The sequence below is a fragment of the Ischnura elegans genome, chromosome 11 (genome assembly GCF_921293095.1).
Source record: "Ischnura elegans chromosome 11, ioIscEleg1.1, whole genome shotgun sequence".
Taxonomy (NCBI): Eukaryota; Metazoa; Arthropoda; class Insecta; order Odonata; family Coenagrionidae; genus Ischnura; species Ischnura elegans.
Genome location: NC_060256.1, coordinates 44469111 through 45622543, shown reverse-complemented (window position 1 = coordinate 45622543; position 1153433 = coordinate 44469111). Strand labels below are relative to the sequence as shown.

At 38.3% G+C, this 1153433-nt stretch overlaps 11 protein-coding genes, 2 long non-coding RNA genes and 6 other non-coding genes across 26 annotated transcripts in view; 7 read left to right on the top strand and 12 right to left on the bottom strand.

Moving 5' to 3' along the window:
- LOC124168167 overlaps window positions 1-7298 on the bottom strand; it is a 17932-nt gene extending 10634 nt beyond the window's left edge. Inside the window, exons 1-2 of the mRNA XM_046546290.1 lie at window positions 7213-7298; window positions 1469-1625 (exon numbers count right to left, since the gene is read on the bottom strand). Coding sequence (XP_046402246.1) covers window positions 1469-1625 — 157 coding nt within the window. The 5' untranslated portion in view covers window positions 7213-7298. The remainder of the gene's footprint in view (window positions 1-1468; window positions 1626-7212) is intronic.
- Window positions 7299-164384: 157086 nt separating this feature from the next.
- On the bottom strand, window positions 164385-187746 carry LOC124167867 (U2 small nuclear ribonucleoprotein auxiliary factor 35 kDa subunit-related protein 1). The gene is made up of 9 exons (XM_046545920.1): window positions 187562-187746; window positions 187393-187484; window positions 187018-187223; window positions 184255-184350; window positions 183118-183156; window positions 179869-179981; window positions 177639-177782; window positions 172625-172851; window positions 164385-165425 (listed from the first exon to the last, which is right to left on the bottom strand). The coding sequence occupies exons 1-9, from the start codon at window positions 187645-187647 to the stop codon at window positions 164659-164661; spliced, it is 1770 nt and encodes a 589-aa protein (XP_046401876.1). The 5' UTR covers window positions 187648-187746; the 3' UTR covers window positions 164385-164658.
- Window positions 187747-187800: 54 nt separating this feature from the next.
- On the top strand, window positions 187801-214537 carry LOC124167869 (transmembrane protein 164). Of its 3 annotated transcripts, none has more exons than XM_046545923.1 (6): window positions 187801-188031; window positions 188503-189131; window positions 192472-192588; window positions 210519-210597; window positions 212937-213037; window positions 213121-214537. In XM_046545923.1, exons 2-6 carry the CDS (start codon window positions 188619-188621, stop codon window positions 213589-213591), a joined length of 1281 nt encoding a protein of 426 aa, XP_046401879.1. In that variant the 5' UTR covers window positions 187801-188031; window positions 188503-188618; the 3' UTR covers window positions 213592-214537. The 3 variants fall into 3 exon arrangements, with proteins under 3 accessions (XP_046401879.1, XP_046401880.1, XP_046401881.1); XM_046545924.1 differs by lacking the exon at window positions 187801-188031 and adding an exon at window positions 188072-188306; XM_046545925.1 differs by lacking the exon at window positions 187801-188031 and adding an exon at window positions 188072-188331.
- On the bottom strand, window positions 214533-216894 carry LOC124167870 (F-box/SPRY domain-containing protein 1). Its single transcript, XM_046545926.1, has 3 exons — window positions 216270-216894; window positions 216063-216153; window positions 214533-215987 (listed from the first exon to the last, which is right to left on the bottom strand). Exons 1-3 carry the CDS (start codon window positions 216849-216851, stop codon window positions 215893-215895), a joined length of 768 nt encoding a protein of 255 aa, XP_046401882.1. The 5' UTR covers window positions 216852-216894; the 3' UTR covers window positions 214533-215892.
- A 100-nt stretch (window positions 216895-216994) lies between these two features.
- Window positions 216995-251839, top strand: LOC124167868 (transcription factor Dp-1). Of its 2 annotated transcripts, none has more exons than XM_046545922.1 (11): window positions 216995-217399; window positions 218172-218275; window positions 222697-222748; window positions 222891-223027; window positions 224562-224953; window positions 229887-230049; window positions 232760-232969; window positions 238704-238858; window positions 243413-243495; window positions 244029-244112; window positions 249550-251839. In XM_046545922.1, the coding sequence occupies exons 1-11, from the start codon at window positions 217351-217353 to the stop codon at window positions 249876-249878; spliced, it is 1758 nt and encodes a 585-aa protein (XP_046401878.1). In that variant the 5' UTR covers window positions 216995-217350; the 3' UTR covers window positions 249879-251839. The 2 variants fall into 2 exon arrangements, with proteins under 2 accessions (XP_046401878.1, XP_046401877.1); XM_046545921.1 differs by having other exon boundaries at window positions 222891-223033.
- A 2942-nt stretch (window positions 251840-254781) lies between these two features.
- LOC124168115 (COP9 signalosome complex subunit 9) lies at window positions 254782-255339 on the bottom strand. Its single transcript, XM_046546233.1, has 3 exons — window positions 255265-255339; window positions 255120-255192; window positions 254782-255008 (listed from the first exon to the last, which is right to left on the bottom strand). The coding sequence occupies exons 1-3, from the start codon at window positions 255331-255333 to the stop codon at window positions 254971-254973; spliced, it is 180 nt and encodes a 59-aa protein (XP_046402189.1). The 5' UTR covers window positions 255334-255339; the 3' UTR covers window positions 254782-254970.
- An 81-nt stretch (window positions 255340-255420) lies between these two features.
- Window positions 255421-271381, top strand: LOC124168114 (cyclin-dependent kinase 20-like). 4 transcript variants are annotated; one of them, XM_046546230.1, is made up of 7 exons: window positions 255421-255687; window positions 255856-256165; window positions 256445-256690; window positions 264475-264663; window positions 266684-266941; window positions 269672-269899; window positions 270054-271381. In XM_046546230.1, exons 3-7 carry the CDS (start codon window positions 256505-256507, stop codon window positions 270216-270218), a joined length of 1026 nt encoding a protein of 341 aa, XP_046402186.1. In that variant the 5' UTR covers window positions 255421-255687; window positions 255856-256165; window positions 256445-256504; the 3' UTR covers window positions 270219-271381. The 4 variants fall into 4 exon arrangements, with proteins under 4 accessions (XP_046402186.1, XP_046402187.1, XP_046402188.1 ...); XM_046546231.1 differs by having other exon boundaries at window positions 255421-255702; XM_046546232.1 differs by having other exon boundaries at window positions 255421-256165; window positions 270054-270218; window positions 270682-271381.
- On the bottom strand, window positions 257696-257768 carry Trnas-aga. Its single transcript has one exon. It is a non-coding gene; the product is annotated as a tRNA-Ser (tRNA).
- A 67976-nt stretch (window positions 271382-339357) lies between the features above and the next one.
- Window positions 339358-891121, top strand: LOC124167628 (facilitated trehalose transporter Tret1-2 homolog). The gene is made up of 8 exons (XM_046545607.1): window positions 339358-340261; window positions 566105-566185; window positions 866351-866515; window positions 869917-870130; window positions 880368-880711; window positions 884334-884531; window positions 888060-888616; window positions 890482-891121. Exons 1-8 carry the CDS (start codon window positions 340211-340213, stop codon window positions 891119-891121), a joined length of 2250 nt encoding a protein of 749 aa, XP_046401563.1. The 5' UTR covers window positions 339358-340210.
- Window positions 369470-369542, top strand: Trnar-ccu. Its single transcript has one exon. It is a non-coding gene; the product is annotated as a tRNA-Arg (tRNA).
- Window positions 386277-386349, bottom strand: Trnaa-agc. Its single transcript has one exon. It is a non-coding gene; the product is annotated as a tRNA-Ala (tRNA).
- On the bottom strand, window positions 390867-390939 carry Trnar-ccu. Its single transcript has one exon. It is a non-coding gene; the product is annotated as a tRNA-Arg (tRNA).
- On the bottom strand, window positions 459215-459287 carry Trnar-ccu. The gene has a single exon. It is a non-coding gene; the product is annotated as a tRNA-Arg (tRNA).
- Window positions 891122-907559: 16438 nt separating the features above from the next.
- Window positions 907560-910786, top strand: LOC124167966. The gene is made up of 3 exons (XR_006866803.1): window positions 907560-907764; window positions 908871-909046; window positions 910383-910786. It is a non-coding gene; the product is annotated as an uncharacterized LOC124167966 (long non-coding RNA).
- A 7126-nt stretch (window positions 910787-917912) lies between these two features.
- On the bottom strand, window positions 917913-927315 carry LOC124168042 (sodium/potassium-transporting ATPase subunit beta-2-like). Of its 2 annotated transcripts, none has more exons than XM_046546141.1 (7): window positions 927262-927315; window positions 927087-927214; window positions 926776-926892; window positions 923759-923940; window positions 922663-922773; window positions 922034-922202; window positions 917913-918239 (listed from the first exon to the last, which is right to left on the bottom strand). In XM_046546141.1, exons 2-7 carry the CDS (start codon window positions 927178-927180, stop codon window positions 918136-918138), a joined length of 777 nt encoding a protein of 258 aa, XP_046402097.1. In that variant the 5' UTR covers window positions 927181-927214; window positions 927262-927315; the 3' UTR covers window positions 917913-918135. The 2 variants fall into 2 exon arrangements, with proteins under 2 accessions (XP_046402097.1, XP_046402098.1); XM_046546142.1 differs by having other exon boundaries at window positions 927087-927211; window positions 927262-927307.
- A 1226-nt stretch (window positions 927316-928541) lies between these two features.
- LOC124168045 lies at window positions 928542-932355 on the bottom strand. The gene is made up of 3 exons (XR_006866822.1): window positions 932283-932355; window positions 932048-932118; window positions 928542-928827 (listed from the first exon to the last, which is right to left on the bottom strand). It is a non-coding gene; the product is annotated as an uncharacterized LOC124168045 (long non-coding RNA).
- A 4953-nt stretch (window positions 932356-937308) lies between these two features.
- Window positions 937309-951998, bottom strand: LOC124168043 (sodium/potassium-transporting ATPase subunit beta-2-like). Its single transcript, XM_046546143.1, has 6 exons — window positions 951771-951998; window positions 946245-946361; window positions 944386-944567; window positions 943945-944055; window positions 940157-940325; window positions 937309-938517 (listed from the first exon to the last, which is right to left on the bottom strand). The coding sequence occupies exons 1-6, from the start codon at window positions 951850-951852 to the stop codon at window positions 938414-938416; spliced, it is 765 nt and encodes a 254-aa protein (XP_046402099.1). The 5' UTR covers window positions 951853-951998; the 3' UTR covers window positions 937309-938413.
- A 9435-nt stretch (window positions 951999-961433) lies between these two features.
- LOC124168044 (sodium/potassium-transporting ATPase subunit beta-2-like) lies at window positions 961434-1152892 on the bottom strand. The gene is made up of 9 exons (XM_046546144.1): window positions 1152798-1152892; window positions 1141657-1141837; window positions 974762-974902; window positions 971326-971445; window positions 970556-970737; window positions 970106-970216; window positions 968467-968475; window positions 964770-964938; window positions 961434-963928 (listed from the first exon to the last, which is right to left on the bottom strand). Exons 2-9 carry the CDS (start codon window positions 1141805-1141807, stop codon window positions 963825-963827), a joined length of 987 nt encoding a protein of 328 aa, XP_046402100.1. The 5' UTR covers window positions 1141808-1141837; window positions 1152798-1152892; the 3' UTR covers window positions 961434-963824.
- Window positions 1086322-1086393, top strand: Trnac-gca. The gene has a single exon. It is a non-coding gene; the product is annotated as a tRNA-Cys (tRNA).
- Window positions 1152893-1153433: the final 541 nt, after the last annotated feature.

The window sequence follows — 1153433 nt, the reverse complement described above, 5'->3', positions numbered from 1 at the left end:
TTCTTTCTTCGCATATTTTTTTCTCAAACTCTCTCCCCCTATTTTTCTTTTTTTCTCTCTTCCCAGAGTTCCGCCGCGAAGTCAAAAATTTAGACATCACAAGAGAGGAGAATCTTCCTTTTCTTCGGAGCGAGTCGAATAAAGAGAACCTGTTCTTTTTTTGCATCCTCACGCATCGGTAGACTAACAGAAATCGTCTGGCTTAAAGTTTACTCAGAGGAAAACTGCAGCAGGTAGATGAAAATTCACTTGCTACGTAAATGACAAAAGGTAAATGAAGGTAGGTTCGCGGCTGCTAGAACACCCATAACAAATCCTTGCGGCATAATATATCTGTAAAAACTTTTTCCCTCATTGGTTAAAAATTAAAATTAGGGAACGAAGAATGTGGACGATTCCATCACTTTATTTTTAACTTAATATTTTTTCAGCTTACTGAAATAAATAATAGTAATTTTACAAGATTATAAAATTTATTACGACCTAAGTTTAAATATTACTGTATCATCTTCAAGGTGTAGTAACACTGAAACCGGCTTCAAAAAATCTAATTAGAGGATTAAGGTATTGCAAACTTTGACAACATATTTATGAAGAATTGCGAGTAAAAAGGGGCGCGGATTTTTTTCAAGAGCCTCACGTGCTCGGAATGGTAGGATGTAGCCATATGGCTACGGTGGGTCAACCAGACGTTATAAAAGTGTCCGTCGATGTAATCGTAAGCTTGAAGAGTTTGTTTTGAAATTTCTTCTCCTTTAATTTCAAAGAAGCCCTTAAAATGTTGAGGGTACGATCACTTTTACGTCCAGATTTAACTTAACTATCGGTTGTAAAACTGAATTTTGAGACGCTCACCGTCGACGCCCAGTTAAACAAGACGTTATAAAACCGGCCCTTAGTCTCAGTCAATCGGTAAAGTTAAGCTTGAAGAGTTTGTTTTGAAATTTCTCCAGCTTTCCTTTCGAAAAAACCTTCTTAAGGTGTGATACACTGAATTGCTGAGGCCTTAACCTAGTACAATTGCATTTTAAGTTACGGAAAATAATAAACTTTGCTTTCTACAGCTCAACCTGCTATCATCGAATAGTTTTGGTACACTGTATCATTTTTTATTAACTGCACTAGTAAAATTGTTATTTTTCCTAACTTATTTTTAAGATGAAGTGGGTATAAATGCTTTAACGTCCAGATTGTATCATTTTTAGTAAGTAGACTTGTAAGCTTGTTATATTTCCTAACTTATTTTTAAGATGAAGTGGGTACAAACGCTTTGGCGTCCAAATTTAACTTAACTATCGAATATAAAACTGAATTTTGGGACGCTTACCACTGACGCCTAGTTTTACCTGATGTTACAAAACTGGCCCTTGGGGTCCGTCAGTCGATGAAGTTAAGCTTGAAGAGCCCGTTTTGAAATTTCTCCTCCTTTCATTTCGAAGAACCTCCTTAAGATGTAGTGGGTACTTACTCTGTGAGCACTTGGTCGGAACGGGTAAGGATAAGAATCGTCCGGGCTTTGCTGGTGCGCCGGGCCGTTTTCCAGACGCGGCTCCGTTGCTAACGTCCCCTGACGTGATTGTCACAGATATGGCGAGGGCCACCGCCACAACCCACCAAGAAGCCATCTGAAAGAGAGGGAAAATAAAAATACCATGACACTAGAGACACATTAATTATAGTTCCTCGGCCGAGAGAAACGCCAAGGAATTTGAAGCTCAGCTGTAAACACGTTAGTCGTCTTTGAACGGTGAAGCTACCGGCGCGGTTAGATACGCGGACACAACCAGTTGTGGGCAGTTCTTAAAAGAACATAAAATGTTGACTCTTTCTTTGCATTGACAATATGTATGCCAGAGAATATGTAAAGGGGGAAAGTGATACCTTAGTGGCAGGGACGCAGCTAAGAATTAAGGCTAGGGGGGGTTTTTAGGCGCAACTAATACTAAGGTGTGTGGGGGTATTGCATATCCGCCAGGGTAAGCGGGATTTGTGAGGGCCCTCCTCCAGAAAATTTTTAGTTTAATGGTTCAAATGGCAAGTTTTACGGCTTTCTGGGGGATATTTGATTAACTAACTCTAATCTATAAGTAATCGTAATACAATTAAGTAAAATGTTTTAAACTTAAATATTTCTCTGAGCTCCGGGGAGGGGGGTTTATCCCCCAAAACCCCCACTCCCGCTGCGCTACCGCTTAGTGGAGCGCTGTGTTCAAGTCCTGGGTTCGAGCCCTCGAACATCCCCAAACAAAATCCTAAAATGGCAAGGTTACGCAGATAAAGGACCTGCCCCCCCCCTTCGATCCTGAACGTGTGATATGCACACGACTGGGGCTTAGTTCTGAGCTTATTATACGAGTAATACAGTCTCGGTCGACACCTCGATATCTGCTTCAAATGCTACATCAATTTGGTCATAAGTGGACCGAAGTCATTTTAAGGAGGTTAAATCTCTTCACACCTTCGTACATTTGTGTTAAATGTATCGAAGTCTGAATAAATGAGCAGTAAAAATCCATATCTAAATTATTTAGCCCCAGTGGCTCCGTAGGCTATTTTCTGATCTTGCACGGAATCTATTCCACTCGCCTTCACGAATAGATCTAAATTATAATCTTGAAAACCGAAGCACATATCATTGAAAAGGTGTACTAAGTACGGCTTTCGAAAGTTTAGATATATAGCCCATCAAGCTACCCCACAGCCATGTCAACCCAGGTTTTCCGGGCGAATGGACTGCTAGCGCTTGACGGCCTGCATGAAAACTAATCGGATAGTAAGGGGACATGCGTGAAGCCGCTGACGCCGAGGGCTTGTTCGGGGTGAGCTCTACCCTCACCTATCCAAACCAACCTTCATGCTGAATCACTGATTACGATGAATATGATCACTGATATGTGATAGTAGCGTAGTGGCCTGGTTAATAGAGGGCTTGGCCATTGATCTAAGGATCTCAGATTCGAATCCCGCGTGACGATACTAAATCGTAAAACCGAGTTGGATATGAGAAAGCATCTGGTCCACCACCTAAAATCTGTGACTTTAACACGCCCTTTGCTATTTCCACGGTGAACTCTACCTCACATATCCAAGCCAACGTTCAGGTTCAATCAGTGAGGGAATATATGTACAAGAGCAGCACTTGACCTTGATTGATTCTGACTGCAAGTGAGTATTGACCACATCAGTGGAAATAAGAAGTTCAAAGTCGTGCCTCATACTCTTTCCTATAAGCTGATGGACCCCCTCATCCCTACATATAGAGCTATGAAGGATATTAGTTTAACCTCTTGCCGACTAATATTAAGGCGTCCTCAGCCTCACTGAGCTCAGAGCTAAATAAAAAAATATTTAACCAAAAAATATTTGCGTTTGGTGAACGAATATCTAGCCGCCTAGTGTAGGAATTGTATGTTTATGACTTTCCCTATGCATATTAAATAATCCAAGGCCAATTCTTTATCATGATTAGCGATATTTTTTGAAATTTCATTTCGCAAACACATCAGCTTCATGCTCATACATTATATGTATTAATATATTTTTCCTAGAACGTCTTCAAGTTTGTTCACTCAAATTCACGCCTGTGTTTGCGGGCGTTGGTAAATCAAGCAAATCGAACATTAGATTTCAATTCTGATAACCAGAAGTAACCGACCAAGCACCATCTTCAATCATATTTTCGCAATTGAAAGACATTGTCCTCATTTTGCAACGTTTGCCACGAAGTAAGTGAAACCATTTAATAATGAAAGAATCTAAGGTTGATGGTAAAGACTAAACTCAGGTTAAGGTAATGGGAAGTATAAATCTTGAGTGAACAGAAAGAAAAAAGCATAATTTAACAAGTACTTATTTATTTTCATCTCTACATCGTGAGATATTGGAATACACTGCCTAAATTGTTTTACTTTAAAAAAAAACTTAAACAAACGCATCTCAAGAACCTCGTTTGAATAGTGACGTTTTTGCCTAGTAACTCTAACGTTCTAATGACGAAAAGCATACAATTTTATGGCCCAAGGCTGGATACAAACATTAGAAAAATCTGTTTCGATTATAGAAAACATCCGAGCCTCGGGAACTGAAATAGAAATCTAGCAATGTCTTCACTCAATATTTATGATGAAGTTAAGCTTCGAATTCATTACATGCTTGTCAGATAATTGGTAAGTAACTATGAATTCAAATAGATATGTCAGAAAAAAACGACTCAACTGATCCTGATGCATAATCATTACGACCGCAGTAGAAAAAAACAGATTTAAAACGAAAAATACTCTGGATACACTCTGATACCGTTCGAAAAAAACCACAAGTAAATGTGACTATCTGGATAACCGTAAATCGTACATTGGGTATTCATAAATTACCTACGTAAAACATAGATAGCATTTATACTGGCGATTTTCCAGGAATAGCAAATAAAATATACGTCACCATTTACAAAAAAGTGCAAAAAAATATAATAAGTACTCACCAAATGTGCCGAATCACTCATAATAAGGAATGAGTAATAAGGAACATCTTATGGCAAAAGAGTCAAAATTCGGACATGACAAAAACACAATCAGCAACATTGAAAATGAGATTGGACACAAAATAAAAACAAAATTAACACACAGACATTGGATAAAAATCGATTTCTTATAGGTCATTCACATATTAAAGTTCAATTTGTTCAATGAATTCACTGAAATTCAATCCCGCGAAAACAGACGGAATTACCTCAAAAACGGATTTAAAAGAGGAACCGATTTGATTTTTTAGAAAGAAAAAAAATCCCTGCGCCCACAATGTGATACTCTAGGAGGAAGCGTCTCCATTATTTTTTCGTAGTCACGACTCTCATAAATCTGAGCTCCTCGAAAAGAGATGACGGCGAACTCCGCCGTAATACCGTGCGAACCAGTTACGAAAGTAAAAGCGCTTTTTTTTTTAAGGAAACGGGCCGACCTTGTGTTTTCCGACGGTTTTCAGCTTCCAAAAATTTCCCTCGTCAGGGAAAATGTTTTCTTAATTTACGAAAAATCGCATATTTCCAATTACAAAAAAAATGTTATCCATAAATCAAATGGGAGATGTACAGTAAAAATTTTTCGCACAGCATGGAAGCAGAGTATGGTGCGAGGGAAAAAAGCGAAAATCTCACAAGTGTGCCAAAAATTCCGCCCACGGGAAATGCGAGTTCTTATCTCATTTTCCTCATTATAATTATGCCTACCATTCAAAGCGCCATTCATGCATTATTCTACCTCTCTTTTCCCAAGGGAAAAATTCTACCATTCATTCACAAAGCAAGTTACGGTGTTGTGCAAAATCTAAGCCCAAATGCAATGCTCTAACACAGCTTACCGCGAAATAACGCGAAAAACTCTTTTATATTCAAGCCAGTCGCAGAATCGGCAGGGTAATAAAAATTCTCTGGATTATAAAAAAGCACAACACATAAGGTCAAGCTCAAACTCTCTCTCACATGTCACGGAGGCATGGGACATTATTGATTTTAGCGATTTTCTCTCAACATTGATCAGTATATAATCATTAACATTACGTCAACCAACCGATTTCTTCTTCACCCAAATTTACAACTATTACTACACTGGCATATATTCAATTCAATTAAAAATTAGTACCTAATTGCGGACAAACACAGCCTAAGCCATCAAGAAAGTTTAACTAATCTTACTTATGAATTCATTAACAAACGATTAAAATTGTTTCAAGCCTAACTTTAAAGAGTTTTATTTTACCACTTGGTAGAAAAACCTGTGAAAATATTATTTCTGACTTTAGAAAGTATTTTCCTACGATTTTCATAATAAAAATGTAAAATGATGCTTGAAATAATATGGGAATTGATTTTGATAAACTGAAAGAAGACAATCCTTGTGACAACAAAATTTAGGCATCTTCGATGAAAACATGCAAAAATTTAATATTTCATTCCGAATAGCCGATAGTTAAAATTTGACTCAAAAGACGCGTCAAATTAGCAGGATAGAAAAAAATCCTGGGGACAACTACAGCTGGTCATTCTTGGAGATTACGTAAATATCTTCGATGAGAAGATTTTTCAAGGCAATACGCAAATTCGTTTGGTCGTCAGTCAAAGCTTGAATAAAAAGTCTTGTTTAACCGAAATTAGAGGAAGGAAAAAAATCCAACGAACAAAAAATTCTTTTCATTCTAGAGAATAAATCATTAGCCGAAAAAATGTCCAGTACCGCCTGGTAACAACCTTTCCAATTAACATCACAACAAGAGGCTGGCGAAGAGTCTGATCTGGAGTGTAGCGCTTTACTGTGCGGAAAAATTGACACTTACGAAGGAGGGCGAGAGGAGACTGGAGGCGTTCGAGATGTGGGTGACGAGAAGAACGGAGAGGGTGAAGTGGATGGAGAGGAATAGGATCGATGAAGTGTTAGACATGGTTGTTGGGGAGAGGCAGCATCTAGATGATACGGAGGAGACAGGTATGGATGGAGCGAGTGCTGAGCTGCGAGTGGATGTTTGAAACGGTATTAGAGGGTAGAATGTTGGGTTAACGAGGGAGAGGGAGGAAGAGAATAGCATTCTTTTTGATAGAATGATCCTTATTATGAATTGAATAGGTAATTTTAGGAAGGAATTGGAGACTGCTAGAATACTTCTAAAACTCAATGAAAACCTACCGTAATCAGTAGAATACTTTAATAATAATCAAATCGATCTGAAAAGTCAAAGTAAATCGACAATATAAGAATTAATATGATTTTACCTCCGCAAGGTGATTGTTCAGAAAAAATGTACTCATTTTCTCCATATTTTCACAAAAATGTCAATTAGACGTAAAAAAAATATTGATTTTGGTTTGCTCATTTCTTTTTCAAGTCGTCTATCTATAACACCATTACCAGGATGTTGGGTCAGAAGCCTAATAGCAGTAGCTTATCGATCTACCCACTGGGTCACCATTCTTTTCCGAGATAAAAAAATTACCACATTAGTATCTTACACATACTCCATGCAAACCTACCTTAATCGGCAGAAAACTTTAAAGATAATAAAGAGCGCCCTATCACGACTGCAAACGACACGAAACAACTTTTCAGCAGCTGCAGATACATTCACTCGGACGGGAAACGAACACGGTACCTCGGAGCGGACGGACGCGGACACTGCGATCGCCGACGAGGGTGAAGAGACGCAACAGCTGAGAGAACCAGTACGTACCTCTTTATCGTCGGAACACTTTTCCTTTCAGCGACGGACTAAACACGAAGACTGGGCGCCTTGAGCGCTGCACACCTTTATATAGAGTCTCACGAAGCGTTCTTCGTTCCTCTAAACCCCCCCCCCTCTAGGACCACCGGCGCCCTCCCCACCACGGTACGACCTTTCTCCCCATTCTTTATAAGCCCATGCGATGAGCTCCGAGCGTCTTCACGGAGGTTACAGGACGGTGTGGGAGAGGCGGACGAGGTAATGGTGGGGGGATTTTCAGGAAGGCGAAGGTTGAAGGAGGTGGGGAAGACGATTGGGGGGAATACACGAAAAAGGTGGAAGTGGGCGCAAAAGACACGGAGGATCTCTCGGTAGGAATCAATTCATGAAGGGGGGCAAGATGGGAAGGTCTTTATCCGGAAGATGGGAAGGTTAATCAAATGGAATGGGAAGCAGGGGGATTAGGGGGAAGAGTCCTTCCGATTTGGCGTTTTGGTTTGCTTCAAGAGGACGTATCACCCGAATATTAGCTGCTGTATTTTTTCCTCTTTAATAACATAATGAAAAGTCAAAGTTTGTAATTCCACGTATATATGCGTCAATTATTAAGCTTTACTATTCATAATTATCATTTTTCATAATTTACTTCCTTGGTCACGTAGTGAAAAGTAAAACTTTGTAACTCTGCGTAAATTAATTTATAAATTTACATAAAGAAATAATTTATAAATTACTTATTTTTAAATTACATGAAACCTACGTAGATTTATTAAATTAAATATAAATAAATACTTCAAGATGTTCCTCCATGAGGTAATTAACACAAATATAACCCAGGGTGAGTACAAAAGGTGTAGAGCACAATTAAAGACACAAAAGCCTCTACTAAATTTAAACACGACTAAATTTTCGGTGGCCTTTCTAGGAGTTAAGAATAAGAGTCATTGTTCTCTATACTGTGTGCCCAACCTCGATTGTATTTTTGTTATTTATAAATAATAATATATAATATCATTATATTTATGAATATAAATTATATTTGTAAATATAATTATAAATTATTTGTTGGTATCGGTGGCGGCGGGGTAACGTTCTCACCTGCCAAATAAGAGGTCGCGGGTTCGAGTCCCACCTGGGTAGGGTTCCCCGGTCCAGGGCATGGTAGTTTGTGTACGTTTACTTGTTACATTTGTTGAACACCCCGGTGTAAAATGGCCAATAAGAGCTGTATCCGGTGGTTTGAGAATTAAATAAATACATATTAAAATATTTATAAATAACTCATATATATTTATAAATGTATTATTTAAAAATTTATATGGAATTAAAAAATATTACTTTTGATCATAAATTTAAGCAGATATACAAGGTTTTACTTTTCATTATGTTAAGTCAAAGTTCCATGAAGTCACGCTCGAGACAGCGAATTTTTTGATAAAGTTTTATTCATAACTTGGATTTTCATCCAGAAATATTGGGAGTGAAATGAGTAGGCTTTAATTAGCATTTAATTGTACCTCAAGTATAAGAAAGTAAATCCTCTGAAATAGCTTTGTTTTATCCTTTATACATGTACTAGAATAAAGAGGATATTTATGTGGAATGAAAGGGAGTAGGGCTTATGTTAGTGTGATTTGAAGAGGGAAGTGCTTGACGGAAGGGTAGGTTCCCAGAATGCCTCCTAAGTACTCCTCGGAAACCTACCTTAATCGGTAGAATACTACAATAGCAATTAGGATATTATAACCAGAAAATGATTTCTTTTTAGTAAAATAAAAAAAAATTATATTGATATCGATAATAGTAACTTCGTATTGCGTTTTTCATAAAGTGTTGCAACATTCTGAAATTTACGATGATACTTTTCGCTGGTAATACCGAATGTCGGAGCCATCTTGAAATTCTCATATGAGAAAAGATCTCTTGGACTGGGAATATAACCAAGTACATTTGCCTTTACGGGTCACTGCACAGACCAATACCCAATCAAGGTTCATTAATTCCAATGGCATGGGAATTAAAGAACTTGGATAGCGCTGTGGTCTGCCCAGTGACCTGGAAAGCCAAAGGTCCGTGGTTTGATTTCCTGTGTAGGGAAATTTGTTCTTATAGAAATATATGCCAATTACTCCGCCGTTCACGTGGCAGGCTTGAAATGAACTATAATCTTGAAATTCTCAGAGTATAAAGGGCAGACTTTAAGCAACATTTTACCCAGAAATATTTAGGAATAAGAAATCAGGAATTTAGAAATAAGCACATTGGAGAAAGTATCAAAGTAAAATTTTCAGATTTAAGATACAGGAAAATATTAAGTATAGTCTATTTTAAGTACCCTAAAAATTTCATCATGATAAAAAACTTTAAATCGAGCAATATGTCACCAGTCAAAGAAAGACCTGCAAGCAAAAGGGATGCTTCCTCTAAAGGCTTCTGGCGTCTTAAAATATCGCTTGTCAAGGAGGTAGGTATGAGAAGCGAAGCACTAGTCACTTTTGATGAAAATTTCAAAATATACACACAAAATTGGATTTAGGGCTGCATTTCCTGGATATCGTGATTGTAAATCTGTATTTTCCTGTCGGTTTCATTGGAACACTTGCGTAACCACGCGAAATATTTTGATTAATGTTAAAATACATATACGTCTACATCTACATCAACATGCTACCCTGATACCCACCTAGTGAGATTCTTGGCCGGGGTTGAACCGTCACCAACATTTACCAAAAAGTTAAAATTTACTTCCACTAAAATGCACTACGCGTCGTGTACGCTACATATGACACAGATTTACTACATCCTACTTATGAAGGCAATGTGCCTAGGAAGCTAGAATGTGAAAAACACGCTGTTAGAAATACAGGAAATACTAAATAAATTCAGAAACATACATTAAGGAATACGAAAGTTAGTTCACTACACAAATAACAAACTAACCTATTTCAGAGTCCTGACACTGCCGTTTTAGTCTCTTATTGACTAAAAAACGAAATTCTATGTTATATATTTGTTCTACTTTGAGTAAAAAATATTAAAGTAATATCTGGTCCGACATATAGGTCTTTTTGACGCAAGTTACTGGGAAGGAATATTTCATGAATAGGAAGGGGACAAGAGGTACGATTCATAAGATTAGGATGCGGAGATGGTCCATCGAATGGAAAAGAAATGCATTTTTACGTTCAAAATTTTGGTGAACATAAGGTTCTCAGGCGAAGGCTAAAATTATCACGAGTACCAGTCAACAAGTCGTCCATCAATGTTGTCGTCCAGCCATTGATGAAATTTTCTCACTACTTTCATCAAATCAAGGAAATAAAACTCCAGAAGCATCACTTGATTTTTACTTGATATTGATTAGAAATTAGGTCCGTAATTTTCTTTAATATACATGGAATGAGTATTGGTAAAACAGAGCGTGGTATTAATTTCAATTATAGAGTGACTTCAATGCCCGCAAAAGGGAGACTTCAATGATGGTTTAAAACAGCTTCTCGGTTAAAAACAGGATTAAATCTCTAAAAAATAGATGTGTTGCTATCTTCGAATATGCTAACAGTAGATGCGTAGCTATAGCAAAATAGAAGTTCCTATAACAGAAATTTTCATGAAGATTCATGATGAGTTTCCCTCGACCGCTAGTGTCACAAGCCTCATGAGTCGCGCTAAGCTTTCGCAATCGCGAACAAGTAACCTAAAACCGTTCCAAAAATGGGATCCTCAGATAAGAATACTAAGTCTGAGGTAGGTAGTTCGGGTTGAAATCGGGACCAACTGCCTCAATGGTGTTATGGCAAAATATTGCTCCCAATATCGCACCCGGTTCATGAGGAGTACGGCCAAATCCTTGACATCACACACGGTTCCAAAATATTACAAGTTAAGGTATGTTATAATTCATTATATAATATTTGTAGGTTTGGGATCTATATCATAATTTTTGAAAAAATATTCCGCACTAAGGAAACGCGACGCTTATGATCAAGAAAGGCTTAAATAATATTTTCGGCGTCATTACAATTTTTAAATCAGTGCAAATTATGATTGCTCATTATGGCTCACAAACAAATATTAAAAATTATGTTCTTCTAACCCAAAAACCTTACTTTTAGCAATACAGCTGTGTATCGTGGAGACAAAAAGGGATGACTTCTGGTAACAGCTGCGCAGTGGCAATAACAGACCAAGGCCTTTCAGTGGAAATCGGATATCTCATAGAATGAAGAATTACATTAGTATCAGGGATAATGTTTTCACAAATGTTAAAAAAATAACAGTGGAGTTTTCAAGATAAAATAAAAATGTATACTATATAAGGGATCCCATCTGATGGTTCAGAAGTAATCCAGCTATCCTGCGACTATTTACAATACGATTACCAAACCGCATACATCTTTCTCATAATGTGATGACAAATGATATAAATAGATTGTCTCATTAATCTTCATTTGCGAGCCACGTAAATGACAGGCATCTGGTTTAATATTAGACGAAACAAAGATAATTTGCATTCCTGCAACAGTTCACTCAAAGACGACTGTTTTATCGAATCTTGATTTTTTTGACAACAATTATTAGTTATTTGCTGTCACTCGATAAATATAAGTGCTTCAGATAATTAGTAGAGACTTACAAAAGAACGTCTGTACTATTCGTAACCGACAGCGATCTAATTACGAGGTCATATTGAAGAAACACTTGATATGAAAATTGCATGCTTCCATGAGTCGATATGTACTTATTTCAAGTATTTTTCAAAGGGTTTTCCAAAAGTCATCAGTAACCATGGCCTTAATTCGATCACCTCTCCCGAGAAAGAAATAAACGCTTTTCTTATGGGACTATTGATAATCATACAGCATCCGGGCCAAATTTTATATTACATAACCAGCGGTCGATGCAAATGGGGAAATAACTGATCGATTAGTCATCAGGAGGATAAATTGCTTCATATGACCGACTTACACCGATGATAAATGAGTATTGCAAAATTATAAACTTAACTTGATTGCAGTTTAAATAGCGGTAATGGAGAAGGCCTTCGAAAATGTGTCGATCTTGAGATTTTCCGGGACTAATCCAATAACATTAAGCCTGAATCACACGATCATTTTTTCCATCCCTTCCGAGGGACAGCTCCAGATATCCCTCTTATATGGTGGAAAAAAATGACCGTTTCAAGCGATCATTTTCCGCCATGGCTCGAGAGATGGGATTTCCATCCCTTTTTCCATCACTCGGCTCGTTCATTTTTCCATCGCTGAAACCATAGCTTGCAGAGCCATTCGGTCAACCAGAACGCACGCTCGCTAACAGCGATTATAACGCAACGCTTTTAATTGAATGACAGTTGAAAACACAGAAAGTGATGGAATAAGCAAATAAGCGCTATAATAGCGAACCAGTGTTAAAATAACGTTCCCTTAACAATACATTTTCAGTTTAATCAAAAGTTATTATCCATTTTTTAATCAAATTTATTAGGGATGGTCGGATCGAATCCCTCGGATCCAAATATCCGCGGATATTGTCCTTCATCGGATACATCGGATCCAAAGTCGCGGAAGACATCGGATCTAGATCCGATATTTTAAATAATAGCTTCAGTGAATGAATAAGGGTGGAAAGACTTCCGATTCTATCTTCGAATGCGCCGTCGCATGCAATTTTTGTCCTACTCATGAACCGTTTTGTTTGAAAGCTCTTGCAGAGGTTACGTAGGAGAATTGCAGCCGTGGAAAATAAAAATAGCAAAATACGACAAGCACATAGTGTGACTCTTCCCAAGAGATTGAACAATCATCGGGGGAATCTCAGCGTCAGGAATTCGAAAATGCATTTGGATTCGAAAATATCCGATCCGAAAGATCCAGCTCCGAAAATCAAGGATCCGGTCCGAAAAAAATCCTGAATCCGTCCATCCCTAAAATTTATGAAATTACCAAAATAATTAGTTTCTTTAGTTTCTTTCATTGTATTCGGTGGAATCTCCCGGCAGACATTACACAATTTTCAAAACGTCGACGCCATGATTCCACGGCCGCGGCGAAGGCTTCTCTAGAAGTCTGTGTAGACCACTGGAAAATACCATATATAGTTTTGGTTTTTTGTCACTTGATTTTCTCCCTTCAATAAACTGTCGCATGCATGGACGCACTTTCGACCCATCCACAACTCCATCACCACATGTCTCCATCAACTGTAGATGAATTTAAAATAGTGTCACACCATGAAAATTCATAATAAAAAAGATTGCACGCTGTTCGTGTAAGGAAAACGTCGTGATTTCAAGTAACTAAAACAGTTCTCATTATAGGCAATGCCGAAAGAGTTCTATCTCTGCTACAGTTTAGCCATCTCTCTCACGTATTGACAAAGAGTGCGCGCTCATCATTTTAAAACAATACACAAGTTTCTATTTGTTTCCAGCCTGGAGGCCTTAGAACTTGAATGGACCTCGTGATACGAAATATCGGTGAGAATAAACGCGTGATTAGGAAAATGATGGGTCGAGCGATCATTTCTTTGGTCCCTGAAAAGCTATCGACGGAGCAAACTCTCAGAGGGAGAGAAAAAAAATGACCGTGTGATTCAGACTATAGTCTTAAAAATGGGCACATATGCCAAAGCATCAATGTATGTAAACAGAAAAACGACAATATCTCGTGTGAAGTTTCCGTTGCCACCCGACGAATTTTGGGACAACCGCCTGTCCTTCCGCATGCAAGCGAGTTGATAGCAATCTTAATGATTCTCGCAGACAAAAGGCGCGTTTTTTTTCATTTGAGGCGAGGTTACTGCCAATAACTTTCCCCATTGGAAATGCCCCAAATGCACCAGAGAAAGAAGTCTAAGACACGAAGTGGAGATTCGAAGAAGCCACCTTTTTCTCCTTAGGCTACTGGCTCCAGATCCACATATTATAACGATAGCAACACGTTAAAGTAATACGAAAGGTAAGCAGTTTATAAAAATTTTAATAAAAGACCACAGTCTGAATTATACAATACGTTAAGCAATCGCAAAAAATCAGAAGTGTCTTATAAAGGTAATTCCACCTTAATTTAATAAACAATGGTTCCTTTAGGGTCTCAGATATTGATCAACATGTCTGTACGGTATTACACTGAGAACACCGAACGGAATTCCCCAATAACTTTTGCGGAAATGTTTTGTGAAACTCATGCACACACTAATATTTTTTTTGGCAAAAAAAGATCTTGAGTCATTATTCTTTACAGCTATTACTTTTTGAATAGTACAATAGACTTATCTATACAATAAAATCAAAAGGGGTGCATTGTCGGGATAATTTCTTGGCGAATCAAATATTGGCTTGGAAGTAATCGGCGAATTACTTTATTTAGTTAAAAGGAATAACATTTTGCTTTAAGCCATAATCTCATGTTCGCACAAAGCCCAGAAAAATTACCAGCCAATGGAAAAATTCGAACCTTGTTGACGATCGACTTTACTTAAATAATTATGAGGACTCAATAAGGGCGTCTGTTAACACACAATAGCTAAAAATGGCATTTTTGGCTCAAGATAAATTTGAGTAGCCCAATTTGAAAACCCTATTTTTTTTTAAATAAAACAGAAGTTTCGTATATCGAGAGAAATGAAATCTATCATAACTCCTCTAAAACCAATTTCTCGATTGAAGTTTGACTTGCGCAGTTATTGAAAGATTACGCTGTGAATCACCCTGGTCAATTATTATAGAGCAAGTTATGCCAAGCTAAGAAGTTGTGAACGGGGCTCTATACACAAGATGAAAACAACCAATAATAGAATCCGTTATTTCAGGAACCCCATAACCACCATTTTTTTTAGATTTAGATTTTTTAATACATTATGAATGTAAAATTTTAAACATTTCGTTTGGTATAGAAATAACTCAAATACGACGATTCTAATTTTTATTATAGTCTAAAGGATTTTTAAGAGCATAAAATTATTCGTTAAGAGTAGAAGCCTCTAAATTACAGATTTAGTAAAATTCTTATTGTTTACCCTAAAATTTAAAAATTCATGGTTATGGTGTTTCTGTAATAAACCATTCAATTCTCCCCGCTTTATCTTCAAGAAATTGTACAAAAGGATTCGATAATATATCAAAACAAATATAGTGTCACTTTTACAATGATAACCAAAGTCAATGAAGTCATGCCTCAGACAAACGGAGTTCGCAACTCTACTCATTGTAAGCTTTGATGTTCCGAGCCGATAGAATTCGCTTCTTCCGTTCAACACGGCGACAATGGTAAGCACGGCCGATGAGTACAATAGCCCAGGGAAGGATGCGACTGGCACACATTCGCAATGACGAGGGCACTGTAAACCGTGCTGGCCCCGCTTCAAAGCCCGCTTTCCCGATGGGGCACAAGACGTATGGACTAAATTGCCACCGCCGCAGAGGTACGAGGCAAAATGCTCGCGACAACGCACAATGCAACAGATTGAGAAATAATTAAAAATATACCTAAACCAGGCCTCATGTCCCTAATATTGTCTGCCATTTATTGTATTTAGATAGATTCGGAATGTGGTTTTTTCCACGATCAATGAGAGACTATAGCGGTAGCGTTAGAACTTATAAATAGGTTCGTTGACTTGTAACTTAGCCTACTAACTTATGTCTCCCTTATCACATACTGTGAATTTTCCAAGAATTTCTAACAACATGTTTTGTGTGTTCTAGCATTATTGGCAGATTACCTTCATAATTATTTGGCAAGTTTTGCCTTTGCACGTATTTTTTCTTAGTACGCGTAATATTTTTATGGCCATGTGGTGTGCATGTGAGAAATCTCTTGCATTCTGGTGATTGATCACCCCCTGCCGAACACCCTAGAGGTGGCTCGGAGGGTATTATGTAGATGTAGATGTATTTACTGCCATAATATCGTCTGCCAGTGTCTTTTTAATCCATTTAAATATTTATTTTAATTATATTAAATCATTATGGCTATAATATAACAGTGTAATATACATAAATGATTTTTATAGACACAAGGGAATGAGCAAAAAATAAGCAGTTATTTCATTGTAATTGATGAGTTTCACCCAATTCACTCACGACTTTTTTTTTTGACACAAATCGGTTTATATAAAATTTATAAATACGATTTACAGTTCCAGTAGGTTGTGGCCGAACATCTAGCGAGCAATTGCAAAAGTTACTATATTTCATATATTTAGAAAACAGGTCAATTACTTTATAAAATGTAAATTATTTTTTATCTTACATAAAAGTGGATGGGCACAAACTGGAGATAGTGGATCAATTGGGCTATATAGGCAACACATGACAGAAAAATGGGAACAGCAGCAATGCTTACAAGAATATAATTTTGTAAGCAAAGGAGGCGTTCATGAATAGGAGATGATAAGAAGATTGTAATGAAAGAGCGATAGGAAAAGACTAGTGAAGTGTCTTCTCTGGAGTGTAGAGCTTTGCAGTGCGGAAACTTGGACACTGAGTAAAGAAGACGAGAAAAGACTGGAGGTCTTCGTTGATGGAGAGGAGGAGGGAAGACGGAGTAATAGAAATAAAGGGCGAGGATAGTAAACTTCTAGTGAGATACGGAGGAGACAGAGGGTTTGGTCAAGGAAAGAGACCGTATCAAGTTCAGACCAATTTTCTTCGCAGAGTATAGTGTCACAATATTGAAATCTACCATGAATATGGCTTCAACTCAAACCTATAAGACCATCTTCTAGCATTATATATTCTATGATCCCAACATCACCCTGTTTCATGAGTAGCTAAGTTAATCTGTTGATGTCACACGGCCTGTTTACTCCTTCTGGTAGCGTATGCATCAAGACGTCTATAAATCACGGAAGGTACTGATGAAGGAGGTAAGGGGGATGTTGGAAAGTCACGAATGATCACGTAACGGTAGAAAATTGACAAGTGGTCTTATTGTGAATCTTGTGTCCTCTTTCAATCCATATTAAAGTCATACCACTTTTATTCATTACTCCAGTATCAAATCTTAGTTATCACTGATAAAATTTTGTTCAGTATCAAATTTCACCTTCGATTTTACTAAATCAAAAGTCCGCATTCCTAAAACTTTTCTCGAAAAAAATCGTGAAATCACTGTATTTTGTGCAAGTATGAAATGTGTAATGATAGCATCAGCGAAGATCACCTAACTCCAAATCCATAAGTAGCCAAAATGCCGAAATTTTGTGGATGCTCCTTCCGCAAAAAAAGATTTTTTGCTTGGTTGATAGTCTCATGGCCTATGCGAGTTTAAAGCTGGTAGTATTTCTAAAATTATCTGTTAAAACCTTGGCTAAAATTTAATTTAATGCAAATTTGATGCATAATGATGACTAAGATATTTTAATTTGATTCAAAGACCACCTTACAGATGCCTATGCATAAAATAAAATGCTAGTCACATTTACCACAAAAATAAACTTACTCTATCAAGTTTTTTTTAAAGAGACTGCTATTACTTTTAATTCAACCCCGAATTATAATAAATTAAACTTTTTTTCCACGGCACTACTTGAATCATAAACGGTTCGGTCAAAGCATTCATAGCAAGTCAATAGGATAATGCGGCTCGGACAAAGCCTACATATGTTAACACATGCCTAAAAAAACTAAGTGAGCCATGTAAGTAAGGCCAAAGGCTAACTTGACGAGCTTTTAATTCACTTTAAATTTCACCCATCAGTGCCAAACTTATCATCAATATTATCACAGGTACTAGCGTGAAACAAAATAATGAAATTTTTGAAAATCCTAGCCGGAGGAAAAAGTTGGAGCACCGTGGAGTTGATGTCAAGGATAATCCCAAGGTCACGGTAAGAGCGCCGACTGGCCAATACGCTTGAAAACTTAATGTTGCGAGTAAATTAAAATAAAATAATATATTTTATCGTTTCATGCATTTATATATTCCAAAAAAAGCTCACGACTTTGGTACAAGGACTACTGCCACGGATATTAATATTAAAGCAGGAAAATCTTTATTAATATTTCCATAGCCATTTCCATAGTCTTCGCTGATCAATAATTATGTCTTAATTCAATTTCGCCATCGAGGGATGAAATGCTTTTTTGTCCACACAAATAAAAAAAGTATTCAGCTACGAAAATTAGCTCAAAAAATTTGTGAAAGCTTACATCGTACAATTTATAAATGATATAATTTACTATTATTGAATAATACTAAATTCTATTCTTTATAATTTGAAATATTTTAGAATTGTTCTATCACATTTATTACCAAAATGTAAGAGCTATTTTGCAGGTAAAGCTACTTTTCGTTGGTCTTCGTGACAAATAAAGTGTTATGTTAAGCCTGAATCACACGATCGTTTTTTTCGTAATTTCCGAGTGATCACTCCAGCGATCACTCGAGTGATCACTCGCAAATGATCATCGCCGGCAATTGTTTTCCGCGGTCAATCCAATGATGAGGATTCCCATCACTTTTTTCATCAATTGTCTGGTCGCTTTTTCCGTCGCTGAAACCGTCACTGAAACCCCATATCAGTCAATGAGAACGCGTGTCCGTAGGGAGCGATTGCAGCGCAACGTTTGACAATCGTGGGAACGACATGCTGAATTTTTTTCGTGCTGAGGGTCCTATGACAACGAGCTGTGTAATGCGAAAAACGACGGCGGGAGGGACCGTGTGATTGAGAAAAATGATCACTCGAGCTATCATTTTTCCGGTCGCGAAAAGCGATCGCTCGAGTGATCACTTTTCGCGACGAAAAAAAATGATCAATTGATTCAGGCTTTAAATAAAACATTTTTGGGCTACGTCGTCGCGTTAATTTTTGGATGGCCCACAACGTTTCCGATCTAAAAGTTTTTTTATATAACATGACGAGTACCAGCGAAAGTTTTAACGAAGAAATAAATTGTTACTCACGTTTACCACAAAAGCGAGCATTTACGATGTATTAAATTTTCCATAGTGAGTACGCAACAGCCCGGTATATTCAATGTGACAATTGCAATCGCATAAACGAGTAGCAGGGATGTGTACGAGGAATTATTTAGTTCCAAGGATAAGATGATAGCAGTGGGAGAAGGAAAATTTTACGGCAGACAATTTAAAGTTATGTGTAAACAAATGATAGAGGTAAGAAACCCATCATTTACAAAATGAAGATCGAAGAGAGAGCTTGGCAGGGAAACTAACAATTTGAATGTCAACCGTCAATCAATTTGTAAGACTTTGGATATCTTATTTGCACGCCTAAAGCGTGAGTTGTTTTCATATAAGGAGAGAAATTATCACTCCTCCATTGAATACATCCGCCGAGCGAGCGTGTTGAGTGATATGCTTTTCGCTCGTAACTAAAAATCGTGTTAATATCTTCAAATGGACAAACAAAAGTTCTTTCTCGAGGCTGGCCATAAGGCAAGCTATGCCTAAAATACATGTGAATTAATGGGTAGTTGCCTTTAAGTTTCACTTAAATCACAGTGTGCTCCTAATTTTTCGAAAAAATATTATTTGTTTGAAATTATTGTCGTATCGTAATGATTTGTCACCTTAGTATCGGCGGTCGACAAAATGTGCATTTAAACGATTTTAATTTTTCCTGGTGAATAGTACTGATGAATTCATCTTGGGTTCTCATACAGGTTAATTCTGTCGTATGAGCCGACGTTTCGAAAGACGACTTGTATCCCATCTTCAAGGCCGTGTTACTAATGCAAAGTCCAATTTCATACTCAATTTTAAGAGTGAAAAGTGTCAAATTGAAAGCTCAATTTTAAGCGTGAAATTAATTTTCTTATTTTACATTTTAATTAAAGACTAATTGAGTACTAGTTCTGTTAAATCATATTACGACCATTTTTTGTATTGCATATGATTTGAAATAGTTTCTGTTATATCACAGAGTTATCTTTCACTTTTGTTGACAGTATTGTTATATTGATTTGTCTCGATGCTATCGGCGGTCCCCACAGGATACATTTTTTTGAATTAAAACTCTTTTTTATTTAATTTTTAGGCATGTAACGATTCTGAAATAGTAAAAAGTGGTGCACAGTTATTTTCTCAAGCTTTGCAAGGTGATAGACGTTCACGAAAATAATCAAATTAATAAATCATTATTAAAACACGAAGCGAGCCATCTTTTCCTCTTCTCTTTCACTGTTTTTCGATAATTTTTATTTCAATGCACTTTTCAATTAGCTTTCATGCTACTATATAAAAGACTTTTACACAAATGCCATGCGATTTCTTATTGCTTTTATAAATACAGGAAGATAAAATTCCCACCGACGAAATAAATGTTTTTTTCTTCTCTTATCATTTGATAACATGGACTAGCCTACTATTAAACATATCACTTTTATTAATATTGAAATAAGGGATGCGATTATTTTCAAGAAAGATAAGCTGTTATTGGAGGTGTTTCTTACTTTACTTACTCGGAAAATCAGATATTATCAAACATTTTCACGAATTATAACTGATCCACATACATTTTCAAACAAATTTTAGTATAATTATTTCGCATAGTCAAATGCAGTGAAACTTGCCCAAACGGCTATCTCTGTTCACCGGCAACCGTCTATCTCTGTTCATCTTTATGGGCAGCTACTTTGTCTTCGCAACGAAAGTGGCCGCTCAAGATATGTTTCGCAGTTCAGTAGGGCTGGGCTGAAAAAATATAATTTTGACTCGGCGCGCAAGAAGGAAGAATGCATCCAGACACGACAATTAGCTGAAAAGCTATTATCACATCACTTAACAAAAATCATAGATAATAGTTTAAACGTAATTCACTATTTCAAGGAGATATTCCCTATCTCTAAGAGGTTCCTCTGCGCCCGAAAATTAGCGCAACTTATACCGGCCGACATTAGGGCACACATGACCTCAGCTGTCGGAAGCTGCCCCTAATTACCATCACTTCCCTCCTTCATGCCATCTGAAGTAGTCACGCTAGCCAAACATCCTCCCAATTCTATCACGGCCTTCAACATCCATTTCCCCCCAATTATATCCTCCATCCGCCTATTTCCAGGCCTCACAATTTTCTTCAAATATTTCCTTTCCTCTTTCACTTTTATTCGATGATTTTTTCATTTCACTGCACTTTTCAATAAGCTTCCATGCTCAAATATGAAAGACTTTTACCCAAATGCCAAAGTATTTCTTATTGATTTTATGAAACACATGAAGATATAATTCGTAAACACGACTTTCAGACGGAAATTTTTATTACGTTGCATTTTTCAATTAGCTTCAACGCCCAACCTTTAAAGAATTTGGCGCGACCGGAGTTTAAGCCCCTTGTCGCATTGGCGGCGGTTTCTGGAACTATTTATTGCGAAAAAACATTATCGAAACCATTGATAAAACGATTTCCCGTTCCTTTTAGTGCAACCCGTCCTACCCAACCCGCCCGGGCGATCTTACGTGGATAAATATTTTATATTAAATATATATATTATTATATTCCAACACACTCCTTTTTCCAACACACTCCTTCCCCACTCAATCTCTCCTTGACTGATGAAGCGGCTACAACCGCGAAAGTCTTTCAGTTTTATTTTTCGTGTGAGTGTTTTCTTCCTTTTTTTTCGTGTCTATGTTTAGTGACTGTGTTTTTGAACATTCATATTATTATATTTATATATTTTATTTTTCCTAAATAGTTCTAGAAACCGCCGCCAATGCGACAAGGGGCTTAAACTCCGGTTCACCCAAGAATTTCACTCAAATGCTATCCTTTTCCTTATTGATTTTGTAAAACACATGAAGATGAAATTCATACAGGCGACTTTCAGACGGAAATTTTTATTTTGCTGAATTTGTTAATAAGCTTCCACGCCCACGTAAGAACGACTTTTGATAAATGCTATGAGATCTCTTATTGATTTAATGAAACAAATGAAGATAAAATTAAGAATACAGACGACTTTCAGGCAGAAGTTTTTATCTATGCGCTTTTAAATAAGCTTCCATTCTTAAATATCCAAGACTCACCCAAGTGTCATCAAATTTGTAATTGGTTTTATAAAACGCATGAAGATAAAATTCTTTCAGCTAGAGGTTAGAAAACCATCATTTACACAGTGAAGATCGAAGAGAGAGCTTCGCAAGGAAACTGATAATTTAAATGTCAACCGTCACTCAATTTGAATGACTTAATTTATATTACTTGAGTTGTTTGGAAGCCAAGGGGTACAAGTGATTTCTTTTTTCTATACAATGCTAGGTAGAGAAATTAGGTATACAAAACAAACGAGATGAATTAGATATTTGATATAGTGACTTTGGTTTTCCACTCGTTGTCAGCACAAAACTGAGACTCACTCGTATCCCTTGGCAACCAATTTTGTGTATTTCCTCTAACAATTAACCTTACCTAACCCTTTTTCGAAAGAAAATCATTTGTACCCCTTGGCTTCTCACGTCCTCATTTCTAATTCAGGCAATTCAGTTTGTGGAAAACGTGGATAATACTTTACTTGATACAAACACCGCTTAAAAGTATGCGTAACTGAAAATAAATCTTAAATATAGGAAAAATATGCGGCGGAATGATTCTTTAATAGTACAAGTTATAAAATTTAGATATAGCTCATTGAAATCACATTTCTGCTTTCCAATTTCCTAACTTATACACTATTTAGGATGACATCTAAATACTCCAACGAGCACGACGTAAATGTCTGGAGGAAATCACTACAGTAATAAAATCGAGATTGAAAACTACCTTGATACGATAAATTAAAAATGCAGCGGAAGCACCTGACGTCATCAACTAACCACGGAAGGGTGAAGGTCATCGATTTTTCGGCGCTAAAAGCACGAGAAGTAGGCGACGGATCTGAAACCGGAAAAATAAGTGCCACTTAATTATTCACCAACTCCTTGTTCAGTCCATCACAACAGAATATTGTACACAATTCATTAGTCCATAGGGGTCAGTAGATCTTGGACCTACTATCCTCTTTCTTCGAATTTGAATCTTTGAAAATCTGGATTTGAGCTAGTTTAACTGAATTTCTTGCACATGAGCGTAAATCAGCTCTAGCTTTCTAATCTAAATTAGAGGTCCAATGAGCTCAAATCCACTTCACTGACTGCATCAGTTTTCCTAAATTGAAAAAGTCAGCCGTTAACGGCGCCTAGCTATTTGATATTTATCGTTTTCTCGAACCATAGCCTAAGTTGGTAACGGGGAACCATTTCAGTGAGGCGTAAATTCCTAAACAGTAAATTTATAAGTTTACCACTTCTCGCTCCGAGAAGATACACCTCATAGCTGCATAGATAAGTGGTTGTGCCGGTTTCTATACGATACGATACCGTTCGCAGGTCCATGGAATCATTTCTGAATACCATTTCATTCATCACAGATTGATCCTAAGTGTTTGTCTATTCTGGAAGATCTTCATTCTAATTTTTACTGGCCAGGCTGCGAGGTCGGAAAGAAATAGCACAGTGACCGTGGCATCCGGATTGGTCCCGTCACAGAGGAAAAACGTTGTCATAGCAGAACAATAAACAATCATAGCTATAGTCCTGTTTTCCCAGAGTTCTAGTGCCCTCATTCGTAGACGTTCCAGACTTCTCCTGCGGATTAATTATTCTAGGAATCTAACTAGACGGCTTAAATACTTGTAAAGGACTGTGTGCATGATGAAAGAAGAAACTTTATACTTTCTAAAGAAACTTAAGTTGCAACTGTGACAACATTTCATCACATTCATCTACATTTACATACTATCCCGCAAGCTGCCTAAAAGGCATGAGGCAGGGGGTGTTAGTACAACAACCGTCTACATACAAAAAGGAATTCCTCCAACAAAATTGCTTCTAGCATTTATTAAAATCCTTCATAGTTCAGGGGATAAAAGAATTCGCACATCTATCCGTTCGGAAAAATATCTATCTTAATTCATCGCTTTTGTCGGACCTGGAAATATAATGTGCTCTAAGGTGATGTTCTCCGTGTTGCTTTTAAAGATATATATTCTCAATTGGTCAATTGATATATGCCTAGCGCGCAGCCTACGAGTTTCTAACGGCTCCCAGCCTAATTCGTTTAACATCTGGGTAGAATTGTATATTACGGCATTATGGCATATGCGCAGTGCACATTGTGCACTGCTCTAGTGCAAGGTGGGGATGTAAATGGGAGGAAGTTGGATAATAGGAAGATTTCCGTTAAATCTGGGACCACGTTTCTTAAGAATTGATTATAATGAGTGTGAGTGGGAGTAAAGGAATTGCTACTGGGGAGGTTATGGGGTTAACTAAGAGGTAAGGGAGTGATAACTACAGCGTACACATAATACACAAGCCTTAACGCTGATTCATTGAAATAATTAACAGCATTTTAAATTATACGAAAAATTAGCGTCAAGGCTTTGTGGAGTTTACATAGAAGATTATCTATAGCTCGTAGAGGCAGTTGGTAACACTGCCATAAGTAGAAATTAGAAACTGAATAGAAGTGTTTCGACATTTTTTCTAGGGTTTCAGAAGGCTTTACAGGAGGTCGATACAATGAATTTTTGTCGTATCTCGTCTCGTTAACCCCAAAAATTTGTACGAATCAGTGATCAGAAGTGGGTTTTAAAGTATAGTGATAAAAAACTTTAGGTAGTTACAGTGTCTAATTCCTAACACCTACATTTATTTCCAATTAACAGGCCTTTACCGAGTTTTTCATCGAAAGAATGTTAAATTAAAGGCATATACTGGAGGTTGGATGTCGCACAGTTATTCAAAAGGGATTAAATATTTCACAAATGAACCGTAACTTCCAAACATTAAAATATTCCCTTTTATTACACTTTATATTATACAGTGACCAATCATTTGATTAAAATCGAAATTCTTGGAAACATTTACCGACTGAAAACATGTTTACGCTTGGTGACGGAATAATCGTATAATGCAAGATTCGCAAAAAGGTAAATAAATTTTGAAAACCAAGGTAACCAATTAAATTTTCACTCTCCTTACACGATAAGATCATGGAAATGATTTGAAAAAAATAAATGCCCACATCTCACGAGACCGTGTCAACAACGCACGTAAGATATCATCCTTCGAAAGATTGAACGCGCGTGAATTCACTAAAATGAAAAGCATTTCACGCCAAGAGACGAAACACGTTTATGAATAATGAGTTTGAGCGCAAATATATCCCCATCGTCCTTGGCATCCGATTAAGTAGCGTGACGGCCTCCTTGACTTCCAATGAGGTCAATGGTTCGGACTTGACTCCGTACAAAGATTGGCCCTAAAGAGCAATTTTTTAAACTCAAAATCCTTACGCATCATATCATTTATTCTCCGTGAAAATCCGAATAAAGTGGGAAAATGTGTTGCCTTGATGATTTCCAGCACGTAGATTGCATCACTGAATTGCCGAGTATACGAAGGTGCATGGAGCCTCATAAATTATTTTGAAGCGAAAACACGTAAACTATGTGACTAACCTCCTTTTTAAACAGCATAATTATATTGAAGTTTTATTTGTAAAATTTCAGAATCAAACAAATACAAGGTTAGGTAAACAAAAAGGGCTCATTAAGAAACCACTAACGAAAAGTGTTAAGGTCAAATTATCAAGTTTATGATTGAGCTCCTCAGTTTAATGGCATAAAAATCTTCAAAACTATGATATTATATTCACCTACCATGAGATTTAAATACGAAATGAAAATTTAAAATAGGCAAAAATGAAAATATCATAGTTCCATTCAAATTCGCTAAACTTTTAGGTGAGTTTGTGAAATGATTGAATGTATAACTGATAGCTTCAGGCTTGACTTTGTGAAACCTCTCCATATTGGAAATAAATGAGTAAAACCCTGTCAGGTTCACTATTATATTAATATGGTCACGACCCGGGTTTCGTCGCATGAAGATGTAACTACGTACGATGGAAAGTAGGATATTGGAAATTTCCTACGGTGATTGAATATAATTGACGAATTTTTGGAGATCTATCTGTGAGGATCGAATAAACTAATACACTCACACTGGTGGGCTGTTCCTGGGATAAGCTCACGGCTATATAGAACAAACAGTAGCAAAGCTTGAAAATCCATATTTATATGATTTTCTTTACTCCCACCCAAAACTCATATGCATTCAAGAAATTATTAAAATTATCCTAAAAATCTTCTGCTTTCCCGACAAGTAATGATTCACAATAGCTAGGTTTCATGTCTTCCTCACTGTTTGGCAAGGAAGTTTCCAGAAGATTGTATTCCAATATGTAACTGAAGGTTCTGCTATTAACTCCATGGCGAACAGTAGTTGCTCAAGCGTATCCTAGAAAGTACTATAATTATTCTAAATATCTTTCAACTTTCTCTACAAGTAATGATCCACAATAGCAACGGTTTTCGACTTCCTCAACAGTTGCTTCGGAAGTTCCCAGGTGATTGCATTGCATTGTGAAACTGAGGTTATGTTATTAAATCCAGTGATAACTGTAGGCTTACATTCATTAACTCAAGCTATATGGATTTTTTTGCCAGGAGGAATTTTATGAACAAGTGAGTACAGTTTAAGGGCTAATTTAAAAAAAGTCTTCATGTTCGCGTTCCAACACGAGAAATTTTTATTTGTGTTACACTTGATTTTTGAAGGGCAACTAGAGAAGATCCGTAAAGCATTTACACTGAAGACAACGGTGACAATACTTTGAACGCCAGCTTTTTTGTTTTTTTCCCATGTCTTTAGATGAGTACTTGAATGAGGCAAACTGCAGCTTATAAGGTACTAGCAGGGACCCGGTGTTTCTAGGGAAGGATAGTACCTAGAGAAGTGGTAAACTTGGAACTTGGAATAGGGTAGTTTCCTTCATCAAAGAAAACGAAAGGCAATTGATTGCGATTCGTAACCCACCATTACTGAATTCATAATATACAAGTTATTTGGTTTTATAAATACCGGTTTAGACGATTGGCAATGGTCAATTTTATCCTCATTTGAAAAAGGCCAGATTGGCGCCCATGCGATTCCACTCCACGTGACGTCACAGGGACCTAGTTTCTACACGAGAGGATAGGAGATTTATATCATCTGAGATTACCAATGCATGCATGAGTCACAGAGCTCAGGGAAACATCTCTTAATAAACACTTATTAAAATTACCTAAGGTCGGAAAGTTTCCTTCGTTTGATAAGGTAGTAATAATCCATAGTTAAGCCAAGCGCTACCAGCTAGCTTGGTACTCTGCTACCTGCTAACAGCCTGCGTCGTATCAGCGCTCAAGCCTCGCCTCAAGGTCACTTCACAGGGCGGCAGCGGGAACCAGAATACGTCACACGGACTTTTCCCATCATTCCTAATTAGCCGTCTTGTTTTCGCGCGCTTGAAATTTTTCACTTTTCGTTTAGTCGGGAAAAAAAATAAATCGTCATTTAAAAATCAAAAAGCGTGAAATACGTACTCAAGGAGTAATAATCTTTCGATTTAGGCAATAAAAAAATAATAGGAAACCACCCTATTCATGGTCACATGTTTTAGGCTTCGGAACAAAGCAGGTGTGATGATGGTATTCATCATAATGGATCAATCGATTTCCATATACCGGGCGCGGATCAGCTTATACCCCGCTCCACAACATTGGTAGTTATGTGAATCCGTCCGGGCGTAGACCAGAAACATCATGTGAACGCATATTCCAGCAAAATTATTTGTACCGAGACAATAAATAGTTAACTGTAGAATCCTTGGAGTCATGTTTTCCCTTAGAATGTTTCAAAAGGTGTGCCTAGGATGTCCAACCACAGAAGTTGTACGTCGTGACGTAACAAACGGTACCTTGTTGCTATGCAAAGGATTTCGTTTATTTATTTATTTCAAATGCCCACATACAGCAATTATTGCCAATTTACAGTGGCGCAATAACAAGATAATAAATAATATATAACAAGAAACAAATTTCATATGATGTTACGGGAGTCACATCAACCTAAAATATGCCGAGAATCAAGTACATAAAATATAACGAGAATCAAACCTCGAAATAGGGTGGTTTCCTATTATTTTTTTATTGCCTAAATCGAAAGATTATTACTCCTGGAGTACGTATTTCACGCTTTTAGATTTTTAAATGACGATATCTATTTTTCGCGATTAAATGAAAAGTGAAAAATTTCAAGCGCGCGAAAACGCGACGGCTAAGTATGAATGATGGGAAAACCATGTGTGACGTCGTTCTGGTTCCCGCTGTCGCCAAGTGAGGTGACCTTGGGGCAAGGCTTTGAGCGCTGATACGACGGAGGATGCTAGCAGGTAGCAGAGTACCCTGCTAGCTGGTATCGCTTGGCTTAAATAAGGATTATTAATACCTTATCAAACGAGGAAAACTTTCCGACCATAGGCAGTTTTAATAGGTGATTATTAAGACATGCTTCCCTGAACTCTGTGCCTCATGTATGCATTGGTAACCTCAGTCGATGTATAACTCCTATCCTCTCGTGTAGAAACTAGGTCCCTGTGACGTCACGTGGAGTGGAATCGCATGGGCGCCAATCTGGCCTTTTTCAAATGATGATAAAATTTGACCCTTGCCATTCGTCTAAACCGGTATTTCAAAAACCAAATAATTTGTGTATTATGAATACACTAATGGTGGGTAACGAATCGCAATCAATGCATTTCGTTTTCTTTGATGAAGGAAACTACCCTATTAAAGAACACAAGTATATAAAGCTAAAGAATTATCAAAATAATCATTCATTTCTGGCTAGGACGGCAATACAGTTCACATTGCTGCCAGATTTTTATATCAAGTGGACTGTTCATATTCCGGGGTTACTTTTATAATTAGGTTCTAAGAGACCCTAATTGGTGACCCCGACGTGATATGAACTCGCAACCTTCCGAGAACCCTTACCTCGATTTTTCTGACATTTCTCTCATGAACATGCAGGAATACCGTCAGAGAACCTTTAATATCTTGGTTACTTAGCGTGTTGCAAAAGGAATTCCTCCCTTTCTATTAGCTGCGAGAGGATATCCCACAGCAGGGTGCAAAATTGAGACGTTCAAGTACATATGGGATGAGCCGACGCTGCAAATGTGAAGGATAGGTATGTGGAATGCTTTAATAGTTGCTTTGATGAAAAAATCAATGCATGTCGTCTAAGGCGTGAATCGAATGCACCAATGAATACTCCAGATATTATCCTGACCCCTCCCGACTTAACTCCCATTACGATGACATCAACAACAATTTGTGATCGTGATTTATACGTAGTAATGTCATTAAGTCAGCCGGAAATTCCACACCTCTCAAGGATACCGTCCCCTCGAGAACCCCGTGAGCTCCAGAAAATGTGCACACATGATCTACGCCTTCACACTACACTAGCAGGCGAGCCGGCGTTACTTAGAAGGATAGCTCCCGTATAAGTGGGAAACTAGGAACTCGGATTTCATGATCATGTAAGATTTTAAAGTTTCATCCAAGGGGATTGCATAGAGGAGGCCAGTGGAGTAGGCAGGAATTTCGTTCGGGGGTTTTCCCCGTTCGTTCCCCCGTTTCGTTCAAAACCAGGGGGAAAAATTTTTGAAAAACAGGGTACCAAGTAATGGGTTTTAACTAATTTTAAATACAGTGGAACTTGGTTATAACGGCATCGGCTGTAACGTCAACTCGGGTTTAACGTCACATTTTATACAGACCAGCCAAAATTGAAGATTTTATGTTGTACGAAAACCCGTTTATATCGTCAGCAAATATTGCGACCCTCGGGTATAGCGTCATAAAATTTTGCGATTTTTAGGTTGAAAAATTGGTAGTGTGATTATATTATGTCCTAAAGTTCATAGAAACCATGTGTAGAAACATGAAATACAAAAACAGGTCACAAGCTGGACGCTGAGCTGGTGACGGGATGCAACTCTTTTGTTTAATTGGTGTCTGGATATACTACAATGTACGAGTAGATTTCAATAAATAGTGTTGTATATAGAAGAACATTTGCGTTTTAACTTTGTCCTTTCACTCAGATTAAAGGCTGCTTTTTTTTACAACGTCACTCGGATATAACGTTAAAAATCTTCTGGTCCCTTTGATTACGTTATAACCAAGTTCCACTGTATTTTCATAATCGGAAAAACTTCATTTATTAAAGAAATATTCAATAAAATCATGATTTTTCAATATGTTTTATTTTTTTGAAGGGTAATAATTGTGTTTATTTATTTCGGGGGAGGTCCGGACCCCCTAGACCCCCCCTGGCTACGCCACTGGAGGAGGCCCAATTCCAACCAATAGATGGCTGATTTCCGCGTCGCGGTGATGTGTGCTATGCGATCCACTTTTATCCAATATTTTTCAGTATAATGTTTGTCATTGCGAGGAATGACATTGAAAAGTTATGAATCTGATAGATCTCATCATAGTTTGTATAAATTTCGGTTAATACCCCTAATTATACCTTATTTCCCCGAGAAAGTCGGATAAATTTGCCCGTCAGCGACACGAGTAGCGGCTTCTGTAAACCCATTTAAATGCGCAGTGGGTGACGACACTTTTAGAGGATGACTTGAGGATCCTCTTTTCTAAAATTCGTGGTTTCCTCTTTGAACGTGTCTAGAGGACCAATATACCTAACCGACAGGATGACCAACTGCAGAAGTTGTATGACGTGATGTAAAACACGGTAATGATATAACGACGCAAAATACGGGTCGGACACAGCCAGAAGTAGCACTAAGGGCTTTGCGAGCATGAGATGCACCTGCGTACTAACTTTGGTCGCAATCCGCGTAGTCGTATTGAAACGCATAGCGGACAGACATCCTCTTTAATATATGATATATAGAGAGATTGCAAGTCAACGCAAGAGGATGCGGAAACATGGATGGCAAGGCAGGGATGCTAAGCACAGAAGGGAAACGAAAATTTTTCGTTTCGACCCGAATGGAAACGAAAATACGAGGCCTAGGTTTACTGTCGTTCCCACACGAAAATTTCTGATTGACGATTTTGGTTACTGGTGTCTGAAGCTTCAACCGAGATATCAACCCAGAACTCTACAATTAGGAGACAAGCGTTCTACCCACTAAGTTGCGACGCCCCCAAATTCGACACTAGATTATACGCGATTGCGTCTTCTGCCATTTACTGCAAAATGTTACAGGAGATACCTCGACCTGACTTTTCTTTGGAATATTTTCTTTCCCTTATGCCAATTATACAGGGTGTCCCATTTATCTTGACCACCCGAAATAACTTTTTGTCCTGATGTAAATTCAAAAATGTGTCAAGCAAATGTCCATTTGCCGTCAGGGGGACATTAATTAGCATGATTATGCCTTCCTTGTAGCTTTGTTATTTACAAAGATATGAATAGCGGTATGTATTTTTAAAATGGCACCCTATATTATTTATTCGACAATTCATTACCTCTACTAAAGACTCATTCAAAAATGTAGCACAGTGGACCATTAACATAAACACAGTGTTATGAAAAATGACTGACTCTCTAGCGCTTAGTGCAGTTACGCGGGTATTGGAACTACTCCACTCGCCGACGTTGACAGTGAACAAATTAAAGCATCGTAAAATGCACACCAGTTATTCAGAAAAATATAGGGTGCCATTTAAAAAAGACATACCGCTGCTCATATTTTTGTAAATAATAAAGCTACAAGGAAGGCAGTCATGCTGATTAATGTCCCCGTGACGGCTAATGAACATTTGCTTGACACATTTTTGAATTTGCATCTGGACAAAAAGTTATTTCGGGTGGTCAAGATAAATGGGACACCCTGTATTTTCAGATCAAGCTGTAATCAGAATTTTGAACCTATTGTATTCGTGCACAGTGGCGCAGCGAGGGGGGGGAGGCTTGGGGGATATAACCCCACCTGGCAGAGCTCAGATAAATTTTTAAGTTTAATCCATTTCACTTAATTGGATTAATATTACTTATAGAATATTAATGAAATATCCCTCAAATGGCCGTAAAAGTCACCATTTTGAACCATTTATCTAAAAACTTTTCTATGGGAGGGCCCCCGCACCTCCCGCTTACCCTGGCGGGTATTCCACACCCTCAGGCACCTCAGTGTTTTGCGCCGGAAACCTTGCTGGTTGCCTTAATTCCTAGCTGCGCCCCTGCTCGTGCATACTAAGCAAACAAATGCCCTTTACGGGTTTAAAAGTAACATATTCTTAAATGACTTGGCAGAGAGGGTTCATAATATGTCTGAGATTTTCCTTTAAGGCTGGAGTTATGGGGAAAAGTGGTGAATACGAAAATAATTTGAAACTATTCAATATTCATACTCCTCCTGTGAGAGGGAAACAAATAGAAATAACATAACATTCTTGCACTCATTTCTAAATAATCACATCAAATGTTCTTATCTACTATCTTTAATTAATATAAGGGTTCCATCATTTCAATCCAGATCACACAACCTTTTTCATATCCCACGCGTAGGAACGAATTACATACAACATATACCAATTTTTAGAATAATGATGAATTTCAACAGACTTAGTGAATCAACAGATATTTTTCATTTATCACCAAATGATAGAGGAATTAAGGAGTGGAATGACCTACCTGAAGTGATTTTTAAGATCTTCCCTTCAAATGCCAAAATTTTTAGGAAGAAGTGTGAAGCACTTACCTACTGATTTAGTACATAATGGTTCAAAAAGAGAGTTTGAAGTTGGGCCAATGCTTATTTTTCAGTTGTATTATATTAGAATTAATGTATTTAAGGGATTGTTTTAAATTGTTTTATTGGGATAATGTTAAATTCTTAGTTGTAAGAGATTAGAATTAGGGTGTTATTTTTATCATGGATATATATTCTGGTTCTGTTTCTCTGTATTATGTGCTTCCTGATTTTATGTTACCACCCGACATTATGGTCGACTTGTAACAATTTATGTAATAATAATAATAATAATAAAAAAATGCCTTTAAAAAATTTGTAAATCAAACCATCTAATTTTTATATTTTTTCTTATGTAACTCTGTCTAATGCAATGATTTGCTGAAGGATATAAGTCCGTATAGTAAACATTGTTAATATTATTTGGTTATATAGGAGAAAAATGAAATGACACAACAGCTCTCACTTGTATTAAATAATTCTAGAATTTTTCTCGATTACATATTACCTCTCCCATAGTTAACTGTATGAGACAGACAAATAAACGCAGTGCAGCACCAAAATTGTATTCCTGAGCACATATTACGGATACCATCTACAGCGAGAAAAATGACGGGTGCTTGAACGCATGTATTTCTCCCCGCGTAGCGACGAATTCTAAAATAGACGTTGTGGCTTGGGGTGAAATAATTTGACGGAAAATCTTATGCAAGGGAGATCAAGCACCGATAAAAAAGTTCACCTTGACCGGGAATCAAAGCTGAGACCTTTCGCTGAGCGATTGCTCGCAGCGGGAGGCGTGCGATCTTTCATATCTTCTCATGGGACGGAGGAATCCATCGTTAAACTCTCGGGGAGTTTGTTTCCATCGCGCTAAAAATGACAGTTTATTAAAACTTCCATGAGAACGGGCCTTTTAGTTCGAGAAAATTAAGGAGGCTTTCAGCACGATCGAGGAGGAAAATTTTTCGGGAAGGAACTGCAGTGAAACTTGTCCAAAACGAACGCCTCATAACCAACCACATTTCCCGTTACCACATCAATGTTTAAACGGCTATTTCGTAACTGACATCTCGTAGACTTAAAACGCTCTCGAAAACGCGTTCAGAGGATGGAAAACATTCAGAAATTTGAAAGTTTAAGCTACTGTTGCCCACGTAGTAGTTTGATTATTAATAGTTATCATACCTTCCATGAGTTGATTTCATCACTTCCGGTTACGGAACATCTCATAACAAGGAGGTTGGAGTATCTGGAGGCGCTGTTTCCGAGTTTTTAACGTGGTACAAGTTCCGCCATTTTGGTTTGACAATAGGGTGGTTTCATATTATTTTTTTATTGCCTAAATCGAAAGATTATTACTCCTGGAGTACGTATTTCACGCTCTTAGATTTTCGAATGACGATATCTATTTTTCGCGATTAAATGAAAAGTGAAAAATTTCAAGCGCGCGAAAACGCGACGGCTAGGTAGGAATGCCGGGAAAACTCCGTTTGACGTTTTTCTGGTTCCAGCCGTCGGCGCGTGAGGTGACCTTGGGGCGAGGCTTGAGCGCTGATACGACGCAGGCTGCTAGCAGGTAGCTGATAACACTGCTAGCAGGTAGCGCTTGGCTTAAATAAGGATTATTATTCCTCTATCAAACGAAGGAAACTTTCCGAACTTCGGTGACTTTAATGAATGATTATTAAGGGATGTTTCCCTGAGCTCTGTGATTCATGCATGCATTGGTAATCTCAGACGATGTAGAACTCCTATCCTCTCGTGCAGAAACTAGGTCCCTGTGACGTCACGTGGAGTGGAATCGCATGGGCGCCAATCTGGCCTTTTTCAAATGAGGATAAAATTGACCATTGCTATTCGTTTAAACTGGGATTTCCAAAACCAAATAATTTGTATATTATGAATACACTAGTGGTGGGTAACGAATAGCAATCAATGCATTTCGTTTTCTTTGATGAAGGAAACTACCCTATTATCGGACTCAAGTTTCCTACTGCTATTTTGAGGTGGCTAAGTTTTGGTCTGAAAATGCACTACAATTAGTGAAAAATGCTTCCATAGTAACTAGTATTTCGCAGGTGATTGTCATCGGAGTATTCCCATCATTCGAAATACTTCTAATAATGTAATAACTCTGTGTCCTGTTAGCCATTTTACTAGTGCGGATATATTTGAAAATATATACTTTTGTACTGTAATTGTTAGATTTCCAAAGGCTATAATAAAGTAAATGTACCAGTAAGAGTGCAGAGAAATGACTATTTTACCCTCGTAAAATTTTATTTCCCGCTAAGCTGGTTTTAGAACGTAACCGTGGTGATTGATAACAATTTTTCCCTGGGAAAAGATGCTTGAGACATAACTCCGCGAAGTCTACCCATGAAGTAAGAAAAAAGGGTTTACAGTGTGCGTTCCATAGTATATTTTAATGAATTAACGAGTAATGACCAAAAATTTCACCAAATAGTAAGCATTGACCCTTATGGGATTGTCATTGTTTTGGTCAAAGTGGGCGTGGCTAATTCTACACAAGCACCCCCATTTCTGTCACACATCGCTCCACACTCGGGACCAGTGTGGCCCCCTTCAGTGTATTCCAACCTCCTAGCTTTATACCAAGTGTTGGGTTTACAAAATAGTCAATTATGAATTGTCTGGTTATCAATTGCCGTAGTTACGAGATGTTATAGTTACGAACTCTCCGATGTCGGTTGCGAGATGCCGGTTACTAGATGTCGGTCACGAGATGTCGGTTATGATATGTCGGTTACGAAACAGCCGTTTACGTATTGACGTGGAACCCTTTTCCCTAAATCCGGACTAAACCACAGGGTGTACATGTTGTAATTTGTAAAGGTTTCCTTTATTTGTTCGAATGGATTGATTCCGAATTGTTAAAAGTGATGTATGTTGTTTTCTCACGGGTCAGTGGCTCACGAAAATGGATGAAATATTATTTACCTTATAAGTAACGCTCAATCCACCTCTTAACAGCGGTCACCTCTGTCAACGGCCAGTAACCATATATTTTTTTGGCTGATGGCCAAACATTAAGCAAGCAGCCCACTTACTTAAAAAAAAACTTGGAATATCGATGCACTGAATGATTTTGGCATTTACTTTGTAGAATTTGATTTTAAGTACACAAAATATAAAAACTTGCTTCCTACAAATTACCTTTAATTGTTGGCTAGTCTCCAAGGTATAGTGTATTGAAATCAATCGATAATTAAAGTAGCATAGATCAGTCTCGAGGATTATACACTGTAAAAATCCGTTCGGTGACAGGATTAACGGTAGGAGAAAGTAGAGTCTATATCTAAATAATGTCGCTTTTCCGGAAAACGAAGTACTGAAGGTTGAGGAAAAAGACTTTCCATAAATTTTGTTTCAGTCTAGCCTAAATAATAGGGTAGTTTCCTTTATCAAAGAAAACGAAAGGCATTTATTGCGATTCGTTACCCACCATTAGTGTATTCAAAATATACAAATTATTCGGTTTTAGAAATACCGGTTTAGACGAATGGCAATGGTCAATTTTATCCTCATTTGAAAAAGGCCAGATTGGAGCCCATGCGATGCTACTCCACGTGACGTCACAGGGACCTAGTTTCTATACGAGTAGATAGGAGTTTTACATCGTCTGAGATTACCAATGCATGCATGAGGCACAGAGCTCAGGGAAACGTCCCTTAATAATCACCCATTAAAATTACCTAAGTTCGGAAAGTTTTCTTCGTTTGGTAAGGTATTAATAATCCTAATTTAAGCCAAGCGCTACCGGCTATAAGGGTACTCTGCTACCTGCGTCGTATCAGCGCTCAAAGCCTCGCCTCAAGGTCACCTCACTTGCGGCAGTGGGGACCAGAACGACGTCACGCGGAGTTTTCCCGTCATTCATACTTAGCTGTCGCGTTTTCGCGCGCTTGAAAATTTTCACTTTTCATTAAATCGCGAAAAATAGATATCGTCGTTTAAGAATCTAAAAGCGTGAAATATGTGCTCCAGGAGTAATAATCTTTCGATTTAGGCAATAAAAAAATAATAGGAAACCACCCTATTGGCTTAGAACAAAAAAATTGTATTTGTTTCTTAAAAATAACTATGGTAAATGGGTGACCATTGATATCTCAAGCGAAGAGTGGAGAACGCCACTCTTCATTCGACTGTGAAATCTAGATACACGTACGTAATTGTGGGTCAACTTTTACACAAAAACAACCCACGAAAGGCATTAGGATTTTGGAGTTGGGTTTAGAAACTAATCCATATAGAGACAATAAAGATCAGTTGAAGTCAAATTTAGGTATTTCAATGAAACACGAGTTAGAAAAGTTTTCATCATGTCAAAAAATCCACAAATTGATTCGGTACGCACAAATTACAACACCTAAGGGTCATTTTGTAAGTTGAAAACGGAAGAAAAAATTTGGAAATGAATGACAAGAAATTCTTTAAAAGATCGAAATCATAACAAAACTGTCGATACGTTGGTACGGTTGGTACCATCTAAGATCTGTAGGCATCCCCAGATACGACCTCATCCATCGACGCAGGTTGAGTAAAGATAGAAAAAAATCATTCAAAAATATATTAAAATAACGGGAGAATGATCGACGCAAAGATAAGAGACTACAATTAGAGGATTGAAATGTTTCAATTTTACGACTGAAATTTTCGAAAAATAATTTCCTGAGAGAGAGAGAGAAAATGGGACAGGAGCCAAATCTATCCTCCTTTGCGTCACGACCAAAGTTACGCTGAGATCACGAGTGATCATCAAACGGCCAAACTCTTGAGTTACATAACAGTTGCATCCCATCGGAATAAATTTCAAGACGCGGAAGATAAGACGATCTGTGCGGTATATTTCACTAAGGAATATTTCTATCCTCCAAAGCAAAAATATTACGCAAGTCAAAGTCATTTATGCCACTGAAACACAATAATCTCGCTGCTATATCCGATTTTCATCTAGTTAACAAATTGAATTTAATTTTTTCCGATGCTTCCCGAGCGAACTTTGATCCTTAAAGAAGTTAAATACTTTGAAGATACATATACTACCGCATATGAAAAGTACATGGCATTATAATATTTTTATTAATAATAAGGAAGTATTTCACAGAGATATTCTTGAGATGTGAAGGGATATTTTCCACGCCGAAACTGGAAAAATACCTATTAATCGGAACGTTTAGTAAATATATTAATTGGTAGGCAATCCCATCATAAACTGCAAATCAGTTAACAAGCTATTATGAGATCAGATGAAGAGATAAAAAAAATCAGACATTTGCAATTTTAGGCAATTGTGCCCTAATTAATTAACTAAAATTCCATGTGGAAATTTTTTTAATTTTCTCAATAGACGGCATTAGTTCTAATTTTTTAGTCAGAAATTTCTTCTACAGCTCTGGTTTACTCGAATGCATGATTCACCAATAGTAAGTAGAAAATTATAATAAAATTTAATCGATTAAAATACGCTTTTTCCACAAAAGTATACAATGCACTAAAAGGTAAAATATGAACTTTTCTTATTCGGAGAATAAAGCATGGGTGTTTATTTGCTTTAGGAAATATCGTGTTTTTTAATATTATTTTATTTCTATTTCAATTTAAAACGATGGAGAATGGGCATAGGCAGCCAATAAGTAGTGAAAAATAAATGCATAAAATTATGGGCTATCTGATGCGTCGAAAGAATATTTTACTATTAAAATGACCTAATGACAGATAGAGAAAGCTGAAATTCAATATTTTTACGGAATAAAAGTTTTTTATTCTGCAGGAAAAAGCGTTTTTGGATCCCAAAATAGTCGTTACCCTTGATCTCACGGTCTGACACGCTGGCAGGTTCTCAGGTCGTGAGCCGAAGCGTGTAATATCTTGAGGGAACTTAAACAACCGAAGATCCTTGATCCTCTTTCGTTATAGCAGGTCATTATATTCACTCTTGCCGAGAGAATATAAAACGCTCACCCCCAATAGTTGTTCGAGATGTGCTCATGAAAGGGAGAATTCTCGACAACCTATACTTTGATTGATCCCACCGCATCGATGGAACATAACCTGAACACGGCGACGAATCAGTGCATTTATAGAAAGTCTGTCGTGAGAGGATGAAAGAAGGCGACCAAAGGCCATTTTTGGAATTTGATGTCTCGAAAAAAAAAGTTGCAAACGACCTTACCGTATTTCAAGGATTCTTACGCTTGCAGCGGTCGTAATTGATAGGTTAAAGCCAGCTGACACTTCGCCAAATGATCTTCAATAAAATCGCACCCGCTAGCCCGCTTTCCATTTCTATGGGGATAAGTACATTTTCTCTAGCCAAATAAAGTCATTTTCACAAGGTTAAAAAATGCCTGGTTCATCAATGACGCAGATAATGTTTTCTCTTGATTAAGGCCCTCTAACTATTAGTTTAAAGGTATACACGGAACAAGTTAGAATTGTATAATTATTTTTTTATTTCCTGCCATAAATTTTACGTTATTTCATATGCTAAAAAAATTATTTAATTTAGATAGTACACAGAGTTGTTTTGGAATGAATGACTTCAATTAAGGGTCGACCTTGTAAAGCACTAAGTGAACTAACACAACTTAATATGCACAGTTACATATGATCCCTACAGATTACGTTGTAGTTGAGAGAAATTCAGCGAAGGAGGACTAAAAACAACCATTATCCAACTAATTACGAGAAAAACTGTTGTTTTTCGAATATTGAGCCCTCGGTGCGTATGTTTTCTAAAAAAATTGTCCAATTACAAGGGCTCCAAAATCATCTATCCACCCTGACAAACAGACTTATAATTTTTTTATTGATTGAAAAACGTACTTCTTATCTCTTTTGCCATAGCTGACAGCATGTAATTTCAAGAGCAGCTTGACAATGTATTTAACGGCAAAAATATAATGCTTGATTATGGGGCTGGATAAAAGATGGGACTTTCTAGTTTGAAGACGAGTTATTATTATTAACAATAATAATGTTATTATTATCATTATTAATATTAGGTATGAGCACAAGTTAGTGGGCATACACTGGCAGATGAAATCAATAGGAGTCATATGACTGCGATCCTGGGCGTCATCCGCAGGGGAATATTATTGTGAATGAGGCCTCCTCTTTCCTGAGCATTAAAACCCGATTATGCAGACAGAGCAAGCAGACGCTAGAACTATCTTTACTTCGTCTATCCTTACATGCAACCCTTACAAAACTATATTCTTATTTCTCTTGTCCTTGACAAAATACCTAATAGGGTAGTTTCCTTCATAAAAGAAAACGAAAGGCATTGATTGCGATTCGTTACCCAACATTAGTGTATTCATAATATACAAATTACTTGGTTTTAGAATTCCCAGTTCAGAGGAATGGCAATGGTCAATTTTAACTGCATTTGAAAAAGGCCAGATTGGCGCCCATGCGATGCCACTCCACGTGACGTCACAGGGACCTATTTTCTATACGAGTAGATAAGAGTTATACATCGTCTGAGATTACCAATGCATGCATGAGGCACAGACTTCAACGAAACATCTCTTAAAAATCATCTATTAAAACTGCCTATGGTCAGAAAGTTTCCTTCATTTGATAAGGTATTAATAATCCTTTTTAATCGCGAAAAATAGATATATTCATTTAAAAATCTAAAAGCGTGAAATCCGCACTCCAGGAGTAATAATCTTTCTATTTAGGAAATGAAAAAATAATAGGAAACTACCCTATTCACACAATAATTTCAATTAGTTGTAACAGCGCCTTTTTATCGGATATATTCTTATGTTTTACTTCTTTTGCTCGCAATGTTGTGATCGATTATTATTTTATAATTAAATATTTATAACACGATTTATTGTCCTTAACACTTACACACTGGTATAGAGATATAGTTTTAAAAATACACCCGAGGAATGTTGACCTTAAGAGTGCAGCTAGGGTTGGAAAAATCGATTTCGATTAAAATAGAAAATCGAGTTTTGTGATCAAAGATCAAGGAAATCAGCCGTGATCTTCAAGTTTCGATTCAAATTAGATTTCTCCAATTTGATCTTGACCATACCGTTTGATGCCAGCAGCGTCACTCCCGGCCTATGATAACGTCATCCGTCCCATGTGAAAGAATTTAATTAAAAAGTAAAATTGGAAAGCCATCCCTAGATCATCAATATATTAGTTAACATTATATAAAAAACTAAACTTTATAAAATAAAACCTAATCAGTTGATCTTTCTTTAAAATTTAAAAGGTACCGATTAGTTCAAAGCAGTGATCCCAAAACTTTTAATGTGTGTGCATTTTTAAATTTTCACTACGAATATTCCAAGCATATATCCTGAGTAGATTTTTTAATACTACAGAAATGTCATTTTTAGTGTTTTTTTGAATAAATAATAAACATGTTTTTATGTTCAAACTAAATAAGAACGACAGAATTTTTCGATAAATCGATCTTTTGATTCAAATTCGATTTTTGTTGAAAAGTCGAGCTTTTCATTTCGATTAAAAATCGAATTCGATCGAAATTTTTCCATAACTAAATGCGGCAGGCTTCTGTTGTCGAATATGCATCGTGGGAATTGAAGGCCTCCTCCACCCTAAAGAGGAGTAAAAGGTTGAGGCAATACCGGACCTCAAATCACTCGGTCTCCTACTACCCATGAAAAAAACCTCTTCTCTAATAAACATCTTGCCCTGAATGCGGGCATTTGTTACACTATTAGCCCATTTAGTACGCAAATAGCACCCCTTCGTCACTAATTCACCCTGACCAACAATCCCTGGTATGATTACAGCGTAAGTACGGCGTCAGATGAGATCACCTGGGAACTAATAACCATGATCACGAACATCGTGGGTCAGGGGTGCGTGTTTCGAACGCGGCCTTCCTTTCATGATCGCTTCATTTTCTTCAAAGCAAACCCATTGGCGCGTTTCGGCCGAGCACCACGCTTCTCTTGGCCCATTTCTCGCGCTCGTGAGCAGGCAGTGGACCACTTCGCGAGAGATTCTTCTCTCCATTGAGCCATACGCCACCCACACCTTGGCTGCCTACAAGATCTTATGCCCGACTAATACAATCATTTTTTCCACATCTTTCGATGGACAGTTATATTTTATTTATTAATTACTCATAAAGTGGCCATATGTCCCGGTTTGGTCAAGACAGTCCCGGCTTAGACCGTGTTTGATGGCGTCCCGTCGGTACCAAAAATTCTCTTCAATGTCCAGCAGTTTGGTGCAAAAACTATGGGACTTATGTTTTTATAATAACAGTATATGACAGAGAGCGTAATACAATACCGCAATAAGAGTTTAGAATTAAAGGCATCTTAATAACTATAACGTGCAATGTTACAATAGCAGCATTATCGAAGTACACACCGGATGATTTAAGGTAAACACACGTACCACGTTTAGAGATACATTAATATTAACAAATTTTTATTTAATTAAATGTAATTTTATAAAAAAATCAATGCTTAAAAATAATAAGAATATAAATAATTTTAGTTTTGATTTTACAAACTCATTTCATTTGAGTAAGATTATATGTTTTCGGGCTTTGCTGGCAACCCTTTCCATCCCTCCACCCCCACCGGTACTAATTGTAAGTTGTCCTCGTCTAAGCCAAAACATCTATGGCCACCCTACTTATTTACCATACCACTCAAGAGTGGAAACATTCGAAATGTAGTGCTACCGAAGAATGATGAAGATAAAAAGGATCGACCGTGAGAGTAACGAGGAGGAATTTAGAAGAGTGGGAGAAAAGAGAAGCCTTCCAAAAACCTTAAGCAGAAGACGGGACAACTTACTTGGCCACATTTTGAGGCATGATGGCCTGATGTAGGAAATCGTTGAAGGGCAAGAGTAAGGGAAGAAGGGCAAGGGACGGCCCTAATTGAGTTACATAGGACAGGTTATAAAGGATGTAAAAGAAAAGAAATACGTCTCTATGAAAAGGCTAGCGGATAGGAGAGAAGAATGGTCAAACCTTCATCAGGAATATTGACTAATGATGATGACTACTGAAAACCACTATATTGACTTTTTACATCAGGGTTTTTCAACAAGTTAACAATTAAACGCACAAAAGCATCCATGCCCTGGATAGGGCAACCTATCCAGGTGGGACTCGAACCAGCCACCTCTTCTTTGGCCGGCAGGGACTTTACCCCGCCGCCACCAAGGCCGCCAATTCCAGCAATAATGGTAGAAAAAATGACCGTTTCTCGCGATCATAGAACGCGTGCAAAGAAGAGCTGCCAGGTATGTGAAAGGTCGTTACGACAGTCTTGTTAGTGTAACTGACCTCTTAGATAAACTCGGATGGGAATCTCTGTCGGACCGTAGATTGAAAAATAGACTAAACCTTTTAGATAAATTCAAGAGCAGTGTCTTTTCTGACGAAGTTTACCATATCTTTCGGACGCCAACATACTACGGAAGATCAGATCATATAAATAAATAAAGAGAGATAGATTGTAAAACAGTAAGATTCCGAATGTCATTTTTTCCACGATCAATAAGAGATTATAACGGCAGCAATAGAACTCGTAAATAGATTGCATGACTTGTAGTGTAGCCTACTAACCTATGTAAAAATTAATGCATGTTTCTTAATTCAATTATTATTTCTAACAGCATATACTAGTATAGTTTGTTAGTATACGGGACGTTTTTTGGACGGTGTGGTGTGCATGTGGGAGTCCAAATGCATGCTGCATGCTGGTGATTGATCACCCCCTGCCAAACACCCTAGAGGTGGCTCGTAGGGTATTATGTAGATGTAGATCATTTTTGCTATGGTTCCGGGGATGGAAATCCCATCCCTATTTCCATAACTCGGCGCGTCCCTTTTCCCGAAATCATCGCTGAAACCATACTTCAGCCAATCAGAACGCACGTCCACTGAAAACGATTGAAACACCACGCTTGGCCTTAAATTGAATAACAGTAGTAAATGGGGAAAAATACGGAATAAACTATGGAAAAAGGGGAGGGGGGAATGAACGTGTGATTCAGAAAATAAAGGGTCGAGCATTCACTCTTTTGATCCCTGAAAACCAATCATTGGAGCGATCATTCTAAGGGATGGAAAAATAATAATGAGATTCAGGCTTAAGTAATAAACTGAAAAATTGCAAACTTTAGTCAAATTATTTGCATGTCTAGATAAATAAACGAAGTAAAATAAACGATGTCGCTAACTATATTTACATATTAATCGAATCCTACTGGGTTCAAAGTTCAACTTCGCCAATAGATCGAATTACGATCGATCGCCTCCGTGATCGATTCGTACCCTTTTCGCCATGCTTCACAGTCGCTGTCCACACGTACGAGTCTTGCCAAATATATGTAAAATGCTACTTGCTGGACAGGAACTCATGTATTTGCGCTATTTTAGGTGTTCACACTGTGCGATTTTGATGAGGAATGTGTGTACGCATCTACTCGCGCGGGAAAATGTATTGAAATTTATATTCTTGAACACATTAACTTATTAAAGAAGCATTACAATAACTCTGATTTAGCTGCAGATGCTAGTCTTTTCCTTTTTTAGGTTCCCTCTGTTTGTTTACTCTCGTAGTAACGTACATAACTACAAAATCGGCGTCGCAGCGCCATCTCTTGGTCAAACTATAAACTTGGGAATTCAACTTGATTTTAACATTATAACTTCAACATAATGGAATCGTGGAAACACGCCTTTAAAGAGCGAAGTGGCAGCTTACACGAAGCTTTTAAGGGACGGACTGGGACATCCTTAATCTTTCCTTCCCTCAATGAGTGATTCTCCCTACACGAGTTAATAGATCAGAGCTCCCATGACGTCATGGACTCATGAAAATAGAGCACCAAGTCCTGCGTTTTTCTTCGTTTTTATGTTGTTTTGTCGTCTTGTCCGCTTCAAATCTTGAAACTAAATTGTAACCCACTTTCCGATTAGTCAAATCTATAGTCTATCAAGTAGAAATTCTCAGGATAACTCAGATCCAGATAACAATGCAATTTTCTAACATTTTTTATTATGATTGGAAATGTATCTTACTTTTTATTTAGGATTTAAAATTAAATATGGAGATTAGTTCTACGAATTTAAGTATACCGGGACTAGCCACGGTGATAACTTTTACGGGAGTCACCCGCAATGCACAATTGTGCGAAAAATCCACAGAGAAAAAATCATTCGCCTTGACCGGGATTCGAACCCGGATCCCTCGATTTCCGGCCGAGTGCTTTAGCCAGTTAAGCTACCGAGGCGTCATACTCCCCTGTGGAAATTTGTGGACTATACCGGACAAGGTGGTATGGACTGCTGAATCTGGAATATTTTTCGCACAATTGTGCATTGCGGGTGACTCCCGTAAAAGTTATCACCGTGGCTAGTCCCGGTATACTTAAATTCGTCAAAGAGAGAACACCTATATGTGTTCAAAGTTCGGACTTTACTCTCCGGCTGTGGCGCCGTGCGCACGATTTGGACTGCTCGTCGCATAATATGCTCAGCAGTCCATACCACCTTGTCCGGTATAGTCCACAAATTTCCACAGGGGAGAATGACGCCTCGGTAGCTTAACTGGCTAAAGCACTCGGCCGGAAATCGAGGGATCCGGGTTCGAATCCCGGTCAAGGCGAATGATTTTTTCTCTGTGGATTTTTCGCACAAGATTAGTTCTAAACATGACCACCAAAATCGGATGGCGGCGCTGTGATCATTAGAAGGAAGGAGAATGAAAGAAAATCATATCAACAAATGTTTTTACACTTAAGTTTATTGAAAAATTGTCGCGAGAAAATCGTTTATAAATAAAAAAATCACTTTTATATTTTACCACCATTTAAAATATCCGCAGCGCGTGTTTTTTTATAAAAATAATTTTATGTTGCAATATTATTTCGATTTTAACCCAGGGTGAGCTGGGATCCTTCCAGCAACAATATCCAAAGACTACTCTGCTTCTCCCGACCAACTCCTTGCCTCACCTTCGCCTCCATTTAAACCAAACCGGCAAAGACCGGATACATCCGTGCACCCGCCGCGGCGGTCGGGTCTTTATAGTGTTCAGCGGTGGTCATTTCTTCGAAATTGTAGGTAATCAGAGAGCGGCGTGGTAGTCCAATGCGTTGAATTTTCCCACCTCTAATTGGAGGGCATAAGCTCAGATCCGGGTGAAGCCCCTTCGGTAACGCCTGCTAGGAAGACTCGGGCAGTGATTCAGCACTTGTGGGATTTCAGAACTGGCATTCATGGCAGCGAAGTTACCTTGGACACGCTTTATTCTCGATTTTTAGCTTGATTTGAAATTAACTCACTTAATGATTGAAACCGACAGATAGTTGGGGTAGGTGAGGGTAGAGCTCACCACGAACTAAATCATAGGCGAGTGTAGTTAAGATGGTAAGAGGGCCTGGGCCCAGGCTTTACCCTGAAAAGCTAACACTATCCTATTTACAATACCTTTACATCATTGGAAAATGATTTTCTGAGCAAGGGAGACCAAGTGCTATAAAATCACGCATCATTTTGAAACAATTTATCGCTCTATATCAAAGTTTCTAAGTTAATTGCACAGGCGTAAATGATTTGAAAAAAAGATTTTCGGTCATAGTTTACAATACATCTTCCATGTCCTTTCACTCTGTATTCAAACTTCTACCAGTGTGGCTAACATAACTAAACGCACAGTCCTCACACACTAATTTATACACTCTACTTTTAACCACACGAACTTATTTGACCTTAGAATTAAACGAAATCTTTTTTAAGATTTTATTTAATCCTAAGGACAATTAATCCACTCATAATCGTCAGGGTAACATGGTATTAAATGAGTTTGTTTACTTTTAAATTAGAGAATGTAATTAAGAAGATATGCCTTTTCATTCATCGTGCTTTCGCCTTGCAGAGAAGAAATTACAGCAATGGAATTTATGTGTTCAAATCGCTAATTATTTAATTCCATTCAATAAACTATATTATTTATTAGGTGATATATTATAAAGCCTGGCAGAATTAGGACTTTCCTTATTCCTGATTATAAGATGCTGAAAAAGTTCACGGCGCTCGATTACAGCTCTCCGGCTCCCCTCTAAATGTATTGAACATTGATACGAAGGTAGACACTTCCTCCAGAAAAAAACATTGAATCAAACTCAGCCTCAATAAGTGCTAGTGGATTTAAAAAAATACGAATGTGATATAAAATTAAACATCACCGTCAAAAATGACTTTGAAGTAATGCATTCATGATTTTCCCTGGAGCGTAGCTCAAAAGTATCTTTATACCTTGAGAGACGAAGAAATGTATCGATTGATTACTGCCTTTTCTTTTCTAAAATTACAAAGCAAGGGGGTCGTTCTCTAAGAACTGAAATCAAAGTGTGTTAAAATAATTCGGTAGATGAGAGGGAAAAATGAGTTCCGATGAAAAACATATTCAGAAGTCAACCGCTATTTCATAACTTTGTTACTCAGTAAATGTTGGAATACAAAAACAAACTTTTATAAAATACGTTTTTCTCGCAATAATTTTTCAATGCACTCGGATGTTAACAAATTTGTTGGTATGAATTCCTTTCGCTCTCCTTCCTTTTCATGATCGCAGTCTTCGGATTTTGGTGGAAATTTCTTGAACTTATCTCCGTATTGAATTTTAAAGTATGAATTAAGAGCAGGATACATTTCCAAGCATAACAAATGTGTTAGAAAAGTGCATTGTCATCTAGTTTTCAGCAATCTTGAAAATGTCAGCTTGATAGGTAATCGGAAAGTGGGTTAAAATATGAAATGTAGGATTTGACTCTGACGAGACGAAAAACAAGGAAGATTTTTTATAGAAAGTTTGTAAAAAGTGCAAGACTTGCCGTTACTTTTCATCAGTCCATAAAGTCATCAGAGCTTTGGTTCATTAACTTCTATAGGCAAAACCGCTCATTGAGGGAAGAAAAGAGTCGAAACAGCCACAAATCACGGAACACTCCCTCACAGAAAGGAGGAGTAGCTGAAAAGCTGTGACCGGCCCTCGGGAACGCTTGGCGTCATCAAGCCATCTGCGATAGAGCCTTCGAATTTTTTGTCGCGAATACCTCGAGTAGTAGACAACGGATTTAAAAAAATGCTGCGCTCCGGGAGTGCCGACAGAAGTGAAAAGTTGAAATAAATTGAGCATGTTTGAATGTATGGAACAATTTCTAATGAAGTGTTTTATTAAATAAGCTACTCAAATTGAACGTATTAAACGAACGAATTAAAAGAAATTGAGTTATATTGTGCTAACCTTCACTATTCTTGTATCGAGCACACTCTCCTGCACGAGTATGGGCTGGTGACGGTGATGCGAGTCTAATGGTTTGTACCTCTCCACAAGTACTGTGTATATAGCGAGTATACTGTGTATATGTAGAATATACACAATTATTCATATATGTAGTAGCGGTAACGGTGACGTTGATGCGAGTCTAATGGTTTGTATCCCTCCACATGTACTGTGTATATAGCGAGTATACTGTGTATATACAGAATATAAACAATTATACATATATGTAGTAGTGGTGACGGTGACGCGAGTCCATTGTCTTTTGCCCATCTACAAAAGTGCTCAACGCGACATAAGAAGTTTTCACTTCAAAAACGGACAAAATAAGTGTCTCGCTATTTTTCAAACTCTATCCCGGCCGACAATATAAAAATTTGAAAATGCGACTAAAAGCTTGCGAAAATTGATCAAATTAAAAAAATAAATTGTACACATTCATTGTACTGTTGAAGTTATTTCGGGTTTCCCACCGGATAAGGTTCTCCATCTCTGGGAGGAGTAGCTGAAAAGCTGTGAGCGGCCCTCGGGAACGCTTGGCGTCATCAAGCCATCTGCGATAGATCCTTCGAATTTTTGCCGCGAATACCTCGAGTAGTAGACAACGGATTTAAAAAAATGCTGCACTCCGGGAGTGCCGCATTGCCCTGCCGCATTACAGTCAAGCCCTGATGACGATGGACGACACGACCATCGAAACGTCGGCAGAGATGGAGAACCTTATCCGGTGGGAAACCCGAAATAACTTGAACAACATCATACGCCGGGAAAACCTGAAAAACTAATTATTTATGTAGCATTAATTTTACTCTAAGCGTGTAGATTTTTCCCAAGGATGAAGATATTTTCGGGTCTTTTATCCATGGAATAATTGTGGGTTTGAATATAATAAAATTGTAAGGGATAAATTGCCATTAAAATAATTGCCTTTCTTCATTCATTGTACTATTTTTTTCAATTCCTTCAGGAAGTTTTTAGAACCATTCGAATGCAGTCCCTCTCGTAATTTCGCACGCCGATGCACCACCCACAGATCTTGACATTTGCTCGTAATCCAGAGTGAAAGGTGCAGGGCGCCGACAGCAACAGAATCATCGACACCTGCAGAGCAGAATATCCCGGCCCGCCCTCACACTTCCGCAAGACGCGCTCGATGTGGCCCACACCTTGAAGTTTGCCCACGTCGGAAACGATGACAGCACCTCTCACCTTGCCTGAATCATCCCATAGTTGACCTTGTGCGAACCTGACAATGCTACCAAGTGCAGGGTATCGAGGACCAACTCTATCATGCATCGTATCATGCAAGGTATATCATCACGTTATTCATAAACTGAATTTTATATTGGAAGATGTGCGCGAATACTTTCGTCGTACATGACGAAATTTATTTAGATACTCTGTTAATCCTTTTTAACCCAGAGCTGCTTAAGGGAGAAATCAAATTTCAAGATTTTTCATTCTGAAAAGATGAAAATTTTGCACTCAATCATAATTATCGAGGCAGATCAATATTTCGTCATTAAAATTTCCACCATAAAATAAGACGTAGTTTAGATAATTCCTAAATAGAGCTAAAAATTTATACGTTTTCGATGTTGCTTTGAAGTAACATTGGGTTATAATGGGTTAAGTTCATAGAAAATTTATTTCATTCTTTTTAGTCCGTGAGAAAAACGCTTTTATCAAAATTCATTTTTATGTTGTAATATTTTTTCAATTTCAGCCTACTATATATCGGGATCATTTCCGCAACAATTCCCAGAGAATACTATGCTTCTGCAGGCCAACTGTTTGATTGCTTGAACCTTCTCTCTCCATTAAAACCAAACCGGATTAATCATACCATACATGCACTGTGAGTAAAAAAAGTTTCCCAAAAATGGGCTCCAATTCCCCTCTTCGACGAAATTAGGCATTCTCAAATGCTGTACGCTATTCTAAGACCTCACACATAAACCAGGGTAACATCATAACAAATAAATTTGTTTATTTTTAAAATAGAGAGTAAAATTACGAGGGATACATGCTTTAACGTTGCAGAAAAGAAATTTTAGCAATTGAAATTCAGAGTTAAAATCGATTATTCTCCAATAATAGAAGAAAATGTACCCTGAGGTAATACTAGAAGACAGGAATTGTTACGTCGTCGACGATTTTTTTGTGCAATGCAAACTTTGAAAAGTCCATACAAATTTTACTTTCTCAATCATGATTAAAGATTGATTAGTACCACGTTGGGCCAGGTCATCTTAGAAAATTAGGAACAAAAAAGAAAGCGAGTGCTTACTTCTTTTTAAGAAGTTTAACACGAAAACTGTAATCTAAAATACTTGTTGCTTTAATACCAACAAGTTGATTTTCATTCTTTCCAAAACATTGCAATGAAATTTCACCTATGAAAGCTGAAATAAAACCCATAAAATATTCATTAAAAATTATTTCATTCGTAACATGTCGCTTGAAGTGCATAAACACCATACTTTAAGGCACCTAATTCTTAGAAATAACTCTCTAAAACATTTCGGTCGATATATGTTTTCTTGCGAAACTTTTATCGATGATTATCAAACTATCCTCATATGGTGGTCGAATTCGACGCCATTAATAAATATCAATCATTCAAGGAGCTTGATTACATGAAGTAATGACATACGATGTCCGTAATTTATGCAGCCAAAATCATATACGCCGAAAGGTTGGAGCCTTAAGAAAGGTCGGTCCTCATAGCATCTGTTTCTCAAAGAGCAAATGGGCAGCAAAAAAAGATTTATTTCCCCATAGGGTCGGCATTTCAAGAGAAGTCACGTAAAAAATAGCGCCGGGACAGGCAGCGGAAAATCATTTCAATCCTTCATCACAGTCATCGTCATTGCTTGCATGGAATTTTGGGTAACATACAAGAAAGTAGAAAGAGAATGCGATTTTAGGACCACATGAGGGTACAGGAAAAGGGTGAGATGTGAATAAGAGAGAATTTTTAGGCTTTGACCTTTAATCTGGTGGCCTGTCATAGCCTGTTTAAATCCTCGAAGTGGATAAAAATAATCATGAAAAGTTGCATTATTAAAAATATCGGCATATCTTTGCTCTCAATTATTACAAGGGTATAAATTTACTCACAAATATTATAATGTTCAACACAAAAATAAGGATCTCACCCTTTTAAACGGAAGTTTTTTATATACTCCGACATATCATCATATAAAACCAAGGTCTAGCAAAAAAAGAATTGGCATTATAAGAAGGTACACTACAAGCTATCATTTCCTATGTTCGTTTCAAAACCATTTTTACAGACTACTGTTGGATTATATCTACCGCAAAATAGCTAAACTAAAACGAAAACCTTCAAACGAAAGCCTTTGATATAACACACTTTCACATAACTTTACATCAAACCAAGGTCTAGCAATTAAAAAAATTACATAAAAAGATAGGTACCTATAAGCCATCATTTTCCATGTGCGTTACAGAACCATTTTTACCGACTGATGGATAATCTCAATTTCAAATTAACTAAACTACAATGTGTGTACTTCTTTTCTAAAAAATGTATTTGTAAGTTAGTGTAACAGTATTTTCGAAGGCCCACCGCAGTATTGTTCAAACAACTTTCTGAAGGAGGAAATGATTTCTCACACGGACAGCATTGGATCTAGGATGAGAACATTTCGCAAGGGGAAGAAATCAGTTGGGCAACCATGAGCCAAATTCATATTGAAAGCGATGGGAATAGCAAAAGCCTCATCGGAAAAGTATCTAGCGTAGATATTGGTCCACTGAAAAGATTTTAGGTAATAAACAGAGGACGGTTCCCAAGATGTTTTGAAACAAAGAACGGACTTCTAGTTTCAACATGGATTGAAGATTACAACACTGAAGATAATTTGTAGAGAAAATAAACCCCAACGATCGAAGTAAATGAGTGAGAAATTAACAAAGCTACATGCGAATCGCCTTTTTGGTTGCAGATAATTTGCAAATGTCAATAAAAATTTTTAAAAGGTATTTACAATGGTCAGCATGACTAGTTTCAGCACTGCTTCGACTCTTAGAACACTGAACTACAGACAACACACATTGACTAAATATTCACAATCTAAGAGTTAAATCCTAAAAAATATATTTGCAAACAAAAGGCATTTAAGACGTATATAAAAGTCGGGAAACTAAATATATTTTCGCATTTTTTCCTGTTATTATTAAGTCGGTGTAGTGGTTTAAATTTTGCGTAATCGGTCGCCTAGTCAGTTTCAGGCAGTTTTTCGCAAATATCTTTCATATTTCATCATGGGCATATACTCTCCCGTACATATTTATATTTATCACAAACCTTTGCTTCTTATTTGTGCCGTCTCAACTACTTGTTCTTACAAGCAGCTTCGCTAGCCCGAAAAAAAACGTATTTCTCCATGAGAGCCCATGTTAAATTATCCTAATTTTACCGTCAAATATCTCAAAAACGACACATGGGAATCCTTTCTTGCTTGAATCATTGAACGTGCGCCATTCAAAGCATATGTGACCAAAGTTTCGTCAAATTCTTGCACCTCCAACATCACTCTAACTACCTTAAATAGCATGTATTTTTTTTACGAAGGGGCAAACGTGAACAATTGGTTGCTATACCACGAACTCCTACGTAACGCTGAGAGAAGCTATATCTTTCCTTCATTCCCCTCACCACTCTTGCAGTATCCCGGATACCCTTGAGGCGTTGTTACCCCTCCTACCTTACTGCCTCCCATCTTTCTTCTCACGTCCCTTCATATCTACAATTTCTGACACCTTCAGCCTCCTTTCAATGCCTGCCCTCCGGAACGTATCTTCCAATAGACTCAATACAACATTTATGCTCCTTGCTATCGGGCATAAAATCTGTTGTACACCAATATGGGGTGCATAGGCGGATTTGAAGGGGACACGTGCCCCCCCCCCTTCGGTGCTTAAATGATAGACAAGATTTTAATTACAATCCGGTTGTCATTACTGTCGTTTTGTTTTGTGTTACAGCGTATGGAGATGAAGAATATTTTTCGTATAGTAATAATTGTTGTATGTTGTTCTTAATACTAATTATGAGAGAACAATTTTCCTTTCAGACTATTCCCCTCCAGAAAATATCCTGGATCCGCCTTTGATGGTGTATTGTATACCTACATAGGTATTTTATTCACGTGTGTGCGTTGTAAAGCAAGCTTTGATGAAAGTTACCATAAATGAATGAAACATTTTTCAATAATTGTTTAGGATAAATGTAATATACAGGCAAAAATATTGAAATATAATTATAAGAATAATATATACAATTGTTTACTACTTGCTCAACCTAAGTTACAATGTTTGCTTTTTTCATTCCATAAATTATAATGTATTGTCTAAACAAGCCTTTACACTCCATTTTCCGATGTCGTTACATTTCCTGATTTCTGCCAATAGCTTACAAATTATTTAACTTTCAGTATTGAACAAACACAATAAAATGCTGACTTGATGAAATGTGTCTATGCTATTCCAATGCGTGCGAATTGACAGCAAAACATCAATAAAGGAAACCAGCATATCTTCCAAGCATCCACCGAATCAAATGTCTGCCTAGTTGCCTGCCTATATCTCAAATATGAATATAATGCATCTGAAATTGAGAAAATGGACAGCTAAAATTAAAAAAGTAAACCCTATAATTCTCAAAAGGATAGCTTACATTTTGAACAAGCAAATGATACACAAACATATCGAACTTCCCACTTTATTTTATTTCATAACTCAAATACACGTTTTTCGATTGGCTTCCAATCATTATGAGGTACTGATGATGATTTAAAGCCAATCGAAACACGAGTAGAGTTGTGAAATAAAATAAAAATTGTGTTTTCCTTAATATGCTGTTCCACGATATCTCTTCGGAAGAAATTAACTTTATTTTTAAGCAAGTATTAAGTCACAAAAATGCCATTCGATCGGTGTTCAGCGCCTTCTGTACTGACAATTTGACGGACCTCTCCCTCTACCCATACTAAATATTACCTACCTTAGTACTGGTGTTAAAAAATTCCAAGTGTATGTTTTCTTCTAGTTGACTAGTCCATTAATCAGCCTTTAAAATACTAGACAGTGACCCTAAAAGGTGACATTAAAATGCAGCGAGGACCTTCGCCTTTCCCAAAGAGCATTCAAAGCCTCACCATGCACCGAGGGGTGCTATTAAAAACGTGTTTAAATCGCTTTCACTCCTCCTTTCGTTTAATAACTTCGTAAACCTTGCTATCGCAAGATCACGCGAGGAAACAATTTCCCATAATGACATAACGCGAAGGGGTAGTTTCCTCTTCCTAAGCACCATCTCAACCGCCTCGGGATATTTGTCGAATCAAAATGGATATTTAATCGTCCTAGGAAGGTTTTGTGGGCCGGCGATCTTTGGCTGGATGTATTTACATTTTTTTTTCAACTTTCCGAGACGCGTAAAAAGAGGAACACGGACTGACAGCAGCATTTTCCCTTTCAGAACGACTCAGAAAGGAATTGGGACGACCTTGAAAATAATAATAAAGATGAAAGAAGCCCTGAATGAAAACAAATTTGATGCGCCAAGAAGGGCATTTTGATTTTCAATTGTTTCGCTTCCGTCTCGGTTTCCATCGGTCCGTGGAGCCAGGTTACGTAATTTGAGCGCGGAGGCGTGCTGTGAATGATATACAAGGAGTTTTGCTCTCAAGGGAGCATCTTTCCACCTTTAGGAATACAAGACCCATTAGCGTGCGAGACCTTCGCGGTGATGGAACGGATTCGTTTCTTTTTTCTTCGAAAAAAAATATTACATAAAAGAATGAAAACTGGCTTTGGGGGACGACGCCTCACGTCATCCAGGGCACGTCTTCTCAGTAAGACATACACGGACGACTTTCTGGAACGCTCACGAAGAACAGCGCACCTATTCGAAACTATAATTTAACGCAGGTCGACTCTCCCGACAAGGAGTGACAGAGTCAAATGCCTCCTTGAGGCGAGACTCATCCCACCCCATTTTATTCCGTGACATTGAATCTCGCGGGAAAGCGCCGATGAGTGGAGAGTCAGTAGTAGGGGAGAGGAGGTTCGTCAGAACATATGGGCAGTGGCGCAGCGGGTTTGGGGGATAAACCCCCCCCCCCCCACCCAGAGCTCAGAGAATTTTTAAAGTTTAAACCATTTTACTTAATTGGACTAATATTAGTTATAGAATAATGTAAGGATTGTAAAAATATCCCTCAGAAGGCCGTAAAACTTACCATTTTGAACCATTTATCTTCAATTTTTCTGGGGCAGGGCCCTCGCACCTCCCGCTTCCCCTAGTGGGTATTCCATACCCCTAACTCCCCAGTATTAGTTGTGCCTAAAACCCCCCCTAGCCTCAATTCCTAGCTGCGCCCCTGCATGTGGGTGGCTTGTGGCGGCAGAAAGTGAGTCTTTGGCTGAAAGAAAATCATCGTTTTGAGGGAGAAATGGAAAGATGCGATGGAACCATGAATATTACATTAGAGCAGGGGTCTCCAAAATACGGCGCGCGGGCCGGATCCGGCCCTCGGAGGGCTTTCATCCGGCCCGCGCACTCGTTTCAAGTAGCGCGCTATTCTCGCTCGTTTAACTCTGTGAGACGCCGCTAGGAGCATTGCAGCGCTGTACTGCACGTCAACGTCGCCTTCAACTGTTCGTAAATAAGAAATATGCCACCGGATACTTCAGTAGACGTTGGTATCGAATACTTCAGTCATCGGCAAATTTGCTATCCGGCCCGCGGGGCGATTTGGAACTTGGAATGTGGTCCTCATGGCCTAGCAAATTGGAGACCCCTGCATTAGAGCATTCTCAAGTCCGCCGATAGAATTGTTGTCACATCACGCGTATTAAAGTAGGATTTCAAATATCGCCACTCGCGGCGCTACTAGTCATCAATATCCACTTTTTACGATGAAATGCACTGCAGTAATACGTAAACGAGCCAATAAATCATATAAATTACACATTTAACGCATATCGGACGATTTTTAACCAAAAAGACTACCTCCAGCACCGTTAATGACGAAACTGAACGAGATACCGCTACCTAGTGGCGCCGCCGAATAAAATGCGCGCGAAACGTCAGCAGATATAACGCTTGACCGCCAAGTTCTTGGACCTCCTTTAATGGAGTCCCCGTGGATGGAATAATGAAAACTTCTGAATTAGGAGTGGAGCATCAAACATTTTCGGGAGAAACATCTCATAAAACGGGTATAGAGAATAACGGATTCAATAATACTAATAGTTTATAGTGAATATGAGCAGCTTTCAAGATAAATGGAAAGTGTTTACTCGTAAAAAGGTGTTTTTAGACAATTTTTATGCTTATAGATGATAGACAAATTTTTTCGTATTTCATGGATGCAACTAATTTCGGGGTAATTTCATGAATTTATATGGAAACAATCAATGATGTTAAACGAAAATCCGAAAAATATTCGAGTAAATGATTGCCTTTTCTCCAACATACCTGAGCTTTAGGCAGGGATGGTGATTGATTAGATATATACCATATCCCAAAGTACACTAACTAATCCAAAATAACATTCAATTCAGTCTGTATAAAATACTGCGGACCACGATAACTTTCGAAATCCTCGGAAAGATGAACGCGTTTGACAATGGCCATGATCGTTATTTCTCGACGACGTAGTGGAGTGTGAGATAGACTTAATGGTAGAAAGAGAGACAATAAGGATATAATTACTTCTAAGGTAGACGAGAGTTAAGAAAATGCACGTTAAGAAGAGAGTAACTATGAAGTCCGAGTAGTGTTGAGTTTTTCTTCTCATAAATAAACTAAGTGAATTAGGGAATTTAGTGGGTTAGCGACCGCCAAAAACTAGTAAAATGTTGACCATAGACGCGTGTAAAATCCAATGCAATAGTTATGAAGCTAAAAACGACGAAATGAAGTAAGACGATATTTCGATGTATTGATTGAGTAGCAGAGAAATTTAGTTTGCAATTAATAAACTAGAGTACGATGTGGAGTACGTAAACATATCTTGTTACAATAAAATAATTATAACGAAATTTAAAGAGCACCCTAAGCTAATTAATAGTTGTTAAATAGCACAATAGTATTTTCACATTTCACACGCAAAAAATCCGTCTTTATTCCACCTGTGGATATATTTTTTCCCATTTTTGCAAGTGTGTGATTATTCTTTTTCACGCCAAATTAGTCAAAACCGGAGGAATCGGTTAAAAATGCATATTCATTTATATCCTCCGGCTATGTGGCCTTCTCACGTTTCTATCACCTTTCGCCTCATTCTCACGCATTCAATTTGTCTCATGACAGGTTAAATTATCCTCAGTTCGGATTTTGGTGAATGGAAAATGAATAAATCGGGTTAAATTACTTTAAAGTTCAATGATAAATACTCTCACGAGCAAAGAACACGCTTTAATGAAAAATCGCGCTTTGTCAAAGCGGGCATAATCTTTAGCAAAATGCTGATTTGTGGATGAAAAACTTTGCTGCTTCTACAATTTGGAACTTTATTTTCCTGGCTAGTTTCGATAAACTGTATCATATTCATAGGACTAGCCATTGCTATTCCTAGCTAGTGGCTAGTCCTATGAATATGATACAGTGTATCGAAACTATTCAGGAAAATAAAGTTCCAAATTGTAGAAACAGCAAAGTTTTTCATCCACAAATCAGTAAGATGGATTTCTACAACGTGAAGGCCTCTACTATTCAGTGCTTTAGCAAAATGTACTCTATGGCGCACATTACCAATCGCCAATTCATGGCGAGGTATTATTCTTCAAAGAGGATTCCTTTACATATATTCATTTTTCTTTCGTTATTCGAGAGAAAATTTTTCTCATCAATGTGACATAAATTCATCGATTCATACGCACCTTTATAATGTAAATAGCAGATAAATTTAGTTAGTTTTTATAGAAACCATAACTTAAGTGCTGTCGGGCATTTTATGAGGAAAACATCAATTCTCAAATTGTTAAACATCTTACATGGTAACTTTTTCCATAAGTCGGGATTATACTATGCTTGTACAAGTTGACGAGCACTATCTTTAAATGCCAACTCGAAGTAAGTCTTGGAATAGGCAGATAAATGGCTGCCTCGGATAGGATACAAGAACTTCGATAATAAATTCTCTCACAAAGCATTGTTTTGCTTAAGCGTCATCGATGTTGACACGATGGTAATAGGAAACGTGTGCAGAGGAATATACGCTGGCAAATACTGTTAGCGTACAACACAATAACTATTCATGGCTCGTGTTTATAGTTTCAACGATATTCTACAGCCAAGGAAGAACTCTGACATTCGGCATATCGCTTCTTTAATGGAAAACAACAATGCAATATAATGAACACGCACATTATTACAATAATTTATGCATCATGATGCCGGCTACAGCCCAAACAAACCGGTCGAAAGGTCATAAATAACAGTAAAAATAAATACACTAAGTATCTTTTCAGTGAAAAGTTGAAACTTATAGGGAAAGTCTTCATAAGCAATGCGTCTTTAGGAAAGATAATATTTTACGAAGCCAATAAAATTAAAAGAAGTTCTCGGTTACGTCATCAACATATATTTTCCATCCGTTCAAAACATGAGCAGTAAAATGATATGGGAATTACAACCGGTTCGTTCTTCGAGGTCATAAAATTTCAGAGGAAATAATAGACATATTTCGGATTGGCGTGGTAGTGACGGTATGAAGTTGCCACTCAGTGGACCAGGGTTCAAATCCCGGCGAAGGAGGTTACTAGTTATGAATGAGCAGAAAATTTCCACAGTTTAAAAATGAGAAGTCTTGAAATTTAATTTCTCCCAGAAGCATCTCTGGATAAGAAAGGGTTAAGTATAGCATTCCGCTGTCACTCTATGAGGTATAATTAGAGGAATATATATTTAAATATTTATGAAAATGACATAAACGTCTTTGGTAAGTTCAACCACATTAATTATATATATGTATTCACACATTAACTTTCTGATTGTATCAATTTGATTTTTGATAGGTTATAGTAGAGCTCACCACAGACTAAGTCTTTGACGTTCCAATATAACATATTGAAGGTAGTACGATCTGATCCTTTCCCTGTACCACCTCGCTTTTTAAGGAATATTCTTTTCCCTCAAATTACTGTTCGAAGGCTTCACTTTGGGTATGAACCCACGATCCTACAATCAGCAGCCAAACACTCTACCCTCTGCAGTGAAGTTTTCTCGGGTTTCGCACCGGGTCAGGTCCTCCATTTTTATTTCCAACGTTTCGACGGAAAACTCGCCCATCGTCATCAGGGATTCAGGAATCCAATCATTGCACCACTGCAATTGTTCGCCGGGAAAAAAACCAAAAACTCTGCACTCTGGGCTACCACGCTGCCTAAGTTAATTTTTCATTAATTTACAGGCTATTTCCTTGTATGCATCTATATACTATAAAACCCACTTCCGATCACTGACTAACTGACTGATTCATACAAATTTTTGAGGTTAAAGAGACGAGATAGGGCAAAAAGTAATTGAATATACCCACCCTAAAATCGTCAAGAAAACCCTACGAAAAATTATCGAAATACTAAAATTTCTATTTTCTATCTATTACAGTGTTACCAATTGCCTCTATGCATCTAATTTTTGGGGATTCATCGGGGTCAAAAAATCGATCTTATAAAAAATGTCATTTTTCGAATCAAGACGACGTGATACGTCGAGAAACAAAATTTTAGACCGATCGGAGCACTTTTAATGTTGGCTAGATCGTGAAATTTCACTGTTTCGTGAAGTATTATCTCAATAGGAGCAAACAAAACAATTTTAAGGACTGGCAGAGTGACCGGAAAAGGCCGCAGGCCACATTACGATATTAAATTCACGCGGAATAATCATTTAACACTAGGAATACCGAACTTGACACCCCCCCTAGAACTACCGAATGGAGTCATTTTGACTCCTACCTTATTATTGTTTATTTTTGCTGTTTATGTCTGTTTTTATTGATAGATTGCATTAGTTTATCATTTTTGTTAATAATTGCAATATTTCAGACGTCGTTTTAACAAAAAAATATATTTTTTTTAAATGCGAAATTTGACAGTGTTGCTTTGAAATTCTTTTTTCTTACATGTTATGTTGTTTTAATAGAATTATAATGGAGGAATTGGATAAAACAGCAAACGTAGACTTTTCAACACATTTTATGATATTGAATGATCAAAAATATTACTTAGGCTACATGGAAGTTCGGAAGACAATTAAATAAAGCAAAAAAATTGCTGTTAATACGCCACGCATTTGTCTAAGGTGCTTTAGAGTTCAAGCATTGTCGTTCATTTTCATTGCCCACACAAAGACTTTTGGCAGGTCTTGCAATTCCCAACTGATAGATTATTTTTGCACTTTGGTTTTGCCTGGAAATATTTTTTTCGCAGAAACCCGTCAGAAGAATCTGCGGCATTGGACACGCAACGATTTTATCTACATCTAACATGAGGATCAGCCAACTCTGTAACGAGCTTTTTCTAAAACGTCTTGCGCGAAATGTTTTAGGTAGTCTCAGTGTATACTATCCATGAACACCTGCTAAGTTGGGAGTATTTTCCAACGAGTAGATAGGCTATCACTGAGCAGACGTTCTTGTGGTATATTTGTGATTTCATCTCTTTTGGTTCTTCTATTCTCTTTTATTTACCTTTCCCATAATGCTAGTACCCTGGATTTTTTTGCTGTTCAGCGAGTTTGACTGAGGTAAAGTAATTATATACAGTAACATTTCGCCTATTTTTCAGAAATGGTTGCATTGGTTTCAGTACTGCTAAACGGCAATCTGCATGAAGTGAATTACCTTTTCCAACATAAGGGAAGGCATTTGCAAGATATTTGCTCTCCTTGTCAACAGGTAGCCAATATTCATGGCCGTATTTGTCCGGATTAGAAGGAATGTACAGAGTGAAATATACCTAATTACACTGGGAAAAAGTCGTTCATCAACTCTAATGTACGGACCAGGTTTGTAACAAGCAATGTAATTCTCTATGAATCTATCGTACACTATTGAAAAGAGGGCAAACTTGACAGTTTTGAGCCGCTGGAATCAATTAGATTTCTTATCAACTCTTAGACATTGCAAAATGTTAACAAACCTAGTCGTTCGTTGTAGAAAATGGTATTCCCCAGTCGTTTGACCAAATACTCTCAATAGAGTAATCATTTGTACCTGGTATTCCTCGGGCATAAAATATGGCTATAAATGCAACTAGCTCCACATCGGAAAGTGTAAAATCTTCGTAATTTTGCCTGCGTGGTTCCACAATTGTACATCGCTTTATGTGAGTCAGTATAAACGAATCAATAAATAATCGTATATAATACCTTTTTTTGTAACTACCTATGAAAAGGAAAGTAAATGTGAATTACTGCTTATATTTCGCACGCGTTTTGTCTGAATCTTCAGACTCACTAGAAACGTTTTGAGGAATAAAATCCTCGACTTCGTCACAGCCGAAATGACCTTTTGTTTCGCGTTCCGATTCACCTTCCGGTATAGAATGCAACATAGATAGGACTTCTTCACGCTTTCGCCTACTTCTTCTAGCCATATTCCCAGTCAGGAAGAATGAAATCCTTGCTTCATAGGAGTTTTGCAGTCCACTCGAGAGTTCACTGGATTGACTAATGCAAAGGACAGCGCACGGTTTTCCTGTGCGGCACCCGGCAGCCAGCGCTGTCAGAGCCGAACGTGCTAGAACAGTAACTTTATTTCATTCTACTGATTTATTTTCCTGGTTCATCAGTATATCAATTTTTCTGGGGAATCGGTATATCAGAGGTACTGTTTCATATTTGAAAATCAACTTCCACGCAGTCAAGGCTGAAATAAAAGTGCTGCAGCGCAATGCACAGTATTAGCGGGCGGCGGCAAAGGTGGGCTGCGAGAAGGAAGGGGTAACGGAGGAGGGACAGATACAACGGATTCTTAACACATGGATTTAAAAATGCTATGAATTGCATATTCACCACTTTATCGCAAGGTAAAAGATTATCAGGACATTCACATAGTTTGTAGATCCAAACACAGACCCGTAAAATAAGAAATGCTTTCAAAGTCTCGCAAATATGAGCCAAAAGGAAAATAATTGTATATTTAAGCCTTTGATTGATTTATATTAATTATAATTGACATAAGAAGAGATAAAAACTTGTATAAATATTACTATTTGGTGAAAAGACAAGCAAAATACATTAGGGAGTCAAAATGACTCCCTTTGGTAGTTAAAGGTAAATTTTGAAAAACGTGCACTATTTTATTTTCTAGAATTATTTTAATCGCACAGCCTTATTTTGTGTCGAAAATGAATAAAATTCACGGAATTTCAGGCCGGAATTCGGAAAATTTTAGACAGGGCAGAGAAATAAAAATGGCGAGGAGTCTCCATCTCCAAAAATCTCATCCAAAAATGACTCCATCGGTAGTTCTAGTGTTAATCCAACAGAAAGCGAAAGAGAATGATAAATTTGTAGTTATATGGTAACTTCTCCCTTTGAGCTCACTTATATTCACGCACAAGCAAAATATTTGCGATGAGTAACTGCAGAGGGAGTAAGCTAAACTAAACTGTCTTGAGAAGAGGAATTGGCGCCACAAACTTCGTCCTAAAACTTTTGTAAGTGAACTAATCTGTGAACTGTAAGTGAACTAAAAAGTGAAAGTGAAAAAAAGGTACTTTTAAAAACAGCTGGAAAACTGGCTGGCGGTGGAGCCAGCCCAAATCAGTCACGGCACTTGAACGCTGTTAGTACGGTCATATTGATTTTCATGCGTCAATAACATTGATCACATCGTCTGGCTTTGAGCAGAGAGACGGAAGGGAGAGACCACGAGTGTTTGGCGTTGCTGACGCATATTTGTCATCGCGGAAATCTTCACGGGAAAACCAAAATAAGTCTAATGAACCTCACATTAGCGCATTAAACCTCTCCTGCTTCCTCAAGCATTCTCGCAAAACAGTGTGTGCCCAACCACAAGCGCCAATGTTTACCACTCTTTTCGGAAAGTCTTAGCCGAGAGCGAAAATAATGTGCTAGGTCTCACGGGAATGTGCGAAGGTCTTCATAGACACGAATTAAATAATCACATGGGACATACGCGACTTCATGTCTTTCAGTTCAGAGACAGGCATCGCGTCAACCAGTGGTGCAGCAAGGGGAAATTTTGGGGGATAAACCCCCATCCCCCGGAGTTCGGAAATTTTTTTAAATAAAAATATTTTAATGTGACAAACTATTCACACAGCGATAAAACTCAACGTTTTGAACCATTTATCTAAAAAAAATTCTGGGGGAGGGCCCCCGCACCTACCGCATACCTTGGCGGGTACTTAATACCCCCCAATATTACAGTCCAGCCGCCGAGAGTTGCCCGATGACAGGAAGAAGGGTCTAGGTCGGAGTAGAGCGCAAGTTGTAAGTAGTGAGTAAGTTGCACAAAAAAGATAAAACATCATTTCTCTTCCTCTCTTTCTTGTGTGATCACATACCGTACGCAATAAGTTACGCGTAGCATTATCAAAGTTAACTAGAAATTCACAAAATGTCCACATATTTATAACCTTGAGTACGATATTCCACAAGGTTAGCCCGCACACATTAGACGATAACTTGTAAATTTCTTTATAAAGAATTAAAAAGTTAATGCAATTGAATTATTATGTATACTAGATGATTAGTTCATTTCAAAAACTTTTTAATTACTTGGTCTATTCCTATTTGGTATTTATTCTGTGTAGCTACCTTCACAAACCTTCACTAGAAGACGGAACAGCCTTATAGACCATATCTTAAGACATGATGGCCTGGTGAAGACAATCGTCGAGGGATAAGTAGATGGCAAGAATGGAAAAGGAAGACGTCGAGCAAAATATATGGAACAGTGGAAGAAGGGTGTGAAAGAGAAGAAATACGTAGGTGTGAAAAGATAGTTGACAGGAGAATTGAGTGGAGAGCTGCGTCTAAAAAATTTAGGAGTTTTAACCAATGATAATGATGATATTGGTGGTTCCAACGGAATGAACCAAGTTTACTGCATTGCCTGTCCCTTAGGGTGTTGCTTATTTTTTATTTTTTCTCGGATTTTTGATTTCTACCTCTTAAAATATGCTATGGGGTGCAGAATGGATATCCTAAAAATTTCAGCTCAATTGTTTAACATTTAGAGGTCGCTCAAAGAGCATAAATGCAATAACATTAAATCTCCCCGATTTTTTGAAGTAACATCATTTTCAGGGGTAACGCACGATTTTGCAGATCTTTAGGACCAAAATTCGCTCCATTTTAACGTCCGCTCAACAGTTTTCCAGGAATACAATACTTTTCCGCGAGCTACAGCAGCGCGTCACACCCCTGAAGGCGAGCTGGTCGCTCGCGGGCCGGATTCACAGTCAGCGACCGTCATTGCCTTACGCCCCTCGCGCCTTTGCAGGCGAAAGTCGGAGTCGAATACTATGTTGGCCTTTTCCATACCGAGTGTTTGCTGTAGTTTATCCTTTAAAATAACTCCATCACTGTTCTTCGAACCTAATTAATGATAAAAAAAGCAATTTTCATGTAAAGAATCCAAAAAAATATGATAGACTGAGAACCTAAGATATGGAAGTAGTTAGTTAACACTATATACGCTTGTCGAATCAATTGAAAATGCTTTATTATGTTCGCTAATCTCCACTATTCAACGCAGTCATGAACAATCTCAGCAGTGGCCCGGCCACTGGCAGTTCCGGTGAGTTATGGAATCTTTAATGTTGTTTTTATTTCATCAATCGGCCATGAGATTTATAGAACCATTTAACGACGTAATATGCAAAATAATATCTACTTACTTGATTCAACGAATTAGCAAATATTTCCTTTAGTAGACAGTAACCCCTGTTACCACAACATAGTAGCAACAAGAACCGTTGCCGCTCCTCTCGCGCTAATGCCCAAGTCATCAAAGATCAGTGCAATTTGGGGTGTAATTAGGATTTTCCTACCCATCTATCTTCTCTTCTATCTACTCGTCATATCTTCTCTTCCTCTCCAATCGACGTGCTGACTTCTCTGACTCCTCACTCTATAAGGATCTCATTATTTAGCAAGCAAAAGGCGCGTTATAGCTGTCCCGGTAAACCAAGTCCACCCCAATCAGCCAGTTTACAATGCATTTCATATAATGTGCATTTGTCTATGATGTGGGAGATTAGTTTTTTGGTGCTAGCAGAAACTTGAAAGTAATAATTGTGAGGAAGTTTTTCAGAAAAAAAAATATTTTGAAAACTCTCTAAGTGCTAACTTAGTATCTTTTGAAGCAGGTATCCTGCTCGCCTCAGTATTTTCAAGAGCACTTTATCCACATCATTTTGAATTACTCCCAGAGCATTTATCGCGGCAATATCAAACAACCGATCCAATTTTTCATTCAATTCCATGCCATTCTTTAGCTGTTGCATAGGTCGCCGTCAAAAATAAATCTTGAATTATTACAGCTCACTGCACAGTGTCTCCATTTTCTATATTCCACGTATTTCTTGAATAATTTGAATTCTCGACATAATGGTGCGTAATACGCACCCGTTGCGCCTTCCCAAGCGAGAGTCGGTGGAAGAAGGGAGGAGTTACCTGTATTGTTTTACATTGTCATATATTCATGAGACTTTCGTTGAGATTAAGCAGAATAGATGGAACCATGGACAATGATGTTTAGAGACAACTATGTGTATGTTTTCTTACCCGAGTTTGCGTGTTTCACACCCCCTTTATCCTCATCGCAGTTGGATTTTGAATGGCGTGGAGTAAATTTTCGGAGTCGAGACGCTATTGATAAAAACAATGTCGTTTATCGCGCGCAAGTCTATTGAAGTATTCCTAATCGGCGTCCCAGCAGCTATAGCCGCTTGTTTCGCGAAAAATAAGCTGCCTTTGAATCGTGAAGTGCTGCAGGTGTTCTATCACCATCACTTAACCCTGAAACAGGGAGTGTGTGCAAATACGAGACTAACGATGAGGTTCGTGGTTCCATTCCGGACCATTATGTCGAGAATTCAAATTATTCAAGAAATACGTGGAATATAGAAAATGGAGACACTGTGCAGTGAGCTGTAATAATTCAAGATTTATTTTTGACGGCGACCTATGCAACAGCTAAAGAATGGCATGGAATTGAATGAAAAATTGGATCGGTTGTTTGATATTGCCGCGATAAATGCTCTGGGAGTAATTCAAAATGATGTGGATAAAGTGCTCTTGAAAATACTGAGGCGAGCAGGATACCTGCTTCAAAAGATACTAAGTTAGCACTTAGAGAGTTTTCAAAATATTTTTTTTTCTGAAAAACTTCCTCACAATTATTACTTTCAAGTTTCTGCTAGCACCAAAAAACTAATCTCCCACATCATAGACAAATGCACATTATATGAAATGCATTGTAAACTGGCTGATTGGGGTGGACTTGGTTTACCGGGACAGCTATAACGCGCCTTTTGCTTGCTAAATAATGAGATCCTTATAGAGTGAGGAGTCAGAGAAGTCAGCACGTCGATTGGAGAGGAAGAGAAGATATGACGAGTAGATAGAAGAGAAGATAGATGGGTAGGAAAATCCTAATTACACCCCAAATTGCACTGATCTTTGATGACTTGGGCATTAGCGCGAGAGGAGCGGCAACGGTTCTTGTTGCTACTATGTTGTGGTAACAGGGGTTACTGTCTACTAAAGGAAATATTTGCTAATTCGTTGAATCAAGTAAGTAGATATTATTTTGCATATTACGTCGTTAAATGGTTCTATAAATCTCATGGCCGATTGATGAAATAAAAACAACATTAAAGATTCCATAACTCACCGGAACTGCCAGTGGCCGGGCCACTGCTGAGATTGTTCATGACTGCGTTGAATAGTGGAGATTAGCGAACATAATAAAGCATTTTCAATTGATTCGACAAGCGTATATAGTGTTAACTAACTACTTCCATATCTTAGGTTCTCAGTCTATCATATTTTTTTGGATTCTTTACATGAAAATTGCTTTTTTTATCATTAATTAGGTTCGAAGAACAGTGATGGAGTTATTTTAAAGGATAAACTACAGCAAACACTCGGTATGGAAAAGGCCAACATAGTATTCGACTCCGACTTTCGCCTGCAAAGGCGCGAGGGGCGTAAGGCAATGACGGTCGCTGACTGTGAATCCGGCCTGCGAGCGACCAGCTCGCCGTCAGGGGTGTGACGCGCTGCTATAGCTCGCGGAAAAGTATTGTATTCCTGGAAAACTGTTGAGTGGACGTTAAAATGGAGCGAATTTTGGCCCTAAAGGGCTGCAAAATCGTGCGTTACTCCTGAAAATGATGTTTTTTAAAAAAATCGGGGAAATTTAATGTTATTGCATTTATGCTCTTTGAGCGACCTCTAAATGTTAAACAATTGAGCTGAAATTTTTAGGATATCCATTCTGCACCCCATACCATATTTTAAGAGGTAGAAATCAAAAATCCGAGAAAAAATAAAAAATAAGCAACACCCTACTGTCCCTGGACTTGCATAATTACATGTTTTTCAGGGAAATTTAACAAAATTCCAGGTTAATCTTACGTGGTTACCGCGATAGGTAAGCATTTTGAAACACCCAAAGTTACTTCAATACTTTTATATGGTGTTATATTGACGGATTATTTTTCATTCCTAATTTAAAGACTTACACTTAATAATAAAAATATTACTCTTGATTTATGAATGTCTCACTTATCACCTCAAGATATTTGCCATAATTTAAATAGTTATGTAGATAAATTTTTGTATTCATAAAGTGCTATTTGAAATGTAATCAATTCATCGTTAAGCAAATATGTGCATAAACTTGTCTTTAATAAATTACGATTAACAAATTTTAGGCCAGAGAATAGGTGTTGAATTGGAAAATTTTTATGTGAAATGAATTGCACAAAGAATCATATTTTAATACGGAAAATACTTGCAAATATTGTCTTTATTCAATCTGTAAAAACAGAAAAAAACTTTGCTCATCTTTTACAATTTTTTTGTGTGTAAGAGGTATTTGAATTTATTTGTTGATATATCGTACCTTTGTTCACGAAAATGTTTATAATTATCTGTTAGTAACATCCAGTTGTTAAGTAGTCGTTTATTATGAGGCTACCGTTTTTTCCGCCGAGGCTGCCGTTCCCTGACACTGTAAATTTTCCGAAGAAAATCATGTCTCCGTGCTTAATGAAATCCACGTGAATATTAAGGTTTTGAATTACAACAAAAATATTTTCCCCATTGAAAGATAAACTAAAAAGCAGAAAATTCACCTCTTCGCCGTATTTTCAAGGTGCCTCCACTCAAAGTAAAGCATGTCCTCACTTGTCCGACTCTGGAGGTCTCTGCCGTCTTCATCAAAAATTAGGAGAAGTGCCCTCGAAGCTTGGATCCTTCGAAAAATTCGGAATAAAAAAAAACATGCAAAGTGAGTCAGCCTTCGCAGGGATGCTAAACAGCCTTGAGCCGGGTACGGAGATATCACGCTATATCCCTCCTTCATAGCCAACCTTCCCCCGTACAAATCTTTCCCGAGTTCGCCTCAATCAGCTGTTAAATTTGCACCAAGTCGATGAATCGTTTCCAAAAGCCTAACGAGGCATCGCTAGTTTGAGGGAGCGGTTTTACCCTCTCGGAAAAACAAGGAGAACATAAGAACTGCTAACTATTATGACGGATTCTGTTTTTCGCCCACCCCATACAAAGAACCCCTCATAATTTTAGATCTACATATTCAGGGTATCCATCCAATCAATACAGAAAAATTCATGCTTAATTCCAGGTTCTACAGGGAAATTTTAAGAAATTCCAGGCTGATCTTACGTGATTAATGCGATATATAAGAATTTCAAAGCACCCAAAATTACTTCAATACTTTAAAATAATATTATTTTAAAGTATTGAAGAAATTACACTGAAAAATAATATTATTATTTTCATGCATAATTTAACGTTCCTAATTTAAAGACTTACACTCAGAAATAGAAACTTTGCTCGTAATTTATGAATAAGATAAACTTCCTCAAACCTTCGTCATAATGGTGAACATGCACAATTTTTTAAAAGTACTAGAATAAAAAGGTACATACCTCAAATATAATCGCCGAAATTTTCGCGGATTTACAATGTTTTTTAGCTGAGTTATGAGTCTTTGAAAATTAATCTTCATCGGCTGCTTGAAAACACGACGTCATCGGGGCGTGACGTCACGGCACGGTATCCACTGATGACAGAATGAGGAAGTGGATAGAACATCGATCTATGCAGGTGCTCAAACGAAAATTTGGCAAAAATAATTGCTGTTTCAACGTCAAATAGCAGATTGTTGCCAAGGCGCTATTAAAACAAATGAAGGGGATTGTTTGGTGAGATTTGGAAGCAATCACTATTTTTCAGAAAATCAGCCGCCATATGGAAGTCGACCAAAAGTAAACTGCCGTATTGTGCTTTCTTACATCCCTCTTTAGTCAATTTGTCCTTCGAGGAACTTCTACAAAGCTCGTTGATGATTTTTACTTCGATATCTTGCAATCAAGACTCTGCCCTTCAATTAATGAATTTCCCTCTATTAGCAAATTGAATGGTGTACCGTGCGATGACGTCAGAAGGCGTTTCAGGTCACGTGACTTCAAGCGATATTCGAGCACTTTTAATAAGCATTTGATGACGTTTGTGAAGGGCTATGAGAGCTTTGACTTACATATTTGGACTCGTGAGAAAACTGTCTATTCAATGAGATTTGCTAGCATGATGAATAAATTTCATGCATGTTCCCCATTTAAAGATAGTGGCTTAACTAAGAATATGCTTGATGATGGGGTCTGGGGGCGACCCCACCCTCCTCCAGGCAACGAAAAACTTTTTGAAGACTAACATGCCTGGAAATACATTTTAAATTATTTTGGCACATAAAAGTTGTTTCACTCGTAATTCTGCGGGATATAATCACAGCAGGGAAACAATTATCTGAGGATTTGGGGGGTATCTATCCCACCATCCCCAGGGAAATGGTGCTATAGTTATGTCACTGTATAAATAGCTATATAGATAAGTATACGTTTCCATAACGTGCAATTTGAAACGTAATTTAAGTACATTGTGTTGCACAAGTGTAAAAAAATTGACTTTAATTAATTATGACAAACTCATGTTAGACCAGATAATAAGTGTTGAACTGCCAAAATTTTACGTGAAATGAATTTGAATTAATTGATTTCGAAATCTCGGTTAGGAGCAAAAATTCATAAATAACACAGGCCAACAAAAAATATTGTTTGAAAACTATTTTTATTTTAATAGCCGATCTTTATAGATTTTGATGTGCCAAATCCAAACCTGGCCTTAGTTTTTTTGTATTACCCACAGTTTCCAAGCAATATATATTTAATATTTAGTCTAATACCCCTATACGGTATACAGGGAAATCAATGAAACACTGTGTTACATCATAAAATTGTTTGTATTTACTGTTCACTACATCATGATGAAATTGTTTGTATTTACTACAGCGTGATAATACAGGGTTCACTTGTCAACTGGAATTGGTCTATATTTTCTTTCCCTTTTTTTCCTTGAAGCTGTGTACCTTGTGTAGCTTTTTCTGCGATGAATCGCTTGCTGACCTTCTCGGTGAAGTACCAACAGTAATCCCCATTATCTTCGTTCATTAGACCTACTTTTTCAATTTTATTATAGCTATAAAAAAGCTGTTAAATTCTAAAAATATTGCTTGATTTCATAAATTTAACTGTAAATGTGAATAAATGGTGGGTGATACAAATTTAAAACCATTATATTTGGATTCAGCAACTTAAAAAACATAAGAATAAGGTATTTTCAGTAAATTTTTTTTTTCATTGTTGGCCTATGTAATTCTTGCATAATTCCAGGGACTAAAAACTCACGCATAATTCCCGATTCTTCCGGTATTCCTGTATATCCCTATATTCCGGTATATCCATTTCGATATACCAAAATCGATCATACATTCACACTTTAACTCGTGCGTGTTTGTTTATGTACCATATAAACAGACCTGCAAGGCTTTTTTTTAGACTGATACGAAGACGAAGTGTAATGCATGCTGCATGTTGATCTATACTCACCCCCTGCCTAACACCTTTGAGGTGGCTCGTAGGGTATTGAGTTGATTTATACAATACCTTGGAAATGAGTGCGAAAAATCAGCAAATAAAAAAGTAAACAAGGAGATGAGCTACATATGCTATCAAGGTCATTTTTCATCGCTAATGTCATTTTATCGCAGTCCAATTTATTTCAAAATATGGAACATGCATGACGAATTTTTTCACCTTCCTCGTTTAGATGACGTCACTCCCTGCACATATACGTTTTCAAGTCCATGACCTGATATATGGCTCAAAAAACTGTTCTTCGAGGAAAAATATTACTTGACGCAATTTAACCCGAGGATGGTAACCGTGAAAAATCTCAGCGAATGGGAATTAAATTCGCAATTATCACATTTTTCATTTTATTTTAAATGATAGACGTTTTAATTCGAGAAGAAATTAATAAAATATTTAAAAAGTACTGCTAAGAGTAATAAAACCATCAAAAAATTTTCATTATGGGTATTTAACCTAAACATGGGGTGACCTGTGAAATCAAAAACTTGTAAATTTCACGCAGTCATTTGGAAAACGTTTATCGTTGAAAAATATCTGATTATGCTTTCTCTCTGAGACAGTAACTTATTAAGCACGAAGTTGTCTCCTGTGCTGCGATATAGACTAAAGAACGAACCACTCATCCGGAAAAACAAAATATAAAATTCCACATGAATGACGAAGTGTATCGATGATTTCATTTTCAACATAGTCCGGCAGTGCATCTTAATAACTTGTATATTCCTTAATCAATGTTACTGAATTTTCCTAGTATTTCTAACAGCATGTTTTGCATAACATAGCTTCATAGGCAGATTGCCTTCATAAGTAGGATAAAGTACCTTCTGTGTAATATGTACCATACATGACGCGTAGTGCATGTTAGTGTGAGTAAATTTTAATCCTCTGGTGCATGTTGGTGATAGTTCACCCCCTGCCAAACACCTATGCAGGTGGCTTGCAGGATAATAAGTAGATTTAGAACTTATGCTTTCTCGTTGTGCAGCATACCTTCGTCAGAGTAGAAGGAGGTTATCGAGAGGAAAAAGGCTTCGATATATTTACGCGAGAGAATATTCTGTAGTTGTATTTGACTGAAATTCATTTTTTTCGCTGAGAATTTCCGTAAGAATAAAACACGATCTTGGGAAACTTTGTGGTATTCCATCACAAACTTTATTAGGTGGGGAAACTTTTACCAAACCACATAAATAAAAAAAACTAGACCACCTGATTATTACGCTAAAACGTTGAAACCTGGGTCGTGTTCTAGTTTTTATTTATGTGCTTCAGTAAAAGTTTGCTCAACTAATAAAGTTTGAGAATTCACGTATTTCTCTTTCAAACAAACTACAAAATATTCCCTTAATAACTAGTGATGATAATGATAAATATAATTTGATGAATAGTACTCGACTCTGGAATGAAAATGGCATTCTAATATTAAACTCATTCACCAGTATTATCTTTTGTATATCTTCTGTTTGCATATGTTTTGTATATCATCTGTACCCAGATGCATGCAAGATCAGTCACCTGACGATGTTACCAAGTTACGAAACCCGGGTCGTGCCGGGTCGTCATAATTAAATAACAGTGAACCTTACAAAGTTTTTATTTCTTTATTTCCAATATAGAGAGGTTTCACAACGTAAAGCCTGAAGTTATTAGTTATACCAATTATTTCTGTCGCAATTTCACAATTAAACTGTTTTGACAGATTTGACTTTTATGGCTATTTAGATTCCCAAATACTCGTAAGGTACCCTTCCTACGCTCAAGCGAACGCTAGACGACATTTCGCCAACTCACTTGAGCCATCCTAGGTCAATCGATTCGCTATGCTGGTTCGTCTTCTCTGCGGCCCCGCATCTATTAGAGCCTAGAATGGAGAGGAGGCCTAGCCACATGACAAGACTGTTTTCTTCTCGAACGTGCGAGAAACCTTGAAAGGGAAAGTGACGCAACAGAAACGGTGAAATTATATCGTGACTACCGGCAAACTGCCGCACCTCTCCACGCCGAGACCCGTAAGCATAACAAATGGGAGGCTCCTCGCCGTTTTATATGCCTGCCTGCCGAGGATTAGCTGCCTCGAATTACGCCGCTAGGTGAAAAATAATGGCTCGCGATGAAGTAGCTCGTGCTCCCAAGATTTACGACGGTGAAAACCGTGGATTTTCGTGCAAGACGTTCGACTGAATAGGATATTTCACATCATAACTGCAAAATCCGGTATCCGTTGTCCTGCGTAAGCATATTTAGTAGATTTATTTAAATAAATAAAAGATCGTGGCACTTTTCCACAAGAATTTTATTGCGTGCAACGCGTTTCGTCTCTGGTGCAAGGTACCAGATGATGGCTCAGTGAGCCGAAACGCGCTGTACGCATTAAAATTCTTGTGGAAAAGTGCTACCATATTATATTTATTTAAATATGTCTAACTTGCACCAATTGAAGCCTGAATCTGTTGAACATATTTAGTAGAAACGAATAAAACACTGATTGAAAGAAGAACATTTAATTATAAAAATAACCAGGAATCAACTAAGGAATGGAATTGGTGTTCTAATTTCAAACTCACTCGTAAGTTACTAATCATAGTATCATCATATTGCCAGAATGTCTCTTTTACATTTGAAGATATTTTAAAACTCCATTTTGCTAACACTTTCGGGCATCCATCCGCGAGGTCTAGGGCAAGGTACTTCTGACCTGAAGACACCAGCAGGATGGCCAGGGGAACTGCTCTCACCTTTAGACAAGACAACGCGGAGGAATGACTGAAATCCTCAACAATGTGGATAAACGCCGTTGAAACCTTAGATACAATCTTCTGAAACTTTGTTAGTATGGCGTACATCGAATATGTTATGTTTAAACACGTTATGCTTTCTTAAGTACTATGGCTAATGAAATTATTTTTGCTTCAGCTCGCTGAATATTGCACACATTGGGTATTAAAAAAGCATTAAATACTATCCGGCAAAGCGATATAATTAGGTAGACCGGTTGGCAGGTTAAAATTCATCTGCGAAGGGATTCTCTGTTTGCTTTTTTCTCTAATGAAAAATACTGTCGTCAGTAAACTGCTCGTATTTTTTAAATTAAAATATAAAAAAATTGTGGAACGATTGTAGTATTTTGTACTCATTTAATTTGACTGAAATTCATGTCTTTAGCTGAAAATTCTCGTATCTCCACTTTTTTGCATCGCGAAGGGCGACGCTTCAGGTCAAGCGAAAAATATGATAATGAAATAAAATTTAGTTGCACTTTTCCAAAATTATGTAATAAATAAGAAGCTTTTCGGTATGTGGTCTTGCATCATGGCTCTTTGAGCCGAAACGCGTCAAACGCTTTAAAACTTATGGCAAATTGCAACTACCATTGATTTCAATAAGTCGAACTTCCACTATAAAACGCCTGAATCGGTGGAAAAATATGATAAATTATCGAAACAGAGTTTTAGGAAGTAGAATATACTCCATGCTTTCCAGGTGTTCAAGGAAATGGTGGTCGACAGTTCATAAGAAGAGGGATTCAAAAAAAGGTATACCCCTAGGCAGATAATTATGCACCGAAGGTTATCTCTTAAGGATTCATGGAAGAGACGAAGGCCAAGGATTCATTACGAGATGCTGGTTGCGAAATCAAGCAGCTGCGAATGAATGATTACATTGGCAAAAAGCCTGAGGAGCACTAATTAAATTGCATAAATGAGTGGCCTACCGATCTATGGAGCCTTTTGGGTCATAACGAGTTATTACCAAACACTACGCCATTTCCGATAGCAAATTAAGTGAGTTTCGCACCGTTAGTTGATGGTAAATTACTCGCCGGCTTCTTTGTTTCCCAAATCACTAAAATATCGTGCAACAAATGGGAAATTTTTGCAATTCAACCAGCAAAAAATTATAAGAACAATGAGATCGATCAGTTTGCTTCATGCAATTGACGTAAGTGGCTGATACTTTTTGGAACTACATTTCACATAATTATTAAATATTCAACCGATTAAGGCATGCGGTATTCAAGCAGTCTCCCCTCCCTTCATGGACCCCTATTTTCAATGCCCAATACGGCCAGTCCCTTTCATTCCGTCTAAAAATCCTATCCTACCTCTTCCTCGTTTACCCAATATTCTTCCCTCTACCATTGTTTTCAACATCCCCTCCCCATCCCCTCCCACCCGCTCCATCCATACCTTCTGTCTCCTCCCAATATCATCTAGGAGCTACCTCTCCTCACCCACCGTTTCTAGCACTTCGTCGTTCCACCTCCTCTCCGTCCACTTTCCTTGATTTATGCTTCTCCATATTCACATCTCGAAAGCCTCCAGTCTTCTCTCGTCCCACTTCCTAAGATTCCATGTTTCCGCACCGTAAAGCGCTACATTGTGACTCTTCTATAACCTGTTTTTCAAATTCTCATTCCTCTCATACGCTCCTTCCTGTTCATTAACACCTCCTTTGTTACAGCAATTCTCTTCATGATTTCCTGAGAGCTGTGTCCATTTTCCTCCACACATGGGGATAATGGAAATCTTTGAATTCCCCAGTGGTTAAAATGGTCTACATTCGTGACTAGTTTCGCAACATTGTAGCATATTCCAGTGGATTTAATAACTTTTGACTAACTTCTCCAGCATGTATATAATGCATCGCCTTATGCGTTTCCGTCCGTCCCAGCTTGAGCTCCTACAATAATTTTTAAATTTACCACTTAAATATTCTATGATGTGGTGAAAATAGTCGTGAATAGATGCAATTGATAACCACAGTGGAACACATGGTGTTTAATCGTTACCCTATAAGTTTGCTACACTCACTCAGTGCTTGGATAGGTGAACGTACAGCTCACCCCATACTAAGCCACAGGTGTGCGAAATTCACATATTTAGGGTGGGGGCCAGAAAAATTTTCCGGTTGAAAGCAAAATTGATAAGAGAAATGGGAATAACTATTGGAAATATGAAAGTTTAAAGAGAACGCTTTGTAAAATTGTGCCAGGATAAAAACAAGAGGAGCATTTATCAACCAAAGATATCCCATAATCACGCAAAAGTAATCAAACATCAAAGAAATTTAACTTGGGCCAATAATAATGTAAATATTTGCTTATTTCAAGTACAGAATGCGTCTTCTAATACACTTCTCATCACCTGGAGCAATGGTAATAATTTTAATAACCGTGATCTTATGTATGGTTAATGATTACTATATTTAATGGATAGCCACAGATATTGAATTATTTGTCTACTTCGCAGTTTGACAGAGGCCCAGATTAATTATCTGATAGGTCTAAAATAATTTATACTGATGAATAAAGTAAAATAAGAATGCATACTACTAGATCGTTATGTATTTTATGAGCTATCAATTGAAAGTTATTTAGGCCTTTATTGTGACAAGTAAAAATCCTTATGCAATCCTCCTAGATCCGTACTTCGTCTTAAGATTAACGGTAAATGTTCTTGGATTTCATACCCCATAATCACGCAGAAGTAATCAAACATCAAAGAAATTTCAATTGGGCCATTTATAATGTTAATATTTGCTTATTTCAAATACAGAATGCTACTTCTTATACACTTCTCATTAACTTGGAGCAATCGCAGTAACTTTAATAACCGTGATATTAAGTATGGTTAATGATTACTATATTTAATGGATAGCCACAGATATTGAATTATTTGTCTACTTCGCAGGTTGACAGAGGCCCAGGTTAATTATCAAAAAGGTCTAAAATAATTTATACTGATGAATAAAGTAAAATAAGAATGTCTACTACTAGATCGTTGTTTATTTTATGAGCGATCAATTGAAAGTGATTTAGGCCTTTATTATGACAAGTAAAAATCCTCATGCAATCCTTCTAGATCCGTACTTCGTCTTAAAGGTTCATGGATTTCATCTTGAGATCAAAAGGGCATCGAACGATAAGTAACTCATGAAAGAAGTTGGGTCAGATATATTTTTTCCTCGGAAGCTCGATTCAACCACCAATCATCAGACCACAAGCATGACTTTAAACAGCAATGGATAAAAACCATAAAAGCTTAGGAGAAAATAGGCTCTAGGTGGTGTGATGCGAGTTGGTAAGCTGGTGGTTAGTTCGCTCTCAGATTAAGTAATACACCTTTGTTCCGCACGACTTGTCCCTCAAGAGCGGGAGAAAGAGAATGGAAAGTACCTAATGGTATGTAGATCAGAAAAGAAGAGAGTCAGTTAGAAGCTAAATGGCTTTTTTTCTAATTGCATTAATTGGATAGCGGTTCAACGGTCTCTATGACGTGCAGAATGCTAATTAGGTACACCAGTAAGGTTATTTGCACCATAGGAAAGTAAAGAAGGAAGAGTGGAGTCAAATCCAACGTCGGATTAGCCTGCTCTCAACGAACGGTGCCAAGGAACCACAAGGAAACGTCCCATTAATTAAGCCAAATTTAAATATTTTCAAACGATCGCTTATATAAATACATAGAAAATGAAAATTTGTAAACATTTTTCAAATTTAGCAAAGTCATGGACACTGGGTAATAAAAATGTTGCTAGATGCTTTTGATGTCATAAATTTTTGTTTTTTTTTTCTCTTTTAAAAATACTCGTTATCTTTTAGTTATACACATATCAGTGACGCTTCAAGTGTAAATGGTATTTATTTTTTATTGTCACTCTTTTTTTGAAACTTTAACTTCCAACTATCACTTATGTAAGAAAAAATAGCGATGAATATACAATTATGAAGGTTGCTTCAGCACAGGTTCTCCTTTAAGGCAAACCACCAGTACTTATTCTCCTATTGTAACAAATCTTGTATTTTGTATGGTTTTGTTGCGAAGCGTTATGGAAAGCAAAACAAATGACAGCTTGCTTTACCATTATTGCTTACAGTCATTTACTTTACAGCTTCACGTCCCAACCGACGGACGTAGTATTGTACTTGAAGCGGGGAAGTATTGTACTTGAAACTTTGAAACTCAAGCGGGCAGTCTCTGAAAAATTTTTCTTTGAACCCGGGCCGGGCCCTTCGGGATGGGGAGCCAACTCTAGCCGCCACAAACAATCCGAACCCCGGGTAGTTCTAATCAGTACAAAACCTCAGATACGTAGGGAAAATATCGGCATATACATACTTACTTTTTACTTTCTATTTTCGGTGATCGAGTCTTAGCAAAGGTATGGCCAATCCACGGCAGTTTTCAATATGTTTGAATAGCACTGGACAACGACTTATGGTGGCTATCCGCTCCGAGTGGCGACCAACATTGGAATATATAGCATTTGAATATAATTTGTACCATCGGTTATGGTCGTACTATAACGAAAGCTCCAATAAAGTAGTTGTTTTATAACCGGAGGCTTGCGGAGTCAAATGAGTGCCGAGCGCGAGGAGTAAGATGTAATAGAATTGCGATTAAGGATAAAGAAAAAAATCGATTGATCTCTCTTCTGCCAAAAATGATCCGACATTTTGACCTTCTAAAATATCATTCTCCTAATGCCACCTAAACAAGGTCTTGGTAGTATGTCCTATAACATTAGCAATCGCGAACACCAGCATTGAGTAGTTAAATCACCATAATAACAGTTTTTTTCTTTATTTGCCCGGTAGTATTTTATTAGCCATTAGTATTTATAGTATTTAGCTAAGTTATTAGTGTGTCAACAAAATACTATTGAAATAAATTAGTTTTTTTATACTTCTACAACATATATTCGCTGAATAATTCACAATAGCCATTTCATTTTCGTTTCTTAAGGCCTGGTTACACTCTAAATTAACACGTACAAGTTATTGTACGTTGGCGTAAATGATTTTGGTTATCCGGAATGGAACATGTACGAATGCATGAAACAAATTAAAACAAGTTCTATATTTCTCAGCATGCGTTCGCACAAGTTGGGTGGTTACACGATGCATTTTGGCGTTCATCCTCGCGTTCGTAGATTTAACCCTTAACCGGTGAGGTGCGGTCTGAGAGACCACCGCGTATATAAAATTATGAACATTTAAAAAATGCTATTTCAAAATATCTATAATCCTCGTGAGTGTCATAATTTTGTATAATAAGGACATAGCACTCTTAAAATTCAACATTCTTATTATTTATTTCTGAAAATGGGGAACATGCACAACAAAGTACTGGAATAAGAAGGCCTCTACCTCAAATGTACTCGTCGAAAATTTCGCGTATGAATAATGCTTTTTAGCTGAGTTATGAGTCTTTAAAAATTGATCTTCATCGGCTGATTGAAAACACGACGACATCGGAGCGTGATGTCACGGAACGGCATCCACTGATGACAGACTGAGGAAGTGGATAGAAAATCGATCTACGAGGGCTTAAATGCAAATCTGGCGATAATAATCGCAATTTTTACTTTAAATATCTTGCATTCAAGCCTCTAACACTCTACTCTCTCAGCGAAGTGAATGGTGTTCCGTGCGATGACGTCAGAAGGCGTTTCAGGTCACGTGACTTCAAGCGATATTCGAGCATTTTTAGCATTTATTGACGTTTGTGGAGTACCAGGAGAGTTTTGGCTTATATATTTGGACTCGTGAGAAAATTTTCTATTCAATGAGACTAACTAGGATGATGAACAAATTCCATGCATGTTCCCCATTTGCAACTGAGTTTTAGTAGCGGTCTTTCAGACCTCACGTCACTAAATTGGAAAAACCAATAAACGTCATGCTGGTGGAAATAATTCAAAAAGTTGATAAAAACAATTCCTAGTGGTTTTTCAAGAATAATAATAATAATTAATAAATGGTAAGGAAGCATTTTTAGCTGCATAACGTGGATAATTAAGAACTTAATTTAAAAAAGTACGATAATAATAACAAATCAAGTGTTTTTATACCAGTTTTTTGATCCTGTTTCAAGTAACAATTTTTACTAAAAAGTTGGTTCGTATTGGAAATGCATAATATTAAATATAAGTTTTATAATGGTTGAGAAGTCAAAGAAACATTAAACTAAGCATTACAAATGACTTTACAACGTTTTATGAATTATTGTTTTATTGCGGTCTCCCAGACCGCACGTCACTGGTAGTGTAACAAGAATTGCACGTCATTGGTTAAGAGTTAAACATTAACCCGTACGTGTTAATGATTCGTGTAACCAGGTCTTTAGATAAACTTGGTGAGGGGGCTCTCAGGGTATCACGTAGACGTAAAAAATAAAATTACAGCTCTTTTCAGCTAGTTGGTTTATAAATAAAGCTATGAATTCACACTCACTGTCTCAGTGAGTCGCGCGTTCATGGCTGGAAAAAAGAGAGAAAGGAATCTGAGAATCTTTCTCGGAGATGCAGAGCACGTTGCTGTGAGGCAATCATCTTCCAGCGTGGTTACGGTGGATCGTGCATTCCGCGTTTGCTGTCAAAATGAATGGGTTTGAATCACGCTCGAAAATAACTGCTAATGAAAACCGTATTTACCGAAAAAAACACTGTCTGTCATTCCATTACAGGGAGATCTTCACTCATAACGGGCTGAGATGAGTTCTGTGCTTAAGTGTACCTATCTTACGATAGACGCTATCGAAAAACACTAGGAGAAAGCCTATGGTTACATGCTTCGATTTCTGGGACTATCTTCTCACAATCATACGTCATCCAAAACAGCAATTTTTAAGCATAAAAACACGCATACAAATATACCCAATCAATTGCATCAATATGTTTCTGCTTGATATAATTTTTCACAACCTTTTCAGCCATAACAGGAAATTTTTGAATCATATGGTTTATATTTAAAAAAGCATATTCGTCAATAGGCGATTCAAAACTAATAATTCTTCACACAGCTGATGTAATAAAAGGTTAAAAATCATAATAATGATACAGATAATGTGATAAATACAATCCTAATATTTTTAATTTGACACTTTTTCCAGCGATTGAAGCATCATTTTCACGTAAATTTTGTGTTTTGACATGCCTACCACTGCGGTTCTTAATTAATTCAATGTCTGATCTATTTATCTTAAATAAAAAGGTATACGTACCAAACATCGCAGATAATGATTGAAAATGTTGTGCAATATAACATTAAACCGAAAAATAGTTACGTAATTACTTGGGTACTTTTGCATACTTTCGTCAAGCTATGCTTACAAAACTGACACTTAATAATGAAGCTGATGGAAAATTTTTTGGAACATACAATATTTGTGTATATGTCATTGTGAATCATTTTTTAGCTTTAATATAATAACATTTTTCATGTGCTTAATATTGCATTAAGGCCTTGTATAAAAATGAGAAATTCCTACGCTCTTTCCAAAGAATATAGCATTGAAAACTTAGCCAATGAAAGGCAAAGAGATTCAATAAGGAGAACATACTTTGAAATTTTCATAAAAACTACATAGCATTGAATGAATTATTCGCTATGGATTTTATCTGCAACGGCCTTTAGCCATAATTTACAGCGAATCATTCATCTGGAACCAACCGTCTTAAAGAACCTTACCACGCTACCTTTTGACACGAGATAACGGTAATATCAACCATTGCTTTCCTGACTTCGAAAGTGTTGTTATACTAAAACCACGTTTAAAGCATATTTATTTGTTTTTCATTATTTCTGACGATTATTTTGTCTAAAGTAACTAATTTTTTAAGTGCTTACAAACATAATAAAGATGAAAAGAGTAATTTTGCTAAGCACTTAATATGTAACTGCCAGAGAAGCGACTTTAAAATGAATATTTTAAATTTTTGCAATGACCGCCGAGAACTGGATTCTAGGGAACAGTTAGAAATTTTAAAAATTATTGAAAATCAAGATAGTACCCTTATAAATGAATACCTCTACCCATCCTTTTCACCTATTCTGGCGTCTGTTTTAAAATTCATCAAGTAACTAGGTAACAACAAGATTAACAACAAGATAAACAAATTATAATTAGCGCCTGATGATGATGATTACTCATTGAAACCCGGGTCGCGCTCTTATAAAATAAGTGGTATAAGTAACTGTCTATATCCAGGAAAAAAGGAACTAATTTTTTCACTAAAAAATTTCCGTGACAATTCTTTCAATTTGAATTTTTAAAAACAATTTGTATTACGAGAAGTGATATCAATAAGGTTGCAACAAAGTAAGTCACTGCAGTACATATATGGGTCAGTTGCAATAGACTCAAAAATAAAGTATGACACTTCCATATCTCACAGTATTTGGCTTAAGAGATAAATACTTTAATTCAGTCAAAATATACATTCTAAGACGATAAACACACTTGAAACGGTTAAAAAATAATACAAAATGGTAATTTTAATTTCCAAAAGAGTGAGGGAAATTATGCATGTTAATAAGATTGATTCTCTTTGATTAATATTGAACTGATATTGTCTAATCCGGATTAGCTGAATGAGACGATATAAGAGATATGATTAATAGCTTAACAAACCATTTGCTAGCGGAAGCTGATGAAACTAAAGTAAACAGAGTAAACTCACTAAATTGAGATTCCTTTGATATAAATTTTAGGTAAAAGTACTTCTATGGAGAACTTAGAAGTTAAATCGTTTTTTTCCATCCTGAACATTAAACGAAGAGAAGAGTGTTTCACAACAGATAATCAATGCAAGAGAATCAATAGTATACATATTTTAGGTACTATCAATGAAAATTTTCGCTTCGAAATCATTCAGTTCGCCTATAAACTTATAAAAAGCCCGGCTGCAATTCAACGTGGCCATAGCAGTTGATTGGTAAAAACGACATAACGCCGCTAACGTAATATCAGGCCGTGAAATCTCTTTGACGTGACCTTTCACCCTCTTCTCCATTCTCCCACCAGTCAGCGCTTTGATACTTGGGTGCCAAGTGCAGAATTTATCTTTCAGCAGAAGACTGCGCCTGCCTCTGGAGTGGCCTGCACCTTTGACCATAACTCATAGCAAAAGTGTGAATGAGAAGTGCAATTCACTCAGCATTGTGGGAAGCAACTCCATAGGAAGATAAGGCTTTGATTCTCACGCTGAAACGCTGAAATGGCTCCTTGAATAAAAGGGTTCAGTAAAATCTCTAATTCTAATCATTGATTGAACCTTACCTCTAATATATTAATTATACTCTGGATTTTTAGGACATTAAATAATCAAGGTTGGAAGAAAATGTGCTATTATAATTTTCTGAATCAATTATTATCAAAATGGGTGAGATTGTGCAATCGTGTTGTCGATACTCTCTCAAATCTCTCTTTTAAATAAGCTAAAAGGTTAATTATTTCACACAATTATATAAGCACATTTTCTTCCAGCCTTTATAAACTTTGAGCTTCATTAACGAGAGCTTTGGGTGAGTATCAACAATATCATAGCGCAATATTCCCCCATTTTGAAATTAAATGTTTCAACCAATCATAACCGCACATTTTGGTCTAACCTCAATTATGTAATGTCCTTAAAATTCAGAGTATTAAATTAATCTGAAAGCTAGGGTACCCAATAAAACCCGTTTTGATTGTAATTGCAAAGTGCATCCAACAAAATGTTTGGGTTGCCGTTTGTGTTGCGTTTGCACTTACAATGAGTAAGTGAGTTGATTTTATGATTCTATTTTGGCACTTTAAATTATTTTTTTTAGAGGACATATGTCCAAGAGCAATAAATACCTCTCTAAATCACAATATTTTTGCCTAATAGGGTGGTTTCCTATTATTTTTTTATTGCTTTAATCTAAAGATTATTACTCCTGGAGTACGTATTTCACGCTTTTAGATTTTTAAATGACAACATCTATTTTTCGCGATTAAATGAAAAGTGAAAATTTTCAAGCGCGCGAAAACGCGACGCTTAAGTATGAATGCCGGGAAATATCTCCGTACGTCGTATTTCTGGTTCCCCCTCCCGCCCGGTGAGGTGACCTTGAGGCGAGGCTTAGCGCTGATACGTCGCAGGATGCTAGCGGATAGCTGAGTACCTTGCTGGATGGTAGCGCTTGGCTTAAAAAAGGTTTATTAATACCTTATCAAACGAAGAAAACTTTCCGAACTTAGCCAGTTTTAATAGGTGATTATTAAGACATGTTTCCCTGAGCTCTGTGCCTCATGCATGCATTGGTAACCTCAGACGATGTATAACTCCTATCCTCTCGTGTAGAAACTAGGTCCCTGTGACGTCATGCGGAGTGGAATCGCATGGGCGCCAATCTGGCCTTTTTCAAACGAGGATAAAATTTGACCCTTGCCATTCGTCTAAGCCGGTATTTCAAAAACCAAATAATTAGTGTATTATGAATACACTAATGGTGGGTAACGAATCGCAATCAATGCCTTTCGTTTTCTTTGATGAAGGAAACTACCCTATTGCTAAAAGCTAAGGTTTTATTAGAAAAAAATAACTTGATCTAACTCAAACTCGACCGCTGTGCGTCTAGGGAAAACAAATACGTTGGAAGACTAATATTTCCGGGCTTATATAGCGATATTGATACATTTTCGGAGAGTTAGGTATTTCGAAATATCTTTAGAATATGCGAGTAGAAAGCGAATTACTCTAACGAACTATAAGGCGCTTGCTCAAGCGAAAAATCACTTTCCGGAGCCGCAAACTTAAAGAGTACTATCCCAATCACATCCAATTATCCAACTCGAAGCTGTAGGTCTCCATGGAGTCGGCTCCAACATCGTCGGCAAAATTATAAAAATTAAAGAAAGAGAAAAGAATCGAAAATTAAAGTTGGAAACGAGATAGTTTTACTGCGTTTACTGATTTTACAATACATTAGATGCAAGTTAACCATGATTACGCACAAGAATTTACGTCAAAGAATATCTTCATAGCACACAGCAGAAATTTGAAGGTTTTATAATTTATTAAATGATAATTGTGACATGAATATCTCTGGCAAAAAACTCTAAAGGACATATATTTTTATGATGTCGCCACACCTTCAATTTACATTTCAATTACTTGAAGAAAACACTTAAGGGTAGTTGTCATTAACTTCTTCTATTTCTACCTCTGGGACTACCTACTTCAACTCGAAAATTAGGAAACGAAATTCCTACTCAAGAACACTTCCCTCCGAGTATGTAGCAGACCTACACCACACCCCCAGGGTAATGACGGATGTTGGGAAAATCTTCGATTTCATCGCGGCAGATATTTGCAATTATTTTAAATATTACTACAGAGCACAACTACACCACCAACAATTATTTCTTCGTCTTTATGGATGCGGGAGAAATAATATTAAGGTTTTTCTTCTATAAAACGATATTTTAATCTATGAAGCATTGCAGAACACGAGACGGTGGGATGATTGAAACAGAATCGGGTACGTATTTCAAGATATACCTATAAGTCACATAGAGGTATTATCCAACTGTAAATTTAAAATGGATATAGAAAGCTCTCACGATGTCTTCACGCATAAATGCTTCCGGAAATACAGGCGCAGAATGACAATGAATAAGCTATGACTTGAAAATGGATTTAGAAAGCTAAGCTGTTACTATTTTCATCTTCTGGGAATGACTTTTATCTAAAATATTACCATTGGATGGCACTAAATAAACCTATCACACGTCTATGCGCATATCAGCTATTTGAGAGAGTAGTCATGATACATAGGAATGAAGAGGCACCATTTTTCCCCAAAAAAATTTAATTCGACCCAGGTTTCAATTATTCTACATCATAGTTAGGTTTAAAGGGCCTGGGAACTTCGGCGATAATGAAATGAAAGTGAAATTCGGGTGAAATATAAAGTAATTTTTGAGGAAATAGCACATCAATAATCCAGTATCATAAGTTTCACTCCATCTCGCTTAAATTCTCAGATTCATTTATAACCAAATGTCTATGACACCTTAACCAATAAAAATTTTCATTGCTAGTTTTGCTATTACGATGCAAATTTTCCTAAATTTCGCAAATTTATAGACCGAAACTCGGTTAGGACTGGACAAAAGTCATTGAGGCTGCCTTTGTGATAGTAGGAGAGAAAGATATGGATCATAGAGGTATAATATTTTCGGAAAGCAAGACACATATCCCGATGCAATCGGCTTACTCTCATTTTAAACATGAACACATCTTGTCATGCGAACGGCTTTGTACTATCAAAATGTAACTCGCTGGGCTGTATAATTTTCCTGGACATTGATGTCAGTAAGCTTCAATTAAAAATAAGTCAAAATTAATGGCAATCAATATGTAATTACCTACCACCGCTACAGAGAAACTAGTCTGTGCTACCACAGATATAAAATACACAAATAAATGATATATTGTCAAAGCTTCAAAACGCGCATGCATTTCAATCGAAACATAAATGAAATTTCAGTAGTTAGCCAAAAATAGCGCCAAATAATATAAGAACGAAGAATATCACACAGCATAGGAATTAGAACAGTAAAATTCCGGCCTGTAAACATAAATTTGACCGGTAGGTGGAAAAATGAAACGGCAGATGAATCGTGGTAAGGCATGATCGATGAATCACATTTTTATTATGATTATTAATAAAGTTCAAGGTTGGTTGACAAGGCACATTCTGGCCGTTCTGTTTCTTTTCACTTTTGACTATCTTTCTCAATTTACAATTTGGCCTTCTTCATTCAGTAATGCAGAATATCATTATGTTGAAATCACACTTCTAAGAAATAGTGCTTAAAAACGTGGAAGCATCAGTTTTCTAAAATAAAGGTTTTCCCCATGTTTAGAGTAATTTCGAGGCAAATATTGAGACATTTTATAATTGACCAGCATCAGAAATATCACGAAACAGCTATTTATAACGTGGCAATAAGGAAATGAATTTTCAACCCTTTGTTCCTACAAGATCACCAATGCCATTCAGTATGAGACGATGTTACGTATTTCACTTACAGAGGCACTATGCTAAATGACCGTAACTGTGGAATTACGATTGTACCTTTTCCACCATTCCTAACTTCATTGTTTCGCCATAAATAATAACAGTTTCGAATTGGGAGTGATCTTAATTTCACCTTTATGACCACCGCTGTCTACAACACCGATGACTTTGGCTTTCGGTTCACGCTACAGATTCCAAACCATTAAATTAGATATGATAGGTGTATGATAGGCGGTGAACCAATTATTTTTCTCAATCAAATACACTCATCAAATTCGCAGTTTCGTCTGAAGAAAGTTTAACGCACATAATCATAACAAAGCAAATAAAGGAATAAGCAATTGACAATTAACCCTTTTTTTACAACTTCCTCAAACCGTCTTAGGAAAAATATATGCAGAGCTCGCTTAGCAATGACGACACGGCTATCAAAAAGAGAAAACCAGCACACTAAAAAGTAGAGTGATTGTTAATACCACTATAAATGGCACGAAAAACTCAGAATTCTTCATAGATGTTGTCATAACCAAAACATCATAATCAAAGAGTTTAAGCCATGTTCCGACTCAATTTAAGGGTGGAACACAAGACATGGAACTAAAATAAAAACCATTAATTTTTCAGGCAAATAATTATAAAAAGTAATAAGTTTCTGTCATAAAATTATTACGGAGGCTTCCGCGGTGAGTTGATTGGTGATGGTTTTCCGGGTTTACACCGCGTTGATTCATGTTTTGCGGACGACAGTTTCGGGCGCGTTCCAGCTCCCGTCTTCGGGTCCCGAAAACGGGTGGTGGAACGCGCCCGAAACTGTCGTCCGCAAAACATGAATCAACGCGGTGTAAACCCGGAAAACCATCACCAGTTTCTGTCATAATTTCCTTAAAATTTTGGTTTCATAAATCTTTTCTGAACAAAAAAGTGACAACTTGAACGCAGCTATGTTTTGCCCCCCTCCCCTTATTTTTGATTCTGGGTACGCCCATGTGCAGCACTGATTTCGCAGCGAGTTTTTACACGCAATTCCTCCTCTCAAGTGCAGCCTATTGCGAAGTGAAAACTCTCGCCTTCACTGGACCGCGAAGAGTGGCTAATGAATGAATCCAGAATTCCCTCGAAAGATATCGAGTCAATCTTTTACCCCCTGAGGTCAGAGAAGACGGCGAATGAATTCGTAGCGGATGAGTTGCCAATGGCACGCTAGAATGCACAAACACGCTTGTCAACGAGCCACACGAAGTACAGCTTGGAAGGATTGTAGCGGGCGCTAACGACCTTCATACCTTATCCCACGCAGTGAGACCGCTTTCCAGCCGTTTCGCTTGGAAAGTCTCATTTAAATCTGTGCACTATAGGGTGCCAAGTGCATCTTCGAGTGCATACAAAAGAAGAGTTCAAATGTTGCTCTTATCATTTCTCATTGAGGCCGTTTCACACGGGGCACGTAATTGCACAATTTGACGTGAGTACGAAGGCGCAGTCAAAATTGCGTTGTGTAAAACGGTGAATCTCTAGAACGCATGCGAGAATGCGTGGACGTGAGATTGAAAAATAGCCTCTGTCCTAATTTCGTTCGTGCAGTTGCACGCCATAATGAGAAATCAATGCAGTTACAAGCTGCTCAATTACGCCCGGTGTAAAACGGACTTAATCGAGGTTCCACAGTGACTTAGCGATACGAAACAAATATTATACTCAGATTTTCATTTTGTTTAGTAAATAAATTCTTTCACGCTACATCCTTTCCGGGCACTTAACAAGGGGGAGATGAGGGGTTTCAGGCCCCCCCGAAAGTTTTTCTCCAATTCCGACTGCCCGCGATACTTACATCCGTTCAGGAGACCACTAGCCCAGAGGCACCGATCCTCAAGGCCAAGAACTTTGCAGCCTTGATTTACCTACAATGCGCTAGGATACATACCAGTTGAATTGAAGTCTTGAATTTGTAAAGACATATTAAAGGACTATTCTCAGAATTTCCCGTAAGAGGATGCATTAAGAATCTCTATAATTCGAATTAGAGTGTATTTATTACTCAAACATTGAGCAAAGATGTTTTCCAAGTCGGATTATATTAGAAAATGCCACCAGAGCACCGAAGTTATTTTTTTCACAAAAATTAGACAGATATTTTTATCATATGCCAGTGGAGACCAAGACATTATAAAAACGGCATTTCAGTGATAACAAACGATGGCTCTGACTTTCAGGATTGTATAAACGAAATTTATAGCTTACTTAACCAAATACATCGGTTTACTATGCAAATCATTTGACAGAGAATTGCTGTAAAATAACCCACATTCCATCCATGCCCTCCACGAAGAAAATTTATGGTCTGACCCTTTCCCTTGGACTACAAATTTGTCGCGGTGGAAGGCTTACCCGTTCCAGTGACTCCTGCAGTTTTCTAGTCGGTTATTTTCAACGACTCCCGGTAGGGCCATCTTTCGATCATATAATAATAATAAACCATAATGTACAGAAAGCACACTCCACCAAAATTAATAAATATGCAGAACTTGCAGCAGAGATCAAAGCCTTGTGGAAGATGCAGTGAGTAGATATATGCCCAATAGTGATAGCAACAACAGGAATCACACCGCGCGAAGTTTTACACCAGCTAAAGAAGCTAAACTTGGAGAAAACTCTACCAAAAATACAAAAATCAGTCATTCTGGACACCTGTCATATTGTCCAACGGTTCCTTTCAATAAAATAACAACTGAACTTATAACAAAATATAGTTGAACTTGACCTGGTCCGTTCACTGTGAACAAACCTTGCAAGATAGCAAGAAGGAGGAAAAATAATAATAATCATAAGATTTTTTCAATATAAAATTCACAATGAAACGTACTTGACGTAAACGTAATTGCCGTACCTAATTCGCATTACATCACGACAGCCTACACCAACATGATGGAAAAGTATGATAAACTTAAAGATGAAATTAAGAGATTATGGAAATCAGATAAAGTACACATAATACCAATAATTATCTCTGCCACAGGAGTAGTGCCTCATTCAATCCATCAAGGTCTTAAAACTATTGGACAGCCGAAACACGTGTTCATTACAATACAAAAAGCAGCAATTTAAAATAGATGTCGGATTGTCAGAAAAATTTTCAACACAGAGTAAAAGGACGAGAGTACTTGGTGATACCCGTACCTCGCCTAAAACCAGCAACTCTGATGTGAAGAAAATAAATAAATAAATAATAATAATATGATTTACTGTTTTTGGACATTGTCCATTAACCTATATCGTCCTTGCGGTCCCTAAAGGGACCACCTAATGCTTTCGTTAATGGCCTTGCAGTCCCTTTAGGGACCACTGATTGTGAGACACATTGTTTACAATCGGCTTATAATGAGTTTTGTCGCTCAAGAGTTAACTGGAGAGCTGCTCATATATAAAACATAGGCCATTTAAATGCCCAGCCATGCAGTGATACATCTGGGATTTATAGCCGTCCTTTAAAGGTTAAGAACATATTACGGTTATAGTACACAAAAGGGGTCATAATATACAAATTACAAAATTTGTAATTAGAAACTATAGTCATAGGCGGATACATAACAGTTAAAAATAACATAAAAATATCAAAAGTATAAAAGGTAGTTATACACTTTCTAGTTTGTATAAATAGAAAAAAATCTCTGCTTGAAAGCAGACAAAGAGGCAGAATCTTTCACATCCTATGGAAAACTGTTGCACAATCGTGATCCGACAATAGAGAAAGATTTTTCATGTTGGTAGTTCTGTGTTGGGGGTGATAAGAAAATCAGGAGCCATTCTAGTCAACATTTTGGATTGTAAATTTCTGACGGAAAAAAAAAGCTTCAGGTAGCTTAGCGAACTTTTGTATTATCTGAAGGATAAATTACGGATATTGCTCCTAAAATGTCGTCGGAGCACAGACATCACAACTTGGAAACAAGATATTTATTAATCACAAATATCACAGCAATCGACCATATAAAAAGGTCAGAGGATCCACTGCCTCTGAAATTAGCATTCCAAAAGTTAACCAAGTAAACCCTAAAATATGAGGGAATAAACTGGTGATGGAGAAATGATTTTTTCTGACAGCGAGTACACCTACATAGAAAATAATAACGTAAGTCTACACCAACAAGGTTCGGCTGGACGTGCACATGATAATAGTGTAATCAGCTGCGTGCATTAATGTAAATACATGAATAAAATAATTTTATAATTTTTTCATACTCGTATCACTCAAGCTGTATGACTTAATACCACATAAATACCACTAAGCAGGCATAATTTACCACTGAGTCTATGATTTTAACTATTGTTCTTCCCGATACAGTTAGATTTCCAGGTCTTTGATAGAGCGGGGGCTGAGATTTAGAATTGCAGCTGGATTCAGTAATCGCAAACGACTAGAGCAGCTATAATGATCCAGGTGATTATGACGAGAACCACCCAACTCCCTGTTATTTCCCACAGGCGTTGAAATAGCATTTTAACGAACCATACCCGCTCTGATGTCTGAACTACATGAAGCAACAGCATCCGCCGCCCTCGGCGCTTTTTATTTCGCCTTTAAAATATCTCAGGCTCCCTTTCCCATGATCATTCTCAAACACACAGAACGGTAAAATAAAAAAAGCCATTTCCATCGCCAAATTACCAAACAGTAGGGCAGGAGTGGCCAGCGAGTTTCCCATATCCACGAAACGAAGACTTCGCCGCATATACTATTTCACTGCTTCGGTAATTTTTCATATTTTTCGTTCGGATAATCCCGCTACGGATTACGAAAAAACCTTCTTAAGGGGGCTCACCACGTGTGAAATTTGTGATCCGACTTGACTTTGGGGGCAACATCCATAATGAATCGATCAGATTTTACAATAAGTAGACTGCAGTCGCCAGTGAAAGAAAAAAGTATCATCAGCATGACAAATTATAAATAAAATCGTATTATACGACATATCTATTCATTCACTATATACGCCTAAATGATTGAAGAAATACCATGCCCAGAGAAATTGAAAACAACTGACTGAGAAGCTGCGTTGGTCACAGGAACGACCAGGCCTTTCCACTGCGGCAAAATTGTAGTCAGAGGGAAAGATTCAGGCTAGAAATTCGCTTCGTGTACGGCTTGCGGGTTGTCTCTCCGGCAATTTGCTGTCAAATGATATGCACGGTAAATCATATATATCATTAGAGAAGCTATGTATTTCGTTTATACAAAACTGAAAGTTAAAATCTTCGTTTGCTATCACCGAAATGTTATCACTGAGTTTCCCATATCCACAAAACGAGGACCTCTCCTCACAAAATTCACCGCTTCGGAAATTTTTTACAAATTTTCCGTTCGGATATTCCGCTATGGAATACGAAAAAAACTCCTTAAGAAGGCTCACTGCCTATTCGTTACGCCTCGGTTTCGCTACTTCGGCAAAAATTGACTCATTAAACCATGAATTATTCATCATTTCGTATCCCAACCTATATCATCATGGCGCACATAAATTCTTCAGTATCTTCTGAGATGAAGATAAATTTGCGCAGTCACTACGATATAAGGTTGATTTAAGCGTTGACATTGGGCTGGCCGAACTATCTCGAAAAAATAAAAAGATGGTAATTTCAAAGTGGCTCCCCAACGTAGGTTTCACCAGCTTAACAACCAATGTTTAAAAACTTGATAAATATATAAAATCATCTTGTCTACGCACATTAGACATCGGACGCATTATTGAATACAACCAAGGCACTGCAAGTAATGATAAAAAATCACGATGGAATGAATTTTCTTCCTCATATTCTTTAGAGTGGATGATGGCAATTTTTAAAACTCAAAGTCATTGAGTTTTGAAAAGTGCCATTCACTGAATCAACTCAAACTGAGTTTCAACAAATACTTGGATTAAATTAAGTATTTCCATTAAATATTCAGAGAAATCTACTAAAAAAAGAAGTATGGTACATATTTCAGCTCATCCATACTCCGCACATTTTACCTGACCCAGTAGATAAGAACGTCCGTTTTCCGCAGTGCCTAAAGCTGCCATGACCGCGACTGACCGTATTCCGCACATTACCGCTAACCAAACTTTCTTGAGTTTGAGTGTCCAAACTTCGCATATTGTTGGTTTGCCAATGGCAAAAGGTAGTGTCTCGGATCTTAAATAGGCATTTGGTTATTGTACCCATACGCAGAAAACATCTTGGTTTGTTGGGAAAAAAGTTGAAGCTATTCGATAAGCTGTATATAATAGACATAGCTGACCAAATCAAAATTGAATTTCACTCTAAAGTTGAAGTGAAATTTTTATCAGTAGAATAGCAGTACTATAAAATCACAACTTCGCACTATGTCGTACACGTATCATACATTGCAAATATCAGGAATATGCATCACACAGTCCCCACACTCGGTCGGAACATTACTGATCATTTGCGGAATACAGACGTATGGATTGGTGGAATTTATCTTGACCCTTAATACGGTCATAAAATGTATGGAATAATAAAAATGCGACCTCATTATCCCACCCAAATAAACAGCGACCATTATCCGCCCATGATTTCCACAATAGGGTAGTTTCCTTCGTCAAAGAAAACGAAAGGCATTGATTGGATTCGTTACCCACCATTAGCGTATTTATAATATACAAATTATTTGGTTTTAGATATCCCAGTTTAGACGAATGGCAATGGGTCAATTTTAACCTCATTTGAAAAAGGCCAGATTGGCGCCCATGCGATTCCACTCCTCGTGACGTCACAGGGACCTAGTTTCTATACGAGTAGATAGGAGTTTACATCGTCTGAGATTACCATTGCATGCATGAGGCACAGAGCTCAGGGACACATGTCTTAATAATCACCTATTAAAACTGCCTATGGTCGGAAAGTTTCCTTCGTTTGATAAGGTATCAATAATCCTTATTTAAGCCAAGTGCTACCAGCTAGCAGGGTACTCTGCTACCTGCTAGCATCCTGCGTCGTATCAGCGCTCAAAGCCTTGCCCCAAGGTCACCTCACTTGGCGACAGCGGGAACCAGAACGACGTCACACATGATTTTCCCATCATTCATACTTAGCCGTCGCGTTTTCGCGCGCTTGAAAATTTTCACTTTTCATTTAATCGCGAAAAAAAATTTATCGTCATTTAAAAATCAAAAAGCGTGAAATACGTACTCAAGGAGTAATAATCTTTCGATTTAAGCAATAAAAAATAATAGGAAACAACCCTATTGTGGTTCGGTTGTAAGATGGTCGTGAAGGAAACAGTTTCGGCCTCACTCTAGGATGGGATATAGTCACTCTATTGTTCAGAGAGTCAAGTGATTCTTTCGTGTGATTGGATCCTCTCGGTCGCTGTGGAAACTCCTTATGTAAGCGGATATGCGGTGCGGGGGAGGGCGGTAAGGGATTACCAAGGCTCGGGTGACTAACTGGATGCGGTCCGCAGAGAGAGAGAGAGAGATGAGGACGAATGATGAGTCTTCCTTAGGATGATGGAGGAGAGTGGATGAGCGAGCGGGGCTCTCGTCTCCTTCCCTTTATGGAGGGGGCAATGCGAGAAGAGGTTTTGCGAGTGACCCAGATCTGGACGAAAAAAGTGCCCGGGAGGTAATAACACATGAACCCAAGGTGACGCGGCGTGGGTGTTTGCAGCCCTCCATCTCCACCACCTTCCTTCAAAACCCCATCCCCACTTTCCCTCTCGATACGACTCGAGGTTGCTGTGATTCAAAAGAGGCCACATGAAACGGGGATGCTTCCAGTGGTTTCCTCTCTTTGGATCCTCTCCCGTACGAAATGATTATTTGTTCCGGGGACTTTACGTGGAGTACAGGTATTTTTTTCGCGTACAATAAGAGACCACAGTACCTGCGATAGTTAAGCTCTTGGGTAGCTTGACTCAGACTAGGCTAAATATAATCTGAAAGTACGGTTAGTAACTTACTATATTAGTATGTGCTAGTTATCTACTCAACATACTACCCCGCAAGCCGCCTAAAATATGTGCAGCAGAGGGTGATAGGACACCAGACTTTTAGACATAAAAAGGAAATGCGAAATTACAATTAGCATTCATTAAAGTCCTTTATTGTTCGGGGGAAAAACGAATTCTCATATATATCAGTTCGGTAAAATATCTGTCTTCATTTATCGCTTCTGGAAATATGGTGGGGCTCTATGAGGATGTTCTCCGTGTCGCTCTTTAAGATATCTATTCTCTAATGTTCAAGCAGTCCAAGCCTAGCGCGATAGACCCAATTATCCGCATACATTCCTTGACATGTTAAAGCTTATACATCAATCACTTAAAGCCTGAAAGCCACCTAAAAAGGCGTCTGGCAGGGGGTGTCAGGACCCCAGCCGTTTGCATATTAAACGGAAAAGTTCAAACAAAATTACGATTAGCATTTAATAAAGTAATTTATGGTTCAAGGGAAAAACGAATTCTCACATCTACTCGTTCGGTATAATATCTCTCTCAATTTATCGCTTCTGGAAATGCAGCGGGGCTCTAAATATGTTCTACGTGTCGATATTTAAGATACCCATTCTCTATTGTTCAAGAAATCTAAGCCCACCGCGAGTGACCCAGTTATCTGCATTAATTCCTTGGCATGTTATAGCTTATGCAGCAATCACTTACGACGCTAAATTTTCGTTTTCAATACTAACTAGGTAGTTTTATTTCCATGGTAGCATGTTTTTGTTCTTCGCACTCCCCTGGTTTCTGGTCTGACCGCGAATTGTTGTCCTGTGTTCGGCAATTGAATGCGTTTTCGATTAAGGCTAGAATGAGTGCTGCATGCCTGGTGTGCCACACAACCTGGCGGTGGATTGCTTCAAATTTATTTTTCAAAATAATTTGGTCGTATCTTCGGATGGTCGTAAGATTGAGCACCGGTAATTGGAAACGTTTTTGGAAACAAGGTCAAAAAAATATTTGAAACATTAAAACTCCATGTTTAAAGTTTTGCTGAAACATTTATTAAGTACTGCGCGTAAAACGTATTGCGCTAAAACAAACGGTCGTTATCTTCCTCATTTAGTGACGCTACTAACCACTGCCGGAACTCACTGCTAACTAGTGAAAGTTTACATTAGATTTGTGGATAAATTATGAATTTAATGCCTTGAGAAGTAAACATAAAGTTTTTCAACCCTCATTAGTCATTCGTTAAGGAAGACCCTGCCAGCTAAATTAAGACAGACGGGTAAAAATGGGCACGACGAAACATTAAAAAAAATATAACCCATGCTAGTGAGGCCAGTGAACTCAGAGTTTATTCCTTAAACATCAATTCGAAAACCTGAAATGGATTTTATCATTTAAAATATGAAACAAAAGTTAAGGACTTCAATATATGCTTGATGGGACTCAATAGTTGAAAATCTCAGGCGCGCACTTTCTTAGTTTATTTTGATTTTATTCGATTTTTTTAAAATCAGCTGTTTTCCTATTTAGTCTGTCTCTGGGGTAGTACGTTGGTGTAAATTGAGCACGATGTAATAAGCATTTGAGACATGAGCTAGATTGCCCTTAGGCATAATCATTTGAAGCATTAAAAGACGTCACGAGGATAGATGATATTTTCGGAAGCAGCCGGAATTCAATTCTAAAAGTTGAATAATTAACTAAGTAGACCCAATTGTAATGAATTTTCAAGAAAATATCAATGTTGATTAATGTATCGGAGAGTATGTGTCTTAGAATTTTTTTGAAATCGTTTCGGTATATTATTATACCTCATCAGGTTTTTTCATTGAATATGATTTGTTCATAAAGATTTTAAGAAAAAAAATAATTTGTACAAAAAAATTATATGCATAGCAAAAAAGCCCTGATGAAGGCATATAATATACCTAAGCGTTGGCAAAAATTTGCATTTGATTCTTAAAGACTTACACTATAGGTAAGCTACTAATCAACGTTAAAAAATGAGGTCAAGAAAAATACATAAACTGAAAATATCAATACCAATTCTATTTAGCAATTTGATTTAAAGATGAAAATATTTTTCTTGCGAAACCCACAGACATCGACTACACTCTTGAGTGGAATAAATTGGTTTCTCCCCTTGGACGTTCGCGTGAGATGCACGGACACCATCACAAATAGCGCCAATTATCGATTGGACATGAAAAACACCGGCCGCAGAATTCGCTGACGACTCTGAAGGCCGTCCTTCGGTACGGAGGTTAAGTGCATTTCATTTCTCACGCCAAACAGCGCACCTGCTCACTGGTATGGTATTTGGAGGCGGCGACCGTCAATTTTTTTAGGTTAGGATTTTAGTTTTACTTCGTTTTTTTGCACCATGAAGGAAGGATAGGAAGGGTTGGAGAGAACCCGGCGTCGGTATTAGCGAGATACAAACGACAAGCGACAGTGTACCAAAACTACGAGAATTCTTTAGCTTCATAGGTAGATTGCCTTCATACGTAGGATATAGATTAATCCCATAGATTCATTTTTAAGTAAATAAAAGTGCGCATTAAAAAATGTTGTGGAAAAATGCTACGATCTTTTATTTACTTAAATATGTCTAACTTCCACCAATCTGTTGAGCCCATAGATTATGTGACATGTAGCTTGCATGTTGCATAGTGCATTCTCTTGAATGTAAATTTAATCCCCATGGATACTGTATAAATCTACATAATCTAGCTGGCTACTTTACACTTTGAGGGTAAAAATATCGCAATCCTTTCGTTGGCAAGTGAGCCGGCTCTAATGTATGCCAAATTTATCGTAATAATCAGTAATTGGAATATTTGATATATTAAGATTCAGAGAACCAAAGATATTCAGAGGATCTGTTAATCTATATTAACATAATACCCCGCAAGCCGCCTAAAAGGCGTATGGCAGGGGGTGTTAAGACACCAGCCGTTCACACATAAAAAAGAAGTGCTCTAAGGAAATTACGACTAGCATTAATTAAAGTCCTTTATGGTTCGGGGAAAAAAGAATTCCCATATTAATCGTTCGGAAAAACATGTCTCTTAATTTATCGCTTACGTCGGAACTGGAAATATAGTGGGGCTCTAATATTATGTTTTCCGTGTCGCTCTTTAAGATATCGTGTCGCGCATGGTGGTACGAAATACCTCTGTAGGTGGCTTGCACATGTAGATGTCGATATCCTCGACGGCTAGGGCGTATCCAGCAAGCCCTTCAACCTTCCACGGTAATTTTATACGCTATATGTGCAATGATGATGACAACGCTGATGAATTCATTCCCTTATCATCGAAAACTGTGGCTCAAATATCCTGCGAGTGCAGAATGATCAGGTGATTCAAGCCTTATGGACGCTAAGATATGGTGCCGAAGGAGGAAGTTCACATTTTATCTTAGGCATGCCCTCTTTTTGAGTTATTCGAGCTCCTCCTAAAGTTATGCAAATGCTCATTAGTGATTCCACGGTTTTGGTGGAGATGCAAGGGGCCGGACTATGAGAAGAGGTTAGAATCCGAAACTCGCTAGGAATGTTGCGCTCGTATCGGTTGGGAAACGCCACAGATGGCGCCGGGTTAGCGTTTAGAAAAAAAATGGACGCACAATCAAGAGGATTGTGGGAGAAGAGAATGTGGTCAGATGATGTGCTCTCGATGGAAGCGCTCGTGATGAAGAAATTGGCTATGGGAAGGGTTGCCTCGCCATTTATATGTACACACGACTCTCGGTTTGAGAACAAGATATAAAAAAAAACAGATGACGGACGAGGGCAGGAACCACTTAATGACTCACATGCAGCTGCAATCGAATACAAAGAAAAAAAAGGCATAAAAGAAGATATCGGGACTCTTGTAACTGCGCTGGGATGAAGAAAAGTTATTCATAAGCCTTTAAAAGTATAAAAGAGTGTCAAGAACCTAAAAGTCCTCCAACTTTGAGACTTCCGGTTTGGGTTGAAACAATAACAATTATTATAAAAATTATTTATATTTTTAAAGCCAAAAATAGTGTAATTAATGATAAGACTTATAAAATTAAAAACAAAAATTTAATATTATATAATTAATCAAAATTTACTGGTAACCATGAATTACATTAGCTAACTTACATCAATAAGCACTACAAAAAGGTATGCCAACATTCTAGAGTCATCTTTTTTGTTAATTTACAACTGAATGTTCCTTTATTAGTGTATTATAATAAAAAACATTGTTGTAACAATTTACCATGTTTATGTATGAAATTGTACACTAATTTTCATTTCAAGTATTGAAGATGGTTAAACGAAATTAAAAGATGGTTGAAAGAAGATGGATTAACCGAAATAAGGGCAAAACTTCCATTTCAATTGGAAGACCTACACTCCAAGATTCAAATGTAATTTCACTAGAGAGGGAGAAGACGATAGAACGTAGTTGGCCACATTATGAGGAGGCAGGATGGCCTGATGAAAATAATCGTACAAGGACAGGTGAACGGGAAGAATGGCAAGGAACGGCCCTGAATGAGTTACATAGGACAGGTTGAAAAGGATGTAAAAGAGGAGAAATACCTCAGTATGATACGGCCGGCGGATAGGAGAACGAAATGGGAAACTGTAACAAACTAATCTTAGGATAGTCGTTAATGATAATGATAATTAATTACTATACTGCAAGTAAATTTTTGTTTTCCTTTCTCATGACCTCAATTTTTATTCTCTCATTGCAAAAAAGATATGTCAAAATTCTTGTCTCTTCTTTTTAATCATTGTACAGTTGAATTCTTTTCTTGATTTATTTTATTATGGCAAAAACCTTTTATTATATAACCTTTCATGCCTTCATGTAACAAATTAATGTGAACATATTCATGTATGGCTCTTAAGAAGGTATAAAAATATATCGAAACGTTGAACAAATTGTTTACATTTAATTCTTGAAAACCGAGACTCGAAGAAGCTAATTAACGTTTACTTCAAGTGCTGTACGTTTGGTATCAGGGCCCAGGAATTTCGTCAACATATTTTTCCAAATGATAAATTGGGCACTCGATATGAGCAACGATATCCGATCCGGCTGCCTCAAGTTCCCTTCCCAGCTAAACTCGTCCAGTGAGATGTGGACATTAAGAAACTGTTCCTTTTTTCTCTCCTCGGATCTCACGGTTAATGAAATAAGCTTGTTTCGGGAATGGCTAAGTTATCTCTTCATCCAGGATCTCAACACAGCTCGCTTCGGCGGGAAGAGGTAGGTAGGGTGGGGCTCAGTGAGCTGACATTTCGCCTCCAAATGCGTTTTCTTGCTGTTGCGTGAGAGACGAAGTGTAACTTTAACGAACCGGCCAACGTGCCGGAGCAAAACGGTCATTAAAAGGTTGCGAGCACGTTGTTTCTGCTCTGAACCGAAATATACACCACCTCCTCGTTCCCTCGCGGCATTTCGCGATCCACTTTCAGGTGGTTAGTGCTAGAAATGAAATGTGTGTCATTTTCACGAACATTTCAAAATGTGCTCTTCAAATTATGCGTCATAGACTGATGGCCAGAGAAATAAGCTCCCTGGCTCCCTTCATTCTCACGAAAATGATACCTTTATTATTTACGAAAAAGTTATTATATAGGGTGGAAAAAATTGTGCAAAAATTTAATTGTGGATAGCTGATACCAGTAGGAACCAAATTTACCCATGATGTTTAGATCGACAACGCATCATTACTAAACTACAAAAACTTTGAGCCAAGCGCTCCGATTGGCCACGGATTTGACCAGTTGCCGGATGCTGTGGACAACTCATGATTTGGAATGCTTTGCCTGCCGGAGATCGTGATGCAGTCAATGCGGTGAACCGACCCGAATAATACCGTGAATTCATTCATCTTGAGTTCCTCCTCTGTGCCAAGCTTCCATTGTTGTAGCTAACCACCTCGGTATTTCAAATATCTACGATTAATCGGAGTCCATTGTAAAAATAAGCAAACATTCTATTTATGGATTACATAAAATTTACGAAACATATCTCGAGCACAATCAGCACAAGCTTCAGATCTCTTCCATCACTGCACATTACGCTATTCAGCGTTTTCATGTGCATTCTGTAAAAGGTTTGCGTTGCCAAAGCTTAGTAACTAAGGACTTACGGCCCCATTTTTATGATAAAAATGCTTAAACTTACTTCCCTCACCACCTCCTTAAGTATTGCAGATCCCTCCGGAAACACCCTGTATAATCTTACGATAGCTGAATATCGAGCGATAAGAGAAACAGAGTACTTTGATAGTTATGTGTCGTAAACATGGAGGTATCACTGCACTCAAAATTGAATGCTGGTTGCTCTGCAGCGTTCACTGGACCAATTGAAGCCAGGCTAAGGCTCTTCCAAGCCCAACAAACATACCTGACTCCCATTAATTATAAATAGAAAAGATAATTGAAATTCGATTGAAAGAATAGTGCATTTTGAGGTGGAAAATGTCCTTCTGTACCCGGTAATTTATCTTATCAACCTCATCCGAATCATATTAATTGAGAAAAAATTTCAAAGTAGAGTAATTTTGCATTCACTGAAATGAATCGCAATTTTAGAACCTTTTCAAGATGACTTTACAATCCAATCTAATTTCTTAGCTTAACCTGGGGAGGAGGATCTACATTCCATCGCCTATAGTTCAGTGGGATGTATGTAAATGAATGTAGCTTTTGATGGTAAAATATCGATCAATATTGATGTTACATTAAACGCCATTCAGTCTTTGGTTCCATCTAGGTAAGATCAGGTGATCGTGATGATATAAAATGAGGCAAACTAGACGAAACATCACATATTAACTCCCGATTACAAAGATTCGTTGTTGTTGTTTTCTCTGAAGTGTTCTTCGAGAATACCGATACGATCTGCGGGCCCAGTAATTAATTGATTTCAGCTTAACCCGCTTAGTTGGGTGAACTACGGAGATGCAAGCTCATTCAAAGGTTACACTTGAAAAAACTTCTAGAAAAAATTCTTCGTGAGCTGCGAGTATACGTCTCGATTGCTTCCCATTAGTGAAAATTGAACTGAGCAGTAGATACATTGGAAGAGATCCCGAGAAAGTCGTCCGAGCGCAGAAAAATACTAAAGGCCCGTGAAAATGGTTTAGAAGTTTTTGAAAATTTCACACAAAGTTCTTTTTATATTTATATCATTTAGGAAGCGTGGATGCCCACTGGGCAGAGCACTTGCCAGCTGACCATAGGGTTCCGGCTTAAAAATCCTTGGTGAGGCCATCGGATACTCCCAAAGAAAATCCTCGGATTGTGAAGCGGCCCAGAGAAAGGAACTGGCCGTTCTACCCTGAGCGTGTGATATTCTCATGCCTGTAGCTTAGTTTGGGGTGAGCTCGACCCTCCCTCATCCAAACGAACCTTTGGGATAAAAAAATGTGAATACATTACATTAGCATTGCTTTTTATAAAAGTAAATATCAGCAAACTCTTTGTGATACAGATTTGCTCTAGGAGTTCTAAACTGATTTTGGATCGACTTCACTTGAGTATTCAGCCGAATAGAACAGTTTAAAGGCCGTTTTACACGGTACATGGAATTGCGCATTCTGACGTACGGGCGAAGGCGCAATCAAAATTGCGTCGTGTAAAGCGGTGAATTGCTAGAACACATGCGAGAATGCGAGACGGCAAAATAGCCCCTGTTCTAATTTCGTTCATGCATTCGCGCAATTCCACGCCATTTTAGAAATTAATGCAGTTCTAACCTGAGCAATTCCGTGCCCCGTGTAAAACGGCCTTAGCAACAGGAGCTTTTTCGTATAGGGCCAAACGAGGCAAAGGTATTTTTTGTAAACTGTAGATCAGATGCGACAGAGAAACATACATTTCTAATTTAATATAAGCAAAAAATGACTCCTTTCGAAGGAATAGGTTACGGCCTTAAGATCTGCCTGCATGGTACATTAGCACGGACGAGTTAAATTATAAATGCTTGAACGGGATAAGGGACGCATAAATACACAGTGTAACCACCCAAATTGTACAAACTCATGAACAGAATTTTTTTTCTAATTCGGCTCATACATTCGTAAATGTTTCGTTCCATCAAAATTCTTTATGCATTCAAATATGAACTCGTACGGGTTAATTTATCGTGTAGTTAGGCCTTTAGAGCCACACTAAATTTCCAGGTCCGAAAGAATTGATATAATAAGAGATAATTTCCCGAAGGGATAGTGGGTAATTACTATTACATAAGGAGCATCCATTCTAGTATTCTGGGAGATCCCAGATCTTATTATCAGCTGATTCGGTATGGACAAGTTTAAATTTGGGAGTCCGACATTATCGATGAAAATGAAAGATGATTTCCTGACTGACAGCTTGGGCAACATTAAAATACATATCGAGTGTCCATTCCACTATTCTGGTAGATTTCCGATATTATTTTCAGCGGATTCGGCACCGCTCTGCGGACTAGTGTACGTTGCCGGCAGTGCACACCTCCGGTCCAAACCTCAGCGCGTATCGGAGTGAAATTTCGATTTCATCCCGGAATCAGCTTCCGCAAAAATTATGTACACCTACCTCGCAAGCCGCCTCAATACTCGTGAGGCGGGTGGTGTAAGGCTTGTATCAGGATAGCTTTTTAATTCAATTTAATTCAGGGAATGTATGAGAGAAAGTATTAATTACACCTCACTGATTGTCTCTATCAAATGAAAATTATTTTCTCTCTTTTTGAAGTCGAGAAACTTTACCCAGATGCGACGCAAATTCAATTGATGGTGACAATGAAAGTAAAACAGGGCCAACTTATCTCGACGGAAACCCTCGTTTGCACGTTGGAGTTGACTGCTGTAGTAGTCCACCATTACGCCATAAATCTACATACTACTCCGCAAGTAGCCTCAATCGGCATGTGGCGGGTGTTGCTAGGAAACCAGCCATTTACACATAAATAGTAAAAGCTTTAACGAAATTACGCCCATCATTTATTAAACTCCTTCATTTGTCGAGGGAAAAACAAATTTCCATACCTATTCGTTCGGAGAAATACCTCTCTTAATTTATCGTTTCTCACGGACCTGGAAACATAGTAAGGTTCCAATAAGATGTTCTCCACATCGCCCTTAAGAATATCTATTCCTAATTGCTCAAGCAATCTATGCCCATAAGCGCACAGCGCCTATCTAAGCGCACAGCCTATGAGGCTCTAACGGCTCCCAGCCTAATTCGTTAAACATCAGTGCAACGCTTTTTTTTTTGCACGCCTGTAGTTTTTGACGAATCGCGCAGCCCTCCTTTGCATTTTTATTAAGTTCACGGATTAAGTCTTCCTGCACCGGATCCCATGCTCCCTGAATATTCAACGTGTGGCCGCACGGTTGTGTAATACCACCTCTCTTTTACCTTCTCACCCGAAAATCTTTCCACAGAACGCTAGACGAATCCTAAGTAATTAAGGGCCTGCCATAAATATTTCTTATGAGTGATCACCATTATAGGATCGAAGTTATCGTAACTCCCCGATACATTATTTCATCTGTCGCAATTACTTTAATACCATCCACAGCATACACATGGGGATGGCTGGATGACCTTCCCGTGTGTCCAGCCAGTCAAAGTGAAAAAAAAATTTATGCAAAATCCTACAAAATACATACTTTGTATGTAAACTTTAAATTATTTCAATTCAATTCAAGAAGCTGCGTCGACCTCCTAAATAGATGTTGACGTCATCTGGAATTACATTCTTCCTTTTTTTCAATCTTACTTGAGTCTAAAGTACTAGAAATTTCGATTATGTTGTCTTGTCTGACATTCCGCGTTTGGATGCGGGAGTAAAAATTCTACTAAGCTACTGCACTTAAAATTTTGACAAAAAAATTTTAGGCCAAAAAATTGGCGTTGAAGTGGCACAATTTTATGCGAAATAAATTTTAAATACAAGATTTTGAAATTCCAGATTGGAGCGGCAATTAATGCATGATTCCAGGGACAAAAAATTCACGCACAATTCCAGATTTTCCCGGCGGCTGGACAGCCTGTCTCCACAAGAAATGTACCTCCCTGTACTTTACAGACACGTTCCCTGTTATTCAGAGTCCCCGAATGAAAGGCTGGGTACTATGACGAATACACCCACTGGTTTCCAGAAAGTCGCCTGTTTATCTATAATCGATTGCTCAAGCAACCTAAACGCGCAGACTCCGAGTCTCTAGCGGCTTCCACCCAAATTCGTTTAACATCTGTGTAATGCCTCCTGTACGCCCGTAGCAGTTTTTTTTAACGAATCGCGCAGCTTGCCGTCGTTATCCTTCGAAACGTCGCGACAATGACGCCGGTACCTGAACTCTTGACCCGGATGAAAAACACGCGAGAGGTTCACTCATAAAAAAACCGCCACCTCTTCCTGGCATCGTCTCCTGCCTCGAGAGAAAATCCAGGCAGGAGGGACGATTAGGTCCGTTCGAATGTCACTATCGAGGACGGGCGATGCCCTTGAATCTCTTTCCCGAATATCTCACGTCCGCGTGGCGGAACATTTAAGCCGCGCGGCGCCTCGTCGGCCAAGCCAACACTTTCTCGAACCTCTCTCCCCCTCGACTTCTCTTCGTGTTGGCGACCAGAAACGAATTCCACCACTCAGATAAACCGTCGAACTAAAACGTATGAGGCGAAGTACTTTTAATTCTTTGAAGCCCAAGTCCGAGTATGCCTTGGGATGCATACCGTAGAGAGTTGATTATCCGAAACAATGGTGCAGAGGGGCAGGGGCGCAGCTAGGAATTAAGGCGAGGGGGGGTTTTAAGGTAACTAATACTTACGGGTGTGGGGGTATTGCATACCCACCAGGGTAAGCAGGAGTTGCGGGGGCCTTCCTCCAGAAAAAATAAAGAATTATGCTTCAAAATGGCGAGTTTTACGGCTTTCTAAGGGATATTTGATACATCCTAGCACTATTCTATATGTAATACTGATCCAAGTAAGTAAAATGGATTAAACTTAAAAAAATTTCTGAGCTCTGGGGGGGGGGTTTATCCCCCCCTCGCAGCGCCACTGTAGAGGGGAGCTCGCATAATCGAAAATCACTGGAAACAACGTATACTGTCCGTAAAAAAAGCAAGATACCCGAGTTTGAGGAGTTCTGGCGTCTAAACGAAGTAATCAATTTCAATGCAACAAAAAGCATACGAAATAGAATTTATTTCTACGTTATATCATATACTTTTAAAAATCTTCGGCTCAATCGTATTCCCTGTACTTAATTTTTTCTCAAAAAAGGACCCGTTTTTTTGCGCGTAAAATCAAGTTGCCCAACTTTGAGCGCTTGGCATTCCCGTAGTTTTCGTTCCTGCAACTTGAAATTTTGATTTAAAGAAGCCAATCTATTATTAGCAGTTTGCGAAAACAAATTGCTTATACCACTAAAATTAACGGAATTGTTATTAACAACGCAAACCTCTGCTAAACCTCCGTTCTTCGTTGAGGTTAGGGGAATATGGTGGGACACAAGAAAAACACGTTTATGGTCTAGAAACACACAAAAACTTTTAATAACATACGAAAGTGAAAATTTTATGTGTAGGTAACACATAAATTAGGGATTGCACAGACAGTAGATACAGTTTTGGGCTAGTGACTTAGGTTTCGTTCGGGTTCCGGTTAACCGTCGCTATACTGTACTTTCGGATGACCGACTTTCGGATAATCGACGCTCTACTGATTTTCTGCTCTGGCTGGCCTATTTTCATGAACTGACGTATTTTCAAGAGCTTTATGTTGAGGGGAGTGGAGGGTAGCAATCTTGCCGGGGCATTGGGGCTATAGAACACCTTCCAGTGATATGGGAAGTCCCCATGGCCCTTTCCTGCTAAATTTGTTAAAATTAGCCTCTGAAAACAGCATTTTAAGTTCTATTAAAGGCTAAAATGTTTTGGCACTTCTACAAGTTTCGTACTTTTTTCGGAAAAATTACCACTTAACTTCGGGGGGTCAGGCGGTGGTCCCCAAAAAGTCGTCCATGCGTATTTGATTCTGGGGAAAAGTATTTCGTACATTTTTCTCGCACCCGAACTATTTAACTTCTTTCTTTAGTTATCTAGTCCACTTTTACGGAAGGCGCTATCATTTAGCGACTCCTTAATGCACTTTTTCCGAATAGGAAATGATTTCATAAAAAACAGCATAAGTCTTGGGTGTTTCGCAACCCGCACATGAAAATACCACGAGCTTCAAAGTGTTAAAAAAGCAAACCGGGAAAATATGAAAGGTTATCTTTTGTTAGGAGCGTGTGTTTGTCAAAATGGGTAGTTGATTAGTTAAGAAGCACAGTAGGGTAGTAGAGGAGTAGATATTAAGAGTTCAGTGGCTAGTATGCTGGGACTAGCCACGGTGATAACTTTGCGGAGTCACCCGCAGTGCACAAATGTGCGAAATTCCACGAAGGAAAAATGATTCACCTCGACCTGGAGTCGAACCCAAATCTCTCGATTTTCGGCCGAGTGATTTAGCCAGTTAAACTACCGGACATCGAGAGATCCGGATTCGCACACCGGTCAAGGTGAATGATTTTTCCTCTGTGCAATTTTGTACATCAGTGGGTTGAGCGCTTTCATATCGAAGGATCCATGCTTCAAATTTCGGGTGCGTTTTAGCGCGTAAATATGGGACTTGTAGGACATTGGTACATCTTGTTAAGTAATTGTGTGTATCAGAGCGTGTTAAGCGTAGTTTAAAAAAAATAGAGGAGTTGTCTAGAGGAAATATAACAGGAAACACTCTTTTCATGGGAATTAAATACAATGAAGGTATGTACAAACTTTCCGAACACTACCACATTAACTAAAGCAACACATAAAGTTTTCACACTCTTCATCGCAAATCTCCACTAACAACGCCTGACACTTAAATAAAAAGATCTAAGCGGAATTAGTTTTTCAAACGCGAAAAAAAGAGAAATCGTGCCTGTGCTAAGATAGCTACGGAAATACGAGTAGTGAAAAACAAAGATAAATTGTCTATAGTAAATAAAACAGAAAACATTAATTTTATTGGAATAAAATACAATGGAGGTACAAACGTTCCGATCAGTATCGCATTACCTAAGCGGCATACTCCTCATCACAAATCTCCACTAACAAAGCCCGACACACGAAACATTGGAATTCTTGTACACATTCATTCTCCTTCTCATTCTCTGCTTTGTTGTCGGATGTGTTAAACGATTTTCGGATATGAATTATCCTCGGTAGTAAGCGTTCGTGCCGAGAGCATAATTTCTCTCGGACAGATGACGTTCATAGCACGAAAAGCCTACGCACGAAAGGAATCCCACACGGCACAACATGTCCTAGCCGACCGGGAGAGTGATGACCGTATACATCGCTGTCGTCGATTGAAAACATCGATTCGTCAACCATACGGAAGCGATTAAGTCAAGCGCGCAAGCCCCTTTGTGATTCCTATGTCTTCCAAGCAGCGGTAAGCTCACATTCGGTGGAGTATTTGCGGATGGCAGCGACATATTTCAAGCGTGATTCGACGCAAAATAACATGTCACGCCGAGCATAATGAGGTGCCCGCAAAGAGTTAGCACAGAACTTCTTCCTCCGAATCGATGGTATTTTCTTCGAAGTCTTATTGATGTTTCCCCATTTAGACAACCATCATTTGTTCAAAAAAAAAAGAGACGAGGAATATGCCTGACCTTGAAATACTGTCCATTTGGGGTGGTGAGGTGAAAGGCAACATCCGGTTTCTGCTTTAGACGCAGAGGGCATCTGAGAATCGCATGCGTTACCAAGTGAACGTTTCCACCCGCATAAACGCTGCTTGGCATATAATTTCGTGTCACTGCTAATTTACACAGGGTGTTTCTCGCAACCCGCAAATGAAAATACCACAGGCTTCAAAGTGTTAAAAAAAGCAAACCGGGAAAATATGAAAGGTTGTTTTGTTGTTTTGCTTGGAGCGAGTGTTAGTTAAAATGGGTAGTTGATTAGTTAAGAAGCACAGTACGGTAGTAGAGGAGGTGGAAAGGGAGACGATTTTAAAAATTTTTGTTCACAAACACGGGGTCGCAACTCCTTAGTTTCTGAGATATGGCAACGCTAACATTTTTTATGCACTCTGCAGTTACCATGAAAACAGTTTCTCCTTGTTATCCAGCCTTTTCGACATTTGATTCAATAGTTTAGATTTTAAGGACATTGAATAATTAAGGTTTGACGAAAATGTTCTGTTATAATTGTATGAGACAATGAATCTAAAAATGGGTGAGATTTCGCAATCGCATTGTTGATAATAGCTAAAAAAAACAGTCGTCAATTAAGTTCAGAGATTAATTGTGATTAGTAGTCAGTGACGGTTAGAGTAGCGACCTATATCTTGTCTGCAAATTCCTTCGTTTTATTTAGTACTATCTGTCCCTGTAGGTACCTATCCAAGTAATTTTCTTGATTGTCCAAACGATTTCATCCACCGGTACTTTTTCAGGAGCAGTGGTAAATGAGCTCCATTTCTTTGCGGTATTATTTAGACAAAAATTCGGTGGGCTGAATACATATTAAGGGGTATTTTTTCCTTAATTAGCACCTGGTACTATCAATAGAAGCACATATTGGGATGTTTTCTTGAGCATATAGAAGGATGAATTATTCTTCTATGTGCTAAATGGGTGCTAATCTGTGTACTTTAAAATAAATATAATGGCTAAATGAGCTCAAATTATGCGTCATATATTTGTCTGTTCATATAAAAATATTGGTCGCTAATTTACATAAAATTTTAATCTTTTTAGCGCTGTATAAAAACGTATATCGACGGACTCGGACACATACATACAAAATACAAAAGTTTTTAGCGTATAAATAAGAAGAAACTATCCGAGACCGATGGGGATACCGAATGAGGGGCGGATGCAGCAAAAAATGGGGGGGGATCATGACCTGGGCCCGGGGAGGATGTAATTCCCCCCCTAGAGAGATGGTCATTTTTACAATAGAGAGTGCTTCGCTCAACGATAATTACAACTCAAACTTCTCTCCCGTTTGGGGCTTGTAGCCATATACTTACTCATAATCTCCCTTTAATTTTTTAAAACGATACAAAAACTATAATCTTCTTCTTCCTTCCAAGATTAGGCTACTAAGCCTGTTCCGGCTTCACATTACCATCTTTTTCTTGGTCTTCCGACACTTCTCTTGCCAAATGGTTGATTTTCCATTGCTTTTTTTTGGTATTCTTTCATTTGGCATTCGAAGTATATGTTCTTTCCAGTTGTGTTCGTATTCTTGTAATTTATCAGTAACTGCCTGGACACCCATTTCGTCTCTTATTTGACTATTTCTTTTTTATCCAATCTTGTGCACCCTTTCACTGATGTTAAAAATTTCATTTCCGACGATCTGTCTATCTGCCTAAATTCATTCTCTTTTGGTACCCAAGATTCTGACCCGTAGATTAGGAACAGTAGGGACAGCCATCACTTAATAAATTTTATTTGTGCTTTTTTCTCGTTTCATTTTTCATAGTTCTTCTAATTGTGCCACATATCCCCTGGAAAGCATTAACTTTATTTTTAATATATATTTGTCCTCGTCATATTTTATATCGCATCCTAAGTATTGGAAATGCACACTTGCTCCAAGACTTGATCCTCAATAACAATATTTGTTCGTGTCGGGTTGCTTCCTAAAAATGCCTTGGTCTTTATTTTGGCTTACGAAATTCTCAGGTTGTATAGTTTACTCAACTTTTGCAGTCACCAAAAACTATACAACAAAAACTAAACAGACAATAACTTTAATACGAACAAAAATTTACATTTGGAATACGCTGCCAGTGTTTGGGACCCTCATGAAAAAGGCTTAATAACAGAGTTACAACGCGTGCAAAGAAGAGCTGCCAGGTATGTGAAAGGTCGTTACGATAGTCTTGTTAGTGTAACTGACCTCTTAGATAAACTCGGATGGGAATCTCTGTCGGACCGTAGATTGAAAAATAGACTAAACCTTTTAGATAAATTCAAGAGCAGTGTCTTTTCTAACGAAGTTAACCATATCTTACGGACGCCAACATACTACGGAAGATCAGATCATATAAATAAAATAAGAGAGATAGATTGTAGAACAGACAGATTCTGAATGTCATTTTTTCCACGATCAATAAGAGATTATAACGGCAGCAATAGAACGCGTAAATAGATTGCATGACTTGTAGTGTAGCCTACTAACCTATGTAAAACTTAATGCATGTTTCTTAATTCAATTATTATTTCTAACAGCATATAGTAGTATAGTTTGTTATTATACGGGACGTTTTTTGGACGATGTAGTGTGCATGTGGGAGTCCAAATGCATGCTGCATGCTGGTGATTGATCACCCCCTGCCAAACACCCTAGAGGTGGCTCGCAGGGTATTATGTAGATGTAGATGTAGATGAACAATTAAATATTTTTGATAAAATTTGGGGGTGGGGAGTCATGACCCTTGTTCCCCCCCGAAATTCACCCAAGCAGTGACCGAATATTAAACCGATTTTGCAGATGAACTGAAAACTGAAAATAATCATGCAAAATTTCAACTTATGCGCTGAAATAAAACCTAAGAGATTTCAGCCATCTTTTTACGACTTCAAGCCACTGTGCGGCCCGCCAAAAAATCTCCCATAAGCAGTTAATTACGCGGTAGCCGGATTGACGGGAGAATTCCTGACCCCGACCGTAATTCATTCGTTCTCGGGGTGACCTCTAAAAAAAAAATAAAATAGGGATAATTTTAATCAGAAGAAGAAGATTCATCCGTGTTGATGGAGGGCGACCTTGGCTTGGAACTGCTCGCACTCGGGGTCAAAAAGAGACCCATAGAGAGGCCTAAGGGCTTTAAATTAAAGAAAACAAAACGTTTACGACTTCGCATTACCGAAGGAAGCCGATGTAAAGCGGCCTCGCTTTCGTGTACGAGTTTCGTGAAGAGGACGGGAGACCCCCGCGGACCTTGCCAAAAACGGTATGCACGATCAAATCGAGAGGTGAGAGAAAATTATAGGAATTTGCGCTAGCATTGAGTATAAACATACGAATAGACCAAATGGATTACCCATCAACTCACTCAACCCAATGGTTGTTTGGGATAAGTGGGGGTAGAGCTCATCTCAGACTAAACCAAAGGCGATCGAATTTTCAGGGAATGGTAGCCAGCTACTTTTGGCACTCCACGCGATTAGGATCCCGCACCCTTCGGGCAATAGCCAAGGACATCCTTTCCTTATTTAATTTCATCTACACCTACATACTACTCCACAGGCGGTCTGAAAAGGACGGGGTGTTAGGACACCATTCGGTTTAAATATAACAAATTTAGGTTCGATTAAGGAGAAATTGATACCCTCGTTTTGAATTACCATAAAAATCCAAAGCAATGCATGAAACAAGAAACTTTGTACGCAGTCGTGCGTAAGGGTGCAAGGCCATATACCCCAAGGATGAAATTCGCCATGAAAAAAACATTTGGCTTATTCGGGATTCGAACATTCACTGTAACTACGTTTGAACTTTATGTATAATCAATAATGTGATTGATTTAATACTTATGTTTGATTTGATGTGTATGCTTAATGAATACAGATGGAATGCTGCCAAAGAAATGTTGCGAGGAGAGAGGGTATTGTTGAGCGGGAAACCATTAAAAAATATTTTGAAGGAGGGAAACGAGACAAAATTGTAATTTGAAAAGAATAAAGAGGTCTTTGGAAGAAAAAATGTCTAATATTACACCAAATGGAGCATGTAATATGCTACGTCCTTGTCGTTGTTGAAAAACTAGGCCAAAAATATGAAACTGCAGATAACGATAATGATGGCGTAACTTCTTTCGGGGAATAGGAGCAGCGATTCATTTTAATTGAAATGAAGGACCGAATTCAAAAAGAGGCTTACAGACACACACAGCATATCAATCAATCAATTTCGCCTACATATCTGAACGCCTGCACGTCGGCGCGCGCCATTGTACGCGCGAATTTGTGCCGGCCCACACTGCGTCACAGTGGTGATTTCAACGACCGCATCCCTTCAGTAGGACCGATGACGCAGACGGAAAGTAAGAGTCGTCCGTTTCGTAACAGAACTCTCCACCTTTGACGACGTGATACCACGCTCGCGATTGTGTGCTGTTACTTCGCTGCAGCTAGGTTTTCCCGGCGTTCGCCGCTTGAAGGGGAGGATTGCAGTGACCTAGCTAGCGACTCGGTCGAAGAGAGCATCCCTAAGCACTCACGTCAACGGTTGAGCTTAAGAATATTTAACGAGCTCTGAAAACAGCTACGGGCTGATTCATCACAAGTTTCAAAATGAGTATTTACTGATAAATAGACAAACTCGGAGACTGCGTGCTAGACTTAGATTGGTTGAGCAATTAAGAACAGATATCATTTAGAGCGACAATGATAACATCATCTCAGAACTGCACCACACATGGTGTTTCAGGAGGAATCTACAATACTTCAGGATGTGGTAGGGAAGACAATTTTAAGCTTTCTTTATCCTGTAAACATGGGGTCCCTAGTCCTTCGTTGCTATTCCTACGCAAACATTCTATTGAATGCACATTGCAGTTACCATGAAAACATTTTTCTTGGAAATACAGCCTTTTCTACATTTTATAAAATACTTTGGATTTTTAAGGAAATTAATTAATTAAGGTTGCCCAAATATGTGCAATTATAATTTTCTGAAATGCTCGATCTTAAATTGCGTAATTAAACGAGAGCTTTGATCGAGTATCATCAATACGATTGCGTAATCTCGCCCCTTTTTAATATTGTTCCTCACGATTATAATCGCATAAGTTCCACAGATTCAGGCGATATATGGTGGAAGTTCGACATATTTAAATAAAAGATGGCATAAAATATAATCGCACTTTTTAGTCCAAAATAATAATTTAATATCCTTAAAAATGTAGAGAATTAATTATAATTTCGAAAAGGCTCGAGACCCAAGAAAAACCGGTTTCTTGGTAACGGCAGAGTGTAATAAAAAAATGTTTGCATTGCCATAGCTCAGTAACTGAGGAGTTGCGACCAGATGTTTTAAGGACAAAAAATGATTCAAAATGTCTCCTTTACCAACGCTTGAAGTATTACAGATCAGGGGCGCAGCTAGGAATCAAGGCTAGGGGGGGTTTTAGGCGCAATACACTGGATGTCTGAGGGTATGGAATACCCACCAGGGTAAGCGGGAGGTGCGTGCTCCCCCCCCCCTAAAAAATGTTCATATAAATGTTAAAAACGGTGAGTTTTGCGGCCTTCTGAGGGATATTTTATTAATGTTTACACTATTTTATTAGTAATATTAATCCAATTACGTGAAATGGATTCAACTTAAAAATTTATCGGAGCTCTTGGGGGGGGGGGGGGGGGGTTTATCCCCCAAAACCCCCCTCGCTGCGCCACCGTTACAGATTCCTCCTGAAACACCATGTTCCGAAGGCTGGTATGGACAGGTGAGAATAGAGCTCACCCCAAGCGTAGCCACATATGTGCGGACACCACACATGCAGGGTGGGGGGCCAAGTTCCTTTCCCCGCACTTCGAGGATTTACTTCGGGGGTATCTGAAGACTCCACCCAGGATATGAACCCGTGATCTTTCGGTTATAAGCCAAACGAAAAAATGTCCAACAGAAATGGCAGAAGAAGAGTAGATGAATCTAACGGCACCTACTGAGAAATCAATAAATAATCCAGCTTCCGTGGACGTAGTAATTTCTTCGATTCAATTAACGAACCCTAAAAAAGTATTTTGACGATATCTGCTGAGAAAATCCTTCAAAGACTTCTAATCTTCAGGCGATACTTCCAAACGGGAAATATATTTCGTTTCCATGAAGATAGAATCCAAGTTCTTCAGAATATCCAACAATTACGTAACGGAAACTAATGGATATTTAAAATGATAATAAGCTTATTTCTTTCCAGATTTTAGGGACATTAATGACATGGCCATGAAAAGACAAGTTTAAGATATGTCCCAGTTTTCTCCTCCAATCATCATACATTTTCACTGCGACCCGAAGAAAGAAACTGCAGCGTTTCCCAACCTTCTCATCATCCACGACCAGCCAACGTGCGAGAGAACCTGACAGAACAATCTTCCGATCAATTCCACGAGAACCCTCTTTTTTACTTTCAAAGCGATAGTTCTATTGATCATAAGATTTAATGGTCTTGAAGTTATATTTTATCCCCTAAAGGTATGTGGGTCCTATGGACACATTCATTTCTTCACATCAACCAATGCACCTAATAAAAGAAGCTTTTTACACCGTCAGTTGAGAAGATTACTCAATAGCCAATCTTAAAACGGTACTTTCACGAAGGAAGTGAACTCGTTTCGATGAAGATAGGATCAAAGTTATCTCGAATATCCAAAATAAGCAATCGTTCAGCTCACCGAAAACTCAACTTCCACTGGGGTATTCTTAAAGCTAATTTTTTCTTCCTCGAGATACAGGAAAGTTCATCATTTTGGAATGCCCATTGCATATGCCATTTCTATGTAAAAACTTACATGCTTGAGTAACACCGAAAGTAGATAATTCACGAACATCCTTAATCCACGCTGCTATTATAATATGGCCGTAATGAAACTAACGGGGTCTAAATAAATTATTAAAACTACGGGAGATAATAATGAGAATCTCGGAACTAATAATTCTTTCCGTTAGCAGCTCCAATCCAGCTTCTTTCTAGCAAAGAATGCTGAGTCATCAGAATAATGCAGTTCGTTAAGAAGGTGGATAAGTGACTACTAGATGTTTTCCCATCAGAGACGACATCCACAGAGGTGAAAAAGTTAAATTAGAAAACACAAAATGTCGATAATTTAACGATTATATTTTTAGGTTAACACTTTTTTCCAGCTGTTTTTAGCAGACCACATCGCCATCTTCATTTGAATAACTTGATAAATACTAAAATTACAGCATTAACCTGCTAATAACTTAATACGAGGCCCAGTAATGCGCTCAAGTTATATTTTTAGCATGCTTCACAAGTTATAACGATCGTTATACCATTTTTTATCAATACGACATCTCACTTTCCTGAGTCTCACCTCAATAGTTATGCTCGTAGGCGTACTACGTATGGATTGCCGCGAAAATTATTTCAAGGAGCTATACGAAACTAAGTACATTATTTCTTTAGCCCTTGTAGTTAACTTTTAATCCATAAGAGGTATAACTCAACCAGAATATGTAGTTTCCAATGGATCAGCTGTTTCATTGATATGCTGGCAATTGAAGGGCAAATTTATAATCCCCACGCCTTCTTCCTACTCATTTAATTTGCGACGCTCATCATTGGATATTATTGCTCGATTAATCAATTTATTTTCACCTTGACCGAAAGAATTCGTTTCAGACTGATGTTCAAGGGCTGGGAATGTTGAAACAGCGAAGGACGTAGGAATAACCTCCCGGCAGAGCACATTATATTGGAATCACGATATTATAAAATAAAATAAAATAAACGAATTGGTTTTTCGTAAAATGATGCTTGAAATTTCAGGAAATATAGACAAATGTTAATGTCAAATCAAACAAAAAAATACGCACCGTGGTGATCATCAGGTTTAAAATAAGAACATAAAAAGATATATATAGCTTAAAATTATACAATTTAATATACTTGAAATTAATTAAAAACTAACATTTTAGGTCGTACACATCCTCTTCGCAGAGCTTAAGCGGACTTCTTAATCGGAAGCTTCCCTTAAGCGGATCTCACCCGGTAAAAACGTTTGACAAAAAATTATTGCATAAACTGATTTAATATCCGTGGTTATATGCTGGAATAGAAATAAATTTTTATGAAAAATTCCAAAAACATTTTTGAATAAAATTATCCGAGCAAATATTTTAGATGCGGAGCTAAATGTTTTTATGCAAAGAATTAATAACAGAGATAAGATAAAATGAAGTAATGATTTTACCATTCATCAAGATACTAACCTAATTGTTTTTCATATATGTAGGTCTCATCGTGAAAATTTCCGCACATACAGATTTGCAAAACCCAGAGTAGGTAAGTGTGACATCAGCGTTAAAATTTAATTGATTAATTTCGAAGATTTATAAAAGGTGGATCAAAGTTCTGTTTATTTGCATCGGCGTGCGTTGAAGGAATGTTATTCACTCGCATATTTTCTTGCTTTCCTCAATGTATAACTTTGTATAAAACTATTTTACCGCGAATCCAACGACACTTTTTTTTAACCCTTTCTTACCCAACGTTGCTTCTAAGCAACATCGAATTGGAAGGTCCCTCGTAAAAAATGGGTGCTTTTTTTATAGATATACTGAACACAAATATGAACCGAGAGAAATTTCTTGCTGTAAAATCGAATTTTCAAATATGTAGATCTCCAATGAAAATCAAGATTGCGGTGAAAATGTGTAAATTTTAAACTTCAAATCTTAAAATTTGATTTTCTTCAGAAGCAACACTGGATTAGGAAGGGTTTAACGAAAATAGCATGTCAACGAGTGATGAAATTAGGGAAATAACGGTAAATTCGCATCTTCAACGTTTTCCTGGATATGCTGGTACGCTGAACTGTATAGTTCCATTGAATTCACACGTCGCTTCACCGAGTTGAGTCACATTAGCCAACGTTCGCAGGTTTTAGAGAATGGGTCAAGGGCAGAGGGAGGAAGTTAGTCCGACGCGTCTAAATGAACCGGCTTTTTCACAGTCGCTTTAGATCTAACTTGTACTCCCACAACTGTTTAATACATTGCTCCCACTTCTAACATTCAGGAATGATAGAATTTGCTCCACCAACCGAATCCACCGCAGCTTTCTTTTCTTGGGGCCAAAAAATTACCATATTTTGCCAAAATCAAAGATACTAAAAGCATATATACCTTCCTAAAGCATGTGAAACTCTGGCTGCAACAAAAATATTAAAGAGGATATCTCATAGAAGTACTTTAAAACCATATTAATTTTTTAATTTTTGTTAATTTGATTTCATTTACATTGATTTTTCTTCCGTGTATCTTTATTGCATATTACTTATGTATCAAAAGTTCATCTGGAAAATATTTTTTGCGAGCAACCATATGCATGGTATTACAATTGTATTTCTGAAGGTGCGATTCCTCCAACAGGCAAAGCTTCTGGAGTCACCTAAAGATCCAAAATTGATTATGTATCTCTGATATTTAAATGTCTAAATTTCTTAAGTAGCAATAAATATATTATTACTTTATATTTGGGTTAAATAAATAAATAACTAGACTAATAAACATTCCAAAGAGTTCTTTCTCACTCTTTGAGAATGGTGGGTCATCCCACCGAAACGTCTGAAAAACATTTTGTCAGGGAATTGGTATCATATCGGCTGGATTATTCGTTATGAACCTTGGGGTGACCTTAGTATTTGGATAGAAAATAAACTCCTCTAGTCCATTCGCGACGGCTATCTTACATCTTTTCTTTGACCTCCCATCCCTCCTCACAAGACCGGGCCATCGCGAATATATGAACCTCTAATAAACCTCGTCAACGTTGACGTCCAATAAATCAGCATATTTAACTTGAAAAGAATGAAATACAAAGCAGAAGAAATACAATAGGATGGAAAGGTAGAATCACGTCAGATATAATTAGTGGAATAGATGAAGGGTAAAAATTGTTCCTTCAAGAGAAACGTCACCTGAATACCGGGATGTAAAGTTGGGGTAGAGAATTCACTCGACGCATACTCTTCAGACCTAAAAGTACATTGTCCGCAGAAAACTTGCGTTTGCTTCAGTTTCATACAGAAATAGAACTCAAAAATATTAATCCGCTTAAAAAATTGTTAAATCTTACAGAATGTGTTGGATACGATTCAAGCGGCGCTCAGCACTTGAAGACACAATTAGATTAGGAAATGAGAAAAACCCAAAGTGTACGTATCTTATAGAATACACTGGGACTTAAAAACTAAATTGCAGACGTGTTTCAGGAATGCAAAATTAAAATCAGTAAGAAGAAAACCACGATAATTTTATGTGGGATAAAGAATGAAAAGAGAAAGCAAGCAACACAAAATTAATCACTTACAAAGGGATTATCATTGTCTGGGATGGAATAAGAACAGCAGAAATCAAACTCTGTACAGCAAAAGCTACGATATGCTTCGTGATAAAAAGGAAGCCACTCGGCTCCAAATGGATGAGTCTGGAGACATGGAAAAAGTCCGAGAAAACATTCGTGTTTAAGTTAATTTAATTTTTTTAAATTGTTTAATTCCACCACTTTATCTTAAAGGTATGACGAGTTTCGACGCAGCGGTATCATCATCGGATACCGCATGTTCATATCATGGTATCTGATGATGACGCTGCTGTGTCATAACCAGGGATGGCAATAAAAATTAAACGAAAGTCTAAACCAGTAAATTTTCAATAGTTTCGTTCTCAGGAGCGAAATGTAAAAACGAAACGAAATGGAACCCGGGGAGATTCTCTCAGGGTCGAAACGAAATCGGAGTCAAAACTACTTCGGGTCGAAACTTAACTAAAACTCTGGGACGAGACGTAGACAATGTTTCGTGCCGGAGGGACCAAGTGCTTCACCTTTGAACAGTTTAGTTTCGACCCACACACCGAGTAAGAAGTATGATTGAATGAAGTAGAGGTTCGGCCAACCGCCATTAGATGCATGGGGCACTCATACTTTTACCACTAACAGGAGAACGATGAACGCAAACTGGCCATTCGATTTTTAAGCTCGATTTTTTAACCTCTCTACATGCATGTCAAACGTAATTGGTGGAAATTATTCCCTCTTATCCCCCTCCACTCAACGTCTGGGATCGAAACTTAACTATGAGTAGCGGAGTTTCGTTTAATTTAGTTTCGTTCCCGGGAGTAAAGTTTCGTCCCGGGTCGAAACTGAACTCCTTGGTGATTTTAATTTCGTGCGGGTACGAAACTAAACCTAAGCCTCGTATTTTCGTTTTCTTCCGGGTCGAAACGAAGCATTTTCGTTTCGTTTCACTTGCCATCCCTGCTCGTAACTAGTCGTACCTTAAAATAATTGGTGAAATACAAGAAAGTTTTTTCATATCATCAACGTCAAAATGAACTTACACAAAGTTGAGCAGGAGACGATAGAAATATTCGTGTATTCAGTGGCAATCTACAGATACATGGACCATTAGAAAAGCAGATCAGAAAAGAATAGATCCCTTCTAGACATAGGGTAGGCAGCAGGTGTATATGCTCAAATGAGCAGATGCGGTGAGAAAAAAAAGTTTAACGAAGAATGGGAAAAAAGGGAAATGCAGCTCCATAACCCAGAGAGGGACCCGGTGGAGAGACCATGTCATTAGACACAGCAATTACGAGAGTAATATAACGGTGAGAAATATTGAAGGAAAATTCCTCAGAGGAAGGTCAAGATATAAGTACCTTGGGCAGATAAAGAGGGACACAAGGAAAAAGAATATAAGGGAACTGAAGGAACTAAATACAGTTTTGGAGGGCTGCAGGATAACAATCTTAGGTATGGAGGGTACTCGTGGATCTCTCAATAAACCTCGTCAACGTTGACTTTTGATAAATCAGCATAATTAATTTAAAAAAGAAATAATAATAAGAGAGAATTAACCATTAACTAGTGAGTGACGTGCATTTTTTGCTACACAATCGATGACGTGCGGTCTAGGGGACTGGAAAAAAATCAAATATTCATAAAATCTTGACACGTCATTTTTATTGATTGATTTAATGTTTCTTTTTCGGCTTAGCTATTCTCAACCTTATATTTCATTCTATGCATTACCAATACCAACCAATTTTTCGGTAAAAATAATCATAGGATACAGGATCAAAAAACTGATGTCAAAAACACTTGAGTTATTATTATCGTTTTTAAGTATCAATGTTATAGCTTTTAAGTAAACATAAATGCAAGGGAAGAATCACGTAAGAAGTAATCAGTGGATTAGATGAAGCGACAAGGCTGTTCTATCAAGAGAAACGTCACCTTAATACTGAGATGTAAAGTTTGGGTAGAGAATTCACTGCACTTTTCACTCTGTGCGAGGAAAATTCACTAAACGATACATATCTGGAATGTTTTTCTGAAACTTGAATGACGTATGGGGCAGAAAGGAAAGGATTAGAAGCTGGTGAATACTTTTGGAACGGCAGGATGTAGGAGGAGGATTAAGCAACGTAATCGAATGATGAACGAAGATTAACTGTTTACAACAGGTTAACACCGAATTCCAGGGAAAAAAACAAGAAAAGGAAATATGACGTCACTGACTCATTATTCGACTCGGATTTTGTTTTCGAAAGGGCAGAGAAGAATTAACATAATCTCTTAATAAAATTTATGACACTTACGTCCTCATTTTAAAACACAAGACGACATTCCAGGAAATTTTCAGGAAAATGACTGGACCTTTTCATTTTTCTCACTTCATCAGAATCTGCATTTAAAATTGTAAAACTCTTAGATTGCGCCATAGAATAAAGCAAAGGACGTGAAGATAATCGTTACATCATCCTAAGTTATACAGATGAAGGGGACGGGTTAAAATAATGGCAATCATAATTTTTGACCATAATGGATTGGAAAAAAATACAGGAGCCATATCAGTTTAGCAAGGATTGAATTTATTTGGTGATTTAACGTTTGAATATACAAACTTAATACTAATGTGTTGAAATCAGTTGTTAAATAATATTAAAGATTTATGGATTCGAACAAACTTTAAAATGTGAATAACTTAAAACACTAGAAATGATGTTGGTACTCTTTTAACCCTAAGCCTTCCATTCATTCAAGAGTAGGAAACAAAGAAACGCTAAATTATTTGTTCACGTAACTTTTTTATTCCCAGAAACTATATGCTTAAGAAAACTGTTGTAATATTCGTGCAACATCAATCATATTTACGTGAGAAACTGATATTTTTGAAAGGATAATTTCACGGAGGGCGTCACCAAAATTCTCAGAATTTTTTACCAACGCAATATACTAAGGTAAATGTACAGTAATCGGAATTGGAAATGTAAGGTTTAAAAATTTTATCTCGCTTATAGTAAAAATTTCACTTAAAATTTCCGATTTACATGAGGACAAAATTATTTAATAATATTCTCCTGAATGTCGGAAAAAAATGTGAACAGTAGGCGTGCAAGGAACTCGTGCACCTTTGATATTTCGCGTAACTTACACTGCCAGCCCGGTCGATCGAAAATGAAAGTAGACAAATTATTAGAAAATGGAATAAGACAAATGGTTTCATTTCCTTGGATAAAATTTTGTGAATGAGTACACATCATATTTACACGAGTTACTGATATATTTGAAAGTAACGTTACGTGGAGGGTGGAAGCAAAAAAATCTCAGAATTTTCTATGCAAAATAGCATGGTAAAATTTATTGATCTGAAATTTTCTGAAAAATTCCATGAAAATGACTCTAACTTTTCATTTTTCTCACTCCATCCGAACCGGCATTTAAAATTGGCAAACGATTAGATTGCGCCATGGAATAAAGTAAAGGACGAGAAGGTAATCATTCTATCATCCTCAACTCTTCTGGCTCTTTTATTTGCGGGCGGATATGCGATGGACGCATGCGTGTTTCTACGATCGCGTCCTTGAGTAGAGTTGAAAAATGAAACAAGATTTCCACGAGGCAAAAGATGATGTCGCGAAGGAATTTGATGAAACAAATGAGACTGGAGACGCGCTCAACCACAGACGGATGTGATCAAACAAGAGGGAAAGAACTCCGGGGAGATGGGATGGAAGAGGTAGACCTTGGCTTCGCCGTCGGTTTGAGGAAAAGAGGGGGCGAGGGAGTGAGACAGCCAACGCGTGCCATACCGGCATCAAAGGCAAACAGGTTTTGCGTGTCCGGGAAACCGATTCTGAAGAAGAGATTACGACTCCACGCGACCAAGAAGCGGTCAACACAATAGGGTGGTTTCCTAAGTTAATTTTGATATGTTCCGTAGCCATATTAAAGGTAAACGAAGGGCAGCAGATGTGGATTTTTTGAAGCCTCTAAGGGCTTTTCTGTAACTTTCCGCCCTTGCGGGCTTTTAGTTACCGGTGCTGGATATGTGCACTATTCCAGTGCTAGCATTACTGCTTAGGACGGTGCTCAGCCAATCCTGTTGATGATATTGGTCTTTTGTAATTGTCCCACCATTGCGGGGTATCTGTGGCTAAATCGGCTATATGCCGTTGTTTGCTCTTCTCGACGCTGCTGTAGAAATTCCTAGCTGCTGTTTGTAGTCGTTCCTTCAGCGATGGCTCTCCTGTTAGTTCTTGAAGGACTTCGTTTCCGGCCCATTTCGGCGTTCTTGTGATCATCCTCTGAATTTTCCGCAGACGAAGTTGCAGTTGTCTGAGCGGGCCATTGAAGCTAACTCCCGACCATATAGGTGATGCGTACAGGAGCCTGGGAATGATGATCTGTTTGTATAACCGGAGACGGTCGTGGACTGTTATGTCCGTTGATTTCAGTAATGGAGAAAGCCTGCTGACATCGGCTGTTGCTGGTAAACGAAGGGAATGTGCATTTCAAGCACCGTATTGATGGCTAACACGTATCTCAAACCCGGCCGGTTTGAGACAGGTATCTTAAGCAAAGTGTAGTAACGTTAAAAAAATAAAATACAATCAAAAAACAACTCTTTGTTTGCAAATAAATGCTTCTTTTTCAGTATTATGAACTTTTGGTTTTTAATTTCAGTGTACAAGTACAATAAATCAATCATTTTTTTGGGTCTCGTGAAAACTTGCTATTTTTGAGATACGTGTTGTTAGAACTTAGTCATCGATATGCAGATGTGGTATTTTTTTTCGTTCCACTTCCATTAGTTTTTCGCTAAAGGATAACATATTTTATCAAACTAAACAACATGGTCAATAAAAATTCAATAAACCCTCTTTACAAAACAGGTATAACATTTGAATTTTATTGAGGAATAATTTAAATATCAATTTCTTATCCTAAAACACTCAGGACAAATATGATAAAAGACGAAATCGAGAATTTTCCTCCTTTTATTTTTTACTGTTAAAGATTTTCATCGCCTCAATGCAAAAATACCTTTACTACGCGCCCTCAAATTAAAGCAAATAAATCGTACTCGCAATAGCTTCAGTTAATACTACGATAATCCAAGTATGTTCTCAGAAGCAATAGGATGGTTTCATATTACTTTTTTATTGCCTGAATCGAAATATTATTACTCCTGGAGTACGTATTTCACGCTTTTATATTTTTAAATGACGATATGTATTTTTCGCGATTAAATGAAAAGTGAAAATTTTCAAGCGCGCGAAAACGCGACGGCTACGTATGAATGCTGGGAAAAGCCCGTGTGACGTCATTCTGGTTCCGGCTGCCGCCGTGAGGGTCCACCTTGTTGCGAGGCTTTGAGCATCGCTACGATGCAGGCTGCGGTGGCAGAGTACTCTGCTCGCAGGTAGCGCTTGGCTTAAATAAGGATTGTTAATACCCTATCAAACGAAGGAAACTTTCCGACCTTAGGCAATTTTAATAAGTGATTATTAAGAGATGTTTCCCTGAGATCTGTGCCTCATGCACGCATTGGTAATCTCAGACTATGTAAAACTCCGATCTACTCGTATAGAAACTAGGTCCCTGTGACGTCAAGTGGAGTGGCATCGAATGGGCGCCAATCTGGCCTTTTTCAAATGAGGTTAAAATTGACCATTAACATTCGCCTAAACTGGGATTTCTAATACCAAATAATTTGTATATAATGAATACACTAATGGTGGGTAACTAATCGCAATCAATGCCTTTCATTTTCTTTGATGAAGTAAACTACCCTATTGCCTTCTAGCACCTGCGTACGTATGGACAAGATATTAACTTTGGCAAACTACATCAAGACTTCGATCAACAAGGCGAAAGGAGACCGCAATTGCCTTCTTCCACAAATCAAATATTCTTCGCTGCTTACATTGAAACCCAAGTTATTACTCTTTACCAACACCACGAACATAACAAAACAGGATCCTCAAGTCATCCTCTAAATGTGTTATCAGCCACCGCGCATTTTAATGGGTTTACAAAAGTCGCCAATTTTAGGGGGCACGCCGTACCAACCTGTACGGGCCCAACTATAGCACTGATAATTAGGAGTATTAGTCAAAATTTATATTCATGATGATGTGATCTATCAAATTCATTACTTTTCAATGCCAGTCCTCGTAATGACAAACATTACACAGCAAAATATTGGAAAAAAAGTGGATCTCATTGCACTCAACTCCGTGCCACGGACATTTCTTCATTTCACTCATTTAGTCTTCCCTCACTTGGATTATTGCACAGCCTTATTCACTAACCAAGATGACGCAAACAATAATAAACTCCAATTGGCCATGAATTCAGCTGTAAGGTTTATTTACGATTTAAAAAAATGGGACCATATCAGTAACTATTACAATCACCTCAACTGGCTTAAGTATAAAGAGCGTCGCACCCTTCACATAATAACTCTCGCCTTTAGTATCTTAACGACCGGTTACCCGCCATACTTGTATGAGAAATTCATTAGAAAATCTGAGGTTCATGATATACCTACCCGAAATCATAACACTGACCTCCATATTCCAAAACATCACACGCCTCATATGAACAAATCATTCATAGTAACCGCCTCACAAATATGGAACTCTCTCCCAGCCCAAATAAGAAGCAGTACAAATATCAATAGGTTCAAACACAGCACATATGGGTTTCTGAAGAATGCCTCCTTATCCCCAAGTTAAATTTCTTTTGTTTATATTTACTTTCTTATGTTCATATTTCTTGTTTATATTCACTTTCTTATGTTCATATTTCTTGTTTATATTCACTTTCTTATGCTCATATTTCTTGTTTATATTCACTTTCTTATGTTCATATTTCTTGTTTATATTCACTTTCTTATGTTCATATCTCTTGTTCATATTTCTTTTGTTTGTCACCTTAAATTTTGTAATTAGTGTGTTATATCGAAGTGCGATTATTTATTATTTTTTTTTGTCGAAAATATTGTATTGTTTCTTTCATGTACTAGGCGATATGCACTGTTCACATTTGACTGTATATGTATATATATTTATTTACTTTTCTTTTATTTATCTATCTCAATGTGAAATGTAGAAAGATGTACTTATATTTTCTCATGGGCCCCAGTGCCTACGAAAATAAACGATATTATTATTATTATTATTATTTTTGAAAATCTAGTAAAATGCGACCGAAGTGGCAACAGATATCAGCTATGGGATGGAATTGGGCCCCCTCTATACGGTCCCCTGGACCAGCACAATCAAACCAATTCTTCCCTATGCCTCTCCGCTATGGCTCCATGCTGCAGCGAAATTCACGAATTTTCGATAAACATTGGGTTTAAAAGCGATCCTAATTTTATAAAATTCATGTGAGGTGATCGTATAAATTTATGTGAAAAAATTTCCACTTCTAAAGCACTTCTGTTCGGTGGAAGGAGGAGTAATTAAAAAATCCCAATAAGAAAGGCTCTCGAAAGACCACTGTAGGTCATCACCTTCGGCAGCTAATTTTCTTTCCCTCTCTCCCACTCTTAATCTCATCTCCCGGCAAGGAAGGCCCTCACAGTGCGAGTCGTGGCGGTCATCAGTAGATCCACACACGCGAAGCCCTAAAACAAACTAACACACTTGCTGGAGACGGTCACGAAAGGGACACATGACGTGTCCACGCTCACATAAAGAACACGAACACATTATCGCCCGGGCGGAGAAGAAATAAATGGAAACTCCTTTAAACGTCTGAGAAGACCCAAGGATGAAGAGGGAAGCCATAGATTCGCAAACATGATCCACGTCGGGCCGTAAGCCTCCAGCTACTGAATATGCAAACCAAGGAGACAAAATAGAGGATGACGCAACTCGTACCGTAGAAGCTTGATTTTTATGTAACTACTTCGGGAGAAGTTTAATAGGTTTTCAAAATTATCCGCAGGGCGGCGGTTAGTCTTGAAATTTTAGATGTGTATTAATCCTTAGAGTTCTGGGAAGCGTTATCGCGCTACTTCTATCTCTCGCGAGAAGTGCTAGGAGCGCGATAGCGATCCTCCAGCAATGTCACTCTTAGATGCTGATAGTTCCTGCGTTTATGGATTTCCACCAAGTTACACCCGCTACTATTAATTACATTCAATAGTCAATATTCATTTTCTTTTAACATTAATTATTTTCTTTGAATTATAAAAATTAACTCATATTACCAAAAATACGTCAAATAATATATTAAAAATGTGAAACCACACATAATAAAGATTTCCATAAGTTTTTGAAGATATACCTATAGTTGTTTATGAGTCCTAGCTTTTATCCTAACTTACCGCAAAATCAGCAAAAATTTGCCTCGGCACTTTTAGCATGTTACCTAGAAAATCGGTTAGCACTCAAGAGTAAGTATTTTTGTTTTCAAATTATAGGATAACAAATAGATAACAGCATAAATGTATTCTATCTTCAAATAGTACTCTTTGTTACGATTCAACGTCCACGCATGCATATAAACAGAATACTTGGGATTAAGAGGGCAGTCACGAATGAAACCTTTCGTCTTTCAGTGCACAATAGTAAGGCTGGCTCCTATACCATTTGGGCGTAAAAATATCGCATTCCTTTCATTGGCAAGTGTACCTGCTCTAATGTATGCCAATTTACCGTAATAATCAGTAATTAGAATATTTGATACTAAGAGTGAGATAATCAAAGATATTCAGAGGATCTGTTCATCTGCATCTAAATCTACACACGACCCCGCAAACCACCTAAAAGGCGTGTGGCAGGGGGTATTGGGACACCAGACGTTTACAAATAAAAAGGAAATACGAAATTACGATAAACATTCATTAAAGTCCTTTATTGTTCGGGGGAAAAACGAATTCCCGTATCTATCAGTTCGGCAAAATATCTGTCTTCATTTATCGCTTCTGGAAATATGGTGGGGGTCTAAGATGATGTTCTCCGTGCCGCTCTTTAAGATATCTATTATCTATTGTTCAAGCAATCAAAGCCTAGCGCGATAGACCAATTAACCGCATGCATTCCTTGACATGTTAAAACTTATACATCAATCACTTAAAGCCTAAAAGCCGCCTAAAAAGGCGTCTGGCAGGGGGTGTTAGGACCCCAGCCGTTTACACATTAAAAGGAAAAGTTCAAACAAAATTACGACTAGCATTTATAAAAGTCCTTTATGGTTCGTGGGAAAATATCAATTCCCACATCTACCGTTCGGCATAATATCTCTCTTAATTTATCACTTCTGGAAATGTAGCGGGGTTCTAATATTATGTCCTCCGTGTCGCTCTTTAAGATATCTATTCTCTATTGTTCAAGAAATCTAAGCCCAGCGCGAGTGACCCAGTTATCTGAAGCATTCCTTGGCACGTTATAACTTATGCAGCAATCACTTACTACGCTGTAAATATAGCGGGGCTCTATGATGATGTTCTCTCTCTCATCTATTCTCAATTGTTCAAGCAATCTAAGCCTAGCACGAAGCCTCCGAGTCTCCCGGTGGCTCCCAGCCTAATTCAAAAAGCCAGTTGCCCCCCGCCAACGCCGAAAAGCAGAGGTTTTAACGATAATATCCAGGAAGCCCTCTCGGGTGATCTAGAGCTACAAAGAAGATATAACATCATCACTAAGCTACTCGTACGATATACCAATAAGGCACCGTGTGGCAGTGCTCACTCATAAGCCAGTAGTTAGCTCTCATCAAGACTTCACCATTCACTCCGTACAATATATCACAGGCCAAGGGACGATAGTGAAAGCGAAACATACGGACATCCTGTCGAGGAGTTTGCCGCTTCTTCCTCGGATCATCCGTACAACGTACATTATACCTGTACTCGTATATAAGAACGTCCGCACAATGACCAAACCTTCCTTGACCGCGACTTTCCGCATTCCGTACATTACTATTAACCCAACTTTCCTGACCGTGAGCGCATAAAGTTGATATGTCAACGGCAAAATATCGTCTTTTTAATCTTCAGTACGTGTATAGTTATGGTACCCATCGGTGGTAAATATCTTCATTTGTCGTGAACAAAGTTGAAGCTGTTTGAGGCATATAGTAGACATAAATGAACAAACAAAAAACCAAAATTAAATTTCAATTTCAAGTTTCAGTGGTTTTTTAATCAGTTACAGGGGCGCAGCTTGGAATTAAGGCTGGTGGGTTTAGGTGTAACTAATACCGGTGTGTGTGGGGGTATGGAATACCCACCAAGATAAGCGGTAGGTGTGAGATTAATAAATTGCGGAATTTTAAGATAAATGGTTCAAAATGGTGAGCTTTACGGCTTTCTGTGGGATCTTTTATTAATCCTTACACTATTATATTAGTAATATCAATACAATTAAGTAAAATGGGTTAAACTTAAAATTTCTCTGAGCTCTTGGGGGGGGTATCCCTCAAACCCCCCTCGCTACGACACTGAACAGTTATACTATAAAATCAAAACTTAGCTATGTGTCGTACACCTAGCATACAATGCAATAATGTCGCATGACCATTTTTGACGGTCATAAAATGTGCGGAATACGGATGCGACCTTATTTTTCCCTCACCTTACAACAAAAGGGATGGGATCTTTTTTTGTGGCGATATTGTTGGAGAACGAGCTTGACTTCTGTCCACTGAGGGACGTTAAGTTTCCTTCGCGCCCTTGAAATCTTACAGGTGACCCAGTGATGGCTGCGGTGGGCTGCTTAAAAAAACTCGTTTTCCCAAAACTGGCAAGCGGATCATCCGAGAACGTGAAAAATTCACAAATACCAGGGTTGAGACTTCAGAATGGGTCATCACTTCCAAAAAGATGACAGCCAGCGGAGGGTCATCCGACAATTTAAAGACTATACTCAATAGGTAGGGATATGTTCTTCATCCATATAAACCTTTGAGCTCGTATGGCACGACCAATCGTGGGACTTAAGCTGTTTTAAAGACTTAACCGCAAGCTAGACATATAATACATTGCCATCACCTCATCTCCGCAAAGCTAACCTACCTAAAGGCCTGTTTACACGGTACATTAACACGTACGAGTTAATCTACGTTTGCGTGAATGATTTTTGTGAACCGGAACGGAACATGTACGAATGCATGAACCAAATTAGAACAGGTTCTATTTCCTCAGCATGCATTCGCACAAGTTGGGCGGTTACCCGGTGCATTTTGGCGTTCATTCTCGCGTTCATACATTTAGACATTAACCCGTACGTGTTGATGTACCGTGTAAACAGGCCTTAAGAATGCGTTTTTGGAAAGTAATACTATAGATATGGACCGCGAAATTCGATAAAATTTAGCAGGAACTATTACTTTCCAATCTTATAATGGGCCAGAAGGCCGAAAAAGCACCCCTATTCATTTTGAAAAGTAAAGACCAATCTTGCACGGCAATATCCAAATATATTTAGAGTAATATAACTCAGCTCCTTCGCTGGGAGCTTAGTATTGGACTTTATCCATTAGTATATATGGACATAATATTGGTACTGGTAAAAAATGCATGCCAGATGTGTCCATGTCCGTGTAAATAAATACATGATAAATAAATGTAAGGAAAATATAATGGTAAAACATACTAGGAAAATCCTAGTGTTTTCCATTTATGTGAAATACATTAACACAACGACATATTTCAAGCTCAAATAATGGGTAATATATGGCCATATATTTCCTGTGTACTGAGCTTCATTGTGGGTAGTCTCATTCAATTCAGGACAAGGGAAAAAATTAATGTATTGAAATAAAAGCCCGTCTCGAAGGTAGCCAATTCACTTCACCCGAAATGGGTCCCTGTGCGGCTCGTTTACCTTTCACATTAGGAGGGCGGATGCCGGCTTAGACAAACCGCGGATGTGGTCATCGATGGGCCATTGTGGCCGGGGGCGGGCGGCATCGCTTCGGCTCCCTTGCGAAATGGACCAAATGGGTTTAATGCGCCTCGCCAAGGTCGAGACCACGAATACTACAATAGAGAATTCTCCAGCCTGCAACTAGGTAAGCTTTCGCCCACTGCGAATTTAAATGAGCTCACAACAGTCGCCGCTTGCAACGCTGACGGCAGGGCGATACGAATTTCATGGGGGGAAGCTATAATAGGGTGGTTTCCTATTATTTTTTTATTTCCTAAATCGAAAGATTATTACTCCTGGAGCACGTATTTCACGCATTTAGATTTTTAAATGACGATATCTATTTTTAGCGATTAAATGAAAAGTGAAAATATTCATGCGCCCGAAAACGCGACGGCTAAGTATGAATGCCGGGAAATCTCCGTGTGACGTGTTTCTGGTTCCCGCTGCCGCAAGTGAGATGACCTTGGGGCGAGGCTTTGAGCGCTGATACGACGCAGGATGCTAGCAGGTAGCTGAGTGCCCTGCTAGCTGGTAGCGCTTGGCTTAAATAAGGATTATTAATACCTTATCAAACGAAGAAAACTTTCCGACCTTAGCCAGTTTTAATAAGTGATTATTAAGACATGTTTCCCTGAGCTCTGTGCCTCATGCATGCATTGGTAATCTCAGACGATGTAAAACTCCTAGATATTCGTATAGCATCTAGGTCCCTGTGACGCCACGTGGAGTGGCGCCAATCTGGCTTTTTTCAAATGAGGATAAAAATTGACCATTGCCATTCGTCTAAGCCGGTATTTCTAAAGCCAAATAATTTAATAATATTATGAATACACTAATGGTGGATAACGAATCGCAATCAATGCCTTTCGTTTTCTTTGATGAAGGAAACTAGCCTATTAGTAACAAATCACTAGCATTAAACTTAGGCTATCGCCTTGAAATTTTCCAAATATATATCGGAGACCGTTGTCAATATTTACCTGCACCTCATGAGAAAAAAATCGACTCATTTTTTTCTATATAAAATTTTTATGTTTGATATACCGTCGCGAAAAAGGTGAAGATTGTAAGCATTGAAAATGTAGTGCCAAGAAAGAATGATGAGGATCAAATGGATCGATCAAGTAAGTAATGAGGCAGTCTTAAGGAGAGTAGGAGAGAAAGAAGCCTCATGAAAAACTTGAAAAGAAGACGAAACAACCATTTAGGCCATATCTTGAGACATGATGGCCTGGTGAAGACAATCGTCGAGGGAAAAGATGATGATGGCAATAACGGAAAAATAATCCGAATTTCAGCGGGAAAAAGCTATAAATATGGACGTCACTCGTAATTTATATAAGTGATGATATGATCTATCGAAGAAGAAGACCGAGGATCGACCGAGTTAATAATGCGGATGTCCTAAGAAGAGTAGGTAACTAGAGAAGAGAAGCCTCAAGGAAAACCTTGATAAAAAGACGGAACAACCTTATAGGCCATATCTTGAGACACGGTGGCCTGATGAAGAAAATCGTCGAGGGATACGAATATGGCAATAACGGGAAAGGAAGATATCGAACAAAATATATGGAACAAGTAAAGGAGGATGTGAAAGAGAAGAAATTAGTAGGCGTGAAAAGATAAGCTAATAGGAGAATTGAGTGAAGAGCTTCGTCAAACCAAACTAAAGATAATTGACTAGTGATTATTATTGGATACTTTTCAAAATTGTTCCTCGTGAGTGCAAGTACCCACTTTATTGCGAATTTTGAAATTAAATGTTTTAACATTAAAACTTTAAACGCTAAGATTTTAACATTTAAGACTTTAAACGTTTAAATTCTGCACCTGTTATTGCGCTTCGGGCATTCTTGAAAAGCTACTAAAATGCGCCAACATGAATGAATATTCTAAGGCAGCGGTTCCCAACCGGTGGTACGCGTACCCCTTGGTAGCAGGGTAGCCAGGAATTTCGTTTGGGGGGTCTAAAACCAGGGGGGGAAATTTTTGAAAAACAGGGTACTAAGTAATGCATGTTAAACTAATTTTAACACTTTCCATAATCGAAAAAACTTCATTTGTTAAAGAAATATTTTGGAAATTCATGATTTTTAAATATTTCTTTTTCTTTTATGAAGGAAAGTAATTGTTTTTATATTTCGGGGGTGGGGGGGGGGGGGGAGTTCTGGCTACGCCACTGCCCCTTGGGAGTACGCGACGAACCAGGTATGAGGGTATGCCAAAAATAATCGGTAATGGCGAACACCAGGAACTATGTATATCTTAACCAGGAAATATGTATATGCTATACGGGGTATTTAAAACAAAGTTTCTATTCATAAAAATTATTTATAACTTAAAAAGTCACCCACCCGTAGTGAAATTATGCAATACATGTACACGTAGCATTTTTTAAGGGTACAATATTAGTTACAAAAGAGGGGTACAATAGAGGGGTAAGGAAGGAATAAAAGGTTGGGAGCCGCAGTTCTAAGGAACCTCCACTATGAAATCCCCTTGGTCGAGACTGAAGCCATGGAACGATGGAAGAACGATGGGCCGCTTCTCTACCTCCAGTCCTCGGGCATGGTCGCCCCATGACACTGTACGTCGGCGACCACGCCGATGTAAGTTCAAATTGAGGAAGCACGAGGAGAAGTCAATAATTGATTCGCAAACAAGAGGAAGCATCACTCACGCCCAACCGGTGTTTTCTGGAGACTTATTACTCTTGTAACACTTGCGTTATAATCTTGAAATTTTCAGGGGATATAAAGAAGACCCTGGGCGTGATTCTGTTTATTATCAGCTGTCGCTAACTGAAGCAAGCTAAAAAATTAGCGACTCTAGCTACTATTGTAGCATTTACTTCTTAAGATTGGCGACTGTTAGCTCTAGTTAGCCCTAAAAGAGGCCCAGGTCAACGTTTTCCTGAACTTTCAATTTAAAAATTCACCACGGTATTTTCATTGATGAAATTTTTTCATGATTTGGATATTAGCAAATATTGACTAATATACAATTATACATATCCGACAAGTTTCAAGATAATTACTTCAATTTAAAATGAGAGATTTGTTTAAAAAAGCGATAGGTTTATAGGGTGTGATTCATCCTTTAAAGTAATGATAACCCAGGTGTATCAGGTGTAGTAGCGTAGAATTATCTTAAGTATCACAGCGAAATCTGCTAAAACGACCACTATGTTCAGCGGCCGGCGGTAATTGTTTTCGACCAACGGACAGTCCCTTGACCTGAATGCCATGAAATTCTTTCTGATACCGCTTGGGAATTGATATCTTTTAATGTAGAAACTATAATGTTATAACGAGCATTTAAAGACATCGATTATACAAAACCTTACGCGATCTGCAACCATGATGGCTTCATTCATAACCCTGATATTGACAATTATAGATTAAATTGGAAAAGCATAAGCATTTTAAGAATGTCTAATTATAAGTAATCTATTCGATAAATTATTCCATTCCTCGTTATTATACTTAAGTTTGGGTTTTAACATACGCCTCTGATTTAGGTAACACGCAGCCTCTTAGATCACTTTTGCAGTACATTTTTACTCTGAGGTCGGAACGGATAGCTTCGAGACGTAGCATCGAAAGTTGAAATACGTCATGACAACTTACTTACGTAATGAGGTACATATCTATTTTTAAGAGCAAAAGTATCGACTATATTGCTTCACATCGACTGCAAGAATAATTTGCGGTGATGATGCTCGACCTATATGAAATAAAATGTATGCTATTTTTATGAGTATTCTCCACGATTATTTGGACAGAGAATCAAACATTTTTAATAGCAAAAATATGTGGGGTCTTAGTAACCACAGAGTAAATATATATGAGAGCGCCCACGATGGTTGCGCCTTAAATAAAAGCCGAGGCCAACAATGAAACCTTGATTTTCATGTGTATGAGAAAGAAAAATAAATGAGAAATGAAAACGGGAAATGAAATCAAGCTAGCAAAAAAATAAAATTAAATGGATTTCGATTGCTATTCATTCAACATTACTTGAAAACAAACTTTATCAAATAACTTATATTCTTCCTTTACTGAAATTAATAATTTCAATGGGGATAATATTTCCAAACGTAATAACAACGTAAAAAGAAACGCCCTCGTCAAAATCAGCCAATGAGGCCCCTCACGTGATTTCAGATTCTGCCGTTTCAATCTCGGTGCCATGTGCATAAGCCTACGAACGCTCTTGTATATATTTTCTCTGAGTTCATAGGTAAGCGATCTCCATGAAGCCTTTAAATGGCATTGAAACAATGACGAGTTGAAATCTTTGAAATCATCAAGACGGTAAGGTAAGGTTGATAGATATTAGTCCTAACGCGATCATGGGCAGGGAAAAAGCAGATTTCTTTGGACAATATCCCCTCGCCAACGGGTCAGGGCGAACGAACTTAGCGGAAAAACAATAAATGGCCTTCCAGACATCGGTTTCGGGAAAGGCACGCCGGGTTGTGGTAGGGAACAGCAGGCCATTGTGCGCAGGAAGTCGCGTGCTACTAAGACCGATAAACATCTCGAAAAATAAAGCCACGGTGGTGAAATATCATTTGTCTCCCCCTTTTCCGTGTGAATACGATCCTGTTTGTATGCAGGTGCGTAAGTCGTTTGAGTGGATTGGACGGAAAGTAAAAACCTACTACGCCACGTAACTCCTTGCAACAATAGAAGTTTCAGAGGACGGAATGATTAATCATTTGCTGTCTAATGCTTGCGCTGTTGAAACGCCTAGCGTACTCGGTTAATCTCACGGATATCGTTTCTCTTTTGTTTAAGACGGTGGGTTAATCTTGGAATTCGCCGTTAGTTTACGCCTCTGCGGCCGCATGTATCGTCGAATACAACGGTGAAGAGGTGGTCCTATTATCACGTGTGCAGTCTTTTGGATTCCCTGTTTATTTTTGACGGTATTTTTCAATTCTTAGTATATACATTTGCAAATTTTCACAATTATGGTTTTCATTTCAGCGCACTTAGTTGTTTTAAAATAGATTTGTAACCCTTTGGTCAAAATCTGTTGTTAAAACTGAACCAGGATGTGAGTAAACTTTTTCGGGGAGGATATCGTAGCACAGCAGAATCACAGTATGGTGAAAAGATACACAAATATATGGTACTGTACCAACCTATCGTACAATACCAACAGGACCAAATCTTATATATATTTTTTATGAACCACTCTATGCCAAAAATGTGTTTTTTCTATGTGAACAGTTAAGTGCAACTTGTGAAACTCCTATCATTCATATAAACAATTTAAGTGATCCAGGGTAAATAAAGGCCAAATTCTGCAGTCAAATTAAAATTTTTACCCATAAATTTATCTAGGTCACCACTGAGAATGAATTTAATGTACATTCGCGAAGGTTCATTAGCAAACAGTGATAAATGCGCTGCAAGAAAGCAGAAAATCCTAAACGAATGACCATATTCCACGAACTTACAGCGGACAGGTGCGATGTAATAAAATATTAACATAAGTGAAAAATATCCTGCGATTACCGTCTAACTCTGTGAGAACATATTGCTGGAGGAAAAAGTAAATATATTGCAGAGCGAAGGGATTTAGGATGACATTCTTTCCTCGCACTTTCAGAGATAGACTTTTCGAAGAATTCACTAGTCATGAAATTATTCGTAGCATTCCCAACGACTGACTGTATGCTTTCCTTTATTTTCTTATTTATTCTTCCTGCAATCCCACTGCTTTTGTCCAACATATTAATTTTTTTTCATTCTAACCTTGCATGAATAAACTTCTTTTAATTAGAAACCGTTATGAAATTTATGCATTCTACGCAAATATATTAGCGTGGAGTGCCTTAGTGTATTTATAGTCTTGCATTGCATGGAGCGACGTGTGCTTGGTGAGAGTTCACAGCACCTGGACAAATACGCACCTGGACAACACCCCTTTCTATTCTATTCTTTGGTTTATGGTAACCTTATATTGAACATATTGCATACCTATTGCAAGAATCATGATGTTGATTAGCCACCCTCTGCCAAACACCCAAGAGGTGGCTCGCAAGGTATAATGTAGAGGTAAACATCTCGATATAACGCCCATTTTGGATTTAAGAATATTCAACACCCAAAAAACCCTCGGGGAACGCCAAAGTGAGTCTATTAAACGGAAAACTTCGTTCGATAGCAAGAATTCATGGGAGAATGTGCTGAAAAATAAACATTACGTTATCCAGAAGGCCAAGAAAGTGTAAACAAAAGATTTCGGGAATCTCTAAAGAGGTTGTGACCCCGCAAACACTATTCGGTTACTCAGCCAGCGTCGCAGACGGAAAATTCCCTTGGAAATCAGTGTCAATGACAAACCTACTGCCCAGCGAAAGAAAAAAAGCCAAAAATATGATCACGTCATTGCGTAACGCTTTTGGTTCAAAGAGATTACCACCGAAATGAAAGCATCAAGAACAAGCTCAAAGGGATGGATATATAATTTTACGATCTTTCCTTCCATAACCTTCCTCTACCTCTTTCTCTCGGATTATTTTGCAAGCGGGTTAAAACGGGGTAATTGCCCTCGCTCGTGATTTCACTCACGGCGCTTGAAATATACACACCACGGAGGGGGTAGAGACTCGATGTGCAACAGTCGGGGCCGCATTCGACTAAACAAACAGAACGCCGATCCCATTTAACGCGGCAACACGCGGCTCGTTCTGAATTATAGATTCGCGATCCGCCGAGCCAACAATAGACGATCGTTATTATTACTTCCACGCTGCCAACGGCTCACGACGCGTCAGATGATTCTTTCGGTGCCTTTTTCGGTTCGAATTCGTACGGATAAGACAAGAACGAAGAGGGAAGATTCACGCAACATCCTCGTGAATTGAAGCGAGGGTGAAAATACATCGAATTTCGAGAATCCAGATCAGTGAGACGCCAGCTATAGGCCGTAATCGGAATTATATCTCCGAGGCTACCAAACAATTACCTTAGGAAACCACGTTGAGAAATCATTGGCATTATTGGGTATTTTCTGATTTCATTTGTTATTTTGTTGGCATTAAGCTATCATAACGTCGATAGTAATACATTTTATGCATTCTTATTTATTTAGAATGCCTTTTAAATGCCATTCATAGGACCAATTCATCATTTACTGTGACGAAGGTTTATATGTTTAAGGCGTTTAAGGTAACCGGCGTATTACATTTTTTTGGTACCCTGCTAAGATTAGTGATTTTTATCGGAGTCACGCATTTATATTCAATTGGAACCCTGTGAGTAATCGCCGTGAGCTTGTAGCGGATAACAGTTTATTACTTCCTGCAGGGGCGCAGCTAAGAATTAATGCTAGGAGGGGTTTTAGGCGCAACTAATACTTAGGGGTGTGGGGGTATTGCATACCCGCCAGGGTAAGTGGTAGTTGCGGGGGGCCCCCCACCGGGAAATTTTAAGATTAATGGTTCAAAATGACTAGCGTTACCGCTATATGAGAGATATTTGATTAATCCTAGCACTATTCTATAAGTAATACTAATAAATCGAGTAAAACGGATTAAATTTAAAACATTTTCTGAGCTCGGGGGGAAGTGGGGGTTTATACCCCAAAACCTCCCCTCGCTGCGCCGCTAACTTCCTGAATATTTATTCCTATTTGTAGTTGCCCCTAGGTATCGAAATACCTCCTCGATATTTTCTACATTATTTTTCGCAGTGATTTGACGATGCCTCATATTACACCAATGTTGTCATCACAAAATTATCCTCGATCCGTCAGCCATATTTGCAAATTACGTCACCGCCTCCATCGGAGAACTGAGGCTCGAATAACAATTTATGGTGCCTTTTTCGGTTCGAATTCGCAGGGATAAGACAGTCCGAAGAGGGAAGATTCACGCAACGTCCTCGCCAGCTGGAGAGAGGGTGAAAATACATAGGTTATAACAATTTGGGACTCCGACCGTTCTCTCTGTCCTCAACCCACACAGCTTGGAGGTTTCTTGGGACACCGTTAAAAAACAGACTCCATAATCTGTGCGTCGGGATCGTGGGAGTGATCGTTATCTCGAGGAACGTTGCCTACATTTTCCGGGGAAATTTCCTGGCGCGAGGAGCTCGGTAGTAGCTCCACCTAGAGTTGAGTCTCTTTCGTTTGGGTTTTGTGCCACGCTTTCCGGACGCACCAAAACGGAACTGCTATCCAACGAAGGCGAACCAACCAAAAATTTCCAATAATTTGGTCAGACATAAAGGGTAACAGCTTTTTTAGTCTAAATCCCTAAGAATTGGGAAGTAAAACTAAAAGTAGTGTTGTTCGTACGCAGGTTTCCGCGGTGATTACTTGAGTTCAGCATTCTTTCGGGCTGCATCCGCGTCCGTTGTCGAAGAACCACAACAGTTTCGCCAGCTCTCCTGCCAGCGTCCTCAGGTGAAGGATGAAGTGAAGCTTTTAGTCCTCTCTTATATAGGCAATTTTTTTTGGCGCCAATTCGGTGGATTTCTTTCGACCAATCCGAGGACGTTCCCTGATTGGTCGAAAGAAATCCACCGAATTGGCGCCAAAAAAAATTGCCTATATAAGAGAGGACTAAAAGCTTCACTTCATCCTTCACCTGAGGACGCTGGCAGGAGAGCTGGCGAAACTGTTGTGGTTCTTCGACAACGGACGCGGATGCAGCCCGAAAGAATGCTGAACTAAAAGTAGTGTTATTATAACAACTTTTAGTTACTTAAAATTAGTAGCAGTAGCATTCGAATAGAAGCACCCAGTCAGACAGCCAATCACAGTGCAGCTCCCATCCAGCCTACAGTATATAAGCGAGGCAGCAACCAACAGCCGACACCTTCGACCTGAAGACGCTGGCAGGATAGCCAGCGAAACTGTTGTCAACCAACAATCTGACGCGGAAGAAAACCCTGGAGAAATGCAGAGATCAAACCATCGCCGCGGAAACCTACGCTCTAACATTCGAATACTAATTATCAATTACTTACTATTATTATAATAATTACTGTTATTATATAATAGTTACTGAAGGAAATAAAAATAATAGTTCCAAATTTTAATAGCCGGTTTAAAAGAGCATTTTATATATCAAAGGTTAAAACAAATTATTGTTCCAATACGCCAATACGAAGGAATTGTGTACTATATAACAAACATTTCAACGATCTAGACTTGTAACCAAATAAATACTGCTTTGTTAAAGATGTTAAGAATATGTTTCGCGACTGTGATAGTATTTAGTTAATATTTTTCAGCATTTGTTATCATGATTGTTACTATTTTGTGGCTGTGACCAATTTATTTTCATTTTTTTTTGGTAGTTCTATTATTGTATTGTTCGCCCTATAATTATGTATACGTTGGGCGAACATTGAACATAATAAATAAATAATAGTCACTGACTAATAGTTTAATTTGCATGGTAGCATGTTCGTGTCATCAGAACTCTTCTAGTTTCTGGTTTCGTGTCCTGTGTGCTTGGCCTATGTTTGGTAAGAGAGTGGGTTTCTGATTAAGGCTATGATGAATGCTGCATGCCTGTTGTGGAATCACCCCATGCCACACACCCTAGTGGTGGCTTGCACGGTACCTCAAAGATGTACATGTGAAAAAAATCTCAACGTAATTATATTTTATCGAGGGAAAAAATTAGTGACATTATTAAGAGCAATATATCGTGAACGGCACGATATTGTAGCTTACTAACTTATGTATACTTTAATGCATGTTTCTGATTTTTATTATTAATTTTAACAGCATGCTCTGTGTGTTCTAGCTCTTTTGGCAGAAAACATTAATGATTAGATGGCAACTTTTTCCTTTGAATGAATGCGGTAATATAATTTTTTAGTATGCGTAACCTTTTTTGTACTATTTGGTGTGCATGTGGGAATCCTATGGCATGCTTGTGATTGATCACCCCCTGCCTAACACCCAAGAGGTGGCTCGCAGGGTATTATGTACATGCAGGTGAAAAATCACATTTACTTCTATGGGAAAAAATCCCCGGAAGCGGAAATAGAACCACGGACCTATTGCCCATCTTGGCAGTAGTGGAGACATCTGCGACAGATTTTAGTGTAGTACTGTACCTAGGCCTAACAATAAACACTTCATCTTAATTGATTAAGATGACCAGAGAAAGGTACTTCTTTTTACGTAATCATAATGCAACTCAAAAAATACCTGAGTGACTAGTATAAAAAAATTCATGCCCCACTCAATGCATTTCTATCTTGCGATACTTCAGCAAAATACCTATTTTACCCGCAATATTACATTGAATACTATGTGCAAACCATGTTATTTGAATTTCTATTAAAACAATATGAAACAGGATCCAAGATCACAAAATTATTCCTATTTCAATCAATAAATTGCACAATACATAAACGCAAAATATCGGTTTGAATTTTGAAACTCCACCAGAAATCTCTCTTAATGCTGGGCATCATAAATACCTGCTTGAGTGATACATTATACATCGGCATATAGTATTTTAATGGAAATTACATAGCTTGCGATGTTTTTGAACAAGCTGCCAAAGAGAATTATTCACATTTTCATTCACAAAGGACAATTTCTTGCTCCGAGAAGAGCTACATGCCGTTCTGATGATACAGAACTTCAATTAACGTATATTGAGCCACCTAGCAGACTAAAATTGGCCATAATAGATACAAAATAGCCAGGCATGAGGAGAGGTCGATCGTTGAAACACGATCACGGCTCGCGATCATGGAATTTCGACACCAACAAAAATGACAGCGCTATCATAGCTGCCCTATCTTTGAATCATTCGAATGTTCAATTCAAGTCTCACTAAAAATGACCCACACTCGTGCAAAAATTCATAATCACCTAGCCCACAAATTAAAAGAGGTTGCTATAATTACTACGTTGTAGAGACTAGTCAAGGCTTTGCTACTTGAACAGGCATTTAATAGTACAGCAGAATACTTTGAATACAGTAGGAACAAATTTCTCATTCACTTAAAAAATTTATATAACATGATAATTATTATTTCGTAATATGTAATTTTTGTTATTTTTGTGTTTTTAATATGTATTTTATTAATATATAACAATGTCTTCAAGACCTCTACGAAATAAAGAATATTACTTATTAATATCTCGCACAATAGTTTGAACCGTAGGAAGCTAGAATGTCTACACCTATAGATGTTCATTATTCTCAGCATGTGCTTTAAGATGGGGTTGAAAGTACGCTGAAGAATTCCAGACATAAAATATTAATAATAATAACGATGATAATAACAACAAATTCGCCTTTATTAAACAACCGAATTTAAGACTGATATCCTGTTTCACGATTTAGATGATGGCCACACACATATATCGAAGCCTTGGATGGGGTGGGAAAACCCACCCTGTCGGGATTCAAACCCACGACCACTAGGCTGGCATACGAGGACTTTACCACGGCCGCCACCGAGGTCGGGAAAATACTCTTCGATTAAAAATGCCACGACGGGGACCCGGTCTCTCTCCGCTCATATTCTCAGCAGCATACGTTGCCCACCAGGGCACCGCAATTCTTTCTAAAAAAAGTGCGTCGACCGGGAATCGAACCCGGATCAACTGTTTGGCAGAAAACTACGCTGACCAAACTGTTCAGGGCAACGTAACACTTCATGAACCGACAAACCTATTTACAGTGAAAACGCAAGTTATTTATACCTACCCTAACTCCAAGAGATGACCATGTTTTGGTAACGGAACGCTCACCGTATCATGGGATAAACACCAAATACATTAATTGTTTGAGGCGTAACTTGGTGAAAGCGATTCATAATTAAATTAAGAAAAAGGAACTTTGTACTTTCACATTAATATTTATTCACGACCATGGTTTCAACGTTAGACGTCATCACCAAATACATTTAAAATAAATTGAATTTTTACAATAAATTTCTTTCTAGCTTCGTCTATTATTGGTAATTTGGCTTAATAGGTGTCCAAACACTTTCACCTCTCCAAGCTATTGTTTTCCTAGCTTATGTTTTTCCTAGTCCACTCTCTTTTGCTGCATGATAATATTATTTTTGTTGATTTTCAGCTGATACCTGCCCACTGTCCTTTCCATCTTTGTAGAAGTCTTCTTCAAATAATTTTCTGTCTAAGCTATGACTACTATGTCGTCAGGAAGTCGCAGCACACTAATTCTTTCTCCGTGGGTTGTGATCTCCATGATATGACAAATGGCTGAGGGTTATATTTGAAATTCAAAAGATAAATTGAGTTAAAATAAGATTATAGAGTTTGAGCAAGAATTTATGCAAAGACACACCAGAAAAGTAAAATTCTCACTGTTTACAAATAATAAAATTGGTGACGACATTTTTCGCAACGGTAGGAATATGCAAATTAAGTGCGATGTGCTGAGAAAGAGTTACGTGTCTACGAGACATTCCCATCAAAGCCATCATTAATGAGAGACCTAATTATACGTTCTCGACAGAGTCGCATGTTTTAGAAGAAAATATCTTGGAAATCTTTTGAAAGTAAATATATCTTAGCCAGCTGGGAACAGCGTAACCAACTTCACTTCTGTGGAAAGGAATATTTTGGGAAAAATTACCAAGACCTTTAGTAAAACCGTAAATATGTGGCCCAAAAATACCGTAACTATGTGAGAAACATTTGATACTATGAACGAGGGGTAGGATTGTGATACATTCTCGCTGTAGTCGTTACAGGAATGTTGGGTTCCAGCACTAAAATATACGTACCCAGAATTCCGATAGAATTGGTGAGTAGAATAAATCGGTCAGTGTTTTTATAAACACTTGAGTTATGAAGTAATTGGGGAATAATAAATTGCAATTACACAGTAACATAACAAGTATATATGCCTGCTTAATATTAAAATAAGTTGGCAGTGGGGCAAAGTCTTTGCCTGCCACACAAGAGGTCGTGGGTTCGAGTCCCACCTGTGTAGGTTGCCCCTATCCAGGGCGTGGATGTTTAATTGTTAAGTTAAAAACCCCGATGTACAAGGTCCATGGCGCTGTCTTCGGTCGTACAGCAATTTACAAAAATGTACCATAAAGACGGACGGAGGGGGGCTTCAGAAGCTTCAGCTCCCCCGAAAATTTTTTCCATTGGGATGAATACGGGCGATAGATTTGCTGAGGAGATGCCTATCCTAGGGGAATCTATCCTTTAACACTTCGTGTTTCGGTATAGTTACGTTTCTTAACTTCTGCCAATAACGAAAGAAGAACTTCCAGCATTACACAAAAAAATACACAGCTGATCAATTGAAATGCACGGTTTTCCGATGCGTACCAAGATGACCAAGGTTTACTGTCCAATTTATAGGATGGAGTGTTGCACTTAAATTTTTTTAAAGTGAAAACTTCTTTAGCGGCGTTAAGCACTTTTGCGGGATGGGGAAAAAGCATAGAATTCGCGTGAGCGTCACCGACCCGACACCGCGATTGCTACAGCGAGATATACATATGTATAGTGTGTATAGTGTATACAATGGTATAGGTTGCGTCACCGCTATACTTTTACATACTGAATACTGGCATCTGTCTACTTCTAGTTCTATACTGTACATATGTACTTTTTCTATACAGTGCGTGTTATTTTGTATACTGTCAATAGAGATTAATATACACACTTTGTTAATATATTGTTAATATATAGTCTGTTAAAGTCTTTTTGTTTTAAAAATATTAAAATTGAAAATAAAAATCTATAGTGTATATTGTATAAGTTCATTAAATATAAAGAGCTCGTGCATGAACGTGCAGAAGAGTGTACACGCTATAAAAATACAGGTCAGTACAATTTAAGGCAGTTTCTTTTATGTGCATAGTGAACAATTATAGGTTTAAATCATATAAAATAAAAGAAATAAAAGCATATTATATTTTATTAAAAAATAAAATTAACAAATTTGATATACAAGCAAATGCTTAAAACGATCTACTATTTATGCCCTGATGGAAATTTCAAGATGATAGCTTATTTTTCGAGCGAGCAATCCGCTACAGAACAGAAAGTATGCGTCCTTAAATATTAACACCATAATAAACGAATTTAGAAGAGGGTGATTTCCGATTAGTTTTTTATTGTCTAAATCGAAAGATTATTACTCTTGGAGTACGTACTTCACGCTTTTAGATTTTTGAACGAAAATATATATTTTTCGCGATTAAATGAAAAGTGAAAAATTTCAAGCGCGCGAAAACGCGGCGGGTAAGTATGAATGCTGGGAAAAGCCCATGTGACGTCATTCTGGTTCCGGCTGCCGCCGTGTGAGGCCACCTTGGTGCGAGGCTTTAGCATCGCTACGATGCAGGCTGCTAGTAAGTGGCAGAGTACCCTGGTAGCAGGTAGCGCTTGGCTTAAATAAGGATTATTAATACCTTATCAAACGAGGAAAATTTCTGACCTTAGGCAGTTTTAATAGGTGATTATTAAGACATGTTTCCCTGAGCTCTGTGACTCATTCATGCATTGGTAATCTCAGACGATGTAAAACTCCTATCTAATCTTATAGAAAATAGGTCCCTGTGACGTCACGTGGAGTGGAATCGCATGGACGCCAATAGGGGGGTTACCACGTAAACGCCGAATTCGAACTTTCGACTTCGACTTCGGCAAGCAGAGCCGAAGTTACGTCACACTCGAAGCGGTTCCCGATTGTTGCGACCACGTAAGCATTTCATTCCGAGCTTCGGCACGACCTTCGAATCGAACTTCGGCATGCGAATACGAAGGGGTTTGAGGCTTCGAATTCTCAGTGCCGAATTCGAATTCTCGGTTGAAGGTTTGGAGAGCTTTCGTATATCATAATTTTTGTGTCCTCTGAGGTTAACCACGCTGCTTATATGATGTTACTATTTAATTTAATCAATTTTAAACATGGCACAGTAACAACATCCGTTCACAGGCTTCGAATTGTAGATTTTTGAATCAATTCCCGGTTGTGGGTTTTGGCCAAGATGATGACTTCGTGCATCGTATTATGTTGATTACAATTACTTTGAGGTATGAGTAACAAATTGAATACATCTAATATCCTGAAGCTTCCTTTGAAGTCATGAAATAGTCATGTTTTCATATTAAAATGCCCATGTTATGTCATCGTTCGAATTTACTTCATGCAACTAATTCATTCGCGTTGTTTGGGCCGACATCTTCACGATTAATTAAATTTGTAGTTTTTAAGCTGCATCGGTAAGTAATCATCGTCATTGCTAACATTTCCACGATTTATCTCAAAAAACGTCCAATATGGACAATCAACGCACGTTGATGAAGTTAGGTTGGAAATTTAATGTCACGAAAACATGATGGCACCAAACATTTTCGACGACTTCGTTAATTTATTTCCTAAATATTGCAATTTTGGCTGTGGCAGAAGTGATGATTCGCGAACTTTCATATTTGAGGCTAATATAACATAATAAGAGCTACAATTAGAGTGGTGAAAAGGATTTGTGGACATTGCCATTTTGAATAATTATGACATTTTAATCTCCATGTTAGTTTTTTGAATATAAAAATCTTACCTTTGATTGATCTGTGATGCATTACGAAACTCTGAACTAAAGCTATGGATGAGATATGGGGACTCAACTTTTTGAGAAGAAGGCAAAGGCAGAGATAGAGAGATCAAAATATTGCATACAATCGCGCTAGGTTGCGTGGAATCAGTGATTCCTCAGACCCTTTTGCCGTGGACGAGCTCGTCTTCAAGGGGCTCTACCGCCTAGCAAATGATATGGTTCGTGGACTTGTGGCAGAGGTGAAATCACACATGACAGAAGCAGGGAGGAGCACGGCCATACTCATTGAGTCAAAGTAAGTTAAAAGAAATTAAGGCTAAGAAAATGATCTCTGTATGTGACTTATACGCTACTGAATTAATCCAATCACTTACGTAGGTCCTCTATGTACTTCACTTAAATGGCCAGGGGAGCAACTAAAAAAGCACCGGCACCGATAGTAATCCGGACTCTGCCAAAGCAGCGTGTCCAGTTCCATTGAGGAATTAACAGCTGCTCTCAACTCAAACGAAATCCTTGCTAAATAGATCCACTTACCATTGAGGAGAGAGGAAATGAGCAGGATCATTCGCCAGCATTGAGACATTATATTTTTAATTCTCGATTTATTTATCATTAACATTACAGAGTTATTAATTCATATAACAATTTAATAAATTAAAATATGATTTACTTTATAAAAAACAATTTGGTTTACATGAAATACTATCATTTAAAAAAATATCAAAGTTAATGACTTCTCAGGTATTCCATGAATCTATAAAAGAGAGAAATGGAGAATTAATAATAACATACGCTTTCTTTTCACCCAGGAATTACATTGCTACACAAATACCTGGCACAATAGGCTATGTTGATGGAACTTATGTAGTCATTAAAGCACCAAGAGAGCAGGAAAACTTATTTTTAAATAGAAAATCATATCACCCCATCAATGTTATGATATTTAATGGAAATCTATTGACATGGTATTTTTCAAATAAATCCAATTCAAAAAAGAGTTCTCCATTAGGACTGAGTTATTTCTAAGAACGACTAATGAAATTTTTATCAATTGTCTCTATATAATTTTTGTCTGTTCTTAGAATGTGAAATTTGTAAATTTGCCTTTTTACCGAATTAATTCACTGTTATGTCAATGTAGGCATTAGCCAGTGGAAAATTTTAGCATGAAATAATAAAGCATTTTTTTAACTTGGAGACATCTCTAATCTCTCAAAATATTGAGAGATGCATGGATACCTTTGCCTTTCTTCAATTGAACTTACTCATTTGCAACAGCCTGGAAGCTCTCCACCATTTGGGCCATAACAGATCTTCTCACCTCAGCCGCCTTGACCATGCGTTCATCCAGCGATGTGGAGTTATCGTCTGAAGTAAATTTATTCACGATGCATTAGACTTCTCGAAAAATTGAAATTAATATATGTTTATGAACCAAATATTTATATAGAAAATTACAGCTCAAATATAAATACTATGGCATAGTAACACTGCAATGCGAAACAGAAAATTTATCGGCTATCCATACCTTAGAAGGAAAATAATGGAAAATCGCAATAATGCAAAAAGGGCCTCTGTCCTTATAAAAATAACTTCGTGATTGCTTTCTATCTTAAGGTGAGATTTTCTCTAAGATTTTCAATGGAATGAACTGGCTGCAGCTAATTAACTACATACTTGCTCACTAAATCATGAGTATCAATATGTTTATTATGACAGTGGAAATTAGACATGAATGGTCTTAATTGAATCTTCGTTACAAATAATTTTTAGTATTACTTTCATTCCTTTTAAAGATAAAAGTGTTTAACAACCATAAGCATATTGCTATTTGGGAAAAAGTTCCTAAGGATGTCATTCATATTAAAGTTATTTTAGTGCCGACTGGATTGGAGACAAATGTAACCCAAATACTCTCTGGAGATATACTTTTTAACAAACTAAATGAAAAGAGTGAAGACTAGAATATTATTGTGATTAAAAACATCAATATTTGAATATCCCTTACTTTATGCATATCGTATGTATTGAGCCAGCTACTTTCAGTCACTATGTTTCCAGATGTCACTTAATTTCTAACAGTAATTGACATGCAGAAAATTTAGCAAGAAAACTCACCACTTTTTTCTCTCTTCCTTTTTCCCCCTTCCCTGAGAGCCTTTATCAGCTGGTTTGGCAGTGGAACTGGGGGGCGGGTCATGTGAAGTAGAGGGGACAGGAGATGAGGCATGAGGAGGCAGCTCCTTGAGGACCACATAATTGGTTGCGAGCAAATGCAGGGTGCTCCTCCATAAATTGCAGCATTATGGCTCGCTGCTCTAGAGAGACCCTGAAATTGACTCCTTTGCCAGCATCATGTTCTGAAATTGAAAATTGAATACTCTGCAAAGATGAATTGTGAATAATCAATCACAACAAAACAATTATCTCCTTCAATTATAATAATTCACATTCATTTAACTAGCCAAAACAATTTGTAAACAAAATATAATCCATAAAGGTATCGTTTAGCAATATCATAATGGATTAGACGACATATGGATGCTGAGGGAAAAAATATTATCTTAAATATGTATTTGTTAGATAAAACTGTTTCTAAAAAGCATATTAAGGTTTCAATTTTTCCTTTTGAGTATGAGCACGCCTTCCATTCATGTAACAAACAACAGCATGTAATCTTTGCTGGTAGAGAAACATAAGCATTGAGTAGAAAACATAATAAAGCAATAGAAATAACACGATTACATACTGCAAAAACATCTTACCTCTCAGGCATACAAATATAACTTCCATTATTGTAAAAATAAATGACATTTGTTAACGCGGAACATCTGCATGTACTGACAGTAGCTTTATGATCTAATTAAAATACAGCATACTTTATAAACTAAGTAGAAAGGCATTCAATTAATATATATTAATAAACTTCTTGATATTCCACGATGAGGTATTTACCCCAAATATAACCCAGGTTGGGTAACACAGTAAAAAAGAGCCTCACAGGAATCATGCCATCTAATCATGGAATGGCATCAATGACACTAACACTCAAACTAAAGATGTACATAATTCATCTTTCAGGAGGATTGCAACCATTTATGTTACTGTCTATGCTTTTACTACAGAATTAGAGGCATTTTTTTAAACAACCATTTCAATTCAATGCAAGTATTATTACAGCCAAAGTAACTATCGTCCATTAAATATTACTTTTCTGGTAAATACCTTCCTCATGGTATCAAGTACGCCTTTCGTATGCACAAAAACATAATGCAAATTCATTTACAGCTTATTATATTTCCTCACATTCCCATCATATAAATAAATATTCCCACCACCGTATACACAACAAATAAACAAATTACCTCTCCGGGATAAGACTTCCATTTCGTTGGTAAAGGAAGACATGCAGTGATTGCGAAACATACCATCTCAGCAATATAGAGCACTTAAATCATAAAATGCGCCAAATGATTATGTCATACCTTTAGGTTTATACCACTTGCCTTCTCGGTTATCCCGTCAGTATTCAGGGTATGCTCACAGTTGTTACAGAAATTGAAAAATGATCAAGTATGTGTTACCTCAAAAGAAGTAGCTTAACAAACATCGTCGTTCACCTTTATGATGTTGTCCTTCCATGGCTCCAGTCTTCTTCACTTTCTAAATTCAAAATCTAAAATAAAATACCAGTATTAGTATAATTTGTGCAGAGAGAATTGCAACCAAAACTGGTGAATAGATGAAGCCGCAACGGTGTCTGATGAATGAATGAATATTAAAGAATCAATGCTATGGTCAGGTGATATATTAGGCTAATGAGTTATTTCTTGATACCTTAATTTAATTGTCGCTTGATTTCACATTGATTAAATTCAGGAGTCCCAACAGTGGATGAACGAACGAATTAGGCGGCATGTAACGTTTGCTTTGTTGAAATACGCATCACGTATTATGGGATAAATACTTTGTTTGACATTTTAAAAGGTTGTTTATCTATTGTTGGGACGAAAATAAAAGCCTCAGAATGTTGAAACAGCTGCTGTTTGGCATTCCGACATCGTTGGCCTCGATTTCGTTGACTTGTTTATTCATTATCAATCATCAGCATTTCATTATTTACCGTAATCGACGTAAATAAGTTTATACGATAAAAACAACTTCTTAGTCCTTAAATGTAATGAAGGATATTTAAAGTACGAGCAACTATCCGAGTTACTTACCTCAAATGGAACTACTTACCTCTTATTCTGTGTATTTGTGAAGCAGACACACCCAATGCGGCGCACGTTCTTCATTGGCTGCAAATGATAACGTCATTGTTTCATCCGTCAGTTATTGCGTCTCTTCGAAAAGCTTTTCGAATTCGAAGCCGGCGAGTCGAAGGTCGTTACGTGGTCGCGCCGAAGCACCTTCGGCTTCGTCTTCGGCAAGCCTTCGGAAGCGGACCCGAAGTCGAACTCCGTGCCGAAGGCGAATCCGAAGACGGTCTCGAATTTACATGGTAACCCCCCAGGCCTTTTTCAAATGATAATAAAATTGACCCTTGCCATTCGTCTAAACCGGTATTTCTAAAACCAAATAATTTGTACATTATGAATACACTAATGGTGGGTAACGAATCGCAATCAATGCCTTTCGTTTTATTTGGTGAAGGAAACTACCCTATTCTCATCACGACAAAACATTTGATCACATGAACGAGAGGTAGGAATGTGATACATTATCACGGTAGACATTACAGGTACAGTTTCAGAACTGGAGTTAATACCGAAATGCTTGGTGAGTTGAATAAGTCGGCGGGGAATAATATAGAAATACGGGGCTCGCACATAGAAAGTTGAGGTACATATTTACACACTCACAAGATAAAACAAGCAGAGGATAATAAGTCGCCGCGCCGGGAAAATCGCATTGGTCCAAGGCCAAGGGTGAAAATCTTTTCTTCATGAGGCAGTGAGGAAACTCGACGCAATGCGGTTCCAAGGTCCGAAAGGAATCATCGCACTCCATGGTTCCCGCTGTAAACAGACCGAGATGAGGATCTACGTGACGACACTGCGTGTCATGAAACGCTAGTACACCACGAAAAAATGCTACCATAGCCGCAATAGATATACACAATGATGTGATGGAACGAAGTAAAAGTAATCGTTATAATGCCGACGATTACATATTTGATAATAACTTTTACTTGTAATCGATACATTCTTGAAACACACAACAAACAAACAGAAAAAAAACTTAAAGTATATAGGTTATTTATACGTTTATCAGTTATGTATAGGTTAGTCGGTTATTCATAGATTAATAGGTTATTTATCAACATTATTACAGCTTGCTTCAAAGGTGAATAAGTATTTCTACAATAGCTGAACAGTAAAATTAAAATAATGACAGCACTACAACAAATAGCAAGCAAGGAAATGCTCCACCATGATTAACTAAGATTCGTAGTTAAGTTAAAACTATGTAAGGGTTATAAAACCAGGAGGGTCGACTTATCCCCGTCATTTATAACAAACTGACCGTATAAGACTGGTAGTAAGGGTTACCAAACAATTTTTTTATTGCAGCAGTTCAATAGAAATAGGGTAGTTTCCTTCATTCCTTCATCAAAGAAAACGAAAGGCATTGATTGCGATTCGTTACCCACCATTAGTGTATTCATAATAGACAAATTATTTGGTTATATAAATCCCAGTTTAGACGAATGGCAATGATCAATTTTAACTGCATTTGAAAAAGGCCAGATTGGCGCCCATGCGATGCCACTCTACTCGACGTCACAGGGACCTAGTTTCTATACGAGAAGATAGGAGTTTACATCGTCTGAGATTACCAATGCATGCATGAGGCACAGACAGGCAGAGGCTCAGGGAAACATATCTTAGTAGTCACCTATTCTAATTGCCTCAAGTCGGAAAGTTTCTTTCGTTTGATAGGGTATTAATAATCCTTATTTAAGCCAAGCGCTACCTGCTAGCAGCCTGCATCGCAGCGGCGCACACATCCTTGCCCTAAGGTCACCTCACAATGCTGTAGCGGGAACCAGACTGACGTCACACGGGCTTTTCCCAGCATTCATACTTAGCCGTCGCGTTTTCGCGCGGTTGAAAATTTTCGCTTTTCATTTAATCGCGAAAAATAGATTTCGTCATTTAAAAATCTGAAAGTGTGAAATGCGTACTCCAGGAGTAATAACCTTTCAATTTAGGCAATAAAAAATAATAGGAAACCACCCTATTGCCCATGCGGTTCATGCCTATCAGTTATTCCGGGACGGCAGACACAAATGTTGTGTCCGCTATACCCGGAAAAGCTTTTCAATATTCGGTAAAGAAAGCGAGGGTGCTGATTAGGTTTAGATATCAAAATTGCGTGCCAATCCTTACTCACCTATCAGGCGCTTCCACACTCATTTCTAATTATTCTATTTATGATAGAAATGAGTGCAATGCGAAAGTGTGATGAATGATGATTTATGATAAATGAGCTTGATATTATGACGCTTTATACTACTCCGAGTGATAAAAAGCTCATTTTTTACTTCTTAATTCAAAACTAACATTAAAATCGGGAAGCAGAAACTGATAGAGGAGGATGAATTCGGTTACTTGGGAAGCAAGATAACTAGTGACGGGAGAAGCAAGAAAGAAATTATCAGCAGAATAGCCTAGGCGAAGAGAGCATTCCATCAAAAGAAAAACCTGCTTACAGCGGGAAACTTAAAGATGGAAGTAAAGAAATAATTGATAAGAACCTACATTTTTAGGATGCTCCTATACGGAAGTGAGGCATGGACATTGGACAATGACCGCAGCGGAGAAAGCAAGGATAGAGGCCTTCGAAATGTGGTGCTACAGAAGAATGGTGAAGATCAAATGGATCGACCGAGTAAGTAACGAGGAAGTCTTAAGAAGAGTAAGAGAGAAGAGAAGCCTCATGAAAACCTTAACAAGAAGACCTTATAGGCCACATATTGAGACATGATGGCCTGATGAAGACAATCGTCGAGGGACAAGTAGATGGCAAGAACAGAAAAGGAAGACCTCAAAATGAAATACATGGAGAAGGTAAAGAAGGCTGTGGAAGAGAAGATATACGTAGGGGTGACAAGATTAGCTGATAGGAGAACTGAGTTTCCACCAAACTTCGTCAAACCAATCCTAGGATTGTTGACCAGTGATGATTATGAGTACATTTTATGCTGTTTTAGGAAAAAGCGCATTTTATTAATCTCTTATATTTTATTTTTGCGTAAAAAAAGGTTGCTCAACTTTGAGCGCTGGGTATTCCCGTAGTTTTCTTCTCCATTATTTGGAATATTGAGATATAATCCAAAAGCCTGTATCATACAAGGATTTTTTTCGTCCCTCAGAATGATAGCTCAAGCGATAGGTTTTCAGGAACCAAAAGAGTGATCGCTCGCCATCATTTTCTAAATCTCACGGTCACTCCCACCGTCCCTTTTTCCATCGCTTATTCCGTCATTTTCCGTACTTACAATTAAAAGTCGAGCATGAGGTTAAAATTGCTGATAGCGGACGAGCGTGCTGATTGGCTGAAGGACTGTGCCAGTGTTGGAAATAGGGACTGGCTGAATGATGAAAAAAGGGATAGGATTTTCCATTTCAGAACCTTCGCGGAAAATGATAGCGCAAAACGGTCCTTTTTTCCGTCATCGTTAGAGCGATCGCTGGAGCTGTTTCTCGAAAGAGATGGAAAAAATGATGGTGTGATTCAGGCTTTACATTTTGCAGAAAACAAATTTTTCACGCCACTTACAAAAATTAAAGAAAATGTTGTAAACAACGAAAACCTCTCGAAACTTCTCAATAACAGCCAGTCATTCCTAACATGCAGATAAGAGCGCATCTTCGCTTCCTCACGAGTGCCAATGCTGACGGGTTGACACCGACGGAGGAAGAGGAGAAAGTTTTTTTTAATTCCGCTGATTACCGTTTGTTTCGCCAAGCGTGGCGGGACAGCGGTGGGAGATCTTTCTAATTCCTTCTCCTGAAGACGGAAAATCCGAAGGCCACCGAAAGCGAGGGAAACGGCTGAGTGAGTAAATCCTTCGCACGCATCCGGTCTGACTCTCCGCGCCGCCCGGAATAGTATGTGGCACCGTTTGAATCGCGTACACCGTGGTTGTAAATGACTCGTCGCGTCGTGCTGAAATCTCAGTCGCAGCGTCGCAAGCCCATTCTTTTCACCAAGGTAATACTCAAATTTTAATATTACCATTCTTTTCGTGCCACGCATACTGCCGTACCGCGAGGGGTTACGAAACTGTATTCTTAAATGCGAAAGTTCTCCGACTACATCTACGAGGTACCGTAACACGTCTGACACTTAATTTCACGCGTCATTGTAGCACCTAAATGTGTCATTAAAACGTTATACACAAGACTAATATTGTAAATTAGCCTTAGTAGCAAGTCAGCGCCCGCAGGGACGGTGGAGATGCGAGCGCTTGTGGGTACATCTGCAAGGAGTTAGCGTGCAAGCCACCACCAGGGTATGTGGCACGGTGTGATTTCACACCAGGCAAGCGGTACTCATCCTAGCCTTCATCGGACACGCGCTCGCTTGCTGAACAAAGGCCAAACTTACAGGACGACACACGGTCAGACCAGAAACTAGGAGAGTGCTAATGACACGAACATGCCACCATGCAAATAAAACTATTAGTCAGTTACTATTATAATAATAATAGTAACTAATTAATGGTTAGTATACGAATGCTACTAATTTTAAGAAACCAATAGTTATAATAATACTACTATTAGTTTTACTTGCCCACACTTAGGGATTTCGACCAAGGTTAACGATCTTCCTTTATGTCTGACCGGATTCCTGGAAATGTTCGGCTGGTTCGCCTATGTTGGCCTCAGTCTGAGGCTTTCTTTTATTAGATATGATGATTTTTCTGGAATTCTCCCGAATTTTTTTAAATTTCAAGTTTAGATAGATATATTTGTGCTGTAAACATTCCATTAATTTTACAGTATTGTGAAAAACTGCTTCCTTTGAAATAATTGTCTTTGAAAAATATTACTTCTAGTTTTCTTTACTATCAGCAGTATAATGCACCGATTGATGTAAAAAACTGTTTTAGAAAAAAGATGTGAGGTTTTCCCGGGGTATGATGTTGTTAAAGTTTATTCGGGATTGCCACCGGATAAGGTTCTCCATCTCTGCCGACGTTTCGATGGTCGAGTCGTCCATCGTCATCAGGGCTTGATGCCTGATGACGATGGACGACTCGGCCATCGAAACGTCGGCAGAGATGGGGAACCTTATCCGGTGGCAATCCCGAATAAATTTTAACAACTGTTTTAGAGTTTCCTTCGCAATTCACTTTTTTCGGTCAATTTTAGCATTACACCTATCTCAGCGTCATAAACTAACCGCAGTTTGATATACTAATCGCAGTAAAAAAAACTAATCTATACAAAAGAAAATGGGCTGTACGTCAATCACTGCAGTGAGTACCGATCTATTTTTTTATATTTGCTAAAACATGATTCCTCATTGTAACTTTTATTGCAGTTTTAAAATATCCTGTTTCTGTAGGGGCATCTCTTTGAAAATAGTGAGGATAAAATGCGATGGTTTGCGTTTCGTCAGGCCCGGAAGTAAAGGGGGTGAGGGGCAAAGGCATGGCCTCCTTTAATACTTATTAACGGTGGCCATGACAAAGGGGAATAATTCAGGGGGCGGAAAAATTTGAAAACTCAAAAAAAAATTATATAATTTTTCAAAATTAACACATCACATCCAATATTGCTTGATTTTATAGCACATTCTATCAAATTTATTACACTGACACGGTGTACCGCATTATTTTCTTCATTACAAGAAACGATACAAGAATAGGGTGGTTCCCTATTAATTTTTTACTGCCAAAATCGAAAGATTATTACTCCTGGTGTACGCATTTTACGCTTTTATATTTTTAAATGACGATATCTATTTTTCGCGATTAAATGAAAAGTGAAAATTTAAAGCGCGCAAAAACGCGACGGCTAAGTAGGAATGATGGGAAAAAGTCCGTGTGACGGATTTCTGGTTCCCGCTTCCGCCCTGTGAGATGACCTTGAGGCGAGGCTTGAGCGCTGATACGACGCAGGCTTTAGCAGGTAGCGCTTGGCTTAAATATGGATTATTACTACCTTGTCAAGCGAAGGAAACTTTCCGACCTAAGGCAATGTTAATAAGTGATTATTAAGAGATGTTTCCCTGAGCTCTGTGACTCATGCATGCATTGGTAATCTCAGACAATGTAAAGCTCCTATCCTCTCGTGTAGAAACTAGGTCCCTCTGACGTCACGCGGAGTGGAATCGCATGGGCGCCAATCTGGCCTTTTTCAAATGCAGTTAAAATTGATCATTGCCATTCGTCTAAACTGGGATTTCTAAAACCAAATAATTTGTATATTATGAATACACTAATGATGGGTAACGAATCGCAATCAATGCCTTTCGTTTTCTTTGATGAAGGAAACTACCCTATTAACGTAACTCATGGGACTGGAATATGTGTTTTACTATCATGCCTACTACTGTTATGAATTAGTTGCCAGAGCGCTCGGCAGCGGGGTTGGGGTAGCGAAAACCATGTATTGTAGTATTTTTATATAATTATTATTAACAAGTGATTTTATGAATAAAACTTCTTAATAGCATACTAATGTATGCGTAATTTTAACCAAAAAAACTTACGGTGGTATCATATTTTAGTGGTGGGCAGAGGGGAGTCAGGGGAGGGAAGTCAAACTGATCTTTACCTCCCGGACAAAACTCCTGATTCCGGTACCTAAAATTTTAGAAATAAAGGGGGATGATAATTACGTGAGATGATTTTTGGACCCCCCGTCTCCGTAAGTGAGATATCGTGAGATTTGGGTGGACAGTGGACACCCTCCCTCTCGTGAGGTTGTTCGAAATAAATATTTTCAGCGTAAATACGTTGATCTATGCTTCATTGCGTTGGGGTTATATAAAAACAAGTTTAGTTATTTTTATTTAATACGGGATCGGGTTGGTGAGGTGGCTAGTGTGTTGGCTTCCCACCCCGTGGGCCCAGGTTCAAATCCCGGCAGCGGCAGAGAATATGCAGAGACTGCCCCATCCCTGCTTGAATGTTGTGTGGAGGACATTTCAAGCGCAACACTCCGTCCGTCGGATGGGACGTTAAGCCGTGGTCCCCTTGGGACCTTTCGATAAGAGCAGGCTAATGCCTACGCCGGGTTTCTCTCCACCCGTCCTTCCATACCCTTCCCCACGGCGTAAATGATCTCAGCTGTCGGTCGCCTCCTCCAAATACCATACCATACTTTTATTTAATATTAGTCAAGACCAGTGTTTAAGATTACTAGGATCGCAATTTTACGCTGTTTCTGGCGGAAAAAATATTATGTGATACTTTTTCTCCTTCTCCCTCACGTGAGATTAGGTAAAAATCGGTTTGAAACCCCCTCCCCCCTAAAAGCCTCACGTAATTGATGGACGCCCCCTAACAGTGGCGTAGCGAGAGGGGGGAGGGTCCGGAGGGTCTTGACCCCCCCCCGGAAATATATAAACACCTGTTTATACGTATTATATCGTACGATCACTTTGATTCATAAAAGAATTTTGAAAGAAATATTGAAAAATCATGAATTTACACGATATTTCTTTGAAAAAAGTTTTTCGATTATGAAAAGTATTAAAATTAGTTTGAAACCCTCTACTTAGTACCCTGCATTTCAAAAATGTTTCCCCTCTGGTTTTGGACACCCATCCCCGAACAAAATTCCGGGCTGCGCCAATGCCCCCCAAATATATTCACAATTGCAAGTACAGTAGATTCCGTTTAATGGGTCCACCGGTTTTTTGGGGCAGCCGCTTAATTGGGGCAGATCTTGAAGAACAGAACCCAATAGAGGAATATTCCAGAGTATTCTCCGCTTAATTGGGACAGCATACCGCTTTATTGGGCCATGAGTCGGCGACATAGACTCTACACTCGCGACGAAATTAAATTTTTTTGTTTTCATGATAATATTTTTAAATTATTTTCCTCCTTTGATTTACTCTTATTTTCACTAATTTTCCTATTCTTGCCCTATTTTGAAAGCTCTTCTTGTTATATTATCCGCAAGAGGATAGGACTTTTCTTTAATAGAACTTAGTAATAGACATTCATTCAGCGTCGCCCGAGGCTGTGAAAAATATTTTTAACTAAATTGTTATAATTCTTAAAAATGATAATTAATTAACTAAACTCGCTGATTTATTAATCAAATTAATAGTTTAATAAACTGTTGTTGCATTATAAACATTCTTTAGTCTTCTTTCTATCATTTCAACGTTTGTTTATGCCCATATACAGGATAGATCGCCTTATTGGGGCAACCGCTTAATTGGGGCAAAGTGCACAAGTCCCGATATGTCCCAATTAACCGGAATCTACTGTATTACCGAATATGTCTGAATATAGTCCCCCATTTTTTCCAAAAATGCCAGTGGTAAAAGTAAAGGGGGGGACTATATTCAAACGCATTTTTTTTTTACTTTTCCCGAAACTGAAGCCTCAAAATTAGGATGGGGGCTATATTCAGAGGGGGACTATATTCGGAGAAATACGGTAAGTTATCTGGGCGGAAATTCGTGCCATATTTAATCGCTTCAATCCGCGTTATCGCCCGCGTTCATTCCTCACAAGAGCGGAATCGCGAGATTAAATCCTCCTTCCTCCTCCTCGTCACCGAGACTGAAAAAATGATCGGAATGCTAAGCGGAGGAGTACCATCCCAAGGTGATGCTGGAACCCGACTCGTATGAAAGGATGATGTATAAAGGTAGGTGAGGCAATTATGATGTCACAAGGATGCATCATCGCCTCCGGGAAGCGCTCAAGAGGATCGGCGCCGGCAGGAAAAGAAGATGCAATGACCTTGAGAATATATTTAGGCCACGGCCAACATGCACAAAAAAGGACGAAAAAAACAAATCCAGACTGCCTTGGGTGACAGAACAAGTCCACTGATCTCATAAGCGCACGGCACAGCGATGTCTAGCAAAATAAGATGTTCGGGAAGGGCAAAAAATGTGATTCGACCTGGAAGCCATTGCACAAGTTATCCACCAAAGCTGAATAGGCTGGTTTCCTATTATTTTTTATTGCCTAAATCGAAAGATTATTACTCCTGGAGTACGCATTTCACGCTTTTAGATTTTTAAATGACGATATCTATTTTTCGCGATTAAATGAAGTGCAAATTTTCAAGCGCGCGAAAACGCGACGGCTAAGTATGAATGCTGGGCAAAGGCCGTGTGACGTCATTCTGGTTCCCGCTGTCGCCGTATGACGTGACCTTGGGGCGAGGATGTGTGCGCCACTGCGATTCAGATTGCTAGCAGGTAGCAGAGTACCCTGCTAGCAGGTAGTGCTTGGCTTAAATAAGGATTATTAATGCCTTATCAAACGAAGGAAACTTTCCGACCTTAGCCAGTTTTAATAGGTGATTATTAAGAGATGTTTCCCTGAGCTCTGTGCCTCATGCATGCATTGGTAATCTCAGACGATGTAAAATTCATATCTACTCGTATAGAAACTAGGTCCCTGTGACGTCACGTGGAGTTGCATCGCATGGGCTCCAATCTGGCCTTTTTCAAATGCGGTTAAAATTGACCATTGCCATTCGTCTAAACTGGGATTTCTAAAACCAAATAATTTGTATATTATGAATACACTAATGGTGGGTAACGAATCGCAATCAATGTCTTTCGTTTTCTTTGATGAAGGAAACTACCCTATTTCCTTCCTCCCCTATAATTCAGTTTCGAACGAATAACGAAGTTCCTTATAAATTTTTAATGAGTCACCATTTCACCTCCACGGTGACTCGAACCAAAGGATGGTCAGGATATCTGTGGGTAGAGCCAAGGCCATCTTTTAAGGCCGTGATAGAGTTCACCCCAGACTTAGCCGCAGGCAGTGGGGGATGGAGGTTTGGACCAAGGAGGGTGGGACAAGGATAACAAAACTGGGGGTCTGGGGAATTCCTCCCGGCCGAAGGGGGATTCATGAATTTAGATAATTTGGGATTTTCAAGGCTCAACAACAGCTGTTTAAAGCTAAATATTTGGCAGAATAAGACACAAATATACCCTAAGTTTAAAACTAGCTGGTAATTCCATTCGCAATAGTAGGTAAATTTACTGGAAAATATAACAAAATATTTATGTGCAAAATGGGAACCTACAAAAATTTTGCTTTTATCTAGTGTATGTTTCGACCCAATAGGGGTTAGGGGGGCATAGATCCCTATGCCCCCACCTAAGGGCCCCCGCTCACTGGAAACTTTTACGAAGCAACTATTTAGCTGCTTTGAGGAAGTTCCAATGAAACACACGGCATTAACTCTGGCCTGGCGCACGGCCGAATTTTTAGTTGCCGCTACTAAATAATTTCGTCCAGACCTATTCCAAGGGTTGAGTGAACTGTTGCTGACAGGAATAGACCACGTGGGTTTTTGCGACTAAATAGTTGCTTTGTAAAGTTTCCAGTGCACGGGGGCCCTATGGGGTAATGTGCGGAATACGGACAGTTGCGGTCAAAGCACATTTGGGCACTGAGCGGAAAACGGACGTTCTTATCTACCGAGGCAGGTAAAACGTGCGGAGTAAGGATGAGCTGCCCGATGTTATTCCCTGTTATTAAAACTGGTATGATCAGCAACCCTAAGATCTAATCACGCCTATCCACTGAAAATATACAACAATTCTGAGTCTTCAAACACAGAAATTTCCAACACGTTTCCTAGCTCTCCAAATTTTCTGAGCTACTACAAACCCTATTTACAGGATAATGGTTTCAATTGCTCTGTTCAATTGAAACCCTGACCTTGTCCACAGTAATTAGTTGATATTTTGATGAAATGTATGGCATTTAATGTCGTGGCAAGAGGGGGACTCCCCCACAGCTCTCTCAAAGTGGGGGGAAATTGCCTCCTTTGGACAGACTTATTGTTAGTAGCAGACTTTTGGTAATTTTCAACCAAACAATGATGATAATAAAAATAATTACATAATTATTTTTATTATCATCATAATAAGTAATAGAAATGCATATTCCATTTACTTCACCTTTGTATAAATATTCTAAAACTCACTATTGATTTCACTGGTGCAGTGCCCACATTAAGAGGAAAATAGCTGACCAAATTCAGTTACCAACAATAATTGCTGTTTAAACCAAGGAATTAAGCAGGGGGTTTCAACCAGCAAATTTAAGATCATATATGAGTTGCAAAGGGAAGTGTAGAGGCCCCATTGGTAGAATAACGAGTTACTGATTGAAGGGTACTGGGATCAAATTCTCAATGTACCCTTGGCACACTCCACTAAAATCTTCAAATTACAAGGTGGGCCACCAAAAGAAATTGTCCCCCTACTCTGATTATGTGAATATCACATGCTTGGGACAGGGATGCAGACTTACAAAAAATATTAGGGGGCCCCAAACCTGGGATCTTGCCCCGCGAAATTTTATAAGTAGTGAGTTTTAAGTTTTTTATGCAATTTAGAAGAGTCATACGATCAACATTAGAACCCAGATAACTCGAATCTCGATATCTGGACACTCCCGAGAAAATTGACAAGCCTGACACATTTTTTCCTCACACCCATAACGAATTTTTGAGGGGCCTCGGGCCCCCTCAGGCCCCATGGAGTCGGCACCACTGGCTTGGGACTAATTCTGAGATGAGCTTGGGGTGGGGTGGATGCTGAATCCTACATTGCTCTCCTTCTCTGCTCACAACCTACTTTCCTGGTGCTCATTTGCTACAAAACATATTGAAGGACCTGTACCCCATCCTTTCCAAACACAAGTCCACCTCTCAGATTTTCCCTTCCACTCCTCGGATAACATTTAAGAGACCACCGAATTAAAACACCATATTTAAAGCCACCCGCCCTCTCCAAAAGTCGCAGTCAGTCACTATCTCCACACCCTCACCTTGCAATCGTCCCAGGTGTAAAACCTGCAAGATATTCTCTCCACCCCCTGCCTCTTTTCTCCCCAAGCTTAAATGCCTACCGATTTTCCCCTCCACTACTTGTACTTCCACCAACATCATTTACCTTCTTCATTGTAATTTCTGCCCTGCTTTCTATATTGGCCAATGCACTACCCCTCTCAATCTCAGAATTAACAATCATCGCACCTCTTGTTGTCCATCGTCCCCCCACTCCTCTCTACCAGTTCCTAGACATTGTCTTTCACATGAATCCATTTTCAATCAATGCTACAAAGTATCCATTATTGCCTCCCTCCCTCCCACCGACTCCGCCCTCAAACCTCCACACCCTCAAATTGGCTTGCATTTGGCACTTTCAAGCCAATAGCTTTCCGGGTCTGAACGTCGCATCCTAACTTCTATTCCTAACTCCCCCTCCCCATACACCTCTCCCCTTACCCCTCTTTTCCCTTTTCCAACCCTCTCCTTTCCTCACCATTCATACTTCAGCTGAGGAAGAAGCCAGAAGTGCTTCGATAGCTTCGAGTTTATTTATCCAATGTGAGTGTTTCTTTTTTGTGTCTCTGTGTTTATCGATATTGACTTGAACTATATATATATATATACTTATGGTAAACGCATCTCCTAATGTCTTTTGTACTTTTATATTGCATCTTATTTTGTATGCAAATCTTGACGTAGCCATGCATTGTATTTTGCCAACCGTGATAAATAAATATTATTATTATTATTACTATTGGGAGGTTTCTCCATTGGCTAATGTAACCATGAGTGCCGTCTGACCACTTCCACACTCTCCAAATCTCAAAATGGAAACTAAAATTAGCATTCAAAATAGGGCCCTAAAAACACCTAGTCATCTCTAATATGAAGTGAAAGGCTAAAAACACACCCTACAGAGACTGGAATTCACGAAAAGAAGAAAACTCAGAGGTGCACTCGGACTAGGACAGAATGAATGAAATTGCCTACATGCATATGAAAGAAAGAAGCTCCAGGAAGAAAGTGTGAAGCATTTGCACAAAAAATTTTTCAGAAAAAAAAACCACAAGGCCATCTGCAAGGGCAACATAATAACCTGAGAAATGCATCAAAATCCCCAAGCAGCCATGAGTATGACCAAGATCTGCTGTCTGCCAAGAGGAGAATACAGAGAGCAAGGCAGCATTGATATTTGAGTAGCAAGGGATAAAAGAAAGATGAAAGGAGGCTGAATAACTAAAATTTCAGCAGCAGGGAATACCAAGCTGACACAGGTGTGCCCGAAACATCACAACACTCTCGTACAATACCTTTTCTCTCTCACAGCAAGGCAACGGATTACAAATTCCATAGACAAACATTCATACTGAGCAAGGCTCAAAAAAAGATTCCTCAAATCTTTGCTAAGCACTGTAAAGAATAAAACAGCCAACAGAAATAAACACCTTTCTCATTTTAGATCTTTTTGTAGGCATTGAATTTTCCATTCACTAGAATAAAGTCATTTTTTATATAAAGTATGCAAAAGTTGCAGATGGCGGACATTAACATGCCCTATAATGTCGAAGCAGCTCATCATGTAACCAATACATACATACTGATGTGGAATATTTTGAAAGAATATTTATTAATTCCTTAAGTGATGGGTTGATTGAAAAAATAACATATCCAACAATATGCTTTACGTACATATGCATCAATGGATACAGTAAATTTCATCTGAATATACAGATACACAAGACAAAAAATATTCAACTAATACTTCTCTCATCTACCTTCAGCAGAAATTCAATTAGACTGAGATCATGAGCAATCAGGAAAATGAGAATTTGCAGACAAACTGAAACTTGGGTCATCTCTCCCAACAGTTCTTCAAGCACAATCATTCTGAATCATCAGTGTTATTACTGACAGGAACTTGGATGCAGTCATTTGAACTTTTACCTTCAACACCAGAACCACCACTTCCATTTTCACAACCACGGTCAACAATCACACACTCCTTGTTCATGGCACAAGATGTCTCACGAGTTTGTCTATCATGATGAGACCTTCTGCTTTCTACACTGCTGTCCCTAGGTCTTTTTCTCCTCGTGTGGTGCCTCTCACTACCCCTGCCATGCCTTTCCCTTGAGCTGGAATGGTTTGATTCTTCCCTTTCCCTGCTGCCGCTCCTTCGACTAGACCCACGATGGACATCATCAACCCTTTCCTGTCCTCGGTGAGACCCATTGTTATCCCTCCTCTCCCGACTGCGCCTACGAGTTTTCTCCTTATTGCGACTATTTCTGTACATGGAGTCAGGACTAGCAGCAACAGTACCCCTCTCAGATTCATCATTTTCCTCCTCATCCCTCCCACTCTCCCGAGGGTACGCCACCCTTTCGGGTGACTCCGACCAACGCCACTCCCTCTTTGAACTTTCCCTCCTCCGGCGACTCCTCCTACTGCTTTCCTCTGCCCCTCGACGGGAAGAACCCCTTTCGCTGAAGTCCCTCTCCTCCTTGTCCCTCTCCCTGCGACCCTTGCGCTTTTGCGTCAGCCTCTCCCGCTCCCGGTCAGGGTTGAAAAATTCACCCCCAGGGTTGTGGAAGACGTGCAAGAAATTGCACGCCTTCCCTTTCGGGCACCTCCCTCTGTGAAACAGGCCTGAAGCAAAAGACATTCATGGCTCACTAACAGTCAAAGTTCAACACTAAATAGTGGCAAAATGAGAATTCATCTGATTAAGGACTTATCAAATAACTCCGTCATGAAGCAAGAATGTGCTGCAGCAGAATGTGAAGGCATTGTTACAGGCCTTTCTGGGACTCTCAAAACATAATATTTGAGCAGCACTGACATAAAATATATTCCACTTACCAATGCAACATTTGTTCAGCAAACGCATCATAAAAGGACAAGGCTAAAATATGGAATAAAGGTGTTATAACTTAGTTCACAACTTTACTAGGGATACCATGGGCATGAGCAAAAACTAGCCAGTCTGAAATTGACTTTATCACAGTTTACATACTTTGAAGTCAATCACTGTAGATAAAAATTTTGTCAATGTTATCAGCAGCAGAAGGAGGAATCACAAAATCACCAACATGGAATGTCTAGAACTCAATTATATACCTAGTTCACTGCTGAGCTTTAGGCACATGTATATCACCTTCAATGCTCATTGAATTAGCATTCACGGCTGAAAAATGGGTCACGAAATTCACAATTCATCAGTACATAAGAGTTGGCTTTTTTCTAGAACGTATTAGACCACTTCATAAAAGTAAATTACAAATAAATAGACTTTATCATAAAACTCTTGGTAGAGCGATAAGCACAATATGAACTGGAGATCAATGCATAGTAATTACTGAGTTACAGGTGACAGGTTCTTACTACTAACATAGCAATTTCTGCAGTTAATACTAGAAAATACAGTTAGTTCTACCGCAAAAAATGACAAATTAAATTGCGAACTACCATATATGATACGAAATAGCATTGAGTTAAAATTTATCAAATTTCAACTTACAGTTGAGCACCCTGAATATTGCACCATTGTGACTTGAGTGATGACAGAGTTGGGGTTTTGCCAAAGGGGGTAGTTGTGGAAGTAACCAGTATGATTAGGGGGTCTGTGATGTTTTTTACGAGGGAATTCTCTAAGTTACAACAAAATGAGATGAAATTTAAGTAAAATACGTTTAATTTACAAATAAATTATTATTAATACAAAGTAATTGTTTCTTAATTTACAAACAGTCTTACTCAACCATAAGGTAGTAATGCAAAATGGCCAAGTGAAAAGAATGCACATAAAATGTTAATATGAATATTTTGCAGAATATCTAACATTAAATTTTTTAGTCAAAAAATAAAGTAAATATGTAATGCATTTTTAATGCATTTTAAAATTCCCTTGTGATCCATATACCCTGTGTTTAATATAGTTCAATGAGCTGTCTGCTATCTAGGTCACCTCCGACACTTCTCACCACACCTTGGGTGCTTCCATCCCTTCAAATATCCATAGATACATCGGGTGCAAATGACGGGGAAGAGTCTCGCTGATAGAAAAAGGGTTTCTTCTCAGGAGCCATGATAAAGCCAACAGAATCCCTATTTCTACAGCTCCACCTTCTACTGCCCATCTCCACAATGTGATACCCGTGTCTCGGCAGTAATGTACTGACATAATATGCTCTTCCTTGCTGCATCTTAAATTATTTCGTAAAGACCTTTGTTGTACTGAATTTTCTCACAATCCTACTATCATTTCTACAAAAAGTAATAATGAGATCATATTAAAAAAGTATTCCATTACTCATGTCAGTCTACTCTGCGGTGAGCCAAACCTGCGGGCCCTGCAGCAGGGCCAAACCCTGCTTTGGCAAGGCAAGTCATTTCTAGATTGCATCATAAGTGCATTTAACAGTATCTCATTTGGCAATTAATAGCTTTAGGAGAAAGTGTTTGTCCTGTTGTAGAAATGGAGTATTTTTTATAAGCATGGGAAACAGTTTCAGCAGGTGAAAACGAATGCAATTATTCAGTATAATTTACATTTCCTTAGGAGCATGCCTTGGAAATACTGCCATATTATGAGTGTTCCCAAATACTGGGTGCTCAACTGTACATATGTTAGTTAACTACAAGAACTACCAACTATGTTGTTAAGGGATTGCCTTCCGACAAATAGGAAAGAAGAAAAATTCATAAGAAAATAGGCATCTAACTTCAAGTCCTAAATTAAATTCTACTCTTTCACGGTAAAACAAGTGTAATCTTGAGTTTTAACTTGAAATAATTTGGGGAAGAATTACTCGGAAGAATAACATGCTCTCTGAATAAAATACTTGTTCAAATTTAGGGATATAAATGACGCCACTTGCAAGGGGAGACCACGAAACTTGCTCCGCCTTTTTCAATGCCGTATTTTTTATGGCCTTCGGAATGGTGAACACATCCCTGAACTAGTAGTGGTTCCTTTGAATGGGCCTTAGTTTGGCTGCAATTAATTATTTTCATGCGGTACTTTTCACAAGCTGCGTATAGTTCAATGATATCGCTCCCCTCAGCAGATGGGCCAGGTGGGCTAGTGGTAGCGTTTAAGGCTACCACCCAGGGGACCAGGGTTCGGGGCTCCGTGATGGCTGTATATTTTGTTGTCTTCATTGTGATCATACGGCGTCAACTTTTTCATTAATTTTAATTGCGACAAGCATAGACATGAGACTATTTTTTTATCATCATAATGGCGTTTTGGTATTTAAGCAGTGTCATTTCCAACACGGAGAAGTGAAGGCTCCACTTTCTAGTCTTCTAAAAACATACCGAAAGATTAACGGGGGGCTAAAACAGTGGCTTTTTTTTTTCGAAGAAATGACATTTGTTGGTGGTCCTCTTGTTAATATATTGGAAGGGCTAAGGAACATTTTGGGAAGCGGCGAGCACAAGACACATTTTAACCCTCTAGCGGGCACGACTGTTATTTCTACACAACCGGGCGAATGGCGTACTTTGCCCATGTTATGTGTATACTGTAGAACCTCGGTTATACGACCCTCAGTTATACGATGACCTCACTTATACGCCGATTTTTTTTGGTCCGGTGAATAACCCCATATGAACCCATGTATTTCCAACCTCAGTTATGAAACTCTTCACCTATACGACGACCTCGGTTATGAAACGTATTTTTCCAGTCCAATGTGATAAAATACCTCACTTATACGACTTGTCGGAGAACTGATCTACGAGAAAATTGCGGTAGGTGCGCCGATTTTAGTCACAGGAGCGGGGGTAGTATGCGCTCATTACATAGATATGTCAATGAAGAATAATAAGTTTTAATTATGAGCGATGCTGTTTATTAGATATTAATTTTAACTGCAGTAGATGATCGTTAATCCGGAATATCTATCTCTAACGGAAGATTGTGTAGAATTTTCCAAGGTTATGCTTCCAGTCGACCAGCGAAATAACACCTAAATGAGCCGTTAAAAATACTCGCGTATCAAAATTTTGGCTTCCAAGGTCATCCAAAAAAGATTATCGAATTTACAGTATGGACGTAAGCCGTTGGTGATTCAACACGATGGCGAAAACAGCATGCGTGGACTCATTCCGCGGGCTAATCCCTCATCCGCGGGACGAATTGAGCCGGAGGAAAGTTGCTTACGCGGCGCGCAGATCAAAACTGACCCAACTTGTATCTGCGGGTTTAAATGAAATATAGTTTGACCTTGACTGCCTGGTGGCAAGCGTTTATTTTGTAACTGAACGAGAGTTAGTACGAAAGCCCTCGGAGAATAACTCGCGTCGTCAGTAGTAACGTAATCATTAAAGTCAAATTAAAAACGCGAGAGATAAGGCAGTTCCTTTCGACTCAGGAATGACTTATAAGAATTATATCGAAGTACAAAAACAGTCTGGTGTTGTTTTCAGATATGGGGAAGCAAAATATTACGTGAAGATGAGTCACACAGCTTGTGAGTCGAAGTTCCCGGCGCTGAATTCACGGAAGAATGCCGGCAGAGAAGCTATACCCGGTAGATTCAATCTATTATTACTAAAATGTCATGGGAAAATTCTTTTTTAGTGCGTAAACATTATTGAGAGGGGAGATTTTTCCGGGCTCTTAATCTATTTTTGTCCATTCATCACTGACAGCAGTTGCGCGATTATTTCAAATGCTCACTTAAAAGTTTTCTAAGCACCGGAAAAGTGAACTTAGTCACGGAATATCCGGGGTACCAGTGGCGTAACTAGGAATATGCTTTGGGGGTGACGGTAGTACCTGGGGGGCGGCTTCTCCGGCCACCCCTCGGAGGCAATGGGGATTCCCGTAAAATTTAAAAAAATGGCATGCCTGTAAATATGTTCTACATCATTTTGGCACATAAAATAACTTTAAGTAGATGCAGTTGTTGTTTATCAAAGCTAGACTTTGTTTAAATTTTTTTTAAATTTCTCTGAGGCTTTGGAGTGGGATCCATCCCCTCATCCCCCAACCATAATTACGCCACTGCCAAGTGCTCCATATTATCTATGGCATGGTATTTAGAGGGAGAAAACTGACAGCTGGGGTCATTTGCGCCATGAGGTAAGAGAGGGAGTATAGAAACCCTGTGTTGGAATTAGCCAGGTTGTAACAATAGGCTTAACCAGGGCTTAATGTCCCATCTGCTGGACAGTGTGTTGCACTGGAAGTTCCGTCCACACTACTGTCAAGCAGGGATAGAGCCATCTCTGAAAACTTTCTGCCTCTGCCATTAACCCGGGTCCATAGGGTGTGAAGCCTTCGTGATGCATTAGTGAAATTTTGCTCCCTATACCATTTTTCCGAACTGACGGCGGCTGGGTGGAAAATAGAAACTAGCCAATGAGAAGCGCTGCCCCTTCCACCCCTCCATCCCCTTCCCTTTTCCCCTCCACTCCCCTCCATCCGGCCGACCGGCGTTGCCATCCTTGGGAATAACGGTACTTTTGGGGGCGGCAGAACGAGTGCTGTGCGATCTCCAAAGATTCGGCTTGGCAACACTGCTAGCTGGAGAGCGATGTGCACTGCTCGGAGTTCGGAGAGAGACTGCGGGCTCTTCCACACTTTCTCCTGTCGCTCTTCTGTGATTGGCTAGAAGAGTGGGTGGGTTTCGAGCACGCTTAAGGTCAGCCGCCGTCAGTTCAGAAAAATGGTATAATTACAGGGTTAATTTGGATGACTTTCCTCAGGTATTTCATTTCTTCAATCTCCAATCTGGGGTTTGCCTATAGGTGGTAAAATGAATTTCCTGAAAACCGCTTTTTATGAGTCAACTTTTTTAAAAAATTGGCTTCTCTGTGAACATTTAGTGTCATCATTCCGAAATCTCTCCAGTGTGATAGCCTTGCAGCTTAGTACCAGACATGCTAGTTGTTCAACCGTCGGTAAAGTTGTTCAGGAATGTAAAATTATATTTCTCTTAAAGTAACACATCATCTCGGGTGTTACTTTTGAGAAAATAAGATCATTAGGCTTCAATTTCATGCCTCCAAATGAGTAATTGCATCCTGGAGACAAACCAGCCCCTATAGGAAAGGATTTCATGCTAAATACCAAAAAACCTCACATATGAAACTTCCTCACTTATGAGACTTTTTTTGGTTTTCCGCTGAAAGTTTCATAAGTGAGGTTCTACTGTATATGATAACACTCGATTTTTGTTTAAATTAATCTTTATTTGTAGAAATGAGTAAAATCTTGTACATTTATCGGTGATACAGATATAAAGGTACACAGGTGGTACACCGCCGGTCGCGCGGCATAATTTATATGCCACGTGTGACGGGTTCCTCTTGCTGATCTAAAAAAATTAGCTACAATACCTCGAACTTTGAAAACTCGCAGTATAGAGAAAGTACATTGTAGGAATACACGAGACCATTATAGCCCAGAATGTACGTACGATGTTGAAATCCTTGGTTTTCGAATATTGACGTATTTTATATGCCAACACGCCCGGTCCAGGGTCATCAACTTTTATTTCATCTTATATATTAATGGAAATTATATTTCTGAATGGTTTTTTTAGCATATATGTACTGTGTAAGTAAACTCCCTTCAGAGTAAAGTGAATTACAAGAGTTCGAGAAATATGGCATTTTATAATCGTTTTGTGTTCTTATTAATTATGTCTGTATGCATGTTGTTGATCGCCGCGAGCCTTTACTGGCATGTGGTCTCGTAAGAGTGGTCTTCATTTTTAATGTGGAAGTTGATCAGTATCATCATCATCATCAGTGATTATTGTCCTTAGACAGGTTTCCACTGGACTTCTCTCCATCTTTCTCTATCCTGAGCATCCTCCTTTAGGTCTTTGTATTTTCTTCCTCTTCTTATATCATCCAACATTCCCATCCTCCTTCTTCCTCTTCCTCTCTTTCCTTCTATCTTCCCTTCTATTATTCTCCGTTCCAAACAATTCCGTCTTAATATATGCCCTAACCAACTTGCCTTCCTCTTATGAATCATATGTATTAATTTTCTTTCCTCGCCTATTCTTCTTAGAACTTCCTCATTCTTCACTCTGTCAGTCCACTTCACTTTCAACATTCGTCTCCATACCCACATTTCAAAACTTTCTAAATATCTCTCCTCCTTCTTTTTAACAGTCCATGATTCACATCCGTACAACACTACACTCCACACAAAACATTTCATAAACCTCTTCCTCATCTCTATTGGAATTCTTTTTGCTGTTAACAATGCTTTTACCTTTCCATACGCTCCTTTACCTATTGATATCCTTCTTCTTATTTCCTCAGTACAACTTCCATTCCATCTTATAAATTGATCAGTATAAGCAATGAAAAAATTAACATTTTGGCGCACACCAAACCTTGCTAGTGTAGTCGTCGTATCTCCGTGTTTGAAATGACACTGCTTAAATACCAAAACGCCATTATGATGATAAAAAAATAGTCTCATGTCTATGCTTGTCGCAATTAAAATTAATGAAAAAGTTGACGCCGTATGATCACAATGAAGACAACAAAATATACAGCCATCACGGAGCCCCGAACCCTGGTCCCCTGGGTGGTAGCCTTAAACGCTACCACTAGCCCACCTGGCCCATCTGCTGGAGGTCTTGGAACTATTCGCAGCTTGTAAAAAGTACCGCATGAAAATTAATTAATTACAGCAAAATTAAGGCCCATTCAACGGAACCACTACTAGTTCACGGATGTGTTCACCATTCCGAAGGCCATAAAAAATACGGCATTGAAAAAGGCGGAGCAAGTTTCGTGGTCTCCCCTTGTTAGTATAATCCACAATGAAAGTGTTAATGACAGTGTTGCACTAATAAGAGTAGAAAACTTACCACAGATAGCAGCCTTCCATGATGGAATACTGGTAAACTGGGCTGACAGTTGCTTTCCTCCGTACCATCTCCCATTTAAGGATGTCACAGCCTTGGCAGCTTCGGCCTCCTTTTCATATTCCACATACACATTGCCTCGGAGATGTGGTTCTGAATTTCTACAGATGACAACAGCCACAAGCCGACCATATCGGAATAACTCGGGCACAACGTCATTATAGAATTCTCTATATTAAGGTGATAAAAAATGCATAATGAAAACTAGCCTTGAAATATTTACAGATTATTTAAAAAAATCACCATTATTATTACGATATTTAAAGAAAAACCATTGTTCTTAAAGGAAAGAGAATGTTTAGACAGGATATGCTCCATAAGCAACACAGTAATAATATAAGAGACAATATCACAAAGGAAAATTATTTTTAAACCTGATACTTCTTGAGAATTCTATTTTTATGATGAAGGAAACAAAATGATTCAGGATATTAGCAATTTATAGAAAATTAAATTGATGAATAGAGAATTATTTGCTAATTGAACTCCAAATATCATCAAAGTTAAAGCTCTAAGCAAAATAAAATAAAAGACAAACGAGCTAAAAACATACATTGCCATCATAGAAAATTCCAGCACATGATTAAAAATAGAGTAAGCCATTGAGGCAAAGATGCCTGAATCTATATGGAATAAGTTACAAAGAAAATTAAACTATGATGCAGATGTAATATCTGATAGAATAAAATAAGTATAACACTCCATGTTCATCACTCATAGACTAACAGGCATTACACAAAGCACAACACTGGCTTAAGCAATCTTCATAGACAATCTCAACATGATATACTGTTGCTCATAAAAAGTAGTTAAGGTAAATTTATATAATAGTATACACATCAGCAAAAGATAAGAGTTCACTCTTCTTATAAATACAAATTTCACTGTTCTGTTTTTTGAATGACAGCAATACTAGTTGAACAATGACCATTTCTCATATTAACTTCCTCACAATAATTTAATTCTGGAATCAAAACACAGAAGGAACCACAAAGGCTCCACAGCACTAACAGGACCTGGACCTACACTAAACTACTTAAGATCTTTAATTATCATAGCCATTTCAAAAAGGCTCATGGAGATGAGACCAATGGCCTAATTCCTGGCTAAGGAAATTTTTTCCTCTAGGTAATATTTTCAAGTTTCATGTAACAAGTTCAAAATTCTCCACAATGATGATGATGGCTAGCAATTGCTATTTTCGAGGGGAGGGGCAGGGTATGTAGAGAATAGAGCTGTTTTCATGACATAAATGTTCTTACGTTACACAAATGCAATAAAAAAGTCTCACTCAAGCGTTCAAGAATAATTTATGAAAGTATAAATTTTGTTTTTAAACAACATTAATCAATTGAAATCAATAATGTGATCTCCATTGATGGATTTATAGCCGATTGATCCCTTACTTGAAATGAAAAGCTATTTTGATTTTATCCAAAATATATTGAAAATTAAAATTAATTTTAAAAAATAGAATCACAAGGCATTTTGTCAGTATTACTGCACCTAGACCTTACCGTTAAACACTCATCAGTAAAACTGCCTTAGTTTTCCAGTAAGAGCATTTTTCTAATTCCCAACAACTTACATTTCGATGGCACAAGTCATGCATCTTAACAGTGCAGTTAAGGCTTGTTCTGGGAGATAAGTCAATGTTTTATCATTAAATAAAAGGTAAAAAATTAACATTATACAGACAAAGATAATAATATAAGCAGTTATGTATTCTTTTGATAAAGGATACACTGAAAGGAATAGTATTTTTTAAAGTTGGTTTCCAGTAACACATTTAGTGATGTGGTGTGGTATCAAAATACCAATAAGTAAAGAACCAACAACCTGGAAATAAAATGCTAATGATAATTACTCCAAGCACAGGGGATATACCAATTATTTCAAATGATTTCTTAGCAGCTCCTTTTCTCCATAAATGAACTGGTTCACTGCACCATCCCTACACTAAGGAAGAAACTTATGGCCAGGAAAAGGGTGAGGTGAAGTCCAAATGAATGAAGTTTCAAATGAATTGACATGTGTGAATTCTATAATTCTAATCAGCCCCACAGGGGCTCACATAATTAAGAACATTTTTTGAATGCCAAGGAAGGAGAAAATTAAATTCAAAATGCTGTTGATATAACTATGGTAATTTGTAACTTTTGGTGGAAGATTTCATTCATGCACTTGGCTTATGCACACAAGGAAATACAGAACCTTCACATGCACTCGGCCTTTGCATTGTGGAAGCCATAGAACCCTTACAAAAAAATTAGACCAGTGAAACCCATTAATAACAGGTCAAATTCCTTCAGTCACAGGCAAGAATTGGCCAGCAACAGAGATTTTGCTAACCCAGGATTTGTTAAGGGAAGAATAAACTCTTACGAGGAGAAATACCCTATTCCACTTTTATTGGTTACCTTACAATCACCACTAACTTCAAACTCCTACCAACCATCCCCACTGTAAAATCCAACTACATACTTTGAAATGGACAATAAACTAGTGTAATGATTCATCAACGTGTCCACAAAAGTTATGTTATGTGTAACATTTAAGCACCACAGTTGCAACAGAAAAAGACTCAGGATTGGGTTCAGATAAGGGGTTGTATACAGTCATAACTTTGTCACATTTTACTGTTGAACCTAATGACACTCCATGATTTTAGCATGAAATTCATAAGCACAAACACTTTTCCACGAAAAAAATTATCTTTTAGACACCCTTTCAATTCTTTTACGACCAAATATTCCCTCTTAATCAAAGCAGTTGTTTTTTAATAGAATTTGATTGTATCATTAAGCCTTTTCACCAATTGTTTTTCTTTAAAGATGAGTTTTTTGGGCCTACTTTCAGTTGATCCGAAATTCCATTTTTCTGACCTAAAGTGATGGACAACTTGCATAGTCCTGCCCTTAAGTTGATGCTCCATCAGTAAATATTAAATATCCAAATAAATCTGGCAAGACTTGGCAGAACTAAAAATATGCTGAACTTTATTTCAATAAAATCTAGTAAAAGCAAAAGGAGAATGAAAAAAACTGCACCAGAAGCCATCCAGAAGTAAAAATTGAATCTGAGGAGTCTCTGAAGAAAAAAATATGTTTACAACAGTTATGTCTACAAGTATTTGTACAACTCCACAATTTCTTATCGTTTCTCATTGGCCACAATTTGAAAATACATGAAGTCAATTTTCTCCAATACCTAATAAAAAGAATTAGCATATACATATTGGTCTAGGAAGAGAGTGGTTAATTTTTGCATCAATATGAATTTTCTCACTTGGTACTATATGTGAATTTTATAATTGTCGTCGCAGAAATTATCAGTAGTATGAGTTTAACTTTCAAAAAATAATAAATAAATAGGTAAATAACATTTGCCTTGACCGGGATTGGAACCCGGATCCCTCGATTTCTGTGCTCAATATTTTTCCAGTCAAGGCGAATGATTTTTCCTCTGTGGATTTTTCACACAATTTGTGCAGTGCATAAAAGTCACTGTGGCTAGTCCCGGTATACTAAAATATGTAAGGCTACAGCGAACACCTCTTCGTGTTCAAAGTTCGGGCTTTGCTCTCCGGCTGTGGCACCGTGCGCACGACTTGGACTGCTAGTCGCATAATATGCTCAGCAGTCCCTACCACCTTGTCCGGTATAGTCCACAAATTTCCACAGGGGAGAATGATGCCTCGGTAGCTTAACTGGCTAAAGCACTCGGCCGGAAATCGAGGGATCCGGGTTTGAATCCCGGTCAACGTGAATGATTTTTCCTCTGTGGATTTTTCGCACAATTTGTGCATTGCGGGTGAGAAGCCAACGCTCTAACCACTGAGCAACCACACTACCCCACTACATTCATTAACCCCTTGCAGTGAAATGGCGAGTCAAGCTCATCATTAACTTCTGACGCCATATCGTGCAATGGCGAGTGTAGCTTGCCATCAGATTTTCATAACTTAAGCATATTTAGGTGAACAATAAAAATATGTTGAAAGTTTACCAATGATAAAGAATTCATAACATACATGAAGAACTCATATTTCATGAAATATGATGTGTTGGAAGTAATAAAATGATCTTATATGAGTAGTGATAGCATTGCTCTCGATGTATTTAACTATGTAAGTATCAGGAGATGGAACGTGACTGCTCGTCTAGCTTCCCCCTTCTCCCTCCTCCTCATCTCACCACCCACGCGCTGCTGCGTTGGCGGTTTGCTCCTCGTCTAATCACCCTTCCTGTCACGCACCCCACTCCACCTCGCCCGAGAACGTGAGAGCCATGCAACGGTTGCAGAAGCAGCGGCCTCCTGGGCGACGGGGTGGGGGAAGAGAGATAGCACGCGGGCAGGCGTGCATTGAGAACGGCGTCGGAGTTGCGTTGACGAAGAGTTCGAGTGTAGATGTTTCGTGAATAAAGCTCTGAATTGAAAGTGATCGATGGACTTCTCTTTTACCACCTCCTAACCCTCCAACGGTACCACGAGAACCCTACAACTAGATATTTTACAATATGAAATAATCACTTTTTATTTCACTGTTCTATGTTTCTATGTTGATTACAAACTAAAAAATATCACTTCATTACCTATCATTCCATCTAAAAGGTACCACAGAAAAAATAAACAGAGGATAGGAGCACGATATTCAGAAAATAAATGGAAGTGGTAGGGACTTGACATGTAGCATCAAAAATTGTTTACTTCACTTTTGGGCTCAGCCACACACAATATTTAAAGTGTGAATACGAGACATTAATATTCCCTACGATGCCACCATAAAACCACCTGATGTCATGCAACACTGAATCAGTTAAATAATTACACCATCAAACATAATGCCAGCAACTTTGCAAAAAAAATCTTGAGCACAATTAAAAATCTGACCATGAAATATTTGATATCGCTAAATCAAGGCCTTTCAAGCCAAAAGTTATAAATAAAATCTTACCTAAAGTGCTGATACGTTTCCGAATCCTCATACTCCAGAAGTAAATCTGTATCATACTCATCGAGCATTGACTGATCCATGCCGAAATGTGAATAAAAATTTGGCACCATCACTATTTTACTGAGAGCAGGTCTTGGGTGATTCCTTAAAGAAATGATATAATAATTCACATGAGTCCACCATAATTGATTGATGTCGACGGCTTTCGGGAGCAGCTGCATACTGCGCTTTATCATGTGAGTTTTTGCACCCATTGCAGGTCACATCATCAGGAGATGAATGATGAAGAAAATTTCCTGATGATGTGACCTGCAATAGCCACGAAAGCTCCCATGACAAAGCGCAACACGCAGCTGCTTCCGAGAGCCGTCGACATCAATGAATCTCGCTGCGAAAGCCTACGTTCCAAGCTATCCACCATAATTTGCCCCTATTAAATATTGAGGTTTTTACAGATGATAAAAACAGCGATTTACTACAGTTAAATTTAAGTCTGAAATAAAATTACAACACACTTACATATGAAATGAATTTAAAAGTTATACGTAGTGTCATATACAGGGTAGGGCAGCAAAACTTCATTTTTTTTAAAACTTAATAAAACGTATTGTATGAATCAGAAAATTTTTATTTGGTTCTTAAAATGTAGGTGCACACCTAAAGTTTTGTTTTAAATAATCTTGAAGATCAAATCATGTAGACAACGTCCTCCATTCTCGATACATTGAGTATACTGATTTCTGGTGTTTGTAATGACCTTTTCAAGCATAGCAGGCATTATGTTGGCAATTTCTTCCTGGATGTTGTTGTTCTTGTAGGGTCCTTGGACAGCTCACATAAACACGTGATTTCAGAAAACCCCATAGAAAAAAATCACAAGGGGACAAATCGGAAGATCAGGCTGGCTACTGAAAATCGCCCCTGATTGAGATAAGGTGTTCTGGGAAGTGTTCCCTCAAAACAGCCATCGATGCTCTTGCAGTGTGCGCTGTTGCACTGCCTTGTTGGAACCAAATTTTCCCCAAGTCCAACCCATTAAGCTGTGGGGAAAAGAATTCCTGTAACATTCCTGCTGGGTTGTGATCACAGAACATCCGCTCGAAAAGTAGGCCTCAAGGGAAAACACACGCTCCTCAAACGCATGATGGCGACTGAACTGTGCCTCGATAAAACTTTATAGCGCTGCCTGTCGAACAAGACCACAAGCGCTCTGCTATGACACCAACCGACCGAATGCTACGCATTACAAAAAAGGAAGTTATGCTGCCCCACCCTGTACTTTAATATGTCACAGAAAATTCATGTGATTCATAAGCTTTGGACCCAGGAAGGCCAGTAACTATGTATATTGTAGTGTCTAAATGGTTGGCACTACCAGCAAGTCACAAGTGTCTGAGTCATAAAGTACCATTCAAGGGTTAGAGCAGTGATCAAGCAAGGTCAGGAATAGGGTAGTTTCCTTCATCAAAGAAAACGAAAGGCATTGATTGCGATTCCTTACCCACCATTAGTGTATTCATTATATACAAATTATTTGGTTTTAGAAATCCCAGTTTAGACGAATGGCAATGGTCAATTTTATCCTCATTTGAAAAAGGCCAGATTGGCACCCATGTGATGCCACTCCACTTGACGTCACATGGACCTAGTTTCTATACGAGTAGATCGGAATTTTACATAGTCTGAGATTACCAATGCGTGCATGAGGCACAGATCTCAGGGAAACATGTCTTAATAATCACTTCGTAAAACTGGCTAAGGTCGGAAAGTTTTCTTCGTTTGATAAGGTATTGATAATCCTTATTTAAGCTGAGCGCTACCAGCTGGCATGGTACTCTACTACCTGCTAGCATCCTGCGTCGTATCAGCGCTCAGAGCCTCGCCCCAAGGTCACCTCACTTGCGGCAGCAGGAACCAGAACGACATCACACAGAGTTTTCCTGGCATTCATTCTTACCCGTCGTGTTGTTGAAAATTTTCACTTTTCATTTCATTGCAAAAAATAGATATCCTCATTTAAAAATCTAAAAGTGTGAAAAATACGTACTCCAGGAGTAATAATCTTTTGATTTAGGCAATAAAAAAATAATAGGAAACCAACTTATTCATTCAGAAAACTCAATGACTCTCAACCCTAGTAATGGAAAGCTGAAATTCTTCAAAGGAAAATAGTCCAACAAGGAGATATAATGAAGTCCTAATAAAAAATAAAATATTCCACCAAGTTTACCTTGAGCACCTGTCTCCGAAACGGCAAGCTCCAGTTTTGATGAAAAAAGGGCACAATGGCTTATTTGGATTTGTCTCATTAACATCATTGGCAAAAGAGGGACGTTCACCACCCTGAAAAGATAAAATAAAATACCATTTAACCCTTAGAATGTCACTCAGACTCACCCGTTTCCAGCTGAAAATTGCTTGACTAATTTACTCAGAGATGCAAACATTATGAAAAATATTTATAAATTCATTATTTTTAATTTTAAAATTACAAGTAAATGATGAATAAGGAAGAATTTTATTCATTACACCCATAGACGTCATGGCAAAATTAGCAGTGCCGGAACGCACTTTTCCTTAACTTTTTTTAGGCGTAAAATGTTACTGTGTTTATTTATTACTGGTTATTATTTACATTTTATTATAATTTTTTTTTCGTTTTGGTTACAAATACATATCATAGAAATTTTAAGGTAGCAAAATTGATAAGTGTTATTTAACTATTATGCCTTTATCAACCAGTGACAGAACGGCATTCTGGCACCATGACACCACTGATTTTACCTAATCATTTCTTTCAATGAAACTACTTCTTTGAATGAATTGTGATTGCAATGAAAGGACCCCATTTTGTCCACAAACATGAATTTTAGGAACAGTTGAGAGCATGTACCCACTTAGCAACAAAACAATTCCTAGCCTTACAGTGTCATCTCTATCAATTAATTTTTCTGATTACCTATATTGAATCCATATTCGATCATTTGTGTGAGAGCTAAGAATGTGATTTGAAGATTAAAAAAACAGCAAAATGCCCTAAACAAACTGCTCCCTGCATCTAGCAAAATGGGCGGACAGTTGCAGATACAAAACTATTTTTGCAATTGTTCACACAACCTTCTTCAGTCACAATGAGAGAAAGTCCTGATTTTTCTGAATTCCATTCCTAATATTGGAAATTAATAGCATAATAGGAAAAATTACATTTATCTTACAATGCCTCCTCATCGTTGTCAATTTCATAAGAAAAATTTAGAATGTTACCCTCACATACAGTCAATGCAAGAGAATTGTCAATAGAGCATAAATATCTTTATAAAATAAGGAGGAAAGAACTACAAAAATTTACCCTTATAGTGCCAATCCATCTGTCCGGGGGGTGTGTGCAAAGAGTGCCAAGGGCCGATCTATCAGCTGGGTTTTTTTCTACCATCATGCCTTTTATTTTTGTTTCTTTTTTATTTATTTTCATCTCCCCGAAAACACTCATTTAAGGCCTTTTACATAGGGGGAAAATAACATATAAAACGACTATCACACACAACCATTCCCTAGGAAGGGTAACTTACCCAGGCGGAACTAGAACCCGCGACCTTCGGTTTGGCAGGCGAGGCATTAATCCCGCCACCACCGAGGCCGGCGATTCATTGTGTTTCATTTAGCTCTGGTAACTATTTTTAGAATCTGATATACTTTAACATACCCAGAAGTTTTGGGAGGAAATTTTAAAATAAAATAGTTTCTGAAAATGCATATTACTCTTTATGTAAATTTTTAAGCACAAATCTACAAAGTAGCCAAAAAAAGCCCAGGCATTCTTCAGCAAAACGGAAAAATAGGCTGGCACTAAAAGGGTTAAGCTAAAATTAGAACAACATTGGGTAACAACTGGCCTAGCTACTGTACTTTTAGTTCATCCACTTTTCCGAATCACTAACCACAATAAATTGAGAAATTCCTCCTAGTCACCAAGTTATCTGTTTCCTTTTCCTCAATGGGTATAAACTCTTATCAATTCTAGCTCTGATAAAATCCTTCCGGTGGAAATTCACTTCAAATCATTGACCTCAGAAACCTAAAGTAAGTACCCTGATAGTGTTATAACCATTATTTTAAAAGCTATGCAGTAAAACCATCGCTAAAAAAATTAATGTAGTAAGGGCCACTGGCCATTAAATCTTAAAATTTATAATTCAAGTTTTCACGGATATTTCAAGGTGGCCATCAGAGCATTGGTATGTAAGTAGACTCCATACTCTCAGCATGAATGTAACATTAGATAATTTACCAGCTGATAATTGAAGGTGCTGTCACCCACCATAAATTTAAATGGGCAGACAATAGTGTGATCCAAATTTCAATGGAAAATATTCTGTAATTAGGGCTGCCAAAAGAAATTTATAAATTATGTGGATGATATAATCGATCAAATTTCAAACTTTACAATACTATTCCTTGAAAGTGCAATTTCCCTTCTGTGAAAATTGCAAATGTATGACTCATTCTGCTCATCAAATGTTACTGAATACTGATTAAAAAGAGAGCAAAGTGGCTGCATTAGTCAAGTATCCACGGGATATACTGTGACTCTTACATGTAGACCCTTTGTCGCCAAGCTTTTTATTCAACAGCCAAAAAAAATTAATGCTGTAATTGAGTTCCAAATTCAGATGCACTTGACTACTCACTAGTCCCAAGTCCACAATCAGTCACCGATCACAAATACACTAGGTAGTAATAATAATAATTTTTATTGTTCCTTGAGATCACATGTTCCGGTGACATTGGAAGTCGTCAAAATAAAGTAAATAATTAAAGTAATAGTTACAAATAAATGAAGTGATATAACATTTACAATTTTTACAGATAAAAGAAAAAAAGTTAAAATTTTAGTGGTTGATGGGCAAAGATTACTCCGAGCCCAACATAAAATCCTTCAGGCTATAATAGTTATTTTCTATTAAATATTTCTTCAAAGCATTCTTGAATGGTGTAGGTGGAAGATATTTAATATCATACGGTAGCCTGTTGTATATTTTTGATTGCTTGGGAGTTGCTTGGGAGTCTGCCTACGTATACTTTCACTTTCAGCAAGTGTTTTATAATTAATCAGGCGTTTTCACAAATTATTTCCATTCTGATTACCTATTACTGCTTCAGTTCCAATTCTATGCTGCACACAACTATGAATGCAAGGGAACTGAGAACCAAAGACCTGCATTAACTCTGGTAAGATTTGTCGCGATGAAAGGAGTTTAATCTCTCACAGCTAAAATATTTACGATGCAATAAATTCAACCACTTTTTCATCCAATAAGCGTAGCAGAAGACATTGAGGTGAACGCAAACACCATACCAAAATTTTCTTTGCAAATTGGACATACTTAGGCATGGCACTGCCAAATCCATTCACTAAAAATTCACTCATATCTGCAAACATTTAAAATGCATGCATACCTTAGCTAAAGGTAAAGCTTACCTTTTCAACGAAGTCAACAATTTGCTTCATCAGCTCCTCCTGCAAAAATTGAAAAATCACCAGATGAGTTTATTTTAGTTGAAAGGAAAAGTATCAATGCACTCAATCCCATATAATATTCTTTCAATGATGTCTGTTGGCCAAAGTTTAAAATTATGGGGCTTTTATGAACCAATTAATTTATATGGGCAACTTCTCTTTTGGCAAAAAAAATTTTCCCCTGACAATTTTCTGATGGAGCACAATCTTAAGGCCGTTTTACACGGTACACGGAATTGCGCAGGTTGGAGCTGCATTAATTTCTAAAATGGCGTGGAATTGCGCGAATGCATGAACGAAAATAGAAGGGGCTATTTTGCCGTCTCGCATCCACGCATTCTCACATGTGTTCTAGCAATTCACCGCTTTACACGACGCAATTTTGATTGCGCCTTCACACGTACGTCAGACTGCGCAATTCCATGTACCGTGTAAAACGGCCTTTAATGCCAGTGACTCCTTCAGATTCAAGCTTATACGTTTAATAGATGACAATAACAGCAAGTGGATGCCCACAGGTAAAGTTGTCAGAAAAATGCTGAAAGTCCACTTCAGACACAAAATCCTATCACCCCAACTTGATCAAGTCTCTCTACAGTACTTGTAAAAAGTACTCTTATTAAAAAAAGAAATATTTTTTAACAAATTTAAAGAATGTAATGGAATGTTTAATTTAAGAAATAAAAATAGTAAGTGACTTTCTAACCACCAGAGAAAATTTAGCTTGCTAAAGGAGAAATACTAAAATTGCCATGTCTTCATCCATTATTAACAGAAATTTAGATATACTATATGTTTAGATAAGTTTTCAACAAGTAAATTAGCACATCTCTGCTTATGAGAGTAGGAAAACAATTATTTTAAGGGGATAAAAATTTCTGCCATAAAACCAGACCTTAGGTTCTAATGTCTTAAGTTCTTAAATTGGAGGAAATGACACCCTCGAAATTTATACATAAAGCTAAAGGGAATATGTACTTACATTTTAATTATTAGTAGGCAGTTGAATTCTTTGAACCATCACAATATGAAAGATATGTACACTCTATTGAATACAAAAAATACTATGAAAGTAGAAAATAGCACACAATTTATTACCTGTTTTCGCAGCTTTTCTTCCTGCTCTTTCTTTTTCTCCAATTCTATTAACTCTTGCTTTTTCTGCTCTTCCTCCCACTCTTTGCGTATACGCATCTACATGAGAGAAAATTTGAGTGAAACAACAAATTTATTTGTTACATAGAAGGCTAATTTTATTAATAAAGCACGGAGACATACATCCACATCTTGAACATGCATGCATGAGCAGCACCGGATCTAGGCTAGGGACTAGGGGGGGATTGGTAGGAAGCCTAGAGGGTGATGTTCCAGCAGTAGTGGAGGTCTGAACAAAATCACCATTATACAGTGGAACCTCGTTAAAACGAGTACAAGCTATTGAGAGACCCCCGCCATTACGAGAGATAGCCGATGCACCGTCAATGGACCATATAATAAGCATGTAAGAAAATTCGTTTTTACGAGGCCCTTTTGGTGTTGGCACTTGCCATAGCGAGAGATCGCTGGAAAACCTTCACCAAGAGTCCCTTATCTCTGTTTTATTCAGTGCGGCGCTTATAAATTGTTTGAATAGTTAGTTGTTGTTTGAGTAAGGAAATTTAGTGATGCAAAAAAAAAAAATCGCCTTTCGTCTGGATTTATGCTTACGTTTATCGGATAGAAATTTATCTGTTGTTGCACCACTCCTGTTCCTGTATAACTGTTCACAATAGGTATATTGGCTATTATTTGCTCCACCTCCGGTAAATCGACAATTCGCTATAGCGAGTGATTATTGGAGCACCGTGGGGTCTCGTTTTATCGAGGTTGCACTGTATGTAGCTAATGAAAATTGGATACCCAAGGGGAGGGAGGGCTATAGCCTCCCCAAGCCCCTCTCTAGATCCCCCACTGTACATGTGAATATGTTCAAGATGAGGGTGTGAGGAAAATGTGAAATAAACAGAGACCGAAAATAATGAGGGAGTGTTAGACCGTGGCTTAGAAAGGATGAAGGGGACAGCATAGAGGAGGCCCAATTCCATCCCACAGAAGGTTGATTTCTGTAACCACTTCGGTCGCATTTTAATCGACTATCAAAAATGTCCACCATGGAAAGCAGGAACACGGAGTGAATGCAGCTAGCACGCCCTCACTTCCGTTTTACGATGGGGATTCTAATGGGAATAATAAGCCCGGAATATCCTAGCATTCAAATGCAGTAATTCCGGTGATTTTGTGTCAGATTCATTTTTTTATAAAGAATGCGAATAATATTAAGTGAGAGTGAAAATCATGCACGGATAATCATGTATACGAATTTCCGTTAACACGTTGCGTACCGGGGTATTCAAAGTCCTAGGAACGCCAATTCTGGGTGGAGGTGTTGAGATTGGAAATATGCCTTTGGTTTAAACATGGTTAAAACGCTAATGTTTAGAATATAACTTTACCCAATCAAACGTTATGATGCATCAATTCATTATGAATAACGAACAACTGAAAACGTACTAATGAATACGCATTGTACCCTTTAAAATTGTTTAGCACCTAAATAAAGAGAATCTTCGTCATCCATCCGGAAATCCGTTCGGGAAAAAAATGACGAGAATTCTCGCCATCCGTACGCAACGTGTTAATACCCCTAATTATATGTTATTTTCCCGTGAAATTCGGAACAATTTGTCCGTCAACAACGTGAGTGGTAACTTCTGTAAACCCATTTAAATGCCCGGTGGGCAAGAACACATTATGATGCTGACTGGAGGATCCTCTATTTTAATATTCACGCCCAGGATTAGGAAATGGGGGGGTTTACTGGACACTCCAAGGCCCTTCTGGGGTGTATGGAAAACACCCAAGGAGAAATGGGGGTCCACCCCTGGAAAATTTTAGGAATTTTGATGTTGAAAATGTGATTTTTGGAACTCAAAAACAGTAATTTTGTACGAGTATTTATAAGAAGTTATTTATTAAGATCATATTACTCGTTTTTTGGTACTAACTCTTCTAAATGCTCAAGGGGGGATGTAATCCGTTAAAACCTTCCTTCCCCCCCATGGCTACACCACAGGTGTTAGATATGGTGGGCAAAGGGAGGAAGCAAATATATAAGGAGACAGAGGGTTTCCAGCAAGTTCTGGTTGAGGCAGGGGAGGGAGTTCTTAAAAGAGGGTAAAATACCAGGGAAAAGTTTGGTACTCAGGGTAAGAGGAGAAATAGAACAGGAAGATAAAAGGGATTAGACCTTACAGTGATTGTAAAATTGGTTGAGGACAAGCGGGGTGATTAGCAAAATATACTTTTATCTACATATTCTACTTTTATATACATGCAAATATACTTTATCTGTAAAATACTTTAAATAAATGAATATCTAAGGCATCTGATGAATAGATATGTATATGAGTGCTTATATGAATACCCAGCTACGACTGAATGAGTACCCAAGCGAACAAAAACCTTCTGATTCTCAATTCAATGTTTTACACTTAATTGTACTCATAAAACTACTGATTTATTCATCAGCGACCCATATACTCATTCAGGTATTCAAATATTTGAATGAAAATGTTTTACGTACTTGCAACACATGATCAACAAAGAAAGCCCTGTGCTATGAATGTGAGCAATTACGCATAGGAAGTTATGACTTTTTCGTTGTGAAAGGCAAGAAAAGAAGCAGAGATAAGTAAAGATATTAATGAAGAGACGATTCAACTAAGATTGAACAGCAGACCGCTGATCATAATTAAGAATGGGATGAAGTGGTTCACCAACTGGCCGCTTAAGACCACATATTTAAAAAGAAACAGTACTTGCCTCCGTTTCCTCCCTTTCTTTCCTAGCCTTCTCTGCTCTGTCTTGGCGAATTTGCCACAGTTGCTGGGCTTTCACTTCGGCTAGCAACCACTCTCTGTTTCTTTCTTCGCTCAATCGCGCTTCCTCTTCTTCACGAAACTGTTCCAATGCTTCCTGATCACGCACCCATGCCTGATATGTAGGTGACGACTCTTGCTTTCTTCGGGCTAATACAGAAAGCGACCATTATCAATCAGTCAATCGCCTAATTGGAATTATGACATTTTCATGGTCATAGGACACATATCACAACATAACTGAGAATTTCACAAAACGACAATAATAAAAATCACCTCAATACATCACTAGCTTGACATAAGAGAGAAAATAAGTTACCTGCTTCAAGAACGGCATCCCTCTCCTGAGCTCGCAGACGCCGCAAACGTTTCCTTCGCATTTTCTTAGCAACGTTACGCCACACTTTGTGCCTAAAACAAAACCTCACTCGTTAACAACTTCAAGTTTCCATGCTGAAATAAAAAGTAGTCAGGTTGGAAATACGAACCTTCCCATGATTTGCAACTGGGAACCGAGGATGAAGTCATAATTCAAAAGATATGGATATATGATGAGCACGTAACTTATCACCATCCCCCAAGTTTCATTTTCGCAGTTCCTCACCCCACCTCTCCTTCCCTAGCACCTACCGCAAACAGTCGAACGAATAAAAATATGACTGCGATTGACCGCATTTTCTTGTTTAGAATTGTCTGCTTGACCAAAATATTAAATGCTATAAATAAGCCCCTGGATCGATCCTAGAGGATCAAGAACTCTATGCTGATGACACTAATGACTTCTAGTATTTTTATCAAGCCTTAATAAAGTCATTAGCTCGCTAGTAACTAATTTCGGCCGTGGTAGCTTGGCGAAAATTTTGCGAAAGTCGTAAGAGGGCAGCAATGGCATTAATCGGCTTAATGCGGTAATGCGGTGCAGGAATTTGCGGCATCGGTGTGTCATATCACGAGACGGGTAAATACTTCGTTTTTTGTTATACTTGTGTCGATGAGTGTTCTTGAAATAGAACTGAACCGTTTTTGTTATCCTTTTCTCCCCATAAACACGGTCAAAGCATTTGACTGAAGACGCATGGTTGAATCGCTGTATTTGAGTGCGGGACTAAAGTACAAAAGGCTAATTTTTTATCTGTATTGTGACGGAAGATGGTTTTTATCTTCCTCATGCACTTTTTTTGCATGGATATTGTCTTCTCCCTTCTGTATTTCCGAAGTTTCATTCATGAAAAGGTCACTCGTTGAGTCCTCTTGTTTGGTATATCCCACATTGGAGAATAAATTAGATCTCTTGTTTTGATTTCAATTCTATTGTAGTGTAATCAATTCATGTTTTTAGCGATTTGACTGTTGTTATTTATAGCTGCTAATATTATTTCGTTAAGAGCTTTAAAATACCGTGCTAATTAAGGTATTTATTTGATTACAGGAATGGGAAACTTGCAGAAGAGTATAAGCTAGCAAAAACCAATATTACGGGTGTAAATTTTGAAGCTGTTTTAAATGAGAAAATCTCTTAAAGTCGTGAGATAATATTTTTTTGAGATGTTTGATTGGGCTGTGGCTGGTGTTAACGTTTCCATACCCAGTGAGGGTGGTCCAGAATGTGCCGCATTTATGCCCATGCATATCCGGATTTTTGAAAGTGTTATTGCTCTTGGAATAGCCATACAAGTTCTAATTACCGCTCGTTATAATCCATCTTTTAAAAATATTCCTCGCTTTCCTAGATGCACTGTAGAAACGTTAGGAAAACATAAACCCATTTGCCATCAATCTGTCGAGTCAATCGAGGTAGAAAGTGAGCCTGGTGCTCACAAATTTGTTGATAATGAGTCCCAAAAGAGAGCAGCTGATCCGAGAAAAGAAAATGAAGCCGTCTATGCTGTTAGGGGCAGAAAATTTAGTCTTATTACAGAAAGTTTAAGTGATCGAAATAGAAAAAATTGGCTGTTAGTACTTCTATGCCTTGTTTGGGGTGCGGAGATTGGATTCAAATTTGCTTCTCGGACTGTGATATTTCTTCTCAACCCATGTCATGTAGTAACTGCTGTGCAGGTAAGTGTTCACTTCACTCTATTCTGTGAACATTTTTGGTTTGTTGAATTGGTTTCATTTTCATCTATTAACCCATGGCATTAGCAACACATACATAAAGTTATATATCTCACAATCAGTCTGGCCTGGAGGATGTCATATGTGCCAGTTTAGCTTAATTTGATACAGCATCAAGGAAATATATAATGCAATCAGGGATATGAATTAGTAATACCTACATATTCAATCTGCCATACCTCCAGTTTTTTCAGATATGGGCAGATCCTTCCATGCGTGCCTTGGAGATGGCACTTCAAGTGCAACAATCTGTCTTTTAGAGGGGATGTTAAGGTATGGTCCCAATGGAGTCTTTCATTCAAAGGAGACTTATGCATACACCTGTCAGGGGTGCAGCTAGAAATTAAGGCTGGGGGGAGGGGGGGTTTAGGCACAGCTAATACTGCGGTGTCTGGGGGTTTGGAATACTGGCTAGGGTAAGCGGGAGGTGCGGGGCAGTGGCGCCGACTCCATGGGGCCTGAGGGGGCCCGAGCCCCCTCAAAGATTCGTTTGGGGAGGCGGAGCCCCCTCAATAATTCAAGAAAATAATTAAGTTATATTATGCCTTGTGAAATCACAAAAATATATTGGTGATTTTTATTTCCCATGCTTGATGATAGTTACCTTTTAAAATACATTCAACAATGAGTGTTGAAATAAATAATTATAAGGTTAAGCAGGTTAACTGAATAAAGTGTTGTGAATCATGGTAGTGTTTCGGTGCTGCGACACACTTTGGATTTAACCTCTTCCTGGGGCAAGACCTCCGATATGGGCCCCCCCAATATTTTTTATAGGTCGGCGCCCCTGGTACGGGGGCACTCCTTTAGAAAATTTCCAAGATAAATGGTTCAAAATGCTGAGTTTTACGGCTTTCGGAGGGATATTTAATTAATATTTACACTATTCTGTAAGTAATATTAATCCAATAAAGTGAAATGGATTTAACTTTTAAAAATTTCTGAGCTCGGGGGGGGGGGGGGGGGAAGAGGGGGTTTGTCCCCCAAAACCCCCTCTCACGGTGCCACTGCACCTTAGGCAACTATTTTTAGGGGTCACGGCTAAAACGTCTGGGCTAAAATGGGTTGCGGAAAGAAAAAGTTTGGGAACCGCTGGACCAAGCCATCAGTTGCCTTCTCCAAATACGTTCTTACCACACATAGGAATGCATGTCATCATTGAGTGTGCCCTGAGCACGGGTAACATACTATTAAAAAACAATACTATTCTCACCATCTTTTTCCTCAGGCAATCATGCCACAATGCAGACTACAAACTGTAAAGGCCATTTTACATGGGGCACGTACTTGCACTATCTGACGCATGTACGGAGCGGCAGTCAAAATTGCATTGTGTGAAGCGTTGAATTGATAGAACACATTCGAGGATGCGTGGACATGAGATGGCAAAGAAGCCCCTGTTCTAATTTTGTTCATGCATTGGCGCATTTCCTCATCATTGTAGAAATCAATGCAGTTCTAACCTGCGCAATTCCGTGCCCTTAGTAAAATGGCTGTAAGAATATTGTCAGTTAAAGTTTGCTCCCTTTGGGCATGGATTCTACCAAAAAGGGCTCTGCGTTGCGGACAACCAAAATTTTTGCTTGGCCACTGGCTTTAAGTTGGCTGCTACGAATAGACATCTCAATATTCCATCTTTAAGGGGTCCCATCTTGCTTATATTTTGATCTGATATGAATATTGCTCCTGAAGTGCAGGTTAAACCCCTGCATGAGTGGGTTTATCTCCACTCAGGATCAGGTGCACAGAGGAGGGGATGGGGCCTTTTGATGACTACCCCTGATATGTCTGCCGAGGAGGCCACTAGCCCAAAGGCATCGATTCTTTGACATTCCATATTTTGTTAGTTACATTTCATAATATCACCGATAACCAATAATTAATGTAACTTTTAGCATTATGCAAAATATGTATTGCTGATTTAATGAAATACAGTTTTCCTATACATAGGAATAGGGTAGTTTCCTTCATAAAAGAAAATGAAAGGCATTGATTGCGATTCGTTACCTACAATTTGTGTATTCATATTATAAAAATTATTTGGTTTTAGAAATCCTAGTCTAGACTAATGTTAATGGTCAGTTTTAACCTCATTTGAAAAAGGCCAGATTGGCGCCCATTCGATATCACTCCACATGACGTCCCAGGGGCCTAGATACTATACGAGTAGATAGGAGTTTTACATCGTCTGACATTACCAATGCATGCATGTGGCACAGATCTTAGGGAAACATTCTTAATAATCACTTATTAAAATTGCCTATGGTCGGAAAGTTTCCTTTGTTTTAATAGGGCATTAATAATCCTTATTAAAGCCAAGTGCTACCTTCCTGCAGCCTGCATCGTAGCGGCGCTCATATAACTCATATCCTCGCACCAAGGTGGCCTCACACAGTGGCAGCCGGAACCAGAATGACGTCACATGGACTTTTCTCAGCATTTATACTTAGCCGTCGCGGTTTCTCGGGCTTGAAATTTTTCACTTTTCAATAAATTGCGAAAAATAGATATCGTCACTTGAAAATCTAAAAGCATGAAATATGTAATTCAGGAGTAATAATTGATGTAGGCAATAAAAAAGATATGGGAAACCACCCTATTGGCAAAAAATATCAGTATTGGCAACCCTTTTATCAACCCTGCTCCCCCTAATTAAATTTGTGGCTACTTGCCTTCTCAGAACATGGGTGGATATTAAGTTCTTCTGGTCTGGTCACAGGAAAACCTTAACACTGACCATGTCTTCTAATTTTAAGATACTAGGGACAGCAATGATCTGCAGAATCATTTGATAAGCAAGAAAACTTATGACATCTGTGCTTCCTATGTTTGAATAGTCTGTGATGTGCACCAATATGCATTTTGGGTCTCCTTTTTTGGCATTCTCTCCAAATTACCAGCCTTTGTATTCCACTGTATGTTTATTTTCCTTTGATTAGAGTCCCTAATTCAACTAATCATTCTGTCTATGTGGTTCACTGGACTGCATATTTGTTGAAGGATCCTTCCTCCCTTAATTTGCAATGCTGTGATTTTTGGACCAGTCTCCATGTATTCCATAGCTCATGAATTTAATTTTCAATACAAATTATATGTAAAAATATCCCATCCCATCCTCCTTGTCCTGAGCAGAGATCTATTGTAAAATTTTTCTTGGAAGTAAACTAGAAATTTTTGTTGTGAGTCTCTTTTTATCAGCGGCATTGTCATTTATGTAATTATTTATCCCTCGCCACCTGTATGTAAGTAACATGAAAACTTATGCTTATGTTTTCTTTTCTAGATATATCTTCTGGCTGCTGAACCTAGTTTAAAAGTTACAGTCATGTTCAGATTCCATTTATATTTCCTCAATGGAGCTATATTGGCTTTTCTTTTTCCAAATACTGAGTCAAGAATTGTAAGTACTTAATTCATATAGTAGTTATAAAAGTTTTAATTAAAGTTCAAAAGAACATATCAGTTCTTTATAAAATGTTATTTATTTTTAGCCAAATCACCTTGAAGATTTATTATCAAATCTAATTCAGCTGCTTGTACACCAACCCTTACAGTTTTTTAAACTCCTCTTCTTTTATCGCTGAAATGTGAAAAAATATTGCTATGGAAGAGGCTTTGCTATTTAGTTATGTCTGCATTTGCAATATTTTATTTTGAAAAACTTATATTTATTGGACATCTTATTGTGTAAGGGTACTAATTAAATATACTTATGTTCACTCTAACATGTACTTTGTGTAAGATGTGCGGAATTTATATTTGTACACATTCATACCCATTCGGTATGATAATTCCATGCAAATCATCAAGTAGATATGTATTTCTTTCTTACATTTTAAATGGAACAATTTGAAATTAATGTTGCATTCACAAATGAAATCATTCCTAAGCATTTGCTTTGTAACTACATATTTGAAGCAAATATCAGGTGAGTTGATGAAGAAATGAGAGATTTTATGGAATTGCTGCGGATACTGTGCTTAATGTATTCCCTGTTCTGTGTTCACAATAAATATGAATGATGTGGTTGCTGTAGATCCATGGCTACTGGTCGGTTATTAGGTACACTTGCGTAAGAAAGAGGATGGGGAGTTATTTAGATTAGGGGTCATTCCATGTCAGTTCATCCAGGCATGACACCTACCGACTCGGATTTTGATGAAACTTGGCAATTTTCATCCTTCCATGTAGGAATGAAACAGTGTAAAATATTTCTTGGCTATCTCTAATAGTTTTTTTTTCACAACCATTTGAAGTTTGGGTGAAACCAGTTTTTCAATGAATGCGGTCTCCAGAGGCACTTGTACCTCCAGAGGGAAATAATTTGTCTCAGCCATAGTTTCCATCCGATTCTCATGAAATTTTGCAGGTTTACTATAGAAGTCATGAGGATTCCAAAAACTAATTGAAAAATATCCTAAGGGATACTGGAAATTCTCTAAACTCATGTGTTTCATAAGATTTTAGAAAATTTTGCGCCAAAAACATGGTTCTATAAAACATCAAATTTTGACCTGAGGCAATATCTTTTATCATTCAGTGTATCCAGTAATACTGGGTGTGAAGCAGGAATGTAATAGTGATCATGTACTAAGTGTGTTTGTTAAAGGAAATAGTGTTTGAATCATTGCCTTAATATTTATAGAATATATTATTTAGTATCTACAATTACAGCATACTCACTATTTTCTGGGCTAATGATGGGGAGAGACGACAAATAATCGGAAAACAGGGATAACACAAACTTTCACTTAAATTACATGTAATGTTCATTATTTACGTTAAACAAACAATATATTATTATTTATGCAGTTATTCTGTTATTTTAGAGTGCTGCCCGAACTCAGTGAGAGCTTTCTTTGCCAGACCGTGATCTTTTTAGCGGAGATTTTACTTGCATTATTACGATTCCATGTAAGAACTGATTTCGAAAACCACGCATCCGTGGCTGTGTGATCATGGATACAGAAAAGTGGTTTGCATGAATGCTTCAAAACCACCTCGCGACGTCGGAAACAACACTTTCAGGCACCACGCCTCGTAGTTGCATCTCGCACAAGTTGCCCGGTTTGCAACTGCTGCGGGTCGTGTATCGGTGATCATGGAGCGGGATCGCGCACTGCGAGGCTTGGAAAGCAGGAACACGGAGTGAATGCAGCTAGCACGCGATCACTTCCGTTTTACGATGGGGATTCTAATGGAAATAATAAGCCATGTGTATCCTAGCATTCAAATTCAGTAATTCTGGTGATTTTGTGTCAGATTAATTTTTTTATTAAGATTGTGAAAAATATTAAGCGAGAGTGAAAATCATGCACAGATAATGTGCAACACGGATATACGACAGTCAGATAATCGGGAGTCTGCTGTAATATGAAAAATATTAATGACAAGCAAAACATTTTGAATTACAGTAGATTCCGGTTAATTGGGACATACTGGGACTTGCACACTTTGCCCCAATTAGGCGAACAATCCTGTGTATGGGCATTAAAAACGTTGAAATGATGTAAAGAAGTCTTAAGAATGTTTATAGTTCAACATAAGTTTATTAAACTATTAATTTGATTAATAAATCAGCGAGTTTAGTTAATTTATTATCATTTTTAAGAATTATAGCAATGTAGTTTAAAATATTTTTCACAGCCTCGGGCGAAGTCGAATGAATGTCTTTTACTAAGTCCGATTAAAGAAAAGTCCTATCCTCTTGCGGATAGTGTAACAACAAGAGCTAACAAAATAGTACAAGAATAAGAGCATTTGTGAAAAGTAAGAGTAAATCAAAGGAGGACAATATAAAAAAATAGTACTCTGAAAACAAAAAACTTTAATTTCGTCGCGAGTATAGAGTCTATGTCGCCGACTCATGGCCCAATAAAGCGGCATGCTGTCCCAATTAAGCGGAGAATACTCTGGGATATTCCTCTATTGGGTTCTGTTCTTCAAGATCTGGCCCAATTAAGCACCTGCCCCAAGTAACCGGTGGACCCATTAAACAGAATCTACTGTATTAAAGTAATTAATCCGGTGATTTGCCAGCTCCTTTATTGAATGCCTTTGTTTAGGCTTATTTACTAGAAAGAAGAATTTTTTATTATGTATTCCATTTTAAGTATTCATTATTTAATTTTGATCATTTTTTAAATATTTTCTCTATTAAACTGGATTTTTTCAAGTCATATTAGTTATTGTTTTCAGAAAATGAAGACTCTTTCAAATCTTGAGGACATACAGAAGTGTAGATTGAGAAAATCATGTCCAGGCAACATGCTGCCTAAGATTGGTCCCTACTAATTATTTCTGTATATTTGAAAATATGTCATCAAAAATATTATTCGCTGGTATTTACTAGTACAGTGCTTAGAGCTCTGCCTCTATTTAAAAAAAAGATTTTCTACTCATAGTGGCACATATTCAGTGAATAAAATTTTATTGACTTTGACTCCGACGGAAAGATGTTTATTGTTCTCATGAAATCCATTACTAACAACAAATGCTACAATGTTTGTCACGTCCTGCATTACTTTAATTATTATTATTAACTAATTTGTTTGAATCGAAAGTGCTTTTCTTTTATTTACTCAATTGATGCATTTGCCTGTGATGTTTGAACGCTAATGCCTGTGATTGGAACTAAAAAGCAGATATGTATCTCTTTTGCCACTACGGAAATAGCAGTTTTCATTTTATTTCTTGCTTGGTAGAGCATCTGTGTTTTAACCAATGCTAATGAAGTTTTTATCTCCTTGTTATCCTCATCTTTGAGTTAGATATGTATTGCTTTAAATATTTTAATTTAGAACAATAGTATTAGAAGTGATTGCCAATGTTAAAATTCATCTGGACATTAATTCTGAATATGATTAGCAGTCACTTAATCAAATAACCAGATAAATTAGTGATTCTGCCTACGATTATTGCATTATCTTCTTATGGCTAGCCATTTTTAGATGTAGCTGACCAATCCTGATGATGAAAGAGTGGGAAATACTCTTATCTATGAATTTAGATACAGATCACTTATATTGCTGGCTGTTTAGGTTAGTTAGTCATTTCAGCCTGTGTAAGAAAAATTGTGTCGTTATTCCTTCGTTAATGCTGTACATGTGCATAGAATTTGATTTTTTCTAATATGCGGTAAATTTATCCTTTTTGGTGCATTGCATATTACCTTCTGTAATGAATACAACTTCCACCTTATGCCTCTAAATATGTATAGCCATTCTGGAAATTGAAGGAATCTATCTTGCAGGTCCCTTACAGATTCCAGCTGCATAATATGCTCCTTTCCTAGTTTAAATGTTTGATTTATGAGGCAAAAAGTAGGGAAAAATAGTTATTGTAAAACTACCGATTCCTAGTGTGGGATGAATCTATATACCTAGTTAACCATAGAATTCACAATGTGGGAAATCATGTAGAATGGATTTTTTTGAAGCTAATCTGTTCATTGGTGCTTTGATATGTATTCTTCTTTAATTTTGCCTATGCAATGAATACTTAATATCCAATTGAGTGTGCCATCAACCTTAGGACACAAATTGCAATGCATATATTAAGTGCACCCATCATTTATCTTTGTAGTTATTATAATCTTATTTAAGTATGGTAAAAAGGTATATGTTACATTTTCATAGTCAACTGTTTAAACTCTCATTTTGTTTTCTGACAATTTATATCATTTGGTGGTAAATGTAAGAATGATATTTGAATAAGTGACATTGCTGAACTTATGGTGTGGTTTTTCAGGGCGAAGGATTGTGTGGCCCTGAATCTAGTGTTTTAATTTTATGTTATTGATGTTGAATTTGGTGGCATTCCATACAGCCCTCAGCTGTAGCAGCATTAAACATGCAAATACATATTATACATGAATAGCCATGAAAAAAAATTCCCCTGGGCTAGGAATTGAACCATTGGACCTTTGGCTTTCTAGGCCTCTGCACAGACTATTGCAATATCCGGGTTCTTTGTTTCCATGGAAATAATACTGAGGCTCACGGTACTAAATATTAAGCCCTAATTTCATTTCGTTTGACAAGATGTAGATAGTAATTGTTGAATTAAAACAGTTATCTCAGTAAAGCAATGTAGTCACTCAGCTAATTATAGGAGTAAAAGTCTAAAATTTGATTGAAATCCTCTCATTATGTTATTGAAAATTTTAAAAATTAGAGCTAATAGAAAACTTAGTACCCTCATCTCAATTTTAATGGCTTCTATTCTTGCTAATGCATAACTTAGTAATAAGTCAGGTTATTCTTGATTTCTGACGTGTTGATGCCCAAGTTGGGCATAGAAGCAAATGCATTTTGGACAACCTGACTGGTCAAACATCTGAGAGAATTTTCTGCTTGCAATTGGCTATTTAAATATTGGATATTATTTTGTTATCCACTCCTTTCCAGTATGTGTGTAGTAGTTGCTCATTTTATTCTTGTATATGTGGCTTAATAGTATTTGGCTGATGATTTAATGGTCTTAATTTCCTGATTCATGTCTCTACATTCTATATTTATTACATGGCTGTATTTTTGTTATCTTGATGACACTTTTCCGAAGTACATTTGTACATTGTGTTAGCCAATTTTGTTGCTAAAATTTCACTAATTTTTTTATTTCTTTCATGGTTACTTAAAACAATCTGTATTTCATTTTGCTTTACATAATGGTGTAGTGCTTTTGGTGTATCAGAGAATCAGAAAAGTTTTTTTTTTGCTTCAGGTGCTTTTTGTGATGTCATTGTGTGCGTAATATATTAATTTATCAATTTAATTTGACACTTTAAGTAAGGATGAGTATGTGTATAGTAACGTGCCTTATAAATTAGTTCAAAATCACATGTTGTCAAAATTTCTTTGAAGGAAGGTGGCTTGAACATGTCACTTATGCTGAAAATGTTCTTCCTGCTTCATATATTTTTAACAATTAAAGAGAGTTAGAGACTCAGTGAGGCCTGGGCATTTATTTGAAGCAAAGATTTGATAAATATGAGCATGTGGGTACTATATTGAATTACTAGGGAAAGCTACGCTTATATTTTGGCATTTTTTTTCAAAAAGAGGAGCTGGTTACTACAGTATCTCATTGCTATGATGGATGCATTAGTTATTTTAGTTATTTAGCAAATGAAACAAAGTAAAATAAAATAAATAAACAAGAGGACTTTTTGTTTCTGTTGAGAATTTTACTTGTCAAAAATTTTGATGTCCTTCAACTACTTTTTCCTGGCTGAAGTCATGGAACTGCTATCCAATCTCTAATGGGTTATTACCTTCCCCTCTGTCTAACACATGGGCCTAGTTTTGGGTTAGCATTAGTATGATGTCTTCTCATGATTTTAACTGGTTAAAAGTAACAAATAGAAACTTTAAATGCTGGAAAATCCGGAATGAGATCATCACTAATATTTGCCGGGAAAAAACTGTGTTGTCAAATGGGTCTGTAAATGTAAGTTGGTGAAGTAATGACATATTAAGAGTATAATTGAATTCCACTAATATTTTCATGCGTAAAAATGCTTGTTTTTATTTGAGTGCATAAGTTCTTTTGTTGGGCACTAGGTTGGTGCTTATATAGTCATGTTTATGTAGATTCGTAAATGCTAATGTTGAGCACTAGGTTGATGCTTATATGGCCTTGCTTGTTAGTGACAGCACTGTGGATTTAATAATGCAGAATAGTGGAAATTGGGTAGATTTTGGTGCCTGAGTGAAATTTTGATCAATAAATACCTTTGTAAATATGTAATATAGTAATGTACTTCCTTGGTCATCTTGCTAATTTTACTTATGCATTTTTTAGGCAATAATAATAATATAATATAATTTTATTTTTATTTATTTATGTATATTTTATTAATAAGCCTTGTTGTACATTAATGTATTTAATTAAAATGTTGATAAGGTGTTGCAATTTTGCTGAGTTTTAATTTGTATTAAAGGATGTAAGGCAAAGACCTGTATCCAGTTCTGAAATATGGATTGCCCTCGTGAGGGTGTTTGTGAACCTGATTACAGAGAGGTGATCTTGCATGCAAAGCATACACTTTTTGTGATACTATCTGGGTATCAAATATTTGTAGATCATAGAATTTATAAGCATTAATAATGTAAGGTTCAAAAGCCAGCAGAACAGTCAAGCTACTATTTGCAGAAAAAAGTAATAGAATGGTGAATCAACCCTGTATCATGGGCAAAACAGATCCAAGATGGTTTTTAAGTGAGATATCACCAGTAAACGACGTGATTGGTTTAGATAACCCTTATTTAATGAAAACCATTTACTGTTGATGCCAGTTTGGTCGTTAGCAATTCGTACACAATAACTCAGCAGTATGGATGGAAAATAATCTCATGGCGGATGTATTTCAGGCAGGGGTTCATTTTGAAAGAGGTACACTTGAGACAGTGTTAGCAACCAGCAACCAGTTAGTCTTAGCTGTAAACAACACTATATGTATTCAATAACTTATAACACCCACACTTGCCCCACAGGGGGGCACTTTGAATTCATTGACCTATCTGGTATCTGGGTGCCATGTAATTATTTGTCTGCAAACTTCATTTTTTCATGGCATTTGTAATCATAATTTAGTGGTGAAACGTTATCATTAAATCATGTATTATTTGTGGCTATAATGGGAGTCAAATTTTTAAAAGGATTAATGTCAATAAAATACCTATTCTTGTGTAGAAGTGTGATTATCATATCCACAGTCAATATAGTAAAACCTCTGAGTAGATAGTTCGATGGGTCCGGGAAAATGGTGACTTTATTGTGAGGTGAGTTGATATATGAAGGCACTTAGCAGGTTGCTCTGTCACGTACTGATTGGAAGAGTTCACATAAATATAGACGTGCGTCACAAATATAGCAGTTGCCGTAGACTCCTGTAGGAGCATTTATTTGGCAAGGCTAGATATTCTGACCAATGTAACAAATAAAGTATGTATGTCCATAAACCTTTAAAGTCTATGGCATGACTGGCTCACTCACTGATAGATACAATTTCTCGGTGACTTCCAGATTAGCTTGAGAGCTGATATTTTGCCCAGAGGTGGAGACCAAAAATGAGTTTGAGGAAATTCTGAAATCTTCGACTTTCCTCACCCTTTCCCCAGAAAAAATTCAAAACTGCAAAAAAGCAAAAAAATCAAAAGTCCAGGTTTTCTGTGCATGCCTCCAGTCATTGGCCTCCAATACCCAGTGTACTCAGGGAATCTAAACTTTCGATTATTACCTATATAGGGGTAAGATTGGTGCTTAGTTTTATGAGCTTATTATTTCTGTTTACCCCTGAGATTTGGAGGAAAAAGTATTTGAGCCTGGAATTTGACTGGGCATCCAAATATCGTAAATGTTTATGCAACCTGAGTTACCAATAGTATGGTAAAAATTTTCTTGTTACTCCCATTTCTACAGCAGATTAGGCATTTTGCTTAAGTACTACCAAGTTGATGTGCTTTGTGGGAAAGCATCAAAGATCCTGATATTCCCACTCCCCTCAGAAATACTCAAAATGCATTCATCCCAATTTATCTTATAACCGGTTGACTGTCTCTTTCATAGAAAGGAAGCAATAGGGCACTGGTCTTCTCTTTGCGTTAGCATCCTTTAGACGGAAGAATTTCTTTTCTTGCCATGCTGGAATCATCTAATTATGTACCCTCAATCCCTAAATTATCAAATTTAGTGTAATTAAGAGGTATCAAATACCTGATGACTCATTAGTACCCCTTGAGAGGTTAAATATCTATGAAAAGTTGATAGTAGTTATTTAGGAGGTATTAAATGCTATTCTAGCATTCTTGCTTTTGATAAGCTGTGGAGATTGTGGCCAAGCCCAGTCAGCTGTGCCCTAGAAGGCAGTAGGTCACAGTTGAGGGAATTTCATTGGGTAATGTGAACTTCGGAAGTAGAATTGCATTTTAACACAAGGTAAAAATAGTTTCTATGGGAAAAATTTTGCTATAGAGAGGTTTTTTTCCTAACTGGATCCCAGGTGTAGACTTCATTATTGGGAGATTTCTTAATTTTGTATAGAGGTTCATTACCTGAGGTTTGCCTATTCATTATGTTGGGAAGGGCTTGGGACCTGGGCGATGACTTTGTTATCAGATTTTCATTACATTTGGCTACGTAAGGATGCCTTGTACAGAGGCTTTACTGTATGTATTCACTTTGCATTAATGACCTCATTTCATCTTAATTATTTTAATTTGCTGCTTAATTTTTTATCATCATCATTGGTCAACAATCCTAAGATTGGTTTGGCAAAACTCTCCACTCAATTCTCCTATCAGCTAATTTTTTCACACTTACGCATGTCTTCTCTTTAACATCCTTCTTTGCCTCTTCCTTCAATTTTTTTTTGAGGTATTCCTTTTCTATTCTTGCCAACTACTTGCACCTCAACGGTTATCTTCGTCAGACCATCATGTCTCAAGTTATAGCCTGCAAGGTTGTTCCATCTTCTTTTCAAGGTTTTCAGGAGGCTCCTTTCCTCTCGTGCTCTTCTTAGGACTTCCTCATTACTTACTTGCTCGATCTATTTGATCTTCATCATTCTTTTGTAGCACCACATTCCGAAGACCCTCAATTTCTCCTTTGCTGTTATTGATCATGCCTCACTTCTGTAGAGAAGTATAATACAAGTGTAGCATACAATTTTTTAAAATCCAATGTGGATGTACTATAAAAATAGTCTTGTTTTATTTTGATTTTTGTGGGAGCAATTTTTCTTCCCTAACTTTTTCCTCATTGAACATTTGGAAGGGCACAGAATGTAATCACAGTATAATTTAATTATTAATTTTATTCCTTAATTTATACCAAGAACTATATGAATAAGCCCTTAATTAATCATTAATTTAGGTTGTTGTCAGGGTATCCTCATGCCATGAGATTGTGCTTAAACAAGATACAAGCATATTATTTGATAAATTTACCTCCCCCTATCTTACTTGTTAGCTTTATAGTTTCTTATGCCCCCCCCTCCCCAATCCCCCCCTAGTAGTTTATTTTTTGAGGTGGTTTGAAAGTAGTCAAATGATGTAGTAGAAATCAATGGAAAAAATTCACCATGAATGTATATACATACTTTAACCCTTTGACCATGCTACAATGGGCGTGCACATGTGACTATATTAAAATTACTTTTAATTTGCGTTGGTTTAGAATGTAGCACTACTACATTCATTAGAACTAAAATAAATTAGTAAAACTCTGGTTCACTGAATTAAAGGGGGAAAATGTCAGTTGACTCATGTTTCTATATACATTTTTAATCTTACTGAAATTTGATTATCACTGAAACAGTATTTGCTACTAGTGACTATGAGTACCTATCGGGTATTTTTCCATGCTGACTGTTATAAATCTCTGTGGTAAGTGTGAGGGAGAAACTATATGTTCATCTCTCCTGGTAAAGAGACAGTTGGCTCACTAATAAGTCATTTTGCAGCTATCTACATAGGTTGATTTTGAGGTATTTTGTGACCATTTTCAATTTTAAGGTATAATACTTGCTATCATCCATATCTGGTTAAGAACACTTGTACCATTGCAAAGCACATGGTAAGCTAGCACAGAATTTATCTCCTGTTTACAGCTTTTCAGTTTTCTAAGTGCTTTCATGTCAACATTATCTATCCTAGGTATATTTTTTCACGTTGAAAAGTATAATTCAATCATTCCACATTTGTTTTTTTTTATTCAAAAGTGTTAGACTCTTCAGGCCATTTACAAGAATATGTACAATCTCATAACTTGGTCTTAAATTGCTGAAACTAACTTCTTTTAAAGTAATACAGACTAATGTCTTAGTATTTTTTATCATACTAAAATTCCATGGAGTAAATTTTTCTTACGATTGATTTCACAATCTTTTGTCCCCTACTCTGCCTGCCTATGCACTAGTATGACTCATCCAATTTGCAGACTTCCACCTCTCCTAATTCACTGTTGTGTAAAATTTCATCTTAAAATTTTTTTCTGTGACAAACTCACAGCACAATGGCTACCTCCCGCGGCAGCATGTCAGAAAATTGTTAAAAATTATTTCAGATGCACTCTATTAGCACAGCATATTGAAGTTATTGTCAAACCATGCTGAAAACAGCCTACATAACTGCACTGTATTCCCATACGTAATTGCTGATGTGTAGTTGTTGTGATGTCAGAATGGGAATATGGTATGATGAAATGTAAAAAACATTTTATTTGCATGTATAATTTTTTCTTGTATGACCTAGGTGCCATGTCAAAATCTAGGTGATACAGCAATAAATTTATAAAGGATTGGAAAGTTTTTAATGCTTTATTATGTTAAGTCGATTTCATGAAATCTGCCTGAGGCAACAGGAATATGGTAGATTGGTTAGTAACTATATATTGGTACTCGGGTGTATTCCAAAACAGCCAATGAAAAAATTATGCGAATGCCAATAATGTTGGAATTTTGCATTTCTTTGTTCCCTATTAATTTTTGCTTTCCAAATGTTTTGCTTCTTCTGAGGCCCTTAATTAGGATCTTATAATAATGAAATTGCTTAAGAAAAGGGCAAGGAACCCTAATGTTTTTGCTCTCTTTATATTTGCTGTCTCCTTCTGTCGTGCTTGGAGATGTTGCTGTGGCTCAATGCCCACTCCTGTATTTTCATGCACATGTCTCCCTATAGTTTCTGAATGTTATGTGGCAAGTCTAGAAAGAGTGGTGGTACATCAGAAATTGATGGGGTATCCTTGAAATGAAGAAATTTAAGATCCCAATTCTGATCTGTCATTTCTTACTGACGGTAAGATGTACATTCCCTTTTGATAAAGAATATTTTGGTTTGCTGACTACGTATCGATGGCTAAGTTCTAACAACACGTATTTCAAAAATAGAAAGTTTCCAGGCAATCAATTTTTTCTAATCGTATGCTAAAATTAAAGACCAATAATAATATAATAATAACATGTTTTATTTGCCCAAAAGACCAAGGTACATTTGTCAAGGTGTAAGGCACGTCCATCAAAAACATAAGTTACTTCACAAAGCATAAAATCAGTGTACATATATATCACATATAATAATCACTCATAACAAAGAAGGAAAAAAAAGCTGACCTAGTGAATCATAAGCTCATAAAAACCAAAAAGTTCAAAAAAGACCAAAAGTTCATAAAACGGAAAAGAAAAAGAAGCACACATTTGCGAAAGAGAGTTGTTTTTTTGCTTGAATTTTATTTTTTAATGTTACTACACTATGTTTAAGATACTTGTGTCAGCTGTCAGTCTAGACTGGCCAAATTTTGAGATACATGTTGTTAGAACTTAGCCATCGATATGCAGGATTAAAATTACCAAACATGTTTTGGTAAATTATTAGGTTTACTTCATCTGTAGTAAGGTAGGGTGTGAAAATAAAACCTACCAGCTAGTATGCATTGCTCGATTACCTTCGTTTTGCTACAGAAGCAGTGGGTGGCTATCAGCACTTTCTGGTGTATATATTAGCTGAAGGCCAGTGATAGTTGATTTTTGCATCTTATATTTTTTTTAAAGACTTTATGTGTGTGGCATGGATTTCATTATGTTTTCTCTATTTTTCTTGTCGTATTATTTTTTTCATGCTATTTGGATCTGCTGATGTCCTTAAAAATGGATTTTCCAGGAAAATATCCAGAGAAAATCATGGGGAATTTAGTGTTAATGAGACCAAGGAAACCATGTGCAGCTATGATAGGTAAATTCTTGGCAACTCAGATTGTTCAGCAGTGATAAAGATGGTGTCACTACTGCATGGAAAATGTGAAATATGTGTCAAACTGCTTCATTAAGGAATAAAGCTTCGCCAACTCTATATTCTGCTGGCAAACAATATTCATGTCATAATTGTCTTATACGTTTATTAATCCAGTGTAAGTGGATTCCCTTCTTTTAAAAGCTTTAGTACATATAAAGGAGTTCCTATGGAGGTTAGGCTTGCATCTAATGCACTTAATAATCATGGTTTGAATTTAATCTGTGTGTGTATATTTTACTTGTGGTATTTTTATGGGCTCGGTTTAAACTGTCTTTCACCATTGCAGTTTGGTCTCAAATTCTTAACTGAAAATATTTTGCCATGATGCAGTTAATTTTTGGGGATAAGGGAGTTATTTCATTTGTGGTTGTCTAAAAAGTTTGTGAAAGCCCTTTAATTGAATGCTCTTCTGTTTTGTTAATTGATATATATTTAGAATAATTTTGCATGTGGACTATCCAACATTTCTGTGTTGCATGCCTTTCGTAGATAATGCTCAATGGTTAACTCACTGCTAGAAAGTTTAAGTATTGCTTGTGTACTCACGTATGTATAATGGAGTGCTAACATTTGGATGTATGTAATAATTTTGTCAAGTATACTCTAATGCTTTTTAAGTGCATATTTTTTATGTGGAAGTTTCTGCTTCATTAACTTCTTGTGTTTTCCATTTTTAACAGTCATGGTTTATTGGATTGTCTACATGTTTTGCCTTGTTTGATTTTAATTATATTTTTATTTCACCGAAATTTGTGGATGTGTATTAGTGTTCATTGTTTTTCTTTTTGGAAACTGTAATGCACGGCAAAAGTTGCCTTCCCATGTTGATATTACAGGTGTTCATCACAGTTGTCCCTTCAGTTCGAATAAGCCCTACCATCCTACATTTAGAGCAGAAGGTATTTTTGCCACTCGAAATGCAAGATGCTGGGGTTGTTCATTGGGCTGCGGGAGTTCGTAATTCTAGCTACTAGCCTGTGCAGTAGAGAAGCAAAAAATATTTTTCTTGTCTAGCCTGGCCGAGTGTCTCACTGGGATTGAACCGTCGTAATCTGGGCAGACCCTTCCATCTTTCTTACCAAGAGATGCACCTACATTTGGGCACTTTTCATGGGGCATTTTTATTGCGAAAGCACTGTGTGGAGCGAGATGAATAAAATATGAATGGGCTTCATGATAGGAAATCCCAGTTGACACCCCCTGCCATGAGGACTGGAATGGGAGAGTTAAGCCCCTTAGCGATCCTTTCATTGAGGGAAAGCAGTGGCGCCGACTCTATGGGACCTGAGGGGGCCCGAGCCCCCTCAAAGATTCGTTTGGGGGGCGGAGCCCCCTCAATAATTCAAGAAAATAATTAAGTTATATTATGCTTTGTGAAATCACACAAATATATTGGTAATTTTTATTTCCCATGTTTGAGGATAGTTACCTTTTAAAATAAATTCAACAATGTGTGTTGAAACGAATAATTATAAGGTTAAGCAACTGAATCAAGTAGTGTGAATCATGGTAGTGTTTCGGTGCTGCGACACACTTTGAATTTAACCTCTTCCCGGGGCAAGACCTCCGATATGGGCCCCCCAATATTTTTTATAAGTCAGCGCCCCTGAGGGAAAGTGTCCTAGTGCAAGATATCTGGGTAGCAATAAAACTTTTTGGTTAACTTCTGCAAGTAGACAAGCAGTGGTCAATGGTTTAAAAATGTATTTTGGCGCAGTCAGCGTGCAAAATGTGCAAAAATGTTCCTGCAATCTAGGGGTTAAATTGAAATGTTAGGATGGGGTGAGATGTCCTTGAACAGTGGGAAATAAAAAAGGAGGAAGAAATGATAACAGGGTCCATACCAATATTCCATTTTTGATTTCCGTGATTTCCAGGTCTATTTTTAAATTGTTTTACATTAGAGGAAAATCACTCACAAATTAGAAATTTGTTGAAAAATGCAGTGGAGGTACACTGTGAAATAAAATTTATTTATTCCAGAAGTGTAGTATATTGCTGACATAATTTAAAAATGAGTCATTAAAATGAATTCAGGATTGAGATGGTAGAATAAGATATATATATATATCCATGATAAATAAAAAGCACCAATAGTAATTTCCAATTTCTACACATCACTCTACTCCAACCATGGTTTCGACACTAAAGAATGACCTAAAAGTGTCGAAACCATGGTCGGTAGTGAAGTTGTGTATTTAAGTGTGGAAAATACTGTTGGTGTTTTATATTTTATCTTGATTTTATATTTTTATTTTTCATCATCAACACAAAATATAAAATCAAAGCAATCTGTTCCTAAAAATCTGACATTAAAAGTTACCCAAATCATCAATAAAACAAACATACCTTTGACTTCCACTATCCCAATAATCTGGTCATCATTTGTGCTTATTTCCATAGCCTTCTCAATTGATAACCTTGTCCTCTTGGCCTTCAGGTCAGGCAAAGTTTTCTCCAATTCAACTTCTCTCTTTATTTAAAAAAAAAAATACCCACCTACGCACGAATACCCACCTTATGTCTCAATCATTGTGATGACTAGTGCATATAACCACTATTTCCACTTTTATGCTGTGTATCTGAAGTTTTTCCTTAACAATCGAATTTCCCTGACTTCCATTCCTGATATTTATTTCTCAGAGCTGTATGAGCCCTGGTTAAGAATAATACATGATATTAACTTTTGAACCAATTCCCTGATACTGCCCATTTTTCCCTAAATTAGTAGCTACTTCTTCCCCCTTTTCTCTTCCCTTCATTTGTTCATTAGTACTTGTGTATGTGTATAGCTCTCACCAAAGATTGTGTTGCTGCACAGTGGGCAAACCAGGGGCTTGGGATACGGAACTTGTTAATGGGAGAGGAAGGTTGTTTTGTATGGAGCATTAATGGTAAATTGCTACCAATACTCCTGCTACGTGTAAGACGTGATTCACCACCACCTGCCTTATAGCTCGGCAACAGCACATGGCCTGAAATTCTTCCCTATTTTTAATGGTTTAACTTAACTTTTTTGCTTAAGTAGTTTCGTTCTCCTGCCATCCCCTCTCTCTCTACCTCGCTTTCTTCCCCTCTGTCCAGTCCCTCCACTCCCTCCACCACTACCCACTCTCCATCTCGAGTAGAACCGTGCCAGGTTCTTTTGCAAGAGATACACCTTTATCACCTGGAACCAAAACCAGAATTATGATGACGTATGAGTGCATTGATGCTAGTTCTCCGGGAAATTATTAAAGTTGACAATTACAATCCACTTCTTAACATTACAGTGGAACCTCAGTTGAATAAACTTCAGGTGTTTGACGAAAGTGGGTTTGCCTGGTCAGCATACATTTGTTTGTATAAGAGGTCACTCTCAATTGTACAGCCCTCAGTTGTACAACACCGAAAGCCTAACCTCCCTAAACTATTCACTCGAAATTCAATCTTAGTTGTACGACGCTTCTAATCTGCAGACAGAAACGCCATGTGTCCCATGGACTTGGCCTATGATGACTTATCTCATGTCTTGTTTGAACCCAGCAGTCCTCAATTGAGGATTATTTAAAGTACCATAGCTGCACACTTATGTTTTAATTAAATCCTATTATTTTATTTACTTATGTTTCATATTTATAGAATTTGGTCCTGATAAATTTATTTGACCAAAAAGTGCAATTTAAGGTTAGCATATTGTCTTCATTAATGCCAGAGAAACACAACCCTTGCTTATTCGATTAAATTTGAGTTTTTAAGCAAAAAATTGTGCCATTATTTTTCAAGAGGATCAAATAGATAGTGTCGTAGAATGAAGTAGACTTTTCTTCAATTTTTTTTTTGTAATTTCGCTTAAAAGACCAGAATCTTGAAACGTAATGCATAATACTGTTTGCCAATCAAGTTTATCTTGAAACTATAGGTGGATAGGCTTCCTAAAGTAAGACTTGGACGACATTTTTTCATTGGCTCTGGTACATCACTGAGGTTCCACTGTATTTTGTTTCATTCCAGATGTGATTTTTTTTCAATAGATGTATTTATTCTATTTGAGTTTACATATCAGTTACAACATTTCACCTTAAGAATCGCTGCATAAAGCTATTTATGTTCTTATCGATGATTAATGTGGATGTGAGTTGCAAATTGAGGTTGTCATCCCAATATGTATTTGTCATCAGTAGTGTCTTTTTGATACAAATGAGGCTACTAAGATTTTTAAAAATTTTTTAGTTATAGAGAATACTATATAAAGTTTGTGCCTAAGAAATGATCAGAAAATAATTAGTGGTATTATGCCAATAGAGTATAAGTTAGACTCATAAATTTTGATGAGATCGTGTGTGTGAGGAAAATATGATGATGTATATGGAGGTATGCCTTTATGATATGCATGTGGCATATGTGAGTGATATATGTGTATATTTGAAGAAAAATCGTGTGATAAAAAAGTAATATCATTTTTACAACCTTGAATTGTGGCTATAAGTGATGATCATGAAACCTCCTTGGTGTGAAGTCATTGCTTATCCACATATTGTTCGCTCTGTGTATTAGGTGCCTTCTCATTGTGACAAGTTTATAACAATGAAAGGCTTGGCAATGTATTGAAGTCAAAATGTATTAGGAATAAAATACTGTTTTCGCAATCTTCTCATGTGAAATAAGGCCTGGTTACACGATACATCAACACGCACGGGTTACTGTCTAAATGTGCGAGAAAGAACTTCAAAATGCACTGTATAACCGCTCAACTTGTGCGAATGCATGCACAGAAAATAGAACCTGTTCTAATTTGGTTAATGCATTTGCACATGTTCCGTTCTGGTCCACCAAAATCATACACGCAAACATACATTAACTTGTTTGTGTATATGTACCGTGTAACCAGGCCTATAGTAGCTATTCATTTGGAATTATCTTTTAAAAGTGACCCTGAAAGATAATAATACAGGAATTTTATAACTTCACCTGACAGTTTGGTGGCCTGTGGCCAGAAATCTTCAGAAGTGGCTGCCTCGATAAAAATTTTATTAAGTCTAACCATTAAACCTTTTTGAGAAAGGAGTGGGTCATTGGCATTTCTTTTTCAATAATGTAACTCCTCAGTTCAACCTCATGGTAGCCTCAATTTCTATTTACTATGTATTTTATAATGAATTTATCCACTTTTTTGCTGAAATGATTTACAATATTCAGCCCTTTATCAATTAAATTTTCTCATAATTCAGTGGAATTGAAGGTAAAGATGTGCTAGAGAATATTTCAGGTTCTCTTCATGTGGAGTGGATGTTAATTGATTGTGTTGTAATCAGCCAATGAAATGGAAATTACAGAATTTCTAATTAATTACAGATTAATGGAGTGCTGTATTAGAAAGTTATTATCTATATATTAACATATATTATGCTCTATTAGGTGTTTTAGTGAGTGTTAATCTCAGTGGGAGATTAGAATACAATTTTAATGACTGAGGATATGTACATGCTTTCAAAGATCCATGAGTAGTTGAAGATCTTTAACTCATAAGTATAATATTCATGTTAACTTGTTTTTTCAGTTACCATGTGAATCATCTTTATACTGGATTCAACACACAATGATGTTGGTAGTTCCAATATATCTTCTTTGTCTCAAAGGCAAGTCCTATTTGTTATTTGTTGATGATGTATATTTGTAACATTGACTTCTTTTCGAGTATGACTTGAATGCTGGGTGAACAGACATTTAATTTTTTTCAGAATATTTTTGCGATTACTCCTTATCATGGACAATTTGTTTAAATTAGCCTCTGAAAACAATATTTAAGTATCTAAGTAGTAGTTTTATCTAAGATTAAAATTTATTTGAACTTTTAATGTATTTTTATCTTTGAACTTGAATGTGCTGGTTTTGTACTTGTTTTTGGACAGATTACCATCCTGTTAAGGCTCCCCCTAGCATCCGCAAAACTCGGCCCATGTCTGGTGGTAGTAGTTGCTATTTTCAGGTTTCGATAGAATAGGGTGGTTTCCTATTATTTTTTTATTGCCTAAATCGAAAGATATTACTCCTGGAGTATGCATTTCACGCTTATAGATTTTAAAGTGACGATATCTATTTTTTGCGATTAAATGAAAAGTGAAAATTTTCAAGTGCGCAAAAAACACGACGGCTAAATTTGAATGCTGGGAAAAGCCTGTGTGATGTAGGTCTGGTTCCCGCTGCCGCATTGTGAGGTGACCTTGGAGCCAAGATGTGTGCGCTGCTGCGATGCAGGCTGCCAGAGTACCCTGCTAGCAGGTAGCGCTTGGCTTAAATAAGGATGATTATTACCTTATCAAACGAAGGAAACTTTCCGACCTTAGACAGTTAATAATGGTGATATTTAATAGGTGATTATTAAGATATTTTTCCCTGAAGCCTGTGCCTCATGCATGCATTGGTAATCTCAGACGATGTAAAACTCCTATCTACTCGTATAGAAACTAGGTCCCTGTGACGTCACGTGGAGTGGAATCGCATGGGCACCAACCTGGCCTTTTTCAAATGAGGATAAAATTGACCATTGCCATTCGTCTAAACTGGGATTAATAAACCAAATAATTTGCATATTGTGAATACACTAATGGTGGGTAACGAAACGCAATCAATGCCTTTCGTTTTCTTTGATGAAGGATACTACCCTATTTTGAATCTGAAACCCTCATCTCTCTCCATGACTTATAATAGCTATGTGAAAGTCAGAATGCCCCAGGGCTAGTTGTCTCCTAAGAAATTTTATGCTAGGTAGTTGCTTCTAGGGAAACAATTTTGGGATTTCAGCCACCCTCCATCTGGTGGGTATGTGCTATGTCTAGGAGGGAATTCAACTGTAATATACAAACAGCCAGTAGCATAAATATGGGGTGATCCCCTACAAAGCTTCAGGGAAATACAAAAAAAATTGAAACTATTGTCTTATGTTTTCACTGTTGTGATGATTTCCCACGTAATTAGGAGTGAAACTCAAAATGAAGTAAAATGTATTTCCACACAACCATACCCTGGGTAGGGGCAACCTCCCCAGATGGGACTCGACCCTGGGACCCTCGGTTTGGCTGGCGAGGATTTAACCCCGCCGCCACTGAGGCCAGCGATTCATCGTTTACACATCATTATCAAGTGCTGTCTGTGAAGATGATGTGTAAATGCTGAAACTGGTTGAGCAAATAAATTGGAGTGGAAAATTACTAAGGCTGTTTGTATCTTATTACTGTGAATTTCCACAAAGTGAACTCAATGACAATCAATCTGAGAATCCGATAGACTAGCCTTTCCCAAGCCTAAATTTGGAAGCCTCGTAAAAATTACCAGAGAGCACGGTAGGTAGATTTGTTGGGTCACTGATTAAAGGACATCCTTGATCCAAATTGGGATGCAAAGTCTTCAGCTATTCAAAACCATCCTTGCAGCCAAATGTGGTCAGGGGATAGGATTAGGTAAATGTTATTTTGTGTGGCTTACATTAGTCGGCGATGAGCTTGCCCTTGTCTATTAGAATCATTTATGGAGATTAAAATTAATGTTTTTTTCATATATACGGCAATATGTTCTCAAGAGTCAAAATTTCAGCATCAATTCAGGAAATAGCTTTTCAAAAATGTATTTAAAAAGAACCGAAAGTTTAAAAAAAAACAGTGAAAATGGAAGTTACCATGAGAGCAGAAGGGTTAAATTGTTAGCACCTGTTATTAAATTGACAAGGAATCAGAATATGTCCAACTCCTGCATAAAGCTTTCAGTAAAAAATAAAAGTGGATAATAGTGTTTATTTTGTAGCTCTTATTGTTGACGATTGTCCTACATTATGGAATGTTCTGCCTTCATGTGCCAATAATTATGGGCACTCTGCTCACAAATAATAAAATCTTTAACTTGTTGCCGGTTGATAACCTTGAATTTCTAACTTTCCACCAGTTGAAGGTTTTAATATTTTTTTTATAAACCTTTCTTATAGGTGTGTACAACGTGGAACCCATGCGTGATATTAGTTGGGGCGTGGTAGGCTTCTCCATGAATATGGTGTACCACTTTGCTGTCTTACAACCTATAGCCATGGTAAGATAATAAGCTTGTTTTTTTGTTCACTTCCTGACTAGAATTGCATATTATGAATAAAAAATATTCAATTCATTTTTCAGATTTCCGAGGTGAACCTAAATCAGCTACTATGCCCGGCTCAACAGGATCCATTTAGAGGGAATTATTATCGAACGGCAGCTTTGATACACCAATCAATTTTATGCATTATTGTAGCCAAACTTTGCTGTATTTGTGCATCATTCCTAACTTCATCTGCTGTCTATACTGAAAATCCTGAGCAGCTGCCACAGAAGGAAACTGCTATTTTTAGCTGTGATAAAAACCCATCCCCTACTGCAGAAAAGGCTACATCAAATTCGAGTCAGGTTTTCGAATGCGAATCATGTCTTGAGAAGAATGTTGTGGGAAATACTAGTCAGGGATTGGGTAATGTGCAAAATAAATTCTCTTCTGAAAGAAATGAGGATATACTCTCACAAGGAGATGGTATTATTCCTTCCAAAGAAAAAAATGATTCAAGTTCTCAGTTGAGGCTGAGAAATTTATCAAATGAAGGCATCAGGTCGTAATGGTTATCTATGTATGGAATTAGTGGTTTTTCCATCATTTGTACACATGCAGATTGATTTTTACACTCATATAATGTATGAAATTCAAGCTTGTCCAAAGTATGGCATGAATTTTGACAGCTGCTATCTTTCCGTAGCCTATGAGATAAACTTCATGATACTATTGTTTGGCAAGTATGCCAAAAGTCAAGGATTGCTAGTGATTGATGAAATTTTATTAGACTTAGTCCCTAAGTGGTGCACTCTAAATCATGACATTTAATGTCTTAGGATTCCAAATATATATTGATCTTGAGCTCTGATCTCACCCTAAAAGTATGAGCCGAAGTAGATGTCTGCAAGACAAATATTGTTGATAATTCCTTTAAGGGAAGAGTAAATATACCAAATATATATAATGAAGTTGTATAGTTCCTGTTTTGCTAGCCATGTCATTTTCAGACTGCAAATGAATTTATTTGGTTCTGTATATATATATTGATATTTTTAATGAAATGTAAATAATGATAACCTTGATTGAAATTGACAGGTAAATATATTTTTTTTAGTAGCTGTTGCATTTGGGGTAGCATTGAATCTCTCCCTTTTGGTATTTTAATGTTCTAAAAGATACTTAATTCCACTGAGCTGATAAATTGAAACTTGATGACAATATACCTTCATTCAAGTGCTCTGCCCATTGTTGAATAGTCTACATTATGAACCTCTACAGTGATCCCCAATTGTCTTTCGAGGAATTGGGCATGAGATTTCTGTGTCTTATGGAGGGGCAATTAGCAAGAGCTAAGTTATCATGACAAGTCATGTTTACATGTTTTGGCAGTTTTTTGTTACTTAATTTTCATTGATTTAAGAAGTAATGAAGGTGGATTATACCCTGGCAGTCATTATTTTGTATTATACACTTGTACTTAAAACAGACCAAAATAAAACTGTTCAAATTCCACTGGAATGCTTAATTTAATACTGTATAGTGGTAGTAAAACAATTATTCAAGTGGTAATTGCATAAATAAGCACTTGCCACAATATTTGGATTTCAAGTAAGATAGAGTACATTCTCAGAAGAAAAAGTTACTACACAATTTGTGAAATTATAAGCAGAATAAAACTGGAAATTTAAATCTAAGTAGTAACCAGAGAAAAATTAGTAGGTACAACATTCTTTTAACTTATGCAAATAATAGCTGGCAATTATCATTAAAACTAAGCAGCAGGTGCAACCCAGTTTCACAAGAGAAATTGGTAGGCATGAATGAGAAACTTAACATAGTACCATACTGTTCCCTTTCCTGTCAGCATAATTTTGATTGTAAATAGTGATTTATTGTTACTAGATTAGACACTCAGTGAACTTATTTACATATAAAGATGTATACATATTCATACACTTTTCAAAACGCACCATAAATTATTTCACAATTACTTGCCTGAGTATTCACAAATCTAAAACGATTATCATCCAATCAAGTTTTTCATAATAATAAAAATACATTGCCTATTTATCTTTATTCAAATGAATAAATGCAAATGATGGAGTACTTTAAACGGTTGTTGAAAGTAAACCCTTGTATCGGTATAATCCCACTTCTTTGCTAAGGCAACACTGTCACTACGATGACTTCTTTAAAAAGTTCCAAAATTTTTAAAATACAAAATCACACACTGCGACACTTTCAGACGCACACGTTGTATTCAAGATACTCATATAGCACAGATCTACAATAAATAAATAAATAAAACTGTACAAAACAACGGGTTACTTTTGAAAACAGAAACATTTGGATTGATAAAACAAGGATTATGTACATAACAATAAAATAAAAGAGGGGAATAAAATAACGAATAGGAGATACCTCAATTATACAACAACCAGCATGTTAATGCCACTTCATGTCATTCATGGGCAACAATGGAAGGCAACAGCGTGATGTGCACTCCTCGGTGGAGAAGAGGAAAACATGCTGACAGCTTGGTAGAATCCCCAATATGTTCACAGGTCTGTAGTGAAATCACTATTTTTGCAGTCCTCCCCTTTACCGAGGGATTAACAACATGAATTCGATCCACAATTCGATTCCACTCCACCAGGATCCAACAATGTTTACCATTTCCTGACTGACACCCTCCATCGCGAATTAAAATTGCCATTAATTCAGAAAGACTGGTAGAACGGTTCCTGGAAGACGAGGATCTCTCTATGTGCTTCGTGAGTTCACATAGAGTAGCCCTCTTTGGAGATTAGGATGGAATGTCTGATACTAATACAGCATCAACATCCACTTCTCACAAAACACTTTGACTAGCCATCCAAAGGTGGTCCTAAATACACCATGGAAACCTCTGTGTTGCCATACACAGCTGATACCGACGGATAAAGTCTCTTGTCAGGCAACCCTGAAAAAATAGAAGTAGAAAATTTAGATTCGAAATGTGGATGGTAAAAGCTTTTTGAAGTTATGTCCAACTCACCTCTAAACGCAACACCAAGAAACTCGTAATTCTTTTCAAAGGATAATGTGTTGTCGTCACAGTCCAAAATTACCCTTATTCTTTCTCCAACCTAAAATCACACAATTAAAACATGGTACATACTTTTTCAAGGAAGACTAAAGAGCTCGACGGTAAAGTAATGGTTAGGGATCTAATTATAGAGTATTCTACTAGAAATCTACTAACCTGATACTTGGGGGCATTATTTAAAAGAGGGTAATTCCCCTGTGAACCACCATTATGAAGAAGGCGATTATCAACAAGGTTCCAGCCCCAACTTTGGTCGTCAGAGCCTAATAATGCAAAATATCCATGGCAATGAAGAGGCGCTTCTTTTGTTGCAATACCAATAACAGCAACAGTCCCCAGTGGTCCTTCCCATATAACTTCCCAGGCGTGCCTTCCATGCCTAAAACCTAACTTCCCCCTCGCTGCGTCAGTGCTTTGGGCTACTGGATTCCTATGAAGCGTAAATCCATTTGGTTTAATATAAACATTTCTAGAACAGTCATTAGGATTCCATGCGTGGTAAAAAGCCCGAAGTTTGGCTTTGTAGGTAGGTACTGAGGAGAGCAGGTCTGATTTCAAGGCTTCTTCTGCTAACTTCCGGACACAATGTAACCTCCACACATCGTTGTTTTCATCATTTAAATACCTATACCATTTTTTACACACAAGAGAACAGTTTCTGAGATCGTGAAGGTCCAAGTAAGAAAATATAACTTCTAACACATTGTCGGGCACAGTTGCTGCTATTTCTTCAACCATTTTGCCGGTCACTATTGCACAAAGGAACAAACTACGGAATGGTCTTTGGAGACAGCATGTGATTGGTGAATGATGAGGTAGACTTCCGGTCCATTTATTTAGTTCCTTTAGTTGAAAACCGGTGTTGGCCACGTGATATTGCTTGACCAATCAGCTGTTTAGCTTTGTGCCCGCCGCCAAGCTCATCTCTGGAGGAGGTGCTAGAAATCGTGGATTTTTGATAAACGATTTACTTTTATCAGCTTAGTTTTTCAGTTTGCTTGGTGTTTCAAAGTGAAGATTAATGATTCCACTATGTAGGTGGAATGTGAAAAGACATCACTGGGTCTGCCATAAGTTCTTATTGGTGTAAGAAATGTTGGGATTTCGTCGTCGCCATTTTGATCTTAACGGGGAGGTCTGCCTCGTACGGTGTTTGTAGGGATTATTGCAGACGCTGAAATAGAGACGATAGTCAAGGGACCATAGTTACAGGAAATTTTCATAAAACACGAAGAAAATGGCTCAGCAAGGAAACACTTTGAATTTTTTGATTCATGACGCGAACGGTAAGAAAAATCATGTATGAAAGTACTCTTTACCTGCATGCCATTCACCTTAAGGGATATCAATTCTGTCCTCAAAATTAATGATGAGCGTTCTGTATTTGTTCGAAAAACGTACTGTTGTCTCAACTCCTGATATGATAAGAGTAGCTCTCTCGGTTTCGTGCATTTTAGCTATGTTTTGTCTCGATATAAGAGTTGTTTATGGAGTAATGTCATTGCATACCTTGGAATTAATTTCAATGTGTTAGCAAAAGCTTGACGGTAATTTATCATTCGATTATTTGAGCAAAGGTTGGTGACGTGTATCTGAAAATCGTTTGAGTCGACGCATGTTTACACGATCTCAAGTAATAATACGGGATCATTTGAATTGGTTTGCTCATTGTGATGGAGCCTTGTGTAAACTTTGTCAATGTTGGTTATGATTCAATAATCTATCGATGCTTACAGATTATGTATTAGATTTGTTTCTCGGATTGAATTGGTTTGTTTTTCTTCTAAATCTAGTGTGTGCTATATTTGGATGATTATTTTTGTCCCATGTTTGTCGATATGATTATCTATTATCTCGTTTGCTGTGTATTTTTAATCGGAGTGAAATTACCGTGCTGCACCATGCTGTAGAGTTCATATATAATGGGCTTTTAGAACTTAAATGTAGTGGAATCCGAATAGTTAACGTCTCGACCTTTCAAGTTATTTTTTGTTCATTTTATTGTGTATGTTTCTCATTGGTCGTTTTGTGAATTCATTGTGTTCTTTTATACTTCAGGTCAGCCTCAAGTTATAAAAGTGGTTCAGGCGACCACTAGTAAGCCCCTCACAATATCCAACCCAAAAGTTTTCTTCAAAACCCCTGGCCAGGATGTTGGACCGGTAATGTATTATTTTATTGTGTCTCTTCTCTTTGTGCTGGGTGTGTCTAGATGTCTAATTTGAGGAAGCAATCCGTTCATATTTACAATAACGCAAGTGTTTATGGGTATCACGTTGGTAGAGGACAAGGTTGTGAGATTGATAGCTAGGCGAAAAGCAAGTAATAACGACGGTTTTCTGGGCACTTAACTGTGATATTTTTAATTGAGTGTACATTTTGGTGGAAAGTGTTGTAATTGAGCATTAAGTGTTGGAGTTGAGCTAAATACAGAATATTTATTTTCAAGTAGATTTGGGTCACATGAATATTGAAAATTGCGTTCGCATAGCAGCGCATCAAGGCGTAGAGTATGTTCTCTTGTAGCGAAATTATTATTAAATTATTTAGAATCATGAAGAATGCCCTATTTTGGCAACATTGCTTCTAGAAGACGTGTTTTTTTGTGTCAAGACAAGTACCAGTCACGTACGCTCGTTTTGTAACCGAAATCTCACTTCATTTGTTTTCTATATCGGGTTTCGAATGAATGGGTGAAGTTTATGTTCGCGCGTTGTAGACCCCCTTAGCTAATGCAACGTGGAATTACAGTGAAAACCTAATTTTTAGCCATTTCTGTGGTGAAATGCGTTTTGTAGCAGATGGTCGTACTCAATCTATGGCATGGTGGCGGAAGCGCTTCACCTTGGAGGGAGGGGTTTCGTGATCGAATTCAGTGGGATGAGGTACCAGGTGGTCTTCAGATGAAAGGGACGGCGTACGTTTTTCAGTTCATAGTTCGCGTTCGTCTTCCTCGCCTCTCTGCCCGCATTGGCGCATGCTACTAATGCTGCGGCGGCAATTTTGAGTATCGATTCGAAGATAGAGTTAAATGTCAATTGCGACTCAAGTTTTTCACGTTCGAGTACCCAAATAGTCGCTATTGGTCATTTTAAACCTGTTCAAGAAGCTGTTAGTACTCAATTTTTTTAAGTCGATTTGGAATTATTGGGAAACACCTCGTCAGTTGCCGGTGGAATCATCCATCAACTTAAAATTTAAAAAACTTAATAAAAAACGAATGAAAAGTTTACGTTATTATAATCGTGTGTGTTAGTGATTAATATGCCGATGATCAAAATTATAAAAGTCTTAAGTAATAAATAGGTCATATCATGACAGTTCGTCGAGGCATGACATTCACAGACTGAGAATTTTACTAAACTTAGGATTTGTCATCCTTTTATGTAGTTAAATAACATAAAATTTTTAATTGCTATCTCACCAGTCAAATTTGTTGTCAAGGTGAGACTGCGGTTTTTCAATGACAAACTGGAGAAACAAATGCCTATGGTGACATTTGTACATCCAGAGGAAAATATATTTTGTAATTTTTGTCCCTCCAGAGAAAAATATATATTATAATTTTTCTTTTAAATGACATTAAAGTCTGCTGGTTTTTTGTGGAAACCATCCAGATGTAAAATCATTTGAAAAATGTCCTCGGAGATATTGAAAATTTTTAAATCCTCTTATCTCGAAATATGCATTTAAATTTTTACTGAAAACGTGTTATTAACTTCAAATGTTGACCGAAGGCAATATTTTACTCAAGCAATTTTTTCTATTTTTAGTATTACCCACCATCTCTTTAAATAAAAATCAATGGCATATTTAGGGGGAGCACAGCAGTCATTACTCTCCCCCTGAATTTTATCAAAAATTATAAATTTTTATTTGTTTATTAGTTTTTGTATCCTTGTAAATGGAGTGCTTATGCAAATGCATGGCTACAATCCCCAAATGTCAGATAAGTTAATTCAGAAGAGTTAATGAAATATTAATAATTTATAATTGTTTTTAAGCTTCAAGTCAGGTATTTATTTCTTCCCCATTGTTTACCTTCATAAATGTCTAAATTTCATCTGTTTTTAAGAATGAAAATGAAATTTTATGCTCCAAGATGTGTAAGAATGGCTAATTTTAAAAAATTACACAGGAGAATGACCTCTCTGTGGGGTGGGGGTTATTTCATTCTCCCAAGACCCAGGTCATGACCTACGGCCCTGCCCCAAATTTGGTGCTGAATCAGCCCCTGAATAAAATTCATGGCTTTTTTCCCTATTTACTAGGTGTACTTAAATAATCTGCTTTGCACCAAATGCGATATGTTTGTAACACTTGTTTTTTTTCCTACAAATATTCATGGCATGAATCACTTAATTAGTAGAAGAATTTTTTCATGTGTAGTTCATGCTGTGCTCCTAAGGAGAGTATTTTCGGTGTAACTGATGGCTGGATGGAATACTTCTATATGAAATGAAATTTTATCGATAAATACCATATTAATATCAGATACAAGGAGGGGCATAAAGATGAACTGAATAAACAAAGTAAATTTTCTTCACTGTTTTAAAAATCAAAGGGTTAGGTTAATACTTTATCTTTCAATTGGGGTGAAAGTAAAAAAAAACTATGTATTTGGTTCAAAATAAACTCTTTAAGTGTATACATATATAATTAATATTATTTAAATATGTAAGTATAGCTGCATGACGATGGAGGTTGGGATGATTCGAAATAATTCAACCGCCATCATACTATTAAAATGACTGCTTTCTATTTTATAATTAAATATTAGTTCTCAATGTCTTTTTCCCAGGCAGATTTATATGCATAATTAAAAATCATGAACTTATAGGTGAAAAATAATGGTTTGCATGTTTACCAGTGCAATTTAGCTTCATTTATTAGCAACAATATTTCAGCAATTGCATAGAATTGAAAAGCAATTTTACACAATTTAACTAAAAAAATAAATTGCATAAAAAGGTGTGAAATTTGCAATGAAATATCACCCAGAATTAATGCATAATTTGCATATGAATGGAATATAGAACTTCATTTGGTGGAAGAGCAGAATTTTTTTTTTCAAGGATGTTTGTATGTAATCTGATGAATCTCAACGTTTTGAAACCACAGTTAAGGAAACACCTTAAAAGTTCATCTAACATTGAAATTGAATGAGTTTTGCCCAATCTCAAATTAGTACTGCTAGTGAGTAAAGTATTCTATATCTCCAGCCCTTGTAATCTTTCCATTTCGCCTATTAGTTGTTTCTCAGTAATGTAATTACCCTTTCACAAAATTATTCCACATATTACTCAGGACAAAAGTTTACCTCCTTTTAGATATTGAAGTGGCTATCTTGTTTTTGAGAATTTAATTAGGCAAAGCGTGCCTGAAGCCTCTGCACAAGTTCATGTCATGGCGTCAACCTTGGTTCAACCATCAACCTCTTCTGCTCTTATATGATCCAATATTGGTGATTGAATCTCATATAGCGGAGAAATCATTGTTTAACATGAATGTTTACAGGTGTGCATTCACTGATTTATGCGAAGTGGCAACTAAAAGAGTTAATGGATCCTTTTCGTTTCAAATTTTTGTTTTGGAGGCATTTTTCAAATCACTCATATCCTGGTAAGCAGCAAGCAAGACCAAATTTGGTGAGAAAGATAGGCCCCATAGAGCTTTGGCAACCACTTCTTGTGCCATTGACACTACTAAGGATCCATGGTAATAAGTTCAATGAAAACATAGTCAATGTATAATCCAATTGTTGACGTTAATGTGGTTTATCCCTACCAGTGTTGATCAGCCTTAATCCTTTTTGCTATTGAATCATTATACGCCTCTCTTTTGTTATGTATCCATTATGTCTTTATAATGTAATATTTTGACTTTATTATGATACGCCATTTTATCATTTACATTTTGGGAGGGCATCTCAGTTTTTTTTTTACTTCAAAATTATTTAGGATTGAAATAACCGGTGGGATAGGATGGTGAATACACGGTGACTTTTTAGGATATGGGTTAAGATTCATGGAGTAGGTGATACATATTTGCATTAACCTTAAGCCACATTGTTGGCTAAAAATATTGCTAAACAATCAATAAGAATTTTTTCTGCACCATAATGTGATCAAAGTGCTCATAAATTTTGGTTTTCAAGTTCTTCCAGGCCTTCAGTCTTGGTTGAAATTTTTCCATTCGCAATATTGTAGATGCTTATCGGATGATATTTCTTCTGTAAAATAGTGAATGTGGAGACGTGTGCATCAGTAATGGACTGAGTTCAAGGTGTCGCCTAAAATATTAAAGGCTGTGCCTGAAATATTATGGAGATAGGAAAAAACTTTGTGCTCTTCCCTTGCATTGACGAAGAGATGATGCTTATTAAGTTATGTAGGAATATGATGCAGGGGGACAAAATAATATTTTTATGGTTAAATTGACATAGCGTGTCTCCAGAATCAAGGCTTTGATTATTATACTTCATTTGATAAACAAATTACTTGTAATGAAAAACAACTTTTGAGGTCATTTATGCACACAATGAAATAATTGGTTATGCTTACTCATGTCTTATTTTTTTCAGACTACGGTGCTTCGCACTCTTGGATTACAAGGCGCAAAAACTGCTGGAGGAAGTGAGTGAACATTTTGCTCTGTTAAAATTTGAAATTTTCAGTTGCTCTTATTTCTGGTGTGTTTGCAATGACTCTAGTTAACTTATTGATTGGAAAGTTTTTTATTTTGTTTTGATTTAATCTCTAAAAATATTATTTTCAGGACCAGCACAGGTGGTTACAATTCCGATCCAGACAACGGCTAGTCCCATGAAAGGATCACCCCTGAAGGCATTGGGCACCGAAAGGCATCATGCCACAATTCTTCCACAGACCCTTCAGTTTACTACTGCACCGATGGTGAAGGTTTTAACCCTTTTCTATGCTCCTTTCATTTAGTTTATGCCAATATATCATTTAGAGTCAAGTCTCCGTTGTCTGTGCTAATAAATATTAGGTGATGTCTAAATAATAAAAAAAAATTAATTATCGAGTTTATAATGAATAAGGCTGGTCTATGGTCATTTTCAATGTGATGTGGCAAATATTTAAAAGGTATCATGCCACAATTCTTCCATAGACCCTTCAGTTTACTACCAAACCGATGGTGAAGGTTTTAACCCCTTTTCTATGCTCCTTTCATTTAGTTTATGCCAATATATCATTTAGAGTCAACTCTCCGTTGTCTGTGCTAATGAATATTAGGTGATGTCTAAATAATAAAAAAAAAATTAATTATCGAGTTTATAATGAATAAGGCTGGGCTATGGTCATTTTCAGTGTGATGTGGCAAATATTCAGGCTGTATACATTCACAAATATATTAGATGTATTTTGTTGTTGTACATCCAACTATTTTAGATTTTCATAATTGTTTTCTTCAGAATTCCCTTCAAAACTTCATGTTAATGTAGAAAAAAAAAGAGCCCTGATAATCTGTGAAATAGGTAATTGGTAACTGCATTATTGAGAGTTGACTTTATGTTTACCAACAACTTAGGTATTCCGGGAGGTGTTACTCTGAGGTTAGTACCTGATCAGGAGTAATTATAATTTTTGCTGGTATTTCTCCTAATTGAGTTGTCTATATTCCAGCTTTGACTAGTTTTTTTTTATATCTCTGTGTTCTTTTGCTTTATATATCTCATGTACTGTATGTTCCTTGCTACTATGTTGATATTAGTGGATAACGTGTGCTATATTCCCTGATGTCTTTGCCAGTGTGATGATGTTTATATGTGAGGAACTTCATTGTGTCTGAACTAACACAACGTGATGAAAACTGGGTCAAGTCACATTAACATAACCTCTTTAGACAATGTAACAAGTGCAATTAATTGGACACATTAATTTTTTTGCTATTCTGTCATACTTAAATCTCAGCATTAGTGCCAGTGATATCTTTTCTTTTAAATTTTCTCATTAGCAATATTAATGAGAAATATAATTTTTTTAACGTCTTGAATATGTGTTCAGCTCAAGACATACCAACTGATGTGGTCACCTGCTTCATTTACTTCCTTGATTGTCATTCATTCCTAGTATTTTCATGGGTCATCTTGATCATGTTCTTTAAGAGGATTTCTCCTCAGACCAGCCTTATTAAATAACTTCAGGACGAACAAGTTTTTGGAATATATTGATGTTCACCATCAAAATGAGTTAATACTTTAAAGAATTGTGTCGAGTTTATAAAGAATCAATCAATTGGTACTAAAATACTTCCCATCTTCCCTTTACTTCATCTTCTAAAAGTTATCCCAACGTTGAGTTGTGCAAAAATATTTCCAGTGTAAATGCATCAAAATCGGTAAGAGATAGGGGCCTGATTTTTGTCTACATGCATTCAAGATGTTGGCAAGTGGAAGATATACTCAACTATTTACTTCTACAGTCGTTGCAGGTCCTGGGATCTCCACAAAGAATAAACACTGCCACATCTACATCAGGCACACCCCCATCATTGCATACAGCAACTGCAGTGGTTGTCAGTGGTTTAGGGCCTGGAGCTACAGCGACACGGCAACAGGTCAGCTTAGGTACAACTGTTGTGTCAGCACCCGCTCAGCCCACAGTCGTCCAGACGCAACCAGTTGTGACCGTCTCCCAGACTCAGCAACAAACTCAACAACAACAACAGCAGCAGCAACAACAGCAACAATTGCAACAACAGCAGGCTCTTCAGCAACAGCAAGCTGCTATGCCAAAGAATTACATTTCTCCCATTTTGGACCATAGTGGGAGTAGAAAGAGGCAAGAAACAGAACAGGACTTTGCAGTTGAATAGTGAGTCCATGTTCAGCCTTTTTTTTTTAGTCTTTCTGGAGTCATTGTTGAAATTGGTAAAGAGAGTAAGATATCTGGAATAGAGGCATCCCCCAAGTTATGTAAGAGATGCATTCCAGCAGACTGCGTAAGTTGAAATTTACGTAAGTTGAAAATTCTACGTTAGTGCTTCAGAGATTTCGATCAGTGCAGTGAATTCTCGGTGGAGAAATGCACGGTAAATTCTCGGTTAAGTTTCATTCAATTCACTGCGATATTCATGAACTCTTCTGCATATTCTTATGTTATTAGATGTAGAATCAATAAACATTGATATAGTCTGAGAGTTGCATTTGGAGCATTGCCAATCAAATTGCGTGATATTATTCCCCAAATTGACCGATCGCGTGGATTCAGGAAAGTACGGTATTTCAATGCTACATTACTAAACTTAATCCTTTAATTGATTCGTTATGTTATTCTGCGATCTAAGGACCCATAGAATTGATTGTCTACTTACCTTTAATCATTATATATTCTGCCTTTTATATATCACGTTGATTGATGAATCTGGAGGTTTCACTGTGACAGTGAATACACGTAGGAGAGGTGTTGAGGATTACGAGCAAATTACACACAAAATATAGCAGTAAATCACTATATTCTTAGATACATTCACACGCACATACACTCAATCTTTCACGCACGCAGACATATTTTCATTCTCTCATATCTCAATAAAATGACGTGAAAATATCATCATTTGAATATTTATTGTTGCTGTTAACATCAAAGAGTATTTCCAATGCACGAATCTAATTGAAAGTGAGCTTTTAATCAGCCAACTCAGTCATTAATGTGCAACAAAGTTAGTGGGGAAAAGCTTTCAATAATGCAGTACAGTCGGATCCGGATTTAACGTCTTCGCATTTAACTTTTTTCCGCATTTAGCGTTTATTTTTTGGGGTCCCGATTCATTCCCTCTTAGGACAATGTAAAAATTATCCGTTTTTAATGTTTCCACATTTTGCATTTTTTCACATTTATGGTCATAAAAATTTTCCTTTTTTGGATGACCTCAAAATCCAAAATAAGCACACAGGAGGCTTTTAAAACCTCATAAATCCCTTGTTTTGCTGAGGCAACAGAAAATGTTAAGTTGGCAAAATTCCAGAAAACCTCCCTTTTACTTGATATTCGGTAGTTTAAAATTCGGGATTAGTTATCTTCTGCTGTACCATTATTCACTTATCTTTATTGATGCAATACCTTTTCTTATTATATTAGAAATGCTATAGTCACCTACATGACACTATTACAGAAAAAATTTTAAAATTTCATCTAGACCACAGAAATATGCATAAAAATGGAATCACTGATGTCCATAATAATATTCCGTGTGGGAATGCTTTTAAGTTGTTGTATATTATAATTGTCTTAAAATATTTCATTAAAACAATTGTCCTCCTCTCATCACTTATTTTTACTACTCATTTCTTTTTAGCTGATACGTGAAAAGAATGATAAAACTGGGTCACTTTATTTTGTTTATCACGTAAAAAATTCAATAACTATTCGATATTTTTTCTGCCATTGGGTATGCGAGCGAATATCTACTCCTTCGCGCTCGCATTCGAAAATTAACATAATCATTTGAAGTACGGTAATCACTTACCTAAGTATGGATTTACGTAAGTTGGGACATGGGAAACGCGGGGAATGCCTGTATGTATATCTTTGATTTTTAAAATATTTCACAATCATTTTATTTTTTGGAGATATCACTGCTTCATGTAATATGCTTAATTTTGCGAATTGTTTCCTACAGTGAAACCTCGATATAATGACACCCCACGGTGCACTAATAAACACTCGCTATAGCGAATTGTCGCTTTACCGGAGGTGGAGCAAATAATAGCCAATATACCTGTTGCGAACAGATATATAGGAACAGGAGTGGTGCGGCGACAGATAAACATCTATCCGATAAACGTAAGCATAAATCCAGACGAAAGGCGATGTTTTTTTGCATCACTAAATTTCCTTACTCAAATAATGACTAACTATTCAAACAATTTATAAGCGCCACACTGAATAAAAATATTGCAAAGCATTGTTTCGTCATCATTATATTTATCAAACGACAGTTTACCACATAAATTTGATACTGAGCACTCCATTAACTTCATTTCTAACAGATCGCTAGCAATTACAGAGGTTAAGGAGTCTTCATGAAAGTCTTCCGGCGGTGAAACCCTGCTATGGCAAGAGCCAACACCGAAAGGGTCTCGTAAAAACGAATTTTTTAACATGCTTATTATAGGGTCAATTGACGGTGCATCGGCTATCTCTCGTAATAGCGGGGGTGTCGCTATAGCATGTACTCGCTTTAACGAGGTTCCACTGTATTTCATTTTTAGTTCATTGATTATATTGTATAATCTCAGCTCTAAAACCTATGAATGGGCTAATGATATAACCAAATCAGAAATCAGAGTAGGGTAATGTCTCCTTAAAGTCAATCTCTTATGAAATATGAAGCATACCCTCATACAGCAGACTCCTGATTATCCAGCTGTACTTTATCCGGGTTGTGGATTATCCGTGCATGATTTTCACTCTCACTCAATTTTTTTCGCAATCTTTATTTTAAAAAATAAAATCTGACGCAAAATCATTGGGATTGCTGCATTAATGCTAGGATATACCAGGCTTATTATATCCGTCAAAATCCCATTCGTAAAATGGAAGAGATTGCGCGCTAGCTGCATTTACGGGAGTACCATGTTACTGTTTTCTAAGCTTTGCAGTGCGCGACCACGCTCTGTGATCACGAAAGCACGTCACGCAGCAGCTACAACCCTGGCAACTTGAGCGAGACGCGACTACGTGGCGTGGTGCCTGACAGTGTAGTTTCCGACATTTATCAGCGGTTTTGGAGCATTAGTGCAAACCTTTTTTCTGTATCCGTGATCACACAGCCACGGATGTGTGGTTTTCTAAACCAGGCCTTACATTGAGCATTAATAATATGAGTACAACCATGTTATCGCCGCTAAAAAGATCGCTAACTGGCGAAGACAGCTCTCATTGAGTCCTGGAAGCACTCTAAATTAACAGAATAACTGCATAAATAATAATATATTGTTTGTTTTGCGTAAGTTATGAACATTGCAAGACATTTAAGTGAAAGTTTGGGTTATCCGTGTTTTCCGATTACAGTGGAACTTGTTTAGTACGTTTTTTAAGGGACCGCAAAAAATGAACGTACTAACCAGGAAAACATGCTAACGAGGAAAATAAATAATGGCAGTCGGGGTAATTGCAATCTGTGGAAAAGTCGTCATAATTACTACTACTAACGGTAGTTCTCGTAGGATCGCCTTCCTGAACTCTTTTCACCTTTAAAATCAAGAAAATGAGCGATACATTGAAAACCTACCATGTGAATAAAAATCACAATGTTTCATTGATTTCCCGAAGACAATTACATGAAAACGGCGTCTATCTCCCGTGATTTATCCTAAATGTATTTATAGAAAGAGGACAAGTAAAGCTAAATCATTTCTTTTTTGTCACAGCATACTCGGAGAATATAACAACAACCCTGAGTATGTCAACGGGTTGTTTTTAAACGTCATAAAAATTGGACAAAATTATATTAACCTTAAATTACGGCAACAGCCGTACACATTCGCTTCTGGAATAAATCCATATGGATTGTTATATCGATGGATATCTCGAATAATAACACGCAAGATTATTAGATTACGACGTAATTACAAGAAGATTTTATATTATACTGTTGAAATTTACTTTAAAAATTTGTTTAATGTCGTCTGCTTTCGTGCCGAGATCAAGTATTTTTAAGCTAAGCTTCGCGTGGAGATCCAGAGCATCCTCTGCTCCCGCAGCAGTAGTCAAATACGCACGTACTCTGTAGCATTGACGTCGTGCAGTACTGCTTTAGATAAAGTGGGAATTGGATAAGACTCATTTCTTCATCATGATACCTCGTGCAATAGCAACAATTGCCCACTCGTGAAATTTGTGCGTAGTGGGCACTCCAGAGGCAACAGAAGGTGAGGAGCTCGGGGTGGGGAAAATTGGGGCTTCTCATTGGCTGCAGTTTTGCATAGTCAGACATTCCTGATAAATGGCCATATTTCATCACGTCATAAGAATTGAGAAATGCATTTGAATAAATCACGGTCGAAGAAAGATATGTGGAATGAATGCAAGAATGTTAATGGCTAATAATAATAAATTAAATCATGAATTCGGAGCATTACGACCTTAAAGAAGATACTGGAGAACGACTTGCGGGTTGCGTCACGGCTAGCAATTGAGCGTACTAACCAGGAAAGAGCAATTTTTTCAAACGTACTAACCAAATACTTTTGCATGTATTTTGTTCCGATGGTAGCGGGACCGAGAGAAATCGTTGTAATAAGGAGGAAAACGTACTAAGGAGGAACGTACTAACCAAGTTCCACTGTATTTGTGCCGTTTCTCCCCATCAATAGCCCGGATAATCGGGAGAGTACTGTACTTGAATGTGTGATCTTTTCTTTGACTGGTGAAACCATATCTTATGCTTTGATTTCAATGCACAGCCTCATGTGGCAGATTAATTTGTGGCTGCATTCACTCAAGAATTCATGGCTGCTGCTTTTTTCAGTCATACATTAGGTTTTATTAACTTTTTGGAAAAGGGAGTCCCTGCCAGCAACTATGAAGTTGTTCACTTTCAAATTTGTGCCAAAATTTGGACAGAGTGAGACTTTTATTCCATGAGGCTGATTAATTTTTCATTGTTGCTCTGAACAATAATTGTAATTGATTGTTACAACCAAGAATGTGGTTGGTGTTGATTTATGTTATTGTTGTGTGATACTATTGTTTATTAGACTTAATGAATTAAGTGTTGTTTGGTTTTCCTAATGAATTGCAGCAAAAGGCGTAAAACAGAAAAGGTGGGGAAAGGATTGAGACATTTTTCGATGAAAGTTTGTGAAAAAGTTCGTCGAAAAGGAACGACCTCATATAATGAGGTAGCAGATGAGCTTGTGGCTGAATTTACAAATCCAGTGTCCATGTCTGCTGCAACGGATCAGGTTTGTATACTTCTTCAAATTTAGTCATTTTTTTCTCTCCTTAAATTTCTGTATATTTTATTGATGCCTGTTTCTGTGCAGAGTATGGTTTAATTCAAATGTATAACTTATGAAATTGTTCTGGGCAATTGTTGAGACAATGCTAGTTGTATGAGTTAATTCCTAATGTATGCTCGTTGAGTCTCCCTTTTGATCCACATAACCAATATTTCTGCCAAATACTTAAAAATGAGGGAAAATGCAGTGGTAGAATTAGCTTCTTCTGCTACCTTTCAGGCTTACCTAATTTCAGCTCTAAAATAGTTTTGACAACTGGTAGGGATGTGTGAGTTGCATTTTTTGATCTCAAGTCAAGTATCAAGTAAAGTTGTAACTACCATTGACAATTGAGTCGTATGAGCTTTCATAATATCTAGATGGGGTAATATGATTATGCATAATAATAATAATAATAATAATTTATTAATTTGCCAGACGACAAGTATTGTACATACATTGTATATGGCACGTCATGTATACAAAATCAAGTTATTTACAAAATGGCAGTTTAAATACAAAGGCAGTTACAAAGATAAATATTCATCAACTGAGTAGAAACAATTGGATAATAAAAAGTTTTTGAACCAACATATACTCATTTTTCCAATCCCCTGATGTATTTTCTATGATGAATACTTGGCCTAATGGAAAAGGGAAAAGATGATGAGGAATGTTTATGGTAATTGTTTCAGAATTTGGAAGTGAATGGACATTTATGAGTCTTGAACACTTTCAATCAGACAATTGAAATAAATAAATCTTTATTAATTTTTTTATATTTTTAAAAATTTTATTATTAGTTTAATTATGTATCTTAACTTTTAGGAAGAGCCCATAGTAAAGGCAGTTGCCCAATTATAATAAAGATGCATGGTGTAAGATTCAATACTTTCAACAGCCCACAGCACTTTTGTACTTCCCTAATTAGCTTCTTTTTTAAGCAGTTATTCTGCAATAATTCAGCTTGTGTTTGCTCTGTAAATGATGGTGCTAACTTGTTTTAGAATGAGTAAAGAGTGAATTGAATACATTGATCTCATAATACTATTGTTTTACTTAGCTGTGGCGTAACTATGGGGGGGGGGGGGGGGGAGTGAGGGGATAGATCCCCCCCAAAGCATTTGAGAAATAAAAAAGTTATTTAAAAATATTGCCTTGTTTTGAAATATAATAACTGCATCTGATTAAATTTAAATTTTTAGTGCCGGAGCGATGTAAAATGTATATGCAGGCATGTCATTTTTCAAAATTTTCCTGCCCCAGGCCATCTCATCCCCCCCAAAAGCACATTCCTAGTTACTCCACCGATACTTCCTACTATTTAGTATTGAGCTGAATTAATGTATTCAATTAAAAATTGGGCCAGCAGCACATGCTCATATTTGAAAATACTAATATAATGGTAATAATAATGTGGGCTACAATGTTGCAAATTCAGTGCATTTGTGATAATTGTTGTCAAATGTGTTCAATAATGGAGCTGGTGAGGAGGCAGAGCTTAGACAAGGAGGGAGGGTGCCTTTCGGGCTAGTTCTGATGCTCTCGGTGTGCTTCACTGATAGGGAGGAAGTGAGAGATTGAGCGAACTTAATGCTGCCAAATGTAGATACTGCTTTTACTTGTTTTGGGAAACAAATTGGTCACCAGTAGTTCAGGCCCGACTCCGAGGAAATGTACAAGGTTACTCATTTAGAGAGGATTATCCGGAATGGTTTCTAACGGCTTTTTTATGTTCACCATCTTGCTCTTAAAGGCCTGTTTACATGATACATGAACCCGTATGAGATAATGTCTGTTTGCGTGAATGATTTTTTTGGAATGTTTGAATGGATGAACCAAATTAAAACAGGTTCTATTTTCTTTTCATGCATTCACAGAAGTTGGGTGGTTACACTTTGCATTTTCATGTTCATTCACACGCTCATATATTTAGACATCAACTCGTATGGGTTAATGAACCATGGAAACAGGCCTTAACACTAGCTACAGAGCCATGCTACTCTTCCGATTCTATACATAATTTTATTGTATTTTCTCTGCATTTGAGTATATGAAATAAGTGAAGGTATAATAGTAGGATATAGGAAAGTATGAGCAATGTAGTAGTCTTTCGGTTTACTCAGAATTGTCTGTAACATTGGAAGAGGGTCAGCCCCTAATGCAGATGAAATCATATTTGCTGCTCACATTGGCAGTTATAGTATGTACTTAACTGCTACTTATAAAGACAGCTGCAGCTCCTAGGCTAAGGTAATTCAATGATCTATCGACTTAAAAAATGATCCTTACATGAGTTAGATGGTAGTGCTTCTTGTTGGAAGATTCTAAACCTACTGCCCTCGGCAGCTCTGTAGCTGAAACGTCTCTACTCATTGTTTGTTTTAATACTTGAAGTATGTCATAGTGCCAATCACTTATTGAATTTTTGAGTACTTGCATATCCCCAACTGGTTTTGTCTGGATTGTATATGTGAAATCTTGTTATTGTTGTAGGTGCTGGAATGATTGTGATCATTTTAAGAGAAAAAAATTCTTGTTACTTATAATTCCTTGGTCCCCTGGACAATCGATAATTTCTAATATTTCTTAGCATCACAAAAATTATTTTGGAATTATATATTGCTAATTCTGCTTATTTATTCATCCAAGTGTTTTGGTTTTTATTTTACAGTACGACCAAAAAAATATTCGGCGGAGAGTATATGATGCTCTGAATGTGTTGATGGCAATGAGTATCATTTCTAAGGAGAAAAAGGAAATTCGCTGGTTAGGTCTTCCCACAAATTCCCTTCAAGAGTGCCGTGCCCTTGAAATTGATAGGAAGAGGAGGTTAGACAGAATTCGCCAGAAAACTCGCCATTTACACGATCTTATTATACAGGTATGTTTTGGTTTGTCTCTCTAATTGTAACTGATATTTATTTAGTATTTGCAGAAGTAGTGATTCATAAGAATTTCCTTGTAAGTGGATACATAAATTTGGGTTTCTGTAAACTTCAGTGATTTATGATAAGTTTTTGGATTTCATTTAAGTGGTAATCAACTCATAAATGTGTAAAAATAATTATTCATTATTTGTTTACTGCACAGTAGTTTTCATTTCATGGAACTCATCATCCTGTGATCCATGTCCAATACATTAGCCAAAAAATCTCCTAAAGACAATTTAAAAATCTCCATTTCCTTCAGGTACTGAAACCTAAGATCAAAACCGAAGGAGTGAGCTTCTTTCAGAGGATGCTCATCTAAGAAAGTGGAATGGCTCTCTTTATGGTTAAGCTTCACCTTTTCCATTCGAGTGATGAAATTCTCACCTGATTACTCAATGTTACGACTTACTCTTCATTTTCACGTACTTCTCTAAGGGAGGGGATAGAATTTTTGTTAGTCTTTCTGGAATGTATTCTCTTCATTGTTAAAAGCGTGAATATTATAAAGCATGACTATTTGTCTTGAAGATTATAGTTTCAGCCTGATTAAATTAGAGTAAGCATCCATTGAATAGATTGAATAACCCTAAGATATTGAATCTGGTTTCAACTGTACATATCTGCATTCTTATCACTCTGCTATTTGTGAAACTACTTAGTGGTTCAATATGATAGTTTGTAAATTTAGAAACAATTACTTTCGCATAAATTAATTTAAAATTAAACCTTTCATTTGAATTTCATCTCATTTTGCTATAACTCATGAGTTGCTATGCAAGAGGTAGGGTTACTTTTTGGCTAAAAGTTGTGTTATTCTTTGTAAAAGTGGTGTTATTTTACTACGAAATCTGTGTTATTTGAACTACAAAATAATGGATGTTAATTCAGTTCCATCCTTGAAGTGGGCACATCTACTAGCTCTGAATTTTGCATGCCATTGATTTGGGTAAATTTAAGGAAAGTCTGCCTTATGTCCGGGTTGCACAAATGTCTTTTACTTCTTCATTGTCAGAAAAATGACATCAATTCATGAGCCAAGCGTTGATGTACAGCTGGCTAATTGAAGTCAAGTACCCAGCTAATTACCATCAACTTAACCAAATGCCAAGTATATGGTGCAGGGTTCCCACTCAACCGTGAATAAGCCGTGAATTTGGTCTACAGTGAAAAAACCTGGAAATAGACGTCAAATTTGTCGCAAAACCTTAAAAACCCCTCAAACTTGATTGTAGATCTACGATTGATGGGTAATAAGAAAAATCTATGTGTCGATCATATTCAAGGTCAGTCACTCGCAGACACTGTTCACGCATTTATCTGCACAGGTATATTCGAAGCGCAAATGTTGGTCCGTGTGCCATGACGACACACAGACCTTAAGGCTGTGATTGGAAGACCGTTAGCCAAAGTGATCATTAACCTTGGTGAGAAATCAGACACCTCTTCACTTCACTGTCACCCTCCATTTTCCCACTCACAACCTTTAGCTGGTCCTAAATTTTGCGAACGATAGGCGAAGTCATAAGAGCACTTTCATTGCTGCGTTTTCATTCCCGGGGTTTATCGCGTTTGCTACATTTTTAGTTGTGTGCGGCCAATGATTGTTATGTGATCAATATTTCTTCCTAAAATGGCTTATCAACAGAAAAAACTGAATTTTATAATTTAGTTAGAATGGGAACCCTGTGGTGTTATGTGATCGACAAATGAAAGTTCGCGAAATAGTTGAGGTCACAGATATATTACATAGCATTGTCCCTTTAATTTTGCACGATATATTGGGTGTGATAAAATCTTGGCAAGGTGGGGATAGTGATGGAAAAGTGCCGGACAAAATCAAATTTTTCATCTATCAACTTTTAACTGGAATGAAAAGCTCAAATTTAAAAAAAAATCAAAATTTGAACTAAAAGATAAGTTTTGAAAATATAGATGGTACTTCATAAAAAAAATTTTACGAAAACATGTTTATTACTAATTTGAGAATAACCTAATTTACTTATTTAAGTTGAAGAAAATTTTTACTTAGCGAGTACTAGCCTGAATTAATGTTCAGGCGGTCCTCGACTTTCGTACAATTCGCACTTTCGTACGTTCAAAATTGACACCTTTTACTCGACTTTCGTACGCTAAATTCGGACTTTCGGACGCTGGTCTGTAATTTTTTTTAAATTCCCGCTATGTTTATTGCGCATCCCAACATTCAATTGTTTCAAATTGCAGTATCGGCAGTATATGCGAACAATATGAACGTATATAATGAAGGGAATTGTTGGTAATTGACTCTGATCTAGGTGATTTATTTGGGAGAGAGACTGCCTGCTATAGGCTCCTTTATCAAGAGAAGAGGAAAGCCTTCATTGAAGATATTTTTTAAAAGAAGTTGACTAGACATCATCGAATAGCTTTCAATAAAACTATTAAGACCTTCTTTCTAATTGTGTTTTTTCGTTTGAGTGCTGTTTAATTCATGTAAACCTTCAGCAACGATATTGCACGACATATCACCCGAATTCCGTTTGTCTTTTGTCTTTTTTGAATAACATGCGGAATATACGCGATCACGAATGTCACCTGCCAAACATCGAATTTTGGTGTAAAAATTAAAAGGTATCCAGAGTGCGGGTTCAACGAATACATTTTTTTATGCTACTTGATATGTCCTTTTATTTATAGTGGACGTAATAAGTGGAATGTCAACTTAAACGCCAAGAGGAAGTTTCACTCGATAGCCAACGGAGTTCTTGTTTTTTAAACTTATATTTGCATTTTCTGCGTATTTTCGAAATAAATTATATGATTTGAGAAGTTTTATTAATATATTATTAAAATTAAGTCAATTGAAATGAATTCCGTGAAAAAAAAGGTTTTAGTACGTAAATTCCGCTCTTTTGGAACGTAACCCCTAATTAGTATGGAAGTCAATGGTTCGACTTTCGTACAATTCGACTTTCTTACAAGTTTTCGGGAACGCATTGTGTACGAAAGTCGGGGACCGCCTGTAAGTAAATACTTAAAAATTCGCGCACATCAAAATCGGAATGAAAAGCTTAAATTTTAAACAAAAATCAAAATACAGTAGAATTTGTTTAGTATGTTTCTTAAGGAACCACAAAAAATGAACGCACTAACCAGGAAAACCTATCAATGAGGAAAGTAAATAATAGCAGTTGGGGTAATTGCAATCTGTGGAAAAGTTGTCATAATTACAATTACTATCGTTAGCTCTGGTAGGATTGCCTCCCTGAACTCTTCTCATATTTAAAATCAAGAAAATTAGCACTAAATTGAAAAATTATACCATGTGAATAAATTTCACAATGCTTGATAGATTTACCGAAGACAATTACATGAAAACGGCATCGATCTCCCATGATTTATCCATTAATATATTTATAGAAAGAGGAAAAGTGAAGCTAAGTCATTTCTTCTTTCTCACTGCATACTCGAAGAATATAACGACAACCCTGAGTATGTCAATTGGTTGTTTTTAAACATCGTAAAAATTGGGCAAAATTTCATTGACCTTAAATTACGGCAACAGCGGTACACTTTCGCTTCTGGAATGAAACTAAATCGATTGTAATATCGATCAATATATCGATTAATAACACACAAGATTATTAGATTACAGCATCATTACAAGAAGATTTTTATATTATACAGTTGAAATTTACTTTAAAAATGTTTAAATGTTGTCTGCTTTCTATTTCTCGTGCCATTTACGCATAGCTTCGCGTGGAGATCCAGAGCATCATCTGTTCCCGCAACAGTAGTCAAGTAATGACGCACTCTATAGCCTCAACCTCTTTAGATAAAGTGGGAATTGGATAAGACTCATTTCCTTCCTCAGAATCATTTTCATCACTTCCATCTTTGTTTTCTTTCAACTCCTGTTCGTGAATTTCATTGATTGACATGGTTTGGCAAACAGTGAGATCATCATCAAACTCGCAATACTCGTTGAAATTCACCTCTCCAGCAATCTGATGCCAGTCTTCTAGGAGAAAAAGAGTAATTTCTGCTTTTTCTATTGCGTGATCCGCTATTTCAGTTAACTGACCTTGCTTTGATAACTCGTACGCAATAGAGACAACTGCCCACTCGGGAAATTAGTGCAGTGTGTGGTACTCTAAAGGCAACAAAAGGTGAGGAGCTGGGGATGGAGAAAATTGGGGCTTCTCATTGGCTGCAGTTTTGCATAGTCAGACATTCCCGAAAAATGGCCGCATTTTATTATTCATCGTGTCTAAAGAATTGAGAATGCAATTGGAAAAATCACGGTTGTAGAAAGAGAGATGTGGAATCAATGTAAGAATGTTAATGGCTGATAAAAATAAATTAAATCATGAATTCGGAGGTTTACAACCCTAAGAAGATATTGGAGAACAAATTGCCGGTTGCATCACGGCAAGCAATTGAGCGCGCTAACCAGTAAATCGCAGCTTTTTCAAACGTACTAACCAAATACTTTTACCTGTAATTTGTTCAGATGGTACCGGGACTGAGAGAATTTGCTGTACTAAGGAGGAATGTACTAACCAAGTTCCACTGTATTATCAAAAGATCGATTATTTAAAATAAATCAACGATTCTTTGAGAAAGCTTGCGCCAAAAAAATGTTTATTACTCATTTAACAAAGACTAAAAATACAATTTGTGTATGTCACTATTAAGGTCTGGAAATGCATAATTTGTTGAAATCATGGTCGGTTTTGAGTTATGAATTAAAGAGTTGGATTTTACAATTTGTGTTTTTACCATGGACATATCGAACTTCCACATAGTCAAGCCTGAAACAATTTTGTATGTTCATTATTCATTCAAAAACCACAAAATACTTATTTGAGTATTAGAGAAAAATTAAATGGGAATACATGTCTGAATTATTATTAGTAAAAACTAAATAATTCAAACATAAAAGTCGATTGTAAATTGAAATGAAAAGCTTGAATTTTTTTACAAAAATCAAAATTTTAATTCAGCCATTCAATTTAACCATAAGGTCAATAATTCGTAAAAAATGATATTTTAAAATAATAAGTTGTTCCAGAAACATTTCAATGTTCATCCAAAATTACTTAAAATACACATTTGATTTGTTGTAAAAAAATAATCAGAATGCATAGCTAAATTATTGTTAGTAAAAATTTACAAAATGGACACCAATTAAAATCAACTGTTTATCAAAATGAAAAGCCAATATTTTTAGCAATAGATTATAATTGAAACAGAGCTTAAACAAATGACACTATAAAAATGGACAATATTTGCTCATTTCAACAGGTAGATTGATACTAGAAATTTTTTGTACACTCCGGGATAAGTTATTAATGTGTATTTGTTTTATGAAATTTTGAGAAGTGATACGCTACAGCAATTTTTTTCATAAAATGCTTAAAATTTTTATATAGGATGAAATCTTACATGTGTATGAACTGAAAATGACTGATTTTTTGTTAGAAAAAAATAATGATTTTTATCAAACCTTTATTCAATTGACGAATTTTGGTGATTGCTTTATGAATGTACGAAGCAGTTCTATTTGTTGCAAACCTTTGTCTAAACTTCAGGAAGTTAATTATTTGTACTGTGGAAAAATAATGTAAGATTTCTGCCTTGTTATTAACTATTGTTTTGTGTCCCATTTGGTAGAAATTTAATTTTTTATTATCTTTACTTCAGCAAATAGCATTTAAAAACTTGGTGGAAAGGAACCGGGAGGCGGAGAGGCTCCAAGGTGGAAATCCACCCCCTCCAAATTCTGCTATTCAGCTTCCCTTCATTATTGTCAGCACAAGCAAAAATACTGTGATTGACTGCAGTATATCAAATGACAAGTGAGTACACGGTTTTTATCTTTATAAGAAATCTTTTTCGTGTCATTTGATTGCCTTTCCCTTCCTCGAGGCCTGAGGCTTGAACTCTGTGATATAGTATGAATGCAGGAGACTGTCTAAGTTCATGGGACAAGCTAGTATCAATGACCTTTGAATGTTTCTTTTCAGAAACATCAGAAAAAAATAACATTGCATTTTTTATGAATTAGTCATAAAATACTTTGCAGTTTTACACAATTTTATTGTTAGAATGCTATTGATTGAATTATAATTATTACTTTAAATTAGTTTAAGGCTCATTGAAATGATTGTTGATCAGATAAAGTGAAAAGATATGCAGTGAAATGCATTTCGATGTATATTGAGAAAGTCACACACTGCATCATTCTTAGCCTAAATTTTCATTATGGGCAAATTTTATTCGGAAGTATATATGCTCCATTGCACAGAAGTAGTAATGCCCTTCTCTGGTAGAGAATTAGTCCGCACTTTGGCGAAGATTTTAAGTGCACTCCAGCTGGAGAAGAAGCCAGGACACTGAATACTGCCTAATGACTAATCTTTTGGCAGTTGTTCCGATTGAAGATATGGCTAGCACCAAACAGTTTCACGAGATCATTAATGAGTTCATTTAATCTCCACAGATGATGAACTTCTGATCAGATAAACATGCCTAGTATACTTTAATATCAATTTCAGGCGGCATATAATTTATCAAAGAAATGAAGTAGGTAGGCAAAAAATAGCGTACTATGTTTAATAATGCCTCCTCTTTGCATTATGGAACTTAATTGTACATTTACACAGGGTGTTTCAGGAGGAATCTACAATAATTCAGGAGGTAGTAGAGAAGACAATTTTATGATTTTTTTCCTAAAACATGGGAGAAAAATGCTTAACATTTTCTTTCCGTAGCACACAACTCCTTAATTACTGAGCTAAGGCAACACAAACATTTTTTTTATGTACTTTGCAGTTACCATGAAAACTGTTTTTCTTTGGCATACAGTCTTTTCGACATTTTATTTTATACTTTGGATTTTTAAGGACATTAAATAATTAAGGTTGGACGAACATGTGCCATTGTAATTGTCTGCTAGGAAAAATCTTAGAGCTTAATAAAACAAGAACTTTGAGTGAGTATTAACTATAAAATTGTGCAATCTCACCCATTTTGAGATTGATTAAAAGATTACAATGAAATTTGCAGTTACGTAAATTTAGAAATTGATTAATATGGTTGCATATGAGCTTGCATGAAGGTCCTAAACAAATATTATGCCATCATTGTGGGTGGAAAAATTATTTGTCATTGGATGCGATTATTTGAGAAATGGCTTACAAATTCCCACCTCTTTAATCAGAATAACTTTAATTGGAACATGTTGTTTGTGCTATTGCTTATTTATTTTATTTTTAAAGTATTGAGTATTAAATTCCTCCTGGACCATTCCCCAAAACTCATACCAAATTTTTGTTTCTTGAAAATTAGGTCTTCCACTGTAATTTCTGATACAAATATGAATATCTAGTTACTTACTTTACTTATTGAGATTTTGAAGCTGCCTGCCTTGATGTCTGTTGTATATTTTGAGTAACCCTTTGCTGTTTTCTCTACTTATATCATTTTATTGAAAGAATCTTGTAGGAAAGCAATAAATGTGAATTTGTCTCTACAGGAATACTAACTCAGTGAAAAGTAACCACTTCTGTTTTATTGTTGTCTTCTTAGTTGTAATTTAAGAACTTAATGCCACTAAAATATAAATTGAAGTACATGAATAGGAAGTATACTTTGGTCAAAGTATTAAAAATGAGAAAGAGTCTTATTGTAGTTGTTTTTCTTTTTTGAATCAGAAACCATTTGTTTGGCACTCTCAAAGTTGTGAACTGAATTTGCTGCCGTTGTCAGGCATTAAGCCAGATCAATATGTACTTTCTTTTGTCAACTCATGTTTTGGATGACGTTATCACCTGTCTTTTCTGCCATCAAGAGCTTAAAGATAGATATGTGAGGAGACATAATGTTGAGAAATACTGGGATCATGGGAATAACTGTTAATTTTGGTAAGTAAATGCATTTGTGCAGTGAGAGGTCTTTCATAGTCGGCCTCATGAATCATTTACTTCACTCAAGTAGCCACTGCCTCATGATTTTCATCAATTATGATTACTTTTGTAATGATATTTCCTTTGTCATCATTCTTAAATTTTATTTCATCTCATTTAAATTAGTTGATATCTTTTACCTTCGGTTAGAAATTCTCCGTCTCTACAATCCGGCCGCTGAAAGTTGTCCAATGACAGGTGTAAGGGTCTATTTCAGGGCAGGGGGCGAGGTAGCCAGGTCAGAAAGGGAAACGCCCATGTCACTTGTAAACAAAATGCTTCCGTGAAGAAAGGAGCCAGAAGTGATGCTGAGCATGAAGTGCTAGTGGAATAATCCCTTATTTTGTTGATTCGAAGAAAGGGCTTGTTTTGGTGGTCCATGCTAATTTCAGTGCTTCATATACATCTAACATGTTTTATGACTAGGCGAGGGTGTGAGGTGCATTTGGGGGGCAGTGATTGACTGCAAACCGTGCTGGCGTTCTCTGCCCTTACTTTTGTGCTGTCATTGGTTAGCTCTCGCCGGCCTGACTGTAATAAGGGAGAACTTGCAGATTCATTAAAAAAAGGGTAAAAACTTTAGGGATAGGTAGCTCTTTGTTCCCGAGATAAAAATTCTCAATGTTGTCGAAATTGCAACGGCATGAAAAATGGCCTTTCAAAGGGGGCGTGGTCAATTTGGTTGGGTCTGAAGTCACAATTGCCATTCCTAGGGCTCGGAGGCAGTTGTGCAGCAGCGGCTGCCATTCCGGCTGCCCCCCCAGGGACTCAGGGTAGCATTATTGGGGAGCTGGAGGCTGCCAAGCTAGGGGAGAAGTATTCCAATGATTTTAATGTGCATTGTTTTGAATTCGTAAAAGTTGGCATACCATCGCAATTTATTGGGATTCATAATTGTTATGTAACAAATTTGTTTAGGTTTATGGTTAAGGTCTCATGCAGTTACGAATTCAATTAAGGAAATCTCATTGATCAAATAATATCGCTACTTCTTTAGTATTTATTAATTTATCAGGTATCTAAATTTTTTGTGTGATTCTTTTCTATTGCCACAGTTAATAATGATTAAGCTGCTTGGCTGAGTTACTAATATTATTAGATCACCCTATTTTTCATATCCTTAAATGTGTTAACTCAGTGATATTGATTCTAATCTCATACATTATATACAGGAAGTCCTCACGTAACGATGACCCACTTAATGACCACTCAATGTTACTACGACTTCATTTATCAAGTACAGTTTTGTACTGCTGGACATACTTAAGTAATGACTTAAAAAGAAAATGCATATCAAATTACTGCAGTACACTGTAATATGAATAGTAAGGTGCACACAAACACTATTGATAAATAAATAAATAAATATTTTATTGGTCCCGTTGATATGTAGTGACATATATAGGCCCCGTCAATAAAGTGACAGTACATATATAAAGAAATTTAAACAAAATACAGCAATATTACATGTCTTTATACAAGTATTCTTTTACATTGTAAAAACAATTGTCAAGTAAATATTCTTTTAATTTATGTTTAAAACATTCTAGTCTTTGCACATTTTTTATTCCATCTGGTAAATTGTTAAACAATTTGCATCCCATATATGCAGGCCCTTTGCTGAACAGAGAAAGGTTGTGAGTACTAGTTATATAATTAGATTTTTTTCTCGTATCATGATTATGAACATTTTCATTTGTCTTCAAGTTAAATTTACCTCCAAAATTTTTTACCAATAATATTGACTCATACATGTAAATACAAGCCAGAGGCATAATCTTCAGTTTTTTAAATAGGTCTCTACAACTGTCTCTTCGTCTTGCATTACATATAATTCGTATGGCCCACAATTCGTATGATAAGTACAAGAAAGTTAAAAAACCATGTACAAAGAAGGTTGCCATCCATTAATGCCTATCCTAAGTCTAGGGTCCTGATTAACGACGAAATTGCATAATGGCAGGCTTTCTTGTCTCTAACTCAGTTATTAAGTAGGGACTTGGTGTAATAAATGTGTTGCCTTTAGGACTGTGAATTTTTTGTGCTGATAATATTATGTAGATTCAAAAACTTTCTGCCCTAAGGCATTTTGGTAACTAACTGAATTTTATGACAATTTTTAAGATACAGAGGTAATTTTAAACAAAATTGTAAAAGCTGTTTTCAATGTTAAGATAAGCACCTTCCCAATCCTGTCATGCATGTTTCCAGTTATGTGAATGAAAGATGAAAAGCCCTAAATGAAAATAGCTTCGTCAAATCTACCTCAAGAAATCTTCATTACCATGATCGAGTAATCATTGGAAATTTTTATTTATAAAATGTACAGGTTTTTCATTGATGAAAAGATCAAGGTGGTATGAATTCCAGGTCTTGGGGGTTACTAATAATTTTTTAAATACACTTGCTTTTTGTGGTAATTTGATTTGTTTTTTACCTCAACAGACGGGAATACCTGTTCAATTTTGATGACAAATTTGAAATCCATGATGACATAGAAGTCTTAAAACGAATGGGAATGGATTTAGGTGAGTGTCATTTTCTTATCACTATTTTTATAACTGTGTTTCATTCCTATCCACTGTCTGATACAAAATTATTTTATGGCTGATGGTCTTGTTATTTATTGATGAATTTATTCTGGTTAAAATTCTTCCCCAGTTCATTAAATTAATGAATTTTTCTTGGGATTTCAACTAGCTGCTGAGCTTCATTTTCATATTGTGTTGAGGGTGATTCAGAAGCATAAGCACTCATATTTTATGAATGATTAATTTCTGAAACATAAATGGAAATTAAGCTTTCGACTTGTGCAATGCATAACAAAAAATAATTGCTTTAAGTGTACTCCCATAAAAAATTAACCATGAGTCTGTGTATTTAAAATAATATCCAACTCTACTCTGGGCACAACGCTGCTTTCCATCGGTCCTCTTATGAGAACCATTGCATCAATGTGCCAATTCCCTTATTGTGATTTGTTTTTTACCATGACTCTTGCACCTTCCTCAAAATCTGCTTCATCCCCACTTATTTTAACTGCATATTTATTTCATTTCAGGTCTTGAGAAAGGGAACTGCTCAGAAAGTAACCTGCAAAAAGCCAAGAGTATGATTCCAAAATCCTTGGAAGCTTATGTTACCCGTGAGTTTAGACTTTTTTCTCCTAGAAGTATATTATGGGCGACGGAAATAATTAATTATCATATTTTAATGGAATTTATTAATTTATCCCTGCAGTTTTTGCTCAGATAATATTTCAGACCATAGTGCTCTCCCAAATTAGGTATACACCCATGTCTCGTATAGCGCAATTTCGATTAGGGCAATTTCGATATAGCGCAAATTCGTTCCTCGGGAAAACATTGCAACGCAGTGTAGCCTAATCAAATATCTTAAACGCTCTCGTGATGAAACGTGAACTTGCGCTAAGTACACACGAAATTTCTATCATTTTACGCATATTAATATTATTGCTTGCCTCAAATCTTCTTTTTTGTTTATGTATTAATCGAAATCCATTGCTGTGCAATGGCCAAAAGTATTACTCGTCATTGGGTCCAGATAGCCGGCCTACCGAAGTAATTTATCTCGTCTCCTTAACAGAATGACTAATTTAGATCATTAATTAAGCGTGGGGCTAGTGGAAATGAGTTTTTTTTAAGCAATACTGGTTGAGACGTAATTTTTGCCGTCATAGGTTATCGGGCGATTGACTTCCAGGTAGAGGGGCTACGCTAAAGCCTTCAAGGTCATCGGTATTCACGGGGGAGAAATGGAGCGGTGGCCGAGTGGCGCATGAATAGCGTCAACATATAAGAGGGTCCACTATAGAGTCTCAAACACAATAGCTTCGTTCCCTCCCCGCAGTTGTAGGCCCTCTGCGTCTCAAGAATACAGTTCAGCAGTAGAAGGTGATTTCGATAGAGCCGTGCAGAGTAAGGACCAAGAGAAAATGGCAAAAAATAGGAATGCGGGTAGAAAAATCAAGAATTTATCAAGAAAAACCATAAACCTAGAAGAGAAATTGAAAGAGGTCACTTTCTTTGAAAATGGAGAACGTCAAAACGGTATTGCGCGGAAGTTTAAACGCACGATGCCTTATTCTGAATAAAGACGAAGTTAAAACATCAGTGACCTCAGCCGCACCAACTTCAACCAAGCGGTCTACACATACGGAAAGTTCATAGTGAATCAGTACAAAAAGACGAAAGCGGTAATCGCTCCGAGACATTTAGTGAAAGCTCCGGTTGGTTCCAGAATTTAAACGGCAAGCAGGTATTTTCAGTGCGGCGATATCAGGTGAATCTGCAAGTGTTGATAGCGCAGCCACCACAACATTTTCTGATGAACTCCAAGCTGTGATTGAAAGTGGTTCCTTTCCCCCTCAACTAGTTTTTAGTGTTGACGAGACGATATTCTTTTGGAAAAGAATGCATTCTCGTTCATAAATTTTCAGGGAAAGAAAACCTGGGTCAGGTTTCAAGGCATTTAAAGACTGTTTCACGTAGCTGCTAATGACTCGGAGGACTTCAAATTAAAATGATTTATCAATTATAAACTCCGCTAACTATGAAGTGGCCTTCAAAGTAGCATTTCCCTCTCATTTCGATGAGCGACAAAAGGGCCTGGGTGACACAATAGTTGTTTTTAGACTGGTTTGAAAAATCGACAACTGCCGGCAATGCATTACGAACCCCTGAGATAGCAGATGTTAGCCCACCCGCACGACAGGAGGGAATTTCAAAAGCACGTAAGAATTTTTTTTTAACGTGAATAAAAGTCTTCAAATGCGTGCATACTATCTTTAAAGATATTTTAAACTATAAACATTTATATAAATAATGTTCTCTAAGGCTATTTATGGGAATATATATGTTTTAGAGGAAATTCTATACCCATGATCTATGCTACCAGGAACGCATCCCTATCTTCCCAATGTTAAAACGCTCTCGTATAACGCAAATTCGTATAGCGCAAAGACCCCAAGGAATGCATCCCTTGCGCTATACGAGACATGGGTGTACTGCATTAATACCATGATCATGAAAATGTTAATATTTATATTTTAAATATCCGTATGTTTTCTTTTTAAATCCAACCTGAAGGAATTTTACATTTGAAGCCTAATTCTTCATCTTAACTTGGATGCATTATGTTTTATCTAGTGTGTTTGAATTCTAGCACTGAAAATTGAACATGCATAAGGTACTTGCCGAATGAAAGAGAAATGTTTCTTGTTAACTACTGCTCAGATGTTGCAATCTCATTTTTTCTTCCTGGAGAACTGTACCCTTTCCTTGCTGATCATAACCTTTATTCTCTTATATATTGTGGTATTTTGTGGAACTGTGTAACAGGTAACATGATGGCAGGAAAATGTTTGTATGGTCCACAGATTTTTATTTGCAGACAGTTGTTTCAAAGAACGATGTCATTTTCAAGGCTCAGGTTGTCATACAAGAGTCTTGGAAATGACATAATTTCCTTAACCTGGGTGGATTATACTGATGAAAAGAGGAAGTTTGAAAATTTTTTCATAATGTGTGATATCAATTAAATTTATTAAATTGTTGTAATTGGTTAGTTTCAAATAGTTATTCAATAATTTAAAATATAACTTATAAATGTTCAATGTGGCCATTGTTGGTTGGACTGCAAACATTGACACTGGCTAAACTCATCTCACGCATGCAAAAGCGTACCTGCTGCTATTTTGTGTACAGCAGCAGTGATCTGGTTCCGCAGATTGTTCAGAGTAGTTGGTAGAGGCGGGACATTAAAGGTGTCCTTCAAATAATCCCTTAAGGAATAGTTGCAGAGTGAGAAATCAGGAGATCTTGGTGTCCAGAAGTGGAGAGGGGACTCACTTTTTCTAATTATTAAAAGCTAAGTAATTGTAAAAAATAGTTGAATTTATTTAATTAAATTGATATAAAAAAGAACAAAAAAATCTTTCAAACTTCCTCTTATTACAGTAAAACCTCTTTACATCGTAATGGAGGGGACCAAAATTGGGGCAATTTGATGTATGGAGGTTCACTATTGAGAGGTTTTAGTGATAGGCACCATTTTATTAATAAACCATAATATTAATGTATTTAAACATACATGCATGCATTATTGAACATATATTTACAATTTAATGCTTACACAAAGGTAAAAATAACTTGTTCAAGAGGACTTTTTAGGAAAGAAATTAGTTATTGGGTTTGCTTAAACTTTTTTCAAACTCTTTCAAAATAATGTTTTCAATTGTATTGAATACAATCATATTATGATTGCATTCCTCCATGCTTAATAAAAACCATTCAATTACGTTCAATGAATCCTCAACCTCTTTTTTGGTGGGAACTGTAACTGATTCCTCATTATCAACATCTTCCTCTAAATCCATTTCTTCCGATACCTTGCAATAAATGTACATCTCCTTCACCACTATCTTCCAACTCATGTGGGGAGCAAATGAATAAATCATTATCAACATTTACAAAGTCTTCAAATGTTGAATTTGTGTCAACTATTTTGTTGATTTTATCCTACTCTGTAGGTTCATTCTCAAATATCTCACTTTCCTCCTGTTTGCTACAACCCGTGATTCCAGCCTTGATGAAGCATTTCTCAAAAATTGAGGATACTAATTCCTTCCACGAAAGGCGCAGCCTGTTCATGGTCTGATGGATGTTCCATGAGCACTTTTAATGTCATTTTAACTATCCACTCTCCATAAAAAAAATAAATCACTAGCTGTTTTCGATAATACCTTTTGGCCAAATAAATAATTTCCTGGTCTAAGGGTTGTAATTTACTAGTATTGTTTGGAGGGAAGTACACAAGTTTTATATTTCTTAACATAATTCCTTCATCCTCTTATTTCACTGCCCGAGTTTTTTTTATTTGTGCAGCCTAGATATACAGTTTCTTTTGTTTTTCCTCGGTTGTTTAAGATAGATCAGGTCAGTCAGGGTGAATGTTGGTATTCCAAAGGTCGCTGCTACATCTTTCTTCTGCCTGCCCTCGTCGATGGCTTGGAAAATTGCTCGGAAATGTGGTAATGTCAAGCAGCCACATTGTTTTATTTGTCGAATCCATCATCAGCTTATAATTAATTAAGTAATTTTCATATGTTTTCATATTTAATGGCAAATAATTGAAAATACTCGTTATAATATATTTTAAAAATTGATTTATCATTCTTATAACATTTGTCTTGTTAAAGATTATAAAAAAATAAACACGTGACTAATGCAAAAAATAAACAAGAAATTGTGCGTAATTTTGAAAATTTCGTCGAATTCCCTTTCTCTAAAAATGCAATGCTCATAGAGTTCCGAAGAAAAACTCTGTCGAGGGCACAAAGAAACGCTAGGTCTGCGAAACAACGTGATTTCCTAGTGAGAATACTTCAGAATGCGACGGTAAAAAATTTCATTGCTCTACCATGTATGAGCTAATTCGCTGTCTCCTTCACCTAACATTGTTGCACATGGAGTGATGTTCGTTCAGTATTGCTAGAAATTGACATCCCGGACTTCCGATGGAAGAGTCAAATTTTGCGGCATAAATACGCACACAAGATATATGACTGTCGCTAAGCGCAATAAATTGTAAACTACGATCGTTCACGATAGCATCGAAAAAATTACCAATGCGGTAGTAAGGAAGTGCTACACAGGGAAATATGGGAATATAATAATTGCAAAACTGTATTTGATTTATTTCGAGTCGCAGTAAATTCATGAAATATTTTCGTTTTAGAAACAGAAGTAGCAATGCGGTTGAGTAATTCTATCTCCATGAATGGGAGTGAAGTTAGTGGAAATATTTCCGCCGGCAAGGGATTATAGGCTGCGCTGGTCGCCTCTTTTATTAACTGAACATAGTATGTAAGCACTTACAGGAAAATAAAGGCATAAATAACAGAAAGCAAGTGGTATCGCGCAATTTTTACCATGGTTCGAGAGAAAACGATGCGTTCTGTCTTCATCTACTGTCACTTAAAATGATTAGGATAGTTGGTTGCCTTTTCATTATTTACTGTTAGGTATGCCCTCATATGTAACAAAATGGCCCTAACTAATGGTTAACATGAAAATTGCAGTATAGTAAAGGTGTATAAGAAAAGAATAAGCGTGAAACATTTATCGCTGAAAATGTCATTCCATGTTCGTTATCGCGGCTGCATTAATGGTCTCTAGTTGTCTCGGTATGATTTGCGGAGGTAGTTAGGCCGTCTCAGGGGTGTCTCGCTGCTATGATATTTAAAGAGGTTTTACGACATAAAGAGGTTCACCATAGAGAGGTTTGCCTATTAATTTACATGTAAATCTGACGGGACCAGAGGGTTGGTACGAAGTATGGAGGTTTACGATGTAAAGAGGTTCGCTACATCGAGATTTTACTGTATTTGTTTGAAGCTTTTTAATTATGGATTTGGACTTGAATAAGTACAAACTAAGTTTTGAAAATGGGTCCATCATTATTTAGAACAACTCTGTATTTTCTGTGAAGAGTGGCACTGTCCTTAAGTTTGATACACATTATTTCAGTTTTTTTATAAATTGATTTAAACTTCTTTTTAGAACTTGGCACTGGAAAGGAAGATCCATTGATTGCCGGAGGATCAAACAATACCAACAATGGCCAGTCTTCCAACTCGGAAGACGACTTGGAAGTACAAAAGGCAGTTGAGATCAACGATGGAGTTATCACTGTTGACATGGAGGTGGTGAATAACCAAGGGATACTGTCGAGGAATTCAGCATCTCTTCTGGAGGATCCAAATTCCCCCTCCTTGCCTGAATATTTCTCGGAGGAAGAGGAGGGAGGTGAGGAGGAGGAAGAAGAAGAGGAGGAAGAGGAAGAAGAAGGTGATGAGTCCGAGGTGTGCAGTGACGTGGAAGTTAATTGAACTCGCTCTTTTTTACCTCTTTTTTGCACTTTTGGTACAACCTGCCTACGCGTGCAGATTTAGCCATCCACACAATAAATTGCCATTGGGGTGGTGAAAGCACTCGATATCATCTGTTTGCTAAGTAACTCCACACGATGACCCATTTATTTTGTCTGGATTGGAACATTTATTTCCCTCGAGGCATAATTAAGTGTAAGCGAAAAGTCATCCTCTTCTCATGTACCTTGTATTGAATCATGTTGTTGAGTGTCTTTACTTTTGGTCTTAAGTGTATGAAGTAATTTTTTTCCATGCTCATCTGTAGAGTTGGCCATTTGCGTGATGTTAGACGGAAGTGAGGATTCTTGATCAAGTTTCCCCAACGAGTAAATGGTGAAGAGAGTTACTTGACTGGATATTTATGAAAGTTGCCATTTGATTTCCTTTCGTGGGAGCTTCTCGCGTTTCAGTGATGAATCTGAAACTGTGAGTGAGTGAAGAAGGTGAGTTATCTCATTTGTGTAAGGATAAGATCAAAGGTTGATTACAATATTTTCCCATTATCATCCCAAGTATTTTTAAGATAGGGTAATGCTTTTACTGATGTTGAATTTGTGCGCAGTGGCTGTTAATGAGTGTATTGGTTTTTCTTGTGTTTAAATCCACCAAATGAGTAACATTCGTGTATATAAATTTAATTTCACAAAAATTAATTTGTAAGTGTTATGCCTGTTGGCTCGTTGAATTTTTGGATTTCTGTTTTCTTCCTGAATACTGTTGTGTTGCTATTTCAGCATGTTTTTGTTGGGTATCAATACTTAACTGAAGGAAAGTTCAGATCTTGGTATTAAATGGTATGTAGGAGGGATATGTTGCAAAAAATCATAGTGTGTTCCATGAGTGTTGGAATGATAAGTTGAAGGGTGCTCAGGTATATGTATCATTGATTGGAAAAACTTGTTCAACAGTGAGAAATCCTATTCATTAGGATACGACTGTGTATATAACGGACTGTGAAGACAACTGATATTCTGTTTCTTAACGCTTTGAATTAGTAGGTGATTATCAGTTCAACAAAAGTTGTGAAGCTCTGTATAGAGCTTCAGACCAAAGTAATGTACAAAGAAGATATAGAAAAGGCTTGTGTCACCTTTTCAATGCTTCTCATTTGCAAGTTGTAGTGAACTCATTTTTAATGTTGAGTGACAATTTCATACTGCAACCAAACTGTTCATTCACACGCTGGAAGACTTAATACTTTCTTATTTTCTGAACTGTCATAAATGTGCATCAACAACATGTGAAATTTCTTATTCACAACCATTAAGCGCACGAAGAATATGGCTGCAGTTATGTAGTTGAAAGTATAGGAGAAAAAAATTTCTGCCAAGGATGATTTTTTCTCATACATCCATGGCAGTATTTTTTTGCAACTCAGGATGTCTCCCTTTATTATGGAAGTAAAAAAATAACATTTTAATTGTATTAAGTTGTACAAATTCATGAATATGCCATGTAAATTTTGTGGTCTTTGATTTTTTTCACTGTGGTGAGCTTGCTAATAACAGTAAATCACTGTGATATTTCATGACATCCTTTGGGCCATCTCTCCATCCGTAGATGTAGCAAGTCTTGTTGGTAAGTTTGAAAATAGGTTTTTTGTGATGTCGTCAGACTTGTTATTTTGGTCTCTGTAACCTGCATTTGAATTATTTACAAGAACCCTCCTTCCCCGTCCACTGTCATTCCTGAAAATATACCAGGAATAAATTGCAAATCAAATGATTTCAGAGAATTATTCTAAAGAGCTTGTACTTCCTACCTGACACTTTTTACTACGGGGAAGGGTGATTGTGGGGCTGTAGATAAAACACAAATTTGATCTTAGGAAGTTTTCATCGCTACAAATCCCAAGGGACCATGCATTATACATGATCATGCTGTAGTTTTTTATTGCATTAAATATTATATGGCCTTAATTTATGTAGATTGTTCATTTTTGTCATTGCATCAATCCCTACTGATTGAATTATAATGATAGTATCCACTTTTCATATTTAGAAATGAGGGTCAGCAGTCCTTTTATTGAAAATGAAACTGATGTCTTTATTGATAATTAAAAGTAAGCTGTTAATGCATAATTTGCAACTATCTACCAGCTTGTTACTTGAAGAAATAGAGTTTGCCACTATACCAAGTATTGGGAAGTGAAAAGTGTATAAATTTTAAAATAATTACTTGATAGTATGAAATATCATTGACATGTAATCTTTTTTATTTCCTATTGCATATGTGAATGGTATTTTGGAAAGTTGAATAGTGGACCTGGTAATTAATGAAGAAAGTTTTTTTTAGTTTTTGCCTTACCGTAGGAGGCCTTTCTTAGTTCAAATGATTTTTTAAGGATAAATATGGCAAAATTGGGGAGGTAAAACTTGAGTTGCTGAAGGAGACTTGGTGAACGTGATTAAGGGAAGTATTTGATTATTGGAAAATGGAAACTTGAGAAAGTACTTATATAATCCTGTAGTGAAGGAGGAATAGGGTAGTTTCCTTCATCAAAGAAAATGAAATACATAGATTGTGATTCTTTACCCGCCATTAGTCTATTCATAATATACAACTTCTTTGGTTTTAGAAATCCCAGTTTTGGTGAATGTTAATGGTCAATTTTAACATCATTTGAAAAAGGCCAGATAGATGGCCACGAGATGCCAATCCACGTGACGTCACAAGGACCTAGATGCTATAAAGAGTAGTCAGGAGTTTTACACCGTCTGAGATTACCAATGCACATATGTGGCACTGAGCTCGGGGAAACATCTCTTAGTAATCACTTATCAAAGTTGCCTATGGTTGGAAAGTTTCCTTTGTTTGATAAGGTATTAAAAATATTTATTTAAGCCAAGCATTACCTGCAGACAGGTACATACTTTGCTACCTGCTAGCAGCCTGCATTGTAGCAGTGCCAATAGCCTCGTACCTAGGTGGCCTCACACAGCGGTAGCCGGAACCAGAATGATGTCAAAAGGGCTTTTCCTAGCATTCATACTTCGCCGTCGCATTTTCGGGTGCTTGAAAATTTTCACTTTTCATTTAATTGTGAAAAATAGATACCTTCATTTAAAAATCTAAGAGCATGAAATACGTGCTCCTTGAGTAATAACTTTCCTTTAAGGCATTAAAAAAAATGGAAAACCACCCTATTCTCAAGTGTTTGCGAGGCAACATTGTAAGAGAAGATTAAAATTTTGAAATAGCAATTAATTAATTAAATAAAAGAGGCAAATTAGCCTCTTTTAGGTTAAATCGATGTAGTTATAGATATTTTTAAAGAACTCAAATGAAGTAACTGAGTGCAAATGATCATAGAATTCAATTTCTATACTCCTTATTTTAGGTAATTGGTTGTCAGTATTGCGAAGTAGGGCTACAGTCAGGCTTGAAAAGTTATGGTAATATACCCTGATCAGTAAAATCTGGTGAATTTGAATGAGCGTCTGAAATTAAAAAATATCAGCAGCCACTTTACCTTTAATACTAAATTATTGCAATGGACATAATGCTTGCTATCAAGTGGAAGATTACTCATGATTTCCACTTGATCAGGTCCTCCATCATGGCTGATGTTTCAATTTACTAGGTAATTTGGGAAATAATTATTCATGTTCAAAACTTACCTGAATCATCTGATTTGCCATGACTGTTCATAAATTCCTTGTCTTGCCAATTTAATAATGAACTAAAATTTCTCACTTTTCCTTTAAGGCACATAGACTTGAATCTACTCTTTGGGATTATGGGAGGGTCTATTATGGAGCCTCAACGAATTCTCAGGAAAAAAATAAATGCTAAAAAGGATTGTTTCAAATACCTCTATAACTATCCAATTTTTTTTTTTCAAGTTAACATGCTTCATTGACGAACTACATTGGATGGTAAAAAGTAGGTCAATCTCCTTTAGGATGCACACTATATTGGGTATTTTATAGAATGAAGTTTTAGGGTTATTACATTGAGTACTAATAAAATAAGTTAATCAGTTCTGTAAACCATGTGGAGATTTTGAAATAAGAGCATAAACTGTACGGATGTAAATGTGGTAGTAAATCGATAAGCCCCTTTAGAAAAGCTTGTATTTGAAGCCAAGTGATAATGTTTAATTTCCAATAATACCATGGCAGAGTGTTTCTAATATAATAGGGGTTAATCCATGTAGGGAATGGGGAGGACTACTCTCTGATATTCAAAGGAAAAATATCCTCCATTTGGTTTAGGTATATTCAGATCTTTCCAGCTAGCTTAAATTTCCTTCGTTACGCCATTACTTGCCATGGCATGGGTCTTCTAATATAATGGTGATTAATCCATTTAAGGAACTGGGAATACTAATCTCCGATATTCAGAGGCAAAATAATCATCCTTCACTTGGTGTTAGTCTATTCAGATCTTTCTATATAGCTCTCTTAATCTGCTCACCTTCAGAAATTTCCACTTTTGAGTTCTTTGACTTATCTTATTGTGTCAAACAGCAAGATTTTTAAGTATCGTAGTACGAACTCTTCTCTCTGTTCGTACATTAGGTTATAATTCAGCTTTGACATTATACGGCAATCCTTTGAAAATACAGTGTTTCAGCTCAAGTTTTGGTGAGCGAATGAACAACACCATGAATGCTTATGATCAATCAGAGCAATTAAATTTTACTGATAAGAACGTGCTCCTATGCGCATAAAAAGTAGAGATATCCTGGGATATCAATAGTGGTAGTCGCGTTTAGGGGGTAATATCTTGATCTAACTGCATTGTAGAATGAAGACCTACTTTAGAAAGACTTCTGGTTAAAACTTAACTATTCCTCAGCTTCATTTGTCACTCGACAAAAACTTCGGTACATGATACATTAAGTTGAAAATTCAAGTTTTCTTTTTTATCTGGTGCACAAGCTTAATGCGAATTTTATTGATCTCAATTGCACTCACATCACAGAAATGGTAAATACATCCTTTGAAATTGAACTGTCTGTATAACAAATTAAATATATAGAATCACATTTTCGAAAAAACAATTACTACTTATTTGAGCAATCTTCTGGTATTCTTCAGGTACCTTACGATAAATCATCGTCGTCATAAAGGTCGTCAAAATCTGAAAATGTAAACGCACGCATTTACTTATAGGAACATGTTATTTTAAAATAGTCACTCCATTTAAAAATAAAAATGGAATTTCAGCGGTGACTAATATAAACTCCAATACCATTAAAGAAATCGGCATGGACAGCTTTCTCGTTGGCAGCTAGATCCATAAGCAGTCCACTGGACCCACCAGCCTGTTAATAAACACGACATAAATAAGGGCTAAATTTCAGTTGATTTTCGATCATTGACCTTATGAAACTTACCTCTTCAAGGTCCATGTACGGACCAGCGCCTTCAGGAAACATTTCATCTGCCACAACGGTAGGCTTCATCGCGGAAAATATCTATTTGCTGTTATGGTTCTTAGTACTTCACTAAAAACTGACTAGATCCACGACGTCTACTCCAAATAAAAACAGGAACACCAAGTTCTCTTTGCACCAATACTTCAAAAAATAGGCAGAAAATCGAAACAATCTTCAGTTTTCGCGAAAAAAAGCCAGGAAAATTGACAATGAAGTCCTTGACAAGAGATCAAAACGGAACCGAAAACACCAGATTGCAATTCGTTGTTCTTTTTTTGTAAATGTATTGTGGCGTTGCATAACTGTAAGCGCGTTGGTGTGCTAGGAAGTTTGAATTTGACGATCAGTGTCCATTGACAATTTTAGCTTAAAAACTTTGTGGTATACCTTAAATTGGTATATTTTATTAGCTTTATTTGAAATTCTGTATTTTAATTTGTTAAACTTATTATTTTTCGTCATGAAGGAAGTATTTCCACTGGTAGTTGCCCAGCAGAACTTGCCGAAGTTAATCGAACTATATTGATTTTCGTCACTTTTTGCTTTCAGTGCCTCCATTTGGTATAAAGAAAAGATCTTTTAATCCGTGTAATCAGCATAACTTAGATATCCCCACTTTTACGTATATATATATTTATAATTACCGTAAAACTTGAAGCAGGCCAAAATTATATTAAAAGAATGGAAGATATTCATTAAAGGATTAAGTAATTTGACATTCGTCCATCGATGTATACCATTCGTATATCATGATTCCACTCATCGGTGTAATCGTGCTTGCTCAGTGGTGACGATTACATGTCAGTGAATGATGTTCGGAAACGATCAATCAAAGAGGAATTCCTTAAGTAACCTTAAGGTATCTACAGTAAAAGTTATACTTCCTCATTTGTGAAAAATGTACCTCCACATTTTATCTAACACTATGGTACAGTGTAATATATTTACCAGAGATTTATTTAAAGTTGATTTTAGCCTAGTAGTTGACTATTTACGTGATTTAACCGAAAAAGCAATGATACCAAAGCTTATTTTCATTGCCATGCAAAAATACTCACAAGGATAATACCAATAATACTACACAAGGATTCTCACTATTTTGTTTTAAAAGCTAATGCCATGCCTAATCACATTTCAGATTAAGGTTGAAATGTAAGCCACAGTTACCACGTCAGCTATATGCTTCTCATCTATTGTCATGGACCAATATTCCATTCTGGGACGTATTGGCGAGGGAGCGCATGGTCTTGTAATGAGAGCTGTCCATATTCCCACCAATAAACAGGTTGCTCTAAAGAAGCTATTAATTAAAAAACTTGAAGATGGAATCCCAGTCACCATTATTCGAGAAGTGAAAACTCTACAACATGTCAATTGCAAATATGTGAGTATAAAATTTGATACCATTTACCTCTCCATTATGAATTTGAACATGGAGTTTTTAGGAAGCCAATTTATTTTTAGTCTGATAAAAAATGTATTGCCGAATTCATAATCCTCTTTATGTAGAGGAGGATGATCTCACATGTAAAATTTTTTGCAGGGAATGCTACGCTCTGCGATAAGTACTACTCAAATTTGTCTCACATTTGGGACTTGCAGCCATTCATTTTCATATACTCTCCCTGTAATCCTTCACAAGGATACAAATACACAGAGTATTAAACTAATAAAAATTTGATAAAATTTGGGGAGGGGTCGTGACCCGTGTGATCCCCCCTGAATCCACTTAGGGTAGGGTAAACCTTACCATGCTAAGGTACTGTATTTGACGGCATATATAATGCACTTTTTTCCTAAATTTGGTCACAAAAAATTTACCTGTGTCTTATTCATGAAGGACACAGGTTAACTTTCAATACTGAATGCTATTTTTAGCCTGGATAAAGGTCTAGACACACATAAATTTTTCTACATCTGCCATACTTATTTTATCAGGTTTAACTAAATTTTTGCCAACAAAAATATCGCTCAAAAGAGAGAATTGGAATGGTTTCCTTCCGACACTGCACCGTTCCTGTCAAAAAGGAAACTAAACTAGTAGCGCGAAAGATCGACAGAGTAAAAATCATCCACCTTGACCGGGATTCGAACCCGGATCCCCCGATTTCCGGTCGAGTGCTTTAGCCAGTTAAGCTACTGAGGCATCATTCTTCCCTGTGGATATATTTGGACACTACTGGACAAGGTGTTGCTGGACTGCTGAGCATATTATGCCACAACCAGTCCAATCGTGCGCACAGCCGGAGAGCAGGCCCAGACATAGAACACATAGAGGTGTTCGCTCTTGATTAGTTTAAAGTATACTGGGACTAGCCACGGTGATAACTTATACAGGAGTCACCTGCAATGCACAATCGTGCGAAAGAGCCACAGAGAGAAAATCATCTGCCTTGACCGGGATTCGAACCCGGATCCTCTGATTTCTGGTCGAGTGCTTTAGCCAGTTAAGCTACCAAGGCATCATTCTTCCCTGTGGATATATTTGGACACTACCGGACAAGGTGTTGCTGGACTGCAGAGCATATGATGCCACAAGCAGTCCAATTGTGCGCACAGCGCCACAGCCGGAGAGCAGGCCCGGACATAGAACACATAGAGGTGTTCGCTCTTGATTAGTTTGAAGTGTACTGGTACTAGCCACGGTGATAACTTATACAGGAGTTACCAGCAATGCACAATCATGCAAAAGTCACTCCCGTATAAGTTATTGCAGGTGACTCCTGTTGGAGAAAGAGGAAGGGTAGGGCTATCATCTGTGGTGAGTGGGAATTACCTCCACAAATGTTAGACGAAGGGCATAACTACAATCCAAAAAGTGTCAAGGGAGGGTAGTGCTACCTGCCGTGGAAGGTATGAATTATCACAATGGACTATAGAGGAAGACCTACCATATGGCTACCATAACTCCGGGGACTGTAGGAAAAGAAAATGCGCTACCGTCCGTGGAATGTCAAGGAAGGGTAATGCAACCTTCAAGGAAGGTTAATAGTTTCTCTTGGATGGAGGTTTGTGGGAAAAAGTTCACTTTCTGCACTTGTTTCTTGCGAGGTGGTGAAAGGGTACAAGGAGGTAGGCATGTATTCTCTTCCTCTACAACACTATCACATGCATAAAAAATGTCACCAATTGCCTGAGATTAAAATGAAAAAGTAACACTGTAGTAATAATAATAGGTATTCTTTATTCTGTAGAGGTTGTTTAGGCATTTGAATGTGTCAATACAAAAAAATTCATATTACAAAAAGTATGTATGCATTACCACAGATTAAGTATATATATAGTAAGAGTAAGTAAATATATACTTACTGATATTGGTATTGCTAAAAAATACATATTGAATTTTTTTAAAAATGAGTGAGAACCAGTTCCCAGTGAATTTTCAAGTACATATTTTGCTGTACTATAAAATGCCTGTTCAATTAAGAAAGCATTGATTAGTCTAGTAAACTTTCTAACCATCAGTGGCGTAACTATGAGGGGAATGAGGGAATAGATCCCCCCCAAAGCCTCAGAATATTTATAGTATACAGACTAATGTTTTCCGTGCTGTGATTATTTACCGCAGAATTGGTGAATCGCAAATTTCAAGTGCCTAAATGATGTAAAATGTATTTACTGGCTTGTCCGTTTTCAAAAATTTTCCTGTTGGCTGGAAGGGTTGGTGGTATGGTCACCCCCCAGACTCCTCCATCCCCCCCCAAATCATATTTTTAGCAATGCCAATGCTAATCATAGTAACCTCTTTTAATTTCTGGGGCTAGTGATCATAAATTTTGGCATGAGAAAAGTATGGGCCATTTTTAGTGAGACTTGAATTGAACATTTTTAGGTGGACATTATCGTTTTCATGTGTTGCATGTGAGTGGAGGGAACTATTCAATGGGAATAGGTACATCAGGATTTTCTTTCACAAAGGATAGGTTGTGGTGGAGAAAGTCCTCCCTTCCCACACAGCACATCGTTGCCAGAGGACGTCCGCTGCGCGTCCGTCGCGTCCTCTCAGTGTCCGCGGATTTTCAGGACAGCCAGAGGACATCCGCCGGCTGTCCTGGCCATCCGTCCGCACACTGTCCTATCTCGGATGTCCAGCGGACGTCCAGCTAGTGTCCCATTACGCAGGGTTTGGGAGTTTTGGTTTCCTCTTAAAATACTCACCTCCTCAAGGAGGAACTCCGAGAGAAAGTCTCGTGATCCTCCTCCTAGTAGGGAGTATAGGAGAAGGGAGAAAGAAAAAAAACTCTCTCTCGTTTCTGAAGCCAGAATACTTCCTCCCGATCGAGGAAGAGGAAATTTTTCGTGGAGGAAGAGATATTTTGAGGATTATTTTAGGTAACCAAATGTAATCCTCTTGTTGGAGTGTGGACTCGGAGGAAATTATAAACTATTTAACGAAAAAAAAATTGACATTTTTACCGCTTCTATAGTTTAAGAACAACAAATGTACGCTATTTTTAAGTTTTATATTGTTTATAACAATTAATTAAGTTTAAACAAAGTTAGCAACAATTTAAGTAACATTTACGAGCGTTAAAAATTTCTACATGCCTCACGGGTTAAACAACAACAATTGAACGAACAATTGAACTCTCTACATTATTTATAACAATTTTTAAAGTTTAAATAAATTTAGCAACAATTTTAGAAACTTTCAAAAAATTAAAAATTTCCGCATGTTGTACGGTTGAGAAGCGTTGGATGAACAATAAACCCGTACTTTTCATGATTATAAAAATTACTTAAATTTCAACAAATTTAGCAACTTTTACAAAAATTAACAACAGGAATAATGGAATTTATCGATTTTTACTGAAATTTTATATTATGTACCAATGTCCTGCGGACGTCGCGTAGCCGTCTCGGGGACATTCCATTCCTACAGGTTAAATGAACTCTTTCAACTTATTGATTAATTAATATTTACTCTCTAGGGATTAAAAAATCTCAGAGGCGATTGATTGGAAAGTATTTTAATGAAACATAACGCTTTAAATTCATTTTAATTTTTAATGGTAAGAATTCTCCTAAAATTATCACGGCATCGATGGCCTCATTCCCAGATTAGAAATTGTAATTGTCCAATTTAAGGATAGGCAAGTAGAAGAAGTAGTAGAAGATAGAAGGTAAGTACTGCCGTACCTTTACTTTATATCGAAATTCTAGTTTTTTTGGTGGCGAACGAATTTTGAATCTACCGCTACCATGGTTCTCCACATTCCTCCGTTCCTCCTTTCCAACAGAGGAACTGGAACGGAACACCGGAGACAGCATGGTGGTTTGGCGGTTACAAAGATGCTGCTGCAAGTAAGTTTGATGTGACTTCTAAATAATTTTTTCTTGGCGTTCACTGGCGGCAGTATAGTGTTTCCGCATGCTCCTTATATTTCTTATAACTCAGCCTGTAACATCTCGAGGAAAAATATGGCTCTGCTTGGAACAACATTACCGTCTTGGTAAAACCGTTACTTGGCAACTAAAGGTAGCGTCTTTTTCCGTTGTTCATGGTGAAATTTTCGCTTTTGTTCCTTGTTTACATGATATAATTTAAAGTGGAAGTTCTTGTACTATAGTCTCTGTACGCGAGAACGTATAGGAAATAATGTAAGTGCTAGCGCATAAAATAGAACCTGTTATTTTGATAGCGTAGGCTACGGCTGAATTTGTTGGAAGTCCCAACGGTCCGTTTGGTTCCGTTCCTAAATCAAATCAAGTAGGGTTCTTGGCAATAAATATAACTAGGAATTGTACTTACGTGTAACCGGGGGATTTTGCAACACGCATGTATGATTAATAGGTTTCACGTAAATTATTAATTCTTTGAAATCGGACTACACCGTGTGATTTCTTTCGATATGTATAGTTACGCACGCATCGAAAAAGAACAATAATGTTATGATAGGATAACCACCAATGTTTAGCCTTTTTACAAAAAGTTTTTATACTCTTTATATGTTTGATGGAACTAGGTTAATAATTAAAAACTTTAGGTCCTAAATAAATAAATGATCTATTATGTCAGTAAAGATAAGGCTTAGGGATTGAAAAATTACAATGCCGACGTAACTTTTATAGCGTTTATTATATTTTTTCTGCCAAACTTTGCTAACCTAATAAAATATAAACTAATTTAACTACAAACTAAGTAACTGTGCTATTAGTCATCCATGCATTTAATTTAGTGGAAACTATAGGACGACTGTAAGAAATTCGGGATGAATCTAAACAAGGTCTAATTGTAAGTGATATATTGTGTAAACAAACCTTAAGGCTATATTTTATGGTTCATTTATTTGCTCAAACTGCTGCATGAAATCTTATACCCAGAAAATAGAACTTGTGCATCTTTTCGTACAGCCATCGGTACACATTTTGGTGTAGAGTATCGTGAAGCTGATATATTTACCTGGAGGCATTTACTGACTATAGCTTTCATGTAGTGGAGTTGAATAAAAATAGTTCATCTGTATTTTTATTTATTTCCTATCTCTATTTATAAGTTTGTATGTCTCTCTTCTTATAATTGTCTGTATACTTATTTGTCTTCATTCTTTACAGATGTTGCATTTAACCAGGACGATACAGCCACCAATTCTAGTGTGGAAGTTACAGTGAAGAGTTGGCTGGAACATGCTTAAGCGAGGCATGTGAGAGAGGTGTAAGTATTCGTTTGATTATTATATAGGTTTGAGCAAGGAGGAATAATTTTGGTCTGGATACTTTTTTGGCAAGTTGCTCCTGTAAAGGGAGCTCATATAAAGTAAATTTAAATAATTATTAAACATCTTGTAATACAAGGTTCACCCTTCCATGCTAAAGGTAGAGAAAATAGTATTGTTATGTATTATTTTCAGATGCAGATTCCACTACCAAGTAATTCAAACATTTGAAAACAATTTTTGTTCTGCATATGGGAGGTATAATTACCAAAAACGTGGTTGAAAAGGATCTCATGCTCTATAAAAGTTCGATGTATAGCACCTGTAGAACTTAAGAATGGGATAACTTATTCAACAGGGATAGTAGTTGCACAGTACTACAGAAGCTACTATTTTCTAGTAGCTCTAGCTAACTAAGATGTTTTGAAGTAGGTGTTTTTGTAGGAGCTATAGAAATTTCAGTAGCTCACAGCAGGCCTTAGCTGCTATTCCCCTGTTATGTCTCTGTCGAAATGTGAATATTGCCAGTGAGCTAGGTTGTCACTTTTGCCTTGATACCAGACTACATTAGAAGATCTATTTTAATTATTAAGATTGGAAGAATTCGGAGATCTAAATCATGGAATGGCCTTAACTACAGCAAGTTTTTGCTAGTTTTTCAAAGTTTCTATTTTTTTAAGTTGCATCTCAGCCAATGCAGCTAAGTGGTTTGTGTGCCAAATCAGTGTGGCTGTTTTCACACTAATCCCAAGAGATCTAGTTCACTTAAACTTCCTCCTTTAAATTTTCTAGTTTCCTTTACTCCTATATCATATTCAGCTCTTCTGCATTAGTCTTCCTTAGCTCCAGCTTATGTAACACTTTTCTTCACCTCCACAATTCACTCTAGTGTAGTCATAATCTTCAAGGGGAGACCAATTGTTCAGAAATATTATCCTCCATTTGAATGCTTTTTCCAATATCTTTTTCGAGACCTCTACTAAGCTGTCTGGCAAGGATGGATCAAAGAATTTTTTTCTAGATGGTGCACCAGGGTCTAACAGGCAACAGTCTTCTCATATTTGGGATTAAAATCTAGTTCAACAATTGTTCTATGAAAAATGTTCTTAATCATAATATATACATTACTAACACATTAATAATTTTACTCAAAATCTTTTCTTATTTAAGAACAAGAAAAAGTCAAAGAAAAGTTTGTAAAATGTATTCAGCCTGTAATGGACAGGTTTCCTAATTTTGAAACCTTAAGAATGTTAAACATGTGACTAATAAGACTAGCGTCCTGTCTTATGTAATCTGCTTGTTACGTACAAGATACAATTTCTTGCTACAATGAAATGTTTATATACTTCATTATTACAGGAGCAGTGCAGGAGAGCAAGACAGCCCCTGAAAAGGATGTGGAGGTTGCCATCCAAAGCTGGCTAAGGCACGCCAAGGAGAGGTTACAGGGGAAGAAGAAAGTTTAAATCGTATGTAGTTTCTGGCATTGTACTGTTTTAAGAAGCCAAATAAATATTGTGCATGAAATTGATGCCTTATTTATTTAAATTCTTGTCTGGACCTATTATTTATTAGTATCGAACAAAATGCAATCCTAACCTAAACGTGTCCTGAAGGTGTCCAGAGCGGACAATTTCAGGTCGTCCATAGGCCACCTTTTTTACTGACATGCGGACTTGCAGCGGACATCATTTTGTATGAATTCGGCTGTCCGTAGGATGTCCATAGGCCACTTGGCGGACAATCACCGGATGTCCGAAAGGTGTCCGTGTGCTGTGTGGGTTGCTTCTGCCCATAGGCAAAAAATGCTTGAGGTTATTGGGTGAGGGCTGAGGACCAGGGAAGAATCAAGTCACCTATAATAAGAGCTCCAAACTATTGAGAGCGACCAGATTTTATAACGTGAATAGTCTTCATTTCAATATCAGAACTGAATTCTGAGTGGTACATACTCAAGGATGAGTTGGAGCAGTCACTTTCGCTTGACTTAGGACCATATTCTAAGACATTTCTAGAGGAATGGCTCTACCGTAATGATGCGTTTGTAGGGAGTACTCAATGTCTATGTGTTTTATAAATGTACATCTTTGGTTGTCAGGTCAATGCTCCCTTCAAGCAAACCGATTCTCTCCCTGCTATTTTGAGTATGGCCCAGAGCACTTTACGAAATTGTAGGGATGATTCCAAGGCATAATATGGCAGAATACATTGATCACCTCTGGATTTTGGCATGTTTTTTCAGACAAATCAATATATAATCAAAATATTATTGCAATTATACTTTTTTAAACTGGTGATTTTCATTTATAATATATGCTTGTTAAAAAGAAATGTATGAAAAGTACCACAAAATTGGTGAGGAAATATATATAGGACATATGTTGTCTTTCTCCTGTTACTCACTTGCCTTTCATTTCTATGAAGGACTTTGTTCTTGGAAAACCTGGCATATCTTTATTTTGTACTGCAGTTTGTGTCCCTAGTTAAAATAAGTTTCTCATAATTACAGGTAGTTCAGCTGTTGGATGTGTTTCCTCAAGGCTTGGGTATTGTTCTGGTGTTTGAGTTTATGCCAGCTGACCTTTGGGATATGCTTCAAGATCCCAATGAACCTTTGTCGGATTCCCAGATCAAAGCTTATATGCAAATGCTACTTAAAGGAGTGAGTTACCTTCACAAAAGTGGTATTATGCACCGGGTAAGCAAGTTTCTTTTTTTTTTAAATCTTTCATTCTGATTGCTGTCCAATATGAAAGTAAGAGGAGTTAATGATGTTAAGTGGTGTGAGATGAATAGCACATGATGAATAATGGCTTTTACTTTGGATGCCAAAAATGTTTTTTAAATTTTTTTCTTTATTATGTATATTTCCCTTCCACCTACTGCATTCATACATCGAATTGCAATTTGCAAATTTGGCCATGTTGTCGTGGAATATTTTGTAAAATATGGTCGGCATATTGTTTGTTCTTGGGCTTGAATAGTGCAAAGTTATAAAGTGCCCATTTAATCTTCTAGTGCATATAACACTCTAAAAACATGTATTTTCTTCCCCTATTCACATCTCTTTCGCTGTGAATCTTGACATTTTCATTGTGGAAGACATGTCATGGCTTCACAATGCTAAAAGGAAGACATCAAGTTTTGATCCACACTTCATTCAATGGTTATTATTATTATTGTTAATCATCATTATTAGGTTGCGTCTATGCATTGTTATTAAATTGCGGATCTATACCAGATGAGCAGTTTTCTTTTAAAATCATGATGGTGAAGTTCATCAAAGTAAGGCCTTAATTGATATTTATATGGTATTGCTTTTTAAAATATGTGTGTACTCTCATAGCTGGTAGGTGATTTACTAAGATGTCCTAATGCAATGAAATGTTACATCATTTGCATCCTGAAAGAAAATTAAATGATTTGAATATCTGCTCCTAAATTAGTATGGTTTGAAGGCTTCTGTGTTGCATTGGAAATGTAGGCTGCAATTTTTTGGTTTCATCCAGCTAGCACATTATAAGTCATTGAGATAAGGAGAAAGGAAGAAATAAGGAAGACGCTTATCAATTAAGCTGGTTGTAGGTTTCTTATGGGCAGGCCGACAAACATCCTGAGTAATGACAAAATGGATGCCAAACTTTCAGCACTTCCATAGATATTGTTTTTATTCCATCGTTTTAGAGTATTAATTAAGGTATTTATGTGTAGATACTGTTGACTTACACACAAATACAATAGGGTGGTTTCCTATTATTTTTTTAATGCCTAAATTGAAAGATTATTACTCCTGGAGTACATATTTCACACTTTTAGATTTTAAAATGACGATATCTATTTTTTGCGATCAAATGAAAAGTTGCACAGAAATGCGATGGCTAAGTATGAATGCTGGGAAAAGCCCATGTGATGCCTGGCTGCTACTGTGTGAGGCCACCTGGGTGCGAGGCTATGAACACCACTGCAATGGAGGCTGACTGCCTCAGAGCATGGCAGTAGCATAGAGTACCTTGCTAGCAGGTAGCGCTCGGCTTAAATAAGGATTATTGATACCCTATCAAATGAAGGAAACTTTGCGACCATGGGCAATTTTAATAAGTGATTATTAAGAGATGTTTCCCTGAACTCTGTGTCTCATGCATGCATTGGTAATCTCAGACGATGTAAAACTCCTATCTACTCGTATAGTAGATATCTAGGCCTCTGTGACGTCACGTGTAGTGGCATTGCATGGCCGCCAATCTGGCCTTTTTCAAATGAGGCTAAAATTGACCATTAACATTGGTATAAACTGGGATCTCTAAAACCAAATAATTTGTATACTATGAATACACTAATGGTGGGTAACGAATCGCAATTAATGCCTTTCGTTTTCTTTGATGAAGGAAACTACCCCATTCAGTGATATCCAGAAAATACAGCCTAAATTTGTGCTTAGTATGTTAATGAATTGTTTAAAAAGTACAGGGAGCAGCTGAAGCACCTGATGGTTTTAGAATTCAGTACAGGTTCTCATTTTTCTCTCACTTATTGAATGAGGCAACAATAGTAACTTTTAATACATTCTCAGACGAATTATTCAGTCTTGAAATCTCGAGTGTGGCAGGTAAGAAAATGAATATCCTTGAGGCACTGTTGGGATACGGAGCTACATAAAATGATTGAAAAAATGTTAGGTATTTCTACCACACTCTGTATTTATTGTTTCTGTCTTAAAGGATCTGAAGCCATCAAATCTTCTGATTAGCAAGGATGGTGTTCTCAAGATTGCTGATCTTGGTCTAGCTAGACTTAAATGGACAAACTCATCCAAGGATATGGGAACCTCACAACGCCCATATTCACATCAAGTAGCCACCAGGTGGTATAGAGCTCCTGAGCTCCTTTATGGTGCAAGATACTATGATGAAGCTGTTGACTTGTGGGCTGTTGGCTGCATTTTTGGTGAAATGTTGAACAGATCTCCCCTATTTGCTGTAGGTTTGCTATGAATATTTTTGTTCTATGTGATCTATATTTCTAACCCCTTTATGTATTACTTGTCTGTGGACTGGCTGTTGCCAATATTTGTAATCCCCCTTATGCTTTGGCTGAAATGTTACTGCACTCATGGTGAAACAAAAACACAGTACTATTCCACAAACTTTATTTTAGCTGTCTTAGCTGGCAGCTAAAATAAAGTTTGTGGAATAGTACTGTGTTTTTGTTTCACCATGAATATTTCATCGTTCCACCAAGTAACGCCCAAATCAGTTATTACTGCACTCATTGATTGAACGAATAATGCATGATTTTCTGTTGTTGGGATGAATAGAAATCAGTGAATTTTAGTATTTTCATTGTATTTTTTGTTTAGAAGGCATAACAGAAAATAAGATATCCAAGGCTAGAGATGACCAAGGCTTCAGAAAAGAAAGAGTATAGAATTCATTTAGCTCTTTAACCTTTTCCTTCTAAAGGCGAAAAAATGAGTCTGGACGTTTCTTGACCCTGGAGACGAAAGCAGCAAATTTTCGTCGGAGATTTTCCTACGCAGGTGAACGAATGCCAAATATATACGTTTCCTGTCTATCCCTTTTTTATGATGGTCACGGGTGTGCGATGTCTTTGTTTGGGGACCCAGCACTACGGGGCTTAGGCTTTACCAAATCCGGGAGTTGGTACCCCGAACCCTCATCTTGTGTTACCCCTCTTAGCGGTAAGGGACCGCAGTCATACAATTGTTTAAACAGTCATTTTGCGAAATAAATATTTATTCCTTTCTCAAAAAATATAAGCTAAGAATTGAATTATTTGTCTTTTGAGCAGCGTTCACAATTTTTAAACGAAATTCTACGACAAATATTAACTTATATCTAGATATCAGTAGAAACATCAAACATGAAAATTGTTGCTGAATTAAATGTGTGGAAGAGCTTCGTTCAAAATTTGACAATTTTCAGAATAAAACGAGGAATTCAATTCAAAGTCTGCAATTTACGTTCAAGCAACAATTATCCATATAGCTAATTCATATGAACAAAGCATGATTGACTGTAAACCAATGCCGCTGGTAGGGTTATGAACCCCTAAAGAAGGGAGCTCAATTAACCTCGGAGTCCAAGATAATGCAGAGTCCTCACTAGGAAGGGTCGAAAAAGGTTGGTGCTGAGATTGTGTGATTATCAGCGAGATTCTTCTTAACCCTTTCACTGCTGTGGACGTACCTAGTACGTCCGCACGGCAGACTGCTGTGGACGTACTTTTTCTTCATCCCTGCCATGCAGTCAGCACTTTCGCTGAAGCACTTCGAAGGGTCGCTAATCCGCGACCCTATCCTCGACCAGCTCACCCACGCCGGACCGTCTCCTCGACCCTACGAGCAGGCAGCCTACCACCCGAAAAGTGACCGCTCTGACTGCGATTTGAAAATCAATCACTCAATACGATCATCAAAAACTTATTGTTTTCATCGCACTCCTGCCAATCATGCAATCAAGTACGTCTTTGAACCGTGTTTCTGCGATGAAAAATAACGGTTTTGTTAACTTTACTAAAATGGCAATTTTTCCGGTTGTCCGCAGCCACGTTTCTAGAAAAGTTAACAAAATCGTTATTTTTCATCGTAGAAAGATGGTTAAAAGACATGCTTGATTGGCAGGATTGCGATGAAAACAATCATTTTTTGATGATTGGATTGAGTGATTGATTTTCAAATTGCAGTCAGAGTGGTCCCTTTTCGGGAGGTAGGCCCCCCGCTGGTAGGGTCGAAGAGACGGTCCTGCGTGGGTTAGCTCGTCAAGGATAGGGCCGCGGATTAGCGACCCTTCGGAGGGTGTACCACACCCATCCTGGAAGTACTTGCTCCATGGGCCCAGGAAACGCATTTTAACATTTTCGCCGCATGTGAGGAGTAGGTTTTCGGAGATTGAACAGCAGCAAAAGGGTTAATGAATGTCCTGCAAAAATGTTCTGTACAGAGGGGACGGAAGAGTCTCTTGGGGCTCAGTACAGCAGTCATGGCAAGGCGAAAACTCAACCGTCTCGAAAGGGTTGAGAAGGATCCATAATGTGCCCTTTGCATTGACATTAATTTTATTTCATTAATAATGTCAGTCATCATCATCACTGGTCAACAATCCTAGGATTGGTTTGACGCAGCTCTCCACTCAGTTCTCCTATCAGCTAATCTTTTCACACCTACGTATTTCTTCTCTTTCACATCTCTCTTTACTTGTTCCATATATTTTGTTCGGGGTCTTCTTTTCCATTCTTGCCTTCCACTTGTCCTTCGACGATTGTCTTCATCAGGCCATCATGTCTCAAGATGTGGCCTATAAGGTAGTTCCGTCTTCTTATTAAGGTTTTCATGAGGCTTCTCTTCTCTCCTACCCTTCTTAGGACTTCCTCGTTACTAACTCGGTCGATCCATTTGATTTTCATCATTCTTCTGTAGCACCACATTTGTCTGTAGCACCACGTCTGTCAGTAGGCTAAATAATTATTTAAAAAAATCGTTTGTTGGCGGATACTCTTCAGGCTGAGGCCAATACTAGATCCAATAGCCTTGTGACAGTATTTTATTGAATAAAAGAAAAAATGTGAGATTGGTGGTGAAATTTAAAGTAGCCTATGCCTTTGTCTTTTCCATTTACAACGTGCTTGTTTTGTGAGATTAGTTTTTATCAATTTATTTTCTGCCTTAAAAATAATCATCATAATTTCAGGGTGATAATGATATTGAGCAGCTCTGCATTGTCCTGCAAACCCTTGGTACACCCACCTCTGAAACCTGGCCAGGAATGGAATCACTTCCTGATTATAACAAAATAACATTTCCCACAAGCAAAGGAGTATCAATGGAGCAACTACTGCCTGATATCAATGTTGATGCTCAAGATTTGGTGAAGCAATTTCTATTATATGATTCAAAAAAACGTATTCCTGCTGAAAAGGTAATTAATAATTATTTTTTAGAATTTAAGCCTAATATATTTCATGAGCTATATTAGCATTTTTAATGTCTTCTTTGAAAAATTACTTTTTAAATTACCTACTGCCTCGTATTCATGGTGTTTTTAATTGTTATTATTTTACACTTCCCAACAGGCCCTACAGCATACTTATTTTTTCTCCGAACCATATCCCTGCTCTCTAGAAGAGATGCCTAAACCAGGAGATGACTTTCGTAAAAAGTTTTTACCCAAAGAGCATGATGTTAATGAACCTATAATTAATTGTTTGAAGGATCTGAGAGATATTCTGAGTTTATAGGTATGATTATCATTAAATTACTTCAGTAGATGCTTACAATTATTTTAAAAATATTATTGAACTTAATGGAGGTTAATTGTGATTGTGAAATGACTTTATTTTTTCATTAACCATTTTAATGTGTTGGATAACATAAGAAAAGTTAAAGGTATTTTCATTGCAAATGATAAGTATTTTGAAATCAAAGGCCTGAAAGTTGATGTGGTTAGTAGAGGATAGAGCTCACCCCAGACTAGGCCATGGGCAAGTGAATAACAATAACATTTTTGTTAGGGGGTTCCCTGGGACACTTCTGTTGTCAATATCTTTTCCTTGACTTCCTTTTTTATAGTCTTTTGTTTACTCTCCTCTTTTCTGGGACTATTCTGTCGTTCTTTACTTCCTCTTATCTGTGGTTAGCCATACCTAAAGTTGTATTGATGGATTGATACGTTTCCTGCAGACTTCTGTCACTTCCAAACAGGTGACTGATCTGCAATCGGCTGCATTTTTTGTGGGCGTAGAAATTAAAAGTTTTGATGTAAGTAAGGACAATTTGATTGTGAATTGTGATTGTGAAATCATTGACTACACATGCTGATGGGCAAATTGAAGTTCGGAGCTGTGAAGAGAATAACTCTTTATACCCATTGTGAGGAAACAGTCATTACATTTTGTGGCATAGTTTCTTCAGTGAATAAAGTTTAACATTAGAGTGAGTACCTATTTTCTGAGTTAAAATTAGAGAAATACTATTCAAGGGGTTATAGTTAGGATGATAACAGTTTAGAATGATTCTCTGTCACCAATATGTGCCTCAAAATAGGCTGAAAATGTCATCCTTTTATAGTGTTAACGCAAATTGTTCAATTTTTTCCTGGATATGGTTTGATAGAGTGATCAATTGGGTAGAAATTAATCATTTTTGAAGTGTTATCAATTTTATTTATTGCATTAAAATAATGAATAATACTAAAATTAGAACTGTGATACATCAGTGATTATACATTGGTGTAGTATTGAATCTGTGCTAACTATGTTTAAATGATGACTAATGTGTTTTTACTGCTGTTTTTTAACCTTTAACCACATGAACTTAGTGCAATTTTTAAAAGTATTTTTAATGACTAATGTGTAGTTGAATGTGCTGTACTAACATGCGAAAATAAATACATCTCCTAATATTTGATATTCTTTCTAACAAATGTTAATGCTCTAAAATATTCTTCTTTTTTTCAGGGGGTGGCAAACTTTTAATATAGTTATATTATTTTTATAGTTAAATTATTTTATGATTATTGTTAATTTATGAATTATCAAATGATAATATTAATACAAATAAATTCTTAATTGCATACATATAGTGCATAATTACAACTATCACATCTCAAATAGCTTACAGATGTATTATATATTAGTGGTTGGGGGTAGAATTTAAGGAGGAGGGGTGCCCCATCTGAAAAAAACTCCTAGTTCCGGCCTTGACTGAAGGAGTCAACGGTCTACCTTATCATATGAATGTGTGAACAGAGAAAGATCTTCTAAATTTCTATTTTTATCATCTTGGCATCATATACAGAAGCATAAAATCTTCCAAGGGCGGATCAAGGATTTTTTTCTGAGGGGGTGGGGATCATGGGTCTTACGGGCAAATGGTCTTCTCATATTTGAGGTTAAAAACAGCATGCAACAGTTACTGCACGAAACTTTCTCTTTATTTTAATGTGAAAGTTAATAATATGAAATTAAACGATGGAGGCTCCATAATACACAAAACAAAAGAAATGTAATGATAACCCTATTAAAAATATTGTCAATTCTTTAAGCGTCTAATGTGGTGGGAGGGGCATATGCCCCTTCCCTAAATCTGCCTATGAAATAAACCTCTTCCCTATGACTTTCCCTATATCCCTTACATAAAGTGGGTTGCAAAGCAAATAGTGAAGTTGTGTTTTTCCCCTCATTTGCAACATTCAGGTATCTATTTACATTTCATCTCTATCTGAGGTTATAAATGAGCCCTATGGTCTCCATTCTCCCCATATAAGCAACCAGCCTTTGGGAGTTTCCCTATGGCTGGTTAGGAATGCTTGGAATAACTGTTTTCTGCCCCATTAATGCCTAAAACCTAAAAATGCAAATGATTCATCCTACAAAGTGCCTTAAGAGTCTGGTGCTAGGTTTGAATGCATGGGAAACTAATATACGTATATATAGAATAATTGAAAGTGTATACACTTTCAATTATTCTATTTTGATTGTAAGGTTTAATTAAAGGATGTTTCCCTGAGCTCTGTGCCACATTCATGCATTGGTAATCTCAGACGATGTAAAACTCTTGGCTACTCGTATAGAAACTAAGTCCCTGTGACGTCACGTGGAGTGGCATCGCATGGCCACCAATCTGGCCTTTTTCAAATGAGACTAAAATTGACCATTAACATTCGTCTAAACTGGGATTTCGAAAACCAAATAATTTGTATACTATGAATACAATAATGGTGGGTAACGAATCGCAATCAATGCCTTTCGTTTTCTTTGACGAAGGAAACTACCCTATTACACATGCGCGAACGAAGGATAGCGGCAACCTAACTGGGCAATACTCAAACCCGAGACTTCTTGTTTTGAGGAAAGGAATTTACCGCCACCAAGGTCGGCAAAGTGTTACCTGTCTTCATAGGACCTGTATTTTCCAATGTGATAGAATCGGAGACATTTGATCTTCATTCCATTGTACCATGTTCGGAGTGAGCTGAGGAAAAGAGCGCGACACTGCGCATCGATTAGGGACTCTTGATTGAATTATGGCGTCTAAATGGTGGGTGTATGTCCTTACTCGTGCCCATTACCTTTTCCCTCCGCCCTTGCGATCGAATCGTCAGATAAACAATCCGAGGGTATGGATCTTTCCCGCTCGACGTTCATTTTTTTTCTTCTCGGGTCTCTAAGAAAGGGGATACCAGCCTTCCTGGACATTCTCCCGATCTCTCACCACCCCACGCACGTTCCGCCGCACGCCCTCCGCCGTCTTTTTCTCCCGCGGGTGGTCCTCCGAAATGAGGGCCACGCCCCTTCCCTGTCCTCCCTCTCGAGGTGTGAAGAGAACGCCACCGCCAGCCACCAGGGCCCCGCCGCTGCCGCCGGCGACCTCGTCATCACGACCACCCGTGCATCATGAGGGCCTGCTCCGCAACCCGCACTCGGAAAGATTCCTGGAACCAGCATACACGGGCGAAGTTCGGAGTTTTATGTTGGGGGGCAGCAATCCTGCCAGGGAATTAAGTGCTATTGAACATTACATTCCCCTAGAAAGTGAAACTGGGGGCAGTGGCGCCGACTCCATGGGGCTAGAGGGGGCCCAAACCCCCCCCAAAAATTCGTTAAGGAAGGTGAAGAAAAAAATGTCAGGCATTTCGATTTTCTCCGGAGTGTCCAGTTATCGAGAGTTTTCAGGTTTCTAATGTTGATCATATGGCATCTAAAATGATTTAAAACTTTAAAACTCACTCTTTATAAAATTTCCCCGGGCAAGACCCTCGGATTGGGCCCACCCAATATATTTTTATAAGTCGGCACCCCTGACTGAGGGTATTTCTTATTCCCTAAGAGCCGGTTTAATAATTTTAGCGCTAACCATGAGATGATACAGGCTTTAACTTTAATTTGTGGCGGATGAAAGTTATGGTTAGCTTGAAGTCTGATCTTTTATTGAAGCTAACCTGAGCTCTCAACCGCCTCCAGGTAAAGTTGAAGGCTGTATCATCTTATGGTTTGCTTTAACTAAAAATTATGAAACCGGCCCTAAGTGTTCGTGGAAAATTTATTTAAATTAACCTCTCAAAACAAAATTTTAAGAACTATTGAAGAAAATTTTTTTATTTAAACTTTTGATCTTTTTGTTTTCACTCGAATTTACAGGTGTCGTACTTTTTTCGGACAAATTAGCATTTAAGTTGGCTCCCCCAAGTAAATTGGCAATTCCAACAAATTACGTCTATGCCAGCGTACCAAGTCCCGTGGGCTTCCATTTCGTTTTCAGTATCTTTTTTCAAGAAATGAGATAAATAAGGCTATTTTTCTTATAAATGGGCGCCGGCATCAAAACTTTCTATGGTCCCAATAGACCAAAGGTGGCCAAAAGGAATACCGCTCTTTCTAACCTAACGTAGATTCTGGGAAAAATTGAAGGTTTGCCACATTAAAGTTTGTCTATTCTCAAATCAATCATAATCTACTTTTGCAATGTTAAACGACAAGAGAGCTGAAAGTACAATTTTTTGCGGCGGATCTTAAATTTGTAAAATCCGTTTCACACGGGGCACGTAATTGTAAAATCTGACATGCACGGAGGCGCAGTCAAAATTTCGTCGTGTAAAGCGGTGAATTGCTAGAGTTCATTGGCGTGAGGAGGCAAAATAGTCAGTGGAAGGATACTCGGCAATTCCACCGGGTCAAGTTCTCCAACTCCATCTCGGCCGACGCACAGTGGGGCAAAACCCCACTTTAAATGGGCCAAAGTCCAAAAATGAAAGTTTGAAATGGGGTTTTTAAAATATTAGGTTGGGTAATAGGATGTTCGAACTGCATAACAGTGTATTTCACGGGTTGGTATGTGTGCACCTTCGCGTAGAAATAATGCCCCGTTTACACCACGATCGTCGCGACGTTGATCGCAACCACTGCACGTTTACACGTCTAAAAGTTACGATCGTAACTCAGTGCTGCCCTCGTTGTGGAATTGTGTCAGATAACAACTGACGACGACACTGCGTGAGAAAATTGAAATCCTGGAAATTAAGAAGCAAAAGAATATTAATGTTTTCATGTGCTAAAACTGAAGCTAGACCGAACTGTCGGTAAAACGTTAAAGAATGTAGGTTTCTTTATGGGAATCTGTCCAAAGTTTAGCAATATTTATGCGGTTATGACAGTAGATATGTCTCCTTGCTACGTTCCAAATTGTAATATTTTGCCAACTGGTCACTTTATTATAATATCGACTCAATCCGGATTTTACGTGTCCAAAATAATTTTTTCAAATTAAATAATTACGACTTATTTATCTCTTTGTCTGATTACAACACTTCATATATTCTTTCCCTAGTTAATTTGAAAATTCTTGCACGATCAAGGATCCTCCAACAAAGGCATATTCCTCTACAAAATTATCAATTAATATTTAGATTGTTCCTATCTCCTTTATTAGTAACTTTTAATGGATCCCGTCATAGCTATACAAATCCTCACCAGCTTGTTTTTAATTACCATAGAGCAAATTATGTCTTCAACTCCCAGCTATGATGAGATAAAACTAAAACTAGTCATAACAGTCCGTGAAGTCTTTAAGAAATTAGATTCTTCGAGAGAATATGTCAAAACATTCAAGAATATTCACGCATTAAAGACAGTACATATTGCTGTTATAATTTAACTAGAAAAGGCTTAGATTTCGGCTTGATTCGGCACAAGTATTGATATCTCCACGTCCTCATCTAAATGTTATGGTTATTTCTGGCGAATTTTATTGTGAAATCCTTTAAACAATGATTTAATTGGTTAACATTTTGTGCATGCTTGTTATTTTCCATCATCTGTGAAGTATAATGTAAGGATACATGGTTATGGGTTAACCTGTAAATAAAGAAATGCATAAAACTGGTATAGTATAGAATATCCGATATCATTTGGTAAATAGAACATCAGAAAAAACTTTCCCATCACGTCCTTCCATTACCTGCTCAATAATGTCTTCATTCGTTGCCATATATCTTTGATATATTAGAGTTGTTTATGAAATATCAATTACTGTATCAAGATTGCAACGGCGCGAAAGAATCGTATATGCATCGATCTTCATTTCGATCTCTTTTTTCTTGGCACACTAGCGCTAACCATCGTAAGTTCGGCAGTGTTAGGTACTAAGGCCTACGATGGTAACTCTGCGCGTCTACACGACGTTTTGAGGTTACGATCGTACGGATCAACGTCCCGACGATCGTTGTGTAAACGGGGCATTAGTGCCAATGTGAGAGAAAAGCGAAGAACTGGTCCCGGAGTCGCAGACGCCTAAATGGGCGGTCGATTTTAAACTATGATAACGGTAAATTGGCCTTTTTGATTTTATTTTTTTAACCTGCATTCAATTGCAATAAGTATGGAAAATATAAATTTGCTTTTACTATTTATATTTTGGAGAAAATAGCCGTGGAGAAATTAATTATCATGAATGGAACGTCGTTGATTTTTCACGATGAAAAGTTTTATTTAATTAGAGAAAAGTTTTATAATCGGATGGAATCGTAACGTGATTTTTAGGTATATGTATTAATAACTGAAGAATAAGCTAAGTAATGTAAAAGTAATCAACTGCCATCGAGTTGCAAAAAGAGTTTTATGATAAAAGATAGCTATGCATGACAAGCCGAAAGGGAATCCATCCGGCCGCAATGGCCGCATAGCAACGGGTAAACTATAATATAAACAGTGTCAATTAATGAATAAAGTTTCTTCTCCTGACCTTCCTTATTATTACAACAATGTAGTGTTTATGATCTTGGAGTATAGGTCATGATAAATAAAAATACACATTTCGCCAACGTTTCGGAGATTTATTCTCCTTCCTCAGGGCTCTGTGATAGAAAAGTTTCGTTACTCAATTTCGTTAGTGTCAATTAAGATATTATTATTTTGTAATAAATGAAATTTACATGCATTATACAATTTGTCCACTCATAGATACAAGTAGTGAAGTTTTCTACACAAGGGCTGAGATTTTTTAAATGTAGAGAGGACATTCCCGAGGCTCCCACTCTGTCGTGAATGAAGTGCTCGAAAAGGTTACTTCCGTTCAAATGAGGTGTACTTATTCGATTCCGGAATGCCAATTTAGTACTTTTTCACTCTCTACGCGCAATACACTATATTTTACTGCATTTTATTTTTGCAAGTTAAAACTACCTACTCGATGCAGTATTTTCTTTCTTTGTGTATTGGAAAATGGTACATGCCAACTTAAGAGCAAATCTTTATTTTTTTATTAAGCATGAAGGTTTTTCCAAAGATTGCTAAAATAATTTTGCAAATTTTATATCAGATTTTTTTTCTGACCACTAGGATTATTGACGTGAACTTTTTATTTTTATTATTTGAAATTTTTATATATGATCAATTTTTACAACTAATCAAGTTACTTTTAAAATTCTAAAAGCAATGTAATTTTAAAAAATCAAAAAATCGAAAATATTGAAAACTTAATGTTGGATTTCATTAAAGCGGTCTCTAAAACATATTCATGAATATTTTAGGGTTATCAGTAAAGGTTTTTGACTTTTGTCCGTCTAAAGTGAGGTTTGGCCCCACTGTGCGACGTTTCGAAGGACAACTCGTGGAACCCCGGTGGAATTTCCGAGTAACCTTCCAATATTCTGTACGCCTGCGATCATTCTTCAAAATGGCTCGTTCTAATCAGTGGTGTAGCCAGAAATTTCGTTCGGGGGGAGAGGGGTCGAAAACTGGGGGTGAAAATAAAAAAAAACAGGGTACTAAATAGAGGCTTTTAAACTAATTTCAACACTTTTCTTAATCGAAATGACTTCATTTTTTGAAGAAATATGTTGTAAATTCACTATTTTCCAATATTTTCTTTTCTTTTATGAAGGAAAATAATCGCGTTTTTATATTTCGCACTGGATACGCTACTGGTTCTAATTTCGTTCGTGCAGTTGTGAATTTGCTCTCCATAATGAGACATAAATGCAGTTGTAACCTGCACAATTATGTTCCCCGTATAAAACGGCCTTAATAAGGTAGATGCAGTAAATATTGGAATTACTAGTAATGCGTCAATTTTTATTTTTTTTAACTGTATCACTGCTTTCTCCATTAACAATACTGACAAATATGTGAGATAAAACATTGCTTCCAATTATACAAGCATAGCAAACAGTGCGGTCCCGGCCTTCACGCCGATATCTCCACGGCGCAAATTGTCACTAGCAATTAAAACTAATAGTTTCAAGAAGTGCAAAACTAAGATGAAATATCGAATATCTAGCCAGTTCCTTTCTCTGGGATACCTCACACTTTGAGGATTTTGCTTCTTTCGGGATTTGACCCCAGAACCCTTCGATCGTTAGTTAAACGCTCTAACTTGTAGGCCGGCCTAACAAGAAAACATATTCAAAAAGTTTAAAATAAAATGAGTTGCGATTTCCGAGATAATGTTGTTTTCCTAATTGTTTAATAACAAAAAAATTTAAAATTTGTATTCAATGAAAAAAATGCTTAGCCCCAATCAATTGAAATGACGATTCACATGAGTTATGCCTTAATGCCACGGTTAAAAAAAACGAGGCTCTTATTTCAGTCATAACCCAAAAAATTACTAAAAATCCGAATAAAAATATTACGCTTCATCTGCGTAGCGTAAAACAAAACATGCTTTCCGTTCATGCATGTTTTCCCTTCGTGCAATGATTTTTTTACTGAGATATAGGCTTTGAAACTCGAATCGCTTTAAATTTGAAACGGGTAGTAATGCTTGAGCCAAAGTAAGAGTTTGCGGCTGTTCTGTCATCATATTTCGCATTGGCAGACGCGCGATTGAGAATTGGCTGAGTTCTTCAGATGTGAGGATGCATAAAAAGCCGTGCGTGTGAAGTGATGTAGAACAAGCCTCCCGTCTTGTCGCCAAGATATCTGCGTCCGAATTTGCGATGACCTCTACAGAAGTCTCAACCGACCTCCAATGGAGAAAATAGCTTTGTTGCTAACGCTGGTTTTCCTCCTTTTTATACTTTAACGTGTAATTTTTGTGAAAATTTCGAAATAAAAACTTTTAATTTTAACTTAGTGACTGAAAAGGCTTAACTTCCTGACTTTAAAAAGGCATGCTTCGTTATTTATTCGCAAATTGTGTTTATAATCTGAAAAATCATATTGGATTCTCTGGAATCCTTGCATGTGCATTGAAAATAAATATTAAATTGATTGACATATAAATTTCGACTAGAACTGGAACGTAGACAATGGACCGTTATAATTTTTGACGTATTTGCCAACGAATATTGTAATCGAAATACAAACGCGACGTTTCAATGAAAATTTCTTGTCGATTCAAGTGGCCGCAAACAGTGCCGTATGTTTATTGAATGATTAGAAGTACATGCTGCATTGTGTAGTCAGTTTTGATAAAAGCACGGAGTGTTCTGTGTTTGATGTGTTTCTTTCACGTTTTATTTCATAGTTATTCCTCGAGCCCTAATTATTTATTAATATTAAAATTTAGTCGTGGCTACATATCTGTGAGCTTTACAGGGTGTTTCAGAAGGAATCTGCAATACTTCAGGAGGTGGTAAGGGGGACAATTTTCTTTCCATTTTTGTCCTTTAATTTTTTTTTCTAAAACGTGGGGTCGCTACTCCATTGTTACTGAGCATTGGCATAGCAAAAATTTTTTGGATGCTCTTTGCAGTCACCGTGAATACGGTTTTTCTTGGGTATTCAGCCTTTTTAACAATTTATTTAATACTCTGGTTTTTAAGAACTGATTATAATAAAGGTTGGACAAAAATTTGCTACTATAATTCTCCGATACAATCATCTCAAAATGGGAATTTGCGCAATCGTATAATTGATACTGGCTCAATGTTATCTTTTATTTAAGCTCGAAGGATAATTGTTCCTACATAATATATTCTACATACCATACATCTGTTTAATGTAAGTAGTCAGATAATTTCAAAATGATAGCGTTAGTTTTACACGAGTAATCAATATTACGTCACTGAAGAAAAGGCATATTACAACCGGTCGAGTGAGTGGTGCTGACAACGAAGGCACGATGGCCGTATCACTCGTGAAAGCAGTGGAGCTTTGCCTTGTGATTCTCAAACAAAAATAAAGGAAAAAAGAGAATAGAGGAAGTTTGATGGTGCTACTGAGTCAAACCCTATATCTATATCCCTTGAAATGACGCGAGCCGTTGCGCATCGTGCCGAACTGGAAGCAATTAGACGAGCTAAATCGTCGGTTAGGCATTCGGTTTCATTTTTCATTTCATTTTGGAGATCCTCCTTCCGTCAATAAAAATGAGTCTCCTCTTGTTGGTTCACCCCCGCGAGTTGCATCAAGGCCACGCCAGAGGGACGTCAGTAGCGAACGTTAGGGAGTTGGAAGAAATGAAATGAAGGAGATGAAACGTTTTTATGTCCTCTTAGAAGGGTTAAGTGGTGCCTGATAAATGCCCCTCTCTGTTCACTACGCAGTCGAGTCTATTTATCTAATGGGTGAGATGAAGAACCAGTCTATTCTGTGTTGTGCATAACATCGGGAGGTTTTTCATTGCGTTGTGGATGATACGCAAAAATAAATAATAGGGTGGTTTCCTATTATTTTTTTATTGCCTAAATCGAAAGATTATTACTCCTGGAGTACGTATTTCACGCTTTTAGATTTTTAAATGACGATATCTATTTTTCGCGATTAAATGAAAGTGAAAATTTTCAAGCGCGCGAAAACGCGACGGGTAAGTATGAATGCCGGGAAAACTCCGTGTGACGTCGTTCTGGTTCCCGCTGCCGCAAGTGAAGTGACCTTGGGGCGAGGCTCTGAGCGCTGATACGACGCAGGATGCTCGCAGGTAGCAGAGTACCATGCTAGCTGGTAGCGCTTGGCTTAAATAAGGATTATTAATACCTTATCAAATGAAGAAAACTTTCCGACCTTAGCCAGTTTTAATAAGTGATTATTAAGACATGTTTACCTGAGCTCTGCGCCTCATGCATGCATTGGTAATCTTAGACGATGCAAAACTCCTATCTACTCGTATAGATACTAGGTCCCTGTGTCATCACGTGGAGTGGAATCGCATGGGCGCCAATCTGGCCTTTTTCAAATGAGGATGAAATTGACCCTTGCCATTCGTCTAAACCGATATTTCTAAAACCAAATAATTTGTATATTATGAATACACTAATGGTGGGTAACGAATCGCAATCAATGCCTTTCGTTTTCTTTGATGAAGGAAACTACCCTATTCTCATTGACCACTTTTCGTGCCATTATACCAGGAGGAGAAAATTTGTGCCACGAGAATTTAAACCCTGCATAGCTGATGGCCGTAGGAACCAAGATTACCAATGATGTTTCGGTCGAAAACGCACTGTTATTACTTATTACTTCGAATGCTTTGCCTGCATTTGTCTTTGCCCTTGTCCAGAGCATTTGGCAACTGGGAAAACTCTTGGTCAATCGGAGCGCTTGGCCCAAAGTTTCTGTAGTTTAAAAATGGTGCGTTTTTGACCGAAACATCATCAGTTATTTTCGTTTATACTGACACCAGCTATCCAGAGTTGAAATTTCATGGCACAATTATTCTCCACCCTGTATAATTGGTGAGATAACGAAACTTTTTTACCATTGTGTTCGGTGTTGTATGTATCATCAGGAGGTTTTTACCAGGGAATTTGATGGCATAACAAAAAAACTTAATTCTAATTAACTACTTTGCGTATATATCATTGTATAATTATCGCCCTATGCGTACAGCGCTTGGCTACTTGAGGAGTCCTGGGTTCGTATCCAATGTGAAGCCTTCGGACACCCCAATTTAAAAATCCTCGGAAGCACGAGGTGGTTCAGTGAAAAGAACTGGCCCCTAACCCAGAATGAATCCGGGTTGAATCATTGAGTGACTGAATACCACCATCATTTTTTTTATTTTTAGCATCGTTGACAAGACTGCATATGAACGGATTCTCATAAATTAAGTCCCAGTATGATGACTCGATTAGCAATATAAAAGGCCTGGTGTAGATACATTCTGCATCAAAATGTTTTGTGAGACCCATTTACGGCCAAAGGTACGAAAACGCACCATATTCTAATTAGTTTGTGAAAAAATATACACCCCGTTATTTAATAGTTATTTCATAGTAAATTCTTCGTTGGATAATAAACTTATGAAAAAATCATTCTCATTAAAAACCATTTTCATTTAAAATTTTGATGTGGTTATTTAGTTATAATGTTTCAAGTTTACTGAATTTCTTGCTCATCAAGGGCTGCCACCTTGATATTATTTACAAGTGCACTAAGAATAAATATGAATCCTAATCCTAGTATTATGAATGTAATATGGATGTTTAATTACTTAGAATTTTCAAAATCAAATCGTAAATTAAGAGATGCGCAATTTTAACACTTTGAGAGACAATCATGCATGAATTCACAAGCGGACATTTTACAGACTATCTTGTTAGCTACGCACAATATGTTAAATTCTACGTAACCGAATGTTTTTCGAGATAGATAGGGAAGGAATGTGGCGCATGCGCCATGTTAATTTCTTCATTTCAGTTGTCCTTTACACCGCGGTCCTAACCTACGTAATTCTGTGGCTATAGTTAATGGATATTCTTAAGAAAATAGGTTTATATTGGAGGGATAGGTGACTGATTCGTAATGTGCATGACCCAGACTACACAAGTGAGGGTGGCGAACGGAGAATCTGGGTGGGCAAGAATGGGCCGAGGAGTGAGACAAGGCTGCCCTCTATCGCCACTGCCCTTTAACGTGTACGCTGAAGAGATGTGAAGGGAAGCGAGGGATGAGTTAGAAGCCGGAGTAAAAGTTGGAGGCAGTGGCGTAACTATGGGGGAAGGATGAGGGGGATAGATACCCCCCAAAGCCTCTGAGAAATAAAAAAATATTTAAAACTATTGCCTAGTTTTGACATTTAATAACTATGTCAGCTTAAAGTTAATCTTTTAGTGCGAAAATGATGTGAAATGTATTTCCAGGCATGTTATTTTTCAAAAATTTCCCCCAACGTGAGTGGGGGTTCGCCAACCCAGGCTTTCCCATCCCCCCCAAAGCATAGTCCTAGTTACACAACTGGTGGGAAGAATGATGTTCAAATCAGTGAGATTCGCGGATGATCAGGCGTTGATTAGCCAGTCAGCGAGGAGGCTTCAGGCTTTAGCGGATGCGTTATACGAGCGGTGTGAGGAATATGGGACGAGGATTAATCACAAGAAGGCCAGGTTATGTGGTTTTTTAAAGCATCACGAGCGAGGAATGTAAAACTTAAGGTAAAGGTGGGTGGTGAAAAACTTGAGCAGGTTGAGCAGTTCAACTATTTAGGCAGTATGTTCGAGGAAAACGGATACAGTAGTAAGGGCATTAGGAAGAGAATTGCATTAGCAAAGAAGGCGTTCATGAACAGAAAGGAGCATATGAGAGGTTCGCTATGTAAGAAAAGGTTAAGGGAACAGTATGATCTGGAAAGTAGCGCTTTACGGTGCAGAAACGTGGACACTTAGGAAGGAGGACGAGAAAAGACTGGAGGCATTCGAGATGTGGGTGTGGCGAAGAATGGAGAAGGTGAAATGGACGGAGAGGAGGAGGAACGATGAAGTGCTGGACATGGTGGGTGAGGAGAGGCAGCTTTTAGTTGAGATACGGAGGAGACAAAAGGTATGTATGGAGCGAGTACTTAGCGGGGAGGGGATGTTGAAAACTGTGTTAGAGGGTAGGATGTTTGGTAAACGAGGGAGAGGAAGGAAAAGAATAGGATTTTAAGATAGAATGAAAGGGAATAGGCCTTATTGTGAATTGAAGACGGAAGTGGTTGATGGGGAGTGAGGATCTCAGAATTCTTCTCAAGTACTTCATGGAAACCAACCTTAATCGGTAGAATACTTTAATGATAATATATAATAGAGTAAGAATTAATTAAATATCCCTCAGAAACCCGTAAAACTCGCCATTTAAACCATTTATCTTAAAAATTTTCTGAGAGAGGGCCCACGCACCTCCCGCTTACCTTGGCGGGTATTCCGTACCCAAGATCCCTCAGTATTAGTCGCGTCTAAACCCCCCAGCCTTATTTCCTAGCTGCGCCCCTGATTCTTCTCACTATGGAATAATGTCTGCTCTATCATTGACCCCACTATCCACCCGTGGGAATATTTACGATCTTTCTTTCATTTACAACGCCTTAAATGGTTAGTACCGATTCTCTGAAATACTTCCATTAATTTCACTTCACATTCCCACCCGCGCCTTTAGTAATAACCACCTACTACTCCGACGTGAATTCTGTCTTTCTCTCTCTTCCAGAGATACTTTTTTTTATAGAATTCCTGCCTTGTTCAACATCATTTCGACTACCTACCCTACCCTGGATACCTCAATGCTATTCGGATCATTCAAGAGACAGCTTTGAAAAGCCGTCTTCTGCTGAATCTTTGTTTTATATTTTTTATGTTTATTTTATAGTTTATATTTGTTAAGGTTTTTATTCAATGTAAAGGCCATATTTGCTGTTTTTTGAATGATTTAATATTTCCTCTATTCTCTTTTTCAATCTATTCGTTCATACTAATTTCACCAACCCAATCCTAACGAAAAATTTCCTAAAATTTTATCAATCGCGATTCAACCATAAAATTTCTTTTGATGTTTCTTCATGCCTGTGTTTTAATTTTAACAATTCGTTTCGTATGAAGAATTTGGACGTTCCATTGCCCCGAGTCCATATTTATAGCATCGTGAATTGATTGTGTATACACATGTTTATGGGTCATTTCTCCTGTATACCGTTTTATATTTCCTTTGTGGTTTATACTTGGTTTCCTTTTCGTTCGTGTCTATATGGTCAGTAGAGTTTAAGGTTATGCTAATTTGAGCTGGTTCTTCTTTGAAGAATAGTACACATCGAGGACCTTTTACCTCTTGCTTATCCTACTCAGTTTTAACCGCTCTCTTTTTTTCTATTTTGCGACCGGGAGACGAAGCACCTCTAAATTTGTAACCACCCTTTTTAACGATCAATGTAATGGGAGATGTATATCTTCTCGCGGATCTCTTTGTCTCAATGTGTTTCCCTTTTGAAATCTCGAACAAACCGATTGCCTCTGCATCATAAACGCCGTCTACGCCTTAGTTCCTTTGGGACTGATTTCTGTTGTGATTCTTTTTCTAATAATATCATGGGCCGGGTGATTAAACTTCCCGCCTAAGCGAATGATTCTGTCCTCCCCAAGGTTTCCATTCATAATAGAATGTTCTGTTCAAGGTTTAGAATAACCTTATCAACAAATCATGAACCTTATTTCAGTATGGAAGCAAAGGAAGAAGAATGTTCTTTGTCTTTTGAAATTCGTCATCTCGTTCAAAAACGTGATTAAATATAGAATAAGTATAATTCGTAAATTATTTTATTGCGCATGTATGAATTTTAAGCACAGTGTAGTTTTGAATATATTTTTACCTCCTGCTTTTTTCTCATTCTTCTTAATTTTCATAGTTTTTTTCCCTTCTGCCACCGGTAGACTATTTTTCGAAGATATCTATATTAAGGTAACCATCCTTTTTCATGATAATAATTTTGCAAATTCATGGAAGATATCTCTTCTTACGGATAGGATTTTTCGATAGTTTTTTCAATAATCTGAATGAGTTGATATATTTAACTTCGCATGAATTCTTCAAATTTTATATTTGCTGTTTGTGAACTATGTGGCTTTACTTCCGAGTTATTTCAGGGCTGATTGAGTCCTGAGGATGGAGTCATTGGGCCCCAAGGATGGAGTGCGACTCGTAAGTCGTAATGCAAAACGTCGGCAGCCATGAAGGAGATTACCCGCTGGAACATCCGAGCAGCCTACGCCAACGGGATTCTTTTTTTAGATACCAATAATCACTTAATAATTCGTGTGCTTCGGAAAGTAAATATGATGGTGTGGTATTTGAAGGAGGCGACCGACAGCTGAGGTCATTTGCGCCATGAGGGAAAGGTAGGTCAGGAAGGATGGAGAGAAACCCGGCGTCGGCATTAGCCTGCTCTTAACGAAAGGCGCCAAGAGGACCACGGCTTAGCGTCCCATCCGACGGACCGAGTTTAGTCCTTGAAATGTCCTCTACACAACCTTCTAACAGGGATCGGGCAGTCTCTGAAAATTTTCTGTCACCGCCGGGATTTGAACTGGAGCCCACGGGGTGGGAAGCCAACACTCTCGCCACCACACTAACCCGATCGGCAGAAAGTAAATATTTATCGCTGTTGGTATTGATTGAAAAATTTCTCAACACTAGAGTTGACGGAATAACAGTGGCCTTAGTAATCAAGATTCTCCGTAATCCCCTCCATAAGTATCCCCTCTTGACTACCGGAAAAGGCACGATGGCACACTGGACAGACGTACAACGGATGGAGGTGAGCGATAAGACGGACGGACCTTCGTCAGTACCTATCAGTGGCGCATATTGATCGTCATTTTGGGGGAAGAGCCCTCGACTCCCGTCCCTAATATTCATCCGTGACGGACATGTGCGACTCTAAATATTGGTTTGGCCCCAATGGAGACGGTAACCTAGGTGACGAAAGGCGGTCGCATCCGACAGGACACTTATTGAATATTCGTCAAATTCATTCGGACGATTTCGGCATTTCGGGTTTGTCTCTATTTCTCACGCGTACTACTAATTATGCGTAGGGGTAATTACGCTTAACAATAAATTAAGATGATCGAGCGATCCTTTACCCTAAACTACAGCCTTGTCGCGGTGGAAAGGCTTGCGCGATACTATAACAGCTGGTGTCCGCTGATGACCCCATGGACAAAATTTTTCCAAAAATCCGTATATTCAGGACTAGATGACACCCTGGAAAGCAAAGAAATTTCCCTGAAAGACCTGGAAATCTTAGGGAATTTTCCAATTACAAAGCAATGGATATTATGATTCATTAAACTAATTCAGACTACTGTGCTTAAATTTTCCTTTATATTTCTCATTTTGGTGGAGAGGACCCTGCCCCCTTAGTCCGGGTATTTCATGATTTCAAATATTATTTGTTGAGGACCTATGAATTATTGATCTTTCGGAAAAGGTGGTGAAGAGTTTCCGCCTCTTCATTACTTGTAAAGTTAAGGATAATGTAATAATGGCTGTGCTCTGTTTTTCCACTTGCATTGAAACATGACGTGCAGCTTTTTTTTAATACGTTGACTCGTACTTGAGCCTCACTCAATTAGGTTAACGTGTGATTGAAGATAAATTTCTACAGTATCAAAATACGAAGCATAGCCTAAGACTGACTTAAAAGCTATCTCTGTGGTCAGTAACCCCTTTCCCATGAGCAATATTTTTCCAAAAATCTTTATGTTCAGGACTGGATAGTACCCTGTAAAACAAAACAATTCCGCTAGAAGACCTGGAAATCTCAGGGAATTTCGAAATTGCCACGAAGTGGGCATTGCGATTCATGAGACTAATTCAGACCAGGGTGCTTAATTTCTTGTTTATTTTCCTCATTTTGGGTAGGGAACCCTTCTCTCCGAATCCCTCCCGTATATAAGCCCCTGGTAGATGGGAATCTCTGGGAATTTTTCATTTACTACCCAGTGAGCACCCTGATCCATGAGACTAATTCAGACTACAGTACTAAATTTTTTATTTATTTTCCTCATTTTTGGAATAAAACACTGCCCCACACCCCTTCTCCCTTCCGTATGGAAGCCCCTGGTTCCTTGGAGATATGGAAATCTCGGGAAATTTTACATCTGCTACGCAGTGAGCACCATGATTTATGAAAATAATTCAGACTGCGGTAATTTATTTTGTATTCATTTTCATCAATTTAGGGGGTGAATATTGCCCCCCTCTTCTAGTTCCTTTCATATAGAAGCCCCTGGCACCTGGAAGGCCCGGAAATCTCATAGAATTCTCCAATTACTACGCTGTGGGCACCATAATTCATGATACTAACATGAACTAATTCATACTGCGGTACTTAATTTTGTGTTTATTTACCTGGAAGAACTGGAAATGTCGGGGAATTTTTCAATTACTACGCAGTGGGCACCCTGATTCATCAAAATAGTTCAGACTAGCGGTCTTAATTTCCTGTTTATTTTCATCATTTTAGGCAGAGAACCCTGCCCTATCTAGTCCCTTCGATATAGAAGCCCTTGGTAATTTCAGGGAATTTTACAATTGCTACACAGCGGGAATTCTGATACATTGAACTAATTCAGACTAGGGTGCATAATTTCTTGTTTATTTCCATCATTTTGGGGAGAGAACCCTGTCCCGCCCTAGACCTTTCAATTTAGAAGACCCTGTTAATTACAGGGATTTTTTTTATTTCTACGCAGTGGGCACCCTTATTCATGAAACTGATTCAGACTAGGGTTCTTAATTTTGTGTTTATTCTCATAATTTTAGGGATAGTACCCTGCCTCCCCGATCCCTTCCATATTGAAGCCCCTTGTAATTTCAGGGAATTTTCAATTACGCAGTTGGCTCGTTGATTCATGAAACTAATTCAGACCAGTGTGTTTAGTTTTGTGTTTATTCTCATAATTTTAGGGAGAGGACCACGCCTCAATTGTCCCTTCCGTATAGAATCCTTTTACTTGATTGGATTGATATTACTAATAGATTAGTGGAAGGATTAATAAAATATCCCTCAGAAACCCGTAAAGCTCACCATTTTGAACAATTTACCTTAAAATTCCGCAATTTATTAATCTCGCACCTACCGCTTACCCTGGTGGGTATTCTGTACCCCCACACACCCAGTATTAGTTGCACTAAAACCCCCCTTAATTCCTAGCTGCGCCCCTGCCTATATATGTCCTTTTAGGGTGAGATTGTACCGACACCATTGCATGTCCATCATTGGCTTTCGAAGTTTATTTTACCGCAGTGAGGAGTAGGAGACGGCCAAGGGGTGTTCCGCTGATGGATGGCACTGGCGTGGTGTTTCAAAGGAGCGCCACCCCTATTCAGCCCCTATCTCTCCCTCCCCGGATGTTTACACTTGAAGGCCTCGAGTGGTGTTGGTTTTGGGTGGATGGGGATTTGGCAACAAGCGCCCTTTTGATCTCCGGTTACCCAGACCGCCAGCGGAGGAGGCCCGGCCAGTCTTCACTCCTCAGGAATTCGATGAGTGGGAGGCGTGAGACGGGGTTCTCGCGAATGTGATGAATGGGGTTGTGCGTCAATGCAGTATTGTGCGGGCCATGTGGATAGAGCAACGCCGAAGCGATGCGTGTTTTGACGTGTCCGGGGGGGAGGAGGGAGAAGTACCGGTGCGGCCCATCTCTCAAACGTTCCGATCAAGTTTGGAAATCCACCCCAAAGTGGCCGTGGTTGTGTTAAAGTGAGTTGATGGAATGCCGATGTTATAAGCTGATATCACAAATATACATCTACTAATTACGTGAGGGCCAATCCGAATCTCATCCAATCTCACGTGGGAATAAGAGGGTCCTGGAAAGTATCACATAATTTGTTTCCGAAAGAAACTGTGTAAAATGACGATCTTAGTTAGTTATCTTAAATACAAGTCTTAACTAATGTCAAAGAAAAATAATTAAACAATTAATATCAAATCCAATGCAATGAAGCATTTACACTGAAAATACGCATTTTGAACAATCTCAGATGAGATTAGAGGGAGAAGGTCGAGCCAAATCTCGCGACATCTCGCCAAGGGGAGTGGGGGTGTCCAAAAATCGACAAAATCGCCTCGCCTAATAACTGGATGCCCCCGTAGAGGATTCTCAATTCCGCCGGTGGAATTCAGTCATTGATGTACACTATTCACCAGGAAATACGTGATATTAATATAACGGAGCAAATAAATCATATAAACCACACATTTAACCCATGTGAGACGATTGTCTACTTAAAAAAACCGCTTTCATTACGGTTTATGGCTAAAGTCACAATGAAAAAGGTACTGATGTCTGGTGGCGCCACCGATTAAATGCGCGCGAAACGGCAACAGTTATGACGCTTGACTTGGCTGAAATAACAGTTTAATATTTTGGGAGGCTCGACAAGGTAACGGGAGCAGTCTAATGTGAACCTGGTCCCCGCACATTAATTCGCTCTCCAAATTTTGTCATTAGTGGTGCGAGGATCGGCAGATGTCAATGCATTTAGCTTTGAATTCCCCTCAGAACTGCATATGCATATATGTTACCGTGGCTTAGCGGCTACTGTGCTCTACTCCCATGCCTAGATTTCATGGTCAAGTCTCGTTTCCAGTACTTTTATTCCACAATTTACACTGGGCTTTTATTATAAGAATTGAGTCCTCAGAGTCATATTGAAACATAAAAAGAAACTAATTACATGTGCATATTAAAAATACGTCGTGTTGCGGTGCAGAAATAAAATGCCTAATTCAAAGGAAGCTTCCGTGTGAAAGAAATGGGAAAACATCCGGCGTTGCATGTGCACAAAAATTTTCCTCTCGCAGAAAGAAAATTTTCAGTGAAAATCATGAAAATTGTGTACAGTGACCCCCTGTGAATGAGAAAGTGGAAGAAAATTATTTAAAAAATGACCTTCAAAATGACTGAAATCATTAGTTGGAAATAGGATCGTAGGCTTTCCCGACGAAATATATCAGGAGTTTCCTCGGGTTTTCCACTGGGTCATGTTTTCCTCGGCCGACGTTTTCGATGGTCGACTTGCGCATGGAAATTTCAAATTACTCGCATACTTAGTTATTTCCAAAATAAATGCTTGGCACAGTGATACATTATCATGTCTTGACTCGTTACCGTGTGCTATCATCTGATATATCCTTCTACGAGGTGTGTTCAAAAAATATCGCGACTTTTGTGTTTTTTCAAAAATTATTTATTATCCATGAATATCTATTTTGTCCCCTACAAAGTAATCCCCATGAGATATTATACACTTGTGCCAACGGTTTTTCCAATCTTCGAAGCACTTCAAAAAATCATTTTTTTTTATCTTGTTCAGCTCCTCCTTCGATGCCGTCTTTATCTCGTCAATCGTAGCGTAACGTGCGTCGTCCTTTCATGGGTCTCTTCAGTTTAGGGAACAAGAAAAAGTCACAGGGGGGCAGATCTGGGGAATACGGTGGCTGCGGCATCATTAGTGTGTTGTTTTTGGCCAAAAAGTCGCGCACAAGCAACGATGTGTGAGCAGGGGCGTTATCGTGGTGCAAAAGCCAATTTTTGTTCTTCCACAAATCCGGGCGTTTCTGGCGGATTGCTTCGCGCAAATTGCGCATAACTTGCAGGTAATATTCCTTATTGACCGTTCTACCCTGTGGCAAGAACTCATGATGCACCACGCCCCTGCAATCGAAGAAAACTGTCAGCAAAACTTTCACATTCGACCGAACTTGGCGCGCTTTTTTCGGTCTTGGTTCGTGCGGCAGCTTCCATTGAGATGATTGAGCTTTGGTTTCCACGTCATAATCATAAACCCACGATTCGTCACCAGTTATGACCCTCTGCAGCAAATTTGGGTCGTCGCGGACCCAAACCCAACCCAACCCGACCCGTCTCATGCCCAAATCATTGATAAAAATCGAATGGCACGAGCCAATCGATATGTTTAGGTCCTCAGCAACTTCTCTAACGGTGATTCGACGATTGGCCAATACCATTTTCTCCACTTCATTAATTTTTTCGTCTGTTGTTGAAGTGCTCGGGCGTAGTATATGTTGTATGCAAAGTATATGCTGATTATGAGGAATGTTATGCTCTGAATTGTGGATTTCGAATTTTTCGAAAATAAATTTTATTGGTATTTCAAACATAGCTCCTTTATTTTTTATGATAGAAAGTTAATTTAAATTGTATTTTGTAGGGTTTTTACTGACTACGAGGTCATGTGAATTAAATTTTTTTCTAGTCATTAATTTTGAAAGAGGAGGGATTTAAGGGTTTAAATAAGGTGGAGCTCCCTTGGAAATAGATGTTTTAATTATCAATATCTCACCAAATATTTATTGTAGGTATATAAAATTAAAACACACCAAAATATTTGAAAATAAAGAAGCTACGATTTATTACTCTAGCATTTTTTTCATATCTCCAGTTTTTTTGGAGTTATTTTGAAAAAAGGAGCATTTTTAACGAAATTGTAGAAAATGGCTTTTCACTTTTTCCTCGAATTTTTTCAAAATTTAGAATTGTAAATTAAACAAACTTCTAGGATCAATTTAAAATACTTAAATAAAGAGAAATTATGAAGGGCATTGATCAATTGTGACTAGTGTAGTAATAAGGAGTTGTTTTCACTGATTTTTTCGTAGAAAAAAGTAGGGACTGATCTTATTTTTAATCATAACTCGCTCAAATTTCATGATAAAAAATTTTTTTTCTCATTTTAAGAAAGTTTTTTAAAAACACTTTTAAACAGATAGCATAAGTTCTCCTCGAAAAATACATTTTCACACTATTTGGTATTGAATCTTTCAAATATAGCGTTTGACAAACAATAGATAACCATCAACAAGTTGTAGCTCGGTCCGAATTGGTCATAAAGGAAATATAAAATAGGATTTTTATTTAATTTTTTACTAGCTACAGTTTTGTAATTAACAATTTCCTAATAAAATTAATACTTTTCAAGTTATTTGCCCATAATCGATTAAAATCGTTGATTTTTTCGTCAAACAACTGTTACTTTCAATCGCAAATAACTCAAAAAATATTAATTTTACGCAAAAAATGGATAGAAAATTTTATTCTTAGAATTTATTTTTCTATCGATTCCTGTGGTCAAAATATAATTAAAAATTTCCACCCCCGAGATGGGGTGGAAACCACCCCCAGGGTAAAAGCGCCCGTCGGCTTGATATAGATTTTGATTCTTGGTATATTCCCTACTTATTGTGAACATTTCAAGAAAATCGATTCAGTTCGAAAAAATTGCAAGCCAAAATGCTTCATTTCCTGGACTATAACATAGAATTCAGAATTCAATCGTTTAAATATTTTTTCCTCACAATATTTCGATAAGTTATGGACAGAACACATTTTGAATTCTCGTTTCTCTTTTTAATTGATTCCCTTATACTCGTATTCCCATATTCACTTTTTTATAAGTAAGAAAATAATCCTGAAATCGTGGTTCCACATAACGCCGATTTTCACAATTTAATTACCCCAAATCCTAATGAACTTTAGTAATTTTAATGCGTGTTTAAATTGAAGATATCATATTTAGAGAGTTAGTGCAGAATCATCGGTGAATGTCACTTATCGGATATAAAGTTGCTTGCAATGAGTTCATTTTTCGAGGAAGTCTTGTAGGGGTACTATTTGTTTTAGTCAGTGTGTATTCGTTCCTTAATTGAGCCATTGTTTGCTTTGAATATTTATAAGATTTTCTTCCGTGAAAATCTATTATTCACGATTAGACTCCAATCACCTCAATTCCATTCATATTTTTCACTTACTTCCTGAAATTAGAATTCACGGAGCAGCTTACTTACTACTGCTCCGTGGGAAAATTCTTCATTGAGTAATTTCGTACGTAATACCTCAAGGGCGTATGTTCTATTTTGGATTTCCACCAACTTCATTGTTTCTAGTAAAATAAGAAAGTTTCTCCAAAACAATATATGCTCGTGACATGAGCTCCCACCAAGCAAATAATTCGATGTAGAATTACAGAAATATATAACTATTACATGTAGAAAGCAAAAGTTGCAATTTTATTTATGCAGTAAAAGTGGGAGGATTTGTTAATTTAAAATCAGAGTTATCATTAAGGAATAATACGGTTTGAGTAATTCATAGAAATATGACAGGGATAGGGTGCCAAAAAATTTTCGCAGGCTGCCTGATTCCTGTTTGTGTGCCTTGAGGAGGGCACTTAAGTGCAGCACTCCGTCCGTCGGATGGGACGTAAAGCCGTGGTCCCCGTTGCGCCTTTCGTTAGAAGAAAGCTTATGTCTACGCTGGGTTTTTCTCTGGAGCTGTCGAGCGTCTAAGGGTGAACACATTGAAATTCATTAGTTATTTGAATAAAAAAACAGTTTGAGACGAAAAATTCCAAAAAAAACATGAATTCGTGGTAATTCTGTTTTCATTTAAACCATTTTAAAAACCGCACCATTCTTCTAAGATAATGCTGCATTAAGATAGAAATCTAACGTTTAGTACTAAATGCAGTTTCGTCGTTTAGCAAGCCGGCTTCACCTAATGGAATGCGGTATGAATTTATTTATGGTGTATGATATTCGTGGTGAAAAATATGCTTGGTCCTTTTCCACACGTTTTATAAACGACGACCATATTTTCAACACTTCGTGTCATCTTCCGGCGAAGTATTGCATCCATGATCACTTCATGTTAAAAGTCTAGAAAATATCCAAATACCCATTTTATCGCCATCTGTTCTTAATATTACCTTTGGAGTTTTAACATTTTTGCTTATCTCTTCCTCTAAATCGGCATTTTCAGAGCTTCTAAAATTCTGCTCTCGAATCTACTTACCGGAACTATTACCTTCCAAGATTAGCGAGGTGTAAGAGCTCACGCCTCCAATGATAACCTGGCTCTGTTCACTTAGGAAGTAATATCCTCCTGTGGTTGGTTCTCCATCGCCTGATAAATTGAGGAGCAGGCGGAGGGTAATCTATACAGCATCTGTTCTTCGTAGGAGAGTGGGTCCTGAGTGTATGGCGTAGAATCCCATCAGGCGGTCTGGATCGTGGTGCTTTAAAAAAATACTGGGAAGCGAGTTTGTCAGTACCTCGTGAGAAAATATAAACGAGAGCGATATTCTCTAGTTACAAAAACAAAAAAAAATGATAATCACTCTATTTTTAAAAGTAGCTGTGGCAGGCGATATGTAGTGGAATTGCATCCTGATTTGAATAAGAAGAGAGATGGCGATTTTCCACAAATGTAATTGATAATTTACGACACGTTTCGACCGTCTGGTCATTCTCAAATGCATCATGAGAAAATATAAGCAAGAGCGGCGCAGGCAAAACAGGCGCAGGGCAGTGCAATATTCTCTGGCAATAATAAAAACAAAAATGGAAATAAAATGGAACATTATAATAAAAAAGAAATGTATTTGAGAATGGCCATACATTAAATACAAAATTGAACGAATAAGTGGTTAAAATACGTCTACGGACCAATCAGAACGTATTTACTACTTCAGTGTTAAATATTTTTTTAAATGGGTAGTAGGTTGTAATTTGGAATAGCTTCCGTGGTCACTTTTTAATAGCAATTTGGTAGCCTATTGTATATTTGAGTAATAATGTGTTAAGGAAGAAAGATCTTAGGTTTTCCCGGCGTATGATGATGTTGAAGTTGCTTCGAGTTTCCCACCGGATGAGGTTCTCCATCTCTGCCGACGTTTCGATGGTCGTGTCGTCCATCGTCATCAAGCCATGATGACGATGGACGACACGACCATCGAAACGTCGGCAGAAATGGAAAACCTCATCCGGTGGGAAATGGCCTATTATGTTCAAATTATTGCTAACTTATAAATGACTGGGGTAATACAATGATAAGGACTTTTATGTTATCTATTTCTTCAGTGACCTGAGACCGATTTTAAACCCATTTGAATTTGGGATATTGCCGATATTATAATGGGAACCAGAATTAATAGTAAGTTATTTATTGTAACAAAAAAATATTTTCAAACCCAGACCTTGCTTTTCCCGCATGAGCTCATAATTTAATGGATATAAAATTTTCCTATGAAATGAGCAAACTCACCGAGACTAAGTCGCATATCGTGCTCAGTAGTCCAGACCTTCTTTTGCGGTCATGTCCACAACTTTCCACCGTAATGATTGTAGGTTCGGTAGCTAAAGTGGTTGAAGCAGTCGGCCAACAATAGGGTGGTTTCCTATTATTTTTTTATTGCCTAAATCGAAAGATTATTACTCCTGGAGTACGTATTTCACGCTTTTAGATTTTTAAATGACGATATCTATTTTTCGCGATTAAATGAAAAGTGAAAATTTTCTAGCGCGCGAAAACGCGACGCGTAAGTATGAATGTCGGGAAATCTCTCCGTGTGACGTATTTCTGGTTCCCGCTGCCGCCTTGTGAGGTGACCTTGAGGCGAGTTGAGCGCTGATTCGACGCAGGCTGCTAGCGGGTAGCTGAGTACCCTGCTGGCTGGTAGCGCTTGGCTAAAATAAGGATTATTAATACCTTATCAAATGAAGAAAACTTTCCGACCTTAGCCAGTTTTAATAAGTGATTATTAAGACATGTTTACCTGAGCTCTGCGCCTCATGCATGCATTGGTAACCTCAGACGACGTATAACTCTTATCTTCTCGTATAGAACTAGGTCCCTGTGACGTCACGTGGAGTGGCATCGCATGGGCGCCAATCTGGCCATTTTCAAATGAGGATAAAATGGAACATTGCCATTCGTCTAAACCGGTATTTCTAAAACGAAATAATTTGTATATTATGAATACAGTAATGGTGGGTAACGAATCGCAATCAATGACTTTCGTTTTCTTTGATGAAGGAAACTACCCTATTGTGATATCCGGGGTCGAATCCTGGTTAAGGAAAATGATTTTTCCTTTGAGGAATTCGGCATTACTTATCCTTTTTCTTACTTAACATGCCCTGGAAAGAGTACGGCCTCGGAGAAAAAAACATTTTACTCGATAGTTAATCATTATTGTATTAATATTTTTTTGATTCAGTCTTAATTTTTTTGCATCTCCTGGTAGTTTATGAAAATAGCCAGCGAGTATTTTATGAGTTAAACCAGGCTTGTGTCCCTAATTACTTTACCAAATCCCCTAGCAAGTAATGAGCGTGCGACCCAATTTCAGAATTTCTCCTCTATCGATGATCGATTAAGTTGCCCTTGGGCGGGCTCATGTATGTACGCCTGGCACTGTGTCAAAAGCTGAGTAATTTCGAAGCTAAAGACAGATGAACTAGGCTTCACCTCAATTCCAAACATGGAGGTCTGTATGCCGGAACAAGGCCTCTCGTGATTTAAAGTGAACGGATCATGCTGTTCTCAGGGTTTTGTTCTGAAAAAATCGTTGTGTTTTTTACTTAAATATTTCCCAACAAATATAGGTTAATTTAATTTTTCAGTAAATTACAATTATAATCAATTTCATTACGATTAGTGCGATTAGATTAGTACACGGTATTTCAGAAGGAAGCTGCAATATATCAGGAGGTGGTAGGGAGACAATTCTTAGCATATTTTGTTCATAAATAAGGCAGTCACAACTCCGTAGTCACCGAGAGCTATGGCAACGTAAATATACTTTTGGATGCACTTTGCAGTTACCATGAATACAGTTTTTCTTGGGTATTCACCTATTCTACATTTTTTTAAACTCTAGATTTTTAAGGGCATTAAATAATTTAGGGGGAGAAGCCAAGAGACACAAGTCCTTTTTTTAAAGTGAGTTAGACACAGAAATTGATAGAAGAAATATACAAAAGTTGGTGGCCAAGGGGTAATAGTGAGTCTTTGCTCGGTGCAGGCATCAAGTGTAAAAATCAAATGCACAATTAAATATGTAGTTGATCTAGTTTGTTTTCTTTACCTACTTTCTCTACCTAACTGTGTTTAGGAAGAAAAACTACTTGTACCCCTCGGCTTCTCCCCCCATCAATTAAGTTCGGAAAAATGTGCGATTATAATTGCCTGAAAAAATTAATCTTGGAGCTTAATCAAACGAGTGCTTTGAGCGAGTATCAGCAAATTGATTGGGAAATCTTATTAATTTTGAAAAGATAATATACAGGGTCCATCCATTAAAAAAAAATTTGCCTTGCTCATCATCATCATCATCAGTGATTACTGTCCTTAGACAGGTTTCCACTGGACTTCTCTCCATCTTTCTCTATCCTGAGCATCCTCCTTTAGGTCTTTGTATTTTCTTCCTCTTCTTATATCATCCAACATTCCCATCCTCCTTCTTCCTCTTCCTCTCTTTCCTTCTATCTTCCCTTCTATTATTCTCCGTTCCAAACAATTCCTTCTTAATATATGCCCTAACCAACTTGCCTTCCTCTTATGAATCATATGTATTAATTTTCTTTCCTCGCCTATTCTTCTTAGAACTTCCTCATTCTTCACTCTGTCAGTCCACTTCACTTTCAACATTCGTCTCCATACCCACATTTCAAAACTTTCTAAATATCTCTCCTCCTTCTTTTTAACAGTCCATGATTCACATCCGTACAACACTACACTCCACACAAAACATTTCATAAACCTCTTCCTCATCTCTATTGGAATTCTTTTTGCTGTTAACAATGCTTTTACCTTTCCATACGCTCCTTTACCTATTGATATCCTTCTTCTTATTTCCTCAGTACAACTTCCATTCCATCTTACCAGACTTCCCAAATATTGGAAAGTCTGTACTTGCTGTATGATATTTCCTTCTAAGGATATACAAACACAACCTTCTTTTCTGCTGATTCTCATCACCTTGGTTTTATTTATGTTTAAGTTCATTCCAAATTCCCTCCCCACATCCATTATATCATCCATCACTTGTTGTAAATCTTCTTCACTTTCTGCCAGCACTGCCTGATCATCTGCATATTTAATTGTTTTTATTCTTTCTCCTCCTATTACAACTCCTCTAGCTTTTTCTAAAGCTTTCTCCATCATTTTTTCTGCATAAACATTGAAGAGCTCTGGAGAAAGGCAGCACCCTTGCCTCACTCCTCTTCCTATGCCAATTTCTTCTGTTTCATCATCTCCAATTTTTATAACTACTACCTGCCTACAATACATCTCCTTTATTAATCTCCTATCTTTCCAATCAATGCCAATGTCTTTCAAAATTTTCAATAACACATTCCAATTAACCTTATCAAATGCCTTTTCCCAATCAATAAAGCAAATGTACAAATCTCTATTCACTTCCATCATTCTTTCTCCTATCATCCTCAAGCATCCTATTGCATCACGAGTCCCTTTACCCTTTCTAAATCCAAATTGATCTTCTCCCATATTTTCTTTAATTCTTCCTTCGATTCTTTTTAATATAATCCTTGTAATTACTTTGGTAACATGGCATATAAGACTAATTGTCCTATAGTCTTTACATTCTTTGGCATTACATTTCTTTGGTATTGGTATTAGAATAGTTTTAAGTAGATCATCAGGCCAGCTCCCGGTATCATATATCCTATTGATTAAATTTGTTAATCGACTCATTGCATTGTTACCTAGGTTCTTTAATGCTTCTGATGGTATTCTATCGCATCCCATTGCTTTCCTTTCCTTGAGATCCTTGATTGCCTTTTCCACTTCTCTTCTCAGTATGTTTGGTCCTCTATTCACCTCTTCACATTCCCATTCCTCTTCCAGCTCCATCTCAGAATGATCGTCTTTACTATCATATAGTTCTTTCACATATTCTTTCCATATGTTTTTGTTTTCCTCAACACCTGTTGTTATCTTTCCGTATTTATTTAACATTCCTTGTTTACTTATTTTCTTTGGCTCTCTTTTTGTGAACTTTTTAGCTGTTTTATACATTTCTTCCAATCTCCCTTGTTCTTCTAGGACTTCCATCTTTTCGCATTCTCTCTCCATCCACTCCTCTCTTGCCTTATCAGTTAATCTTCGTAGTTCATTGTTAAGTTTCCTATATTGCCCTTTTCCTTCTTCAGTGTGAACATTTTTCCACTTTCTCCTTTCCTCCATTTTATCTATCATGCTCTGAGTGATCCATTCCTTCCTATTTCTTTCCTTTTGTACAACACCAACTTCCTCTTCTAAGACTTCCCATATTACATCCCTAATGTTATTCCATTCCTCTGATACCTCATTGCCTTGCTATAGCTCAGTAATTAAGTAGGTACAACCCCAGGGTTTTCTGAGGGTTTTGTTCTGAAACAAATTTGCGTATTTTTGCTTAAATATTTCCCAAGGACTTCAAAAGTAAATCGTCAAAAAGTAAGGAAAATAACTAGTCTTTTCTTCTCCCAACGGGAACTCATCCCCAAGTACTTAAGACCTCTAGTAACTAACATCGATGGGTAGTTTTAACCCCAATCTGTGGTAGAAGCTGAAGCTCTAATGGGTACGGCACGTGTAGTGATCGTCAATTTTTTTATGCCCGAGTCTTCCTGTTTGAGTGTTCATGCATCAAGAGGCAGCTCTTCTTGAGAGCTGTTTTTAAATCCTCGATAGTGGCATATGGATCGGGTGTAGCCTGATGATTTCTGGTGCATTTCCAGGAAAAGCCACCAAATTTTTATTTTTTCAGTTGCCGCTGGCCAAGATGATGCTCTCTCACACCCTTTTACGTTCGGATTCTTTCGCTCTTTAGAATGTTATTTTTTTTCATCTCGGACGTCTCTGTGTGGTTAATTATAGTGATGGCAGAAAGATTTTTTTCTTGGCCATACGAAATGCATAATTATCTACGATATTCCACGAAATGTGATGCACGTACCTCACCTCAGAGGTAAAGGACATTATGTCCGTTTTCCTAATTTTTCTGGAGAGCAGGTTTAAGACTTTAAAAACATTTAACCAGTAATTACTAGAAGGTTAGATTACAAGTTTACAACATTTTTATATCACAATGCTATTGGTATATTAACCTTACCTTCTAGTATTTAGTGGTGACATATTTTTAAAATCTTGAAACTACTTTCCTAAAAAAATTAGGAAAACGGGCATAGTGTTCTTCGAGTCCGAGGTACATATATAAGGATTTTGTCAAGTCGTTTTCTATCATCGATATCATTACTCAATGTATTTTAATGAGGCAAAAGAATTTAAACGTACTCTTATCATCTAGGATCCTCGCCACAGGTTTGCTGTACGGTTAACACATCTCTGGCAATATTTACGCTTATAATATTGCTACACCAATTTGCAATGAAACTAGTGGACGGAAATTCATCATATACTTACCACACACTTGGATGACAGAATACTTATCTTAATATTTTCCATCTTTGTCGTCGCTATATGGATAATTTTAGTGATCGCAGAAAGATTTCTTCGTGGCGATACGGAATACATTATTATCTACGATATTCTACTGAATGTGAGACTTATTCAAGGATATTATTGAGTCGTCTTCTAGCATAGAAATCAGAATGTTAATGAGGCAAAAGAATTAAAACGTAGTCTTATCATCGAGAATGGATGAACAAAAATCTCGGGTAATATTTACATATTAAATAGGTTAATAATATGTAAATATATATTTATTTATGATTATACATACGGCAATATTACATGCGTTTATCATATCGCTACACCAATTTACCATGAAAATGGCAGACGGAATTTCGTTATATACCAGCCCCTTGGATGGCAGAATGCTCATTGAATTTTTTCCATTTTGGCCTTCGCCGTGTTGTTAATTTTAGTGACGCCAGAAAGATTTTTTTCGTGGCGATAAACTTCCCGAAGGCATACGAAGAGTATCCTTGGACGTCTCTCTCTCTTCCCCTGAACATCTTACGTCGGAGTTAAGGGTGTGGGAATGGTTCTCCGATCTCCCTCGTATCCTTTCCCCTTGAAAGGGTTAACAAACGTCCAGAGGTCGGCACTTTATGCTTTGCCCTTCAATGGGAATCAAGTGGTAAACATGGACGGTGGACCCCATCATCCCTTGCGGGATCGAAAGCGATATTTGGCTCCGCAGTGCACCCAAAACATTCCCCGGTCGAAGAGCGCAGCCTCCCTGCATGAAACTCCATCTCCCGATCGTAAAATGTGCAGTAAATGAAGATAAAAGACCCATGCGTTCCATGCCGAGATGATGGTGGCCAGGCATCTGTAAGAGGAAGTAATTTCAAGAGCACGAAAGCGTCTTTTGCTCCTCGAGTCCGCTGCTTTCCAACAGCCGAACGCCTCGAAAGAGTGCCTGGAATAGTGTTTATTTTGACCTTGTGGTCTCCTCTGTGAAATGGTTGATCCCTTTTTTATTTCCTTCCTGGATGATATGCTTTGATGATGACCACGAATCGTAGCTATCGAAAGATCCGAACTCTCATATTCTACTGAACATAAACTTTCGGAACATACACCAAACTCCTGCCGAAGGCCACTTTTAAGATAAAAATTAACAACAATCAAACCGCTACTTAGCTACGCTTCGCCTATCCGGCTGCAAGCAGCTGCAACGCATTTGAAGAAAATTCAAACGACTGAAAATAGGACAGTTAGGAAATAATTTTCACGCCGTGGTTTATCTGCTACCAAAACATATGAAAAGATTTAAAAACACCTCTGATGCTGGCTAAACCCAAAACTGCTACTGAAACAACCTCCTATTCATTTACCAATAGACATAATGCACTATTATTAAACCTCTTGGACTATCAACCTCCACTTACATCCTAGCACCGCCTACGAAATGTTTCTTAAACCCATCCTACGTTACTATCCTTAACCCTATTCATACAATTTTAACATGGTATGTCTCATTTATAATTTTAAGTGACAAATATTTACTCCTGAAACCAATTGTAGCGAAAACCCAGTAGATAGCTTTTAAGCTGGGAAGTGTGGCTTTTTCAATGCCAGAGATAGATATGCATGGACTTGGAATAAAAAGCCATGAGTAATCTGAATGTTTTTCAATTTTTATAACATTTTGTTCACTTTGATGTTTGTAATACCTTCCGAAGGTGTGATTGGCCCATTATAACCCAATTTTGCTACTAAGTAACATCAAAAATGTATACGTTCTCAGCTACATTCAGGAAAGATTTACACCACGTGTTCTTATGTGCTGTAAAGTTAAATGGAGAAGATGTAGTTGCCGCAGTAATTATGATTGTGTAGAAAATTATCGCATTTTAAAAATGAGAAGCCTTGAAATATAATTTCTCTCAGAAGCCGCTCTGAGTTAGAAACGGATGAAGGAATCGTATTCCTCGATGATTATAGTTTAAAAGTTTTTTCACCCATATCTATTCACTTAATCTTTAAATATGGCAGCGAATTCATTTAATGAGAATTTTTTTGCGTTATCTTTCGTGAGAACGTTATTATTTGGCGGTGTTACAGTTGAATGTGTACGGTCTGCGTCACTTTTAAGGCCTGTTTACACGATACATTAACACGCGCGAGTCAATGCCTGATTGCATGGACGATTTTTGTGGACCGTAACGTAGCATCTAAAAATGTATGAATCAAATTCGAACAGGTTCCATTTTCCGTGCATGCATTCTCGAAAGTTGGCTGGTTTGATGGTTTATTGTGGCGTACATACACATTACCCAAGCAACAATCAATATCCCAACAACTTCCGGACAACATTGTCGGCGTTAGCATGTGGCATCCAGAGATTATCCATGTTAATCTAATGGGGTGGTTTCCTTTTTTTTTATTGCCTAAATAGAAAGATTATTACTCCCTCAGTACTTATTTCACGATTTTTGATTTTTAAATGACGATGTCTATTTTTCGCGATTAAATGAAAGGTGACATTTTTCAAGCGCGCGAAAACGCGACGGCTAAGTATGTATGCTGAGAAAATCCGTGTGACGTCATTCTGCTTGCGGCTGCCGGAATAAATTAATAAGGATTATTAATACCCTAGCAAACGAAGGAAACTTTCCGACCAACGACTTCTAGACCATTTAAAAACCAATCCTAGACCACGTTAATGATGAATTAAATATGTTTTGAATTAACGAGTAAACTTTATGAAAATGGATTCCAGAATGTCTTAAAATTGTCAAGCAAACTATTTAAACAGCTTTTGCCCACCATTTTTGCTGGTAATTTTTTTCTTTTTAAGACCAAAGTAAAACCATTGGCCATATGATGGCGTACAAGACGTCTATAAGACGTCTTTTTGACCTTGGCGTTCTCCGTGGGTAGCTTCCAGTAAACCTCCTGAAAAGTAATAGTTACTCTCAGATTAAGCATTAAAAGCTCATCCACACCGTGGGTATTTCGGAGTAGCAGGAAATAACTTTTTCCTTAATTCTCGCTCTTGACTTAACACGAGACATTGCAACCCGAATGACCTTCCACTTAGATTCTACGAACTGTTTTCGTAAGCCTTGACGCAGAGGCATATTTTTATGCTCTTGAAAGAGAACTGGCGCTTCTCATGATCTTCCTGTCCTTCATCGAAAGATGAGAACGCGTTAACATAGCAGGGCTACTTTTCTTAGTTTTTTTTTTATCTTTTGTTTGAGGCGAGAAATAGTGGGTTCCACGATGCAGACGTATTTTGAAAGGTTGAACAATTGGAGTTCTCGCGTTCGCCAGTGGCTTTCTATTTGACGGACCCATTTGTCTTGATGTGTTGAGCGGCATCAGCTCGTAGGCTTTTGTAAAGTGGAGTTCTTCTCGTTCTTCAACGACTCAGTTCCTCGTTGAAGTCCATCCAAGGAGAAATTAAGTTAAAAACTTGATACTATTATTCTGGAAATAATATTGATTAGGTTCTTTGAGTATAGGCCTTAAAGAATGTTAATGCAAATTGTACCAAAGTTTTGGTATGTTTATACTCCTTTATCAGGGCTCAAAGAATGAATATAAACTCATAAATTTGATAAATAAAGATATAAAAGGTCATTACAATGTTTTTTACAATAACGAAAAAAAATCAGTTTGAAATTAATTGAAAAGTAGAGACTAGAAAATATGCATTTAAATTCTTCAATATCTATATATAGTCAATGACACTAATCACGGTAAAACATAGAGGTTAGAGAAAGAAAAAAGTCTATTTCTCGAAATTTTATAAAATGTATTCCCCACTCATTTTGCGCAATCGCTTGTTGCTGTTGAAAATAATTTCTCTATACGAGTAAAATTTTTGTATTCCACGTGAATATTTACAATATCTAGGCTCCCAAGGTAAAGCTAACTTATGCTTGGAAAAACTTTTTATTGTAATTCTAAAAAAAATTGTTGGGACTGGTATCTGGTGTGCAATGATATAAGTGTATGGGGTAACATACATGGAAAAAGATAGATAGGTACCTCATATTTCTTCTATTTGTATATTAGGCGATAAAAGCTGTAAATGGCGTGATAATCCTTAAATATATTGAATGTTGATACACAGGGTGTTTCAGGAGGAATCTTCAATAGTATTTCAGGAGGTGGTATGCGAGACAATTTTAAGCATATTTTCTCCTACAAACTTGGGGTTCTAATGATAATCCCTTTGTTGCTGACCTATGGCAACGCAAACATAGTATTGGATGCACTTTGCAGTTACGATGAAAGCGGTTTTTCTTGGGTATCCAGCCTTTTCTTTATTTTATTTTACACTCTGAATAGTTAAGGGCATTAAATAGTTTAGGACGAAAATATGCGAATATAATTGTGTGGGTGAGAAGCCAAGGGCCACAAGTGATTAGTTTTTTCTCTACAGAGTGAGGTACTTGGAAGACAAAATACTCGTGAATTTGTATGACTAGCTCAAGTTACTGGGTTGATGCATTAATTAAGTATTATACGATTACGTATCAGTATGAATGCATATTTTCTCTGAAATTCTTGCGTCTTATCTTCCTTATAGCTGCGTAATGAAATAATATCTCTAACGAGTGAATCTTGCGTAGCTCTGTTGTTCTTGACTTGTGGAATATTGACCTGGGTGGTTGTACAGAAATTAGCTATAGAAAACGAACGAGATCAATTAGATATTTGGTAGTGCATTTGAACTTCCACTCGATGTCAGCACGGAATGGAGAGACACTCGTATCCCTTGGCAACCAAGTTTTTGAGTATTTCTTCTAACAATTAACTTTACCTAACTCTTTTGAGAAAAAAATCACATGTACCCTTTGGCTTCTCAACTCCTAAATTGCCTGAAACAATTAATCTCAAAATTGGAGAGATTACGCAATCGTATTGTTGATACTCGCTCGAGGCTCTTGTTTAATTTAGCTCATGGTAACTGCAAAGTGCATCCAAAAAAACTTTGCGTTGTCATAGCAATGTAAATAAGGAGCTACGACCCCATGTTTACAGGGTAAAAAATTCCTAAAATTGTCTCCCATACCACCTCATGTTGTATGCAGATTTCTCCTGAAACACCCTGTATCTCACGTGGGAACGTTATTACTTGGCGGTGTAATGGGTCAACATGTGCAGTCAAGACTACTTTGACGCTTTACGTTTTGAGAATTTCCTCGCAAAAAAAATAAAACATTGAAATTGAAAAAATAATATATTTGATTAATTGATGATCTTACTGGTATCGTTCGCAAATATTATTTTTTGATGCCGTGTAATTTCTCATGTCATTGAGTTTGCAAGATTTATATAATAAACGGTACTTAATAAAAGCTGGAATTATGTATTTGCTTTCAATCATTTAGACGCGGCTGAGCCTTTCATAATGCAATGGAGCAGCTAGCAATTGAGCCGTGCAGTATCGATGGAAGAATTGCATCGGTTTTCCTCTAATATGCCCCGTACATAATTATATACGATATACCACGAAATATGGGACGAATCGAAAGATTTTTTCGAGTCACCTTTTAAAATATAAATCGCAATGTTGTTTGTTGCTCAAGGTTGCACAAATATTTTGACATAGTCCAATCACCAAGAATCCTCGCCACTTGTTTAAAGTAGACAGATCGAAGAAAAATATTGGGGAATATTTACGTTCATCATATTGGTAAATCAATGTGCCATAAAAACGGTATTTATACCAGCTACTTGGAAGACAGAATACTCGTGAATTTGTATGACTGGCTCAAGTTACTCGGTTGATATATTAATTAAGGATTATACGATTACGTATCAGTATGAATGCATATTTTCTCTGAAATTCTTTCGTCTTATCTTTCTTATACCTGCGTAATGAAATAATATCTCAGTAACGGGTAAATCTTGCGTAGCTCTGTTGTTCTCGTCTTGTGGAACCTGGGTGGATGTGTTATCCAGAAGTCCATTGTCATTGACCGTTCTTGGAGTATTTGGTGTGAATTTCCACTAAGAATTTTGATATTGTGCGGAAAATCTTCAGTTATTTTTAGTGTGTACTATCATTGTCCTTTCTTCGGCCATCCTCAGACTTCCGATTCGTTTAACTTAGAACTTTTTTCCGGCACACTATAGTGGTGTCTCTTTTATACGCCGATTCGGTAATAAGTGTTCATTTTTTCCACAAAAATCCCGTAGACGTAATATTTTTATGCGAAAAATCCACAGAGAAAAAATCATTCGCCTTGACCGGGATTCGAACCCGGATCCCTCGATTTCCGGCCGAGTGCTTTAGCCAGTTAAGCTACCGAGGCGTTTGTCATTCTTCCCTGTGGAAATTTGTGGACTGTACCGGACATGAAAGGAATGACGCCTCGGTAGCTCGGACGGAGTGGACGTGTTTCGGAGCTATCTGCGAGTCAGCGACCGAGGTTTTTTTTCCCGGCGATCGAGCCCTTGATCGCCGGGAACGTGGTTTTTGCGTTCCCGGTGGAGAGCTTTGCCTTTCGGTTGAAGGCAAAAGCTTCGTTTTTTGTGGGTTCGCACCCCTGTACCAGGGGTGTGCGGACAGTGTTTCGTGTCGGTGTACGCAGAGCGAGCCGTCACAATGCCAGTTGAGAAGAAGAACACTCTCCGTGTCAACATAGAGAGTGTGAGTGAGGCGCCATCAGTCCTTGAGGTCCACCAACTGCTCGGTGGAGACCTCGGGCTGAAGACAGAGGAAATATACGGAATCAGGCTGGGTCCGGCAAGGAAGTCGATCTTCGTCAAAGTCAAGCAAGAGACTACCTTCGAAAGGATTATGGTGAAAGCGGGTGAAAAATTCCAGTTCCCGACCAAGGGCCCCCAAAGGTTCTCTTGGTGGTGCGAGTCTATTTCCGAGAGATATACGTACGTTAAAGTGTGTCAACTACCCTTCGAGGTGTCACGTGAGCAAGTGGAAGCTGCATTGTCCAAATATGGAAAAATATTCGCGTATGTGGAAAATAGGTGGGCCGGCGATGGGTTACACCAGGGCACTTTGACGGGCACTAGGACCGTTAAGATGTCCCTCACTGAAAATATACCAAGTGTCATTAGTATTGAAGGTGAACGCGCTGTCATTCATTACGACGGGCAAAAGTTAACGTGCTCAAGATGCGGGAGTGAAGATCATTTGAGGCTACAGTGCCCCAAAACGAAGGCGGGACCGTCATACGCTAATGCACTTAAAAATTCTGGGGGGGGGGGAGAAGATGAGAACGACGAGGAGAGGATGGACATCCCAGTAGAAGACGGGGGGGGTAGTACAAGTGGCGGAGGAGACGCCCAAATCGGTTGAAAGTGGGGGCAATGTTTCGCAAAATAACGGCGAAAGTGCTGTGAGTGCAACAGAGGGGGTGGAAGTGAAGAAAAAGGAGAAAAAGAGAAATAGGCAACGTAAGAAAAATATATCCAACGGCATAAACAACGACAGCAATGTGCTTGTTTCCTCAACCGAGACGGACACGGAAGAAGCAGTAGTGTTGGAGAGAAATGTTGTAGTGAAGGGGGGAAAACCCGATAGTAAAATTGTGGAAATCATAAGTGAAGGGGAGGGAGGAAATGTTCTAATGAATGCCTCAGGCACTGTGGTTTCGACCGAAATCATGGATTTGAGGGAGGGAGGTTGTGATGACAATATGAAAGTGCTGGAAGAAGAAAAAACGTCCTCGGCCGTTGGGGGGGTGGGAGGGGAGGGAGTGTTTTCTTCCTTTCTTACACAACCAGGTCCAAGCAGGCTGTGGTCGCAGCGAGACGACGAGGAGATGGGCTCTAGTGATAACGCGGCCCTCACCCCCTCAGAGGATGACGAAACGAATAGAACTGCAGCCGCAGTCGCGAAAAAACTATTTGGGAAGGACCTCACACAGAAAAAGAAAAAGAAGTGGAATGACAGGCTTAGAAAACGAGGCATCAGAATCCAGGGTGGTGAGCACAAAAAGGAATAAAAAAATCGTCCAATTAAAAAAAAAAAAAAAATTATGGATAATAATTCCTCCAAAGTCTTTGTAAATCTAACGTTAATTAATTTAAATAGCTCTTGCTTTGCTTTGATTATAACTATGCATGTAAATTGTCAAATAACCCTTGCTTTGATAATCAGAGTTGTTTTATATGAACCATGCCGAGGGCCAGACTTTACTTTCATTCCTTACTTTATAAATTTGAACATTTTTTCTCTTGAATATTTTTCTTTAAATACCGAAGCTGTCATGCAAACGGTTTCTATTTGTTTCCCCAACATTAGAAAGAACTTTTTTCAAATACAACAATGAGTACCTCTCCAAGTAAACGAGAGATAACGGTGGCGTCACTGAATGTGGCCAGTATTACGAATAACTTAAAAATCAATGTTATTAAGAATTTTATGTACAATGATCTAAAAGCAGACGTCATCTTCATCCAAGAATACAAAGAATCGACTGCTTGGCAGAGCAAACATTACTGTATATTTGGCAATACTGATGGCTCCTCTCTAGGTACAGCAATTTTAACAAAAAAGTCTTTAGAGGTAACGAATGTGCGTCGTCATGCCTCCGGGAGGATAACTGCACTGCAAATCGGGGACACGCACTTTATTAACGTATATGCCCCTGCAGGAGGTGGGATGTGGAAGGACATGCGAGAGTTCCTGGCAAGCGAAATTCTGCCTTACGCATGCCTTTTCAAGGACAAGGCTATAATGGGGGGAGATTTCAACGCTATATATAGGAGGGAGGACAGCTCGGCAAACAATACGCAAATACGATACCCAATAAACAAGACTTTTAAAATTCTAGTCAGCAATATGGACGCAATAGACACCGGTAAAAATACAGCTCAAAACAGATTACAATTTACCAGAATAGGTACACACTCGAAAACCAGAATCGACTACATATTTATATCAAAGAAACTAAAAAATGATTTAATTCAATATAGTACGACCCCTATTGCCATTTCAGATCACCACGCAATTCACATTAAAATTAAACTGGACCTTGTTACACAGAGGACATACAATAAGAAGGAACAAATTTGGCGCGTAAATACCAACTTACTAAAAGATGTAACATTCTGTAAAAAGGTTGAATATGAAATATTAAGGCTCTCAAACCACGCTCTTAGCGAAAAAGACATTTTAACCTGGTGGGAACAGATATTTAAAGCAGGTATTATAAAAAAACTTAAAAAACTAACTAGTGATTATTATAGAGAGAAAAATGAAGGAATAGCATTTTATAGAGAGGTGCTTCAACAGCTGATAGATTCAAATTGCAGGACACCCAGTGTAAATTTCGAAATTAAAGAACTAAAAAAAGAAATTTACAGACGGGAGGTGGAAAAGCTTGCCCCGAGGGAATGGGAGAGAGGGTACGATACGAGTGAATCAGAAGCTCTGACTTTGGAACAAATACGGATATTAATCAAAAATGCGAGTGGAGGTGAAGTGGGAGGGCTAGTTGACTCCGAAAAGCGGCTCGAGGAGGCGACGAGCTTTTACAGTCGACTTTATAATCAGCACGGGGTATGGGAAGACGGAGATGGGCCGCCTATCCCCCCCCTCCCCAAGCTCAACCCCGAAAACACGAAGAGCTTCGAGGCAACGATCACAGTAAACGAAATAGACGATGTGAAGCTAAAGCTGAAAAAGGGAAAGGCTCCAGGGGAGGACGGTCTGCCTAATGAGTTCTATCTCACATTTTGGGAACAAATGAAACCTATTCTATGTGCAGTCTTTAACGCCATCTTAAAAAATGGGGAAATGTGTGAGCGGATGAAAAATGCATTAATCACACTGGTTCCCAAAAAGAGAAACGCGAAGCACCTTACTGAATTTCGGCCAATCTCTCTGTTAAATACAGACTATAAGATATTAGCCCATATTGTCGTCCAAAAAATGACCATGATAATGAATGGCGCAGGCCTAGAGAATCAGTTTGGAGTGGGAGAAGGGAAATCCTCAATTGACGCTTGTATTTTAATCCGGGACATTGTTCTAAGTAGCATGCCAGAAGAGGAAAACTCACTATATATTTTAACTATTGACCTAGAAAAGGCTTTTGACAACATCAGAACAGAATGGATTTTTAAGATTATGAGAGAAAAACATTTTCCAGAAGGAATTATAAGCATGATTAAAACGCTTTATCATGAGATTACATCTCAAATTAAAATAGGGAACAAATTATCCGATCATTTTATGATTAAAAACTCAGTCCGGCAGGGGTGTCCGTTGTCTATGTTGCTGTTTTCTTTGGCAATGGAGCCACTTATAATAGACTTGAAACACAGCATCGGAATCAGGAGGTGTGGAAAAAGTTACGCATCCTGTATATATGCCGATGATATCACTGTCTTTGTAAAAAATAATTTAGAACTAGACAGAATAAGTGGAATAATGGGAAAATACACCTCAATAGGCATGAGAATTAACATGTCCAAATCCGCTCTCATCCATGTTAAAGGGATAGAGTTTTCTGATACAAAAGGTTGGAACAAAGTCGATGGCCAAAATATATTAGGGCTATGGTGGGAGAAAGACCTTGCCGCCACCATTAATAAAAATTGGGACATGGCAACCGCAAAAATTCGGAAAACCATATTTGGCTATGCGGAATACAACACGCAGATTACATCAAAAATAAAACTACTCAACGAAGTTCTATTCCCAAACCTATGGTATGTGGCTCACGTCTGGCCAATGCCTGAAAGAGTAAACGCTAGCGTTATAAAGATGACGAACAAATTTATTTGGAGCGGCTTCCTTCAAAAAGTTGCAAGGAAAAGGCTATACGCGCCCCCAAAACTGGGTGGTCTAAACCTAATCAACACAGCAATAAAGGCACGGATAATAGCTATTAAAAATATCGCTAAGATCTTACACGCAGATGATAACGAAAGAAAACGTTTATTGGTTAACTCCATGGAAAAAACAAGGGGGCTGAGGTACTTTAAGAAAATCGTGCACGAAGCAAATAATTTCGGGAACAAATATGCATTTAACAATACTCTGCAGTCCACTAAACAAATATACGAGCGCGTGCTAAAGGAGGAGCTGGAAGCGACTCCTTACACAAGGTCAAGCAGAACCTGGGAAAATTACTCCAGGCTGGGAAGTGGTGCGAGGGAGGCGGGCATAATGTTCAGCATATGTTCGGACTGCCTGGTGACTAATGCCATGAGAAAGAGACTAGGTCTACGAGCAGAGGACGAGTGTCCGGATTGTGGGAGGCATGACGACATACCGCACACTGTTCTTGGTTGTCAAGAAAAGCACGATGTATTTTGGCAAACGTTGAAAAACATATATAAAGAATTCGATGCTTTCGGCACGGGAAGAATTAACGATGAGGATCTATTAAAATTGAATTTCCAACTCTTCCCATGCACGAAGAAAAAGATTTTAACTGAACTTGTGGCTGCTTATGTTTTTAGCAAACACTATAGAGGAGACATCAGGTATAGTTTAATTGAAAAAGTGAGATTTCTAAACAAAACTGTAAATATTACAAAGGAACAGAAGGAGTGGTTGCAAAATGTTTTTTAATTAAAAAAATAAGTAAGTGATCTCTGCTTTGGCTCATTTCTCTCTTTCTTTTTCTTATTATATGGTGCTGCCTATGTATATCTTCACTCTCTTTTTTATATAAATATTTATAAAAATGCATGTATAAAGGTGTGCCATATAACTATTCTAAATATTTGTATAACTGTAAGTGATTTTAAAGCATATTTAAAAAATATGTAAATATGTAAATTTTTATATATTGTACTGTGCCAAAGTAAGCAATAAATGCTTTTTAAACGTAGCTTAACTGGCTAAAGCACTCGGCCGGAAATCGAGGGATCCGGGTTCGAATCCCGGCCAAGGCGAATGATTTTTTCTCTGTGGATTTTTCGCACAATTGTGCATTGCGGGTGACTCCCGTAAAGTTATCACCGTGGCCAGTCCCGGTATACTTAAATTCGTAATATTTTTACTTTAAAAGTTGTATAAATAATATTAATCAGTGAACTCTTCGGTGAAAGCGGTTCCAATACTCTCACGTTTGTTGATGCTTTATAGTCATTGTCCGAGTTTGATTTCCCGATATACTGCAATTCAAATTTATTTGCTCATTATTCTCAATCTCAAATATTTATTGAAACTACGCAGATTTATCTTCCGATGCTGTTTCAAAATTCAGGTTTTCTCGTGGTGAAAAATATTCAGATATGTTCTCGCCACTTTTTTCGATATATCATTTGCGTGTAACGCCAGACGAGTCTTCGGCTATAAAACATTTTAATTGGAGACTAGTTTTACTCGCGTTTTAATTTTTCTGTTCATATTTTGCGATTTATTCCGTAAAGTTGAAAATTCAAATTTGATTATTTTGGCTCACAGAGCAGAGTACTGATTTTGAATTGAAGGAAAACGATTCAAGATACGGTTTTTATAATCTCCTGCTGTTTATATTAGTCTTTAGGATATGGAACAGATTATACGCTCATTAGCGTAATTAAAGTTAGCTGAAATTAATACCCCCATACAAATTTATTGAACAAAGTGCGTCAATGTAAAACGTCAAACTGAAAAAACAACTTCAAGTTATGAAAATTACTTTTCAATATATTTTGATATAATTTATAATGTTAAAAATGATTCATTCTTATATCTGATGATGGGAATCTAACGATGAAAAAACGGTCAACGTGAAAGAGAATCTTCTGACATATTATCTAGAAACTCATGTCTGAGGACGTAGTGTATCCAAAGAGAAATGATCAATAGCTTAGGTAAAAATTTGGTGCCTTGCGGACTATAACTCTGATACAGACGTGAGAAGCTACTATTCTTCTTTTAGTTTTTGGTATAGGCATTTTTTTACGCCTTTCATTTATGCGAGTCTGTATTTTTTTATCCACTAGCTATTTATGTTCCCTTTACGTGATAAAATAGATTTGTCCGGTGCTCCATCAATTTATCATTTCGACGACATCCGGACCAGCTAAGGTGTCGTACTGCGTGGGCAGTAGCTTGTCACGGTCGTTGTCTTATCTTAGGTTGGCCTTCGGTACTCCATATCTGTAGAGAGACGATTTGAAGACACCTACGCAGTTACCGAATGTTCATTCTTCATTCCGTGCCCTCAAGGATCTTTTCACAAGCCTTAGAAAAAATGTATCAAATGGTCTTCATGGTTTTGATGGTACGAGTAATGTGTACGAGGAACGAAAATGTTATGTTTGCCTTGTCTTGTTTTTTCTATGATTTTTTTTTATTTTCCGTCAGCGCCTTTTGTTGGATTATCGAAATCGTTTCTTTTCATACCTTTTAATCTGTTCGTCTCTTAACTTTTCATGGAATTTCTGAAACTTAATCCCTCTATAATTTCTTAAATTTGTTAATTTTTGTATTATTTTAATTTTGAATAAAATTTATTAATATTTGGGCAACGCACAACCAACTATTGTTCCTTCATCATAAATGCTATTCAACAATCCAAGGATTGGTTTGACGCAGATCTCCACTCAATTCTCTTACCATGCAATCTTTTCACACCTACATATTTCTTCTCTTCAACATCTTTCTTTACTTGTTCCATATATTTCGTTCGAGGTCTTCCTTTTTCGTTCTTACCATCCATTTTTCCCTCTACGATTGTCTTCATCAGGCCATCATGTCTCGAGATGTGACCTATAAGGTTGTTCCGTCTTCTTATTAATGTTTTCATGGGGCTTTTCTTCTCTCCTACACTTCTTAGGACTTCCTCGTTACTAACTCGGTCGATCCATTTGATTTTCATCATTCTTCCATAGCATCACATTTCGAAGTCCTCCTCGCTTTCTCCGCTGCTGTCATTACCGATAACAGTATTTGATTCCTTAGACAAGCTTCCTTAGACCGAAAGCTTTTGATTCCTTAGACAAAGATATCCTAGCAGCAAAAATGAGAGGCATAGGTTTTTCTCCTACGGTAGTCCATTGGATAACATCATACTTAACAGGCCGGCATCAGCGAGTGATTACAAATGATTTCTGCTCAAGGTGGATCGAAACCACAAGAGGTGCGCCCCAAGGCTCTATTCTAGGACCTCTGCTATTCTCTCTATACATTAATGATTGCCCTTCAGTGATAAATCATTCTAAATATCATCTTTATGCTGACGATCTCCAAGTGTACCTAAATTCAAATGTTAAAAGCCTGTTCAATGGAATATGTAATCTAAATAATGACCTAGAAAATATCAACAATTGGAGCAAATCCAACTTCCTAAGCATAAACCCTAGTAAGTCCCAAGCTATTATAATTGGATATCCTAAAATACTCAAGTCAATCGACAGAGATCAATTACCGCAACTACACATCTCCGATTCTCCCATAAAGTACTGCGACGAAGTTATTAATCTAGGATTGATCATTGATGAAAGTCTGTCTTGGTCATCTCATATAACTAAGATATGTAAAGCAGTGAATAAGTCATTATTTCCATTAATACGTTTCAGAAACATTATTCCTCTCTCCTTAAAGAAGCAATTAATTTCAACATTAATACTTCCCCATTTTGATTATGCCGATGTTGCCTTTCAAGACATATCTCAGATGCTGTCGAATAAACTTCACCGCTCCTTCAACGCCTGCATTAGGTTCATATTTAATTTACAAATATCAGATCATACCACCAATCATATTAACGATCTCAAATGGTTAAAGCCTAGTTCTCGACGCCGGATGCATATCCTTTGTCTTCTCTATCAAATGTTACAGACAAATACACCAGCGTACCTCAGAGATGAATTTCAAAAACTTAGTAGAATACACGACTCAAATACGAGGGGAAATGAAAAACTCGTTATACCTCACCACCGGACAGTGGGTTCGGGGGTCCCAGGGCGGGCCCCGCGGGGATACAACTCGAGGACCGGGAACCAAGTCTGAGACTTAAACGCTCACCACCGGACAGTCAGATTCAATAAATCATTCATTGTTACTGCATGCCGCGAATGGAACAACATTGACCTACCACTACGTAAATCATCATCACTCGCCTCCTTCAAAAAGGCACTACACGTAAAACTTCTTCGAGAACAACAGCAAGACATGTAACATCACGGGAACAGTATGAAAGATTCATCAATTATCTCATCCGGCTTCATCTAATTTTCCTTTTCTTTACAGGTACTGGGTGAAATTTTCCATGTAATTCATTGTATTTTTATACTCAGGTTTACATAAGCTTTCTCAGTAGGTTTTCGCAGGTTTTTCACGCCCCCCTTCTTGTGTGGGCGTTTTCCTGCAGTGGGTTTTTTCCAATAAGGACGACAGTCAATATCCTTAGGTTTTTCCCACGTTCACTAACATCTTTTTACACTTGGTCAATAGTAAATTTGTTAAATTATAATGCTAATTGTTGATTGAAAATGGAACTTCTACTTATTTTTATGTAATTTCTCTGCATTTAATTTCATGAGCAACTAGACAATGTATTTAACTGCATATATTTAATGTTTGACGAGGGGTTAGATGGAAGATGGGACTTTCTAGTCCCAATCTCGCCCAATAAAGACGTATTATTATTATTATTATTATTACCCATATCTCACTTCCTTATAAAAGCATACTCCAAATGTTGGTTCTTGTAAATTGTTTATTTATTTCCATGTTTAAGTTTCCTCCTGTAAGTAGGTCTCTCTTTTGGTGGAATACTCTCTTCGCTAGGGCTATTCTTAGGGAATTCGTCCGCCTCTGCCTGTTTGCTGCCCTATTTTATAATTAGTCCTGACTTCTTCTCGTTTGCTGCATAATCTCTTGTCATGTTTGTTGATTATTTTATTTTTTCGGCGATAACACAATTTTTACATGAATCAAAATAGTATAAATACAGTAAGATGCATAAAAATCAATTATTTGGTGATAGTTTAATAAGTACTTTTTAAATTAATAGATACAAAAATTATTCGTCTAATAAATGGATACATTGGTACATAATAAACGCCGCTTTAAAGGTAAGGCTAGGCTATTGTTATAAGGTAGCAACAAGGCGTTCCTCTACTTAGAAATTCTTTCCCCCTATGATCGGCTCCACCTGAACTTTAAAATTTATCAGAGGTAGAATGACGTCACCAACTCATGTGGGCGGTACTTCGCGTATTTCTTTATTTTGAACAGAGAATGGCTGCATGAGAAACTGGCGGAGCCAGGGGTGGGCCACCCTCTGGCCCTCCCAAAAAAAAAACAAATTTCAGAATCGAAGTCCAAACTTACTTTATTTTATAAAATAAAAATAAATTGTATATAGTTATAGACACATGAAAAAGTGTTCTGTTAATTTGCTATACAATTTTGTATCGCCAACATTAATGTAAACATACAGTTTTTCACTTTCTTCTCAGTGGAATCAATTTTTCTGTTTATCAAGTGAATATAAAATGAATGCACTCTCGAAAACGTGTTAATGCCTGAGACACAATTTGTTTTTGTGCGTCGCATGTCAGGAAAGGGGTGGCATTCACGTAAGGTCACTAAATAAATGCTTTAAACTATATTTTGTCCCTGGTATTTATCCACGATAACCCATCAATGCCCAGAAGATTTTTCCAAAATTTTTTATTTTCGTCACTTGATTAAGATATGATTAGACATCATACCTATTGTAGGAACAAATTTTTTAAAAAATCTCTAGCATTTGCTTAGTACTTAATCCCATACGTAATTTAAGTTACATCTGGGCACTTTAGGGGCCAAAAATTTACATTATCCTTTAATTGTTTTGATGCAAGTTTTTTCTGAAAAATCATCGAGTCTTCATCAGTAGATTTTAATATCCAAATTTGAATTTTTATGCAACATATAATATATTGTTAACAAAGTATTATTTTGTGTACATTATACGTATGCATTTTGAAATTTTGCTTTTTCAAACTTGAATTTTAAAGTGAGCTACAGAATCTAAAAATATGTTTTTGAATTAAATTACTGACAACCTCATTAATTGATACATTTTGAACGGAATTAAGCCTCTGTTATTCCCGTGAATGGCACGTGTTAACTCGAGGTAAGGTCCACCAATTTTATAATCTGGCCCATCCTTGGCCCACCCGTGTGACGCACCCTAGAGTCGCTTCTGTTGAGGAAGATTATTTTATCTCGTAGCTTATCTTCCCACATCCACCTCCCGAATACTAAACGCAGTTTCAGGTCTGAGATATCGACCCTATTGTGTCATTTTCCTCCTAAACACTGTAGCGAATTACTTATGGGCGTGGGTGACTGATGTTGAGCTCACTATTAGGCAGTCGAGGCTCTTTTATCACTTCACGACAAATTTTAAAATTCCCAGTCGGAAGGTATTGAAGTCAAATGGCTTTCTTTGAAACCGTTTATTTCTACCTGCCCATTTCAGCTTACTTTGACTGACTTGCGTACAACGATTTAACCGGCCTGTTCTCATGTTTCTCATCACCGCTAGTACTTTTTCCCTTGTTCATCGTCATTACTAGTCAACATTCCTAACAATGGCTTGACGCAGTTCTTTATTCTTCTTTACAATCCGCTAGTCTTTTCAGTGTGATGTATTTATTCTCTTTAACATCGTTTATAACTCGTAGGATGTAGCTCATTCGGGGTTGTCCCTTGCCCTTCTTTCCTACCACTTGTCCCTCTACGATTGTTTTCATCAGGCAATCATGCTTCATAACGTGACCAACTAATTTGTCCCGTCTTCTCCTAAAGGTTTTTAGAGGAATTTTCTTTACTCCAACTCCTCTTAGTGCTTTCTCGTTAATTAGTCGGTCGACCCATTTTGTCTTTGCCATTCTTCGATAGCTTACGTTGTACAACAACGCCTCCACGTATTGTTTCCATTTTCCGACTTTTTATTCGTTTTCAACCAAAATATTTCCATACTTTTCCATTATGGTGTTTCATCTCGTATTCCCTTCCTTGTTATGGTTCCTCACTATACTACCAGCCGCTTCCGGTTTCCCTGGAACGACGTAATTTTGCACATCCTCGCATAGGTTTATTATCCACGTTTCTCCAGTTTTCCTCGCTTTGCGACAAAGCTCGTTCCTTATTCTCTTATAGGAAGCCTATCCTTCCACAAGAAATATGAGGGTTCTAGGTGAACCCACTCAAGGATACAACACACCGGGGCCGGGACCCAAGCCCGTGGCTTGATCCGCCCGATCACCCGGGGAGGAGAGGGAGGGAAAAAGGAAAGAGGCGCCGCCGCGATGGGATCCCGTCGACGCCTCTGGGAAAGGATAGGAGCGGAAGGGAGGGACGGGGAAAAACACCTTAACGCTACAGAGCGAAAAGGGCCCACTAAATAGCGAAACCAAGCCTACGCAATTAATTTTCTACCAATTCTAGTGGATTTTCCTATGAGGAAGAAAAATCCATCGATCGAATCGGTAGATAACCTATCCTTCCACAATAGAATCATTACTTTCTCCGTTCTTCAATGAGGCCTAAGACTTGATTCTTGAGAAATTCCTCCTTCATAGAACTTCTCTAGTGGCCTCCCTAATCCCACTTTTGATATATTTCCAGCTACGCTCCACCGATTTCTCAGTCTGTTCAAATCCTGTCTTGTTCTCCACTACTTCTTTAAAGACTTGCTAATTTTAAGGCTCCTTTAGTTTCTCAAATAGCCATTAATTTTTCACTGATTTCTTTAATTTCGGATGGCATTTCATCATCTCTAGATAACGATCACTTTCGATATCTGAACCCCGGATAACATTCGTTGTCCTTCATGTTATTCCTAACGTATGCTTCACTAAAATAGTCTAGCCGAAGTCTTTTTTTGTCTCCTGGCATTTTCCATGTATATCTTATTTGCATTTGATTCTTGGACAGTGTTTTAGCTACCACTGAATTGTGTTCTATGCAGAATTCCAGAATCCTTTTTCCTCTTTCATTCCGTTTCCTAATTTTTTTCCAGTTATTCTTTCATTCTACAGTCTCTAATTGGGTTCCCCGAACGATATAGCTATGTTTAGGGGAGTTATTTCTTTTCCAGAAATTCATTACTACACATTTTTTCAAATGTAATTCTAACTGCCATGGATCTCACCACTCTTGGATAGCAGCAAGATCGTTTGTTTGTTCATCCTTGTCTTTACTGGAACGGATTTCCCTGCGAACTACAGCGTGGTCTGCAAATAATCGTAGCTTATTGTTTGCCACTTCACTAAAGTCGTTTTTATAAAAAAGGTGAAGGACATGGGAAAGGCCTATGACACTACCCTGAGGGACGCCAGAAGTGTCTCTAGCCTCTTCGGAGACTAGTACTACTCTTTGCACGCGGTCACTCAAAAGTTCTCTTATCCAGGAAATGACATCTTCATCTTGGCCGTAAGATCTCAGCTTTATCTATAACATTCCATGGGGTACTTTATCAAATGCTCTTTGAAATCAAGAAAAATCGCGTCTACTGGAATGCTGTCCTCTCCGGAGACTAAAATATCGTGGGCGAAAAGCGCTACCTGGGTTTCGCATGATCTACTTTTTCTGAATCCATGTTGAGTTCTCATTAACAAATTTTGCGCGTCTAGGGGTTTCATTAGTGAGCTGACTACAATGTGTTCAAAGAATTTGCGTGAGATAGACGTTAAAGAAATCAGCCTGTAATTGGCTGTTTCTTGTCTCCACTTTTGAATATTGGCGTTACATTATCAATTTGCCAGTCATTAGGTATTTCGTGTTGCTTGATGGATTTACTGAATATTAACTGCAAGTAGGGGGCAATTTCTTTGGCTAGCTCTCTATGTACGCGAGAAGGGATTTCGTCAGGACCTGGTGATTTATTTGACCTGAGCGATTTCAATAAAAATGTTCTATTCGGTGCGCACTTATGTCAATACTTAGCAAGAAGGGGATATGAAAACAATGTTGGATAGTAGAAGGTTGGGTTAAGAAGGGAGTTGATATACTTTTAATTTATTTTTTGGAGGGCAACTTTATTGTAAATTCTTAAATTTTATAACTACTGAAAAATCAATATCCTGCCTGTTAGGGGCCATCCATGAAATACGTGAGGTGTTTCGGGAGGGAGGGGGTGAATCCGAATATCACTTAATCTCACTCGGGGAGATGGGGGCACCTGACAAGTACCACATAATTTTTGTCCACAAGAAACAGTAGAAAAATGTATAGACTAATATCAAATAAAAATAATATAAACATTTTTTGTTTCTGTAAATCCAACGCAATGAAGCATAGATTAACGTGTTTACACTGAAAATGCGACTTTTTCACGTGTGATTAGAGGAAGGTGGAGAGGGTCAGGCTAAGGAACTAATGGGGGGGGGGGGGGGAGAGGGTTCAAATATTGCCAAGATCACCTCACGTAGTAAATGGAAATCCCCCCTTACTATGAATAAGAACCGATGGGTTCAGGAATTCATTTGAAAGAGTCGGTTTTTTAAGTCGATATAGATAGAAATAGTTCAAGATATAAATATACTTTTCGGGCTACTTAATTATCTTTCTTAATCAATTCAATTCTAAAATTTTAATGCTAAAGACATGTCACTCTCCCACTTGTGAGGGGGATATAACATGTAACCATATTTGAAGCCGAATTTTTTTGAGGGTGTACGGGGTAAATTATCTGCAGGTGAAATCTAGCCACAATAAATACTAAATTCTCCATTGTTATCACGATAATTTTTCTTTCAGTTTACCTAATATTTTGTCAGTAACAACACTCGGGTGATTGAATGATATGGCAAATACTTTTAATCAAGAGAAATACACCACCTTCATTTCAAACTCACGGAATCAAGAGAATATCTATCCCTAGTATCTAGATAGATACGTAGTAAAGTCTAGTGATCGCAACTCACACCAGCAGTGATGACGCTACCGTGCCTATGGTATGGACAGACTGTCTTTTGGTCCAGTTAAGGGCGTCCGCCGCTTTATTAGCTTCATCCAATGAGTTCCGAGGCCATGGCATCGTCCACCGAAATAGTTCCCGGAACGCCTCATTGATACGGACGTTGTCGGCGCTTTGTCTCTCTTGTTTAGATTAAAATATACGACTGCAATCCATCATTGGTGGAAAGACGGATTTTATCATTACGGAGGGCATGGTCAATTTTCCGCGCGTGTCGGCATCGTGACACATAACTACCGATCGTAAACACCGGAATGGCTTTTAGTAGCTCTCTGATGATAGTTCCTTTTTTTTAAGCGCACCGCCACATACTATCAAAATGCCGAACAAATTCTGGCGTTCATCGGAGTAAACTCTTTCATCTAAAATTTGCTCTCTTTCGTCATCAGGAATTTTTTTCTTTCTTTTCCTTTTCATCATGCGCATTGGACGACGCGAGTTTCAAAATAACGCTCGATCCACCACTGACCGAATGAGGAGCGTTTTATCTAGGCCACTTTTACGTTTTTTATTCAATGTAAACTAGCAATTCCTGGCGATTATAAGCAAACTGTATACCGCAATGTAGAGGTGACTCCATTTATTCCTGTTTGTTGCATATGCCTACTTTATGGGACTAGATTACAGATTTATTTCATAGTTAAAGCCTTTTTAGTTTACCCATATTGCGGTTGACTCGAGTGCAGCTAACCTAACTTGTCCACATAAATCGTGAAGCTGAAATTTTTGGGGTTAACGGAATTATCCATCCTTGCAGTGGATTTAAGCGAGAATAAGTATTTAATTCTCCGCTGTCATCGTGATAATTTTCCTTTTAGTTTACCTTAAATATTTTTTAGCATTAAGACTTTGATTATCCGATTTCATGGCAAATAGTTTTAATCAAGAGGGATGCGAGACCTTTTCCTACTTCATAACTCGATTTGGAAACCTGCACCTACGCCTTCCTCGTCAACTCAATAGAGTCATCATTGCTATGCCAGCCATGGCAGCGTAATTTAATATCCGTGCTGAATTCCCCTTGATTCGAGATTTCCGAGACTATTTAGATTTTAGATAACTACGGTATTGAGAGGGTTATTTTGGGTTTCCTACGAGGAAGTCTCCGTGGCAGCCAATAGGGAGACGAAACTTGTTTGCGAGAATGGATCGGTGTGATTTGTATATAGGGTATATCGGAAATTACAGCAGCAGATTAGCAATAGCAGTACTTTATAAAGTTCCGGGTGAAGAATAAAATACACGAAAGGTGTGCGTGGTGTTAAATTGAAGTTTTGAATTAGAAGCTGAGAGGTTTTAACCGCGTTTATCCATCAAATGGGGTACAGCTTGGCAGATTTTTCAGCAGGCCATTGAAGTTCTGATTTGAGATTTTAGCCGGATTTTCGAGTCACTACTATCACCAGTCAACCAGGGAACACGTGCAATATAAATATAGATTTTTTTTATATTATTAAGTTTTTTTTAACTTTCCTTTAAGCGAAAATGTACTTGCCCTGAATATTTATCTTTCCTATCAGGGTCTCTCATAGAAATTGAACATTACATTCTGACCTCGCTATCGCCTACTGCAGCTATATAGAAATGGGTAACACTGAAGAAACAAGGTGATATGTCACGAAAATATTTCACTAGATTACTAAACATGACAATTGGAGCAACGTTCCTGAATATATTCACAATCGCAGGCAGTAAGTTTTCTTTGCGGAAATGGGTTGAGTACAAGTAAAAATGAAATATGGCTAAAAAAAAATGAAATAATTGAAATACATTGTCATTCGCAATATTTTGTAGGGCATATTCATAAAATCATATTTTGAAATATTCTAGAAAAAAGATGCTAACTTTTCAACTCTACGGAATCTCCTTAATTATAACTACGGAGATACCGGGAAGAGATATTGTGCCGTCAGTGAATTGGGCAATACTACCAAAAGTTCGATTGAATGATGAATAAAAATAGGAAAAGCTGCTAGGTTTACGGATTGTCCTCGGCGTCGATTCATCTTCGTGACGACGCGACGCGACAAAGTCGCCGGCGTTGCAGGATGTTTGAAGACGCCTGCTGCCGAATTGACGCGGAGAAACACCCGGAAACCTAGCTGCGACTACTGCACTACACTGTGGAAGCCTCCATGAATGATTTATAAAAATATTTATTTCCGTTTAACATTTTAACGATTTCATCGAATTGACTGGTGCGTCGTTTTTTTTAATTGTTAAAAGTAAAACGCGATGGATGGGTTTCCAGTAGTAGTTTTTGTAGTATTAAATATATGGGTTCGTCGACAACTAGAGTTATTAACACCACACGTTCAAATGACTATTTATAATTCATAAATGTATAAGTACTTTATATTATTTAAAAGAAATCGTCCTTGAAAACGATTTTCTCTCGACCCAAGCAGCAGGCGATATCCGGATTGGACATCTAAAAAAGGCTGTTATATCCAAAACAAGTTGTTATCACACGATGGATATTTTGTCAACATTACAAAGATATCTTACCTATAACATCCACAGCAATTTGTAAAAATATCATGAAATTGATATCCAAGCTGTAAAACCCGTGATATTCTTTAATACTCTCTCGTCTCTAAGTCAAATTTGTATTCAAATTTTTGGACCAAAACTTTTTTAAATTTTTTTATAACAAACAGTATCCATTGATAAAATATATTCTGCATAGAATTGAAGAGCACAAATATTTTGTCTGTATGTCTGTGGGTTACCAAATACCATGATAAGCACACCCTTCATCTACTCATTAGATTTTGTGAAGATATTTAAGAGATGTTATAATATGGACCGCTATGTACGCTGTTGGACATCCCTGCGACGTTTTTTAGCGGATCCTTTGGATATATGACAGATATCCATATGTCGCTAATAGAATTAACATGGATATTGTGCGGATGTTATATTTTAACGATAAAAATGTTGTCTTAATGTTGTAGGGATATAGATTGGTGCTTGGGACGTGACTGAAAAAATGGAAAATATTTAAGTGATACATCCGTGCAATATCCATGTTAATCTAATAAATTTTGTATTTATATTTGTAAAATATCCAAATGATTGTATAATTATCTGGGAGATGTTGTAATATGTACCTCCATGACTACTATTGGACATCGTTGCAATGTGGTTTGGTGGATTACTTTGGATATTTGACAGATATCCATGCAGCTCTAATTGTATGTTTTGATTAAAACTTTCGCGGCTCATGGTGATTAAAGAGAGACATACGGGTGTATGCCGCGTGATGTATTGGAATTACCACGACGTTTCATGACCGACTGATGGCCAATTCTTCAATGGAATGGGGCTGGAGTTCAGTTCTGCTGCCTTTTTATTTCAGGTGTGCGGAGGGGGTGAGGAAAGAGGACTGGAGAGGGAAGATCATCTTTTTTTCTTCTTCCCCTCTAGTCCTTACTTCTCACCCCCTCCGCCCACCTGAAATAAAAAGGCAGCACAATCGAACTCCAGCACTGTTCCCTCGAAGAAGTGGCCAGCAGTCGGTCACGAAACGTCGGGGCAATTTCGATACATCACGCGGCATACACCCGTACGTCTCTCTTTAATCAGCTCTAATTGGATAAACATGGATATTGCTCGAATGTGATATGTTAACACCAACGATATTGTCTGGATTTTGTAGGGATATTGATTGTTGTTTGGCTACATTTGACTATAAAGCGCAGCCTGTTATCAAAAAGAGGTGATCAGGTTTGTTACCCTAGATGTATTCACGCCCTCCACTGATTCCCACCCTGTTGCCAATATGGCGTAAGGAGATGCCACAAGGTAAGAGAGCAGACGCACACTTTTCAGCGGGGATGATGTTTTTTTTACAGCGGTGAACCGGTAGGAGTGGGACGGGGCACAGTGTCCAATTCTCAGCCGCGTGATGATTACCAAAACATCGCCGACTGTGAAGAAAGGTCGCATGCTTTCCCGCCGTATTTTATCGTGGAAGGTCACTCCGTATTTCCACCAAGTCAGGTTCTCTATCACGGCCGACGTTTTGATGAACGAGTCGTCGTCTTCGGCTTGCCCTGATGACGACGACTCGTTCATTTCGACGACTCCTTCGACGAAACGTCGGTGGAGCCTAACCCGGTGTAAATCCCGAGTGACCTTCCTTGATCGCCGATTGTCTTATGTCGCTAGTCGTACTTCAATACTTCCTGTGACTTTTTTGGCTTTAACATTTGGTTCTACTGTCATGGGCGTACCCAGCGGGGGGGGGGGGTGTGGGGGGGGGGGGGGGGGGCAGCTGCCCCCCCAGAAACAAAATTAAATTTAGTTCAAAGAAAGTTTTGAAAATTTTTCTTCAAATCCAAGAAAAGTGATATAAGTATAAAACCTGTAATTAAAATAAGAATATTTTTCCGAGCAAATTATTTTTAAAACTAATTCAGCGCTGTTACAATTTTTTGAAAATTTGATTTCATAACCTTGACTGTGTTACAACCTGAACGACCTCGACTTGACCCGCTCTAGTTTTCATCCTGGGTACGCTTTTGTCTACTGTTCTGTTTGGGTATAATGATTCATGCGCGAAGGTCTAACCTGAAAAATCGGAGAGATCTTTTGATAAAAAACAACATAATCACCGGTTAAGGAAGGTGATCCCTTATCGCCTACGCCTAAGAAGAGGGCTTCCAGTCTCAAACTACCGAAGCGATGGTAACGCAAAGCCCTCATCTGGCGGGGAAGGTCTTCGGGAAATCGTCAAAATTATCCTTAGTCGATGTTTTTCACTCGGTCGATGCGTCGGAATACTCAATTTCCCTCTCTTGCCGCTGAATTCGTCCTTATGGCAGTTGGGAAATGTCAGTTTCCATCTAAATCTAACAGCTTAAGTGCTGAGTTAATCCTTATGTTGAAATTTGGGAAAAATGGGTCAGCTGGTTTATATTTTATTACCGTGCGAAGTATTTTTTTTAAGAAAAGTCGAAATTTTTAAAACCAATAAATTCACGTCTCTTCCAATCTGTTAAGAGATGTTATGTTAGAGAGATTCTACGTCCTGGACATCTGGCAACCAGTGGGAAAGCTTCCCATGTCATGAAGAAATGGGTTTGATACCATAGTTTATTATTGGCGTTCTGCTTTTTAGCTCTTGAAATCCTCTGACAGGTGGATGAATTTTGCATGTGATGTATAAAACCCATCACATCATATGGGAGTGGGTTGGAAAAAATAGAATTTAAGGATATGATAATTCAGCAGTCATTGATATATTTACGGTTACCAAATTTGGCAGAACCTTCCTGCTCAAATCTTTTTAATAAATGCGCATATGGTTTATGATCTTTCATAGTAATTTCTAGCATTGCATTTGTAGGCTTATTTTTATCGTATTTTATTGAATATCGAATATTTTCGCTATTAGCTTTCATACATCCGTAAAATTTGGTGGGAGCTTGCACAAACCCAATGATTATATCCTTTGATCAAGTAGCATTTATCAGTGTGTTTCAAAATATGGGAGATTTACATACGGCCACATACAATATGAAGAATGGACAGAGGTTGGTCTTAAGAATGGACAGAAGAAGGTTATTACTACTAATTTGACGAAAAAAAAAAAACAAAATTGAATACTGCGCGATTCCTAAGACTAAATTACATTTGGTCTTAGGGAATTTCCATTCAAGCTCATTCTAACTGTCAAAGTATTTTTTTTAACTTATAAACTAACCTTTCATGGGCGTACAAAACTTGCTGAACTCGACACAATTTCATTGAGTATTTCTTTTAAATTATTAAAATTTATATCTATTAAGTTTCCTGATTGAATTAATCTTATTTCTTGCACATGAAGTCAAATACGAAGAAATCACCACATAATCAGTGGCGCCGACTCCATGGGGCCTGAGGGGGCCCGAGCCCCCTCAAAAATTCGTTATGGGTGTGAGTAAAAAATGTGTCAGGCTTGTCAATTTTCCCCGGAGTGTCGAGATATCGAGATTCGTGTTATCAGGATTCTAATGTTGATCATATGACTCTTCTAAATTGCTTACAAAAACTTAAAACTCACTACTTATAAAATTTCCTGGGGCAAGATCCCCAATATTTTTTGAAAGGCGGCGTCCCTGTACATAATAAAGGTATTTTCAAAAAACTATTCTTATGATTCTCCAGTATTTGTAAATTGGCATTTTTCCTCTTGCATTTCAGAACGATCATATGCGGTGATTTATGAAATGCATGTTATTTCTTCATACATCTGCATGTGAAATTTAAAATTTGAAAACTCATATCTCTTTCTACCACTAACACAAATGTATTAGTGGGGACTACCAAACAAAATGCATCAATCATCTACGTTCATGACCAACTGTAATACCAAAGGACTACCACAAATATATCAGTGAGGATCATCTACGTTCATGACCACGCACATCCTGCATGACGTTGGATAGGAATGGTCTCCAGACTTACGTCAAAGGGAATGAGTTTTTTACGTGTTACGTCGTAGCTCCAATTTTTTCTGCTTTGCAAGTCTTTTTTAACGACGAGAAATTACAAATAATTAGGTACGTCCACAGTGCAGACCTAATTACGGCTGCATCTAGTTCAACGTCGTTCACGAGTTCGCGCCATTTGTCGATGATGTTGAGAATCCGCACTGAAAACTTAATACTCCATTCACGAAAGTATGTATCAAAATGCAAAAATAGCGAATAATTTACGAGCCTCATTTTACAACTCAACTAGAATGAGGTCGCAACGCCAAATTAGTGCCATATGCCGGCTGATCTTGTTTTTATTTAGGCAACGTACACGTCAAGTGAAACAAATGTTGATTTTACCTTTTGACGAGATATGCGGGGATCTGTGGAATTTCGTGGTCATTCCCGGATAGTGAATCGTTTTGGTAATATTTCCAGAGAATGAGAGGACTGATAAAATTACTATGACGAATGATATCGGCTGTAGCTATGGCAATATTTCGCGTGAAACTGTTTAGGAGTAAAAGTACAGGGTGTTTCAGGATCGGAATCTGCAATGCTTCAGGAGGTGGTAGGGGAGACGATTTTAATAACTTTGTGTCCGTAAACATGGTGTCGCAACTCCTTAGTTACTGAGCTATGGCAACGCAAACATTTTTTTGCATGCTCTTTGCAGTTACCATGAAAACGGGTTTTCTTGGGTATCCAGCTTTTTCAACATTTTATTTAATACTCTGGATTTTTAAGGAAATTTAATCATTAAGGTTGGATGTAAATGTGTGATTAAAAATGATGTTGGGTGAAAAAAATCATCTTTGAGCTTAATGAAACGAGAGCTTTGAGCGAGTATCAACGATTGGATTGGGCAATCTCACTCATTTTGAGATGATAAAATACAGGGTTCATCCATCCAGAAATATGGGTCCGCCACTCCTTAGTTACTGAGCTATGGCAACGCAAACATTTTATTGGATGCACTTTGTTCGCAGTTACCATGGAAACGGTTTTGCTATGGTATCCACACTTTTAGAAAATTTATTTAATACTATGGATTTTAAAGGAGGTTAAATAATTTAGGGGGATAGAAGCCAAGAAATACGGCAGTTTTTTCTGAACGGAGTTAGGTACAGAAATTGATAGAAGAAATATACAAAAACTAGGTGGCCAAGGGATGCGAGTGAGTCTATGTTCGGTGTTGGCATCGAGTGGAAAAATCAAATACACCACTAAATATGTACCTAGTTGCTCTAGTTTGTTTTCTTTACTTAATTTATCTACATAACTCTGTTTTGGAAGAAAAATCATTTGTATCTCTTGGATTTTCACTCCCTCAATTAAGTTTGGACTAAAATGTGCGATTATAATTGTCTGAAACAATTGATATATGAGCTTAATAAAACGACTATCAACTATACGATTGTGTAATCTCACCCATTTTGTGAATCTAAGATCGGACTTGGATTCACTTCTCCAAATCGCTTTGAAATAGAGCACTTAGCCGCGGGCTATATACATCTAGTCGTCATTGTGGTCACGTTCACCCTAAAACGGATGACTGCGCGATGCATCACGCGTGATAAAACTCACACAAGCGATACTCATCCCGACTCATTAGGCGAAATCAAATACGGTCCATTTCCTCGTGCACAAAAAACGATAATAGAATGCCTCTCAGAAAGTTTGCATCGCTAAAGAAATCGGTCCATCTTCAAACAATCACAATAAAAAAAAGGGTTCGTGAGGAAGATTGGAACCCCTCCACCCCGCCTGAACGCTTAATAATTCACTCAATGGGTTTTGGGAACCCTAGTTTGTATGTGCGTGGATAGATAGGGGAAAAGACAGACAGCTCATCCCCGTCCTCTTCTCTCACTCCCGACTGTTCCATTCGAAATAATAAAAAAAGGAAAGTGGAATCGCCCCGCGCGTCTCGCGCGCCGTATAACATTTTTGAAACCGCTACTCGTGTGTGCCCTCTCTTTTGTGCTATGCGACACCGGTTTTAAATATCGGCCTTCCCTAGACCACTTCCTCCCCTCTTATGCATACATTCTCTTCCCCCCCTCTTCCCAAACCGCCCCACTACTTTGCTCGCAACTACTCTACCCACCCCTCCCCTATTAACCCTTTAGGTCCTCGTGATGGCTGCTGGGAGGGGCAGGGGAGGTTTGACGCGTGGGGTTGTGGCGAGAGAAGTTTCAGACTATATGTGGGACCGGAGCCGTAAGTTGAGTGATTGCGCGTGCCGCCTTGCTCTTTACTCCCACTGCTGTGACCTCCCGTGCCCTACTGTCTACGGAGCAGCTTGTAAAGCCTGAATCAAATGGTTTCTTGAATGGATAACTACCTTATTTCTCCGAATATAGTCCCCCCCAAATTTTGAGGCTTCAGTTTCGGGAAAAGTTAACAAAAAATACGTTTGAATATAGTCCCCCCCTTTACTTTTACCATGGGCATTTTTGGAAAAAAAGGGGGGACCATATTCAGACATATACGGTATTACTTATACCGCTTATTTTTATTTGATAAAACCACCCGGGTTTCGATGAATAATCATTACGATAAAAATCATTTACGCCTGATTATAATGATTATTCATCGAATCCCTGCTGGCTTTGATATATAAAATAATACTTTACTATATTATAGAGGTAAAGGAACGAAGAAGTGCTGGATATGGTTGGCGAGGAAAGGCAGCTTTTAGATGAGGTACGGAGGAGACAGAAGGTATGGATGGAGTTAGTGCTTAGCGGGGAGGGGATGTTGAAAATGGTGTTAGAGGGTAGAGTGTTAGGGAAAAGAGGGAGGGGAAGGAAAAGAATACGATTTTTAGATGGATTGAAAGGGAGTAGGCCTTACAGTGAATTGAAGAAGGTAGCGCTGGAAGGAAAGGGAGGCTCCCAGATTACTTCTTTAGTACTCCATGGAAAACTACCTTAATTGGTAGAATACTCTGATAAAAAATTAATTGACGAAAGCGTATAATTTGTGATTATTTCAAGAAGACTCGTAGAACATAAACCGAGTAAATGTTTTTATAGGAAAGTGTGGTTTAGGTTCCCCACTTATTTAATTCCCATGTACAAAACATATACGTTTACATAATACACTGCATTCCTCCTCAAGGGTGTTTGGCAGGGGGTGAATATTCACCAACTTGCATTATGCAGTACGTCACGGTTTCGTTGTCTTTGACAAAATAGGCCATAACAAATACGCATGCCAGCAGGCGGTGTGAGCTCTCACCCATCACGCATTGCTCAATGCAAATTTAGCATGTTGTAGCGTTTTAAATAACTTTCAGGGTAGAGCAGTGGGCTTTTGATCGATAAGTTCCCCTGAATTTACGCTACAAATGCTATTTTTGTCTCTATATTTCTTCAAGGAGTATTCTATGTATGAAAATTCTGTGTAGAATGAAACTTCACGCCACTTCATTGCATATTTCTTAAGCTCTGCGGAACACATTGTATGGAATTAGTCAGCAATGGCGTGGTTTGATTACACAGAAATGATGTGAAACACGCATATTCCCGTATTCTGTACACATCCTTGTGTTAGGAATTTTGATTTCTATGCTCTGCAGAACGGATATTACGGAATCAGTCAGCTAGGACATATATTAACCTATTTTCCGTACAACACCTTACTTAGTAGACAAAGAAATTTCTACGGAAGCAATCACGTTATCTGTATAGTTCCTCACGTCCCACGTAAAATTCCGCTGATTTTTCCATCCGGGCACTGAGCTATCACGAAGTGTTTTGACACAATTGCGCATTGAGGATGGGGAAAAGAACTTTGATAATACTACGTTATTGAGCTACTATCAGAGAAGTCTACTATGTCTATAGTGTATTATCAGTTTGTGATTATTTCAAGAAGATTCCTGGAACACATACCGGATAGATTCTTTCATAGGAAGTATGGGTTAGGTTTCCAATAGATTTAATAGCCATGTCAAAACATTATTGAAGCACTTGATTATTTGGTCTGGCACAATATAATTCCGTGTTCTATACAACACGGTGTTGTATAGAACACGGATTTATTAGTATTCCACATTAATAATTTCTGTAGAATAAATCCTTTCCATTGCTGACGAAGTCCATGCAATCTGTTCCGCAGAGCTTAAGGAATTTTGATTCAATTGTGCGTTGATTACGGTGAAAATAACTGATGATAGTACGACGTTTTTGAGCTATCAGAGAAGTCTAATAAGAAGTGTCAACTACCCTTACGAACCACGTGACCAATCTCGTTTACTCAGACAGGAAAACGTAATTCAGTAAAAGAACTTCATAGATGGAAGGACAGTCTAGTTATGATGAGAAAAATATCTTTCTTATTCAGTCAGTCATATTTCTGAAGTAAAATAAGCAAGAATAGTTTACTAAAAAAGCAATAAACTGTAATAAAATAAAGGATTGTAAACCTTTCAACAATAGTTTCGGAACTTTACACTCTATCAATGGCAGAAGATGCGGAAACTATGTTTACATTAATAGCACGCATTACTGCTACTCAAATTTTCACATTCCACCATTTGTGTGGCGAATTATACGTCCGTCACTTGAGCCAGCATCTTCAATTTTTAGGGTGAATAAAAGAATGTTTTTCAACAATTGCGGGTGTCGAAATGATAAGTTTACTTAATACACCATGATAGAATGTTCATATTTTTAGATACGGGAAAGTTAAGGGACGAGGTTCTACCCTTTCAAACGTATCCAAGTTTCCGCCCACAAATTTTGAGTTGAAAGTCATTAGAATTTCGCGTCATTAGCTATTACATCAGATCACAATTGACCGATGTACCCTCTCGGGTAGTCCCCGCCCGGAGATCCGAATGGGGGACTAGTTTACCTCCGGAATTTTTTACCTGAGAGAATTCCATCATGTCAGACAATTTAAAGTAGGAGTAGCTGCGCCTCCTCGGGATAATAATGTGGTGGTTTCCCCTTGCCTTCCACATCGCAGTACTACTGCCGTTTAAGTAAATGTTACCACGCCTGAAGTGCAATGAGTGTCGCTGTACTGACCATCGTGATCTCCACCTTCACTCATATGAAGAAGAGCTGCTGCCCTCTCTTCCGGGTGATGTGAGGCATAATTGTTGGCGGCCTCTCATCGCCAAGTCACGGTATCTTCACAGGTTTAGTGTACAAGTGTAGTGTACTGATGAAGACAATCGTTGAAGGACAAGTGGAAGGGAAAAAGGGCAAGGGACGGCCCCGAATGAGTTATATAGGACAGGTTATAAAGGATGTAAAAGAGAATAAATATGTAGCTATGAAGAGATTAGCGGATAGGAGAGAGAAATGGAGAGCTGCGTCAAACCAATCTTAGGATTGTTGACTAATGATGATGATAACTATTACAGGCAGAACCGCTCCTTGAAGAAAGGGAAATGAATAGCGAACCATGCACGACCCGTAAGCGAAGCCCAAAAGAGGCGGAGAAGAGATACCCTGCTCGGAAGGAGACGTCAACAACTTATCTGTGAAAGGGTTATGGAGCGAAGAAAGTGAAAACAACAACGAGCCATATGAAACCCATGGGCGAAGCGGAAGAGTTGCGGAGAAGCGATGTCCTCTTCGGGAGGAGTTAATGACGTCAACAACTTATCCGCGTAGTTTATTGCTGTTGATTTTTCTAATAGTTCAAGAAGTCGGGGCCGGATCAAAACCGCGAAAATGCGGGTATTTTTATTCTGTTAAGTCTTTGACAATTGAAAATAATCACAAATTACAAGACTGTTATCAATGGAATGCAAATTCAGTAATTCATGGGAAGATAGCAGGGTCAGGGAGCATATAGACAGTGATTTTTCAGAGGCTGCCCGATCCTAGCTTGAGTACCTTGAGGAGATCACCTCAAGTGCAGCACTCCGCCCATCGGATGGGACGTTGTGGTCCCCTTGGCAACTTTCGTTTGGAGTGGGGGGTAATGTTGACGCCGGGTTCCTCTCTTCTCGAGCGACTAAGGGCACGCTTATTGAAATGTATTACTCTTTGGAAAAAAATTGTTTGACACGAAAGAATCTAAAAGAATATAAATTGTTGGTAGGTAATTCTTTTATCATTTCATCTATGTTTAAAACTGCACCATTCTTTAATAACAATCAGTGGAAATTGGATATTGGGTAATGCGACCAGAATTTTAACAGGGACTGTGGCTTGAAAATCAGCCACGCGTGGGATCCTGCTGTGAAGTAATGCAAAAATAAAATGACTACTCCTTCCCTCCTCCCCTTTCAATCTCCTTCCCTCTCTGAACCCTTATAAATGCCCTCAACAGAAATAAACTATCTTTACTCCCCATAAAAAGTACCAGCATTGGCCACGAAACGTCGCGCAACAAACAATATAAGAACGTGGGGCACACCCGAAAAAAAAACATCACCAACAGCCACAATGACCCGCGAGAGCTTCAATGAAGAAAAACCTCCAGGGTGTTTGGCAGGGGGTGATCAATCCCCAGAATGCTGCATGCAAGAGGATTCCCAGGACCTAGCGGCCAAAAAATGTTACCCGTACTAACAAATTATACTTTCACATTTATGCAAAAGAAAAACTTGACAACTACTAATGAAGGCAATCTGCCGATAAGGCTATAACACACAAAACATGCTTTTAGAAATAGTAAGAAAATTCAAAAACATGCATTAAGGTATACATAAGTAAGTAAGCATACTTACTCTATGACATAAGTTAGTAGGCTACAATACAAGTCATCTAATCTATTTTTGAGATCTAACGCTGCCGTTTCAGTCTCTGATTGATCGTGGAAAAAGAGACATTCGGAATATGTCTTTCTACAGTCTATCTATCTCATTCTATTTTTATGATATGATGGACTGTAGTGTATTATCGCCCTTACGATGCGATGTGGCTGAAATCGTCGAAAATTAAACTGCTCTAGGATTTAAGTGATAGGGTTTATTTTATTGAAAATAGCCACGTACAGCAATATTGCCAATTTACAGTGGCACAGTCAAGTAAATACATAAGACATAACGAGAATAAAATAAATGAAATGTAGCGAGGATCATATGCATAAATATGGCGAGAATCAACTATATAAAATTTTATGTTAATCAAATCCTTTCTAAATTTGGTGAACATTGCGATACAATTCATCACTCGCGCATCTTCGTCGATATATCCTAATATCGTCCTTTCTTGTCTCATACCTTACTTTATATTTTTGTCTCATACCTTATTTTATATCGTAATATCGTTCTCTTTTGTCTCATAGCTTATTTTATATTTTTGATCTGATCTAACTTAGTACGCTGGCGTTGGTGTGATCTACATCTACGTAATAGCCTGCGAGCCACCTCTAAGGTTTTTGGCAGGAGAGATCAATCATGCAGCATGCAAGAGGACCGCCAAATACACACTACATGGTCATAGAAATAGCACGTATATGAGTAGTATATACAAGCATATATATGCATATTCATGTAAAGGAAAAACTTACCAGTGGTTTGTAATTCCCATAGCAAATCCAATCAAGATTTGGAACTATGGAAGAGAACAATGGAAAAATGAATGCATGCAATGAGTCGTATTAGCAAGTAACGCCATTAATTTTATTAATTAGAAACACCGTTGCTATATTTAATATTACGAGGGAAGAATGAAATTTTTATCTCTCTGTTTTGCTGTCTATTTCTTTTATGATATGATTAACTTCCTCGTAAAATATACTGCTCTTGAATTTACAAAGTAGGTTTAGTCTGAAATTTGTGAATATTGCGATAAAATTCATCACGACATATGTTAATATATTTCTCCCTTGTGTCATACCTTATTTTGTATTTATGATATGATTTACCGTTGTATGCTGACGTTCGTGAAGGCCGTTTAACATGGGACACGTGTTTGCGCAATCGGACGTACTTACGAAGGCGCAATCAAAATTTCGTCGCGTAAAGCGATGAATTACTATTATAACGGCGGGAATGCGAGATGGCAAAATTGCCCCTTCTCTAATTCCAAGCCACTGGCGGATATATGAGGGGTCACAACAGTAGCGGATACAGACGGGGGGCGCAGGGGTCGCGCGCTCTTGCGGGCCTGCCCGTATTTCCAAACATTGCAGAACCACTATTATAACTTTTTTATGGTAAGATGGCATTACTTTGTATACGTGTGTGATAAATTTTACAAAAATTTTCTTAAACTCTACATGCATCTTGATTATTTTCTTATTAGAATAAAAGTAAAGGTAACTCAAGATATCTTTTGCGCCCTCCCCTCAAGTTTTTTCTGTATCCGCTACTTGGTCACGGGGGCGCGCGCCCCTTCCTTGCGGGTCCGTCCCCATTGTCTTACATTGCAGAACCACAATTGTAACTTTTCTACATCACAAGATGGTATTGTCTTGTAATCGTGTGTAACTAGTTTAAAGAAAACTTTCTTCAACTTTGCATGTCTTTATTATATTTCATTACGATAACAGGAAAGGTAGCTCAATATGTATTTTGCGCCTCACCCTTGATTTTTTTTTGACTCCACTAACGTTCCAAGCTCGCATTCTCGCAATTTGAACATGATTTCAGTGCTAAATCTTTGCAATGACGTGCCCCGTTTGAAACGGCCTTGCGATATGGCTATCTTCGTCGGAAATTAAACTCCTCTTGGATTAACACAGTGGGTTTTGTCTAAAATTGGTGAACAATGCGATGTAATTTATCAGTCCCACATCTGAGTCTACCTATAGTCCTTGAAATAGGCATAATGTGCCGAAAACTCGGTCGGTTAAAATAAATAATTGTGGATATAGACAAGCACTTGCATTGTGTCAAATAATCTAAAACTTGTGATCATTGCGGTGAAAACCATAATTTGCTCATCCTAGTCGATATATCTTCATATCGTCTCCTCTCGATACCTACCGTCGATATATCGTAATAAAGCGTCGTACCTTATTTTTATTTTATGATCTAGTCTACCGTAGTATGCTTGCGTTTGTAGGATATGGCCAGCTTCGTCGGAAAATAAGCTGCTCTTGAATTTGCACAAAGGGTACATAGATAAAATTCATAACTCTTGTAACTTAGTCAATACATCGTTATATTGTCCCTTCTCGTGTCATACCCCGAGGTCTATCTCAATTATTTTATTTTCTGGACCTGATGCAACGTAGTATGTAGGTATCCGTAAGGTATGTATAACTTCGTCGGAAATTAAACTGATTTTGAATTTACATAGTAGGTTTATTCTAAAATTTGTCCAAATCGAATAAAATTCAGAAACATCCATTACGGATGCATAAGTCAGTAGGCGACATTACAAGTCAACTACCTACTACTCAGCCCTAACGCTGCTATTATAGCCGCTTATCGATCGCGGAAAAAAACGACATTCTAAATCCTTTTGTTAAATCTATCTCTCGTATTTTATTTTAATGATCTGATCCAGTGAGGTATTTTATATTAGTGTTTGTATGATGTGGCTAACTTCATCTACATTTACATAATACCCTGCCAGCCACCTCTAGGGTGTTTGGCAGGGGTTGATCAATCACCAGTATGCAGCATGCAATATGATTCCCACATTCACACCACAAAGTTCAAAAAACATTAAGTATAATAACAAATTATGCATTCATGTAAGGGCAAAACTTGCCAAATACTTTTGATAATCGGCCAATAATCCTAGAACACAACAAAAATTCTATTAGAAATAATAAAGGCCGTTTTACTCGGGGCATGGAATTGCTCAGGTTAGAATGGCATTGATTTCTAAAATGGCGCAGAATTGCGCGAATGCATGAACGAAATTAGAACAGGGGCTGTCTCACGTCCACTTATTCTCGCATGTGTTCTAGCAATTCACCGCTTTACACGACGCAATGTTGACTGCGATTTCGTACACATGTCAGATTGAACAAGTACGTGCCCCGTGAAAACGGCCTTTATCTCGCGATCGCCAGCATGCTCCGGTAGGCCAGATCATAACAATAAAATAATAGAGACAGACAGTAGAACAGATAGATTAAGAACTTGCATTTTTAGTGGTAAATACTACCCGGGCGTATCGCCTTAATATTGCTTGATAGGTATGCAGGTTAGCTTTACCGATATTTAATTGTGAATTCGCGCCATACATTTCAATCAGCTTATGTTTCGTTCACAAAATGGTTAAAGTTAAACTAATCACTCGTCATTGGCCGTATTTATGAAATGTACCAAAGATGTACGTAAATTATTTTAATTGTATATCGAGGAAGTTAGCCATATCTTCATCTACATCTACATAATACCCTGCGAGCCACCTCTAGGGTGTTTGGCAGGGGGTGATCAATCACCAGCATGCAGCATGCATTTGGACTCCCACATGCACACCACACCGTCCAAAAAACGTCCCGTATAATAACAAACTATACTACTATATGCTGTTAGAAATAATAATTGAATTACGAAACATGCATTAAGTTTTACATAGGTTAGTAGGCTACTCTACAAGTCATGCAATCTATTTACGAGTTCTATTGCTGTCGCTATAATCTCTTATTGATCGTGGAAAAAATGACATTCGGAATCTGGCTGTTCTACAATCTATCTCTCTTATTTTATTTATACGATCTGATCTTCCGTAGTATGTTGGCGTCCGTAAGATATGGTTAACTTCATCAGAAAAGACACTGCTCTTGAATTTATCTAAAAGGTCTCCAGGTCTCTTCCAATCTTAAGGGCTTAGAGACAATTTAGAAACATGCATGCAACTTAACGCGCATCTTAGTCGATATATCGTGTTATCGTCTCATCTCGTCTCATACCCTGGAGTCATCGTTGCAATCCCTCCACCCTCATTTACTACTACGCCCAGAACCATTCCATACTCATCCCTTCCCCCACCTCCTTTAGACGTACCATCCGTGTTCCTCCTCAAAGCTGGCTCACCACCGAACCTCCCCTACCCCTACTACCGCCCGGAGTGTCCCCTCCCCTCCGGCAACGCAGGGGAGGGGGCAGAGTGAGCCAGAGACATCCCCTTCCCCCTTTCACTCCCCCTCCCAAACCGAACTGAAAGCCTTGCGGACTCAACAGAGGCAGTCAGTACCCAACAGCGTTCGGCTGAGGCAAGGTGCAGCTGCCGAGCAAGCCGCAAATGAAGGACACGAACGCGATATAGCCGCATTGGACGGAGCCGGTCCTCATACCCTGTCTGACGTCCCCTTCCCTCAACTCCTGTTTCCCTTCCCACACCCCTTATACCCTATGTAACCACCCCTATCTGCGGGGAAACCCCCTCCGAAACTAACCTCGGATAAAAACCCTTTCCCCATTATTACCCGGCCGAAAACTTTTTGTATTTTGCATACGGACAGTCTCGAAAAACCTATGGCGAGTTTTATTATATAGTGTGGGTACCCCCAACCATTTTGTACCCCATTGTATCCGTCCACTGTGCCTAGTGTCTGTGTATGTGAGTGTCATAGTGTGTACGCGAGTGTCGACTGTTTCTCGTGCCGGAGACGTACCCGCCCGTTTTTTTTTGGTTTCGCCAGACCTAATTTTTCTCGCCGCCCAAAAGTGAGTGGGTTAAACCCCTTTTTCCAGTAGTGCCCTACGATTCGCGGTAGGATTATACCGAGTGTACTCGTCCGGGGGAAGTCTTAGTTTTTCGTCGCGGGTGGAGCGGGCGCTTCGCCCGGCGGTCTAGATTCGCGTCTTCCCCGGTGCGGCCGACGTAGCCGATATAAGCCACTTCCACCCCCTTCCCGCCCGTGTGTTTGTATACTCTGGAGAATACGAGTTTCACCGCCCCCCTGTCCTTCGCGAGGCCGGTGGAGGGGTTAGCGGCGAAGGGCGCCCTTTCCTCCGCGGGATTATGTGCATCGCGGCGTCGGTGCAGCGACGGGATGCGTCGGACTCGTAGCGGGAGACGTCGAAGACGGTGAAGAAGTTGAACGGCCCGAAGATGAAGGTTTTGCAGGAGGCCGAAGACACGAGGACCATGATGGATCAAAGGGTGAGTCTGCAAATAAGATTTTGTTGCTCTCCTCCTCCGATAGGGAATCTAGAACTACAATGCATGCGACCCTCAAATTTATTATTATCGATACTTACCCGAACCAGGCGCGAATCCTTTGGTTTTTTTCCCTTAAAAATATACCCTTCTTTATAATTTCCAAATCATTTTATGTTTGAGCGTTGCAATTACATTTTTGCTTATCAGCACTATCAAAAAATTTATTGATATTGATACTGACCTGAGTCTTGCGCGATTTGGTAGTTCGCTCCCTTAAAAGTACCCTCGTTACCCAACTTTTCAATTCCTTTAATGTTTGATCGTTGCAATTACATTTTCCTTACCCAGAAATTTACTAGAATCGATTCTGACCATAGTAAGGTGCGAATCCCGTAGTTTGCCCTCTCAAAAAATATACCCTTGCTTGAAGTTTCCAATTCCTTTTATGCATGATCGTTACAATTGCATTTTCCTTATCAACGTTACCCAGAAATTTATTATAATCGATTCTGACCCGATCCAGGTGTGAATACACAAGTTTGGCCTCTCAAAAAATACACCCTTGCTGGAAGTTTCCAAATCATTTTATGCTTGAATGTTGCATTTACATTTTCCTCATCCACTCTTGACTGTTATGCATATCCACAAATATGATCCACAAATTCATTATTATCGATGGTGACCCGAACCAGGCACGAATCAAGTAGTTTTCCCTTTTAATAAAGCTTTGTTTTTATTTTACGTTTACGCATTGCAGTGAAAATTTCCTTGTTAACACAGACAGCTAGGCCAGAAAATTTATTGTTATTGATACTGACCCAAAAAAGGCGCGAATCCAGTAGTTGGCCTACTAAAAAATATACCCTTTTTCAAGTTTACAAATCATTTTATGTTTGAGCGTTGCAGTTATATTTTCTTATCAAGACTGGCTTTTGTGTATAAAATACGCAAATTCGTTATTCTTGATACGTATCCGATACAGGCGCAAGTCCAAGTGTTTTTCCCCTTAAAAATATACATATCCATCTTTAAAGTTGCCAGATCATTTTATTTTTGATCGTTGCAATTGCATTTTTTTTTGTCAACACTGACTGCTATGCATACGATCCAAAAATTTATTATTGCTGATACTGACGCGTATGATATTGATAATGACCCTTGATCAGATGGGAATCCAGTAGTGTGCCCACTTATACACCCTGGTTAAAGTTTAAAATCATTTTATATAATTTCATCTAATTTAAAGTTTAAAATCAGTTTGAGTGTTGTGATTATATTTGCCTTGTCAACAGATTTCAGATAAGATTTTACTAACTTAAAGTCGACCCAACTGAATCATGGAGGCATAATCGGCCAATGCAAATATCTTGTTATTTGAGAATCATTGGGCAGCCCTTTACGTATCTCTCCATTCGTCCGTGTTTACAGCGAGATTCGATATATTTATTAGTTTTATGGTTTTAATTTTATCGTATTAGTGTAAAATGCAGCGCTTTTCTCCTTCATGATAAATGTATAAGGTAGCGCTACACTGCAATGCATACATTTAAGTCTATCTGGCTAATGTCACCGTTTATTATCCGTCTGGCGCGGATCTGAACTACGCGTATTACTCGTGAGGAATAGTGATTGGATTTCCGTCGTCCTGCTTCCTATGAAAATTTTCAAAAATTTAACCTGACGAAAATTTGGAACACTACACTATCTGTATTTATACCTGACAACTCCGCTTTGAACCGCTGCGTAAATAATGGGTAAGGCGTTAAAGGTCAGCGTTTAAACTTAATGGCAATGGTGAAGTGTCCTCGAGTTTTCCACCGGGTGAGTTACTTGTAGGCCGAGGTTTCGGCCTATAAGCAACTTACTCTGCCATCCGGAAATGCACGACGTTTTGGCAGCCATCGGAACGTCAACCTACAAGCAACTCACCCGGTGGAAAACCTGAGAGGATTTCACCATAAACCGGGAAAGAGCAAAATCATAGTAAACGCAATTTTTTCCATCCGTTTTATCATTCATTTGGAGGCTCGACCGGATTTTATGGGAAAGACTAGGGACTTGAGAAGTATTCGGCTGTCGCGTTTGCCTGCTTTTTGCGAGAGGCGCCAATCGGATCTAGACGTTAAATCTGGGGAATGGGAAATTAGCAGCCTTCCGATTAGCAGACTCCGTCAGATTTTAACTTAAACCCGGGAGAGGTAATCCTGAGCAAACCCCATCCCACAATATGAGGAATATTTAGGTGCGTAAAACCATGGGGAAAGTGATGCAGAGATGACAGTCTAGTAATTTTTGTAATAAATTCTATAAAAAACTAATCATTACATTACTTATACTTGATAAGACTTCATTACAATTTATATTTTATGAAGAAATCCATCTGGTTTATTTTTTGAGCCTATGAATTTTTTAATGTCTTAATTGAAATGGGTTATTTATTAATTTTTAAAATTGGATTGAAATTTTTAAAAGCAGATCCATCTTATCCCCGCAGAAATCGTGAATTTTGATGCGATAAAATATATGTAGGGATTTTTAATTTGAGCGTGGAAGATTCGGGTGTTCATTGCGGAAAATGATGGACAGATATTTGATTGAAAGAGTAAAAATGAAGAAAATGACTCTGGTGGAAGCTATGTTTTGATATCAAACATTTGGAGGGAATAATATGTCGGAAATAGGAAGTACTTGCAGCGAGAGTTAAATGCTAAATTTCACCTTACCCTTTAGCTAGAAATTCATTAATACCATCTAGCTTTAATACCTAGAAATTCATAATTGTTTACTATAATACTACAATCTGTGCTATAATATTATTGTGAAAAATTTATGATTTTCTGGATATTAAAGGTATTTTATTATAAGAATGTGCATGGAGAAATTGTACGGGATTGGAATCGTTAAACCAGTGCAACGGTGGGAAATCCTTTCTGCTAATCGCGGCCTGGGTGCCGCGAGCGTTAGGCGCCGCGTTAGGGCCTTCGGCCGTCGCACCAATGCCGTGGCAGTTTTATGAATAGTGAAAATCCGGTCTTGATCCATCTAAGTCTTCTGAACTAACCATTTTAACGTAACGTTACTACTATAGTTCTTTCATTGCAGGTAGATTTTTCTCGTAGCGGTTTTGAAGATAAATTCGTTTTGACGATTTTTTAAATTCTTTATAAAAGTATTGAAGATTGCATTTTGAAACTTTGAAATCTGTTGACAATGAAAAAACTAATATGAATCGAGTATGATGCATTGCGTGGTAGGAAATGAGGTAGAGTGTCGCTAAAGTTTCAACTTCTGCTTCGGATTCAAAATTCGGAGCACTTTTTTCAACTATTGCGCAATTAAATTGCGTAATGAAGATTGCAAATAATGATGTCTGTAAGCGAAAATCTAACGCTAATTAATTGAGCTTTTTTCTATGAATATTTTCTTCGTGGAATTATTTTTGGGATCTAAGCCTTCAAACTGGAGTAGCTTTAATTTTGAAACGGATAGCAACCACTTATATCCTTTAATCTATTATAAATATCGCTATTGTTGTTTCTCAATTGTATCCATTACCTCCAGAACCGATTGAAGCTACAGAATACTAGGCCTAAGCGTCGACGGGAGCAATTAGATCCGATGTTTTCCCAAATATTTGCGGCCATACATCATTCCTGGTGAACACCGGAAGTAGGTATCACATCGATCAAAACAAAAATTTCACTTTCGGTGCCGTCGTTTTTGGATCCAAATTTCTGTACTCAAACCCCACACCTGTTCCCGTCAAAACAACACCGTCTTGAAATGAAAGGTTGTTCGTAGATTTCGACGAATATAAACACCAAGGAAGTTATATCGTGTCATCTACGCCGCACTACCCATCGAATAGATATACACTGAAAATATTTTTGGTAAAATACGCTAGGGATCATTGGCATTACAATTGCCAATTATTCTTGTCTTTTCGATACTGTAAAAATTGAATGTAAAATAACACTGTGTGAATATAATTATTGTATTAATGCTTCAAAATTCATTGGCAATTATGGTATCATCGATTGTTATTTTTTACCAAAATCATGTTTACAGTTGATTCAACTATATAACTTAAATTAATTGAGCTTTTTGTCGATGCATTTTTTTCTTCGTGCTTTTGCTCGTGTTATTGAGTTGTAGGCGTTCAAGCTCGAGTGGCTTTATTTTTTTAAACGGGTAGCCACCATATACATTCCGCTAATATGTCAAACGTTGCAGGAAGTTAAGAAAGCATTCTTGTTCGTGTTAAAAGGGTCATAAATCAGATATCTTTATGTAAATGCATATAGGATATTTATGTATTATGTAACGTTTTATAAAGGTATGTGTTGTTATGTAATGTATGGGCGTATCTATATAGGGTTGGAGGGGGCAACTGTCCCCCCCCCCCCCCAAAGCATAATTGGCTAAAGTCTGTAAGGAAAATCAGGACTGAATTGAAACGAAAGTTTTCAACAAATTTTCTTAAAACCCACGAAAATGATATTAGCGTGAGACATGTAACCAAAATAACTTTTTTTAAGGTAATAATAATAAAAACTAATAAAGCGCTGTTATAGTATTCTTAAAATGCTGGTTTCATTCACCTTTTCTGTGCTTAAATGTTACAGCTTGAACAACCATGGCTTGCCCCCCCCCTTGTTTTGATCGTGGATACGCCTTTGAGGTAATATATGCATGTCTTCATACACGCTACATACTTAGTTTAACTTATTTTTGGGAGACTTTGACTCATGAATCAAATACCTCATGACGAATTGAATTCCTCTTCAGAGATTTTGGAAATTTAATATTTACTTTTCATTTCTATCAGTATCATTTGTTGGTGATGCGAAGATATTATTGCAGCTTTAGTATCCTCTCGTACCACTTGATCAACGAATCCAAATTCGTTCAAATAAAAAAGTAATTTCTCCCCTATACCTTCAGCTGTTGCTATATTACATTTACTAGCGATTACAGGTTCAGTTATAAAATATTATTATTAGCGTGAGATAAGTAAAGGAAGTTATACGAGAATTAACTCTTTCAACTGTTTAAAACATATGATTATCAGAATGGCACATTTCATGCCTTTCAGTGAGAAAATTTGACCAGCCCTTCAATTGTAAGTACGTATTCTCTCTGTCAAAACGGGATACTTTTGACGTGAATTATTCGTGAAATTTAAGCCTGTATTGTAGTAACTGAAATATCAGCCTTGCTATGCTGGTATCATCACCGACTTCTCGTCTCAAGACCTTGCTTTGAATCCCAACACTACAGGCGTACTTTCAATGGGCAATAGCTAGGGAAAAGGAGGCAGCGTACATATATCTTGAAGCCACCGACGCCAAAATAGTCTACTAAGCTTTGGGTCCGCTGTTCGTGGTATAGCCACATTTGATTCATAGCATATGCTCGTAAAAAGCTTACGGGCAGCACGGAGTATTTTTTTGTTGGTAGACCACGCCTCTAAGGCTCTTAAATCCTTCCCGTTTTTTACTCTAGGTGAATTTGCTTTCGTGAGTGCTCATTACACTGTCTTCCCTTTCTTGTGTATAATTCTTGTTTCATCTTAAGTGCTCTGCTGAGAGTATGTACTTAAGGTGTATTACGCTAGCAATTTAATTGCGCAAGTAACTTGGGCCAGGGATTTATAGTACTATTTGCTTGTGTTGACTTACCGTACATGTACGACCTTGTATGGTCTTGAAGTTTTCGTGGATGATACCACCAGCTAATTATAATCCAATATACGTGCTTAAAGTTTTAACAGGTTGTGCATCAACGAATTGTGGCGAATTATGATACCTTATCGAGTTGATAAATCCCTAGAAAACTTTAAGATCTGTTACAGCGCGTGCATAGGAGTTAAATTAGCTAACTGCATATTTATACTTGCCGCAAATCATTTGCCAATTTTACTCTGCTGTGTAAACATTCCCTCGGTAATCTGCTCGTTGAATTAGATGTACTCGCAATCAGTGGTGACGTTAGGGATGTTTCTATACTAGTCATCAGCTTACTAACTTCACTTTTTTCATCTCATAATGTATTTTTTATTATAAAACCACAAGAGTAAGACTAATAATATTTTGCGAAAACTAGCGGAAAATCTCAGTTTTATTTAAAAATTGAGAGTTAATGAGCGTATAAATATGTATAGTTGATGATTTAAGAACCTTTCCTTTAATTGATGAAATATCATTAGCCGTCTATTTTTGGCACTCCTATGCAAGACAAGCCTTTCTATGCATTTCTATTCCTCATTTATTGAGAGAAGCGAAGAAAATGCTATTGTCGGAAAAGTTCAACCTATGCTCTTAGTATAAAAGTAGGGAAAAAGTGGGAAATAGGAAATATTTAATATACGCCTTTTAAAAAGAACAATGTAAATACACTAACAATAAATAGTAAAAAATTAGCTTTTTATCACTCGGATAATAATAGGAGGGTCCTGATTAGATTTTGCTGTATATGTTGCGCGTCAGTCCGAACTCACCTATCACGCTCTCCTAAACTCATTTCAAGTACGCTTAATCAAAACGCACGCTTCCTTAAAAATAAATTACAAGATTCCGTCGATGAAACAGGCGAAGAAAATTAAAGAACAAGCCAGGAGGACTGCGTAGATGGGGCCCAATTCCATCCCATAGAAGGCTGACTACTGTTGCCACTTCGGTCGCATTTAAATCGGTTCCCAAAAAAGTCCGCGGCGCGTTGCTGAGCGCAATGCGATCCGCTTTTTCTTTTTTATTATTTTTTTGATATTTTGCATTATTATGTCTGTAACTGCAAGAGATATCATTGAAAAGTAATACTTTTGATAGATCACATCATCATTTGTATAAATTTCTGTTGATATCCCCAATTATACCTTATTTCCCCGTGAAACTCAGGTCAATTTGACCATCAGCGGCACGAGTGGCGACTTTTGTAAACCCATTTAAATACGCGGTTGGTGACAACACATTTAAAGGACGACTCGAGGATCCTCTTGTAATATTCGCGGAAAAAGCTTTTAATCTACTTTTATTTTATTTTTATATCGACACAGTAGCACGCGTGCAATGTTACACTCCTCATTGCCACGCGCACCTTTCCCATTCAACCCTAAATTGTCGCGCGTCTCATTTAACCGGGCCAATTAGATTACACCTGCGCTCAATTGTTATCGCTCGTCCGAACGTTCCTCGCTTTCCCTTTCGTCCAGCGGGCCTCACTCTATATAAACGTTCTCTCGTCAGTCGTCCTTCGCTGGCGTCTTGAGTGGAGTTGAGTTGGTTCCAACCTCCTCCTCCCCTCCTTTGACCACCCCCTCCGAAATTTCGTCGTGTGGGCGGAGCAGTGTCGTCCCCCACGCGCTTTGAGAGCGACTTCTCAGTTCCGTGTTTACCGCCGGGATGTCCCGACCGTGCGCGCCGACGGTGTCGCATGGCCGGTGAAATGGCCTCGGAATGATCGCTCTAAGCTGTGTCGCCGCGCCGGTTGGAAATTGATCTGTTCGATTCGATCGCTGAATTGATTAGACAAGTTTTTAACTGGTGATAATGACAGTGTTTGCTCGGTGGGAACGTATTGTGGTGACACTATCTTTAGAAGGGTGGCTGCAGAATTTCACTGCTTTCTGGATGGAATTGGAAAGTTAATAATTCCGTTTCCAATGCACCCTTAGGTAATTGGCTTATTGGGAACATTTATCACATACAACCCACAAGTATACCGGAACTAGCCTCGTTGATAACTGTACGGAGTCTCCCGCAATGCATACATAGTGCGAAAATATGGAGTTTCTTGAGATAAACGAAAATATGGAGTTTTGCCTGCGACAATTTTTAGCACAAACACAATTGTTATAAGGTTCTTCTCTCTACAAGGCATTTATAAAAACTTGTTGGGACGATACTTAAACTCATACGAGTTAATGTCTAAATGTATGAACGCAAGAATGAACGCTCTTGTGCACCGTGTGACCACCCAACTTGTGCAAATGCATGTTCGGAAAATAAAACCTGTTCTAATTTGGTTCATGTATACGTAGAAATATGTTCCGTCCCCAGTGGGGTAGCGAGGAATTTCGTTGGGGGAATCCAAAACCGGGGTGGAAAGGTTTTCCTGGATATCAGACAATTACTTATACCACTTATTTTTTATCAGAGCGCCCGATTGTCTGATATAATTGTCTGATATACAGGAAAACTTATAATGGAATACCACAAAGTAAATCAAGAGTCAGTGAATTTTGTTCAGGGTGGAAAATTTTTAAACTTTTTGTTTACTAAAAGTTTTAAACTAATTGTAACACTTTTCATAAAAAAACTAATTTGTCAAAGAAATATTTTGTGCACTAATTATTTTTCTACGTTTTGTTTTCTTTTCTGAATTAAAAAAATTGCGATTTTATATTTCAGGGGGGGTCCGGACCCCCCACACCTCCCCCCTCGCTACGCCTCTGTTCGTCCCGGTTCACAAAAATTGTTAATGCAAAATTAAATCAACTCGTACGCGTTAATGTATAGTGTAAACAGGCCTTAAACTATTATTTTAGTGATGAGAGTATGAGAGAGTGCCAAGTGAATTCTCTTTATCAATTCTCGGATATTAGAATCCGTTATTTTGTTTTTTTTTTTAATTATAATACGCCTCCGTACTAGCTATTACGCGTATCTGACTAGAATCAGAAAACCTCATCTTTTGGATAACCTTATTTCAGCTAACTCGTACCCTCGGTTTTTCCCTTGAGGAAACGGCCTTAATTATATCACATGAGCTTGTTTTTCCCGTATTTACCGTTTGTTTTTTTTTCTGGTGATTGTTGATACAGCATTGGATTACAATCCAAGTGCTTCTCTTGGGTAAACTATGTTAGTGAAATAAACTCGTCAGGGAAGCCCCACATGTGAGCTCTAGCTTGGAATTTAAAACTTCCTCCCACCAATCGTTATTTTCTGTATGCTAAAAGTACTCTTTCTTCAAGATTTTTTCTTTTTCGAGGAAGTCTCACTGAGCTTATTTTGATGTATTTCCCACTACTGATGTTACCTAGATACAAATTTATTGTGTTTGCGTTAAACCATTTCCGCCCACGGTATCCGTAAGGCGACATCCTACCATTCTGAGCCTATGAGCCTGACTCTTGAAGAAAACGCGCGCTCCCTTTTGCTGTCAAATGGTCACAAATATTTTGTTGAAGCTTGTAATAACTTACTCCACTTATTAGTTTATTTATTATACCGGTCGAAGCAAGACTACTGACGAAAAATCACGGGTGCAAATTTAAAACAACTTATTTGACAACTAGTATCACGAAAAAGTGTGCTGAAATTAGTGAAACACATATTAGTCGCTATATTTTTTTTATTAGGAAAAAGTTACTGCCATCTATTAAAAATATTATTAAGTTTATTTTCTGAGTTCGTTTGTATCGTGGCTTAATAATAACAATTTAATGGTCTTTTTCAAGGTAATCAAGGTCACACATGAACAAAGGTTAAATTTCCAGCTTCAAGTATATTTCAACTTTGTGCTAATTGGAGATATGCCTGTTTGCTGAGTGATCATGGAGTGGCTATTTAATTTTTTAATTTTTTTGCGAATTTATAAACAATATTTCATCTGACTCTGACGTCATTTATTGCAGTGTAATTTCTTGGGAAGGACTGGTGACATACAGTGTGATATGGGGATGATATTCTTTAATGCTCGCATATAGCCCTTGCGGAAGTTCAGCTAAATGACATATGGAATGCGCTCATGCTGGTTTCAATTTCTCTTTCATATCTATTAATTTTCATCTTTGCTGACAGCTTTAAATAGTTCATGGTGTCGAGCAAAATTAAATACATGAGCTGATGGACGCAATCAAGAGGGCCGTTAGAATTATTGAGCTGTTTTCATTCCCGTTGGCTGCTACTCCCTTTATTACCAGAAATATCCACATTTTCTCGTCCACGGTAGGAAGTGGTCTGTTCGTTTAAAGATTTGACGTTTATTTTCGTATTTCTTTTGGCCTTACAGACTTAATTGTATATGATCTGTTATTATTGATGCAGCAAATGTATATACTAAAAATTAAATACAAAAATACTACTTAGGGTCCCAGAACAAGGAATAGTTGATGAAGAATTTGAAGAAGAAGAATGCAATAAAATACATTTAGTTTGAGGATTAAACGTTTGTTTTTGTGGGGCTGTTGGCCTTCCAGACTTTATGGCAGGTGTACTATTACTTTTAATACAGGAAATATTAATTCTAGTAATGAAATACAAAGATAATAATTTTTTGCCGTAGAACAATAGTTATATTTAATGTTGTAATATTTACTGAAAAATTTGGAAAAAAACATAGTACAATAAAAATTGATTTACAAAATATTATATAAGGACAATAGTACTAACGATTAAAATCGTTCATCCTCTACTAACACAGAACGATGATGTACAAATACTAGATTACATTTTACGGGGATGTGTATTTTTTTTTAAATTTCGATTTTCGATTGGAAAGCTAATAATTTTTTTTCCAGAACCTGCCGACTTTTATGATCCTAAAGCAATCGATCTCCACCATCGCACTTTATGTTATATTACTTTTTGCCGTATATTATGTCATGATTAATTGAGTTGCTAATGCTGCTATTTAATCATCGAAGGCTACACTAATTGCACAAATGCAGTGCAACTGTAATAAGTTTTATGTTAATTTGACTCAGTATTTGAAGTGAGTGAATGTAAAAATATTATATTGCAACTGTGGCATTTTTGACCTTTTTAACTTGATGTGTTATTGTGGTCACATGAAGATGAGTTATTATCGTTGGGCTGCTCATTCTGGTTGCAAGTGTGTGTGCCGAAATGTTGAAAATATTGAAGGAAGGTTTTTACTGTTGGAAATACCATCGATAGCTGATTTTTTATAAATAATTTAACTGTGAAGTCTACAACTTTTAATCCCACGGTGGATATATAACAACTTAGTACAGTCAGACTCTCCAAGAGTTGAGTAATGGTAGTAATATGGAACTTATATGTGTCCGCTTTGATTCGTTAAGTAAAAGTAAAGTATGTGTGGAAAATTGCCAGTAACTTATAATTATTAATATGTTAAAATTACACCAGATTAAGCCATAAACTCCATATCTTTAGAAAGAACTCGGAGAAGGACATATTGGTTCGATTTTTCTAGTAACAGTTCAGCATAAGGATTGCATAAGCTTGTTTATCAAAGAATTATTGACATTCCTATTGATTGGTGCCTCTCGAATGAAGTTCAGTGCCCTTGTTTTGTTCAGAAAATATTTACTTTTCCATCCTCAATGTGCACCTGAAGCTTCATCGAAGTTGTTCATGTTTTGCCTCAGTCCTTAATCCCGTTATCAGATCTGACTTGACAGCTTTGAAGATATCTTATTATTTTTTCGTGTCGTGAATGTATCACACCTTATCCGTAACGGGTGATTTCATTTCAAAAGCAATTACGACATGTTTACGGACAGTGTTAGGTAAGGTTGGATAAAACACTAGCTGAAAGAGAACATTAATGATTGGAAATATCTTTTCTGAACTAGTTTCGTTTAGTAAGTAAACTTTAGGCCGTGGCTAATATATTGAAATAACATGGGCTTACTGGAGCGGAAACCATTTTTTGGTGATGAGGGTGGCTATTGACGTAATTGCATATGAGTCCGTTTTCTATAATGGGCTATCTTTTATGTATTTAGAATCATTCTAAAAATTAAAAAAAAAATAAATGCAATTTTTAGGAACTTAAAACAATTTATACCACTAAATTAAAAAAAAAAGGTTGACAAAATGGATGCATCCTCTTGTGAGATAATTTATTAATCTATCCTCACCTATCAAAACCAATCTTATGGTTGAATCACTGAGTGATAACTTATATGTATCACGACTAAACGAAACTATATTACTTGGTTATGCTTAATTTCAGGAGTAATTTTAGCTTTTCCCGACCAATGAATATCCTCAATCGAGCTGCGCCAATTTTACCACGTTTTACTATACTCGCTTTCTTGTTTGTCCTTCCGGGAAAAGTCTTGCAACCAAAATTTCGACCACTTCCTGATCTGAAATTTTCAGGAAAGCTCAGAACTGGATGACGATGCAATTTTCTTACACTTTAACCACGATTTGAAGAGTGCCTCGAGTAATATTCAGGAATTAAAAATATGGAGTTGATGCGTAGTTTTCCGCGGCGTCGTCTAAATGATGTCTCCATGCTTCTGGGTTTCACCACGTGGATTTTCTTTGCGACGACAGTTTCTCCGGTATTCCAACCGGCGTCTTTAGGTAGATGTAAATATGGAGTTCTAAAAAAGACCACTTAAATCCAATGTAGGCGCTGCAATCACAGAACATGCATTAAAGTATCGGTTTGTAAAGCTTAAATTACCTGTATAATAACTGTAGTGAACCAAAAGATGATCTATTTGAGTTTCCGTCTCCATAGTTACGCTGAGTTTCTTTTTTTCGAACCAGGTTTAATAGCTAATGCTGTATGGGAGCTCGTGAGAAATGCGTGCAAAAAAGTCTAGAAATGGAGAGTATATCAGGAAAGAGAATGGCTGAAAGGAGGACTGATCTTTGAATCGATGTCGACTTATGATGTTAATGTATTTCCTCTCTCTCTCGGATGAAACATTTCAAGAACGGAGCTAAAATAGGTTTAATAACTGTAATCGGATGCCCCCGAGCTTAGTCAGAATATCCTTGAATTCCTGCGGAGTCGATCTTCCTTGATTGAATTGAATTCAGAACTTCGGCTCACTCGCTTTTGACTGGATAAGAATCTCTGCTTGGAAAAAAAAAATCTTCCGACAGTGGATCCTCATGAAAATTTAATCATAGAATTAACATAAGCACAAGACATTTCCATTTCCACGATCGAGTGGCAATCATAAGTACGTGTTCGTGATCCGTTGACTCAATTCCGAATTCGAGCTGAGTTAGATGATGAACTAATGTACGTCCAATCTTTTTTTTTAATCTCAATTAAATCCTGACAAAAAGGACTAGTCTGAACTTCGTGACCCTCTCTATAGAACTTCTTCTAAAGTTGACTTGGTGGAGTTGGTCTTTCTATGCCGGCTTCCAACCAACTTTAATTCCAGTCGGAGAAATTGAGTTTCCCAGAGATTTGAATTAATTCAGCGCCTTCGCGAACAGATTTCGATCGCTCGAAATGAGGTTCGGTATAAATAGGATTCGTGATTGATGTATTATGTATAAATTATTGTGACTTGGTCGTTTTTTTATAAATAATCAGTCAGAAGCGTACGGTTATTCCTCTCCAGATATCGCCGCTCGTTAATGATGTATTCCATCACTTTTTCGCTCGTGTTTTGTCATTTCCATGGGCTTATCGTACGAGGTCAATGCGTTGGGGCGAAAAAATATTAAATAGTTTTCAGAGATTTATTTCTCAGCGGCGGGACGGGAAACAATTTTGATTTATTTTTCGACAGCTCGTTGCTGTTGCAGAAAGTGTCGTTCTTCCGATATCGCCTCCCGCTGTGGTTTTTGATGTGTTCTTCAAAATTAATTTCTTCCCCCTTTGCTTTTAGGGATTTTTTAGATGTGCATTAAAATACAATCAGGACGTTTAATTTTTTTTTCTTTATGAACGCTGCTCTCAAAATACGACAACTCTTGCTCGCGGTATATATTTGCCAAATTCGTACAGATACCGCTTTTAATGCAAGTATGAACTATATTTCTCTATAAAATACATAAATTCTAGCGTGATGTAATGGATGTTTTCCATATTGAAATAATTACTTGCACTTTTCCACGATTATGAAAGGGCATGGCTGTATAAGAGGGTGAAAAGTCCTCCCTGAGGGATTATTCCCGTACTTAGAGCATGCGATTCGGGATCAAATAGGACTAACCTCCCCACAATTCCAGTGCGCTGGAGGACCAACCATCTGCTCCATTTAATAAGCTTTAAAATGCCGCAAACCTTTATAAAAAATATTATTTCTTGACCGAGAAATCTAAAAAAACAGTGAAAATCGTACTTATGAGCTAGTCAGCCCTGGTGGGCCTTTAGCGGGCTGGAAGTGTGGGGAGGTTAGTCCTATTTGATCCCTGATCGCATGCTCTAAGTACGGGAAAAATCCCGGAGAGTGTACTTTTTAGCATCTTACGCAGCTATGCCCTTTATAACGACCTACGTTTCAATGTTAATACATCATCTTAAAGGTTAAAGATGATGTAGTAAAATTGAAACCTAGTTCGTAATAAATTTTACAATAGTGGAAAACCAAAAGTATTAATTCCAATATATTTCTCTAACTGAGCACTTAAACCTGAAAGTTGATCAGATACATGAGGGTAGAGTTGATCTTACATCAAGTAACAGATTTACGAGGAAGAAATGTCCAGAGTATGGGGTCAGTTATTTCCCTGTCACGATTTACATTCGACCAAGATGTAAACCTAGAGCCCCACGGTCAAAAGCCAAGCACATTATATAGTAGGCTACCACACTCCTTGAAACATGCTTGGGTAACAATACGTTTCTGCTCGCACCCAAGCACTGATTTATAAAGGAGGTCCATTGTTATCGTAAAATGTTTACATCTACATATTACCCTGCAAGCCATCTACATTGGTGTTTGGCAGTGAGTGAATCATAAACGACATGAATCAGAGGATAAAAATTTACATCCATTAACATGCACTCCACAAGAAGTATGTAACATATGACACTTAAGGTACCTAGGCAATAAATCCTAATTATGAAGACAATCTGCTCATATAGCGAGAACGTGCAAACAGTGTTGTTAGAAGCGCTAGGAATATTCAGAATCCTTCATTAAGGAATACATAAGTTAGTAAGCTACAGTACCTGTCATCTAGCCTATTTTTAAGTCCTAACGCTGCCGTAATAGTATCGTATCTATCACAGAACAAGCGACATTCTTAATCTATCTGTTTTACTGTCTCTCTTACTGTGGCGTAGCGAGGGAGGGTCCGGGGGGTCTACACCCCTCCCCCAGAAAAAAAGAAGCACACCTACTTTTCATCACAACAGAAAACCGAATATTGAAAAATCATGCATTCATGGCTATGACAAAATTCCTGGTTACGACACTGCACTCTTACTTAATTTTTATGAGCTGAACTACCATAGTATGTTGCCGTTCGTGAGATGCGCCTAACTTTAGGAAAATAACGTAGGAAAATAAACTGGTTTTTAATTTTCGCAGTAGGTTTAGTCCAGTTTTCAATCTACGGTCTGACAGTGTAGATAGCTTATGGGGTAATAGGTAGATGTAGTTTCCAAAATTGTCGGTGGTAATGTATATGCTCCCAACCTATTGCGGATTGTTGTTGTGAGGATGTTCTACTGACCACAACCGCATGAAAATCAATTGCCGTGACTAAACCTTTTTCCTTGCTGATGAAGACTGGCTGAAATAGGCGTCCAATCTACTTGATTGACGACAGCGGTGATGATTAGTTTTACGAACGACACTCTGCTGGAAGTGAGAGAGATCGTTGGCATGCGGACACTCAACAGGCGCCTCTTGACACCACATTATGGCTGGTTCGTTTTATACGCTTTTCACCGACAGCTGAACGAATATTTTGGGCCATGAGTAATGCAATTGATCTTCGACCCGCCTCTCAGGGACAGCTGTAACCATGGGCATAAATATGGAACGGACCGCTCATCCGATTCGTATACTAGAATCATGCAGGCTGGCACGTCGACTGCGACTACTATAGTTCTTGATTTGTGCATCCAAAACAACAAGAACGTTGCGGAGCAAGCAAATATATACTAAACCTTTTAGATAAATTCAAGAGCAGTGTCTTTTCTAACGAAGTCAGCCATATCTTGCGGACGCCAACGTACTTCGGAAGATCAGGTCACATAAATAAAATAAGAGAGATAGACTGTAGAACAGACAGATTCAGAATGTCTTTTTTTTGTATGATCAATAAGAGATTATAACGGCAGCGATAAAACTCATAAATAGATTAGATGACTTGTAGAGTAGCTTACAAACTTATATATACCTTTATACATGCTTCAGAATTGATGATGTCTCCATTCTATTCGGGTTTTCACCGCGTGCGCTGTATTTAAGTGACAACAGTTTCGCTGACATTGCAGTCAGCGTCTTCAGGTCGAAGGTGAGGAAACTCAGAATTTTTTTTCGACCCTACATGCTTCAGAATTGTATAATTATTTCTAAAAGCATGTGATACCATAATTTGTTAGCATGCGTGACGTTTTATGGACCGTGTGGTGTTCATGTGGGAATCCAATTGCATGCTGCATGCTGGTGATTGATCACCCCCTGCCAAACACCCTAAAAGTGGCTCGCAGGGTATTATGTAGATGTAGATTGGTGACTAACTTAAATTCAGTTGCGGATTCAGCATTAAAGTTGGGGGGAGGGTGTCATGACCTACAGGCGGGGAGTTTGGAATATCCTCCAGAGATATTTTTTTAAATACCCATTTTTTTAAAGCATTTTAGAGCCTAAAAGTTCACCTTTATTCCTCAAAACAGTTGAAATTAAACAATTTTAGACATTTAAGGATTTTAAAATTGAGAATAAATAAATTGCCAACTTTAAGTTTAAAATAATTATCGATTATTAATGTTTCATGCAACAGATAATTTTGGGACTTCTAGCCGTATATTTGCAAATAAACTCCCTTTACTTTTTTACAAGGATGCATAAAACGTTAAGATAATGAAAATTAAATTTTCTTGATAAAATACGGGTGGGGGTCATGGCCTCTGCGACCCTCCCCCACCTAAATCCGCCACTGCTCAAATGGGAAAACCCATTTGTGAGTACCTGAATATAATGCGTTTAAGCCGTAATATAAACCGTGATTCTTCTCATTTGTGTATAACTAAATTTTGTGTTTGGTGATGGGATCAATCTAAAGATTGCATTAAAATGTACTGCAACGCTGGGCAGGCGTGTTCCTGGTGTAATTAGGATGAAGATGTGAGGAAATAAAGATATTCACTCCATTGTAATTGAAGAAACAATGCAAGGTCTGCCTTAAAACGTTTACTCAATCTACCAATTGTTCTGTCTTTTTTACATCATTATTAGAGATGCGTGAAAATCGCAAATGCGGTATAGATGCGATGTGCTCAACTAAATGCGACATAGATGCGATGACTGGACTTCTATGATGTTTTTACGCAAATTTACTTTTTCGACGGCAAAATTCGTACATTTTGTGCCGAGCACAGTTAAAATGCTCCACCGACACACACCGCTTAAAGAATGTGAGCGACTGGCTGCTGCTAGTTGGCTGGTACTCTAACCACAAGTGGGAGCGGACAAGCTACACCTCCGCTACTACATGTCTTATTCCTTGATTTTTTATTGTTCTACAAGATAATTATTCAAAATATTCTGTATTTCGTCATATAACTGTGTTTCACTACATTTTATCGTCATCTACCTCATTATGAAAATAAAAAAATAGACGCTACAAAATGCGATAAACTGTTATTGGAAGTACGATAAAATAAAAATGAAAGTGCGATTTTCACGTATCTCTAATCATTATATAGTCTTCCCTTGATTGCTATGGTAACTGCAGCTATTTCTTCTCTCAATTTAACTATATGCAAAAACGCGCATTGTGACTGTGCAGTAGGAAAAAGGTGATGCCAATATATAAACCCCAATTAATACTGTCTTGTGAAATAAAAAAGTTATCCACTGAAATCCTTATCAGTAGTTATTTTAGAATCTTAATGCTTCTCCTCGTTCGTGAGTATTACATTTAATTGAAATAATCTTTCCAATTGAAATAAATTGCAAGATATTACACACTGACGTTGTAATTATAATGCATTTTACATGATGCTGAAGATATTTTGAGGGAGCCTAATTATCATGATGGAATTAAGATTTGATTAGGGAAATAGACTGTAGAACCTATAGATATAAGATTTTTTCTCCGCATACAGTTAGCGACCTCAAATATCTGCAATAGCTATTGGATAGCTTGACTCGGAATTGGTAAAATGGTCTCTGCATGTATAGTTAATAACTTATTATATTTGTGAATACTGACTCTCTGCATTAATTTCTGGCATGTTATAATGCATTCATTAATCACTTACTACGCTAACTTTTCGTTTTCTATTACGAACTAGTTGTTTTATTTGCATGGTAACTTGCTCGTTTCCTTAGCACTCTCCTAGTTTCTGATATGACCGTTATGAAAATTATTAAATTCATCATCTTTTGTCTGAAAATAATGTCATATGTTAGGAAGGAATCCAATGGAAAGCGAAAAATCTCTTATGGTATTTATATGATAGATGAAAGTTCGATATTACATGGCTACTTAATGAATGTGAATAAATTGGCAACTTGGATTTATAAGGCTCTTTGATTTTTCGTTCTGTTGTGCCTCGCAATTTTTAGTCTGGTATTCAATTGAAAAATAAATGCATAAGTACATTTCTGGTATTTTATGAAGTTTAAATTACATATGCGATGTACAAGATTGAATGAACTGATTTCGAATGTTCTCATTTTATCCGAATGGTCTTTTTTAGCCTTCGTGATTCTCTAAAATCACGATTATTCTCCTTTTGGAGGGAGATCTCGCGCGCAGTGGCCCCATGTTCAGCCTTTTAATTTCCCGGGAATCAATTTTATCCATCGCCGGTTGCAGAGTGTATAGGAGAATTGGATCGGTGCCAGGACACGGGTCGGGCTGACTGTGCGCTATGGTAATCGATGGCACGTGTGATGGTTTAATAACTCCTCTTGGTCGCCTGCCCGAAAATCCCGCGGTCAATATTACTCTTGATCTTGCATCTGGTTCATGCCTTTGCCACGGCTCCTGCCGCTAGGCGGACGAAGTTCAAGGCGAACGAATACTTATATCCGTTACGGTCTCCGTATACTTATGAACAGTGGCGCAGCAAGGGGGGGTGTTTTGGGGGATTAAAACCCCCCCCCCAGAGCTCAGACAATTTTTTTAAGTTAATTTTATTTTATTTATTTAGATTAATATTACTTGTAGAATAGTGTAAGTACTATTAAAATATCCCTCAGAAGGCCGTAAAACTCACCATTTTTCACCATTTATCTTAATTTTTTCCGGCGGAGGGCCCTCGCACCTCCCGCTTACCCTGGCAGGTATACCATACCCCCAGACACCCCAGTATTAGTTGCGCCTGAAACCTCCCCTAACCTTAATTCCTAGCTGCGCCCCTGCTTATGAATGATATTCAAGATATTTGAGAGGGCCTAATGATCAGTGGCGGATGCATATGGGTGGCGCAGGGGGCGCGCGCCCCCTTGCGGGTCCGCCCAAGTTGCCCACCATTGTAGAACCGCAATTGTAACTTTTTTATATCATACGATGGCATTGTCTCACATGTGTGTATAATCATCTAAAATAAAAATTTCTTAAACTTTGCATCTATTATGATTATTTTTCATTACGATAAAATGTAAAGGTAGCTCAAGATGTCTTTTGCGCCCTCCCCCTTGAGTGTTTTGTATATCCGTTATTGCTAATTATTGTAGTTACTTTGGTGAGAACCCGTACTCTTGGAATAAAAAAATACTCAGTGAAAACTGAAGATAATATAACGAAAAAATATAATAATACATTTGTCACTAATCTAACAATAATTTCGGAAACTAACTAGCTATCATTTCGATCGGGCAAAAAAGGTTTAACCAGCGAACAACTAGCCACCGAGACGATAGTCATGGCATATTCGTTAGCGCTTTCTATTACTAACCAGTAGTTTTACTTGCATCGCACGCACGCAAAGTATTTCACTTATTTTCTTGTCAATAGTTCTCAGCCATTGGCTGTCTACTACTTATTTCATTTTTTGTTGTTTCTGGCTAATTTTTAGTAATGGCATGTCTGGTAGTGAGATTTAGGGGGAAGGGATGTGGGGATGGAAGAAAGGCGTTTTGGGGACGTTGTGTTTAGTTTTTCCAGGTAGATTGTAATCCCAGAGGTGTGAGAAAAGTTCGTTAGCGGTCAGTGGCAGTGATTTTGCAACTTTATGGAGAGAGCTTTTTAGACAGTGAGTACGGGAGTGAATTTCAGATCTTTGCGAAGGTTTTTATTGCTGATGAACCACGGAGCGCTGACTATTCTGCGAACAATTACGTTTTCAGTTGTTTGTATTAATTGCATGGTAGCATGTTTGAGCCCTTAGCACTCTCCTCAGTCTGTAAAAAAAGGAAGACAACCGAGTTTGGAGAGCTTTATCGTCTAAACTAAGCGATAAAATTTAATGTAAGAAAAAGCAAACGATAGAGAATTTATTTCTACTTTGGATCATTTACTTTTGAAATAATTTGGTCCCATATGAACCACTCCCGGTGCGGGCGAGATTTTTTTGTACCAGGATTTGTTGAACAATAAATTGAAACTTTATAACTACATGAATGATTACGGAGGCTTCCGCGGTGAGTTGATTGGTGATGGTTTTCCGGGTTTACATCGCGTTGATTCGTGTTTTGCGGACTACTACTCTTGAAAATATCCTCCCCGTAGAGGTGGATTACATTATTACGGAGGCTTCCGCGGTGAGTTGATTGGTGATGGTTTTCCGGGTTTACACCGCGTTGATTCATGTCAATCCAATCAACTCACCGCGGAAGCCTCCGTAATAATTTAATCCACCTCTACGGGGAGGATATTTTCAAGAGTAGTAGTCCGCAAAACATGAATCAACGCGGTGTAAACCCGGAAAACCATCACCAACTACATGAATGTCCAATTTTCAACAAAATTTACTCTAAACGCATGTTTCTGAGCCTAATGCTTCACCATAACCTATTACTAACAGTCTCATCAAATCGAAAATCAATTTGTAACTCTTATGCACTTGGAACTTCGGCTGTAGTTACATTCTACGGATGAAGTTTTCCGGTGTGCTCCTTTTTTTAGATGCTTACATCTTCATTCTTTGAAAGCTGACTGAGATTGGAGTCCCATTTCGACGAGATGCTTGTAAATGGCTTCTCTGGGGGTAATTATCGATTACGGAGTGGGAGCTACTAGCTTTCCAACTACCTCACTAATGACTGGGTAAACTGAGAGTCTTAAAAGTCACTTTAATCGGTGGAAGTTTCGTATCGCCTTCCTCTTTTTCTTCCTTTTAGAGGAAAGAGGATTACTTCGTTTTCGTCTTCTAGATACCATTCAAGTTACCTCAGGCCTCAGGTGCACCCCAAGGAAGTGTTATAGGTCCTCATTTGTTCCTTCTTTACATTAATGGTTTTTTTTAACTTTTTATGATATTTCTTGGACACAGTTATTATTTCAGTAACACAACATCAATAAATATGTACAAATAAATAAAAGCGAACAAACTAAGTATAAATCCACCAATTTATTTTTGTGGTACAACTAGTTTCGACGCAGCAGCGTCATCATCAGGTACCTTTATTTCGGCGTCACCATCAGGTACCTGATGATGACGCCGCTGCGTCGAAACTAGTTGTACCACAAAAATAAATTGGTAGATTTATACATAGTTTGTTCGCTTTTATTTATTAGAATGAACCTCCACAAAGTTGAGCCTGTTACGATAGAAATATGTACAAAGTTAAGAGCCCTGAGGATGATTTAAAATAAATCTAAACATTGGCTATAACTTGGTTTCAATTGACCTAAACTCCAAGAAATATCATAAAAAGTTATTAAAAAAGGTCAAGAATAGAAGAGGAAAAGTAGTAATAATACTAATTATTAATGGTATTACCACAGTGGTAACGAGCAAAATACCCCTCTTCTCAGATGGTGTAGTTGTGTACAGAAAAATTTCTGTTCTCTCACCCAGTCAGAGATTCGCCTGAGAAGAAGATGGTTTGGTGGTGTAACTGGTAACATTACTGACTGGAAATCGCGAGATCCGGGATCGAATCCCGGGTAATCCAATTGATTTTTTTTTTAATCGGGAATTTCATCCTTGGTGTATGTACAGAAAAATGTGTGGGATTTACGATACACTGGCCTTAGAAAAGGACCTCGCTGCCATAAAATAATGATGCAGTATGAAATATGAATAAAATCTTGAAAAATAAATGGCGATGGATTTTGACAAGATAATATCTTTTCAAGTAGTGGTTACACCACTTAAAGGATCCGACTGCGGAATGCCGAAAATACTTAGGGGTCACCATTACTCTAGATTTCTCGTGGGGTAAACATACGTGAAGTATGTAGAAAAGCCAGTAGTAAACTTGGATTAGCAAAAAGAATTCTCGGTGAATGCTATAGCTGGGCGAAAGAAAGAAGCTGACTCCAGTAAAGCCTCACTTAATGAGTGCTGCTAGCGTAAGGGATCTTATGAAGAAATAATATCTTAAATCAATAGATTACAGCGCATGACGGCCGGATTCGCGATAATTTGGAGCGATAAAAAGTGCATCGTTTCCAATATGTCAGGCAAGTTAGAATAGAAATATTTACCGTAGGGTAGAGCAAAGTATAGGTTAAAATTTCCAAGTAAATTTGGGGAAGATTTTTTTCTTCGATAGCATGAACAACATACGAGGGAGATTTTTTTTCGACCTCCGATGGCTCAGCAAAAACACCATACAAGCGACAGGCGGGTACTGCGCAGGTGGGACATTTGATCATTACCCATCGGAGGTGGAAAGAAAAATGTCCTCGCATATCCTACGTTTACCGTCGTTCTATGATAGACGTGATCAAAAGAAGAAAATTAAGGAAATAAACTGCAACACAGAGAGAAATTTTCAATGTCCTTCTTTCCTCGTATTATTATGGATAGCAACGTTGTCTCCATAGATAAAATTAATGCCGTCACGCTCCAGGACGACTCATTGCATATTTTTATTTCCCCCATGTAATAACCTAGCATGGATGTGCTAGGTTATTACATGGGGGAACGAGGGACGAAACGACTTCCGTATCATATTGAAAGAAATCCTTGCAATATTCCACGATTTAAAACTTTTATGCCCGACCTAGGTTTTGATATTACTGCTCAATCATCTTGAATCCTCTTACTCCTATCTTTCTTCCTGAGGTCCTGGCGAGAAATGCGGAGTGTATTTTAATAAAATGTATTAACTACGAACAAAAATACAAAGCTATTCTATTACATATACATATGCGTTTATTTTAAATTGATGAGGTTAAATATGTTAATATTAACAAAATATTGTCATGTTTACTGAAATAAGTTATAGAAATGTAATAAGTTATTGAAAATTAAATAGTGGACAACGTAAGAGCCGATATATTGCCGGCCTCGGTGGCGGCGGGGTAAAGTCCTCGCATGCCAAACCGAAGATCGCGGGTTCGAGTCCCGCCTGGGTAACTTACCCCTATCCAGGGCATGATTGTTTGTGATTGTTAAATGTTATCAACCCCGATGTAAAGGCCGAACAGTGCTGTTTTCGGTGGTGTGTGAAATAAATAAAAAATGAAACAAAGAAAAATATCGGCCCACAGCACTAAAAAGGTTATGGTATAATATGGTAATGTTTTCAGGGCACAAAAAGGAACCATTTTCTACCTTGAAGATGATGTTGCGACATCAAAATGTAGCTCGGGAATAATAGTTTATAATCGTGGAAAGTTGCTAGTGTTTTTTGCAGTGTGGAAAAAATTCCACTCCATCAAGCTTAGTTCTTCTGATTTCACTTCCGAATCGCTCCGTCCTGAATCTTTTTTTGTACTTTGTTTCTAAGTTTTTTTTTCTCTGATACTCCTTGAGCTTTTTCGAAGCATCTTTCCTTGACTCCTCATCCTTTAACTTGGTTCAACCCACTCGCCAATTTAAAAAAGTCAGCTCCGGCGCGTGGGTTTTCTTTCTCCCGGGAGGTCCAGGCGAAGGGGCCGGTCCTTTCTGGACCAGCCTTCCCTCCAACGTCCAACCCCCCTTTTCAATCTGCGCTAAGTGCCTCCGTCCGACCCGAAATAATTAGGACTATCCGTGAGCCGAGGCCGGGATTTTCGGCGCGAATCTCCACTGGACAGGCGCGGGCGAATTAAGGCGTTGAGACGTAACCCATTTGAGCTTTTCTTTTCCTCTCCCCGAGTCTGTACACGGGCCGTGTCAGCTGATTGTTTGATCTTCAACCGATCTCCTCATCCACATCTACATTCTACCCCGCAAACCGCCTCAAGGGGGTGTGGCGGGGAGTGTTAGGACACCAGCCGTTTACAAATTCCTTCGGGCTACATGAGCCCGTCCTCCATGATGGATGGCAATTGCGATAAATTGGCATTAATGCCAGGGTACTTTGCTCACTACCCCGTACGAGTTAATGCCTGTTTTCATGAACAATTTTTATGAACCGGAACATGTAGAAATGCATGAACTTAATTAGAAAAGGTTCTATTATCTCTTCATGCATCCGCATAAGTTGGATTAAACGGTGCATTTTCGTGTTCATCCGCGCGTTAACTAATATGGGTTAATGCATCGTGTATCCAGGCCTTTAGAAAAGGTTTTCGCTGAAACAATGAAATATGCATTATTAGCAATAATAGACACATTGTTACTTCTTACTACTTGCTGCTAATGTCGAGCCCTTCCATCACGTAGAAGTTTCAAGTTTCGATACAATAGTGCAGCACTTGGGAGTTGAATCTTGAAAAGTGTATTATGATCAATTTTTGGAAAAGGATATTTCTTCAAGAAGATACTATACTACTAACGGCAACCAACAATTGAATGCCGTGTTTGTAAAATACTCAGTGGCCATTTGCTCAGTCGACATTAGCCAAACATTGTCCAGCTGAAATTTTGAAACGTATCAGAAAAAATATAAAAAATGATAAAATTTTATGGATAACTTCATACAAAGAAGTGTTTTAACACTCTTAACGCACTGAATGCCAAATTTATTTTTACAAGAACATATGTAGAGTTTTCCATTAATCTTCGATCATATTAAATTAACTTGAGATAATATGACGTATTATTATCAAGAAAAAATTTCCTCCAGTCACATTTAAGATAGAAAAACATAAGAATAAATCGATTTCATTTTTAGGCTTATCGATAGAAGTCCCTATTTACCAATATAATTATATATTATTTTCCAATATAATTACATTCCAATATAATTATATTCAGAACTTGGCTCGACTAATGGCTAATTTCCTCAGAGCAGGCGGTCTCATGAACTGGGTTCACGATTATTTTTCCTATTATGCTGGCATATGCCTGATTGCTGACAATAAAATTCGATGACGACGTCATCGAGAAAAAAACTCGCTCCATCCATACCTTCTCTCTTCTGCGTATCTTCTCTCGAAGCTGCCTATCCTCATCTACCATATCCAGCACTTCGTCGTTCCTACTCCTGTCAGTCAACTTAACTTTCTTCATTCTTCTCCGTACCCACATCTCGAAATCCTTCCGTCTTTTGTCATCCTCCTTCCTCTAAGTGTGCACGTTTCCGCACCGTAAGGCGCTACACTCCAGATCATGTTCTTCGTTAGCCTTTTCTTAGAAATCTTACATAACGAACTTATCATAAGCTCTATAACCTATTCCAGGTCACGTTTTTCTTTCTTATTTAAAACACATTCAATGCAATCAAAAAATTGATTCATCCGCTATTACATTTTGCATCTACTTAATACCCTGCGAGCAACCTTTAGGGTGTTTGGCAGGGGGTGATCAATCACCAGCATGCAGTTGGATCACCACATGCACACCACACGGTCCAAAAAACGTCACTTATACTTACAAATTATACTACCACATGGTGTTAGAAATAACAATAACATTCAGAAACAAGCATTAAGTTTTACATAATTTAATAGGCTACACTGCAAGTCATCTAATCTATTTATGAGTTCTAACGCTGCCGTTATAATCTCTTATCGATCGTGGTAAAATATATTCTGCATCTGTGTGTTCTGCAGTCTATCTCTCTTATTTTATTTATTAATTTGAATTGCGATTTTATTTTTGGATTATATTTATTGTAGTTTGGTTACAGTTCATTATGAACACAAATTTTGGTTAGTCGTATAAAAAATAACGCCAACAGCAGACTACGAGTGGTGACGTAGGTACTCTCTGACCTACTCCTTTAGCTAAGTCCATATATACTTAATGACACTCCTGCAGCGTTCGCTCCCGGCCTTTATCTGATGGAACATACTCGGAACAAGTTGTGCCGCATACTTCGCCATAATCCCCGTTGCCCACGTACTCGCGGTTTCAAACCCGGGATATTTCCTTCCGTCCCGTACGAAGCCTCCCGCGGAGCGGAATCGCGGAATATCCGCGCGAAATGAAATAAGACACCGTCAAAGAGGACCCACGCTAACGAGGGGAGACTTTTCCCGCAAAAAAATGCCGCGACGGGGCGGTTAAATGGAAGGATTTTCCCTGCAAACGAACGGTCTTCATCGCACCGGACTAAAAGCGAGGATTGAAGGGACGAATCATGAATGGTATTACGCGCTACAGCGTTGCCGCATGTGCTTAACGCGGTGGTATCAAATAATCAGCAGGCATTGTTCGATCCCTGGCCATGGGAAAAAAGCTGTAATCCCTTGCTGGAATCAATTTCTTTTCTTTTACGCCGCTACGCAATACACCTACGTTTGTTCGGTGAAGTGTTCATGCCGAAATCTTAGGACTTACATCTACGTATTCTCATGCAAGCCACGTAGAGTTATTTGGCAGGAATAATGGGAATCTCTGTCGGACCGTAGATTGAAAAATAGACTAAACCTTTTAGATAAATTCAAGAGCAGTGTCTTTTCTGACGAAGGTAACCATATCTTACGGACGCCAACATACTACGGAAGATCAGATCATATAAATAAAATAAGAGAGATAGATTGTAGAACAGACAGATTCCGAATGTCATTTTTTCCACGATCAATAAGAGATTATAACGGCAGCAATAGAACTCGTAAATAGATTGCATGACTTGTAGTGTAGCCTACTAACATATGTAAAAATTAATGCATGTTTCTTAATTCAATTATTATTTCTAAAAGCATATAGTAGTATAGTTTGTTAGTATACGGGACGTTTTTTGGACGGTGTGGTGTGCATATGGGAGTCCAAATGCATGCTGCATGCTGGTGATTGATCACCCCCTGCCAAACACCCTAGAGGTGGCTCGTAGGGTATAATGTAGATATAGATGTAGATTAAGTGATCCATTAACATGCAACAAAGGATTAATTTACTTCTACTAAAATGCACCTCGCGTTATGTACACTACTTATGACACAATCTACTATATCCTACTTATAAAGGCAATCAATATATGAGGCTGGAACATGCTGTTAGAAATATTAGGAAAATTCATAAACATGCATCAAGAAATGCATAAATTATTAAGCTGAACTAACAGTGTACTAACCTATTTCTGAATCCTAACGCTGCCGTTATATCACTCATCTATCGTGGAAAAAAAAGACATTCTAAATTTATCTCTACTACATTATATCCCTGTAATTTAATTTTAATGATCTGATCTATCGTGTTATGTTGGCGATCGTAAGATGTGGTTAATCGGTAAAAACCTCTCGGCTAGTCTCAGGTGTAGATATGGTTTAAATTTGTTTTCGTTATTTACTCAATAGCCATTCCTAATAGCTGGATATGTTCATACCCTCATGATCTGCGTCTTCATATAGTAGGTTTTATTCATTTGAAATAACACCTAGACAGTATCAATTGCTGGAAAACAAAGTTTTCAAAAAAAATTCCATGCCACTCCAAATTTTAAAAAAGAAAAGCAATGGCGCCAAGGGTACTACAGTTTGACGTCCCGTCCGACGGACGAAGTGCTGCACTTTAAGTACCCTCCTCAAGTCATTCAACTAAGGCCTATTATCATTCTTTCAAAATAACCCTGTATAATTAATAATAATAATTATTGGCCGCCATTTTCCACTTATATAGTGGCCATAGATTAACTCCCGGTTATCGAAGGGCATAACAAATGCTATTATTGAATTCGAGTTCGAATTGTATCAAATTGATTGCTAAGTCGCCTCTTAAAACCATTTGTATAATGTTTCCCTGAACATGGGATTCCGCAAAGTATGGACTGTGGGTATTTAGGGCAAACACACGGGTCCTTGGAAAGCGCGCACTACGCGTGATTTGCTTGCATGAAAATCCGCATCTAAATTATTCTTTTTGCCTTGTACCACCCCAAAAAGCCGGTTACATTGAAAATAGGATTTATAAACTGGAGAGAGTACTAAACAGAAAGGATCTTCAGCGCCATCTAGAGTCGATTTAAGTAAGTAACACTGAGCTGTGAGAAATACGAGAAAGGTAAGCATCGTTAACGTAATGATGGCTAAATCACCGCGGCGGATACGTATATGGGGGCGTGGGTCCCCTGGGGGGTTGCCCGCATTTCCGAACATTGCAGAACCATAATTGTAACTTTTTTATCATACGATAGCATTGCCTTGTATATGCGAATAATCAGTTTAATTAAAACTGATTATACGCAAGCAAAATCTTAAATTTTGCTTGTAACTTGATTACTTTTCATTACGATAAAATTATAGGAGGCTCAAAATATCATTTGCACCACTTCCTTGAGTTATTTCTGTCTCCGTTAACGCAAAATCACTTGGATATTATGAAAATGAACAGGGTTACTGCTTTAAATAATAATAATAATAATAATACCATGTTTTCCTTTTATTTAAGTCATTTGTGTACTTAAATTACGTTACATATAATTGCAATGCGAAAAAAAACTTTATTTACATCTTCATATTTAATATTACATCTCATTATATAATGTTACATTTCATCTCAAATTTTTCAGTTTGAATTATGTTTACGTTCATCGTGTTTGTTTGTATTCATAGCTCACTGGTAGTTTCACTGATTGCCGCTCCGAGGCGTTGTTGACGAAACCAATTCAGGTAACCCCTCCCTTCCTTATGAACGAGTCGTAAAAATTAGCGATAAGTCATAGCGTCCCTCACTATTCTCCTTCCCAAACTCCGATCAAGAGGGTTTTTTAAATTTATTTTTCAGTACCCCACCTTCGTAGTACAAGTTATGGCGTTCACCGCCCGATAGGCGTCAGTGTGTGAAGAAATGTGTCTTTAGCAATCTTTAAGTGGAACGGATAGTTCTTTGCGCATTACTCTTGAAACTTGCTGTGATAAGACCGGTTGCGATCTAGAAACCGTTTCCGCTCTGCGGAGCGACGAAGCCCCAGTGGCCTAATGGATAAGGCATCGGTCTCCTAAACCGGGGATTGGGGGTTCGAGTCCCCCCTGGGGTAGTTGATTTTTTATTCCCCGATCGAAGTGTTATTGAATCCAGTTTTTGGGATGGGTTAATATTTTTATTATTTGGTAAATGCGTATCTGTAGAGTGACCTGAAGCAACGCCATGTGTGCGTGCATATATATCAGCAGTTAAAAGATTTATTTCCGTAAATCTCAAATGTACTCTTTGATTTTTGCAGATGTGGTGATGTTTTGTTCCCCAGCTTTTGCATGGTGATTGGATGATATTAATTATTTTTACCACACAAATTTTTCATTTCAACTAATATTTATTTAACTGAGTTAACATTTGCATAGATTAATTTTAGTCATTCGATGGAAAATAGCGTCGTTGCTATTGAAATTTCTTTTTGACCGTGATTTATGAACTTTCTGCTTGGCTATCGTCTCAGCGATTTTGTTTAATTCGTCTCAGTTTTAGCGTTTATGAATTAGTCCTATGTATGCTCCACAATTTACGTGATACTCACTTCATCGGCTTGTCAACATCTCTCACTTGATTATTTGTTAATAGAAAATAATTATAATTTTCCTTAGGTTTGAATTATGGACGTTTGTTAAAAGCCTTTCAATAATTAGGCGTACTACTTTCACTAATTATTTATCAAATTAATTTATACGCCACTGGTATTCTTTCAGAAGACGAGGAGGGTATTAATTCTTCAATTTATTAAGGATGCATAATAAAGGCAAGAACATTTGTAACGTGGACCCCGGTGTCAAAATATGGCGAGCATATGCTATCAGTACCCGAGACAATACCTAAGTCGCCAACCAACCTGTCATGCCATCTTTCTCTCTTCCTTCATCTATCACCAAAAGAAAGTAACACATAAATGTGAGTATAGAAGTCTATATTGCCAGATTTTCTAGAAAAAACGACCAGTAGTAGTTGGAAAACGTTGGGGCCACCCAAACCATGTCGCGAGGAATTATCCTTAAAGTTTTTATTTGTAATTCAGGCATTCATTTATTTTGATAAAAAGCCAGACTGCCTTAATAAGTAGGATATGGAACTACCGGTCAACTAGCCTATTTCTAAGTCCTAACTGCCTTAATAGGCAGTTAGTTGGAAAAGCGACATTCTAAATCAATTTTTTCCGCAGTCTTTCTATCATATTTTATTTTTATATAAGACACGGTCTCAGGCGTTACTTTGTGGAATTGTTTCATTATAGATCAAATAAAATAACTTTGTTTTATCCCACACTTCATTTTTTTTAATAGCACGACCCGGGTTTCAGCATCTAAGGCTATCATCAGGTGAATCCCGTGTTCAGGGAAAAATTATACAAATGGTTTTAAGAGGCGACTTAGCAATCAATTTGATACTATTTAAAATAAAGTGTGGAATAAAACAAAGTTATTTTATATAATCTATTTTATGTTTATGATCAGATCTACAGTATTATGTTGGCGTTCGTAAGATATGGCTAACTATGTATGTACATGTGCATACAAGTACCATTCGTGGTATCGCGTGCCCGCCCCTGGCCGAGGGAACAGGAAGTGAGCAACGCCTTTCGCAGTGTGTGGATTGCGTCGGTAACACGTCTCTGGTGGGGCCATACATATCCCACGCGAAACTCATTCAAGCTCCTCGTTCCGCTTAATACGAGAGAGCCCTCACTCCGTTTGTAATCTCGTTACGAGTCTTTGTGGGCGTTACGCCCGTGGGCTTTGGGACCTGAAGGGGGAAGGAGGAGGACATCCCACACCGCTTAAAAAAAAACCTTTCCTGGGGGTGTAACTGACGAATTTTTTTCGTTTCTCAACTGACCACTCTTTCTAGCGCCATTTCTCGTTCTTTCGTCCTGTCCTTGAGTTTACTATTTATAATTATTATTAAATACCTTCGCGCATGGAAATGCGTTTGGACCCTGAAATAGGTTAGTTAACATCGTGAAGGGTTCTCGGGATCGCCACCGGGTCAGGAACTGCATTACTGCCGACGCTTTGATGTACGACTCGGCCATTGTCCTCAGGGCTTTGAGTGACTCCCTCGAGAACTCTTCACGCAGTCTATTCACTATGAATGCACCAAATCTTTCTTCAGGTTAGTTAACTGGTGGCGTAGCTTGCTAATTTATGTAATCCTTATTGTGTGCATATTTATGAATTTCCTAGAATTTATAATTGCATGCTCTGTGGTTTCTAGTTTCACAGGCAGACTGCCTTAATAAGTAATGCATAGATTAATCCCATAGATTATGTGTCATATGTAGCGCAGTGGCGTAACTATGGGGGGATGAGGGGATAGATCCCCCCGCAAAGCCTCTGAAAATTTTATAGCATACAGACTAATGTTCTCCGTGCTGTAATTATTTACCGCAGAATTAATAGTGGAACGCAAATTTCAAGTGCCTAAATGATGTAAAATGTATTTCCTGGCCTGGAAAATTCACCGTGTAAAACGGCCTTAAGAGATACCTCTCATGATCCATCAGCTCGTTTCAGACATCAACATCTGGACCACCCTTTTTCAAATATAGCAGGTAGTTTATGTACGTAAAAAATTGTTTAAATTTTATGATATTGCCAAGTGTTTTTTCTAGCGTCACGATAATATTGCTTAATTTTATATTTATACTTATGAGCATTGTTTATGCTTACTTGTTGGCAGTTATTGCTCTGATTTATATTTATAATTTTAAATGATTTAGGAAAAAAATAAAATAATAAATGTCTTGTTTGTAGCACTAAGGAATGCGATGTTAACGAAAAATATTATTTAAAAAATTGAGCAGCAGAGGCATGATTAGACTTCAAAAAAACCTTTCCACCATCAAAAATATTCTTATTACCATTGCAGATCTGTAATATGTCAGTAAAAATTCTGTCTGACATAGAATTACAAGTTCGCGATCTGCATCCTCGAAAACAGTTCATCCACATCTGCATCGTAATATACGAGCCACCTCTGTGGTCTAAGGCTGAGGGTATTTCCGCCCAACAGGCACTAACCTACGTTTATTTCCTACTCATTGACACGTGTACGTCAGATTTTTTTTTCATCCGATCAAGTTATGCCATTCCTTTTCCTGTCTAAGTCAGTATTTTGGCCCAGGGTAAAATGCATCATAATCTGAGGACATATAAGAAAACGACGCGTATTTCGGCCTATTAAGGCAGTTTTGCTCGAGGCATGTCATTGCGGAGGTTTGTGCTGAAAATATTTTTAATATTGTGAGATTGAGAGCCCGCAATTTGAGCAGGGGCTGTTGCCTTCTCGCATCCATGCATTCACGCATGCGTTCTAGCAATTCACCGCTTTACACGACGCAATTTTGACTGCACCTTCGTACATACGTCAGATTGCGAAATGACTTGCCCCGTGTAAAACGACCTTTGGAACAACTAGTCTCCTACTATCTACTTCTCAAGTACTCCATGGAAACCTACCTTAAACGGTGGAATATTTTCACAAATAAATAAATAATTTCAATCGAGTTGATATGTTTTATGTCATCCTCTGTCTTTTTTCTGATATCGTGAAGTATATCGATGGCTAAGTTATAACAACACGTATCTCAAAAATAGCAACTGTTTGGTAGAGCAAAAAAAAACGATTAATGTATATGATTGTACACTGAAATTAAAAACCAAAAGTTCATAAAACTGAGCATTCATTTGCGAACAAAGAGTTATTATTTGCTTGTATTTTATTTTTTTAAAAGTTATTACACTTTGTTTAGGATACCTGTCTCAAAATGGCCGAATTTGAGATACGTGTTGTTAGTACTCAGCCATCGATATGTAAATCTAATAACGTTAAATGTATTTACTACTACCTTTTGGGCTGTTCGAGGGGTTTGGGTTTTATAGTGGTAGGGAGATCACCCCAGCCCACTTCAAAATACGAGCCCGGAGGCGGAACTGACGAATTTTTTCCGCCCCTCAAGCGACCACCCGTTACCTGCCATCTCTCTTTCGTTCGAGCTCTACCTTTTCACCCCACCCGATCGGAACACAACCGACGCGCAGCTGAAATGTAGCGCAACAATGCGATGAACGTCGCCCGGACCATTTTGCTCAATTCCTCACGGCGCTGCTGAAGAGGCGAGGCAAGAAAAAGAGAGGGAAAAAGCCATTGCGATCATTCTGCTTCGTTGTAGCGTGTGGGAGTGGAGCGGAAAAGGTTTTTCTTTTCTTTTATACGATCCTCAGGGTACTGAAGGGAACTTACCCCGCTTTCCAGTTGCTTGAACCTACGATTTGTCTAGGATGATAGTTTCCTAAGCGTGGAGTTTTATGGACCACTCAGCCTAAAATGTAATCGTGCACGGCCAACCCTGCATCACGCCTCCGCTTGCTGCTAACGTTCTCTAAGCGAAATGACGAAACAATTTTTGGAATACTTTGTCAATCGCTTGAGATTCATATTTTCCACATATCACTGAGCGAGCATCGATTTACCGATAAAATCTACATCATCTGGGAACATCTTCAAAACAAATTCAATACAATAAAAATATGATTCATCCACTATTACATCTACATCTATAACACCCTGCGAGCCAACCATAGGGTGTTTGGCAGGGGGTGATCAATCACCAGTATGCAGCATGCAATTGGATTCCAACATGCACACCACACGGTCCATAAAACGTTTCGCATGCTGACAAATTATGTCACCGTATGCTGCTAGAAATACTAATACAATTCAGAAAATACATAAAGGTATACATAAGTTAGTAAGTTACTCTACAAGTCATCTAATCTGTTTGTGAGTTCTATCGCTGCCGTTATAATCTCTTATTGATCGTGGAAAAAAAGACATTCTGAATCTGTCAGTTCTACAGTCTATCTTTCTTATTTTATTTATATGATCTGATCTTCCGTTTTATGTTGGCGTTCGTAAGATATGGCTAACTTCGTTAGAAAAGACACTGCTCTTGAATTTATCTAAAAGGTTTAGTCCATTTTTCAATGTAGTCTGACAGAGATTACCATCCGAGTTTATCTAAGAGGTCATCGCACGGTCAATTCGCATACTAGCGAAATATACCTACATGCATATTCATAATATAAAACTTGCCAATGGTTTGAAATTCCTACAGCAAATACATGCAAGGCAAGAACTTATGAAAAAGTCACATGCAATGAGTTTCCTTGCGAGCGACGCCTTTATTCCTATTGATTGAGACAACGTTTCTATCCTTAATAGTACGAGAGAAGAAAGACATTTTAAATCTCTCTGTTCTGCAGTCTATTTCTTTTATTTTCTTCTCATGATCACGTGTCCATACTTAGTACGACGGTAAAGGAAGGATATGTTTCACGTCGTCTGAGAAAATATCTTCTTCGTATTTACTAAGTAAATTCAACCTATACTTCAATCTACGCTCACATAAAGATTCCTATCTTAACTCGTGTAACAGACTGTCGCTGGACTGGAAACGCTGCACTTTTTGTCGTGACATATAGATGTAGGTAAGCGAGCACGTTTTTTGCTAAGGCTAGGATGAGTGCTGCATGACTAGTGTGGAATCACCCCGTGCCAAACGCCTGGTAGCTTATACGATAAAACGGTGGTGGCTTATAAGATACCTCATAGATGTAGACGTAGCTTCCCCACAGTATACATATACGAGGCTGCATCTATTCCCGGTGGTTTTCCATTTTAGTTTCGGAGGAGTTTTGAAACCGCCGCTGAGGACGTGGTACGTTTTGCCCTCAGGTGCAACGAGGCTCTTTAACGTCATCTCGCGTGGTGCACTGAACGCGAAGGCCACTATAAATACTCATCTCGTTGGGATGGACACACTAACTTAGCCGCAGCACCGTCCCCACGCGCCCCTAGAGGGCGTGCTAACATCCTCCCCGCTTACTCACGCTCCCCGCCATTCGAATGTTTATTTCGGGAAATGTCTCCGCTCGGCACGCTTCTTTTGTTTTTCAAACGCTAAACGCATCTCTCTTTTTCCTCTGGTCTCTATTTAATCGTGAACATTGTTGGGCGAGGGCGTAGCGAGTTGCTATTAACGCGGGAGGGGGGGAGAGGGGGCATTTGTGTTCCGTCAGCGCTCGTAATGGAGGTGATTCAAAACTGACCTGGGAGACTGTGTTTATTTTTATTTCAAGGGAATCTCTTCGATAATCTGAGACCAAACACGTGGGCGTTGGGTCTATAGAGCACGTCCCTTAAGCTGCGTTTAAACTGTGTAACATGTTATATTGAAAAAGTTAATATGACATGTTTTCCGAAAAATTAACAAATCTGTGTAACAAATTTAATGTAACATTGTGTTTTAAAACAAAAATTCGGTTATACAACAAGTTTTTTATTTCCAACAGGAAGCGGGAAACCAAACACTTGTTGTATAACACGAATTTTTGTTTTATAACACAAAGTTACATTTAACATGTTACACGGATATGTAACCTTTTCGTAAAACATGTTATATGTAAATTTTTTTATATATATCATGTTACACAGTGTAAACGCACCTTTAGAATAAACGATTGAGACGTCGTGTGTGAGACGTCACAGCCGTGAGGACGATGACCGAGTCGGACATCGAAACGTCGGCAGTTAAGGAGTTCCTGACCCGGTGGCGATCCCGAGATCTCTTCACTAAGATTGAGACATCTTTTGAAGTCTTGCACGTTCTAGCATCACTGACAGATTGCCTTCATAAATATTTGTCAAGTTTGCCATTGCATGGGCGTGGAAGTATAATTTGTAAATATGCGTAACATTTTTACTACCGTATGGTGCGCATGAGGGAATCCACGTACATGCTGGTGATTGATCATCATCTGACTAACATTCTAGAGGTGACTATCAGGCAGTGACGTCATGGCAAAAATAAGCAGTGCCGGAACGAACTTTCCGCAGCTTTATTTAGTAGTGAAATATTGCTCTGTGTATTTTGTTTATTACAAGTCATTATTTACATTTTGTTACATTTTTTTGTTTTGGTTATGAATTTATATCGATGCCTAAGTTCTAAGAACACGTATATCAAAAATGGCAACTTTTCAGAAGAGCAAAAAAAATACGATTAATTTTTAAATTGTTTGTAATTTTAATTTAAATTAAAAACCAAAAATACGTAAAACTGAAGAAGAAGCATAAATTTGCAAACAAAGAGTAGTTTTTTTGCTCGCATTTCATTTTTTTATCAGTATTATATCAATATTATATTATATCAATATATTGCATTAACTCAGACCGGCCAAATTTTGAGATACGTGCTGTTAGAATTTAGGCATCGATATATTAGAAATTTTAAGGCAACAAAATCGGTAAAAGTGTTATTTGACTATTATGTCTTTTGTTAACCAGTGCCGGAATAGCGTTCCAGCGTGTTCCGGCCCCCTATGAAAAAATTGTATAAACCTGTTTCAAATTTTTATACATTCTTATACATTACCATGGCAATTTATAAGAATGTATAAAAATTTGAAACAGGTTAATACAATTTTTTCATGGGGGGCAGCATGACACCATTGCTCTCAGGGTATTATGTAGATGCAATACTTACTCGTAATTGTACATGATACCCTGCGAGCCACCTTTAAGGTGTTTGACAAGGGTGTCACCAATCAGCAGCATTCACTAGGCTGCTAGCCTCCTATAATGAGTTTGGCACGAGGTGGTTCACAGGGTATAATGTAGATGTAGATACATGAGAGAATTCGGCGACTAATCAGCTGTTAAAATCACGGCACTACGTAAGGGAGATATATTTTCCTCCTGCCAAATACCCTAGAAGTGGCTCGCAAGTTATCGTGTAGATGTATCTTTATAGTTGTAGAAATTGAAAATATTCTTATGGTGACGGAAAGAACTTTTTAGTGCACTATCTAAAAATTTGTTCGTAAGCTCATTGTGGCGAAGGTGCTAGTGTTCTCCCCGTTTGGCAAAAGTTTGTAAAGAATAAAAATGCGTATCACACACCAGGGTTTATACGCCTCCTACTCAAAGGGCCCCTTTTGATGAATGGTGCACCTGTTTACCACGAGAGACTGTCTTCTTTTTTCAGAATCCTTTAAACTCTCACTGGGGAGGCGAAGATCAGAGGCCACGAGGAGAGAGGCTTGTGAGCATGCTAGCCTCGTAAGAAGGGGTTGATGAATTATTTTGCATTTTTTTATTCTCATTCCTTAATGAGAAGGGGATCGGCCCTGAAGTAAGGCAAACCCTTTGCCACGAGGGTCTTTCTGAAGGAAAGTTCTGGTGAATCTTCCGCGGAGTAAATTGCCGTCTTAAGTTTAGTCATGAAGTTAAACCTAAATTTGCAGCCTTGTCTATTAAGATTGATGCACCAGTCTTGAATTATTCTAGTTGTGACTCATTGGCACATGTGTTACGTGCGGGGAATTACAAATATTGTTATTAAGTTCAACAGATTCTGCCGTTATACGTTGAAAGTTCGGCACATTTAAATAAAAGATTGCAGCACTTTTCCAGTCTTATGGAAAAGTGCTTTCATCTTTTATTAAAATAGTGTTATTGTCTGCGTAGTAGGTAGAATAGGTAGCATACGGTGCATTTTTAGTAGGGATAGAAAAGACTGAATTGTGAGCCACCTCTAGGGTGCTTGTCAGGGGATGATCAATCACCAGCATCTACATCTACATGATACCCTGCACCACCTCTGGGGTGTTTGGCAGGGGTTGATCACTTACCAGCATGCAGCATACAATAGAATTCCTACTTGCACACTGCACGTACATAAAAATGTTACGCATGCTAACATATTACACTTTCAAATTCATGCAAAGGCAAAACTTTCCAACTACTCACGAAGATAATCCGTCAATAAAGCTATAATACACAAAAATTAAATTTAGAAACACTAAGAAAATTCGGAAACATAAAAAAATCAGGCGACAATATCACCTACATGAGTTTATGTTGGGGAATTACAAATAGTGTTATGTTTAAGTTTTATTGCCTCCGTAATTGGTAAAATAGGTAGCATACGGTAAGTTTTTATTAGCGAAAGAAAGGACTGAATTGTGATCGGGTCATGATGCTACCGGACGGTAGTGAAATGAATTGCGATTGGACATTTTTTACGTCCACCACACACGTTTTCCTGGCACACCCAGTTTTTTTAAAGAAAAAAGAATAGAAAGGGAACAATTACTTTTCAGTGCTTTTTCCGGGGTCGACTCGAAGGGGGTTACCTTTTTTTTCATTTTGTCAGGTCACTGAATATAATTTATCAGCTCAGAGCTGTCTCCGTCGCCCGTGGAAATCGCGAGAGGGAAGGGTTTGGGGGGTTGATTTATTAGAAAAGTTTGCGAAGTGATTTGATCCGATCAAAATTAAGGGGACTGGTGGGGAAGGTTAGGTCACCGGTCTTAAAAACCCGACCTAATATTCTGGCGTGGAAATTATTGGGGGAAGGAGGTAAAGGGTATAAAGTATTCCAGCATCCGTGCGCCTGGGATTGACTAGCCTAGAGAGAGACCTTGTCTGCATCTTAAATCTACTTCTAGGTCGTAAAATACTCGCTAGGTTTATTACCACGAAAGTTTTGGGGCTGCATGTGTTTGGACAGAAAGCACTTGCTTGAAACCTAGCTGGTATTAATGCTAATTTAGTCTCTAAATCTACAACTGCTTATTACCCTGCCAGCCACCTACAGAGGTGTTTGGCAGAGGGTGAACCGTCACCAACTTACGCCATACGCCATGCACATGATGGGGATTAAAGTTTACTTCCACAAACATGCACTACCCAACATGCACGATATATGTGACTTGTAACAGTGGTGTAGCGAGGGGTAGGATCCAGTGGGTCCAGACCCCCCGACCCTAAATATAAAAATACATTTACTTCGCTTCATAAAAGAAAACAAAATGTTTGAAAAATCATGAATTTACGAAAGAGAAAAATGAAGTTTTTTCGATAGTGAAAAGTGTTAAAATTAGTTTAAAACCTTCTACTTGGTGCCTTGTTTTTAAAAAATTCCCCTCCCTGATTTTGGATGCCCCCCTTGAACGAAATTCCTGGCTATGCCACTGACACGTAAGCTATGGCATTAATCGAGACCCTACGTATGATATTTTATTTTAAAATGTCTAGACCTACCAACATTCGCCAGATGGTTAACATTTACTTTTCATTAATATGCACTATGCAACATGTACGCTGCATATGATATGGCACGTTAACTATGGCATTAATATTTATGCTACTCATGAAGTCCATCTGTATATGAAGCTGGAACGTGCAATGCGTGCTGTTAGAATAATGGTAAAATTCAGAAACATGCATTAAGGTAAACCATGCATAAGTAAGTCAGCTACACTACCAGTCAACTAACTTATTAATAAGTCCTAAAATCTGCCGTTATAGTTTGTTATGGTTCGCGAATAAAGGATATTCTAAATCAATTTGTTCTACAGTCCATTTCTCTTATTTATTTATTTTTTGATCTGATAAAACTTGTAATAAATTAATGTGCTGTAAAGCGAGAAGAAACTCATAATTGGGTGGAGGGTATACAACTGAGTTAATAATACCCTTGCTGACCCGGGCGAAAATTTCCCATTTTTACTTAGATTTTATTTGAAATATTTTTGACTGCATATGCTACGTTCATATGATTTTGTTATGGACTTAACGGGTTTTAAACCTTTTTTTCGAAGTTTAAAATAAAGAAATTGGTAGGAATCGATATACCTCTAGCGGGTAATCGATATTGAAAAATCGAAACTATTAAGTCAAATTAATGGGTAAATTTTGAAATTTGAGATTGTGTTTTTCGTCAGAAGCCGGTTATTCAGCGTTTAAAATGATGCCTCATATATCACTGTAGATACAGTATTAATCCAGTTCCTTTCTTATCTGATCATGATTTAATATACATAAAATTTAATCTTAAGGTGCCAAAAATGAAAGAGAAGGTAATTTGCTACCGCGATTTCAGTAAATTTGTTCTCCGTAATTTTCAAGAAGAATTTGATAATATGCCATGGGCAGACTTCATGTCCACCAATTCTGTAGATACCAAGGTATCAACCCTTATGATTAATTTAAATCAATTATTAGATATTCATGTCCCACTAAAAAGTTTTACTCCGAAACGAAACCAACTTCCATGGATAACCCCGGAAATAAAAAATATTATCAATTAAAGGGACATAATTCGCCGCAGTTACACAAGGAGAAAATCTAAAAAAACTTTTTCTGGATTATAAAAAACCGAGAAATTAATTAATTAATGAATTAGTTAATCAATTCAAAATGAAAATATTTGTTTATTTACTCGAAAAATAAGATTGTAATTAAAATACTGTAATATATTTGTCATTAATACTGTTAAATTGTATTTTCACTTTTTCTATGTTGTTCACTGCAGAGACTTAACTGTAAAATTTGATATGTTCCATAGGACAAGGTCCTAGAACAATAAATTTATTATTATTATTATTATTATTATTAACAGAGCTTATACCAAACTATTGAAAAAGACTGTGATAATATTTAGGATTGTTACAAACTGCTCATCCTTTCTAGCAGATAATCAATATTCCCTGTACGTTCAGTTTTGCGTTCTATATCTAGCTACTTATCTCTCCCTATTCCTTCATTTTGGAACTAATTTGTGGCGAGTCGTGGACATGCGCCCATAAATCTCCCCATGTGCGACGGTCCAGCTTGCTTCCCAGCCGTGGTATGTTCAATGAAAGGGATGCAGGAACTCCCTTTAGCCCGATGCAGACATCTTCCCCGCGTTAATCATGTATCACGAGCGACATAGACAGCTATCCACCCCCGCTGGGCTGCCGACGACGAAGACTCAGCCTTGAAATTGTCACCGCATGGGTCAATAAGAGAAAGTACGGTGCATTAGAGAGTGATGGCCGGAGACTGAACGAAAAGGATCATTTATAAGTACACCCTTAAGGTGATATAGAGGGTAATATGGATGTATTTGTGTCCTTTATGTACTTACACCTACATAAAACCGTGTCTAATAATGTCCGCTAATTTTGTCTTATTAAAATTATACCTCTTAGTGGATATTTAACCATTAGCAAGTTTTTTTATGAATAAGAATGTATATTTTGCTAGTATGCGTAATATTTAAATGACCGTGCGGTGTGCATGTGGCGGTCCTCTTGCATGCTGCTTGTTGGTGATTTGTCACCCCTGCCAAACGCCCTAGAGGTGGCTCGCAGGATATTATGTAGATGTAGATATAGACATTCGATGAAGACGCTAGTTTTTAACTCGAGAAAGGAAAAATATTTTATTTTTTATTTATTTTTATTTCATTCCCATGCCTACTAATACAGCACATATTGACCATTTTACATCCGGTTTGTTCATCAAAAGTGACAATTAGGCGTGCGCGAACAACCATGTCCTGGATATGGGCAACCTACACAGGTGGGACTCAAACCCACGACCTCTTGTTTGGCCGCGATTTAACCCCGCCGCTACTGAGGCCGGCATAAAATATGAAGTAATGATGCATTATAACCCGATAAAAAATTGTCTTATATTTTTAGTCGTGTTTTATTGTATGCCCTTCAGCTCAATGTAGAAAATGGAGCTATGTTTATTATGTCGCTAATCGTAACGGCTGCATAAAATGTGGTGCTTAACTACCCCTACGTTATACGAGCGATCCACCTCTAGGGTGTTTGGCAGGCGGTGATCAATCACCAGTATGCAGCATATAAGAGCACACACGCACACCACACGGTAATAAAAATATTGCGCATAATAACTGCATTCGCATCAATAATTGGCAACAGGTCTTATCACAGTCTTATATAATTTAAGTTTTATATTTCTTCCGACCAATTAATTTTTCAACAGTTTATGATTTGCGAAGTACGATCTAGCCAGCAGTGATTCTGTCTTTAGTTAACGTCGTCGGAAAATAAGATGCTCTTTAATATACATCGTTGGTTTAGTCTATTTTATTTTAAAATTTGCATTTATTATAGATATAAAATATTAAATACTACTGAATATCCTAATTCATAATTACTTGACCTGACATTTAGCATTTATCTACGCTAATTAATTAGGTGTAGCCATGATAATGCAGGTTGGTAAATGTCCAGAGTGCAATCGCAGCTAAGCGTCTCCAAAATGGCTCTTATTTTCAGCACATACCGTTATTCAGGGACCTCGCTAAAGCGCCGTGGAAGAGGTCCTCGGTCTCATCCATGTAAACATATCCTCGGGGCTTGTTAGCCTGTTGTGCTTCCTTCCTATGGATCGCTTTACCCTGTTTACATCACGTCAACGGGTTATTAGACTCATGGCGAGTCACGGATTTTCTTGGAAGTCGTTTTCCAGGCCTCTTGACGATCGCAAACAGGTCCCTTCACTTATCTGTGTGCAGAATTGACCGCAAATCCTCTCCTATCCCATGTCTCTCCGGAACACAAAAGCAGTCGATCCCATCTCAATGGTGGCCCTGCGGGGTATCCATGTTCATTGTCACTCCGTTTCTCGGAAAAGCTACCCTTAGCTCGCATGGATAAGTCACCAAGTTGAGCTAATCAGGCAGTAGATGGCTTCTATCTTGTCTGCCCGGGAGACTTATAGTCTGCTCAGGTATTCGTATTGTACGGGGTTTGTGAATATTGACCCATCCTACGGCCATTCTCTTCTTTAGCATTTCCAAGAAATAAGCATGAGGCATCCAGTAAGGAATGCATGCCGATGACTTTCTGGCTTCATGCCTTCAAAAAATGTTGATTTCTTATGAATAGGTTTAGGTATTTAAGGCAATACGTGATATAATGAGTAGCGGTTCCTAATCGTGAGTCACCGGTTGGATGTTGTTGCTGTTTTCGTGACGCATTCATTGTGATGTGATGTTCATTATTCCCTAGGAGGTATCTACTTACATAACACTCTGCAAGCCACCTCTAGGGTGTTTGGCAGAGGATGATCAATCAACAGCATGTAGCATGCAATTGGACTCCCACATGCACATCACACGGTCCAAAAAACGTCACGAATAATAAAAAATTAGACTACCACATGCTGTCAGAAATAATAATAAAATTCAGGAATATGCATTATTTTATACATAATTTAGTAGTGTACACCGCAAGTCATCAAATCTAATTATTTCAAGTGTGTGTTTGGTAGGAGATGAGTTTTCCCCGCTTGCATTGAATGTTGTGTAATATAATCTTCATCTACATACCCTGTGAGACAACCTTTCAACAAAGACCTTGAAAATTACACAGTGTGTTTAAACCATGGTCGGTAGTTGAGTTTTGGTATTAAAAAGTGTGGAAATTACCATTTGTGGATTGTATTATTATTTTTATCAGCATATGGTAGAATAATTTGTTAGTATGCGTGACGTTTTTTGGACCGTGTGGTGTGCATGTGGGAGTCCAAATTGCATGATGCATGCTGGTGATTAATCACCCCCTGCCTAAGACCCTAGAATTGGCACGCTGGGTATTTTGTAGATGTAGATTAGAGGTATATCGAACTTTCACCAATTCATGCCAAAATCGATTTCATACGTATTATTCCAGTATTAGTACTCCTATATTTATTTCAGTATAAAAATTATTTATTACGCATTTTTTATCTTTAGCCTATTTCACCTATTCCGAGTGAAGCTATCCTACAGCTCAACTATTGCAAGTATTGTAGTCTCTTTTTGTGCGGGGAAAAAATGACATCTTAAATCTGTAGGTTCTGATTTCTATTTCCCCAATCTTATCCATGTTAGCGGGTCTAGCATAATAATTAGGTTCTCTCAATATATCTAGCACAAATTTCTTCTTGTTTCGTCTACATCTACATTTACATAATACCCTGCGAGCCACCTCTAGGGTGTTTGGCAGGGGGTGATCAATCACCAGCATGCAGCATGCATTTGGACTCCCACATTCACACCACATCGTCCAAAAAACGTCCTGTATACTAACAAACTATACCACTATATGTTGTTAGAAATAATAATTAAATTAGGAAACATGCATTAATTTTTACATAGGTTAGTAGGCTGCACTACAAGTCATGCAGTCTATTTACGAGTTCTATTGCTGCCGTTATAATCTCTTATTGATCGTGGAAAAAATGACATTCGGAATCTGTCTGTTCTACAATCTATCTCGCTTATTTTATTTATATGATCTGATCTTCCGTAGTATGTTGGCGTCCGTAAGATATGGTTAACTTCGTCAGAAAAGAAACTGCTCTTGAATTTATCTAAAAGGTTTAGTCTATTTTTAAATCTACAGTCCGACAGAGATTAATTAGGTTCTCTCAGAATATCTAGCACAAATTTCTTCTTGTTTCGTCAGCGGCTTTCGGATTGTACTGCAAAAATCAATTAACTTCCATGTCCAGCGAGGAGCGCGGATGATTTTCAATTTATTGTGTGCGTTTGGCTTGATCCCTTCGATTGATTCTGAACTTGTTTGTTCCGCTCGCCGGCAGCGAGTTGACCATTAAGTGCACTCCCGCGGCTATAAATCCGGTGAATGAGAGCTCAAAGCACGCAGTCGCAATCAATGCATGATTTTACATCGCCGGACGCTCACGCTGGAGCAGCGAGAGAATATTTCCTCTTGACACTCTTTTGACCTCATAATCAGCGGCTCTACGTCCGTTATTCTCCCTCCGCCAATTTATAAAGTATTCGTACCGAGATCACGCAGAGAAAATTATTGTGCACCATGAATAGGAGACGCACTCTAGCCTTCGATAAACTACACATTAAAAATGTTTAACGCCCGCATATCTTAATGTCATTAAGTTTGAAATACATCTACGTCTTCGAGGTACCGTGCATGCCATCACTAGGGTGTGTGGCACGGGGTGACTGCACACTCCACACCAGGAATGCAGCAATGTGTGTGGGGCAGGAGATGAGTTTTCGCCGCTTACGTTGAATGTTGTATAATATAATCTTCATCTACATACCCTGTGAGACAACCTTTCAACAAAGACCTTGAAAATGTCGCAATGTGTTTAAACCATGGTCGGTAGTTGAGTTTTGGAATTAAAAAGTGTGGCACGCAGGGTATTGTGTAGATGTAGATGAAAACATGTTGTTAGAAATTATAAGAAAATTGAGAAACATGCATTAAGGTATACATAAGTTAGTAGGCTACACTACAATTCATCTAATCTATTTGTGAGTTCTCACGCTGCCGTCATAATCGAGGAAAAAAGACATCGCACTTATTATGAATATTATGATTGCTCGCCAATGTACACATTTTACGCGTTATTTCTTATGTAGCGACCTGCTACGCGAACCAGTTGAAGGTGTTGTTGTACTGAAAAATATTATCTCTACGTTGGATAAGTGAAACCAAATTAATTTGAATTAAGAATAATTATTTCATCTGCATTCGGTCCGGTATACCTGGCTAGTTCTTGGCCCCACCAAAGTACCACTAACCTATATTTATTCTTGAATCGTTAAAAGTGTCATATAGGGAGTTTAAGTACTCCACCGTATTTTTATATTCTCCCAAGGAATGCCTAAAACTACGTTGAACAATGCAATAAATAAATACGCAGTATATTAATTTATATGTTCAGGCCACTGTCATAGTATGGATGAAATCGCTGTCCATTGGAGGAATTTCGTGGTATTTGTTGGCGAAATCTAGTCGTCAACGGAAAAAGAAATAAATTTTCTCCTCGCCATTGGTTTTGCTGAAATTAGGACATACCTGTCCTTCTAGCCGATTCCCAATAAATGTGGTAAGTTCAATAAAATCATAAAAATCGGAACTTGCAGTGGAGTAAAACTTGGAGGCGCCGGGTATCGATCCCGGTACCTCTCACATGCTAAGCGAGCGCTCTACCATCTGAGCTACGCCCCCACGTTGGAAGTTGAGGCAATCTCCTGTAACTTTTAAGAAGTTGGAAATATGGTGCTTTGTGTGAAGCCTCTGGACACTCGTCGGCAATTACTACTGCAAATGGTGAATTGTCTATTAAGTGGAGGAAAAATTAATATCTTAGGCAAAAGTCAATGCTCATTCTATTCCATTTCAAATGTCGTTATATCAGCTCAATGAATAAATTCATCGTTAGAATAAGAAAAATAATCAATCTCTTTTGCGCCCGTTATTTCATCAATTAATGAGAACGCTAATAGTGTATTTTCACGTTATATAATTATTTTATTTCTATTATATCTGAGGTGAGACGCACGCAAGAATATGGAATCATAAGCAATTTTATCTCAACTTAATTAGAGTTATTAATTTGCAATCCGTAAAACGTATGTTTTAAAATAATTTTCCATAGCATAGCTTGTGTTCATCTTTCGCAGCGAAATAATTCCTTCAATAAATAATCGGTGTTTTTATTCTTTTTCTTCCTTCGGCCAGTTTCGCTGTACTATCTGAGAATTCGCCCTTTTCTTCACACTATCAAGTCCGTATGTTCGCTCCATATATCCGAACGTCTTGCTGTCATGGCATCGATTCCTTTCCTGTTATAGATTTCTTGGGTACCAGCCGACCATAAATTCAGTCGTTAAGCGGAGGTACCCCATAAAATCGATCGTTATAAGGAGGGATATAATTGACGATGCCGTCAAAATATTTCGCCCGAGTAGCCATCGTAAAAGCCAATTTAAGTGAGGTTGGAGATGAGGAATATACAATAAAGGAAGTTATAATGAACCGACAGCAAAAAAGTTAACAACTTCTTTTTTATACACGTGTATTCATTCTTTCAAAAATTTTGTCGAGTATAAAATTGCTCTGTGATTAAAATCTAGTTGTTACGAGGACAGTAGGTATACCCAAGCTCTGGAGTTGAAATGATGCTGAAATGTTTTCAGCTAACATATTTCTGATAGAGAATGCAGGGATGTCTTATTCGAAAGAGAAGATAAGCGATAAATGTAACACCTTAGTTTTTTTAACACTTTTTAGTCTCAATCTGATAATGATCTAAGTGGAAATACTTTTTGGGTGTGATAATGACGTCGAGATCCGCGTTTGGCTTTAGGTTTTCCATGATTTATGTGCGTGCGAAAATTTTCTTCCTTTATAAGGTCATGCGAAGGTGTAAGGCTTGAATAAAGATGGCTGATTTTTCTGAAGCTAAGGCTGTATTGCTCGAAGTTTTACTTAGTAAGTTAGCTTAAGGGTGAAATGTTTCTGTTGCAAATCCGAGAAAACTCGAAAATAACCTTTGTACCATAAAATTGTGGTGGCTTTCATGGTACCTCGTAGTAGATGTAATAAGAAACGCACTCGCTTGCCGGACACTGGCCAAGCACACAGGATAGCGACACACAGTCAAACCAGGGAGTTGGTGAATGTTGAGGACACGTACCTTGCAAATAAAACTACTAAGCAGTGATATAATACGAAAAGTTAGCGTAGAAAGTGATTCATGCACGAGTTATAACATACTAAGAAATGCATGCAGCTTGCTAGTATTGAGAAATAGAGCAAGTTGTTAACTGTAGAAGCTGAACCTATTTGACCAAGTCCGAGTCGAGCTATCATAGAGCTAAACTATCGCAGGTATTATGGTCCCTTATTGTACGCGGAAAAAACGATCTCATATCTACCGGTTCTGCAATCTATTTCCCTGATCTCATCCTTGCAATCGTTTCCACGGTTTCCACCATAACAATTAGGCTCTCTCAAAATATCTTGAAAATCAGGAATAAAATTGGAATCTCTGTAAGAGCTGCCAAGCATGTTATTTACGAAGCACGTTGCTTTCATTGAGGTATTTTTATTTTCATCGAATTTGATCTTTCTGTCTCGTACTCGATCTTTCTCCCCAAGTACTCGCAGCGCATAACTCGAGGTTTGGACTGATGCTCTTACAACATTGAGCGGCACTTAAGACTTTCGCGGGAATGGGCGACGTGACGTCGGCGAGGAATCTTGATAGGGTAAATTTGCCAGAGTCGCCGAACTTTGCCCTCCTGTCTGAGCGCCACGACGCGGTGGTCGTCATGTGTTGGTCGTCATAGGCGGAGAGTGAAGCGCTTGGCGATTCATAAAAATATTTGACGCACTAATTTTGAAAGCATGTTCCTCATTACCTTTAGACTCTTTTGTTAGACTCAATAATGATCTATCGTGGAATAAACATATTCGGGAAATAACCGGTCAAGCTAATCGAGCTAATTGTAAAATGGGTTTTGTTAAAAGAATATTAGGAAAGTGCGACGACAAAGTGAGAAAAATTAGCTACTTTTCCCTCGTTAGACCCCATTTAGAATACACTGCCAGTGTTTGGGACCCTCATGAAATAGGCTTAATAAGAGGGTTCGAACGCATTCAAAGAATAACTGCCAGTTACGTCAAAAGTCGTTACTATAGTCTTGCTATTGTAGCTGATCTCGTAGATGAACTCGGATGGGAGTCTCTGTCAGACCGTAGATTGAATAGTAGACTAAACCTTTTAGATAAATTCAAGAGCAGTGCCTTTTCTAATGAAGTTAGCCATATCTTACGGACGTCAACATACTTCGGAAGATCAGATCATATAAATAAAATAGGAGAGATAAATTGTAGAACAGATAGATTCAGGATGTCTTTTTTCCACGATCAATAAGAGATTATAACGGCAGCGATAGAACTCATAAACAGATTAGATGACTTGTAGTGTAGCCTACTACCTTATCTAAAACTTAATGCATGTTTCCTAATTTTATTATTATTTCTAACAGGATATGGTAGTATATTTGTTAGTATGCGGGACGTTTTTTGGACTGTGTGGTGTGCATGTGGGAGTACAATTGCATACTGCATGCTGGTGATTGATCACCCCCTGCCAAACACCCTAGAGGTGGCTCGCAGGGTATTATGTTGATGTAGGGAAGACTTGTATATTTATAGCACAAATATGATCAGCAGTGGGTAACGGGTTTTAACTTCGAAAAAGTCACAATTAATCAAAATCTCACCCTGTGTGGCACGGATTGAATTTTAAATGTAGGTTATCGAGGGCTTAAATGTAGAAATCATTGCATGTTTTTATTTTTTCATTGCTGCAAACCTTGCATGGATTTAATACATGAATATCCAACCGTTGGAAGTTTTTATTTTGCAATAATAGGCGGACATTAGTCGTTATTTGGTATAATATTATTTGTGAACATGCGGTATACATATGGGGGTCGTCTTACATATTGCATGGTGTTCATTGGTCACCCTCTGCCAAGCACCCAAGAGGTGGGTCACAGGTTGTTTTGTTGATGTTGATCATATGGCCGTGGATTAGCCTACGGAGAGCTCTAACCTCACCAAACCAAATCCTTCATCGAAGTTTATTTTAACATTCAATGTTTTCTTTCCGTATCAATCGTAGATGTAGATTGTAGATACAAAGCGCGTGTTTACAAATACAAAACAAAAAACAGCAATGTTTCATAGAGAAAAATTTTCAGGGTGTATGTCATTCACATTAAAAAAATACGTGTTTAAATGTAGAAAACCTTAGTAAAAGAATCGCCTCAATTTTTTAGCGCAGACTCTTCTCCATAATAAGGCATTGATGTTAAATACAGAAATAACACCAAATATAACATACTCGTTCTTTGAATAATTTTTCAAGCACTTGCCCTTGTTCCGACGGATTTAGACTGGAATTACTCAATTTTGAAAAAGGTGCAATGAGAATGTTGTTGTAAATGTAAAAATTTTCTTACATACGGTAATATGTTTCGATGAATCGACAGATAAGCACTAAAACACGAGGATGATTAATATATAATCTACCGACTGGTAGTAAACTACCATGTATCTCTATGCTGATTTTTAGAGAGTCCTAAATGAAGCTAAGAAACTTTGAAAACGTTTACGTACTTGTCAACAGCGGCCAATATCTGATTAACGCGTTATTACAACAATAATTATATCTCAAGCAGTAAGCTGATATTCCTGCTTCGTATATTGCCTTGCGTTTTAAATCCTTACATCGATAGAGATACGGTAATATGTAAGCCATTCACAAAAAACGCATTCATTGAAACTGTTCTCTCTAACTTACATAAACTCGGAATCCCACACAATTACTTGAATATAACGTATAACGCAATACGGGATATTATTTAAATTTCAATTGTTGTATTAAAAATTTTGCCTGCAAATAATATCAGTTATATTTAATGTATTATTTCGTCGAATACCGTTTGGATGATAGACTTCCCTTTCACATACGAACTTATTTTAATTTTAATTAAGCGCTATCGCGGTACAAAATAAAAAAAGTTGAATCTTTTACAGCATTAGAGAATAGCTAATTTGAAAGTAATTACTTTGTAACTCAATGGCTGTGTGAGTGATAGATAGTCCGATTAATAAGTAGTGTAGTCTCTTCTCCAACTATCAGTTATAATACCAGAAGAAAAAAAATTTACCCCAGGGGGGACTCGAACCCCCAATCCCCGGTTTAGGAGACCGATGCCTTATCCATTAGGCCACTGGGGCTGTTGTAGTAGGTTGTGTTCTTGCATGAAATCCTATGATGGTGCGTTATGAAATGCCTCGTCGAGAACTTTTCCCGTTATCGCTTTTACTTTCCTCTCATTCACGGCCGGTTTTATAATGTCTAGCTAAGTTTTTTCTGATTATAAAAATCTATGTTAGATATGTCCTCCACTTAAGGTCGGTCGCCTTTCAAGCAAATCGTTATCCTGAACTACTTTTCATTACTTTTAGTTTCAATTCTTTTTAAGCTAAGGTAACCACTGTATCATGTTCCGGTTAACGCTAACTAGACATTTAAAACCGGCCTTTAGTGTTTCGATTCGTAGATTGAATTGAGGGTATCATGTTGGCCTTGTGGGCAGTACTCTTTGTTAGCTGAGCTGTAGGATAGCTGAGTCTATGGCTTGCGATATACCTCGGGAAAGATGATATAGGCTATGCATGTATAGTTAATAACTTACTGCACCGTGTCCCTTTTTCATGTCGTTACCCTAACGCTTTCAACCTTTTTCGCGATCGTACAGTGTGTGGGTTTTCATCGAGTATAAGCTTGCGCATGAATGCATATAATAATTTTCATATTGACTATTTGCATAAAAAATATGATTCGTTCTTTCTGCCTAAGTAAGCTGAGCTGGCATCTGCATCTACATAATTCCCTACGAGCCACCGCAACGGTGTTTGGCAGGGGGTGATCAAACACCAGCATGTAACAGGACTTCAGTATACACACCTGACGGGCATAAAAATATTACGCACAGTAACAAAATTTGCATCTTCATTCATGCAGAGGTAAAACTTTCGAATTTTTATCAATTCCAACAGAAAATTGATGCAAGACTAGAACTATGGAAAAATAAAACCTGTAATGAGTCCTTCTAGCTAGTGACACCATTAATGTCTTAATCGAAACACCGTTGCTAAACTTAATAGTACGAGAAAAGAATTACATTTTCAATCTCTCTGTTATGCAGTCAAATTCATTATTTTCTTCTTATTATCACGTATATCATAGTACGATGGTATATTTAGAAACTTAAGCAAAAAAACGCAAATCTAAAAAAAGCATTTCTTTAATTAGATACCCCTGCAAAGCTTTCCTACCCTGACTGCGTGAAAGTCATTCCTTTTACTCTTACTCATTCGACGATCTTGTCAGTATTCATCTGATTAATAACACTGCCCTTATTTCAACCTCATAGTCACAGTCTGCTATTTCATTTGCTTTTAGTTGGTGAAGCTTCCAACGAACAGACCACGGACTGGTACCGTGCTAAGAAATATTTATTCCCATTACGTAGAAAATTTTTGAATTATTGATTTTTTAGTCTCAACCTAATGCCATAGAGTGCTTTTCGCGGGTTCATTCGTACTTTCAACACGGATTAAATCAAAAAATAGTTCTTCTGTTGGTTCGTTTTGGAAAAAAATATTTTTAATGTTTCTCGTGTTGCTGAGGGTTGAATAGAGAGTGTTCTCTCAATCGCGTTAATGGACTCTGCCTCGCTGATGCCTGATCACGGAGAAAGGGATCATTGCGAGGCTACGGTGCATTTCACTAATACGGCTTTGCGGCTACCAGTGAGGACGGAATTATTTGCTATAGGGATTGTGTTTGCCTATGTTCTCATTCATGAATAGGGCTCAATCAGATACATTGTTGCCCTATATTGTTGTCCATGTTCTCATTCATTCACAGTTGTTATATGCTCAATCGGACACATTGTTGTCCATTCTCTCAATAAATGGCGGTTTCTGGCGATTCCTTGTGGAATTTGCTGAAAATTTTGAATGAATAGCTTAAAATTTGTTTTTCCACAGTTTTTTTTTAAAACACATCCACGGTTTCGACGAGCAACGTTATCTTATGGTCCAAATTATGTCGTCACCAGAATATAACGTGAAACATTGAAACCATGGCCATGTTTTAATAAAATAATCCTGCGGAAAAACAAAGGTATTAATATATAATGCCATGTTCTCATTCGTACACCATTGTTATATGCACAATCCGACACATAGGTAATTTTCCCTAATTGCTGAGCATGTTCTTGCTCATACAAAGGTGTTTTATGCTCAGTCAGACAAATTATTTGTTTTACATGTTGTCATTCATGCACAGTTATATGCTTAATCCAACACATATTTGTCCTATATTTTTTTCCATGTTCTCATTCAAACACAGGTGTTCTTTGCTCTGTCAGACAAATTGTTGCCCATGTACAGGATTATATATCATCCATGCTCAGGATTTTTCCTCAATCAGACACATGGTCATATTTCTCGTTGATGCTAAAAATTCCTGTGTTCTAGGTATTTTTAAAGAAACTTTAGGAATGTCCTTATGGGAGACATTTTCCTATGTGATGGCAACCGAGAGTTTTTTTTACAGATTAATAAACACCATCGCTAGGGAATGCTCATTAAAGGAAATGGCGAAAAACTAAATTAATACATAAAACAAACAACTAGATTAATAAGGTTTTTTGAAGCTTCGCGACTATGGTATATGAGGCTTAATATAGAAGGGAGAGGGTGAATAAAATGAATTAAATGGTTAAATATAGCTATTCTTCAGCTACATATTTCACTGCAAACCACCTACAGAGGTGTTTGACAGGGAATGAACTATCAATAACATGCACTAGAGGATTGAAATTTCCTTCCACTAACATGCACTATGCAACATGCACGCTGCATATGATACGTAGTCCAATATATGATACTTAAAATAGGCAATATGTTTATGAATCTAAAGCATGCAAAACATGCTGTTAGAAATTCTTGGTGTTCACGTGACAATGTTTGTTCTTATGATCAATTGAAAAATATTTTTTGATTACTCGAAATATGATCGTGCGTGGACACCTTCAGAGGAAAATATTGTAGTTGACCACTTGATAAATTTCGCATGTAAATACTTTTCCCGCGAATAAATCCCAGTGGATAACATAAGCCTCTGGTGGAGGATGAAATTTTATCCCGGCTATGATGAATCCAATCACGGATTTTATCGTGATTATGTTACAAAAAGTAAAATTTACAGCATGATTTGCATCAAGAAGTGTTTGTGTAAATTATAATTACGGTATTAGCCAATATATATTTGGATTTTTTAGTGCTATGTAGTACACTAAAATTAATGTTCATATGACATTATAATAGGTCTCTGGACAAAATTTTAATATCCCTTCAAATACTAACTAAAAATCGTAAAATATAGTAAAATTGTCATAAAGGCCACTTTAACGCACTTATTTCACATATTTTCTTAAGAATTTACAAATGAAATGACCGAAACAGTTCCAAAAACACACCCACTTCAAAACGTAATTCCATTGGCCAGCCGGAAAGTGACGTCAGCTCATGCAATCGTGTGGGAAATCCAGTGGCGTTGCGCATTGTCACCAAATTTCTCGGTTTATTTAACGACTTTAAGTGAGGCTTTATTTCTTATATATCTTTCGGAAGTTTTATCGTAAAAAGCAAACGCCACGGAACCTGGTTTCACCAAGGCTGACACCGGAAACTTGCCGAAAATTACAACGGCAGCAATGTTTACTTACATAAGCAACAGAAATTGCTACATGCATGCTGAAAGCCGGGGAGTGATGATGCATAGCCATGGAAATATAATATCACCGGCTCTTGTAAAATACATATTAAATGTGTTTATGAAATTTAACAATGAAATTACATTTATTAGGGTCGGACGAGAAGATTACGCTGACGACGCCATTGGCAGTCTAAACCACAGTGTCTAAACATATGTTTAGACTGCCATTGGTTGCGTGCAAATTACGCACAATCAAAACGAATGTATCGTTCGAGCTCGTGTGTTCCCCGAGCACAACCTATTATGTGGAGGCACGAGTTTTTGAGGAGGACGGTGAGGTGGAAGTCGTTAACAGCCTTTCTTGCAATGATTGCATAGCTAGTTCTGAGAGCAGTTCAAGTATTATGTAAGTAGGGCTGGGCAAAATTTAAGTGCACAATACCTGTGACTTGGGAGTTTGAAATCTAAAACAGTATTTGAAATACTTTTTGAAAAAAAAAACATTTGTAAGCCGGCCGGTCGACAGGGGGCTTCGGTAATATTTTTACAACACCTTCCCTAGGTATTTCGCTGGAATCCTCATTCCATGGACAGGTGAAACTTATTTCAGTTCCAAAAAATGCCCTCAAAAAGCAATCCCCTCGAAATGGATAAAGCCAGCAAGTGAAAAAACTTTCCACTGGTGAAGATGAGTAGGTATAGGATTGTGTCAAATCTGATAAACAATGCGTTAATATTAGAATTAATTTTTTTCATTCATTCACATTCGTCGGCACTTTCTCACCTGAACCAATCTTCATTCTACGTCTTCGGTGACCGTATGAAAATATTTATTTGGAGCATTTCTAGTCGTATTTCTGCACTTAGGCACAATACAGTACTTGAAGCTATACGCTGCGACATATCGAGGAATAACTACGACACGAAAAATACGGCGTAATAACCACAATATCTCCACTGTAAACTACAATAATGTGCACGGTCAAGGTGGTTAAGAACAACACTATTGCATGAGCTGACGTCATTCGTTTTTCCTTGATGGCTTGTAAGACGTATTTTAAATGCTCATAATAAAAAAATAGATGACTTTACAGCCATATTGTTATAACTTTTAGCTTAATAATTACACCTACTTTTCAGAAACGTCTTTACCTACATAGGTGTTCAGAGACCTATTGTTATAAAATGATTATGACTAATCGAGCGATGATCATATAAAGTCACCTTTTAACGGAAATACCATAGTTGGCCTATTAATGAGTATTGGATTTTGATAGCTTTTCATAACGTTAATTTTTGTGGACAAAATTAGAATCTGGTAGTGATTTAATTTTTTCACAACTCTACGGAGCTGATGCGTGTTATTCAATCCGCGGACTTTGACGTGATTACCTTATGCAAAATCTACGTGATTTGCACAGGCACGAGCAGATGCGAAAAGATGTTGCCCTGGGAAAATAAATACTCTGTCCTAAATTTTCCATTCCGAACGAGGTGGTGTTTTGACTGTCACGGAATTTTTTTACCGGGAGAAAATAAAACCAGGAATTAGAGTGCTTCTCTGTTGGCAGTCATGCGCTGGCTTTCAACTTCTGTTTTCGGTCCAGCGGGAGATTCCGATTGAAAACTCTCCTGGAATAATCCGAACTAAATTAAAAGCACAGTTCTGGAATCTACGGGAAGCTGAATTCGACGCTACGGTAAACATGTGAAAAAAAAACGTGCTGCAGAAGTGACGTTCGGAAATTTACGTGTTTCATATCGGACTGCGCGGCTGATATTTCAATATGTATCTTAGTTTTGGCTCCTCATGCTCCCACGCTGTTTGCTAGAGTAAGAAGGAAATATTGTGGTTGTACTTGTTTGGTTAATAAGTAGAGCATACTGCCAGCGTCCCCGTGATATAAATTCCAGTGGACTATTCAAACTACAGGTCGGAGAATAAAAGTTGAATTACGTTTTGGCGAAATTCTCTTGGGCGTTTTATCCATCCTCCTGTTCCTCAGTACAGTACGTAAGTACGCATATGAATGTATGCAATTTTTTGAACAACAGAAAACTGATTTTGTTCCTACTATCTTTTTCCCCATTGAAATAATCTTTTGCTTTTTAAAAATCTATTTCCGCCCAGTGCACAGTCCAGGCCGAAAATAAAAAATCCGGGCAAAATTAAAAAATGGCTTTTTTTTTTAGTAAGAAATTTGAAATTTCGCATATTAACTCGGAAATAATTAAAATTTATGAAAATTTGCCTGATTTGACATGTTTCTTACCCGTTACTGAGATACAGAGGCTCAAACGTGAGCAAATTTCCATAAAAAATGCCCGTCTTCATTTTTCTCTGAAAATCTTCCAAATGAAGTGGATGTTACAACTGAAGGTGGATTCTTACGGAATAATTTACTATATAATCTGTTATTATGGTATTTTTTCTTCTGATTTCCGTAATATTAACGAATATCTTCGATAAATTCTTACCATGCAGTCACGAAAAGGCGGACACTGTTTTTTGACTAAATTTTACATTTAGTAAGTATCAAATGGGCTTTCGGCAAAGTCACGCAAAGTAACTTACATCAGAGCGTCATTTGAAGATTTATCGAGGTACATATGCAGTTAACTTTAAAATAAATCAACAAATATGTAGTTGAAGCTTAAAATAACTCATCCACTTACTAGTACATATTTTAAGTCGGTCGGAAAAACCCCACCGGCGGAACGAGACGGAAATTCAATTTGGATGCCCTTAGTCACTGTAAATTACATACAAGAATCGTAAAATTGAATACGAAATGGCGTTGTATTGGTTATTTTAACTTTCCTTAACCCAAAAATATGCTTTCCCCGAATAGGGTGGTTTCCTATTATTTTTTTATTGCCTAAATCGAAAGATATTCACGCTTTTAGAATTTTAAATGACGATATCTATTTTTCGCGATAAAATGAAAAGTGAAAAATTTCAAGCGCGCGAAAACGCGACGCGTAAGTATGAATGCCGGGAAATCTCTCCGCGTGGCGTATTTCTGGTTCCCGCTGCCGTCCTGTGAAGTGACCTTGAGGTGAGGCTTAGCGCTGATACGACGCAAGCTGCTAGCGGGTAGCTGAGTACCCTGCTGACTGGTAGCGCTTGGCTTAAATAAGGATTATTAATATCGGCCATCTGCCGCCGCCTGCTGCCGGCCTCGGTGGCGGTGGGGTCAAGTCCTCGCCTGCCAGTCCGTAGGTCGCGGGTTCGAATCCCGCCTGGGTAGGTGATTCCTAACCAGGGCATGCATGTTTGTGTTGTAAGTTGTTGTTGTTGAAAAACCCGTTATAAAGGCCGCAAAGTGCTGTTTACGGGGAAATGGGAAATACCTTATAAAACCAGAAAGACTTTCCGACCTTAGCCAGTTTTAATAAGTGATTATTAAGACATGTTTCCCTGAGCTCTGCGCCTCGTGCATGCATTGGTAACTTCAGACGACGTATAACTCCTATCTTCTCCTATAGAAACTAGGTCCCTGTGACGTCACGTGGAGTGGCATCGCATGGGCGCCTATCTGGCCCTTTTCAAATGAGGATAAAAATGGACCATTGCCATTCGTCGAAACCGGTATTTCAAAAAGCAAATAATTTGTGTATTATGAATACACTAATGGTGGGTAACGAATCGCAATCAATGCTTTTCGTTTTCTTTGATGAAGGAAACTACCCTATTACCCCGATAAATTGGGCCGTGCGATAATCGGGTCAGCTGCTTGCTTTGGAAATATATCTAAGAACGGAAACGGAATGAGGAATAAGTATAAGTTTTTTTCCAAATAATTGTTATAAAAAGCCATTCAAACGGGCACACATCGATAGTATTTGTGCAATACTTACATGAATGTATACAATCATTTTCTTACATACTGGAAAACCGATTTTGTTCCCGCAATCTTTTACTCCATTGAATTAATCTTGTTTTTCGTTTATTTAAGCTCTGTATCATAGGAGAAGACATTTCGGGGGAAAAATATCGTTGGTGGCATAAAAATAAACTTCGTGCAATGCATCAGGACAGTGAAGGAATGACTAAATGAAATTTTAATATGCTAAGTGTGGCAGTTCATTATTAGTTGGCGTTAGAACTAACAAATAGATTAGATAACTCGTTTTGTAGCCTACAAACTTATGTATACCTTAATGCATGTTTCTTAATTTCCTTTTTATTTATAACGGCATGTTTTATGTGTTCTATCTTTATTGGCAGAAAACTTTTAATGAGTAGTTTGCCTTTTCATGAATGTGGTAGTGTAACTTGTTAGCATGCGTAACGTTTTTTTGTACCGTGTGGTGTGCACGTGAGAATCGTACTGCATGCTGCATGGTGGTGATTGATCATCCCCTGTCAAACGCCCTAGAGGTGGCTCGCAGGGTATTAGTAGATGGAGATGTAGTTTTTAGTAGTGTGATAGATGGTATCTTGTACAAGTTAATTCTATCTTTAAAGTCTTTTAAAATAGATTAATTCTGTCATGTAAATTCCAGAGCGGTTTATTTTCCAACAAAGTTAGTCATATCTTACGAACGTCAGCGTATTACGGTAGATCAGAACATAAAAAAGTAAAAGAGATAGACTTAGATAGGTAGATTTAGAATGTGGTTTATTCCGCGGTCGATAAGAGACTGTAACCAAGGGCATACCCAGGATCAAAACTAGGGGGAGGCGGGCAAGCCATGGTTGTTCAAGTTGTAGGTAGGATTTAAGCATGGAAAAGGTGAATGAAATCAACATTTTAAGGAAACTGTGACAGCTCTTCATTAGTTTTTAAAATTGTTTACTTGAAAAAATATTATTTTCCTTAAAGACATTTGCGATTTTTGCTTTTAGGGGGAGCAGTTTCCCCCTCCTGCCCCTCGCTGGGTACGCCCATGACTATAACGGCAGCGTTAGAGCTCAGAAATAAGTTATTTGACTGGTAGTGTAGTTAACAAACCTGTGTATTCCTTAATACATGTTTCTGAAATATCCTAGGGTGTAGGCAGATTGTCCACATAAGTATGATGTGCATCATATGCAGCGTGCATGACGCGTGAAGCATGTTAGTGGAAGTAACATTTAATCCGTTGGTACATGTTGGTGATGGTAAAACCCCTGCCAAACACCTCTCTAGATGGATTGCTGGGTAATATGTAGATGTAGAAGTCTAGGTCTTACCACTTTTTACTGAATGCGATCTAATTTACATATGAAAAGTGTTGGGATGAAAAGCTGTTTCCCAGCCTTAAATTGAACATCCGCCTAGTGGAAAAGTCGAAAATTGATTTCACTCGCAAAGTCTGCACGTCCTCTACCAATGTTTATTAAATCCCTGCGGGAAGTGGTGGGCTAGAGTGGGAAAAATAAAAATAAAACGTTTCCGATAGCAGCGCCCGGAAATTCGATGGCGTGGCGGCTTTTCGGACACCGGAACCACTCCTATTCAGCGGCCACACGCCGACTAGCGATTACGGGAAAAGGCAGCCGGATTCGGTCGTGAATGAGATTATGGAATGGAAGTCTCAGGAAACGGTGGACGGTGGTGATAGCGTTTTTTCATCGCGGTGACTCAGGGCACGTAAGATTATTGGTTTGCTCTGTAAATCAAAGCCTTCATTCAAACTGAAATAAAAGGTAGTTGCACTCTTTCACAATTATTTTATACGTACGATGCGTTTTGGCTCACAGACACATAATCTGGTCTTGTATCAGATGTTATTGTATGTATGAAGAAGTTATATGATGTGACGTAAGAAGCGGTAATGAGAAAGAGTCGTAAACAATTAATTATATACAAATTCTTAATGTGATAAAGAACTTAACATCTGTTCATGGTGGAACAATCTGGTACAGGACAGAATGTCTTTTTTCCACCATCTATAAGAGATTATAATGGCAGCGTTTGAGCTCACAAATAAATTAGATGAGTTGTAGTGTAGCCTACTAACTTATATATACTTCAATGCATGTTTATGAATTTTATTATTTTCTAACACAGTGTAGTAGTGTAATTTGTGAGCATGCGTAACGTTTTTTGGTTGAGTCCAATAGCATGCTGCATGCCGGTACATAATACCCTACCAAGCACCCTAGAGGTGGCTCGCAGGGTATTATGTAGATGTAGAAGAACATATTATGTTTCTATGATGGTCTTGCACCAGATGATGGCTCTGTGAGACGAATCGCGTCGTACGAATACAATAATTGTGTAAAAGACCTACTACCTTTTGTTTTAATCCGTCGAACTTCCATTATATTTGGCTGTTGTCCTAACACCCCCTGCCAAACGCCTTTTAGGCGGCTTGCGGGGTAGTATGTAGATGTAGTTGTATATCACGCCTGAATCGGTTGAACCTTCATTCAAAGTTTTAATTGCCGAGATGGGATATCTACATGGGGAGAATGACGTCACTCAATATCAAAATGGCACTTTTAAAAATGAGTGCCAAATTTTACTTAAGCTTAGTACGTTATGTGCGCCTTCATTATTGACTATCGGATGACATCGAATACCATTTCAACCACTTTCGTATCTGCAATTATCTTGAAATAAATATTTTTGATCTAAAAATTGGAGAATTTCAATGAAACACCGTAGGTACTGTGTATAGTGATTTTAAAATTTATCGAGACGATTTAATTGAAACTAACTACTACTCTCTCAGCAATGACACTCGTGTAGGCTAAACTGAAAGGTGGGATTGATTGGCAATATTATTTGCTTACCCGGAGCCGTCCGTCTGTCTCTGTCTTGTGAATACTCCATCGTTGCTATTTCTTAGAGTACGAGGAAAGTATGTAATTTTAAATCTCTCTGTTTTGCAGTCTATTTACTTTATAAATTCCCATAACAAATCCAAACTCGGTTAAAACAATGGAAAAATAAAAACAGGCAACTAGTCATCCTAGCAAGTGAAGTAATTAATTTTATCAATCGAGGCACCGTTGCTATCCTTAACCCTTTCTAACCCAGAGCTGTTTCTGGGAGAAATCAAACTTCAAGATTTTTAATTTTGAAAACTTGAAAATTTTACACTCAGTGATAATTATCCTGGAGGATAAATATTTCGTCATTAAAAGTTACACTACAAAATAAAATTTGTTTTAGATATCTCCTAAATAGAGCTGAAAGTTTAAACATTTTTTATATTGCTTGGAAGCAACATTGGGTTATAAAGGGTTAATAGTAGGTACGAGGAAAGAATGACATTTTAAATCTCTTTGTTTTGCTATTTACTTTCTGCAGATAAATAATGAGATGTCTGTCCCCGCGCGGAACGGGGCGAATTCGGATCATGTAGAGGTCGGGGAGGTGACCTTAGAGACGTCTTTTCCGGTCGGCATCCCGGAAGGCATTATTGCATGATGAAGAAATGAAGGGTTGGGGGAAAGAATTCGCAGCAGAGGAGAACTCTTGCATGCTCTAGACGCTATAAAATCCTCCACGCGCTTCGAATCCCTATTTTTTTCACGTTAATTTTATATCTTCGCTTTTCCCTTTTATAATGTACTAGCAGGCCACCAGGCGTTGCTCGGGAAGGATAGCACCCAGAGAAGTGGGAAACACTGAAACTTGGAATTTATTAAATCAAAACTTGAAGCACGTACGCAGTAGAAGGGCTCCATATTAATAATGAAAGATACTTTGTTTCTTCCACAAGTTTTCACAAAACTTGTGGAGGAAACAAAGGAATCATGAACCTTACCTTTAGGTAAGGTACATAATTCCATGGAATTAAGTACCTTATAATGGAATACCACACAGCTAACAATGAGTTATTGAATAACTTTTTTGGTTTTTAAATTCCCTAAGTTCAATTTTAAATAGATTTTTTCAGCTGTATTGTATGATATACAAGGTTTGAAAAACTATTGGTATAAAAATCTATTTCTAATGAAATTTTTGATTTTCGAGGTTTTAAATCTAAAATGACGACATATAAACATCGAGTTCATATCGTTATATCGAAAAGATCGGTGAATTTCCTCAAAAACTGGTATTTCTAGCAAAACTTTTTTTATCAGTGCAGATTTTTCACACCCCTTTGTAAAAAAAAGGTCCCTTCTGTTCCATATACTTCCTCCTTCCAACTTGTAGACCCCGACCCATATAGCAGCGACCCCTCACACCATTCCGCAATCTCATTTCTACACGCCCTCTCCCACCCAGGTTTTTTTTCGCATTCCAGCTCCAGTGTCCTCCCTTACCCCCTGGAGTCCAGTAGCGCCAGAGGGGTCGAGTATGGAACAGCGCGCAGGGATTCGTAAAATACTCTTTCGCCCCTTCACCGGACCTACAATATTCCTCCGCCTGTCCAGTTCTCACTCCTCTGCACAGATGCCCCAAATCGGCGATTTTATTCTCGCATATAAAGAGGCGAGTGGATTTTTTCAGTGGGTTTTCAACTTTATTTTTTTACATTCACGTTAAAGGTTTTGCTCGCAGTTATTTCTCAAACCCTTCGATTGTGGCCCTGCGTGAAGAATCGTTATTTGGTCCATAAATTAAGTTTTTTTAAATTTAAATAGGCTTTTTAAACTTCTCATAATTAAGTTTTTTTTTTAAATTTCTCTTAACCTTCACGTTGAGTGCTGATTCAGTGTCTTTGAGAATAGCACTTGAAGAATTTTAAACGCAAAATTTTCGCTCGATCGCTCGCCCTATTTCTATTTCTATTTTTAAATTGTTAAAAAGTGCATTTAAAATTCTTCGAGACCTATACTGCAAGACACTGAATCAAAATTATTGGTTTCGCGAGATATTCTCCACAAACACAGCCAAAGCACAAACAAAGAAAAATATAATTTTATTCTCAGAAATATTTGGAATGAAATTACGAAGAAATTTTTCTCGTCAAATACGAATGATTAATTGGCCAGTTAGTTGATAACGCAGTATAGTTGTGTGTCAACTTACCCAAATTATGTCATATGCGCGCGTATGAAGAGGCGAGTGGATATTTCCAGTGGGTTTCCGAAAAAAAGTTTTGATATGCACGTTAAAGATTATGGAGGCAGTTATTTCCCAAACCCTTCGGTTGTGGTCCCGCATGAAGGATCATTATTGGTTCCATAAATTGAGATTTTTTCTGCCTCTTGAACTCTATGTTTAAATTAATTTTATGAAAAATAGAGATGGCAATTTTACACTTATTTATTTACATAGTTATTTAATTTGTACTTGAGAATGACCCGACTGTCAATACGCGTCGTACATAACATTAAATAAAGTTTTGGAAAAATTTCCATCTCCCTTTTTCATGAAATCAGGGTATCATTCCATTGCATCTCGCCCGTCAGCTACAACTCCATATCCTATGTAGATTCAGTATCTAAGAGTAAAGATCTTGAAGAAATTCATTGCAGATTTGTGACAACCACCTTCATCAGGGCTATGAATGAATATTAGTACATAATTTTAATATTTTGGTTTAATAAGCCTAATACCCACGCGTTTTTATTCTAGTCATGAAAAGCTTATTTTTTACTATTCAGTGCGTTTTATACTATTTTTGAAAAAAAGCGTAATAAAGTTTAAAAGTATATTTCCCTATAGAAATTTCTAGCCGATCTTACAATAGAAAGTGGATTAAAAATCAAAAAAGTGAAAATCAAGTCAAAAAAAGCGCGTAAAAAGTAAAAACTTTGTATCATCAGTGAAATTTTTATTCATTCTGCACTACACGTTTCTCCACACGGTGGCATACGCATATATCTATGCCTCAATCAGATCCATCGAATTCAGTGGCGAAGCTAGGATTTTGTAATGGGGGGGAGGGGGTTTACCGGAGATTTCGGGGCCCTTCAGGTGTGTAAAAAACACCCCAGGGCAAAGAGTATTCCGGGGGTCCTCCCCTGGGGAAAATGTTTGGATTTTTAATAATGAAAAATTTGATTTTTAGGGCTCAAAAACATTGTATATATATTATCGTTTTATTTATTGAGGCCATCTTCCTCGTTTTAGGCGCTTCTTATAAAGGCTCGAGGGCGGGGGGGTTGTATTAACCCGGAAATCCCCCCCGTTGCTACGCTACTGATCGAATTCATCAGTTTTTGAGTTCACCTCAGTGTTCAGAGGGGCAATAAATGAGATTTATTCATCAAAAATAAAATCAGACCAAAAGACTTTACGGAAATGATTAAAATACTCCAGGACTAGCCACGGTGATGACTTTACGGAGTCGCCCGCAATGCACAAATTGTGCGAAAAGTCCACAGGGAAAAAAAATCATTCTCCTGTACCGGGATTCGAACCCGAATCTCCCGATTTCCTGTTGAGAGCTTTAACCAGTTTGATTTACATAATTTTATTTCTTTTTTAAAAGTTATTCTCAAATACGTTTTTTTTCTTATAAATTTTCAGTAATTTCCCTTTTTTGCAACCAATGGAATCAATGAAAGGTCATTTTAGTAAATAGTACTGTAAACAATAAAAAAATAGAATAAAAGTGATTTTATAAATAATATTAATAAGAGGGGAGTTTTTAACATTTCTTTCTATGTATACGAGTATTTTTTTTCTTTTGTTTTCCCCTTTCTTCTAAGCCGGTGTTTCTTCCAGCTTTCTGACAATCCAGGGCCGTAGGGTCGTTGGGGCTCCAGAGAAGTCCGTTTCGCGGGGGTCTTGAATTATTTCATTGGGATATTTAGAGGCCGATAACAAAATTCCTCAGCCGTTACGGTTTAGAAACAGAAAAAAATGCGATAGCAATAAAAATGCCTCGAGCCATGATTAATGTCCGGAAAAACAAAGAACAGAGGGAGTTTTGTCACGCAACCGTAGAATTACAATATTATATAGATGGAATTTCCATTCGTATTTTTGAATCCGAAATATTCGTTTATCTCGTTGGAACAAAGCATATTTACATGGCCGATGAAATAAAAGAGCCGAATAATATTTCAAGCCACACCCTTTCACATTCCAAAGGGGTTTCACACATTAATCTTCGGAACGCATATGCTATTAAAAATATTGCTCCGATTTATTGGTGGAAAAAAGAGAATTAACGACGCCATTCGGATAGTTAAAAATTTCTTTTGTGGAATTTAAAATTGATGTTTCCACTTAAACGATTAACGCTTGAACGATTTCACTTTCAGGAAACTTAATCCAGCAAAATTGAGAGTTTAGACACTTCCTGCTATCATAATATTCTGTAGAGAACAATGAGCAGCATCAAAACATAGCAGGTGAATAAAGTTTTGTGGAACTAGCTAATTTTTATTCTTTCCTAATAGTCATGAAGGAGATCCATCAAGTTACGCCTAAAACCATTGCAATCTCAAGGCGGTTTCACAATGTTGTAACACTACCTAAATTACGTATCACTACTCACCTACTATTTATTTGGTTTCGTGTTATTTTAGGGTATAAAAACACACTTAATTATAAAACATACACAAAATATCACTTTTACACTTTTATATTCAGATTATCAAGAAATAAGACTAATTGGGTCCAATTTACAATCGATCATTATAACAAACAGATTGCATAACCTCCAATTATATTCCAATGGGCTTTTAACTCTTCCCCTTGTGTATTGGTTATAAATTCAAGTCTACTTATCGGGTTCACTGCTCGCCTCTCCACTCAAACACTGCCGGATAGTACAGTACTCCACAACTCCACTCTCTGCCTGATATCCTCCTCTGCGATCCGTCTCTCGATCACGCGTCCTTCCTTGTATCGGTTCTCTCTCTCTTTTGGGCGCCTCCTTTTCCTTTGCGTCCTCTCTTTTATTCTGCCGATCCTTTAAAACACGTCTTATACGTAGCTCTCTCAATTAGTGATGGGTCGATCATGAACGATTCGATCAAAAAGATTGAATCACTAGGTGAATCAAATGACTCATGATTCATTTCGTTAAACAAGTCGATCATCAATCATCAATCACTCCGACTTCCGGTTTCATATCAATCATCTCGGTTTCCGGTTTGATTCAAAATTTGGAACAACCGATGCATGAACATACGTATGTTCATGGACTGATGCTTAATCTCTTTTCGTCAGGGCAGAAATAGTTGTGATAAAATTAAATACTATGTTATGAAGAACTGAATACTTGTGTAATCTTTTTCTTAAATGTTTTCCAGCAGTTATCAGTATTAATAACACCAATACACGTAAAAGGAAAATATTAAGATGACTCCTGTAGGAGAACGTTAAGAAGTAGAAGTTAAAGCTGGTTATATTTTATTGTGCCGTTCATAAAATTATCCTGCAGATCAGATTCATGCATAGTGTGTGGTGTATTTTGTGTTATATTTTGATCAACTATAGTTAGAAATTATTTTATTAGTGTTAAGAAACTGTGGCAGTTTCGCCTTCCCAAATATTTTCATGACACTGCTTCCTTCATTTTTTCAATCTAATTTACTCATCTAGGAATTCACAATTAAAATAGTATATGAAATGATAATATGGATAGCAATCAGCGTTACCAATGCTCTTCGCAGATGAGGCAGTATTTATTCGATTATTCAAAGTGATTTATTACATCCATTGATTGAGTCTTTTCGATCTTGATTCCTTTTGAGTCTTTTCGATCATGATTCCTTTTGAGTCTTTTCAATCATGATTCCTTTGAGTCTTTTCGATCTTGATTCCTTTGAGTCTTTTCGATCTTGATTCATTTGAGTCTTTTCGATCATAATGATTGAATCAATTGATTGAATCATTTATGTGACTCGAGTCAAAATGATTGAATCACTAAAATGATCGACTTTGCCCATCACTACTCTCAATACAATGACCCCCCTTGTGTATTTTCTCTCCGCGTCCCTAACTACCCATTCTTGCCTCATCACTACCGTTGTTAATTTCAAATTATCTCAACAAACAACATGGTGGCGTGTTTACATTATGTTACAATGTCAAATTAACGTCAATATCTGTTCAAGAGTCTTTGAACAAGCTTTCTCAATTGGTTGTGACGTCATTCCCATCGTCATGACTGCGGACATTGTGTCTTGAATGTTCGCTGCGATCATTTAGTGGAACGAGAATGACAGAGAGCCATAGCAACGTATTTGTTTGCATCACAGATCATTAAAAAAAAATAGCCAAAAATTTACTTGTATTCTGTCTTGTTCGCGATAAAAAAGATTTTTACAATTTTATGTATTATTTTCTAAGATTTCTCAAAATAAACGATATAAATAATTGGCGAACGCGCTCATTATCGATTACGCGGTAGATAAACCGTGAGAAGCCAACTTCAGTGCCTCTTGAAAACCGATCATTGATTGAAGCCTTTAACGGTCGCATTATTCCGGAGACATGACTCCCGGCTTGCTTCCCTGCTATCCCGAAGTTCGCGGGATCGAAGTCCTAGAAGATGCCGTGGCGACATTGATTTTTGATAGGAAGCAATCGGACGGAAAAAACACGCGTGCAAACTGCTGGAATGATGGCTGAGAGGGAATGAGTGGTACAAGTGATTTACTGCGGCCGTAAAGAGCTTCTTGCGTGAAATTGCGACTCGCATTACCTGTAGGATGAAATAGGCGAATAAAATTAAAAAGGCACAAAGCAGTTTCTCAAAAGAGAATGCTTAACTTCTTTTTTAGTGCATTTTATTGCAGTTTTTGGGAGAAAACTTTTTAAAATCTTTTTTCGCCCTTAAAGTTGGTGGGATAAAAATTCAAGGCAGAGGTAAAAATTAAAATGAAAAATGAAGGAGATACAGTTACCGACAAAAATAATCATATCTATAAGGATTAAATATCTGGAAAAATCGTTTGCTTGAAAATTAAAGGAAGAAAACATAAAATTAAAATATTTTAATGGTTAAATCTGTTTCCCTTCACTTGGAGAATTATTCGTGAGTGTTGATAAGGGTGATTAGGAAAGAGGGTAAAAGAACCTGATAGCTGAGCTATGATTGTTGCTTTCGCTTAATTCTCCGAGCGAAGAAAAGCTTATTTTTTTACCTCTTTAGTGAATATTAATACTGCTTTTGGAAAAAGCGTGTTTGTTTTAAATCTTTTTATTTTGTTTACATTATCTATTTTTTAGTGGTGAATCGTCGTAATAAATCACGAAAGAACTGTTAAAGGAATTTCTGACAAAAAATTATAATATTACCACTATCTATTGCCAAAATTTAAACTATATTCCGTTGGGAAATCACTCAATTTTTTAGAGTCGAATGGAAATAAATTTCGAATGTCTGATAATTGATTATTGTAATGCCATCATAGCAAAGTGTTGAAGTTAATAGTAATTGTTTTAACGAAATGTTAATTTAAATCAACAAGGGAAAGTGTTGACGTTTATAAATAAGCAAAGGGTTGTCAAGGGTAAAAAGTTGTTGACAAGTTACCAGTGCAGATGAATAAATAAGCTAAAAGAGATAATAATTAAGAAGAATATTTGAGTTACATTACAAAGCAAGTGTGCAAAATTTTCATTCTGCAAAATTCACTCTGAAAGTTTGTATAATATTAGTTCAAGGCAGGAGGAAAAATGAAAAATGAGAGTGACACAATAATTACCAAAATAATCGTAGAGATAATACATAAGGCTCAAATATCTAGAAAAAAATAGCTTCAAAATTAAGGATTAAAAATAAATAAAAAACATTGTAGAATGCACTAAATTGTTAAATGTAAGCTTTTATTCGTACGGAGAATAAAATTTGGCTGAATACGTTTATTGGAAATGAGTAGTATTCAATTTGTCATTAATCATATGTTCGCGTCAAGATTAAAATTTTGACCCAATCTTCAATGACTGAGCATCAACTGACTGGTGAGTAAGGACTAGCATGCAATATTTATATCCTAAACCTAATCAGCAACCACGCTTTATTCTCCGAGAGATGTAAAGTTTATTTTTTACTCTTCAGTGCAATATATACTTACTGCCTTTGGAAAAAGCGCGTTTAAAAAATGTTTTTTCGTGTTATTTTATTTAAATAGATTAATAATATATTAATCCAAATTAGTAATAGCTTAATGTAGATATTTTATAGAAATGTCTGTAAAAATTTATAGCTAACGTCATTAATTGAGAAAATTTCAAATTATCTACATCTCTATAATACCCTGCGAGCCACCTCTGGGGTATTTGGCTGGGGTTCATCAATCACCAGCATGCAGCATGCAATTCGACTCCTACATGCACACCACACGGTAAAAAAACACCAGGCATACTAAAAAATTATACTACCACATGCTCTTAGGAATGATAATAAAATTCAGTAGCATACATTGAGTTATACATAAGTTAGTAGGCTACACTACAAGTCATCTAATATATTCTCTACTCCGCCATTATACTTTCTAAATGATCGTGGATAAAAAAGACATTCTGAATCCGTCTGTTCTACAGGGCGAGGGTTATTATTTTTCCATGCGTATATTTTCTGCCGATCCGACATTGGGAAGTGGTTTAAAATATAATTACAATATTCCACTGATGAAACAGACAAACAGACGGAACAAGTTGAGAAAAATCGTGTAAAAATAATCACGACTCAAGTGAAAAAATTTATCTCAGGAAAAATATAATTGCAATGCAATGAAAATTATTTTTTATATGTAAATTTTATCACTAAAATTTTACCCAATTTTTCATGAACCCTATGTCCGTAATGAGAGTATCATTTTGACCTGATCTTCAATGACAGAGCATCGATATCCAGCTGAAATGCTTATTACATCAAAATGAAACCCTAAAACGTATCAAACCAAAGCTAGGTTTATACGGGTAATGGTAGGTCCCACCCTAATTTTATCTGGATATCAGCTTCGAGGGTTATTTGTTATATCTGCTAGCAAAAATATCTGCACAGACATGTCAACTTACCGGGAAAGGAATCCGATGATGCTATCGATATTGGTTAATCATAAATCCATAAATATGTTGATGAGGAGACCATAGATTAAAAAAATAAACTCATGTGTTATTATATTTATTAAATCAGTCCGTCTATTGTGGAAGGTTACTAGGGAATTCCGCCGGTTCAGGTTCTCCATCCCCATCTCGGCCGACGTTTCGATGTAAGAGTTGTCCAACGTCCTGGACCGGTGGAATTCCCGAGTGACCTTCCACGATTCTATGCTTCGGGAAAGCCTGTGATCATAGTCCGTCTATCGATTTATTCTGTTACCTCTTGAAAATGACCTGAAAAGGACATAACCGGTAGAGTTTTTAATAAGTACAGTGTGGAATATGACAGTTTTTTTTATATCCATCATGTCACCATTCCACGAAGTGATCTCGCGAAACATCGATTTGGCGTCTTTGAAGATATCGTCTTTCCATTGGAAATAAAACTGCTAATATTACGAAAACGGAATATATTTCCATGCTAATGAGACATTTTTGTTTCTTGCTGGGATTCGTGATACGTGAGATATAGCTCCATAAAATCCTTTGTGGTCTCCAAACTGGCTAAAAATACGCTACATTATTTTGCGGTTAGCAAAATTTTCTCGGTACTTTCTGAGCTCATTTCACTCACCCGTCATCTCTGCGTCTGAAGTAACATGCGGACGTAGTCATTCGTCCTTTTTTTTCCATCGCGCGTACGTGGATAAGTTTTCAGCCTTGTCCTTCACCATGTTGCGCGTGGCAAGACGGTGGTGCTTGAAATGAAACACTTTTATTTTTTTAGTGGGATCAACAGAAGTTCAACCGCACTCTTTAGCGTGCTATGCTCAATGTTTTATACACTTTCCTTCGATCTTTCCATTGTTGGACGTTCTTCTTTTATTCTTTATTACTTTTTAAAATTATTTTTTATTTATAAATTATTTTTGCCATTTTCTGGCTTTGATTTGTTATTCCTTGTTTTCCTTTGTTACCTCTAAACCATTGGCGTGACTAGGAATATGCTTTGGGGGAGGGGATAGGATGGCCTGAAGTTGCGACCTCCCCCCCCCCCCAAGCAATTGGTGGTCCGGAAAATTTTTTGCGATATGACATGCCTGGAATTACATTTTACATGATTTTAGCACTAAAATTTAGCTTTAAGCAGATGCAGTTATTATGTGTCAAAACTAGACAAAAGTTTAAAATATTTTTTATTTCTCTGGGGCTTGGGGGGGGGGGGCATCTAAAGATGGGGCATCTATCCCCTAAAAGATTTTGCAATGTCCAATTGGAATTTTAATTGAGCACAACGCCTTTCCACGCCAATGCGTCATAATCAGTTACATTGCGTCACCATCAGGGATACAGGTACTTGATTATTACGCCGTAACGTAGAATTTTGATACTAAATTAAATGTCTAGATGGACACTGAAAAATCTTTTCTTTATTAATTCTCGTAACATGTTCCCCAACAACTCGTCTGACAACGGTGAAACTAGTAGTTCTATGCAGCTACGTCGATATTTATCCACTTAATAATTATGAATATTTTTCATCGGTGATGACAAATTGTATGGAACAATGCATGGTCGGAGAGAGCTCAAACCACCCGCTTGCATGTGTATGTGCTATAGCCATTTTCTTGATGACTATGCCGACGTAGCGTATCGTAAGTTGGTTTATATCGTTTATACTCACCCCCTGCCAAACATCCTCGAGGTGGCTAGCCGGGTATTTTGTCGATTTAGATATAGACAAAGAACAACTGGACAAATGTTGGCTTGTTTTGGTAGATTGGATGATGGTTTTCGCATTTGGTAAATCTACCTCTCATCAAAGAATTTAAAAAAATACGAGTATATTTCCGTCTACATTTGATGTTGCGCCAAAATAATTAATCTCCGTGATTTTAAACGCGTATCATATCATATTTTAGGTAAAATATTTGTCTTTAAAAACGTAGCACGCGGCAGAAAAAAACAGAAATGGAAATCGTGAGACGGAGATGCTTGAAAAATAAATAAAAATAATGATAATAAATATATTTATTTCAGTGTCCAAAAATTACATACAAAGTTCATACCTTGACAGACACATCTGTCGGTAGATTGCAAGGTAATATGTGTATGTAGATGTTTGATATATTTCGCAAGTGTCCCTCAGTGTCCGAGTATGTGCGATATTTCATTTACACGCTGAAAAGAACACTTCTGTCGGTGGCTTCTAAGGTAATATGTATATGTAGATGTTTGATATATTTCGCTAAAATTCCTCAGTGTCCGAGTATACACGGTATTTCATTTACACGTTGAAAGCAACGCTTCTATAGCTGGCTTGCAGGGTAATATGTGGATATAGATGCTTGATGTGGATATTGATGCCTGACTTTCGCAAGTGTCCGAATATGTGCGATAATTTATTTATACAATGAAAGGAACACCTCTGAAATTGGCTTGCAAGTAATATGTAGAAGTGACACGCGGCAAATGGACAACAGTGACGGAATGGGCGAGGCTATAAAAAAAAAGTTAAGGATGACATTTATTTTTAAAAAACTCACGCCAGAGGTCTACCCATTACTCTCGCAGCGCCATTCTTGCGTGCCTTGCGAGTAATGACTTCATTACTTCTCGTCTCGACCACTTAAAGGGCTGCCCACGCATGCGACACATAAACCCATTCACCGCACACACACACACACGTTTACGTATGCGTATATATATCACGGACCTCCACTACCGCTCGCGAATTGTTCTCGCAGCGTCACCTATAGGGGGAGCAAGGTTATGAAGGGGGCAGTTGTATGGTCTTGTCTCGCGTGAAGAGTTAGGGCAGGAGGGAACAGCGGTCGCCACCACTTGAGAGCTTGGAGAACCACCAGGGTCTGTTGTGCATATCAAGTCCGTCCTTTCGCGTGCACACATACCCTCGATGCCTTCACGGTCCGCGTGAGAATCACTGTGGTGTGCGCGGCGCTGCTGGCCTGGTTTAATGCCCGACGTGGGACACGAGTGGTCCCGCGTGAAAAAAAAACCACTCGACTGCCCCCATGCGCGAGTTCATACAACCTCAGCTCCACCAGTGGTTGCGCATTTCTCTGTCTCGTCAGATTTATTTATTTAATTAATTCAGAAAGGAAAGACAATGGCAGGTTCCACAATAGGGTGGTTTCCTATTATTTTTTTATTGCCTATATCGAAAGATTATTACTCCTGTAGTACGCATTTCACGCTCTTAGATTTTCGAATGACGATATCTTTTTTTCGCGATTTAACGAAAAGTGACAATTTTCAAGCGCGCGAAAACGCGACGGCTAAGTGTGAATGCTGGGAAAAGCCCGTGTGACGTCATTCTGGTTCCAGCTGCCGCCGTGTGAGGCCCCATAGTGCGAGGCTATGAGCGCCGCTACGATGCAGGCTGCTAGCAGGTACCAGAGTACCCTGCTAGCCGGTAGCGCTTAAGGATTGATAATAAAAGGCATAATTAAAATAATGGTGATATTGACCCCACTCAGTATAAGAGTAATTATAATTTCAAACAATAATATCTTGCAGAATTATGCTTTATATTGAGGTTAATGTTTTAAGAAAGGTTCCTTGTACTTGTCTACTTGTTTTATTTTAAATTATACATATTTTAAAGGTTGATGTATCATTGTTCCTTCACCTGTGAGCTGACCCTTGGGCGATTCCTACGTTATCACTGTTTCCACGAGGACGTGCAGCCCAGACTCCATTTGTGGCTGACCAATGCATAACGGCTCAGCTAGCTGAAAGCTTGGCACTACGCCATAGACAATCCGTTACTGTAACCTTCACCTTCCATTGGACATCTCCTGTTCTGGAGCATCCTCGCTTGGGAATGAAGATACGGTCCCTTAGATTAGGTTTTGGGGACGGGCGTTGCCGAACTAGCCAACTGCAGATTTTGTGCCTTGCTTTGTGTGTTTCATACCTTAAGATCAGATTTTACCCATAACTACCCTAGTAGCACCAAAAGAATTGTATCTAGATTTAATACGTATCATAGTATACACTGTATACATATTATATCTGTATAAAATACATGCAAATGTCCTCTACCACGAAGATAATATCTAGATATTATACATATTATATCTGCTGCCACAATATGTATTTTATAGAGATTAAATACGTATATCTCGTCGTAAATCTGTATATTATACGTATCTAATACATGTCTGATGATCCCTAGTCACGCTGTAAGGATATTATTTTTATATTTTAAAGATTCTGGTATACATCAAGGACCATGGATCATCAGACATTTATAAAATATGTATAATATATAGATTTGCAAATCTGAATACCGATGTATTTCGAAATCTTAAAAATATACAGATATAATCCTTTTGGTGCTACTAGGGTATGTATCTCAATTTTTTAGCATATTTGTGACAGTGTCATGTGCATGTAGGAACTCTCCTGCATGCTGTTGATTGATCACCGCCCGCCAAACACCCTCGCGGTGGCTCGCAAGGTATTGCATAGATGTAGATGCAGCGTATTGTGTAGAGATAGATATTAATCGAGCAGAAGAAACGAATCATTTTGCTTACGTACGTAGACAATGTGAAAATTATTGAATATATACATGTGCAAGCTTATAATCTAGGATGACCCTCTTAAAGTACAAACGCGAAAAATTATGCGACCGTTCGAGTTACGATGGGAGAAAGAGACACTGCCTACATTGAAAATTCGCCGAAGAAACGTTCACTACAAGAAGTATGTAAGTGTAGACACTTTCCGCTAAGGAATCTTTAGCATGTTCTAGCTTCATAGGGAAATTGCTTTAATGAGTAGTCGGCAAGTTTTGCCCTTGCATAAATGTAGAAGTATAATTTGTTAGTATGTGTAACATTTTTATGACCGTGTGGTGTACATGTGGGAACACTCTTGCATGCTGCATGATGGAGATTACAACCAACAACCTATAGTTAACTCTTAGTGTATCTGCCTAATACCCCGCGAGCCACCTCTAGGGTTATGTATGATCTTAGGTTTTCCCGGCGTATCAGTTGCAGATAAGTTTCTCGGGTTTTCCACCGGTTGATGTCGTCCATGTCTCCCGGCGTTTCGATCCGCGACTTGCTGATCATCCTCAGGGGATCTTCCGAATGAAGGAAGGTCTTTGGTAGATCCCCTGAGGATGATCAGCAAGTCGCGGATCGAAACGTCGGGAGACATGGACGACATCAACCGGTGGAAAACCCGAGAAACTTTTCTGCACCTCTAGGGTGTTTGGAACCTGGAAGTATCATGTAGATGTAAGTTAAAATACTTTTCCAGAGCAGAGTTTAATTTAGTTTTGCTCAGCGACATATTTATTTTGGGAACCAATAAATAATTCATGTTTTTATTAATTTTCATCCCTCTGTCCGTTTCATTCCCTGTCAAGCACCCTAGAGGTGGCCCGTAGAGTATTGTGTAGATGTAGAGCTCCCTTAAGTCGCTGTTGCGACACGTAATCCTTTTTGGAAGGTCACGAATCCCGCTCCCTCTTATATTCCAATCGGAGCTGTTGTGACTTTGAGGGGTGGCTTGTAATATGCGACGACATCGGGTCCTCGAAGAGCATACACTGAAATAGTTTCTTTCTCTTTGCATTTCGGTAAATAAAAGTAGACCTCTAAAAGAGAGAAGAGGGAGGTTGGGATGGGGAGGAGAGAGACTTCGATCTTGCCGGCGTAAACATCCTCAGGGCCTCGTGCCCCCCTTTTTCCTCATACATATAACTCCCTTCTTCCCTCCCCCCTCCGATTTTCCTCCGAACCCCCCCCCCCCCCACCGTATCTCATCTCTTCGCTCGAAGGAATCTTCTTCCACAGGCCCGCGCGACTTATGAGCGAAAAAAAATCGAACCCTTTGAAAACGAGACCATTGTTCATGCCGGGCAGAGGCGAAGTTAAAAAAGAAAATAAGAGAAGGAATGTCCTTGTGTCTTGCGCTCAGTGGTGGTGGTGTGTTGGGTTCAGTCGTGACTCGAGTCATACTTTTAGTCATGTTTTCGGTCTCTCATACTCAGCCTCCATGGGGAGGAAGGTTGGGTTCGTGGAGGCTTTAGGTCAGGGATTGTCACGTGTTTATTATGGCTTTTTTTTGCGGAAAAGGGTTCATGTAAATCTGCATACTACCCATCAAGCCGCCTCAAAAGACGGGTGGCAGGGAGTGCCAGGGCACCAGCTGTTCAAATAATCTACATCTACATCTACACAATACCCTGCGAGCCACCTCTAAGGTGTTTTGCAAGGGGTGATCAATCACCAGCCTGCAGCATGCAATTAAATCCTACATGCACACCACACGGTCCAAAAAACGTCACGCATACTAACAAATTATACTACCTCATGCTGTTAAAAATAATAAAAAAATTCAGAAACATGCATTATATTATACATAAGTTAGTAGGGTATACCGCAAGTCATCTACTCTAATCACTTCAAGTGTGTGCTTGGCAGGAGATGAGTTTTCGCCGCTTGCGTTGAATGTTGTATGATGTAATCTTCATCTAAATACCCTGCGTTACAACCTTTCAACAAAAACCTTGAAAATGACACAATGTGTTGAAACCATGGTCGGTAGTTGAGTTTTGGAATTAAAAAGAGTGGAAATTGCAAATCGTGTTCTTTCATCATGGATATATCGAACTTCCACCAAATAAAACCAAAAACGATTTCATACGTATTATTCCACTACTAGTTTTCTTATTATTATTCCAGTTTAAAAATTATCAATTGCGCATTTTTTACCTTCATCCTATTTTACGTATTCCGAGTGAAGCTATCCTAGAGCTCAACTATCGCAAGTATTGTAGTCCCTTATTGTACGCGAAAAAAACGGCATCTTAAAGCTATTAATATTGGTTCTGCTTTATATTTCCCCAATCTTATCCATGTGATATTATCTCTCATAATGATTAGATTCTCTCAATATACCTGAAAAAAAATTCTTATGGTTTCTTTAGCGGCAGCATAATTATAATAAAAGCAATTCCTCAAACAAATTACGACAAGAAAATTATAACACGCAGTTAAACCAGTAGAAAAAAAGAATAAGAAGAAAGATAATAAATTAACAGAAGAAAAACAACTAACTTCCAATTAACTACTTCCAATTCTTCTGACTTCTCAAACTAACTTCCAATTACTAAAACTATTAAAAACGAATTCCCATATCTCCGTTCGGCAAAATATCTCTCTTTATTTATCGTTTCTGTACGTATGATTATACCCTTTCATTTCCACCGCCACGGATACGGAAGTCGCAAGAACACATTTTACAACGTTTTTATAAACTCGCTTTGTTGTTTGTCGTCTTGTTCGAGTCATTTCTTACAACCCTTACAGTATATAGTTCAATTCAAGTGCTTTCATTCGAAAGTTCTATTATAACTATGTTGCAAATCAATTTTATCCCACTTTCCGATTAGCTAGTAAGCTGAATATTTTAGTAGAACCCGGAACCAGATGAAAATGCATTATTTTAATATTTTTATTATGATTGGAACTGTATCTCGATTTTTATTTCGAATTCAAAATTAAATATGGAAATTAGTTCAAATAATGTCCACCAGAAACCGATGGTGGTCCGAAAATCATAAGAACAAATTACATTACATTAATTTTAGTGAAAAAATGTCGCGATAAAATGGCTGTTTTTATTCAGATTTATTTGAAAATTTTTAATAATATTTAGAATGATTTTCATTGGGAGGTAAGGATAGCAGGAGAGTAGGTGTGCGCGATTCAAATCAAATACTTTTCGCGTCTGTTATTTGAAAAAGATTTTGTCATCTTTGTAGACCTTATCGAGCCTAAAATTATATTAAGTGTACTTTTCAGAATGCTGGTTATTTAAACCTTTAATTTTCAAGCTGATTATTGTTTTCGATATATTTGAGCCTTTATTATTTATACCTATGTTATTTTTTTCGGTAACTGTATCTTTATCATTTTCCATTTTATTCTATCCTTGAACTCCCTTTAAAATCAAATCTATGATTTAAATGACCCTTAGACAATGATACTCATTCTAATCGTTTCGGGAAAATTTCAATGCTAATTTAATTATCATAACGAACATTAAAATACCAGTGCGAGTTTTAATCCGTATTTCATGTCAACTTTCCCTTTTCACTCCAACAGTTACCTTCACACTTCAGACTAAACGATATTTTCTCCTGCATTTACTCAGTTTACTGTTCACCAGCTAGTCACTGACGGTGAGTTTTGTTGAGCGACTACGTCTCTATCGGTAAAAGAATCATTTCAGAGTAATGGATACAATTCTGCCTTTCGCAAGTAGTTTCTAAATCAAGTTAGAGACCAGGTTTTGTGAATGTCGCGTGTATTAGTCCATTTTTATGATCGAGTTCAAAGTAAGAATGGCGATGATGTTGCGTCATATTTATCGCTACTAATTTCTTGAAGAGAATACTGGTTAGTTGTTTTACGGCGCGAGATATATGTCGCCCAAAACTACTGACCGGAATATCACTCAATGGTGCTACCTTCCTGCTAGGTGATAGTGCTCTTAGATAAATAGTTGCTTTGCAGGTTGTGTGAGTGTTCAAGCGTGTACATTTCGTAACTTACAATTAGGGACACATAAGTGGCTTATTAATCCAATCTATCGGATATTTTGTGCGTTATGGGGTTTCAATCGAATCCTTTTACACAACAAAACCCACTTCTGATCACTGACTGATTCGTGCAATTGCTTTGTGTGAACGAGACGAGATACGACAAAAAGTCATATCTCGAAAGAGGAGGGTAAACTAAAGCTTTATGAGATAATAAATGGGTCTTATACACTTGTATTCGATTGGAAAGTAGGTGAGAGAGATAGCAGCATTACTATAGAACTGACCCATACTAAAATCATCTGAAGCTCTTAGAAAAATGGTCTAAATTTTCTATCTATGACAGTGTTACCAACTGACTCCATGTCTATACTTTTTGGGGGGCCAAAAAGAGTGATGGTAATTAGGAATTTGAACATTGCGGAGGAGCTTGTTAATGGCATCAAAGACATTGTAGGACAGTTCACACATTGTAACAGTCATGAAACCTGTAAGACAAGAACTGTTCGATATTCCTAGGATCCCATTTAAGTAGGTCAGATACCACTTATTATCAATATTGCAGCTATGCCAGCGGAAACAAGTCGTCTCTCAGAACTTAAATAGGTATATAGGTGGTAATGTTTGCCTGATAACTATACGCATTAAAACATATTGATTATTTTTGTGTGAAAAAAGTATTTGTTCGTTATTTGAGGCATATATCAGACATAACGGAGCAAACCAAAAACCAACTGTACGCGCTCCACCTCTTTGATTCAGCCTATCTCGTCTCTCTACCGCTTCTTTGTAATGCGGCCCCAACCTCTACTCCTACCGAGTTGTGTAGTTTCTTCCCAGTGGATATTATGGATTTCCTGGGCACATTGTTCTGCAATGAACGATTTTTCAAATTGACCGAGTTGGAGGAGGCGTCAATCCTCCTTCACCTCGGTCTCTATGGTCCTCTATGTCTCTCCAGTATACACTTCACCACATTCGCTTGGAATGCGGCCTAAAACCATGCAGACCCTGACCCGGTTGGTAACCCGAGAAGCTTTCATCCATGCTATTCACCGGGAAAAGCTCAGATTCTTCGCCTATTTAGCAGGGTTGGCAAGTGAGACGTAACGAAAGTCAAAACAAGTAAAATTTCAATAGCTTGGTTCCAGCGAGCGGAATGTAGAAACAAAACGAAATGGATTTAAACCCTGGGAGCTAATCTCAGGGTCGAAACGAAATCGGAGTGAAAACTACTTCGGATCGAAACTAAAGTAAAACTCTGGGACGAAAAGAATCACAGATTATGTTTCGCACCGGAGGGACCACGTGCTTCGCCTTCGAACAGTTTATAGTTACCCACACTCCGAGAACGAAGTAAGGTTGAATGAAATAGAGGTTCGGCCTACCGCCATTATATGCATGGGGCACTCATATTTGGACCACATAAAACTGAACGGTGAACGCAAACTGGCCATTTGATTTTTAAGCTCGATGTTATAACCTGTCTGGACGTATGTCAAACAATGGATCGAAACTATACCCTCTCATCCCCCTCCACTCAACTTCTGGGATCGAAACATAAGTATGAGCAGTGGAGTTTCGATTAATTTAGTTTTGTTTCTGGAAGTAAAGTTTCGTTCCGGGTCGAAACGAAACATTTTCGTTTCACTTGCTAAACCTGCTATTTAGGCGACTCGCGGCGCTACCATGTAAATGCACACTTTCTCCCCCACCCCCTCCGCTTGTCCATTTGATCTTATTCATTCCTCTGTACAACCCCGCATTTCCATTGCCCCAAGTCTCTCCTCTGTTCCTCCACCATCGTATCGCTCCACTCTCGTCAAGTGCGGGCTTTACCACTCCGTGCATATGTTTTTTTTTTAGCAGCGGTCGTTGGTTCGCCGCCGTGAGCACCGCACGCGAAGTGAATTGGAGTGTCAAGGACTTTCTTTTTGCCGGTTTGTGACGCCTTTATGCGCTCTCCCGGCCCCTCTTTCGCGAATCATACGGAGAGAGTGTTCCAGGCGTCATTTCTCTACCCTTCCCCTCTAACCCCCCTGCCTGTTATCCATCCCTCTTTTTTTTCCACCGACCCTGGAGGAGTCTGGAGGGGATCGTTTGAAACCCCTTCACTCTAGCCCGTGTCGCGAACGAGATTTTTTCCAACAGGGTGAGCTGGCCGTGGGCATTTTCGACCCCGCTCTTTTGGCCGAAATCCAGCGCGGATTAATGTGACCACAGAATCTGGTCTGGGAGGGTGAATATCCCTGAAAAATCGAACGTTTAATGGATTTAATGCTTAGGATATTTTGTTATTTCATGGTATTTCATCACTGTAGCGATTTCTATAGCTTCCCGCCGAATTAACGGTTCAGCGTTTCATTAAAGATTACGGTAATAATGATTGGAAATTTTACGTATAGAGCTGTACATCAGGATAGTGAATATGTCACGATATCTGATAGCAACGGGGCTAGTGGCATAGCCAGGGGGGTTCCGGAGGGGTCCGAACCTCCCCCGTAATATAAAAACACAATTATTTTCCTTCATAAAAGAAAACGAAATAATGAAAAATCATGAATTTAAAAAATATTTCTTTAACAAATGAAGTTTATTCGATTATTAAAAGTGTTAAAATTAGTTTGAAAACCATTACTTTGTACCCTGTTTTTCAAACATTTTCCCCCATGGTTTTGGACCGAACGAAATACCTGGCAACGCCACTGAACGGGGCTGCATAGAGGAGGCCTAATACCAACCCATTCAAGGCTGATTCCTGTTGCCACATCGGTCGTAATTTAATTGGCTTTCAAAAATGTCCGTGGCGCGGTGAAGAGTGCAATGCGATCCACTTTCATCCAATATTGTGTAGTGTAATGTTTTCCATTGCGAGGAATATCATTAAAAAGTAATTAATTTGATAGACTACATCATCGTGTGCATGAATTATGGTAGACACCCCTAAATATACCTTATATCCCGGTGAAACTCGGATCAATTTGTCCGTCAGCGACGCGAGTGGCGACTTTTGTAAACCCATTTAAATGCGCTGTGGGTGTCAGCACATTTAGAGGCAGCCTGGAGGATTCTCTTTTGTAATATTCATGATACTAAGGATGAAATTCGCCATGAAAAATAAAAACATTTTGCTTAGCAGAGATTCAAACCCAGATTTCCCGATTTCCGGTCAGGTATAATACCAGTTACACCACCATGCCTCGGTGTAACGTCAAATAGCAATAATGATTCAGGAAGTAATACATTATAGGTTAAATATACGCTACTCGCTCATCATGTATATTCATATCTATTAAAACCGCTGATTAGACCTTATTTCTCCGCGAAACTCAGATCAATTTGTCCGTCAGTGACGCGAGTGGCGATTTTTGTAAACCCATTAAAATGCGCGGTGGATGTCAACACATTTAGAGGCCGACTAGAGGATCCTCTTTTGTATTATTCGTAGTTTTAAAGCTTATATTATTTTGTAATTTCATGGCGTTTCATCAATGCAGAGTTTTCTCAAGCTTGCCGTCGTATTAACGGTTCAGCAATTCAATTAAAGATTACGGTAATGAGGATCGGAATTCCTGCGTGTTGAACTGTTCTTCTGGGTAGTGAATATATCCCGATATCTGATACTATGCTCGGTCCAAATAAATAGTACCACTCATTCTCCTGATGACTTTATGCATGCATTGTGAACCTACCTCTCGTGGGACGTTGCCTCGTAGGATGCCTGATGAATGACTGCGAAGAAAATAGTTGCAAGTTTAAAAAATGATCGATAAAAAAGGTTACCATTGAATTGATCCATGTTTACTATTGAGTGGGTCAATGTCTTCACATGAATACGGGGTCAGTACATTTACAGGAATTGCCAGGAGAAAAAAAAGTCCCCTGGAACGGGATTCGAACCGCGGACCTTTGGCTCTACTTGGCGGGGAATTACGCTATCCAGGTTTATCATCACAGTTCCCGTGGCAATCCTGGAACCCATGTAGCGTGATGATTTTCTCAGAGACCCTGAGTGGTGAAGTTTCGTTGTTCAGCTCCCGGTCCAAGGGAATTTTTTTGCATGGCAGTTCGTTTAAATAGCAACGCCTTTCACGCGCCAGGATTAAAATATGGTGCACTGATTACATCTAATTTTCATTATCTGTAGAATAGTCATTCCTTAACCTCACTTAGGCATCTTAAAGTTCTGGTAAACCATATCACATCTGAATATCGATCTCTATGAACGAAATAATTTTGTAACTTCGGTTTCCACGCCTAAAAATTTATCAACCGGTTCAAAAAATATTCCGAAACTCTTTGCGTAAGTTTTTTTTTGAACATTTAGAGACTCAATGTAATGAATTACCTAGAATAGAAATAGTAGCTGAAATGCTCAGTATATTTTTTGGAAATTAAAAAAAGTTGTGGGGAACTCGGTATTTGATGTAAATTGCAAAGTACATGATTGTTTATGGGTATTAAAAAATAATTCGGAAAGCTTTGTATTATTTTTAGTAAATTTTTAATGATAAAACTTGATCTCCGTAACCGTCTCCTCCATGCTGTCATTAGTTTTTTCCCAGTAAGTCCTTTTTCAGACGTACAAAACTGTTATGGGAGATGATACTTAAAAATATCCGTCACGGTGAATCGAAAAAACATAGTTAAACCTTGAGCCTTTGCTTTAATTCGTCCAGTTCCAGGAAGAGTGGAGCGAGAGATGAAAATTTTTCCGGACGTGGTGGATTATTCTTTGATCCAACGCTAAGGGGGACTGGATGAGAGAACCAAACGATTCAGAAGGAATTTTTTAGCGACATTTCATATTTTTTATTACATTCACTGGCATAAATGCTTACGCTACTCGCAATATTTACCAAGAATGCACTCAATAGTTTAAACATATCGGCATATTCCTCTTGGAATATCTGAAAATTATTGACAAATATAGAAAATATCAGACTTACTTGGAGAATAATATACTTTGCGGTATTTAGGAACCTTACTTTTGGTTCTTGAGAAAAAAATCGACAGAGTATTAGCTAATTTTAAGCTTATAAATAAGGTGAGCTCAGTTTTTTAATGCAATCTTGTAACTGCAGGAAATTTTCAGCGCTTTGTCGTATTGGTTGTTTTTTATGTTTATAGGTATAAGGTCCATGTCTTACACACAGAATGGCGCAACAATGTACCTCACAATCCTAAATTGTCGAAATGTGTTGGCACAATCCACTTTTCGTAATATCTGCATCTGAAAGAAGAAAAAACAGAATATCAGTGTTGTTTGGAAGGTGGTACATGACTATGAGGAAAATACCTACTTGACTATCTAGATACAAATAAATAAGATAAATGGTAATTAATCAATAGAAAGATACGGATAGGCTGGAATTGTTTGGAAAATTTAGTATTTCCAACTAAAAGAACGGTGTATTTTCCGGAAATTTAAAAAGAAACATTGTTAATATTCATCAATGGTTTGTGTTCTTTATTTCGATATTTTCTTTTCAAATAGTTTTATCTAGGATAGCTAAGCTGTTTACTACTTAAACATAGTGACTAATACTATTATTGCTAATATAAGATAGTTATGCTTTGAGAATTTGAAATATCTAATGAAGGTTTTTATTTTTCAGGTGAGTTGTCATCCTTCCATAATTCCATTCAACCTGTTCGCGACCAATGAGGTAAGTGATTGTATGGAGATAATGGTCTCAGAAGTAACGTGTAGGTCGTTCTTAGTATCACAAAAAGCTGGCTTCACAGTTGAATGTTAGATTTCACTGCACACACTTCTGCGTCTCCTCCGAGCAAGAACTCAGTTATATTCCCTGTTGTGCATAGCACGTCACCGCTCCCTTGGGCTTTCCGTTTACATTTTCCGTGTGAATAATCATTAATATATTCGTTATGAAACTAAATTTTCAAACTTTATAGCCCTGAAAATCTTCATTGTTTAGCTCTGTCCAGAAACAATTTTATAAACATTCTGCCAAAACTCATTGAAGCTTGTAGTGAGTAAAATATTTGCTTTTCGTCGGGATGGTAAAATAATGAGGCACTTGTGTTGGGTAGTTGTCCAATAGATTGTTCAATCACCATTGGTCGGCAAACGCAAGATTAGTTAGATGTGGATCTCTAGTCCATTAAAATAATTCCGTATCTACGCATGTTTTGCTCCTTTACTTCTTTCGTCCGTATTCTTCGTGTTTTTTTGGTAATTAAAGGTCTTCCTTTATGTTCCTTGCCCTACGACCGTTGTCATCATCAGATCATCATGCTTCACGATGCGGTATCATATATTATCCGGTCTTATTTTAATGGTTTTTGGGAAGTTTCTCTTTCCTCACATAATTGATGGGCATTTCGTAGTTCATTTAGGTCTAAATATTTTAATGCAAAAAGCATTATATTCCATATAGGTTTTGTGTTTTTCTGACGATTAAATGCTTGAGATGGTGGGCGAGGAGAGGAAACATTTATTTTTCGTTTAAATCTACCATTACCGGGAACATTCTTATGCACTCCCTAAGTATCATTGACTTAAAATAAAAGTATTTTACCAATAAACATAGTTTTTCATTGAGTATTTAAGAAGTATTGTAGCAGTTTCCCCTCCCTACTTGGACTTCCCTCTTAAATTCACAATTAAGCCAACTCCCTTTCATTCTATAGAAGAATCCTATTCTCTTCCTTCCTCTCCCTCGTTTACCCAACATTCTACTCTGTAACACTGTTTACAACATCCCCTCCCCGATAAGTACTCGCTCTATAGATACCCTCTGTCTCCTCCGTATCTCATCAATAAGCTGCCTCTTCTCACCCACCATGTCCAGCACTTCGTCGTTCCTCCTCCTCTCGGTCCACTTTACCTTCTCAATTCTTCTCCATATCATCATCTCGAACGCCTCCAGTTTTCTCTCATCCTACTTCCTCAGCGTCCACGTTTCCGGACAGCTACACTCCGGAACAGGCACTACACCAACATTTTCGTTAAACTCCCACATAAGGATCCTCTCATAAGCTCTTGCCTGTTCATGAACGCCTCCTTCGCTAACGCAATTCTCTTCCTGGCGTGCTTAAAATTTTACATTATGAAATTCATGTAGTTTAATGGATAGCAGATGATTTTTGGCCCTAAGGAAATAACATAAAAGGCCTAGCATATTTCCACGCTTATTCATTCATTCTAACCGACCCTGGTTTCGACATATAAAGAATGCCATTTTCAAGGCCTAGAAAATCATATTACGTACCGAAATCAGGGACGATTGGAATGAATGAATAAGCATAGAAACACGGATGGGAATAGAAACGAAAGTCAAAACCAATAAAATTCAAACAGTTTTGTTCCCAGGAGCGAAATGTAGAAACGAAACGAAATAGAACTAAACCCAGTGAGGTAAACTCAGGGTCGAAACGGAATCGGAGTCAAAACTAAACTACTTCGGGTCGAAACTAAACTAAAACTCTGGGACGAAATGAACAGTGGCGGATACAGAAAAAACTCAAGGGGGGGCGCAACATATCTTGAATTGTCTTTAATTTTATCGTAATGAAATATGATCAAGTAACAGGCAGAGTATATGAAAATTTTATTTAAAGTGATTATAAACATGTAAAAGACAATGCCATCTTATGATATAAAAAAGTTACAATTGTGGTTTTGCAATGTTCGGCAATACATGCGGATCCGCAAGGGGGGGGGGGGCGCCCCCTGCGCCCCCCATCTGTATCCGCCACTGAATGAAGCGCAGATGTGTTTCATTTGTTTCAAATGTTTCGCACCACGTGAAGGACCACGTGATTCACCTTCGAACAGTTTAGTTTCGACCCACGCTCCGAGTACGAAATATTGTTGAATGAAGTGGAAGTTCGGCTTACTGCCATTACATGCATGGGGCACTCATATATTGACCACATACAACAGAACCTTGACAGAGGTTTAACCTTTCCAGACGTATGTCAAACCTAATGGATCGAAACTATACCCTCTTTTCCCCCTCCACTCAACTTCTGGGATCGAAACTTAACGATGAGTAGCTGAGTATCGATTAATTTAGTTTCTTTCCTGGGAGTAAAGTTTCGTTCCGGGTCGTGACTAAAGTCTTTGGTATTTTTAATTTCGTGCGGGAACGAAACTAAAACTAGGCCTCGTATTTTCGTTTCCCTCCAGGTCAAAACGAAACATAGAAATCATCCGTGCATAGAAATAGAATATTTCTTTTGAATATGTTAAATATCAAAGATATCCACCGAATCTCGCAGGAACCTTTATATTTTATCTTATGAAATTAATGTAATCAGATTGATAATACATTATTTGTGATCGCAGGCTCCTGCTTTAAGGTCAATGCTACTGAGGGAATGCATCTTGCGAGGACTATAATAGCATTCCTCTCCTCTTTCGTGTCGCTACAAGTCGCAACCTCTCCGCCTATGTTTTCTGCCCACCCCTCTGCGTATCTCGACCGCCTCACGCCAAAGGAATCCTTTATTTTAACCGACCCGGAGGCTTTAGGAGTCTTCGCCAGCCTACCATTCCATATCATTCCCGTTTGGACTGAAGAAGAAGCTCAGAGGCGTCAGAGTCGCACTCCCATCGTGTGGCGGAATTGAAGGACGGCTGAGCAATGTTATGCGACGCAAAAGGAACGATAGTGCTTCTCTCTCCCCTCTTGTCCTGCGGCATTCTTTGTGTGCTTACGACTGCTAGGGAGTTGCTGTGTTGCACTACATCTACATAATACCCTGCGAGCCACCCCCAGGGTGTTTTGCAGGGGGTGATCAATCACCAGCATGCAGCATGCAATTGGACTCCTACATGCACACCACACGGTCCAAAAAACGTCACGTATACTAACAAATTATACTACCATATGCTGTTAGAAAGAAAAATAAAATTTAGAGACTTGCATTAAGTTTTACATACGTTAGTAGGCTACACTGCAAGTCATGCATTCTATTTATGAGTTCTATCGCTGCCGTTATAATCTCTTATCGATCGTGGAAAAAAAGACATTCTGAATCTGTATGTTCTACAATCTATCTCTCTTATTTTATTGATATGATCTGATCTTCCGTAGTATGTTGGCGTCCGTAAGATATGGTTCAATTCGTTAGAAAAGGCACTGCTCCTGAATTTATCTAAAAGGTTTAGTCTACTTTACTACCATGTTATCGCTCTTATTATCGTAGAGGAACGCATCGCTTCCCCTGGAACAGTCTAATTTTACTTTTTGGTTGAATTTCCGACAAAACTTTGCTTCGGTGGCTATGAGTTTAAGTTCACGCCTACCAAACCGAAGGCTGCGGGTTCGAGACCCGCCTGGGTATTTAAAGGATTGGGTTCTTTGCTTCGTTAACGTTGGAAACCCCGTTGCAAATACATGTAAAAGAGCACAAATGGTAATGTTGGGAGTGGGAGGGAAAAACGTTTGGGTGAAGAAATGAATGAAGGCCGATAACAGAAAACATACAGAAAGTGTGTTCCATTTGTGTTCTTTTATCATGAATATATCGAACTTCGCAAAATCGAGCCGGAAACGAATTTATGCCCCGTTGTAAAGGCTGACATGTGCTGTTTACGGGAAAATTGGAATTTATAGAAAAAATAATATACATTTTTATAAATATAGCGAGAATCCAAAAAAGTGAGACGGCAACTATCAGACCACTAATTTCTTTCAATTTGTTGTAATGTTTCACTGGTTTGATTTGGGTGATATTCTGTTTGACGTCAGTTTAGATAAAAGCACAGGAAAAGATACATCAATCCTTGGTTAACGTTCTAATGTGTCAATGGTATGTTCTCTTCTTCATTTCAAAGGCATCTTCAAAAATTACCTAAGTATGGCGTAGCGGGCTGACGAGGTGTAGGCTAACTAAATCAATCGAATTTTAAATTTCGACATTAAGTTAGAGAAAGAAGAAGTTGCAAAGCTAGATCCCCAATAAGGTTTCAATGGAGAGGTAGGTTAGTCGTGCAGAGTATAGTTGGTATTTGCTCAAAGCTCTCGTTATATTAAGCTGAAAGAAAAATTGTTTTAGACAATAATAATCTCACATTTTCGTGCAACCTTAATTATTTAATATCTCTAAAAATCTAGAGTACTAAATAACATGCCGTAAAGGCTGGATACTCAAGGGAAACCGTTGCCATGGTCCCTGCAAAGTGCATAAAAATGTTTACGCTGCCACAGCTCAGTAACTAAGGACTTGCGACTAAATTTTTAGCGACAAAAAAATGATTAAACTTGTCTTTTCTACCACCTCCTGAAGTTTTGCAGTTTCCTCCTGAAGCACCCTCTATTATAGCCGCTGTTGGAGTTAATGCAAGAAGGATAAATTAGAGGCGATATAAAGAATAGAATACATACGTACACTGTTTGAGACTAAACCAAGATGGCGGAATTCTGACCGCGCTTAAAACTCGAATGCAGCGCCTTGAGATATTTACAACCTCCTTGAGCTAATGGCTGTTGTTATCACATTATGTTTTCATAGCTATGTATACTTCTTTAGCCAGCAGAGCAAAGGCTCCCATTCACGATCCAGCAATTCTCACAACGACTGCGTTTACATAGATGCTTGGATCGTGGATGGTGGCGCTTGATCAGATGCTAAAGAGTCACACATGACGGGATCGACACCAAAATGTGATGCGCAAACATAATTCGTTTAACGTGTCTCGGGACTTGACGAGATTTTCGACGCGATGGAAACAAGATGATGGTGTCCACCTACGATGTATTTTTGAGATAAAATTATGTCCTCAACTGCGATGGCATTAAATTCAAATTTAACATGCACCAATGGCGTCTACATTACACGAGAGCTATTTCCTCATGTTAAAGTAGGTTGAAAAGCACTTACCGAGGCCCAGAGAGTTTGGTCAGGTCAAGTGAAGAATTACGAAATATAACGCTCACAAATGCATAAATACGAGCTGGAAAAATTGCCTCTGCTTGAAACATTACTGCATTTTGACGGCGCACTGGTCTGCACGAATTATTCAGTGGCTCAAAATGTATTAAGTCTCTCGTGAAATATGGCCTGTGGACCCCGGAAAGAAAAAAGTTATACCAAGGATGTTGCTGCGAGAAACGAATTACTTATCATTAATCTAAAGAATATTATCTGTTAACTGTACTGCGTCAAATGACAGCCACAAAAATAGACTATTTTAAATACTATTTTTTCCGTATCTGCTCGAACATCCGGCGTTTTATGCGGGCTCTCTCTTATAAAAAAAATGTATTAACGCTAAAATATATCTTGCATTGAACAAAAATCGGATATGATGAAGAATCATCGTAAAAATGGAGTGTAGAATCGTAACCGTTTCATTTTTTCAGTTGTTTTTTTCGCGCTATTCATTGGAAATGTGTGATTTAATCATTAAAATCATTAAAATTAAATATCTCACATAACTGGCTAAATGTTTAGCTTGAAAATATAAAGGTTAAATTATCTAGATTCTGTGAACCCTAAGTTTCCCTTTTAACCTCGATAGATGTCATCTACCTTGGAGATTCTTTTTTAACCATAATGCATGCGCAAAATGTATTTATTAAGGAAGCGCTTGCTTCCTAAGGAAGGAAGCGTGTGCTTTTATTTGGACGCTGGTATTCTTAACGTGTGATTATAAATATTCTCCTGTGTCCTCAAGTGAATGGGGAATAAGGAAATAACTTGACCTGATCTGTGGCGCAGCGAGGGGGGGTTTAGGGAGATAAACCCCCCACCCCCCTGAGCTCAGAGAAATTTTTAAGTTTTATCCGTTTTACGTTAATTTTTTAATTGGATTAGTATTTCTTATAGAATAGTATTAGGATTAATGAATTATCCCTCTGAAAGCCGTAAACTCACCATTTTGAACCATTAATCTCAAAAATTTTCTGGAGGAGGGCCCCCGCAACTCTGCTTACCCTGGAGGGTATACAAATCCCCACACCACTAAGTATTAGTTGCGCCTAAAACCCCCCCTATCCTTAATTCTTAGCTGCGCCCCTGGACCTGACAGCAGACAAAAAATGTAAAGTGTTTTCGTGGAAGATTGGGATTTGGTGTACGATTTAAGACATCCCCTTCGGTACTTTAGTAAACCGTTGCCATTAAGCGAACTGTTTTTCGTTGCGAGGTTTCCGTCTCAAAGAAGCTGGTCGAGAAGCAAGTTCAGGACATGTGTGCTCAAGGGTGAATGTGGTGTAGGAACAAGAGTGAGCTAGAACGACATTGTGTCGAGTAAGCATGGCCTGCCGGTGACAATACATCACGGGTACTTCTCTAAAATGAAACGTGACAACAGTAGGCCTTAAAGAAATGCCGACAGGAATGACGGTTCCGATTTCGAGAACGACGGCATTTTCTTTGCTTTGTTCTCTTTAACTTAGTCCGCTGTCCTTGAGCAGCCTTTACATCTATATGATACTCCAATAGCCCTCTCTTTGGTATTCTGCAAGGGTTGAGCCTTTCCCATCCGAAAGTAGGCTAAGTTTTGGTCAGCCGGTTGGCAATCCGTCGAAGAGGTGAATTCACGTCGGCACAGTTCAAAACAAATTATTTCCACGTGTGTTCAGTTATTCGACTAACGGGGTGCTCTCATAAAATTAAAATAGTTATTTATTTATTTAATTCAGTCCAAAAACAGCACGAGGCCAATTACAGAGGACTCAAAATAACAGGAGAAACAATTTAATAATATTAGGCGACGTAGCCAACAACGAACAAAAACATTCAACAGTATTTACAAATAAATAACAAAGGATAGTAAATTTCATCGAGTGGTGCGAGGAATAGGGGGAAAATTACGATGGTGATGGTGCAAGATGGATGAGGGATGAAAAATAGGATCAAAATTTGGAACACATTTGGCATAGGAGTTAATGGAAGAAGGAAGTCTGAATAGAAAAGAACGTTTAGAGACAGAAAGGCGGGGGGTGATACAATGAAATAGGTCACTCGACCTCGTCGTGCGCGAAGGAACACGAAGCGGAAAAAAAGAAAGAAGGTCAGATGATCATTATTTGCCATTAATGATATTTAAGAAGAGTCTCCGGTCATTGAGGATACGGTGATCAATTAAAGTTGCAAAGACAGCTAAGATTTTTAACATATATAGATAAGTGTGTTAAAGATATTAACGTGCGCAAAATATGACTTCATAACTCTCAATATTCTTGTTGCTACGGAGCTTCAAAGTTCGCGAAAATTACTAAATTCTTTCGCGCTACAAGTACGCCCTGTGACATCATATTGCGAGTAAGCAGATTCGCTCCATGGAAATAACAAACAGTAACGCCCACAACCAACAGGTACGAAGATACTGATTCATAACTTGGTGGCTTTATCAAAAACAGTTGGATAGGATCAAGTGATAATAAATTTGAGCGTTTACACTGTTGGGGCTAAGGTGACTCCAGAACGTAAAGTGCGACCAATTATCTTATACTGTGGATATCTCTGTAGATGAGGAGGATGAAAAAGTAATAAGCGCTATTTGTTAAGACTGCGCTGCATATTCCAGTACCTATGCATAAATTCTTTAAACCTGTCAATTTCATGGTTACATTCAGAACATAGTTTAACATAACAACAAAAAATAGCACATATGTTTACATACGTTCAAATTGTATAGGTAGGTACATAAAACATAAAAATAATATCAAATTTTTTAAATGTTATATACATGGTATAGGTATTGTTTACATTGTATAGGCCCTGCTAAGCATTTTGCTTACCAATAGGTTCCATGAATATCTTTGACCTTTAAAAAAATAATAATAATTACAATAAAAATTTATTAAGTTCTAGGTTGCATTGTTACTAACCAAAGGTGTAGTAAGATTACAACCTATATAATTTTATCACAGTGGAAAATTCCAAGTATTTATTTCTGTATGGAAAAATTCCCCTGCATCACGCTTGAACCTTCGGATTTTGTTCCGTGAAGGAGTTTTGCATTGCGCATCGTAATATCCAGGGTCGCCCCTGGAAGTTCAGAGAAGGGTTCTCTGCGGTCGGCCTGAAATTCCTTCTCCTTTCGCACTGGAGCGCATGCGTCACCGCGCGGACGTCGAGATTTACAACCCATTCCTTTCTTCGCCGCGAGAGCGAAGTCCAATTGTTCCCGACCCGTCTCCCTCCACTTTCCGACTTCCCGACTCGACCACATTAAAAGCAGCCCGCGAGCCTTCTCATAGGATTCCGCGCGTTCCACCCTCGACGGAATGGCGGCTCGCTTACGCAGCCCTTACGCAGGGGTGGCTTTGAAAGGGGCATAGCACTCCTCCTCCCCTGTGAACCAAGGACGAATAGGGTATTTTCCTTCATCAAAGAAAACGAAAGGCATTGATTGCGATTCGTTACCCACCATTAGTGTATTCATATAATAAAAATTATTTCGTTTTAGAAATCCCAGTTTAGACGAATGTTTATGGTCAATTTATCCTCATTTTAAAAATGCCAGATTGGCGGCCATGCGATGCCACTCCACGTGACTTCACAGGGGCCTAGTTTCTATATGAGTAGTCAGGAGTTTGACATCATCTGAGATAACCAATGCATGCATGTGGCACAGAGCTTACGGAAACATTTCTCAATAATCACCGATTAAAATTGCCTAAGGTCGGAAAGTTTCTTTCTTTTGATAGGGTATTAATAATCCTTGATCAAGCCAAGCACTACCTGATACCAGGGTACTGTGCTACCTGCTAGCAGCCTGCATTGTAGCGGCGCTCATAGCCTTGCACCAAGGTGGCCTCACACGGTGGAGGCAGGAACCAGAATGATGTCACACGGGCTTTTCCTAGCAGTCATATTTAGACGTCGCATTTTCGCGCGCTTGAAAATTTTCACTTTTCATTTTACGGTGAAAAGTAGATATCGTCATTTTAAAATATAAAAGCGTGAAATAAATACTCCAGGAGTAATAATGTTCCGATTTAGGCAAATTTAAAAAAATAGGAAACCACCCTATTATGATCTATCCACGATGGGCGGAGAAGCGCGTGTAATTCGCTGAATGGCGCAGTGTGCATTTTTATCTAAATGGTGTGGAGACTAATAATACAAGCAATAATGCTGTATTCATCGCGTATTTCGATTGCAACTTTTTGTTTTCATATTTGAATTATATAAATTCAGTGTCTTGGAGTGTGGGTCTTGAAGAATTTTAAATGCAAATTTTTTCCCAACTTTTCCGTATATTTATTAACCTTTATCAGTGCTACCAATGAAAATGAGCACATGATTTTGATACATGAAAGGAATAAAAAGTTATAACAATGTTTTTTCTCCAATGATAAAATAAAAAAGAATTCAGTAGTATATTTATTAAAGAAATGAGGTTGGAATTTTGTCATATCTTTATTTGCAATGAATTTTATCCATTTATTGATGATAACTAAAATAATATTATTAACAATGACCAATTGATTTTGATTAATTAAATATTGATAAATTTTGTTTAAATTGAAGGATATTGACTCTGTCACAAGTAAAAGAGTTTAGACATCGAGTATTATCAAGTATAAACAAGGATTTAGCAACTAATTTCTGTTGAGGGTTGGAAAATTTAATGGGTAATTATTAAAGTAATACATCTATTATGCATATATATTCGTCTGCATATTTAACGCAAAACGCAAGAATTTGAAACACATACGAACAAGAATTTCTTTTTTGCCATATCAGGTGAAAACTACAAAAAAATCAGAAAATAATAATGATATTTAACTCGTGTACCATTTTTATAGTTAATCACGGGAAAATCGAATATATAAATGCCGGAATAGCACTTACTTTGGAAGTCCTTTTTGAAACCGTATAGGTCACCATGATTGTGGATTTCTCGAGCAATTTCACTCTCATCCCTGTAGAGCTTAATCGCTTTCGGTCTCAATGATCCTAACTACCAACGGGAAATTAGAACTAGTTTAACCTCATTAAGGGCACGAGTTTTTCCAGGCAATAAAATCCTGATTCGTAGCCAATGTGGTTATATCGTAATTGACTTTCAATTGGCGCGATTATCGAGCTTTACATTATTCGAGTATGTCACCTCGACATGAGGTGTGAATTTGTCACATTTCTAGCCTGTGGTTTCAGGGTGAGCTCTACCCTCACCTCTTCAAATAAACCTTTGGGTTGAATCACTGATTCAGTGTAGATAACTATAAACACAGCCGTACTTGGTTGGGCAATTTCTTTAAATTTCTTGGTAGACTGCTCATTGAAAAAATATCTGTTGCAACAAAAATTTCCCTTTTCTTCGATGGAATTTGCAAGAGTAATTAATGGGCTCACCTTTAGGAGCCCTTTGTTACTCTGACGAGTAGAAATAACAGTTAATAATGGACTATGACCCTGTAAACGTAGATATATCAATGTTAAACGAACTCTAGTGTTATTATAATTTATTTTAGAATAACACTTTCTCAGCTTCTATCATAGTTAACTCACACCGAAGTTTGGCTTGGATAGGTGAGGGTAGAGCTCAACAAAGCAACGAGCGAGCGAATTCCAAATGTTTGGGCTCTAAGGGGACAGCTCTTTTCCCGGGGCCATCTTTAATTTTTAAAATATTAAAATGCGACCGAAGCGGCAACAGAATACAGCCTCCTATGGGATAGAATTGGGCCTCCTCAATGCAGTCCCCAAGTGCTTTTCCTTCGAGGGAGAACCTTTCCACTTTCCGAAGCCAGACTTGCAAAATATTTGCGTGCAAATGGTCATCTTCCTTCCTCCACCCTATAGCCTCATTTGCCTTTCAGCCTGGTTATTTCGTCTCGCGTCTCTTTCTGGAATTTAACGTGGGTGTCAGGGTGCGTAGGACGACTGTGGAATGGAGTTTTATTATATTTTGGTTCCGTCGCGCCGAGGCAAACGGCAGTTTGACAGTCTTCGAAGATTTAAGGCGAAAGTTCGGATTTCTCCCTTGCAAGGTTTCCAGCTTTCTTTACCTCCTGAAAATCGCTTTTGAGGCCTCGTTGACGAAAGGAAGACGGAAGTCATAAATGTAAATAGTTATTTCGTCGAAAGAGGGCTCTGCATGAGACCCTGTGATTTGTCCACATTTCCTCTCCCACAAATATCACCAATGTGCATCTAGCCTCCAAGCGCTGCATATAGTAAAGCATTGTTTCAAACAACTTTATCTCTACCTTCGCCTAACTATTCGGGAATGAAATCTTCGATGGCGGCGCTGAAGGCGCTCAAGTAATTTGCCAATGAGTCTGACGCGTCGCGTGGCACATGTATATTAACCAGTTCTTTTGTTTATATAGAAAACAAATTATTGTAGAAGAAATACCATTTCAATAGAGGTGATAAACATTTATATGATCTCCTATAAATAAGTGTAACTATCTCAAAATATCACGATCAAATGCACCGAAGTCATTTGTTTCGTGAAGTACATTATTAACAAACATTTTTACATGGAATTATGTCAGCACCTTAAGCATTTTAGGGCGAAAACTGGAGGCCGATATACCGACTCCTTGAGCAGAATATAGATAAAGAATGTAATTGGAGACTTGAAGGCGATGAGGTTATTTGCCAATATGGCCGTTGTTGTCCAAATTGTTTTGTTAATACAACGTTGAATTAATCATAAATAATATTAATAACGTCGAGCTACGGAGAAAAAATAAATAGAAAATGACAGGGAAGTTTTTTCTCGGTTTTGAGGAGATATATCGATACCTATGACGACAAAAAATAACAATAAATATTCGGGAAGTAATAAATAATAGCTTAAATATCCACTACTCGCTCACGGCGATTACTCAGAAGGCTCTTAATGACCATAAATGCATGGCTCGGATAAAAAACACCATTCATAGCAGGGTAGTAAAGAAAAAGTGAAATTCGTTGGTTAGCTTAAGCGCCACTAATCCACAAACCACTGTCGCAGTAAATGATGAATTGTACCGATTCTGAACTGAAAGGCCACTACACTGCAACTGAAAGGCATTATACATAAATATAAATGTATAAAGTATATTAATTACAACTTTATGACAGCTTAATACCAAAGCATAACAAAAGAAATCAGAAAATTCGCAACAGCGCCAATGATTTGTCGCCGTGGTTTACTAAGGTAATAACTAGGTATCCTTGGAGCTCTACTTTCGAATTCGCCAAACCCGTCTTCTCGTTAAGGTTTTAAGATAACTTATCTTTCCTCCCACTCCTCTTAGGAATTATATTTCATGGAATCTATACTTAAAAAAATAATGAAAGTGCGAAGACATTTTTTCAAAAATGTTTAGGATATTTGTTACTCATTTATTTTTGATAATGGTTTCCAACCTCGCAGTTATTTACGTCCAAGTTTCGTTCGTCAAGGACGGAAAGCTTTTCGCCGAAAAGTTTTCTACTTTCTCAAGCACTTCCATTTCATTTAACAGTCCATTTCAGCGTACATAAACCGTACAGCGTACGTACACGCAAATATATTTGTTCAAAAATGGTTAGGATATTTATTGCTCATTTATTTTTTTATAATGGTTTCCAACCTAGCAGTTATTTAAGTCTAAGTTTCGTACGTCAATGGCGGAAAGCTTTTCGCCGAAAAGTTTTCTACTTTCTCAAGCACTTCCATTTCATTTAACAGTCCATTTCAGCGTGCATATATGTATGGAAAGTGTTGTACATGTTCAACCCCGCGGCAATGGGTCTACAGAGGGAGGTGTCACCATCCTTTTTCTGTCTCAGTTTGTCCTTAACCTTCCTTCTTGGTTTCCACACTTTACTCGCTCCCAACTCTCGGGAGACTAATGAACTTAGCTGTTGACACGCCCTCAGGGGGGGAAATACGAAACCAGTGCCAAATACCTGCAGGGGCATTATTTTTAGTTTTTTTTTGTCTTCCTCCTCCTCTCACTGAGTGCGCGGAGAAGGGAAGGGAGGTGGTGGTTGGTGGGAGTCGAGGAGAGGGTGGCGGGCGTTGGAGAAGTTGGAGCAATGCGAAGTGGAGACATAAGCGAAAAGGTTCTTGAGGAGACGCTCTCGAGTCGGTGGTGGCTTGAACGTAAACAAGGATAGGGAGGGGTCGAGTTGGTGTCGAGGAGGGTAGAGGGGCGTTGAGGTTTGTGGTAGGTGACGTTGAGGCTACGTCGAGGTGACGTTCATGTGACGTGGTCGCGTGGCGGAGTTGATCGAGTGCCAGGTCGTGGAGTAAAGGAGGGAGGTACCTACTAAGGGAGTAAATAAAGTTGCATAAAAATACCACGAAGCAGTTATGCCTGAAATTTAAAACTTTCGCCGCCTTTTTATCACGGTTTTCCGCCCGTTTATCAATGTTATGGTATGGTATTTGGAGGAGGCGACCGATAGCTGAGGTCATTTGCGCCATGAGGGAAGGGTGGGTAAGGAAGGGTGGAGAGAAACCCGGTGTCGGCATTAGCCTGCTCTTAACGAAAGGCGCCAAGGGGACCACGGCTTAACGTCCCATCCGACGGACGGAGTGTTGTGCTTGAAATGTCCTCCACACAACACTCAAGCAGGGATCGGGCAGTCTCTGAAAATTCTCTGCCACTGCCAGGATTTGAACCCGGGCCCACCGGGTGGGAAGCCAACATTCTAGCAACCACACCAACCCGATCCCCGTTTATCAATGTTGTAAGGGTTACTCGTGTCTCTGTAATAAAAAATATATTACCGCATTTACGCAACATGTCCACTATTGCTATTCTCTCCTCCCTCTTCATCCCTAATCTCTCTACCCATAGGCTCACAGTTGATTTAAAACTTATTTATAAGATTCTCAATTCCATCATCGACTGCCCTACATTGCTCTCTTTTATCAATTTTAAAGTTCCACCTCACCCTACCCGTTCTCATCCCCTAATCCACATGCCCATTCCTAGACTTTCACTTACCAAACGTTCGTTTTTCTACCGCATTACTTCTATGTTGAACTCACTCTCTCCACACATCGACCCCTTTGCACTTCCACTGAAATCCTTCATAAGCCTTTACCTATCCTATCTTTCACCGAAGTAGGCTGTGCCTGCAGATTATTGTTGTCCTTTTGTTCTGTTAATGTAATTATTGTTTTCTACTTGTTATCTTGCGTCTTCGTCCTCTTATTTATGTATTGTTACCTGGCCACTATAAAATGGCAACTATATGCTGTACGTGGTTCTCTTTCTTTAAAATAAAATAAAATAAAAATGCTTTAAATGCTCTCGATCTGAGACTCTCTCGCACAGCAGTTACATTTTGTAACAACTAGACTACGGCGTAAATTGTTGTAGTTACGTTCTAAAGTCAGTTAAATGCAGCTATAATGATTGTAGCGCCTGCATTTTGGTGACCATTTTTGGAACTCCAGATTTGATTTTATTCATAAATATTACTTACCCGAAATTCTATTCAGATCGTGGTAAAAGAGTAATAAAATTGAATTCTCATAGAGGCCTGACCTATCCTGTAAATTTCAGCGCTCTAGGTTATCGAGAAGTGGTAAAATTTGAGTTGCAAGATTTTCCCGGACCGAAAAACAAGAAAGCGAGTGTAATAAAACGTGGTAAAGTAGCCGACATTTTTCTACCCGACCAGAAATATCATCAGAACGAATGTATCATCATCATTCTTCAACTGTTTTGTATTCCATGGGTAGTAAAATATTCTTATCAAAGTATTCTACCGATTAAAGTCAGTTTGCATGGAATATTTAAGAAGTATTCCGGCAGTTCTTAGAACTTTCTGTCCCAGCCAGTTCTGTCCCCTCATGGACTTCCCTTTTTATTTTATTTTTGGAGAATACGAATTTTTGACCACCTTCGGGGGTAACAAAATTCGGTTTTTCAGCAAAACTGTCGCCAGTTCTTACAATTTTTGCTGAACAAGAACTGGCAGCTTAACAAGAAACGTGATTGATGTAGTGGTTTCCAGCCGGCATTAAATCGAGGTTTGGCTATCAAAATAGGTAGTTACGTGGCTTCTATATTGAAATTTCATTCCCCCTTTATCGTATCCTACCCCAAGAAATACCTCCTGGGGAATTCCAAGCGAGCAGAACCCCTTTTCGCATAACCACCCCCCCCCCCCCTACGAGTATGTTTCACTGCGGTCATTTTTCCCCCAACTACTACCCTCCGCTCGTTCCAACTTCATCCCCCAAAAATTTGTAACTGCACAGTTTCCAGACGCCGTAATCCGAGGGCACAAATCATACCGGACGGGCTTGAGGGTTTGGGGGATGAACGTAGTGGTCGTTATGGCCCGTGGCTTTAGTTTGGGCCTTGGGGGTGTATCGCACATTCCCAAAATCGCAGTCGTCGCAAAAATACAACCACGGGAGGCGCCTGAAATGAATGGAGAGGATGTTCCAAAGAGGGGTTGGAGAAATAATTAAAGGGGGTTGGGAAAAGGAAGTGCGGTAGATGGAATGGAAGGTTATGGGCAAGTGGGGAAGTTGTGAGAAGATTAATGTCAACTTCCGCGATAACCGATGTTTCACTCTGCGTAAGGGATCGTAATACAAGGATGAAACACGACTTTAATACCGTTACTCTATCTACATATATATGCACAAGTAAATACTGCATGCCATCTCAAGTTCGTTTGGCAGTAGTTTAAGTAAAAGAAACATTAAATTTAGACATCATTAGACTTAACAGCTCGAAGTCATTAAAAAAGTTGTATTAATATATTTCAATGTGTAAATAATTCAATTGTTTAAATAATTTGATAGTTTAAATTTATATGCCAAAAATAACAGAAAATTCGGCTTCAGCGGATCAGAAAAATCATATAAGAAACATTTTAGACTAGGAGATAGTTGAAATACTATTGAAATATCGTTCAGAGGATGGAAAATATTCTGAAATTCGCTTGTTCATGCCACTATTGCACGCTTGGTAGTTCGAGATTAATATTTCTCATACTCTCCACGAGTTCATTTTATCGCTTCCGGAACGTCTTTATACGAAATTTCGCGTTCACGAAATAGTTAGTTAACAATTGTCTGGTTACCAGTTATCGCCGTTACGAAATGTCATGGTTACGTTTTACGACAGTCGGTTACAAAATAGCTGTTATCGTATTGATGTGGCACCGCTAGGCAGGGGTTGAGAGTTTACCAGCATGCGGATTCCTACACGCTACACGTGCACTTCATGGGTATGGAGTAAATCTTCTCAGTAAAAAATTCAGGTGATGTAAGACCCCAACATGCATTTATCTTTCCAAGTGGCACAAGATTATAACGTAAACACACTTATGCCGAGAGCTAAAATTGCTAAACGCTTTGCTATTATTTCACATGCATCCATGAAGGATTTGTATCATATTAAGGGACTACCTTGAAGTTACATGAGGCAAAAATACTTCAAAATAATAATATGGAGGAAGGTGAAAATATGCTATTAATCGTCCTGGTGAGTGCAGCGATCTATGTAAAGAATTTCATAACTTTTACCATCTATTATAGTCCGAGGAAAGAATTGTATCTTATATCGTTTGATTACTTGGCCTGAAATGCAGTATTTTAAATCACACGGAAGCATTTGTAGCTCTAAATTTTCTTGACTGCTAGAACTAAATCGAGGGAGGCGTTATATGTAATTGGAGTCTTTCTATAAAATTATAACTCGGTGGTCAAAAGATATCATCCTTGTCTCATAGCGAAAGCGAATACAATTTTATATGCGCGCTACGTTTTTCGTTTTTCATGTCTAAAATGTTCTTCCAAAACTTATTGTAACTTCGTCATCATACATAATTGAAATTTTCAATAATTCAAGGGGCCGTGGGTCGTAATTTTACATAAATTTATTTTTATAAAAATATATTTATATATTGTAATATTAACATACACTTTTCAGTTAGTACTCGTTCCATCTAAACAGTATGTTTCTTCCGTATCTCATCTAGAAGCTTCCTCTCCTCACTTACCATGTCCACTACTTCGTCGTTCTTCCTCCTCTCCGCCTATTTAGCATTCTCCATTCTTCTCCAGACCCTTATTTCGAACGCCTCCAGTATTTTCCTCCCCCGGATAAATTACTTATATTTTTTCTTAAGCCTACCCTTGGATTTATCGGCTGAATCATGAGTGTAATCAGTTGTGCAATTATAAAATAAGAGGTAAAGTGGAATACGAGAATTTATATCAACCCGCGGAGAAAACTCCTGCCGAAGGTACGCTTGTAAATTCGAACCGCTTTGGAACGCTCGAAGGATTCGCCGGCATCAAAAGCTTTTAAGCCATGCGAGGGAAAACAAGGAGACTTCCTTTTATCTACTTCCCGATATCGTGCCTCCGGAATCTGCACCGGAGTCGGGGAGAGTTATTGGTCCCTCCAGCGTTGCGGGCACGCGGCGCGGTATAAAATTAGGCCCTCTCTACCGTTGGAAAGAGGTCGTCGCCTTCGACTGTTCTTTGCGTTTCGGCATCCGAATGGATTCCCTCCCCTTTCAACGGAAGAAAGGAGGGCGATCGCTTATTCTGGAGGGGACCCCGGAATGTTTTGAATTCCTGGACGGTAGCTCGTCACGATCCTAGCGAGTAGAGCGTGCAATGGAGCCACTCATACCCGAAATCGCAAATAATTGAAATGATTCGGTGGATGAATGGAAGCACAGTTAATGGTGAAATAATTGTCCTTATTTAGCCATTCTATCAAAAGTTGAGAACAAAAAAACTTGAACGCCATGACCCCTCTTCGTGAGTTGGTGACGTCATTGGTTCGTTCCAGTTCATTCACTCGTTCTGGTGGAATCGATCGTTGGTAAAAGAATCGGTTGCAGTGTTGAAAACAACAGCGAACCCCTCGAGATCAATGCAAACATAGGAGGAGTGACTCAGAAGCGGTGAACCATTCGAATGGAGTGCGTTACGTCATGAAATATTCTGCATTTCGACATGAATGGATTTACATCTACATAATACCCTGCGAGCCACCTCTACGGTGTTAAGCAGGGTGTAATCAATCACCAGCATGCAGAATACAAAAGGACTCCCACATGCAGATCGCACGGCCATAAAAATGATACACATACTAGCAAATTATACGTTCACATAGGTACATGCAAAGGCAAAAAATTGCCTACTACTTATGAAGGAAATCTGCCTACGAAGCTAGAACATGCAAAACCTGCTGTTAGAAACACTAGGAAAATTCAGGAACATGCTATAAGGAATAAATGAATACGTAATTTAGGTACATTAGAAGTCAACTAACCTATTTCTAAGTATTAGCGCTGTCGTTATAGTCTCTTATCAATCGCGGAAAAAACAGCATTCTGAATCTCTGTCTGTTCTACAGCATTCTTTTCTTATTTACTATTCATTGTATAAACAGAATGCGCCCATCAAATGATGATTATTCTCAACTCTAAGGGCAGAAATTTTTGTTTATTATTAATTATATTCTCTGCATATGTCGTTTATTTCACTCAGGTACCAATGAGTATTATGATATGAAAAGATTGATATAGATTGAAGGAAATGGAGGTTGTACTTACAAGGAGACATCGCCAAAGTGATGTTCGGGATCTGCATGAGGATGTTATTAACTGAAACTATATAGGTAAGGTAGAAAAAGTGTCACAGCTTTCTTCCACATAGGCCCGGGTTCGAGAGATATTCGCTTGTAAAGATTTCGCGCAGCATGACATACCTTGAGTAATCGCTACCTCTTAACTACGGCCGTGTTTTTCTCTCTTATAATTTTTGAAATAACTGTTACATTTTATCCCCATTCGTTTTATTTAGTCACTTCGCGATTTTTTTAAATTTAATATCAATTTATGGATTTTAAACGAAACTCCGATTTGTGCCTTAAAACGGCGATTACTCAAGGGATGTCATGTTGCGCGAAGTCTTTACAAGCGAATATCTCTCGGACCCGGGCCTATGTGGAAGAAGGCCGTGACACTTTTTCTACCATACCTATATAGTTTCAGAAAATAACATCCGTATCCAGATCCTGAACATCACTTTGGCGACGTCTCCTTAGTGGAAACAGTGACGCTAACGTAAATATCCAGTAATATATGATGATTTCAAAGCTATCGAGGAAATTTACGTGAATACAACAGTGGTCAACAATCCTAAGATTGGTTTGACGTAGCTCTCCGCTCAATTCAGCTAATCTTTCAACACCCACGATTTTTTTAATTCCACATCCTTCTTTACTTGTTTCATACATTTCATTCAAGGTCTTCGCATCTCCACCTTCAATTTTTCTAACCTACCGCAGGTACGAAGCGATCTTGCGTTCTATGTTCCTATCCTTAACAATCTATCACATTTGCTCGATGTACCCCCTCCAGTACTCCCCGCCCAGATATCCGAATGGGGGACTAATTTACATCGGGAATATTTTACTCGAGAGAATTCCATCATGTCATGATATAGAGTGCGTGTAGTAGCTGCGACTCCTCGGGATGATAATGCGGTGTTTTCCCTTTGCCTTCCACATCACAGTACTACAGCCATTAAAGTGAATGTTTCCATGCCCGTTGTGAAATGTGTCTCTGTACCGACGAATATGGTCTCCACCTTCACGCATATGAAGAAAAGCTGCTGCCCTCTCCTCCGGGTGATGGGAGGCATAATTGCTGGCGGGCTCCAGTCGCCAAATCACGGAATCTTCACAGGGTTCGGTATAATTTGAATGGCCTTCCTTACCCAAAGATGGACCAATACCCCCTCAGAACGCCGCGGCGTTAAGCATACGATGTAAGCCAATTTTCCGTAGAAGTATATGGAATGCACTCAAAAAAAGAAAGCCTTTCAGCGTACCTCTTGCAGTGCCCAGCGATTGCATAATAAGAGTCATTCGTGGCAATATTTATTAATTTTACTTTCTGGTGATTATTTTCCATCACTATTATATCAATTATCCAGATATAAAAGTGAATGTGGCCATATCGCATCCACACGCTTGCTGCGTCGACGTACTCTCCTCCGCCGCCGGCCAGAACTGGAGTCGGCCGCTCGCTCGAAAAATTTGAAATTCGGGGTTCCGGGTTGGTGCAAGATTTCACTTTAGATTCACAATTTAGAATCTTCATAGAACGATGTGGCATAAGTCACTTGGCGGGAGTATCTACTTTTTCTCTACGTTTATGTAAAAAAATGGCTGAAAACAGGCTCCGCCATTTTGTTATATATCAATGGTTAATGACGATGAAAATCTTTGTAAACCCTTTAAATGGAAGAAAAATAAGTGTTAATTAAGATGGTGAAACATTATTGTCAATAAAACTAATCATAAAACTACTGCGCGAGGATAAAGTTGGCAATTTTCAGAAAAAAAGCGAGGGTGGTCGTGTTTCGCTAAATTTGTTCAACTTTGACCTCAAATATATTGTTGACGTGAAGTCACAGGAAAAAAATAATCTGCCACGTTATGCACAATTTATTTGAAAATATGCATGTAAATGAAATATTCCTAGCTCAAAAAATCGTTTTTACAACGTTTTTGAGGTTTTGGCCAGTTTTTTTTCGATTCTAGCCCACTGTGCACCGTCGCTTTGAGCCTATGACTGCGTACTTGACGAGTGAACTCGCCTATCTCGAAACTAACCTCTATATCTTTAGATCCATTCATCATCCGAAATCCGGTGGATGCGCTTTAAGCTCAGCCGCGAGACGTGAATGCTACCAAATAAATTTCACTTAATATGTAGAGAATATCACTTCCTACAGCGGGAATTAATCTCTCCCGAATGATTTTCCATCCACGATGAATATGAAATGCATGTTAACCTGCACATTATTTTTTTACGTGTTTGAAATGAATCGATGGCTGGAATTTCGGGTTGGTTAACGGTTTATGCAATCTATTTTGAAATATTAAAATTATAGTTTGAAAAAAAGGGGTTTAAATGTGAATGGAAGTGATATTTAGAGTGTTTATCATTTTCATTTTTTCTTCCATTCAATTTTATAATGAATTTGCATACATTTTGAAGGGTGTTGAGGTCCGTGATGGACGTTAATCAATTTCAGGGCTCAATTTTCAACCTGCCCGCTTCTCGCCCAGTCAAATTTCAGTCTCCCTTCTGCATTTCCGAGCCGGCAAACCAGGCCGCCGTATTCACTTAATATGGTATGGCAGCTGTCATCGCTGAGTCTGTGGCCAAAAGAGCTAAATGAATGTATAAGATTTCGGGGTCTCCCCTATATTCTCCTGATTGCGGTTCCTCTGGAAAATTTCCCGCACGCAGGATTGGAAGTTAAAATAAGTATCCGTTCTCAGTGGAACGAAGATATAAATGGTGACCCAAATATGTATGGACTGGTTTTTTTTACGAGGTTTTAAAATGCTAATTTTTTTTACGCCTGCAATATTATGATGGGTATTTTGAGGTTAGAGAATCTAGGTGTCTGCTGTTCCGGAATGTAATTGCCATATTGCATCGTGAAGTTTGATTTAAATTACCACAGTTTACTCTCCGCAGTTATGCCATTACATTATCATGCTTAAAGCATAAAGCACGGAAGCCGAGGTCATATGATGAAAAATGATAATTTTGTATTTGAAAATTCATTTTTTTCTCAAAAAGCAATAGAAAAATCTCCTGTGGTTCAAGGAACTCTTTTTTCTCTCTCAGGAAGCCTCTGAAAATTCAATATCACCGGCTGTAATGCAAGGGGATGAAAAAATATAAATAAAATTATTTTCTGACCCATAAAAAATAGAACTCCGAACACTTTGAATGGCACTCGAGGGATCTAGTTGAGATAATGACGAAAGAGAGTAGCAAGGTGACTAAATTAAAGGAGGCCCAAGAACATGGCGGTTAAGCGTAATATCTGTTGCCGTTTCGGGCGCATATTATTCGGCGGCGCCGCTAGGTAGAGGTATCTCGTTCAGTGTGACTTTCGCAATAAACCGTAGTGGAAGTGGTCTTTTTTAGTTGACTATCGTCTCACATGCGTTAATCGTGTGTTTTATATATTACTGCCGTGTATTTCCTCGTGAAAAATGGGTATAGATTACTGGTACCTCCGCGAGTGGCGATTTTTAAAACTGATTTTAATGCGCACGGAGCGACAACAATGCTGGCGGCAAACTTGAGAATCTGGTGTCTCGTTCAGAGTGACTTTCGCCATTAATCGCAGTTGAAATCTTAGAGTATATAGCTCAAGAGTAGAGTGCTTTAATAACTCTATGATGGAAATGGTCTTTTTCAGTTGACAATCGTCTCGCATGCGTTAAATGGGTGTTTTATATGATTTTATTGGCTCATATACATATTACTGCCGTGTGTTTCCTTGTGAAAAGTGGATATAGATGACTAGTAGCGCCGCGAGTTTTAGCGGCGTACTACGGAATGATGTGGAGAGTAGATAGAATCTAGGGGGAGAAGAAAAAATAATATGACGAAGGAAAAATGAAGTAAACGGTGAGGAAAAACACATTACCTCGTTTATAAATACGTAACGTGATTCCGTTCACGCCGAAGAAACTTTATAAGGACCCTTTCCTCTCAGGATACCGACACTGCAGTTGGGGATAATTAGAAAAAAGACGGAAGGGAGTGAGTGCCCTGTGGATAAGGCCTCTTGTGCACAACTCAGCGAAACCCTTGCGGCTCCCTTGCAGGACAAAAAAGGAGGGGGGGCGGTGCGCTAGTAATCTCTCCCTCACACGGCGAGGGGAGCTTTGGATTACGAGGGAAAATTAAAACACTCCAGCGCATGGAATGAGCGCTTGTAGCGAGAGAGCTCCGTTGTTCCAGGGAGCAAGTCGAAAGCTAGTGCAGGCGAGGAAGACCGAAAAGGGTTTTTCCTTTTCTCTTCCTCGTTTCGGGAACAAAACGCTTCGCGACTCGTGAAACTGGGTAAAGGGTAGGAAATTGGCTCGTGGTTCAATTAAATCTACTGCACGCGCGCTCCGTGTAAGAAAGGAGAAACTTCGTCTCATTTGTATGGAGGGCTCATTTTTGTGATTCCTCACTTTTGCGCACGAGTTGAAGGTCGAAGCTTCGTAATACAGAATGGGAGGTTGAGGTTAGCAGTTTTGTGGAAACTTCACAGTTTAAAAATTTATTTCTCGGCAATTGTTTTGTATCAACCGTGCCATCAAGCAAACTTTTCTCACGCAATGGAAGAAAGTGTTAGTTGAATTCATTTAGTTGAAGAGCACTAATTCTAACTTTCGTTTATAAGCATAACAACGCCTAACAACCGTATAGCCAATTAGTTTTTATCGTTAGAAATTTAATACTTTTTTCGAATCTCAAGCTGTGTTTGTGCAGCAGCTTGGAAACAATAATTTTACTGATAAAAAAGGTACTAGAATCGAATAATTGTGTTGGAAATCGAAAATTTGGATATCTTAAAATCAAGTCATTGAATTTTGTTGAAACTCAAATGCACTAAAAATTTTGAACCCTAAAATTTTCAGTTTATAAGATTCAATCACAATGAGACTGTTTTTATTGTTTTTACTTATCTAGAAGCACTTAATACGGAATGGCTGTTGCTTTATTCCTAAATATGCGACCTTAGCTTTATGTTTAATTTTTTTTCTAGAAGCAATACATGAGAATAGGGAATTTTTATAGAAGAAGTGAGAGATGATACCCTTATCTGCATTCGCTTATACATTCAGTTAAGGTGATAAACCATCAATGGAAGAATTATAATTACATGTTTTAAATGAATATGGACACCAGCGTCGTTGTGTAACACAAAAAAAGGTTTTGGCATCAAAGTAATAACTTTATACATTTTAATATAAGCATGAATATTTTCAATTTTGTATTTTTAACGGATATGTGAAATTTTATGCGCAGAAAGAATAATGCATTACGTTCCAAACTTCTATTTTCATATTTTGTGGCAGCATGTAGAAATTCAACATGTGAAATGCCATGTGGAAATAATAAAAATATGCAATGAGTTGACCTAGCGAGTAACGCCATTAATTTTATTAATTGAGACACCGTTGCTATCCTTAATAATACGAAGAATGAATTTAAAATCTCTGTTTTGTAGTCTATTTTCATTATTTTCTTCTCGTGATTACGTCTACCGTAGTACGACGGCAAACAAAGGATATGTCTTTCATTTATCCGGAGAAAAAATCTTATCCGAATAACTGTATAAATCTATGAATAAATAACGTGTTATACTTTGTGATATATCGTTTTGATTTCGGGATCCAGCATCAGTGTGAAATGTGTATTTCATTAAAATTTCTAAGCATAAAATAAGAAAAAATCATTTCACCCCATCTCTGCTCCATCTTGTTGGACCTCCGTACCTAGGATCTTTAATTACTTCGGTCGTATTTGATGTGTGTCGCCTTTATCACGTTCACTCAGTGGTGGGAGTATGTGCTTTGCAAAGCCCGTAGTTTGTTTTTTTATTTTTATTTTTTTAAATTTGGCAGAGTTCCATTTCACTTGCTGTTCGAGATTGTGTTTGCTTGGCGGGCCGGTAAAATTCGATAATTCGATATTGGAACAAGAGCTGCCGCTTCCTGGTTTCCCACGTGACATTGCGATGGTATGCTGTTTTGGTGCCGATATCGGGTGATAGAATCGAGGTCAGATGTTTTGAAGGGACGTTTTTTTCGTGCATTTAGGACTCAGCCGTGGAAATGCTGAATGCGACCTCTATGGCGACTTTTTTAAGGAAGGGGAGACAAAGGTAATGTTACACGCGTGGTACGCGTTACCTCACCTGTCATTATTGAAAATTCTTCGCTTTGAGCAGATCAGAAGTCAAGCTATCTTAATTTTGAAGTATAATTTGATGCTTTCCCGGCGAATAATGCGTGTAAACTCTTCTCGCGATTCCCAATTGGTTAATTTATCCAAATTAGCCAACATTATAAGCTCCAAGTCAGGGCTCAACCTTATTCAGCAGCCCTGAAGATGAGCCCCGAGTCGGAGCCAGAAACGTTGGCTAATATGTACAACTAACCCGGTGGGAATCCCGAGAAGAGGTTATCCATATCTTAATTTTGTTTCCTGTCGGGTTCTTTTCCATCATCCGTGCAATGCACGAAAGAGTGATAGTTTGAGGAGAAGATTTCCTTTTTTATCTAAAAAAAAGTTAACATATTCTTGTATTTCGATACTTCCACTGCACAAACGCTCAACAATTGTCCACTGAATCAAATCCGCTCTTCCTATAGCCCAACAATACGAATACGCTCAGCTGGCAAAAGCTGGAGCACAAACGCTCACCTCTGAAACTTGAAGAAATGGAGGAGATCGTTTATGCTCAGGCTACAGCCAGCTGAGTGCATTCATATTGTTAGGCTGCTAGATGAGCCGATTTGAGTCAGTGGGGGATTGTTGAGCGTTTGTGCAGTGGAGGTATAGATTTATCAAAGCCGATGAGTTAGCCATAACTTAGTCCCAGTATTCTAAATTTTGCATTCGTCTGAAAGTTTGACTAATTACATATTTTTTTCTCCAGTAAAACTTTCTGAAAACTTAATAACAATCAGGTTAGTTTGAGTTGAGTTGAAAAGAACGGGTACGTTTACATACTTCCCGCGGCGAATGTTTACACGGGGTGGCGCATTCTTATTTAGCATATGTAACTTTGAAATTTCTTCATACATATTGGTATTAATTTTCAAATAAAAATGTGGATTATTGATAATATTCTTTGAGATTGTACATTTTTATGAATCGCACAATTTTGATCTGCGAATGGTGTGGAGAAACATGATACGTTTTCCCGTGTAACTCAGTGAAAATCTTTGATATTTAACATAATGAATGTATTTGCCTTTTTCAATACTACTTTAATACCACCAACCCAGGTTTCGGCACATAATGTGCCTAATGTGTAAAAATGCAGAGAACTTAAGACACCTATACACGTGTGCATTATTTTTAGGCCTACACAAGAGGTCAATTATTACAAGGAAGATAAAAAATCATTTAACAGTTAACATAGCAGTTAGAAATTTTAAAAATTATTGAAAGTCAGGACATTACTCTCATAAATGAATATCTCTGCCCATCCTTTTCCCCTATTCTGGCGTCCGTTTAAAAATTCATCAAGTGACTAGATAACAATAATAAGATAAACAAATCAATATTTGCACAGATGATGATAATTCATTGAAACCCGGGTTGCGCTCTGATATAAAAAATAAGTGGTATAAGTAATTATGTATATCCAGGAAAACTTATAGTGGAATACCACAAAGTAAAGCAAGAGTTAGTGAATTTTATTACAAGGAAGTTTGTCAGAAACTAAGGCCCTTAAAATTTTGTAATCTTCCTCATCATTCTTAGATGTTTTAATCTCCCTAACTTTTTAATCTTTCTAACAAACCTAAGGTTGGTTTGAAGCAGCTCTCTATTAGTCTCTCCTATCCAGTAGCCTTTTCATTGCTACGTATTTCTCCTCTTTTACATCCTTTGTAACCTGTCCTATCTAGTTCAATCTAGGCCGTCCCTTGACCTTCCACATGTCCTTCTACAATTATTTTCATCAGGTCCTCATGTCTTAGAATGTAGCCAACTAAGGTGCTAAGCTAATCCCACTCTTCTTAGCATTTCTTCATTACTTTCACGGTCGATCCATTTTATCTTCATCATCCTTCTGTAGCACCACATTTTGAATGCTCCCATTCTTGACTTCCCTGCTGCTGTCAACGTTCAAGCCTCGCATCCATAGAGAAACACATTCCATGTGTAGCATCAGAAGAATTGTTTCCTTACTTCTATGCTTGTTTTCTCAGCTGTAAGCAGTAATCTAATCTTCCTAAATAATATGGTTGTCAATAAGAAAAGTGCTTTTTCTATAAGTTGGTGGAATGTAATAGTGCAATGCTGGGGATGTCGTTTTTTTCGCGGAAGGGGCCGTTTCTTCTCCCAATAAGCGGTTATTTGGAACCCCACCACGGTCCTTTGTGATTATTTCCATTTAATTTCAAACGCCATCTGCGCAGCACATGGATCATTATTGATGGTGCCATATGGCGAGGGATATCGTGGGAGCTGTGCGATCGTGGCTATTTACCACGCATAATCGCGCATCCCTACCGATATCTGCGAGCGTATTTAACCCTAATACGGGCAAGGTGAGTCTCTTGGACTCAACGCAACACATTTTTGAGAATTTTATCATGCTATTGAAATGTCAGCATGTTGTAAATTTTTTACTTCTTCTGATTGTATATTTCCTATAGATTAGAGTAATTCAAACTTCTTTTGGAATGAAATTAACATAGATATAATTTTTTTCCCTGAATTCCCACAAATCCGAGCAAGGTGAGTCTGTTTTCACGAAATGTAAAAAGTAATGTGCATTTTACAAATATTTGGTTCAAATTGCCAAAATAATGTAAAATTATCACCATGTACATGTAACGATAAATATTTTGCGTTTTTATGTTGTGAAAACAGAAAGAATTAGTCTAAAGAGTCTACTGTACTCGCTGTTTGAGTATGTATGAATTTTATAAGTAAAGTAAAACTTTTGTTATACAAAAAATAATCAATTTTATGTTAATTGATTCTATAGTGCACAATATTTACTAATTGATGTGAAAAGAAATATTTTGTCACTGTTTAATACTTTAAATTAAAAGCATAAGTTAAAAGAGTCCATTGGACTCACCTTGCCCGATTACGTCAGAAAAATATGTTGCCCGTATTAGGGTTAAGAGGAAAAATCAATGGATTTAAAAATTTTTTGATCGTAATAATTGTCGCAGTTTAGATAATTTTTTAAGAAGAAAATTAATCTTCTCGCGTCAGGAAATATGCACTCAATATTTATGATTTTAAATTTTTAGCCCGAGTGTGATATCTACGTTTTAAGTAACTGATTGGTAGTGAAATTATCTTTACGAATTCTTCTGAAAAAGTATTTAAAAAAATTAAAATTTCAAAAAAATACGCAAAAAAATTATTTAAATTTCATTCTCTTCTAATATTGACCAACCGCTTGAGTATTTCCTTTATTTATTTACTCACTGTACTTTATTGGATGACTTGATGATTTATCTTCTGGTATCATCCACTGGCTGATAAAATGCCTGTGATTGTGGTCTTATACTGGAGAAAAGAAGACTTATAATAATGGGTGTTATCGTTGGAATGCATTGTTCTCAGTGAAGTGTTAATATATGCAGAGATTAGATTAAAGAGTGCTGTATTATTTCTATCCATCTAATATTATTGTTATCTTTATCTAATATTATTTCACGCCTTATTTTGCACGCAAAGCTAAGGATCCCTCAGGACAATTGTGTGAAACATTTTGTGGACTGATATCATGTTTAGTATAGGAATTATATCTCTACTTTGGTTACTTTGATGATGGGAGAAAGCATTTCATCGTCGATGTCTTATTAATTTATTTTGCTAAAAACTGTGATAAACTTCCTTATTCTATGATACACAATCCATAAAGTACAAGTGTGAAGCTTTTTCTCGGATTTATTCAAGAGCTATTGCAACTACAGCTTTCTTTTCAACCTTGTAGTTTCCCATTGGTGTCAATACAGGTTAGTATAGGGTAAGACAGTTAGAATAGGCTAGGAACTAGAACCCAGTCAGGCTACAGCGCGGGTGTATTTTAGAGTCCCCTTAGAGCAATGGGACTGGAACTAGGGAAAGTCATCGTGTTTATGTCAGGTCCAATAGCCTTCTCTTAATTTGACTCACATCGTGACTCATGGTTTTTAAGAGGATGGTTCCATAATTTGTCTTCTTATATAATCCCCTGACTAATAAAATTGATGTGGCTTTGGTCTCATTATGAAGAAAAATGGACGTAAGATGATGGAAGCTATCGCTCAAAGAATTGTTTATCTTCACGTTGGTATTTGGTAAATACCACCGTTAGGCGACAGGCTTAAACGACTTTCTGGCACAAATGACTAGAGAAAACTCAAGGGTATTATTCAATTGCGTTTTTTTACGGAGTTTAAGAGTGATTTCTTGAGTTCAATCAAATAAATTCATTTATAGTATTTCCTGAGATTGGTTTACCGCAGCCCTCAATTCATCCCTATCCCTATGCTTATCTTCCCCGTATCTTCCTTGATCTGGCCTAGATATATGTCCCCTGGTCTTCCGCAGGGAACTTCTTCAATTTTTCCTTTCATTATATGTCACGCAGATACAGCTTCTAGATGAGATACGAAGGAGACATAAGGTATTGATGGAGCGAGTACTGAACGGAGATGGGATGTTTGAAGACAGTGTTAGAGGGTATAATGTCAGGTAAACAAGGAAGATGAATAAAAAGAATAGGGCGTTTAGATAGAATGAAAGGGGGTAGGCCTTATTGTGAATTTAAGAAGGAAGTGCTTGAAAGAAAGGGAGGCTCCAAGAATGCTTCTAAAGTACTCCATGGAAACCCACCTCAATCGGTAGAATACTTTAATCATAATACTCTTTTGAAAGCAGTTGATATATAATGCATTATTTGTTCAATCAAAGAGTTATTATTTGAAATCTTCGTATATGAGATATACGTATATTGAACCATTGCCCTTGTTAAATCGTAGCACTGCAGCACTAAAGTCCCAAAAACTGTTCTACTCTCATCCCATACCCTTCTCTAGAAATAAAACTATCCTGATATGCTTTAGACTTAAAAGCCAATTGATTTAAACCCACATAAAATAAACAATTTGTGGATGGCCTGAAGCGGGGAACTATTTTAATAATGCAAGGATATACATGTGCATCCACATAATATACTTTGAGCCAACTCTATAGGGTGTTTGACAGGGGGCATGATCAGTCACCAGCATGCAGCATGCAAGAGGATTCCCGCAAGCACACCAAATGGTCGAAGAAATGTTGCTCATACTAACGCATTTTACTTACACACAGCATGCGAAGGCAAAACTTGTCAACTGCTTGTGAAGCTTTTATATAAATCATACTCTGAGTGCGTGCGTAGAATCAATTCTTCTACATAGGATTTCGTTTCTCACCAAAACCGTCCAATTTGTACAAAATGCTCGTTTTAACTTAAAAATAGGTGAAAATCCACGTACACTTGACACTCCTATACGACATTCAGGCCCAAATAATAGGAGAAAATTCAAGGCGATTCCTCTGTTGGGTTCTGTTTTTGGATATTTCGACCGCTCCTAGCCACGAATTAGTATGTCAAAAAATCATTCCTTGCAGGCGTATCTTGAATTACTAGTCCACAAAATCGTATGCGTACAATTCTAGCCATATAACCGTATCTGAAATTTTGTCTATAACATCGTATGCCAGAATACCAATCGACAAAGCTGAATCTCGAAAAATCAGCCCAGATAGACGTGTTTTGGCCAACAATTTATGATTCTTTTTAGGATCTCGATTTCCATCATCTTTTTAAATTGCATATATTTATGAAAAAACAACATCTACATAAAACATTAATAAAACATATTATTTATTAATCATTAAAATAAATTAATTTTGAAAAATATTTGCACCCTAAAATGAATGGAAATTGAGTTCACAACACGGAAATTAAATTATTGACCAAGGTACGTGAACTAAGATTCATGGACTGGTATTCTGGCATACGCTTTTGCGAACAGAATTACAGACACTATTATATGGCTCATGTTTTACACATTAGAAATCATGCAATAGGAATTAAAGATGCGCCTAAATGGAATGATTTTTTAAGGTATTACTTTGCGGCTATTGGAGCGGTCGATTTTTTTAATTTGTTTCCACGTCACCAAAAACAGCTCTATACGGCCTTTTACATCGGGGTTATTAATATTTTAAAAATGTAATGAACAAAAAACCATGCCCTGGGTGGGGGTAACTTACACATGCGGAAATCGAACCCGCGGCATCCTGTGTGGCAGGCAAGGACTTTACCCCGCCGCTACGGAGGCCGGCAAATAATGTGTATCCCTAATTTCTGGTCGCGCACTTAACCGGAATCCATGTACTCCGAAACTTAAGCTCTTTCATAAATCATAATCAGCGTCATTGTTTGTTACTTTGAGTGAGATCGCACATGGATCAAAGCGAGGATTTCTCTTAAAGTTGAATATCCTCTACGGTTGCCGTATTTACCGCGCCATAATCGTTTCGGACCATGTGTTCTGAGGACGGTCGCTGGTGGAACCGCAGAGCGGTCGTTGATATAGGTGTGTAGATAGCTGTCGAACCCAATTTACTTGGCAACTTGCAATGATGGATGGACAATTTTATTTGGAGATACGTGCGATCTCAAGAAGATAGATTGCAATCGCTAACCGTTACGGATTTTTCAAGAATGGATAAGCCGTTGCATCTATTTCAATTTCACGTCGAATGATCATTGACGCTGAATTTATTTACTAGTATAGTTGGAATAATAATTTGTAATTGTGATGAATGTGGTCATCACTTACGTGAATGCGATATGCTGCGGGCTTCGTCAACATGTTGATTTTCACGATTGATACGTCCTCTCAATACTGAAATTTTTGTCTTCGGGAAAGAAATAAGTTTTTCATTTTTATTGATTCTAATGAAAGAAAATGTTATTACTATCAGACAAGTATTTAAAATAGCTGCTTCTTGTATGGTAAGGGAAAATTTTTTTCGGTTATCCGAGAGGGATTCTTGAGACTTTGATGCATTGAGTGAGGCACTACACCTGTGGCAGAATAATATAGTATTACATTATTATTATTAACATATTATTATATTCAAATATAGCGCTTGTATCACGATAGGTGCAGTTCCCGATCGCCTAATGCAAAGAGGTATGTATATATGCAGGGGTATACTTTGGAAGGAAGTGGCTGCAGCGACGGCTTGGAATGGAAGTGTGTTCTCCGAGGTTATGAGAGGAGGCAGGAATGGGGAGGATATGGCATGGCGAGGTTAGGGTTTTCCTTTTTCCGTTGCGGGGTGGATTTAGTGAAGGGAGGAAGGAGGGGGGTGACGAGGGAGGAAGTGAAGAATCGAGGCTATTTTGGAGGGTTGGGGCTCAATGGAAAAATAGTGGGGGAGGAGCCCAGCCCTTGTACGTGGAGATGCATGAAATGGAAGGTCTAATGGAATACGTGGGGAGGGGAGGAGAAGATAGGGGAGATGGTTTCTGGGCGGGTCGTGGCCTGAGGAATAAGCTAGGAGGACTCTCACTCTTCGTAGAAAAAATTGGTCTAGGAAAAGTGGAGCTCGACGAAGGTGGATGAAGTATGTACACGAATGGCTCATACCAACTTTCCTCTTTCAGTTTCCTTTACCTATCCTAGTCTGAACGTTTAAAATCATTCACGAATATTGAAGTAAAGATTTCTTGGGTTTTGCACCGCGTCAGGTCCTCTATATCTCCTTCCTACGTTTCGAAGACGATGGGTGGTGCTTATTGTGGACGGAGAGGAGGTGGAACGACGAAGTGGTGGGTGAGGAAAGGCAGCTTTAAATTAGATACGGAGGAGACAGAAGGTATGGATGGAGCGAGTACTTAGCGGGGAAGGAATATTGAAAACAGTGTTAGAGGGTATAATGTTAGGTAAACGAGGGAGAGGAAGGAAAAGAATAGGGTGTTTAAATAGAATGAAAGGGAGTAGGCCTTATTGTGAATTTAAGAAGTAAGTACTAGAAAGAAAGGGAGGCTCAAAGAATGTTTCTAAAGTACCCTATGGAAACCTACCTCAATCGGTTGAATACTTTAATAATAATACTCTATTGGAAGTAGTTGACATATTATGTAATTTATGTTCAATGAAAGAGTTATTATTTGAAATCTTCGTATATGAGATATATATTGAACCGTTGCCCTTGTTAAATCGCAGCACCTTGTCATGTCGAGCTCAAATCGATGTTGGACCCGATACTAGCTCTATGCCTGTCGATCCAGCCCTGACGTTGGACTCAAAGCCCTGACGTTCAAAGGGTTAATATCAATGGCAAAGCATTCGTATAAAGGAGCTTTGTGTAAAAGTGCCACAAGGTACATTTTGAGATTAAATCTATATATTTTTCCGGAGTGAAACATACTCCATTTAAAATTCAAAAACAAAACAAAAGTAATACCTAAGCAGTCATTGCTTAAAACTTAATCAAATTTCTTAAAGTTTATTTATATCACCGGAAAACGTAACCTAACCTTGACTTGTTACTATTTCGGCAATTTGGTCATGGTTTGCTCCTATTTCCACACCCCTTATAAATTGCTAACTTAGCCCGTAGATAAGCCTACAGGTCAGCCAAATTCTGCACCAATGAACTTGTCTTTTCCTTATTCGCATATTCTGAACGCAAACAAAACAGCAATATGAGGTCGAAAGTTAATGCGTAGAAATTCGTCTGATAGCACAATTTATAAGGCGGAAAACAAGGCAATGCGTTCGTATATTAGCTTATTGTCAACCGTGTTTGAATAAGATTAATCTTAATTCCTCGAAATAGTAACAGGTACCACCCAGAACGTCTTTCACAGCTACCAGAACAAAAACAGACCAATGATGAAGCCTCGAGCAACCATTTACCGCAAGAAACTGAATTCGCAGTGATGAATAATGCTGTTGGTCTATGTTTGGGCATGTAAAAGGAAGCGGTATCTTGTTTCATTCTAGAAAATCCCAATTTTCTGGGTAGTTGAAGGGCAATGAGGATTGAATATATAACCAATAGATGGCGTATTTATATCACAGGAAGGAAAATGCGCAGGTATTTTTGTGACCTGAAATTTGCTTCAGTGTTTTTTTTATTTATTATTCTTGTTTATTTTTAATTCTGTTTTCATTATCTTTGCGAGAATTATGTGTCACCCCAAATACTAGTTAGTATTAGCTTTCATGGGTAAGGAGGAAGGAGAGTCTTTGGACTTACTTTTATATTTTCTCTAGCCACAACTTACACCTATTTTTTGCTTTTAGCACTATAATAAATATGAGCATGAAACCTAAGCAAACATGCGCTACAAATATTAATATGAAATGTACCTACGCAAACATAAGTAAAAAATTTATTTCTAAAATTCAATATGTGAGACCTGGGTGGTCACCCTTTTATTTAAGGTACCAACTAATTTGAACTTAATATTTCGAGGATAGTATGCACGCAATTATTCTTTCACTGCAGCCATAGCAACGCAATTTATCCTATTTTATAGGATTTCGCATGCGATCAAAACGTAAATCGTTTGTTATTTGACAGTACTGTGGAATATTGTTTTTTCATTATTGTGTACGTTTTATTTACTATTTCTTAATTGCTTTCTTTACCGTTATGTATACTTTATAATTGGCCTTGTGCTGTTGAATAGTTGCATTAAATAATTAAGTTGTAAGAGTTTCACAACAGCTCAAGTTTGTGAGAAGTGAACAACATTATTCTGGGCCTAGTAATGTGTAAAAATCCGGGATAAAAAATTTTTACCCCAGGGGGGACTCGAACCCCCAATCCCCGGTTTAGGAGACCGATGCCTTATCCATTAGGCCACTGGGGCTTGAGTGGTGACGCGCGCCAAAGCGTAATCCATTTGGCTTATCTAGTTTTTCTCGGAAAAGTTTTCCGTGGAGTGCTTGTTGCGGATCATCAGGATGAAAATGTTGAGCCTTATAAAATACTTCACTCTTGTGACGATTTGTACTGGGTTATTTTTTCAGGTTTCTGCAAGCAAAAAGCCAATTAGGATCCATCAAAGACATGTGAACCTGCCGTATTTTCATGTCCTGAATTTGACGTGTGGTTATTTTCTGAAAATTCATGGATTTACCGCGAAATTTTGAAGTATTTCCCTCGATTATTTCATATAGAGGGTAGTGAAAAGTATGGTATCTTTATAGTGATTGTATGCAATCACTAGGTGAAACAGTGCAGGTATTTCTTTCTTTCTTTTTATCCATTTTCCGGTTTGGGCTTCACATGTTTTCGTTTTTGGCATTTAATTAGTTTTTTGCGGCTGCATGGATATTTCTCCACTCAGTAATTAATAATTTATGCATGATTGCAGTGAACTTGCATGGAAAAATGATTGATTGGAGACAGCTAACACCGCCCATTGTCATGTTTTATGGTCTATTTTTTTCGACGGCTACGAAAACGTTGCGTATTGCATCTACTGACCCTCTGCCAAATACCATTGAGATCACTCGCAGGACATTACATTGATATAGACTAGTGACAACTGGAATGTTGCCTGGCTATGGTAGATTTGATGATGGTTTTAACATTGCGTAAACTATTTCATATCAGAGAAGTTTAAAAATATATACTTCATACCACAAACGGTTTTTCTCCACAATATTTGAGCCCGTAGATTAAAACGTATTAAATATGACTTTTCAACGTGGAATATTTTGCCTTCAACACGTAACACACGGCGGAAAAAAAACACAGTGATGAGTAGGAAGGTGAAGTTTGGAAACAGACAAATGGATAAAACAATTCGCTAAATGCGTCTCATCTCATGTTGGTCTATACTCCCTCCAGCCAAACATCATTGAGGAGGCACGTAGGTTATTATGATGACGTCAAGGTATTATGCAGACGTAGGTTTATGTAGTGGAGGAGGTGAAGTATGCATACTACAAGGCTGCATCCATAAAATGTCGAGGGGATTTTGGAGGGAAACATGTTACTTTGAGAGGGTAGTTCTCTTAGAGGGGGTTCAACTAAGGTTATATCTTCCCTACATTTTGAGGGTGGGAGGTTTTTATCTCATGACCCCTACCCTCCTCCGTTCCCACAAATCTGATATACTGCCCTTCGTGAGTGAAAGTTTTTGGCTGTCATTTGAGCATGTAATGGACCAATGTAGCCGTTAGCAGCGTGAACGGTTGAGTTTTTCACCTGCCATTTCTTATTTATCGGGCCCTGTAGAAGAACATTGTTTTCTTTAATGAAAGTCTTCAATCAAAGGAAACCATTTCAGGATTCACCCTTCACGAGAAAGTGGGTAGGAGCTATAAGCAATTTGTCACTCAACTTATCAATCTAAATTTATTTTAATTCATCCTAAGAATGTAGTATGTTTTTATACTTGTCTAATATAGGTATTTTTCTCTTTTTCATTTCAGGTATGTAACTGATTTCTTATTTACACCTGCAGTCATCATGGAAAGTGTAAATGTGAGTGAACATCCTCCTACATCTGCCTATTCTACTTTTGTTGGCTAGAATTTCAGGAAAGCCAATTCTTAAATGACTATAACGAATATTTGGGCATTGAAATATTTATTACAGAATTAACGTAGGTACTCCTTTTTTCTGATTATTTTCTCGTGTTATATATTTCCAGCGTATATGACAATTTATGGCATAACATGACATTTTATGCACTTAGGTTTGACCTCGCACAAATTTTAAGGTTGAGCACCTTCTGCTCTACTTTAGGTAAGGCTTAGCGTTTTGTGTGATATCACTCTCATTTCCGTGAGGAACCTTTTATGAGCTAGCTATATCGTAGGTATTAGAGTAGTTTTCGTCCATACGAAATATATTAACTATAAGGATACCGGCGTTTTAACGCTATTTTGATTCAAGTTGAGAAATGAAGCACTTCTGTACGAATCGTGCCGGATTTCGGCCGAGCGTAATAGGCGACCAGACTTTATTAATATTTTAACGAATGCTTCACTTGAAGAATTAAAGCTATTTTTTCAGTGCACACAATTGTTACAGTATCTTAAAAATTATTTCTGTAATTGCTCAATCCATGGAGAGTGGAAATTTATGATATGAATGGCCTCATTAAGCCGTAAGCTTTGCTCAGTTATTTATAGATATCCCCTGCCTGCAGAGTTAAAAAACCGCATCAATATTATTTTACTTTGAAGGGTTGTATTTATTCACCAGATTAGATCGCTAGATATCTTTTAATCTCACGCAATGCCAGTCAAGCTTTTGATTAATTTATTCAACTTTAACTCGAAAATATTTATATCAGAAAGAAGTAATTAGAAATATAATGCTGACTAATGATTTCATTCATAAAATCGACTACTTTTCAAGATCAATGACTGTAGCCCAGCATCGATGGATGTTCTCATGCACTTAGCATTCAGCGACCTCATATTCTATTAGTTTTATCGTAATATTCTGTTCTGGCTCTCTTTCCACTTCTTTACCCTGACGGAAGTTGAGGAAGATTAAAGCAGAAGCCAAAGAATCACTCTCTTGAGTCTAAAGAACTCTTCCCGGAATCTCTAAGACCGTTTTCTTCATAGCATGGGTGGTGGGGGGCTCCAGCTTAACTTTGAATGGGATCTCGTAAAATTTAACGGTAACGCTAATTGTCGACTTCGTTGCAGTCATTTTTGCGATTACATATTGGTGATAGTTTTACGAATTTATAACATTGGATGAGTAGTTTATACTATAATATATAATGGAGTATAATCTCGGTGTATTATTTTCGTTTCGTTTATTTCTTCGTTCCATTCTTATCGTGGACATTCTTATCATGAAAAAACTTGAAACAATAATAATCAATAATATAACAATAATAAAAATTCGCTTTCGCAAAAATATATGATCCCTTGCCATGGAACAATCAGTAAGAGATCCACAAAAATAACATTTATAGCGAAGAAAGTACATAGTTGTGTTGACAGAGCAGCGATCTAAACGCGACAGAGCAGGGATCTTCTTGGCTTTATATTCGCGAGTGCGAAATTTTGCAATAACAAATTTGTTGTAGTTTTTACGCAATTTATAGCATTAGTGGAGCAATTTACCAATTTTCCACTATAAGAAAGATATATAGGCCAGAAAAGCTCATGCAAAAACTTTAAACAACAATACTATCGTAAAAATCAATGAGTCATGAATCACTCAGTATAAAATATCCACGAAAAATATATTTATTGCGAAGCAAATAGTTGTGCTGCCCTAATAGGAAAAGAGCAGCGATCGTCTCTGCTTGATTTTTGTGAATGCGAATTTTTGCGATTCCATATTGGTCGTAGTTTTTACGCAATTTATAGCATTGGTTTCATGAATTATCTTTTCTCTGCAGTAATAATGGTATACAGACCACACAACAGTTCATACGAAAACCTTAAACCATAGTAATATCCTTAAAAAGTCACTTTATGAAATCGTTTCAGGCATGACGTGGTAGAAATTTGTTATATATATGATGAAATATAAACAAAAAATGATAATTACCACATTGTAATACATAATCTACTACCTGCCAAGGTTTCGAAATTTTCAACATGCTGAGAATGATTTAAAAATGTCGAAAACACGGTCGGTATTGGAGTTACATACTAAAGTGTGGAAGTTATAATCTGTTTTTTTTTATTTTATCATGGTAAAGTCGCTTTAGCAAAAATATATGAGCCCTAGTCATGAAGCACCCAGTAAAAGATCTACGAAAAAATATTAATTGCGAAGCAAGTGGTTGTATTTTCCTAAACGGAACAAGGAATATTTTTGACCTGATTTCGCGAATGCGAATTTTTTCCATCCCATATTGGTTGTAGTTTTTGCCGATAAATATTAGCACTGGTGGAGTAATTTATCATTTTTTTCACTATAAGAATGATGTGTACGAATGCAAAAACTTTAAGCAATAATGATATCGTGAAACGTCACTTCAGCCAAAATCAATGATCCCTAGCCATGAAAAACCCGGTGAAAGATCCACGAAAAAAATATTTATAGCGAAGCAAGTAGTTGTGTCTTCCTAAAGGGAACAGTGCAGCGATCTTCTCGGCTTTGCCCGTGGTGGAACGCAATACCCTATACATTCCTTCGTTTCGCGGCATTTCCCGTTGAAAAGTTTCGCTGGGATCCCCGACCGTGAAAAGCCGAGCGAGCGAAACAACCTACCCTAACTAAGGCAAAATCCGCTATCGCTCATCTCTCGCTTACAGAACGCCAGACGCAAACTAACGTGCGGCGGAATAGAGAGTAAAAAACGAGAGATTTTCCTCCAGGTAGAGGAGCCGAGAGCAGGAAATTTAATATAGACTCCAAACACACACACACAGGCGACTCTCTCTACGAGGGTTGGGTCGAGGGATAAGAGCGGAGTGTATATGGGACGAGGGGAAGGGGGTATGTAAAAGAGGGAAGAGTGGGGGTGGGGTAACGTGCATGCGGTGGTTTGATGGTGGGGTGGGGGTGGAGGGAGGGTAAGCGTCGATCCCTTGGGAGGGGGAACTCTGTTTGGCACGTGAAACGAGCTCACGGTCCTGCTATCCCGAAATCAATGAATGGAGGCTGTTTCGTACCACGTGCCGCTGCGCATTATGATGCAGCATCATCCCGCGCAGTCTCTACTGTCTGTAAAAAAAGCAAGACACCCGAGTTTGAGGAGGTCTATCGTCTAAACGAGACAATCAATTTCAATGCAACAAAACGCATGAGAAAGAGAATTTATTTCTACGTTGGATCAATTACTGAAGAAAAAAATCCGCGCCATAGTATTTCCTGCACTTAATTTTTTCTAAAATAAGAACCCGTTTCTTATTGCACGTAAAATGAAGTCGTCCAACTTTGAGCGCTTGGTATTCCCGTAGTTTTCGTTCCGATAACTTGGAATTTTGCTATGATAAAGCCAGATCTATTACTGACAATTTTCAGAAAACAAATTGTTTATACGAATATTAATACATTTGTTGTAAACAACGCAAATATTTTCTTACTTCCAAAAAACTAAGTACAGGAAATACTATGGCGGGGAGTTTTTTTCAGTAAATGATCCAGCGTAGGTATAAATTCTCTTTCGTATGCTCTTTGTTGCATTGAAATTGATTGCCTCGTTTAGGCGATAGAGTTCCTCAAACTCGGGTTTCTTACTTTTTTTTACAGGCAGTCGAGTAATATCTCGGTGGCTAATTATTTGGTGGTAAAACAACAGTTTAAGTTTATCGACGTGATCGGTAAACTTGCCGAAATAATTGGTGGATTTTTGGAAAATATTATCGCTATTATTTTTACTTTTATTTCTTTAACTACTCCATTAAATTTTCTCGTATTTTGGCAAGTTGAAATTATCACATCCTTTTTCAGTTTGATGCATGTATTTGGAATAAGATTGAGTATTGTAATTGTGTTGTATTTTATCTCTTTGGCTCGACAAATGGTACTATAATTTTTATGAACTCTTTTAAATACAAAATATTTTCGAGTTGATATTCATAACATGGGGTCCCGGCAGTGACCCGGCAGTGTTGTCTATATTCTAGATCCGCCATTGGGTCTCGGTATCCTAAAGCCAGCTAAGTTGTGTTGCATTTTTTCTGGTATCAGAAAATATTTTCTACCTTTATCGTCTGTTATGATTTTATCGCTAAATATGTATTTTGCATACTTTATTATTATTATTATATAGTTACTGGTCTTAGGGAAGGTTTTAGGCCGTCAGTGTGAAGTAGTCTCAGAAGTTTTTGTTGGGTGCATGGGGAGGTAGCGTGTTGGTTGAGGAAAGAACAGAAAGGGTTGGAATATAGCTCGAAATGAGATGGAGATGAGGAGGTCAAAGGTTAAGTGGGTGGAGTTGGAGTTTGACGGGAGCAAGACGAGTGGACAGCAAAGCAAGCGGATGAATGGAGCCGGTCTGGAAAAAATAAGAAAAAGGGGAACATATCCGAAAAAATCAGAAAAGTGGGCTAGGAATCCTTGTTGTTTCCTTTTTTATCATCCCATCCCTCTTCAACCCTTTCGTATTCCTTCTTTTTGTTCCCTAAAATGGCGACCCTGAGGATTTGTTCCTAGACGCACCCGAAGTCTAGAATCTATTCACTTTGTGCTTGAGGGTGAGCGGGCATGCCTAAAGCGAGTGAGGATGATAGGAAGGAAAGTTTTTCGACACGTGACTTTCCCTTCGCCAATAAAAAGACAGCAGGCGTGGCCTAGCGCTTCAAAATTCAGTCTCTCACAGACCTCCATAGTGTTAGCGTCGTGAATCCGCTGGCAGTGTTGCCAAACCTCGCCTTAGTATGCCTTTCACCAACGTTACCATATTCAGCGTGTTAGCAGACTTCTTTGAAGGAATTATCCTAAATCCCTTTCAAATGAGTAGGTATATTATCTCGACGCCAGGCCCAAAATACATGTGGCCACTAATGACTCACACATTTTCATTGACAAAAAAGGGTGGCTATGAACATTTGGCAACGTTGAAGCTCTCCGAAAGTGTCCAGGATCTCACGAAAGCTCTCCCGCAAGCATAAAGTGAACAGATTTTAGTTGCTACTTGAAGCGTCGGCATCAGTGAAGTCACTCACCCAGTGCAGAGTCCGAAAAGTGTTCATTACTTAATTCATCGCATTGTACTTTAACTAATATATAGAATAGACCTCTCTCAAAATTTTGCCCGTTTCTCGAAAAAAGAAATTTCACATACGAAAGAAATTGAGATGATATTAAAATTTTTGACATTCAGTAAAACGTTGGCAGGCGTCTCCTTCACATATCCCAATGGATTCATGATAGTTCGAGTGGTAGAATATCTGACCCAAGTCCGTGAGACTTGGGTTTGAATCCCGGCCTAGAAAAATATTTTTTTGTCATTGTCAGTGGAATTATCGCACTTAAAGTGCTCTTGCGGGTTACTCCTTTAAGGTACGACACTCTCACTCACGATTATTCCCTATATAATCATTGCATACGTTTTACATCTACATCTGCATATTATCCTGCAAACCACCTAAAGATGTGTTTGGCAGGGGGTGAACCATTACCAACATGCAACCATTATCAAAGTAGTTCATTTGTAAGGTCAGAAGATACTACAAAGTAATAATTTACATGAGGGAAAATAAGAGTGTCAACTAATTTTTTGCGAAGCGGGACGGGGATAAGGTGTCTAAATTGTTTTAACTGATGTAGAGTCTTAAAGACCCTATGCGAAATTACATGATGAGCCATTCAATGAACTATTTCATACAAGCAATAAGTCACGAAAAAAGCCAACCGAGCGGGACTGATGTGGCCTGTTAAAGTGATGTTGCAGGGAAAATCACTTCTCCTTTCATTTGAAAGCCTCTGTTTGTTTTACCGGGAGGTTAAAAGGTTGATTCGGAAGGGAAATAGCGACCTTATTTAAATGAGAGAAAACGTTAGGGTTTTATCACCGAAAGCCCGTCTCTCTCCCGCCTTATTTAGGCCACGCGATGTCAGGCCGCCCTTGACTTTCAGTTCTCCCGTCCCTACCTGCCTAATTACGCTTAAAATGCATCTCTTTGATCTTTTCCGTCGGGCAAATTCACCTTTGTCGCTCAGAAATGCCACCTTGGTGTCCTGAGGCATTTTACATACCGTCTTGATATTCATCGCCGCCCAGTGGAAATTAGAGGCCAAAAAGGATGAAATCACCATCTTCATGTGTTCGTGCGACACTCACTCTCTAGTGAGAGGTTGGAGGTTGTATATAGGCCTTCATTGATCAGGTAATTGGCTCTTGTATCCCAAGATGTATTCATGTCTTAAAGCCTCATCTTCCCTCGTTACAAATGATGAATACAGCCGGATAACTAGGTAAATAATATAATTTTCAGACTTTCATTTTTTATTTATGAGTGAATAAAATAGCAGTTTTAAAAACTATTTTTTATCATGATTTTTTAACCACCCACATTGGCGTTCGTGGTATCCGCGCCAACTTAAATACGAGTTGTTTAAAATTCTCATGCACTAAAAATCTTTTTTTATTTTTGGCTTTATTTAATATGTATTCAAATTATCATCAACGTTGTGCATTTCAACTTTATGCTGGTGCAGTAATCTAATTATTTATTTTCACTTTAATTCACAGCTAATCTACGATTATGAATTCAAAATATCATTCACGTTGTGCATTTCAAGTTTATGCTAGAGCAGTAATCGAATTATTTATTTTCAGTTAAATTCACAGCTAACCTACGATTATGAAACTAATTTCATCTGTTTTTTAAATACATATTATAGTAAGTTTTTTAGTTCTGTTTCATAATATAAATTTACAATTTTTTTAAAATTTACTTTTACTGCTTGGAACTGTACATGACTGTGAAGCCCTCAAGTAGAAATGTTATAGATTTATGTTACAGCAGTAACGTAACCATGCATTCTTTTACTTTGATGTTACAGCTATTTTTATGCATGTGTTTAATGTCTGTTTTTATGTGTATTTTATATTACGTTATTATTTAAAACGGATTTACACGTTTGGAATTAATAGTAGTAAAATTCAACCTTTATATATGCCACACCTAATCTTTTTTGCCTTGGCATCCATAAGAGATGTCATGGCCATGGTAATGAGAGCGATAGAGTAAAAATTGGTTGCAAAAAGTTTATGAAGCAAGGATCAAAGAGTTTGAAAAACTTATATCGGCGTACAATTTCTAATGTTCTCTTAAAATGCGCCAGTAATGTGTAATCCATTCATTCTCCTGCAGACATGTAACGTATCCCGTTTTTTCTCAACTTCCTTCCTCATCGTCCGTGTTTCCATACCGTTTAGCGCTACATTCTATACAGAGCTCTTCATAAGCCTTTTTTTTAAACTCTCACATAAAAATCCACTCATTCCTCTTTCCTTTTCATAATCTTGTCCATTACTCAGGTAAATTTCTTCCTGACGGTCTTACTGATGTATTCTATTTCCCTCTAAAGGGCTACCTTATTAGTTGAAATGCTTCATTCTCTCTATTTTTTTGCTGTCTACTTGAATTATTAGCTTCAAATTCAATGCTCGCAATGATTAACGAAGTAGCAAAACTTCTGATTATAGGACTAATAATGAAATTTGAGTAATTAAAAGAATTGATAAAATTTAATATGACATTGATGGACCTGTATTCCTTAGAAGTGTTATTAATAGGTGATCTGCAATTGCATTTGCATCTAATCGTACCGCAAAAGTTTCTGGGCAGATTAAATTTCTTACAGTTTCAATCAAAACTATGAATGGTATTAATTCTGGGGGAGTAGCTTTTGGTACGGTCATTTTGTGACAAGCCTTAAGGCCATATTTCTCTCATTGTTTACCAAACGCACCAAGCGATGCCTAAAGCTCTATCGCCGATTGTAGGTAAGTCAGGTGGCATAAAAAAGATCCGCGGATGCACCCATCTAACGTAATAATATCCCGCTTTTCCGTAGCACACCCTATTCCAGGAGCTATTTGCCTATTTCACGGCGGTCGGTGCACTATGAGCCCCACGGGGGTAAGTAATCAATCTTCGAAACCAACCAGTCCGTGCTCTCCGTGAAGGTTTATGCATCACGACGGAGGGATTTGCTCTTTTCATCAGTTAAGCGTTAATCTGATTTCAAGGGGATCTGTAGCATCAATCTAGGTGCCTCTTCCTCCCACCTTAAACAGCGGAAGCCAGATCCATAACACCTCATCAATTCTTCATAAGCTCTTGTTATCTCCCTACACCCTATTTGGGACTCACTTTCCACACTTTAGTGAGGTACCGTACGCCACTTTAGGGAGATATAAGGATGCTGCATGTAGTTCGAGGTGTGATCAGAAAATAATGGGAACTTTAGTTTTTTTAAAAATAAATATTCATTTATTTGTATTAATGCTGTCGCTTTCAAGTAGTCCCAATTTCACAACCAGTTTATAGCCACTTCGCAAACAGTTGTATAACCGTTTCTTTCGCTTTTTCCACGTTTTCATCGGTTGTTGATATGCTGGGGCGTCCGCCATTTTCATCGTCTTCAAGTCCATCTTGAACACGCGTATGCCATTCGTGAATTCTTCTTTTTACTTGTAGCAGACTCACTATTGGCCTTTTGTTAGCATTTCACTCATTTTTTTGCACTTTATGGAACTTAGCTCAAAATTTCATAAAAAGTCTTTTTTCATTTCTTTAGCAAACGAAAATAGCCAAGCTCATAAAAAACGCGTTTAGCCTTTGTGGCTGATACAGACAAAGCAAAGAATGCAGCTGAGAGATTTATCACGCTTCATGGGCATGTTTGCCAACATAATTAATAAATTGAAAATCGAAATCTCCAAATTCAAGAAATTAAAAAAGAAATCCGTTATTTTCTGTGATCATGTATTTGTCACGTTTTCTTCATTGTGGAAAAAGATTAGATAAAATAAATTATTCCTTTCATAGTGATCAGTACTTGATTTTTCGCTGATTGAATTTTCTAGAGCAAAACTTGTATTCAGTCGTCCTATGAAAGCTTGTTAACGCAGCTTTAAAAAAATCATGCCTATTACCGGAAATTTTGATAGCTGTATGAACTTCATCGTGAGTACGGAGTTGCTTTTGATGGTAGGCTAAAAATAAATTATTGCGTCCCGGCAATTCTGATTTAATTTATAAAGAAAATTTGAAAGTAAATACTCAACCAATCAATTGTAAAAAAAACAGGAAATAATCGTGAACTTGATTTAAGAGAATTTTTAATAGTTCATACGGCTCTTGATAAATATTTTCATTTGCCTTCTTACTTGTCAATTCTAATTCTAAGAGATATTTTATCTTTAAAAGAGCATATTTTATTTCATTTTATCCGTCTTTTTTATGACCAATGACCATACCAAGTCAAGACCGACACTTCAGTTGCTGTGACCCAGTCGCTGCTCTTCTTAAGTGCTGCTCATCTGTGCTATATTTTCTTATATTTGTAGAATAAGATTAACTAAAATAAATAATTCCTTTTATAATCATCAACATTAGGTGTTTCGCTTAGCAGTTACTGAGGCAGGCTAGGTATAGTGGAATTACATCCCGATTAATGAATAAGAGAGATGGCAACTCTCCACAAATGAATTTAACAAAGCACGACGCGTTTTGACCATCAAATCATTCTCATGTACAAAGGCTACTTGTACTTGAGAATGACCTGTCGCGCCTTGCTGAATAAATTTGTGGAAAATTATCTTCTCTCTTATCCATTAATCAAATGTTTTGCTGATTGATTTTTCTATATAAAAAACTTGATCTAAGTCTTCCTTTAAAAAAAGCTCGTTGAGATAGCTATTTAAAATTTTTTTGCGTATTCTCTGACTTTTTGCTCGCTGTATGAACTTTATCGTCTGTACGGAGATGCTTTTGGTGGTGGGTTAAAAATAAATTATTGCATCCTGGCCCATTCTGGTTTAATGAATGAAGATGAATAACTCTGCACCCTTGGGTAATTTTTTCTCCCGACATCTCCCTCTTTTAAAGTCGCCACTTAGCCTTGCATCATATCTTCCTTTAGCTCCTTCTTTTATTTCTCTCCCGCTTATTCAGTGATTCCACTCCTCTGGCTTCACTTCTATTATAATCCCCTGCGGGTGGTTGTGCCTCTCGGAATGCCCCATATGATCTCATCTCTTGTTATTAACGTGGCACCCTCTCCTCATCCTTCGCAGAAACTTAAAAGTTACTGTATACTGCTTCTTTATTGTGAATTAACGCTGCAAAATTATGTTTTCAATGCGCCTACTTACTTCTCACGCAACGGTGTCAGTTATTTTTGTCTTTTAATTAGATTTTCCTATTTGTCATATGGAGTTAACGTTTGCGACCAGGATAAAGAGTGTTGTTTCAGTCATAATCTGAGGTCATGCTATCGTATAAGTAAAAGTTACTGGCAATTTACAATAATGCTTAAGCTTAACTTCACGACTGGTTTCAGTACATTTTGTACCATATTATCTGATTATATGGAAACCAATCGTGAATTAAAATTTAAGAATTTGTGGAAAATTGACGGTACTTTTTAATTCACTTGACGATTAGGAATTCTATAACTTTTATTCACTTACTGGTACTCTAAGGGTTAATTAGCAAAGGCTCCTCGAACATCACTGTTTCATCTTTTGAACAGTGATGAAAATATTTTTGTTTTTCATACATAATAGTAAGAACATAATATCATATACAGAGGATTGATAATGAATTTTAACAAAACACCTCACTATCTCTAGATCGGAAAATTTTGTCTTCCTTGGGCGATAAATTAAGAGAAGATATTTTGCCGAACGGATAGGTATGGGAATACGTTTTCCACCCAAACAATCAGCGACTTAAATAACTTTCGTTAGAGCATTTCCTTATTATGTGTGAACGGCTGGTATCCTAACACCCCCTGCCACACGCCTATTGAGGCGGCTTGCGGGGTAGTATGTATGTGTAGGTTAAGACCAAACAATTTTATTTTAAATTCCCTTCTACAATTTTATTTAAAAAATAATTATTCATAGTAAATACGCATTTCAGTAGCATTTAAGAGCGACACGGAGAACATCATAAAAGAACCCCAATACATTTCCAGGTCCGCCAGAAACGATGTATGAAAAAAGATATTTTACCGAACGGTTAGGTTCTCCCGAACAATAAAGGACTCCGAGAAAGGCTATTCGGGCTTCCAGCCGGGTGGTCTCTCTCCATTCTGCCGACGTTTCGGAACACGAGTCGTGTTCCATCCTCAGGGCTAATGGTGAGAGGATGAAGTTTGCCAGCTTATATAGTCTTCATCGGTTGGAAGGTCTTTCTTGATTGGCCGGGAGGCAGCCAATCTTATTTACCTATTTGCCGGTTTCCATACATTACTTAGTGAATACCTGGCGTCATGGTTGAGGGTGTTATTTGTCAGCCGGATCTCGATGGATTCCTTAATCAATCTTTCCCAGAAGTTAGTGTCACAGCATAGAATTTTTACTTCGTCCCACTTCACCATATGATCGGATTCAATGGCATGTTCTAATGGATCGGTTGGCAGAGCCTAAGGTGCCTCAAGAGGCACTGACTCCACTGCTTCTTTGATCCTGGTATTAATGGTTCTCCCCATTTCCCCAACGTGCACCTGCCCACACTCGCAAGGAATTTGATAGAATCCTGGAGTTTTGAAACCACAAGGATCCTTGGCTTTGACAAGTAGATCTCTGAGTTTAGAGCATGGTCGGAAGACGGTGTCAATACTATGTATTTGGAGGATTCTTGAAAATTTCCCGGACACCTTAGACACATAGGGAAGTATGGATGTGGCGATTGGTTTCGGTCTTTCATCTTCTTCCTTTGAAGAGCCTTATGAAATGCTAGGTATAATTTCGTTAGGGCACTTCCTTTTCATTCGTGAACGGCTAGTGTCCTAACACCCAGTGGCGCAGCGAGGTTTTGGGGGATAAAACCCCCCCAGAGCTCAGAGAAATTTTTAAGTGAATCCATTTTAATTTATTGGATTGATATTACTATTAGAATAGTGTAAGGATTAATAAAATATCCCTCAGAAAGCCGTAAAGCTCACCATTTTGAACAATTTATCTTAAAATTCCGCAATTTATTAATCTCGCACCTACCACTAATCCTGGTGGGTATTCCATACCCCCACACACCCCGGTATAAGTTGCACCTAAACAGCCCCCCCCTAGCCGTAAATCCTAGCTGCGCCCCTGCTAACACCCACTGCCCTGCGTCTTAGATACAGCTTGCGGGGTAGTGTGTAGATACAATTGTTGAAATGGGTGTTATAGTGCCCGAAATGACGAGGAATGGTCGAGAATCACGAGTCAAAAGTCGCTTCGGAAGTCGCACGTACCTGACGCGACGTAGGCTGGTGTGAACACGAGAAAGGATTTTGGAAAGGAGGTCATGGGGTAGAAGGGACTCAAAGAGGAAGAAATGAGAAGGAAGAAGAGATGGTTTCCGTGGAGATGCGCTCGGGATAAAAAGAAAAAAAAACTGCGTTGAAGTGAGTGCGGGCTAAATTGAACGGGGTTCCTCAGCGGAAGAAGTGGATGCTGGAGGAGGAGGTGGGGGGAGTGTATTCGAGGAAGGGGAAAGGAGGGGGGGGGGGGCACTCGCCTGTGTCTTTAAGAGAGTCATCTCGGACACGGTCGAAAACAACCTTCCTAATTTATGTGGCGTGAAGCCTTTTATCTTTGGTATGAAAGGAGTGGGGGCTCTAGGTATGATCTCATCTACATCTACGGCATACCGTGAAAGCCACTACCAGGGTGCGTGGCACGGGGTAATTCCACACCAGTCGTGCTGCAGAACACATCTGGCCTGAACGTCCTTCCTGACCAAGTTCTTTGAGACTGAAACCTCACAACGAAAAACAGTTCGCTACATTGCAATAGTTCTACGCTAGGCCACGCTGAAATTTCGCGGACTTTGATTGTAGCTCAAGTTCCCAGCTGATTTAGCTGTCTACTGAGAGGTTCTGCATTTTTGATGGATTCTAGCGTTTTATTTTCGCGGTGTGATCATGGCATAGTGTCGTAGGGCACAGTGGCGCAGCGAGGGCGGGTTTTGGGGGATAAACCCCCCCCCCCGGAGCTCAGAGAAATTTTTATGCTCAATTGGATTAATATTGCTTTTAGAATAGTGTGAGGATTAACAAAATATCCCTCAGAAGGCCGTAAAACTCAACATTTTGACCCATTTATCTTAATTTTTTTCTGGCGGAGGGCCCCGGCAACTACCGCTTCCCCTGGAGGGCATAGTACCCCAGGCACCCCAGTGTTATTTGCACCTGAAACCCCCCCTAGCCTTAATTCCTAGCTGCGCCCCTGGTAGGGCAAGAGTCCTATGAAACTAGAGCATGCGTAATACGGGTATGGTATGGTTTTTGAAGGAGGCGACCGACAGCTTAAGTCATTTGCGCCATGAAGTAAGGGGTAGGTAAGGAAGGGTGGAGAGACACCCGGAGTCGGCATTAGCCTGCTCTTAACGAAAGGCACCAAGGGGATCCACGGCTTAACGTCCCATCCGACGGACGGAGTGTTGCGCTTGAAATGTCCTCCACACAACATTCAAGCAGGGGTCGGGCAGTTTCTGAAAAATTCTCTGCCACCGCCGGGATTTGAACCCGAGCCCACGGGGGGGAATCCAACACTCTAGCCACCACACCAGCCTAGTTCCCCTTGAATACGCTTTAACTTTCCTAATAAGATTCATCAGTTTCATCATCGAAACGCCATCCATATTCCCTCCTCACATCTCTGCCTTGCTGAAATGGAAAGGTAGCTTTACTTTGTATTTCATTCAGTTCACGGATTAAGCCTTTCTGTGCCGAATCCCATTCAACCCTCTAAGAAATAAACAGATTATGTAGAAAGGGGGGATTCACCCGGGGGAATTCCCGAGAAGACATCACCCGAACAGAAAAATGAGTTTTTGTGACCATGGGATATATATTACTATCCACAATCAGGGTTTCACGGATGACTGCCCTCGGATGTATAGCGCCAAAAAAGGGTTCATCTCACCCTGCCAAGAAATAAACAGATTGCATAGATAGGGAGTATGGAAGAGAAAGAAACCTTTTTCTCATTTTAAATTAGTCGCATTTCATCTCCTTCGTATCTCATCAAACAAGCCATCCCTGCCGCGAAGGGGGGGATTTTATTTCCTCGGCTTAATTCACCTCTTTTGCGAGACTGGAATGACAATATTCTCCTCCCGAGACTTTCATCTCCAAGGTACGAGGCGCGGAATGAGAGTCGTAGGGTGAGGGACAACATCCACGGTCCCTGTGGGGTAACCTCTTTCATTAAAACTGCCGCTAACTCTAGGATTGACAATTTTACGATGAAACTACTATAGTGACGTTCATAGTAACGGTGATAAGGTGACTAAAAGGCTCTCTAATTATCAGTCGATAAAAATCACTTGCAATATTCTGCAAATACTTTCATTTTTAAACAAATACGGCTGAGAATACGAGTATATAATAGAAGTAAGGAAAAAATTCGTCAGATGCTACATTTAGAGTATGTTTCTCGATGGAAGCGGGGATTGGACGTTGAGAGCAGCAGGGATATTAAGAGTGGAAGCATTCGGAATGTGGTGCTACCGAATCTGAAGATAATACGGGTCGACCGAGTAAGTAATGAGAAAATTCTGGGAAGAATGGGAGAAAAGAGAAATCTTCCAAAAACCTCAAACAGAAGGCAGGGCATCTTAGTTGGTCACATTATGAGGCATGATAGCCTGATGAAAACAATCGTAGACGGACATGTGGACGGGAAGAAGGGCAACAGATGGTCCCGAATGAGTTAAAGCACAGGTTCTAAAGGATGTAAAAGAGAAGAAATACGTCGCTATGAAAAGGTTAGCGGATAGGAGAGGGCAATGGAGAGCCGTGTTTAACCAATCTTATGATTGTTGAATAATGATGATGACTTTAATTTTACTTGTCCAGTTTCAACAAATTTTGTATTTTCTCTGGGGATTCCCAATTGAACGAAAATGATGCAGTCGCTGGCCGTTTACAGAGGTTGCCATAGAGGATCGATGATGAAACTGACATTAATCTTATTAGGCAAGTTAAGCGTATTAAGTATTTCTTAGTATTTCTATTAGTATTTTTTGCATTTTATAGATTTATAGGCAGATTTTCTTCGTTAGTAGGATATAGAATAATGCCATAGCTTATATTTCATACGTAGTGCTCATATTTCGTAGTGCATATTCTCGAAAATAAATTTAAATCCTCTGGTGCAAGTATGTAATGGTTCACCCCCTGCCAAACACCTCTGAGGGTGATTTTCTGAGTAAAATGTAGATGTGGATTGAAGCACCGAGTCTTTTTCTCGTAGAATTGATCTATTGAGTGTACATGTATTCATCACGAAAAGCAAATCTTCGTGTGAACCTCAACGACCATCTTAAAGTTAACTGTCGTTTTCCACCTTCTTGTTTACTTGGGTGAACGCCCCGTAATGTAATATTTCCTTAATGAGGTGCTATTTATTCTGTAGTGCATCCCATGTTTCAAACTTAATGCGTTCCGTAAGCAGTCCACATTCCAGAGCCGCGAGTGAACTTCAAAGCAAAATCTTTCCTACTCGCCATAAAGGATTACGGATGCGTCCGCCTTAGTCACCACGATATTGCACTAGCTCCTGTGTTTACTGCGTTGTTATTCCTCCGAGGATGTTGCTCCATGTCCTGTTCTTCGACCTATGGGATGAAACTCGGGGCCGGCTTAAGGGCCGGGCAACCCGGGTGACTGCCCTGGGCGACGTAGCTAGGGGCGACCAAACGGCCAAGCAGCAAAATAATTTTGTTTTCCGATGCCATGGATTTTATATTTCCATGTGCATCTACAAAATATTCTGCGAGCCACCTATAGGGTATATGGCAGGGGGTGATCAATCACCAGAATGAAGCATGCAAAAGGATTCCCACATGCACGCCAAAAAAACGCTATGCATAATAACAAATAGTAACTACCACCTTCATGCAAAGGCCAACTACTGATTAAGGTAATCTTCCAATAAACTTCGAACACATAAAACATGCTATTAAAAATAGCAAGAAAATTTAGAAAAATGCATTAAGGTATACATAAGTTAGTAGGCTACACTACAACTCATCCAATCTATTTGTGAGTTCTAAGGCTGCCGTCATAGTATTTATCGATCGTGGAAAAATAGGCATTCTGAATCTATCTGTTTTACAGTCTATCTCTCTTATTTTATTTATATGATCTCATCTACCGTAGTATGTTGGCGTTCGTTAGGTATGACTAACTTCATCGGAAAATACATCTCTCTTGTATTTATGTAATAGGTTTAGTCTATTTTTCAGTCTATGGTCTGACAGAGATTCCCAGATTTTATCTGACAGAGATTCCCAGATTTTGTGGACAACTTTCTTTAGTAAATTTATTTTTATGAACTTTAAAAGTTTAAGCTAACGCAAAAACACACTTCGAATGCATTGTCGTGGTACGAACGCTAATGAATGTGCTTAGATTATACATACTTTTGGAAAAACTCAGAACTCACTATTTTATTGTTTAAAATAAATTCCCGTGGGAGACTCCCCTCACCACTAGTTTAATTCAGCGGTATTCCATCTCCGGTAGAGGGGCAACACAACAGCAATTTTCCCGGGTAATTATTTTTCCTCGAGCCGGCCCTGGTGATGCTTCGAGAATATTTCTGCATGAAATTGTGGGCAGTGTGAATACGTCACGTCATATAACAAATTGGTGTGTTCCTCTGAGCTATTCAAGACACATCACCGACGTTGGTGGCGCTGAATGCGCTGACGTAATTTTCCAACATGGCCGACGCATCGAGGATAGTGTTGCGATGGTAAAGGCCTGGTTATACGATACATTAACACGTACGGGTTAATTTCTAAATGTATGAACGCGAGAATGAACGCCAAAATGCACCGTGTAACCACCCAACTTGTGCGAATGCATGCACAGAAAATAGAACCTATTCTAATTTGGTTCATGCATTCGTGCATGTTCCGTTCCGGTCCACCAAAATCATCCACGCAAACGTACATTAACTTGTACGTGTAGATGTACTGTGTAACCAGGCCTTAACATTGGTGCAATAGGAGGAAAAATAAGGTAAAAAATGTCAAGGAAGATTTTTCTTGGTTTTGAGGAGGTATTTAGATTCCAAGGGGCAACGACTAATAGCAATAAACGTCCTAGAAGTAATAAATTATAAGTAAAATATCCTCAACCACCTCACGGCGAATACTCAAGGGGTTCCTAATGACCATGAATGCCTGACTCCAATAAAAATACTATTCTTAGCAAGGTAGAAAAGAAAAACTGTAATAAATTGGCTACCTTAAACTCCTCAAACTTAAAAACCACCAAGTAACTGATGAATGGCAACTAAAAGGCATTAAACATAAATATGAATGCATAAAATATATTACTTAAAAAACGTTATGATAGCTTAATGCAAACAAAATTACAAGTGAAATCAAAAAAATACCCAACAATACCAGCAATTTGTCAATTTGGTTTCCTGAGGTAGTTACTCGGTATCCTTAGCGCTCTATTTCCGAATTCGGCCTGTAGTTGGCGTTCTAACTTGTCTGGATTCTCGAATAGTCATTTCTTCCTTTGCTAACCGTGAGATGTCGTAAATACATCCATAGTATTTTCGTGAACGTGAAAGCAGACCAAAAATTTCGAAATATAACTTTTACGGTGTTGAGCCCATACGGTGGGTTATGATCCTGTGGTCGTGAGCTTTTCCAAGCAGCCATTCGTTGAAGTAGTCTAAGAACTCGGTTCAAAAGACGGAGTTAATCCCTTAGTTTTACGAGTGGGACATAAAAGTCACAATATTTAATATTAAATGAACCCGGAAGCCACACACCGGTTTAGCATGATATTAATTCTACCTTTTATCAAAAAAATGAAAATGATTCAAGTTTTGAAAACGGAACTATAATGAAATAAAATTTTATCCCGCTATATAAACATCCGGGTTTTGTCAAATATATTCGGTAACGACTCTGTACTCCCAAGTAAAACCTATTTTCGAGTTACCTTCGGGAAATGGTAAGTTTATCAGCCGAGTCTGTTGGCAATTCAATTTTCAAATTATACTTTACATTTTTATTACTTAAATTATATTTGATGTAACATAACAGAAATGTATCAAGTTTTATTTCAAGTAAGTACAACAAAAAATTTATAGGCTCAAACGCAATGATTGCTCAGTAAGATGTTTAAAATAATTTTGTTAGTAATAGTTCAATTAGCTCATGTCACATAAGCTTTTATTTTACTGAGCTATTAAATTAGGTCAATGTTGCTATTTATGCTGGGATATTCATGAAAGACTTTTATAATTTTTCTAGTGACTTAAGAATCATGATCAAGATAAAATATAGACTCGTCACGCTAATAAATTTTGAGTGATTGGCAAATGAATGCTATAGTAGAAGTCATCCCACGATAATTAAATAAAAGTGGCGTTACGGTCGTATCAAATAGTTTGAGAAAGTGTTGACTTAAAGATATGAGAATTGAATTATCCGCATTCTCTGCAGTCTAGTATACCTTTGTAAACTCTATATTATTATTATAAAATGCCGTGTAAAAGGGCGACACAGCTGTTTACAACATTCGCGAAATGTATTTTTTTTTGGATAGCGTTCGCTTGACCTTATCTCATAAAGAGGGTTGAGGTGCTTTATAACACAACTGAGTGATGAAAAGTATTATTTTCAATAAAGTATCGCAAAACATGGCTAACAATAAAAGTTTACTAGCATATGACCAATAATTGCTCAACAAAGTGCTTTGTATCATAGTAATTTCAACATACGAGTATATTGTTCATACGAAGGAACTGAAAAAGTTAACCATAATCCACTCCTTTGATGCCAGAGAAAACACTTGATTCATAAATTACTCGCTTTCTTTAAGGGGATTCCTGAAGGAAATATCCGTGTCATTTTCACGTCGTTATATATACACTATCCTCCGCATGCATTTTTAATACGAGCCTGTTAGCAGTCCATGTGGTTATCTTGTAAATAACACACGATTTTAATTCCTTTAAATAATAGACCGGCGACGCCTATGGTATGCAGTCACGTAATTTTCTCCGGTCCGCACTACGCCCAAAAGATGCATTCGTAGTCTTCAGTATTTCAAATGAGTGTTTCATTTTTATAATTTGGGAGAAGATAATTTTTTTTCGCTGCGGTGTTGGAGGAGAGAGGAAAAGATCGTAAATAAATTACCGCCGAGGCCTTTTTGTCTGTCATGGCAAGGCACAGGGAGTAATAATGGGCTCAGGGGTGATTACGTACGACCAACGTGAGGTTCGGGACATATTTATATTCGGCTCCGTCACCTGCAGGCGCCGATATACCAGCGGTTGAACGCATTCATTTGAGCGTTTCCCGAGCATACCTCCATAATGGAGGCCATCCGGCGCCTGTTGTTCTTGGGGCTGTCCAATCCCTTTACTGGGAGTCCCGACGCTTTTATCATAAGCGGCTGACATTCACGCTTCTTCCGCAATTGCCGTGGCGACATTCCAGAAACAATTAGCCTGTTCAGTCGAATCCATTGCATTGTATTCCGGAATGATTTCCGAGCGGAATTGTGTTCACCCTTCCATTAACCTCCGCACCTTGTCCCACCCACCAACACCCGACAGGGCTTGGCGTGAAAGGATCGCAGCTGCAAGACAGCAAGGTGATTTTTTCTAGGATGGTGTCTCTAATAGACATGTACGTTTGCGGTAGGATTCGTTGCCATCGGTGCACAGTTGGAGAAAATCGAAAATAGCTTGCGTAAAAGCGTCTACAACCATATTTATTGGTAAACAATTGCAAATTTTGACGAAAGATGCATCTCAAATATACCACGATACTTATTAGGTTAGGCAAAACTTAGATTAATCAAAGGGGGCATCCATTGATCACGTGTGGCGTTTAGAGGGTCAAGCTGATTCTCATCCAATCTCACGTGGGGGAAAGGCGGGGTTCTGGCAAGTTTCATGTAATATTTTTTCCGCTGGAAGCAGTGTAAAATTTCGAGCTCAGTAATCTTAAACAATAGTCTAAACTAATAATAAATAAAAATATTTTTTTAAATTGTTTTTTAATTAATCCAACGCAACGATGCATAGATAAACGTATTTAAACTATCATACGCGTTTTGAAAAATCACATGTGAAATTAAGAGGGAGGAGGGGTGGGACCAAATCTCACCAATTTCAACATGATAATGTGAAAAACTAAAATAAAAACGTACGTAAGCAGTAAGTAATAAAAAAAACAAAATGTAGCTGGTCGAGAAGAAGTGATCGGTCCATCATTATCATTTTTAATTTAATTTCAATTGATTTTTGGGTGTAACTTTGGTAAAGTTTATCTCACTCTGCAGTAGGTACTTCAAAAATTAAGTGCCACAGTACTTTTCTCTTGGATCATGGTCAAGTTTTGTAGGCTGTTTTGTGGCAAAGCTGCATCCCGCTGTTGCACGAAGCGGTTTGTAATGCGAGACGCTCAAAATTTCACCGAAAGCCTCTCTCCGGAGATGTACGGGATGTTCATTTTTGGGTGGCTACTGCACCCGACACAGTGGAGCCCTCTGGTGGTGGGAGGAGGATGCTTGCGGCTCGTCGGACAATGGACGCGTCTATTCTTGCATCTCCTCTTCTGTCCGATCTGTCCGTCATTTTTAAGCGGTAACACGCGCTCTGCGCTCTCTCATCGTCAGGCCGCATGTTTTTCATCGCCAACGAAACACGCCTGCGTTTTGTCCACGATTTGAGTTTCCGCGTTCGCCCGCGAAAGAGCCCTGCCGAGAAGGTTAGGAAATCACTTGGCCGGAACGTAGTATTTTATTATGCCAGCATGGGAGATGAAGATGTTGAGACCTAAAGAACATACTCCCAAAAATCAAGTGACTTCATTGCACTCTACGATGTTCACATTTTATAGAATTCGTTTTCTTCTTAAACTCTTATCTAATTTGTTGTCTCGGGCCAGTGGCGTAGTGAGGGGGAGTTCCAGGGGGTCCGGACTCCACTCCCCCGAAATATAATAAACAAAATTTCTATCCTTCATTAACCCCTTATAACCCAATGTTGCTTTTAAGCAACATAAAAAATGTTTAAACTTTCAGTTCTATTTAGGAGATATCTAAACTACCTATTATTTTGTAGTGCGCATTTTAATGACAAAATATTTAAATGATTATCATTGAGTGTGAAATTTTCAAGTTTTCAAAATGAAAAATCTAAAATTTGATTTCTTCCAGAATCAGATCTGGGTTAGAAAGGGTTAAAGAAAACAAAATATTGAAAAATCATGAATTTACGAAAGATTTCTTTGACAAATGAAGTTTTTTCGATTGTAAAATGTGTTGAAATTAGTGTAAAATCCTCTACCTAGAATCCTGTTTTTTTTTTTTTTTTCCACCCTGGTTCTCGACCCCCCGCCCCGCACGAAATTCCTTGCTAACCCACTGTCTCGGGCGGGACTTCATGGAATCCACTTAACATAATGAAGTGTGAAAAAATTGCAATTTCACATTAATCGAGGGCATTTCATCATCTGGGTGACGTGGCACGTCAATCAATGAAGTGCCACGTCTAAACATAGATCATACAGTATTTTATTTATGTGGAATTACAAGGTTTTTTAAATTTCAATATCAAATCTTATTTATATACTATAAAACCCACTTCTGACCACTGATTGACTGATTGATTGATTCACACAGATGTTTGGGGTAAAAGGGGCGAGATACGACAAAATGTTGCAGAAAATCCTCTGAAACCATAGGAAAAATTGTCAAAATTAAATATTCTATCTATTACAGCGTAAAAGGGGATGTTTGGAAGTAAAAAAATCAATATTTCAAAAATGCCATTTTTCGGATAAATACCAAGTGATACGTAGAAAAACCAATTTTCCGATCGGAGCACTTTTTAGTACTGGAAGATTCGTGCAATTTCACAATTTCTTGAATTATTATCTCAACCCCGGAGGAAGATACGGTGTTGCGTGATAGCGTTCAACAAAAATTGTAATGACTGGCAGAGTGACCGAAAAAGGTCGTATGCCTTTTCGGGGAGGTTCTGGGGGGTGGGACCGACTCCAACGAGCAAAATCAAGTTTCATTATTGTGAACTGTTTCTTACAGCATAGGTCTATATTTTTTCTTTACTTATTAAAAAAAATTAGCGCCAAATTTTCGGAAGTTTAGCTGACCTTTACCGAGGGCTACATAAAAAGAGTTGTTTCTGGACACTTAACTTATGGTCGGTAGATATCTCAATCTACTACTTGCATGAAAGCCTTGTTAAAGAGAAAAATATGGTCTTTGGAGGAGGCGACCGACAGCTGAGTCCATAGGCGCCATAAGGATGTGGTATGAAAGGAAGGGTGACGAGAAACCTGGCGTCGGCGTTAATTTGCTCTTGACGAAAGGCGCCTAGGGGACCACGGCTTAACGTCCCATCCGACGGACGGAGAGTTGCGCTTTAAATATCCTCCGCATAACATTCAAGCTTGGATCGGATAGTCTCTGAAAATTCTCAGCCTCTGTCGGGATTTGAACCCGAGCCCACGAGGTGGGAAGCCAAATCACTATCAAGGAACCCATCAGATCCCTTTAAAGGATAAAAAGTTCCAAAGCGTTATCTTTTAGAAAAATTTTCAGTACTTTAACGTCACAATCATCTGCTCCCTGACACTAAAACTAAGCATACGTATAACATTCTGGAAACTATGGGCTTATCTCTTTGCGTCGTTAGGGCGAAATGCGTAGTGACCTACGGAGAAAAGGACGTGACTTCCTCATACACGCTTCGCTGGTCTATTATGTAAAGTCTTTGAAATTACTTCGGAAAAGAACGACTTTATACGCATCAGATAGCAAATTCGCCGTGAAAGCGTTACCATTGTCATTGTGGCCTAGATCCTAAATCTGTACGTATCTCCAGGTTTTTTCTGATCAGGTCTTCTGTCAGCTTCACACCAAATCTAGTCTCCCTAATTGGTAATACCCTGGTCATAAAAAGCAGTGTTTCAGGGTGGTTGAGTAGGTATTGTGTTTGTAAAGATGATGATTGCCACTGATATATTGTAATCGAAAACATATTGATCCATGCCTGCGGACATATTGCCTAAAAATGAAGTTACAACTGTTCCAAATTGTTCGGCGATTGTTGTCATCGAGCGAAATTAAGAAAAAAAGGCGGCATAGTGTTTTGTTTTTCAGAAAAATAGAGGTACGATTATGAAAATTATCTGTAATTTCAAAGAGGCGGGTTGGGAAAAATCTACATATTTTTGGCTGACATTCTCATGGTTGTTTCAATAATTGTCGATACTGCCATGTTAAACAGATGCCCTTCAATGCGCAAGTTTATGCTCCGCAATTTGCATTTTAAGTGTTGGTTGCAGATGGCTTTATCGATCATAGGTTAAGGTCATACGATTGGCAGTGATTACTTCGATCTCTCCCCATCCATATGTCATATACAGCTAGAAGTCAAACGATTTGCTTTGTGTTTCGGGAATGACTTCATAGCAAAAGAATCTTCCCATGATGGGTCTCTTCGTCATCGGGGATTGAAGTACGACATGGCAATTTTGATTCATCCGTAATTATATTATGAGTTATTCCTCGGTTGAATTTTTCTAACTTTTGGGAAGTAATTATTCCCACTAGAACAATGTGGAATTACATGACTAGAGTCTTTTAAAATTATAATTATGATTACGGATTGATACCACGAAATATATATTCATCATAATCATTAGTTAATAATCCTAAGATTGGTTTGACGCAGCTCTCCATTTCTCTCTCCTATCCACTAGCCTTTTCATAGCGACGTATTTCTTCTCTTTTACATCCTTTATAACTTGACCTACGTAACTCATTCGCGGCCGTCCCTTGCCCTTCTTCACTTATACCTGTCCTTTTACGATTGTTTGGCTTTGACTGCCAAACCACTGTTTGGTCTGACGAGGATTGACTGCGTGAGGAAGATGTAGAAATTATTGTAGTCCTCATTGCTCGGGGAAAAAAATCAGATTTCAATACATACCCGGACGGAAAAATACCTCTCTTATTTATACTTTTTATCGGACCAGGGAATATGGTGCGGTTCTGTGGCCAATTTCTTTATCTTACTCTGACAAAATTTTATATTGGTTTGACGCAGCTCTCCATTCTGCTACCCTATGTGCATCCTTTACATGGAGACGTATTACTTCTCCTTTGTAATCTGTCCGATATACCTACCTCATTTGGGGCTCTCCTTTGCCCTTCTTCCGTTCCACCTGTCTTCCTACGATTGTTTTCATCAGGCCATCATGCCTTATAATGTGGCCAACTAAGTTGTCCCTTAAGATTTTAGAAGACTTCTCCTTTTCTCCTACACTTCTCAGCAGTTCCTCTTTACTTAATTGATCGATACATTTTATCTTCATCATTCTTCGATAGCAACATATTTCGAATAAATTATATCGCAATATGTAAAGTTATACGTATTCTTCATAATGAAACACAATTTTAAACTCCACACTTCGTCTAACATTGATCAAACCGGGTTTCGGCATCTGATAGACATTTTATAACCTAGTTGACCTAGAAAGTGGCACTGAGCTGCCGAAACCAGGGCCGATCAATATTAAATTAAGAGTGGAATATACAATTGTGTTTAATTTTAAAGGTTAACAATTTCCACAAAGAATCGCCCGAGACGATTTCTTATACTCGTAATGTTGTATAATATCGTTTCTGGCTTGCTATTGTGGAAGTTCGATGCATCCATGATAGAAGAACACAAATGGTAATGGTAAACAAAAATGAGACAATGTGTTGAAACCGTGGTCGGTTGTTGAGGTTTGAATTCTAAGTGTTGAAATTATAATTTGTATTCTTTCATAATGTTGTTTCGCGTCTTGTAAAGGAAGTCTTTAAGAATTAAACACAAAATTTTTGGCCAATGTTTCGGGTTATTTTTATTTTGCATTAAATATGATTGGGCAATGGAGAAAGCACAGTCATCCTAAAAAAACCCTGAAGAATTAATACAAATATACCGAAAATTTTGCCAAAATATTCTGCCTTTAAGAATGAAATGAGGTAAAAGGTAAGACAAAAACTTAATTGGTGTATTCGTAATGTCTGAAGTAGGTTTTTATAAGAATCTAGAATTTAAAAAAATATAGGTCACATTTTAGAATTCAGAAAGACGTAGGTACATTTTTTACTTAGACTTACTCTATTGAATCGGTGAAAATTTGGATCGATGATGTGTTTTGAATTGAATGGTCTTGGGGTTTGGGGAAACTTCTGAGCTCGGTTGAGGGCGAGAAAAGCGAAGTACCTCAAGTTTAGTGGTCGTGAAGGGTAGGTGAGGTGGGGAGGAGGAGAGAGTTTTCTTTCTTAAAAGTTCGAGGCAGGGAGGCTTAGGGAAGTTGTCGTGGGAGATTGAAGGGTTGGAGGCAAGGTGGAGGAATGTGAGGTAAGCCCGGAAGATGAAGGGTGAACATTTTGGACGTAGTAGTGGTAGGAAAAACTGATGGAGCACAACTACCGAGCATCAAGCAAGTTTCTGCCTGGGTTTAAGGACGCCTTTAGTACGGAGCACAAGATCAAGCGCAAGATTATTCAAATGCATAGAGGGCTAGAAAAAAAACTCGGCAAGCAATCCAGCACTAGACTGGTATAGTGATCTAAAAATGAATTGGATGGATGAGGCAGATACTTTGTGGAGATCCATTTTGAGATATGAAATGAAACACTTTGCACTTTCCACATAAAAATTTATTAAACTACAGTCGACATGTTTCGCTGCACTGCAGCATTATCAAGACTAAACCAAGAAATTAACTATACCAATATAAATACAAAATTGCACACTCACAAACATTTGAGAAATTTGGGGTGGTATGTGGGGTGGAAAGGAGGGTTGGGAATTTTAAACTGACCGTTGGTCTTCCGTTGGACCGTTGGTGAGGTAGGGGAGGGGGGGATGGTGACTACTTTCAGGTGCTTAGAGGGTTTTTTTTCCCATTCCACCCCCAATTTCTCAAATATTTGTGAGTGTGTATTTTTGTCTTTACATTGGTATGGTTAATTTCTTGGTTTAGTCTAGATAATTCTGCAGTGTAGCGAAACATGTCGACTGTAGTTTAATAAATTTTTCTGTGGAAAATGCAAAGTGTTTCACGTCATATCCGATGTAAAAATGCCGTTAGAAATAGATTTTTCGATTTAGATTTTTCTGATAAACCATTATGCAAATCATTAACCTACCAGAATTCACAGAAAAAATCACGAGCGATTTTCGGCGTCTGTGCTCCTACTAGTAATGGAAAATTCGAAGGATGAATGGATTCTAAATGCTAATTTTTCGAGCAATCGAATTTTAATCGAAATTAAAATTTAGACTTAAAAAAAATCGAAATTTGAACCAAAAGATAGATTAATGGAAAAAATATACAGTTATTTTCTTTGCACTCAGTTTGTACAAAAACATTTTATTATTCATTCGAAAAACACTCAAAATACATGTTTGAGATGTAGAAAAATTTCCTAAAAATCTACTCAGAATACATGCGTGAAATATTAGTCGTAAGAATTTTCCAACTTTAACGGCCATAGAGAAAAGTCTTAGTTTTGGGTTAATTTTCGGAGATCGTGGTTCCTTATTACGTTGAGCGCTTAGCTAGTGATGGAAGGGTCCTGGAATCATATCTCAGATTTTAGCCTTTGGGAATGCATTGGCAAAATCTGTAGGCAAAGTGGGAGGTAACCCAGGGAAAGAAATTGGCTTCCCTACCCAAAATGTGTGAAATTCTTACGAATATTGCTAAGAATGGGTTGAGCTCTACCCACACCAATCGAAGCCAAAGTTCAGGCTGAATCCCTGAGTTAGTCGCGGATTGGGTTGGTGTGGTGGCTTCAGTGCTGTATTCTCACTCAGTCAGTCCGGATTCAAATCCCGGCGTTGGCAGAGGTTTTTCAGAGACTACCCGATCCCTGCTTGAATGTTATGTGGAGGACATTTCAAGCGCAACACTCCGTCCATCGGATGGGACGTTTAACCGTGGTCCCCTTGACGCCTTTCGTTAAGAGCAGACTAATGTCGACACCGGGGTTCTCTCCACCCTTTCTTCAGTACCCTTGCCTCATGGCGCAAATGACCTCAGCTGTCGGTCGCCTCCTCCAAATACCATACCATACCTGGGTTAGTCAATTTATTTAAAAGGTACATTTCGTTTTGAAAACATTTTCGGTAAATATCATGTAAACGTTTTTAATCGATTTATTTACGTTAAATTATGGTAATTGATAATTGTATTTTCTTCAATCTACCTCACGTAGTCAGCAGAATGATTCTTAAAAGCAATAATTATTAATGTTCTGAGGAAAGTAATGATCATTTTAGAGGGCTTTATGCATTTAAAAATGTTGCTAGAAGTGCCACCTTTGAAATGTTTTACCATATCTAGCATGAGCGATTGAAATTCAGACGAAATTTTAACGCTGATTCAGAGTTATTAAAATTTTCCAAGTCCGCGGAGATTATGGCGGTAGGCAGCGATTCTTTTGGGTTTCCTTCCGCGTTTATCCATTTTACTGGACAATATTTCGCCAACGTTCCAGTTAGCTTCCTCAGGTCCATTTGAGTAATATTGTCAGGTAAATGGATATACGCGGGAGGAAACCCGGAAGAATCGCTGCCTACCTTATTAATATTTTGGCTGAAAGCAATTAATTGTTACGGTGTGTTCCTCTTGGTGATATGCCGTTGCGAAAAATGATTTCTCCTTTAAAGAGCGCTTAGTGGTAGTTGCGATAAAAATGAACCTTATTTCGTGCTTCGAATACCTTGAATCTCTCTGTTCTAACATTTCCGTATAATTCCCGATTTATGGCAAAATCAATGTATCAAATTATTTCTTTTTCTATTCGATTTCTTAGACTTGACGCAGCTTAACGATAACATGTTTTTAAGACCAAGTTGTAATAAATATGCAATTTAAGGTGCTAATTATTCATTCTCAAAATGGGGTAATGCCGTTTCTCTCCATGGATAATTTTCGCCTCCTCGAAGATAATAGTGTGACCGGTTCCATTTTCCGCAAAGGCGGAGTTGTTGAACTGCTTTTCTTCATTGGCTCTCTTATTCTCTTGCAGGCACGTTTTTAGCCCTTAATCGGTGACGTACGGTCTGATTGACTGCTGCGTTTCTAAAATTATAAATATTTTTCCAAATTGCTTTTTCAAAATATCTATTATCCTTGTAAGCGTAATAATTTTGTATAATAAGGATATAACACACTTAAAATGTTCTTCGTTTTTATTTATGAAAATTTGCATACTGAAACTGAATTTGAGTAGCTGTCTGTGAGACCTCACGTCACTAAATTGGAAAAACCAATAAACGTGATGCTGGTGGAAATGAATCAAAAAGTTGTTATGAACAATTCCTAGTGATTTTTCAAGAATAATAATGATTAATAATTTGTAAGGAAGCATTTTTAGTTGCATAACGTGGATAATTTAGTACTTAATTAAGAAAAGTACGATAATGATAACAACTCAAGTGTTTTTCAGATAAGTTTTTTGATCCTGTTTCAAATAACAATTTTTACTGAAAAAGTCGGTTCGTATTTGGAATGCATAATATTAATTATAAGTTTTATAATAGTTGAGAAGTCAAAGAAACACTAAACTAAGCAATGAAAATGACTTTGCAACGTATTATTAATTTTTGTTTTATTGCGGTCTCCCAGACCGCACGTCACTGGTAGTGTAACAAGAATTGCCTTCACTGGTTAAGGATTAAGGCTCTGAACGTCTCTCCAAAGTACCTACCCGATACCACTGGATGAAAATCGTATTATACTGGCTCAAGAATCGACAAGATTGACCCTTCGACCCTCGCTGCTCCATGGCGCGTAGATAAAATGAATTCGAAATATTAATGTCGAGAATACGACTCTAATCAGATGGCTGACAGCAACCGATGGAGAGACTATAAACCTTGTAACATTCAATGTCGTTGAGGGGTTAAACTGGAAAAGAATCTTCCGAGCCTCAGCCATTATTTCTTCCTGGTTCTCTTACTCTCTGACCTACCTTTCCTTTCCGTCGTCTCGCAAGACAATAAATTCCTGCCTTCCATATAAACCCCGCAGATAAATCTTTTGAGCGTGAAATGGAAAAAAAGAAAGCCTTGGGAACGGAAAGAAATCGATGACGATCAGATGTAAGACTAATCGATGGGAATATGAGGGGCGGGGGGAAGGTTATTGGTTGTCTTCCGTCGTAGAGGGCGTCTCGCGCGCGTAATAAATCCTGGAGTGACCACGTCTGGAATCCCGTGAGTAATGAGAGGTGATTGGGGGAAATTAGAGGCCTCTTACACGCTGAGGGTTATAAAAAATTGAAATGATAATAAAGGCGTATGGTAACTGTATCGGCAGGGAGGAAAAAGGTTCTTCGACCTACCTCATAATATCTCCCATTGGAGTCGCCTAAGTGATACTTTGGTGGGGAAAACAAGATATTAACAGCCGCATGAATCCTGATGGAACAGGAAGATAAATAGGGCTCTGGGAATTGGAAAATGATGAATTTAATTTTTCAAAATTTTCAGTGTAAGTACTCGCTTACGAAATTGATGTTGCCTCGTTGCTCGAAACATGATACAAATGGGTGGTTAAATGTTAGGCTAATACCCCTGTAAGAAGTATTTAAATACCCTTTTAAAAACCTAAGTTTTCTTTACTGTTGTTCCTAAATGGTACAAGGAAAATTCTGCGGGGAGTATGACTTTTTCATTTCTTTTTCAATCATGGTTTTTAGTATCCAAACTCAAATGTTAATTATTTTCATGCTGATGGTTGTTACGTTTACAAGGTGTAGAGTATGTCAACTATGAAGCGCTGCAGATGGCATTTGAATCACTTGAATAGATATTTAAATTTAAAAATCCGTTACACTAAGCTTACTTAAAATTATGTAGTGAAATCTATGTAAGGCTACATACATACATGTATATTGAAAATGAAGCATAGAACACCTGCGTTGAACACGCGGAAAAAGATTTTTTTGACTTCTTTCATTTTCTCTCACTTTAGAGTTGGTGAAGTTATACCTTGGTCAATAATATAAACTGTTTTTTAGACCCTGATAATTAGATGGTTGATTGGCCCCTTGGACAGTATAGAATATGCATTTCCTATGAAAAATGGTCAAAACTTGCTGCTTTTGGAAGGCGTTTGACGTAAAATGTTCTCAAAGGTGTTGAGTAGTCCTGATGCTTTTAATTTTTTTAGGGATATTAGTTTATGAAAAAAATAATTGCAAAACCCTTGCGGTAATATATACGATTATTTAAAATTAATCTGTTTTTTTTTTGGCATTTTCTTAATTCTTGCTTCTTAATTCTTTCTCAATTCTAGGTTTGCTATCTAGTCTTTCTTAATTCAAGGTTATTTCTTAATTCTTTCTTAATTATAGGTTCTTATTAGTTATTTCATTACTTCTATGCCTAAAGTTTTCACTCAGAAGAAGAGAGCATTCTATCAAAAGAAAAATCTTCTCAGAGTGAATCCAATTTATTTCGGGCTTCTTCCATCGCTTGTTAATAGGTACCTCAAAATGAATATTTGGCATCAGTTGTTTCTCGGAGGAAAAATATTTGCATTAGAAGTATAGTTCAATGTTGGCAGGGGTTTACTCTTTACCCCCTGAATATTTCAAGAGAATAGCTTCAAGTTTCAAAAGAGTAAAACGCCGTGAATAAAGAATACGGCAATGAGTATTAGAGCCAAAGTTATTAGCCCTCTTTCCTGTATGGATTCAGTGTTTAATTTGTGTCCTATCGTTAATTTTATCCAGCTATTCTCTGCCCAAACTTAAAGACTTCGTTTTAAATGAGGCATAAGGATTTTTCTTCAGTATATTCCACGATGCGGACGCCATCCTAATATCGAGGCACTTTCTCCCCCAGGGTGTGGTTTGGCGTTTAATTAGTGCATAGAAGAAGGCCATGCATCTCTTCAGTGGAGATTAATAGCCATACGATGGGGTGAGTCCCTGCACCAGTTTTCCTTGCTCTGGGATGCCGCGAAATTTATATTTAGCGACAATACAGTACCTTAATTATGCCTCGCAGGGACTGTGAGTAATGTATAGTCTTCTAGAATGTCTATTCTGCCCCAATTATTATCCCATTGAATAGAGATTATAAGAACAACTTGCTCCGGGTTCTGGTTTTATAATTTTACGCCCTGGAAGCATGGATATCCCCTTATTATCTTCATTAACTGTATCAGTATCTAGGAAACGTTATCAGTCTCTTACAATTAGTGCAATCGAGAGTACCATATTTTTAGTGAGTCCATCTTAAGCGTACTCAAACAAAATGGATCGTTTACCCACGCGAGAATATGGAGCGTATAAATGTCCACGTGAAATACTCGGCGTGCCCAAATCTAAGTCACAAACAGACATCGCTTGGCCTTGAGACTTATCTATCGTCATTGCGAATGCCAATCCAATTGGAAACTGAACCTGTTTGAATTCAATTTGCACATCTGTCGGAATAATAGGGATTCGTGGTAGCAATACATCTTCTCATTGGAACTTGACATCCATAATGTATTGTGATGGAAAGAGGTTTCAATCAACATAAACAATATTGATGGTCGCCAAGGGTAAGCCAAAAACGCTAAAATTCCAGCATTTTTATGTATTGTTTTTCAAATTTCACAGCAAATCACGTGGAAAATCAATTGCAAAAATAACAATGTGCATTTTTTTTCCTCACATTGGTACATATCTCAACTAAATTTGACCATTGTCACTAATTTAAACATGCAAGAGAAAAAAGGTCTTTAAGCAATAATAACGAACTTTACATGTATTTCTCATGGGCCCTACAGAATGACGGAAAATAGTTTACATCCTATTCTCAGACCTACTGAATATACACGCAAAATTTCATAGGAAGCGATGCGGCCGTTTCGGAGGAGTTTGGCTGCAAAAAACTGTGACACGAGAATTTTTTATATTAGATTATTATTATTATTATCAACCTAGAAATATGGTATAGCTTGAAATCGATGTTCACCGTATCGTTCTAAAAGTTGTCTGCTCCTGATCGTATTAGCAATCTAATCCTAGCACATAGCGTCCGAGTCTCTAGCGGCCCCAAACACAATTCTCGTAAAAGCTAAGTAACGCTCTCCGTTCGCTCTTCGCAGTTTTTCGACGAATCGAGTCGCTTTCCTTTGTGTTTCACAGTTCGCGGAATAAATTTTCCACGATGGATTACATATACTTACAGGGTTTTCGAGGTGCGAGTTTATCAAGTAGTACTGTTAACCTTTTCACATATGTCTTCACGAAGACAGCTATTTCATTCGGCATGGAAGAAAATCGGCTCCTCACATTGAAGAGGACACTCTGGATAGATACATAAGTTTAGTTCAATTTAAAAAAGATTTTTTTTTTTAAGAAATAAAACTTTCTCTGTAATATGTTATGGTATTTGGAAGAAGCGACCGATAACTGAGGTCATTTGCACCTTAAGGGAAGGACATCGGTGCGAAGGGTGGAGAGAAATCCGGCGTCGGCATTAGCTTGCTCTTAACGAAAGCCGCCAAAGGGACCACGGCTTAACGTCCCATCCGACGGACGGAGTGTTGCGCTTGAAATGTCCTCCACAGAACATTCAAGCAGGGATCGGTCATTCTCTTAAAAATTCCCTGCCGCTGTCGGGATTTGAACCCGAGTCAATAGGGTGGGAAGCCAACACTCAAGCTACCAGGACAACCCTGGCATCAAGATTTTCTCATTCGGTAATGGCGAGCTTACTTCAGAGGATGGGAAATGAGGAGTGGAGAAGAATTCGGAGCTTTAAGGAAACAAAGCATAAGAAGGGGAAGAAAAGGTTTTCGTAACTGCGCAGGTGTCTTGAATCCTTATTTTATGTAGGTCACGATTTTTTTACTGCAACATAGGTGGTTACGTCGAAGTTTAAAGTGAAGGTCATGCTCAATAATACGAAAAGTTTGTCTCCACTGCAAACTCTTTTTTTAATCATTTCGCAATGATGCGAGAAAACTTCGCCGTTAGTCTCACCCTTCGTTCTAGCTTTGGCACCTTCGCGAGTGGCTTCAGCGGCGGTTTTACATTTGCCCTACTCAATACATTTATAAAAATTTCGCTTCCATCACCTCAAATTAACATAAGGTGCCATATTCCACGACTCATTTAAAAATGTGTGAGATTGCGCAATCGTATCGTTGATATTAGCCCGAGGCTCTCGTTCAATTAAGCTCAAAGATTAATTGTTTCGAACAATTATATTTGAACATTTTCGTCGGACCTTAATTATTTAATGTCCTTAAAAATCCAGAGAATTAAATAAAATGTCCAAAAGGCTGTGTACCCAAGATACCGTTTCCATGGTAACTGCAAAGTCCATCCAAAACATGTTTGCGTTGCCATAGTCCAATAATTAAGGAGAAGCGATCCCGTGGTTATGGACAAAAAATGCTTAAAATTGTCTCCCCTCCACCTCATGAAGTATTGCAGATTCCTCCTGAAACATTATGAAGTTACTATGAAAACGGTTTTTCTCGGCCTATTAGACATTAGTTTTCAAGAACGTTAAATAATTAAGGTAGGACGAAGATGTACGATTTTAATTGTTAAAAACAATTGATCTTTGACCTTAATCGAACAAGAGCTTTGAGCGAATATCAACCATACGATTGCACAATCTCTATGTTTTGAAATTAATTGTTCCAGACAATTCTAATCGTATGAGTTAACATTTTGCATGCTGAAATCTAGTTCTTCGGGCGCTAAACGTAGCTCACAGGTGAGCGGCGAACTGGAAGTGGAAACCCTCCACTCACTACTGGGAACCGAAGGTGGAGCCGATAGAGAAGGAGGGAGGAGAGTAAAGGGGACTTTTTCAGGGCCGTTACGAATTCAGGCGAGTGGAAACAAGAAGAAGAAGAAGGAGAAAAAGAGAGTGAGAGAGAGATATGGGAATGAAAATTCTTCTTTCCACGCGCGCTCTCGCGTTTAGTCCACTCGGGTGATGGCATTGGCTGCTCCAGCGGCTGGGAACACAATGGTATGGAAAAAAAACTCGATCCGAACATCTTCGCAGATTGAGAGAGAGGCAGGAGGGTGGGGTGGTGCTTGGTGCGGGGTTGAAGGGGTGGGTTGGGGTTCGGTGCAGGAGAAATGTGGCAGGGGGTGTGGAAGAGTGTTTTAGGGTGGATGTTACCTCCGAAAAATGGGATGGGCGGATAACAAGTCGTCGCCTGGATGCTGGAAATGTGGAAGATGATGGGGAAGCGTGCTTGGGCATGAGGGTGGAAATGAACGATTGGGGGGCGGGGAAAAAGAAATGCTAAGATCTCGGTCACGGTTAAAGAGTGATGTCTTGAGCGAGTGAGTATAGGTTTAGTCATCCAAGTGGGTGGTGTTGCTACGACAGAGAAAGTTGACCATGATAAAATTTCAACTGCAAATGGTAATTTCCACACTTTATATACAGGTTGTTTCAAAAAGGAATTTACAACTTTGAAAATCCATAGAAAGACGTAAGTCATTAGTGTACATGGGCGGATCCAGGATTTTTTTCGGGGGGCACAAGGGTGTGACAGGTCTTCTCTTATTGAGATATTAAAAACAAAATACAACAAATGCTGTGGAAAATATTCTCTTCATTTTGATGTGAAATTTATTAATGTCAAATTAAATGATTGAGGTAGGGTAATGTACAAAATAAAGCGAACGTAATGATAACCGTATTAAAAATATTGTATATTTTTAAAGCATCTGGAGGTGGGGCACATATTTGGTGACAACCCCACCTAAATCCGCCTATTAGTGTATATTATCCTTTTGATAACCAATGTATATGCTTCTCATCCATAATCACTGGTTCATATCAACGTTGTATTGGGTGATTGTGCCAGTTAGGTGCTTCTTCAGAAGAATGGAAGAGACTGGTGTAAGTCGTCACCGGGATGCTGAAAATGTGGCTGGTGGGAGAACATACTTGGATGGATTTGAAAGATTGAGGGTAAAAAATTTCAAGATGTCGGTCTCGATTAAAGAGTGATGTATTTAAAGAATGGGCACAGGTTTTCACATTCGTGTAGACGTCCTTCCATTATGATGCTCCTAGCAAGTTGATCAAAACTAGGATGGGATGATTTATTGCCGATGCTTAAAATACCAGAGAATTTATGATTAGCCTTGAAAATCCATAATTCACTATAAAGCTATTAAAATTATTTATAATTCAGCGTTAAAATTTGTATCACAAGTAGGACAAATTAAGAAGAATGATTAGTAATGAAATAAAAGGTGAAGGCTGAGATTTTGTTTAAGTCTATTGTAGGATGTGAATTAAAGATACCTTGCACTTTTCCGAATGAGTAAGAGGAGCTCTCCAAAACTAATGCAAAATCTTTTTCCTCACAGCACAGTTGTTTTTCTAGGCACTTCCAATTAATAGGGAGCGTAGAAGCATCCTTCCCGCTTCCATTCAAATTTATTGGACCGCAATACCGATCGTGGCGTGGTAGCGGTATTTCTTTAAGTTGGTGGATGTATTCGATGTCCGTCCAATGCAACGCGCTGCAATTGAGTTCCTTTTTTGCTGTTTTTTGTTATTATAAATAGGGTAGTTTCCTTCATCAAAGAAAACGATAGGCATTGATTGCGATTCGTTGCCCACCATTTGTGTATTCATAATACACAAATTATTTGGTTTTTGAAATACCGGTTTAGACGAATGGCAAGGGTCAAATTTTATCCTCATTTGAAAAAGGCCAGATTGGCGCCCATGCGATTCCGCTCCGCGTGACGTCACAGGGACCTAGTTTCTACACGAGAGGATAGGAGTTATACATCGTCTGAGGTTACCAATGCATGCATGAGGCACAGAGCTCAGGGAAACATGTCTTAATAATCACCTATTAAAACTGGCTAAGGTCGGAAAGTTTTCTTCGCTTGATAAGGTATTAATAAACCTTTTTTAAGCCATGCGCTACCAGACAGGAAGGTACTCAGCTATCCGCTAGCATCCTGCGTCCTATCAGCGCTCAGAGCCTCGATCAAGGTCACTTCACAAGGAGAGAGGGGGAACCAGAAATGCGGCGCACGGACTTTCCTACTTACGCGTCGCGTTTTTGCGCGCTTGAAATTTTTCACTTTTCATTTAATCGCGAAAAATAGATATCGTCATTTAAAAATCTAAAAGCGCGAAATACGTACTCCAGGAGTAATAATCTTTCGATTTAGGCAATAAAAAAATAATAGGAAACCACCCTATTGTGAGAATGGTCGGAATTGGTCGGAAACATTCACGAAAGGTTGAAGAGGATCAGTGGCGTAGCCAGGAATTTTGTTCAGGGGGGGTGTCCAAAACCAAAGGGGGAAATTTTTGAAAAATAAGTTACTAAGAAAATGGTTTTAACCTAATTTTAACACTTTTCATTATCGAAAAAACTTCATTTGTTAAAGAAATAGGCTGTAAATTTATGATTTTTCAATATTTTGTTTACTTTTATGAAGGAAAATAATTTTCTTTTTTAATATTCCGGGGGGAGGGGGTTCCGGACCCCCCCTGGCTACGCCACTGAAGAGGGTGTATGGTGATGATGATATCGATCGTAGTACAGTTAGTCAGTGGTCAACGAGTATCAGGTGAGAGCGGGCACGCCAATATTGAAGATCGTGGATGCAGTTAATGCTCAGCGCGCCGAGTTTTACCAAACAGGAATACACGCCTTAGTTCCAGGGTGACGTGAGGCTATTGAGAAGGACGGAGATTATGTTTAAAAGTGACATGGTGTTCCTTAAGGATGTGTTAATGCACTGTTATAATTGGAAATACTAAGAATAAAGGTTGTGGTGCCAGGAAATTTGGGCTAATTAGTTATGGAGAGACCCTCGTATTTATTTACAAATGAGTCAACATGTTTCACGACACTGCAGTGTGATCAGGACTAAAATGACGTTGGTGATTTGAATCCTGATGATTTGAAACATGTGGACTCATTTTAAAATAAATATTTGTGTAGGAAAGTGGAAAGTATCATTAATTAATATCCAAGAATGTACCTCCACATAGTATTATTCTCCGCCATTCATTTCTTTGATCAAAACTCTATGTGGTCATGACCTGGGTCCGGAGGGAAATAGAAAACCCCCCGGGAACTCTAACGTGAAAACATGTTTTTAAAAACTTATTTTATACGCATTTTGGAGCGTAAAATTTCATTTTTATTCTTGACAATATATGTGATTGAATAATTTTAGACAATTAAGGATATAAATATATAAATTCTATTAAAAAAAAAGACAAATATTGAGAGTTTTAAAAAATTTGGGGGGTCATGACCCCTTAAATTCGCCAGTGTACTAACTTAATCGACAACTATGGTTTCTCTGCGTAGCAACATTATAAAATTTCAAAACCTTGCTTAAAGTATTGTTTTTTTTACATAGATCCATGGTTCTCTTTCTTCCATGGAAATATCGAATTCTTGGATGAGAGGTGATATGACCATGCCTTGAATATGCAGGGAGCATATGGGATCTGATGCAGAAAGACTTAATCCGTTAATCCGTCAACTAAAGGAAAGCCGCGCGATTCGTCAAAAACTGCTACGGGGGTACATACAGCGTTACCCAGATGTTAAGCGAATTTGGCTGGGAGCCGCTAGAGATTCGCAGGCTGCGTGCTAGACTTTGATTGCTTGAACAATTGAGAATAGATATCTTTAAGAGAGACACGGAGAACATCATCTTAGAGCCCTACTATATTCCCAAGTACGACAGAAGGCATAAATTAAGAAAGATATTTTGTCCAACGGGTAGATATGGAAATAATATGTTTTTCCCCCGAACAATAAACTTAAATAAATGCTAGTTCTAATTTTTGTTTGAGTATTTGATTTTTATATGTAAACGACTGGTGTTCTAATATTCCCTGCCATACGCCTTATTAGGTGGCTTAAGAGGTAATGCGTCGGTGAAGATTTTCTAAGGAATTCTACGCCACTTGACTACAGTCTCCTAACCCATAACCTCCCTTTTTATTTACCTGTTCTCTTTCATTGTATCTATAAATCCTATTCTTTTCCTCCCTCGCATCCTTGCTTACCTTACATTCTTCCTCATGGATTTGTAACACGGATTTGAGCGTCTGATCCCAGTTAGTGCTCTTTCTATCCAAACCCAGTTCCCTCCGTATCTCTAATAGAAGTTACTACCATGTTTAATATGTTTCGATTTGTCTCGTCTCCTTGCCTACCATGTCTACCGACTAGAGGTGGGTTAAACTGTTCATTTTTATGAACCGTTCACTTTGATCCTGTTCAGTAAAAAGAACAGTTCAAAATATCGGTTCATAGTGAACAGGTAGGGTCATTCGGTAGAAAATATTGTTTATCATGCGTTTAGAGTACATGAAAGCTTAGTGTGGTATCGTAAGGTTTGTGGAGAGTGTTATGGTAATTTCGAGCAAGAATCGCGTTTTAAACAATATTTTTGGAGATGCATCCACATTAAAAAATTTCATCGTAGGCGCCAAAAACTAAGTCCAAAGATCATCTTGGTAAAGGGACCAAAAAAATGTTCCACAATCATGAGTTCAATCGTTTCCTAAGTTCATGAATCGCGTTTTAAACAATATTTTTGGAGATGCATCCACAAATGTTCAAAAAACGAAATCAAAATGAACGCGATATCCCAACTGAACGCCCCGAGGAAACTAATATTTAATCTAATATTTCGAACGGTTTGAAAGAACTGATATTTTAAATATCAGTTCAAATATTAGTTATGTCGAACGGTTCGAATGAACTGATATTTTAAATATCAGTTCAAATATTAGTTAGAACGAACGGTTCGAATGAACTGATATTTTAAATATCAGTTCAAATATTAGTTAGAACGAACTGTTCAGTGGCGAACTGTTCGTTTTCGTCGACGGAGGGGAATAGTAGAGAAAGAAGGGGAGGGGCTCGGTCGTCTACGACGCACTTCGGCGGCCTTGGATGGCCTCCGTCGTAACCGCCATCTGTTGTACCCACAACGCACTTGCTCGAGTAAGCTGCAGTTCAAAATGCCTCTTGATGATCATACCTACTGTACCGAGTATGCCGCAATAGGGTGGTTTCCTATTATTTTTTTATTGCCTTAATCGAAAGATTATTACTCCTGGAGTACGTATTTCGCGCTTTTAGATTTTTAAATGACAACATCTATTTTTCGCGATTAAATGAAAAGTGAAAATTTTCAAGCGCGCGAAAACGCGACGCTCAAGTATGAATGCCGGGAAATATCTCCGTACGTCGTATTTCTGGTTCCCCCTCCCGCCCGGTGAGATGACCTTGAGGCGAGGCTTAGCTCTGATACGTCGCAGGATGCTAGCGGATAGCTGAGTACCTTGCTGAACGGTAGCGCTTAGCTTAAAAAAGGTTTATTAATACCTTATCAAACGAAGAAAACTTTCCGACATTAGCCAGTTTTAATAGGTGATTATTAAGACATGTTTCCCTGAGCTCTGTGCCTCATGCTTGCATTGGTAACCTCAGACGATGCATAACTCCTATCCTCTCGTGTAGAAACTAGGTCCCTGTGACGTCATGCGGAGTGGAATCGCATGGGCGCCAATCTGGCCTTTTTCAAATGAGGATAAAATTTGACCCTTGCCATTCGTCTAAACCGGTATTTCAAAAACCAAATAATTTGTGTATTATGAATACACTAGTGGTGGGTAACGAATCGCAATCAATGCCTTTCGTTTTCTTTGATGAAGGAAACTACCCTATTGTGCAGTGCCGAAATGAACAGTGAACAGGGTGTTTTAGAGAACGGTTCATTTTCGAACCGGTTCATTTCAGTGAACAGTTTGTTTTGGCAGTTCGGTTCTTTTTGACCCATCTCTACTACCGACTATGTACGAAAATGAGAAATATCAGCCTTTAGAGGATTTTCTCCATAGTTAAGTATAAGAGCAATCAAAGTCTACAAGATTATACTAACTCAGGGGGGATTCAGCATCAAATTTGGAGGGGTGGTCATCAACCTAGGTCCGGGTGGTATGGAGTGCCCCCCGGAAGAGATGGGCGTTCTCTCGTGTCAATTTTTTTAAAATGCTCATTTTTTACCCGTTTGGAGCCTAAAATTTCATTTCTATCATTGAAAACAGATAAAATTGAACACTTTTAGACATTTAAGGATACAAAAACTATTATACTAGTTTAAATTTAAAAATTTTGATAAAATTTGGGGGGTCATATTCCCTGCAACAATCCCCCCTTAAATACGCCAGTGTGTTATCATAATCCACGACTGTGATTTAATTACATTACATTATCAAATTTCAGACTGCCAGAAGAACTATGCGTGATGAAGTGGAGTTTTGTCGGAATTGAAATTGCAAGAGTTTCTTTCGACACACGTTCAAGTATTATTTTTGCAAAGTTGTAAGTTCCTCTTTCTTCAATAGAAATTACGAATATTTAACCGGCGTTGAAATTTTAGGGGATAAAAATGAAAATTTAAAGCCAGCCATGGGAGCGAAGAATCTCTCAGTGGTATGAGGCGAATTCAAGGAGGCCCAAGTAAGGTAGTGGGGTTGCCTGGAGAGCGGAGGATCTTTCCTTAGAATGGAAGGCGAATGAGTTTTGAGACATTGTGTTTGGATGAGATCCCTTGCCTGGGAGTTGAAAAGCTGACCCCATTCTGATGCAGTTAAATTCGACGGAATACTGGCGCACAACGGAAGCGAAGCAGTAATTAGTCCATTACCTATGCCACGCCGGTAATGTTATCGTTCGGACTACCTTGGCGCAATGCTCTCAATCTGAATCCAAGGTTCTAAATGTCTTTCTATTCATTTAGCGCGAGCTCTTCAAATAATTTGATTGTTAATTACTTTCCTGAAGGTATTCCGCACTTGCGTCGCAAGAATGATTATCTGGTTCTCATGCGTTTAAGTAGTTTTGCTCCAGAATGCAGTGTGTCTGTATATTAGTGCTTCATATTTGAGTGAGCTTAAGGCATTTTCTTCCGGTTGATGTGTTTAATATTACTGATTTGATTAAGGTATTCATTTTATTGTGCCTTTTGTTGGTATCTCTTGCGTTCAAGTAGGTATTTTCATTTTGAAATGCAGTGCTCGTAAATTAGCGCTTTTTATATTTCAGTGAGCTTGAGGAGTTTCCTTTGGTTTATTGTGCTTGATATTACTGATTTTGTCAATGTTATCATTCTATTATACCTGTCTCCGATTGTTTTTTTTACTGTTTTCCTTTGGCTTATGCAGTTTTACTGCAACATGCAGTGCCTTCAAATTAGTACTTTATGTTTCAGTGAGTTTACGGAGTTTTCTTCGGGTTAATGTACTCGATACTACTGAATTGATCATTGTATTAATTTTATAATTCCTGTATCCGATTGAATTTTTATTGTTTTCTCTTGGGTTTTGTAGTTTTACTATTTTAGCTGAAAAGCCGATATTTTAATTTCGATTAAAAATCGATTGCTCGAAAAAACGATTTTGACAGAAATTTTTCCATCTTTTTAATGATGTCACTGATTTGATCAATTTATTCATGATAATTTATTCGTATCAAATTATTTTTCTCGTATCAAGCTTATCTAATGTAAAGATGGCAGTTAAAATTGTAATCCTCGATATTATATGGGTATTCATTTTTTGGTCCCAATAATGAGTTCTCTGGCTACGTAACTGGTGAGTTTACATCGTTAAAATTCTCTCCGTCTTTACGCAGGCATCGACCCTTTTTTGTGACCAAGGAAGAAACTGCCTTGCCTTCTCGTGAGATACTTATCTCTTGTGCATAGTGCCCCATATTATCCTTGAAACGTTTTAATGGCGGGAGAGGCTTTACGGCCCAATATATCTTGAAGCACAATTAACTGATTATCCCATCTTTCATGCTGCACTAGCGTAAAAAATCCATTGTGTCTATCCATCCTGCATTACTTAGTGTTTAAAAAGCCCATCTTGGGCGACTTAAGACTCATTCAAATATTTCCGCCGTAAAATGTACAACACTATTGCTTTAATGGTCCACGTATACATTAGCCGTTGTTCATCTGTGGCTGTTAAGTTGTCATCATGGGAGGTCCACGTTCTCTTCTATTCGTTTCAGGTTGCCGCTGAGGTCCTTTGCTACACATAACTTTCATTTCGATTTAAAATCGATTGCTCGAAAACTCGACCGTAAAACGAATTTTGACCGATAATGATTGTGATTTGATTTGGCAGTGATGGACGAGGCAAGAAAGAAATAGTCAGTACAATAGCGCAGGCGAAGAGGGCTTACTACAAAACAAAATAAAAGTAACGAAAACGGGGCCGAATTAAAATTTTTTTAAGCGTCTGGGAGGGGGGGTGTTGGTGCTATCCGCCTATTGTTCTAGATGCAGATTCTAGCGACCAAGACGTCGCGGAAAGCATTCCTACCCCTAACGCCCAAGGCCCTTAACCGGTGACGTGCGGTCTGAGAGACCGAGGTCTGAATTCTAAAATTATGAATATTTTCAAAATTGATATTACAAAATATCTATAATCCTCGTGAACGTCATAATTTTGTATAATAAGGACATATCATTCTTAAAATTTAACGTTCTTAATATTTATTTATGAAAATTTGCAACTGAATTTGAGTAGCGGTCTGTGAGATCTCACGTCACTAAATTGGAAAAACCGATAATCGTAATACTGGTGTAAAAAAATTCCAGCAAGTTGTTATGAACAATTCCTAGTGATTTTTCAAGAATAATAATGATCAATAATTTGTAAGGAAGTATTTTTAGTTGCATAACGTGGATAATTTAGTACTTAATTAAGAAAAGTATGATAATGATAACAAGTCAAGTGTTTTTGATATCAGTATTTTGATCCTGTTTCAAATAACAATTTTTACTGAAAAAGTTGGTTCGTATTTGGAATGCATAATATCAAATATAAGTTTGATAATAGTTGAGAAGTCAAAGAATCAATAAACTAAGCAATAAAAGTGACTTTGCAACGTTTTAAGAATTTTTGTTTTATTGCTGTCTCCTAGACCGCACGTCACTGGTAGTGTTACAAGAATAGGGTAGTTTCCTTCATCCAAGAAAACGGAAGGCATTGATTGCGATTCGTTACCCACCATTAGTGTATTCATAATATGCAAATTATTAGGTCTTAGAAATCCCAGTTTAGACGAATGGCAATGGTCAATTTTATCCGCATTTGAAAAAGTCCAGATTGGCGCCCATGCGATGCCACTCCACGTGACGTCACATGGACCTAGTATCTATACGAGTAGATACGAGTTTTACATCGTCTGAGATTACCAATGCATGCATGAGGCACAGAGCTCAGGGAAACATGTCTTAATAATCACCTATTAAAACTGCCTATGGTCGGAAAGTTTCCTTCGTTTGATAGGGTATTAATAATCCTTATTTAAGCCAAGCGATACCTGCTAGCAGGGTACTCTGCTGCCTGCCATCATCCTGCGTCGTATCACCGCTCAAATCCTCGCCCCAAGGTCACCTCAATTGCGGCAGCGGTAACCAGAACGACGTCACACGGAGTTTTTCTCGGCATTCATACTTACCCGTCGTGTTTTCGCGCGCTTGAAAATTTTTACTTTTCATTTAATCGCGAAAAATAGATATCGTCATTTAAAAATCTAAAAGCGTGAAATACGTAGTCCAGGAGTAATAATCTTTCGATTTAGGCAATAAAAGAATAGTAGGAAACCACCCTAGCAGGATATTCTGATACCTGGAAGCAGCCTGCATCGTATCAGCGTTCAAAGTCTCGCCCCAAGGTCACCTCACTTGCGGCAGCGGGAACCAGAACGGCGTCACTCGGGGTTTTCCCAGCATTCATACTTAGCCGGCTCATTTTCGAGCTCTTGAAAATTTTCACTTTACATTTAATCGTCAGCGAAAAATAGATATCGTCATTTAAAAATCGAAAAGCGTGGAATACGTACTCCGGGAATCGTTTCTTTCTTTATAGGCAATTTTATCTTTCGATTTAGGCAATTATAAAAATAATAGGAAACCACCCTATTGTACGTTACAGGTTAATGGTTAATCCGCTCCTGTTAGAAGTTTATACCCCGGAATACTTTCCCATTTTTCCCTCCTTGCTGACGGGCTTTTTTTCGCCCCGCTCTCTTCCTACCTCCGCGGCGCGTAAAATTGCTGTTTCGAGAGAAAGGCGTCGGCGATATTGGGGTCTTCCGGACCTAATAAGCTTCTCCTGCGACACGTCTCTCCCTTGCCCCTGACTTCGCTACGGAGAAAGAGAGAATCCGTGGCAGACGCCGATGAAAACATCTCCATGCATATTTGATTCCAAGTTCAAACTGCCCTCTTTCGCGGCACCTCGGAACCCTTGTCCCATTATTTCGCGCTGTGGCGTAATATGGCGTCATGTGTTACCTTGTGAGCTCCCAGGCAGGATTGGCAAGTGAAACGAAACGAAAATATTTCGTTTCGACCCGAGAGCGAAACTAAAATGTGTGGCCTAAACGAAAATAGATTAGTCGAATCTTTGAAACGCAATGCACTATTTGATTTATAAATCACGTAAATGAAATGTGCACCTGAGAGAGAGAGAGTGGTTGTATACAGGTATGGCAAGTGAAACGAAACGAAAATATTTCGTTTCGACCCGGGGCGAAACTAAAATACGAGGTCTGGGTTTAGTTCCGTTCCCGCACGAAATTAAAATCAGCAAACAGTTTAGTTTCGACCCGGGACGAAACTTTACTCCCGGGAAAGAAACAAAATTTATCGAAACTCCTCGGCTCATAGTTAAGTTTCGATCCCAGAAGTTGAGTGGAGGGGAATGAGAGGGAATAGATTCGACCCATCACGTTTGAAATGCGTGTGGAGAGCTTATGAGCTTATGCTTGTGAATCATTGAGCTTAAAAATCGCATGGCCAGTTTGCGTTCACCGTTCTCCTGTAAGTGGTAAAAGTATGAGTTCCCCTGCATGTAATGGCGGTAGGCCGAACCTCTACTTCATTCAACCTTACTTCGTACTCGGTGTGCGGGTCGAAACTAAGGGTCGTATTCTTAGTCGACCCTGTAGGGCTAACCGACCCTGGATACGTCATCAGCCCCTACATAAACCGATCTCGCCCTACATACGCCACATCAAGCCCTACATATGGCCGTTTTTGGAACTAAACGGGCCCTACTTGATGTAGGGTAGCTGAACCAGTCCTACACCCTACAAAAACAATATGCTCGGTCATAAATTTTCGGTCGTCTTTTCTTAGTTTCATAGTTCCATTACACCAACAGAGTGTAAAATTAGCACTGCGCCATCATCTACGTCATCTCAGAGAACTTGACGACGGAATTACCCCCACCACTAGTGTAGGGTCGACTGAGAAACGCATGTAGGGGCCTTTTGTTATGTAGGGACGGATATGTAGGGTCCACTAAGAATACGGCCCTAAACTGTTCGAAGGTGGAGAACATGGTCCCTCCGATGCGAAACATTATCTGTGTTTCGTTTCGTCCCCGAGTTTTGGATAAGTCTCGACCCGAAGTAGTTTTGACTCCGATTTCGTTTCGACCCTGAGTTTAGCTGCCCTGGTTTAAATCTATTTCGCTCCCGGGAACGAAACTATTTAAATTGTACTTGTTTTGACTTCCGTTTCCTTTCACTTGCCATCCCTGCTCTCAGGATAATACGTATTCTTCTATTTCCAGATTTCGCCCCGTATGTTCATTTCTGAAAGCCGTCCTCTATCTGAATTAATGTATCTAACATCAGGTGCCGACCTCTATTGTCTTTTGAAGCTGTAGTGTCATTGTCATAATTCAATAAAACATGAAATTTTCTTGATATTTAAAAAAATTATAATGCAACTTTGATGTTATTTCAATTTGGCTATTAATAATATAAATACTTATTGCCTAAAGTTTCCTCATCTATGTGTGCACTCTCAGGGTTTGATAGTTTTAAAACATTAGAACATACCACTCATCATGATTGAACTTTCAACCAGTATTAAAATCGTCACCTTCATCAGCGATATTAGGAAATGTAATATTATAATTGTCTGAAACAATTTATCTTTGAGCTCAATCAAACGAGAACTAGGAGCGAATATCAGCAATGCGATTGCGCAATTTTACTCATTTTGAGATTAATTGTTTCAGGCATTTATAATCACTCATTTTCGTCCACCCTAAGTAATTTAACGTCCTTGAAAAAATGTCGAAAATGCTGAATATGTACCTAAGAAAAAACGCCGTCGTGGTAACTGCAAATAGCATAAAAAATGTTTCCGTTGTCATAGCTTAGTAAATGAGGAGTTTCAACCCAATGTTTATTGACAAAAAATGCTTAAAATTATCTCCCCTACCACGTCCTGTAATATTGCAGATTCTTCCTGGAATACTTCCATATTCGAGAACAAATGTTATAAACGGTGCTCTCAAAGCACCCTGAAACTTTCAAAAAGGTATTTTGAGTTTTAAAAAGTATGCAACAAAGAAGGAAAAAATACGATCGCCATAGAGAATGTGAGTACTGTGAGTACCCATGATCTATTCAATGCTTGTAGTATTAAAAACTACTGTAATGCATGCAAAACTAAAATATTTTTAACAAAATTCGATACCTTGGTGTTCGAAAAGCCCTTGCTGATAGAGGGAATAGCTCAATAACCAAGGAGTTGCGACCCCGTTTTTATCTACAAAAAGTTCTTAAAAATACCTCCCCTACCACCTCCTGTAGTATTACTGTTTCCTGCTGAAATATTCCCCCCCTCCCTTATAATCAGCTCAAAACACCAATGTGAGCGTCACTTTTCTGTATGTTCTATAAAAAGAATGCTCTGGATGCCATCCAGCATGCGATGTTTACTTTAATAAGCTATATTAAGCTAAGATATATTAATCTAATTTTTCGTACACTTTTTGATTCAATTTTGCGTAATTTTGTGTATAAAAGGAGTCCTCAAGGCTTCAGGGTACCTCGGAGCAAGAATAGAGGAGATAGCAGGGGGATAGAAGGATGCGACACGGAATACGTGTGATGTGGTCCGGAAAAAAATCATTTTCGACCGTTTGGAGCGTGAGAGAATATGAGGGGGAGACCGAAGATGGTGCCTTGCTCCACAGGGGGCGCTTCTTGTTGTCTCCACTCTCGCTACGGCGCCTCTTCCGACAGAAAGACAGCAAAATCTCATTCCGATTCGCTCACCCGCTCCTTCCGCCGAACGCTCTTCTTTTGTCGTCTTTCTCCCTATTCACGCACGCCCCGGTGCGTCGTCGCCTCGAAACATCGAACTTCGTCGCGAAACGCCTTCAGAGAACCACATGCCGACCCGGTCGGTTGTGAGTGTTTGATAGTCAAAAGTTTAATAAATAATTCTTGGGTTTTCAGCCGAAGAAAGTTTCTGTCTGACTTAAACATGTGGTTCTTAGCCCAAAATCAAGGTATAAACGATTCAATCAACTTCGCAAGAACATTAATTTATATGTTGAAAACGCAAGATAACTAATAGGCACACTAGTGATGTGAGTGATCTCCAGAAAATTTTTAAGTGCATGAGAAAAATTTGCATGTTCAAAAGACAAGGTTAAATATAATGATGAATAATGGCTATAATACACACACTATAAATAATTCAAGGTGTACTTAGGATAAATTATTGATTTTTGATACTTCGAACTCACACCATCAGGTGATATAATCGAAAACATCACGGTATTTTAATAGATGTTCAATAGCATCATTTACTCGTCGAAGTGGACTGCTTAGCAGTCGAGCTCAACGAAGTTAGTACGAATCGATTAAGGAATTAGTCGATCTTGATTCTATCGGTTGTGTCATGGTACCTGATCCCGCCGAAACGCCGTTCCGGAACTGGTTAACAAAGGACATAAAAGTCAAATAACATTTTTAATTAATTTTGCTGCCACAAAATTTCTAATATATGCATTCGTATCCAAAATAAAAAATAAAGTAAAACCTTGCAATAAAAAAACAAAAAGAGTAATGTTTAACTTCTAGAAAAGGTTAAGGAAAGTGCGTTCTGGCACTGCTAATTTTGCCATGATGTCACTGGATTGGATTAAACTACTGTTATACGTCACTATTTCGAATTTGAAGCTATTCAACTTTGAACGTATAACGAATCGGGTATGGAATTTTCGCAAGCAAAACGTAACTACTTATCCAAAGAATATAGTTAGAGATACCAAGCACTGCTTTGAACAAGTGACGACGCAGTCACGCGCACGGGTGCAAAGTTGTATACAACAAAGATGAAGTTCACTATAAAAAAATAATTTGGCTTAGGCGAGATTCGAACCCAGATCGCTGCACAGGTGTGCTACCAGTAACACCACCAAGGCATCTTCATGTGGCAGCACACCTGACCAGCAATCGGAAGATCTGGGTCGGAGTACTGACTAAACTAAATGGATTTTTCATGGCGAGCTTACCATGCTACGAACAATTTGACGACCGCATTCGATATCAGAGTCGAGATATCGAAACACTGATTAGTCTTTCCTTTCTCTCATATTCCTGCCATGTTACATACTATTTGACTTCAGCTATCGATATCAAATCCGAGGTATTGAGGCATAGTTCAGTATTTACTTTCCGTCCTATTAATTCCAGGTTAAGTACTTTTTTACTTCAGCTATCGAAACGCCGAGTAGCCTTTCCTCTCTCTCCTATTCATTCCCTATGAGGCTAAATATTATTTGACGTACAGCTATCGATATACATAGAATTCGAGTAATCGAAACGCCGAGAAGCCGTTCCTTTCTCTCCTATTCCTTCAGTATCAGGCCGAGTATTATATAATTTCCCGCTGTTGATATCGAATACGAGAAATTGAAACACCGATCAGCCTTTCCTTTCTTTCCTATTCCTACCATGTTACGTACTATTTGACGTCAGCTATCGATATCAAATTCTAGGTATCGAAACACCATGCAGTATTCACTTTCTCTCCAATTCCTGCGAGTCTAAGTACTGTTTAACGTCAACTATCGATATGAAATCCGAGCTATCGAAGCAGCGAGCAGTCTTTCCTTTCTATCCTATTTATTCCCCACGAATTTCTGCTGAGAACATTCTCCGGCCCTCACAATTTTCTCACGCCATCCCTTGTTCTCTTGCGCCTGCCCTCCAACCTATCTTCTCCTCCCTGAAAATCTGCAACACCCCTGCTCCACCCTCAACCCCAGCCACCCCTGCCGTCATCCCCCACGGAAAATCCTCATTCTCTCTAACCGACCATTTTTCGCACCGTCTGCTGCACGGGAACCCCTCGGGATCGTGGTTTTATTACTTGAAGGAGGAGGAAAAAAAATGATTTAAAAATATCGGAACTGGTTAGACTGCGTCGCGGCAGGGTTATGACATAATCTGGCGAGACAGCTTCAGACCGGAGTCGTTAGCATAGTATTGTAACTCATACTTTACTGTTTTTGATAAAGCGAAGAGAATTGCATCAGCAAAAGAGGCATTAATGAACAGGAAGGAGTCATAAGAGGCCCGCCATCTAAGAATTTCAAGAATAGATTAGTGACCAGTACCGTAGTGTAGCGCTTAACGGAGCGTAAACATGGATAACTATGAAGGCGGACGAGAGAAGGATGGAGGCATGAAGGATGCGGGTGTGGAGATGAATGGAGAAAGTAAAGTGAACGGAAAGGAGGAGGAACGACGAAGTGTTTGTCATGGTGGGTGAAGAGAGGCAGTTTCTAGATGAGATAAAGAGGAGACAGAAGGTATGGATGGAGCGAATAGCAGGGAGGGGGTGTTGAGGATAGTGTTAGAAGGGTAGAATGTTAGGTAAACGAGGGAGAGGAAGGAAGATAATAGAATTTTTAGGTAGAATGGAAGGGAATAGACCTCATTGTGTATATAAGAGGGAAATTCATGAAGAAAGGGGAGACTGCTTGCATACTTCTTAAATACTACTTGCAAATCTACCTTAATCGGTAGAATACTTTAATAATAATAATGCTTTTCTGTACAAATTTAATGCCTACGCGCATCAAGCGATCGTTGCATGTAACCTGTGGCAATTAGCGTTAGAATAATATTTTTATGACTGAAGTAATATTTTTACCACACCCAACGCAAAGTGGCATTATTATGCCACACTTCAGCAGAATCGAGGAGCTATGCTTGAAGATGAGAGTCTAAGTTTCTTTTTCTTGCCTTTCATTGTATTTCTATTATAGTCATCACTTTTCTGAAGCTCGATAAGATCTTTAAGAAATTAACCCTTAACAACCCAATGTTGCTTATGAGCAACATCAAAAATGGTTAAACTTTCAGCTCTATTTAGGAAATATCTAAACAACCCATTATTTTGTCGTGTAAATTTTAATGACGAAATATTCAGCTGCCACGATAATTATAATTGAGTGAAAAATTTTCAAGTTTCCAAAATGTAAATCTTGAAATTCGGTTTCTCCCAGAATAAGCTGTGAGTTAGAAAGGGTTAAAGACGATTTCGGAAAAGACGTCTGACGTTACAATGGTTTCATAGAGAACAAATAAGTACGTTATATGTACGATCCGTTAAATTTTCACCCAGATTTTCACTTACACGAGATAGAAATGGCGCCACGATTACGGAAAATTTAAAAATAAATTGAAATCAATTATAGCCAGGTCGCTTGGAAAGTTCGGACCCAAAAAGCCCTAAGTTTGATTGAAATTTAAGGCTGCATTCCGTGATGAAGTCATACCTTCTCTTATATAGCTGACTCAAAATCGATGTGCAGTAATCCTATGGCCTCGAACTAAAAGACGAACACACTCGTAGGTTCTCCGTGATTTTTCGCGTCTTGTCCAGTGACAACTTCAGGCATGGCTTATACGTTTTTGACTGAAAAACATCTCTATTTCGCGTCATTTATCGCATGAATAGCGTAAAAATGAGACTGTGTGTTTCGGGTTGCCTGCCCACAAAACTGCTTTCGGGGACACGATAAAAGATCATTTTCTCGATAATTAGAAGGAATAGAGCTGTCGCGTTTGGTCTAAAATATCAAGGAAAGACCAATGTTATACACCATTGAAAAAAATGAGTGCTTGATAAAACCAAATTTAAATTATTTACGTTTTTAATGTTTTTTGTTAAAAATTTCGAAATTTCAAAACAAAATGGCGAACGGAAGATATTAACCGATTTTGAAAAATAAATCATATCTGTAATACCCACCCGGGTACGCAACTTTTGCCGGGTATTACGATTCGCTGCTAAAAAAGTGGCAAAACGAGGCACCCTATGTCCACTAAATAGGGTGGTTTCCTATTATTTTTTATTGCCTATATCGGAAGATTATTACTCCTGGAGTACGTATTTCACGCTTTTAGATTTTTAAATGACGATATCTATTTTCCTAGATTAAATGAAAAGTGAAAATTTTCAAGCGCGCGAAAACGCGACGGGTAAGGAAATCTCTCCGTGTGACGTATTCCTGGTTCCCCCTCCCGTCTTGTGAGGTGACCTTGATCGAGGCTCTGAGCGCTGATACGACGCAGGCTGCTAGATGGTAGCTGAGTACCTTGCTGGCTGGTAGCGCTTGGCTTAAAAAAGGTTTATTAATACCTTATCAAACGAAGAAAACTTTCCGACCTTAGCCAGTTTTAATAGGTGATTATTAAGACATGTTTCCCTGAGCTCTGCGCCTCATGCATGCATTGGTAATCTCAGACGATGTATAACTCCTATCTTCTCCTATAGAAACTAGGTCCCTGTGACGTCACGTGGAGTGGCATCGCATGGGCGCCAATCTGGCCCTTTTCAAATGAGGATAAAAATGGACCATTGCCATTCGTCTAAACCGGTATTTCTAAAACGAAATAATTTGTATATTATGAATACAGTAATGGTGGGTAACAAATCGCAATCAATGCCTTTCGGTTTCTTTGATGAAGGAAACAACCCTATTCATACATCTTTCTTTCCGTTTGTGTGGGTATGTTTTCTGAGGTACTCGGTAGAACCTTGTGCCTTCCCCGGCTCTCACTTAATTATTTTCTTCCATTCAACCCACTCCTAAAGACGTCTTCGCTTCTAATTCCACCATTCTCCCCTCACTCCAACACATTTCGCCCCTTCACTCTCGAACCGTAATCTCCGCCGTCTCGACTCCTATCCCTCGTCTTTCCCTCCAGATGGAGTCCTTCTACAACTTCTGACAGGGGGCACAATAACTCGACGGAAAACACAAAGTTCGAAAAGGAAGAGTTGCATATTCGTTATCCCTTTCTTTTGTATAAAATTTATCAAAAATACCGTATCAATTGTGCCCAGATACAATACATTTTTGGTGGCTCACGTGTTGCATGCACTTGAAATTTGTCAATCATTTTCACCCATTCTATCTTATATATCTATTTTATACGTAAAGTGTTAAATCTGCCATGTGTGAACGAGATCCTGGATAATTTTTTTGTGTGTGCCGTTTAATATCAGTTTATGTATTCAGCCTTCTAATTGTTTATCTTGTGTATATTTCAAGTAGATGGTTATTTTTGTTGCTTGTATTAAGTTAAAGATTTACTTTAAATATTCCTATATTTTTTTGGAAATGTTAAGATTTGTGTATAATCTGCTAATTGCGTTTATGTGAATAAATTTCACCATTTTTACCTTTCAATTAATATTCTCTCACTAATCGTGCGCTTTTCATAATTCGGTTGATGAATTGTATTATTTCTTTACATGTGCCTGGATATATCAATAGGTGATGTTTATGTTATGTGCATTCTGTTGCATGAGCTGCATTACTGTTGCGAGTGCTAGACTAAAAATGTACTCTACATGGACATTGGAAAAAATTCAGTTCTAAAAACCTTCATATAAACTTGCACCTTTCCCGCATAGGGCAGATTTAATCCTGAACAAGAGTTAATTTTCGGTCCACCCTAATGTGTCCCCCGAAATGTTCAAGACTGGAGGGTGAGCTTAAAAGTTTTTTTTTCAGTATTAGCAAAGTTCAGACCATCTTCCCCGGCATAGTCCACAAATTTCTAGAGGGATGAAAGAAGCATTGGTAGCTTAACTAGCTAAAGCACTGGACCGGAAATCAAGGGATTCGGGTTCGAATTCCTTGATTTTTTTTCTCCGTACAATATCCGCATTGCTGGTGATTCCGTAAAATTTTACCGTGGCCAGTCCCGGTATACTTAAATCAGAGATTGGCCTTCTACTGTATTATTGAAGCTATTTTTAAATATAAGACACTGTCTCAGGCGTTACTTTGTGGAATTGCTTCATCATAGAATAAAATAAAATAAAATGACTTTGTTTTATTCCACACTTTATTTTAAATAGCACGACCCGGGTTTCAGCATCTAATGGTATCATCAGGTGATCATCATCTAATGGTATCTATTGAATCAGGTGATCAGCATCTAATGCTATCATCACCTAATGATAGCATTAGATGCTGAAACCCGGGTCGTGCAATTTAAAATAAAGTGTGGAATAAAACAAAGTAATTTGATTTATTTTATTCTATTTTTTTGTAAGTATATATCCTCTGATCGCCACCCAGTTTTGGAAAAAAATTAAGAGATATTAGGCATCATTTCGAAGGAACTGCTTAGGTATTTCTTCTACGGAATCTTTTAGCAACATTATAGCTCTCACCTTTGAAGCATAGATGAGTCAGCCTGGGGCTTCTCCTTTGTAAGTGTAGATATAGATGTCTCACTCGGAGGAGGGAAAAGGGTCAAAAAGCCTGGTTTTATGAGGCAATCTCTGGATCGGAAGCCAACTCTAAATTCACATCAATCCGCGTCGCTTCCTGCCCAACACCCCCGTAATGGTGTCACCTTCTCCGTCCTTCCTTTCCTCATGTTTATCACGGGCGAGTCGAGGCGTGCACAAACGAGACATGTTTTTCTGGAGCGAATAATTTGGAGCACCGACGGTGCGTCACAGGCTATCTTTTGCTTCTTCCTCCGTGGGTAGACCGTCTCGATGGGAACATATTGCGCGTGAAGAACGCAGTTCCCTTTCATTTCTGCGACGGACGGCTTCCATCTCATTCACGTTAAAAGATGCCTCGGGCCAAGAGGGGCGTTTAAACTTGATTCATGCCTGCAATCGATTCGTTTTATTTCTCTCATACACCGGAATACACCTTTGGTAGCTGCTTGAGATAAAGTCACGTGACCACACGCGTCAGGTCATATTTTGCGTGAATCATAATTAAAACGTAATAATGGTCTCATAATGGGGTAGTTTCCTTCATCAAAGAAAACGAAAGGCATTGATTGCGATTCGTTACCCACCATTAGTGTATTCATAATATACAAATTATTTGGTTTCAGAAATCCCAGTTTAGACGAATGGCAGTGGTTAAGGTTAACTGCATTTGAAAAAGGCCAGATTGGCGCCCATGCGATGCCACTCCACGTGACGTCACAGGGACCTAGTTTCTATACGAGTAGATAGGAGTTTACCATCGTCTGACTGAGATCACCAATGCATGCATGAGGCACAGAGCTCAGGGAACCATGTCTTAATAATAACCTATTAAAACTGCCTAAGGTCGGAAAGTTTTCTTCGTTTGATAGGGTATTAATAATCCTTATTTAAGCTAAGCGCTACCTGCTACCAGGGTATTCTGCTACCTGCCTGCATCTCAGCGGCGCACAGTTTCTCGCCCCAAGGTCACCTCACTCGCTGGCAGCGGGAACCAGAATGACATCACACGAGCTTTTCCCATCATTCATACTTAGCCGTCGCGTTTTCGCGCGCTTGAAAATTTTCACTTTACATTAAATCGCGGAAAATAGATATCGTCATTTAAAAATCTAAAAGCGCGAAATACGTACTCCAGGAGTAATAACTTTCGATTTAGGCAATAAAAAATAATAGGAAACCACCCTTTTTAGTTGACCACATAATGAGGTATGATGGCCTGATGAAAATAATCTTAGAAGGACAGGTGGAAGGGAAGAGGGGCAAGGGACGGCCCTGAAGGAGTTACATAGGACATGATATAATAATATAATGTTAATTGTTCCACACAAATATAAATTTTAAGTTATAAATGGCTACAAGAAAATACGTTTCCCTTTGGAGTTAATGCTCCGTTTTGGGGTTACCTACTCGTTCTTCAGTTAAAGTGTTTTGGTATATATTACACAAAAAATGTTACCATGCTGGAAGTACGTATAAAATATGAAATCACTAACTAAGACAATCATGGCATCTCATTCCATTCATCACCATCCCTCATGCATCCAAGCAAATGTTAAACATCATTTTGAGCAATTAACACATCTTTACCTTTTTGCGATATCTGAATTCATTCTTTTCGTCAGCAATGTATTTTGGTAAGTCACAGTAAATTTTCGGTCCCAAGAATAGGAAAATTTGTTTAAATAATTCTGTTCTAGGTCTGCGTATGCGAACAGTATGACAATGACGGATATTATGTATTCATGGTAAGTAACTTCTTTTCACCACCTCTGATATAAAATACCCTTAAGGACCTTATCAACAAATGCCTCAAAGGTAAGATGTTTATTTTTTTTGAGTACGGGAAGGGAGTATATAAAGCATATAAAGGATGCATATATAATAAAGGATGTAAAAGAGAATAAAAACGTCGCTATGAAAAAGCGGATAGGAGAGAGGAATGGAGAGCTTCGTCAAACCAATCTTAAGATATTTGACTAACGATGATGATCAAAATGAACAATGAAAAAAATTGTGTACTCGTCCACTTTAAACTGGTTGTCATTCACAAATGTTGACGGTTTTATCCACGCCCGTCCTTGCAACCGGGTAAAGTGATCTTCGAGGCTTGTGATTATAGCCAGAGAACGATTCTAGGGTAAGGAGTCGCCAGGGGGGCCGTCAGTGGGACGGGGAGCGAAATTTAGAATGAGATGGCCTCGCTAGGGACGCGTCGATTGGGTGAAGTTTTTCTGGGACGCGGGAATGTCCTCTGATACCCCAGATACGCCTAATAGGGGCTGCTGATCCATATTGTGGCCAGAAAACTTAAAAGTTTCCCCAATGCCAGAAACTCGGCCGAGATGTGAATCTACTGTCAGCGCTAAAATTCAAGTGCACATCCAGAGTAGTACTAATGTATTATACATTATTTACTATTACTAATACTACCCCGCAAGCCGCCTAAAATGGCGTGTGGCAGGGGGTGTTAGGAAACCAGCCGTCTGCATATAAAAAGCAATGCTCAAATAAAATTACGACTAGCATTTATTAAAGTCCTTTATGGTTCGGGGGAAAACGATTCCAATATCTATCCGTTTGACAAAATATCTCCCTCAAATTTATCGCTTCTGTCGGACCTAGAAATATACTGCGGTTCCAATACGATATTCTCCGTGTCGCTCCTAAAGATATCTATTTTTAATTACTCAGGCAATCTAAGTACTCAGCCTTCGAGTCTCTAGCGGCTCCCAGCCTAATTCGCTCAACATCTGGGTAACCCTGTCGGTACAAATTTTTTGTATTTTTAATTTGCGGTCGTCAATGAAGTCGGCCAGTGCATTTAATCTGCGTCAATTAATATCTATACTGACCGAAGTTAGTGCACTAAGCAGCCGATATTCCTTGGGTAGTAATCCTCATAGATATAGAGTTTGATTTTTTCCCAGCGCATGTTCTGAAGGAATATTCTTGGGTTTCACACCAGATGTGATTTTGTAAAACTGGTCGCAAAGTTTCAAAGGCTGAGTCTGCCATCGTATTTAGGGGTAGACTCTACCTTCTAAGACAATTTTCTTATCGTGATCACGCCCGGTCCGATGGTAAACGAGGGATAAGTTTCACGTTGTCTGAGAAAAAATCTTCTCCAAAATTACCAAGAAAATTTCGCCCATATTTCGCTTAACGCCCCTGTAAATAATCTTATCCTAACTAACCTAACATAATGGAATCCCTGCACTTTTTATCGTAAGAACTTTTCACGAACCTTGCCACCTTGCGAATTCATGAGCGAAGTGTGACAGAATGCACCAACTGCACAGTGTTCTTTCGGGAGACAGGACCTTTTGCATCTGCATGTTTGATTGCAATGGTGGAAAAAATTAACGCAACTCTAATTGGCGCCCGAATGCGGCCAGCTCGGGAACTACTGGAAGAATTTTCAAAATGTTGTGTTCACAGATATCACTACGAGATTAAATCTATTCCATGTAAAACGTTGGAGAAATGTGCTTCGGAAAAGTTATTAGTTGGGTCTTTTACACGTTGCCCTACTGCGTCGCATATGATTGATTTTCCCCAGTAAAGGGTGTATTTATTTTGAAAATTCCCAGTGGTACGAGAACATTAAGGGGACAAAATTTTGGAACACGGACGTCTTCAAAGTGGTTCCTGAGCTGGCCGTATTCAAACGCCAATGGAACTTATATTGATTATAACCGCCGCTGTACATGATCGGAGTGTACCACGCGAGGAAATAGCAGAACGCCCTCTTTTATAATGGTTTCAGACCCTTTTAAAATTCTCACGCTTCCTTGCACTATTTTTTTTTCACGCCTCGGCTAATCCGTGCGTCCCACTCTGACAGAGCAATGTCAAACATTGCCGCACAGAGCCATAATGCTTCCCCCCGACATGGAGCAGTCTTTTGTTTTTGTTTACGCCATCTGTCAAGTCTTCCATTGCGCAGGGAGCCAAAATATTCTTGAGTTTGCGATGTTCACAGCTTCTTACATGAGCCATCTACGCACCGTTTTCTGGAGAAGGTCGCAAGGTTCTCCATCACGTCAGCAGGATTATTGCGCGATGGGTGGTTGCTCCTAGCTATTCAAGTATGCTTGTTGCTGAATTTTTCACGCTGTCGTGGAGCTTGCTTCCACTGGTGCACTCTTATTTAGTATATTTCTTAAAAATTTTAAGTGAAGCCGAGTTGTTCCAGGCGGCGGTCCCAAAAATTGCATGTGCGTGCATTTGTAACTATTTCTTACAAATGACTCAATTATGTATTCTAAGGAAATTATTTTCTACTACTCAAATGTCTATTTTTTGTGTTTTTAGAATGAGTAATAAATATATTCTTGCAGGAACTTTTTTTAAGACCCGTTGGTTTTGTCGATTAAACGATCTTTTATTCAATTTTAGATTTTTGCTGAGTAGCCGAGATTGTAATTACGATTTAAAATCAATTGCTCGAAAAATCATTTTTGTCCGACATTTGCTCATCATAAGTCGCTAGCGTAGAAGCCGAAAATCGTTCGTGTTTTTTTACCCAGTCCTGTTTGCACAATGGACAATCAGTGATAAAATTGTGGCGATTATTTCGATTATGTAAGCATAATATAATCGATAATGGAAATATTTAGCGAGGAGGAAACGAAGCTTGCCCTGTCATCGACATTTCTGGCGTACATCGCTGGAGAAACCTATCAAAAATGTGAAGAAGATTGCATGAAATTCAATGTGCTTTTCTTGTTGGATGTGAGCTAGGATCTGCATACCTTGTGTACGTTGAAGTTGTCATAAAATTAATTTGAAAATATTGTGCTAGCATCTTTCAGTTCTGACTTTTCGCAGTCCAAAGGATTTGGCATACGTTTGATGGATAAAAATGTGATTATTTTCCTCCAATAACCCACGAATTTCGGTTACATAGCAAAAAACAGTTGTTCTAGAGATTTTTTCGTTTATAGTTTGCATAAGCGTTAATGAGTCAAGTGTTAAGAATAAAATGTAGAATTTACTGCACAATCCCTCACCTGAATGTTCGTATTGAGAAAATTTCTCCAAGGGTAACAGCAAAATGTATCTACGCTTCGCCATTATCTGTATGTCTGGACGAGAATTAGAGCCTGCCATTAAAATGGATGCATAACATTTTTGATTAATTTGTTTTCGCACAAGCCTGAACCGCGCAAAGCGGGTTTAAGAAAAGTTTCCTATGCATATTAAAGATATAAATTCTTTTCAATTAATGATGATAGTCTTCAAAAAAATTCTTTGCCAATTATCAACAATTTTGAATTAACATAAAATTGTCTGTGACCTTTTTTAATTTCTCGAAAACCTGACGCTGTGAATTCATTCTGACTTTGGATTTAAAAAAATTTAGTATTGAGGCCGTTTGTGGAATTTTTCGAGTTTAGGTACCTCAAAATACTGAAAATATCGGGTTATGGCGGCCTGCCCACACACAAGCTCCTGCCTTGTATTACTTTTTTAGAACCGGCTTATCTGATCTGGCGTGGCTATCCCCTGCGAGGATTTTTGTGGAATACTGCATCCGGAAGGCTACAAAAGATCTAATAATATTACCATCTCCTATTTCTAATGATGGCAAATAAATCACCAGCAGTTGACGGCGGCTCCTTAGTGAGTTAGAAATACAATTTCCGCGCGAAGTTAATAGCTTTTGTCTCCTATTGTGAATGCATGAAAGCGAAGATTAGCTTTTGGTTCTTTACGAGTTTTCATTTCAACGTTTTGACTTTTTCCTGAATAGAGCCATCAATTTCTTCCGATGTTTCCTTCTAACCTTTTATGAAAATTAGACATTGACGCCTAAGGACTGAGGTTATCTTATTCAAGTGAGTACAGGTATAAGTGGTATAGCAGTTCATTTCATTTCAAACGCCAACCTGTCAAAATTATTTATGTAGATTTTTTATTTATCGTCGCCAAAGCTATTACAATGAGTCATATATTATAATGAACCACAACGACTTATAAGGATATATATAAATAAATTCAGTATTTTTCTTGAAACCTATATTGGTTGTCCAAGAGTCTAAAATAGTTTTTTTTTTTAAGTTTTATTTAAATCGGATAACTTTTCCCCCCTACGGCGATGTATCACAAGAATTTTTTCATCTGAAAATGTTTTAAGTTTTGATGGAAGTCGATCATACAGTTACCGTCACACGTGAATAGCTTTTTATGCCTTTTTTACTAATTATTTATACGTACTGCTTGTGGTCGAGGGTGGTCGTTTTTCGCCAAATTTGTACAACTTTGACCTCACATATATTGTTAATGTGGAAACACAGGAAAGAAATAATCTGGAAAGTTTTGAACAATTTGTTTGAGAATATGTATGCGAAGTTTCAACTTCCTATCTCAAAAAAATCGTTTTTGAGATTTTTGCCAGCTTTTTTCGATTCTAGCCCACTGTGCGACGTTGAAAATGATAATGCTTTTCTTTTCTAGATTTTATGTGTTGGGTCTTGCATGAATATGATCACGCCCTACGTGTTCTACCCACTGTGACTTTTCGAATTGGACTCGGCAGGCGAATATATTTATGAGTGGACAGTGAGGTTTGAGATTGGAGACAGATGGCGATCTCATGACCCACGTCCGTCGCGTCGTGCCCGGCAAGATGTTGCCTCCTGGACGGTGTTTCACTCTCCGCAGCCGAAGAAGCTGGAGCCGCAGACACGTATAGCGAGCTGGTAGTGAATATATATCAGCCATTAGGTCCCTTCACCCTCCCTCATCTATATCTGCTCGGCATATCACGACAGTAATGATACTGCATGTTAAAGCGATCTACTTAACCTAACGAATTTTCGTGTTAGTGTAAAAGTTTATGTAAACGATATAAGTGAACTTCGATTTAATCGAAAGTCGATTTCCTCTCTTGGAATTTTTCGTATAATCCTTTCTGACATTTTTTTAGGCTTTACTTGATGGAACTCCTTCATGACTATCAGGAGAGAATAAAACTTTACTATTTACACAATACTTTATTCTTCCTCCGACGCAGTTTACAAAATTCTCTCACGTTATTTATGCTCATGTAATGAATGAGTGTTTGTGCACACGATATCAGTGAACTTCAGCACCATAACGGATTGGAAAATCGATTTGAATTTTAATTGTAAGTCGATTACCTTTCTCAGGTTTTTCTTTTAATCAAAGTCGACTTTTTGTTTTCAAATCTTTATCAAAATCGATTCCATACATTTGATTTTCCATTTTAATCGAATGTCGATTATCTCTCTTGTATTTTTGATTAAATCAAAGACGACTTTTTATTTCGAAAAATCGATTCTAACCGATCGATTTTCGATTAAAATTGAAAGTTGATTATCCCCTGGATTTTCGATTTAATCGAAATTGACTTTTTCGATCGATCAAAATCGATTATAGCCGATCGGCTTTCGATTTTTGGCATTTCTTTTTTGCGGCCTAGTGCTGCTCCGCGATCAACTAATGTCTGCTCATTTTAATACCTCATTGAGCATTAACACAATTAATACTATTGCTATTCTCAAAGTAGTTTCAAAGCTAAGTAAGTAATTTCACTAAGTACAGAATGCTTGGATTAATTTGTCGCGTTGCTAAATAAATGGTGTTCGTAATGCTTTCAATCGATTTTATTTTATGCCTTGTATTTGCCTGAAAATTATCATTAATGTACACAATAATTTTACTAATGATATTTGATTTCCCCTTGATGAAATGATGAGAATTACTTGACAGCTAGCGAAAATTATTATGATAGTTGGTAATAACAAATATGAATAGAAAACAATGATGTGTTTAAATAATGACGTATTCTTTGACTGCTGGACGTCCACATGGATAATTGCAAATCCTCTTCCGGTTAGGGAATTTAGAATACATATTCAGGTAAGGATATGTACACCTGACTTTTTAAGATTTTGCTAATGCTATATATTATTTGAACTGTCATTATTAATGTGTCTGCGCGTTTAATGAGCGTGACCCAGGATCTCGAAATTTAACCAGAATGTTTAATTTTCGTTAATACATCGTTTTTTCATCCATCGTAACTATACATTACTTTTAATTCCACGATCCCATCTTGAAGCATGTGTGTGCCAGGATGGAAATTATTTATGATGAAAAAAAATACTTGAAATCGTCCACAGACGCTTTTAATTTCCAGCGAGCAGACACAATAAAAATACGAAGCTAACATCAATTTATTCAGCTCTAAATCCGGCTCCTTTGAGTTTCTCGGAAAAGGGGAGAATCTTTGAATTGCATTTCGTTCCGGATGAGAAATCTGCTTGCTCCCAGACCTCACTCCTTTAACTAGCGTTTTCTGAGATATTGGCCACTTTTTTCATGCTCTCGCATTTTTAATACCCTTTGGTGAATGGGTTCACCTGTGCCTTTATGACACCTAATGAACTGTGAAAAAGCAATATGAACCCTGAAAAATCTCTTGATTTTGCGTAAAATTTCAGCAAGGCTGAATATATTTTGTGCCTTTCAATTATTGAGATTAAGACCAGGCAGACTTATGCACCAGTGCAGAATTCAGAAAAAAACTCGAGGAGGGTGGGGGCGCAAAATGTATCTTGAGCTACCTTTACTTTTATCTTAATAAAAAATTATCTAGTTGTATACAAAGTTTAAGAAAGTTTGAAAAACTGATTTTACACGTATAAAAAAACAATATCATCTTATGACAGTGGATAGTGGATACGAAACCCTAGGGCGGGCTCGCGGGGTTATAACATGGGCCGATGTCTCAAGCTATAACCTCTGCACCGCAGGAAAAGGAGGACAGGAGGGACAAAGGAAGGAGGCGCCGCCGCGATAGGAGCCCGACGACGCCTCCTGGGACTGGATAGAGAAGGAAGGGAGGGGAAGAGGAATCCCGCACCGTCACAGAGGCGGGCGGGTCCTACCATCAGCGAAACCAGGCATCAGCCATTGCTATTCTAACAACTTTGGAGGATTGTCCTATGATGAAGAATAAGCCAACGATCAAATTGATAGATATCATCAAGTTAGATATCATCTTATGACATAAAAAAGTTACTATCGTGGTTCAGCAATGTTCGGCAATGCGGGCGGCCGCGCGTGGGGTGGCGCGCGCCCCCCAAATATCCCCGCCACTTAAACAGTAAAATTCAATGTCAGTGGAGAGAGATTTTTTTGCAGCGTACAGGGCGTGATAGCGTCCACACCCTGGGCGCTATGCAACATTCTCCAGCCTTGTTTTCCAGCGAAAGAATTTGGCACTGAGTCAGACTCAAATGTCGTCACCAACTTGACGAGTGGAGCTCATCGTAAGAGATTTTTTCATCAGCAAGACATATGCTCGATAAAACTTTAATTTTTTTCCTCAAAATATTTTTTGCTTGTTAATATAGAATTTCAAAGCACTGCGAGAAGCAAATGACTTCGTACGCAGTCACGCGCACGGGTGAAAAGTTAAATGCACCAAAGGTCTTCATGAAAAAATAATTGACTTAGCCGGGATTCGAACCCGGATCTCCCAGTGGCTTGGTGGTTTAACTGGCTAACACGCCTGAACTAAATTTTGGAAATCCCGGTTATGTCAAATATTGCTACATGGCGAACTTCATCCTTTTATGTATTTGATAAAAAAATGTTGAATATCTCTGTTGTGAGGTTAGACTTACGTTCTCATTGTGCTCTATTTCAAATCATATAATTTTAAGTGAATTTCTCTAGTATTCGCTTTCATATGAATCTATTTAATAATGTCATGTATTTAAGTGGTGTCTCAATGTTTAGGTCTTGAAAAGTTTTTAAGGCATTTTTTCCAATGTTGCGGTATAATTTTACACCTTCTTCAGAGCAATGAATGCATATGAGTACATAATTTTGATATTTGAACAGCATAAAATGTTATAACGATGTTTTTTACAAAAAATTTAAAGAATTATCTGTAAATTAACAAAAGATTTTTGCAATGTTTATTGTTGGTAACTAAGCTAGTACAGTTTATGGTTACGGTTTTCAAGACCTAGCTCCAAGACACTTTAACAGTACATATAACCAATTTGTTTATAAAATGAGATATCTAATGAAATATATTTATTTTTCAGGTGAGTGTTCAACCCTCCTTATTGTTCTGTTCGATGTAAGAGTGAACTCAAAGGTAAGTGTTTTTTATATCAGTTCAAGGCATCATTTGTGAGACACAGTTCAACATGGATAGTACAACGAAATTTAAAGCGTTAGTTCAGAAAAAGACATTAAATCTTTCGCTGCATTAATTGTGCGCCAAACGGAGTATGGTAACGGGCTAACGTAAATATAGTATAGTGCAATAGGCATCGTTATTGAATGGAGAAATGTTTCTTTCCTACCAAAAATACACTTTCTCATCCATTTACTACAGAAAGACGTAGATGTACCGTTGGATATTAATAACAGCCATTGAATCACAAAAATCAATTCTCAGATTGCATTCATAGTTAATACACCCTTGCAAAACCATCTTACAGATGTGACAATTTTGGTTTCATTAATCGTTTTACACTTACTGCATTGGTTTTTTTTCTTGAACTCCCACATGAGATTTTCTCTTTATTATGATGTATCTTGCGGATTAGTCACTCATCTAGATCAAACCATTGTGATCGTGATATTGTCTGGTTAACTCGAATGTGATTCATATTTGTCATCCAATTTGCTCCTCCTTTCGCAAGCAAACATGGCCGACTCCAGTTTTGAAACGACTCCTGTTTTCTTCCCTAGCTAACTGATAGGCGATCCGGACATCCGTTGCATGGGTAATTCCAATATAATAAACGAGTGTATTGTGCAATGAAGATTTTTTTTTCTTTTCATCGCAGCGCAGAAAACATGTATTGTCCCATTCCCGATAATTGGCGATAAATATGATTGTCCCATTAACGTAATATATACTTAGTTTTACTTCTATTGATCGATTTGTTTAGGAAATTCTCTACTTTATTAATTTCATTTCAAGAGCTATTAATTCCGCCTTTAAAAAAATAATTTTGTGACATTGGCGTTCTATTTCCCCATATTTCAAACGTAAATAATTGCTCACTTAACTGCCAAGGCTGGAATTTATGTCTATATCTCGAGCAATTAACTTGGGAATACGTCCATTCGTGCCTGCTCATTTTTGTGTTTCAATGTGAAATAGTTAGTCGTTTAATTTAAGGCCACATATATCAAACCTTCAGTAATTTTTCTGCGATGACAATGAATTTATTCCTCAAGCTCAATATAATATTCACCTGTGCACGTTGAAATTTATTATAGCCTTATTTTATAGAGAAAATAACCTTCGCCTATGGAAGTCCATTTAATTCACCGAGTTAAAAATAGGATATGGCTTCATTGCAATTTAAGTTATTAACCTCCAAGTCTGGCCGAAGAAATTAGCCGCGTTTTTTTTAGTAAAATTTTTTCAAGGTCTCATATCGATATCGCATGGACGATATTTTTAGTGCTGTCAAAATTCAGACATGATTCTCTCTCTATAAATAACTTTGCGGATTCAACACCCGGGCCCAAAGCTATTTTCTATCTAGAGGATGTTCACTAGTTGGTGAAAAGCTTTGAACTTAATTATGTTAATGACGAATTATTCAATTTTATTTTTATTATTTTGTTGTGTGAAACTTGGGAATATGAAGTGTATTTTATTCCAGTTGGTTTGTCTGGCGTTTAAGTATGGATTATAAATTTTACATAGTATTTTTGAGTTACTCCGAGGTTTCAATGATATTAGGCTGATGTTGAGCATTTTTATATAATTCAGTTTATCATCCTAAACAGTCAACTATCCTAAGATTCGTTTAACGCACCTCTCTGCTTAGCTCCATTATCGGATAATATGTTATCAATCATATAATTCCTCTGCTTTACATCAAACATCGCGTAATGAAAGTATTTCATCCGAAGGATACTTCCGCCATTCTTCTCTTGCACCTGTCCTTCAACGGTGACTTTCATTTGTTTTCGTGCCTCGTAATGTGTCCAATCAAATTGTCCCGTCTTCTATCAATGTTTTCAAAACATTTTCTTCTCTCCTGCTTTTCTTATAACTTCCGTATTACTCACACTATGTCATCATCATAAGTCAAAAATCCTAAGATAGGCTCTACATTCATATCTCCAATCCACTAGCCTTTTTATAGCGATGTATTTCTTCTCTTTTACATCCTTTACAACCTGTCCTATATAACTCATTCGGGGCCGTCCCTGCACTTCTTCCCTTCCACCTGTCCTTCAACGATTGTCTTCATCAGGCCATCATGCCACAAAATATGGCCAACTAAGTTGTCCCGTCCTCTCTTTAAGGTTTTTCGAAGACTTTTATCCAACTCATCTTTATACTTCCTCATAACTTACTCGGTTGATTCATTTTATCTTCATCATTCTTCCGTAGCACCACATTTCGAAATCTTCCACTCTTGATCTACAGTTTGAATAATCAAAACTTAAAGTATGATCTTCTTCGTACTGTGAAGCACAACAATAATTCTTTTATTCATTACGAGTATCACTAAAGAAATAAATATATTTTTCGGCAAGAATCCCTCGGGTTCGGGACTGAATTGCGTAGAATACGATAGAAACAGACCCCTTCGGGAGGACACTAAACTATATTTGTAAATACTAACTCATCATCATTAGTCAACAATCCTAGGATTGGTTTGACGCAGCTCTCCATTCCTCTCTCCTATCCGCTAACCTTTTCATAGAGACGTATTTCTTCTCTTTAACATCCTTTATAACCTGATGTCTCCATGTTCCTGGGTTTCACCGCGTGGATTTTCTGTGTGACGACAGTTTCGCCGGTATTCGCGCAGCATGACATCCCTTGAGTAATCGCTACCTCTTACTTACGGCCTTGTTTTTCTGTCTTCTAATTTTTGAAATCACTGTTACATTTTATCCCCATTCGTTTTATTTAGTTACTTCGCGATTTTTTAAATTTAATATCAATTTATGGATTTTAAACGAAACTCCGAATTGTGCCTTACCACGGCGATTACTCAAGGGATGTCATGTTGAGCGAAGTCTTTACAAGCGAATATCTCTCGAACCCGGGCCTATGTGTAAGAAAGCCGTGACACTTTTTCTACCTTACCTATATAGTTTCAGAAAATAACATCCGTATCCAGATCCTGAAAATCACTTTGGCGACGTCTCCTTGTTAGCTAAAAGAGAGAATATTAATCCATGCTGAATTTTGCTTTCAACTTTCTCAATCCAAAGCCCTAAGGATATGTGAGCAGGCAAAGAGAAATGTGAAAACTTCTCAGGAAATTTATTCCACGAAGAAATGGGTTTGTGATTGAATTGAGTTTCTTCTGGTGTCTTGTGTGTCTCCTTTAAAGATGTCGGCTCTCAGCCAAGCTCATCGAAAATGAACGAAGACTCGTTGAGCGTTGCCCATCTATTGTCAGAAATTATTTCTGCCTGCCTTTGCATCTCATTTTATGAGAACTCTGCGCCATTGTTATTCTCGATATTTTTTGAAGTAACACCAAATTATGGTATCTCTCTCCTGGATTTTAATTTTTCTTGGTGCATAATATTCAAGAAATCTTCTCGCGCTCTGCACCAGGTTAATTCAGTCGTATCAGTCGACGTTTCGGAAAACGACTTGTCCTCCATTCTCAAGCCATGTCCAATTTCACACTGATAATTTATATTTGATTTTTTCGGTCGTAGTCTGACTCATCTTTTGTTTCTACATTTTTAAAATTCGCTGAGTAAGTATTTAGCGGATTGCTTCGTCCCCTGATAATTTCAAGCGCAATTTTTCGGCTGCGTTATTTTCATTAGAAAGGGCATCATAAGCCATCTAACTGTGGAAATTACTATAATTAATCGTAGAAATTTCTGTTATAACTCGACTTTTCCTGGCGATATTTCACAAAATATTATCGTTTAAAAATTCATAGCGATGAAATAGATACTTCATCTAAACTAGCGATCATCATTTTTAATATTATCAGTCACTTCTGAGCTACTGGTCATTAGAGAAAAATTGCCTTTTAATGCTATCACTAGCAGGCCAACCACCGTTGCTAGGGAAGGTAATGCACAGAAAAGAGGGAATCTTGGAACTTGGAAATCATGGTCTCATTGCAGAATCTTTAGGTTTTCCTCTTTGAGAGTTTTTCTCTTGTCAAGAGGTGTGAGTGCATTATATGTATATGTGCTATATTTAATTTCTTACTTACATGTGTAGTATTTGTGGATACTATGTGCCTCATTAACTATGTTTTAATTTGCATATAACATGACATTAGTTTTCACTCACAATCAGCAGATTTTCGCAGGTTTTTAACGCCCCCCTTCTTGTGTGGGTGTTTTCCTGCAGTGAGTTTTTTCTCTGGAGAATAATACACCCTTATCCTAATGTTTTTCCCACAAACATAAATCTTTTTTCTCTCACAAAATTTTCACATGCATTTGTTTATCTTGTTAGAAATTTCACTAATAGTGTTTATTGTATATTTTTTATATTGTAAACGTTTATTTACCGTTTTTAATTGTTTGCATTGACGCTATTGAGGAGTTAGGTGGAAGAGTGGGCTTATTAGTCTCAACCTCTCCCGATTAATGACATCTTATTATTATTACCTGGCTGAATGTCGAACCACAGAAGTTGTATGTCGCGACGTGACGTAGAACACGGTTATGAGAAAACGACGCAAATGACGCATCAGACACGAACAGAAGTTGCACTACGGGCTTTGGGAGCATAAAATACAACTATGTAGTAACTGTGGTCACAATCCGTGCTGCCGTATGGAAATGCACAGCGGACAGACAAACAGACATCCTCTTTTATATTTAGAGATTTTTAAAAGTTTTCACACTGCATTTACTAAGGTGTATTTCATTTATTTTAAATACTATCTCATAATTATAAAAGAATCAATATCTGTTATTATCTTTCATTATTTATTTTAGCAACTGGGTACACATTGTTGGATGCATTAAAGTTTGTATTGAAGATGTGTAATATCGTTTTAAAACGTTTAAGTAAAGGAAACATTTTTAACGTATAAGAATACTGAAGAACCATACCAAATAACCAATAATGATGACTTAATTATAATCGCAAAAGCTCTTGATAGACTTCAGTAATATTAGAAGCTATCCATGGTTTTAGTCCGAGGTCCTTCTGAATGGAAGTATTGTAAAACATCAGCTTGAAGTTCTTGCATTACCTCTCTAGATCGAGATATACAGCTCTTTATTTTAGCTCTGACGTTGGCGTCCGCAGGATATTAATTATACGCTGCTCGTAAAAAAGTATTAAATATACTCGAATTTCCCCTCTTCCTGTATCAAGCCTCATTTTCCATCCCAAATTTCTACAATTACACGAACCAGTGACGGAGAGATCAAACGGCTGGATTCGCGATTGAGTTCCTCTCGCCGCGCAACAAAATGGGACGATTTCCACCGGTCAAAAGGGAGGAGGATCTCATAAGGATCTCTCATTCACGAGGGAAATTGGTTAGCGATTAAAATTGGCTTTTGTTCCCTCCCTCCACCCGGTGGCCTTCTTGATATTCCGGAGCGTGACGCAAGCACTTCATTGAGCGGCCGCGGGGATGGGAATGAATGAAGCCCACGCGATTTCGGCCTCATGAATGGAAAGCCGCCGTGTGGGAGGCAAAGGGAGATATGGGGAGAGAAAGGACAGAGATGAAATTAATCATAAATTTATAACTTTCCTCCCTTTTCCCTTGGGGCCGTGCGCAGGCGAAAGGGATACGAACAAAACGTTGGCAGCAGTGGAAAGCATTCGCGATGGAATATTGACGTCTCTATTAATAGGACTCGGATATCCCTCTCGACCGGTCATGTTTAGTCTTTTTTTGCGATTAATTACTCCTTCTGAAAATTGCACTATTTTCATTCAAATTTCCTATTTCAAGTAAATGTTGGTCATATTTTTTCATATGTTGCATGTTATTCAAATATATCATTCTTGGCTTCTCACTAAAGAAAGTGTAGAACAAATATTGTTATAAAATATTGATGTAACGAATTATAAATACTACTTTAGTTGTTTTTTTTCATGCACGCACTTAAGCTTTGTTAGTATAGATTATCAAGGTAACACAAAATGAGCTACACTATATGTAAAGCATAATGTATTATTATTTTGGATGGTAGCTTCAAACAGGTTATCCTTCGCGGCTACCTAAAATTTCACAATTTTTCTATTGTCATGTAATTTGTGTGTGGAGTAATAAAATTATTTATTATTATTATTTATTATTATTATTCACAATATCGTTTTAATATGCTATTTGATGCTGTGTAAAAGTACTAGGTATTATCATTAATATCAATATTCTCCAAGTGCCTTTTTTCATGTGTAATTGGCATTAAGAGGGAATACGGGAATGGCGCATGTCACAAATTCTTTCTGCTTTGCCTCATCATTTCAAAATATTTTGCGAACGGTCCATATGGAACTAAAAAGGAGCCTATGTCCACAAATGTAGGAAGACATGGTGGTCCTATTAGGGGAGGATTTTAAAAGAGAGACAGTTGAAAGTCTTCATTAATTTTAGAAAAAAAAAGAATCGATAATATTTTAGAAAAATCTGGAAAATGGGTCGATAATATTTTGGGCTATTCAGGGAAATTAAATACATAAATATTTATTTCATTATGTGAATATTTAATATTATTGTATTTTTACATGAAATGTGTTTGACCAATAGGCAAGAGAACAAAACTACATTTAAATCCTCGAATGGTCTTCTATTTCTACATTTCAGCGTCAAAGTATTATAGGAATCCTTCGGATGAACGGCGTAGCCATTCAAATGAGGCACAATGCGTCCATATGCGTCTTTATTAACCGGAATTTAATTTTAAATGACTTGTAATTTCTTTCATCAGGTGAATGTGATGCTTATAAAAAATTCCGTCGTTGTGGTTTACTGAATTATGTCAATTGTATAGGTAATGGTGGGTCAATTATTCAAAGATTTAACTTTATCTTGTAACGTGGTTTTATCTAGCTTCTGTACCTCCTCGGTCGTGACGTATTGTATGCAAAACATGCACGTTTAACCGCTTGCTAAAGGAAATATCGTTATTGCAACCAGTTTTGTGCTTCCTGACAGATGGCAGCATCATACAGAAGCACATGATTCATTTATGTTGTTTGTTAACATCTAATTAACCAGAAAATATTAAATTCAGACCAAAAATAACGTCATATGTCCCGGGACCGAGGAGATTAATATTATATTCCTTTTAATGGAATAGGTATGGTATTTGGACGAGGCGACCGACAGCTGAGGTCATTTGCGCCATGAGGGAGGGTATGGAAGGAAGGGTGGAGAGAAACCCGGCATCGGCATTAGAGATAAAGTCTTAAAGATAGGCGCCAAGGGGATCACGGTATAACGCTCCATCCGACGGACGGAGTGTTGCGCTTGAAATGTCCTCCACACAATATTCAAGTAGGGATAGGGCAGTCTCTGAAAATTCCCTGCCATTGCCGGGATTTGAACCCGAGCCCGACGGGTGGGAAGCCAACACTCTAGCCACCACACCAACCCGATCCCCTTCTTTTTAATGAATATATGATTTACCAACTCACGATTACTTCTTTACAATACTTGATCTTGCCACAATATAAGTTACGAGCGTGATGCGCCCGCTCCCAGCGGGCTTCCCCCGCTCTTCAATGCAGGTCCACAGAGGGATAGGCGCGTTTCTAATTTTAAAATGTAGAAAAAAAAGGGCAGGGTCTTACGTACAAATTTAATTGGAGTGTTCATGTACAAATTGAGGTCAGAGGACCTCTTTAAACACAACATTGGAAGTAATTACACTATCCTCTGTTAATACTTGTTTAGCGTTTTCCTTAATTTAGCGTTAGCGTTTTCCTTTACAAAAATATTAAGGAAAGCGCTATATTTACAAAAATATTAAGGCCAGAGAAAGAGAGACAGATAATGGTTCGCCATTGACTGAGTACGTGTTGAGTCCAAGACCTTTCTTTGTTAATTTGAAATAATATGTTGAAAGCGCGTTATATTGCAAAAAATATAATGTTGAAAGCGCGTTATATTGCAAAAAATATAATAATATGCATCTGAAACTAAATTGGTATCAATTAAATATCCTGAAATAAAGGTTTGCTCTGCACCATGCAGCAAGTGCGTGACGTCAAGATGGCGGATCGCCTCATCCCCTAAAAGAAATATCAAGGGCCATTTTTTAAAACCAATTTTAGGAAACAATAGCAATATTTAGGAAGTGAGATATACCGTCGCATGTTCTCTGATAAATGCTGTGCATTTTGGTACCTCATTTGTAGAGTTTGGTTGCGTATAAGTTGAGAAAAAGGTATCTATACAGTAGAAATATATAAGGAGATGGATGCATTTGGCTATATTTGCATGGCAAAATCAGTCATACGTCGATGCTGATCCCTCACCCGAATGACTTCACTGTCGCTCTAACGATATTCCAACTCAATGGCGGAGAGAGGTAATGAATGGCCAAAGGTATTTTTCGTGTGGAAAAAAAGAGAGAGAGGAAGCGAGTTTTCACTGGAAATGGAAAGGTGGAAAAAGTGGGGTGAGCAAAACTCTTGCGGGCAATTATTATTTTTGAACTCGCTTTATCCGCGGGGCGAGAGAGATTTTTTTTTTGAAGCGGTGGTCGATTGATCATTTTAAAAATGCCTCGTGCACGTGGCTATTAAGAGGCACGGCTGCCGTCGCCGTCGCCGCCGGGCACGCGTGGCCTTTTAATTAAAACGGAGTGGGAGAAAAACATGAAGTAGGAGGGGGAGAACGGGGAAAAAATTCTCTTTTTTACAATTCCTGCTCTTTAGAGAAGTGAAACTGCGATTAGATTGCCCTCCTCAGCTTTTCGAGTGCATATTTTCGAGCTCGCTACTCTTTCAAGTCATATCTTCGCCACTTCATTGTCGTGAAACCGGTAATTTAGGACCCTAAAAGCTAAGGGGGACTAGTGCCTTTTTTATAGATAATTGCTGATAATGGTTGGTGGGGTACACAATATATTTGTAACAAAGGGATACATGTAAATCATTGAATTTATTGGATTTCTTGTAACCTTTGCTACAACGGTATCTACACAACCCCACCAACCATTATCTGTACTTATCTTTAAAAAAAATGCACTTATCCCCCTTGGCTTCTAGGGTTACAAATTTTTGTGTATTAAGTGATGAAGGAGTTGCTGATTCAGGTAATTTTTCAAAAACATTGATTAAAGGCTATGTAAGTATTTTTTTGCAAATAATATATCATTTTGTCCTTATTTTTTTTATTTTTATTGATAATGCTATTTTCCGATGCAAGTAGAAATTTTTATAATTTTGTTTTATCTTCTTTTCAAAATTTTTCTTTATGTTTTCCGTTATTGTTTTTATTTCGACGTATTTCGTCAAGGTACTTAAGCCAAGTAGCACTTGAAACCCGACCGTAAAAAGGCTGGAAAACGAACAACTAAACGAACCAGCAAAGTAAGCCCGTTTAGAAACCTAGGTGAAGGAGGAGGGTGTACATACCGGAGCATTACTGACATCGGCTTCATCAGTCCTGTAGATGTTGAGGAAGACTCTCAACAAAACGTCGCGACGCATCGCTCTAAAATATCCATACCATAACCCGGTTGAAAATCCTTATCTATTAAGGCCATCTCAACCCAATAAAATTGAAATTATATTAGGACTAATAATTAACATTATTATAGATATTACAAATATAATAACTAATAAAATAACGTACAATAGAGACATCCCCTTCCATATAATCATTTCTATAAAAAATGACCATAGAAGAAATAAATAATACAATACCGATAAATGTTAAAGACATTCAATCAAAGAGAAAAGTTATAACCAAATTAGAAGAATTTAATATTAAAACCTCTCACTCAATAAAATAACAAAGATTAAAAACACAAAAGTAAATTCCTGTAAAAAAGAAAGATAAATTAAAAAACATCAAGATAAAAAAAATGAAATTTTACAAATACTATGGCCTTAAATCTGTACTTATCTTTAAAAATAAAAAATGCACTTATTCCCCTTGGCTTCTAGGGCTACGAATTTTCGTAAAAGAATTCATAAAAGTCATTCACCGCGAAATACTCAGATCCTTCATCATCGTGTAAAAGGATAGTTTGCTGCTTTGAAATTAATTCACACTTGGACGCAAACATGGAAAATATATAATCAATGCTTGTAAAAGCGCGCTCACTTATCACGGAGATTCGCACCACAAAAGTAACGACACGTATACAGGTAACGAATACCAGGAGCATTCTCAAAAATCCCTCGGCGTCTACTTGCACGGTACATTAACATTTCATAATCACATGAAAAATAGGACTACGAAAGTATTATTGGTTAGGCTAGCAGTTTTTTCGCTATCCCCTTCCACCTCTCCACTTTCCCAAAGCTCTAGAATTGCATTGTATTCCTCCGACCTATTCTCATCTACGGCTGCGATATATTTGTATTATCATGACCCCGCATTTCTAACTGCATTCATACTGCCATATAAAGTAACTCTTTCTATGAGCTATTCTTAAGTCTTTCCTTCTGCTATGTTTTTTAATTATCAATTATTGCATAAGTTTAGTGAATTAAATATATCCGAATAAAAAATAATTGCGCAAAATATGCAGGAAAAATAAGAAAAGAAGAGAAAACGTAATATATCATAATCATCAGTAAACAATTCTAAGATTGGTTTTACATAGCTCTCCATTACTTTATCCTATCCGCTAGCATTTTCATAGCTACGTATTTCTTCTCTTTTATATCCATTTTAACCTGTCCTGTGTAACTCATTCGTAGCCGTCCCTTGCCCTTCTTCCCTTCCACCTGTCCTTCTACGATTGTTTTCATCAGGCTATCATGTCTCAGAATGTGGCCTACTGAGTTGTCCCGTCTTCTGCTTAAGGTTTTTAAAATACTTCTCTTTTCTCCCTCTCTTCTTAGCACTTCATCATTACTTAAACGGTCTATCCATTTTATCTTCATTATTTTACGGCAGCGCCACATTACAAATGCTTCCACTCTTGACTTCTCTGCTGCTGTCAACGTCCAAGCCTCGCTTCCATAGAGAAACATACTCCACATGTAGCATCTGATGAATTGTTTCCTTACTTTTTTGGTTATATTCTCAGCTCTAAGAAGATTCTTCTTTTTGCAGAAAGCCCTCTTTGCCTGCAAAATTCTACCGACTATTTCTTTCTTGTTTCGTCCATCGTTGTTAATTCGGCTTCCCAGGCAAGGAGACTCTTTCACGTCTTCATGCTTACGCTTTCCTAGGTCAATGTTTGTCCTACCCTCCTTTTTTTTGCTGCATATCAATATAGTAATTTTATTTTTGCTGATATCTGGCCATCGTCCTTTCCATAATTGTCTAAATCTTCTTCAAATCCTTTTCTATCTCGGTAAAATAAATATCAAGTCAAGTCTCGGCTATGAGTGCTATGTCGTCAGTAAATCTAAACATACAAATTTTTCTCCGTGAATATTGACCCCCACATCCTTCTCCTTGATTTTATTGATGGCTTTCTGTACGTAATATATATATTGATGTATATTTCTCTCTTGCCGCGCGACTAAAGGTGTGCATGTTGAAAATTATTAATAAAAAAACTTTCTGAGACGACAAATAAAAAACATGAACTGTAAGCAATTCTTTTTCCATTTAAATCATGTTCATGGACGCACCGTTCTTTTATGACAACCCTGTATAGCAGTAAGGGGAATAAACAGCAGGCAATACTCGAATATCTCCATTGCGCATGCCGGAGATGGTGACTGACAAAACAATGGGATCCTTTATACTCATTCCCCAACCAGGATTCCCTTGATATTCGACAATTGCTCGACCTTGGCCGCAGAGAAAGTATATCTCTCTCCGCTGTCTGATCGTCCTCGTCGCTAGATACGCGCTAAACATCTAAAGACAATGAAGGCGTCACCCTTATCTCGTCCTGGACTCCCTCGGAATCTCCGCAAACAAGAGGCGGCGCAGCGCGAGAGGTGGCAAGATCATTTATCATCGATTCCGTAACCACGGCAGGAGGGGTAGGAAGAAGGGGGCGTAGCAGTGGTTACCGCGCCTGCCGCTGTGTCGCATCTATTCTGTTTCCCTCTGCGCCAATTCCATCCTTACGTAAACAGCTACAGACCCTTTATGTACTTTACTCAAGGATATTACAATACAGGATTTATCTGTCGGTCGTTAGATTTTTATCGACAACCACGCAATTAAATGGGTCACCACTCTAGACACTAATGGTAAAAAAAAATCCACGTTATAAAAATTGAAAGTTTGGACAACACTAAAAAAATAGCAAGTAAACTGAAATGCGGATCTAAAAATAACAGATTGAAATAATACATAAAAATGAATATAAAATAGCATTAAAAGAACAGGTTGAATTTTAAAATACCGGGATCGTTAACCGCGGTAGGAGAGGTTGGAATGAAGTATAGTTGTGGTTACCACGCCTGCCGCTTCTCGCTGACAGTGGCGTAGCCAGGGGTGGCCCCGGGGGGCCCGGACCCCCCCTGGCTGAAATATCAAAACAGAATTATTTTCCTTCATACAAGAAAACGAAGTATTGAAAAATCATGAATTTAAAAAATATTTCTTTGGCAAATGAAGTTTTTTCGATTATAAAGAGTGTTAAAATTAGTTTCGAACCCATTGCTCAGTACCCTGTTTTTCAAAAAAATTTCCCCCTGATTTTGGACCCCACCTGAACGAAATTCCTAGCTAAGCCACTGCTCGAGGTGTCGGATTATATACGTAAACAGATACAATCCCTTTAGAAAGTTTACCTGAGAATATTACAATGCAATAATTCTCCTGCCGGTCATTACATTTGTCGTCAATCACTGTGTAATTAAATGAGTTAACCAGCCGAGTCACTGAAAGCAGAACGAATCGAATTTAACGAAGAAATAATTCATGTCTTCCGATTCTTCTGGATAAGGGGTGGGGATTCCCAATACCCATTCCACAAGGAATAGGGTGGTTTCCTATTATTTTTTTATTGCCTTAATCGAAAGATTATTACTCCTGGAGTACGTATTTCACGCTTTTAGATTTTTAAATGACAATATCTATTTTTCGCGATTAAATGAAAAGTGAAAATTTTCAAGCGCGCGAAAACGCGACGCTCAAGTATGAATGCCGGGAAATATCTCCGTACGTCGTATTTCTGGTTCCCCCTCCCGCCCGGTGAGGTGACCTTGAGGCGAGGCTTAGCGCTGATACGTCGCAGGCTGCCAGCGGGTAGCTGAGTACCTTGCTGAATGGTAGCGCTTGGCTTAAAAAAGGTTTATTAATACCTTATCAAACGAGGAAAACTTTCCGACCTTAGCCAGTTTTAATAAGTGATTATTAAGACATGTTTCCCTGAGCTCTGTGCCTCATGCATGCATTGGTAACCTCAGACGATGTATAACTCCTATCCTCTCGTGTAGAAACTAGGTCCCTGTGACGTCACGTGGAGTGGAATCGCATGGGCGCCAATCTGTCCTTTTTCAAATGAGGATAAAATTTGACCCTTGCCATTCGTCTAAACCGGTATTTCAAAAACCAAATAATTTGTGTATTATGAATACACTAATGGTGGGTAACGAATCGCAATCAATGCCTTTCGTTTTCTTTGATGAAGGAAACTACCCTATTCCCCTCCTCCAACCCTTTACCATTCCTCAGACCATTGGGTTTTTGAAAATAATTGTGAGAAATCAATGTTAGTATTACTATATATTCTCTGTCTTCTATTCAAATGTACCAGATGATGACGTATCGCGTCGATGCCATTAATAATAAGTCGTCCATTAATAAATTTATGTGGAATTACAAAGTTTTGCGTTTCGTTATGCTAAGTCGAGTCCATTAAGTCACTCCCGAGACAATGAATGAGTGAATGTTTATTGATGCTCTAGGGTAACTTGTAAGATAAAATAAAATAAACTGCATATCCTGTTCGACTGAGGAAGTGTAATATCATTTTAAGAAATTTTCAATATATGTGATACAAAAAATGTTTTAGTTAGATTTGTAAGAAATCATGACGAACACTAACAAGAATAATAATTTTTGACAATAATATAAAAATATTAAGTATCAGTAATATAAAAATTCATATGTTTAGGTTTTGATGATATTAACAATATAATTAAATATTCCATATCAATGATACAAAATATATATGTTTTTTAGATGTTATAGAAATCATCACGAATAATCACAAAATTAAAGTGCTCTGACAACAAAATAACAATTTGAGTATTAGCAAGGTAAAAAATACTAGTTTTCATGGCTACAGAAATTTTAGCGAAAACTCATTAGAAAAGAAAGTATTGACAGCAACAAAATAATGGTAAAAACTTACACGCGAGTCTTCAGGTAACCGTATAATCTTTTTTTTTTAAGGAATTGAAGGAATTGTGATGATATTGGAGCAGAGTAGCAGCCTTTTCCCCACTAATAAATACTCTGGACCAATCAAGGCGCAATTATTATACTGTAGTTAAATCCAAAATGATATTCGAGTTCTAGAGTTAGGCTTCCGCGGTTACATTTAATCATTGCACTATCTCGGTCTTCAGGATGAAGCCGCGTCGACTTGTCACTGTTCGCATACCTGGGCGACGTTTCAGAGGCGATATAGCACTCAAACTTATGGGCACGCCAACTGATTGCTTTGTGTGCCCAGAAGATGGAGTGCTGCATCGCCTCCGAAACGTCGGCCAGGTATATGAACTGTGACAAGCCGACGCGGCTTCACCACGAAGTCCGAGATAGTGCAAGTATATTCTAGGTTGAAGCCATGGGGCTAGATTGAATAGATTCAATTCCTTCGGGAGAGAGGTGAGAATGAATTGGTAGGAGAAAGGAATATGATACCTGTCAGAATACCCGAAAATGAAATGTAGGCTCGAGCTAGGGAGGAAAAAAATGAAGAACTGTGCCCGCGCGAGGGTGAGGATTGATGGCGAGGGTGCTAAATTCTCCCCACCGACCCCCTCCCCCACTTCGCTCCCCTATACAAATGTGCGCGACGACCCGAATGCTTTGCGTACGTAAAAAAAATAAGCAACCCTCGCCGCGCGGCACGAATTTTCAATTTTCAAGGGTAACATCTTGGGACGGGTTTTTGGAACCGGGTCTGCGAGATATATTGCGATGGATCGATAAGGGGTGGGCGATAAATTGGAGATATCTAGGGGCGATGCATATATATATCGTGTGGTTCCTCCCCAGGAGAGATGCTTATCGCATAGGAGATCATGCAATTCTCGGGAATATTCAATTGTTAGATGCCTATATTTACTCATACTTTTTTGACGTCGGGGTATAAAGTGCAAGATATAATTTCCCTCCTGTATAAAAAGTGGTTTGCGACGCAGTTGCAAGTTTCACAGAGTGGCTTGGAGTCTCTTAATAGAATCACGAAAGTTTAGAATATAGTGTAATAGAATGATAAAATTTCATAGTCACGAAATTTTATCATTCTATTTTACAAGTGGTCACAAGTTGGCTATTTGCCAGGTGATAATAGTTAACTAATGAAAATGCTTCACCAAATTATAAGTTACCTATAACAGACACTTTGTTGCTTCCACAGCATATTTTTAAAAAATAAAAAAATTTACTGGTTTCGGCAGTCACACACCATTGTAAAGTACAGAAAATATAATGTGGGGGCAACAAAGTGACTGTTATTCATAACATGGAGCCCTTCCACCACGTACAAGCTTCAAGTTTCGATTTAATTTGGATTAAACCAAAATAAAAATAAATCAGCGAAATCGAAAATTTAAAATTAAAATTGAAACTAGTTTTCCAAAATAAATTTTCTCGCCTACTCTTAAAAATCTTTACGTTACTCGGAGAAGATGAAACAATGCTGTAGGAAGTCTAATCCAATCATCAATCGTCACATTAAGATATGATAACATTTTTATATTGGCCCTTTGTGACATAAATTTCATCTTGTATTGGTGATCATTCCTATCTATAGGTTTACAATCCTAAGTCGTAGCTCCCCCATGCTTCATCCCCCACAAGTGTGCGGGAGTTTGCGCAAAGCCTATTTGTTTTTCTTCTGCGTCCTAGTGAGTCCCATCCCTGCAGTGGCGTAACTAGGAATATGCTTTGGGGGATGTAGGGCAGATAGGATAAGGATTCTGGGGGGCGACCCCCCAGGTAACGGGTTGTCCGAAAAAAATGTTTGAAAAATTACATGCCTGGAAATGGATTTTACATAAATTTAGCTTTAAGTAGATGCAGTTATTATATCTCCAAATTAGACAATAATTTAAAATATTTTTTAAATTTCTTGGAGGCTTTGAGGGGGATCTATCACCTCATCCCCCCCTATTGTCACGCCACTGCATACCAGTACTTGCGGCATTATAGTGACACTCTGTCTTTTTATACTTTCCCATTACACAATTTGCGGTCTTTCATTGTTACTTCTCAATGAATTTATGTGTCCCTTTTCATGTAAGTTCCACACTAGAGATGTGTATTCTAAAAGCGATCTGGTTATAATGGTCTCATATGCCTTTTCCTTTGTGCTTCGACCGCTTTCCTTTAAGTTTCTCATCACCTAGTATAACATTTTAAATGCCATTATTTTTTAACTGTTCCATATTTGCCTCCCACTCTTGTATCTAGCGAAGTTTAAACTGAAGTTACATATCAACTTAACGGTGGATGGCGATATTTGGTGGCACTGTATAACATGAAACAATATCACAGATACACTTATATTATATGCTCCACAAATTTTTTAATGATCATTGACCAAGGTTTCGACACTATACACTATGTTCTACACCTTTAAGAAATACATGGCAGACATAGTGTGCACTGTCGAAACCAGTGTGTAGTGTGGGTCAGACCATTAAAATTATTGTGGAACATACGCATTTAGTGTACCTGTGATTATGTTTCCTGAGGTAACATATATAACCTAATGAAATAGGTCACTCGACCTCATCGTGCGCGAAGGAACACGAAGCGGAAAAAAAGAAAGAAGATCAGATGATCTGTGGATGAAAGCTTCTCGGGTTTCCAACCGGGTCAGGGCCTGCATGGTGTAGGCCTACGTTTCGTTGGGAGACTTTCCCAACGAAACGTCGGCCTACACCATGCAGACCCTGACCCGGTTGGAAACCCGAGAAGCTTTCATCCACGCTATTCACCGGGAAAAGCTCAGATTCTTCAGATGATCTGTATTTGCCATTAATGATATTTAAGAAGAGTCTACGGTCATTGAGGATACGGCGATGAGCTAAAGTTGCAAATTGATAATGAGGGGTACTTGAGGTGTTTATAGCTTCAAGGGATTTTTAAAATATTTTATACCATCATTTACACTGGTCAACAATCCTAAGATTGGTTTGACGCAGCTCTCCACTCATTTTTCCCATCAGCTAATCTTTTCACACCTACTTATTTCTTCTCTTTCACGTATTTCTTTACCTATCCCATATATTTAATTTGAGGTCTTCCTTTACCGTTCTAGCGATCTACTTGTCCCTCGACGACTGTCTTCAACAGGCCATCATGGCCTATAAGGTCGTTCCATCATCTTATCAAGGTTGTTTTTTCTTGTATTTTTCCGAAAATATTATACGTATATCGTTGAAGGTGTCGACGGAGATTGGGCCGTCTGCAAAATATTTAGCATGCCCGTGACGTGATGGTATGTGATTCTAGAAACTGCATTGAATCCAAAAAAAGGGGTGTAGCAGTCAAAAATCACGCAGGGGAAGGAATAAGCTGCTCCCCTTGTGGTGGTTGCCGCGGTACAGAAGGAGATGACAAGCGAGATGTGGTGTGAGGCTGCAGTGGGGAGATAGGGAATGGAAAATGGATTCTAAGCATAGGGAGAGAGAGTGGGGATATGCGAGTCTTACCACAGGGGAGAGAAGGCCTTCCGGTGGAAAAGTAATGCGGGACCTGTCACGTGATCATAATGGATTTTCCTTGTACGGCCGAAGAAATGCCATTTTTACCAGCTAGTATGACAAGCTTATGCTCAAGAATTTTTTTCTAACAATGGCACACTTTCTATTACTGACGAAAATTACCTCTTTAACATAAATTATTAAGTGGATTATAATGGATTAAATCCAAACTTATTTACTATTGTTATTTACCGTATTTTATAGGAGGACAGATACAATGATTCGCAGAAGACTATATCTCAAGCTACTTCAACCGATATAATAACTTTAACAACAATTATCGCAAACCGAATGTTTTAATCTTTTCAGTGCGCTCAACTTTGATGCCTTCCGAGCTATAAGCGGAAAGCCAAAAGAGAAACCATTTTCTACCTTTGTTTTTTTGCGATGTTTCGTCACAAATTGCTGGCCAACATCAGATTCATAATCAGCGTCCTAAAAAGCATTAAAATTAGAGAACATCAGAACCACCCCAAAATTTCCAGGCGGGACTATCTGTTGAACGGATTATTGGGAATGAATTTATAATTCACGGGAGTTGCTCCAAAAGTAATATTGTAGAGGATTGGTAAGCTAGTTAAAATCAGAAGGAGAAAACAGATATTTTTAAAAATCCATAGAGGAATAAAGGAGTGGAACGATCTACCCGAAGAATTTTTTTAGATCTTTTTTTATAGTTCCCGCATTATAATAGAATATTTGTAATTGCCGCATATGCTACAATTTTCAAGAATCAGTTCATCGAATTTTGGTTGATGTCATTGTGGTTCGGTATGGAGAGTTGGGAATTGGGTTATTTGGTTCAAACTTCGTTTGTTAGTAGTATCATATTCGAATTAATATATTTTTTATTTACTGAAGGTTTATTTTCTGTTATTTACTTTGTTATTAAATAAGTAGACTTGGAATTCGTGTGTTTAAATCTAATGCTGCCACCAGGCAATAACCTTCACAACCTTCCAGACCTTCAATAATATGTAAATAAATAAATAAATAAATAAAATAGTTTATAAGTAAGATGAGTAGGTATATAAGGTTCCTCTTTTTAAAATATTACTGCCAGTGCATTCAAATGGATCTCGACGGCTCCTTGAAGGTATTGAGATCGAAAACGGATCGAAAATGTTGGCACAGTTGTTAACAAAAACGCGTGCAGAGAAAAGTATTACGACATCTTTAAAATAAGAATGAAGGTGAAATATTGCGGATACTTTTCATCCACCGTCCACGTATTTTATTATCAAGGTCCGTGATTTTCAATAACATTACCCCGTAATCGTATTACCTACGACCATTTATCAACTAGCGCTTGACCGCTTTTTGGTGGAACGTCAATCAGCGTTAAAAGTCCATTTTCGAAGGTATATTCTCCTTACCAAGGCGACGGAAATTCTGTTTATGGATAATTTTACCGGCCAATCCGTCCTCTATGTATGATGAATGAATGAAAACGCCTTATAATGGAGGTTATTTTCGATTTTAGCTTTTCTATCACCGCTCTGACGAATTGCTTAGATGACGTGACCGAAATCTATTTTCTGCTGTGTATGATTTTACCGAAGATAGTAAATATTTTGTCTTGTGGATTCTTTTCATTGTTAATTGGTGGATATCATAATTTAGTCAACATTACATATCCGAGTAATGTACATCAGGGAAATAAGTCTTGGTTAGTTTTCAAGAAAGAATTTACTTCCATACTTTCCTGTAAAATCATCACTTCTTTGTTGTTAAATCGTTATGTTTCAAGTTAAGGCAGTTTTTGTATCCCCAAAATCTTGTATCTTTCTGCTGGAAATTTCCAAATATTTTAATAACTATCTTCATATATTCAATATAATTACTTTGGTTTAACATTATAATTCTGCATTTTGAGCGGTAGTTTTATATTTGCAAAAAATTGGTTGAACTTGAATTCTAGTATTTGCTAATTGGATTAAAGGTTAATTGCTTCGTATTATACGTAAAATGATTGAATATTAAAGCCCCCTCAATTTTTCCAGCAGAATTCATATCATCATGCGGCAACCATGGGAATTTACTGTAATCGATCATTGCCAATTGTTGCCGATAATACATCACTATGATTTTATCAATTAAAATGGGTGTAGGTTTTCATTGCACTAATCTTGTGCTATTTTTTAAATGCCGAAATTTTTTGTTAACAGATTTTGAGAATTTATTTCAAAATAAATACTTTATGGGAATTTCCCTAGGTATTTGATTTAGTTAGAGTTACTGAGAGTGAGATACAGTCAAATGTTGGAAAATTCTACTCATCGTCGCTCGTAAATTTAATAATGGTATCGTAAGATAATGAAAAGTAAAAACTTTTCTATAATTTAAAAACTATAATTTCACTTATATGTTATACTGTACAACCTAGATTTCGACGTGATACGTCATCACCTGTTATATTTGCATCGAAGTTACAGAATAATATCCTATTTATTCCGTCTTTTCGATGTAAATGTACCAAGTGATGACGATCACGTCGATACTAAGGTCATTCAAAATTTAATTTATGTGATATTATAAAGTTTTTACATTTAATTATGTTAAGTCAATTCCATGAAGACAAGCCCGAGAAGATGAATGGTATCATAAGTTTGAAACGAATAAAGACAACATTTAAAAAAATTTAACCTTTCAAAATAGAGTGAAGTGTCCACTTGAGTGTCAGTATTATCTCATACTAAGAGGAAAAAGTATAGAATCATCGCCCAGAATTAAATCAATGAATAACATAGAATTAAATCACTGAACAATTTTTATTCCCAGTCCTCGGCTTTCTGAAAATTGAATCATTTCACGGTACACTGGCTTCGTCCTGCTATTTTTGCGTCCCAATCCGTTATTCGCGGACCCAGGGATCCAGAGTTGCATTCCGCTGCTCATTTGTTGACCCAGAAAAGAGCCCGGAGCTCTCTCGACGGAGACAAAATTCAGGGGTAGGTAGGAAATTATATTCCCTCATTCATTCCATTCCCCCTAACCCTATCGTACCCTTGCCCCTCTCCTCTGCTTCGAAATGCCTACCCTTTACAGGGTTCTATCCCTGACTTTCCTTTCTCAGTCTCAATTTATCTCTACAAATTTCGGCTTCCACGGCTGGCTTCCAGTAAATTCACCCGCCCCGGTGCCCCTACTCCATCCTTACATCACTCCGGACTACGGTCTCCCCGTTCCCGGTATTTTGTTGACTCCGTTGGGAATTGGAAGCTGGAAATCGTATCACTAGATAATTCTCTGGTAATAAAATCTATATCATTTTCATTCCGGTGGCGCGAAAGTCGATGTAACAATAGTAGTAAACATTAAGCATTGAACGAAAAAAATGGAAAAAATAATGAAAGTTTAAAAAAATTGCATCGTGGTCGATTATTTTCGTAGGTCTGATAGCCTTCCAGACTTGTATGAAGAACATTCTTGCATGAAGAATTTGAAAGAAAGAGTAAAATAAAAATATGTATTTAGTAGATTGTGTAAAGACAAATAAGACAACATAACAATACGTGAAAGAAGACAAATAATCTCTGTGTCGGCATAATTAAATGAGTTTGAGTAATAATAATGGATGACATTGGTCGGGGTGGGGGGGGGGGGGGGCATGCACTGCTCATATTGGTGTTGGGAGCAGACTCAACACGACGCGAGTGCACATGCGCATGTTTGGTGATGATTAACTCGCAGGTATTGTAGCGGTATAGCTGCCAGTCTGCCACCTACACTACCTGCGCTCAGGATCCTAGTTCGTCAATGCATTCAATGCCATTCGTTTGAACTTCATGCCCTTTTTCATAATCGTATGTCTTCTCTAATGCACACCCTGGATATGTAACCACCAGCCGCCACTGGATCATATAGAAATGGCCAAACTCCTACCATCCTTGACTATGAATATATTTTCTCATTTTACAAATGGTGGATATACGGTGACCAACTAAACGATAAACGGTGGTGTAGATTTTGGAGTCACTAGATTTGCCTGAAAGTTTAATTTTTTTAGAAAATACCAGTTTACCATTCATTAAACGCAATTCAACATGTGGTTTTCAAAATATTCTTTCATCATTTATCGCTATCACTGCGCAGGTAATAGAAAATTCGTTTCATCGTCAAACATCAACAACCCTCTGATTTGAGCGGCTACCTCTCCGATCAACTGCTTCTGCGGCTAACTTTTTCATATTGTTACTATTATAATATTTGTTGGGAATTATGGAGCTGTGAAATATTATTTTGCAAATTTTATAAACCCAACCGGTTTCCGAACTTAATGCGCCATTGTGTAGATAAAGTCCTGGGGGATACCCTTAATAAAAGTGTAGTATGTGTCGAAAGTGATTGGGATAGTTAATTTCTATATGCTGTATTTCAAAGTTATTAAATTTTCCGTCATGGCGGAATTCTGCAACGTTAAACGAGAAACTGTCGAATCACCAACGAAATACTTAAAATTTTATTGATTAAACAAAAAAACATTGATTTCGGCTTCAGCGAATCGAAAACTTACAGTTACAGCTGTTTTGATTTTATTTTTGTGTCGGAACACTGAAATTTTTCATATTTTTTGCATAGTGTAAACAACAACAGTCATAGGCGAGTAAAAGTAGTCGTATATTCGGTTACAGCGTTTCGAAAACACCTGGAAACAACTGTGTTCATTAATTTTAATATGTGACCATTGAATTGTTTATATTATTTGCATAGACAAGTGCAGTAACAGCCGAAAATATGGCAATAATAATCCCAAATTCGGCTTTAGAGGCCCGAAGGCATCTCGAAGGAAGGATTCAGTCCGCTGTTGTAATGTATTTTTATTTCATATTATAATTTTAATGTATTTTTATAAACATTCAATTGCATTAAAAAATTTTGGCTAAAAAGTAGCTGCCAAGTACTAAGCAAAAATAACTGCAATTTCGGCTTCAGCAGATCAAAAATTTAATTAAAAAATTCTTCGGACAAGGATAAAGTTAAAACTCCATCGAAAATCTAGTCTAACATTCTGGAATTCGCAAGTTGAAGCTGATGTATCACACGTGGTATTTTGAGTATTTATATTTCTCATACTCTTAATGAATTGATTTGTCACTTCCGGTAAGGGAACGTATTTATACGAGCTGTTGCGCTTGTGAAACAGACATTTACGAATTGTCTGGGTACCAATTGTAGTGGTTACGAGAAGTCGCGGTTACGAACTGTCCGTATACGAGATGTCGGTTACGAAATAGCCTTTCACGTATCGACGTGATACCCACGAATCGCAAGCAGAACGTTTGCGGGCAGAAATAGTTTAAAATTTCGAAGGTGGTCGGTGTAGGTTCCTTGGCCGGCATGTATGCGACGCCAAGAGGGGGGAAGGTACAGTAAGGGGAAGGATAATAGGTCAGGCTCTGGCTGAAGGACTAAAACATGAACACGGAGAAAGGGCTACGAAAGAGTGGTGGAACAGGACAACGGGCGGTGCCGGTGGACAAAGGAATACAATGCGGCAGAAGGCTTCACAGGAAGAAAACGAGAGAGGAGGAAAAAGAGAGAAGAGGATTATGGGCGAAAAGGGGAAAAGGACAAATGACAAAGGGATGAAAGTTACGCCGCGCCACCGTCGGCTTTCGGTTGAGGATCGGCGCGGATTTTGGCTGGGATGCGTTGAAAGAGGACGAATACTTCCAGGCCTGCTCCCTCATTTTCGTCGGAATGTTTCCCAGTGTTTCCTATCCCGCTCTCTTTTTCGTGGCATGGAGATACAATCTTTTTCGTAACATGTGGTGAGAGTTTTATGTTTTATTTAAAGTTATATGAACTTGATTTAATTTTACCCTAATTCTTAATTTTACTGGCCTATCTATCATCCGTATGAAGGGCCTCGTCTTAGTGTACCATCCCGAGAACAAAAGCCGGACGGAATCCTCGCGGCAAATGTCAATCAAACCATGCACTTCCGACCTCAGTTTATTGATTGAGCTATTTTGTCACTATCTCTTTAACTCTTAGCTACACGCGCCCGCGAGAATGGCGCCAGTGCACGCTTGTGGCTTGTTTATCGCACTCAAATAGTTTTTTTTTTCCTGAATATACATTAAAATTTTAGGGTATTTTAACGCATTTGGATAACTTCTAATATTAAAAGCACTTTAAATATATTTATCTTTCATTTATAAACAAAAACAAAGCATATCAATATGCAAATTTTTTTATAAATACTTTGAATAATTTTTCTTAAAGAATTGCAGGCAATAATGTTCTTGGTCGAGAAAAAAGTACAGAAATAGAATACCAAAGTGTGCAACCAGTGATCTATGCGCAATATACACGCTAATTTGAATTTTCGAAAAATGCGGCAAAATCCTCGCTTAGCGTGTGACTAAGGGTTGATATTATTGTCATAATTCTTATTATTAGTCACTCTCTATTTAATTTTCTTACTTTCATGTTTCCCTTCGCTGTATCTCCTAGAATATTTGCTTATATGAAAGTTTTTAGTGAAGAGTTTTTCATAATTCTCCATTAATTTTCTTTTATTAAATATGCAATATAGCGATCTTTCATAATGTATTTCCCCTTTTATTTTCCTACTCATTCACTTTCCTGTTTACTCTGTCGTTTCAAACTCGGTGAAAATTGCTTTTTGTACCATTAAAATTTTTCCTCGAAGCGCTAATTATATACCAGTCCTTTTTTCCTGAGTACCCTGCGCCACTTCATTAGCCGTGAATGATGGATATTTTAAAGGTGCGCTACAGCGGAAAGGGGTTTTGTTCTTTGACCAAATTGTAGAAAAAGGCCAAGTGATTAGTAAATTATGGTGGCTGCAAAAGATAATTTAATGTAATCCTGAATCATGGGGTGCCGTTTTTGTTCTCAGCATTGCTATTTAAATTTTAACCTGTTTCAAGAAAGTTATTGGTACCTAGTAGGGATGGACGGATCCAGGATTTTTTTCGGATCCGGATTATGATCGGATCCTTGATTTTCGGAGCCGGATCTTTCGAATCGGATATTTTCGGATCCAAATGCATTTTCAAATTCCTGACGCTGAGATTCCCCCGATGATTGTTCAATGTCTCTGGAAGAGTCACACTATGTGCCAGTCGTATTTTGCCTTTTTTATTTTCCACGAGTGAAATTCTCCTACGTAACCTCTGCGAGAGCTTTCAAACAAAACGGTTCATGAGTAGGACAAGAATCGCATGCGACGGCGCATTCCAAGAGAGAATCGGAACTCTTTCCACCCTTATGAGGCATTGATTCCACTGAAGCTATTATTTAAAATTTCGGATTCAGATCCGATGTCTTCTGCGACTTTGGATCCGATGTATCCGATGAAGGGCAATATCCGCGGTATTTGGATCCGAGGTATCCGATCCGACCATCCCTAGTACCTAGTATATATTTTTTTATTGCATGATGAAATTCTCGTCAAGTTGAAACTTGAATATTAAATAAATGGCCTTAAATAAATTAAATAATTCCCTGCAAAAGATTTTGCGGTCACACTTTTTGAGGCCTCTTTCATATGATGTTTCCTAATTTTCCGGTTACGATTGTTAGACAGCCAAATTTATTGTTTTTATTTCATGTTCGCGGCTTAATCGGCTGATTTTGCGGAGGACAATGTCTCTCAGGCTGCGCTCTGGTATACACTAAGGTTGTTGCATTGCTTCTAAGCTTTAGTACGTTTAGGAAAACGTAGTTCTGGCATAAAATTGTTCAAAATAATCCCTCTGATGATATAAGCTGCATATCCGACGAAACAGTTGATTATTCTCAGATAGACTCGGAAAAAGTTAGATTTTTAAATATTTATGATGAAATTGAAAGATATTAACTTTCCTTACCGATAGTGAATATTCCTTGATAGGTAATTTTGATTGCTATTTTGAATTTCCATGAATTATTACACATTCGGAATACAGACACAAATGTCTTCGAAGACACCAAAAAACATCAGCTCCAAATTTGCCTTAACAGTTGCCACTGCGTGGACAGATTCGCAAAATTATTGAGTTACAGCTGCCGATGATATCATTAAATTGCTTTGAGTGGCCTAACGATGGTGAATACTCCTTGATATATCTTTAATACGTGATATATCTCCCATTAACAATTGCATGCATCGCCCGACATTTTAAGATATTATTCTTCATGGACCACTGAATTCATATCGCTAGGCGATAAATTGAGTGTGTCGTTGTTACCATTCGTTGTCATGCAAAACACTCTGCCCTACTTTCCCGCAAAAAAGCGCATTAAATTCCTCTTAATTTTTTTAATCCTCCCGAAGATCCCCCACTTTAAAATTATCACTCTTCGTCTTGCGTCAAATTCATTTCATTCCAACTAAAAACGGCTCAAGTTTCGTGCTACATCCCTCCGGTCTTCCGCCTTGTCGCGCTGCAAGCCGAAAAAAAATTAAACACATCCTCTGTTAATTAAACCAATTCTCCGTCAGGAATATTTTTCCAAGTGCTGGAACCTTCTCTCTTTATGACGTCCTCTTTCCTGAACCTCGTTTTCGGCAAATTTTATTTTCGTTCTTCACTTGTTTTTTTCCTCGTCCATCGCGCTTCGCGGCCCGGCGCTGCATTGTTTTCGTCATTTTTATTTCGAGAGGGCGCCATCCACGAGGTTTTTTTCGAATGCTTTTCGCCTTTTTCGGGAGGGCATTCAAAGGGTGCTCCATATCCTTTCCCTCTTTATCTCCCCCCTCTCTCATCTTCGCTCCCCCGCCCTCCATTGTTTTTCAGTTTATGCACGCCAAGCGTTAACTGTGTCGATCGATACCATTCGTCCCCGACAATTAAAAAGCTCCCAACCCGCGCGAGAGCCTTCAAAAGTGTTCCATTGTCGGGTCGTGCCTTTTTCGCTGAAATCGTTTCGGGGGAGGTGTATTACTGGGCCGCAAGGGAGATTCGTCAGCGTGGGGCAAATTTGAAAAGATATCGTCGAAATCATTCGTGTTGGAGCACCGTTTATTCGTCGTCGATTTGGCGTGAATAATCGCTTCCAGAATATCTCAATAGTTCACCCATTATAACCCAATGTTGCTTCTAATTGATATCGAAAATATATTCATTTTCAGCTCTATCCAGGAAAGATTTAACCAAAGTGTTCTTTTGTACTAAAAAAGTTCACCTGGCGAAGTTTGAAGCTGCCACAATAATGATGATGGAGTAGAAAATTTTAGCATTTTTAAAATGAGAAGTCTTGAAATTTTATTTCTCCCAGAAGCAGCTCTGATTTATAAAGGGTTAATTGTTGACCTTATTAGTGCTGTATTATCATTATAGAGGTCTTCGAAATGAGGTGCTACAGAGAATGATGAAAATCAAATGGATCGACCGAGTTAGTAACGAAGAAGTCCTAAGAAGGGTAGGAGAGAAGAGAAGCCTCATGAAAACCTTAATAAGAAGACGGAACAACCTTATAGGCCACATCTTGAGACATGATGGCCTGATGAAGACAATCGTCGAAGGACAGGTGGAAGGCAAGAATGGAAAAGGAAGACCTCGAACAAAATATATGGAACAAGTAAAGAGAGATGTGAAAGAGAAGAAATACGTAGGAGTGAAAAGATTAGCTGATAGGAGAACTGAGTGGAGAGCTGCGTCAAACCAATCCTAGGATCGTTGACCAATGATGATGATGATGATCAATCACTAACAAAAATTTCTAATCTGTAGCGAAATCGCTGAGTTCGTTCCAATCCTTGCTAAAATGCGAATAAGAGCATTTGTGAAAATGGTGCATCATAGTTCACTACCTAGGAATTTTATAGATTCCGACCTTATGGAGGATAATTCATGGAGGTCCTTAGAGAGTCAGGAGTGCGCAGGGTCTGGGACTACTCAAGATGACATTTATATTCGGTGAGAGTATGGTTTGTGCCCTCCTAGGTGATGAACGACATCTTGGCGTCGAACAATATGGCTTAAGGTGGTCGAGATTTACACTGCTGAAAAGTGCCTTCACAAGGGTTCATCCCCACCCCCGGTTTTAACCCTCAGCGTCCACTTAAGGGCCAGGGATGAGGGTGGAATGCTAAATGCGCCTAGGGACCACTTCTGGACCCCCGTGCCCTTTAAGCAGGGAATGGATCTTGGAGCCCTTTCGCGTGAAGATGAGGAGAGGAATGGATTTGGTTCGTCTTAGCTTTCAACTCCATTTCATCGGTCATTGCTTTTAATGATTTTAACGGGGTTAAGCCGCTCAGCATATAAATGAGGTAGATGTCATTTTCGCTAAATTTTCAGGATATGAATTATGATGACGCTTAATCAATTATTTCTCAAAGTTATCCTGATGTAAGATCTTAGAATCTCCCGGTGTATTAAGTGCAGAAAGGTTTCTGGGGTTTACTATCGGGTAATTGGCTTCATGTCTACCGACGTTTCGAAGAGCGACTTGCTCTTCATCCTCAGGGGATCTATCTTCTGAATTCAGTCAGCACGTCAACCTTCGAAACGTCGGGAGACATGGAGGGACAGCTTACCGGTGGAATACCCGAGAAACCTTTCAGCAAAGTTATCATGCTCTTCACGTTATCTTATATGCATGTAAAACTTCGGGAACAAATATTATGTTAAGTAAAATCTTATGCTTTGCCGGCGAATATATTCAAAAAAGGCTATTCGGGCTTCCAGCCGGGTGGTCTCCCTCCATGCTCATTATGTTATTATGTTCATCTCGAGCAAGTAGAGCAATTAAAAAGTTCGGCAAGCACATTAGAGGAAAACAAATAAAGCAGTACGTACATCAGGAAGAGAATTGCGTTATACAAGGAAGTGTTAATGAACAGTGAGGAGCTTATGAGAGGAGTTTCATGTAAAAGTTTAAAGAAAAGGTTAGTGAGGAGTCTGACATGGAGTGTAGCGCTTTACGGTGCGGAAACATGGACACATAGAATAGGAAAGAGGACGAGAGAAGACTGGAGGCGTTCGAGATGTGGATGAGGAGAAAAATTGAGAAAGTGAAGTGGTCGGAGAGGAGAAGGAACGACGAAGTGCTGGACATGGTGGGTGAGGAGAGGCAGCTTACAGATGAGATACGAAGGAGACAGAAAGTATGGATTGAGCTAGTACTAAGCGGGAGTGGATGCTGAAAACAGCGTTAGAGGGTATAATGTTGGGAAAAAGAGGGAGAGGAAGGAAGAGAATAAGATTTTTAGATAGAATGAAAGGAATTAGTCCTAACAATTAATTGAAGGGAAAGTCCATGAGTAGATGGAGACTGCCAGAATAATTGTTAAAAACTCATGCAAACCTAGCTTGATCGGTAGACTTGCATAAGTTTTTAAGGGTGATTTCTCCTCTCCGTCCACTTCGCTTTATCCATTCGTCTCCAACTCATATCTATAACGCATACATTCTCCTCTCGTCTTACTTCTTATGTATCATTGCTACCGCACCGTAAATGTAACTGATGCGATTATTAAGGGTAAAGAAATCCAGACTGATGGAATGGCGTTATCTATCGGAACGAGTATTTTTACGCTTGAATTATTCAAGCGGTTAATCGATAGGTGAAGAAACATGCTTGTGTCACGTGTGTTTGAGTATTGTGTCCATAAGTGTTTTTAAATCGCGAAAACTCCACTCATAATGTTGATAAAATGGAAATTATTATTATTTTTTTTTCCTTTTCTTGACCTTGTTTAATATATAATATAGTATTTCTTGGAGTTTAGGTCATTTATAAAATAAGTTTCAGCCAACGTTTCGATTTATTTTTTAAATCATCTTCAGGGCCATGTAAGAAAAAGTGTGAACAATATAAAATAAAGAGAATAAAACGATGCACAATATTAATACATAAAAAAGGTACAATCGGTTTTTTTTAAAATTATATTGTATAAAAAACTCGATTGTACCTTTTTTATGTATAAATATTGTGTATCGTTTTATTCTCTGTATTTTATATTGTTCATACTTTTTCTTATATAGCCCTGAAGATGATTTAAAAAATAAATCGAATCGTTGGCTGAAACTTATTTTATAAATGACCTGAACCCCAAGAAATACTATATTATATAAAATGGAAGCAATAGACGGAGAGTAGGTACGCTAATTACCCCCTTTTACGCAACCTTAGTAGCCACTTCAAAGATGATGATAAAAGCGTCTAGAGATCTTTTGAATTGAATCAAAACCAAAATAAAATAAATGACCGATGAAAATGTGGATAATAACTATATATTAGTGTTTTAGTCCTTGCCTGAGAATTGGTAGCTCCTTCATTTTCTTATTATACATTAATACTAGCTGACCTGGCGAACGCTGTTTCACCCCGGCAAAACGACTTAGGCCCTAAATTTAAGTGAGTGAGGGGAAGCTTATCGAACTTTTTAATGACTGTGTCAAAGGATTTATTTTGTGACTAAACTTGAAAAGAGATGTCAAACGATACAAATAATACTAACGGTCGTCAAGGGGACAATAAGATAAAAACGCTAAGATTCCAGATTTATTATGAATGATTTTTTTCAATTCTCACCGTAAATCACGTAAAAAACGACATTTGAATGCTATAATAAGAATCTGCATTTATTTTTCTTTTTTATATTATGTGGGCCAACTGTATGTGGCCATTATTTTCGCAGGAATCGGTCAAGCCGTTTGGCTACAAAAACTGTGCTAGGAGAATATTATATTATATTATTAGGGGGTGAGAAACCAAGGGGTACAATTGGTTTTATTCTCCGCAATGTTAGGCAAAGTTAATTATTACAAGAAATACACAAAAATTGGTGACCAAAGGATACGAATGAGTCTCAGTTCTGAGCTGACATCGAGTGGAAAATCAAATGCTCGATATCAAACATATAATTCATCCCCTTTGTTTTCTACACCTAATAGGGTAGTTTCCTTCATCAAAGAAAACGAAAGGCATTGATTGCTATTTGGTTACCCCCCATTAGAGTATTCATAATATACAAATTATTTGGTTTTAGAAATACCGGTTTAGACGAATGTTAATAGTCAATTTTATCCTCATTTGAAAAAGGCCAGATTGGCGCCCATACGATGCCACTCCACGTGACGTCACAGGGACCTAGTTTCTATACGAGTAGATAGGAGTTATGCATCGTCTGAGATTACCAATGCATGCATGAGGCACAGAGCTCAGGAAAACATGTCCTAATAATCACTTATTAAAACTGGCTAAGGTCGGAAAGTTTTCTTCGTTTGATAAGGTATTAATAATTCTTATTTAAGCCAAGCGCTACCTGCTAGCATGGTACTCTGCTACCTGCTAGCATCCTACGTCGTATCAGCGCTCAAAGCCGCGCCCCAAGGTCACCTCACTTGTGGCAGCGGGAACCAGAACGACGCGACGTCACACGGAGTTTCCCGGCATCCATACATACCCGTCGCGTTTTCGCGCGCTTGAAAATTTTCACTTTTCATTTAATCGCGAAAAATAGATATCGTTATTTAATTATCTAAATGCGTGAAATAGTACTTCAGGAGTAATAATCTTTCGATTTAGACAATAAAAAAATAATAGGAAACCACCCTATTTCTGTACCTAACTGTGTAGGGAAAAAATAAATCACTTTTACCCCTTGGCTTCCAAACCACTCATATTAGAGATGGATAGAAAAGGGGAAAAGACTCCGTTTTCTCCTCTCCCATTTACAGCGTAATGGCTATTTTCCCGGTTGCACGTCGACATTTCCTCACATCCCATCTCTGTCCGTCTATCTTCTTTTGCATCAGCTTATCTCCTGGTCCGTTCGTCCCTCATTACCCACCGCTAATCCCTTTAATTACCCCCTACTCCCTCCCCTGTGCATACTCTTCCCATCCCTCCCCGTCCATAATCCTCTTTTCTTCCCCTCTTGGCTCGAACAAAAAGATCTCGCATCAAGCCCGTGCTCTGGGGCATAACCTACTTTTCCCGCGGGCTTGTCTGACATTCGATACATCGCGCGCGATACGCGGAGCATGGATTAAGGTCGAAATAATGTGATCTGGTACCGTGCTTAGAGTACTGGCTTCCTATGTTGTGGGTCCAGGTTCAAATCTCGGCAGTGGCGGTGATTTTTCAGAGACTACCTGATCAACATTTATGAAAGAGAATGTCTGTTTGTCTGTCCGCTATGCATGTCCATACTGCTGCACGGAATGCGACCAAAGTCAATGCGCAGGTGTATCTCATACTCTTAAAACCCGTAGTGATACTTTTGGTTGCGTGCGACGCGTCCTGTGTGTCGTTTTCTCATTATTGTTTGTTATGTCACGTCGTACATATGCGGTTGGTCATCCTGCCGGGTAGTCACACCGCTGGACACTCTCCGTGAGGAAACGTAAAAATCCTTTTTTTATGCAGTATTCTACCGATTAGGTAGGTTTCCATGGAGTATTAAAGAAGTGATCTGGGAGCATCCCTTTCCTTCCAGCACTGCCTTCTTCAATTCACTGTTAGGCCTACTCCCTTTCAATCTATCTAAAAATCCTATTCTTTTCCTTCCCCTCCCTCGTTTCCCTAACATTCTACCCTCTAACACCATTTTCAACATCCCCTCCCCGTTAAGTACTCCCTCCATCCATTCCTTCTGTCTCCTCTGTACCTCATCTAAAAGCTGCCTCTCCTCGCCAACCATATCCAGCACTTCGTCGTTCCTTTTCCTCTACGTCCATTTCACCCTCTCTATTCTTCTCCATACCCACTTCTCGAATGCCTCCAACCTCCTCTCGTCTTCTTTCATCAGTGTCCACGTTTCCGCACCGTAGAGAGCTACACTCCAGATCAAACTCTTCACTTTGATCATGAAATCCAAATTCCAAGTTTCCCATTTTTCTGGGTACCATCCTTCCCGAGCAGCACCGGGTGGTCCGCTAGAAACTTAGTAGATACAAACAGTCGTAGTATTTTATCGCACTATTTTATTCGCTCAACCTGTTTCAACGTTTGCACTTCATCATCAAGAACTGTCTTTGTCATTGTCAAGAACTGTCATTGTAATTATCAAGAACTGTTTTGACAGTGACAAAGACAGTTCTTGATGATTACGTACAAAAGTTGAAACCGGATGAGCGAATAAAATAGTGAGGAAAATTACTGCAGCTGTTTATATCTTTTTAATTTTCAACCAATTGCACTCGTCAACAAAACATCCACCCGATAAATGGTTGAGGACTTTGTGGAGGTCAATTTAAATACTGGATGTTTCAGGAGGAATTTGCAATACTTCAAGAGGTGGTAAGGTATTTTTAGTATTAATTTTAAGTATTTTTTGTCGATCAATATGGGGTCGCAACTCCTTAATTACTGAGCTATGACAACCAAAACATTTTTTAGATGCACTTTGCAGTTTCCATGAAAACGGTTTCTCTTGAGAATCCAACCTTTTAGAAATTTTATTTAACACTCTGGAATTTTAAGGACATTGAATAATTTAGGTTGACGAAAGTGTGCGATTATAACTATCTGACACAATTTATCTCAAAGTAGGTGAGATTAGGCAATCGTATTGTTGACTCTCGCTCAAAGCTCTGGTTTAATTAAGCTCAAAATTTTAGAAGCAATTAATTGTTGCCACCCCATGTTTATGGATAAAAGTGGGTACTTTAAATTTTTCCCCTACCACATCCTGAAGTATTGTATACTCCTTCTGATATACCCTGTGCATTAAATCGTGAGGTTAAGATAGGATTAGGTCTAAAATTAAATGAAAAACAGACTTAGTACTGGATAATTGTTGGCACCCTTCCCTCCCTGCCAGTTTGATACTAATTGTAAGAAGAAAATCACTGCGGAGGAGGGCGCATTTGAGCAGACAAAACATTATTATTTAAAATAATTGTGACAATATATTACACTTATGGAAGAGTATTTACCTTTAAATATTATTATATCCAAACCAAATCAGGAGTAATTTATTAAACTGCATCATTTTCATTGGCAGAAGTATTGATTGTTAAATGAAAAGGCGAACGAATAAAACGTAGTAAAGCAGCAGTTAATAAAATTTAAATAAAAATTTACTAAAAATAAAATAATTAAAGCATATCCTCAGATGGAAAATGGAAGAAATAACTTCTTAAGGTTAACTAATATAATTGAAATATCACGATCCGGGTTTCATGAAATTGTTACATCGTCAAGTTACCTGACAATATAACTATGTTATGAAACCTTGGTCGTGCAATTTCAAAGATATTAGTGAACCTAACTAAGTTTATTTTTTATTTTTCCATAACTGAAAGATATCACAAAGTGAAGCCTGAAATCATCAAATTTTTCGTCTAAGATTTATGAAATATCTCTGAGAAATAATAATGTGTATTGTTAAATATTCCGTCATGGTTTGTGCAACTATACTCACTGCATCAAGCTATGTTATGAAACCTCCCCCAATCTTTTATAATTCTCTCATTCCCATATAAACTCTCCCACTGTTTGCCCGTCTTCACGTCTAAATTGCAGCCATTTTTTTCCATACCTTCTTTCGTACCCGTCCTCTCATCATCAGCTGAGGGTTTCTTGGGATGCAAGAAGTTTTTTGTCTCTCTAGAGAGAACTTCAAGTCTTCTTCCTCTCTCTCGAGAGAGCTCGACTCGAAGCGGGGAGGAGTCAGTCGTCTGCCGGGCGCAATCTTGCATTGTGGATGCCGCAGTTGAATTATGTGTATATTCAAGACCTCGCAGGCTGGATTTCATTTGTTTGTTTGTCCGTTTGTTTTCCCCTTCTCCCATGAAAGAGATGGAAAAGTTTTATGGGAAACCCCTCCTCTCATCCCTCTCTCAGCCAAGCAGCAAAGTCTTCCTCATAAGGGTTTTAAGGGACTAGGGTACGTTCCCTGGAGCACAACCACCCTCCCCTATACTTCCCCCGCTGTCGCTTTCAGTTGGTTTCGTCGTCGTCGGCTCGGAAATTAATTTTGCCGACCAAAAACTCGTTAGCCACCGGGAAACGTCGGGATAGCGTTTTCTTTTTAATTCGTCCACTTCCCGTTCCCCCTCCAAGAAAATGGGGCAATTAACCATCCTCCTCCCCCGAATAAATGATATAAAATTCTGCCATCTGAGGAATATATACTTCAAGATGGCGAAGGTAATCGTGGTAGTGTGCATTATGTAGGCAACAATGGTGATTAGGAGTGAGCTGGAGAGGATAGGTACCTATCAAGATGGCGAATGTAATACCATATAATATATCGATGGCTAAGTTCTAACAACACCTATCTCATAATATAGCAAAGTTTCAGGAGATCAAAAAAAAAGATTTATTATTTAATTTTATATAATTTTAATTGAAATAAAAACCAGAAATACATAAAAATGGAAAAGAAGCATACATTTGCAAACTAAGAGTTGTTTTTTGTTTGAATTTTATTTAATATTGACAGTATTAGCGGTATTGATTCAAACCGGCCAAATTTGGAAATACTTGTTGTTAGAACTTAGCCATCGATATACTACAAGATGGCGAATGCAATTGTAGCGCTGTGTATTATTTTGCCAATAATTGTGAATAGGAGGGAACTGAAGAAGAAAGGAATTAAGGTAGCTAGTAGAATATAATGAATACTCCAAGATGACGAATGCAGTTTTGGCGATGTGTATTGTTTACCAACAATGGTGAATAGGAGTCAAGTGAAGAGAAAAGTTATCAGTGCAGTGGAGTGTACTGCTATTTTCTGAGGATGTTAGTGTGGTTTCCCTATATCATGCTATCATAAGTTTAACTCATTTCAGCGCTGAAAACTTACTACCTACAGTAGGTGCATTTCTTGGGGATAGGTTGATTACGGACGTCTATTGTTAAACCTGTCTTTACTTTGATCTATAGCGAGAATATTAGGAAGATTCCGTCTCATGAAAAACTCGGAGCATATCATTCATTTAAGCCACTATAAGGGGTGATATTCATCATTTCAGTAACTGAGGGTCTCTGGTTATATCCCTTCGGAATCAACCGTTTTATCACTTTAAATTCACATGCTTGAAGTGATGTAATTATTGTATCCAATGGGATGTGAATTGATTCTCTTCGATGTGAGACTAAGCCTATTCCGCCCAGATTTCTGCTTGCGATTGTGAAGACATTTAGGTACCTTGATCCTATGGCCGCCTTTCGTAATTTAGTGAAATATCCTGGTGATACAGGAACTTGTTTCTTCCGAATGACCAGTAGCCACATACTTAGCTATACTAGGCGGTAAGTAGGTCGTAATTTAATGTTCTTCAATTTCTACAAGTGACCTTGGTAGAAAGGATATATCTTCAGGGCAAGCTTATTTTTTAATAAAGGAAAGATAAGATAATAATCTATACTGTGCAATTTCCTATTTCCTGGTGACATAATTTTATGGAATATATTGACAATAGGCGTCCATGTTGAATTTTCGTTTCGCAACCGTCTCTCACCGTCGGCGAGCTTATTTTGACCGGCTTAAAAATATACTAATAAGTGAACTAAGTTATTACAAGTTTCAACAACTTATTTGTGATGATTTGACAGCAAAAAGGAGTGCGGGTTTTCTTCAAGGGCCTCATACGCTCAGAATGGTAGGATGTAGCCCTATGGCTTCGGTGGACGGGTATGGGATATCCTTCATAATAATATAATAATTAATAATTAACTCATTTATTGCCCTAGAAGTTTCAACTCCTTTGGAACATAGAAATGGTAAAAGTGGTACAAGTACAATTAACATAGTACACTGGAATTAACATAGTAAAACAGGAAAAGAATAATTTCTTTTTCTAACAGAAAAATGAACATTAAACATAACAAGAAATAAATAACACAACTTTAAAAAAGGAAATTTAGCTTAACAAATGAAACAAGAACTAGATTACTACTTCTAACGCAACAATAGGTATTAATCACATCAATGAGCAGATAAATGATCATTAAATTATAACAAATTTATTTATTAAATCATAACAAATAAATTATAAAAATCATACACAGATAATTAAAGATTTCTCGCAGCTATGTAAAGCTTTTGCAGTCTAAAAATTAATGCATGACATTTGGAGAGAGAGAGACAATATATTTATGAAATTATGATAAATTTTCAACTAGGGTTATAGTTTTTCAGGCCCTACTTCTTATTCAGTTTACACTTCATAAAAAGAAAAGTTTGTTGGTAGACTGGCCTGTCCGTTGGTAGATTGATTTGCAACTGATCGGTTCCTTGTTGATATCCCGGGCGAATACTTCGGATACCCCAAATAAAATTCTGGAAGTACGAGATGTTCCAGGGAAAGAAACTGGCCTGCGCACACTCAATGTGTGATTTATTTAATTATACCGGGACTAGCCACGGCGATAACTTTTTACGGAGTCACCCGCAATGCACAAATTGTGCGAAAAATCCACAGAGGAAAAAACATTCGTCTTGACCGGGATTCGAACCCGGATACCTCGATTTCCGGCCGAGTGATTTAGCCAGTTAACCTACCGAGGCTTCAATCTCCCCTGTTAGTACAGCATCTCACCACAAAAATAAAATTCCCAATCAATGTTTATAACACTTTCATACCTAAGGTCAACAAGGTATAGTCCACAAATTTCCACAGGGGAGAATGACTCCTCAGTAGCTTAACTGGCTAATCAGTTATAGTCTACAAATTTCTACAAGGGAGAATAACGCCTCGGTAGCTTAACTGGCTGAAGCACTCGGCCGGAAATCGAGGGATCCGGGTTCGAATCCCGGTCGAGGTGAATGATTTTTCCTCTGTGGATGTTTCGAATGTGTGATATTCACCCACTTTTGACTAAGTTTGCGGTGAGGTCTACCCTCATCTATCCAAACCACCCCCCCTGGTTTGAACATTGAGTAGGTGATCGTGTTATCTACGGTCAATTATAAATGCACTCGACACGTTTTCTTGTAGGAACATCATGAAGCGATAAAATTCTATTTCTTTATCCTAGATCAGTGGTCTCCAAATTAAGGCTCACGAGCCACTTCCGGCCCGCCAAAGAAAGCCCTATGTGTTTAATTATAATTCTTAGAATTGGCTCATCTAATCTGGACTTGATTTAAATGAAATTTTGAAGTCAAAGCGACAGTATCATTCGTCACAGCAATTTGGTTGCATAAAACTAAAGTTGCATATAACTATTTAGTGTACCCTGATTTTTTCCAGAGAGATATTTTTTTTTATTTTTCCATTTTTATACTCTAATTTTTGAGGAAATTAAATTACTGGCACTGATTTGTTTATTTATTTATTTTTAACTCTTTTGGCCCGCATAAATTTGGGAAATATATAATTCGGCCCTCAAAATGAAAAATTTGGAGACCCCTGCCCTAAACAAAAAGATATTTCCCCCTGGAAAATGTAAATTTTACCTTGAAAACCTTGAAATCATGGAGAATTTTTGAATGTACAGCTGCTGGACACCTTTGAGAAGGCGGGATGCTGGAGAATCCCCGTAGTGTGGAGGTAGCCATCGGAACACTTTCCGAGTCAAGCATTTTAACGCTCTTAGTCCTTCGTTAGTAGTGTTTCACTCGTTCGCCGCTAGGGGCGGGGTTCCGCCTTCTTTATGACCGCTTAAAATGGTCGAGGTAAACCCTTCCCTGCCCACCTCCAACCCTACAAGAAAGGGACGAAATTAAAATGATGAAATAACAGCCCCACGGGTTTCGTTCCTCTTTTATTTTTTTTATTATAGCTTTCCCTCTCACCTTATCGTCTCTCGCCGCCTTCCACCTCGTGGTATGCCCTTCCGAAACGGTCTTATCCCGGCATCTCACCTCTTAGCTCATCTACTTCACTCTGACTTCCTTCCTTTTTAACTTCCTCTGCTTAGACTTCCCCCTGCTTTCGACCTTATCTATCTCTTGACTCCTCGGGTTTTTCCTCCTTATCTGGACTCCTTTTGTTGAGGTTCCTGTGTGTTCAACACTTCGCACCGCGCTCTTCACCTTTTTATGCCCCTTGTATCCTATCCTCAATTCCTTTTCTCCCTAGATATCGAAGATTAGGCACGTTTCCTCGTCGCCGCGAGGTGTCCCGACACTTGGAAATGTTTTATGAGCCGCGGAAATTGTGCTCTCCAGATCTCAATGAGTTAATGTGGGGTGAATAATGATCGTAATACGTGCGGCTGCCGGAGATCGAAAGATCTCGGAGTAAACATATGCAGGAGCGAATTTCGGCGATCGATTTCTGGAAAAACAATGGAGCAACGTCTGTGGCATTTCGAAAGCGATTAGTCGTAACCAAGGAGACGGCAAAGAGGAGGCCCAATTCCATCCTATAGAAGGCTGATTTCTGTTGCCACTTCGGTCGGTTTAACCCTTTCTAACCCAGAGCTGTTTCTGGGAGAAATCAAATTTCAAGATTTTTCATTTTGAAAACTTGAAAATTTTACACTCACAATTGCCAGTGATAATTATCCTGGCAGATTAATATTTCGTCATTAAAATTTACACTAAAAATAATATTTAGATTAGGTATCTCCTAAATAGAGCTGAAAGTTTAAACATTTTTGATGTTGCTTAGAAGCAACATTGGGTTACAAAGGGTTAATCGGTTTTTGAAAATGTCCGCGGCGCATTGATGAGTGCAATGCGATCCACTTTTTCCCAATATTTTGCAGTATGATGCTTGTAATTTCAAATTATGGCATTGAAAAGTCATGAATTTATTTGATCACATCATCATGTGAATAAATTTCGGTTAATACCGCTAATTAAACCTTATTTCCCCGTGAAACTCGGATCCAATTGACCGTCAGCGACGCAAGTGGCGACTTTTGTAAACACATTTAAATGCGCGGTGAGTGGCGATAAATTTAGAGGCCAACTTGAGAATCCTCTTTTTCAATATTCGTGGTCATAACACTGTTTTACCTTCGGATTGAGGGTAAAAATGATTGAGTCTTTGTTTATACCAATGCGATTAAGACAGAAATGCCTTAATATAGCGATAGCTTTAATATCATTGTATTATTTTCCATTAGAAATTTCGTTTTCTCTCAATTTCACATTCGGGAAAAAATGGATTGTGTGGGTTTCAAGAAACTCCATTTGCAGGTTCTTTATTTGATGACTTTTTCCGTTTGTCCTTATTATACTTAATTTGGGTTTTCAATTATGCTCCATGTTGTTCGAGCTGCGGAGCCACGTTGACTGTTCTTGTATATATTGTATCTGAAGTAAGAATATGTTTGGTGCCTGTCTTCTACTTTGTTTCGTAATGTGAACATTGAACTATTCATATCTCTGTAAGTCATTATATTTTGGTATTTAACTTCAATGGATGTCGTCAATGATAGACCATGATCTTTATAACGTAAGTCATGGAAGAAGGATTCATTTGGACTCACACAGTCACGAACTTATTTCCGTAAGTATTTGTTTTTTATAACATAGCAGGGTGAAACTCGCTTCACTGAGACCTTAGATCGCCTATATTGGGTAGCTCCGTATATTTATTGCGTTTAAAATATATAATAATAATGTGGAACCTTAAAATAGATGCTCTAAATCAGCACAAACTGTTTATTTCATCACGTTCAAGCTCTTGCAGTAGTCTGAAAATGCTAAGATCTTTAGTGTGCTAAATGTCGAACATGATCATAATAAAATAACTCATGAAATTTGTACCCATTTGTAACTTACTGTTAGTATTAGTTTTTAATAGCATAGCCACGTTAAACCATGGTTAAACTCGCTACAGTCACAACTTGGAACATTTTAGGGTATCCATTTTTCCTCTATAGTAATAAATCAAACAACCATAGTACTTTTCACACTTTTTAATTTTCTGAACCGGTTTCAATGTTCTCAGATAATTGATATTCATTTACTATTTTTATATTATTATTAATTACATTTTTATTATTTTATATATAGAATAATATAATGCAATGATTATTTCTTTTTCCGAAGTACTATCGAAAATTTAGTCGTGTTAGTCATTCATTTAGCTTTATGCTGTGTGTACCCAACATGCGATATATTTGTGCTCAATAATGTGGCATACTATACTATATAATTACATATGTCAAACCGTTAAGCAAGTTAAAAAGTGTGGGAATGAACTAGGTACAGCTTTTTGTATTGTTACTATCGATGAAGTTCAACAAAGCGAACTCGACGACAATCAATCTCATTTTCCATCTCTTTTTTCAGCATGCATTTAGACGTTATTTTAAAAGTGTGTTTTTGATACTTCAATGTTTGAATATTTTTAGTTAGAGTCTTCCTCTCTTTAATACCATAGTTCACGCATGTTTATCTAGACAGTGATCCCGAATGCACCCCGGTTTCCTCCGCTAGTTCTTTTGTATCCTGACATCGCAGGTTGCTCATTTCGCTTCCTCTCCGGCAGGCTAGCTTTCGGGAGCGGACTGTTTTGAGCCAGTCTGCGCAGCGGGACACGGTGCCCGGCCATGAATGCTGGACCGTCAGGGTAAGAAGCCGCTGTCTGCTTTTGATTTTGTTTGCGCGACCAAATTGACTGAAAATCCCCTACCACGATTCCTCGTTACATATTAGTCTAGTCAATGTTCTCCTAAAACAAAATTCACTAATTCTTGATTTACTTTGTGGTATTCCATTATAAGTTTCCCTGGATATCAGACAATTACTTATGCCACTTATTTTTTATCAAGGCGCGACCCGGATTTCAATGAATTATCATCATCTTCAGGCGCTAATTATGATTTGTGTATCCTATTGTTACTTAGTTACTTGATGAATTTTAAAACGGACGCCAGAATAGGGGAAAAGGATGGGTAGAGATATTAATTTATAAGAGTACTGTCCTGACTTTCAATAATTTTTAAAATTTCTAACTGCTCCCTAGAGTCGAGTTCACGGCGGTCATCGCAAAATTTTAAAATATTCATTTTAAAATCGCTCCAATCATCGCTTACATTTAACGTCAGTCTCCATAGACTTATATTAGTCTCCTTAGTTAAATGTAAGACAGCAAGAAATTTTGAAATCAGGAAGAAAGAACATTTAAGAGCTTACAAATATAACAAGAATGAAAAAAGTAATTTTGCTAAACAATTAATATGCAACTGCCATAGGAGAGATTTTAAAATGAATATTTTAAAATTTTGCGATGACCGCCGTGAACTGGACTCTAGGGAGCAGTTAGAAATTTTAAAAATTATTGAAAGTCAGGACAGGACTCTTATAAATGAATATCTCTACCCATCCTTTTACCCTATACTGGCGTCCGTTTTAAAATTCATCAAGTAACTAGATAACAAAAATAAGATAAACAAATCATAATTAGCGCCTGAAGATGATGATAATTCATTGAAACCCGGGTCGCGCTCTGATAAAAATTAAGTGGTATAAGTAATTGTCTGATATCCAGGGAAACTTACAATGTTGTCCTGCCTGCTTCCTGTTGCAATTAATTCTCATGAGGTTATAAAATTAATTAAATACGAACCTCAAAATAGATTCTCTACACAAATTCTATTTATAAATAAAATTACCTTGGGTTTATCACCTAGCAAATCTGTTTATGGTCAACGTATCGATGAGATACTCCTTCCTGAAACCCAGTACTAAATCCGAGAAGACTATATCTATAGCATTCGCCGGGAAAGTCTATGATCTTTTATTAGTACCATTTGTTTCCTTCGTCACGTATAAGGTCTTATAGTTGTCTAAATATGCATAGGTCTATCACGTGCCAAATGTCGGGCTCAGGCACCCGAATCTTTCACAAGGCGCACCTAAATATATTTGTATAGACAAATTTTACCGAAGTACCTTACCACGATTCCTCGTTTTATCTTAGTCGAGCCAATAATTTCCTGCCTGCACTCTGTTGAATTCATTCTCAGTGAGTTGAAAATTTATTAAATATGGACCTCAAAATGTATGCTCTACATCAGTATTAACTGATTCTTACATCACGTCCAAGGCTTTATAGTTGTCTAAAGATGCTTAATCTTTAGTATGTCACAAGGCGCACCTAAATATATTGGTATTTACCTTTTATGAAATATCTTACCATGATCTCTTGATTTATATCGCTAGAGTCAATGCTTTACTGCCTGCGCCCTCTTCGAATTCATTCTCATATGGTTGAAATGCTGATATGGTTGAAAGTTAATTACGAACCTTTAAATAAATGTTTATAAAAGTATACCCAGACTAGACGAGGTGATAACTTAAAGCGGCCACCTCCAATGCACAAATTGTGTGAAAATTCTATAGGGGAAAAATTTCCACGGAGGGAAGTGACGCCTTTCTAGCTTAACTGGCTAAAGCACTCGATCGGAAAATGGGGGAGTCGGTTTCGATACCGCTCAACGCGAATGATTTTTTTCCATTGAGGAATTTTCTCAAAATAGATGCTGTACATCAATAGTAACTATTTTGTTCACCACGTACTTGGTCTTTTAATAGTTTGAAGATTCTAAGATCTTTAGTATGCTAAATGTCGAAATCAGGCAATCATATCCCATCGTAGATAATTAGTACACTTCACAGTTCCTATTATTGATAATAATATGCTAAATGAATAAATTTGAATTTCGATCAAAGTGAATGAAAATTAATTATAGTATGAACACAAGCGAGTAAATTGTAATTATATTTAAATTAATTCACTGGGATCTGATGAAAGCAATCGATTCGGCTTTAACTTTGTGAAAATCTACGTGGAAATGAAAAATAAACAACCTTGGTAACTTTTCACTATTTTTTTTAGTTACTGGGATCTGGTCAGAACTATGGATAAAACTTCCATGAAATTACTGTAAGATGCAATTTCCGGATGCTCTATCACTGGTCTAGTGCAGGCAATCACACTTCCCTTCTCACTTAAGTGTCTTCTTCCCTTTAATTCTTTCCAATCGATTCAAGAGTGCTCCAGCTCGTTTTTGCCCCAACCCACTTCCGGGCTAATCTCTTTCCCTCTCAACTCAAAAGGGGTTGAAACTTGCTCCAAATAGTTATGAAGTCCGCCTGATAATTTAATCTATCCCCGGTCTGCCGCTACTCTCGCCCGCTCTTTGGCAAGGCCCACCGCCAAGTCTCTTCGCGTGGCTGCGCACAAGTTGCATTCAAGGGGATAGGAGAAGTTCACGGGAAGTTCATTGATAAGATTCCGTTGACCTCGATTGCTTTAAACTAGACTTGGACCGATACCACTTTTTCCGATACCAAACCGATACCTCGATACAGGCGGCCGATACCGATAGTATTATTTGACGATGCCTTACTTATTTTTCCCAAAAAATTTAATATGTGCTTTCTTTCTCGTGAACTAAGCTCAGTAATCCAAAGTGTGATATGAGAGCAATTAATGAGAGAAATGAAATTGTGATTACTCTTTTATTTTGCAACTCTTACAATTAATCACTGGGATTAAATTTCAGACTCTAAGCCCTCTTGCATTTGTAAATACTGAAAATATTTTTTAAGAAATATGAGCTGCTGAACATGCTCAGCAGTTAAGAGGGTTCTTCTATCAGAAACCATTGCAACCGTCTCTAATACTTTGCTCAGAAAACACTGAACCTGCACGTACACCCAAGTAGCATGAAGCAAGTTGCCTTAAATTTCTAAATCTAGTTTCATGATACCAAAAGATCAGAGGATCACATAGGAGGGACTGAGTGGCTTCAGATAAATACAGTTCAATTTCTTTTCCCAAGCCATCTTCTGTCAAAAGTTGAGGAGTTTGACGCCTAATAAGAGTTTCAGTAAAGTTTGAACCAACGGGCTTGTTCGCCAGTTTTTTTGTCTTAGTCTATTGTGGTATAAAAAAGGACATCAGGAATAGAATTTCGTTGGCAAAGGAAGCGTTCATGAACAGGTAGGAGCTTATGAGGCAGTAGCGGTGCGTGCATACACGCATGTTAGCAAGTGCACACCCAAGCATGAATGAATCATAAAAGAAAATTATTCCTTTACCACGATAAATATAAAAATTCTGTCTACATGTGGTTGAAACATGAAGCTCTGAACGCTAAAGCTATCTCCTGGGCGAATTCACCGCTCTAAAAGTGTGCAATCCCGTGGCATCGCGCTGGTCTCATAATCGCTCCTTGCGATCGCTTAATGGTGCTCGGGCGGGACGAGGTACGGCTAAAAAAATATTCAATGTGATGCATAAAATTCATCCGCATCCAGGGTGCTGACGGATATGTCATAGCTAATTACAGTTTATTCGGGTACATAGAGGTTGATGCTCGTTTCTTCCTCAAAGCGGTGACCTGTCGGAAACTTATCGGAATCATACCAAAAATTCGCACTCTTAGATTAGTAATTGGCGAGTAAGCATCTATTCTCCTTGACGTAAATCAAAAAACCGGTTTCGTAGACCTTAGTTTTTCTATCTTCAATTGGCGTCCGCATATTCTGGATTTCAGTTAGTTTCACTGAAGTCCACCAGAAGCTCAAATTAATTACTATGAATACATTTTTTTTAAGCATTCGAAATGTTGTGATAACGAAGAATGATGAAGATAAAATGGATCGGCCATGTAAGTAACGCGGAGGTACTAAGAAGAGTGGGAGAAAAGAGAAGTCTTCTAAAAACTTTAAGGAGAAAACGGTACAACTTAGTTGGCCACATAATGAGGTATGATGGCCTGATGAAGACAAATGCAGAAGTACAGGTGGAAGGGAAGGAGGGCAAGGGACGGCCCAAAATGAGTTACATATGGCAGGTTATTAAGGATGTAAAAGAGAAGAAATACGTCGCTGTAAAAAGGCTAGCGGATAGTAGAGAGAAGTGGAGAGCTGCGTCAAACCGACCTTAGGATTGTTGACTAATTACGATGATGATGAATACCTTTTTGTCGGTACTTCCATGAGTCAATCGCGAAGAATTTCAATACGCGCGAATGTTTTCTGAATTTGCGACGCTGTTGGAAAATTCGAGTTTTACGGAGCAAGGTTTGCCATGCTTCACGCCTAATCACTTATGCAGGCGATACGCACTTGATTTATAATTGTCGTTTACAAGTCTAATAGGTAATGGAGGGTTTTATGGGTTCAGTCGCGGCATGTGTGACAATTTAACACCCTCGAGTGTCGGGGAGATAATGAGTCTGCCTCCTTGAAAATGTTCTTTCCGGTATACTGTTGTTCCGTATTATTATCAAGGTTTTCAAGGACGAAAGTTCTGCCCGGTTTCCAGCCTAGGAAGGGCCAATTTTCTCTACACTTGATTTCTCCGCTGCTGTCATTGTCCACACCTCACTTCCGTAGAGAAGCATACTCCGAATATAAGTTCTCGTAAATTGTTTTCTTACTTCTTTGCTTAAATTTCCCGATGTAAGTAAGTCTTTCTTTTGGGGGAATGCTCTCTTCAACATTGCTAATTCAGCTGATAATTTATTCCCCGCCTCTCCACTGCGGACATTTCAGGACATGAAGAGAGGCGAGATATCTCGCTCATCATAGGTGCGTTGCGATCTTCAAGTGTTCCAGACAGGAGAGGGAATAGAGAGAGGAAAATATATTTTAAGAGAGGTAGGGTGAGAAAGAGATGCCGACCTGGCGGAAGAATTGGAATAGAAAAATATTAGGTGGACGAAGGTTCTTAAAAGATTCTCCGAGATAAAAAGCGGTTCTTTCACGAGTGGAAGAAAGAGTTGGTGGGGTGCGACCGTACATAATTTCCATTCGGAAATTGAGACCTCATTGTTAAAATCTCTCACGCTTCGGAAACGAATGTTAGTCGTTTGTTTCATTGCTTTTTTTTTGAATGGCCACTCCTAATGAGAAGATTTACTGCATAGAGACAGAATGCTTGCGGAAGGCACCAAAAAACGAATTCAAATGGGTCCAGGTGTGACTGGTTCTCGGAAGGAATGATTTCCGCCCGCATTGGGGAATTTTTCCTCGTTCTTATTTCTAAGAACCCGATATAATATCTTAAATGATAGCGAATGACAAACACTTGCTAGTCACATAAGTTAGCCTAATTTTGAGAACATCGTAAGCAAAATCGGCTTCCAAAGGAACCTATATTTTTTTAATTTTATTTTTATTTTATTTTCAAACCACCGGATACAGTTCTTGTTGAGCCATTTTACACCGGGGTGTTCAACAAATGTAACAAGTAAACGTACACAAACGACCATGCCCTGGACCGGGGAAACCTACCCAGGCGGGACTCGAGCCCACGAACTCTTGTTTGGCAGGCGAGAACGTTACCCCGCCGCCACCGAGGCCGGCGACACTACACTTGGAATATATATGGAACTACACATGTATATTTAAATTTTTTCCCGGTCAATTTTTCCATCAAATTTGCCTTAAATGTGATTAATTTTAACACCGCGCTATTATTACTTTTCGATAAAATGTAATGTAATGTGTAATTACAATAATAATTTCTACGTTTTTAAAACATCTCAAATCAAATAAACTTAGAAAGTACCATTTCTTGTAACATTTCTACCACCAATCGGAACAAAAATCTTTCCTTTCCACATCGAGATATATATCGCGCCCCCCCTTGTGGGAGCGCCCGTGTTGCCAAACATTGCAGAACCACAATTTTAACTTTTTTATATCACAAGATGGCATTTTCTTGTATTTTCACATAATCACTTTAATTAAAACCCTCTTAAACTTTGCATGCGACTTGATTATTTTTTATTATAATAAAAGTAAAGGTAACTCAAGGAATCTTTTGCGCCCCCACATGAGTTTTTTCTGTATCCGCTACTGTATTACTGCGTCCTCTTAATAGGCTAATGCTCGCATAGCGGACCGCGAGAGATGTTGTCCCTCGCATAGCATCGCATTCTGTATGCGTTTCGCTTGCCTTCATTCTTCTCTTCCACTACCTCTACCTCCTCATCCCATTCCAACCCCTTCTACTTCTACCATGCACTTCGGAACCACTCCACCCGCCACGCCACACCCCTTTGCCTCCCCCCAACCCCTTAGGAAACCCACCCCTTGTCGATAAATCATCGGAAATGAAGGCACCGCTGTCAGGCCCAGGACTGCCAGGGAAGTGTTGGGAGGGGGGAAGTAGGGTTTGAGACGGTCGGGGGGTGTGGGAAGGGACTGCAGGGTTATGCCGCGCCATCAAAGCCAGGGTATGTGTTTGGGAGGTCGAGAGGGGGGTGGGTTGAGGGGTTGGAAATACCCTTTCAACCCCTTGTTCTCCACCACTTGCCCGCCTGCCTACCTAACCCTTCCCTCTCACACACCCCAATGCGAGTAGCCTCCAACCTGCCCCGAGTCGCCGTCTACCCTATACATCATGATTTCCGACGTCGGCTATTACGACGAGTTATCTACAAAGGCGGTTCCGTACCTTAACCTGCTCGGTAGTGGGATGGAGTGAAACTATCGCCGATGGTCGATGTGATGGCATTCGTAGATATCGATTGCTGGGATGTACAATTCCATTTCTATGGCTGGTAGTTTACTAGTTATTAATGCTCTACCGACGGCTGGGATGTACCATTTCTACGGCCAGTGGTCTACTGGTTATCGATGATCTACCATATATTATCAGCCGATAGTTAAGCATAACTCTTTTAAGTCAGACAACAAGCGAAATATCTAAGCTATTGTTGTATATCTACGGTTTCTATGGAAAAAATCAAACAATGGTAGTGGACTAGCGATGTGGGTATAGTAACATTAATAAACCCTTAGAGTGCCGACCGATTTTTTAGGTACAATGCTAAAAGTGCCGAGGCATTTTTGCTGATTTTGCCTTAGGTCAGGAAAAAAATTAGGTCTCAAAAACAACTTAAGGTATGTATTCAAAAACTTTATGAAATCTTTATCATATGCGATTTCACCTTTTTAATGTATTATTTGACGAATTTTTGGTAACATGAGTTGATTTTTATAATTTAAAGAATGACATTACAGTAGGAGTGCGATCGTGCTCCTGGCACTTTTCGCGAGAGATAGGAGTGGGATAGCGCTAAGGGTTAATTGTTGACAGTTAATGTCCATCGGCGTGCATTGACTATCGTTAGCCATCGATAATATCTGAATATCATCGACTTACGCCAACCAGTGACCGTTGTAGGTTATCCTGACTAACGCTGACATTTGTGAAACGATGTTTATGGAAATTTCCAGACTATTGTTAACAGTCGTCAGCCAATTACTATTGTAAATAATTTATCATCATTGGCCATTTTTTGCCGTCAAAATTCCCGTTCACTGCGCCACTTAAGTTTTTATTCCTATCATAAATGCCATTTTCACGTTGAACTATGTATAGTAGCCTTACTATCCCATTGAATTCAGTTGAAGTTTATTTATAAGTAATAATTCATCAAAATTCATGAAAATAAACCCACTAAATATATTTACCTCTTAACTGAAGACTCTCTTATATCCTATTTCCTGAAAATTTTCTGCTAACACTGTGGCAGGGGGTGTTCTAACACCCCCTGTCACAAGACAATAATAAAATTAAAAATGTATAAAAAAAAACTCTTTGTGTGAAATACACAAAAAGTAAAACATAAGCTTCTCATCACTTCAAGAATACAGCGTACGTGCTGATTAGGTTTAGAAATTACAATTGCCTGCCAATCCTTACTCACCTATCAGGCTCTTTATACACTCAATGCTAATAAACATAATCAGCGCTAACGATTTATTGTACGAGTGATGAAAAGCTTATTGTTTTACTTGTTAGTGTAATTTTTATATTATTATTTTATGCTGTTTTTGGAAAAGCATGTTTTTTATTGAATTTTATTCGTTGTATCTTTCAAAACGGTAGTCAAACGATCCGCCTCTTTCTCTCCTCTCAGACACTTGTTCTCCTCTCTTGATTCCCTTGTGATACCATTCGGCAACACAATTCCCAGACCACCGAAGTTTCGACTCAAGAGGACATACCTCTCACCTTTTACGATATTTTTTGGCGATGGGTTACTTGCATAGAACTTCTCATATCACCTTATGATTTTCAGGGTAGACCAGAATAGACCGTGCTAAGCATTGTTATGTAACTTAGATAAGTGGCGTAACTTCGGGGGGATGATGGGATAGATCCTCTCCAAATCCTCAGAGAAATAAAAAAGCTACGTAAAACTATTGCCTAGTTTTGAAATTAATAAACGCACCTGATTAAAGTTATTTTTTTTGGCAAAATGATGTAAAATGCATATCCAGGCATGTCATTTTTCAAAATATATTTTCCCGGACCCCCACTGCCGTGGGGGGCAGTGTAATCCCCCCAAAGCATATTCCCTATTACGCCACTATCTCAGATACTAAAAGAAATTGTATATGATAGAACAGTCAAAAGGTAAAACGTAAAGTCATCATATTTAGGATATGGGATAGGTGAATAAACCTAGTTTTTGTTATTTTCTAGACCTCTGTTTTTAATATTTCTACTATTTTTTGGATTGTAGGACTTTAACATTGAAATGAAATTCTTTTTGTCAACATTTCATTTTATTTTTGAACTTTCATCAGGGCTTGAAATGAAAATGGATATTTATTTGATTTATAAAAAATAATTATTGTAAAAATGTTTTTACAATCACTTCTAGAATAATTAACAAAGAGAAACATTCAGTTAAAAATTAACGAGCAAACAGAGATAATTTTTTAAGAATTATTTTAATATAATTTCAAGCACTGATGAAGGTTTAAAAATAGACTAGATAGACGGCAAAAAATATCAGTTAAATTTTTTCAAGACCCACACACCACGAAACTGATGTAATGTAGAAAATAATGTTGGCAACGGTGTTCTGTAAACAAGGTGGAGAACAATTGTGTGAAGAAATTTATATCCTGGATAGCTGTTGCCAGCAGGAACCAATATTACGAATGATGTTTAAGTAGAAAACGCACCATTTTAATTCTACAGAAACTTTAAACTAAGCGCTCAGATTGGCCGCGAGTTTCCTGTGTTGCCGGATGCTCTGGACATCTCATGACTTCCAGTGCTTTTCTTGCTGAGTTCTCCATGTATCAAAGGCATTTGGCAACAGGGCAAACTCGCTGTCAATCGAAACGCTTAGCTCAAAGTTTCAGTACTTTAAAAATGTTGCGTTTTCGATCAACATTATTCAGCATAATTTTTGTCAACATTATTCTCTACATTACCAGTTATTTTTTCTCATTCTATCATCAGCTATCCTAGTTTAAAATTTTGTGACAGAATTTTTTCCCATTCTGTATATTTTGGCGACAGCCAAGTGTTAAATACCATTTATTCATCATTTAAAAAAAAAAAACATTTAATAGCTCCAGACTCGAATGAAAACACTCGGGGTAGGCTCTAGAATTTCGAACGGAATGAGATACAAATTCAGGTAACCATGGTAACCCGCGCATGTCGTAGTTCACGTCTTACTCCACCCCCAAGGTGAGGAAGTTTATACAACTCTTTCCCTTTGAAAACTCTCTCTCCCTTTCCCGCCTTACTCATCGTACCCCACCTGTCGCCTTTTCGTTTACCGGAAAAAAAATCCAGGGGGCTGAAAAAGTCAGACGTGAAATCGCTTCGCCTTGTCATGTACCGCTCCCCGCGTATTTTATGCGTTTACACTATGTCTTCGTCGGGGTGGTAAGTGTTGCCGTGTTGAGAGGAAAATAAAAAAAACTGCGGAGCGCGAAGTTCTTTTATTTTATATTTTCATCCCGACGGCGACGAAACGAGCGAATTGCTGAACACGTACCTACAGCGTAGAAGGGTCGCCGCGTTAGCCTTTTTTTTACTATATCATCGTCTTCACGGGTGGAACCAGTGTTATTTTGGATTTTTACCGTTGATTTGAGTTTGTTACGTATTTTATGCCAGTATATTGCCGTGAGCTGTCGATGGTAGCCGTGGGAGAATTGGAAAATCCAATATCTTAATAGGATAACTTTTAATGCATAAATTAAATTGGCGATGACTGTATTTAATTTTAAATTGTATTAATAGAAAGATTATGTAAAGAAGTAAAGTATACTTCCAAAAACAGAAATAGTTGTAATAAAATATCAGACATCGACAATTCAACTAAAATTCATTATTATAAAATATAATTAATTAAAATTGTTAGGTCTCTATCAACTGTATAAGCTAAGTTACCATCAATAAAATTTGCAAAAAAGTATGTCAAAATTCGGGTTTCCTCTTTCCAATTAATTAAAAACTGAATTAATTATATTTTTTATCATAGTAAAAACTTTGTTATAACCTTTTATGCTGCTTACATAGGCGGATCCAGGGGGGGGGGGGCACGGGGGCACGTGCCCCCCCCCCCCCAGACCCTCAAAAATATGCAAGATTTTTAATACGGTCCCATTATCATTGCATTCGTTTTGTATTGCGAGGTATCCTTGTGCCCCACCCGGAACAAAATCCTGGATACGGCCTTGCTTGTGCCCCTCCCAGAAAAAAATCCTGGATCCGCCCCTGGCTGCTTATGTAACAACATTACGTTCTCATTTTTATTCCAAGCCCTGATCAAGGTGTATAAACATACCGATACATTGGGTAAAATTTAATTTAAATTTCTTCAAGACCTACATTCCAAGACATGTATTATTACCCGTTGAAAATTTGCCTTCCGAATAATTTACCAATACCGATAAAATTACGTTTCCCGATAAAATATGAACTTATATGACATTGAACTGTAAGATTTTTCGCGAGATCAGGTAATTATAGGAATCTTTTATTGATATTTTATTGGGCGAAGATTTTTTCGGATTTTGTATCTCGATATCTTTTCGTGTTGAAATGTAGAAGTTTATCATTGCGGTTTTACTACCTCTGATTGTCCTTCAAACTTACCGAAAATATACGATTTTCTAATGTGCTTAGCTGTCACAAAAATTAAAGCGAGAAAGCGCAATATTCATTGGAATAATCTTCCTTTTTAAGGGCCAGAATATATATTAATTCCTCCTCCTGAATAAAAAGGACAACACAAGCAGTTAAAATAAAAAAACAGAGTAAGTATCACTAACGATCTCTGCCACTCACGTCATTAGCTTGTATGTATGACAAACTGTAATTACGCAATTTTGGTTAAATAAACTAAAATTATTTTTTTATTTTGCCTGTCGAAAATGTACGTTTTTTGGAGAGTGACCTATACATACCCTAAAAATAATAACATGGGTGAGTCACGGAAAATGTATGCTTTTAATGGAAAAAGTAGAAATACATCTCCGGAATTTGGAAAATGGGAAAGAGGACAATTATCGTAAAAGCAATTCGCGTGAAAGCTGAATTATAAAGATTTTTACCCTGCACAGCTACTTCTGCGATTCTATCGCGAAAACCAGGAAAGTATAGCAATTGAATAATTTTTCTTTAAAAACATATACGAGTGGTTTAGAAATATTTCAAGCACGCGGTGAGAAGACGGAAAAAACAGACAGATATTCTAATTGTAGTTTTTATTACTTCTGACGTACCGAAAACGTAACATTTCCTAATGTTAATTGTCGAAAAATTTGAAGTGAGAAAGCGCAATACTCATTGGAATAATCTTCCTTTTTAAGGTACCGAATATACTTCCCCCTTCTGAATAAAAAGGAGCGGAAAAATCACGTCTGAAAGCATTATTTTTTTACCCGTACTCAACCATGTTCCCGCTAATGAGGCTGTCCTTTTTCTTAAAACAGAGAAAAAATAAGGGCCATAGAAAAGAAGATTAGCTCTTATTCGCTTCGCGAGCTCGCGACGGGTCTGGAAGGAAGTGTGTCGAAGTGTTTGCTCGACCCGCGCCAGGGATGCTATCCACTCTACTGGGTCAGCTTCCTTTTGTGCAAACGCCATGGGAGGCAAAGAGAAGACCATTTCTTATTTTTCGTGTTTTCTCTCTCCCTAGTATTTCTTTTTTCTTCCGCGCGGCGGTCCCCAGAGCAAACAGCTCAGAGGAGATCAAATCCGTGCTCTCCTCCTTCCTCGAAACATATTTTTTAACGAGTGCACACGTCCCCATTAAATTTTTTTTCTTTTTGATATGGGGAAAAAATAGTGGGAAAAAAACCAGGGTCACGTCCTGACAGATTGCGAGTCATGTTCGCTGCTCGTTGCGACACAACAGGGTCGGGCTATTTTTTTATTTTTCGTCTTTGCGATTCGTTTAAATTTTTAAGCGGAATAGTCTCCTTTTAGTGTCCCCTCTTGATGTTCGCTTAGCGTTAATTTCTCGCTCTGCGAGTTCTTTCATAGGGTTTTTAGCAAGGCAACTGTAACGAAGCTATATATGAGTAAGTGTTTTGGTTGCATCTTCAGATTGCACCCCTATTCACCCGTATTCCCTGTAGTTAAAGTCAGCCTAGTGCGAATTTTCGATTAATGATTACATGAATGGTTTTTATGATGCGTAATGACCTTGCCTGTCAAACTGCAATAAGAGTTCCTTACATTTTCATAATGGATTAGAAATATTCCTTTTTTATATGATATACCCTTTATGGCTAGTTTCTTAGAAACACACCTATTGAAAGTGATTATTTAAAGACTGTTATACTAAATAGAATTATATTGAACTTTATACCACACATTTAATTGTATTATGTAGGATTTTCAAGACATAACAGTATTTAAGATTGAGCCTTTATTTTAAGTGTAAATTTTTCAATTTAAGAACCTTGATTTTTTTCTTGGGTTGAAAATTACTCTATTCATTAATAGTGTCTGTAACAAAGCTATAAGTATTTTGATTGCATCTTCATCTACATCTACATGCCACCCTGCAATCCGCCGAAAAGACGTGTGGTAGGGGGTGTTAGGACACAAGCCATTTACACATAAAATGGATATGCACTAATGAAATTACGATTAGCATTTATTAAAGTCCTTTCTGATTCGGAGAAAAAACGAATTCCCATATTTATCCGTTCGGAAAAACAACTCTCTTAATTTATCGCTTCTGTCGGACCTGGAAATATAGTGGGGCTCTAGTATTATTATCTCCGTGTCGCTCTTAATGATATCCATTCTCAATTGTTCAAGCAATCTAAGCCCAGCGTAATCTTCGGATTGCATCAATCACTTCATTTTCTTGTAGCCCTTACAAGATATACTTCGATAAAATTTGCGGAACATAGTTCAATTCAAAAATTCAATATGTAATATCTTTTTGAACAACTACTTTTACATCATGGTTTCTTAGGGGAACTAAGTCCCATTGTTTAATTATTCCCTACAGGAAAAAAACGAGGGTCACTTTCTGACAGATTGACAGCCATGTTCGCAGCTCGTTGCCACACAAAAGAGACGGACATTTTTTTTTATCTTTGCGATTCATTTAAGTTTATAAGCGGAATAGTTTACTCAAGCGTCTCTTCTTGTTGATGTTCGCTTAGTGTAAATTTCTCGCACGTAGAGTTCTTTCGTAGAGTTTCAAGCACTCATATTAAGTCAGCTTGTGCGATGCGATGCAGTGCGATGCAGTGCGATGCTTCGAATGACCGTCATCCTTTTGATGTTTTTTCTTTTTCATTTAAAAGACCTTACCTGTTCAATTGCAGTTAGAATTCATCAAAATTTTCATAATGAAATTTTAATATCCCATTTTACATACATTTTTTCTGTTTATGGGCAGAAATTAGAAATACACTCGGAGAAAGTGAAATTTGAGCCTCTTTTACTTAGTAGATCTATTTTGACCCGTTGACTCAGCATATAATTATACTGGATAGGACATTGTAGACGCGCAATATTTCATTGAAGGCTTGGAGTAAGTATTACTCTACACATGAATAGTGTCTATAAGAAAGCAATATAAGCGTTTTGATTGCACCTTCAAACTGCATCTATCATTTCAGTTTCTTGAAGCTCTTCCCAGCTACACTTATAAAAATCAATATTTAGTTTCTTTTTGAACATTTAATTACATATTAAGGATTTCATAGGGGAACTAACCCCCAATTATAAATGCTTCCGTACAAGAAAAAAAAATACCAGGCTCACTTTCTGACAGATTTCAATTCATTTTCGCAGCTCGCTGCGACACAATAGGGTCGGATTTTTTTTTGTTTTTCATCTTTGCGATTCATTTAAATTTTTAAGCGGAATAGTCTCCGTTTAGTGCCTCTTCTTGATGTTCGCTTAGCGTTAATTTCTCGCACGGAGAGTTCTTTCATAGAGGTTTTAGGCACTCGTAGTTTAAGTCAGTCTACTGCGATGTTTTGAATGACCGTCACCTTTCTGAAAGTATTTTTCTGGATAAAAGATGTTGTCGTATCGCAATTAGAGCCCATTAAATTTTAGCAGTAATTGTTTAAGTAAGCCGAGTGTGATGCTTCGATCAATTGTCACGTTCTTGATACTTTGTAAATGCATTAACGAATTGAACTGTTAAATTGTAGTAGTAGTTCAATCAATTTTTATATTGAAATGTTAATATACCATTTTGTAAATTTTTTCCGTTAATGGGCATAAACTAGAAATGTACTTGGTGAAAGACATATTTGAAAGCCTTTTTTTGATAAATAGATCTATAATTACCCAGAATGTAATTGGGCTGAATAGGATTTTATAGACACACAGTATTTAAGGAAGTTAGTTGATGGTGGGTGCATGTACTTTGTGGAAGTAATGCATGATATAATAAAGTAAAAGCGCTTTGTACTTTCCACACAATTTTAATATTTTAAAATCAGTTTCGACGTGTTCTACGTCGGCATTATAGATTGTAAATGACGTAGAATACGTCGAAACCGGTTGAAAAATATTAAAATTTAGTGGCAAGTACGAAATGCTTTTACTTTATTCTATCATGCAGTATCCAGGCTTTGATTCTGCCTTGGAGTAAGAATTACTCTGCTTCTAATAGTGTATGTACGAGTAACGAAGCAATCTAATTGTTTTGATAGTATTATCGGAACGCAACTATTATTTCAGTTTCTTCAAACCTTTCCAAGCCACACTTGAGATATTTTACGGAGAATAGTAAAGCAATTTAGAATTTAGTATCTTTTTGAACAACTACGTTTATATTAGGGTTTTCTTGAGGGGAGCGAGCCTCCATTAATGAGTTCTTCCGTACAGAGTACGAGAAAAACAATTATGAGGACCCAAAGGACGAATCCAATTATCGGAGGGACATTTTGTCTTTTCTTTTTTCAATATTCTGGCCACCGAAAAATGAGGTTTTCCTCGTTTCAGTCTTCCCATCCTTGCGGATACGGGAGCCAATGGCAAGAGCGAGCGTGTATCGTTTCCTAATGCCCCTAATGGTCGAGACGTGCTGTAACGTGGCAACGCTCAATTCTTTTCCGCGTTTGGAGAACTTCTCTGCGCTCATTTTGTGTCACAACTGGAGAGCTGCAAATTGGATTTCATTCCTTACATTTATTTAAAAATGAAGCCTTGACTACTTTTTTTTCAATAAAAGGCTGAAAAATCAGTGTGTTTATGATTTGCTATCTGTGCTTTGAGATTGGATTCCTGAAATAGATTTTTCCTTATATACTATGTGAGTTCAATAGGTATTGCAACACATTTTTTCGCGGCCGATTTAGGTTGAAAACACTTAGCATTTTTTCTATATCATTTTCAAGAATAGGGTGGTTTCCTATTATTTTTTTATTGCCTAAATCGAAAGATTATTACTCCTGGAGTACGTATTTCACGCTTTTAGATTTTTAAACGACGATATCTATTTTTCGCGATTAAATGAAAAGTGAAAAATTTCAAGCGCGCGAAAACGCGACGCGTAAGATGAATGCCGGGAAATCTCTCCGTGTAGCGTATTTCTGGTTCCCGCTGCCGCCCTGTGAGGTGACCTTGAGGCGAGTTGAGCGCTGATACGACGTAGGCTGCTAGCGGGTAGCTGAGTACCCTGCTGGCTGGTAGCGCTTGGCTTAAATAAGGATTTTTAATACCTTATCAAATGAAGAAAACTTTCCGACCTTAGCCAGTTATAATAATGATTATTAAGACATGTTTCCCTGAGCTCTGCGCCTCATGCATGCATTGGTAACCTCAGACGACGTAAAACTCCTATCCTCTCGTATAGAAACTAGGTCCCTGTGACGTCACGTGGAGTGGCATCGCATGGGCGCCAATCTGGCCCTTTTCAAATGAGGATAAAAATGGACCATAGCCATTCGTTTAAACCGGTATTTCTAAAACGAAATAATTTGTATATTATGGATACAGTAATGGTGGGTAACGAATCGCAATCAATGCCTTTCGTTTTCTTTGATGAAGGAAATCACCCTATTCTTGCTACGTCTCGTATACTTACATTCATTTCCGATTGGTAAGTATCAATTAAGTATATTAAGCTCAAGTTGGAGTCAAGCGTAGGATGCAATGAAGGTTAAGGTGAAAAATATTTTTGTGTAGCCAAAGGACTGGAAAATAACATGGTTTATATGACGGCAGAATAAAAATTTCGCGGCGGCGCCTCTATCCTTTTTCCTTCCCTTCCTTCCCCTCCCCGTGTGTCTGGGCGTATAAGCCACGGGCTTGGTTCCCGGCCCCGGTGCGTTGTATCCTTGAAGGGCTCCCCTGAGCTCTCACACGTTGCCGAATAAAACTAACCCTGTTTCAGAAAAACATGTGTTGAATTAGTTGTTGAACTCTCCTGGCATTTAACTAAATTTTGTTTCATTTCAATGAAGTAACAAGTTATTAAGTATATTAAGTTTCAATTAAGTATATTAAGTTTCAATCAAGTATATTAAGTTCAAGGTGGCGTCAAGCTTTAGCATTGAACCGAGATTACGTTTAAAAATAGTGTTATGTAGCTAAAAAATTGGGAAATAACAAGAGGTAATGTATTTGAATGCTGAATAAAACTAACCCTGCTTCAGAAAAAATTGTGTTCCATTAATTTTAGAACTCTCATCGCATTTAACAATTGAACAGCACTTTCAAGTCTTATAACGCTGAAAAACCCATTCTTTTAAAAATTTTGCTTCCTTTCGATTAAGTACAACGGAATTGGAGACAAAAACGTAGCTTTCCATTTCTCTCAGCTAGAAATCTAACTAATATAAAATTAACCAAATGAATAAGTAGAATACAAGTACCACTATTTTTAAAATTTTTATTACACAATTTATACTTTTCTGAAATTTAATATAATTTCTTGATTGAAGCTTTCGCGGCCCATGGCGATTGAAAAAGAGAAGAAATACATCGGGGAAACGGGACGAACGGTCAAAACTCGAATAGAAGAGCAAAAGTGGGACATTCGAATGGGTTACTCTTCAAAGTCAGCCGTAGCGGAGCACGAAGCCACCGGACTTCGAAAAATCAAGAGTCGTCGCGAGGGCAAAACATTTTAAAGCCCGACTCATCCGCGAAGCCATAGAAATAAAGAAGAACAAGAACAACTATAACAGAGGTACCGGATTGAGAATCAGCAGTACATGGAACCCAGTCATCCGCAACATTTCGTCATCTTCCCCCTCCAGTCCTCACTCCTCACACCCTCCGCCCACCCCTCCCACCTGAAATAAAAAGGCAGCTAAAACTGAAATAAAAAGTATCATTCCCTTGAAGAAGTGACCAGCAGTCGGTCGCGGAACGTCGCGTCGGGGCAATGTCCACTACGACACGCGGCATACACCCGTATGTCACTCTTTTTTAATCATTAAATGTAATGTTAACTGATTAATAAAATCATTGTAAACGGAGTGGCCATCCGATAATCTTCGCTCATACAAAGTGCCCTCGATCCCAAACAATAGGGTGGTTTCCTATTATTTTATTATTGCCTAAATCGAAAGATTATTACTCCTGGAGTACGCATTTCACGCTTTTAGATTTTTAAATGACGATATCTATTTTTCGCGATTAAATGAAAAGTGAATATTTTCAAGCGCGCGAAAACGCGACGGCTAAGTATGAATGCTGGGAAAAGCCCGTGTGATATCATTCTGGTTCCGGCTGCCGCTGTGAGAGGCCACCTTGGTGCGAGGCTATGAGCGCGGATACGATGCAGTTAGTAGAGTGTCCTGCTGGCAGGTGGCACTTAGCTTAAATAAGGAACATTAATACCCTAACGAACAAAGGAAACTTTCCGACCTTAGGCAATTTTAAAAATTGAATATTAAGAAATGTCTCCCTGAGCTCTGTGCCTCATGCATGCATTGGTAATCTCAGACGATTTGAAACTCCTATCTACTCGAATAGAAACTAGGTCCCTGTGACGACACGTGGAGTGGCATCGCATGGGCGCCAATCTGGACTTTTTCAAATGCGGTTAAAATTGACCATTGACATTCGTCTAAACTGGAATTTCTAAAACCAAATAATTTGTATGTTATGAATAAAACAATGGTGGGTAACGAATCTCGATCAATAACTTTCGTTTTCGTTTTTTGATGAAGGAAACTACCCTATTGTCCGCCCCTGCATTAGAAGATTTATCACGTCCGGAGTGGCTCGCTGGAGTGACGTCTTTCTCTGCGAGAGCAGGGGGTTTTGGGAGTGTTTGTTGGTTAGCTGATGTTAGTTGGTTAGTTAGTTGGTTAGTTAGTTGGTTAGTTAGTTGGTTAGTGGCATAGCTGATGCGGCGATTCATGTTCAGGGAGAGGGTTAAAGAGGTGTGCTCAGCGGGGGATGAAATTAGGGTAGTTGGGGGTTGACCGGCGGCCCAACTGGGGAAGTGGAAAGGAAATACCACGCAGGATTAAGGCGAGGAGAATACATTCTTTAAAACGTAAGGCGTCATGAATGAAATGATAAAAAATATAAATTAAGGCCCAATAATTTTATTTTACAGCTCACAAGACGTGTTTCAATTGTCTTGCAATCATAAAATAAAAGAAAGTTTATAAAAATATGATAAAGCTGCTGGCGAGGTCATACTGCTTAGGTCAGTGGTTCCCAAAGTGGGCGCTACCGCCCCCTGGGGGGCGTTGCTGTAGTCTATGGGGGCGAAAAGTGCCAAGGGGGCGGCAGAGGGGCGTCGGAGGGTCCTGACAAATGCGAAGGTTCCGTAACCTTCCCTCTGTCTTCGTTTTTAAGCTTCGCTTCTAAAGTTTACTTTGTTCCCGCATAAGGAAGTAATTTAAACCATGTGTTTTCTTACATTTTAAAGTAAGAACGGTTGAAAAATATTTCCGATCCTTTCTTGCACAAGGGAAACGTTTGAAGGGGTTTAGTTTCATTTGGTCTATCGTTGGTACAACTTCACGACACAGAGAACTTAATTGTTTATTAATCATTTAATTAGTCATTGTTTTTAATTTAATTATTACAGTGTTCCTGATTTGGTTAATTAGTATATGATTCTGATTATTATTTTAAATATACAGATTAGGGGGGCGTTTGAGCATAGGTTTATGGATCCAAGGGGGCGGTGGCTCGAAAAAGTTTGGGAAACACTGATTTAGGTCCTAAGACGGGTTGAAATACCGCGGACCATAGTATTCTTTCCGACGGAAATGGGAAGTGAAAGCAGATGCGTCGCCAAATCCGGCTAAGAAAATATTGAAGCGATTAATTTATCATATTGACCGCTTATTAGGGAGTGGGAACCCTGTCCTTTCCCGAAATGAAATTAATTATTGCATGAGGTTTCTACCGCCCGCCTCTTGGAGCTATTGCAATACCTCCCACACATTTGGTATTTCTATTGTAATTGTAATGTACCGCCCGATAAGATAAATCAAAATATCGTGTTCTATAAATATATTATGATATTTATTTCAATAAATCATCCGATATACTCGTTATACCTATCTTAATTTTTTTTATCGGGAAGCGATTTCTTAGCTGTTTAATGGCGATCAAATATAAGAATAAAAGATGTAAATAATAAGAAAAGATAATTTGTGAAAATGGAATACAAAGATATCACGATGGGGATCGGGTTCGTGTGGTAGCTAGAGTGTTGGATTCCCACCCGTCGGGCTCGGGTTCAAATCCCGACAGTGGCAGAGAATTTTTCAGATAGTGCCCGATCCCTGCTTGAATGTTGTGTGGAGGACATTTTAAGCGCAACACTCCGTCCGTCGGATGGGACGTTAAGCCGTGGTCCCCTCGGCGCCTTTCGTTAAGAGCAGGCTAATGCCGACGCCGGGTTTCTCTCCACCCTTCCTTACCTACCCCTCTTGGCGCAAATGACCTCAGCTGTCGGTCGCCTCCCCAAAATACCAATACCATACCAGATATCATGATGAGATATGTTATGCCCGATAGTTAATATCGGGCTCAATAAAATAACAAAAACATATATTTCTATTATATATTGGGATGTTTTAACGGATTTAGTAGTTATCCTCCCAATTTTAGTTGCCGAAAAAGCGAGGTGTATTTAAGATTATCTTATTATCTTATTCCGATATTTAATAATCTTGCCGGCCTCGGTGGCGTAGGGGTAACGTTCTCGCCTGCCAAACAAGAGGTCGCGGGTTCGAGTCCCGCCTGGGTAGGTTTCCCCCGTCCAGGGCATGGTCGTTTATGTACGTTTTCTTGTTACATTTGTTGAACACCCCGGTGTAAAATGGCCAATAAGAGCTGTATCCGGTGGTTTGAGCATAAAATAAAAATAAAATAAAAAAAATAATCTTCAGTATCGTCAATACTTTTGTTGCAATGGTGTGGAATCATATTATTCTCGCTTGATTTTTTTTTCGACTTTATTTGGAAATCTCTTACTCCACCTTCTGAGCATGCACGTGGCTTAAGTGCTTCCTATCTATCTTGCAGTGGTATTAATCTTGGAAGCTCAGTCGTGAATAGGGAGGCTTTTAAGGTTCCCAGAAACGGTTGAGTGAGGTTCAGCACTTATGATGCACTCATGATCAATGTGACCAGCCGATTTCTTCCTCTCCACCTCTCTCAAATTCATCGCCCACTTCAGCTCTCTTAAAATAGCCTTCCTTCTTCCCCATATTTACTTCACACGCCATAGATACAAGGCACAAATCACGATTATGATCCCTGCGATACCCTCATAAGTTGTGAAGACAACTTTTTCTCGGAGAGAATTCCTGGAACAGCATATTAAATGATACAAAAGATATCTCTCAGTGCACGTAATTTTTATTTCACAAATTCTACTAAATTTGTTTCGATTAGGTCGCAAATATCATTAGGTACTACTGCATTTCAATTCCCGAAATGAATCCAAAATCCTGACAGGATCATTCAAGGTGGGAGGAGAAGGGAGAAGGAAGAATTCGGGGGAGAATTGGGAAGCACAGGGGAAGCACAGAAACATCATTATCATTAGACAACAATCCCTAGATTGGTTTGACGCAGCTCTCCATCTCTCTATCCTATCCGCCAACCTTTTCACAGTAAAATAGTTCTCGGAGTATAGGTAAAATGTATGTGATGCAAAAAAGTTTTAGCCAACGTTGCAGTTTATTTTAAACTATCATCAGAGCTATGAAAGAAAACATGAGAACAATATAAAATACAACGATATACAATATTTTTACATAAATAAATGTTACGATAGAGTTTTTTTTACAATGATATAATTTAAAGAAATATATCTATATAAAAACAAAATGCACAAAATTTTTTTACATACCTTAACTTTGCACGTACTTATTGACATTACGTTACTAAGCTATTACCAAACCTAGTTACCATTAATTTTGATTAATTAAATAAAAATAAATTTTACTAAGGTTTTCAATGTCTGTTTTTTCATTACAACTGTACTTTTTAATGTATGTTTTTTTACAAAATGTACTTGAACCTTTTCATAGCGACGTATTTCTTCTCTTTTACATCCTCTATGACCTGTCCTATGTAACTCTTAGGGGCCGTTCCTTGCCTTTCTTCCCTTCCCCCTGCTCTTCTACAATAGACTTCATCAGGCCGTCGTGCCTCAAAATATGGCCAACTAAGTTGTCTCGTTTTCTGATTGAGGTCTTTAGGAGGCTTTTCTTTTCTCCCACTCTTCTTAGCACTTCCTCGTTACTCACACGGTCAATCCATTTTATCTTCATCATTCTTCGGTAGCACCACATTTCGAATGCTTCCACTCTTGACTTCTCTGCTGCTGTCAACGTCCAAGCCTCGCTTACATAGAGAAGCGTGCTCCATATGTAGCATCTGATGAATTGTTTCCTTTTATGCTTGTATTCTCAGCTGTAAGAAGATTCTTCTTTGTGTAAGCAAGAAATAATACATTATACAGACCAATACGACAAAATTTCTGGGTTTGCGTCATGGTCACGTGAAACGGTCATCTTTTCCGCCAACATGGGATCTATCGCTGGAGCTGTCCCTCAAAAGGGAAGGAAAAGAATCATCGCGTGGTTCAGGCTTACGCAAAATTTCGGAATCAGGCACTCACTCACAAGGGGAGACCACGAACCTTGCTCCACCTTTTTCAATGCCGTATTTTTTATGGCCTTCGGAATGGTGAATATATCCCTGAACTAGTAGTGGTTCCATTGAATGGGCCTTAGTTAGGCTGTAATTAATTAATTTTCATGCGGTACTTTAAAAAAGCCGCGTATAGTTCCATAATATCGCACCATATAGCAGTCGGGTCAGATGGGGAAGTGGTAGCGCTTAAGGCTACCACCAGGGGACCAGGGTACGGAGCTTCGTGCTGGCTAAATATTTTGTTGTCTTTATTGTGATCATACGGCGTCAATTTTTTTATCATCATAATGGCGTTTAGGTATTTAAGCAGTGTCATTTCCAACGCGGAGAAGTGAAGGCTCCACTTGCTACTCTCCTCAAAAACATACCGAAAGATTAACTGGCTATTTCAGTCAAGACGATTTAGCATTGGTGAATAGAAGAGGAACTTATCAAATGTTGCATCGCGGAAATGTACTTAAAAGAAATGTAAATAAAACGACTAAAATACGGAGGAAGAAGGGAAAGAAAGAGACGGCTCTTTTTTTATGGGGACATTCTCATTAGTTCTCAGTGGAGTGATGTTTTTTAGACGAAGGGTGAAAGTCATTCCGACTCCTTCCTTCCACTTGCCAGTTCCATCACCCCTTGGAACTCGCCCCCTGCCTTTCTTTTGTTTCGTGAAATTCCATATCTCGCTATCGGTTTCTCGTGGCGCTGCCTGTCTGATGGAGATGCTAGAATGTTGAATGCGACGTCATCTTTTATGTTGATTTTCCGCTCGAATAAGGTCGAATAGACAACCATTTTAAAGGCCTCTCAACCGGAGATAGCGATAATGGCAATGCATACCGCTGCTTTATCATATATTTCTGTTATCCATTCTTTTATTTGATTATTGATTTGTGATTACTTTTCGTTTGCAATAATTGCACTGCAGATAACACATAGCTCACTCTGGTATGGTTTACATCATTGGAAAATGACTGCTCTTGAATTTGCATAACAGGTTTAGTCGGGTTTTCAATCTATACTCTGACAGTGACGGTATACACTGATGTCCCTTAAAAGGGACAACAACTTGCACAAACTTGGTATGTTTTCCATCACCGGGATTTTAGCTATTAGCTATTCACTTCAATTGCGGTGAATTAGCAATGCAATTGAACGTAGACAGCAGCAGAGCAGAGAATATTCCTGCTCTTATAATCGGACCTAATGTGAAGTCTGTCAAATTTAATCATCAATGTCCTTCATGAATATTATTATTCGACATGTTTTCCGTGAAACCTCTACTAGGGATATTTACACTCGATGTGATTCTGGGTGTCTTTATTTTCCTAGTCGTCGGTAAACGAAGTTCCAAAATTATTTCTTGGCCACTGCATGCCATCTTTGGAATACCCTGCCCAAAAACTTAAAATATTGTTCTTCTGCTGATAGTTTTAACTTTTAAGATCCAGTATTACACGTTACTTTCTGACCACTGAATTTTATTATTATTTTGCATACTGAAGTAATTCCTTGTATCAGTTGTGTTTGTGCATTTCATCATAATATTTTGGGCAATTCGTATTTGTTTAAAAAGTATGCGGATGAATTATGTTAAATAATTTCCAAAATACTTTGCATTCAACATTTTAATTGCGAAAAATCTATTAATTTATATTAAATTATTTTTCTGTTTGTTTCAAATTGTTGATAAGGGGTATTAATAAATTATTCATATCATTATATTTTATCCGAACGACACCTTATTCGTTTAACATGAGTGAATATGTTTTTGGATCGAAAATTCGCCGAGTGATCTTCGGAGACAATTGTTGCAAGCGAATCAAAGCGAGCGTTATTGTGATGGATGAAAATCCCCTTGAGTTAATGGGATTACTGGAAATCTCGCGAATCGGCGATTTCCTTGGAAAATAATCCAAAAGGAACGATATCAGCGACTAAAGGAACTCAAGAGGTCCCCTCAGGCGTAAGAGTTCATTAAATTACGACGATATCATTCGAATTCCAATAAGTGATAAAGTCGAGGTTGCGGCAGTTTCTGCGTGAGTGATTTTAGCCGCACTGAGTCAAGGATTAATAAAAGATCTTTATTTTATCTAAGATTGAATGACAGGTATGATAGTCAACCTAATATTGGAATTCAAATATTCTATACACTTGTTGAAATGGAGTGTTTGTAAATTTCATACACGTGGCTTTGCTTGACCGCTTTCGGTGCTATGTGACATCGTAGGCTATTTAAAAAATGGAATACAATAAATACACGGGGTCAATGATTATGGAAAGATTATGACAAAAGGCGATGGGAAGTTAAATGGAATTGGAATAGGAAGAGAGCATCTTTAGCAAAAAAATTCATAGACATTTTTTCGGAAATTTTGAATGATTCTAGGGCGTCCAACTTCTCCAAATACGGCTAGCCCAGAGAACTTATGCCATCCCTTTTCAATTTGGGGTATTAAGTAACTGGATGAACACACTTTCCAATTAATTTGAAAGTGAGAGAAATATGTGTATCATATAATATACTCACGAAAAATTTTGGTATTTAGTTATGATTACAGTTTAAAGAATATATTAATGCATATAAATGCATTTCAATTCTATAAATACCTTCTCTATAACATTCCAACGTTTATGTATGCATATTTACGTGATGTTTATTTATTCATTTTATTTCTTTATTTCCATAGTGCCGAAAATAGCTCTATTCGGCCTTTTACGTCGGAGTTATTAACATGTTAGCAAACAACCATGCCCTGAATATGGGAAATAACTTATCCAGCCGGGACTCAAATCCGCGACTTACTGTTTGGCAGGCGAGAACTTTACCCCGCCGCCACCAAGTCCGGCATAATTTTAAGTTTCTGATAAATAGGGAATCCGCGTGATAGGGTAGTTTCCTTCATTAAAGAAAACGAAAAGCATTGATTGCGATTCATTACCCACCATTTGCGTATTCATTATATACAAATTATTTGGTTTTAGAAATCCCAGTTTAGACGAATGGCAATGGTCAAGTTTACTGCGTTTGAAAAAGGCCAGATTTACGCCCATTCGATGCCACTCCACGTGATGTCACAGGGACCTAGTTTCTATACGAGTAGATAGGAGTTTTACAGCGTCTGAGATTACCAATGCATGCATGAGGCACAGAGCTCAGGGAAACATGTTTAATAATCACCTATTAAACTGCCTATGGTCGGGAAGTTTCCTTCGTTTGATAAGATATTAAAAAGCGCTACCTGGTAGCAGGGTACTCTGCTACCTGCTAGCAGCCTGCATCGCAGCGGCGCACATTTCCTCGCCCCAAGGTCACCTCACAATGCGGCAGCGGGAACTGGACTGACGTCACACGGGCTTTGCCCAGCATTCATACTTAGCCGTCGCGTTTTCGCGCGCTTGAAACTTTTCACTTTTCATTTAATCGCGAAAAATAGATATCGTCATTTAAAAATCTAAAAGCGTAAAAGATGATTACTCCAGGAGTAATCTTTTTTTGATTTAGGCAATGAAAAAATAATAGGAAACCATTGGAGCAAAGCGTAGCGTTCCCGGAGTTTGTCCCTACGACTGGAACGTACTTCATTTTGATTTGACATAGTTCAAAGACACAGACTTTTCTCTGCAAAGCCCAACATTTCCTTAGGCTTCTAAGTAGATATTTCCACATGTGAGTGCGTACACCGAGGGTGGAATAATAACGATATATTTTATTCCACCTTAAACATTTTATAATACCAACGGTACAAAACCGGTTTTGAGCTTAAGGTGACCCTAGAGTATTTTGCCTGCTGGTGGGATATCGCCTTCAGAAAACAATCGTAAAACTTTGTATTTTTTAAAGACGAAAAGTCTTCTAGCTTTTGATGCATAAGAAGTATAAAGTAATGATATATAAGTAGCGATACACTAAATAAAAACAATGGAATTGAACTCAAAATAAACAAAATTAGAAAAGGAATATGGCTTGTAAATATCTCAATGTGATATCCCCCATAATTATTTTGCTTGCAAATAGCCTGAGTTAAACATGTTTTAGTAGCGTTTATAGAGCCTGACCCAAAAAGTAGGAAATGAAGAGGGATACGAATGCAACCGGTCCCTTTCGGCTTCATCGCCGTCAACATTATTTACCTCTCTGCTTCCCAAAGGTCCGTCATGGCTAGATAGCCGTCGCAAGACGCCTTAACAAAGCACCGCATATGAGAACCTGCCAAAGGAAGGAATCCTTAATAGAACGCTTTCGGAGAATCGTCCGGCGAGAAAAACGGGTCCCAATTACCAGTAAATACTCGACCCCGACCACAAGTCTGCGAAGGGTTTATTGTGGGCGAGGTGGCTCATCCCCCTCAAGGTGCAATTTCCCTCGTTCTTTCAAATCAACCCGACGTCTTTGCCGTGGATGGAGGAAGGGTTGTGGGGAGGGGGCTAAGGGTGTGACCGTTGCCCTTCCCTTCCTATAACAGATAAAAGGTGGCTGGGGGTGATTTCAGTGGGCACTGAGCCGCCGACAGAGAGGCAAGGGTGTGTTCCCTCGAGAGCGAAGCAATATTTCTCCGTAATAGGTTTTTCAGGGAAAGTTATTTTGGCTGCCGTTCCAAGATGAACCGCAATGGAAAAGTACAGAGAAATCTGTCCCCTGTGGCCACCAAACGGGAGTAGAGGTGAGGGGCATAAGGTTTTCTGGAACGAGTAGTGACCAAATGAGATATTAATTAATTCACTGCCGAAAACTGGGATCTGGAAATAGCATCTATATCTACATAATACCCCGCAAGTCGCCTAAAAGGCGTGTGGCAGGGGGTGTTAGGACATCAGCCGTTTACAGTTTAAAAAGAAAATGAAGTGCTCTAACGAAGTTAGGACTAGCGTTTATTAAAGTCCTTTATGGTTCTGAGGAAAAACGAATTCCCATATATATCCGTTCGGCAAAACATCTCTCTTAATTTATCTCTTCTATCAGACCTGGAAATATAGTGTGGCTCTAATATTGTTCTCTGTGCTGTACTATGTAAAGCATCTTGTAGTCTGGTAATAGTTTCAAAAGGAATAAATGTTTAGGTTTACTTATATGTAGGTTGTGTAATGGGCACTACCCGAGATTTATTGCATCTTAAATTTCAGCCCTTAAAGTTGTGAATTCACTAAAAATGAGTGTATTAATATGGTTGATGAAACATCAACAAGTCCTGAGGACGAAGGAAAAGTATTTCATCGAAACGTTGGCAGAAATGAAGTGGCTTAGTCGGTGGGAAGCCCGTGAGACATTAACCTTCAGAATCAAATCCTATTTAAACTATGCAGGGTTTACATTGAGCGAGTACTGAGTTAAGAGGGAAATTTTTAGAGTGAAGAGTCTTATTTATCTGAGAAGGGAGAGGAAGAGAATCGAATTCATAGATGAAGAATGAAAATGTATAGGCTTTACCGTGAATGGAAGAAGTAAGTCCAACTGAGGGGAGACAGACCGAAGTAATTTATAAAATGCTACACGTAATCCTTCCGTAACCAGTCGGATACTTTTATTGCGTTACATCAACGTGTAAGTAGACTTACATAAGAGTGAAAAATTTATTATTTAAAACTATTTCACAGGTTTTCTCTAGCACTGTTGACGTTCAAAAATGACAGTTATCATCTGCATTAGAAATTTAAGGCTGAAGATGCTCGTAATTAATCAGCTATCATCTGCAATTGCATAATACCCTGCGAGCCACCGCTACGGTGTCTGGCAGGGGGTGATCAATCACCAGCATCCAGCATCATACGCGACAAGGCTAAATCTAATTTTGTATTCGAATTGGTCACTCTGTGATGATGCCAGCATAAAATACCATGTAATCTTACCGCCAATTGGAACCTAAATTCATGCACTCAGTGTATAAATATCAGCAGTAGAGTAAGATAATTACACCCTTTTTAGACACACTCATTTCAGAGTGAAATCTAATGTTGTATTCGAAATGTCTCTCTGAAATAACGCGAACATAAAATTCAAGATTTTCATACCGCTTAATCAAGTGAGTAATCTCATTACAAATCTTCTAATTCATAACTAAAGCCTTTAAATAACAGCGAGGAAGTAAAATAATAAGAACCTTTTTAGGCCGACTAATTCGGTCCGGTGGGAAAGCATCTCATCCGAAACACACTCCTACATTAAGAGAAGACACAAAAATCAACCCCCAACGAAAGAGCAGGAGGAGACGAAGAGATGAGCTACTTACCTAGCCATTAAAACTTCATAGTTAAGGAGCGAGGGAGCGCTTCCCTTCGGGGAATTCCCAATGCCTTCCCCGTGTCCCCGGGCGCATCTGCCGTCAAAAATCCTTTCCCTTCCGTCCCGCCCTGGGTTTAATCACGGAGGATTCAGACCGCTCGTGAAATGGTGCCACGGCGGAATTAGGGAAAGAAAAATGGTGCAAGACGCTCTTTCTCACGGCCACAGACCCAAAAACCTTATTCATTTAAGCTAAGTTTAACCCAATTTCGTATTCAAGATGGCGCTTGTAAAAACTTCTAACAGGGTTGGGTCAGTCTCCCAAAAACGTACATTTTCTACCATCGGTAAATTAAAAAATAATAAATATTTTTTATATGACAAGCAAAATTGTGTAATTTCAGTTTTTCGATTATAGAATCTAATGACGTAAGAGGCAGATACAGTAGTATTAACAATTTTTTTAAAAATATTTACTTTTGTGTCGTTTACAGACATGGTTCATATGTTAACGAACTTGATAAATATGTGCACGAACAAGACAGAAGAGAAATATTGTATGTTTACTCACGAGAATAACGGGACTCTCCACGGACATGACGAATCATTGTCTGTGGACATTACATGTGGAGAATATAATTTTTTTTTACTAATTTGTCACTAAAAGCAATAAAATGGTGCATAAAATAATATGCCAGTTTATTTTTGTTTTAGCAATTTTGGTTTTTAATGGTAGTTTATGGACATCATTTTTTACGATTGTGGGAGAATGACCCAGTTATGAAAGGATAGAAGATATTGAATTTTCATACCAAAAACAGGAATTGGCACAGAAAAAACGTCTAAACGAGCCACGTTCATAATGATGTATGTCTAATAATTACGAGAATGTTATTGTTTTTTGCGAGTTAACTTTGTGGGACATGGCTAAATTTAAAGCTGTAGCTCCACTTAGCTTTATTCGTTACAACCTCAACAGATTCAACACTGCCATGTCATTATCAGGAGGAAATACATTATTTGCCCTATTTTTACACTTTAATACATTATTTTCAGTATTTCCTCTTGGTGATGAATGTTTGAAGTTTTACGTTCCACTTGCACAACATGGCTTGAAAAAAATAGGCTGAAGAAATTCATTATTTGTCCTATGCTTACATTTTAATGCACTGTTCTTTTGTATTTTCTCTTCGTAATGAATCTTTGAAGTTTTACATTTCTTTTGCACGACATGGCTACAAGCAATAACCAAGGTATCAGACCTAAAAAGGATAGTTGTTTATTGTTGACATTTTATAAGTTTCCCGAGCTTAATAACTTGGCTAAACACCACCGAGGCATCTTTTCAGAGTAAACTTGGGGATTAATTTTACCGAAAAAGATGTTGACGTCACTGTGGCACATGGGACGGAAGTCGTGATGACTTGGTATCCCGGTCAAGCCAAATATTTTTACATGGCGAACTTCATCCTAGGTGTATATAACTCCGCACCTGTGCGCGCGACTGCGGACAAAGTCATTTATTTCAAGCCGAGCTTTAATGAATAGTAAAAACAAAAGATCTGAGCAATAAATTTCCGGTGTAATAGTCACAATCAATGGTCTAATGCATAAAATTTCCGATGTCTATAGCTTAAATTCATCCCTTCCGTAAATGTACAAGCGAGAAGTACAGACAAATGCAATGCACATGAATATAGCTTTCACATGGGGGAATGTCCATGATTTCATTGTTGTATGAATAACGATACTTCCCACAGCACATTTGAAAACATTCATTTTTCTATCCAAGCCGAGGCGAAAGCTATCCTCGTGGTGTTCAGATATTCCCGTTCCTGCTGTGTCAATATGATCTCCAACGGGCATCGTACTCGAATTTTTCAACGTCCATAGCGCAACATAGGGTAAAATACATCACCGCCATAAATCCAGCATCTCCGAATGGTAAATATTAATGCAATTATTTACTCAAACCCGTTTCGGCAGTGGAGAAACGAAGAGAATGACTAGAAATCGGCCGGAGAGAATAATAAATAATAAAAAACTCGTCAGATCGATAAAACATGAAGAATCGAAGAGAGGGTGGAAGAGATGAAAACTTTTTTCTTTGCGTAGACAGGCATTTTTCTTTCAGCCATTCTCTTCTCCCCTGGACTTTCAAGTTATTTCTTTTTTTAGCTTAAAAAAACTTTGGGAAGAATACATTCCTATCCTCCGGCCGATAAGGTACATCATCTCTAGAAGTTCTGTCAGTTTCGACGTGAAGAGGAGTATGGGGAGAGAAGTCAATAGAGGCTCGATATTGTTGATAAGTTGACGCAGTCTCACGCCTCGAAGTTCGAAGGACAAACTTTTGTGCAGTTTCAAGTCCTCTGAAGCACATGAAGAAGTGGGTTGGCTGCAAAGAAAATTCATGAGCTTCTAGATATAAAAACTAAGTTGATACCTCAAAAGTATGAAAGTTGTGGCGTTGAAAAATTGATGATACGATGGAATCGTTTGATATCTTGCCGATAAATATATGAAGTTAATCTTTTCTGTGCCATAAAAATTCAACTGACATACCATCTATCCTTGTTAAATCATAAAAACAAATTAAAAATAGAAAATTTCTACACGTTTAATTGTTCGGTTAACTACAATCTTACTTGCGTAGTAAAAATACCGGATACGCCTAGTGATAAAAATGTAGATGTATATTTGAAATAAAGTGAATTAAAAATGTATTTTTATAATTCTAGATATAGAACCTCAGCTTATATCTCAAAATTATGGAAGTTGAAGCGTTTAAAAATAAATGGTATGGTGGAATCATTTGTTATCTTGCCGATGAATAGCTAAAATTTGTCTTTTCCTTGCCATAAATATTCTATTGATATACCATCTCTACCTGTGAAATCGTCAAAACAAGTACAAAATAGAAACTTTTAATGCGTTTAATTATTAAGGTAGCTATAATCTTTTACCTAGTAAAAATACCGGAATCCTCTCATAATAAAAATGTATGTTTATATCCGACGCCAAAAAAAACCGATCGTGATGTTTCCTATTTGTGAAAAAGTTGGAATTTAGTATTTCTTGTGTGTTCGCCATTGAGCCTACTCAAGATTACCAGCGTATTATTATTAACATTATTACTATTCTCTACTAATATTTCTATTAAGGTTACTTTGAATAGAGTATTTAGCCCTTTTACTACCAGCGGGTCGGCCCTCGCTGGTTGAGCGAAAACTAACAGTGGCCGATATATCGGCCCGAATTATTTGACTTTTTTTTCGTGATTGTGACCATTTCAACGGCTGTAATTTAAGTAAACCCTCATAATCTATGCATGGTTATAATATATAAATATATCTTAAGTATTGGGAAAAAATCTAGATGCATAGTATAAAATTAATTAGCTGAAAATTTTTAAAATCTGTAATGTCGCTTATTCCGGAAAATAGCCATGGCAGTCTTCGCCCATCCCACCTGAAATGGGCTGGCAGTAAAAGGTTTAAGAAATATTCCGACAGTCTCCCTTCCATTCATGGACTTCCTTCTTCAACTCACATTAAGTCATACTCCCTTTCATTGTATCTGAAAATCCTATTCTCTTCCTTCCTCTCTATCATTTATCCAACATTCGACCCTCTAACACTTTTTCCAACATTCCCACACTTCTAAGTACTCGTTACCTTTCTTACTGCCTCCTCCACAGTGGCGTAACTAGGAATATGCTTTGAGGGGGAGGGGATAGGATGGTTTTAGGTGGCGATCCCCCAGGCCAAAATTTTTTAAGAAGTATGGGAAAATGTTTGAAAAATGGCATTCCTGGATATGCATTTTTCGTAATTTTGGCGCTAAAAATTTAACTTCAAGTAGATGCAGTTATTATATGTCAAAACTAGACAATAGTTTAAATTATTTTTTATTTCCCTGAGGCTTTGGGGGGGATTTATCCCCTTATCCCCCCATAGTTACGCCACTGCTCCTCTATATCTCATCTAGAAGTTGACTCACCTCACCCACCATGCCAAGCAGATTGTCGTTGCTCTTTCTTCCTGTCCCCTGTATTTTCTCCATTCATCTCCACGCCTATATCTCGAATTCTATCCGCGCATATCGTTCTTCAATTTGGGTGTACCTAAAAATTAACCACGATAGAATTTGCGCATCCTTCATTACGTCTCTGTGATTTTGCCGTTTAATCATTTGGGTCAGCCATGGGAAATGACGTCAGCGGGCTTTGATTTGCTTAGTTGAATGAAACTTCCTGGCGGATCGCTGGCATTCCGGTGTACTGTCTATGACAAATCAGATTGTTGCTCACCCAACCCGTTGCATCAAGGGCTAATCTGATTGAAACTTGGGAAGCGGTATGTGGACTACTATCTCTGCGTGTTCGATATAAACGCCCGATTGGTTCCACCCAAACGATTTTAGTAGAACTTGATTCTTCTATCGATCGGCCAAAACGTGCTGACGTGTGGCTACGTCTGTATTCATCTACTGCAAGCGTTCAGAGAGCAGAATTTTAAGTGCAGTAAAGTTATGTTATTACTGACCCAATTTTCCAGCTAGACGCATATTTTACGTACTGACTCCAGGGGCGTAACTATGGGGCGATGAGGGAATAGATCCCCCCCCAAAGCCCCGACAAATAAAAAATATTTAATTCTATAGTCTAGTTTTGACGTACAGTAACTGAATCTGCTTAAAGTTAAATATGAAGCGCCAAAATGATATGAAATGTTTTTCCAGGTATGTCATTTTTCAAAAATTTTCCCGGAACCCCTGTTGCCTGAGAGGGGATCGCCACACCAGGCCATCCCATCCCACCCCCCAAAGCATAGGCCTACTGCCGGCGTCAAAATGATGTGCCGCTGTACTTTGGAAATTTATATCTGAACTTCAAAGCGTGCCATACTAATGAATAATATTTCATTTTAAAGGAATGTTTTTTTTCTGATTTATGCTATGTTTTATGAAAAGTTAAAAAATGTAGACACGTGAGTGTAATAAATGACTGCGCGCACCATAAAATTAGCTGTTTTGTCAGCTTCATGAACTTCCTCATTTTATGGAGCATTGACACAGTAAAATATCCTGAATGTTATCTCATCCATGGACTCGATAGCTTCTCAGCGGAATTATTTCTCGTTTAGACGGAATTTCATTTGTGTACTCTAAAAAAATGTATTATTCCTATCGGGAAATACCGTTGATGCCCCCCCACAAGTATTTGAGAAGTGATTTACGCTTCGGCGCACTTTGACGTTAGGGTATTCGAGCGTTGAAGGATTTTAATTTAAAAAATAACGAAAGCTTTGTAATTGCGGAATAGCGAGTGAAATGAAAAATTGAAGAATTAATTTATTTTTAAATGGGATCCCCTGTGCCTTGTCGTTTTTTTTCACGTCATCTGTCTCCAATATCGTAATCGCTTTCTAATGCATGTCGCTGACGCAGTAACACGATTTTTTTTAGACATCGAGTTCTTTTTTTTCATGAATCATATTATTTTTTCCCAAATTTTGCTGTCTCTCGTCATGATGACCAATTTTGATTTTCTGTGCGATAATATGGTTTGCTGAAGCGGAGTGAAAAAATAAGGTGCCCAAATTATACAAACGGCCATTCTACGGGCTATTCTTCTATCTCTGTCGCTTATTTTTTCACCCAGATTCGTTACCAGCCACAAGTATTAACAATCGAAACTTGAAGCTTGTACGTAATGGAAGGGCTCCATGTTAGTAACAAAAGTCACTTTTTTACTTCCAACTACTACTTGCCTTACTTTTTATATGACTTTCGTTATGTCTACTATATATATAAAAATTTGGGGGAGACTAATTAGATTCCTGCCTTTTGTTTTATGCAACCGATTTAGTGTGACGAATGATACTGTCGTTTTGACTTTAAAATTTCATAGAAATCAGCCTCCAGATTGGATGAGCCAATTGTAAGTAAACACATAAGGATGTGTGAAATATGATTTGATGCGCTCCCGACTAATTATGTGGGCAAACTCTTCTCGGGATTTCCACCTGGTTAATTTTCCCATATTGGCCAACGTTTCAAGCTCTGACTCGATGCAAGATTTAGCCCTGAGGATGAGCCGCGAGTTGAACTTGAAACGTGGGCCATCTTGGAAAAATTACCCGGTGTGAATCCCGAGAAAAGTTTTGTCCGGATGAAATTAAGTGTCGGATGTGGCCCGTGGGCCATAGATTGGAGACCCCTAGCCTAGCATATGATCTTTAATTTATTGCTATCTGCTTAAATGTTCTCTTAATACCATTACTCAAAAAGATCGCAATTACAATCTTTTTCATCCTTTCAAATTGTGTTCATTTTTGATATTTTAATTAACGTGTCTCAGGAAGAAATTCGCGGCCAAGGTAGGGTAAGCACCGCGTGAAGCAAAGGCCCTGTAAATATACTCATAATACCTTGACTCAAAAAGACCGCAATTACTATCCTTCTCGCCGGTTCAAATTCTTTTCGTTTTTGATATTTTAATTGACGTGTCTCAGGACGCAATTCGCGACCAAGATAGCGTAAGAACCGCGTGAAACAGAGGCTATGTTTGCCTGTTGAGCGTTTTATCGGTCAAAGCAGTACACTAACTGATTTCCCACGCAATCTGCGCAGTAATGCCATGATGAGATGCTCCAGCTCGTGTGTTGCGTAAATATGTTGTTCTCAAAGTGAATTATGGTGCGCTCAGCGATAAACAAGGAAGCCGTTTCTCGCGAGTAAGTTATGAACTCCTGATAAAAGACTTGAGGAAGAAACTGTATGCTGGTCAAACAGTTTCTTAGCTTCTAACAGGGAATCAACGAATTGCGCAAAAGATGCTTAAAGAGCAGAGCACATGGTTACTAGTTTATTACATTACTCAAGAACCAAACAGCACTTAATTAATAAAATTAGGCGTTGATTAGCCAGTCAGCAAGGGAACTGCAAGCCCTAGGGAATGCGTTAAAGGAGCGTTGCGAGGAGTATGGGATGAGGATTAATCATAAGAAGGCCAATGTAGTGCGGTTTTGTGAAGCTTCACGAACGAGGAATATGAGACTCAAGATAAAATTAATTGGGTAAAAAATTGAGCAGGTAGAGCAATTCAACTATTTAGGAAGTACATTAGAGGAGGATACAGTAGTGAAGACATTCGGAAGAGAGTTGCATTGGCTAAGGAGGCGTTCATGAACAGCGAGGAGATTATGAGAGGGTCGTAATGTAAGACATTAAAGAAAATGTTAGTGAAGAGTTTCATCTGGAATGTAGCTATTTACGGTGCGGACATATGGACGATAAGAATGGAGGACGAGAGATGATTGGAGGCATTCGAGATGTGGTTGTGTAGGAGAATGGAGAAGGTGAAGTGGGTGGAAAGGAAGAGAAACGAAGAAGTGTAGGACATGGTGGGTTAGAAGAGGCAGCTTTTAGATGAGATACGGAGGAGACAGAAGGTATGGATCGAGCGAGTACTTACAGGGGATGGTATGTTGAAAACAGTGTTAGAGAGTAGGATGTTGGGTAAACGAGGGAGAGAAAGGAAAAGAATAGTATTCTTAGATAGGATGAAAGGGAGTTAGCCTTATTTTGAATTGACTAGGGAAGTGCTTGAAGAAAGGGGATTTTTTCAAAATGCTTCTAAAAGCTTCTAATGCTTGCAAAAGTACTCCATGGCAACCTACCTTAATCGTTAGAATACTATAGTAATAATCGTATCAATGAAAGAGTGATACTTGAGGGCAGATTGTTTTCTCTCTGAATAGAATTCTCCTCTCTATCAGGTCTAAGATTATCTAATTTACAGAAACTATCGATTTCCAATGTGTAGTTAATAATGTTTTTTACAACAAAGACGATACCAATAACTGTTGACAGACAACGGTCGTCATATATTGGTTGAATATATTTACTAGCCGTCATGAATTTAAGCACTTAAGATTTGCAAAAAAGACCAAATGAGTAACGTTTAATGAAAAAAATTTAATAATTTAATTCTCTAGGCAATCCTTGTAATTATCAACGCAGAATTTATTATATTATCTGACGTTTTGTCGAGGATTACGGTAGGATCTTGGACATTGAATTACGCTACACAGCTGCTAATTTTTGTATGGAAAATAATTCTGTTCATTTTTTACATGATTATAAATATAATAGAGTCAAAAATATTACAAAAATATGTAGATTTACATTAAACATCGATGTCACAGAGTCCGACATAGTACATGATAAAACAAAACAAAATAATACATATGTTTACATATAATTATCAGCTAGACAAACGCATGAATACTCATAAATACGTTCAACAGATTCAGGCTTCAATCGGTGGAAGTTAGACATATTTAATTAAATAAAAGATCGTAGTACTTTTCCACTAGATTTTTTATTGCGTACAACGCGTTTCGGCTCACTGAGCCATCATCTGGTACAAGAGCTTCTGTACCAGATGATGGCTCAGTGAGCCGAAACGAGTTGCACGCAGTAAAAAATCTTGTGGAAAAGTGCTACGATCTTTTATTTATTGAAATACTCATAAATACATCTGATTTTGTTAACGCTTGCACAATATTCAGTTAACTTACGATATTCAACTCACATGTAGCAATATTTCATAGTATTTCTACATAAGGAGAGGCGCTGGGGGCGCGCGCTCCCCTCCCTTACGTGGCTGCCCGCGTTGTCGTACCACAATTGTATATAACTTTTTTATATCATAATAAGATAGCATTGTCTTGAATATGGGCATAATCAGTTTAAGTAAAACTATCCTAAATTTTGCAGGTAACTTGATTATTTTTCATTACGATAAAAGTATGGGCAGCTCAAAATGTCTTTTGCGCCTTCTCTTGAGTCTTTTCTGTATCCTTTACTGGCTGGGGCACCTTCAATGCAATCAGGTACGATCGTGGGGAGGTGTAGCCTGGATATTAAAAGGGTGTTGTAGTAAGGAGGTTAAGGGATCGACCGAAAGAGGTCAGGTGGGGGAAAGGAGAAAGCCTTGCGAAATCCTGTTCCTAAGATGAGGATGAAAATCGAATCTGGCTTCCTCGCCATCGAAAAAGAGAGCAATATGCCTGCCTAGGCTGGCTGAAGCATCACAAGGTCCGAGACGACTATGTATGCTCAAGAGTTTTGGAATCGGGACAGGGTTACGAAATCACCTAACGCTTTCGAAACACTGTACCGTAAATAAACATGGATTGAAAATGATCATTACATAATAAGTTTTCTTAGATATTAATTATTACTTATACCACTTCTTTTTTAAATAGATCAACCTGGGTTACGATGAATTATCATCATCTTCTGGCGCAAATAAGATAATATAATAAGATAATATATCCATCGATAACATTGGCGCCTGAAGATAATGATAATTTATCGAAACCCGGGTCGCGCTATTTAAAAAAGAAGTGATATAAGTAATAGTTAATATTCAAGAAAACTTATAATGGAATGCCACAAAGTTAGTAATGAGTTAGTTAATTTCATTACATAATAGTTTCACGAAAGCGAATGGTTAATCGAAAATTAAATTAAAATTGAATGACCGGTATATTCAACATTTATTTTAAATGTCCGCATAGTTTCAAAACCGAATGAGTTATGAGAAACCCTGTGAGATGAATAAATATGGATGGATAATAATTATTATTCCATAGTGAGACGACGACAACCACATAATTCTCGTATAGGCTGAATGAAGCATCTCAATGTCCGAGACAGCTCATATGTTCATGAGTTTTTGGAATCGGGACAGGGTTTCAAAATCATATTCACGCTTGCGAAACCTGGCCTGATCGAATAAAAATATCATTAGAAATTAATCATTAATAGTTTCCAGAAAGATAGATTATTCAAATACTCAAATCTGTATAGAACGACCTGTATATTCAAAATTTTTTAAGATATCAGCTGAGTTTCAAAACCGGATGAGTTATGAAAAACCCTGCTAGGAGAAAAAACGTGGATGGATAATAAATGTTGTATCATACTGAGGGGAATGGTTCTTCAAAAACTCCTCATGTTGATCTTGCAAGATCAGACGCTGAAAATTAGGCTGCCTGCAGTTTTTCGTAACATTTCACGTGAAACCTGATCGGATCCATTTACCGCTAATGAAGTGACTGATAAAAATTAATGAAAACAGCCGACAGCGATTGTTTCGCTACCTATGGGTTATTGCCAGTGGTTGTGATAATTAACCGTAAAATATTTACAATTGTTTGTGAATAGATGTTTTGAGGAAAATTTATGACTGTCGTCCCTTCGGTTTTGATTTTTTAATGTTTCTCAGTAACTGGTCACTGTATCTGATCCTTATAACGTTGAATATGTAGCTGATACATATTAGTAATTAATCCGGGGATAGCAATTAATTAACTCTGAATATGTTATTGTCACCAGCTGTGCCAATTACCCGCAAGATATCTACATTTTTTGCCACAGTATGTGTTGAGGAAGATTTTTGACTATCGTCACGGATTTTTTTGTTTGTATCCAGTAACAGATCACCGCATCTATATTTTTTACGTTGATGATGTGGCTAATATAAATCGTTTGAAAACCCCGTGATAACATTTACTTAATTTCCGATGCGTTATTGTCTCTTTCTTTGCCCCACCAATCGAAAAATTTGCCTAATTACTAGGGTGGAACAAATTATTTAAAAACCCGTTGATAGCTATTATTTCATTGCCAACGGGTTATTGCCACTAACTGTGACCCAGATTATGTATAAATGTACCTAATTCGATGCTTTAGAGACTCATATGTGGCGATAGTAAATGCGTTTCTGGTTACTCCGGGGTAGCGTCGCATGGAAACGGACGGATCCAGGACGAAGTCCGTTGGATTTGGTTCAGGGCCCCCTTTTCGATCTGGGTTGCCATCAATCGCGGAGACTCTTGAAAATCAATACCGTTTTATTTCATGGTGGGAGATTAAAGGGATCTGAATCAACCGCTGTCATGGATATGTACTATGTCAACGAAACACTGTTTCTCAGGGGCGGTCGGGGGTGATTTGAGGCCCTCGGTTAGGGCTCATGATAGGGGACCTCCTTACCTTCTTTCCTTCCAATTAACCGTAAAATATCCCCAATTGTTTGCTACTAGATGTGTTGAGGAAAATGTATGACTGTCGTTACAGCAATTTTGACTTTTTAAGTTGTATCCCAGCAACTGATCACGGATCTAATTCTTTTAACGTTCATGATGTGGCAGATGCAAATCATTCAAAAACCCGGTGATAACAATTATTTCATTGCCAACGGGATACTGCCTGTAGATGTGCCCCAATAATCGTTAAATATGTCTAAATGCTTGAAATGATAGATGGCTAGAGATATGACTGATAAATGACTGACTGGAATTTGGGGGAAAATTTTAGTAAATGTCATGCCCCGAAACGGATTTTGATGCCATTCTGGCTCTTAAAAGCTAGATAAATGAAAATAAAAAATACCAATGTCATGAGAAAAAATACAATGAAAATTGGAAATTTCACTGCTTATAAAGTTTTATAATGTATTTATTGAGCATTTATCAATATTCATTATGAAATCCTTTCCCCATTGATTGATAGAATCGATTCATGGTCAGGCTACTTAAGTTAGAAAAGATAATTGTATTAAAGACTACATTTTAGGATATCGCCCACCCTGGGTGGTTCACCGGTAGGGTTCTTTCCTCCAAAGAAAATAGTTTCCGGCCATTGCTTATAATTAAGCTGTATCCACTTACTGTCACACGAGAAATCGGATGAGTATATCAGTTATTTATTTACTTATCTCAATTACCCCCGAAAACAGTGCAATGTGACCTTTACATCGGGAGTTTAAATAATCAACAACAGACGATCACACCCACACCCACCCACACTGGAAGGGGAAACCTATCCAGACGGGACTCGAACACGCGACTTTCGGTATGGTAGGCGAGGACCTATTCCCGCCGCCACCGAGGCCGACATTTAAAAGAATTAAATGTCGGCCTCGACATAATTAAATGAAGTATTGCAATCTTTCTACTCTCCACCGCACAACGGGTGTTCAAATATAAATTCATTGAATACATTTAACTAATGTTAATAACTTCCAACAATTCGTGTCAAATATTCATTCAAGGCGAGTATGTCGCTGGTGTTTAAGAACAAAAAGCAACACTAAGAGAGAGAGAGAGAACAATGGTTGATACGTCAAGGAAGTAATTCAATAAATATTTCGGGAATTTTTCTCAAGAAACGTTTTCTTTTCATATACGGCATCCATCTTCTCTGTCATTAAGTGGGCCGTAAGGAAAAATTAAGGTTCACAGAATGTGGATATTTAATCATTACATTAATGGTAATAGGTGTTTCTTCCAGCTATTTGAATCGACCATATCTCGATTTCCATCAAACTAGTTTCATTTGACAACAAGTGGTGCATTATTTCCCAGACAAATAAAAAGGTAGTGTAGTGATGTACTTAATTGAATTTATTCACGAATCTTAAAGATTAGGGAACTTAATATCTGGATTTTGTCATAACGGAATACTTATTCTAGCATTTATAGACATTTACGAACGTATAAACGATTATCACTTTCAGGACCTGTACAAAAATGCGGATTTTCGAATGTGATTTCCTGAAATGATTGCTTTGGAAGCTTATTTCCTTTGCTATCATGGATGAGGCGCAATTTGTGCAGTATATTTTGAATATTTTATGGGTGTGATATGAACTTTTTTTCTCGGACATAACTTCGTAAGTGAGATGCATGTGGGCAGGGTAAGTGTGATGAACTTTCATGAGGTACATCGCGTTTGATTCGATTCGCATGTCGATAAATTTCATGCGATCCATCAAGACCCTAATTACCCAATTCAAATCTTTCAGCGTGTTATAAAATTCGACCGTGATAAAGCTGTTATTTCATTATGGAGAAAATCGATGGATGGCTTGACCGCACGCAATAAACCTATCAACGAACGGTTCGAAACGTTGCAGTGTATGCGTGAGGAAATCACCGAACCAATGTATTACCCACCAATTTTTTTTCTGCCGGCTCAGCGTTGAAATTTATCGATCCGGATCGAAGGGCCGCTTTCAATTTTCCATCGGCATATTAAAGCGTGAATTCTGAGAACAGGCTTTCGGGAATGCTTGAGGACGCCTCAAGAGCGATGTCTTAAAGGTCTTGAAGCGTCCATCCCCGAGGAGAATCGCTACCTTAAAATATGGCCTCATAAGCATAACCACGCCGCCGCGGCGGAAGCTCACCAAACCCGCCTTATTTTTTTCTTTAACTTACTTGAATAATTTTCAATGTTAAGTTGGGGTCGGTTTTACCTTAAAGCGGAGAGAGGGGTGTAGGAATATGTACTTATGTGTGACTCCTTTAATAGGAGTACAAGGACAAGTGGAAGGCAAGAATGGAAAAGGAAGACCTCGAACAAAATATATGGAACAAGTAAAGAGAGATGTGAAAGAGAAGAAATACGTAGGAGTGAAAAGATTAGCTGATAGGAGAACTGAGTGGAGAGCTGCGTCAAACCAATCCTAGGATTGTTGACCAGTGATGATGACATGTTTTCTATGATTTCCCTGGTGAAAATCTGTATAGGATTTCGTTTTCCTATAATAATTTCACAATGGTCCTACGATTGATCCTATAGGAAAATTTTATGTCCCTAAAAGAAAATTTTATGTAATAAAATGAACGTATATGAGCGTAAAATTTTTATATAGTAATAAATGTTTCCCATTGTCAAATTACTACATGAAAAAAGAATCATATAAAGATTTTCACTGGGGATTGACGAAGTAAGAGTATTTCCGGTTGCATTTAGAGCTTGCCTTTTAAATCCATTAGTGACATCATGCAAGTTTTTGTATTACTGAAGCTTTGATCCGAATTGTTTTGCTCCTCTGAACTAAAAATTTGCACGCTCAATTTTTACACGCCTTTTCACTTGCTTCGTCTGTTACATCGATGGTATACCGTAATTGATTTTTAACCAATTTTCCAACAATGGGATCGGCTTGAAATTATGTCCACTTGCTTGCTTCTGATGACAACATAATGTTCAGTAATCGGACTTAGGAAATTTTATTCCATTGCGTTCCCATCAATTAGATGAATTACCCTAATGGAAATAGTTTCAAATTTTTTCAATAGATAACGTTAAATATGTACGATGTACAATGCAAACCATCACCAGGAGGTGTGTCACGGGGTGATTCCATACCAGGCATGCAGCACTCATCGCGTGCCAGACACAGACCAAACACCAAGACAAAAAGGACACGAACATGCTGCCATGCAAATGAAGCTATTAGCTAATAATAGAAAACGAAAAGTTAGCGCAGTAAGTGAATCATGCATCAGTTATAACATGCTAAAAATCCATACATATACGAGTATTTATTTATTCAGTAAATTGCCCACATACAGCTGACTTGCCAGTTTACAGTGGCACAATGTGACAAACATTTAAATATAAAAATACATTCAAACATAGTAAATTTAAGTAAATAGCAATGCATTATACGCAATGATGATTACCTTTAGAATTTCCAAGAGGCCAAATAGCCTAAGATAGCCAGTAATAACAATTAGAATAAGTTATTAACTGTACATGAAGAGCCTATTTTACCTATTACGACACAAGCTAGCCTAGAGTTAAAGTAAAATGCCGAAAATTGATGCAGATAGCTAGTAATTACACATAAAATAAGTTGTTAGCTAATATCATGTGAGAGATACAGTGTATGCTTGTCAAATAAACTGCTGGCACATCGATCCGCGCGAATTCACACCCCTTCGCAGTGCATCTATGGCATGTCGCACCCCTTCCCCCGGCAGCAGGGTCTTCCCGCACTCGACAAGCGACAACCAAGGATCTCTTCTCTCCTCCCATCCATGAGAAGGGCTTGGCGACCTCCGAGCAAGTCTTGTTGGAAGACGACAGGTCGGGAAAGGGTTTAAACTTTAAATATTAGAGGAGATGTGATGTTCTTGTAGTGCTGTAGATGAAAAAATAACCGTTCTGCCCATTGAGTACGTGTAAAAAAATGGCTTACCGCCCTGCTTTCAGTATCTGGAATGATTTCCATTGAAGTATGGTGGAGTTCGAAGGGAGTGACACAAGAATTAATGCTAGATTTATATAAGAAGTCTTTTTCCTTTCAAGCTGACCTTCATGTATACCTAATTACGGAATGATTCGGATGGGGTAGGTGCTTTGTCGGAGCAAAGTGTGTCGGTTCTGTTATGCTTCATTCAACTAGAATGCACTGTAATACTGTTTGCTTTTATATAATAATTATAGTAATAATAATAAGTACCTTACACGGATTGGCAATATAAATAAAAATAATATGGCATAGCGCCTATTTTCATCTCTGCTACCGATATCATGTTAAAATAATACAAAATAGTTTTACTATACTCAATTCTAATCCAAATGCATATATAAAACTGCAAAAAGGTTATAATAATTTCACGTTTAAGCAAATATTTATTATCGTGGAGCCATAAGGTCCTCAAGACTTTTCATAAATAAACACTCAGCTTGCTTATACAATTATATAACAATAAGAAATTAGAAATGCCAAAGAACAAAATCAGAAGTACATTCATCAGAAAATAAAGTGCACCTTCCATATGGCAACAGCAGCTTCCACTCTATACTCTGCTAGACATGAAACATGAAAACGGTGTTGATCTGGAGCAGAATGGAATTTGAAAAAATGGGTAAGGCTCGCAAAGTATATAAGAAAAAATTAATGCACGGAGATACATAGCATTATACACTAGAGACACACTACGCCATTGTTACATCATTGTCAAGGGTGCCCATAGGTCTTCATTTGGGTCCATATATGTCAGCAGTGTGGAGGAGAGAGAAGGTGATTTTGAGCCTGCAAAAGATCTTTCATTTACGTTGGAACGAATCCACCTCATCATCAACAATCAGTTTTACGAGAAGATTACTAAAGCCAATTTGGTGCATAAACATCAGCCGTTAAGGTGCGTTTACACTGAGTTACATGCTATACAAACAAGTTATATATAACATTTTTTACGAAAAAGTTATAAATCCGTGTAACAAGTGACATGTAACACTATTTTTTAAAACAAAAATTCGTGTTGTACAACAAGTTTTTGGTTTCTCACACGAAGCGGGAAACCAAAAACTTGTTGTATAACACGAAATTTTGTTTTGTAACGCAATGTTATGCGAAACAATGTTCGCTGAAACGTGTTACTCAGATTTGCTACTTTCTCGTAAAACATGATATATGTAACTTATTTACATAGCATGTTACTCAGTGTAAAGGCACCTTTAGCTATAGGAAAACATCGGATAAGCCTCTAACACATTTAATTCACCCAACCTCTCTCATATTTGGATACGGAAACAGATTTTGTTAGTCGTAAATTAGTCCATATGTGCAGAGATTTTCAGAGTTAAAGCTTCGAAGTCTCGAAGAGCTCTGTTTCAAAACAATTTTTGGGTAAAGAAAATATAAAGAAAAAAGCTATCTTGCCAGCTGTCCACTATTGGTTTGAATTACACCCTTAGATGCTGTTTTTTAGTTCACTAGTCACAGATTTCGCCGCGAATGAGCTTACTATTACGTGTCAAATCTTATGATGTCGTAAAATAGTGAAATATAGAAAGTCTAACGGCGCGGCGGTTAGAAATAGAAAAACATCAAACACGACTGCATAACGTTAGCTTTGGCACCTTTTTTCGCCATAGGTCCTAGTTCCGTTAGATTTTACCTTAATCCAAGTTTATGAAGGCATTAATTTTTATTGGGCAAGAATTTTTTAAGTCAACGCTATTATCGATGGATTATGTTGCATGATATTTTCCTGTCAAATAAAATCTAAAATTATGTTTATTCTAGCTGTTGCTTTATTCTGTTGCAATGCTTCTTGGCCCACCGTTTTGAAATCTAGGCTGATGTAGCAACGCATATTTTCACTCCTTGGTATGCATAAATCCTGAGTTTGTCAAGCAATATGCTACAAAAATGTGTGGAAATGAGTGAAAGTAAATTTATTTCTAGCTATTTTAATAAGTGACTATGCAAGCTTTTTTTAAAATCCAGGTGTTTCGTTTAAATGTCTTAAGAGCGAATATACGCCGAAGAAAAATAACTTCGCGCTTGATTCTTCACTGCGTTGGTACGCCAGTTTCGTTAAATTTTATATCAGATCACGGTTTTGACAGGTGTGAATCAGCCCAAACTTATACATCGCCAAGTATTTTAAATCTTTGAAATATTGTCTGAAATATTAATCTCTGAGCTTAATTAAACGAGAGCTTCGAGCGAGTATGATCTATACAATTGCACAATCTCACCCATTTTAAGATTGTTTCAGACAACTGTAATCGCACGTTTTACTCCAAATTAAAGTATTTGATGCTCTTAAAAAATCCAGAATATTAAGTAAAATAGTAAGGCAATGATTAAATATCAACTGGAAATAAACAAAGAAAACCATGATATGTTAGCATGCAGTAAAAGAGAAGAAGTCAAGACTAACATTAAAATAGGGAAGTACACACTGGTGGAGGCGTATGAATGCTGTTATCTGGGAAGCAGGACCACTAGTGAAGCAAGAAAGAAATCATCAGCAGAATAGCCGAAGCGAAGAGAGAATTCTACCAAAAGAGAGACCTGCTTACGGCGGGAAACTTAAATATGGCAGTATGGAAACAATTTATAAGAACCTACATTTGGAGTATGCTCCTATATGGAAGTGAGGCATGGATAATGACAGCAGCGGAGAAAGCATGGATAGAAGCTTTCGTAATGTGGTGCTACAGTAGAATGATGAGGATCAAATGGATCGATCGAGTTAGTTCTAATGAGGAAGTCCTAAGAAGAGTAGGAGAGAAGAGAAGCTTCGTGAAAACCAGAATAAGAAGACGGAACAACCTTATAGGCCACATCTTGAGACATGATGGCCTGTTGGAGGCAGTTGTCGAGGGACAAGTGGATGGCAAGAACGGAAAAGGAAAACCTCGAACGAAATGTATGGAACAGGTAAAGAAAATTAAGAAAGAGAAGAAATACGTAGGCGTTAAAAGATTAGCTAATAGGAGAATTGAGTGGAGAGTTACGTCAAACCAATCTTAGGATTGTAGACCAGCGATGATGATTAAGGAAAATGATGGAAAGACTGGATACTAGGCCGGCCCTTATTTTTCAGAATTGAGAAAAGTTATGTTTTCCTAGTCTCAAAATGATCCAAATGAGGTCCATATTCACGTGTTAAAATTTGGTTACTTTAAAATAACGGCAACCCGTGCCCCAAGGGCCCTAAGTACTGAGGACCCTCAATTGAGATTTTTGGGGCCGAAAAAGTACTATTTGTATGTACAACGTAAAAGTGAAGCCCTTTAGGGCCGATTTTCTGTTCGTTTTGACCTATCTCTAAGCGTTTACGAGATATCGTCCGTCGTAATGCAATCCATCCTCCAGGGCGCTACCCCGCACCGCGGCTCCGCTGAGGTACGGGCCGCACCACTTACTAGAGACTTCCCCTCCACCCCCACCCCTCCCTCGGCAAAGACTTTGCTCCTGCTGGCAAGATTTACATGCTATTGGTACATAATTGAAAAGGTTGGTCCTCTTGTGTCATGATTAATGTTTTTAAAGCCTACTATGTCAATCTTAACCCTTCAACGCCGTCCTATGCACTGTACGCCTACCCCTTAGAACTTAGTAGCGCACCATGACTGCATGCTTTGCTCAAAACTGCTCTTTATGTACAAAATGTTATAAATATTTGATACAATTTTGTTTGTGAATTATAAAGGAATGAAAGAAATGAGCAGGGCTTCCAGGGCCATAACAGTTGATAGAAATATTCAAGGAAGGAGAAACGAGGCAGTAAGTTCACATTTGTAGATCAATGTAAAGAGATAGTTAGTTCTTATGTATAGTGCGCAAAGTATAGGAAGTGCTAAGTTTTTTACTATTTAAGGAGAAAAGTGGTTAAAAACTAGTTTATCATGAACACACGTGACGGTCATTTTAAGAATAGGCCAACAAGAAAAAGTATGACATCAAAACTAAATTCAGACATTGTACTTATTGGAAAAGAAAGTGAAGAAATACTTGGCTCAAAGTTACTTACAGTGAGAGAAGTACTGTGTATTTTATCTTTAACCTAATGGGTTTTAAATATATCAGACTTAGTGCGAGAAAAACAGTAAGAAATGCGTTTCATCCATGGAACAAAACGAGAATTCCTGTTATTACGGAAAATAAGGCGACTAAAAAGTTAGAAACATTACACAACGATTGGAAGAAGGTGTGACGACAGATAGAGAGTGGGAACTACCGCGGAGATTTAAAGAAGAGAATCTTTCGTAACAAAACTTTATGATTTGTTTGACATTGCAAGGGGCGGTGCCATACAATTTTTGAGCACGCAATTAATCTCTCGGATAAATGTGCGTGGGATGAAGAAGTAAAATTCTTATGCAATCAAATAGAAGCACGATATGCAGTTATTGGTGGAAAAAACTTCAATTTGCTCGAGAAGGAAGAAATATTTGTGGTTCCCCGCTCTTTATGCTGGATCTGCTCCCAACAGTGACTTTCAGATCATAAAATTACGAAAGTGTAAACCTGGAAATAGCGAAAGGAGTACAAAAGAGGTTTATAAACCACTTGCGGTACCTGAATGAGGACTTGGTAAGCCTGTCATTCTTTGACGGATCCTTTTCTGGGTGTGAAAAGGAAAACGTGATACGCCATATGAGGACACGTGAGGGAAAATATGATCCACCAAAGATGGTATTCTATAAATGTAAAGACCTGAACACGGTATCTATGTCAAATTTTGTCACTACTAATTCGAGAAAGCTATTTAATGCATTGGAAATATGAACTGCATTCTCTGATGTGCCCACGCAAGAATGGTATGAACATCCTGACTACAGGAACGATTTTAAAATTATTCGGGGTCTTCAAGCGGTAGATGATTGTGCAGATAGAGCGGTGAAACTAATTAAAGATTTTAAGTCAGTCACGTAGAAGGAAGAGAGCTTTCAAAATTAATTACTAGCAATAAATGTGAATATTCATCGTAGCACAGCCCCTAACGTGCGAAAATACACTTTAAATGCCAAATATTGATGGGGTGTCATTGAAAGATTGGAAAAACGAAAACGTATTTTGTTTTGGTTAATATGTACTGAAATTCACGGAATTGAAAGTACGAGTAAATTGACCACTTTCATTGGAAGTATTGTCATGGCAATTAAATTCTTTTTAACGTAAGCACATTTCTTCAAAGACTACATCTTGCCAGCAGGAGCAAAGTCTTTGCCGAGGGAGGGGAGGGGGTGGAGGGGAAGTCTCTAGTAAGTGGTGCGGCCCGTACCTCAGCGGAGCCGCGGTGCGGGGTAGCGCCCTGGAGGATGGATTGCATTACGACGGACGATATCTCGTAAACGCTTAGAGATAGGTCAAAACGAACAGAAAATCGGCCCTAAAGGGCTTCACTTTTACGTTGTACATACAAATAGTACTTTTTCGGCCCCAAAAATCTCAATTGAGGGTCCTCAGTACTTAGGGCCCTTGGGGCACGGGTTGCCGTTATTTTAAAGTAACCAAATTTTAACACGTGAATATGGACCTCATTTGGATCATTTTGAGACTAGGAAAACATAACTTTTCTCAATTCTGAAAAATAAGGGCCGGCCTACTGGATACCCAAGAAGAGCCGTTACCTTGATAATTGTGAAGTGTACACAAAAACATTTTTTCGTCGCCATAGCTCAGTAACTATTAGTAAGGAGCTTTCTTTCCCATTCCTAACATAAATGCCTTGGTAGGGGCCTGCCCAGATGGAACTCGACCCCACGACCCCTTGTTTATTAGGCGAAGACAACCCCGCTGACACCGACGCCGGCAATTGTTTTCCTATGTTCGTGTCTTCGCTGTAGTATGTATTGGTAATTTATATACTGTGTTTCTTTGTTTTGGTGTAGAACAACGAAGTCAGTCCTATCATTTACAATCAGTTTATTCCAACTATTTAAACTTGCAATTTCCAAATTATGTCAATATCGATACAGTACTAAAACATTGTTCAGTGACTTATCGTACATTAGCAAAGATTTCACGTCGATAGTTTCATACTTATCCCAACAATTGGGAAAATCTTTAACTAGGAAATCTCCTATAATAATAATATAGAAATAACAATTTTGGACTATATCCTCACTATCCCTATCGTCTCAGACAAAACTTTTTTCAATTAAATAATTTGTTTTATTTCACAGATTTATTTAAAGGTATGACTAGTTTCAACGCAGCGGCGTCTTCATCAGATACCCAGTGGTTTCATAGAACGGCGTTCTGTCAATAATTAATAAAAGGCATAATAGTCAGATAACACTTTTATCAATTTTGTTGCCTCAAAATTTCTAATATATACATCCGTAACCAAAAGAGAAAACATGGCAATAAAATGTAAATAATAACTTGTAATAAAAACATACAGAGTAATATTTCACTTTATTTTTTATAATATATTTTTATTAATCTCAATTACCTCCGAAAACAGCACAATGTGCCCTTTACATCGGGAGTTTAAGCAATCAACAACAGATGATCACACATACTTATGTCCTGGAAGGGTAATCTTTCCAGGCGGGACTCGAGCCCGAGACCTTGGATATGGTTGGTGAGGACTAACCCCGAGGCCGACTTCTAAAAAAATGTTAAGGAAAATATTTTCGGGCATTGCTATTTTTACTATGACGTCACTGCAATTACCTATCTGTATCTGATGAGTTATCTGATGATGACGCCGCTGCAACGAAACTAGTCATACCTCAAAATAAAATGGTGGATTTAAAAACAGTTTTTTTTTATTTATTGTTGTAAAACCTAACCTTTAAAATCTGATCCCATTTATAACTGCTTAACACTATTTAATCTCCCCCGTTGCATCTTTTGAGAAATCTTTTTGAAGTCCAACTCTCTCCTGGACACTGATTTCACCTCGCACGGAGGTCCACCCACGGAGCGGGTAACTGGAGCTCGCACGCCGCTAAATCTCTCGCGAGAATCCCTTGACAGGACTCGGGCGTAAAGTTTTCGGGGCGCTTGATGTCCCGGCTGGAGTCGCTGCCAAGTGTCGCCATATGTCGCACCCACTCGGGTTGGCCGGCGAACCTCTCCTACGCCATGCGTCGAGCCTCTTAGTTAGATGGAGGAGTGTCTTGAACCGTAAAGCTGGCTTCTTGCAGCGATGACACGAACTTCGTGAGATCACCGCACCCTTCCAGGAGAAATTTAGACTTTCGAAATGGTACACAGAAAATATATTCATGACGACTGATGCATTCCTGGAGGTTAATTAAGGAAAGGAATGGTCCAGAGAGTCTGGAGCTGTTAACATGTGGGTTACTGATACCATTGGAACTCTATTTGGATTTAAGTTTACTTTTGCTGTTGGTAAGGATCACAATGCACAAGGTTCCTATTGGCTCACTCTTTGCTTTGCAAGGATACCTAATAATGTTACAATGAATATTGGTGGCTTGGAGAGTTTTCCTACATCTGATGTTTTGTGTTTTAAAACTATTCAAATGAATAATTTCCAATCTTATCAGGAGCATTGTACTAATGTTTCTTCGAATGTGTTACCTTCTAAGAGGTGAATGAAGTTTAAACCTGAAGATCGTTTAATTGTATTTTGTGAAAGCAATTTGACCCCAGATCCTGCTTCCATTGGTGTGTTTGGTGATGTACAATTTTATGTTAAAGGTTAATAAATAATGTATTTCATTATATCATTCTTTCATTTCCATGCGCATAGTGTGTTGTCTTTTGTTATTGCGCCCAGCACCATCTTGGATTCTCTGGACTTGTTGTTGAAAAAGTTGGTGCATTATAGGCTGTCCCTATTTAACGAGTGTACCAAGGGAGAGTTATGCAGAATCATATCCACACACACCAACCAAATTGGAATCCGTCGTGAACAAAAAATTTGGCTTAGCTGGGATTCCCTCATCCTGTCCACAACAATATCCATAGGCATAAGTTTTCCTGGATATCACACAATTAGCTATACCACTTCTTTTTAGTGAGCGCGACTCTGGTTTCAATGAATTATCATCATCTTCAGGCAAATTATGATTTGCTTCGATCAAATTGTGAAGAAATCTTTGCAAATTATGATTTGTTTATCTTATTATTGTTACATTTAGACTTTCGGAATGGTACACAGAAAATAAATTCATGACGACTGATGCATTCCTGGAGGTAAATTAAGGAAAGGAAGTCGGTGCATTATAGGCTGTCCCTATTTAACGAGTGTACCAAGTGAGAATTAAGCAGAACCATATCCACATAAACCAACCAAATTGGAGTCCGTCATGAATAAATAATTTGGCGGAGCCGTGGTTCCCTCATCATGTCCACAACAATATCCAATGGCATAAGTTTTTCTGAGTATCACACAATTAGTTATACCACTTCTTTTTACAGTGCACGACCCGGGTTTCAATTAATTATCATCATCTTCAGGCGCAAATTATGATTTGTTTATCTTATTATTGTTTCCTAGTTACTTGATGAGTTAGTTAATTTTATCCATTGGCATGCTTTGTTTTACCTTAGACCCATTCAAATTCCCTGATTTTTTTCCATCACTAACCATCATTGTACCTTTTTCACAGCAATGATGAAATTTTCCATGTAAAAGTCATTTAGCTCCGCCAGGATTCGAACTCGAATCTACCTATTTCCGGTCAGAAAGGCTACCAGCTCACATTTATACGCAATGCTTTGGAGTCATATCTTGTTATTCCGGTCAGATATAGTCTCTTGTGGACATGCATTTCAGTATATTTTATGTAGTTAAACGATGGCTTTCGCATAAAAAAACGAACTATTTGGTGGTTTGAGTGGTAGCATACCTACCTGAGCCTTAATCGGGAGACTTGGGTTAGAATTCTGGCATCATAAAACGATTTTTAAATTTCACCCTTGCTGTAAAAAAGGTATAAACTTGGATAATGATAGAAAGAAATGAGGGAATTAGAATGGATCTGAGGTACAGCAAAACTTTCTAGAGCATATTGTTGTGGACGTATTAATTTTCAAGAAGAGGCAATTAATGATTTTAAGTGGCTTAAGATATTCGTCCAAGCCTATCATTAACTGGTATTTATAAACTTACATAGTTGCCCGGGTAACCACCCTTCGAATTTTCCACGGGTGATGTCCAAATTATTTTGCTTCACTGTCATAGTACGAGGTGTTTGATATTATTGGAAAATTTAGTCTTTCGGAAGGATTTATGTTGAAAACTTATTAATGACGACTTAAATGATCCTGGAAGTTGAATAAGGAGGTGATTCACGGATTCATGTATATAATAGGAACTCTGCGTTATAGAATTTCACTACCATATGCTCTTTCTTACTATTCTTGTTAATCTTCTAACGAAAAGCAAATTAGTATTCATTTAAGTAGAATTTAAAATCCGAGTTTTTTTTTGACAGTTTTCGTGCATTCGTACAAGTTCCGTTCCGGTCCACAAAAATAATTCACGCAAACAGACATTAACTTGTACTTGTTAATGTCTGTTAGTGCCAGCAACGTAATTAGTAGCCAAGGCTACTGCATAGAGGAGACCCAATTCTATCCCATACAAGGCTGATTTCTGTTGCCACTTCGGTCGCATTTTAATCGGCCTTCTAAGATGTCCGCGACGCGGTGATGAGTGCAATACGATCCACTTTTTCCTCAATATTTTGCGGTATGATGTGTGCAATTGAGAGGAATAGCATTGAAGAGTTATGAATTTAATGTAACATATCATAATAAATGTAAATTTCCGTCGACACCCCTAACTATACCTTATTTCCCCCTGAAACTCGGATCAATTTGTCCGACAGCGAAGCGAATGGCGACTTCTGTAAAGTCATTTTAATTCGCGGTGGTTGACAACACATGTAGAGGCCGTCTTGAGGATCCTCTTTTGTAATATTCGTGGTAATAACCATTATGTCTGTTCAATCTAACGACAACTATGTGTAGAAAAGAGAAGTGCAAAGCAAGTGAAAAGTGTTGATATGAGGTTTTCTCTCACGATCGATTAGTTGGAAGTAAGTGGATGAAGTGACTACGCTCTTCACTCACGGTAATCACAAGGAACTCTAAAATGCCTCTGGAAAGGATAAAAAGGAGTTGCAGCAAGAAAACAAAATAGGAACCAAAACCGTCTGTCTGCACTTCATCGACCTGAAGAAGCCAGGTGCAATGCCGGCGAAACTATCCTCAACGAAGATTTACACGCGCGATGCATGTCCCGTAAATCACTCTGCTGTAAGGATAAAATGTATTGCTTAGAACTTTAAATCTGCTAGTTTCGCAGATAAAATAGCTGTAACAGCAAGCATTTTGCTGTTTTCCATTAAATGGAAATTATATCAGGGGAATAACTAATATGTACCTGCTTATCCTTTATATTATGAAATAGTTCTAATTAAGAAAAGTTAATATGGATGCAGTTAAATCGAAACTTGAAGCTTGTACGTGGTGGAAGAGCTCTATATTATCAACATCAGGCACTTTGTTACTTCCACAAAATATATATAAAAATATCTATTTATGACCTGTTTCAGCTATTATAATAGCCGAATGCCGGTGTAATAGCCGAAACCGGTCATAAATAGAAATTTTCATAAATATTTTGCGGAAGTTACAAAGTGTTTGTTATTGATAATCCAGATGAAGTTAGCTGCCTCCAATACGAACCCAATTTTTTTCATAATTTGTTAAAATGAGCTCTTATGAGCCAGCTTCCTAAATAAAATCCAGAACTAATTTTTTTTCAATTCTTATTGTAATTTATGTTGGGGTATCCCAATGCAGGCAATGCCTAAAAGGGATTCCTAATTTATCCATTTCTATTAGAATATAAAAAACGCTTTTAATGTTGATTGTAAAGATAAGTGTATTTATTTATTACTAGGGACACGAGGGGGGAAGGAAAAGGATAGTATTTTTAGATAGATTGAAAGGGATTAAGCCTTACAGTGAATTAAAGAAGGCAGTGCTGGAAGGAAAGGGAGGCTTCCAGATCACTTCTTGAACACTCCATGGAAACCTACCTTAATCGGTAGAATACTATAATAATAGTAATTACTTCTATTCAATTTAAGTACAACCATGTACAGGAACGAGAAGTGCGGCGCGAGCAAAGTGTGTTGATATGAGGTACTTTCTCACGGTCGAGTAGTTGGAAGTAAGTGGATGAGGTGACTACGCTTCTTACTCACGGTAATCGCAAGGAGCTCTAAGATGCCTCTGGGAAGAAAATAAAGAAGTTGGCGCAAAAAAGAAATGTTGAGATACGAAGCAAAAGTACAAGTCTTCTCTCGGAGAGACTTAGGGCACGGATTCGCGGCGCAGAACGAGGTGGAACAACTATGCGTTTATTTTGCTCATTCGGAGAATCCTCTCAAGTCGCGCGCACGACGATTTTTTTTTTTCGTCCGTGAGGTATTTTTCATTTTCTCATCTCGGATCACTCGACAAGAAAAGAACCGTCATAATGGATGTGGGAGGGTCCGCCATGTGCAATCGCTTGATTGGTTCGATGGGTTAATGATTCTCCTCTTAGAAGACCTTTCAGTATATTGAAAAACTGCGATCTTTATTCGCATTTCTCCGAGAATTTATGATACACAAGCTATCTTTCTCTTCCCGATTTTTTTGTACGTAACCTCTGTGAGGCATATTTTTTGTAAATGGTTTTGAAAATATTTAGTCATATCGACTTCAATTATGATTGTGAATCCTCCAGAAAAGGTCGTAAAGGAAAACATAGCTCTCTTTTGAAGATATGAAAACGTAGTTTTCTTAGCCCTGGTATGGAAATAGTGCATATCCCAAAAATTTGGAAAGGTAATGATGTGATTGTATACTATATTTCCCGAGAACGCTGTCCCAATATTAGTAATACTTTTTATCACTAAGATGACATCAACATTCATCCCCTATTTGTAATTTTTTCATGAAATTAGATTCGCATTATAGGATCTTCAATATGATAATTTACACATTTATGTTTCATTTGGTGAAAAGCATATCTATAATAATAATATTTATCGATCCCAATTTTGATACTCAACACGGTGTCAATATTTCTCCGAAATTTGAGAATCTAAATTAGTTTAAAATTCATGCCCATAATAAATAATTGTTTAAGTTAAAAACTGGATGAGCATTATCAAATAAATTTTGGATCCTGAATAACCTAATTTCATTTTTCTGTGATGCATTTTTTGCATGTTATGTTAGACTGTATTTAGAGGAAATATTACTCCTTTTGGAACCGTTGTATTCAATCCTTTTTCTTGATGAAATTTTCACTCCAAACTTAAGCTAATATCTTGAACTTAACATCAGTGTATAGAGAAATACTTCTTCAATATTACCTGAATTTCAAATTTTAAAATTCTGTACTAGAATAAATACTGAAGCAAAATATTTAAATTTGAAATACAGTTAAATGTTGACTATTGTGTTTTCTAAGTACTGTTATAATTTCAGTATAACAGCTTAAATTTTAAACGAGTACATCGGAGTGAAATAAAAACGGTCGAACGAAGTGATGAGACCTCTTAGTCTTTTCGGAATAGTCTAAATGAAATCTTTAGTAAATGTGCTTTTATGCGTCATAAATCACTCTTAATAAGAGGAGAATGAATATGTTGTGGTTGTAATGGACGTCTTCAAAGGTGTAAGAAGTTTTTTTTTATTATTTTGGTGAGAGCCATTCTTAAGTGAATCGAACTTTTTTGGTTGTTTCAGAAGTCAAAAGGGTATACTTACAGGTTATTCACGGGTGACTCATAACTTATCGCTTCACCATATGTAATTGCGGTGTACGCTATTAAGAGGAAGAATCACTCCCTTTTGAACGGTCGTATTCTATCCTTTTTCGTGATGAAATGCTTTCTCCAAAATTAAGTTAAAATATTGAACTTAGTACCAGGATATATAAAGTAAATTTTCTTCAACACTCCCTGCATTTTTGCGATTACAAAATTTTAAAATTTTGTAATCGAAGTAATACTGAGGTAAAATTTTCGAATATGGGATACAGTAAAATGTTGACTACCACGTTCTCTTAATACTCTGCAAATTTTAATGAGATAGTTTAAGTTTTAAACGTTTAAAGCGTGAAAAAACGACAGAATGGGAGTGATGAGACCTCTTTGAGTCTTTTCGCGGCAGTCTAACTGAATTATTTAATAAACATGCTTCCATGCGTCATAAATAACTCTTAATAAGAGGAGAATAAAAAAGTTGTGGTTGTAATGGATCTCTTGAAAGGTGTATGAAGTTTTTCTTATTATTTTGGAGGGAGCAACTCTTAAGTGAATCGAAATTTTTTGCTTGTTTCAGAAGTCATGAAGGATATGCAGGTTGTTCACGGTTAGCTCATGTTATCGCTTCACCATGTAATTGAGGTGTACGGTATTATGAGGAAGCATTACTCCCTTTTGAACAGTCGTATTATACGTTTTTTGTGATAAAAGCTCTCTCCAAACTTAGTTTAACATCTTGAACTTAACATCAGGGAATATAGAGAATTGCTTCTTCAATATTGGCTATATTTCAAATGTATTTTGCACTCGAGATAATACTGAGGTAAATTTTACATATTTGGGATATATTCCAATGTTGAATATCGCGTTCTCTAAAAGCTCTGAAAATTACAATGTGATAGCTTAAGTTTTAAACGAGTACAGCGTGAAAAAAACGGCCGAATGAGAGTGATTTTCGCCTCTCTTTTGGTCTTTCGGGACGGTCTGTAATCTTGAATAAACATGCTTCCATGCGTCATAAATCACTCTTAATAAGAGGAGAATAAATATGTTGTGGCTGTAATGGACGTCTTGAAAGGTGTATGAAGTTTTTTTATTATTTTGGTGAGAGTAACTCTTAAGTGAATCGAACTTTTTTGCTTGTTTCAGAAGTCATGAAGGATGTGCAGGTTGTTCACGGGTACCTCATGTTATCGCTTCACCATGTAATTGCGGTGTTTTCCTCTCCCTTCAACTCTCCTTCTCCCTTACCTTTCATTTTTAAGGCATGGCGTTGGGGGAGGTGTGTCTCTCACGTCACTCTACGGCCGTCAGCATGTTCGCCTCCCGCTATAGGACCTCATAAGAGTCGGCGTCCCTTCACGAATTTTGATTGCCCTGCCCCTTGCGGTGCATAATGAAGACGCAAAACGGGGAGTGGCGTTTTGCGAAGCGAAGATGGCAGGTGGCTATTAAAGCGTCGAGACTTTTCCGATCTCAAGCCTGCGGTGGAAAAAAAAGACACGCGATTTCCGACCGCCAGACTTCTTGAGTTTGCTGAATGTGACGTTTATCGGACGGGAATGGTTTTGGTTGGAGCGTTGACGGAAAGTTATTCGAGGAGAACGTTTCCCCGACTAAGCTGATGGAAGCGATTTAATTTTGGACCCATTGAGGGGAGAGTTGCCTAAATCGCACCGCTTCCCAAATCGCACCACCGTCCTAGAAACCAATGTATGAAATATATATACATTCTAGTGGCTTCATTTGGAAATTCCTGCATCACCAAGCACACCACACTTTTATTGTGGCCACCAGTGTAGTGAAAAATCAGGTGCGTAGGTATTGAGAAAAGAAGAGTCTCTTCTGCTATTTCTTCCGTCTTTTCACAAGAATATTGAAAACAATATAGTTGTATTTACATTTTTTTAGCAACATATCATATTTTTTAGTGTAATGTGTTTCATGTAGTGCAATAACAGCGAGATATGATCACGTGCTTAGGCAGTGAAAATGATTTCATAAAATATGGCGGTCGCTCCCAAATCGCACCACGTCTCTCTACACGTGTGCGATGTAAGAAGTCTTAAAAAAGCTGCCGTGAAAAAACTATTCTAAAGCATAAATGCTACTACATAAGACTTGTAAATGTTGTTTCAATTGTTGCAGATTTTTTATCAAGCAAAAAAACTGAATCTATTATTAATGTCAAAGATATGACTTATTGAACTTTTTTTGTTCCTTATGCTACGGGTATTTTTATGCACATGTTTGCTCTGTAAAGGGGTCTAAAAATAACCTTAAATAACCTGCACCTCTGCCTGTAATTGTTGAAACACCATTTCCTAATTTCGGCCTTCAGTGGTGCAATTTGGGAAACCGGTTGCCAAAATCGCACCGTTTGCAGAGGTTTGAAATTGAATTTTTATGCATGTGTTTAAATTGGAATTGATTGCCCCCAAAAATTATGAGAGAAGTAGACATCCCACCTCACATTAAGCAGCATAAAAACTTATAATGCGTCACTTATTTTTGAGTTAATTCGTTTTTTCCAAAACTGGTGGGATTTAGGTAACCCTTCCCTATGTAGTTGGATAATATATGATTTTCTTCTTTCCGGCGTATGATCGGGTTCTCCACCGGGTGATATGCTTGCAGGCCGACGATTCGACTGAGGCCTCTGTCATCGTCCTCATGGTGGAATCTTGTTGGGTTTCCAACTAGGCGAATTGCTTGTAGGTCACAATTTCGAATCCTTCCTCTGCTATCGTCCTCAGTCCATACCGATGACTAACATATGGTCTAAATGATGCAGAAAACCCTAAATACGTTTTGGGTCACTCTCCCATAATCGTGCAAAATTATGTCCATGAACTACGATAAAAAAAACAAAACTGTTAAATCAAAACTTAACTGGCATATTATTTTCTGTACCTATTTACTAATTTTGTGACGAATTGGTAAATAAAAACATTATATTCCCCAAAATTAATGTCCACAGACTATAATTCGCCAGGTCCGTGGACTGTCCCACATAGATTTCCAAAGAGGTGTTTATTATGTAAACAACCTTTACTGCATAACTCATTATAAAGTCTATCATTAAACATGTAACAAAAGTATAGAAATTCCAAAAGTCTTTTTGGGCTGCTTTTATTTCATAATATTTATTATGAAATAAAATAAAAACATTTTTCCTACCCAAAAAGCAATATCCGTGGACACACAGGAAAAAGGGGTAATTATTCACAGGAGATTGTGAGAGCTCTGAACAACCAGTGTGTAGAGAAGGAGATTGTCAGCTATGTTGGAGTTTTTGAGTTTATATTTGGTTTAGTGAATGCTTTAGCGCCGGGAAAAAATTAGTTCCGTTCCGTTTCTTTACATTTTTAACTTTGCGTTCTTAGGTATTCCGGTCCCCTTTACTCTTTTCCGTGACTATCAAGAGTAATAGATACCGGATGGTGAACGCCTTCCGACGAATTTCTAAAGGGTCAGATAGAGACAGGAACGGAGTGCAGACAAATTAAGGTCGACTTCGTGGGAAGGGAAAAAAAGAACGATTCCTTAATAACCTTTCTGGTTCCTACCGTAGTCATAATAAAACTGCCACTCTTTCTATGAGAGCTGGAGGGATCGCTCTTTGTGGTCTTAATAAACGCCGACCAATGCCAGATCGTGTTCCGAAAGGCCTCGGGAAACCTCATCCCATCGCAGATCACTTAAACTTAAATCGTTTTCTCTCCTTTTGGTCGACGAGAGAGTGAAAAGAAGCCGAAATTGAAGATTTCCTTAAATTCTTATTCCGTTCTCGTCCAACCCGGCAATACTTTTCTCACCTCTGTCTAATTTTTATTCATGATCTCCCCTTCTCTTAGCAGATCGTCCTACGAAGTGGTTTTGAGACTATTACGTCCCTCCGAAGGGACCTGTTTTTATCGTTTACTACGCAATTCAGTCCCGAACCAGAGAAATTCATGCCAATAATATATTTTTTAATCAAGTGATACTTGGAAATGTTCCTCGACGAGGTAAATAGCATAAAAATACCCCAGGTTGGGCAGAATCACTGGACACAAAAAAGATAAAAAACAGAGTTAGGTAGTTTCCTACCTAACTCTGTTTTTCATCTTTTTTATTATCTTTTGGTAGGAAACTACCTAACTCTGTGGAAGGCGGTAATGTGCCACCGAATTTCAGCACTATGAGCGTTTTTTTATCTTATTTGTATCCTGAGATTCTGCCCAACCTGGGGTATTTTTACGTTTTTTTATCAAGTGATATCCGTAATGAATAAATTCATTAGCGTTGCGATTCACTATAAAAAGAAAGTCATTTTTTTAAGTTTTGAAAATATAAACCACAGATCAAGAGCGGTAGCATTTGAAATGTGTTGATACCGTAGAATGATGAAGATGAAATGAATCAACCGAGTAAGTACAGAAGAAGTGCTGGGAAGAGAGAAGTCATCTAAAAACCTTAAGTAGAAGATGGAACATTTTAGATGGTCACATTATGAGACATGATGGGCTGATGAAAACAATCATAAAAGGACAGGTGGAAGGGAAGAAGGGCAAGGGACGGCCCCGAATGAGTTCAATAAGACGGCTTATAAAGGATGTTAAGTGAAGAGATACGTCACTATGAAAAGGCTAGCGGATAGGAGAAAGGAAATGAGAGCTGCGTCAAACCAATCTTATGATTGTTGACTAGTGATGATGAAACTGCAGATGCGTTGCCAGGTTTAACGTCAGGCGTTTGTTTTGTTCCAAATCGTCGTTAATATTTTCTTAAAGATACAGTTACTTTTTGCCTCTCTGTTTCGAGAAAATTTCCTTTTTTTCTCTCTCCTCAACAATCCCCCCCTCCTACCATCAACTATTCCTTAACAACTTTAACATCAATATTTAAATATCAGACATTGCCCAGGGCAAATCATGTCCTTACGTCAAAACTTAATCTTGGGGAATTGTAAAGTATGAATGCAACTAAAGGCTTCCCTGGCATAATTTCATGGGTTTTTATTCTTTATAAACCCAAGGCGAGAGTATTTATTTTCCTTTCTTCAACTCGATCACTTCCTTTATTAAATACTTACCATATCCAGTAAAAGGAGGAATTTATTTTATTCAAGTTAATTTTTATTTGTGAAAAATACCACCAGCAATAATCGTAAAATCATAGGCCATTCTGCAAAGCATTACCTCAAAAAAATGCTCAAAGTTGCGCCACATTCCATGCATTAATATGCATATTAGTGCTTCCAATGATCATGAATTTCATTGGCTCGGAAAAAATGCGAAAAGTTTTATCCAGAATCTAAGCATTAAAATGGAGGTACTTCCAATGATTCTGAAATGTATTAGCTCAGAAATAATGCTCCGAGTTGCATCTACATTTGATGAATTTAAATGGAGGTACTTCCTATGATTCTGAATCGTATTAAATCAGATAAAAATGCTCCAAGTTGCATTCACATCCTATGCACTAAAATGGAGATACCTCCCATGAAGGCTGGATGAGCAAATTTTATTTTCTCTTCGGCCAGGAAGTGGGCGCTGTTCATTCCATTGTATTGAAATCAGTGCGTACCGAACCCGTGAGCTATCGATAGTGAGTGGGCATTATTAGCGATACGTATCACACGAGCCGTAATCATTTCTCGGAAAATTCGGTCAGTGCTGCCTGTCAGCCCAAAGGGGCTGGGCGAGCAATAGTGGAACGAATCCATTCATACGAGACGAAGCGTTACCTCCTTCCGTGTCCTTTCATAACATCTTCTTCCCCTGAGGCACGTAACCAAATTGAGTAAAATAAAAACCTGAACGAAAAAAAGCCGAGGAAAGAAGGCAGGCCAGTCGTTTATTTTCCATTTATTTTTTTTATTTACTCCCAGTCCTTGAGGATAATTTTTCCAACCATCTTCCACCATTGCTGCGGGCTCAAAATGCTTTTGTTTCGGTATGCCTCATCTCCTAGCCTCTGGTCGCACGGTTTTTTTCCTCAGTATTTCTCGTCAGCCCTGATTCATTTTTTCCATGCTTGTGTTCACGAATATCATTACATTTTCAGGATTCTCAAGTCCACCGCTGGAATGTTTGTCGCTCCACACGCATTAAAATATAATATAAAATTTGAATATGCAGCGAGCGTATGGGATCCGGTGCAGAAAGACTTAATCCGCGAACTGAACAAAATACAATGGAAGTCTGCGCGGTTCGTCAAAAACCGGTACGGGCGTACAGACAGCGTTACTCAGATGTTAAGTGAATCAGGCTGGGAGCCGTTGGAGACTCGGAGGCTGCGCGCTAGGCTTAGATTGCTTGAACAATTGAGAATGAATATCTTTAAGAGCGACACAGAGAACATAATATTAGAGCCACACTATATTTCCACGTCCAATAGAAGCGATAAATTGAGAGATATGTTTTGCCGAACGGATGGATATGGGAATTCGTTTTTCCCCCGAACTATAAAGGACTTTAATAAACGCTAGTCCCAACTTCGTTAGAGCACTTCATTTTTTATGTGTATATGGCTGGTGTCCTAACACACCCTGCCACACGCCTTTTAGGCGGCTTGCGGGGTATTATGTAGATGTAGATGAAAATCAGTTTTCAAAATCGCCACTCGCAGCGCTACCAGTCATCGATATCCACTTTTCACGAGGAAATACTCGGCAGTAATATGTAACTGAACAAGATAGATCATATAAACCACACATTTAACGCAACCGAGGTGATTTGCCTACTAAAAAAGACCACTTCCACTATGGTTAATGGCGAAAGTCACGCTGAACGAGATACCGTTGCCAAGTGGCGCCGCCGAATAAAATGCGCGCGAAACGGCAACAGATATAACGCTTAACCGCCATGTTCTTGGGCCTTTTTTATTGGAGTCTAAAATTTCTTCTAAATGGTTGTTCGATGAAGGAAAAAAGCAACAATATGTATAATACATATTCCTGTCGTGTTTAGTAATAATATTTGAAAATATATTTGCTTTTTTTCTTATCTTTTTGTTGCTCTTTAAAGGGCTCCAAAAGTACGCGATCAAGGGAAAGGAATTCAGTCAATATATATAATAATTAATAATAAAATAGTTAATGTAAATCCGGTTATATTACTTTAGTTAATTTTTTCTTACTGTATTTATGGCTACCACTATGGGAAAGGCGATACTCGCCGTTGTTAGGCTAAACATCTTGGGTCTCATCGGGAAATGGGCAGATATAATTTTTTCCTTATCAAGGTTAATTGAGCTTATTATTATCGTCATTCAAAAAGATTTGAGATGCGCTTCGGGCTCTTTAAGACCCAAATTACAAACAATTGAAGCGTGACAACTATGGGAATGTAGGAAATACAATGATAATCCTGAAACTTATCTATGTAGTCATGAAATCGTTTCAGGCTTGACGTGGTGGAAATACGATATATCCATAAAGAAATATTAAGCTTAACATAATATAACATAACCTAAGATTAATTTGACGCAGCTCTCCATTCCTCTCTCATATCCACTATCCTTTTCATAGCGACGTATTTCTTCTCTTTTACATTCTTTATAACCTCTCCTATGTAACTCATTCGCGGCCATCCCTTGACCTTCTTCCCTTCCACCTGTCCTACTATTTTATTCATTATGTCTCATAATGTGGCCAAATAGGTTGTCCCGTCTTTCGCTTAAGGTTTTTAGAAGACTTCTCGTTTTTCCCACTCTTCTTAGCCCTCCCTCGTTATTCACACGGTCGATTTATTTGAATTTCATCATTCTTCGGTAGCACCACATTTCGGATCCTTCCACTCTTGACTTCTCTGCTGCCGTGAACTTCCAAGCCTCGCTACCATAGAGAAACATGCTCTATATGTTGCATCAGATGCAACTGTTTCCTTACTTCTATGCTTGTATTTTCGTGGTGCTGTGAGAAGATTCTTCTTTTTGTAGAAATCGCTCTTCGCCTACGCTATTCTGCTGACGATTTCTTTCTTGCTTCGTCCATCGTTGGTAAATCAAAAGAACAATAGTAATTTCCATCCTTTAATACACCATTCCACCACCGACCATGGTGTCGACACTTGTCAACGTGTCGAAAGTGTCGAAACCATGGTCAGTATTGGAATAATGTATTGAAGTGTGGAATTATTAAAGGTGTTTTATATTTTTTCATGGCCTTATCATAAGTGAAGCTTTTAGAAATGTTTATTGCAGACGAAGTACGCATTTCTCTTACTTTTCAACCGTAAGATCGAAAAAAAACTCCACACGTCTCCACTCCACTTTGGTATATTTGTGATATGGCAAACAATTATTATGGGACAATTATTATGCAGCAATTTAGGGGACTATTCTCCAGATCTAACTGACTCTCCCTGAATTCTGGCGGAAAATAAAGGAACTACTATTAAGTTGTACTTTTAATACGTTGGCTTCATTTTATCATAAATACTATAGCTCACGGGCGGACCCAGGATTTTTTTTCTGGGAGGGGTCGGACAGGAAAACGATCTTCTCTAATTTGAGATTAAAACAACAAACGAAAAATTACTCTGTGAAGCTGTGAAAGTCTTCAGACGAAAATTATTATGGGCTTTGACGACTCTACTTTGTAGCGATTATGCAGCAATTTAGGGGACTATTCTCCAGATCTAACTGACTCTCCCTGAATTCTGGCGGAAAATAAAGGAACTACTATTAAGTTGTACTTTTAATACGTTGGCTTCATTTTATCATAAATACTATAGCTCACGGGCGGACCCAGGATTTTTTTTCTGGGAGGGGTCGGACAGGAAAACGATCTTCTCTAATTTGAGATTAAAACAACAAACGAAAAATTACTCTACGAAATATTATCCTTAGTTCAGTATGAAAGTTATAAATATCATGTAAAATATTGAGGGTCCGTAGTACATAAAACAAAAAGAACCTAATTGTAACCGTAATAAAATTTTTATCTATTTTTTAAGCGTCTAGATAGGCTCACGAACCACCCTCCCTAAATCCGCATGTGTAATAGCTGTTCGAGGTTACGATCATTTTGCTCAAAAGCTAAGCGATCGCTATTAGAATCTTGTGGAACCAATTGTGCGATTTTTCCATGGTAAATTAATGGAATGGATAGTCAAACCTTTTCGAGTGGCTTCGCTCAGGAATCCCATTACTGAGCGAATTTGGGTCGATTTACTGCCATCATCTGTTCGTCTTGCAGATTTGTTGCCTGCCGTCGAGGGCGATATATTTATCGATTGTTTTTTTTCCCTCGCCGTCGATGAGGTAGTGACGCGGGCTCATTTATGCTGGGCATATGGTCCCATTCATCTCTCGCGTGGAACGTTGGGGATTTTTACTGGATCTTTTGCACTTCCGTTTAAGCGCTTGGGTCACGAATATTTTGGTCGCTTGAAGTGCACCAATTTTTTCTAGCAGCGTTAGTCAATATCTTCTTATCTCCACCGAAAAATTGACGCCAATATTTTACCTCTGTATTCAACTTATTATCTCCTTTTATATAGGCAAATCCTCAACCCCCCTTAACCTAAGAATCAATAACCACAGGGCATCATGCACTTCCTCTGACTTTGCGTCCTTCCCGGTGGCGAAACATGCGGCCACTCAGCGTCAATTCAATAATTGTTACAATGTATCAGTTTTAGCCTCCCTTCCCCCCACAGACCACCCACTCAAACTTAATTCCATTGAATTAACGTACATATGGCTATTCAAAGCATTTCTTCCTCCCGCTTAAATATCAACCGATAACTCTGAGGAAGGTGGTAATACGCCACCGAAAATTTAGTACTTTCTGTGAGTGTTCTTTATCTTTTCTTTGTGTGTTCTGTGATTCTGCCCAACCTAGGGTTTTTTCCGTTACTTATTATATTGTATATTTTAACATCTTCAGTTATTTTCGAGCATCCCTGGTAAGATTTTGAGTACAAAGTAATGGATTAAATAATTAAAAATGAATATAGCGGTTTTAACGCCGTGTATTGGTATCCCATACCGATTAAAACACGTTCTCTTATTTTTCTGGCCCGTGTAAACTTATTACCAGCTTATTTAGCAACATCTTATTTCAAGCACATTCCTTTTTCTTTATCGGCTGAATCCTAAGCATGATCAATGTCATAGTGCTTAAATATTTTGTTTTTAATTTTAATTTTAAAATAGTTTAACACTGGGAATACTAAGTTAAGATGAAGCCCTCTTCTGCACCAGAGTTTTGATACATTAAAATACAATTTTCTCATTGAGATATTGCATGTTAGCTTCCATAGGCAAAAAAGTTAATAAAGTAATATGTATACTTATCCCTCTTATCTTTTTATTACCTTACATTGGGCTCCAAGAATACGCGTCCAAGGAAAAAGAAATTCAGTTAATTCGTATAGTAATTAATATTATCAAACAACAAAACATAACATCAAAATACATTAAAATAAATTATAACATCAAAATTAATGGTAACCTAGGTTGTGGCAATACTTTAGAAACAAAACATCAATAAATATGTTCAAAGTTTAGAGGTATGTCAAAATTTTTTGTATATTCCATTCTGTTCTTATATATATGTTTATATATACATATTTCTTTAAATTATATTGTATTAAAAAAAACCAATTGTTCCTTTTTTTATGTATAAATATTGTGTATCGTCTTATTCTCTGTATTTTATATTGTTTCACACTTTTTCTAACATAGCCCTGAAGATGATTTAAGAAAATAAATCGAAACGTTGGCTGCTAACTTTTGTTTAAATGACCTATACTCCAGGAAATACCATATTATATATTAAATAAGGTCAACAAAAGAAAAAAGAATAATAATAATAATAGTTAACAGTAATTCTGTTAAATTACTATAGTTTAAGTAAAAAAAATTCAAGTAGTACATTTTACTTAGGTCGCAGCATTTCATTTCACTTGGGTCACAGCACATCATTTTGTGGTTAATTACATAGTTTCAACGTTCATTCATAGGGAGAGTTTCAATCCTCACTGTTAGTTGTATGATATAAGAATTAATATATTATATGGAGTAATTGAAATTGGGTTATTTGGGTCAATGTTCATTGTTAGTTATATGATATTAGAGGTAATGTATTTTATGGAATGTTTGAAATAGGGTTATTTGGTTCAATGTTCAATTGTTAGTTGTATGATTTATGTATTATTTTTTACTCTAGGTGCCTTTTATGTTTCTTACTTTCTTATTGGATAGGTAGATATGTTATTCATGTGTATAAATGTAATGCTGCTACCAGGCAGTAGCCTACTTGAAGCAATATGTAATAACAATAATAATAATAATAACAATAAAAATTAATGAAATCTTTGTAATTGCCTAATTACTTTGACATTATAATGGATAAACATTTGATTGGGGCGTGATATTGATTGTATAGCTGCATAGACTAACGTAGTATTTTTCCTTTTCAGGTAAGTAAAACTTCAGTGATCGTCTTCGGCTTGTGTGTTTCACTTTGGAATTTGGCCGGTGATTGTAAAATCAGTAAGTAATCAATGTTATATGCTGACAAAATGACGTTATATAACAGAGTTATTGTTCCTGTTGACTTTATTCTCTATGCAGTCTTCAAAGGGATGTCATTTTTTGTTTATTTGATACAATCGGTGTTATTGCGGGGAAAAAGTCGTTTTCCATTAAGTTTATAGTGTTAAGTCAAACGAAAGTTTTTGTGTTGATTGGTTCATGTACAATAAATAATTAAAAAATGAGAATAACCACGACCGACGAGTCTAAGCAATTGATTGATAGTATTGACTGTAGGTGAAACAAATCGCCAGAAGTTATACTTCCTAATTGGAAAACTTGATACATACCCAGTATTTATATTCTTAAATCTCGTGTTGATGCCATACCGTTTGTGCGAAAAATCCACAGAGAAAAAATCATTTGCCTTGACCGGGATTCGAACCCGGGAACCCGAACTGGTTTTTCGCACAATTGTGCATTGCGGGTGACTCCCGTAAAAGTTATCACCGTGGCTAGTCCCGGTATACTTAAATTTGTCAAAGAGAGAACACCTATATGTGTTCAAAGTTCGGACTTTACTCTCCGGCTGTGGCGCCGTGCGCACGATTTGGACTGCTCGTCGCATAATATGCTCAGCAGTCCATACCACCTTGTCCGGTATAGTCCACAAATTTCCACAGGGATGAATGACGTCTCGGCAGCTTAACTGGTCAAAGCACTCGGCCGGAAATCGAGGGATCCGGGTTCGAATCCCGGTCAAGGCGAATGATTTTTTCTCTGTAGATTTTTCGCGGTGTTCGAATTTGCCCTGTTATTAACGAAAGACGCCTAGAGAACCACGGCATAACGTCTTATCTGACTTACTGAGAGCTGTATTTGTAGAGCCTTTCACAAAGCACTCAGGGTTCAAAATACGTACTTCCCCCTGATTAGACAAATTTTGACTCAATAAAATTTGATTTGTAATGTTCGAGCCATAGTGTGAGCACGGCGATTTCCGCGGTGTACGATGTAGCTCTTAATTTTCGTCTTCATTGTTTTCGCCGTAGCAATCGACGCGGTAATAACGGAAAATGAAGAACTTTTAGTCGCCGTTCTCTGTCATGGTAATGATTTGAAGCCGGGCCCACTGGGTGTGAAGCCAGCACCCTTGCAACCACACCAACCCGATCCACCCTCTGAAAAAGCAAAGTTGGCAAATCCTAAGGCATGCGAAGAGCACCTTCAAGTTGTTCGGCGTGAGATATGTGATCTCAGTCCGTTTGAAGCGTAAGGTGGAGTGGTCGGAGGGTGGCCAGATAAACGAGTGCGACCCGTAAGAGAGAAAAAAAAAGCCGTAAAAGTGCTCTGCATTGCCACGCGGGGGTGCTGCCGTGGACACTTTGAGGGGTTCTAAACTATTTGGAGTTTTTTCTCCACTTCCCCGTCTTCTGAGCGTAGCACGTTTCACTGTTTCAGTTCCTTTTTCCTTGTCCACTAAATCGTGGTCTTCAGTTCGTTTCCCGCTCTGAATTTACTCCAGAATCATCGTAGAGCCGCGATTAAGCAGAAAAATAAAATTAAAAATAGATTTAATAAACGCTCCTTCCGAAAACAATATTAAATGCACTGAAATATAAGAAATAAGCTTTTCGTTCCTCGGGGAATAAAATGCGGTCGCAGATCAGGTTTTTAACCCCTTAAGTTCCAAGGTTTTGTCCTACATTTTTGAAGTTTTCTAGAAATTAAATTAGAAGGTGTACATAGTTGATATAGGTGATTGAACGATCTACGGCCGCTGAACATTTTAAAGAAAATAAATTCCCCAAGGCCATACTCTTTGCTGGGCAAAGGTGGGGGGTGGGGAGTTTCATGGCTGACAGTGGGGTTATACACGAAAATTAAGCCAAAACACTATTAAAAAAACAATCGCGCAGCTTACTCACTCACCTAGCAGATTTGTTCTAAGGAACAAATTACCACGAAGGACTCGATCGCGCACACATTCAGGTTAGCGAAGCTTCCGCTTACGCCAGTGGCCCACTCACACGCAAGAAACAGACAAAAATATAAAATCAGGAATATCACCCTCACTCTCACGCACCTCGTGGATTTTCTCTAAGGAGCAAATGTGGAGAAGGTGTATGATTGCAAGAATTGGTTCTAATAAAGAATAGGCTGTTGGCTTCCAGTTTTAAATTCATTTTTTTATATCCTTTACGTATTGTAGTTTCCACATTTTTGAGAACTTTCACTTGAAATGCTGTTTAAGAAGTGGAAATTTGGTAGATTATAAAAAGTCAATAAGAATGTCAATTATATCAGGACTTTCGGTTTATCATTTATGTCTACCTAGCCTGTGGAGTTAGTACGAAAACTCCGCAGTTGTGCTCTAATTTTCTCAAAATTAGTGTTTAATGTATATGGACACATATGTCCTTATGGACCATAAGGGAGCGAGAATTGGTATTATTTCAGGTCCCATACTGAATATCAGAAACTATTAGAAATATCGCTTTCATATGAATGTTTTTGGAATTTAAGCATTAATATTAGCTTAAAAACGTATTTTGTTATGCGATTTAAGTAATAACTGATGTAAAAATTAGGTTTAAATATTAATTTTGGCACACAACGTTATTATCTAAACCTAACCACCACTCACATTTTGTTTTTCGAGAGATGAAAAGCTAATTTTTTACTTTTATGTGCAGTTTATACCGTTTTTGGGAAGAGGGTGTTTATTAATCTTTCTTATTTTATTTTTATTTTCTACTTTTTAAATGTGAATAATGTGATCGATTAAAACAGAGCTTTCAGAGAAATTTCTGTCAAAAAATTTATGACTTCAGTCATTTATTAAGAAAATTTTATAACTATTCTTCAATATGGAAATTCATTTAATTAATTATAGCGCAATGGAACTAAATTACAAATGTCTGATCATTCAAAGTTGTATTGTCATCAGAATCATGCAAATGCCAGCAATCAGTCGATCCGACAATGGGAAGTTGGATAAAAATCAGTTACAAGATTCCATCGATGTAATAGACGAAGCAAATTAAGAAGCGGCGTTTGAAAAGGATGTTCAGCACCCACGATAAGCAAGGTCATTTTGCTATGTAGCCCCTTCCGAAGTCTTCGGGCATCTCGAAACATATAAAAATGGAAATTTAAAGTGTATATCCACTCATTGAGGGAAATAATAGCTCAAGAGAGTATAAATACAAAGATATACGCGAATCTGAAGAGTAGCTGAGTCGCGGAGAGCCCCTCCGCAGAAGTCATCATCAGGTGGTGACGTCATCAACTTATCTTCGCAAGGGTTAAGGGCGATGATTTTTCGCCAAGAGCAATTCAAGAAGTACGCATCCCTTTATTTTCACATCTCTGTCATAATCGATAATTCACAAAAATGAACGAAACAAGAGCGAAATTATTGGAGGTTTTCCTCCGAGTCTAATCTAATACGTATTCATATGCGTGTCCTTTATCTGTCGCTTAGAGGTCAAGTTCGTGGCATAGCACCGTCACGAATTTCTGTGGGATGCCGTGGAGGACTCTGGTCGACGCCGACTTGTGCAACCGCCCTCTGGCGCCACGAGTTACGACGCGGCGCCTACCCTTCCCACCGCGCCCGACACGGCACGTGTGACCACTATAAAACAAGTGGTGCACTCAGTGTGTAGGGGGGTGGCTTATAAGTAAGGGCGCCCGGGCGATTTTCTCTCTTTCGGCCGAGGCGGAGAGGGGATAAAGATAGGGGAAGAAGCACTCCTTCTTTTCCGAATGGACGTCTCTTGAGAGTATGCGTGCTTGGAAGGAGGGTTTGCCACCCAGACGGGGTTAAGGGCGGTTTTGAAGCGAGTTCGGCTGGCGTGTCCGTCGGACGGAATTGAAAGCAAACATATGTTGTTGGAGAGGAGTGGATTCAGAGGGTTGATAAGGCGCGGAACGTAATTGGCCACGGACATTACTCTCCCGCACGTGTAGTACTCTCATTTTATGCATGCTAACATACTAACGTTTTAAGCCGCGTGTGACGAGGTGGAACCACTGGAAGTATTTAAGCTCAATTCTACATTTTATTCAGGCATTTTACTGCTTATCCTAAAAAAAACTCTTGATAATTGCTTTATTTACATCCACAAATATATATAATATTTTTTTACCTTAGTGCCAAATGATTTTTTCATTTCGAATTTCATCTTTGGTATATGTAACTTGGTGAGTGTAACACCCGTTCGCGTGACTATACGTCCAAGGTTACTTGTTCTGTGCAATTATTTGGAGCATTAATTGGCCACTGCGCTAGAATAACGCCTTCGATCGCGTCAACGGTCTAACATACTAGCATTTTATGGGCGCATGTGACGAAGTGTGAAAACTGGAAGCATTTTTTTTCTTGACTCCAAAAACAGCACTAATTGGCCTTTACACCGGTGGGATAGACCACAACGATGATAACTGACATTCATGCCCTGGATAAGGTAATCTACCCAGGCGTGACTCGAACCCGCGACCCTCAGCTTGGCAGGCGAGGACTCTAGACCGCCGCCAACGAGGCCGGGCTTTATGCTCACTTGTACAATTTTATTCAGTTTTAAATGCTTAACTTAATGAAAATTGGTCGGTAATTGCTTGATTTCCATCTATAATCATATGCATTAAAATGTTTTACCTTCCGAAGGAGAGCATTCCTAGACCACGGCGCTAAAATGCCACGTTTGATCGCTTCGGCAGAAAATACGAGTGGCCCATTTGATTATAATTTTATTTATTTGTTTTGCCTGGCCTAGATGAGGCCACAATCCGGTCCCATCTTCCTCTGAACCATGACTTTCATTTATTCTTTAATAGAAGTTATTAATACTGCAGAGAGACTTTCATTATTTCAATAAAGCATTAGATCGCTTTAGTTTAGGACAACCTGGAACTTATCCTAACTTATTATTTATGATTTTTTCATATTATTGCTACAGACAAAAGATAAACAGGATCTAGTGCACTCATCTTGAAAATTTCAGCATCGTAGTTAAAGTTTTAATGAATTAATTTGTAACGAAAAATGCCGGAGGAAGATTGGCTTAGTGGTAGTGATACTTCTTCTTAACTTTACTGGCTTTTTACAGAGCTAAAAGAACCGAAGTGCAGTACTTGCGTAGGCATAGTTGAACCCCGCTCTTGTAACCGTGTAGAATACCTCTTCAGCAGCAAGCTGGAGCTAAAGTTGAGGAAATAATGTCACGGCAGAAGCCCAGAATAAACTGGCGAAGAAAATATCAGCGGAAGCATCATGACGGGTTTTCCATAATGGGGTTACCGATGAGGAAACTTTTTTATCTTAGCATACCATCATTTCATTTTAAGATTCGTGATAATGAGCCGCATGAATTGACCTTTAAGTGTATTACTTTCTCTGGAGGATATCTTGTTGTTTCAAGTCACGCAAGAAATTTGGAGATTCCTACGAATTTTAGAACATTTAAAAGTCACACGGCAACAGCGAAAGGCAAATCAGGAGGACAAGATATTTTTAAACTTTTTAAACATGACGCGTTTCATGAAAAATGTCTTCAAAGTTTAAATGAAGGGTGTAGGCGGGCCAATTCGAAGTGACGATTATCTTTATAATTTAGGTGAAGCTGCGAACAAAGAGAAATTGCCATTCCTTTGAAAACAGAATGTTATTTCTAATCCTTGTGTAGAATGTCTACTTAAGAGCTGCTTGTGATTTATAGTTAAGTATGCTAGGATTAAATTGACTTCCTAGTTTCTGTTATGAGCCACAAAAATGAAAAATGTTCATGCATTTATAATGTAAACATTCTGATTTCCATTGTTTTTCAATTTTGTGGATGTACTCTGATGGATGTACTAGAAAAAATGAGATTTTAAGTATCGGACGGCCACTTGGGAAAACGAAGGTAATCTTATGATTTTAGAATATTCCATTTATAGTGTTTTGAAGCTTTCATATCTTTACAAAATAGCTAAATCTTAGAATTTTAACTCCGTGATGCACTCTTATTTTAACTTCTATAGGTACTGAACTTCATTAACGATGGGAAATACCATTTCGTCAAATGGAAAGAACAGTAGAATTCTTGAAAAATTACCCACGGACTCGATCGAGTTTTGTAGGAAGAGAGTGAAAATTTCTTCAAGATCAAGAATACGGGTAAACAAACTGTTGTCGTCCGCTGCCTCCATTCTTTAACGTTTGGTCTAGACTGGCTCGATATTTTAAGGGACTCAAAAGGTTATCGTGGAAGAACAAAAAAAATCTCGAGAATTCCTCGCTGGGTGCATTAAAATTAGACTTCTTTTCGCTTATCTCCCTGCTTCCTTCTGGTTTCGGCTTCTTAAAGGTGCTCCCGGTGTATTTTATTTTCCTTCTTTTATCTTTCCTCCACAGTCTGTTCGTAAAAACCCATAGGAGTCGTTTTAATCCCTTCGTGTCGGCCTTTGCCTTGTATTCATAATATCAAGTAAATGGGGAGATGGGAGCGCGTGGATGGGTTGGAAGATAAATTTAGAAGTTTCTCCTGGAGTGCTTGGCCTGTGTACCTCCCTGTCATATAGCCTTCTAGTAACCTCTACCCACCATTCAACAATAAATAAAACAAAATTAATATCATAATTACATGAATTTACGCAAATCAAGGATTGAAAAGGTTTTATTTCCCTTTGCTGCCCAAAAAATATCGAAGGATTGTGCACAACAAGTCGCTATGCCTAGGTTTTCGAATACAGATAGGAGCCCTTGGGATGAAACTGGCATTGAACCGGGTACTTCCAGATTAAAAATGAAGCAAATCATCTACCACACTAGCCTCTTGCTGATTATATGATATACATGGCACTAAAGTGCCCACGGGCAAGAAAATAGCGCGAAAACCAGTTGTCGGTCAAATGACCCCTAGCCGTCCTTCTAGGTATAAAACGTCATAAAAATAAAAAATAAACATTATTGTTGAATTTTCACCAATTTATCAAAATACAGACCAAAATAAACAAAGTCAAAAAGTTTCAAAATTAAAAAAAATATTTTAATAAGAGAAAAATAAATTTGAATTCTGAAAATGGGTCAAATGACCCCTGCCGTCCTTCTAGTGTTAAGGATCTCATCTCTGCTGCTTTTGATTGGCCCTAACTTAAGAATTCCGGAATCAGTCATTTTTGCTCGCTCATGTCGCTGAAATCTCAATTTCATTCGACGTAGTACACTTAAATTTTGCAAATTTCATTTTTATTGGAATATGTTAGAATTTGAAGAATTTTATCACCAGTGATTAAAATTTCGAGCTAGAAGTATGCCCATTGCAGTAAATTTCCATTCAATTCAACGTAGTACGCTGAAATTTTGCAAAATTTTATTTTTATTGGAGTTTGTTAGAATTTGAAGAATTTTATCACCAATGATAACAATTTTGAGCAAGAAGTATGCCTACGGCAGTAGTTTTCGTAAAAAATAACTGCAGAAATGAAAATAGCACGCCAAAAAAAAAAACAAATAGGGAGCAATTTTCAAATTAGCATTATGCCTATGACAATTTTCAGGTGCAAAAACAAATCCACCGATGAAAACCCATGAGGGGCTTCTTAGAAGTTTACAACCACCAGGGCCGGGACCCAGTACTACAACTGATACGCCCGCGATCCCAGGGAGGTGAGTGGCATGTGAAGGAAAAAGGAATGAGGCGCAGCCGCGATAAGGAGCCCGACGAAGCACAGTGGTCCGGATCGCGAAAAAATTGGATAAAAATCAGATTTTCGGTGGAAGTCTTTGAAAATTGCTCCTTAAATGTTTTTGGCGTGCTATTTTCATTTCTGCAGTTATTTTTACGAAAAAACATCATTTTAGGCGATATCGTGGAACTTTAACTTATTTACTGGCTAATTGTCGCTAACTTGCGAAAACTTGCGGCTGATTTCTTTACTAATATCTTTATAATACTGTACTTTATTGTCACAAAGTGTGAAGTGAAAGAAAGTAAAGAGAAAGTGAGCACAGCATAATGATAGTGTGTTAAGACATCAATTTCAAGGCAATTTTCCACAAAAGGTTTTCATTTCACATACTCAGAGAAAAATTTCTCTTTAGCGTCCGTACCTATACTAATTACATATACAAATATAACTCGGCTAAATCCTCTTACGCGTTTATCATGCGGGAAGCAGACTTCCTCCAAAATAATTAAAAGCTGATCACCTCTGGCACCTACTGACTGCTTCAAGAGCCACATAGTATAACGAAGGGGTGTACCATATCTGATACACCATGAGTTAGAGAGGAAGAATAGTACCCACCAGAAATAACCGCCAAAGAGTGTGGTGCATCATTTATGATACAAAATGCAGTGAAACAGTGGTATAACTATACCTCTAAAAATTATTTATAGCTATTCTAGAGGAAAAAAAATTATTTATAACTATTGTCTAGCTCTGACATATAATAACTGCATCTGCTCAAAATTAAATCTTTAGTGTTATGATGATGTAAAATGTATTTTCAAGCTTGTCATTTTTGAAAAATTTTCCCGAACCCCCTGCCTTGGGGGGGGGGGGGTCGTGTGATGTTGCAACCTTTTTTCCTCTCAGGCAATAATAATCACTTATACTATTAAGCGCTTTATTTCATCCCCTCCATCCAAAATGGCTTTCTCTCTAACAATTCCCTGTTTACTACCCATCAGCATAGCGACCTCAACTTCAAAACACCAAAATAAATACAGATAATGCATACAAATAGCAAAAAACAATTTAATTAATTGCGCCAAACATCATGGATATGACGCTACAGTCGCCACGCCAGGCCATCCCAGCCCCCCCAAAGCATATTCCTAGTTACGCCACTGCAGTGAAGGGTTATAATAAATGCATATAAATGTTTTGGAAGCCAATGGGTACAAGTGATTTCTTTTCCTATACACAGTGAGGTACAGAAATTAGGTATAGAAAACAAACGAGATGTATTAGATAATTGATGTAGTGCATTTGGTTTTCCACTCGATGTCAGCTCAGAACTGGGACTCACTCGTATCCCTTGGCAACCAATTATTGTCTAATTCTTCTAACAATTACCTAAACCTAGCACTTGAGAAAAAATCACTTGTACCCCTTGGCTTCTCAACCCCTCATATATTAGTGTATACATGTTCGTTTTTCATTGCCATATTGATTAATGTGCGTAACCACACATGAGGGCCATAATGAGGACCGCATATCCTACAGATGCCACTTGGCCCATACGGAAAGCCTGTGGCCCGTTTTTCACAGTTTAGGGAACGAACATAGATGAGGCATGTTGGGGATCCAGACTTTTCCATTTTTTTCTCTCCTCTCCAACGAGGAAATAATCGAAATTAGGCACACTTCCGAAAAACTTCTTCCAAGGTTGTTCTCCGTCACCATGTCGCCTGGAGCTCTTTGGAGAATAATTTTTTGTTTTTCTTCCCCATCTCTTCTTTGAAGTCGGTGATAATTATAGCTTCACGATATTTTTATAGCAAAGCATTTGACATATGCATGCCTAATTTGTTTTCATGCGGTAATATAGTAGATTGCGGGTAATTGGTCCATCGAAAATTAAAATTTTGTCGGCCTCCTTGGTGGCGGGTCCTCACCTACCATACTGAAGGTCGTGGGTTCGAGTCCCACCTGGTTAGGTGGCCCCTTCTAGGACATTTTTGTGTTTAATCCTCTGTTGTTGACTGATAAGACCCCCGATGTAAAGGCGTCATTGTGCTGTTTTCGGGGTAATTGAGATAAATGGATAGATGAGATAAATAAAACGCCGGCCTTGGTGGCTGTGGGGTAAAGTCCTCGCCTCCCAAACCGTACGTAGGTCGTGGGTTCGATTCGAATAAATAAAAGCAGCCGAATCCCACTTAGGTAGGTGGACCCTATCCAGGGCATGGATGCTTGTGTTGTGCATTGTTTATCCTCCGTTGTAAAGGTCTTAAAGTGCTGTTTACAGGATAGTTGGAAATAAATAAATAAAAGCAGCCGAATATATCTCCAAGACCGGAACCTAATTGAGAAATTACTCATAGTTTTCTCCCGTGAACTGATATGGAAATAAGCTGAAATTGACTGTTTTTCGGTGGCCGAATATTTACGTGACTAACCCATAGGTTGGAATGGATCAATAAGGGAGGATTTCAGCGCAGATTTAGCCACAGGTGTGCAAATGTAGCACGTTCAAGGTATAAAGGCCAGTTCCTTATTCTGGGCTATCCGCACTCCGAGAATTTTATTTGTGGGTGTCCGCATTTATCCATTTCCGCGACCTTTCGACCAGCAGTCAAGAACTCTGTTAATTCTTACAGGAGTGCATTAATATTTTAGTCACTAAAAACGGATTTTTTCAGAACGAAGGCTTCCACGGTGATGTTTTGATTTTTCTCGGGTTTTCTCTGAGAGAGTACGGATATCTCCTTCACAGCGCCCGGAAAAGACGCATCCAAGAGACAGCCAATCAAAGAGCAGCACCCAGCCAGAGTACGACATATAAGCGAGGTAGAAACCAGTGACGTAGGAGAAGGACTATTTATTTATATATTTATTCGCATATTTATTACTTGTTATTATATCAACATAGTTTATATTTGGCATGTTGAAATTTCAAAGTTTTTTGGCCCAACGGTGGTTTTACGGGTTTCCTGCCGTCCTTAGAGTGAATGCCGGGCCAATATCACTCCCGTACCAGTGTTAATCCCCATTAGTGCTGAAGAGGCGTAAGCCTAAACAGTTCCACGAGGTATTATGTTATGTTTTGTTACTTTATTGTTGTTACCCTGTAAATTTGTGTATTTTACCACGTGGAAATAAACACATGTTGAATGAGGAGGACCTTCGACCTGAAGACGCTGGCAGACAACCTGCGAAACTGTTATATGCCGACAAGCAAAATGATTTTGCGAATACATCCTCTTCTTTGAACCGATCCTCAGCACGTATCCTCTTTCGTCATCACTTATACTACAGCTCATGTTATTAACACACATTCTGATACATCTACATATTGCCCAACAAGCCGCCTCAATAGACGTGTGGACAGCAGCCGTTTATGAATAAATAGGAAAAGTTTTAACGAAATGACGCCCAGCGTTCATTGAAGTATTTTATTGTTCGGGGGAGAATAAAGTACCTTACTTAACCTTTCGGCAAAATATTTCTCATAATTTATCGTTTCTGTCGGACTTGGAAATGTAGTGGGGCTCTAATATGATGTTCTCCGTGTTGCTCTTAAAGATATATCTATTCTCAATTGCTCAAGCCTAGCGCGTAGTCTCCGGTTCTTTTGCGGAAATCAACCAAATTTGTTTAAGTTACATGGAAGATAAATAAAAAGTTAGAGATTCATGGATGCTTTTCGATGTAGCCCGCAATTTTCAAATATGTCTTTAATTTTAGTTTTTAATATTTATGATTTAATTGATAGATACCTCCAAACTTGATCACCAATGTTTGATTTGCAAATGCCATTTCATCCTTCTTAATTGTAGTGTAAGACAGGGTCTCCGGAGTTATTTTGTGGAACTGCCTCAACATAAAATAAAAAAATACTTTGTTCTAATCCACACTTTATTTAAAAAAGTACGACCCGGGTTTCTGCATATCATGCTATCGTCAGGTTATCATACAGGTCTGCATACAATGCTATCATCATCCCTGTTGATAGTATATATACAGAAACCCGGGTCGTACTATTTAAAATAAAGTGTTGAATAGAACGAAGTATTTTTATTTTATGTTGATTGTAGTGAGTTAAACATCCCTACTAGCATTAACTTCGTTTGAAAGTTTTTCACTTCAATATCATATCAGCACGGGAATAGTTTTTTTGGCTTGTCAATCCTTGTAAGTTAAGCCATTTTGCTACTCAAGCCATCGCGTAGGTTTCGTCAGTCAGTCCTTTATTGTCGAACAGAAAGGAGCACGTAAAAATTTGTCCGTAGACCTCTCGCAACTTTTAGAGATCGGTCAGATTGAGGGATGCGGGGTTGCTGGAGAAAAATTTGGCGAAAGGTACATCTGAAGAAGAATAACGTGAAAGGATGGCGAGGAAAGTTCCTTCGTAACGGTCAAGGATGCCTCTCTTCCCGAAGCGGAAACGGAAGGAACGCCGGCAAAGGATTTGACGTTGACTCATCGCCTTTATTTTTTAACCCCAGCAAAATAAAATAAAGAATAAATAAACTGAAAGAAACATGGCGAGCAGGAAGTTTAATTTCGGTTCGGAGGATTGAAACAGATGGACGATTGGCCGATCCCTATAGTCTTTGAGACGTATTGGGGAAAATTTCATTTGTCTGTCAAGACTTCGAATCATTCTCGGCGAAATCGGAGCAAAATTCGTTCGTGAAGAATCTCTGCCTCTGTATAAAGGCCAATCCTTGACCGCCAAAACCGTGCACTAGGGGTCACGTTGAGGCCAAACTCCCTGAGTCGACATACATTCAAAACTTGTGCCAACTAAGCTCTTATTCAAACAAGAGACGTATTGAAACTTAAATTTTCCAAATGCGTGATAAGCAAACAAAAAAGTCTTAAATATTGTAAAGGCTAAGAAGTCATGCAAACTTATGCAAATTTGAACATTATTTGAGGTCTTCAAAATTAAAGATTACGAAACACTTATTAAACCTAAAAACTCATTGAAACCAAATGCTTAAAAAAACTCAAAGCTTATGATTTAGGGCCATTAAAAAAAATAGTAAAGTAAAAAAAATTGGGTTGCTCTTCCTTTTCAAATGTTTAAGTAATACTTCCGGTTTTCATGTTATGTATTCCCGCTTTATCAAGAGCAATAACTTGCTCATTCACAGTCTTGCTGGCGGAAGTGAAGGGCAAATCGTGTAAAAAAAAAAAAAATTTATTTTCCTAGGATAATACCGTTTGTAACATCTGAGGTATGCATTTATGCAACCTTACTCCGTATTTTATACATATATATGTCATATTGTAGGAAGATGTAGTTAATAACATGTAAAATGTCTTATGTCATAATTTCAACAACGAAAGAGTAGGTACAATATAAAACGAAAGCCACCGAAATAGAATAACACACAAATAGTGTGCACTAAATAAAACTCGTCAATTCAGAATCATCATTAAGGATATGTAAAGTATATTTTCAGACTGACACATATAACAGCACCTGACCTTTGGTGTCAAACAGCAAAATTCGTAAAATGCGGTTCAAATTTCGTAAAATATACGATTGCTCATCGCCATTTATTTTTATGTCCCAAAAAGTGTGGAAAATTTACTAGTAAATTATATACTACGTCCCCTTTCAAACTCCAGTTTGGACGGTGTTGGTGAAACGCGGTCGTAAGCACAGTCGGATTTAGGGGGAGGGGGGACGAGGGGGGATACACGCCCTCCCGCCAGACGCTTAAAATTTTGACGAGATTTTCAATAAGGCTCCGTTATCATTACGTTCGTTTTGTTTTGCGTGTCACGAAGCCTCAATCTTATGAGCCTTGTGCCCAAGTCAAGAATACAGATTTGCGGATCATTCGCTTGTCAGCGCTCGAAAAAAACATCGCCCAAGTGGGTAAGGGGATTAAAAACATCTTCGCAGCAGATTGGCAGAAGATCGTTTTAATGAACTGGCTATAATGCGTATGTGGAATATTTTTATTTGTAGGATATTCTTCCATTTCTGTAGGAACATCAAATTATGGTTTCGCTAATAGTAGCTTACGTCGCCCCAATGAAGGCGAAAGGTTCCCTATTCCATTCCTACCGTCCCTATCCCTATCCCTGGAGGCATCGTCGGGCTATCATCGCGGCGGCGCCTCCAATCCTTATTTCTTCCAATGTCCTTCCCCTCCTGAGGTAAGCGGGTGAAAATTCTCGGACTTAATTCTCAGTAGGGATCATAAAAGAACACTGTCGTTACTTGATATGCTATTTATTGATATTTTCATATTAATAATCTTTACATTAGAATTTAGAGTATACTTCGTACAGTAATTACTGTACGTACTTTTTAATCCCAAATATTAGAAGACCGTTTGGCTATGCCAAACATTCCCCCCCCTCCCCAGATAAAAGTTCTGGACCCACTCTTGATCATAAGGGTAATAATTTTATCTACCACTCGTAATTTCAATTTTGGTTTGTAGCTATGACCATGTGGCAATAGTGAATGAAAAAAATACTTCCGAGCGACCGTGAACTTTCCTTGGCGAAAACATTGGAGACATAAGCCGAATTGACACGTTTAAGGTTTTTTGAGGTTGCGAACGCGTCTGTGAGTGTTGTGTTAATCTTTCACATTAAAAAAAACATTCACCTGAAAGTCACCATGGGGAAATAGGCACATGATGGTTTTTGGCGAAAGGCTTTTCGGAATGTCAGAGAATATTTTTCCTCCTTGAAGCCTACCACACACAAGGACAACTTAATCCCCACCCGAGTAAAAAAATGAAAAAAAAAACTGCTACAACGACGAGACAACTTCGTCTTCTCAGAGACTTTTCACGGCGGGAGTTAGTCGATGGGTCTTGTCGGAAGTTTTCTCAAAGTCTATCATCGGGAAAAGGGGAGAAGAAAAAGTCTCCGAAGCTTAAAAAGAGTACATTTGTTTTTTCTTAGTTTTTTTAAGAGAAAAGGGCGAAGTTAAGGAATCACGACCATGGGGCGTGTTATAAAAAATTAAATTATTTGAAAATCGCTCTCTCGGCCCATCTGGTACGTTCATTGAATTCCCTTTTAATTCTCCTGTTTCGATATTTTAATCCTTTTTTGCTTAAAGCGAATGACTTTCACGCCAAAAATATCAAAGTTCTCGATATTTTCTTTATTATACTGTCCTAAAAGTTTCTTTCGAATTCATTAATGCGGCGAAAGTATTGACTTAAGCCGTTAAAATTTGATTTTGGAAATATAAAGAAAGTGTTCACTCTAAAAGTAATATCACGAGGGATTTTTCAAGAAGACGTGCCAAGTTTTAAGGCTAAAGATCAATTTTTCTGTAGTCAGATATTTTTCGTGCTAAATCAGCATTTTAAACGTTATATAGGTATTTCCCTCAACCCTGTATTTATGAAGGGGGTCCGACGAGTATTTTAAGGAATACAACTGATAAAAAATTAGTTTACGGAATTTATTTCATTCTAATGAGGTTTTTATTCGAAAATTCTTGAGAAAAACATTTTATGGTCATAGGTATCGCGTGTAAAATGAAGGAAGAAAACTAAAAAAGAAGGAAATCAGTCTTGGTTCCCTCATGAAATTTTCATGTCATCTATGCATTTATTTCTCTTAAAAATTTAAGTGCTTTTAAGGCATTGAAATAAGTAACTAAATGAAAGGATAACCCTACTACCAAAATATGGTAAGTTAACGTGTAATATATTGCTTAATCATTTTGTCTGTATGAATACCTCAAGGTCCCGGGTTCATGACAGTAGTCGAAAATCGAAATAAAAGGGGTTGATTCAATCGTTTATTACCTGGAGCTGCTTCGGAAAGAAATTAAATTTCAAATTTTTGTTCTAAAAATGGGGAAGTTTTTTACACAATCATAATTATTTGGGCAGCTACATATTTCGCCATTAAACTCTACAGCAGAAAAGAGGACGTAGTTAAAATCTTTCCTGAATAGAGCTGAAAATATAAAAATGTTTATGTTAATCAGAAGCAACGTTTGGTTATAATGGTTTAAAATTTAAGTTCCTTCAACCATTTGAAAGAAATTGTAAATAACCAGGGAAAACCTACCTTTAAAAAGTTAAATTTTTACATGCAATATGTTGCTTAGTGTAATTGTCGCGATAAATACATAGGGGTTCTGGATCTGTGGCAGTCAACGAATGATAAAGGAAAATTTAAGAAATTTGGTCTTAAACCCTCTTTTCAACGAAAGTCTCCTCCTTTTCATCTGAATCTGACACCAAAAAGGCTTCCTAAAGATTTCCTCTTTCCCATTTTTTTTATTTCCTATTAATAGCGTTTTCCTGTTGGCAGCCGATAATTCTTTTTTCGTTTCGGCTCGAAAGTGATGTAAGGGTTTCCTGGGATGAAGAATAATAGAGGGGTTTAGTTTGTGGAATAACTGATTTTGAGCGATAAATCCAGAGAGTTAGAACGTAGCGAACTTGTGGAAGGTGCGTTATGACCAAGGAAGCCGACGCCCATGGATCAGCGGAAAAGCATTCCACCCTTTCAATGTATTCATTTTCGTAAAACAGTGTCGAATTTGGAGCAGTTTCAAGTCTCTGATTATCGTACATTCAATAGTTTACAAGTATCGTGACTCAGAAAGCCTGGAAGAAAATGGAAGCTCCCTTCCCCTTTTGGGTAGACTTAGGATGGTCATAATATTTTATTTATGTAGGCCCTGCCTCGATCGATAGCGGATTCAGCAATGGAGGCCCTTTGATATAATTACTATCTAGGCTGGAAAAATCCCGGATGACATTATGAGAGACTACAACATTGTCCAAAATGGTTTTAGCCTGCCCAGGTGTGGTAAAACAGAGAAGCTCTTTCGTGATCTTCTATAAGTTCTGCTGCCATCTAAATCTTAGCGATTTAGCTTTTGTTGAGTGAGGAGTCCTAAAAATCCAGGCATTATCAATTATCTCATATCAATGATTAATTTATGGTAAAAGAGGTTATTTTATTAGGTATAATCTAAGAGTTTAGGTGAATTCCCAGAGAGACTCGTACTATTTGTCACGTTTCCGCTCTACCGGTAAACTCTATTCACCACAACCAGCCGGTTAACAATAAAATAGTTACTGTGCGCACCTGTTTGTTCTGCATGGGTGGTGTGTTTTTTTGTGCCAGCAGAAACTTAAATACTCCATATATATGTACAAAGTTAAGAGCCCTGAGGATGATTTTAAATAAATCGAAACGTTGGCTATAACTTGGTTTACTTTGACCTATACTCCAAGAAATATCATAAAAAGTTATTAAACAAGGTCAAGAATAGAAGAGGAAAAGTAATAATAATACTAAATACTCTAAGGTAATATTGATTAGAAAGCTTCTTAAAGAGATTTCATTCTTAGCCGTAGGAATAAAAACTATTGCACGTAGCGGTCAGCTAAAATTAGCATCGACTAATAAATTTGGGGAGAATAACGGCAATTCACAATTTTAGTACGGGTCAGTTCGTGTCGTCATAACGATAGTGGATTCAGCTACGGTGACCCCATGATAGAGATCCAGAAATCTAGAAATCCAGAGATAACATTATAAGAGACTTCGACATTGTCTACATTAGTTTTAGCAAACCTAGGTGAATTATAAAAGATGAGTTCTATTGCTAAATCTTGGTGATTTTCTCTTTTTTGTTCAATGAGGGGACCTAAAACGCCAGCAATTATCAATTACTTGAGATCGATGAATAATTTGTTGTAAAATAAGTTATTCTATTAGGAATATGATAAGGGGTTTTCCTTCTTTTTTCGTTATAATTGATCGTTAAAAACGAGTTTATCAGTCAATTTGATGACACATGTCTGTTAAAAAAGAACACACTTTTTGTCTTGAATTCACATTATAAAAAATACAATAATGGTTTAATCCGTTGCTTAAGTGGGTTCACCTAGTGATACATTTGATATTCCCTTCCCATACTTCAGGCTGTACTCCCGTCAACCACAACAAGCTGATCTCCTTGAAGCAGTTTTGACCAAACAAACATAATAGTAGGGTGGGCAAAAAAGGAATGCCAGTGTTTGTGCCTGGGACAGGAATGAAAAAAGAGTGAAAGTTGTGAGGTGGAGATAGGCGTGGGCGTTTGCACAAGCTGGCACCCGAAAGCCCGCGAAAAAGCAGGTAGCCTGGAAGAATAAAAAATATGCAGCGTCAAGCGAAAAACGCCCCTTTTTTCGGGTGAAAAATCTTCTCCAGCTTCGCGCGACCGCTTCCACACGGTCCAGACACACATCTGCCGGCGCATTTGCTCCAAGATGGAGAAAGATTTAGCTGAATGCCCTGAGAGACTTGTATTATTTTTCGCCTTTCCGCAGTACCGTTAAACTCTATTTACCGCAACCAGCCAGTTAACAGTAAAATAATTACTGTGCGCATTCTCTTGTTTTGCGTGGGTAAGTGTGTTGTTTGAAGTAGCAGAAACTAATATACTACGTGGTAAAATTGATTATAAAACTATTATACAGAGAATAAGTAGTTTTTCATCTTTTTTTGTATTTCGTCCACTTTTTCATTTCAAGAAATTATTAAATTTCAATTTTGTCCTATTGCAAGAAGCAATTCTACAAATATAATTTTTTTTCTTTCTTTTCTCATTTTTTTTCTTGTATTTTTTTGACATATTTTAGCATAACCAATGCAAAAAAATTTGTCGGTTGGCTAAATATATCGAGTCAGCTGAGGTTTTGCGAATTTTTTAGCCCGCAAAACCACATTCCGTCGGTATGATCAACGCAGTGCTTTTCTTTTGGATTAAATTATGGAGGTATTGAAGAGATTTATTTCTTAGTCATAGGAAAAAACTATAGGTCGTAGTGGTCAGTTAAGTAAGTGCCGACTTATAAATTTGAGTAGAAAAATGACAATTCGCATGTTCAGTATCTGTCAGTTTTTTTACCGTTCAGTTACTCCTACAAAATTCTCTTCCATGATTCTATGAACTCACGGTTAATCGATATAGGCTCTTTTCGTCCTCAAGTGTGATACATTGTGTTTCTTATTAATTAAGATTTAGGAATCTCTTCGCGTTTTTCGGTGAATAGTTTTGAAAAGATTTTCTTTCTCTGGAAAATATGCATTGGTTGCTAAGAGAAAAAGGACCTTGTTTCCTTGTTGCATTTGATGTTTTTTTCATCACAGTCTAAACAAATGGGAATTAGAGACTACTGCGTATTCTCACATATTAAACTAAACTTGAACTATGGACCACAACCCAAATTTAAATTTGCTGGAAGATAATTTTGAATTAATTCATACGCACTAACCTCATAATTCCTTACGTTATTCGCGTGCTTTTGCAGCACTCAGTGCTTTTAACGCGGATAGCTTCCGATTTTGTTTTCTCTCCTGCCAAAAGAAAATAAAATCGCATTTTAATAATTTTATTTTTATTTTTGTTCGCAACGTAAGTTTCAGTTTTTTCTCCCCTTGTCCTCCCCCATCTTTTCCCTCCAAATTCTAGTTGAAAGAACCGTAGAGATACTATTGTAATTAACGTGCTGGTAATAAAGTTTCAAGACTTTTAAATTTCATAGAAAATATCATATTATTTGTAACAACGTCTATTATGAAGTTTACAATTTTTATTATTTTTATATTGATAGCGCAGTGAAATTTATCAGTTACTCTATATAATTGTGTTGGCCAAGCCTTGGCAGGACTCACCCTGGAATAAGTCATGAATACCGATCACGTCTTTAATTTTTTATAAAAAAAATTAAGCACATGACATCGGAGACGTGGACAACCTTGGTCCCCACTCAAAAACTGGTCCATACAATTATACGCAGGCTTTCATCCAAATTTCCTTTAATGGGATCAATTTCCCTCATGCGGAGACCTGTCATCGGCTTTTAAATGCCGCATTGCTTGTCAGATTGAACCTTGATCCCTTTATGATGTGAAAGGAAGATAACTCGTTGGCCTTTCTATTATAGTATTTGGGAAATACGTCGCTTTTTGCGAATTAACAGACATCCATCAGACTCACACACCAGGTCAAGACTTATCTGGCCTCATAAGTCTGATTATTCGTCTTCCATTGTTAGTGGATCATCTTCTCTCGTCGTATAGCGGTTCTTTTATTGAGCCACGGATCTCTGCGTCGGCGATATTGGAAGACAACGGGAGGTACTCGGAAATATCTTACATCTGGTAATGCGTCCACTAAAAATATGCTGCGAGCAACTTCAAGTTGAATTTATATTTAATGAACAGAATCATTTGGAACCAGTGTATACAACTTAAGATATACAAAAATGTCCATTTTGCCCGGGCCAAATTTAACCCCGCTCAACTGATCATCTACGTATTTACGTTAAAAAGTTCCAAAATTATTTCCAAGATTGACTGATAGTATGAGAGGTTAAAAATATTAGCACCTTTTTTGAAAAGAGTAAAACATGGTTACCTAATGTAAAAAATCCAGATATGATTTCTTGTTAATTTTACGATTAATGCTAAATGTATTTTGTTTGCACGACAGGTTGAGATAAAATAACATATTTTATCTTTATGCTCTTAATTATGTTGAGTATCTGTCCTCAATTTTCCTATTTTTTCAATTTTACTTATTTGCGTATTGATATTTTCTTGAGGTATCCCAATACATGCAATGCGTAAAGGGGATTTCTAATTTTTCCTTATGAATTTGAAGTGTAAAATATGCTTGTAATGTTGATTTCTCGAACAAAAAATTAATTTATTATTACTATTATTTATTATATATGCCTGTATAAAATATCTTTATTTAATCCCAAGGTTCATTGGCAATGTTCTTGTTAAAAACCACGTGCATACGTGATAGATACGTGAGAGATGTATTTTTCGTACTGCTTGAGAGGTTTAAGATCTCAAATTAGAATTTTATTTTCATCAAACTGATTTGTGAATTTATAATTTAAAGTGACTTACCACAATCATTAAACCATTAATATCTTGGTATTTAGCAATTATATAAGTACACTGGTGGTAAAGGTCCTAGATTCGATCCCCGGGAGAAGCCCTAGGACACCCAGGACAAAAATCCTCGAAGTGCGAAGTGGCGCTAGTAAATAAACTTGTAATCATACCCTGAATGTATGAAAGTCACACACCTTTGGCTTAGATTTGGTTGAGCTTTACCCTCACAAATTCTATTCAATTCAATTTTGGGTTGGATCACTGTGAGTGAGTAAGGCCACCAAGGCCTTCAAATCGAATTCAAGGTGTACTGCGCAATGAATCTCATAATCAAAGACGTCATTGATATTTTCATTGCTTTTGCTCCATGAATTAATCTCTTCGCTGGTAACCATCTAACATATATATACTCGCAAGGGAAAGGATATTACGCAGACGGATTCGTGAGTGATCAAATCACTGAGCTGTTTTCTTTTTTCCCGCTACCCAAGACCCTTACGCTGTCGAGACTAAATAATCCCCAAAGTTTAACAGAATAAACTTCGTGAGCCTCCATCAGATGGCTGGGGCTCTCTGATAAGACCTCTTAAGATTCTTCTTGGAAACTATTTCGACCCAGCAAGTCTTGTTTCCCTCTTGTTAACCTCGGATCTTGCCAGTCTTCTCTCCATCCCCCTCCTTTTCTTACTCCGCAGCTTCTCGAGGGGCAGAACGTAATCTGTGAGGGTCACTCCGACTGGATGCATGTTTTGCGGAGGTTGAAGAGTTTTAGCAGCTTTTAGGTGGTCGGCGCGGCACAAGTGAATTGCTCAAGTAAAGATAAGCTCCCGCCCCATGCTAAACTCTGAATCTACAACGGCTTTTTTCCAGCCTTTATATCAACTCACCAACCTGTCTGTTTGTTTGTCTGTTTGTCTGGTACAAATCTTGTAACTCAAATTTGACACACTTCCTGTGAAGCAAAAACGCTGAAATTTTGCACACTTCTTCATTTCCGATGACAATACATGAAAATATAACTTTTTCTCTCCAACCCCCCTTTAACCACCCCCCAGTCAACCTATAGACCCCCAAAACATGTTTTTGATCTAAGAAGTTCCAAATGGTCGATTTTCGTGTTTTGCGACCACAGTAAAAGTTATCCAGTTTAGGCATATCCACATAGTAGGCATTTAAAAGCATAGGGGTGGCATTTTGAAACATAGGGGGCTTACCATTCACTGAAAATTTAATAAATATAGTGACTTTTTTAATACGTCACTTTTGGTTTTTCGGGGTCACTGAGTTTTTTTGCTTTGTGTCATATATAAACGTTGCTCATCCCCTGTAATCTAAATATAAAGGCTGGTTTAAAAAAAAAAATTTTTATAAGAGCTTATTCATAACAATATTAACATGATTTGATCTGTTAGAGCGTAGGTTTCCGCGGCGATGGTCTGATCTCTGCATTTCTCCAGGGTTTTCTTCCGCGTCAGGTTGTTGGTTGATTGACAACAGTTTCGCAGGCTGTCCTGCCAGCGTTTTCAGGTCGAAGGTGTTTGGCTGTCATGGTCGGAACCTGGCCACGACATAAAATTTGAGGAGAAGAAACTTTTAGTTAAGGAGTGCCGATACTTCCCTAGACAAATCAGGGAAGCGATAGAAATTCAAAAAACACCTTTGAATTTCAATAGAGAAGACGGATACTTCCTTCACAGCGCATGGAAAAGAGTCATCAAAGAGAGAGCCAATCAGAGAGAAGCACCCAGTCAGACAGCCAATCACAGTGCAGCTCCCATCCAGCCTACAGTATATAAGCGAGGCAGAAACCAACAGCCGACACCTTCGACCTGAAGACGCTGGCAGGACAGCCAGCGAAACTGTAGTCAATCAACCAACAACCTGACGCGGAAGAAAACCCTGGAGAAATGCAGAGATCATGATTTGATCTACCGATTCGATCGATGGATTTTTCTTCCTCATAGGAAAATCCACTAGAATTGGTAGAAAATTAATTGCGTATGCTTGGTTTCGCTATTTAGAGGGCCCTTTTCGCTTCTATAGCGTTGAGGTGTTTTCCCCGTCCCCTCCCTTCCGCTCCTATCCCCTCCCAGAGGCGTCGGCGGGCTCCCATCGCGGCGGCGCCTCTTTCCTTTTTCCTTCCTCTCCTCCCCCTCCCCGTGTGATTGGGCGTATAAGCCACTGGCTTGGTTCCCGGCCCCGGTGTGTTGTATCCTCGAAGGGCTCCCCTGAGCCCTCATGCATTAACATGATTTTTATTTATAATGAATTGCACATGCAGGCCACTGGACTGATGGTAGCATTAAAATTCGATTAAAACAATTGAAAAAATTAAGTCAACTTAATTAACTTAAATTTTACTTACTTTAACTTTTCTTACTTTAATTAACTTTTACTTAATTTACTTACTTTACCGTAACTTTACTTACTTTAAGTAACTTTTACTAAATTTGCTTACTTTACTTAACATCTTAATCTTCTCATAAACGCATAGGTAATATACTACTTGTAGGTTATCAATCCTATAAGTCTCTAGGGATTATTTCTTTAGATTTGATAGAATTTTAGGTAATTCAAACGCCAGAATATACAATTATTTCAATTAAATAGAAATCCTTTATAATTTCTACCTGGCTTCATTTTCTTCACTTATTTTTAAGAAACAAAATGTGAATAAGCAGGAGAAAATGGAATTTTTTAATTAATCCTATGACAGCATAGTGCTTACATATACGAGGTAATTGTGTGAGGGGAGTATTTTAACCACCTTTACCATAAATCTCCTCAAAAGATGTATGTTATCCGAATATCGAGGGGTTTCAGTAGATTATATGTCAATCCTGACAATCTGAGCGTATTAGATTTTTTAAAGATTTTATGGAAGTTTGGGCAATTCAAATGTCAGAATCCACAATGCCTTCAATAAAAAAGAACCCCATTAGAATTTTTACGTGCATTCAAATTATTCAAATCAATTTAAATAAACAATCCTAAAATGGCATGAGACATTTAAATTTAATTTTTAATTAAATCCAAATATTAAAAATATCGCAACATCATTCGTTTTCACAAAAATTCAAAATGCCTGCGGTCCTCTTTTACTCGATCGTTGTATGTTGATAAGACAGTGTTAAAAACAATAATATTTATTACAATTCAGAATTCAATTTTTTGTCGGGAGAGAGACGGATTTGCGCTAGCCATTATTCAGTATCGATACCATTAAATCAAAAATCACTAACTCATTACTAACTATGTGGTATTCCATTATAAATTTTCGTGGAAAATACGCTGTTACTTAAACACCTACTTTTTTATATAATGTGACCCGGGATTTGATGAATTGTCGATGAATATTATTATTTCGATGAAAAAATTTTGATCATAATTTGCACCTGAAGATGATGACAATTCATCGAAACCCGGGTCGCGCTATTTAAAAAAGAATTGGTATAAGTAATAGTGTACTTTCCAAGAAAACTTACCATCAAATCAGACTTAAAACCTCATTTCGGTCCATCAAAGAGAAATAAATGTAGGTCGTAATGTATTGCGTCATTGAAAGGGCATGTACAAAAAATATTGCATATCTTCCGAGCTCCATAAGCATTATGTGGAAGTTTTTCTCGTAAATTTGTGGAGTTATAAGCCCTAGTTATTCTCTCCCGCTTAAAAAAAAGTTTCTGCACGAGGTGCTATTGTTAGGAAAACTTTTCGTGGGTCATCCGAGGTGAGGAGGGTACTTTGACCTCGGTTGAATGGAACAATAAATCTCCTCACTCTAGCGGGCAAATGTACCACCGATTGAAGTTTCTTCCCCTTATTCACCATATCTTACACCCTTATACTAATGCTAATTTTCTTTCTGCGCTTCGGATCCAGGCTTGAAGTGATAGCGTGCGTTTACAGTCAATCCGCCGCCCGCGCTGAGAGTTGATTGAGAGAGATGAGATCGGGAAAGGTTGCCCACTGTCGGTAAAACAAAGCACAACACCCCAATTTGAGGGCCTCTCTTGTTTCAACCAAGTTAACAATTTCAACGCAGTAAAGAGCATAAGAGGAATGGTCTATTTCTACGTTTGAATATGCACTTTGAAAAATCATCCTTCCCTTAGTTTACTCTGTGTTTCATTCTTTCCAAAATTGTTTTCACGTTTTAAGCGCGTAAAAATAATTTTCCCAAATTAAAGCAATTGGTTTTTCCCGTAGTCATTGTTGCAATATTCATTGCTAACTTCGATTTGAAGGAAGCCAAATCCATGTTGCTTGCAGAAAACTGGGAATTGATTGCTTTGTTTCGAAGACAGAGCTACTCAAATGCAAATTAAATTAATACGTTAAACCTATACTCCGAGACGTTAATCAACACACACTACAATTATATTTCACATGTAATTATTTAAGGAATACAGCAGTTGCAAAATTACATGTCGATATATTTTTTATATCTTCTTCAGGGCTATGAATGAATATGATTACATTAAATTAATGCTAATTACCATTGTGTCAAAATTAATACAAATTAAATTTATACGTGAATCCTATATTCCGAGACGTTAATCAGCACACATCACAATTACATTTCACATCTAATTATTATTTAAGGAACACAGCAGTTGCAAAATTACGATTCGAATATTTTTTACATCTTCTTCAGGGCTATGAATGAATATGATTAAATTAAATTAATACGAATTACAATTGCTGCAAAATTAATACAAATTATTATAAATTAATACGTTAAACATATGCTCGTAGACGTTAATCAGCACACATCACGATTATCTTTTGCACGTAATTATCTAAGGAAGACAGCAGTACCATGCCGCGCAGATTCCCGCCTGTGAAACAACAAGCGCCGCACGGACGAGGCGTGAACCAAATATTTGCCGGAATAAGGACACATCGGTGCGGAAAAGGCGACAGGACACCGGGGCAAGGGCTTAACGAAATGACCATCGCCCGAGTCCTCTTGAGACCGGCCTCAATCCTTCTCGTTATTCACCCCCGCTGGAAGACGAAGGATGCGGCGACCGTAAACACGCACACAATGTCCTCTGCACTCCAAAATCCCTCTTGCCCCCAATAACTCTCTCCTCTTCCACAGCCTCCTCTTCTCCATCTGCAAACAACGGAACCCTGAATCTTCACCCTCATCCTTTCCCCCATCGAGTTTCGAGGGACCGTGGAGGCTGGGTATTACGATATTCAGGCTTTAATCTCCGTCTTGACCAAGAATATAACATTAGAGCAGCGGTTCCCAGCCTTATTTTTCCTCCCGTACCCCTCAATATTCTATTTAGCTCATATTTTACCACCAAAAATGTAACGTGCACATTTTAATTACATAATTTCACTATGAGTAGATGACACTTTAGCTATAAGTAATTGTATAACGAGAAACTTTTTTTAAATGCCCCATTTCATATGATAATATGTTGGATACGATATACGTTGTTCCTGGAGTCCGCCATTACCGATTATTTTCGGCGTACCCCCAACTGTTCCGTCGCGTAACACCGGTTGGGAACCACTTCATTAGGAGTCGTTCCGAATGGAGAAAGAGTCAACCGTCCGGTATACCCGACGACAGCGCCAAAACGGATGATAGAAGAACTACGTGAAAATATGCAGGGAAACCACACAAACAATAATAAAGCAATGGCGGGGAATGGACGAAAGGTTATGGAGGAATAAGAAAAGATTTCATTGTATGAAACATGTTAATGAAGAATTTTTATGTAGGGACATAAAGTACATTTCTATTACTATCTGAAGGAAACAGTTAAATTTTTAGATTCACTCCACTAGAAACGAATACGTAATTCCTCATTAATGCAATGAAGACGAATCGACAGTCCACATATTCGGTAGACTCATAGATTTTATCAATTCCTCAGAATTTGATAAAAACAAATCCACAGAAAGAGTATACCTTTTTCGTAGACTACTATATTTTATCAATTCCTAAGTGTGTAATTAAAAAAAATCCACAGAAAGGGTCAACCTTTTCCGTAGACTACTAGATTTCATCAATTACTTCTTATATATGATAAAACAATACGACAGAAAGAGTCAACTTTTTTGGTAGACTACTAGATTAAATCCATTACTTCTTATGTAATCATAACAATGCCACAGAAAGAGTCAACCTTTTTGGTAGACTACTAGATTAAATCCATTACTTCTTATGTAATCATAACAATGCCACAGAAAGAGTCAACCTTTTTGGTAGACTACTAGATTTAATCCATTACTTCTTATGTAATCATATATGCCACATAAAGAGTTAACCTTTTTGGTAGACTATAGTACCTTTCATCAATTCCACAGCATTTAATCAAAACAAATTCACAGAAAGAGTCAACTTTTTTGGTAGACTACTAGATTTCATCAATTCCTCAGTACGTATTCAAAACAAATCCACAGAAAGAGTCAACCTCTTTGGTAGACTACTAGATTTAATCCATTACTTCTTATGTAATCACAACTAATCCACAGAAAGAGTCAACCTTTTTGGTAGACTACGAAATTTCATGAAAAACGTCTTATTTATTGCGAAAACGGTAATTAGAAAGTGGAAGCAGTACCAATATTAGCCGTACGTGGCGCTGCCGTCGGGTATACCTTGAGGTTGACTCTTTCTCCATTCTCTAAGACTCCTTCATTAGAGGATTCTCAAATCCGCCGCTAGAATTGTTTTCGCTCCGAGCGCCTTAAAATCGGTTTTTTTTTAAATCGCCACTCGCGGCGCTACCAGTCATCTGTATCCACTTTGCGAGACTAATGTCAGCCAAAAAAGGACCACCACCTCCTCAAAATAGGCCACCTTGGTGCGGGGCTATGAGCGCCGCTACGATGTAGGCTGCTAGCATGTAGCGCTTGGCTTAAATAAGGATTATTAACAGCCTATCAACGAAGGAAACTTTTCGGCCATCGGTATTTCTAATAGATGATTTCTAAGAAATGTTTCCCGGAGGTCTGTGCCACATGCATGCATTGGTAATCTCAGACGATGTATAACTCCTATCTAAACGTATAGCATCTAGGTCCATGTGACGTCACGTGCGGTGGCATCGCGTGGGCGCCAATCTGGCCTTTTTCAAATGCGGTTAAAATTGATCATTGCCATACGTCTAAACTGGGATTTCTAAAACCAAATAATTTGTATATTATGAATACACTAATGTTGGGTAACGAATCGCAATCGATGCCTTTCGTTTTCTTTGATCCTTCTATCTTTGATCTTTCCGATCCTTTGTCTGAAATTGCATATATTGCAAATATTGGATTTTTTACTTCCAACAATGAAAAAGAGTATTTAAAAGGTCAACAATCAATCCTGACTATTGTTTCTTTGTCCCGAAAATTAATTTGTTCCACACTACTTGAATTGTAAAAAAAACTAGACTGCCAAGAGTTAAAACAGAAAGTATCATTGGTTCACGGCAGTTGTGGCCAACAGTGGACACATCCAAATGCAAGAAGGGGGTGGGTAGGAAGGGGGTGCATAGTAGGTGGTTGGGGAGGGCGGAGTGGTGATGGCAAGAGTGGTTGAGGAGGGTGGGTCACCACCGTCCCCCCTGTCGCATGGCTTTTTGTGGGATAATGGGGTCGATGATGCCGCACACTAGTCTCAGGGAGAGTGGGGAGGAGCCTACGAAGTGTTTGCGGTGGGTGGCTAAAGGAGCAAGCAGTACATGCACTGTAGGGTGTCGCTTTTTTTTCGATTTTTCTCGGATTTTTTTATTTATACCTCTTATAATATGGTATGGGGTGCAGAATGGATATCCTAAAAAATTCAGCTCAATTGTTTAACGTTTAGAGGTCGCTCAAAGAGCATAAATGCAATAACGTTAGATTTTCCCTATTTTTTGAAGTAACATCATTTTCAGGGGTAACGCACAATTTTGCAAGTTTTAGGAATAAAATTCGCTCCATTTCAACGTCCGCACAACTGTTTTCCAGGAATACAATACTTTTCCGCGAGCTACAGCCGCGCGTCACACCCCTGACGGCGAGATGGTCGCTTGCAGGCCGCATTCACGGTCAGCGACCGTCATTGCCTTACGCCCCTCGCGCCTTCCCTAGCGAAAGTCGGCGGAAAAAAGGAGGAGTCGATTACTATGTTGGCGTTTTTCGTACCGAGTGTTTGCTGTAATTTATCCTTTAAAATAACTACATCACTGTTCTTCGAAACTAATTAGTGATAAAAAAGAAATTTTCATGTTGAGAGTCCAAAAAAAATGATAGACTAAGAACCTAAGATATGAAAAAAATAATTAACTCTATTTACGCTTGTAGAATCAATTGAAAATGTTTTATTGTGTTCGCTAATCTCCACTCTTCATTGCACTGGCCGAACTACAATGGGACAGATGGGACCATGGTTTTTGACGTCGATACTTTTTTAGGCACCTTAAGTTTATCTTTTAATTAAATTTTTATTCAAAATTTATTTAATATTTAAATTATAAAAAAACATGGTTCGTAGTTCGTCTGATCCTTCACATCTCCACGCTTCCCCTATCGTCAAGTTCGTAACATGGTCGGCCTCAAAAATACATTTGTTGATTTGTCATTCCTTTATATTTGTTTCCGAGGTGTACTGAATATAACATCCGCCTTGAACGCGGACGGTTTCAGCTTCGATCCCCGACGGAAGTTTCTAGATCTTTTAAATATTTCTTTTCAAATTTTTTCTTCTAGAAATAGATATAATAAATGACTCTTTCTTACCAGCATTTTTTTGTATTTTGAAGCGTTACATAATTTGTTGGGGTGATTTTTCGCCACAGTACCATACGAAATTAGCCTTTACTACCGATTAATTGTTTGCTAAAAACAAATTTGCTAATATAGAATGAAAAGTGGTGCTATGACATCCCTATATTTAATTTTTTTATGGCACAACGATGTATTTTAAACATTTATTTTGTTAAACTGTAATGAATCTTATCTGTAATCATTTCCTTATTCCTGTGTTTTGACAATTACTGACATAAGTACCAGTTCATATAAAAATGTTTGCTCTCTAATATAACCAGGAGAATATTTTTCGTAAAGCCTGTTTTTTGTGGCTAGCAGACATTCAGGTACAATTGGACGAGTATATTAATAAATATATTAAAGAAAATTAAAGATTTCTCGTCACTCAGACAGACATCCTTAAGAGCTTCAATAAAAATAGCCTCGCTCTCTCCCGTGTGTCTTCAATGTGATCCTGAGAATATAGGTACCTGGATAGACGCTGTTCTCGACCGATTCCTCTGCTAATTAAAAAGAGCCACCTTTATCATTCGTCTCTTAGATTGGTTTTCGAGGACCCATTCATTCTTCGTTCCTATCTCCGTCCGGGAAGTAATACGACCCGCATTCCGGCAGAAAAGGAAAACGAATATCTTTAAACCTTCTTGATTCTTCCCATTTTCTTTTCTAACACTTTACTTCCCCTAAATTTGAGATTCGAACCTGATTAACACTAGAACCGTTATAGAAATCTTAATGTGTCCATTTCCGTGTCACTTCCTATTTTTCGCACTTAGTCAGAAGTTAAGTCGGAAGCTTTGGTCGGGCTTCTTTATATTTTCACTAACCTAATAGAGCCATACGAAGTTTTATCCTCGTTTGGCAACTACATCAGTTTCTCTATGATAACATACTGTTCCCGGCGGAGGGATAATTTGGACCCCTCATGAATAATCCTTATTTCGAGCATAGGCTTGATGTATGCATAGACAGTTTTATTACTAATGCACTTGATTCGAAAGACGCATCACGGACTTCGTGATACACACGTCAAATATGCTTATAAAGATCACCCTCTTGGGTGGTAGAACACATTAATAAGGCACCAATCCGAAAGAGCGTGGGTTCATATCCCACCACTGCCACCTTGTTTTATTACTAACTCCCTCTATTCAAAAGATACTTTAAGGACTTAAGTGATAAACAAAAGAACATAATGAAATAAAATAGGATAATAAAATGCAAGAATCAAAATTATACAACTTAGGCAACTCCTGCTAGGGTCATCATCGGCTGGTTTTCTGCCCTACTTTAATAGCTGGTCCCAAACACCAAAGTCGTCTAAACCTCACTCTGTCCAAGGTCTCCCCTTTAGTTTCCTTGTAGCTTCTTCCTGATCTCACCGCGCCTGTCATCTTCATCCTTCTTCTTCCTCATCTCTTTTCTCATCTACATCTACATAATACCCCGCAACCCGCCTAAAAGGCGTGCGGCAGGGAGTGTTAGGACACCAGCCGTTTACAGATTTAAAAAAATGAAATGCTCTAACGAAGTTGGAACTAACGTTTATTAAAGTCCTTTATGGTTAAGGGGAAAAACGAATTCGCATATCTATCCGTTCGGCAAAACATATATCTTAATTTATCGCTTCTATCGGACCTGGAAAAATAGTGTGGCTCTAATGTTCTCAGTGTCGCTCTTAAATATATCCATTCTCAATTGTTCAAGCAATCTAAGCAATCTCCTTCAACTGTTCCCTCAACTGCTGCATTCAAATTCCCCTTCCCTCTTAATACATGCCCTATCTAATTCTCTTTTCTCTTCATTACAGTTCTCAGTATAGTTCTTTCCTGTTATTCCTGTTAGGTACACGAAGAAATATGCGTCTTTAACGTCCTGCACTATTGATAAACGCCCAAATGGAAGAGAGGTAATGCTAAGCCTGGAAAATCGTTTGGCAAATTCACTCTCTTTCAGCGATTCGACTCGAAGGTTGGTAAAGACAGGTGAGGGTAGAGCTCACCCCAGACTACTGCCGGCGTCAAAATGAGCATCCGGAGTACTTTGCAAATTCATATCCAGGTTTCAGTGTATGCTAAAATAATGAATAATACGTTATCCTAAATATAATTTTATTTTAAATTCTAACTTAGTTTTTTTTTATAAACATTCGAAAATGTAAACACGCTGGAGCAATAAATGACTCCGCGCACCGTAAACTTAGCCGTTTTGTCAACTTAATGAATTTTGTAACTCAGCCTAGGGAAAACTACAACGTCTACAACATTCATCTTCCGCAATACGTTGTAAGCATTAAAGTAGATCAATAAAATAGCTTTTTAGTATTTTAGAATACATATTTTGCTGTTAATTAACGAAAATGTTTAAACACTATGTAGTCCTAAAGTTCACACCGAAAGAAAAAATAAAACTGATAGAAAAGCTTATTCATTCATCTGATCTACATTAATGCTTGCAATTTATTGCTTTTTATATTATACTGATTTTTACTTACAACGCTATTACTCATATTTTTTGTTTTTTTTTACACCAATAATCTCACTAAAGTATGTATTTCATGATAAATCGTATTTTTTTATTTCTCCTTTGTTATTGATTTGAAATAGTATTCTTATAGTATCACTCTGATATGGTGTCATTAATTGTGTGGTCCCTTCAATGAAGTTATAGCCAATTTATACCGAGTTCACTTCATAAGTTTAAGAATGGCAAGTCGTTTAGCGAGTTGCCATAAATTTTATTGACGATCATGAGTTTCCAACTGGAGACGAGTTGAATTTTTTTCACTGTCGGTGAGTAAATAGGTGGCTAAGAAGAAGAGATGCTGGTTGAATGCCTCCGAGGAAGAGAGCGGAGATGGAAGATGCGATAGGGGTGCGCTAACGATATTCAAATACGGGCGATACCTACCAGATGTGTGAGGCGAGGAAACTGGCTAAGGATGTGAAGGAAGAGGGTTGGAAATCTATCGCTGCACCCTCCTATTTCCAACCACCCTGTCCGCCTTCGCTTTGCTCTCTTTAATGGATAACCAGTAATACCTACCCTTTAGGTAGCCCGTGCGAAAATTCTGCACTTTCACACTATCGAGGAATAAGTATGTTTTGGAAACGGTGTAATTTGGTTTTAAAAAGAGAAAAAAGTATTTCATAAAGTAATAATAATAAAAATAATAATAATAATTTATTTGCTCCTACATTTTGTTTTTACATCTGAATACAAAAAAAAACAAGAGTTTCCTTAAAGGAACTTTAGGTGGTCTCCAAGGTCATAGGACCAGAATTGAGCCACCATCAAATAACAAAATATATGCCAATAAAAAAATAATAATGCAGAAAATGATACATGAGTGTTTAAAATAAATAATATCAAAATAAATTTTCAACTATTTCTTACGAGAAAAGCCAATCTTTAGCAAGTCTTAACATTGCATTTGAGGATTAATTTTTTTAATGCTAGCGGGATGTAAATGAAATAACTTTGGCCCCATATGAAGAAAACAGCGTTCATATAATGTTAACTTAAGTCTCTTTGCTATTATAAATGACTCACTCCTTAAAGTGCTTTCTTTACACTTGTTATCTTGCAAAGCATATGAATACAATTCAGGCAGGGGGGTTTGGTACCAGAGGGAAGAATCATGATGTCTGTTACTGAAAAATGGCACGAAAATTTTAGTCTACAAGGAATAGCCACGGTGATAACGGTGTCACCCCCCAATGCGCAAAATGGCACAAAATTTACGAAACTTCTTTAAGAAAATTTTTACACCACTCACCCTTGCACAATCACAATCCATTGACATTTCGTACTGTTTATATTTTTTGTTGTCAATTCCCGTTGATAATAATGCTTGAATACTTTCAATACGTTGTTTTGATTTAGTAGTGATACACATTATCTATTCACTTCCTGACATATGATGTCTATTTTAGAGAACTTTAAACATTCTTCACACTTATTATATTTTATTATTAATATTTTTGCCTGCTTATGTCACGTTTCTTTTATTTAGTTGCAGATTTGATGGATGTTTCAACATTTTCCTGAAGTTTAATGCAAAAAAAATATTTGGAGTCCATATACCTCGATCTAGTAATCGACATGGAGAATTGTAAACTTTTAAGTGAAATTAACGGATAAAAAATTAAAATTGAGATTGAGCTGGTAGTTTTCTTCAGAAGCAGATGATTTAACGTTTAAAATGATACATCTGTTATCACTGTAGATACGGTATGAATGGAGAATATATGTAATGACAGAAAAAGACCTCTCTGTAATAAAATATATGATGCCCTGCCTTCCCCCTGATCCCCACCCGAAATTGAAGGCGTTTACCAAGAAGACTGCATAGAGGAGGCCCAATTCCATCTCACTGAAGGCTGATTTCTGTAACAACCTCGATCGTATTTTGATCAGCTTTCGAAAATGTCCGCAGCGCGGCGATGATTACAATGCGATCCACTTTTTTCCAATATTTTACAGTTTATTGTTTTTAATTGATAGGAATAGCATTGGATAGTTATTGATTTGATAATTAACATCATGATGAATGTAAATTTCGGTTGACATCCCGTAATTACACCTTATTCCTCCGTAAAATCCGGATCACTTTGTCCATCAGCGACGCGAGTGGCGACTTTTGTAAACTTTTTAAATGCATGGTAAGTGACGACAAATTTAGAGGTCGACTTGAGGATCCTCTTTTGAAATATTCGAGGCTTTGACGATGACATTCTTATAATAGGAATCGTCCGGGCACTGCAAAAAACGAAGTAGCATATATCAAGGAAGATTTTTCCTGGTTTTGAAGAGGTATATTTTTTGCATATAAATTAATGCAATCAACACCCAAATTACGAACAAAAATAAATAAATAACGTTATGTTGAATAAAGATAAATGTAGTCGGACGAAGCACGACGTTATATTACGCCTCGGTTGCCCCAAAAATTGAGGTCTAAATTCATTATTAGGCGGTGCGAGGTGGAGTGAAATATCAGCTATTGGAATTCCCTTAGAGTCGTTCACTTGTCTTGTGTGAGTGTGCCTTTCGCCGCGATATCCGAGCACCCTTGCTCCAAGACACGAAATTTGTCATTCCCGCGAACTTCGGTCCAGTTTCCCGCTCTGCAAAAGCGGCAAAGTGGGAGATTTTCTTCCTTTTCGAGCCGTTTGGAATTTCACTCCGTCGGAATTCTTGAGCCGTACATACCTACCTCCGTTCTCTGATGTCTGGTGAAGCGCATTTTCTACACGTTAAGGTATGTACCACTCCAGGTGATAGAAGAACCATATTGCTCTCTCTCTCTCCATCCTATCTTTTTGTTCCTGGCACAATTCATTGGAGAGACACATGTGAGACCATTTGTACTCTTACAGCAAGACCGTAGGTGTATCCCGAGATGGTTTTTTGGTTTTTGTTCTGTTTGGTTTCAATTTGGTTAGAGAACCTTTTTTGTGTGACAAATCGAATCGGAGCATGGGCGTACCCAGCGAACCCAGCGAGGGAGAGGAGGGGGCAGCTGCCTCCCCCCCTTTGAAGCAAAAATCGCAAATGCTTTTAAGGTTAATAATATTTTTTCCAGAAAATTATTTAAAAAACTAATGAAGAGCTGATTGAGTTTCCTTAAAATGTTAATTTCATTTACCTTTTCCATGGTTAAATCTTACCTACAACTTGAACAACCATGGCTTCCCCCCTCACCCCCTTGTTTTCATCCTGGGTACGCCCTTGAATCGGAGGTAATTATAGTAAATTTTTCCATGGTGGGGAAGGACAAATTATTACATTTTCATTGTGCAATCTTACTGTGAAATGATTATTCACGACCCGTGAGTTGCCATATTTTCTCATCCTCAGGTCACTTGAAGGTGAAATTTGCGTAATTTCTGTCTTTCATAAGTTTTTTTCGTTTTTCTCATCGAGATAGAATTTTTTAAATATGGAATCTGTGTACAGCTTCCTTTTTTCATTGTGCCACCAAAGATGATATATCACTACCTTTATCTTCCTCTCCTCCGCAAATTATTTTTATGTACTAGATTGCTATAACCTAAGCATAGATGGCTGAGTATTCCTCTCATCAACCTTTATTTAGAAATGCAATTAAAGTAGATCAGTTTAGGTAATCAAGATATCATCTTGAAGCAACTCTTCGAAATTAAATAAATTCCATCATCTTAAGGTGGAATGCGTGAGGGTACATAAAATGTGAAATGTGATAGTTGCTGCCATATCATTATTTTAGTATTCTACCGAGTTATAGGTAGGTTTCCACATAGTACTAAAGAAGTAATCTGGGAGCCTCCCTTTCCTTCCAGCACTGCCTTCTTCAATTCACTGTAAGGCCTACTCCCTTTTATTATATCTAAAAATCCTATTCTCTTTCTTTCTCTCCCTCGTTTATCCAAAATTCTACCCTCTAAAACTGTTTTCAACATCCCCTTCCGACTAATTACTCCATCCATATGTTCTGTCTTCTCCGTATCTCATCTAGATGGTTGTGGCCTTAACTAACCTATAATCGCTATTTTTTAACGTATTATAATATACATTTTTATGAATAAGCCTGCAAAAAGGGTATTATTATAATAGCCCACTATAATCAAATGAGGTCTTAATACTCAACTAATTCTATACCTAAATGGCTTAAATTTCTCGGCCTGCACTATCTTTTTTTGTGCTGACTTTAGCTGGATAGGAGATAAACGTGGGACTTATGGGAAATATTACTCAGTAATGAAAGTCATTGAGTGCCTGAGGCGGAGCGTTTTATGAAAATTAAAATCCTGAGTGATGTATTTAGAGGAGGCATGTGTTTTTTTCGGAGGTCGGTGAAATATATTACCCTTTCAATCGGTGTGTTCCATAAAAATGAAGGTTTTGGGAGATGTTGAAAGCTGTTTTCAATGCATCCATGATGACATCGTCGATAGGCTATAAATCAATGAATATTTATTCACGGATTTTCAATTTATTCCGTTATGACTAAAGGATATGATGGATCGGATGGTTTACACAATGGCATTCCGCTCTTACGGAACATATTTTCTGTAGAATCATCCGAAAAATATTATTGTACCCGTCCTTCAAATGGGGATTTGTATTATTGAAAACGTAAAAGTTTTGACGATGCAGAGAAGGGCATTTGAAACTGAAGACGCTGCTGAACGTAAAGGAAAAAATCTTTCTCCATTAAACGAAAGAATTAGTTTTTTTGTAGTTCTTTATGTGATAAATTGACGTGAAAATAAGTAAGGGACTTATATTCGTCCAAATTGCGGCCGTTAGGTAATTTATCATTTACATCTCTGTATTTGTTCTACTTGGGAGCCTTTCCCTAGATTGATTTTCTTTTACGGATGAAGCCACTGTCTTCTTTTCCGTTTTCCATAAATCACGGAAGCCAACCCTTGTCTTTCGTGTGCTTTGAAACCACAGATAGGGAACGGAACTGTGTATATCTTTTGGAAAGGCAAAAGGGGACCAGGAATGTATGGAATGGGCCCTTAAGAAATTTCGTGTTCTCTTTCCTCACTCTCGCCTCTCGCAAACTTGTTCGGCAGTTAACGAGGGTATCGTGGTCACAAAGGTAAACTTCAAAAATAGTTTAAGTCGATGAATTCCGTTGTTTTACGGTTTACTGAACTTTTTATTTTTTAAATGAAGAGTTTTTTCCATTGCGCTCTCGTCAATTAACAAAATTTCCATATGGAAAAATAGTTTTAAAATTTCTCAATAGATGGCGTTAGTTATAAATGCATCAGCAGAAATTTCTTTTTCAGCTCTGTTTGTAAGCATTAATTTGCAATTATTATTAGTACGATAGGCATTGTTTTTTTATTTATTCTCAATCAATTATAATAATATTACCAACTTTCTAACAATCGTTGCTATCAACAATCATTTCGTTCGAGTTTAGCTCCCCGGGTTTAAATCCATTTCGTTTCTACATTTCGCTATCGGGAACGAAACTATTGAAAATTTACTGGTTTTTACATTCGTTTAGTTTCTATTGCCACCCTTGCAAGAAATGTTAGAGAATGTAGAGAAAAACGTCTGCAACAACGAATCAAATCCGTGTTATGGGTCAGGAAGCAAGGGTACATAAACCTCGGAGGAGGCCGGATCCATCAAATTTTCTGGCCCCGGCTAGTATCCACCCAAAGGCTCGCTATAGGATGCGACTATTTCCTAGGATCTCAGAAGAGGCGACTCAAGGGCCAAGATTGTTTTCGTAGAAAACCTTTTGCACGCCTTTTGACGGCAAAGGAATCGTAATATTGAATGTGAGAAAAATGAATGGAAAAAATTTATCTACTTTCTCCTCTCGGACCTAGGTGACTTTATTATTTTTTTTACCGATACAAGGGAGAAAAAATATTATTTTCACTTGAGATGAGAAGAAGAAGGACGCGTATTTCGCAAAAAAGGCGGAAGGGACGCATTGGTTGGGTGGAAAATGCGAAAAAGATGACTCTCTTTTTATCCTCAAACCCTTTCAAAACCATCTTATCCACCCTCATCTCAGCTTCCGCTGTTCCCTTTAGGACGAAATAATAATAAGAAAAAAAAACAGCATCATCCTTCCCCATCACCTTCTTCACATCTTGCAGAATAGCACCGACTTCTTCTCAAGGAGAATGGAAAAAAAGGATTTGTCCCCAAACCCGTATCCTTCTTCTTGTTTCCTGCTGCCGTGGAAAACAATGCCATTGGCATAATCATCTTTCGACCCACTCGTTCGTACCATTTCAACCCAATGCCTCGCTCAAGTCGAATTAACTTGACATGGCTTAAATCATCATGAACTTAAGAAATGTGTGACAAATTCCTTTAATTATATGCAACGAAAAATGTTGGGCGAATTCACTCAAATTTATACGTGACTTAAATTTAAATTTAATTAACAGTAGTTCACTGTATTTCGTAATTTTATTATACTGTGCTCGTTTAGTATATATTGAGTGCTATAATGTTGTTCCTTTCCCTGAATTTTGTGAAACTAGAGATTTTTTATCTATTGGTGAACGAATGTAGCTGAATTGTGATATAGCTTCAGCATTTATAGATACGTTGTTGTAAATAAATAATGATAACTTGAAACTCTAATGTAACGTGGGCAATTCATGTACTGTTTTGAACATGAAACAATTATTTTTAAACCTTGACCTTGAATATTTAAAAATATCCCCTTCTTATTTAAAAAAAATTAATATAGTTCTCCATTATACACCGTATCCTGTGGATGCATGTTATGGCATTATCCTAAAAAAGTCATAAGTAAGGTACTGCATTTTAACAAAAATTCATTTCCCATTCCACATTTTACTGAAATTGGGTCCGAAATGTCACAATACTCGTCTTTGTTACACTGCTAAACCAATATAATTAAATTGTATGCACTATGTCAATGATTCAGCATTCTTATGTATAATTCCTTGAGGAGTAGTGCATAATTGACTCTATTTTTCTTAAGCCGAATTTCAGTGATCCTTTTACTATTCAAGGCTATTTTGTGAGTAAACAACAATATTAGTGATCATAGAAAAACATTATAACCCTTTAAAATCCCTGCAGAAATATTGGTAAAATTTCCTAATTCAGGCATAAAATATCTTAGCTTTTCACAGTCATTATGGCCCTGATTACCGTAGTTTATGTGCATTAAATCTATTGAGCATTTGAATAGGTTGCTCAAAATAATACCATATTAAATTTCGTGAAATTTCTAATGAAAATATTTATTTTTCAGGTAAGTGTCCTGCCCCCGCTGCCCTGTTTGACCTTGTATTTTTGGTATGTAAATGTTCGTTTTCAAACGAGTTCGTTTCCTTATAAATGAGGTGCTGACCGATGTTTAAATGCATCATTATGTAATTAAGTGATTTGCCGCTATGTTTAGCTCAGTCAATACCGGAGCCCTGAAAAACCAAAACAGGTATCTTTAATCATTTTCGTACTTCACAGCTTAAGAATTTTTCCGGCTTAATTTTTATTTTTTCAATTACTAGTTCGTGTACAGCTTATCGATGCCCAATTGCAATGTTCAACTTAGATCCAGAACTCCTATTTGCGTACTTTAAGCAGAATTTCACGTGGAATTTCAAGATCTGAGTATTTTAACATTACATTATTCTGCGATAGGCTATCTTCCTAATAAAACACCTTTGGAGTGACTATTAAGATGCGAAATGTTCCTATTAGACATTGGTGATAGTGACTGTATTTAAGTACTTGGCATTCCATAATATTCATTCCAGAATTAGCATTATATCCAATAATTTATGGCATAAATGATTCCGCACTTACATATTCAGCAGAATTGAAGTCAGTAATCATATTATAGCATAAAAGTATATTTACTCAACATTTTACCGGCTAAGATTTCCTAGGATAATGATGATACAGGTTCATAACTATGCATTCAAAAAACCAGTATGATACAAAATGCAAAGAAATCACAGTAACCCATGTTTTTCAAAGAATATTTTCACTTTTTTCAAAAATGAAGTGACACGATAAATGAAAATGTCTACCTGGCAGCTAGGTTGATTTTTTATTTTGTGTGTTAACGGCGACCTCATTGAGAATTATCGTGACATTCCGTTCGGAATTACTTGAAGGAAATAATGGAAATAATTTCTCGCGTACATTCACTAGCCAAATTTCTTAGTACAAATTTTAATGAATATTGAAGAATCGGTATCAGTTGTACCATTTTTATGGAAAAATAAGTTGGAGTGATTCTTATTAGTGACATTATAAACCTCTGAATTGTTGAAATGCTTTTCATATCATAATTATAACTGTATTTTTAAAATTGATCTTATTTCGATATGAGATACATATTTGTAAACCATATTTTCAAATCCGTAAAATTTTATTACAATTGATTCACAAATTATCTCGGTTATCGCGAGCAAGAAAAATCCTCTATCTTGATGACATAGCAATAGACATAGCAATGAAGATTTCATGGGTTCTACACCGTGCCAGGTTCTCCATATCTCGTTCAAACGTTTCGACAAGCAACTCGCCCATCGTCTTCAGGGATTCGGGAATCCAAATTCAATAAATCAAAGTCATCAAAATCAAATCAAAAATCAAGGTCAATGTTAGAACGTAGGTTTCCGCGGCGATGGTTTGATCTCTGCATTTCTTCGGGATTTTCTTCCGCGTCAGCTTGTTTGTAGACAACTTTCGCTGGCTATCCTGACAGCGTCTTCAGGTCGAAGGTTTCGGCTGTTGGTTTCTGCCTTGGTTATATATCGTAGGCTGGATGGGAGTCATCAGAGAGAGAGCCAATCAGAGAGAAGCCCCCAGTCAGACAGCCAGTCACAGAGCAGCTCCCATCCAGCCTACGGTGGATAAGCGAGGCAGAAACCAACAGCCGACACCTTCGACCTGAAGATGCTGGCAGGATAGCCAGCGGAACTGTTGTCTACAAACAAGCTGACGCGGAAGAAAACCCTGAAGAAATGCAGAGATCAATCAAATTTAATTTGGATCGCTGTATCCTTGAGGACGATGGGTGAGTTTCTAGTCGAAACGTTGAAAGGAGATATGGAGGGCCTGACGCGGTGCAGAACCGGAGAAATCTTCACCGCTATAGTTCACCGGGATAGAACTTAACGTAGCATAGCACTCTTATTCTACCTACTGAATTTGACTCTCGAGACGTGTGTATTTTCATTTGTATCATGCTTATTAAGTTCGCATTAATAAATTGCCATGACTCTCTCAAGAACGACTCGTTGAATCGTATTTCATTAACTTCGGCAAAACGCGAGGGCGAATTTTCACTCAAAATCGTGTTTTTAAAAAATAACGCCATCGCTATGCGACCTTTAAATGTGGATTCATGATTGATATAAACCTTGGATTCATGATTGATGTGGGTGATGCTTTGTTTTTCTTTTTTAGGCATCGAATAAATCCACAGAAAGCTCAGTGGGTAATCTGAGAGAGACAACACTTGCGATCTATTCACCATCGTCTGTCGCCTCGGGGTGAAATCCGGAACTATCTCCTTGAGTAAGCATCCCACCCACGCGGGTTGGATTTCAATCGACAAGATTCCCGTTCATTCATAGTATTCTGTTTCCTCATGAGTTTCGACGTCTTCCCCATGCTTGCAAGAGCTTAAGCAGTTTTGCTTGCAACAGTGTGGGTGAATTTTTCCTTGTGGAAGGTCTTTGTACGAAGACGCCAGCAAGCCGGCTGTGAAATATTCATCTCGCTCTCACTCAGTAAAACCTAATGACCAATAACTAAATTTTTCCTATAGTGCTAAGTAGTGGCTGCTTAACATGATAGCGAATTGTTCGTCAACTTTAATCACTAAGTCTGTACTTTATATGTAAAATTTTATTATCAAAAACTTATCCTCTGCTATTGAATGCATAACATTTTACAGGGTATTTTGGGAGAAAGTTATGTTTTCAATCAAAATATCTAGGATATGTTTCATTTTTTACCAGTATTTGTTGTAACACTTGCAAAATAACTAAAGAATCACAATATCGATCACGACCTGGATGATACGGAATAGTAGAAATCAGTGGACGAAATCATACTCAACTTTTAATTTATTTTTTACAGTACTTCTTGTCGCTACTTGCAAAACAACTTGTCAATCATAATGTTGATCATGATCTTCATAATAATATCATATAGTATAAACCAATAGAAAAAAGGATATTCAACTTGTAATTCCACTTCCTACTTTTGACATTATTACTTCACTATCCCCTTGAAGTTGTTGCTATTTAGACCTTAATAATCACATAGTATTATCAAAACCACGGTAAGGGATGAAGTATTAGTGTAGAATGCACACAGTGAAGATTCATTTCCTATCCAAGTATCTTTAAACATCGGCAACCGGGAACAAGCACAACGTCATTATCCTCTTGACCTTGTTGCTATGGAGATCTTGAGAATCACACAGTATTGTCGATACCAAGGTTTGGGGTGAAGTATTAGCATGGGATGCTTAAGTGAATATTCATTTCCTATTTCAGTACATTCACGCATCGGCTCAGTACCAAGTACCATGTCATTACAGCGGCGGATACAGAAAAAGCTTAAAGGGAGGCGCAATAGATATCTAGAGCTACCTTCACTTGTAGCGTAATTAAAAAAAATCAAGTCACATGAAAAGTTTAAGAAATTTTTATTTAAACCGATCATACACATATATAAGACTTCTTACGATGCCATCTTATGATGTAAAAAAGTTACAATTGTGGTTCTGGACGGCCCCTCAAAATTCGTCAAGACCTTGATAATCATGAAGTATTGTCGAAACCACGGAATGGGATGAAGTATTATAGTAGAATGACCAAAGTGAAGATTCATTTCCTATCCAAGTATTTTCAAGCATCGGTTCGGGAACAAGTACTATACGTTATTACAGAGAATTTTTTTATGAACTTTTATTAACTAGATCAATACGGGATAGAATTCCTTGGTAAGTTATTACTATAAAAAATTTCGCCACTTATAGTGAAGATATAACAGTATAGAGGGTATTTTAAGCGAAAGTTATGTTTCCATCAATTACATTCGAGATTTATTTTTTTTCCAAGTAATTGTTGTCATCACTGGTAAAAACAACTTGTAAATCACCATATCGACCATGAACTTGATAATAAAATGGTACAGTAGATACCAGTGCCCATTCAATATTTGTGTAGAAAACATCTACAAATACTCTTGACCTTGTTGCTATCTAGACCTTGATAATCACAAAGTATTGTCGAAACCACGGTATGGGTTGAAGTATTAGCTTGGAATGCTCAAAGTGAATATTCATTTCCTATCCGAGTATCTTTAAACATCGGTTCGGGAACAATGAGCGGTATTATGCGGGCGGATATGGGATGGGATATTCGGGGGAGTTGCTGGATAGCCGCCGTATCTGGAAGGAGTGATATGGAGTTGCTCTTTCACTGTTTCTGAGGAGTTGTCTGTCAGACTCCTCGTCCCTCACTATTTGAACTTCGGTGCTTCGGAGCAGCCTCTCTTCGGCTCATCTCCAATCCTCCTCCACTCATCCCAACCTCCCCATTGCATCCTCCAAAAGCACTCCACCAACTCCAAAGCTTCGTCTGCCCTTTCCGCGATCCTTCACGTCCTCTTCAGTGTTGCCATTTAAATTCGCCATCATCCGAAAGTGCTCCTTCCTTTCTTTCATTTAAGTTTGACTTTGTTGGTCCGACAATATATTTTTTTTAATCCCCGAAAGTTTATCTTCCACGTCCATATGTTGGCTCTTTTCTACAGTAGTGATTTGTGCCCTTTTGAGCGCCAATCGATTTTATTATTATTATTTTTTTTATGTTCTTTAATTTTCTTCAGTTTTCACTGAGTAGCTTTAGTGTTAAGAGCACGGGTTCTCACCAAGGTAACTCTTTACTGTTGAATTGGGTTGAGAAATTTTCTCGTGATATGACAGGTTGAAATTATTACAGCCCTTAGCAGTTTGATGTATGTATTTGGATGGAGGTTGAGTATTTTGAAACTATTTTGTATATGTTTTGGAATGATACCGGTAGCTGAGATGACAATTGGAGCTATATAAACCTGTTCCATATTCCATATTCTTTTTATTTCTATTGCCAATTCTTGATACTTGTTAATTTTTCCTGTAATTGTCTTTTCGATGTTATGCGACAGTGGCACGGCAATATCAACTATGTAGCAAGTTCTATATTTCTTGTCAATCAACACTATATCTGGTCTATTATTAACTATAGTTTTATCTGTTTGTATAGGCAGATCGTAATAGATTTTAAATGCGCCGTTTTCAAGCACTGTTTCAGGGTGGTACACATAATATGGGGTCTTAGTATCTATTAACTTGTGCTGGTAGGCCAGTTTTTGGTGGATAATTTTTGCAACTTGATTATGTCTACTTAAATATTCCGTATTAGCTAGCATCTTACAGCCAGATATAATGTGCTGGATTGTTTCAGGTACTTGAAAACACCTTCTACATTTGTCATCTATTATGCTTTTATCACCAAGGATGTACTTTGCATAATTTTTAGTGCGGATAACCTGGTCTTGTATTGCAAGCATGAACCCTTCGGTTTCTTCATAAAGTTCACCCAATGACAACCATTTGTTTGATGAGATTTTATCAACATATGGTTGATTGAGGTCATTGATGTGTCGTCCATGTAATTCCTTCTGGGCCCATACTTCTACCTTTCTATTTAATAGAACAGCTCCTGTGTTGGTTGCTTCTTCGGTCGTGCCATTTTTTAGTTTTAATGGTGATAATTTGTTGTCGGCATATACTATTGATTTGTGAAGCATCGAACTGTTTGATTTATCATAGAAGAAATGTTTTAGTCCATGAATTTGGTTTTTGAGGAGCTGTTGTAAATCTATTAACCCTCTACCTCCCATATAGCGGGGTAGTGTTAGCCTTTCTATTGCAGCCTTTGGGTGATGTAAATTAAATTTTGTGAATGATGTACGATTTGATCTTTCTATGCCTGCTATTTCGGTTTTGGTCCAGTCAATCACTCCAAATGTATATGTCAACACAGGTACCGCAAACGTATTGATGGCTTTGATTACATTTCGTGCATTTAATTCTGTTTTAAGGATGGATGTTAGTCTTTTATGGAATTCAGTTGTTAATTCCTTCTTGATCTGTTTATGTTGTATTGATTTTGCTTGCAGGAATCCAAGGTATTTGTAGTTCTCATTTGCTTCCATAGATATTATTGACTCGTCATCTGTAACATTGAAGTTGCCATGCTTGATTTTCCCTTTTTCTATGTGAAGCAATCTGCATTTATCCAATCCGAATTGCATTTTTATATCAGCGGAGAACATACTTGTGACATCCAAAAGGTACTTGAGCTGTATTTCATTTGAGGCATAGATTTTAATATCGTCCATATATAGAAGGTGAGACAAAGTAAAACTGGTGTTTGTACTATTTTTTATTTTGTATCCATATTTAGTGCTATTGAGGGCATTTGATAATGGGTTCAACGCCAGGCAAAACCAAAGTGGACTCAATGAGTCTCCTTGGAATAAACCCCGTTGTATGTCAATGGTTGGTGTTATAAAGCCTTTACCCGATATATTGACCATTAGGGCTGTTTTCCACTTTGCCATAGTTGCTTCTAAAAACTTAATGATGGTGCCGTGGATTTTGTATGTAGTCAGAACTTTTAAGAGCCAATTATGTGGGACACTGTCAAACGCCTTACGGTAGTCAATATAAGCAACATGAAGGTTTCTGTTATTTTTGCGTGATTGTTGTAATACTACAGAATCAATTGTCAATTGCTCCTTGCATCCCATATGGAACTTTCGGCATCCTTTTTGCTCTTCTGCAAGTATATTATTCTGGTCAATATGGCTATATATTTTATTTGTAATACAAGACGTGAGTATTTTGTATATAGTAGGTAGACATGTTATGGGTCGATATTGTGTTGGATCTTCCGTATTCATTGTTTTGGGCTTCATGTATGTTATCCCTGTTGTGAAGAAATCAGGGAGGATTGTTGGGTTATTAATAATATCATTAAAACATTTGGCTATGGCTTCATGTAGAGACGTAAACTGTTTATACCAGAAGTTTTGAATTCCATCAGGACCTGGTGATTTCCAATTATGTGCCTTTCTTAAAACTATTTTGATGTCCTCGGTTGAGATTTTAGTAAACTGCATTTCAACTAAATTGGGGTGTAAGTTTTCTTCGTTTCCAATCCAGCTTGCACTCGAATTGCTTTCTGTTGGGGTCGACCATATTGAGGACCAAAAGTTGTATACTCCATCCTGATCTGGCAATTTACCTTCGATGTCAGTTGTTGCAGATGATCTCAGCTTCTTGTAAAATGATTTTTCGGAAGTTTTAAATTCCCGGTTTTGTTCCTTTCTATTGAAAGACTTATTGTATCTTTTAAGGCGCCCAACTTTAACTGCTAGTTTTTGTTTATTAAGTTCGAGCAACTCTTTGACATACCTGCTGTGGTTTTCATTAGCTACATCTATGTTGAAATTTTTGAAAACACATTTAAGTGATGATACTAACTTTCTTGATCTATAAAACCCACCTTGTCCTAGAATTTATTACTATTATTATTATTATTATTCTTTATTTTTCCTTAAGATTTACCTCGAGGTCTGCCAGTGCCGGGCCTTGCCAAGACACTGCCTTAAGTTACAATTCATTTAAAAACAATCCAATTGTTCTACATGTATCAATGTATTACAGATTTTTGAATGTTGTATATTGTATTTCTTTTTATTATTAATTTTTCAATTCCAAAATTAAGTGATGAATGTATTATTCCTGTTGATGATATTACTATGGGGATGATGGTGACCACGTCCTGTTTCCAAATAGTGCATCATTCACATTTTAAAGGATAACAAAGCGCTTTTATAATTTTCTTGAAATTTTGGTTTCCTTAACCTTTTCTGTGTTACAACTTGAACGATCACGGCTTGCTCCCCTCCAGTTTGGATCCTGGATACGCCCTTGCTGGGAGCCGCTAGAAACTAGAAGACCACAGGCTAGGTTTATTTTGCTTGAGGAATTAAGAATAGATATCTTTTGTGGAGAGCATCGTATTGGAAACCCACAACTTTTCCAGGTCCGACAGAAGTGATAAATTAAGGGAGATATTTTGCCAAGGAAATAGGCATGGCAATCCATTTTTTCCCCGAACCATAAGAGACTTAATTGAAATAATTTTGTTCGAGCATTTGCTTTTTATATGCTGTCCTACCACGCCCCGCCAAACGCCTTTTCAGGTGGCTTGCGAGCTAGCATGTAGATATACATGTACTTATCCCATGATACCTTATTGAAAATGTTCTATTACCGACGCCTTGAACGAAGGAGACGTATGAAAGACCCATATGAGCACATGCTTATTCTCTTCCCCTTTCAATACAGGAAACTTCAACGTCTTATCAGCTTCTTGAGATGAACTACTTCAGCTCCTTCCATAAGTCTTCTATTCTTGCCGCTATCTCCTCTGCTTCCCTTATCTACGTCTTCCTTCTGTGAACGCTCATTTCTGTATCTATTCCCGGATGCTTCTAACTTTACTAGTACTTCCGGGATGCTCTACTAGATTATACGGAATTCTAGAAACATGTCACTTAAAGTGTTCTACATGTTCATAATACCCCGCAAGCCGCCCCTTCCGGTTTGAATACCGGAGATGGCAGAGAATTTTCGAGGTCACTCTATCGCCGCTTGAGTGTTCTATGAAGAACGATTGCCCAAATATTATTGAATATTTAATTCTACTTTTACTAACCATATCGCAGCTAGTATATTTATTTCAATGACATCCTGAAGTTTCAAATTCATATTGCCATGGATTATGTTCGAAAATATAGGCGATTATCTTCGTTTTCGTTCCTGCTATAGCGAAAATGTACGAATGCAATTTTGCATATGACTCATATTTTAATATCGTCACTCGCTGTTTCACTTTTCGCATTTATTATTTGGTATTGTGACTGACCTTTTCATAAAATTTCCCCTCAACCCATCGGTGGTCCCACATGCTTTATTAAATTCATATTAAACTTATTTTCTTGTTTTGCGGAGAAATAAAATGCCTATCATGATTTTTAGTAAAATTTATGTTAATGAAATCCATCCGTCAGCGCCATTATTTGTAAATGTTGTTCCTTGATGATGTAACCTTGTATTGGTGAAAAATTGTAACGCCGAACACGCCCCTTGTAATCATGCCTAAATTATGTGTTGATTTTTAATATTTTTAATTATTTTGCATGATATTTTTAATGCACTATCGTTTTTTCGTGATACTTTATCTTTCAACTTGAAAATAGTGTAGAAAAACCTATCTTTTATTGACCTAATGTTTAATGCTGGAAACAAATGCTCCATGTAGCGCTCTGTGGTTAGGGCTCCGCATGAATTTCATCTCGCGTTCTCATTGTCACTATCAATATGTCTTCCACTGAGAGGGTAAAACCATTGATCCGGCCATAAAATGTCCATGTTGACAATAATCCTTTGTCTCGGTGGTCTATGTGGCATGGAAAAAAGTAGTGGAAGTAACTGAAAGCTTTCTTTGTTTGAATTCCTGAGAAATGAATGTGTTTGTACCGCGAGAATGGCTCGCATTGTCTATTCCTACCACGTGTCGGTTTTTACCCATTGTTTTCCCATCGCGTCTTATTTTTGTGGATGATATACTTTTCTTCAACTCCTCTTTGGAGTCCGGAGTATAATGCGCTTTTGTTCTCGTTGGCTCGCGGATAATCCGCACTAGTCGCGGCGGGAACGTGGAATTAGAGCGACTTCTCGGAGCAATCAAAGTTTCGCAATAATTTCGCCCAAAGGACGCCACGCCATCAATCATAACTTTGCGGAATGCGAATCGTTTAACCCTTGTTTCAACGGTATCATACCGCATACGGAGGCATGCCGCAGAGACATGGAATGATTACGTGGCCGGCTGAGCATTTTGCAAAGGAATTCTATCCGCTTTTGCATGTGTCTGCCTAGTATTGCCAGCTTCGCCATGATACCAACCACTGGCGTAGCTACGGGGGGGGGGGGGGATTTTCGGGTTACAACTCCCCCCTTGAGCCTTTAGAAGAGGCGACAAAAACTTTATATACTTTATTTTAATGAATACTCGTACAAAGTTACTGTTTTTGAGTTCTAAAAATCACGTTTTCAACAACAAAGGTCCCAAAAATTTCCCTGGACCCTCTTTACCCTGGGGTGTTTTCCATAAACACCGAAAGGGCCCCAAAATCTCTCCATTTCAAAATATGCCACTGGTAACCAACTCACGTAAATTGTAGTATGAGCTCGACGTGAGACTTAAGTTGACAATGCATTTCAAATTATGAGTTTATTTTCTCAAGTAAAAACTTGCTCTATATCTCTGGTTTACGAATATTTTGTGTGAAGAGAATTTTGATTTCATCATCATTAGTCAACAATCCTAAAGCCTGAATCATACGATCATTTTTTTCGTCACGAAAGTAATCACTATCGAGATCACTTTTCCCGCCGCGAAAAGCAATCGCTCTTGTGATCATTTTTCTGAATCATACGGTCACTCCCGCCGTCGCTTTTCGCATCATTTCCAATATCACAGCTCGTTGTCATAGGACCCACATCACGAAATTATATAGCGTGTTTGTTTATTTATGCCGTTCCCACATTTGCCAAACGTGGCGCTGCAATCACACCATACGGTCATGCTATCTGATTGGCTGATATGGGGTTTTAGTGACGGTTTTAGCGACGGAAAAAGCGACCGGACGAGTGATGAAAAATAGCGATGGGAATCCACATCGCGATCGCCATCGCGAAAAACAATTGCCTCCGACGATCATTTTGCGCAGTGCTCGCGATAGTGATCACTTTCGCGACGAAAAAAAAATGATCGTGTGATTCAGGCTTAAGACGCAGCTCTCTCCATTCCTCTCTCCTATCCGCTGGCCTTTTCATGGGGACGTATTTCTTCTCTTTTACATCCTTTATAGCCTGTCCTATGTAACTCATTCGGGACCGTCCCTTGCCCTTCTTACCTTCCCCCTGCCCTTCTACAATTATTTTCAACAGACCATCATGTCTCAGAATGTGGCAACTAAGTTATCCGGTCTTCCCCGTGAAGTGTTCAGAGGAATTCTCTTTTCTCCCACTCTTTTCCAGCACTTCCTCGTTACTTCCTCAGTCGATTCATTTTATCCTCATCATTCTTCGGTAGCACCATATTTCGAATGCTTCCACTTTTGACTTCTCTGCTGCAGTCAACGTCCAAGCCTTGCTTCCATTTGATTTACTGTACGAAAATGATTATATTAGTCCCTCCCCTATCTTTAATGTAATCTCCTAACTGCTTTATAACCTCACTCTCTTCCTCAGTACCTTCCTTACCTTGTGACATGACTAAAGTCCGTAATTTTGGTTTTATTAATCTGCATGAAGTATTGTTTTTAAATTTGTTCATTATATGACCAATGTTATAGATGTTTTAGATTTACACTAATTTCTTCATAAGCTCTGGTTTCATCGATTAAACGATTCATTAGTAAAAAGCAGACAATAGAAATAAAATAAAAAGTGAAAGTACGCCCTCACGGAGAACGGCATAAAATGCATTAAAAAGTAAAATAAAATAGCTTTTAATCGCTCGGAGAATAAAGCTTGAGTGCCAATAAGGTTTAGATATTGTTATTGCGTGCCAATCCTCACCTACCCATCGAGCTCTTCTACACTCATTTCTAATATATATAAGTATATTTTTTTAGATCACGAGATGTGGGTTGACCCACATCTCGTGATCTAAAAAGATATATATATATATAATAAGGGGTCGTGAAACATAAAGTTTGAATATATATAAGAGAATGTTTGTTTGTCCGTTATGCGTTTCCATACGGCTGCACTGATTGCGATCAAACTGGTACATAGGTGCATCTCATGCTACGGAACCACGTAGTGCTACTGTTCCCTTATACTCTTGAAGTGTCATTCCTGTTTTGCATTCCAAAGGTGGTTGAGTCGCACAGATTGATTCGTATATTGTGCGGCCCCAAAGGCCCAATTTATGAAGGCGTGTCGTGTGTCCTCACTCATATATCTCTTCCTCACTCATTTTTAAGAAACCTCATCAGCCCCATGTTTTATTCTTAGAGTAATAAAAAGATTTTTTACTCTTTAGTGCATAGATACCATACTGTTGTTGGAAAAAGCGTGTTTTTTATCTTTCTCATATAGTTTTTCATTGTCTAAGATATCAGCCAAATCTTTATGCGTTAATACCATCAAGCCTTATACAGGGTGTCTTACTCTGATAATAAAAATGTATTACAAAATAACCGTTTACATAATAATTTAAATGTTGATGCTGATACATAAGTCAGTGTTACTAGTTTTTTTTTAGATCACTTACGTTGGTAGACTTCAACGTGTGCCCCCTTTGTAGCAGGGATAATGTGAAAGCGATATTCCAGGTCCTACAAAAACACTTGTTACAAAACACCTGGCGGGAAATAGAATATCGCTTAGACATTCTTCAAGGTACCAAGGGGACACACCTTGTAGTCTACTAACGTAAGAGGTCTTAAAAAAAACTAGTAACACTGTCCGATGTAACAACATCAAATTGAAATTATTATCTCTAACGGTTTTCCTGTAATAAATTTTTGTAATCAGGGCAAGACTTTATGCTTACCCTGTATTATAGCTAATGCGCCTTCCACCCTTCCGAATGTCCGCAACTGACTTCCTCTTCCGCTCTCGCTGACTGTGTCTGTCGGTGGATCTCCACTATGTATCGACCCCTTTTTGCTTTAAAACCCCTTCCATTCCCGCACTCCCTTTAAAAATCCCCCACCCCCCCCTCCCAAATGGGACCACATCCCTCCACCAAAATCCCTTCGCTATCTGGCTCGGTGGTGGACGAGAGGTTCCTCACCCTCACGTTGACTCCCTCTCCATATCTTCCTCCCCCCTCCTCCCCTTCCCCCTGCTTGAGCAGGAACAGCAGAAGAGCGCGCGGCGTGCCTCTATTTATCTCGACCTTCCTCCAAGTTCCTTCCGCTCCGACCATATCGAGGCCTCTCTTGATGCTTCTAACCCTTATGCCCCCAACCCTTATGCCCCCATACAGACAAAGACCTCACTAAAATCCTTTCCGCTCCCCAAAATCTGCTGCACTTCCTCATTCCACTCTCTTCCGTAAATATTCATTTGTTTTAAATCGTGGCTGCGTGCGTGGTGACGTTTTTCCATCAAGTATTTTAATGGTTTTATTCCTGATTTTTATCACGTTTTATCATACTCGCTTTCTTGTTTGTTTGTCCTTCCGGGCAAAACCTTGCTAGCCAAATTTCGATTCATTTGTTTTAAATTGGTAAGTAACGCTGTTCCCTTGAGTGATTTAATGGTTTTATACTCGATTTTTATTGCGCTTTACTATTCTTGCTTTCTTGTGTTCGTTTGTTTGGCCCTACCGGGCAAACCCTTGCTACTCAAAATATCGAATCATTTGTTTTAAATCGTGTGGTGACAATGTCCCCTTAAATATTTTGGGTTGTATTCCTGATTTTTATCACGTTTTACTATAATCGCTTTTTTGTTTGTTTGTTTGCTTGTCCTTGCTGGTAAAATTTCAATTCATTTGTTTTAAATTAAGTGGTAACGTTGTTAACCTAGGTATTTTAATGGTTTTTTTCTTAATTTTTATCATGCTCTATTACACTCGCATTCTTGTTTGTCTGTGTCTCTATCCTTCCAGGCAAAACATTGCAACCCAAATTATGATTCCTTTGTTTTAAATTGTGTAGTGATGTATTTCCCTAAAGTTTTTAACGGTTTTATACTTGATTTGTATCACGTTTTATTATACTCGTTTTCTTGTTTGTTTGTCCTTTCGGGCAAAACCTTGCTACTCAAATTTCGATTCACTTGTAAATTGTGTGGTGACTCTGATTTATTGTAGTCGCTTTCTTGTTTGTTTCTTTGTATTTCTGTAAAAAAAACTTGCAACTCAAGTTTCGATCAATTTCTGATAAGCTAGAGCCAGTGGCGGATACAGATGGGGGGCGCGGGGGACGTGCCCCTCCCTTGCGGGTCCGGCCGTATTGGCAAACATTGCAGAACGACGATTGTGACTTTTTTATATCATAAGATGCATTGTCTTATATATGTGTGTAATTACTTTAATTAAAATTTTATTTTACTCTGCCTGTGACTTGATTATTTTTTACCGCGATAAAAGTAAAGGCAACTCAATATATCTTTTGCGCCCCCCCCCTTGAGTGTTTTCTGTATCCGCCACTGGCTAGAGCATTGAAATTTTCGGGAAAGCTCAGAACTGGATGACAATGCAATGTTCTTACAATTAAGCAGGCTTAATCTGGAGGAATTCTAACATTTTATATAATTTAGAGTTACTGAAAAATCTCCATAAATATTATTGAAAATTAGTATATTTCCAAGTTTTCAACTCCATTAATACACCAAATTTACAACTGATTATTAAATAATATGCATTTATCTCACATGGACACCCTTGGTCCATCTAACACACATGTTTTATCAGAAGGTTCTGTATTGTTCTTAAATAGCGGAAAGTTACGGCCACAGTTAAATAGGGTGTGGAGAAGTTAATATTAAATTGTGTTATAAACATGTTTACATCCATGATAACGTATGTATAGCAGCATCATGGATGTAGCAACAGAAATATGAGGTGTTATGATTTCCTAATTTCGTCAGTTAACTATCCTTTAACTTTTCTCATAATTGGTGCCAATCCTTTTATATTTCATAAGTGTTTAGGCATGCAATCAAAAGTACATGCTCGGTCCAATATATTTGCATTACTTTTCCCATTGTAAAATGAGGCACAGAGCTAAGGGAAACATGTCTTAATAGTCAACTATTACAATTGCCTTTGGTCGGAAAGTTTCCTTTGTTTGATAGGGTATTAATAATCATTATTCAATCCAAGCGCTACCTGCTAGCAGCCTGCATCGTATCGGCGCTTATAGCCTCGCACCAAGGTGGCCTCACACGGCGGCAGCTGGAACCAGAATGACGTCACACGGGCTTTTCCCAGCAATCACACTTAGCCGTCGCGTTTTCGCGCGCTTGAAATTTTTCACTTTTCATTTAATCGCGAAAAATATATATCGTCATTTAAAAATCAAAAAGCGTGGAATACGAACTCCAGGAATAATAATCTTTCGATATAGGCAATTTAAAAAAATATGAAACCACCCTAATGAGTGGAGAGCTACGTGAAACCAATCTTAGGATTGTTGACCAGTGATGATGACGGTGTCATGCACGCGTAGAATTATTGTATCGTACATTATTTGCATTTAATATTACCCTTTCAAGAAATTTCACCTATGTCGTATGCCATCGAGCTATCGAGCCATCAGAAAATCTTTCCTCTGCCGCACGCATGGTTCATCTTGCGAAGTGAATGATGTGAGGGTCCCGAGAATGATTTTTCTTTCGAGCACGTATGCGCAACATCGTCATAGCCGGCCATCCATTGTGAACTTCCTTCCCCTTCCCACCTATCGCTTCCCTATCGATCAACCTATATATGTATGGTATGTGGGTATAGCTGTATCCTCTTCCCATCCGAAACCCCAATCACTTGCCCCGCACGGTGGGCTATAACGTACCGGGCGTCTGCGCTTTATTCGGGACTTTGGTTTCTGCGGCCTTTCCAGGCTTTTGAGGTCAAAGTTTGCTTTTACTAGGTTTTCATCACAAGATACACTAACTCATTTTTAACCCAGCGGTATTCCATGGTAACGTTTCTTGGTTAGGTAACTATTACTTATACCACTACTTGTTTACATAAAGCGGCCCGAGTCTCGATGAGATCTCATCATGATCAGGCTTAAATTATCATGTATCTATCTTATTATTGTAACTTAGTTAACTAACGGATATGTGATGAATTTTTGGCGTCCATTTCAAAAATCTCTGGCACAAACTGCCGAAATCATGGTCGGTAAAAATAAATTAGTGTGGAAACAGACAAGTTGTTTTAATAAGCTGAATATCAAAGATTTCCACCGCATCACGCCGGACACTGTATCTTTTATAATAATTTACGTCTGATGATACTAATGATAAGGTACTCATCGAAAACCCGTGTCGCTTTGCGTAAAAAAAGTAGTGTTATAAGTAACGTTAACTAACCAATAATCCTTTCACTGCAAGGCTGTATATATTTTTTAATATTATGTAAAATTCCTCATCTTCCAATTTTATACATCCCATCACAAAAATGAATTTTCACTTCATAATAAATCTAATTTAAGTTTCATTGCACAATAGACCTGTAATAAAGGTAGTCAACTTTATTACTCACACAGAGAACAGTTATCTTTATTATACACAAAGTCACTTCAATGTAAAGACTTTGTGAACCCGCTAAAGCAACAATTGGACCATCAGCATCGGGCTATTTAGCCCTATTGACGGTCATTCGTTTTCAATTTTTTTAGTCATCGTGGAAATAATTATTTTAAATCAAAAAACTCTCAAAACCTTTGGAATGAACGTTTTTCTTTGTATCTGTTGAGCCATATTCACAATAGCTTTAATTAGAGTAACCATGAAGTTGAAAACTTGAAAAGTGTGGCTTCTATCTCACTACGGCATAAAACTAAACATGAAATACTATGGTAATACTATCAATAAAAAGGTCAGAGAAGTTTCATTAGGTGAGGAAAGCTCAATTTTTCCTTGAAGTTAGCCAGTAGCATAGAAGTTAAGCGATCTGCGAGAAAGTCAGTACAGAGTCACATGAACTAGCGGAAATCCTACATGATCTATCTCACTATTGATGCGCGGTTTGATGTGTGATTGGAGGAATATTTTAGTTGAAACCCGGAGCTATACGTGCTATGCTTTCACGCAGCCCCGGCAGAATAATGGCAGTGACAGGGGGATACGAATCGGTATGGTGGTATGGTATTTGGAGGAGGCGACCGACAGCTGAGGTCATTTGCGCCGCGAGGGAAGGGTAAGTAAGGAAGGGTGGAAACAAACCCGGCGTCAGCATCAGCCCGCTCTGAACGAAAGGCCCCAAAGGGACCTCGGCTTAACGTCCCATCCGACGGACGGAATGTTGCGCTTGAAATGTTTTCCACGCAACATTCAAGCAGGGATTGGGTATTCTCTGAAAATTCTCTGCCACCGCCAGGATTTGAATCCGAGCCCGCCGGATAGGAAGCCAACACTCTAGCCACCACACCAATCCGATGTGAATCGGTATTTTGGTAGTATTGCTGGCTTAGACTCTGTTTTTTGCAGAATAAAGTAGGCTCTTACATCTCTGTGTGAGGTGAAACACACAATCTTTTTTCATACCAATAAATATGAGTTTTTATTTTTAAAAACTTTTTTCCGCGAATTGAATATAAAAAAATGAATTCTATGAATGAAGTGTTGGTGGGTGAACTAACTTAGAGGAAGTTGTGAATGCTAAAATAAAATAAAGGCTATTTGTACTTCCCACACTTATTTGAATATTCTGCTGCCTATTCCGACATGTCCTACGTCAGTTTCAAGCTAGACTGTCAGTCAGTTTTTGCAGTTTGGTCAGGCGCTTATAGCTCTGTGTGAGGGGAAAAACTTCATCTTATTTCATTCCAATTAATATGAATTTTTGTTTAAAAAAAAACTTTTTCTCAAGCTAGACTGTCATTCTAGCTTGAAAATGACGCAGAACATGTCAAAACCGGTCGCAGAATATTAAAAAAATTTGGAGAATACCAAGTTCCTTTATTTTATGTTAGAATTCAATGAAGACTGAGAGTCTCGAAATAAATAGCTTCATAATTAATGAAAAAGGATAGGCGCATGTGCAACCAAAGCACTTACTTAATACCGCATCAATTAAAGTGTTAGTGATTGTAGTTAATTTTATTTCGTCGTTTCATTAATATCAAACGCTTAGAAACATTCCAAAATCGTACTCTGCGCTACATCACAAACCAAGGCAAACTCATTCCAATTACTGAAATAAGACGCACTCACAATGTACCCAAAATACACGAGTTCATCAAGTCACAAGCTGTGCGACTTCAGAACTCCCTATCACGCAACCCACTCACAAAAACACTATGGGATTACCCAGTACACTTCAAACGCTTCAAAAGCTACAGACTTCCAAAAGAAATATTATTTCGCTAATACCGAATTCTCTCCTATGTCTTTTCTTTCAAATAACTATTAGTATTGCCATTGTGAATCTGTTTTGTGGTTTGAAAAGAGAAAAAATACTTAAAACAAAAAAATATATATATAAATTGTTCAAAATCAAGCAAAAAAATGATAAAACTTGATAAAATATGTATTAAAAAAATATAAAATGAACAAAATGCATTGTTATGCAACAAAAAAATGATATAATTGTGAAAAACTCATAAAAATGATTGTTAAAAATTTGAAGTGTCATTTTGGGGCCAATCAGGGCCGTTCCCGGCTTCCGACGCCGTTAGTATGTAGTCTTCTTAAATTTAGAGTGCTTTTGCACATGCTCACTTGAAGCCTGTCTTTCTAATTCTCCTTCACTAACACTGGAAAGGTTACACTGGTCCCTATACACTTGCATCGTCATTTTTCCCCTGCTTACGCACTTAGCGTAAAATCATCGCCGCCGAAGAGGTGGTATATATACACACCGGAGGCTGGACCGACTTCGGGTATAAAAGCCCGTCAAATTTGAGAGGATCGATCGATCGATATTAAGTATAAATGGAGTGCTATAGTGGAATGTGTGTCCAACGTTTTTCGTTGTATATGAAGCAATTAATTCAGAGACTCTGCCGGGCTCATTGAAAATTTATTTATTTATTTCTAGTTTGCGAGAAAAACTTTGTTTTTATAAAAATTTATTTTTGTATCGTAATTTTATTTTATTCTCTATCCACCTCATTTTCCTGGGGCAACGTAAAAATCACCGGCAAGGCTCTCTGGTCCAGTTCATATTCATTTGAGCTTGCAGCGTCTACGGCGGGCCGTAATAGTGATTTAGAGAGGCCGTAAGAGAATTTCGGTGGAGGTGCAATTTATTGCTCCAATCGGCTTTGCTCCTGCGAAATAACGGAGGTATCCTTTCCCTGCAAGCCGACTATAGAGCTCGTCCACCAACAGTAATATTTCTTTTCCTATTTCTTAAATTGCTGATCCGAGTTAAAATTTCCTTTTGATGATTTTCTTTGTAAATTAAGATAACCTTTCACTAATCCGCGATTCGTAGTGTATGTTACTTTCAGGAAGAGTTTCAAGCATGCTCTTCAAACAGTTATTCACAACGTTATATTCTGCGTAAAACATCCCTTATGGTTCATTCAAAGTATTAAATCCTAAGATTGGCATAATTCAAACCCTCCATTATTTTTTCAATTTTTCCCAAGCAATTTCATTCAGATGTTGGTTTTTTCCTTCAATATACCCCTCTCTATCTACCTCACGTATATATCTCTCGACCTCTCTATCGAGACATTTCATTCCATTTTTCGTTCTGTTATATATTTCTCATAATTTACTATTACATTGCCCATCGAATGGGTCCATCCGTGGAGCCCGATTCTCCACAGTTCTCGCTAAACAGTAGGTGCTTCACAGCTCCAAATCTTCTCCTATCTTAGGTGACCTGACATTTTACCAAACATAACGCAAAATAACATTCATCATCATTAGTCAACAATCCTAAGATTGGTTTGACGCTGCTCTCCATTTCTCTCTTCTATCCGCTAACCTTTTCATAGCTACATATTTCTTCCCTTTTGCATCCTTTATAACCTGTACTACGTAACTCATTCGGGCCCGTCCCTTGCCCTTCTTCCCTACCAATTGTCCTTCAACGATTGGCTCCATCAGGCCATCGTGTCTCAAAATGTGGCCAACTAGGTTGTCCCTTCTCCCCCTTTAAAGGTTTTTAGAATAGCTCTCTTTTCTCCCGCTCTTCTTAGTACTTCCTCGCGGCTACTTACACGGTCAATCCATTTTATCTTCATCATTCTTCGGTAGCACCACATTTCAAATGCTTCCACTCTTGACTTCTCTGCTGCTGTCAACGTCCAAGCCTCTCTTCCATAGAGAAACATACTTCATACGTAGCATCTGATGAATTTTTCCTTACTTCTGTGCTTGCATTCTCATCTGTAAGAAGATTCTTCTTTTTTTAGAAAGCCCTCTTCGTCTGCACTATTCTACTAACTATTTCTTCCTTGCTTCGTCCATAGTTGTCAATTCGGCTTCCCAGATAAGAAAACCATTCGGTATTTTTTAATTTACAAATATTCTCCCATGCTCATGGGGCAACGAACCCGGGCTCAGTCGCTGACGCAACGTGCCACGGGTAAAAAATAATCATCGAGACACCCGACTCATGCAGAAGAAGAAACCTTTTGCCTAGGCGTAAATCACTCATTACTCGAGGCCATTTCTTTTATACAGTCTGCTATTTTTTTTACACCATGCAATAACCGGCAATTATCTAGCTCTCTCAAGTTCCGGCCAAGCGCGGACGCAATGAGAGACACTGAAAACCGCTTCTAAAGGTCGTTTTACACGGGGTTTTTTTACTTGCACAATCTGACGTGTGTACGAAGGCGAAGTCAAAATTGCGTCTTGTAAAGCGGTGAATTGCAAGAACACATGCGAGAATGCGTGGTCGTGAGATGGCAGAATAGCCCCTGTTCTAATTTTGTTCATGCATTCGCGCAATTTCACGCCATTTTAGAAATTAATGCAGTTCTAACCTGCGCAATTCCGTGCCCCGTGTAAAACGGCCTTAATCCGTAGAGTCCCTTTGTCAAACTATTATATTATCCTTTCTGAGCACATATATCATCTCATAGGCACTATTTCAAGGTGTTCATTCTGATGGTAGAAATTAATTAGAGCTAGGTGTCGGATTTTTTGTCATGAGAATTTCTATCTGGTCAATATATTCAGGGAAAATGATTTCTCCTCCTCAATTCGCCAAAGATAAAAATATTTCACGACTCCAGGATTCCTTTTCCCTTATAGTTTCCTTCACCCTTGGATTAATCCAAGGTGCCCTTTTGCGCCCGACTAAAATTCGCGCGGAATTTCAATCCTTTCCTAAAGTCCATAAAAGATCGCGCGTAGTTTCGGCTGGCGGAGGACTCTTCCGTGGAATTTATGTCCGTCTTGCCAGAATTTCCCGGCCGTGGCTTCCTCCTTATGGGGAAAGAAGAAGCAGTGAGAGAACAGAGAAGAAGAAGAAGCATTCCGGAGGAGGCAGAATTTATGGGCCGAGAGAAATGGAATGAGTTCACGGCATGATACTTTGTTTGCGTCACTTTCACTCGTGTCCCTTCAAGGAAGCGAGAAAAACATCGGGGGGGGGGGGTTTCTAACGGGCTTGATTGAGAGCGTCCCCCCACCGGCCCAGATGTTGACTCATTTGAGCAAACGATGTCTGATCTTATCTGAGGGTGGAGCAGGGAGCCTGAGTATCTCCTGCCTCTCATTTCACAAGGATTTTTCAGCTGCGCCCTTAAGTAGATTTTGTGTTGTCGTGGATTATTATTATTATTAAAGTATTTTACTGATTAAGGTAGGTTCCCATGGAATACTTAAGAATAATTCATCTGAAAATTACAAACAGCAACAATTGATTGTTTAATTATTTTTATTTAAAATTATTTAAGACTAGTACTTAAGATTACTACGATCGTAGTTTTATACTGTTTCTTTCGGAAAAAAATACGTGATACTGGCCAGGACCCCACCTCTCCTCCACGTGAGATTAAGGTAGGTTCCCATGGAGTACTAAAGAAGAATTCTGGCAATCCCCCTCCCTTCCTGGACTTCTCTGTTCAATTCACTTAAAGCCTACTAACTTTCATTCTATCTAAAAAAAATTCTATTCTCTTCCATCCTCTCCCACATTTAACCAGTATTCTACCCTCTGACACTGTTCACAAAATTCCCTTCCGCTCAGAACTCCTTTCATACTATCTGTCTCCTTCTTGTCTCATCTATAACTCTAGCTTCCTTTTTAACTCTCCATGTCCAGCACTTCGTCGTTCCTCTTCCTCTTCGACCATTTCACCTTCTCCATCCTTCTCCACAGCTACCTTTCGAAAGCCTCAAAACTTCTCTCGTCCTCCTTCCTTAGGGTCCACGTTTCCGCACCGTAAAGAGCTACACTCCAGATCAGACTCCTCACTAATCTTTTCTTTAAACTCTTAGAAATTAGTCCTCTCTTAAGCTCCTTCCTGTTCACGAAGGCTTCTTTTGCTATCGCAATTCTTTTCCTGATGTCCTTACCGCTATATCCGTTTTCCTCTTATTTGCTGCCCAATTTTACCTGCTTTTCCTTATTTTTTTAGCTGTTTTTCCCCACCTACTTTTATCTCGAGCCTCACATTCCTAGCTCGCGATGCATCAAAAAACCGCGTAACCTTGGTTTTCTTGTAATTAATCCTCATGCCATACTATACTCATCGCAATGCTTGTGTAACGCATCCACTAGAGACTGCAGCCCTCTCGCTGAATGGCTTATCAACGCCTGATCATCTACCAACCTCACTGATTTAAACAGCATTTTTTTATCCTAACTTGTAACTCATCCCACGCCTCTCTTACAATCTCCTCAGCATGCATGTTAAAAAGCAGCGGCTATAGTGGACAGTCTCGCCTCATTCCTGGCCAATGCTTGCCCGCCCATATTCTCCGCAACGTAGGACTTAAAGTAAAAATTTAACATAGGATACAACACCCATTAAAGAGCATTAAATGTTTTTTAGTTACGAGATAGCAGTGCCGTAAGGCTCTAAATTTTCCAAATTCGCCGACGGAGGAAAAAAAAAAGTTTTTAACCCCTAGAGCCCGGGAAGCGCTATCGCGCTCTTCCTGCAATGTCGTTCTTTAAATTATAAAAATTAACTCATATTGCCAAAAATTCGTCAAATAATACATTAAAAAGGTGAAGCCACGTATAACAAAGATTTCATAAAGTTTTTTAATACATACCTTTAGTTGTTTATGAGGCCTAATTTTTTTCCTAGCCTACTGCGAAATCAGCAAAAATGCCTCCGCACTTTTAGCATAGTACGTAGAAAATCGGTTGGCACTGAAAGGGTTAAAAAACGTGTAGGTTTTAAATTAGCAGCAACGTAAATATGGTAAAAATAAATAATAAATTTATTGATCAATCAACCAGCTAATTAAGACTCTCTTTAGGATTTATACACCTGCATGCCCCTTTACATCTCCTCTCTGGCTAGAGCACTACTGATACGCCTGGATATAGTCAGAGTGAGGATGCTAATGTATAGCTAGCGCGTGGACTCCTTGTGTCGAAGGGATGGCAAAGCGCTCGTGCATCGGACGCGTTCGATTGGGAACTTGTGGGTGGGAGGGTGAGGATCGCATCCGAGCTGCGACCGGCGCGACATTGACCAAATTGGGACATTGCAGAGGGTCCGACCGCTCACGATCCCACGGTCTCCCTCCGAGACGAACAAACCAGGCAAGCCCTCTCACTGCATACTACCGAACTAATTTTCTCACGCGAAGAAATGGGAGCGGGGTGGCCAAAAAATCAAAGCAGATGCTGATATAAAATAGTATCTCCCCCTCCAGCAGGCTCAAAGAAAGAAGTATTAATATTACGATCAGATAAAAGTACAGTTATAAGAAAAAAATAAAATAAATTATATTATAACATAATATTAAATATGGTTGATTTTAATCCTACTAAATTTATAACTTTATAATAATTATATGGATGACAAAACCTCACTGTTTTAAACTGAATACTTTAATTCTGTCATGGTTCCTGAGTTATTAGTGGCCGTACATTAATTACCTGAGGTCATTTTGGCAATTTTTGGACATTTCCTCCCCTCTAAGTGAAATATCGTGAGATTTGGCTCGAACTTCTTCCTAAAATCTCTCGTGAGATTGTTCAAAATGCGTATTTTCAGTGTAAACACGTTAGTATATGCTTCGTTGCGTTCGATTTGTAAAAGATGTTACTTTCTTAAAGCGGGAATTTAGGAGATACTGGTTTAATGTAAATGAAAAATATTACTTCAACTCAAACACTTCATCTCAATGAATATCAGATCAGAAGAGTATTGCTGCACGGAGTAGACATAAATAAATGTATTTGGTCGTCAACCAACGGACATCTGAAAATGAAAAATAACAGAGATTGTTTGTTTAATTATTTTTATTTAAAATTATTTAAGACAAATATTTAATATCGTAATTTTTCAGTGTTTCTTTCGGGAAAAACATCATGTGATATTTGCCACGTGAAATTGACTGAGAATCGGCTTGATCCCCTCCCCCCTAAAGGCCTTACGTAATTATTGGATGCCTCCTTACTATTATTACTCTTTATTGATCCCAGGACATGTTTTTACATGAATAGGACAAGCCCAAGAATAAAAGAGAATATACAGTTTTTGACACTTTTACCTCTTAAGCTTGTCAAATTCTTTAAAGCATTTTGATGGGTGTTGAATTCATTGGCTCATTGCCAAAAGTCGTGATAAATAATATTTTTTAATAAATAAAAATAGGAACAAAAAAAGGAGAGACAATCATTGGTTAGGCAAACAGTTTAACTTATGCACAATTGGTAAATAAATATATGTATTTAGGCTGATTGGGGCTCTCTTTAAAGATTTTATCTCCATAGCTCTATGTGCTTTACTTCAGATAAGAGCCATAAGATAATACTTCTGGCCATTACTAAAGGACGTATTTGGAAAAATATGAAGTGAAGAATGCGATAATTACCATGGAGCCGTAAGTGCCAAAGGTAAGAGTGCCCTTAAATTACATTAAGGATGCTGGTCATAGGGTGCTTCAGTAGGTTTCTACTCGTATAATACTTCACGGGGTAATAGGGGAGACGATTTTAAGCATTTTTTTAATCCATAAACATGGGGTCGCAACTCCTTAGTTACTGAGCTTTGTGGCAACGTAAACATTTTTTGGGTGCACCATGAAAAGTATTTCATGAGTATCCTGCCTTTTTGACATTTTATTTGGTACTCTGGATTTTTGAGGAGGTTAAATAATTAAGATCAGACGTAAATGCGCGATTGTAATTGTCTGAAACGATAAATCTTTGAGCTTAATTAATCGTGAGATTTGAGCGATTATCAACAATACGATAGCGGAATCTCACCTATGTTGAGATTAACTGAGACTGATAAACCGTGCTCTCCCATTGGAAGGTCCTTCTACGGATTTTAAGGCTTGGTTGAAAATGATGACTGTTAGCTGTTTCTGATCGATCGTTTAAATTGAGATTTTGCTTGAGTGCACTGGTAGAAAACTTTGAAAAATAAATATATTAAGTTAAGTCATTGTTGTTTTATAATAGGGATTATTTTTCTATTTCAAAATTTGCTGTCTATTTTCTTTGTTTAGTGAAAGAATGGGGTTTTCGCAGTATTTTTGATCGAGCTTGGTATGGGTAGAGCAATTTCTCTTTCAGAGAGCCATTCTATTCCTTATTTAATTTGATTGTGCTAAATATTATGAAAAATAAATGGCACCGTATCAGGTCTTTAAATGCGATACTTCTTTTGCTTTTTTTTTTATTCTTCCGCGAATACTGTCTAGTGTTATATCATCATCTTTGTTATAGTTAAGGTATTTTTTAACCTACTCCCTATTTTCAAATCATTATTGGGACTAATTTCGTGAGCTTCTTGATAGCTACTCGGGAAATTTTTAAAATAAAACCAATTTCAATCTATCGATTGTTCAATTGAAATACTTAAATGATAACTGACTAATGGTTAATCGAATATCTGCAATATATATTTTATATTTTGGAGCAACGAAATCACGTGCTTTTTTTGCTTTAAAAAACAGCTGAGTATATATAGGTCATGGGAAAATAAAACCCGGTCCAAAAAACATGGTCCAAAACCCGGGAAACAATCCCTTCCAAAGCGGTCTTGCGGATTGAATTTGAATGTCTTTCGCAGACTAAAGGTGCCATAAATATTCTGACCTGTAGGTTCTCTGCCTTTCAGCCAATAGAAAACGCATCGACTTGAAATTAATGGAGGCTTGGAATTGTCTGCGGAATATTTAATCGATTTCGGGGATATAAATCAGCAGTTTGTGTACGTTTACAGTAGCCATTGATCAAGGAAGATGTAGCGTTGATGATAAGGCGTTTTAGCCGCGACTATAGGTTTTTAAATAATAATCAATTACAAATTTCCTTAACAATCGTTTTCAAGTATGATCCTTTCAAAGATGAGAGAGATACCTTGATTTGAAAAATTGTATCCGAACATATTTAACTTAAATTAGCCAATGAAACTGGTTTTGCTTAAAGGTTTTTCTATTACTGTAGCGTTGTTTCATTAAACTAAACGAACGAAAATTATTTCCACGTCTGACCTCTCACTCGTAGATTACAAATAAATCTTCGCGAATAATTGCTTCCCACTCGAAAAGTTGGTGACGTCATCTAAGGTAGAGTTCAGTGCTGTATCAATCCCTAACTCATTCATTCAATCAGTAGGTTGGTTTAGATAAGTGAGGGCAAAGGTTTAGATAAGTCATCCTAAAATTAGCCACAAGCTGCTTTTGGGGTCAACAAGGGGACAGTTCCTTTCCCTATTCCATTTCAAACTTTAGATGTAGATTTATGTTGTTCAAAGGCTATGCTCGGAATGTGAACCAGGGACCTTCTGGACGGTAGCCAAGTGCTCTACCCACCAGGCTATTACGCTTCTCCAGTTCCAATACGGGGGTGATTTGTTTTCGGCCAAAAATCATACTGCTCTCATCAACCTTCCCCCGTGTCGAAAATTTAATGATGTCAGTAATTATCCAATTCAGTGGAAAATTCGTTCACTGAGAGGCGTTTTTAACTCTTCTTGGAATTTTACGATCGGTTTTCATTGCGAAGGTTTGATTCCGATTGGTTTGCAACGCGATCGGAATTTATTGTGCTTGAAAATTTTCATTACTATGAACTTCGCATTGAGTTGTCGGAGTGAAAATATAGTTAAGCGCAACAAATTCTCATCGCATTGCCACCAACCGTAGTTGGCCGTTCGGAATGAAAACCGATCGGAGTAATTCCGAACAGTGTCGATCACAGCCGCCCCTTTGAGGGCAATGGAAAGGTAGCCTAGCACTTATTGATGATTGGATGAGAAAAGTTGTTACGTCAACAACTTCCCTTGCACCTCTTCTAGAAAATGGGTTTGCTTTTTCACGGACAAGTGAAATTTATACAACGTGTTTTAGTTAAGAAAAGTGTAAAATTGACTGAGGCAGGCGACGTATAATGGATAGAATGCATTACGATTGAAGAATACAATTAAGCACTTTTTCCACAAGTTTTACATTGGTATTATTCGTTTCAACCTTCAAGTCATCATAAAATACATGGAACAAAAAATTTTTTAAATTGACACAGGCAGGGGAGACGCAGACGAAAGAATGAATATTGGTTGAAGAAAATATAGTACTTTTTGCACAAATATTACTTAGGTACAACGGGTTTCAACCGCTAGGTCAGGTATGTACCTGATCAATGGGACCGCATAGAGGAGTCCCAATTCCATCCCACAGAAGGCTGATTTCTATTGACACTTCGGTCACATTGTAATCAGTTTTCGAAAATGTCCGCGGCGCGGTGATGAAAGCAACGAGATCCATTTTTTCCAATATTTTGCGTAATAATGCTTGTAATTGCAAGGAATAGCATTGAGGAATTATGTATTTGATAAATAGCATCATCATGAATGTAAATTCCGGTTAAAACAGCTAATTTTACCTTATTCCCCGTGGAACTCGGATCAAGTCGTCCGTCAGCGACGCGAGTGGCGACTTTTGTAAACCCATTTAAATGCACGGTGGGCGACAACACATTTAGAGGCCGACTTTAGGATCCTCTTTTGTAAAATTCGTTTACCTAATGGTGACGATGACCTACTGGTTGCAGCGCCTAGTACCAATGTAAAATTTGTGGAAAAAGTGCTATCTTGTTTTCTACAACCAAAATAAAGCGTGTTCGACTTTTTTCCCTCGGATAAGCTGATTCGGTGAAAACAATTGTAATCATACTAGTAAGTATCTCAGTTATATTATAGGCATTCTTTTGTCTTCTCCGGGTGGTCCTACACGCTGCCTCCTCAATAATTTTACTATCCTCTTGCTCTTTCTTAACAGGAAAGAGCCGTCTTTCCATTCCCGCAGGGAAAGTTGGTGCAAGCCTCGTCATTTCTTTCCCTTTACGATCCACGATCATCTGCAGTCTCATCCTTGCCCGCATCTCAAACCCCTGCAATGTAATCTCATCTTCTTCTCCCTGCATTCAATTTTTGCTTGCGCAAAGCTCGACAGCAATGTTTTCCATTCTCCTTTGCAGATGGGTTTCACTCTTCGCTTCCATCAATGTTTGCATATCTCCTTGCCTCTTCTGAAATGCATCGTTGGATGGGATTTGAAATAATCCTAGCCTCTAGCGGGCGCGCCTGATATTTTTACACGACCGCGCGCGTGGTGTACCTTGTCCACAATGTATGCATTTATATGATAACACTCGATTTTTGTTAGTCTATTTTTATTTGTGGAAATTAGCTTAAGGTTGTACATTTATAGGCAGTGGCGTAACTATATGGCTACTAATGGGGGGGGGGTGAGGGGGATAAATCCCCCCGCAAAGCCTCAAAGAAATAAAAATAATATTCAAAACTATTGTCTTGTTTTGACTTAAAGAAAAATTTTAACGTAAAATTTTAATAAAAAACCCAATTTTTAAGTGATAAAATTATGTAAAATGTATTTGCAGGAATGTCATTTTGAAAAATTGTCCTAAAAGGGTCGCGCGAAGTAATTTATACGCCACGGGTGCCGGGTTAGTGCTTTAAAAACTCACGCTATAGACAGTCAAAATGACATTGTAAGAGTATACGAGGCCATTCAAGAAAAGCAAAGCACGAGGTACAAGGCCGGTCGCGCGGCGTACTTAGTACGCCACGGGTGTCGGTTCCTCTTGCCGATCTAAAAATAAATTAGCTACAATACTTCGAGCTTTGAAAACTCGCGCTATAGAGAGTCAAAGTACGTTGTAAGAATAAACGAGTCCATTCTAGATCAGAATGAACGTACAATGTTGAAATCCTTTGTTTTCGAAGATTGGCGTACTTTATACACCAGCGCGCCCGCTCGAGGGCTAAGTTTCCATTTATGAACACGTAACCACTGGCAAAAGGGAATGGCAACCGTAAAGTAGGGTATCTCTCTCAAAGTAATTTTCTGACAGCATTAGTATCGGGTTTGTTTTACGTCGTATGAATAATTTCAGTACAGGGTAACAAAGGGGGATTCAGGATTTTTTCTGGCGGGGGCACAGGGGTCTGACAGGCAAACGATCATTTCATACTTGAGATTGAAAAAGAAACTACAACAATTACGAAACGTATAATTCTCTTTATTTTAATATTAAATTTATTAATATGAAATTAAATGACTCAGGCTACGCAATGCACATAGCAAAACGAACGTAAAGATAACCGTATTTAAAATGTTGTCTATTTTATTAGCGTCTGGATGGGGGCACGTGCCCCCGTGCTCCCTCCTCCCCCATTAGCCCGCCTATGCAGGGTAAATCCCAACAACTGTGTTCATTGTATTTCCAAGTTTTTTTTTCTCGAATCATTTAATCCATGGGATCCTTTCCTCTAGCACAGATTTCACGTCAGGCTGCTAGATAAGACCGAATAATTGGCGTCTCACATTTAGAGAACTCTCATGGTGACTTCATACTCGTCAGCAATTAATTGGTAGAATTATATGTCGTTAATATGTAATTCTCGAGTTTGTCTGGTGGAAGAATTACCTTCAGTGTGACACTCATCTGAATAAATAGATCATTCAACGATCAAGTATCCCATCTAAAGTCGAACGATATTTATTTTGTATGGTACGCTGTTTGTAGCCCGTTTATGCTCGGGATTTAACGTTTTGTTCATCATGTTACTAATCACCCTTTTTTTCATTTATCATTACTTATCGTGGAGAGTATGTTGCAAACAGTGTTAGAGGGTAGAGTGTTGAATAAATGAGGGATAGGAAGGAGGAGAATAGGAATTTTAGATAGAATGGAGTAGGCATAATTGTGAATTGAAGAGGGAATCACATGAAGGAAGGGGGGGCTGCCAGAATGCACTTCTTAAGTACTCCATGCAATCCAACCTTAGTGGGTAGAATAATTTAATAATAATAAAAGTCGACAATAATAAAAAAATTAGTTAACCAGCGTCATCAATGCAAAAAAAATTATAATAATAATTGCAAGTGGAAATGTTTTACGAAATTCTGCATTTCCTCCGTAACTGTAACATTTTCTCTGTAACATTCTCTCCGTAACAACCATTTTTTTGATGGCTTCTTTCATTTGTTTTGCCTAGAAAATAATCTATGCACCCCGATAACAGTTGCGGTAAGGTAACGACTGTGTGTTCTGTAAGTTGACACATTAAGCATCCCTATTGCTTGAGTGAGAAATAACAAATACATTCACACATACATTCTCCTCGTCTGGTACACGGTCGTTACCGACGGCATACGGGATACCTTTTTACTTTTGTTAAATTTATTTAACAGAAAGCGAGATAGAGTATGGAAAAAAGTCTGCAACGCAAACGGCTTTCAGCAAATGCATTTTACTTCAGATCTGGTATATGTTATCTAAACCATTAAACGTAATTTTAACCATAGAAGCATGTCATGTAAACATGTGCTTCCTTAAATAATGAATCCGAAAATTAAATAGGTAGAATATTGTATGCCTACATTTTGCGTGTAGGGATTTAAAAAATCAAAACAGTTTATAATGCACACATACAAAATGAATTTTACTATCATCAATGCCTCATTCTGCTATTTGTATCATCACCAGAATTGAATACCACCATTGTTATAACTTGCTTGATAGAGGGTATGGAACCTTTGACAATTGTACTTACCAATAGATCATTATTGAAATGCGTACTTGACAATGAATCACTGCATTCACTTTTATTAAAAATTTTCTATAACCGACACTTATCTTCGTTGTATAATTAATTTTACTATTTAATTTTGAATTCACCCGCCTGAGAAATTTACCGTTTCTACGTGAAATAAAAGGAAATAAAGCATAAGTACTACTACTTAATACTTCTACCTAATTTTTTTGCCTATGCAAGCACCTCCTGACAAGCCAGTGGGTCAGGAGGACTTGTATTGTAAGCATTTGTAACATTTCTATGTAATCTAATTACATATATTTTCCCTGCTTTATTGTAAAATTTACATTGTATTGGTATTTTGGTAATGAGTATGTTGTCTTGGGGTGGTTTTCAGTCCGGATGGAAATTTAAAGAAACTTCAATCTTGAAAGAGCATCTATTCTCCGTTGTAAGATTCAGAAACTCATTCTTATATATGAAAAATTAACAACCAACAATGTAAAAAGTAGCTAAGAGAAATAAACATTAAAATTGCATGCACATACACTCCAACCGAATACCTACCTAATGACAAGAGTTTGTAATTATAATGCATTTATTATAGGTTACATGTGTGAATATTAACAGTGATACATCGTATATCGTATATGGAGAATTATTATTCACTTATTTAAGTATTCTGCAAAATAAGGTAGGTTTCTGTGGAGCAATTAAGAAGTGTATGGCAGTATCCCCTCCCTTCATGGACCTACAAATGAAATGATGATCAACTAAGATATCGTATTGCCTACAAATTTTATTTTCAATGTACTACACGTGTTTCAATTGTTACGCAATAATCTTCAGATACTAATTTAATTAATGTACCAATGTAAGAAATGTACACATGTAAATAGTACCTAATGATGATTGGGTAACAATTGAAACACGTGTAGTGTGCTGTTAATATCATTTTTGGGCAATTACATAGCTTCGTTGATAATAAGATATGTTTTTTCACGCCATCGTAAAAAGGTGATTTTATGAGGTTTAAACACTACATATAATGTAAAACACTGGCCGAACTATGGGAGGGGGGAAGATTAGAAGCTAAGGGTGCTATAGTTCCCCCAATAGGGTGGTTTCCTATTGTTTTTTATTGCCTATATCGTAAGATTATTACTCCTGGAGTACGTATTTCACGCTTTTAGATTTTTTAATGACGATATCTACTTTTCGCGATTAAATGAAAAGTGAAAATTTTCAAGCGCGCGAAAACGCGACGGGTAAGGAAATCTCTCCGTGTGACGTATTTCTGGTTCCCCCTCCCGCCTTGTGAGGTGACCTTGATCGAGGCTCTGAGCGCTGATAGGACGCAGGATGCTAGAGGGTAGCTGAGTACCTTGCTGTCTGGTAGCGCTTGGCTTAAAAAAGGTTTATTAATACCTTATCAAACGAAGAAAACTTTCCGACCTTAGCCGGTTTTAATAGGTGATTATTAAGACATGTTTCCCTGAGCTCTGCGCCTCATGCATGCATTGGTAATCTCAGACGATGTATAACTCCTATCTTCTCCTATAGAAACTAGGTCCCTGTGACGTCACGTGGAGTGGCATCGCATGGGCGCCAATCTGGCCTTTTTCAAATGAGGATAAAATTTGGCCCTTGCCATTCGTCTAAACCGGTATTTCTAAAACCAAATAATTTGTGTATTATGAATACACTAATGGTGGGTAACGAATCGCAATCAATGCCTTTCGTTTTCTTCTATGAAGGAAACTACCCTATTAAGTGGAAACATATACCGAATAAAATCGAAAATTTGAGAGGTTACCACTTTGTACAAAAGTATTTCGTAACATTTTCCGGTAAATTTACCTGCTATAACGAATTAAAATTCAAATTTGTTTTAACCTTTAGGCCTATCATACACTATTTGGCAATAATAAAACGATCTGATACGTGTAAACAGTGTGTTTCTTTTCAAACAATTAGCCTAAAGCAGCAGTTTTTGAGTCTTGAAAATCCCAAATTTCCAAAAATCCCCGAACCCCCCTTCGGCTGGGGGGAGTTCCTTATCCCCCTGTTTGCCCCCCCCCCCCCTTCGTCCAAACATAGATCCGCCTCCGATGTAAAGTGATCTTTCTACCGAAAAATAACCTCAATAATTGAAGCGTTGTCATGGGAAAGGTAGTTATTATTAAAGTTATTAAAATATTCTACCGATTAAGGTAGGTTTCCATGGAGTACTTGAGAAGAATTCTGTGATCCTCCCTCCCCATCAACCACTTCCCTCTTCAATTCACAATAAGGCCTACTCCCTTTCATTTTATCTAAAAATCCTATTCTTTTCCTTCTTCTTCCTCGTTTTCCCAACATTCTACCCTCTAACACTGTTTTCAACATCCCCTTCCCGCTCAGTACTCGCTCCATCCATACCTTTTGTCTCCTCGGTATCTCATCTAAAAGCTGCCTCTCCTCACCCACCATGTCCAGCACTTCGTCGTTCTTTCCCATCCTCTCCATCCACTTATCCTCCTCCATTCTTCTCTACACCCACATCTCAAACGTCTCCAGTCTTTGGGAAAGGTACTAGGTCAAAAAAATCGAAATGTCGTTTTCTCATGAAGAAGGTAGTTCATGCACATGTCAATGGCCTGGACGAGGTGGAAAGTCAATAGGTACAATATCAGTTGCTACGATTTACGAAGTTAATACACTTATATTAACTTCACAATGTTGGCAAACCTCTTTCTTTCGTCCCCTGCAAAAATCACATTTAGTGACTCACTTCCCATATCAACGCTTTAATAAAAAAAAAACTTTCCGCTAGCATGATGATACGGAGGTAACAAGCGAAGGTGCGATCAGTAAAACCCTCCAGTCGTCCATGGGAAATTAGGTCGCGTGCGTTCATACTCCGTCGCGAGAGCGGGGGAAGGTTTTTTAATTTTCTTTTGTACCCCTAATGTGTCGTTCAAGTAGGTTGGTGCCGTCGTTCGTGTACACACGAACCGTTTCACCGTTTCGGTTGCATTTCGCTTATACGGGCTCCAGGCTTCTCTGACACAGGAGCCGGTGAGAAAGGCGCAGGGTTTCCAACCGAAAGGGTGGTGTAGCGGAAAAACTCCGTACACAGAGTTATATAGTGCGGGAGGAGAGTTCGTTTTTTCAAGTGGGTCTTTCCCCAGAATCTAAACGTTCATCTAGAGGAGTGGAATCAGCGTGATGGATGTAAATAGTTGATTGTCGGAACGAAAAAAACATTAAAATCATGCGGAATTAACCGGGTGAAAATAAGCCCACTCCATACAGGTGTATTACGCTAAATATATTTTTTCTTATATCAAAATATCTTATCGTCGCTCTCGCGCAGCCTTAAGTAAAATAAGCAATGGAATTTTTAAACTTAAAAAGTAATGGAATTGCACTATCCGGCTATAATATACCAACCTCAAAAATGTTTTAAAATATATATCAAAATGTATGATATCACGATTTTTCCATGGTAATTGATACTTACCCTATATTCCATTCTTAAATTAATAACAATATTTATCTTGCGGAATGTGCTGCATTTTAAACAGAATATCAACCAATTTAATTTTTTGGTGTTTTATTATTTCTAAATAGAATTATTAAACTCAATGAAGTATACTTAATTAGAAACGTATTGTATTTATAGGCTTTATAAAAACGATAAATTCAGAGAAATATTTTGCCGGACGGATGGTAATAGATATCCGTTTTTTTCCCGCTCGAGTTAGGACTTTAAGACATGCTAACGGACTCGGACTGCATGCGTACTCAAGACTGTCATACTTTCTCTCTAGATGAATCTTAAGTTTTTGTAAGTGCTACAAAAGTTTATGGGTGGGGTCCCAACACGTCCCACTGAACACCTTTTGATATGGAGTAGGTTGCAGTTACGTTTTAATTGTACTTCAGTCAAACTTAAGTTATGGAAATGACTTAACTAGAAGTATCCACAACATTGAATCATAAATAAAACACGAAAATCAATTATATGACCAAGATTAGTGTAGGTTACAGAACAATTTCGTTTAAGTGAATGTGGTGAATATACTTCTCAGGGGCTCTGTACTTTCTAGACGTAGCTTAACGCTTGTGTAAATTGTGTGTTAGTGAGATACAGAGAACAGAATAAGGTATAATAACAGAAAAAGTTATTTTGTCGGAATGTATTATAAACTGTTTTGATTTTTAAAAACCCATGATGGAAAATGTTGGAATACCAAGATCTATTTAATTTTTCTGGTTCAATATTTATGGAAGCACATGCTTACGTGACACGTCTGTATGGTTATAATTACGTTTAATTGTTTACATATCATACAAGCTCTGAAAGGAAATTCATATGCTGAAATCCCTATGAATTGCCGACTTTTATCCATACATCTTTCTCTCTGTAATATAAAATTTAAAAAAACGAAAAGGCATCTCATATGCCTTCACTAACGACCGTGCACCAGACGAGGAGAATATATGTGTAATTGTTTTTTTTTATTTCTCACTCTAGCAATAGTCACGACGGCTCATTACAGTAATGGTGCGTTTTCCCGCAATTATTAGACATAAAAAAACTATTGATATTCATGCATATTCACTGATAATACGTCGCATAAAAATATCGGATGAAAATACAGTATTTCTCTGTTGAATAAATCCGTTCTCGTTCAATTCATCCGCGAGTTAGATCACTAGGCTTGGATCATCAGGGTTAGATTACGCGATGGATTGATAACACATATATTTCATGGTGACTCGGAAAACGTCTTAAAAACATGCTATTTTCAAGGTCCGATAGAAATGATAAAGTAGAGAAGATATTTTACCGAAGGTATTAGTACAAAAACTCTAACCTGGAGGGCCAAGTCATTTCTGAAATTTTCTTTTGGCATTTTTTTCGGGTCATCAAAACGATCAATTTTACAGTAAAATGAAAATGTCTGATAAAATTTTTTTTTCTAACATTTATAACACAACTGTAATTAAGTCTAAATTAATTACTTAAAATGATGGGATTGTTATTTGAATTTTTAAATTTCTTCCCAAATTCCAGGTATCATGAAAATGTAACAGGACTGGATTTCATTCTCAATAAATATTTTTAAAGGCATACGTCTACATTTTGTTAAATGTTAAACGGTTTTGCAATTATGAATATTGTGCATAAAACATCGAGACCAGTTTTATCTATAAAAGAAAACAGTATTTTTAAATTATCCCCCTTTTTCGGAAATAATTTTCATAAAAGTGTCGCAGAAATAAATACATTTCATATCGACCAAGCTAATAAAACGTAGGTAGTCACCTGCGTAGTTTTATTGACTGCAGGTGCTAATTATGGCACAGATTGCATATGCAGCCTCCTCCACGCTGAGATTATGGTGATTGGCTGCCTTTTTTAACGACCCTTCCCCAAATTGCTGTTAAAAAGAAACGACCAAAAAAATGAGAATGGTACCACGAGCATGCCTTGGGTAACAAGTTAGTACGAGACGAGCATGAAGATCGCGTAGTCGCTGTAATGGTTTCTCCCTGTAGTGATAGTCTCGGCACGTTTACTCACGAAATGGTGCGTCAAATATTAGGGTATGCTTTAAGCATAGAGAACCTGTAGTCGCGAATATTCATAAAATAGCGTCAGCGAAATTATTTGGCAAAGGATCGAGGATATTATAATAATAAATTTTTAAAAAATTAAAATTTATTTTTTTGTTTTAAAAAATAACCACAAAAATAACGATTTCTGTACCTGAAGATGTCGCCTCTGCGACGACACCGGTCGTCTTAAGTTAATTATGTGAAAAAGTACATTACCTTTTAAATTGTTTATTATTTGGATTATTTTTTTCAATAAGTTCCTTTGTCAGAAGATTTCGCTGAAATATTTTTGTTTTTTATAAAAATTTTTTAAATATTAAGTATTTGTTTATAGTTATTTGTATGTATACTTTACCTTTGTGTTAAATATTTTCATGATATTACACGTTAATTGCTAAACAGATTGCAGTTGATGCTGCTGATATTCCGGTGATTGGCTGACTTATTTTAACGCACTTTCGCTAGGTTGATCTTAAAAAGAGACGACAATATATTTATAAGGTATATCACGTATATTCTTGGGTAAAAATTGTTTGCAAAACGATCAGGAGGGATGGGATATGACCTGCTTTAATGATTTTTCACTGAAGCAATCATCAGGTTACAAATATTAGCGAAATGTTGGTGATTCTAATCCTAGTGAATGCAAATCTGCGTAATATCCTTTGTGTTATATCATTCAGAATTTTGAATTTTAATACTTGAGCAGATTGTATTTGAATCTGTTGGGATTACTGTGATTGGCCAACCTATTTAAACGCAATTTCCCCAAACTGCTTTTAAAAAAAGACGACAAAAAACGTGAATTTATGTCTTGGGATATGATAATCAAGGCACGAATATTTGCTAATTGCTGGTGCATCTAATCCTTGTGAGTGCATTACTTCCTTTGTGTTATATCATAAAGTATTTTTAAATCTAATTGCTGTGCAGATTGTATTTCAATCTACCAACCCTCTTAATATTGGCTGAATTTTTAAAACTCACTTTCCCCAGATTGCTGTTTAAAAAGAGAAACCATCACGTGTATACGTCATGAGTAACCATTTAGTACGAGACGAGCAGGAGGGATAGGGTAGGGGAATTGCTTCAATGGTAACTCAATTTAGAGGTAATCAAGGGAACGAATGCTCACGAAATGTTGGTGCATCTAATCCTCGTGAATGAACACCTGCATCATTTCATAAGATTCATGTAGCTCAGAAATTTAAATTTTTATTGTTGAGGAGATTGAATTTGAATTTTCTAAGGTTACGGTGATGTTCTAACATATTTAAAGCATTTTCTCCAGTATGCCACAAAAAGAAGCGATAAAAAATGTAATGATAATCAGAGAACGGATATTCAGGAAATATTGGTGAATTTAACTTTAATGAATGCATCTCTACGTATTTTCCTTTGCGTAATATCATTCTGTTTGTTGAATTTCAATTGTTTAGCAGATTGAATTTGAATCTAATAAGATTTCGGTGATTGGCTGACATTTTTTAACGCACTTTTCCCAGATTGCAGTTAAAAAGAAACGACTAAATATATTTCAAAGGTATCACGTGCATGAATGCCTTGGGTAACAATTGAATACGAGAAGAACGGGAGAGATAGGTTAGTTGCGTCAGTCAGGGGCGCAGCTAGGAATTAAGGCTAGGAGGGGTTTTTGGCGCAACTAATACTGGGGTGTCTGGGGGTATGGCATACCCGCCAGGGTAAGCGGAAGGTGCGGGGGCCTTCCCCAGAAAAATTTTAGGATAAATAATGAGTTTCACGGCTTTCTGAGGGTTACTTGATAAATCTTTACATTATTCTATAAGTAATATCAAGGCAATTAAGTAAAATGGATTTAACTTAAAAATTTCTCTGAGCTCTGGGGGGGGGGGGGGTTTATCCCCCAAACTCCCCCCCCCCCCCTACCTGCGCCACTGGCGTCAGTGGTTTCTCACCTAAGATACGAATATTCGCGAAATGTTATAGAATGTAATCCAGATTAATGTTAACCTTCATAATTTATTTTGTTTTGCATTATTAAGTATTTTTAATTTTAATTGTTGAGCAGATTCCATTTGAACCTGGTGATTGGCTGGGTTTTTTAACGGTCTTTCCCCAGATTGCTGTTTAAAAGAGGCGACATAGAAAATATAAGGTATCGCGTGTATCTGTCTTGGGTAACAATCGAGTACAAGAAGAGCAGGAGGAGGGATATGGGGGTGGTTGCTTTAACGGTTTTCCACCCTTCCCTCCCTCCCCGCGATGCTACAACCCCCCCCCCTTTCCTGATCCCCCCATCCCTCTTCCCGCACACGTTTTTTAAAATCTCCCGTCGGCGGCGGCGGCGATGCCCCAACTGCGCATGCGTGGCGTCGTAAACCCATTGCGGACGAGCAGCGTTTAAAGATTGAACCCAGGGAGCTGGAGTTGGTCGACTGGCAGTGAATGGGGGAGGCAGGAGGAACACGATGTGGAGGCTCCCCCGGCTGGCAAATTTCTGCATCCCAAAGGGTCGTCTTCTCTCCTGCTTTGCATGGACCGCGAGGGCACGGGATGCATTTCGGGGCAGAGAAAGTCGGATTAAACGCCAAAGCGTTCTCGAAATTACTTTTAGTTTCCCTTGTAACTATGAACGAAGCAAAAAAGAATGAAATAGAAGAATAGCACAGGTGAAGAAGGCGTTCTATAAATGGAATAGCGCGCATGTAATATTATATTCGCTTTCGCTGAGAGACTAGGATTCATTATTGTAAAACTGATTTCACACTTGATGCAGAAAAAAATCCAGGGGTAACCTTAAGAAAAAAATATCGATACCCGGTTCATGTGCTGGACATGATGGGTGAGATAAGAAAGCTTCAAGATGAAGAAACTCGCGGTTTTGATGGAGCGAGCACTAGGCGGAGAGGGAATGTCAATTATTCAATATAAAAATATCATTATTATAAAAAAGTTGGTATTATTAATTAGTAGAAAATGACAGCCTACGTCCCCTTATATTGTTAAAAATTTCAAATACGTTTGATGAGAAGGTTACGATAAATTTTAGAAGAACATCATAGACGTCAAAAACGAACCGCAGGCAACCTGGAAGTTCTGGGTTCGAGCCCCAGTCAGGCCGCATTTTTACCCTCTGATTTCTGGCTTTTCCCATCTACCACAGCACCGTTGTCCTCGTCCTTTTTCTATTATATGTTCATATCCCTTTCTCTCCTAACCTCTGAATTTATTTGTATGTTTGCGCTTAGGGCGTTGCTAATTGAATTTTTTGTCAGTTCCTTTAGTACCTGAGGATGATTGTATGGCAATCGAAACACATGTCGTTCACGGTTAATTGTGGACAATACGATATCTCCGTCTATCATTTTCTCTCCATAGAGAATGGGGGAATAGAGAATTCCTCTCTGCGTTGAGATGGGTTTGATTTTATTAATTCTATTGGAGAAAATTTATCTTCATCGAATTTTCTCATGAAACGCATTGCCACTTCGCTGTGGCAGTGGTAATGTAGATTAAGTAAGATTCAATAATGGTTCTCGAGTGATTTACGCCAGTATATTTACATTAATTAATCAATGAAATTCGTAATAATTTATAAAGTAATGCTTTTAGAACATCAGCATGAGGTGAGGGAATTCCAATTGGAGGACCGGACAGGAAGCTAAGTCCCCAATTGGGAATCCCATTGGGTTTCCTACTTTGCAGTCCACCAGGGCAGCTGATATATTTCAGGGGCGAGAGTTGGGCGAGCCGTAAACGTCAAAGCGTTTACGATATTACTTTGAGTTCTCTTCGGGTATGGAGTAACCCCCTAATTTTAAACCTTCACTAGTGGGCCTGGCCTGTGTCGGATGGGATTTCGCAATCCGAGTGAGTGAAAAACACACTTGCTCGTTAAATATCGTTTCACGCCCAAAATATCGCTCATATTTTGCTCATCTAACAACCTCTGAGGGTTAAAAAGGTATGGAGCAGTATAGACCAACTGCAAATAAGAGTGCAAACTCTGCCCAAGCTAATCTTTTACAGCCCCGTTTTTAGTCTTTGCATCATTCCCCAATAAGCGTGGCCTTGCTAATTTTCTTGAAGATCAAAAAATCGTGGAACTATTGGCGCAATGAATCGCATGATAATAGAAGTTTCTCTTTTGTTTAGTCACAGTATTTTTCTCGTTCGTATGGTATGGTATTTGAAGGAAGCGACCGACAGCTGAGATCATTTACGCCGTGAGGGAAGGGTAGGTAAGGAAGGGTGGAGAGAAACCCGGCGTTGGGGTTAGCCTGCTATTAACGAAAGGTCCCAAGGGGACCACGGCTTAACGTCCCATCCGTCGGACGGAGTTATGCGCTTGAAATGTCATCCACACAACTTTCAAGCAGGGATTGGTCAGTCTGAAAATTCTTTGCCATCGCCGGGATTTGAACCCGAGCCCACGGGGTGGGAAGCCAACTTCTAGTCACCACACCAACACGATCCCTATTTTTCTCGCTCATTGGCACACTTCAGGAAGAATCTGTAATACTTCAGTATGTGAAAGGGGAGACAATTTCAAGCATTTTTGTCCATAACCATGGGGTCGCAACTCCTTAAGAATACCCGCTAAAATATTTTACAGCCTTTCTAAGTCTTTATACAGTCAGGTAATATGTCGTATATTTTTGGTTCCATAAACACAAAGCATCGTTTGAAGATAGCAAGATTAGGTTTGATTAATCTTACTTTTCCCTTTCTTAGATTGAACCATAAAGAAGAACCAGATAAATTTGGCCGATATACCTAAAGGGCGTTTCAGGAGGAGTCTCCAATACTCCAGGAGGTGGTAGGGGAGACAATTTTAAGCATTTTTGTCCCATAAACATGGGATTTCAACTCTCTAGTTACTTTGCTATGGCAACGCAAACATTTTTGGATGCACTTTGCAATCACCATGATAACGGTTTTTCTAGGGTATCTAGCCTTTTCGAAATTTTGTTTAATACTTTGGATTTTTAGGGCATTAAAGAATTAAGATTGGCGAAAATGTGCAATTATAATTGTCTGAACTTAATTGTTTGAGTTTAATTAAACGAGAGCTTAGAGCGAGTGTCAGCAATACGATCGCGCAATCTCACCCATTTGAGATTAACTAACTGGAGATTAACCTCCATCCCTTATTCTTTCTAATTTCCTGACCAAACGGTTGAAATGCTCCACCTAGTTATCCTAAAGTGTGTATAGTAGTGTGTCTAGAGTAAAAGAAATAACCTTTTCCTCTCCGTCCACTTCACCTTCTCCGTTCTCCTCCACGTCCATATCTCGAGCGCCTCCATTCTCTTCTAGCACTTTTTTCTTAGCGCCAATGTTTCTGGACCGAAATGCTTTTAACTTCAGACCGGACTTTTCACCAGCATTTTTATTGCACTCTTAATGCCTGGCCGAATGATACATCAGCATTCACGAGTTTATGCATATTCAAGGTATAAACGATTTTGGTGGGCCTGAAGGGAACTTCGCAAAAGTGTGACAAAATTAGAATAGGCTCTGTTTTCTTTCCATGCCATTCTTTCAAATTTGCTATTTATATTTCGATGAAAAGTATCTAGCGATTTTGCGGAAACAAACTTTTGGCTTTAAGAGTCACTTCTGGAAATTACATCCCCAGAAATAGGCGAGGCTGTAAAGTAATATGACCGTTTAGGACCCAAAATGCATCTCTAGATAAGTCAAATTTACTATGCACTTTCCATAAGTCCATTAAAGTGTCAAAGACTTTTAACTAAGCCATACGTGGATAATTTTTCGCTCAAGTGCGCCTTCTTACTATTTAAAATTAGCTCTGGTGTTAAAAGCGTTGATGTATCGATTCACATAGCGATCCTCTCACCAACTATTTCCTCTTAATGATTCCCAAGATGGAATACGCATGTACATCTCCGTCCTCGGTTGCCTTCCTCGGGGACGTGGAAATAGTCACGTGTGCATGTTACGTCTGCCGCTCAGAAAACAAACATGAATCGCGATGCGAATGCAATCAGCATTATCAATCCCCACCCACTGGGATGAAGGGTGCCGCGACTACTAGAGAGACTTGATGTTGTATCAGATGGGGAGGTTCACTCTCTCAAAGGAGTTAGGCTAACTTGCCAGTCTGGAGTTTACCCACGCGACGGAAGCAGACTTCAGAGGAGCGCGATCCGTACGAAGCAGTGCTTCCGCGGACGAAAGCTTGCATTGGATGAGACTTGAGAAGCCGTTTGGAATTTGCACTGAGAGGTTAAAACATTAGTAAATTGAAAGCTGTTCTGATGTAAACCAATCCGATGCTTTCCAAACCAAAAAGTTTTGCCTAATAAAAACGATATTTTCCATGAATAATCATAGGAACGGTGGAAATAATCGAAATGCCGCACAATATGAATCGGGAAGACGGCTACACCCTTTCCTGCACTCGGAAACGCGTGTTTCTGGATCCCAGAAAGACCGCCCCCCTTACCATGCTTAGCGGATAGGGACCAATCATCAATGAGCGCGCGCGCGCTCTCACTCTGGCGTTACCGTATAAACATCGGACATCCATGAAGCGCTCTCCACTTATAATTCAGTGTTCAAGGGCGTTCCGAGCATTAAAACCAGGGGGTGCAAGCAATGGTTGTTCAAGTTGTAGGTAGGATTTGAGCATGGAAAAGGTGAATGAAATCAACATTTTAAGGTAACTGTAACAGCTCTGTATTAGTTTTTAAAATTATTTTCTTGAAAAAATATTATTTTCCTTAATGAAATTTGCGATTTTTACCTCTAGGGAGGGCAGCTGCCCCCTCCTGCCCCTAGCTGGGTACGCCCATGTCAGTGTTCAATGCACGCGCTCACTAGCAGCCTTTAGGTACTTCATTTTATCCTTCACTTATACTAGAAAGGTATAGACTGGTCCCTTACACTCTTGACAAGCCATTTTTATTCCCAATGCTTAACTATGCTTAGCTATTGATTATTCTGCTTTTTTCGTGTCAATGGCACAACTATGAATGCTGAAACGGTGGTTTTCAAACGCACCGAAGCAGCAGTAATAAATCAGGGATGAAAAGCCCAGTCATTGAGGGAGCGAGCGAGCGAGCGCTCTCCACTTGAGCCTAGCCCGAGGAAGTTTGGTGAAATGTTGCCATCTAAATGACAACGCCGACGGAACCGGGAAATCTACCCAACTAAAAACATTTTGAATTCCTCGGGGGCTAGACTCCACCTATCGCATTTTGGTTGGTTTTCAGGAAGTCACGTGACCTCCGCCCTCACCCCCCAAAATAAACTTGGGCCTGCCTCTCAGCTGCAAAGATATTTGATATTAACTCTAGCTCATGATAGACAATTGAAATGACACAGTATTCGGTGAAGAAGTCGTGTAACCCAAAAGCACTGCATCCCGGTTAGAATACATGCCAGGACCTTCGTCCTAAGCTATGATACCCTTGATGACGTGGGTATAGTCATGCGTTCGTGTGCGTCTGCAACGCATGAAACAAACACGAATAGCGACGCGATTGCAATCAGCTTTATCAATCCTCACAAACACGTATCTAGTGGTGCCGCTGTGACCGAGTGGATCTCGATGTTGTCTCGGATGAGTTGGCTCGTTCCTTCAAAGGAGTTAGACCAGCTGGGCAGTGCAGTGTTTGCCATCCTGACGGAAACAGACGCTGGAGAAATATGATGTTTTCGAAATAGGGTCAACTCGGTATACCATTTACGTGGATCAATAGGAGGCTGAATAGTTGTTTGGAGAGCTGCCCTAGGAGTGAGGGTATGCTGACATTTTCGACTCAGGATGTTTGGTAAGCCGGAAAGGCCATGATAGATCATAGTCTTTGTAAAATAATCTATGAAGCGAGTGTGTAAGCCGACATCAGGCCGTGTTCAGGGGAACCTTGCCATCAAGAATATTGCAAAAGAGGATCGTCAAGTCGGCCTCTAAATGAGTTGTGACCCGCCGCGCATTTAAATGTGTTCACAAAAGTCGCCACTCGCGTCACTGACGGACTAAATGATCAGAGTTTCACGTGGAAATAAGGTACGATAGCCGTTTTTCTTTCGAGCTCCGATGGGCCATGAACAAAAGACGAATTTATTGATTAAAAATGATGGCATTTCTAAATATTGAGCACACTTGTGATAAGGGGCGCAGCTAGGAATTAAGGCTGGGGGGGGGGGGGTTTGGCACAACTAATACTGGGGTGTCTGGGGGTGTGTAATACCCGCCAGGGTAAGCGGGAGGTGCTGGGGAACTACTCTAGAAAATTCTCAAGATAAAGGGTTCAAAATGGTGAGTTTTACGGCTTTCGGAGGGATATTTTATTAATATTTACACTATTCTGTGAGTAATATTAATCCAATTAAGTTAAAGAGATTTAACTTTTAAAAATTTCTGAGTTCTGGGGGGGGGGGTTATCCCCCCAAAACCCCCCCCTTGCTGCGCCACTGCTTGTGATGTCCTTTAGACATAATCGCCTCGGCCATTGAGGAATTGGTCGTGCCAGTGGACAAGCTTAGCTATACCTTCTTCATAGGATGTTGCCACCAATACCTTCCAAGGGATGTTGCTTTTGCCCTGAAGCTCATCGCCCGTTTTTAAACGCTTCCCCACAAACCACGTCTTCATTTCTGCGTAAAGATGGAAATCACATGGCACAATGTCGGTATTTTACGGCGGGTGATCAAAAATTTCCCATTGAAATTGCTCAAGGTGTAGTTGGGCTGCATCGGCGCTGATATGACGGGCTTTTTCATGGATCAGAGCACTTCCAGAAGTTATATTGTCTCTTCTTTTGTTTTGAATGGGAATGGACGTAATGTTTCACAATGAGCAGCTGCATTAACGTTAAAAACCTATTCCGTGGGTATGAAGGTCAAGATAAGTCAATGCTGAAGCCATTCGGCAAGTTTTCTGGCTGTCGCTCCGAATGCACACTTAGCGGGAGAATCAACTGAGGTGGTGTGGGTAATGTGATTGCCACGAACGTTAAACTAACAACTTATGGTCAGAAATGCCTTGAGCGTGTGGTGCGGTGGAAGCGTAGTTACTATATCCGCTCAGTACCCACCTGATGCTTCTATGGTGCTTTTATTGAGCTAACAGGGGTTGAAAAAAAACGGCCCTCGTATAATAAGATTAATATGAGGTGTTTATCGGAACTTATATGCATGATGATTGTGATCTATAAAATTCACAACTTTTTAGTACCATTCCTCGTAATTACAAACATTATAATGCAAAATATTGGCAAAAAGAGGATCGCATTGCACTCATCACCGCGCCGCGGATATTTATGAAAACCGATTAAAATGCGACCGAAGTGGCAACAGAAATCAACCTTTATGGGGTGGAGTTGGGTCTCCTCTATGCATCCTCCTTGCTTGATACGTTCAAGGATGCGAAATGGAGTAGTTTTGACGCCACTCATTCCCAGGGTGACTTATGTCGAAGTTGACATTTACGTGTACCAACAATTTTCCTCCATATCCGTCTTTCCGTTGTTTTCTCTTCTGAAGCTCCACCTCCTCAAAATCAGATCTTAATTGGCCCCACAATCTCTTTCTTGGCCTTCCTCTTGGTCTTCGTCAATCTGTTTTTTTTATTGAACCCCCATCGTCCTTCCGTCCTCTTTTCTTAGCACATGGCCAAACCATCTTATTCTTTTGATCCTAATGTAATCAATAACGTTGCTACTCCTGTAGAGTTCTATGATCTCCTAAATGATTTTTTTCTCCACCTCCCTTGTTCATGAGTGGGTTCGCACATAATGCGTAAAACCTTATTTTGGAATACTATCAATGATTTCTCATCTTTCTTGTTTGGTATCCACGTCTCTGATTATTGACAGAGTATTATTGGACAGATTGGACAGATTTTCTATTTTCTGATTTTTGATTTATGGGATAGGGATTTTGATGAGAACAGCCTGTGGCTTGCGCTTCGATATATGTTCGCCAAGTTCAGTCTATTTTTAATTTCAGTTTATTCTCTATTATCATGTGGAATAATTGTCGTCAGAACTAAAAATTAAGGATTGCCGAAATTACGTCCTAACCGCTGCCTCCTTAAACAATCGTTTTAACCGCTTTCAGATCAATGTTCCCATTTGGGAACGTAATTATAAAAATTCGTGAAAATTATATTTCGTATCTGTGATTACTTTCGCAGCTTTTGTTATGTAAATAAAGCATGGCAGTATTTTCTAAATTGAATCGCATGACTTCTGTATACATTGGTCGTTAATTATACCTTTTCAAAATTGGTTATTTTCATCACCTCTGTATTGAGTATGCGGTTTATTCGATAACTATCCCTACACTCTCTCTCTCCAGTTATAAATGCTCATTTATTCAAATGATCAATGTATATAATACGTGGTTAAAGTCTAATCTTCCGTGATATCGTTCAAAATACGTATTTTCTTTTTAAATACGTTATTATATGCTTCATTTCGCTGTATTTTTTATTGATTGTTCAATTATTTTTATGTATAATTATTTAAGACTAGTATTTAAGAATGCTGAGGTCGTAATTTTACACTGTTTCTTACGAAAATAAAAATTACGAGATACTTGCCAGGGCCCCTTCTCTCCTCCAAGTAATATTGGGTGAGAATCAGCTTGACCCCCTTCCTGCCCCCCTCCCAAAACGCCTCACGTAATTAACGGATGCCCCGTTTTATTTAAAAGATGAGATCCTCTCAGCGTGATACGGACCTACGCACGTTGCGAGGCGACGAATTCCACCACGTGGCTGCTGGATCCAACACGGTCGTGCTTCACACAAATGCCCAGGCCATTCAATAGGTTTCCTCCCGCAGTTTCTCACGGGGGTCTGCGCAAGAGCGGCTCTTCCGTCCATTTACTTAAGCCTCTGGATAAGGATCGGCGTCTCCTTAACGTGACGGAAACGGACTGCTGCGGTCCTCCGGAGCAGCTGCTGCACCATTTAGCGCCATCTGCAATTGCTATCGACGTCACGACGGGGTGGTTTCGGAGGAGTTAGTGGGAGTAGCATGGAGGAACGTGGTGACCTTGTGGCTTGAGCGTTAGACAACTTAATCGTGGGGTACTGGGTTCAAATCTCGGGTGAGGCCTTCGGAGACCCCAATCGAAATATTATGAAAAAAATAATATAATATTTTGAACGAAAGCAATTAAAAATTAATATGAATATATAGAATATTTGTGCGATAGTCAATGTTTTCAAGGGATAATAGGGCATTATTGAAGGTTTAAAAGAACTTAAGGATGTAAAAATAATGAATTTCCTCATTCCCAAAAAATTGCCTGGATAAGCTCTATTTTTACTTTTTCAAAACAATCTTGGGGTTGAAAGAATATAAGTGCTTGTATCCTACGTGTTTTCGATGTTTTGAATCGAAAAAAGCATAAATCAAAGCGCTGTAAGGTTTGTTTTTAAGATCTTCAGAGAACTTATCATTCCTAGAGAAACTGGGATTCAACCAAGCACACACTAGGCAATTCCTCGGGCGAAAAAGTGTAAGAGATATGCTATTTCGCACTGTTGTTCTTGGTCAGCTGTTTTGCAATCTAGGGAATAGAAATTGGTATGGTGGTTTAAGTGTTGGCCTCCCGCCCCGTGGGCTTGGGTTCAAGTCCCGGCGGTGGCAGTGAATTTTCAGAAGCAGTCCGATCTCTGCTTGAATGATGTGTGGAGGACATTTCAAGTTCAACACTCCGTCCGTCGGATGGGACGTTAAGCCGTCGTCCCCTTGGCGCCTTTTACTAAGAGCAGGCTAATGCCGATGCCAGGTTTTTTCCACCCTTCCTTCCATTCCCTTCACTTACGGCCCAAATGACCTCAGCTTTAGGTCACCTTCTCTAAATACCATACCTATGCTTTGAGATCTTGCTATGTAAATTCCTTTTTACAGTTGGAATTATGAAAATTTTTGGGCGCGTGGTATGGCAATCTACGGGGGGAATAGAAACAGGGAATTTAAATTTCTCTCTTGATAGTCAACTAGTCCTTATTGATAGTTTCAGGTCTTCCTTTTGTCCATTTGTGCAACAGAGAAAGTTTCTATGCATTATTAAGTGTTGTATTTTTTAAGGTTAACACTTATTGGATAAATACTGATGAAACTGATTCCCTACCCGCTTTCCAATTAAAACGATTGTGTAGTCTCATTTTACTTAAGATGACTTTGGCTAATAAATATTTTCTTTCTATTTTCAGGTGAGTGTAATCAAAAGTCCCTCATTTTTAGCCGAACATGTCACTGCATAGAAGTCGTAATATGTGAGTAAAACCAGTCTTATTAGTAAAAAAAACTAGCTAATATTTTTGGACGATAACGTAATACTCATTTGCTAAGATTTAAACAAATTTCAAAGACTTAAACTTTTGTCCAGTTTTGACGTATAATAACTGTATCTGCTTAAAGTTAAATTATGAGTGCCAGAGTGGTGTGAAATTTATTTCCAGGCATGACATTTTTCAACCATTTTCCCGGACCCAACGTTGCCTGGGAAGTTGCCCTCCCAGGCTCCCCTATCCCCCCAAAGCATATTCCTAGTTACGCCACAGTGATAGCTTAATTCCAACAAAACAAGTGCCAAAGTGATGTGAAATGTATTTCCAGGCATGACATTTTTCAACAATTTTCCCACATAAATATTTAATCTACGACCTAGGTTTCGACATGGCGCGTATCGTCTGGTGCAGATGCACAGAAAACAGAGAATGAACAGTCACACATAAAATATGGTTAAAAAAATCTCAAAAATACAACGGTCTGAGGCGAGGGTTAAGGGGTGGAATTCCTAGGGGCGGAATTTGGCGAAAGGGAAATGGTGGGGTGGGAAAACTCCGCCGCACCATTCTCCACCTCTTTCGCCATGGATGAGGAGAAAGATGGAATAATGGCGTTTTTTTTAATAAATTAATTAAATATTGAGTTCAATAATTTACTATTTTCGGATTTGACTCTAGTTATACGTAATTCATATTTTAAATTCTATCAACGATATCTAAATTGAATATGAACCTTTTGGAAATTAATCCTGTATATTAAGCCCGTGGGAAACTAAAATGCACGAAAGATTATACCTCATAACGAGAACTTTATTACTTTACTAGTTGAAAGCCAATGCCATGGTAATATTCTTTTGCACGATGGCGTTCATAATAAAACACTGACGTTTTACCAAAAAAACTAAATTAACTCTGATTAATTTCTGAATAATGGTTCGCAACAGCATTGAAACGTAGTTAATGCTGCACTATATATTTAGCCTGAAGCACATCCTTCCTATATTTTAGCGTCGCTATAGCGAGGCGAGGCCGAGATAAAGGGCAAGAAAGATGGAATAATAATGGCGTTTTTTAAATAAAGCAACTAAATGTTGAGTAAAATAATTCACTATTTTTGGATTTGACTCTAGTTTTATGTAATTCACATTTTAAATTCTATCAACGATATCTAAATAATTAATATTAACCTTTTGGAAATTAATCCCATATATTAAGTCTGTGGGAAACTAAATTGCACGAAATATTATACCTCATAACGAGAAGTTTTCATGCTTTACTAATTGAAACCCAATGCAAAAAAAACGCAAGAAGGAAGAATCAGGGCATATAAATCTCGATTTTCGTCGCAGTGGGGAACTTTATTATTTTTGCGCTCTTAAAACTATGAAATTACGAAGTTTTCTTTACTTTTCATTATCTTAAATAGATTCCTTAAAGTCACGCCTGACACAACTAACTACCGTAAGAGTTGATGGAATAAAAAGTTTCCTTTTCCTACATGGTGATGCTTTTTTTTCCTTTTTCTTTTTCACCTGAAAATGTTACTCAGAAACGATACCATGGTTGGAGAAAATTAATCAGCATGTGGAAACTGCAACTTTTTCCCTCCATTATTTCCTACGTTAATGATTTTCCACCATGTCACGTCCGCTACTATTAATTATAACGATATTAATGTTACGGGGATTCGCAAACAAAACATCGAACTATTCATGCAGCCGCAAAACTCATCATTTTGAAAAAAACTCACCATTTGCCTTAAAAATTTTATGGGGGAGGGCCCTGCACCACACGCTTACCCTGGCGGGTATTGCATACCTCCCAGACCCTTCAGTATTAGTTGCGTCCAACCCCCTAAAAAAAGGTTGAAAAACCCGCTAAGTCCACAACTAAACCAAAGAAACGTGACATGAGCTGGCAAAAATATCAAAAATACAATCTAATTAGTATGAGGAATGTTAAAAATTCTCAAACCCCTCATTGCGATTCCTTGCATTTGCAAATACCATGCTGCTAAATATTGGAAAAAGTGGATCGCATTGCACTCATCAGTGCGCCGTGGACATTTTTGAAAACCTATTAAAATGGGACAGATGTGGCAACAGGAATCAGCCTTCCAAGGGATAAAACTGATCCTCCTCTTTATAATTCCCTTGCTTGGTGTATATAGAGTCGTAAGAGGTTTTAGGAACCCTGAGTTAATGTATTTTAAAATCAGGTGGATGCGTAATGGCGAATTGCTGATGCCAGCCTTGAAATCCCAACTTCAGTATAGTTACGAGAAATAGGAACGTTTCCTGAAGTTAATGCTTACAAAAAGATTTTGACATTAATCCTGATACATCTGCGCGAGTTTTAAAATTAATGGAAATAAAAAATAAATTTTTTACCTTGAAGGTGATGTATTGATATCGAAACCTGGGTCGACATGAATTTTTGCTATCGAGGAAAACTGCAAGAGTTTGTGTCAATAAATAACATTCACTCTGACAAATTTCCCAATATATCGATGGCGAAGTTAACAACACGTTTCTCAAAATTTGGCCGGTCTGAGTTAATACTGTTAATAAAAAATAAAATTCAAGCAAAAAAAGAACTCTTTCTTTGCAAATGTCTGCTTCTTTTTCAGTTTTATATATTTTTGTTTTAAATTTCAATTAAAATTATATAGAAATAAAAATTTAAATCTCTTTTTTTCTCTCCTGAAAAGTGTCTATTTTTGAGATACGCCTTGTTAAAACTTAGTCATCGATATGCTCCTTGCCACCAGGCAAACTCCTTTCGCATCTTCCAATCGAAGCAAAGGTGAAAGGGATTGTCTCTCTCAACATTTTTCGAGAGGAGAGATGCCATAAAACCAATCTTCGAAATGCTGACTAATGATGATTACGATCCCCATACAAATAATATGCTGCGAAATGTAAAAAAATATCAATATAAGGAACCCTCAAGAAGTAACTTCATATGTAGTCAAATCAATAACTAATATCTGTATGAAATCCGAAGATCCAAGCGTGATGAATAGAAATTTGCCCATATTGAAATGCACACTATTTTCCATCATTACAAAATATATTCGGGCCAAGGCTTCGACGTTACTACATCATCTTCAAGATAGAAATGGTTATTTGGTAAATTGGTACCATATTTTACATTTAAATCGAAACCTAGGTCGGAATGAATTCTATTTTCGTGGAAGATTGCAAGTGTTTATGTAAATAAGTAATACTTGCTTTGACAAACTTTATACTTTGAAGGTGATGTAGTAGCATTGAAATCTTGGTCGAAATGAATTTTATAATCGTGGAGCACATGGTGTTTGTTTCAATAAATAATATTTGCTTTGACAAATTTCCCAATATATGCTCTTTGCCACCGGGCAAACTCCCCTCGCATCTTCCAATCGAAGCATAGGTAAAAGGGATTGACTGAGAGAGGGGAATAGCAGCTCTCTCTCCCAACATTTCTGGGGTAAGGAGGTGAAAACCACAAGGAGGAGCGAGGGGAAGCTCCGTCTCGAGTCTGCCCGTGTCTGCCCGCAAGCGTTCTCCGCCTTGAGAGTGTGTCGAGTCCTCGATGAGAGAGACTGCGAGGGACTAGGAGCGTGTTTGGCCTCGCGGCGGGAGGAATCGAGGGAGGTGTGTGTACTTATTGGGGAAATGGGAGGGAGTCTGGAGGTATAGGGGTCGGACCCATATTCAGTTGGGAGATCCCTTGCTGCCGCGAGTGATCGAAGGTAGACTGGGGCGACGTATCGAAATATCGTAAAAATATCACGATATTTTAAAACATCGGGAATGTATGAGTTTGATTTTTAGCGATACATTAATTATTATTAATATTATTTTTTTCACAGCATTGTTGCTGATTTTAGGCGAGGTACGTGTATCACCAAGCACTCTCGTGTTTTTACTCTGTGTCGAAAAATTTTCTGACAGTCCGAAATGTATTTAAAATTGCTGCTTTTTGTATTGTAATGAACAAGTTTTTCGGCAGTCCAATAGTTTTAAGACATCGGGAATGTATGGGCTTGACATTTAGTGATATATTTATTATTATTATTATTCCATTAATATTATTTCTTTGGTTTAACAGCATTTTTGCTGGTTTTAGGCGAGGCACGGGTATTACCAAGCACTCTCGTCTTTTTACTCTGTGTTGAAAATTTTTCTGACAATCCGTCATGTATTCAAAATTGCTGCTTTTTGTATTTTAATGTACAAGTTTTTCGGCTGTGCAATAGTTTTAACACATCGGTGTTGTACAACTATTTTTATTAGTTGTGGGATGTTATCGATTGTAGAGATGGCAATAGGTGCTATAAAACCCTGTTCCATATTCCATATTCCTTTTCGGTGGCATGGTATGGTAATTGGAGGAGGCGACCGACAGCTTACTACGAATTACGTCGAATTAGATGGCATAGATCAAGGATATTGTAAATATCTTGGAGGGGGCACCACTGGTTCCGAGCGTTGAGCGCAGTGTGGCAGGAATGGGGGTGCTTGGGTAGGATAGCCACGCCTACTTTGAACAAAACATTGATAACCCCATAAGAGTCAATGCTAACTATTTGGTGAAATATAACGGCCATGATCGTTGTTACGTTAAAATAAACTATCGCAAACGAACACAGTAAGCCTTTTTCCCATAATGATGGGAAGGGTCCGCGAAAATATGCCTCGAATATCTTTTCCCAAGAAAACATTATTGGCGACTCAAATCACCACTAGCGGCGCTAGCGTCGGTGACGTAATTTTCCAAGATGGCGGACACAGTGGTGATAAAGTATGTTGCTAGATTAGATCGCAACGAGCTTTATATGGCTATTTTGCTCCATCGTCTGTTACATTTTTCCTTAATATCTATCGAGTTCGTAAGTATCGTATTTGCACGTCACAGTACAGAGGATTTTCCGTATGTAGTGTACTTTTTCATTCAATATAATCGTTTTTTGAACCACTCTTCATTTCATTGATGCACATTTATCTATTCCGTTGGTTCATTATTAACTTCATTTTAGAACTCTATCGTAATGTTTCAACTTGTAAAGCGTCTTCGCGTAAAAGCGTCAATCACCACGATTCCGCTGTGCAACTACCTTAGCCAAAAATGGCATTTTACAAGTCCAAAATATCCATTCTATTGATATTTTACACTTTTATAATATCAATAGGATGCCCTGCACTTCTATTGATAATAATTAATAAGATTACAGCCAACGAAAATCTTACGAAAGCGGGCCGGTTGCAATAATAGTACGAGAGTATGTTCGCGACAATATATTATGATACTATCACCACCATTACTTTTATTCTGGGGTTTAAAACTTTCTGATTATTCGACATTTTTTAAATTCGCCGCTTTCATCTTTCTCAACCTTGAAATTTTAATGTGCGTGCACTCGTAAATTTTTACCAATAATAATTAATTCACGAATGTATTCTATGTTGGGATCAGCGGAACTGTGATATTCGAATCACTTCGCTACCTGTGACTGCATCAGTAACGGTGATTCTTAATGTTGATTCATAAGGGTGATCGCGAATACCGACGAGAATCAATCATAAAAGTAAGCCTTCATTTATGGAGCTGGTATTCCTGCTATTTCGACCAATGCCAATTAATGAGCTCTCCAAAAAAGGAAGGAATAAACTTATGAAAATTGGAAAATTAGGCAAAATATTTTTTTTTGAGGGAATAGTTCTGCTTCTTACTATATCGATAAAGAAGTAAATTTGTTATAGTGAAGTAATTGTTAACTGTACGTACAATTATAATTCGCTGCTCGAAACGTCGTGAGATATAGAGAACATTAACCGGTGGAAAGCCCGAGAAACTTTTCTGCTCCTGAAAAGCCGGGAAAACCTAAGATCATACAATTAATATTTTGGTTCAAATTTCGATTTTTGTTGAAAAGTCGATCTCTTCATTTCGATTAAAAATCGATTGCTCGAAAAATCAATTTAAACCGACATTTTTTTCGTCACTATGCCTGTGCTCGTCTCTTGAACAGCGCGGCAGGCGTCAGGCACTACACCGCTGCCGCCGCATCTGGTTGGGGTCGGTCTTGGGTAGGCGAGTGATGCTTCCTCCCTATCGATTTGAACTTATCGGTCGGCGGAGCCTATCTGCTCCCCCAACACCCGTCCAAGTGGAGGTTCTACTCACGCAACCCTCGCCATCCAACTGATTTCTACCTCTAAATTCCTCATCCCCCTTCCTCTCCTATTAACCGATCCCTGCCTAACGTAGCCATGTGGCTACATCCTACCATTCTAAGGACAATGGGCTCTTGAAGAAAACCTGCACCTCTTATTTCCGTCAAGTTTTCACAAATTTTGTTGAAGCTTGCAACAACTTAATCCTCTTATTTGCCGGTCGAAATAAGCTCACTAATGGAGGGAGACAGATATGAAATGAAAATTCAATATTGACGCCAATTGTCTGAAAATTATCTGCAATTATCATAAAAGTAGGCTGGACATAGCAATTTTTTTAGATTATTTCGACTTTGCTTGATCCAAAAATATATTTTCCGTCAATATTATCCCTTCCATCTAGGTGATTTGTAGAAATTGAACAACATTATATTCTGACCTCTTTACTGCCCTATGTAGCTCGGCTATGTAGTTTTTTTCTTCACATTGACCTCTGGCCATGGTGAAGAAAAAACGTGTATGTATCACCAAAATCCTTCACTATATTACTAAAGACGACCATAGGAGAAAATTCCATAAACATCTTAACAATACCGGGGAGAAAGTTTTCTGGGCGGAAATGGGTACGGCTTTACGGTAGGAAAATACGGGAGCGTTTTTGGAACACCTCTACATATCTAAAACACCCTTAGGAAGCAAATCGATTGTGGATCCAAAAACACCCTTGTTACTGGAAGCAGGTGATATATTGAGAAATGAAAGATAGATTGTAATTGTTCACAAGCTTGTTGAACAAATGTTTTCCAAGCTTGTGGAAAGTGTAAATGCCCTCTCTTTTTCATTAACTGAAATCATTCACTTATCACTGAAATTGAAAATAGAGGCGATATTATGTTATTTATGAATGGGATAATGAGTAGATATCAGCTGTAAATAAGCGCAAAGAAAACCAAGATATTAGTATGCTGCAGAAGAGAAGAAGGCAAGGCTAACATTAAAATTGGGAAATAAAAACTTAAAGAGGTTGGTGAATTCTGTTATTTGGTACGCAGGAAAAATACCGATAGGAGAAGCAAGAAATAAATTATCAGAAGAATAGCCCAAACAAAGAGAGCATTTCACCAAAAGAAAGACGTACCATCGAGAAATTTAAACATAGAACTAAGGAAACGAATTTATCAGAACTTATATTGAAGTACGTTTCTCCACGGAAGTAAGACATGGGCAATGACAGCAACGGATAAAATGAGGGTAGAAGCGTTCGAAATATGGTACTTCAGAAAAATGATGAGTATCAAATGGATCGACCGAGTTAGTAATGAGGAAGTATTAAGAAGAGTAGGAGAGAAGAGAAGCCTCATGATAAACTTAATAAGAAGACGGGACAATCTTTTAGGCCATATCTTGAGACATGATGGGCTGGTGAAGACAATTGTCGAGGGAAAAACAGATGGCAACAACAGAATAGCAAGAACTCGAACAAAATATATGGGACAGGTAGACGAGGATGTGAAAGAGAAGAAATGTGTAGGTGTAAAAAGGTTAGTTGACAAGAGATTTGAGTGGAGATCTGTGTCGAATCAAACTTAGGATTGTTGACCAGTGATTATGTTGGAATTAAATATTTAAAAAATCCCGCCTAACCATAAACACCTAAGGTACCCTTCTTTAGCCGAATACGAAAACATCTGGGTTAAGTGAAGGGGGTCTGTAAACGCCACATCAAATCTGACAACAAAATTGATCTGAGTGAAGTCAGCCTCTTTGTCTTACAAATAGGAATGCACAACCACTGACGGCAGAGGGATGGTCTATCTCAAGTATCACGACATATCCACGGCAACTACCACAAGGGGAGCAGCTTATTCCTTCCCCTGCGTGATTTTTGACTGCTACAACCCTTTTTCGGATTTAATGCAGTTTCTAGAATCACATACCTACCATCACGTCACGGGCATGCTAAATATTTTGCTGACGGCCCAATCCCCGTCGACACCTTCAACGATATACGTATAATATTTTCGAAAAAATTCAAGAAAATACAACCTTGATAAGAAGACAGAACGACCTTATTGGCCATTTTTTGAGATATGATGGCCTGGTGAAGACAGTCGTCGAGGGACAAGTAGCGCGCTAGAACGGCAAAGGAACACCACGAATTAAATATATGGGATAGGTAAAGAAATACGTGAGAGAGAAGAAATAAGTAGGTGTGAAAAGATTAGCTGATGGGAAAATCGAGTGGAGAGCTGCGTCAAACCAATCTCAGGATTGTTGATCACTGATTATGATGGTATAAAATATTTAAAAAATCCCGCGTAGACTTAAACACCTAAAGTACCCTTCTTGAGCAGAATACGTAAACATCTGGGTTAAGTGAAGGGGGTCTGTAAACGCCACATCAAATCTGACAACAAAATTGATCTAACAATAAGTGAAGTCAGCCTTTTTGTCTTACAAATAGAAATGCACCACTACTGACGGCAGAGGGATGGTCTATCTCAAGTATCACCGTGATACGTCTATTTCTTGATACGCTGGAGGTCAAGAGGCCGCCGATTGAACGCAGAAACATCAATTGCGCGTCTTAGATAGGATAAAAGATCGGTACATCACTCGTTGCTTTGTTGAATCGGACGCTAACCAGCATGCACGTTGTTTCAAACGCTCACGGAAAAACGAGCCCAAACAAATCGTCAGAAAATGATGGAAGGATGGAAGAGCCGAATCCGGTCTGCTATCTGCATGTTTTTTATGATTTAAATTCATTAGCACTTAAATAATTGTGGAGAAGTCAAGGGTAGATGCCTCTGAAATGTATTGCTACAGAAGAATGGTGAGGATCAAATGGATTGGCCGAATTAGTAATGAAAAACTCCTAAGAATAGTAGGAGAGAAGAGAACCTTCACGAAAACCTTGATGAGAAGACGGAACAAGCTAACAGTCCGTAGCTTGGGACTTTTTTTATTCTCAAACCACCGAATACAGCTCCTATCGGCCATTTTATATCGGGGGTATTCTACAAATTGTTAACAATTGCACGTACACAAACAACCATGCCCTGGATATGGGAAATCTACCGAGGCGGGACTCGAAAGCGCGACCTCTTGTTTGGTAGGCGAGGACTTAACCCCGCCGCCACCGAGGCCGGCGACATGATGGACTGATGAAGACAATAGTCGAGGAACAAGTAGATGGTAGAAAAGAAAAGGAAGATCTCTTATGCAAAATATGGATAAGGTATAGAAGAATGTGCAAGAGAAGAAATACGTTGGTATGAAAAGATTAGCTGATAGAAGAATTGAATGGAGAGCTGCGTCAATCCAATTATTGGATCGATTGTAAATTCAAAACACCCTTGTTGTTGAATAATAGTATCAGAGGCAGGCGAGATAAAGAGTATGTTCGATATGTAAAGGAGATGGCAATTTTCCAGAAGTTAAGAAAAAGTTTTGTTTATCAAATTTAAGGAAATTGCTCTTTCAGCAAAAAGGAAACTCTTTTCACTGAATTAAAAATAATGGCGATATTATGTTATTATGCGGTATTGTATAGCATGAACTAGTACATATCATTATGCATTGCAGTAGTGTGGGCTCGTTTAGAATAGAATTTGAAAAGTATGGAGTCTTATTTTGGGGAGGGGATGTTGAAAACCGTGTCAGAGGGGCAGAGTGTTAGGTAAACGAGGGAGGGGACGGAAGAGAATTGGATATTTAGATAGATTGAATAGGATTAGCATTACAGTGAATTGAAGAAGGCAGTGCTGGAAGGAAAGGTAGGCTCCTAAATCGCTTCTTTAGTTCTCCATGGAAACCTACCTTAATCGGTAGAATACTATAATAATTCTGTGTTGCTTGTGCATAATGAGTTAAGTCCAAAACCCCAAAAATGGGACTATGTCACCTTACCATCAAATGAATCATATAGAATCGTTTGTGCATAGTGTGGTATGTCCAAACCTAATAACAACGTGTGTTTTCATTTGTGCAGTTTGTGATAAGTAGAGGATTCTACTGTGATGCTAGTGCAGAGTGTGTTATGTAGATTATCTCAAAACTATGATTGAGTGACTTAACACATTATGCACAAGCAACACAGAATTGTGTGTTTTTAAAGATCCGGGAATGCATTTTAGAATGCGTTGTGGTTGTGCCTCCATTTTTTGGCGAATATCGGCGGAGGAGGGGGATGTAGGTTGGGAGAGCCGGGGCAAGGAGGGAAGGGGGCGGGGAGATGTAATCCCAAAAGAGCCCTCGTCTGCTGTCGCCCCAGGCGAACGGCGGCGCTTCGCACTAAGGTCTCTCGGCACGGCGAATTTCAAACCATTTTTTTCTCGTCTTCTTCCTTTCGCTTTTTTTCAATTCCCGCCCCTAATCGCCCCACTCCAGCAAAGCACAAATTATGGCAATTAAAATAGACGGAATGCTGAGCTCTTCATAGGAAATATGAATTAGCATGCCTGGGGGCAATTCTTTCCGATCCTCACCGCATGCTCTACTGAATGGATCGGATTCTCCGTCTTGGGCGAAGTTTAGAGCTTTATGTTTCGGGGGGACAGCTCTTCTTCTATTCTACTCTTCTCAGCGCTTCCTCATTACCTACTCACAAGACAATTGTCAGTCGATCTCCATTTTACTTTCATCTTCCTTCGGTAGCTCCACTTTTCGAATGCTTCCACTCTTGACTTCTCTGCTGTTGCCAACGTCCAAGCCAGTCTTCCATTGAGAAATATAGTAACAAAGAAATCAAAATTCTCCTAGCTTGACTTTTAATATACGGGCGAACAGGACGAGTTACGCAGTTACAAAACGAATTAGTTTGGGAGCCGCTGGAGACTCGGAGGCTGCGCGAATATCGAAGTAAAAATAGCAATTATTTTCGCCAAATTTGCGTTTGAGCCCCTGCATAGACCGATTTTCTATCCACTTCCTCAGTCTGTCATCATTGGATACCGTACTATGACGTCACGCTCCGATGACGTCGTGTTTTCAAGCAACTGATGAAGATAAATTTTTAAAGACTCATAACTCAGCTGAAAAACATTATTCGTCCGCCACATTTTCGGCGAGTACATTTGGGGTAGCGACCTTCTTATTATAGTACTTTTGAGAAAATATCCGTGTTCCCCATTGTCAAAAAAGCAATAAATATCAACCTAGAAAAAATGTAACATCAACAGAGACAAAGGTTTCCAGTTAAGTATTACGTGGAAGGGTGTCATCAACCACTATAAAACACACCGATCGAGAACGGACTAATCAAGGCACACTTAAACGGCTCTCAAGGGTAAAATTACCGGCAAGAACTTGCACACCATTCAACCCCTGAAGACGATGGCGGACTTGGCCATCGAAACTTTGGGACCTGTGACTCAAATATACACCCGGTGGGATACCCGAGAACTATTCCTGCAGAGCATACGCCGAGAAAACCTCAAATTCTACAAAGTTTCAATAGTTTAAAATTGGTCCGTTTTTGACCTAAACATCGTTGGTAATTTTTGTTTCTTCTTGCATCGGCTATCCAGGGAAAACATTTTTACTCAATTTTTTTCACCCTTGTATAGGATTTTATTTACTCAATACACATCCATGTACGATTTTCGACCGTTCGATGTGTGAACATCCGAAGATACGACCAAATTTATTTGAAAAAACAAGTTTTGAAACACATACTCAAAATTACATACGAACAAGAGAGGACAAGGCCATCTAAAACATCACAATTCAAAGTAATCATTCTTAATTTTATCCGAGGAACCAAGCTTCAATGAGGGACGTGCAGATATACTACTCCCAGGTTGGGTCAAAGATCTTCGTCACAGTAAAAGAACACTTACACCAGAGTACTTGAGTATTCGATGCCCTACCAACTTTCTACAAAGATAGAATAAATATTTGGTAGTTATTCCCACAAAACAGAATATTTTTATTGAAAATTACAGTTTGATAACAGGTACTGGTTTATTCAGCTTACTAATTTTGATGACGACGCAATTTCGTTGTTCTTTCTTTGGGAAGTTCCTGGAGTGGCCGTGGTGGCAGCAGGGTAGCGCTCTATTTCTCTGTTTCACGCTTTTTTTTACTTTCATGATCTATATTTTTCTCGTCGATTAATTATTCAAGCCTTTTAAAAAGATATTTTCTAAACTTTTTGTCAGTCTGAACTTTATTTGTCTTTTTATAAAAAAAATTACAGGACTCCAAAAATGTATGTTTTTTTATTTTCGTAGTGTAAGTATCGCAAAGAGCATTCATGAATGAAACATCCTAAGCTGGTTTGTCCAACAAAGGAAATAATAAGCTCAAAATTCATCTCTTATATTATTATACAAGATAACTTGGTCACATTATGGAATGTCATAAAAATGGACATGGATGCGGATGCATCCTGAAAGTCCGAGCAATGAAATGTAAGATTAATTCCTCAATCCGTATTTAGATATCTCAGAATCTAATATTGTTTGATTGGTATTACAATCGATCATTTTATTAATAAGTATTTTAAAATGTAAATACGCATCGATGGTTACTTTATTTCTCATTTTAAGAGTTAAAAATTGGTAGAATTAGTGTATTATTTTTACCATGGGTATCTATTCTGTTGCTAAACTTTGTATTAGATAGATAGAAACTTGGTATGTACACATTTGTTATTCATGTACATCTAATGCTGCCACCAGGCAATAGCCTATTTGCAGCAATGTATAATAATAAAAATAATAAAACAAAAAACTTAACGCAAACTGTGATCGTGAAACTTGCACCAAATTGAATAAGATTTGAATAATCTAGCGTTATTACGATGACTTTCTTCATGTACAAAATATCAAGGATTGTCTTTGTGAATGAATTAGGAGTAAGCAATGAGTGTTTCGTAATGATCGGGTCAAAAATTGATTTGTTGGACCCGGGGAAAATTTTGTGCTTGAGGCGAAAGGGTAAAATTTCACGATTTAACCTATCCATTAAGTTTCAATATTTGACTTGGTTAGTCTGATTTTGGCGTAAAAGTTTACGGCTTCTCCATGATTTTGATTGGATGACGATACAATATCGTTAAATTTTTTTATGGATTCTTGGAACTTCGCCCTCAATTTTGGTCGTATATTTAGCGGTGAAAGTTAACATTTAAGATTTTTTACGGCTGTCTCTTCAAGCCTTACTAATTAACTGCTATGGTGGATTAAATTTCAGCTCCCGTAAGTTTCCAAGCATTCTTTTCTATTTTAGGATCTGATTTCATTGAGGCGAAGAGTCGTAAAGTTTTCCTCGCTTCTTGGAAGCATCTCTTTCTGTCCGGAATTAGTTTTGGGAGAATCAGTTTGTAGACCTAATAATGAAATATTTATGCAGGCGGAGTGAAAAGTTCAAACGCAGTTCGTGCACAGAGAAAAAATGAACATTTTTAGTCGTTAGTAAGATTTAAAAACACGCCGCAGTTATTCTTGGTAAGATCCTGATAAGTCTTTAACTCCATCATTCACAGTCTACCGTGAGGATTACTTTTATCAATTGCTAGGAGTGGAATCTAAAATCTAACTCAAAGCTACAGACGTAGAACTGTTCTTCTACAGAAATAATTATCTCGAAAATAAACCTGATTAGTCATTAACTCCATCATTAACCGTCTACCGTGAGGATTACTTTTATCTATTGCTGCGAGTGAAATCTAAATTCTAACTCAAAGCTACAGACGTAGAACTACTTCTACAGAAATAATAATCTCAAAAATAAACGTTGAGGGTCATTCTAACCTGCCTAAACTCAGCAAAGACAGGAATGAAGATGCAATCACCCTATTTTATAAAAAGCAAGAAATTTAAAACTACTATTATTTAACACCGATTTCTTGTTTTGTCTATCACCTATCCTAATAGACATCCCCTTTTAACCTAAAAGAGGATGTCTGTTTGTCTGTCCGCAATGCATTTTTATACGGCTGCACGGTTTAAGACCAAAGTTAGTACATAGGTGCATCTCATGCTCCTAAAGCCCGTTTTTCAACTTCTGGTTGTCTCCAAATCGTCATTCGCGTCGTTTTCTCTTATCGTCCGCAACGTCACGTCATACAACTTCTGAGGTTGGACATCCTGCCGGTTAGGCACACCTCTTGACACGCTCAAATGGAAAACATACCTCAAAAGATTCTAGTCTTAACTATTAATCCTCTTAGTGCAAACCTTTTTGCTGGGCTATGCGTTCACACGATGTCTTTGGTCTACGCAGGTGAGTAAAAAAAATGATCAATGTTGTGGAGCAGGGTGTAAGCTGATCATTTGCGTAGGAAACGGAAATCGTATTTTCCATCGTCATGAAACCACGAATTTCAAGTTCCAAGTTTCCCACTTCTCTTGGTACTATCCTTCCCGAGAAACTTCCCTGCTGGCACGAATATTACAAAATAGGATCCTCAAATAGGCCTCTAAATGTGTTGTCAACCACCGCTCATTTAAAAGGGGTTTACGAAAGTTGCCACTCGCGTCGCTGACGGACGAATTGATCCGAGTTTTACGGGAAACAAGGTATAATTAGGGGTTATAGCCGTAATTTACCTTCATGATGATGTCATTTATCGAGTTCATAACTATTCAATGCAATTTCTTACATCTGCAAATACTATACTCAGTGCTGTAGTTGGAAAAAAAATTCGACGGTACTCACCACAAATTCCAACGGCTGAACATGCATTATACATCCGGCCACGAAGGTATTTTAACCGGTACGCTTATAACGAGTTTTGATTTTAGGGGGTACGCTGTACCGGCCCAACTACAACACTGAGTATACTGAAAAAATTGGAAAATAGTTAATCTCATTGCAGTCATCACCGCGCCGCGGACATATTTGAAAACCGATTAACATGCGACCGAAGTGGCAACAGAAATCAGCCATCTATGGGATAGATATCGGCCTTTTCTATGTAGTCCTCTTGGCAGCTAGTTAAAAACATTTCCTTACGTCCGTTTCTTGAAGCGGTGTTTATCTGAGCTGTTTCCTCAAGCCACACCTCTTTAATCAGTTGCATAAGAGATAGTTAGAGAATAGGTGGCAAGAAAATTCATGTGGAAAGGGGCTTGTAAACCTTGGATAATAGCTGTGGTTTGTCTGGCTTTACCGACCACCAAGCAGAGTCATTCAAGTGGTTGGATGGATAATTGCGGGTCATTAAAATCCCTTGCCTCCTTTTTCGTTTTATTTTAGGACAGGTACTCAAGAACTCCATTCAAGCGACTCTTCAATTAGCCATGTTTCTGTTATGCAATGAATTTTTTACGGCCCCATCGTGGTAATCTGTGGTCTTATTTTCCCGCATGCCATGATTATATCCTGTGTGGTTCAGAATAAATTAGAGCCTTGAGAGATTTATGACGCATATTTTTAGCAATTATTCGAAAAAAGATGTCATTTCGAAAATTGAGTCTTAATGTCATTGATGGAAGTGTACACGCATAAACTTTTCTTTAATTGTGGAATCAAGCTCGCTGCCGACGTATTCGTTGTGTTTTTTCCCTGTGTGTTTTTGATGTCAAGCAAGCGACATTTCACCTCAGGTTCTTTGGAAATAAGGAAAATATATTTTACTTTATTGCAGCCCATATCACTCTTTATCATAGGTGGATCTAGGGGGGGGCACGGGTCACGTGCCCCCCTCTGACCTTAAAGAATATGCTAGATTTTTAATACGGTCCCATTATCATTGTGTTCGTTTTGTATTACGAGGTATCCTTGTGACCCCCCCAGAACAAACTACTCCATACGGCTTTGCTTGTGCCCCCCACCCCCAGAAAGAAATCCGGGATCCGCCCCTGCTCTATTTGTTCATTATTAAGTTATTCTACCGATTATGGTCGGTTTGCATGGGGCATTTAAGAAGCATTCCGGTAGTCACCCCTCCCTTCATTGATTTCCCTCTTCAGTTAATAATGATGCTTAATCCCTTTCTTTCTACCTAAACTAGCTGACCCAGCGAACTTCGTATCGCCTAACAATTAATGAACTTACAGTTTACTTACACCATTTATAAATCAAGAGCGGCTGTATCGTTTTTAATCATTTTTAATTTATTATAATGAAATAAGGATACAAATTCAATAAAACTACGTAAATGAGTACCAAAATTGCTTGTCAGAAAGACATTTTCTTTATTGAATCTACATAGGGTGGATCGGAGCACGTTTACGCGGATTTTTTTCAACAAATTCTCTTACGTTTTAGCTTAAGAAATTTTGGGCATTGTGGTTTAATAAAGCAGTTCATGAAATTAAAAATTATACGAATTCAGTGGTTGGCTATTTGCGTTATTAGCTGTAAAAAAAATGTTTTTAGGTCCAAGTCCGTTGCATACACTCGGCCCATTCAGGGGGGAGGTTGACACAACCCCAGACCGACGCTTGACTGATGCTCAAAATCGTGCAAGAAAAGCCCATATGAGGCAGCATTTGCATTAAATGACTTAAGGAGCGCCAGTTTTAGTATCTCTGTTTGGTAAAAATGCACTGCGTAAACGTACTGCATGCGTAAACGCACCACGGTGAGCCCTAAACATTCGGGTTTAATGTCTTGTGTCAAGCACCTTCTGATAAACAACAGTTTTTGTTTTGTTATCAGGCGCAAGATGAAGCAGATGAAGCTAAATAAATATAGCGAAGCAAAGCAGTGACGCAGCGAGGGGAGGTTTTGGGGAATAACCCCCCCCCCCCCCCCCCCCCCCCCAAGAGCTTAGAGAATTTTTTTATGAAAGATTTTGTTATTAATATTAGGGGGACGGATGACTAACAAACAAAACATATTTAACTATTCACACAGCCGCAAAACCCACTATTTTTAACTGTTTATCTATTTTGTAAAATGTCTGAGGGAAATGCCCCCACACTTCCCGCTTACCTTAGCGAGTTTTCTATACCCTACAGACCCGTGGTATTAGCTGCGCCCAAAACCCCCTATCCTAGCTACGCAATTGAAGGGAAGGAAGAAATACAGAGGATGGTTTATCGACTCGTGAACATAGCACGTTAAATTGACCATGAGAAAATCATGGGTTTTCATTACGACATGAGCACAAACAACACAAAAACTGAAACACTGACCATGCGATTTTTTTAAATCGTTATCACGAATGCAACACGAATTGGAAATTGAATAAGTTTAAGCTCAAAAGGGCATATGAGTTGAGATAATGGAATCTACGGAATAAGGACTTCCTCACCTTTGAATTTTCCTTTGAGTGAAGTTGCGTGAATCACATTCATTACCAATTATTTTAATCACCAAACACGTTCCGTTGGATAGTTATGGTTGGTTTAGGCTTCGAAAGATCATGAACACAGAAACTACATTTTTCTGTAAATCGTGCCTTGGTAAGCCAGGTATTAAGGATAGGACTTAAAATATTCAGATAGATAGTTGGTGATTTCTTCTTCGTTTGTTAGACATTTAAAAGATTCGAATTCATGCAGAGTACGAACTATTTGAATTTACCTCGTTTTAGTCATCCGCATCTTAGTTCTTGCTCGCAAAATCAACCATCTTTGATTCTTTTGGAGATCAATCATATTCTGGAACTCTTTGTTGATGAGCTCACTGAAACTAATTTGAAATCATTCCAAGGAAATGAGTTAAAACTACTCGATTCCTCGACAGGAACACGGACATTACCGTTTGCCAACAATTGCTTGGATATTTGTTTACAAACACGGTAGTGAAGTGTCAACTCGAGCTGGGCCACGGCTGGGCTTACAATTAGCTCGAATTAAATTTTTTAAATGTAATTTCAATTTAATTAATATTTTGAATATATTTAGTAATTAAAATGTTATATTGTTACTAAATTCAGTTATTAAAGTGGTAAAAACAAAACAAATTATTTAATTTGTAGTTTTGACCGACTTATCAATTGTTGTGTTACTATAACTCCTAAAAGCATGTCCATAGGAAAGAGATGAATTTGTTTTGTGAAATTATCCTTTTTTTAATAGCCTATATGTTAACCCCGCCTGAGACGAATCCAATGAACCAAATCTCATTGAAATCGGTGCAGCCGTTCTCGAGTTATAAGTGTTCTAACTAACACGATTTTCGACTTTCTTTTATATATATAGAAGATATGCTATTCTCTCCCTTCCTCTCCATCGTTTACCCAACATTCTTCCCTCTAACACTGATTTCAACATAAATGATAGGCGTAATTTCGTTAGAGCATTTCCTTTTTACATGTTCATGGCCGGAGTCCTAACACCACCTGCCACATACCCATAGGGGCAACTTGCAGGGTTTATTATTAAAGTATTCTAACGATTGAGGTAGTTTTCCTTGGAGTATACGAGATATACTCGAAGCCTTGCTATAAGGCCTACTGCCTACTCCCTTTTATTCTAAATACCCTATTCTAATCCTTCCTCTCCCTCATTTACCTAACATTCTACTCTCTAACACTGTTTTCAGCATTCCCTCCCCGCTAAGTTCTCCCTCCATCCATGCTCCTAAGTATCTCATCTAGTAGCTTCCTCTCCTCACCCACCATGTTCGGTACCTTATAATTCCTTCCCTTATCCGTCGACTTCACCTTCTTTATTCTTCGCCATACCTACATCTCGAATGCCTCCAGTCTTTTCTCGTTCTCCTTCCTAATTGTCCACGTTTCCGCAACGTAATCCACTTAACTCCACATTAGACTCTTCACTAATCGCTGCTATCGATCCATATGGGCCAGCGTTTTAATTGGCTGTATCGGGTTTTAGTGACGGTTTTAGCGACGGAAAAAGCGACAGAACGATTGATGAAAATAGTGATGGGAATCATCGTCGCGATCGCGATTGCGAAAAACAATTGCCGGCGACGATCATTTGCGAGCGATCATTCTAGTGATCGCGATAATGATCACTAGGAAATGACGGATAAAATGATCGTGTGATTCACGCTTAAGATCCCTTAAGTTTTGTCCACTCCGCAACCAACAGCGCACACCCAAGGACACTTTCGAACACTTAAATAGGGTCGACGGAACGTGAACATTTTGACCGCATGTGCGAAATAAGCCGGGTCTCATCTCGCCTTCCAGTTTTGCGGGGGGAGTCATTTTTTTTATTGTGGCTCGAGCCTGGGCTAATTCCGTGTCCCCTGTGCGCTCTCTTCCGAGTCCAGTCTGCGTACTGCAGGTGATTAGGCTCTTAATGGCACCATTAAGGGAGGCGGTGCGAGTTTGAATGCGCGCCGGCAAATAGCCGTGGGGAAAGCGGCCGGCGGCGGTTCTGATTTTGATGATGTTTATGAGCGTGGTAAATACAACAAGGGGGTCTCAGGCGCTTGCTTGCTACTCCCAGCGTATCAAAATGGCATTTAAAGAAATTTCTTCGTCGCCAATCTCTCAATTGGTACTATTTTTCTTATCCAATGGTGCTCCTAGAAAAAAATAGTGATGGAACGTTCAACGGATGACTAGCTTAATTTTTAGTGGCTTGACCTTGAACAAGCTAAGTTAATGCCACTACAATCGCATGCATATCGATGCAGCGGTCTCTATCTGAGGTTTCTGTCGATGTAAGTGAATATTGACTCAATTTTATTATCTTAAATAATAGTTTAGGCGTCGCATCTGGATAATGTTTATCGAGCTTCGTTTTTTAAAGAGAGGAAATTACTTTCATTTTATGGATACAATCAAAGAAGGGTGATTAAAACTTTTATTATGCATTCCCTGAAATGGCGTAAAATATAAACTTAAGCTGGTCAAATTTTCATGCTATAAATTTCCAGTATTGATGATTATATGGAATTACTGTGCATGTAGTTTGTATAATAGTGCTTGAATTTTATGGTTTGACTTCCCTCGTCATATAAAATGAAAATAAATTATCAAGTTTTGATCATAAAATTAATTCACCATCACACGTCATGATTCCGGCCAGATATGTATGAACCAAATGGTTGTCCACGTTACCAAAACCCATTGCGAATGAAGTTACCGCATTTTGGAGTATTTTATCGTTATCATTTTATTTTGGCGTCATATAATTCAGGGAGTAGCTACTTTGCCCTTCGGAATAATCTTCATGACCGGTATTAATTAACATAATTTACCAGACAGTTTTCTTCTGGAGTGAGAGTAAGACGCCTTAATTCTCTCCCTACTGGGCTTAATGAGGCTGCATTTTGAAGGGTGTACCCTGGTTTACGGCCTCCTTTCCATACACTTAATTATCCGTAATAGAATGCAAAGTACCGTCGTGGTATTTTTTCGAGACGCTGCTCTTAAATCCAAACCCTTCGCTCCTACCAAAATATTTTCGTTTTTACGTCGAGTCGCGAAGCGAAACAACTCAATTACCGCTCGGAATAACACCGTTTTTAAACTTCAGATGCCCTAGCATACTCGGGCATCTAAAGCTCGAGCAGATATACGACCCATCGTAAACATGACCTTGAACTAATATTAGCTTGTAGAAAAAAGGAATAAGTAGCACCATAGTGTAACGCTTGAAATTTATGTTTATGTTTTGATTACTGTTATTGATTTGATGTATATGTTTCATTTGATGTGGGTTTATAATGAATACTGATGAAATGTTGCCAAGGAGTTGTTGAGAGGTGAGAGAAGGGATTTTTGAGACGGAAGCCATTGAAAAAAGAGCTTAAAGGAGGGAGATGAGAAAAATTGTAATTTGAAAGGAATTAAAAGGTCTTTGGAAGAAAAAATTACATAATGTTACAAGAGGAATAAGAATAGGAAATGTCAGCCCTTTCCACATATGCTTGCTTTATGCTGCCAATTCACTCGCTTTTTTTCGCTTTCCAAAAATGTCCGCAGCAAGGTGATTAGCAAAAGGCGATCCTTTTTTTTCCAATTTTTGCGATTGAATATTTACACTCGCGAGGAATAAGTTAAAAGTTAGTGTATCACTCACTCAATGATTTAACTCGAAGGTTGGTTTGGCTAGGTGGGGGTCGAGCTCGCTCCGGACTAGGCCACAGGAAAGTGAACTTCTCACAGTCAGGGTAAGGGAGCCAGGATATTGTTGAAAAGTTAGCTTTTCAGTGAATAATATCATCACTCACTCAGCGAATCGACCCGAATGTTGGTTTTGTTTGGTCAGGGTAGAGCTCACCATGGACTAGGCCTCAGGTGTGTGAACTTCACACAATCAGGGTAAGGGAGTCAGGATATCGTGGAAAATTTAGCTATTCGGTAAATAATATTATCATTTACTCAGCGATTCAACCCGAATATTGGTTTTGTTCGGTGTGGGTAGAGCTCACCACGGACTAGGCCACAGGCTCGTAAACTTCACGCAATCATGGGGGTTCCTCACCCTAGGACAACACGCCCAGGATTTTCTCTGGGTTTTGAACCCGCGACCCCAGCAGCCAAGTGTTCTATGCACTAGGCTACCATGCTCTCCAAGTAATATCATATTAACAATCAATTCCGGTTGTCAACCTAAATTATGTTTTTTTTTCAGTGAAATTGGGGTCACTCTGCCTTCTTTGTCGCGAGTGGCGGCTTCTGCAACCCTTTTAAATGTTCCGTGAGTGACAGAATATTCATTGTCCAATTTAAGAATCCTCTGTTATTACATTCAAAAGGTAGCGTTTTGGCTTGTCTTGTAGAAACCTTACCTTTGCCTTGGGATTAAATAAATTAGCAAGGAAAAGGAATCAGTAAATTAACATCTGCCAGAAATTTATCCATAGATAATTTAATTTCACTTCACGACTTTTTTCAATTATTTTATACCATGTTCGCTGGTACTATTAACTTTCTATGAATAAAAATTTCATAAGATTTATGATCAAGATAACAGCCACAAAGCCCAAGAAAAGAAGGAGAAATTCAATTCAAAGTTACCCATGAAAGGTAAACCTTATCGTTATCATTTTTTTAAATAACCAACCAAATCCAAATATCCATCTCCGAGTGAAAATATATTGAAAAGTGTTATTCAATTCTTTCTGTATCGTTTCTGATAGTACAAAATGTATTGGAACCGATCGTGAAACAAAATCAAAGTATTCGCGAAAAAATCCCGGTTACTTTTAATTAAAAAATGTGTCAGTTTCGCCAGATTGAACCTAAAACAACATTTTTTGCGGTAAAAGGTATTTTTGTGGAAATAAAATCAGTGGCGGGATGAATTACATTCTGATTCCCGCCCTTAGTATCAGCATCGTACATCCGTAAGAGAAAAGTTTTAGAATACTTTTAATTCACAAATGTGTCATTTTCGCCAGATTGATCTTAAAACAATATTTTTTACGGTAAAAGGTATTTTTGTGAAAATAAAATTAGTGGCGAGATTAATTACATTCTGATTCCCGCCCTTAGTATCAGCATCGTACATCCGTAAAAGAAAAGTTTTAGAATACTTTTAATTCAAAAATGTGTCAGTTTCGCCAGATTGAACCCAAAGCAACATTTTTTACGGTAAAAAGTATTTTTGTGGAAATAAAATCAGTGGCGGGATGAAGTACATTCTGATTCCCGCCCTTAGTATCAGCGTCGTACATCCGTAAGAGAAAAGTTTTAGAATACTTTTGATTCACAAATGTGTCAGTTTCGCCAGATTGAACTTGAAACAATATTTTTTACGGTAAAAAGTATTTTTGTGAAAATAAAATTAGTGGCGAGATGAATTACATTCCGATTCCCGCCCTTAGTATCAGCATCGTACATCCGTAAGAGAAAGCTTTCTTTATAGCGACCACCCTTTATTTCACCCCAGCTGAGATATTAGAAGGGGGAGTATTAGTTTCTCGCAGAGTGGAGAGTAAAGCTGGCTGACACTGTATCCTATTTTTATCGTCACGTTACAGGCCGAGTTGGAAGGTTGTGTGGCCAGGAATGAATGGTTCTGTTACGTATTTTTCTTTGACACTGAATGCATACCGTCTCTTGGTTCTATAGTTCACGTTTGGCATGAGTGGCTGTATAGGGAATGAAATTCTCCCCCCCCCCCCAGCGGTTAGACGTAAATAAATTAATCAGGGTAGGGATGGTTCTGAGTTGCACCTGATCAAGAGCGCAGACTTGTTATCTGTCAACGATCGATTTCATATTTAAGTGGTACTTCTTGCATGTTGGTTGTGTAGTGCTGTAGACGAAGAATTTTTTGGGCATGATACCTAAGGTGTGTGTGATATTTTGTGTGCGTATAGTAAAATGTATGAGCAATAAGGTATATTTTTATTAAAAAATTGAATGGGGGCGTTTTGAGATATTCAAGGCCAAAATTCAAGGTCGATGACCTCGAGTTTTGAAATTCTTTTAACTCGGCCATGTTGTATATCAAGGTAAAGCCCTATATATTTCATTTCCAAAAACCATAATTTTTATTTTTCTACCTTGAATAAAACCAGAATTGTTGTCATTTAACTTTAGAGAGACAAGCCAATATTTGCGGACCTGAATTTTTTATCAAAATCGTCATTTACCTCTGCAAACTGTTGTTTCCATCTCTTATCAGGATCATTGAATGCTACAAATTTGATAGAAACTTGACACGGTTGGGTGGAAAATATCACTTTTCTGTGTTGAATTGAAGTGGAATTACCCATCCGCGATTCAAATCTATCTTGCTACCATCGTGCGAGGCCTGCAGCATTTCCCTATTATCTCCTAATTTTCTACATGTGTGGGGTAATTTTTATTGGGTAGTAATTAATTGTGGCTTATAAAAAGAATATGCTTACATTGCTTCCTAAATGTTAAACCGATCTTGACCGAACACTATATATCCAAAAACCGATCAAGTGCTCCCCTCTCCATATTGACGTGTGAAACCGCGCCTAGGATCGTTTTGTTTACATGTGCATTTTATGAACTCCATCATTTCAATTGATTGAGTGTCTGAGACTATGAAGTGCGTAACGCTTATGAAATTGAAAAAAATGCCCGAAAAAACACTTTCAAAAGTATTTAGTGATAGTTGCATCATACTGCTATAAGAAAGTAAGTAACATATCGATTGCTAAGTTCTAGTATCACATATCTCGAAATTTGGCCGGTCTGAGTAAATACTGCTAATACTGTTAATAAAAATAAAATTCATGCAAAAAAACTCTTCGTTTGCAAATGTATGCTTCTTTTTTTAGTTTGATGTATTCTTGGGTTTTAATTAAAATTAAAATTAAATACAATTAAAAAAATAAATCTTTTTTTCTCTCCTGAAAAGTTGCTATTTTTGATATACGTGTTGTTGTAACTTAGCCATTGGTATTGTGAACTTCGGAGTAATTTTTATTTGAACAATTTATTCATATGCGGCTTATTATTTCTCCATGATATTCAGTAACTCGACTCTCAATAGTGCGACTATTTGATAAATCGTAGAAGATTATAATTCCTGGAAGAACATTTCTGTTATTCGAAGAAATGTAAGCTTCCCGCGTGAGTGCTGCTTGTCTAGGTGGAACTACGGTGGAATTACTTTAAATAATTTTCTATGCTTATTTATAGCCAGTGTTACAGATTTTAAAATGTCATGCCCAGTTCCTTGCATTTTTTTATGCGAAGACAAATTACTCACCTCTCGCTTGACGCTCGAAATCATGCATGAGGGACCAGAATACTGCTCCTTTTTCAAGGGAGGTATCCAACACTCTTTAGGGAAATGAGGGAGCATGTTATATCCTTCTGTTTTCTTTTCTTTTGATGTGAACCCTCCCTATCGTGAGGTTTGTGGCGCGGAGGACATAACCCTGTCGTTATTTTTACGAACCTGGGATTGAATGACTTTCAATCCTTTCCGGGGCATGTTTTTTCGTCTCTTCCTCTGCAGAGATTTTATTTTTAGCCATGGCTAGAGAACAGGAAGTAGGCCTTGAGGCATCATTTATTAGCGTGATAAAGCAGTTAAGAACGTACGAGGAATATTAACCTTTTGCCCTCGGAGAAAAATCCCAGCCATCAAGGAGAAGTTACTTAGGGCATTTAATCTCTCCGTAGAATTCTAGTTTACCGGGACTAGATACTGTGATTACTTTACGGATTCATCCTACTATGAGCAAGTATGAGAAATTTCACAGATGAATAATCATTCTCTTTTACCGGGATACGAACCAGGAACGCTCAAGAAAAGCGTCAGTTTGCTCTATGAAAATTTCTGGACTTATGCGGACAAGAAGGTTCGGACTGCTGAGCATGCTATTCAACTAGCAACGACTTAGCGCTTGATCACGTTATGCGACTAACAACGCCTTAAACTGGCTGAAGCACTCTGCCGAATATCCAGGGATCCGATTTCGTATCCCAGTCAAAGCGAATGATTTTTCTTCCTCTGTGGAATTTTGCACTCTCCGTTGAACTTCGAGTATCCAGTGTTGCATTCTGTTGTTGCTATCACTACGCTAGAGATCATAGCTCGTTCAGTATTATTTAGAATTTTGGGATTCTGAGCAGGAATCCGATAGCTGAAGTCATTTGCGGCATGTGGAAAGGAAGGGTAGAGAGAAATTCGGTGTCGGCGTTAGCCTGATGTTAACGATAGATGAATAGGAGACCACAGTTTATCGTTCCCTGGACGAAGTGTTGCATCTAAAGCGGCCTCCACGAAGCGCTCAACAACGGATCGGGCAGACTCTGAAAAATGTTTGTCACCGCCGGGATTTGAACCAAGATCGACTGGGTGTGAATCCAATCCTCTAGTCACCACATGATACCGATCCCTATGTAGGAATTTTCAGTGCAAGCAAAGCAATTTTTCCCTTTAGGTCGGAGAAAAAAAGACCAAACTAACTTGCCAGCTTATTTTTATTATTTTTTGCATATCCCATTTATTTTACAACTAAATGAGAAATACTATGAAAGAAAACCTGAACTAAAATTTTTAAATGCGTTTTCAAACATGTTCCCAAATGGGAAAATGCCACAAATTTTGATATTGCTTGAAAAATAAATATACACTTGACCAAAAAACTAAGTTTAACAATTTTATATATATTCATCTTTTGAATAAATGGGTATTTGTTACTGGAGAGCGAGTGTAGGAAAAAATATCGAATAAACCGCATACTTACTCCAGAGGTGATGAAAATGAAAATTTTTAAAGGAATAATAATTAACGACCAGTGCCTACACAAGCCATGCGATTCACTTAAAAAAATTCTTCGATATTTTATTTATACAAAAATAGCTATAAAAGTAATCACAGATACAAAACATAATTTTCATGAATATTTATCAATCTGCTCCCATTGGATCGTAAACTGTTAAGGATACCTGGAGACATCGCGATTCAAAAAAATACTATTCGCAAAATGTTTTGAAATCTTTTTCCATTGTAAAATCTAGCGATATGAATCAATATCTAATCCATCTACTTTTGTTGGCGCAGGTTGGGTACCGGGAGGTAGAAAGAAAAAACGTCAATTGACTTTGATAATCAACAGTAGACTCCACTTTTTATTCACACGGCTGTTGTCAGCTGTTTTACCAATACAAAAATCTAGTAGTTACAGATAGCACCACTAGTTTGGCACAGAATGCCCTGTAAATATTGCAACATTCAACAATTTTCATAACGTATTTGGTTATAATGCAGAAGCTTTCATTTGGATGCTCTGATTGAAATAGGAGAACATTCTTTCAAACCACGACGCCCTCAAGGATGTTTTTGGCTGCATCACTGTAACTGTCAAATAAGGAAATTGTGATATATCAATTGGCGAAAAAACAAACCATGCCTGTTGATTCCGTACTTACAGAGTCGGTGCTTAATTCATGTACCCTAAGTTATCTGACTAAAAACTTCAGTCACTTGGATCAGCGCCAGCAGAGCTTCCGGGAAGGAAAATAATAGGTCCATGTACTGCATCCTCCAGGGAAATTTGTTGCGCCCGAGTTGTTCGACTATTAAACTCTTTTATGATAGGTATCAATTTGAAGTGAGCACGGTTCTTCGTTGCAGGAGAGGTATTCCTCAGAAAAATAATTACCCTCAATACGTCAAGAGAGTACTTCGTTTGCGACTGCATATAATTTTTCAGGATACAATAGTCTGCCACCTATATCAATGCGAGGAAGGACTTTTTGATGGAGGAAAAGAATCTTCCATTTTAAGTCCTCAAGGGCATACGATGCGGCTATAGAACATGTTGCAAGAATGCCTTAATGGATATTATTTTATGAAAAGTATTCTACCGACTAAGGTGGTTTCCATGGAGTACATAAGAAGCATTTTGGCAGCCTCCCCATCCTTCGTGTACTTTCCTCTTAAATTCACTCCCATCCCTACTCTCTTTCATTCCATCTAAAAAAATCCTATTCCCTTCCTTTTTCTCCCTCGTTTACCCAACATTCTACCCTCTAATATTGTTTTCAACATCCCATCCCCGCTAAGTACTCCTCCATCCATACCTTCAGTCACCTCCGCACCTCATCCAGAAGCTACCTCATCCTTACCCACCATGTCCAGCACTTCGTTGTATCTCCTCCTTTCCGTCCTTTCTACTTTCTCCAAACCCTTATCTCGAATCTATCTTAAGCCTCCAGTCTTCTTTCGTTCTCCTTCCTAAAAGTCCACCTTCCCGCACCGTAAGCCTCAACACTTAATATCAGACTCTTCGCAAACCTTCTCTTTAAACTCTCACATAACGATCCTCTCATTAGTTCCTTCTTGTTCATAAATCTCTTTCAGAATAATGCACTTTTATGAAAGGCATTAATTTGAAGTAGACACGGTTCTTCGTTGCAGGAGAGGTGTTTCTCAGAAAAATAATTACCCGCGATACGTCAAGGGAGTACTTCGTTTGCGACTGCATACATGTGTCTAGGATACAATAGCCTGCCACCCAGATCAATGCGAGGAAGGGCTTTCTGATGGAGGAAGAGAGGCTTTCATTTTAAGTCCTCAAGGGCACACGATGCGGCGAGGAAACATATTCCAAGAATGCCTGAATGGATAGGGGAAGAAAAAAAATATTCTGTAGGAAATAGATGCGGAGATACCCCGCGAAGAAAGTCAATGCAAATGACTGGCGTGCGTCACTAGAGGGAAAGGGGGAATGAACAAACAGTTGCCACGAGATACCGTGAAAGCTGGGGGAGGAGGTGGAGCTGCTGTGTGAATGGAACCATTCACATCAACAGGGATCTTTCTCTTTTTTTCCGTCTTTTTCGTCTCTCTCTTTCTATTGCAACGGAAGACTTGATGAGGGTGAAGAATAGATAGAAGGGTAGGAAGAGGAGTGAAGACATAACATACCCCTATTCAAGGAGCACCCCGCGCGTGCAAGCTTCTAAATCGTCTGCATAATAACCTGGAGGCCACCTTGAAGGCTTTTTAGTAGGGCTGAGTTCGGACCAACATTTATTCTTTAATTTTATGGAAAATATTACTTAAACACGTGTTCAATCTGAGGTTTCCTGTTAGGTACCATCCTTGTGCAACATTAAGGGGGCGTATCAAGTTCTTTTCCTTATTTTCGTAACTAATTGAATATTGAACATAGTATTCTATCGATTAAGGTAGGTTTTCATGGAGTACTATAGAAGTAATCTGGGAGCCTTCTTTTCCTTCCAGCACTGCCTTCTTCAATTCACTGTAAGGCCTACTCCCTTCAATCTATCTAAAAATCCTATTCTCTTCCTTCCCCTCCCTCGTTTACCTAACATTCTACCCTCTAACACCGTTTTCAATTTCAACATACCCTCTCCGCTAAGTACTCCTTCATCCATACCTTCTGTGTCATCCGTATCTCATCTAAAAGCTGCCTCTCCTCACCCACCATGTCCAGCACTTCGTCGTTCCTCCTCCTCTCTGTCCATTTCAAATTCTCCATTCTGCTCCATACTTGCATCTCGAATGCCTCCAATCTTCTCTCGCCCTTCGTGTCCACGTTTCCGCACCGTAGAGAACTACACTCCAGATCAAACTCTTCTCTAACCTTTTCTTTAAACTCTTACATAACGATCCTCTCAGAAGCTCCTTTCTGTTCATAAACACCTCCTTTGCTAATGTAATTCGCTTCCTGATGTCCTTACTACTGTATCCGTTTTCCTGTAATGTCCTACCTGAATAGTTGAATTACTCCACCTGGTCAATCGTAACGTATTGCTCGTTAACAATTTATGTTATCGTTTTGAAGTGAAGCCATTTACAATGAACTCTTGTCTAATGAAGTTGACAGTAGGTGAATCCACTTTGTGGAAGTTATGCATATTAATAATGAAACACGCTTGGTCCTTTCCACACTGGTTGAATACTCGTCAAACGGTTTCGACGTTTTCTACGTCATTATCAAGCACAAATACATTTCCGTATAGGCCAGATCTCTTTTATTTTATGGAGATACAGTTGTGCTTGAAAATGATGCAGTAATTCGGAAATGGAAGATATCTATTTCCAAAAATATGCATAAATGTGTTGTTGTGTGTCGTCTCGGAATAGCCAGCTATGACGAGCTATGCCTCGAGATTTGCAACTTTCACTTTCAAGAAAGGCCACTCCTTCCACTTCCCAATCCCCTTTTTCCGAAAACATCCTTGTTTCCCCTTACCTATATAATGTCCCGGTGGAGACGTTATTGTCACTCACTTACTTCACTTAGTTACTTAGTCATCACTAGAGACTGGTTGTCTATTGGAGCATCTCTGCAACTTTAAAATAAGGAAATGGTGATCTCTTAATTGGCGAAAGAACAAACCATGCCTGTTGTTTCCGCATTTAAGGAGCCGGTGCTTAATTCATGTACCCTAAGTTGTCTGAATAAAAACTTCAGTCGCATGGATCAGTCCCAGCAGAGCTTTCGGGAAGGAAAATAATAGCTTCATGTACTGCATCCCCCAGGGAAATTTGTTGCGCCTGCATTGTTCGAAATTAAACTCTTTTATGAAAGGAATCCATTAGAAGTCAACACAGCTCTTCGTTTTAGGAGAGGTATTCCTCAGAAAAATAATCACCCGCAATACGTCAAGAGAGTACTTCGTTTGAGACTGCATATAATTTTTCTGGATACAATAGTCTGCCACCCAGATCAATACGAGGTAGGACTTTTTTATGGAGGAAGAGAGGCTTCCATTTTCAGTCCTCAAGGGCATATGATGCGGCTAGAGAACATATTGCGAGAATATATATTATTTCATGAAAAGTATTCTACCGACTAAGGTGGTTTCCATGGAGTTCATAAGAAGCATTCTGGCAGCCTCCCCTTCCATAATGCACTTCCTTCTTCAATTCACAATAAGCCCTACTACCTTTCATTCTATCTAAAAAATCCTATTCTCTTCCTTACTATCTCTCGTCTCTCGTCAGTGGTCAGTCACAATGTAGCCGTCAGTGGGAGTCGAAGCGCGGGCCGTATGGCCCGTGTGACCTATACGCCTCGCTATCCACCCGTGCCATCACCAGCAGCTCTCTCCTTCCCGAGACTTTGGTAATATCCTCAATTTTGGCTATTCTAGACTCACAAATTCATTATTACTTTATGTCTTTTCGTTGAACTGATTTCGAAATTGGGATTTTTAACGGTAATAAACTTTGGGTAACAACTTTTAAATATTTGTGGGTGATTATTTGCTTCCCGACACCGAGGGCAAGACCAGGACAAGCCCTGATGACGATGGACGACGCGGCCATCGAAACGTCGGCAGAGATGGAGAGCCTCACCGGGTGGGAAACCCGAAACAACTTCAACATCATCATACGCCGGGAAAGCCTCAGACCTTTCTTCACTAAAGCCCACACTTAAAAACGTGCGACCCATGACTTGGGTCACGGGCTGTACCCTTACAATGCCGTAGAATACGTCGTAACCGGTTGCCGAGTATTAAACCTGTGTGTTAAGTATATATGTAGTGCCTTTTTTAACTGCTAACCCCTGTCTATATTTTCTTGTGTGCCGAACTTGATACTTTCACCTCAGTATTGGAGCAACTTTAAAATTTTCGTATTTGTTTCGTGGACTCATATTAACATAGGTCTACTCAATGCCCTTTGAAATTTTCAAAATAATGACCTAAGTTTAAAAAAATGAAATATCCACGAAAATAGGCTAAATGAGACCGATTGTGCTGGAGTATTGCGTCACGTTGACCGATACACGAATGAACAGAAGAATTAAACTAGTAATCTGAAGGAAAGATTTGATGAAGATTGCCACTATTGACTTCCAGTTTTGGTGAATTTTCTTGTAGCAATTATTTTAATCTGTTAGGAATTATTTTAATCTATTGAAACCAGTTTACAATTCCAAAGTTGAAATTACAAATGAAACTAAACATTAAAGGTTAACACCCAACGAAAGGCGGAGTAAAAAAATTTAATGAAGGCCTCTCGATTCCTATTAACGTAGATCATTGAGCTGTATAAAAAACAAGGGTTGAACGTTAAGGATTTCAAAAGACATACAGCCAATAGGACGACACCTGAGCCACATTGTTGTCCTCGGTAAACGGTCGATCCGGTTCAGTGTGAAATTGGTCATCCAGAAAGTAACACAGCCTTGAGGATGGGAGACAAGTCGTCTCCCGAAACGACGGCTTACATAAAAGCATTAACCTGGCTTAAAACCCGAGAAATATTCGTCAGAATTATTCACCAGGAAAAATTAAAATCCTTTATTACATCATTCTACTTTTCCTATTTCTCTATTGATGCGAAAGAATCGATAAGGATGGGGAGGATAAGGATTCTGTAGTATTAGTATATACATACTACATGAATCCTTGTTAAGAACTTTCCTCTTCAGGGAGTTTCGAATGCTATATAACAATGCAAATTTGAAGCGGGCAGAGCGTCTGGAAATGAGACTGGCCGAGTAGGAATGATGCTTCCTCATGGGAAACACCCTCATTGGTTATGTCTAGCCATATCGATAGCTAAGTTCTCACAACACGTATCTCAAAAATAGAAAATTTTCAGGAGACCAATAAAAAAAGATTTATTTTTTTGTAGGCTGCATTTTCCGGGTTTCACCGCGTCGTGGTTGCGTTGCGGACAACAGTTTCTCCTGCATTCCAGCAGACGTCTTCAGGTCGAAGTGATTATGCCGTTTTCCCGACCGGAAAATGCAGCCTACATCACCAGCGCACCGCGGAAGCCTTCGCACTGATTTATTTTCTTTAATTGCATATAATTTTATTTGAAATTAAAACACAAAAATACATAAAACTGCAGAAAGAAGAATAGATTTCCAAACAAAGAGTTGTTTGTTGCTTGAATTTAATTGTTTATTAAGAGAATTAGCGGTATAAACTCAGACTGACATATATTTTGAGATGCTTTGTTAGCACTTAGTCATCGATATGGAGCAGTATTAGTGAGATGGAATGTAAGAATGGGAGCACCTTTGTATAAGTCTTCCCTGTGTTGACTCCAGCTCCACCTTTCACATGCGTTCGTTCACTTTCCTCTACGGCGCATCCGCGCGCAGCAGGGGTTTTGTCAAAGGCTTTCACGTCAGCGGAGGGCGTCGAGGTTTGCTGCTCCTTTCCTCAACGAAAAACCCCACCCGCGCCCTACACCGCGGGACGCAAATGTGATGGCTTTCGATAAATGCTCTTCTCACGCGTTCCCCATCAAAAGACTATTCAGGCCAAGGAAGATGCCTTCTGCCTCTTGTCTGGATTGTATTTCGAGAGCGTCTGTGTATTCCTCACCGCACAACGTTCAAGGGGCCTTCTCGTTAGTGTTTCCGATTCCCGGGATGATTTGGTCGGGAAACCTGCGTAATGGGTCCGTTTGCTCCTCAATAATCGCTTTAGATCTCAGAAATGAAGGGGAACAGTTGCTAGGGATGAGATGAAATTCAGGTCAATTTCCAGAACAAAGAATCCCTATCCCGAAAGCCTGAGTGGTACCATCCCTGTAAATAGGGTGCCCTCTAGTGTTCCAAAAAGGTGAGCGCCATGTTGGATATACCAAGCACTTTTCCGCAGGGTGTAAATAAATATGCTAACTTTTCGTTTTCCATTGCTAACTATTACTTTCATTTGCATGGTAGCATGCTCTTATCCTTAGCACCCTCCTAGTTTCTGGTCTGAACGCGTGTCCTTGTCCTGCGTGCTTTGCTTGTGTCCTGCAAGCGAGCGCGTTTCTGGCGAGGATGAGTGCTGCACGCCTGCCATACACCCTGATGGTGGCTTGCACGATAGCTCGTAGATGTAGATAGATCTTGAAAGCCTGAGTGATACCATTCCGTGTGAGTTCAACAGATTCAGGCTTCAATTGGTAGAAGTTAGACATATTTAAATAAATAAAATATCGTAGCAATTTTCCACAAAATAAATATTTTACTGCGTACAACGCGTTTCGGCTCACTGAGCCATCACCTGGTACAAGAGTCTTGGTACAGGGGTTCTAAATTGTAGTTTTATTTTACGTTAATACTTGAGTTGCGTGCATGTACTGATGTAGAGTATAATAAAATCCATAAAATACATGTAAGTATGCAATAAAACATCCTCTGCCTGTAATTGCGTCATTATTAGTGATCTCCAGTAATCCGGCCTGTGGATGACCTACTTATGATGAGCCATTATCTGGTACAAGACCCCTGTACGAAGACTCTTGTACCAGATGATGGCTCAGTGAGCCAAAACGCGTTGTAAGCAGCAAAACATTTTGTGGAAAAGTGCTACGATCTTTTATTTATTTAAATAATACAATTCCGGTTGATAGTGTGCTCTTTAGTGATACAAAAAGCGGAGTACTCTGCAGGGCATTCTTAGCACTATCACTTAGGGCGTAATTAAAATTGCTAGGTTAGTGGGCCGAGAGGGTGGTAGCGTAGTGGGTTGAATACTTGGTTGCTGATCGAACTACAGTACTTCCGCTATAATCCGCTTCACTTCTCCGGTCCTTCCAGTAATCCGACGTTTTTATAGAGGCAGTTACCAAGCGGGTACCTTGCTTATTTTGAGTTGTTACGATACAATTCAGCTCTTGAATGCAAGTTTAGTGATCCTTGATTGTAGTTTTATTTTACGCTAATACTTCAGTTGCGTGCATGTACTGATGTAGAGTATAATAAAATACATTGTATACATGTATGTAGGCAATTAAGCATAGCTTCTTCGTGCAATTGCGTCATTATTAGTGATTCCAGTAATCCGGCCAATAGATTACCTACTTAATTTTAATCCTAGGAATACCAAATAGTTCTGGGCTTCCAGGATTTCTCGCGGTTACAAGATTTGGACTGATGGATGCCGCAATGCCTTGGGTGCCATTAACAAGCTTCTCCGCGATGTTCAAATTCTTCGTTTCCCTCGAATGTCCCCAAGAATTAGAGGCATAGAGGCGGTAGGCAACATTGTCATAAACAAAATTTGGCTTTTCGATAATTTCTCCTAGGTTTTCAGACGATTTTCTTCAGGTCAATTTTATTACTTTTAGTCGTATCACGTCTCGCTAACCCCAAACATTTGTAAGAGTAGCCAGTGATCGGAAGTGGGTTTTATAGCATATAGATTCTTAGGACTCTGCCTGCTCTTTATTCAAAGTAAGTATATATATGCGCAAAAATAATGCGCACTTGTACGTTTGTTTTTCTTCTGCATAATCAGGGTTGCATGAGTCCAGATGGCGTATTCTTCCCCAACAGCAGAGTTCATCTCATGCAGAGTTACAAGTTCTCGCTAGGATTGCAGTACTTTGACTAAAGTTCTGTTTCACACGATAACGGAGAGCTATCCTGTTATCCTCGAACTTGTGCTTCATCTGCTGTCGCGTGAAATGGACTTTTTTCCCGGCAATATGTAACGTCATCGCCTTATCCTTCTCCATATTTTCCGGGCGTTTCATAACCGCATCGAGTCCCAACATCTCCTTCGAGCACGCTTGCTGCGAACGCCGCAGATAAAATTGGAATTGCCTCTTATAAGCTTTACCCTTCGAGAAATTTTGCGTCTGTGTAAACAAGCGATGCGATAAATTCGAGACGGAAAGTTTGGAAGAAAAAGTTGACGGTCGTTTCGCGCAGTGGATTTTTTTCTGTCGCGACGAAGGAGCTTGTGAGAATTGCGATCGCAAAAATAAGCGTCATTTGAACGAAAAAAAAAACTTGCGCATTTTTCCTTCATCGGCATAGAAATAGAAGAGATTTTTTTTCGAGATTTCTTATGAGGAAAGAGATGCTCCATGAAAATTAATCTCGTGATGGCATTGTTTATCAGCCCAGAATGAAAGTCGCAGTCAGGGAGTTATCTCTAGGGCGGCTAGAATTTCGGTAAAGAGCGTCTCATAACTTCGTTAGGATGTACTGTTCTAAGATGAATCTTCTTGCGAATTTTGTTGTGGCGTTAGCTAGAGTATCATTCTGTAACCATGCATTTTAATAGGAAATTATCATCCTTACTTACTTGCACTCCTCTAAATGGAATTTTTTAGAGATCAAAGTTTAAAGAGAGCTACTACTATTTGGGTAATGATTTATGAGAAGCATACCTTACGTCATTGGGGTATAATGGCTACGTAATTGATTCCAAAACCTATGAGAATAATAAAATATCGTCTTTAATTCATAAATGTGGCATAAACGGCCAAGAGTGCGCTTTTGATATCAAAATATTATATCTGATCATTTAGTCAGAAGTTATTCGATGCATCTGAATTACATTCATTTATTTGATGCTTAGAATCTGAAAAATCTCATAATTGTAATGAAATCATATTTATATTAATAAAAGGGATCACCTAACATACTATAGAGGATATTTAACGAAATTATTCCTTATGACTTTGAATTACGTTAAGCAGACTTCTGTAATATTTTTATTATGGGCTGTATATTGCGCCAGCCGCTTAATTGAGTTACAGTTTTCGGATCATAATGAGTCCCATTTAAAATGAATATATTATAGCTAAAAAATGCTGGAAATATTTCATATACCCACCTACTGAGTAAATAAATAAAATTTGAACATTGCCCACATCGGTTAAATGGACAAACCGGTTAGTTGTAAGGACACTGCACAGCTGTCTCAGTGTGTCCTATTTAATCTGAATGAATCGTTTATAATTGTGAAATTCATGCTATGTTTCCAGCTCAATTTAAAGCATATTTCCTGATATTTTTTAAACTATTGGTATTTTCAGCTATGTTGTTTCATTATTGTCTAACATAGACATTTAAATATTGACTGCTTTTCCTATGCTCTTCAGACGGTCGCTTTTTGGTGTTATTCACATGGCTGTAAATTCATTAAAAATTAAGTCAGAAAATTGAAGTGACCTGTTTGTGAGTCATTCATATGGGTATTCAACATATATATTTTGAGAAATGCCCGAGACATTGAACCCTCTCGCATGAATTCAAAAGGAATTTCTCGTAATAATAAAACCTTCGAAGCGCTCCCATGTCTTTTGAGTTTATGCTACGTCAGTAATCTAATTATTAATTTTCGCTTTTAATTATGTTACAAATTATATTTGTTCTTTATAATACATCTTATGTTACTTTTTTCAGTTCTGTTTTTACATAATAAAAATTCATAGTGTCATGTAAATATACTTTTACTGATTCCAACTGGAGAGGACTGTGGCATACATTTTTATATACCTTTATATTTCAGCTATTTTAGACAAGTATTTAAAGTGGGTAACCTCTTCACGGGATTCCCACCGGGTTAAATTATTCATGAAAGTCAACGTCAATTCTTCAACGAAGAAAGGACAACATAGAATAATCATATTAAAGTTGGCTTTTATGGATAATAGGGTGGTTTCCTATTATTTTTTTATTGCATAAATCGAAAGATTATTACTCCTGGAGTATGCATTTCACGCTCTTAGATTTTCGAATGACGATATCTATTTTTCGCGATTTGACGAAAAGTGAAAATTTTCAAGCGCGCGACGGCTAAGTAAGATTGCTGGAAAAAGTCCGTGTGACGTCGTTCTGGTTCCCGCTGGCGCAAGTGAGGTGACTTCGGGGCGAGGCTTTGAGCGCTGATACGACGCAGGATGCTAGCAGGTAGCAGAGTACCCTGCTAGCAGGTAGCGCTTGACTTAAATAAGGATTATTATTACCCTATCAAACGAAGGAAACTTTCCGAACTTAGGTAATTTTAATGGGTGATTATTAAGAGATGTTTCCCTGAGCTCTGTGCCTCATGCATGCATTGGTAATCTCAGACGATGTAAAACTCCTATCTACTCGAATAGAAACTAGGTCCGTGTGACGTCACGTGGAGTGGAATCACATGGGCGCCAATCTGGCCTTTTTCAAATGGTTTAAAATTAATCATTGCAATTCTTCTAAACTGGGATTTCTAAAACCAAATAATTTGTATATTATGAATACACTAATGGTGGGTTAGGAATCACCATCAATGCATTCCGTTTTCTTTGATGAAGGAAACTACCCTATTTATCCCAGTGGGAATCCCGAGAAGAGTTTGCCCACATCACTCGCCGGGAAAACATCAAATCATATTTCATGTACGATGGGCACTACAAAACTAATGCACACTAGTTTCCTGACTCCACAATCGTGATTCTAGGCACTTTAAATATATAAAGTGCATGAAAGCATACGTGTGCACTCGTTTTGAAAAAAAAATAATTAGGGTAATATTGTCTAAAAATTACTATGAGCACTCATTTCCGTTGTTTGTGGCCCTAACTTTTTTGCCACTAAGGCATTTGTATTTATTCAAAGTGCTTAAATTGTTTTTTGCCAGAAGTGGAAATATGCCGAGTGGATGTGACAAATATAAATATAATTTAAGGAGTGAGTCATTTATAGTTGCAAACAGACCTAAGTTAACTTTATATAAACGCTGTTTTCTTTACATGGGGCCAAAGTTATTTCATTTACTGTCCGCTAGAATTAAAAAAATTAAACCTCAAATGTGATGTTAAGACTTGCTAAAGACTGGCTTCTCTCGCAAGAAATAGTTGAAAATTTATTTTGATGTTATTTATCTAAAACACTCATGTATCATTTACTGCATTATTATGTTTTTATTGGCATACATTTTGTTATTTGATGGTGGCTCAATTCTGGTCCTATGACCTTGGAGACCGCCTATAGCTCCATCTCTTGTTTTTTTTGTATTCAGATGTAAAAACAAAATGTTGTAGTAATAAATTATTATTATTTTTTTGTGAGGATGAAACGGCCGGAAACATTCGTGATAGGTTGAGGAGGATGTATTGAGATGATGATGTCGATCGCAGTACAGTTAGTCAGTGGTCAACGAGTATCTGGTGAGAATAGACACGCCAATTTTGAAGATCGTAGACGCACTGATTGACCCTATACTGCACTAACACCTCTCATTGTTGAGCGCGCCGAGTTAGAGTTGTACTGAACAGGAATACACGCCTAATTTCCAAGGTGGCTTAACGGAGAAAGGAGATTATGTTGAAAAGCGACACGGTGTTCCTAAACGATGTGATAATACACTGTAAAAATTGTATGTGCTTAAATTAAATCTTGTGACCACCATATTTAATGCCTGTTTTTACGAAAATTTTGTATCAAGTTTTCATTATTTTTAATGTGATGAATTGGATGGGTGAGGCAGATACTTTGTGGAGATCTATTATGAGATATGGAGTGAAACACTTTGCACTTTCCACATAGTTTAATAAATTTTTATATGGAAAGTGCAAAGTGCTTCATTTCATATCTTTTTTTAATTTAATAACCACGATTTATATTTGTTGCTATTACGGATATATACCCAGAGCATTGAATAAATATTTTGAAAGTCGTCACAGCCGTGAGTGGATAAATGAAATTTGAACGCAGTCTGCTCCTTCGGTCGATAAAGGCAGAGAGAGAAACATTAGGTACCGCTTAGATAATCGTGAGCTCAGTGAAGCAAGCGTGGGCGTTGGTAGGTAGGTTCCTACCTGTCCTACCACACCAACACGCTCCTCATTATAGAACTCCATTAAAAGCTCAAGAGCTTACCGAAAGCCTTCGCACTCGTATTGATTTCACTGCTTCTGCCGCTAAAAGCTTTTCCTCCGGCGCGAGGAGCCCAACACACTACACTCTGTGTGGGAAATTACCCTTTGTTTCCCAAAACCCATTCCTCGCTATCTCACATCAATTCCCAAAGACGGATTCGAAGTCACCCGACTCTTTAGCGAGCGCTCTCATTCGCTGTTTCATTGTGTCTCCTGCTTTGCGGTTTAATTATTTTAGAAGGCTTGGTGCGAAAAACGAATATCGCAAAAATATCGAAATTTGATCTTTTGATTGCATATTTATGCCTACATACTATACTCCGCAAGTCTGGAGTGTAGCTCATTACGGTGCGGAAACGTGGACACTTAAGAACGAGGACGTAAGAGGACTGGAGGCATTCGAGAGTTGGGTGTGACGTTTCCCAACCGGTGGTACGCGTACCCAATAGGGGCACGCGACGAACCAGTGAACCTCAAGGTAAAAGTAGGCGGGGGAAAACTTCAGCCGGTAGAGCAATTCAACTATTTAGGCAGCACGTTAGAGGAAAACGGATACAGTAGTAACGACATCAGGGAGCGAATTGCGCTTGCAAAGGAGACGTTAATGAACAGGAAGGAGCTTCTGAGGGGATCGTTATGTTAGAGTTTAAAGAAAAGGTTATTTAGTTTGATAGAAGAGAAGAGGTGTAGCTCTCTACGGTGCGGAAACGTGGACAATAAGGACGGAGGACGAAAGAAGGCTGGAGGCATTCGAGATTTTGGTTTGGCGAAGAATGGAGAAGGTGAAATGGACGGAGAGGAAGGGGAACGACGAAGTACTGGTTATGGTTGGCGGGGAGAGGCAGCTTTTAGATGAGATACGGAGGAGACAGACGGTATAGATTGAAGGAGTACTCAGCGGGGACAGGATGTTGAAAACAGTGTTAGAGGGTAGAATGTTAGATAAACGAGGGAGACGAAGGAAAAGAATAGGATATTTAAATAGAATAATAGAGAGTAGGCTTTATAGTGAGGCTCCGAGTATATAGGCTCCGAGAATGCTTTTATGTACTTCATGGAAATCTACCTCAATCGGTAGAATAATTTAATAATAAACCCTGCAAGTCGTCTCAATTGGCATGTGGCGGGGGATGTTAGGACACCGGCCGTAAACATGTAAAAAGGAAATGCTCTAACGAAATAACGCCTATCATTTATTCAAGTCCTTCATCGTGCGGGGGAAAAACGAATTCCCATGCGTATCTGTTCGGCAAAGTGCATTTCCTAATTTATGGTTTCTGAGGTACCTGGGTATATGGTGGGGTTCTTATATGATGTTCTCCATATTGCTCTTAAAGATGTCCATTCTCAATTGCTAAAGCAATCTAAGCCCAGCGCGCAGCCCCCGAGTCTCTAGCGGCTGCCAACCTAATTCGTTTAGCATCTGTGTAGCGCTTTCTGCGCGCCCGTAGCAGTTGTTGACGAATCGCACAGCTTTCCTTTGCATTTAATTCAGTTCACGGATAAGTCTCTCTGCAATAAAAAAGCAGCAAGGTTCAACAAATAACGGTGAACTTATAATTCAACGCATAAATAACGGACGAGTATAAGTTATATTTTAATCATGATCCTTAAGGCACAATGAAAATTATATAAGTTTAATCATTATGTTAGAACATTATATCGTGGTCCTTATTGTAATGGTTCTTTACTGTGCATCATTAATTAAAGACAGATTTATCCATTAAGAAGAATATTTTTCGTTGGCCGCCCGACATCCCTTCAAGTTATCGGTGGAGGAATAAATGTATATAGATCGTCTACGTAACCTATATTTCCACTTATTACTAGGCGAAATCCCTTCCAACAATACCGCATCTCCACATGTGTGCCTTCCTCGGCAGCCAAATCTTTTGGCTCCATCGTGTATTCCACGGATCAATTATTTTATTTCAATTCCGGATTCTCTTGCTCGGTATATATTTTTTGGCAAGGCCCAGCGGCGAACTTGACCCTATTCTTAGTGCATTAGAATTCTTCGGTCATGTGCCGAAAATCGGGTTGCGGGCGCAATGCGATCCTAGCGGACTCGAAATGAAAGTTTTTGTGCCGCACTTGGAGTTCTTCTTCCTATTTTAATCTATTTATTTTTTGGTTTGTGCAGCGGGTCATAAATATATCCGTCGCCTGGGAGTTTATGTTTTTATTATAGGTCACCACAGTGTTTTGCATCGCATCGTCGATTTTTTTATTCCACCAAATGGTCCACTTTTGTGATTCCGGGCGATTTATTTTTTTAACGTACTGCAGCAGTGAGGGAGTGCCAGTCGAGACATTTTAGTAATAGACTGCTCACATGTTGTTCTGAGCCTATTTTCAACTATGTGATGTCAACTATGTATTATTTAGCCCATATAATCTCATGAGTTTAATTTAATAATTACTCAAAATAGCATGTAAGTTTTATATTTGTTGCTTTTAAGGGTATATATCCAGAGCATTGAATAAATATCTTGAAAATTCCTCACAATCTATTGTGGTACTGTATTATAATTCCTCTTAAATCTCTTATTCTCTTAGCGGCTTATCTATGTGAAAAATGTATAGCATCGCTATGAAACATTTAATGATGAAGTATTTACGTGCAAGTAACACGTTTTTTTATGATTCAATAATCAATTCAATTTCTTAATTTAATTATTAAATTGAATAGCGCCAATTCAAAATGAATGAAGTTCCTCAAACCCCTTCAAATGAATAATTTATATAAAATAGAGTAATTTTATTTTATATTCATTTGCGTGGTAATTATGCGCCATTTCATTTTGCATGGAATCAAAATTGAAAAAACTATTATTTGGATTATTTCGCCTCGCACGCTGATTATAAATATAATTATCGAGATATCCTTATATTCCTAGGATACGCCAAGCAAATGCAAAGCTTCTTGATTGCTAGCGTTTTCTATCTAGAAACGATGGATCACCCACAACCAAAGGCGGATTCGGCAACAATTTTGGGAGGAGGTCAAGACTTGGATCCGAGGAGTATGCAAAACCCCCCTCACTAAAAGAGGAGCATTCTCCCATGTAAAATTTTTTAAAGGGCCTGTGCGATAAACACAACTCAAATTCTCTCACGTTTGGGATAAGTATCCATGCATTTGCATGTATATACTCCCTTTACTCCTTTACAAGGATACAAACACTCATCACCATCAACTGGTTCTCTGCCCACTCGGAGGTCTCAAACACCAAAGTCGTCCCCATCTCCCCCTATTCAAGGCCTGATTAAGGTATTGTACAAAACCTAAACAGTGGCTATGAAAGTTAATCCTCCGTCACATCGTGTTTTCAAAGTTAGGAAACTGTTTGGAAACTGTCCTTCCTTATATCTTATTATTTTATGCTTCTGAAACGGTCACCAATTGATATTAATACAAAGTTTTCAAATGTGTTTAATATGTTAAACAAACATTATTGACAACTCTTTACAGTATTAAATTTGGGGTATACGACGTTTTGCTACACATTTATGATTGTTAACATGTTAACATTATTTAGATGAAATAAAACAGTAAAAAACGTGTATGAAGTATTTTATTAATATGAATATATCCATCATTATTATCCATATATTTGATGCCCATGCATGAAATTATATATTATATGAATGCTTTTTTGAAGTTGAATCAGTTTTTTCAACTGGCATGTATTTTCTTTTACCGTTACTAAATGGCGTCTTTGAGACGCCGCGAGACAAATTGCGCTCCATAATGTGACGCGACTGACGGAAGGTTTATGGAACGTTGACAGAATGGATGGAATTGGGCAGGGGGATAAGGCAAGGCTGCTGCCTTCCATCCACGCTACTTAATATATGAACCGCTAACTGCAGAAAGGCATCTTGTCCAATTTGCCTAACCTTATACGGGAGAGAAAAGAAGTAGTAAACCCATATGCACCACATGTATCAATTTTTTAATATTATTGTTTCATACGACTCGGCATTTCGAAATTGTACATTTGCTATTGAAGTAAGTAAAATATTTTACGAGGGTTGGGTAGAGATTGTCGCGCAACCGTCCAAAAATTGTCCAACATTAGGCATGACGCCTATCTGCAGTTAGCGATTCACATACATGCATAGAGGAGATGGTTAGTAAAATTATGGAAAGAGAAAAAGGGATAGGGATTGGAGGATGAGAAATAAAATACAACAGGTTTATAAAAATCACTATTAAACTAATGAAAATATTTTTAAAAATTGATAGAATTTTTGGGGGTCATGACACTGTTACCCCCATAAATAAAATCTTTAGGAAGTAAGATATACCGTCGCATGTTCTCCGATAAATTCTGTGCATTTTGGTACCTCATTTGTAGAGTTTGGCTGCGTATAAGCTGAGAAAAAGGTATCTATACAGTAGAAATAATATAGAAGATTACATGAAAGGGGGTCGCGTGAAAAAAACCAGCTTTACGTTAATCTGAGACCCCGAATCCCATTTTAGCGCCGCCCTGTTTGTCTTTTCCCCTCTGCAAAAACTTAATCATCGGGATTGCTTTCGGGAAGTACACGCCTCCTTCCTCCTTGTGGGGGTGTTAAAAATGGAATCGCTTCATCTGAATCACGGAATCGATCCCGTGCCCAGGAATAGCAGCGGAAACCCGGGGGGGACAATAACGGTTTCCTGGGGAACATCAATCATACCGCGGCATTCCTTTTGTCCTCCCGGGCTTTGTACGTGCAGCTGGCCTGCGAGCCTATTCGACGAGAGGCAATGCTAAATCCCCTAAAAATGGCCATTTGGGTGCAAAAATTATTTCAATATGGCAAAAACCAAAATATGGAAAAAGGGGTATGCTGCTCTACGGATGTATGGCATGGACAATGACAACAGTGGAGAAATCTAGGGCTGAGGTCTTCGGAATGTGGTGCTACCGAAGAATGATGAGGATCAAATGGATCGACCGAGTTCGTAATTAGGATATCCTAAGAAAAGTAGGAGAGAAGAGAAGCCTCATTAAAACATTGATAAGACGACGGAAAAACCTTATAGGCCATTATCTTGAGATATGATGTCCTGATAGAGATGATCGTCGAGGGACAAGTGTCGAAGAAACCATTCCACCAAAAGAAAAGAGTAACTTACATCGGAAAATTTAAACATTGAACTATGGACATAATTTATCAGAACTTATGTTTGAATTATGTTTCTCTACGGAAGTGAGACATGGGCAATGGCAACAGCGGAGAAAGCAAGGATAGAGGTCTTCGAAATGTGCTGCTACAGAAGAATAGTGAGGATCAAATGGATCGAACGAGTTAGTACTGAGGAACTCCCAAGAAAAGTAGGAGAGAAGAGTGGCATCATAAAAACATTGATAAGAAGACGGAACTACCTTATTGGCCACATATTGTGACACGATGACGTAATGTAGATAATTTTCGAGGGATAAGTTGGTGGCAAGAATGGATTAGGAACTCGAACAAAATAAACGGATCTGGTAAAGAATGATGAGCAGCAAAAGAATTATCATCATCATAAGTCAACAATCCTAAGATTGGTTTGACGCAGCTCTCTATTCCTCTCTCCGATCCGCTAGCCTTTTCAAAGCGACGCATTTTTTCTCTTATAAATCTTCTATAACCTGTCCTATGTAACTCATTCGAGGCCGTCCCTTGCCCTTTTTCCCTTCCACTTGCCCTTCAACTATTGTCTCCATCAGCCCATCATGCCTAAAAATGTGGCCAAAAAAACATTTTTTTAATTTCAAAATCGTCACTCTGATTTCGATGGCCCTCGGGTATACAAGGATAGGCAAAAAAATATTTTCAAAAATTTTTAAATAATTAGTTGGCGAGATATACCAACACCATTAATTAGTCAAACGATTTCGCGAAAACTGCCAAATTAAGGGTATTCAGGGTAAGATATGGCCCATAGGACAAAAATTTCGTCAGTTTTTGCGTATCTTATACCGTTTAGGCTTTGCGGCCCTCGCAGCCTGGCGCCAAGAGTGGCGCTAAGCGATGCGGCTCGCGCGACGCTTGCTAACCGTCAATTTCCCGTTCACTTTAGATATCAGCACTAGAGGGCAGCACAGATTTTAACCATCGTCGTGTGAATGCACGGTAGTTCCGACAATCGCTGGAACAATCGTAATGTGAATGAGGCATATGGTATAGTACTTTGGGATGTTGGCCGTGTCTTACAATGATGTGATTTATCAAATGCATTACTCTTCAACGCTATTCCTCGTAAATGCAAGGACCATACTGACAAATATAGGAAAAAAGGTGGATCGCGTTGCACTCATCACGGCGCCGCGGACATATTTGAAAACCGATTCAAATGCGACCGCGGTGGCAGCAAAAAGCAGCCTAGTATGAGATGGCATTGGGCCTCCTATAAATGCAGTTCTCTTGTTTGTAACATTCGTGGTACTCGCGATGTGGCATTTGACTGCACCGTCCGATGTTCGAATGCGCTGCGCTTGTCTTGTCTCCCCTTATGAACGTGGCGACGCCATTCACGAACTGTTTCGCGCGCGGGACACCCGCGTGTCACGCGGCGAAATGGGAAATTACGTGCGAGAGAGGAGAAAACAAATGAAATGGACGCCGCGGGTGTTTTCGCCGCGGATGAATGCTCGTGCGACTCCGTCCCACTCAGCCTTCATACCTCGAGAGATGTGGAGAACCATTGCGGAAAAAATTGCGCGCGTTAATCTTTTTATCCTTTTGTCATCTACGGTTCTACTTCAAAATTTCATCACGGTGAAACCATTTCTCCCGAGCGACAAAGTGGGACTCTGCTGGACATGCTGGTGCGGAGAGAACCCTGCTTCATCCCCAAGGTCGTGTCGCTTTTCAGCCGTCCCAAACCTCCCTCCTTATCATAACATCACGGATCTCCCCTAAAGAGGACGCATGTGACGTGACGTCTTGGTGACGATTTATTCGCGTATAATTCATGCTATCTACTTAAAGGTTTCAGAATAGTTAGATTAGATAGTATTTATTTTTTTCTAACTGGCAAATGAAAAAGAATTCCATGGAAGAAAAACTGTAGGTAGAGTGTAAAATGAACAAAATAAGTTACAAAAAATTTTGGTAGAGGTCTACGTTATATGAAATAAAAATTTAAACATGGTTACTCAAATGGATCGACCGAGTAAGTAACGAGGAAGTGCTACGAAGAGTAGGAGAAAAGAGGTGTCTTCTAAAAACCCATAGGAGAAGATGGGAAAGCTCCCTTGGCCATATTATGAGGCATGATGGCCTGATTAAAATAATCATGGAAGGATAATTGGAAGGGAAGAAGGGCAAGGGACCGTCCCGAATGAGTTACAAAGGACAGGCTGTGAAGGATATAAAAGAGAAGACATAAGATGCTATGGAAAGGCTAGTGAACCTTACGTGACCTTCATCTCATGTAAATGTAACCATATCGTTCATGTTATTTATATTATCAAAATTAATAAGGTATAATAATTTTTCGCAAAAGTGTAGTGGTTTGTCCGAACAAGACTTTTGTTCATAGTACCATTATTTAGTTAAGTATAAATATACTTAAATTTTATATGAAATAAGAGAAGATAAAATACATATAAAATGGCATTCCGTAGTTGATTTCTATTTTTAATGACTATTTTTGTAACATTTATTAATTGCTCGGCCCAGGTTTAATAAATTTTTCTCATTTTTTTAGTTATATTATGCTATTTTATTTAACTATTGTTCTTAATATTTAAGTAATTAAATCTGGAGTTAATAATCCTAGATAATTGCGCAGGTAAACATTCTAGCTCTTAGCCATCCACCCAGAATGCATCACGAGATGGTAGAGTTGGCGGAAAGAGCTAAAAAGGCTATGCGATGATCCATCACTGAAATTTATCCCGTCCGGAAATGATTCTTTCGCCGGCGGAGGCACCGCATCCGAGCCTCACAGTTGAACTCCCTCGGAGTCTTGCCGCTTGAAACGAATTGAAGTGATCTCCGCAAAATTCGCGCTGTTACCCTGCTTCAACAGCTTCAAAAATATCTTTCCTCCAAATCTCTGGAACTCTTTTCGACACCATATTCCACGTGGAAGAAGACGATAGAAGGTACATCACTTTGTCCACTTTACTCGCAAGCTGTATAACAGATTCCATTGATGATTTTACTTAGTTTCATCGAGATTGAATTTCCATCAAAAATAAATCACCTTCTCATATGATGTAGAGAAAAACACATCTCCTCTTTCCAACGGTTCCATGGAAGCACTATGTTACCATAGTTAATCAGCTTTTTTCCGTTTGCTCGCCAGCTGTATAGTGGATTCTATTGTCGATTTATTTCAGTTTTACACATTCCCAAATTTTATTTACTTATCCCCACCGAATTTACTCATTTTACATCGGGGTGTTCAACAAATTTAACAATTACACGTGCACTGACAATCATTCCCTAGATAGGAGCAACCTACCCATGCGGAACTTGACCCATTAAAATTTCCAGGAGCAACCTCCCTTCATTTGGTGATGTCCATAAGCCTTAAATGGGTGGTTTCTTTGCTCGATAGGAAGGGGTAAAAATGAGGCTCAAGGATAACAAAAACATCATGCACTATAGCTGCACTGCACCATGCATATAGCTCGTATAAACCCGTATGCTCAACTTTCGATCCGTGACCTGCAGTTGGGCAGGCGAGGACATTACCCCGCCGCCACCGGGGCCGGCCGGCATTTAAAAGCAATAAACATGTTTCTATTTGTTTCCAGTCTGGACAGAAAAAAATCGGAGGCCTTAGAACTTGAATGCACCTCACATACGTTACCAAAAAATATCGACAAAGCGTGTGTGATGCTTCCTCGTCATACGCTGGAGCCTAACTCTTGGTTTACTTTGTGGTATTCCATTATAAGTTTTTCCTAGATATACACAATTACTTATAGCACTTGTTTTTTTTTGCACTCTGATATTTAAAAAAATTAGAGGTATACGTAATTGTGTGTATCCAGGAAAACTTACGCTGGATCCTTCTTCGTTCCTAGATCTTGCACACAAAGTGAATGTGTGCGTGGGCGCTTACGTGACTTTTTTACCTTTTTCGGTCTGATTTAGTCCCGCAGGGTGCCAGCAAGGAGGTTTCACGGAAGGTTAGAGGCGGATGTGAATCGGTAACTTTATTTTTCGCCATTTCCGCCGGTTGATGTGATCGATGACGTGGAATTCTTTCCACCGCAAGGGATTCCTTTCGGGCCACCGGGCAACTGACCGCCACACGTGCTGGAAACGATCGTTCTCGCCAATTGGAGATTTTTTTCCGGGCGAAATCACGTTTAAATGATTGAAGGAAGGAATCGTACATATGTCTCCTCCGAAGCATGTCAGATCCTGAGCACATTTGATTTCTATTCTTCACTTTAATTCTACCGTACCATCCCAAATTATTTTCGTGTTTGACGTAGGAGAGTCAATGTGATTTAATTAATGACAAAATATAAAAAATAAATGGTAATATCCACCATTAATATACGGGGCTGAGAATAATTATGTCCCGTATATTTATCCCTGGACAGGTGATGCCATTGGGAAGCGATATTATTAATGATGTTTAATTCGAAAACGCAGCATTTTTAAAATACGAAAACTTCGCACCAAGCCCTCCGAATGGTCGCGAGTTTGCCCTGTTGACGGATGCTCGGTACTACTCATGACTTCGAATGCTTTGGCTGCCGGAGATCGCGACGTGTCCAAGATATTCGGCAACAGCGCTCCGTGAGGTCGCGAGTTTGCCCTGTTGCCGGATGCTCTGTACTGCTCATGACTTCGAATATTTTACCTGCCAGAGACGGCGATGTATATAAGGCATCTGGCAACAGCGCAAATTCGCGGACAATCGGAGCGCTTGGCTCAAAGTTTCTGTAGTCTAAAAATAGCGTGTTTTCGACTAAAACATCATTAGTAATTCTGGTTCCTGCTGACATCAGCTATCAGTGAGGTAAGGTTTTTTACCCCGTTCCATCTCTTCCAACCCTTTCCCTAACCTACAGGCGTCGTCGGGCTCCTATGGCGGCGGCACCTCTTTCCTTGTTCCTTCCCATCTAACACCCTCTCCGGGTGATCGGGCGAATCAGCACGATTGCTCGGTCCCGGCCCCGGGGCGTTTTATCCTCGAAGGGCTCCCCTGAACCCTCATATCTTGACATCAGCTATCCAGGCTTAAAATTTCGTCACACGTTTCTTCGCACTGTGTAGTGTTTTTGTTGGTACAGTGTCGTTAGACTTCTGCTTAGCTAAATCGAGAGCGGTTACTCGTATTTTATCGACATTTTTAGATAGTGCTAACGTTCACAAGTTGCTATTTCATGGTCGTAGGTCTCATTATCTTATATTTCATCCGGTTTCTCTGTTCTTTTGCATACTAAAAATCTTCTTATAACGGATTTACGGATGAATTAATTATGATCTGTAATTTGTAATGGAAAAACAATCTGATGTTGTGTTTTTATTTTCCAGGTGAGTAGCACTGTCATATTGCTACGTTTTACCTGAGAGTACTGGAATACTGGTGAGTATTCAGACTATCTATTTCGAACAGAGGAGAGGTGAGGTTCGAAAGGGGAGTCTGAAAAAGCGACGAATTCATGGAATTTCCGTGGCAGACACGACAAATATTTTTTTAAGGTAACAGACGAGCACTTTAAATTGACTGGTGACAAACTTTCTAACCAGCTCATCTGCAGGACACTTAAATATGCTCGAAATAGGCTATTTGGGCTTCCAGCCGGGTGGTCTCCCTCCATTCTGCCGACGCGACGTTTCGGAGAACGAGTCGGGTTCCATCCTCAGGGCTAATGGTGAGTGGATGAAGTTTCCCAGCTTATATAGTCTTCAATTGGTTGTAAGGTCTAACGTGATTGGCCGGGAGGCAGCCAATTTCATTTTCCTAAGTGCCGGTTTCCATACAATACTTAGTGAATACCCGGCGTCACGGTTGAGGGTGTTACTTGTAGGCCGGATCTCGATGGATCCCTTTACCAGTCTTTCCCAGAATTTAGTCTCACGGCATAGAATTTTCACGTGGTCCCACTTCACCCTATGGTCGCATTCAATGGCGTGTTCTACAACCGCGGATTTTTCCGGTTGGCAAAAATATGCTCTCGGAAAAAAGTCTCTCAGATCAGAAATATGATCCGATACGAAAAACACACTTAAAATTAGAAAGTTTCGTACCACATTCACCTTAAGGTACGATTTCGAAAAAGAACGAATCTGAAAATGTACGAAATGGGAGGCTACGATACTTTGGCGGATTAAGGGGAGCACATGCCACCCTCCCCAGATTCTTAAATCATAGACAATATTTTTTATACGGTTATCAATACGTTCGCTTTGTTTTGCCAATTAAGGAGCCTTAATTACTTCATTTCATATTAATATCTTTCATATTAAAATAAAGAGAATATTTCGTACAGAAATTGCGCTGTTCTGCAAAAAAGTTTTTAAAATGATTGGCTTACTGATTACAATTTAAGGTGTCCCTGGCTAATTTTGGGTCGCTGAATCCGAAAATGACCTCTGTTTTTTTCTATCACCCTCCATTTTTACAAGCAACCCCAAAATTGGGGAAACAAGCCCCGTATCTAAACATCGTATTTCAAGGGACTTTTACTAATGTTATCTGCTTCTGATTAAAATAAATGACATTTTGAGGCTATGAGGGTCATGAAAGAGACAAACTTGACCGGGGTTGAAAATATTTAGGGGGTGAAAATCGAAAAAAAAAAACTTTCAAACCCATTGAATTAACCATTTTCCTTTGCTTTTTATTGCATATGATATGGTATCTAATAGAAAATTTTAAAGGGATGAATTCACTCTTTACCCCTCACCCCAAAATTCACCTAAAATCAGCAAGAAAAACCCTAAATTGTAGCCGAGCATTTTTTTAACTTTTTTGTGCAGGACAGTGTTGTTATACCTTGTTTTTGATCTCAAATATGAGAACGTTTGCCTGACAGGCCCTCGTGCCCCTCCCAGAAAAAAATCCTTAATCCGCCCTTGAGCGCTACTATTTTCAGCTGCTGAATGAAATAAAATAACTATGTTTTATTCCACACTTTATTTTAAATCGTACGACCGGTTTCAACAGTGTTATCATCAGGTATCACCAGGTGGAATAAAACATAGTTATTTTATTTCATTCAACATGAAGCAATTCCACAAAGTAACGCCTGAGACCGTGTCTTATATTTTCAGCTGCATTTATAATTATTTTATTGGAAGGAATCCGTTTTACCTCCCGTTATTCTACCGACTCCTTTCTATGTTTGCTTCTCCAATCACCAATCACTCGGCTACACAGGTAGTACAACCCTTTTGCCACTATAGTTCTTATTTTTGGAATTCAACATTGGTCTTCGGACCTTTCCATTTCGGTTACTGGCTAATACTCGTATGTTGATGAATTGATAATGTCTCTGCTGTGATTTCTATGTCATCTGAAAATCGCACCGCTGATATTTTCGCCGGTAAAATTTATCTGCAAAATACCACAATACCTCGTAATTCCATTCATTTATAAACTTACGTCACGTGAATTATGTCGATTCCTATGGATATTCCACGATTATCAATTAGTAGCTTGAAACGGTATCCAATCTTCAATGGGTTTTCGGTAAACATGATGTGGGCGTGGAAAAATTGAGCACCCCCGCATTATCGCTGCAAAATTATTTCCGCGAAATGTTTTTTTTTTCTCCTCTTTTTGAGGTCGAATTCAGGAACCGATTGGTTGTTTTCTCTGTTGCCAATCAGTTGAGAGCTTCACGTGCATGTCGTCCAATTAGCCCTTTTAATGCACTCCGAGCGCTGGATAAACAATCGGAACCTAATGCATGTTCGTGCGGCCTCCGCTAGTTGGTTGGGAAAGGCTTTCATTATGGCCTGATTCTGTTTGCATTTCACTCCCACGGGCTCCGGTTCATATATCCCTATCATCTCTTTGTAAACGCCATGGATGGCCACGCATTTATCTCCGCCTAAAACTCATGCATTATACCAGGTATTATCGCTACTTTTGGCCCGAGAATGTTGACTCTATTTCGAATCTTAGTAATTCTAAAATGGACCATAGAAGTTAAATACTCCATGTTTCAGGTCATTTAATTTTTAATTTTGTAAATAAAGTTATTGAGCTCTATATCCTCTAACAGATGAAGAAAAGGGTCTCATATGGTCGTAAAATTTGGCACCACACGTCAAACTAAAAAAAAAACTAAAAACTGGAAAACCCTCTTGCGGTAGTTTATGGGAATTCTTCGACTTGAACTACCCAATTCTCTATTTTTCGGGTCGAAAATTCGATCGATCGGCTATTTCGATTTCAACTACCCAATCTCTCTACCTTGCTCCCAGGATACACGTCAAAGTTGGTAAATATAAAATGAATAAGTTTTAACGGTGTGCATCGCGATTTTCCTTGGACATTTTCATTTAAGGCCACTCACAGCTCATATTACTTTTTATAGTGGATTGTGAACAGCTATTTTGTTATTTAATTAAAATATCTTATTAAACCGAGAGGATGATTAGTATCTGTTTTACGGCACCCACCTCGCAATCACAAAATTTATATACATGAAAAATAGGACTGAAAAATTATGTCGACTTGTTGTCTTTAAAATATTTGACCTCCTTTGGCTAATCGGGGAAAACACTCCGTGCACCTGAGGACAGTCAACATCCCACCCCACCCCCTACCTCACCTCAAACCCCACCTTTTTTATGACTGCGCAAATTTGTGCGAGACTATTTATTCTGCTATCGGGTGCCATGGACGTAATATTATGTCCTGTTAATCTTTCTGAAGATTGCCATGGACGTAATATTACGTGTTTCTATTTAATAGGCTTTGTATGCGTGAAGCCATAATATTTCACCCGTGGTACGTTTCCAGTTTACTGCTTAGTAGTTCTGTTTTTTCAAAAATCAACTGCTCGATGGAAAAGGAGTTCACTTAATGTCTTGAGGACGAAAAGTCCTCTTTAGCTACTGGTATCCATATCTTAGGCCACTTTGTGTGAAAATTCTTTGGGCCAATGAACCGCTCGTTGAGGGTGCAGTGACTCTTTGTGTCATCCAGGATTTATAATTCTTTGCTTGAAACAATGCTTACTTACATACTTCAAATTGAGCGTAATAAAAAAATTATTATGCATGTTATGGCGGTACATCATATGTTGCAACTTTTTTATTTTTCAAAAAGAGTAGGTTCTCATTATTAAATTATATATTTAAAAACTAGCAATAAAAGTTATTCAACTCATTCACAAAGAAGAGCAAAGTCCACTTTCATTGAAATACACATGTATATAAATATATTTTTGATGCTAATGTTTTAAAAAATGTACGAATTTAGTAAAAATGGCCGGATTTTTCAGTAGGGCTTTAAAATTAGCAGCCAGCACTCAAAGTGTTAACTTTTTTGTTAGTCATGATAATGCTGCAGTGCAGTGAAACAAGTCGACTCGAGTGAAATAAATGTTTATGTGGAAAAGTGCAAAGTTGTATCACTTCACATCTAAAATATTTAGTTATGAATATTTAATTGCGATTCTAAGATAGCAATTGCAATTTGTGCATGCCAAATGCGTTTTGGTGTAGGCACTTCGTAAAGTAGTATCACTTCAAATCTTTAAACAATTATTAGCACTTTGTGCATGCCAAATGCGTTTTGGTGTAGGCACTTCGTAAAGTAGTATCACTTTATATCTTAAAATATTTGGTTATGAATTTTTAATTGAGATTCTAATATAGCAAGTGGACTTTTTGCATGCCGAATGCGTTTTGGTGGGGGTACTACGTAAAGAAGTATCACTTCATATCTTAAAATATTTGGTTATGACCTTTTAATTGTGATTCTAAGGTAGCAATTGCGCTTTGTGTATGTCAAATGCGTTTTGGTGTAGGTGCTTCGTCAAATCAGCTGACCCGCACTCTGATGATACGTGATACCCGGAATCAATCACGTATTTCCGGATGTTTGATCTGTACTACCGGATGCGGTAGCGGGCAGCTTGGGCGCACGTTGTGTATGGATTCGGAAAACGAGATGAGACAAAAGAAGAGAGAAATTGCGCGACGGATTCGTCTCTTATTTTATTTTTTTTGTGATCTGGACCATCGTGGACGTCGATGAGATATTTTTTGATAGATTTTTTTTTATCGGGGGAACAGGAGAATGACGATAACCGGCAGACGGCTTTGATGTCACAGGGAGGAATAAAAATTATTTCCACGACTTTTTTTAACAAATCTGACAGATATTCGATAAGTGTTTAGCGAGATAAATTAACGAAAACTAAAGTTTCTAGGGAATGAAATAAAATTAGAGTAAAAATAGGAGAAATAGTTAATTTTCGCGATGATTGTTGTACTTGTTGGGGTAAAAGACGAAAAATCGAATATTATCATAAGTTGTTGATATGAATGCATTATACCTACCGGTTAAGATAGGTTTTCATAAAAAGTTTTGCGAAAAACTCAGTCCCGTTTCCCCTCCAAAAAAGGACTCTACTCTTCAATTTACGGCACTAATTAATATTATTTTATTACCATATTAGTAAGTCCAACAGAAGGCGTTTGAGATGTGGGTGTTGAGAAGAATGGTGAAGGTGAAGTGGACGGAGAGAATAAAGAACGACGAAGTGCTGGACATGGTGGGTGAGGATGAGGTAGCTTCTGGATGAGGTGCGGAAGAGACTGAAGGTATGGATGGAGGGAATAGTTAGCGTGGAGGGTATGATGAAAACAGTGTTAGAGGGGAGAATGTTGGGTGAACGAGAGGGAGGAAGGAAGAGAATAAGATATTTAGATAGAATAAAAGGGAGTAGGCCTCAGTGGGGCAGCCAGGAATTTCGTTCGGGAAAGTCCAATTCCAGGGGGGACGAGTTTTGAAAACAAGGTACTAACAAGGAGACATCGCTAAAGTGATGTTCGGGATCTGGATGCGGATGTTATTAACTAAAACTATATAGGTAAGGTAGAAAAATTGTCACGGCTTTCTTCCACATAGGCCCGGGTTCGAGAGATATTCGCTTGTAAAGATATCGCGCAGCATGACTTCCCTTGAGTAATCGCTACCTCTTAACTACGGCCGTGTTTTTCTCTCTTCTAATTTTTGAAATCACTGTTACATTTTATCCCCATTCGTTTTATTTAGTTACTTCGCGATTTTTTAAATTCGATATCAACTTATGGATTTTAAACGAAACTACGAATTGTGCCTTACCACGGCGATTACTCAAGGGATGTCATGTTGCGCGAAGTCTTTACAATGGAATATCTCTCGAACCCGGGCCTATGTGGAAGAAAGCCGTGACACTTTTTCTACCTTACCTATATAGTTTCAGAAAATAACATCCGTATCCAGATCCTGAACATCACTTTGGCGACGTCTCCTTGTAAGTAGAGGGTTTTAACACTTTCAACGCGGCGGTAATTTTTTTAAGTTTTGCCGGTGAATGAATTTAATTATTTGGTTTTCGATGGTTTTGGTCTCATTATGTATAGATTATTCATTGGAAGTTGTGAAAAAAAAATTTTCAATGGAAAATTGTAAATTCAAGGTTGACGACGATCGTCGTCCGACGTCACCGCATAGCATTTCAGTAGTGTAATGCGTGGTTGCATAATCTAGACCTTTTTTCCGAAGACTTTTTCTTTTTACCGTATGCCATGTTCTATCTCTAAACTGACACGTCAATTGAATATAAATTGATCCGTGCCGTAAGTATTAATTAACAAGAACGTTAATGGCTGTGTAAAATACGAATTTCTTAGTCGTTGATTGAGAATTATGTTGCATAACCTTTTCTATTTCAACTTTTTTAAGGCTCCAACGAGGAATATATCTTTCAATTCAAAAAGAGGAGGGAATTTATAACAAATAAAGATGTAAATTTCATATTTTTAAATTAACACTAGGAGGACGGGAGTTTTGCCCCACCTAGAAGGACGGCTAGTGGTCATTTGATCACAAATTCATTTTATCGAATTAAATGCCGTTTTTCTACCCATAGATGGTTTTATTGTAATATTGTTCAAATCCATTATTTAAAAACTTATCTTAGCATTAACTGCGGTATTTTGGTTGAAAACAACACGTAATTATTATTTCTGAAAATAATGAGTTATATAATGTTCAATTGTCATGAGTCTTAAATTCAACTAATTTTAACACTTCTCATAATCGAAAAAACTTCAATTGTCAAACATGTATTTTGTGAAAATATTAATTTAAAAAATTTTTTTGTGAACCAAAGTAATTGTGTTCTTATATCTCGGGCTGGGTCCGAACCCCCCAAATCTCCCCCCTCGCTACGACGCTGGTAGGCCTTATTGTGAATTGAAGTACATGAAGGAAAGGGAGGCTGCAAGAATTCTTCTTAAGTACTCCATGGTAGCCTACCTTAATCGGTAGAACTCTTTTATGAATAATAAATGCATGCATTAAATAAATTAAGAGATATTTTTTGTGGTAAATGACTGGATGATCGTGATAAATTTAGAAGAAAGAATGGGGTTGCAACAAGATTTTTTGACGGAATGGGATCAAAATAAAGTGGGGTAAATAATGAGTGGGAGGCTAAGAAACGTTCGCAACAAATGAAAATCTTTTTAAGGCCGGTGGAGCGCCATCATGCCACTCAACCGGTCGCCCTCCCACGCGGCGGCTCTGCAGTCCGTCCGGGGGATTCATTTTCTGGGTCACTCCACACGCTCCTTTCTTTTCACTTTTTCGCGAATCGCTCGGTTGGGGGCGCTGCGGGAGCGGTGGTGGTGGTGGTGGTGGTGTTTGGCGGGAGAAAGAGTGCTGTTTCACGGCGACTGCGGAATGGGGAGAAGCGAGGTTTTTGGGGCGGGTTATGTTGAATGAAGTGAGGCAGAGAGTGGCTGGAATGGATGGTGAAACGAAAATCTCAAGTGGAAGAAAGCATTTAGGATGAAAAGTAAGATTCTGGGTTCTGAAAGGTAAATTATTTTTGACGAGGTAGATAGGGTCGAAGTGTTTGACCAAATGCTTCGCGAGTTCACTTCGTGGACTGGTGAGTAGATACTGGAGAAATATTCTCGGGTTTTCCACCGGGTGAGTTGCTTGTAGGACGACGTTGAGATGGCTGCCTCTGGCATCGTCCTCACGACATGACATGACACCATGACAGAGGCAATCACCGAATCATCGACCTACAATCAACTCACCCGGTAGACAACCCGAGAAGATTTCACCAGTATCATACGTCGGGAAAGTGAAAAATCATATATAGTTACATGAAAAAAATCAAAAATAAACTTTTTTATACTCCACTCATTATTTATTTTTTCAAATCTCTACCGGTTTTGAACTTTTAAGGCCATTATCAAGAGGTTACAGGACAAATTGATAGACTGGGCGGTAAATATAATAATAATGATTCGAAAAAAATGAAAAAAATATTCTGCTGAAAATGCAATAGCCGGAAATATAAATAAGTACCAAGAATTGTCAATAGATATAAAAAGAATATGGAATATGGAACAGATTTTTATAGCTCTAATTGTCATTTCTGCAAACGGTATCATCCCAAAACAGTTTCAAAATACTCAACCTTCATCCAAATATATACGTCAAATTGCAAAAGGCTGTAATAATTTCAACCTGTCATATCACGAGAAAATTTCTCAACGCAATAGAACAGTAAAGAGTTACCGTGGTGACAACCCGTGTTCTTTACAATAAAACAACTCAGTGAAAACTGAAGAAAATTTAAGAAAAAAACTATGATAATAATAGTGATAATAACAATAATAATAACTTAATTTCTCATAATATATAAAATATCTATGAAAGAATATTTAACATTGGTCACCCTTTGAGACTTTTGTCTCCATTTAGGGTTATCAACTTGCTCATTAAGAAATTATCCCATATTTCAAATTTTATTTAGCTTCTGCCGCATACTTTTTTGTCAATTTTACTTTTTCATCCAACATTATAAAATTGATTGGTTAAAATCCAAAAAATTTCAGTTTCACACCGTTTTTGCACATTTTGTCGAATCTCGTAGAAAACAGGAGACGAAAAACAAATTTCGTAAGGATTGCTTTTGAAAAATGGCCGTTGGTAAATGGGAAGATGGGATGAGTTTCCGAAGGGAAGACCTGCCTTGTCCCTTGAAAGAAGGGGAAATGTTACCTTTCCTGCGGGTGGTGAGAAAAATATTCCTTCTAGGAAGGGCGAATATGGACCGCGGAAAGACGTACATTGCCCAACCGCTATTTCATCTTCGGCCTCAGGACATATTTCACATTTTTGTAGGACAGGGGGTAGAAAATTTCCCGCGTTTAAAAAGCCCACTCGGTTTGCGGTTTGTGCTCAGTAAGTGCCCAGATGAGTTGGGTATTTCTAACGTTATTACTAAAAGTACCTGCTATATTTAAGTTTTGTTTACATGCAACACTTCTGGAATTACCCTGGCCTTTCTTTCTACGTGACTGCGTAGGAAGTCACTTGTTTCATCAAGTGCTTTGATCATCAGTAATTTTGGTTCCTACTGGCATTAGGAATGGCAATTGAAACTAAACAGAAGTCAAAACCAGTAAAATTTCAATAGTTTCGTTCCCGGGAGCGAAATGTGGAAACGAAAAAGAATTAAACCCGAAGAGCTAAGCTCATGGTCGAAACGAAACCAGAGTCAAAACTACTTCGAGTCGAAACTAAACTAAACCTCTGGGACAAAACGAAACACAGATTATGTTTCGCACCGGAGGGAAAGTTATTGACCTTCTAACAGTTTAGTTTCGACCCACACGCCGAGTGTGGTTAGATGATATAGATGTTCGGCCTACAGTCATTTGATGCATGGGGCACTCATATTGTTTCCACAAACAGGAGAACGGTGAACGCAAACTGGACATTCGATTTTTAAGCTCAATGTTCTAACCTTTCCATATTCTGTCATGAAATGGGTCGAAACTATTCCCTCATATCCCCCTCCACTCAACTTCTGGGATCGAGACTTAACTGTGAGCAGCAGAGTTCCGTTTAATTTAGTTTCGTTCCAGGAAGTAAATTTTCGTCCCAGGTCGAAACTTAACTCCTTTGTGATTTTAATTTCGCGTGGGAACGAAACTAAACCCAGGTCTCGTATTTTCGTTTCCCGCCGGGTCGAAACGAATCATTTTCGATTCGTGTCACTTGCCATCCTTGACTGGCATCAGCAATCCAGGGCTAAAATTTTATACACAATTTTTCTCCAACCTATATATAAAGGGGAGAATAGGATTTTTTGATAGGATGAAAGGGGGCAGGACTTATTGTGAATTGAGGAGGGAAGTTCATGAAGGAAGGGGAAGATGTAATAAGTTCTCAATGGAAACCAACCTTAATCGGTAGAATAATTACAAAAAAACAAAATTGGAATTACGTAGGTAAAATCATTTTGTTTTGCAGCATGACAACTCATTTATAACGTGTCAAACCTACGAGAATATTCACTGTCGTAAAATTGTAATGCTGGAGAGAAACCAGTATTGCTTCTGTCACGTGAACTGTTCCGATGCGTTCAAACATTCACTGTTGGAGCTTCCAGGGGCTCCGCAATGTTCTGTGATGAGTCTACTTCTCCTTAGGATATAAATGATTCCACCTTTTTTGCCCGTGAAAGAAGGGGAAGCTGAAATGAGTACTCTATGGAAAGCTACCTTAGCAGTATAATATCAGTAGAATACTGTAATAAAATAAAATTGGGGTTACATTGTTAAAATCATTTTTGTCTACAAAACGAAAGCTCATTTATTGGGTGTCAAACTCATGAGAAAATGTACTGTGTGAAATTGTAATGCTGGAGATAAACCAATATTGCTTTCGTTGCGAGTGCAATTCCAACTCGCTCAAACATTCGCTGCTGAAGCTTCCAGGGGCTTCGTAATGCTCAGTGATGAGTTTCCTTCTCCTTAGGATATATGTACGCATGCTTTTACCTTTTTTTCACTCAACGAGTTCGTCCAACTTTCTTTTCGCCCGTCCCCTCTCTTCATAAGTGTCCCTTTCGTGGTAATCAATCAAAAAGGCTTCTCCATTTTCTCGGATTGGTTTTTCAGAAGCCTTTTATCCCCTATCCCTTCTCTAGCAGTCTCGTCTTCATTTCAATGCAATTCTCGACTCCAGCCATTCCTCCCAACGTCTTTCAATCTAATCCTGGATTTGTCATCCTCTTTTCGCGGATTTTTTCGCCGCTCTCCGGAATTTTTCTGCCAAAACCCCCAATCATCTATCAATCCAACCAACCCGGATCTGTCACAATGCGAGAAAAGTGGAGATCTCATCGTCAATATGCACCCATTACATGTGATCAGTGGCGGAGAGTGAATTTTAGTTACAGAGTTAGTGATATTATTATCTTTTCTTTTTAAAATGTAGCGTTTATGAACGTGTAATCAGCTCATTTTTTTAAATTAATTGCTACTTTATTTTAAAATCTGAGTGGATGTTAATAGGAATAAAAGTAGGGGCCTTATCGCCAATATGCACCCATTACGTGTGACCTCATGCTTCCGATTGAGCTTCCGATTTAACGAAAATTAAACAGAAACAGCCTGTATAAATTAATGATGAAAGACACTTTGTTTCTCTCACAAGCATATAAAAACTTCTATTTTATTACTATGGCTATTACACCATTATCAAATGCAGGTATTTGATTTGATATTGGTGTAATAGCCGAAACCAGTGATAAAATAGAAATTTTTATAAATTGTGGAAGAATCAAGGGGTCTTTCGCTATTAATATGGAGCCCTTCCACCACGTACAAGCTTCAAGTTTCGATTTAGTCTGTATACATACCACCCACTCTCCTAAGGCCTCATTAAAATTGAAACGGTCGAAGGAAATTTTAAGGTATAGTACCGGTCAAGGTGAGTGTGCATGGGGCATTTTTCTAAGCATCCTGCCTGTTCCCCCCGTCCAAAAACTTCCCTCTTCAATCCCCAGTAACTTCAATTGTTTTCCCTTTCACTCTATTTATAAATTCTACTATTTTCCCACTTGTTTACCTAAAATCCTTCCGCCCACCACGACTTTTAACATTTTCTTCCCACTAAGTACTGGCTCCATCTACGCCAAAAAAGGGAAAAATTATAAAGTAACATTTATGTATTAAAGAAAATGTAATTTTAACTCGACCATCTCATTTATGTATCTGTATATGTATCTATCTTTTTAGAGCAAGTGCATAGGTATTTGAATTCCGACAAAGCCAAATATTTTTCACGGCGAACTTCATCCTTGGAGTAGGTATACAAATTTGAGTAAAAAGTCGCATTTGTTTCGTGCAGTTCTTCAATCTAAAGGGAGATCGTGTTGGTGTGGTGGCTACAATGTTGGCTTCCCATCCTGTGGGCTCGGGTTCAGAATTCCGGCGGAGGCAGAGAATTTTCAGAGACCCTTGAAATAATAACAATAAACAATATATCGTCAATTTTCAAACTCATTTTATCATCCCCGAAGTAAATTATTTAGAGAAAATGTTATTTGTGTATTACACCATACTTGAAGTTACTTCGTGGAGATTTCTTATGTTGACATGAATTTTAACATTTCTCAGCTCATTATTAATTAGCGCAATGTCCCCGTCTGTGAATATGAAGGTCACGGGTTCCACTCCCGCCTGGAGGAATTTAACACCATTCAGGGTATGGTTGTATGTGATTTATCAGACAAGTTAATTCTAAGAAAGGATTTTATATTCCTCAACAATTAAACAAGTACCAAGGATTGGCGATAGAAAAGGAATATGACGATCGGGTTGGTGTGGTGGCAAGAGTGTTGGCTTCCTACCCCATGGACTCGGGTTCAAATCCCGGCCGTGGCAGAGAATTTTCAGAAACTGCCCGATCCCTGCTTCTATGCTGTTCGGAGGACATTTCAAGCGCTGCATTTCAAGTCCTTCGGATGCGACGTTAAGCCGTGGTACCCTTGGCGCCTTTTGTTGAGATCAGGTCAATGACGACGCCGGGTTTCTCTCCACCCTTCCTTACCTACCCCATCCCTCATGGTGCAAATGACCTAAGCTGTCGCTCGCCTCCGCCAAATACCATACTTCGATCTAAAAGTAATGTTGAATTGCGTAAGAAGGAACTGATTTCCTCATTTTTTAAATAAATACTTCCAATTTTCCACGATTTTAAAATGTATTGCGACCTATCTTTCAATGAAACTGCATCATTTTCAAGGTAATGAACACCCTTAAAATATATAGAACAAGGACAATTTCAAGTATTGATTTCAATATGGAAAAATTCCACTCACTGACGCTTAAATAATTTGGATTCTTCATTTTAGCGCATACGATTCAATAAATACATACATTTGTCGTGTTTATCCAAGTGTAGTCTCCATTAGCGAGAGATTGTTTCGTATTTTTCCTGATCCTTAGCACCACTTCCCTCCAGATACCTTTTTCAAATCCAGGGGCGGTAATGGCTCTGGCTGCCGGCCCTTTTATTGATTGTGCCTCAAAACCGAAGAGGGGTTTAGCGATCCCAAAAGGCTTTGCCGCGTACGGTCTAGGTGCCTATTCTCCTCGGGCAGTTACCAATGAGGGTCACGCACTATATTCATAAAAGTAATCTTGGATACATCATTAAATAACTGCGAAGAACGCTCATATCTAGATATCACATCTGGTCTTCCTTCACCAGAATTAGTTACCTATCTTGACTCTGCTCAGTGAATTTGTTTCTTTCACTGAATTTATGGTAATTAACTCTTCGCCTCTCTTATTTTTTTTCGAAGAGATGTTTAGTTGAGCATTAATCTATAAGGCATTACGGTAGGGGTGTAGTCTGTTTTCAGTCTTTGTGCCTGCAATCTTTTTTCTCAGACATGAATCCAAGGAATTGCAAAGAGGAGATCCAATTCCAACCCAATGAAAGCTCATTTGTTGCCACTTCAGTCGCATTTTAATCGGTTTTCAAAAATATCCACGGCGCGGTGATGAACGCAATCCGATCCACTTTCTAATAATCTTTTGTGGTATAATGTTCGTAATTGCGAGGAATAAACATTGAAAAGTTATGAATTTGAGAGGCTACATCATCACGTATATAAATTTCAGTTAAAACCTTTAATTAGACCTTATTCCCTGTGAAACTCGGATCAATTCGTCCGTTAGCTACGCTAGTTGCGACTTGTGTAAACCCATTTAAATGCGCAGTGGTTGACAACACATTTAGAGGTCGACTTGAGGATCCTCTTTTTTAATATCCGTGCACGAATATTACAAAGGAGGATACTCATGTCGTCCTCTGAATGTGTTGTAAACCACCGCGCATTTAAATGGGTTTACAAAAATCGCCACCAGTGTCGCTGACGGACGAATTGATCCGAGTTTCACGGGAAAATAAGGTATAATCAGCGGTTTCAACCAAAATTTACATACATGATGACGTGATCTACCAAATTCTTAAATGTTCAATGCTATTCCTCGCTATTACGAATATTGTATGGCAAAATAATGGAAAAAGTGGATCGCATTGCACTCATCACCGCGCCGCGGACATTTTTGAAAACCGATTAAAATGCGACCGAAATGGCAACAGAAATCATCCTTCTGGGGGAAGGAATAGGGCCTCCTCTTTGCAGTTCCTTGTATGCATTCATGCATCAAACGTTTTTTTGCCGTGGTAAAAAAATGAGCATCGAAATCCAAATTGGGTAGTTACTAAAAATTACTGTCAACGGCTATCTCCAAAGGATTAAGTCTCTAGTCCTCGTCAACCACGGTCAATTGCATGGAGATGGCAAAAACGCATTAAAATACCCGTGGATTAATCGACTATAGTAACATAAACAGTTCGTTTCTCATATTTTTTGACGTCGCAATGACCGCGTCGTGTTTTCCGTTGTATGTACCAAGTTCGAAAGTGTCATGAGATAGGTCTTCTTTCAATTGTTAAGTGGAATTTCATCCAAATTAAATTGATTTTTTACAGTTTCGGAATCGGCTACAGACTTTTTTAGAAATCGTCGAAAATCAAGTTAACCTTTAGCGGCAATGACCGCTAGATCTCTTTTCTGTCGGTGGTACCGAGTTCGAAAGTGACGTATGAGATCGGTCCTCGATTGTTAAGTGGAATCCAATCAAAATTAACTTGATTTTTTTACAGTTTAAGTGGAATCGGCCAAAGACTGTTTTCGAAAGCATGGAAAATCAAGTTAACATTTACCGGAAATGACCGCTATATCTCTCTTCTGTTGGAGGAACCGAGTTCGAAAGTGTCGTAAGAAATCGGTCCTCGATTATTAAGTGGAATCCAATCCAAATTAACTTAAACCTTTAACGACCAGACTAATTTACCAACTGATTTTAATTTTTTTTGCATATCCTATTTCTTTTACAACTAATTAAGGGATATTATGAAAGAGTGGGCGAACAAAAATTGTTCAATGCGTTTTCAAGCAAGTTTCCTAATGGGAACACGCAAAACAATTTCGCTATTGCTTGAACAATAAATGTACACTTGACCAAAAAACTAAGGCTAAAAATGTAATATATATTGATCTTTAGAATAAATGAGCATTTGTTAGCGGAGAGCGAGTGTGGGGAAAATATTGAATGAACCGCATGCTCACCACAGAGGTGATGAAAATAACCAACTTTAAAAAGGTATAATTAACGGCCAATGCATGCACAATAGGGTGGTTTCCTATTATTTTTTTATTGCCTATATCGGAAGATTATTACTCCTAGAGTACGTATTTCACGCTTTTAGATTTTTAAATGACGATATCTATTTTTCACGATCAAATGAAAAGTGAAAAATTTCAAGCGCGTGAAAACGCGACGGGTAAGGAAATCTCTCCGTGTGACGTATTTCTGGTTCCCCCTCCCGCCTTGTGAGGTGACCTTGATCGAGGCTCTGAGCGCTGATAGGACGCAGGATGCTAGAGGGTAGCTGAGTACCTTGCTGTCTGGTAGCGCTTGGCTTAAAAAAGGTTTATTAATTCCTTATCAAACGAAGAAAACTTTCCGACCTTAGCCAGTTTTAATAGGTGATTATTAAGACATGTTTCCCTGATCTCTGCGCCTCATGCATGCATTGGTAATCTCAGACGATGTATAACTCCTATCTTCTCCTATAGAAACTAGGTCCCTGTGACGTCACGTGGAGTGGCATCGCATGGGCGCCAATCTGGCCCTTTTCAAATGAGGATAAAAATGGACCATTGCCATTCGTCTAAACCGGTATTTCTAAAATGAAATAATTTGTATATTATGAATACAGTCATTGTGGGTAACAAAACGCAATCAATGCCTTTCGGTTTTTTTGATGAAGGAAACTACCCTATTAATGCGATTCACTCAAAAAATACTTCTATACTTTATTTACATAACAAAAGCTGTAAAAGTAATCACAGACACGCCGTATAATTTTCATGAATTTTTATAAACATGTTCCCAAATGGGAACATTAGATCGTAAACGGTTAATGTTTAAAAGGTTCGGAAACGGCCATAGGCTATGTGCGAAAGCATCGATAATCATGTTAAATTTTAGCGGATAAGACCGCTAGAGGTCTCTTCCGTGGGAGATATGTCGGTAATTGACGGTCATCGTTGGTGGATCCAGGATAGGGACAAGGAGAGGGCTAAGATAACGATTCTATCTAGAGTAAATTGAATATCCAACGGGGGGCTACAGCCCCTCCTGGCCCCTCTTTGAATCTACCTCTGGATTGTAATATACCAAAAGTATGTAAAATAGGCCCTAAGTTTAGAGATAATTCGTATTTCAATTCGTTTAAGAAGGTAAATACGAGGGTCATTCAATAAGTAATGCCCCATATTTTTTGAAAAGCCATTGATATACATAGAGTGTGTTTTATTTTCAATGTTTGTTGATCAATACTGTGGTCTGTGTTTCACTTTTGATGTTTGTTCTCTGCGGTAGTGAAGTTTATCTTGTTGAAGATGTTGAAGGTGAACCGTGGTACAGCGTCAAAATGGCCATGGTGGACATCCATAAACGTTTGCGTGCAGTATGTGAGGATGCTGCAGTTGGTAGGAGTGCAATTGGGCGATGGGTAAAGAAAGTCCCTCAAGGGACAATGGCGTACCCAGGATCGAAAAAAGGGGGAAAGCCATGATTGTTCAAGTTATAGGTAAGATTTAAACATGGAAAAGGTGAATGAAATCAACATTTTAAGGAAACTGTAACAGCTATCAACAGGGTGAAAGTGTAAAAACGAGAAATATATGCATCCTGCACCAATTTAAAGTTGGATTTATGGGATTTACTTGTTAAGGAGTGAGCTGGCGACGCTAAAGCGAGACGAAAGTCTCAATGAGGAATGTTTGTACGTATTTAATGTAGTATATGTATGATGAGGAATTGGAAAAATCATTGTCTTACGACAGAATAATGATTTTAAAAATAACGTTATCATTTTAAAATTATCAGGGTTATTAGAGTACACGTACGACAAAATGTGCCGGCATCTCAAATATCAAAACTTTATGCCTGAAAAACTACGACGTGAACATTTTAAAATTTGAGAGAAGAGCAATTGCACATTTTACTGAATGGAATAAGAACACCACCCAGTTCCGTTCCAGCCATTCAGACAATCGCGCATGTTTTAATAGTTTTCATCGTCAAACAGTGCAAATGCCCTTACAAATATTCTCAATTAAAAGTTATTGCGAATTGACCCACATTGAAAATCATCCAATATAAGTCGAAAGTATGGTTTGTATCTATTATTATCAATCGATTAAGTTTTGGAATATCCGTGTGTAGCCAATCGACACAAGGTCGTACCCAGGATCAAAACTGAGGGGGGGAGGGAGCAATGGTTTTTCAAGTTTTAGGTAAGATTTCAGCATGGAAAAGGTGAATGAAATCAACATTTTAAGGAAACTGTAACAGCTCTTTATTAGTTTTTAGAATTATTTGCTTGAAAAAATGCTATTTTCCTTTAAGACATTTGCGATTTTTGCTTCTAGGGGGGGCAGCTTCCCCCTTCTGCCCCTCGCTGGGTATGCCCATGTCAGGGGATGCTGAAACAGAGCTCCATGATCAGCCAGGGCTGGTGTCGCTATGCCTACAAGACAACACCTTTTACCATCAGGGAAAACATGCTCCCCCAAAATATGGGCGCACAGTCATGGGATGCGATGGAGACTACACAGAAAAATAGAACATGGAAAAGACGTGTTGATGCATATTGTCACCAAATTCTGAGTCTTAACAATAAATATATTTTGAGAAAAAAATATTACTTATTAAACGACCCTCGTGTGTAGGAAAATGTAACTAAACGCTGTTGTGCAAAGTGGTAACCCAAAAATACTTCGATTTTACCTAGTGCGTGTTTCGACCCAATGGGGGGGGTGGTCATAGCCCCATTAACCCCCCCCCCGTAGATCCGCAACTGTCGGAGATCATCGTCCTACGTCATCACGTCAATTCGTAATCAAGTTGACTTGATTATAGGCCCTTTCTAAAACGGCCTTAGAGTATCTTTTAATTTACTTCCCAATTTCGTAGGAAGCTGATAGATTGGAGGAGACCCTAAAGCCACCTAAAACTAGCGTGGAGTGAGTGTTGTAGGGTGGAGGAAGGAAAAGGACCCATTTATATTTTCCCCCGCTCCTCGCACGCACCTACTTGCGGACGCCGCCGCAATGCGCCATCTGCAAGTTTGAATTTGGGGTAATGGATTTTTGAGTCGTAGGGCCGCCGCCCCCCCTCCCTTTGAGCACAGCTGTTCCTGGTTCCACCCTCGCCACAGCCGCCGAGAGCAAGGGGCGGCCCTAGTAGGGACCCGCTACGCCCGCGCCGAGCCGTCTGATTCACGAGGGCCAAAACGCGTGCACTACTCTGAGATGGTTGATGATACTGGCTATGATTCAATCCTCGCCTGCTCAACTTTGTAGTACACTGTCATTATACTTAACAGTGTACTACAATCTACTAAAATCTATTTGAATCAGTAAGCCTACTGAAGCCACCATTTTGTGACACTTTCCTTATATTTTTTAAAAATTTTATCGAAGAATTAAAAAACATTTCAATATTTTATACAAGCGCTATTTGAAGGGAAATATATTCCATTAGTCCAAAATTCAAGAATTTTTGCCAATATAATTAATAGAATATATGAATAAAAATAAAGTGGGAGTAGTAATAATTAGTGGGAGTAGTTATAATAATTAAGAAATCAAACTCCTCCAAAATTAATAAATATAGTCCATTCACTGTGAAGAAACCTTACAAGGTAGCAAGAGGTAAAACGAAGAAAATAATGATAATCAAACCTTTGATAAAAATTTATTTTATGATAAATTACACAGTCCGATGCTGCGTAATTCTGTACTATATACTGACAATAACTTGACACCGTTTAACTTTTAAAAAATGGCACGTTTAATAGAACAACCAGCAAAAGAACTGTAGAACTTAATAAAATAGAAAGGTGGGCCCAGAAAGAATTACATTGACGAAACCTCAATGACCTCAATCAACAATATGTTGATAAATGTTCAAAGAACACACGGCTGGCATTGGGGGAACTTCATGGAGAAACTGAAGGGTTCATGATAGCTATTCAAATTACAGGTTATGCGCTCTAAAATTATTCAAAATACATGATGAATGATAGAAGCACAACAGATGATAGATATAAATGTTTTCAGGTACAACAAACACTTCAATATATCAATTTTTTAAAGCAAGTTTTTTAATATTTTTTATTTTATTTCCTTACTTTATGCGTTCGTATTTAATTTATTAATTAGTTATGGTGGAATTCCTTGTTGTAATTCGACTGCTGTGTTTTTGTGGTTACCTCAATTTATCATAGTTCCAATCCCCCCGCAGCGTGTAAAGATCGGATTTGAATCCAGTGTAAATTTCAAATTTCCCATGGCTCTTCGCGCGAAACGAATTGGCCGTAGCCTGGATGACCGTGGTCCACGCTGATTACCCCCTCGGTCAAATATACAGGCTCGCACGTCAATCAGGCCGATATAACTCGACCACTGGTTTACGGGGCCGCAAGGGGAATGAGATCAGATAGGCAGTCTGGACGGCGAGTTTTCCCCCACCTCCTCTGCAGCTCGCAGAGACGGGTGCGGTAATGATGACATTATTGGTTGGGAGTGTGTGGACACTAAACCCGATCGAACACGCTCCAAGATTATGGACTCATCGGCACTATCTATGGACTATACCGCGGGCATACAGATTTCATCCCTGTCCGCATATTGCCGTGCAAGCCGCCCGGAGATCCTGGCATCGGAGTTCTAATTCGCAACGGATGAAAGTTATTCCTCATTCATATCTGTCCTTTTACATTGCCATGTTTTATGCATGAGACAGGACTCTAAACAGGATCTTTGTAACGCAAGCTCTATTTGAATTTTTTTTTCTTAGATTTTCGCTGGGTAAGGTTCGATAATATTTCAAATGTTTAGAGTAGAAAAAATTCTTCACAACCTGAAATGATGTGATTACTAAAAATTCCTTCTTTCGTGGAATAGACCATTAAAAAATGATATTAAAATATGCTTAAAATGGCAGTTAAATTTTTGGTGTCCATGATTCAATAATATTGTTAATGTTTTTTACATTAGAAAAAAAATTCCATCACAAACTGAACAATATAAGATAGCTACAAACTCCATCTTACGTGGAATAAGCTGTCGAAATATACTATACAAAATATATTTATCATCGCAATGTATTTTTTACTTATTTAAAATCTATTTAAACCAGTTAGCCTCCTGAAAGCACCAGTTTGTGATACTATCATAATGTTTAAAAAAATTTCATCGAAGAATTAAAAACATTTCAATATTTTATACAAGCGCTATTTCAAGGGAAATAAATTCCAATAGTCCAAAATTCAATAACTTTTGTCCATATACTTAATAGAAAATAAAAATAAGGTTATTTAAATTTTTTGGCGATGGCCCTTTCATACTGAGAACCAAGTTATACTCTGGGTTAAGAACCGACCTGGCTTGCATCCAGACGCGTACATAAGGATGTGTTGCGAATGGTGAACAGATTCTCGCAATTTACCCTATCCTCCTAGAGAAAACAAAGCTCCCGAATGACTCCTTATTATTTGATTCCTCCTCTACTTAGGACTAGGTAATACTTACCAAAAATCTGTCTCTGTTGCTGGGGCCATGTTGTGGAATAGTATTCTTATAGCATACAAAAATCCAGTTCAGTATTCATTTATTAAAAAAAGTTTTTTTTATCTATTCAACCAAGAAAGGTCTTAATTAAATAAGCATCCAAAACCTCATTACAGGATTTATTCTACTGTTTATAACGATGTAACTGTTTTGAGAATCAATGTCCTATCGAGCTCAAATATATATGAGGGGATGAGAAGCCAAGTGATATTTTTCTCGACATGGGGAGGTAAACTTAATTGTTAGAAGAAATACACAAAATCTTGGTTGCCAAGGGATACGAGTGAGTCTCTATTCTGTACTGACATCGAGTGGAAAATCAAATGCAGGACTAAATATCTAATTGATCTTGTTTGTTATCTTTACCTTATTTCTGTACCTAACTCGGATTAGAAAAAAGAAATCACTTTTACCCCTTGGTTTCTCACCCACTCATATGTACTTTGTTGCATGTTATTTGTGGACAAAGACGTCCAAGAGATATAAATTTATATTCTATTCTATCGTATTCCATTCTATCCCTTCCAAATAAACAAATTACGTCAGTTGTGGTGTTCCCTTTCTCTCGTCGCAGGAACAATGCCAGAAAGAGAACGGTCCATCAATATTCCGCGAGCGAACGGGCGGAGATTTTGAATACGAGACTGGATTCACCGGCTTATCCGATTGGAGATAGACCCGCGATAATCGAATTCTAATTATGCCGGTGGAGGCTTCGAATAGTGTCGCTGACGATGAATTTTAACGTTCCCACTCCTTCGGGAGCGAAATCTGTTGACTCAAATGTGGGAGGAATTGTTTTGGTGACGAATCATCTTCTTCCCCATCCGCTACTCCATTCCTCTTTCCATCGTTCCCATCGAGACGCACAGTATCGAAATCGAAGTTGCAAAAGCTAGTATCGAAAATATATCGCATAGTCAATATCGATACGTATCGGTATACAATGTATTTATTATCGGTTTATCGGTTATACATTATTACGAGAGCTTTAATTGGGGTTACCTGTTAGTGTTAAATAATTTATTATTACTGTTTAATGTGCATTATTGATAACTTTCTAATTTAAATTCGAGTATCAATCTTTTTTACTCATTGGAGGGTCGTTGTTTTACTCAAGGCTCTGTGTAGAATCGGGTTTCATAGGAAAAATAGAAAGAAAATTATCACTTATGATAACTAACTTGCTTTCAGAAAGACGCAGCGATTGCATACACACAAAATACCACCAATAAAGAATATTCTATGCTACCTCTCTTACTAAAAACTCCACTTCCTCCATTTTTTGACAACATATGTAAAATCCCTATCTTTTCTCAATGGAGGAGGAATTATTAATCTCTACTGTTGTTTTAACCACATCTGCAGTTTTTAATTACACCAATTTACTGGAAAAACACTTGTAATAATCTAAAATTTATCGATCCAATTATATTAGCGTTCGCAAAATGTTGTCACATATTTCACGTAAATCATAACATGTTTGCTTTGAGTTTCAGTATATAGCTTCACTTAAGTTTTCTAGTTAACTGCAGTCTATCATTTATTTGTATTTCTTTTCTCTTTTTATACCTCAATTGCTAGGACTCCGTTGCTCTCTCAAAATCCCTATTATCCGATGATAATAAAAATGGCGTAGCTTTGCTATATAACATGCTTTCAGAAGTTTTACTTCCATCGATTTTTTTTCGCTTTGCTTGCTCCAATTTTTTTTATTCGCGGGAAGTAATTGGTTACAGAATATTTTTTTGCAAAAACTCCAACTTTACAGTTTAAAATCTATGTTTTAATCCGTACTCCATAGCTTTTTATCTTACATCTATTTTCAATTTATTAAAACTTTACGGCTTTCTCGCATTCACATCGGCACTGTTTAAATTTTCCTAATTGGCATCGGCGTTTGTTTTATCTGTTTCTCGAAAGCACTCGATCAAATTAAGTAGACTCATTATTTGATTTACTAAGTAGCTTATCAAAGGCTTTGTGCCGGTGAAAATAAGTCGTGAAGTCTCCAATTCAACAGTTAATATTTATCAGCGATTTCCTTAACATTTATTATTTCCGACTTTGATTTTGCTCCAAGTTCATTAAGTTAATCGGATTAGATTGTTTCCGTCCTAGGACAAAAGGAGCAATACGATAAAGGTTCTCTCAAAGGATTTTCAATAGCCTCGCTTCACCTCTGAATGGCTTTTCCAACCGTCTGATCGTATGCTACTCATCTCGGAAAATTATTTGCTTGCTTTTACCTTATTAATATTAATAAAACGGGAATATCTAGAGAACATTATAATGCATGAAACTCAGAAAACCGACTAACTATTGAGATATTGTTCTACACTCTGCGGTTTGTTCTGTTGCCTAAATAAATAAATTTTACTGAGTGCAATTAAAAATATGACCCCACTTGAAATTGTAGTGATTAATTTTGCATGATACTTCTGAGTTACTGGCGTCCCCTGGATGGTACTGAAATGTACTCTTGAGAAACACTTGTTTTTGCGTGTCTTCGATGAAAGTCTGCCTTTCATTACTGACATTCGTCCATGTGAAAATCTTCATACATTCATCTTGCATTGCTTTCGCTTTTGTGGATATTTTTATAAGCTAGATTTACGACTACACCATTAAAAAATTTATATTTTTCGCTGGTATATACATTTAAAAATTCTTCCCATCTTAGACAAAATCCATCAAGGTTTTAAATCAAATCAAAGGCACCAATAATTTGGATGATGAACTCAAATATTTCCTTTGAGAAAATCATCCCCAATTTCATATGACTGAATGAGATTTGCAGATATTCTGATCTTTAGGAGATAAAAGCAAAAATACGCATCGAGAAGAATCAGGAAATTTCAGTTATTGACGACTGAATGTCAACTCATGGCCTCGAATCCTTAATCTGCATTTTCCTTGGCTTTTGTCCAGAGAATCCGGCAACTGGGCAAACTCGCGGCCAATCGGAGCGCTTGGTTCAAAGTTTCTGTTGCTTAAAAATGGCGCGTTATCGACCTTAACATCAGCCGTAATTCTGGTTCCTGCTTGCATCAGCTATCCAAGCTTAAAATTTCGTGGCATTAGTTTTTATCCAGCCTATATAGCAGCGGCGGATACAAATGGGGGGCGCGCGCCCCCCCTTTGCGGGGCCATCATAGCCAAACATAGCAGAACCACACTTGTAACTTTTTTATATCATAAGATGGAATTGTCTTGAACATGTGTATAATCACTTTTATTAAAAATTTCTGAAGCTCTGCATGTGACTTGAGTGTTTTTTATTACGATAAAAGCAAAGGTAAATCAAGAAATCGTTTGCGCCCCCCTCTTGAGTTTTCTCTATATCCGCTACTGCTATATAGTTTTACTAGCAAGCCATCCGGCGTTGCTCAGGAAGGATAGTATTCAGGGAGACGGGAACTTTGGAACTTGAAATTCATGGTCTCATAATATGATTTTTAGGTAAAGGAGCAAGGCAGATATAATGTTGGTTTCCCCGCCCCATAACGTCTATTGATTCAAAATTGAATTAAGACGGTGCGCGGAAAACGCTAAACGGCAAGCAATGGAAAAATAAACTATTTCCGTATAACGTGCACGGAATCAGCTTGTACCCCGCTCCACAACAATGATCGTTATGTCGATATGTCATTTTTAAAACGCTCAACAATCGCCCACCGAATCAAATCCGCTCATCTAGTAGCCCAACAATACGAATCCGCTCAGCTGGCAGTGTCCAGAGCATAAACGCTCACCTCCAAGCTTGGAGAATTGGAGATGAGCGTTTATACTCCGGACACTGCATGCTGAGCGAATTCGTATTGTTGGGCTACTAGATGATCAGATTTGATTCGGTGGTCGATTAGTGAGCTATTTTGCAGTGGAGGTATCGTTGTGTGTCCTTATGCGCGTATACCAAAAACGTCGTGCGAACGCTTGCCCCAAAGATTTTCATCGAGAGGATTAATAGTTAAGTGTAAGTAACCTTTGAGTTATGTTTTCCTTTGTTCGTGTCGAGGGGTGTGTCTATCCGGCAGGATGTCCAAACGCGGAGGTTGTATGACATGACGTAGCAAACACTAATGAGAAAACGACGGATAGAACACGTTCAACGCAACCATAAGTAGCACTACGGGCTTTGGGAGCATGAGATGAACATATGTACAGACTTTGGTCGCAATCTGTGCAGCCTTAAGGAAACGCATAGCGGGCAGACAAACAGGCTTCCTCTTTTATATGTATAAATATTCACATTCATGCACTATATGCACTATAACCCTATGAGAGAGTAGTGTAGCGAACTGACATCCAGAGGACTCTGAGATCAGTGAAACTGACTGGCAGCCTGGTCGCTAAAAGACGAAAATAAGTGAATACCAATAACTAGAAACCACAATTCTAGTAACTGAATACTGGACAGCGCTATTAATAATGCTTTTGCATTCACCACATTTAGCCTCATGCCGTTGAACTCTTTTACCATGATTAATCAACTGCTATCATATCACTACCACCCCGCCATTTCATTCGATTATAAAACATCAGCATCCTCTTTCCGCCATCATAACTCCCACCAATTTTTTTTTGGCACGTTTTCCACGCCGAAGACCTGCCAATTCTATCGATTAGCCATTCAACGCGACACCCTTTGTGTCCCGGGACGTCATCTTTTTTTTCCTCTGGCATTATATGCCTGAATGCGGAGCCTATAGACTTGCGTTTTCGTTTAAAACGTTGGGTGGGGGATTCAATAAAGGTTTTTTTTCGCTTCCCCTTGCATTTCCTTCGTAGAAGACCTGCATCATGTAATCGCTAATTATATCTTAAAGGCTTGGAGCCATCATGAAAAAAAAATATATATCTTTCCTGCCCCTGGCATAGCCGAGGGAATCAATGTTTGGGGAAGTTAATTTAAAAGATACTGGTGATGTCTTACGCTTCTAAATTTAAGAACTTGTACTCTTGGAGGGGCGACACTTTATGATAGGTGATCTCTCGATTACTTTTACGTGTAATTTATATATCCATGCCTTTCCTGGTTACTTATTTCAATCGATAGCGTTTATTGTGTTTTTCGAGCTGGCATGGCGTGATCTTGTACTCGCATATATAAATCCCCCTAACTAAACGTAGGGTGCCTATATTTTCGCCTGAATGTGAAATATATTATTGCACCGTTATTAATTTTTAATTCCATTATCCCTACGCTCAGATATTTTTTGTTTTATTTCCCAAATCAGTGAATTTTAAAATTTTAGCATCAACTAAATAGTTATTCGATAACCGCGAGGTGTTAGTTTACCTAAGTGAGTAATTTATTTGCGGAAACCTTATGGCGGTCCAATATCTGTAGAACTATCCTCTGAGGGTGAATTTGTAAATTTGAAATGTTATTATAGTCTGTCCGAACACGGAAGGCAGGCAAGAGTTACGGCACCGCTCGAGATCCCAACACTAGCCGCGTATACGAGGTTCGCCAAGCAATAGCCGGGATCTGGTCGACCACGTGCTCTTTAATGAGTCACGAATCTTACTCCAGTATCACAAATTATCACATAAAATTAACCGTCATTTGTAATTTTATTACAAAATTGATTTCTTGACAGATTTTGATTTCTAGGTGCATTTTATGAAAAAAGTCTAAACACGGTTGAGTTAATTATTCAATGGCAATTAGTCAATGTCGATGACAATTAGTCATGTAAAACTTAGTGTGAAGCTGTAAAATAAAGCAAAATACATTTTTTTGAAACCACTAAGTACTAACTGTCGCTGTACTGACCATCGTGATCTCCACCTTCATTCATATGAAGAAGAGCTGCTGCCCTCTCCTCCGGGTGATGTGAGGCATAATTGTTGGCGGCCTCTCATCGCCAAGTCATGGTATCTTCACAGGTTTAGTGTATCATTTAGATGGCCTATCTCACACAGGGATAGACCCATACCACCTCGGATAACCGCCGCTTTTTGTCCGCGACTGCTTATTCGACAAGTAAACTTGCTTATATCGCAGCTAACCTCTATATCTAGAGGTTGACCCACCATCCGCAACCCGGTGGACGCACTCGGTGGCTTAAAGCTGTAGCTATGAAGAGATTAGCGGATAGGAGAGAGAAATGAAGAGCTGCGTCAAACCAATCTTAGGATTGTTGACTAATGATGATGAAGTACTAACTACATCATTATTTGACATAACTCCGTCCTGTTTAGGCTCTTTTTTCACGAAAGCAAATGTATAAATTAAGACTGTAATAAAATATCAGAAATGACGCTTACTCGTATGTGATAATTTGTCATACTGGAGTGCGATTCGTGACTCATTATAGTGCACGCGGTCGACCAGACCCCAGCTATCGTTTAACGGACGTCGGGTACACGGCTAGTGTCTCGAGCGGTGCCTCCATCTCTTATCCACCTTCCGTGTTTGGACAGACTATAAATAAAGATGCTCTAGTGGAGGTAATGGAAATTTTGCTTCACATACCAGTTCATAATAAATTTTAATTTTACTCTTTTTTAACAGCATGAATGTCTCAAATAGGAGGGAACTTCTTCCTTATTCATTGCAAGATGAATAAACATTTGCTTTCAACCATAGTGATTGATGCCTTCGCCAAGAAATAACATTGGATTTTTTCTCCTCAATGTGGATATAGCATGTTGTTTTCTTTTCCTCAATTTTTCATTTTAAGAAGTTGTTTGAAGGAAATCAAATGCTTTATAAGGCACTAGAGCAGTGGTTCCCAACCGGTGTGCCGCGGCACTAAGGGGTGCCGTGAGATCTTTTGAGGGTGCCGCCAAAATTTCACATTACATATTTGTATCGTAATACTATTTTTTTTATTTAGGCAGAATCAGTGTAAACATAATTCTCATATCATCTAGGACTAAGTATAAGGTGTTTTTGCATGCAAACTCTCGAAATGAAACAAATAAATAAATAATAATAAAAAAGCTACGGAGATTTTAAATATCTATTTCCTTATAAGGGTGCCGGGAACTTTTGAAAGGCTTTCCAAGGGTGCCTCAAACAAGAAAAGGTTGGGAACCACTGCACTAGAGTAAATACCACGATATATCAGTAATTTATCAAGTCTTGACCAATAAAATTGCAGAAATTGGTTGTTAGGAAATGTTTTCATTCGAGGATAATAATAGATTTTCCTGTTTTGATGCAAAATTTAGATAAGAAAAAAATATGTGCATTGTGCATTAAAGCGTTGGGGATACAAAATTGATTCAGTAGGAATTACTTTTACAACTCAAGGAGAATTTACACCTTTGGTCATGTAGCAATGGTAGTGTAATAGCCTCTTCCATTCCCCTGATTCTACTTCATACGCAATATTAATTATTTGGATTCCTCATTAATCGTGATAAGACAATAATTAAATATGCTCCTGAGAATTTCTTAAAAAAAACGGTGGTGGCTTTAATAAATTACCTATTAAATCCCCCGAAAGAAAATAGAATGTACATTACTACCTTATGTTTCTAATCCCAGCTATTCCAATTATGTAGTGTATTTTTCTGTTATCCATCTTTTGCACAGAAAATCTTATTTTTCAAAAACTGCCTCTTTCCTCAGCAGGGAACAATCTTTATCCTTCTAGCTGTCCAATTTCCCCCTGAGGCCCTTTTTCTGTTACCGAATCCAAATTCTTCCGGTTACAATGGGAAGCCCATCCCCACTGCTCGCTCCAAAAACTTTTATCCATCATCTGGACCCTGTCCCTTCTCCTCTATTTTTTTTCTTCAACCTATCCCAGCCCTTCCAATCCTTTTTAGTGGGTAACCCTGTCCCCAAACCCTTTTTCATTTTCTCGTCCTTGCCTTTGTTTTTCTTTCCCTTCCCTAACTTAACCTACCCCAGCTGATTGCGTTGTTAAGGCCGTTTTACACGAGGCACGGAATTGCGCAGGTTAGAGCTGCATTAATTTCTAAAATGGCGTGGAATTGCGCGAATGCATGAACGAAATTAGACCAGGGGCTATTTTGCCGTCTCGCATCCACGCATTCTCGCATGTGATCTAGCAATTCACTGCTTTACACGACGCAATTTTGATTGCGCCTTCGCACGTACGTCAGATTGTGCAATTCCGTGTACCGTGTAAAACGGCCTTTAGACATTCGTGCGTGGAACAGCAACAATACTTAGGCTCGTTTTAAGTTGGTGTACGTTACTTATTATGAATGGACATATCTCAATGTTTGACTAGGAAGAGTTATATTAGAACATTAGCTCTTTAACCTTGTTTATACCAAAGACAGTTCTCTCAAATTGGCGCATATTTTCAATCTCCACACCCTGTGTCCGCTTAGCCTGCTCTTAACGAAAAGCGCCGAGGGGACCACGCCTTAACGTCCCATCCGACGGACGGAGTGTTGCTCCTGAAATATCCTCCACATAACATTCAAGCAGGGATCGGGCAGTCTCTGAAAATTCTCTGCCCCTGCCGGGATTTGAACCCGAGCCTAGAGGGTGGGAAGCTGACACTCTAGCCACCACACCAACCCGATCTCCGATGTAGTGAAAGTCTGGACCCTGTCCCTTCTTCTCTATTTTTCTTTCTTCAACCTATCCCACTCCTTCCGATCCCTTTTCAGCGGTGAACCCTGTCACCAAACCCCTTTTCATTTTCTCGTCATTGTCTCTGTTTTTCTTTCTCTTCCCTAACTTGAACCATATACCTCAGCTGATTGTGCCGTTAGACATTCGTGCATGGAAGAGCAACACTAAGTAGGTACGTTTGAAGAAGAAAAAAATTGAATGGAATTTGACCGGTTCTTGAAATACAATACTTTTGTGGTTGGAATATTATGATAATCACAGTTTATCTCTAGGAATACATTTTAGTCATAAAGAATGCATTTTCAATTATGAAGTTAATATATAGCTCTTCTCAGTCCCAATCTTTCTACCTTTTGGTTAATATTTTTTATCTAGAACTCTTCGCCATTCTGGGTTCAATTTGGTAAAATAATCCTTTCTTAATATGGCTGGAAACCGCAAAAAAAAACAAATACACAACCTAACACATCTCTATCATATAAGTCATAAACTATAGTTAGAGCGAGAGTGGGAAATAAAGTATGCCATTAAAAAAGACTGCATTGAGATTGGAAGTATATTAAGGTATTTTTAACGTGTACAATTGACAAGTCAAGGGATCTATCGCGTCGATGTGACTCGATACACGACTATATGAATCGTATGTAAACTTTGATCTGTCATATTCTGAACGGAGATATTAAATTCAATAGAAGAATTTTTGGTTTTATGTCCGGGTTTTTACCGGGTTCAGTACGCAAAGTATCATCATATCAATTCCTTTGTATTCTAATCCATTTCATTACCTGTCCTGTTTTCGTCAAATTTGCGTGAGTTTGTAACTTCGTTGTTATCATTTACCCCCAATGAAGGAAGTCGTAGAGGAAATTAAATGTAATTTAGCGTCAGTGGGTTTAAGATCATGAGAAGTGTATATTCTGTAATTTTTATGGAAAAGTAAGGCTCAGGACTGTCGAATAACTATCTCGCCGAAGCAAACCGATTAACAGAAAAAAGACATTTGATAAATAAACGAATCGAAATTTACGAAGCGTGTCCGGAAAAACAGAACGCCAACTCACTCCAGCAAAAGAGGCTCACAAAGGAGAAAATCTTTCGCTGCGGGATAGAAAGAGAGAAAGAAAGGTGGTCCAGATCAGGAAGGGATGCTATAAATCCCATCCTCGTGAGCCAGGAAACGATATCACGGGATAGAGAAAAAAATGGGTTATTCATAGCCGCACGGGAGAGACGTCTAAAGATGAGTAAGGGGAAGACGACGCGGAGTTAAACGGATGGGAATAGAATAAAAAGCCAGTCACATGGGCATGTGTTCGTGAGGGATGTATGGAGGAGAGGTGTCGGAGGGTGAAATGGGGCGGAGGGAGGATAAAAGGCCTAGGGGACGTGCTCTGTGTGTCTGAATGGGGTGAGGATCATAGGAGAGGGGGAGGGATAGAGGGTGGAAGGGGGGAGGAAATGAGCCGGATAGAGCAGTGGCCGGGTTAAGGGTTGGTTTGGATTGAAGAAGTGGAGGAGTGTTGGGAAGGGGTGGATTTTTTCATCAAGTATACTTAATAGGCGAGCAGGGAAAAGAGGGGTACTAAATTTCTCCATATCATATTCAACCTCTTTATCTTCTACCCCCAGGGAATCCCATTGAGTATCAAAAAGGATGATTGAAATAAGAATAATAATATAATATGTTAATAGATTAATTAATAATGTTCATAATAAAAAATTATAAATTAATAACTGATAATTAATTTAATAATAAATAATTAATATTAATTTGTTATCAATAAATAATGTTCATATGTTAATAATATAATATGTTATGTTACAAGAATAATATGTTATAAAAATGAAAGGTACTTGCACTTTTTCTCGATTATAACCCATTATTATGGAAAAGCGTAACTACCGGACATTGAATTGGACATTTCAATGGAGCGAGGAAAACTGCAACTGCAACTACCTTTCATTTTTAAAAATCAAACTTCCTCTACATCGGGGTTCGCGTTGATGTGGCGACTAGAGTGTTGGCTTCCCACCCTGTAGGTATAGGTTCAAACCCGGCGGTGGCAGAGAATTTTCAGGGACATCCGGGTCCCTGCTTGAATGTTGTGTGGAGGACATTTCAAGTGTCCCGTCCGTCGGATGGGACGTTAAGCCGTGGTCCCCTTGGCGCCTTTCGTTAAGAGCAGGCTAGTGCCGACGCCGGGTTTCTCTCCATCTTCCCTTTTATACCCTTCCCTCATGGCGCAAATGACCTCAGCTGTCGATCGCTTCCTCCAAATACCATACCTTACCATTATACCACGTCTGAATCGGTTAAATTTATTCAGAACAATAGCTGTTATATCCCTTCACAATGGAATAACATGTAATAATATACCTTTTTTCTCATACTCAAAGTATAAAGTTGCCGTAAATGAAAAGAAAAACTTTTTTATATTCCACCAATTCATTTTCAAGCACAATTGGTTTCGACGCAGTACAAAATGTTTCACGAAATACTGTTCAAATCGTGGTAAAAAAAAGTAAGAAAATTACATTGTCATCAAGTTCTGAGCTATCCGGTAAATTTCAGCGCTCTAGGTAATCGGTAAGTGGTCGACATTTGAGTTGCAAGATTTTCCCGGACTGACAAACAAGAAAGCGAGTTTAATAAAACGTGTTAAAATTACTAAAGAACGGTACATGAATTTATTCACGTAATCGCAGAATAATCTCCTTAATTTACTCAGATGGAGTGTCGCTGCAAACATCGAGGTGGTACTTTCCTCAGTCGCACCCTCAATCCGTAACCCTTCTGCTATGCCCCTCTCTTGATCCAGAGGCACTGACTCACAAAACTAATTAGGTCTCCCATAAGCCTCTCTAATACCGTGGCATTTGCGGCGCTGCGAGGTCTTTTTCGACAATTTCCAGGGAATCAAACGTCGGTGCTAGCTCCTTGAAGCTAATTCGTGAGCAACTGAATTAGCTCTCTTGTCCTCCAGTCACTAGAGGAGGATATTCCGTGTTCCGGCGCCTCGATCCAATTTGTACTTTGGTAAATGATTTATTGCTTGCAGTAAACACGTTGCTGTTTGCATTCCGAATAGCATAAAGGAATGAGAACTAGATTATCTATTAGCTTCGCTTGTTAAATTGTAAGTAAATATATTCGACTGCTGATGAATAACGTTTCCACATAATTAGAAATTTTGAGTAAAATAGAGCGACGTTTAAAATCTATTGTTATCTTAGCATTGGATAAGCATTCCTTTGATATTATATCACAAGAAATATGATTTTACTGTATGGTATTTCGAAGAGGCGATCGACAGCTAAGGTCACCATGAAGGAAGGGTATGGAAGGAAGGAAGGAAGGAGGGAAACACAGCGTCGGCATTAGCTTGCTCTTAACAAAAGGCACCAAGAGGACCACGGCTTAACGTCCCATTCGACGGACGTAGTGTTGCGCTTAAAATGCCCTCCATACAACATTCAAGCAGGGGATCGGGTAGTCTCAGAAAATACTCTCCCGCCGCCAGGATTTGAACCCGAGTCCACCGTGTGGGAAGCCAATAATCCAGCCACCACACCAACCCGATCCCCTTATATGTTTGATTATACGAAAGCCTTATACAAATTTGACACCTTGAATTGTGTAAATATTGCAACAATGAATTTTTGTAAATTTTGCCTATGGATTTATCATGGATAGTTGTGCTATGAATTGAAAGATTCCAATCTGCCTGTTACCTCCACACTAATGAAAATATGAAAAGAAGTATTATCGTCAGGACATTGTAACGTCAAATCATATATTCTTGTTCATTGGAAGAAAAAATGTTTACTAACTATACTCATTGCTCAATACATTTATAAGATATAATTTAAATTGTTGTACAATACTAATTACGGCGTCAACCGTAATATTATTGAAAGAAAGATTTTGAGTATTTTTTGCAATAAGGCATGCGGGAAATTGCGTTGATACGTTATTATTTACATGTTGACATTTTCAAGAAGCAACTTAAATGTGATATTGTATGAAATCATGGATACAAACGCAATAATCCTTAAAATAACATTTTGGTATAAACTCAGAAATATAACAGTATGCAGAATGCGAGATATCACTGAAATTCAGATTTTTGCAAAGCCTTTTTGCGATGACATAAATCGCAAATGTAATTTTAGACTAGTCTTTGTGTCCTTTTTATATGGAAATTCAATTAAATGCAGTTTGATTAAAATTCGTGAGCTCATCCAGAATAACTTACATTCACAGGATTTGACGGTATCAAAAACAGCGAAGCGGAAAAAAAATAACAAACAAACTGTTTTCCAAAAATAATACTGCCAGCATTCCTACTTTGATAAATTTTAAGAGCACTATTAATAAAATATCTCGTGTTATGAACTCGCCTTTACGTAACAGTTTCATTGAATAGATTGAATTAAATTCCTTCCATTACCCTTTGTGTAAGGATTCCTTTGATCTTTGCTTACATCTTTTGCCTTGATGAATTTAATTTACGTCTGCATGAATTTCATTAGGAATTTGTTTTGATGGTCTGAATAGTAGATGCACATATGATGAAGCCTACCATTCGTTGAAAATGCGATTGAGGTGAAGTCAGCACGTAGGTACAGTGTTATCAGGCCATTGCCATATTTGCAATCAGCAAAGTGAAATCAACAGATTATTGGGTCAGATAAGTCGCGATTAGCACAAAAATTTACCTTCTCCTCTTACGGCATTAAATATTAGGCTATCTCGCGATAATAACAACGAATTATCGGTGCATAGAACTTTTTTCGTGCTACGCAGATTGTCACTATAATTTATCGTCCCCCGCCTGTAAGTCACTATCCATCAGGTATTAGATATTGGAGCTCGAATTACAAAGTAATTAATACATTCATTCAGACTGATAATTTTTCGAATCGCCTCCGCTTAATTTTCATACTTGAACATTTAATTAAAGACAATTTACTTTATTTCTGCTGTTTTGGCTGTAATGGCATCATTGTAAAGTTTTTACTACAATGAAAAATACCATGCCATTGATTTAGTGGGCTTTCGCTGAGTGGGAGATAGACTGCAGAACAGACTGATTCAGAATGTCTTTTTTTCCACGATCAACGAGAGATTATAACGGCAGCGTTAGAACTCACAAATAGATTAGATGATTTTGTAGTGTAGCCTACTAACTTATATGTACTTTAATACATGTTTCCAAATTTTATTATTTTTTCTGACAAAATGTGGAAGTAATTTTCAAATATGCGTAACGTTTTTAGACCGTGTGGTGTGCATGTGGGAGTCCGGTTGCATGCTGCATGCTGGTGATTGATCACCCCCTACCAAGCACTCTAGAGATGGCTCGCTGGGTATTATGTAGGTGTAGATATGTCCTGGCCTCCGATCACCGTGCGCTCCCCGGCCCCGCCTTCCCGATGTCAGGGGCCGCTGCTTTCACTTTCCCCCATCGCCGCTCGTGCTGGCCTCCCCACGTCGTCGTCGATACGACTGTCAAGCCGTCTTCATCCCTCATCTGTCTGCGCATCCATCTCATTCATTTGTCTCTCGCCACGTGTCCTTCCTTACCTGTCTCTCACTCGCACGTCACCAACACTATCGCAGCGACGACACGTGTGCGTCACCACCGCCATCTTTCTCCCTCAACACGCATTGCCTGTAAGATAGAAATATAGGTCCACGTCCATTCCAATTCATGAAGTAGGTATTGGATCTGTTAAAGTCATGCCACGTCCACCTCCATTTTTATTATTACCACGTTTCAATAAGGCCGTTTTACACGGGGCACGGAATTGCGCAGGTTAGAGCTGCATTAGTTTCAAGAATGGCGTGGAATTGCACGAATACATGAACGAAATTAGAACAGGGGCTATTTTGCCGTCTCGCATCCAGGCATTCTCGCATGTGTTCTAGCAATTCACCGCTTTACACGACGCAATTTCGATTGCGCCTTCGCTCGTACGTCAGATTGCGCAATTCCGTGTACCGTGTAAAATGGCCTTTATACTCGCTTTCTTGTCTGTCCTTCCGGGCAAAATCTTGCAACTCAAATTTCGACCACTTCCTGATTAACTAGAGAGCTGAAAATTTCAGGATAGCTGATGACAATGCAATGTTATTACACTTTTGCCTCGATTGGAAGAGTACTTTGAATAATATACATGCATAAAAATTAAATATGTAGTTCTAAATAAGACCATCCAATGGAGGTGCTGCATTCACAGTTGGTTCAATAAATTATCTGTTTGTAAAGCGTAAAGTACCTGTATGTTTTTTCTGTTGTTTATCTGTAAGTGAAAGGTTACACGTAAGATTTAAAGTTTTGTATAGGATTACATTCGCTTTCGCTAGGAGTCAAATCTGATATAAATTGTGCAGCAATTATTAATTTTATAATCCCACATGAGCATCACCTTATTCGTTTTTGATATCTGAAATGTTCTTTTGAAACTTATTTTGCTTTCTCATCAATCATATTTGAAATTTTCAAAAGTTTAAGGAGCCGTTGTCAGTTATTTTTTTCTTTTTTAAAAAACATGGTATTTATATTATTATTTAGATTATTTAACTTTATTTGCATATTTTATTTTGTATTTTTTGTGATATGAGCCAATATCTCTAAAGAACTATCTTAGAAATTTACAAAAATTACCTTAAACTTAACAGCGACAATCGGCGATGAGATTATCCAAAAAGATTCGCATATGTTTATATTTTATGATATTTTAAGCTTCCATTCAACACGTGTTGGACAAGCTGTCACTTTTCAGGACAGGCTCCGACATGAAATTGGCTCATAACAAGCATTTTCATGATTGAGGCATACTTCATTCTCCTAATGTACTATACTATTGCTCTCTGTACCTCCAGCACCGCTGGAATAAGCGGTTTTAGATTTTATTCATTATTTGGTCAGCTAGTCTTGCCTCAAATTAATTGTCTTCCCTTTTCTGTAGAGATTTAATTATAAAATCTTACTTTTATTTATTTTTTTCGTCTCGCAATTATCTGTATGATGTACTTACTGTGTTTTAAATGGATATTTTTATCATCAGGCTTACTTTACACCATTTGAATGTTATATGCGCCTCCATTTCGCTATTTCAGTAGATGTCAAGAAAATATGAATGCTCTCAACGCCGTAGGCCCGTCTTTCTGTTTAACATCGACCTATGATCGTTTTTTTTGGGCACAATATCCCATCCACACTTTTCTATTGATTCTACCGCACGAAAACCAACAATGTCTGTCAATCCCTAAAGTGTTACAAGGGCTGAGGAGGGAAAGAGAAGCATACGTGATCTTGTCCTTTGTAAAGATTCTTTGTCGACTCGACTGGAGACAAATGCAGTACCGGCTAACCTTGAGTTCTCCATTCTCCATGCGTTACAAATATTTCCAACTCTGTGGTCATTAACCCTCTCGTGACTGTGCATAGAAAACTTTAAGCGAACGACTGTGTGAGGCATCTCAGGCACCCCATTTATAATTCATAAATTATACGTTGCCTTTTAGTCTTTCCTGTAATTCAACACCATGGCTCTTTTTTTACGTAATGATATAATATCTTGTTTTGCATAATATATATAAATACTATGTAGGCTACATTTAGGATTTTTAATTGATTTTGTGCAGGAATCTTTAATATTTTGCTATTGTAACTGTACATTGACTAACATGCTGCGAAAAAAACAACCGCAAATGGTGCTATCATGTAGTATATTGGCGTTATTGAATTTATAATATAATAATTTTTTGCATTCAGATTTTACCACTGCACTCTTCTAAAAAACAAGGTTTCTTCTTCCCGGCGGCAGCTGTGCGGGGTAACTCCGTTATCCCGCCGATAAAAAGTTTAGTTTTAAAAAACAATTTAAATGTAAAAAAAATCATTCGATACGTAAATAACGACAAAGTGATTGAGCTCAAATACAAAAAATATCAAAGGGACGAAATTAAAGAATTATACAACATTTACATAATTTGGGGTAACTGAGTGGCCCCGATCAGTCACGGAAGGGTTAAAGAATACAGAATCTAAGACGGAACAAAAGTTAAACCTTACTGCAAAGGGATTGCAGTGGATCCAACTGTGAGACTAATCTACTGAAGGCGCAGAGCAAAAGATTGTGTGACATTCGGGTTATATTCTTCGAAAACTAACGTAGCTGGATTATAGATTTTTTTATTACTATGCTGTCCCTCACTAACGCGTACTCCTTGCATTCATGGAGATTACTTGGAAAACATTTACCAAAGTTGTCGGTCGTTTTCCGAATTTAAATTTACCAAATACAATTTTGAAAGGACGAGGGTCCAAGATTGTTCAGAAAAATGCACAATGAAAACCTACCTTCAATTGAAGGATAACGGTAGTAATTACGCTAAAAAAATGCAATTTGTTTTTCATTCAATACGGATTATCGAAAATTATCCAGCATTTTACTATGATCTCTCGTTATCGTACCTCAGTTTATTTCAGTGGAAAAAATTGGGCTTACATATAGTGATTATTACGCTAAAAATTTTAATTATGGTAATTTAGCGTACAATTCGGATTTACGAAAACTATTCGGCATCTTTCAGTAATTTCTCTTTGTCCTGCGTCAGTGCAGCTAAGTGGAATGTGATTTGGTCTTGCATACTGTGATAATTACGCTAGTAAACGTAATTATGGTAATTTAGCATTCAGTGCGGATTATCGAAAGTAAATCAATATCGCACGGTAATTTCTCGCCATCGTGGCTCAGTGTAGTTCAGTGTAATGAAGTTCTGGCGTGCACATCGTGATTTTTTGGCAGCTTCTCCCCTCGAAAACCAACTTCCCGAGGATTCTTATCTCCAAATGTAATGCGGGATCCCTCGGCTGGCCTTCCTCCTCAACCCCTCTCTCATTTACTCGTTTCCCACACCAAACCAACCCCCCGGAGGCCTCCGGCGACCGGAGCGGAGACGGAATTCCTCCAGCGAACCCCTTCCCCGGAGGAACGACCCCTTTCTCTTATCTTTCCGCGGAAACTGTTTCCTCTCCTTCCTATGTACCCTTACCCCTCGTCCCCCCTTCCGCCGTTACACCCTGATTCTCGTTACTTCCACTCCCGCTTTGCTGTAATGCTCGGCAGTGGTGTATACATCTACATCTACATAATACCCCGCAAGCCGCCTAAAAGGCGTGTGGCAGGGGGTGTTAGGACACCAGCCGTTTACAGCTAAAAAAAAAATTAAGTGCTCAAACGAAGTTGGGACTAGCGTTTATTAAAGTCCTTTATGGTTCGGGGGAAAAACGAATTCGCATATCTATCCGTTCGGCAAAACATCTCTCTTAATTTATCACTTCTATCGGACCTGGAAATATAGTGTGGCTCTAATATTATGTTCACTGTGTCGCTCTTAAAGATATCCATTCTCAATTGTTCAAGCAATCTAAGCCTAGCGCGCAGCCTCCGAGTCTCCAACGGCTCCCAGCCTAACTCGCTTAACATCTGGGTAACACTGTCTGTACGCCCGTAGCAGTTTTTGACTAAACGCGCAGCCTTCCTTTGAATTTTATTCAGTTCGCGGATTAAGTCTTTCTGCACCGGACCCCATATGCTCGCTGCATATTCAAGGTGCGGTCGTACGAGAGCGAAATAGCACCTTTCTTTTACTTTCTCATCCGAAAATCTTCCCACAATACGCTTGACGAATCCTAATTTCTTCAGGGCTGTGCCGCAAATATTCTTTATATGTGTTCCCCACGTGAGGTTCGAGGTTATCGTAACTCCCAGGTACTTCACTTCGTCTGTTACCTTTACATTAATGCCATCCACTGCATAAACGTGGTTAAAGTTGGACGAATTCCGCAAGAAATGTACCGCCATGCATTTGCTCAGATTAAGTTTGAGTCCCCACTCTTGGCTCCACAAATGAACGTTGTTTAAGTCAGATGATAGAATTTCATAGTCAGAGTGATCACTAATTTCGCGATAGATGACAGCATACATATGGGGTGCGCAGGGGTCGCGCGGGACTACCCGCATTTGCTGAACATAGCAAAACCACATATTAAATTTTTTTATGTTATACGATAGCATTGTCTTGTATATGCGCTAATCAGTTAAAATAAAACTCTGAAAATAATCTTCAACTTTACATGTAACTTGATTATTTTTATTGCGATAAAAGTATAGGTAGCTCGCTGGCCTCGGTGGCGGCAAGGTAAAGTCCTCGCCTGCCAAACAGGAAGCCGCGGGTTCGAGTCCCACCTGGTAAGATACCCCTATCTAGGGCATGGTTGCTTGTGTACGTTAAACCGTAAATTTGTTAATGACTTCGACGTGAAAGGCCAAATAGAGCTGTTTTCGGTGGTATGTAAATAAATAATATCTTTTGCGCCCACCCTTGAGTTTTTTCTGTATCCGTTACTGATGCTCTGCTCGGAGGTCGTCCGCCTTTCTATGGTACTATTATGGTTTTTGGTTTTCCCCAGACATGCAAACAAAAGATTTGCGTTCTTCAATTTTATACAGAAGATATGCCACCTATGGATACCATTTCAATAACAATTTTTTGATACCATAGATATCACATACTGGATATCTATGCGACATTCTTTTTACAAATTGTCGAGGATCTTATACATAGGATATCTAAGTAACTTTCTTCAAAATATTCAATATGTAATAACAACGTATTTTGGATATATCCTTGTTTAAATACCCGATGGATATCGTCTGCTGCTTGGCTATGGTACAAGAGGGTAAGGGCGTGATGTGATTGGAGGAGTTAAGGGAAGGAGAGGGTGCCACTTAGCCGCGCGATCATTAGCCAGGGTCGCCAGCGGTTGGCGGGTCGAGTCGGTAATCACTTAATCAATCACTCATTTCTATCTTCCGCGGAAGCTGGGAGAAATAGTATGAGGAAGATGGTCGATGTTCGCGCCATATGTTCAGGATCGATACTATACCTTGGAACGGCTGAATCAATGCTATTCTCGAATTATTTTTAGCCAAATGGGCTGGTTGCACCACACTCAAATTTCTTAGAAATAATATTTAAAAAGATTGGAGGAAATAATTAATTTTATTATTTTAAATCATTAATTAAATACGGAATTTTTTTAACAAAGTCTGTAAAAATGACATAAATTTCACAGCACAACAATATTTTTATTATGCGGAAGTATTTTTATGATATCAATAGGCGCTTATCACGCGCAGGCAAGTTACAATTAGAGGAATCGCTGAAATTCTCATTTCATTTTATTTTGGCATGCAATTGTCAAAATGTTAACTTCAATAATGCGTAAAATATTATTTATTTAATCCCATAGCACACATCACCACTTACATTCAAATGCTTTCAATTAAATCAATTTCCTCCACTTTATACGGCACGGTGAATTACAGAAAAAACGGGAAATAGTAATTGGAAATTTTTATAATACAAGATTCATTTTGACACTTAATTCATAATCATTCATGCATTAAACTCATAGGGGTAGGCTCATAACCAATCATACCCAATTTATAAAATCCTATACACGCCTTTGAATGAATGAGGTTAAACGTATTGTATGAAATGTTTTTGTAAAAAATAGGTCAATGGAGAGTCTGCTATGAGTGGAGCAAGTACAATATGAATATTCAGAATGTATTCATTGCAATTCCCCAAAACTTGAGCTTGCATACAAGCATACCTCGTAGACACGCGAAATTTCAACTGATGGCAGAACTTCTTTGCATGGCATTAACAGCAAATTTCGATTATGTGCGCTTAATCCAATCCTTATCTCGTGAAAAATCAGAATTTATTAATTTTACGCCCCCAGAAATTGGATTCTGTTGTAAGGACTTAAATAAATGAATTGCGCTAGCAAAGGAGGCGTTCATGAACAGGAAGGAGCTTTTGAGAGGATCATTATGTAAGAGTTTAAAGAAAAGGTCAGTGAAGAGTCTGATCTGGAGTGTTGCACTTTACGGCGGAAACGTGGACACTGAGGAAGGAGGACGAGATAAGACGAGGCGTTCGTTTCTTCATCAGCCCCCAGTTCTCGAGATGTGGGTGACGCGAAGAATGGAGAAGGTGAAATGGACGGAGAGGAAAAGGAACGACGAAGTGCTGGATATGGTTGGCAAGGATAGGCAGCTTTTAGATGAGATACGGAGGAGACAGAAGGTTTGGATGGAGCGAGTACTTAGTGGGGAGGGGAAGTTGAAAACAGTGTTAGAGGGTAGAATATTAGGTAAACGAGGGATAGGAAGGAAAAGAATAGGATTTTTAGATGGAATGAAAGAGAGTAGGCCTTATTGTGACGTGTGAACTGAAGAGGGAAATACTTGATGTAAAGGGATGCTCTCATAATTCTTCTCAAGTACTCCATGGAAACCTACATTATTCGGTAGAATACTTTTATAACAATACTAACATACAACGTAGACACGAATAGTATTTCCTCATGCCAAACCTTCTTACTATACAAGTTTACGAGTGGTATAAGTTAAACTTTATTTCATATTTTTACGCAAAATTTGATCAAAATTCTTTGATCCATCTCTGTTTAAAAAAACAAAAATCGCCGTGTCCATGAAAAACACGTCTAAACTCATTCATCTGTAGGAGTGTTTAGGATCTCTAAAATTGGGTAAAGGTAGCTATAAGATTATAAAAAAATGTATTCATGAATGATGGTGAAGAAAGTGTCGCATTATCCTATGGGTGAATATCGTACTCTCGCGCGGAAAACCTGCTCGGGAGATGCGCGAACCATACTCTTCGCTCTCCCTTTCAAAACCATTACATCCGCATTGCGACAAAAGGGTTAGCATTGCCTCCGCACAAGACTCTCGTTCACACACAGCTCCGCTGTAACGCATAGTTTTCTCTTCATGTCATCATCATCATCAACGACTGACCTTGGCCTTCAGCGAATCAATCCTCCTGTTATAAAAGGCCTCGCTCGACGGGCGAGTTCCATTTTTTTCCGCTGTTCGAAAACTGGGGCGAGTTGCGCGTCGCGCCTGGCATGTAACACAAAACTCTTCATGCACTATTAGGCAAGGATGAAACACAAAGAAGCAATCCATGTCGAGGATGGGATCCTTTTACGTGGGAACGACGCGGGGAATCGCTGCCATTTAAAGCGTGAACTATTTCTTCAAATCGGCTGTACTTGCATGTTACATTCTACCCGAGAATCCTATCACGTGAGACGCCAATTATCGGTAGAATTTGGAAGTTGAACCCCGATGATACACAGCAATTACCTTAGAAACCACGTTCACAAATCAATGGCACTGTTGGGAATTTTTGAATCTCACTTGTTATTTTATTGGTATTAAGCTATCATGGCGTCGTAAGTAATTTATTTATGCATTCATATTTATGTTTAATGCCTTTCCGTCGCCATTCACTGTTAGCATTTATCATTTACTGTGAAGGTGGTTTAAGGTAACCAAAGTATTACACAGGTAAGAAAAATGTAGCCATAATTTATGACTTTCGTAATTTTTTTTGCTATTTATCATTGACTCTAGGCATCGGAATACTTCCCCAAAACAATGAAAAATCTTCCTTGACTTTCCTACCTAATTTTTCAAAGTGGCTCAACGATTTCTCCTGTTTTACTAATCTTATCATCACGGCACTATCCTCGATGCAACTATAAACTAAGAGAGAGTAATTTTTTCTCCATATGGTAATGATTGGGGCACGTGGAAGCCTGATATATAGAGCACTTGGCTGCTATACGAGAGGTATTGTGTTCAAATCAGTGCTGTAGTTGGGAAAAAAATTTAGGCGGTACTCTTCAAAATTTGCCAACAGCTAAACATGTATTATACAACCGGCCGCGATTGAAATGTCAAACTCAGACTCTTAAGGCCTGTTTACACGGTACATTAACACGTACGGGTTAATGTCTAAATGTATGAACGCCAAAATGCACCGTTTAACCACCCAACTTGTGCGAATGCATGCACAGAAAATAGAAGCTGTTCTAATTTGGTTCATCCATTCATACATGTTCCGTTCCGGTCCACAAAAATCATTCACGCAAACGTACATTAACTCGTACGTGTTAATGCATCGTGTAAACAGGACTTTATACTAGTTCCAAGTTGTGCCACGAGATAACTATGAACCATTGAATAATTTCATATTTTTCTTCCTGAAATCCATTGGAAAATTTACAGTAGGGCTATTTTTAAGAGTTTTAAAAAGGTAGTTTAACCGGTACGCTTATTACGAGTTTGGATTTTAGGGGGTACGCCTTACCAGCCCAACTACAGCACTGGTTCAAATCTCGGCTAAAGCCTTCCGAATCCTCTGAATGAAAATCCTCGCAGAGTGAGTTGTCCCTGGGAAAAGATTTTGACCCCCATCCTGAATGTGGAGTTCCCATGTCTGTGTCTTAGTCAGGGCTGAGCTATACCTAAACCTATCCTTTTAAGCTTCAGATTGAAGCACGGTGTGAGCGAAGGTAGCAAAGGGAAGAACGAGGTGACCCAGGGGGAACACGTAACTGTACAAATAGTCTGAAAATGTGATATCATACGTCAATCATGTCTTAGTCTGGGATTAGATTTCCATAAAAATTCGAAGTATCGATAAATTAGTATAGCGATAAAGTATGAAATAATAATAAGTAGATAAGTTCCATACTAAAACCTAGTCCTTCCATGTTTTTGGTGATTCATTCCATTTCATTTGTATAAACTGTCATGGGGTAAGTCGGTTTCTTTTTAGAGAAAGAGTGAAATTTAAATATGTTTTAACTTCCACGATAAATTTCACCTACATGAGTAATTTTTTCTCTAGAAACAACCTCATCTTCACTGCTTGCATTTAAGTTTTCCTGCACTCTCGGCCGGATAGGTACAAGAATGATCTACATTGAAACTCTTTCGACTTTTTGACACTTTTTTCCAGTTTTGAGAACTTTCTCCCGGACATATTCTGGACTACTCTTAAGGAAGGCACACTCCCCGTCGCTCTATAAATATCTAAATGGGAGTCGGTTATATCTATTTCCACCAAAAAATAAAACGACTTGAATGAACAGGGGACTTGTTTCTTCTCCTTCGTCGCGCCGATGTGAGTTCCTCCTTTTTATTTTGTCTCCCGGAGTTTCTTCATCAGCCCCCAATTCTACGGATGTAACCAAGGAGGTTGTAAATATACTGGAAGGAGCACCACTGGTTCCGAGCGTTGAGCGCAGTGTGGCAGGAATGGGTTGTGCTTGGGTAGGATAGACACGCCTACTTTGACCAACACATTGATAATCCCATAGGAGTCAATGCTAACTATTTGGTGAAATATTCGGTCATGAACATTGTTACGTTAAAATAAACTATCACAAACCTTTTCCTATCATTATGGGGAAGCTTCGTGAAAATATGCCTCGAGTATCTTTTCCCACGGAAAAATTATTGTCAATCACCACGGTTTCACTGTGCAACTAGCTTAGCCGAAAATAACATTTTTACAAGTGTAAAATACCCGCTCCCCTGCACTTCTACTAGTAATTAATAATATTACAGCCAAATGGAAATCTTAAGATAGCAAAGTGTCAGTCGCACCTGGAAATATAGTGGGGCTCTAATATTATGTTCCCCGTGTCGCTCTTAAGATATCCATTCTCAATTGTTCAAGCAGTGGCCAACTAAGTTGTCCCGTCTTCTCCTCAAGGTTTTTAAAAGATTTCTCTTTGCTCTCAATTCTTAGTACTTCCCCATTATTTACACGGTCGATCCATTTTATCTTCACATTCTACGGTAGAATTACATGTCGAATGCTTCCTTTCTTGACTTCTCTGCGGCTGTCGACGTCCAAGCCTCGCTTCCATAGAAGCGTAGAAGCGTTCCATACGTAGTAGCATTTGATGATTTTTTCCCCTTATTTCTATGCAATTATTGTCAGACGTAGAAGATTCTCCTGCGCTTTTTGGAACATTGCTAGTGATTTTACCTTCGCATACCCGAATGTGTTTCCTCAGGATGAATCATGAGATTCCGTATGTATATATTGTATTTTTAATGGTGTTTATTAATGCCCGACTTCTAACCCTGGATATCTCTCCTCTATAAATTTAGCCCAGCAGGAAGAATTGCTTTTTCATCGGAACGCTTTGTTACGGTCAACCTTATGCCTTTGAATGGTGCATTCCGCTTAAGAATGCTCATTTATTTTAGGCTTTTTTCCGCGTCGGAAAAATTTAAAAGTCCGATCCTTTGTTTATTTTTTACGATGAATCGAGGGATATTTTTAATGGAATGCAACAACCGATATCGGGATGTATAAATTTGCATATAAGAAATTTCCGGCCCGTATTCCATTCCCATTTTTTTTTGTGTCCATCGGAATTCCGGGTTGGTTTTGGAAACAGTCCAAGATGAATTTTTTTTTGCCGCCAGTAATTTAGCCCTTTCAAGCCGTAAGCTTATCTTGAGGACGCTCCGACGCTTGCTAAAGGAGGGATGAGAGTTTGTTATCGTGGTGCAGAGCAGCACTAAGTGGAAGCAGAATATGCAGCGTTCTACGGGCGTGATTAAATTTGCTCTCTTTTGACAGTGTTGCACGCGGCAGCGCGGCTAAGTTTGAGCTTTTAATTAAGTTTTCTGGGCGTCCTGGGTACATGATGAGTTCGCACTGGGACGGAAAAAATCTCATAAGCACATGGAAGAGTTGAGTTTTTTGTGCGTGCAATCTCTTACTGTGAAAGACGTCTCTGCAGTGTCAAGGAAATAAATTTCTACATGAGGCAAAGCACGTTAAAGTGGCCAAATACCTCCGCGGAAAGCACCACTGCTGATTTTCCAGGTTTTCCATTAACCTTGGCATTTGCAAGTTTTTAGGCTATGTAATTTACCTATTTCCGCTCAGAAAACTTTCTGCTTGCTATTGGAAAGTTAGTGTTGCTAATAATTTGCTAATAACAAAGAAAGAAGTCCGGTGACGTGTCAATCTATTTGATTTTAATCATTTATTAAAGTACAACGAAAATCATATCAGCTTCTTATCAAAAACATTTTATTTCTACCAATGATCAACATTGAATAATCATTTGGTGTCTTCCCAACGGCTAATGGAATGGAATACTTCCAGGTTTTCCACCGGGTGAGTTGCTCATACTGTCGACGTTTCGACCAGCGACTCGTTGGTCGTCATAGGGAATACCGCGTTAAACGCAGCTTCGATTCGGTATCTTCATACAGTAAGGAATATCTACGCTCTGGGTATCGATCGTATCGTCTATCGATACAATCGAACATATCGATACTTCGATTGTTTCGATGTCTCGAAGTCTACACTACAGTCGATATTTTTTCCAAAATAGGCTTCGAAAGTGGAAACTTTTGCTCATAATTTACTTTTGAAGTGCAACTTTCTCCATCGCCCTTAATTGGTCGCACCCCAAAACTTGCGTAACTGGTCGCTTCAAATCATTGTGACCCGAGTTGATTTAATAGCGATTTAAAAATATTTGACTATACATTGGTGACATTATACCTTGTATGATGTTCGGCACGATATCGTGGAAGTTCTTAATATTATTAAAATAAGAAATTGCTATATTTCCACGGAGTTTTATTATTACACAACGCGTTTGTAATATTAGTATTACACAACGCGCACAACACAAATTGTAACGACGAAACGCGTTGTGTAATCATAAAACTCAGTGGAAATATTGCAATGTCTTATTTTAATAACATTGGTGATATTTTAGTGCTACTCTCTAAGTAAGTTGTTCGAATAAGGTTTATAGATATTTATTGTTAAATTTGCTGTTAAATAGATGCACAATAAAAATTACATAAACTATGGCCGATGCATAGAAAACTGTATCAATTTTTATGCATAGAACATATATTGAAACATGAATTTTTTTTAAAAAGGGAAATGTATTGAGCTTCACAACATTATAAGATATCACCCACCTATATAAAACAGAGTAGTATAATACTTAAATAGTATAATGCGTCGGTTCAAAGGCGGAAAAAATCTGACACGATCACGGTCGCGTCGGGTCCAAACATCGGTTGCAGCGAAACAAAGCAATACTTTAAAAATCCAATTTTAATAAGCGGTAGAATTACAAGAAATAATAGACTAGAAAAAAATTACAGCTTCGAGCGACGTTATTTTATTTAAAAATTCATCGGGGAAAATCCAGTCGAGTTATTATGACCCGACGCTACCAATTAGGAGTTAAGGTGTATATCAAGGAATATCCCGATGTATAAAGACCTAACTCGAAATAAATTTATCGATGCAAAAATCAAAAAGTAATTCTGAATTTAAATGAACTAGACTTTTTAACTAGAAATTAATAGGCACCATTGGTTAGAACGGCAGATACCGTTCTATTCTTTGGTGTTTATTAATTTTTAGTTAAATACTCATCTATGAATAATGTATCCACGTCATCTTTTGCAACCTTGTGGTAATTGTGGATCATGATATTTTTAAATTCTAGTGGTGAAAAAAGGCAAAGCAGAGACGAATTATGCATGGTAAATAAACAAATCCATAACATTTTAATAGGTAACTTAATTCTTGGTCCCCTATGTATGTTATTAAGTTCTATGACTTTCGCCGATAATGTAAAGTAGCTGAAGTTGGTATGCGCATTTCTGCAAGTGCGATGAGGGTATTTAGTAACGTTCATGGAGTTAGGGAGAAAGTAATTAGTCCAAATTTTTCTTTTTAAATGTTTCTTGGCTGGGGAGGCGTTTCATGTTTTGCATTTTTCCTCAATGTGCGTATCTCTTGCACTGGAGACGATGATATATATACAGCGATAAAAAAACAAACAATCAAAGCGCATTACTTATGCGCCTCTTTTAAAAATGACCATCTGACTTAGATGAAGAGGAAGTTGTTTGTACATCCCGGTATCATTTGCATTTTGGGGTTCAGATATTTTTTTAGGATAATGCCGTCTATTATTTTTTTCAGGATCGGAACTTGCTCGATAATTTGAATCGAATCTCCGAGTGGAGAGAGTAGTATTATTTTGGCTCCTGTTCTCGAGGAGGCGACGTCAACGGCAGATGGCGGAACTAATGAAAAATGACGGTCGTTCGGACCCCAAGTGCAATCGACACTTTCGATCGAGAGAAGATGGGTGGGGGAGTGGTCGGTTGGCTATTTATGGCATTCCACAGATTCACGGGTGCCTAATGGGAAGATTCTTCGGTAAATGACTGTCACAGCGGAAACGATGCGTGATTCGGGGCCTATAAGTTGAGTTGTTCACTGCATTGAGAAATTTCTTTGAAGGAGAACGTGGTGAAAACGATGTCGTTGTGCTTGCCTGGTATCATTTCTTTTAGTGTCCTTTTTTGTACCAGTGGCTGATCCGAATTCAATAATGGCATCCGAATGAAAGAATATAAAGCTAATCCAGTGACAAAGGCAAGTACTTGCAAAGGGGTTGTTAAATTTCACCGCTTTTTAGTTGCTAGCCTTTAATCATAGATATTTTAATCATATAAACCAATATTGCCTCACATAAATATATTTCGAATAAGCTCAACAGATTCAGGCTTCAATTGGTGTAAGTTACATATATTTAAATAAATTGTGGAATTTAAAAAAAAAAACTTTTTTGTATTGGGTCTTGTACCAGATGATGGCTCAGTGAGCCGAAGCGTAGTAAAAAATTTGTGGAAAAGTGCTACGATCTTTTTTTTATTTAAATAAAGATATTTGATAAAAAAGAGATATTGCTATTTTTCTACAAATTTATTGAACACTGTACGACGCGTTTCAGCTGTAGGGTCATTCTCAAGTACAATGTCAAATTGCTGAAATCAGGAACTGTAGGTTTGTAGATTGTAGAAGATATTTTCAAAAGTTTCAATACTTTATCATTGTACTTAAGAATGACCTGGCTGTCGAAACGCGTCGTACAATATTGAATAAATTTTCTGAAAATTGCCCTATCTCTTTTTCATAAAATTAGGATGTCATTCCACTAAATCTTCCATACCTCAATTACTTTTCCTCAGGAAGACGTTAGTAAAGAAAGAAAATAACCTGATAACTTCAGGCTTTCCTTTGTGAAAACTATCCATATTGGAAAAAAGAAATTAAACTTTGTAAGGTTCACTATTATTTTAATATGGGCACGACCCGGGTTTCGTAACGTGGTTACATCTTCAGGTGTCAGGTCAGACCTGACGATGAAACCACGTTACGAAACCCGGGTCTTGCCCATATTAAAATAATAGTGAACTTTACAAAGTTTTATTTCTTTTTTCCAAGAAACTTACCATTGTCTGCTACACTAACGCTAAGATAATCTTCGAGCTCTGCAATGATAGGTGGTAAACCCGGATAATGTCATTGCTACGGCTTCTCCAAACACTTTTGAGGCTCATCTTTTTCTTTTTAACTATTATGACTAAAATTGTGCTGTATAATGATTTATGTCCATTGACGGCATCTTTTTATGGCATTTTTTGTCAAAGAAATTCCTGTTTAATTGGGGATTCGTTTCCTGAAAAATTAATGACGACCTGCTACTATGATAATCTTCGGGCTCTGCAATAATATGCTGTAAACCGGTATAATTTCATTGCTACCACTTATTCACACACTTTGAAGGTGCATATTTCTCATTTTGATTATAGCAACTGAAATTTCGCTGTAGAACGATTTCCATGTCCATTGACGGCATCATCTTCATGGCATTTTTTGTCGGAGAAATTCTTGGTCGATTTGGAAATCTTTTTCTAAAGAATTAATGGCGCGCATTCTACACAGTAGGGAATGACGCAATGCAGAGACCGATTAATTATCACCCCGAACGCCCATCGATAACGGTGATTCTCGATAGGTAATAGTCTCCAGCCGTATCGAGACAGTGATAAGTTTGATACTTGCAGGGGGGGTCCCGCGGAGAACTGCTAACCCGCGTCGAGTCGTTAACGTGACCATATCGTGAATATCCCTTCGTATCACTTTGATTTACTGCAGCCTTATTTTAATTTTATTCGAGATCGATGACTCATCATTACATTTTGGCTTATTTTTATGGAATTCCTGGGATAACCGAGTCGATCCTGGGAGCCCCGGCATTCCATTTTGAAATGGTCAATCGTTAGTTTTCTTTCATGGCTAAATACATGGCCCCAAAATGAATGTGGGTAATTCTGTCGACAAAGAATATGAGACTCTTGGTTTGTTTTAAACTTTTTTAATCTGTACGGTGAATCATCTTTGCAGTAACTAATGCAGTTTGAAATTTTTTCTTTGGTTTACTACTTCTATACATCCTATGCTTCGCAGTAGGATGTATAGTTGTCGGGCCATGAGGCTCATATTTCCTGATTTGATGGTTAATGATTGTTTTTTTTTATCTTCTCCCATTATTTTTACTATAAAATAATGTTGACTCGGTAAAAATGTTCGTGCAACACTTCTACCATGATAATTTACGGGCTCTGCGATATTAGGATGAAAACCTGGTTAATGTCATTGCTGCGACCGAGTCGTAGTTAAATGTTTTTTTAAAATTAAGTTGGCTTGCAGTTGCCTAGTTAGAAAAGCGTCTGATTTTCGCTCTGTAGATAGCATGATTTTCTCGGGGGGTACGTACATTTTTTACTTATAAAAACATTTATATAATGCACGTGATGAAACAGTGCAGAAATCAGCAAGTATTCATCATTAATATTCATTTGTTTTTCTTAATGAACATTATAGCTTATGCTACACTTACGCTCGTTGCTTGGACAATGGAACTTTAAATATTCGGATAGCTGCTTTGCCTCCGATTTTTGCACCTAATTTTTAGTGCCATGAGAGGTATTAACGTAGTAAATCTGTCACACACTGGGATTTTTAGAAGTGTTTTTAAATATTACTCCCGCAACTTTGGAATTTAACACTTTTAAGCTTCAAAATGGGAACCAAACCAAATGAGAACCAAATGAAGAAGGCCTGTGAGTAATGCACCTGGCTCTCGCACTATGGGTCCTCAATTCGATCCCAGAAGAAAGAAATTTTTCACAGTTAAATGATCTTGTTGTTATTCGTATGCATGTAAGTTTTCATATTAATATTCGCTTTCGCTCGTCACTCTACCAGTTATAATTTTGAATGTGAAGTAATGAGCTCTACGGCTTTGACAGGTAAATTTTAATGAAATGCTCCAAAAGCAGTAACAAGTAACTCGTTACGGCTTCTTTGGAGCATTTAAATAGAGGTTCCATGACATTTTGTCTCATTATCACCACACGTGTGCATGAATCAGTCAGTCAGTGGTCGGAAGGGGCCTTAATAGTATACAGATACGGGGTTTAGAAATCGTATTTTATGCTATACTATTTCCCATTCTCCGAGATTGAACCGAGGACTGTTATTGCGAAAAGCGTTTCATTTGCCGTCAAAGCATTTTTGGCTAAGCGTTTGAACTTGATCAGTAAAGCCAAAATAAATTCACTATTTTGGAAAAACTGCTTTAGTATTTGTATGGCCATAGTGCTCATGATAAAAAGAAAACGGAGACCCATCATCGAGCAACTTTTTACTTGTTAGCAAATGAATGCCGTAGTTGAAGTCAAATCGAACAGTTTCGCGCTGCGGTCGGCTCGAATAGCCGGAAAAAGTGTTAGCTTTAAAATATAGCGATTGAATCATCCACATTCTTGTTACCTTTTTTTGGAGTAAGAGCCTCAATTTTAATCTTCTATTATGATAAAGAAGTGCTGGAGGTGGTGAGTGAGGAGAGGCACCTTCTAGATGAGATACGGAGTGGACAGAAAGTATGGATAGAGAGAGTTCTTAGCGGAAAGGGATTGTTGAAAACATAGGGTAGAGTGTTAGCTAAACGAGGGAGAGGAAGAAAGAGAATAGGATTTTTAGATAGCATGAAAGGGAGTAGGCCTTATAGTGAATAGAAGAGGGAAGTGGTTGATGGGGAGGGAGGACCCTAGACTTCTTCTCAAGTACTCCATGGAAACCTACCTTAATCGGTACAATGCTGTGGTAATAATAATAATGATGACTAAGATTTTTTCATATTTTTTGCAACATGTATTATTTGTTTTGTATAGCGAACTCACGAAGACACCCGAACCAATATCCTGGAAGACTTGGTACGAGATTTAATGCCAAGAACCTCTCATAAATAGTTTCAATGTTTAAAACCCAACACGAAAAAAACTGAAAAATAAACATCCTAATGAGTTACAAATTATCGTACCGAGTCTTTTTTACTAATGGACATTTTCCTATCTGTGAATTCCTTTGTCTTCTGATTTTAGCTCCTCTTTAGAGCTATTCCATATCGGTATTCATTCAAAGGAAGCATTTGCTCTGAAGGTGGGAATCGTCTTCTGCTGACTTGCCAGACGACGATGAGGCCTGAAAGTAGATTGACGATGTAAATCTAAATCTGTCGAAGACTTTTGTGATTTTTACCTGGGTTGCACAGTAAGGCTGGAGGGATATAAAAGGCTTTGTACGATTAATTAATTCACATTCCTGTTGCCTTATATTGAATTTTATCCTCTTATAATGACAAAGCTTTATTTTTATATGTTTTGCGTCATTTATTCGTTAAGAACTTCATACTCACTCACGAAACCTAAACAGGATGGCTTAATACGGAATATCAACCCGGAATGTTTATGCATATAGTTTCAATCTTTAAACTTCAAATAAAAGCAGAATAATTAAGCATGATAGAGTGGAATTTGTCCTTATTTAAATAAACACTTGTAATTTTTCACGATTATAAAACTGTTATTCCGACCTAGGTTTTGATGTTACTACATCTAAACCGAGGTAATAAAATAAGTTTATCAACATGAAAAATTGATAGTGTTAATTTTAATTACTTCAATACTTTAAACTTCATAACGCGCCGCTTAAAAAAAATGGAAATGAATATCCTCAAGAATTACAAATCATCATCCTTTTTTTCCCTATGGACATTATCCTGTCTGCTCATTCCTTTGTTTTCCATTATAACTCCTCTTTAGGGCTATTCCATATCGGTATTCAGTTAAAGGAAGCATCTGCTCTGAAGGCGGGAGAATCGTCTTCTGCTGACTTGCCAGACGGCGATGAAGCCTGAAAGAAGATTGACGGAGTAAATCTGTCGAAGAATTTAATGATTTTTATCTGGGTTGCACAGAAAGGCTGAAGAGAAGAAAAAAAAGAGGCTTTGTGCGGGACGATGATTAAAATAATATCGATCCGTTCGCTTTCGCCCTAGTATAAAACGGGGCGAGTCTTTTCAAATTACCCAAAGCGATTATATTCCCCAGCGTTGAAAGCAATCCCATCCCTTGCTATTCCCGTCGGTAATTGTCGTTCCCTTGAAGAGAGCTCGATCGCCGTGATTCTTTTTTCTTTTACGTCCGTAATTCCGCAGAAGACCTCCGCTTTCTCAAAAAATAAAAGGCTTTCAGAAAGAAATTCCGACTTCGTGACTCTGGAGTTCTCACCAAAGGGGTGTTGCGGGAATTCTGAGCGGAGCACCTGCTAATATTATCCCTACCGACTCGTGGACTCGGCTGCGATTCCAATATTGAGTTATGAGAGGAAGAATCGATATGATTTACAGGAATTGTGTCTTCCAATGTAGGCCGAAATCGAGATTCATTAAAATAATTCGTCGTATGGAAGGGAAAGATAAGTTACAACGAAAAATAATCTTCTTCGTTCAGAATGATACACAAAGAAATCGTACCGTACATTTAATATAAATTTAACAAACTCTACTATACGTTTTCCGATTGGCTTACATCCATTATTAGGTAGTGGCAATAGGGTGGTTTCCTATTTTTTTCTTTGCCTATATCTAAAGATTATTACTCCTGGAGTAGGTACGTATTTCACGCTTTTAGATTTTTGAATGATCATATCTATTTTTCGCGATTAAATGAAAAGTGAAAATTTTCAAGCCCGCGAAAATGCGACGGCTTAGCATGAATGCTGCGAAAAGCCCGTGTGGCGCCATTCTGATTCCTGCTGCCGCTGTGTGAGTCCACCTTATTACTAGGCTATGAGCGCCGAGGCTGCTAGCAGGTAGCGCATGGCTTAAGTAAGGGTTATCAATACCCTATCAAGCGAAGGAAACTTTCCGACCATAGACAATTTTAATAGGTGATTATTAAGATACGTTTCCCTGATCTCTGTGCCTCATGCATGCATTGGTAATCTCAGACGATATAAAACTCCTATCTACTCGTATAGAATCTAGGTCCCTGTGACGGCACGTGGAGTGGCATCGCATAGGCGCCAATCTGGATTTTTTCAAATGAGGTTAAAATTGACCATTAACATTCATTTTAACTATAATTTATAAAACCAAATAATTTGTATATTATGAATACACTAATGGTGGGTAACGAATCGCAATCAATGGCTTTCCTTTTTCTATGATGAAGGAATCTACCCTATTCATGGTGTACAATACCTCTGACGTCAAAATCCAATAAGCATAGTTTTGATTCTGGTTGGAATCATGGATTTGAGGTTGACGGCCGTCCATTGCGAGGTTCGTTGGAGATCTCCTCTCGGCCCTCCATGAACGACTCTTTGCATCGAAAAACTAGTGATTTGGAGAATAAATCCCTCCCAAAGGCCTGCTAGATTAATGGATACGTTTTAGTGGCGTATTTCCCAAGTTTAACGCAATATTTGGCAACGTATCATTGCTCTATAGAACGACTCCTTGTGCCGTGTTTTATGAACCTAAAACGGGGTTCACGGGAATGCATGTCCTGACTCTCCGGCAGCTCGTAGCTAAATGAGACAGGGTGCGTTTTGAAGCTAACCTACCCCTCCACCTAGCCCAGTAGGTTAGAACACCATCCAACGAACCGTTACGTCAGTAAAAATTATATTGCATTACTTATTGAACGCACCATGTATGATGTAATCATTCCGAACTATAGAATCGTTTCCCGCTTACTTTTGTGGAATAATGATATATCCATGATTAAGGCACAAATGGAGAATCCTAGAGAATCCTCTAATGTAGTACTATTATAATATTCGTAGGATTTAGTTTTAGATTAAATAGCCGCTGGTGCCAAACTAACCCAACTCCGAATAATTTAGGGGGAATACTCACGACTGCTAAAGATGGTGTGCATTTTAAGTGATGAAAATGAATTGCTTTAAAAAATTTACTAAAGATATCGCCACTAAAATCTGAGTGGTTTTTCGTCGCTACGTAGTACCAGGCAGCAAATGGCATTGTTATGATTCCCCAGCCTCCCTCCAGTTCCAATCTTGCCTCAACAGATTTTTATTTCTCCCCCAAATTAAAAACCGCCCCTGAAGGCCCTGGATACTGTAAAAGCGGCTTGCTCGCATAAATAGGGTTATTTCCTTTTACATTTTTATTGCCTAGATCGAAAAATTTTTACTCCTGGAGTACGCATTTCACGCTTTTAGATTTTTAAATGACGATATTTATTTTTCGCGATTAAATGAAAAGTGAAAATTTTCAAGCGCGCGAAAACGCGACGGCTAAGTATGCATGCTGTGAAAACCCCGTGTGACGTTGTTCTGGTCCCGCTGCCGCAAGTGAGGTGACCTCGGGATGAGGCTTTAAGCGCTGATACGACGCAGGATGCTAGCAGGTAGCAGAGTATCCTGCTAGCAGGTAGCGGTTGGCTTAAATAAGGATTATTAATACCTTATCAAGCGAAGGAAACTTTCCGACCACAGGCAGTTTTAATAGGTGATTATTAAGGCATGTTTCCCTGAGCTCTGTGCCTCATGCATGCATTGGTAATCTCAGACGATGTAAATATCCTATCTACTCGTGCAGAAACTAGGTCCCTGTGACGTCACGTGGAGTGACATCGCATGGGCGCCAATCTGACCTTATGCAAATGCGGTTAAAATTGACCATTGCCATTCGTCTAAAATAGGATTTCTAAATCCAAATAATTTACATATTATGAATACACTAATGGTGGGTAACGAATCGTTATCAATGCCTTTTGTTTTCTTTGATGAATAAAACTACCCTATTGTACACTTTTTCGGTTGTACACTTCCTAGGATCGTACGAAGCATGGAAAACTCGCCTGCTGAAGCATGTTGATGCCGAAGGATCATACTTTGGAGGCCACAAGAGTTTCGTAGCGATATCTCTGATAAATGTATTTAAGTGAATTTACTCGCACTGCGTAAAATGCACACCCTGCATGATCGGGGAACAAGTCAGGACTGTTTCGAACTGTGGACCACGGCAGGAACCGGCAAACGTCCACCGTTCCGCCCCCTCCGGGGGTGGGTTAGCCGCCTCCGGAGGCGGGAATGATATTGTCCGCAGGCTGGATCCTTTTGTCTCACCGCACGACGACCGGGGCCCGAATTCCGTTGCGCGCCACTGATTGGCTGAGTCGCGCTGATTAGAATCGATTATCGGGTTCGGCCCCGACCACACTGGGGGTACCCTCCCCCCCCTTCAACCCGTCTTTTCAATCTTTTTCTCTTTTCCCTCCCCAGGGGCATTACTCGGTCAGATAACGACCGTTTTTTGATGACATCGAAAACGGTTAAGGGATTTGCTTTGGTAGGGGTAGGATTAAAGGACACCTAATTCCGAACAGTTGAGCATCGCCGCCATATCATATCTAGAGCGACGTGTGAAGTCCAAAGGTGCTCCTGATGCAGCGTTTTCACTAGAGGAAGAACAATAGGAGTTGTTTGAATTACTATACAATGTGTCTCAGAAGGAATCTGAAATACTTCAGGAGGTGATGGTGTATTTTTGTGCATAGTGAATTTTACAAAAAATTAAATCCTTCCCATCGAACAACAATAAAAAGTCCAAAATAATATGAAACTATAACAAAAAAAATTTATAAAATATCACGTTTTATGAAACAGAGAAAAATAACAAATATTTTAAGGGGCCTTACGGCTCGCTTAAAATATTTAAAATTTTAAATATGATTCATGACAAAGTAAAAATAAGTTTTGGTAGAACATTTCGTTTATCAAAAACGAAAAACGTGGCGAACAAGAAAGATTATAAAATTAATATTTGTTGATCACTTTGTATTAAACTTGTATCTCAGAGCAAGTGAATATAATCTAAAATGTGCACCACGTTTATCGTTTTTGTGTCTGATATGTTCCTATAAAACTTATTTTAACTTTCTCATGAATCATATTTGAAAATTTCATTAATTTAAGGGATCGTAAGCCGTTATTTTCTTCTTTTTCATAAAACGTGATATATCATAAAAATACTATTTTTCATACTTTATTATTATTTAAGCTTTTTTCATAAACATGGGGTAGCAACTCCTAAGTTACTGAGCTATGGCAACCCAAAAAACTTTTTGGATGCTTTTTGCAGACACCATGAAATCGGTTTTTCTTTGGTATCCAGCCTTTTTGACATTTCATTCAATACTCTGAATTTTAAAGGGCATTAAATAATTATGCTTCGAAAAAAATGTGAGATTATAATCGTCTGAGACCATTAACCTATGAGCTTAATTAAACGTGAGCTTAGAGCGAGGATCAGAAATACGATTGCGAAATCTCACCCATTTAATTTGTATTTGTTATAGTTATTTAATAAATTAAATTTAAGACATATATATGTGTGTGAATCAAGGTTACTGCAAGCTCCTCATGATAAGCGTTTTATTTAGGGACCAAGATTTATCGCTAAGAACCGAATGTTGGAATTGTAAATAAAAAAACAGAATTAAGTTTGGACGGAAAAGTGTGCGATAATAATTGTTTGAAACAATTAATCTCAAAATGGGTGGGATTGCGCTATAGTATTGTTGATACCTGCTCAATGCTCTCGTTTGATTAAGTTGAAATATTAATTGTTTCAGACTATTTTAATCGCACATTTTCGTTCAAACTTAATCATTTATTATCCTTAAATATCCATAGTACGAAACGAAATGTTGAAAAGGCTGAATACCCTAGGGAAACCGTTTTCATGGTAACTCAAAGCGCATCAAAAAAAGTTGTCTGCGTTGTCATAGCTCAGTAACTAAAGAGTAGCGACCTCATGTTTAAGGACCAAAGAAAGCTTAAGGTTATCTTCCCTTCCACCTTCTGAAACACCCTGTATAACCAAGCACCTCGATTATGGCAAATACATATTCAAACTTCGATTTGAACAATTATCCTTTCCTAAATTTTTGTGAGCTTAGATCCGAGTTTTTAAATTAACTTTGTGAAATTTAATAAGGGGTTGGTTAGATGTTGTATATAGTGGTTAGGCATCCCGCTCTGTGGATCTGGGTTCAAATCCCGGCGTTCGTGGATATTTTTCAAATACCGCCTAATCCCTGTTAAGGACTAACCAGGAGGTCACATGGAGGAAATACGTCGATTGAAACTACTTTCTTGCTGAAAAAAATCACTAGATCAGGTTTAACTGTGAGTTATTCCACTTTAAGGTTTCTTGCATATCTATTGCTTATACCATTTGTTTTACAATTTAATTTAGAAAGAGAAGTGGTATAAGTGATACATATTTATCCAAGAATTTTTTTCCTACCGACAGTAATAACGCCGTCACGTGGACTTGACATCGACCCAGATGATGGAAGCCGACTCGGTATTTAAAGTGTTCGTAGCTATGTCGTCATTGGTACTTAGGAAAACCCGAACAGCCTTTCACAACGCAATACGCTTGGAGAACACCAGCGAATACTTCAAATAGAAGAGGACTTACAATTAGATTCAGCGGACTAGTGTAGAAAAATAACTCTGATGAATTAGCTGTAAAGTTATGTGTATGAATAGAATGCTTCGGTTAAATGGGGCAGCCGCTTATTTGGGGCAAAGTGCCTGAACGGGTGGGTCCCATTTAACCGGAGTGTACAGTATTTCCGATAAATTATTTGACCGGCAGAGCCACGGTGCGGCTATTCTCCTTTGATTTCCTCTTTTTTTTTATCTAACTCAACGCCAAGCAGACTGAACCGTCTAATACCCGTGTCTACGAACATTCATCTACCCAAATAACACCCTTGGTCGATCCCGCTGACTTTTCGTAGGTGTTGACTCGAGCGCATTTCTAGGTAAGCCGTGACCAGAAGGTGTTAATAATAGTAATAACGATCCAAGAAAACAATGTTCCCATTACGTCGCGGTCCATATTAATTTTTTTCTCCCGCCCCGATCATTATACTGTCCATCCTCACCCATTATAACTCATCGAACTTTCTAATCTCTACGGGCGTGAGGGAATCACTCAAATCCGGAGGCCCTGTTGGTCCGAAGAAGGGTCTTTATACCCGAAATCTTTCTAAGAACACTTGAAACGTGCCTCGAAGGTTAAAAGAATGTGTAGCAATCGACATCAAGGAGTACCCACAGCAGTTATATGGGCTATGTAAAGGGTTAGATCCTGGACGTTGAGTATGAGTATTCCCCGTAAATAACTAGTTTTTCTTGATAGAATTTCCCCTCTTTATCAATCGTTGCAGTCGTGTGTATCAATTGGTGCAATTGCATAAGTTCACTGATATATTTGCCAAGTGCACTTTTCCTAGGTGTACTTGTTTCCTAGGTGTACTTGTAGTGTGTACTAGGTGGGGAGCTGCGGATTCCTCGTAAGTAATTACTTACTTTTTTTAAGATTTTCTCCCTGGTATATATTTAAATAAATAAAAGATCGTAGCACTTTTCCACAAGAATTTTTAATGCGTACAACGCGTTTCGGCTCACTGAGCCATCATCTGGTACAAGACTGATGTATCAGATGATGGCTCAGCGAGCCCAAACGCGTTGTACGCATTAAAAATTCTTGTGGAAAAGTGCTACGATCTTTTATTTATTTAAATTGTCTAACTTCCACCAATTGAAGCCTGAATCTGTTGAACTTATTCCCTGGTATATATTATTATTGTCGAGAGTATCAGCTGGTGCTATTACCTAAGCTCACTTATAAACTTGCCATGTACACTAGTAGGTCTGTTTGATTTTAGGGAGATACGGATTCCTCATAACTATTTTTGCTGGAAAGACTTTCCTCTCTGTATAGATCGTTACAGTTGAGTGTATCAGTTGGTGCTATTACGTAAGTTCACTTATAAGCTTCCCATGTACACTTTTCGGTGGTCTATTTGATTTTGGGGAGATACGGAGGAGACAGAGGGTTTGGATGGAGTGAGTACTAAGCGAGCATGGGATGGTTAACAAAACTGTGCTGAAGGTAAGCATTTTCGGTTTTCGGGGAAAGGGAAAAGTAGGGATTTATTCAATGCTCTGCGTACATACCCCTTAAAGCAACAAATGCATTATGCACGTGGCATTTTGAATAGTTATTAATTAAAAACAAAATTAAAACGTATTACAACATTTACATAAAAACAGGTATCATTAATAATTAAAAATACCTAGCTGAAAAATTAAAGTAAAAAAATACACCCTACGCTAAACATCAAACTCGTCACCAACATTTTCTTTAAACTCTTACATAACGATCCTCTCATATATCCTGAAATTTAATGTTCATAAAGTGTATTGTAAACGACTATTACGTCATGATGAACACCTATCGAGCGGAATGAATGCGTCCTTCTAGTTGCAAGTCTGCAAAATAATAGCCAATGGCGAATCATTAATAAGCGCGCATCCTTGAGGAACCTATGAAGATTTTAGGCCGTTTTACAGGGTGCACGTGATTTTGCAGGTTATAACTGCATTAATTTCTCATTATGGCGTGAAATTGCGCGAATGTACGATCAAAATTAGGATAAGGGATACTAGTGAATCACTGAATCTATATATACATACTTATCATTGATTAACTTGTATCCCTTTGCCACAACAATATTTTGCACCCCACCAACTGTCCAACCACCCCTGTTACCTGCACTTATCTCCGAAATTACAAAAAATTCACTTGAACCCTTTGGATTCTAAGTTCCTCAATTATGGATGCATGAATGGAGTTCATCACTCCCTCTGTGATTCAGCCCGACGCGTCGCGACTGTTATTTTGGATAGGTGAGGCTTGAGCTCAACACGAACTAAGCCAAATTGCTCCAGAAATCTAATCAGAGCACGTTCCTTCCGAGTCTCTTGCAGGCTCCCGATCTGATTCGTAGTAAATCTCTGTAAAAGCCGTTTTACACTGGGCACGGAATTGCGCAGGTTAGAACTGCATTAATTTCTAAAGGCCGTTTTACACGGGGCACGGAATTTCGCAGGTTAGAGCTGCATTAATTTCTAAAATGGCGTGGAATTGCGCGAATGCATGAACGAAATTAGAGCAGGGGCTATTTTGCCGTCTCGCATCCACGCATTCTCGCATGTGTTTTATCAATTCACCGCTTTACACGACGCAATTTTGATTGCGCCTTCGCACGTACGTCAGATTGCGCAATTCCGTGTACCGTGTAAAGCGGCCTTAAAATGGCGTGGAATTGCGCGAATGCATGAACGAAATTAGAACAGAGGCTATTTTTCCATCTCACGTCCATGCATTCTCGCATGCGTTCTAGCAATTCACCGCTTTACGCGTCGCAATTTTGACTGCGCCTTCGTACACTCGTCAGATTGCGCAATTAAGTGCCCCGTGTGGAACGTTCTTTTTAGTTTCTTCTTTTCCTTGGTGTAAAGGGAGTCTTATTGCATCTTCCCGCGAAAATGGAATCGAGACACATTGGAAAACCCACAGTTTAAAAAAGAGTCGGCGAAATGGAATACAAATCGAATAAAGGTCGTTTCTGTTCGTTTTCTCCCACAAACGACGGCTCCCAGACGCGCCAAAAACCGATTTCGTCCATCCCCAAACCCCATTGGATCCCGCGGCCTTCAAATAATGGAGAAACTGTTGATGAATCGGGTGGATAGCGGTTGCCAGGGAAAATGTTTGGACTAGGAGGAGAAGAGGAGGAGGTGATCCCAGAAAACCGACCGCTGCAATGGGCAAACGTGTTATACACACACGAAGCACCGTCTGGCACGGGGATTTATGGCGGTTTAAAGGAAGAGGTGTGTGTTTTCGGGAGCACTTTGCTTGATTTTCCGCGGTGTTGAGGGGTTTGGAAGTTGTGGAAGTGGTCGGGAAATGCTGCGAAGCGTGGGTGAGTAAGGGGCGGGCTGTCTTTGTTTACTGATTTGCAAGGTTCACCCTCCTAAAACGCCCACCATCTTTCAACAAGCACAACCGTAACCTCATCCTCTATAGACGCCTATATTTACTCTCCCAAAACGCTTCAGGGTGTACATACATGGCTGGCAGCATCAAACGGAATCGTGAGAAGCTTTTAAAAACGGTGTTCGAGAGAGCACATTATATGATTGTAAGCGTATGGACTCTTCTTTCCGACACACGACTGATTTCTCTTTCTGTTCGTCTCCGTTTTCTTTTCGTTTTTATTTTGGGAAACTATAGCGGGGAAGATGGTGAGCGCGGGAAATTTAAATGCAGAAGTAAGGAAACAATGTAAAATTTTAGGTTTTCCCTGCGTATAGATTGATGAAAAATTGCTCGGGATTCCCACCGGGTGTGGTATTGGGTTAATTCTCCCAACGTTTCAATGGCTGAGTGTGCCATCGTCCGCAGGGGTTTACTCTTAATTGTACTTTTTTACGGTGAAAAAGTAAAAAAGTACCATTAAGAGTAAACCCCTGAAGACGATGGCAGACTCAGCCATTGAAACGTTGGGAGAATTAACCCAATACCACACCCGGTGGGGATTCCGGGAAATTTTTCATCTAGTAAGGAAACAGTTTATCAGGACATATATTTGGAGTATGCTTCTTCTCTTCGTGAATGAGGCATGGAAAATGACAGCTGCGATGAAATTAAGGGTAGAGGCCTTCGAAATGTGAAAATGAAATGATTAGGATAAAATGGATCGACCGAGTTAGTAATGAGGAACTCCCAAGTAGAGAAGGAGTGAAGAGAGGCCTCATGAAAACCGTGATAACAAGACGAAACAACTTATCGGTATGATGATCTGATGAAGACAATGGTCGAGGATAATTAGATCGTGTAACGTTTGGTGTTTACGATTATGTTTTGATTACTGTTATTGATTTTATTTTTTATGTTTAAATAGTTCTTGGAGTGTAGGTCAATGTAAGTTATCATCATCATCATCATCACTGGTCAACAATCCTAGGATTGGTTTGACGCAGCTCTCCACTCAGTTCTCCTATCGGCTAATCTTTTCACTCCTACGTATTTCTTCTCTTTCACATCTCTCTTTACTTGTTCCATATATTTTGTTCGAGGTCTTCCTTTTCCATTCTTGCCTTCCACCTGTCCTTCGACGATTGTCTTCATCAGGCCATCATGTCTCAAGATGTGGCCTATAAGGTTGTTCCGTCTTGTAAGTTATGTAAATGTAAGTTATGCAAAATCAAAATTAATGGTAACTAGATGTGGTAATAGCTTAGTAACATAATATCAATAAATATGAACAAAGTTAAGGTATGTCAACATTTTTTTAATTATATTATTGTAAAAAAACCCTATCGTAACATTTATTTATGCTAAAATATTGTATATCTTTGTTATCTTTGTATTTTATATTGTTCTTATGTTTTCTTTCATAGCCCTGATTATAGTTTAAAATAAACAGAAACGTTGGCTAAAACGTTTTTGCATAGCATACGTTGACCTACACTCCAAGAACTATTTTAACATGAATTAAACGAGGTCAAGAAAAGGAAAAAAAATATTTTTGTGTTTAAATTGATATGAATGTTTAATGAATAGTGATAGAATGTTGCCAAGAAATTTTAGAGAAGAGAGAGGTGATTGTTGAGAGGAAAGCCATTGAAAAAGGAGCTGGAAGGAGGGAGAGGAGAAATGAAAGTTGGAATTTGAAAGGAATGTAGAGATCTTGGAAGAAACAATTGCCTGGTGTTACAATGGCAAGAACGGAAAAAGAAGACTTCAAAGATAAATACGTTGAATAGATTAAGAAAGGTGGGAAAGAGAAGAAATACGTAGGTACGAAAAGATTAGCTGATAGGAGAAATGTGGTGATACAGAAGTATGATGAGGATCAAATGGATCGACCGAGTTAGTAATGAGGAAGTTCTTAGAAGAGTAGGAGGGAAGAGAAGCCTTACGAAAACCTTAATAAGGAGAGGGAATAAACCTTATAGGCCAAATCTTGAGACATGATGGCCTGATGAAGACCATTGTCGAGGGACAAGTGGATGGCAAGAACGGAAAAGGAAGACCTCGAACGAAATATATGGAACAGGCAAAGAAGGATGTGAAAGAGAAGAAATACGTAGCTTAGAAAAGATCAGCTGATAGAAGGATTGTGTGAAGAGCTCCTTCAAACCAATCTTAGTATTCAAGGGCGTACCCAGGATCAAAACTAGGGGGGGGGGGGGGCAAGACATGGTTGTTCAAGTTGTAGGTAAGATTTAAGATGCTTGTACGGGAAAGGTGAATAAAATCAACATTTTAAGGAGACTGTAACAGCTCTTTATTAGTTTTTAAAATTATTTGCTTGAAAAAATAGTATTATTTTCCTTAATGACATTTGTGATTTGATCGACTCTTCTAGGGGGGCAGCTGCCACCCCTAGAAGAGTCGATCTCTGGCCCTCGCTGGGTACGCCCATGTTAGTATTGTTGACTAGTGAAGATGATTATAAGCGAATGGACTCTTCTTTATGGCATGCGACTGATTTCTCTTCCTCTGTTTCTCCGTTTTCGTGTTATTTTTATTTTTGGAAAATATAGATTTCCGCGGGAATGGTCGTAAAATGTTTGCGCGTATCCAACCAAGGTTAAACGTCTGAGAACGGTCAACTCCCTCCATTCGAACTGTTTTTGTTGCTGTGTCAACAGTTTATTTTTGCTCTTCATGGGATCGACCAGGGTCTTTACGTTTCTTTCGCCCTTCGCTCTTCAGCTGTCTGCGCAGATGGCGCGTCGAGTTTTTGACGGATGACCCGTGCTACCGTCAAATCCTTCCGTCCTCCAGTAAATAAACTTAATTTGACTTTTTACGATGATCATGGTCTAAATTTGTGTCTTAGGCTATTGACGCTTTTCATGCAATTGTAAATCAATGGTTTTATACTTTTTGTCCAGTATTATTTCAATTCCTGGCTATATCAGGCACATTTTACACCGGCTTGTAACGGTAGATATTAAGGAACCATAAGTTAATCTACAAGGGTAAATTAAAACAGTAGGCATCCGTATATAGAGATAGGTGTATATGAGTTAGGCCTAGCATTTTTTTACATCATGTTTTTTGGGGGAAAATTGTACCTAATCGTACCTCATCGAATGACGGCTACAAAAACTAGGGCCTCTGTTCAATATTTTCTATAAATTGAATTTGAAAGTCGGCATTTTTGTGTACGTTCAAGAATTTTAATAATTGTCTAAGCATGAAGTACATTTTAATTAATGGTAAAAATCATAGGTCGTTTTAGTTATTTTATATTATACAATCATAAAATTAGGCTCTTTGCCGCACTCCTTTTAGAGGTATAGGTAAATGAATGCTTTTATTGAAGTGTAATCTAAGTAATACATAAGTATTTAAAGTATATGTATAAAAGCTGCACGAAAATGACACTACTATTTTTTATTACATGTTCCAACAACAAACCGTTTTTTATTCACACGATTGATGAGTGTTAGTTTTGGATAGCGCTATCGCGAACTTACCTCCTGAAGATTAGGTCGATGGAAAGAGGAACATCGTTTATAGCAAAATGTTTCTTTCCTTATTACTCGACAGAAAAAGATTTTTTACGGTGCAGAAGCTTGTACTATTTGGGGCGTCTTAGTGCTTCAACGCGCGTTTGAGGTTTTATGCTGTTTTCCTTTAAATGAAGCCGATCGGAAAATGTTTTCCGTTCCTTTTCCCGGAGCCCTTTGATCCCTGAATTGTCCGACCTCGACTGGAACAGTCCGTGAATAAAAGAGGCCGCCCGTTTCCTCTGTGAGAATATATATATTGGTTCGAATGGGGATCGCACACGAGCTCTGGTTCAGCCTCGCCCCATTTAACGAGACTCTGGAAACAGTTGAGCCCGCCAAAAATGTGATTCACGGTCTTTTGATTGAGGATATAGGCCTATTATTCTCCTTCAAAAAGCGTATTAGATACAGCTCCTAGATGCACACGGTGAGGCTTTTAAAGAGTTTTGAGTCTCCTTCCCTTGTTGAGACATTACAACGGCTGCTTTGACGAGGGCCCGAAGCTAATATCCTTCTTTACCTCTGAATTAATGTTCCCGTCTTCCCGAAGCGTAAAACATCTGGCGGGTTCAATGCATCAAGAAGGGCAGTTTGTTGGGTTATATTTCCACGTAACTAGGTAAAAATAGGAGTTGGAGAAGACAATTTTTATCGAGTACATTATTAATATTTTATTAAATATCATTTATTGCGGAAACAAGTATTTCCCAGGCTGGGAAAGACAGAGCATAAAAGAACAAGAGTCAGTTCCGAACCCTGAGGAAGGTGATAGTGGCACCGAAAATTTAAAATCGTGTGGGTATTTTGAGCATGCATTTTACTCTGTCTTTCCCATCCTGGTAATATACCTCAAATAGGAATATAAAGAAATACTTATTTTTGATACATTATCGGTATTTGGACGATTTGGACAGTTTTTAGACCAAAAAAATGCTCAGAATTATTTTTCATGAGTGCTCAATTTAATTACTATTTACTTCATGAAAGAAAAATATACTATCACCAAAATCAGAACTAAACGAGCTTAAATTTTTTGTACTTGGAATGGAAAAAAATTTACTTAATGAGCGATCATGAACATATCAAGCTCCAAAAAGTCTTCAAATCCGGGTGACAGATTTTTTTCTCAAACAGTTGATGTGGACTGCCTCCTGTTTCGGGTCTTTCGACAGCAGAGCTCTGTTTAGTGACCCGAGAAAAATATGTAAAATTCCCGAGGATGAAGGGTTCCCTGGAGATGAGATGGGCAATTCGATTAGAGCCCTCATACGATTAGCGTCCCGCAGTCGGAGACCCAAATCAGCCGTACCCTTTCAGACGTGGACTGTCAAGCCGGCCTGTCACTGATTTTGGTTTTGCGGCTCCTCTCTGCACGTCCCTCGCTGAGGATTTCGCAAACCGTACCATTCGCCTCGCTAGAGCCACCCGTCACACTAATCCCCAACCCATGTCTTCGATCGCGCTCATTTTTTGTGCTCTCCAAGCAACGCCTTCCTAAATTTTTCTGGTGTTATTATACGAGTTGTGTTCATATGAGTTGTGTCCAATAGGGTGGTTTTCTATTATTTTTTTATTGCCTAAATTTTCAAGCGCGCGAAAACGCGACGGCTAAGTATGAATGCCGGGAAAACTCCGTATAACGTCACTATGGTTCCCGCTGCCGCAAGTGAGGTGACCTTGGGGCGAGGCTCTTAGCGCTGATACGACCCAGGATGCTAGCAGGTAGCAGAGTACCATGCTAGCTGGTAGCGCTTGGCTTGAATAAGGATTATTGATACCTTATCAAACGAAGAAAACTTTCCGACATTAGCCAGTTTTAATAGGTGATTATTAAGACATGTTTCCCTGAGCTCTGTGCCTCATGCATGCATTGGTAACCTCACACTATGTAAAACTCCTATCTACTCGTATGGAAACTAGGTCCATGTGACGTCACGTGGAGTGGCATCGCATGGGCGCCAATCTGGACTTTTTCAAATGAGCTTGAAATTGACCATTAACATTCGTCTAAACTGGGATTTCTAAAACCAAATAATTTTTATATTATGAATGCACTAATAGTGGGTAACGAATCGCAATCAATGCATTTCGTTTTCTTTGATGAAGGAAACTACCCTATTCCATTCCATAGAAGACTGATTCCTGTTTCCACTTCGGTCGCATTTTAATCGGTTTTCAAAAATGTCCGCGGCGCGGTGATGAGTGCAATGCGATCTACTTTTTTCCGATATTTTGCATTATAGTGTTTGTAATTGCGAGGAATAGCGTTGGAGAAGAGTTATGAATTTGATAAATGCAATACGTAAAACGTCCATTCGTTAAGCGATTGCGCAGCAAGTACTAGGTAATACATTTCTCCGTAATGGCTAGTGCGTTGCATCCGTACAAATTGTAATTGGCCCGTGATGCGACTCTTTGTTCGGCGTTTCTTGTGTATTTTATTCTCATTAGCAGGGCAAACGTGTAGTACCAAAGAAAAATTTGTGAGGAGTGATTTGTCAAGAGTCAGACAAAAAGAGTCCAAGGAATTAAAATATCCAAGTTGGGAATCGTCTCCAATCTAAAATAATAACATCTCATTCAAATCAGTAATACCTTAATTTGTAATCAGTAAAACTTAATTTGACTTGTTTACGATCATATTGGCCGAATTTTGTGTCTTAGTCTGTGGACGCTTTTCATGCAATTGTAAATCAATGGTTTTATACTTTTTGTCAAGTATAATTTAAACTCCTGGCTATATCAGGCACATTTTACATTGACTTGCAGCGGTAGGAATTAAGGTACCAACAGTCAGTCTACTAGGATACAAAAAACATTAGGCACCTTAGAAAGAGATTGGTTGTCATGTCGACTTTATTTCTTTAAGTAATTTTTCTAAGAACCTACCCCTACTAATTAACTACCCCTAACAAATAACCTACCCCTACTAATTAACTACTCCTACTCTACATTTACTAACTCCTATGCCTTTTTCCTGTCAATTTCATCCCAAAAGTAACTGAGGTATTAATTTTAAATGAAACCGAGTGGAAAACATTCTAAATACGGCTGCAAATAGATGCATTCGCTAATTTTTTTCCTTCAAATCGCGAAATACAAAAATGAGTATTTAGCGATTAGTTGACGTGGATTAAAGTTTGTATTTGGAACTTCCGTCGTAAAGCAGCTTTGCATAAAATGTAGGGCTAGTTATTGAGGTAACAATGAAATGAATTCCATGTTCCCTGCACTCAGGTTATCAGAATCAGATAAGCTTAATGAGATACGGAATGCGTTCGGGGAATTGCACCTCAGTAAACGCAGGTTGCTAAAGAAACCTCCAATCTCGTCATTGTTATGAAAATGAATCACTGGCTTCAATAGGCTTGCAGTCCTAGGGTTTCCTCTGGCATAGTTGGAGGCCTTGTTATGAGCTTACTCCCGTAGCATACGAAACGGTTAGCATCACGGAAGATAGGCCTTTGTACCCTTCATGGCTTTAAGCAATACAAGCACCGGTGCAGGTGGTAACGTGAGGAGACGAGGGGTGTAATCCATGATCGCTTGTATCGTATACCCCTTCCAGCCCAACTGATGAGGCACCAATCTCTTGGCCCCGCTTTGATGTAAGCGCCGAGTTCAAGGCATCAAACGGTTATTTCAAATTAGGGTTCGAGCTTGCCTCAGAGAATCAATTCTGCGTTGTGAATAGTGTTGGGCGTAGTATAATACATTTTATCGCTTATTTCGCCCCACAACTTTAAGGGCGTTACGCTGCAGGATTCAGAGAGGGAAGAGGAAGGAAATGCTTGCAGACATACGCCCTCAATTTACTGTAACGGCATGTATATGTGGCACAAAATTAAAGAAATAATCTACTACAATGGCGTATGCACCTTTAACGACTTATTTTCTTTAGGAACAATTTAGCTAAACGGTTCCCGAGTGACTTGCACACGTATTTTTAATGATTTTTACGACGGTACATGTGTGCTTAATTTATTTGAGAATTTAAGTTTCAAAATTCGACTTCCTTTGTGTACAAATAATATTAAATTTTAAAATTTTTATCGAGTGTTGGTTTGATAAGGAAAACAAAGAGGAAACCATGAACAGAAGAAGTTGGAGACAACTTTGGTGTTTGGGACCTGCCAATGGGCAGAGAACCAGCTGATGATGATGATATATCAATATAAAGTACCATCCGCTTAATCTCTTTCTTCGCTTCGCAATATTTATTTCGATTCATCCGCTTTATCTTGCACCTGATAAAAAAAACTGTCATATATCTGAAAGTGCTTAACTCAAGAGATTGAACCCGAATGTGTAGGTGCCGTAGTACGTTTACGCAGTGCACTTCCCCGAACCGAGTTATAACTAGCGCGCCACGAGTATATGACATACTAATGCTGCTCTATAAGAGCTATTTTCACGAGATTTTGAGCGTTAGTCAAGTGTCTGTCTAGCGTGGCGTAAACTTTCTCCAAGATCTAATTGCTTTATAAGACCACAGTGTCTTACATTTCCTAAGTTAAAACAAAAAAATTAGAAAATTCATTGAAAAAATCCTCATGTACTCACATGCCTTGGTCAACTTCCCCGGTGTAGTTTGAATAAAGGGAATACATTTCTAACAAGCCATTTTTATGCTTATTTATGTTTTTTTAAATTTTTTTCATTATTTTATCACCGTAATATAAATATTATTAAAATCAGTACAGTCCGCTCTTGATTAGTAAATAGTGTTGCTTAACTGTTCAGTGATTAATAGGCGGTACGAAATTCGCCGGGTCTGCTAGAATCAATATAAAGGTGAAAAGGACTTCAATGGAACTACACAGACAATCCACACTTCAAATACCCACGATCCAAATCAGCAATTACACGCCCAATGCAATAGAATCATAACATAGCCACTTAAATCAAAAACGCCATTTTCGAAAAAACAAAGCCACATCGCCGATTACCAACAACGGCTGAATATCGCAAAAATAACTGCAATGCAGTTACCCGACATAGCGTAGCGTAAAACTATGTCGAACTACTTTGCCGTATTATTGTGGTCGCCAGTTTGTACGAAGAGTTTGGTCTTATAAAGGAGACAGATGACGAAACATCCGCGGTAGAGGGAAACCAACGGCCGAAGGGTTGAGAAAACCCAGCATGGTGTTTCCGACCAACCCTCCGAATAGGGCCATCCTTTGCTCATGCACGTCAGAATCTGCTTGAATGAGAGACGGAGGATTCTGAGCTGGCGAATCGCTTCGGGACCGGTCGGAGGAATACCACAGCTTCGTTCTCTTTCGCCGTGTTTTGTTTCCGCCGGAGTTTCGCATCTAGCCGTTGTCGTCCCATGCTTGGAAGCGTTCCATCTCCGGCTCGGTGTATAGAAATGTTTCATTATTTTGCGGCGGAGGGGGAGAGAGGCTGACAAGTTTCTTGCCAACACGTATAAACCCTTATCACAAACTACAGACGCCCTTGATAGAATTGGGTCGATGCACACGGTGGATGTGTGTGTGATTGGAAAATATTGAAAACAAGGGAGAATACAATGCCTTTAAGAGGTTTCTATGAATGGAATTATATCTCGCGGCTCGAACAAATCGAGTGGCATTGGGAGGTGGTGAAGGATACAATGGGATAGTGAGAAGAATCTCATCGTTCTATGTGTATTGTGTATCGTTGTCTTCAGCCTTTCCACAGAGTTGGAAACAACAATATCTCATTATTACTCCTTATATGAGCTTAAGCGATTATAATTCATTTTTAATTAAATAATTCACACAATTCCGGATTTGTACTGTGGCATGCATAATAATTCATGATAAACCTTGTTTAATTGCAACTTTTGTAAACACCAACATTCTAGATACCGATCATAATGTAACTAAAGGTTATTTAAAGAAATAGTCTATATTTCAAGCTGTTATAAAGCTACTGTAACTGTTACAAAAAAAAACAAATACTGTGATAGCGTAGAGAGTAGAATCTCTTGCCTCTCCTATATTTTCTACTTTGGCCTTTGCTCAGTGTTAAAAAAGATAATATCCCATTATCTCGTAGTGTTAAATGAGCTTACGCAATGATTAGTCACTTTTTAATTAAATGATGCGTAAAATTCATTTGAAATATCCATATTATTCCGGAATAGCATAGTGGCATGTATAAAACTTCATGATAAACTTTGATTAATTACAACTTTTGAAAACACCAACATTCTAGACACCGATCATAATGTATCTAAAGGTTATTTAAAGAAATAGTCTATATTTCAAGCTGTTATAAAGCTACTGTAACTGTTACAAAAAAAACAAATACTGTGATAGCGTAGAGAGTAGAATCTCTTGCCTCTCCTATATTTTCTACTTTGGCCTTTGCTCAGTGTTAAAAAAGATAATATCCCATTATCTCGTAGTGTTAAATGAGCTTACGCAATGATTAGTCACTTTTTAATTAAATGATGCGTAAAATTCATTTGAAATATCCATATTATTCCGGAATAGCATAGTGGCATGTATAATACTTCATGATAAACCTTGATTAATTCCAACTTTCGAAAACACCAACATTCTAGACATCGATCAAAATAAAGATACACTGTTGTATGTTCCACAGAATTTTTGATAACCGACCCAGGTTTCGACAATACACTATGTCATTTTCAGGTGAATATACACAAATTTGCGAGCTTATATAAATCAGGGAGGGGTATATGGCTCGCAAATTTGTGTACATTCACCTTTGGAAATGACATAGTGTATTGTCGAAATCTGGGTCGGTAATTAAAAATTCTGTGGAACATACAACAGTATATCTTTACTATGTTTCCTGTCTCCAAGTTCCACAATGTAAGCCATCCAGCCTTAAATTGAACCGATCATAATGTAACTATAAGGTTATTTGAAGAAATGTTTATATTTTAAAGACTTAAGTAGCTATAATAATAAATAAATAGTTTGATCGAATAGTGTGCAGAATCTCTTCATTCTTCAGAATCATTGCCTTCGGCCTTTGGTAAGAGTGAGAAAAGACAGTATCCAATCATTACTCATAAATGGGCTTAAGCAATGATTAATTCTTTTTTAATTCAATAAAGCGTCAAACTCAATAAACATGAGGATAGAGACGAGAAAATAAACGTAAGAAGAAAATAATATGGTACCTGGTAGATGTGGTGGGGTCGCTCTATTATTGCGTCAATATATCTTCATATTAAAAGTTAGTGCCGCATATGGAGGATATTATTCTCTCTGTAAGCGAGGCTTGGACGTTGACAACAGCAGAGAAATCAAGAGTGGAAGCATTCGAAATTTTTTATTACCGTAAAATATAATATATATATTGTGGATCGGCCGAGTAAGTAACGAAGAAGTGCAACGAATTGTTAGAGAAAAGAGAATTTTTCTAAAAAACTTGAGGAGAAGACGGGACAACTTAGTTGGCCACTTTATGTGCCATAATGACCTGATGAAAACAATCCCAAAAGGACAGGTTGAAGGGAAGAAGGAGCGGCCTCAAATGAGTTACATACTACAGGATGTAGCCGGGGGGTCCGGACCACCCCCGAAATATAAAAACACAATTATTGTCCTTCATAAAAGAAAACAAAATATATAAAAATCAGGAATTTACAAAATGTTTCTTTAACAAATTAAGTTCTTTCGATTATGAAAAGTGTTAAAATTAGTTTAAAACCCATTACTTAGTGCCCGGTTTTTCAAAAATTTTCCCCCGTAGTTTTTGACCCTCCCCCTCCCCCCCCCCCCTCCCGCCCCGAACGAAATTCCTGACTACGCTTCTGGCGGATAGGAGAGAGGAATGGAGAGCTGCGTCAAACCCATCTTAGTATTGTTAACTAATGAAGTTGATGATGATAATTGCATCTTCCTCACTATTAGATTTTGAAGAAAATAATACATTTCCTCAATGAGGTTAGTGGTTTCCGTCGATACTTTGTGGAATTAGCTGAAAATTTTATTCGTTAAAAAATGCATTCAGTGTTAACTTACAGCCATGCTGAAAACAAACTGCCTCTCATTTTAACGCCGTGTTATCTACCTGCTCTCCTTTTAAAATAGGCTATTAAACAGTGTTTTTCATCCTTGGAAAAGCAACTCCCCATATTGAAGCACCAGTGCAGAGGCTTTGAGGAACGAGGCCGTGGTCTTTTGAGTCAAATTCATGCGGAGAAATTGAGTTATCCACATCATTTCATCGCGGCTGCCTCTCCCATTTCGTCCCTTTTGGGTTTCGTCAGGTGCAGTGAGCTTCAAAGAGCTCTTTCGGATCGCGCGGGAAGAGGGGATCCCTGTTCGTGCATTCATTATGCAGGTCCTTTTCTGAAAATACATCTGAGCGCGTGTAGAAGACCCTTTGGGTTGTTTGCCCTTAAAGCGTGCTGGTGGTGGAAGCATTTCAAGTGGTGAAGAAATACAGTAAAACTTGCTTAAAACAAATTTCTGGGGGCTATCGTTCTATTTTGTTGTAAACGGGATTTTGTTATGTCCATAATAACGGATTTTGCCTTGTACATCGCAGGATTGCCGGCTAATATTCCCTAAATCGTCTTTACTTTAGGCCGTTTTACACGGGGCACGGAATTGCGCAGGTTAGAGCTGCATTAATTTATAAAATGGCGTGGAATTGCGCGAATGCACGAACGAAATTAGAACGGGGGCTATTTTGCCGTCTCGCATCCACGCATTCTCGCATGTGTTCTAGCAATTCACCGCTTTACACGACGCAATTTTGATTGCGCCTTCGCACGTACGTCAGATTGCGAAATTTCCGTATACCGTGTAAAACTGCCTCTGAGCAACAATCGTCCCACCCTAACCATCAAACGGCTGTACAGTAGGGCGGATCGCAAAAATCGATTTTTTTCAAATCCATCTGGCCCAATGAAAAAAAGTTGTGGGACCGATCAAAAATAAGGCCTGAAAATTTTGAGACCTGTACGTGAACCCCTGACCCTCGCTCAAATGCAATTTAGGGGGGGAGGGTCAAAATTCGAAGAACACAATATTTTATGGTCATTCCCTTTAGATTTTGCCGAGTTACTGTCCTTCTAGGGCAAACATTTCGTGCATTTTGACGTATCTGCCACCGTTTAGCCACAAAATGCCTAATTTGAGTCCGCGTCCGCGAAGAAAATATTTCAACGCCCACGCAGCGTCACGGATACCAGAGCCGCAGGCCGATCCCTTCCCCTCCACGCTCGCTTTTCCCCCTCCCACGCCTCTAACACAGCAAATTCATCCCGCGCATGCTGCTAGGAGGTCGTTTATCTATGATAATATAAATCAGAAGATGGTAGGAGGTAAAAAGCGATGCGTAGTGAGACGACTTGTCCCTTATTTGGCGCCTCGTCGGCTTTAAACAAATCGATGTTACCAACTTTTAGAGAAGCGATGAAATAATTTTAGACCTGCGCACGCAGGACAGGAGACTACGGTCTTGAAGATGCCTCTCGAGTGGCTATGAAGGTTTGGGAACTTAGGTTATGCAATTATGTTCCGGTATTGTCCGACAGCTGTGACTAAATGGATTTAGCGGTACCACAGGAAATACTAAAACTTACGGAAAATCGTAATAGGCCAAAAGTGGGTTTTATTGAAGTATAAGACTCAAACAATTTTAAAGGAACATTTAAAATTATGCGATATTTTTGCGTGTAAGTGCATGGAGGAGCGTAAGGTTCCCCCAATGAGAAGTATTGTGAGAGACAATCTGACGAAAAGAAAGATGATGGCTGCTGGATTGAACCCTAAAGAAACTCGACAACTGAGGAAAAAAGGGAATCAAAGGAGAAAGTTGAGTCGTCATCGTCAATTCTTGTACGGGAAAATAGTATCAAAAATTTTCTTCATCAATTCATCCGAAGAAAATTAAACTGGCGAGAAATTAGCCGATTTGTATCTCTACTTTCCTCATGAAATAAACATTAAGGACTATAACCTCAAATTGGAACTTCTTTGGGGAAAATGCGTCTGCCAACAGTGATAGAGGTATATGCAAGAACCAAGCAACAGCAATGATCGTTCCCGCAACTTTAGCTGACGCAAAAGTCATAACTTCGTAAGATACATCAAAGCTAGTGTACCAGAATTACTTACGTATACAGAAAACTATGCTAATTCCTGCAAATAAGAAAAGAGGGGCGTCATCAAAGGGTTCCATTTTATTGGAATGAAAGACTATACTCTTCTCTGATGAAAAAAGGCTAGAGGACTTATCAATACAAGTTTAGAGGGGAATGTGTGGTGTTAGTTGAAGAAACAGGGTCCCACTTTTGGAGGTTTGCCTTCCCCGTCGGAGGATTAGCAAAAGTTATAAAATATGCGATTATCGATTCCTTTCCGAGTGAAAATTAGATACACAGAATTAAAAAGGATTTGATTATGATGGTACCAAGCGAATACCGCCCAAAAAGGAGGCATCATCCCTTTGCTATAAGCATAATTCCAACATCTCTTGCAGTGTGGGTAAACTCTTCTCGGGATTCCCACCGGGTTAATTTTTCCATAATGGCAAACCTTTCAAGCTCCGACTGGGGGCTCATCCTAAGGGATAAATTTTGTTGAACCCCGAAAAGAGTTTACCCACATCATTCGCCGGGAAAGCATCAAATCGTATTTCCTCCCTTACAGTGGTGTTTTTGCTAATTGCACTATGCTGACTTGGATTTGCGACATAAACGTTGGGAGGGTAATCTAGGGACCCAATTTGCGTTTCTGCAAGGATGCGTTTGGCGACCAATCCGAGATTTTTTTAATTGCTGGATTTGAATATCGACATAAAGGCTGATGATATATTGGAGAGAGACTCCGGTTCCTTCGGCTATATCTGAGCTTAGCGCTGTGGAATTTAAAAATCTATTGATGAAAGTTCAAATTTAAATTTCAATATTCCTTTCATTATACATACGGACGAGAGATTCGCGAAAGAATTTACCAAAACTTTGTTGACAGCAGCAAAAGACGAGGAATGACACTAACATAAGAAATACAGAATGGAATGCAGGTAATTGAGTAATTCCTTCGTGATTGTTCCTCACTGGACGATGCTGATACATAAAATGTTAGTAGGACTAACGAAGAAAGACGCACTTGGTGTGAATTTTGTTGCATCTGGGGCGTTCGAGAGGAGAGCGGGGAGGGTACGCCGGCGGCCTTCACCCTTATTCATCCATTTAGTCACAGCTGTCGGACAATACCGGAATAGAAGTGCATAACCTAAGTTCCCAAACCTTCATAGCCACTCGAGAGGCGTCTTCAAGACCGTTGTCTCCTTTCCTGCGTGCGCAGGTCTAAAATTATTTCATCGCTTCTCTAAAAGTTGGTAACATCGATTTGTTTAACGCCGACGAGGCGCCAAATAAGGGACAAGTCGTTTCACTACGCATCGCTTTTTACCTCCTACCATCTTCTGATTTATATTGTCAAAGATAAACGACCTCCTAGCAGCATGCGCGGGATGAATTTTGCTGTGTTAGAAGCGTGGGAGGGGGAGAAGCGAGCGTGGAGGGGAAGGGATCGGCCTGCGGCTCTGGTATCCGTGACGCTGCGTGGGCGTTGGAATATTTTCTTCGCGGACGCGGACTCAAATTAGGCATTTTGTGGCTAAACGGTGGCAGATACGTCAAAATGCACGAAATGTTTGCCCTAGAAGAGCAGTAACTCGGCAAAATCTAAAGGGAATGACCATAAAATATTGTATTCTTCGAATTTTGACCCTCCCCCCCTAAATTGCATTTGAGCGAGGGTCAGGGGTTCACGTACAGGTCTCAAAATTTTCAGGCCTTATTTTTGATCGGTCCCACAACTTTTTTTCATTGGGCCAGAGGGATTTGAAAAAAATCGATTTTTGCGATCCGCCCTACTGTACAGGGAAGGATTTTAACCCTATCCAACCTACAGCTGCTTCTGGGAGAAATTGAATTTCAAGAATTCTCATTTTAAAATGTAAAATATTTTTACTCAATCATAGTTATTGTGGCATCGACATATTTCGCAGTTAAATTTACAACACAAAATAACCCGTAGTTTAAATCTTTCCTGTATAGAGCTGAAAATGTACACATTTTTGATGTTATTTAGAAGCAACATTGGGTTATAATCGGTTAAGGTCAACGGTAGAAGTATGTGGTGTGGGCCACACGTCAGAACGGCAGATAATAAGTTAATTAACGGTAAAGTAGAGAAGATTGCCACAATTTCTTCATAAAAGAGGGAATAATTCCAAAGAATTGTTCGTAATAGCGGGGAATTCGTATCCCTGGTATTACGAATTCGTATGGACGCACCAGGTTGGTGGATTTGAATTTCGTTTTTTTTTCTATTATAAATTTAAAATTTGAAGAACGCCACTTCCATTGCATGTATGTTTATAATTTTTTTGAAGTTTTTCGTGGGTTTTAAATTACAAACACTCATATTTCATGAGTGTTTGTAATGAGTTTTCCTCATATTCTGGATTTTCGATACGCTGTGTTAATTACATATTTTAAATATTAGTAGATATTCCCGTAACGACCTAACGTGCTAGTTTGACACAAGCTATGACATCTATTTGTTACTTCCACTGTTTTCTCCAATATTTATGAAAGTATATCGATAATAATTTCCATGGACAATTTAAGTGGATTTCAATATTTTTTACCTGATTGCAGTACTTCATTCAATGAAGTTATATTTCTGTGATACTAGAATTAGAGACACATTGCTTGGATTTAATTTAACTATTATTAGTGATGGAGGTCCATCAATTAGTGAAACTGACCTGTTCAGCCAGATAATGTGGCATGGCTTCATAATTTATCCCATATTAGATATTTTCTATCACCAGTGCATCCGCAAGGGTAATGAGTATGATCTTATGAGTGCGATTTGGAAAGTATTCTTCGAAATTTTAATGGAAATGACATTTTCTTCGTTCCTTTTTCCAACTTCCTTAACAACTCATTGCTTTACTGCTGAGAGTGCTGTTGTTCCACCGTTTAGGGAAAGTTTAAAAAATAATGTCTGGTTTTAAAGAGGGTTCCAACGATAACTGAAATGACTATCCAGTTTGGAATAACTATTTGTAATACCTGAAAACATGACCTATATGGTTATCAGCTCAAGAACCAGAAGTTAATCTACCCATGGTAAGGCCTAGTTACGATGTACATAATCCCGTACGGCTTGATGGCTTGAACAATTTGGTGGAACTGGAAGTGTGCGAATGCATAAATTAATTTAGATCAGGTTCTATTTCCTGTTCAAGAACTCATACAAGTTGTGTAGTTACATGATGAATAAGGCGCTTAATTTTGCGTTCATGCATATGGAAATTAACCCATGGCGAGGTGAGATTGCCCCATTTAAAAAAGTATTCTTAGATATTGAAATAAGCACAATTTTCTATGTTTATAAAATTTTATTTCGACTCACAATTTATATTTTCGGCCCCACCCGACCCGCCTGATGAGAGGTACGATATTTTGAAATTATATACGGCTTGTGAAAAGTACCGCATGAAAATTAATTAATTACAGCCAAACTAAGGCCCATTGAACGGAACCACTACTAGTTCAGAGATGTGTTCACCATTCCGAAGGCCATAAAAAATACGGCATTGAAAAAGGCGGAACAAGGTACGTGGTCTCCCCTTGTTAGTTTTCGATTCTTCAAGGTGCAAAATGGTACGAAGCTTAAGGTATAATGCTACTCGGTACAACATGTGGAACCATTTTGTACCTCGAAGGTGATATAGTAACATCGAAATCTAGGTGGAAATAAAATTTTATAATCTTGGAAAATTGAAATTGTTTATTTCAATATGGAAAAAGTCCACTCTATCACCCTTGGATCTTCGGATTTTATTATTATTAGACTTAGGGAAGTAAATGACGATTTTTAAGGTGGCTAAAGTGTTTCGTTTAAATCTCTTCTACAAGAAAAATGTAAATTAAAAATAATAGAGCAAAATTAAAGGATTTCTGAACAAAAGAATTAAAATAGCATGAATAATTTTTGTGGAACGGGACGTGTGTGAATGCATGAATTTGTTCAGAGCAGGCTCTACTTTTTGTTTGTGCATTCATTTAAGTTAGGTGGTAGCACGGTAAATAGGGTGGTTTCCTTCATCAAAGAAAACGAAAGGCATTGATTGCGATTCGTTACCCACCATTAGTGTATTCATAATATACAAATTATTTGGTTTTAGAAATACCGGGTTAGACGAATGGCAATGGTCCATTTTTATCCTCATTTGAAAAGGGCCAGATTGGCGCCCATGCGATGCCACTCCACGTGACGTCACAGGGACCTAGTTTCTATACGAGAAGATAGGAGTTATACGTCGTCTGAGGTTACCATTGCATGCATGAGGCGCAGAGCTCAGGGAAACATGTCTTAACAATCACTTATTAAAACTGGCTAAGGTCGGAAAGTTTTCCTCGTTTAATAAGTTATTAATAATCCTTATTCAAGCCAAGCGCTACCAGCCAGCAGGGTACTCAGCTACCCGCTAGCAGCCTGCGTCGTATCTGCGCTAAGCCTCGCCTCAAGGTCACCTCACAGGGCGGCAACGGGAACCAGAAATACGTCACGCGGAGAGACTTCCCGGCATTCATACTTAAGCGTCGCGTTTTCGCGCGCTTGAAAATTTTCACTTTTCATTTAATCGCGAAAAATAGATATCGTCATTTAAAAATCTAAAAGCGTGAAATACGTACTTCAGGAGTAATAATCTTTCGATTTAGGCAATAAAAAAATAATAGGAAACCACCCTATCGGGGCGTTCATTCTGGCGTTCATACCTTAAGACATTGACCCATTGAACGGATTGATTGTCCCAATTTAAAAAAGAAAGAATATTAGAATATGGGAAATGAATGGCAATTCAAAATGTGGATCATAGTATCGTACAACATCACTACTACAAGAAAAATATAAATTAAAAATAATAGAGTAGAATTTAAGGCTTTTTTTTGAACCGAAAACAGTCCTTGAACTCTTTTTCTTTTTTCGGCTGTGGTCCCTTTCCCTTGCAATATCCTTGAAAATGCCCTGAAGGATGCTACGCTTTAAAGTGGAGGGGGTAAAGGGTATATTGGGGAAAGGGTGGGGCGGGCCGTCTGCTTCCAAGGGACCAGGGGCGGCTGGGAATGGGGGGAGGAAGGCCCCTGGTCTCCTCTTCTGAGCATGTGCAGCAACACGCCCTCCCCCGCCAAGTGGGATAACCGCAGTGGACTCGACCAACGTCGGCCCATTCAGTTTTTCGCCGCTCTTTGATAATCCTCCGTGCGACCCCTCACGTCTTAAATCCCTTCCCCCCTACGTTCTCCGAACCCCCCCCACTTTCCCTGGTCACTCTTTCCTTCCCCAATCCTCCCACGCTTTTTTTTTTCTCCGCAATTTATTTTTAGCATCCCCCCTCCACCGAACGGCTTTAAAGGATAAAAAGACGCGGAAAGGGAAAAAGGTCTTGCCCACTTCCGGATGGACCCTTTACACGCGTCTCACCTGTATTGCTTTCTTTCAAGTTTCCCTTCCCTGATGTAATGGTTACGGAAGTTCACAAAATGTTTATTTATTCAGCATTTATCACGTACTCGAACTCGCAACAAGGAAATCAATAGTTGGCGAAGTTACTTGGTGGCATCTTGATATGATAGATCAAAATTGAGTTGGTTGGAAGCCAAGGGGTACAAGTGATTTCTTTTTTCTATACAGAGTTAGGTACTGAAATTAGGTTCAGAAAACAAGCGAGATCAATCAGATACTAAGTAGTGCATTTGATTTTCCACTCGATATCAGCACAGAACACAGACTCACTCGTTTCCCTTGGCAACCAGGTTTTTGTGTATTTATTCTAACAATTAATTTTACCTCTGTTGAGAAAAAAATCACTTGTACCCCTTGGCTTCCAACCCACTCACTTAAACCTTATTTTTTTCCACACAGATTTATGAAAACACTCGACCGGTTTAAAGCATTATAGTTCATTATCAAGAGGTGTATTTTGATGATGACTTAGAAACGTTGAAACCGAGCGAGTCTTTTAATAAATCTATATGGATTACAACAAGGTTTAATTTTTATTCATCGCAACGAGTACTAGGAGCTTATCACATGTCCTGCAGCTATTGAAGTGCTCATATAGTAATCTTGTTCCAATACGATGATGCTATTGCCTCTCGGCCTAAGGCTGATTTTTCATTTTATCTGTGAGCATTATATCAACGAATACAGTATAAGTGTCTCGGTGGTTTCGCCTGGGAATTTGATTTATTCCATGTCATGTCGATCACCGATGTATGCTAAGTTTTCATTTTTTCACAATACTTGGTGGAAAATCACGCTCAATAATATAAATGTGAATGGTAAGTTTCTTTTTATACTCGCTTTGAAGGTTGATAGAATGAAATTTTCATCAATTTGTCCGGTTCATATTAATTCAAGTTTCCCCAAGTTAAAGCCTGAATCACACGATAATTTTTTCCATTCCTTTCGAGGGACAGCTCCAGCGATTGCCCCAATGATGGCGAAAAATGATCATTCACGCAATCATTTTCGCAATGGCTCTAGGGATGACTATCCCACATATTTTTCCATCACTCAGCACGTCCCGTTTCCCGTCACTGAAACCATGGCTGGGACCGTAATTCAGCCAATCAGAACGCACAGCCGTTAGCAGCGGTTGTAACGCCAAGCTTGGATTTTAATTGAACGGCAGTTGTAAATACAGGAATTGGCGGAATTACCGACAGAAAAATGGACTGTAGGAATTACAGGGTGATTCAGAAAATGATAGGTCGAGCTATCATTCCTTTGGTCCCTGAAAAGCTATCGCTGAAGCTATCATTCTGAGGGACGGGGGAACAGATCATATGATTCAGGCTGCATGGTAGTCTCCTCAGGGGCAAATAATAAGGAGGTAGTATAGATTTCCATAGTTATAACAGTTAGCAGAGTTATAATCTGTTAATGCATACTCAACACGCCTTTTAGTAAGACCAATATACCAAGTTTTTCGATATTTCTCGAATAAGATAAAATTTTTCTCGGCAAAAGGTAGTTGATATTTAACTATTTTTTCCACAAATGATTAGTTCTAAATACGGTAATTGATGGAATTTGCGATAGAAAAATGGACGGAGGGAATGACCGTCGCGACGGTGGGAATGACCGTGTGATTCATAAAATGATAGGTCGAGCTATCATTCCTTTTGTCCCTGAAAAGAAATCGCTGAAGCTATCATTCTGAGGGACGCACAGTGGGCTGAAATCGAAAAAAGCTGGACAAAACCTCGAAAATGGTTTTTTTGAGTATGGAAGTTGAAACTTTGCACAGTTGTTGCTAACACATTAGTGCATTTTTTGACGCAAAATATTTTTCATAGGCTAATTTTTTATATAAAATACATAGCCTCAAAGTTGAACAAATTTGGCGCAAATTGCCCGCTTTGAATTTTTTTCGAAATTCAGCATGTTTAAACTAATGTCACGCCTTTAGTAGTAATTCAATAGCAACAAAAATTTATAAAATTGTTAAACGGTTTGTTATCATCGATTACCATCAACTTTCACGACTTAGTTGTTGTAATTGTGACCAGTGCGTTACAAAATGGCGGACCCTGTTTTTCGTCGAATTTTTGTGTTTATGTAGGATTTTAAAAAAAGGATCATCGAGTTACCTCGAGATATTTACACCACATATACAACAAAGTATATAGATTATGATAATCGGAAGTACAGCTGCGACCACCTGCGACGCCGAAATTAAGGTCGATTTTTCGAACGTGCGGCACCGCCCGGAGCTGGCTGCTGGCCACGGGAATTGCCGTACACGACGGATGTTGGATAGTGAATCATTTTAAGCAAATTTATTGTATAAAAGCTATGATATATCATTACTACATTTATTTTCCTTTTGTTGTAACCTGATTTCTTTACTGTCTTGTAATATTTATCGTCGATGCAGTACAAAATGGCGGACGCTAATTTCAGTAACATTTTTGCCCGTGTGTGGCTGTATAAAAAGGAGGACACCGAGTTGCTCTCAGATATTTACATCGTAACTGCATCAAGCCTTTTAGAGTCTTCATCCACAGAAATAATCTGCGACCGTTCGCAAAAAACAAAATAAAATCGACGTTTTTACCGTGCCGCGCAGTCCGCGGCTGCTCCCTGGGCTCATGGAATGCCGTGACACAGCGTACATTATAAAGCGCTATGAATGCAAAGCCTTTGCTGAGGATGTATTTAATGTTATTATTAACTGTATAGGCTTTTAGGCTTCTTTCTCAGTCCTTCCATTTAGATAAAAGGTTATCAATGAATATCTAAATAACTGTTGAACTTACCCTATGTACATGTGATAGCATCACTCCGAGTCGGTTGAAGAATTGTCGCTTTCACTTCCTGGCTGCAGGATTTCTGGGTCATCGTCATTTAGTAACAGTAAATTCCTCACTTCTATTGGCATTATTCGGGATTTCTTCGTAATTAGGGGTGCGGCGTTGGATATTACTGGATCCGAGGTCAGGAGGAGCTGGCGAAATAAGTCATCGTTGGTAGATATTCTTGAGTGCTTCCTGCTAAAGCTAACTCGATATTTTCTGCTATCTTTATTGCGTGCTTCAATTGCTTCTTCAGATAATTGCCCTAGAGGAATAATCATCTCTGAAGCTATACCTGCTCCGTGTATTAGGACCATATGAACGGTCGGGGGCACCATAGAACTCATAAACAAATATTCCTCCGACCTAGGCTCTTGTTGACAAACTTGCTTATACTGTGAATGCCCAGAACTGCCGTCGAAACCATATTTACAAATCAGAGTGCACTTCAATTCACTTCTGGCATCAGGAACAGTTGCCACGCAAGCTAGAATCCGTGAGGCAGTATGCGAGAGGAGACTTAGTAGATTGACTTCGCACGATATTTCTATAATCTCTATGCCATCCGGGTACGCAGCATTTTTAGCAAACCTCACTCTTTCATAGTTCGGGTATAATTTATGACCATGGCTTTCAGCTATTTTCTGAAGACCCTTGTCTTGGTTTTTTGTTAGTTGCATCGATATCATAACAGAAAGAGCCTCGTCTTCTGACATCATGGAGGAACCTGAGACGGGTGTCTTCCATTTAGCTAAGACTCTCCTTGCTCTAGTTGGAGTGGTCGTTGTAATTTCCTTCACTAATTTGAAGGCCACCTCATCTCCTTCCTCTCTTAATGTCATCGATGCTGCGAATGATAAAGTTGCCGCCGAGTGAGAAGATCTAAGACTTTCAGTCTTCCTCCTCTTAGTTCTTTCGCTAACTTTGTCAATTTTTTTCCGGGCGTCCACCAGATTATAATGGGATCAAAATGAGTAAAAAATCGCCCTTAAATCCATTGAGATAATGCAACAACTCAGGTCACTTATTTATACTTACCCGAAGAATTAGAAGCTCTTGTCAATTCTAGAACGTTTTCTGGTACATATATAGGTGCTTTCAGCCACTTAATATTTCTCCTCAAAAATCTTTCATTGTTTCTACTGCAGGCTTCCCGTTTCTTTTGGTAGCGAATCAAAAAATATCGTTTAAGAGAGTCACTAAGGCCCTTTATAGCTTCAATATTACCTTGCGCGTAAAAAAAACGAGTTACCAATAACAAGCAACATACATGAATATTAAAGAAAGGGTCAATTCTAGAGGCGTTAAGGGTGAATAAAAAAGGGAAATTGCTTATAGCACGAGGAAAATATAAAGAACTACAAATGAAAATCTCTTACCAGTATGGATGATAGATGCCTGGTGAATGAGTGAGTGACACCGCCAATGCAGTTAAAGCAGAAAACCGATGAGATTCCCCGATTCTCAATATCCAAAGAGCGTAGATCCGAGTGCTTCCAAAATCACCACAGCAAAACTAACCTCTTTCACTGTATACTCACAACTAATTATGCAAATAATATATGCATTTCTTTCTGGAAACGGAATTTCCGAAAAAGGCAAAAGGGACCGCACACGAGCAACGTGGGGTCATAAAAAGACGTTTTCGCGACTACCGCATGGGGTGGACGGGCAAATAACAACCAGCTGCGGGCTGGTCGGCTGGTTGTAAAATCTATTTTGTCTTTGAGGTTAGAAGCAGACTAATAGAGCCGTTTTACCCATTCAAGTGGTAAAATGCACGAGCGGAATTGTCAGAGTTTCAAAACCAGCTAGTTTGTATTCGGGAATTTGGTAAATAGTCACTAGTCGGTAAAAATGGATAGAAGAATAAATTCATTTACCTGAAGTGACAACAAACCAACTTGAAATGAAATAGTAATAATTATGTTGGAATAAAACATACCCACAGCAAAGACTTCATAGCCCTTTATGATGTACGCTGTGTCACGGCATTCCATGAGCCCAGGGAGCAGCCGCGGACTGCGCGGCACGGTAAAAACGTCGATTTTATTTTGTTTTTTGCGAACGGTCGCAGATTATTTCTGTGGATGAAGACTCTAAAAGGCTTGATGCAGTTACGATGTAAATATCTGAGAGCAACTCGGTGTCCTCCTTTTTATACAGCCACACACGGGCAAAAATGTTACTGAAATTAGCGTCCGCCATTTTGTACTGCATCGACGATAAATATTACAAGACAGTAAAGAAATCAGGTTACAACAAAAGGAAAATAAATGTAGTAATGATATATCATAGCTTTTATACAATAAATTTGCTTAAAATGATTCACTATCCAACATCCGTCGTGTACGGCAATTCCCGTGGCCAGCAGCCAGCTCCGGGCGGTGCCGCACGTTCGAAAAATCGACCTTAATTTCGGCGTCGCAGGTGGTCGCAGCTGTACTTCCGATTATCATAATCTATATACTTTGTTGTATATGTGGTGTAAATATCTCGAGGTAACTCGATGATCCTTTTTTTAAAATCCTACATAAACACAAAAATTCGACGAAAAACAGGGTCCGCCATTTTGTAACGCACTGGTCACAATTACAACAACTAAGTCGTGAAAGTTGATGGTAATCGATGATAACAAACCGTTTAACAATTTTATAAATTTTTGTTGCTATTGAATTACTACTAAAGGCGTGACATTAGTTTAAACATGCTGAATTTCGAAAAAAATTCAAAGCGGGCAATTTGCGCCAAATTTGTTCAACTTTGAGGCTATGTATTTTATAAAAAAATTAGCCTATGAAAAATATTTTGCGTCAAAAAATGCACTAATGTGTTGGCAACAACTGTGCAAAGTTTCAACTTCCATACTCAAAAAAACCATTTTCGAGGTTTTGTCCAGCTTTTTTCGATTTCAGCCCACTGTGGGACGGTGGGAAACGATCATATGATTCAGGCTGCATGGTAGAGACTCAGGGGGAAATAATAAGGAGGTTGTCTTAGACTCCCAAGATTTTATCAGAGCCATTTTCTTTTTAGGCATACTCAGCACGCCTTTTAGTAAGACCAAAATACCAAGTTTTTCCTTATTTCTCGAATAAGATAATATTTTTTCGGCGAAAGCAGTGGTGTCATGGTTCCGGAACAAGCCGGAACGCCGTTTCGGTACTTATTAACAGAAGAAATAAGGGTCAAATAACACTTTTGTCAATTTTGTTGCCTAAAAATATCTAATATATTCGTAGCCAAAACAAAAAATTATAATAAACTATAAATAATAACTTGTAATAAAAAAAGACAGAGTAATATTTCACTTCTTAAAAAAGTTAAGGAAAATCTGTTCCGGCACTGTTAATTTTCCGTGACGTCACTGGGCGAAAGGTCGTTGACAGTTAACTATTTTTTCCACTGATGCTTTGTACACTGCAATTGGCGCCAATTTGCGTACAAATATCAACCTAACATTCACATTCTTTCTTGTTATATTTTATGCAAAATGGTGATTCGGGCTTACGTTTTGAACTGGAAGTAAACCTCACCCCACCATGCTCCGGCATTTTGCTTTGAACTGTACTCACATGTTTAAGTCCGCATTCCATAATGCACCTTTCATAAAATATCTCACCCCCTGCCACTCGTTCGTGACTTCTCATGGTGCCAGGCCGATGTTTATCTTGCCTTCCGCTACCGTGCTGTCGCCTTTAACTCGAAGATAACTCCAGACGGTGCCGGGTGTGAAAGGCATGAAAAAATGTGGGAGAGGGAAAGATGTCTGAGTGAGTTGCCTGCCCGATCCCTTCCGAAATAGTCAACCGAAATAGGCCCGTCGTGTTTTTTTCCCGACCACTTGCCCAACTCCCCTCGTTAGAACGGAAAAAGGCCCTCGATTTCCCTCTCATGGATAATACATCAAGACGTCTGTAGATGAGGGTGTGGTCGGGACTATTGGTGGAAATCGGAAGTGGGGAAATTAAGCGAGGAAGCAAGCTTATTTTGCGGTGAGCACCCCCTCGCTTGTTTTTTGTTCCTCCTTCCACTTAACCAATACTCACTTCACTTTCTTCGCCATAGAACCTGGTTCTAATCAGGGATGCAATCGAAACTAAACGAGAGTCAAAACTAGTCAACTTTCAATAGTTTCGTTCCCAAGTGAGAAATGAAGAAATGAAGCGAAAAAGAATTAAACCCGGGAAGCTAACCACGGGGTCGAAGTCGGAGTCAAAACTACTTCGGGTCGAAACTAAACTAAGCTCCTGGACGAAACGAAAAGCAGATAATGTTAGTAATAATTGAGACAGCAATGCAACTATTTTTCCGCACTTTTTTTAATCTTACTCAACCGGTTTCAATGCTTACGCATCATTCTCACGAGCTGTCTAACCTAAGAATAGCAAGCCTGGTATTTATATTGAAGGTAAGTGGGGTAAAAAAATAGAAGTAGATAAGGGGTTGAGGTTGGATACTCATTTGCGGAACCTCTATTCAAGGTTTTCAAGGGAGGAGGAGGGACTCTCACCTTAAGGAAAGGTGAGGTCATCGTTGGTACTTCTTCATTGACCGGACATTCACCAAACAACTTCGAATACTCCTATTTCAACATTTTCTACAAAATCCAGTTTTTTACCTTTGTCAAATACATGTAAAACTTTTAAGCTAAAATCGGATGAAGGGTCACAAGTATACAAATTTTTTGCAAACATAGATTTGTCGTCACAATTTATAAAAAGACTTTTTATGTTCATCAATTCTTAAATAAAATTTCCTCCCAGTCTGGCCAACAACACAACAATTTAAATCATTTTTTTGCGTTTCAGAAAGTAAACACCGCTCTTTTCTTTATCATTAATATGATCTTTAGAATTAAAAAAACAGTTACATAATTGGAGGTGATAGGGTTATAAAAACATAACTTAAAATTATATTTAGGGAATAATGTTCCAATTTTATATGACAGAGGACCTAAAATGGTAATTTTGTCTATTGTTCACTTGACCGTGGTATAGGGGAGAGGTTTGTCAGTGACATCAGGGTCTTATTCTTTAGTTTACGTTCCAACAATGAGTCTACCATACTTTCGTCATGACCATTCCGGGACGCTATAAGTTTAATCGTGTTCACCTCTATTTCGAAATTTATTTTAGTCAGAGATATGTAAAGAAGACGAAGTAATAATACTTGAAAGCGGCCAGTTTGTGGGAGTGATGGTGTTTAGAATCAATAATGATAGTCGTATATGCTGAACCACCATTATCGTTTCATTTTAATCGACGAGTTAAAAACTTATTTTCGCTGACGTCTTCTGCTCAATCTGGCGCTGAAAAGACTGATATTTTTATTGACTGGTAGTGCAGCTGTTGAGAGAATTTACGCAGAGATATATTGGGCGGCTGCATGAGTTGAATAAATGGGTAAAGTTTAAATTTTCCTTTCGTCATTTGTTTTCCCAAGGCAGTTAAAAATACATATACTGGAGAGGGCACCACTGGTTCCGAGCGTGAAGCGAAGTGAGGCAGGATTGGGGGTGCTTGGGTAGGATAGGCCACGCCTACTTTGACCGAAACATTCAGTCTCAACAGGATTAATGCGTACTTTGTGGTGAAATTTTCGGTCATTACTCGTGAATACATTAAAATACACTACCGAACGCACACAGTATACCTTTTTTTCTTACTTCATTGATAGGCTTCGCGATGTTATGTCTCAAATGTCTTTTCCCAGGAAAAATTATTATCAAATACCACGGTTACGTTGTACAACTAGCTCAGCTGAAAATTAAATTTTACTAAAGCGTACTAGACATTTCCCTGCACTTCTACATGTAATTAATTTCATAACATCCATTGAAAAGCTGAAGTTCACGAACCGGTCACGATCGTAGTACAAAATTATTTTTACGATGATATGTCCACCAATAAAGTGGTAAATAGAATACGGAGTTTTTATATTAATAATAGCATCACGAATGAACGGAAAACTCCGATGACAAACTCCGGCAAAATACTGGTGATTATGGTAGCATTTTTCACTTATTGTGGTACATTTTTAGATCAAAACTTAGTCACCTCAAAATATCAGTCGGAGACTAAGTCCAAAAATTGTCTAACTACGATGGCGGAACCCTGACCGAGCTAAAAACTTGAAAGCAGCGCCTCCAAATATCCCTTCCTCCTTTGATTTTTTCCACGATTATTACAAAAGAGGATCCTCTAGTCGGTCTCTAAATTTGTTGTCAACAATGTAGTGTTTATGATCTTGGAGTATAGGTCATGATAAATAAAATACACATTTGGCCAACGTTTCGGAGATTTATTCTCCTTCCTCAGGGCTCTGTGATAGAAAAGTTTCGTAATGTAACAGTAACGAAACTTTTCTATCACAGAGCCCTGAGGAAGGAGAATAAATCTCCGAAACGTTGGCCAAATGTGTATTTTATTTATCATGACCTATACTCCAAGATCATAAACACTACATTGTTGTAATAATAAGGAAGGTCAGGAGAAGAAACTTTATTTGTTGTCAACCGCCGCGCATTTGAATAGGTTTACAAAAGTCGCCACTCGCGTCGCTGACGGACTAATTGATCCGAGTTTCACGGGGAAATAAGGTATAATTAGTATTTTAAACCAATATATCTATACATGATGATGTGTTATATCATATTCATTACTTTTCAAAGCTATTCCTACCTATTTAAAACGCTGTACTGCAAAATATTGGATAAAAGTGGATCACAATGGACGCCGCGCCGGAATGGATCATCACCGCGCCGCGGACATTTTTGAAAGCCGATTAAAATGCGACCGAAGTGGCAACAGAAATCAGCCTGCTATGGGATGAAATTGGGCCTCCTCTTTGCAGTCCCCTTGGTTTTTTTTTCCCTTCGACTGCGCCCCTTCTCCCTCCTTTGTTTTCCATGCTCCGACACTCCACCTGCTCCTTCAGCCGACGAACTGAGCGATTAGGATGTCCCTTTTTCAGCAGCAGGAAAAAAATAACGCATGCAACGCGTCCAAGTTTTGAAAAGTTGCTGTTTTGGAAGTATGATCATTCTTCGGAATACTGAGGAAATTGAAAGCGGGCCAATGTCATTTCGTGAATCCACTGTAAATATTCACATGGGCGTACCCAGCGAGCGGGCAGCTGCTACCCCCAAGAAGCAAAAATCGCAAATGTCTTTATGGAAAATGATATTTTTTCAAGCAAATAATTTTAAAAATTAATAAAGAGCTGTTACAGTTTCCTCGAAATGTTGATTTCATTCATCTTTTCCGTGCTTATATCTTACCTATGACATGAACAACCATAGCTTGACCCTTTTGATCCTGGGTACGCCCTTGAATATTCACGAGCTGGAGATCTTCACCCTTACTTCGATTAGTCGAGAAGCATAATTACTTTCTAGAGACCAAAATTTGTAGTTAGCAAAAACATCTCGTAAACGTTGTCTGTCGGAAAGAGATGAGAAAGCGCATAAATATTGATGGAGGCTTCTGCAAGGTGTTGAAGATGGCACAGCAAGGTTTTCCGGGTTGTCATCTACAAATCGTCGCGGAGGACTACCCGGTAACCTAGATAAGTGAATAAATATATAGGAATTCGGCGAGGTGCCGTTTGTGAAGCTAATGTGAATGATATTTAAATTTTAACTCGACTGGTTAAATATAATAATAATTGATAACATATCTTCTTGCCGCTTATTAAGTAGAGCAAAATGCTTCATGGACCTAGGGATTGCCAATGGTGAGGATCTTTGAGAGCATCGACATAAAGAAAAGGTACACTTTATAGCAAGGCTCAAAAATACGCATCTTATAACGTGATTTTTGCTTTACACGTCGCCCACTCGGCAGTTCATTTAAATTTCGGGATAGTTTTTTATCTTTGCATCTATAAATATATTTTAAGTTTGGGAAAAGTCAAGGGCCTTAATGCATCAGGGTATTTCTTTTATACACCTTAAGACGTATTACTGCATCAGGACACTGCAAATCGGTTCTATGGTCATTGCAGTATTCCTGACAAGGACTAAAGAGTCGCTGATCGAAAAGTCAACAACAATGGAACAACTCACCCACCCGAGATCATTTCATTCATTTGGCACGGCGCGGCTTTGCAATGTTTTTCAGGAAAGAATAATTTTAAAAATCTGTTTCATATTCGTAATCTAATATCATTAAAAATATTCCCCCCTTTTTACTGGACATAATTAACAATTACTGTCTCATTTTAGCAAATTTTCCAATTTTTTTGGCAAAATATAATTTTCCTTTATATCTCAACATCATATTCGGAATAAGCGACCTTGAAAACTATTATATTCCAAATTTCAAACTGATTACATGATATTTAATAATTATGACCACCTTTTAAGCATTTGCCCCACTGTGCGCCGGGACAACACCAAATAATTCTTCAATATTGGCCATTGTTATTGCTAATACGCTTTGATATAAAGCTGATTTACTTTTCGATTTTCTTTAATAATTATTAAATTTGATGTATATAATTTGGTATAATTGATTAAAATAAACTAGACTGACTCGTCTCCGGACTTATTTCTTTGTAATTAGCGTATAAATACCGTTGCCGAAGTCAAGACAAACTGATACATGAAAATGGCGCAACCATTGGCTAAAATAACTGGGAAAATATTAACTTTAAAGAATTAAAGTTGAGTAATCAAAAATTTCTGTACTTTAAATCGGTTTTTATAAAGTCGATGGTCGTTTATGATGGCGAAACAATTTTTTTTAATGCGTGAACGATTTTGTTTTGATTAGCTAAATCAAGAGCGTATATACTGAGTATGCATGCTAATTGGCTGATGACGCTTGTGGCCTTGCAACACCTGGTACGGATCTTCAATCCTTCCATCATTTTCTGGCGATTTGTTTGGATGCGGTTTTCCGTGAACCCTTGAATTCAACGTGCATGCTGGTTAGCGTCCGACTTAACGGAGAAACGAGTGATGTAACGGTGGTTTTTCTTTTCCGAGATGCGCAATTGATGTGGCTGTCAGTCAGCCACTCCGTGATCTCAAGCGTATCAAGAAATAGACGGATGCCGGTAAAACTAGAGATAGACCATCCCTCTGCCGTCGGTGGTAATGAATTTCTATTTGCAAGACGAAGAGGTTGACTTCACTTCGATTAATTTCGTCGGCTGGGTTGATGCGGCGTTTACAGCGCATCTTCACTTAACCCAGACGCTTTCCTCTACGGCTCAAGAAGGGTACTCGAGGAGTTTATGATTACAAAGGTGTTCAGTGACTCACTTTGGAAAAAATGTAAGTGTTTAAACACCGTGGGAAAAAATTTCAGTTGACATTAACTTTTATTTACTTAATATTAGGCAGTATTTGTGGAGCACATGATGCAAGCATTGGCTGATTCCAAGATAAAATGTATTTGAAAAGATAATTAGAAATTTTTAAACCTAGAAATTAAACATTAACAGTCTTCATGCTTTAAGCGAAAGTTTAGCTTTAAAATGAGACCAAAGTTATGGCTGTAGATCCATGCTTCCACGCACGTTTTATGTAAAATATATGGACAAATTAAAATGCACAAATTGTTTTTCGCAAAACGGATTGAGTTTTTTAATTTGAGGTGTACATATCAATACAGAAATTTGGACCAAAATCTGACGTTAATGGAATCGAGGTGGAATTATGCATGTGAATTCGGCCGTGGAATATTAGGTCATAACGGTTTTTTTAATATCCCATTTAATTACAGAATTTTATGGCCACGAATTAGATGATTTTTAAGTCCACCGCTATAATTTTTGCTTCGCGCACATGAAAATTGGAGTTAAAAACCGCCACTCGCGGCGCTACCAGTCATCTGTATCCACTTTTCACGAGGGATTACACGGCAGTAATGTGAAACTGAGCCAATAAATCATATATACTACACATTTTACGCATACAAGACGATTGCCAACTAAAAAAGATCACTCCCAGTACTGTTAATGACGAAAGTCATACTGAACGAGATACTGCTGTCTAGTGGCGTCGCGGAATAAAATGAACGTGAAACGGCAATAAATATAACGCGTAACCGCCATGTTCTTGGACATTCTTTAATGGAGTCCCCTTCGTCATGGCTTCCGGTGATACCTATGTCGTTCATTTTGGAATTGCTCTATAATACTACTTGTGGGTTCTTACCTGTTCCTCATGTGATCCTTATGTATTTTTTTATCTTTGCAGAGGGATGGCACGGCCGTGATCACGTCGCCGGACCCTCGGAAAGAGTCGGTGGTGATCCACCCCAGTGCATGCGATCTGGTACCCGGGACCATAATCATCGTAAACCCCACGGCTCCCGTCAGCAGGAGCAAGTTCAGCAAGGTGTCCTCGTGGCACTTATCGCAGGTAAGTTCGGCAATTTCATCTAATTTAATAGTGTTGAGGACCCCCTCTATCCACCATCAGGTTTTCACTACTGATGACAATCCCGGGACACAGCCTAAAGCAATGTCATTAATGACTTCTATGTCTAAGTTAATTTATACCTTCCGTTACCCAGACACCTATGTCGGGACATTTCCAACACCGCTATACATTTTTCGAAGCTCACACACTCGAGATATGAATAATTTCCAAGCTATGATGTGTACTTAATATGTACTAGTATAAGGACTCTATTATGATATAACTGGTGTGCATAACTAAATATTTACTACAACTCTCACGTATTTACTTTAATACGTAGCTGAGCTTAACAATCTCCTTCTTCATTGAACTCATCTGGAGCATTCACCATCTATTCACTGCTGCATAAGCTATAATTACACGTGCGTGGAGGCTTAGAGAATTATGAATATCATTTACTACGATTCTTACGTATTTACTTGAATGCGTAACTGAATTTAACAATCTCCCTCTTCATTGAACTCATCTGAAGCATGTATACTCATTCACCGTCTATCTTACTGACGCATAAGCTATAATTACACGTGCGTGGATGCTTGGTGAATTATGAATTACATTTAATCTACTCTCAATTTTTCAAATCAATGTCTACAATTTGAGCATTTCCATATTCCTATTTCCACAAATAGATAACTGAACAAAAAGAATTTTTATCCTGAAGCAGTCTTCTCTATTAAATTTTAACGCTTATTTGTGAATTTCCGGACTGCTTCGGATAAATGGGGTAGCCGCTTCATTCGAGCAAAGTGTACTGGTCCCGATGCGTCCCAATTAACTGGAATGTACAGCATTTCTTCGCGAAGTCGCTAATGCAAGCCTCTCACGTCCCCCGAGCTAAGTTCCTGCTGAATACTCACGCGATCTGGCAAAGGCATTTCCTGGCCTGAAAAACCGTCTTGCTGCTGTAAATATATTTCAGATTTTTTTTGGTCCATTTTTTTCTACGAGAGTTTTTTTTGCTCTCTCTCTTTCTTGAGAGCCCAAAAGGGAAGTTGACCCCGCCTCAGGAACTGGAGGAACCCCGCTGACCTCCCTTTGGAGAGAGGGGGAGGAGTTAGCGAAGGTCGAAGGGCAGCACATTGTCATTCACACATGCCAAAGGACCCGACCAACTTTTCACAGTGGCTCTAAAAGTTCCCATGCGGGAGGCACCCAACGTCACCCCAAACCTTCTGGACCGGAGTTTGATGAACGTCGCCTGACAAAGAGATCTCTTTGATCCTCGCTAATGGGGCTCTTATTTCGTGTCTCCGGAACTTTGGTCGCTGTGTGTCGTGTGTGGCCATTTTTAATGTCCGCTGGGATTTCGTGCGGGAAGTCCATTAGGTCCATCCGATTAAGTTGGGAGGCGGCGCTGAGTGTTAAATGTTTGGCCAGGGCATAAATTAGAGGCGTTTATTGAAGAATGTCTTCATACCGATATCGTTTTCCTTTGTAAAATTAACTGCTTATTTCACTGTTCCACCATACGTAAGGCCAGCGTTGTTCACCGCTTTATATATATCTATAAAAGAGGATTCCTGTTTGTCTGTCCGCCATGCGTTTCCATACGGCTGTATGGATTGCGACCTCGGTTAGCCAATAAGGGTATCTTATGCTCCCAAATCCCGTGGTACTGCTTTAGATTTCATTCTTTGCGTCGTTTCATGATTAATGCTTCTAGCGCCACATCATATATCTTCTGCTCTTGTACATCCTGTCGGGTAGGCACACCTTTTCACACGCTCAGATATACAATATTAAAATATAATTTGATTATGAAATCCAAGTTCTAAGTTTCCCACCTCTCTGGGTATTATCCTTCCCGAAAAACGCTGGGTGGCCTGCTAATTCAAGATATAATCCATGGACTGAGCAGTGTTTATCAGCTAAATTTTCTCCACTCGACCCTGCCAAATCAACAGAATTGACCCTTTGAATATGCATGGCTGGCAAAATAAGATTTAAAAGCTTCCTTTAATCTGCCCCAAATTGTTCGCAGATTCGCGAAGTATTATAATATTAAATAAACAGTACTTTGCGGCGCAATATATTTTAACTTTCAAGCTGAGTGATCGCTAAAATGATATTTTTATTTGCCCGCCCTATTATCTGTTTCTGGCAGTCGATTTAGATACAGCATATCATAATTTGGTTTATAGTTATGTTTAGAGCTTTTGCATATTTTCCTGATTCATGGTGAAACAAAAACCCAGTACTGTTCCAAAAACTTAATTTTCTCTCGATTAGTTTCGACGGCTATAGCGTCATTATCAAGACAAACACTACTATAAAAACTGTCTGTCTTGTTTATCGTATATAAGTCATCGTTCCACCAAGTCACGCCAAAATCACGACTAAGCATTTACTTTCAGAATAGTTGCTTACTGGCTAGTCTCCGGTTATTCATTTACTTATAGCTGCATTTAGAAATAAGATAGCAGACGTGCTCATATACTGGAATAATTTATAGGGCACGTCAGTTTCTATCCGAGATGTTTCATGATGTTAAACTTACTTTCATGCTGAGAAATTTAGGGTACCTGTACATATTTTGGAGTTGGTAGGAAAAAGATGCTGTTTCCGTCATGAGGTTCCATGGAGCATGTAAACAGTATTTTGATAATCATATAATTGTGATTGCTTACCTGTGTATAAAAGTTTCTGTCATCTCATGATTTTACACTTAGCATTAAAATGACTTAAGAACTATATTATCAATAACAGACATTTAGTTACTTCCACAATATATTTTTTATTGTACTTGTTGACCAGTTTCGGATTTTAAACCATTATCATGTACAGGAAATATTTTTAAGACATTTTCTGTACTTGATAATGGTGTAATTGCCGAAAAGGTAAAAAAATAGAATTTAAAAAATATATTTTGTGAGTAAATAAATGTCTGTTATTGATAATATGGAGTCCTTCCACCACGCACAAGCTTCAAGTTTCTATTTAACTTGAGAAATAATCCTTTCGTCAATAATTTTTACCCCATGTGCTATTTTGTCTTATATTCATACCCAAGAATGCTAAGGTAAAGGTTTGTACATAACCCAGGAGAATGGCAACGTCCAAGAAATTTCACTGGAAAACCTGGAAATCTGAGAGAAATTTTTTATTGCTTCGCAGTAAACACTCTGTACCCTTTACCTACCTAATAATTGCCCAACAATGCTGATTTTTTGCTTTAGAAATTATTTTATTGCTTTGCAGTGGGTACCGTGTACCCTAACCTATCCAAAGTGATCGAGGAATGTGCTGTCTTCTTGGGGTAGGGCTCATATGTTTGTGTGCATGTTTTTTTTCAGTCTGGAGGAAACTGCTAATTTGTCTCTCGACACTGCTACCCTCCACAGGTCTTGGCAGCCTTGGCCGTGTCCCTGGGACCATTCTCTGCGGGCTTGGGCAAGGGATACAGCTCCCCTGCGCTGGCGTCCCTGCAAGATCAATCGTCGTGCCTGCCGGGCAGCGACGACGGGGCCGGAGGGCGGGCCGCACACGTGTGGGACCTGTGCTCAAACGACGAAGCAGGACAGTGGAAGGGAAGAGCCAGCGTGGGAGACAAAGCAGGTGACAGCAACCGTCCCCTTAACCGTTTCACTCGGGGCACGAAGTTGCGCATTTTTTTACTCTGCACGTTTTTCATCTCAGACGCAAATACAGGGTATTTCAGTAGGAATCTCCAATTCTTCAGGAGGTGGTATTTATCTATAATAAAATATTGAGATAAGCATAAGGGACAAGATTTATTAACTACTAGCAAGCCTTCCCGCGTTGCTCGGGAAAGATAGTACCTAGGGAAGTGGGAAACTCGGAACTTAGATATCATGGTCATATGCTTTCGTTTAGTTAAGCTCAAATAATAATTGTTTCAGACAAAAGTTCTCTCTAAGAAGATGGATCGGTGGTGTAATTGACTAGAATGCCTGACCGGCTATCGGGATATTCGGGCTCAAATTCGTTCTAAACCAAATTGTTTTCATGGCGAACTTCATCCATGGTGAATCTAAAGTAGCACTCATGCGCTTGACTGCGTACAAAGTCACTTGTTTCATGCAGTGCTTTGAAATTTGTCGTCACCGATTAGCAAAAAAGTGAACAGAGTATGACTCTTTTAATGGTTTACAAAAATTATGGTTTAGTCTCGACGCTGACGGCAGAGTAACTATAATTTCACGAAACAATGTATTATAATTAGAGGTGTGGAATCATATTGATATCTTTTGATCATATAAAGTATCGCAGTCATAACTTTTCAATGTCAGTCCTCGCGAGTGCAGGCTAGTTGATCAATGTACAATTGAAAATAGATATATTACATACATTATACCAGCTCTTCTTCCACTTTATCGCCAAAATCATCTATTTATGCTGCATAATAACTCACTCATTTTAACCAAATTGTAGATACAATTCTCTAGGCGATAAGACGATAATGTTCGCTGGACTAATGCACCATCTTTTATTGTGATATCTTCGATGATAGTGGTTCGATGAGGTTTTGGGACTTCCTAGGAAAGATTGGGAGGAGAACAGGCGCGCCGACTTGCAAAAAATATTGGGGGGGGCCCAAACCGGGGATATTGCCCCGGGAAATTTTATAAGTGGTGAGTTTTAAGTTTTTAAGCTTTTAGAACAGTCATATTATCAGCATTAGAACCCTGATAACTCGAATCTCGATATCTGGACACTCCGGGGAAAATCGACAAGCCTGACACATTTTTTCTTCACACCCATAACGAATTATTGAGGGGGCTCGGGCCCCCTCAGGCCCCATGGAGTCGGCGCCACTGGAGGAGAAGTGATCTCTTATATGTGGATCTCACTAGGGGGGAGGATCTAAATGTAAATATGCCGAAGGAGGACGAAGTTATACGAAAAGCAGAGCGTAAAGTGTTTGGGAACTTCGGCTTTCGAGAGAAAACCTTTTTATTCCCAGCACTTTCTGGCACTTCATCCAAAACATAAACAGATTTCACTCCATAAGGTAGTAAGTAAGGTTTACATGGAGTACTTATGAAGTATTTTGGCAATCTCGCCTCCCTTCATGGGCTTCCCTCTATAATGCACAATAAGGCTTACTCCTTTCATTTTATCAAAAAATCCTGATCCCTTCCTTCCTTCCTCTCCCTCTTTTACCCAACATTCTAACTTCCAACATTGTTTTCGACATCCCCTCCTCGCGCAGGACTGGCTCCATCCACACCTTCTGTCTCCTCCGCATCTCATCTAGAAGCTGCCTCGCCTCACCCACCATTCCCAGCACTTCATCGTACATCCGTCTTTCCGTCCATTTCACCTTCTCCGTCCCTCTCCAAACCCACATCTCGAAAGCCTCCATTCTTCTCTCGTTCACCCTCTTAAGTGCCCATCCTTCTGCGCCGTAAAAAGCTAAACTCCAGATCAGACTCTTCCCTAGCCTTTCCTTTAACACTTTCAGCACGAAGGTATAAATTTTAACTTTGCCATGATACTATAAAAATGTTCGTCATTTAGGCTTATAAGTTTACATTATATCAAAAAGGATCGAAATATGTCGTTATACAAAAAAATATCTATATTATTTGAGATTTCTTTTGCCGTCAACCACAAGATACGATCGGATATGGCTGAGGCAAAAGGCTGCGGCGCTCGCAGTATTTTTACGTAAATCGCCCTCGGAAACTTTTTGAAGTATTTTTTTCAAACTATTTCACATTTTTTTATTTATAGGGTTATTATATAAGGCTACCGGTCATAAATTTAGGCATTTTTTTAGTTTTTAGCTTAGAACTCTTACATTTTTCACTAGACTTTTCTTTTAACTCTTGGTTAAGGACCCCCTCATAGGCTCCTCCCTGTTCATGCACCCCTACTTTCCAAATGCAATTCTATTTCTGACGTCCTTATTACAGTATCCGCTTTTCTCTAATGTACTCCCCAAAAATAGTTAATTCCGACGTCCTAATGGGCCATATTCTATTGTGATCTTTTTTAATATAGTGGTTCGATTAGGTTTAAGGACTTCCTAGAGAAGATAGCGAGCGGACGCGAACTTTAAGATTTTGGATCTCACTGATGGAGAAACTCTAAATGGAAATACGTCGAAGGACGACAAAGCTATACGGAGAGCAGCGCGTCACGTGGTCGGAAAGCTCAGCTCTCGAAGGAAGAAAACCTTTTTATTCCCAGCACTTCCTGGCACTTCTGCCAAAACATAAACAGATTTCACTCCATAAGCCGTCGTAGCTTCCATGGGAACGGGGAGCGGCCTGAGTCAACATAGGGCATGCGGAGGAAGGGGGTCGGGGTAAAGGAATAGGGCAACATATGGCCACAATTGATTCAGCCACTCTCTTGCATCGAATTCCGAACGACTGGATTGGGTCGTCAGTACTTGGCGAGGATGAAAACAGCGGGACGAGAGGGTTCTTTTCCCGAATTTGTGAAAAAACATACACAACTTTATTTGCCTTGCCCTTTAAGGCCTGGACACAATTTTGCTTGAAGCAAATAAGATCTACTGGAGCTCCGGATTTATCTGGATAGCTAGTAATACGATAGGACCCATGTGGGAGTTGAGGAGAGTAGGAAAATCCAGGGGACTCAATCAGTTAAGGGTCAATACTTGAGCTTCGAAGTTTATATACGGTGCTTAGCGGAAAATCTTGGCCCCAAAATAAACGCATTCATAAGGAGCCAGTGGCATATACATATGGCATATGGGGGGCTCAGGGGGAGTGACCCCCCCTTGCTGGGCTGCCCACATTGCTGAACATTGCAGAACCACAACTGTAATTTTTATATGATAAGGTAGCATTATCTTGTATATGCATATGATCAGTTTAAATCTGTTAAGTTTAAATCAAATCTGTAATCAAAATAAAGTTTAAATCTGTTAAGTTTAAATCAAATAAAACTGTCTTAAAGTTTGCATGCAACATGATTAGTTTTCATTACGATGAAAGTATGGGCAGCTCAAAATATCTTTTGCGCCCCCCCTCGAGTTTTTTCTGCATCCGTCACAGTAAGGAGCTCGGCAGTAACCTTGATGTAACAAACTCACGCAAATGCATGTCGCTTTGACATAAATACGCGTGAGTATGAGTCGTCAAAAGTTTGGATGTTTCTTGACATGAGCTAAGCATAAACATAACTATTTCTTCTCGAATGTATGGAGATAAAACTTCTAACTTCATTACCTACCTCTTTAAAAATGAGATTTCTTAATTAAATATTTATAAGCTTATTGAAGTGAAAATTTTTCCATAAAATGTTAAATTAATTCAAATGGTGACGGTGAGCTGACTGTTGTAGTTTATGTAATCCTCCACGTGAGATAAGGAGAGAATCGGCTTGAACCCCTCTCCCCCCCAAACGCCACACGTAAGTAAAAGATACCCCCTAATGCATTCCCAATTTTAAGTACCAAAAAATAATTCATCAGTAAGGTGTGGTTTTTCAGTCTTTTCCCCATGACCTTACAGCACTCCTAATAGTTTATGCACTCGCCACATGCTCCGGCGATCTTTCACGCAAGGAGGAGGAAGGGGAAAAGCTTTATGGAGGTCTAAGCCGTTTTAGTGGGTCGTGAGAAGAAAATGCATTCTGGGAAAAAGTTAGGTGTAGGACATTTCCCTAAACTTCTATTTTCGGCACCCCTGCAGAGGGTGTCACGCAAACAACCCTAGAGTCCGGAAACACGAAGCTTAGGGAAACACATACAACTCACTCATCAACCCCTGCCACTCGCCTCACAACCCCTGGACCAGCCGAAAAAATATATAGCACACACCCTAGAGTTGCGGAAGGGGTTGGGGTGGAGGGAGAGGCTTAACCCAAAAACTAGCCGCTTCTACCGACCTACCCCATATATATCCCAAAGGCCGGGATCTTTGTCTCAAAGGAGTTTTCACGCCTCAAGTGTCGCAAGTCTTGTTCTTCACAAGTCTTCCCGGCTCTTACCAATGTAAGTTTGGCCCTCTTCAAAAGTAGAGACGGTCTCTTACGGTACTTTTGATCCTTGTAGGGAAAAATACCATTCCTTTCGTAGAACCCGTGTTTTTTCCAGATTTATTTCCACTTTACTCGGTCTTGCTCCCATAAGACACTGCATAACTCCCGCTTGACCAGTCGATTATGGTGACGCATTATTTGCTTAAAATTTTGTGAAATTTTCAGGGAGATAAATTTTTGCAAATCTCTAAAATCTTGGAAAAATAGGGTGGTAACATTTTCATGTAAATAAAAATTAAATCAAAAAATATTTTCATGACACGCTTTTTCCAGAAACAATAAGAAATGCTCTAAAAAGTATTCAAATTGCTTTTCATCACTGGTCATTGTCCCGTAAGACGATGCATAATTCCCACTCCACCTGTCTTTGACCGGAATGGCCATGACACATCACTTGCTTAAAACTTTGGCTATCATCATTACAAAAAGAAATCTTTCCTCTACAAATCTTGAAACATAATATGTAACATTTTCTTTGAAAAAAATCACTCCATTTTTAACATGCTCAATTGGCGGAGGTTTTAAGAACAAAGCTTTACGCTATCGTCAAAATCAATCAATTCTGTCTTTTATGAAACATGATGTCCTGATGAAAACAATCGTTGAAGGACAGGTGGAAGGGAAGAAGGGCAAGGGAAGGCCTCGAAAGAGTTACATGGGACAGGTTATATAGGATGTAAAAGAGAAATGCGTCACCATGAGAAGGCTGGGATTGCACACTCTCATTTCAAAAAGAGCCTATTACTTCTAACGCTTACCTCTACCGTTAAAGACAACGGGCTTTTGGCCTAAGAGGCCGTAATCTCGAAAAAATTCTCTCATTGTTTCCTAAGATGTAAAACTTTTACGAGTCTCGTTCAAACTCTAAAGAATATACCTTGAATACGTAAAATGATAGCTCGAAATTTAAAAGTGCAATGTGTCACAAAGGAAGATAAAACACGACCGATCGTAAGGGATTTACGCGTTCTGAGTCTAATTTATTAAGTGTGTTTATTCGCAGCAAATATGAAAATGCTCCTTCAAACAATTGACGTGCATTCCAAAAAATAACCTAGGAAAGGTTAACTTCGAATAAATGAAAATGGTATTTCGTAATAACATTTTATGATAGTACATAGGAAACATAACAAAAATATAAAGAGATATTATCAAATCACAACATTGTGTTACTAATTTAACTCAGCGCCTTTTTATAGCTATTGTGAACAGCAAAAACAATGGTTTTACGTTGGACATTGAACGAATTATAGGCATTTGCAAACTTGCGAAAAGGTCGCAATGAAAATGATAATGGTGTAAAATTTCTCCAAGATATTTGTTGGGTAATGCAAAATGAAAAAAATTGGAATTGAGGTTCCGCGGTGGGCGTAGGACTTTCTAAAACTTGATCTATTATCTACTTTACGTCAGCCTTTGCCTAAACAAAGCATTCTCTATTTTACTAGGTGCCGTCCATTAAATAATTGAGACCATTTGCCCAGTACTTCGACTATTTAATTTATGGCAGTATGTAGTTTGACTTTTAGCCAAGAAACCCCATTAAATCTTTAAATTATATTCATTACGAAAGTTTACAAGTTCCTGCAAATAGATTAGAGCCTCTTTATCACTAATTCCAATGCGTCAACCCATTATTTACGTCTTTTGTGGTTCCTTTGCAGTCAAAGCAGTGAAAACAAAGCACTAAAAGTCTAATACTGATTTAAAAAGGAAACTGTTTCTAGAGGATGGTATAGCGACTGCTTTGAAGTGGTTTAATCTTCTGGACGAAGTGGCCTTAAGCTACAGAGAATCATCGCAAACGTTAAAATCGGTGATTTATGGCTTGGGAGTTAACACTCCATTCGAAGGGCAAGTTGGTGATCCAAATATAACTACTAAGTACCTGCCTACTTTTATGGGTTTCAGCATCCGGTAACAAAATTAGATTCTTCAGTGAAATCCAGCTAGGTCATTTTCAAAGGGAAGACAAAATAAACATAGATCGGGAATTCGCTGAATATATTTCCTTTTTTGCATCGCCTCTCGTGAGTAGGTTCTACCAAGTTCCTCTGCGTAATATGATGTTAAAACTTATTCAGTGTCGCGGAAGGTTACTCGGGATTTCCACCGGGTAATGTTCTCCATCATGTCGCGACGTCTCGATGCGAGAGTCGTCCATCGTCATTATTTCCTGATAAACCTGAGTAACCTTCCACGATACTATACTCCGGGAAAGCCCGGATCATTCTTCGTACGAAGGTTGTTTGCTCTTTGCGAAAATGACGGTATACGTTACTGTTTTGTTCATTCATATAATATGTAATTCGGCTGTTTTGAGTCAACTATCCTCTACGGAGGAGGTATAAGGTATTGATGGAGCGAGTACCTAGTGAGGAGGGTATATTGAAAACAGTGTTAGGGGGTAGAATGTTAAACGAGGGAGAGGAAGGAAGAGGATAGGATTTTTAGATAGAATGAAAAGGATTAAGCCTTATAGTGAATTAAAGAGGGAATTTCTTAATGGAAAGGGAGGCACCCAAAATTCTTCTTAAGTACTCCATGGAAACCTACCTTCATCGCTGGAATACTTTTGATTAAATAATATCCATTAAGGCATTCTTGGAATATGTTTCCTCGCCGTACTGTGTGCCCTTGAGGACTGAAAATGGAAGTCTCTCTGCCTCCATCATAAAGTCCTTCCTCTCATTGATCTAGGTGGCAGGCTCTTGTATCTTAGAGACTTATATGCACTCGCAAACGAAGTGCTTCCTTGACGTATTGCGGGTAATTATTTTTCTGAGGAACACCTCTCCTGCAGCAAAGAACCGTATTCACTTCAAATGGAGTCCCCCCTAAATCCGCCCATTTCGTACTTTTTCGGTTTCGTTCTCTTTCGGATTCCAACCTTAAAGTTCTCCTCCGAAACTTTTGAAGTTTGCAATTTAAAGTTTTTTCGTATCTCATCACTTCTCTTATCAGAGAGACTTTTTTTCGGAGATAATTCTTAAGTGTCCTGCCGATGAACTGGTGCGACAGTTTGTCACTAGTTCTCGCCAATCATCTAAAAATATATTTGTTGTGTCTGCGATGGAAATTCCATGAATTCATCGCTTTTTCAGACTCCCCTTTCGAATTTAGCAGAATTTCGCGAGTACCAAGAACACATTGGAATTCGATTTTCCTCACAGTAGCGCTGAAGTTTTATCGGAGAGGTGAGAGTAGTGTATTCTCCTTCATTTGTGTATTTAAAGAGCGGCTGGAAGAAGCAAGCATAGTTTTGAAAGAAAAATCCAAACATCTGCTGCAGACGGAGATAAAAATGGCTGCGTTGGTCCTTGTTCTTGAAACGAAAGCGGATAGCGAAAATTTTAGCACTTTGCCACTGATTTTGCGCCGCAAAATACAGTAAAAAAAACATTCCCGCGGAAGTTTATCATCATTTCTGTTTTCCTTTCCCTATACGTATGCGTATGATGTTTTGAGAATCTTTTGAAAGTCTTTTACGAGCGTTACAACTGTTAGATACACGGGATTATATCCATCGTAAGTATGTGGAGGAAAATAAATATATTCAAAGTTAACTTTCTCTGAGAAAGCTTTGAAGTTAATGTCAGAGGGGTTGATCAATCCCAGTTTTTATTTTCTGTGTTAGTCAATTTACTCATTTTCTCTTTCCTCGAGTATAGTTGATAGCACTTCGTCATAATCATGCAACTAAAGTTTTTCTGAGATGATATATTATGCTTTTTCTTTCCGTAATTTTTTTAATGGTCATATTAAAACCAATTCAACCAAAAAAATGGAAAAAATAAAGTGAATGTATTTATTTTTCCACTTTTTATTGGCATACGTAACTACATGTTCGTCTTTGCAAATATTCACGAACTCAATGATTTTACGTTGATAGCTAATAAATCTTGAACCTTTGGTTTTATCTCAATATTTTTTTACATATATCTACGTTTCCCAGACTACGTTTTTCCCCGTATCTTTGATAGAAAATGAACTCCTATCTCATTCTCTAATTCCCAATTCCCAATGCGCAATTCATTCTTCTCTTGGTTTAATTTCCTTGGTAACTGCATTGTGATGCACTCGGTTTTAACCGTGTTATGTATTGCGTCCCGCATTGCAGGTTGCTCCTATCCGCATGCTCTCCGCCGCAATGAGCATTTTTTTTCGCGTGTGCTATCATTGTTCACGCGGCACAAGGATATCATGCCATGGAGAAAAGCGGAGCTGCTACAGACTCCCAAGAGTAATGACTCAAGAACGTCAGCTGTGCGGAGCGAAGCTTTTAAAGTCAGAAACATCTTTTGAAGAAGCAAAAATATTAGTTTCCCTAGTTCTTTTTCATTTTAATGTTTGCGTGTCATCTAGTGACTATTGTAGAGAAACTTTAAAAGGCTAAAAAGTGATATCCATGTTTTTTATTGATCTCGATGAGCATAGAAAATTAATTTCTATCCTCCATCCATGAAGGTCAATCAAAAATTTTGGATTTCCGTAGTGCGAAGGTAATTTTTCCAAACTCCGATGGCACTAGTTGCATCGTAATACTTAATTGTCATCTTGTGTGTATTGTAGGGAAATTTTAAAATTGCAAAGAGTGAAATCCGTGTTTTTTATTGATCTCGATCAGAATAAATAATTTAGTTATTCCTGCATACATGTACATTCATAAAATACAAAGGAAGGCTGCGCGGTTCGTCAAAATCTGCTACGGGCATACAGAATGCATTACCCAGATGTTTAGCGAATTAGCCTGGGAGCCGGTGGAGACTCGAAGGCAGCACGCTAGGCTTAGATTGATTGAAAAATTGAGAATACATATCTTTAAGAGCGACACGGAGAACATAATATTAGAGTCCCACTATATTTTACAAGTCCGGAAGAGGCGATATATGAAGAGAGATATTTTAGCGAACGGATAGATATGGGAATTCGTTTTTCCCATGAACCATAAAGTTCTTTAATGTATGCTAATCGTAATTTTTCATTTCCTTCTTATTTGTAAACGGCTGGTGTCCTAACACCCCCTGCCACACGCCTTTTAGGCGGCTTGCGGGGTAGTACGTTGATGTAGTTGTAGATTCATCCAAAAGCATGGATTTCCTTAGTACGAAGGTAATTTTTTCACACTCCGATAGCGCTAGTTGCAAAGATAATAGCGATACATGTTTTTTTCATCTTTGTGACTCGGAGGCGATGTAGTGCGTGGGGAAAAACTGTAGGTGTAGGAGTCTTCATATTTTACCAGTACCATCTAATTGATTGACAGCTATAGTTTTCTACTAGCTACAGCACAATTCCGAGGGATATCACGTGTAACAAGAAGGGCATTAATTAAGGAAATTAAAATAAAATACAGCAGATTTTAATTTTTTTAAACACGCTTGCTCCAAAAATAGCATAAAAAATACGCTAAGAAGTGCCTCGCTGGCCTCGGTGGTGGCGGAGTAAAGTCCTCGCCTGCCAAACATGAGGTCGCGGGTTCGAGTCCCGCCTGGGTAAAATTCACTTATCCAGGCAATGGTTGTTTGTGTACGTTTCATTGTTGAATTTGTTGAATACCCCGATTTAAAATGGCCTATGAGAGCTGTATTCGGTGGTTTGGGAATAAAATGAAATAAAAAAATAAAAATAAAATAAAAGGTCCTACACTCATTTTTAATAAACGTAATTAGTGTCCACACTTTATTCTCTATGGGATGAAACACTTAAGTGCCATTTATACTATTTTAGTAGAAAGGTTGTTTCATTAAAATCTGTTTTATTTTATTTTTTATTTCTTATCTAATTGTTCTTATATTTTTCCTTTTTGCAGGTGACGATGGCATCGAGGAGATAGCCAACTTTGCCCTGGGCCCCCAGGGGGCATCATGGGTGGCCAGCGTGTCGCTGCTGGGGGCGGTGGCGGGGGCGGTGATCGCGGGTGCGGCCATCTCGGCCTCCTCTTCGGACGCTTGGGGGCGGCGCCGTGGGGCTGGGTCCGCGGGCTGTCCCATCCGCTGGGGCCTCCTGGGGAGTCGCAGGCGCCTCCTCGTGGCGGCAGCGGGGCCCGCGTCCATGGCGTGGCTCCTCGCCGCCTTCGCACGATCGCTTCCCGCGCTCTTGGCCGCTGCCTTCGTCGCCGGACTCTGCTGCGCGGTACTGCTCCTTGTCACACAGGTCAGCCATTCAGTCCCTTCTACATGATAGCCAAATAAACAGGCATTTCTTTGTCATTTTACTAACCTACCGCGCTAACGGTAGTGAAAATCACTATAGTTCACTTTTGAATAATATCACCTGGGCCGACAAGGGCGTACCCACTGGGTACTACCCAGGATCAAAACTAGGAAGGGCAAGCCAAGGGTAGGTTCTAGTTATAGGTAAGGTTTAAGCATGGAAAAGGTGGATGAAACCCACACTTTAAGGAAACCGTAGCAGTTCTTTGTTAGGTTTTTAAATTATTTGCTTGAAAAAATATTATTTTCCTTAAAGACATTTGGGATTTTTGCTAATTGGTTGGTTTCCTATTATTTTTTTATTGCCTAAATCGAAAGATTATTACTCCTGGAGTACGTATTTCACGCTTTTAGATTTTTAAATGACGATATCTATTTTTCGCGATTAAATGAAAAGTGAAAAATTTCAAGCGCGTGAAAACGCGACGCGTAAGTAGGAATGATGGGAAAAAGTCCGTGCGACGCATTTCTGGTTCCCCCTCCCGCCTTGTGAGGTGACCTTGATCGAGGCTCTGAGCGCTGATAGGACGCAGGATGCTAGCGGGTAGCTGAGTACCTTGCTGGCTGGTAGTGCTTGGCTTAAAAAAGGTTTATTAATACCTTATCAAACGAAGAAAACTTTCCGACCTTAGCCAGTTTTTATAGGTGATTATTAAGACATGTTTCCCTGAGCTCTGTGCCTCATGCATGCATTGGTAATCTCAGACGATATAAAACTCCTATCCTCTCGTGTAGAAACTAGGTCCCTGTGACGTCACGTGGAGTGGAATCGCATGGGCGCCAATCTGGCCTTTTTCAAATGAGGATAAAATTTGCCCTTGCCATTCGTCTAAACCGGATTTTTTAAAAACCAAATAATTTGTGTATAATGAATACACTAATGGTGGGTAACGAATCGCAACCAATGCCTTTCGTTTTCTTTGATGAAGGAAACTACCCTATTGGGGGTTGCAGCCGGCCCTTCCTGCCCCTCGCCCGGTGGTCGAATCGAACCTTTGACTTTAACAATAATAAGAACTTAGAACTTTTTACATTTTTATATTTTTATAGCTTCACGATATATTGCTGTGCCGCTTTCACGTAACATTGAAAGACAATAGCCGTAAGAATAAACAAGTCCCATGAATTGGCAATAGAAAAAAAAAGAATATGTAACAGGTTTTTATGGCGCCTATCATCGTCATCTCTCCTACCGGTATCATTCCAAAACAAATACAAAATAGTTTTGCACTGCTCAACCTTAACCCAAATGCATACATGGTGTTTTTGGAGGCTTTTGAACCTACGCTAGTGTTTTAGAGGCTTGGCTTGATGCCGCTATACTGGGTGGCGCACTTTTTTATTTTACTTTTTCACTGCTGTAATTTAGTTGCTTAGATGGATGCCCCTGCGATAAAAATATTATGTCATCTATGTTTACACGATTTTCACATCTGGTAGAAAAAAACTAGCGTTTAAAAATATTTCTATCGAATTATTCATATCAGGGATGTATTGCAAGGTTGTGAAGACATTTTTTAATAAAAACTGCTTTCGACGCCAAAAAAAATTACGTGTAACCTGCTAACGTATGATAGGATTTTTGTAAGTCAATAACGTCAGCAGCTATTTTTTTGTGTTATAGTCTCCAAGATAACGAAAACTAGCGTTTCTTCATAAGTTCTTTCGTGATTGCATTCCTATATCTAGACGACCGAGAATGAGCATAAGACTTGCGGTTTTTAGTGCGGATTTAAGTGATTCATTGAATGCCAACAAGTTCCTACCTAGAATAGCGTCTTTTCAAATTTTATCAAAAATTTAATAAATACTTTCCACATTTTTTTATTTCAAACGGTCGGATTTATGGGAAGGTCACAGGTCATGACCCCTGCCCCCAAAATTTTCTCTATTTTACAACATTTGTCTCGTTATTTGATGGGTTAAATTTCAAATAATTTTTTTTAAACTATAAAAATTCTCCACACTTTCTTGATTTCAACCCATTCCGCGCCGGGACGGATCGGGCTCTGTTGAAATTCAGGAGAATCTCCAAGGGTTGGGGGATCAAGGATTTCCCAGAACTTGAGGGCGCCTTTTGGTCTGGTCTCTCCTCATCCGCCTTGCAAGCTATTAGAACGTCTCCCCCTCGTTTCGTCTTGGTCATATGGCAGCCATTCTTGCTTCCGCCCCCGATATCCCGTCTCCATGACCTAACCGCTTTCACGTTATGACATGAGGTAAACATGTTTCTCGCAGTGACTTCACTCCCCAGATCCCAATGGGTGTGTGTCAGCATGGCTTTTAAGTGCGCTCGACTTCATGAGAATTTACAACGCGCCATTCCAGTCTGGGAAGGTGCTTTGAACTCGCGTCTAGTTAAATGGGTTGTCTGCACGCCACCCTCTCCTGGTTGAGTAACTGCGTCTGACGCCCGAAATGTGTTTTCCAAAAGAGCTACGTCCACAAGGCCGTAGCCAGGGGTGGGATCAAGGGGGATTGATCCCCCCCGAAATGAAAAATATTAAATAGATACTTTATGCTCGCTTGGTGCTCACACGACGATATTAAATGTATAGCGGCGCAGGGACACCTAGTAGTCCAATGCGACTCAAGTCAATAATTATCAAAGCGAATTTGTAGGTGCAGTGTGTGTAGTTGTAGTGCAGTGTGTGAAATAATAGTGCTGTAAATTAGTAGAGAGGTGAGTGACTTATGAGCCTCCTGAGGGACCGCAGAATTTACATCGACACCGAGGAGTTAATTCATTTGTTCGCTGCAAAAAAAAGCTAGAAGGCTAAATTCAATTTTATTATAATATTTTTATACTTTCCTTTAAGGGTTTATAATAAATATGTATATTTAACCGTATACGCTATTTTATTTATCTTATAAAAATAATTTTATGTATGTCTACTATTCCATCTTAATTTAAATATTTAAATAAGTTAATATAAAACTAATAAATATTTTCTGGCTAGGGTCTTGTACGTCCATAAGCTGAAGAAATAACTCCACCAAGTTCGGTTATCTAGTGTATTGCTAGTTTTTAAATGTATTTCTGACGGTGTAGTTAAATTTTTATAGATAACTATGTGAGTTGATGATTGTCTAAGACAGTCGAAAATCCCGTTTAGGAGATATTTATATTTTCTAAAATAAATTGGCATTCGGGTTTCAGGTCTACAGACATTTACAATGTTTAAAAGGCTTTATCAACCTATCAAGGCCTGTTTTCACGTTACATACACGAAATGCACCGTGTAACAACCCCAACTTGCGCAAACGCATGTACAGAAAATAGAAACTCTTCTAATTTGGTTCATACATTATTACATATTCTATTCCAGTCCACAAAAACCGATCGTGCAAATAGGCATAACACGTACGTGTTAATATATCGTGTAAACAGGCCTTAACGCATGCGTGAAGAGTATTTGGGAATTTACGTAAATTTTGAATTGTTATTAAGTATCATATGATCGAGTGTAAACTTTGTCCAGCTTGCCTATTAAATAATCGGTCTTGGGTATATTTACTCAGATTCTGCAACTCATTTCTTCATTTTCTCTCCTTTCAAACAGGTTTACGTGAGTGAGATAGCTTCTCCGGCCATCCGCGGCGCTCTGAGCGCCCTGCTCAAGGCTTCCGGCCACCTCGGGAGTCTCGTGCTGGCGGGTCTTGGCGCCGCTAACCTCGATTGGCGCCACCTGGCGCTTGTGTCCGCTTCAGCCCCCGCCGCCTTCTTCCTCCTCCTCCTCATCCCCTTCCCCTGCTGCCAGGTAATTATAATCTATTGTGATCCTATGTCCATACTATCATGTTATCTAATACTATAAATTCGGCCTCGGTGGCGGCGGGCTGAAGTCCTCGCCTTTCAAACAAGAAGTCGCGGGATCTTCTGCATACGAATCCATATATTCTCTATCCAGGGCATGGTTATTCGAAAAAGTGCATTGTTGAAATTTTTAAATAACCCCGATGTAAAAGGTCATATTTGTTGTTTTCGTTGGTATGGAAATAAAATAATAGAAAGGAAAGTTATTCACTAAGTATTTTTTGCCATAAACTTTCTCAATTTTTTTCACATTGACAGTTCTTTACTCATTTAAATGATAAATGATCGATTAATTCATCTTTCGGTTCAAATTTCGATTTTTGTTGAAAAGTCGAGTCGAAACCATATTTTATATTCTAAGTATTAATGTTTTTTCCACTTAAATGTCTATTTTGAGAGTTTTTCGAATGGAAAATAAACATATTTTGTAACAAAGTTTTTGTTCAAAATAACCGTAGATTTTTTCGATTAATCTACGTTTTGGTTCCAATTTCGATTTTTGCTGAAAATTCTAGGTTTACATTTCGACTACAAAACGATTGATCGAAAATCGATTGCTCTAAAAATCGATTGCTCGAAAAATCGAAATTTTTCCAGCACTAATGCCTCGTTCAGATTACGATTGTTCCAGCAATCGTTGGAACTATCGTGCATTCACACAACGATGATTAAAACCTGTGCTGCCCTTTAGTGCTGACATATAAGTGAACGAGATATTGACGGTTAGCAAAGCTGTTGAGGTATGCAGGGTCAAGATATTACTATGTTCAACGTGCATTTAACGAATAATTTTCCTTCCGCCCATATTCTTCCTTGGTTGGACAAATCCATGAAATAAATAGAGCAAATGGAGCTTTACGAACTTTTCGTCTTTCCCTTTTCGCTTCCTCTTCCGGTCTCCATCGTAGAGTGGCAACGTTTGGAACTACGCGAGCTAATGTCAGGACATGCATTCACACTGTCAGTTCGGCCAACTATCGTTAGGACGATAGCTCGGACAATCGTAATCTGAACAAGGCATAATTATATCCAATGGCATATTCATATCCAATGTGCATAAACTACTAGAAAAGCATGCCCCTTTAAGAAAGACACTACCAAAGAGAAATCTTATTCCATGGGTGACTCCTGATATCAAGGACTTGATGAAAAGAAGGGACATAGCGAGGCGTAAATTTAAAAGAAATAAAACGGAAGAACTTTATCATCAGTATAAAAGCCTGAGGAATGCGACCCTAGGTCTTATGAAAAAAAAGAAGAGCGAGTATTATAATCAATGCTTTTCCAGTAAATGGGATTCAAGGTCAATCTGGAATGAGATTCGACGGCTAGGGCTTGTTAATACTAGTAAAGAAAATGAAAAAATGAATTTTTCTGCTGAGGAGTTAAACGCATATTTTCTTGACTCACTTAACCCAGCTCCTCCAGCCTGTCAGGGAGAGGCCCATGCCCCCTTGTTTCCAACTATACTAACCCAAGAGATAATCAGGAGTTCGGTGATGACATCTTTTATTTTCCTTATTTTACTCCTGAACTCATGTTGAATTATTTTCATTGCATCAAATCAAATTCAGCCGAAATAGATGGGTTAGACAACAAAACGCTAAAAAATATTCTGCCAGTAGTTTTCCCAGTGATATTAGATATTTACAATTGTTCCCTAAACTATTCATCCTTTCCCGTCAGCTGGAAAACGGCTGTAATCAAACCTATCAAAAAAAACCACAATCCCTCTGAACTCTCTCACTTTCGCCCAATATCTTTGTTGTGTACCCTATCTAAGCCTCTGGAAAGGTTTGTGTACAACTCAACAATTGCATTTTTAGCAGAAAGGAATCTTATCGATAAATATCAATCTGGTTTTCGCAGCACCCACAGTACTCAAACTGCTCTCATAAGAGTAACAGAAGATATCCGTGTCGGCAAAGATAATAAGGAAGTTACTATTTTGGTACTCTTTGACTTTAGCAAGGCCTTCGACTGTGTCAATCATGACCTCCTCCTACTCAAAATGAAAAAACTTGGATTCTCTGTACCTGTTCTAAAATGGTTTAAATCTTATTTGTCAGAGAGAAAACAAGCAGTTAAAGGTAGTGATGGCCAACTCTCTAGTTTTTCTAATGTATCTTGTGGTGTTCCGCAGGGGTCAATCCTTGGCCCCCTACTTTTCACGATTTTTATTAAGGATTTGCCTTGTTCCTTAATTCATTCTATGCATCAATTATATGCGGATGATTTACAAATATATCTCCGCTGCCATCCAATTCACCTGCTTAAAGGCATTGAAAAAGTAAATGACGATATCAGCCGTATTTGTAATTGGTCCCGTGAAAATTTGTTGAAAATTAATCCTCTAAAAACGAAAGGGATTATAATTGGCGCCCCACAATTTATTAATAAACTTAATTTTGATGCATTACCCAAAATTTGTGTTGATGGCTTTGAAATTCAATACTCTCAGTCTGTTAAAAACTTAGGAGTTACTCTTAACAATGTACTCACTTGGGAGGAACAAGTAGCACATATTTCAAATAAGTGTTATATAACGTTGGCCCAGCTTAAGCATTTTAAGCATTTAATACCTCTTGAATTGCGCAAAAAGTTAATTCAATCGTTGTACTTTCCTCATATTCAGTATTGCTCGCTGGTAATGTCTGATCTAACTAATGAATTGTCTAATAAAATGCAAATATTGTTAAACGCTGGTGTAAGATTTATATTTAATGTGGCATTACATGAACACATTACTCCTTACTACTTAAAGATCGAGTGGCTAAAACTTGAAGAACGAAAAAAGTTACAGTATTCTATTTTTATGTTTAATTTATTGTCAAGCAAGACTCCTGATTATTTATATGAAAGAATAATGGTCAACATTAGCAATTGTGATAGGGTTGTTAGGGCGCGGAGACGTTTTAAAATACCTAAATGCAGAACAAACTCGTTCCTGCAATCCCCTCTAAATACTTCTATGAGATTATGGAATGATATCCCAGATTATATTGTTAAGGCCAATAACATTAAACAGTTTAAAAGGCTTATGACAGCTCACCTGTATCAAATTTTCCGCGCAAGCCTTAATGAAAAACCATCTGGTTCATTGGCCAATGTATAATAATAAGTGTATATATGTTATGTTGGTATATTTTGTAACTATTCATTTTCTGAAGACGTGTATAATTTATTTTTTGTTAATGTTTACCTGGGTATACTCTGGTATGTGTGTTACCTTTTGTATTAATAAGAAAGTGCACTTATATAAGTGTATATGTATGTAAATTGTAATCCTGTTCCATAGGACACTAGTCCTCGAACAATAAAATCCTATTCTATTCTATTCTATTCTATTCTAATTGTAGGTGGTCCCCGAGATTGGAGTATTTTTGCTGAAAAGTCGAGCTTTTCAATTCGACTAAAAATCGATTACTCGAAAAGTTGATTTCGACCGACATTTTTCCGTATTTAATTGCAGGTGGTCCCCGAGACGCCGTCCCACCTCCTGATGGCCGGCGACGAGGAGGAGGCCGCCCGGACCCTCAAACTCTTCCGCGGCCCCACCGCCACCGAAGAGATGGCCACTCTGAGGGCCAACGTCCACCGCGAGAGGCGGAAGCGCTGGCACCGCCGCCTCCGACAGCACGAAGCCCCTGGGGGAAGCGGAGGGCCCAAGGCCGGGGGCGGCGGAGCCGTCTCCTCCGCGCCCCCCTGCCGCTGCGACACCGGCGACCGGAGCGACTCCAAGTCCCTGCTGAGGCCCATCCTGACCGCGGGCGGTCTGGTCTTCTTCCAGCGGTTCTCCGGAGCGCACGCGTTCAACTTCTATGCCGTGCCGATCTTGAGGCAGACCTTAGGGCGGGGCAGCGGGCTCACGCCGCATGAGGGGGCAGTGGCCGTCGGCGCCGTCCAATTCGTCGCTTCCCTCGCCTCCGGTCTCCTCATGGACACCATCGGGAGGGTGCCCTTGCTGCTCTTCTCCAGTCTCATCATGTCGCTGACGCTCGGCGGGTTCGGAGCTTACATACTGTGCAGGTAAGGGTGACCCTGGGAATGGGACATGTTGGCGCGGCCATTTCGGCGCGGCCGTTTCGGTGCGGCCGCCTCGGCGTAGCCCACTTTGCGGGAGGCCGTCTTGGTGCGGACCACCTTGCAGCGAAAGTAGGCGCGCAGTTGTTACGTTTTCTTTTCGGAGAAATACAATGGTAGTTAGAGTTTGTAGGTGTGGCTCATTACACACGATAAAAATATGTATTCGAATAATTTTATCGTGTGTAAAGTATGTCCTATATCCAACGTGGCTACCCCGGAAAATCCTCGAAATGCTATAAAATTAAGCTTTCAGTTTCTAAGTAATTTTAAATTAAAACCAGTTATACTCTTTCCTTCAGCCGAAACATCTGTTGGTATTCCTGTTGGCGCTTTTTTTGTTTTTGAAAAAAATCATGCACAATTTCCTTGTCTCCCGTCATTAACTTAACTTTGAACCAAATCCTAAATAAATATCATCTCAAGATGTCGCAACCCTTTGAAATTCCCAAACAGCAATGCATTCTGGTGGTCAGTATATCTTCCACATATTTGTAATTATATATGGTTATCACGAGTAATTTTTGCACAAAAAACGCTTATGTTTAGTACTTAATAGCGACCTAGAAATCAAATACTTTCCCTTGGAAAACATGGAAATCTCAGGGGATTTCTTTAATTCTTTAATCAGCTGACACCCGGAATGTATTGGACTAAAATCAAACATAATTCTCGGCTAGTCTTATTTCAATGAACGTTTTATAAGACGATCACAAAAGCAGTTGGATCGGCAGAGAATTTTTTTAATCCACGAACTGAACTGGATTTCTGCATTCCATCCAATGCTCTGCGATGGCTGAATTTTCGGATTCCCTTAAGCGGAGGTGGCGTTTATGGTCTTTGAGCCGCGACTCTATAATTTAGGGTAACCGTATAGTTTTGGCCGGGAAAGCACCAACCATTTCATTTAATGCCCGCTAGAATTAAAGAAAAATAAACCCTCAAATGTAAAGTTAAGACTTGCCAAAGACTGGCTTTTCTCGCAAGAAATAATTGAAAATTTATTTTGATATATATTTAAAACATTCATGTATCATTTACTGCATTATTAACGTATCATTCATGTATCATTTACTCCATCGGCGTATTTTTTTATTGGGATACATTTTGTTATTTTGATGGTGGCTCAATTCTGGTCCTATGACCTTGGAGACCACCTAAAGCTCCTTCTCTTTGTTATTTTTCTATTCAGATGTAATAACGAAATGTAGGAGTAAATAAATTATTATTATTGTTATTACTATTACTGTTGTTATTATTATTCATATTTTTCATTTCTTTATCCATCTAACTATTTGCAGGTCGGAGGGTAGCCTTTGGATAAAATATTAGTGTATCCGTGATTATGTTTCATGTTACACTTGTCGTATCCCGCTCGTCTTCGAACGAGATATTAGCGACAATACGAACGTCTCTCGAATGGAAGGATCAGGTGGCGGAAATAAAAATAAGTCACTCTGAATAAAAAGCAGTGACTTTATTCCCTTTACGAAAGAACAACTATGTCCCCGGCCCCTTGGCCGTGTGACCACCACAGCGAGATGCCACGCCACAACTCAGCCACGAGCCAAGCTAGGCATACCCTTTTAATCTTCCCCAAGGGAAGGTCCAAAAAACCCACTTATCTACCCCTGGACCGACATCCGCCGATCACGAGCGGGTCATCTCGTAGACTTGCACTTTGGACTAAAATGCCTACGTGCCGGCTCACGCGTAGCAATGGCTGCTGGATACTACACACTGTTCCACCAAATATCAGCATCCACCCTTAAGTTGGTAGTAGACTAAATTATCTATTCATCTCTTTTCAGGTCGGAGGGTAGCCTTTGGATGTGCGGGGGTGCCGTCGGCTCCGGCCTGGCCCTCAATTCCTCCGCGAGCAACTCCACGATGCTTGCCGAGGTCGGGGTCATCGGCGAGCTGGGCTCGTCCTCCTTGTGGTGGGGCCCTGGGAGCGAATGGGTCCCCCTCCTCTGCGTCTTCGGCTTCACCATATCGTTCTGCGTCGGCATCGGCGGTCCTGCCGCCGGACCCGGCCTTCTCGCCTCCGAGCTGTTCCCGCTGGAGCGGAGAGGAATGGCCGGGGCCATGGCTGCCGCGGTGTCCCACGCCGCCAGCTTCGCGGGGGTCAAGACCTTCGTGGATATCATCTCCGCCCTGGGTCTGCACGGGGCTTTCTTCCTGTACGCCGGCATCGCGGCGGCGGCCCTTCCCTTCGTGCTTGTCCTCGTGCCGGAGACGAGGGGGAAGCCCCTTCAGGAGATGGACCCTTGCGGAGCCGAAGGGGAGGACGTGGGTTGTGCAGAATGTGAGCAAGGGAGTGAGTGCCTAAGGGGTGGTGGTGGGGGAGGGGTGGGAGAAGGGTGTTGCGAAGGTAGGAGGGTGGGTGGGGGCGGTTCAGGGGTGGTCGGGGCCAAGAGGGACTACAACCAAGTTGGCATACCCGTCTAGCCCGCTATTGAAAAAAATAATAAATATGGTTGGACTGTTTGATAACATGTTGGGTCCATTTGAGAGCATGTTGAGTCCGCTTGATGAAACATGCTGGGTCCGCTTGATAAAGCATGTGGGGTCCGCCTGATAAAACATGTTGTGTCCGCTTAAAAACATGTTGTGTACGCTTGAATACGTATTGGTCCCCCTTGATGAAACATGTCGGGCCCGCATGATAAAACATGTTGGGCCCGCTTGATAAAGCATGTTGGTTCCACTTGATAAAACATGTTGGGTCCACTTGATGAAACATGTTGTGTTCGCTTTAAAACATGTCGTGTACGCTTGAGTACGTGTCGGTTCCATTTGATAAAATATTTTGGGCGTTTGATAAAACATTAGTCCGCGTGAAATATATGTTGGACCCGATTAAAAAACACATTGGGTTCACTTAGAACCTTTTGATGCCCGAATGAAAACGAATTGATGCCATTTAATGAAGAAAAAAAAACATTTTGATGTTGTTCGAAAATCACGTCCGGACCGCCCGAAGGCATATTGGTACTTTTACGACATGTTGACAACGCTTATAAACATATCTGGGCCGACTGTTACATACTGGGAGCGTGTTCATACATGTTGGAACCGTTTAAAAGCATGTTTTGATGCATGCAAAACATGTTGTTTGGATAAAAACAACGAGAACGCTTTTAAGTCAAGAGAGAAAATAACGACTGAGAAAGAAAAAGATTGAGAAGGAAAGTAGTTCTTTTTTTTAGTTTCGTAAACTTTTTGAACTCTTATTATATTCCAGTATTTTCTTCGATGCCTTAAAAAAGAGCTATCGTTCTATGAAGAGCTGAGAAGAAATAGGTCCACTAAACATTTCCCTTTCTCTATTATATCTTTCTCCATCAATCTCTCCAACTAAAAAAAGCATGAACATCATGTGATCGAAAGATTTTTTATTATATTTAAATTTCAGACGCCGTCGACAGTATTTTCAATATTCCACGGACGAATTAGGTTTACGACGTGCGGAATGGTGCAATTGTTGCAGACTTGCTGAATTCTAACCCTAAAGGCGAATTAGTCTCATTTTTTAAGACTTAAGCCTTGACTGAATCAGCTTGATAACGTGCTTAAAAAGTTATCTTCGTATTGTTGATAGTATTTACAATGAGGAGACAATAAAATTCTTTTTGTTGAAGAGAATTTTCAGCCGAAAAAAAATACAAAAGGCAGAGGGTGTAAAATCTTTGTTTTTAAATGTATCGAAAATCGTATCTTCCATTGAGACAATAAGAGTTTTTTAAGATATTAATTATATTGCCTTGGCGGTAGTAGAAGGGATCCTAAGCTTAACTTCAAAATGGATTCTGCAGACAATAAGATAAAAAAAACCATCGTTCAAAAACAGTATATCTTGACGATACACTTATATCATAGGGATTCGTAAACATGTAAAATGTTTTAATAATTTCTTCGAATATTTTGAGGATTTAATTACTGTAGGTTGTTAGGCTGACCAAACAGCTTTGAGCTGTATAAATTTAAATTATTTTCCGAAGAGGAAAAAAAGCATTTTCTGCCCATATTTATGCACGCGATTGTCTTTTTTTATTGGTCCCTCAAAGGGCCGTTTTTTGTTGAAATGGTTGCGAAAAGGCAACGTTTGCTTGCACGGAAATCTCAAATCAGGAGCTGTTCCATATTTGGACACGGAGGCACAAAGGATTCATATCAAGCCAAAATCCATTTTAAGAATATGGCGTACTGACCAGCGGTATGTCTTTAGTATTTGTAAATAATTTATTAAAATGTTAGAGTGAATGTAAGAAATAATGCATCTAAATTAAACATACATATATATACACTTAAATATTTTTTTCTTTCACCCATGAACTCATTTATCAAATCCTATTCGTGTTCCTAATACTCTTTAAGCCAGGAGAAAGGTAGGTATCTAAGTCAAGGTAAGTATGTAAATTACTCAGAGTGATAATAATATTCTATCAAATCTACGGCAGATAGTTTGTATTTAACATATTTAGCCTTAATAAATACTTCACCATCCTCGTCATATCATGTATGTGCTACCTCCTCATCATACAAGGGTGTATTGAAAATTAAGGTCTCCAACGAAGCCATTGCCGAACGCGAGCCGCTAGGCAAAATTTGACTACAGCATTGCATTCCTTGGTTCTAACGCTAGAATTTAATACCACTCACGTTACCTTAGGTCACTCAGTCGCTGTGTAGCAGTCGTTGAGAGTGAAGCTCCCGCTTAGTGCGCCCATCAGGAGCGAACTACGCAAAGTCATTCGATTTTTGAAAGCTAAAAAGTTTTTTTCGATAGAAATTTGTCACCAGTTAGTGGAGTTATATGACGAGAAGTGTATGTCAATCAAAAACGAGCGGAAATGGTGTCGGGAGTTTTCTGATGGACGGGAAAACGTCCATGATAAGCAGCGGTCGGGGAGGCCGAGTTTCGACTGCGGCTCGTGGTGCGCAATAACCGAAAAATAACCCTTCATGAGATAAAGAAAGGTCTAAATTAAGTGTGTGGTAACTTCTCCATGCAGAATATTGTGTCGAAGGTACTCCGTTATAACATGGTGTCTGCCAGGTGAGTCCCCAAGCAGTTCACCGATGAACACAAGAAAAAGTAAGTCCACATGTGTCACGTCTAGCGATCGCCATGCTCAATGAATTTGGATGGAATATCATCAACCACACTCCTTGCAGCCCGAAAGTTGTCCCGAGCGACTTACATTTTTTTCCGCTTTCAAAAAACCCCTTGGGGGACAGAAACTCAAGTCATACGAGGAAATGCAATACGCAGTCGACAATTGGCTGCGAGAATGGTACGACGCCGGTATTAAAAAGCTGGTTAAAAGGATGCAGAAAGTAATTGATCATCAAGGCGTCAATGTAGAAAAATAGAAAAATTCTCAGACTTTCCAATTGTATACCCAATGTTGAGAATAAATTTATTTTCCGGTTTTTTTTAAATAGGAGACCTTACTTTTCATTACCTCTCGTAGTAAGAATTTATTGCTCGGAAAAATAAAATGTTTCCGCACCATAGACGTATTTTTCTTGGTAAGAACTACTAAATACGTACATCCTAATGTTATTCTTGCTTCTTAAGTCAGAATAACTACTTATGATTAGTGGCATACCGTAACATATATTGTATGCACCCAGACTTGTAAAACAATTATCCGTGGTGCAAAAAAATAACTATTTTCCAACGTAACAATGGCAAGTTAGATTTTCTAAGGTGCTTGGCTGTTTCTCGCAATTTTTAATGATTGTGGAATTATTCTTTTTTTACTTCGAGATGCGATAGTCAAACGAATCGAACGTGTCAGCGACGTGGAAGTCCTCAGTAGGGTAGAAAAGAAGTCCTTTGGAAACCTTAAGAAGACGGTGTAATCACTTATTCTGCCAGAAAATCAGGCATAATATCCTAATGAGGCCGATCGTCGAAGAACAAAAAGACGACAAAGGAAATTATTGAACGAAAAGGAGCACGAGATTAAGGACGTGAAAGAAAGTAACTCTAGAAGAAAGAAAGAAAGAACTCTAAAGAAAGTACTTACATGTTTCCTTCCACTTCCTCCTCTAACTCCAAAATAAAGATGGTAGTTAGATTCTCCGAGGCACTGCGGCTGGCATGGTTTTATGTTGTAAAATGAATTGAAATAGAAATCGAAATAATCATTATCATCTGTCAACAATTCAAAAATGGTTTGACGCTGCTCCCCACTTAATTTTCCTATCAGCTAATCTTTTCACACCTACGTACTTCTTCTCTTGCTCATCCTTCTTTACCTTTTATTCACATATCATTCGAGGTCTTCCTTTTCCGTTCTTGACATCCACTTGTCCCTCGACGATTGTCTTCATTAGGCCATCATGTCTCAAGATTTGGCCTATAAGGTTCTTCCATCTTCTTATCAAGGTTTTCATGAAGCTTCACTTCTCTCCTAATCTCCTTCAGTAGCGGATACAGAAAAAACTCAAGGGGGGGTGCAAAAGATATCTTGAGCCACCTTTATTTTTATCGTAATGAAAATTAATCAAGCCATATGCAAAGTTTAAGAAAGTTTTATTTAAACTGCTTATATAAGTATACAAGACAATGATATCCTATGATATAAAAGAGTTACAATTGTGGTTCTGCGATGTTAGATAATATGGGCGGACCCGCAAGGGGGGTCGCACGCCCCGTGCACCCCACATATGTATCCGCCACTGTCTCCTTAGAACTTCCTCATTACTTGCTCGGTCGATCCATTTGATCCTCATTATTCTTCGGTAGTACCACATTTCGAATGCTTCCACTCTTGACTCATCTGCTGCTGTCAACGTCCAAGTCTAGGAAGAGATAGTAGAACATGCTCCATGAGTAGAATCTTCTGAATTTTTTCTCACTTCTATGCTCGTATTCTCAGCTGTAAGAAGATTTTTCTATTCGTGTAAAGTCCTCTTCGCCTACGCTATCCTACTGATAGTGAATTTTATTTCTTTTTGGCTTCGTCCGTCGTTGGTAATTCGGCTTCCTATGGCAACAAACTTCTTTCACATCATCAAGCTTCTGTTTTCCTAGCTTAATGTCTTTCCTAACCTCCTCCCGAATGATATTCATGAGTAATGGTTGTAGAGTTGGGTCAAACCAACCTTAGCCATTTTAACAAGCACCAGCAAAGTAGAGTTATAGTACCTGTTAGAAGCGCTGCTGCTGCGCACCGTCCGAAGTTTATTTTCACATGCACGGAGAAATATTACTGATACCGTTATGTTTTCAACTTTCGGGCGCGCTTTCCTGGCAAAATTTATCAATCGGTATGTATAAAATAGCATTAATGTTTATCCCTGATCAACAGTTTCCGACAAATTATAAGTCGGCACATTTATGTAGTTTTTCAAAAAGGTTTTTGTATACTTTGTTGCCGCTGAACCGTAAGACCCTCAAACCTACCTCTAAGGTGGTCCATATTCTCATATGCTAAATCAAAGGCGTAACCAGGGGGAGGCCCGGGGGGTACAGAACCCTCACGCCCCAAATATAAAAACACAATTAATTTTCTTCGTAGAAGAAAAAATATTGAAAAATAATTTTTTTTTTTTAAAGTTTCTTTGAAAAATGAAGTTTTTTCCATTATGATTAACGTTAAAATTAGTTTAAAACCCTCTACCTGGTACACTGTTTTTGACGTCATGGGGATGCTCAACTTTAACAACGGTTGGCAGTACAAAATAAAACATCATTACAAGGTCCATCCGGGCTATTGGCAATGTTGAATTTTTCCATAAAATCTAATTTAAGCCCTTTGTCATTACAATGTAAAACATCTATGTCAAAATTGCTAAAATGGTTATTCAGGCATTAATGGTTTGCAAAACAAGATTGTCCGTCATTGTATGAAACAATTTTATATGCTACGCTCATATTTACAATTTAATCGAGGTTTTTTTATTGGCCCCTGCCATTAATTTCATTTTTTCGATTCATTATAAACGAAGCAAGACATTTCACTCCCAAGATTTGCACGTTGCATATACCGAAGGATATATTGAATTGTATTGGAAGAATAACAAGGCGACACCTGGGTCAGATTTTCAATTGTCTTGCATGGCCGCCTTGATCGGTTGATAATTAATTCAATTCGGTTGAATTAATATTTCTCACGAATTACTCTTAAGGAACTATTCCCAATTTTTTAGGTCAGGTTGTGTGGCAGGTTCATTCTATCAGGCTTGTGATTCCTAATTACTTTGAGTACGACTTATGAGTTATACTCGATACCTATTATCATTAAAATTATTTATTTATTTTAATTAATTATTTATTTATTTATTTAAAGAGTTATTTACACTGTGTTCACTCTATCATTCTCAATATTTACAGTAAATTCTCATGCTGAGTGAGTCATGCCGCAGTTAACGAGATAAATATTTTATAGTGTGGTAAGAACTACAGATATGGAATGTGCTATGTACAAGGGATTTTTATCAAATATATAAGTATTAAGTTTTCCAAATGGTTAAAGAAAATGTATTGAGGATAAAAGCAAAATTTGATGTTAAATATTATTAATTATCATTTCAAAATTTGTTTGCCAGATAAACTACCAAAGTTTGAAATATAGTCCATAAAACATTTATTGAATTAAAATTAAGAAAAAAAACGGGTCAAATCTTTGGGTTCCCCAAAAAAAGCCTCGAAATGCGTGGTGTTCCAGGTAAAGGTACTAAATGTGTGAAATTGGCTAACTCTAACACCTATAGCTAACTCTGAGGTGAACTCCACCCTCCTTGTTCAAATCAACCTTCAAGTTGAATATACATATAGGCGACGAGAAATCAAAACTATTAAATTAGAAAAATGTACCGTATTTCAATATATTTTAATTAATGTAGGTACGAACCCTACCATTATTTTAAACTTTTGATGTTTTCGATTCTCAGTTTAAAAATTTTGAATGAGGAAACTAAATTTTTAAGGCTGGAGTTTTAAGTTTTTAAGGTTGATTTTCCAATTCAAGAATATCAAAATGACTCTAAACCGTCGAAGCTATGGATAGTTAGTCAATTTAATTCTTATCAGTAAGTCATGTATGAAGTTTTACGTTTTAATGTGTTCCCATGGCCTTCGTTACGTGGAGCAATATCACGTGAAAACCGGGCTTTCAATCTTTATTGCGAGATAGAAGCCAATAATCGTTCTTTTTACCCTTAATATTGTCTAGTCTGCGCACAACACCTTTGGTTGTAGCCATAAATAGGCTAGAAAGGCGTTAAAACCAATTCGCTGACAAAGATTGCAATTGGCGCCAACGATGAGCAGGCTTCTTCAACCCGCTCAGCCACTTTCTTATAATCGGTGACGGCTACGCACTCTCTTGACGAAAAGAGGAAGTATATACTGTCCGCGAGCGGGAATATAAAATTTCCAAGGCTGTAGCGCACTGGCGTTCATATATCCTCATTTCGGGGGGTGGGTATCGGAATTGGGAAGGGCCCCTTCTCGTCCATAATAAAATATAAACAACAAATGGCAATTTCCACACTCTTATATGTAACTCCTCTACCGATCATATTTTCGACCACGAATATTACACGCCAACACGCCAACGGGTACACAGCAACGAAGGTTAGGCCACACTATGAAAGCCGAATAAAACTGAATCTACGGCCCTCACCACGCTAATAACTTCAAAAATCCGATTAAAGGCGAAGCAAGCGAGTCTTTTTCCACCACGCTAAATGGCGAAGGTGTCGCTGAGGTAGGTCAAAACAGTGTCCTCTGCATTGTTGATAATACACTACATAGTTGAGCCGTCGCATTCTACCATCTTTGTTCTCCGCACTTGTTGTTTACATTGTGAAAGTGAATGTAGTTGGCAGTCCCTCTCCGAGATTTCCTGTTATTTGCAGAGGAAATAAAGCACAGTGGTTTGATATTCGGCCCTATATTGCTCTAATAGCACCAAGAACAGTGGTAAAAATGTTAGTTTCCCTCGAAGTGCTGAAAGAAGAGCGAAATGGCTTCAAATGCGCCGAAGGGATAAGTGGCAAACCAACAACGCCTTCCCGCCTATGAGAGGTATGTTCTTCTTGACATAAAGGTTCCTTAAATACAATTTCTGTACATTTTTAATAATATTGATCCATATGTTTCAATTATTTGGTTCAAACCCTATGATGGAGTAATGTGGAGAACTGTCATCCAGAGGACTAGGTCAAATTGCCTATCGTCTATACGACCAATGTTGGCGATCGAATAAATTGCGCGCGTAACGCAGCAGATAAAAGGCATAACCGCCATATTCATGAGCCTCTTGTAATGGAGCCTCTTTGGTAATCCACTTCCACTCATGTTATTTCCAAGGCCAATGCCTGGTCATATTTCGATCCGTCGTGTGAAAGCCGTTGAAATTCACATAGATTGCCGCGAGAAAAAATTCTCCTGGACCGGGAATCGAACCATGTAACTTAGCCTTTCGGACCATTGCGCAGGTCAATGACTAGAAAGTGAGTGTCGAAACCATGGTCGGTATTGGAGTTACATATTGAAGTGAGGAAATTACCATTCGTTGTTTATATTTCATCATGGATATATCGCATTTCCATCACGTCAAAACATAAACGATTTCATACGCCCCTTTCCATATTTCGCCCCTTAGGTGACTACCATTTGCAGCTCTAAACATTGGCTTTGCCCCAATTAAGAGCGTAACCACGTTGACGAGAGCTGATCGAGCCTATCAGGGCACCTCAGGAATATTCATCGAATGCAGACTCATAGTTCTACCTTCTCTCTCTTAATCTCATGTGTGCAATACTGAGCAATGACCTTATTTTAGTATTATTAAAGTATTCCGCCGATTATGGTAGGTTTCCAAGGACTATTTAAGAAGTATTCTGGCAGTATCCACTCCCTTCACGGACAAAATCCCATTCTCTTCCTTCCTTCCCGTCGTTTACCTAACATTCTACCCTCTAAAAATGTTTTCAACATCCCCTCCACCTAAGCACACGCTCAATACACACCTTTTTTGTCTCCTCCGCATCTTATCCAAGAGCTGCTTCTCCTCACCCACCAAATCCAGCACTTCATCGCTTGTCCTTCTCTCCGTCCACTTAACCTTCTCCATTCTTCTCCACACCCACATCTCGAACGCCTTCAGTCTTCTCTCGTCCACCTATCTAATTTCCCGTATTTCCGCACCGTAAAGCGTAACACTCTAGATCTGACTCTTCCCTATCCTTTTCTTTGAACTCTAACATAATAGGAGGGGGGCCAAGATCAGTGCAAGGTTAGGTTAACACATTTTTAACAAGGACAGCACCGCAATACCCTCGCTCTAAATTATAATACAGAGCTAATACAGACTACGACTTTTATTTTGTCTCCATTATTTTCCTCATTTCAAGGGGAGGTAACCGGCCTCTATCGGTTCCCTCTTATAATCAACCCAGCTGTTGCTGAAACTGGTCTGATTCAAATAACAGAAAACGTCATAGTTAACAGGGTAGTCGGCACAACGTGGTACATCAGCAATAAAAACCTTCGAAAAGATCTCAAAATCACTCCCCTACTGCACTGTTTAAACAGCTCACATCATAAATTCGCTAATTCACTGCCTCTCACGGCTAAAGAACTTTTTTCTCAAGTCTGGGATTACAAAAAACCTGCGAAAACCAAACATTAAGGCCCCAAAACCGCATTCCCACCACCCCATATCCCTTCTCCATAATATTAATACAAGATATGCCATGGCTGTATCTTAATTTGAAACCATCAAAAGAAATGGAATAAGTAGTTGACAGCCAACAGTTGGGAACTAAAAATAAGGAAAGTGATATACGTTGCATGCGTGCGCGAAACCGATCTAGGGGTTCAACCCTAATCCTCGGCTTGAAACTATTGACTCTTTCCAATTTATTGGCCAATAAATCAGAGCGCAATATTGTTTAAAATATTGGGCGTAACGTACCGCATGACACGAATCAATATTTGCATTAATATTGGCCGTGATAGCTTTTATGTATTTCCCGCATTGTATTTCGATGATTTAACGTTGTATAATCATTCGTGTGGTTTGTACGCTTCAACCAATTGTGAAACAACTTCTTTCGTCCACATTTTAGAAATTTCAAGCAAATTCTCGGGAAAAAAACAATGTTTTACAGCAAAACCTGATGTTTTTCAAAGAGCTTCTTGTTTCGGCCTCTAGGATTCAACAAAACTGGCTTGTGATTGGAGATTGGCCGCGAGAAAATAGAATCTGCTCTAAATTCTAAATTGGGCGAGAAATTGTATCCAATATTTTGAATAGGATATTGGACTAGAAAGTGGTCTGTGTCAGTTAGACCACAATCCAATATCCAATGCATTGGCCAATAAATTTGGATGTGTCATACGGGCTTTAGGCGTTTCCCCACTTAATGATCCCCACTGAAATAAGATGAAGATAAAACGGATTAACTGAGTAGGTATTTAAATAGCCCAATGAAGAGAGAAAACACCTCATGAAGAAGGAATAAGAACTAAATCACTCGTTTCATGAGTCATTATGGCAAGCATAGCAAAGTAAAGCCTCGTACCATGGGCGTACCAAGCAAGGGAAGGGGGTGGGCGCTGTCCCCCCCCCCCCTTTAGAAGCAAAAATCGCAAAAGTCTTTAAGCAAAATCAGTACTGAATTGAAACGAAAGTATTCAACAAATTTTCTTTAGCCCCACGAAAAATGATATTTACTATAAGATATGTAACTAAAATAAAACTATTTTTTCAAGGAAATAATCTCATAAACTAATACAGCGCTGTTACAATTTTCTTAAAATGTTGGTTTCATTCACCTTTTCTATGCTAAAATGTCACAACTTGGCTTGCCCCCCCCCCCCTAGACAATGGCTTGCCCCCCCCCCCAGTTATGATCCTGGGTGCGCCCTTACCTCGTAAGATAATATTAAACATGTAATGAAGGATGTAAGTGGACAAAATGTACTGGTGGGAGAGTTGAGTTGACACTTGCAGCTGACCAATCCCATGATTGCTGGCTTACAATGAATAGTGGCCAACCTTGGGGTTTATCTCAGATAATGAGAAAGCCCTAATAGTCCAGGAAATGAAGCTTTGGCTTGCATTATTTTCAAACTGCATCGATTCACGTGAAACTTTGACAGAAGGTAGGGATTAGACCAAGAATCAAAATCTATATCATGCAGACGGGAGCTTTTTCCATAGGGGTGGTTTCCACCCCATCTCGGGGCTGGAAATTTTTAATTACATTTTGACCATATAAATCGATGGAGAAATTAATTTGAAGTAAAAATATTCCTTGCATATTTTTCGAGTTACTTGCGATTGAAAGTAACATTTTTTCAACGGAAAATTCAACTTTTAATCGGTTTTTCGCAAATAACTTGAAAAACATACGTTTTTCAAAAAAATTGTAAAATCTAAAATTGTTGCTTATAAGAAACAAAGAAAATAATGTTTTATGTTCCTTTGATAACCAATACAAGCCGAGATCGGCTTCTTAATCGATAGCTTTAGATGGTCAAGCGCTATATTTTAGAGATCCAATGTCTAATAGCGAGAAAAGTAAGCATTTATTGAGGAAAACTTAATTGAGTTTCATTTTTAATTGTATAAAAAAAACTTTCTTTATAAATATAAATGAGGTATTTAGCATGAAATTTGAGCGAGTTATGATAAAAATAAGGTCAGCCCCTACTTTTTTTCCACGAAATAATCAGTGAAAACAACTACCTAATCACTAATTAAAATTGATTGTTTTCATGTCGCAGTTCTTTTTTTCACGTACTATCAACGAATTATAAAAGTTTGATTAATTTAAATTTCACATTGTTGAATATATTGGAGCTATATGTGAAAAACAATTTTCTACAATTTCGTAAAAAATGCTCTTATTTTCAAAATAGCTACAAAAATACTGGAGATACGAAAAAAAGAGAAAATTTTAAGGGTTGAAAAGTTGCAAAATGAAATTAGTGCATACTTTAAGCAACAACATTCATAAATTAAAACACTGTGACGAATAACTTATTTTTTGGGATAAATATTTTTTTGACATTAACCTCTAATAAGGGTTGATTTTCAAGGGTTGAAATATTCTGAAGTTATATTCAAAGCTTAAAGAAATCATTATTCAACTAATCCAAGCTTAATTTTTCTCATACAAAGCTTTAAAATTTAGTTTTTTAAACTATTGGCATTTAGGGGTACTGCAAGCTTTTGCATTTTTTGAGTTTTATTTCCAGGACTATAAATTTATCTTCCTAGCTCCATATCTGAGTCTTCACCTGTCTTTTTAATACGCATTTACTAAGACAATAGTAGTAAACCCGGCATTGCTCTTGAAGGATAGTACCCATAGAAGTGGGAAACTTGGAATTCATGGTCACATTACAGGATTTTTTGGTAAAGGAACAAAGCAGATAGTACGATGATGGTATACATATGTAATAGCGATCAATGGAAAAAATACGATTTCCGTATACCGCGCATGGGATCATCTTATACCCAGCTCCACAATATTGATCAGTTTGTGTTTCCGTACGTGAGAAGACCGAGAGAATGTCTTGTGAACGCATACCCCAGCAGAAAAGTTTGCACCGAGAGGATTAATATATAGTAAAGTGTAGAACTCTTTTAGTGTGTCAAGAGGTCTGCCGACCCGGCAGGATGTCCAACCACAAAAGTTGTATGACATGACGTAACAAACGGTAATGAGAAAACTACGCAGCATAAGTAGTACTTAGGTCTTTGGTAGCATGAGTTGCACTTATGTATTAACTTTGGTTGCAATCCGTGCAGCCGTATGGAAATGCATAGCGGACAGACAAACAGAATTCCTCTTTTATACATACATATGAATAGCTCTTGCGCTTACAATTAGCAGCTGCGTCCGTTTCCCTTAAAAGTGCTAGACCATAAACTACCTCCATGTAAAATAATGGAATGAGAGTGTGTATCTCAACACTGCTGAAGTTGGTTATTTCAACTGGAATGGTGTTACTCAAAACAAAATTACCCTACTGCCGAAGTTATCCATACAACCTCCCATTAACACCTTGAGTGCGGCATGACGTGATATCACGTCATTGTGCGCTATCCCCTGGTGCTGATGACGTGATATCACGTCATGCGTACCCCGAGGGTTCCGGCCCTCTGTAAGAGCTCGGTTCAGTTCTATTATGACATTTTTCGACTCTAAGTTGCTCAGCAGGGATCTAGCAGCGTATTTGTGAACGCCGTTTCAAGCAACCTTTCCTGGGAGGATCGGGAGAAATTTTTTCTTTTATCTTAAGGTAAGCCAATTTCCATTCATTTTCCCCCTGTATTTTATGCTATTATTTTTATTTCTTTCTATTAATGCGTGAGTATAACAAATTTTATTTGAATTATACTTTACAAGTAATATGTATTTACTATCTGGAACTTAATTATGTGTGTTTAATTATTGTTTATTACGTTTTTATAATATTTAGCGATAATATAGATATTTTTTTCCATCCTTCCTTTTTTTAGCTCTCTGCCTTCTCTAGGCGAATGTACACGAAGGAGGATAGCGGGAGCTCCTGGAAGAGATGGGCATCAGGCATTCCCTGAAGACTCCGAGCTAGAAATTTTGAGAGGAGCAGGGTGGGGAGGAGGGTGTCACTTAATTTACCCCAACTACGTTCCATATGCATTAATCCACAAAAATTGTATGGCTTTATGTGACCTTATAAGTTTACATTATGTACTACATTTTTATTTTTTAAATCACTCCAGGTTTGCATATGATGCTAGCTGAACATAGCCCTGTGCTATTGAGTTTAGGATCACCCATGCTCCCAAAATAAAAGAGTAAAAATGCAGGGTTCTTATTCTTAACTACCATATTATAAAATTCTGCAGATTTCAACGCAGTCCTGTCAAAGAAGCAAAATTCGTTATGCAAAAAAAAGCAAATCAATTATACGAGATTCAATTGCCTGATTAATATAACGCGTGCACGACGTGAGGATTCTAAATTAATAAATAATTATCATTTATTTCATGTAAAATAAACAAATTGTCAGTAATACACAGTATTTTGCCTTGAAATATCCCAAAACATTTCACGGAGAGCCAGAAAGATGTTGCTCCTCGTTAAATAGCACTTTCTGCAAGATTTAATCAGATTTGAAGCTATTAGATAGCTTCTAAGCTATTAGATAGCTTCAAATGGAGTTTATTGATTTACGTGGATACAATTAGTGATTCATTTAGTTAACTCCATCTCTAAGGAGGAGATATTTTTTACTGTTTAAAATATTGATTTAAATGACCAAACTTGTGATATTTTGCATCAAATATAACATGAATTATAAAATGAAATATAATCAAGAGGGAAGATGAATTATAGGTTGATATTTGTTTGCAAATCAGCGCCAATTGCAGTTCGTAAAGTATCTGTAAAAATTAGTGAAATATAAACCATCTTTTGCCAAGAAAAATATTATCGTATTCGAGAAATTTCGAAAAACTTGGAATTTTTGTCCTACGCAAAGGAGTGCGCAGTATGCCAAAAAAGATGATATGTCTATTGAAATCAAGGAAGTCTAAACCACCTCCTTATTTTTAATTACCCACTGAGGAAACTAACATTAGCTACTTCGAACATTGGTTTGGCCTGCATATCGGTGATGTGAGGCAATCATGCTTTCAGGACCCCCAAGAAATGTTCGTCAAATTCAGTCAAGCCATTTGGGCCCTTCGGACTTGACTCTCTGTAACTCTTGCGCATTCTCGGTATAATGATGCTAGCCAGTGTATTAAGATGATGAATCAATTATATTTTGGGGGCCAAGATTGTTATAACAGTAATTTCACACATTTTGAATAAGGATTCCCTCTGATTTTTCGTGTTCAAATATTTACGAATAAAGATGACGATATATCCCTACCTGTGATTGAGTCACCGTTACTGAAAAGTAGCAGTCACTGCCGGTGACAAAATACTCGAAATCAATGTGAACCAAGTGATGTGTGATTTATAGCTACCTGTGCTTGAAGAGAAGTAGCCATCACTGCCAGTGACTACATCACTAAATACTCGAAATCACTATCACTCATCACCACTCAAATGACACATTGTGCTGGAACCATGGTAGGTTGTTGAGTTTTGGAATTAAAAAGTGTGGAAATTACCTGTATTTATCTGTATATATGTAAAATCTGTATTCTTTCATCGTCGATTTACTGGATTGCTGAAGTAAGAAAACATTTATAACACCTTTACAGTTCAATACAATTAAAGAGATTTTGATGAATAACTTGACAACAGAGGTAACTATGTTACAACAATTAGATAAATTGATAATAATATAAGCCTGATGAGGATAATTATTCATGGAAACCCGGGTCGTTTTATTTAAAAAAATAAGTGGTATTAGTAAAATTCAAATAATCCAGAAACCTTATAATGGATTACCACACAATTAAGAATTACTTAGTGAATTTTACTCCCGAAATTTTCCATTAACCTCCATCTAATAGTAGCTTAAACACTCCCTAAGATTATCAACTTTAAAGGCGATTTAGCAAAGGATTTTTGTGACGACGCGACGCACAATGGGCGGAAATCAGGAAAAGCCGGACAAAATCACAATAAGGCTTTTTTTGAGTTAGAATATTGAAATTTCGTATGTTTACCCGGCAATGATTGAATTTTATGGAATTTTACCTGATTTTCCATGATTCTTGCCCGTTACTGAGATACAGAGGCTCAAACATCAGCAAATTTCCATAAAAATGCCTGTCTTAAATTTTCTCTGAAATTCTTCCAAATGGTGTAGGTGGTAAAGTTAAAGGTCGATTCTTACGGAATAAAAAACTATATAATCTGTTATTATGGTATTTTTTATTTTGATTTTCGTAATTTTAACGAATATCTTCGATAAATTCTTGTCATGCAGTAACAAAATGGCGGACACTGTTTTTCGACAAAATTTCGAAAAAAACGTCGCGATGTTTGGAACTGCTTCAGACTTTACCCCGTTTTTTACCCCGATCCGCATTTATTAACAATTTTTTATCTGTCCCGTAGGCCTCTACAGATTCTCTTGCCGAAACCTGTAGCTTAAATCTACAGCCCTAGAGATTCAGATATTATGGGCGTTAACGTCCAAATAGACCTTTACTTCATTGAAGAAAGAAGTATCTGAGGGATACTACAAAAGCAGCGAAAGTGAATGTTTTCCCAGCATCTGGAAGTACACGACCATGTTTTGTTATCATATCATTCGTAATTTACGATTGATGATAGAGGTATCGAATATTTCTGAGTTGAGGAGTATTTTACAAACGCATTAATTATTTACTATTTCTTAGAAAAAAAATTAGGTTGGTGAAATTACGGAGTCACATAACTATTATCAATGTTGGTGGTTGCTTTCGGGAAATGCTGCGTAGGTAAAATTATCTGCTCGACTCCTCCTACTGGGAGCGTTTCCAAGAGAATAGGAAAAAATATCCCATTGATATCAATATCCTAAATAAAAGAAAAGTAAATAAATATTAATAAATAAGTTATAATATTCTAAATAGATATTGATAGCCCATTCTCTTGATAACGCTCCCAGTCGGAGGAGTGAAACGTCGAGCAAATAATGTTAACTACACAGCATTTCCCGAAAGCAACCACCAACATTGATAAAAGAAGCTGTGAAAATCCTCATGCAAAAACACAAAACTATTAGTTTCAAAAAATATATTTTTCAACATTGTCTCAAAGTTTTTTCCAATCGCTTCGTTTATCATTTCAATGATTACTTGCCGAGGATGAGCAGATTGATATTTTATGAATTCCATTTATTAACTTATTACGCTAGGCACCATGGTCGGAATGAGTATTTCAAGGCGGCAGGAAAGCAATATCCGTGAGTGACCAGAAGACTCTCGCCTGTGATTATTTTTTCAATCTTGCCTGCATCCCAGGGGCATATCTCCGCCATTCTCCATTTCCCGCGTAATAGAGCATTGCCCAGGAGACCGTCCTGAGCCCAGTATATAAGCTCCAGCTTCGGGGAGAGAAGGCATCATTCGCCAGCAGAATCTTCCACTGCAAGCATCGAAGCAACACATCATCTGGTGAGTTGAGAGGAACAAAGTTTCCTCTACAATACCCTTAAAAGATACTGCTTGATACTAGTTGTACTTCTGCTTCCGTACGTTGATAAGATATCAACATACCGTCATAGAAAACTTTGGGATATTGATATCCAACGCAGAACTTTCGAAGTAACTACCTCTATATTATATGTGATTACTAGATTCGTCATCAACATTTTTCAACAATCCTATGATAGGTTTGGCGCAGCTCTCCATTCCTATCTGCTATCTTCTAACCTTTTCATATTAACGTATTTCTTCTCCTTTACATCCTTTATAACCTACCCTACGTTACGAATTCGGGGCCGTCCCTAACCCTTCTTCCCTTCCACCTGTCCTTCTACGATTGTTTTCAATAGGCCGTCGTGCCTCATTATGTGGCTAACTAACTTTTCAAGTGTTCTCCTTAAGGTTTTTCGGAGACTTGCTAGATTCATAGATAATTTTTCTTCTATGGAATATTTTCGCTCACTTCACTGGTGGTTTACAACACAGGGTTCCATCCCTGCCTACTGGACGCGCTAAACGTTTTCTTGTTTTTTTTATTCAAATCATTGATAAATATAGTTCCCTATGGAAACGGACATCCATTAAACCAAAAGAAAACGTTTTATAACGATAACGTTTTATAAATTTCCCTGAGCAAGACCCCCAGTATGGGCCCCCAATATTTTTCATAAGTCGGCACCCCTAGCTGTGACAATAATGGAGTTACTATTATATTGATATATCCTGCAGAGTCGTTTTCATGGCTATGCCACGCAGTGGCGCAGCGAGGGGGGGTTTTGGGGGATAAAACCTCCATTATTATTTTATTATTCCATTTTACTTAATTTGATTGATATCGCCAATAGAATAGTGTAAGAATTGATAAAATATCCCTCAGAAAGCCGTAAAACTCTCCATTTTGAGCCATTTATCCTAAAATTCCGCAATTTATTAATCTCGTACCTACCGCTTATCCTGGTGGGCATTCCATACCCCCATACACCCCGGTATTAGTTGCACCTAAACCTCCCCCAGCCTTGATTCCTACCCGCGCCCCTGATGCTACGGTTACTAACCGCTATCTTCTTCATTTGCAGTCCGAGACCATTTACCAGCACACCTCCCATCGCCATGAATTGCCGCGTGATCTTCTACTTCGCTCTCGCCCTCGTCGCTTTGGCCATGCTCTCCGCCAGCGTTGACGCATCCTCATACAGGAAGGCCCCACTCAACGGAAGCATCTTCGGCAAGCGGAGCGGCATCACCTCAGCTGGTGAGTCCGCCGTTCAAGCCGGTTCTGCCGCGAATTCACCATTTATTTACACCTACATACTATCCCGCAAGCCGCCCAATAAGGCGTGTGGCAGGGGGTGTAAGTACACCAGCCGTCTGCATATAAAAAGCAAATTCTGAAACAAAATTACGACCAGCATTTACTAAAGTACTTTATGGTATAGAGGAAAAACGAATTCCTATATCTGTCCGTTCGGCAAAATGTCTCTCTTATTACATCGCTTTTATATATCGGACCTTTAAGTACAGTGGGGCTTTAAGATGATAATCTCCTTGTCGCTCCTAACAGTGGCGCAGCGGGGTTTGGGGGATAAACCCCCCCCCCAGAGCTTAGAGAAATTTTTAAGTTTAATCCATTTCACTTCATTGGATTGATATTACTAATAGAATAGTGTAAGTGTTTATAAAATATCCCTCAGAAAGCCGTTAAACTCACCATTTTGAACCATTTTTTCTTAAAATTCCGCAATTATTAATCTCGCACCTACCGCTTATCCTGGTAGGTATTCCATACCTCCACACACCCCGGTATTAGTTGCACCTAAACCCCCCCAGCCTTAATTCCTAGCTGCACCCCTGGCTCCTAAAAACTTATATTCTCAATTTTTCAAGGAATCTACTAATAAGCCTAGGGCGCAGCCTCCGAGTCTCTAGCGATTCCAAGCCCAATTCGCTTAACATCTGGTTTTTCTGATTATCTTCTATGTAGTAGAAGTGGAAATATACAATATTTTAGATTGAAAAATTGAAAAGTACAACAAATATTTCCATAGCCCATACAAAAATGAAAATTGCATATTTCCGGGTGAATTCCTGCAGGTCATTTGGATCCGAAGACGGGAGCTGGAACGCGCCCGAAACTGTCGTCCACCAAAAATTAGTCGACGCGGAATTAAACCGGACACCAATCATCAATTTAATCGCAGCGGAAGCCTCCGTGATAACTTTATTTAACCATTTTTTTTACAAATCCTATGTAAAAGGTCCGGACCCTCCCCTCCCCCGAAATATAAAAATGCTATTATTTTCCCTCGAAAAATAAAACAAAATATTGAAAAATCATGAATTCATAAAATATTTCGTTAACAAATGAAGTTTTTTCGATTATGGAAAGTGTTAAAATTAGTTAAAAACACTACTTTGTACCCTGTTTTTCAAAAATTCCCCTCCCCCGTGGTTTTGGACCCCCCCGAAATTTATGGCTTCGCCACTGTTCCAGACTGTTTTTGTATCTAATGTAAAGAAATGAATAATCAAATAAACCTGTGCATGTGATGCCGCTAACGTTAAATATTTTTGTTTTCTTCCGTGACCAGACGCTGAATCCAGAATCGTGGCCTTCTCCAACCTATGTGAAGTCGCTGTCGATGCCTGCTCGCCATGGGCCAATGCCGCCCTCGACTCTAAGTAGAAGCCCTACTTTTGTCGACGATGGATTTCAACCCGGTTCCAGCGATTACTGATATGGCCACGAATTCATATTTTAAAAATCAACCCTCAGCAACAGCTGCTCACTTTAAGACCCTTCACTGATTTCAGCCACTATGTTCTCTCATGATTAGCCCTAATAGCTAATGTTTCATTTTTTCCCGTAAATTCAAAATATATCTGAGTACCACTTCTGTTAAAACGCATAAATATGTGTAAAAAAATGCGTTTCTCTAGATTGTTCCTTCCTAACCTGTAGTTTTTATGTCCTAATAAATTTTATAGCAGCTCATTCAGCATTACCTTTTTTCGTCGACGGTTTCCAACAAAAAAACCTTCGAATACTGTGCACTTGATTAATAGTGTGACTAATCAATGTAGAGCATGATTAATGTCAACATCTTGTCCAAAAACTATTTTTTCCTTCAACATTTATGTGTCTTTTTCAATCAAATATTTTGATTCACCTGTGCGTCAGCGTTAAAAAGGGGAGCCGAACTAGCTCCCTTTTGGATTCATCAAAATCAAATTAAAAAATTAAAATTACTTGCATGAAAGTAATTTTAATAAAATTTTTCATATGTCGACGTCGCATACCGTAAATTTTCATATTTTTAATACTAAGAATGTATTACATTTATTTATTCTCAAGATACCCTACAACAGCACATACAGGCTTTTAAATTAGGGGTTACCATCATGTAAGAACTGCACAATCACGAACATCCATGCCCAGGGTAGAGGGATCTTAAAGCAGAACTCGAACCAATGTCAGATTCAGCATCAAATTTAGGGGGGATCACGACCTGGAGAGTATGGAATACCCCCTGGGAGAGAGGGGCGTTTTTACAGTAGGGAGTGCAACCATCGGCGTACCCAGGATCAAAACTAGGGGGGGGCGTGGTCGTTCAAGTTGTAACACAGACAAGGTTAATGAAACCAAAATTTTAAGAAAATTATGGCAGCGCTTTATTAGTTTATAAAATTATTTGCTTGAAAAAATAATGGTTTTTATTTTATTTCCATGTCTTAGACTAATTTCATTTTTCTTGTTCTAAACCTTCGTTTTGAACCAAATTTATTTTCGCGTCTAGGGGGGGCAGCTGCCCCCTCCTGCCCCCCGCTGGGTACGCCCATGAGTGCAACGCTTTACGATAAATATAACCCTAACTTCTCTCACGTTTGGGACTTGTAGCCATGCATTTGCGTATACACTCCCTTTACTTCTTTACAAAGATACAAAAACTATTTCACCAGTAAATACATATTAAATTTTTTAAATAAAATTTGGGGGGTCATGACCCCCATTATCCCCTTTCCCATAAATCCGGCCCTGACTCGAACCCGCGTCCTTCGGTTTGGTAGGTGACGAATTCGTCCCGCCGCCCCTGAGGCTAGCTTATTAAATATTTGTGATAAACATGTTCAAAAATTCACTTTGATAACGGTGAACGTGTCTCAATTGTTTAGTCGTACATCAAGAATTAGAACGTTAAGCGCATAGAGTGCGCGGGAGTCGCCGCCAGTCATTCGAGGTGAAATCGACGAAGGAGGTGGTAGGTATGAGTTGACGCCGCTGAAAATTCGACTCTTATTAAAGGTTAGTCTCGTGTCTATGAACTTCTAGATCGTAGAAAATTAATAATGGGAACTCAATTCATTTCTCAGTGAACTTTCGTATCATTCCGTTGTGTGATATGAGGATTTCTTTCCACTATAAACTGACTCGTGGTGTTGGGTAAAATCCATTCTTGACCGTTGTACTTGAACAGGAAGGTGACTTCTTGCAACGTTTTCTGTGGTTCCGTCGGATTTGAGTCATCGGTACCAGAATTGCAACCAGCAAGACTAGCCACGGAAGATGCAGTCAAATGCGGCTGCTCATCTCGTTGCAGCAGACCTGTATCCCGCTGGAGACCTTGCGAATACTCATTGCCAACTTGCCATTATTGCCCGCACACGTACGAACTGCTCGCAGTAAGTATCGCTTGTGAGTGATTCCATCATCGCCGTGGCCGTTAAGAAATTGTGGTGTGAATTTGTGAAGGGTTCGTCAGATGGGCACACTATGGAGAAAATACCACTTGAATTGGCAAAGTTTGTTGGAATTGCTGCGTAAACACTGTGAATTTAACTGTATATCGGATAGAGACAGGGTGTACTAAAGAGACCAGAATAAAAGAGTTTGTAAGGCTGTTCCACTCGAATAAATCTGCCCTGGCTGAACATAGCTTATCGAAAATGGAATGGGGTTGGTGTGGTGGTTAGTGTGTTGACTTCCTACCCCGTGGGCTCGTGTTCGAATCCCGGTGGTGGTAGAGAATTTTCAGAGACTGCCCGATCCCTGCTTGAATTTTGTGTCCGGGGAACATTTCAAGCGCAATACTCCGTCCGTCGGACGAGGCATTAAGCCGTGGTACTGTAGGCGGATCCAGGGGGCGGGGGCACTCCCCCCCCCCCCCCCCAGACCCTCAAAAATATACAAGATTTTTAATGCGGTACCATTATCATTGCGTTCGTTTTATATTACGAGGTATCCTTGTGCCCCCCCCCCCCCCAGAAAGAACTCCTGGATCCGTCCCTGTGTGATACCCTTGGCGCTTTTCGTTAAAGGCTAATGGAAAGGCCGGGTTTCTCTCTACCCTTCCTTCCATACCCTACCCTCATGGCAGGGGCGGATCCAGGATTTTTTTCTGGGAGGGGCACAAGCAAGGCCGTATCCAGGATTTTGTTCTGGGTGGGGCACAAGGATACCTCGTAATACAAACGAATGCAATCAGGGGCGGATCCAGGATTTTTTTCTGGGAGGGGCACAAGCAAGGCCGTATCCAGGATTTTGTTCTGGGTGGGGCATAATGTAGCATAATGGGCAGATAATGTGACCGTATTAAAAATCTTGCATATATTTGAGGGTCTGGGGGGGGCACGTGCCCACCCCCCTGGATCCGCCTATGCCTCATGGCACACATGACATTCACTGTCGGTCGCCTCCTCGCGTATCAGAAGATAATGTCATCAATTTTTATGAAGCTCAAGTGGTCTCAAAGGTGCATATGAATCTCTTAACTGCTTTCAGGTGTCATTGTGTCATGTCAAGTTGGACGATTTTTCTTTTTTCTTCCTTAAGTTGTTGCTAGGTGCAAGACGAAACATTTCCTACTAAAAGGAAATATGTTATGGAGACATATGCTCTGTTTTATTTGGATGACATGTTTCCTTTCAATGGGAAACGTTTAGTATTATTGTGAAATATGAGTTGGGTTGTCTCCTTAAAGTAGCCATTGACATCTGGCTGTAGGAGAACTACATGAAACTCAGCTCTGTGCATACATACTAAACAGGGAATGGAAACCATAAATTCAAAAAATAACGGAAAGAAGGAGACAAAATGCCCATGGGGTTAAAAGGATATTCAGGGTGTTTCATGAGGAAACTGAAATACTTCAGGAGGTGGGGAGACAAGTATTTTTTGTCCTATAAGCATTGGGTCGCAACTCCCAAGGGCACAGCTAGGAAATAAGGCTAGGAGGGGTTATATATATATATATATAAATAATACTGGTGTGTCTGGGGGTATGGCATATCAGCCAGGGTAAGCAGGAGGTGCGGGGGGGCCCTCCCCAGAAAAAATGGGGATATTTTATAGAATTTACAGATAGGCTTTCTGAGGGATATTTTATAGATCCTTACAAAATTCTATATGTAATAAAATCCAATTAAGTAAAATAGATTTAACTTTTAAAAAATTCTGAGCTCTGGGAGGGGGTTTTATCCCCAAACCCCCCCCCCCTCGCTGCGCCACTGGAACTCCTTATATTTACTGATGACATAAATAAGCACTTGTAATTGTCTGAAACAATTTATCTTTGAAGTTTATTAAACGATAGCATTGAGCAAATATCAACAATATGGTTGCGTAGTTTCACCCATTTCGTGATTGTTTCAGATTGTTTCTTATAATTGCACATTTTCGTCCAACCTTAATTATTTAATGTCCTCAAAGATCCAGAGCATTAAATAAAATGGCATAAAGGCTGAATGCCAAAAAAAATCATTTTCATGGTAACTGCAAAATGCATCCAAAAAAATATGTTTGCATAGTGATAGCCCGGTAACTAAGGAGTTGCAACCCTATGTTTATGGGATAAAAAAATGCTTAAAATGGTCTCCCCTACCACTTCCTAAGGCATTGAAAATTCCTCCTGAAACACCCTGTATTAGGAAGGCCTGAAGTTCCTTACTGCTCTGAGCAATGCGTCCGATCCAGGATTTTATTCTGGGAGGGGGGAGGGGAAAGGATCTGACAGGCAAACAGTCTTCTCATATTTGAGATTAAAAACAACATTCATCCATCACAGTATGAAATATTCTCTATTTTAATATAAAAGTTATGAATATGAAATTAAATTATTGAAGTTCTGTAATGCAAAAAAAAACAAAACGAACGTAATGGCAGTGTATTAAAAATATAGTCTATTTTTTTAAGCCTCTGGGGGGGGGGGGGGGGCCTGTACCCCTGAGCCCCTCCCTTAATTCTGCCTATGGCTTGAGAACAATGGAAGAGTGTTCCATTGAAATGTTAGTCGCAAATTTTCTTACTCAGCTAGAAACCCGAGAAATTACACTGTTCTGCAATAAAAATGTTCAAAAAATGCCCGGCTACAATTTTGGGTGTTTCTGGCTAATTTTGGGTCGCTGAATCCGAAAATGACCTCCGTTTTTTTCTATCACCCTTCAGTTTTACGAGCAACCCCTGAATTAGGGAAAACAACCCCGTATCTAAACTTATTGCTTTTCAAGGGACTTTTACCAATGTTATCTGCTTCTGATTGAAAAAACTGACGTTTCAAGGCTATCAGGGCCACAGGAGAGACAAACTTGACTGGGGTTGAAAAGATTTAGGGGGTGAAAACTGAAAAAAAAGCCTTAAAAAACATTGAAATAACCATTTTTCATTGCTTTTTATCGCATTTGATATGGAAGCTAATAGAAAAGTTATTAAGGGATGAATACACTGTTCACGCCCCCAATTTTTAAAGGATTAATATTACATAAAATATAAGAGGGGAATTATTAATGCTGTGAATTTTATTAGCTTTTATGGTATTTACAAATTTCCTATTTTTTATGCTTCTGGCTGTTGTGACATACTGACAGGGTGGTGATTTGGTGGGTGGTGACAGTCCAACTAACGAGGAAATTCTCTCAAGAGTCACCACCAGCTCTCGTTCAAATTTTGCTAGTTAATAGGAAATGGATTGCCATGAAGTGGAGTTTTTGCACTCCGCCAATGCTCAATAATTTTCTAGGCATTAGCGACAGAAAGTACCAGGGGAAACTCCCAAATTTATGCACCCCACAATCCAACAATAGACCCTTATACTCCATAGCACTGACAGTGTATTGTTGTTATGTGGGTTTCATGAATTAGGGAGTTTTCCTAATGCTTTCCATCGCCATACTCTGTTCATTTTATCTTTGCACGTGAGCTGGTGTGGCTAAAGCAAGTGGAGGTGAGGGGAGGGAAAGTTTCTCGACACGTGACTTTCCCATTGCCAATCAACAAACAGCAGGTGTGGCCTCAGTCAGTCGCTCTCAGACACTGTCACCTTCAAGTGAACATCGTGAATCTGGTTATGGAGCAGTGTTGCCAGAGCTATCCAACGATTTGATCTTTGGATTTTACTTATTTATAGTAAAACCTTCCAAAATGGTTGGCACAATAAAGTATGGCTTCGGTAGTATGTAGTGGGCCGTGGTCGCTTCCATAGCAGCGAGGGTATTACCCTATCCTGCCCTTCCATCCCTATCCCTACCCCGGAGGCATCGTTGGGCTCCTATCGCAGCGGCACCTCTTATTCTTTTTCCTTCCCATTCCACTCCCCTCTCGGGGTGTGTGGGCGTGTCAGTTGAATTACTGGGTCAAGGCCATGGTGTGTTGTAACCCTCAGAGGGCCCCCCTTGGGTCATGATTCTCTTGTTGCCAGAGCTCTCCTTGTGTGTCTTTAAGTATTCCTTTCACTAATGGTGCCTCATTCAGCGTGGTAGCTTACAATTTCATGGGCTTCTGTGAAAGGATTATCCTTAATACCTTCCAAAAGAGTAGGTATATAGTCTCAGTGCCAATGCCGTAAAGGCATTGGCGCCGAGACAAAGGCGGCCGGCTGCGTCAGTGACAGAGGCCGGCGGCGTCAGTGACAAAGTAGGGTGGCTATGTACATTTGTTAACGTTAAGTTCACTTCTCCTCTCCCTCTCGGTACTACCCATCCCCCACCAATGAAGCCATCCAATAGTGTCCGAGCTCTCACGAAAGCTCACCCAGAAACATAAAGCGAATAGATTATAATACAGTTGAGGACCTCAAATCCGGAATCCAGAGACTCAGAAAACCAGAAATCTGGAATGTTTGAAAATTCCTCTGCGTAGTGTTTCGACTTGCCACCTTGTGGCACCACTCTCCGAGCCTTGTTCCGGGACGAGTAGGAAGTTAGCTTACAGTATGAACATACGCTAACAACCTCGGCAGGGACACGTAGGGATCTCAAATATTGAGCATAAGAGCCTGAACGCATTTATAAATTAATTAACTAACAAAATATACCATGAAGACCAGAAATCCTTTGGTCCCAAGCTTCCCAGATTTGAGGTCCTAAACTGTATCTCGAAAAGTATTGAGCATTGGTGGCTGAAACAAAAACTACATCTCGTGGATATCCATTCCCTATCACCTAGCAATATTTGAACGAGATCTAAAGGTGACTCTCAAGGAACCTCCATTGCTAGACATCACATCAAAGGCAAATTTTTTCATGTAGTTATTTAAACATGATTCTTACAATGGAAGCTAAGGTGGTGCCAAGGGGGGCCCACCCTCCCCGAAATGTTACTGACCTCTGCAACCAGCTTGCATCCTCACAAACATGTTGATGTAACCAGGCCCTGTGCTGGACCCCTTCTCAGTGTGGTGGACGGCCATGGCCAGAGGACACCAGCACTAAGCAGGTGGGGCCTACTGGGGAACGCCAAAGATTTCCAGGCTGGAAGGTGCACCCGGATACATCCCATGACCTCACATGCATTATACATTACTATCTTTATCAGCAAATATTACTTCTACACCTACGAGGTAAACAACCCCCTCGAATTTTATTTTATCCTAGTTTTTAGGCAACTCACGTGCTCCTGAAGCCACAAGAGAATTTTTTCCCATGGAGATTCATGTGTCTCTCTCTCAAATTGTTTAAAATTACTTTTCCTGGCTGATGTATATATTCTGGGTCGCTTAATACCCATTGAAATGACACAAATGGGAGATGACATGATGGCCAAAAACATGATGAGGTATGAAATTCATTATTCATCTTGGCGAATGCCTCTTTAACTCAACAGATAGTAGGACTGGCAAAAATATAATAAATGACAATTTAACTGTTTTTATTTAAATCAATGTGGTGAAAAAATTCTGAGAAGAGATACAAGGCAAATAGGAAAAAATCACAACAATAATATCACATTGAATTGATAACCTATTGCTGGCTCTCACAAATTGCTGTGAGAAAAATGGCAAAGTGAGGCACAATATCATAATGACTTCCTATATTGTTGCTGATAGCCATGACTGCTCCTTCTTCCAGCTGATATCAATCATTCAAAAGTTCAAATAGGAGTACTCCTTGCTTCTCTGGTTCTGTGTGCTTCAAGTTGCGAGCCCAAAGTTTGCACTCCACACCAATAATGACTCCCCCTGGAAAATAAAAAGATACCAATTTTGACATGCTGCCACCATCATTACCATTTCTCTACACTGAATTGAACTACGGCCCACGTACTTATTCCTTGTAGCATTACAATAGTTAATATTGGATGTTTCTTTCTGTTATTCTCTTGGATACTGATCTCAGGTACGGATCTTTTGTACATACGCTTTTAATATTTTTTAATACTAATTAAATTTATCTTGATATACAGTTTGATTTCAACTTAAATACCATATCATTATCAGTTAGACTGGCATTATTATTTTAATATTTTGCTCATCTTACTACATAATTACTTTTCCACGTAAAAGTTTTCCCTCAAGAAATGCCTATTGTCCACCAGCCACTACTGGACCTAAAGGCCTGTTTACACAATACATTAACACGTACGAGTTAATGTACGTTTGCGTGAATGATTTTTGTGGACCGGAACGGAATATGTATGAATGCATGAACCAAATTAGAACAGGTTCTATTTTCTGTGCATGCATTCGCACAAGTTGGGTGGTTACACGGTACATTTTGGCATTCATTCTCGCATTCATACATTTAGACATTAACCCGTGCGTGTTAATGTACCGTGTAAACAGGCCTTAATAGAAGGTGAAATCCCAAATGGATGATCAAAAGAGACTGATAATTCATTTATGATCACTTAACCTTAAATTTCTTTTGTGATTTCTACACCAAGCTTCCTCAGCATCTTTGGCAGCAACATATTCCATTAAAAAATTAGTCGCTTTCAAGTTGAAGGACCAAAAAGGACAATAGGACCTAAAGCTGGTTGGATGAAATTTTGACCATGGGCGACGGTGCGCATCAGTTGTATCAAAATTCCATACGAATGTTTTGATGCAAATTTGACAGTGGGACACTAGCTTTAAGCCTGAGTCACATAATCATTTTTTCCATCCTTAAGGAACATTTAGAAGAATGATGTGTGGGCTGATTAGCAGTGTTGCATTGATTTGGGCAATGAAAATACACAATAACCACGTGCGAACAACTTTTATGAACCACACATGTTACATTACTTGGCACGACTGCCGACGAACACACAAAAAAAATGAAGAGACCCTTCTCACGCTTGCCAACCTTGTTGGCTGATTTGATGCTTATTTGAAAGGGCTATTCAAAAAGGTCAATTAGAGATTTTTTTTTAGATTATAGTGTAATCACATGGAACAAATTCACTAAAAGAAAACAAATTATAAATGTAAAACAAATTCACAATAGAACCATAATACATTATTAAAGTTTATAAGCCAGGAAATATTATTTTTTTCATAACTTTTATCTTTTTTTTAGAGCCAGAATAGCGTCAAAATCCATTTCCGGGCATGCAATTTCCTAAAATTTTCCAGGGGGGTCCCCGGGATGAGGAGGAGGGCTCCCAATCACCCCCTCCCAATAGGGTAGTTTCCTTCATCAAAGAAAATGAAAGGCTTTGATTGCGATTCGTTACCCACCATTAGTGTATTCATAATATAAAAATTATTTGGTTTTAGAAATCCCAATTTAGGTGAATGGCAATGGTCAATTTTAACCACATTTGAAAAAGGCCGGATTGGCACCCATGCGATGCCACTCCACGTGACGTCACAGGGGCCTAGTTTCTATACGAGTAGATAGGAGTTTTACATCGTCTGAGATTACCAATGCATGCATGAGGCACAGAGCTCAGGGAAACATCTCTTAATAATCACTTATTAAAACTGCCAATGGTTGGAAAGTTTCCTTCGTTTGATGAGGTATTGATAATCCTTATTTAAGCCAAGCACTACCTGCTAGCAGCCTGCATCGCAGCAGCATGCACATCATCGCCCCAAGGTCACTACACTTTGCGGCAGCGGGAACCAGAATGATGTCACACGGGCTTTTCCTAGCATTCATACATAGCCGTCATGTTTTCGCACGCTAGAAAATTTTCACTTTTCATTTAATCGCAAAAAATAGATATCGTCATTTAAAAAATCTAACAGTGTGAAATTCGTACTCCAGGAGTAATAATCTTTCGATTTAGGCAATAAAAAAATAATAGGAAACCACCCTATTGGTCGGTGAAAATATTTCCTTACATGTGTGCCTTGGAGCTGTAATCGCATTTGCACTGTTTTTCCATGTTTATTCCATCGCTTTCCGTACATTCAACTGCTATTCTATTTAAATCCAATCGTGGCATTACAGTCACTGTTAGGGGTCATGCATTCTGATTGGCTGACGGCTGGTGCCAGCAATGTTTTCAGCGACAGATAAAGGGACATGCCGAATAATGGAACACAGGATGGGATTTCCATCCCTCAAGCCATTACTGAAAATGATCCCTTGAAACGGTCATTTATTTCTTCTATCAATGGTTGCAAAATTATCCTCTAAATACAGCTGATATACATATTCTTGTAACATCTTTAACATCTTCAGTTATCTCAGAAAAAAAATGAATTTTCTTTTGAAACCACTTTTACCCCATTTCGATGCTGTCATGGTCTAATGATTATTTTTACAATCGATTATTTATTGATATCAATCATTATGGTGCCTCACTGACACAGGCACTTTGTATCTCAAATTGTAACTCCAGACAAAATTTACCAACCTGTTCCTATTTTGTATACATATGATATTTTCAACACCTGCCACTTGGAGCTATCATATAGAGTACTTCATATCGACCTACTAGTGGATTGTATCTTCCTTAATTTTTTTACTTTTACATCTATTTTATATCTTTATGAAATGTAAAGGATTGTTTTTCAATTCAAAATTAGTTGACATTTAACCCTTTGAGATGTAGGAGCTTTTTTGTATGTTTTGCATGCTGACTGCTGTATTTACCCAAAGTTATTATTGCTACCTGGAGATCTTACTCTTAAGCACTTTCCCTCCCCATAAAGATCACTAAGGGGCTTAATTCTACTAGACCAGCCCTTGTGGCAGGGGGCGCCTCCCTGCATAGGGGGTCTCTTTTGCACTGGGTGGCAGCTAAAATCGTGAACTTCCACAGCTCAAAGGTTAAATTATTTTACATGGAATGAGCACGAAAAGGAGTATAATTATACAGTAAAACCTATATGTAGTGAACCTCTTTAAATCATAAACCTCCATACTTCATACCACCCCTACAGTCCCGTCAGATTAACATGTAAATTTATTGACAAACCTCTTTGTAGTGAACCTCTTTATCTCATAAAACCTCCACTTATCCTACCAAGGAGACACCCCCAAGACTGCCTGACTACCTCCACAAATTGTACCAAGACAACTAGAGACCATTAATGCAGCGGCGATTACATACATGCATGGAATGACATTTTCAGCAATAAATGTTTCACGCTTATTTATTTCTTTTAAATTTTTAATATGCTGTAATTTTCACGTTAACCATTAGTTATGGCCATTTTGTTCCATTTGAGAGCATACCTAACAGTAAATAAGAAAAAAGATATCTAACTATCCTAATCATTTTAAGTGACTGTTGAATTAAGAGAGATCACATCATATTCTCTTGAATCATGGTAAAAATCACGAGATAGCATTTTCTTTCTGTTATCATTAAATAATAAATAGATGTTGAATAATTCATGCATGTTTATTTAAACGCATAAATATAGTGGTTTAAAAGACAGTAGTGCCTTGTTTTCCAAAGGATGTGAAAAAATGGTGCATATCACTAAAACCTCTCTATAAAGAACCTCCATGCATCAAATTGCCCAAATTTTGGTCCCCTCCATTACGATGTAAAGAGCTTTTACTGTAACATCATAGGGAAAATAAAACTTACTCATTGGTCTCTTAAAGTGAACAGCTATCAGAGGGCTGAGATTTCCAGTCGTGTTGGAAAATGGAAAGAAATACCCTGGGAATCCACGCTGTGGAAGGTACTCAATTGGGCCAATGTTTTCGCTACTGGCAGGATTATCACCAGAGCAGCTCACCCATACTTGATTGGCCTGGTAGGGAAAAAAAAGGAAATTTAATTCACCCTCAGAATATCAAAAAACATGATTTATCAAGATCAGGGATGTGTACGAAGAGGAAAAATTATCAGTTTTTGATGCTCCGCAATTCCAATACGCCAAAGCTGAATTTGTATCAGCCAGTTATAGTGTAAGGGAATTTTTCATCAGCTCACCCAAAATAAATACATAAATATAATCCTTGGGCCCTACTTGATGAATTCATTTCACAATCAATTTACTTTTCAATTGCATATAAGAAATGAGATGGGCATTGATTTTGTAAGTGACACTTCATTCTACCCAAATTAAATTAGTTTACTATCCAGGAGCAATATTTTCAATGCATATTGCAAATATTTTTTTAAACACACCATAGATAATTACGTGTAATAATGTGCTTACCTAATGTTACCCATTGATAACCAATAGCAAAACCTTCCTCACGACTTACATTATTAGGGTTTATATTTTTCTGCTCAGCAATATAGGTTTTGAGGTCCTCTGGCATTTCAGCGGGAAGAGTATTGGTATCATTGTAAAATTCAGGCTGCCATCCCATCAACTACAGTAAAAGAAAAAGAAATTCATTGTGAGAGAAAATAACTTTATTAAAAAGGTATAAAAGTGTGAAATTTAAGTACCTATGTATGTATATCGGTCATTCCACCACAATTCAACAAACAGAAGTACCTCATAGTACCTCATGCCACATTTCCATTGCTACGCATGTAACTTTTGATTTACATTGCTACACATGTAACTTTTGATTTCCTGCATTTCAACAGAATGGAGGCCTCCCCAATAACAAAAGAATGGTTCCCTAATAGTGTTCGAACACTTCAGCTACAGATTCTGAACACCTCGTTAAACGCTTCCTGTACAGTTAAAGAATGCTCCATTAATAGCTGAACACCACATTAACAGCTGGAAAATGCCTAATGAAAGGCATATTTGAACGGTTAGTAACATTTCATTAGGTCCAAAATACAGTCCGTGAACGGTTCCCCAACAGAACATGAACACTTCGGGAACAGGTTCTGAACTCTCAGTGTAACACTTCTGGAACAGTTCGTGAACAGTTCATTTTCACCAGGGGGTACAGTACTCAAGTAGGTAACTCATTTAAGTTAATATGGTAGACAGCTTAGTGGAATAGAACAAAGTTAGCATAGCTGATCTTCTCCACCAGCCACCACTGAAAGGTACATATTTTAGTGAATATTAAAATTATGCTGATTTCCAGAAGATAACCAAACAGGAGCCCCTCATTGGTTATGAGTTGACATTGGACACACATTGAGTGTAGCCACTAGACTGACTAGTCACTAAAATATTTTGATCCCTCACCAAAGATTTTTCCATTCAAGAGAAAGAACTAGGCATTGATGATCAGGATTTAAAAAAGTAGGCTACGTCTATTAAGCCACTTTATTTCAAAATAAGCCTTAAAATGACTGAGATGGAAAATACAGTGTAAAAATTACAATCTGAATTCAACGTGTGTTACATTGTAGTTTAAAATTATCCTAATCTCTTCATAAACTTACCTTTTCGAGGGATAGGAAAACACATGGGGTGTTATTTTTGTATCCATAATCATCCTCATGTGTACAGGGAGTCCAATTCATCACATCAATTCTACAGACTTCATTTCCTTTTGGGGTATTTAAATAATCACAGTTGACGAGGTTCTCGGCCCGACCAGGGATATGGTCTGGGTTCTTGTAACCTAGACAAGAACGAAAAAAAGGACATTGGATTATTAGTATTATTATATTTATACTTAATTCAAACAACAGTCAATTCTTTGCATTGAGTGCTACTCAAGACTAATGCATCAGGGTAACTGAGGCAATCAGCTGATACCCACTACCATCTACATTTACATTCTAACCTGCAAGTCAGCAATGGATTTAAGTTATTGTATTGTGCCAGGAGGGGGGTTCATTACTACCTAGGCACCTGGATGGTCAGCGGCGCAACAATAATGCAACAGGTCTGAAAAATGGTCACTAGTGGCTTTTTAATATTCGTCAATTATTTTTGCACATTTGTTGTTAACATGGTGAAATTAAAACTTACAATGAAGAGCCACCATAAAAATTACCATATTTTCGATAAGTATTTCCAGAAATTTTGGGCAGGCTATATTATGGCTATCCCCTCCTGTCCCTTGATCCACCACTGTTGCATGTTGCCTCAATTTCCATGTGGCAGGAGGCATTAGCACATTCAGTGCAGAGCATGTCAATTGACATGGTCCCGTCCAAGCCGAGATACTCTGCCTGTCGGGCCGGGAACCCTTTCTCCACCTCTTTATGTGACTAATATTTCAATTTTAAATTCAATTCAATATCCACTTCCAAGTCTTCCAATCGTGTGCATGGTCTTCAGCAAGCTTCCCTCTTTCAACCAGTGTGCGCCGTTTGTAAATAGCAGTATTTGAACGGAAGTTATTGCACGAAAACCTCTCTATTTTTCTTTCTTATTTTATCAGCTGATTCTGATGACTTCCATGAAAATCGGGCCCGCATGGAATGTGTTAAGACACCAGCTACATATAAACCTTCACAAGAATGAAAAATAATTTAGATGGGCATTGTGAGAGAATTGACTACCCGAGTTCCACTTGGTGGTATATATTCAAGTACATACTTAATTGTCTTGGGAAAAATGAATTCTTACACTTATCTGTTTGAAAAAATATCTTTCTTATTTTACAATTTCTGTTAGAACTGGGAATATAGTTTGATTTAAACATAATGTTTTTCAAGCCTCTCTGAAAGGTGCATGCTGCTGCTGGTTGGCATATTCATTCTTTTATCTGCCATAGTTGTGCATCACACACAATTTAGGAGACTCTGCAGCAGGAATCATGGCAGAGAGGGGACTTTAATAACCTAGCGGCAACCCTATAACATTAGCTCCCAACCAGAGTTACACAAACCGCAGAAGGTCAACCAGGGGCAGTTTGACCCGGTTAGCTGGTTGGCAATCGCAGAGGGATCCAAGCTTAGGGACCCTCACTACGCTCCTGTCTATTGTGAAGCATATGTATATGAAAGGTATAACAATAATAAAGACTCAAATCCAATGGCATAGCCAGGAATTTTGTTTGGGGAGGGTCCAAAACCAGAGGGGAAATTTTTGAAAAACAGGGTACTAAGTAATGGGTTATAAACTTATTTTAACACTTTTCATAATCGAAAAAACTTCATTTGTTAAGGAAATATTTTGTTAATTCTTGATTTTTCTATGTTTCGTTTTCTTTTATGAAGGAAAATAAGTGTAATTTTATATTTAGGGGGGGGGTCCGGACGACCCTGGTCCCTGCCTGGCTATGCCACTGCAGTCAGATTACTTGAACCAAAAGTTTATTGCAAATATAAAATTCTACGTTACCATTTAATGCTTCATTTGGAGCATACTCAATATAAAAAGATTGTGTAAAAATTGGTAAAATAAAGGTGTCAAAAGATAGGTAAATGAGAACCTACCCTGTATAATGCCCAGCGGTATCATGGCAATATTACCAATTATACTGAGTGTGTTTTTCATTACAAGTTGCGTCTGTATATTTAAAATAAATCCGTTCGACATTTTCTTCGCAATTGGTACAGAAAAGGAGGTTACCATGATTATACCGGCCTCGGTGGCGGCGGGGTAACGTTCTCGCCTGCCAAACAAGAGGTCGCGGGTTCGAGTCCCGCCTGGGTAGGTTTCCCCGGTCCAGGGCATGGTCGTTTGTGTACGTTTACTTGTTACACTTGTTGAACACCCCGGTGTAAAATGGCCAATAAGAGCTGTATCCGGTGGTTTGAGAATAGAAATACTGTGTTTGGTATGGATGCTGTGCACTCCTTTATTAGTAACTAAACCACTCAAATACTTCATTAACTTACATCATTGGTAAGAGACTCTCTTCCCAGAACCCTACATGAGTGTAGTTGTGAACCCTTTTAGGGTTTTTTGTTCGCACTGTTAATTGAAAATCCGCGGTCCGAGTCCGAGCTGCGACGTAATCGATCAATAGATCGAATCACTACTATCGATCAACATCACCACTATCGACTTTGCCATCGAGCTATCGACATTGAAAAGCAGAGTCGAAAAGATTCGTCATGGATCCGTAGTTCCACTCGGATGGAAGTAGTAGCGAAAAGGATTGAAATTGACAAGTTCTAATTCTTAAAACTTAGACATTAAATTCGCCTTGGTAGTGCGAGATTGAACGCAGAAAATATAACTATGGGAAGATACACAGGCTCAGTCCTCCGCTCACGGGAGGTAATCTTTGGTCACCGTGACACCGGTAGAACGAACGGTAAAAAAGATAGAATTAATTTTGAGTGCCAAGTTAGGCAGTGAAGGCGAGCATTTTTCCACCACATCTTCCGTAGCATGTCACGCTATCGGACTCGACTCTAAAAGACGGAAAACAGTGGGGTAGTGAAGTGTTTACATCCTGTTAACAGACAGCGCGGGGGTACAATCTATCCATACTTTTTATTTCTGTTAATTGGCGATTTTTTCAGTGATGACCTGGAAAGATTTCTAGCCTTACCTTCCAACAATTGGTCAAGATCTTGAGTCAATGCTGACACCATCCCTTGATCATATGCCTTGTACCATATCAAGGAAGTTTCAATGTTTGTCGGCGGCTTCGGACGAGACCTCAGCACTAGAAAAATTGTAATGATAAAATTAACAATTTAAGACCTTTTTTTCATGAATAGTTAGGCCGTTTTTAGCCGACAAAAATTTGTGCAAATTTTATGTTGAACATCCCTTGGTCACTCGCCGATAAGTCAACTCATGAGATTTTATAAACTGGGCAGGTAAGACAGGATAAAGTTAGTAAAACATACTACCCACCCGGTTCAGCATGAGCATAATTCAGGGCAAACAATGAAATGATACCGGCTGCTAGGATGATTTTCCTATGAAGTAGTCCTGAATGAGTGGCCATTGTATCTTAACGTCACCAAAGCTTCAGGCACCTGCTAGAATGACTTAACGGATTTAAGTGGACCAATTTTGGTTACAGTACATAGGCCAATAAAAGAAGAGATTATTGAAATTCTATTATAACGCGCCGCCACTATTACGGAACCCTGCATAGAGCATCTGGAGAGGGCGTTAGCTACCCCTCGTACGGAAGGAAAGTGAAGCCAGGGGGGCGTGGCACTTTAGCCGGTCCGCCATATTCCTTTACCCCGCGTGGAGCAGAAATACATGGTTCCTTATGGGGAATTCGTCAAAGGAAACTCAATATTTTACCTATTGACAGCCGGAAAAAGCCGTTCCCACCGATGAGGGAAGGTTATCTGTTGAATATAAAACCGGAAAAAATGCATCTTTTGGATGAAATAAACGATTCAACCACGGTGTAGCAAATTAAAAATATGACGCACGACAAGTCATTTGCGACATTAGCAACTAATTTTCAGCTGCAAGGTGAAAAATAACTGATGAATTCATGTGAAACCACTAAGTTATAACTTGAGATGATCACAGTAGAACTTTTTATACCAAATTCAGTTATGAAAGTAAATAAAAAAGGATAAATGGACGAGAGAGGAATGGGAGGACACTGAATGCTACGATAATAACGACGTTTAATTGCTATTGCGTGCACTACAAGATTTTATTTGGCTTATAATCCGTCAAAAATATACATAAATCGTGATTCAAGGAAAGAAATGATTTAGTAAGACTTAGGAACTTTGACGTGGGAAGTAGACGCGTTCATGATGCTGTTGGCCTGGGAAGGATACGAGTGTCAATCGATGATCTTTCTCAACAAGTGCATCGAAAAGATAGTCGGTTAAAAATTTCTGCATTGAGGGCTTGGCTCTATCTGATTTTCATCAAACAATAATCACAACGGAAATCATGCCTACCATTACTTATCAATGCTGTACTAAAGTATTGATGGAAAAACTTTGTACAAACAGAGGTCAACCTTCTTTTTTTTCGGATATGTAACTTCAATATACAAGTGTTTCACGGTGTAAATCATTTCCGAAACTCCTGTTAAAAACCTCATGGCCATTAAATGGAAAGGGCTTCCTCATCAAAGGACAAACTTGCGCATTAGGTAAGTAAAATATCGGCTAAGAGACAATATCGCAAGAGATTTTGCTTACAATTCCGAGTAAACTGCTATCAAAACAGTAGTATTTGAAGAAATTGAGGATGGGTCTGGTGAATTTCAAGTGCTGACAAATCAGAAATTATTTTCCTTCCCCAAAATCAGACGAACATGCACCGTGGATGACAGCTGTATTAAATGATATCTTTGAAGGAGGTATTAAAAAAAGAAAACTATTGCCATTTTCCAACTTATATAATGTACACACCCATTAAATGTTACATTTTCAGATTTCCAGAATGACTTAACAATGTTATTCAAACTGATTACTTTACAATTCATACAAAGTAACCAAATTAACAATAAATCTTAGGCAGACATGATGTAACATTCCATTATAATGTATTCATATTAACAAGAGAATTATGAATACACGATGAAGGCTGCCACACACCCAGGATCATTTCCAATTTCTGTATGTTCATACACCCTCAATTACATTGGCTACTGGATTAGCTGAACCTGCAATGAAAAATATGTATAAACAATTCAGCTGTATTACACCTAAATAGGATATATTTGACAATTTCTATGGACAGAGTCTGCGTGATATATCAAATTCTTAGTATCACCAATCAAGGTAAACCTCTGGATGTTTATGAAAAATGCTATCACTTAAGTTTCTATTTCATCAGTAGAACAATGAATGATCAATTGCAATTTGCATACAACTTTCTGCAAAATAATTCTTATGTCGAGAGGGTGATCTTCCTACTAGCACTGTCTTTCTGCTGGACTTCCCCCCCCCCCCTCCTCTGCTAAGGAGCTGAAATGCAGTAATTCAAGAATTCCGTTAAAAAGTTAAAGGTCCACTGGGAAACTATAAAACAGAAACAATATGAAATCACCATTCCACAACACTATCACTCCTTGACAAATACATTTCATCATTTACCAAAATATCTGCATTTATAATTTCATTAAATAACTACAATAATAATAAAATATTCCATTGTTTAATGACTACTATAGTATGCTTTCTGACTATTCAATCATGCTCCCACAAGCGTACACAGCACAAGGATGTCCTGTCGAAGTCTCCTGGTTGAAAATGCTTGGAGCACAAGACACTCGACTTACTAGGGGCCCAATCTTTCCTCCTTGCTGCCTTCACCCAATAAGCCCTACGGGCCTCGTCTTTTGGAAAACTTCAAGAAAATAATAAGATACCTCTTGAGCACAAGGAATGTTATTACTCTAAGCCCACAATTAACATTGGAAGTAATTACTGCCATACTTACTATGGGATAGCATAAACATCTAGAAAACTCATTCCCAACCCTCATGTGAAGTTTGTATGGACTAAATACATAAAATGCTCCAAATGAAGGAAGACATGGAAGAAATTGCAACACCATTACCATGAAGTTAACCACAAGAGAATTAATGTCACAATACAGACAAGGGAAGAAGGAAATGAAATAGTAACAAGTAGGAAGTGATGGGGCCAACTGAAAAATGATTAAATGCATGCTGTAAGCTATAATTTTACTACTCCAGGTAATATCCCCAAACATGCACCATTAAATCCATTAGGAAGGTACGCAAAGTTACACAACCAAATACAAGCTAAAAGAAAACTATGATCTCCTAGTACTACAGAAAGCATCCCTTGGTAATACTGGAGTTTGATAAAACAACTGTTAAGGTTACCTATCCGCCAAAAGACCTGATTCTAAATCACACTTAAATCTGTTTTCTCTCATACTAAATGGGAAAATTTTATTTCTGGACCCCTCAGTTTTATTTCCCTAATATTTTTCTCCACGTCGAACCCGCCAAAGTTCATTTACCTGCATATGCCATTGATGTAATCTGGGAATAGAGACATCACCCTGCAACTTATTTACAAGATTAATCCTAATGCTTGCAGTTCGTCACTAATTAAGCTTGGGATTGAATGTAAGATATTGAGAATAGGAGGGCTGATTACTTTCTTGGACCACCACAAAATGCACAAATTTCTGTTGGATGTGTCAAAATGTGTCAAGCTTCAAGCAGTAGCCCAATGGTCGATCCACTAGGCCACCACATCGGTGCTAAACAGAGATAGTCCTCATCAAATGTGGGAACAATTTACTACACATATACAAAACAATCCTACTCCATTTAATGTTGTCTAAAATTGGCATTACTTTTGTCACCCTTTAATACCAAAACAATGAAAGTAATGAAATTGAATTTTTGCAAGCTAGTATTTGAGTAACTTGACATTATGGTGAACATTTATGGTACAAAATAGGTGCATACTTTTGTTTGCTATGTATTGTAGTGGTGCGAGATATGCGTGCACCTAGTGTACAGATAGCCTAAAAGTAGATTGTTTATTGTATCATAAGCAATAACCTTAGTGAGTGTTATTCACACTGATAAAAATTGAAGTGACAATTGTAACGAAAGACACATATGTTGAGTCACAGGGGGAAATTCATTGACAGACTATGAGTTCTGGGCGAGTAGTTAGAAGAAAACCACCATATGTGCCACTAACTTTCATCGTCCATATACAGGGTAATCACTTATTTATTTTTTTAATTGCAAAACAGACGTAAACATGATTAATCATTATGAACACATTCACAAAGAAGCAATGAAAGGGACACTAACGTGAAAAAAAATTGAAGAGGCACTAACTTGATCCTAGCATAGATAAAGGAGCTGTTGCTTCAGCAAAGTTGTTACCACAAAAACAAATATAAACAACACCTACGAGCAAAAAAAGATGAACAAGAGCTAAATGAAAAATGATATTAACCAAACATTGCAGTAACTCAGCAAAAACTAATTACAACATGTGGCCTCCACTTTCTAAGAGATATGGGGACATGAATGGGCTATGGAACAAGACAAAACACATTCAGGGCATGTTAAGTGGTCAAGATTCAATAATACTGTCAAATTATGCTTTCACAACGATGTTTTTAAGACTGAGCATTTTATTTCTCAATGAGATCAATTAAGGTGTATATAAACCTATCAACAGAGGAAGAATTTCATGCTCTTTTGCTGCTGAGTAAGTGATGTTACTGGTCATCGCTAATGATCATAATAACTTTTCGGTCGATAATTGTAATATTGCCTGGCATTCCTATCAAAACATGAGACGCAATTGTAAGGCCAGTATAATAACTTATTAATTTTGTATTTTAGATCTTATTTCCACAATTTGTGGAAACCAAAATAAATTTGCCAATGCTTGGTTGAGAACCACCTGAACATGTGTTATGTTTTTAACTAACGTCGAATTTTGGTGCCTTAGAGTGCCATGCGTATCTCCGCTCTAAATAGACCTAATATCTGAACACTAAGTGTTCAATGATGCACAGTATTCACTCACATCTCACAACTTGCACAGCGAATTGGTACCTTTTTTACCATTATGTCAATACACCAAAATGTTCACCAGCGAAGGTAGGCAGAGATGAAAAGAGTTCCAAAAACGAACTGATATTTTTCTAAATTTCTTACTTCATTATGATAAGCATTATCGCTCATGACAAAATCCAACATAGAATAATATAATTTTAGCACTGATAAGGATTAAGTAACAATTAACCTGTACACTGCCGCACAGGAGTCCACCTGCTGCACGTGGCACATACATAGACAATTAACAAGGTTTACCATGCACTTCAAGCAAATGCTACAGATATTACTAATAATTGACTATTTTGCAACTTACCGGTGGAATGTAATTCCTGGTATCCTTTTATCGGGGCAATTACTGCACACGTAAGCCGCGCAGCAAACCATCTGCGTAGGTTGAATAAAAATGTCGTTTTCAAGGTTAAATACTCACTTTTTAACGGAGAAAATAATATATCAGTATTAAGATGAATTCTAGAATATCAGCATACGTTCAGAATGCTTCAGCAGCATCGGATTACTGAAAATTAGGTGATTTTCTTAACACGTACCTTTATGAGAAAACGAGCGAGCGGGGTAAAGGGATATGGCGGACGAACAAAAGCGCATCGGGTAAACAGGCTTCACTTTTTTCACCTATCGCCCTCTCCAGATGCTCTATGGAACCCTGTCAGCCCGCTCTAGGAACGTGTCTAGGAGATTACTGGCGCGAATCCTGGAAAATCCGATTGTTCTTCTTACATTTTTTAATATTGTTTTGATTTATTGTTTATGACGCGCCTTCCGTCTTTTTAGGCTTTGTTATTTCGCACTTTATACGAGAAAGTTTTTGTTAGTCTTACAGGATTCACTTTTATAAAATAAAATTGGAGCCCTGATTCTGACGCGGGAACTTCGAAAAAAATATGCATGCATTGAAACTGAAGTCCGGTACTTCGTGCTTAATCATCGCTTTTTTTAACGATTTTATTATTTCATTTACGTAATTTTGAGACCGGGAAAAAATGACTTGTCCGAATTCTGAAAAATAACGGCCGGCCTACCATGAAGACACCGCAATTTAAAGGCGTTCGTATTAATTCCGGCAATTAAGGGCATTTAAGCCAGCAGCTGAAAGTTATCATCAAATAGGATTAAACTGAGATTGATATGAAATGCCTTTTATCTCATAATTTTCATGGTAGGATGTTGTAGTTTTGTAAACTATGCCAAAATTTTGGCAGCAGCATAAATCTCTCTCAGACTATAAAGATTCTGACAGATCACAAGCTTCTAAGACCCATAACACATTAAGGCTTCAAAAAGCACAGGTCGCCTACAATTCAATCACATAGGCCCCTGCTGGGCCGCATCCTGATGCGCCATCCAACCTGGAAATCTTTGGTACCCTCCTGTTCCGAAACTGACAAATTTTACAGCAATCGAGCAGTCAACTTGATTTCAAAGATGTATCATTAAACAGCATAATTAATGCTGTATTGAGTAAGCAAAATATCAATTAAAACTAACATAGTTTATTCTGGATCATTCCGGTTGTTGCATAGTGCTGACCACCTCTATCCATGGCTATCCAACACGCTAAAGCCGTTTTACACGGTACACGGAATTGTGCATCTGACCTAAGTCTAGAATTGCTAGAATACATGTGAGAATGCAAGACAGCAAAATAGCCCGTTCTAATTTTGTTCATGCATTCGCACAATTTCACACCATTTTTTAAATTAATGCAGCTTTAACCTGTGCAATTTTGTGCTCCATGTAAAACGGCCTCAAGAAGGGGTCCAGCAGGATGACAATTCTTCATGAAGGTACATATTTGCAATGGACCAGTTTGCCATTTTTTCTTAATTTTTGATTGTGATAGAAATTCTTGAGCTTATGCCAACGAAAAGCCAATACCGTTAATCCATTTGCAGATAAGTTAATGATGTCACTAACTCATACTGATTGGGCTGGTACTTCGCCTTGTAAGATTTGCTGCCATTTACACTCTTGTGAGCAGTTTCTTCCTTCAGTGGAAGCCCTTTCTTACAAGAAAATGAACCAAAAAACTAGAATGTCCCTGATTCATGAAAAATGGGCAGCAACTTTGGCATTTTCTTATTTTAGAATAGTATGAGATTGGTGTCATAAGGAAAGTTCCTCTTTCCACATAGCTTATATTTGTTTATTTATTTCCACAGATAACACCATTTCACAAAAATTCAACTACATATTTTGAAAGTAACAACTAGAACCAAAAAAACAAAAATTAAATGTATAATAAGTAATAATTTTAAAAAATTTATGCAAAATCAAATTACTCCAAGCAAATGTGGACCAAACTCTGAAAACATCCCAACTTTTATTCTGTACGAAGCTGGAGATTCATTGAAGAAATCCAAGTACGTAGCGGCAGCACTCCCTGTTCCAAGAAGTCGGGAGAGCCCAAGGTGGTAGAAACTAAGGTGGTCTCACTTCACTGTCTACTTTTCGTTGATGACGTCACGGCAGCCACCTCGCTCAGCCGCTTGGCAGGAACAACATGCTATTCCCGGGTTTTTGCTGTCATATTTACTTAAATTCTCAATGATGAACTACATTTGTCGATGAAACGACTGTGGGTTGATGGAATGTATATTTGACATTTGAATTCGTTCAGTAAAATAGCCTATCATAAATTAAAAGTAAATAAAAAAGTATATAAATAAAGGATGACGTTGAACTCTAGCAATTTTAGCATTTACACACAGATTTGTCACCACCGAAATGAAAAAGTGTAATGTCTGAAGAACTACTAAAAGTGCCATTTCCATATACAATCTTCAAAAACATCTCTCAAAATCAAAAACAACGCAACAATTTTCCTACCTGTGAAAGGATATTTAAAGTCTGTTCTTTGTAGCTTTACTAGAGCTGTTAGCGCACGTAGCACCTCACAACGCATTCTTTATAATGCATATATAACAAACAAGTATTGGTAAGAGAGCAGTAAAAGATATGTCCTGCAATATTCGTTGGCAAAACTGTGAATTTTCATGCGGTGCATAAGTGGAGTATGACTGGGTGTCTGCCTTGATGTCACAGGTCTTCAGCAGGAGTCATTGAGACCACCTCTCCTTTATCACCTTCGGGAGAGCCCACTGTGAAAGGCATAGTACGTAGAAGAGAACCGTCAGCGAAAGATGGTCATTGAAAGAAGACCCCTTGGCACTGACAAGTCAATACTAATCAGGAGTACCAGACTGTCGATGAGACCATTCACCAATTTAAACAGTAGAATTACGTCAGCATGTTGGCGCCGCAGTTGAGGAGGGAGGAGATAAAAACAACCCTCCAAATCACTGACTGGTGTTGTATGGAAGGTGTAGCCAAGTCACACACCAAGCATTCTTATGAATTTCTTTTGTCAGTCTTGAAGCTGACGAGTGTGGTTTGTGTACAATATTTCTCTTTCCATTCCCCGAGTTCTTTGAATGATCATCACACTGTCTCATACTCTTCAATCAATCCTTACATATTAGGAGACTATGAGGTGCACTTAAAAAGACCAAGGTTTTGTGGTTTTTTAAAGCGTCACAAGCGAGGAATGTGAGGCTGAAGTTAAAAGCTAGTGGGAAAAAACTTGAGTAATTCAGCTATTTGGGCAGCAAATTAGATGAAAATAGATACAGCAGTACGGACATCACGAGGCAAATTGTATCAGCAAAGAAGGAAAGGCATTCATGAACAGGAAAGAGCTCATGAGAGGATCGTTATGTTAGAGTTTAAAGAAAAGGTTAATAAAGAGTCTGATCTAAAGCCTATCGCTTTACTGAGCAGAAATATGGACACTTAGGAAGGAGGACAAAGGAAGGCTGGAAGCGTTCGAGATGTGGGTGTGGGGAAGAATAGAGAAAGTTAAGTGGAAGGAAAGGAGGAGGAACGATGAAGTGCCAAACGTGGTGGGTGAGGAGAGGCAGCTTTTAGATGAGATACGGAGGATACAAAAGGTTTGGATGGAGCGAATACTTAAGAGGGAGGGACTGTTGAAAACAGGGTTAGGGATTATAATGTTGGGTCAATGAGGGAGAGGAAGGAAGAGAATAGAATTTTTAGATAGAATGAAAGGTAGTAGGTCTGACTGGTAATTGAAGAGGGTATTCCCTGATTTGAGGGGAGACTGCCAGAATAAATCTTAAATACCCCTTGCAAACCTTCCTTAATCGCTTGAAGACTAATAAAAATTAGTTACAAACACTCTACTTACCTTGTAGTGATCTAGGAGAATGTCCTGGCAAGCAATCATAGGGAAGAGTAAGCATATGGAGTATAGGAACAAGAGGAAATAAATAGGGAAATCATGCATAGGAAAAATCAAGTGATGAGTAACTCAAATTTTGCAGTGGGAGGAGGGAGGAAAGAAATGAAAGTTAGGAATATGAATCATGAATGAAGGACTAGATGGAGAAAGAAGAAAAATTTTGTTGGATGAAAAAGCTATTGATAACAAAAACAAAATACTCATCATTACGGTTGCATTTACTTATCTAAGAGTCTAGCGACTATGAGGAGATTTCAGAAAATTATATACATGATTGCAACACGGTGAGAGACAGATACAGGAACATTGTGAAATACTTGTGCAATTCCAAGCAGTGGATGCAGGCCAATATGCCATCATGCAGACATTGACTGCTGTGACAGGAATGACAGAGTAATCATATATGTCTGCCAGATTTCTGATCATTTATTTAGCGGTACATATTTTTTTTTCAGGGATTCTACGAATTTGAATATTTTTTATCTTTAATTTTTACTTGACTTCTGACAAATTTCAACTGTTTGCTGCAGCAGGGTAGCTGGGAATTTCGTTCCGGAGGGGGTCAGAAATCGGGAGAGAAAATATTTTTAAAATAGGGTACTAGTGAAGGGTTTTGAACCAACTTGAACACATTTCATAATCGAAAAAAACTTCATTTGTCAAAGAAATATTTTGTAAATTCATGACTTTTCAATATTTTGTTTTCTTTTATGAAGCAAAGTAATTATAATTATATATTTCGGGGGAGTCCGGACCCCCACGACCTCCCCCGACATTACGCCACTGGTTTGCTGCAAAACACAATACAGGTCACTCTTTCCTGCTTCTATTTTTTAAATGTATACTAAAATAATCTTAAATTATTTCAATCACATGCTTGGCAAAAAAATCAGCACATTTGAAAAAGTTAAGAGGTAAATTCTTACCTTGGATTGAGAATGAAAGACAAATTTTCAGACTCCTAGCTTACTAAAACCAAAAATAATTACATTCTTTTACTTTCCTAATGTCCAACATATTTTCCCAGTCTGCTGCTCAACTATTGGCCATCCGAGTTGAATGCAGTTAAATAATATTTTTACAGCACATGTTGCAACTAACATAAAGTAAATATGTATAGCAATTAAGTCAAAAAGTACCTGAAAGACTTTTCAGTCTTGTGGATGAATCATCAAAAATACAGCGACAGAGAAAATCTTAAAACAGGTCCACTATTTGGCCTTTGAAAGGTTGTCTTAGTCTTCATTTAAATAAAGAGACTTTCGACTGTCTTCGAAGGAATTACAGCCACAGCATAAAGTAAAAAAATGTATTGCCTTCATACTTACAGATAAGCAATGCCATTCTTATTTCAACACTACTAAAATGTCAAGCCATAGCTTGATCATTGTAATTCTACGTATCACCCTTAAACATTTTAAAAGCATTGCCCATTTCTCGTATTTGGTCCATGGTATTCAAAACAGTTTTATATTCATAAGTAAGAGAAACTTTTTTATGATAAATCAAAAGAGATTAGAAAAATCAGTATTACAAGCCAAGTACCTATTTTGATGCTGGTAAATAACCTGGTTAGGTAGATTACGTATTGGGTGAAAATCTCAGAATACGTGATTAAATGAGATACATAATAGATAACAATAAGATTCATACAAGATTACCATGAGGATTCAATTCATTACACTTCCACAGTGGCTCACTAAAGTACAATTAACTATCAAGAGAGTTACCATTCCTTTTAATATGCACAGTCATCATCACAATTATGGCTCAAGATATCACCTTGTATCATTACTTAATGATACAATATTAATATGATAAAGTATAAAGAAATTATCTCCCATGTGAAATGGGAATAACAATTTTTAGCACTAGGTAATCAGGTGGTACTTTTGGGTAATGGTTATTGCACTAATACATATTACAAATTAAAAAGAAAATTCCTGAGAGAAATAATACCTGGGTTAAGTTTCCTATCAATACCGAGATGCTGGTCCATGGGAGGCAACAGTGAATATTAAGGTCAAACTTTAGTAAATGCTACCATAGTAGTATAGCAACACTAAAATATGTATATAAAATACCATACTGATAGTGTATACCACGTACACTTAAATCAACAACATTACATGGGGACTCGTGCCAGTATTAATTCTTCTTTACACATTCTTTTTCAAAAATATTTAAAATATATTTTTTCACTCTCAAAGAATAACAAAATAGTAATATTCATGTCTAAATTCAACAATTTTTTCATATTAATTACCAACATGGAAGCATATTCACTCCTTCTGGTAGTTTATAATCGAATTAGAATTTTAGCACCAAATCAAAAGCTTGAAGGTTAACACTACATGGAAGAGAGCTTGATATTTTTTCCTGTTCCATCAACCTAGCAGTTTAATCAACCAGGAGTTCAAAGTGGAGAACACCCTGCTTCTCAGGAGCAGAATTTTTCAGGTTGCGTGCCCATAATTTGCATTCGATATTCAACAAAATACCTCCTGGAAAGAAAAAAGAAAAAAATAATTTTACTGAAATGAAACTGCTTTTACTAAATGAAAATATATGGACTGGAATACAAGAGTAACTCATGGAAGCAGAACGATTTACTGTGTCTGCGCTGGCTGCACAGTGGCAGGGAACATGAGCCAGCATTAAGGTTATAAACCCTTTCGATACGAATAACAAAAATATGCGGCAGGACGCTTCTTGACCTGGGAGACAGTCACAAATTTTCATCGGAGATTTTTCTACGCAGGAGAACGAATGTCGAAAATATACTGCCGCGTGATTGGCGGTCGCAGCAATATTGGTGGGGAGCGTATTCTCAATAACTAGACAGTGAATTAATTCATGGGTTTTTAATAGTCTGATACACTGGACGATCAGGCACACCGGATAAGGGGGAAATGGCGACTCACATGCATTCAGCGGAAGACGAGACCTGTGACGGATGGCGACTTGGGTGCGGACGGTGCGACGGCTCCTGGCGAGGCTGGGAAGGCAGGAAGGAAGTCCGGAGGAGGTCTGACAGTGACTCGCAACCAAGGAAGGATGCTCGGAAGAGGTCAGACAGTGACCCGCGACCGAGTAAGGGAAGGAAGGGACAAGGTACCGCCCGGAGGACGGTCCCTCAATATAAGTTAATCCTTAGGAGCAAAGGTTGCAGGTACCGCTCAGATTGATAGGAAGGTCATTGCCCGGGCTGGGGGAGGGGTTGAGTGGATGACTAGTCGGCCTCGTCACATGGGGAGGAGAATAGCTGGCTCGCAATATTGGTGATACCCTTTTCCGCAAAACCGAAGTTCCGCGAGTCACTCTGACATCACGTTTCCTTGCTCTCCCCCTTTTATGACAGTTGCGAGTTCAGAAAGCCTTAGTTTCTGGACCAAAAAAAAGTGGGACTTTGGCCGTATCCTCGAAATCCGGGAGCAGGTACCTGGACCCCTCGTCTTATATTATCCCTCTTTGTGGGAAGGGGCCACGGTCGTTTATTAGAGTGGTTTCCTATTATTTTTTTATTGCCTAAATCGAAAGATTATTACTCCTGGAGTACGCATTCCACGCTTTTAAATTTTTTAATGACGATATCTATATTTCGCGATTAAATGGAAAGTGAAAATTTTCAAGCGCACAAAAATGCGACGGCTAAGTATGAATGCTGGGAAAAGCCCATGTGACGTCATTCTGGTTCCTGCTGCTGCTGGGTGAAAAAGCCACTACACGTGATGTCATAGGGACCTAGATGCTAGCAGTCAGGAGTTTTACATCATCTGAGATTACCAATGCATGCATGAGGTACAGAGCTCTGGGAAACATGTCTTAATAATCACCTTTTAAAATTGCGTAAGGTCGGAAAGTTTCCTTCATTTGATAGGGTATCAATAATCCTTATTTAAGCCAAGTGCTACCTGCTAGCTGGTAATTGGTGCTCTCAGACAATGTAAAACTCTTATCTTCTCGTATAGCGTCTAGGTCGCTGTGACGTAACGTGGATAGGCATCACATATGAATACACTAATGGCGGGTAACAAATTGTAATGAATGCATTTCGTTTTCTTTGATGAAGGAAAATACCCTATCAGTACAAAAATTGAAAACCAACACAAATTCCAGGAAAAATTGGTTAAAAAAACTTACGTTGAGGTCTCTCAAGGCGTAAAGCGACCAGAGGGCTAAGATTTCCCTGTGCATTTGAAAATGGGAAGAAGTAACCAGGAAATCCACGCGCTGGGATGTATTGCATTGCTCCCAAGTTCTCAATATCAGCTGGATTCTCTCCACTGCAGGTCACCCACAGTTGATTGGCCTGAAATGGAAGAATAAAATCAATTAATGAAATATGATCAAATGCTTTCCTGCCAAACTACAGTCTTTTTAAAAAATCAATATGTACTTATAATTTTCAATATATCTAGTATCTAAAATTCTCTTGTCACCGCGTTCGTAACAAAACTACTCCAAAATGACTTGACCAATTCGTGTGAAATTTTGCGTGTATATTCAGTAGGTCTGAGAATAAGACATAAACTATTTTTCATTAGGCCCTCAATCATTTCTATAAGAAGTTCGTGTAAAGTTCGTTATTTATGCCTGCATACCTTACCTCTTTTGTATACATATTTAAATTAGTGATGATTAAGTAAATCCCTGTACTGTTTTGTAGGTTCATTTACCAATGAAAATCTATTGTTTCAATCTTCTATAATGAGAGATACACAATGATTGGCCCCAGATATTGGGTGATGCATGTCCCCTCTGCACCCCCCACTGATGATGCCCAAGCTGGAAACACTACTCTGTTCATTGAAGTAATTAATCACTAATTTAGCTCATATATGCAACACTGAACAGATTAATTACAGTAATAAATCCTACTTCATTATACCCACACGCATGTGGTACTGTAGTGATCTGGAAATGGATAAAAAAGTTATTGTGAAATTCCAATTATTTTTCGGTCCCCACTCGTACGTCAAACTATGCCTCTGGATTTGTACCTTTCATTTTCAAGAACATCTAAACCTTCCTTTTCCCCTTCCTCTTTGTTGAAAACATCCTAGTTTCACCTATCCTATATGATGGCATGGTGGAGACACTACATCAGTGACTCAGTCGACACTGACAGTCATTACTCGATATTATTCAATTGTCTCTCGTCAGTGGTCAGTAACAATGTAACCTTCAGTAGGAGTCGAAGCGTGGGCCATACAGCCTGTGCAACTGAAGGGCCTCTCTATCCACCCATGCCAGCTTTTGATCTACCAGCTGATCTTGATCCACCAGCAGCTCCTCTCCTAACTTTGGGTAAAAACTTTTGAGAATATTCGATTCGCTACGCCAAGGGGGAGGAACCCACACTAAAATGTACGTATCCCGCTGCATTATTGTAGTTATACGTCGAGTGGCAATTGCATATCCAGATAATCAAACATATTATTTGGTTAACCCTTTCACTGCTGGGGACGTACCTAGTACGTCCGCACGGCAGACTGTTGTGGACGTACTTTTTCTTCCTCCCTACCATGCGGTCAGCACTTTTGCCGAAGCACTTTGAAGGGTCCCTAATCCAGGACCCTATCCCCGACCAGCTCACCCACGCAGGACCATCTCCTCGACCCTACCAGCAGGCAGCCTACCTCCCGAAAAGTGACTGCTCTGACTGCAATTTGAAAATCAATCAATCAATCCGATCATCAAAAAATGATTGTCTTCATCGCACTCCTGCCAATGAAGCAATCAAGTACGTCTTTGAACCGTGTTTCTGCAACGAAAAATAACGATTTTGTTAACATTGTTAAAATGACCATTTTTCCTGTTGTCCGCAGCTACGTTTTTAGCAAAGTTAACAAAATCGTTATTTTTCATAGTAGAAACACGGTTGATAGACGTGCTTGATTGCTTGATTGGCAGGAGTGCGATGGAAACAATAATTTTTTGAAGATCGGATTGATTGATTGATTTTCAAATTGCAGTCACAGCGGTACTTTTCGGGAGGTAGGCCCCCGCTGGTAGGGTTGAAGAGACGGTCCTGCATGAGTGGACTCGTCGAGGATAAGGCCGCGGATTAGCGACCCTTCGGAGGGTGTACCACACCCATCCTGGAAGTACCTGCTCCATGGGCCCACGAAACGCATTTTAACCTTTTCGCCGCATGTGAGGAGTAGATTTTCGGAGATAGAGCAGCAGCGAAAGGGTTAAGTAAGATATGATGCTTTCCCGGCAAATATACTCAAAAAAGGCTAATCAGGCTTCCAGCCGGGTGGTCTTTCTCCGTTCTGCTGACGTTTCAGAGCACGAGTCGGGTTCCATTCTCAGGGCTAATGGTGAGTGGATGAAGTTTGCCAGCTCATATATTCTTCATCGGTTGGAAGATCTAACGTGATTGGCCAGGAGGCAGCCAATCTTATTTTCCTAAGTGCCAGTTTCCATACATTACTTAGTGAATACCCAGCATCACGGTTGAGGGTGTTACTTGTCGGCTGGATCTCGATGGATTCCTTAATCAATCTTTCCCAGAATTTAGTCTCACGGCATAGAAATTTCACTTCGTCCCACTTCACCCTATGGTCGCATTCAATGGCGTGTTCTACAAACGCGGATTTTTCTGGCTGGCAGAGCCTAAGGTGCCTCTTATGTTCTTTGATCCTGGTATTAATGGTTCTCCCCATTTCCCCAAGGGGATCAGGTTGGTGTGGTGGCTAGAGTGTTGGCTTCCCACTCCGTGGGCTCGGGTTCAAATCCCGGCGGTGGCAGAGAATTTCAAGAGACTGCCCGATCCCTGCTTGAATGCTGTGTGGAGGACATTTCAAGGACAACACTCCGTCCGTCGGATGGGACGTTAAGCCGTGGTCCCCTTGGCGCCTTTCGTTAAGAGCAGGCTAACGCCGACGCCGGGTTTCTCTCCACCCTTCCTTCCATACCGTTCCCTCATGGGGCAAATGACCTCAGCTGTCGGTCGCCTCCTCCAAATACCATTTCCCCAATGTACACCTACCCATACTCGCAAGGAATTTGATAGACTCCTGGAGTTTCGAAACCACAAGGATCCTTGGCTTTAACAAGTAGGTCTCTGAGTTTAAAGCATGGTCGGAAGACTGCCAATACTGTGTTTTTGGAGGATCCTTGAAATTTTCCCGGACACCTTAGACACATAGGGAAGTATGGCTTTAGCGATGGGTTTCGGTCTTTCTTCTTCCTTTGAAGAGCCTTGGTTTTGGAAGGTCCTTTTTAGGGCCGAGTGTATCTCCTTGCTACTGAAGCCATTTTGCCTATAGGTGGTCTTCAGATGTCTAATCTCATTTGTCAGGCTTCCTCGGTCAGCTATGGCTTTGGCCCGATAAAAAAGGGTGGACAAAACTGCTCTCCGTTGGGCGATGACTTTGTCCATTCAAATGGAGGTCCGTGTCGGTTGGCTTGCGATAGATGCTGTGACCGAGTATGCTGTCATTCCTTCTATGGATAAGAATATCCAGAAATGGGATTCGATTGTCTTTCTCAATTTCCATTGTGAATCGTATATTTGGATGTTGACTATTCATATGGCTCAGGAAATGTTGTAAGCTCTCCCTCCTAAGAGACCAAATTATGAATGCATCATCGACATAGTGGTAGAAGCATCTGCGCTTGAGGGTAGCAGATGAAAGTGCTTCTTCGAAAGCCTCCATGAAAAAGTTGGCTATCACGTTCACGGGAGACAGAGTAGAACCCATAGCAGCTTCTGTTTGTTCGTAGAAGGTGTTGTCATACTTGAAGTAAGTCGTCGTTAGGGTGTGATGAAAGAGAATCACTGTGTCATGGTCAATTTTGGCCTTCAATAGCTCCATCGTATCCAAGATTGGCACCCGAGTCGGTGGAATGGAGAGAGACCACCCAGCTGAAAGCCCAAATAGCCTTTTTCAAATATTATTTGGTTATTTACCACTCACCGTTTTTGGGTCTCGTCTTTTCAGATCAGCAATGTGATTTTTGAGGTCTTCCGGCATATCTGCAGGAAGCGAGCTAGAGTCATTGTAAAACTCAGGTGTCCACCCCACAATCTAGAAAAATTGAAGAAAGGTATAATGAATGAATTGAAAAATCACTTCTTCAATTTTAAGATGCAGTAGCAAATGTTACAAAGCGTTTCAGACTATAGTCAATTAATGGATTGGATTTGTGTAGAAATTTAACAATTGCTTGCTGAGCATTGAAAATTTGAAGCAGTATTTACATCTTCTATCATTTCTATCTCTTCAACATATCCCGACAGTGAGCAAAAAATATTTTTTGCATGGCCTTTAAGATTGTATCATTGAAAAACTTAATGCCATTGAGCCACGGTGCAATATGCAGTGAAGTAAGCAAGAAGCAAGTCTTTATTACCTTACCTTATCAAGTGAAAGGAAAATACATGGTGAACCCCTGTCATAGCCGTAACGATTCCCACTAATGCAAGGAGTGAATTCATTACCATTTACATCACAAACTTCTTCACCTTTTGGAGGTCTTGAAAAATCACAGTGAATGACAGATTGCCCTCGTCCAGCAATAAGGCCAGGTCTGTTGTATCCTGGGTGAAGATAAATCATGAAGAAATACGTACAATCAGATAGGTCTTTATAATGTTTAAATGCTATGAGGAAACTGTAAGCATGTTCAAGAGCAACCATTGTTACAGCATTATTTCAGAGATCTATTCATACTTTTCACGGTAGATAAACAACATTTCAATTTGAGGGCTGAGATGAAGTATGTATTCTACTTTAATTGAACATATTGTTTAAATGACACAATCAAAAAAATTAAAATATTGCGCACATAGTGAACCTGAAATTCCTATTATCACAACCAAATGTGATTACTATGTCATATTATGGAAACTAAATAGAGCAATCAGTGACATTCAAATAGATAGTAATATAGGATCACCAAATTATAAAATTCAATCTCAGAAAGAGGTAATGAATTAAAATAGGATCAAGAGAAAAGAGGGCACATGGGGGAACATTTAAATTTAATATTTGCAATAGAAAAGCCCACAATTTTTTACTTCGAAATGTAATGCAAAATCTCATAGTGCGACAATTTTATCACAGAGTAATTAGGTGCATTATGGAAGTGTGTTTAGAATAATTATAACCGAGATACCATATGTACTGCTGGTTCTCAATACAGGATCTCTGTTATAATTATTCTAGAATCAGCAGTACATGGAACCCAGTCATCCACAACATTTTGTCATCTTCCCCCTCCATTCCTCACACCCTCCACCCACCCCCTCTACCTGAAATAAAAAGGCAGCAAGCAAAAACCAAATCCCAGCATCATTCCCTTGAAGAAGTGACCAGCAGCCGGTCACGAAACGTCGGGGCAATCTCCTCTACGTCTCGCGGCATACACCCGTATGTCCCTCTCTTTTAATCACCATGAGCTGCAAAAGCTTCAATCAAGAAAAAAGAATATACAGTAAAACCTCTCTGTAGTGAACCTCTTTACATCATAAACCTCCATACTTCATACCACCCCTACGGTCCCGTCAGATTTACATGTAAATTTATTGGCAAACCTCTTTATAGTGAACCTCTTCATATCGTAAAACCTCCACTTATCATACCAAGGAGACACCCCCGAGACTGCCTAACTACCTCTGCAAATTGTACCAAGACAACCAGAGACCATTAATGCAGCCGCGATTACATACATGGAATGACATTTTCAGCGATAAATGTTTCACGCTCATTTTCTTTTCTTTTACACCTTTCATATTCTGTAATTTTCACGTTAACCATTAGTTATGGCCATTTTGAGTATTTGGCCATTTCCGTACGAGAGTATGCCTAACAGTAAATAAAAAAAACATATCCAACTATCCTAATCATTTAAAGTGACTGTTGAATTAAGAGAGATCACATCATTTTCTCTCAAATCATGGCAAAAATCACACGATAGCGCTCCCTTAATTTGTGTTGTCATTAAATAATAAATATATGTTCACTAATGCATGAATGTTTATTTAAACGCATAAATATAATGGTTTAAAAGACAGTATGTAGTGCCTTTCATTTCCAAAGGATATGAAAAATTGGTGCATATCACTAAAACCTCTCTATAGTGAACCTCCATACATCAAATTGCCCAAATTTTGGTCCCCTCCATTACGATGTAAAGAGGTTTTACTGTATATAATACAAGAAAAGCCAGGGCTAAGCCCCATTGAGGAATATCCCTTCACCTTACCATTTCTTACCTTCCAAAAATTTGTCCAGATTTTGAGTCATGGCTGTCACATTTCCCTCATCATTTGCTCTGTACCATATCAACGTAGGTTCATAGAGTGAAGGTAGCTTCGGGTGATATTTCAACTCTTAAAAAAATAATAAAAAGTATTATTAATAATTTGGTAGTGATTCCATCAGCAGGTTTTCTGCTGATAATATTTAGGGATGGGTCAGTTTGGCTGTTCCGCTCTTAGTTCCACTAGTTCTCAAGCCAAACCAGAACCACGGGGGTACATGCCACCCCACCCCCAGACGCTTAAAAAATGTACTAGATTTTTTATACGACTATCATTACATTTGTTTTGTGTATTACGGATCCTTAATATTTTAATAACATATTTTAACTTTCACATTACACTAAAGATAATATTTCGTACAGTAATTTTTGTATGTTTTTTAAAAATCTCAAATATGAGATGACCATTTTGCCTGTCAGACTCTTGTTGGAAAAAATCCAGGATCTTTCAAATCAATTCAGGAAAAAAACATTAAGTTTTTTAAATATCTTATTGCGATTTTTTTCATTTATACTTGAATTTTTTTTATTGAAATGCTTACTGCAATTAGTCACAGAGATTTCATCAATGATAGACACAGGAGTCAATATATATTGTCCTACCACTCCAAGAGGGTTATTATATGATTTGGATGTATTAGACATAGTATGTATATTTGTTGGAAAATATATTTAAATACTTTTAAAAGGTTAAAAAAATCCAGGATCCGCCCTTGATTAGACCAAAGCCAAAATGAATCGGTAGACACCAAAATAATTTGTATAAAAACCAAGCTGAAAACTGAACTTACTGTGTGTCAAAATGATGCCTTCAGATAAAAACTTAGTGACGTCGGATTTATATGCATTTTTGATGTGAAAGAGGACAAGAGTCTTATGTAAAAGGAAGTATGACAGCTGTCATAGTATCATTTAGAATTAAACTCCTATCATTTAAAGTATCAAGAGCCAGATGAGGCAAATAATGCATTGCACTTGGCAACTTTACCAATTTGGTAAATACACTGAAGAATCTATGCATCCATTAAATTCATTACAGCTTCTACAGTCAACACCCCATCATCAATTTGGCTTTTCAGAGGCAGGAATTTATTTTGCATACACATCACACGTGCCATGATATTATTTACTACTTGACCCATTCAGCAGGACAGATGCAAGTCTGGGCTGCGTTGTATCCCAGGATATACTAAAGGATGTACCTAGATTGATGCAACATCTTTTACCATTATTTGGACACACAGATTTGATAGTCCATAAAAAATAGGAAAATATGTACAAGATGCAAGGAAGGGGAAAGATTGTACCTACTTCATTTTATATAAGATGTATAGACTTCCCTCAAACTTTATCCATACTTTCAAAAAGTTTCAAATGATTCAGATTCAGAATTTTGGGAAAAGACCAAACTGAAGAATACTAGAAATTCTGCAGCCTCCTATGAACAAGCTTTATGAGAGCCTTAAAATCTTTTTGCCTCAATACTCCGCCTGATTGATTACCCAAATCAATGAGCAAATCACCACAAAATTTGTGTCACTTGCATCGGTGATTTCAAATAATAAGTTGTTAAATAAATATATACTTTAAAAATTTAAACTTTAAGATGAATTGAGATGTTCCATTCATGTTTCCTGGTTCTGTACGACACAAATTGATTTCATTGAAAACAATTATGCCATTATTGCGACTGGAATTTTTTTGGGTGGCAGTACTTGTTATCTTTTTAGGCCTGGTAACTTGATGCATTAACATGTATGAGTTGGTAGAGTGAGTACCTGTGACTGTACGAGTGAGTAAATGTGTCAAAATGTATGAACACATGAATGAGCATGAAAATGCACCGTGCAACTAGGCCTTAAAAGGTTATCTTTCTAATGGGCTGCTTCCTTATTGGTAGTATTTTATGAAGACTCCATTCTACACATAGCGGAGATTGTTTCCAACTATAGTCAGTTAATATTTGTAAATATTAAGAAGTGTGCTTAGTAGGTTCCAGCTTAGCAGATAGGTGGGTGAATATTTTTTTCAAGTAGTAATGTTCTGAATATATTTGTAAAAATTTCAACACTCAGCATTTAAATCCAAAGTTCTCATTCTTGATTGGTTAAGCTCAAACCTTGAGTACTCACCTATTGACAAAGCTATTCATTTTCCTCAAACAGAAGTCCATTCCACTAACCCTAAAGCTGCAATAGCTAAATTGCAATAGGGTGGTTTCCTATTATTTTTTATTGCCTAAATCAAAAGATTACTACTCCTGGAGTATGCATTTCACGCTTTTAGATTTTTAAATGACGATATCTATTTTTCTCGATTAAACGAAAAGTGAACATTTTCAAGAGCGTGAAAACGCAACGGCTAAGTAGGAATGCCGGGAAAAGTCCATGTGACGTATTTCTGGTTCCCGCTGTCGTGGTGTGAGGTGACCTTGGGTCGAGGCTTTGAGTGCTGATACAACGCAGGCTGCTAGCAGGTAGCTGAGTACCCTGATAGCAGGTAGCGCTTCGCTTAAATAAGGATTATTAATACCGTATCAAGCAAAGGAAAATTTCCGACCGTAGGCAATTTTAATAGTTGATTATTAAGAGATGTTTCCCAGAGCTCTGTGCCTCATGCATGCAATGGTAATCTTAGATGATGTAATACTCCTGACTACTCGTATAGCATCTAGGTCCCTGTGACGTTACGTGGAGTAGCATCGCATGGGTGCCAATCTGGCCTTTATCAAATGAGGTTAAAATTGACCATTAACATTTGTGTAAACTGGGATTTCTAAAACCAAATAATTTGTATATAATGAATACACTAATTTTGGGTGACGAAGTGCAATCAATTCCTTTCGTTTTCTTTGATGAAGGAAACTACCCTATTCTTCCACTCAGTGCAGGAATATTTGTTAAGGAGACCAAAGGCTTTTCTTTTCTGGGAGGAGCAGAGCAAGTAGAAGACACTTGAAATTCTGACTCATTTCCCAAGGGCCCGTGGGGAGTACCTAACCCAGCAAGAGACGGGTTTGTGGCATTTCTGACAATTTAGTAAAATTATTTCAGCAGCCAAAATCAATGTGAAAAATATAATATGAAGTTTTATTTTAATTTTCTGTTCTATATGATACAAAACACCATGAAAATTGCATGATAATTGGGTAGTTTCCTTCATCAAAGAAAATGAAAGGCATTGACTGCGATTCGTTACCCACCATTAGCGTACTCATTATATGCAAATTATTTGGTTTTAGAAATCCCAGTTTAGAAAAATGTTAATGGTCAATTTTAACCTCATTTGAAAAAGGCCGGATTGGCGCCCATGCGATGCCACTCCACGTGACGTCACACGGACCTAGTTTATATACGAGTAGATAGGAGTTTTACATCGTCTGAGATTACCAATGCATGCATGAGGCACAGAGCTCCGGGAGACATCTCTTAATAATCAATTATTAAAATTACCTAAGGTCGGTAAGTTTCCTTTGTTTGATAAGGTATTAATAATCCTTATTTAAGCCAAGTGCTATCTGCTAGCGGGGCACTCTGCTAACTGCATCGTAGCCACGCTCATAGCCTCGCACCACTGTGGCCTCTCACAGCGGCAGCCAGAACCAGAATGACATCACACGGGCTTTTCCCAGCATTCATACTTAGCCATTGTGTTTTCATGCCCTTGAAAATTTCCTCTTTTTATTTAATCGCAAAAAATAGATATTGTCATTTAAAAATCTGAAAGTATGAAATACGTACTCCAGGAGTAATTATCTTTCAATTTAGAAAATAAAAAAATAGAAAACCACCCTATTGTCCAAATGTTTCTAACAATTCTATGCATCTAGACGTCTAGCTACCAGTCACCAAAGCGAATTGAGAAGATAGCAAAAGGACATGCTAATTATTTCAAGGGAATGGAATGCGAGTGCTTACAAGTGAGGGAGGGACCTGTAATTCACTAAGAAGGGAGGGTTGACAGAAGTCCATTCATGAAAGAGTTTGGGACATTGAGAAGGTAAGAAAGGCCACGGAGAGCAGGGAACTTGGGATGATCAAACGTTACTGAAATTTTTCCTGCCGTCACCACTACACTCATAGGTGCATCTAGGGGTTGGGTACGTGCCCCCCCCCCCCCAGACCCTTAAAAAATATACAAGATTTTTAATACAGTCTCATTATCATTGCGTTCGTTTTGAATTACGAGGTATCCTTTGGCCACACCCCCCCCCCCCCCCAGAAGAAAATCGTGGATACGGCCTTGCTTGTGCCCCCCAAAAAGAAACCCCACCCCCCTTGCTTGTGCCCCCCCCCCCCCAAAAAGAAATCCTGGATCCGCCCCTGACTACACTCATATATGCATGTTACCAACAGCTAAAGGGTTTATGCAAATAAGATTTAAATATTAACAACATCCACCCACATTCATTGAAATAGTCATCACATTTCCAGATTCTTCGCACTTCAGTGATACCCATTTTAGTCCATATATGTGAGGTAAACCACGCATGATGATGCTATCTGTCTTCCACTGCCACATTGGCCAGGTGGTTCCATCCTAACCCTCTCTGAACGCATAACCCCACTGATGATGCATTAAGTTGACTGTGGATTCATGCTATGATGGGGTTCGAGGGTGTAATCCAGTGGCCGGGGTAAGGGACAGGCTGGGTCCCTAATCTGAGGGACAGAAATACCCAGGCAACTCACCCCCAAAAAAGATCTCTGTACAAAGAGGTTCAAAACATTCTCATGCTACTTGTAGCACGAAAACGTTTTCCTATTGTAGGTGCTGGCAGGAAAGGGTTAATCTCCCACTTAGGCAGCCCAGAGATGTATTCCCACAGTCATTTGCCTACACTGAATTTTTTTCTATCTAACAGAAAAAATTGCTACAGGCACATTAGTTTAAGGAGCTAATACGCAAAACTGATTTTTTCAACCATTAATCTCAAATTTACGGTCAGAAGGGACAACATGCTGTTTAAAATTGTTGTTAAGCATCTTTGCAGCCCCATGAAATAATGTACTCACGGCGCAACAGGGGTGGAGACTATTTTAAAATACAATTTATATTGGATCCAAACGGTAACACAATGTGTTGAAAAATAAAAATAAAGATTTATTTCCTGTGTGTTTTGGCGTTTTCGGTAATCTAAAAAAACAATGGCAAATTTTCTTATTTCGCTATTCTTTTGACAAGTCAGCAAGGATTCAAGAGAATGATTCACTTATGGCTCGCAATTCATTTCATGTTGACCCTTAATCTAAAAATGACAACTTTTGCTGAAGGACAAATTTTCAGCCTGACATCGAACATTCCTTCGGACATGAATAGGGTATTGATCAGCTTGAGTTGTCAAAACGTTTAGCAACTCAAATATTAGGATGCCCTTCTTGAGTTTAGAGTTGACCAATTCTCCACCATTCAGAATGAAATGTAAGATTTAAAAAATAACAGCGGGAGAACTCAACGTTAGTAAAAAAATATCTCATACCTGGAACAGTAGTCGCATTAATCAGGGCGAAGTAGGATATGATAAAGGCCAAGAAGAAATATTTCCTAGGAAAAAATGCCATATTTGGTCCAGCAACAGCTCCAATAGAGAATTACCCAAGCTGTCAGGTTAAGTGATAACTGCTTCTATAATGACAAGAGATGCTACAAAAAATTAAGACGCGCGCGGCCTTGAACACGACGTTTTGCGACGTCCCTATTTGGTTCCTATTTACCAAAATGTAGAGATTACGACACAGGGAACGGAGACGGGGAGAGACAGGGAACGACGGACACAATGGAATGCATGAAACCGGTTTGAAACCATTTCAAATTAACAAAGGTCGAATTCGAGATATTCTACAAACTATAGGCTTGGGTGCCAACTTATATTATTTATAATAGAACGAAGGAAGTCTTTAGGTCAAATACAGAATAAATAGGACGAAATTGTTGGAAAATCGGAAGAACTAAATGGAAAATTTTGAACTCCCGCTGTATAACAACTGCTGGATAATATAATGGGGTAATTAATTAAGATTACGTACCTCTCCTCATAGATAATTCAGAGATAAAATTATGTTTTGCATTGAATTACTGGTTCCGTGGATTACATTAGATTTTCCACGCGTAAATTATGATCAGAACAATAATATATTTTCCCAGAAGATGAATTCTGCTGTAACTACTCAAGGGTGGATCGAAAAAAACTATTTGTTTAAAAGGGAAACCCTCGTCATAAAATAAAGTTTTGGAACTAAATACCAGCTCAAAATAAGGACCACAACATTTGAGACCTCTCAGTCCTTGTTCTTTACGACAAGATCTTGTCAAAGGTCTTACCTTGTATGGGATCGAGATAGAGGTTGAAAATCTTAGAATATGCAATTTGATCTTTTTTCCCAGTGGATTTAGCTGAGGTAAGGGTTTCTTGTGCGAAAACTTTGTTCATATTATGTATACGACCGTTAAGCCACAAATTGACCAAATTGACAAATTGAGCGCGAGGGTGGGGGACTATATAGTATATATATAGGGCAACCCAGACGCGGGGTCGCGGAACGCGGGTATGATCAGTAGGCCGCTTGCCGAGGACGAGGAAAAATTCATGTTTTTCGTGGATAATCTAACCAATACGCGGTGTTTAAAAATTTTCAGAGGAAAAATTACAGCGGAAGGATTATTTTAAATTAATTTGGCACATGAATCGTAAGTTAACTCAATTGATATATTCGGTATATAGCTGAAAAATCAGAAACTTCAATTACGCCATAATTGGTCCTTGATGTAAAATTCACTTCATAACAGAGGCGTAACTATGGAGGGGGGATGAGAGGGATGGATCACGCCCCAAAGCCTCAGAAAAATTTTATGGTACACTAATGTTTTCACTGCTGTGATGATAATCTCGCGGAATTACGAGTGAAACCCAAATTTTAAGTGCCAAAATGGTGTTAAAGGTATTTCCAGGCATGTCGTTTTCCAAAACTTTTCCTGGAGCTACCTAGATCCTCTGGGGTTGCCTGGAGGGGTCGCTCCCCCAGGCCACCCTCCTTTCACCCCCCGCCCCCCAAAACATATTCCTATAGTTACGCCACTGCTTCATGTATGGTGTTGTATTCAGACCTCTTGAATTCTTTAGTGGGGTATAGACATTAGAAGTACCTAACTGATTATCCAAAGGAGGTGAGATAAATCCTCGTCATAACTGATTGTCTCTCTTCTAAGGACAAAAAATGGGTTAATTTCAGGGCTTCCGTAATCTGAGGTAATAGAATGAAGCCTGATTGGGTGACTTCAGGACTCTATGGGGCTTGGGTAGAATTTGAACTCCCTATTTTGCCTGGAACTCACAGAATCATAGAGCGTTGTGGCAAGGTGCTTCATGAAGATGGATTAGCCAGGTAGAAGAGATGTCTTTTCTCGTCCTGATGACCCTTTTTTTGGAGTCTTTACATGTAACAGGCATCATTAATTGTCTTTCCTTGAGAAAAAAATCCTTGTCGACTACTCTGCTGCCTAAAAAGACAATGAACACTGATTTCACTTTTGATTTGTTCATTCTTGCCATTTTGGGTATTTATCTCTTCCTGGCCCTTCTTTAACCATCTCAAAACCTGTGAGTAGGACAGAGCAGAGTTGCTGTAAGCCTCATGAATCATTATCTCCATCTCCTCAAGAGATTTTTTTCAGTATAGCATAACAAATAACTTTGCTTTATTGTCAATTCCATTTTTTTTGTGAAATGGTCTGTGTGCATGGGCTTACCCAGCAGGGGGCAAGAGGGGCAGCTGCCCCCTTGAAGCAAAATTAAATTTAGGAAGGAAGGAAGAATTTAAAAAGGAAGTTTTGAAAAATTTTCTTTAAATCCAAGAAAAGTGATATTGGTATAAAACATTTATTGAAAAAAAATATTTTTTTCTGATCAAATAACTTTAAAAAATAATGAAGCACTGTTAAAATTTTTATGAAATTTTGGTTTCCATAACCTTTTCTGGGTTAAAACCTGACCAACCTCAGCTTGCCCCCTCTATTTTTGATCCTGGGTACGCCCTTGTCTGCGCGCAGTGGTTTACAGTAACAAATGACCTGCCAGGCCTGTGATGGGCAGCCAGGACTCCAGGACGTATCCCGGTGCGCCCTAAAGCCTGGAAATCTTTGGCACCTCCTGGTAGTCCTCCTCTTGCATAGTGCTGGTCCACTCTGGCCATGGCCGTCCGCTGTCCTTTTTTAGTAGGATGGGGTCCAGTACGGGCCTGCGTCCTGCCAATTTCACAGCTTAGGCCTACCAGACACGTTCCTACTGCACAGTTGTGGCCTCAAGGCCGTTCCTCGTCAGGGGTCGGCTTCGCCGCCCGGAGGTAGAGGTAGCCCCCAAACGGCTACTCCATTGCTTCCTTGGAACGGCTTCGCCTCGTGAATGCCGCCGACGCCGGACGGCTTCGCCGCCCAAGGGTTACCGGAGTCCCCCCGTGCCGTCGACTCCTCGGAACGGCTTCGCCGTTATCGGAGCCCTCCCCCCTCGTCAAGACCCCCATTCGGCTGCTCCTCGCTTGGGGGCGGCTTCGCCGCCCAAGGGTTATCGGAGCCCTTCCGCGTCTGTGACTCCTCGGAGCGACTTCGCCGCCAGGGTTTTCACTCCTCACCAAGCAATGCGTACTACCAGCTGTCCCCCATCGTTTACGAAGGCTGCGAGGGGAAAAAAGCGGCGGAATTTAGTCGCATGTTACCGGTGATTGTGGCATTTTAGATTATATCTATGTTTTGAAGGGGGTCCGGGGGGTTGCCAGGGGTTCTGATGATTGTACTGACTACGGTCACTATCGTCCAAACAAATCCATAGGAGAACGGTATTACTGCGAAAATATGCGAAAACAACCAAAAACTGGCGATTTACAGCAAAAATTTTTTTTTTCGTTGGTCTTCTAGGGAGCCACGTGAATTTTCGAGGTGTTTTCATTCATGAAATTTGTTTGCCTACCTACAGTAAAAATTCCAGCTCTCTAGCTTTAGTGGAACCATGAATTTTTCACTATTACTCACATATAGATTACACATTCTGAATTCTCCATGTAGTGGTGCATAGGCGCAGTAATAAGGCATTACTCACCCGAATTTCGTGGCCGTACCTTATGGGGAAGTGCTTTAAAAAAATCGCGTTTAGGTGTCCATGTGCTTGAACCCCCATTTCACCTCTACTGTTTTATTCAGAAATCTACATTACAAAATTTGAAGTTTTATTGCGGGTCCGTAAATGGGCCTGGATAATTAAAAATGACGGGTAAATATAGCCGACACAATTCTCATTCTGAGTCAATAATAACTATACAACTCATGAATGAACTATACAACTCGATGAATGGTACACGAAATATGCGACTTATTAGGTAATTTTCATATTTTGGGGGGGTTCCAGGGGGTTGTTGGGGGACTTTATGTGCTTGTCCCGTATAACGCGGCATCGTTTACCTTCAATAAAAATTCCGGCTCTTTAGCTGTAGTGCAAGCATGGTTTTTCGACGGTGTCACCCGTTAAAATTAAATATTCTGCGTTCTCCTGGTAGCGGCACGCAGGGACACGTGAAAGACATCACTCACGTGAATTTGGTGTCCCTACCTCGAAGGGAAGTGGCAAAAAAAATCCGAAAAAAAAAAAATATATATCTAAAATTGTGTGTTGGGGGAATGCAAACTTCACGGCGGATGTGTTGCAAGTTACCAAACGTTGTAGGAGTCGCGATTTCAATGGAAAATCGACAACCGTTAATTACTCGAAATTCGTTCGACTTATGGATTTTTAAAGATAACCAAAAAATTGAGGAAAAAATATATTATCTTGCATTTTAAGGAATTTGTCCTACGATTATTGCAAGTTGGTTAAAAAAATTCCCAAGTTAGGCCCACAAGAAAAGCATTGGAAATTTTAAAAAAGTAAAAAAAATACTTTAAATCAAAATATTGCAAAGAAAACCACTGTAAAAAATCAACCAAAAAATCTTGTATTTTATTCATTAAGAACTTTGTCCTACAATTATAGCAAGTTGGTTTTAAAAAAATCCAAAGATAAGCATTGTAAATTTGAAAAAATTATAAAAATACATACCTTAAATCAACTAATGGCAATTGCAACCAAACCGAAAAATTGAGCAAAAAATCTTGTTTCTGTCAGAGAAATTTCAAGTCCTGAGACATTTACAAGTAGGCAATAAATGGAAAAAGTTTTAGTCCCATAAGGCTCCAATGTTAATTCGGATCGATATATCTCGAAAACCGATCGACTTTTTCGAGTTTTCGGATTTTTCCCCCCGATCAATATTTTTTCCCCACCATTGGTAAAAATTTCGTCTTCCCAGCACGTCCGGAAGTGGTCGGGAATTTGTACACCTGAATCAGTGAGTGAGGTATCTGTCACACAGCGGGTTGTATATATTGTAGAGTATATATTATGGACTCACAATTACATTTTTTTAATGAATAAACCTTTATTTTATTTTGTTTTATTTTAACTACCAAATCTCAATAAATAGCTTACGGATGTATTATATTATGGAGGTGGGGGAGTAGGACGGAGGGATAGAGGGGGGATGTGGGGAGGGGTTCAGTAAACTGATCTTTGCCCCCCCTGACCAAACTCCTAGCTCCAGTCCTGTGTGTGAAGGCTGCCAAAGCTGTATTCGGGAAGTTAGAAACATATCAGATTTATTTCTAGTGCACAAGTTTATTGCATCCAGATTTTTTTCTCACAGTTGAAAAGTTTTGGGGCTAAACCCTTTAGATGGGGGAGTACCTACTTGAATTTAGTTACTAGCCTGTGTGGGAGAGAACCAAGAAGCCTGGCCGAGTGTCTCGCAAGGTGTTAACCCTTATAATCTGGGGAAACCCTTCTTTCTTTCTTACCAAAGGATGAGCCTAGCTTTCAGCACTTGTCGTGGGCATATAAAAAGTGTGGAGTGGAAAGGAAATAATACGGAAAGGGCAGTAAGATAGAAAATGCCGGGAGGCACCCCTTGCCGTTAAGGCCGTTTTACACGGTTGACGTACATGTGAAGGCGCAATCAAAATTGCGTCGTGTAAAGCGGTGAATTGCTAGAACACATGCGAGAATGCGTGGATGCGAGACGGCAAAATAGCCCCTGTTCTAATTTCGTTCATGCATTCGCGCAATTCCACGCCATTTTAGAAATTAATGCAGCTCTAACCTGTGCAATTCCGTGTACTGTTTAAAACCGCCTTTAGGGATGATGGGAGAGATTTAAGCCACTTTAGTGATCCCTACGGTGAGTGAAAGAGCACTTGGGCTCTTCCTGGGTATAGCAAAAAAAATTTACAGAGACTGGCGTAGGTAGTTGAGAAATGGTCAAACGTTGGAAAACTTTTTTCCGCAGTCAGCAAACAACCCGTTTAAAAACGGTCCCGCAGTCTAAGGGTTAAAGCTACGTAAGAAATTTGGGAGTATTATTTTTATAGAGGAGAATGAGCAATTTAATCATTATTGTGTATTCTAAAATATTGGGCAAGTAATTGAGACTGTGGGAGATTTTGAACTTTCAACAAGGGCCAGTTGCTGGCATTTAACGCTTTTGAGACGGTGGAGTTATCCCCTTAGCATGACTGCTGTACTGACAATGAGCCCCAAGAAACTCTTCCATCCTCTCCATACGGAGCATTTTTGCTGGACATTCGTTTAGAAGGGTGTCCCTGATAATCACACACTCCCAGAACCAACCTTTTTTGACCCTCCCTAGCAGGGACTCCGCATTATCTCGGACTCCGAGGGTAGTTGGGCTCCCTCCTTTCCAGGTTTATAACCCTACCAGCAGCATTTGTTTGTGGTCAATCATGCTTTGTTTATATAAATTAACAATATGGATAATTTTTGCTAGAACGTAAATTGCAGACTTCAAATTGAATTCCTTTTATTCTGGGAATTGTCAAATTTTGAACAAAGCTACCATCAATATTAATGCATTTAATGCAGTAGCAATTTCCATGTTTATGTTTCTACTGAAATTTAGATATAAGTTAATATTTATCATATGATTTTGTTTAAAATTTGTAAATGCTGGTCAAAAGAAAAATAATTCAAATCTCAGTTTGTATTTTTTTGAGAGGGGAACAAATATTTATTTTGCAAAATGACTGAATAAACAATTGTATGACTGTGATCCCTTACTGCTAAGAGGGTAATATAAGATGAGGTGTCCCGGTATCTGCTCCCGGATTTCGAGGGTAAAGCCTTATCCCCGCTGTGTTGGGTCCCGAAACAAAGGCATCGCACACCCGTGATGGCCATTAAAGGGGGAGAGCTAGGAAACGTATATATTTGGTATTCCTTCACCTGCGCAGGAAAATCTCCGACAAAAATTTGCTGCTTTCGTTTCCTGGGTCAAGAAACATCCAGATGCATATTTTCATTTTTAGTATGGAAAAGGTTAAAGTGTTAAATGAATTCTGTACTCTTTTCTTTGCTCAAGCCTTGTTCATCTCTAGTCTTGGATTTCTTCTTTTCTGATATGACAGCCTTACCCTATACCTCTCACCTGGGGCAAAGCTAGGAATTAAGGCTAGGAGGGGTTTTAGGTGCAACTAAAACTGGAGTGCCTGGGGGTATGGCATACCCACCAGGGTAATCGGGAGGTGCGGGGGCCCTCCCCAGAAAATTTTAGGATAAATAGTGAGTTTTACAGCTTTCTATTTTATTAATCCTTACTCTATTCTACAAGTAATATTAATGCCATTAAGTAAAATGGATTTAACTCAAAAATTTCTCTGAGCTCTGGGGGGGTTTTATCCCCCAAAACCCCCCCTCGCTGCATCACTGCCTCTCACATAGCTCCTCCACCTTCCATGTGACAACTCTTGCTGGCTTCACTGTAAGTCCTGAGGGATGCTTATATACATGCAACAAATCTAATCAAATATTAACCGCATTTGAATAATTTCGAGACTTGGAAAACATAAATTTTCTCACTAATGAAAAGTAAGGGCCACCCTAATGTACACTTTACAGCTTCAGTGTGGTTATATCTCATTAAACTCACAATTGCATTTTTGTGCGAATAAATTTCTTCCACCACCCAGGAAAAAGTTATTTGATTGCATTTCAAAAGATTATAACCCCTGACTTAGAATTTGGCACCATATAATCCAAATTTTGTTTCATTAGTGGGTACATTTGATCTAATTTCCTGAAAAGTTAAGTATTTTGGATTTAAAACTGTAAAAATAATTTGTTGCAACTCTAATGTATCTAAAGGAAGTGAAATAATTTTACCTGCCATCTCATTGACATCATCATCGTTTATAATGTTTCTTGACAGTTATAGGGGAACCTTGTCAGCTGCACATGTTACTCAACCAATAATTCCTGTCCCCCACTAACAAACCACAGTCTCACCTTAGCATCCCATGTTGACGCATGAATATTAATCATCAGAAAGATCTGGAAGTACCAATCCTTTCAGCACTTCTCTTGAAATTTTTGAGTGGAATGTGTGAAGACTGTGTACGCTTTGTTCGGGGAGTATGCTTGATATCAGATTTTTAATAATTTCTTGTGCACAAGTTTAATACTTGCAACATTTTTTTTTTATGCTGAAAATGTTTGGGGCTTTAAAATATGGAAGGAATTGGGGGTTGTGTATCATTTTCGTAATGGAGAAATATCAGTCGAATAATTATTAATCTAGTATAAGGTTGTGCAATTAAACCAGGCAGTGGGAGTTTTTGCACATCCAGCAAAGGCTGGTTGCTGGCAGTGGAAGGGTTGTGAATTCTGTACTCTTTCTTTGCTGCAGTCTTGTTCATCTCCAGCAGTGGCGCCGGCTCCATGGGGCTTGAGGGGGCCCGAGCCCCCTCAAAATTCGTTATGGATGCGAGGAAAAAATGTGTCAAGCTTGTCGATTTTCCCCGGACTGTTCAGATATCGAGATTCGAGTTATCAAGGCTGCTATACACGGCGAATGATTTCATTCGCATGATCATTGAGCATGATCATGCGCATGATCATTCACCGTGTATGACGGAACAATTCGCGAATGAACCTTCATGCGCATGATCATTCAGTGAAAATTATGACATGTTCTATTTTGCTCGCATGATCCTGTGAATGATCACGTGATCATTCAGCATGATCATTCACCGTGTATGGCGGCCTTCAGGGTTCTAATGTTGATCATATGACTCACTCACTACTTATAAAATTTCCTGGGCCCCCCCAATGTTTTTCGTTCTCCCCTGATCTCCAGTCTTGGGAATCTTCTTTTCTGATAAGACAGCCTTACACAATGACTCTCACTTAACCTTTTATAGAATAACTCCGGCTGGCTTGACTGTAAGGTCCTGATGGACAGGGGCGCAGCTAGAAATTTAGGCTGGGGGGGGGGGGGGGGGTTATAGGCACAACTAATACTGGGGTGTCTGGGGGTGCGGGATACCTACCAGGGTAAGCGGGAGGTGCAGGGGATCTCCTTTAGAAAAATTTCAAGATAAATGGTTCAAAATGGTGAGTTTTACGGCTTTCAGAGGGATATTTTATTAATATTTACACTATTCAGTAAGTAATATTAATCCAATTAAGTAAAATGGATTAAAATTTTAAAAATTTCTAAGCTCTGGGGCGGGGGGGGGGGGTTATCCCCCAAAACCCCCCCTCGCTGCGCCACTGCTGATGGATGTTTATACAGGCACCTAATCTGAAAAGATCTAATTGGTTCTGTGATCCTGGCTGAAACCATCAAGTGCAACGTTATACTATTTTTTCATATAGATCCTCAACTATAGTGCGTTGCTGTATTCTAAGCAGTGAAAATAAGGAGTAATTTTCGATTGCAGTATGTCTAATATATTAGCTGTATTTTTCATTATTCAATGCTCTGATTGCATTGATAAGACACAATCAATATCCAATTTGTTATCTGTTTTCTGCAAATTAACTTTGCAATAGAAGCGACATTGTCGGAACCCTAGGTCTTGCCATAAAGTGGGTATATATTGTATATTCATACTTGATAGGTGCCATCTTTAGCTTCCATGGATGTTTAGAACATAAAAAAACCACACCCTCACTAAGGTAGATTGCTCTATCAAAATCAGCTGTGAGTTTTTGCTTGTACAACACATATGGTAGAAGGTTGAAACCGTTGAATCTCAAATTACATGCAAATTTGGGGATCTAAATAATAACATTTATTGCCTTTGTTTTGAGAAATTTGAAGTACATTTCTTGCCTTGTACATTAAAACAGAACATAGCATATTTTCATTGGGTGTATGTATCTATCAGTTTCATAATGGCTTTTTTTCTATCAAAGCAAAAATATATTTAGTTTCACAAGTTCCATTGTGAAGACATCATTTTGGACCACCCTCAGAAAAGCTCATGTCACCCTTAGGTGTCCATTTATAAATAGTCTGTTATTCTTAATCACAAACTCTTTCCACATGGTGCAGTAACTTTGAATAGACATTTAACAGGAAACATTATTTTTCATATGTTATAAAATATAATACCACAATTAACTGCATACCATAGGAAGGAATCCAAGTCTAATGGCTGCTAATCAAAGGCTTTTTTATACAATTTTGGTGAATAACAATGAAGGAATCTGAGTAATGTCATCAGGCAAAATCATAAACGATGATTTCCCAAAATAATGACAAAGTGCATAAGACACAGATCCCCAGCCTACTGCATTTATCTTGTTTAAAATTTAAGTGAGGGACATTTGAAGAAAATTGTGTTTTGGCTTTCTGCCAGAGAAAAATTATGGCACCTCATGAAATCTTGGCCATTGCAAGTACTTTCAGCTCTATATCATTAATCATGACAATTATTTCAACACTATGAGGAAGATCCTTTAAGGACCTAACCTACAGTAAAAACAAGACCGTAAGTAACTGTTAAAATCAAGCTGTTTCCTTCATAACTACAAGGATCATCTGATATGGACAGCCATCATATTCAGAACATTTCTATAGAGCATTGTCCTTACTGTTTATATTTACAGAAACACACAACTAATAATAATAAAGAAAGACACTCTAAACATGAGCAGTGTACTTCGTGAACCTTGTAAAACTCTGATCATCAAATCTATAACACATTGTGTTGATCTATTTCACAACTGGTAGAGGTTTAGAAGAGGGCTGTAACTGGGAATAGATTTTGCAAAGAGATTTTATTTTTTTAGAACAATAGAGAGGGAAAGAAGATAAACAAATTGTCCCACTTGGTAGTAGAAGATTGCATTAGCTCCTCTCATGACTAGAGTTGGAAGTAACCAATAAGAAATTTCAGTCCTTCCCACAGCCATCTTCAGTCAGTATTTCCCTTTTAACTTTCTATGGCTTTAAAAAGATCTTCATTTTCTGCTCCGAAATAATCTCACATTTTCTTCATAAATATTCACACAAGTATGTTACATACATTTTTAACAACATTTTCTGTATAATGATCTCGAGTGAGGAAGGTAATGCACTTCGAAACAATGGCCTGCCATCTTCGAAGAAATACTGTGAAAACCCTCCAGTAATTTTTTTCAGCAGTTTCTAAAAACCATTGGCTTTTGCAGGACTACCAGGACGACGCGAGAAAAAATGGTATGATGGGAGCAATGGTGCCTTATAGCAAAGGAAAAAAAACTGTGTACAAAATAAATGTTGCAATATGACTTTCAGATAATTTCATATTTTTTTCTGCCACCCACCCTTTGATTAATTTGCAGAGCCCAGTTAAAAGCAGATATTTAAGTTTTCTCTTTACTAATGCACTTACTAAAAGAAGTTTTGAGTCTCCCTCCTCTCAAGTACTTCGTACTTTCCTCATATCTTCTTCAACATCTTCATCGTCACCTTCATCTCTACTCAGTTATCACACCTGAGGCTAATGAGAAAAAAAATCCCTCCATAATTTATTTTTTTTCCTTAATACCATAAACTATTTACACAATCCTCTCCCTTTTTTTTCATGAATATACTTTTTAGGCTACGGCTTTTTGTCCATTTGCACCCGCAAAACTCATAACATTTATTTCATTTCCCAAGTTCACAGGGCACTGGGCATATCTCGCAGGCATCCAACACACGTTTCTCGTCCCCAAATTCCTTTTTTCTTCCTCTTTTTTTTTCAATTTATTCACAGCTTCCACTGGTCCTCAGCAACCACTTCCTCCACAAAACGGTGGCACCGCTGTCTTGTACTCTATACATCCTTCCGTTCTTGGCAGTTGTTGCTCTTCTAAATATATTTTATATATATATAACTCTTATTTATATAGACGTACTTCTTCCCTGAAACACTCCTCCAGCACAATACATATTTTATCCCTATTCTCCCTCCTCTTCCCTTTTTTTGAAATTATTATCTTGTATTTTTTTGCACAATGCTCTCACTGATCTTGTTAGGAGGGCTTTTTTTGGCATAGTTTTCTTTTACGTGGTAATTCAGCTGCTCATCACGTTTTGAGGTGATGACCTTCGAGTTGGAAAAGTCACTGTGCTAAAAATCAAAGAGAAGAGGGCGGGGCAATTTTGGGGGGAGGGGGATTTGATTTTGCTTAATCTATCATAAGCTCAAAGTGAACTGATCCTCGCCTCTCCATTCGGTCGTGGAAAATGTTGTGGGCCCACGCTTTGCATTCAATGTTGATCAGGACGCCAGCTGAAAAGGTGAAATTTGGTGTGTAAATTAATGCACGTTGGTGACATGTTTATTTAGAGAGAAATATCGCATTCTGGCTATCAGCGGCTGATTGATTTTATAACAATTTTGCAACTCATGACAATCAACTTCCCCAACACTGAGGGAAAGGCAGTGGGTGTAACAAAGTCTATTGTTACCAGCTGTTTTTACCGATTAGCGTTCATTACCTAGCATAAAAAATAAAAATAATTAGAAAATCATTCCAAATTTGTGAACGATATATTACATTTGTAAAAAGATACTTAAGACTAACAAATGACTACAGTGTCAAAATTCACCTTGAACGGGCAACCATTGTTTAGAAAATAGTGTTTCATGAAAAATGTAATAACAATTGTTCTGATTCTGAAAGACGAATGAAACTAAAGATTTATGCCGAAAGAGCCTTACTCCATGACATATATAAAGTTAGTAATGCACTTTAAAGTTGAGGTTTACTTAGATAACTTAAATTAATTAATTAACTATAATTTCTTATTTTTTATTTAGAAAGGCTCAAAAAACCAGTACATTTTTAGTTTATGCACTGATATCTATATTTTTGTATTATGGTTAAAAATTTCAAAAAATATTGATCAACGCAAAAAGAAATAGTACCAATATCTTTAAAATAGCTTAAAGGGTACAGTTTTTATGAGCATTCAAACTCAAGCCTCTATAATTTTGGTAAGGACAGTAGAATCGTGTTACATACATTCTGAGATATAAATTGCGAAAAGAGGTACTCCTAAGGCCATCCTTCTTTCAACTATCATTTGAAGTTCCTCTAAGAACTGCAAGTTGGGAAATAGTTACTTACTGACAGGTCTCTCAAAGAAAACAGCAACAATAGGACTCAGGTAACCATCTGTGTTCATGAATGGGAAGAAATAACCAGGGAATCCACGGCGAGGAATGTACTGGATTGGGCCAATATTCTCAGTGTCAGCTGGATTCTCTCCTTCACAGCTCACCCACACGGTATTCATCTGGAATTTAATTTTTTTATTTTATAAATATGCGTCCCTGCACTGAAAATGAAAGATCAGCATATTATCAGAATTTTAATATTTAATATCAGAATATTTTGTGGCTAGGATTATGAAACTATTTCTTGACTGTGTTAGTGTGCAATTATTTTTTTGGTAAATTCTCCTGAAAAATTCATTGATGTATTGATATTTTACTTTAATGCTGAAAAATGAAAGGATATATATATTTAGAGTAGGTGAATGAAAAATAGATGTGGTAGATGAGCTATGTTACACTTGGAAAAACATTATACTAATGCCACAGATGTAATACCACAGATAATCAGGTGAACTATTTGATGAACCATGTTGCAGGATAATATATTCCTTCAGTGGATTTTCATTTTTTCTCTTCAGTTTGACATTTAATTCCTCAAAATAAGGGCTCAAAAATTATGAATCAATTGAGTGGAACAATCAATTAGGCTCTCAGTAGATGAGAACTCTCTTTCTCTCATGATTTCATTTTGGATGTTCGGCATATTGGCTGAAATCTGATGAAATGAAATTTCCACTGGGCCACCCAGAGATGCATGGAGGGGCGAGATATTTCTTTCGTCCACTCCTTCCCCACCAGTGACATCATGGCAAAATTAGCAGTGCCGGACCTCACTTTACTTAGCTTTTTGTATAAGTGAAGTACACATTGCTCTGTCTGTTTTTTTATTACAAGTCATTATTTACATTTTTTAACAAAATTTTCGTTTTGGTTACAAATGTTTATATTAGAAATTTTGAGGCAATAAAATTGATAAAAGTGTTATTTGACTGTTATGTCTTTCTCTAACCAATGTCGGAATGGCACCATGGCACCACTGTTCTCCACCTTATAATAAGGTGAGAATGCTTGTTGAAGGCCCCTCTAAGCGACCTCTTTGGATGGCCCAAAATTTCTATCAATATCCGTAAATCTAGGAGACTTATTCTAGCTCAATAAAAACTCTACTAAATTAGCATAGTTGTACTAAAATATAAGTTACTAATATATGTCTACAAATTTTGTTAACAGCACAATCCCAACAAAGTGGTATGCAGATTAGTACCTACTCCAGTACTCACGCAGTAGTTACCCAATGAGGTAACTTGATGTTTATCCTCTACCTCCAAAAATAGTGGTATGTACATTAACGGTTAGTCTTAATTAGGCTAGATATATGTATTTAAGTGTTAGTTGACTATTCACTTCAGTAAAGACTAGCTTAGTAAATATCAATTCAGATACTACATAAAGTATGTACACAGGGAAATCATAGCCAAGTACATAATAAATTATTTTGCTACTGGGCATTTGCTTACTTTCTAGAAGAGTCAGTTGATACAACTGAAATCAGCAGTTAATTCATCAACTACAACGATACCTCGGAATTTGCCTGTCCATGATAAATTTCTATTTCTCCATGGCAATTTTAAAAAATTTTGCCATGAACTTCGGGCTCTAACTTTTACTCTTCAAAATTGTGAATCGATGTCAATAGTTATCTTCTAAACAGTCTTCCATACGTCTGAATAATTGTATTTATAGAAAATTTTTAGTATTTTCAAATTAATTGTATTAATTCAAGCATAGAACACTGGGCCTACAGGAAACCTACATATGCCTGTGTACCAGTGTCTGCAGGAAAAAAGTGTAAGAGTTGTTAGAGTTATAAGACTTGTTAGCAGCCACATTCCATTCTTTTGCTGTAGTAGTCAATACTTCCATTATCCTATCAATGTGCTTTGGAGGCTTTATGCTAGAGGCTAGATTCAAAGGTTAGTTTTAACCAATACAACTTTAAAAATTTAACCAATCCAAACGTAAAAATTTCAACTGATTTCCTTTTAGTTAAAGTAAAATCAAAATTAACCCTGTCCTGCTGGCGCCTATGAGAAGAATACGATTTCCATGCTAAAAGTGGCATAAAAATATTTTAAACCTCTCTGTACAGAGATCTTTTTTGAAGTGGAGTTACCCTCGTATTCTTATCCCTCGGATTTGAGACCCAACTCTACAGGGTAACCAGCTCTTACCCTTAAAACTTCATTTAAAAATTTCTTACGAACAGAAATAAATGAAGAATTCATTTCAATGTATAAAGAAATTGTGGTATGCAGCAAGATGTATCATTGCAAAAACCATTGACAATATAACCACTTCACAACAGATTTCTGAAGCAGGCATGATCATAAATGAATGGGAGGGTGGGGCTTAACACGTTGCGTACCGGGGTATTTAAATTCCTAGGAATGCCGATTCTGGGTGGAAGTGTTGAGATTTGAAATATGTGCCTATTAGGGCGTAATGCCTTTGGTTTAAACTAGGTTAAAAAGCTAATGTTTAGAATGTAACTTTACCCAATCAAACGTTATGATGCATCAATTCATTATGAATAACAAACAGCAACTGAAAACTTACTAACAAATACGTATTGTACGACGTTCGGGAAAAAAATGACAAGAATTCTCGCTATCCGTATGCAACGTGTTAATTGCAGAGGAGTGGCCCTAAGGTCTCGCTGAGTTAGGTCTGGGGCCAGGCGTGAATACATCTAACAATTGCTATCTCAGTGGTCACTTTCCTTACCCCGTGTTGACTATAGCCAACGTCTGGTCGTTTGCATTGAAAAATCCACGACAGCTATACCCAATGTTAGGTTTTCTGCAAATGAAAATACTCGTTGGCTCCACCTGATACTCGGTCCAAAAGGGTTAATATTATATTTGTTTATTGATTTTGGTGATATAATAATTTCACCAAATTACCCAAAATTCCACAAATCTGTCCTATAGTGGATGGGGTCCTCCCTATGGGCCCCTCAAGAATAGGGTCCAAAGGGGATTACAAGGATCTTTTACCAGCTCTACCCCACCCAGTAGAAAAAAAAGGCTTAGGTATCTTTGGAAAAATTTCCTGTGCAGAGTGGAAGACTTGAATCTAGCTCTACCACTTCAGAAGGGTTAACAATTCAATGAGATCGAAAATTGTGCTCTTAGATTTCGGTACTTACACAATTTCTCAAGAGTCATGACTTAAGTATGACGGTTTCTCTTGCTATTTAAATTTGGGATAAATTTGATGGCTGGGGAGGTAATTTTTATGTTATGACTATGCACAATATAAGACTTAGTTTATTGCACAATACTTCCATAACTTTTGAGTTTTCTGGTTTCCACCATTCCTGATTTTTATCTACTTCTGGTTATCCAACTGCACTACCAGCAAAAGTTTCTTACTGTTACTACTCCAAAATAGACATAATAAAGCTATTATAATTTTGCAACAAGATAGCTTATTGGAAATGCTGAATCATCTGCATGTTAGTAGTCAGAAATAATATAAATCATTTCAGATAGATTTTTTTTGTTACTGAAATACTGAAAATACTTACCAATTACAAGGCAAGGTTAGACACATGTATAAAATTACAAATTTCAAGTTACACAAATTTTAGCCTACTGTATAATAGCAGAATTAAAAAAAAAACAATCGTTAGACATCCATCTTACCCATTCTTTCTTCAGTCACAAAAGAAAAGAAAGCTAAATTAAGTATTGTGTGCACATTAATTTTTCAGCTGCAAGAAAAATTGATTAGGTTTATCAGGACAGTAAAAAAACTGCGATGAATTCCAGTAGATTATAGTTTTGAATCCATGGGCAGATTTTAGAGCTTTTTGTTGGGGGGCCAGCAATCCTGCGGGGGGCTTATGAGCAATTTAATACCCCCCAGTCAAACATGGGGTCTATATATATAAAGGGTCCTCCCAGTGGCGGCTTGCTCATAAGGACTCTCGGTTGCCGCCCCTCCAAAAGATTTCAAAAAGGAAAAAAAATAAATAACCATTCAATGATAATTATACATCTAATAAACCAAAGTATTTTTTTGATTGCATACATCGAAAATGTAGGAAAAACACGCAAAAATAGCTCAAGAAGTTCGCACTTGTAGTGGGGTGCTGGCCAGAATGTCCCAATACATCACCATGCAGTTATATGAAGAGTGGTAGTGGTGGGGGCTGCTGGTCCCATGACCTGTCTAAGCTTGTGCCTTATGGAAGTCTTGGGATGCCGTCTGAGTATGCGCAGAGCAACGTATCTAGTGAGTTGACATCGCCGTGCCGGCCGGCGGCCGAATAATCTTAGTGTTGCAGAATGTCTTGTTTTGGTGACCAGTTAACTTATTACGTGTAAATTGTTTTAATGTAAATAGGCCTAGTTGTAGTTGATTTAGTCGATTCAGTGATTTTTAGTGTTATAGTGAGTCATAATGGTCTCTAGATTACTTTCAAAATTCATTAATAAATTTTGACCCCCCGGTGGAGTGTGCCCCTCCCAGCATTTGACTCACGAGCCGCCACTGAGCCCTCCTCTGGAAAATTTGTTTGAATTAGCCCCTTAAATTAAAGCAGCATTTAAAGGACCATGTTAGACTAAAATGTATTGGCATTACTAAAGGTTTCATACTTTTTTCAGACAAATAACCATTTAATTTGGTTGGGCCAGGATACCCTGGCCCCTCAAAAATCTGCCCATGCTTGCATCTGGCAAATGAATGTCGCTTTCAAACCTGGTCAAAAATATTTCTCTTAAAAAGAAGACTGATGAATAATAATGATTCATATCCATTAAGTAACTGTATGAGCTTTGTGAACAGTTACAAATATGTTTTCCGGTTTTTTTCTGATACTGGAAATCTTATATTTTAAATTGAGACATATATTTTACATCTGGAAACAGTAAACTTAGCATATGGAACCCAAGTTATTAGTATATGAATCTTTAGCCAAGTGTGTTAGTTTCACCTCGTATGATTAGCATTTTTTCTCCAATGGATGAAAATACAGTTGTCGTTGCGAGAATCTGCAATTTCTCATTATTAGAGTTAGAGACTGCACTTTAGTTAATGACCACTAATAATAGCTAGAATAATGACTCAGATATTGAATATTATTCAACAAAATCTTCTTATCCTTACTCTATCTTAAATTGAAAGAGTTAATTTGAGATGTATTATACCTCTTGCAAATGCTTACCCTAGAATCAAATGGAACTTATTTTATGCTTTTATATTCACCATTATAAATAGGGATCATGGTATACATGATTACATACACAGTAAATTTTGGTGATGGAGAAATATACTTACAGATTTTGGCTCCTGATTTTTCTGAGTTTCAATGTGAGTTTTCAGATCCTGTGGCATCAGAGCTGGGAGGTTGGCCGTGTCATTGTAGAAGTCAGGCTTCCATCCAAATATCTAAAAGAGGAATGAAACCATGTTGTATACGTACTAGAATCAGTGGGCACAACTCAAAATAAAATCCATGGACAACAATTCATTGGCAATAATTGTGAAAGAGAAGGAGACAGCATTTTAGCAAATGATTATTCTTTTTGAGTTGGTTTTATCTTGAATTTTGTTGAATTAAAGTTATTGGATTCAGTGGATATTCATTTATATCCAATTTTATAGTTGTTCGAGTATATGTACCTGTTCTACAAATCACTAAATGCTTTCAATTTGTTGTTTTGAACCTCCGATTACAGTCAGTAACTCTTCTAGTAGATAAATGGAATATTTTTGCTTTTGTCTTACCTTGTTGAGTTTAAGGAAAATGCAGGGAGCTGATTTGTGGTAGTTGTAGTTGTTCTCCTGGGTGCAGGGGTAATAGTGCTTGATGTCAACCTCACAGACTTTTCCAGGTGTTACTGGTTTCTCATAATCGCAGGTCATTTTGTTCTGGCCACCTCCGGGCAGGAGACCTGGGTTCTTGTACACTATAGATATAAAGTTTAAAAAATATTGTTATGTATGAAATCTTTAATATTATCATCCAAGTTGCCCATGTTGGAACCACCTAAACTCCCATCTCCCCATGAGGGCATAAGTGGATATAGGGGAGACCCCCAGATGCTTAAAAAATAGACAATTTTTAATATGATTATCATTACATTCGTTTTTTATTGTGCATTACGGAGCCTCAATCATTTGATTTCATATTTTTTAAATTCATATTAAGATAAAGAGAATATTTTGATTTGAAAAAAATCCTGTGTCCACCTTTGCCTGGGGGTCTTTTGTACTCCCCAGACCAATTTTGTATGACCCTCCAAATTTGATGCTGAATCCTCCCCTGGACATGGATCTATTTATTTTTCACACTCGATCACTATCAACAGTGATACATGAATACTGAAAATCATCATCATCTGAAGTTCATTTGTGAAAATAATGATAATTTTACCGGCACCAAAAATCCAAGCATACAGGTTTATTTCATGCGGGACCCATGTGAATCCATGGACATTGCTCAACCTGGGTATTGCTTAGAGCTTATTATCTCTTCCCTCAAATCTTTTCCTCACCTTTAAGGAAGCTGTCAAGCTCCTCAGTCCAGTACTTGTAGTTCTTATCATCATTGCCCTTGTACCAGATGAGGGTACTCTCAACGTTACTCTCAGGGGGCATGGGACGGAAACCCAGACCTATGATGATACGAAAGAAATTTTATTTTAAAAATATAAAGAAATTGGTTTGCTGGTATAACTAATAGATGTTAAAATTCACTTCGTGCGATAAATAAATCTGAAAATTCAATTATTCATCTGCCATTTTAAACGGACCCTTTTGATTATGTTTTCAATTGTTGCTAACTATTTTTATTTGTAATTTTCAGTTGTTGAGATGGTTGAATAATTTATTATGTACTTCTATTGATGGTATGTTTTCTGACTGAAGTCATATATGTTAATTTTACTCGGTGTTGTTGATATGAAGATTACTTATGTAATTTATTGTGAATCGTCTGTTTTAACACATCTTCAATTACAGGGGAGTGTTGTTATGCATAATTTTCAGTGGTGGTCTATGCTTACTTCTTTATCGCTGATGTTTTGTCCTCCTAGGTTGGTGACCAAACATATTTCTATACATACTCTCAGCCAGTGGCGGATCTATTGGGGGCAAAGGGGGCTATAGCCCCCCCTTAGACATCCAATGGATATCTTGAAAGAGTAGCATAAGGTTTCATAAGTGTCATTGCTGTTGAAGGAGTCATGGAGCAATTCTGATTTATTTTAACCTATGGTTTATATTCTGTTATTTTTTTAATTTCAAGGTAACTATTCCTGTCTAAATACTGGATGGAAATTAAAAAATTGAAATATTAATACATCAAAATGTAGAAGCCTAACATAGTGATCTATGGTGGACCTAAGTGAAATCTGAATATTTTGAAGAACTGCTGAAGAAGCTGTTGGAGATGTGGCAACCTGCTCTCATGAAGGTACCTACATATTTTATTTATTCCATTAAAAATAATTGTGATTAATGTGAATAGTTTGTCTACTATGAATGTTGCATCCACAGTCACTTAGCTTGAAATTTACTTCATGGTGATCTTGGGCAGTGGTGCAGCGAGAGAAGGGTTTTTGGGGATAAACCACCCCCCCTAGAGCTCAGAGAAATATTTAATTTTAATCCATTTTACTTAATTGGATTGATATTACTAATAGAATAGCATAAGGATGAATAAAATATCCCTCAGAAAGCCGTAAAACTCATCATTTTGAACCATTTATCTTTAAAATCCCAGAATTTATTAATCTCGCACCTCCCGCTTATCCTGGTGGGTATACCACCACACCCACACACACACACCGGTATTAGTTGCACCTAAACCCCCCCAGCCTTAATTACTAGCTGCACCCCTGATCTTGGCTTTATGAGAGTTGCTTACACTACCATTTAGATGTCTATTTCTATGCATAGGAATGCCATAAAATACATCAAATCTGTTAAATATTTTGTTTGCATAATGCTGAAAGTCTGACTCATTGTTGGTTGTTGGCAGAAATTTTGAAATGCAACTATATAAAGAAATTAGCTGACCTGGCAAATGCTGTTTTGCAATATAAATTATTTCTTGGGAATTTTTTCGTAGTCAAATAAAAATTAACTGACTTAATGTAAGTGTGTGGGGCTGTGATATATGACTCAAAGAGGAATGGAACGCTGTGAACGATGACGACCAGTAAAAATAACCAAACACCAAACATTCATGTACTGAATCCATTGCACTTTTATTATCTTAATCAATAATTTTCAAATTACATCTCTTTAACAAATTATGACAATTAAAAAAATAAACATTATCAGTCTCTTAGTGCAATGGACTTATTGACTGTAATTGCGAATGCCAGTCTAATTGGAAAGTGAACTCGTTTGAATTCAATTGGCACATCTGTCGGAATAATAGGGTTTCGTGTTAGAATCCAGTATTTAGACAGACATGCTCTCCTTAGAACTTTCCATTCAAAATGCTCCTCAACGTTTTTCATCAAATTTTTAATGATTAACGCGTGCCATTGCACAGCCGTGGTGGGTTCAAATTACGAAGGATATTTAACTGGAGATCCAAAAAGAAATGCAAAAGCACTCGCGCTGTGCTTGTCAGATCCATTGCACCTGACGGAGGGTTAAATTATATGACACAGAACTCTTAGATCTCCTTTAGGGTAGCTTAGCTGCAGCGACTTCGGGACGCTTTGATTTTTTTTTTCTTTTATTGAAAGATTGAGGCTGTTTAAAAATGGCATTGTTTGCTTGCACATGAAACTTAATCCCATCATAATGCATCCTTCACGGCAGAAAGGTTAAGATAACCTTTTGCAATTATATTCCACAACAATATGAAATCATAAGTATCGTATAATACCCTGTGTCAGTGGCATAGCCAGGAATTTTATTCAGAGGGGGTCCAAAACCAGGGGAAGACAAAAAAAAAACAGGGTACAAAGTAGAGGGTTTTAAACTAATTCTAGCACTTTTCACTGTCGAAAAAACTTCATTTGTTTAAGAATTATTTTGTAAATTCCTGATTTTTCAATTTTTTGTTTTCTTTTATTAGGGATAATAATTGTGTTTTTATATTTAGGGGGTCCATACCCCCCGGACCCCCCACCCCTGGCCACACCATTGCCCTGTGTACACAGATTTGGAACATGTTAGTTCCTTTTTTGTGTTAGGGAGAAGACTTTGATGAAGTTGAAGACTTTCTGATTCCATAATATCCCATCATAGCTATTAACCCTTTTATTGCCACTGGGCTGATATATCGGCCCTTGCTGGTCGAGCAAAAACTGCCAGGGGCCTATTTATCGGCCTGAATTATTTCACTTTTTTTTCGTGATTGTGGCCTTTTCAACGGCGGTAATTTATGTAAACCCCCTATAATCTATCTATGGTTATTAGATGTAAATATATCTTAAGAATTGGGAAAAATATCTAAAAATCTTAAATAAAATTAAGTAGTTGAAAATTTTTAAAATCTGAAATGTTGCTAATTCCGGAAAATAGTCTTGACAGGGTTCATACATCCCACCCACCATAAAATGGGCTGTCAGTAAAAGGGTTAAAACTACGTATGATTCTCTTTTGTAGTATATATTAAAATATGGAAAAATATGTGAGAGTACATCAAGTAGTATAAGTTGTATTCTATGTATATCATAATTTATATTTATTTTTCTGGTGGGTTCAAACTCCCATGACTCCTCAACCCAAAGAAACACCCCAAAATCTTCAGAAATGAGCCAATCTGCTATAAAAATGAGATATCACGCGGTGCTAACCATAAAACCTAGCATACATGCTAGGTGTACAAAAGCATCTACAATTGGATAAATTCTCGGCCATAAATGGCCAAGAAATATCAATTTTAAATCACATGAGCTATCTTAGCTTTTAGCCATATGTTTATTGTTAACCTTTCAAAGGAAGACATTCAGTGTGGTTACTTACCTGGGTTGCTGCCAATTAGAGAACTAGTGAGTTGCCATTTTGGAATCTTCGGGTCTAGTGTTTGGTAGAAGACAACCAGCATAGCAGCAAAGAAGCCAACCAAGGCAGTGTAAAATATGATATAGAAGAGCACAATTTTAGCTGTAATGAGAGAAAGGAAAGAAAAAATTAGTCATTTGTTAAAATTATTATTATTCTTATATTTGCATCCTATAGGCATAAGTTTTTGAGATAACGTCGATTGAAAGTATCAAAACGCCTCAATTTATGCAACCCGTGACACAACAATGACACAAAATAATGGCAGTATATTCTCCTCTGCACTTCATGGAGCCTAGCTACAGAAGGAGAGTCTCAGGCAACATTGCCATTATATGCATAGTGTTATTGTATCATGGGTTGGATAAATATAGGCATTTTAATAATGCCTTCTTACTATGACAAATATATCATAAACTAAGACCCAATGGATGGTTTAGCAAAAACACTTGTGGCTTCAAATCTCATTGTCTAACACACTGCAAAGTTTTAATACAATTATCTGGTGGTGACACTTTGGTACTGTAACTTGTTAGTGGTGAAATAGTGAAATATGTACCTATATGAAACTTTATGATTTAATATTTGATATACCAATATGCAAAGTAATTCATAATCTATTATGGGAAATGAAACGTAGAGCAAAATTTGCTTAAAATTATATCACTTGATATTGTGACAAACCCTAAAATTCCTGTAGAAAGAAATTCCAGCACTAACAGTAGCAAAATTGAAGCTGTGCTAAGGCCTAGAAGTTTGTTTCATCAACTCATTGTCGCCATAAGCCATTCCATCCAGTAATTTGTTAACTGCTGCCCTCAATTTTCCAAGTCTCTTTGATTGCTTCATTAACCTTATGGACTTTCTTCTGTTACACATCCTCTGTAATCTTGATTGTATGCTAACCACTCTGTCTTTCACTTAAGATCTCAATTTTTCCATCTTCTACCCTTGAGACATGATCAGTGCATCTCATATTCCTAACACACATCTGGACACTTAATACTCTACCCTGTGTATCTCTGTGTATCTTTATGGATTTCAAGTGCCCAGTTCCATTTTTGTACGCATATATGTTTCATTGAGAATTTATCCTACAACTGCACGGAAACAACAATATGGTAGTTTCCTTCATCAAAGAAAACGAAAGGCATTGATTGCAATTCGTCACCCAAAATTAGTGTATTCATAATATACAAATTATTTGGTTTTAGAAATCCCAGTTTACTCGAATGGCAATGGTCAATTTTGACCGCATTTGAAAAAGGCCAGATTGGCACCCATGCGATGCCACTCCACGTGACGTCACAGGGACCTAGTTTCTATACTATTAGATAGGAGTTTTACATCATCTAAGATTACCATTGCATGCATGAGGCACAGAGCTCTGGGAAACATCTCTTAATAATCAACTATTAAAATTGCCTACGGTCAGAAATTTTCCTTTGTTTGATACGGTATTAACAATCCTTATTTAAGCGAAGCGCTACCTGCTATCAGGGTACTCAGCTACCTGCTAGCAGCCTGCATTGTAGCGGCACTCATAGCCCCACACTAAGGTGCCCTCACATGGCAGCAGCCGGAACCAGAATGATGTCATACTGGCTTTTCCCAGCATTCATACTTAGCTGTCGCGTTTTTGCGTGCTAGAAATTTTTCACTTTTCAATTAATCGCGGAAAAAAGATATCATCATTAAAAAATCTTAGTACATGAAATATGTTCTTCAGGAGTAATAATATTTCCATTTAGGCAACGAAAAAGAAATAGTAAACTGCCCTATTATACAGGCAAAGGCACTTGCAGGAAATTTGTACATGTATACTCAATCCTCATAAGTAATCCTTCAGTCTCTTCTTGTCTTTATGCAAACTCTCTCTTTCTCTGTAATGATACAATTGGAATCCTCCCATCTCTCCCCTTCCTCACTCATGGTTTGAATTCCAGTGTCATGAGCTGTAAACCTTAGTTTTCTTCTTAGTTTTAGTTTCACTGCAAGTAGGTGAATGTTAATTGATTTCCTTGATAGGTATGGAGGTGATACTCCTCCCACGATTTCCATATTATACTGGCAGCTCTATCCTTGTCTCCCATTAGGCAGCCCAGGTTTGATTCCTGGTTTTAGTCTTTGAAACTTTGTCAAATTTCTGGTGTCTCCAAAATTAGGGGCGAGCTCTTAAAATTAGGACCTTGATGCAATGCATTGAGATGAGGTTAGGCAGATATGGTGTGTGGATTATACTAGTAGTAGAAGTTCAGTATTCCGAGAAATCATTGATAGGTAGATGTTTAGAGGAGGCAAGCTACTGCTTAAGTCATTCTGCTACAGGGAAAGGTAGGGAAGGAAGGGAAACCGGGCAGTGGCATTAGCCGATACATGCTCTCGACAAAAGATGACTAGGGGACCACGGTTTTACATCTCATCTAATGAACAAGATTGTTGTTCTTGAAATTCCCTGCATACAGCAGTGAATTAGGGATTGGGTAATCTTGGATAAATCTCTGCTAACATCAGAATTTAAACCTGGATCACTCGGGTAGGAAGCCAAAACATTAGCCACCAAACCAACCTTGGGGTTTGCTGTCAAAGCTAACGGAAAATTATGGATACCTCCATTGCACAAACACTCAATAATCGCCCATCGAATCAAATCCGCTCTCTATGAGCCCAACAATATGGATGCGCTCAGCTGGCTATAGCCAGAGCACAAACGCTCACCTTTACAGCTTGGAGAATTGGAGATGAGCATTTATGCTTCCGCTACTGCCAGTTCTTATTATTTGGCTACTAGATGAGCGTATTGGATTCTGTTGGCGATTGTAAAGCGTTTGTGCAGTGGAGGTATCGTTATGGAAAAGCTAAATATGCTAGTATGTAATTCTTATTTTATAGTTCTGCACCTACTAATTAATTTAACTCAATTGATTTGAAGGTATAATGTTCGAAGTATTTACTGCAAACTAGCCTGTGGCATACCTTTGCAGAGTCACCGTCAAGTGTTTACAAGGCTGAAGATTCCATAGAGTATAAATCATTTGTCTTCACTCATCTGCCCCTTTCAGCTTAGGCCCTCCAACTAGAGCCTCAAGAACAATGTCGTGAAAGCATGACAAGGCTCTTCTAGCGGCTATACCCCTTACAGTGAATTGAGCATCTGATTACCTTAAATATTTAATGCTTACATTGGAAGACTCGCTATCTATTTACCACTTATAAAGGGCAAAATCCCTGATTGATTTTGATGGTTTGTTCTCTCAAAGGGCTACATTATATTGACAGATAGTTGGTCCTTTGATTTGTATAAATTCTTTCATCTGGTTTTTTCTTTAAAAATTAAGAAAGATGGAAAAATTAAGAAATATTGTGGATACGCGTTGTGGGTTGCCTACTTCCCAAAAAATTACCTTTGGGGGCGCATTTACCTAATCGATGAAAAATTGGTTAATGGCGGGTATTTTAAGGCTTTAATACTTGTATTCACTACCTAGAAGTATTACACAATAATTGACAAAAATATATGATAATTTTGAATGATCTATGGGTCTCCCGTTCTGTAAATAGGTAGTTCGTATGTTAAGGCGCTGTATACATGATGCATATGCACGCCCGGGTAGATGCATAAATATATTCACCAATAAAAAATAGCCCGTTTTAATCGAATGAAATATAATAGTTCGCTATTATAGCCTTTATTTTTTTGATAGTTTTTAGGATAATTTGTGCAATCATTTGATGAGATCCTTGAAAGAAATTAACTTACAATGAGGTGAATCAGGCTTTGCCAAAGATTATACGATGCCTACCTTATATGTGATTGACATGAATATTTTGCATTTTAAGGCTGTTTGGGTGGATTTTTTTCGTGAAAATAACGCTAATATGTGGCTTTTTTCATGGAGATCTGCTTCTTTGGCCTAAATGAAGGCACGCTTCTTTATTTCACTGGGTGTGTTTTCGGGGGTGTTGCTGTATTCATGTTTGTATTTTTCCCTGGACAAAGTGACGCGGAGAATGACAATATTCGTTATTCTATTTCACTCTTTCCTGAAATATTCTCGTGTTTTTCTAATTAAATTTTGTCTAATTGAGCTATTTATATGAATGATTTTCGTGAATAATTAGTTTCTGTATGAGTATATTTTCTCGTATGTTAATCTGATTTCTTGACTCCCGTAAGTACCAATGTTTTGCATGACGTTGACCGCGTGTTACTTAAGGCCGTTTTACACGAGGCATGTAATTGCACAATCTGACGTGTGCACGAAGGCGCAGTCAAAATTGCGTCGTGTGAAGCGGTGAATTGCAAGAATGCATGCGAGAATGCATGGACGTGAAATGGCAAAATGGCCCCTGTTCTAATTTCGTTCTCGCACTCGTGAAAATTGCACGCCATAATGAAAAATAAATCCAATTATAACCTGCGAAATTAAGTTCCCGGTGTAAAACGGCCTTTATAGCCATTATAAACGTCGAAAGAAAATTCCCATATTCAAATATCATCTTTTTGAAGAAAGATTGTGAACTTTTCCGGGCCAGGAACTTTAATTCTACCCTTCGAAGTGTCGAAGACCTACTGGGCCATCGTCTTCAGGCAGTGGCGTAACTATGATGATGGGATGTATCCCCCCCAAAGCATCAGAGAAATCAAAAATTTATTTAAAAATCTTGTCTGGATTTGATACATAATAACTGCCTCTGTTTAAAGTTAAATTATAAGCGCCAAAATAATGTAAAATGCATTATCAGGTATATTATTTTTCAAAAATTTTCCTGAACTCCCCATTTCCTGGGGGGGTTGCCCCCACTAATCCGCCTCATCCCCCCACAAAGCATGTCTCTAGTTACGTCACTGTTTTCAGGGACGATGGTAAATTTCTCTATAGCGGGTTTGCAACCATTGTAGAATAAGAAATGCGGCTATTTAACCGTCTTGCATTCATGCATTTGTATGTGCTATCCTTCAAAACGGGCTTCGCTTCAACTTGGCCATGCTTTGCTCGAGAGGTAGACGTTGGGAATCACGGAGTTCGCCTTTCTTTTTCCACTAGCTCCTTCGCTTGCTTTACTTCCCTCTTATCTTTCAAAGGCTCATATCTTGGCCTAATTAACCACCCAAGACTCCTTGACAGGAATGACAGGTACAGATGTTGCGAAGACTACCGATACTACTTTATCTCTCCTGAGATGTTTACATTGTCTTGTTTGTAGTTCTTAATTGCGTCTTTTCCCCATCATTTACTAGGGACTGTGAAATGCCTGCCGACAATCTCTTGAGAGTTGAATACTCCTAATAGGAGCTTTTTTACTATTGAGTTTAATCTGGCCACTCCCTTATTTGCCGATTTATGCAATCTTTGGAGTTCGATGTGATTTAGGAGTCGGTGGTGATTAGGATGTCTCCTTTAGCCACCATTTTTTGTCTCGTGATTCTCAATAACCATTTAAAATCTGTGAACTCATATCGATGTCACAGCTGCGATATTTTCCCCTATCCATTGATATCTTCTGCTAGAATTTTTCCCTCGAAATTTTCGAAAATGCGATTAAAAAAACGTCACCATTTCGTTTTTTTGGGTTTTGTGGCCAAGTTTTGAGACAAAAAGACACCAGTAAGGGCCCCCGCACACTTTCAAAGCAATTATTTAGTTGCTAAAAACCTACTTGGTCTATTCTTGCAGGTAATAGTTCACTCACCCTTGGAATAAGTCCGGACGCAATTATTTAGTTGCAGTAACTAAAAAGTCGCCCGTGCGCGAGGCCACAGTCAATGCCGTGTGTTTCAATGGAACTTCCTCAAATTAACTAAATTGTTGCTTTAAGTTGCCAGTGCCCACAGTGGATGTCGGTATGGAAACCTCTTTATGCAAGTTAAATACATATTTCTCATCTGATAAATAATTTAATGCATTGCTTACAGTGATTCCATCTCCTATGAGGTACGCAACCCACAATACACATTAGCTTTATCTCAACGTATGCAGTAAGTTAACCAACGAATGCATTTTTTTCTAGTCAATGCAATTATAGTAACAAATTTTCGAGATGATTTTATTTCTGCGCCTATAATTTGTGGAATATTAACGGCTTGTGGTGAAACTTAATGAAATCAACGTATTCCTGCGAACGAATAAAACTAATATCACATAAATTTTACGAAGTACTTGTGCGTCATCTGAATTAATTTGAAGTGCTTTGTGTTACATTTTTTTTAATTTTTGCATGCAAATATCTACTTATCCAGTGATGAAATCGTTAAAAATAATAATTTCAGGCCCATTTTTATTTTTTTCCCAATGGCTCAGGTTTGTTCTGATTGGGTAACGTAGAGCTCACCCAGATGTATTTATGGCCCTTAATTCATGCGCGAAATCCAGTACGTCATAGTTTAACTTAAACTTACACCGAGAGCGAAAATTTGCTAATTTCATTTTAACTATATGCATTTTAAATGAGTTAGTCGAGATATTAGTTGAATTATTATCCTTGGAGAACGTGTAATAATTCACCCGTTAGTCCACAAATGTAATGCCTTTTTATACGACAGTTATTCTGAGTGCGCGAACTGGTCCATTAAAACTTGAAAGTTTAATTGGCTATGGTACGGTATTATCGATGGCATGGAAAAAAGCTGTAGCATAACTATTTAATTATGATAAATATGGTACATATCTTGATTAGGAAGAGGTTACTTTTACGAGGAGGCAGCCATCTTGTTTGACAAAAGACGATCGGCGAGGCTTTTCAAACGTTGATTGAACTTAGAACGATGGAGTTCAGCAATGGTTTCGATAATGTTTTTTCACAGGAGTACCCAAACGTGAGATCGCCCGGGCGGGTTGGGTAGGACGGGTTGTACTACAAGGACGAAATCGTTTCATCAATGGTTTCGATAATGTTTTTTCGCAGGAGTACCCAAACGTAAGATCGCCCGGGCGGGTTGGGTAGGACGGGTTGTACTAAAAGGAACGGGAAATCGTTTTATCAATGGTTTCGATAATGTTTTTTCGCAGGAGTACCCAAACGTAAGATCGCCCGGGCGGGTTGGGTAGGACGGGTTGTACTAAAAGGAACGGGAAATCGTTTCATCAATGGTTTCCAGAATGACTTTTCGTAGGAGTGGCCTGCACCGGAAGATTTCCCCTCATAATTGCTCATCCCCGCCTGAGTACCGTCCCACCCCAGCACCCCTGTTTCACTCCACAGGCCCGTTACCTTGTTCACCGCTGATTAAAATATCCAAATTTCCCTCTCATTCCCTGCCATTACCTACTACTATAATTTGTTTTCGATCGTCTTTCGTCAAACAAGATGGCTGCCTCCTCGTAAAAGTAACCACTTCCTAATCAAGATATGTACCATATTTATCATAATTAAATAGTTATGCTACAGCTTTTTTCCATGCCTAAGATTGTTTATAATGTGAAATAAGTCATAAATCCTAAATTTGGTGGAGATCGGTGGAAAAATGAGGAATCGATAATACCGTACCATCCCCGTTTAATTTTCGGTAGCACTGGCATCGTATCATCCTTCATGAAATGACGTTACATCGGTTTGACGGGCCAAGCTCACCACAACCGTCCTCCGACATGACAATCGATGGTTCTTGGGCCGACCACCGAAGACGGGAATAACATCATTAATCAAACCAATCGATAAAGCCCTACTTCAGGCCAAAACGGTCGTAGGCCAAACCAAAACGTTGGGAGATTGAAGGGAAGAGAGATACGTACCCTTCCGTGCTGGTAAGGAGCTATCCGAGGATTTTTCATTTTTCATCTAAATATTTAAAATGTTTCCGGTGATGCAGAGCGTTAGGTGTCGCTTGTCGTCAAATTAGTCGGGGTATTTTTTTCTGATATCCATTTGATGCTTAATGTGCTGGGCGGTTCTTGGCTTCTACGCATGTGTGCCAACATTGGCCACCACGAAGCCGGATAAAGTAGTTTCACCTCCTCATGAAGACAATATTAGTTCATAATTGGTTATAATAAACGTCATAATAGGGCTTGAATAAATGGAATAAATTTTATGTTTTTGTTTTCGATATTACCTCTATGGTAACCACTGGTAACCACTTTCCCCGAATACTTCTAATAAATTATTACTCCCGTGATTATCATATTAAACGTTTCCAAAGTCTTCGTCGATATTTTCATCGGAACGTGAATTCGACGTTGTCAAATGTAGTAATATACACCCTTGATATACAAACTTATTTTTAACTTGCGACATGCATCAGTAGGAAGAACTGATGTGTATCGTAGTTGTTAGTTTTACGTGGTAGTTTATGATAATAATCACCTCGGCCTGTCACCCTTCCTACCTTGGATTTCCCTTAACGGTTTACTTTTACCGAATTGCCAATTTTCGTCGCAGCTTCACAAATTTAGGACCCATAAATTATTGCACATTCTAAACAATCCTAGGGGTTAGCGAAAGCGCTGCGACAAAAATTAGAATAAAAATTTATGGAACTTTTCTTGAGTTCGGATGGATAACTTTTACAGTGCATCAACCGTCATAGGCGACAAAAGATAATCGGAAACAACGCCGGATTATGCCGAGGTGAGTTGGGTTCGGATTGGGTCAGGGCATGGTGATTGTATACAGGACACTTATTCGTCCTTCGAAATTACATAAAAGAGCGAATGGATATCGAAATTTTGATGTAGGCATGTCGGATTATGCCCAAGGACCATTAATCCTCGTTCTATTCGTGACCCATATCTCTTTTCCCCTCCTTGGTCAACCCAACATTATTCTATCCTAACGGCTTATAGTATTCTCTCCCAATCTAAGTAGACTTTCCACCTACCAAACAGTGTCATGGAATTCTTAATATCAAGGCTGCGTATCTAATCTCACCAAGGGGCAGAATCAGGGAGGGTCACAGGGGTCATGACCCCCTAAATTTCATCAAAAATTATTAATTTTTATTAGTTTGATAGTTTTTTGCTATCGTGTAGGTTATTTAGCACAACAGAGTTGTAATTTCACCATATCTAACGTGAAACAATATTTGTTGAGCATTAGGATTCCCTCGCCATTGCCTGCTGCATCGCTATTGCCCGGAATTCGAATCTGGAACTCTTCGGTCTGAAGCGAAATGACCTATCGCAGAGGCTACTACGGTAATTGCCACGCTACAAAGTAAAATGTGAATATTTGTCAACAGGAATCTCCGATTTTGGCCTTCAAAACAACTAGTCGATGAAGTGAAAGTGCGCGAGTCAAAGGTCGTACGAAGGTTGTGCACCTGTTTCCATCGTCGCGAACCCCTTGGTTTCTAGATCGAACGGTAGGGAGCCCCCTACAAGCAGGACCCCCCTTTTAAGTCGTCTGGGTCGACGGTGAGGTGGGGTAGGTAGCTGGCCAGACGGTTCTCCTACGTGCCCACCTCCCCTCTTATAACTGTCTAAAATCCTGCTCTCCAGTATCCACGCCAATAGTATTACACATCGAATGATACTAGTCGCAAAGTAGTATCTCAAAAAATCATTCCATTGAGGCGTATCTTGAATATCTAGTCCAGAAAATGGCATGAGTAAAACCTGAGCCATGTTCATTGAGAAGGTACAAAGAAAGGCAGCAAGGTATGTGATGGGGAAGCATATAAAGACTGCGAATGTCACTAAACAAGCTGCAAGCACTGGGATGATACCATAGGTGGATTTAGGGGGGGGGGACATGGGGGCGCTTGTCCCCCCTCCCCAGACGCTTAAAAACTGGACAAAAATGTTAATACTGTTATCATTACGTTCGTTTTATTTTGTTAATTACGGAGCCTATTACATGTGCATACATAATTACGGAGCCTAGTATTACAGAGCCTCAATATTTAATTTCATGTTAATAACTTTTATGTTAAAATAAAGTGAATATTTCGTTCCGTAATTATTGTATCTTGTTTTTCTCTCAAGTATGATAAGGTCGTTTGCCTATGAGGCCCTTGTGCCCCCCTCCCTAGTAAAAAAATCCTGTATTCGCCCCTGGATGGTACTCACTAGGCTTTGCACACTTCCTCACATTTGCGGGGGAAAAAGCATGGGGGGAACTGCGATATTAGATCGAAAACCCGAACTATATAGGTAGAAATGATCGCCTATACAAGATGAAATACCGGCCACAAAGGACCAGCGTAAAAAAGTTCTCATATCTTAACAGGACAATTGATGATTAGAATGGACTGCAGAAGTGTTTCAGCCAAAAAACTTAGCATGGAAAACTAATTTCATTGTTAATTTTAAATTTTCGATTTTACTGATCTAGTTTCATTTGGTGATTTATATTTTCATTGCATATTAACTGTTACCACATGGCAAATAGGCAACTTGTAGCGATTTGTGTAATATAGTAATAATAATATAGTCGTATCTGTAATGTCGTCCATAAAATCGTATGTAGGAATCCCAGCTTACAAAGTTGTATGTCGAAAAATCAGTCAAGATAGCTGTTTCTTGACCAATTATTTAATTTTCATTTTGGGATATCGACTTCCATAAATTTTGAAATGAGATATATTTAATATGAAAAATTTTGTGTCTTATCTTTAAAAATCCATTTTCTCGTTTTTAACCCCCTGAAATATTATAGGACAGAGAAAATTAGTATTTTTTTTAATTCTTGCCCGGATTTTGGTTAGAAATTAGTGATTTCATTCACATGATCATTCATCGTGTATAAAATCGTGTGAAAAAAAAAAGATTTCGCGACCCTGAAATTTATTTCATTGTGTAATCTCTATTTTCTGCGACCAACTTCGGCCCTTGGGGAGAATTTTAACTCCCTAACACAGGGAGGTCACCCTGCCTGCGTCCCTATTAGGGGACGTAGGCTGGGGGACCAGGATTTAAATGCACAGGCACGTGGCCAGGAATTTTCTTCAGGGCGGGAGTGTGATTGTATGGTGTGCGGATTGCCTATACTGGTAATTCGCTAATTCGCACTCATCGGAAAATCAGACATTTCGTTAAATAAACTAAAATGTGGTGATATTCATAGCCTATACGTTTAAACCGAAGGAACAGGGGGATAGGGTTGGTGTGTTGGATAAAGTTGGCTTCGCACCCCGTGGGCTCGGGTTCAAATCCCGGCGGTGGCAGAGAATATTCAGAGACTATCCGATCCCTACTTGAATGTTGTGTGGAGGACATTTCAAGCGCAACACTCCGTCCGTCGGATGGGACGTTAAGCCGTGGTCCCTTTGGCGCCTTTCGTTAAGAGCAAGCTAATGCCGACGCCGGGTTTCTCTCCACCCTTCCTTCCCTACCCTTCCCTTAATCTTCATAAATTTTAATTTCGAGCGATTCTTGCTAAAATTGTGGTTGATGGTTTTGAGTACAGTTTTCGTTTTACTCAAAACATCGTATAAGGCACAGTTTTTCCACAAATCGCAGTCACACGGGGAAAATCTTCCGGGGGGAAGGGCTGGAGGCCCCAAAGCCCGCCCCTTACCTGGCTGTGTGCCTGTACAGGGGCGCCGACTTATAAAAAATATTGAGGGGGCCCATATCGGAGGTCTTTCCCCGGGAAGAGGTTAAATCCAAAGTGTGTCGCAGCACCGAAACACTACCATGATTCACACTACTTGATTCAGTTAACCTTCTTAACCTTATAATTATTTGTTTCAACACACATTGTTGAATTTATTTAAAAGGTAACTATCGTCAAACATGGGAAATAAAAATCAACAATATATTTTTGTAATTTCACAAAGCATAATATAACTTAATTATTTTCTTGAATTATTGAGGGGGCTCCGCCCCCCGAAACGAATCTTTGAGGGGGCTTGGGCCCCCTCAGGCCCCATGGAGTCGGCGCCACTGTGCCTGTAAATACATCAATTCGTGGTTTCCTCCGTGGGGGACTGGCGATCGATTTCGACTAATATATACTCGCCTATCTCTCTAGCATTCCGCGTCCTCCACCTCGGCGAGTGTGATTGCGTACGGCGCCCCCCCGCGTGCCGTACGGAAATCAATACTTTGGCTGGCATAGAGGCCGCCTGACGTTATCGAGCGACCCAGAAAGGAGACAGAGCCGCGGAGGGCAGTAGGGGAGGCGCCACCCCCATGCCCCCGCATCGAACCCCTACCATCCCTCCCCCTTCAGGTCTAACCCAAACCCTTTCCTTATACCCTTCCCCAAAGCCTCCGCAACCCTAACGCTTTCCAAGAGATTTCGCACCGCCTCGATTTCATCAAGCCATCGCTCCACATAAATATTATATGTGCCACTGGCGTAGCTAGGAAATGAATAGAATTTATGATTCCCCATGTATGGCAAAGCAAAACTTTTTTTATTGATTTACCCCGTTAACTTTTTTTATTACCTTTTCGACATTTTATTTAATACTACGGATTTTGAAAGACATTAAATAATTAAGGTTGAACGAAAATACATGACTATAATTGTCTAAGTTAAACAGTTAATATTAAAATGGGTGCGGTTGTGTAATTGTATTGTTGATACTGGTTCAAAGTTCTCGTAACCGCTCCCTCGTTCTTGCTCTAAATAATTAATATTGGACGAAAATACTCGATTATAATTTTGTCTGAAACAATTAATCTTAAAACGGGTGAGATTATGCAATTGTATTTTTGATACTGGTTCAAGGACTCGTTTAATAAACCATCGAAAAAGATGTTTGCTTTGCCATGGCTCTGTAACTAAGGAGTTGCGACCCCATGTGTATGGACAAAAAATGCTTAAAATATTCTCCCCTACCACCACCTGAATTATCGCACATACCTCCTAAAACCTATGAGCCCTCTATCAGCCACTGGTGTAGCTAGGAAACGAAAAGGGAATGAAGGAGATATCATTAAAGAGTTCTTATACAATAGTTCTCTTCTTAGGGAGTATATTTATAATATCCTTTGAAGTTTGTCGGAACAATGATGGTTAAAATGTAACATTTTAATTTCGCAAAAAATAAAAATATTTATACAATAACTGTGTTGGAAGAAATGTATATGCAAGATTTTTCAGCACTGGTTGCGCTTCTAGGTAATTTTAAGTATTTTACCGGTTATGGGAGGTGTACATTGAGAATATAATGTATTCTTGGAGGACCGACAACTGAGGTCATTCAATGTGGTGTATAGAGGGAAGGATGGAGAGAAACTCGGCGTTGGCGTTAGCCTGCTCTTTACGGAAGGCGCCAAGGGGCCCCCAGCTCAACGTTCCATCCGACGGACGAAGTGTTGTTCTTGAATTGTCCTCTACACAACGCTAAAGCAGGGGTCTGGAATTCTCTGAAAATTCTCAGTCTCCGCCGGGATTTGAACCCGATAGTACGGGGTGGGAAGCCATCACTCTTGCCACTAGACCAACCCGATCCCCCATAATCTACATCGCGGTAAATAATATTTGTAGATAATATTTCGTCATTAGACGTAATAAATGCTTATTCTTGTATAAAAATAGTGATGATTTTTTAAGCCATCGACATTGAATATACACCCAACATCTTCAAACTCATCAATATCTCCCAGCTCTAATATCAAACTCATAAACGTCACCCAACGTCATCAATAATACCTACATTCGTTCTCGTTTCCAATTCAATCTCTCGAACAAAATTCTCTGACTCATTCCTCACTGTGTGGTATTTATTTGTAAGGCCTCTTGGATATTTCACTTTTACTAATACCACTGGTTTTTTTTACAAAGATGATAAAAGTAATTTTGCTAAACACTTAATATGTTACTGCCCTAGGAGCAATTTTTAAAATAAACATTTTACAATGATGCAATGACCACCGTGAATTAGACTCTAGAGAGCAGTTGGAAATTTTAAACATTATTGAAAGTCAGGACAGCACTCTGATAAACGAATATCTTTACCCATCATTTCCCCCTATTCTGGCGTCCGTTTTAAAATTCATCTCTTCCTCCGTTAGATAACTAGGTAACAATAGTAAGATAAATGCATCATAATTTACGCCTGAAGATGATGATTAATCATCGAAATCCGGGTCGCGTTACGTAAAAAACTAGTGGTAGAAGTAAAATTGAAATATCCAAGAGACCTTTCAATCTCTCGAGCCGAATTGTTGTAGAAATAAAGTTGCCGTTTCCTACGGATGCCGTGGTATCTGCTATACAAGAATCTCCCGGTCGCTTTCCTATCCGTTTGGAGATCCAATTGAGAATGAGTGGCAAGGTGTGACGCGGGTACACCCTCCTCAATGTGTTCCCAACCAATCAGCCCCTCGTGAAGACGATAAATCATTGTGCGGGCGCGGGAGAGAAATATACGTCGGCAATTATCGCGTCGTAAGTAAACACGCTGTGCGGAGCGGCGTGGAAACTTGCGTTTTCCGTTTCGAAATGAACCTGACGGGATGGGAGGTGGGCGACCTCTTTTGAGGCGAGAGCCTTAAAAGACGTGCGTAAGTATCCACGATATTCCATGCCGGCTCTCGCGAGAGAGCGTGGCTTGCCGTATAATTGGACGATTGCCCCATTAGATTCGAAGAGTAAACAAATGCCTGCTCGCGAGATAAGAAAATTGTAGTAGTCGGAGAGATGTGGAAAAAATATTACGTAAAGGCAACACGATATCAGCTGCATCGTTTCTTTCATCGTGACTTATCGTATTTCGATAAGTCGCGTGCCGTGCGTGATTATCGAATTCGCGGTAATTTTTCGTTTCTAGAGTAATGTGAATATTCTTGTTTGATTGTCCCCCCTATAGTCATTTCCGTGAACTTTCATTGTCGTCAAATTGTCTTCCTGGCAATGACATAAGAACCCTTCGTGCAATGTTTTTCTGTGTATTTTTCGTATTTATCTAGGAATACATACAGAATATAATTCAGAGTGTCTCCTCTTGTCAGACTCCATAAACGTAGGTAGGGTTTTATGATATAATTTTGTGTACTTGTTGATCTCCCGTTTTTTTACTGTCGAAAATTTGGTCTTCGTATTTGTCAGTGACCTTCTCAAGGGAAGGGGTATCAAAACCCTCTGAGCGAAAATTGGTACAAATAAATCGACGTTCTCTCTAATATCTATTTTTTTAATTGTCTTACAACTATTTATTTATCATTATTAAAATATGTTTGATAATACAACGTTTATTATTAAAAGTCTCTGAAAGTAACTGGTCGTAATAGGAAACGTTTTTCGATTAATCGATAAATACTTGATCTTTTAATATTTATGATATCAGTAGCTAGTGTACTATGATACTGTGTATCATGATAGTGTACCGATATTTCATTGCCCTCACAGCTGAGACTTCAAAAACGGCGACAGAAATTTATTTATTTTATTTTTATTTATTTATTTCCAAATTCCCCGTAAACAGCACATTGTGGCCTTTACAACGGGTCTTCAACATTAACAAAGCACAGCACAAACATCCATGCCCTGGTTAGGAATCGCCTACCCAGGTGGGATTCGAACCCACGACCTACGGATTCGCAGGCGAGGACTTTACCCCACCGCCACCGAGGCCGGCATGTAAGTTTAAGAATAATTTGAGGAAATTATTCTTAAACTTACATGTACATTATACCTAAAACTATGCTCTTTCTTGCTAAAGGTTATTCTCCCATTTGTTCGTCTATCAGTTTCTTTCCTACCCAGATATCAAGCATTCAATCCGCAAACGTTAATTTTCTCTAGCAATTGGATCCTCGCCATTATTAGAAAGTTAGCGACTTGGCTCTAATTCAGCTTATGCTTTTCATAATTGCAAGCAATTTGCATGGCCTGAAACTTCTGGTCAAGGTGTGAAGTGTATGGGTAAACACCAACAATTTTTTTCCTGATGGCCGTGTTTATGGCTGAACCTTGCTTCTGTTAGAACGGGTGCAGTTTCATGCGAAATATGCCAATCCGTTAAGAGATCAGTGATAATCTTTTCGCACTGTCAGAATTTCTTTGTTGTTGTACATCGTTCGTTACCTGCACTAGGCTTGCATTGTAGGCAATTAAGTCCCGTTTTTTCCCTTCCATCTGTTGCTAAGCTATTGCTTATGAAAAGACCATTGTGTCACATGATTAATCTGTCTTGTCTTCTTTTTACAGAGATTTTATCATGGGAAATATTATGCTGAGTCAGTATTCCGTTAAACTGATTGGACGTAATCACTCCTTACTCTTTTATAAAAATATGGATTATTAGTTTAATATTATAAAGGATAATTTAGGACTAAAATAATAAGGATTAATATGATTCTGGTAAGACATCCATGCAGGGATGCCGACTTACAAAAAATATTGGGGGGGTCCAAACCGGGGATCTTGTCCCGGAAAATTTTATCAGTAGTGAGTTTTAAGTTTTTTAAGCATTTTAGAAGAGTCATATGATCAACATTAGAACCCTGATAACTCGAATCTCGGTATCTGGAAACTGGGAAAATCGAAAAACCTGACATATTTTTTCCTCACACCCATAACAAATTTTTGGGGGGGGCTTGGGCCCCCTCAGTCCCCATGGAGTCGGCGCCACTGCATCCATGTTGGACATAAATGATAGTCGATTAGTTACGGTTTTACGTCATTAATGAAGTATTTATCAGTTACGTAGGTTTACATTGAGCTGGTAACACATTCGCTCTTGTTGCCAATTCAATCTCCAGAACCTCATCTGGTGGATTTTGTTCTCATCTGATTCGGTTGAGTTGAGCCGGGTGTAGTGAAGAATTCACGCGCAGGTGCTTCAGCATCCGGCTTCATGAGCTTAACGTACGCAGCACTTGTAGCTGAGTGCCCTAAGTTTAACACCGAGCTAAGGAACGTTAATCAAAGCTCCCTAATTAACATTTGAATGCAGATGATTGGTTCTTGGATTCCCCGATTGACCAAATCTCCACGCGTATTTGTAAGGGCGCAAAATTTCCTTTGTCAGAACTTTCATGTTGGAATTAAAAAGTCTCATCATATCAATCTCAGTTTCTAACGATCCATTTCGGATGCGTCTAATTTTCCCTTACAATATCAAAGTGACTCGAGTTTCACAACTTATATCACAGCTAAAGAATTGATTCACGGTGGCAAAAAAAGAAAGGTTGTTTTATTTTACTCCTGAAATTTGAGGTTTATTTCTTTTCGCAATTCTAGTAAAAAAATTTCGCCAGGATTGGAAATAAAAGGGTCAAGTTTTATTGTTACCCAGGCTGTAGTAACATTGGTGGTGTGGAAATTCTTTGTCTCCTCGTCCAGTACAACATCCGTGTCAATAAATAATCATTATATTACCGTTAATATTGACTGAGTTTCGAAATAAAATGTTATAGTTAAATAAATAACATAGTATCAGCAAGTGGATTGTTTAGTATCAATCATGGATGGTCGTATTATTTGACTAGTGAAATTTAGTAAAATTTTAATAGAATTCCCAAAGACCGAAAAAAACTTTCCATCAATTTCATAAGTTGGCTATACTGTGTCCGTGCGTAATGCGCGCGTGCGTATTCTGTTTTTGGCGCGGGTTTTTTCCGTAGCGGAAGGATACACGCAGTTTTTCTCTTTTGCTGCGGAACCATCTTTCTTTTCCCCCTTTGGGTGGGGGCTGTCACCACCCCCTTCCCCCATTGTGAAGAGGCGAACTCCCTTGGCAGGGAAAACTATTATTTGCGCCGGATCGCTTTGCCCTACTTTCTACAAATTTGCATCGCCTCCTATGATGCTCCACGCCTCGTCTTTCGACGCTTCCTCGTACTTATTCTGTTAACAACTCCCTCCTGACCACGATGGCAAATTGTAAAGCATCATTTACGAGCAAAATTCAAATAATGTTGACGTCGTCAAATATAGTATGTCATTTCTTTAATATACAGTAAAACTCGCTTATACCGATCACACATATAACGAAATCCTGTCTATAACGAGGTGAGTCCCAGTCCTTTTGATTTTCTTATGATCGCCAATGTTAATTTTACATTGGCGATCAACAAATTAACGTTAAAATTAGTTTAAACTTCATTACATATGAAATATTATTAAAGAAATGAAATTCATTAGGCGTGAGTACCATTTGAATGCATTTTGTCGGACGATGGGTTATATTATGAATCTGTTGCTTAAATAAAGACGATTTACGGAATATTACCGAGAAATCCTGTGATATATTGTTGAATTTATATATCTGTGATATGTTATTGAATATCCTGAAATTCGTTATATAGGAGTTTTACTGAACTTTGTGTAGCAATAGATGGCGTTTTGTGTTTTTCACACAATAAAGTCGAAGTAGCGTGTTTACCGTTAATGTAGTTGGTTACTTTATATGACGAACCCGAAATTCCCCCCAAAAACTTCTATTAATCTGCAAATCGTAGCCGTCACCAATGGAAAGGATTAAGACAGGGGCGTTTATAACGGGGACTAAAAGAGGGATCGGTTCCCCTACCTCGAAATGAGGATACTAAAGAGTAGATTAGGTACCGTTGTGTGTAGAGAGTGGTGTGAGGCTAAATCTGGAGGAATTCTAGCATGATAGTAAATTTAAGTTATCGGCAGTCTTCCAAGAGTACTTTGATTGTACTTTCATGATCACTTTGAATACATACGCCTCCTTTGGTAACGCAGTTCTCTTCTTGTTATCCTTAATGCTATATCCGTTTTCCTCTAATGAACTGTCCAAATAATTGAACTGCTCTACCTGCTCAAGTTTTTCCTCACTTGATATTCGCATATGATATGAAACAATGTTTATACTACTTTAAAAGACATCCATTGCGGTTGAAAGGCAAAATAAGAGTATAGGGAAGGTGGGTAATTCGTTTCTTATGCAACTCAACTACGCTTTTAATCAGCTACTGATATGACCTGAATTGAATTATTGAAGAGAAAATTTAGCGAGTCATTGCAAGTTGATAAATTACCCACGCCTGCGACGGTGATGATATTAGTTTCCTTAGATTACACGTGTATTTTTCAATTAACCCTTTTTCCAGATATCTGAGCCTTTATTCACACCATTTTCAAGTAAAATTCAATAAAATATTGCAATTTCCTGAAAGTATAGTACGGAAAGCTTTGTTTTCGTGGCCTTCAATCGATGAGGTAATATTAGTGAGACATGTTTAGAAAGTTTCATGAAAGTAACCAATACTTTGTTTCTAGGATCAACGCTGAATTTCAATCAAATCGTAGTTGCTGCGTACAATCTCCTTTGGCGCTGTTTTGCTTGAGAGCCGGAAGTAACAGCTAGCCACATTTAGTAACCGTAGTGGCATCAAACGCAGTGGATACTTCTGGTTAAGTCATCGCCTTTGTATAAAGTTCTTTTGATGGTGTCTCATCATCGGCCGAAAGGGCTCAAATAGGGCGCTGGTGCCGTCATTAATGCGACGGGTCTACTGCCGCATCTTCTCCGGTCAAATGGAGCATGCGCGCAAGTTGAAGATGCATTAATCAAGGCGGGATGATGGATTACCGAAAGTCAAAGCGAACGGAGCACAATAACGGTCTACATAGTCTGAATATCGATTTATGATGTTTTTGCTAACCGATAAGACTCCGTACCATCCGTCACCATGCATTTCATATATGAGAATAAAGATGCCTACTCGTAAGGATGATATGAATATATATAAGAACCGGAAGTCGACTTATCCTATTATATTCAGTATATATTTATTGTATTTAGTGTACAACGTAAACAAAGACGTAGTGGATTTTATGACAATTGGTCATAAAATTTTGTACCTCCATTGTAGTGCTACGGTAGAAATAACATACTTAAGTACTTGGTCGCTGAAGCTGTTGTAATTACAGGAGCTATTGTGAATCTTGAATTTTGGATCGGGCAAGGATGCCCGCTGAATAGAAAAAAAAGGCTCTGACGGTATCCCTTCAATGATCTGTCTCCTATTTTGCACCGTGGGATGTCAGACATTTATCGTGCAAGCTATATGAGTGAGACTTGGAACTCTTTTCAAATTTAAAAGCCAACTTCGCTTTTAATCAGGCACTGATCAGACCTGAATGGAGGCAATGAAGTGAAAATTTAGCGTGTCATTGCAAGTTAATTAATTATCCATGCCTACGTCAGTGAAATATTAGTTTCCCCATATTCCACGAACACATATACACACTTTTCACTTTGTAGTGATGGTGATCTTTTAGAATTTGCAGGCGTTAACGCGTACATTAATAGCGAAATGAAATTCAGGAAAATTTGGTGACAATTTTCTTTTTTAAACGCCTACGATGGCATTTATTTCAGCAAAAACTTTTCTGTAAAATTTTTAAGGGCATAATTTTCAGATTTAATAGGGAACCTACCCTTAGATTAGCATATTCTTGTAAGTAATTTATTGCTGTTCTCCACGTGCAGATGTTATTTTAACATAGGCTTTACCTTTACAGTTTTTTGCCATTGCTTTTACTGGTCATATCTTTTGATCTACTTGACGTGTGGTCTTCTCATTGGGTAACACAGAACGGTCTCCAAAATGGTGGCTATTTATGATTCGCGATGACATTTAGAACTCACTTGAGCTCTTGAACAATGGTGGTATGAAAGGTAGCCGCAGCTCTTGTTGCAGAAAATATTGTGGGAAATGAGAAATTTAAATATTCACCTTTGATTCCATTTAATTGCAACGTCATTCCTTCGGCTGAGAAAGATCTAACGTACTATTGTCCCGCTCTCGTAAGTGGAAAGTCGCTATTCATGAAATACAAGGAGAGTTCGGTGTTTTTGCTAGAGTAGTGTTTTACATCAAAAGGGTTTTGACTTGAATCCTGAAATGGAGAATTCCTTGAAATGATATAATCGCGGGAATTTTGCGACGGACTTTCTTATGGTGTCCTAAGTAATCGTAAAGGTAATAGAAATTCTTGTTTCATGACAAAATTTCACGTAAATATGGCTTCTAATCTATCATTCAAAGTAAATCAAGGGAAAAAGTAAATGAGTTAGCATTATACCACTCGAGACTGCGAAAGTTTTATTTTGTAGAGATGATATACGTTTGCTACCCGATAAGACTCCATACTATCTGCTATTATGCATTTTTTATGTGAGTGTAGAGAAGCATACTCTTAAGGATGATACGTTTATATCAGAACCGGAAGTGAATTTTTAATTATGTTTAGTGAAAGATATATGCAAATACGTAGTGGCTTTCATGTTAGCTGGTCATCAAATTTAGTGCCTTTTTGAAGCACCACGGTGGAAAGAACATACTTAGGTTCTTGAACGCCGAAATCATTCTCTTTCTTTTTCTAGGCACTCTTGTATTATGAGAATAATTGCAATATAGATGTGGTGCTGGAGTGTAATGCTGAAGGCAATTGATGATTGGAAACGAGAGAGTTTGAAGCAGTAGGTGAGGAGAAAATCATGGCGTTTGTGTAATATGAAAGACAATTTTTATAAAAAGAAGTGCAGCCATGCGAATCACCATATCTCCGTTATGGATGGATGATTTACTCAGACGTTAACAAATTATCAGGGCTAATCGAAGATTGAAGAGGCGCAACTATCCAGCCGTGATTACCAGGCTCAATTATTAATCATATATTGGTATCATAAGCAACGCCTTACGTGATTCATTGACTGATGGAAAGTAATTCCTTGCCAGTCCTACTAGGAATGGATGCTTGAAATAAGCAATACAGTAACGGCATCAAAATTGCTCTTGTTATTGAAGGCTAACCTGTAATCATCTTGCTGACTTTTGCCAGGCATACTTACATGCTAAACGTTGTATTTAATTTACCTCTATCTTCAACTATTCTTTATTATTCAAGATTTCGTGATTTTCCTCTAACACGCAAACAACAAAAGATATTGCTTGCCCAGAAAAAAACAGGCTAGCAAAATTGTAATGATTTTTTGTCAAATTTATTTCTGCAGGCATCAGATGAACAAGTCTCATCTCAAAATAAATGCGATGGTGGTTGGCGTAACTTGGTGAAACTCCTTCATGATGCACAAAGGTTAAGAAAATGATGATACGCTGTATCGAAACCGGTCGCAAATATATTTTATTTTGTGAAACAGCTAAGTCTTTTCTTAACCTTTGTGCATCAAGTCTCATCTCATTGCGAAGGGTTGCTAGCAAGCCTATGTAACATATTTCAACTTCAGAAATGGCATCAACTAACCCCAAGAAAGGAAATTCAAGCTTATTTTCCTAATTGCATTAAATAATTTTTAAATAGTTTTCAGCGTTTGAGTTTAAGTCCATACCATCGGTATTTCCGAGTAAAATTTATATTACTTTCATCTCAAGTGAGAAGTGCACATAGTAGTCTCATCAAGAGAGCAAAGTATATATCTTGATTGATCCCTTGCGTTTAATTGAGTCGTAGATTGAATGTATCGGGACATTTACTTTGCAAGATTGAATGTTAACAAAAATTATAGTCTCATATTGCCATTACTCTTTGTTCGTTCATTTAGGATTTGGATCGTGTGTGGAAATTCATGTTCACCTAAATGAAAAGTTGGCACGGAATCATATCACGAAAAATTTTCTTGTGATTGGGAAACTGATTTTTTATGTAAGTTCATGCAGTGCGAAATCATTTATGGGTTGAGGAATATGAGTAGTGGAAGGTTTTATTGGGAAATATCGATGCATATCTGACACCGATAAGAAGGCAATCATTGGGAGTAAACTTAAACAGACCAACGATTTAATATCAACCAAAGGTCTATCGAGACATGTCCTAATCTAGTTAAGATTAGCTCGTCAATATTTGTTTTACTGTCTGTCGAACGGAAAACTGAGAAAAAGATATGTATTTCTTATCAACGGATACATTTTTTAAAGTTGTCCCTTCTGAACACCTCGAAAACGTAGAAAGGAATTACTCGATTTTCGACCAAAAATGGAATAATTTCGACCTCTATTTAAATTCAATTTCCCCCACACGAAGGTTCCATCTTCAATATCCAGTCAAAGGAGAAAAATGCTTCTTCTGCCGTAAGAAGAATGTAGTGTATGGGATGTTAAACTTCTATTTTTCAGGCTGAGGAGCCGATTTCTGCGGACCAGACCTCGCTAACTTTGATAATATGGCTATTGTGTCCATTCTTATATGTCCTATATCTTTCCCAAGAGACGAGCGTCCGGCTTATGGATGAATTCTAAATTTCAAACTTTGCGCATCCTGCCTGAGGGAACTCAATCTCAACACCAGGTTATCTCTATCCTATTCCCGACTGAAAATTTTCCTTCCCACCCAACTAATCCGTCCTTGAAGTACAATACATAAGTTTTTGATAACCTCTCCAAATAGCTAACCAGCCTTCTAGTCCTTCACATTATTATCTCCTAGAAAAGTTGCCATCAGCGTCCATGCCCAATTTTTCTACTGCCTAAACTAACAGGATAATGAATACAACACACAATCTCACGTAGGCAAGCTCCTAATACCTGGACAAGGCTTTCGAGAAAAGGAGTGGCCATTAATAGGTGATAAGTGGCCATTTACGCACGGGAAGCTCTTCTTTTGGGAAGGAACCACTTACAAGGCCCCGGAGAATAGTTTGGGATTTGAATAAACGACAATTTGCGCGCCCGCGAATCGGCACGAATGTTGCGTCACATCCAACCTCGCCACCTCGCTACACGCTGCTATAGAGTCATCAGCCAACCGCTTGTTGGCCGCGCCAATAGAGACGGCAAACACACTTGCTGCGGAAAGCGAGAGGCTCTGCCAAACGTGACGCGGTGGAACGGAGGGGGCACACGCGTTCTGGCATTTAGCGAGGAAATCACGCTTCCACTCCGTAACAACCGGTCGGCGGTCGTCGGTGACCAGCTGCTAATTGGCCGACTGATTATCGCGGAATACGAACAAAAAAAATGGTTTCCCGTACCCCCCAGTTCATTCATTAGGAGGTGATAATCGTCAACTTTTTGTTGCACGATTGTGGGTGCGAAAGAAGAAAAAAATTTGTGAGTTCTGAACGTTACGGAAACTGGTTACTCTCTGGCCTCCTTTAGGGGAAGATGATCTACACATAGGAAGATGTAACGTTTGACGTTTATTTTATTTCAAATCCTCTTAAAGTTACAGTTTCTTTTTGCCCTACTATTCCGAGCAACTTAAGCTTTTTTCTCTCTCCTCAACAATTCCCCCTCTTTTCCCATCAACAGCTCCCCAACAACATCAAAATCAATGATTAAATATCAAACGTTACGTTATCTACTGCCAATTATTGCTCTATTTTGTTGCTACTATTATATTGTTAATCAAGCGTTGTTTTCCTGTTGTTTCGTTCTTGAGTAACGTAATAAACTTATAATCATGTGCTTTGCTCTTTATGCCTTTTTGTGCAGTTGGATGATTCCTCGAAAGAAGCTAAGTGACTGATTGAATATAATGCAATTTCTCCCCCCCATGCCATTTTATGTGGAGACCTTATAATTTAATATAAACGTTACAAAGAGTTCCCGAGATCAACCGGGTACAGGAGTTGATATCTTTCTTCGTTTCCAGGGCTTCAAGCCCATGTCCAGTTTGTGACGAATAGACTTTCCTACGTTTTAATTTCACATCTTGGTCATAAAAATATCAGGATATAATTTGAGTAAATTTATTGTATCCCACTATTACCCTAGATTATCCCATGACGTTCACGACTGCTGTCTCCATGGTCGTGGTTCCTGATTCTAACTTGGTTGAGGGGACTGATCCTAGGAAATGGGAATTCTCAAGTTTTTAATTGAATTAATTTGAGGGGAGATTTTAAAGACGGCGTTTCTATTTCAAAAAGAGTTAATTCGTTCCATATATGAACTCATCAATTTGGTCAAGTATCTGCGGTTTGCTTTATTCACCGTGCATCCAAATTGTTCTGGCGTGTTGACGCCGTACTAATGAATATTCTGGAACGGATAGATCATTTCCCACCTCTTAAAGGAAGCTGTGATCACGTACTCACGCAGTCACTCAACCAATCACGAGGGCCAGAAAACTGCACACTTACCTACAAAGAAAGAAAGAGAAATTAGTAAACTGTTATGTTTCATATCTCTATTTTATAAAATTTTTACTTAAGTATTAAATATGCTTGGATTAGATATTTCACGAAGATAACGCCAAAGTTGTAATTAAAAGTGGTACTTAGTAACCCGTAAAATAAATGAATTCAGTGGTGTATGTAAATATATTGGAAAAATGGAAAAATTTTCTTTCATACATCAATCAAAGCAATACAAAATTTGAACGCAGTGTGCGATTCTGTATTGAATTTGAAAAAAAAATCTTGAAAAAAAATTAGGTGGGGGTCATAAGCCCTGTGACCGACACTAAATCTGCCATTGTTCACATCCTCGAAGGCTTCGTACAAAATTGCAACCGTACTTCGCGGAAAAAAGATTACTCTCAGAGATGTCTAGATGAGGCTGTCTCGACTCAGGTGCGTACCTTTGATACTGCCTAAAGATCCGAGTTACTTGTTCTTAAACAATGTAAAAAGTGAGGGAGTAAATATGCATTATTATTATATTATATTATTATTACGTACGAAAGGGAAAGATGATCAGTGAGTGCGAATGGAAGAGGCCTGGGTGAAGCTTAAATTTTTATGTTGGAGGGGCCAGCAGTCATGCCGGACGATTAGAGGGTATGGAACACCCTCCAGTGAAACGGGGTAGTCCATAACCCCTAAGTGTTTCTGGATAATTTTTAGTAACAAACAGGCCAAGGTTAACATTATATAAACGTTGTTTTCTTTGCGTGGGTCCAAAGATATTTCATTTACTGCCCGCTAAAATTAAAAAAATAAATGCTCAAATAAAATGTTAAGACTTGCCAAAAACTGTTATATCACATAGACATAATTGAACTTTTATTTTGATATTATTTATTTAAAACGCACATGCATTATTTACTGCATTATATTTTTCATTTATTGGCATACATTTTTTGTTATTTGATGGTGGCTCAATTCTAGTCCTATGAGCTTGGAGACCACCTAAAGCTCCTTTACTTTGTTATCTTTGTTATTCATCTGTAAAATCAAAATTTAGGAGTAAATAAAATTATTATTATTTGATTTAATTAGCCTCTGAAAACAGCATTTGAATTACTATACATAAGACTCAAATTAATTTAAACGTTCGATGTTTTCGTTTTCATAGTACTTATATGTACAATTTTCGAACTTTTTCGGACAATATACCCTATGACCTAAACCTATGACAATATACCCTTGACCTAAACTCCAGGAAATATTATAACATGTATTAAACGAGGTCAAGATAAGAAGATGAAAAAAAAATTAATATACCCTATGAGTAAAGGGGGGGCCTCCCCCTTACCCCCGAAAAACTCCGACCATGGGAAGAGGAAATCATTCAATAGGGAAAGTAAAGGTTACAGAAGGACTCAAAAAGGGTCCGACGAGTGCGGCGTCGCCTATTCTGCCCCGCGTGCTCATTTCGCTTATTGTCCTTCATTTGTTTTAACCCAGTCAACGGGCTGCACGCATTAGGGATCGCTATGGCAACAGGGTGGAGGAGAGGATGGTGGGGGAGCTGTCGTCCTCTCCTTTTCTCGCATTCGTTTTTTATTTCTTCCTCCTTTTTTTCTTCCTCGTCTGCATTCTCTCTAAGCTACTCGACGCGGAGAATGAAAAAGGAAAGCTTCGTCGGCAGTTTTCTGCGCCCCACATCATCAACAGTTCTGCCTCCTTCTCGCACAAGCCGGACCACGTGGCCTGGGTAAATGCTCCCTCTCTGCCTTGCTGATCTGCCTGCGCGTTGTGGTGTAGGAGGAGATAAGCAAATTCTCCAGCGTTGAATCTTTCAAGCTCTGAGTTACTGCAAATGATCCACCAAACCATCTCACTTTGAAAACTCATGGTTTAAAGCGCTTAGAAGGATACTCGTCCTTAGGTCAATGGCATATTTAGTCGTGGGGGATCGGGTTGGTGTGGTGGCTAGAGTGTTGGCTTCCCACACGGCGGCCTCGGGTTCAATTCCTGGCGGTGGCCAGTGGCGCCGACTCCATGGGGCCTGAGGGGGCCCGAGCCCCCCCAAAAATTCGTTACAGATGTGAGGAAAAAATGTGTCAGGCTTGTCGATTTTCCCCGGAGTGTCCAGATATCGAGATTCGAGTGATCAGGGTTCTAATGTTGATCATATGACTCTTCTTAAATGTTTAAAAAACTTAAAATTCACTACTTATAAAATTTACCGGGGCAAGGTCCCCGGTTTGGGCCCCCCCCAATATTTTTTGTAAGTCGGCACCCCTGGCGGTGGCAGAGAATTTTCAGTGACTGCCCGATCACTGCTTGAGTGTTGTCTGGAGGACATTTCAAGCGCAACACTCCGTCCGTCGAAAGGGACGTTAAGCCGTGGTCCCCTTGGCGCCTTTCGTTAAGAGCAGGCTAATGCCAACGCTGGGTTTCTCTCCACCCTTCCCTAACTACCCCTTCTATCATGGCGCAAATGACCTCAGCTATCAGTCGCTTCCTCCAAATACCATGCCGTATTTAGTCGCGTGGAAGGAAAAATGACTTTTATTCAGGATCGACTTTGTCAACGGAAGTATGCGGAAAAATTGCCAACTTACATCAGGGTCTCAGATCGGAAATGTATTCAAAATCGGATAATGTTTACCACTTGCCGCCCGAGTTCTAATTTTAACATTATTTGCGAAAATCAGGCTGAAACATCAATGGAGAGTAAATGACTGCATTAAATCTCGTTTTACCGATAACTAAGGATCCATGTAACGTTCAAAATTATTTTGACGATGTTTAAAGTTTTTATAAAGAATTTTATGGTTTTACGAAGGGTGAGAATGATCTACGAATTTCGAGGTTATCAGCCCGCGTGTCACCCTAAATGTCTGGCTTCTTTTGGCATCATTTCACATATTGCCTTTTGGAAGCCAAATTTGCGATAAATTAACTACTTTTTTTTTTGCGTATAATCCCTCTTTAGATGCCTAAATGAACGTTTAGAGGAAAATAATAGGGTGGTTTCCTATTATTTTTTATTGCCTAGATCGAAAGGTTATTGCTCCTGGAGTACGTATTTCACGCTTTCAGATTTTTTAAATGAAGATATCTATTCTTGGCAATGAAATGGAAAGTGAAATTTTTCAAGCGCGCGAATACGCAACGGCTAAGTATTAATGCTGGGAAAAGCCCGTGTGACGTCGAATTTAAAAAGTCCATTTCTTTATTTTTTTTAATAACCATCCCAACTCCGTGAGCCTCTGCCTTTGGGCTACGGAAACATACGTAGGTAGCGTAACTTATGACGGAATAATTACTGTATATATGTCAATAACTAAGAGTTCATGTTAGCGTAATTTCTTCGGTATGGGAACGCTGCACTTAATGAATCAGCTATTCCTAATCTTAGAATCCCTGCACGCGCTCTCATATTCATTGACGAAGATACGCGTGGAGCTTATAGTTTTCAAGCCGTCACAGCAAATTCTCTGACTGCCTCAGAACAACCGACCTAAGTGCTGACGTATGAAGAAATTCTCACTAGAATGGAATGGTATATGACTAGTCGCCACTGAAGATAAGGAAATATTTCACCGGACTTACTCGAGTCATTAAATTGTTTAACGTCGCGACGCAAATCGGAATTGCTTCTTCTCTCCTTTAACTACTTTCTACGGAAAAGCTTAGAAATTTCCTTCCGATTAGGAATTTATTTCCTTTCTGTAGAAACATTAAATTATGTTTGCGATAGTAGTAGGACCCGCCCGCCTCTATGACGGTGCGGGATTCCTCTTCCCTATCCTTCCTATCCGATCCTATCCCAGGAAGCGTCGTCGGGCTCCTATCGCGGCGGCGCCTTCAGACTTTTCGCTACCTTGGTTTGACAAGGTTCTAACTGACCATCAGCTAGTTTTGAGAAAAACCTTGTCAAAGTTTTAAACTGCTCTATTTCTATTATTAATAGGAATTTATTTTTGAATTTTGGCACATGCACTAGTGATCCACTAGATACACTAGTAATTATTACTTTAAGAAAATGTGTTATTTATTTTTTTTTCACATGTTTATATGAGTAATAAAATAAGTAAAATGCAGTTAGAACCTTGTCACACCAAATATTAGTTTTTTCTCCTTGCAGTAGGAACTTTGTCACTGTTCTAAATCTGTTATTATTTTACATAGAGGAATAAAAACCGGTGCAACACAGAGAAACATAAACTTAGTTATCTTGAGTTAAAACACCATATTTTGCAAAAATGTCAGTTGGAACCTTGTCAAACCAAGGTAGCGTTTTTTCCTTCCTTGTCCTCCCCCTTCCGTGGTGCAGAAGTGAAAAGCGAAGGCTTATAGACCCTGCCCCTGGAGTGTAACCCCGCGAGCCCGCCCTGAAGTATCGTTTCCACCAGGGCCGGCCTTAGGGCGGGGCGACCGCCCCGGGCCCCGCGCTTTGTGGGGCCCCGCGTTCGTTAAGAAAAAAAATTAAAATACACGATAGTTTTGAAAACGCAATTTCAACTATTACTGTATTGTTAAGTCCGTTTCCACACAAAAAATAATATTGTGAAAAAGGAATAATAATGCAGTAATTTTTATTGTGCAATTGCGTTTTTCAGTGCAGTACTGTGTCGTGTGAGTGATAACAACGAGTGAGAGAACTTGACATGAGGGGAACACATATTTAGCCAGAGAGTGGTAGGGTTTCTAAATGCTCGAGTTTGTAGATGGGGTATAGAGTTTAATATTTTAAGTGAAGGACCCCGCACTGAAGGTTCGCCCCTAGCCCCGCACCTGCTAGGGCCGGCCCTGGTTTCCACTGCCCCTTTACTACAGTAGTTTTCTGAAAATATCGGTTATCGAAACAGGCGCTTATGTCTTGTAGGCATAGCGACACCAATCGTAGCTGATCATGGAGCTCTGTTTCAGCATCCCCTGACATGGGCATACCCAGCGAGGGGCAGAAGGGGGAAGCTGCCCCCCTAGAAGCAAAAATCGCTAATGTCTTTAAGGAAAATAATATTTTTTCAAGCAAATAATTTTAAAAATTAATAAAGATCTGTTACAGTTTCCTTAAAATCTTGATTTCGTTCACCTTTTCCTTGCTTAAAACTTACCTACAACTTGAATAACCATGGCTTGCCCCCCCCCTAGTTTTGATCCTGGGTAAACCCCTTGGGTCGATTCGCTACACACGGATATTCCAAAACTCAGGGATATTTGATTAATCCTAACACTATTCTATAAGTAAAACTAATTCATTAAGTAAATATGATTGAAATTAAAATTTTCTCCGAGCTCTGGGGGAGGGGGGGGGGGGAGATTTTACCCCCCCAAAAATGCAACTCTGTTGCGCCACTGTTGGTGGCAGCTCCAATTCTACAGAAGTGAGCAACAACTCAACCTCTACGGTGTCAAACAATCACTTTATTGTAGTTTTCATATGCTTCATTTTACTACTAATTTTTGATAGACTCGGTGGTTGTAGGCAGAATATTTTTGGTCCGAAATAATTAAAGGAATGTCTGTATAATTCCTTATTTGTCTTAGGGGATCAGTGAAATACAACCGGTAGGGGGGGGGGCAGAGATGAGAATTATTAACGTGCTGTTCCTAACATCGTTTTATTCGGGTTGAAAACTCAAAGAGGAACCGGCGCGGCGAGGCGCTCACAGTTCTTTGGCATGACGTGCGGTATTTGAGTCCTGCGCTCTCTTTGACGCGCGACCCTTGGTTAGTGGGATGCGGGATGAGTCACGCGACAGTGGCATTGCTTGTTTATTTTTTCATTCGCTCCAATTTTCGAAGCTTGCCGTGAATTTCCCCCAGGCGGGAGCGTCCCACAAGCCGGGCGCATTCAGAGGGACTGTTCCCTAAAAGGCACGAATATTGCGAAAGAGAATCCTCAAGTCGGCCTCTAAAATGTGTTGTCAACCACCACGCATTTGAATGGGTTTACTAAAGTCACCACTCGCGTCGCTGACGGACAAATTTATCCCAATTTCACTAGATAATTAGGTAAAAATAAGGAGTAATAACCGAAATTAATGCACACGATGATGTTATTTATCAAATTCATTACTTTTCCATGCAATTCCTCGTAATGAAAAAGATTATACTGCAAAATATTTGAAGAAATTGGGTCGCATTGCACTCACCACCGCGCCGCGGACGTTTTTGAAAACTGAAAATGCGACCGACATAGGCGGATTTAGGGGGGGGAACGGTGGAACCTACCTCTCCACCCCCAGATGCTTAAAAATAGACAATATTTTAATACGGTTATCATTACGTTCGTTTCATTTTGTGTATTACGGAGTCTCAATCATTTAATTTAATATTAATAACTTTCTCATCAAAATAAAGAGAATATTGTCTACAGTAATTGTTGCATTTTGTCTTTAATCTCAAATATTAGAAGACCTGTCAGACCCCCCCAAGAGAAAAATCCTGGATCCGCCCCTGGCGACCGAAATGGCAAGAGAAATCAGCCTTATATGGGATGGAATTGGGCCTCTACTATGCAGTCCCTTGTTAAAAGCTATGAGTTTAAAATTCCTTTTCGACCGCTATTTCGTTTGGTTGAAAGAAATTCCCTTTCGGCCATATACCAGGTGCTTCAAAATTAATAGTGGTGTTTCAGCGTTTTCTAATATTTATTACAGAAAACGTAGAGCTCTAAATAATACATCAAGTCAAAGAGCAACTCTAATAATTGTACATGAAAGCCTACGCAGGGGGCCCTAGCCCCCCAAAAATTCGTTATGGGTGTGAGGAAAAAATGTGCCAGGCTTGTCGATTTTCCCCGGAGTGTCCAGATCTCGATATTCGAGTTAACAGGGTTCTAATGTTGATCATATGACTCTTCTAAGATGCTTAAAAAACTTAAAACTCACTAATTATAAAATTTCCCGGGGCAAGATCCCCGGTTTGGGCCCCCCCAGTATTTTTTGTAAGTCGGCGTCCCTGAGCCTACGTGTGTTTAGTATTGACCACTATTCGTCACATGGCACACGCCAAGGCGATATGCGAATTCTTCCCAAACGTTGCTGAGTGTCTCTCGAGTAATTCTTGCAACAGCTGCTTCACTCCTGTATCTTAATTCGGGATTGTCAGCTGGTAGTGGAGCCCTTCTAGAACAATTTTTTTTCTTGCTTGGAAGAATCTCGAGAGGTCTGAACAAAACGCAAAATCGGGTTGTCCAATGTCTTTTTTTCCAGGGATGCCGACTTACAAAAAATATTGGGGGGCCCCAAACCGGGGATCTTGCCCGGGAAATTGTATAAGTAGTGAGTTTTAAGTTTTTAAGCGTTTTAGAAGCGTCATATGACCAACATTAGAACCCTGATAACACGAATCTCGATATCTGGACACTACGGGGAAAATCGACAAGCCTGACAAATTTTTTTCTCATACTCATAACGAAGTTTTGAGGGAGCTCGGGCCCCCTCAGGCCCCATGGAGTCGGCGCCACTGCTTTTCTCTGAAAATAACCATTAACCCTCCGGGCACCCGCGCGGGAAACAGTTGTAGCCATAGGCGGATTTAGGGGGGATGCACATACCCCCCCCCTCTCAGACGCTTAAAAAAAACCAGAAAAAATACACTTATAATTACGTTCGTTTTGTTTTAAGTATTACGGTGCCTCAACGAATAAATTCCATATTAATAATTTTCACAGTAATATAAAGAGAATATTTCGTACATTAATAGTTGTATCTTGTTTTTAATCTCTAGGATTAGTTGGAATAATGTATGATTTTACACTTTTCCGGCGACCAGAAGAGTCCAACTTTTCTCTCTAGAGCAGTTCTAGTGTACGTAGGTTTTTTCATTGAAATGCCCCCAATAATTTCAAAATATATTAACTTAAAATTATATCGTTGAAAACTCAACTTTAAGGTTACCACATAGTAAAAATGAAAAGAAAATGCAACATTATTTTTAATAGATGAATTTTGCAATGAATTTGACCTACTAATACTTTCTATTCAAGTAAAAATACATTAACAATAAAAATCCTGATTTGTCATAGAAAAATTTTATATCAAGCAACAGTAAATATACGGTAGGAATGACCGCGCGAATCAGAAAATGATACTCCGAGCGATCATTTGTTTTGTCCTTGAAAAACTATCGCTGGAGCTATCATTCTAAGGGATGGATGGTATGATTCAGGCTTAAGAACAAAAAATGATGAGTGTAAGAAAATTCTACGAAGTCAACTCCGAAATGGTTTAGCATATATAGGATTCCTCGTCGAAATTTTCAGTTTGCCTTATTTTACCTACTCTCTTGGCTTTTACATCCTGTGCTGTCGTAGCTCTTGACGGTATGTAGAATAAATGATCTCACGACGCACGTTTGGCATCAATTGCGGGTAGGCTAATTTTCTCTCGGTTACCCTTTGAAGCCAGATGTGGTGAAACTGTGATCCTTATCTCTGATTGCTTTGTTAGCGGGGAAAATTCCAAGCTAGGCCTAGAGTCGTCACGAGTTAGCTAACGATATCTTTTTCACGGAACGAGGGCTCACTGTTTGTCGTATTTCCTCACGCTAATTGGAGCGAAAAATGCCGGCTGGTACCTCAAACCTTCGCCTTCGGGATTTTCCTGTAACTTTCCGGTATCCTATTTACGGTACTTACAAGGGCCTACCCAGGATCTAAACTAGGGAGGGGAGCAAGACGTGGTTGTTCAAGTTATTAGTAAGATTTAAGCATAGAAAAGGTGAATTAAACCAGCATTGCAAGGAAACTGTAACAGCTCATTATTAGTTTTCAAAATTATTTGCTTGAAAAAATACTTATTATTTTCCTTAAAGACATTTGCGATTTTTGCTTTCGGAGGAGGGGGGGCAGCTGCCCCCTCCTGCCCCTCGCTGGGTACGCCCATGGTGGCCGAATCGAACCTTTGACTTTAATAATAGTAATAAGAACTTAAAACTTTTTCATTGTTATTTTTATAATGGGTATGATCGAATTAACAGAATTTCGTCAATACAGAACAATCCATCACCGGTTTCCGTCTAATAAATTATGAAAAATAGTGTACTGTTTCGCTTCCAAGAGAACATTACGAATGCAATCCATACGGTATAATGCGCAGGATGCCATACAATAATTTCGATGCTTTAGAATGAGTAATATTTTTATTTCGTTTATGTAGTGCTTAGTTTTATAGACATAGTTATCGTTAGTTTTCCTACCAAGACGATAGCTATTACGGTTTGGTCTTCAAAGGCGTTTGTTACCGCACTGCGCCTGATTTTTCCGAAATTTTTCTTCTTTAGGCCCCACATTATCGATATGTTACTTCAAATTGATTTGGTGGCAGACAGCACAAAATGTAATTGTGTCGGAAAACAGACTGTCAGAGGATAGGTGCTTCTGTGCAGGTGGCCTCTCCAGCATGTATTTCAAAATTTCAATTTTTATAACTTAAAATGGAATAATGCAACACAACTTACGCCCATGGGTATTTATGACAACTTACTCAGTGATCACTCTTCTGTAAAATCGTGGAATGTTTTAAAACTTCTGGGAAGTTATGGAATGTCTAGTTTGCATTATTTAAATGTTTATTGACTTGAAATCAGTCAAATCGAAGGTTGGTTTAGTTAGGTTATGGTAACAGGGGCGCAGCTAGGAATTGAGGCTATGGGGGCATATAGGTGCAACTAATACTGGAGGTCTTGGTAATATGGAACACCCACCAGGGTAAGTGGGAGGTGGTGGGCCCTCTCCCCGAATAATTTTAGGATAAATGTAAACAATAAAAAGTTATGGTACTTTTTCACACGATTTCTTCAAGACTAAATAAAATAATAATAATAATAATTATTATTATTATTGTTATAATTTGTCTTGAATAAATCGTGTGAAAAAGTACCATTACTTTTTATTGTTTTCAATGGATTTTCACAAAGTTAAGCCTGAAACAATCGAGTTTAGGATAAATGGTTCTAAATGGCTTTCTGCGGGATATTTAAATAATCTTTACACTAGTCTCTAAGTAATATTAATCCAATTAAGTAAACTAAACAAAATATTTTATTATAATAATATGTGGAAAGTTCAAAGAGCTTTGGTTCTCTGAATAATGTGATGTTTTGCTTCAGAGTCATCCGTCCCCCGAATATTAGTTACAAAGTTTGCCACATTAATATTTTTCATACAAGAAAATTTCTCTGAGCTCCTGGGGGTTTATCCCCCAAAACCCCCTTCGCTGCGTCACTGGAGGGTAAAGCTCACACCCAAGCCAAGTGCGAGTTGTTATTACAATTTCATGGTAGGGCGAGTATTTCCTTGACTTAGACCACCTGCGGACTTACAAAATTCTGAATTGTTGTAAAATTTTACCGGAGAAAATAACGACTGGGAATGTCCGATGACCTTACCCAGCATCGAAGCCGGTACCACTAGCCCACCATCGTATCCACTATGCTGAAACGCTCCCCAATACCGCCCTATTTGTACAAATCAAATTAAAAAGAGTCAAACTCCCTTATACCTATTATCCAAACGCAGATCCAGCAAAAAAATATTAAGACATCTGCTTCATCCCTTTTCAGCGTTAACCGTGGTCGTGATCAGCATTTATGGAGTGCTTTTTTTCGGTGCACGTTGCATGTGTATTCTTTGACATTATTGAATTTTAATGTATTTCGGTGTCTTATTTTCCAGAGTGGGGTCTGTCTTTCTCATGGGCTAGCTGTTCGGCACATCAAACCACAGTGAAAAAAATAAATACTCATTGGTGAGTATTTTCATTTTTTTATTTCAATTGGTCGTTTAATTTAGCCAAATTTCTCATGAGTGACGGAGGTCAATATTTAAACTCGTTTCTGTAACCTTGATTGTTCGGAACGGGAATGAGTCGACGCTTACGCATCTGCTGCGTTGGAAGATTATTGTTATGACTGGCGTGACACCATTTTAATCTCTTGACAACGTTCTGTCTCGTAAGCATTCCCAGGATATTTTGGCATGGGCTGGTTGAGCACTTTTAATCCGTTGATGGTGATGAATTCACTGAGAATGTCACGAATGACTACGGCAGGAAAAATTTTGAAACGGAGAAATTATTTTCAGTTATTACTATTTTTCTTTTGCCATGGTTATAAGGTAGGAATAAAAAGACTTATCATGGATTTATCAGGCTCTAAATCAAATGGCGGAAATAGGGGGTTTTTATTAGGGTAGTTTTTTTTATTTAATTAGTGTGGAGTGTCATCTGCGGTTGTTAAATTGACGATATATATCCTTTGAAATATTCGTCCTCCTTCCGCTGGTTCACCATTCTTTAATTACTCATTTTGATAGAGTTTAAAAAATAAAAAGATCAGGAGTTTTCATTTTTTTCCATCCGTCGTCTACCTGGTTCGTACTTGTTAACCGCGTATTTAAATGAGATTACAGAAGTCGCACCTGCGTCACTGTCGATCAAAGCTATCCGAATGTCACGCTTAGATGAACTATGCTCGGCGCTGCCCACCAAAATCTATATTCCTAATGCGCGCTTTGATCTATTAAGTTTTCAATGATATTTCCTGCAATTGCAAATTCTACTGTTCAAAATATAGGAAAAAGTGGATCGCTCAGCACTTATCGCCGCGCTGCGGACATTTTTGAGAACCGATTAAATAGCTGCTGAAGTGAAAACATAAATTAGCCTCCTTTGTGATGGAAATTGGCACCTCTATGTAGTCTTCTTGGTCTCTAACCTCACTAAAATGGAGACTGTTCAGTGCCGTGACGTCACTCTACTCGGTACCATGACGTCAGAGCGCACACATGCTCAGTGAGCAAAGGTGAGCGCTCAGTGCGGCTGAGTGTACCGATCAAGGGGACTGCATAGAGGAGGCCCAATCCCATCCCATAGAAGGTTGATTTCTGTTGCCACTTCGGTCGCATTTAAATCGGTTTTCAAAAATGTCCGCGGCGCTGTGATGAGTGCAATGCGATCCACTTGTTTTTTTCAAATATTTTGCAGTATAATGTTAGTAATTACTAGGGATAGCATTAAAAATTTATGAATTTGATAGATCACGTCATCATTTATATAAATTGCGATTAACGCCCCTAATTATTCTCTATTTCCCCGTGAAATTCAATTTGTCCGTCAGCGACGCGAGTGGCGACTTTTGTAAACTCATTTAAATCGCGGTGGAAGAAAACAAGATTTAGATGCCGACTTGCGAGGATCCTCTTTTGTAATATTCATGGTACCGATTGTCTTTACTTCACCTGACCTCGCTAAATTGCTCTTCGCCCATGAAAAATTTCGAAGCCTATGCGTGTGGTCTGGCCTAAACTTGAAACAAACGCCCCCATTCAGGATGCCAGACTCCGATAAAATGGTTATCGCAGGTCTCCGAGTCCCTTATCAGTGAACCCTCGGTTACGTGATGATATGGAAGGCGTCGCCTAGACATCGAGGACTTCCCACGCCGTATGCGTACCCTCAGAGCTAGGAAGTGACTGCTTTTGCCTGACGAAGTAAAGAAGACGAGTTCACTATCGCTGATTATACAGGGTATTACATATTACACTTATATATATTATCCAATACTAACCCCCTACAGAAGGAGCTGAGTTCTATTTATGTGCGTATACTTGGATTCGCCGTGCATTATAAACCAGTTATTTTTCGAAATTGATAGGAGTGCCTTGTAAGAACCATTATAAGAATCAAAAGTATTAGTTCCGTAGCTGTGTATAAAAATAAGGCTTGTTAACGATTTTCACAGCCGGCGATTTATTCCTCATAGGCCGGAGATGAGATTTTACTTTGAGATGGAAATTTGAGATAAACGTCGTGAATATACAGGGTGTTCCATCAGGGATCTGCAATATTTCTGGAGATGGTATGGAAAAAAATTATTGGCATTTTTTTTTTCAGAAACATGAGATAGAATAATTCATTTGGCGCGTAAAGAGTCACACTTGTGGAGATGGGCAAGTGAGAAGATTTAAATTTTTATCAAATAAATTTATGAGAGCATTTTATAAAATACCTCTTGCAATAATTTCCAGTGACATAAGCCTTAACAAATCGGCAAGGCCTCCTTGTCAAATACACACACAAGGTTTTTACGGGGGAATAAACAATACTTCAAGAGGCGGCAGGAGAGAAAATTTTAAGCATTTTTTCCCCATTAATATGCGGTCGCAACTCCTTAGTTACCTAGCCATGGCAACGCATTTTTTTAAATGCACTTTGGTGTTACCTAATTTTTTTTTCTTCTTATCTTGACCTCGTTTAATACATGTTAAAATATTTCCTGGAGTTTAGGTCAACCAATTATGGTCAAGGTTTAGGTTTGGTATTGCCATGAAAACAATTTTTCTTGGGTATCCAGCCTTTTCAGATTTGTATTAAATGTAATATTGGCAGGTCCTGCTTAGCGTATTTGGCCAGACTGCTCTAGATAGCAAGCGTTAAGATAACGTACTACTCCTGTTTGGCCAGTCTTTTCCTTCTCGAATTACTTCCTTAAAGTCTCTGCTATAATCTCAAAATGTTCAGGGCATGCAAGGTATTCCAGGCAGAATCTGCAATACTTCAGACATAAAATTGTCCCCTTGAAGTATTGCGAAAAGAGCTATGTGATCATGTCATTTTTTCTGTAAACATGGCGTCCCAACTCCTTAGTTACAGAGCTATCGCAACGCAAACATTTTTTGGATGCACCTTGCAGTCACCATGAAAACGGTTTTTCTTGAGTATGCAGCCTTTTAGAATTTGTATTTAATACTCTGGATTCTTAAGGCCATTAAATAACTACGGGTGAACGAAAATGTGCCACTGTAATTGTCTGAAGAAATTAATCTCAAAATGGGTGAGATTGTGCAGTTGTATTATTGACACTCGCTCAAAACTCTCGTTTACTTAAGCTCAAAGACACCCCTGGATATCCAAGAAAAACCGTTTTCACGCTGACTGCAAAGTGCATAAAATTTTTAGCGTTTCCATAGTTCAGAAACTAAGGAGTCGTGACCTCATGTTTATGGGCAAAAAGTGGTTGAAATTCTCTCCCCTACCACCTCATGAAGAATTGTAAATTCCTCCTGAAACACCCTGCATTCAAGGGCGTACCCAGGATCAAAACTACAGGGGGCAACCGTAGTCGTTCAAGTTATAACGCAGAAAAGATTAAAGAAACTAAAGTTTCAAGAAAATTATATCAGCGCTTTATTAGTTCTTAAAATTGTTTGCTCAAAAATAAAATATTTTTATTTTAATTACGCGTTTTATACTAACTTCACTAGCCCTGGATTTTAAGAAAATATTTTCGATTATTTCGATTTGAACTAAATTTACTTTTGCTTCGAGGGGGGGCAGCTACCCCCTCCTACCCGCCGCTGGGTACGCCCATGCCTGTATAGTTGACTGCCGGTGTAAAAATGTGTGGAAAATATTTTTAAGAGAAAATAGGCGTATTTATGACCCATACCCACGTTCGGAGTGTTACTACACCCCAGTAGCATTGATTTATAATACCTACTGTTAGAGAACAATGAGAGATAAAGAGGAAACAGCCACGTGACACCGCTTTTATCCATGAGATTAGCGCACAACGCGATTTACGACCGCTTCAGTCGGGAGCTTATGAATAGGATCTGTGCGTAAACGACGTACGCGTGACGTAACGCGAAAGAGATATATTGTGAACGATGTGTCACTCGTACAACTTACGAGGTATGTTCAGGTAATAACGGGAGTTTTAGTTGTTTGAAAAACTATTCTTTATTCGTGTACATTAATGCAGTTTCCTTCAAAATAGTCCCCATCAGATATTTAGATTAGATGTTCCGAACCATTTTTCATATTTCACTTGTTCCACGTTTTCCTCGTTTATTGATTATCTGGTGCGCTTTTCATCCTCAAGGTCTTCCTCAAGGCTATCCTAGGAACTCTTATTCCACCCGCAAATTCCTGTTTTACTCATAACAGACTCGCCATAGGCATTTATTTACATTTAACTCACTTTGTTACAATTTATTTTCTTACAATTATTTGATTTTCAATCATTTTCATCTATTTATTTTCATCATCACTGATCAAAAATCCTAAGATTGGTTTAATGCAGCTCTCCACTCAATTCTCCCATCAGCTAATCGTTTCACAAACGAACGAAAATGGCAAAAAAATAAATTCATGAATCCTATTTATAATTGGCGCCATCTTTATTGATACCGAAAATATCATATTGGCGGCGCACTACGCTTATAGGCCGTAATTGACCAATAGAAAAGAGGGACTAGCTCATTGGTTTTGACAAAATGAACTGAACATGAAACGCGTCCTCGGATTGCCTGTCAGCTCCGGAGGAATTTCGTACGGGGGGGGGGGGGGGGTCCAAAACCAGGGGGCCGGGAGAAAATTTTTGGAAAACATGATAGAACGTAGAGGGTTTTAAACTAATTTTTAAAAACTAACTTGAACACTTTTCATATTCGAAAAAACTTCACCTTTCACAGAAATTTTTTATGAATTCATGATTTTTCAATTTTTTGTTTCCTTTTATGATTTAGCAAAGAAATTTTTTAAAATATTTTTTGGGGGTCCAGACCCCTCAAATCCCCCCTCGCTAAGTCTCTGGCTCCGTATGTAAAGCTCATAAAAGCTGTGAATCAAAACAATGGAAATCACTGCTCTTTTTGCCAATGCAGGTGCTGGTCGCGTAGGTGGTGAACACCAAGAAAAGTAATTGTAGCGCGGTTAAGATTCGTTGCGTAATGTTTACGCTCCATTACCAACTCCTGTATTGTGAAGGATTGATTATTGGGAAATTTCACGGTGTTCGAGTTTGGTCTGGATTAACGCATGAAATAACCTTGGTGCATGCGTGTTACATATCGCAGCGAAAGAAAGATAGACACTCGTGCCGAAGTTTCTATCGTGGACATTCTGAGACGCAGAGAGGGCTGTCATAGATTTATTCCCCCATCATTATTTTAAAAGTTCATTTTAAGAATGGAATGACAGTAAATAAAGAAATGGAAACAGTCATGTGGTGTTTCAGTTAAAGAAATAAATAAATGTAATAATTGCTTTGCTGTTGTCAAATCACCATACCTAAATTTTTAGGACATACTCGTAAATGCCTGGTGTCCGAACAACTGACAAAAGAACCGTCGATTCTTTCGAATATTCGATCTTATAGTTCAAATTTCGATTTTTGGCGAAAAGTCGAGCTTCTCATTTCGTTTAAAAATCGATTACTCGAATAATCGATTTCGAATTACATTTTTCCATCACTGGTCCCGTGTCCCTCATACCCTGGATTTGTGATATTCACGGCTAATACTTTAGTTTGGGGTGAGCTCAACCCTCATCATTAAATCCAACCGCCGCGCCGGGTTGAATCGCCGAGAAAATGATTGGTAAGCGTTGACAATATTTTAACTACAGACCCCATGAGTTGGTGAGTAATGACGATAGTTTTTGGCAAGTGATTTTTCGCGAAAAAGGATCTAATATGACCCTTGTATAGAGAGTTATTCGACCTTTTCGGTAAAGCCGCGCATAACGCCCGAGTTGAGAATAACTCTTGCCTGGCTTCTCGAAAAAATGTTGGGAGTTGCACCAGTGGCGCGGCCAGGATTTTGAAATGTTAACCGGAGATTTCGGGGCCTTCCCGGGGTGTATGGAAAACAACCTAGGGAAAAGGGGGTCCGGGGCTCCGCCTAAAAAAAATTTGGAATTTTTTTAAATGTTGAAAACGTGATTTTTAGGACTCAAAAACAGTAATTTGTACGAGTTTTTATTAAAATAAAGTATATAAATTGGACGAAGTAAAAGCTTTCAAGGCTCAAGGGGGGAGGGTTTTAACCTGGAAAACCCTCCTTGGCTGCGCCACTGAGCTGCACGAAACACCCCACAACAAAACAGTCAAGTTGTCACATTTTTCCTGGATTTCCATCCATGATGGTGAATTTTCTCTCCTTAAGAGTCTGATCAGTAGTGTAGCGCTTTACTGTGCCGAAACATGAACATTTGGGAAGGAGGACGAGAGAAGACTAGGGGCGTTCGAGATGCGTGTATGGAAAAGAATGGAGAAGATTACAGTGGACGGAAAGGAGAAGAAAAGACGAAGTTCTGGACATGGTGGGTAAGTAGAGGCAGCTTCTTGATGAGATACGTAGGAGACAGAAGGAGTGAGAAGGAGACAGAAGATGGATGGAGGGAGTAATTAGCGAAGAGAGGATGTTGAAAATAGTGTTGAAGGGTAGAATGTTGTGTAAACGAGGGAGAGGAAGGAAGAGAATAGGATCTTTAGATAGAATGAAAGGGAGTATGTCTTATTGTGCACTGAAGAGGGAAGTGCATAATGGAAGGGGAGGCTCCCGGAATCCTTCTTAAGTACTCCATGGAAAGTAACTTTAATTGAAAGAATAATTTAATAAAATTTTATTTAAAAAATCAGGTTCATTTTTACTCGAAGCTATCTTTGCTCATCGGACATTAATCATTAGTATAATAATTTATATTACTATTCTTTGAACGAAGAATATGAGCTGTAAAAATGATTTAAAATTGCAGGAGACATTCTGTATAATTCATCGCTCACACAACTTTTTTAACCATTTGTGAATGTTATTGTTTTTTGCATAACAATAAGTAATGAGTTATGAATGAGTGTCGTGTCCAGTACTCAAAGCGTTGATCGTGACCCCTTTCTGGTCTTCATTCTTTCTCATCGCTTCACTGTCGTGGAATGTGCATTACAGGAGGTATTCCTCTTTGAGACCGCCTGGAAGGCCTCATTACCATCAAATCTATGTTCTCTGAAAGTTACGTCACGTGTATCGTAAACGCGTAACTTCTCCATTGTGAGAGATAGGTAGGCGGGGTCACAGCATTTCTTGGTAGCTGAGGTGATACGCGCTCTAATCCATGATTATTTAGCATTCACATTCATAAGCCCCTGTTTCTATTATTATTTGATGAGTACTATGGAATGAATCGTGAATTCGATATGGCTGACGGCTTCAAGAATCTTGTAAATAGACGCAATTGTTCTGCAAAAATAATTTGAAAGTGACTCCAATTCGCGGCCTACGTGGCTGTCAAATAATTGCATTAAGTTACGTAGCTCTGCATTTCACAAGATGATTTTGTTAAAACTCAGGGACCAAAAATTCAATGATATCGATATAAAACATCGGAATTTACCACGAATAATAAATTCTAAGAATCGGAAAGCAAATACGGATTGCCCAATTGCAGAGGCAACCCCAAGCCATTTAATTTAAAGGACAATTATTGAGGCGATGTACCTAATAAGATATCGAAGTATAAAGATCTAGATTGATAAAACATATGTAGTAGTTTATAAAGCATAATGACGTGTCTCGTGCCATGAGACTTGGGATACAAAAACCAGTTCGTTAAATCGCCTCTAAAATAGTCTAGTGAAGAAATTACTAGGAGTTGTGGCAGGTATTTCATGTGAACGTTGATTGGAAAATCCGGATTAGAATCCCGGTCTGGCCATAGGATTTTTCAACGTGATTATCATCCTGAGGTACACGTACAATTACGGTTTCCCTGGTTCCCAGATGAATCATCATAAAAAATATTTTTTTAATCCCCAGATCACCCATTTCCCTCTGATTTCAATTAAAAAAATAAGAATATTTTTTTATAAATACACTTGTTTTTCGCGTCAAGTTTTCAATCAACTTTGAAGTAAACAAATTTGTCGCTATGATTTCTGTTATTCTCCTTCCTTTTAATGATCGCTGCGCCGCCATCGGATTTTGGTGGCCATGTTTTGAAATAATCTCCATGTTTGGTTGTAAGTTCAGATTAAAAATTCTAAATGGACTTCCAATCGTAATAAAAGTGATAGAATATTGTATTCTCATCTGGTTCTGAGCTATCCTGAAAATTAGAAGCTTGATAGCCAATCGGAAAATGGATTTAGTTTGATTTGCAATATTTGATCCGGAAAAACAACAGAAGGCGATAAACAGCAAAGCGAGTTTATAAAAACGTTGTGAAAATCGCTTTTTTTATTTTGACGTTACTATAGAGGTATTACCAGGCTATTTCATAGCTTATGCCATTGTTACCACCACTGGGGAAAATCGACAATCCGACAGCTAATTATTTCGCCATTAAGCCCTGTGGTCTCAGTTAACAAGCATTCATTGTCTTTGAGTTACGGGTGTTGATTGCCATTTTCCTTGATAACTTCAGCGAAATTTTGAATTATGCTCGCGGGTGGATTTGAATCATAAACATTGAATTGAACAATGTAGAATTGAATTTTAAGTTATAAAAATTAAAATTTTGATATGCATGCTGGAGAGGCCACCTGAAAAGAAGCACCTATCCTCTTACAGTCCGTTTTTCGACACAATTACATTTTGTATTGTCTGCCATCAATTCAATTTGAAGTAACATATAGATAATATTAGGCCTAAAGAAGAAAATTTTTGGAAAAATCAGGCGCAGTGCTTTAACGAACGCCTTTGAAGACCAAACCGTAATAGCTACCGTCTCGGTAGGAAAACCAACGATAACTATAAACTTCAGCACTATATATCTATAAAAGTCAGCACTACAAAAACGAAATGACAATATTACTCATTCTGAAGCATCGAAATTATTGAATGGCATACTGCGCATCATACCGTATAGATTGCATTCGTAATGTTCTCTGGGAAGCGAAACGGTACACTATTTTTCATAAGTTATTAGACGGAAACCAAATATGGATTGTATTCTATTGACGAGATTCTATTTATTCGATCATACCCATTATAATAATAACTACGAACGTATCGGTAATAAAACGAAGACTATAAACTTCAAGAGTACACAAACGAAATAAATCTTTTATTTATTTAATGAAGTTTATGGTGAATCAGAAAAGGAAAGATGTAAATGAAAAGGAAAGCCTGATGATGATACCATGTATTCGAAAATGGTGGCAGTATTTATTAATTAGTGGAACCTGCCATTGCCTTTTTTAATTCTCATGAAGGAGTTCCATCATGTTTCGCCTGACACAATTGAAATTTATGGTTTTCCCATGCGTGCGAATTGCAAACAAAGTTGTATGCATAGGCGCCGACTCCATGGGGCCTGAGGGGGCTCGAGCCCCCTCAATAATTCGTTTGGGGGGGCGGAGCCCCCCCAATATTTCAAGAAATTAATTAAGTTATATTATGCAGTGGCGCCGACTCCATTTTGAGGGGCCCGAGCCCCCTCAAAAATTCGTTATGGGTGTGAGGAAAAAAATGTGTCAGGCTTGTCGATTTTTCCCGGAGTGTTCAGATATCGAGATTCGACTTAACAGGGTTATAATTTTGATCATATGACTCTTTTAAAATGCTTAAAAAACTTAAAACTCACTACTTATAAAATTTCCCAGGGTAAGATCCCCGGTTAGGGCCCCCCCAATATTTTTTGTAAGTCGGCGCGCCTGGGTGTATGCAACCCACCTACATAACAAGCACCCTCCAAGGCAAATTTTTGGCTGCGTGCCTGCGTGTAATGTTGTTTTTTGACCGCCCCCGTAATGTGTTAGACATGACAGCTGATCGGCCACGCCCATCACTTCTTTCAATCAAGTCTCCCAGCACGAAGCTACGCCCACTTTCTCCCTTCCCGCGTCCATCCAAGGGCCGAGCGCCACGCCGCCGTCTACGAAGCCGGGCGCTCCTACTGCTCCATCGCCGACACCACGATGAAAGGTTAAAAAGAGTGCCGTGAGGGTTCAAGAGGGCACATTTCGTAAACGACATGCCTTGGCTTCCTTACACCAATTACGAAGCGGCTTGCACTGGTTGGCCGCGAGGAGTTCTGGATGCGATCGGAAATCAAAGCGGGCAACGTGTCGTCCCTCTATGTACGCTACTGGGTGTTGATACGTGGTGATTTAAACTTGTAGTTTTTCCGGCGTAAAGTTTGAAGGTTTTTCCGCCGGGTGTGGTTTTGGGTAATTAGTCCCTGCGTTTCAACGGCTAAAGTATCGTCTTCAGGGGTAGAATCTCGAGCCAAATTCTTAACGGTATTTTGTTTATTCATTTATTTATATCCTTGGTTGCCCTGATTATTTTTGAACGTAAATAAATATTAATTATGATTATTGTGATGATTATTTAATGGTTTTAAAATCGTCTTCACACTTTCATTTTTATTTTTGTACTTAAATAGAATTCCATGAAATTCCAGAGCCCGAGTTTGAGGTAATATAGCGGTAATTTTGTCTTTTTTTCATTCTGAGCATAGTGAATGAAATTTTTTAGAATCCATTATCATCATTAGTCAACAATCCTATATTGGCTTAGCGAGGGGGGATGTTTAAAACAGTTTTGAAGGGTAGAATGTTGGGTGAAATAGGAAGAGGAAGGAGAATAATAGGATTTTAACCCTTAACTGCATGAATTACTGAATACGTGTCAAAACATTTTTCCTATAGATTATATCCAAAAAAGATTTAATTGCAACATTTTTTACTTTTTCTGCTATTGTTTTAATTTTTATAGAAAATTTGAACATCTATCACGTATGATAAATAATGGTTTAATCAACTTAAAAATTAAATTTATATGTAGGCCTATCTACTATGTAACCTACCTATCACATATAATACACAAACACATAGGTACTCATTGAAAAATTCTCATTGCCGCCCGTGCCTTTACGAATTACTTTCTCATAATGATGACGTAATCATACCGATTGCTCTAGAAATGGCTTGGAAAAATCAACAGATTGTCATGTGTGGAGCGGACTTCCTTCTACCCAATGAGAAGCTGATCACCTATAACACCTACCGACTGCTTCGAGAACCACACAGTGTAGCTGCGGGATTTATCATATCTGATACACCATGCGTTAGAGATGCAAAATTGTGCCCTTTAGAACTAAGCCGCAAAGAGTGTAGTTATCATATATGATACAAAATGCAGTGAAGGGCTAAGGTGGAATGAATTGGAGTAGGCCGAATTATGAATTGAAGAGGGAATTCCATAAAAGTAGGGAAAACTGCCAGAATACTTCGTAAATACTCCATGCAAACCTACCTTAATCAGTAGGATACTTTAATAAATAAATGACCTGTCCTATGTTACTCATTCGGAGCCGTCCTTGCCCTTAGTCTTCTCTTCTACGATTGTTTTCATCAAGCCATCATGCCTCATAATGTGGCCAACAACTGTTGTCCCGTTTTCTCTTTAAAGTATTTGGAAGAGTTCTCTTTTCTCCCATTCTTCCCAGTACTTTCTTATTACTTTGAAATCCATACCGAAGGTACACGTTCTGCCGAAATAGATAGATACTTGATCAACCCTGTTGGAAATTATAGAATTTTTTGATTGCTTTTAAATAATTAGATAATTTTTTTAGATAAATGCTTTAGATAAATTAAAAAGCAGTGTATTTACTAACGAAGTTAGCCATATCTTACGGACGCCAACATACTACGGTAGATCAGGTCATATAAATAAAATAAGAAGGATAGACTGTAGAAGAGACAAATTCAGAACGTCTTTTATTCCACGATCAATAAGAGATTATAACGGTAGCGTTAGAACTCATGAATAGATTTGACGACTTCTAGTGTAGCCTACTAACTTATGTAAAACTTAATGCATGTTTCTGAATTTTATTGTTATTTCTAACAGCTTGTGGTAGTATAATTTGTTAGTATGCGTGACGATTTTTTGACCGTGTGGTGTGCATGTGGGAATCCAATTGCATGCTGCATGCTGGTGATTTATCACCCCCTGCCAAACGCCCTAGAGGTGGCTCGCAGGGTATTGTGTAGATAAAGAAGTAAATGGTATTCAAGTATTAAAATAGAAGTGACTTGAAATGAACCGAACGAGTGGAGATTTTTTTCTACCTATTGGCATGAAATTGAAGGGAAACAACTTATCTAATTTTAACCTGTAATAAAATTATGGAAGGCACTTTTCTCTGCAAGGACTGATACCGGAAAAATCGATATTTTCCACTTTCGCAATTCGATTAAAGCCACTCGATTTTCGTCAAATCCATATTTTATTACTGATAGATATCTTTTGAATGAGGGAAATTCACATTTGACCTTGGATACCTCAACAAAAATAAGTTTCCAACCGTCTACATTTGAGGGAAATTTAAGTTTTTCTAAATACATTTCATACCAGAAATATTCAATCGACCACTTTTAGAAATATTGATCGTCTCCAAAGTTTTTCCTCGACAACATTTCATATCTTATTCCAGCATAGGTATGAGTTCATATGCATTTAATTTTTGTTATCCGTCATTATTCGGAAAAAATTTGATGATAACGTTTTAAGATGGAAGTCATATCCATCAATAGCGTACGACATCAATTTTTGAACTATTTTATATATATTTCACTATTCAAAAGGAAAACAATAGTATTTTAGATGAAGGTGCATGAAATCTTTTCGTATGTATAAATTATTTACAGCACCTAAAGAATGGGACACGTTACCTCATAGTGAAGGGAATGATTGTGCGAAAAATCCACAGAGGAAAAATTATTCCTCTTTACCGGGATTTGAACCCGGATCCCTCGATTTTCGAGCTTAACTGGCTAAAGCAATCGGCCGGAAATCGAGGGATCCGGGTTCGCATCCCGGTCAAGGCGAATGATTTTTCCTCGGTGGATTTTTCGCACAATCATTCCCTTTACTATCTCTGTGGATTTTTCTCACAATTTATGCATTGCGGGTGACTCCGTAAAAGTTAACACCGTGGCTAGTCCCGGTATACTTAAACAAGGGAATGATTACTAATAAACATTTCAGTTTCGTTTAGAATATATTACACGGATGAAAACAATTGTTTGATGAGCAGTAGTCGGTTTTATATGTAACATTTGTTACAGCATTGGAAAACCTGCGAAAGAGTTCTAATTTTATGCATACATGTGCGCACAGAATGATTTGCACAAGTTGATTAGTTACATAGTGCGTTTTGTCGTTCACTCTCGCGTCCAGGCCTTAAAAAAGTGAGGCTTGAAAACGGTTTTCAAGGCCGGCGATTTCCGCCTTTTCGGAGATGAGCTTTTACTTAGAGATGCAAATGCGAGATTAACGTCGTAAATAGGGAGGAGGGAGGTGTGTAGGCTGAAAGGCGCGGCTGTCGTCGTGACGGCTCTTCAGGGTATGGAGGGATGTCGGTGAAGGTGAGGGCTTGGTCGGGATATGAGGGGAGCGGTGCGGAGGAGAGGCAGGGGAAACGGAGGGGTGGTTAAAGGGGGCGGAGAGCGAGCGAATCCAGGATCGATAGCAGTCGCCTTACGATGACGTCACTCGCCAGTTCCAGAATACCCTTCCATGCCGAGTCTGCAGGACTCTGTAGCATGGGCGAAGTTTTTAGAGTTTTATGTTGGGGGGCCAGCAACCCTGCCAGGGGTATTATTATTGTCTATTTCTCTGTAATCATCGTCAGGGCTGTATAGATGGGAGAATTGGGTAGCAGTAGATTAAAGAAAACCGGACGAATAATCTTATAAATAATATTAAAATATAAAAAATTATATTATAATGACCAAAATTTTCCTACGGTTTGATTATATTAGCAAGAATATTACTTTTACTCGCCACGGTCGATGCGAAATAAATTTATGCTTTTTTCATTTTGGCCTAAGTGCCACTTATATTGTGATTCTTTAGGTGTAACGAGCATTATATATTTTTCTCTGTAAAGAAAACGTATGAAATACATGATTCATCAAAATCTTTACATGCTTTCTTTTGATAAGTAGCGTCATAAGTGCATGAAGATGTAAAAATGTTTTTCTAGAAAATATACCACGGAAATCCCATTTTTCGTAACCATCGGTCGATGAGGTCAATGATAAGTGCATATTTAAATATTTTCATAAAAATGAAATGATCTTCGTCTCTCACAACAATCGTCTTTATCTTCGGAGGGAAGTACTATAGGTACGCCTGTAACCTAGGAGCTGTCTCCGTGGCTGTTGGGTGTGGTAGGTCATACATATACACCCTAATATCCTTGAAGACACTTTCTGCCTCCATTCCTCCATTAGAAAAGCGTGGTGGTGTCCCCTAAGACAAAAAGGAAGCTTCTTTGAAGAGCTGTAATTTTAGTAAGTTTTTATCCGATTTTCTCTCGGAGCTCTAGTGTTTTTCCAAAAAATACACCTACTGAAAGTGGAATTCTCTGCGTCTTTGAGCCTTTGTAGTCCACACTTCCAAAGACTTCTTCCTCAAAACAACTCCGTCACTTCTTTCCTCGTGGAAAAATTATCTTCCCTCTATTTCCGCTTCTAAGAATAAAAGTCATTTCCTCCGACCGCCTTTATTCAAAAGTTATAGCGCCCAGTAGGAAAGAAAGACGTAATTTCCTCTGTGCTTCCCAGCCTGTGTGTCAAGTTTTGACAACGCGCAAGAAGTTGACAACGTGCCTCTCGCAAAAGTTAACCTTAGGTCAACCCTCAATATAGCATTTTTTTAAGTCATAAAATTTAAAAGAGAGGATAAAATCCTGGCATAAGCCCAAGTGAAGGTGTATGGTTTTCTGTTCAGTTTTGCACAACATTTTAGTATTTTAAACTGAATTGTGATGAGTGGAGGTAGCCGAGACCTCTCTCGGAAATATTGGCGTGAGAAAGATGCGACAGCTATACATTCCGATCCCGTATGGTTCCTCAGTTCAACATGTCAACAAGGCGTATTTATGTTTGCCCCATCTTCCTATTCATGTGAGACATTATGTCACCTGACCCATGACGTTCCACCCTCCTATTGGACGTAAAAATCGAACGGGGATGGAGTATTTCTACCACGCCCCTTTCATTGTGGAGCGGTATGATAGCATAGTCCCCCCTGCCTCTTAGCAGCAATTGCTTGTCGAGGAATGTACTTTTAGATTCCTCGATTGATGATTGATTGGCTAAGGAATTGGATAATCTTCCGGAGCTTGAATGGCTCTGTATAACTTCGTGTCGACATAATTGCATGTATTTATGCAGATTGCAGAGTATCCATGAATACTGAAAAATTAACTGAGGTAGGCGAGATGTAGTTAAATGACATTCTGATTTAGTGAAAAACGGAGGTGCATTTTTTCCACGAATTTATTGATTAATGTACACATGTTTCGACCGTTAGATCATTTTCAAGTACACACTGTACTCTCTTTTTCATCAAACCTATGGATATTGTTGAGAATTTGCGACATTCTTTAAGAAGTGAAATGCAAAGTGAGATAAAAAATTACTTAATCGTCGACCATGTGTCATTCATTGATGTATTCCATTCATGTAAACGAAGAATACGTTAAGCTAGCAATGTCATATTAGTTCTGACCGCATATGGTAGCTTAGATAAGGCCTTCGATTGCGGAAAAAAAAACGAAAATTTTTATTTCCAAGAATCTCGATAAAATCCCTCGCATTTTTCACTTCCTCATGTCTTTTTTTCTCGCACCGCAGCTCTTTATGTGCATGAATGCAAGCGCATGTGAACTCTATAGAAGAAAAACAGCCTATTTCAAGTGTTAAGGTCAGAGATAATTGATTTATTCTTTTTTGTTCAGTATTTTCAAAGTGAACGCTGCGATGTTGGAAATAACTTTTTTTGCAATAAAAGTTTATATTTTCGTCACACTTACTGAAATATTAAAAAAATATTTCTGTGTCAACATTGCTTGTATTTCTGACAAAGTGATAGCCTTAGTGAAATCGATTCAATTCATACAACTGAGTTCATTATCCCACGAAGGGAAAATCTCTTAATCTAAAATTTTATTTCTGTCATCATGTTTTCATTATTTTTGTAAGGATGCATCGCGAATCCCTTTAATATTTTAACCATGTGTAATTTTAAGATCTTATCATTTAATAGAATAGATTTTTTTCCGACATTACTGAATGATGGACAAACGGAAGGATGTCGTGAAGTGCATATTTTAGTGGAAAAATATAACTGACGAGTAAATAAAGGTTTTTATCTCAGAATTATCATTGAAGCACGCACATTATTTTTTTTAAATTTGATCTATATTTATGAGTGTTGACTTCTGAAGGGGACTTTTTTCCTTCTGCAGTATTTTAGGCGCATGTAATTTTCACGCCAAATTATTCGTTGCATATGAAATTTTGTGTTACTTAGGAAATTGGGCCTGGAGATGCATTTACTACGGAAACATACTCGAAACTACGGAAAATTACTTAGGATATTATGCCCAGATCATGGCATTATTTCCTAAGTAATACAACTCAGTATTGAAACTTACAATAATAAGGATTTTCCAACCCTCTCTTCGTACGAAATTTGAAACTGAGACCCTGCAATCAGTAAATAAGTGCACAGTCAAAAATATGTGTTGCAGGAGTACCTCAATCATTAAGTAATTCCTCTATGCACATAATAGCGCGATAATACGAGTATATTAACTGGATTTATATGGGGTGTTACGTTATTCTTTCCGTAACAGATTCATCATATGCATCTTATTTATCACAATTTGTGGTATTCACTCGTGATTGGAACACGAGACCCTTCGATCAATAACCAATTTCGAGTGATTTTATTAGTAAAATTAGACCTTGCAATATTTCAACTGAGTTTTATTATGACACTACGCGTTTCGCAGTTACAAACAACATTATCAATTGTTCGTAACGACGAAACGCGTAGTGTCAAAATAAAACTCAGTGGAAATATTGCAATGTCTAATTTTACTAATATTAAGAACTTCCACCATATCGTGCCCAACATCATACAAGAATTTCGAATGAAATCAAAAGTGTATTCGCTAATTAATTCATTCATAATTCTTATTAGTTTTTTATTGCTAGAATAATATAATCGCGCGCTTATTAACTGAACCTCTCTTCGGTGTGACGTCATTCCTTCCGTAACTCCATTAATCGAATGCATCTTATTTTATCGGAACTCGACCCCTACCCCTTCCATGATGTAACATTTGAAACGGCCTCCGTATCTATTCTGGTATTTCTCGAGGGTCGCCAATATGAACTTTCAAGACCACGTACGATTGTATCAGCACGGGAAGGAAAAGCATCTTGACATCTTTCGCGCCACCAAGATATTCCCCGGGCACCCAGCGCATGGCGTTTTGCCTCCAACATGAACGCGTGACAGCGGTTTAGCGTCAGGATTGTGTGCAGTGCTCCCTGCACGCATTGCAAGGGAGTTTGAAGGGGGAGGGGGACGGATCAAGGATGGAGGGAGGTAAGACTTTATGAGGATGCAATATGGCTGGCTCCTTAGCTCGCTAGACGGTTGGGAAAGGGAAAGAGACCCACTCTTCGCTGTTGTGAAACTTCGTCTTGGTGACGCTCCGCAGATGCGCAGATGTTTTCCATCTCTCCTCGTCTTTGTCAATCGAAATCCATCTACTTCTTCGATCGAACTGCATGCTTAAGGTTCCCCGCTGACATGCGTGGAGCCTCGTTCCCCCTTCGTCATGATTGTTTTGCCGCGGTCTTTCCTACTCGAGTCCCCGCTATGCTTTAAGGAAGTTGTCTCGAGAAACTAAGTGATTATAATAATACAGGGTGCAGTAGCGTAACCAGGGGGAGGATCCGGGGGGTCCTTACGACCCCCCAGAAATAAAAAAACGCAATCATTTTCCTTCATAAAAGAAAACAAAATATTGAAAAATCATAAATTTACAAAATATTTCTTTAACGAATGAAGTTTTTTCAATTATAAAAAGTGTTAAAATTAGTTAAAAACGCTCTACTTAGTACCCTGTTTTTCAAAAATTTTCGTCCCTGGTTTTAGACCATCCCCCCGAACGAAATTCCTGGCTAAGCCACTAACAGGGTGATTCAAAATGAATCCCACAAATTAAAAAAAATGTATTGAATCAAAGAAACATAATAGAAACTTTTGTTATGCATCATTATGAAGAGAATTTTAAAAAGGTTTTTTTCACTTGAAAACGAGTTCACAAATGCTCGATATGACCTCCTCCAGACACTCGAGTGATATCAACCCGATATATACTCGAGCTTGTTCCACACTCTCAATAGCATACCGGGCGTAACAGATTGAATAGGTCTGTAACAGAAACTACTCGACTCGATATTCGTAAAGCTACTCGAAACACTCGAGTCGATTGCCAACTACTCGACTCGTCTCGAATTTTTGAGTACTCGCACATCCCTAGCAGATAGAATATAGCCTGTGGTGTTCCTTTACGGCAGTGGCGCAGCGAGGGGGTGGTTTTGGGGGATAAACACCCTCCCCCCCAAAAGGCTCAGAGAAATATTTAAGTTTAATCCATTTTACTTAACTGGATTAGGGTTTCGTATAGAATAGTGTTAGTATTAATCAAATATCCCTCAGAAAGCCGTAAAACTCGCCGTTTTGAACCATTTATCTTAAAAAAATTTCTGGAGGAGGGCCCCCGCAAATCCCGATTACCGTAGCGGGTATGCAATACCCCCACACACCTAAGTATTAGTTGCGCCTAAAACCCCCCTTGCCTTAATTCTTAGCTGCGTCCCTGATTTACGGAGCCACCAATATGCAGATGTGGATGATGTATTTATGGACAAAGACCTGGTCACAAGTAGTGAGGCGGATCGGGGTTGAAAAAAATGAACGTCGGAATTGGACGAAATGAAAAGCGTGTGGGGAAGTAGGAAGGAGTAGCGGGAGGAGTCACGAAGCTCCCCTAACCCCCCCTTCCCCCTTTCCGCTCTTCTTCCTTGCTTCCCCCTCCCCCTCTCCCGTCCATCTATCTTCTCTCGTGTCCTTCTTCTCCCAGTCCCGCGTCCTTGACCCGCATTGATCCGACCGATGTTCATGACGTACGGTCTTGTGTGTGCATCATTAAGGAGGTATATTTCATCTCTCTCAGAAGCAAAAGCCTTCCCCCCAGCGATGGGGAGACGTGCGTTATTTGTTGTGCCGTGCGGGAACAAGACTGTTGAGTGACGAAGGAGTTGAGTCACTCGGGACGTCGCGATTTGGATCACGAATCGGATCGGATGGCGGAGCATCGCGCTAAGTGGGAAGAATTATGAATCGTTCATATGAATCGATTCACGACCCGGGGCCCTTTATGTTTACGTCATTGTATGGTATTTCTAGGAGGCGACCGACAGTTGAGGTCATTTTCGCCACGAGGGAAGGGTATGGAAGGAAGGGTGGAGAGAAACCCGGCGTCGGCATCAGCATACTACGAAAGACGCTGAGGAGACCACGAGTTAACGTCCCATCTGACGGACGGAGTGTTGTGCTTAAAATCCCCTCCACATTAGGGGTCGGGATGTCTCTGAAGATTCTCTGCTACTCCCGAGATTGGAACCCGAGCCCACGGGGTGCGAAGCCAACACTCTAGCCACCACACCAACCCGATATTTATGTTCATGACTTTAGTTGATACCTGTTTGCAAGAACTTGGCGTGAATATGAAGTTTAAAACACCAAAAAGATAGTATGTTGATTCACAGCAACTTAGCGTGGCGTAATGCCACTTTGAATTGAATGGTCAATATTTGAGAAAAGCTCAAATTTCTCTGAAATTTAATTGGCTACCAGGCAGAGAGTTAAATTAGTCGAGAGATTTGAAGGATATTTCAATACAAAAACTAGATATTGGACACAGGAAAATTGCAATCGCTATGCATTGCGTTTCAAAAGTGTCAAATTGTCAAGGCGAATGATTTCTTTTCTCTGAGGATTTTCCGCAGAATTTGTGCATTACGGGTGATTCCGTAAATTTATCACCGTGGCTAGTCCCGGGATACTTTAATACCTAAAGATGTACGAATTAAAAATGGATATTCCCTTTCCAAATTGTTGACTTTTCTGGTGGAATTAGATGAAAGCAAATATATGAAAGTAATTCATCGTTTAATACTCACGTATTTTGTGTCCACGAATCAATCATTTTGGGAAGAGCATAACACACTTACCTGCAAAGAAAGAAAATACCAATTAGTGAAAATCGAAAAATTACTAAATGATAAATAATCTTGCATTTTCAGTGTTAACCGTACATTAGAATAAATCTCATAAGTAAAAGTAATATTTGGTGTATTCCAACCACAGCTCATTAAAATTCGTTATCGATTTCCTCTAGCTCAGTATTCACTTTAAAATAACCAAAGAATACCAAAACGGTTGTAAAAAACGTTAAAGGAAATATGTAAGGCAAGATGTAATGTAAAATTTTAATAATTTAATGACATATTTATTTCTACTTAAACTATTTAAAGCTTTTAAAATATCATAGATGAAAATCCAAATTTGGATACTCAGGTGACACCAGAGGCTATTCCTTTGGTGGGTTCACCTTCATAAAACAATAGTAATGTACTGTATATTATTGCATAACAAAAAATATCTTCTAGATGCACTTTTCATACTTTAGCAACATAAAATAAAGATACACTAGAGAAAGAACAATGGAATTGAAGTCAAATTAACAGAATTCAAAAAGCGTTGCTTGATAATGTCTACTTCTATGAGAGATACCCTCTAATATTTTGTTGCTAAATAGGCAGAGTTCGACATACTTAAGGAAAGTATATAGGTATGTTGTTACTCTCTTTGATTGTTTTTGGCAAACAGTTGTAAATTTTTGGTCACTAGAAACGGAAGTTTTGTTGAAAGAAACTAACATTCGGTTTGAGTGAAACATATGAAGTATTTGTTCGTGGATAGTATAAATGGGGCTTATCTATTTTTTTGGGCTACTACCACTACGAAGGTAGAAAAACCTCAGCACCTGACACAATCTTTTTCTCGATTTCGACAAGTAAAAGTAAAATCTATTGACTTAACTTTCACTTCATACCCATGTCATTGACGAGAAACTTTAATATCTGCTGCCTCTTGGGCAACACCCCCGGTCTTCACGAAAACCTGTCATGTGACTTCCATTAAAATATCGGCCGTGCTGGCGGTTCCGGGAATACATCGATGGGGAAGAGTAATGGGGAATGAGGATATTGACCCCTGTTGGGTGGAGACTCAGTCATCCATCCATTAATATATATCATCCGACTTTCCCCCTCCGAAGCTCCTAATCGAAGGTATCATCTCTATTTCCTGACCTTCCCGCCGACAGATGACTGACGTCTGTGAACTGGTCGCGGAAGCCTTGCGACCACATATAAATCTGCCGTTCTCATAATTCTAAGAGCTGATGAAAGATGGAAGATTCACCGGGAAAATGTTGTTAATTTATTTATTTCCAACGGACAATACCCTTTTACAATTCATATCAATTGAAGAAAGCATCAAGATGACCAGAACAATGAACAAAAACTAAATCTACAACAAGTAATGACTTGACAAAAATAAGTCTACAATATTCCAGTGACTTCGTGTGTGGCAAAAGAGTGGACAATGGTTGTAATTATATAGATGACATGAGATATAAAATTTTGATCCATAGATTACATTATTTATAATTTTTAGTGATGAGATGTAACACCAGAATGTGGACCAATCCAATTCAGAATTGAGCATCCCAAATTTCCTTCTGAACGAAGCTGCAGATTCTTGTAAGAAATCCAGGTGCGTAGCTGCCGCGCTTCCAGTTCTGAGAAGAATGAAGAGGCCGTTATAAAAGGCGTAGCTTGTAGAAGAATGCCGTTGCTCTGATACGATTTTCACGGGCTTTCAACCGAGTCAAAGTTTTATGTGTAGTGTTAATAGGTATGCATCGCTCAACTGCTTGCCTGATTGAGGAATAGCTTCTGCTGCCAAAAACTTAACGTACTTTTACGGAATCTAGCGCAATTGCGCAGGATGTGCGACAATTACACTGGAGAAAAATCATTTGGTTAGGCCGGGATTCGAACCCAGATCCCCCGCCTCCGCAAAGAAGTAAGATGCTTTTGTGGATTAAGAGTTCGCACGCCTCGAAAAATATTGAGCGTTAGCGGTTGAAACAAAAACTCCACCTCATTTCCTATCACCTAGCAAAATTTGAACGAGATCTGGTGGTGATACTTGAGGGATATTTCTTGTTATCCAGGATTCGAACCCAGATGGCCCAATTGCCGGTCAGGTATGCTACCAGTAACTCCACCAAGCCATCATCTTTCACGAAGTTTCAATCTCAACACCTTTACCCATCTACGTAGTTCCTCTACATTTAAATACCCCTCTACGCAACGTGCTAACAAAGCTTCCAACTGCTTCTCCTTGTGCCTTCTTCAGAGGGAAAGGACAGTTGAATAATTTGGAAGGCCTTAGTAAGGGTCGCTGAATGAATGTTTCATGTAGGTACACCCTAGTGCACGGAGGACGAACTAAGTCCTTTTTTTATTCTCTCTCTTGAGTAATTCACGAGGAAGAGTGGGAGGCTGTCGTGAAATATCGTCTATTTTCGGAGTTGAGGGCGAATTCAGGCGGGGAGGGACGTACGCAGGAGCGGGCTGAATTATGCATTGCATTCGGCGGAAGCCCGAAGGCTGAAATACATTTTCCAAAAGGATAAACCGGGCGACGCTTGATTTTCTGCGTCAAAGGCGAGGATGAGATGACGGAGAATTCGAATTTTTTTTGCGTCCTGCGATAATGAAAAATTCAAGATTAATATCTCCCCGTATTCTCGATGGATATTAGAAAAAAATAAGATAAAAAAGATTTTAAAAACTCGCCTTTTCCATAAACAGTATAAAATGTACTCAAATTATAAAATGAGCTTGTCATCACTCGGAGAATATGGGCTTAGGTGTTGATGTGATTTATTACAAATGAATGTAGGCAGTGGCGAACAAGGAATATGTTTTGGGGGATATGAAGGCGCCTGAGGTGGGGGCCACCCCTCAGACAAGGGGGGTTCCGGGAAGATTTTTGAAAAATTACATGCTTGGAAATATATTTTACATCATTCTGGTACTTAAGATTTAACTTTAAGCAGCTGCAGTAGTATAGGCCAAAACTAGAGAAAAGTTTTAAATATTTTTTTTATTTCTTTGAGGCTTTGGAGGGGGGGATCTACCCCCTTATCCCCCCCATAGTTACGTCACTGAGTGTAGGTATAAGAGCCTGATAGGCTAGTGAGGATTGACACTCAATATTAATGTCTGAACCTAATCAACAGCCACACGCTTCAATCTCCGAGAGATGAAACGCTTATTTTTTTACATTTTACTGAGCTCAAAACTGTTTTTGGAAAGAGCGTGTTTAAAAAATCATACTATGAAATTATGAATACATATTGCTGGGTAAATTAAATAATTAATTAAATTTAATTTTGGTCAATTTATTAGGTGAATTATGTAATCTATTAAAGCCCGTATGACACTTTCCAATTTATTAGCTAATGAATCAGCGCTCAATATTGTTTAAAATATTGGGCGTTACGTACTGTATGACATGTATCAGTATTTACATCAATATTGGCCGTAATAGTGCTGTAATATCCCGTTAGAGAACGCCATTGTATTTCGATGATTTTACGTTGTATGTAAGCATCCGGGTGATTTGTACGATTCAATCGATAGTGAAATAACTTCTTTCGTCCACATTTTAGAAATTTCAATCGAATTTTCGGAACAAAACCAATGTTTTACAGCCAAACTGGATTTTTTACAAAGAGCTTCTTGTTTCGGCCACTAGGAGTCGATAAAAAACTGGCTTCTGATTGGAGATTGGCCGCGAGAAAATAGAACATGTTCTAAATTCCAAATTGGGCGAGAAATTGTGTCCAATATTGCGAAAAGGATATTGGACTAGAAATTGGTGCGTGTCAGTTGGACCAAAATCCAATATCCAATGGATTGGTCAATAAATTGGAAAGTGGCTTACAGGCTTAAACCAGAGCTCTTATAGAAATTTCCGCCAAAATATGTGTAGTAAGCGCCATTTATCGAAATTTTTTAAATAAATATTTCCACATAGATATTTAATTAATTCATTAAAGCACAATGGAACAAAATTTCAAACTTTTTATAATTGAATATTGTATTGTCATCAGAAACAAGCCAGTGTGCACAATTTTAGCACTTCTTAGTCCGGCGCCCTTTGCAGTTGAATAACCCTTAGACGCCGGTAATTTTTAGCATTTTTGCGGGAAAGGTACAAGAATACAATGAAAGTCACTCAACTCGAGAACTAATGCAAGAATTTAAATACACATTTTTATTGTAAAAGTAATTTTTTTAATGTAAAGGTTTTTTTTCACATGAAAAAGAACTTGGTTAAAATAGTCCAAAATTATTCCGTAGGAGGAGTCACTAATCACAATGCAAAAACACGTAAAAATACGTGACCAGGCCGCTACCGCTGGATGCAGAAACACGTACTTTCACGCGAGCGGGCCGTAATGTGAAAAACCGATCTTACAGGAATTCGTTTAAAAATCAATTAAAAGATTGAATCGATGAAACGGACAGATAGACGAAGCAAGTGAAGAAAAAACGTAAAAATGAGATAATTTCAACTCAACTCAGCGATAATCGATGGAAAAGAGTTCGCATTAGATAAAAGACAATTTTTTATGCCCACTTAACTGTTACCAGCCGTTTCAGCGCTAAGGAACTAACGATGTATGATAAAGAACGTACGTAATCACGCATGACTTTCTCTCATAAGATACTTACAGAATTTTCTATTATGTATCATTATTAATCCGTCATAATACTTATAGAAGTTGCAGATGCCAACTGCTGCACAAATCCTATGGTCAACTAATATATTGTGAAAAGAATTTGTAAATTGAAATTTGGAAAAACTCCCGTGTTATTCTTTAACTTGCGACGAGGCAAGGAACAGTCATTCTCATAGATTATGCATTGGCAAGGCATTCCTTCCCTTCTAGTTCTTGACTAGCAGGCGACCCAGCGTTGCTCGGGTAGGACACTACCAACCGAGAGAAGCTGAAAACTTGGAAATTGGAATTCATGGTTCTGTGATAGGATTTTTTGGTAAAGGAATAAAGATGGTATCAGTGGCGAATGCATATGGGGGCGCGCGCCCCCCCTTGCGGGGCCACCCGTGTTGCCGAACATTGCAGATCCACAATTGTAACATTTTTATAACATGAGATGGCATTGCCTTGTATGTATGTATAATCACTTCATTAAAAAATTTCTGAAGCTCTGCATGTGACTTGATTATTTTTTTATTTCATTTAAAGTAAAGGTTACTCAAGATATCTTTTGCGCCCTCCCCTTGAGTTTTCTCTGTATCCGCTACTGGTTAGTATGATGATGATGATATACGCATGCGACAGCAAAAATTAAAAAAATTATTTCCGCGTACCGCGCGCGCAATTAGCTAATTACTCCCCTTCGTTACAGCATTTATCGTTATGAGTGTCCGTGCGTGCGTAGACCAAGAACGCCGTGTGAACGCATATCCCAAAAAAAGCTTTGCACCAAGAGGATTAATAGTTAAGCGTAGAATCCTTTCCCTTAAATCACGCCAAGAGGTGTGCCTATCTGGCAGGATGTCCAACCGCAGAAGTTATATGACGTGACGTAACAAAGAGTAAGGAGAAAACGACACAAAGGGTACGCCGTACACAATCAGAAGAAGCACTATGTGTTTTGGGAGCATGAGATACACCTACGCACTGTCTTTGGTTGCAATCTGTGAAGCCGTATGGAAATGCAATGCGGACATACAAACAGACATCCACTTTCATATATAAAGAGGATACACCTGATGTTTGGTCATCATTGGCTCTGTATATCCTGTGGCTTAAATAGTTCTATATCCACGGCCTTAGCTGGGAAGGAAGAGTTACGCGCCCTTGTCTAACGTTTATTGGACCATAACTTCTATATATAACAAATTTCCACCGCGTTCCAGTTCCCTTGCTCTAGATTCCGCTCAGAAGCTGTGAACTCCCTTGGCATTGTATTAATTGGAAAAAATGAGTATGAAGTACGACTTTCATGATTAATTTTCGATAGTTGTAAATTCACTTTTAAGAAGATAATTTCACCTTTCAAATGGTTTTGAAATAGGAGTACTGTAATGAAATAAAATTATGGAAAATATCCCCCTAGGCTACAACTTTGTCGCGGTGGAAGGGCTTGCGCATTTCTATGACCCCTTGAGCTTCCCTGGCGGAATGAGTTTGAAATTAGCCCTGTTAGACCACGTATGCCACATAAGCTTTCAGTGGAAAGGTATTTCTTTCCTTCTGTTTTCTTTATACACCCGATGTTTGGTCGTTATTGGCTTTTGGAAAAATGCATTCTTGTCATAATTGGAAAAAATGCGTGGGTATGGAGACCTTAGGTGATACATTTTCTGGCATTGATATTTTCGTTCTTAAAAGATACTTTCTCTTCGAATTATTATTAAAATAAGAGTAATGCAATGAAATAAAATACATATAAAATAACAATATTCCAAATATCTTATTTCTTCCGATTGACGGAAGATTCTATATTTAGGTTTCAATCTTATGAAATATTTGATGCGTGATTTTTACTTTTTAATACATTTTATCTTGTTTTTGGAAAAATCGTGTTTTTAAAATATTTTCAACTTGATTTTTATTTTACTTAATTTTTGTGGTAAATCATGTGATCGATCAAAATATGGGATAAACAATGTGTTTTTAGGAATATTATAATAAACTAAAATATGAGGGAACTATAAGCAACCCAAGCATCTTATTTTTTCAAATCGACGGAAGATTCTAGGTTCTTTAGGTTTCAATCTTTTGACACCTTTGATAACGCCGATAAATGGGTTCAATAACTGTGTTTTTAGAGCATCTTCTATAGCGAGGGAATTGTGTCGGTCAATGAACGATTGATTGGACTCCAACCATGATAGTATTGATTAGATGTCTATGTGATATGACCTCAGTTTTCATCTCTAGACGTAAACAGACATTTTTGGTTATCTGGTTTATAAATCGTTATGTGGATGAATGAAAAAATATGAGTTATCATGTCATATCTATTGAGAAAATCCATCTATTGAAAAAAATTTCCATCGATAAACGACCCATTTTACTGTTATGAGATTTTTTTACGGTCTCATTTCTTTTCCTCGTAATCTCGCTGGTAAATTTCCTTTCAATCGGATTTCATTGAGTGCCGAAGATTGCTCTTCTTTCTGCGAAAAAATAGGACTATGGGAGTTTTGCTTTTTTTTTCTCATAAACTCTTAACACTTTTTTGACTTTTGAAATGGAAATTCCCACATTCTTCTGTTTTTATGAAATTAGCCTCAAGTAAATGATTGCAGAATCTACGTCTGATTAGAGCTGAGAGCAAAATAGCAAGCATAGACGTGGCAATATAATCTCGCAAGCGGCCAAAAGAGTTACCGAAAGCTAGACAGTTAGGAGGACGTATCACTTCCTCTAGAACGGTATTTTTTCGCGCCGTATTACTTGTTTGACAACTCTTTCAATTTTCTTAAAACGTATGAAGGGTACATTAATTAGGCTCTAATCAGTATTTGCCTGTCTCTCAAATTTGAAAATTTTACCTCGGCATTTTATCGTGTATTCAGCCTATTTGGCATTTTATTCAATATTCTGGATTTTTAACCCTCGAATAGGCGCGCCTGATTTTTACATGACCGGCCGCGTGGCGTACTTTGTCCATGATATATGTATTTGTATGATAGAACTCCATTTTTGTTAAAATTTATTTTTATTTGTAGAAATTAGTTCAAGCTTGTACATTTATAGGTGATACAGATATAAAAGGTACACGGGTGGTACACGGCCGGTCGCGCAGCGTAATTTATACGCCACGGCTGTCGTGTTCATCTTGCGGATATATAAAAAATAAACATTGCTACTATATTTTGCTTTAAAAACTCGCACTATCAAAGTCAGAGTACATTGTAAGAACACACGAGGCCATTCTAGATAATATTCTTCGTACAAAGTTGAAAATCCTTTTTTTTTTCGAAGATTGGCGTACTTAATACGTCGGCGCGCCCGCTCGAGGGTTAAGAGTATTAAATAATTAAGGCTGGACGAAAATTTGTTATTATAACTGTCTGAAATAATTAATCTTTGAGCTTAATTTAACGAGAGCTTTGAATAAGTATCACCAATACGTTTACGCAATCTCACCCATTTAGACAGTAACGTTTAATTTCCTACCCATTACAGTGTTGCCAACACCTCTATGGCTCTAGTTTTTGGGGGTCAAAAAACGATGGTATAGAAGAACTAAAACATCGCGGATAAGCTTGTTAATAGCACCAAAGTCATTGTGGCAGCCGTTAGTCCACACCTTTTAACGGCCAGGTAGCCTGTAAGACAAGAATTGTTTGGTATTCTTACGGTTCAATTTTTGTACGTTATATGTCACCGAAAAAAAATGATCGAAGAAGCAAACGGCAGAAAAAAAATCGTAAGAACTGGCAAAGTGGCCAGAAATCGAATATGTAGATATTTAGACTTTTATTAATTTAAAGTACGGCCGATCGTTGGGGAGAGATGCGTTGAATTACTAATATTTGCCTGAAAGAATCAATGATGGTTAATAGTATTGATAACGCAATCGACTTTTTTCTCATCACATCACGGTCGTTTGTGTCCATCGGTTTATTTCAGCTACCTATCTGAATACTAAGGGGAAAATAGACCATTGAACAAGGTAAATGTCAGGTTTTGTGGTTGAAAATGTACTTGGGCGTAAATTGGCCTCAATTTACTGCCCATCTACATTACGCCTATGACCTTACCTGAATGGTACATACATACGCTATAGGCGTGCACCACACGTTATCCAAGTCAACAGTGGCTCATTGAAGGCATTGAACCAATCTGTGGAGAGATGCTTTTTCGCTATGAATGAAAAAGTTTCAATCTGGCAGCGGAAGGACGGTAATTCTTGAAATGGCCAATAGAAAATAATGTTTTAGAAAAGAACTAAAACGTCCATTTTGGCGACTATTGCCTCGTACTGAATAGCTATAGGTGCCCGGTACCTTACATTACGAACTAGGTTTGTATTACGTGCATCTTCCAATCTGTGGAGCAATGCAATTGAATCTTTCATTAAAATTTTTTTAAATGGTAGGATTTCGTATATTTTTCTCCCCCAACTTATGTCGAAACCCGTAACTATTGGACCACGGTAACTAATAACTTCACGCCGTTCTTCCAATCTGTGTAGCAATACAATTGAATCTTTCATTAAAAATTTTAAAAATGGTAGAATTTCATGTATTTTTCTCCCCCCAACCTATGTCGAAACCCGTAACTATTGGACCACGGTAACTAATAACTTCACGTCGTTCTGAAGATAACACGCATAAATTTTTAAATTCCTTTTGTTTAAATTATTGGTTATATATTATCCCATACGTAGGGTGATTCGAGGACAGAGCCCGATGGACTAAAACACTGCAAAGTTTGCTTTTATTCTGAGAGCTGGATTTATGGCTCTCCCCTTGTTGACCACTTGTGCCAAAATGACGGGTCTAGTTCGTCATGAACTTGTGATGCCAAATCACGCAATGACGAGTGTAGCTCGACATCAGATTTTCATGATTTTATCACTATTTAGGGGAAAAATGTAAATATTTTGAAATTTTCACAATGATAAACATCCATTAGGTACATATGTACATAAAGACCTCATATTTCATGAAATGTGATGCATTGTAAGCATGGGCGTATCCAGCCGGGGGCAGGAGGAGGGCAGCTCCCCTCCCCCCAGAAGCAAAATTCGCAAAAGTCCTTTAGCAAAATTAGTACTGAATTGAAAAGAAAGTATTCAACATATTTTCTTCAAAGCCACGAAAAATGATATGTATCAGTTATAAGATACCTATGTAACTAAAATAAAACTATTTTTTCAAGGAAATTATCTCATAAACTGATAAAGTTCTGTTAAAATTTTCTTAAAATGTTGGTTTCATTTACCTTTTCCGTGCTAAAATGTCACAACTTGGCTTGCCCCCCCTAGTTATGATCCTGGGTACGCCCTTGATTGGAAGGAATAAAATTATTTTATACGAGTGGCGTTAATAATGTTTAATGATCACTTTTTCCACTGCTCTACGTTGGTTACGAGCTAAAAAATATCATTTCATTACTTGGAATTCCATTTAAAAAGAGGGATAGGATCTCGATATTCCGAAAATAAATTTAAGTGGAAGGTGTTAAGGGTGGTAGTAGCTGTCGTTTTTCAGTACCAGTATTCATCAGACATAAAACAGCGCGGTGGAAAACCGGCAATGCAAGTGCATTGTACGCACGTGAAACTCTTATTGGAGTCCCTTTCAGCGCTGACGGATTTCCTCAAATTTGGGACACACCCAACGATAGACTCACCCTCCCTTGCAAATGCTTGTCTGTCTGTCTGTCTCCACAGTGCTCCCACTCCTCTCTCTTCAGCTTCAATTGAAGCTCGCGATTTCGTAATCTACCCCACCCTACCACCGTACCCCTTCTCCATGACCTCCCCCAAACAATTGGGATACCCTCCCGGACCCCCACGCAACGCTGGGCGTTCTTCAATTGTCCGAGGCCACGTGGTGTTTAGCGAGGAAAGACCTCGCTTCAGAAAGAGCCGCTCAGAGAAGAAAGGTTCTCACTTTTCTTTCCCGCGGATGGGGTTACACTGGGAATTGAATCGTGCGGCTGATTGCTGCTAGTGACTTTTGATTTCTTTTTTTCTAATGTGAATCCCTCTGTAGTCTTTCTAACTCTCGGGTGGAGTTATGGAACTAAAAATTTACTTTTAGCCAAACTACATCTAAGATCTGTGATGGATGGAAATAAGACTTTTTTAATAACTTACTAATTATTTAGAAACAGTTTCACTTTGTAATTCTTTTTTTCATTTAAAAACCTATGTTTGAACTCCTAACCCGTCTGAACTTTAGTATTAACTTAAAATATTTCGTGGTGCATCACCAAGTTTTTTCCAAATATTGTAATGTGGTTCCTTAAATTGAAGCCTGCTAATCTTTTATTAAGATTTATTCATAGTTTGCGAGTTTCCACCTTCTTGCTTCCAGTCTGATGACGACAGCTTCTTAATCTTTGAACTTAATAAAACGTGAGCCTTGAGGGAGCATCAACAATATTATAGCGCAATCTCATCCAATTGAGATTAATTGTATCGCACAATATTATCGCACATTTTCGTGCAGCCATAATTATTTAATAACCCTAAACATCCACAGCATTAAATAGAATGTCGATATCGTTTTACCTAAACCGCTATATACCTCAGAGAAAGCGTTTTCATGGTGCATCCAAAAACATGTTTGCCATAGCTCAGTAACTAGTTGCGACCCCTTACATTTATTGGACAAAAAAATGCTTAAAATTGTCTCCCCTACCACCTCCTGAAGTATTGCACATCCCTACTGACACACCCAGGATATGATTATTTATATGTTGTTTTCGTTCGCACAATGTTTTCGGATGTTGCGCTCTCTATGCCTTTTTAACTTCATTTTTCCTCCTGGAATCGTTCCTTCAAAAAGATCCGGACATCCCGTATGGAGTGACCCGTTCTTTTTTTCGTGATACATTGATCGCATCTTACGCACGATTCCGCCACCATGACGTCTCCTCGTGACGTTTTCACATGACTGGGGCTTTCGGCTGACTCTCACGCCCTCTAGCGCCAGCCTCCGAAGCACCCTTCCCTCACTCTTTTGTGTCGCTAGGACCGCCATATTAATAGATCTTGGCTCCGTGGCTTGGCTCCTACTCACATTAAACCCTCTCTCCTAACTCTCCAAGTCTTCCTCCCGTCATCCACTGCTCAAGATCTTCTCCTCAGGCTGTCCGTGTGGTAAGACTGTATGCGTGTGCATCGGTAGAACCGACTCGCTTTACGCCATTCTAGCCTTCTTCGTGCATAACTCGTTCGCTTAATAAAGTCAACCTTTTCCGTAGAGATATCGTGGAACACCATATCGAATAATAAACAAAGAGAAATTTCAAATGATCAATGCTTGTCAGCATGTTTATACCTTGGCCAGGAAGATTCCATTATCAGAAATTACCACTGAAAATCTGAGCTGAAACGAGCTGAAAATACCGATTCCACCCTTACTGTAATTTCTCTCTTATAATTCAGAATAACGATGGAAAGCACAAAGTTTATTTGCTCATTGCTTCTCACACCGGGACTAGGATCTTCACTAAGTCTTTCCATCTCTTTTGTCACAATTTAATGTGAACTTCGTGTTTCGATTACCTTGCAATCATAATCGGATACTGATATAATATACTAGTCAATTTCATTAACCATACAATGAGGTGTAAATGACGATTGCAAGGCAATCGAAACATATGCTGTGAGTTGTTAATTGTATTAGTGTGCACTACGATATCTTTTTTTATTATTCGTTCGCTAATGGGAAGCACTTTCTGTTTGTAAGAAGTTTGCCCGATGAGAGTGTTAAAAATTGGTGGAAATTGACTGCTGAGATAAGTTGGACCACATTTACGAAAGAGAATACTAATTCTCTGCTTTCGTAATGTGCTATTCTTAACATAATAATATAATTCATGGCTGTGAAATTTTCTCGGGCTTCCCACCGAGTTAGGCACTCCATTTCTTCCGACGTTTCGATGAAATACTTTTTCATCATCCTCAGGAGGTCGCGGGCTACAATCTGAGTCAGCTGAGGCCGGTTCTGATTGGAGCAGCTGGCGTTGGTTTTTTTACCGCCATTTTTATGATGGAATTCCTGGTGTAGCAAATGTTTATCCCTAGGTCTCTACAGAAGTTGTTATTGGCTAATTGTATTTATATTGCCTCCTTGGTGATTCTATCCCAGAATTTTGGAATCAAATCATTATTAATATAATTCATCATGAATCCTCTACTTAAGACCTGTTTACACGGTACATTGGCACGTACAAGTAAACGTCTAAACCTATGAACGCGAGAATGAACACGAAAATGCAACGTGCAATCATCCAACTTAATGCATGAACAGAAAATAGATTCTATTGTACTTTGATTCATGTATTTGTTCATGTTCCGTTCCGGTCCACCAAAATCGTTCATACAAACGGACATTAACAGGGTTAATATATCGCATTAAAAGCCCTATACGCACGAATCACGGCTTAATGCAAATTCCACCATCATCATCTTTTTCAACGTTGCAGTCCATGAAAGACCTTGGCCTTCTTCACAGCTTCCTTCCCTTTTTCTTCGACCACTGCTACTTTTGCCCACCTCTTAAACCCTAGTTACCTCAAAACTTCAACATTCCCTTCCTATCTTTTCCTGGATCTTCCAATACTTCTTCTTCCCCTGGTTTCCTTATAAAACTTATTTTCGCATTACTTTCCCATTCATTCATTGCATATGCCTGCTCATGCACGATTTCTTGACTCTCGTCAATATCCTATCTTCTCCATGAAACTGCAGTAACTCCTTCTTTCTTTTAAATCTTATCCGTCTTCAATGTCCTTCTTCATTTAATAGTCCATAAATATTCCTAAGAATTTCCTCTCTCCCACCTCTGTTGCAAATTCTCTTCTTTCTCCCTCAAAATTTATCCCTCTGAACCTTGGGTGACTTAAGATCAATTTTTTTTACTCTTCGTATATATCTGAAAATCACGTTTTAGCTTATAATTCTCAGTGTTCTCTAAAATATTTCATTGAATATTTACGCGGCAGTCAATCATGACAATGATAAATAGTGATTGTTAAAACAGCTTATTAAATAAGTGAATTATAGTGAAATTTGAAATCATATGTATTCGTATTGCATTGATTTCTAGGCGTCTATATGAACAACTGTTCATCTATCGATGACTGCTTTACACATGTATCCTGAGATTAAAACTCAGAACAATGCGTGCTGCGATTTACTGGTTTATTTATATTTTGGGAATAGATAATGCGAGCGGATGTAAAGGAGGAAAGAATGTAGTCTATTTCGTAGGAAATAAAAATAAAAAAGCATTAGTCACGCTATGATTATTAAGGCGTCACTTTCGTCAAAACCTCATCTAGTATGAGTAATGCCCATGGCCCTCATTTTGTTGATGTGCGAAACAAAAAACTTTTAAAAAATACTTTTGAATATTTGAATAAAACTCCGAGAATTATAAATTGCAGGATTGGTGTCTATCTGCTACTTTTTCATCGGGTCTTTTTAATGGGAAGCATCACTTTCGCTTTTACAATCTTTTTTTCACAACAAATTACCCGTCTAAGACATCTGCTATCAATTTCAAATCTTTATAATTTTTAGAGCAGACCCGAGAAACAGTTTGTATGTACCTCATATTAGAAAATCTAACATGATCAATTCCTCAGATGCAGAATATTCATAGTTAAGATACAGACATATGTTCACATGGTTCTTCTCTATATTTATTTACTCATCAGGCTTTTAAGAAGTGATTCTTCTATAAAATCACCATAAGCGAGGTATTGATACGTTCCCTTAAACCTCATTTTCCGCATGGAAAACTAGTTATCAGTAATATATGGTTTATTGTGCGTATTTAGAATTATCCAATATTTGCCTATACCTCATATTAGAAAATTCTGAGTCATTACTTCCTCAGGTTTAGAATATTTATAGTTAAAATACAGGCATATGATCGCATGTTTCTTGTCGATATTTATTCACCCACCAAGTTTTGCATTCGTCAAAAATAATCACCATTCTACCGGTAGATGGGTATTGATGTATTCTTTTTAACCTCAGCGTCCATGTGGAAATTTTTTTTAAATGAAACAAGGGTTAATGTGCTGATGTAGATTTGGCCAAAATTTGTCAGTGACTCATATTAGTAAATTTTACATAATTACTTCCTCAAATGCATAACGTTTATAGTTAAGGTACAGGTATATTTTCATATGGTTCTTCTCGATATATATTTACTCATAAAGTTTTGAATTCGTCAATGATGCCTTCCTAATTCGTCTTACGTCCTTGTAAACCTCTTTGTCCTTATGGAAAATTAGTTTTCACTGAAATGCGTGGTATTGTGCGAATTCAGATATCTTCGCGTGAAGCGCGAAAGGTCTTTACGTCTGCAAACTAAGGAATAAAGAAAGTATCCCTCGGTTCCAACCCTGTTGGACCACCTCAATGGGACGAAAACTACTTCCCTTTTTCTTCGCTTAAACGCAGTCTCGAAAGGGCGACCGAATTCTTCTCCCACCTATCCCTCCTTCCTTTGTGTGTCCATTTAATTATAGACCAATGAAGAAGTTTCCACCTCCCGTCCCCCAAAACAACCCGGATTTAGATCCCTGCTGAGACGGTACGCTAGCGACTCCACAGCGGAAAGCGTCGCTATTTTGTTTTTATCAACGAAGAGCACGAGACCATTTCGTCATCACTAAAAACAGTAGTGATGATGTGAAAAAAATGGTCCGAGGAAAAAATTGCGGAAGGCGGGAGTAGTCTGGTGATTATAACTTGGGGCACATGGAGAAAGGACGCAGCGGATGGGTCGTAAGATGACGGAGAGAAAGTTGCTGAGAGAATAAGGTGATAAATATTGCTCCTTTGCACCCTAATGCGAGATTCCCTTAACAAGCGGTCCTCTAAATCTACATACTACCCGTACGAAGAATCCACAGAGAAAAATTCATTCACATTGACCGGAATTCGAACCCAGATCCCCCGATTCCCGGTCCCGGTACTCAAGCCAGTTAAGCTACTGAGGCATCATTCTTCCCTTTGGAAATTTATAAGGACTATACCGGACAAGGCGGTATGGACTGCTGAGCATATTATGCCACAAGCAGTCCAAATCGTTTTTTCTCTGTGGATTTTTCGCACAATTTATGCATTGCGGGTGACTCCGTAAAAGTTATCACCGTGGCTAGTCCCGGTATACTTAAATACACACTAACCCGCAAGGTACCTCAATATGCGTGTAGCGGGGAGTGTTAGGATACTAGCCGGTCACACTTAATAAGGAAATGCTCCAACGAAATTACGACTAGCATTTATTAAATTCCTTTATTTTTCGAGGGAAGAGCGAATTCCCATACATATCCGTTCGGCGAAATATCTCTCTTAATTTATCGTTTTTGTCGCACCTGGACTTATAGTGGGGTTCTACTATGTTGTTCTCCGGGTCGCTTATAAAGATATCTATTCTCAGTTGCTCAAGCAATCTAAATGAAGCGGCCTCCGAGTAACCTTAGCGTTGGTCGTGAAGGTGGTATTTGTTATTGATAATTTTTGTAATTAGTTAATCATCAAAGAGAAATAGCAGATGATAGTAATTCAATATCGTCACCTGTGGGGTAGCCAGGAATTTCGTTCGGGGGCGAGGGGTCCAATTAAAATAAAACAGGGTCGGGTTTAAAACCAGAGTAGAGGGTTTCAAACTAATTCAAACACTTTTCAAAAATTAAAAAAACCTCATTTGTCAAAGAAATCTTTTGAAAATTCATGATTTTTCTATATTTTGTTGTCTTTTATGAAGGAAAAAAATTGTGTTTTTATGTTTCGGGGAGGAGTGGGGGGGGGGTGTTCCGGGCCCTCCGGACCTCCCCCTTGCTTCGTCACTGATTGTCACTGAGGACAGAAGAATTGAAAATCCTTGGTAATGACATACCCTGGTCAGCTACGTTATAGTTTTCATGAAATATAAAACGTATGTATTGGTCTTTATAATGCGTTATTCGATATCGGCCGATACTGTGAAATCTTCATCGACCGTAAGAAGCTCTTAATTCCGGCGAAACCGTCGTCTTCGAAGATGGAAACATCCGGTACATATCCCGTGAACCTCTCCGCTGCATCTTCACCACACCTCCAAAGCCCACACTAGGTCTCTCCGTAATATTGTGCGGAATATACTATTTTTCGGATCAAAGGAACTGTATGAATATCTTCACCTCAAAGGAGGGATCTATAAAAAAATATCTTCTGCAAAAGAGGTTATTTGCATGTTTATAACTTTTCCATGTCCAAACAAAACCATACGGCTCTGCTTTGCGGTTCCGTTGGTATCCATGATGCTATTGGGCCATAAAATTCCAACCCTCAAGTCTTCTGCTATACGCTATAAGTATTCTGGTATACGCTATCGTTTCAGCTAGGACGAAGGCAAAATGTCTCATTTTGAGGCGCATCCCATCCAGGTGGAAGCAGCTTGCTGAATGCTTCCCTCTTTAGATAAATTGTCTGTAGTTAGCTGTTTTACCCCATACTCCTTTTTTCGTTACATTCCTATTCATAATATTTTTAATATAATCATGAAGCTTAACGTTTTTCATAATTAAAACCGACATTTTTTATTCAAAATTGTTGCTTCAGAAACCCTTGCGCAAGAGGAAGTTATATAAAAACGATTTCTTTAGCTATTTTGGACCCATCTTTCTACATGGGTTGAATTTTTAAAAGTACTGGAATCTACGTAAATTACTTATTCCATTGAAGACTCTCACTTCGGTTGACATGTAGTCTGGTGAAATCATCGTTCCCATGCCCAAGCTGTTATCCAGGTTTGAAGATATCTACATTATAATATTGTTGTTCCCGTTGATTTGATGAGATAAAAATTCTCTGTATTCACGTATTTAACTCTTATTATAGTTCCTGCCAGTTTTTTTTGCTGACCATTCTATATATATTTAATTTCAGGAATTAGTTTCTGTTAGTAGGAGTGGTGTGCTTAAAATATTATTTCACCTTGTAGAACTGGAAACAGCGAGAAAACTATGGTTGAATTAGGAAAAATACAGAACTTTTCTTCACACAAATTAACTTCTAACTAGTCTTGTGATCGATTAGTCTTGTGATCGACCAGTCTTGAAAATGTTACCCACAGTGTATCAAAACTGGTCGACGATTAAAAATTAAAATGTAGGGAGCAAAGTTTTTTTTATAACTTAAAATGGAATTCCACAAGGTAAAGTCCTCAACTATTCAGTACAAGCCGTGATATCCAATAGATGCGAATATCCTAATAATCGAGAGAAGGTCTGAACTAGTCTTGTGATCGACCTGTCATGAAAGTGCTACCTACAGTGTATCAAAACTGGTCGACGATTAAAAATTAATGCGTAGAAAGCAGGGTGTTTTTTATTTTTCGTGACTTCCAAAATCGAATTCCTCAAGGTAAACGCCAAAACCAATAAGTGCCATGATATCCAATTGATGCGAATACCTTAATAATTGAGAGAAGGTATGTGTAATAGTTTCAAAGTTTGTTTCATTCTCTATTCGAGTGGAATACAGGAAAGGAAGAATTAAAATGTCTCAATGAAGACATCTGTGTCTACTCAAGTGGTTTTCCTGGGCACGAAGCGTTGAGGAAACAACCAGCAAGCGAGATGCCATATTAATTAACCACTAATGTCCCAAGAATGAACAGAAGGGTGATTAGGAGGAAGCAGAGGCTTACTTCAAGGGTTTGGACGGAAGAAGCCTTAACAATGCCCCCCTGCGTTATTTTCCACTTCCACCAGACTGCGCTGCAATCGTCTTCCGGCAGTCTCTTCACCTCTGACTTGTTCATTCTAGAATGCCCGCAATTCGATTTAATGAAAATACAGAGGCTGATTTCTGAAGATCTTCAATGCGTTTAACTGTTCATTATTTGAGAAAAATATGTCATCATGGTGTTTTTCAGCTATGATTATTTCGGCCCATTTTACCTCAAAGCATTTTACTGTCCAAAGGTGTTAAATTTTTAAGATTACTAGTATCTAAGTAAAATACTTATTTCATTGCAATTTCCATCACTTAAAATACTTATTTCATGCATATGTCATTCTCACGTGGGTAACCTTTGGTCCGGTGCAATTTGCGTTTCCATGCCTAAGTTATTAATAATTTTTTTGTGAAATAAAAGAGCATTGACAAATTTTGCTATATTATGAATGCATTTAACGGATTTTTATTTTTACCGCAAGCATAGAACTTATTTTAAACGGTATAAATAAGAGAATTGCCATCTGAAAGCCTACCATTATGGCTGTAAGTGCAAGTATGTAGCTTGGGTTCATGGGGCTCTGAATCCACAAGAAGGCTGCTGCATTTGTTGGGATTCATTACTGAAATAATGGCGCTCGGTGGGCTCCACTGTGAACGACCGTGATTTTTAATCATTTATGGAAGCTTTCCGTAATGATCGTATTTTTACCTCAGTTTCGAGAGAGAGCCGTTAGTAATAATCAAGTCTAATACCCTTTAAAATGATCAGGACGCCAATTAATGAATAAACATTTTGAGGCGTTACTAGGGATAATTGCGTGCGCGTACTGAAGAAAAAAATCCTTTTTACCTTCCGTACTATAAAAGTCAATGTACCGGAATATATAGTATTCTTCGTAGACATTTTTCGGAAACCTTTTATGCGAAATCCGGGTTGGTACATATATTAAATCGTACTTTGAGTTATGTATATTCCATTCTTTTCAATTCAAGAACCAATATATCCAAAGAGATAATGCCAGAACATTTACCACTAGATCAGATTATTCATCCGATGTATTGGGAAATTTCACTTCCGCGCCCTAATCCAAAACATTTCCGCATGGTATAATTATTTATTAGACTCAATTTCTTCCCTGTTCTAGTATCGTTATCACCGAATGGACACCTCGGTCATGTGGATAAAAACATTTTGTGGACCCAAAGTGTTTCGCAGTAGCGCTTACTCATATTTTCCTAACGTAAAAATTCCTGATGGGCCGCAAACTTTGTCCCGATATGCACTGTTTTCATTTGCTTCTCCTAATTAGGAGCCTAGTTCCAATTAAATAAATTTGCAGAGTATTTGCGGGGTATTAGGAAGAAATATTCCGGCGAACTTCTAGCTGACGCTGCAATTTGAAGAGGCAGAGCGTTAGTGAATAAATTCCTTTCCTGAGCTCAACACAGAATTCTTCAGTCGATATTTCTCAATAAGGTGTTGTGCACTTAATCCTCACCTCACCCCATTCATAAGCTGCGCTAATCCTATTACACCCCTGGCAGCATTGTCTTACTTTCTCGGTAGGCTCAAAACCGAATAATTCATCGCCCTTCACCCATTCAAAATCATCAGCCCCATTAAATTAGATTTTTTCTTACGAGTAAGAATAAAAACTTTCCACGAAAGTAATAAATTGTGGAAAGTGAAGAGGATATTACCGAAAAAAATATTGTTCAAGATATATAAATTGGAGGGAACGTTGAGGACCCCCATGTATTTAAACCGCAAACTATTTCCATTCCACCCTCCGTGAGCATCCAATTTCCTTTCCGAAAAAAAGAAGCTCTTTCGAAGGGATTATTCCAACCCCCCACCTCGTGGAAATTTTCCTAGCGAGCAGTTTCGCTCGTCTTTTCTTGCTTGGGAGATGGAGGAAAAAAAGGGGATAATGAAGGAGTCTTAAGCGCATTCTCTTCTCCCTTCCTCCACCTCCGGTTTAGGTGGCCGCACGAAACGCTGGGATTACATAAGCGGGATGCCGGAGCGAGCGCCAGCGATTGTGCTGCGGCCTGGTGTGTGTGGCCGGCGACTATCGATCCGTCCCGTCGGCCACCGCGGCCTTCCCTTGCGCCTCTCTGCTTTTGCAGCACCAAAGCTGCCGTGCATGCAAGCAGACTAAAAGAGAGAGCTCGAAAATGGCTGAATAGGCTTTTTTTCCATTTCAGTATACCAGCATAATGATAAAACATTACGGAATATGAATGAAACATCCCCTCCTCCTTTTATTGTAAAATTCACTTATAACGAATTTCAGGGGCCACTTCGTTCTATCTGTACATGCATAAAAGAGGATGTCTGTTTGTCTGTCCGCTATGCATTTCCTTACGGCTGCACGGATTACAACCAAAGTTAGTACGTAGCTGCATCTTATGCTCCCAAAGGCCATAGTGCTACTTCTGGTTGTGTTCAATGCGTCCTTGGGGTCGTTTTCTCATTAACGGTTGTTGCGTCAAGTCATACAATTTATGTAGTTGGACATCCTGCGGGTAGGCACACTTCTCGACACACTAAAAGGGAAAACAACTCGAAGTATTCTACACTTACCTATTAATCCTCTCGGTGCAAACCTTTTTCCTGGGGTATGCTTTCGCACGACGTTTTTGGGATATGAGGTACGGGTACACTCTATGATCAATGCTGTGGAGCGAGGTATAAGCTGATCCCTTGCGCGGAATAGTTTTTTTCCATTGTTTGCTGTTTCATAAATGTTCCATCATCATATCTGCTTTGTTTCTTTACCTAAAAATCCTGCCATTTGATCATGCATTCCAAGTTCCAAGTTTCCCATTCCTCTGGGAACTACCCTTCCCGAGCAACGCCTCGTGGTCTGCTAGTTTTGTTATAACAGGGATTTCGTTATATCAAATAGTTTCGTTATATCAATAGTTAAGGATTTTACCCGATACATCGCAGGCTAATGTTTCGTAAATCGTCTTTACTTTTACCAGATATCCGTAGCAATTATCCCTTGATCCACCCTTTCCATCAAATGGCTGTAAATGGAAGGGTTTTAACTTTGAAGATCAACAATGGAGCTATGTGATGATGACCACATATAAGAACAACTAATGATATGGAAAGGAACGGTTAAGGAAACAAGATGGCCGTAATTTTTTATAAAAGAGGTAGTAATTCCCCAAGGAATCGCAGAATAGCTCTTAATTTCGGGGATTTCGTATCATCAAAACTAGTTACATGCGGGGAAATTAGTATTGGCGATGATTGGAAAGTCCGATGGACCGGGAACTCACCTCGTTATAGGCGGGATCTCGGTAAATGCGAGATCGTTAAATGCGATATTTACCGTATACCGCATATATTATTACCGTGTATTGAATTGTTTTGGCTTCAACTTAGCGGAAATTCATGGCCTATTTAAAATAACCTTTTTACTCGATTTGTCCTTAAAGGCCTGTTTACACCGTACATTATCTCGCACGAGTTCATGTCCGATAGCATGAACGATTTTGGTTGACCGGAACGAAACATGTACGAATGCATGAACCAAATTAGAACAGGTTATATTTTCTGTGCATGCATTCGCATGAGTTGGGTGGTTACACAGTGGATTTTCGTGTTCATTCGCGCCTCATGCATTTAGGCACTAACGCGTTCTGGTTAATGTATCGTGCAAAACAGGCTTCAATACGGTTTCTTCGAATAGTTGCTATCATCAGACACACATTATAGATAAACGGAATGACGGATCTATAATGTGTACCTGACGAGGCCACCTGCTGGACTTTTAATGACAAATTATAACAAAAATGTCTTTTAAAATATACTTTTAAAATATCTCCAATACCTTTTGCTAATCCCGAAGAAAGTTTCTGCCTTAACTTCGTCATATTATAAAGGTTTAATGGAGACGTGAATGGGTATATCTTATAGGGTATAGGTAACACCCAATAACTTGTCTTTTTTTTTTGCTTACCATACATTTTGCCAATATAAAACGAAAAAATTACGGAATATGTATGAAACATCTCCTTTTCCCATTATTTTGAATAATTTCGGAACAAACGACTGAAAAAAATTATAAGAACTGGCAGAGTGAGCATAAAAGGCCGCCGGCCTTTTCCGGGGACCTTTTAGGCTCAGGCAAAGCGTCTGCGAGCACTATACATATAGATGCATACATATGTTAAGTAAAGATGAAGAAGATGGACCAACCTCGTATTCGGTGAAACTGAAGTGAAGTGGGTGAAGTTGAATTTTATGGTTCTGTTGTCTGTTCCTTGAAACGGGCCAGAGGTTAAGTGTGTAGGGTACGAAAACCTTCTTTTCCACATTTCCTTTCCACGTATCTTGCCGAAGTGAAAACCTATGCTAAAACACGTCCATTTGCTGGAGTGGCTCCGTCAATTTGGGTAATGGAGTCTTTAATGTGAAAGAATCAGCCTTAAATTAATTAAGCTCAAATAGAAGAGAAGGTAGAATGTTAAAGAGAACAGGCATAGGCACTAAAGGGAATTAATGAGACGCTGGTGGCAATTCATGAAGCAGATAGCGTGATGGGATGCACAACAGCTCCATTAGGCGAGAAGGTGTTGAGTTTGAAGAGACGAAAAACAGACTCAAACGTTGGAAGACAGACTATTGAAAGGATCAGAAACTTGAGAACAACAATGGCTTGCTGAGAACAACAATGGCGCGTACATACATTCATAAAAGATAGTAGGTATCGAAAAATGAAATTATTATAAATGAACAATCACGTGTGGTCATGGATATTAAGAGACCATTCACCAAGTCCTATACTCAGAAGCGTCTATAACGAGTGTTGCTATCATAAACATAGGTGTAAACCACTGGATTCACGTAGATGCTTGAAATAATTGACGATATAGCCTAAAAGGTCGCCAGAATGATCACAGGGATATTTTGAAATTTTCAGGGGAAATGTATGAACTCCAAACTGGTTAATAAATGAAATTCCTTATGGAGTTCTCTCTAACAGCTTGCTGGCCAACGATGAAGGTGCTATCTGTCAGTTCGAGGTTCCACCTAATAAAAAGGTTGCTTAACCTTACGGTGGCAATAAATGGTATTATTTGCCAGGATATTGTAACGGCTGCCTCCCGCTCTTCAGGCGGTTACGTCACTGCTAATGGTACTTGCATGGACGGTTGAATGCTATGTGTGTCTGTGCTTTCGTATGTGCTTACGTGGTTACATTGTGATGCCTATCACGACAGCCTTGAGAAGTATGACACACTGCTCAGTACGTAGGGAAAGCGCCAGTAGGTGCTGTACTGTCTTTGCCCCGAGTGATTTGACACCCATTGGCATGTGAAATGCTCGTTAGCACTCCTTCATTTCATGTAAAAGCTATAGCTTGCTTTTGATAACAGGGAATTGCCTTAATGTATTTGCTAAGATTAATAATTCGATTTCATGGGAAGCCTGAGGTTTTCTAAGGTCGTCTGAATCAATATTTTAGACTCAACTCTCAAAATTGAAGTCTCTAAGAATAAGTTTTCCAAGATTTTATAAATGATTCTTTTTGAAGTTTTTTTTTGAATTTGCAAAGTGGTAAACATTTCATTTTAATTTTATAACGATGAATATGCTGTACGTTATTGATATTTTTTTCCTAATTTAGATAATGTTAATATTCATGCTACCACCTGGCAGAAAGCCTGATTGTACCTTAGCTTCAAATGATTAAATTCAGCACATTAGATTTCTACCATAGAAATTTTGTTTATAGTAGGCAATGATTTGATTCAATAGATGACATTTTCGGCTATGAGTTGATTAAAGTACAGTGATACAATTCTCAAATTAAGAACTTGAAACTCTGTCCTCAATGAGTCAAGTATTAAGAAATCTTTGGGAAAAGAGCGATGTCATTCAAAGAAGTTGAAGTTTTCCTTTGACGTCACCTCCTTCCTCTGAGCCATGAATCAAAGAATTTAAGTAGATTTGTTTTAATAATACGATGCAATTAGAAGTCAACCAGCGACGTGTAAATAAAATTTTGCGCAAGGATAAAACATAAGTATTTTGTTTTCATCTCGAGGAAAGGGATAAAGGAACATGTTTGCATTAATATTTAATTAATTTAGTTAATATTTTTATGTTTTATGGTATATCTTTTGTAAAGTGTTTTTGTATTAATTTTTGAAATGTTTTCCCTAGAGTTATTGGGAAAACGTAAAATAAATAAATAAAAATGTAGGAAAACAGAAATTGCAAGCCAGTGTTTTCAGGAGAAAAGCCGGGCACTCAGGTTATGGAGTCGGTGGAGAGATAATTCCCAAGATGTAGTACTTCTAATCATGTATATCTTTCTTTGATAAAATATGTTCGGTTTTCCTGGGGGAAAATTTGGATTAATGTTTTTCGGGTGTTACACCGGAATACCTTTTGGGTCGGTTGTATGATGTCTGGTTAGGGTGGACAAAAACATGATAAAGTGTTGCCATATATAACATGGTAACCTTAGATTGAGAATATTAGAAAGCTACCGTGAAGAAATTAGTTCAGAAAAAAGTTCAGTAAAGCTTATAATCTCAAATGGAAGACATTGTTAATACCGGTTTCCATGCTCCAAAAAATGTTAACCTTTCATTATAAATTGGCTAATGCAAACCAATTTTAGGGTGTAATTCCTGAGTGCCGACTGACGCCTAATTGGTTATTTAAACCACTCAGTTTTTTTACCGCTATTATATTTTTCATCTCTTTGTCTCACCCGTATCCAATCTCTTTTTCGTTCTAGCAAAATTTTTGGAAATAAACTTTACAGTCAGTTTGTGGCGGATCCAAAGAGGGGACAGGGGGGGCTACAGCCCCTCCCTGGGGTATTCAATATACTGGATAAAATTTTGATTCTGTTCAGTTGTCAAATATATATGTAGGAGAGAGAGAGAAATGATTACTAAAATTTAACACATAAATGGTAGTTTTAAAAACTTAATTCTATGGAATATTAGTAATGAGACAACCTTAAAGTGCTGTTACAAGCCTTGAAATTATAAAACTTTCCGTGACCTCCCGACCCCCACAACTACTGGGAGGTTATCCTTCCCCCCCAGATCTCCACCTAGCTCCCCTCGTCCCTATCCTGCATTCACCACTACAGTCAGTCACACTAACGTTTCTACTGGAGGGATAATCCGGTCCTTTTGCAATCCAACTCCCGCATGCATGGCGCCAGCCGCGGAATTAAGAAAAAAATAACAAAAGAGTATCGAGCGCCGCTAGCGGAAAAAGGCCTTAACTCGAGCCGAGATCGACCACGCCTCCTTCACTGCACGCCATCTTCCCCCCCCCCCCCCTCCTTCCCCTCTCCACCCCTTGCTTCCTAGACCATTGCCATAGCAACGAGACCGAGTTGACTATCGAATCAATTCTTTCAACCCCATCTGCTGCTACATCTCCTCCGCCCAACCACTCTACTTATCTCTGCCTCAAGAAACTCATTGGGTGGATAAAAATTAAATATAATCTTTGAATTTTGGAACTTGTTCTGGAATATGCATGATTCGACAACTTGTGGGTGAGTAAAATACTCATGACCTTACAGTTTAGAAAAGAGAAGACATGTTAAAGATTTCATTTACTTATTTGAAATTATAAATATTGGTGAATGACAGTTTTGTTTGAAGGACTTATATGTTTATACTTCAAATGTACTTGAGACCCAAATCTTTGTTTTATCTAAACCACGTAAAGCACGATTTTGCTAAAAATTCGCCATAGTATAGATTGTGCGTGAAGTATAATGAATATTGTGGTGAACTTAATCTGTTTCAAGAAAGAAACAAGTTTTGTAAATCTCTGATGCTATTGATGAATTATAATGACTAAATCCGATGCAATGGCCGCATTACGATAAGTGGGACTATATATACACGTGTATGTTTATATATTTAGTATTAATTGATTTTTCGCTGTTAAAATGTTGTTCAGAAAACTATAAAATAAATAGATAATAAATATGAACCTTTCTGGAGATCGCCGCCGGGTGCTACATATGAAGAGTACCTAAATTACCGGCTCCAAATTGTATCCCATTGACAAGGCGTGTAACATTCGCAACCAAGGTTAATGATATGGCAGCATGAGGCCAGGGAAGAATCTTTGGGGGCTGTACACCAAGTCTCCAACCGAAATGCTTTCCCTTTTGACGACCACCCGCGATACATCTGCTAAGGAGACCACGAGCGAAAGGCACTCCTTGCCTAACGCCCCATAATGTGTTACTTCATAATATCAGACCGACTGTAGCCATTAGGATAGTCAGTTTCTTCTCTTTTACATTCTTTTTTTGCATAACGTTTTTCGAACCTTGAACCTTTCTCGTACTGTTTTACGGATAGTAGAAAATGTATTTATTTCTTTCTCGATTACAAGTATACGTCTTTTTAAAACAGATATCACTTCTTACATGGGGCTGTTGGCAGGGGCGCAGTTAGGAATTAAGGCTAGGGGGAGTTTTAGGTGCAACTAACACTGGGGGGTTAGAGGGTATGGAATACCCGTCAGGGTAGGCGGGCGGTGCGAGGGCCCTACCCTAGAAAACTTTTAAGATAAATGACTCAAAATGGTGAGTTTTACGTCTTTCTGAGGGATATTTTATTGATACTTACACTATTCTATAAGTTATATTAATCCAATTGAGTGAAAGGGATTAAACTTAAAATTTTCTCTGAGCTCTGGGGAATGGGGGTCATCCCCCGTAATCCCCCCCTCGCTGCGGGCTGTTGATGCTTGTTACGTGAATGTTACCGCTGTGCGCATCTACAGGCTGGACGTAACGTTGAAATAGTTCATCGTCTCTAGTGTTACTTGGGCTGTTGAATATTTTATAATGCTGCAGTCATGCTCGTAATAAACAAAGGTAGGTGAAAGACATGCAATAGATAAAAGGTACTCAAACGATTTTCAAGCTTCGTAACGCGAATTGTTTCTCCACCCTCAGCTACACACGTGACTTTTTTTTTTCTTACAGTTTCCGGCCTTGTTTGGCCCGTATACGTAGATGCTGTATGCTTTTAAGGTGATGAAAGTATCCAAGATTGGTTGATTCATTCCACTGTTAGCATCCGAAGGGTACTGCAGTTGAATATATAAATACAATATTATTTTTACTTCGTTTGACACTTAGAGCATGGAAAATCCTCGCAATCCAAAATTCGCCACCCGTTTGCTTTGACTATCTATAATTTGGGAGGAGGCACTTCTTATCGGCGGTTGCGATATGCTCTAATGACTTAGTCGCTTTGGCGGAAATAGGCTACATCAATTTTTTAGGAATTCCGTCCTCGTTGCGTGAATTTTATCCCTGTTCGCAGGCATCGGCTCTTCGTAACTATTTCATCGTCAGTTGTGTAACTCGAACTGCTGAATTGGTTGTTATGCCGCTGTCATACATAGTTTTTAAAATTATTTGCTTGAAAAAATATTATTTTCCTTAAATACATTTACGATTTTTGCTACTGGGGGGGGGGGGCTGCCCCCTCCTGCCCCTCGCTGTGTACGCCCATGATTAAAAATATATACACTCTATACCTAACCAAGAACCGTGCCCATACCCTCCGTGTGTAGCACGTTGAAAGCGGTAGGTTTGTCCTAATGAGTCTTTAAGTCTCTTATTGATTTGTATCTAACATATACTCGTCTTTACCACTGTAAATGCAGCGTTCTAAAGAACTGAATGTAATATCAAAATGAGGTATCCCTTAACAAGTTATTGTATAATATATTTACATTAAACACTTAAACACAATCACTCATGCCCTGATGACGATGGACGACTCGTGCATCGAAACGTCGGCCGTGATGGAGAACCTGACCCGGTGGAAATCCCGAGCAACCTTCCACAATCACTCACTTTCACAAGTTAGCAGTGGTGTCCGTCTGTTACACTTTCGCATTTAACTTGTGGTCAATCAGTGCTGTGGGAGCTTTATAGGCGATTAAGTATTTGTCGGGAGCGTTATTCGGTCAGAAATGGCTGCGTTCGTGGATCATTCGGTGTCCAATTCTGAGAAAGTCTTAGTTTCGGGATAGTTTTTTCTTGAAAACCGTCGTGTCACATTCACGGAAATCCGATAGAAAATGAAGAAAAAGGTCATCCGGGAGACTTTAGCTGGTCTCAATACCGAAAAGAACGATAAACCTCGGAATTCAAACACACTTTTGTAGAAGTGTGCCCTGATTTTCGGAATAAGTCGCCAAAATCGTCCGTCATACGTTAAGTACGGTACAAATGATCGACATAAATTATTTTACGTGTCTGCGGGATGAAAATACGTCGACATGGATGTTTTTTAGTAAAGTTGATGTAAAAAAAAACAAGTTTTTCTGAAGAAAAATAGCTCATTCTGTAGCTCGCAGTGGGATCTAGCTGCTTGTAAAATTTGGTTCACGCGTAATGCAATCGCGGCCGTAAACTAGGAGAAACAAAAATCATGGGACAAATGTGGGTCACAATACATCGCATATTAAGGTGCTTTAACACAAAGTCATATAAAAAACTGCACTCCAAAGACATGGATGTCATTGCCCTGCTCTATTCACTTGTTGTCAATGGCATTCGGTTGTAGCCCTGCAACACTCGCTATGCCCAATGAGCCAGACCTGACCCCGGAGCAGGCAACGTTGGGCGGCTGTTCCCCATTTATTTTAGCATGTGGCTACCTATCTAATTAAAGAATTCAAGTTCATTGAGTACACTCCACCTTTTTTCTCCAAGCGTCAAAGTGATTCCGTTGCATCACGCTCTCATCCTCGGAAATGCACCTCAAGGGAAACAATGAGTAGGGAGTGCACAATGTGGAAACGCAAACTTGGGAAGGGTCCAATTTGGGTTTGGAGGCCGTTGTACTGCATCCGTGGGGTCAGAGCCGAGTCCATGTCGAGGGGTGCTGCTGAGGTAACGGCTCCGCGCCTCTGCATGGACGGCCCGGGAGGGAGGGCGAGTCGGTCGATGGGACACATTGCCACTTGGGCGCATGCTGCCAGGTATGTACCGGAAACTTTCGCTGCATTTCGGGCGTAATTCATTCGGGTCGCTATGGCACCCAGGATATGGAGAGACATTTCCTGGGCCATAGTTTCTCTAAAAACTTCACTGCTCCACTTAAAGCCATGAGAAACTCCAGTAATTTACAATGCTGTCGTCTTGAAACTAGTTTGGATATTGCACGAACTTCCCGGGTTACTCCAGAATTTTAGCGCGGATCACATTTACAACGCCAATAAAACGATATGCTACCGAGCGACAATAAATTACTCTCTTTGTTAAAATTATGTTGTGCTAACGGGCTCCGAAACAGCAATGTATCGTATCACCGTTTTGTGTTGTTCAAATGTTTCGGGAGCTGATAAAAGTACTCTTCTGGTTCTCAGGAAAAGTCCTTAGCCTCGATGCTCTAAATGGTTCAGAATAAGCGGTTAACTAGTGGAGTACTACGCCAATATCAATGCATGGATGACTGCAAGCCTTTTTACGACCTGGTTGACCAGCTGGGATAGCGCATTAGCACGAAAATGTTGATTTTGGCACCTCTTAACGACTCGAAACTCATTGAATGGAATCTGATGATACCAGTGTTCAAATTGACCTTGATATCGTATATAACAAGACCTCATTTTCTCGCCGCGAATTTCATTTCAAATACTTTATTAGAACAATATTATCGTCACTTTTTCTTACTCTACATCCTAGAAAGCCAGAAGGTGTCATTTTGGTACCCTAAACCAACAATGTTTTGCAGATTTTCCCATCAATTACGTGGAATAAAATTATTTCGCAACTTTATCTCATTTCAAGGACACCATAAGACCACATAGAAAGGTAGGTCTCCGCCTTTTTGCTACTTTAATTTTTCCAACCATTTTTGAATAAATATTTCATTTAATCTCAGCAGCGTCAATACTAGCCTACGATAACGTCATCCATGCCAAGGGAAAGACTTTTGTCTATGGTTGGTAAAGCTGGAAAGGCACGCCTTTGATCACGAAGATGGCATCTCAATCAGTTGATCTATGAAAATAGGAAATCCGAATGGTTCCATGGGGTGATCCTAAAACTTTAATGTGCGTGCATTTGTAAACTTTGACTACTAATAATTCAAGCAAGTATTCTAAGTAGATATTTTCTACTACTCAAATGTGTATATTGAGTGTTTTTAGAACGAATAATAAACATTTTTGTACAAACCTGAAAAAAAACGAAAATTTCGATTTTTGTTGGAAAGTCGATCTTTATATTTTGATTAAAAAGTCGATATCACGAAAAATCGATTTAGACTGACCGAGCAAAGAACGCCCTCGATCATCAAAAAAACATGCCAATCACTTGATCTTTCTTAAATATTTTTGGGGAGCCGAATGTTTCCAAGCAGTCATACCAAAGCTTTTAGTGTGTGTGCATTAGCAAATGTTTACCAGTCATTTCCATGAAAATGTTTACCTATTCAAGCATGTATTCTAAGTAGATTTGTCTCTACTGCTCAAATGTGTATTTTGAGTGTTTTTCGAACGAACAAGTGACATAATTTTGTAAAAAGTTTTTTTTAAAAGAGCCTTCGGCATTTTGGACTAGTCGACCTTTTGGTTCAAATTTCGATATTTCTTGAAAATTCGAGACTTTCAATTCGATCAATCGAGCCTTTGGTTGAAATTTCGATATTTCTCGTAAATTCGACCTTTTTCAATTCGATTGACTATTCAAATTTTGATTCTTATCGCAAATTCGAGCTTTTCATTTCGATTAAAAATCGATCTATCGAAAAAAATCGATTTAGATCGACCTTTTCCCATTACTATTCTGGAAACTCTTCTTTTTCTTGGACAAATGTCGAGTGCAACGCTGATTGTGGCTGCGTGGTGGCATTCCAAGTGCGGCGAGGAATTCGCAAATGAGGTAGGGGCGATCGCATGTGCTCTTTTCTCTCTCTCCCCCTCCCTCTCTCGCCCTGGGCACGCGTATTGATCCGGACCCCTCTTCGGTCGGCGGCGGGATTCCAACCCGGCTCATGGAAAACTGGGACGATGTGTCTGTGACGTCTACCCGACACGACGCCGTACGTGGAAACTAGGGCTCCCACTGCTAACGCGTGGAGATCCTACCGCTCCGTGAGCTCGGTGGACTTAGTGGTACATTGGAGCTGGCGACCGGCAGCTCAAATCATTTTACAATACGGTGGTTTCCTATTATTTTTTATGCCTAAATTGAAAGATTATTACTCCTGGAGTACGTATTTCACGCTTTTAGATTTTTTAATGACGATATCTATTTTTCGCGATTAAATGAAAAGCGAAAATTTTCAAGCGCGCGAAAACGTGACGGCTAAGTAGGAATGCTGGGAAAACTCCGCGTGACAGCGTTCTGGTTCCCGCTGCCGCAAGTGAGGTGGCCTTGGGGTGAGGCTTTGAGCGCTGATACGATGAAGGCTGCTAGCAGGTAGCGCTTGGCTTAAATAAGGATTATTAATACCCTATCAAACGAAGGAAACTTTCCGACCTTAAGCAGTTTTAATAGGTGATTATAAGGACATGTTTCCCTGAGCTCTGTGCCTCGTACATGCATTGGTAATCTCAGACGATGTAAAACTCCTATCTACTCGCATAGAAACTAGGTCCCTGTGACGTCTCGTGGAGTGGCATCGCCAATCTGGCCTTTTTCAAATGCGGTTAAAATTGATCATTGCCATTGGTCTGAACCGGTATTTCTATAACCAAATAATTTGTATATTATGAATACACTAATGGCGGGTAACGAATAGCAATCAATGCCTTTCGTTTTCTTTGATGAAGGAAACTACCCTATTAGAATTGATGGTTTGAGGATTAAATTTGTGAAAGCGATTCATTATGAAGAATGGAAAAGAAGCTATGTGCTATCATATGAAATATTTATTTTCGCATTTACACGACCATGGTTTCAACGTAAGACGTCGTCATCAGGTGAACTCTCCAGAGGTTCATAACGTCAATTTATACCCGGCTTGGAGGGGGGGGGAGGAAGGTAATTAGGTTGAACGGATTGGTCAACAGAGATTCGGGAGGGTAAAAGAACTTTGTCATATTTTTTTAAAGAAGTTAGGGGGAGGAGGCTCCCTTAGGGAGGTAATGGTTGGTGGAAGGGGGGGGTGTTTCGGGTGAGAGAGAGGCCAAAGGGTTCGTCACGTCGTTAGCCCAGGAATTTAGGAGCTGGAGGTTTAAAAGAGAATAGAAAATTAATTTTTTTTTAGTTTAGTTGCAATATTCAATTCGCATGTAGCAATATTTCATAGTATTTATTTTTAAAATTGACTTGCATTTTTAGATTTTTTTAAATCGTAAGACAATGGATTCCATACTTCGCAAGAGGTGGCATAGAAAGACCTAGCGTAAATAGATGTTTGATAGTGTGGTATGTAAAGCTCTTCCATGTGGGCTTGGGAGGGGAGTGGGAGTCATACAAAAAGTCGTTAATAATGTTGCCCTTGGAACGTACATGCTGCAAAATTTCTATCTGTTCCAAAGCGTCTAATCTTGGTCCTTTAGGTTCAACATGAAGCACTTCAAATACAGAATCACTAACAAATGTTTCACAAATTGTGATGACTTAGTACACTATTTTCTCTAACATTAAACTTTAATACAAGACATATTTCATCCAACAGTAGATGATTTCAGTATCGAGAATGAGGCTGCTATATCCGCTTTAAATTTTCCAATAAAAAGGTCAATTAAATAATAGAATTTACACTCGATTTTCACAAAAATTTGCCTTTTGATAGAAATCCAGCTTTTACTTACTTAGCTAATAACAGCTCTAAGTTATTAAGCCAATCGTGGCGCATTTTTCATGCTACTTTAAGGCTACAGTTACAGAATTCATAGTCAAATAACTCAAAAAGTTGTCCGGTGACTAGTCTACATATTTTGTTTATACGATTATAATTGTACGTTATGATGTTTGAGGCAACGACCAATAACTTAAGTCATTTAACAAATATACTTTTTTCACGATTTTCTCGAACATTAAACTTTAATGAAACGCCTTTTTCATCCAACAGTGGATTTCATCAGCATCCATGATGAGGATTCTATTTAAGCTTCAATTTTTTAAATAATAAGTTCATATAAATTGTTGAATTTTCACACGAGTTTCACATAAATTTATTTTTTTATAGAGGACCAATTTATTCAACAGTAAGGGCTAATATTCCTGGTGATTAAGTGCAGACAGATCACCAAGGTCATTTTTAAAAATTGATAATTTGCGCTGGATAAAATCGGTCGTTCTCAGAAGATAAAACTGTGAAGAAAACCGGGCACGAACTTGAGTTTACCAGCCCCGTTAAAAGCTCTGTACTGACGCTCAGCAATTCCGCAACGGTTCGTTATCTCATTACCACTCCCTTTTGCACCTAAAGCAGTCTTTTCCGTCGCTTTGAAAACTCCCATGACGCTAGTTCCGTTCTCGTTCTCTTCCGGAGATAACGTAACCCATATCATTCTACTTGTGCGTGAAACGTAATCCGCCGGGAAACAAATGAAGCCGACACGACGCGCTTCGGATTGGAGGAATGGTTCGCGGTCGTTCCGCTGGTCTTCTCCGCCATAAAACTTCCGCTCCGTCGTTTTTTATCGGTGTCTCCTCTCTTGATTGGCGCTGGCGGAATAAAACACGAGAAGGCTTACTCAGTCAGGCTGTGAGGGGATCTGCACTCTCGGTTGCGCTATATGATTCGTGACGTCGCAGTTTAGTCTGCTGAAATCATGTTGACGTCCGAGTTACGACATGGCCTTGTGTTGATCATCGAACTCTATACTGGTGAATCTAATTGTGATCTTAACTTATCGAAGATCGAATCGTCTTTCGTGGCTTTGCTCAGGAGCAAATTCAGCATCAAATATCCACCTATTATTGAACTGATTCCATTTTCAGCAGTACGCACGGGAGTATTTAGTTTAAATCTATACTTGCGAGTCACTGGGAATTACCTCCCTTTGGCCACAAGGGTGTAGGTAATAGAATCACCTCTCTCAGGCATACCGATGTCATTATACCTATAAGCAGGAAACAAGCTCAGTTTGTTTTAGCTGTTGCTCGTTTAATGACGGTTTTAGATTTCTTATAATATTTTTTTACTGTTTTCATCAACTACACGTACACAAGCGATTCCCATCATCTTGACACTTTTTACCATGAGGATTATTTATCTATGTCAGTCATAACAATGTTCAGGAGTGGAGGGATCAAGGAGTCCGTCACTTATTAAGTTGGACCGAAGCCTCACGATAACGCTTGAGGTAATAAACCGTACGTGGTCGTATCCTTTACTAATTTATGGCGCTCAGATAAGAATTGAGCAAGCCTACATAACGGCGGAGGCGTATTAAGGCCATTTGGGTCCAAAACGATCCAAGGCGACAAAGAATGCATTTAACAATTGAAAATTATCAGAAGTTTGGAAGTATATTATTACCATTCCATGTATTACGTTGATATATAATAAACCACTCCTTGACGTAAGAGATTATGCTTTGTAACCACCTCTTATTCTTGAAAAATAGAAGCAATGTCAGTTAACTAGTTTTCGTGTTTAAGAGGAGCTAATAGTACAAACTAATTCATTAAAGAAATAATTCACATCTTTGTTCTCCAAATAGACACCAACGCTTCAGGAAATTTATCAAATCAAGATTGTATGTTATTCGCTGATTTTTATTAGTTTATTCTCTTCATAAAATGTATGCTTCAGCTGAAATATTTCGCATTCCTCCGGTTATTTCAGCTCAATAAACTTTCTCTGGTCTCCATGGGGGAAAGTTGGTCCATGACACCTGGCGTTAAGCGAAGCGTCTGGTATCGCGGAGCAACTCACTCTTTTGAACTCGACGAATTCACCACCCAGCACGTCTGCATAGCCAACGATTTCATTTTGTTGATTGGGAGAAGGGAATGATCTCTTTTCAAATGCTCTGCTAGCTTACGTCATAGGTGCATGCATTTTTTATAATCGCGGCGCCCAGATAATTGAAGCGTTAGAGTTAACTTGACCCTTTAGAATTAAAAAAAAAACAATCGATTGGGAGGAATAAACCAATTAATACGAAAGTATTGGCACAGAGGGAATTTACGATCAGCCTTTCCCTCATTTAATATTAATCCTTGGAGTTGGAGGATATTCCCACGGTTAATAAAACAGAGGGTTCTCCAGTCAGCCACATAATGCATGGCCACCCACCGCGCTTTAGGTGTGTTTACAAAAGTCGCCACTTGGCGTCGCTGACGGGCAAATAGATCTGAATTTCATGGGGAAATATTATTTAGGATGATGCTGTCTTTGAATTCAAAACTTTTCATTCGAGCCCAAATACCTTACTATAAAAAATGCAATTGAAGGATCTCTCTGAATTCATTGCTGCTGATATTTTTGAAAACTGATTGAAAAGAGAGCGAAGTGGCGACATAAATCTAGCTTCAGAGTACGGACTGGGGCATCATCTATAGTAAATGTCCCTTGGATGTCCCCATGAGTTCGGTGAATCCGGGACCCGAGAATCATTACAGTATGTCTTACCTTTTATCAGGGCAGAACACTGCCCAATTTACGGTTTTTTGTTGCTAAAGTTTATGAATAATTCTGCTCACGAAGTAAAAATATAATTTCGACAATGTAAAAAAAACTTCTTGGTAAATAAGTGGTCAACATTTCAAAAAAAATTTGTAAATTACAAATAATTATTCATAAACGATTAAGATTTTCAAAATGGAGACTTCCTTCTCCCGAAAATTCCGATACTATGCAACCGCAGTTTTTTTTTCAGAATATAAACTAATTATCCTTAATTTTTCAAGGATAATTAGTTTATAAACATTATTTTACGCGTTGAACATTATTTCTTTGCAAAATTTTCGAAGCTATTGCTCGTGACGAACAAGAATTGCTTGGCAGCTATTTCGTAAACTATCTTAAAGCATTCAATAATTAAATCAGTGAAATTATAATAATGCTTTCAGTGATTTCGAGATCGTGAATTTGAGTAGTACCTAATTCTCTTCGGGTATTCTTCTTCACGTAATGTATGAGTGCGCTTATACTTGAAAATTCGGAGACATGCGGCGATCAGCTGGAGGTTGACGTACGCGTAATCCATTAGTGTCCGTTGTACTTGGGAATTTGAAGTACATGGAAATAAAGAAATACGAGAGCCCATTGAAAATTGTCTTCTAGACAAATCCGATAGGTTTGCACTGGTAGTGCGTATACGAATGGAGGTGGATGAGGGTATTTAACAAGTCTGTCATTTCATTTTCCGGAGGCCTTTCCATTTCAATAAAGCAGACTGTTCGACGTCACAACATGCTCCCAATTCGTGCCCTTTAAGGATCTATTGGGAGGGGCAGAGGGTATGAAGGTTCAAAGAAAAAGCACGCGCGAGTCTCCTAAGTTTTTGACAGCCAGTTATTTTCCGATGCCGTCATTCCGTTTTGATGTGCGCGCTGGTCAGACAGCTTCGCAAAAAGGAATTATCGTAGAATATTTACTGAATGCGTTGCTGGTACTCCTCCCCTTTGGTAAAGACTGTCATTATGCAGGGCCTGGAACTTATTGAGAGGACGAAACATAGATAACGTTTGTCGATTCGCCAATTAACCATGTCACCGGCATCTGTTCTTAATTTTTCAAATTGAATTAAAAGGTAGACGCACTTTTCCGCAAGTATACCATCATTTTAAGGCTTTAATTATAATTTTGGAACAATTATTGTAATAATACAACTATAAATATAATTGTGATTGATCGCAAATAACTTTTATTTCAATATTTAGAATTTCCATTACATCACGCCTGAAATGGTCGAACTTAATTTATGGGCACCATGATTATTTTGTAGTATATAGTTGTAGATGATCGACCGAGATCTATCTTGTTTCATATAAATCTTAATGCGACCTTCATTGGTAATTGCAAGAGATAGTGACCATATGAATAAAAAACAATCTCCCGGTCCCGATGTAAAACCCGAGAAATCTTCACTGTCATTGTTCGGAGGGAAAAAAGCAGACATTAAATCACTCCACCTTGTACCTTGCTTTGAGTTTCATTGTAAATACCTTTTAAAACATGACATAATCAAATCAGTTGGATTGTGAAGAAGCAGCAGGCACCAAACCTATTGAAATTGTGAAACAAAGGGAAGTTGTAATTTTCCACAATTATTTTCGTGGGTACGACACGTTTCGACTGTAATGTGATATCTTGTACCAGATGATGGCTCTGTGAGTCGAAACTTGTCATGCGCATTAAAATGCATTAAAATACGATCTCGTTAAAAAATGAAAATCTCGTAATAGCGGAAAAGCGCAACTATCTGTCATTTCAATACGTCGAACTTCCACTATATCACGACAGAACCTGACTGATTGTCGACGAGTTGGCTTCGTGGAAGTACATGGATAGTAATAATTGAAACAACTATAGTAATTGAGACTGCTCTTGAAAATGATGCTTAACCATTGAAACCGGTCGAGAAAAATTAAAAAAGTGTGGAAAATTACTAATTATAGCTGTTTCAATTATCACTACGCCTGAATCTGTTTAATTTATGGAATGAAATTATTATTATCATGAAGTTGTCACACGTTTTATCATGGGTAAATTTTGGCTAACCATGAGATCCATGATAAAAAGAAGAACACAATGGTAATTTCCACACTTTTAATATTACAACTCAGCACCGACCATGGTTTCAACACATAAGTGTCATTATCAAGGTAATGACACTTATGAGTTGAAACCATGGTCGGTGCTGAGTTGTAATATTAAAAGTGTGGAAATTACCATTGTGTTCTTCTCTTTATCATGGATATAAAGAACTTCCACAAAATCGAGCCGAATACGATTTTATAACCATGATATGCCACGATATTTTAATTTTGTATGAACATCTTAGAAAATATACGGACACCAAGGTTTAATTTTCACAAAATTAGAGCATGCCCTTAGCGTTGACTGCGGCGATTTCCTGGTTACCGTAGCTCGGATGGTACGGTTAGTAATTCAGGGAAAATAAATACAAGGAAAGGTAAGCTAGGAAAGAATGACAGGGGATAATTGGAGGGGGTTAATAAACGCACGTCAGACGAGGAAATGAGCATATTCAGTCCGCAACATTAATTAGCGCTGCTAAACAAAAAAATAGGGTAGCTAGGGACTTCTAGGAGCTTCTCTTCTGTCAGCCAGTAACGTTATCTCAGTCAGCCAGTGATCCTTAGTTGGTGCAAGAGGTAGAATTTTGGCTGCGCTTTCTTACAAATATCCTTCCCATAATACTTATCATCAATATCTCAAATGGTTTTTCAAGATGAGCGAAAGTAATACAACGGTTTTCTTAGTAAAACCAGGTAATGTTAAATCATAAGAACACCTTCAGATACCTCCACGGTTACATTCAAATTCGCGAAAAAATGAAGTTGAGAAGGAAGGCGTTGTAACCGATTGGCGTCTGATCCAGGTTCAAATCCAGGGCCTTCGGACACTCTTCCATATTCCTCCTCTGCCTACCGTGGCTCTGGTGTAATTACATGAGAGTGTGTCTATTCCATCACCTTTTACCATGGTCGGTAGCGGAGATGTATATTAAAGTGTTGAAATTATTACTGTTATTTTATATTTTATAATCATCAGAATGTGCAGTTAATTCGAAAAAAAAACATATCATATCTTGCGCAATAATTATAAAAAAAGTTTTTGTTTTTCTCATTTATGACACCATAATTACGCTCAAAAATAATGTAATACCTATTTCTGGCGCAATTCTGCACATAATTAAGGCTCGATTGTAGTACTGATATTCCACCTCGTCAAGATTAAAACGATTTAAGCCTTTTCAACTTTATATCTTTACAATGCTTTTTTCACGATTGCAATTGCTATACTGCAAATTGGTACGGAGGCTTCCGCAGTGATTAAATGGATAATTATTTTTCGGGCTAATGCCGCGATAACTCATTTTGGTGGACGACGTTTTAGCTCTCGGGCTCATATTTTAGAACCTGAGTACGGGAGCTGGAATGCTCCCGAAACTGTCATCCCCCAAAATGAGAGAATTAACCAAAAAAAAAACAATTATCCACTCTTTTTCAAATGTTAAGAAGACCAAGGTAATGCGGTTTTGTAAAGCATCGCGAGTGAGGAATGTGAGGCCCAAGATAAAAGTCGGTGGTGATAAGCTTGAACAGGTAGAGCAATTCAGCAGCACATTAGAGGAAAACGGATACAGCAGTAAGGACATCAGAATGCGTTCATTAACAGGAAGGAGCTCATGATAGGATCGTTATCTAAGAGTTTTAAAAAAAAGGTTAGTGAAGAGTTTGATCTGGAGTGTAGCTCTCTATGGTGCGCAAACGCGGACACTAAGTAAGGACGTCGAGAGAAGATGAGAGGCATTCGAGATGAGAAGAATGGAGACGGTGAAATGGACAGAGGGGAGCAGGAACGACGAAGTGCTTGACATGGTGAGTGAGGAGAGGCAGCTTTTAGATGAGATACGCAGGAGACAAAAGGTATGGATGGAGTATTTAGTGGGTAGGGGATGTTGAAAACGGTGTTAAAGGGTATAATGTTAGGCAAACGAGGGAGGGGAACGAGGAAAATAGGATTTTTACATAAATTGAATGGGAGTAGGCCTTAGGAAGAAGGCAGTGCTAGAAGGAGTGGGAGGCTCCCAAATCACTTCTCTACTACTCCATGGAAACCTACCTTAATCGGTAGAATACTATAATAGCAATAATAATAATGGCAAATGTTCAGAATAGATAGATCCCTCCACACTATTTGTCGCGCCGCGGGCAAGTTTGAAATTCGATTGAAACGCGCCTGAAGATGCAACAAAAGTGAAGTTGCGACGGATCGGACGCCTCCTTTGTGCAGTCCCCGTGGTTCATGAATTCTCACCTTGACCGGTCAAGCCGGTGATGTGAGTACTAGCTGCCAATCTCAAAGGATCCAGTTTGAATCTTGGGGAGGCGAGGATTTTCCGTTGAAAACTGAATCCTTGCGGGGAGCTCCATTACGTGTAAAGGCCAGGAAGGATTTTCGGGTACTCCATCTGGTGTTTGGCTGCATATCTCCTGACGCTTCGAAGAACGACTTGTTCTTCATCCAAATGGGATCTTCTGTAGGTACTTTATTGTAGGTTAGAGCAATTGGAAAATTTTATGCTAGGGTTAGTTACATGGACGTTCGGGTTCTCCATATCCCGTCGTTGTATCTTTTCCCACTGTCTCAACTATGTACGCCTGTTCCCACCCCCTTCTTCAAATATATCAAATCCTTCCCAACCCCTTTCTCAAGGGTAGAAAGGTTATTTTCAAATGTTTTGCAGTGTCTTCTACCAGATGATGGCTCAGTGAGCTGAAACGCGTTGTACGCACTAGAGCATTTTGTGGAAAAGTGCTACGATCTTTTAATTATTTAAATATCATCAAAATATTTATCTTGAATAGCATATAAGATGGTACTTACTCTATATATTTAGTTTTGATTGAAAAATGCATATTTTTCGTCGCATTTACTAGCGCTTCTGATGGAATACCGTAAGTTGGCTCCTATAAACAGAGAAATGACCATACCTTGGCTTCCTAATTCTTTCTAAGTGCTGCAGGATAATGACATTTTCCATATAGAAGTCAACAGAATCGATTATCTTTGAATAATTTTAATTTAAAAATAACTTTTCATAAAATATTTAAGGGTGATTAAATAATAAATTAGGAACACCCGTTATAGAATCTAAATTTGACTTTAAGCAAATTTAAAAATTTTAAGTTATATGTTACGGCCTACTATAACAAGGGAGAAAAATACAACCACATTTAACTGCACCTATAAATAGTTCTTCTCTTTTCCAATCGAATTGCTATCGATGTCATTCCAAATCTTTCCTATCCACCACCATTCTTTCCAACCTTTCGTTGACTCCTGTTTTATATCGTTTTTCGCGTTTTTCACAATTAGAATATCACCTCGTAGAAAGACGAGAACGGGCTTAGCAATGAAAAAATGTTTTATTTTTCATTTATATTCCTCATTCCATTATCAACGTATATTGCCTCTAATTTATGTCGCGTGAAAAAAAATTGCCTACCTAATTTTATCCCGCGCTTACAGCCACAACTCGATCGCTTTGATTCCCCGTCAGCCTAAATTTAAGGGGTAATTGTATCGGCTCACAAAAATCACGGCTTCATCCATATATTTATCAATTTACTTCCTGCTTTTCCCTGCCCATGTTTCTGATTAGGATAGTTTACTCGTACGCTCTGCCACGATAGCTGACCCCAAAGAATTTTCCTTCCTCTTCCTTCGCATGGGAATGAATAATATCACTGGCAGGATGCTAATGCGAGGTATAACGGAAATGTTTGTCGAAGGAAGTTTACTGACTTAATTTGTTTATTAGACCCATTCATTTTCTGTAAATTTAGCGTACCAGCAGTACATATATTGCCAATAGATGGAAGCACAAACGATAATATTTGTTCACCGACTATGAACAATTTTCAATTTTCAGCCTTTTCCGCGAACAAGCACTGTGGTCACAAGAATTTTAATTTTTGCGCCTGTTGAATCCGGATATTACGTAAGCATACAGGATGTTTCAGGAGGAATCTGTAATACTTCAGAAGATGGTAGGGGAGATAGTTTTAAACATTTTTTTATCTATAAAAATGGGGTCGTAACTCCTTAGTTACTGAGGTATGGTACCGGTTTTTCGTGGCTATCCAGCCTTTTGCACATTATATTTAATGCTCTGGATTTTTAAGGACATTTAATCTTAATAATTGGACGAAAATATCCGATTATAAATGGCAAAAAACAATTTTTCTCAAATTGGTTACATAGCGCAATCGTATTGATGATACTTGCTCAAAGCTCTCGTTTGATTATGGTCAAAGATTGTTTTATACAATTATAATCGCATATGGACGAAGACATCAACATTTGCCTGTGTCCCCAATATGCAATATAAAATAATAAAGTTGAGTCTGATAAAGTCTGATAAAGTACTGAGGGAAAATTTTCGAATTGAAGATGGGGGAAAATATTGAAAAAAAAAGGTTTTCATTTTTTAAAAATTTACTCTTATGTACTCCAAAACTTCCATGTTGGTAGCATAACTTTTGAGCGCGTGATCAATTTCCAAACAGGACTAGTCGAGTGGTATTGACGTGTAAACTTAACCTTCTCAGAATATTTTCTTATAAATAGCAAACGAGATAATGTATCAATATCGTTAACGGAAACAAGGTTTCTAATGTGTTTTCCTTGAACTTCCACCACTATCCTCCGTCCTTGCATTTTATTATTTACTCTCTCTCTCTCTCTCCCTCAAGTCTGCAACTAAAAATGTGCCAGTAACTGCTACTTGAGCGCGTGCGCAGGACGCTTTCATTTTTTTTCACGGTGTTCTAAATTTAAACTTGCCCCGTCGTCATTTAGAGCTTAAAACCTTTAGGAAAGCCCGTATGGTCAAGTTGAGCCAGACTCTTCGCTATGCTCACTGCTTTTATTCTTGAATTTCGTTAAAATTTGGTGTAGGAAACCATGATTTCCTTGCGTTTCCGTTTTTATTGTCGCGATAAATTTAAATATGCCGGAAGATTCTTCATTTAATACCGGAAAAGTTAGTAAAAATTCAGTTTGTTTTCGAAATGAAATGATGTTTAACATAAATTTTCAGAAATGTATCAGTTTGACGCATATTTAAATGCTGAATGAAAAATGCTCCCAAAATCAGCCACCAAGGGAATGCAACTATCACGTTCGATTGGTTTCATTTGCTGTTTTAAATCTTACATTAACACATTGAAAATTTATCGAGTTATAGAGTTACAGTTATAATATTATAGATAATTCTGAGATAAATGTTATTATGCTCGGAATAGAGGTGATAATTGATCAGGATATATTCTATATAACATTATCTTTCGACAATGTGGAATAGTTTGTAAACAAATTATACGGAAGGAAAAGAAGAAAAAATAATTACGGCCAGAGGCAGCGATGCATCTTCTGAAAGGTTTAGTCTAATTTCAAACATTTCATTTTTAATTAATAGCCGCGCAAGAAAATAGAAGGAAAATGTTCTCAAGGAAAGGTCAGGATATACGTACTTGAGGTAGATGAAGCTGAACGTAAGGGAGCTGAAGGGATTACCTAGGGATAGGGGTAATTGGAGGGATACGTTCTATTCATAGGGTTAGGCGTCATTCATAGTAATACAATCAGACCATTGGCCCCGTTAAAATTACAGTTTTAAATATTAACGATGGCATTACTAATGGCACGATTACAAATCAAAATGTCATGGCATTAATAAATACATATTTATAAGAAGAAATTAATGATACATTGTGACAAATTGTACTAAAATTGTCATATATTGCAATACCAAGAATGGATGATAGGGTTTGGTGTGCATTTAAATAACTTGCGAGGTTATGCGAATCACACCGTCGTCTGTGATATCTTCGTATTGCAATCAGACTATTGGCCCAGGTAAAATTACAGTTTTAAATATTAATAATGGAATTACTAATAGTACGATTACAAATCGAATTGACATGGCATCAATAAATTCATATTTATAAAAAGAAATTCATGATACATTGGGACAAATTGTTCTAAATGTGATACATATTGAAATACGATGAATGGATGATATTTTTTGGTGTGCAATTAAATAACGTCCGAGTTTATACGAATCCGACCGTCGCCTGTGATACATTCTTTTTTTCCTATTTCACGGCGTTAATTTTGGGTACGAAAAGCCGGGCAGTCGTAAAATAACTGTGAGGAGTGAACAAGTTGCTCATCGAAAACTCCATGGCCGTACATCATATTAAAGACTTTGCATTAATCGATGTAATATACAGAAACTGAGAAATGGGATGAAACTTCATCTGCATGATATTTGGGAAGAAGTTATAAATAGCAGGTATTATGCTTATGGTATTACCTAGTTGTAGGGTATAGTATTTTACACCCTCAGTATTCATACACGTATAATAATTATTGCAATCTTTATCCTAAATAAAATATCGCCAATCGTCACTGTTTCTGCCGATGACTCAATTTTCAGATGACTTTTTTTTATGGATGTTCCAATAACGGCGTATAATCTTAATGTTATTCCGTAGGTGTTTTCGATGTTTAAATAACACTTTTCCAATGCTCAGCAAAGTGTCTATAAAAAAAATAGATGACCATGAATCTAAGCGTGTGGCTCCACGGAATACACATTTATGTGCTAGTACATAGAAAGAAAATCCTTTGTCAAAGGTAACTGTAATAATTCTCTTGTAAATTCCACTCATACTCTGTAATACAACTGTTATTTTTCCCGTTTTATTATATATATAAAGAAGACTTGGATACATATGCAACATGCATCTTACCGACACATTTATTAAGATTTACGTAAAAACCTACTCGATAATATTCTTTCGCACTCATACATGGAAAAATGAAATCCTTTTCTGATAAAAACTATAATCGTTTTCAAAACTCTTCATCCCGTATCTTCTTCGCGTACATGATAAAAAATGATCCGTAGCTTATCGATATATCATCTTTCTTCTCAATCTCCCGTCTCACAAACCATTTCTCTACAAGGGAAATATATCTTATAGCAACGTAACGTATAGTCTTAACTCAAAATCTTCGTCCCAACCCGTAAATTATAACAATTATAAAGATATTTGTTTCAAATATGACTAAAGTCTTTTCATAACCATCGTCCAACTCATACACGTTAATAAAGCAATCCTTTTCTGAATCGATCTATTTTCTTTTCCGATATTCTTGCATGCATCTGTACATTATGAAAAAAGATATCCTTTTACAACGCCTGCTTTACTATTTTTTCACGATATTCAATCCATGCTTTACATTAGAAAATACATCCTTCCTTCTCCAAAGTGAATTAGAACTTCTTCCCTCAATCTTTGTTCTACACCTACGGAGAAATATGTCTCGTAAATTGTCCAAATCTCACTTATATCTAGTTTATCACTTTCTTATCCAAGCTGTTTATAACATACAAATAATCATTATCCAAAGCGACGCATAGCTTAAAATCTGCGTCCCGCTTCTTATATTGACAAAAATCTTTTTTTTTTCCAAAAAATTTCCAAATCAAACTGCAGTCTTTTTTCACTATCTCCATTATATATCTTCATATTATTTATCTGTTTACAAATGAAAGGTAATGGGAAAACCTGAAGAAAAAAAGGACGAAATCCTGAAACCTTGGTCGTAATAAATTTTACGATCGTGGAAAATTGCAAATATTTATTTCAATATGAATTCCACTCCATCGCGCTCCAGACTACAGATTTTATTCTTAAAATCCACGTCCCACCTCGTATATATATTGAAAAAAAATTTTTTTTCCGAAAAATTTCCAAATCGAACTGTATAGTCTTTTTTCACTATCACCCATCCCACCCCTTTTCTCCACTCCCCCCACCCCCTCCTTCGCTTACCCTCCCCTCCGGTCCCGAGCAAGCACCCTGCCTGATACGCCCTCAAACCTATCGACCTGTGTTGTGTGCCGAAGGGGGTTGAGGGGTGTAACGGCGGAGCTTGGAGGCCGCTGGGCGCGAGGAGGGGGTGCACGGGAAAGGGACCGTGGAGACAGGGTTCAGCTCGGGGGAGGGAGCGGTGGTTAGGGTTAGGCCTCCGAGGTGTGGGTGGAATATCCCCCCGTCTCCGCACGCCTACACCTCCCACCAACGGGTCGAAGGCGATAGTCGGTCAAGTCGACCAACCTTCTCCGGCGTCAATGGTGGGACGGTGGGAATTATTGGCGCACCGAGGGGGTGGGTTCAGAGTGGTGGAGAGAGGGAAGGTAATAATGTGAAAAAGTATTTGGCTATCGCAATACTTGATGGCAATTACCAAGGGAAAAATATTGAATGAGTAGTGGTGACCTCAAGGTCTATTGCAGGCCCGCCGTCTCTATCTCTAACGGAAATATTCCCATGGAAATAAGCACCCTAGTCCAGCCAATTCTATGCTGCCTATGTGTTGCAAAACTTAATGGCAATAATCAAGGGAAAAATATATAAAGAAGGAGAGGTGACCTCAAAGTATATTGCAGCGCCGCCATTCCACCCTCCAATGGAAATAATCCCTACGAAAATGTACACCTTAATCCTGCCAATTCCAGACTGGCTATTCGTCGCAAAACTTGATGGCAATTGCAGAGGGAAAACATGGAATAAGGTGAGGTGGGGAGAGGGGTTCCCAAGGTCTATTGCAGGCTCGCCATTTCACTCTCCAATGGAAATATTCCCGAAACGAAAATGAATACCCTATTCCAGCTAATTCTTGGTTGGCTATATTTCGCAAAATCTTATTTATGGGAATCACAATGGAAAAATATGGAACAAGGTGAGGAAAGGAGATTCCAAGGTCTATTGCAGGCCCGCCATGTCATGGAAATATCTCAACGAAAATATGCACTCTAATCCTGCTTATTCCAGGGTAGCTATGTGTTGCAGAACTTGATGGCATTTAGAATAGATGGGCTTTTACAGATTATAAACCAATTTCGGCGCGACAAAAAGAGAATATGATAGTCCCCTTTTGTCTTGCAAACCAAGCATAATTTATGAAAGATATGCCACCGAATTTTCCGACATTTAACCAGTTCTCAAAAAATCTGAATCGAGGGAAAAGATAATTGGTGATCAATAACTCACCCCAGCTAGCTCCGGTCCTTCCAAAGAACTGGTTGGTCTCCGAATTCCAGATGAAGAGCTTGCAGCCCTCCCATTTTCCAAGCTTGGGCGGCGGTGTGTAGTACTGCTCCTGTTTTGCCTTGTCCGCCATGGTTCCCGAATCAATTAAAAACCCTTTTCTATTTTTTCAAAGGAACGGCTGCAGTTTCCACGGCCTTTCTTCCGTCTTTAACTCTTCTCGTTCAACTCTCCTTCAGCGATTTTAAACCCTCCGGGCTTCCACTACGAAAAGTTATCTTCTCCGGTGAAAATGGAGGGGGGGAAAGTGGGGTTTTGTTCTCTAAAAAGGATACGACGTGTTGTCCGTCCCCTCCGCAAGTATTGGAAGCTCCTTACAAGTATTATCCTTTTCCGAAGAGTAGCAAAAACCTATATACCTTTCCGGTGACCCTCCCCGCGTGATTTTCCCTAACCCCAGGCTATAGTGTTGCCGGCCGGCTAGCAACTACCGCAGTGTTCTGAGATCGTCGGAGTTCGTCACCGTAGATACGCCCCCCTTCTTTCCTTCCTCATACTACCCCCCTTACAGCTTCCCCTACTTCCCTCACCACTCTCCCGCTAGACTTCCCTGCATTTCCCCAACCACTACCAACTCCCCTTCCCTTAACGCCTCCTCTGGCTTCGGGTTACTTCGGGAGCTTTACCCCCTCCTTCCGCTTTTCCCTTCGTAAGTTCCCGGCTGAGTTGCCGAATACGCAGGTGCGAGGAGTGGGGGGTTTTGGTCGCAGGTTCCCCTGGTGGTGGGAGATGTTGGTGGTATATGGGTATGAAACTACAGGGGGGGATCTGGCTAGCGAACGAACCAGTAGGAGGAGAAGGTTTCGTACAAAAGAGGTCGATTTTGACGCGTACATACTCTGCAGTGGTATATACACCCCTCCAAAAACCCCCTTACTCACTCCCCTCCCCCTCCAAAACCTCCCTATCGCAAAGTAAAAGCGGGGCCGTTGCTAAAAAACCCACACCACCCGTCAGCTCCGTCCGCTGATATCGCAAATAAGCAGTCCCGCATTTCTGCAACCAGTCTCAGCAGTTTCCTTCCGTCCTCTACGTCGTTTTGCTCACGTGAAAGTAAAGTTTCATACCACCCTAATTATTGAGAGTTTTACGTCTATATCTTTTCCTGGAGTAGGAGCATTTTTTTTCTTCGGGGAAACCCTATAATTTGAATTCTTCAAACCGTTCCAGGGAGCGGAAAATTCTTCGAAACGGCAGTTTTCCTTCTGTATGCGTAGTGAGAGCAGTTTTAGTATTCGTCATCATCATCTCATGATTTACGCACTTTCCTCTGGAAACCGTGAGGTCATAAAGAGTTGCATGTTTTCCTCCAACTCCAATCGTTTATCGTTCAGCTCCGCGGCGCCGGTGTCTCGTTCGTAACCTTGACGACGAGCGTTTGTTTTTTTTATTGATTTTAATGGTTGTGGCGCTACGAAAAACTGGGACGTGGAAAATGTTTGTCCTATTAGGCCTCTGAACGGTTTACATTTTCGTTGAATACCAAGAAATTTTTGGCGTTTGTGATATCGCTGCTTATCTTTTTCGCTCGAACGCCAATTGTTGAGTACTTTGCATTCATAGCTTAGTCCGGGATTCCCCTTATGCCGGGCGCCCTCCATGTCCCGGTTTCCTGTACCTCGCGAAGTAGGTTGCGCGCGGCGATGTTCGACGTAGTCGAATTTCGATCGCGCCCTCCCGTCGTCCTTTGCGGTTCGCCAGGAATAACGGGGAAAGCGATGCCTGTACCATCTAGCGTCGGAACTGTAAAAGTTCCGGGTTCCATTGATCGAACTGCTCAAGCGCAGAAGAACGAAACTCGCACAGAGAAATGGCGGAAAGTTCGATCCAAGGTCAACTCACTAGAAGGAATATATCCATTGATGTGTGTTAGTAAATGAACGTGATTTCAAATATGTGCACCTTATTAGTGTAGCTCTATTTTGTGAGAAATGATCCATCATACTTTGGAGCCATAAATGGACCCAGAGATGATACAATACTTTTACACTCGTTCTAAGTTTTAATATTTATTCTCGTTATGTGAGGTGGTGTAGGAAGAGCAACTGGCTCCTACCTCCTGAATAATCACATCACGCCCCTGTAGGTTAATCAGACGTGAGCTCTTCCCTCACTTAACTAACCCCCATCTTCAGGTTGAATCAGTGGCGTAACTTGGAATATGCCTTGGGGGAATGGGATGGCGTGGGGTGGCACCCCCCCTAATGCAACGGGGTTTGGGAAAATTTTGAAAAATGACATGCCTGGAAATACATTTAACTTACATCAATTTGACACAAAAAATTTAACGTTAAGCGGATGCCGTTATTAAATTCCAAAACTACACAATAGTTTTAAATATATTTTTTTTAATTCCTCCGAGGTTTTGAGGGGGGGGGGATTTATCCCCCCTTAGTTACGCCACTGGGTTGAATCACTTAATTGAGAGTGAGGATATTCCCGGAGATTCGTAGATGAATAGTATTTTGTTAACTGCTGTCCAAATGATTTCCAGTATAATGTAGTACATAGTTGCCTTAAATCACTTACGCTAACTACAAATAAATATTTAAATACGCTACGTCTATTATAATGTTTTAATTAATTGTTTGAATGTTAAATTTTAAATCTTTTGAAAAGGAGCGTTGTTTGTAATATTAAGTAATATTTTCATATTAATGATTTCGCGAAATTATAATATTTTGTTTCTTTTTACCAGTCGGTAAATGATATGGGTACCTACATTCTGGAGCCTATAGACTCTAGAACGTAGGATCTGGAGCCTAGATTCTTACAGAAATCCTCATTTTTCGTATGCTTAGACCGGTAACGCCTGTATAAAAATTAAATTATCAAAAGCAGTTTCCTGAAAATATAGCGCGAAAAACTTTTTTTGCGGCTGTCAGTTGATGATATCGAGGTGGAAGAGATTATTTTGACATTTTTCTGAATATGGCATGTATGTACTTCATTTCTTCGACCAGCTTCCATAAAAAAGCAGAAGACACCTCTAATTTTAATTAACATAATTAAATTAACGCGGAATAACAACAAGGGAAACAAAACACGGAATTTATCATTTTTCCAGTTTTCAAGATCATCCTTGAAAATGATACATAGTTCCGAAACCGCATGTTCGGTAGTGGAGATAATTATATGCGTAAGAATATTTTTATAAAATATTGAAGCGAGGAAATTACCATTTGTTTTTTTATATATTTTATCATGGACATACCGCATTTACACAACGTCAAGCTTGACGCGATGTCAATCATTTTTAATTTAGATTGGTGTGATTTTTGAAACGTTTTAAGCATTTTAGAAGTTTTGATAATTAATAGTTAAATTTTTATCAACATTTCCTTGTTGCCGTATTGAGAATATTCATGAAGAAATTTGCGCTATACTGGCATTGATCACTGACCAAATTACCAGAGGTTACTTTGTCAAGAATGGTTTAGCATTGTTATTATTATTTTTATATTTTTCTTAATATGGTAGTTTCCTTCATCAAAGAAAACGAAAAGCATTGATTGCGATACCCTACCCACCATTAGTGTATTCATAATATACAAATTATTTGGTTTTAGAAATCCCAGTTTAGACGAATGGCAATGGCCAATTTTAACCGCATTTGAAAAAGTCCAGATTGCTGCGATGGCACTACACGTGACGTCACAGGGACCTAGTTTCTATAGGAGAAGATAGGAGTTATACGTCGTCTGAGATTACCAATACATGTATTAGGCACAGAGCTCAGGGAAACATGTCTTAATAATCACCTATTAAAACTGCCTAAGGTCGGAAAGTTTTCTTCGTTTGATAGGGTATTAATAATCCTTATTTAAGCCAAGCGCTACCTGATAGCATGGTACTCTGCTACCTGCTAGCATCCTGCGTCGTATCAACGCTCAGATCCTCGCCCCAAGGTCACCTCACTTTGCGGCAGCGGGAACCAGAATGACGTCACACGGGCTTTTCCAAGCATTCATACTTGGCCGTCGCGTTTTTGCGCGCTTGTAAATTTTCACTTTTCATTTAAACGCGAAAAATAGATATTGCCATTTAAAAATCTAAAAGCGTGAAATACGTACTCCAGGAGTAATAATCATTCGATTTAGGCAATAAAAAAATAAAAGGAAACCACTTTATTGCGATTGGAACTCAATTTTTCGTTTTCATTGACCAAATCGTGTCGCTTGCGGCCTTCGGAGTGAAATCCGGAGGACCGTCACACGCCGTAAAATCATACCTTCCTGCCACCATCGAGTTCTTCAGTCGGCACACAGGCTTTGTTTGAAGTAGTAGTCAGTGGCAGATTAAGGAGGGTAACAGGGAACATGACCACCCCCAAAATTATCAAAAAATATAATTTATTTTTTTTTAGGTTTTTGTATTTTTAAATTCATAATATTGCTCAATTTAATCTGTTGCAAAGAATAAAAATGAAATTTTAGGCTAAAAAAAAGCGTAAAAATGGATATGTAAAAAAATTACACGGGATAACGCCCCTCTCTCCCGGGGAGCATTCTATACTCCCTGCACCCAGTTCATGGCCCATATTTGATGCCGAATCCGCCCCTGATAGAAGACATATGCTATTTGGCCTATTTATCTGTTATTATCACTCTAAATGAGCATAAAATTTACAAATTACAATATATATCATCTAGGCTTAAGTCCACCACCAAATAGACTTAAGCTTATGATAAATATTGAAGAATATGGTAGACTAAAATAGTTGAGATATTAGTCATTATTTGCTATATTGTAATAGTGCTTATAAGGTTACATGAAACCTGGCTTACAGAACCAAGTTTCCACCTACTCAATATTATATTATTTTATTGATTTCCTAGGCGGCTTTAAAATCATATATTGTCGACCACTCTCAATTTTTATCATTGAAAATGCCTTCTAATAATCCATAAAATAACTGCACCGATGTTGCTACCCGGCAATTGATATTATTATATTTAAGGTTTATCTGATTTTAATTCTATTTTTTTTAACTCCTCTTTTATGAAAAATTCGGTATTTCTGAGTTGTTTCATTTTTTTACATTTCATTTCAGCAGTGATGTGGCATTCACTACCGGTGCCTTTGCTAATTCACCCTTATGAGCAGATTGGTCTAGCATTTGATGGTTTTTGAGACCTGTAAACATCCTAAGGTATGATATTGTATTATGAAATAATATCATAAAGTAATCCTACGCGTTTCGTTTCGGTTCACAAGAACAACAAAAAACAGCACCTTAAAACACATCAAAATACTAAGAAGTTGTTGTTGTTGTTCTAAAATAATTGCAAGCTGATAACATCGGCCATACAGCCTTGGTCTCCCAAATTATTCAGCTTGTATCATTTTAATTTGATAAAATTACGGTTTTTTCCTTTCCTCTGGGCTTCAACCTTGTCGCGGTGCAAAGGCTTGCGAGTTCCTATGACATCTAGAGCTGAACTGGCGGGATTAATTCTAAATTATTCCCGTTAGGTCCACCCATGCCAGGTAGGTGGAAGCGTAGGAGCTAAACGAAAGGTAGTCCAGGTGACGGTGTCACGTAAAAAACACTTTTGGATTGGAAGTGGGAAACCCTACCAACTATCTCTTTGAAACGTGGACACTACGGAAGGAGGACGAGAGAAGATTGGACGCATTCGAGATTTGGGTATAGAGAAAAATGGAGGAGGTGAACTGGACAGATAGGAGGAGAAACGACGAAGTGCTGGGCATGGTGGGTGAGGAGAGGCAACTTTTGGATAAGATACGGATGAGACAGAAGGTTTGGATGGAGCGAGTACTTCGCGGGGAGGGGATGTTGAAAACGGTGTTAGAGGGTAGAATGTTAGGTAAACGAGGGAGAGGAACGAGGGAAATAGGATTTTTATATATATTGAAAGGGAGGGAAAGAAAGTAAAGGAAAGGGAGGCTCCCAGATTACTTCTTTAGTACTCCATGGAAACCTACCTTAATCGGTAGACTACTTTAATAAATAAATTACTGTTTTAAATTTTATCTCACCAAATTGGTCGAAAGAAGAGAATGTAGAGGGAAAGTAATACATTTAAATGACAAAAACTTCCGTGAAATGATGAATGATGCACAAAAATATCACTCTGTCCACTTAATTTTAATTTCACAAAATCTCCTACACGTGTTTCGATTAGCTTGCAATCATCATCAGGTACTCAAATTAAGTGAACAATACGATATCTTTGTTTATCATTTAATATCCTATTCCACGATATATATCCGGAAAAAATTGACTTCATTCGTAAAAGGCTGATTGATTTCTATTAGGAACAGAAAAGTACAACATTAGTCTTCATTCTCCATCTACTTCTCTTGATCCTATTGATGTCGGAAAAAATAAAGCTATAGAGTGGAATGGGGGGAGAAAAAGGAGATTTCACATCCCTTTCCCTCACAAAATTACAGCGTTACCAATTCAGTGGAGGCAATAAGCGTAAATTGGATCACTTTTCGTAAAATCCTTATTTCTCATCGTAGAACCTCGATCAAAATACGCATTTATCCGCTCAACGGCAATGAGTATGATAGGAGTATTTATTTGCCTCTAAGTATTGGAGTTAGTAAATCAAAAAAATGTACTACAACAAGTCATATCGCCAGTGGTCACCTCATGCTGTGACGGCCGTCTCCCGAGGACCCAGATTATCTTTGGGAGCCCGAGAAAGGGTTCGAAAAAGGGTCGCCCTTTCGGTTCAGTATACCTGGAATGGTTCTTGGCCCCACGAAACTACAACTAACCAAAAAATATAAAATTATTTAATTCTCAACGAATAGACAGACATATACGTGATATTTTCGTAATGCTATGAGGAGAACCTCAGCGAGAGCACTACAATAAATAAAAAGCTGGCGATCCAAAAACAAGTCCCGGTTAGTATGTTTGTCAATTAAATATTCCTCTTCAGGGTTGAATTGCAACAGTTTCCACGAGAAACTTTAATCTCACGTAATGTCACGGATTTAAAATGCGGAAATAACTTCAATACCATCGCGTAAAAGCTGATGGTTTAAATTTTAATTTGCCATTTTAAAACGTCGCATATTAAAATATTAAATACTATCTCTTTTTGAACGACGAAAAAGTGATCTTTCAAAATCTTACGTTGATAATTAAACAATCTGTAACTGTCTGTCAACCATCTGTAAATTTCTCCGAGAATATTTCTCCCGTGAAGCGAGTATCCTATCCGGAAAAAATCTAGGAATTTTCGTTAGAATACATATAAGCTGCTAAATATTGGTGTAAATATTCTAAATTCGTATATAGGGCGAAATGAAAAGCATTGGAATAATCCTTCCCTTATAAAATGGAACTTGTGCTCAATAATGTGCTTCTACCTTTTTTCTTATAAAAACTTAGTTCTTGATCTTTGAAGAGTATTCTATGATTTAATGCTTGACAGTGGCGGATCAATTTGGAGGGATATAGGAATTTAATTTACACTAGATGGAATGGTAATTTTTTTCCGACCCCCACTACTGCTGGAATTTTAACCCCCCCCCCCCCCTTGTCCCTATCCTGGATTCACCCCTGATGCTTGCATTATTCTCATTATGTGTTGTGATCTCGCCGTCGGAATGAAATATTTAAAACTCACGAAATACCGATCACGGTACAAACCTCTCGGGATCAACCACTGGCAATGACAGCGGATTGGAGTAACAGTAAGAAGATACTATAGGTGCCCAAAAATCCCTAGTGCACCAGCATAATTTCTCATGTTCTTTTTTTTTTGTATATTACGTAAATTCTGAAATCTGCTCCTCCAGGGTTCTTGAAATTATTAAATTAAAAATAGTTTTGTGAAATGTTTAGTGAACATAAATTATGATCACGGTTCGTTCCCGCTTGTCTAATATGAATCGGAAATAAAAGCACTTGTTGTGATGTGTCAACTTCAGTTCGAGGGTGATAAAATATTTCTGAATGATAATGATTAATTAATATTATTTTATCTCTAGTGAAGGAATTAGAGAATTTAATATGGTTTCATGTGAAATGATTAAGTTTTTTCAATTGTACAACACACCCCATTTTGCAATGAGCCGTATTAAAATATTTTTCTAGCACAGAAGTTGCCCACAATGTTAACGTAACTGTTTCAAGAGTAAAACGTTAGAAATTCTCTATCAATAATATAAAAATGAAAACACTGCAGTTCCACATTTCATTTTTTATACTCGACCCGAGTTTCACCATAGCAAAGCAATTTTAGGTGACACCTTAACTATGTGAAATAGGCTCGCTAGCCAACTTTTATTATTATTATTATGATCGACACTGATTCCAGAAATGTCTCGTGTCTCTCTGATAGAGATGTCCGCACTTTTTTCCTTTTCTTATTTCTTGAGCTGTACGTGGCGAAAAATCGACGGGCCTAACCTATTGGTATCGAAGTTGGTGACGTCACGGATTTTTGCCGAACGGCTCGCCGCTTTTCCGCTACTCATCGACGTGGCGCGTCAATTTCACTAACATATTGCGAGAAGGGGGTATAGCTCAGTGGTAGAGCATTCGACTGCAGATCGAGAGGTCCCCGGTTCAAACCCGGGTGCCCCCTATTTTTTTTCTCAGCCTCGGTGGCGGCGTTGATAATTCCTCGCATGCCATACAGAAGGTCGGGGGTTCGACCCCCGTCTGGATAGGTTACTCCTGTCCTGGGCATGGATGTATGTGTGTCATTATTTGAAATCCCTGAAGAAAAAGCCTCGCTGTGCTCTTTTCAGGGCAAATTGGAATAAAATAACTCTAGTCTGTACGTATCTTTCATTCCGGAAGAAGAAGTAGTTCTCTCTGTGTATGATCTTAGATTTTCCCGGCGTATCAGTTGCAGAAAGGTTTCTCGGGTTTTCCACCGGTTGATGTCGTCCATGTCTCCCGACGTTTCGATCTGCGACTTGCTGATCATCCTCAGGGGATCTTCCGAATGAATGATCTTCGGAAGATCCCCTGAGGATGATCAGCAAGTCGCAGATCGAAACGTCGGGAGACATGGACGACATCAACCGGTGGAAAACCCGAGAAACCTTTCTAGTTCTCTCTGTACTCATGAAGGAACCAATAATAGTGACGTCACAAATTCATTAAAAGCGAGCAATAACTTTCACATTTGAAAATAATGAGAAAATGACTGAATGAGGAAGGCTGATTTTTCGTTGTAACTTATCTTTCCCATTTATTTAAAGAAATCTTATAATAAATTTAAAAATTCTTATATATACTCTCTCTTCCTACCATGTGCAGAGTTCCGGGGGGTAAAGGGGGAGCCTGGTCTCTCCAATTTGAAGGTGATTTGTCCAAAAAAAGTACGAAAACTATAAATTCAAGTGTAATGACAACAAAAACGTAAAAAAGATAAAATAATTTAAAAATATCATTTTCCAGGGGAGGGCCCCGGTGACTCCCCGTTTCACTGGGGGATATTCCATGGCCCCTAAACACCCGGAAGGATTGCTGGCACCCTCAACGTAAAACCCTTAACTCCGCCCATGCTTCTTGCAATTCTTGGTCCCAATGAGCGGCCCCATTTCAGTGATCTCAATATTATCTCCATTGATATTGCCCATTATTTTTCATGGGCGGAGACGCATACTTACTCAGAATTTCATCTGCGATCTGGGATTTCGTGGGGTACCCCGCCCTGGATATATGAAAATCACTCATCCATGGAATGGAACAAATAACACGATTTTTCGTTGCAAAGTAAGATTTGATATTGCTCTTTGCTTTACAATCATTTCTCATGGTCTTTTTTTCTAAACGAAAATGTTCGTATTTGCTAAAAAAAAAGTTCTGAAGTACTTAATCATAGGCTGTGTTAATGTTATCAAAATTCTTCTATGGTCACCAGTGGCGTAATTATGGGAGGGATGATGATGTAGATCCGCCCCCTAAAGCCTCAAAGCCTCAGAGAAATATAAAATTTAAAAAAACTTATATATCTAGTTTTGACATATAGTAACTGCATTTACTTAAATTTCAATTTTTAGTGCCAAAATGGTGTAAAATGTATTTCCAAGCATTTCAATTTTCAAAAATTTTACCAAATTTTGTCTAGGGAGTGGGGGGGAGGGGTTAGGGGTCGCCACCCCAGGCCACCCCATCCCCTCCCCCAAGCCATATTCCTTGTTACGCCAGTGATGATCACGGTTTAGTCTGTTTCCGCTTGTCTAATTTGAATCAGGAAGGAAATCACTTTTTGTGATGCGTCAACTTTTGTTCGAGGATGAAACCAAATTTATGCATGACATGATAAATTACTATTGTTTCATCTCTGTGAAAGGAATAAGAGCATTTAGTACGAATACATCTTAAATGATTTTTTTCAATTGATTCGTTCTCTCGTTTTATCATGGTTAGTGTTAAATAAATTTACTGGCGTACTACGACAATAACTGTCTGCTTGGGTAATGTTGTATAACGAGGGGACACAGTAGATTTAGCCTAAGACCCTTCAGATCCTAATTCCAGCATTAAAGAGAATATCGCAAGATTTTTCCAATTTTTTCCACTACTGTGGAGGTGTTCAAACATGTTATTTTTCTGAAATGTGTTGATTTGAAAACCGAATTGTCGTGTAAGGTGCATTACTATGTTTTCTTAGCTTCAAATTTTTCACGGAGTCAGATTTTAACAAAGGGATGACTTTATACGCTCCTTATTATTAACATTGAAGTAATTTTGGTTGTTTCTAGCCATGATTTTTATTATTTTAAGCGAGGAAATGTTCATTTTAGCTTTAAAGGACAAACATTTCATACTTTATGATCAAAATCAAATGATAGTTACACGAATTTATATAAAAATACATAGGATAAATTTTGGGGTAATCATTTTCCATTTGGAGTTTTTTTAAAACATAATAAATCACTTATTTCCAAGGTGAAGTAAGTCACTTGATTTGTAATTGCAATTTTTTAAATTCCTTACGGAAGTGAAATGGCAAAATGTTTTAAATTTTGAATTTGATTTTCACGTACAAAATAATGAATAATAATTGTCTATCCATCCTTATTGAAATGCATTGGTGATTGTCTAAGCATTAATTGTTCCCAAAATTTCACTCTTTCAAAAACGTTGAACGAAACTAGCAGTGGCGCTGCGAGGGGGTTTAAGGCGGATAAACCCCCCCAAGAGCTCAGAGAATTTTTTAAGTTTAAACCAGTTTACTTATTTGGATAAGTATAACTTATAAAATAGTGTTAGGATTGATCAAATATCCCTCAGAAAGCCGTAAAACTCGCCATTTTGAACCATATTTCTTAATTTTTTCTTAAAAAGGGCCCCTGCAACTCTTGCTTACCCTGGTGGGTATGCAATACCCCCACACCCGTAAGTATTAGTTCTGCCTATAACCTCCCCTAGCCTTAATTCCTAGCTGCGCCCATGCAAACGAGAACCTACAAAATACGCTTTACTCATTAAAACCACCAATATTATATAATTACTTTATATCGTTAAAACGACCAAAATTACCGCTGTTTCCAGTTTGTAAGTATTTTGCGAAAGCATTAACGACATAAACCTCTAGCCATTGGAGTCCTCTGAGTTACCTTTGAAACTACGCCCGCCTCGCATGGTTGCCATGGGACCCGTGAGACTTGACCATTTTGCCGCTAGATGGCAGTAGCGTTCACGATGCGAAACCCCGTTAGTTGAGGCTGTCGGCGTAGAGGGCATTCATCACCGAAGTTACCGCGGGGCGCCGAGAACTTCTCAAGTGTGTAGCGGGCGTAACGCGGTTTCATGAAAGTCGGACTAATTAGGTAGAGAGCTTTCAATCGGTTTAGGATCACCATTTTCCCGGAAAATGCCTGTCAATTCGAATTGGTGCGGCATTCGCAAGGAATTTCTTAATAATTCATGAACTCCTCCGTTTTTTTGCTAAAGGAACATTTTGCGAAATTAATATGCTAAATCCGAATTTTATTCAATCAAATTTTCTCTAATGCTGCAACTATTTTTTTTTAACTTCTAATATTTTTGAAAGATCACGGACAAACCAAAAGATGATTTTTACGGACATCTAGGACCAGAAAACCTATGAAAAATATGATTTTTTCAGCAAATTTCTCTGGTGTGTAACCGTTTAAAAATCTGAAATTAACGTAACGTTGTGATGTTATAATGATTAGCATTATATTATATATAACTTTTAGTTTTATGTGGTTATGAAGTTACAAATAGTACGTGAACATTGCAATTATATACGATTTAAGTGACATGGATATTCAATTTTTTTAAATACTATCAGTCATTGCACGTTAAATGCTATTGCATTTCATTTAAAATGATTTTTCTTACTCCAAACCACCACAATGCTCCACGTCACTTTACCACCACTTCAATAAAATATTTAAAAAATACGAATTCAGAGTGCAATAATCTTTATTGGTTAAAAAGGACAATCGATCAATGTGATTTTTGACATTTTTTTCTGACGAGAGAGTGATATATATTTTATATTATGTGGTGCGGTACAATATTTTCTTTAGTCTCCGGGAGCCGTAAGATATTATACGGCGGACCGCATGCGGCACGGGGGCCGCGGGTCGAAAAGCCTTGATCTAGTTGATCGCGTTTTTTTTCTTTTCCTGATTTCCCTATCTAACTCAGTTTAGACAAAAATACAAATTGTACCCCATGGCTTACCCTCTCATATGTTTCACCCCCTCAATCTCCAAAAAAACGTACATTTTCTTCAGGCAAAATTAAAAAAATTAATTTTTGCTTATTGAGAACCAAAATTGCGTAATTACAGTTTGTCAATCATATAATCTAATGACGTAAGTGGCGGAGATCGTTAGTAATTTTTACACTTCTTTAAATTTTTACTTATGTGCTGTCTACGGACATGATGTACATGTTGACGGACATAGCAGAAGACAGGGGCGCAGCTAGGAATTAAGGCTGGGGGGAAGGGGGGGGAATAGGTGCAACTAATACCGGTGTGTGTGGGGGTAGGGAATACCCACCAGGATAAGCGGTAGGTGCGAGATTAATAAATTGCGGAATTTTAAGATAAATGGTTCCAAATGGTGAGTTTTACGGCTTCCTAAGGGATATTTTATTAATCCTTACACTTTTCTATTACATATATCAATCCAATTACGTAAAATGGAATTAACTTAAAATTTCTCTGAGCTCTGGGGAGGTTTTATCCCCCAAACCCCCCCCCCCAGATTTTTTTAAAATATGTAATTGGACATTCTATAACTAGTTATAGTGTATCATTATGTCCGTTACCATCTGTCATGTCCATGGACTGCAGATTTCACGAACATGATGTCCACGGACTATTTCCTCTAAATTAAGTTATAGTTGGGACTTACATTAAGTTAGGGCACTGTCCTTACTACATTGAACTTGGATTTTATAGCTGCAAAAGACATCTCAATTGTAACGAGTAAAAGATATTACTTTTACTAATATTTTCCTGTCCACGGACATGAATGATGATCTTGGCTCTTTGAAAAAAACTGGACCAATATTTTTCTTCCAGCGCTGAAAAATTCACTAAAGCAAGTATAAACTCAAACAACCCAATATGGCTGACAATATCTTTCTCTACAGACTGTCCCAAGGGTCGTGTGTCATTTTTGACCTATAATTTTAGTAACTTCCCCTCGAGCAATATTCTTGAAAATTGGCATACTTATGGGGAAAGGTCCTAAGTTTTGTTGAGTGCAAGCAAAAGTTTACAATTTTGACCTTTTGACCTTACAATGTGGGCCAAAACTAAAATTTTGAATTTGCCTTATTGGGTTTCAATGCTAAAAAAATCGAGATTGAAAAAAGTCTGCACATCATTGACCAATATGTCAATTCTTAGGTTTTTGGACTCGAGGAAACCGAAAATAACTCTTTTACTCGCGAAATTCAACCGTTGACCTAGTAAGGTCACAGTCAAGGTCATAAGGGTGGCAAAAAGAATAGGATACCATCAAAGGTGTCGATCCATGGGTTTTAAAGGGTGCCCAAGACAGTGGTATTGTCCAAATACTCGTCTTATCCACTATTTGACCTCCAAGGTTAATACTGAGGTCAAAGGTCATAGAGGTAAACGTTGGGCCATCGTGACAACAAACGTGTCGAACCATAGGTTTTAAAGGGTGCAGTTTTGCAGTTCATTTATCAGTATTGTCGATTTTTTTACCTTCGGAGGTCACAATGGGGGTCAAGGGTCATAGAGGTATACGTTGGGTCATTTTTTATTTTGGAATTTTTATGTTGTTTAATCATAAATTTTATGATAAATTATTTAGTAATGGTTGTTAATACAATAAAAACCTCTTCGAAAATCTACGTGGGACTGTCCACGCACATGACGAATCATCGCCTCAGTATTAGCACTGGAGGTCAAATAGTGGATATGACGAGTATTTGGACAATACCAGTGACTTGGGCACCCCTTAAAACACCTTTGATGGTATCCTATTCTTTTTGCCACTGTGACCTAGTCTGTGGACATTAAAGTTGGGGAATATAATATTTTTTCATTGCTAATTTGTCGCTAAATTTAGTAAAAGGGTACATAAAATAAACTGCCCCTTTATTTTTGATTTACCAGTTTTGGTTTTTTAGTGGTAGTCCATGGACATAATTTTGTACGATTGTGGGAGAATGACCCGTTAACGCCGACGACATTGTCTGGATGTTGTTGGGATATTGATTGCTGTGTAGATAGTTGGAGTGAAAGTGAAGAAGTTTGAGAGATTTTATTTTAAACTCCAGCCTTCTCTTGCTCCACATATTTCCCGATTTCGTTCAGATTTTTCTCGTATATCCCGTATGATTCTCTCTTCGCCGGTTCCCAATCCAGGAGTCGCAGCTGCCTACGTTCTTCCAGCTGTGGTCATTCATTCCAGCACGCCCTCCAGTCTGGAATGCCCTGTTACTATTTCGGAGGCCATTCATTCCCCACACAGCGTATGGGTGGTAGGGTAACAGAGAAGTGAGGCTTCCTCTTCGGTATATATATAAACCCGGTCGAAGAGGACGTGGTTTCTTCCTTCTTCCGCTAGGGAACTTCGATAGGTAGCTTGGCATTCATGGTTAGGGACACAATTATTGCAAAAGAAGATCCTCAAATCGGCCTCTAAATGTGTTGTCACCCAACGCGTATAAAGTGTTTACAAAAGTCGCCACTCGTGTCGCTACTGACAAATTGATCTGATTTTCATGGGGAAATAAGGTATTATTATGGGTGTCAATAGATATTTACATTAATGATGATGTGATTTATCAGATTAATCACTCTTCGATGCTATCCCTCATAATTGCATTTATTATACTGCAAAATATTGGAAAAAAGTGGATCGGATAGCACTCATCACAGCGCCGCGGACATTTTTTTAAACCGATTAAAATGCGACCGAAGTGGCAACAGAAATCAGCCTTATATGGGATTGAATTGGGCCTCCTCTAAGCAGTCCCCTTGGTTAAGGATGCCGTTATAACAGCCCCATTTGCCGCTTTATCTCACCATGTGAAGGCGAAATTTATGAAATAAGGAATAATATAGAAAAATATCAACCTGGGTAATAAACTATTCCCAACTCATCAACTTGATTATTTTGTATGTTGCTCTGTATTCATGGTTAAAGACTGAATCAATCTATCATTTTTTCCTCCCTTCCAAGGGACAGCTCCAGCGATCGCTCAAATGATGGCGGAAAAAATGAGAGTTTCACGCGATGATTTTCCGCGATGGCACGAAGGATGGAAATCCCATCCCTTTTTACAACACTCAGCACGTCCTTTTTTTGTCGCTGAAACTATAGCACCGACCTTCAAAAATCAAATCACAAGGTAGCTAACAACGATTGCAACGCCACGCTTGGTATTCAATTGAATGACAGTTGTTAATATGGACAATTGTAGTATCCAAAGGACCTGCCATGCAATGTTGCAGCAATGTCTGGTGGACATTGTTGCAACATTGCATGGCAGTATTGCAACATTGTATGGCAGTGACCAGCAATACAGTGGACATGAAGGTTCATATTACAACATTTCATATATATCTTCACAATATCTAATGAGTAGATAATGGGTGTGCTTATATTGGTTTTTGGTCATCGCCAGACATTCAGACAAAACAGTTGTGCTATTTAATTCTATGCGGATCATATGCTACCTAAGGATATTTTTAAAATAAAATATTCAATACGAAAAAATCCTTAAGTAAACGCGGGCAAATAACTATTCCAAACTTATCTTGGAGTTTATGGAAATATTTGTATGGAAAAGGAGTGTTATACTATTTAGTAACTAAATCGAAGAGAGGATAGACCTCTTAAATAAGAATTTGACGTAAAATATATTCAATACGTACTCCATGTGCGTGACATTGGTACTGAAAAGTTTTCTATACGTTTAATTTTTTTAAAATATTTTCCAATTTTTTTTGTTTCCTCGCCCATGTTATTTTTATGGTTTTTTTCATCCATGAAAATCGTACCTTCCTTTTTTTCCTTTTACTAGGCAATTTAAATTTATTTTCGCCTCAGAGAGTCGTCTCTGAATGCGATTTAGTGTTGATGATGAGAAAGTAACTTCACGGTAACGCATATCTGTAGAACCTTACCTCGAGAGAGTCTGGATTTCTACAAATAATTCGTGAGACTTGACCTAAACTTGGTGGTACATAATAATCAGGAATCCATTAATGTTGTGATCTAATTAATTCTCTTGAATAGGTCTGAATTCGGTTATTTGGAAAGCAGGATTACTGGCAATGGGAGAAACAAAAAAAGTTATTAGCAAAATAGCCCAGTTGAAGATAGCATTCCAACAAAGGAGAGAGATACTTAAGGCTGGAAATTTAAACATATGTCAGGAAACAATTTCTCAGAATTTACGGTTAAAGACCTTCGAAATGTGGTGCAACAGACGAATAATGAGGATCGAATGGATCGACCGAGTTAGTAATGAGGAAGTCCTAAGAAGAGTAGGAGAGAATATAAGACACGGTCTCCGGCGTTACTTTGTGGAACTGTTTCATGTTAAAAATAAAAATACTTTGTTAAATTCCGCACTTTATTTCGAATGGGTAACCGGGTCGTACCATTTGAAATTAAGTGTGGAATATAACCAAGTATTTTTATTTTTAGAAGGAGAGAAGGCTCTGAAAAACCTTGAAAAGAAAACGGAACAACCTTATAGGCCACTTCTTGAAACATGATGGCCTGATAAAGACTATCGTCGAGGGACAAGTGGATGGAAAGAACGGAAAAAGAAAATCTCGTATGAAATGTATGGAACAGGTAAAGAAGAATGTGAAAGAGAAGAAATACGTAAGTGTTAAAAGATTAGCTGATATATAATTGAGTGGAGAGCTGCGTCAAATCGACCTTAGGATTGTTGGCCAGTGATTATGATGATGATGACTTAAAATTATTGGTACATAATTAACACGAATGAAAATTAATTTTCTCTAAAATAAATCTGCATTTGATCCTTGCCGAATTTGATATGCCTAAATAAAGTTTTGTAAAAAATAAACTCGGCATAAATATTCTGAAATGGTACTTTCCTTGCTGCAAAATGCAGAAGGTTTGCGAAAGAGTTTCCTTTAAGTTTCCCAATCAAGAAGGTAGGGGCCTTCCAATCTTTCCGAATTCTGGACCGATTCCAAATTGAGGTGTGGTGTTTCATGTGCCAATCCCCTATCCACGTAAATCAACCTTGAAGACTTCCATGGCTTGGATCAATGATAGCAGATACCCAATTTTACTCAGGCTACAAACACTCATTTTTGGAAAATCCGTTTCCCATAAATGGCGTAATATGATTTAATTTCTTGGTGATAAGCAAGGTTATATAACTGTAAAATTAATAAACAATTTATGAAAGAGGTCAAAATTATTAACAGATTATTCACCTTCAATGTAAGGCTCTTTCCGAACCCCTAACTATTTTAATATTCATGATTTTTTTCATAAATCTAGGCAAAGTTACCTTGAATTGAAGTAACTTTGTCCCAATCTAATAAAAACATACAAATCCAGTTCTAAATCATGGATTAGAGCAAAGATACCAAAAAAAAATTCTCATAGAACATACAGGTACTGTTTTCGAGTGTTCTTTGATTTTAACTTGTACATTTTTTTTATTAGGGTCCCTCTATGGATAGGGCCCCTCCCTTTCCAACTATGCCGCTACCAAGGAGGTTGTAAATATGTGTACTGGAAGAGGCACCACTGGTTCCGAGCGTTGACCGCAGTGTGGCTGGAATGGGGGTGCTTGGGTAGGATAGCCACGCCTACTTTGACCAAAACATTGATAATCCCATAAGGGTCAATGCTAACTATTTTTAATGAAATATTCGGTCATGGTCGCTTTTACGTTAAAATAAGCTATCGCTAACGAACACAGTAAACCTTTTTTCTATCATAATGGGAAAGCTTCGTGAAAATATGCCTGGAATATCTTTTCCCAAGGAAAAATTATTGTCAATCACCACGGTTCCGCTGAGCAACTATCTTTTTACATAAATATATAATAATTATGAGCAAATAACATTTTACAAAAGTAAAATATCCATTCCCCTGCACTTCTACTGGTAATTAATAAGATTAAGGCCAATGGAAATCTTAGGATAACGGACTGATCGCAATAATAGTACGTAAGTATGTTCACGACGTTATAGTATCACCACGATATGACTATATGGACAATTTAATACACACAGAAGTATGACGAACGATCGGAAAACTCCGACGACAATCAAGAAGTAATACTGATGAATTGCGGGTGACTCCCGTAAAAGTTATCACCGCGGCTAGTCCCGGTATACTTTAAACAAGAATTGATTGTTGCATTTTCATTTTATAAATCAGAGGCGATATAAGGAATAGAATACTTGATTATATGCGTACACTGTTTGAGACTAAGTCCGAAAATTGTCAAATCAAGATGGCGGAATTCTGATCACGCTTAAAACTCGAAAGGCCGTTTTACACGATACACGGAATTGCGCAGGTTAGAGCTGCATTAATTTCTAAAACGGCGTGGAATTGCGCGAATGCATGAACGAAATTAGAACAGGGGCTATTTTGCCGTCTCGCATCCACGCATTCTCGCATGTGTTCTAGCAATTCACCGCTTTACACGACGCAATTTTGATTGCGCCTTCGCACGTACGTCAGATTGCGCAATTCCGTGTAGCGTGTAAAACGGCCTGAATACAGTACCTCCAGATATTTACAACCGCCTTGACCAATACCGATAGGACCGATATAATTCAGGACTGAAGCCAGTGACGCTACCTGTCGAGTGATGTAAGAATTAAGTCATTAGCTCAATGCAAATGATAAAATACAGAACTATGAATCTTTTTACGTATATGGTCCAAACAAAGTTATCCCAGTTCACCGTATTGATTACCTTCAAAATTTTGGACCACTATGATTGGAAAGTGAAATTGTGCAATCTTAACTGTCTGAAACTATTTATCTCAAAAATGGTTGGGATTGCGTAATCGTATCGTTGATACTCGAGCTTCCAGTGTTGTAACTAATCGCCGTGGTAACCGGGGAAAATTAAAACCCTCTCCCCATCCGAGGAATGCTGTATAACGCCCATAACATCTCTTAAGTTTCCATATCATCACCATCAAATAATGATAGATAAATGATGTTTACATGTATATAATCACGCTTACGTAGATGAAAAATGAGAAATTTTGGTTTGGCAATAAAATATAAGTTAAAAGGATTAGGAAAGTAGACATTGGCATGCTTTTTTCAACGTTTATTTAAATGAAGTTCACGTAAGCCACTACTATTTTAAGCCTAGGATATGACGGAATTTTTTTTTCTTATTAATCCTAGCTATCCCTAGTGCGTATCAGGCGGGAAATGAAACTAGTGTTTTGAAAGTGGGCAATTGAAGTAAATTCATCAGTATTTCAAGTCTCATCTCTTGTCGAATACCGCCAAGATCACTTGAATGCTCTTTCTGTTGCACATATGATCGTTTGCTTCTCACCCGAGCACCCAGATATGGCTAATTAAATGATTAAAACGAATTCGTTTGGCGTCTTTTGCGTGACTCGGTCAAATTAACAGCAAAAAAATGATAGCTGGGTTACTGGGAAAGCGTAATTAGGCTTGAGAAGTGTTAGAAGCCAAGTAATAACCCAATGGATACTGTAGTTATGAATTGTTTTTTTTTTGCCAGTTGCTTTTGGTTAATACCAACAATGAGGTCATTTAAGGCATTATTAACTTATTCTCCAAGCTGCATTTTTTTCTGTCTATGAGATATGATCCAAGATGGACTTGAACAGATCATATATTAGTTTTTTTTTAAACACTCCTGAAAGGAAATATGTAATTCAGTTTGGTTCCCATCCATTTCAAAATCTCGAATAATGCAACTCGTATGACTTATTTTTTTTTTCTTTTTTAAACAATGATTAATATCATTCAAGTCTTTTAATGTATACCCGAGTAACTATATGTACAATGTATGACATGTAACATTGTGCATGTCATTTTTTTAGTAAAAAACGTGGATATTTGAATTTTTCTAGGCACAAAGACTGCTGGTGACAGCAAAATGTAATTAATAAAGAGTGTTCATAATTTACATCGCTGAGTACTCTCCTAAAACGTAATTGACTAGAAAAAGAATATTGCTTAAATTCGCTATGAACCTCTGAATGAATTGGCCATTACACCTATGCATGTCACTATTTTTTTCTTGAAATGAAATGTCTCCAATTCCTTTATACTTTTTCATTTTCATCAAGAATATTTGAAAACGTTCTTCTAAAGTTTAGAAAACTTTTTTAACCCCATCTGGCTTTAGGGTAGAGCTTCATGAAGTAAAAATCTGCATTCACCGCTGCTTTTCCAGCAAGAAAAATCGAGCTTACGTAGACCCCCACCCCCAGAAAATGGGGATTCCTGGAAAATGCATGAAAAATGACTTGCCTGGAATTACATTTTACATCATTTTGTCCCTTAAAATTTAACTTTAAGTAGATGCAGTTACTGTATATCAAAACTAGAAATAATTGTTTTCATCATCATCATCATCACTGGTCAACAATCCTAAGTTTGGTTTGACGCAGCTCTCCACTCAAATCTCCTATCAGCTAATCTTTTCACACCTAAGTATTTCTTCTCTTTCACATCCTTCTTTACTTGTTCCATGTATTTTGTTCGAGGTCTTCCTTTTCCATTCTTGCCTTCCACTTTCCCTCGACGATTGTCTTCATCAGGTCATCATGTCTCAAAATGTGGCCTATAAGGTAAAATTTTTTTTAAATTTCTCTGAGACTTTGGGGGGAATTTATCCTCTCGACCCCCCCCCCCTCCATAGTTACGCCACTGTTTCACTGTATATAGCTTGAAGGGGTACCTCCCGGAAGGAAGGAAAAAGGGTAATTAAGGAACTCGACGGGGTAAAAAAAAAAAACTCGCCGGCCTATGGCGAGTTATTTATTACATTACGGTGACACAAATGAACAAGAAAATGGCCGTGGCAGTGGTGAAGTAGGGCTAGGAGGAGGGGTGGGAGAGGGTAGGTTAACACGTTAGGCACCGGGGGTGACTGGAAGACCAGCAAGCACGGCTCAGGCTTCTGTTGGGCGACATGTTGTAAGTAGGTGGCCTGGTTGCTGCCAACCGTCCTTCCATTCATCGAGCCCAGAAGTCCTTTCAAACCGCCAATCCCCCATGAAGGACCCCTCCTCTTCACCAATTGTCGCGCTCTTCCCAACTGGCCATTCAAGGGAGCCATCCTCGGCGTAGTGGACAGTGTCACGTGGTCCCCTGCCGTCGGCAATCGGAACCAATTCCATGGATTAATGCGTGACGACTAGCCCTCATCTCCCCAATCCAATCTCACATCGCAGCCGCCACGACCCTTGCCGCAGCTGGCTATCCTATGCTCAACCTCCGTCGCTGTGACTTGAGGTGGAGATTTGCGGTGCGTGAAGATTTCTAAGTATGGAAAAATCTCTTTTAAGGCCTCTACACACGGCGCATGATTTCATTATCATCTTCAGGCGCAAATTATGACTTGCGCCTGAAGATGATGATACTTCATTGAAACCCCACGATAATGAGAGAAGGTTCTTGGATGATAAAAGGAGAGAGCGATAGGTAGTATTTCAACACCTTGAATACGCAGGGAGTTATGGGATCCGGCGCGGAGATATTTAATCCCTCAACCAAGTAAATATTAAGGAAAGCTGCGCGACGCGTCGAAAATTGCTACGAGCAAACAGAGAGTATTAAAGCCGTTTTACACGGGGCAAACTGGCATAATCAGACGTGAGTACGAAGGTGCAGTCAAAATTGCGTCGTGTAAATCGGTGAATTCCTAGAACAGTGGACGTGAGATGGCAAAATAGCCGTTCGTGTCTAATTTCGTTAATGCATTCGCGCACTTCCACGCCATTTTAGAAATTAATGCAGTTCTAACCTGCGCAATCCCGTGCCCAGTGTAAAATGGCCTGCACAGAGATTTACCACGAATCAGATAGGGAGCCTGCAACAGACTCGGAAGGAACGTGATCGGATTAGATTTCTGGAGCAATTAGGCTTAGTTCGTGTTGAGCTCAACCCTCACCTATCCAAACCAACGATCGTGACGCGTCGGGCTGAGTCACAGAGGGAGTGATGAACTTAACAGGTCACATGTCACTCTCACTCACTCAGGGCCGGTTTTATAATGTCTGGTTAAACCTCACGTTAAGTTGACGTGGAGATTACGGTAACGTGGAGTTTAACGAGAGGTTGTGTTTTATAAAGCAAATCCTACCGCCGGTTGGCTGATGGGAACTTTAACGAGAGGAAAGCGCAGCTACTGTAATTCTCATACCAACAATTGATCGCGAAAAGTGAAACAGACGAAAGTCAAAATTGAAAAAAATCGAGTTGGAGAGTGGTGAAAGAATTGTTTACGTTTGTTTTGAAGTGATGGTTAGCTTTGAAAACGAAGATGACGCCAATATTTTCGGTTTTAATCGTTGACGATCTTATGGTCAATCATCAGTGTGTCGTTAAAATAAAAATACTCGCCTCGATTTGTGAATATTTGGCAAGTACAAGTGTTAATTGTATAATGAATTACTATTTGTTAATGGATTGAATCAAGGTGGAGTCCCTTTGCAAGAAATAGTGGTAAATTAACCTTGTTTGTGCTTATTAAACGAGAACGAAGATTCTCATTTGTATTGTTAAACCAATCGAAATGGTTTTCTATTGAGTAGGCCACCAGAGCGATTTTACGAACATTTTGAGGCTACAATGTAATCATAATGACGATAAATTTTAATCATACTTTTGCAGTAAGATATATCTTCTAAGCGTTAGTATGGCCCCTACGCTAATTTATCATAATCTCTGCGTTCCCTACGGAATTAGGGACTTGTTAGTTGTGAATAATCAAAGCCTTTCCCGTTTTCAAAGTACTCACCATGGCCATAATTTAAATAACAGACTTTATAACCAACCACCGTCTTATAGAAAAATTCATCAGTGTTCATTAAAACGATAACGAGGCTCCTGTCACAATGATGTCATTGTTATGATTAATTCATGGTGATTCCCTTGATGATTTTTGTGTTTTTATAGAAGCATTTTTAGTTTTATTAAAATGTTCACAATAAGGAGGTATATTCAGCCATGTGGCACTCGTGTAACAGACACGAAAAGAATTGAGCCGTATAATTGTCAGCTAGCAGCAGATATTTCATAACTTTAAATTATCTCATCTTATTTATGACTATATATATACTGTTGAGAAGCAATATGTTTCATGTAATCCATAATCTCTGGCAAATAAATTTTCAATAAGGGACAGAACTAAGTTTAAATTTCTTCATTAGAGAGATCAAAACCTATTGCATGACACCAAGTAACCCTTACCATTGAAGTATAAAGTGAAACAAATTTTGATACTGGCTGTCAATAGTGTAGTTGATACTGTAATAGGGATGACTGTGAGTCTTTATGGTAATGCCATTGAGAATGTATTCATTGCCATCATAAAATTGAATGGGTGTTCAGAAATCACTGATTATGAACATAACTTCACAGTCTAAAATTAAAATTAGAGAAGAATGAATAAAGTTTGAATAACTTATGCATAACCCTACCACAGTTACTTCAAGGGCTCATGCCATCCAATTATTAAATAAATGTACAGTTTGCAGCAAACCTTACATACTTTACAAGTAGGCTGCATGTTGTTATGACAGTATGCATCTGTAACAAAATATTGCAACTCTTTTTGGCTCATAGCTTATGATGGGGGATCTATTCTTTATGTAAAAACTATTTTTGCAAACCTTGTGTGAGAATAAGTTTTAAGTGCTAACGTAACTAACTTCATATCTAATCAACAGCAAAGGCTTGTATTGTCTTTAAGATTTAAGGAAATGAGATGGGGTGCAACTATATTAAAGTTGCTGGGTTCAATTTGTAAAAAATCTGTTGAAAAACATATCTAATCAGAATGAAAGCATTAAATTTCAACTCTCAGTGGTGTTTATGAATACTATACTATATATTGTGATAGACATTTTCTTTTATTCTCAGACCACAAAATAAGAAGCTTTCATTGAACATGTTTTAAATATTTAGCAGAGTACTAAATTATACAAAGACAGAAGTGGATCCAGGATAGGGATAAGGGGGTGGGCTAGGTGAGGTTAAAATTCCAGCTGAAGTGGGGGTGGGAAATAAACCACCATTCTATCTAGTGTAAATTGGATACCCAAGGGGAGTAAATTGGATACCCTCCATAGCCCCTCCAACTTCCCATGGATCCGTCACGGTACAAAGATACAGTTATTTATATAGCATTTAAAGAATTTATTTGAATCAAATGCAAAGCATAAGGATTCCATCATGATGACTCCTTCATTGCAACTGTCTTTTTGGGATATGGGTTTTCAATAGAATTATGCTGTTACATGGTGCCACAGTAAGTTATTAAGTTATTTTTTTACTACCTACTTCTGGGGGATATCCTTTTGAATGCTGTACCAAGTAATCTCTAAATCACCACACTGACATCTCTCACTTATAATTAACGTATGTGCTTCCATTATCATAAATGCAATAATACGACTTCCCCACAGAATTTTATCATACCATGTTCTATTTATGAAGTGATTATAGAAGCAATTTCCCTTACATCCACTCCACTTTCATAAATCTATTAAGAAATTTGCCTTTGTGACATGAACATTCTCATAGACTGTTTCTCATTACATACGTTGCAGCTATGCATGTTAAAATATATCTCTAGTGATGCAGATTGGAGCGAGATAATTGAGACAGAGATAATCCTTGGAATAAATAAAAAGAGGAGAATTAAAGGGAAAATCATAGTATCCCCAACAGCACACATTTGGATATACATAATGTATTTATATTGTATTTTCATGGGTCACATACATATTTATTTTTGTTATGTATAACATGAGTAATACATATGTATTATTGGATATATTTCGTTTGTATTCATACATATGTAAAAGTGGTACGTGTTACACGATAAATACATTTGTATTTTTGAAATTTGAATACTTATGTAAATGTGGTCAAAAATACAAATGTAAATATCGTGTAACACTTGCTACTTTTACATATGTATGAATACAGAGGAAATACATATGTAAATGTGGTCAAAAATACACAAAATATACATTATGTATATTTCCTGTAATTTTTGAGAGGTGGATTTTCGTGGCGTCTAGTGAAATGTTCAGAAACATTTCTGCAGAAATAATATGTTCACTGCAAACGCCAGATTTCATCATTTCAATGATCATTCATCCATTCGAATTTATACCCAGGAAGCTTAAAAATAAATCATATACTGATCGATGTGAGCAAGGGTAGTATGGCGACCATATTTATGTTAATTTGTAAATGCACGCGAAATACAGACGTATTACATATGTAAACTTCAGTTTCCATCCGCGAAATATACACATGGAAAATGGTTCACAATACATGAAAAATACAAAAAATAGTTCTTGCACAGCGCAAAAGTAAAAGCGAAGTTTAATTTTTTAAACGATATTTAAAATTAACTGTTTAAACAAAAAAATTAAATTCTCAATTCTGTCGCAACAAGCTAGGGAAGTGAGTGGGAGTGATAATCTCGTTAACAGTTAGCTCGGCATTTCGTTCGAGACTACGAGAACGTCAAGAACGTGCTGTAGGAGGAACTCCGGCTACTGATGTATAGTTAATTTTATATTTGTTTGTATTATTATACGTATTGGAAGAATTGACATAGTGTTTTAATCCTCGATAACCGGTGCGTGTGGATAGTGCGCTCAAACCGAAGCTATGTTTTGCTGGAAATGTGCTTCAATCCCGCACGTTATTGCGATTCGTGCAAGCCAGCTCCAACAGTTTCCTGTCACTGGATAATTAAGGTAAGGTATGATTTATCTTTTATTATATTGTACGCATACATAGACTACATTAATTATGTTATTTGAGTATATTTGGATACAACTACCACATTGACCACATTGCGCCAATAGAGGTAATTATTTTGTTTATGTTTGGCTATTGTTTTCCTTTTTTGTTGAGTTATGTATCGAGGAGACTGGTGTCCATTGAAGTTATATGGTAAAACATAGTAATGTCAATCTTGTACGTATAAATTAATAGATTATGCGTCGTATAGTAATTCCGTGCTTCGCGGCTGAAGTTACATTTTTTCTTCTCTTAATTAAGAGCAGAAAAAATTGTTTAAAGGAATGTTTTCGTTCACGTGTAAGTTGTTTTATCGCTGTTTATTACCACAACCTACTGTATTGTAGTTCTTGCATTCCTAGTTATCCTATGCTTTAGTCATAACATCTTTGACCTTAGACTTATCAGCGTAGCCTTGTCACTAATAGATTCCTCGAGGTTCCGAGCGGTTTTGCCCTCTACTTCTAATTATTTAACGAGCAAGAAGTATTGGTCGTGTAATATCGGTTCCCTTAAAGCAAAATGTAATATTTCTTTCATCTTGAAATGCAGTCAATCAAGGTGCATTTCGTCATTATTATTAACACAAGATAAATACGTAATTTTCATGCGAAAGTTTGTCATTATATGTAAGAAAGAGGTGCGTATGGGCCAAATTAATTAATTATAATTTTATTTTCATGCTCTTTCGCGCATACCCAGGAGGCGACGATGTAAATAGCTTGGCCTGGACAAGAGGAGAATGGATTACGGAAAAGACGACGAAGCAAAGCCAGAAGACCAGGTGGAATTGTTAATACCGAGGTAAGGTTTGAGGGATAAAAATTTTTTTATCCATGATGGAGAGGTTTCTTAAAGTTAAGCCTAAAATTATCGGTTATGTATGAAATTTATTTGTTTGAAAATTTGATATCACAAGTTTATATTTTTTCTGTGTGAATCATCCGATACTAAATCATGGTACTAATAAATTAGTATAATGTACTAAATAAGCATACCAATGGATTCACGTTTTCCCTAGTTAATTTATATTTAAAAGTAGTCATATGATCTTTTCTCATATTTCTCATTCTTCTTAAGAGAAAGGCTATTAATTTTGTAAAATGAAAGCATATCCCCAAAATATATGATTTCTCAAAGGACAATGTCAAATCTGTGCTAGCTGGGACCTCGACATAATTGGTAAATGAAAAAATTTAAAACTTATGTCTGGAACCTAGCAGAGAAGCCAAACTTTCATTTGCATTCAGAATACAGAATTAGTACTAAAATTACAGACTTCACAGAATTCAAATTGAAAGGCCTTGAGCTCCTATTCAGATCTTACAAAAAGATATATTTTTGCATGACTTTTAAACTTGACTTCTTCTTTTCTCCTTTCAGAAAGTGGTTAATTGTGCAGAGTTGGTTTCCTGAATTCAGGTTTCTTCTTGTGCAATGGGTTACAACGCTTGTTCCATGCTAACATTTTTTTCTATTTTCCAACTCAAACCATTGTTTGTACTTGATTTATCTTTGTGCCATTTTTTTAAACTAAGTTTCACCTACTGTTTGCTGGCCCTTAATGCTTGTTAGCAATATTCATGGCCACACTTGTTATTTGTGTGTATTATTTTATTTTTCTCTTTGAATAAATGTTTTATTATCTGTATGTTCTGGTTTCCTTATATTTACTCATCCGTTTGATCCATATTGATATTAAGTGGATGTGGGTCAGAAAATCAATATGTATAATTCGTGTACGAGGGCCTGCAGATACATATGTATATTACATGTAAGGATATTCAGGTTTCCAATTTGTAATACGCATGTATACATACATCCTGAGGGACTTTTGAGCCACTTTTACGTGAAATATACAGACGTAATACGATTGTATTCCTTTGTATACATATGTATAATTCATGTATGGGTATTCAGATTTCCAATTTGTAATACGCACGAATACATACATCTATAGGGACTTTTGAACCACTTCTACGTGAAATATACCGATGGAATACGATCGTATTCCATCTTATACATATGTATTTGGGCACGTATTTTTTGTGTATTATTGATGTAATACAAATGCCGTGTTATCTGGGATGTACCAAAGTGCAAATAGAAGTCAGGTTAAGATACATGGAGTAAGGTTTGCCATGGAACTGGTATTTTTGACCCAGAAGGAGGATAAGAATAGAGGTATACAGGAATGTATAGATAATATTGACAGAGGAAAAGGAAGTAGGAATTGTAAGTGAGGTGAGGGAATTTTTGCAGGAGATGAATTAGATATAAATGATGTAGATGAAGTGTATATCAAGCTTGAAATGCTGACAACAGTGATTAAGGTAAGGATTTTAAGTAACAAGCAAGGGCAGGGAGACAATGGTTCTGGAATAAATGGAATAACCATGTATGTTACAAAGAACTACGTCAACCTTAATGAGTAGATCACTTCTAACAGTAAGTATTGGAATGAGATATCTAGTCATGCATGATTATAAGTGTTGATGATATTACACCTAATTGATTTTTTGAACGTATGTACTCATTAGTGACAGTTCAATGGATGGAGCATGAAAAAATTAATAAAAGCTATGTATGGGATTGAACTCCCAAGAAGCTAATGAGTGTACCAGATATGTGATGTAAATTGGCTGTTATAGGAATATGTCCTCACTTATCCTTTGAAGACTTATTAAACATATTAGTTAGTTAAACGTCGACAAGTAGTAGTAAGGGTTAATCTTTTATGAAGAAACCATACCAAGGATCCCACTTGAGGCTTTGAAAGAGTTATTAGTAAAATTAGACATTGCAATATTTCCACTGATTTTATTATAATAAAACTCAGTGGAAATACTGCAATGTCTAATTTTACTAATATGAAGAACTTCCACCTTATCTAGCCCAACATCATACAAGATACTTTGAAAGAGCTTATCGATGAAAAAATTTCAGTGGTCACTGATAAGCATGGAAAATAACGAATGGAATGGTGGTGAATGCAGTCATTTCCTGTAAATTCAACCTCATGAGCAAATACATATGTACACAGACAACAGCTTTCCCCAATAGCCAGCAAGAGTAGCCCACCTGGCTCAATGTTGTAAGAAATACAACTGACTCTGATTGTTTCAAACATTCCCTTAGCAGACAATGCTTGAGAACCTCAATAAATATATTCCCTTAGCAGGCAATGCTTAAGAACCTCAATAAATATATTCCCTTACCAGGCAATGCTTAAGAACCTTAAAATAATATTTCTTTGATTAATCTGGCTTTGATGTTCCATGAGTCTTCAGGTGCAAGGGTCCAAATTCTCGAATTGCTTCGAAATCGAAATCCTTGAATTAAGGCTCAAATGTGTGGAATAAAACCAAACTTTTTCAGGATAAAGTATCGAATTGTTAACTTTCACTATATTAAAATATTCAAACCTGAAATAAGATAAGTATTGGTAACCAAATTGGCACTCTTATATTTTAACATGAGGTTCTATATGGGCACCACTGATTCTATGGCTCTGAAACAACTTTTGATGGTAGATGCACCACTGATTCTATAGCTCTGAAGCTACTTTTGATGGTAGATAATTTGCTAGGAGGTTTTAATAGTACATAACCTGTGTTTGGCTACGAACAGCACTTAGGCAATAAAGTCGCAATTTTTTCCGATGAAGGCTACACATTAGAACACTCAGAGACGAGAAGACTTCTCTTGCTTACGGTGCCTTTCCAAATCTTTTTCTATCAAAATAATGAGAGGTCATTACTTAGTCACAAAAGGTACAATAATTAGTAAACTTCCACACTCTAAAGGCTCATTTGCCTAACAAATTCATTAATATGTCATACCATCTTATGAGCAAATCAGTCATTCTTACTTTTTTACCCACACGAGCTGAATTGGTTGCATCAATTTGCCTTTCACAGCTTCCAAAGAAAACTCAAACAGTATCTTGTATACATTACGTACGAAACGTGCAAAATCCTTTCTTTTTCACGCAATCTTTCACTTGCCTCACTTATTCCTACATATTTATCTCCAAGAAATACCAAGCCGTACACCAGGGGCCTAAGTCTGTAACTTCGTTTTCTCCCGAGTTGGGAGAAAAGAGACTCGTGAAGCTCCAGTTTCATCCAACTGAAGTCTGTAACGGTAACGGAGAAAACTTTCTCCCAGTAACGGAGACTCTGACTCTCCTGGAGAGTATCTTTCTCCCGACTGAAGTCCGTAACGCGATTTGGAGACTCTGACGCGCCCTGGACGGGAGCTTGGGAGTCACCCGCCCGGGACCCGGCGATTCATTTTCTCCATAGGAGAAACGAGGAAAATACCAATGGCGGACCGTTGTGGGCGATCGTACTGCAGTTCTAATTGTATTCTAATATGGTTTTTTACGTATTTGTGACAAAATAGAACACGAAAATGCATTCTTCAAGTTAGGCAGGCAACTTATGTAGTGTAATTTGTGACAAGAATAGAAATTTTTGTATGGCTGCATTTGCAAGGAAACTACGTGCAGTGAACTTTTATTGTGCCTCTAGTATAAGTGAACAAAATTTGTGTCCTTAGTGTACCCCTTAGTGAATTGATTGCACATAGACGATGAAGTAAAGAGTGAAGTGTGTTGTGAATGTAACATCTTCGACGAAATTATTTCGCACGTATATAATTTAGGCTACGAATCAACTGTATACATTACGATGAAAGGTATCTAACTATGTATTGCGAAGGGGATATGTTTCATATTTGAACTAGTCTTACTTTAGGGATACATCGAACGCCTGTTAATTTTCATTCGTTTGTTCGCTTCTAAGTTCTGTTTGATTTTATTACGTATTGCATCTATTTCCAATTCCCGTTGTGAGATGTGAGGTTTTGGCAATGTTTACATTTCACGCATTTCGTTGTGTTGTTGTTTGTTTTTGTTTTGGTCATGTTACGGTGAGAGTGCTAGTGAAATTCGAAGTTTGTTGGTGTCACAATAACTGGTTTAGCAATTTGTTTCAACCTATTCATTTAATTGTCTTCGCAATGTTAATGTGAAATAACGTAATCTGATTCTAAGTCGTTAGTGATGAGTAGGAAGTGAGGTGTAAAGAATCCTTTCGAACTTCAAGGAGTGCAAATTCTTTTAGTGTGTGCAAAGTGATTGGAAAACCGATTATCATGTTTTATTAGTGTTACATAATAGTGTTTTATATTTATTGTGAGCCAAGATATTTATTGAAACAGTTGATTCCGAATATAATGATTATAAGTATTAAAAAGATAGAAATGTGTGCGTTGTAGTGCTGTATGTGATATGATGAGCAATAAATATGTACAAGTAAGGGTAATTTTGCTTTGTTTTCTCTATATATACCTCTAGTAAACCATTTTCCCCATCTTTTCGCTATTCTACGCTGTCAGTATTTGAAATTTTTAAAAGTAGCGAGGCAGGTTGTTGTGTTTCCTAAACTATAACATTTTGGGAGATTGTAACATATGCTACTAATTGCTGGCACGTAGGTATTTGCAAGAATAACTATGTACCATTCACACATTTATCTTAACGTTATTTTCTTTACGATTCTTTTCTGCATAGTAAAGTTTTTCAATTTTCTTTTTCCACTCCCACATTGTGTATTTCAGCTTTTTGAGGATAAATGCATGTAATACTGACGTTGATAGTTATGTTTTTCCATACTCATCATGCATTCACCAATGAAAGTAAGCATCCGAAGTGCAAAAAAATATGCCATATATATCATCAATGAATACAGCGGCCGTTTGTATACAAGATTACCTCCATCTAAAACATAAAAATGCTTTGGTGTTACGCATTAGTCTCTCCTTTTTCAATGGTATAATATACTCTTTTGTGTGTACTAATGAAGAAATATATCTGCGATGGATTTAAATCGATTTATCCACTATCAATTATAATTTCGATGCATCAATTTCTTTTATTTGAAAGTTTAACTTTAATGATGAACGAGTAGCCCTTATTACAGGTGAGAATCGTTTGATTTCCCTCTCGTTTTTTTATTTGAAACAAAGCTTTTCTATTGGTTCTTCACGGTATCGCCGGCTTCGGATTCAATATTTTTCATACCTATCTGCTCTTCCTATCCGATACCGAGAATTAGAGTTTTCTCCGGTAGCGGCCAGGAACTGATGTTTTCTCCGCCGAGTTACGGACTACAGTCGGGAGGAAACTACGGGAGAGTACACTTTCTCCGGAGAAAGGAGAATTCAAGTTACGGACTTAGGCCCCAGATATTGTTAATGGACTTACCTACAATTTTTTTGTAGTACTTTGACAAACATATCTTTTGGAAAAGGAAATACGAAAATACTTTCACCTCATAACATATATCCTCACAATTAATTATAAATTCTACAGTGACATCAAATGCTAGTAAATCAGAATGCAATCAGTAAGTACGATCTTTTTCTCTCTTTCGATTGCCAAATACGAAACTTGGCTGTTCTTCTAATTCAATCTGTCTTTGTAAACACCGACACATTTTAAATTCGTTGATGAAGTCAGAAAAACCAGGTAATAACAGATTTCTATACCTACACTCCTGTTACACCTCCTTCTTTCTCTCCGATATGTAATTCTAATATTTTTCATCAACTCACTTGGCTGGCACAAATCATAACAAATCCTACACCGGCACAAATATTGCATAACTTCAACATTTTCAGGGGTTTGGCACACGATCTCCGACTGCAGTCCATAGAATAGACAATATTATTTATTGGATGGTGATTATTATCAAACTTGAGATGTTTGTAAGGATTTCGTAGCGTATACCGTAGAATACGTCGAATAGCATGAAAACAGTGGTCCGTTCCGGATATATCACCGGTCTTATGGAAATATTTCACTTATTAAATTGCTATTATGGTGCTAAAAATATTGGAAATTGATTGCTGATATCGTAGATACGGATAAAAACGGAGGATGCTGCGCTTGGTCGATTATTTCTTCCGTATATTATCGTAGGGTACTTCAGCATTTCAAAACATCCGCCATTTTCAACAATTTAAACTTCACGTTAACCTTTTACCCAAGGGAAATCCATGGTTTAGCTTGACTACCACTTTAACGCTCAGATTTGACTTAACCATCGATTATAAAACAGAATTTTGGGACTTAACCGACGCTTAGCTTAAACTCCAGTTTAACCAGACATTATAAAACCGGCCCTCAGTGATTCAACGCGACGGCTGGTTATTTTAGGTTAGGGTAGATCACACCCCGAACTAGGCCTCGCGCGTAAGCAGGACGAAGTTCACGCATTTAGGGTAGGGGACCCAGTTCCTTTCCCTGACCTGCCTCGCACTTTGAGGATGTGGGATGACTACTTGGGGTGTTCTAAGGCTTCACTCGAGATTTGAACCCAGGACCCCTTGTAAAGCCAAGTGCTCTGCCCAGTAGGCTATTATGCTCCCCATGTCACAAATAACGACAAATTACAGCCGGTTGTAATGCGTTCGCAAGGGGACTGCTTAGAGGAGGCCAAATTCCATCCCTTAAGGCCGTTTTACACGGGGCACGGAATTGCGCAGGTTAGAGCTGCATTAATTTCTAAAATGGCGTGGAATTGCGCGAATGCATGAACGAAATTAGAACAGGGGCTATTTTGACGTCTCGCATCCACGCATTCCCGCATGTGTTCTAGCAAGTCACCGCTTTACACGACGCAATCTTGATTGCGCCTTCGCACGTACGTAAGATTGCGCAATTCCGTGTACCTTGTAAAACTGCCATTAGAAGGCCGATTTCTGTTGTCACTTCGATCGTATTTTAATCGGTTTTCAAAAATGTCCGCGGCGCGGTGATGAGTGCAATGCGATCCACTTTTTTTCAAATATTTTGCAGTATAATGATTATTATTGCAAGGATTAGCCTTGAAAAGCTATGAATTTTTTGGATCACATCATATTGTATGTAAAATTCGGTTAACACCTATAATTATTCCTTATTTCCCCGTGAAACTCGAATCACTTCCGTCCGATAGCGACGTGAGTGGTGACTTTAGAAACCCATTGTAATGTGCGGAGGGTGACAACATTTTTAGAGGCCGGCTTGAGGATACTCTTTTGTAATATTTGTGTGCGTGCCGTTAAAAATACATTGGTATTACCAAGGCTGGGGAATATTTCAAGTACTATTATTATAAAGTACATATTTGAAGTATATATGAATGGGTGAGAAGCCAAGGGGTACAAGTGATTTCTACTTTCTATACAGAATTAGGTACAGAAACTAGGTATAGAAAACAAACGAGATCAATTAGATACTTAGTAGTGCATTTGATTTTCCACTCGAGGTCAGCACAGACCAGAGACTCACTCGTATCCGTTGGCAACCAATATTTGGTATATTTTTTCTAACAATTGACTGTACCTAACTCCGCTGAGAAAAATATCACTTATCTTCTTGGCGTCTCACCCTCTCATTTCTAATTTGTATTTGGTATTTAAAACATAGGCGTACCCAGCGAGACGCAGGGGCGCCAGATGCCCCACCCTCCCCGCAGAAGCAAAAATCGCAAAAGTCTTTGAGCAAAATCAGTACTGAATTGAAGCGAAAGTATTCAACAAATTGTCTTTAGACCCTCGAAAAATGACATGCATTAGTATAGCGTATGTTACTAAAATAAAACTATCTTTTCAAGGAAATAATCTCATAAATCCCATGGCTTGCCGCCTAGTAATGATCCTGGGTACGCCCTTGATTTAAAATACACGACCTGAATGTATTTTGTATTTCAAATACAAATGTTTGGCAATTTTCCATTCTAAAATAAAAAATAATTTCGTAAAATACTTTTGAATTAGCTTTGATAACAGTTCTGTGTAAATTTATGCTTCAGAGATTAGTTCGTTTTCGTTAGAATCGTTTTCTTCATATTCGTAAATATCCATAACTTGCTAGGGCAGGTTATATTTTTAAAAGATCTCTTACTTTCCATACAAATGTTTTTGTATTTTAAGAGGTATTTAAAATATCTACAATTTTGTAATTTGTTTTTCAAATACCTAAGTCACAGGTAATTTGTATTATGCATTTCAAATGCATTTGGAGCGGTATTTTGTGTTTCAAATACTCCTCGGCCTGTAGTTTGCCCAGCCCTGGGTATTGCTCACTTAAAAGTGCTTCAAGTAAGCCGAGACCCTGTGCCATTCCGTGATACTTTCTGGCGGTCTAGTCAATTTATCGTGCTGAGTCTTGGCATCACCATTTTCGCGCCTTCTCCGTTTCAACCACGTGCGTCACATCCGGCGTCTCCTAACGTCGGGAGAATTACGACAGGAGTTCGTGGTATTTGTGAAGTCACAGGAGACAGGGTGAGGTCTTAGATTGACCTCAAAATCCAAAGATCCGTGCGGTTCAAATCCCGGTGAATAATACCCCGTGGCAATGTGTGTCAGGGGCGCAGCTTGGAATTAAGGCTAGGGGTGGTTTCAGGCGCAACTAATACTGGGGGGCTTGGGGTATTGCATACCCGCCAGGGTAAGCGGGCGGTGCGGAGACCCTCCGCCGGAAAAAAATTAAGATAAATGGTTCAGAATGGTGGTTTTTACGGCCTTCTGGGGGATATTTTATTCATCCTCGCACTATTCTATTAGCAATATTAATCCAATTAAGTAAAACAGATTTAACTTAAAAATTTCTATGAGCTCTGGGGGGGTGCATCCCCCAACCCCCCCCCCCCCCAGTGCTACTGATGAGTGTGTCCAATATGTGTGACTGAAGCTTCGTATATCCAATGAAAAAATGTTCCCAGAAAGCAGGGACGCAGTGGCATTTCTTGGTACAGGCTGACTTGTCAATCACGAATCGAAAGAATTCTCCAATTAATGATGGAAGAATGTAGGTAGGAAACAATTTTTTGCTATCGATAAGTAGTCGTCAATTAATCGATACAATCGACGATTATTTATAAAAAAACATTTATGGAAAATCTTTTTATCATTTATTCGAAAAGCTCTCAAAAAAGACGTTAAAGCATTACGAAAAAATCTACTCAGAACGCATGCGTGAACTAATAGTAATAAAAATTTTAAAATATACGCCTATTCAAGTTTTGGAATCACCGTTTGGAACCATTTGGCTACGCTAAAACTCGATTTCCAATTTTTATCGAAATCGATTTTTCCATCACAAGACCAATATATCCGTTGGAGCGAGAGTACTATAGTTTTTGCTAGTAAATGGAACCCATGCTCTTCACATTCTGCCTGCTGCTAAGTCTAAGGTGAGCTCCAGTGGTGTAACTATGGGGGGATGAGGAGATAGATCCCCCCAGAGCCTCAGAGAAATTAACAAAGTATTTTAAAACCTTTTCAGGATTTGATATATGATAACTGCATCTGCTTAAAGTTGAATTTTATATGCCAAAATGATGTAAAATGTATTTTCAGGCATGCTATTTTTCATATTTTTTTCCTGAACTCCCCGTTTCCTGGGGGGTAGCCCCCGAATCCCCCCCCCCCCAAAGCATGTCCTAGTTATGTCACTGGCGAGCTCTACCCTCGCTTATCCAACCCTACCTTCATGGTGAATGAGTGAGTGAAGTTCAGTGCCCCTACAAATAAATCCCCTACCTTGTAAACATTTTTCTGGTCACGGCTGCGCTTCCAGGCGCTATGAACATAACGCATAGCTTCAAGCGCTGCTTACGAGAGAAGAGAAGGGTGTCGTAACATGGAGATTTAAGCGTGTAGCGTGGGGCGAATAGGTGTGGGGTGGGAGGTTAAAAAAAAGATGCTCCAACGGATGGAATGGGAGTAGTTTGAGGGGAAGTTGAAGCGGGCGAAGTGCCAATATGGGACACCATTGGAGTCCCTGACCTCGTTGAGTCGCTGGTGTTGGTGCTCCTGCTTCATCGCTTAGCGAGAGGATGGGAGGGGGATAGGAGAAGGGGAGAGGACGGTCTAGTACTAGGCATGGGAATCTAGGAGTGGAGGGGGTCGAGCTCCTAGTTGGATCTCTTCCTCCTCCTCTCCCGTCCATCTACAAATACCTCGCACTCCTTGCCGTAGTTCCCCCAGAGGAGCTGGTGGCTTTCACCAAGGAGTTTGTGAATAATAGGGTAGTTCCCTTCACCAAAGAAAACGAAAGGCATTGATTGCGATTCGTTACCCACCATTAGTGTATTCATAATATAAAAATTATTTAGTTTTAGAAATTCCAGTTTAGACGAATGGCAGTGGTCAATTTTAACCGCATTTGAAAAAAGGCCAGATTGGCGCCCATGCGATGCCACTCCACGTGACGTCACAGGGACCTAGTTTCTATACGAGTAGATAGGAGTTTTACATCGTGTGAGATTACCAATACATGCATGAGGCACAGACCTCAGGGAAATATGTCTTAATTATTATCACCTATTAAAACGGGCTAAGGTCGGAAATTTTCCTTCGTTTGATAAGGTATTAATAATCCTTATTTAAGCCAAGCGCTACCTTCTAGCTGGGTACTCTGCTACCTGCTAGCAGCCAGCCTCGCAGTGGCGCACATATTCTCGCCGTCACACTCGGCGGTAGGGGGAACCAGAGTGACACCACACGGGCTTTTCCCATCATTCATACTTAGCCGTCGCGTTTTCGCGCGCTTGAAAATTTTCACTTTTCATTTAATCGTGAAAAATAGATATCGTCATTTAAAAATCTAAAAGGGTTAAATGCGTACTCCAGGAGTAATAATCTTTCGATTTTTATGCAATAAAAATATAATATGAAACCACCCTATTGGAGGCGCTGTTTCCGAGTTTTTAGGGTGGTCAAAGTTCCGCCATCTTGGTTTGACAATTTTTGGACTTAATTCTCCGACTGATATTTTGAGGTGGCTAAGTTTTGTTCTGAAGATGAACTACATAAAATGAAACATGCTACCACAATCATTAATATTTCGCCGGTGATTGTCATGAGATTTTTTCCATCGTTCGCGATACCTCTCTTAATGTATAAACTCCGTGTCTGTTGGCCACTTAACTGGTGGGGATATCCTTGAAAAGATACTTTATTGCTGTCATTGTTTATTTCCGTTGGCTATAATAAAATTCAATACCAGTATAGGTGCCGGTAAATGACTACCCAGACGGCACAGAATCCTCCGTATCTAATTCGTATGCAGATAGTATCCATTGACAAAAAGCGACGGAGCGGTAGTCAATGGATACTATCTGCATACGAATTAGATACGGAGGATTCTGTGCCGTCTGGGTAGTTAACTCTCGTAAAATTTTATTTCCTGCTGACCTGGTTGTAGAACGTGGTGATTTATCATAATTTTTCCCGGAGAAAAGATGTTTGAGCCATTAATTCGCGAAGCCTACCAATTAAGTTAGAAAAATAAGCTTACATTGTAGGTTACGTAGGTTATTTTAATGTGTTAACGAGTTATGACCAAAAATTTCGCCAAATAGTAAGAAAAGTTTTGAAAATAACATGCCTGGAAATACATTTTACATCATTTTGTCACTTACAGTTTAACTTTAAGCAGATGCAGTTGCTGTGTATCAAAACTAGACAATTGTTTTAAATATTTTTTTTTATTTCTCAGAGGCTCTGGGGAAGATCTATCCCCCATAGTTACGCCACTGATCGTCATCATCAGGCTTAAATTAATATCGATGTATCTAATTATTGTAACCTTAGTTGCATAAAGAAGAAGAGATGAATTTTAAAATGGACGTCAGAATAAGGGAAAAGGATGGGCAAAGATCTATGTTTATGAGAGTATTGTCCTGGTTATAATTTTTTTCATTTCTAATTGCTTTCTATAATCTAATTCGCGGCGGTCGTGGCATATTTGTAAAAATATTCATTTTAAAATCACCCCTATGGCAGTTACATATTTAGTGCTTAGCAAATTTACTTTAATCATCTGTGTTATTTCTTTATTTCCTATGATTTTTATCGAAGCACTTGTGGAACACCATCAGGACGTCTTGTAAAGCCTCTACATGTGTAACCCTTAACCCAAATCTTCGGGGAACCCATTTCTGCTATTCAACTTCCCAAAAACCGGTCTCATCCCATATTTCGCCATCCAAGTCTCCCTTCCGACCAGCTCTCTGATTTCTTTCTTCGTCCGTGCCACGTGCACGTCCATCACCATGGTTGCTCAAACCAGGGGGAGCAAAAGGGGTGCGTTTCAAGTTTACGAAGTTCTCCCCGAACCAAGGAATAGATTCCCCTCCGAAAAGCTCGAAAAGTATGCTGTTCACACAGGCCGGGAAGTAGGGCGGAGCAGAGGGGACACGTGACCCGGGCGGCAGATTTCAGGCGGCGGCAAAATTTGAAAAATTTTATTTTAAAAAAACATTTAAGTTTATGATTAAATACACCAAAGGATGACGTTCGCCGTGAAAAAATATTTGACTTAGCCGGGAATCGAACCCGGAATTCCCGATTGCCGGTCAGGCGTGTTAACCCGTTCCACCACCAAGCCATTTTCTTAGAGCGAACTTCGGGATGGGTTTTACCGAACAAGATGTTTAACAAGTCCACAGTGTGGCACATGTGGCGAGGGTCGTGCTTACTAAGCCAGTGTCGGGGTGAAAAACCCTTATTTTGTCGCTGGTCTGCGACGACGAATTTCAAAGCACTGCAGGGACAAGTGACTTTGTACCTACGCAGTCACGCGCAAGGGTGCAAAGTTAAATACACCAAAGGATGGTGTTCGCCATGAAAAAATATTTGACTTAGCCGGGATTCGAACCCGATTTCGCTCTGAGAAAATGGCTTGGTGGTAGAACTGGTTATCACGCCTGACCGGCAATCGGGAGATCCGGGTTCGAATTCCGGCTAAGTCAAATATTTTTCATGGTGAACTTCATCCTTCGATGTATTTAACTTTGCACCCGTGCGCGTGACTGCGTACAAAGTCACTTGTTCCTGCAGTGCTTTTTAATTCTTTTGATTACATTATTCAACAATGCTCTAAATACAACTTCTTAATGGCAAACATACGGTGTGTAATTACAAATGCCGCATCTAAAAATAGCATACAAGTGTTTTACATTTTAGTAGTGGGGAGGAAGCGAGGAGAATCAGGGGAGGGAGGGAGGCAAACTTATTTTTGCCCCCCCGACAAAACTCCAAGTTCCGGCCCTGGCTATACATCCCAAAGTTGAGACGTTTCGCTTTCGCAGATGTGGCGCCTTGCGATGGGCAGGTAAACATATGGCGAGATGGCAAATTGTTTTTTACTCCCGCTAGGCTAACAATCCAGGATTTTAAACGGACTTTGAAATTCATTAGTTTAGGCTTTCCGATATGAGATGAGAATCAAATTCCTGTGGAATGATAGAACCCCCTGGTGAATTTTTTTGAAAATGGGAAGAAAACAATCGAAATATAATCGTTTTAAGTTAAGGTTCTTCATAATTCTATACAAATGTTATGTAAACTTGGGTTTTTTTGATCGCCTGCCATGGCATAAATATTGATTAATTATGAATGATACAATAATTATGAATCATACGATCTACTTTTCATCTAGATCATAACACCTATTTTTAATATCACTTAAAAAAGGAAATCTGTTAAATCAAATTTTCCTGGTATTTTGAAAATTGATTTTATCAACTCAAATTAACCTCACATTGGGTGCGGATTGCAGGGTGATAGGAATTATTTCTTAATATATATATTTCAAGATAATCTAATAATAACGTGTTTTAATTACCAAGTACTAACGTAGGTGTATCTAAAATTCAAATTTTGATTGTATGTTCTTTCGGTGCGATTGATAACGGTTTCGTTTCAAGATTCGCAATTGCGCATGACAGGAAAGCTACGAGCACCTTGCGTGACCCCATAGTCTAGTCAAATTATAACTATCGTTCTGGATTGATAATATTTTCGTTTGTATCGCTGTATGGCTGTGACATACCCACTCTACTCTTATTTCTACTAACCTTTTCATAGTGACGTATTTCTTCTCTTTTGATACCGTAATAACCTGTCCTATGTAACTTTGTCCTTCGGCGATTGACTTCAAAGTATCAAAGCGATTACGTAAAAGAAAAACTTTAATATCTCTTGATACTGTTTTATCTTTCCTTAACCCTCACATGTCAACATGGCTTCTTCCACAACAATCCTTTGTTGTAACCAAACCAAGTCAACGCAAAGCACTAAAAAAATCAAAAAGGAAATACAAAAAATAAACTTCAGAAAATAGAATGCATAAAAAGAGTGGAAATGTATTTAAAAACATTTATGAAAGTGTTCTTGATCATTCAAAGTACATGCATCAACTTCATCAGACCATGCTCCATGATGTGGTCTAGTCGTCTCGCCTTTACTTAAGGATTTTTAGGGGACTTTTCCTCCATTGTCAGTGATACTGCCTCACTAACATAAACACTAGTAAAGCATATTTTCCGACGAATTCAAATTATTTTGAGTCGCAGATAATAATTTATACCTTAATTTGACACACCAAACATTCGAATATTCCAAAATAAAATTCGAGTTATCCACGATATTTTTGGCCGATTGGATTGGCCGAAATACATTTTGGATTTCGGATGATGAGACAGATTTAAAACACTTTGGGTTTAGTGGATTCGATGAATTTTTTGAAGTTGTAACTTTCTTTGGGCTCTGTCAAAGGCAAACTCCGGGAAAATAAATAAAAATCTGCAAAAATTACATTTCAAATATAACTAAATTTAATTCCTTGGTCGATACATTTTATCTTAATCATTCTTCGTTTGCTTTACTCTTCCAATTTTTTTCTAAACTATTGATTTTTATACGATTTTTCTGAACTTGATTCGCCTTTTTGTCTATTTCATCAATGAGATCTTTTAATTGATTTTAACCCACTTCCCAATGTCGGATCACGTGAAATTTTCGGTACAGTGCATCTGCAACAAAAGATTACTGGTTCGATGCCTGAAATAAGCGATTGTTTTCCATCAATTTTTAAATACTGATTACTGTACAACTTTACGCGTCTTTCATAGTTTAAGGCTTTGTTATTTCGCAATTTATGTGATGAAGACTTTTTGGTAGCCATATATTTCTCACTTTTATGAAGTTATGAAAATAATGTTGAAACGAATAAAAAAATTCATTAAAAATTCGCATTCATATTCTTACTAAAAAAAGAAAATAAAAATAAAAAAGACTAAAAACACGCTTTTTTCCGAAAGCAGTACAAAATGCACTTAAAGGCAAAAAAATATATCGTTCGTAGAATATATCGTGGGTACCGATCCTTATGTATCTGGTTCATCTTCACTCATTTCGAGAAAACCTAATCAGCAGTTTTTGGATAAAGTGAGATTTTTTCAATCTATTTATATCCAACTATTCTGCTGCTCCCGAAGTCTCTATCCCATAAAAAACTTTCTTCATCAGTACCATCTGATTGTTTCCTTATTTCTATGAGTGTATTCTCAGCTTTTATCGGATTTTTCTTTTAGTAGAACGCTCTCTTTGTCTACGCTATTCTACTATTTCCTTTGTTAACCGTTCATCGTTGTTAATTCGGCTTTCTAGGTAGCAAAACTCTTTCACTTACACTTATGAATCCAATATTTTTTAAATGAGGTCACTTCTTTCTTCTCCAAAACCTCAATTAGAACCTACGTAGTAATTAATTACGGGTTTCGTGTCATAAGGTCTGGATGGAGAGATTTTGATGAAAATGGGATGTACGTGTCCTGTTTTAATTTTTCCTGAGGTGGTCCGTCGGCGTCGCTCCATCGAGTCTTCTCTTCCAAACGCCGTAGTGTCAAAAGAATGTCGCTGTAGCGTCAGGAATTCGACCACCAGGAATGTGAAGAGCATGAGTTCCATTTCATTAAAGAACCTTTGCTCCCAATCAAACGTACTCATTGGTTGGAGGGATAAACTCATTACTACTTTTCTAATTTCATGATATGATTGAAAATTTAACTTTTCATTACGATCGCAAGCCAATCTTTCGCAACTTTATGCGTAGTCGTTCTTCTTCGAAGAAATTAATTCTTACAAAAAATGAGGTTTTTTTCTTATACTGACTCTATATTTATAATTGAATTTGAATGGGTGAAATTTCGCAATCCTGTTGTTGATACTCGCTCAAAGCTTGCATTTAATTAAGCTCAAAGATATTTTGTTTCTGACAATTATAATCACACATTTTATTTTATTTTTTTAGTTATTATTTTATTCCCAAACCACCGAGTACTGTTCATATTCGCCATTTTACATCTGGGTATTCAACAAATTTAACAAGTAAATGTGCACGAAAAGCCATGTCCTGGACAGGGGAAACATACACAAGCGGGGCTCGAACCCGCGACCTCTTGTTTAGCAGGCGAGGACGATACCCCGCCGCCAGCGAGGCCGACTAATTTTCGTCCGAACTTAATGTTTTGATGCCTTTCATAATCCAGAGTATTAATAAAATTTCGAAAATACTGCGTACCCAAGAAAAACAGTGTTCTTGGTAACTGATAAGTGCATTCAAAAAATGTTTGCGTTGCCGTAGCTAGGTAACTAAGGAGTCTCGACTCCATGGTTATGGACAAAAATGCTTGAAATTGTCTCCCCTACCACCTCCTGAAGTATTTATTTATTTATTTCAACGGATTACACAATTTTAAAATCGAACTGATTAAGGAAGTAACAACGACTAGAACAAAAAATTAAATTGAACATTCCACCTAAAACACCTTGTAATGTTTCGAGATTGTATGGTTTTTCAAAGTTCCTTTTGTATCCCTTGGACATCGCATTCGCTGTAGGCACTTAGAAGGCGAAAACGCTTATATCGTTACACCTATTCGCGTGACTCTTTGCAAAGCTGTCAGTCCCATGCATTCCTTTGCAGAACGCGCGCAGAACCTGTATTGTTTCAAGATTGTACGGGGTTTCAAAGCTCTTTTTGCATCTCTTGGAGGTCACATTCGCTGAAAACACTTTGGCGAGGGTGCTTATATCGTTGCACCTATTCGCATGACTCCTTACAAAGCCATCTTTTCCTTTTCAATTCTTTGCAAAACGCACCCAGAACAGTGGGATGCTCTTTTTCCACTTAACTCGGCCGCCATCTGCGATCCTGTGAAGGGAAAGGAGGAACCCCAGCCCCTGTATCGCCCCTCCCACGCTATTTGATTGACTCATATCAATCAATCAATCCTTCTTGCTCATGAAGGCCTCCCCCCTCAATGCTAGTTAATTGGTCCCTGCCCGAACGGCGAAAAAGCCTCTTCCCCTAGATTCATTCCCCCCTCCCCTCCTAGTCATCCTCATCAGCTCTAGCTTCTCCTAGCCTTTTCATCACTCCCGGCATACCAACCACCTTGACCGGACAACCCCCTCCACCGCCCCCCGGCTCTGCCTCCAGTGTCCTCGGCCAACTCACTGCCGTAAGCGCGTCACGAACTGGGTTGAAATGAAAAAAAGAGGCCTCCGTCGCCTGTGTAGGCCGCTTCCCCACTCTTTAAATCACTAATATCCGGACCCCTAGGCCGTTGATCACGGCTCTCTCCACTACTCTACCAGTTCAGGCGTCCCCTTCCCCTCCAGTAATGTCCCATCCTCGCTTCCTTTCCATTCGATCTCCGCTTTGCTCTCTTCTCTACTCTCTGCCAGCACGAAGTCAGGGTGGCCTTCGGGGGCATCAGTCCACCACCAAATGTTTTCCCTCGTGGCGACTACTGAGGAACTGACGAGGCCAGTAGGCAAGGGGTATCTATTCTCTCACTCATTGTCAGTGGCGTAACTATGGGGAGGATGAGGGGAATAGATCCTCAGCTCCAGAGGAATAAAAAAAATATTTAAAACTATTGTCCAGTTTTGACATTTAATAACTGCGTCTGATTAAAGTTAATTTTTTAGTGCGAAAATTATGTGAAATGTATTTCCAGGCATGTTATTTTTCAAAACTTTTCCCCAACGGGGATAGAGGATCGCCACCCCGGGCTATTTCCCCCCCCCCCCCCCACCAAAGCATAGTCCTAGTTACGCCACTGCGCTCACTCAATATATTTTTTATACAGTATTTTTTACATTTCATTGTGATGTTGGGGAGGGCGTGTTGAAAACAGTGTTAGAGGGTAGAATTCTGGGTAAACGAGGGACAGGTAGCAAGGGCGTACCCAGGATCAAAATTGGGGGGGCAAGCCATGGTTGTTCAAGTTGTAGGTAAGATTTAAGCATGGAAAAGGTGAATGAAATCAACATTTTAAGGAAACTGTAACAGCTTTTTATTAGTTTTTAAAATTATTTGCTAGAAAAAAATATTATTTTCCTAAGAGACATTTGCAATTTTTGCTTCTAGGGGGGGCGGGCAACTGCCCCCTCTTGCCCCTCGCTGGGTACGCCCATGAGAAGAAGGGAGAGAATAATATTTCTAGATAGTACGAATGGGCGTAGGCCTTATTTTGAATTGACGGGGGAAGTCTATGAGGAGAGTGTAATATAAATCGTGAAGCTCCATGCAAAGCTACCTTAGTCGATAGAGTGCTTAAATAATAATAATAATTTCACTGTAAATGAAGATAACTAACGATGAATTTAATTTTCGGAATTATCTAGAATATTATATAAATTTATTGTCCTTGGACGTCTTCGTCCACTAAGAAAATAAAAAATTTACATATACGATGTCAGTACATGTACGTAAAGTATACATATAGTAAAAGTACATATACGTACATATAATATGTCAGCTCGATTGCACATTGATTCTTAGAGCAGTTACATTATTATAAACCATAACAACAATCATTCAGTGAGGTTTTGTATACTTATTAAATTAAGACTCTTCTTGGTTCAATATACATATACAAAAAAATCTTTTTAAAAACAATTAGCTCACTTATACAATGTGTGGTTATGCGTGCGAATTGGTAACATAATTTCGGTATAGTCAGCCTGTGTACCCCTAAAGCAAATCTCTAGCTATGTGGATGCATGTTCCATGATCTTGATTTTCCTTTTCTTCTGCTGGCCTGGATGCCTTTTTCCCTGCCAATTGTTGCGTTTAGCCCAGACGAAGTAATTCATAACATTGGCGCTAATCACAAGAATTACCATGGGAAAATTCCCATAGCCCGAGAATCGAACCACGAACCTTTGCATGGTCATCAATTAGCTCCATGAGCATCGCAAAATTTCCGTTTGAATGATTACCAATGAACCTTTGCGATGTCCCGGATATCCCTAGGTTCGTGGTTCATTCCCCTGCCCAGGAGAATATTTTATCTTGACCATTATAATGAATTTTTCCTCCAAGTTAAATTATTTAAATTAATAATTGCCGGTAAATTTTTATCAGACTTTTCTCTTAGCAAAAGCGAATATAATGTTAATTAAGCACCCCCTTATTGGTTTTTGATATCTGGAATGTTCTTCTAAAGGCCGTTTTACACGGTACACGGAATTGCGCAGTCTGACGTACGTGTGAAGGCGGAATCAAAATTGCGTCGTGTAAAGCGGTGAATTGCTAGAACACATGCGAGAATGCGTGGATGCGAGACAGCAAAATAGCCCCTGTTCTAATTTCGTTCATGCATTCGCGCAATTCCACGCCATTTTAGAAATTAATGCAGCTCTAACCTGCGCAATTCCGTGTACCGTGTAAAACGGCCTTAAAACTTGTTTTTACTTCCTCATCAATCCTATTTGACAATTTCAATAATTTAAGGCCTTAGGCTGTTATTTTCTAATTTTCAATAAATGTGTTTTTTATAAAAATATTATTTTTAAATGGTAATATTATATATTGTTTCTATTGGCCCTGGAAATATAGATAATGCTTACCGTGTCGTTATGAAAGTTATTGATTGTTGTTCTTAATTGCTCAATAAATCTATGCCTTTAACGTAGCCTCCGAGTCCCAGAGGTTCCCAAACTAGTCGTGCAGGAAATTACTTCTCTTTTTATTTCCAATTACCCTTGAACATAGCACTTTATGGCGTTTACATCAGGGGTTAAATCAACCAACAATACATTTCAGAAGTATCCATGACCTGCATAGAGACAATTTACTCAAGGCTTTCGATTTGGCATACATAGACTACTTTCCACCACAAAAATGCCTGGTAATTAGCAGGTGAAGATCTCATATCGTTCTGAAATATGCAAAATATTTACGCGCTTTGAAACGAGAAATTCTTCCGCCCCACTCTCGCATTTCCTCTGTGCTTGGACCGACGGAGAGACGATAGAAGCGCGTGATAGGCCTCGCAGCCATTGCTACCCACATCCATGGCAATCATAGTTCCTTAGTACGAAGTGTCCTTTCCCCCTGTGAATTATTGCGTAAAGTCCGGTCCGTCGAAAGCGTATCATTGAGTCAACTCCATAGCCCTTCACACTTTCCTAGTGGAACTGCCGTGCATCGTATTTTGTGCCTAGAGGAACTTGAAATGACACACTTCGAGCGACTACGATAGTTTAAGGCATGAGGTTTGTGGAAAAGATCATTGAATGAGGTGGATCATGGCTGAATTGACCCATTGTACTAAATTCTGGATGCTGTTACCACTCCTTGAAATTTGTAATATGCGTAAAATATTCATGGTGTCCAAAATAATCAAGGAGGAGGGTAGTTCCTATGTGGTTACTAGCGCACTTTCCTTGCAAATTGTTATATCGGGTCCGTTCCCAGCCATTTCCATCAAAACACAACCTTTTTTAACCGTTAGCAGCGCTACTTTCCGTCAACCACTACGTTTTTTCACCTGAGAAGAATCTAAGAGATCTCTTTGATTCCTCTGAGCAGATTTTTTTTCATGCTCTCTTTCTAATAAGTTATTTGTGCTTCCTTTATCTCAATCTTCCTTCAGCATTCATCTTCATTATATACACCACATTCGCCCGCTTTCGTTTACAATTTTTCTTTTCCTTGATCCTTTTCACTGCCTATATTTCGCTGTTGCAAGTCGCCGAACTCCAAGCGAATCACTGTCACAGTCCTAGGTGTACGTGTACCCTTTTCATGTACCCTTCTACCCTGTACTTCTTTTCAAATGCGTCTTACCTTATTTGCCTGGCACTACTTAAATTACTAGTTAGAAGCCTCCGTGATACTTCACTCTTCCTGAATGTAATAATTCCTCAATACTCGTTTCTTGAAGCACCGAAGTTCATGAGAAAGAGAGAAGGTAGTTCAAGTAATTGACACGACAGCAGGGAATCCTAGGCCGAATCCAGATCTGGGAGAACGGTTACTATTTCATGTTACCTTTTCCTCTCGTGTCACCAATTTCATCAATTTATGTGGACTCCAGTTTCCTAAGTTATTGTCTAATAAATTCAAATTTAATTTGTTTCTGTTCCGTTTTATTTTTGAGGTAATTCTTATTTTATAGCGCACCTTAAATAATTTATTTCAAAACGATATTTTACTGGTAATTTCCGGGCTGAGGCATTAGACGAGCATCGCCTTGGACGTATTAAACAAGCAAGAAAATGTAAATTCAAAATATATATTTTTGTTAAACATACCTGCTCCGATTTTATTTATCGTCGGTCTATGGGGTACGAAAGGACGATCGTTTTATACATAAATCGTGAAAGTAACATTTACCTACTTAGATTCCCGGCTGAGCTGCCATAACTTGATCGACACAGTCTTGCTTTTTTGAGTCTCTGAAGCATTACGAGCTAGGAATCTGAGACTCAAGGTAAAATTTTGTGGGGGGAAAACTTGAGTAGGTAGAGCAATTCATCTATGTAGGGAACATCAGAGGAAAACGGATACAACAGCGAGGATATCAGGTAGAGAACTGCTTTATCACAGTAGGCGTTTATGTACAGGAAGGAACTTATGAGAAGATCATTATGTAAGAGTTTAAAGAAAAGGTTGCAGAGTCTGACCTGGAGTGTCACGCTTTACGGTGCGGCAATGTGGACGCTCAGGAAAGAGGACGAGAGAAGACTGGAGGCGTTAAAGAAGTGGGCGAAGAGAATAATGTAGAAAGTAAAGTGCTGGACATAGTGGGTGAGTAGAGGCAGCTTCTAAATGAGATTTGGAGGAGACAAATGGTGCAGATGGTGCGAGTACTGAGAGAGAGGGGAAGTTGAAAGCAGTGTTAGGGGGTAGAATGTTTGGTAAACGAGAGAGAAGAAGGAAAAGAATGGGATTTTTAGACAGGTTGAAAGTTAGTAGGCCTTATTGTGAATTTTTAGAGAGAAGTGCTTAATGGAAGGGGAGGCTCCCAAAATTCTTCTTTCTGAGCACGTTTCAGATTGCCCAAACACCGATATTTTGGTGAGCTTGGTAACCATATTCATGGAGAAAAATGTAGAGGGCAGTTATTGGCATCACTACAAATGATCATCCGGCGATAATAACACATTGTGAGAATTTCTATTACCATTAATGTTGGGTAATTGAGGGGGATGAAGGAAAAGAATAGGAATAAAAGGGGTAATGAAAGGGAGGAGGCCTTATCATGAATTGAAGAGGGAATCCTGGTAGTCCATGAATACTTAAGTACTCAATACTTACATAATAATTATTTAAATCTCTTAAGACTGCTCCATCAGGAACAATGATTTCTTTTCTTCAGAGTCCCCTGCAAATATTTTTTCGAGACCTTAACTGCGGGCTTCCGCCCCGATTCTATTCGGCGTGCTAGTGGGCGTATCTAAAGGACACATCTCCTCGGCATGGACATTATCCTGTCTTCCTGTGAAATTTGACCAACGCCGCAATGAGGCTCAAGTTTTTAAAAGGAGTGAAGTGCGCTAACTTGCGGATCTTGGGAGCAATCGTAAGGACGTATTGAATATGTTCAATTTCAACGTACACATTTAAAAGTATAATTTACACCGCTTATCACTTTCATTGATGATGAAATTGAACTATTTTTGTTTTAACTCGAGCAAACCCAAGTACTTGCATCCCACGTTCCATGTCTTTGGGGAATAGTTAGGAACATAATAAATAACATATTATATATACATTTCTGGAATTATATTTTTTATTATATAAATTTCTTGGAGAGTTGAAAATTGGGTTATTTATTACAATCTTCATTTGTTAGTTGTATGATATTCGAATCAATCTATTTTTTTCACACTATATGTGTATTTTATGCCCCTTTACTTTGTTTTAGGATATGTAGACATTTGGTTCATTTATTTAAATCTTATGCTCACACCAGCAAATAGCCTAATTGTAGAAATATGCAATAATAAATACATAAATATTGGAATCCGGCTTATTCCGTGAAACCGGTCGTGCATTTTTAATGTCACCGTAAATAATGGAGTAGTCAACTGACTTGACGTCCCTTTCTTGGGTTAATAATATCGCTCTTTTCTTTCGATCCACTATCTCCCGCCCACTATCCATTGAGACGTTCCCGCCTCGTCTGTCATTGCGAGGCAGGAAACTGCTCGATGCGCACGCGCGGCGAATAAGGCAGTGTAATGGATACGGTCGGGGAAAACAGCCATTATGTAAGGTGGTGGCGGGATTGGATGACGAGTGGGGGCGAGGAGAATGGGCCTCCCTTTGAATCATTTCTTTTTTCCTTGATACTTTTCTTTCTCTCTTTCTCAACTCCCGACAATTTGTGTCCATCCTTTCCAGTGGCGTAACTAGGAATATGCTTTGGGGGGTTAAGGGGTCCTAGGGGCTACCCCTTAACCCCCATGGAACGGGGACCCAGGAAAATTCTTGATAAATGACATGCTTGGAAATGTATTTTACATAATTTTTGCGCTTAAATTTAACTTTAAGCAGCTGCATTTGTTGTATGTCAAAACTAGACAGTAGTTTTAAATATTTTTTTATTTCTCTGAGGTTCTGGGAGGGTGGGGGTTATATGCCCTCATCCCCCCATAGTTACGCCACTGATCCTTTCCTTTTTTATTTCAGGTCATCCGGGGAATGGTGAGGATTCTTAGCCTTTTACTGCCATCTTCTTGGAGTGGCACAGGCGGAAATGGGAAAGGTATTTTTTTAAATTAATAATTTCGAAAAACAATTCTTTTATGTTGTTATGTTATTCTACAGTGTTGACTTTTCCTGTGGCACATGATACGGAGGTCGTGCTCACTAAGCCACTGTTGGAGAATAAACACCCCCATTTGTCGCTGTTCCGCAACGGACGTTTTCCAAAGCACTCCATAAAGCAAGCGACTGTGTACGCAGTAATGCGCGCGAGGGAAAAGTTATGTACAAGGGGACGGCATAGAGCGGGCACAATTCCAACCCATATAAGGCTGATTTCCGTAGTGACTTCGGTCGCATTTTAATCGGTTTTCAAAAATGTCCTCGGCGTGGTGATGAGTGCAATGCGATCCACTTTTGTCCAATGTTTTGCACTGTATTATTTTTAATTTCTATAAATAGCTTTGAAAAGTAATGAATATGGTAGATCACAATCACCATGTATATAAATTACGGCTAAAGCAGCCAATTATATCATATTTCCACGTGAAACTCGGATCAATTTGTCCGTTAGCGACGTGAGTGGCGACTTTTGTAAACCCAGTTAAATGCGCGGTGGTTGACAACACATTTAAGAACCAACTTGAGGAATCTCTTTTGTAATATTCGTGGTTATATACATCGGTTATTAAATTCGGCATACACCCGGCGCTGAATAGCGACAAAAAAGGTAGGTTAATCCTCACTTTTTTAAGCAAAAGTGTAGGTGCTGTATAATTATCGACTTGAACAATTAGCTATCTCAAAGCACAATTAGCTGTCTCTTATCACTTTTCGGCTGAGAGGCAAAAGCTTATATATCGGCCCGCGGCACTAAAAGAGTTAAGATTTCAACGGTTATATTACGAAATATCGTCTTGAGACGTCGGCCATGGATACTCAATGGAAATTTGGTCAATCTCTTCGACGATGAGAAATCCACATTGAATATCCTTGAAGTAATCCAGAAATTTCGATGAAATGAACAAATATTCATCATAGAACGATTATTATTGTGAGGAAAAAGAAGGAAACGGTCCTTAAGTAATCAGTGATGTAAAAGGGTGAGAACATTTTACAGATCGATACGTCTTCACTTCGACCTGAAGAACCGTGGTGGAATCCTTGCAAAAAATTGGTGTCACGTAATTTTAACCTTGGATAGCTGATTCCATTTGGGGCAAAAATTACTCATGATGTTTATGTCGAAAACGCACTATTTTAAAACTAAAGAAACTTATAGCCAAGCACTCCTATTGGCCGCGAGTTTGCCCTGCTGCCGGATGCCTTGGGTTCATCGCGATCTCCGGCAGGCAAATCATTCGAAGTCATGAATTGTCCAGAGCGTCCGGCAACAGGGCAAACTCGCGACCAATCGAAGCGCTGTTGCCGGATGTCTTGGGTTCATCGCGGTCTCCGGCAGGCAAATCATTCGAAGTCATGAGTTGTCCAGAGTGTCTGGCTACAGGGCAAACCCGCGTCCAATCGGAGCGCCTGGTGCGATATTTTGTAGTTTGCTTTGCCTGCTAGAGATCGCGATGTATCCAAAGCATCCGGCAACAGGGAAAACTTGTGGCCAATCGCAGTGCTTAGCTCAAGTTTCTGTTGTTTAAAAATGGTGCGTTTTCGACCCAAACATCATTGGTCTGGTTGTCGCGAGCAAGTTTTTTGCCTGTGGTTGCTGTGTGCGATATCGTACCTAATCGGACGGGGTACTCTGCCGTTGTCTCCCACTTGCGGTTATCGTACCCTGCTTTCGTACGGTTTAATTTGGGTCCTTATAGGCATCAACCATCCATAGTTAAAATTTCATGACTTAATTTTTCTCCACCCTTAATTTGTGTAAAATTGTATTCTTGTTTTTTATTAACACCTCTTGGTCCGATGCCCTTTGCATTTGACCAGTCCTGGATGCCATCAATTTCTTTAATTTTTACGCAGAAGCTGCATGTATACAATTGAACTCACTCAACTCGAGAACTAATGCATGTTTTTTGCATAAATATATACACGTTTTTATAATGAACGTATAGTTTAATGCATATGCTTTTATTTATTTTTTGCAAGAACAATAACTTTGTCAAACAGTCTAAAATAATTCCGCAGAGGGGAGTGACAAAACACGCAAATATATATGTAACCGGACCACTATCGCTAGATGAAGAAACACGTACTTTTACGTGAATGGACCACGTGTGAATGTGTTAAGTCAGGATATCCTTCCACAACATCTGGCCTGCCTAAGGTTCTTCAAAATTGTGTATTACGAAAATTTCAATGTGATAGAAGAAGTTTTAACTGAAAAATACTTGAAACATGGATAAAAATTAATATTTTTTATCCTTTCCGCCTTTATGTCTCTGTCTTTCTCTTTCTATATTTTCTCTCTCTCTCTTAATGACCTCTCTGTTTTTTGTTGGTGTTGTCATGAAGCGGGGACGTAAGTCTGGAGAGTGCTCGCACCGTGATTTCGTTTTGTTTCGCCGCCCGCTGTAATCCCTCGGAATGCACGGTCCCTCCCTCCGAGGACGCTATTTGGAGCAAACCCACTGCCCCATTCATTCATTCCGCGGCAATTGCTCGGAGACTCCCGCAGACATCGCAGCCATTACAGTTTTCCTTTTTTTTTGTAATCCAGTACATACCCCCATCCAGCCATCTCGCGCATTGCATTTCTCCCAAGGACGAGGCAATTGCTCAATGCCAATTATTCCGCTCTGGAGTATCGTTTTTGACCCTCTTCACACGCTTTTTCTTTACTTACTTCTTCTGTGTGTTTCGCAGATAGAATATTGTGATTGATTTATAACCCACTTTTCACTGTCGGTCGGCTTAAAATTTTTCAAACATTCTTGCTCCTGATGACAGTGCAATATTCAATTATCATACATTTGAAATTTTGTTGAATTTTTCTCTGATTAAGTAATTAATTTTTATTATTATGATTGATTGATTTTATTATTATGATTAAGTAATTAATTTCTCTGATTAAGTAATCCTTGTGGTAAAATAGCCTACAATTTTCTCAATAGATGGCTTTAGTTTGTTCACTTTCTTCCTTAATGGTATGCGGAAATGTGGAACAATGGGTAGATATTTTGAGGAAATAGTGAATTTTCTGTGTTGCCTAAGTAATGTAGAATGGCGAACGTGTGGAACAAACGTGTAAGACATTGAGTACACACTTAATTTGTCGGCACAATCGGCAGTCACTCACTCAGTGATTCAAATCGATTGTTTTGCGTAGGTAAGAGTTGAGCTAACCCGAAAATAAGCCATGAGCTTGTGAAACCAAAGTACTGCGTAAAATGTACACCAAGGATGAAATTCACCGTGACAAAACCATTTGGCACAGGTGGGATACATACCCGGAGCTCCCGATTTCCGATCAGGTCTAGAAATAACTTTGAGGTTTCAGGCGAGATGGAGTGGAAACGGAACATAATGAAGAAGCAGGAGCAATTTCCTCAATTTTAAATTTTTTGGTACTACCGGTTTCGCTTACCTGATGATGCTATAAGCAAAACCGGTAGTACCAATAAATTTAAAATTGTGGCAATTGCTCCTGCTTCTTCATTATTTCATAAGAAACAACTCTCTTTATCATTCCCTTTACTGCATTATCTATCATATCTCTCACTTACTCAGTAATTCAACCCGTGGGTTAGTATGGTTATGTGAGGGTATAGCTCATCCCAGACAAATCCCAAGGCGTGTTATTACATTGGCACATTTAGCTTGGGGAGGGGGGCAGGTCCTACAACTTTTTTAAATTTCAACTTTGTACTCCCATTGTAAGCGAATCTTTCGAAACTTAATGCATACTAATTCAACCCGTGGGTTAGTTTGGTTAGATGAGGGTAGAGTTCACCCCAGACTAATTCAAAGGCATGTGAATACATTGGCACATTCAGTGTGGGGGGGCAGGTCCTTCAATTTCTAAAATTTCAACTTCATACTCCATTGCAAGCGAATCCTTCGAAACTTAATGCATTAAGTCGTCGTACTTTGAAGAAATCATTTCTTATTGCATTATTTTAAAGTTACTCAGTGTTTTAACCCGAAGGTTGGTTAGCATAGGTGGGCATAGAGCTCACCCCAGACTAAGTCAAGGACGTGTGATAATCACTTATTGAGGTTATGGGGCCAGTTCCTTTTCCTGGACATCCTTGCACTTAGAGGAATATTGTTTGGAGTGTCCTATGTCTTCACCCGGGATTTCTTTGGGAAGGATAAATTCAGTTTCGCTTGTGGTAGCTCACGATGTCCAAATAACGGCCTCAGTGGCGGCGGGGTAACGTTCTCGCCTGCCAAACAAGAGGTCGCGGGTTCGAGTCCCGCCTGGGTAGGTTTCCCCGGTGCAGGGCATGGTCGTTTGTGTACGTTTACTTGTTACATTTGTTGAACACCCCGGTGTAAAATGGCCACTAAAAGCTGTATCCGGTGGTTTGAGAATAAAATAAAAATAAATAAAATAAATAACGTCGTCGGGGTTCTCCATGCTTCGCTTCCGCTGCTGTCCCTGTCCGTGGAGGCGTCGCGTCGGTGAGCTCCTTATCGCGGCTGATTGCATAATAAGAGTTATTCGAAGAAATATTTATTAATTTTAATTTCTGGCGATTATTTTCTATCACTATTATATTTATTATCCAGATATGAAATTGAATACGGTCATATCATATCCACCCGCTTGCCGCGTCGCCGTACTCTCTGCCGCCGCCGGCCAGAACCGGAGTCGGCCGCACGCTCGAAAAAACGATGTAAAATTCGGGGTTGCAAGTTGGTGCAAGATTTTACTTTAAATTCACAATGTAGAGCTTGATAGATCGATGTGGTATAAGTAACTTGACGGAATTCGGCGGAAGTATCTACTTTATCTCTGCGTTTATGTAAAAAATTGGCTGGAAAAAGGCTCCGCCATTTAGTTATATATCTATGGTAAACCATGAAACAAAATTTATGAAAATCCTCCAAATGAAAGAAAAATAAGTGTTAATTAAGTTTATATAACATTTTTGTCAATAAAACTATTAATGAAACCACTGCACAAGGATAAATTTGGCTATTTTCAGAAAAAATCGAGGGTGGTCGTTTTTCACAAAATTTGCTCAACTTTGACCTCAAAGATATTGTTAATGTGAAGGTACAGGAAAGAAATAATCTGGGAAGTTATGTGCAATTTATTTTAAATAATTATGTGGAGTTTCAACTTTCTAGCTCAAAAAAATCGTTTTAATGGGATTTTGGCCAAATTTTTTCTATTCTAGCCTACTATGCGACGCCTCCATTCTCCGTTTTTCCTTTCTCTCCTACCACTTCCTGAGGTACGGGCATATAAAAATCTTGGACTCATCTGCATAGCCTGAGGAGTGTATTCCCTTTTTTAGATAAATTGAGATAAAGCGTGTACTAAACAATAGCTTTTGCTACTTTAAATACATCAATTGAAAATCTGTCAGTCACATGTCAACAAATTTGACCAAGGTAATAACTTTTTATGGTATTGTTTGTTTCTTAATTTGAGTAAACATTTCAAATTCATTAATCAAACACATACTTTCTCGTGTTGATCTGAATTATCATATTTTAAAAACGTAAGAAGAAAACAATACTAATAAGATTTGTTATCAGGTCTTCGTAGCGATCAGATCCTCTAGTGTACTCCATTTTCGGGTTTACCGCTGCGTGGAATGAACTATAATTGTTCAAAATTTTGTTCTTCCTGCCGGCAACGTCTTCAGAAGACATCAGAGAGTCTCCTGACGACATATGCAATAGGAAGAACGATATCTTGAGTAAATATGGAATGAAATAAAATTTCATTCGAGGCATTTCCAGGCAGCATAAACCCGAAAATGGTTAACAGTAAACCTAATAAGAGTTATCATGCTTATGAGAGGTTTGCTATGTAAAAATTTAAAGAAAAGGTTAGTGAAGAGTCTGATCTGGAGTGTAGCTCTCTACGGCGCGGAAACGTGGACAATAAGGGAGGTGGACGAGAGAAGACTCGAGGTATTCGAGATGTGGATGTTGCGAAGAATGGGGAAGGTGAAGTGGACGGAGAGGAGGAGGAACGGCGAAGTGCTGGATATGGTGGGTGAGGAGAGGCACCTTTTAGGTGAGATGCGGAGGAAACAGAATTTATGGATTGAGTGGGTTCTTAGCGGGGAAGGGAAGTTGAAAACAGTGTTAGGAGGTAGAATGTTGGGTAAACGAGGGAGAGGAAGGAAAATAATAGGATTTTTAGATATAATTAAAGACAGTAGGTCTCATCATGAATTGAAGAGGAATGTCTGGAAGTCCATTAAGGAGGGGGAGGCTCCAAGAATACTTAAATATGAAATGGAAACCTACCGTAATCGGTAGAATCCCAATTATTTAGATCTATAAGGACCCTTATGAACAATGATTTATTTTCTTCAGAGTCCCATTCATATATTTTTTCGAGGCCTATACTGCGGGCTTTCGCCCTGTTTCTATTCGGCATGTTGGTGGGCGTATCTAATAGTCACTTCTATTATCCTGTCTTCCTGTGAAACTGGAGTGCCTAATGGGAGGGGAGGCTACCAGAAGTCTTCTTAATTATTCATAGAAACCTACCTTAATCGGTAGAAAACTTTAATAATAATAAAGATGACAAACAACAAAGCGAGTTTTAAAAAAACGTTGTAAAATGAACTGAAACTCCCGCCTCTGCTGGTTACATTTCCTCTTTTCAGCTTCCGCGATCCCCTGGTTATGCTTAACCCGTTGGTAAACGAAAACAACGGCTTCTATTTCCACAGATCATGTGCGTGGGTGGAGTTGGGAAAAGAGGTTGGTTCTTCCTCCCCTGCTTTTGATTCTCATCCAGCGTGGTAAGGAGCTTGGTTGGTGCCAACGGCCTTTCACTCACTTCTTCGGCCAATCACACCCTCCCCTTCTGGGCCAGTCCGCGTGCCTTCCGTTGGAATTACGATTGAGATATCGAGTGAAAACGACCTTATTTCCTTGCAAAAATACTTTCCTGGCGCTCATGCCCTACATGATATCCTGAAGGATTTGTACATCATTGTTTTCAACCACAAATACACCTCCCAGATTTTCTCATCTACTCCACGGATCACCTAATCTATGTACCATTTTTTAAATCCACCCACCCTCCTCAAAAATCGCAGTCAGTCACTACCACCCTCCCTCACCATGCAACCGTCCTAGGTATAAAACCTGCAAGGTATTCTCTCAACCCCGTTTCTCTAGTTTTTAGTTTCCGCAATATATGTTGGCTCACCTTGTCCCAAATTAACCCTTTCAACACATTATCTAGTACTTACATCCTCACTAACACCACTTGAATTTGACTAAGAAACTCAGGTGTTCTTTTGCAGAAATCGGAATCCGATTTTCCCCCGCACGATAAAGGACTAATAAATACTGGGCTTAATTTCGTAAGAGCATTTCCTTATTATACTTGTATGCAAACAGCTGGTGTCGTAACACCCCCTGCCACACGCCCATTGAGTCGGCTTGCGGGGTAGTATGTAGATGTAGATTCGCACGTGGGTAAAAGAACAACAAGCTTTCTTATTCACAAGAATTTATAACTCCCATTTGTTTAGGACTTGATTCAAGAACTCACCAAAATGTCTTCATCTCAAAAGTTTTCTCGCTCAACGGGCAAGCTAAAAATGCCAACCTGAGCTAGCTCATCTTAGGAAGTTGCAAAATTGTTGTTTACCTTAAATTATCATCATGATCACTGGTCAACTGTCTGACCTAGCTCTCCGCACATTTCTTCTTTCAGCATATCTTTTTGAGCATAAGTTTTTCTTCTCTTTCTCATCATTAATTGATCCATCTATTTTATTCTAGGACTTCTTTTACCATTCTTGCCATCCATTTGTCCTGAAATATTTTCCTCATCTGGCCATCATGCCTCAAGATGTGGATAATAAGGTTGTTTCGCCCTCTTCTTTCCATAAGGCTCTTGGGACAACCTCACTACCAACTGGGTCGATCCTTAAACTTATCATCATTCCTCTGTTGCACCACATTTCAAATTCCTTTACCCTTGATTCCTCTGTTGCTATCATATTCCATGCCTTACCTCCATGGAGGAGCATGCTACGGAAGTAATTTCTGCTCAATTCTTTCTTTATTTCAGTACTAAAATTTCCTTCAGTGAGAAATCCCTCTTTTTGTGGAATGCTCTTTTTGCCTGGCCTATTCCACATCTAATATCTTTTTTTATTTCCACCATCGATGGTTATTCTCCGTCTCAAATTACAGAATTCATTCGCCTCTTCCATTTTTTGATTCTCTATTTTAATGTTTGTCATTACTTCTTCTTTCCTGCCAAGCATCATAAGTCTTAGTTTGCTTTATCCTGATTCTGCGCTCGAATAAGAAAAATATGTGTCAAGGAAAATTTCCCTGCCTTTTCATTTCCTGACGCGATCTGCCACCTTTCTAATTCCCAATTCGTGACGCAAATTACTCACAATTCACTCAATCCCTCTATTAAAAACAGTCATGCACTCTCCTGCTATTGACTCCTACATCGTCTTCCTATCCTCCTTCTACATCTACATACCACCCCGCAAGCCGCCTAAAAGGCGTGTGGCAGAGGGTGTGAGGACACCAGCCATTTGCGCATAAAAAGGAAATGCTCAAACGAATTTACTGGGTACTGGCATGTATTAAAGTCCTTTATGCCTCTGTCCTCTATTTGCTGATTCAATGTAAAAGGTGCTGGTGGTGTGATATTTTAACCTTAATAGTGACTCGTAAAGAGGAAACTTGGGTGAGTAAATAAAAAAAATTGTAGGGTACTACAGACTTAAGTAAATTCTAAATTTGATAAAAATTACAAGTCAAGTAAAGCAAGACGAATGTATTTAGTTTTCAAACAGGATACGACATCATTTTGTCAATATCTAGAAATGATAATAATATTGAAATAAAATATAGTAGCACTTTTCCGCAATTATATGATGAGAATATACGCAATTATATGATTACTTTCACTTTTACACAATTATCTCATCGTATTATTGTTGTAGGGTGCAACTGCATTTTATTTCCATACGTTAAACTTCTACTATATCACGCCAGAATCAGTTGAATGTACTTAGTGTGATAATTAAGCCAAAATTGTGATCTTCTCTACTGCCATACTAAGTATCGTAATTGCCATTTAGACTGGATGAACCGCAAGGGTTATTAACCAATGATGCCCACTTACTCTGAAGAGTAAACGCAATCGTTCGCATTCCAGCTTTTCTCCCGAGATAAATCTTTGGAGGAAGCATCAATCTCGCTGGCAAGGGCTTGGCACGGCTTATTTCTGGAATGAAGTCTGTTTGGAAGTGCTTCTTCGTGTACGCTTGTGATCCTGATTTCGTAAGTGCACATACCTTATCCTCTTTAAAGTGCGTTAGATCCTCTTTACTTGTGTTAGCACTTCAATGAAGACTTCTCCTATGACATAGCATGTAAAGAATCGTTGATCTGATAAATTTTCAATTTTTTTTCCTCTCACATGACTGGTGCCGTGATTATGCGAGTATTATAATCTATAAATATATCCCTGATTGGACAAATCATTTCTTTTTCTTGGCTTCGCTTACTTAATGTTGATTAACATCTCAGACTATAGGTCTAATATTGGTTCGATCGATAATAAAATCAAAAGAATTCAATCGTGCATTAATAAGGTATGTAATATGTATGGTAATTAATATTCTTGTATCTTATTTTTAATTTATATACAATTAATTTCTTTTTTTTATTTTATAATGGTAAAAAAAGATCGTAATAATCTTATATGCCATCATGAATCAATTTAATGTAATGATATTCACTCACAGCCCTGAAAAAAATATAAAAATATATCGCAACGTTGGTAAACAATTTTGCATGTTATTCTTAGACTTATACTCCGAGATGTTAACCAAAATATCCCTGATTATCTGTGTATTTAATGAGTACTAATAGAAAAGTATTTTCCCTGTCACATCGATGAGTTAATTTTTACCAATTGTGTATAATAAAAAATGAGATATAGCCAATCTTCACCAAGTGTTCCCATACGGTTGCTCGACCATTGTAGGGGAAATCCATTTATTGAGGGCAATTAGCCCTATTTTAGGCAGTTTAAAACTGTTTTTCTTTTACGTTTTGTTTCTATGGTGATGATTGTCTGAAACAATCTTTGAGAATGATTAAACGAGAGCTTTGAGTGAGTATCAAGTATCAACAATACGATTGCGCAATCTCACCCATTTTGAGATTAATTGATTCAGACATAAGTAAATCGCACATTTTCGTCCAACCTTAATTGAAGACCTTGGAAGCCAAGAGGGATAAGTGCATTTTTTAGAGATAATTGCAGATAAGATGGCTGGTGGGTCACACAATGTTGTTGTGACAAAGAGGTACATGTAAATTACTGAATCTATATGTATATTCTTAACAGTTATTCAATTGTATCCCTTTGCCACAACTGTATTGTGTACTCCACCAACCTTTATTTGTACTGAACTGCAAAAAAAATGCACTTATCCCCACTAAGCTTCCTCAATTATTTAATGTCCTTAAAAGTCCAGTGTATTCAACAAAATGTCAAAAATGTTGTATACCCAGGAAAAACCGTTGTCATGGTAACTTCAAAGTACATCCAAAAAATTGTTTGCGTTTCCATGGCTCAGTAAATAAGGAGTTGCGACTCCATGTTTATGGACAAAAAATTATTTAAAATTCTCTCCCCTTCCACCTCCTGAAGTATTGCAGTTCCCTCCTGAATCACCTTGTACTTATACCCGTGCCCGTGATTGTGTAGAAAGTAATTTGCTGGATGCTGTGCATTTATGCGATAGTCATGATCACTGATCATTGATCAGATATTATAAGGTATCGAATGCACCTCTCAGACAACAAGTATGCATCCGATATTAGCTGATTTCGTTGTTACGAGCTTAAGTAGATATCGCAGGTCTTACACTACGAGCAATGATCACTGTGGCTAAGGAAAGAGCGTTCATTGCGATACAGAGAGCAGCGATTATACGTAACGAGTAGTATACGCTTCTTCGCTGTAATTGCGGGCCTCCCAAGTGATGAATGACAGTCATCTTCTGGGATTGAAATGGTCTTGGTACTTTGACGGTGGAGATTATGAGTTGACGGTTTCATCTCTGTTTTTCCCCGTAAAATATCGTCAACGAGTCCCGGGCCGTAATAAACAGTTGAGTAATAATAACTCGGAGTGTATTTGAGTTATTTTGAGTACCGCCTCCAATACTTTCTAATTTAGATACTCCCGCATAAATTTGAGAGTTGAAAACAGACGGCGGTAACTGTTCTCCGACGGTTGTCGGAAGTGAAACGCTTTAGAATTTGAAGGAAAAACTCATTTATGCTCGAACGTGTCAATCCATTGACTTCTTAATTTTGATTTTTCGGCTAGTCTGAAGTCTTTACAGAAATTTTTAAGCATTTTCAACTTCAAAGTCTGTGTTCTTGTGGTATTTTTTTGGAATACACTTTTGTATGCGGTCTCAATTGTGGTAAAGCCTTAGCATATTCAAATATGTAGCATAATAATTTGTTATCATTATAGTTTGCAAGCAAAAATTTAAAACTTTAGACAAGATGAGGAAACGATGCATGATTGCACCTGAAAATATAAATCGGGAACTTTCGCTCTTAATAATTTCAAATAGGGCCGTTTCACGTAAATAATTTTGCACAGAGTACAAGCAGCAACGACCTAAGACGTGTCTGTGTGAGGCAGGTTGCGTTAGCTGAGACCTAGCGATACAGTAGAAAGCGAAACCGATCGTTATGGTATTCTACCGATTAAGGTAGGTTTCCATGGAGTACTAAAGAAGTAATATGGGAGCCTCCCTTTCCCTCCAGCACTGCCTTATCCAATTCACTGTAAGGCCTCTACTTCACTACTCCCTTTCATATCAATATGCATTTGAAAAAGGCTGTGATCATGAAACTTTTTTGGAGAGTTTACTTAGAAGGGGGATAATTGTAGTATTCTACCGAATGAGGTAGGCTAGCGAAACCGATCGCATTTAATATTTTTAGTAGCAGAATTGGATACAAATCTGTAACATCAAAAAAATTGGACAAAACGTGAACATGGGCATGCAAAATACCACCTATTTGCAGGAAATCTTTTATGTTTCTCCACCGGGTCAAGTTTTCCGACGTTATGATGCGCATCGCTATCAGAACAGCCGTTATTTTAATCGAATGTAGGATTGAAACTTCGGTTATGGGCAATGTGAAACTCCAAAAGAATTCTTGTTACTAGTTCGCCGGGACATCGTTCTTATGTCCACCACTACCAGTACTTTGGAAGCTGGCGACCGTGTGAAAATGTGCCCAGTTGCTTCCGTTGAACTGGCAAAGTGATGGAAAGTAAGGAATCGGATTTTGTGGAGTGGATTAAAAGTTTAGTTGTGGTACTCACCGGCCTTGGCGACGGAGTTGGCGGCGCTGCTTCGCATCCATTTCTCCTTCCTCGCCTGGAATCCCTTTTTGGGCGGCGGCGCGACTGCATTTGACTTCCCAGCGGCCGTGCCGCTCGAGTTCATCAGGTCGTGCGCCCTCGTCATGGGCATGACGCTGCCAAAACGTCGATCTCCTCCTCCCTGCAATCGAAAACTGATGATCATCTCAGGTAGGACCTTGCGGTACATAACGTAATGAACTGGTTCTATGTGGAAAAAATCGTTTTCCCGGGCGCACAGTGGTCCAAATTGGAAAGAGGCTGGCCAAAATTAATAACGTTCTTATTTTACATGGTTAAGCAACTATAATTCCCGTGGATGTTTCTCGGGCTAACCATGGAACTCCATTTCTCCCGACGCGTCTCCCGGATAGAATACACTACGCAGATATCTATATATTTATTCTATAGCCAGAAGACAAACAACATTGTAAAACAGTATTAAATCTCAGAAGAAGCTCCAAATTGAGGCCTGTTATATTGGCGGAAATTTCAGAGTTCTCGAGCTGTGTTGTCGTCATTACTACTACCATACACTTGCTTTGGCCGGTTTAAACTAAGCTCCTTTTTAAGTCCTTCTCCTTCTTAGGCTCCTCCACCAATTTTTTAGCGTTTGTATTGCATATCTGCCAGGTTTTAACTTACATTCTGAAAGCTACTTGCAAGCAGCATTCGAAATTTCGAATCCATGCATGCAACGTGGTTAAACTACATTAGGGATATCATTCTTTACTGGACGAGAAATTATAGCATCAACTTTGTATATACTTTGTCTTGAGTCTTTGTTGCGTCAATTTATTGCAAAAGAACTCATTTAGTTTCGCTGATTATAAAGTAAGTGCTCCCTCTTGCATGCAGCGTGTCAACGAGCTGCGCGTTTCGGCGTCCATACGGTTGGAGGTTACTTACGTATTTCTTCATTAATTCACGAAGGGGCGGGTTGGGGCGGTTAATTTTTTTTGTTTTGATAGCCGAGAGTTGTGGCTAGAATAATATAACTATATAAGAGCACTGCAGAGCACTGCTATATAACTTAATGATGTTCGTATTTTTATTTTTGAATAAAAGTTGTGCAATTTATTGGTTAATATTTATGTTAATAATAATTTTAATTTTGTTTCAATGTTATGGTAAAGCAACATTTTTATCTATGCACATTGCTGCGTTGATTCTATTTTTTTAATTTTAAGTTTAGCTAATTGGATAGCTGAGGAGGAGTCTAGAAGATGAGGGTATTTCGAAGCGAGAGGGAGGATATGTATCCTAGCAGCGCACCTGTCACTTTGAAAGTGATTTTTACGAAGAGGTGCCCACTTACCTACTTCTCAAACTTATTTCTCAGCAGCTCAAATATGTGTCTTCCCAACCATGTAAAAAGAAATCATAACCCCGAACTTTTATTTTTCTAATAATGGCCACCGTTTATAGATTTGGCCCCACTGTGCGACGTTTCGATTAAATAGTTTTTCATTGTTCTCAGGGCTGGTTGATCAACATAGTTTGATTGTGATTGTTGATTGATCATCAACCAGCCCTGAGGACATTGAAAAAGTATTTCATCGAAACGAAGGCATAAATGGAGTACATTATGCGGTAAACAGCCGGAGAGACATTCACTGCCATTTACCTACTTCGCTCTCTGATTAATTGAAGATTACCCATATAACCTTTTGCTTACATTAAGTAACTATATAGAGCAATACTTGGAAGCTCAACTTGTATACCAGGAAATGTAATACCTATTATTACGTAAACCTTAATATTAAAATCCAAATGTAAATATAGGCAAATGCAAAAATATACTTTGTTAGGTTCAATTACTATATTTGAAAAATTAGGACTCGAGTTTCATACAATAGTTCCCTGACCATTTTACTACGTTATCAAACCCGAGTCGTACTTTTTCAAATATAATATATTATGAACCTTACAAAGTATATTTTTTCATTTTCATAAAGGAAAGGTTTCACACAGTTAAGTCTTAGGTCATCAGCTATATTTTGAAAATACAGGCAGTCCTGATGAAGCTATAACAATATAAATTCCTGAATTACTGTTGAAGGATTCAATTCTTTCCCCGCGAATGGTTGCTATGAATGTCTATCGGGCTTCCCGATTGGTTAGGCACTCCTAGGCCTGAAGGGCTGGTCATCAACCAGCAGATTTGGTCCTGATGAAGCTAAAGCAACATTAAGGGCCGTATTTTTCTACAATACTCTTACTCTTCGCCGGAGTGAGAAGAGAAAGAGTTGTACCTATCTCCACCTACTGTTCGCAGTCAAGAACGTTCCTACAGCAACACCAAACTCTTCCTCTTCGAAGTACTGAATTATTTTTTCACTAGCCCTAGGGAGGATGAAAAAGTATTTCATCGAAACGTCGGCAGAAATGGAGTGCCTAACCCGGTGGGAAGCCCGTGAGACATTCACAGCCATCGTTCGCCGGGAAAGAATCAAATCCTTCCTAACTATAATTAATTCCTATTTCTAAATGCTTGGAGCATCTCAAACTGATTTTGCAGTGTCAAATCATTTTAACCTTTCAATTACGTCAAATAATTTATTAAATGTGAGAATATCCGACAGTAAAATTTGCATGGAATTGCCGGTGAATTAAATTGAGTTTGGAACCTAAATCAGGATATTATTTAATAAACAGAAAATTGAATTATGGTGAAAACGGTGAAATTTTTATGGGAATGTAGAAAAGATGCGATACGAATTCGCGACCATTACGAGCTCCCCAATTTGGAAAAAAATATTAATGTTCTTTCCTTTGGTTTACTAATATTTATGGAGTTGTATTACTTTGGCGGTGGTTGAAAGTAAGGCTAATGAATAGAATAATGTGGGTAATATGATTTTATGCTTTCCCGGCGAATAATGTGGGTAAACTTTTCTCGGGATTCCCACCGGATGAATGTTTTTATAACGGCCAACGTTTCAAGTACCGTCTCGGCACTCATCATCAGAATAATATTTATATTTAAATGTTATCGCTTTATTTATCCCAAAAATTCAAATTCAAAGTACTCATTGTACGAAGTCTTAACATCCGACTCATTGTCGTGCTACAAATTATTTATGACTCACCTTGTAGCTGTAGGGTGATCCGTTCTATACGTATCGCTGATAAGACAAATATTTTAGGCTAATGAAGAGTTTCCGTCAGTGCACCGGTTCATTAGGATTAAGCCGTTTTTTATAAAGAATATGCGTGTTTATTATTACTGCCATGGCTTATTTATTGAGTTTTTTGTTTTTCAACTGAAGTTTTTTCCTTTCAACAGCGTAGTTTTTGTTTTTTACAACATGTTCGTAAACAATATGTATTGAGCCTATTTTTGATAAAGTCTTTTTCCCCTAATGAAGATCGCACTCAGTTGAGGGCAGTTATAAGCCCATAACTTTATAGGCTTTACTGTAGATGGTCATCCAGCGATAAAAACATATGGTGAGAATTTCTCTTTCCATTAATGTTGGGTAAATGTGACAGAGGAGGGAAGAGAATAGGATTTTTAGATAGAATGAAAGGGAGTAGGCCTAACTGTTAATTGAAGAGGAAGCCTATGAAGGCAGTGGAGACTGTAAGAATGCTTCTTAAATTCTTCGTGCAAACCTAACTTGATCGGTAGGATACTTAAATAATAATTATTATTATTGTTATCTTTTCCTTAAATTGTCTTCAGTTTTCACTAAGTTGTTTTAGTGTAAAGAGCACGGGTTCTCCCCGAGGTAACTCTTTACTGCTCTATTGAGTGGATAAATTTTCTCGTGATATGGCAGTTTATCAAAATCATTTAAATCATTATAGCCTTTTGAAATTTGATGTATGCATTTGGGTGAATGTTGAGTATTTTGAAACTGTTTTGTATATGTTCTGGGATGATACCGGTAGCAGAGATGACAATTGGAGCTATATAAACTTGTTCCATACTCCATACTCTTTTTATTTCTATTGCCAATTCTTGGTACTTATGTATTTTTCCGGCTATTGTATTTTCGATGCTATGCGACAGTGGCACAGCAATATCAGCTATGTAACAAGTTCTATATTTCTTGTCAATCAACATTATATCTGGTCTATTATTGACTATTAACTGTTTGGATCGGCAAATCGTATTAAAGTTTAAATGAGCTGTTCAAGCACTGTTTCGGGGTGGTTAGTATGAGGTCTTGGTATCTACTAACTTATGTTGGTAGGCCAGTTTTTGGTGGATAATTTTTGCAACTTGATTATGAATACTTAAATATTCTGTATTAGCTAACATCATACAGCCAGATATAATATGTTGGATTTTTCTTATTATTATTATTTTTATCATCATTATTATTATTATTTAAAATGGTTTTGGGCACTGCTGTTCCTAAATATTTACTCCGAGCCATCAAAATCATAGAAACTCAAAATATTAAGTATGTTGTCATGTGGTAGTACGATCTTTCTCACCATTTTGGGTTGCGGCTAGCGCAGCTGCAATAAGCACGTGTCTTGCGCATTCCCCATGAGCATAACTTCCACGGCCATCCATTAGCAACCCCACACCCTTTCTACGTCACGTCTCCATTCCTCTCTAGAGCGTGTGGTGTCAGTGTCACCTCTTCGCCGTCTCCACCGACTAGACCCAGCGCTTCGGGCGAAGCACGTCATTCAACACATCTCCTTAATCATATAATTCGTGAAGCTAGCCGTTATTCATGTGAGTGAGTCATTTATTGTAACAAAGAGACCAAGGTTAATATTATATAAACGTTGTTTTCTCAAAAGTTATTTCATTCACTGCACGTTAAAATTTAAAAAATTAAATCCTCAAATAAAATGCTAAGACTAACCAAAGACTGGCTTTTCTCACAAGAAGTAAGCGAACATTTATTTTTATGTTATTTCTTTAAAACACTCATGTATTATTTACTGCGTAATTATTTTCTTTTATTGACATACATTTTTGGTATTAGTTGATGATGGCTCAGTTGGGTGGTTTCCTGTATTTTTCATTTCCTAAATCGAAAGATTATTCTCTGCAATATTATACTCCTGGAGTAGATATTTCACGCTTTTAGATTTTTAAATGACGATATCTATTTTTCGCGACTAAATGAAAAGTGAAAATTTTCAAGCGCGCGGAAACGCGACGGGTAAGTATGAATGCTGGGAAAAGCCCGTTTGACGTCTGGCTGTTGCTGTGTGAGGCCACCTGGGTGCGAGGCTATGAACGCCACTACGATGCAGGCTGATTGCTGCCGAGCATGGCAGTAGCGTAGAGTACCCTGCTAGCAGGTATCGCTTCGCTTAAATGAGGATTATTAATACCCTATCAAACGAAGGAAACTTTCCGACTATAGGCAATTTTAATAGGTTATTATTAAGATATGTTTCCCTGAGCTCTGTGCCACATGCATGCATTGGTAATCTCAGACGATGAAAAACTCCTATCTACTTAACTAGCCTATCTAGCCTATCTAGCCTCGGAAAGAATGAAATGAAATAAGATAGAATGTAGAAATGAATCAAAACTCCCTATGATCGATTAATTTAAAGTATATATTACCATTCGAAATTTGAGACTGATCATCGAACCTTGTATTATTGATGAAGATATTGATTTATATCATTAGTAAAAAAATTATAACGACAAAAAATCTTATTTAATTATATAATAACCATAATTACTATCATAACTATTAATTTAATATAAGTAATTTTCTTATTTGACGTGGCAGATATAATAATTGATTTGAAATAAAATAAAAAGAGTGTGTAATAATTGTGCCGTTCAATCAAAGGTCAAAGGGGCATTGTGGCAGAATTGTTTCCATAATTATATTTTACTTTGTTATTTCTCGCAGAATTAAACTTCTGCCGAAACCATTTTTGGTTATTATTACACTAAGAAATGGATAGATAAGGCAATTTGTATGCGCCCGCGAAAATGTGAGAACACGATACGCATTTTGTGAAATGAATATATTGTGTCTTTCAAGGGCGGATCCAGGATTTTTTCTAAGGCGGGGGTCAGGTCTTCTCATATTTGAAATGAAAAACAAAATGCAACAATTACTGTAGAAAAATTCTGTTTATTTTGATGCGAAATGTATTAATATTAAATTAAATGATTGAGACTCCGTAATTCACAAAATAAAGCGAACGTAAAGGTAACCGTATAAAAAAAATCTTGTCTATTTTTTAACTGTCTGGGGACGGGGCACGTGCCCCCAACCCACTCCCCCCTATATCCGCCTAAGGTGTATTTTATTGCTCCGTGAATTTAATTGTAAGAAAGAAATCTTTTTCCGCGAAACACGTTGGTGTACATGCCTGCTCGTTGCCCCGCGATGAGATAAAAGTTGATGATTCATTCACAATTTGGAAATTCTGCATCCACAGCTATGACTTCTTCATGTGACTAATGGGTAAATATGTTTACAAAATTGATTTTTTAGAATAGAGTTCTAAGATAAAATTAATCTCTGCTGCGATCAGTCACTTTTTATTCCTAGCATAAAATGTGCAGAATCTCTCCAAATACAAGAAGTTGTTTGCGGGACATTTTTTTAAGAGTACATATTCTGGGTAATAGTATAGTTTCTGTTTTTCGCTAAATTTTAATCCATTACATGGATGCCAAATATTTAGAGTAAGTAAGCGAAAACCAGCATGATATGTGAAAATTGGTAATATTAGATACTTGTGGATACTGAGTCTCAAGTTTTAATTGGGGTAGATATGAGATCCTTCTGCACAAATTTGACCTCTGAGAAGGTTATAGGGTGAATCTTTCCACACAATATTTGATATTTCTCTATGCTTTAGCCTCTAAATATCACCCAACGCACCTCCGAATGAAGATAAAATGGAAAGACCGAGTAAGTAATCAGGAAGTACTAAGATGAGTGGGAGAAAAGAGAACTCTTCTGCAAACGTTAATGATAACACGGGACAACTAGTTGTCCAAATTTTGAGGAATGATGGCCTGATAAAAACAATCGTAGAGGGAAAGGTGGAAAGGAAGAAGAGCAAGGGACGGCCCCGAATTAGTTAGATAGGACAGGTTATAAAGGATGTAAAAGATCAGAAATAAGTCGCTATGAAAAGGCACCTAGTGTGCACAATGAAATCAGTTGGCAACTACTAATTCTATTTATAAAAATTAATTTTATGTCAGAATGGGTATGTTAGAAATTTGTCGACTATGGAGCTTATATAACTATAAGTTCTAGTTTGAAACTAAAGTTACTGCAATATTGAGTACGGTAAGACAAGGTAGGCATTTAAGATGGTGATAATGAATATTTCACAGCAATCCCCTTTCTGACTAATTAAGAAAGGAGTGCGACAAGGCTGTACATTGTCACCCGTAATTTTCAACGTTTGTATTGAAAAAGCCATTAATGAAATCAAAGAAAAGGAATTGGGAGTGAATATCCATGGAGAAAAAATTTGCATCCTAAGATTTGCCGATGACATAGCCGTTATAGCAGAAACAGAGAAGGATTTGAAAAATATTCTGGTTAATATGGGTAGGGTAATGAGTAGATATCAACTGAAAATAAGCACGAAGAAAACCAAGATCTTAGTATGCAGCAGAAGAGAAGAAGTCAAGACCAACATTAACATAGGGAGGCAAAAACTGATAGAGGTGGATGAATTCTGTTATTTGGGAAGCAAGATAACTAGTGACGGGAGAAGCAAGAAAGAAATTATCAGCAGAATAGCCCAGGCGAAGAGACCATTCCACCAAAAGAGAGACCTGCTTACAGCAGGAAACTTATATATGGAAGTAAAGAAACAATTTATAAGAACCTACATCTGGAGTATGCTCCTATACGGAAGTGAGGCATGGAAAATGACCGCAGCGGAGAAAGCAAGGATAGAGGCCTTTGAAATGTGGTGCTACAGAAGAATGATGAAAATCAAATGGATCGACCGAGTTAGTAACGAGGAAGTCCTAAGAAGGGTAGGAGAGAAGAGAAGTCTCATGAAAACCTTAATAAGAAGACGGAACAACCTTATAGGCCACATCATGAGACATGATGGCCTGATGAAGATAATCGTCGAAGGACAGGTGGAAGGCAAGAATGGAAAAGGAAGGCCTCGAACAAAATATATGGAACAAGTAAAGAGAGATGTGAAAGAGAAGAAATACGTAGGAGTGAAAAGATTAGCTGATAGGAGAACTGAGTGGAGAGCTGCGTCAAACCAATCCTAGGATTGTTGACCAGTGATGATGATGATGATGATGAAAAATGTAAACATTGATTCATTGACAACTGCAGTAGGGAAAGAGGATGTATATTAGCTACTTATAATGGATTATCTAACCCTCCTCACCTTCACTCTCTTGAGAAGTATAACGACCCAGGAGTTGATCTCTCTCTGAAAAACCCTCTAAATATTGCCTAATAAGCAGCTCGGTTGTCTATCATAAAATTCTTTGTTGATGTAGCCTCTTATTGTTGTAAAATATAATTAGTCGGCATTCTCCAGTGCCACATGTATAAATCAAGGTAATGTTAAAGTAGGTGATGCAAGAAACTTCGCAAAGCTATAGCACTGAGATCAAGCTTAACATGGAAGCTTACTGTTTTAGCCAAAATTGGTATAAAAATTGTAGGTAGTTATTTATGCTAAAGATAGAGTATTTTCTCTCCCACTACTCTACCAAATAATGTGGGAAGCGTGGCAAAACAGAAGTTACTTTCACCTGAAGGAAGAGGCTCCTTCGATACCTGTGGATATAATCATTACATAATACCTATTTCGGCATTTTTGGTCAATTTGAGGCCTTCGTTGAGTTCTAACGAGTCCATTCAGTAAGCCATAACGAGCCCTGTTCTTGAAAACTCATGTGGTCTTAAGACTTGGTTTTGTTAGCAACTTGGCATCCGTGGAGATCACCTTTCATTTCAAGTGAAGACCGAAACACAGCAATATATATAGATACTTTGAGATGGGAAGCCAGTGATGTTAAATATTCTCTCATCCACGCTCTTTTCTACTGGTTTGAGAAAAGTGACCAACCAGGAGTTGATCTCTCTCAAATCCCAAGGATCGATAATTTAAGTAATACGCAGTTCAATTATCTATCTCTATATTTTTTCGTCGCTTGGAATACATTTCGTTGATGCCCAATGTATTTAGTAGGCTATAACGAGCTCAATGTGTGAAAAAAGTGTTTTCGACTTGGTGATGCTAGAAACTTGGCAACTCTGGAGCTCACTAATACTGTCAAGTTTAGGTTCGAAATAGTGAGTTATGAACTTCGATCGTGTGCGTAAACAGATATATCCTCTTGCACACCGCACCATTGAGGCGGTTGGTCCCATTAACAACCCAGACCCCTGGCGTAACACTGTTAATCTGTGTGCTCACTGTTTCCACCTGAGGAGCTCATTCATGACTTGGCTATGAGCCAGTAGGTTGGGGATGAGCATGGACAGCACGACTCATGAGGCGTGTGACGTAAGTGTTCCAAGGCAAGCCCGTCATGATTCCTCATGGAGAAATTTTGTTGTTGGGACCAACGTTTTGCTATAGGAGGGCATCTTATGTTTACATTATGGGCTGATAACACTCGATCATGAGATTCATTGCTAGACGCGATGGCAAATATGGGGCCCATGGTCTCAACATTTTCATGAGAAGGTTGCTCTGGATCACTAGCATCAAACTCCTCACAAGACATGCTGATCATATAACGAAATTTACAGCGCATTATTCCGACCCTACCCATGACATACTAGCTAGCTCCAGTGTTGCCAAGTCTTCTGACATCACCAAGTCGAAGATCATATTCTTTTTTCGTGATTGTAGCTCTTTATTGATTAATTAATTTATTGAGCATCAATGAAAGATATGTTAATCGATTGAAAATGTTGAAACGGATGATAGATTTGAGTAAAACTTATACCATAGGCTCTGAATGTGCTCCTCAGATGGAAATATAGAGTATGACGTCAATGGTCCGCGTTTATGTTGAGGCCAACTGCCTCAATCGTAAGTATTTTGATTAAAGGGGCGTATATGTTTAGGTACTCGTTATCGCTCGCAAGTAGAGGCCTAGGGGCAGTAGGCAACACTGTAATTGATAGAAAATTTAGTGTTTGGACAATTTTTCCTAGGGTTTCAGACGGTTTTAGAGGGGGTTGAGTGACCTTGAGTCGAATATCGTCTCGTTCACCCCAAATTCCCCAAAAAGTAGACGCGTGGATTCCATAACTTTTTGTAAAATATCGTCTCTTTCACCGCATATGCCCCCAAAAAGTAGAGGCAGTTGGCAACATTGTCATAGATGGATAAGTAAGTGTTTCGAAAATTTTCCCTAGGCTCGCGGTAGGGCAGATTTCACGGTTCTGTCCAAGTTGTCATTATGATGGCGACGTTTCGCCTATTGTGCTATGAGCGTCCGGAGGCCAGGCTGAAGAAAATGACAATGCGCGTGGACGGAACCCGGAAATTACCCAACTGCGAACCTGGACGCCGCGAAAACTTGCATCAGAAAATTTTCTTATGGATTCAGAAGATTTTAGAGGGGTCGAGGCCGTGACATTTTGTCGTTTCTCGTCTCGATCATTCCCAAACATCTGTATGAGTGAGTGAGTCAGTCAGTGAGCGGTCAGAAGTGGGTTTCATGGTGTATAGATACTACAGGGCTCAAGACTAGCGGACTTGCTCTATATCCCGTTCCCATGGTTTCAGACGATTTTAGAGAGGGTCGATTCTTTTCGATATCGTATCTCGACTCGTTCGCCCAAAACAAATTGTATGAGTGATTCAGTCAGTGGTAGGAAGTGGGTTTTGTAGAATATTGATTCTACAGGGCTAAATACAAGTGAAATTACCCAATATCCCTTTCTCAGGGTCTTTGACAATTTTAGAGGGGGTCGATTCTCTGACTTTTTGTCGTATCTCGTCTCGATCATTCCCCAGCATCTGTATGAGTGAGTGCGTCAGTCAGCCAGTAGTCAGAAGTTGGTTTTATAGAATATAGATGCTACAGGGCTAAAGACAGGTGCGTTATCCCAATTAACCCCCCGATCAAAGGAAGGTGGACAACTGGGGCAGGGATGGAGGCAGTATTTAAGCTAGTGACAATGGATATTTACCTCACCCCTCTCCGCTTTACTCCCGTGGAGCGCCTCCCGGTGTCCGCGCGGCCTGCTGGCGTCGGAGACGGCAGAGCTCAGCGGCGGTAACCTCAGTCATCCTCGACCACAGCACCCACAGATTGTGTTGCTAACCTCCCCACCTCCCCACTGCGTTCCCCCACATGCGCACCCTTTCCCCGCCACCCTGGTAACCCCCAACCCTCCCGCCTCTCCTCTATAATGCATTCCACCCTCATTGTGACTACGTCTTCCTCCTCTCCACCTCTGTCCCTCGGACGGGTCCTAACTCGTCCCCCTTTACCCGTCACCAGCCTCACAATGACTTGCGGGTACCCGCGCGGCGATGCGTCGCTGTCCTGACCCAATCTCTGATCTCCACCCTATCGTATCTATCAATTCGTCAAGATGCCGGTGACGAGGTGGGGACTCGGATCTTGCCTTTGCGTCGGAAGCAAGTGGATGAAGAGCGTATCAGTGTGAATAGCTCTTGGTATATTTCTCACCTACTCTCCTTCCAATTTATTTGTTAAACGTGGCTAACCAGAAGTAAATCTTTCTCGATACCTAAGGATGTAGATGCTACTTGAAACTTGGTCTGTTTTAAACCTGCCACGTGAACGGCGGTAAATTTCA

What these genes read in the sequence shown, in the direction of transcription:
- LOC124167867 (XM_046545920.1), bottom strand. Translation starts at nt 187,647, where the DNA reads ATGGTGATAAGTTACGTGCTCATCATATATCCATATCTTTTGAATTAT. An exon ending in GGATGCCGTTCTTGAAGCAG is followed by an intron (nt 187,224 to 187,392) that starts GTAACTTATTTT and finishes TTTCTGTATTAG; the next exon opens with CCCGAAGAAAGCAAGAGTCG. An exon ending in GAAACGTATCAGCACTTTAG is followed by an intron (nt 172,852 to 177,638) that starts GTAAGATTTTAT and finishes ACCTTAATATAG; the next exon opens with AGAATTCTATAATGACGTTG.
- LOC124167869 (XM_046545923.1), top strand. Translation starts at nt 188,619, where the DNA reads ATGTTTGATTGGGCTGTGGCTGGTGTTAACGTTTCCATACCCAGTGAG. An exon ending in ATGTAGTAACTGCTGTGCAG is followed by an intron (nt 189,132 to 192,471) that starts GTAAGTGTTCAC and finishes TTTCTTTTCTAG; the next exon opens with ATATATCTTCTGGCTGCTGA. An exon ending in CAAATACTGAGTCAAGAATT is followed by an intron (nt 192,589 to 210,518) that starts GTAAGTACTTAA and finishes TTGTTTTTTCAG; the next exon opens with TTACCATGTGAATCATCTTT.
- LOC124167870 (XM_046545926.1), bottom strand. Translation starts at nt 216,851, where the DNA reads ATGGTTGAAGAAATAGCAGCAACTGTGCCCGACAATGTGTTAGAAGTT. An exon ending in ATAATGCCCCCAAGTATCAG is followed by an intron (nt 216,154 to 216,269) that starts GTTAGTAGATTT and finishes GTGTGATTTTAG; the next exon opens with GTTGGAGAAAGAATAAGGGT. An exon ending in TCTTGGTGTTGCGTTTAGAG is followed by an intron (nt 215,988 to 216,062) that starts GTGAGTTGGACA and finishes CTATTTTTTCAG; the next exon opens with GGTTGCCTGACAAGAGACTT.
- LOC124167868 (XM_046545921.1), top strand. Translation starts at nt 217,351, where the DNA reads ATGGCTCAGCAAGGAAACACTTTGAATTTTTTGATTCATGACGCGAAC. An exon ending in TACACGATCTTATTATACAG is followed by an intron (nt 232,970 to 238,703) that starts GTATGTTTTGGT and finishes TCTTTACTTCAG; the next exon opens with CAAATAGCATTTAAAAACTT. An exon ending in TGCAGTATATCAAATGACAA is followed by an intron (nt 238,859 to 243,412) that starts GTGAGTACACGG and finishes TTACCTCAACAG; the next exon opens with ACGGGAATACCTGTTCAATT.
- LOC124168115 (XM_046546233.1), bottom strand. Translation starts at nt 255,333, where the DNA reads ATGAAGCCTACCGTTGTGGCAGATGAAATGTTTCCTGAAGGCGCTGGT. An exon ending in CGTACATGGACCTTGAAGAG is followed by an intron (nt 255,193 to 255,264) that starts GTAAGTTTCATA and finishes GTTTATTAACAG; the next exon opens with GCTGGTGGGTCCAGTGGACT. An exon ending in CCATGCCGATTTCTTTAATG is followed by an intron (nt 255,009 to 255,119) that starts GTATTGGAGTTT and finishes TTACATTTTCAG; the next exon opens with ATTTTGACGACCTTTATGAC.
- LOC124168114 (XM_046546230.1), top strand. Translation starts at nt 256,505, where the DNA reads ATGGACCAATATTCCATTCTGGGACGTATTGGCGAGGGAGCGCATGGT. An exon ending in AACATGTCAATTGCAAATAT is followed by an intron (nt 256,691 to 264,474) that starts GTGAGTATAAAA and finishes TCATAATTACAG; the next exon opens with GTAGTTCAGCTGTTGGATGT. An exon ending in ACAGATCTCCCCTATTTGCT is followed by an intron (nt 266,942 to 269,671) that starts GTAGGTTTGCTA and finishes TCATAATTTCAG; the next exon opens with GGTGATAATGATATTGAGCA.
- LOC124167628 (XM_046545607.1), top strand. Translation starts at nt 340,211, where the DNA reads ATGAAGGTTTTGCAGGAGGCCGAAGACACGAGGACCATGATGGATCAA. An exon ending in TACTGCTCCTTGTCACACAG is followed by an intron (nt 880,712 to 884,333) that starts GTCAGCCATTCA and finishes CCTTTCAAACAG; the next exon opens with GTTTACGTGAGTGAGATAGC. An exon ending in TCCCCTTCCCCTGCTGCCAG is followed by an intron (nt 884,532 to 888,059) that starts GTAATTATAATC and finishes ATTTAATTGCAG; the next exon opens with GTGGTCCCCGAGACGCCGTC.
- LOC124168042 (XM_046546141.1), bottom strand. Translation starts at nt 927,180, where the DNA reads ATGGCCACTCATTCAGGACTACTTCATAGGAAAATCATCCTAGCAGCC. An exon ending in TCTTGACCAATTGTTGGAAG is followed by an intron (nt 923,941 to 926,775) that starts GTAAGGCTAGAA and finishes GTTCTTGTCTAG; the next exon opens with GTTACAAGAACCCAGACCAT. An exon ending in TTTTCCTATCCCTCGAAAAG is followed by an intron (nt 922,774 to 923,758) that starts GTAAGTTTATGA and finishes CTTTTACTGTAG; the next exon opens with TTGATGGGATGGCAGCCTGA.
- LOC124168043 (XM_046546143.1), bottom strand. Translation starts at nt 951,852, where the DNA reads ATGGCATTTTTTCCTAGGAAATATTTCTTCTTGGCCTTTATCATATCC. An exon ending in TAATGCGACTACTGTTCCAG is followed by an intron (nt 946,362 to 951,770) that starts GTATGAGATATT and finishes TATTTTTTTAAG; the next exon opens with AGTTGAAATATCACCCGAAG. An exon ending in TTTTCCTTTCACTTGATAAG is followed by an intron (nt 944,056 to 944,385) that starts GTAAGGTAATAA and finishes CAATTTTTCTAG; the next exon opens with ATTGTGGGGTGGACACCTGA.
- LOC124168044 (XM_046546144.1), bottom strand. Translation starts at nt 1,141,807, where the DNA reads ATGCCCATGACGAGGGCGCACGACCTGATGAACTCGAGCGGCACGGCC. An exon ending in CAACTCCGTCGCCAAGGCCG is followed by an intron (nt 974,903 to 1,141,656) that starts GTGAGTACCACA and finishes CTCTCATTACAG; the next exon opens with CTAAAATTGTGCTCTTCTAT. An exon ending in TTTTCCTTAAACTCAACAAG is followed by an intron (nt 970,217 to 970,555) that starts GTAAGACAAAAG and finishes TTCCTCTTTTAG; the next exon opens with ATATTTGGATGGAAGCCTGA.